Source organism: Bos javanicus, chromosome 12, assembly GCF_032452875.1.
Source record: "Bos javanicus breed banteng chromosome 12, ARS-OSU_banteng_1.0, whole genome shotgun sequence".
Taxonomy (NCBI): Eukaryota; Metazoa; Chordata; class Mammalia; order Artiodactyla; family Bovidae; genus Bos; species Bos javanicus.
Window position 1 is genome coordinate 27344202 of NC_083879.1, and position 991786 is coordinate 28335987.

Consider the following 991786-nt stretch of genomic DNA (forward strand, 5'->3'; position numbering starts at 1 on the left):
TAATACATTACTTGACTTAAAGCCAGTGACTTTGTGAATCTTGGCTACCCCACTGATAAGCTGTGCTACATGGAAAATTTATTTAATCTCTCTGAATCTAACTCCTCATATGTAAGATATTAATTGTAACATCTACCCTTCTGGGTTATTGTGAGGATCAAAGATAACTTAACATAAAATACTGAGGCTATCATTTATCACATAGAAGGCACTTAGTAAACAGTAGCTATTACTATCCTTTGGGCTTCCAGGTGGCTTAGTGGTAAAGAATCCATCTGCCAGTGCAGGAGACATAGGAGATGCTGGTTTGATCCTTGGGTCAGAAAGATCCTCTGGAGAAGGAAATGGAACCCCACTCGTGTTCTTGCCTGGAAAAATCCCATGTACAGAGGAGCCCAGATGGGGTCTCAATGAGTCAGACATGACTGAGCATGCACAGTTATCCTCACTTTGTCAGCTTCTGATGATATTTAGGTACCTGTATGAGTTGGAAACTATAAAAAGATTTTGCCAGTAGTTCTACTGTTTGATGTTTCACTATATACCTGTTTTTATTCCAGAAGGTTGACAGCCGGCAGTTTTCTGAAGGAAACTGCTCCATTTATTTGACCAAGATGTTAAAAAAAATTTATTGGATTTTTACAAAAAAGCATTATTTACAGTACCCACAGTGGTGTGCCTTGAGCACATAAATAGAACTTAAAACATGACCTCTGTCATCAGGAAACTAACCTTGTAATTAGATTGGTAAGATCAAAACTCATGCAAGAATCAGAGAGTAAGTTACTACTAAAAATTATTATACTGATAGTAGCTTGATAGATTTCAGAAAGGGAGCTATCAGCAGAAGTCTTCAAGAACGCTGGTAGCCTCAGGATTTGAATGGCACAGATGAGAGGTATCCTGAAGAATATGCACGCGTGTAAGAGGTAAACGTAGGAATAAACATGTGGGTGGGGACCTTGGACTAAGATAGTGGAGGAAACTGGATGCATAATCAGAGCCAACTAATGGTGACCTTTTGCCTAAAAGGAACAGAACTCCAACTCAAACTTTCTTAGGCTAAAAAGAAAATATACTGTCTGTGTTAACCAGAAGTTCAGATCTTCTGGCAAGGCTAAATCCTGGATGGGGAAAGATATTGTCAGAGCTGTCTCTTCTCTCAGCTCAGCTTCCCTGGGTGATGGCCTCTTTCCTTCCAAATTCTAGAAGCCTTCTTCCATGTTGCCCAGGAACATGGCTTGGGGCAAGCCCAAAATATCTGGTTACAAGCTTAGCAATTTCAGTGAAAAGAGCATTTCTTTATACCAGCATTTTTTAAAGTATGATTCACAGATGCCTGGAGGGTTCACAAGGCATTTTCAGGGATCTACAAGGTCAAACGACTTTCATACTAATACTAAGACATTATTTCCTGTTTTACTGTGTTGATATTTGCTCTAATGATGCAAGTGCAATGTTGGCTAAAATTGCTGGTGTCTTCAGCAGAGGCTCTAAATTGTACTAATAAGTCACTTGTTTACTGCCACATGGTCATAGAAAAAAAAAATTAAAGCCACTTTTATTTAACAATTGCTATTGAGGAAAACAGTAAAAATTATCAATTTAATTAAATCTCAACTCTTGAGAACACAAGTTTTTAATATTCTGTGTAACAAAATAGGAGGTGTATACAAGACACTGTTGCTTCTTACCGAAATATAGTCAAGTGGTAAGGAAAAGTACCTGGGCAACTGTTTGAGCTGTGAGCAGGACTAGCCACATTTACACAGAATACTGTTTTAACTTGACGGAACAACAGATAAACTGTGGTTACTAAGATCTGACATTTTCTGGACAGTGTTTACTGCAGATTATAAAATTTGAGCTTTCTCATTTTGAATTTTAGAACATGTGTGTGTGCCATTGTGAGTATGACACAAAGACTTTTCTGATGAGGTCACTGGTGATGTTGGCTGGAATGCGGTTTTTTGGCATCTTATAATGCAGTATGTCAATATTTGCATATCTCAGTGAACTCATATTTTCCAAATGATCAACACATGATAAAGTCACATATAGGTAAAAACATATTCAAAGGACATAACAGGTCAGTGCAATTTATTAAAACTGAGTAGAAAAAGGTAATTGATGTGGTTTCAGATCCCACATTGCAACTAACCTTTAAGAAACTACCACTTGTCAAGTTTTAGTATAGTATCAAAGACAAATACCAGTAATAATAAAAAGGGCTATTAAAATAATCATCCCCTTTCCAGTAACATATCTATCAGAGGTCATATTTTCTTTATACAACATATACATTTAACTATAACAATATATTATACAGACTGAATGCAGAACCAAGTTTGCCTATTAAGCCAAATACTAAAGAGATTTATAAAAATGTAAAGCAGTATCATTCTTCTCACATTTTTTGCTTTAGAAAACATTTATGCATTTTAAAATATTTATGTGCCTTGACAATGGCCAGGGTAGTTTGGATCATGGGAACAGCTCTTTTTATAGGAGAAGGCAGTGCTGTGATAGCAGCCTCCATTTTAAATGCAGAGTGTTATTGAGAGAATAAGGGAATAATGAAGTTGGACAGGCAAGCACAGCATTTGTACTCTGCAGACAGTGATATTCACACTGGTCATTTCCGAAATATTCCCCACGAAGCTTCATGCAGATTATGTCAGTGGAGACAACCAGAGTGAGAGGCACATCCTACACGCCAGCAGCAGGACTCCAGACATGGAATACGGAATATCTGGGCTTAAATTATGATAATGAAACTAGAGAGCAAAATACATACCAAAAAATGAAAGAATAATAAGACTCTCTATCATATAGGTATGAGATACAGGAAAAGAGGTAAAGACGACTCCAAGATTCCCAGCCTTGGAAAGTGTTGAGATCTCACAGGTATTTTGAAGTACCATAGATACCTAAATGGATACAGTCTTAACATTCTGCAGTCTCTGCTTCCAAGAGATCAGAAGGGGTCTGCGGATCTATTTTTCAGTATCAGTTGAGAAATAAAACATTACAGTGTTTTAACTTTATGGTGAAGAGTTAGTACGCAGCTTCACCATCAAGGCTAAGTGAACGATGGCAGGCATTTTCAATTGCCTGGAGTTTCTGAGGGCTGTGTGCTCAAGCCAAGGACCCAGCAGTTACTCTTACCCTATCACATGTTTTTTTCCCCCTCTAATTCTCTTTCTTACTTTGAAACTGTATCTAAGAATTTCCTTATAAGGAAATTTTGAAGTCTAATTAGTTAACATTTATGAAGTGCTAAGTATTACATGAATATGGAAAGTGGTAAGGATGATTACTCTATGGGTCTATTTTTATACCGTATCTTTCTTATCAATCGTTGCCTCATTCACATTATAGGATTAGAAAAGAACAGTTTAAATGAAAAGTCATGGGGTGAGGAGTACTTTCAGATGGCATTTGGAAGTAGAATGTTAATCAACAAGACAGAGAAATGTGAGGAATCTAATCATGGAAGGAGCAGACAAAGCTAACTGTGTGGATTAAGCTAGTGTATGAGGAAGAAAGATGCCTAAGAAGACAGGAGGGTAGAATAACAAGACCAAAATATGTTATGCTCTACTGCTCCTAAGTCGCTTCAGTCGTGTCCAACTCTGTGTGACCCCATAGACGGCAGCCCACCAGGCTCCCCGTCCCTGGGATTCTCCAGGCTAGAACACTGGAGTGGGTTGCCATTTCCTTCTCCAATGCATGAAAGTGAAAAGTGAAAGTGAAGTCGTTCAGTCATGTCTGACTCTTAGCGACCCCATGGACTGCAGCCCACCAGGCTCCTCCATCCATGGGATTTTCCAGGCAAGAGTACGGGAGTGGGATGCCATTGCCTTCCCCAATGTTATGCTCAGGGAAACTTAAAGCTCACTGACAGTGACTTGATGTCTCTGAGGTGCTGAGTTAAGTGCTGTCGAGGTTTCTGAGTTGTTTTGTACCAGTCATGGACTGTTGGTCTGGTGACATTTGTCCCCACTGATCATCATCTGAGACGTCAGGGTTCGGATAGCAGTATGATTAAAGACCACAGATCACCATAACAAATATAATGAAAAGTGTGAAATATTGTGAGAATCACCAAAATGTACCACAGAGACATGAAACGAGCCAATGCTGTTGGGAAAATGGTGCTGATAGTTTTGCTGCATGCAGGGCTGCCACAAACCTTTAATTTTTAAAAAATGCAGTATCTGTGAATCATAATAAAGCAAAGCAAAATAAAACAAAGTATGTTCATATGTTACATAAACAGTAAAATAAATTACACAACAGTATCACACATGAAATTTATTTGCTACATCATTTAAATAATAATAATGTGAACAAACAAGCTGGAGTTAGAAAAAGCACAAAATGCTACCATACATCATCGATATGATTAACATCATAAAAAGACTTTAGAACAATTTCTGGCTGTGCAAACACTAACTTGCAGCAGATCAACACTCCTTCGAGTACAACTAGGAAGACCGTATAAAAATTTTAAAGTCAATTGAAAGCATCAGACCAAGAAGCCAGAACTTGAAGGTCAAAAATTCCTGAGAGAAGGGAAGGGCAGAGAAGTAAAACCAAAAATAAGTTCTGCTTTTCCCTTTGAAGCATTTGCTGAATCATGAGCAGTGCAAGAATACAGGCGAAGAAGTCCAGCACAAAGTGTCAGCTAAAAGAGAGAGTGATAAGCAATCTCACTGTGTTCTGGAGACAAAAGTTGAATTTCAGGGCTCATCAAGGAGGTGAAGTCACCATGAATACCCTAGCTTTCAGATGCAGCCTCTGAAGGGCAACATCCTGAGAGTAGACTGAACATACTCAAGGCTTTGAAAAATGCTGCCGTCCAGACTGGAGTCACTTCTATCCCTGAATGAATTAAAGAGATCTACCTCTATTTTTAACTTATCATAGTCTAAAATTAATTCCCTCCATGAAGGAATTATTATAATCATACACAGTGTCTAGCATTCAATTAAGAATTACTGGGTATATCAAGAAACATTATCAAGACAAAAAAATAGAATTTAGAAATAGACCAACAGATAATCCAGACATGAGAGTTATCAGCTGCAGACATTAAAATAGCTGTGATTAATATGTCCAAAAAAATGATGATAAGAGAATTATGGAATAAAAGTAGAATGTATTTTTAAAAATCAAATAGAAATTCTGTAACTAAAAAATACAACTGAAATAAACAACTGGAGAGATAAGTTCATCGGTAGATTGGACTCAGTGGAAATGATTATTTTACTGAACAGAAAAATAGAAAATATGCAGATTAAAGCATGAAAAAGTATGGAGAATTCAGAAAACAATATAAGAAATATATAGGTGAGATTAAAAATTGATTAATGTAATCAGGGTTCTAAAATTATAACATAGAGAATGAAGCAGGAACAATATTAAATTAGGTATTAAAGTCCTATAATCTTCTACAAATGAAGACCATCAACCCACATATTCGAGACATAAAAAATAATAAATTCACACTTAGTCCTGTCTCATAGTAAAAGTGATAAATGCTAAAGAAACAGAAAAATCTTAAAGATAGCCACAGAAAACAGTTGCGTTATTTTCAAAAAAGGAAAAATAAGATTGGGCTAAATTTTTAACAAAAAAGATGGCAGCCAGAAGATAATTAAAGGATATATATAGTATCAAAAATAAAGTTTCGAACTAGAATTAAACAATTGATGAAAATATTCTTCAAAAATGAAGGTAAAATTGAGATATTTTGAGACAAACAAAATGGAAAAACATCACCAGTTGACTTTTCTAAAATGATTCTAAAGGAAATTCCTCAGGCAAAAGAAAACAGTTCTAAACAAAAACATAAAATTTAAGAAGGAATAAAGGGTGGCAGAAGAACTGATGCTTGTGAACTGTGGTGTTGAGAATCCCTTGGACTGCAAGGAGATCCAACCAGTCCATCCTAAAGGAAATCAGTCCTGAATATTTATTCGAAGGACTGATGCTGAAGCTGAAATTCCAATCCTTTGGCCACCTGATGCGAAGAACTGACTCATTTGAGAAGACCCTGATGCTGAGAAAGATTGAAGGTGGGTGGAGAAGGGGACGACAGAGGATGAGCTGGTTGGATGGCATCACTGACTCAATGGACATGAGTTTGAGTAAATTCTGGAAGTTGGAGATGGTCAGGGAGGCCTGGCTTGCGGCAGTCTGTGCGGTGGCAAAGAGTCAAACATGACTGAGCAACTGAACTGAACTGAAATGGTGGCAGAAAGTGGTAAATAATGGGATAAATATAAATCAAATTTGATTGTACAAAACAATAATAGTAATGGGCTGCAGAATTTAAAATTTACCAAAAGTATATGATACAATAATGTGAAAGGCAAAATAGGAATAGATGGAGTTAAAGTATTCTAAGATTCCAGCATAATCAAAGAATTGGAGAAAAGTAATATTTTTATATTAGACTGCAATAAATCAAGGGTAAGCATTAAATAATAATAAAAGAAAGTATAATAGACAAAAGTAACTGAGATTAAAATGAAAAATAGAAGTGTTCTATTACTCAAAAAGAAGTTAGTATAGTAAAATGATGAATATGAGGAAAACATGACTAACAAACTTGATACATTTCATATAAAATAGCATCCACATTAATTGCTGTATATGTATGCTTTTCACACGCAAATGCAGTATTTACCAAAACTGGCCATATACTGGGCTATAAAGCATTTCTCAATATATTTTCCAAAGATTAAAACCATATGGAGAATATTCTCTGGCTGAGATAATGCCCTTTTGTTTGGAAATTAAATAATATAATTCTAAATTAATTCATGGATCAAGAAGGAATCACAATGAAAAATTTTTTAATATTTTGAACTTAATGATAGTAAGTATAAGACATAATAAAACTTGTGGAATGCAGTTAAAGCCATCCTTAGAAAGAGATACATACCCTGCGATTGATATATCAGAAAAGAAAGAAATGTTGAAAATCAATGATCTAAGAATTCAACTCAAGACCTTATATAAAAACTGAACAAATTAACACCTCTCCCCAAGATTAATTGGAAATTAATAAAATAAGACACGATTAATTCAATAGAGAAAATCAAGAACACTGAAAGATACTGTTAAATATAAATAAAATGGATAAACCTGTTGGAAGATTGATATGGAGTCGAATTAGGGTGAGCATGGATCATAAGGGCTTCCGTGGTGGCTCAGATGGTAAAGAATCTGCCTACAAGGCAGGAGACCTGTGTTCGATTCCTGGGTTGGGAAGATCCCCTGGAGAATGGAACAGCTACCCACCCCAGTATTCTGGCCTGGAGAATTGCATGGACAGAGAAGCCTGGCCAACTACAGTCCGTGGGGTCACAAAGAGTCAGACACGACTGAGCGACTTTCACTATCACTTCTCTATGGATCATAAAGGCCAAGGCTGTGAGGAGTAAGCAGCCAGTAATCAAGTCACACCAGCTATTCACATAAAAAGAAGAGGCTCAGAGGCTAGGCTGTCAGAGGATTTGGTGGTTATTGATTCTGATGCCCAAGAAAACAACTGGGATCCTGGTCAAAATGCACGGTTCATCCCAGAACTCAGTGACAGCACCCTCTGCCTTTCCCCTCGTCACCTGCCATCGCTCCCTTCGTCCTCTTCTTGCCTCCTCATCACGTTTCCTTCTGACTTCCTCCCTGTCCATTATTTTCTTACACATTCTTTTCTTCGTGTCTCTGCTCTGTTTTTAAAGATTTGATTTACCTGTCCCGTTTCTCTTCCCACTGTTTTCTCTTTGCCCCGGCCGCCTGCCCTTCAGTGTTGGTCTGCCTGCCTCTCTCACTGTCTCCTCCGCACAACTCATTTCCTTTCTCTGCCACGTGCTTTTCCTTTCCTTCCTTTCCTCCATCCTGGAGTCTCTTGTTGCCCATCATATTAAATGACATATTTTTTTTCCTAAATTGAATGTAACAATTCAATGAAGCTTTAAAACCCCAAATGTTAACTTTTACAAAAGATATTCAGAATTTTTTATATTTCTCTCTTTTAAAAAGATATAAGCAAACAAATCATTTCCCTTTTTATTCATCTAACTTCTTGGGAGATTTTTTTTCCCCCCAAGAGTGTCAGTGATTCTTAACAAGAAAAAGAAAATTTTCCCTACTTGTTTTCAAATTCCCTAAGCCATCGTTTAAAAAAGCATCACCAACAATGAAGTTCTTCATGCATTATTAAATTCTACCATCGCACTGATTTACTATTTCTTTGTTACACCACAGATAGAGAAGATGAGAATCTGACCTGGCCTGCTGTTATAAATGGTAACAATTATATTCACCGCAGCTAGGTTTCTTTGAACATCGCAGTTAAAAGAGATGAGCATCTAGCCCAATAATAGCAGTAGCCATAGAAGCCATGGTAATAAAAAGCAATCACTAAACCAATAATAAGTTCTCAGAATACATTGTTTCCTTGGCACTGACCAGCAGTTCATTTTAACACAATAAGACATCATTTCCAAATGATGTAGGACAGGTTTAATGCGATTGTTGCACATTCTTCATTTGTTCACCCAGATCTCCATGGGTTTTCTAACCTCTAATATTGAAATTGCTACTGAGGTTTATATCCTCTGCTATCAGTGTGGTATTAGGAAGCTGGAAAAGGAAAAAGAAAAACAACCCCAGATTTGAAGAATTTATTGTCTTCCATAAGCACTTGCATCAACGAGGCTGAGCAGCTGGCTCAAAGCTCTTAGGATATCACCATCTGTAGTCGAAAGGGGAAAAATGAGTATCTGGTTTTTCAAAGGGTAAAGAGAGTACAATCATATTTATTAGGTGTTCAAAGCTTTGACAAGAGAGGCCTGTCAGACATTATCAGCATGTGCCAGTTGGCACGCAGACTGTGGACATATTGTCCTTTAAAGTTGTCGGTTTACAAGTCTCAACCGATGTTTGCAAATCTGCATAGCAAAAGCCAGTTGTATTGTCCTGATCCCAGGAAAATTCCTCAGGGGCCACTATTTAAAAATTACATTACAATGTACTTTATAAGTATTCATAGATAGAGATATGGAGAGAGATCTCTCTATATATACAGAGATACTTATGAATATTAGGAAATTATACCTAGAAGATTAGATGTAGACAGATATTTTATATCGATTTGGACACTATGGATCGTATACTATTTTACACAATTATTTGATGATATAAGAATTTGCTGACCATGCTTGCTCGGGCAATCCTTTCTCTATACTTTTCCTTCTCCATTCGACAGCCTCCATTCTCTTTCCTTCCTGGGACCCAGTTCTTAAGCTTCTTGAAATCTCTTGCATCATTGACAAAATATATTTATAAAATAAACCTAACTAACATATTTTAGTACTTGCATGTTATAACACAGGAAATATGAAAGAAGACCCTAATAAGTGGGAGAGAACAATACTGTTTTGAGAGGGAAAGACTATATTACAGAAGATATCAGGTTTTCCCAAATAAATATATACTATAATTCCAATCAGAGTTACAAGGAGTTTTCTTCTTCTTTTTGAAACTTTACAAAATGATTCTAAGATATATTTAGAAGAATAGACAGACAAAAATCACTAAGTTTTTTTTTTTAAATAAGCTAATGAGGAGGAACAAATTAAACTATGTTCTGCAGCTACAACAATTAAAACCAGTGTGCTAACTGTGCAAGAATAGAGAGGAGAACAGAACAGACTATTGAGATGGTAAACTTCATGCAGGCAGAGCCCACATGTGTTTTATTCATGACTGTTTTATTTATCCTGATGTCTCCATAGTGCCTGAAACATAGCAAACACTCATAGAATAAATGAGCTAGCAAAGTCAAGGCAATATAAATAGTATTGGAATATAAATACATATATAGCATATGAGAAAGACAGAATGATAAACCAGTGAAAAACAATTATTTTATTCAAAATGTGTTGAGAAAAATCGCCATTTGGAGAAATAATATACTATTTTAATCTTCACCTCACAGAAAGCATGAAAAGATACTGACTTCATCTATAATTACAATGTAAAAAAAGAAAATCCATTTAAAAAAACTAGAAAGAAAATCATAAATATGAATTTGACCTTTGGATTGGGTTTGGGGGAGCCTCTTGGAGGAGAGGAAGACTTTCAGTTTTAAAAGCAACATCAGATATCATAAAGGAGAAATCATTTCCAATGTCAGTATTCAGCGCCTCTGAGTGTGGCCACATATGCATGCCCCACGTAACTGTAGAAACTGTCCTTCTCATGGGAATGGGTCCCCTGGAGGTGAGCTACGTGGTATTTCTGCTGGATCACAGCACACTCCCAGTAGTTCTGGCCTCCTGGAGGATACCAATTCAGCTGGCAAAGACTTAGGAGCACTGACAGATCCCTTTTATGGATCAGCACCACAGAAAGCTTATGCTCTGCTCTCAGCTTAGATCAGGAGTTCTCCAGCAACATCAGCATCACCTGACCCACACAGGACCCCCTGAATTAGGAACTCTGGGGTGGGACCCAGCACCTGTGCTGATGCTGCTGATGCAGGCTAAAGACTGGAAACCACTGGGTCGGTTGAAACAAACCACCATCCACAATACAACTGAATCCACAGGTACTTCTTGAGTCAACTCCACTTTCATTACCATTATGAACAGCAAGTATCATTTTTCTACCCAGTGATCATGTTCTCCTGTACCAGACCATTCAGCCAATCAGCTCTTGAAAAATCTGTTTTTATCAGGATAATCTGATCATGCTGGCACCCAGGAAGTTTTCACAGTACAATATGTTCACGATACAGAATTCACAAATCAAAGATGTGGAGAACAATGACAATACCTAAATCCTTAAGTAGTCCAACTCTAAATTCATCCCAATTTTAAATGACCACTATGGTAACCCACTCCAGTATTCTTGCCTGGAAAATCCCATGGACCGAGAAGCCTGGTAAGCTACAGGCCATGGGGTCACAAAGAGTTGGACACGACTGAGAGATTTCACTTTCTTTCTTAAAGAACACCTGAAGATAAAAAGAGAGAGAGAGAGAAGGCAAGATATCACTTGGTAGCATTAGAAATACATGATGAAATGACAGTTGATGCTAAATGATAGTGATCATTTTCCAGAAGAAATAAAGGAGGTGAGGAAGGCAGGGATCATGCTGGAAGACAGGTTTGAGATATCCATGTCCACCCTTTCCCCAAAGTTCATTTTATCTCCACTAAGACTCCGTGAAAATGTATATGACTTATAAGATAATTCCCAAATCCTCAAGAGGAAAGTAACTAAAGATCACGAACTGATAAGTCACAGAGAGAAAATTTAAAAAGCTCATTCATGAATGTGAAAGTAGCTAGCCTCTTTAGTAATGAACAGGAAGCTAAACCTATATAATTCAGTTTTTATTTATAACATTGTCAAATATTAGAAGAAAATGCTCAATGCTTAGAGTTTAAATTACCATAAACATTCTAGAAGGCAATTTGGCAAGCTACATTAAGAATTTTAAAATGCTGACTCTGACTCAGAAATTCCTTCCAGTTCTCAATTCTAAAGAAATGAATAGGAACACAGACAAAGATTTAGACCAAAAGATGTTTGTGCCAAGTTGCTTCAGCTGTGTCTGACTCTTTGCCACCCTATGGACTGTAGCCCGCCAGCTTCCTCTGTCCATGGGACTCTCCAGGCAAGAATACTGGAGTGGGTTGCCATGCCCTTCTCCAGGGGATATTCCCAATCCAGGGATCAAACCTGCATCTCTTATGTCTCCTGGATTGGCAGGCAGGTTCTTTACCACTAGCGCCAGCTGGGAAGCCTAAAAGATATTTACCTTGATGCTATTAACAATAACACAAATTAAAAATAATCTAATTGTCAAATTATAATAATATAAGAAATAATTTAAAATTTCTTTATGAAAAAACTAGGATAAAGAATTGAGTAACAGTATGTGTTCAAATATTTTAATTTAGTAAGTATATGCATAAATCAAAATGTTAATATTATTCAAGGATGAATGAAGATTATGAGTAATTTTTTTTTCTTTCACTTTGCTACATTCCCCTAAGTTTCTATTAGTAATGACATTTAAGGGGGATTAAGGCTACTTCATGAAAACCACATTTGGAATATTTGAGAAATATTTGAGACTATGTGATCTTTCTCAAAAACTACAAATCAGGATAACCTTTAATAAGTGTTAATGACATAATTATTCCATTAGGTTTAGCATTAATTAAATCTGTAAAGTAAGTAAACACTGGCTTATGATGTAAAGTCAGAGATTTGTTTATATGGCAAAATTCTCCTATCATATATAATTAAACATTTGGGGAGAAAAAAAGCAAACACATAAGTTTACTGGCTGTGAGTGGAGAAGAGAGGTATATTAGCACTCCAACAGTATTTTCCTATCCATCAGAGTACCCTCTGCTTTTGTCATCACCACCAAATCCTCTAGGATGATTTCTCCCAAATTTGGAATGTTCCTGAAACTTCTCTCTTCTCTTACTTTTCTTGGTGATTTTAAAATATCAAATATAATAAATGCAATATCATATTTTATTAACAATTAGATACACTCCTTTTTGGTCATCCGATGTGACCATCCAACTCGTTGGAAAAGTTCCTGATGCTGGGAAAGATTGAGGGCAGAAGGAGAGGGGGATGTCAAAGGCTAGATGGCATCACCGATGCAACGGACATAAACTTGGACAAACTTTGGGAGATGGTGAGAGGGAGGCCTGGGAGGCCTGGCATGCCGCAGTCCATGGGGTTGCAAAGAGTCAGACATGACTGGGCAACTGAACAAGCTTTCCTTTAATATCTTTTAGTTCAAAGTTTCAAATTCTGAAAAAACTATAAACCCTATACATCCATTTCAGAACAGGCAAGGACAAATAGATTTTGAAAACTTTCCTGCAAGATACTCTTGAAAAATTTATTTTAGCTGTAATCCTAAATCAGGACCAAAGATAGGCATGTTCAATTACAAAGAACAACTCTGTTTTCTAAGGTAGCAGTCCATTGCAGATAAGAGTTCAATTTCCTCCCAGACACTTGGTTCTCATTCAAACATGATACAAAACATGTTCCTGCCTAATTGACTGGATGGCATACAACTAACTGAAGCAGCAATATTCGGCCACCTGATGCGAAGAGCTGACTCACTAGAAAAGCCCCTGATGCTGGGAAAGATTGAAGGTGGGAGGAGAAGGGGACAACAGAGGACAAGATGGTTGGATGGCATCATTGACTCAATGGACATGAGTTTGAGTAGGCCCTGGGAGTTGGTGATGGACAGGGAGGCCTGGCGTGCTGCAGTCCATGCGGTTGCAAAAAATCGGACACCACTCAGCGACTGAGCAACAGCAACAACATAAAACTAATCCATCCTGTACACGTTTAAGCATAAGTGACTGGTGGAGCTGGCATTAAGGATGAAGGTACAGGTGTAAAGCAGGGAAAGGATAACAGGTAGGAGCCCTGGGATGTCAGCCTACAGAGCCTACAAGACCAGAGAAGTGGCCAAGCTCCAGACCCATCCTCCTGGCAGAGCTGGGTGAAGTACAGGTGAGCTGATAACATGATAGGATACAGAAGACACCTTAAATTTAATAAGCAGCATATTTAACACACCTTAACGTGCCCAACTCATCATACCTACGGATGTCTAGTTTGGGGCATGGGCACACCCTCCGAGCAAACACTCCCTAAGTCCCTGACTGTTGGTTCATGACAGAAGACCAATCTTGTCATCACCAAACAACTTGGACAGGACTAGCTTTTGTAGCAGTTATTACTGATAATATTTACAGTCATGAATTTCAGTGTGTAAATATAAAACCTTATATCCCGTTTTTGAGTACTGCTTGCTTCTCCAGTAGTCTTTTCTGCTACTGAGTCAAGTCTGTGATTTGCCAGTCTTTCTTGGGAAATACTGAAGTCTTGCCTCCTCCTTCATAACTAAAGAACAAAATCAGATTATGATTCAATAATTCTCTCACTGTGCCATGGAGAAGGTACACCAACATTTATCTTTAGTTCTTGAATGGGGCTTCCTCAGTGGCTCAGTGTAAAGAATTCACCAGCAATGCAGGAGATGGAGGAGACACAGGTTCGATCCTTGGGTGGGGAAGACCCCCTGGAAGAGGGCATGGCAACCCACTCCAGTATTCTTGCCTGGAGAATCCTATGGACGGAGGAGCCTGGTGGACTAAAGAGTCAGACATGACTGAAGTGACTGAGAACAAGCACAAGTTGTTGAATAACTTGTCATTTCCCAGTCAGAGGGGGAGACTTGATTCCCAACTGAAGATAAAAGGAATTTCTTCATCCACATTTATAATTTCCATAATAGGAAGTCACTCCCGTATTCTTAAACTTGGTAAATAATTCCTTTATCAATACCCTAGTAGTCTACAACTCAATAAAATTACAGTGGCCATTTTTTGAGTCTTACTGTGTGCCAGGCACCGTACCAAACTGATTTACATGTGATAGCTTAATTCCCACAACTCTACTATCACCTCTGTTTTATAAACGAGAAGGCTGTGGCCCAAAGAGCTAAGGAACTTGGTATAAAATCCCACAGCTACTAACTGGTAAGGCTTCCTTAGTGGCTCGAATGGTAAAAAATCTGCCTGCAATGCGGGAGACCTCAGTTCAATTCCTGGGTTGGGAAGATCCCCTGGAGAAGGGAATGGCAACCCACTCCAGTATTCTTGTCTGGAGAATCCCCATGCCGGAGGAGCCTGGTGGGATATAGTCCATGGGGTCACTGTCACAAAGAGTCGTACATGACTGAGCGACTAAGCATAGCATTAACTGGTAAGATTGAGTTTGAACCAGAGTCTGGATACATGCCTGAATCCACAGCATACCACCATTCTACAAGCGTCTGCCCTTTTTCAAAGAGTTTCTAGTGACAAGATGATTTCAGTGACTACATTTTCATAATAAAACAATAAAAAAACACATTTTTCACAGAGGTTTCATGACAGTATTTGTTGTTATTTTTCTACTTTGTGTATTTGAGTAAGTACCACCAATAATAATGAAATATTCTTTGTACAAAATGTTAAAGACTATTTCAACATCTTAATAATATCAACAAGTATTATGAGTTGCTGCTGCTGCTGCTGCTAAGTCGCTTCAGTAGTGTCCAACTCTGTGCGACCCCATAGACGGCAGCCCATCAGGCTCCCCCGTCCCTGGGATTCTCCAGGCAAGAACACTGGAGTGGGTTGCCATTTCTTCTCCAATGCATGAAAGTGAAAAGTGAAAGTGAAGTCGCTCAGTCGTGTCCGACTCTTCGCGACCCCATAGACTGCAGCCGTCCATGGGCTTTTCACGTCTCCTTAACTCATACATAAAGAGACATTGGAAGGAAGTTATCAGAGGATATATTCTTTAAAATACATTAAATTACTAAAAAATACCAAAATACTTGGGCATATAAGTAAAATGCAGATGGTTATTCTGAAGTGTATCAAGGGTGTATAGCCAAAAGAATTAATATCACAAATGATAAATCGCAAAATGACAACCTGTGGTTATTTAGTAAATAGAATGGTTATCCTGGATCCTTAAATACAACATTTCCTGAACACAATTAGGAATCCACAGACACAAAAGAAATTCAAAAGTATTCTTTCTGGGGTGATGGAAATATCCTAAAATGCGACTGTGATGCTGACTGTGAAATTCTGCATATGCTAAAATTCAGAGTTTTACATTTTAAATGGATGTTATAGTATATAAATTATATTCTAATAAAGGTATATAATAAAACATGGAAGAAAAAAGAGAAAATGTTGCTGAGGCTTTAAAAAATTCCTCTATTAATTACCATTTGCTAATGAAAACAAGCAATGAAGGTCATCTCACGTAATCCTCACAGCAGTCGTCTGGGTAGGTTTTCCTAACCCTGACAGACAGAAGAAGGGAAAAGCACTGGAGGTTTCCTAGATCTGAAGAGCAGGAGCCAGGAGGCAAATCCAGAATTCTCTGACTGGACTCCAACCAAGTGCTGGGTTTTACAATTTCCTTAATTCTGGGTACGCTTATAACACCTTATTTAAAATATCGAATAATTAGTTCAAATCCTTGCCTAACTAGCATAGGAGTGAGCAGCCTCATGAGAAACTGTGTTTGAAGTTTAGAGTATCAGATAAGCAAGCAGAAATCCCAAAGAAACCCTGGATTTTGCCTGGATTTTGCCTTTGTTCTTCACCCAAGGGTGCATGGGGAGGATGGTGTGTTGCTCCAAAGTCATCTTAAAAGGCTGCACAATCAGGGCCTATCAGAGGTATAACCTCAGCCTATGACACAGATCTACAGAGATGATCCTGCAGTTGATTAAAAAAATGCAATCTCCTAAAACACCAGCGGATCAATCTCACTAGCGTGGGGTTTGTACAAGCTTGAGATTCTTTCCTAGGAACTTGCAGCCACAGAAATTCAAGAAACTGTCTTTTGGCTTCTGACCTTCAAACGCTTAGAACTGCATTTCCTTCTGTTTGGAATATTCTCTCCAATTTTCTTTCAATCCAAGCTGCACATCTACATTTCTCTGCTTCGAAGTCATCTTGGGAAAACCTGCGTTGGTTCTGCTCTATGCCTTTCCACGTGAGTAAGGAAGCCGCTATGTGCTCTGAGGGCCTGCGGTCCACTGCTCTGGGCACTTAGCGTCCACTCTTGTAGGTGTGTCCATAATGGCCAAGGAGGAAAGACATTCATCTGCCACACTCACTACTAGTTCCCCACAACTAACACAGGGCAGAGGAAATAGTAGATACTCAGGAAATCATCACTGAGTAGCCTAACCTTACTTGGTGCTGAAGATTTCAAGGTGTTGTTTCGTTTTCTTTGTTTTATAGACTGCAGTTCCTATCTGTAAATTGTTCAGTCTGTGGGGATAAAGATACTTAAACAATGGTAATGTCATATGGTAAAGAATCATACTATAAAGAATCTGCCTGCAATGCAGGAGATCTGGGTTCAATCCCTGAATTGAGAAAATCCCCTGGAGAAGGGCATGGCAACCCACTCCAGTATTCTTGCCTGGAGAATCCCATGGACAGAGGAACCTGGAGGGCTATAATCCATGGAGTCACAAAGAGTCGGACACAACCGAGTGACTAATAAGTGACTAACAATGTCATACGGTAAGTATATGCATAAGCTATTAATTGAGGTACATACCAAATACAGTGGGAAATTTTATTTACTCTCTATGTTCACTTTTATTAAAATAAATAATTAAGATTCATGTGAAAGTGAAAGTGAAGTCGCTCAGTTGTGTCCGACTCTTTGCGACCCCATGGACTGTAGCCTACTGGGCTTCTCAGTCCATGGAATTTTCAGGCAAGAGTACTGTAGTGGGGTGCCATTTCCTTCTCCAGGGGATCTTCCCAAACCAGGGATCAAACCTGGGTCTCCCGCACTGCAGGCAGACGCTTTACCGTCTGAGCCACCAGGGAAACTCCATTTAAGATTCATAATATGAACCAAATACGTGATAGACTGGAACAGCAGTGACGTTTCTTGAGTGTTTGCTATCTGTCAGGCACTGCACCAGGAGTATGACATGTATTACTATGCTTCAAATTTATGACAATCCAACAAAGTCATGACTTTCATTTTACACACGAGGATACTGAAACCCAGGTAAAGTACCTACAACTAATAGCTGGTGGGTCTAATATTTTCCCTAAGACCCTTAGACTCCAGAGATTTCTTCCTCTCCACATTTATACTGCATGAATATTTATCTTTTCTCCATGAAAATCTGCCCATGGGATTAATATGAAGCAGACAGGATTCTTTAATATAATTTTTCTATTTTTTTAAAGGTTACTGCAAAATGGTGTTTTTAAAGCATTTATATAGAAATAAAAATGATACGAGCATTTTAAAGCAAGTAGATTTTTTTTTCAAAATCCAGGTTTTACATCAAAATTTTTGGCAAAGAAGAAAAAATTCTGCCAACTGATTTTATTAATTGTTCTAAGTATTCAGTTCATATTTGAAGCAAATTGATTCTCATAACCACTGTACAAGTAAAACTAATATAACAGATTTATTGAGGATCTTAACATACAGCAGTGTCTTCTGAGTATATATATGTATATAATAGCTTTCTAGAGAGGGAACTTCAATGTCAGCCAAAGAAATAATCTCTCACAGAGGAAAAAAAAAAATAGATTGGACAATTCAGCCTAAGTACCTCAAGGTTTCCATGACAACCACAATTAGTACCATTTAACAAGAAAACAATGGGTTTGTCAGTTCAGAACAGTAGTCAAATACATGGTCTTCTAATTTATTTCCACTATTAAAAATACAAAGAGAGAGCTGAATACTGCACTGTGACTGCTCCCGCACATGCTTTTCAGAATTTCTGAGGTTGTGGGGTGATCACATCATTAGCATAACTAGTATTGATTGTGTGGGGTTGGTGGGGGGGTGGTGTGCTAAGATAGATGTTCTCTAGAAATCCCATCTGAACACTTACCACCATCCCAAATCAATTACCCTCTGCAAGATAAATAAGAACTGACACATTCTTTGTTCCAAAATGGTCAAAAGACAGGGGGGATTCCCCTGCCCTACCTGCAGTTTTGACCAGGCAGCCCACTCCAAATTACAAAGGTGAGCTAAAAGCAAACAAGTAAGCTGAAGCTGTCAGCATCATGATTAGAGCCATAAAAACTTTCTGATCACCCTTTTTTCTTGACTTTGCTTTCGAGAATGAGGAAATATGACCGCATCAATTCTCCAACATATAAACTTGGCTGTGATTACTGCCTGCCTTTGGCTGAGTCAGCACGGAGTTAGCCTATGAAGTAATGGGGCGTGACAGCCTCTGTCTTTCCCATCCACCAGTAAATGCTCTGCTGCAATGCCCTTCGCCACTGGCAAAGTTTGTGCATCAGCCTTCTTTATTTATTTGGTAGTTATTTGAGGTTGTGTAACAAGTCACAAGATAATTAGCTCCAAAAATTTTCCTCTGTAAAAAAATTTCCCCCATATACACAGGGTGGGGGAAACAAAAATAATTCCAAGTTTTGGTGACAATAGTTACCTTGAATTGATTACTCAAAAGCACTTTGCAAGCATTTTCTCATTTAATTGTCACAATAGTCCTATGAAGAAAATGCTATTGTCCACATTTTAAAACTCAAGAAATCTAATTCCAAAAAAGTAACAACCCCAAATCACACAGCCCAGTGGCCAAATAAATGTGAAGGTTTCAATCTCAGCTTCCTGGCTCAGGACTGGCAGTAATAATCATGCTACTCCAGTTGCAGAGGTTTGAAATTGCTAGGATTCCAGACCAAATAGATACTGTTAATGGAATGTATTCACACAAACTAATGTGTCTGCAGCATGTCTACGTGGCATTTCTTTTTTCAAGTTATTTGGCCTGAGAGAACAATGCAATAGAAAGAACAGAGTCCAGGGACCTGGGTTTAAATCCCAGCTCTGAAACTCAACTGCCAGATGATCTTGAACAAGCTTCTGGACCTTTCTGAATCCAAGTGTCCCTGACTGTAATACGCACCCCGCAGAGCTATGGGTAATACCAGCAGTGGCATATGTTACATGCTTTACGGGCAAGGGGCACTCTGAGAGTGGAGTCCATAATTATTTTGAGCTTCTTAAAATCAGAAATCCTTCAGATCCATCTCTGAACCCCGTTCTACCAGCTGCTTCAAGAAACAAAGATTTTCTAGCAAAATCCAAGTGGATTGTCTGTATGCTCCGAGTCCTCCCAGTGGAGTTGATCAAGGGCTTTCATTTCACTTTTAAATGAGGAAAATCTTATCCTGACACTTTTATAACAGCGTTATCAGGTAAGGTTTCTAATCCCAGGGATCCTGTCATTTCTTTTTAATAAGGAAATTTTAGAGTCATGAAAAGATCAACTTATATGAAACAAGATGGTTTGAGGAAGAAATTAAACAGTTTTTGTTGTGTTTGGCCTGGAGTGCAGAGGTTGTATAAAGAGCCATATATGGTGCACGGAACACAACTAAAGCAGCTAAAATAGGACCACTGGCAGCGCTTGCTTAACTCTAAGGAAACAGGAGGGCTCTTTTGATCCTAATATATTCAAATAGATCCTGAAGAGGCCCTAGAAACAGCAGAGTGTTCTGCAATATTTAAAGGATGCTGCTGAGATTCACAGTCCTAAAATTAGACCTGCGGGCTGCTTCCTGCACTTTAGGCTAAACTTCCTTTCCATGCCTGTGATTATCTTTCTGGAAATTAAGGTTCTGTTTCATTTAAAAATCTGTTTACAATAAAGAGGCCCACAGAAGCCTAGCCTCTCCTGTCTTGCACATAGAGTTACCTACCCAGGACCACACCTGTGTTCTGTGAAAGGAAGAGGCTGACAAGAAACTGCTTTGGCCTGTGATCATGTCTCTCAAGGACTGTACAGGGGAAATGTGGACCACCGTTTTCTCTGCAAATCCATTCACATTGCCAGCACCTCAAAACTGGGGTATGTATCCAGTATCTTTCCCTTCTCTTCAGAGTTTCAAAATTTCAGGGCCTTGAAATTTAACAGATTAATGTCTCAAAGTCCCCTGTACTCACTTGGAAGTTGCATTTTTAATTTTGGGGAAAAAAAATCAAAATAACAAATTTGATTTTTGGTGTTAAACTTTGTCAGTATTCTTGTAGGTAAGGAAAGTATTATAAGCCAAAAAAGCATTGGGCAAATGAAAAATTTTTACAAACACATACACACACACATGAGCTTACACATACATATATACACATATATACATACATATAAATGCAATTGCTCCCCATGAATGGCCTTGGTGAAGTCATCACTGGTACGATTAGCCAAGCCTCCATGGGGACTACGAGGCAATATTTTGAATTCTCACATTTCGTCTAGTCAAAATCCAGATGGCTGTCAATGAAGAATGCTTCCTCCCACTTCACCGGGCAAAGTCTGACTTTGTGTGATTCGTACCTTTTCGAGACATCTGCTTCTGTCACCAAAGGACAGCAGTGATCTTTGTTTAGGGTGAGTTCTGAGTAGAATAATATGAAGCAGGAAGCCCATTGCTTGCTATTTTTTTCCTGTCTTTAAACATATTTTCAAATATTTTCCTTTCAATTCTGTATCTCAAGAAGGAGTTTTGGAATTATCCATTTCAGTATGTAGCAGGTGGCTGGGAAGATACTCCGGAGGGTTGCATGTGCCCTCAGCGGCTCGGAAATACGAGACACCTGCAACTTGGCATCTCTGGCAAGCGAGCACTTTCCTTACAAGTTTTTAGCCTAAATGAAGCTCTCTCATTTAGAGACAGAGTTATCCTCTCTAAATTTTAAAATCAATCATTATGAATAATCTTAGTCATTGATTTCTGTATTTAATCATACAATCAGTAAATAATAGTGATATATTTGTGAAAGTAGACAACTTTAGTCTCTCCTTCTCTGACACTGATTGGGAAACTATCCTGAGTAATTAAAAATTAGAATCTAGTAAGTTGGGGGAAAAAGATGAAAAGAAAATCTTAGCATGAAACTGAGGAAAACTATGGAAATCTACCCTCAGGAAAGCCAGCATTTCCACTTTCTCTCTTCATTGCTAGCTGATAAACTAGTTAGTGAATATATTTATTTTATTGTGTAATAATAAACATAGCGTAAAGAGCATGTTTTCAGATTAAGTAAACTTTATTGTTTCTGCTCTAGGCCAACTCTGAACAAGGTTAACATTTAACGGGAGTTTATATATATAATTATTATTATATAGAATTAATATATGTACAAATATTTTATAATATTTATATATATAAAGTGGAGAAGGTAATGGCACCCCACTCTAGTACTCTTGCCTGGAAAATCCCATGGATGGAAGAGCCTGGTAGGCTGCAGTCCATGGGGTCGCTAAGAGTTGGACACGACTGAGCGACTTCACTTTCACTTTTCATTTTCATGCTTTGGAGAAGGAAATGGCAACCCACTCCAGTGTCCTTGCCTGGAGAATCCCAGGATCGGGGGAGCCTGATGGGCTGCCGTCTATGGGGTCGCACAGAGTCGGACATGACTGAAGTGATTTAGCATAGCATTAGCATACATATAAAGAATGGCAATCCTACATTAATACACACACACACACACATATACATAATATCCAGAAAAGGGGGCAAGTATGCATTGACATTTTAAAAACCTCTTCATTTTAGCTCTTGCATTCTCTGTTGGCAGCATCATAATTCCGGCAGTAGCAACTATGACAGCCAAACAAAGGATTAAGTCTGTTTGTGGAAAAGCAGCAGCAGTTGAATTCATAAGCAAGAGAAATTCAATATACTTGTAAATGCTGCTCACAATAGAAAACAAGAGAGATAAAACACCAAGAAACAGAACTATTTATTTCTCTCATATTATTTGAATGCAAAAAGTAGTGAAGCCTTTTTATCTGCCACTTTCAAGATGCCATCTTAGAATTTTGACCATGTACAAAACAATTCTTTGTAGTACTTATTTTTATAATAAAATAATATTAAAATAAATTTAAAATAAAATTTTACATTGGAAAAAAAATATTCCCTTCTCCTAACGTACTATTTTCATTTTTGTTTGCTCTTTCCCAGTTATTTTTGTAGTTCATGCTCATCTTTCATATAGCTTTAAACATAGAACAGGAGAATTCTTGCAAACTATCTTATCTAAGAGATCACTATGTACTGATTTCAAAGGAGACTACAAATATTATGAATACCTGCATAACATTATATAGAATTAATGTAGGATTCCATTCTTAACTGTTATTTAGTATTGAACATTAAATTTTTCCAATTCTTTTATTATTATAGATAATGCTACAATGAATATCTTCACAGAAACAACTTTTTCCCTCCACTTTTTCTGAATTATTTTCTTCAAGTAAATTTCCAAGGAAGTATAATTGTTGGCTCAACTGCCATATTTTTTTTGTGCCTGACTTCTACACACATACTGCTTTTTAAGAGGTTGTTCCAATTTACCCTGCCAGCAGCCACATGTGTGTGTAAGGTGCCCATTTCTAAATCTGTGTGCTATTTGGGAGTATGTCAGGGCAAAATGGAGGAAGGATGTACAGAGTAGGGAAAAAGTTCAGTTCAGTCACTCAGTCGTGTCCGACTCCTTGCGACCCCATGCACTGCAGCACGCCAGGCTTCCCTGTTCATCACCAACTCCCGGGGCTAACTCAAACTCATGTCCATCACGTCAGTGATGCCATCCAACCGTCTCATCCACTGTCGTCCCCTTCTCCTCCTGCCTTCAATCTTTCCAAGCATCAGGGTCTTTTCCAATGAGTTGCTTCTTCGCATCTAGTGGCCAAAGTATATAAAAGAATAATAGTGGGTATTCAATAAGTGTTGGTTGAATGAATGAATAGGTAACTGGACATTTTCAATAGTCAACTCCTTCCTTGGAAGGAAAAGTAGCCTAGAACAATGTGTTTGTCTAACACAATAAGTGCTTCTATTTCTTCCAAAGCTCGGCTCAATAATAGAGCAAATGCTGGCTTCCTATCAGCTTTAAAGTAGAAATAAGATGCTCTTTTCAACATGATTTTTTATTATAATTGACCATGAACTGCCTTAATACCACTATCATAAGAACAGTATACTTTATCATCATTTCCAATCTTTAACTAAATTCATCTCTAAGGCAATTACCTGTCTACTATTGATCGGCCATCTGTTTCCCCAGTAATTACACGAGCATGTCACTTAGCAACAGGATGTACTTCTTTTTCATATCCTCATGGAACAACATGGTTATGGCTTTAAAGCAAGAAAATAATGGTCTTCTGTTATTACAAATAAATACATAGTCACATGCTCTGCATACATCTGTATGAACGGGTGTGGCTCTGCATACATCTGTATGAATGGGTGTGGTTGTGTGCTCCTTTTACTTCCAGTTGCTGTAGGAAACAGGGGGAGGAGGATATCTGCCTTCCTTGGATGTCTCATAATAACAACAATGGCTACAGTGACTACCAGAGAGACTCACTACTTGCCAGATGCTGCAACTTCCTGCAACTTTACATACATTATTTCACTCAATCCTTACCACAGTTTGATGAGCTTGGTATTTTTATACGTAACTGGGTACTTTTATCCCATTTATAGATAAAGAAATTGAGGCTTAGAAAGATTAATTTCCCTAAGGTCATAGCGTAAATGACACAATTGGAATTCTAAACCAGAGTTATCTGCTCAAAAGCCCATGTTCTTAACCGCTGTGTCCTTCAAGCTGATCACAAAATTAGTTCATTTACTACTTGGGCAGCTTGGTGCATTCAGAAAAACTTTATATGGATTAATAATGAGGAAGAGATTTAAAAGTTTCTCCAGCTTCCTTCTTTAGATTCTTTGAGATATTCCTTGTTCTCCTGCAAGTTACCTGGCTCAGAACTTTGGGCTCAGTCTAAGGCCTGTGGGGACTGTCCTGGGTGCTTAGAAACCCCCAGAGTCTAGCATAGATAGCAAATGTCCTTGTCCAGGGAGTTTTACGACCTTCCCAGAAAACGTTTTAGGAAAATAACTAGTCATTAGGCTTCTGTACCTTAACTGACATTTTCACTTGCCTGCTTTATGCTAGACAGCATTCACTTGGGTGATGTACAAGAATTCCAAACTCAAATGGGTCCAAAACTAAACTCACTTCTATTTCTTTCTGACCCCCTCTAGACCCCCAAACTGTCCTTAGTCCACAGCCCCCTGCTTGGGAGTGGCACTGTCAGATGGGGGTTGATCTACAGAGCCTGTCGAGTGCAATTCGTCTACGATTCCTCTACCTTATCCACTCACATGTCCATCAATTACCAGGCCAGTCACCACTGTCGTGCTTCCACTTATTTCCATCCCCAGGCCAGCAATATGTCTTACCTTAGTTATTATAAAAGTCCCCTGCTGAGAATTCCCTGGTGGTCCAGTGGTTAAGATTCCAGGCTTTCACTGCCAGGGGCCCCAGACTCAACCCTTAGTTGGGGAACTAAGATACTACAAGCCGTACAGCATGGTTAAAAAATTGAAAAAGTCCCCTACTGATACTCCTGCACTCACTCTTGGCCTGAGCTATCCATTCAGTCACTGTACTGTAACTGGATATTTCTAAAATACAAATCTAATATTTTCATTCTCCTAATAAACAGTATATGAATTTCTCTGGTGGCTCAGTGGTAAAGAATCTGCCTGCAATGCAGGAGATATGGGGACAATCCCTGGGTTGGGAAGATCACCTGGAGTAGGAAATGGCTACCCTCTCCAATATTCTTTCCTGGGAAGTCCTATGGACAAAGGAGCCTAGTGAGCTACTGTCCATGGGGTTGCAAAAAAAATAATAAGTCAGACATGACTTAGCAACTAAACAACAATAAATAGTGTATGATTCTACATTGTCCTCAGAATGTGTCGAGAACTTTTCTTCCCCTTATTTTTTCTCCTAGTAGAGGCTGTTTCACACAATAGAGTTAAAAAATATTATTTCCTTGCTTTCTCAATCTCCTTTGTAGCTATTAATAGTAATGGTCATAGGATAAGTTTTATCTGAGACATAGGGATAAATCTTCTGGGTAATGTTTGTGAAGGATTTTCCTCCCTTAAAAAAAAAATGAGAACTTCAAGGAGAGTTTTCTCACCTGCTTCACTTTCTTTCCCCTGTATTTGAATGATTTCCAATAGCTTTAGAAACCATCTTGTGACCATGGATGATAAAGCTAAGGACATAAGCCAGCATGCTGAGGACAACAGAGTGAAATGATGGAGGACCCTGGCTCACACAGCCATGCGCCTGAACCTCCCTAGGGTCACATTCCTTTGGATTTTGAGAAAATAAAACCTCTTACTATGTAAGTCACTTTCTCTAACATTCTGTTTATTTGTATCTGAAGTAATCCTAACTCATATACAAAAAAAGAGTTCTTCCCCAGGAGCACAAGCTCAGGGGTCATCATGTAGATGCACCATGATGGTGCTCCTTGGAGTTGTATAACATGATGACCTTGGCCTTGGTGAACACTTACTCATCCTTTAAGACTTATCTCAAATACTGCCTCTTCTGGGAAGTTCTTACACAAAGAATAAGCACTTCTAGTCAAACACAGTATCTTATAATTACATATTATTATAGAGATATGTAGAAATATCTCTTATAGAGATATATAGAAATGTTTATAATATATTAAATCATGGTTAAATGTCAAGGAGTCTATTCTCAAGAGCAGAAACCAATGTCCTATCAGTCATCTATTCCTAGCAGCTAGCACATTGATTTTCCTGGTATACCATAGTATATAACAGGTATTCCCATCTCTGTGGAAAATTCTGAAAGAGATAGGAATATCAGACCACCTGACCTGCCTCTTGAGAAACCTATATGCAGGTCAGGAAGCAACAGTTAGAACTGGACATGGAACAACAGACTGGTTCCAAATAGGAAAAGGAGTACATCAAGGCTATATATTGTCACCCTGTTTGTTTAACTTCTATGCAGAGTAAATCATGAGACACGTTGGGCTGGAAGAAGCACAAGCTGGAATCAAGATTGCAGGGAGAAATATCAATAACCTCAGATATGCAGATGACACCACCCTTATGGCAGAAAGTAAAGAGGAACTAAAAAGCCTCTTGATGAAAGTGAAAGAGGAGAGTGAAAAAGTTGGCTTAAAGCTCAACATTCAGAAAACTAAGATCATGGCATCTGGTCCCATCACTTCATGGGAAATACATGGGGAAACAGTGGAAACAGTGGCAGACTTTATTTTCTGGGGGCTCCAAAATCACTGCAGATGGTGATTGCAGCCATGAAATTAAAAGACGCTTACTCCTTGGAAGGAAAGTTATGACCTACCTAGATAGCATATTGAAAAGCAGAGACATTACTTTGCCAACAAAGGTCCATCTAGTCAAGGCTATGGTTTTTCCAGTAGTCATGTATGGATGTGAGAGTTGGACTGTGAAGAAGGCTGAGCACCGAAGAATTGATGCTTTTGAACTGTGGTGTTGGAGAAGACTCCTGAGAGTCCCTTGGACTGCAAGGAGATCCAACCAGTCCATCCTAAAGGAGATCAGTCCTGGGTGTTCATTGGAAGGACTGATGCTAAAGCTGAAACTCTAATACTTTGGCCACCTCATGTGAAGAGTTGACTCATTGGAAAAGACTCTGATGCTGGGAGGGATTGGGGGTACGAGGAGAAGGGGACGATAGAGGATGAGATGGCTGGATGGCATCACTGACTCGATGGACATGAGTTTGGGTGAACTCTGGGAGTTGGTGATGGACAGGGAGGCCTGGTGTGCTGCAATTCATGGGGTCACAAAGAGTCAGACACGACTGAGCAACTGAACTGAACTGAACTCACAGTTTCTGGAATAAAACAAAACTTCACCTATTGAGTGATAACAGAATTTTCATTGTGGTAAAAATTTTCCAGATCCTGTATATCAGAAGCCTACAAATATCTAAAATCCATGTAGATTTTAGAACATGATACGTGACAAAATATTTATTCATAATAGGTATTTATTTTAATGAAAATCTTAAATTTATGTTTCAGGGCCACACTTTCTTCATCCCAGCTCTTACCCATCATATATCTATACCTGCAGCTGAAAGAAGAGACTGGATTTAGCACAATAATCCTGAGACTGTAATGATACATCACATCATTGAGAGACTGCAATTACATTCACTAGACTGTGCTTAGTAAGGCAAGAAATTATATATAGACATTTGGAAAAACATTTAGAAATCATAAGAGTTAACCAACAGAGGACTAAGCTACTCTTTAACCCTCAGCCAGCAAAATTTCAGCTCAATTTACTCTGCAGGTTGGTTATTATTCAAGATTATTAATCAACAAATACTGTTTGATAGCACACTATAAATTAGATGTCTAAGATCTAAGGATATATTGGTGCTCAATATATTCAAGGACCCTAACTTCATGGACCTTATATATTTATTCACATGTTGATAATAATGATAGTGACCATTTTGAGGATGAGGAGTAATCCTACAACCTCCTGACAAAAAGGTCCCAGAGAGTGTTGAGGGTCACTTTTTAAGCTGGGCAGGGTGAGCAGGGCCCTAGCTTTGATTTGAGTCATTGCTAGTGCAATTCATAGTAATGTGTTACTCTTTATATAGCTGGCATGTAGGGAAAGATGCTAATTTATAGATTATGGATTTGGTTACAGTCTGTACCAATTTTCTATTTGTCTCTATTATCTGAATACTATTCGGTCCATGTCTAAAAGTAATCTCACAGCTCATGCATGTAGTATAGCAACCTTATATGGGTAGTTCTGTCTAATCTGAAAACCAATATAATGTTAATCTAGCTTCAAACTAGACCTGAATCTATCCTGGACACCACACAATGGTGATTCAGATGCCACTGTATTGCGCCTGTGCTGATGACATGAGCAAAGTGACTGTCTCAAAATAGTTCAGCAGGTTTTCCTATTATAGTTCCCATTTCTCTTCAGAAAAGCTATGAATTTTTGGAATGTTGTACTGAGCTTAATTTGTATTCTTTAAGACCATTACAAACTGATGATATAGGAAATACCCCACCACCATCAACTTACTGATGATGAAACTGAGCCTTCAAGAGCTTGGGTTCCTTGCCCAAGGTCACACAGATTGTAGGTGGGCCAGCTGAGATTTAAGCCAGGTCTATGGGACTCCTAAATCCATTTCTATTAATTTTATACCATGCTTTCTTCTAGGTATATCAATATATAAAATTAACACATTTAAATGAGATACTTATCCATAGTAACAGAATACTATTGCTTATCAATCATACAGTTCTTGAAATAACATTGACTTTCTATTATATATAGTCTTTCTATTATATATAATAAAGTGAAAAACCTAAAAATTAAAATTTTCAATTTTTTTTTCCTTCTAGGTCATGATCACTTAACAAAACTGAAGAGTCTATCATGTTCAGTGGTTGTAAAAATTAACAAACTAAGGCTTTTTCAGTCTTGCTTGCTAAGCCTGATATTAAATACACAACTAAGAATGGCAATGGTATTTTTAAGCATCGTATATGCATTTGAAATACTAGCAGAATTTCATATGTAGGAACTCTAATAATAGAAACCACTCCACAACCTTGGTTTTAATGTGTTCTTTTTATTCATATATCGGGTTCCCTAAGGGTTTTATCTTGAAGTGTTAACAGGGAAATCTGTCACCAGTAGAGGACTAAATGAAGTCACGAGTCATATAACAAGCAGAACAGACAAGTAACCTTCACTTGGATACTTAAGAAAATACTGGCAGAAATCCTGATACAATCAATTTGCAAATAACTTGAAGACAAGAAGGTACTTAGTGGATAATGACTAATGTGTTCTACTTAAAACCAAATCCTTTTAAGCTAATCTAATATGGTAGATCAAGGAGAAATGATAGATCTACTCCATCTTGATTGCAGCAAATCTTTTGATTATATGCATGTTACACCCATCAATGAACAAAAAAAGAAAAAAAAAATGTGACCTAAAGCACACAGCTGACTATAGTCACTACATAACGTAAATATTTACATAAAATACATATCTGGATGAAAATATCAGACGCTCTATTTCTACAGTGTCAAATCTATATGTATAAGCACAACATTATACATACGTGTACATACCTACACACAGAATATATGTACTTGGAAATATCTGAATTTTTAGTCTTTGTATTATACTGGAGTTTTGCATCATATAAATTTGCTTAAAGTTCTGTGTCCCAAATATACAGGATTGGAATTGTGAGGAAGTTCACAGGAATGCAAGAGAAATTGGGGAGACATCAGGAAATACTTTCTAGGCATAGACTAGGGAGACGGTCAGTAGTAACAAAGAAAGATGGATGGATACGGCATCCACAGCCAGGACCAAGTCTATGTGCCTACAGACTGATGCATGGATGCATTAGGCTACCCTGGGTCTCTTGGCCTAAGTGCTGGATCCCACAGCTTCCACAAAAGGACTCTGGTCTGTGTGTGAATATCAAATTGTTGTTGATGGAGATACAAACAAGAGACATTTTAGTCAGCCATGATAGTTGACAGATTTAAAAAAAAAATTACTGAATGATTGGATGATTGTACCTTGTTCTATGGCTAAACTTGTTCTAAAAAGTTAATTCTTCCTGCCTTTTTCCCTTAAAGTCACCAATTATTTTTTCGTCACCATGCTCAAACCCTCTGAGTTGTCTGTTAAGCATCCATCTCCTCACTCCTGCTCTTCAACCAATACTAGTAAATGTACCTGAAGTGTCCTTCCTCTACTCGTTTTTATCTTTTTGAACTGCTTTCTATGGCCTAGCTCACACCCTCATCACTTTTTACTGGGCTTCTGTTAACTGTCTTCAAATTAGTTTTCCTACCTCCAGTCTCTCACCACTTTCATCCATCCTCCTGCTGCCAGAGGAACCCTCCTGAAGCACAGGTCAGATCATGCCACATCCTTTAAAACAGGCCAGATGGCTCTGACACCATCAGAATAAAATCCAAATTCCCTCAAGTGTCATTCAGGCCATTCTACAATCTGGCCTCAATCTGCCTACCCACCATTTCCTCTCAGCAAATCCTTCTATATTTGACATGCTGATGTTTCCCACGTGAATTCCTCAGAACACTACTTCCTCAGAAATTAATAGATACTACACTGGACATATTTTCCATGGCCAAATAAGTGGGGGTAGAAATGCTGGCCTAAGTTGAGCTTGGTAGGACTTCTCAGAGCCAAACTGTCTTGAAAAATATGTCCAAACTATATATATATATATGTATGATATATATTTGATAAAACTGGAGAAAACAAGGGAATTATGAGTACAACATTCAGGTTAGTAGTCATCTTCTGTGGAAAGGAGAGAGGTGTGTACAAGGGGCTTTAGTGATATTAAGAATTGCTCTGCATTTTAAGCAAGGTAGCAAGTACATGAGTGAATTGTTTATATATATTTATATATATAGTTTTTTGCATTTTAACATCTGAAATCAGGATGGTATTACAATTGCTGAGAGTCAATGACAATTGTGATGCAGTTGTCTTTACCTGAGAAACATGTTAACCAACTTCTTTTACTTATGTCCTCCTTTTTTTGCAGGCATAATAGTGATAACTGACAAAAACCTGGGTGTGAAAGACCTGTTTTATTAAGTACAAAATAAAAATTTAAATAGCAAGAAAAAAAATTACCCATAACTTTGTAAACAATATTTCAGTTCAGTTCAGTCACTCAGTCATGTCCAATTCTTTGCGACCCCATGAATCGCAGCACACCAGGCCTCCCTGTCCATCACCAACTCCCAGAGTTCACTCAAACTCATGTCCATCGAGTCAGTGATGCCATCCAGCCATCTCATCCTCTGTCGTCCCCTTCTCCTCCTGCCCCCAATCCCTCCCAGCATCAGAGTCTTTTCCAATGAGTCAACTCTTTGCATGAGGTGGCCAAAGTACTGGAGTTTCAGCTTTAGCATCATTCCTTCCAAAGAACACCCAAGACTGATCTTTAGAACGGACTGGTTGGATCTCCTTGCAGTCCAAGGGACTCTCAAGAGTCTTCTCCAACACCACAGCTTCTCCAGCACCACCAAAGGCATCAATTCTTCGGCGCTCAGCTTTCTTCACAGTCCAACTCTCACATCTATACATGACTACTGGAAAAACCATAGCCTTGACTAGACAGACCTTTGTTGGCAAAGTAATGTCTCTGCTTTTGAATATGCTATCTAGGTTGGTCATAACTTTCCTCCCATGGAGTAAGCATCTTTTAATTTCATGGCTGCAGTCACCATCTGCAGTGATTTTGGAGCCCCCAAAAATAAAGTCTGACACTGTTTCCACTGTTTCCCCATCTATATCCCATGAAATGATGGGACCAGATGCCATGATCTTAGATCTTTGTGCCTGAGGCAGATTCCCTTGATTTATTCCCTCATTATGGTCAAAGTAGATTGTAAATATGGTTGTTAAAATAGAAAGCCTGGTGTCTCACACCTTGTAGGTGCACACTAAATATTGTTGACTGGGTTTCCAGTGACTGTTAATATTCAACTCAAATGACCCACTAACATTGTTCACCAAATTTGAACATCAAAAAAAAAAAAAAACTAGGAACAAAGATTGGAAAGCTTACTTCACTAATATCTGGCCTGACAAGGCAATCTGCACTTACGTGCCAATGGGAAAAAGCTACTAGGAATTTTAAACTCAAATTGGTCTTGCTCTTCTGCTAACTCTGCTGTGCTTAGTTGCGTATGATGCTAATTACTTCTGTTCTCAATATCAAAATAATGATGTTCTTAAGGGACTGTGGCTTATGTTTTGTTGTTGTATATATAATGATATGAACATAGTGTTACTTAATCTGTTGTTTGATTAATGGTTCTGATTGTGTAAGTGACACACTGATCACAACCTCAAAATATAGGGTTTTGGCTGTGACACAACTGTTTACATTGCCATAGAACCTTAAAACCCTACCCATGACATTAAATTGGAAACTATTCTGCAATATGTGATTCTTATTTATTTGTCTTGGGGTCAGTAAATCAAGAGAGATTCAAAGATTGAGTAAACTGATATATAAAGAAATCTCCAATATCTGTGTTTACTGACCTTCAAGTGTTGATTGGCCTAGTAGTAGTTCCAACAGCAGACATACATGGGAAATAATACACTAGGAGACACCCAGGTTCTATTGGGTTGGCCAAAAGTTCATTTGGGTTTTCCTGTAACATCTAACATAAAAACCCGAATGAACTTTTTAGCCAACTCAATACATATGATCAAACTTGGACTTCTCAGTTTCATGTAGACACTACATGTCCTGATCATCACTTTCTATGGAAATGTAAGTCTTTAATTATATAGTCAGTCTTTCTTACTGTTGGCAGTCATTTTTATTTGCATACTTTCCTTTTCTGAAAGGGCTACTCCTGAGTTCATTTGTGATCTCTATTTTTCTGTTGTCCACAGTAGCTCAAAGCCCTTGTTAACTACTTATTGAATTATCTTAACTATTTGTGAGGTAAAGACTTTGGGTAGTATATTTTCATTCTATGAAAATGAAGATTATTTATAAACTCTATGCTCTGCTTAAATCTAATATCTTTATATCCCTAAACCTGGACCAGAAATTTAGGGATTGCTGCATCTGCTATTTTTTAATAAGAAATAATAAGTCCTGAGACATATTTAACTGTCCTAAGTTATTATGTATCAAAAATTAAATCTCTCCAAGATAAATAACACTGATGAAAAATTGTGAATGCAGATCATTTTTAAAATTACACTTAAATCCGCAACCAAAAACACTTGTTTAGTGGAGGAGACATCATTTAATTGTTATGCAAAATTTCAGAAAGAAAAAATTCATATAGATTTAATTCATACTAATTTAATAAGAATAGAAGTAATTGCTTCTTTTGCTAATTTAAATATTAGCAATAATCATCCCAATAGAGATTATTTGGAACAAAAACACAGTGAAGAACAAGCTTTTAACAGAATCTGGCTGTCTTCAAAGACCACAGTTAAAAGCACCAACTATTTAATCTTCTTAATTTTTTTTATGAAATAATTCTCAAAATGAATATTTTAAATCAGTGATCCAATTTAAATCTTGTTACAAAGCAGAAAAGCATGTAATCAGAAATAATTCTTCTGCCAAATCCTATATTAAAGTCAAACCCTTTTAGATACCTTTGAAAAGTATTTGGGAATCAGACCATAATTTTTAAAAAAATTATTTTTCTTTCTCTTAGCATACGCATGTTCTAGATGTTCTATGTCACTTTCTCCCTGACAGTATATGTAACAGCGTCTCCAATGTGTTTGGAATTAAAAAATTACAGATAATAAAATTTCGTTCTCTTTCTGGACCCACTAAAAGTCAAAAAGGGTAAAATTATCAAGTATTAAACTACTTGAAGAACTCTCCAAAATATTTCCCTTAAGAAGATTAATGATTTGCACTGCATTTTTCTAGAAAAAAAAAAAGGTAAATTGACCAGTTTGGCATTTGTTTTAAAAGAAAGATGAGAGTCTGCTGAAAAGTCTTAAAAGTGAGAAACACACTGTAGACTTGGAGGGAAGAGTTTCAGAAACTGCTCCATGTCATTAAGGAACCAGAGAGAAGGCTTTTGTGGTTTGGAGACCTGGAGTTTCAGGAAATGCTCACTTGAGACCCAAAAGAGATACCATTCTCTCTGTTTTCTGAGGTGGCTCACTGGGTGCTTACTGATCTAGAAAGCTTGTTGTGATTTGACTCTTAGGTTCTCCAGAAACTAATAGAACTAATCTGTCTATCTGTCTATCTACCTATTGAGAGAGAGAGAGAGAGACTTTACAAGGAATTGACTCATGCAATTATGGAGGCTAAGACCCAAAAGCTGCAGTAAGCAAGCAGAGGACCCAGCAGAACCAATGATATAGTTTCAGTCCAAGTCTAAAGAGTTGAGAAGCAGGAGAGCTGATAACATAAGATGCAATACAAAAGCCAGTGTGCTTGAAATCCCAAGAAAAGCCTATGTTTCAGTTTGGGTCCAAAGGGAGGAAGAAACTACTGTCTAAGCTCAACAGTCAGACAGGAGTCCCTTTCACTGGGGGAGATCTGCCCCTTTTTTTTCTATTCAGGTTTTCAAGCGACTGATCAGGGCCACCTGCATTAGGAAGGGCAACCTGCTTTATTCAGTCTACTGATTCATATGAAACATTGGTGGCTCAGACGGTAAAGAATACACTTGCAATGTAGGAGACCTGGGTTCGATCCCTGGGCTAGGAAGATCCCCTGGAGGATAGTATGGCAACCCATTCCAGTATTGTTGCCTGCAGAATCCCATGGACAGAGGAGCCTGTCGGGCTACAGTCCATAGGGACACAAAGAGTCAGACACGACTGAGTGACTAAGCGCAACACACATTATCAAGAAACACCATCACAATCTGATAATACATATAGCTTTTTCTCATGTTACTGAAAAAATATCGAAATTATCTATTGTATGATGTTCTCAAATGAGTATATTTTTATAGTATGATATTACATGGTAATATAATGATATAGTACTTTAACTACATACAGTATAAAACAGTTTGGCCCTATAACATAGTGCAATAGCTAATCTCTGCCGTATTTCAAACTGACCAGTTTTGCCTAAGGATAGACGAACAAGCCTATAGGGATTATTCACTAAAGGTTTAAAGGAGTCCACTATCTTCCCAACACAGCCTAAGAGAATAAAAGAATTACCTTGAACTTTAAGATTAGAAGAGTTCAGGAAATGACCTGGCTGTGAGAGCTACAGGGCACAAAAAAAGGTGGCTTGAAATGCAAGAACTCTGAATTCCTTGGACTACCTTCTTCCTCTGTCCCCTGATTTGCATCAGGACCTAGGGAGTAACAACATCTGCAAATCAAAAGAATATATTATGCCAAGAGATAAGATAAGCCTTTAGAAGCCCACAAGAAGCTAAAACATACTTCATCCCTGGAGAAAGAACTGCATGAGCCATTTGAAAACTCTGAGACTTACTCTATGCTCAAGATCAATAGATTTAATATCTGATAACAGCAGCCATGGTCACCATGGTGAGTGAGGCTCTGGCTATAATTACAAGGTTCAGCTGGATGGATTGTAGGGAGAAATTCTTTACGAACAAAAGAGGCTTGGCACCCTTACAAGGCTCATCTCCAACATATTTCTGACAGTCAGGGACAATTCAAAAAATGGTGCCTTTGAAGATACAGTAGAAACCACAGTAACTGGGTCATTTCCTTCTGGGGCTTTCAAAGACTACTCTTCTAAATCAGGCTAGGTTCTAAACAGTTTTCAATGTCTATAACTATAATTTAGGACTGACCAAGTGTTTACTTGACCTCACTTTCCAACATGAAGAATTAGTAAACAAGTAAAAATAGAATTTCCCCAAAATGAGCATGCTTTGGTTAAGGCAGATGCATTCAGGCCGAACCCTGTAGCATGCCTCTAATGAATAGGAAAGGTCAGTGACAGGATTTCTCTAAGATGGCATCATGTATTTTTCAAAAGAGTGCACCCGAAAAGGTGGTGGAATGTCATGTTTCTGAGTTGTAAACTGTTCAGTATGCTTTGATCAGGAAGAGTATTATGTAGTTGCTTCAAAAAAAAGTGTTTCAGAAGCTTTTACACAGCAAAGGAAACCATCGACAAAATAAAGAGACACCTACTGAATGGGAGAAAATATTTGCAATTGATATAACAGATAAGGAGTTAATATTCAAAATATAGAAAAAGCTTATACAACTCCACATCAAAAAACAAACAACCTGATTAAAAAATGGGCAGAAGACCTGAATAAACATTTTTCCAAAGAGGAAAGAAATTCAGATGGTCAACAGACACATGAAAAGATGCTCAACATCACTAGTGATCAGGGAAATGCAAATCAAAACCACAGTAAGATATCACCTCACACTTGTCAGAATGACTATCATCAAAAAGAACATAAATAACAAATGTTGGTGAGGATGTGGAGAAAACGGAACACTTGCATACCACTGGCAAGAATGTAAATCAGTGTAGCTACTGTGGAAAACAATTTTCAGATTTCTCAGAAAACTAAAACCAGAACTATCATATAATCCAGCAATTCTACTCCTGGATATATATCTGAAAAAAAAGAAAAAAAAAAAAACACACTAATTTAAAAATATGCATGTACCCCAGTGCTAAAAGAAGCATTATTTATAATAGATAAGATATGAAGGCAACCCAAATGTCCATCAACAGATGAATGGATTTAGAAAATGTGGTACATATATCAATGGAACACTGCTGCTAAGTCACTTCAGTCATGTCTGACTCTGTGCAACCCCACAGATGGCAGCCTATGGAGCTCCCCCATCCCTGGGATTTTCCCAGCAAGAACACTCGAGTGGGTTGCCATTTCCTTCTCCAATGCATGAAAGTGAAAAGTGAAAGTGAAGTTGCTCAGTCGTGTCTGACTCTTAGCGACCCCATCATCCATGGGATTTTCCAGGCAAGAGTAACTGGAGTGGGGTGCCATTGCCTTCTCCGGAATACTACTTAGCCATAAAAAAGAATGAAATTTTGCCATTTGTAGCAACATGGATGTACTTGGAGGGCATTATGCCAAGTGAAATAGGTAGGGCAGAGAAAGAAAAGTACTGCATAATACCACCTACAGATGGAATTTTAAAAATACAAAAAAACCAAAAACTAGTGAATATAACAAAAAAGAAGCAGACTCACAGATACAGAGAACAAATTGGTGGTTACCAAAGGGGAGAGGAGTAATATAGAAGTAGGAGAGTAAGAAGTGCAAACTATTAGGTATAAAATAAGCTACAAGGATATACTGTACAACAAAGGGAATAAAATATGGAGTATTTTATAATAACTATAAGAACTAAAAAAAAAGAAGAAAAAACTTTGATTACTATTCACAATGAAGTTTTCATGCATTGGTGGCAAAATGACAAAAACGAAGACAAAATTGTGACTTTTTGTAAAGCTAAGCATACTCGATCATTTTAATAAAAAAAATACACACATATATACATTCAGTTGTTAACAATTATTTCCACTATAAAAGACATGGCCCATCAATTATGTGTCTGGCCATTTATGCTAGACAAATGAACATTTATGTCCTCCCAAAAGCCTCTACCTGAATATTCACAGCAGCTTTTCCTGCAAGAAGGAAAAGCTAGAAACAACCCAAATATCCTTCAGTGGGTGAACAGGTGAACATACTGTGGTACATCCACACAAAGGAATACTACTCAGCAATAAAAAGGAATGAACATTGATACACACGACAACTTGAATGGATCTTAAGGTGCAGAGTGAAAAAAAAGTAGACCAAAAACACATCTTGCACGATCGTATTTATAAAACAGTCTCAAAATAACAAAATTACAGTGATAGAAAATATATCAGTATTACTAGAAGTTAGGATTGGGAAGAATGTATGACTATAAAGGAGTAGAGCAATGGAGTTTCTTCATAGTGATGGAACACTTATGTATCCTGATTGTGGTAGAAGTTATACAAATCTACACACATGATAAAATTTTATAAAATCATATATCCCTCTCAAAAAAAATCTGCATGAAACAAATTAAATTTGAGTCAGATATGTAGTTCCCTGATGGCTCAGACAGTAAAGAATCTGCCTGCAGTCAGGAGCCCACCAGGCTCCTCTGTCCATGGGATTCTCCAGGCAAGAATACTGGAGTGGGTTGCCATTTCCTTCTCCAGGGGATCTTCCCAACCCGGGGACTGAACTCATATCTCCTGCACTGGCAGGTGGATTCTTTACCACTGAGCCACCAGAGAAGACTCACAGGAATAATAAGAACCTCATATACAAATTTCCTAAAACTCAGTTTAATTGATATAACTTTTAATTTTTTAATTTCTTCTTTGGTAGTTGTGGGGAAGCAGAATTTTTTTTTTTTTTTTTTTTTTAAGCAGTGGTTCTTCAGCTCCCAGAAGTTTTTTTCCCTAAGACACTGAGGCTTCCTAATTGGTCAGTTGAGCCAGAACTTTGTAGGAGGGAGTGCAAATTTGGGCAGAGGAAGAGAGCAGACCTTTAGCTAAGCCCCCATGAAGAGAGCCGCTAACGCAGAGTGGTTGTTTGCCTGAAAATGACACTTAATGTTCTCATCATGGAGGATAAAATTAGCTAATCTATTTTGTTTTAAGAAAAGGGCAAGGAAATGATATAATCTTTAAGAACATTAGAAAAATATGCACAATTCTATTTATAATAGCACTATGATAATTTTTCTATTGTGTTAAATTACTTGGATTTAATGTTATCAGATGAGACTTTATTTTCCATTTTGTCACTTTTAAAAAATTCAACCTGCTTCTCAAAACAAAAGGCCAGTAAAATATTGTAAGTTAGTATCAAAATAGAAAAGTAGGTCTCGTACATTTGAAGTGGGAGGAAATTCTTAGGATTTTTTCTAAAGCACAGCTTAGAGTTCTCATATGAGCCATTAAAAAACTATGATTTAATGAGGCCTAAAAAACTACTTTAAAACTTCTTATTCTTAATATACTTGCCAAAAGCTCTGAACTTCCTTTGTTCACTCTCTCAAGAGCCTCTGAAACACTCTACATGTCATCTATTTAGACTCATGTATCTTGCTACCTTGGGCTTCCCTGGTGGCTCAGTGGTAAAGAATCCACCTGCCAGTGCAGGAGATTCAAGTTAGATCCCTGGGTTGGGAAGATTCCCTGGAGAAGAAAATGGCAACCCACTCCAGTATTCTTGCCTGGAAAATACTACGAACAGAGGAGCCTGACAGGTCCATGGGGTTGCAAATTGTTGGGCATGGCTTAGCAACTAAACAACTCTAGCTACCTAACACACACTTTAAACTTAACATGTCTCAAACTAAACTATTTAAATTCTTCTCCACCCTAAACTTGCTTCTCCCATTTTCCCTGACTCATTAAAGCTTGGAAGTTCAATTATTCAGAGACTCCCTACCTCCACCCTCATCATTACACTTTCTGACCAAATTCTTACAATTCTTCCTCTTCTGTATCGCTCTGGTGAACATGCTTCCTCCATATCCATTTCTAGAGCATCCATTACTTTTGCTGGATCTCATCTAAGTTCAAATCTGTTCTTCTAAACAAGTCAGTCAATGAAAAGGACTTATAACTATTTATAATAATGAAAAGGATTTATAGGGCATCACCTAATTTTTTTTTATTTACAAATATTTTTGCATACTTGTTATCTGCAAATCACCATGGAAAGATACTACCCCTGATATCTAGGAGTTTAAAATTGAGTGGGAAAGGAAACAATAATTATAACAATAATAAAAACAACTGCAGTTATCATTTATTGAGCATCTTCTATATTCTAGACATTGTTCCAAATTATTGCATACATTATCCCTAATAAATATAACAGCCCTACAAGATAGGAATTATGCTCATTTTATGGAAGAGAAAACTGAGGCTGAGATATTACTAAGCTGCCACAATCTTGCATTCCTAAGTGGAGTATAAACCCAAAATTCTTGAGAGCAAAATCTGTAATTGAATTTATTTTCTATTAATTCCAGAATAAAAGAATTTCAAATAAAATAGCAGCTAGTTTTGTAGACAATAATAAAGTCTAAGAGAAAAACTTGAGACTTTAAAACTGTGTTTATATTGCTTAAGCATCTTCCATATCAACGTCTCAGGTTCTTTCTATTTATGTTTGTGGACTTTCTTTCTCCCTAATATACATTTGTATAATTTCTAGTACCTCTTACAAAGAAAATATACAAAATTGTGAGCATTAAATGAAGGAATGGCTATTTGTTGCCTACCACCCTGGACAAGGAAATGGCAACCCATTCTAGTATTCTTGCCTGGAGAATCCCTTGGACTAAGCCTGGTAGGTGCCCAGTCCACAGGGTCGCAAGAGTCAGACACGACTTAGCGACTAAACCACCACTATCACAGTGCCTAACAAATAGTAGATCCTCTCTAAAAGCAGTCAATGGCTTCTTTTAGCAAAATGGCTAATAAGAGAGTGGGCTCTAGAATTAGTCCATTGCTACTACTTATTAGCTGTGACTTTGGCTAAATTGCTCAACCTCTCTGAACCTCACTCCCTTGCATGTAAAATATGTCTAATGATACAATACTCATTTGGAGTTACAATGGAATTTAATTGGATAATACATGTAAATTACTTCACATAATTTAGTTGGAACTCAATAAATATTAACTTTCAGCATTTAGCTTTTCTCCAGAAAAGCAGAGTTGCAGTAAAAGTTTTATAGTAAAACAAAGAAATTAATGCCTGCTTTTAATCCACACCAGTCTATTTTGCCAGAAGCTCAACTGGATCATCATCTGAACAGAAAGATATCAAATCACAGGATTTGGCAATACAGAGAGAACCTGAGCTAAAATCCAGCTCAATTTGGCCATATTTAGAGATGAAATCAGATCAGATCAGATCAGTCGCTCAGTCGTGTCCGACTCTTTGCGACCCCATGAATTGCAGCACGCCAGGCCTCCCTGTCCATCACCAACTCCCAGAGTTCATTCAGACTCATGTCCATCGAGTCAGTGATGCCATCCAGCCATCTCATCCTCTGTCGTCCCTTTCTCCTCCTGCCCCCAATCCCTCCCAGCATCAGAGTCTTTTCCAATAAGTCAACTCTTCGCATGAGGTGGCCAAAGTACTGGAGTTTCAGCTTTAGCATCATTCTTTCCAAAGAAATCCCAGGGCTGATCTCCTTCAGAATGGACTGGTTGGATCTCCTTGCAGTCCAAGGGACTCTCAAGAGTCTTCTCCAACACCACAGTTCAAAAGGATCAATTTTTCGGCACTCAGCCTTCTTCACAGTCCAACTCTCGCATCCATACATGACCACAGGAAAAACCATAGCCTTGACTAGACGAACCTTCGTTGGCAAAGTAATGTCTCTGCTTTTGAATATGCTATCTAGGTTGGTCGTAACTTTCCTTCCAAGGAGTAAGCGTCTTTTAATTTCATGGCTGCAGTCACCATCTGCAGTGATTTTGGAGCCCAAAAAAATAAAGTCTGGCACTGTTTCCACTGTTTCCCCATCTATTTCCCATGAAGTGATGGGACCGGATGCCATGATCTTCGTTTTCTGAATGTTGAGCTTTAAGCCAACTTTTTCATTCTCGACTTTCACCTTCATCAAGAGGCTTTTTAGTTCCTCTTCACTTTCTGCCATAAGGGTAGTGTCATCTGCATATCTGAGGTTATTGATATTTCTCCCGGCAACCTTGATTCCAGTTTGTGTTTCTTCCAGTCCAGCGTTTCTCATGATGTACTCTGCATATAAGTTAAATAAACAGGGTGACAATATACAGCCTTGACGTACTCCTTTTCCTAATTGGAACCAGTCTGTTGTTCCATGTCCAGTTCTAACTGTTGCTTCCTGACCTGCATACAAATTTCTCAAGAGGCCGATCAGGTGGTCTGATATTCCCATCTCTTTAAGAATTTTCCACAGTTGATTATGATCCACACAGTCAAAGGCTTTGGCATAGTCAATAAAGCAGAAATAGAGGTTCATAAAAGGAAAATTGACTTCCCAAGGTTGCAAAGCTTGTCTGAGGCAGATCCAAGAGTAGAATTTAGATCTCTAGCTTATAATCTCATGCTCTTTCAACTACTGAGAAATGCATACCTTTTTAGAAGTCAGTTAAGCACAATTTCATATGTAAGAAATTCTAAAATAAATCACTAGTCATATTATCCCCAAGTGCTCAACTAATTATAGTAAGTAAAACTATCTATAGCTGTTTTTAAATCAAATAAAAGTAAATTTACATGCTATTGAATATATGTCTATGTTGCTTAAAAAGAGTTGAGTATTCTTTACATGAGTATTCTTGTTGAGTTAAAAGTTTTTAAGGTTAAATGAGTTTTATAAATGTGGTCATTAAATTCAGAAAGCAATGGACATTGATTAAAGGAAGGATTTCAGCAGAACTTGAATATAAGGATTCTAAAACCCTGAGTCAGATATGTTTTCTGCCCTTAGGGAAATACCATTTCCTAAGGGAACAGATCACAGAGGGACTCACTACACACAGTCTTCAATAGTATCACCACCATGCAGCTGACAGCTTTAACTGTGACACAGGATTATCTTGAAAAGACAATGAATATTCTCATTCATTGGATGACTATTGATTGAGCACTTCCTCTTCCAGGAATGGTGGTAGGAGCAGGAGCTGTAATAGTAAAATAAGATATGATTCTTATCTTTAAGAATCTTGGAAGATAAAATGATAAGCAGACAAGAGATTAAGAAATTTCAGTCCAGGATAATGGACATCAACAACTAATGTTTAGGATGATAAGTATCAACAGCTAACATTTATTCAACACATATTATGCACTGGGCAATCTGCCAAGTGCTTCCAGATTGTTTCACAAAACCCTTTGTGACCACTGCTATTACTGGCCTTATTTTCTGAAGGAGAAATCTGAAGCCAGAAGCTTACCAGGAAGCAGGGGAGGTAGGACTCAAATTCCAGTCAGCTGAGTTCAGTGAAAACCACGGCATAAATGATGGGTGGAAAGCACACAGCATACAACATGGCCCACGGGCGAGGATCTCAGCCCAGTCTTGGTGGGTCAGGGACCATTTCCTAGAGAACACAACATGTACACCTACACAGGGATTATGTTAGAGAAGGATAAGAAAGGCCTTCCAAGTGGATAAATCAGTATAAGAGGACCTGCTTTCCCACTGCCCTAACAACTGTATGTGGCCACGTTCCTTTATGATAAGCCCAACTCCAACTCTCCCCACTCTCCACTCCAGAGTTTCAACTGTAATTTGACGTTTTTCACTTATGTCAAAACCCAACTTCACTTTTCCTGCAGAGTCTCTGGGCACACCATTCTTCTGCCTAGATTAGAAGTTTGCTCTGAGGTAATGCTTAGTCCTCCTGCAGGTTTCAGCTCGGACACTGTTTTCCTCAAGGAGCCTCCAAGAGCTCCATTCGGATCTTCTCAAATTGTATTTAGGGTCCTTACCATGCATGCCTACAGCCCCTTGCATTTCTGTTACCACAGAACTAAGTGGACTGAGAAATTCACATTCAAATATTTGCTTTCTCCAAGGGACTGCATACTCCACTGAACAAGGTCTGCTTTTCTCCATCACTGTAATCCCAGAGCCTGGCACAATGCCAAGCACTTAGTAGGTACTCAAGATTATTATTTGTGAAAAGACCTAAGTTTGTGGAGTAACATCCCCATCTTGTGGTCTTTTAGAAGACTCCGGTAAAGTTGTAATACCCTGCTGTGTTCTCAATACCAAAAGCACAGGTGGGCACTCAGAATTCCTGTTCCAGCACTGGAGGAAAGGAAAGGAAAAGTGAGATCCTGCCTGCCAGGTCAAGGTTTTCTATCCTTAGTTGACACAAAGCAGGAGAAATAATGGGAAGGGAATAATCCTGAGAGTAAGGTTGTAAATAAAAGTAAAGAACACTCAAACCTGACAAATCAGTTGTCTTGCCTGCTTCCATTTTTGAAGCAAAAGATTTTATTCAGGTTTACCATCTGGAAGGACATTAACCAGACACATATTTTCTCACAGACTGAGTCATTCTCAGTTAAAGATTCACAACCTTCTTAGAACCACTACACCTCAGATGGAAGGAGAGAGCAATATTTCAGAGAAAAGGCACCCAGCTAGTAAGTGGCATTGCCAGGCTAGAACCCGAACTACCTGGTTGCTGGTCCAGGGTCTAACCTCTACTAAAGCCCAGTTGTGTTTGTTAATAATTAAACAATCATTGAAAAAGTCCCTGGTGGCTCAGATGGTAAAGAATCTGCCTGCAATGCAGGAGACTCAGGTTTGATCCCTGGGTCGGGAAGATCCCCTGGAGGAGCAAATGGCAACCCATTCTGGTATTCTTGCCTGGAGAATTCCATGGACAGAGGAGTCTGATGGGCTGCAGGTCATGGGGTCACAAAGAGTCGGACACGACTGAGTGACTAATACTTTCACTTTTAAACAATGATTAGCTAGTGTTCTGTGGGATGAGTGATGATGGCTTTTTTTTAAAAATAATCAGTTCATCATATTTAGTATATAACTTCTCTATAAACAGTCCAGAAGAGGGTGGTGGCACATAAATTAAAACAATACCCCTAACGGGACATCTTGAAAATGTTGCAGAAAAAGAGCAATAACATTAAAGCTCTACAGAGAAATTAAAGTGGAAAATTTCACATGCAAAAGCATTAAATTTTGACAGACCAGGATATTCATCCGGAAAATAATAATCTAAAACTTCAAAATCTTGCACCATGAAACAAGGAATGAAGCTTAAAGAAAGACTAGTTCTGATAAAAATGAATTAAACACTGTAGACATCTTTGACTTCCCTCAAATAACCATAATTAGCACTTATTGAAGCATTTCCTGTGTACCATAAACTGGATTCGCATGAATTATTGTATTATCCTCACAACCACCACCACTCTGTGAACAGGTGTCATCCCTAACTTCATCTTAAAGATGTGGAAATGGAGCAAAGGTGGAGTAAGGGTCTTGTTCAAAGTCTCTCAGTAAGCAAATGGTGGACCCAAGATTCAAGATGCTAGGGCTTCTGCTGTTGTGGCCCATTGCGAAACGAAAAGTTCAATCCTTGCTTTCTATCATTTGTCACCCTTAATCCTCCTTTTGAAGATATGTTAAATTTATGACCTCACTTCTTTGCAGACCTTCTATCAATGTTTCCTCAGTCTTTTCCCTAATAGAAATTTCTGGTAGGATAAGACAGGGTGAAGACAAACAGCACTGGAATTGGAGTTGAAAAACAAGGGCATTGAAACTTGGATCTTCCATCCTATCAGGTCACTTAACCTCTATCAAGTTTTTCTAATCTGTGCAATGGGAGCAACACCCGCTTCACAAAGTTGTTGAGAGAGTATAATGAAACCATTTATTTAAAAAGGGCTGAGACTGAAAAGGGCTGTGGGTGTTCATACATTTGTTGGCTCTGATTCCACAATTGCCCTTGGGGTACACAGTACCCTCTGTAATTGTTGATGCTCCCCTGCCCCCATGTAAGAAACTTGGGTGTAAGGAGTTACACTGAGACAGTGGGTGGATAGAAGGAACTACTTTGTGACTATTTCTGAGCACTGTTGAAGGCCCCACTGAGTCCAGCAAAATATTTTCCCTCAACTTTGTCTCCTAGTCAAACAAACCTGGCACTTTTCTGACCACATGTCTGTTTGTTTAACTCAAATTTAAGAGTCAAATGACTCCTTTAAGTCATCACTGACTGTAGAGGAAGCAAACAAGCCCAGATGAAAACATCCTTATTTTTCAGGCAAATTCCATCACCCAATGGTGAAATTCACTCATTCAACACACCAAAAACATTTACTGAGCACCTACTATATTTGTTTTAATAAAATAAAACACCAAGTGTTCAGACTATTTGGAAACTGGGATGGTTCATATAAATTTTAAATATTTTTATTTTCTTCCCAAGAAAGAAATTCAGAGTGACAAGCTTAGTCCATTTGTGAATAGTACAGAAATCACTCTTCAAGGTGATGACCTTCCCTCCCTAATGAGGCCTCATCCTCTCCCATGTCTTCCCCACTCCATTGCTTTGAAAACGGGTACCTCTATGCTCAGATCCAGCGACTTATATATACTTAAGGTTATGAATATGTGTTATTTACCACATATTCTGCCCAAGGATATAACACAGATACTAGGCTAATGTTCTCTTATCTCCTGATGAAACAACAACAACAACAACAAAAAAACGATTAAAAGAATGAATGAAGTCACCTGCTCTGCGTATTAACAAAAAATTAGAAACCTAAGAACTTTGAATACTGTTGTAAGCACTGAGTGCTCTTAAATATTATTTGGTACAAGCAGGTAAGCCTTAGGGACTGGCCTCTAATTGAACAAAACCTCTTAAGTGTTCCCTCTTTTACTAATGTGTAAAATGGTGACATTGCCCCTTCCCTACTCATGCAGGGGTGAGGGAAACTGACATGGAGGCAAAAGTGCTTGAAGTGAAGAGAACCACTTCAGTGCTCCATGAGGCTGGCCTCGGGGATCTCTTCTGCCTTCTATCTTGTTTGGTTTCAGACAGCTGGAGAGTGGATAACGAAAGGTAGAGTGGAGTAGCAGGCAAAATAATGCCCCCTATAGATGTCTACATCCTAATCTCTGAAAGTTGTCAACATGGCACCTTATGTGGTACAAAACCTTAGAAACAAATTGTGCAGATGTGATTTAGTATCTGGAGATTGGAGATAATCCTGGATTAGCTGGCTGGGATCAGTGTCATCATTAAGTGTCCTTATAAGAAGGGACAGGAAAATCAGAGTGAACAATAGAAGATGGAATAACAAAAGCAAAAAGTTGGAGCAGTGCAAGGAAGGGGCCACAGGACAAGGCAGGCAGGAAATTTCTAGAAGCTAGAAAGGCACAGAAATGGATTTTCCCTCAGAGCCTCCGGAAGGACCCAGTCTCCTTTGCTGACACCTTGACTTTAGCCCAGTGAGACTTATTTTGACCTTCACAACAGCTAGATGATAAATATGTGTTGTTTTAAGCCACTAAGTTTGTGGTAATTTGCTACAGCAGCCATGTGAAACTAGTACAATGAGAAGTTATGTTCTCTGCTAAAGAGAGCAAAGGACTGAGGGTCAGGAGATTCTGGTTGTGGTTTTACATTTGCTAGTGCTAGCTGTGGGACTGTAAACAAATCATACTACCTCTCAGGACTTTAACTTACCCCGCACTATAATGTTTTACTCTGTTAATTCTTAAGTCCTGTCTAGCATTGAAAGTCTATGATGGACATGATGCTAAGTGTGCAGAGCCACTTAAATTAACATCTTTCTTGTCCTCAGATGGTATCTAAAATTCAGTTTACACTCTCCCTGCCATAATATAACCTCAGGCAACTGTATAGCAAGATCATAAATCATAGACATTGGCACTGAAGACACAGCAGCATACAAATTATATTTCTAAATCCTGGAATGCATTTGCCTGGTACCCAAGATTTTCTTTTTTAAAGATGGTGCCTGCCTTAGGTAGGTTTATTTTGGAGAAGGAGACTTTCCATTCAGGCCAAACATATGGCCTGGTGGTTTCACTACACCCACTGAGTGTTTATCTTCTCCGCTCCTGTGCAGTAATTTTAATAAAAGCCCTGTACCAGCCTGCACCCCAGGTGGTGAGCCAGCCCCACCTGTCTCTTCCTGACAGACTGTTGAACGTGGATGCCTTCCAGCAACTAAAAGTCATTATTTGGCCTTCAAAACCTTTCTGCTTTTGCTCCAGGTAGTTGTTGCACAATGTTTTAAATTTAGAAACATGATGTCAGCTCTTTCTTACTTTGCCATCTTCGAGATGTTGTATGACTTGGCTTTTTGAACAAAATAGATCTTTGTACCACTCTCTATTCTCAATACATAAAAGATTAAATGGATTAAAGGAATCCCACCATTTTATCTATGTTTATCTTCTTCAGAATACATAAGTCCACCCAGGCACCTGGTGCTGAAAGTGGGCTGAGGGGAACAGCCAGGCGATGCATTAACCTTCACTAGCCCTGTGCAAAGGAATTTTCGACTGAAATTGGGCTGTTAATTGCTTTTAACTTGCTGGATTCGCTGAGGACATTTTCACCAAAATCAAAATAGAGGCCAAAATATTTGAGTATACTTTTAAGAACCAAACTCCAGGTATTTAGCTACTCTGACATGAGAGCATTCACTGTATTTTGTCAACTTAAAAGACAGCTCCTTTCCTTGTGACGCTAGAAAGCATAAGGATAAGAGAGAGGTATACTCCTTTCTCTCAGACTTACAGAGGGTGGCTTGTTTGTTTTTTAATAAGGACCATTTTGAGAAATCTGGAGACTTTGGAAGTTTGAATAATAAAATGGAAGCCTTCCAAAATTCGACTTTAAAAGGGTGTTAGAAACTATTTTAGCATATTAATATATAAGAGATATGCTGGGGGACAGTGAAACTTCACAGTGTGGAAAGTGCTGATCTTTGCAATACTCCTCCTGAAGGCCAGACAATAATGAAGTCCTATTCTCTCTGCTCACTTTACCTGCAGGACCTAAAGCACCCTCTTCACCTTCTCCTGCGCCTGCAGGTTAGCTCCATCCAGCAGTGGAACTAACTAGATGAAGAAAAGGGTGACTAACCCAGATGGAAGGCATAAACGCAGAACTCTGCTGCCACTAAACACAAGAGAAATTCAACAGTATTCTTCTCTGTAGATAAAAATTTATCTCCCTGCAAAGGGTTTAATTTTCCATGAGTGGAAGTTATTCTACACTTTTTTCTACTTTTTACTTTGTTACGTGAAAAAGTAGGTGAGTAAAGAAAATAATCATACAAAAATTTTTAAGAATCTGCAGTGTTTTCCACTGCAGATTTTTTGTGGCTCGTTGTCCCTAGATAGAAATCAAATGTTATATTTGAATCAGTCTTGTAAAGGTCAAGGCTTTGGGTTGCAAGCAACAGAGACCAAATATCACTAAGTTCATGACGCAGAAAGGCATTTATTGAAGGGATATTGTGTTGCTAACTCCATCAACAGGAAGGCTAGAGAGGCTAGGCTGAGAAAATGGACAGGACCAGAGTACAATAAACAGCAGGGTGCCAGGAGGCCACCACTGGTTATCACCACGGAAACAACTCAGTGTTGCCACCACCAGACACTTCATGTCATCGCCTCTAGCAGTTTGACACTAACCACTGCCCCTGCTCAGCTCACTGTCATTACTGAACTAGCATCAAGGACTATTTTTCACTGGCATGGAATTTTGTGCCATTCTCCCAGGAACACTGAAATACTCGAGCCCAGGTAATGGAGTTCTACCGCAGCACCAAGAGCCAAGGAGCAATGGCTGGCCATTTCAGATTCTATGAAAATCAGATTCAGAAAGTAAGGCCTTCCCTCCACCAAGATTCACTCTCTGAAGGATTTCCCACAAACCAACAGTGCTTGGATGCTGGTAGCCAAACAATAGCAGATGTCTAACACAGCCCAGTCCTCTTCCTATCTGATATCTACATATACTCTTCACTGGAAAATACTCCTACCTCATACACTAATGCAATGCTCCTCAAACAATTCAGACACCTTCAGCTCCTCCCAACAAAGGCAGGCAACCTTCAGCCTTGCCAGTTACTGTCTTTAGTTCCAAGTCTAATATCTGAGTCATGTTTTTTTTTCCCTCCATTTCTGTTAGGTGTCTGTTTAATGTTCTACAGGCGTATGATCTTAACTGTAAATTTAACCAACAAAACTTATTTTAAAGTGGTTTGAGAAAGAGGTAGGAAAGAAAAAGAAAATTAGTTAGACTATAGCTCAGCAGGTAAAGAATCTGCCTGTAATACAGGAGATGTGGATTTGATCCCTGGGTCAGGAAGATCCCCTGGAGAAGGAAATGGCAACCCACTCTAGTATTCTTGCCTGGAAAATCCCACGGACAGAGGAGTCTAGTGGGCTACAGTCTATGGTGTCGCAAAAGAGTCCGACATGACTTAGCGACTAACACATACAAATCTACACATCATGTAGCAAGGAAGGAAATACTAGTCACAGGCTATAGCTGATAGTTACTGGTTCTCTCCTCTGTTGCACAGATTCTTCAGCGAGCACTGTAACTGTCATGGGGTCTGTAGTCACATGGACAACACAAACCTTCTTTCCCGCCTGGGGGTTCTCAGCCCTTGTGAGTTAACCCAGAAGGGTCTGCTGCATTTTTATATTAACGTACTGCTCAATGGAGTGATAACAGGATGCTGCCCAGGGAATTATCTAAACTTATCTCTTTCTCTTTTGAATAAACGAAACCTCATTTCTTCTGGAGAGTCAGAATCCATCATCCAAGTTATCACTATGATCCTCCTTTTCCCATTCTCACAGAAGTATGAGTCATCTACATGGTTAAGCTTAAGACACAGAGAACAGACTTGTAGACTGAGCAGGGGAAGATGAGGGTATGGGACGAATTGAGAGAGTAGCACTGAAACATATACATTACCATGTATAAAATAGATAGCTAGTGGAAGGCTGCTGTATAACATGGGATGAGGGAGCTCAATCCAGGGCTCTGTGACAACCTTAAAGTGTGGCTGTTGGGTGTGAGGGAGGTTCAAGAAGGAGAGGATATATGTATACTTACAGTTTATTCACGTTGTTGAACACTAGAAACAAACATTACATTATAAAGGAATTATTTGCCAATTAAAAATAAATTAAAAAACTAAAAACATAATAAATGGTTAAGCTTAGCTTCCAATTCAATCATTGTATGCCCTCTGGAAAAAGCATTTGTCCCCAAAACACTAACATTACTAACAGAATCCACTCAAGACACTGGGACAGAAAACAGCCCCTCACTTCCAGTTTATTACTCTTGGACATGCACATTCTAACTGCAGAAGAAAGAGCAGCATGTTTCAGTTACTGGTGCAGAGTGCATTCTGATTTTGTAAGACAGTGTCCAGCTTCACAAGGTATTGGCAGTAAGGCTGAGCACTGCATAGTCCACTGCACCATTCTGTAAAGCTTACTGTTTCTAGTGAAAGAGAGATAAATCCACTTAACCCTGTGGGCGTCAACCGTTGTTTTATTTTACTGTAGCTTAACTTCCAGTTGGTCTTTCCTACCATAATAGCCCTTACTTCAGTTCTTGAGTCAAGAAAGTAATGAAGACAACTGCTAATTACTCAGGATAGCTATTCTGTGTATATAATACACGTATTCATCTTTTCATATATATGTATCTAAACTTACAGGAACTAGGTAAATAACCATATTTAGAAACCCACTGGATCTACTGTGAGGTCGACTTGGGTCAAATTCTATTATCTGACATTTTAAAATCCCCATTCTTCTTGGGACCTCAGTGGAATTCAGGTCACTTGAGATAGGACCATTGTGAAACCTTCCTGGAATGTCTGGGCCCATTTACCATGGCAAATAGCTATACACCCTACACAACTAGTGTGTAACATTCTAGTCATAAAGAGTTCATACTTATAACTCCAGCATCTTCTTTCTGAAGGGCCCCAGACCCGCCTTCACGCAAGGGGCTCCATCAGGTTTGAGATGTGGCTCAGGGCTGGAACTGGGTGAGGATCTATGGCTTCCCATCATAAGAGCTCAAGTCAGGCCCCTTTCACCACACCTAGAGATAGATTTCTTTTTTATTTTAACACATCAAGAAGGACCAAAGAGAGCTTCCAATCAGTAATCCCATGATCAATTACCTACCTCCAAAATCTGTATGGGTCACACTCTTCCAACTATTATTCCAACTGCCCAGGGAGGTAATGATGTCACTTTTCTTCTGCCAGTTAAATGCCATTACTCGGCTTGGGCATCTAGTTGCTTCCCAATCCCACTGAGTTTATGAGACCACAACTCTGGCAAAACCTCTTTGTGACCCCATGGATTATACTGTCCATGGAATTCTCTAGACCAGAGTACTAGAATGGGTAGCCTTTCCCTTCTCCAGGGGATCTTCCCAGCCCAGGAATCGAACCCAGGTCTCCCACATTGCAGGCAGATTCTTTACCAGCTGAGCCACAAGGGAAGCCCAAGAAGCCTGGAGTGGGTAGCTTATCCCTTCTCCAGCAGATCTTCCTGACCCAGGAATCGAACTGGGGTCTCCTGCATTGCAGGTAGATTCTTTACCAACTGAGCTATCTGGGAAGCCCATTGCCATTTCAGCCTACAGAAAAGAACCCCTGAACCACCTCTCAAAATTACTCACCTCATTGACATTACTCAAGACCGTGGTAAAGACAGTTTCATCTGAAACCTCGAGGAGGGCACCGTGATTGAAGTCATACTTGTTTAATCCACTCAAACACTTCTATCTTTGGTAGATGTAGGCTACATTAGACCAAGTATTTTCTGATAGATCAAGCTTACTTACTCTAGATCTCTGTGAACCCATTTTCGTTCAACCAGCCAAGTCAACATTTAAAACTATTTCTAGTCATTTGGTCCAGCAACAAGATACAGAATTTCTGAAGTGTGGGCTTGAATTGATAAATCCAGTCTGATCTGTAATTATGCTCTCCTCTCCTTGATAGGGCTTCCTCAGAATTAATTTCCCTGCAGATTTTGCTGATGTGAACTAGCAAAGACCTGCAGTTCTTTTCTTAACATTACCTTTCACTCCTAGGTTTGCCTTGCAATTTCCCAAGTCCCCACTCCTCCACCACCCACACTCACAGCATGTACTCATGTTCCAGGCTGAGAGACATCACAAGGGTGGGTGAGTGCAGAGGGAAGAACTGCTTCCCACAAGGCAACCCCCTCAAGGAAAGGTACTGTGAAATAAGTTTCCTTTACTTTCTGAAGTCAACGATGCTTATAGAAATATTTTTGCACATTTTTCACAGAATTTTCAGGTGTTCCGAACTGAGAGGATTACTGTAGATAGCAAAGCCACCATATTTCTGGAAAATTCTCCTATAACATTTGATGCTAGTAATCATTCTCTTCTTTTGAAAATCCCCCTCCTTCCATATGTGCCTTCATTCTCCAAATTTTTCCTCTCTTCCTTAGTGTCTGAACATTCTTCAACATTGAAAATGATCTCTTCTCTTCTCTATCTTCTTATCTCTTTTCAGTTTCAACTACAGTCAATTACTGATGTTTTTGTTCTCATCTATAGCCACATGCCTAGGCTTTATCTCTTCTAAACTCCAACCCCACATTTCCAACTACATGTCAGACATCTCAAAGTTGCCACTGAAAAAGAATACCTCTATCTTTGGTATTCCATGTCTTCCAACAGAACAAGCTCACATCATCTAGGCTGGGTTCTTGGAGTCATATTTGAGTTATTCTCCTGCATTCACCATGCCAATTCCTTTCTAATATTTCTGGAAATTCTCTAGTATCTATCCCATTTCTTTGATTAAATAATTTTCTGCTGTTCAAAGGCTTCCCACTGCTTTGAGGAAAAAAAATTCTATAAACTTCAGGCTATCAGTGATCCACCCAGTCTTTCCCCAGCCCCACCACTCTGTAAGCAGATCTCTAGTTGACCCTTTGACCCACCACCTATACTCCCCAAAGCAAGGTGCCTCCCCACAGGCACGTTCTATTTCTTCCATTCACTCTTCTTGAATTCACTGTATCATCTCGGATATGTTACTACCCCATCTTGTAACTACCATTCCTCCCCTTTCAGCTGGCCTAAGTAAATAATCCAAGAACTAAGGGATACAGTAAGGGGGAAAAAACAACAGAGGGAGAGATTTCAACAATTAGATGTTTATGAGGTCATGATAGAGGAACTGAGGCTTAGCAAGTTACTTTCCTGGCTAAGTCACAGGAGTGAGGAGGGGAGAAAACTATAAAAACCTGGAGATATACGTCTCAAAGACACAGAACAAAGGAATTCTGTGCCCCGTGCCCAGTAGAACCATGAATATTTGCAAGATCCCAGGGTTCCCAATCTCAGCATACATGGGAGAACAGAGTCGACACAGCAATGAAGTGAGAAATCTGAAACAGGAGCCTTAGGTGGTCTCATAGAGGGCTGGGATGCACATTCAGTGTCAAACAAAAGAATTATTCCACTGCACTAAAGAAGCAAATAACATGACCGAGGGGACTCAGCATTGAAACCTCCTCTGTGACTGAGAAAGTTGAAACAAGGAAGACATAGCAACTGCCTGTGTGAAATGACCCGAAATCAATGGGAATAAGGGTGTCTCAACCGAAGCCAGAATGGCTTTATGACAAAGACTCACACAGCATATAGCCCTTCTCAGTGCCTGAACATCACAAAGCCTCTCTGCCTTCTTCCAAATCCCTCTCTCCTCCCATGAACACAGCCTGGGTTGGGGAGGAGATGGGTGCTAAACTGACGAAGATGTAACATCTACTACCTAGCAGAGTATGAACCATGAATGGAAACTAAACTCAGTTAAAAAAATAGTTATTTTTAACCATCTGATTTTATGTTTCAGATTCGTATCTGCATACATGTATTATGTGTATGTGTATATATAAATTTTTTTCAGTCACAGGTCACCAATGTATGTCTTAGTCCACTCACTGTTATAACAAAATACTATAGACTGGGTGACTTATCAACAACAGAAATGTATTTCTGACATTTCTGAAGGTGGGGAAGTCCCAGATCAAGGCACCAATAGATTCAATGTCTGGTGAGGTCTTGCTTCCTGGTTCATTGATGACAGTCTTCTCCCTGTGTCTTCACATGAAAGAAGGGGCAAGGGAGCTCCCTGAGATCTCTTTTGAAAGAACACTAATCCCATTCCTCAGTGCTCTACCCTTATGACCTAATCACCTCCCAAAAGACCCAACTCCAAAATATTGTCACATAGGGGATTAGATTTCAACATATGAATCTGGTGGAGAGGGGAACACAAACATTCAGCCCATAACAATGTGGTTATAAATATCATGACAAAAATAATCTGTCAGTAAAAAGGAGTTTGTTAGTCATGTATGGATGTTAGAGTTGGACTATAAAGAAAGCTGAGCACCGAAGAATTTATGCTTTTGAACTGTGGTGTTGGAGAAGACTCTTGAGAGTCCCTTGGACTGTAAGGAGATCAAACCAGTCCATCCTAAAGGAAATCAGTCCTGAATATTCATCGGAAGGACTGATGCTCAAGCTGAAACTCCAGTACTTTGGCCACCTGATGAGAAGAACTGACTCCTTGGAAAAGACCCTGATGCTGTGAAAGATTGAAGGCAGGAGCAGAAGGGGACAACAGAGGATGAGATGGTTAGATGGCACCACCAACTCAATGGACATGAGTTTGAGTGAGTTCTAGGAGTTGGTGATGGACAGGGAGGCCTGGCATGTTGCAGTCCATGGGGTTGCAAAGAGTCAGACACAACTGAGTAACTGAACTGAAAAAGGAGTTTGTGTTTAGAAGGAACATCATTCTAAATACTCCTACATGCAAAATCAAAACCAACTAACAGACAAAACAAACCAAAGTTCTCTGTGGGAAACATTATTCTTGAGGACCTCCAGGAAGTCATTTTTACAACCCTTCTTGAAAAATTCATTTAAGAATTTATTATAGATAAGAGAATCTGACAGTCATTTGTAAATTCCATTCTATGATGAAATTGTGCAGCTGGAAACTTGAGGAATGAACTAAGATTTTACATTTTAGACCTTAGAAGTGACTTCAAAACAGCAACCCTCATTATATCTTTGGACCCTGATTTTCCTACTCCCTATCTAATTTCAGGACATTAAATTGCCAGTTGTAAAAACAGATAAAAGTATTCAGAAATTTAAGACACAACTATCAAAGGTATGAATCAAAATATACACATATCAAAATACAAAATGTTAAAAGTACATAATCATATATGATATAACTACAAGTATTATGCATTATATATTTATATATACATTCTAACGTTTTTATATCAATAATTGTCTCCTTTTAAAAATATTTAAAATATCAAGATATGTTGACATATGTCTACATGTGTACATGAATCAGTGGGAGACATACTGATTTATATAAAATCATTGACAAAAGCAGCTTCTTGATGCAGAAAGTCAGCAGAAAATATAAGAACACATCTAATTATAAAGGATGGGAGCTATAAATGAAAAGATTTGCATAAAGATACTGAAGCTGAATTAAGTCAAGGGAAGTCTCTAAGCTCTTTTTTCAAAAATAACTTAAATATATTTCTCTGCAATTATATTTCACAATATATTAATTCTCTCTCTCTAAGGGATTCCATTTTGCATGGAACCTAAATAAACTTCTTGACAAAACTGTGCTGATATTGGATTTAATTACCAGACCTAATTCTTCAGTACTAGAAGTAAACCAAAGAACTGGGGGGAAATGTTGAATAGAGATCTGAGTGACCTGGCTAACTGGAAGGGAACAGCACTTTTGATTAATTAAAAGGACAAGCACTTCATCTTAAAATGTCCAAAGGTGAGATACATAGAAATAAATAAATCTATAACACTGTTTGATAGCACTTCTCCAGTAACCCTGTGGAGTATCTTTTCATATTATAACATGTGAAATATCAAGAAGCATATTTTTGCAGGCATTTTTCTACATCTAAAGTAAAACTTAAAGTTGTTTTGAGCCTTTAGAATATGCATTTTTACTTCTCGTAAAAAAAAATTTCTTACATTTTCAGGGTTACTTTTACTGTAAAGGTCACCAACTGTAATTGGTTGCAGTATTTTGTATGGCTCAGTTGGAGTTGGCAAGAGATTGTTAAGTGAGAAATCACTTTTGGAGCTTCTAAACGGAGTCGTGTTTGTCCTTACAAGATGAATTGCCTCCATAGCAATGAACTACAATGATTCTACGTTCAAACATATAGAAACGTTCATTCTTCCCTTTGCAAAGCCATCCTGCAATCAGCATTAATTAACATGCTTGTTAAAAAAGAGACCACTTTACTGATATTATTAATTCAATGCTATGTTAAAATCAAGTTTATTATTACTTCCCTAACAAATCTTGAAATTAACATATAGTCTTTAACTGCTATATTTCACTTACACAGCAATATGTTTTTAAATAGCATATGATTTGTTTGAATATGTTTCTCAAATAATGAGAGAGAGAAGAAAAGAGTTTGGCTACTTTAATAAGCCACTGCAGGGCTTATTTATTTTATGAAAATGAAGTATCACTAACCAGGAAGAGGTTATTTAAAGAGCTGTAAAATGGTTGTTGCCAAAGTAACCTCCCCCTGATTTAAGGCAAATCGTGACAGGCAAATCATGCCACAGACAAACATCACACAGCTCATTTCTCTTTCTTCTCTCCTTGCTGGAGCCTAGAGGGAAAGAACAAGCAGTTTCTCTATCCTCAGAGCTGCCTGGACCACATATGGAGTCATCTGTCACTTTAAGAAGCTGAGGGATAATGAGGTGCACATCCAGAGACAGGCAACCAGCAGGACAAGGAGCCTGGAGATCAAGTCACAGGATGAAAACCTGCAGTACCTGGGAATGTCTAGTTTGGAGAGGAGGACAATCAAGAATTACAAAGACTAATTTCAATATTTAGAGCTCTGTAATATAGAATATGTCTTAAAAAGTGTTTGTGTGGTGGCAGACAACAACATACATCTGCATCTAAGCAAGTGTCTGAGGGCAGCCCCCAGCCCAGCTCCAAGCAGTCACAAACTTCTATCCTCCTCCTCCACATCCCCTGATTTTCTTGTGGGGGACTTAGTTACTTCAGGTTTCCTCCTTGGCTCTTTTCCCTCATCCAAAAAATAGATGTACAAATAGATGTACAAAAATATATAGAAATAGAGACATATTCTTATTCAGCCATCATTATACAAGGGACGGTGTTTGCTTGGCCTGTCTATAGGAGATTTTATTACTTATGTCAAACCATAAATATATACATGTACAATATGTACATATATCATATATATAATGTTTTGATTATAAACATATTTCATGTTCCTTATAGGGAAAAATTAGAAAATGTAAAATACAGGAATTATGTATAGTCTTACTACCTAATCACTGCTAAAATTGTGCTTATTTTCCTCATGACTTTTCTCGCCCAGTATTTTAATAAAGCTGTGATCTTTGCATACAGTTGCTTTCATATATAAGTCTCTTCACTCATTAAAACATAAAGATTTTGTGTTATAAAAATACTTTTAAATATTAAATAATTTTATAGTTTTACCTTATATTATTTTCCTATTCTATCTTTTTGGAGCATTTATAATTATCCCTATTATAAATATATTATAATTATCCCTATTATAAATATATTAGGGCTTTCCTAGTAGCTCAGATGCTAAAGCATTTGCCTGCCAATGCAGGAAACACGGGTTCAATCCCTGGGTCAGGAAGATCCCCTGGAGAAGGAAATGGCAACCCACTCCAGTATTCTTGCCTGGAGAATTTTATGGACAGAGGAGCCTGCCAGGCTACAGTCCACAATATCACAAAGGGTCAGAAATGACTGAGCAACTAACACACATATAAATATATTGGATTAATTTGTTATTAATCCATCTATTTTTTTCCCCTCAAAATTCTTTTTTTGCCTCATGACCCTCTCTTTTAATCATGTAGGGAAAGGACTGTTTCAGGGAAAGGACATCTTAGGGAAAGGATAAGAGGGCAGGTGAAAATAGTTCATCCTTAGCTTCCAAGTTTTAAAGCAGACTTCTGAAACTTGCAGCAAAAAAAAAAAAGCAAAAAGATATTTTTTTAGTCTCAAAAGCCTGACTTTTGAGCAGCAAATAAAACCATAATGTCATGAACAATAAACTTGAAAGTATGTGAAATTAGGCAAAGTAGTTTAGAAGGGATAACAATTTATGAGGAAAGAAGTATGAAGTATAAGAGGAAAGCTAGAGAGTTAGATGGCACAGGTCTCTGAAAACAGATTCTGAACATTATCACCAGGGCCAAAACTCTTGGTAGTGGGTGAGGGGAAAGAATCCCGGATAGGTTTGGGGATCTGAGCATAGAGACCAGTGCCCAGTTCCAATAGAGACTGTGCAAGACGTAAGCCATAATGGGTCCCTTTATCACCATGGTGAGGTGACAGCAGGTAGAGACGACAGCATGAGAGGCACCAGAGAAAACTCCACAGAGCAAAATTTTGCATGTGCCTCCTTGAGAGGTGGGGTGGGGGGGTCACTGAAAGAGAACATACACACTCATCACATCCCAGTGGCTGAAGGGCATGCTGTTCCCAGTCTTAACAGACTTCCAACTAGGAAGACTGACAATGAAGAAGCTATCACAACAAATTACTGCGGTCACTATGACAAGGAAGGAGTTCTAACCTACTCTTCTAGGAAAAACAGCAGTAACTCAGAATTAGTAGACGTAAGGAAAGGAAAAGTATCCCAGAGAAAGAAAACAGCTTATCCAAAGTGCCAGGAGTTAGAGAAGGATGACGTGGCCACCCATTGCCAAGCATGCATTCAGCATTTGAGGACATATATTATGTGTGTTATAAATGGAGTTTCAAATTCAGAGGCTGTGATGCCATAGTTTAAAGAAAAAAGTAGGACTAAGAACTAATACTGGAAAAATAAATTCTGTGAACAACACTTTCTCCTCTGTATTTAATAGCCTATGGTTTTGAATTTTTTATTTCCACTTAAATAGGTAAAGAGATACCTCTTTTTTCCATGATTGGAAAAGAGACAGCTAACTGCCTGTCTCGATATTCATTTTTCACTTTTTCTGATTAAAAAAAAAAAAAAAGAATTACTCAGTTACAGTCATATGCCTGGTTTTTCTCCAACCCAAGATGTGACCAACAGAAATAAATTCCAAACGTTGAGAAGTAAAAGTATAGAAGGTACCTCTAGGAAATCTTTAAACTTTCCTTCTTTCTGCTGCCATACAAGAATATGACCATGATGTCCAGATCTCCAGCTGCCATCTTGAAATATAAGGACAAAGTTGTACTCTAGGGCTTGTATTAATAGAATGAAGAGTGTGAAGTATCCTGACTATCAATAATCATTTAAAACCACAAGACTAGCCTACTAAATCACTTTTACTTCAGAGAAATAAATTGTCATGTTTAACCCATTGTTATTATTTTATTTTTGGCTGTATATGCAACCAAACCTAATCCGATCTAATCCTAATACAATATGGTAAGGAGTTGATTTAGGATAGCTGATAAGTGTTCTAAATTTACAGCAAGCTCCAAAACACAAATCAGATAACTGTAAAGGTAAAAAGAAACCTAGAAGTCATTTGGTCTGTTTTGTAAACCAATCATTCTCTAGGGTAAGGCTGTTCAAAGGCTCCTCCTCACAAGAAGTAAGCCAGAAAGAAAAACACCAATACAGTATACTAACGCATATATATGGAATTTAGAAAGATGGTAACAATAACCCTGTATACGAGACAGCAAAAGAGACACTGATGTGTAGAACAGTCTTTTGGACTCTGTGGGAGAGGGAGAGGGTGGGATGATTTGGGAGAATGGCATTGAAATACGTATAATATCATATATGAAACGAGTTGCCAGTCCAGGTTCGATGCACGATACTGGATGATGGGGGCTGGTGCACTGGGACGACCCAGAGGGATGGTATGGGGAGGGAGGAGGGAGGAGGGTTCAGGATGGGGAACACATGTATACCTGTGTTCATTTCGATATTTGGCAAAACCAATACAATATTGTAAAGTTTAAAAATAAAATAAAATTAAAAAAAAAAAGAAAGAAAAAAGATTTTGTCAAAGTTTAAGCTTCTCAAATGGTCATGATCCAGTCCTTTCTACCTCTCCATCCTGATTTCCATAGAAATTATGTTCAGGAATTACCAAATATTTTCAGTATCTGATACAACATGTACATCATTAAGCCCATGTGGTTATTTTGTACTGTTTTCTGTTAAAAATATGCTTCCCTTGCTTAGCCATCTTGCTCAGAAATCTTCTCCATGAGAGCTGCCTACCTCCAACTACCAGGCACTGATTGCTTCTTCCTTTGTACTGAAAAGTGAAAATGAAAGTCCTTCAGCTGTGTCCGACTCTTTGCGACCCCATGGACTATACAGTCCAAGGAATTCTTCAGACCAGAATACTCGAGTGGCTAGCCCTTCCTTTCTCCAGGGGATATTCCCAACCCAGGGATTGAACCCAGGTGTTCTGCATTGCAGGCAGATTCTTTACCAGCTAGCCACAAGGGAAGTCCAAGAATACCGGAGTGGGTAGCCTATCACTTCTCTAATGGATCTTCCAAATCCAGGAATCAAACCCTGTCTCCTGCATTGCAGGCAAATTCTTTACTGAGTGATCAGTGAAGCCCTTTGTACTAACTTTATAATATATATATATATTTTTCTAATATTAACATATGTAAATAAGTATTTACCATCTAATGTAATATTGTTTATTTCTGTATTACTGGTGTCCAGCACAGTAATATATAGTAGGTGCTGAATAACTATTATTGAGTTGACTTGCATTTCTGATTAAGAAATTAAGGACGTTGAAAAAGTAATCAAACTAGGTATTAACAGAGCAAAGAAAACCAAAGTTTACATTGTAAGTCAAAAAATGAAACGAAAGTATCATTTTTATATCTGATAAAGGTCAAGTTGGAAGATCCATCTTATATCTTGGGACTCACTAACAATGAAGTCCAGAATCGGGCAGACTTACCCAGTTAGGCATAGAAGCACTGGACCAGGGTAGGACTCCCATATGGAATAATGGAGGAGCAGGCATGCTCATTTCCAAGTGGAGAAAGACAGGAGCTGAGCTGAGCAAGCAATTATTCCTTCAAAACGGACTCATAGGCTAAGAATCTTCTCAGAGGCAGGTGTAGAGGGAAGCCCAGAACTTTTAACTACTTGAGCTCCTCTCACAAGAACAAAGCACTGGGAGTAGGGACGAGGCACAATCCCCAGATTTTGATTCCCTTAACTCATGGGGCTTGAGCAAGAAGCTGTGGATATAAAGAATCAATTAAAAATCTATAATAGGAATAGGAGAGAGCTTTACTCAAGCCACACTAGGACTGCAGCCCAGAAAACAGCTTCTCAGTAACTCTGAGGCAACTGCTCTGAAGAGGTAGAAGAGTCAGTACACATAAATTTTTTGGCTGGGAAATACACATAGTCAAATATATATCTTGGTAAAAAATTACTGCTAATCACAAAGAACAGATATCTCAACTTAGTGATTTAGTGTTTTTCTAGGTATAGAAGCATGCAAGAATCTGGGGTCATTTAAATTTTTCCTCAGAGATGGATCTTAACTTTTTAGGAGCTCCAATATATCTAAAGGGCAGAGTGCTTCAACCTGTTTTTTTCTTGTTCTTTTCCATTCCTGAATTCCCCTCAGGGCAAACTGCCAGTGGGGTGACTGCAGTGAGTTGTGATTTAACCTTTTGTATGACTGAATGACAACCAACACTCTTTGCTTTAATGGTTAAAGTAGATGTACATGTATGTTTGATGTGCTGTAAGACAAGCTGCTTTAAGTCAGCATAAAGTTCAAGCCAAATCATGTTATAAACCCAAAATGATTTCCTCATACCTCAATATGTGGAAATTTATTCCATCAAAACCTATGGTCAGCAAGAGTTGTAGCTGTCTCCCTCAAGAGACCTCTCATGTGGCCACCTTCATGAGACCAAACTCTACACCAGTCTCTCTTCTTTTGGGTTTCATCCTGGATCTAGCAGCAGGCAGCTTAAAAGTTGTCCCCTCAAGAATCTGAAATGGGTCAGATTTACACATTCAACTTAGAATCAACTTAGAATCCACTCCATACCAAAAGTTGAAAACATATCCTCTATTCTATTTTCTGCCCCAAATTACATCCATATATGCTGTCCAATGTAGCATGACAAAGGTTCTGCAGAGATTAAATCCTATCTTGAAGATACTCTGATAATAAAATGCCTATAAAGTAATGCTTCAATTTGAGTGCAATTTCCTTTCTATTATTACATTCCAAGAAAGAAATTAAAGTCCAAAGACTAAATTCTTTTACAACTTGAAATTCAAATGCAAATCCAAGGGAACTAAAGTCTAAAATTAAATTCTTGTGTGTTAAAGTTCAATTACAAAACAAAAACCATTCCGACTTGTTATTGTACTGAGGTTCAGCAAAGGGTATTTTTCTGCCTAGGTAGAGTGGGGTCTGTCCAGCAACTACAATAGTTTCTCTCTGGAATGGATTTGGAGTTTCCAAAGTCCCAGAAGTCATAGTAATTCAATTACTATGAATAGCTCCTAGACCCTCAGGAGCCTCACTTCTAAAGATCCCTAAGTCGCCCAGTCATGTCAGACTCTTTGCGACCCCACAGACTATACAGTCCGTGGAATTCTCCAGGCCAGAATACTGGAATGGGTAGCCTTTCCCTTCTCCAGAGGATCTTCCTGACCTAGGGATCGAAACTGGGTCTCAGGCACTGCAGCCTGACTCTTTACCATCTGAGCCACCAGGGAAGCCCTAACAGTTAACAGGACACAGAAAATGATGACAGGCTTTTTTCAGATCCATCTAATTTGGGAAGCAATCTCCTACCTTACATCAATTACAAAACTACATTCCCAGAACCCGGGCTACCAAGACTCTAAGAAAAATCTGATGATGGCTGAGAAAAAAAAGAAAATATTCTTGGATTCAACCTACTAGGAAGTCTGTCATTCAAGACTCACTGTCTGGATTCTATGACCTGTTTACTAAAGCCAAAGGAGGAAAATTCTCCTAACTCCCAACAAGAAGCTACTTTTGGAGAAGGCCATGGCAACCCACTCCAGTGTTCTTGCCTGGAGAATCCCAGGGACGGGGGAGCCTGGTGGGCTGCCATCTCTGGGGTCGCACAAAGTCGGACACGACTGAAGCGACTTAGCAGCAGCAGCAGCAAGAAGCTACTTTGAGACTACACTTTCATTTAGCCCTTTCATTTGTATTTACATTTCTCTACATTTACATTTTTGTGAGGAAAAAAAAAAGAAACTATGCTTCCTGCATCCTCAGTGTCATCTGAGGCATTTCTGCCTCCTTGCACATTTAGATTAACTGTAATGGGAGCAGCTCTAATAATAGGACTTCAAGTACGTTTCTTTCACATCCAGCATATCCAGGACCTCTTAATTCCATTTTCCCATTAAGCCTTGGGCCCCTAAACGCTGCCCCAAGGACAGGTTCTAGAGTACCATGTCTCAGAAAAAGGTTTTTTTGGTCCTGTGCCACAGTGGCTGTCTCACTGCCTCTGGCTCTGGGACTGCCTGGGCAATGAAAGTCACCCCTAGAGAAAAGGTCCCCTACATTCCTGATTTGTTTTGGCTGAAGATCCACCCTGAACAGATTCCTGCACTAAGTGATTCTGATGCTTCTGAAGCTGTGCCCCTGGGGAAACTAGTTTTGAATGTCCCAGTGTCTGAGTAGTTTTTTTGTTCAACTACATCTTTTTCTCAAATACTAGGACATACCATTGGTATTGAATTTTCCTCTGCTATTTCCCTACTAGTTTGAGGAATGTTATTCCAGCTTCTTAACAATGTAATCTACTTCTTAAAGTGGCCGCTTTCCTTCTCTAATCCATGTGGGAGCTAATGCTGCTTGCTGAAACTTGGCAACCTCTCTTCTATTTATTTCATTTTTGTGGTCCAGACAGCTATTTTAAAAACTACTCTGAATTCACCATCATCATCATAGAGAAGAAATCAGCAAGTTCTGGGTTCACTGTGCAAATTTTGTCTACCTTACTCTCAATGAGATGGGTAATTTCTACCTAGAAATATTCTTCCATCAGATGACATTTAATCAAATCCTGGACTTGTTCTCTGATTGTCACATCTAGACATCATCACATTTTGTCTCTACTTTCTTTTCGAATCCTCATTTCATAAATATATTGACAAAGGTAAGTAAGTTCCCTCAGAGAAATGGGAATTTCTGCCACCCTGTTTCAACTGTTTCAACACATCATCATCCATTTTTTTTGGAAACCCGCCTGAAATGTTTTGAATATTTCACAAGGATTCCCTCCCTCAATTCTGCCCCAATTTTTTTAATAACCACTTGGTACAGCTGTCCCACTCTTTTAAGGAGTGATTTGCCAACTGCTCCAAGTGAGGACCTTTGGCTTTCAGAAGTCATCCCTCAGTGAGCTGGCCTTTCTTGAGGGAATAACTCAGGTCTGCTGTTAAATTCGTTTGAATTCTAGTGATTATTTCTGATCTAATAACATAAATATTTTTTCAAGCAGTGGGAATTTGAGCAGTTTCAATCCCCTTTTATATTGGTCTAAGAAGAAAAGTTATGACCAACCTAGACAGCATATTGAAAAACAGAGACATTACTTTGCCAAAAAAGGTCCATCTAGTCAAGGCTATGGTTTTTCCAGTGGTCATGTATGGATGTGAGAGTTGGACTGTGAAGAAAGCTGAGCACCAAAGAATTGATGCTTTTGAACTGTGGTGTTGAAGAAGACTCCTGAGAGTCCCTTGGACTGCAAGGAGATCCAACCAGTCCATTCTGAAGGAGATCAGCCCTGGGATTTCTTTGGAAGGAATGATGCTAAAGCTGAAACTCCAGTACTTTGGCCACCTCATGCGAAGAGTTGACTCATTGGAAAAGACTCTGATGCTGGGAGGGATTTGGGGACAGGAGGAGAAAGGGACGACAGAGGATGAGATGGCTGGATGGCATCACCGACTCGATGGACTTGAGTTTGAGTGAACTCCGGGAGATGGTGATGGACAGGGAGGCCTGGTGTGCTGCGATTCATGGGGTCGCAGAGTCAGACACGACTGAGCGACTGAATTGAACCTCATTTTTAAGATGCCATTTTCCTCTTTACTCTTCCTTAAAATAGATTTTAAAATCTCTTCCTCCAGCTTAATTGGTCTGTGTTCATTTTTTTAATCTTTCACTACTTCTGAGTTTGATAGTAAAACTAAAGTACATTTTTGAAGCCATTGCCGCTTCTCCTGTTTTCCTAAGCAAATGAATTAAGAGGCAAACAATTCCAGGCACAGAGAATCTTTGTTTCTTTCTACCTTTGGGTTTGTAATCATGTCCTTTAGTTGATTTTCTATTTTAAAGGGATGGTATTTTCTAATAAGGGCTCAAAACCCATATTTGTTCATTCCATCAAATACAGGGACAAGGGTGAAGTGACAATTTGGGTCTCAGTATCAAGCCAGGATTACAGGTTATGACATTAACATAGAGCCAACTTGAGATTCTGTGATATGACAGTGAGTCTGTTGGAGGAAGTGTCACATGAAATAAAGGTTTGTCAGTCCCTCCAGAGGGCCCTCCTTGATCCTGAAGTAGAAAGAGAACCTAGAAATTCCAATCAAGGTCATCTAAATAGCCTTGGTACTAACTGTATAAAGCTAGAGCATCTCTAGTATTCTGTTTACAGGCAGAATGTAGCTGCCTTGTGGTTTATAAGTGGCAGATATTCTTTTAGCCAAAGTGTGTCTAAGAGTTGTAAAACTCTTCTCTACAATGGAATCTTCACCTCAATCAAGGAAAAGTAAGGCCTATGCAGTAAGGAGTCTACCTGAAGCCCCTAACAAGTTAAGAGTGTTGTCTTATGCTCTCACGTAAGTTGAGTACGTCATAAGTCATAGTCACCTGTTAAGTTCAAAATACCTCATGACGGTTAAAGATTCTCAGAATACAGAAGTTCAAAGCCAAGTACAAAAGTATAAAAAACATATTTGGCCTCAAATAAGCGTAACCAGGAAAATTTTTTTTTTCCTCCCAAAGTAAAGTCCAAGACCCATTGGCAATGTAGGCCCTGGATGCACAATCTCCCAGTATTTCCTCCCTTGAAATTTTCTTACCTTTATTTCTGAATGTTGCTGGTGAATAAACCAAATTTGGAGACCTCTGAGGACCCCTCCCCAATAAATAACACCCTTAATCTATATTCAGCTTAAAACAAGTTGAAAAGTACAATAAAACAGAAAAGTAGGAGGCCAAATATCACCTGCTACTGATAGAGGGCAGGCTGCAGGATACAGTTTGTTGGGGGCTGAGGATGTCCAATGCTAGACACAGATAGGTCTTCCTGTATGTATTCAGGAAGCCTGACTAATTAAGATTTAGAACCAAGAACACACATGTTCATTCCAAAAACAAAGAAAGTTGGAGCTAAGTCAAGCAGGTTTATTTCTTCTTCCAAAAGTTAACAATCAAGTAAGATACCTGATCTCTCTAAGAGCTGGATGAACAAAGGACAGAAAGAGATCTCAAATGACATTAATACATTAATAGATCTTACTTCACAGGAAGGAAGTATCAGAAATGGGGAATGATTATTCCCAGGTAACAATGCCTAGAAACAAGGTTAAATTCTTTGCTCACTGGTTTTCATACTGAGAGCAAGTTTTCTCAAGATATTTGTGAATTCTGATAGGATAATATTCCAATATTGCATTACAATTTAATAAATCCCACTCCAAATATCAGTGTTTCACAATATCAATGTTAATTCATTCTCATGAAATTTGATATCAGAAAGTCAATTTTGGAATTCAGTCTTCTTCAATTCCACAATTTGGGGAATATATTCATAGTAGGTCAGTTATTTAAATGTCTGGAAATTGATTTCCCACAAGATTATGGGCCAGATTATTACCGACCAACTAATTTCCCAAAGGCTCAACTTCAGTAGGAATAAGTGCTTGAAGCATATGTGTAAATGGCTTAAGGATGACCTTACACAAAAATATTTAATGGTTCAGTTCAGTTCAGTTCAGTTGCTCAGTCGTGTCTGACTCTTTGTGACCCCATGAATGGCAGCATGCCAGGCCTCCCTGTCCATCACCAACTCACAGAGTTCACTCAGACTCACGTCCATCGAGTCAGTGATGCCATCCAGCCATCTCATCCTCTGTCATCCCCTTCTCCTCCTGCCCCCAATCTCTCCCAGCATCAGAGTCTTTTCCAGTGAGTCAACTCTTTGCATGAGGTGGCCAAAGTACTGGAGTTTCAGCTTTAGCATCATTCCTTCCAAAGAGATCCCAGGGCTGATCTTCAGAATGGACTGGTTGGATCTCCTTGCAGTCCAAGGGACTCTCAAGAGTCTTCTCCAACACCGCAGTTCAAAAGCATCAATTCTTCAGCACTCAGCCTTCTTCACAGTCCAACTCTCACATCCATACATGACCACTGGAAAAACCATAGCCTTGACTAGATTGACCTTTGTTGGCAAAGTAATGTCTCTGCTTTTCAATATGCTATCTAGGTTGGTCGAGCTTTCCTTCCAAGGAGTAAGCGTCTTTTAATTTCATGGCTGCAGTCACCATCTGCAGTGATTTTGGAGCCCTCAAAAATAAAGTCTGCCACTGTTTCCACTGTTTCCCCATGTATTTCCCATGAAATGATGGGACCAGATGCCATGATCTTCGTTTTCTGAATGTTGAGCTTTAAGCCAACTTTCTCACTCTCCTCTTTCACTTTCATCAAGAGGCTTTTTAGTTCCTCTTCACTTTCTGCCATAAGAGTGGTGTCATCTGCATATCTGAGGTTATTGATATTTCTCCTGGCAATCTTGATTCCAGCTTGTGTTTCTTCCAGTCCAGCGTTTCTCATGATGTACTCTGCATAGAAGTTAAATAAACAGGGTGACAATATACAGCCTTGATGTACTCCTTTTCCTATTTGGAACCAGTCTGTTGTTCCATGTCCAGTTCTAACTGTTGCTTCCTGACCTGCATACAAATTTCTCAAGAGACAGGTCAGGTGGTCTGGTATGCCCATCTCTTTCAGAATTTTCCAGTTTATTGTGATCCACACAGTCAAAGGCTTTGGCATAGTCAAGAAAACAGAAATAAATGTTTTTCTGGAATTCTCTTGCTTTTTCCATGATCCAGCGGATGTTGGCAATTTGATCTCTGGTTCCTCTGCCTTTTCTAAAACCAGCTTGAACATCTGGAAGTTCACGGTTCACATATTGCTAAAGCCTGGCTTGGAGAATTTTGAGCATTACTTTACTAGCGTGTGAGATGAGTGTAATTGTGCACTAGTTAGAGCATTCTTTGGCATTGCCTTTCTTTGGGATTGGAATGAAAACTGACCTTTTCCAGTCCTGTGCCCACTGCTGAGTTTTCCAAATTTGCTGGCATATTGAGTGCAGCACTTTCACAGCGTCATCTTTCAGGATTTGGAATAGCTCAACTGGAATTCCATCACTTCCACTAGCTTTGTTCGTAGTGATGCTTTCTAAGGCCCACTTGACTTCACATTTCAGAATGTCTGGCTCTTGGTGAGTGGTCACACCATTGTGATTATCTGGGTTGTGAATATCTTTTTTGTACAGTTCTTCTGTGTATTCTTGCCATCTCTTCTTAATATCTTCTGCTTCTGTTAGGTCCATACCATTTCTGTCCTTTATCGAGCCCATCTTTGCATGAAATGTTCCTTTGGTATCTCTAATTTTCTTGAAGAGATCGCTAAGTCTTTCCCATTCTGTTGTTTTCCTCTATTTCTTTGCATTGACTGCTGAGGAAGGCTTTCTTTTCTCTCCTTGCTATTCTTTGGAACTCTGCATTCAGATGTTTATATCTTTCCTTTTTTCCTTTGCTTTTTGCTTCTCTTCTTTTCACAGCTATTTGTAAGGCCTCCTCAGACAGCCATTTTACTTTTTTGCATTTCTTTTCCATGGGGATCGTCTTGATCCCTGTCTCCTGTACAATGTCATGAACCTCTGTCCATAGTTCATCAGGCACTCTATCAGATCTAGGCCCTTAAATCTATTTCTCACTTCCACTGTATAATCATAAGGGATTTGATTTAGGTCATACCTGAATGGTCTAGTGGTTTTCCCTACTTTCTTCAAGTTAAGTCTTAAATTGACAATAAGGAGTTCATGATCTGAGCCACAGTCATCTCCTGGTCTTGTTTTTGTTGACTGTATTAAAGCTTCTCCATCTTTGGCTGCAAAGAATATAATCAATCTGATTTCAGTGTTGACCTAAGAACCCCATAAACAGTATGAAAAGGCAAAATGATAGGATACTGAAGAGGAACTCCCCAGGTCAGTAGGTGCCCAATATGCTACTGGAGATCAGTGGAGAAACAACTCCACAAAGAATGAAGGGATGGAGCCAAAGCAAAAACAATACCCAGTTGTGGATGTGACTGGTGATAGAAGCAAGGGCCGATGCTGTAAAGAGCAATATTGCATAGGAACCTGGAATGTCAGGTCCATGAATCAAGGCAAATTAGAAGTGGTCAAACAGGAGATGGCAAGAGTGAACGTCAACATTCTAAGAATCAGCAAACTAAAATGGACTGGAATGGGTGAATTTAACTCAGATGACCATTATATCTACTACTGTGGGCAGGAATCCCTTAGAAGAAATGGAGTAGCCATCACAGTCAACAAGAGAGTCCGAAATGCAGTACTTGGATGCAATCTCAAAAACGACAGAATGATCTCTGTTCGTTTCCAAGGCAAACCATTCAATATCACAGTAATCCAAGTCTATGCCCCAACCAGTAACGCTGAAGAAGCTCAAGTTGAATGGTTCTATGAAGACCTACAAGACCTTTTAGAACTTACATCCAAAAAAGATGTCCTTTTCATTATAGGGGACTGGAATGCAAAAGTAGGAAGTCAAGAAACACCTGGAGTAACAGGCAAATTTGGCCTTGGAATACGGAATGAAGTAGGGCATAGGCTAAGAGTTTTGCCAAGAAAATGCACTGGTCATAGCAAACACCCTCTTCCAACAACAAAAGAGAAGACTCTACACATGGACATCACCAGATGGTCAACACCAAAATCAGACTGATTTAATGGTTAGACACATTGTATTATCAACTAAAGAATTCAATCTTTGTAAAGCAGGAGATAGGCAGTGGGGAAAAATTAAGAACAGATTTTCCTTTCCTTTCCAACATGAGGAAGTTGACTTCTTTTAACAATTCAAATATCGTTTTTGCCTGACCTTTGTGTAAAGACAGCAGATACCTATGTTATGCACTCAACTTATTCAAGACATAGCATTACATTTATACACATGTTCTTTAACAATCACTTATTTTCAATGTACAGGTCTTGAGCAGTTTATTAATTTATTACTAAGTATTTTAGGATTTTTTGATGTATTGTATATGGGATTATTTAAACCTTATATTCCAGTTATTTACTTCAATTACATAAAAATACAATTAGTTTTTGTATATTGACTTTATATCTTATAAGCTTGCTAAATTCACTTATTTCTTAAAGGAACTGTTTAGGTTTTTTAGGTAAACAATAATTTCATCTGCTAAAAAAACCAATTTTCCTCCATCGTTTTGTTTTCTTATGCCTGTTATATATTTTTCTTCCCGTATTAAACTGACTAGTTAAAGGCTAAAAGGCTTGGGGGGAAAATGTAATTACTTTGAAATCCAGCAAAAATATAAGATGACTAAAAATGGAGGGATGGATAGATATGTGATAAAGCAAATGCAGTTACATGTCCACTATAAACTACTGGTATGAATTTTGTCATTTTTTTTTTTCAATTTTCTGTTATGTTGGAAACTTTAATAAGATGATATTAAGGAAAATAAAAACCAAAGCAAGAATCTAATTTTGAGAGAGGGTCTTAGGACAAGAGAGACAAGGATAGAAGACATTGTAGGTTTCTACAGACGAGTGAAAATCAGTAAAATCCAAGGCATGGGATTACAAACAGATGAACAGCTTCTCTACTGTATCAAGAGAAAATATGAATGCACAGAGTAAACAGGATACATACAAATAAACATATAGTAATACAGGATACATACATATTGTTTTGGTAGTTGGCTGATAAGGAGATAAGGTTATCTGCTCTAAATGAAGTTTTGGCAAAGGCATTAAAGAGACTTGATCAGAGAAACATTGAGTTTGCTGGGCAGTATTAAGGGCCTATATCTTGGTTGGTGGCTATGAATGTATTAGAGGGGAGTCTGTGCTCACCTACCTAGATCCAGTTTCTTCATCTACAAAACAGGATAATAAAGGACAACTTCAAGATTAAGAGAACTAAATAACAGAATGCCTGTAAAGAATCTAACCCAGTGCCTCATATAAAGGTATTTAATGTTATTCTGGAAAGACTGTAAAGCTCTTTCCACGCCTACTGCTGTAAATTATCTTGCACAGCTGCACTTTAGGAAGTTGCTAAAGTTTCTTATGCTGCTATCTAACAGAGACAGTAACTTTAGTAAGCAATCAGCATCAAAAGAGCTGAAACAGGCACAGAAAATACCAAGCCACAAACGTACCCTACAGTGTCCGTAACCAGCATTAGGCTGTAATTTAAACATGAGTGAAGGTTTTTAAGGATCACTTTTCCTTTACTGAGAGGAAAGCAATTTATTTTTAAGCCTGCATACTACAAACACCTGATAAAGAACACCTCATGATAACATTTCATATTTCCACAAATTTCCATAGGAACTGTAAACAGGAAAGAAACCTAAGAGCAAACAGCTAGTAAAATTTAGTTCATCAATTTAAAAAACATGATGACTATGACTTTCCTGAGAACTAGGTACAAGGAAAACTGCTGCCAAGGGTTGATTTTCTAATTTTTAAGAAATGTATTTCATGATTTGGAGTGCTATAATTTGGAAACATTTAAATTTCCTATTACTCAGATCTGCTATAATTCAAAGTAAAAAACAGTACTTAAGGAAAAAACATAGCAAGAGTTTGTGTGTGTGATGCATATTGCACAACTTCTAATATTTTATGTACAAAAATTTGTATTATTAAAACATAAAACTAAAGGGGAGTGATATCAGCATCATGGCAGCTTAAGATGTATCTCATTTTTGTCTGTCTGCCAACAACAAAATTTGACACCCACCCATGGGCAGAAATGCCTTTGAGCAAGCTGTGGAATCCAGCACCATAAACCAAGGGACCTGAGAGGAATCATGCTCAGTCATTTACTGTGTTTCCATGTCTTGGCTATTGTAAACAGTATTGCTATCAACATTTGCTAAACTTCTAATTCTGTTCATTTTAAAGAACTACGGAAGATAAGTGATTTACATCCAGGAATCAACACCTTCACACAATTGTGGTAACGAAGAGTTGAGGGAAAAAGAGAATTCAGAGGCTGGGATGGCTGAATACGCATGGCAGAAATGTGGAAAGGGGAGAGTTACACAGAAAAGTTCAACAGAAATCTGCATAATGCATGCCTTGCATCTTTGGCTAATTAATAAACAGCAAATACATTGAGTATAACTTCACATTGAGCATTTCTTCAAAGAGAAAAAAGCTGATAACAAAATACAACTAGGCAAAGACCTGCTGGAAACTAAGCTGAATAATTACCAGAGCTCACATAGGGCTGGAAGACAATGAGTTCTGGTGACTCAGGATACAGACTTCAATGATCTCTGGAGCATTTAATCTCTGGGACATACTTTTTACTTCCCTTTTTCCCCCTACAAATTAAAACAGTCTTAGCTCTCCCAAACCTCACTTTCCCAGTTCTTCTATTACAATATCAATATCCCTCCTAACATGAAGCCACCAGGACTAAGACTTCCAGATGGGGCCTGATTAGTATCACTTGCTCCCATAAAAAGGGCAACCATCATTCCTCTTAACCTGAACAGTTTCCCAGGTTTAGGTTTTTCAGTGAGTGTGTAGCTGTGTCTTTGCCAATTAAACACTTCCTGATTACTTAGCACCAACTGCTACAAAAGCAGATCTTCCCAATATTCTTATATAGAGCTTGTCATTGACTTTTGTCAAGCAAACCCTTTGTTCCATGAACCAGATTTCTGAATAAAGAATGTTCCAAAGGATAGGACCAATAATATAACAGCATACTTGTTCAAAGAATAATTTCAACAGTAATATACCTTTGCTTCAGAACTATATGATGGATATTCTTTAAGACTCTCAAGTATTAATGAAAAGATCTTTATTTCTTAATAGTCAACCTTATACCAAATCTGAATCACTGAATTAAAAGCTGGATTTCTACAGTTTTAACAGATGGTTCATGCAATTTTCTCCATACCCATGCTATTATAATTCAAAATTAATTCCTATATATGCTGCAAAAATATAATTCTTGGTTGAGGGAAAATATGATTAAAGATAATGACTTGCCAAGCAAAAATTTATGTACCTGTGGCCAAAAATGGTTATCTGGAGGTAAGAAAACAAACCCTGATTTTTTAGGTAAATTTCCTTCAGCAGGGGAGTGAGTGGATGGAAATGGGAGGATCAATACTGCATACTTGGAAAACATACTTTTAAAGTAAATTAAAATCATGTTCCTAGACTCTACAGTTTCCAGTTGTATCCTTTCAATACACTTCAATAGTACAGGAGCAGTTATTTAACTCAGAGAATAATGATTAATAATTCAGAGGAATTACTACCTTTCCCCTTCCAAAAACAAAAAAAAAAAACACACAAATAACACTTAATTAAGCAATGTTAGTTTATTTTACCTGTAGCTCTTCCAATATAAACTGAACATAAATGATGATATTGAGAAATATTAGGAAGAATTACTGAGAGATGTCAGAATATCATGCCTTCCAATCCATCCTCCATGAACTTCTTATAAAGTGCCATAAATTTGGCCACAAACGCTTCCAAGTGATAAATGGCTTTGCTACCCAGTTGTAGACGATGTTCATAGTAAGCTGCCATCTGGGCCACTTCTCCTTTCAGTTGTCCATCACAATTATGTAAAAGTTCTGAGAGAAGGCCCTAAAGAAAGATAAATAGCAATTTTAAAAAGTAATAATTAAAAAAATATTAGCTAAACACGCTTTACTTTTCTCATTCAAAAAGGAAGTGAAACTTAAATACTGATATGTTCTCCTTTTTATTTTTGATGGACCAGCAGACTTCATCCAAAAGAACATACTATTCTAGAGTAAAAATGTGGTAGTTATCTATCATATTTCAACCTCAAATACTTAAATCTACAAGGGTGCAAAGATTTAAGTACAAAGATGCTTACTGTAACATTATTAATTATAATAATCTGTAGACAACCTGAAGTCTAACACTTCAGGTTGTAACACAGGGGTTATATCCAAAAAACTGGTATAGTCATACAATGAAATCCCAGTCATGTACCAAAAAGAATGAGGTAAATCTGTCATGAAACAGCATCCATACTACACTGCTGAATTTAAAAAGCATAGTAGTGTAAAAGACACTAAAGCTTTGTGAAACATACATTGCTGCGTAGCTTCAGTCGTGTCCGACTCTGTGCGACCCCATGGACTGCAGCCTACCAGGCTTCTCCGTCCATGGGATTCTCCAGGCAAGAACACTGGAGTGGGTTGCCATTTCCTTCTCCAATGCATGAAAGTGGAAAGTGAAAGTGAAGTCGCTCAGTCGTATCTGACTCTTAGCGACCCCATGGACTGCAGCCTACCAGGCTCCTCCATCCATGGGATTTTCTGGGCAACAGTACTGTAGTGGGGTGCCATTGCCTTCTCCATGAAACATACATATATGGACTCAATTCAGTGTGACTTGAAAAGAGGTCTTATAGAAAACAGAAGGGGGAATCTTCACTTTTGAATTTTTTCATGTAATTTTAATAAATACAAAGAAATAAAAAGTCTTGTATTGCCTAAGATGTAATAGTCAATTTACAATATCTTTCTAGCTAGAGAGTTGATTAGGTTTAGACCAGACCTAAAGTCGTCCCTCACAAATCACTACTACCTTCTTTAACCTCAATTTTCAAGTGCACTGAGGCTTGCTGTCTAAAATATTAATACTATTCCCTGACTACTTGCATGGATCCATCTTTCAATCCTTCAAGTTTCAGATTAAACATACCTTCCACAGAAGCCATCACTGATTTTCCATAACTCAGCCCTCCATTTTTATCATTTTACCTGGTCACTGCCTTTATAATACTTAGACCATTCTGAAATCCTCTTGCTTCTTGTTTCCCATTCCATTTCACCAAAATGTAACTTCTCTGAAGGAGGCCCACCCTTGTTTCCTTCAACACACTCCTAACGGTGACTGGCACACCTTACAAGCTCCATACAATTTGGACTGAGTATCTGCTGAACTAATGAGCTGGACAGAAAGAACCGACAATATATCTTTGTGCAGCAAAAGCCATGATACCACATAATCAAACCAAATTGTATGGTTATAGACAGTACAAGATTTGAAATCAGAATACCTTCATTATTATTTCAGGAGGAATACAGTGAGTTAGAAGCTCATACAGTCTTCCACGAACTTCAAGGAGCCTGAACAAAACAAAACAATACTTTGTAATGAAAACAGGAGATCATTTTTCTAAGTACCTACTGTGCCATCTTACTTTAAGAATTATACATCCCAATACAAACATTTTCTTCAATGGCTTATCATATTTAAGATACATATATGGGAGCTTTTCCTAACTTTAGTTCATTTTTCTAAAATAAAATTATAGAACTGTCTTAAAGTCAGACAACATTTATATTCATTTACATATATAGACACACACCCACACAGTATTTATATATATACACACTGAAAATACAGAAGACTTCACGCATAGTAAGGGTTGAGCTTATTCACACCACGAATTTTAATATACTTTAATGATACATCAAGTAATATTTTTCTTTCCTTCTCCAGATAGAGATACATAGGAAATGAGAAAATGGTTATGAAAATATTAAATAATAAGTCAATTACAGAAGAAAAGAAAATATAACCATGAATATAACATAATGTTATCATCTCAACTGCAAAGTAAAAAAAAAAATTATGGCAGAGAAACAAAGCTGTTTTGTCATAGAAAGGGCAGTACAAGAGGGTACAGGTGGGCACAAACCCAGGCTGGCTAAGTGAATATGGCCATTTGTTGGAGGGCTCTGTAAGATCATAATTCTAGGCCCTTCTCATAACACTTTCAGGAAGAAAAAGGGTTAATGAGGGAAATACACATGTAACATATTAAAACAGCAAGAAGAAAAGTGACAAATTATATTTACAAAAGTAACTTAATCTTTCTAAATATACTTACCTACCCCTAAAGAAAAAATATTGTTCTGAATCTTTACCAAAATAAGACCACATTATGTTCTATATTTCAGATCAAGCAGGGAAGTGATTTTTAAAAGATTTCTTCAAAGCAGAAGTTAAGACCCCCTTCCTGAGATTCTAGGAGTATGAAGTTGTACCACAATAAAACTAAGTAAAGTAAAAAAAAGACTAGCATTTTTTGAGCAACTGCTATGCACAAGACACTATGACAATAATTTAACTCAGTCACCATATCAGCTATGGTGAGGCATTATCTCCATTTTTTTTTTTTAAAGAAAAAACTAAGGCCCGGATGGTTTAAATAACCTGACAAAGTTGACCATAGCAGAGCCATGATTTAAGCACAAATCTGTCTTAGCCCATACCCTTCCAGTGTCTGCCAAAGCATCTATTTAATCTCTTATCTGTATGAGGTTCACTGCAGTACACTATTTCTCACAAACACAAGTCTCTTTCACTGAAGAGAACATGAAGTTCAGAGAGGTTAAGCTTCCAGCAGAACTTATATAGTTGAAGCAGCATTACCTCAAGTCTGATTCCAAAGGCCTTAATGTCTCTTGGACATGACAGTATATACCCCAAATAAAATCTGATTCTTAACGTATAAATGACAGATGATATGAAATTATTTTAATAATGCATATAGCTTATTTCTAAAAAGCTGATTCACAATATATTTACGTATACAACTGTACTCTAACAATACTGTGTGCATCTCACACATGTTCTCATGCTTCTCTTAGTCTGAGTTCATTTCTAATATGATTTCATTTCTAAAACATTAATATATTCTACATTATTAAGCCGGTGTCATTATCTCTTGGAGGTTACAAGTGATAATGAGTACAAATTATTCTATCAGAGAAACATGGTATTCTAGAACTGCCTCTGCCTCTTACTAACCAAATGTCCCTGAAAAAAAGCAACAATCTTGCTAAGAATCAGTTTTCTATCTGTAAGATAGTAATAATGCATTCCTCACAGGACTGTTATTTGAATTAAATGAAATAGTGTAAATGTCAGCATAATAATTGCTCATCAGATATAAGCTGCTAGTCACATGAGAAAGGTGGAGCAGAGAACCTGCCTGCAAAGGCAGGAGATGCAAGAGATGCAGGTTCAGATCCCTGGGTCAGGAAGATCCCCTGGAGAAGGAAATGGCAACTCACTCCATTATTCTTGCCTAGAAAATTCCACGGACAGAGAAGCTTGCGGGGCTACAGCCTACGGGGTCAAAAAAAGTTGGACACTCTGAGCACATATCACAGACACATATCACATTAGAAAATAAGAAATTTCCTAACATGTATCAAAAAAAGAATCAAGACTATCAATATTACAGCTAGACTACAGGGTCAAAAATCAGGAGTCATTGGTACTGTGCGGACCAATGTTCAAAATGACACTGGCCATCCTAGTATTTCTGGACAGCTTCAAGGCTTTGGAAATTAAGAGGAATATTTTGTTTTAAAGACACAATGCCATCAAATCCCAAATCTGTTAATCTAAATAGGGAACAGCAGCACTTCTTCCTGGACAAATTCATTTATGAGCTGTCAAAATTTGTTTGGAAACTGGAGGAACGGGCAGCAGCAGCAGAATTAAGAAAAGTAATAATCAACTTAAGTCTTAAAAATACATTTAATAATGTCAAATATTGCAACATCTGTACCTAAATCTCTTTAAGAGTGGGAAAGTTCAACTATTATCATCAATTTTTCTTCTTTAAAATCAGAACAAAAACAAGAAAAGTCACCTTTGGTGTGGAAATATTTTATGAAAGTAAAAAGCTCCTAAGACATGCTTCATTTGAATTTTATTTCCTTAAAACTTGAGATTTCTTCACTACCTGACAGTATTTACAAAATGGAATGCACACTTTATCCTAAAGTCAAGGTTTCTTTTCTCAAGAATCTACTTAAAACATCTGGCACTTTTCGAAAACTATTTCTTCAACTAAAATAGATGAAGAGGAATTCAATGCAAACTTTGATAAAATACCAAGTACCGATTTTCTATGACCATTCACCTCTTCTAATCTATTATGGTTGTCCAACAGTACATATTGCAATTTCCTTTGGAGAATTTCTTATAAAAATAACAATTCTCAGATATACCACCCAAGAGGAGAAACACAGTATATTCCTTCTCCCAATTATATTCACGTAAACCAAGGAAGCTTACATTTCAGTGGCTGCACTCAATCTAGTCTGTTTCCTAAAATAATCAATAACCCTCTCTAAAGTCCAAAGATGGGTTTCTCATTTCAGACAGGCAAAAAAAAGTAGGAGACTGTGTCTCAGTGAGCTTATACAACCTTCACCAGACTTTCCAAAAGTACCAAGCCTTAAGACTGTCACTCTTGATTTGGAGAAGAGCCAATTGCCCTCCTCAATCAAAGTCATAACAAATCCAACCGGCTATGGTTGAAGTACTTTCAGTGTGGTCTACTACTGAATAAGAGACCCAAGAAGCAAACAGAAACATCTGTGCAGCAGATATGCACAAAACACTTCCTACATACTGACGGCACATACACAGTATTATTCTTAATGGAGCCTATCATCACACATGAGCTCGGAGTCTTCTAGTTCTCAAACCACTATCACACAATCTCTCTTCATTATACAAATGAAAAAGCTGAAGCTCTAAGTTTATAAAGTTACCTGCTTAAGGACACTTAGCTAAAAATTAGAAGAACTTGGAAGTCTACACACAGTCTAGTGTCTTTCTATAACACATCAATTACAAAGTTATACAGTGTTATCTTCAATATTAGAAAGCTAGACACATCATGCTATGCATTAATATTAAATCATCCAAGATTCTGAGGGGGAAAAAAAACCTTAAACTTCCAAAATTTGTTTCAATTTATGTGTAAGTTCCATACTTGCATGCCAGTAGCTTGTTAAAAGCCATGATATCATACACCAACTATTCTGAACCATTAAATGTCTAAAACTCTACTTTTTCTTTAGAAGTATAGTATTTTATAATTTAAATTTAATTATAATGCTACATGGCATGGTATCAGTATAAAACAGCTAATCTACAACTTAGAATATCTGTACTGTCTCAGTGATCAAACTTTTATGGTGATCTTTTATAGCGGTTACCTCTGTGGAGTTTGTTGACTGACAATAGCATTGGCAGTCTCCCTCAGATACACCTCCCAATCTGTTTCAGGGATTTCTTGATCTGCAGTAAAAGGATATCTACATGACAAAAAGAGAACACAATAAATTAAACGAAAGTGGTTTATATCACAACATGATTCCTGTAGTAACTGACCCCTTTTACTCACTGTTGCACTCTGCAGGCTTCACACATAAGCAGAGCTTTTCTGAGATTTCTGCAGGACTTCTCGGCAAGTCTATGAGCCAGTTGTGGAGGAAGATTTAGACCCTCCTTCTTACACACAGTAGATAACACATGGCAAATCTACAAATAAAATAATAAAGTAACAAAAATGAGCAATCTGCCAAACTGCATGCTGAGACAATTTCTGTTAAGAATATTGTTACAGAACCCCAATCTTTCTTTTTTTGGTCACTGCTGCTATTGCTAAGTCACTTCAGTCGTGTCCGACTCTGTGCGACCCCATAGACAGCAGCCCACCAGGCTCCCCCGTCCCTGGGATTCTCCAGGAAAGAACACTGGAGTGGGTTGCCATTTCCTTTTTGGTCACTACCCTACCCTAATCCACTGTTCCTTCAGCAGGAAGCCAGGGGACTAACCTAGCTATCAGGTAGAGTCAGCAACTAGATGGGCACCTGGAGAAAGATCTGGTCCCACTTCCATGCCTGCCAGCCTCCTCAAGGCAGCAGGGAGTTGGAGACAAAGGGCCACAGGTTGGTGGCAAAAACACTGCTCACAAGGCTGCCAAGTTGAGCTGTACAAGCCTAACTGGACACAACTCAGGCACCAAGACGTGAATGGTACTCATGGGAGAGACATAACCTGGTGGTCCTGCTGCTTTATAAACATTTTAAACTCTAAAACTCTCAAAATCTTTACAAGTGAAACTCACAATACAATGTCACTTATTATCCCTACTTTGCATAAAATCACCCCAAACCTATTAACAGCAGAAACTTGCTTACTGTGAGAAACTGGCATTTTTACTGATAGCTATCAAGAATGCTATGACTGAAGCAACTTAGCCATAGCAGCAGCATTAAGAATGATAAAGGAAAAAAAAAATACACTTTATGTTGATTCAAACTAACTTTGGTCTCTGAACTAGGGACTAGGAATTCCCAAATCATCTTCTTGAAAAATCTATTTCCTAAATATTCAAGTCTCCTCTATAAGCCAGTTAAGTCAGGTTGAGGTAGAAGCCACTAAGTAACTAGCTTTCCCTTAGTTTTATAAAATCCACAATTACTACCTATTTAAAGAAAAAGATGATTTAAAGAAAAGAACATTTTCTATATACTGATATCTAGTATTTACTACTATAATGGTTTGAGTTAGCACCTAGGCCATAGCTATTTCTGAATTGCTGACATAGTTCACTACGTTTTTACAAGAACAAACACAATAGGGATGTACACACAGTATGCATGGAATCTGAACTGAATTGTTCTGAAAAATTTAACTTGACTTACATCTTCAATGCTGGGAGCAGGCACACGAACTGCAAGGCACCTACTACGAATAGGTGGTATCACTTTAGACGTAGAATTGCAACACAAGATCAATCTGCAGGTGGACATATACTTTTCCATGGTTCTGCGCAAGGCATGTTGAGCATCTTTAGTGAGTTTGTCAACTTCCGTCAATAACACAACTGAGTGAAGGAGAAACAAAACAAACTTTTGAGTATTTATCTTTCTCATTATTCAGAGTGAAATCCTAAATAGTAAGCCTAATATACTACTTTTCCCTTTGGAGAAGACATACAAAAGTTATAGGTATGGTAGAATTTATTTTTATTAAAAAAAAATTCTAGCTTACTTCAATCTGTATAATAGGCTCCAGTTTCATCCACCTCATTAGAACTGATTCAAATGTATTCTTTTTAATGGCTGAGTAATACTCCATTGTGTATATGTACCACTGCTTTCTTATCCATTCGTCTGCTGATGGCCATCTAGGTTGCTTCCATGTCCTGGCTATTATAAACAGTGCTGCAATGAACATTGGGGTACATGTGTCTCTTTCAATTCTGGTTTCCTCGGTATGTATGCCCAGCAGTGGGATTGCTGGGTCGTATGGCAGCTCTATTTCCAGTTTTTTAAGGAACCTCCACACTGTTCTCCATAGTGGCTGTACTAGTTTGCATTCCCACCAACAGTGTAAGAGGGTTCCCTTTTCTCCACACCTTCTCCAGCATTTATTGCTTGTAGACTTTTGGATAGCAGCCATTCTGACTGGCGTGAAATGGTACTTCATTGTGGCTTTGATTTGCATTTCTCTGATAATGAGTGATGTTGAGCATCTTTTCATGTGTTTGTTAGCCATCTGTATGTCTTCTTTGGAGAAATGTCTGTTTAGTTCTTTGGCCCATTTTTTGATTGCGTTGTTACTTTTTCTGGAATTGAGTTGCAGGAGTTGCTTGTATATTTTTGAGATTAATTTTTTGTCAGTTGCTTCATTTGCTATTATTTTCTCCCATTCTGAAGGCTGTCTTTTCACCTTGCTTATAGTTTCCTTTGTTGTGCAGAAGCTTTTAATTTTAATTAGGTCCCATTTATTTTTGCTTTTATTTCCAATATTCTGGGAGGTGGGTCATGGAGGATCCTGCTGTGATTTATGTCAGAGAGTCTTTTGCCTATGTTCTTCTCTAGGAGTTTTATAGTTTCTGGTCTTACGTTTAGATCTTTAATCCATTTTGAGTTTATTTTTGTGTATGGTGTTAGAAAGTGTTCTAGTTTCATTCTTTTACAAGTGTTTGACCAGTTTTTCCAGCACTGCTTGTTATAGAGATTGTCTTTTCTCCATTGTATATTCTTGCCTCCTTTGTCAAAGATACGGTGTTCATAGGTACATGGATTTACCTCTGGGCTTTCTATTCTGTTCCACTGATCTATATTTCTGTCTTTGTGCCAGTACCATACTGTCTTGATGACTGTGGCTTTGTAGTAGAGCCTGAAGTCAGGCAGGTTGATTTCTCCAGTTCCATTCTTCTTTCTCAAGATTGCTTTGGTTATTCAAGGTTTTTTGTATTTCCACACAAACTGTGAAATTATTTGTTCTAGCTCTGAGAAAAATACTGTTGGTAGCTTGATAGGGATTGCATTGAATCTATAGATTGCTTTGAGTAGTATACTCATTTTCACCATATTGATTCTTCTGATCCACGAACACGGTGTATTTCTCCATCAATTAGTGTCCTCTTTGATTTCTTTCACCAGTGTTTTATAGTTTTCTATATATGTCTTTGTTTCTTTAGGTAGGTAATATTCCTAAGTATTTTATTCTTTTCATTGCAATGGTGAATGGAATTGTTTCCTTAATTTCTCTATTTTCTCATTATTAGTGTATACAGAGTGAAGTAAACCAGAAAGAAAAACACCAATACGGTATACTAATGCATATATATGGAATTTAGAAAGATGGTAATGATAACCCTGTATGCGAGACAGCAAAAGAGACACAGATGTATAGAACAGTCTTTTGGACTCTGTGGGAGAGGGTGAGGGTGGGATGATTTGGGAGAATGACATTAAAACATGTATAATATCATATGTGAAACGAATCGCCAGTCCAGGTTCGATGCACGATACAGGATGCTCGGGGCTGATGCATTGGGATGACCCAGAGGGATGGTATGGGGACGGAGATGGGAGAGGGGTTCAGGGTAGGGAACACATGTATACCCGTGGAAGATTCATGTCAATGTATGGCAAAACCAATACAATATTGTAAAGTAATTAGCCTCCAATTAAAATAAATAAATTTATACTAAAAAAAAATCTAAGATCAAACACTAAGATAATGAAGCTAAAGAGGTTATTTTGTTGCAGAATCTACTGTAGTCTTTTTATACTTATATGCAGTAAAAATCACCAAGACAAGGATATAGTGTGCTGCATTTACCCAAAATATTTCACTCAGGTGTGTACTTCTGTAGAAAATCTTAGCATTCTAAGGAATATACTTTGGAAAACATTGTCACAAGAGATGTAGCAAATAAGGGATAAAGATATCTGGTTACTTGTATAATAAGATTCTACCTGGTCATAATCAAGGATTGGCCTTAAAGTGTTTGAGAAATTCAGTATGCAGGGACTGAATCCAGCATTGTATTAAATTACTTCAAGAAGATGACAGTGATAGCAGTGCAGCATTTGAATCTCTCCCATAAAAGAACAGATTCCAAGATCCAAGACAACATTTACATTGAAACTAGGTGACAAGATGTCCCCAAGAACCCTAAATATAAGTAAGTGAGAACAAGAAACTACGTGTGGGAAGAGGTGGCTAGGATCCACCAGTTTTTTGGTATCTTCAGAACAGGAGAACCTTAAATCACCCACAAAAGCACACTGAATATATGAGCCAATCTGAGAACAGCATCCATAGGGTTCAATTCATGAACAAGAGCTAAGGGACCTTGATGCAATAAGATCTGACAGACCAGTGGACTAAAGATAACAAAATGAAGCTCTCTTCCAAGACAATGATTCCCAATGACAAATTCTGGAAATCGAACACAAACTGAATAGAATAAATAAAAATAAGGAGATCAATCACAATATCTGACAGGAGAGCAGTAAAAAAATAATGCAAAACTAAATAATTGCTAGGCAGAAAACAGCACAATATTTTAAAAACTGTAGTGAGGATTACTCCAGAAATACAAAGCAGTTTCATTAGACGATCCAGTAAGATAATAATGAGAACTAAGAAGAAAAATTATAAGACCACAAAGAATATTTGAAAAAAAAATTTTTGATTTTGAAATGTAGAGATTAAGGAGAAAAGATAAGAAATAGGCTGGAATACGTAAGATGATTCACACAACAGTAAAATGAGCAATGAAAAAAAGGTAAAATTATCACATTCACTAAAGAAAAAGTATAGCTTATTTTCTCCACTAAATCTGACAAGGATTAAAAATAATAAACGTTAGACAGAAATGGGCATTCCTAAATACTGCTGGCAGTAGCACAAATCTGTATCTTTTTTCAAATGAAGATTTTGGCAAAATATGTCAAAAACATTAAATATTGGCATACATATCAGAAAATTTGTTGTAAAAATATATGGTGTTATGCACAAAATACTGGAAATGTTAACAGTAATGGTCTCTGGATGGTGGGATTATAGCTGATTTGAATTTTCTTTTGTTTAGCAATATATTTAATAATGAACATATAACTTTTGTTCAAAGAATCATTATTTGTAAATCACGCAATTCCCTTTTAAAATTCTTTTTCCATTACTAATCTAAATATTTTATTAATTCTAAAGTAACAAATAGGTGGCACAAACAGTTCTCTTTCTGACACAATTCAACTCCATTAGACTATAAATTCCTGGAGCACAGAGTTTATGTTTCTCTTCTTCACTTCTACATATTAAAAAAAAAAAAAAAAGGTGGCATAGTGCTTGGCACAGAACAGGTTAATAACATATTTGCTAAATGGTTGGAATTTACATTCCTCATTATATTTTCCTCTTACACCCATTACTTATAATTTAAGTGCCTGCCTCATCCAAAATAAAAAAATTATCACATACCTTTAAAATCTTTTTGAGAGCTTGTTTCAAGTTGCTGTGATTGTGCCACTGTTTTCAACATCTCCTGAATTACTACCCGATCGCTATTTCCAGCATCACTATATAAAATAAAAGTAGTGGTAAATATATACATGCAAATATTTAATAAGTACTAACCCTTACTTGTAAGCTAAGAAAAATCTTGAAGATCTTCAGTGATTAAAATTTTAAGCAAACTGAGTGACACTACATTCACAAAACTTTAAAACTGAAGTGTTTTAGGATCACTAATGACTGTGTGGATCACAATGAACTGTGGAAAATTCTGAAAGAGATGGGAATACCAGACCACCTGATCTGCCTCTTGAGAAACCTGTATGCAGGTCAGGAAGCACAGTTAGAACTGGACATGGAACAACAGACTGGTCCAAATAGGAAAAGGAGTATGTCAAGGCTGTATATTGTCACCCTGCTTATTTAACTTCTATGCAAAGTACATCATGAGAAACGCTGGGCTGGATGAAGCACAAGGTGGATCAAGATTGCTGGGAGAAATATCAATAACCTCAGATATGCAAATGACACCACCCTTATGGCAGAAAGTGAAGAGGAACTAAAAGGCCTCTTGATGAAAGTAACAGAGTAGAGTGAAAAAGTTGGCTTAAAGCTCAACATTCAGAAAACGAAGATCATGGCACCCGGTCCCATCACTTCATGGCAAACAGATGGGGAAACAGTGCAAACAGTGGCTGACTTTATTTTTCTGAGCTCCAAAATCACTGCAGGTGGTGACTGAAGCCATGAAATTAAAAGATGTTTGCTCCTTGGAAGGAAAGTTATGACCAACCTAGACAGGATATTAAAAAGCAGAGACATAACTCTGCCAACAAAGGTCTGTCTAGTCTATGGTTTTTCCAGTGGTCATGTATGGATGTGAGAGTTGGGACTATAAAGAAAGTTGAGCGCCAAAGAATTGATGCTTTTGAACTGTGGTGTTGGAGAAGACTCTTGAGAGTCCCTTGGACTGCAAGGAGATCCAACCAGTCCATCCTAAAGGAGATCAGTCCTGGGTGTTCATTGGAGGGACTGTTGCTGAAGCTGAAACTCCAGTACTTTGGCCACCTGATGAGAGGAGCTGACTCATTTGAAAAGACCCTGATGCTGGGAAAGACTGAGAGCAGGAGGAGAAGGGGATGACAGAGGATGAGACGGTTGGATGGCATCACTGACACAATGGACATGGGTTTGGGTGGACTCTGGAAGTTGGTGATGGAGAGGGAGGCCTGGCGTGCTGCGGTTCATGGGGTCGCAAAGTCGGACACGACTGAGCGACTGAACCAAACTGAAACATACTCCTATACTCAACTACAATTTGATTAACATAACTGAAAACACCAAACATGTTCTTAAGTTTCAGTTCAGTTCAGTCACTCAGTCGTGTCCAACTCTTTGCGACCCCATGAATCACAGCACACCAGGCCTCCCTGTCCATCACCAACTCCCAGAGTTCACCCAAACTCATGTCAATTGAGTCAGTGATGCCATCCAACCATCTCATTTTCTGTTGTCCCCTTCTCTTCCTGCCCTCAATCCTTCTCAGCATCAGGGTCTTTTCGAATGAGTCAGCTCTTCACATCAGGTGGCCAAAGTATTGGAGTTTCAGCTTCAACATCAGTCCTTCCAATGAACACCCAGGACTGATCTTTAGGATGGACTGGTTGGATCTCCTTGCAGTCCAAGGGACTCTCAAGAGTCTTCTCCAACATCACACTTCAAAAGCATCAATTCTTTGGCGCTCAGCCTTCTTTATAGTCCAACTCTCACATCCATACATGACTACTATAAAAACCACAGCCTTGACTAGATGGACCTTTGTTGACAAATATCTCTGCTTTTTAATATCCTGTCTAGGTTGGTCATAACTTTAGATCCAAGGAGTAAGCCACTTAAAAAGAGACATAGCTATTAACAGTACCAAATACTTTGACACTTCTGTATCCACTATAGTTAATACCTGCTGCTGCTGCTGCTAAGTCGCTTCAGTCGTGTCTGACTCTGTGCGACCCCATAGACGGCAGCCCACTAGGCTCCACCGTCCCTGGGATTCTCCAGGCAAGAATACTGGAGTGGGTTGCCATTTCCTTCTCCAATGCACCAAAGTGAAAAGTGAAAGTGAAGTCGCTCAGTCGTGTCCGACTATTAGAGACCCCATGGACTGCAGCCTACCAGGCTCCTCCATCCATGGGATTTTCCAGGCAAGAGTACTGGAGTGGGGTGCCATTGCCTTCTCCGAGTTAATACCTAGTCACAGCTAATTTCTTAGTTACCTACAACTACTCAAAATATAAAAATAACTTGTTAAAACAAATTTGATCTGTGTTCTTCTTCTCCATCCCCAAACTAGCAAAGGTGTGTGAGAGAACAAGCCTAGACAAGTTGTTCCCAGTATCAGCAGAGTTGATTCAAGGTCTTAGAAAGGGGATGGGATAAGCAAATGAAGTTCAGGATACAAAACAGAACTCTGTAAGCTGTTGATTTATAGGCATTACCAATCATTTATACCAATATCATTGCTTTAGCACTTAAGCCCTGTACCTCACAAACCAAAATAAGTCACCTGGTTATTTAGGTTGAATGTCAATTCCAAACACCTGAAAAACAAAGAGCTTAATCTCCAATTGACTATTCGTGCTACAGAAGAACTCTTAATCAGAAAAAGAGGGCAAAGAAATCAGCTTTAGTTTATTTTCTTAAACAGCCATCATGTCCTTCTCAATATTATTAGATCAATATACCCTCTAATCCAAAAACTGAAAGAAAATGGAAAGAATGAACGAGTAACCCAAATTCACTTTATAAAATATTTTCTCAGGCATTTACAAACTTTTTAGACATACTTTGCTCACCAGTTCTGAATAAGTCAATATAACAAAAATTTACTGACTATTCAAAGTACTTTGTGTAACACACAGAGCTTTATAGAGCAAGAACTTAATTATTAAAAATTTTTGACTTGGGGGAGGGGTCTCAGAGAGAAGGGAAAGTGGAAAGTTTCTAGGCTCCCTGTTTCACACAGGGCAGCTTCATTTTCATTTGTTTTATATTTTGTCTCTCTATACGGAGATCAGCCCTGGGATTTCTTTGGAAAGAAAGATGCTAAAGCTGAAACTCTAGTACTTTGGCCACCTCATGCGAAGAGTTGACTCATTGGAAAAGACTCTGATGCTGGGAGGGATTGGGGGCAAGAGGAGAAGGGGACGACAGAGGATGAGATGGCTGGATGGCATCACTGACTTGATGGACGTTAGTCTGAGTGAACTCCGGGAGTTGGTGATGGACAGGGAGGCCTGGCGTGCTGGGATTCATGGGGTCGCAAAGAGTGGGACATGACCGAGCAACTGATCTGATCTGATACATGATTTTATATCAAAAAACCATTCTACTCTTTAAAAAAAGAAGTCTGAACACCACTATTCTAAAAATGCTTATTTCTATGTAGTATCCACTTACCTAGGATTAACTTCAAGGTGGTAATTGCTTGCAATAGTGCTAATTTCAATTTTCTTTTTCGATGGAGTCTGTGGACAAAGAAAAGAGTTATTTTTTTAATGTTTATTGGCTATTTCTCCTATTATCTGTATTTCATTTTTTTTTAAATTATATAAACAATTTATGCTTATTAAAAAAATAAAACTTTAGATAATCACCACTAATGTTAGCCCCATTCTTAATGTGCAGGTATACATGTTTTTATATACACTAGGTCATATCACACATCTTGTTTTTCGTGGATCACTTTTTTCCTTTACCTCCAGAAACCTCCAAACTATCCCCAGCTAACAGCAGATCATTATAAACAATCTGCATATGCCCTTTCACAGCCTGTTCCGTGATAATACACAAAAATAAACACATACTATTAATAACACATTATTGAATAGTGTCTGTGTTTCTCATAAAAATTGTTTTTAAAGGAGGTAATCATATATATTTCTGTTTCAAATTGAAATGCTTACTGTGATGGTCTGATGTTCAATTCTCAATTTTTCCACTCCAACACCATAAAGTTCACGTAGAATACACATAATTCTTGTCTTTTTTCCAGCACCTGATGGTCCATACACTAACAGATGAGGAAAGTCACCACATTGTACCTGGAATAAAAAGGATAAGGCATTTTCCCTAGAGAAGCCACTGCTTCTACATGTAGAAACTACTTTCTATGTATGAAATATTTTGTCTCTAGGAAAGTTCAAAAACACGTGTGTGTGAATGAACATAGAGACAGACATATCTTTAACTATGAAATCGATTATTCCCCTGGAATTAATGCTGTATAGGCTGGATGGCATCACCGACTCAATGGACATGAGTTTGGGTAAACTCCGGGAGTTGGTGATGGACACGGAGGCCTGGCGTGATGCGATTCATGGGGTCGCAAAGAGTCAGACACGACTGAGTGACTGAACTGAACTTATATATCTAGCACAGTACATGTAAGATACAACACTATATGCTAGAAAGCAAGAAATCCCAAACCTGGCTGACTATCAGATGTGCTTAAAAATACTTATAATAAAAGACTGATTAATTCCAGGACTCCATTCACAAGATTAAGATTCAATAACTGAGACTGTGATGACTGCCATAGTTTGCACTTCTACAAAGAGTCCCTTGGATGAGAAATGAGTGCATTTGGTTTTATTTGGAAGGTAAAGGAAAACTTTGTAGGGGAGAAGGAAAGTAAAGTGGGGAAAAGAAGGTAGCCAACAAGTGTTATCAACTTAAAAACCACTCTGGACATCTGGAGCTTGATCCTGCTGGGGATACACCTGAAGCCAGTGTGAAAATACATTACAGTATTAAACCACCCAAGGAATGGGGAAGCTGCAGTATGATACATTACCTCTCCTCAAACCTTTGCTAGTTTGGGAAAGAAAATGGGGGATAAGGTGTTAATTCCCTGGCATTTCAAATCTGCTTAGTGGTGTCAGCAAGAAAAAGCCTCCAGCAAGTGCAGATGCAGGGAGCTGGAAGTCAGGTCTGTGTAATCTCACAAGTTAAGAGCAAAAGAATGGAGTAGGATGCTGACAGTTCTGTATTACAGAACTACACTATGTGTTTTAAATATGTTCACAGGTGATTCTGATGTTCAAGTCAGGCCTGGGGGCCAGTGCTGTGAAGGTTATAAAGATGACAAGACACAGACCTTAACCTTCTGAAAAGCATAAAATCTTGTGGAGTGTAATTTTATAAATAACCATTTAAAAATAAAGAAGTATCAACAGAAGTGCTGTTAAGTAAACTTTAATACTTTACAAACTTATCTATCGCTGGCACTGAAAGAATAAAGTGTCAAGGAAAGGAACTATTCACCTAATACAGTGCATGGAAAAAGGAGGTGCTCCACAAATACAGCCTTCATTTTTTAAATTTCGATCCCAGCAAAAATAAAAGTTATGCTGCAAGTGTTTCTGTTTTATTAAGTTGAAGATTAAAACGTAAACAGGTGAATACTTTTGAAAAGCCAATCTATTAACTCAAGACTAACATTAAATCTCTGTACAAATATTTATTCCAACCCCTATACAATAAAAAACGGGACAAAGGAAATAAAATATATCCCATGGTTAAGAAAATCAAAGAGGACAGTTCTCAAGGAGACTTTCTTTGTTTGCAAGCACAGTCCCCGGCCCCACACTCTGTCCCCGTCCCTGTTTTACTTTTCTCCACAGCACTTGACACCTTCTAAAGCCGGAGGGCGAAGCTCCGCTCTTGAGGGGCGCGAAACCTCCGAGTGGCGCACCTCCCCTCCCCCGGCTCTTTCCGCCTCGTCCCGCCGACTCACCAGGTTGCGCAGCTGGGCCGCCTGCTCCTTGTGATAGTCCAGCTGTCCCAAGGAGCAGGGCCGGTATTTGTCCACCCAGAGGCTCATTCCAGCCCGAGTTCCCAGGGTCAAACACTCGAATGCCCCGCGCGCGCGCCCCCCTCACAGACCCACGAACAAGTTTTCCCGCGAGCTCCAAATCTCGCGACAGCACTACCGGCGTGTTCGCGTAGCTAGGCACGGAAAGACTACGGAAGCCTAGTTTGGACAAAATTGGTCGCAATGTCGGAACCGCCTATTTATTAATGTTCATTGTTTCATTTAATAATTTATTCTTTGCTCCCACCCTTATCATAGTACAGGAATTATTAAGCAAAACTGGAAAATTGTCTCTGATACTCTAGGAGTCAAATCTGGGTACTTCAGAGACACCACCATTCTGAACTCATTTCATTCGTTCATTCATTCACTCGTTCCTTCCATCGAAACCTACCAACTATTTACCTTGTGGAGTTCTGTATTTGGCACCAGAATATATCCGGCTTGGGACTTGTCTCACGTGGCAGGGACCAAAACAAGCTCTATTGAGTAAACCGCTAAAATTAAGATGTAATCTTCATTACGTTTCCTGACCTCCATTCCTCAAGATTCTTAATGGATTTAAAGCTAAGGAATCTAAAAGGTCGTGAAAAAGCTACAGAAATGGGACAACTCAAACTGCACCTCTTAAATACACTTCTCTCGATGTATGTAATTTTAATTACATGTTTAACTTACACTTTTACTTTACATATTGTTCAGAATCCTAAATACTGCAACGGGACAGAAATTAATTTCCAATATGTGTAATAACCTTCTATCAAGGTCCCCCCTCTCATTCATTTATGACACAAGAATTGACTGTATTCTCTGAATCATCATATTTACTGAATTATTCATATGTGCAGGAAATTACTCGGCACAATTAATAACAACATCAAGTAAAAGACACAGCCTCTATTCGCAAAAAACTTCTGAAACAACCTGTGAGACTTCCACCTCAAGACCTTTCCACGTAGGATTTCAGCCCAGTGCACTTCTCTGGGGCAAACCTGTAGCTGGTTCTTGCCAGAATCAGGAGTAAGGTTCTTAAGGCTGGATCTAATTTTGTTTCTTTAAAGAGGAAGAAATTTCATGGTTGCAAGAAGCTGAGAGACCAGTTCAGGGCATAAAAGGATATATGTAACTTTGGCTTTACCGCTGTGCTTATGAGTTTTCTTCTTTTTTCATATACTTGGACAGATTTGGACCTTCTTTTTCAGAGAGCATACCCAGAAAAATTCGCTGGTGTCCGGCCTCTATTAATAAAAATGAGAAAGTTCTGACCCTTTTTCTTATAATTTTCTCTGATTATGGTCAATGATCAATTATAATTGGTAAATAGAACTTATAATAAAGCATGTTATAATTCCATTCCCTCATTTAACACAGAATTAATAGGCAGATCCCTTTCTGCACTTTAGAAATAAAATTATATACTAAGAGAAAATTTTGAAGAGATTATGAATGGAAAATCCATAGTAAATTGTGGCAGAGACAATGCTCTGTATTCACCAAACCTCTTTCCTGTTCCTCCTGAGGGGACAGGGATGCTTTCTCCAGCTTCCTCAGAAATTAGTGGAATTCTGTGACTGAGTTCTGGCCAATAGAAAGCAGGTCTGCAATGATGAGTCCTACCTCCATTCCTATCCAATTTAAACTCCTGGGTCCTCCTGCATACTTTCTCTGTTCATTGGCCAGTTCGAAGCAGAAAATCCAGAGGAGGTTTTGAGGCTCTAGGGGACAGTTGAGGCCCTTGATAGTAGGAAACCATGTTCCTTCATCTTAGGCCAGAGTGATCCACCCTCTCCCCCAAACAAAGTGGTTAATTTATGCAGGAGAAGATCAAATGGATCATCAGTGAGAGATTGAGAAAAGTGAAACAGAGGAGAACGTAAAGCCAGAGCACCCTGTATTATCAAGATCACTTCGAGGAGCAACTGGAGCTTGACCCCTCTGGAGACTTTTTGAGGAATGTATAGAGTATATCTTTGAATCATCTATTTAGGAGGGCTGGGGAGACGTTCTTATACCCTACTGGTTGAGGTTTTCTCCCCTGAGGATGGTAATTCACAATACACAGTTCTGTACTGGGCCTATGTACTAAGTAGGACCCTGCTTGTGCCCATGCTGTCAAAGGACAAGAATCTGACCATTTTTTTCTTATCCATTATCTGTTTCCTCATCCACTTATGCTCCAAGAACACAGGTATTAATGAACTTGAGCTATTTTTAAGTGTACAATTCAGTAGCATTAAATATATTTATTCACATTGTTGTACAATCATCATTATTATCTGTCTCCAGAAATTTTTCATCATCCCAAACTGCAATTCTGCACATATTAAAAGTAACTCCCTGTGCTGGTAATCCCCAGGCTATGGCAATCAGCATTCTACTTTATGTTCTCTATAAATTTGACTAATCTGGGTACCTTTATAAGTGGAGCCATATAGTATTTATCTTTTCATGTTTCGTTTATTTTACATACTTTCGTACCTTTAAAGTTCATCAATGTTGTAACATGTATCAGAATTTCACTTTTTCAAGGCTGAATAACATTCCATTGTAGGTATATACCATAATTTACTTATCTACTTATCCATCAATAGACATTTGGGTTGTTTTAATCTTTTGGCTTCTGTGAATGATGCTACTATGAACATTAGTGTGCAAATATCTGTTCAAGCTTCTGATTCCAGATTGTCTGGGGCAAATGGCCAGAAGTGGAATTACTACAGTATATGGTAATTCCATGTTTAATTTGTTGAGTAGCCCCCTCAGTGTTTTTCATGACAGTTGTGTCACTTTATGTTCCCACCAGCAATACACTGAGGTTACAGTACCTCCACATCCTCATCAACCAGTAAGCCTTTTTAATTTTTGCCATTCTGGTGGGTTGATAGAGGAATAAGTAATGGTGTTGAACATTTTATCACATGTCTACTGGATATCAGAATATTACTTTGTAAAATGCTATTCAAGGTTTTGTGTTTTTTTTTTTTACTAGTTTGTCTCTTAATGACTTGTTTATTTTCAAACATATGTATTGTAGATATCTTTTTCTATGTGTAACTTGGCTTTGAACGCTCTTAATGGTTTCTTTTGATGAACAGAAGTTCTTAATTTTACTGTAGTTTAGTGCATATTGGAGGAGGAAATGGCAACCTACTCCAGTATTCTTGCCTGGAGAATCCCATGGACAGAAGAGCCTGGTGGGCTACAGTCTAAAGGGTCGCAAAGAGTCAGACATGACTGAGCAACTAACACTTAGGGCATATTATTTTGAAAAGATGTTTAGTGCATACTGTTTTACAAATCTTAACTAAGATTCCATTTGGGATTGCTAGTTACAAGTATTTAAGCCCATATTTGAATACTGTACATTTCATCTCTTTGATCTTAGGAATCATAAAATATAAATTGTCCCACTTGAGCACATTACAAACCTGTCACCCATGTTACTCAATCCTTTATATATGAAGCTGTAATTTCAAAAGCGAAAAGCACTTTTATCCACATGATTTGATGGTGATATATATTTAACATATCTTCAGTTGCCCTTGCTACCTTCCTGAAAGGTAATATATTACAACTAAAAATAGTCACTCATAGCTGTTAAAAGGGAAGATTTATTTTACATGAAATGGCATAAAAAAAAAAAAACTACAACTTTAAAAACACAAAATGTGATTAAATATCTAGTGTAAAAAGGAGGCAGTGCCTTTATTCCTTTGAGGTTCTATGGCTCTTGTCACTGATATTACTTCATCCTAATGTTTTAGAAATGAGTAATCTGTAACCTCTGGGAGAGGAACCTAGAAATCAGGAGATCCCACAGTAGAAGAGAGCAAGAGGGCATTGTACACAACAGTGCAGGCAAGTTCCAGGCAACAGTGGCAGAGCCAGTGTGGTAAACGAGCTATTTAGACTGGAGCAGGAGGATGGCTATCCCCAGAAGATGAAATCAGTATCTGATGTGCTCACACATCCTGAGATGAGATTTATACATATGCAAGAGAGTCTGGGAATAAATTAGCAAGAAGTACACTAAAAACTAACCAAAGAGAAAACAGGACAGTTACCAAGAACCGGGAACATGAAAGTTATATAAAAGGAATATGTAGTCTCTGAAAAAAGGAAATGTTATAGCATTTTATCATGTGGCTCAATTGTGCATAACACAAATTCAGAATAGTAAGAACACCATATACTTATCTAACCAGAAATTATGATATAAGTGCACTGGGAGGGGAAGTGTGTCTAGGTGTGAGAAGGGAGGGATGTAAAAGAGATATGACTTCACTTTCTATAGTAGGCAATCAGCCGCTAAATTTTCAAAATCAAGAAACTGCAATATATATTATTAAGAAATATAGAGTTAACACCAACACACACATGCACACGCACACACACACACATGCACACACACACAGAGTTGAAAGTGTTTTTTTCTGGGAAGCAGAAATAAGGTGTTTGAGCAGAGATCAGAACAGGGATCCTATTTTGCATAACAAGCACTGTGGAACCTTTAACATTTTCATTATATAATTTGAAAAGTAAAGTTTAAGTCAATACAGTGATTAAAACAAAGTGACCCCAAAGAATGTACTAGCCTCTAATGCCAAACAAAGTGAAGTTATTTCTTTTGCTAACAGTTTTGAATGGGACTTCTAGGTAGACCCACCTAATCAGGTAGGTCAGGAAAGGTTTCTTTGGGAAAGTAACATTTAGGATGAAGCTTGAGCAGTGGAATGAGCCAGAAAGGGAGAAGAGTGTATTGCATGGGCCCTGAATAGGGAAGCTTCCGGGGTATACTGAAACACTTATTCTGCCAAAGAGGAGTGAACACGGAGGAGAAAAGCATGAGAAGAGGCTGAACAGGCCAAGGAAGAGACTGCGCTGAGTGGTCCTCCTGGTTTTAATGAGGATCTTTCTGGCCTATGTCCTGAATCATCTCCAGTTACCTCCTCACAGGTAAGGTAATAGGATTAAGCTGATTCTTCTCAACTCAAACATCCAAATGGTTCTAAAACCCCGAGCAGTCTCCCCAGGGATCTTCTCAGTGATGAAAAGCTCTCTGCTGGGCCTCAGGTCATGGCTTCACCTTACCCCTGACTTCATCTTAGCTCCTAGTTTGATTCTGGGTGAATGGATTCAATTGCAAAATTAAAGGCTGGGCTACATAACTCCTAAGGGCCCTGCAAGCCCTAACACTCTTTTCACCTTCCACTTTTATCTGTATTTTTGCCAAAAGGAAGAATTCCCTGTCTTTAAAGAATTCACATTTTTGTGTGAAACTCCTCCTTTTACCATGATCTTTATCAGTTCCTAAACTTCCCAGTTTTTGAGATATTTCTACAAAATGGAACAGCATACCAGCGAATGTTGGTTTTAGCAACTGGGATGTGGAGATGATAGTCTAGGATGCCTGCCAGTCTGTTATGACAGCTTTAGGTCAGTTTATTGCAACACTGTTTTTGGAAAATATAGATTTGTTTTTTTCTCTCAGAAATTAATTATTATATTTTATTAACTAGATAAAATAATTTAACAGCATTATTATGCTTTTCCTGTAATCACAGTAGCTCATTAACTGATATTATTTGATGTGTTCTTCCTGATTTCCATATATCCTCTACATTCCTCTTTATAGGAGTTACAAACTAAAATGCTAGCATGGTATAGACAGGCAAGTGCAAGATCTACGCTTTGGGAGAATAAAACAGGGAGAGAAGGCAGGAAGTTTCTTCCCACCAAAAGGGAGTGGCAGCCCCTCAGCTTCACTTTATCACCCACAAACAGGATCTTGAACCATTAATGATAGAACTTTAATGTTTTGAAAGAAGCTCCAGGCCAGATTTCTTTTTTGTACAGTTCAGTTCAGTTCAGTTCAGTCGCTTAGTTGTGTCCGACTCTTTGCGACCCCATGAACCACAGCACGCCAGGCCTCCCCATCCAACACCAACTCCCGGAGTCCACCCAAACCCATGTGCATTGAGTCAGTGATGCCATCCAACCATCTCATCTTCTGTCATCCCCTTCTCCTCCTGCCCTCAATCTTTCCCAGCATCAGGGTCTTTTCAAATGAGTCAGCTCTTCACATCAGGTGGCCAAAGTATTGGAGTTTCAGCTTCAACATCAGTCCCTCCAATGAACACCCAGGACTGATCTCCTTTAGGATGAATTGGTTGGATCTCCTTGCAGTTCAAGGGATTCTCAAGAGTCTCCTCCAACACCACAGTTCAAAAGCATTAATTTTTCGGCGCTCAGCTTTCTTCACAGTCCAACTTTCACACCCATACATGACCACTGGAAAAACCATAGCCTTGACTAGATGGACCTTTGTTGGCAAAATAATGTCTCTGCTTTTTAATATGCTGCCTAGGTTGGTCATAACTTTCCTTCAAGGAGCAAGCAATGGCTGCAATCACCATCCACAGTGATTTTGTACAATCTCCTGAGAAAAACAAGGACACTGTCCAGACCAACAGAACTCATCTACAGGCCAGATTCAGCCTCCCTCCTTGGCTTGCAAATTCTGCCTACACCTTGTAACATTTTGTTCAAACCTCAGAAAGAGAAGAAATAAATTGAAAACTCAAATCATAGCAGTATCTGATTTATTTCCCCCTGCTTGATCTGGGAGAGAAAACTCTGGTCAAGGCAGAAACAGAAACATTTGACTAAAAGAAAGGAGGGGTCTGTTTGATGGCCATTAATGCCAACATCCTCTGCCTCATAGTATCAGGAATTCCTGGCAACTGATAACTAATATCTGAAAGACTCTTACTCTGGTTCAGTAGGTTAATGCAGTTTTGCTTGTTTGTTTTTCAAAAATGTATAATATAAGAAAACACACTTACCTATATTTTTCATATTTTAAGACAAATCACGTTTTCTATAAATAATAACCTGTCCACAAATAATACTCACAGATGTAAGGCAAAGCATATCTGACATTTATTTACACAATAATCTGTTATATGGAAATCAATTTCTCTGTTCCATTTTTGGAATGAAAAGGCTCAGAAATCCCTTAGTTTCATTTATTCTAAGAGTTGGACAATATATGTTACTGCCAATAATTATGAAAGGCTTTTATTATAAACAATATGATTATATAAGTAAAATTGCAAGGATTAGTAATAACTTCTAACAGAACCCTTTTGATTTTCCCTATACTCCTTATACTTTTTTTATGTCTGACATTTTTATTCAAACATTCTGCTATATTCCTCATCCTTCCTACTCCCAACTTGGAGGAATGATTGCATTTTATAGAAACTGCTTACCCAGAGAGGTGACTTTGAATTATCATATCCTTTCCTATGGTGCTTTTTAATGTTAGTCACTAGAATATAGTTTCAAAAAGCAGTTCTGTTTATTCGTGGGTTACATGTTTGAAAACATCTCTATTTTAGATATTTCCCTAGGAACCCTTAGTATCTCAAATTTACTCATAATTTTGCTACTAATTATTGTAACAAAAACATTAGATCTGCAATTTATATGTTGCATTTCACTGGTAAAACTAGATACATTCTAAATAAAGTGGGTTTTTTAAAATTCTAAATAAAACAGCAACTATTCAAATAAGAACATGGTTTTTATGGTATACAACTAGCCTGGTTAAGACACCTTTTTAAGTGGGTATATAAAAAGAAAGCTAATTTAACAGGAATTTATATTTACAAGCATCCCTCCCCTCAAAATTGAAAACCATAACCAGTTTAAAAGCAACACTGATCTGACACTAATATCATGCATCATTCTGCCAAATTACAGAATTCCAACTGCTTTAAGTAGGATAAGCAATCTACCATACAAACAGACCCTCAAATCTATAAAGGTTCAAAAAAGACATGACTTTTCTTTTTTAGTTGCTGCTGCTGCTGCTGCTAAGTCACTTCAGTCGTGTCTGACTCTGTGCAACCCCATAGATGGCAGGCCACCAGGGTGCCCCATCCCTGCGATTCTCTAGGCAAGAATACTAGAGTGGGTTGCCATTTCCTTCTCCAATGCATGAAAGTGAAAAGTCAAAGTGCAGTCGCTCAGTCGTGTCTGACTCTTAGCGACCCCATGGACTGCAGCCTACCAGGCTCCTCCGTCCATGGGATTTTCCAGGCAAGAGTACTGGAGTAGGGTGCCATTGAAAGACCAAAAATGAGTGGTTCTGAACAGCAGGTGGCTCTCTTCCAATCAGTAATACCGGGTCACAGACTCCTTCCCTCTTTTGTCTCTGCCATCTTCACCAGCTGGCTTCCACAGCCATTACACGGATCTGCATCAAGCCCATGGAGGAACAGACCATGCAGGACCACACGTGGAATGTTCCTGTGGGCCAGGGTCTGGAGCAGCATACAGCACATCCTGTTGGCTAGACTCAGTGGCTAACCCACACCTGACTCAAACTGAAACTGGAAAAACAGTCCCCCGCTTTCAAGGTCCTATCTGCAGCCCCTCAGCACTATGTCTGTGAAGTTCTTGTGATAAAATAACCTATTAACTGTTATTATAGTTGTAGACAGCTTGTGGAACGATTGTTATGTGTCAGTATGTCAGAACGCTGTGCTAGACCCTGGAGTAGAGACCCAAGGAGGAAGGACTTGTGGTCTTTGTCTTCAAGGACTTTGCTCTATTACCTGGGCTTTCATAGAAGATGCTGGCAGAGAACCAAAAAGGAAATGGAAGAGGACCCACACTTGTATTCAGAGAGAGAAGTGTTTACTTAGACATTTAGCTTAAGGCTTCACTCTATCCTTGCCACTCAAAGTTTGGTACTTGAATTAGCAACGTCTGCAATGCCTAGCAGCTAATTAGAAACACAGATGCTCAGGCCTCACCCATCCTTCTTGTCTTTATTTTAATAAGATCCTTAGGCGATTTTTATATACATTAAAGTTTGAGAAACACTAGCCTGTATCTCCATTAAAAGAGTGTAATGTTAGTTCAGAATTATTATTCTGTCTACACAGAATTCATACTTTTGTGTGCATAGATTGACCACTAAAGATAAGAAAAGGTCTTTTGTATTGTGCTGAGGAATTTGTATTCACATGATGTGGTGGAGAGAGCTGACAGAATGTGGTCACTGGAGAAGGGAATGGCAAACCACTTCAGTATTCTTGCCTTGAGAACCCCATGAACAGTATGAAAAGGCAAAATGATAGGATACTGAAAGAGAAACTCCCCAGGTCAGTAGGTGCCCAATATGCTACTGGAGATAAGTGGAGAAATAACTCCAGAAAGAACGAAGGGATGGAGCCAAAGCAAAAAGAATACCCAGCTGTGGATGTGACTGGTGATGGAAGCAAGGTCTGATGCTGTAAAGAGCAATATTGCATAGGAACCTGGAATGTCAGGTCCATGAATCAAGGCAAATTGGAAGTGGTCAAACAAGAGACGGCAAGAGTGAATGTCGACATTCTAGGAATCAGCGAACTGAAATGGACTGAAATGGGTGAATTTAACTCAGATGACCATTATATCTACTACTGCGGGCAGGAATCCCACAGAAGAAATGGAGTAGCCATCATGGTCAACAAGAGAGTCTGAAATGCAGTACTTGGATGCAATCTCAAAAATGACAGAATGATCTCTGTTCGTTTCCAAGGCAAACCATTCAATATCACACTAATCCAAGCCTATGCCCCAACCAGTAACGCTGAAGAAGCTGAAGTTGAATGGTTCTATGAAGACCTACAAGACCTTTTTAGAACTAACACCCAAAAAAGATGTCCTTTTCATTATAGGGGACTGGAATGCAAAAGTTGAAGTCAAGAAACACCTGGAGTAACAGGCAAATTTGGCCTTGGAATACGGAATGAAACAGGGCAAAGACTAATAGAGTTTTGCCAAGAAAATGCACTGGTCATAACAAATACCCTCTTCCAACAACACAAGAGAAGACTCTACACATGGACATCATCAGATGGTCAACACCAAAATCAGATTGATTATATTCTTTGCGGCCAAAGATGGAGAAGTTCTATACAGTCAGCAAAAACCAGACCAGGAGCTGACTGTGGCTCAGACCATGAACTCCTTATTGCCAAATTCAGACTTAAATTGAAGAAAGTAGGGAAAACCCCTACCATTCAGGTATGACCTAAATCAAATTCCTTATGATTATACAGTGGAAGTGAGAAATAGATTTAAGGGCCTAGATCTGATAGATAGAGTGCCTGATGAACTGTGGACGGAGGTTCGTGTCATTGTAGAGGAGACAGGGATCGAGACCATCCCCATGGAAAAGAAATGCAAAAAAGCAAAATGGCTGTCTGGGGAGGCCTTACAAATAGCTATGAAAAGAAGAGAAGCTAAAAGCAAAGAAGAAAAGGAAAGATACAAACATCTGAATGCAGAGTTCCAAAGAATAGCAAGAAGAGATAAGAAAGCCTTCTTCAGTGATCAATGCAAAGAAATAGAGGAAAACAACAGAATGGGAAAGACTAGAGATCTCTTCAAGAAAATCAGAGATACAAAAGGAACATTTCATGCAAAGATGGGCTCGATAAAGGACAGGAATGGTATGGATCTAAAAGAAGCAGAAGATATTAAGAAGAGATGGCAAGAATACACAGAAGAAATGTACAAAAAAGATCTTCACGACCCAGATAATCACGATGGTGTGATCACTCACCTAGAGCCAGACATCCTGGAATGTGAAGTCAAGTGGGCCTTAGAAAGCATCACTACGAACAAAGCTAGTGGAAGTGATAGAATTCCAGTTGAGCTATTCCAAATCCTGAAAGATGATGCTGTGAAGTGCTGCACTCAATATGCCAGCAAATTTGGAAAACTCAGCAGTGGCCACAGGACTGCAAAAGGTCAGTTTTCATTCCAATCCCGAAGACAGGCAATGCCAAAGAATGCTCAAACTACCGTACAATTGCACTCATCTCACACGCTAGTAAAGTAATGCTCAAAATTCTCCAAGCCAGGCTTCAGCAATATGTGAACCATGAACTTCCTGATATTCAAGCTGGTTTTAGAAAAGGCAGAGGAACCAGAGATCAAATTGCCAACATCCACTGGATCATAGAAAAAGCAAGAGAGTTCCAGAAAAACATCTATTTCTGCTTTATTGACTATGCCAAAGCCTTTGATTGTGTGGATCACAATCAACTGTGGAAAATTCTGAAAGAGATGGGAATACCAGACCACCTGACTTGCCTCTTGAGAAATTTGTATGCAGGTCAGGAAGCAACAGTTAGAACTGGACATGGAACAACAGACTGGTTCCAAATAGGAAAAGGAGTACGTCAAGGCTGTATATTGTCACCCTGTTTATTTAACTTATATGCAGAGTACATCATGAGAAACGCTGGACTGGAAGAAACACAAGCTGGAATCAAGATTGCCGGGAGAAATATCAATCACCTCAGATATGCAGATGACACCACCCTTATGGCAGAAAGTGAAGAGGAACTAAAAAGCCTCTTGATGAAAGTGAAAGAGGAGAGTGAAAAAGTTGGCTTAAAGCTCAACATTCAGAAAATGAAGATCATGGCATCTGGTCCCATCACTTCATGGGAAATAGGTGGGGAAAGAGTGGAAACAGTGGAAACAGTGTCAGACTTTATTTTTCTGGGCTCCAAAATCACTGCAGATGGTGACTGCAGCCAGGAAATTAAAAGACACTTACTCCTTGGAAGGAAAGTTATGTCCAACCTAGATAGCATATTCAAAAGCAGAGACATTACTTTGTCAACAAAGGTTCATCTAGTCAAGGCTATGGTTTTTCCTGTGGTCATGTATGGATGTGAGAGTTGGACTGTGAAGAAGGCTGAGCGCCAAAGAATTGATGCTTTTGAACTGTGGTGTTGGAGAAGACTCTTGAGAGTCCCTTGGACTGCAAGGAGATCCAACCAGTCCATTCTGAAGGAGATCAGCCCTGGGATTTCTTTGGAAGCAATGATGCTAAAGCTGAAACTCCAATACTTTGGCCACCTCATGCGAAGAGTTGACTCATTGGAAAAGACTCTGATGCTGGGAGGGATTGGGGGCAAGAGGAGAAGGGGACGACAGAGGATGAGATGGCTGGATGGCATCACTGACTCAATGGACATGAGTCTGGGTGACCTCTGGGAGTTGGTGATGGACAGGGAGGCCTGGTGTGCTGTGACTCATGGGGTTGCAAATAGTCAGACACGACTGAGCGACTGATCTGATCTCATCATGTGACTTGTTTTAGAAAAAGAATATAACCCAAGAAATAGTGTGGATGGTGGATTAAATAGAATAATAGATTATTTGTAATAGTAAATAATAATAAATAGGATTGGAATAAATAGATAATGAAGCTGGGAGACCGGTTGAAAACATGCTATGAACGTCTAGTCTTGATATGATATAAGCCATTTCTAAGACACCTCAACAAAGGACAAGTATTTAGAAAATACTTGGGGAATTTGAGGATACAGAGAAGTGTTGTCAGCAATGTTTCTAAAATTTCTTGTTTAAGTGACTGCTGCTGCTGCTGCTAAGTCGCTTCAGTCGTGTCCAACTCTGAGGGACCCCATAGATGGCAGCCTACTAGGCTCCCCCATCCCTGGGATTCTCCAGGCAAGAACACTGGAGTGGGTTGCCATTTCCTTCTCCAATGCATGAAAGTGAAAAGTCAAAGTGAAGTCGCTGAGTCTTGTCCGACTCTTAGCGACCCCATGGACTGCAGCCTACCAGGCTCCTCCATCCATGGGATTTTCCAGGCAAGAGTGCTGGAGTGGGGTGCCATTGTGTGACTAGGTGTTGGTAAAGTTATGAGCTTTGAAAGTTCAAGTGCATTTTAAATAAATAGAACTGCTCTAAATTTTTATCTGTCTATTATAAAGTCGGGCTTCCCTGGTGGCTCAGTGGTAAAGAATCCACCTGCCAGTGCAGAAGATGTGGGTTTGATCCCTGGGTAGGAAAGATCCCCTGGAGAAGGAAATGGCAACCCACTCCAGTATTCTTGCCTGGAAAATGGGCTGATAGCCTGGCAGGATACAGTCCATGGGGTCACAAACTTTTGTTTCACAACTTAGAAACAAAACAACAGTAAAATTATAAATGCAATATTATATAGCCCAAGCCCTTAGTGAATGTAGTAAACACACTGAAGAATGCAGCCCTCATCTTCACCCCTCCTCTACTTTTACTTAGTTATTAGCAATTTGAAGTACATTTTTCATATGACAAACTAAAATCAAAATATTATAGAACCACTGAATAAAGAATAGCCTGCCAAGCAATCATTTCAAGGAAAACTTGCTTTTACTTCCTAGGGATGTTGTTACTAAATGATTTTTGTCCCCTAAGAATGTTAAGTGTTATTAAGTGGAAAAGTAGAGCTTTCAATTGGCCCCCAGGTGGTTGAGCTTCTTTTTCCTGAGTCTTGAAATTGTCACTGTTGTTCCCCAAAGTAAATTCTAGAATGCAGCAGAGCCTAAAGAAGCTTTCGTTAAGGACCGTTCAAAGGCTGCTTCCCAGAGATACAGATTACAGTGCCCATGATGGTCTACAAAGTAACAAGATGCCTTGTTCTGCAAACTTTTAGACAAAAAAAGTTTCAGTTCAGTTCAGTTCAATTCAGTCGTTCAGTTGTGTCCGACTCTTTGCGACCCCATGAATTGCAGCACGCCAGGCCTCCCTGTCCATCACCAACTCCCAGAGGTCACCCAGACTCATGTCCATCGAGTCAGTGATGCCATCCAGCCATCTCATCCTCTGTCATCCCCTTCTCCTCTTGCCCTCAGTCCCTCCCAGCATCAGAGTCTTTTCCAATGAGTCAACTCTTCGCATGAGGTGGCCAAAGTATTAGAGTTTCAGCTTTAGCATCATTGCTTCCAAAGAAATCACAGGGCTGATCTCCTTCAGAATGGACTGGTTGGATCTCCTTGCAGTCCAAGGGACTCTCAAGAGTCTTCTCCAACACCACAGTTCAAAAGCATCAATTCTTCGTCGCTCAGCTTTCTTCACAGTCCAACTCTCACATCCATACATGACTACTGGAAAAACCATAGCCTTGACTAGATGTTTACTTAAGTCATAACAGACACACACTGGAGATCTTGCAGGTTGAGTTCCACTGAAATAAAGCCAATATAGCAATAAAGCAAGTCATTGAATTTGGGGGTTTCTCAGACAGTAAAGAAACTGTCTGCAATGCAGGAGACCTGGGTTCAATCCCTGGGTTGGGACGATCCCCCGGAGGAGGGCATAGCAACCCACTCCAGTATTCTGGCCTGGAGAATCCCCTTGGATCAAGTTGCCTGGCAGGCTACAGTCCATGCGTCACAAAGAGTTGGACACAACTGAGAGACTAAGCACAGCACAGTGCATATAAGGTTATGTTTACACTATACCATAGTCTATTAAGTGTGCAATAGCATTATGACTTAAAAAAAACCTGTACATGCCTTAATCTACAAATAACTTATTGCTAAAAAAAAAATAATGCTAACCCTCATCTGGGCCTTCATCGAGTCACAACCTTTTTACTGGTGGAGGTTCTGAAATATTGTTGCTGCTGCTGCTGCTGCTGCTGCTAAGTCGCTTCAGTCGTGTCCGACTCTGTGCGACCACATAGACAGCAGCCCACTAGGCTCCCCCGTCCCTGGGATTCTCCAGGCAAGAACACTGGAGTGGGTTGCCATTTCCCTCTCCAATGCATGAAAGTGAAAAGTGAAAGTGAAGTCGCTCAGTCATGTCCAACTCTTCGCAATCCCATGGACTGCAGCCCACCAGGCTCCTCTGTCCATAGGATTTCCCAGGCAAGAGTACTGGAGTGGGGTGCCATCGCCTTCTCCGTGAAATATTGTTAGAATTAACAAAATGTGACACAGAGACATGAAGTGAGCAAGTCCTGTTGGAAAAATGACACAAACTGGGCTTTCCTGGTAGCTCAACTGGTAAAGAGTCCACCTGCAATGCAGGAGACCCCAGTTCGATTCTTGGGTTGGGAAGTTTCCATCGAGAAGGGATAGGCTACCCACTCCAGTATTCCATGGGCTTCCCTGGTGGCTCAGACAGTAAAGAATCCACCTGCAGTGGGGGAGACCTGGGTTCAATCCCTGGGTTGGGAAGAGCCCCTGGAGGAGGGCATGGCAGCCCACTCCAGTATCCTTGCCTGGATAATCCCTATAGACTGAGGAGCCTGGGGGGCTACAGTCCGTGGGGTCACAAAGAATCGAGCATGACTGAGAGACTAAGCACAGACTTGCTCGAGAGGTAGGGTAGCCATAAACCTTCAATTTGTAAAAAATCGCAATGCCTGCAAAGTGCAATAAAATGAGGTATGCTGTGTACAACTGTGTTTATTTCCTGAGACTGCTGTAACAAATTACCACAAATTGGTGGCATGAAACAACAGAAATGTAAGTTTTCACTGTTGGCCAGAAGTCTGAAATCAAGTTGTCAGCAGGGTTGGTTCTTTCTGGAGGTTCAGAGGGAGAATTTACGGTATGCCTCTCCCCTAGCTTCTCTTCTGGCAATCCTTAGCATTCCTTGGTTTTAAATACATCATTCCATTTGCTGCCCCTGTTTTTTCCCTCTGGTTTTTCTCCTCTGTCCGTATGTCTCAAATCTCCCTCTTCTTTTTCTCATAAGAACACTAATTATTGGATTTAGGGGTCACCCAAAATCCAGGATCATCTCATCTGGAAACCTTTAACTTAATTTTATCTGTAAAGGTCCTATTTCTTTTGCCATTTGCAGCAAAACTGATGTACTCAGAGGGAATCGTGATAAGTTGAAGAAGTCATACAGAGAAAGGCAAATACTGTATTTATCACTTATATGTGGGATATAAAAAACCCCACAAACTAGTGAATAAAACAAAAAAGAAACAGTCTCACAGACTCACAGGATACAGAGAACAAAGTAGTGATTACCAGTGGGGAGGGAGGGACAGCACAGAGGCAGACAGGGAGAGGGGACCATTATGAGGTTATATGAAATCATATATTTGAAACTTCTGAAAATTATCAGCCACTACAGAATTTGAAGTATCTTCCATTCACTAAATTAAATAAATACTCTATTTCCAAATGAAGTCACATGTGCAAGTACTAAGGATTATGACATGGATATAATTTTCAATTCAATCCACTACAACAACCAATCCCAGGTGGAAAAACAAGTTTTTGTGATGTCAAGGGGGCCAAAGACAATGAGACCCAAACTTGGGGTAAGTGTTCAAACTCATGCACTTAAGAAAAGAAACAAATCTCTATTCAAAATAAAATGTTCTTTTGTACTCTCCATTCAGACTTCTTCTTTAAGCTGATGGAAATTTCTGTTTTTATGTTTTTCTTCATGCTGCATTTTTATAACTTTTTCATTAAATAGTTTAAAATGACAAAGGTTTTCAGAAGTGTTGAATCATCATTACTTTTTTTCTTTTCCTTCAGCAATAAATCAAAGAAAACAGAACATTGCCTGTTTTGTTTGCATATCTTTTCCTCTCTTTATTGCAATTTTATTTACTTGGTGAATTTACCTTGGCATTTCCATATTTTCAGTTCACTTTTATTTACAGTTTTGAAATAGGACTTTCTGAACCATGAAAAGGGCAAAAAATCAACTGAAGTTCTTTGATAACTAAATTTGATATTTGATAAAGCAAATATGTGTATCTGCTTAATAGTTTAATAATATTAAGAACATTCACTGAGACCAAACTTTAGTTTTACTTTAAGAACTTAAAAGATCTTTATAAGGGAATTAAAGTGCTTTAAAAACCAATTTGCATTTTGGCAACTTTTGTCTACAGATCTCTCATCAGTAAGTGACAAATAACTTGGAATCTAACTTTATATTTTTAACGATATTTACAGTTGAAGTATATAAACAGAGATATTTGAGAGAATTCAAATGTAGATTCTACATAACTGTTGAACTGTCTTCCCATACTGTATAGTTGAATTCATTCCAAAATATTCCTCAAGTACCTGCTCTGAGTTAAGCACTGTTTTCAGGATATTGTGAACAGGTAGACTTGGTCCCGTTTTTCACAGGATGACATTCTAGCAAGGAGGAGACAGACAATAAGTAAGCACCAGGATCGTTTCAGATATTGACGAACACCGTAAAGATAATCACGTATGGCAAAGTGGTTGAGGGTGGCTCAAGGGTGTAAGGGGAGAGGTGCCTGCGTTAACTAAAGTAATCAAGGGAGCCCTCCCTCAGGAGATGGTGTTAGAATTGACACTAAAGAATGAAAAGGTTCTTTTAATACTGCTGAAATGGCTGGCATTGTTATTCAGTTCAGGTGAATCGCAAAGTCACGGCCAACTCTTTGCAACCCCATGGACTGCAATATGCCAGGCTTCCCTGTCCATCACCAACTCTCAGAGCTTGCTCAAACTCATGTCCACCGAATCAATGATGCCATCCAACCATCTCATCCTCTGTCATCCCCATCTCCTCCTGCCTTCAATCTTTCCTAGCATCAGGGTCTTTTCTAAGGAGTCACTTCTTCGCATCAGGTGGTCAAAGTACTGGAGCTTCAGCTTCAGAATCAGTCCTTTGTTATTAGCATTAGTCCTTTGTTTATCAGGCATTGTTATTAACAAGACCAAATTCATTCACTCTCACAATGAGCACAAAAATTCTAAAGGAAAAGAAATGATGCCAAATGGTTCAGGACAGGATTTGAAAGTAGAAAGTGTTTCCGAGCTGATGATTCATCATAGATCTAGTGTGTATGGCCAGAAAACACATTATATGTATGGCCAGAAACCAGCAGGAAAGCATTCCAGACCCAGGCCTGTGGTCCTATGCCCAGATGCATTTTTACTCTATAGATTCTGGGGATGTTAGCAGCACGGTCTTAGCATCATGATCAAACCTCTGTGGTCCCTAGGGCTTGGAGAAATTGACCTGAAAAGCTTTAAAGGAGGAGGAGGATTTTAAAAAGTCTAATTTTTTGTAAAGAAGCAAAAAAAGGCTTTCCAATGTATTATGCCAGTCTCTGAGTGCTGCACCTGGATAGAACAGGCCAGCAGAATACTTATCTTGAAGTTATGGTCAGATTTTTAATTTGTATTGGAAGTCAAGCTTTGGCTTCTATTCAAGACCAAACCAATGGTCACTCTCATTGCTGTTTTTCTTTTTTATGGTTCTCATTATTCTTTTTAAAAAATCAATTATGTTCAGGTATAATTTACATGGGGTTTCCCAGGTGGCACAGTGGTAAAGGATCTGCCTGCCAATTCAGGAGATGCAAGAGACACAGGTTCAATCCCTCAGTTGGGAAGATCCCCTGGAGTAGGAAATGGCAACCAACTCCAGTATTTTTGCCTGAAAAATTCCATGAACAGAAGAGCCTAGTAGGCTACAGTCTATGGGGGTCACAAAAAGTCGGACACGACATAGTGACTGAACAACAACAGCTAAGGAAACTAAGCCCCACAACTCCTTTTCAGGGCTTCAGTCTGGAGACCAGGTTTGGCACTGCTCTGGATGTTTGAGTGTTTATGATTCTATCTGATGTATCCTGAGGCAGTACATTTCCACCTTTGGCATTCTTCAAGGCACTTGTGCATTTTAAAATTAGCTACAGTACACTGTCTACTTGGCACATCCACTGTGTGTCTGACCCCACTCAGTAGGGAAGCCATTCAGGGACTGGCAGGTGTGAAGCCACATGGAAACCTCAAAGAAAAGAGATTTCTGTTTTAGTCTTATCGCCATTTTACTAGAGACTTGAGCCTTGATGCTGGGACTGTTTAGTAGCCAGAGACCTGTTTTTATTTCAAACAGAAGATTTGGCTGAAACGTGCATGCTATATTTCTGGGAAGTCGAGGCTAGACAAATGTTAGGTAGAAAATACTCCATTATGCAATGTCTTTCAGTCTTTGTGGGGTGACTCCTATTGCTTCCCTCATTCTGTAACCTCAATTTAGCCATTCAGTCTGTCAACAAATACTTCCTGAGGGTAATTGATTTGAGAACTAGATGGTGTAGTGAAAACACAGAAGTTCAAGAGTTGTGTTTGGCCTTTGCTTGCCTTTTTGGGCTCAGGGCCTGCCTAGATGCCTAGTAAGCCCAATGTGCAAATTCATGTGCCAAATAAAGGGATACATTTAGCAGTGAATAAGACAGAAATAGCTCTTTGCCTCAACACGTTTACTGGCCCTCGTCAGAAGAGTTTTAAAACTTGGCAGAAAAAATCAGGCCATGGCAAACTCTGCAGTTGAGTTTTACCCTACTTTAGTCTTTTGCTTTAATCTTTGATACTATAATATCTTTTAATTTCCCATTTTAGACCCTTGACCAGAAATTCTAAACGCTTCTTCCTAAAGTTAGAAGTAGAAAATACTATTTCAGGCCGGAATGATCAGGGAAGGTTTCTCTGAAGGTGGGGAGAAGCATGCAGTCTGGGAAGGTGGCACTGCAAATTGAAGTAGATGATACAAATAAAAATCCAGAGGCAGAGAGGCTGAAATCGATGATACAAATAAAAATCCAGAGGCAGAGAGGCTGAAATCGATAAAAATAGGGTTTTGTGATAATACAGGGCTTTTCTTTATTAGAGTGCTTTTGATAATCAGTTGGGTGTATTGTATGGGTTTGCTTTTGGGTTCTCTGTTTTGTTCCATCGATCTATGTACTTACTCTCTGCCAATTATCTTGACTCTATGTAGTAAGTCTTAAAATTAGGTAATTTCTCCAACTTGATTCTTCTTTTTCAAAACTGTCATGAAAGCTTTTAAGTTACAAATGGTTGCTCAAACTCCTGCTACTGCTGTAGCTTCCTCCAACTACTATTTGGGGCCCCTGGATCAGATATCCTCAATATGAGGATTAGGAGAATATGTTACCTCACCAACTTAGGGACAACACCCCTTGTCAGCTCGGAAGCAGTTAATGGAACGAGAACGATGCTCCTTTTCCCTAGGCAACATAATTCTCCTAAAAGAAAAGGGGGGAATGAGAGAGTCATTTCCTAGGCAGGTTGATAAGGAGTCTAGGGGTCCTCAAGGAAAGAGGGGTCTGGAATTCTCAAGGAGGAAGAAAGGACAAACTTTTTTTCCTTCTCTACATTCCTTAGGATTATATATCAATAATGTATCCTGCCTGAGGACAGTCTCTGGATTAAACCTTCTGGCTAATTCTGTTATCTTAAAATGTAAATTATGGGAGTATGCTAAGTCACTTCACTCATGTACGACTCTGTGCGACCCCATAGACGGCAGCCCACCAGGCTCCCCCGTCCCTGGGATTCTCTAGGTAAGAACACTGGAGTGGGTTGCCATTTCCTTCTCCAATGCATGAAAGTGAAAAGTGAAAGGGAAGTCGCTCAGTCGTGTCCGACTCTTAGCGACCCCATGGATTGCAGCCTAACAGGCTCCTCCATCCATGGGATTTTCCAAGCAAGAGTACTGGAGTGGGGTGCCATTGCCTTCTCTGATTCTGTTATCTTAAAATGTAAATTATGGGAGTAGACCTGGTCTTTACAAGGATTATATAACAATAATGTATCCTGCCTGAGGACAGTCACTGGATTAAACCTTCTGGCCAATTCTGTTATCTTAAAAAGTAAATTATGGGACTAGGTCTGGTGAGGTCTTTACAATCTCCAGACATTCTTTGGATTCAATGGAGATTATATAACTTCATTGCTAACACTAGAAAGTGGGTACTCTTTCTGCCCCCTTCTGATGCCTATGTCAGAAGCTTTCTCTATCTCCTTTATATTTTAATAAAATTTTATTACACACACACACACACACAACTATTTTATCTAGTCTATATTCTGTGCCTTTGCATGTGAATTTTCAAAGGTTATCTGTGTCTATAAAAAACCTTGCTGAATTTTAATAGGAATTGCATTAACTGTACAGATCAATTTGGAGTTAAAAGTGTTTTTATATATGTGAAATCATTTTATCTTCTGGAAAACCATGGTAAAGTTCTGACAATAACAATACACACACACACACACGTACACACGTAAATTCCAACGATACTTGGGTGTCTCCACCAAGTGAAGCTGTGATGAATCCAGGAAGCTTTTTTGCAACAGGAGTGACCCAGAAGTACCAGGCAGGGGTGCAATGTCACATCCCAGGTAAGACGTCAATACAACAATGCCAAAAGGTGATCCTGCTCACTTGATGGGGCTTTATCAGGCAAATTCTACCCTAGCAGCTCACAGAGAATTTTCCTCAGACTAAGATAACCGTTGGAAATGGCAATTTTCTTTCTTTTCCTTGGCTTATAATTTTCTTTGAAATACATGGAAGTCTCATTTATAATAGTTGACGGTAGAGCAGGACTTCCTTGGTGGCTCAGATAGTAAAGAATCTGCCTGCAGTGAAGGAGACCTGGGTTCAATCCCTCAGTTGGGAAGATCCCCTGGAGGAGAGTATGGCAACCCACTGCAGTATTCTTGCCTGGAGAATCCCCATGGACAAAGGAGCCTGGCGGGCTACAGTCCATGGGGTCGCAAAGAGCTGGACACACTGAAACTGAGCGACTAAGCACAGCACACAGCACATGGTAGAGCAGTGCTCTGAGATTCCAAATCCATGAATAAAAACAAAACTAAACTACAGCATGGCAAAATGGCATACCACCAAATGTACTGCTTCAAACTAATGCAAAGCACTGAAAACTCAGTTATATGACAGCCAGACCCTGATGCTGGGAAAGATTGAAGGCAGAGGAGAAGAGAAAGACAGAGGATGAGATGGCTGGATGGCATCACTGACTCAATCGATGTGAGTCTGAGTGAACTCTGGGAGTTGGTGATGGACAGGGAGGCCTGGCGTGCTGTGGTTCATAGGGTCGCAAAGAGTAGGACACGACTGAGCAACTGAACTGAACTGAACTGAATAATCTTACCTGTATTTTATTATTATTTAATAATTATTAACATCATTCAATATTTAGTTTTTGTAATCTGTAATAAAAGGGACAATAGCTCTGAGGGAATATAAAATGCTGCAGCCTCTATGGAAAACAGTATGGGGTTTTCTTCAAAAATTAAAAATAGAATTACCATATGATCCAGCTATCCCACTTCTGGGTATAGCCAAAGGGCCTGAAAGCAGAAATTGAAGAGATATTTGCACGCCCATGTTCAATACAGCATTGTTCACAGTAGCCAAGAGATGCAACCCAAATGGCCATAGCCAGATGAACTGATAAACAGAATAGCGTATACACACAACAGAATATCATCCAGCCTTAAAGAAGAAAAAAGCTTATAAATGCTACAAATCCTGCATCATGAATTTTGAATATATTGTGCTAAGTGAAATAATTCAGTCACAAAAAGACAAATACTGTAGGAGTTCCTGTATATGAGGTATTTAATGTGGTCAAAGTCACAGAAATAGAAAGTGGAAGGGTTGTTGCCAGGGGCTGGGTGGAGTGGGGAATGGGAGCTACTGTTCAAGGGATACAGATTTCCAGTTTTTCAAAATAAAATATTCTAGACATGTAATTGCACAACAATGTGACTACAGTTAATACCAGTGAGCTGCACACTTAAAAGTGGTTAGGGGAATAAATGTTATGCTCTGTGTTTTACCACAATTAAAAAAAAAAAAGGACAATTATAGCTATACTGAGGTCCAGTATAAGAAAGAGGATTGAATACTTAGCTTTTAAAGCTTGTTATCTCCTTATAGAATGAGTCTTGGTGCAGAATGGACAAAGATTATTTCTAAATTTGTATTGGAGATTCGTGCCTAACATGCATTACTATGTGTAGAGCCTAAAAGGGAGAGTTATTTAAAATAGATTAAATGATGTGGAATAAAACTTCCAAAAGCTGTAATTGGAAGTGTCAGAAACACTAGCTTTGAAACAAGTAACATTTAATCACATAGATTATACAGAAGCATAAATTTTTGTAGATTGTTTTCTTCAATCAAATTTACATTTTAATCTGCTGAGACTGTTCATCACTTTTGGCTGTCTGGTACCAAACAGCTTGTCAGAACTTATAAATGCAAACCGCCTACATTAGAAACAGGACTTTGCCTTTAAGTACCAAGATAATGCAAGTTAAATTAGCTTTTTCAAGACTGCAAGTGTCTTTAAGATGCTTCAAGATGGCATGTATCTGAGAGTGGTGAGATTAAAAGTAAAGGGCATGTGTCTATTGGTACTTCTTTAGATACTAAAAGTTTTAAATCTTCATTATTTATGCCCATAAAACACTTTTAAGAGCCACCAAAATGTAAAACTTTTCATAATTGGACACTTGCCAATGGAAACATTTTGATAGGACATAAACTGTGTGGATGACACAGGGAAACCATGAGATAATCAGGTGCTGTCTTCAAAGGCTGGGCTGGGAGAGGACAGTGATGGTCATTTTGAAGGATCTGCTAGATAGGAGGGTCCCAGGATAAAAAGCACCCATAGAGCTGCAGATTCAGGCAGCTGTCTTAGCTATGTCTTATGTTACCATTCCCCTTCACGGTTGTCCAGGAAATGGTTTTCAGTATCATGAAGCTCTAGAGCAACTCAGGATTCACCTGCATCACAGAGGGCTGCTGCTGCTGCTGTTTTTCTTCAATGAAGTACAGCTGCCTTTTTAGTTGCTAAGGTCACACTAACAAATTCTAGTTTGTTACGTATGTGTTTATTTGTACTCTCTTTCACGACACAAATGCTAACAGTACAAATGTCATAAGAGAGAAGATTTGAAAACTGGGTGAATCTTTTACAAAGACAGAACCTTCCCAAAACATGTACGTTTGGCCAGCGATTACAGTAACACCCAGATCAATGTCACAGTGATTCAACATTTTACCAAACTGCTGGTTATACATTTCAAAAAAAATGCTGCAATTGGGGAAAGTAATCTTTAAAAATTATATTTAAAAAAGGAAAAAATGTTGTAATGGGTTTAAGCTTATTTACATGCAGTCAAGGCACATAAGATTTGACCTAAATTTCTACTGTTGTTTTTGGTGGATGAGAAAGAAATTTCTCGAGACTGGCCAATGAGGAGACTATAGTATCACCAAGAATGATGCTCTGCCCATCTCCCTGTGAAGTATCATGTTACTACTTCAGTGATCCAAACCCCTGTCCTCCACAGAGAGCGATATTTGCCCCCAAGAAATCAGAGAAAAAGTATCATGAAGATTAAAAAGAAGAATCGTTGTTGTTGTTCAGTCAGTAAATCGTGTCTGACTCTTTGCAACCCAGTGAACTGCAGCACACCAGGCTTCTCTGTCCTTCACCATCTCCCAGAGTTTGCTCAAATTCATGTGCATTCAATCAGTGATGCCATCCAAACATCTCATCCTCTGCTGCCCCCTTCTCCTGTTGCCCTCAATTTTTCCCAGCATCACAGTCTTTTCCAATGAGTCGGCTCTTCACATCAGGGGACCAAAATATTGGAGAAGGGAATGGCAAGCCACTTCAGTATTCTTGTCTTGAGAACCCCATGAACAAACATATTGGAAAAAAAACAAAACAAAAAACTAATTCAGTCTTGGTTGCCTTGAATCTAAGACGTTTATGGGCCATCCAAGTAGAATGTAAAGAAAAAGCCTAAATATGCACATCCAGCATTTACGAAGATCTAGACAGGAGATACGGACTTGAGTGTAACAGAGGTAATTGACATTGCCACAGTGGATGAGATGAGCAAGGTAAACTACGCAGTGTGAAAAGAGAGGCAATAAAGAAAAAACCCCACATGCTGGAGTCTGGGTTTTTCAGGATGTGGCCTCTGAGACAGAGCTGTGTGCTCAAGATGTTCACTGAGGAATGAGTGCGCTTGGAACACACACCTGCAGAAGGAGTGTGGAAGAAGCAGGGTTAGGCAAAGGGAGAAGCTGAGCTGCAATGCCGCCCCCAAGAGGGTCTCTCTAGGTGGAACAACCTATCAGAACTGTCCTTTATTCGGCCACAATGACCAGCCCTTTGTATCCTGCCTTAGTCAGTCACTGGATATGCGTCCTGGAAAGGGCACAGATCCTATGTGAGGGACAGCCGAGGCCACACCAGGTTGAGCTGAAAGCTGTCTCTTGTCTGTACTCACAGCTGCTATGACAGCAAGTCCCTCCCCCAGGCGATCTGGGCAGCATGGCTCCGTGTCCATGATACTGAGAAATGCAGATGTGTTTGAGTGAGCAGATAAAGAGAAGCCAGAACTTTGAAGTTTGAAGGACTGAGTAGAAAAGCAATAGGATCCAGCTCCTGCTGGGTTGGGAAGATGTGGGGAAAAAGGAGGGAGCTGTCAACAATGTGAAGAGCTATTTTAATAACACATGTAAAATAAGAACCATCAAGTGTAGATGACAGTCAAGAGTTTATATCTCTCAGAAGGGGTATAGGCTTTAAGAGACATAGTTTTTAACATGAGGCTGAAGGACTAATGGTCCGAAAGTGGCACGAAGTAGAAAACAGCTGCTTGATGGCAAATCAAGGGATCAAATCCTCTCACAACAGATGCTGAAGGGGCCTCTCAACCTCTAAGAGCAGCCAGAGGCAGGCAAGTAAACCGAGACTGGCCAATCAGCCTCTCTCTCTCAAGACTTGGAATCTTAATCAGAGTGATCCAAAACTAATTACAGTAAATGACTGGTCTTGGCTCATCCCAGTAATAGATTTTGAGTGAGAATGACCTGCCTCTCCTGGCAGTGACACCTGTGGCAGTCCCTGGTCTCTGTTTTATATTTGGTTCTTCTGCCTTCCTTGGGATTCTGTGTAGTCTTTATTTAATAAAGACTTAAACAAACCAAAAAAATTCCATCCAGTATCCATTTCTGCTGCTTTCAACCCAAGAACCCCAACTGATATCACAGACATCTCCCTTCTAATGGAGAGAGAAATACCAAAATCACCGATACAGAGAGATTTCAAACTTAAGTCCCGAAGCATAAGTCATCAGGGCAGACATTCCAAATTGCAGATATTGGTTTGTGACAGAGCTGTTTCCCATATGGACTCTGTGGTGTAGAAAGAAGGATTTAACTGCTTGATGATGGCTAACAATTGTCCTGAGAATAGAGAAGAAAACAAGTACAACCTGCAACTGAAATTCAAAGAGGAACAAGGTCCTTGTCCTAAGAGGACAAGATACGCGCTACAGAACTCTGAGGAAAGAGACTTCCTACAGTTGAAGAAGCCAAGGAGGCAACTTAAGGAGACAACATTGAACTAGGTCACTAAAGGAATTCATAGCTGGGGGTGAGGGGCAAGATGAGCAAGTTAAGTCAGAGAGGTATGAAATTATAGACTCTGAGTAGCTGGTAATTCAGCTTTTCTATTGATAAATTTTAGGGTCAGTGATGAGATGTGGAAAGTCGAGTTTGGAAAAGCAGTTTATTGGTGGAACTAGGAGACAAAGTTCATCATCAGTGTCTACTCTAACCATCAGGTGGTGTGTGTGGAGTACACGAGACAGGTACAGGACTTACAGCATTCTACTTGTTGAACTATCTGGTTTTCAGATGCATCTACTGATTTTAGGTAGCTAGCTTTAACAAATCAGCGAGATTCCTTCCTCATGACTTGCTAGATGCCTTTGAGAGGTTTTAAGGAAGCATGGCACAGTTAATATTATGTTTTGCTTGCCCTCTCTGGCAGCCATTGAAACAGGACACCGTATCCAAGAAGTGCCTAGACTGTGACAGGCACAGAGTAAGTGCTTGGTAAACAGCAGTTCCTTTCACCATTACTTCTATCGTTAATGCCTTGGTGACGTCTTCGTGAATCCTACTTTCCTTCAATTATCATTCTTGTCCTAGTCTAGAAAGTTTGTTATCATTTCCAAAATATCTGACTTAAAATTTGGAAATCAAACTTGACAAAATCTTCTGTGGAAGCAGAATAAGTAAGTGGCTCTTCACAGTCATGATTGGTAATACATATGTAAGGGTCCACAAATTCAGGGTACAAAAGATGTAACTTTTGTTTTCTAAAATTCACCTTAATTTTAACCCTGTTTCCATTAGTCCGTGGCACGTGGTTCAGTTCAGTTCAGTCGCTCAGTCGTGTCCGACTCTTCGCGACCCCATGAATCACAGAATGCCAGGCCTCCCTGTCCATCACCAACTCCCAGAGTTCACTCAGACTCACGTCCATCAAGTCAGTGATGCCATCCAGCCATCTCATCCTCTGTCGTCCCCTCTCCTCCTGCCCCCAATCTCTCCCAGCATCAGAGTCTTTTCCAATGAGTCAACTCTTCGCATGAGGTGGCCAAAGTACTGGAGTTTCAGCTTTGGCATCATTCCTTCCAAAGAAATCCCAGGGCTGATCTCCTTCAGAATGGACTGGTTGGATCTCCTTGCAGTCCAAGGGACTCTCAAGAATCTTCTCCAACACCACAGTTCAAAAGCATCAATTCTTCAGCACTCAGCTTTCTTCACAGTCCAACTCTCACATCCATAAATGACCACAGGAAAAACCATAGCCTTGACTAGACGGACCTTTGTTGGCAAAGTAATGTCTCTGCTTTTCAATATGCTATCAAGGTTGGTCATAACTTTCCTTCCAAGGAGTAAGCGTGGCATGTGGTAGATATTCAATAACTGCTTATTGAATGAGTGTATGTATGAAGGAATAAATGAATTTGTTAGAATAAATCTCAGCAAGCCCATCTTCCTACCTATTCCATTAATGCTCTCTGACAATGAATTATCCAACTTTGTAAACGATCCTACCATCTTTTACACCTTGAAAATATATTGACATCTTACTGAAGCTGTGTTCAACAAGAAAACCATGTATTCTAGTCTTCTAATTGAGTTTGGGTTTTAAATATCCTATTCTATTGTCAGATCACAAATTACAATTCTTGTTTTAGGAAATATGGTCACTGTATATGATTCCAGTGTTACTTTCATACTTAGCTTATCCTCAACACTTGTGGTTTTCTTTCTGCCTTTTTCATTCCCTAAAACTTTGGAAGAAAATGAGGAGAGATGTTGTCCGTGAATGAATGGAGTATAGGGCAGCAGAAAGAGATATCCTAAAAGTATCCTGAAAGGCAGTTTTTGTAGCACTGAACATGACCTGGCTATGCAGGTAACTGGGTCAACTACCTGTGTAACCTGTAGATCAGCAGGGAGAGTAAGCGTCAAAGAGTCAGTCCAGGATACTGAGCTGCTACTGTGTGCAGTGATGACTGCTGTACCCAAGTCATGAGTCCAACTGGGCAAACACAGATTGATAGCTACACACCTCAACACGTATGACCAGTATCTGTGACCTTTATCAGCCTTTGATTTGGAGATATCCAATAATAGAGATAATCAAGGCCTTGCAAAGCCAGAAATATGGATGCAAAGAAAAGCATTTAAGTTGGGGATGGTTTTAAATCAAGCTTTTTTGTCTACCATCACTCTGCCATGAAGTTCAGTCCTATGCTTTTTAAATACGTGTGAATTGCAAGTGGCTTTCCACACACCTCTCCACTTCCACTCATCAGGAGACAGACACTCTCCCCAGGTTCTTCTGGTCATTCCAAACAGCCTGAGAGCAGATGTCTCAGATTTGAAGTGTTGAAAGTTAAATTTGCAACTTCAAGGACCTCAAGGTCACAATCTTCAGAAAGTCATTTTTCTTTGAGATATAATCATGACACATATTATCCCAAAGTTACAACTGTGGACAGAGGTTCCAATAGGTGACAGAAATTGCCCAATGTCACTGAGAGAGGTAAAGGGCCTAAACTCTACCTAGACTTGCTGGTTAAGTTTACTGTTTTCTCTATAGTTATAATTTCAAACTGGTTTCCTGTGGCTCCACTTGTCTCTCCTAGGAGAAAGGATAAGGGCTAACAGAGAAAGATTATTTATTTTCTTGAGCTCCAAAGTCACAGCAGATGGTGACTGCAGACAAGAAATTAAAAGACGCTTGGTCCTTGCAAGAAAAGCTATGACCAAGCTAGATAGCATATTAAAAAGCAGAGCCATCACTTTGCTGACAAAGGTCTGTCTAGTCAAATCTATGGTCTTTCCAGTAGTCATGTATGGATGTGACAGTTGCACCATAAAGAAAGCTGAGCACCAAAGAATTGATGTTTTTGAACTGTGGTGTTGGAGAAGATTCTTGAGAGTTCCCTGGACTGCAAGGAGATCCAACCAGTTCATCGAAAGGAAATCGGTCCTGAATATTCATTGAAAAGACTGATGCTGAAGCTGAAGCTCCAATACTTTGGCCACCTGATGCAAAGAACTGACTTTGAAAAAGACCCTGATGCTGGGAAAGATTGAAGGCAGGAGCAGAAGGGGACAACAGAGGATGAGACGGTTGGATGGCATCACTGACTTGATGGACATGAGTTTGAGCAAGTTCTGGGAGTTGGTGATGGACAGGAAGACCCGGTGTACTGCAGTCCATGGAGTCACAAAGAGTCAGACATGACTGAGCAATAGAACTGAACTGAACCGATAGATAAAAATGTCTTAATTATTGGTGAGAATTTTCTCAAATTAAAAAAGAAAATATCTATCTCTTGTCTTAAATGATTGAATTCTGTGAACTTTCTCTTTAAGCTAGTCTACAAACCAGGCAGTCAGAGGTTTACAAACATCAGAAGGCTCTGGGCAGATTCTGTCAAGGTTTTATTCTTCTTTAAACCACGTACTTCCTTGTGTGTAGCACACTGTTGAAATGATTGATGAACAAATAAGTTCACAGTGGTTGAGGCAAACAACGCTTACCCGCTCAAGCAACTACAAACCATACATCATTTTGTAGCATTAAATCCTTTGCCTGTTGCAAAAAAATAAATAAAAAATAAAAAGCCACACACCCACAATTCTTAATGACAACATGAAAGGAAACAGGTGATTTTTGCATCAATTGGATGCAGCTGTTTTTCTTATAATTAATTCCCAACCCAAAGGCCTCTGTAATGGTGAGCTGTGGGCTGTATGTCTCATTCTTCCTTTCTGGGGTATTTCCAGAAACATTTGCAGTAGTACACACACATCTTTCATCCTTAATACACTTACAACTGAAGAAGAAAAAAGCACAGTGCACTGCTTTCAAGATTCTAACCTCATTCATCTTGAAATACTATTGAAGTAGCTCATGCCTCTAGTATAGAAACGTTTTCAAGTCAGTTCTACCACATTCATTAAGCACTTTTGTTTTCAGGCTTTGCAGCAAAGATACAGAGGTGAATAACACTTAACACAGTTCCTGTGCATTTTCTTTTACAGCTGGGGAGATATGAGAGACAGACAAGGCAGAAATGACAACACAGTGTGATAAATGCAATGACAAGCGTGGCTACAAGAAATTGAAAAGGGCAGTGGGTGGAGGGCAGGGAGGGTTCTCATCTACGTGGAGTGGTCATAGGAGACTGCCCCAGTAATGATGTCAGAACTGGACTTTGAAGAATTGATAGTAATTCTCATGATAAAGAACTTGGGGGCTGCACTCTGTGAAGAAGGAGTGATACAGCAGAGCCACAGAGGTATGAGCAGAGGCAATTAGAGGCTGCTGAAGTATAAAGGAAGAGGGTGTGGAGATCTGTCATGAGGAAGTGGGAGGTGACACAGAAGGCATGAGGACCCAGGCACCTTGGTCTATTCAGATCTTTGAAAGTAGCCAGATGCTTTCCCTTTTCCTTTTTGAAAATTCTCTGAAATTTATCCATTTGAACTTCACCTATCAGGTAGAAAAGGCTCAGTTCAGTTCAGTCGCTCAGTCATGTCTGACTCTTTGTGACCCCATGGACTGTAGCACGCCAGGCTTCCCTGTCCATTACTAACTCCCGGAGCTTGCTCAAACTCGTGTCCATCGAGTCGGTGATGCCATCCAGCCATCTCATCCTCTGTTGTCCCCTTCTGCTCCTGCCCCCAATCCCTCCTAGCATCAGGGTCTTTTCCAATGAGTCAGTTCTTCGCATCAGGTGGCCAAAGTATTGGAGTTTCAGCGTCAGCATCAGTCCTTCAAGTGAATATTCAGGACCGATTTCCTTTAGGATTGACCGGTTTGATCTCCTTGCAGTCCAAGGAACTCTCAAGAGTCTTCTCCAACACCACAGTTCAAAAGCATCAATTCTTTGGTGCTCAGCTTTCTTATAGTTCAACTCTCACATCCATACATGACCACTGGAAGAGACTTAGCTTTGACCAGACAGACCTTGGACGGCAAAGTAATGTCTCTGCTATTTAGTATGCTGTCTAGGTTGGTCATAGCTGGTCATAGAAAAGGCTACCAAATATTAACAGCAGAATTATTTTTTTTTCCAAATAAGTACATTTCTTTCCCCAAAGAAGGCTTTTTACCAAACTCAAGGTCAGTGCGACCTAGAGGGTTAGAGCATTGGCTTTGGCATCAGGAGTGAGTACAAATCCTGCTAATACCTTTTGGATATATACTGGCAAGTTATTCAAACCTTGATGTTTCTGTTTTCCTTCCTGTATTATGGTTTCTGTGAGAATTAAATAACAAGAACTTACCACAGTGTCTGGAACATAACATGTCAGAACACAATAACTGCAGCTGTCATTATATCTCTTTTTATTGACAGTCACCTAAGCATAATATTGCTGTGGTGTCAATGGGATAAATAAACTGTCTCATTGTAAATCCTTTCAACTACTCACTGGCTAGTAGACTGGATAGAGGAGCAAGTAGCACCCCTGTAAGCCTTGAGATATACTCAGGAGAGAAACCAAAAGGGTCCTGAAGATAGGACCCTACTCCCGTTGTACCCTGTCACCTGCCTTCAGCAGGAATTCTCTTGGGCACTCAAATGATTAAGCAAAGCAGCCCAGAAGGTGAGACAGATGTTCTCATAAAATCCCGATTGTGTATATACGGAAATTGAGGTCTCCCCCATCCCAGCAGCATGCTTGCATTGGGAATCTGCGGCTGCAGTCGTTAGGCTGCTCCCACACACTGCCCTCTGCAGGTGCATTTGGTAAAGCCGTAACTGTTAAGTCCACAGAATGCAATGAAAATAGCTTTACTAGCAAGATCTGAGAATGTTTATTCCCTCCAGAAATAGTTTCTTAAACAACCTGAGCTATTTATTCAATCTTGCATCTTAGAAGAAAATTAGATGTTGAGGTAAAAGTGCCTGAATGGGAATTTCAGAGCAGATCTCCAAAGAATGAAGAATTTCTTTAGAGTAGAGAAATGAAACTGCCTCAGGCCCCTGTTTCAATAGAATCGAATGTTCATTCGTGAATGAGAATCTGTTATATAAGAGATTACTCTGGAGTTTTTACTGTGATAACTTCCATAACTTCTACTTTGAAAAACATGCCAGTCTTATAAACTAGAGGTACCCGGGTACCTGACACAGAAATGAAAAGGGCTTGTCATGTCTTGAGTACATTCTGCAATGCCAAAATGCATAGCTTGTGCCATCCCCAGCAGCCCTTCCTCACCACGTCCTGGGGCACGGTTTTCACACTGTCCTCACATGCAGAGGCTGAGAGCATGAGGCCGCTGGTGAAAGCTGAGCTCCAACACCAGCTTTGCTAAGATCAATTCACAAAATGAACTTCATTGCTTAGCCACCAGCTCTCTACCTCCTCAGTAATAAACAATAAACAGGTATTTTGAAGGTATCTAATTTCATGTACAAAACTGTGCTAAGTACCATGCAAAATGCTGAAAAGGAAATCATGCTCTTTGAGATTAAGAATTCTGTAACGTTAAGGGAGGGAGTGGGTTGCAGAAATTAACATGCAAAACCAAGAACAAACAACAGAATTAAAGCAATGTGATGTTACTGAAGGAGCCCGGAGTCAATTAACTTATTTATCCATTTATTTCTTATTGAACCATAATTGATTTACCATATTAATAGGTTAATGGCAGAGGGATTATATGCTTTATACATTACAAAATGATCGTCACAATAAATGTAGTACCAATCTGTCATTATATAAAGTTATTAAAATATTATTAACTACATTCCCTATGCATCCCCATGACCTATTTATTATCTGACTAGAATTTTGTACTTAATCTTACTCTCTTATTTCATTCATTCCCCTACCCCATTCTCCTCTGGCAATCAAGAGTTTGCTCTCTATATCTATGAGTCTGTTTCTACTTCATATGCAATCACAAATGGAATTGTTTTCTTAATTTTTTCTGATAATTTTTTGTTAGTGTATAGAAATATAACAGGTTTCTGTATATTAATATTATATTCTACCACTTTATTGAATTCATTTATTATTATTACTTTTATTTTTTTATTGTGTCTTAAGAATTTTCTATATATACCATGTCATCTGCAAACAGTACAGTTTTACTTGTTCTGTTCCAATTTGAACTCTTTTTATTTCTTTTTCTTGTCTGACTGCTATGGCTAGAACTCCCAGTATTATCTTAAATAAAAGTGGTGAGAGTAGGCATCCTTGTCTTATTCCTGGTCTTAGAGGAAATGCTTTCAGCATTTCACTATTGAGTATGATGTTGGGAATATCCCAGAATTTAAAACAGTATTCTAGGTTTAAAATCTTGCTATGTGAATTAATACTTGTGAAATCATGGCATTAAGTTTATTTTGTTAGCTTCAGTTTTCTTAATTCTAAAATGAAGTTTAGCCTACGGGAGTATTGCAGGATCAAGCAAGGTAATATATGTGGGAAAATGTTCTTTAAGTTTCAGAGTCCCATACAACAGTTAGATATTATTATAACTGCTGAATCTTAAAGCATACGTTTTACTTTCCCCTCAAAGTCTTTCTAAACAGTGACTACTGAGTGACTTGTAAACAATATAGCTTAACAATACAGGCATACTACAACAACAGCAAAAATATAAGAAATCTAATTTGTATAATTATATTATATGCATCTGAAGTGAAATGAAGTGAAATTGCTCAGTCGTGTCCGACTCTTTGCAACCCCATGGACTGTAGCCTACCACACTCCTCTGTCCATGGGATTTTCCAGGCAAGAGTACTGGAGTGGGTTGCCATTTCCTTCTCCAATTATATGCATATAATTGTCCAATACTTTGACCACCTGATGCGAAGAGCTGACTCATTTGAAAAGACCCTGATGCTGGGAAAGATTGAAGGCAGGAGGAGAAGGGGACACAGAGGATGAGATGGTTGGATGGCATCACTGACTCAATGGACATGAGTTTGGGTAAACTCTGGGAGTTGGTGATGGACAGGGAGGCCTGGTGTGCTGCGGTTCATGGGGTCGCAAAGAGTCAGACACGACTGAGTGACTGAGCTGAACTGAATTGTGTATAATTGCATTATCAAACTGCCTTCCTCACTGCATTTAATCATGTTCTTATGTCTTTGATTTGGGGTCTCTAAGACCCCCAAAATTCTTAAGAATTCATGTTGGCAATAACATGTAACACATCATTTTTAAAAACTATTATCAATTAGTTAGAAATCTTGTTGTAAGACAATAGCTTTAGAAGATTTGAATATAGATATCTAGGGAGGGCAATTGCATTAAAAACACGATCTTGCCCATACAGATTTCACTTTTTGTTTCAGCAACTATTTTTGAAAACTGGGGTCTTGACTTTTCAAGTATAGAGAAATGAAAGATCATGACCAAGTTTTAAGTGAGATCCTAAGACTACTAACGCAGATTTGCACCTGCATACACTTATACACAAACGACCGCATTCGCATGCCCAGATTGAGTAATTAGGTAGCTAACTGCAAGATCAGCAAAGTAAGTGCTTATTAGCCCATCAGCAAATTGGTGTTCATAAAAAATTTCCAGTCATCCCATATCGTTCAATTTCTTTTTACTTTTCAAATATTGGCAGTATTCTTGTATATTCATTAAATTTCCAAATTTTGGGTCTCCCCTACAGAAACTCACTCCTGGATTTTTAAATCTTCCATAAACTTTTCAGTTATAAACAATGATTGAAAAGTATTCTATTATTAGTAAAAATGATAAATTTCTCCCAAAATTCAATATACATGTGTGTATATTCACACAAGTATACATGTGTATACATATGTATGTGTATACAAGTACACACAGAGACACACATATAATCACACACATGCATGTACATATACATACATTCTATCCATATGTATTTTTTTAACATTTTTTCCTATTTTCTTTTAACTGAAGTATAGTTGATCTACAATGTTGTGTCAGTTTCAGGTGTACAGCAAAGTGACTCAGTTATACATATTTTTGCATTTTTATATGTATTTTTAAACTGCATTTTATTACCAAAATGAGTCTTACTACTTGCTCATTACCTAATTTTTAAACTATAAGAATTGAGAACCAGAATAAGCAAATACCTCTAGTTAACTGCACAGCTGGGAATTTGATTCTAGGTCTCCTAATTTATTCTATCACATCAGTTCATTCCCTCAGCGTCCTCTTACAAAAGATAAAATATCCAAAATAATACAGACAGTAAAAATCTACATATGCAAATAATCCTCTGATTTAATTCAAATGAACTTTTCCTTCTTATCCTTTGACTAGATAAACAACTTGAAAATCTGACATAATTTGACAGTTGGAACATAATTTAGAAGTTAGGAAAACTGGAGTTCCACATTACATGGATGTCTAAGCCTATAAAGCTTCAAATAATGTGTTTCCAGCCTTTATTTTGCCAAGAAAGGACATTTAAAAGATGACTGTTTTCACCAACACTGTAATTCATAAAAGGAAGGAGATTCTAATACCAAGAAAAACAAAGGACATGATCTCAGAATAAGGGACTAAGTTATAAATCAAATGAATTTAGTTTTATGTAAAACTATGTAAACAAAGTTATGTAAACACATTTTTCGCAGTCTGTTGTGGGCAAGTGAGGAAGTTCTTTCATATTGGAGCCACAACAGACCTCCCTAGAACCCTCATGCATAGTACCAGTGTGGATATTAGTATTGCTTCTAGATACACAAACACGTCCACGTCAGATCAATGGATACTAGGCAACCACAGCATGACAGCGGAGACAAACAGTGTTTGAAAAGGGGACCTGTGTCTCGAAGAATAAAAACACAGACAAAAGGATCTCAAAGAAGTTACTTAGGATTCACAAATAAGCTCAGGCAAAAACATAATCAGTAGATACTTGAGAGAATAAATTTACACAAATGAAAAACACAAAGAGGAATAAGTAGAACAACTAACTTCAGAGAAAACTTGTAATTTAGGGATAGAAGAGAGTTCCAAAATTTCTTTTTCATATCCTCAGAGAAATATGAGAAGATATTGAAACCATAAAACAAGCCATAGGCTGCCATGAAAAAGGAGCGATCATAGAAAAAGATATTTCTTGATAACTAAAAAATATGATTTCCAAAATGAAAAATTCAATAGACGCTCTGAGAAATGCCCTTTCAGAAATCTCCTAAAATCTAGAGCAAGAGAAAAAAAGTAGAAAACCTGAGTGACTAGCCATCAAATCTGGCCTGTCTTAACAAAGAAAATAACAAGATAGCTTGAAGAAACTGGAGTGGGAGAGAAATAGTGAGAAAGTAGAAAGGAGTACAAGGATCAAAAACATCCTCACCTTTACTGCGAGTAAAGAGAGTTATCCAGTCAAGGAAGAGAGGTTTATCTGAATTACTTAGAAGAAAACCTCCAGAAGAATCAAAACTCTTGGTAACCATCAAAACCTGGGCAAGCAGAAGAGATGGGGTAGTAAAACTAATGCTTCTTTCACATCAGTGAGACAAGAGATGCTGCTGACAATTTTTTAAACAAAATTTCAAGGTGTTTACATATACTTGATATTACAGAAGTGATCACCAGAAATGCTACAAACTAAAATTGTTAACTTTGATTTAAAAGTATTACTTGTCAATTTGTACTTCTCCATGTTATGGTCATCTATATTATTGAAATTTTTTCACTATGAAAAATAATTTCATAAAACTACTTTTTAAAAATTAAAAGTATACTTTGCCAAGACAAGATGACTTACTAAGCTCTTTCAAACATGCAAATAGACACTTAACAGATTGGGTGTAGTTTTAAGAGGCGGTAAGTGCAAAGAAAGCTGGGGGCTAGCCTTGAGTATGAGGCATTTCCGTGGTTTACTACAGGGATCTAAACAGGTAGGACTTGCACTTAGGAAGCTTATATTTGGAGAAGGAGACACATAATATATTTGCATTTGAAGGAGTTAGTTGGAAGAGACGATAGGAAGGAAAAGCAGATAAAACAGCAGCTGGTTAGGCCAGAACTAGTTGCTGAAGGAGCCCAAGTAAAATTTAGCCACAGGCTCACTTGTCAAACATTCTTGAAGAGAACTAGTAACTAAATTCAATAAATGAGATACTTAAGAAAAAAAGTATTCTGGCTGTCTCCAAGATTTATTTGTCACGGCCTTCTGAAGATGACCCCCCAAAATCATTCTTTTTTTCTGAAGTGTTATGGTCCATAAAGTTACTCTTTGTGACCCCGTGGACTGTAGCCTTTCAGGCTCCCCTGTCCATGGGATTTTCCAGGCAATAGTACTGAAGTGGATTGCCATTTCCTTCTCCAGGGGATCTTCCCAACCCAGGGATCGAACCCAGGTCTCCCGCATTGTAGACAGATGCTTTACCATCTGAGCCACCAGGGAAGTCCATAAAGTTACTAAACTACTAAACTAAACCTACAATATTCATATACACATATATACCCTGTGAACTGTTCTTCGGCAGGAAGAAAAATTATTGCGTGCAAAAAATATCTGTTGTTTGTTGCACACAAAGCTATTCTACCAGTAGTTTGGTTTACAGGAATCACATATACAAGGCCACTTTTTCCTATATATTTCTTATTGTTATCCATATTAGAAGTAAGCCTTCCCAGGAAGAATTTGCCTGCCAATGCAGGAGACAGATTCGATTCCAGGGTTAGGAAGATCCACTGGAGTAGGAAATGGTGACCCACTCCAGTATTCTTGCCTGGAAAATTCCATGGACAGAGGAGCCTGGCAGGCTATGGGCTATGTGGTTGCAAAGAGTCAGATGTGATTGAACATCTGAGCTTGCTCATACATATTAGAATGACCCAGAGCCTTAACGTCCAAGGTAACTGAGGAGGAAACTACACTCTGACTACCACTGAATTCAAAATTACCCATATATCATGTATACTTTGGAAAAGTATTTTCTTGCCCTTGACTGGAGCTCCCTTCTTTGATTTGACCATCTTATTGATTAAGTGATATAATTAAAGTTTTCCAAAAAATCCACCTATGCCAAAAAGAAAGAAAGTCAGAGCCTATCCTAGTAAAAGAGAAAAACATAAGTAGAGTTATCAGTTCAGTTCAGTCCCTCATGTCTGACTCTTTGCAACTCCATGGAATGCAGCACACCAGGCTTCCCAGAGTTATCAACTCCTCTGCTATTTCTAATAGGTTTTAAGAGGCAACCAGTGATTCTCCAAGAAACTATTATTAATGTAAGGAAAACATTCTCCTTAATCTCAGAATTTCTAATACCTCACCTCTATCATCGTAGCTGCTCAGAAATAAACTCTTTTAAATGAAACATCTCTTCTAAGTTTACTTTTATGCTGGATCAAAATTAACTAGATTTAGAGAATTGCTTTAGTGAGACAGTTTCAGTTCAGTCTCTCAGTCATGTCCGACTCTTTGCGACCCCATGAATCGCAGCACGCCAGGCCTCCCTCCTTGTCCATCACCAACTCCCGGAGTTCACCCAAACTCATGTCCATTGACTCGGTGATGCCATCCAATCATCTCATCTTCTGTCATCCCCTTCTCCTCCTGCTCTCAATCCCTCCCAGCATCAGGCTCTTTTCAAATGAGTCAGCTCTTCGCATCAGGTGGCCAAAGTATTGGAGTTTCAGCTTCAGCATCAGTCCTTCCAATGAATATTCAGAACTGACTTCCTTTAGGATGGACTGGTTGGATCTCCTTGCAGTCCAAGGGACTCTCAAGAGTCTTCTCCAACACCACAGTTCAAAAGCATCAAATCTTTGGCACTCAGTTTTCTTCACAGTCCAAGTCTCACACCCATACATGACCAGTGGAAAAATCATAGCCTTGACTAGACAGACCTTTGTTGATAAAGTAATGTCTCTGCTTTTCAATATGCTGTCTAGGTGGTCATAACTTTCCTTCCAAGGAGTAAGTGTCTTTTAATTTCATGGCTGCAGTCACCATCTGCAGTGATTTTGGAGCCCATAAAAATAAAGTCAGCCACTGTTTCCACTGTTTCCCCATCTATTTCCCATGAAGTGATGGGACCGGATGCCATGATCTTAATTTTCTGAATATTGAGTTTTAAGCCGACTTTTTCACTCTCTGCTTTCACCTTCATCAAGAGGCCCTTTAGTTCTTCTTCACTTTCTGCCATAAGCGTGGTGTCATCTGCATATCTGAGGTTATTGATATTTCTCCCAGCAATCTTAATTCCAGGTTGTGATTCTTCCAGCCCAGCGTTTCTCATGATGTACTCTGCATAGAAGTTAAATAAGCAGGGTGACAATATACAGCCTTGACGTACTCCTTTTCCTATTTGGAACCAGTCTGTTGTTCCATGTCCAGTTCTAACTGTTGCTTCCTGACCTGCATACAGGTTTCTCAAGAGGCAGGTCAGGTGGTCTGGTATTCCCATCTCTTTCAGAATTTTCCACAGTTTATTGTGATCCACATACCCCGTGTCACACAAAAGGAATCCAAGAAGTAACAAATTCTAATGACTTCTAATTGTTACTAAACCATCCTTCTTTGGTTCAAAGACTGGGAGAAGACTCAGTTAGGGAGTGATATTTTAAAGAAGCGGTGAGAAGTTTTGAGTCATTCCCCTCCTTTGTCATCTAGTTGACTAGAATTTTGGTCATCATTCTTATCTGGCAGGTAGTGCCAGCTAATTTATTATATAATCTGGAAGGCTCTTGATATCTTGTATTAGGTACTGGTAGAGGCTAAATTTTGAAGTGGTTTCTTGGATTTAGTTTCTTTGCTTCTTTTAATAGTTATCTGGAACAGAGTGGTGACTGCAGGCAATACAAAGAATCAATCCTCCAGAAAATAAATAAATAAATTTCTTAAATAAGAAATGTCTGAGAAAAGTAAAATTTGGCATATGAGCATAAGTGTTTCTATTAAAATTGACACCTACTGGGTCAAGGTGGGTAAATTTCCTTTATTGCCTTATCATCCCCTTTCAATCCTTTCTCCAAGATCTTATACATTACATTATATTTTTATACTGTATTCTAAAAACAACTTGTCTTACCATAAATGCACCGCCCTGTAAGTGTTCACCATACTTAACAAAATGTCAGCTAACTACCTTGCACTGAGAGACTCTAAAAACAAAACTCCAAAATGCATGGGCTGTGTGATTTTATAATTATTCGATTATGATGAATAATTTTAAACACTGGCTAACAGTATGTTGTTAAAGAGGATCAGAAGTCTTTAAGGTTTCATCAGGATGGCAGCATCAGTTCTTCATTGTCCAGTTCTGGGAAATTTGATTTGGGCTTACAAACTTGCACAAGAACAGAGGGCATAGGCTTCTTACCAATTTCAAGTTTGAAATGAAAGGGAGATGAGTACTTTCTTCTTTCATGGAGGAGATGAGTCTTTTTAAGCCATTCTATTAAAGTATGAAGGGTTTTATTTTCAAATTCTGGGGAAATTGACTTGAATCCTCAGGAAATGTTGTGAGTTAATTTTTAGGATAAGAGCATTCTTCTTTTGATGATTTCCCCCAGTACCATCACAAAAATAAATTGAGATTCACAAGTTATTGATACTCTAAGAGTCTCTAATGCCCAGGCAGGGCAGAAAGAATAATGTGTAAATTTAACCTTTTTCTTTTGCAGGCAAAAGGGAGGAGGGAGTGTTTAAGAGTGTAAGTTCTGGAGTTAGACCAACCTGGTTCAGATCCTGGTTCCTCATTTCCCAGCTGTGTGACCTTGAGCAAGAAACCTAACTAGCACCTTTCCTTCTCGATTTCTTCATCTTCAAGCTGAAAGCTTCAGGAACACCTATAGGATAATGCAATTGGGAGCTAAACTATATATAATCTCAAAAATACTTAGGTTCCTGGTTCCTACTGCTGTGATTTAACTATTTTAAAACTCTACTCTCTTATTTGCAAAAAGAGGATCATCATTTTGCCTATCATGTTCATGTGAACATAACATTTAATGCACTACTTGGTACATCAGACCTTGATAAATACTAGCTATTATTTATTACTCCTACTTGTCAAGAAAACAGCAATGATAATGCCAGCGTGGCCTCTTCAGAAGGAACTTCAGTAACACTGCCATCTAGTGACGCATCTGAACGCGCAACGCTCCTTCTTTCAGAAGTCCTGGTCTTATGCCTTTTATTGTTTCTGGCCTGTTGATGCCATGAGCTCTGCTCAGTCTTTTGAAGCACCTCTGAAAAGACTGGTCACTGCTGGCCTCTGCCACCTGCCTCGGGCACCAGAGAGCTGGGTACAAAGGAAAGGAAAACGCATTGGCAACATTAGCCCTCAGTGTACTCGGGTTCTAACAATCCATTTACTTCTGTCCTCTTTTTGTGAACTCAACCACGGGCACAGTGTTTCCTTAAGCAAAGCTAACTTGAATAATAATGAAAAATTGACAAAACAGCAAAACACAGAATTGGCTATGGCATCATTTCACAATGCCACAGTACTGAAAGATCACTTTGGGGTAGAAGGTGATTTAAAAGGCTACTGAAGAGCCATGGCAATTAAGCAGCAGGTCATGTGTGACTGGAGCCAGTGAACTAAAGATTATTTCAGCTGAGCAAGAGTGCACTGGGGCGGTGCAGAGCCCACTGCCCCCTGTGGCGTTCATGAGTTCATGGGCTAGAACAGAAATTGCCTGAAAACAAAGTGGGCAGGTTGGACCTTATCTAAAGAGCAAACACAAAAATGCAATAACTAAGGGTGACCTCTGTGTCATAAGCTTGAATGTCATCTGTTATATTTTTGTAGTTTTGTTCCTTTTTGTAGGCAAGCACATTAGGGTGAAGAATTGCTCAGGGTCTAAATATTGTGGCAAGTTCTCAGTTTAGTAATGACCCTTCAGAATCTTTTGTTTCAATTATCCTGATAATAAAAGTAAAATTTCTGAGTGGAGATAAAAAAAAGAGTTCTGGTCTCAATTTCCTGGATTTCTGTTTCTGTTTAACCTTTTGTTTAGGGACCCAGACCCTGACACCATGCTCACTTCTTTAAGAAGCCTCAGCTGACTCCTAAGTGAAGTCAGATTTTATAGCAATGTTATCATTGAACCAAGGACTCACTTTCTTAGGACTTGTCACAGTGCATTACTTATTTGTCTGATTGCTTGGTTAATGTCTCTTTTCCCCACATGACTACAAGCTTCCTGAGAGTAGGAGCCCTGTCTGCTTTTGCTTAATATCATATGCACACACCTAGCACAGGCCTGGCACAATCCAAGCGCTAAGGAAGAGAGGGGATGCGGGGCTTACTCATTGCCAGCAATGAGTGATCCCCAGAGCTAAATATGCATGGAACGGAAGTGCACTTGGCCATGGTAAGAGACTCTTGGACTTATCCCCTGTCCGTCCTACATGCTAGTTACAAATGACTGTAACAGGGAGACCATGGTCTTCAGGGAGAAAAACTGAGACTCAGTGCCATAAAAAGGCCAAAATCCACTTGGTCAAAAATGGGAAAGTAATAGCTCACTCTTCTTTCTCTCCTAGGACCTGGTTTAATGTCAGCTATCATCTAAAAGTAAATTTTGAGTTGGGTTTAAAGTATTAAAATTCAATTTTATATTTGTGGTATGAAATAAGTTGACATACCCATTTTCCCCCTAAATGGTAATTAAATACTGCTTTATAGGTCTGATACCAAGATGGTTCATGTAAAACATTGCTTTCATGTAGGCCCCAAACATATGTGCAAGTCAGTGCCCAATGCTTTGACAGAATGAAAATGAGAAAATGAAGCACAAAAGAAAACATAAATGTAATGGAGAACCTCAAAAAATAAACCTCAAGTCAACAAAATATCTGTTTTAAGATTATATCCTACAGAAGTCCGATCATAGTCTAATCCTTTAGATTCACAACAGTAACAGTAGACCTTTGCTGTGCTTATCTATGTTGCCAAAAAGTCACCAGGTATTTTGAATAAGATAACACATAGGGTTGAGAAATAAAAGAATTGGTCCTTCATCTCCTTCATCTCAAGATTATATTCTATTGCCATGAAGAACATGTCATTAACACATTTGTTACTGTAAAAAAAGAAAACTGGGTTTTTACCCTATAAATGCAAACTGTTTTATTTTCAGAATGATTTTGGTGCCAACAAGATGGTCGAGCAGTCTAAGGTGCTACGTTCAGAATGTTTTTGGTCAAAATAAATAATTTAATCTGTTTTTATAGGTGGGTCAAGAGAGGCATGGGAAATATTTGCATATATATGTGTGTATCTACATATATACATGTATGTGTGTGTATATATATATGTTCTTTTATATATTTATATATATATATATATATATATGTATGTGATCTTTTTAGCAATTGATGTTGCAAAAAGAATTAGTGGTGTAGCACAGTGTAGATTTGAGGGTTATAGAGTATGAAGTAGAGTTACTGCCTTCAGCCTAATGAAATACTTGTAATGAGATCAGGTAGAATCAAGAGGACATACCAGATGTACCTTAAGATTAAGTGAAATCGTCTCTGTGTAATGACCTTGAAAGTGAAAGTGAGAATTGCTCAGTCATGTCTGACTTTGCAACCCATGGACTGAGCCTGCCAGGTTCTCCTGTCTGTGGAATTCTCCAGGCAAGAATACTGGAGAGGATTGCCATTTCCTTCTCCAGGGGATCTTTCAGACCCAGGGATTGAACCTGGACCTCAGCTTATTCCAATCTTCCATGTTCTGATTCCATGTAGCTATTTTCATTTATTTTAGTATATATATGTTACATTATTACCATATCTTGCCCCATCAATCACTAATGCTCTTTTGGGGAAATAAAACAAAATGTGTTAAGGTTCAAAGTTGATAAAGGAAATTAGTCTGAAATTAGGGGTTTTATATATTTAATGGTAGAGAGATTTCTTTCTCAGAAAGTCAGATTGACTAAAAGAACTGAAGGGAGGAGATAGAATTGGCATCAAAGAAGTAAAATAATAACTATCCACTCATCTTACATTGGTGATACCAGTTAAATCTGAGTTCTTGCCAGCACTAAATGACCTTGGTTACAATATGCATGGATATACTCCTAAAAGATTATATACTTAAATCTAAATTTTTGCAAGACTAAATTATTAAAAAAACACTAAGGAAATGGTTCCCCTCCTCCCCCCACCCAAAATAGGTAGCATGATAAACTTGTATGTTGCAAGTTTAGTTCTATTAATAGGATATGTCACAAGGAATGTGTTACTATAATAGCTAAAGTGTCAAGGTTTGTGAATTATTCACCTATAAAAAACTCTCTTGTTTTTTAGTGTATCAAAAGTCAAAGTCTTGAGTGTATGCAAGATCATCCCTATAATACTATATTTTATATGGTTTGCATTTGATTATGCTTGTATATTGTCATCCTGCTTATTTAACTTCTATGCAGAGTACATCATAAGAAACGCTGGGCTGGAAGAAGAACAAGCTGGAATCAAGATTGCCGGGAGAAATATCAATAACCTCAGATATGCAGATAACACCACCCTTATGGCAGAAAGTGAAGAAGAACTAAAGAGCCTCTTGATGAAAGTGAAAGTGGAGAGTGAAAAAGTTGGCTTAAAGCTCAACATTCAGAAAACGAAGATCATGGCATCTGGTCCCATCACTTCATGGGAAATAGATGGGGAAACAGTGGAAACAGTGTCAGACTTTATTTTTGGGGGCTCCAAAATCACTGGAGATGGTGACTGTAGCCATGAAATTAAAAGACACTTACTCCTTGAAAGGAAAGTTATGACCAACCTAGATAGCATATTCAAGAGCAGAGACATTACTTTGCCAACAAAGGTCCGTCTAGTCGAGGCTATGGTTTTTCCTGTGGTCACGTATGGATGTGAGAGTTGGACTGTGAAGAAAGCTGAGCACTGAAGAATTGATGCTTTTGACCGTGGTGTTGGAGAAGACTCTTGAGAGTCCCCTGGATTGTAAGGAGATCCAGTCCATTCTGAAGGAGATCAGCCCTGGGATTTCTTTGGAAGGGATGATGCTAAAGCTGAAACTCCAGTACTTTGGCCACCTCAAGCGAAGAGTTGACTCACTGGAAAAGACTCTGCTGCTGGGAGGGATTGGGGGCAGGAGGAGAAGGGGACGACAGAGGATGAGATGGCTGGATGGCATCACTGACTTGATGGACATGAGTCTGAGTGAACTCCGGGAGTTGGCGATGGACAGGGAGGCCTGGTTTGCTGCGATTCATGGGGTCACAAAGAGTCGGACACGACTGAGCAACTGAACTGAACTGAACTGAACTGATGCTTTCTTGAGTGAGAAAGAAAAGGGGTGAATTTTCAGCCATTACACTGAGAATGTCCCTGAGACAAGGCTGGCTGACCCCAGAGGTAAGTCTGTGCCTACCTCTGTCATAGCACTGCGTCACTCTACAACTGTAATTCTCTTGGACCTGTCTGTGTGTCTCACTGAGTTCCTTGAGGGCAGCAAGTGTCGTAGCACATAGAATGAACTTAATGAATATCTGTTCAATTAATAACTTGGGTTTCTATAAAAGCAAAAATAGGAATTCAATTAACTTTACAAATTCCTTATAGTGCCTGTATCAGATGTACGTAAATTATGAAATTTTGATCTGAGAAGTCTTCCTGTTGAGCAGACTTTCTCTCTTTTTTTTTTAAAGCCAAGTATATTTGTACTTGTTTTTAAGAAATTCCAAACTCTTTATTAATATAAATTAACTTAATTTAAGGAACTTTGTTGAGTTCCCACTCTGTAAAAGTTTCCATGCTTTGCACTAAGAAAACATGATAAATTAGACACTGTTTCTATCCTCAAACTTTAGACATGTATTTAAATAATTACAGTATGAGAAGAGTAAAGATGTATGTATAAAATACATATGTAACATAGAAGAGGGAGGGTCATGTCTGCTGATAGACGTCCAGAAGTCTTAGAGTAGAAGGTGATTAATGAGTGAATGGTGGGGACAGAGGAGGAGGGTATCACCCTCTATAGCTGGAATGGTAGGTACACAAGAACAGAGACATGGAACATCACAGAGGGAGACAGTGTTTAAGGGGGGATGTGTTCGTGCATGTGGTTAGAGAGGCAGCCAGGTGTATATTATGTAGGGCTTGTACAAGATTCTGAGGAGCAAGTACTCAACTCTACAGTGAAGAGTTTGCATGCATCCCTTAGCATGAAAGGGATATGCTCATATTTGCTTTAGGAAAGCCGCATTCATGACAAAAGAAGCATCTGAGAAGAAGAAAAGGAAGTTTAAAAAAATTGCTGGACAGTACCATGTGAAATGCGGAGGAGGAGATGAATGGACTCAGAGAGGTATACCAGGCAAAGCAGCAGAACCTGGAAGAAAGCATATATGGGATGATGGAGAGCATTCCACCGGTGTATCAGCATGCATTAACATTTCTGAAGTTCTCTAAACAAGTTCTACACCTCAGCTTCCCAACAGAATCACCTGGGGACCTGTCCAGAACCCCAGTGCCAAGACCCCTAAAATCAGAATCTCTGGAGGTAGAAGTCCATGACCGTGTGATTTCAAGGTGCAGTCAAGGCTGAGAACCACTGGTCTAGACAGAGATTCTTCCCTCAAGTTATTGGTGGGGGCGGGGGGAGGGAATGAGAGCTTAAATGAGCCATCGAAAGTCATAGAAAACAGGAAATAGAATCTGAGTCTCTTGACTTCCAGCCCAGGGGCCTAACCACCAAACTGAATTATAGCCTCAGAGTATCAACAGATCACTGACCAGCACTGACAAGTCAGGTTCATGGCACTCATTCATTCACACTTCCACATGGCCAAAGCCAGCAGAAGCTGACCATATTAGAAATAGCTAAGAAATAGAAGACATTTTTACTTCCTGACACTCAAGATGATGACAAACTAAATAGGAAGACATAATGCCTCTCAGTGTAATGCCAGAGAACATATAATACAAGACATGGTGAATGGCAGAAGCACTTTCCGAAAGAGGCTATAATAGGAATTCAGAGAAGTAAGAGTTAACTCTGGGAAAAGACAACTTGAAGGAGGAAACAAAAGTCATCAAGATGTAAACTTGAAATTATGAATATTTTAAAAGGCAATGAATGGCATTTCATGAACTTTCAGTAACAATCCAATTAATTCTGACAGGTATTCACATAAGTCATTGAAGATGGCTTTTACTAGGCCAGATTTGGTAGATTCAAGAGGAGTTTAGAACTCTTTCAGAATTTTTAATTACAAATCAAAATGGAGATGCAGTCATTTTACTCATGGAAAAATTTAGGGAAAAATACAATTAACAGTGGAGCAAGATGATTTATTATTAATAAGCTCATGTAGCTCTGAAGAACACTCTTTCAAAGTTTCTTCAGAGACTAGACTATCTATTTTTAACTGGCACAGTAATAATATTTATTGTATCCACACATAAATACTATAAAATACAAATTCAGTTAATATCCAAGAGTTTATATAGAGACTAAGAAAAAACCAATTTTCCATAATATTACAATCATTAGTCATCCCGCAACTACCATTTCTTCACCTCCCCTTCCTTTGCACATCCATAGAACTTGTATTTCACCTCTACTATGACATTGTCAGAGTTCAGGTTCAAGTTTTAAATATCTAGACACAAGTCACTGTGCTGCACACTCCCAGGAACACCCACAGTGGTGTTTGGTGTTTGACTTTGGAAAGCAACTAAGGACAGGCTGGTTGCCAGGGAAGCTAACTCTGTGATTAGAGGGTAGGAACTTTCAGTTCTATCCTTGACCTCAGGGGAAAGGAGAGTGGCTGGTTCAATCATTGGTTCAATGCCCAATGATTTCATCAGTCATGCCTATGTTATGAAGCCTCCATAGGAACTCTAAAGGACAGGCTGCTTCAGGTTGGTGAGCATGTGGAGGTGCTGGGCAAGTGGCAGGCTCCGAGAGGGCATGGAAGCTCTGTGCCCTTTCCCCCATAGCTTGCTGTTCCATCTGGATGCTCCTGAGTTATATTCTTTTACAACAAACTGATGATCTAGTAAGTAAAATATTTCTCTGAGTTCTGTGAGTCAGTGTAGCAAATTAATCAAACTTGAGGCGGGGGTCTTGAGAACTTCCAGCATATTGTAGATTGCTCAGAACACTAGCGTCTGGAAAAGGGGTGGGCAGTCTTGTAGGACTGAGCCCTTTAGGCTGTGTGATCTGATGCTATTTCCAGGTAGATAGTGTCATAATTGAGTTGAATTACAGGGCATTCGGCTGATAATGGAGAACTGCTTGGTGTAGGGGAAAAAAATCCTGGAATTGGGTACAGAATCATAGTTATTATAGTATCACATACTAGTGGGCGTTGAATAGATAGTGGCTGGAGGGACTGATGGATAGGGAAACTACACAGAAACAAAATGTCTAATAAAAGAAGACAAATATTCACTGCAACCAATAGGACTTGGTATTTTTCCTAATTTACTTCAAACCTAGTAAAATACTAGACAAATTCTATAACTCAGTTTGAATTTTATAAAATAATGATGATATTTCTTTATCTCTTCAAATTGACATGGAGACTGATTCTATAATATTTTTCACTGAAACATTTTAAGGTCATGTTCTTCATGTGTATGCTAAGTTGCTTCAGTCATGTCTGACTCTGAGACTCTACGGACCATAGCCCACCAGGCTCCTCTGTCTATACCAGAGTGGGTTGCCATGCCCTCCTCCAGGGGAGCTTCCTGATCCAGGGATTGAACCTGAGTCTCCTGCATCTCTTGCATTGGCAGGCAGGTTCTTTACCACTAGCGCCATCTGGGAAGCCTGTTCTACATGTACAATATACTATTTTGAAAGTTTTATCCAATGTTTTCCAGAAGGATTGGGGAAACTAGTTTAAGTTAGAAGATTTGGAACATAATAAGTGCTATATCTCTTAAAACATAATTAGAGGTCCCTCACTTGGAGAAGGAAATGGCAACCCACTCCAGTGTTCTTGCCTGGAGAATCCCAGGGACAGAGGAGCCTAGTGGGCTGCTGTCTATGGGGTCGCACAGAGTCGGACACGACTGAAGTGACTTAGCAGCAGCTGCAGCAGCAAAGTACATACAATGAAGGCAGATGAACCCTTATCTAGGGACTGTGGTGGAAAGAACAAGACTATGGTAGTGCCTTCTAAAGAAAGTAACACCGTCCTGCCATATATTGGAAAACTCCAAATATAACACGCATTTGAATTGAAAGGAAATCAGTCCTGAATATACATTGGAAGACTGATGCTGAAGCTGAAACGCCAATACTTTGATCACCTGATGTGAAGAACTGACTCATTGGAAAAGACCCTGATGCTGGGAAAGACTGAGGGCAGGAGGAGAAGGGGATGACAGAGGATGAGTTGGTTGGATGGCATCACCAACTCGATGGACATGAGTTTGAGCAAGCTGTGGGAATTGGTGATGAACAGGGAAGCTTGGCGTGCTGCAGTCCACGGGGTCGCAAAGATTCAGACATGACTGAGCAACTGAAGACTGAATTGAAAGTAATCCCTTCTCTAAGATCAACTTCTTCAGGGGAAATAAACCCAAAGGTTGTAGAAAATGCTTAGTGCACAACCCCAGGGGGAATAAAAATGTATGTCAACCACTGATTTATTAAGTAATTTCTGCAAAAGCGGCACCTAGGAGATACATCACAGGGGTTGAGTTATTGGAGGAGAAACTCCCAGGCCAAATACAGGCACGGCAAGTGGTCTTGAATTTACAACTTGCTGAAAGAAAGAAGGCAGGGGGCGGCAGGGGCAGCGGGGGAGTGTTGGAAGAAAAAACTACCATTCCATTTGGGTGGTTTGATAAATTGTGATTTGTGGAAAGTGCTCATTTCAAATCCCTTGCATTTTATTTTATGAGTTTATGCATTTATCCACATGTTCTGCTAAGGAAACTGAAGAAAGCTACATGAGTTCTGTCTCTTGGCCTCTGGGAGGCAGAATGGACAAGTGAATTTTACACCGAGTGACTTTTCCTCCTGGAGATTGCTGTCACTGGATGCCATGATCTATACCCCAGATCTTTGAAAAATGATGATGAATTATTCCCCATGACAGTTTCCATATAATTTCACTGCAAAGGCTTTTAAAGCTGAAAGGAGCCTTAAGAGATCATCTTGTGACAACCTCCTGGTTTTATAGATAAGGAAAAGGAGCCTCAGAAAAGCATCAGTCCTTGGATAGATACACACAGCCAGGCCCTGGTAAAGTCAAGACTGGATTCCAGGGTCTCAGACAAAGAACAGCATCCTTTCGCCTGCTTGAGCTAATGTCTTCTTAAACTAGGTAGGATTATGCTATAAAATACTGCATTTTCTTGAGAATCTAATTTATTACCTGAAAACTATTTAGGACATTGGGAAGACAACAAAGCAGTGATGTACTAGGCATTGCTGCTTATAATAAAGGTACAGGCAGAAAGCCTAAACTGGCAGGCTGCTTATAGATAGGCAGAGAACAATATGATTAAGTGGTTTGACAAAAAATAAAAAATGTTCATTCTCAACTAGGTAACATTGAGCATTCTAGAATGAACCCATGGAGGGGTTGTGGGGGGGGGGTCTCACTTTAAAAAAGCGATTTGCAAAGATTTCAAATGTGTTTGGTCTCATATAAAATGGTTACAACCTGGCAACCTACTCCAGCACTCTTGCCTGGGAAATCTCATGAACAGAGGAGCCTGGCAGGCTCAGTCCACAGGGTTGCAAAGAGTCTGACACAACTGAAATGACTTAGCACGAACACATAATTTTAGCTTACAAATCTCTAAATGTTTGATACTCAGTTTAGTTTCAGTTTTCAAATAAGATAAGCAATGCTGCATTGAATTTATTTGTAGCTAAGTCTTAGAACAAATCCAAGATTTATCCTATCCTTTAGGATAAATTTTAGAACTCCTAGTTTAAGAATATGCTAATTTTTAAACTGTTTTGTGGACAGGTGATACCGTACCATACTGCCAAAGCTGCTATTATCATTTTGTATAGTAGCTTCCCTGGTGGGCTTCCCTGGTGGCTCAGACAGTAAAGCGTCTGCCTGCAATGTGGGAGACCTGGGTTCAATCCCTGGGTTAGGAAGATCCCCTGGAGAAGGAAACGGCAACCCACTCCAGTACTCTTGCCTGGAAAATTCCATGGATGGAGGAACCTGGTAGGCTACAGTCCATGGAGTCGCAAAGAGTCGTACACAACTGAGCAACTTTACTCACTCATAGTCTTTGGTAATTTGACATCAAGAACTCATAGAAGAGCATTGTTGTATCACATGTGCTCTTGTTAAAATGGGAACATTTAGTGAGAAATTGTTTCTCAAAATGAGCATCCGTTTGTAACAAGGATGTGCTATATGTTTGGATATAAAGGTAGATATGAAGTGGCCCCTGCCCTCAAGAAGCTTAAGTCAAGAGAAGGCAATTAAAAAGCACCAAGCATCCAAAAAATGAAGAAATGGCATTTAAGGAGAAGCTGCTTTAAAGAGGGTGGAGACTGTATAAAATGTGTGGTGAGCAAGTTTGAGGCAATCCGTCACAGGAGCAAGTTTATTCAAATGAACGCCTTGGACTGCTGAAGCTCATTCTGACTTGGCTCTGCAGAGCAGGCTGGCAGTGAGGCTGGCTAAATTTGTAACAAATGGTTTGTGCCTACATACAGGAACAATGGAACAGTAATTTTCCTTTTTTAATGGCCAGCTACCAGTATCCTTTATGTGAAATGATAATAATGGACTCTCTTCCAGCCACATCTTTGAAAAGCTCTCTTCTAAGGAGGCCGCCAACCCGCCATTATGCAAGAGTACCTCATTTCTGTCACGCTGGGTCACCATGCTCCCTGCAGGTGTGTGGCTCATCACAATTCTTTATACTTGTGCTTATGGTGGGGTTTTTTTGTTTGTTTTGTTTGGTTTTTTAAACAAGATTAAAAATGTACATGTGGCTCATATCATCAATCCCCAATATTGCTTAACTGAACTGTGTGCGTTTACACAGCTGCTGACTCCTGGGATACCCTCTTGGGAAGGAGACAACAGTTCTGAACGTACCATTTTGTGGATCAGTAAAAAGTACAAAGATTGAATTTCTTTTAAAAAAAAAAGTAAGGGTTTTCTATTCAACAGTCTTGCCAGCAGAGGCAGTGGCTGTGCACACACTGGCCAGTGGAGAAATCTCTGTTTCAGGCATCCTTTTGAAAATAACAACAGTTTTTGGAACATAAAAAGTATTTATTTCTTCTTTAAAGAAAACTGAAGCTTTACAAGAATGCCCCCATTGTTTGGTTGTTTTAGTTTATAAATAGCAAAATCTGGAAATAATCTGCTTTGTTGTGGATCCTCCCAACTGGAAGTTGTAGCATTTCCCATACCCTAGGGGAATTCCCTGTTCTACACAGCTGCACTGATCCCCACCCACTTCCTGCCTCAGTCCTCCTGGAGGTACTTCAGGATTTCACCCCACTTCCTCTGCCTCTCTCTAAGCGGCTCATTAGCCATAGCTCACTTCTTTTCCACTGATTGACCCCCATACTAATCCTTTGAGGCAGATAAAGATGAGGAAGCTGTATCAGCAAGAATCAGTGACTTGTCCAGAGTCCCCATCTTTTCTGAAGGGCCACGTGTCATTCTGCAGAGAAGGAAATGGCAATGCACTCCAGTATCTTGCCTGGAAAATCCCATGGACAGAGAAGCCTGGCAGGCTACCATCCATGTGGTCACAAAGAGTCAGAAACGACTGAGCGACGAACACACACACACATTTCATTCTGTACCCTTTTTATGTGGGAAGAAGAGTTTAAAGTCTAATAGGAGAGTGTCTTTGTCTGTTCATATAACCAACTATCATAGACTGAGTGGCTTATAAACAATAGAAATTTACTTCTCATAGTTCTGGAGGCTGGGAGGTCCAAGATAAAGCCCCAGCAGATTTGGTGTCTGGTGAGAGCTTAATTCTCTGTTCTCAGATGCCCGTCTTCTCACTGTGTTCTCACATGAGGCAAAGGAAGACTCTGGGGTCTCTTTTGGCTTTTTATTTGTTTTTCTTTATCTATTTTTAAATTTTCTGAGGTCTGTTTTATGAGGGCACTAATCCCATTCATGAGGATTCCACCCTCATGACCTAATTAGTCCCCAAAGTCCCCATCTCCAAATACCATCACAGTAAGGGTTATGTTTCAACACATGAATTTTGGGGTGGGGAGACACAAACATTCAATCTACAGCAGAGAGATTAATTAAACAAGTATTTACTAGGAAAGCAATTGATTATGTTTTGGTAAGTACTAAAAAGGTGACTTCAGTGTGCCATAAAAGCAAACAATGCAACTCAACCTTTTGTGGGGCATAGGAAAGGCTTCTGTACAGAAGTGACATATAAGCTGACACTGGACGAATATGAAGAAGTTACCCAAAAAAGAGAGAGAAAATGAGTACTCCAAGCAGGGGAGCAGCGTGTAACAAAGGGCCTGAGGTAGGTTGGAGTTTAGTATATTGGAGAAACTCAAAGAAGATCCAGTATGACTGGAAACAAAAAGTGAACAGTGCAGGGCAAGAAAGCAGGTTGGTGAAGATGGTAGGAACTGGCTTGTAAAGCCAACACAAACCCACAGGGAGATTTCAAAGATGAGCGGCATGACCAAATATGCCTTTTAAAATTACCACTTTGTATAGAGCATGGGAAAACTGAAAGCAGAGTGATGAAGTAGGGGGATACTGGAGTAATCAAGATACTCTGGTAACTTGGACTAGGGAAATGAGGAAAGTAGGCTAATACTAAAATAACTAGGAGGTAAAATAAATTGTTTTGGTGCCCAGACATGGGATAGTAGGGGAGAAGGAGGTATCAAGAATGGCTTCTATCTGTTATGATTAAATTGTGCCCCACCCCCAAATTAATATGCTGAATTTCTAATCCACAGAACCACAGAATGTGATATTATTTGGAATAGGGGTGCAGATAATTAGTTTAAACTACAATGAGATTTCACTGAAATAGAGTAGGCCCTTAATCCAGTATGACTTATATCCTTATAAAGGGAAATCTGAACACAGATATGCACAGAAGGAGAATGTCATGTGAATATTAAGGCAGAGATTGGGGCAACACATCTATAACCCAAAGAATGCCAAAAGATTGTCAACAAACCTACTTCTCATTAAGTAATAGGCCTGGAACAGATTCTCACAGCCCTCAGAAGGTAGGACCCTGTCAGCTCCTTGATCTTGGAATTTTAGCCTCCCAGAATGGAGACAGAACAGGTTTTTACTGTTTAAACCGCCCAGTTGGTGGTATGTTGTTATGACAGCCTGAGCAAACCAATGCACGATCAGTGTCCCAAATCTGCTGGATAGTGGGACCCATCCTGAAGGGTGGTGGGCATGAAGATGCCTTTTTTCCCTCCTTCACCCCCTAAAATTTATCCCTATCAAAGACTTTTAGAAAGCAGACTGAGGATTCAAGACATGGAGTAAAAATAATTCATCTATTCATCAATCCATTCATCTAGAAATATTCATTCAACCAGTATTTCTTTGGAACTTACACTGTTTCAAGTACTAAATGAAACTTAAAGTATTATCCACACGGAGTGAAAGGAAGCACTTGTTTGGGGGTGGTCAGGGAAATTATAGCCAAATCTTGGATTCACTTGGACAATGAGAAAATTTGGCTGATTTTCAAAAAAGCATTCCTAATAATAAATGCTATTATTCTATAAAGTGCTTCCCGGAGGAAGCATAATAATCCCATAGTTTGAGTCATAGGAAATTTTGGTGGGCATAACACTCAATAACAGAATTTGGGGAAACAACCTTAAATTATAAAGGCAGGAAGGCAGGATTACTTCATTGTTTCCATCTTCATTTTCTATAAAGGCTCCTTGTGGAGACTTCGCGACATGGGTGGTCAAATTATAATCACTGAATGATACAGTGGAAGATGAATCAAAATGTGATAATGTTCTTTTTACTCCCATTTCTGACTTTTTTTTTGCAAGCTGTATTCATTGGGCTTCTTTCTCCTTAACACTTTCAGTTAATACCCTCCATTTTCTCAATATTTTCCATTACTGTCCTTGTACTTAAATTTCAGGAGTGTTAAGATTTGGAAGCTACAGACAGTCTAGCTACACACATCTTTGTTGTAGCTATGAAAGCAGCCATCCTTCCAGATGCAAACTGTCAAGAGAATTGTCCAGTTCCCATGCCTTTCATGGGGTTTTAGAAAGCATTATTTCACGTTGTTAACAGGAGATTAGCAACAAGATAATCCTCATGTATTTTCGTTTGAAGTACTTATATTTTGTGTTTAAAGAACTAAGTTTTAGCTTTCTGGCAACTCTTAAGTTCCTTCATAATCTATGTCTGCATTTCTAGGTATCTTACCTGGAGTGGCAGGAGGTGGGGAGCAATCCAAGGTTATCAATTATCCCAAAAGCAGAAACTAAGAAAGCTTTGACATGGTTGTCTCATTTCAGTCAAACTGGCTTATCACCAAATACTCATTGATGTCTGAGCAAGTAAAAACTGCCTAGCCTGCTCCTCAGGCAATATGGAGTCTGGTCCCCAACAGAGGGAACCAGATCTTCATAGAGAATAAGGATGGCTGTGTTTCCCCACATACACGACAGAGGCTCATAAGACACACGAGTCAGGTATGATACTTCCAGAAAGGTCAGATCCCATAGTTTTCAGATGAAATGGTCATTTTTGCCTACAATGCCACCAGGGCTTGGTTTAAGGGTCTCAGATTGGGTAGCACAGTGTGAAGAACAGTTTAGTCAAGTGGTCATTTCTCAGATAAACTGTTTTTCAGGGAAGACTTCCACAATTCATTGACTTTTCCATGAAATTCCAACTCTTTTCTTCCTGAGAAGTTGCGGTCAAATTTCTAGCAAAGAACATCCTTTCCGTCCTTTCTCTGCCCCTAGTACAGTGCTCCACCAGATAGAGAATATGAAGGAGGCCACAGGAAGCACAGTCCTTAGCAAGAAAAATGAACAAGGAAAGAGAAAGTTTTGAGCACACAAGCTTTATGTGACTATAGGAGGGAGGACACTGGTCATGGGGAAGAAGGTCTCTCCAGAGAACCCAACAAGCATATCAGAAAGAAAGAATCAGAATTTGGAATCTGCCATATTCAGAAAGCATCCAAACCAGATGACCACGATGTCAGCCAAGCTAGACCATTCTATGCCTCAGCTGCCCTAGTCTCTAGCTCTGCTAACTCTGCTGCTGCTGCTGCTGCTAAGTCGCTTCAGTCACGTCCGACTCTGTGTGACCCCACAGATGGCAGCCCACCAGGCTCCTCCATCCCTGGGATTCTCCAGGCAAGAACACTGGAGTGGGTTGCCATTTCCTTCTCCAATGCATGAAAGTGAAAAGTAAAAGTGAAGTCGCTCAGTCATGTCCGACTCTTAGCGACCCCATGGACTGCAGCCCATCAGGTTCCTCTGCCCATGGGATTTTCCAGGCAAGAGTACTGGAGTGGGGTGCCATCGCCTTCTCCACTGCTAACTCTGGAGAAGTGCAAAAAGAAGAGAGGGAAGAAGTGGCCTAGGACAACATGAGCTGGAAAGGGAGCAATATTTTACATTGGAAGAGAGTTTGCAATTTTATGATTATTACACTGGACTGGCCTGGACTGGAAGTATGACAATTTCCTAAAATTTCATCAAAGGGTAGGTAAAGAACTACTCAACACAGAAAGTAAAAGAGAATAGCGATAGGGAATAAGATTGGCCTATATCCTCTTAAATCAAGCTTGTTCAATAAAATAGTTACATGTTACATGTGTCATTGATTATTGACTTATGTATTCAGATCACTATTTTAATCGTGATGAGATCATCTCTCAATTTTCTCTTTGTCTATTTAAATAATATCCATTCTTTTAACTGAGTGTTTAGTCATCTTTGAGTATCTCCAGAAAAACATCTTTCTCTGCTTTTATTAAGATCCCAGATAATGCCATACATCTTGGCTGTAGTTTTAAAATATGTAATCTAACAGAGGCTGAACAAAATGACCTCTACAGTTATTTCCAGTTCAATAGTTATAAAATGAATTGTAGTTTTCTTCAGAGTCTCTTTGCCTTAGTTACCAGGTTAGCTGTCCAACTGGGTTTGAATCTGATAAACCCTCTAATTGCTCTCTGCTGCTGCTGCTGCTAAGTCGCTTCAGTCGTGTATGACTCTGTGCGACCCCACAGACGGCAGCCCACCAGGCTCCCCCGTCCCTGGGATTCTCCAGGCAAGAACTCTGGAGTGGGTTACCATTTCCTTCTCCAATGCATGGAAGGAAAAGGGAAAGTGAAGTCGCTCAGTCGTGTCCGACTCTTAGCGACCCCATGACTGCAGCCCGTCCACCTTTACACCTCTACCTTTACACTGGGTTCCATGTACAGACAAGTCAGGGAATAATCTCCACACTTGATCTCCCACGGTCATCTGCAATCACCTCCTTCCTTCACCTTTCACCACGCTTTCTCAACTCTTTCCTCAAATCTGCCGAGAAGTGCGTCTTTCACTTTGAAACCTCTGTTCACCTCCATCTCACTTCAGCTCCAAAACGAAAAGCCTCTTTCGAAAGGATATCAGTGCAGTTTTGACAGAAACTCTCACATTGCTGGATATCCAAGAAGAATAAACTCTGAGGAAAAGAACACTGACATAAATGCAAAGCTCAGTTTATATATCCTAGCAATTTTTGATAGATGTAAACCTGACATGCAAATAGAATTTTTATGGTGTATCGCTACATTTAAAGTGCTTTTTAATAGAATATACAATTTAGAGATATAAAAGTGCATTTTAATTGCCCACAAATGAGTTTTTAAAGTACTTAGGAGTATCAAGAACATTAAATGCAAGTGATTAGATAAATTATCCTGCTAAAACTAATACTTAATTTAAATGGCAATAACTATATGAAGAGTAACTATGTGGTATTAAGACAAATTTCAACAAACTGTGCTCATTAGAGAAATCAGATTCAAGGTTACATCTTTTATTAGCACATTGTCACCTTTTATATTTAACAGCATCATTATGGATGGTGCAGAATCCTACAACTGTGTATATACAGAAGATTCGGGATCACCAACCAGCTCTGTGACCTCTTCACACATGTCATCATTCATTCTTGTATAAGGCATGGCCATTTCACAGTTCTCCTGACTTTACCTGTGTCTTTTCTGGTTTCTTCATTGTCTGACCAGCACTCTGGGTCTGTCTGCCTCTTTTTTTCTGACCAGAGAAAGAGTTCATGATTAGAATTTAGAGGGCCTCTCACAACATTTTTATTTGGCTCTTGTTCCATGTCACATCACCAAACTGCCTCACTACAAATCACTGTCTCATACATGAAATTCAAAGTGAGTGAACCAATGGAATTTCAAGATTATGAGCCTCTGGTCCATCCTGGCCATTGGATGTTAATAACAGCTCTTAAGTGATGTTGTGGAACCTGCCCAAGACCATTAGAATAACCCTAATATCTAATAAATTATGTTGTGCTATAAGGCACGATTGGGACAGTCTTTGAGGCACAGGGAGCCACAAAAATGTCTGACAGGCTGGTATACCCTAGTCCAGGATCTCTGAAAAGCTCCTCTGAGGAAAAGACTTCTAATCTGAGACCTGGGAAATAAATAAGTTATCTAGGGTGGAGAAAGAGAACATTCTAAGCTTATAAAACAAGAAGGATCATGGAATGTTTGAGGATCCAATAGATTAGTAGGGTGGAAGAGAGAGGGATGTGAAATGAAAGTATCTCCTGCCATATCAAGATATGATATAAGATATATGATATAAATTATCAAGATTTGCCATATCAAGATATATGATATAAATAAGAAATGTCACAGCCCTCTGTGATTTCTGGCCTCCAAATATGAACGAGGGCTCCCCAAACTGTGATCCAGCGGATGCTGCCACTACCTATGATGACTGCTGAGGAGCTAGGGGAGTGCAAGAAGCAGCCATCTATAGGACAACAAGGAAACAGGATTGGCCCCAGATAGCTGAGGTGCCTATGAAAGGAAATGAATTCAGTGAGCTCAGAGGCTTGCATGTTCCAATACACAGAATGCTGAATTCCTTAACTTGATACCTGATCTTTGATGTTCAGACTGCCTGCTCCCTTTGTTGCAAGCTTGTATACAGCCTGACTCCCCTCCTGCCTCTTTGGAGCAGTGTTCTCAGAGCTACTGTCTCCCTATACAAATAATAACATTTTATTATTAAAATAAATAAATTTTATTTATTCCCACCAAATAAAATAACTCTCTACTTTCAGGTCGTGACTATATTTTTTAGTCAATGGGGGAAGAGGGTTGAGTTAAAGCAAGAGAGTTTCAGATGCTGGAGAGTGACAGTTAGAAGCAAGCATGGATGTGGAGTGTCTAGAAGCCATTATAATAAATGGGGACAGAGCCAATGTTGGTTTGGACTAAGATGGTGAAAGAAGAGATGAGGAGAGGTGATAGAAGGCACACTCAACACGGATGGTCAACTGCCTGCATAGACTGGGTGAAGAGGAGAAGGATGTTTCCAACTTATACTTTTGGACAGATGGCAGTGTCATTCACTGAACTAGTGATCATTAAGGAAAAACTGAGTTTCTGGGAGTGGAAGATAGAAATGAGGCTTGCGCTTATTGAGGCTGAAGTACCTATTAAATATCCAAGTATCACTGTTGAGTAAACTATTGGCCTGAAGCTCAGAAGAAAGATCTGGCCTGGGAATATAAATCTGGTGGTAATTAAAGAGGTTATATGAAGCTATGAGGGTAAGAAGAGCACATAAAAAGAAATTAGATCTTAAAAAATAGGGTCTCTGACCAAGCCTTAGGGAACGCCAGTATTTAAAAGTAGGGTAGAAGAGAACATGTCAGCGGAGCTAGAGCTACAGGAGAATGTCTAGTAGGGTACTGCATCCCATGAGCCAAGAGGATAAAAAATATTAGAGAGGAAATCACCATGAGAATAAAATATAATGAGAGGTCAAATGAAATGAGGACTAAAAGTATCTTGTGATTTAGGGATGGCAGGACAGGAAGGAGGAATCTCTAATGATCTTCCCAAGAGCCATTCAGAGAGCGAATAGTATGAATTGTATAATAGCATGACTCATTAAATGCTAAGGAAGCTCAGAGGGTAGACAACTCTTCGGAGTGGTTGTGGCCAAATGTCAAGTTTTACCCAAGGCAGTTCACATTTGGGCTCTTGTCCTGGAGAGCTTATCAATAGTTCCCTCCCTTACTCTCAAACCTGTCCTGTTTTGAATGATAAGTTATATATCACTCTATGTGAAGAGCAGGGTGAAAGTTAGCAGATAAAAATTGGCATACAGCAATTCTTAACTCTCTGGTCCAAGAGGGTGGCAGCACAGAGTTGTGAACCCACATTTGAAGGAAAACAGCCCATAGTATAATTTTAAGTTCTACCATGTATTGGCTGAGGGACCTTGGACAAGTTTATTTAAGCTCTCTGAGATTAACAGGATTTAAATTTCAGCACAGAGTGAGGATTTTGTGCAAAGTGCTAACATATAGTGCTCAACAAATACAGGTTCTCTTCTCTTAGTTCTTATGATTTCTCCTTTTTTACTTCATTTCCTTCTTGATCTTTTCTTTTTCCTCTTCTCCATACCCTAAAGTAACTCAAACACTTTGTGAAAGAGGACATTCTTATTTTTATATTTAAAATGAAGCCCCGTTTCAGTGTAACAGGTGTCACGCCTCTTGTCCCATTATCCTAACTGGGCAAAGGTATTGATACCCAACTCATTCATGTCAGTATGTTTCAACTGATACTTACACAGTGTCACTTGCATCTCACGCTAGCAATGCTGAGAGATACCGAACAAATATAGGGTGTGATTCTTTTCTCAAGAATGGTGTTTTTCAAGGAGAAAGACAACATACTATGCATAATATTTCTGCTGTCACTATTGCTGCTACTTCTGCTAGTGGTCACCATGTAAAATCCTCACCTTGCGCAAGGAACTATCCTAATTGTTCCATTGTACAAATGAGGAAAACTGAAGTTCAAAGAGGTTAAGCAAATGGCTCAGAAGTGCCCAAACTGGTGTCTAAATCCTGATCCACCTGACACTATAGCCCATGATCTTTTCATTTCTCAATGGAACACAAACTGAATAAAATACTGAGCAGAAAATGAGCGCTACGAGTGCTCAGGACAGAAGAGGGGCACCAACTGCAAACCAACGGCACTGCTGAAGGCTATGTAAAGGGCTGGAACTCGAATGGCCTGGAAGGGTGATTTATGCACACGCTGCTCTAAAATAAGCAATGCACTTTACAACTAGTTAAGCTGGAAATGTTTCCCAAGGGATTGGATGTATAGATTTCCAGGATCTTTTATCTCCTCAGCCTTGACTATTTAAAGTAAATTTTCACTTCAATGCTCGTGAAGTCAAATTGGACAGAATCAGCTCTGCTATATTCCAGTAGCTCCAAGCTTCCCTGGCATGAACTCTCACCTTTATAAGCATGAATAGATGCTCAAGGTTCAAAATCACAGAGTTCACTGTAGTTTACCAATAGCACATTATTTGTTTTCAGTTCCTGCCTCTAGCACTGAAATGATACAGCCTTCAGACTGATTTAAAGTGGCCACTTAGAACTTGGCTGAATAATGCTTGACTTTCATCACGGTTGAAAGGGTACTTAAAGCACAGCCTCTGCAACTGTGTCATCTTCTGCAAATCAAGGTTGATTAATAACAAGACTGCCTCACTCTGGCATCGTGCCTTTCATCTGGGTGAGACTGAAGCTATTCCTGGAAAAGATTCAGCTTTCTTTTGCTTCAGTGCTGGGGTGTGTTGACAGCAGGGGCAGAAAGGAAGGTCAAAGTTAGCATTTGAGTTTGGACTGTGAGGAGGAAAGTGGGAGGACTGAGATCCGCCCTGTAAAGTAGTATTAAGGTTCTGCATGGTCCTGGCACAGGGCTCACATCAGGAGTGGGGATGCAACTGGGCTTTCTCTGTCCAGTCAAGCAGGCACCATTTTACGACAAGTCTTCTGGAAAATGGTGATATCATTGGTGGGTGTGGTTGCAGGCCCTTTTCCCGCCTTTCTTCTGAAAACAAGCAGACTATTCTTCTACACAAGAATTTTCAATCTGTACTCTGTGGAAGCTTGCCATGGATCTGTGGTCTGCTTCAACAGCAGAGCTTAGGCTATGGGAATTTTTGTAAAGGATTTTTTCCCCGCAATTTACACTGAGAGTAAGGATGGTCCATCAATATTTTCTCCTAACTTGTCCTTCATCATCTCCTGTAGTATGGATGCCTTTCTTAGAGCACTCCAGGAATGTAATTTAAAGTAGTCAAACCCTTGGAAAGAAGATGTTCTGTGTTGTGCTCAGCATATGCAGCAGTAACCTGTATTACAGTGCCTTCAACTGAGTGTTTTTCTTCATTGCTTTTATCATATTTTCAATGATGTAGTCATTTGTGTTGGTTTTAATATTTTTCTACCCTATAAATACCAGTGACAAAACAGAGTATATTTGCCAAGGTCACACTACACGGATCCAACTGTTATGGTTTCTGGCATGGGGTATGGGTGATACCACATTTATCACTCCCACTACCAATGCAGGTTCAAGATTTTACTATTTTGTCAAGATTATGAAAAAAAAAAATTTAAATGTGAAATGTTTGCTATTTAATTTTTATATATATATATATATATATATATATTTTTAATGCCTTTGCTGCTGCTGCTGCTAAGTCGCTTCAGTCATGTACGACTGTGCGACCCCATAGACGGCAGCTCACCAGGCTCCCCCATCCCTGGGATTCTCCAGGCAAGAACACCGGAGTGGGTTGCCATTTCCTTCTCCAATGTACGAAAGTGAAAAGTGAAAGTGAAGTCGCTCAGTCGTATCCAACTCTTGGTGACCCCATGGACTGCAGCCTACCAGGCTCCTCTGTCCACAGGATTTTCCAGGCAAAAGTACTGGAATGGGGTGCCATTGCCTTCTCCATTTAATGCCTTTAGGTATAGAGAAAAGTAGATCGAAACTTCAGGGCCAAAACTGAAGAGGTTGACCTGTCTCTAGCAAACTTGCTAATGATCTTGATGTACTTCAAAGTTATTTGAGCATTCCAAAGAAGGGTGTAGATATTAATTCACTAGTCAAACTATAGAGAATTTAAGGCTTTCACAATCTCCTTGATTTGCATGGATTTGTTTTCAGAGTTCCAATCATTGGTTGACTCAAACATCTATATAATAGTCATTTAAGTCACCAGCTCACTACAGAGTGGGTGGCATGTTCTCTACTAAAATAAGAAGTCAACAGGTTAACACCAAACTCTACTAAATGTACATTTGAACTACCGTAATTTAAATATAGGATTCCCAAGTGTCTCAGTGGTAAAGAATCCACCTGCCAATGGAGGAGACTGGAGATTCAGGTTCAATCCCTGAGTTGGGAAGATCCCCTGGAGGAGGAAATGGCAACCCACTCCAGTATTCTTGTCTGGGAAATTTTATGGACAGAGGAGCCTGGCAGGTTACAGTCCTCAGGGTTGCAAAGAGTCAGCATGACTGAGCAAGCAACTTAAATACAGATCTATTTGTTTCTAGAATTAGAGATTTCAGACGATGGAAAACTGTGTTCTTTCTATTAAACTTAGTAAGGAAAAGGGTAAGGTGGTATTAGGAGTCTGCTATGTTCTAGAAACTGTTCGAGGTGCTTCTGCTGCCCAGCAGCCCTGCAGGCAGATCACTGGACCACAAAAGAATATTCTCAAGTCTTAAGATGGATATAATTCACCTTTCTAGGTTTTGGACTTGCTTAGGACTCTTTGCCCTCTTCTTGTTTACAATCTCTCCAGTTTGGAGTGGGATTAGCTAACCTATGCCTATCCTACCACTGTATTTTGGAAGTACATAGCTTGTCTGGTTTCACAGGTTCACAGCTGGAAAGACATTTCCATCCTGCCTAAGGATGAATAACACCTCAAGTCTCATCTATCTATGATTTAGATGCTATTGAGATGAGACTTTGAACTTGGAATTGATGTTGGACTGGGTTAAGAATTTTAGGGCTCCTGGGATGGGTTGAATTTGTTTTGTACATGAAAAGGACACAAATTTGGGGAGTTCAGAGGGGTGAAATGTTATGGACTGAATTGTGCCTCCAGAAATTCATATGCTAAAGTCAAAATGTAGGACTGGTGTTGTTATAAGAAGAGACGCCAGAGAGCTCTCTCTTTGTGTGTGTGCACAAAGGCTATGTGAGGACACCTGTGAGAAGGCGACTGTCTGCACGCCAGAAGACAGCCTCACAAGAAGCCGTTCCTGCTGGCACTTGGATCTTGGATTTACAGCCTCCAGAGTTGTGAAAACATTAATTTCTGTTAAGGTATTCAATCTGTGGTGTTTTTTTATAGTAGTCCAAGCAGACTAACCCACCACCATTAGTAAACCTTAATAGTTTCTCTAAAATTGGTCCACCGTTCTAAAAAAGTATTATTAAAAAAAAAAAAGTATTATTCCATTATCAGCAAATAGTCACATCTTGCCCCCTGAGTAGGAAGACACATAGCTGGCAATAGAGAAACTAAAAATTGTCTGTAATCTCCTTAGGACACAAATTAGACCTCTCTCAATATTTTCAATATTTATTTGATAAAAATAAAACAGTTAATGGCCATGATAAAGACAACAAATGATACAATTCAACTAACAATTTTTTAAAAATTCTCTTTTGCTTTGGGATGCATTATAGATTTTTTACAAGGAGATTTCCTAACAATGCCAATTATTATTAAGTGTCAAAACAGCAGAGATAATGAGAAAATCTAAGTTTTTAGGAGAGTACAAAAGATCTATAATAATAATAATAATAATGAATAGATCAAATACAAAGAAGCAGGCATCACACTTACCAGAATCTAAAAGACAGAGGAGCAATTCCTCTAAGACTCTGATGGGATTATTATTACCAACCATCAAATGTCAGAGTAAAAATAAAAACATTTGCAGAAATTAAAAATTATTTCTTTTCCTATTAATGTTTCATTTGAATTAATTTAAAATGCACTTGAAGTTACTGAGCCATAGAACCTGGGGAGTGGAGAAATAAACCTGGCTTCTGCGGGTAATGGACAAGATGGAGAGTTTGTTTGTGAAGACTAAAGGCTGACTACATTTGGATTTTGTGAGGAGTATGAAGTAATTCTCTGCTAAGGAGGGAAGGCATTTGAATGAGATAAAATTTCAGTGGAAGTCTAATGGAAGAGAAAGAAGGTTTGGAGCAAATATAAAGTCCCCATTCTGTTCTAGGTAGTTGCCCATTGGTGGGGAGTCACCCTGAATGCAGTTTTGGAGAAAGGGGTAGAGGCTTTGTGCAGGAAAACAACAGTGGTTAGAAAGACAAGTCAAGAAGCTGTGATCAGCAGGCCAATGAGGAGCTCCTGGAGGTTTTTTAGAATATCTTTGCTTGAAGAAGAGCATTTTCATCACATTTGTCAACTGATACATGCTGAATGCCCATCAAGTTTACAATTAACACTTGAATATTACATGCTTTTAACCATAAATTTACAGTTTTTATAAATCAGGTTGTAATTTAACTGGAGTATATAAAAACTTTTATCCAAACAATAGAAATATTGCCCAACCAAATATTCTGCTTGTGTGATCTTTTCACCAGAAACAATATGGTCAATTAAGGGAGTTTTTTTTTTTTTCCTTCTTATTTGTAGTCTTCATTCAAAGTTATTATCTCAGCACAGTAAATTTATACTCTGCAGACTATCAACAGTAACATATAAACTTAGAAAACAAAATCTTCCTTTTGCAACTAAAATTAGCATTGCTGAGCCTTCTGCAAGACTTTCTGGGGTAAGGTATGCTGTGTGACAAGTCTAAGCAAGGCTCTGCAGTTTTCTGCTTTCTAATCCTGTAACTTTCCATCCTATAATCAAGAGTAGGTTGTAGGGACTCAGACTCAATTTTCCAGATGACTTCAGGGACAAAGAATTGCTAATTTGTTATACTAATATTGACATTTTGAATTGTAATTGAAAATAGTTTTCCTTAATTAACTATGTTGTTTTTGGTGAAAAAATTATACAAGAGTAGCATATTTAGTGGGGCAATATTTCTATTTTGGTGTCTCTTTTAGTATAGTCCTTCAGTCCCATGGTGATATCTATCTATCTATCTATCTATCTATCTATATATAGAGAGAGATAGATATAAATTTTTCAGTTTATCCCATAGAGGATTCAAATATAAATAATACTCTACAACTGTACTTGGGAAATAAAGATTTTACCCATAATAACCTATTTTACCCATGACAGAACTATTATGACAGAGGTTTTGTGAAAAATCTTTTCCTCTGATTAATAGACAAATGCATTATTCAAAAATTACCTCTCTGAATATAGAAGAATCTTTAGAAAAAGAATTGGTATTAAGTGTGCATTTACTATTGAGCATTCTGGAATTAAAACTGACTATAATTTTTCCTCTAAAAATACACTAAGGTATTATGCTTGCTTAAATAGGAAAAGGAGTACGTCAAGGCTGTATATTGTCACCCTGCTTATTTAACTTATATGCAGAGTACATCATGAGAAATGCTGGGCTGGAAGAACCACAAGCTGGAATCAAGATTGCCGGGAGAAATATCAATCACCTCAGATATGCAGATGACACCACCCTTATGGCAGAAAGTGAAGAGGAACTAAAAAGCCTCTTGATGAGAGTAAAAGAGGAGAGTGAAAAAGTTGGCTTAAAGCTCAACATTCAGAAAACGAAGATCATGGCATCCGGTCCCATCACTTCATGGCAAAAAGACAGGGAAACGGTGGAAACAGTGACAGACTTTATTTTTGGGGGGCTCCAAAATCACTGCAAATGGTGACTGAAGCCATGAAATTAAAAGACGCTTACTCCTTGGAAGGAAAATTATGTCCAACCTAGATAACATATTCAAAAGCAGAGACATTACTTTGCCAACAAAGGTCCGTCTAGTCAAGGCTATGGTTTTTCCAGTGGTCATGTATAGATGTGAGAGTTGGACTGTGAAGAAAGCTGAGCGCTGAAGAATTGATGCTTTTGAACTGTGGTGTTGGAGAAGACTCTTGAGAGTCCCTTGGACTGCAAGGAGATCCAACCAGTCCATCCTAAAGGAAATCAGTCCTGGGTGTTCATTGGCAGGACTGATGCTAAAGCTGAAACTCCAGTACTTTGGCCACCTCATGCAAAGAGTTGACTCCTTGGAAAAGACTCTGATGCTGGGAGGGATTGGGGGCAGGAGGAGAAGGGGACGACAGAGGATGAGATGGCTGGATGGCATCACTGACTCAATGGACGTGAGTCTGGGTGAACTCCAGGAGTTGGTGATGGACAGGGAGGCCTGGCGTGCTGCGATTCACGGGGTTGCAAAGAGTTGGACACGACTGAGTGACTGAACTGAACTGAAACTTGTATTAATACATGCTTATTTCTGCTCTTCCAATTCCCAACCACCTTTTAGATTTTATATATATATATATATATGCCTGGAAAATCCCATGGATGGAGGAGCCTGGTAGGCTGCAGTCCGTGGGGTCGCTAGAGTTGGACACGACTGAGCAACTTCCCTTTCACTTATCACTTTCATGCATTGGAGAAGGAAATGGCAACCCACTCCAGTGTTCTTGCTTGGAGAGTCCCAGGGACGTGGGAGCCTGGTAGGCTGCCGTCTATGGGGTTGCACAGAGTCGGACACAACTGAAGCGACTTAGCAGTAGCATATATGATATTTAATATAGATGTATTTAATGTATATTTAATAGAATATGTGTGTATATATATATATATATATATATATATATATATACATATATATAAAATAGGTGAAAATTATTATAGGTTGGTAGTAGACAAACCCTGGGTCAGGAAGATCCCCTGTAGGAGGGCATGGCAACCCTCTCCAGTATTCTTGCCTGGAGATTCCCATGGACAGAGGAACCTGATGGGCTATAGTCCATGGGATCGCAAAGAGTCGGACACAACTGAAGCGACATGGCATGCACACAGTGGACAAATGTTTTTCTAGGGAGTTGATGCAGTACTGTTTTCAGTAGAGAAAACTGGGGTCTCCTTGCTACATTCTGCTCCACCCCTCCTCACTCTTGCTTTTGTCCTGTTGGAGGTAAATTTTCGCAGGAACACAACACAAGGTGGTGCTGTTGCATTTATGCTAAACCAGCTGCAGGCCCAGCCACTGAAGCTGTCTGTAGATTTCATCTGGAAAGTGTTAAGCAAGTGCCAAAGACAGGGAGAGAAAGGTTTTGCATATGTTAAGTCTTTACCTGGTAGTTATCCTTTCAGATGAGAAAAGCTAAGTAGAAAGAAAGAAGAGGAATGTAAGTTTCTTTCAGTTGAGGAAGCTTCTGGGGGAAACCGTCTTAACAAAAGAAAGTGACGGTGCCAGTGGGTTCCTTTGTTGCTAAATTACGGAAGCATAGAAAATTAGGGCTAGAAGAGACATTAAGATGCTATCTAATCCATAAGGTTTCATTTATTAAATTATCAACCAGTTAAACTTTTTTCCCTTGGTTTTAAAATTTCCTGGGGAAGAGAAAAAGGTAAATTATCAATCGCTACTGTCAATAGTCTCCCCTCTGTGAAGATAAGGGGTTACGAATTCCACACTTCCTCCCATTCCTCTCACTCCACATACACATTCACATGGGATAGAAAGGATTTTTGTCAGCAGACTGGTTAGTGAGAATCAAAAAGAGATTAGAAATCAGGGAGCATGGATCCTCTTCCCTCCCTCATCTGACCTCACCCTGGATTAGGAGTCTTCAGATTCAGCACTTCCAAAGTTAAAGAGACTCTGCGAGCATCCCAGGTTTCCACAAATAGTTGGTTCAAGTGAGAAGCTTTTTTTAAAAGTACAGATTAAAGATCATACCACAGAATTGTTTAATCAGAAAATCCAGGGCAGGGTCTAGAAATTACACTTAAAAAATAAAAACTAGAGTCCCCTAAACCCTGGAAAGCTTTTTTCCTATCTGAAATAGAGAAATTAGAAACTTTTAGGCAAGCAGCCCACTTACTCTCATGACTGGTGAGTAAGCACCACTAGATTAAGTAACTCTAATTCCATCTGGCTTTAACATTTTCAGTCATCTTTAACACAAAAGCCCTTGAAAAATAAAAGTAAACTGCAGCAGGTCCAAAGTGATTTCCTCTTCACTTGTATTCCCAGCCTTTTGAGCAATCTGTCGTATATAGATCTAAAATTAAGTGTTTTCTAAATTTTCCATACCTGTGAAATTGGAAGATACAGAACTATTACTGTGGTAAAAATCTAATAACAGTGAATGTGTTCACCCTGCTTCCTACAGGCTATTTTATTTTCCTATAATGGTAGCTCTGAATTGGTTGACAGTTAGGAAAATAGTATTTTGACAATTTCACCTTGCATTCTTATAAAACTAGAAAGTCAAGAAGCTGGCCACATTCTTGGCCAGTATGTAAGCTTATTTGTAAGTCACATTCTAGCAAATTCAAGGGTATGGGAGTCACTCACAAAAAATCCTCCAGGAAAATCTGGTTTTCTGACTCTTTCAGACCGTCTAATTCAGCAATGTGAAATTCAGGAACAATGCAATTCAGATCATTCGCATCCCAAGTGAAAGAATCAGATAATTGAAGCAACATTTGTTTACTCTAGTTTATGGTATCGAGATAATTAATTCTGCTTTCCATTTCCCCTTGCTAATGTAATGTGACCTCACTGTTATTTTTGAAGTAAATCGATTAGGAGATTTGGCTTGCGTAAGCAACTCTTGCATATGGGTAATTATTCCAGCAAACAGAGACTTATACACTCTTTACAAGCTGTTGTCTTAGTGCCACTTTCTAATATTTGGTTCTTATTACCTGTAGCTTAAAAACCATTTCCAGGTCTAATTAATTTGCTCTTCAGCAGTCTGAAGACCAGTGTTTCCAACCCATGGATTGAATATATAAAATGATGCATGGGGTCAAAATTAGCATTTAGTTAAATATTAGAGTAAATCAGGGACTTCTCTGGTGGCCCAGTGGTTAAGACTCCATTCTTCCAATGCAGGGGGCATGGGTTCATTCCTTGGTTGGGGAACTAATATTTCACATGTTACACAGTGCAGACCAATTTTTTTTTTCATTTTTCATTTAAAAGAATAATAAACAAGTCCATGTAGGAGCTAAACTCCATTAAATACCATGTAGATAACCTGTCCATTAGATCTTTCAAACCACTTCTCAAAATTCAGCCCAGCCACAACTGAAGCACATTTGGAATCAAGATTGCTGGGAGAAATATAAATAACAGATATGCAGATGACACCATCCTTACAGCAGAAAGTGAAGAAAGCTAAAGAGCCTTTTGATCAAAGTGAAAGAGGAGAGTGAAAAAGTTGGCTTAAAACTCAACATTCAAAAAACTAAGATCATGGCATCCAGTCCCATCATTTCATGGCAAATAGATGGAGAAACAGTGGAAATAGTGAGACACTTATTTTCTTGGGCTACAAAATCACTGCAGATGGTGACTGCAGCCATGAAATTAAAATACACTTGCTCCTTCGAAGAAAAGCTATGACCAACCTAGACAGCATATTAAAAAACAGAGACGTTACTTTGTCAACAAAGGTCCGTGTAGTCAAAGCTATGGTTTTTCCAGTAGTCATGTATGGATGTGAGACTTGAACTATAAAGAAAGCTGAGTGCCGAAGAATTGACGCTTTTGAACTGTGGTGTTGGGGAAAACTCTTGAGAGTCCCTTGGACTGCAAGGAGATCCAACCAGTCAATCCTAAAGGAAATGAGTCCTGAATATTCATTGGAAGGACTGATGCTGAAGCTGAAATGACAATCCTTTTGGCCACCTGATGTGAAGAATTGACTCACTGGAAAAGCCCCTGATGCTGGGAAAGATTGAAGGCAGGAGTAGAAGGGGATGACAGAGGATAAGATGGTTGGATGGCATCACCAACTCAATGGACATGAGTTTGAGCAAGCTCCAGGAGTTGGTGACAGACAGAGAAGCCTGGCATGCTTGTAGTCCATGGGGTCGTAAAGAGTTGTACACGATGGAGCAACTGAACTGACAACTGTTTAGCTTCCCAGGTGGTGCAGTGTTAAAGAATCTGCCTGCCAATGTAGAAGATGAGGGTTCCATCCCTGGGTTGGGATGATCTCCTGGAGTAGGAAATGGCAGCCCATTCCAGTATTCTTGCCTGAAAAATTCCATGGACAGAGGAGCCTGGCAGGCTATAGTCCATGGGGTTGCAAAGAGTCAGCCACAAATGAGCTACTGAGCATACATGCACACATTATCTGTTGTTTATCGGTTACAAATTTCCATATTCCTCTGCTGCTCAGTCACACTGTTCCAAATTATCTCTAAGTCTGTGTCTTGTGATTCTCTGTATAATTACATCTGCTTCTCCCTGATTTTCCATGAGCTTATTTCATCCTTTCAAGAGGGCTTATAAATGCATTTGTTCCCTTTATCGGAAGGACACCAGCCCAGCAGTTCTGTCTTACTGACGCCCATGCTCCAGTGTATAAAAATAGCCTTGTGTCCTCTGGAGTTCTCTGAGCCATTTAGGAAGAAAGAATGTCTGTCATGGAATCACTATCATTTGTAATGTCCTCTCCAAAAGACAGCCACAGAAAAAAACTCTAGAACCATTTGTGACCTAATAAAATACAAAAGAAGAAAATGTGCTGAAAATAATACAGCTTTTCTTTATTGCACAGTCCCAGCTTCTTTGAGCCCCAGTGATTTTGTTACTGGACTTGGTCCTGGTCATATAGAAGTTTTGTGCATCAGGAAATCAGTTGCCATCTCAGTAATTAACAGGAAATTACTCTGCATTTTGAACCAGACTGTCTGCTTTTGCTGCTGTTACTACTGCTGCCTTCCGAAGGTTTAGGATGCTCTCCCCGAATACTGAAAATCTGTTCCTTCTTTACCCAGAATCCATTCTCAGTGTGAGCTTTGGTATGAAGTGAGGTTCTTCACCTAGCAGTGAAGTTAAAATAGCTTTGTCCTTCATCAAGTTCCTGAACTTCTCTGAGCTTAAAAAACTGCACCTATAAAGTGTAAAATTTATCTGCTTCTCAGTGTTGTTTCTGTGAAATTAACAATGCCACAGAGTGAAACACTATGACCACAGTGTGTAAATTGAGTGTTGCTGCACAGATATGAGGAAATGTGAAATACTGGTTATTTAGAGCAGTGGCCTCCGACTGGAGCCCTCTATCTCAGAGGTCCACGGCAATCAGGTGAGGCCTCGAGAGAGAATGTTGGAATGTCTGTCTATGTATAAAATGTATAAACTTTAAAAAAAGATATTATGCCTTGACAGTATTTAATACAGGAATTAAACTGATGGCTTTCTCTAGTCTGCGTCTGAAATGGTCATGGAACTTAGCAGTGAGATGTTCTGAGGGCATGCTGGTACCACCACTAGGTGACATGGAGTCCCCACACACCGGGACACGTTCTGCATCCCGCACACGCTGCACTTTGTGTGCGTCCTTTGTGGCTGGCAGAACAATGCCGACTCCCAAACCTGTCCAGGAACCCCTGGCACCTGGGAACAGATTACCTCACGTGACAAAAGGAACTTTGCCAATCTGATTAAGACTTGAGATGGGGAAAGTGTCTGGATTACCTGGATGGACCCAATGTAATCACCAAGGTCCTCATAGTAAATGAACTGGGGAGGCAGGAGCATCTCTGAAAGATGTGACAAGAGGTCAGAGTGATGTGACTGCTGGAAGGGGGCCACAGGCCAAGGAACGTGGTGGCCTCTGGAAGCTGGAACAGTCGGGGAAACAGGATCGTTCTTGTAGTCTCCATAAAGAACACGTTCCAGCTGACACTTTGATATCAGCTCAGTGAGACCCATTGTAGGTTTCCAACCTCATAGTGTAATAAGTTTGTATTGTTCAAGCCAGAACATGTGTAGTAATTTGTTACAGCCACAACAAAAAGCTAACTTATTACGTTAAGTGGATTTGTGAATTCTATGATCCAATTTTAACTATTTGTCACCAGAAGGGCAAATGTCCTCTAAAGGGATTTTTGCAGAAAAAGTGTTGCTGAAAGACAACTCTAATATTGCAAATGTAACTAAACAAGACATGGGCAGGACTGAACTTCACTCTACTCCTCAGCTCGTTTTAAAATGAAAAGAGTGATGTTCTAATGTACTTAATTCTATTGTTTTCACTATATTAATTTTTAAGCAAAGATAGTGGCTTTATATCATTAATACATAGTAATAAAATATTACTTTTAACATATGTATTTTATATCTATTAAATCATTTTTAATCAGCCTTTTAAAGTTGAATTAATTGTAGATTCACATGCAATTGTAAGAAATAATACAGAGAGATCCCCATGTACCCTTAATCCAGTTTCCCTCAATGGCACCATCATAACTATAAGGTAATATTCTTGCCATAAGAACCCCATGAATAGCATGAAAACAAAAAAATGATGTGACACTGGAAGATGAGCCCCCCGGGTCAGAAGGTGCCCTGTAGGCTACTGGGGAAGAACAGGGGGCAATTACTAATAGCTCCAGAAAGAATGGAGCCGTTGGGCCAAAGCAGAAATAAAGCTTAGTTGTGAATGTGTCCAGTACTGAAAATAAAGTGTGATGCTATAAAGAATAATATTGCATAGGAATCTGGAAGGTTAGGTTCATGAATCAAGGTAAATGGGACATGATCAAACAGGAGGTGGCAAGAGTGAACATCGACATCTTAGGAGTCAGTGAACTAAAACGGATAGGAATGGGGGAATTTAATTCAGATGAACATTATATCTACTACTGTGGGCAAGAATCCCTTAGACGGGTAATATCATAACTGGGATATTGACATTGACCCAGCCCACTGACCTTATTTAGGTTTCACCAATTTTACATGCATTCATGAGCGTGTATGTAATCAGTTGCACGCAATTTTATCACTTGTGTAGATTTGTGTGTAGACTGTATCACTTGTATAGATTTGTGTAACTGCAGATTACAGAATTATCTCATTATCACGAGAACACATCATGCTAGCTACAGTCACCGCCACCTCCCTCCCCACTTCTTTCTAACCTTTAGCAGTTATCTGTTTTCTATCTCCATAATTTTGTCACTCTGAGACTGGGCTTTTTCTTTCAGCAAACTTCCCTCGGGATCCATCCAAGTTATTACTGTACTAGTTTTTTATTGTTGTTGCACCAAATTACCACAAATTCAGCCACTTAAAGCAACAAACACCTTTTATCTCACATTGCTGAAGGTCAAAAGTCCAAGAACAGCACAACTGGACCTCTGCTTAAAATCTGACAAGGCATAAATCAAGGCTGTGCGCCTTTCTGTAAGGCTCTGGGGATAAAGTGGTTCCAAGTTTGTGCAAGTTGTTGATCAAAATCAGTTTCTGGCACTTGTAGGACAGAGGTCCCAATTTCCATGCTGGCTGTCGGCGGGGAGAAGTCCCTGCTTGAGTGCCTGCCTGCATCCTTTGTATACTTTCCCTTTGACCCTCCCCCAGCAATAACAGATGAGTCCCTCTCACACTTGGAAGCTTTATGATTTCTGACATATCACTTCCACTCCAGCCAGAGAAAATTCTTTGAAGAGTTCATGTGATTAGATGGGACCCACTCAAATAATCCAAAAGAATCTATTTTAAGGTCCGTAAAGTCCCTTTGCCATGTAATATAACATATTCACTGGTTCCAGAGATCAGAGAGCATACAATTTTTTGGGGGGGATGCATTTTTCTGTCCACCAGATTATATATACTAATAGTTTGTTCCTCTGTATTGCTCAATAGTATTCCCACAGTATGGGTATACCATGGTATTTAACAATTCATCCATGGAAGGACTTTTGAATTGTTTCCAGTTTTGGACTAATATTAATATAGATGCTGTGAAAGTTCTTGTAATGACTTCATGTAACACACACTTTTTTTCATTTTTCTGTGGTAAATGCCCAGGGGTACAATTGCTGAGTCATATGGCAAGTTCAGTTTTATTAGAAACCACCAAATCATTTTCCAGAGAGGCTATGCCCTTTTACATTTCAACCAGCAAAAAAATGAGTGATTCAGTTCCTCTGCATCCTCATGAGCATTTGCTGTTATCACTCATTTTTACTGTGGCCATTCTGACAAGTGTGTAGTTGCATCTCATTGGGGCTTTAAATTTATATGTCCTTAATAATTAATGATGTTGAACATCTTTTCATATGCTTCTTTGTATTCTCTTCAATGAAATGGCTGTTCACATCTTTTGTCCATTTTCTAATTGGATTGTTTGATTTATATTTTTTACTGTTGAATTTGAAAAACTTACATGGTCTAGATATAAGTTCTTTGTTGCACATATGGTTTGCAAGTATTTTCTCCCAGTTTGCAGTTTGTTTCTTACCCGCCATCTTCACATCAGCTTCATAAAGCAAATGTTTTAATTCTGATTAAGTCCAACTGATCAATTTTCCCTCTTACGTATTCTGCTTTTAATGGCAAGACTAGAAAATCTTCACCTAGCCCTAGATGTTGAAGATTTTCTCCCATTTTGGTTTCTACAAGTTTTATAGTTTTATGTTTTACATTTATTTCAGAGACCCAGGAACTTTAAGGGCCCACTGGCTTCCCTTTTCATTTGGAGCTCTTTTCAATCCAAGACATTTCTATTGAGAATGGCATTTGGGGTGGGTTAAACATTGAGGGATTTTTTAATGAGCTAAATAGCAATGGTACAATTTCATATTCAGACAAGTATTCACTGCAGAAATTTGATGAGTTAAGGGTATAAAGAAGATTGTTTAAGAATTGCTGTTGTTTTCTTACAATCATACTGTTCTTAGGTTGACCCCAAAACTCCAATTCCACTTTGAACATGTTCTTAAGTAGACTCTTGAAGTAGATAGAGGAAATGTTTGATAAATTATTTATGAATGAATTGAATGGGTGGTAGCAGTTACCATAAGGTCTAATTTATATATTTTTACATTGTGGATGTCTATAACTCCTCAAGATGTTTTTTTCCAACTTGATCTAAGAGCAACTCAGGATGATGTAGGCAAGAAAATTCCCTGGAACTCAGAATCATTCAAAAAGCTTTATAACAATCTTCATTGAAATTGTGGTGGAATCCAAAATCTGTATTTTTAAAATGCTCTCCAGGTGATTCTGATATTCAATCAGGTAAGTGACTAAGACAGACTGGATTTCTTTTAAAAAGTTTCATGTTCCTTATTTGTATATTGAAAACGTTTCTGTATTTTCACTATTTTAAATTGGGGACAAAACATAAAAGCCTGTGTAGCCCTCTAATCTTACGCCCACAAATTCATGAATAATTCTTAGACAATACTCCTATATACAGAATGCTTTCTTCTTGTTATACACTGGAATGATGTTTGGAATCAAGGGCTATGACTTGACTTGAAACCTTGGGCATGCTAAATTGCTTCAGTTATGTCTGACTCTTTGTGACCCCATGGAGTGTAGTCTCCCTGGCTCCTCTGTCCCTGGGATTCTCCTGGCAAGAATACTAGAGTGGGTTGCCATTTCCTACTCCAGTGGATCTTTCCGACCCAGGGATCAAACCCATGTCACTTATGTCTCCTGCATTGGCTGGCGGGTTCTTTACCACGAGAGCCACCTGGGAAGCCTCATGAAACCTTAGACAGCCACATAAGAAAGAAAGTTGAGAATGCCCTATGGTATACCCAAGCCAAGTAGCATCAAGATGGGTTTTGTAAGAAATCATTCATTCAACAATATTTATGTTCTTATATTTTAAATGCACCATGATAGATTTTATGACCCTGACACATTTAGTCCTGTCCTACAGAGGCATAGCTCAGTGAAAATTTTAGGTCAATAAGTAAGCTAATGCAAAGTAGTAGCATCTATAAAGGTAGAGAAAGGACAGAGTGCTATAAGCACACACAGGAGGACTGTCTGAGTCAAGAATTATTTGGTTGCAAGTAACAGGAACCCACTGAGGGTAGCAAAAATTGGTTATTTAACATATGGGTAGAGGTAATTCTTGGGAAACCCAAAGGGTAAGAAGTAGAGCTGTCAGGAAGAAAAGCAGTTGGTTCTTCTCCTCTATCTTACTGAAATCACACGATCTAGCATATTTGCTTCTTTCGAGCACCTTTTTCACTCTCTGCAGCCTGGATTTTATCATCATCATCACCACTGTTTTGTCTACATGCATATGGCAGAGTGTGAATGCCCCACACTGGAAGCCCAGATGAGTCTACCTCTCTTCCAATTTCCAGTAAGAACTGAAATGGACTATTACCTTAGATTCCAAACCAAATTCCCAGAAGAGAATCTGACTGGCCTAATTTGACTCATACACCCTCACGAGCTAAGAAGACACCATAAATTAGGATGACTTTAAGGGATATCTTGTGCACAAGGATAGTGTTCTAGATGAAAGAGCAACTGACTGAGAATTGGCAGAGATGATACTATCAAAGTCTGGGGAGAGTATAACACACCTGGAGCACAGAAAGAAGGTTAAGACAGCTAGAACTTAGGTATGGTGGAAGTGGGATCGGAGACAGAAGATGAGAAAGAGAACCCTGGTGCCTACCGGGGGAAGAAGGGGTTGGATAACAAGGAAACTTGAAAGTATGCTAACGGGCTGGTAGAGGGTCTTTGATGTAAACTTTTACATTAAGAATATTGCATCCCATTCCCCCTTGTTCAAATCAACCAGTTGTGACTAAACTGAATCCAATCACATCCTTACTTAGCATATTTTGTTTTGGTTTATGCCATATGACTTTCTCCCTGTTGTCTTCCTATTACTGTCCTCTTCTGGGCTTTCTTTGGATCGTGGTTGAGGTAAAGGTACATAGAATCATGGTTTCACACGGAAGTGTGAATACATTTAATTTATACTTTTCTAGTGATGCCCCAAATGTCTTTTTTTTTTATTTTTAAACTTTACAATATTGTATTAGTTTTACCAAATATCAAAATGAATCCGCCACAGGTATACCTGTGTTCCCCATCCTGAACCCTCCTCCCTCCTCCCTCCCCATACCCTCCCTCTGGGTCGTCCCAGTGCACCAGCCCCAAGTATCCAGTATCGTGCATCGAACCTGGACTGGCGACTCGTTTCATACATGATATTATACATGTTTCAATGCCATTCTCCCAAATCTCCCCACCCTCTCCCTCTCCCTCTCCCACAGAGTCCATAAGACTGATCTATACATCAGTGTCTCTTTTGCTGTCTTGTACACAGGGTTATTGTTACCATCTTTCTAAATTCCATATATATGTGTTAGTATACTGTATTGGTGTTTTTCTTTCTGGCTTACTTCACTCTGTATAATAGGTTCCAGTTTCATCCACCTCATTAGAACTGATTCAAATGTATTCTTTTTAATGGCTGAGTAATACTCCATTGTGTATATGTACCACTGCTTTCTTATCCATTCATCTGCTGATGGGCATCTAGGTTTCTTCCATGTCCTGGCTATTATAAACAGTGCTGCGATGAACATTGGGGTACACATGTCTCTTTCCCTTCTGGTTTCCTCAGTGTGTATGCCCAGCAGTGGGATTGCTGAATCATAAGGCAGTTCTATTTCCAGTTTTTTAAGAAATCTCCACACTGTTCTCCATAGTGGCTGTACTAGTTTGCATTCCCACCAACAGTGTAAGAGAGTTCCCTTTTCTCCACACCCTCTCCAGCATTTATTGCTTGTAGACTTTTGGATCGCAGCCATTCTGACTGGCGTGAAATGGTACCTCATAGTGGTTTTGATTTGCATTTCTCTGATAATAACCTCTTAGATGTACTGGGAGAAAAAGCCTCTTGATTGAGCCATCTACATTTATTCCCAGAAGAGAATATAAACAGCGTGAAAGACAATCCAAAGCATTAGAATAACTTATGTATTTTCAGCTTTTTCCTTTGAGACTTATCCTCAAGAATGATTCCGAAGGTCATGGCAATTTGGAAAATTCCATTTCAAAGCAATTTTCCCTAAAATAACAAGGGAAATAAGCAGTAAGAAAAGACACATTGACAGAAGAGATATCAGTTTAGCTTCTTAAATTTGGTTTGCATAATGTGTTTCATACAAGACATTCCTGCATTTTTTAAAATTAATTTATTTTAATTAGAGGATAATTACTTTACAATATTGTGATGGTTTTTGCCATACATTTTGAAATATTTTATGACAGTCCCCACTCCCACATCATTTGTTGAACTATACAAAAATAGGCTTCCCTTTGGGAAACTCCCATGGATGGAGGAGCCTGGTAGGCTGCAGTCCGTGGGGTCGCTAAGAGTCGGACTCGACTGAGCGACTTCCCTTTCACTTTCCACTTTCATGCATTGGAGAAGGAAATGGCAACCCACTCCAGTGTTCTTGCCTGGAGAATCCCAGGGACGGAGGAGCCTGGTGGGCTGCCGTCTATGGGGTCGCACAGAGTCGGACACGACTGAAGCGACTTAGCAGCAGCAGCAGCAGCATGCCTTAGTTGGTAAAGAATCCGCCTGCAATGCAGGAGACCTGGGTTCAAACCCTGGATTGGGAAGCTACCCTGGAGAAGAGAAAGGCTACCACTCCAGAATTCTGGCCTGGAGAATTCCAAGGACTATACAAAGAGTCGAACACAACTGAGCGACTTTCACTTCACTTCACATACAAAAACAAGGTCTTTCTGGGCTATTTCTTAATGTCTGTGGAAAACCTGTAGTGAACTTTCTCCAACTAGTTTCCCCTTTCATTCACTTGCATTTTCCTTTTAGTGATTCTGGTTGTACCTTCTCAGCTCTACCGTTCAGTAAGCCTTGTTTTGTGCTACCTTACTGAATCCTTTCTTACTAGTTTCTGATCATTTTAATGCTGGACTGCTTAAAAGTACTTTACTGGAGACAGATCAAAGAAATTCAACTTATCTCTAAGAAATCACTTGGAAAAGCATAAGCAAGTCATGTGACTTAATGGTGGCTAGTTTCTTTTCAGGGGCTTGGACCAAGACCAAAGCTAGGTTTAGTTGAATATTTGTTACCTTGAGACAAATGAGAGTACACTCGGTGGAGGGAATTCTCTGGAGGACAGTATGAATGACTGACCTTTCTTTGTTCTCTGAAATCAACCACTGTGGTCTTGGTTATTCCTTTCTTTTTTTTTTTTTTTTTCTGGGACTCAAGCTAAATATATATCTTGGAGGGCAAAGTAGGCGCTAGCTTGTAATTTCTGTCTCTTTTCTTAGGACATGGAAAATAAGTTAACTGATTCCTAGGCAAAATGCTGTTCTTTTTTCTTGGTAGATCCCTAGGGGTAATCATCTATAATAATTCAATACTAAAGGTCAATTCTAGTTTAGAAAATGATTGGTTCTTGATGAAATTTTAACTTACAAACTTTAAGAAGTTGAGTTCAAAAGTGAAAGAATAGAGGTACATTTTAACTGCATGACTAAATGTTGAAGCCCTATGATATTGTAGCTTTCCTTAGCAAATTTCCTAGTGCTGGCTCAAATCTATCATTGAACTGACTTTTACCCAAACTGGCACTTCATGAATAATTCACACTTATGGAAGTACAAAGTCCATGAAAAAAATATTATTTTTGCTACTGACTTGAATGGCCAAGATACTTGTCATCTCTCAACATTAATTTTTGATGGCTTGCTCCTTGGATAACAGAAAATAAAGCAAGAGAGACAAGAAATACTTCTTCTTTTGTGCTTGAAGACAATTCCAGTTTTCTTTGACATATAAATAAGTATCTGAGAGAGAAGGAACCATGACACCTAAGGGTGACAGACTCCAAAGAAGTGATATTAAAACCCAAATGCAGTGAATATTTGACATTAAGCCAGATAAGTAATAAATAGACGACATATTTCCTAAACCAATTTAAATGTAATATTTGGAGATAGTCAATAGACTTACAAATTAAATCCCAATAATATTTATAAGGAACTTAGGACCAAAAATAAATTCAGGTCACTAGAATTACCAATAAGAGTTATGCTTTTCAAAACAAGCCCATTCATTTTTAAGGATGGGGCAAAGAACTGACTTAACCCTCTGTGTTGTCCCCCAAATAGTTTTACATTAAGTGACCTTCTTGACCTAAGTGAAACTTATTATTAGAATATTTTTCTTCTGCTGTTCTTTTTATAGATCTTATGACTATGAGATACACCTAATGTCAGAAAAAATTCTGCTTTGTGTTGTTCACAGCAACTTTTCCCCAGAGTAATTCAGGGGAATTCAAGAGCTAAAGTGAAATGACAAAGCATATAAAAGTCATAAACATCTCCTCACTTATGTACCAGCTATATTTTCATTTTTCTGATTCATGATCTCTGTTGTTATGGTTTCAATTGCTTGAAAACAAGAGAAGTGAGATAAAAACACAATAGTGACAATATAGAGCTTTCAGTCTTCCAGTTTCCTTATTAATCAAATCAGTACTAAAATGGATCATTTCACCATTGGCTCTTTGTTTAAAGATACAAATAAAAATATAGAGATCTATACTTGTTCTTATCCTATAATAAGTTGTAGATCTTGCTGTTATATGGTATTTATGCATCTTCAAAAGTAAGACCAAGGAGTTTCCTCCTTAAAAGATGATGTTTTCAATCACAGGGCTATAAGCATTTCCTTAGGAGAGCAGAGAGGAGACTTTGCAACGATTTGCCAATTTGCAGAAGTCACACAAAGGGCAAGATTTTGTGATGGTCCTAAATGCCTGGTTCCAAGCAGGTTCTGTGTTGACATGTAGGATAGAGAAGCTGATTGTACCCCTCTCTGCAGCATAGTGTTCTCGTATATTTTTGTTGTATTTGAAAAAATTAGTCTGTTCTTTATTTATCAGAACATGCATTTCACATGCTATGAAGATTCCTCCCTGCACTAATGACACTCCGGGCTCTCCACACTGTCTCTTTTTTGAAGTTTAGACACAAAACATCTCATTTTTCTCAAACATAGCCTTAGTCCCTTGAGATAAGTAAGAAAGAAGTACCAGTGTCCTCATTTTCAATAGGGAAACTGGGACAGGAAAAATTCATTTATTAGCTATCTCTGAAAAAGTCATTTATTAGCAAAAAAAAAAAAAAAAAAGGAAAAGAGACAATTTTCTGGATAATTGGTATAAACCATGTGATGTTTTGAATAGTATGAGTGCCTTTCAATGCTTTATATTTGCAGTTTCTGTTTTAATTTTAGGAAACTAAAACTAAAAGGACTGTGTTTCAATTGCTAGAGATCCTTAGGCTATTGTATAGAAGAGAAATGTAATCAGGATACTGTTTCAAATTAAGCAAAATTCTAGAAACTTAAAAAGTTAGCTCAAGGCAAAATTGTCAACTAGGGAGCAAGTAAAGTTGGTTTCTGCTGAGATTTAATCTTTCCTTTGCACTAAAAATCAAATTCATTCAAAATCAAAGACCTTGAGTTGGTGGAGTCATGGATATTTTTATTAAAAATATAGACTCTCATTGATAATATTAATGGCTGGTCAGGTATCCCTTAGCTGGAAAAGAGATAAATTGTAGCACATTTCTACAATAGAATACAGCTCACCAATAAAAAGGAATAACCTTCTGATTTTGTTCTTAATTTTTTAATTGAAGGATAATTGCTTTACAGAATTTTGTGGTTTTCTGTCATACATCAACAAGAATCAGCCATAGGTACACCCATGTACCCTCCCTCCCAGACCTCCCTCCATCGCCCTTCCCACCTCACCCTTCAGCCTGTTGCTGAGCCCCTATTTGAGTTCCCTGAGTCACACAGCAAATTCCCATTGGCTATCTGTTTTACACGTGGTATCGTAAATTTCTATGTTACTCTCTCCATACGTCTCCCCTTCTCCCTCCTCTCCTCCCACCTTGTCCATAGGTCTGTTCTCTATGTCTGTTTTTCCATTGCAGCCCTGAAGATAAATTCATCAGTGCCATCTCTTCAGATTCCATTTATATGTGTCATTATACGATATTTATATTTCTCTTTCTGACTTATTTCACTTTGTATAATGGGTTCTAGTTTTGTCCATCTCATTAGAACATATTCAAATGTGTTCCTTTTTATGGCTGAGTAGTATTCCATTGTATGTATGTACCACAGCTTCTTTATCCATTCATCTGTTGATGGATATCTAGGTTGCTTCCATGTTCTAGCTATTGTAAACAGAGCTGCAGTGAACACTGGGGTACGTGTGTCTCTTTCAGTTTTGATTTCCTCAGGGTATATGCTTAGGAGTGGGATTGCTGGGTCATATGGTGGTTTTATTCCTAGCTTTTTAAGGAGTCTACATACCATCTTCCATAGTGGCTGATCAGTTTACATTCCCACCAGCAATGCAAGAGTGTTCCCTTTTCTCCACATCCTCTCCAGCATTTATTGTTTGTAGACTTTTTGATGATGGCCATTCTGACTGTTGTGAGGTGGTATCTCATTGCAGTTTTGATGTGAATTTCTCTGATAATGAGTGATGGTGAGCATCTTTTCATGTGCTTGGTAGCCATCTGTATGTCTTCTTTGGAGAAATGTCTCTTTGGGTCCCTTTCCCACTTTTTGATTGGGTTGTTTGCTTTTTTGGTATTGAGTTGTATAAGCTGCTTGTATATTTTGGAAATTAATTCTTTATCAGCTGTTCCCCTTGCTATTATTTTCTCCCATCCTGGGTATTGTCTTTTCACATTGTTTGTAGTTTTCTTTTGCTGTGCAAAAGCTTTTAAGTTTAATTAGGTCACACTTGTTTATTTTTGTTTTTATTTCCATTACTCTAGGAGGTGGGTCATAGAAGATCTTGCTTTGATTTATGTCATCAAGAGTTCTGCCTATGTTCTCTTCTAAGAGTTTAATACTTTCTGGTCTTACATTTAGGTCTTTAATCCATTTTGAGTTTATCTTTGTGTATGATGTTAGGTAGTGAGCTTATTTCAGTCTTTTGCACATAGCTGTCCAGTTTTCCCAGCACCACTTACTGAAGAGGCTGTCTTTGCCTCATTGTATATTCTTGCCTCCTTTGTCAAAAATAAGGTACCCATAGGTGCATGGGTTTATCTCTGGGTTCTCTATTTTGTTCCATTGGTCTACATTTCTGTTTTTGTGCCAGTACCATACTGTCTTGATGACTGTAGCTTTGTGCTATAGTTCAAAGTCAGGAAGGTTGATTCCTCTAGCTCCATTCTTCTTTCTCAAGACTGCTTTTGCTATTTGGGGTCTTTTGTGTTTTCATATGAATTGTGAAAATTTTTGTTCTAGTACTGTGAAAAAAGCCATTGGTAATTTGATAGGGATCACATTGAATCTATAGATTGCATTTGGTAGTATAGTCATTTTCACAATATTGATTCTTCCTACCCAGGAACATGGAATATCTCTCCATCTGTTTATGTCATGTTTGATTTCTTTCATCAGTGTCTTATAGTTTTCCATATACAGGTCTTTTGTTTCCTTAGGCAGGTTTATATCTAGATATTTTATTATTTTTGTTGCAATGGTGTATGGTATTGATTCCTTGATTTCTCTTTCTCATTTTTAATTATTAGTATATAGGAATGCAAGTGATTTCTGTGTATTGACCTTGTATTCCACGACTTTGCTGAATTTGCTAACTCTAGCAATTTTCTAATAGTTTCTTTTGGCTTTGGATGCAATCTCAAAAACGACAGAATGATCTCTGTTCATTTCCAAGGCAAACCATTCAATATCACAGTAATCCAAGCCTATGCCCCAACCAGTAATGCTGAAGTAGCTGAAGTTGAACGGTTCTATGAAGACCTATAAGACCTTTTAGAACTAACACCCAAAAAAGATGTCCTTTTCATTATAGGGGACTGGAATGCAAAAGTAGGAAGTCAAGAAACACCTGGAGTAACAGGCAAATTTGGCCTTGGAATACAGAATGAAGCAGGGCAAAGACTAATAGAATTTTGCCAAGAAAATGCACTGGTCATAGCAAACACCCTCTTCCAACAACACAAGAGAAGACTCTACACATGGACATCACCAGATGGTTAACACTGAAATCAGATTGATTATAATCTTCACAGCCAGAGATGGAGAAGCTCTATACAGTCAACAAAAACCAGACCAGGAGCTGACTGTGGCCCAGATCATGAACTCCTTATTGCCAAATTCAGACTTAAATTGAAGAAAGTAGGGAAAACCACTAGACCATTCAGGTATGACCTAAATCATATCCCTTATGATTATACAGTGGAAGTGAGAAATAGATTTAAGGGCCTAGATCTGATAGACAGAGTGCCTGATGAACTATGGACGGAGGTTTGTGATATTGTACAGGAGGCAGGGATCAAGACCATCCCCATGGAAAAGAAATGCAAAAAAGCAAAATGGCTGTCTGGGGAGGCCTTACATATAGCTGTGAAAAGAAGAGAAGTGAAAAGCAAAGGAGAAAAGGAAAGATATAAGCATCTGAATGCAGAGTTCCAAAAAATAGCAAGGAGAGATAAGAAAGCCTTCCTCAGTGATCAATGCAAAGAAATAGAGGAAAACAATAGAATGGGAAAGACTAGAGATTACTTCAAGAAAATCAGAGATACCAAAGGAACATTTCATGCAAAGATGGGCTCTATAAAGGACAGAAATGGTATGGACCTAACAGAAGCAGAAGATATTAAGAAGAGATGGCAAGAATACACAGAAGAATTGTACAAAAAAGATCTTCACGACCCAGATAATCATGATGGTGTGATCACTCATCTAGAGCCAACATCCTGGAATGTGAAGTCAAGTGGGCCTTAAAAAGCATCACTACGAACAAAGCTAGTGGAAGTGATGGAATTCCAGTTGAGCTATTTCAAATCCTGAAAGATGATGTTGTGAAAGTGCTGTACTCAATATGCCAGCAAATTTGGAAAACTCGGCAGTGGCCACAGGACTGGAAAAGGTCAGTTTTCATTCCAATCCCAAAGAAAGGCAATGCCAAAGAATGCTCAAACTACTGCACAATTGCACTCATCTCACATGCTAGTAAAGTAACGCCCAAAATTCTCCAAGCCAGGCTTCAGCAATACGTAAACCGTCAACTTCCTGATGTTCAAGCTGGTTTTAGAAAAGGCAGAGGAACCAGAGATCAAATTGCCAACATCCGCTGGATCATGGAAAAAGCAAGAGAGTTCCAGAAAAACATCTATTTCTGCTTTATTGACTATGCCAAAGCCTTTGACTGTGTGGATCACAATAAACTGTGGAAAATTCTGAAAGAGATGGGCATACCAGACCACCTGACCTGCCTCTTGAGAAATCTGTATGCAGGTCAGGAAGCAACAGTTAGAACTGGACATGGAACAACAGACTGGTTCCAAATAGGAAAAGGAGTACGTCAAGGTTGTATATTGTCACCCTGCTTATTTAACTTATATGCATAGTACATCATGAGAAACGCTGGACTGGAAGAAACACAAGCTGGAATCAAGATGGCCGGGAGAAATATGAATAAACTCAGATATGCAGATGACACCACCCTTATGGCAGAAAGTGAAGAGGAACTCAAAAGCCTCTTGATGAGAGTGAAAGTGGAGAGTGAAAAAGTTGGCTTAAAGCTCAACATTCAGAAAACGAAGATCATGGCATCCGGTCCCATCACTTCATGGGAAATAGATGGGGAAACAGTGGAAACAGTGTCAGACTTTATTTTGGGGGGCTCCAAAATCACTGCAGATGGTGACTGCAGCCAGGAAATTAAAAGACGCTTACTCCTTGGAAGGAAAGTTATGACCAACCTAGATAGCATATTCAAAAGCAGAGACATTACTTTGCCAACAAAGGTCCGTCTAGTCAAGGCTATGGTTTTTCCTGTGGTCACGTATGGATGTGAGAGTTGGGCTGTGAAGAAGGCTGAGCGCCTGAAGGCCTTCACTCCTTTTCCTATTTGGAACCAGTCTGTTGTTCCATGTCCATGTTGGAGAAGACTCTTGAGAGTCCTTTGGACTGCAAGGAGATCCAACCAGTCCATTCTGAAGGAGATCAGCCCTGGGATTTCTTTGGAAGGAATGATGCTAAAGCTGAAACTCCACTCTTTGGCCACCTCATGCGAAGAGTTGACTCATTGGAAAAGACTCTGGTGCTGGGAGGGATTGGGGGCAGGAGGAGAAGGGGACGACAGAGGATGAGATGGCTGGATGGCATCACTGACTCACTGGACGTGAGTCTGGGTGAACTCCGGGAGTTGGCGATGGACAGGGAGGCCTGGCGTGCTGCGATTCCTGGGGTCGCAAAGAGTCGGACACGACTGAGCGACTGAACTGAACCCAACTGATGTATAGTATCATATCTGCAAACAGTGAGTGTTACTTCTTTTCTGATCTGGATTCCTTTTATTTTTTTTCTTCTCTAATTGATGTAGCTAGGACTTTCAAAACTATGTTGAATAATAGTCATGAGAGTAGACACCCTTGTCTTATTCCTGATCTTAGAGGGATAGCTTTTAGCTTTTCACCATTGAGAATAATGTTTGCTGTGGGCTTTTCAAATATGGCCTTTACTATGTTGAGGTAGGTTCCTTTTATGACCATTTTTTGAAGCATTTTTATCATAAATGGATGCTGACTTTTGTGGAGGCTTTTTCTGCATCTATTGAGATGATCATATGGTTTTTATCTTTCAATTTGTTGATATGGTATATCACATTGATTGATTTGTGTATATTGAAGAATTCTTGCATCTCTGGAATAAACCTGACTTGATTATGGTGTATGAGCTTTTTAATGTGATGTTGGATTCTGTTTGCTAGAATTTTGTTGAGGATTTTTGCATTTATGTTCATCAGTGACATTGGTCTGTAATTTTCTTTTTTCTTTTGTCTTTCCCTGATTTTGGTATCAGGGTGGTTGTGGTCTCATAGAATGAGTTTGGAAGTCTTCCTTCTGCAATTTTTTGGAAAAGTTTCAGAAAAATAGGCATTAGCTCTTTTCTGAATGTTTGGTAGAATTCCCCTGTGAAGGCATCTGGCCCTGGGCTTTTGTTTCTGGGGAGATTTTTGATTACTGTTTCAATTTCAGTGTTTGTAATTGGGTTGTTCATAATTTCTATTTCTTTCTGGTTCAGTCTTGGGAGGTTGATCTTTTATAACTATCTGTCCATTTCCTCTAGGTCATTCATTTTATTAGCATATAGTTGCTCATAATATTCCCTTATGATCCTTTGTATTCCTGTGTTGTCTGTTGTAACCTCTCTTTTCTCATTTCCAATTTTATTGATTTGATTTTTCTCCCTTTTTTTCTTGATGAGTCTGGCTGGTGGTTTGTCAATTTTGTTAGTCTTATCAAAGAACCAGCTTTTAGTTTTATTAATCTTTACTATTGTTTCTTTCATTTCTTTTTCATTTATTTCTGCTCTGATTTTTATGACCTTCTTCCTTCTGCTGACTTTGGGGGTTTTTGTTTTTCTTTTTCCAGCTGCTTTAGATGTAGAGTTAGGCTGTTTATTCAATACTTTTCTTGCTTCTTGAGGTATGACTGTATTGCTATAAACCTCCTTCTTAGAACTGCTTTTGCTTGGAAGGAATGATGCTAAAGCTGAAACTCCAGTACTTTGGCCACCTCATGCAAAGAGTTGACTCATTGGAAAAGACTCTGATGCTGGGAGGGATTTGGGGCAGGAGGAGAAGGGGATGACAGAGGATGAGATGGCTGGATGGCATCACTGATTCAATGGACGTGAGTCTGAGTGAACTCCGGGAGTTGGTGATGGACAGGGAGGCCTGGCGTGCTGCGATTCATGGGGTCGCAAAGAGTCAGACACGACTGAGCGACTGATCTGATCTGATCTGATCTGATCTGATAGGTTTTGGGTCATTGTGTTTTTGTTGTCATTTGTCTCTAGGAATCTTTTGATTTCTTTTTTTATTTCTTCAGTAACCTCTTTGTTATTTAGTAATGTATTGTTTAATCTCCAATAATTTGTGAGAGTTTGTTTCTTGCTGTTTTTTCCCTGTAGTTGATATCACAGCATTGTGGTCAGAGAAGATACTTGATACAATTTCAAGTTTCTTAAATTTACTGAGGCTTGATTTGTGGCCCAAGATGTGGTCTATCCTGGAGAATGTTCCATGTGCACTTGAGAAGAAAGTGTATTCTTTTGCATTTGGATGTAAAGTCCTGAAGATATCAATTAGGTCCATTTGGTCTAATGTTTCATTTAAAGTTTGTGTTTCCTTATTGATTCTCTGTTTTAATGATCTGTCCATTGATAACAGTGGGGTGTTAAAGTCCCCCTATTATTATTGTGTTGCTGTTGATTTCTCTGCTTATGCTTGTTAGTATTTGCCTTATGTATTGAGGTGCTCCTATGTTGGGTGCATAGACATTTACAATTGCTACGTCTTCTTCTTGGATTGATCCCTTGATCATTCTGTAGTGTCCTTCTTTGTCTCTTATGATATTCTTTAAAGTCTGTTTTGTCTGAAATAAGGATTGCCACTCCAGCTTTCTTTTGGTTTCCCTTCGCATGGAATATCTTTTCCCAACCTTTTACTTTCAGTCTGTATGTGTCTCTAGGTCTGAAGTGGATCTCCTGTAGGCTAGCATTTATATGGGTCTTGTTTTTGTATCCATTCAGTCCGTCTGTATATTTTGGTTGGTGCATTTAATCCATTTACATTTAAGGTAATTATTGATACATATGTTCCTACTGGCATTTTCTTGATTGTTTTGGATTTGCTTTTGTAGGTCTTTCCTTTCTCTTGTGTTTACTGGCTATGTAAGTCCCTTTAGAATTTGTTGCAAGCCTGGTTTGGTGTTGCTGAATTCTCTTAATTTCTGCTTGTCTGTAAAGCTTTTGATTTCTCCTTCAACTTTGAATGAGATCTTTGCCGGGTATAGTAATCGTGGTTGTAGGTTTTTCTCTTTCAGTATTTTAAATATATCCTGCCATTCCCTTCTGGCCTGTAGAATTTCTGCTGAAAGATCCACTGTTAATTGTATGGGATTTACCATGTATGTTACTTGTTGCTTTTCCCTTTGTGCTTAATCTCTGTTAGCTTGATTAATGTGTGTCTCAATGTGTTTCTTCTTGAGTTTAATCTGTAGGGGACTCTGTGCTTCTTGGACTTTATTGACTATTTCCTTTCCCATGTTGGGGAAGTTTTCAACTATACTTTCTTCAAAATTTTCTCAGTGCCTTTCTTTTTTTCTTATTCTTCTGGGATCCCTATAATTCAAATACTGGTGTGTTTAACATTTCCCCAAAGCTCTCTGAGGCTTTCCTCAGTTCTTTTCATTCCTTTCCCTTATTCTTCTCTTCAGCAGTTATTTCCCCCTTTCTATCCTCCAACTCACTTATCCATTCCTCTGCTTCAGTTATTCTGCTATTGGTTCTTTCTAGAGTATTTTTAAGGCTACCCACTCCAGTATTCTGGCCTGGAGAATTCCCTGGACTGTATAGTCCATGGGGTCACAAAGAGTCAGACACAACTGAGTGACTTTCACTTTCTCAGAGTATTTTTAGTTTCAGTAATTGTGTTATTCATCTCTGTCTGCTTATTGTTTATTTATGTCCTTGGCAATTGTATTAACTGTGTTAAGTGCTTCTTGCATTTTCTCCATTCCATTTTCAAGTCTTCAGAGCATCTTTACTATCATTATTCTGAATTCTCTTTCAGGGAGATTACTTATTTCCTCTTCGTTTATTTGGTCTTGTGAGTTTCTACCTTGCCCTTTCATTTGTGTTGTATTTCTCTGTCTTTTCATCATCTTTTTTTTTTCTAACTTGCTCCAGTTGAGGTCTCCTTTTCCCAGGCTTTAGGGTTGTATTATTTCTTCCTTTTGATTTTTGCCCTTGCAGGGAAATGTTGGTTGGGTGGTTTGTGTTGATTTCTTGTTGGGGGTGACTTGTGCCTGTGTTCCAGTGGTAAGAGATACAGTAGATATTACATAAATACTGGGACATATACACACACACTTCCACATATAGAGTTATAACCAAAGCATTCTAAAGAAAAGAGTACAGGAGACTGACTTGGTGAGCAAGGGAAACCAGAGGTGATATCAACAAATTGAAAGCAGAGTTAGCTAATGCTCAATCTGAAAATCTGAGCATGAGCAGAAGGGCAACTGCAGAATATAGCATACAGAGCTCAATAATTTAACTTACTTTGTGAAAGAAGAAAGAGTGAAGGAAAAAGGGGAGAATAAAAAGAGAGAGAGAGAAAAGAAAGAGGAGAAGAGAGGGAAAGAGAAAAGGAAGGGGTGGAGAAGAATATTAAAAAAATAGAGAGAAAAGAAAAAATAGAAAAGCAAAGATGAATAGACATGTGTGGAAAAGATTTATATATATTCAGGAATAGCTACTGGAGAAGGCAATGGCACCCCACTCTAGTACTCTTGCATGGAAAATCCCATGGGTAGAGGAGCCTGGTAGGCTGCAGTCCATGGGGTTGCTAAGAGTTGGACACGACTGAGCGACTTCACTTTCCCTTTTCACTTTCATGCATTGGAGAAGGAAATGGCAACCCACTCCAGTGTTCTTGCCTGGAGAATTCCAGGGATGGGGCAGCCTGGTGGGCTGCCATCTATGGGGTTGCAGAGTCGGACATGACTGAAGTGACTTAGCAGTGCAGTAGCAGGAATAGCTACAGCCAGTAAAGAACAGTAGGAAAAGCAGTTGAACATATCCAAACCAAATCCATAAAACTCATCAAGAAAAAAGAAAAGTGAGAAAGAGAAAAAAAGAAAAAAAAAACTAAAATGAATTTTTTTCTTGCTTTTCTTACAAGAAACACAAAGGGGAAAACTTCACAGCACTGCAAAAGGCTAATATGGAGATGGAAATATGTAGGGGGACTAAACTGTGTGATTTATAAGAAAAAAAGAAAAAAAAATCTTAAAATGATTTTTTTTTTTAACAAGGAAAACAAAGAGGAAAACTCCACAGCACTGCAAAAAGCTAATGTGATGGTGGAACTATCTTGGGGAATAAGCAGTGTGATTTATAAGAAGAAAGAATCTTAAAATTATTATTTTCTTGATAACACGAAAAACAAAGAGGAAAACTCCACAGCATCACTAAATGCTAGTGTGAAGGTGGAGATATGTTGGGAGAATAAACAGTGTGATTTATAAGAGAAAAAAAAAGAAAGAAAAAAATGAAAAAGGAAACAAAATTTAAAAAGGGGTTTTCAAGGTCATAGTTCTTGTTTGTGGAGTCTGCCCCCATGGATGGGGTTGGGTTAGTTAGTGTCCTGGGATGTTTCCCTGGTGGCAGAGCTTGTGCCTATGTTCTGGTTGATGGAGCTGGATCTCCTCTCTCTGAAGGGCAGTGCAGTGTCCAGTAGTAGGTTTTGGAGTGTCTAGGGTTTCAGTATGCCTTTGGGCAGTCATTCCAGCTTTCGTGGTGCTAGGCCTTCTGTTTCCGCAGCTGCTTCACAGTGGCGCTCTCAGCGTAACTGCAGTGCTGCCGTCCCCTACTTATCCCTGGGATCATTGCCGGCACTTCTGTTCCCCGGTCCCGCCCTGTGCTGCTGGCCGAAACTTGCTAGGTAGGTGCTTGTGTGGATCCTTCTGCGTCGCAGAGACTTGTGTGGACATCCCTCAGTCCCCTGAACTCACCGTCTGCGTCAAGGAGCTTGCGTGCACTTGTTTCAGCTCCCCGGGCTGGTCTCTGTGTCGTGGGGCTCGTGTGGACTTGTTTCGGTCCCCCGTGCCCGCTCTCTGTGTTGCGGGGTGTATGTGCACTTGTCTCCTCTCACTGCCTGCACTCTGTCACGGGGATTATTTGCTCTTCTTTCGGCTCTGCCAGGAGGGTGGTGTGCGCTGCACAAGTTTGTATGCCTTCCCTCTGTCAGCACCCCAGTCCCGCCCTTTTGACCTCCTGATTTTTGAAACAATTTGGGATGAATCTTAGATCCATTTTTCTAAGTTAATGAAGCCAGACTCAAAGAAGGACATACTCTAATGTATCAGTTATAGAACATTCTTTTTTTCAAATACAAAACTATGGAGACAGAAAACATTTGTGGTAGTTAAGTGCTAGGAGGTGAGAAAAGGAGTTGACTACAAAGTATGAGGGACATTTTAGGCAGAAGGGTGACAGAACCTTTCCACATCTTTATTATGGTAGTGGAGACATGACTGTACACCCTTGTCAAACAAAACTCATAGAAACTGTATACTAAAACGAGTGATGATTTTTACCGTATGTAAATTATACCTTAATACAAAAAGGGAAAAAGAAAAACTTCCCAACATACTATCGCACTTTGAATGATAACATTATTTGAATATATGAGCCTGGCCTAATGATTAAATTAGAAAGCAGTCACTAGTTTATGGTCAATTAAAATGCTAGTAGTCAAGTGAAATCTGTGAGGTTTCTGAAAATATATGTATGTGTATATATATGTACATATACACATACACATTCATGTGTGTATATATATTATATATATGACTATATATGTGTGTATATATTGACAATCTTGGTAATTCTAAATGAATCATCTGGAGTTACCTCAGATAATTTCGGTTAAACTTGGGCTAAAAAAGATTCATTGTGGTTTTCCTTTGGAAAAGCATTATCATTAATCAGAAAAACATTATTAATATAACTGTTGAGAACAAATTAGCATAAAAATGTTTTAGTTTGTTTTTGTCCCTGTTATAAAATTCTACAAGTCTATGCAGGAATTTTACCATTTTAGTTTTCTTCCAAGGGAAGAAAATAATAAAGTAGAAATTTAAGTCCTAAAGTGACGTTGGCAAGGATTTCATAAGTTTGGGCAACAGATGATGGATGGTATTTATCAGCCCAGTTGTAGAAGGCTTACAGAGTGACTCATGAACTGATAGCTGTTTACTGAAGGGGAGGAAATGGCATTATCTTGTTTAAAATGTTGCCACGTTGCAGAGAAAATACAAATCTCACTCAATTTTGAGTCTATCTCCTTTATTAATAATAAGCAAGTTTCCTTTGTTCAAGTTATTTAACTAACTCTTTTAATATAGATTTTATAGGCTGGGCCAAACTTTTATTCCAAATGAAAAACAACTGCAATGCTTGCATGAATCTATTTTAGCTCATTATTTTTCATATTGTAAGATAGTGTGTTCATAAGTTCATTAAATGTACTTACACATCATATTAATGGAGAAGGAAACGGCACACTCCAGTTTTCTTGCCTAGAGAATCCTGTGGACAGGGGAGTCTGGTGGGCTGCCATCTATGTGGTCGCACAGAATTGGACACGACTGAAGTGACATAGCATGCATGCATGCATTGGAGAAGGAAACGGCAACCCACTCCAGAATTCTTGCCTGGAGAATCCCAGGGATGGAGGAGCCTGGTGGGATGCCATCTACCGGGTCGCACAGAGTTGGACACAACTGAAGCGACTTAGCAGCAGCAGCATACATTATATTTGGATTTGTAGTAAATCATATGGTTAGTGTTTCTGGTTTCTTTTAATCAGAAAACAAAACTAAAGTAGAGGGAAAATGAAGAAGGACTCAGTGTCATTTACTCATGGCTTTTGCGTGACAACTGGTAATAAGATATGTGGTGGGGTGGGGAAGGGGTTTTAGCAACTCTTGGTCATTGCAATTTGTAGAATAAACATTACATATGCAATGGTCAATGTGATTCAAATTTTGGCTGTAGCTGATGACTACTGAAGGTCATCTGGTGGTTATATTTTGAAATACATAATTACTAGTATTGTAATATGGATGGTGGCTCAGATGGTAAAGTGTCCGCCCGCAATGTGGGACACCTGGGTTCGATCCCTGGGTTGGAAGATCCCCTAGAGCAGGAAATGGCAACCCACTATTTTTGCCTGGAGAATCCCATGGACAGAGGGGCCTGGTGGGCTATAATCCATGGGGTTGCAAAGAGTTGGACACGACTGAGCGACTTCACTTTCACTTTCTTTCACTTTAATATGGATGCATTTTTTTTCCCATTTTCACATATTATTTTTGATAGTCGAGGCCCTTTCCTGATTTAAACTGATGGATGGGTTACGAGCACTGACATGGTAAAGAGGCAGGGAATTCTCTGATCCAAAGTCTAATCCTTTGGGGAGAAATGTGTAAATGAGGAACAAAGATTACAAGTTTGATGTCCAAGACTGACAACAAAGTTGAGGTTTTGGAGCCTGGGGTTTTTCCTAGGACTGAAGAGCACAGGTATTTTATTTAGAAGACAGCTGAATGCAGTCATCTGATCTGACGTTCCTCTTCTGCCTGCTCTCGCCCCACTCTACAGAGATGAGTTATGCTTCACAGAAAAGCTCCTGGAGCCTACTGTGTGAAAAGCTGTTTTAGCGGAACAAGGTTGTCATTCTTTGCCAATAGCAAAGCTGCCGAGATTTTTCATGGTTTCAGAAATCCAAGGTACAGCAAAATTAAGCTATTTTTCTCTACCCAACACTGGCCCATTTCACTCCACAACCTCACAGGAGCTACCTGTTCTGGCTTGCTGTCAGGGGAAAGGATACTGTTGCTAGACTCTTTCTAGCCTAGACTCAGCTTGTTATTACATTCTTTATGGATTTTGTGCTTGCAAGTATGATTTCAAAGTCAAATTTAAAACTAAAGGAAAAAGCCAATGTGCTACCTTTACACAAATATGAGATCTTGTATTACTAACATTTGAGCTATTCCTGGCAAACTGTATTTTTTTTCTAATATGTTACTTCTGCATGGTAGAAAATTGCATTAAGACTCCAGGTATGAGATTTAAGAGTTAGTATGTAATATTTTAGGTCTGAAGACTCTGAACTCTCCCTTGTAAAGTATATTCAGATAAAAGTTAAGGACCAGATTATTTCTTATCCACACAAGGGAAATCCAGTCTTCTAACTCAGGCAGCAGACTATGCTTGATGGTTGACCTGTGTACAATATTTTCCATATTACTGATTGCCATGCTTTATCCAGATGATCTAACTGAATGGTTAACTTCTTTCTTCCTGAGCACTCACATGGCCACTGATCAAAGATGTCTGATACCTGTGACACTAAGGAAATGGACTGAAAATCCATTTCATCTCTGAACAGCTGACAAAAATCAAAGTGTAATAGCTTTAGCTATGACACACTAGTAGGGTGAGAAGTCTTATCCTGAAGTAAAGTTAGAAAATCAGATTCATAACTTGGTTTCACCTCTTGATTCTTGTTTGCTTCTGGTCTAAGAAGACAGAATAGTACAAGTTTAGTGTGCTCAGGGATTGAACCCTGCCCAGAGTATCAAATGAAAACGAAGTTTGACACACTGATGCTTGGAAAAGAGAGTATTTCTCCCTCACTCAATAAGCCCTGTTTCTCAGGCATGGATAGAACAGAAGTATCACTGTTTCCTATTCCTTAACATGGAAATAAGGCAGGATGTGAACGACAATTAGCTGAGCTGATGTATCTAATCCCTAAGTGTGGGACATGGCTAACAGCAAGTACTCAATAAATGGCAGCTGCCCCTATTCTGTTTTTGTTTTTAAAATTCATAAAAGACAGAGCAACCACTCATTGTTATGGAAAAAGCATGTGGAAAACAGAGACAGTGTATGCAATCTCTTTCTCTACCTTTTGGCAATTATAGACTTCAGAATTAAATGAGTTATGTAACAGATTCTACAATTATGAAATTTAAGAGCACCTTATTCATCCATTTGTTTAATGAACATCCATTAAGCACCTACTATGTGTTAGAATAGAACTGGAGATGTAAAGGTAATTTAGACACTATGCCTATACTCCAGGAACTCACCCTCTAAGTGGAATTACTTACAAATTAATGATAAAACAAAGAACTGCAGTAAGATGGATATAAAAAGGAAGCATTTGGTGATACTGACTTAACTCATTGAAGATGTGACATTTTGGTGGTTAAGTTCAGTTCAATTCAGTCACTCAGTTGTGTCCGACTTTTTGTGAACCCATGAATCGCAGCACGCCAGGCCTCCCTGTCCATCACCAACTCCCGGAGTTCACCCAGACTCACGTCCATTGAGTCAGTGATGCCATCCAGCCATCTCATCCTCTGTCGTCCCCTTCTCCTCCTGCCCCCAATCCCTCCCAGCATCAGAGTCTTTTCCAATGAGTCAACTCTTCACATGAGGTGGCCAAAGTACTGGAGTTTCAGCTTTAGCATCATTCCCTCCAAAGAAATCCCAGGGCTGATCTCCTTCAGAATGGACTGGTTGGATCTCCTTGGAGTCCAAGGGACTCTCAAGAGTTTTCTCCAACACCACAGTTCAAAAGCATCAATTCTTTGGCGCTCAGCCTTCTTCACAGTCCAACTCTCACATCCATACATGACCACAGGAAAAACCAAAGCCTTGACTAGACGGACCTTTGTTGGCAAAGTAATGTCTCTGCTTTTGAATATGCTATCTAGGTTGGTCATACTTTCCTTCCAAGGAGTAAGCGTCTTTTAATTTCATAGCTGCAGTCACCATCTGCAATGATTTTGGAGCCCAGAAAAATAAAGTCTGACACTGTTTCCACTGTTTCCCCATCTATTTCCCATGAAGTGATGGGACCGGATGCTATGATCTTCATTTTCTGAATGTTGAGCTTTAAGCCAACTTTTTCACTCTCCACTTTCACTTTAATCAAGAGGCTCTTTAGTTCTTCTTCACTTTCTGCCATAAGGGTGGTGTCATCTGCATATCTGAGGTGATTGATATTTCTCCCGGCAATCTTGATTCCAGCTTGTGTTTCTTCCAGTCCAGCGTTTCTCATGATGCACTCTGCATATAAGTTAAATAAGCAGGGTGACAATATACAGCCTTGACATACTCCTTTTCCTATTTTGAACCAGTCTGTTGTTCCATGTTAAATTCTAACTGTTGCTTCCTGACCTGCATACAGATTTCTCAAGAGGCAGGTCAGGTGGTCTGGTATTCCCATCTCTTTCAGAATTTTCCATAGTTTATTGTGATCCACACAGTCAAAGGCTTTGGCATAGTCAATAAAGCAGAAATAGATGTTTTTCTGGAACTCTCTTGCTTTTTCCATGATCCAGCGGATGTTGGCAATTTGACCTCTGGTTCCTCTGCCTTTTCTAAAACCAGCTTGAACATCAGGAAGTTCACAGTTCACGTATTGCTGAAGCCTCGCTTGGAGAATTTTGGGCGTTACTTTACTAGCATGTGAGATGAGTGCAATTGTGCGGTAGTTTGAGCATTCTTTGGCATTGCCTTTCTTTGGGACTTGAAAGAAAACTGACATTTTGCAGTCCTGTGGCCACTGCTGAGTTTTCCACATTTGCTGGCATATTGAGTGCAGCACTTGCACAGCATCATCTTCCAGGATTTGAAATAGCTCAACTGGAATTCCATCACTTCCACTAGCTTTGTTCGTAGTGATGCTTTCTAAGGCCCACTTGACTTCACATTCCAGGATGTCTGGCTCTAGGTCAGTGATCACATCATCATGATTATCTGGGTCATGAAGATCTTTTTTGTACAGTTCTTCTGTGTATTCTTGCCATCTCTTCTTAATATCTTCTGCTTCTGTTAGGTCCATACCATTTCTGTCCTTTATAGAGCCCATCTTTGCATGAAATGTTCCCTTGGTATCTCTAATTTTCTTGAAGAGATCTCTAGTCTTTCCCATCCTGTTGTTTTCCTCTATTTCTTTGCATTGATTGCTGAGGAAGGCTTTCTTATCTCTTCTTGCTATTCTTTGGAACTCTGCATTCAGATGCTTATATCTTTCCTTTTCTCCTTTGCTTTTTGCTTCTGTTCTTTTCACAGCTATTTGTAAGGCCTCCCCAGATAGCCATTTTGCTTTTTCCCATTCTTTTTTCCATAGGGATGGTCTTGATCCCTGTCTCTTGTACAATGTCAGGAACCTCATTCCATAGTTCATCAGGCACTCTATCTATCAGATCTAGGCCCTTAAATCTATTTCTCACTTCCACTGTATAATCATAAGGGATTTGATTTAGGTCATACCTGAGTGGTCTAATGGTTTTCCCTACTTTCTTCAATCTCAGTCTGAATTTGGCAATAAGGAGTTCATGATCTGAGCCACAGTGAGCTCCTGGTCTTGTTTTTGTTGACTGTATAGAGTTTCTCCATCTTTGGCTGCATAGAATATAATCAATTCTGATTTTGGTGTTGACCATCTAGTGATGTCATGTGTAGAGTCTTCTCTTGTGTTGTTGGAAGAGGTTAGGGAAAGCTAACTGGAGTTTGTAAGCCAAACATTACATGCAATGATCATATGGTTAGAATTTTTATCTAGAGCTGATTAGAAAGATATCTAACTTGTCTGGTGTAATAATAAGACAGGTTCATACCTATTGGGGACAGGTAGGGACCACAGATCAACACGAGGGCCTAATGAGCTGAGCTCAGGAAAGGTTCTGCTCACAAAAGCAAGGTGCATGCTTTGAGGGAACAAGTTCAGTTCAGTTGCTCAGTAGTGTCTGACTCTTTGCAACCCTATGCCAGGCTTCCCCGTCCATCACCAACTCCCAGAGCTTGCTCAAACTCATGTCCATCAAGTCGCTGATGCCATCCAACCATCTCATCATCTGTCGTCCCCTTCTCCTCCCACCTTCAATCTTTCCCAGCATGAGGGTCTTTTCCAATGAGTCAGTTCTTCATATCAGGTGGCCAAAGTATTGGAGCTTCAACTTCAGCATCAGTCCTTCCAAAGAATATTCAGGACTGATTCCCATTAGGATTGACTGGTTTGACCTCCTTGCAGTCCAAGAGACCCTCAAGAGTCTTCTCCAACACCACAGTTCAAAAGCATCAATTCTTTGGCACTCAGCTTTCTTTATGGTCCAACTGTCACATCCATTCATGACTAAAGGAAAAACCATAGCTTTGACTAGACAGACTTTTGTTGGCAAAGTAATGTCTCTGCTTTTAATATGCTGTCTAGGTTTGTCATAGCTTTTCTTCCAAGGAGAAGGCACCTTTTAATTTAATGGCTGCAGTCACCATCTGCAGCGATTTTGGAGCCCAAGAAAATAAAGTCTGTCACTGTTTCCATTTTTTCCCCCCATCTACAAACCCACCTGCAATTGTTGCCCCTTGTAAGACAGAGCTGAAACTCAGGACAAAATTATATCCAAACAGTAGATATTATTTCAAGAAGTATCCATACTAGGAATTCCAATCTAATATACAAGATACAGAGATTGTGGACAATGAAATAAATACTAGGTTGTGGTTCTGGGATATCTGCATTTACAGCCCAATTCTAGGCAGTGACCAAGAGAAGAGACTATGGTATCCACCTTTGGGAAAGATCTAAAATGGTTAGAATGAGTATCACAACCCTCTATGTGGGTTGAGTTTTAGCAAAAGCCTTAGAAGGTCTCTAGAATAGATGGGCCCATGGGCTGTGGAATGCAGAGTAAGTATTGGGTCAAGATCTGGAATGAATAGGGAGTGCTCACACTCAGGAAACATCTCTGTGCAAGGTGACGCTCCTGGTGCAGTCAGGTAGTGGTATGTATTGATCAACTGACTGGTTGGTTGACTTATATCCCGACTCCATTCTCAATAAGACTTAAGGTGACAATCAGCATGATTTAATCCCATAGGATACTCAAATACTGGCATTTATCCAAAGTTTCTATTTGAATTTAGAACTCATCTGCAGCTTGTTGGGAGCCCAGTGTAATGGCTGGGAACAATCTGTGCATGTGCCTCATGCATGGTGGAGGCTACATGATGGGAAATTTGGAGCATTTGTCAAGTGCCTGGGCATGTAAAATCAGACACTTCTGGGAGGCAACATAGGAGTCTCTCTTGGGAAATGACATGGTTAAGAATGTGCTTTTGGATCTAAGTTCTTGGAGGCTTAGGTTAAGGCTATACCAGGGACTCGGAGAAGGCAATGGCACCCCACTCCAGTACTCTTGCCTGGAAAATCCCATGGATGGAGGAGCCTGGTGGGCTGCAGTCCATGGGGTCGCTAAGAGTCGGACACAACTGAGAGACTTCACTTTCACTTTTCACTTTCATGCATTGGAGAAGGAAATGGCAACCCACTCCAGTGTTCTTGCCTGGAGAATCCCAGGGACGGGGGAGCCTGGTGGGCTGCCGTCTATGGGTCGCACAGAGTTGGACACGACTGAAGCAACTTAGCAGCAGCTGCAGCAGCATACCAGGGACTAATAGGCCTTCCTCTGAGCTTGCAAACCAGCAGGTACCACACCTGTTTTCTGCTATTCACAAGCACTCTACCACTTGCTAGCTGCAGCGTGTGTCACGGCTGCCACAGGACCAATTTGCCCTCCTGTGGTGGATGGACATCCTCCTGTCCTCAAGGATGTGGAAGATCAGAGTCTGGATGAGATGCTTAGGAGCTCTGGCTCTCACAGGTTCACAGAGTAAGTTGTACCAAACCTGCATACTCACTCTTGCAACACTCCTGGTGGGCCATTATGATTATTAGTATTAAGTCAAACTACTATTTTTGTGAGCTCACATATGACAGTCATTAATCAAGGTATTTTAGAAATATGTAGTCCAATCTTTGTAAAAATCCTATGATACATGCAGAATTACTAGCTTTATTTTGTAAATAAATACACTGAGGCTCATAGAGTTTAAACAAATTGCCTCTAGAACATAGCATTAGAAAAGGGCTAAGATTTGGTTCAAATCTATTTCTATCTGAGGCCAAACCTACTCCTGCCACAAGTCCTAATGTGCTGTCTGGGCAATTTCTGTCATGCGCCACGTTGTCCTTTAATGAATTTAATGGCATCCTTCATTTTCTGAGATACCAGACAAAGCAATGCTAAAAAAGGACATATTAAACAGAAAAGCATGGTAGAAACAAAACACAACTCTGAATGTTACACATCTACAGTACGTATGTGAACACCAATTTTATACAGACACTCTGAGATCCTGCAGATTTGGTTCCAGGCCACTGTAATAAAGTGAATATCGCAATGAAGCAAGTCACATGAGTTTTTTGGCTTTCCAGTGCATAGAGCAGTTATGTTTACACTACACTATACTCTATTACATTTGCAATAGCATTACGAATTAAAATTGTACACACCTTAATTTAAAAATACTTCCTGCTAATAAAAATGCTAATCATCTGACAATGCAAGGTGGCCACAAAACTTCAGTTTGTAAAAAGTGCAATATCTGTAAAGTGCAATAAAGTTAAGTTTAATAAATACTATATACTACCTATATACAAACACTGTCAAAAATTATAATACTTCAAAATCATTGGTCAAGAAAAAGTTGAAGTCCTAATCACACTCTTTGGCTCTCTGAAAGCAAAGCAAATGCAATTTTTCACAAGAATAGTCTCAGATGTGAGTCTCCAAGGCCAGGAATCCTGTACTTATCCTGTTGCTTAAATGCTATTGGGCAGACCGTTGAACTACTGGGGTGGAAATACAGCTATGGTCTCTTGAACAACTTACTTTGAAAAGGATTCTAAAATATGGAGCAAACTTATTTGTAAAAATCCAGTCTGTCTTTCACTTTTCAAAAGTGCCTATTTTATGTCTAGGAGAATATTTATGACTTCCCTTTTTGAAAATGTTCCCCTTTTGATGAAAAATGTTTGAAGCCAGGACAGAGCGTTCTTACTTGAGATAATTCAGGAAAATAGCTCAGCGGAGGGGAGGGGAGCATTGAAAAGAGGCTTAAAAAAACTAAGAAAAAGGAAAAGAAAACAAACGCAATTTTAGTATCATTTTCTTTGCTTTTGAACATCTCTTTGTTGAGTGGTCAAGGCAGCTTTATGGGTTCTTTATAAGATGTAAGGGAAAAGTCTGAATTAATGTTTGCTTGGGAAAAGCTAGAGCTGAGTGTGGGTGATTTGTGTTATCACTCATGGAGCCAGGGCGGATGGAATACTCCATTACACACAGGAAGCTGTGAGGGATTTAAGAGTTTCTTGTGTCAGAGGTGAAAAGCCTCAATTTAAGGGAGACTTTTAGCTTCAAGGTTTGCTACAGAGAATATGTGATGCTTTTGATATGTATATTTTGAAGCATGTAAGGCTCAGAACTAGAAAAACCCCCCTTGGGAACATGTCTTAGATCATAAACAGTCCAGGAGAGCTGGGACCTGCCTTGAATTCCTCTCCACTTTCTCCCCTCACCTCCTAAGGCACATCAAATACTCTTATTTGGAGAAAGAAAATGTGCGCTCCAAACACAGAGGGTCTGTGCTTCTGATGGGACTTGATTAGATTTCTGAGCGCTTTCTGTCCATTTTGTGAAAGATGATTTCTTGCCCCTCTCTACCCCTTACACTATTCAAAATGAGTGAGGTTTGTTTTCCAGTTTTCCTGAGAGATAGACTATAGCTATTTCTAAGTAGAGATACACACACTTCTGGAGTCATGGCGAATAGGAATTTACTATTTTCCAGGAGACAAACTTGAGTGTATATGTGACTGGATTTTGTCCTTGTCCATTTCTTATTCTTGTGAGTGGGAGGCATCACAAAGGCAATGGCACCCCACTCCAGTACCCTTGCCTGGAAAATCCCATGGATGGAGGAGCCTGGTGGGCTGCAGTCCATGGGGTCGCTAGCAGTCGGACATGACTGAGCGAATTCACTTTGACGTTTCACTTTCCTGCATTGGAGAAGGAAATGGCAACCCACTCCAGTGTTCTTGCCTGGAGAATCCCAGGGATGGGGGAGCCTGGTGGGCTGCCATCTATGGGGTCGCACTGAGTCAGACATGACTGAAGTGACTTAGCAGTAGCAGCAGTAGCCCACTTTTTATACCCAAAGCCACAGAGTTCATGTTTGCTCCTTAAGATCTCCATGGAAAAGGTAATATGGCAGAAAATACTAAGATGACAAAAATGTATCAGATCAGAGGTGAATTTCTTTTTCTTATGAAATGATGTAAACTTGCTCTCTTTGAAGGTGAAGACTTTAGAAATATGAAAGGAAATAAAATAGATTTCATAAAGCCTGGTGAATGTGTAATAATCTCCTAAATTCTTCTGAAAAGGGAACAAGGTTAACTTTCATCTTTAAGGAGAGAAACTACAATTTCTCCAGACTCAAAAATGCCATGGTCAGGAGCTTCACTCTCAGCCAGAAGCCCTTCATAAAACTTCCAGAGCAAAAATCAAACATCATAAAAACCCTGAGAATAAGTTGGAAAGTACACATTAGAACACAGACCAAGCCGCTAAGCATGGAAACAAGCAATATTCCATAGCTGACTGTATTTAAGAATCATCAGATTAAATGTTATCATAGCAATTAACTGCTAAATCTAAAATATCTTAATCAGATTTTTGAAACAACCAGCACAAAAAAGAACTCTATAATTAGAGGAGATTAAACAATAAAAGATGCTTGCTCCTTGGAAGAAAAGCTATGACCAACCTAGACAGCATATTAAAAAGCACAGACATTACTTTGCTGACAAAGGTCCATCTAGTGAAAGCTTTGGTTCTTCCAGTAGTCATGTATGGATGTGACAGCTAGACTATAAAGAAAGCTGAGTGACAAAGAACTGATGCTTTTGAACTGTGGTGTTGGAGAAGACTCTTGAGAGTCCCTTGGACTGCAAGGAGATCCAACCAGTCCATCCTAAAGGAGATCAGCCCTGAATATTCATTGGAAGGACTGATGCTTAAGCTGAAGCTCCAGTACTTTGGCCACCTGATGTAAAGAACTGACCCACTGGAAAAGACCCTGATGCTGGGAGGCAGGAGAAGGGGATGACAGAGGATGATGGTTGGACGGCACCATGGAGTCAATGGACATGAGTTTGAGCAAGCTCTGGGAGTTGGTGATGGACAGGGAAGCCTGGTCTGCTGCAGTCTATGGGGTGGCAAAGAGTTGAACACAACAAAGTGACTGAACTGAACTGAAACAATAAAAGACTATAGTCACTGTTATCAAACATTACCACAACAGGTAGAGTTTGATCAGAGAAGGCCATCAAGACAAATTTCAGTTCAGTTCAGTCCAGTTGCTCCGTTGTGTCCAACTCTTTGCAACCCCATGGACTATAGCACACCAGGTTTCCCTGTCACTGTTTTAGGTTTGTAAAAACTAGAATAGGGGCAACAAACTGATCTAAAGTGGCTACTTCTATGGTATCTGGACCTCCAGAGTCATGAAGTAGTGACCACCTACTGGACTTTTCTTCACTGAGCGTTGCTAACCACTGGAGAGTCATTCTTTGTCTGAGAAGCTCAGCCTGAGAAGAAGTCACTCACAGCAAGGGAACACTTTATAAGAAGGGTTAAGTGCTGCATTTATTTTTATACTTATTCTGGGCCAGGTATCTTCCTGAGATAGGGGAGAAAGGAACTGATCATTAATATCCTTGTGTGAGAACCAGTGGAAGATCAGCTAAAAGCTTCACTTTCTTTCTCCTCAATCTACTGAACTTAATATTCTTTTGACAAGTACTTTTCCAGCAACTCATGAGTGTCAGGCTCAGCGAGAGGTGTTGGGTCATAGATGATGAAAATGAGAGATGCAGCTCTGATCTTCTGGAACTTATTTCATTTGGAGGAACTCAGGCATTAAGCAAATAATTCCAAATTAATCATTCTATTTTATTCATGTTGAGTGTTATGAAAGAGTACAGAGTATAATGGGTGCTTGACTTGGCCATTAAACTACATGGGGATCTGAAGGTTTTCTTAGGAATTTATGATTCTATTGAGATCTGATAAATGAGTCAAAGCTAGATAAAGAGATGACTAAGGTTCAGCCCAGCAAACATAAAAGATGTCTGTCACATGACAAACAAGGGAATTTCTCTTCTTACAGCCTTTTTCTCTACATAATTCTTTAGCTTTATTTTCTAGGAAATTTTTTCTATTCCCTCTATTCTAGCCACATTGGTCACCGTGTGTGTGTGTGTGTGTGTGTGTGTGTGTGTGTGTGTGTGTACTGAGACTTTGTGGGTTTTTTAGAGCAATTTAAAGTTCACAGCAAAATTGAGGATACAGGAAAGACATTTCCCATATGTCCTCAATCCCCACATGAGAGTCTTTTCAAATTGGACCGAATCTCATGATTTTAGGGCTGATATACTCAAGTGTCCATCATCCAGAAACAGAGGCCAGATTAAATAATCAGGATATATGGGTTCCAGCAGCCCAGTGATTCTAGAATTCCAGTTCCAAATGTATATGTCTTTCTTTTCTTACCGGTTGAAATAAAAACAGGGCAGGGGCTGCATGAAAGAGCCAGAAAGGTTGTTTTCTGAGCATTAGAGGAAGCTCCTCTTCAAGTAGCACATGCTGGCCTCACACCAGGCAGAATGCCCAGAACTGTTCTCTCCACCGGAGTGCTCTTGGCTGGCAAATAGGACAGAGGGAGTTTGCTCGTAAATAGGCAAGGGTGAGCGAGAGCAGGAAGCACTTGGGTTCAGGGCTGAGTTACAAAGCACAGAAGAGAAAATACATCTTAGCAGAAAAAGTGACTTGGAGTTAGACACAGGAACAGAATGGAGAGAAAGCACCTAAACTTTGCTGTGAGTGAGGCCACATGTGGCTGCATAGCTTGGGCGCCCAGTGGCGGAGCCCACAGCACTTGAGGGGCTCCAGGTTTGACTCCTGGGGGCCTGTCAGCTTGCATCTCTTCCTGCACCCTTGATAAAGCTGGATGTCTTGCAAATGCTTACTTCTGGTCACCAGAGGATTTTGTGAAATGGATCAGCACAGCTCTAAATTCATGCTTTCCTGGAAAATGAGGCTTGATCCGCTCGCATGTGAGGGACATCTTGTTATGTGAATGAATTATATCATACTGAAAGTTAGGGTCTGACTAGTGAAAACAAATAGAAACAGAACTAAAATAAATAAGAACAAGAGACTATCCAGGCTTTGCCACTTATTAGCTATACGATAGTGGGTAAATTACTTAGTCTCTGCCTCAGCTTCCCATCTATAAAATGGGGGCAATAATAATCTCTCTACATGGAGTTATTACTAGAATTAAATGACTTAATATTCATAAAGCACATGGAACAGAGAGAGAAGAGAGAGATTAATTCACCACTGAGGGAAAAGTATAAAGTGTAAAAGCTACATTTATTTTTTGAATAAATAAGTTTAATTCTGAATCATAGCCCAGGGCACCATCTTGCTGTCACCCTTCAGATTAAGAAGTTATAAATTCACTTTTTTACTATGTGTTAAATCTCAGGTACAATTAACTGAATAAAACAAAGACAACTCTTTGAGGAAGTTAGTTCTACATGAAAATTAAAAACAAATAATAGATCTTAAATAAAAAGCAATATATTAATATATTTGAGGTTGACTATACCAGTGACTAATAAGTTTAGATAGAATGGAAGTTACCTAGAGAAGCAAACTCTATAGAACATGTGGAACATATAATGCTGGGTATAAAAATAAACATTTTGACCTGGCTCAGATGTAACATTGAAAGTGAACACTAGAATCAGATACCATAACACTGGCTTTCCAAAATTGTTAGGTGGGGCTGTGACCAACCCAACAGAAAAATCCATGGTACCCATAGTTTTCTCATTTTCTTAATTCAAAACCTGTGGGAAATATCTTTCAGATTTACAAATACATGTTCCTAATCACCACTCCCTGTGATAGAAAAAAAACATGGGTTTTAAAGTCACCTTAGGATAGATCAAGTTGGTTAGAGACCTACAATGAGTTTTCATTGTTCGGTACATATGGGAGCTGTATCTCCCCATGTGGGAATCCTACTGAATCTGAGCCAACATGCCTACTCTTGATTCATTAGACAATGAAAAAGAAATGATGGCAACCTGCCTCTTGATTCTGTGTCTCAGTGGCCAGCCACATGAAGACACACTAAAGAGCCACAGGGAGAACCTATCACAGCCTCTCCCAGGGTGAGTAGGTCTCCCCAGGGTGTCCAGGAAGATGACCACAGAGAGGAAAGCATCCAAATCCACTCAGCTACTCTGAAGTCAAAAGGCAGACAGGAATCATCAAGTTTGCTTCAACGGCAAAAGAACTGTGTATCACAGGACTGGGACACCAGTGAGGTACCCCCTTCAGGACGACAGCTAGGGGACATGCTAATTCACAAAATCTCGCTATGTCATCTGTCCAGGGACTGAATTACCTGGGGCCACTGTAGAAGAGTCATGAGAGGGGATGGCTGATGCTCCTTTATATTCTCTCCCATAGGACTGTCCTACTTCTCCATGAATAGCTCACTTGTTTCAAGAAGGAACAATCAGAAATTGGTCCTTTTAATGTCAGGAAGAAAGAAATAAGAGAAGGAAGGTTGAGGAAGAAAGAGAACGGGAGAATGGACAGTGGCAGATAACAGGAATTTAGGAATTGAGTTTGTCAGGCAAAGTGCTGGATCCTTAATTTACATCTTTATGTTGAATTCTTACAAGGGTCTGGTGGGGTACATATTTATTGTCTTGTCTTGCTGATGAGGAACCAGAGGTCCAGACAGGTAAAAAAAAAAAATTCTGTGCAAGGGTGAAAACTCAAGTCTAACTAACTGTACAACATCCTTCAACCATACCACTTCCAAAACTAGGGCCTTTAAAACACTTGAGGGCAGCCTTCATTCAGGCTGTTGAATATGAGAGCTAAAGCAACAAATCTGAGAGCCAATTAGAGCTTATGTCCTGAGGAGAAACCTATTAATAAACATTTTCTCTGCCCTGGCAGACTGCAGATGAAAATCTATCTTCCTGTGATAGCTAATGAGCTGTCAGGGAGACAGAAAAGCCTAAGAATTTACAGTTTTTGAGAGGAAAGTGTTTGGGGAGAAAGAATAGCCCTAGGGGAAAGGTCTGAGACCATTGCATTGCCAGGTCGTTGACCTCAAAGAAAATGTTTAAAATGAATGATCCCACTAGATTGTGTATTCAAAAAGAAAAGCAATGGTTAGGACTACTTTCATTTAAAAATGAATTTTCTGTTTTAAAATTAGATCCTGCCCACCTCTAACCTCTGGTATTCCCCCACCCAGAAATCTCACAAGAACTCCTTTCCTGATAAACTCTGTCTGCCATGGAATGGGTGGCAAGTTCCCTCCCTTCCTGGGCCAGAAGTCCCTTCAGAACGCCACCTCCACTTGTAGCTCAATGTCACTGTTCCAACGCTTTCTTTTATAACTGAAGGACTCAAGTCATGGACACAACCCTTAATAACATACATAAAAAGATTATACATATAAGATGAAAATATGTATCATTCTTCTATTTCCAACCACGTGACCCAGTTTGTATAACTAATCCTGGAGTAGACTGTGTGTCAGGAAGTAAGGGGGAGGCTCCTGAGGTCAACTTGTCAGCAGAGCTCACTGTATCTCTAGAGGGAGCTTTCCCAGGGTCATCACTGCAGAGGGAAGAAGGGGTAAGCAAATTGGCTTTTCTGTGTCTGGCATGTCTCCAGCGTTAGGGTGTTACAATTTATAGAAACAATTAGACCTTTCGCTGTTGCAAATAAACTTGAGAGCTCTCCCAGGAGAAAGGATCTTGGTCTTCAATGAGAAGATCAGATCAGATCAGTCGCTCAGTTGTGTCCGACTCTTTGCGCCCCATGAATCGCAGCACGCCAGGCCTCCCTGTCCATCACCAACTCCCGGAGTTCACTCAGACTCATGTCCATCGAGTCAGTGATGCCATCCAGCCATCTCATCCTCTGTCATCCCCTTCTCCTCTTGCCCCCAATCCCTCCCAGCATCAGAGTCTTTTCCAATGAGTCAACTCTTCGCATGAGGTGGCCAAAGTACTGGAGTTTCAGCTTTAGCATCATTCCCTCCAAAGAAATCCCAGGGCTGATCTCCTTCAGAATGGACTGGTTGGATCTCCTTGCAGTCCAAGGGACTCTCAAGAGTCTTCTCCGACACCACAGTTCAAAAGCATCAATTCTTCGGCGCTCAGCCTTCTTCACAGTCCAACTCTCACATCCATAGATGACCACAGGAAAAACCATAGCCTTGACTAGATGAACCTTGGTTGGCAAAGTAACGTCTCTGCTTTTGAATATGCTATCTAGGTTGGTCATAACTTTCCTTCCAAGGAGTAAGCATCTTTTAATTTCATGGCTGCAGTCACCAGCTGCAGTGATTTTGGAGCCCAGAAAAATTAAGTCTGACACTGTTTCCACTGTTTCCCCATCTATTTGCCATGAAGTGATGGGACCGGATGCCATGATCTTCGTTTTCTGAATGTTGAGCTTTAGGCCAACTTTTTCACTCTCCACTTTCACTTTCATCAAGAGGCTTTTTAGTTCCTCTTCACTTTCTGCCATAAGGGTGGTGTCATCTGCATATCTGAGGTTACTGATTTTTCTCCCCGCAATCTTGATTCCAGCTTGTGCTTCTTCCAGCCCAGCGTTTCCCATGATGTACTCTGCATATAAGTTAAATAAACAGGGTGACAATATACAGCCTTGACGTACTCCTTTTCCTATTTGGAACCAGTCTGTTGTGCCATGAGATGTTAATCAGATACACCAGCAAAGTTTTCATGTTTCAGCTATGGGTTTAGATATAGTAATACTGAGGTCTACACCTTCAGTGTTCACAGTCAGACTCCTGAGTGGGGTACTTCACCTCCTCCCTGACCCTGAAGACTGGGCCCCTTGGGACAGGGACGGGTTTGTTTTCCAGCCTTTCCAAGGCTGCTCCCTCCTTACACTCCTGCCACACACCCTTCCTACTGGTGAGCACTCTTGCTCCATCTTCTAAGCCATTCTCTTTGCTAGTTGGATTTCTCAGGGCCCACATTTCTCTCTCTTATCACCCTATATCCATTCTTGAGAAAATCCACTCTCGAGGCTTTGGGGTCAATAGCCCCCAGGTCCCCATCTCCAGCCCAGCTCACGCTTCTTCACAGGACAGTGTGGCTAAAAGCAGGGGACCTGCAGTCAGACTGCCTGGGTTTGAAACCTGGTCCAACTGACGTGCTGGCTGTGTGAATTATACAAGAGATTTAACGTCTCTATGGGCCTCAGTGTTCTCCTCAGTGAAATGGCAACACTAAGAGTACCTTCACTGTGGAGTTACTTGAGGACTGTGTGTTACTGCAGGTAAAGCACTTAGGACAGTACTGGGCACATCGGATGTACTCGAAAATGTTAGTGGGTATTGCTAATACTACTACAACTAGTAATACTACTATTACACAATTGAAACAGCTATCCAGATGTCCCTCATGTGCCTTAAAGTCAGTATTTATTTAATGCAACTGTATGCCTGATAGTTCTAGACGCTGTGTCCTTCAACCCTCACATCCCTGCAGTGTAGTGTTCTGGTTATCTACTGCTTCACAACAAACTATTCCAAACTTACCAACATCAAACAACAACCACTTTATGACACACATGAATACTGACTTGGAAATTGATACAGCAGAGATATAGCAGGGGTAACTGTTTTTCAAAATGTCTAGGGGTGAGTCAAACAGGAACTGATATCAACCAAAAACTTCACAGACATGTCTGGCACCCGAGCTACGACTTAAAATGCTGGGTTTGGCTAGGACTGTTGACTGGTACAACCTCTGCACAACTTCTCAGGTGATGTGTGCTTCTCAGAGCACGACACCTGGGTTCTAACAGGTAGTGTACCCGCGAAAGACATCAGAGAGCGAGTGTTCCAAGATTACCAGGTAGAAACTGCAAGACCTTTTATGATCTACCCTCAGGAACCACACAGCACTGACTCTGCCACACTCAACTGGTTGAAGGAATTGCAAACCCGCTCAGATTCAAGAGTAAGGCATGTAGATCCCATCTTTTCTTAGGAAGAGTGTCAAAGAAGTTTTGGTCCTTTAAAAAAAATTGCCACAGGCAGGTACCTGTGGCACCTATTATGGCAGCTATTATCATGGCTTTAATAATAAAGAGCCAGAAACTTAGAGAAATAAAGTAACTTGAAAAAGATGATACAGTTAGTTGCTGAGAGAGTCTAGATTTGAACCCAAGATTTTTATGTCAGGTATGGGTTATTTCTTATTTATCCTGCAAAATGCATCCCCTCATCTCCTCCTTCTTATCCTCCCCCATCAAACAATAGATTTAGTTAGTGGAAGATGGAACCAGGACTATTTTCAAATATTACTGATGTGATACCGAACAAACTTCCCATTTACCTTCCCTATACCTGCTATACCTTCCCTGGAATGTTCACTTTCGATCAAGATTGGGATTCATCCCAATGTGGACCAAGATGGCAATAAAGAAGTCTCCTGAACCTCCCTCCTGCCATGGACACCTGAATGTACAGCTATACAAGCAGAAAGTCCCTTTGAGACTCACCATAAACCCCACCAGCCCTGGCACGAGGCCATACAATTGGGATGGAACCCCCAACTTCCAACTTCTTGTTGAAGAACAAAGAATCTGGACCACACATCTAGCATCCAAACTTTTAAGACTCCCACTGAGGGGTGGGATCCCAAAACATCACGTTCTGAAAGACAATAGGGCTTGCATTCACATGTATCACAAAACTACAGCAAAGAGCAGTTCTTTCCCCTGCTACTTTTACTGTGGCATAATTGACATATAACACTGTATTGGTTTTTGTGTATACCATGATGACTCGATATATGTATATATTGAGAAATGATTACAGTAAGTTTAGTTAATATCCATCATCTCATAGTTATAATTTTTTGCTGAAACATTTACTTTCAGCAACTTTTAAATACATGATATAGTATCATTAACTATAGTCACCATTCTGTACCTTACGTCCCCAGGACTTATTTTATCTTACATAAAGTTTATATCTTTCAACCACTTTTACCCATTTCACCTACCTTCACTCATTTTACCCACCTCCAGCTCTGAAGTGAAGTGAAGTCGCTCAGTCATGTCCAACTTTGCGACCCCATGGACTATAGCCTACCAGGCTTCTCCATCCATGGGATTTTCCAGGCAAGAATACTGGAGTGGGTTGCCATTTCCTTCTCCAGGGGATCTTCCCAACCCAAGGATCAAACCTGGGTCTCCCTCATTGTAAGCAGACGCTTTACCGTCTGAGCCACCAGGGAAGCCCCACCCCCAGCTCTAGCAACCTCCAATCTATTCTCTGTGTGTATGAGCTTGGTTTTCTGGATTCCACATATAAGTGAGATTGTATGAATTTGTCTTTCTGTGTCTGACTTATTTAACTTAGCATAATATCTTTAAGGTCCATCTATGTTGCTGCAAATGGCAGGATTTTCTTCTTTTATCACATGTATTTTATATATATATATATATCTTTTATAGTATATCATATATACATATAAACATATATATCTTTTATAGTAAATCATATATATACACATATAAATATAAATCTCTCTCTCTCTCTCTCACATCTTCTTTATTCATCTATCATGGGCATGTAGGTTGCTTCCATGTCTTGGCTATTATAAATAATGCTGCAGTGAAAATAGAGGTATAGATATCTTTTCAAGATAGTGCTTGTGTTTCCTTCAAATACATACCCAAAAGACTGAAACTGCCAGATCATATGGTAGTTCTATTTTGAATTTCCTGATTAACTGTTTTCCACAGTGGCTGCATCAATTTATTTTCCCATCAACAGTGTACAAGAGTTCCCTTTTCTCTGAATCCTTGTCAACACTTACCTCTTATCGTTTTGATAACAGACATCCCTAACAGGTATGAGGTGGTAACTCATGAGGTTTTATTTGCATTTCTCTGATGTGGAGCATCTTTTCATGTACTTATTAATGACATGCATGCCTTCTTTGGAAACATATCGACTCAGTTCCTCTACCCAGCTTTTATTAAAAAAAAAAAAAACTTATTTAAAATTTGTTTGTTTTTGTGTTACTGAGTTGTAAGAGTCCTTTTTATATTTTGGATATTCATCCCTTATATACAATTTGCATCAGAGAAGCAGTTCTTAATGGGTGTGCAAACACTCATTACGGCTATCCTCCCTGGGCTCAGTGCAGAGGGACCAGGCAAAAACACCCACTCCCAGTCTTTCTTCTCCAAAAAGGGGTCTGACTGCATATGTTACAAGCTGCTGCCTGAATATCCAATTTCTGACTAGCATGCATTTTTGTGCCCAAAAGAACCAATGGGCACTTTACCTACCTTCTATCCCTAGCTCAAACATTAAAATCAAGTCACCAGTATCTACTTGGAATGAGACTGTGCTCACATCTAGTGCCCAAACTCTTATGGCTGCCACCTGGGAGATGGGCCCCTAAATCACCAAGCTATATAGCCAAGAGGATTTATATTCATGAATCTCACAAGATCATAGCAAACAAAGAAGCAGCTTTTAAACAGGAATGGAAGCAACTCCCACAGATATTCACCTGTGTAAAGTACAGAGAGAACAGGCAAAACATTCATATCCTAGCGTCTCCCTGTGAGGGGTTTTAATTACACACTTTCCCAGCTGCTTCTAAGGGTTTAGCTTCTAACCAGCCTGCATCTAGGTGCTGACTGTGATGTTCACTTTTGGAACACTGATGAATCTTGGCACAGCCTCAACTACTGAGAACCACTAAGAAAAAGATGGTGGAATGTAAAGGTTTGAGGGGCAACCAGAAGCTGGGGCTGGGTTTTTGACAAGGATCACCTACTACATAAGACGAGTTTGTCAAGACTTAAAAAGGTGACTGCTTTATCTAATGAATAAAAACTGATGCAGAGAGTAAAGGAAAATGGAGCTAAGTTATTTATCCAATAGAGAGTTCAAAATAACACTCACAAAGATGCTTAGCAAGGTCAGAAGAGCAATGAATGAACAAAGTTAGAATTTCAACAAAGAGAAAGTATTTTAAAAATATTTTTTAAGTATTAAACAGAAATCATAGAGCTAAAGAGTACAACAATTGAGCTGAAAAATTCAATAGAGAAGTTCAAGAACAGACTAGATCAAGCAGCAGAAAGGATCAGTAAACTCAAAGACAGGACTGTGGAATTCAACCAATTAGAGGAACAAAAAGAAAAAAGAACGAAGATATCTTTAGGGACTCATGGGACACCATTAAGCAGAAAAATGTACACATTATATAGATCTTAAAAGGAGAAGACAGAAAGAAAGCTTATTCATAGAAATAATGGCTGAAACTTCCCTAACCTAAGGCAAGAAACAGACACCAGATCCAAAAAGTACCTAAAAAGATGACTCCTAAAGAGACCCACACTGAGATGCGCTATAATTAAAGTGTCAAGTGTTGAAGACAAGGAGAGTCTTAAAAGCAGCAAGAGAAAAGCTGGTTATGTACAAGGAAACCCCCATTAGACTATCAGCAGAGTTTTCAGTAGAAACTTTGCAGGCCAAAAGGGAGTAAGATGATGTATTTAAAGTACTGGAAGAAAAAAAAATCTGCCAACCAAGAATACTATATCTGGAAAATGTGTCCTTCAGAACTGAAGAAGAAACGGTTTTCCAAAGAAAAGCTGAAGGAATTAATCACCACTAGCTCAGCTTTACCAAAAAAAAAAAAAAAAAAAAATGTGAAAGGGAGTTCCTCAAGCTGAAATGAAACAACATAATAACATAAAAATATTGACAAACCTGTATGCAGGTCAGGAAGCAACAGTTAGAACTGGACATGGAACAACAGACTGGTTTCCAAATAGGAAAAGGAGTATGTCAAGGCTGTATATTGTCACCCTACTTATTTAACTTATACACAGAGTACATCATGAGAAATGCTGGGCTGGAAGAAGCACAAGCTGGAATCAAGATTGCCAGGAGAAATACAATAACCTCAGATATGCAGATGACACCACCCTTATGGCAGAAAGTGAAGAGGAACTAAAAAGCCTCTTGATGAAAGTGAAAGAGGAGAGTGAAAAAGTTGGCTTAAAGCTCAACATTCAGAAAACTAAGATCATGGCATCTGGTCCCATCACTTCATGGGAAATAGATGGGGAAACAGTGGCTGACTTTACTTTTTTGGGCTCCAAGATCACTGCAGATGGTGACTGCAGCCATGAAATTAGAAGATGCTTACTCCTTGGAAGGAAAGTTATGACCAACCTAGATAGCATATTAAAAAGCAGAGACATTACTTTGCTACAAAGGTCCATCTAGTCAAGGCTATGGTTTTTCCAGTAGTCATGTACGGGTGTGAGAGTTGGACTATAAAGAAAGCTGACCACAGAAGAACTGATGCTTTTGAACTGTGGTGTCGGAGAAGACTCTTGAGAGTCCCTTGGACTGCAAGGAGATCCAAACAGTCCATCCCAAAGGAGATCAGTCCTGGTTTGAAGGACTGATGTTGAAGCTGCAACTCCAATACTTTGGCCGCCTCATGTGAAGAGCTGACTCATTTGAAAAGACCCTGATGCTGGGAAAGACTGAGGGCAGAAGGAGAAGGGGACAACAGAGTATGAGATGTTTGGATGGCATCACCGACTCAATGGACATGAGTTTGGGTAAATTCCAGGAGTTGGTGATGGACAGGGAGGCCTGGCGTGCTGCGGTTCATGGGGTTGCAAAGAGTCAGACGTGACTGAGCTACTGAACTGAACTGAATAAAAAAATATACGGCACACTGGTAAAGGTAAATATATATGTTAGGCTACCAAAAAATGTCTTAATAAATATAAGAAGACTGAAATCATATCAAGTATCTTTGCCAACCACAATGATATAAAACTATAAATCAATTACAAGAAAACTGGAAAATTCCCAAATATGTAGATATTAAACAACATGCTTCTAAACCATCAATGGGCCAAAGAAGAAATCAAAAGAGAAAAATTTTTTTGAATATTGAGGAAAATGAATATGGAAATACAATGTACCAAAATTTATGGGATGCAGCAAAGGCAGTACTAAGAAAAAAATTTATAGTGGCAAATGCCTACTGACATTAGGAAAACAGAATGATCTCAAATAAGAAACCTAACTGTACAATGTAAGGTATTAGAAAACAAACTGAGCTCAAAATTAGAAGCAAGGATATAACAAAAAACAGAGCAGAAAATAAATAAATACCAGAAAAACAATAGAAACAAATTCAATTAAACTCAAACCTATTTTTTAGAAAGGTAAACAAAATTAACAAACATTCAGCCATTATTATTAAATTAATAAATTATGTCATTAACTGATACAAGGAACTCACACAACTCAATAGCAAAAAAGAAAAACCCAATTAACCTAATTAAAATAAGTCAAAGACCTGAATAGAGTTTCTCTGAAGAGGAAATACAAAGGTACAGAAAAAGGTTTTCAATATCACTAATCATTTGTGTGTGTGTGTGTGCACGCACACTCAGTCAAGTCTGACACTTCGCAACCTCATGGACTGTAGCCCGCCAGGCTCCTCTGTCCATGGGATTTTCCAGGCAAGAATACTGGAGTGGATTGCCTTTTCCTTCTCACCACATTAGAGAAACACAAATCAAAATCACAATGAGATATCACTTTACACCTTTAGTATGTCTATTATCAAGAAAGACAAGAGATAACCAGTTATCTAACCCCATATAACTGCAGCTTAGGAGCAAGAGACTAATTCAGTTAGGCCCAATCATTTTATATAACTATAGAGATAATAAGATAAAGGCTTTAAGCTACTATGTTTGGGGGATAGTTTGCTATTCAGTTACAAATAACAAAAACAATCATCTACATAATTTTGCCTTCATTCTTTTATTTTTTGTATTTATCAGTTTCTCAAATAGTCATAGAATCTTGCGGTCAGAATAAATTTAATTCACTTGAAATCTTGAATAATTAATCTTGTATTTTTAAAATTTACAGTGGAGGCTCTCTCTAGTTAGTTCCAAATCTATGTGTGAAAGAATGATTCTATCTACTCCACTCTTTGGTCCCTGAACACTGGTGGCAGTATGAGCTGCTGCTGTCACTGGTTGCCATGTAACAGTTCAGAGCTGAGTTAATTACCTCCACTCCCTCTGTGGTAATTGTTAGAGCAACATGAGATTTGAAGGTGGCCAATTTATGTGAACTGTCAGGTGTACATTCATTGTTGACTAAAACGTTCCCATAGATGGTCATTCAGTTCAGTGCAGTTCAGTTCAGTTCAGGCACTCAGTCCTGTCTGACTCTTTGGGACCCCATGAATTGCAGCACGCCAGGCCTCCCTGTCCATCACCAACTCCCGGAGTTCACTCAGACTCACGTCCATCGAGTCAGTGATGCCATCCAGCCATCTCATCCTCTGTCATCCCCTTCTCCTCCTGCCCCCAATCCCTCCCAGCATCAGAGTCTTTTCCAATGAGTCAACTCTTCGCATGAGGCGGCCAAAATACTGGAGTTTCAGCTTTAGCATCAGTCCTTCCAAAGAAATCCCAGGGCTGATCTCCTTCAGAATGGACTGGCTGGATCTCTTTGCAGTCCAAGGGACTCTCAAGAGTCTTCTCCAACACCACAGTTCAAAAGCATCAATTCTTCAGTGCTCAGCCTTCTTCACAGTCCAACTCTCACATCCATACATGACCACTGGAAAAACCATAGCCTTGACTAGACAGACCTTTGTTGGCAAAGTAATGTCTCTGCTTTTGAATATGCTATCTAGGTTGGTCATAACTTTCCTTCCAAGGAGTAAGCGTCTTTTAATTTCATGGCTGCAGTCACCATCTGCAGTGATTTTGGAGTCCAGAAAAATAAAGTCTGACACTGTTTCCACTGTTTCCCCATCTATTTGCCATGAAGTGATGGGACCAGATGCCATGATCTTCGTTTTCTGAATGTTGAGCTTTAAGCCAACTTTTTCACTCTCCACTTTCACTTTCATCATGAGGCTTTTTAGTTCCTCTTCACTTTCTGCCATAAGGGTGGTGTCATCTGCATATCTGAGGTTATTGATATTTCTCCTGGCAATCTTGATTCCAGCTTGTGCTTCTTCCAGCCCAGCATTTCTCATGATGTACTCTGCATATAAGTTAAATAAGCAGGGTGACAATATACAGCCTTGATGTACACCTTTTCCTATTTGGAACCAGTCTGTTGTTCCATGTCCAGTTCTAACTGTTGCTTCCTGATCTGCATATAGGTTTCTCAAGAGGCAGGTCAGGTGGTCTGGTATTCCCATCTCTTTCAGAATTTTCCACGGTTTGTTGTGATCCACACAAAGGCTTTGGCATAGTCAATAAAGCAGAAGTAGATGTTTGTCTGGAAATTTCTTCATTTTTCCATGATCCAGCAGATGTTGGCAATTTGATCTCTGGTTCCTCTGCCTTTTCTAAAACCAGCTTGAACATCTGGAAGTTCATGGTTCATGTATTGCTGAAGCCTGGCTTGGAGAATTTTGAGCATTACTTTACTAGCATGTGAGATGAGTGCAATTGTGCGGTAGTTTGAGCATTCTTTGGCATTGCCTTTCTTTGGGACTGGAAAGAAAACTGACCTTTTCCAGTCCTGTGGCCACTGCTGAGTTTTCCAAATTTGCTGACATATTGAGTGCAGCACTTCGACAGCATCATCTTCCAGGACTTGAAATAGCTCAACTGGAATTGCATCACCTCTACTAGCTTTGTTCGTAGTGATGCTTTCTAAGGCCCACTTGACTTCACGTTCCAGGATGTCTGGCTCTAGGTGAGTGATCACACCATCGTGATTATCTGTGTCATGAAGATCTTTTTTGTGCAGTTCTTCTGTGTATTCTTGCCACCTCTTCTTAATATCTTCTGCTTCTGTTAGGTCCATACCATTTCTGTCCTTTATCGAGCCCATCTTTGCATGAAATGTTCCCTTGGTATCTCTAATTTTCTTGAAGAGAGCTCTAGTCTTTCCCATTCTGTTGTTTTCCTCTATTTCTTTGCATTGATCGTTGAGGAAGGCTTTCTTATCTCTTCTTGCTATTCTTTGGAACTCTGCATTCAGATGCTTAGGAAGCATAAATAAGAAGGCTTAGAAAGTTTGAGTTATGGCAAAGGCAATAAACATGGTAATAAGGAATGTTATATTGAACAATACAAAATAAGAACCCACAACAGCATGAAACTGAAAAAAAAAATTAACTACACTTTTGAGAAAAAATAATTATCATAGGAAAAAATTCATCTAAACTTAATTTTCTCTCAAATATTTGCCTTATAACTTTAATTTCACTGCATTTATAATGCACAGTATTTCTCCCAGTTACTTCTATTTACTAATTCATTCAACTAATATTTATTAAGTTACTTACATGAGCTAGACATAGACTGTGCTAAATTCCTGGATTGAAGAAATATGAGAATGATATTCATACCTCAACCAATCCATAGTTTAATATGGTAGACAGAAAAGTAGACAAAAAAATAAAAATAAAAATCCACTTTAAGTACTATACCAAGACAAAATAAAATAAAAGATGTTCTATAAGAAAGGCAGCCTAAGAGGTTAAGAGAGGGATTTCCTGGAATAAAATGATTGAGATTAGAGCTGAGTCTTGAAGGATTAGACTTCCCTGGTAGCTCAGTTGGTAAAGAATCTGCCTGCAATGCAAGAGACCTGGGTTCGAATCCTGGGTCCAGAACATCCCCTGGAGAAGGAAATGGCAACCCAGTCCAGTATTCTTGCCTGGAGAATTCCATGGACAGAGGAGTCCGTGGGATCGCAAGAGTCGGCCACGACTTAGAGACTAAACCACCACTTCCCTGTCTTGGTCTTTGGTCTAGTCTCCTGGCCAGGGTCCATCAGCCAGGACAAATGTTTACTGAGCATGTTTGCAGGAGTTTGGCCTGGGTCCTTGCTGAGTTAGCACCTTCTCCCTCACAAGGATGAGTCAGCAGTCATAAAGTGGCCTTCTCCGCCCAGTTAGAGCTCATCCAGTGGCTCACAAAGGACGGCATTGCTCAGATGGCTCAGACCCTGAGGACTGAGTAATCTCAATGTTAACTTTGCCTTTTGATGTAGAAAAGGCTTATTCAGTCAACTTTGCTTTGCACGCATCTCCACCCCACTCAACCACCCAACATCTCTTTTATTCAAGTCAAGAAATCTTCTCTTCCTCTAAATTTCTGAATTTAGCTAATTATTGTGAACCCTACTGGAACTTTTAATTCTGGCATTTCAGTCTTGAGATAAGACTGATAGCCCTGCCTTCAGTTGGTTTTTATATTACTGGAATGATCTTTTCTTTTCTCCCCTGTGTTCTCCTGCCTCCTTTCCTTCATCAGATTCTTACAGTGTTAATGATCCCTTAGGTCCTACTCCAGCCTCTTCCACGGAAAACTGGATGCATGAGGTCACTGATCATGTGGTCACCATCATAGAGCAGGGCAGCAAAGGTCCCTAATTTCACCCCAAATTACTAGGAAGTCTTTTCTTTAAGACCTACTTTGACTGCTAACCATGCTGAAAGACAGTTGCTTTTAGAGACTAATTTCCCTGGATTATTTATTTTCCAGCAGGATAAGATTTAAGATTACCTAGTTGCCAAACTTCAGAGAAGGCACTGGCACCCCACTCCAGTACTCTTGCCTGGAGAATCCCATGGATGGAGGAGCCTGGTGGGCTGCAGTCCATGGGGTCGCAAAGAGTCGGACACGACTGAGCGACTTTACTTTCACTTTTCACTTTCATGCATTGGAGAAGGAAATGGCAACCCACTCCAGTGTTCTTGCCTGGAGAATCCCAGAGACGGGGAGCCTGGTGGGCTGCCGTCTATGGGGTCACACAGAGTCGGACACAACTGAAGTGACTTAGCAGCAGCAGCAGCAGTTGCCAAACTTAAACTGATAGCCTGAAGGGCAAATTTAACCAGCAGACAGATTTTATTTGGTATTCACAGTATTTTTAAACATTTTGAATAAGTTACTCACATATATAATAACTAGATTTCACATTTTTAAAATATTTGAAAATCAAGCTTAAAAAAAAAAAAAGTAGTGGATTTAGTATAATTCAGTGCACATTTCAATTGGGTTCAGTTATTTTGGGAGGAATAGCTGCCCTTGAAATACAGACTCATGTTTCCATCTCACTTTAGCCCCTGCCCAGTGAACTGCACTCAGAGACTGCATGCATTCTCTTTTCCATTTCTGGACTAGTTTAACTCCCTCACTTTCCAGGAAAAAAAACAAACAAACAAAAAAAATGAGACCCATAGAGACCTCAAGATTTTCCTGAGCTTAGAGTTGATGATACAAACAGAACCAGAACTTGAACATGGGTCTCCTCGTTCCACTTCATGGTGCTGCTTTTCTATCTTATTTACATCCATAGCTACCTGCTCACTGTGATAAACTGCTTCAGGCTAGTGTCCGAGCAAAGATGGCAGAAGGACTGAACATCAAACTCCAAAAAAAGGGTAGTCATGGATCAAGACTTTAACATTGGATTTTAAAGAGGTTTGAGTATTTTGACATTTTCCCCCCTCATTCAATAATGCTTTTCTATAGCACATTAAAGCAGGTGTCTATGAAGGTCACAGGCAAATGTTTTTCTGGTCGTTGTACATCTTTGTCCCATGAGAAGATGTGCAATTCCTTCTCACAATGACTTCCAGTTAACTTGATGGGAGAGTCCAGTTGAATTATGTCAGTGTCACTGATGATTTTATAACAGAGATACGGTAGATTTTCATTTTATCCTTGGGCCTGGTGGGTCCAAGCTAACAAACATTATTGTTGCACTCATAATCATAAATGTGAGTTTTGTTCCAATAAAGCATCCTGTCAGTTCTTACGGAGTAGACCCTTTTCTAAGTAATGAGATGGAGCCCTCCTTCACACCAGCCAGGACCAGTAAGTAGCAGAATTCGAAAAGATAAGCTTCCCCTCTTATCTCAATATATAGATGTATTGTTATTAGTTATACTTGTTCCCCAGGAAGCTGATTAACAGAAAATAGCTCCTCTATATTTTTAATGAATGAGAGGCCCATTCCAACAAAAGCATGAAAACTTCAGATTGAGTAGAGCCTTTTTTTTTTTTTTTTTTAATAACCTTTTCTTCTCCCCAGAGAGATGTCCGGGACTCACAATGAGGTGCTTTGTGAGCTTCCAGCCAAGGTTGATCTGGCACCTCGACACAGAGAGCATGTGCAGACCGTGACAGGTTTTCAGGGAAGCCACTTCCCACATGTGCTCCTTTGGTTCCCTCATTGGTGCTCGGGAACAGGAGGCTGGCTCCTCCCGGTGAGCTGGGTGCTATGACAGATTAGACTTTTATGCAAGAAAATCAGTCCTGCACAGTTGATGTACTGCTTTAAATTTAAAGACCCCTTGGGACCTGAAACTGTAAGGTAAGCAGGGCTCAGCCACAATTCTTGAACTTTCAAACTGTGAACGTAATTTGAGGATGTTTCTTAAAACTCTTTTTTGTTTAATGTGAAACTTTAACATGCTGCCTTCTCCTGCTGCCTTTAAGAATAACAGCTCACTGTCAAACATGCACATATAGCTCTGATTTAAAAAGACAAAAAAAACAAAAACAAAAACAAACAAACCCCACAAACCCATTGCTTTAAAAAAAATTCTTCCAAAATGAAATAGTCACATTGATACGTTATACTTTTAAACTTGTGTGAACGTTCCCAGGATAGGCCAGGTTTTTTCTCTGCTCTCAGTGTAATAAGTATCCTTTAAAATGGGATCAAATTATCTTTGCCACTTGAAAATGGGTCTGTATGCAGGACTAGTGCTATAGAGAGAAAATCCCAGTGGAATTGTAACCAAATGTCAGTCCAGGTCTGCGGGTCTGTATCTTAAGTGTCGCTGGCTGCCTGTTAATTTAAGCATGGGAGGGGAATTAGTGAAACCTGCTGTTACAGTGGTGTTGGCACTGCTCTGCAAGAGGTGGAAACTGCTGGGATCAGGTGTTGCTGTGTGCAGGCCAGTTCCTTGTGATTGTGGCAAATGAAGTTGGGAGGCTAGAAGTTACTCTAATGCAGACTAAGAGTCAGAGGCTTGTCAGACAAAAGATGCTACAGAACAAGTTCGACAGTATACATGTAAAGCAGTTACTTGTCTAATGCTGTTAACAAAAATCCCAATCTTTCCGTAGAAATTTATAGGTGCTTTTAATGTTTTCATTCAAGTTCAGACTCCAAGGGTGGAATACTTTCAGGTGGGAAGCTTTCAGGTATCCAAATGATCTAAGAGAGAATCACTGTAAAATCTCTCTCTGTTGGAGGGGAAGAGAAGATGCTGAATCTTCTGTCTGTGCTCTGCAGGCCATAAAGGAGAAGACCAACACCTATATTCATGCTACTTCTTTTCTCTTAAATCTCTGCTGAGGTGCCTCTTCTCTCCTAGTTTGCCTTTGGCACTTCCATGAGGACTAAGTTAACTGTCAGTATCTTAAACTTTCCCTGAGATTTTCAAACCTCTTTTTGTGCCTTTTTTGTGGACAGCACCAACCTGCATCCACACAGATCAATTAGATTCTTGCTCATCATTGTCTTTCTCCCCATGACTTGTGGTCTATGTTGTTATACTGCCTCCAGGGCACATTCTTGGGATACAAGTTGCTTTCGGTTTTCAGGCTGAGAAGGTGAACCCCAGAGGGGCGAGGGCACCCTGCCTGAAGTCTGAAGTGGCAGTACAGGTGGGACCTGACCTGGACGCCATCTGCCTTCCAGGCATTCTCCCTTCCAGGATTAAGCTGCCTAACCTGGCCCCAGGTATTTCCATGAGCCTAGCCTTTGAACCACATTACTGATAAGCTGCACAGGGTTTAAGCAAAGTACTTACTCTAAGGATTAGAATGTCTAAGCTACCTTTGGCCTGAAGAGGAAAAAATTCCCTCACCAGGCACACAAAAAAGAATGTAGGAGAAAGCAGAGTGGCTCTCTGAGGATTTTTCTCCTTCTCTCATTGCCCTGTTTCTTGCTAGTCTCGGCACAAATTTTTCTTTTTTTAATGGCTCAAGAGAAAAGGTGAGGTTCCTAAGGAAATGAGGCTGGGGCTGTTTACTTTGTACAGCTAGGACACCCAGGATGCGACGTTCACAAGGATAGGCAGTGGGCTTGGATTAGCATTCCAGTGCACCACCGCCTTGTGGGAAGAGTTATTTTTAACCTGACAATATTTCTGCACATCTGCAATCCAAATACCCTGTACGTGAGAATAAATATTTAGGCAATGTGTTAGCTTTGTTAACCAGACACTATATCACAGCCGTTCTTAGGAATTCCTTTTCTTATTTTAGTAAAATTAAAAGCAGGAGGGAAAAAAAAGAGTTGTGGGAGGAACAAAGGTGAAATATATTGCCTATGTCCGTTCAGGAAAAACTGCCTAATAAGGGATCATAATTTTTTTTTCAAGATTTCTCTCTTTATCTAAGGATGACATCTCCTCTATTGATTCACTGAAGTTCTCGTGTTTTTCATCTTTGAAAATCTTGAGTCTTTTCTTCATAGCTGCATTCAGACTCTGATTTCTCAGCATCGCAATGTTTGGAGGAAGTTCCCAAAAGGTAGATAAAAGCACTAGAATTATAAGACTAAGAACAAGAATTCTCTGTCACTGTTAACAACCAAACCCTGCTGAAATCACCACCATTACAGAACTCATATTTAAAGAATCTCATTTGCCTCTAGAGCTAATAGTTGCCTTTTGTTATTTTTTTCACTTTTTACTGAATGAATGGAAGGCTGAAGGAATAGCTGAATTTATCTTCTACAATTTCACATCCCATGTGACACACATTCCTTCAATAATTCTATAAGTTTTTACTGAGATTACCCAGCATGCAAATCTAGGTAAACAAAAACCCTGAGAGATATGGTTAGACCATTTATTTTTTAAAAGCTCTAGGACATTGAAGACTATGACTTAAAAGTTAATAACCTGACTGTATCCTTTCACAGACAAGATGGAAGATAATTTAAATATTTTATCTATGTAATTTGGTGTATTAGGCAAAATAATAGAAAGTGCAACCTATCACCTAGGTACCGGTAGCAGCATGACAGGGCTCAGGGAGACATGGCTGGCAATTTCCAGGAGTTTCTGGTGACTCCTATACGCCTGCCCTCTCAGACAGCCATAAATGTAGACGAGGAGGTAAGAACAGGGTCAAGCAGCAATCATGGCCCTGGGAACCACACTGGTTTTTAAAATCACAGTAGTAACAGTAAGATGGGTCAAGGGAAAAATAGCATTGGGATACCTATAGGGTGGGAGAATATTAAATATATGTCATATTCTTGATGTGATTCTGTAGAGATGCCAGATGGTGGAGAAGTTGAGCAATTTCCTTGAGAAAATACTTGGAATAAAGTGCCTGGACGTCATCCTAGCCACGTTTGCCGGCACTTATTTTAAGTAGGAGGTTACTCACCATTGCTGTCTTTAGACAGTTTCAAGAGGAACTTAGACATATTGCTTAATTTTCGCAAACTGGCAAGATTCAAAAATGGTTTATTAAAGGAGTGGTTTGTGGAACAACTGAAAGAGATGCTAGTGGATTCCTAGAATTAGAATAGATTTACTAAAAAAAAAAAAAAAATCACCTTGATGGTCACATTTCTTTTCTCTAATGTATTGTTAGCTTGGTAGACAGCATGTAAAAGCAGATAGCCAAAGGTAATTTGATCTAAAGCAAATTGGTCAACACAATAAATTAGTTGAAAATGAAGATCTTCCATCATTATAGGTTCCATTATGGGTGACAAAACATAGGACAGCTTTATAAAGCTGTAGGTATCTGTAAACATTATTTTACACTTTTCAGAACTTTTTGTTTATATCACTATGTACATCCTTTATCTTCAAACAATTACTCTGTCTTTATTGAAAAAGTTTGAACAATTAAGGAATCGCTGAAGAAAACCTAAGCATCAAGCAAAAGGAGCTAATTATTTGAAGCTAATAAAGTAATTAAACAATAGACCATCACTGTGATTTATGTATTATTTTAGACTTTTTAAGCAAACACATGCTCATTATGGGAAAATTATAAATACAAACCAGAAAAAAATTGTTTAACATAATGATATTTAAATAGGGCTGACCAATGATTTCACATTAGAGTATGATAGGCTTTAATATGTGTTTCTGATGACTAACATATGATATTTTACTTACCATATGGCATTTGAAACCTAGTATATTTTTTAAAAATAATCCATCAGTTGATAGACATTTACATTCTAATTAATTGCTGAATAGTCAGATTGTTTCATTCTACATTATAAGTAGGCTTAATAGGAATAACTAACTGGAAATGAGCTAGAAATTTAAGAAATTAAACTATTGAGAAAAGGCAAAATATGAACAAAAATATATAAGGTGAAAAATGGGTCACAATTCTGTCCAGAGTATACAAAAAATGACCAACTTTGAAAAAACGCCGATTGGCATTATTCTGTTTTAACTAGATCGTTGTTTTGACAAAACTGTCTTCTTGAACAAATTGTTTTTTGTCAAATTGCTTTTAGCTAAATTAAATCTGGCCAAATTAGTGGGAAACATTGTTCAAGGAAATGCCATAGACGAAATACTACTTACCACATGAACTTCAGTGGGGCATTGTGTAATTCTTTCATGATGTTATTGGAGACAAGATTAAGAAATATGAGCTGAGCTAATGCAATTAGAAGATTAATAACTGGTTGAATGAACATACTTAGAGATACTTCTTAGCAACTGGGCATAGGGGGAGCTGATTGGTGTTGGCTTATTAAAAAAACTCTGTTATTGGTCTTATCCTAATATTTTCACTTTAGATAAGTGTATGTTTAACAAATTTCTTAATATATTATTGCTTTGACATCATCAAAATCCAAACAGATCTTAACATGTTGGAATAATGATCTGAATCTCCCTAGACCTTTACAATAATGACAAATATAAGATTATTTAGTTGGTTTGTAAGTATAAATGTACAAATACCAGTTGGAAGAACTTGTGCTTGTGAAATAAAACTTTGTAATTTTGGTTGATAGTAATAAATTCTATACATTGTAGATGAGGCAATGTGGCCTTTGGTGACATTGTTAGAAACATAATGGAGGAGTATGCATGCGACATGCTACACGCAGAGACCTGCGCCAACTACAGTGCAAGCCTTTAGTTACAGCCCAACCCGCGTGACTTCTGTTGCTTGTGAGTATACATTCCATCCTTGAACTACCCTTGAATCCTACAGTCCAAATTATTGGTCAATTCATATGATGACTTTAAGACTTCCTATTCCAAAGGATCTTTTCATTTCAAGGTTACTGAGGCATCTGTGGGTGAATATAGAGAGGAGGGTAGTAGTTAGCCCAGAAGGGCAGGGGAAACCTTTAAGTCTCTACAAGATTAAGAATAATTGATTAAATTTTATAACAAAGTATGGTTGGACAGTCAGGACCCTGTAGGACAGGGTCAGGTAAGAAAATAGTCTTCAATTGTGTCAGCAACCAGGGGAAAGATTTCAGATGCAGTGGAACAAATTGTGGAAGTCTCAAAGGACAAGGACCATCTGAGATCCAGGAGACAGTGTGGAACACACCAGCCGAGCCAAGGCATGAGAGGCTGGAAAATGCATGAATTCACTCTGAATGACAGAAAGACTCAGGAGAGAAGGGAAACCACCGATGAGCTGACCTCTTTTCCCTGTGCCACTGCTAGGACTGTGTTTACATGGTAGACTTCTGCGTTCCTTTCCATTTGTTTCTACAAGGGTTGCTTTCCTGTGTCTGTGCTCCTGTTTACCATCTGTATCTGTTGATGATTGGCTCAAGGCTGAGTCTTTATCCCAGGTCTGCAAGTGATTCTCAGAAACTTATGATTTCCATCGCTCTTAGAGTCACTGGAAAGAAGTCAGTACATAGTGTGACTTACAGCACGGCCTAAGATTTAGAGCTAGGCCCTGCAACATGCCAGCTTTGGGAAAGGCATGTAAGTGTTATCAGTCTGTCTCCTCATGGGTAAAAATAGAGATCATAATAGTATTAACCTGGTAGGGCTGTCAGGAGAATGAAATAAAATCACGCCTGGTAAGCCAGCTAGCATGGCAACTGGAACATTCAATAAAGTGTTTAATTCCTATTGTTGTTGCTTTTAATTAGCCTCCATTCCAACCCTGTATATACCCTGGGAAAGAGAATTTACTTCTAGTAACCAAAACTGGTCCAAGAATATTCCCTGCTGCTGCTAAGTCTCTTCAGTCGTGTCCGACTCTGTGAGACCCCATAGACGGCAGCCCACCAGGCTCCCCCGTCCCTGGGATTCTCCAGGCAAGAACACTGGAGTGGGTTGCCTTTTCCTTCTCCAATGAACGCTGTGTAAACTGAATAGATAATGTATCCCATATACATGATTTACCACTTCTCAAATACATGTAGGTTCTTTTGTGGTTAATAAGAACTAAAAGCTGTATAATAAGCGTTATGTAGCACTGTGTGAAATTCTCCAACAATAAGAGCAAACATTATATAGTACTTAATTTGACAGATAGCCCAAACACTTTAACTATATTATTACCTGACTTACTCTTCAGAGCTCCCTATGACGTAGAAACTTGAATTATTCCTAGTTTTCACATGCTGACACTGAGGTAGAACAGTGCAGGATGGAACTGGCATTCAAAACCAAGCAACTGGATACAAGGTGTCTCAGCTTGTAACCACTGTGTTCAATTAACATTGCCAAGGAGTCTTCTCTCCAGCTTGTGTGTAATTCCTAGACTAAAATGGCGTCTAAGATTCCATCCATAATGCTACCCATAAATGCTATGATTCTGTATAGTGAGTCCTGAACCATATATCTGTAACATTTAAATAGCATGCATTCAGAGAATTGTTGGCCATTTCTTCTGAGATTCATGGAGATGGTGTATAAATTTTCTGCTGTTTATAGATTAAGAAGCTGTGGCATGCCATTCCCAGAAATTCTGCCAAAAGCCCTGGGGTCAAAGGCATGTGTAGACCTTACTAAAAGGCCAAGTCTCATTTTAGCAGCAGCTTCTCTTCCTTCAGGGGCAAGTCAGGTTATTTTATGTCTTGGTTTATCCCAGGCCCCTGTGGTCAGGGGCAGAGTATACTGACACATTTAGCCCAATGGCCTGCACTGAACCAGCCAAGTGACACTGACTTATGACCTCCCCCCTTGGGACCTTCATGAAGCATAAGTTATGACACATAAGAGAACCCTGGAGAGAGTCAAAGCTTGGCATTCATTTTATTTTTAGCTTAATGGTTCCCTCTTCTCTCATTTCAGATCAGTCCTTTCTCAATGGCTGCTTCTGAAAGCCGGCCAGCCTCTAGTTCAACAACATTACTTAGGCTCATTATTGGGAGAAACATGGGAAAGCCAAAATAAACACGCACTTTTCCTTGCAAGAGAAAAAATATCCTAGGTAGTAATTCCTCCATATTCTGAAATGATCCTATTAGGCATTGTCTTTCCATCAAAATTAAATAGTACAAAGGAACTGGGAGAAGGGAGCTGGTGGAAAAAGCATCGTTTCTCTTGAGCTGCTGGTCAAAAGGAATAATTTGAATGTTCTTATTACTTACTTAGAGGTACAAAAGTAACCATTATTTCTTGACCATGATACGATCAAGTAGTATCCATGGATTGTTTTCTTATTTTTTGTCCTTCACTTGATATCCTCCTCCATGTTTTATAGCATTAGATTAAGAGTTCTTAATGTTTTTTTTCTGTCTTTTATGGGGGTGGGCATGGGGAATCATATATACCTTGAGAATATGAAAAATGCCACAGGGGTGCTTTCTTGAAGATTTTCATAAACTGCATAAGCTGTCAAAGGGTTCAGGTGTTGTCCTATTCTGATTTTTATGTACAATGAGTCACAGGTTAAAACGTGATCAAGAATTACCTTGAATAAGGAGCAGGGACTTGCCTTTAAGGAACCTGAGTTGTGTTGTTGGATGCTTCACTGATTGGTGCCTGACCTTGAAAGGGTGGCCTGGTAACAGGGACTCCATCTCTTCTGGCCTCCAGTTCGCTCATCATTGTGACATTTACAACATAGTTTATAAATAGTTTCTCCCACACTGTCTCATTGTATCCTTTTGGTCGAGAGGAGTAAGGTTTTTCAATTTGATAACTGAAATTCAAAACAAGCAACTTATTTCCTCCAGGTGAGAAAGAGTATTAGTAAGTCCATCACATGCAGCAAGCTGTGAATGCCTCAAACTTTTAACTGAATTCAGTCATTGTAGCTCTGTGCTTCCTCAGAGAAGAAAACCTCAGAAGAAATGTACTATTTATGTTGAACCCCAAATGTTGATTTGTTCTTTCTCACTATGATACCAAAGACTCAATGACTGTGAAAGCGAATTGAATGCGTCTGCAACTAAATCCTTATTTAATGTGTATGATGAGTGACAATGGATCACAGGAATATGTAGAATCAAGAAAATATGTAGATGCAGGAATATGTAGAATCAAGAAAGCCTGCATGGGTAGTCTCACGTGGTGAAAAAGGTGCCAAGTAGAATACAGTGTGATGTTGAAAAATCAGTGCCTCTTCAGCACTCCTACATTTTCCCTCCCAGCTCCTGAGTTCTAATTGGAAAGGACCTGTAATCGCTAGCGTCAAATAAATGTCTGTTTCATCTCTGGAGGGGTGAGGACAGAACAGAAACTAGTCCCCACTGGTGTCTGTGCCGCCTAATTCTCATTCCTCCTCCTGCAGAGGCTGCACTTGGACACGTCCCTTCCTGTTACAGGGTGCCAGGCCCTCTTCAGAGCGGTGAGGTCAGACTTTATCACTGCTCAGACTGGAGGAGGAACAGGTGCTGTAGCGTCAGGTTTAGGCAAGTAAAACAGACACTGGTCTCCTCATTCAAGGGAGTCTGGAAACCATGGGCCTCTCATTTCCCTGTTCAAATCATATCAGTCGCTCAGTCGTGTCCGACTCTTTGCGACCCCACGAATCGCAGCACGCCAGGCCTCCCTGTCCATCACCAACTCCCGGAGTTCACCCAGACTCACGTCCATTGAGTCAGTGATGCCATCCAGCCATCTCATCCTCTGTCGTCCCCTTCTCCTCCTGCCCCCAATCCCTCTCAGCATCAGAGTCTTTTCCAATGAGTTAATTCTTCGCATGAGGTGGCCAAAGTACTGGAGTTTCAGCTTTAGCATCAGTCCTTCCAAAGAAATCCCAGGGCTGATCTCCTTCAGAATGGACTGGTTGGATCTCCTTGCAGTCCAAGGGACTCTCAAGAGTCTTCTCCAACACCACAGTTCAGAAGCATCAATTCTTCGGCGCTCAGCCTTCTTCACAGTCCAACTCTCACATCCATACATGACCACTGGAAAAACCATAGCCTTGACTAGATGAACCTTTGTTGGCAAAGTAATGTCTCTGCTTTTTAATATGCTATCTTGGTTGGTCATAACTTTCCTTCCAAGGAGTAAGCATCTTTTAATTTCATGGCTGCAATCACCATCTGCAGTGATTTTGGAGCCCAGAAAAATTAAGTCTGACACTGTTTCCACTGTTTCCCCATCTATTTCCCATGAAGTGATGGGACCGGATGCCATGATCTTCGTTTTCTGAATGTTGAGCTTTAAGCCAACTTTTTCACTCTCCACTTTCACTTTCATCAAGAGGCTCTTTAGTTCTTCTTCACTTTCTGCCATAAGGGTGGTGTCATCTGCATATCTGAGGTTATTCATATTTCTCCTGGCAATCTTGATCCAGCTTGTGTTTCTTCCAGTCCAGCGTTTCTCATGATGTACTCTGCATATAAGTTAAATAAACAGGGTGACGATATACAGCCTTGACGTACTCCTTTTCCTATTTGGAACCAGTCTGTTGTTCCATGTCCGGTTCTAACTGTTGCTTCCTGACCTGCATACAGATTTCTCAAGAGGCAGATCAGGTGGTCTGGTATTCCCATCTCTTGAAGAATTTTCCACAGTTTATTGTGATCCACACAGTCAAAGGCTTTGGCATAGTCAATAAAGCAGAAGTAGATGTTTTTCTGGAACTCTCTTGCTTTTTCTATGATCCAGAGGATGTTGGCAATTTGATCTCTGGTTCCTCTGCCTTTTCTAAAACCAGCTTGAACAACAGGAAGTTCACGGTTCACATATTGCTGAAGCCCGGCTTGGAGAATTTTAAGCATTACTTTACTAGCCTGTGAGATGAGTGCAATTGTGCGGTAGTTTGAGCATTCTTTGGCATTGCCTTTCTTTGGGATTGGAATGAAAACTGACATTTTGCAGTCCTGTGGCCACTGCTGAGTTTTCCAAATTTGCTGACATATTGAGTGCAGCACTTTCACAGCATCATCTTTCAGGATTTGGAATAGCTCAACTGGAGTTGCATCACCTCCACTAGCTTTGTTCGTAGTGATGCTTTCTAAGGCCCACTTGACTTCGGCAAAGACTAATAGAGTTTTGCCAAGAAAATGCACTGGTCCTAACAAACACCCTCTCCCAACAACACAAGAGAAGACTCTATACATGGACATCACCAGATGGTCAACACTGAAATCATATTGATTATATTCTTTGCAGCCAAAGATGGAGAAGCTCTATACAGTCAGCAAAAACAAGACCAGGAGCTGACTGTGGCTCAGACCATGAACTCCTTATTGCCAAATTTAGACTTAAATTGAAGAAAGTAGGGAAAACCACTAGACCATTCAGGTATGACCTAAATCAAATCCCTTATGATTATACAGTGGAAGTGAGAAATAGATTTAAGGGCCTAGATCTGATAGATAGAGTGCCTGATGAACTATGGAATGAGGTTCGTGACACTGTACAGGAGACAGGGATCAAGACCATCCCCATGGAAAAGAAATGCAAAAAAGCAAAATGGCTGTCTGGGGAAGCCTTACAAATACCCATAAAAAGAAGAGAAGTGAAAAGCAAAGGAGAAAAGGAAAGATATAAACATCTGAATGCAGAGTTCCAAAGAATAGCAAGAAGAGATAAGAAAGCCTTCCTCAGCGATCAATGCAAAGAAATAGAGGAAAACAACAGAATGGGAAAGACTAGAGATCTCTTCAAGAAAATCAAAGATACCAAAGGAACATTTCATGCAAAGATGGGCTCTATAAAGGACAGAAATGGTATGGACCTAACAGAAGCAGAAGATATTAAGAAGAGATGGCAAGAATACACAGAAGAACCGTACAAAAAAGATCTTCATGACCCAGATGATCACAATGGTGCCAGACATTTCCCTGTTAGAGAAGCTTTAAACTGGATCAGATCTGAGAGAGCCTATCTGCCTTCATCCCTCTGTGCTCTCCTTCCTCCCTCTTCCTTCTCTCTTTCTCCTTCTGAAAATTAAAGGCAGAAATATATGTGTAGATAGTTAAGGATCTGTTGGACTTTAGTCTACAGTGTGACAGACTATGTCTTCTGAACACCAGGACACAGAATTTCATCACCTTGTGATGGACATTTCATTTTACAGATTCAGGAAATGGGTGTTCAATGGGTTAAGAGATGGTCCAAAGCCACAGAATTAGTTTGAGGGATAGAAGTGATTCCTAGTGATGTTTTTTCTCAAATCATCAAATTGTCTGCCAGATAATACTACTGCGAAGAGTGACTGAACTGAGGATAGATATGGGAGAACAGAAACAAATAAAGGCCATCCAAATGAGAACAGAGGTAATTTATTTAGCGTTTACTGTAACAAGGGAGTTAGCCACCATCACATGCACTTCAGGGACTTGAAGGGAGAGGAACATAACACCTGCTGCTGCTGCTGCTAAGTTGCTTCAGTCGTGTCTGACTCTGTGCGACCCCAAAGATGGCAGCCCACCAGGCTCCCCCGTCCCTGGGATTCTCCAGGCAAGAACACTGGAGTGGGTTGCCATTTCCTTCTCCAATGCATGAAAGTGAAAAGTGAAAGTGGAGTCACTCAGTCGTGTCCGACTCTTCGCAACCCCATGGACTGCAGCCTACCAGGCTCCTCCTTCCATGGGATTTTCCAGGCAAGAGTACTGGAGTGGGGTGCCATTGCCTTCTCTGACATGACATCTACTATAGTGGAAAATCGGAAGGTGAGAAAAGGTGTGATTTTTCTGGACACTGCTGGCAACAGCAGGAGGAGGGCTAGCTAGAAGTGCAGCATCCCATATGATTGGTTAGGACAGCATTTTTTTTTTTTTTTGGCTAATTAACTCTTGAGTTGGAAGCAGGGATTAAATAGAATAGGGAATTTGACCATCTCTTGCCAAGTCCTGACTCTGATGAGCTCACTGCTCAGAGGCTGGCCTCAGAGCTCGGTTGTTACATTTGGTCTAGCCATTGTTGGCTTGTACATTCAGTCTCTTAGGCGGGATTGATAAGGGATGCAGCCCTTTTCCCATCTCCCAGAGAAGACATATCAGTGATATCTTTGAGTCTTTCTTCTCCTTTACCCTCTGTGTTCCGTCTGTCACAAGTTCTCTCCTTGAGAAATCTCTCTGACATTTACTCTTTTCCTCCTACCAAGTTCTTGTTGAGAACATCATCTCAGGAACTGCCAAAACTCTGACCTAGCCAGACTCCTTCTTCCACTCCCCTGAACATTAAGTCTATCCAGCAGATTGGCCACTCTTATGCTGTGCTGTGCTATGTTTAGTTGCTTAGTTGTGTCCAACATTTATGACCCTGTGGACTGTAGCCCTCTAGGCTCCTCTGTTCATGGGGATTCTCCAGGCAAAATGTCCTCCTCCAGGGGATCTTCCCAATCCAGGGATCAACTCAGATCTCCCTCATTGCAGGCAGATTCTTTACTGTCTGAGCCACCATTATCCCCAAACCAGGTGTCTCACCCAGGCCCAAAGCAAATGAAACACCTAATACGCCTCCATCCTAACCAGTGATGATAAACCTATCAAGTCTTCAGTCTGACTTTTAGTTCCCTTCATGGCCTGGCTTGCATTGCCAACTGAGCTTTATATTGCCCATTCCTTACCACCACTTTCCCTGATCGCCAATGCTATGGGCGGTAACCCGCACAAAGAAAGGCCCTAGACTAGGTACCTAGTGGGTTATGAATTTGTCCTCAGTTAAGCCTGTGGTTTCTTTATGTTGTATGGCCACAGCCTATACTCTCACACTTGATAGTCACCACATAGAAATGTCATAAAGTCAACCTCATCTTTTAGGTTTTTCTTAGTATTTTATAATCTTGAAAGTATTTTTCATATTTGTCACTTCAAATGATTCTCCTAACAAACTTGGGAGGAGGTTTAATACGATATTTTATAGGTGAGAAAATACATGCTTCATAAATTATGTGATTTACCCTAAAGTCAGACAGATAGTAGATGGGAAGAATAAATAAGTCAACAATATTTTCACAGTCTCTATTCTTAGAACCATGTTCTGGATATCCATCCACATGACCACTTTTTTTTTCTTTTTCTGACCACTTATTTTACATATTTTTTTTCTGACTGCTATAGAATACTTGTGTAATATATAAAAGGTTAAAAATAAAAGAAAAAAAGTCACTTATAAACATTCCCCTATAGATAACCAATGTTAACATTTTATATATTTCTGTAGTTCTTTTTCTACTATTCCAAAATAATTGATCCCAAACTATATATAATTTGTATTACTCTTTGTAATACAATTACTCTTTGTTAATTAAAATATGACAAATATATTTCTCCATGTTTTAAAAATTTATAATAAAAAGATTCATGTGAATATTTGATGCATAATAATTCATTTATTGGTACATAAAATGTAATAAACTATACCCAAGCAACTAAACATTTAGTTTGTTTACAACTTTTCTAGTTTTTAAAATGCTATCAATTTTCTGTCCATAATGTATTTTGATCACTTACTGAGACTGGTTCTAAGATTTCTATCATTAAAAGCAATATTGTGTGATACTAGAAAATTATTTTCTAGAAATATAGTTCTAATTCAAACTACCATCAGCAGTTAATGAGAATAAACACTTCACCTCACTCCCACCAACACTGAATTTAATATTCTCTAAACCTTATGAAGTATATGGAGAAAACAGTGTCTCATTTTAATTTGTATTATTCTTGTTTACTGCCATTGAGACCAAAATTTTTTTTCAGATTTTCATCAGCTTTTTATATTTCCTCTCTAGGAAGATTTTATGTCTCTTTACCCATGTGAGTAATGGGGTTGTGGCTGTTTTCAAATTAATGGGTATGAGCTTTAAACATTAATCTTAACCCTTTGTGATCTCTTCTGAGGCAACTACAAGAAGGGCTAGAGCACAGCATGCCATTGACTTCCACGGAATTCTATTTCTTTGTTTCCTCAGAAAACAGCTACAAACCTAGGAGTCACATCTGGTAAAGAGGGGTAGGTTTCTCTCAACAGAACTGGATTGGAAAGTCCCCAAGAATAGGCATTTCATCCTCTTTTTTTGTATCCTCAATGGAGAACAGTCCAATCCTGGACCATGCTGAGGTATAAAACAAACACTTGACTTCTTGACTTAAGATAAGGTGGTGGGGGGTGGGTGGGTGGGAGGGGGACAAGACTGTAAAGTGAAGGTACTTGGTTTGATTTGCTGGGGGCCACAGAGCAAATTAAGGGTATCCTGTTCCCTTGACTAGCCACAGACTGACTGGAATTCTAAGCTTGTTTAAGAAGAGTATTGATGATTTCAAACAGTTTTTGCCAGAGTTTCGAGTAGTCTTTCAATCACAAAATTTTCAAGACAAAGCAAATTTTAATGTCATTTTATACATGCCATAGTGTGTCAATATACAATCAAATTAACACAAGTGTTACTTTGAGCAGTTTTAACTGTTAGAAATATCTTTTTAAACCAATAGAAACTACAAGTAGTAGTACACATAATAGCCCTATTTCAAAAAAACTAAGTCTAGCCTAATATTATTAACATAAAGGAGCATATGAATTTAGTTTACACAAACTGCTCCGGCACAAACTGGCAGGACCCTCGCCGGGAAGGGCAGCATCTGGGACATGGTCCGCAGGCCCTGCCACAGATGTGCCTCACCCCCACTCTCCTCCCTCAAAGGTCATCTGAGGGCCTCTCAACTTCTCAAAATCTCTGTTCAAACAGAGCATTGGTATCTCTGGAATTTAATGGAGATTGTTATCCAAGAACAGAATGTGAAACTGTATCAGGTATGATTTAAGCCCATGAGTAATCAAGATTTAGATATTTTATTTGGGTTCTAGACATACTTTCCACGTTCGAGTACATGGGAAATCTGAATTTTTGAACGATAGTGCAGTTGAGGGGGAAGAGAGAAGGCTAGGTCTGGATTAGCTAGCCCAGAGTTATTTTGCTAGAAAAAATAGCTGCCAATGATATTTGAAAGATAAATTTTTAAAACTGATTTTTTCCCCAAATTGCAGGCCGATTTCATTTAGCATGTCCAACTAAAAGAAGACTTTTGTTCTGCCCTACAATTGCAGCTCAATGAGGATATTTTTCCTTTTGCATCCCTGCTGGTGAAGGGATTACTGGAGTGAATAATAAAAAGTATGATAAGAAAAAGATTCTCTAGGCTGAGTCAGAAACTATCCCTCTATTAATAAGTGACTTAATTTTTCAATAATTTGGACTTCTTATCTGCCAGAAGAGGAAAACACTAACTACTCTATCTCCCACAGAGCTTATGAGCTGTAAACACAAAAGCACTTTGAAAAATTAAGAGCACTACATGAACATAATAAGCATATGTACACCTATGTTTAAGCAGCATGATTCACAATAGCCAATTCAAATGTCCATCAGCTGATGAATGGATAATCAAAATGTGGTATATATGTACAACTAAATACCATTCAGCCTTAAGAAGGAATGAAATTCTGATACATGCTACAATATGGACCAAACTTAAAGACATTATGCTAAGCAGAATAAACCAATCACAAAAGAACAAACACTGTATGATTTCACTTATATAAGGCACCTAGAACAGACAAATGCATAGAGATGGAAGCAAAAGTGATTACCAGGGGTTGCGGAAGAATGGAATGGGGAATTATTGTTTAGAGGGTATAGACTTTCAGCTTGGGATGATGAAATGTTCTGGGTGGTGGTGATGGTTACATAAAAATGTGAATATATTTGACTGTACATTTAAAAATGGTTAAAATTTTATGTTTTATATATTTACCACAATAAATAATATTTACTACTGTGTACACTGTAAAATAAAAACATAATTTATAGAATAAAGTAATAACTAGAAATGATAGTAGATAGATTTACTGGTATAAGTAGTATTAGTAATGAAAATAGCAATAATTTAGGTAGGTTGGAGAAAGTGTTCAGATTGATCAGATTTATGCAAAAGGGTGGGCTCAGCTACCTAGATAAAAATATTTTCATATATTTGTGTAGGTAAACTGAGACAAAGTGGCCTTTACATCTAAAAATTACATCTAAAAATTTCAAAATAAATTAAGGACTCCAGAGAAAGCTTATATATGTTGTAAGTATCCTAGAAGAATAAATTTTAAAATGACTCAATTTTCCCTAGAACTTATCCTCAAGCAGTTTAGGGAAAAGCTTTAAACATCTGCATATTTTCTACATGTTGAACTTTAAGTCCACAGTCTCAGAGCCTCTGCTGTGTTTTGATACCATCCTGTGCAATATGCGATCACTTATTATTTACCCGTTTCTCTTTCCTGGTAATACTCTGAGGTCTGTGAGGGCAGGGATCATGCGTCTTCTTCAATACTTGAATACACAGTACCTAGTACATGGCCTGGCACCTAGTAGGTGCGCAATATGAATTCGTTGAATGAATGAACGATGCATGGGGGCGGAATCATATATTAAACATACTTTAGAGCTAAATAGGATTTGTGATACCATCACTGCAGTGGGTGAACATGTCTTAACATATCTACACCAACATCCTCACTAGAAGGCTTCAGGGTTCAGGTTCTCCAGGGAAAATTCTTGGGACAGAGGGTCAGTAGAGGGTTTGTCTGGGCACACCTGCCCCTCTCAGGTAAGCCCCAGGGGTCTCTGGTGTGAGTGAACCAGGACTTAAAGTCCTGGGCATGATCTGCTCATTGAAATCCCTTTGGAAATGCAGGTTTCCATAAGAATCTAAATTATTCTGAGGACTTCCTGGGCTACATATCCATAGTGAGACGCTCCAAGCCATTCAGCAAATCCGGGAGAGACATCAGCTTCCATCCCTAAATTCTCTGGCCTATTAAGTCATTCTAGCCCATGTCCCCACGTCTAGATGACTGGCATGGTATGGGAGCACAGGCCCAATTAACCAGACCTGATTGTTTGAGAAAAGCTCATAATCTGATATTCTATGGAAATTTTTCAGCTTTTAATGAAAAATTTTTTTGTGAGCCAAGAAAAATAAATCTGTAAGTCATCCACAAGTTTACCTGAATGTATTGAAAAGCTTGCCAGGAGTTCACGTATTTTTTAGAATAGGCTTCCCTTTTTCCCTTCCATTCTTCTTTCCTAATGTTCTTTTTCCTTCCAAGCCCCCTCTCCCCTTCCTTCCTCTACTCTCCCTTCCCTCCTTTCCTTTCTTCCTTCACACCTTCCTTCCATAACATTTACTGAGCAGCTACTATTCCCAAGGACTATTTTTAGCACTGAATATAGAGCAGGAAAAAGGCAGGCTATATAAAATCAGAATTCAGACTCTGGTGGGGCAGAAGGGGAGACAAGCAGTAAATAAAAAGTTAGAATACATGGTGACCATTGCTATGGAGAAAAATAAAGCAGGGAAGTGGAAAGGAGTGGGAGAAGGTGTTGCAAATTTAAACAGAAGAGTCGGGGGAAACAGTAAATGCAAAGGTAAGATGGGAGTATGACAGCATGGACTGTGAGTGGATGGCATTGCTAACTTTCTTAAATTCTTCTGCACTAAAAAACTCTGCTTCTAGTAAGTTGCCCATTTTCAAGCATCAGCACTTTAAGTCTCTCGAGAAACCCAGTTCAGTTCAGTCGCTCAGTTGTGTCCAGCTCTTTGTGACCCCATGGACTGCAGCACGCCAGACCTCCCTGTCCATCACCAACTCCCGGAGTTCACTTAAACTCATGTCCATTGAGTTGGTGATGCTATCCTCTCTCTGTCGATCTCATCCTCTGTTGTCCCCTTCTCCTCCTGCCTTCAATCTTTCACAGCATCAGGGTCTTTTCCACTGAGTCAGTTCTTCGCATCAGATGGCCAAAGTATTGCAGTTTCAGCTTTAGCATCAGTCCTCCAATGAATATTCAGGACTGATTTCCTTTAGGATGGACTGGTTAGATCTCCTTGCTGTCCAAGGGACTCTCAAGAGTCTCCTCCAACACCACAGTTCAAAAGCATCAATTCTTCAGTGCTCAGCTTTCTTTATAGTCCAACTCTCACATCTATACATGACTACTGGAAAAACCATAGCTTTAACTAGGTGGACCTTTGTTGGCAAAGTAATGCCTCTGCTTTTTAATAAGCTGTCTAGGTTGGTCATAACTTTTCTTCCAAGGAGCAAGCATATTTTAATTTCATAGCTGCAGTCACCATCTGCAGTGATTTTGGAGCCCACAAAAATAAAGTCTGTCACTGTTTCCACTGATTCCCCATCTATTTGCCATGAAGTGATGGGACCAGATGCCATGACCTTAGTTTTCTGAATGTTGAGTTTTAAGCCAACATTTTCACTCTCCTCTTTCACTTTCATCAAGCATTTCCCTCAGGACTTGAAAAGCAACAGCATTTCCCTCAGGACTTGAAACCTGAGCTATACATGGCAGCAATCCCAGGAACCAATTCCTGACCTTCCTCTGGCTGTTGCCTACACCAAGCTCATATGGAAATTTACCAACAATTTACACTGGTTAGTTCACTCATTCATTCATTTGTAAAATATCTACTACGTACCAATCACTATATTTAATGCTGGGGAATCAAAGACGAGGAACCATAGTTGATGCTGTTCATAGGCTTGCATCTAATACTGAGAAACAAATATAAACATAAATAGATACAATAAAGGAGACACAAGAGCATATACATACAATAGGATCATTCCTATCTGGGATGATCAGAGAGAGCATAGTAGTGATTAATAAAGTCTCTATTTATTACAGATTTGTATGTCATTAAATGTTGACTGTAATATGTTAGTTTCCTGGGTTGATATATTACAGACAGTCATAGAAAAATATCATCATTTCTTGTCAGTAAACATATTTCTTCTCTGAAAGAAGTATTCATTGCTGGAGGCCTGATTTCAGCTGCATAATATTTAGGCGGGATTTTAGCTCATGCTATTCAAAATAAAAGTTTATTAAGGTTCATTAGTGTTGTTTATGCCTATTTAACTATAAAGTAACATTTAAATTCGAGTTAAGTTCTCACTAATAATTATATTCTGAATTTGGAAAGGCGTTAGGGATTAGGTCTGCTTGTCCAATTAAAGTTAATTTTAAGAAAGACAAATTCCTATTATTAACTTGTGTTTCTACAGCATTCAGAACTGTAAAATGCCATGCTGTTATTTTGTGCACCTATTTCTCAGCATTCGTCCAGCAGACCTAGAGATGGGGCAAGCAGACTCTTTTACAAACAGAGAAATGAGCTCCTCCATGAGGTGTGGCCTGTCAAGGGCCACAAGGACTGGCATTGGAGAAGCAAAATAACAAGCCACAGAGTCTGATTCCTGAGGATTATTATTTTGCTCAAAGTCTCCTTCAGTTTAGTTAGCTACAGAAGATTTGGAGGTATGTAAAAATCAGGCAGAAGTATTTCCAAAACTTTCCATATCTGACTAACCAAGGTAAAATCAGGAATTAATCTAACAGCTTTTGCACCATGGGCAGAATATTTCTTAGATATTTACCTGTTTTAATTTTCACCAAATTGTATTTCAACCCTTTTCTTTATGTTATTCAGTTTTTTTGAGGTCTAGTTCATATACCATAATCTTTACCCTTTTAAGTTGAACATTTCAGTGAGTGTAGTATACTGCCAACACTAAGTCATCACTGCTAATTCCAGAGCATTTCCATCACTCCAGAAAGAAACCTATACCCATTAGCAGGCATTTTCCATTTTCTCCTTCCTTATCTCCTGGCAATCACTAATTTACTTTTAGGATTCACAAAATTACCTAGTCTGGATATTTAATATTAATGGAATCATATGATATACAACTTTTGTGCCTGGCTCCTTTCATATAGCATAATGTTTTCAAGTTTCATTTGTGTAATAGTACATATTAGTACTTCATTCTATTGTTATAGTGTAATAATTCCATTGTATAGATATATCACTTTTTATTAATTTCATCAGCTAAAGAGCATTTATATTGCTTCCACTTTTTGACCATTATGAACAATCATGTACACATTTTTGCATGAACATATGTTTTCATTTCTCTTGTTTATATACTCCGGAATGGAATTGCTGGGTCATTTGACAACTCTGCCAAGCAATAACTAGATAGGTCTTTTACATGTAGTACATTTGCAATAACTGTGTAAAGGAGCCTGGGCCAAAACTCAAAAACAAAATACAAAAACTAGAATTTTGTTAATTATATAGACTCTAGATTACCCAGGTTTAGGTAATTTGGTCAAATTAAGTCCAAGTCTCATTCCAATAACAAAATAAAAACTATTGCTATAAGAACACTAACTACTCACTAACCAACTGTGATTTGGGGCATGTTGCTTCTTCTCTAATTTCCTCACCTATACACTGAAGAGACTGCACCAGCTGCTTTCTGAAGTTTATATACCTCTAAGGCCCTCCTTAATACATAGAAGGGGAAAATGAAGCCCAGGGAAGGAGGAAACTGAAGGAATGAACTTTTATGGTGGATTACGGACTACTATATGGGAAACTGTTTTGTTAACATGTCTTAATTAACCCTCCCAGTATTCTGGACTAAATAGTACCCTTCCTATATTACAAATGGGAAATGAAAGCACATAGACGTTAAGAAACTTCTCGGGTCTGCCTAGCTAATAAGTGGTAGAGCTGAGATTTGCTCCCAGAGCTGCTGACTCTACAACTCACCTGAAGCAGGTAAGAGCATGGACTTTGGCATCTAAAAGACTTGGATTCAAATCCATTCATCAGCTAATGAGCCTGGGAAAATTACTTAACCACTGTGAGATTCAGTTTTTGCATTTGGAAATAAAATTAATATCATTAATATCACCCTACCAAATAGGGTGTTGAAAAGATTAATATAAAACTTGGCTGATAAAGTACTCTCTTAGCTCCTTGGACAGAGTAAGCCTTTAATAAACGGCAGATGTCTTCATTTTATTTCCCTAAGGTTACACAGCAGATGGAACCAGATCTTAAGTTTTTTACATCCGCAAACAGTCATCTCACCATTACCCTATATGAGATAACAGTGTTTCTAAAAAATGAATATATTCACTGAGTACCTAGTGAAATAGACAATAAAATGAAAATAATGATGAAAAACATCATCTTATTTTCCACATAAGTCAGAAAAAGATTTTCGATACTATTTTTCTAAATGGTAAGGCCTAATTCTATGGGAACAAAACATATGCTAGATCTTTCTCATTTACACCATCTTGAATTTTAAAAAATCACATAATGAGACAGGGATTCAATAACCTAGATCTGTCAAGCTTATTGCTCAAGGTCCTTCGAGACAGTTTCCACCTAGGATTGTCATTGTTAGAATTAAAAAACAAACAAACAGGATTTGGTTAAGTATTTAAATTTGATAAATAAATACATAGAAAGCCAAACTACAGTTCATGATTCAGGTCATGCACTGGAATAGGAAGAGCAGGGTAGCAAGCAGGGCTATTGAATGACCTCTGATGACCTAAAGTAGTAGATTCTCCCCCTGGACCATGTGCATAACTGGAATAAGCACACTATGAGAGCTGTTTGTTAACTGTAAATATTGAATATATTCTTTCTCCAAACAGAGTAAATCAGTGGAATTACTAGTATGACTGAAATAAACATTTTTTTAGATAATTTTTTTTGAGTCTCATGAAATGTGAATAAAAATAAAAACATACTTTGAATTTCTGCGTGATCCTCACCTTGTTCTAAAGAGACCAAATCCCTTTGCATTCTTCTAAGGGCAGACACAAGCCAGACCCTTTTACAACTATATACATCAGAGGTATAGAGAAACTGTTTCAACATCAATAAAATGCAGATATATTTAAAATTAATTTTTCAGACTAGTGAAAGCCTCTTACTTCAAGGTACATTTTTCTCTGAATTCATTCATTTTATATTTTGAATGTGTTGTATACTTCTTTATATAATTATTAAATTCAAAAGAACCTGCTGTGTATGAAGAACTTTCATATCATTAAAATTTATCATTGAATTTGTTATTTGCCCAAGAAATTACATTTAAAAAGTTTTATTTAAAAGTCAACAAATAAAATTGCTGTATTAGATGGTACTTTTTACTTTTTTAAAGGACTTGCATATAACATTTCAACTCCTGCCCTTGCCCTTTGACTAGAATTTTGGACTGGTTAGAGTTGAACTATATTTAATTTTTTTTTTAAATTGAACTTCAGTATGATGTGAATGGTGCAAAATGATAAAAGGCTCTAATTCCTTTTGCTAAAGCAAGTCTTTTGCATGACAAAATAAACTAAGCACCAACATTTTGATCCCCAGAGACACCCTGACTTTTCCCATCACCCAGGTCTTCCAGGGCCAACACAGGTGCCGAGAAGCTCATGGCCAAGATGTGTGGGAGTTTGAAAGATTCTTGGGCAGAAATTTCTGGAGCCCTTGAATGTCTTTATATTGAATCCACAAATGCTTAACATACTCTTTTCACACATGCTAGGTGCAGGGGCAGAATATCTTCCCGACAAGGAGGCCACTGATAGAAAGATACAAGAAAAAAAACAACATGGTATTTATTTCACCATGCTGCATTTTGAGATTTTATATGAGTAACACAACAATTATTCTTCTCAGTCAAGGAGGAAAAATTAGTTGGATCAAGACTAGCTGCATTCCACTGTAGCTCATCAATGAGAAAGAACAGGACTGTGGACCGGGAACATACTCAATTTCTGTTTGAAAAGTCAGCACATGTGGTCCTATTCTTACAATTGGCCTTAACTGGATAAACCAATTTTACACTGGCTTTGATTAACTTTTTCTCCATTAAAAAAATTATTATCAGCTCTCTGACAACAGCTGGTGTCAGTTATTATTCAGATGTGTGCTCTGTGTAATACCCTCCAGCTGGAAAAGTCACAGAATTCCCAATTAGTTGCTACAGTTGGCAGATGGGAAAGAAAAGGGGAAATCCCTCTGTGAGGGCATGGCTGATATATGCAAAAAAGATTCATCCTAGATGATATCCTTACTTAAAGAAGAATGCCCTCCCTCCCCTAGGCATTTCTTTTGGCAACCTTTCCACATATCAAACACCACTCAGAGAGCAAGTACTGCCACCGACTGAAATGCCACTTCCCTCCAGTTCTAGGAGGCAGAGCTCCTGCTCTTCACATTGTTTAACAACAAAATGGTTTTGTATGACAATAATCTCCCAACAAGACAATCCTCTGAGACTGAAGTTTCTTCAGTTCTACTATTGGTTAGTGATGTTAATGGACCATCCTACTTCCTGCTCACAGCAAGAAAGTCCCTGTTCACAGGGAGGAAAATGGCATATCCTTGCATCAATGATCAATTTCTTTGTAACAAAACACCCTACAATTTGGCAGCTTGAACACGCTATTTATTTGCTAACAATTCTGTGGGTCAGCAGTTGGGTGGATTCTTGCCCCAAGGTCAGCTGGGTGATTCTTCTGCTGCTTGGTCTTGCCTGAGGTCACCTATATATACAGTCCTCTGGTAGTGATGGTCTCACTGCCTGTCAGTGAGGCCACTCTTTCCCTGGGGGTCCTCCAGGGAAAGGTTAACCTCAAGGAGGTTAACCATAAATAAAGGTCTTAGGGTGGCAAAAGGGGAGAAAGTGGAAGGTGCAAGGCCTCTTGAAGCAGAGGTGACAGATCATAAGACTCAGCTTCGGCCATATTCTATTGGTCAACACAAGTTCTGAGGCCAGACGAGAGGCAAGAGGAAGGATAAATAAACTTCACCTCTTGATGGAGGGAATGGCAAGGTCACATTGCAAAGGACTGCTGTGTCCATCTTTGCAAGCAACCTATCACCAGAAGCTAGTAGCAAAGAACTTGCAATAAAGCGGTGGCAAGATTCCCTCCAGAAAGAAAATTTCCATGTGTTTCAATTTATTGTTTCTGACTTAAGGGTTTTGTTCTCCAATGATGCAAATGCAAATTTATCACATGGATATTATTACAATGGAGCCATCTGAATATTTGAGTACTCTGAATATTTGAGTGCCATTATTTCTAGAAAAGCCCATATTTAAGTTGCTATGCACATGATAGAAAATATTGTACATTCTCTAAAATAATTTGATGTCCAGGCAGTTTCACAGACACTATCAGTACCTTAAAATAACCTTTTGGTCAGAAAATAACTTCTTCCTCTTATTTCTTTGGAAGATATATATATTTTTAGAGTCTGGCATCAGAAACAGCTCAGGCACCTGGATAGGGAAGTCTCCAGAGTTCTGGTTGCTTCCATTAGCCCTAAGTATTGCAGAGAATGGCTGTCCTCAGATCTGACCTGAGAGATTCCCTGGGAGGGAGTGAAGTGTTCCAGGAGGCACCCTCATTGTTTTGGAACAGAGACTCACCAAAGTCGACTCCAGTAGTTGCTAACTGGATTTTGTCTTGTTTTGTCAATCATCAGCTTGGAATGGTAGAATGACAGGAACTGGGAAGCTACCAGCAGCCAGCTGGGGAAACTGACTTCTCCCCATCTTCTATGGCTTGATAATCTCTAATTTCACCCCTCCCCTACTCCAGTGTCCCTCTCTCTCTCCGTCATATTATCTGTTTTTTGCTGCCTACTCTCTATCCTCCAGTGTCTCAGACACCCTTGAGTACATCCATATTGTGCCCCCACATGGGCACTATTCACATTATAGCCCATGCAAAGGGACCCTGAGGGGCAGGGGCGTCCCGCCAAGACATACTTTTCCTCACTCATAGGAATTAATATTTATTGAGCACTCACTACATACCAGGCATGGTATGAGAAATGAATGCTTTATGACAATTACCTGATGTAATCCTTACAACTCAATGGCACATAGCATTACTTTTTCCATTTTATGAATAAAAGAAATTTGGGCTACAAAGATATTGATCTTATCCTAAGATTGTCATACTTCAGCCCTCCTCCAGAGCCCTGTTTTGTACATGGGTGGTCCATCATTGTCCTTCTAGCTTCTCAACTTTTTAGGTTCCATCCCTGTCATTATGTAAAAGGGTTACTGATGATTTTCTCTGTTTATTAATTTCCTTGTTTAGGATTTTAGCTAAAGCTGCAACACTGAAGCTAGCAGGTACTAAGAATCTCTGATCTTTAGAGAGAATACAGAAAAGCGGCCAGAAACTTCCACCCTCCAACCCTTAATAAGAGGTGGACAGAATGGTCTTTCAACCCTAACTCCCCATCCCCTTCTTCATCTGCCTCTCTAAATGAAAAATCAGAATATAATGGGGTGGGTGGCGGTGGTGGGCAGCAGGCAGCAGAGAGTTCACTGATGTAAAAGAGTAGTTTGAATTAGGTAAGTTGCTGCAGAAGTGTAGGAAAGTATGTATAGTGTGAGCTGCTCAGTTAGTTCAGTTCAGTTCAGTCGCTCAGTTGTGTCCGACCCTCTGCAAGCCCATGAATCGCAGTGCGCCAGGCCTCCCTGTCCATCACCAACTCCCGGAGTTCACGCAAACTCACATCCATCAAGTCGGTGATGCCATCCAGCCATCTCATCCTCTGTCATCCCCTTCTCCTCCTGCCCCCAATCCCTCCCAGCATCAGTCTTTTCCAGTGAATCAACTCTTTACATGAGGTGGCCAAAGTACTGGAGTTTCAGCTTTAGCATCAGTCCTTCCAAAGAATACCCAGGGCTGATCTCCTTTAGAATGGACTGGTTGGATCTCCTTACAGTCCAAGGGACTCTCAAGAGTCTTCTCCAACACCACAGTTCAAAAGCATCAATTCTTCGGTGCTCAGCTTTCTTCACAGTCCAACTCTCACATCCATACATGACCACTGGAAAAACCATAGCCTTGACTAGACAGACCTTTGTTGGCAAAGTAATGTCTCTGCTTTTCAATATGCTATCTAGGTTGGTCATAACTTTTCTTACAAGGAGTAAGTATCTTTTAATTTCATGGCTGCAGTCACCATCTGCAGTGATTTTGGAGCCCAAAAAAGCCCCACCTTAAATCAAGTTCAAGAGAAATGGAAGACTCCAAGAGAAATGGAAGATTCCTGCCCCCCAAGAGAGACTGTCATGTCCCTCCCCAGCTGGAAGTCACTGTGAACTGCAGAATCAAAGGCCCATGACAGCTCAGGGACTGTGGTGTCATTCAGCAGAGAGTTCCTGAGAAAACTGGGTGTGAGTCCCTGAGAGTTTGGGCACTTGAGCATGTGGTGCCTGGTCGATGCTCCTGGCCTGAAGACTGCTTAAGGCAGAGGCTGACTATAAAAGCCAGAAAGCACAAGTGAGCAGGCAGGCGGCAGCAGAGCAGCCCGCACCCCAGCTGAGTGGTGGGTGGCGGGGGCAGGGAACTGAGACCCCCCCCCCAACACACACACCTCCCAGTGTGTACTGTATGTACTACAGCAGAAACAGGCAGCTCCCTCACATGGTCTGAGAGTTTTCCCTCCCTGGATTCCTACCTGCAGAGAGAACTAGAAGCGAGAAGCTACCTGCAGAAAGAACTAGAAGTGAGAAGCAAACGCGCGCGCGCGTGTGTGTATGTGTGCTGGGGGTGGAGGATGTTGAGAGGAAGTTTCAGGAGGTCAGAAAGTGCATTGCCTAGGATTGGGGACAATCCCTGTGAAGAACCCACACATGTGCCCTTTGGGGGAGGCAACATTAAAAAACTGCTGTACAGCTGATGTTAATAACTGAATTACAGCAGCATCCATCACGTAAAGGATGTTTGCTCTTTTCCCCTGGTGCTTCTCTGAGGCCTCTAACACATCAAGGGTAGAAGGAAAAGGAGACAGAATAGGAAATGTGGCAACAGTGAATGAAAACATAGACCAGGCTTCCCTTCCCCTTGTGGAGCCTCTGCCTGGAGTTAGTCCCCATCTGGGGTTTGGAGGGTGCATGACAGCTTTGAATTAGGTGTGAGGTTGAAATCTTAAAACTGAACTGTGTTGCACTTCTCAATACATTAAAGTGAATTTTAATCTCTAAAGTAAGGAAATAAGGCCATCTTTTTAATAACTGAAAGGGAATGGAAACCTATGATATTTGCCTGAGGAATCAGCCAGAGAGAGAGGCACGGACGGGAAATCCACAGGAAGGTATTTGAAGGCACTGGTTAGAGAAAAAAATAATAAAGCTATTTCCTTTCTTGAACCTCATGCATAAATGGATTTCAAGGATCTATTTCTCAATTTTCATTCCCCAAAGAGAATCCTGATTGTTAAGCCTGCCTTTGTTCTAGACCGCATTGTAAGTCTCTAGCCAGACGTGGATTGGCTGCTTGTACCAAGGGCCCCAGCTTTCATCCAGCCAGCGGTGTCCAGGACAGATGGAACTGAAGGACTGAATGAAGGACTCCCCTTCAGCAGCTACAGTGGGCAGGAAACTTCCCCTACGGAGGTTTCAGGCAAAGAAGGAGACAGTCAGCATTCCCTGCCGCTCTGAGGACTGATCAGAGGCATCTGTACAAGGACTAGCCTTCCTGAACTGGGCTCAGAGCCAGACACAGAAGATGCTCAGCTTTTCCTAAACATCCTTTGTATGTGTATGTGTGTGTGTGTTTCTGTGTGTGCGCATGCGCATGTATGTATGTGTGTGTGTGCACTAATTACCCAAGTCAATTTACTGGAATGCAAGAGAATCTCAAGGAATAAGCAATATATTTTGTATAGAAACACACATGCATACTTACTAATAAAATCAGAGGTCTTTCCTTCCTAAGGCCTTAGTCTTAAGGCAGTAATCCATCTCTTCCAGGCCCTGGGCTCAAGGTAATTGCTTAATAAATGTTTATTCTTTTCAATAACTCTGTCCTTGTGTGTGAGTTCACCCTGACCTCATGCCTCAGTCCAAATCTGATCTTCCTTGATCTCAGCTTTATTTATTCTTAAGGAAGGAAGGAATTTATGTTTGCTTGTTTGTTCCCAGAGTTCTTGGGCCCTCTGCAGTATCTGGGGGACCCCACGGCCCCCACCATCATGCAGCCTTTGAGGAAACACAAAGCGGTCAACAAACCAGGGACTCTGGTGTGAGCCAGATGCTACCAAATCCCACCTGTGTCATTTAATAGCTGTGTGACTCAGGGCAGGTTCCTTACAGTCTCTGAGCATCTGTTGATTAACTTGTAAATGCAGCTCTCAACAGTCACCTCAGAGTTGTTTGTAAGGTTTAAGCAAACAAAGAAAAGAGCACAGGGAGAGCATAGTTCTTTTAGCAACCTGTCGGAGCAGCCACCTGCCTGTTCCCAACCTTGACTCTCTTCCTTCACAGGGGCTCCTTCCAGGTCCCCAGACTTGTACTCAGATCTTCTCAGGTTTTTGTGCTTGTTACTTGCTCAGTTGTGTCTGACTCTTTGCAACCCTATGGACTGTAGCTCGCCAGGCTCCTCTGTCCACGGATTTCTCCAGGCCAAGAATACAGGAGTGGGTTGCCATTCCCTTCTCCAGATCCTCCCTGTTTCTTTAAATGCCTCTGTTGTGTTTATGCATAGTTGTTCAGTTGTCTCTTTGAGACCCTTTGGACTGTAGCCCACCGGGCTCCTCTGTCCATGGAATTTTTCAGGCAAGAATACTGGAGTGGGTTGCCATTTTCCTTCCGGGGTTCTTCCCGACCCCGGGATCAAAACTGCGTTTCCTATGTCTCTTGCATTGCAGGCAGATCCTTTATCCACTGAGCCATCAGAGAAGCCCTTTCTCAAGTTGGCTGTTACACATAGCCTTCTCCCTGCATTGCTAATCATACCTCCCTCCCCATGATATTTTCTAAATCCAGGTGTATATTTCTTAAGCTTTAACTTTATTCACAATTCACTTCCCAAACCTGACTCTCCAGACTGTTATCCTTCTCTCCTGCATAACCATAAAAAGATTGTCTCAATAACCCTCATTAATTTATGAATTCAGCCATTCCTTCAACTACCCTCCTGTGAGTACTCTGTATTGATATCAACTTGTTAAGTTGGATCATGAAAAAGGAAAGATTGGAAGACACAAAAGTGAAAAAACAAACTACTATCTATTTGGAGCCTAGAGCCTGGCAGGAGTACTGCATTGTTGGATGACACATGAATCTGTCATTGATATGCGATAGTTTATCTTGATATTAACTTTTAAAGTCTGTGTGCTTTTTTCCTTTTCACATTAGTATAACAAAAACATCAAAATCCTGTGTTTTTTTTTTTTTTTTTTTTCCCCTGTCCTGATAGCTTTTCTGGGACAGAGTAGGTTTTTACTCCAAAAAATTACAAGGTTGAACAACTCAATTAAATTTTATTAAATTCAGTTTGCTGATCTCTACAAACAAGAATAATAATCAGTATCTCACAGGTTTTTTTCTGAAAATCAAAACAGAAAACAAACACCCAGCATCATTCTAAGAATACAGTAGGCACTCAGTAAAGTTTGTGCTCCCTGCTTTCCTTAATTAGCAAAGAGAAAAGAAAAACAGCTCCCATTCTCCATCTACCATCAAGGAGCCAAGAAGTGTGTGTTTCCCACTCTTTTCTTCTTGATGTGAGATTGGGATCAGTCCCAACCAGGGCACCGATGTACTGACCTCCTCCCATTGCCTCAAGAATCTTCCTCAAATCAAATTTTGAGCGGGACATATACAACCTAAGGAACCTAAGGATCTGCCATCTGAAGGGTCTCATGAGTAACTGTCAAAATAAGAGTTATTTGACAAATAACAAAGCCATGTGCCAAATCTATCATTAAATGGCAGACTCCAGATCTCCTGTCTTAGTTAGAGAAAGAAGGGCAGTCTGTTTCCAGTGAAACATTAAATAGATTTGCCAGGTTGGAGGCTTTCCCGCCTAGACTCATAATACACTAACATTCTCATTTGCATGAGCTATTAGAATATCATTTATATTCTAATTACAGGCTATTTGAATATTGCATTTATATTCTAATTACAGGCCTTTTGTGGGGAAAGCTCATTTGTTTTCATGAGAGGACTGTGGTTTAAGAAGAAAGAAATGAGCAGTGGGTCAGGACCTCTGGGCAAAACAGGACCCAGAATGTGGAAAGCAAAATGAAAAGTGGTACCTAAGAAATAGAAAGCCCTGACCCTTGTGGGTCTGTTAGGGAAAAACTAGGTAGCAGCCTAGAAAAGAGGTATTTCTCACTGTAACTGAAAAAACCAACTCATGGTAGATTGTACACAGCTTTAGGAAACCTGCCACATAACCCAACATCCATCCTTGACTCTTTTCTCCAGGTAAGGTTTCCAGATGATTTTTTATACTACAGTTGATACTCAGATGGGAAAAAAATTAAACACATGAAAAATCCCTTTGTCTTAGGGAAAAAGATTTTTGGACTTATAACTGTACTGAATAACTGCTTTTGCATAGTAAGTGTTGATCTTCTATACAGAAGCCCCATATATGATGTTCGAATTTTTTTTTCTTTACAAGTTCAGTACAGCATTAGACTCAATAAATATAAATGGTGCCATCTCTAAAATCATGTAGGTGCTTCTCTGGCTTTACTTGAGGGATTTTTTCTTAGCTTTCTCACTTTCAGTCGGTTTTCTCTGTCCCCTGGGAATACGATGAAATTCAAACGATAGAAAACACTGGAAAATGATTGAGAAACCCTGTGAGAAATCTGGCTTTGCCACTGATGACCTACCTGGAAGGCCCTAGGCAAATTGCCCTGGGAGGTTCCCTCTGACCTGTTGCTCTGTCCAAGGAGACTGGATCATTTTCTTTCTCTGTTGCCATGACAGCCATAGGAGGGGACCTTTGTTATGCTGCAATGGCTTGCTTGTTTGTTTTCTGTGTCATTCATGAGTCTTATTTTCGTATTAGAGCAGTGAACTTCATGAGAGCAAAGTCCCCATCTCCAGCATAATCCTAGCACACAGCTGACTTTCAAGGCCTCAGAACTGCTTCTCCCTCAGCCCACATGGTCTTTTGCCCAAGTGTCCCTGTGACCTATCTCCACTCTTAGCGCCTCGTCATGAGGCTTCTCTGACCACCTACCCTAAGTATCCCCCTCCAAGTCACTCTCACCTCTCCTCCATATCATCCATTTTATCTGTTCTCAGCATCTGCCATCATTTGGCAGTCTTAGCTGATCACCTGTTTCTTGTTTACTTTATTTTTCCCCTTAGACTTGAGGGCAGGGAGCTTATTGGTTTCATTTATTACTTTATATTCAACATTTAAGAAAAAATGGCTGGTACACAAATGTTTTTGAATCAGTGATTCTAACTGACTAAAGGCTCAGGTAGTTCACCCATAGTCTATAATCTCTGAGTTGAGGAAAAGGAAAAGTGGTTCCCTTTCACAACATACTTGGGAAACAGCCAACCTCCCCAAATGTCTAAAGACAAATGTCTTCAGAGAGCTGATGATGACTTCCTGCAATGCTTGCCCTGCTGGAAAGTCTGTATGGCATGCGCTTACTGCCAATGCCCTCATCGTTCAGTTGACCACGGTAGCCCTTCTGTACTTCAGTCTTACATTTTCGATATATAACAATTTTACATTATTATCTATCTCACTATCCCTACTGTTCTACCCTTGCCTGATTTTTTGACAGTAATATTATAGAAGGACACTTAGGTATAGAGTCAGTGGTCACAACAAAATCAGGTTGGATAGAATCTATAATTTGTATTATTACAGAAATGTCAATCCAATATAACTTCTGCTGATCTGAATTATTTCTTTTCCTAATAATTCAAGTAAATGAATTGCTACTATATTTTAAAAAGTAAGGCCTGTCTATGTATACAGTATTTCCAAATTGATTGTCATAAAAATCTTGGAGCAGATAACCAGCACCATCTATCTTACACTGAGTTTCCAAATTCAGAGTTTGAAACAGGGTAACCTATATAAATAAGAAGTAACACATATTTACTTATCACAGGAGAAACTGTCAAAAGAATATGGTAAGAGGAAATATGGAAAGAAGTCATTAGATGCCCTCAAAAGTTTAGCTAAATAAAACGAATAAATACATAGAAACACAATTTGGTTGAAAATGTAAAAGTTTACACAATATGTAAAACAAAAGACAGTATTAGCACCATGATTAAAGTAAATCAAATTCCTATTTAAAGGTGTCTGGAAAACCGAGTCCCATACCTGATGTTTGAAGAATATTTTTTCACCTGTTAAAAAATGGTCTCTGTAAGAATCAAAACTCAAACACCACTTCAGATTTCATATGAATCTTATGTAACAATATAATTAAAATCAATTTAGCTCAGGTTTTTAAAGTATTTCCTGGAAGCAAATTATCTGGGTTAGTATGTTGTAGCTTCCTTCAATTTCTTTCCAAGTGATAAAATTTGTGTGTCGATTAGAAACTGTCTTTTGGTCTTTGGCAGAGTCATTGTCAAAGCCCCTGAGCCATAAAATAATAAGCATGATCTGCTTCTTAAGAAGCTTGGTGGAAAATGTCATTCATGTTGGTTCAGCGTAGACTGGTGAGACCTTGCAAGAGGTTAGTTACTTCTCTGTCTCAGGTTCCCCTCTTAATAGATGATGATGGTACCTACTACAAAGGTTTATTGCAGGGTTTAAATGCACAGGCTGTATGAAAGGGTATATTGCAGAGCAGAGCACAGACCATGGAGCCAGACATTCTGGGTTCAAATTTGACTTTTGCCCTATACTGCTCTATATCTTTGGCTTAATTTTCTTATATGAGAAATGAAAATTAAATACCTACCTCATAGAGATAGGTATTTAAATAAAACAGTGATGTCTGGCATATAAAACACTCCCAGTAAAGATGAAAAAAAAAACAGTATTATTTTATTCCTTCATGGTGCTTTCAGGAGTAACATGTTGCTCACAACCTAAATTGAAAACTACTTTCAAGAAGGATGCAAAATCTGAGTTTAGAAAAGATAATATTACTGAAATTATTATTCAGTACTAATACTACAGGAGATTAAAAACAGTTCTAAACTGTTAGAGATCCCAGAGGTCCCTTGATCCAACTCCCTGATTGTACAGATGGCATAACTGGGACCTGGGCTGTGATAACACAGCCAATTAGCTGCTGGGTGGGACAAAAAACCCAGGGGTCCTGAAGACCTCCTAGCCAGTTTTGGACATGGCATATTAAAGCAGCAATAATCCTTTGTGATTTTGACTCAGTTGTGTCTTTTTTTAAAATGGAGTTCCTGGATAAAATAGCAGGTGCAATTATTTCCTAGCCTTCTTCAAACAAGAATAAACTTTTGAGAAAATTAGCACTTTTTCCTCCAGTTGTGTTTCAGACCTTTAAGCAAGGAGAAGGTTTAGGACCTTAGCTTCCTGAATAGTGCCAAAATTAGGACACCAAACTCTCAGTTTTCCAGGGAAAGCCCCAGTTTATGCCTGTTGCCTTGGTGCCCCATCAGATTAACACTCCATTTCACTCTCAAAAGTGTCCCAATTTGGATGGTGAGTTTTGTGATTTCTCTACCCAAAGTGTAATCTCAACAAAAGTAATGACAGGAGAAGTTATAGAATCTACAAATCTTCCTTTTCAGGAAAAATAAGTAAAAATTCTATTTCTCATGTTCTTTAAAACAGAGGACTAAGGAGAAAGTGTTTGTCAGGGCATAGAAGTATCATCATAATCATATTTACTACCGTGTATTGAGCATTTGTATGGGCTTCCTGGGTGGCTCAGTGGTAAAGAATCTGCTTGCCAGTGCAGGAGATTCAGGTTCAATCCCTGGGTCGGGAAGGTCCCCTGGTGAAGAGACCCACTTCTAGTGGGTCTAGACCCACTCTAGTGGCAACCCACTCTAGTATTCTTGCCTGGGAAATCTCACGGACAGAGGAGCCTGGCGGGCTGCAGTAAATAGGGTAGCAAATAGTCTGATAGGACTTGGTGAAACAAGTCTGAAACAACAAAAACAACTGCAATAATCTCAATGAAGAATTTACTTTGCATTCATCAGGCAAGAAGATTAAAGCAAGGATACAAAGTAAATGGTAGGTGTCAGAATTTGAAGCAGGGGAGTATGGCTCCATAGACTGTGCTCTGCTCTGCTGTGCTCCTCTTTCATTTATCATGTGCATGGAGAGAAGAGTTCACCAAGTGGGTACTGTAAAAAGGTTTCTCTGACTGTAGGGGAGAATTTTCTAAAGTAGAGGGAAGAATTTGGCTCAATTCTTGAGGTACATATCATACTCTTTCGTTTCATAATTTATGGTAAAAGAAAAAAATGTGTCTCAAATGTCCTGCCCTCTTTGGTAATATCTCCAAGGGAGAGCTGGCACACAGCTGCCATTCCCCTGTCCCCACTGAAGGTCTGCCATCCACCAGGCTCTGGCAGCAGAAATCACAGGAATCGTGGAGGAAATGAAGGCCAACACAAGCACTCCCACTGTTTCACCACCTCACTCCACCCTTCATTTGCAGCTACACACTTTCCCCGGGGGCCAATGATCATTGTTTTTCTCTCCTTCAGAGAGGTAGTCCAGCTATGTGAAAGAGAAATAGAACAAAGGAAGTGTGTGTGTGTGTTTAAAGCAAAGCAACAGTGATTTAGATCATTTAGGTTTGTTCCAAGTAGAAGCAGTGCAGTGAATTGATATACCTGTTATAGCTCCTTTCAGGATTTTAGACCTAGAGAAAGGATTCTGGTGACACAAAGTGGCTTTGAGGTATCTACTCAGATCTAATTTTTTTTTTTTTTAAAGGTTTGGAAGAGAAAATCTTTTAGATGCCTATTTATTTTGTAAATCAAACCTTGAAAACACCATGGGGCTGTGGGTTTAGAAACAGTTCAGAAGTTCTAGGAAACGCCCACTGATAACAATAAGAACTATTCCATGTATTTACAGAACAGCTTCTACCATTGGATCATTAAGGCATACTTCAACTGTGAGGTCACTGGTGTTGTGTAAGTCTAGAATTCATGGGTGATGTGTTCCTTAAAGGAGTTCTGACACGTCTTTGGCAAAAGCTTTCAGATGCTATGGATTGATGCCACTCAAAGTTCTTAGCCCAGGGATATAGATCAGGTTGTAGCATGAATAAGGTACATTAGAAGGCTAACTTTCTGACATAAGATAGGAGGGAAATGAGGTTACTTAAACAAATCATATTTATATGGTAGCCATTTTTTGAAAAAAATTCTTCTCAATCCATTAAAAACTATCATTAAGTTATCAAATGTAGTTTTGTCCTCTGATAGACAAAGGAGTAGTGTTTGGACCATCTGAAGAACCCGTTTGGTTGAAAGCTGAAACAAATGTGGTCTTGTCATCTCTGGATCCTTCTGAGTCCCTGTGCACAGAGTTCAGATAGGGATCCCCACGAGGGTGGTCAGCAGTGAGAATGAGCTCTTCACTAAGCAGCTCACTTACCAACACCGCCCTGGGCGGAGAGGCAGGGCTCAAGTGCGGGTCCCAGATTACATCACCCGCTCCACACAACCTTGTATGCCAGGCTAAATTCTTCCATTCTGCAATTGGTTTTTACAGAAAATGGTTGACTAATGAAACTTAGAATCATATGCTTTTTCCCCCTTTTAAACATTATTCTGAAGATGCAATCAAATAACCCCTGGCTGTTCTGTGCAGTGATTACACTTTATAAGTTGTGCCAATCATTCATGTGGAGCTCAAACCCAGGTCTCCTGCATCGCAGGCAGGTGGTGCTTTACCGTCTGAGCTACCAAGGAAGCCCCCATGTGGAGCTCAATAGAGTGTAAATAGGAGGCAGCTTAGTGTCCTATGAAGGACAGTTAAGGAAGATAGTACTTTTCTTTCGTCTTTTTCACAATTTAATGTCCATTATACTGGATACATGCTTCCCAGGTGGCACAGTGGTAAAAGAATCCACTTGCCAATGCAGGAGATGTGGGTTGGATCCCTGGGTCGAGAAGATCCCCTGGAAGTGGAAATGGCAACCTGCTCCAGTGTTCTTGCCTAGAAAATTCCATGGACAGAGAGCCTGGCAGGCTACAATCCATGGGGTAGCAAAGAGTTGGACACGACTGAGCAACTGAGCACACACACAAACTGGATACTGAGTAAGGAATACATATGAAAAATATATTCTTGGATATATATTTCAGTATACTTTGTTTCTTTGTATTAAGTACACCTTGGATCCATCTTATAAATAAGGTAGGTGGGTTGTGATCTATGATTCTGTTTATAAGAATCTGCCAGTAGTCATTTAGGACTTCCATTTATGTGCCATAAAAAAGAGGGTACCATATGATTAAAAGTAACCATCAAATCCTTTGGTAAATAGCATTGGGCAGCATTTTATAACAAGAAGGTATAAGATAAGGACTTTCTAAATGCACAGAGGGTTAAATACAATGAATGAAATGGCTGAATATAGCTGACATTATCGAGCACTATTACATCATTGATGTCATTTACAATTCAACATACACCTCTCAATAGGAATTAAATGATCTTGGTGAATTTCAGAATAAGTCCATCATACAAAATGAAAAATACCAGCTTGGGTCCAGTAACACTTTTGCCCTTTTGAAGCAAGAAGACTGACATTTTCCAGCACTAATGCTATGTTTATTCAGGCCTTAGGATATCATTTCATTGATCATTACTCAGTTCTGTGAATTGTGCTCTTGAAAGACATTATACCTTGCTTGTTGTCTCTTAAATAGAAATGAAAAAATTAGCATATAGGATATCATGACATAGTGACTGATACAAAGAAAACAGTAAGACTTTTTTCTTGTAGAAAAGTAGGGAGCTGATAGACTTATTTCCCTCTAACATATATTTTTCTAGCAGAGTGAAACCATACGTAATAAGGCTTAAAAATAAAATACATACCAGTGAAGAGAAATAATAAAATTGCTAATTATTCTACCAATATTATGGTTTTTTCTACAAAAAACAATAAAAGCTTTGGCTCCCACTTTGATTATGACCCATTTTTCCACACTTGAGATAAATTACTTTCTCTTTGGAGTAAAGTGAAAGTGAAGTCACTCTGTCGTGTCCAACTCTGCGACCCTATGGACTGTAACCTATTAGGCTCCTCTGTCCACGGGATTTTCAAGGCAACAGTACTGGAGTGGGTTGCCATTTCCTTTTCCTTTGGAGTAAAACTACTTCCTAAATACCTCAAAATTAATGTAAAAAGGTATAAAAATGTAACAGTGAAATGGAAGCTATTACCAATGGTTTTCTGAATATGATTCACAATTATATTGTAATCAAAATATAATTCTGACAGGATGCCATAGACTAATTTACAAGGTTCTAAATAATGTTATCTGATCTAAGTAGTGCTTAACATCAGAATGTGCAGGAACACACTCTAGAGTGAGCAAGCAATGGAACTGGCCCAGATGTGACCGTGCAAAGCTCAAGAGTTGATGCCTGAGCCTAGCCTCAATAATTCACGTGCCCTTTATCTATAGTTGGTTGATTATGTGTGTCAGTTACAGGATGATAGCATCACAATCAACCTGCATCAATGCGTGCCATTCGATAAATTATGGGGACAAATGCAAATAGTCATGATTTCATTATAATGACAAAAATGACCAGTGTTGCCTGGTTTCTATAAGGCAACACTGTAATCAGGAATTTTCACTGTGACTATTACCCATTAAAATCTATTTAGGCTTTTGTGATGGGTGATTTTCTTTTTACTTCAAATCTAGTGAAAATTAGTTATCATGATCACATTCCTTCTTTCCACTATTATAACCACAATTTCTACCACAAATTACTTTTATCTGCTTACTAGACATCATGAAAACTTTAAACCTAATCTCTGAGTATGGCATTTTGAATACTGGAAGTGTTCATATTTACATAGATATTTAAGGATATTAAGTAAGAATTAGTAGCCTATAGAATCCTAATTACCATTGTATCCTAGGAATCTAAATATTAATCAAAATGCAAAAGATAGAGCTTCCATTCAGACTTGATTAAAATAAAAAATGCAAGTAGTCCCTAGCTTCAGCATTTTTTTAGTCTAAAGCTCTCAGTTGTATCCACATATCTTGTACAATGATGCAGAGAAGTCAGCATTATGACATGAAATGCTAGCACTTCCTCAATCATCAACAAGATAAAAGCGTATCTTTTATACACTATCAACCAGCAAAGAACATGATGAGGACATTCTATGTGCTTTTAGAAAATAAAGTTGAAATCAAACTGTTTAATATCTCTCTGGTTTTACAGACACAAGAAAATTGTGGTTTTAATTTATCATAACACCTGGCTATTTTGATAACTCAATTAATGGTTTTGGATAGATGGATGTCACCTGGCATTGCCTTAATAGGAAAGTGATATATTTTGGATGACCATGTGGTATTATAAATCTCTACTGCTTATGCTGGCCAAAGATTACTGTGCCAGAGATTACCAAGTACAACTCCAGGCTCATAAAATCAGTGTGATTTATTTAATACTGCCCTGGCCTGGACCAACTACTGATCATTTCCACCAGTATATATTATACACACTGGGATGACAGCAGGAACTGGGCATCTAATTACAAAGATGAGAACATATTTTTTTTTAATGCAGGTTTATATCTCAAAGGGATTCATAATGAATGCCAACTGAATTCATTTTTGCCTAAGAAGATCTGAATCTTTCTACCTCAGGACTCTAGGACCATATTATCTGTAGCAGTAAGGATGCAAGGGGTATTAATATGGTTACCATATTATTGCCAAGAAAGTGAAGAGAGAAGGTGAAGAAAGATTAGGGCTGTGGCACTCAGGGAGTTTCAGGACAGAATATGTACAAGAAAACCTGTGCTATTAAAATTGTGGTCAGTGTTAAAAAAAAGAAAAAGAAAACGTGTTTCAGCAGGTAGTGATATGGGCTAGAGCATATCTTGTACTGTGAAGAACACGATAAAATTCCACAGACTTGGGTGTTTACAAAAATCCTTCCTCTTTATTTTTTCCATACTTTGCCCTTGGATAAGGTTCTATTAGCAAGTCAAAGAGGAGGATAAAGGTCATGAGGGATTTGCAGTCCAGGACTCAGGACTGGATCTTGGAGACCAGGTATGTTGAATCACTGTAGGAAATGTCCATAATCTACACCTCTGGAGGGAAAAGCAATACTCAGCAGCTGGAATAGGCCGATTTGGAATAAGTATCAGCAAATTAACTTTTCCGTAGGCTTTAGAGTAAATCTTCCTAGGGGTAGGGAAGTGGTGGCGTGGTAGGAATAGTATGTGAAAGTCAACCAAAAGAAAGTCTCATGGGCCTCATTAAAACAAGCAGGGAGTAAGAAATTCTGAGGATGTGAAGAAATGAGAGGAGCTGAGACTTAGTGACTAATGAGTAAGGGACCGAGAGACCAGAATTTGCAATCTGGATCAGCTACTTCTTTGCTGGGCCGCTCTGGGAAACTGACTTCATCTCTCTATTCCTCTGGCACCTTGCCTTTTAAGCAAGCTACTCAGTCTTATCTCATGAGGCAGCTGTGAGTAACAGATAATAAAAGCAAGCTTGAAAACTTGCAAGTACACAAAAATTATATAAACATGAAAGAAGAACAAGAACTGCTGGAATGTATTATGTAGGTTATACTTGATTCAATAAAAGGCTTTCATTTGCCTTTGACATGTATTTTATTCCTTTTATATTCATAAATGAAATGATACCAAGCTTTATTACTTATCTAAAAGACTTTGCAAACCTTCTGAGATTGTTACCACATTAGAAGCAAATAAAAGATTTACAATACAAGATACTGTTCCTGATAGAATGGGGCCAAGCAGAAAGGCAATGAGACAATATTTTTTGCCCAGCAATTCTTTGGCTCTTGAGAGTTCAAAAAATGATGTTAAAACTCAGCAGTATTTCTTTTCTGTTTGTTTTATATTCTTACCCATATGAAGGTGCCAGCTTATAGGGTATATAAACTTATACCAAAAAATGCCATCTAGTGCCATCCATAATTCTCATATATGTCACTTAGCTAATTTAAAGTAGATTTAACCTAGAAACTGTAGTGTTTCCCTAAAACACATGTGTATTAGTTTCTAGACTTTGACAAAGTGATAGCTCAATAAAAATCATCATGAATGATGTGAATGTTTACATTCAGGCCAAGTCACAAATTTGGCTCTGCTTAGAAATCTCTAACAAACAAGCTGGAACACACAAAAACTTCCGACTGGTAGCACTATTTTCACTTCCAAAAAAGACAGCTAAGAGCAGCATATAGCAAACTTATTGGTTTAAATGGATACACACCTTTACCCCTCTTTCAGAACATTTGAAATAATGACTAGCAACTTCCAGTGAAAATGTTCATTATTTACAATTTTATATGTCAGTTATACCTTACTAGAGCTGCAAAAAAGTTGATTCTGTATAAATTTGCCAATGGACTGACTTTACTGTTGTATTAATATCAGTGAAGTATAATTAGAAGTGGACTGCACTTCTAGGCATAGACTCTACTTTAATGTGGTATTTGGCCATCACAGTTGTGGTAGCCTGAACTGGAAGAGGAGTTGACTTGGCATGTCAGAAGTGAAACTGTCTATTGAGACAATTTACACAAAGGCAACTTGTGTTTAACAACTTTATTTAACAAATTAAGTTGAGAGGTATAAAATCCATCAATGGATAGTTAATGCTTTGGGGAGAGGGTCGTTTTAGAATATGCTATCATTTTGACCTGTCAAATGGAATATTCATTCCAGCTATACCAACCTTTTTACTGTTCATTACATGTGCCAGACTTGCTCCTGACTTAGAAAGGTTTGCCATTCCATCTATCTAGAACCATCTCCTTGCTCTTCATGGATATAGTTCCTTATGCCATTTAGAACTCAACTCAAATTTCACCATTTCAGGGAAGTTCTCCCTGATCTAAAATAGAACCATCACACCTACAGCTTCTCTCCCACTAATGCTTTTATATTGTTGTTGCTTGATCGCTAAGACATGTTCGAGTCTTTTCAACCCCCTGGACTGTAGCCTGCTAGGCTCCTCTGTCAGTGGGATTCTCCAGGCAAGAATACCGGACTGGGTTGCCATTTCCTCCTCCAGAGGATCTTCCTGACCCAAGGACTGAACGTTCGTCCCCTGCTTGGCAGGTGGATTCTTTACCACTGAGCCATCTAAAAAGTCCAATTTCATACTATACACCCCTTATTTACTGGCCTTTATAAACTTCTCACTATCCTTCATTTCCATAAAGCATTTGACATTATCAAAACAAGACCATTATCATGCCATCTCAAATTAGTCAGAATAAAAAAAAAAAAAACTGTTTTCATAACAGTGAAATCTTTAAGTGGTCTCCTAGTTCCCATGTTACTTCCAACTTCTACCTCTTGTTCTCTCAATGTTAGGGCTCCAAGGCTTGAATATATGGATTTTTACAGTTTCAACCATTAACCTCATATGGATGATGGTCAAATTCATCTTTTTAGGTGGCCCAAATCTATTAGCCAAATTTTAGCTCTTTATTTCAGCAGACTGTTATGGGTTTTATCTCAGTATGTCATAACTCTTTAAGATAAGATTTCTGATGCCAAAGCCTATCTCAACTCTTCTGGGGAGTAGGAAAGGAGAACACCTTGAAAGCAACAGCTCTTGTTGACATCCCCATCAATGTTCACTGTTCTACTTGGGCTTAATCATTAGATGGATCAGTCAGTTCAGTTCAGTTCAGTCGCTCAGCCATGTCCTACTCTTTGTGACCCCATGAATTGCAGCACGCCAGGCCTCCCTGTCCATCATCACCTCCCAGAGTTCACTCAAACTCACATCCATCGAGTTGGTGATGCCATCCAGCCATCTCATCCTCTGTTGTCCCCTTCTCCTCCTGCCCCCAATCCCTCCCAGCATCAGAGTCTTTTCCAATGAGTCAACTCTTTGCATGAGATGGCCAAAGTACTGGAGTTTCAGCTTTAGAATCAGTCCTTCCAAATGAAGACCCAGGGCTGATCTCCTTCAGAATGGACTGGCTGGATCTCCTTGCAGTCCAAGGGGCTCTCAAGAGTCTTCTCCAACACCACAGTTCAAAAGCATCAATTCTTCGGCCCTCAGCTTTCTTCACAGTCCAACTCTCACATCCATACATGACCACTGGAAAAACCATAGCCTTGACTAGACGGACCTTTGTTGGCAAAGTAATGTCTCTGCTTTTGAATATGCTATCTAGGTTGGTCATAACTTTCCTTCCAAGGAGTAAGTGTCTTTTAATTTCATGGCTGCAATCACCATCTGCAGTGATTTTGGAGCCCAGAAAAATAAAAGTCTGACACTGTTTCCACTGTTTCTCCATCTATTTCCCATGAAGCGATGGGACCAGATGCCATGGTCTTAGATGTATAGATAACCCTTTCCTCTCTCAGCACTCATATAGACTCCATTACCAGATACATCCAGCTCTTGGCTTGTAATTTCTTCCCGTTTGTTCCTTCTTGCTACACTCACCCTTAAGTCATGCCCAGATAAAGTCTCCTAAATGTTCTCAATGCCTTAAAACTTTCTTTTCCCTACCCATTACACTAAGACCATTTTTTCTTCCTATTTAAAACTCTTAAAGGACTTCTATTGCTTATATGATAAAGTAAATATTCTTTTAGCTTATCATTCAAAATTCAAAATAATCTTGTTCTAAAATACTCATATAGCCTCATTCTTCACTTGACCCTCCATTTACCTTGCACTGTGGTATAAGTGGAATATTCCTTGTATATACCATCCTGCTCCTATACCTTTCATTATAATATAATGGCTCTCCTCACCTGCCCTCTCCTCAATTTTCTGCATCATTGACACTATTTGAAAACCTGTCATCAGTTCAAGGCTAAGGCAAATGCTTCTTCATCTCTTAAGTGTCCTCTAATGTTCCCTTCTCCTATGTCATTTACAAGCATGGAGGGTACATTGATTGCTTATGTGCAAGGAGAATAGAACCAAACACACTGAGCACCTAACATGCACTGGACACTGTGCTGGGCATGACTGTCTCATTCAATCCTCACAAGAATCTTACAATGCTATTGTATCAATCCAAGTTCACACACCTAGGTGATGGAGCTTGTAGTCAACCCCAGGTGGCCTAAATTAAAAAACAAAAGTAAAATAGAAACAAAACAGAAAACCAAGAATGGAGTAGTATAAACTAAGAACAAAAGAACTCTATGCCTGTAGTTCCATTCTATGACACTGATAACATCAGGTCATAATGCACTTACTAATGGGTGTGTCCTTTTTCCACATCTAGATCTATGGTTCCTTTAGGACTGTGTCCTCTTAGTCCTTGCCCAGTGCCCTTTTCCCTGGTTCCATTTTACTTATCATCCAGGTCTCAAATGAAACATCATTTCCTCACCCGCACTTCCGTCCCATCCCAGGTGAGGACCTCTTGTTACGAAATCTTATCAGCCATTGTACCTTCGGGTTCCAATCCCCATATTCACCATTGGTACCTTTGGGTTACACATCCCCAGATTCAACCAACTGCATAATTTATCCATGTACTGGCAATTTAACACTGCTTTAGGTATTGTAAGTAATCTATAGGTGATTTAAAGTATACAGGAAGATGTGCATAGGTTGTATGTGAATACAAATACAGATGCAAATACTATGCCTTTTGGGGCTTCCCAGGTGGCTCAGTGGTAAAGAATCCACCTGCCACTGCAGGAGACATGGGTTTGATCCCTGGGTTGGGAAGACCTCCTAGAGGAGGAAATGGCAACCCACTCCAGTATTCTTGCCTGGGAAATTCCATGGACAGAGGAGACTGGCAGGCTACAGTTCATGAGGTCACAGCTGCTGCTGCTGCTGCTAAGTCGCTTCAGTCACGTCCAACTCTGTGCGACCTCATAGACGGCAGCCCACCAGGCTCCCCTGTCCCTGGGACTCTCCAGGCAAGAACACTGGAGTGGGTTGCCATTTCCTTCTCCAATGCATGAAAAAGTGAAAAGCGAAAGTGAAGTCGCTCAGTCGTGTCCGACTCTTAGCGACCCCATGGACTGCTGCCCACCAGGCTCCTCCATCCACGGAATTTTCCAGGCAAGAGTACTGGAGTGGGGTGCCATTGCCTTGAGCATGCACATGCTATGCCATTTTATATAAAGGACTTGAGCATCCCAGACTTTAGTATTCTTAGGAGTCCTGGAGTCAATCACCCACATATACTGGAAAATGACCATATTTTGTAGCATTGCTACAATTAATGAACATTCCTGTATTTATACATTCTGCTGCTTACTAATATCCAGGTACTCACTTATTTAGTTACTAAGGCAAGAACTAAGAGTCGTACGCAATTGAAGTGACTTGGCACGCACAAACTAATTTAAGGGCAGATACCATCTCTCTCCTTCACAAGTATATCATCAATGCCTCACACAGTATTTGGCTCACAGTAGGCATACATAAATATTTGCTGAGAGAATAAACAAATACCTCGGTATCTAGGACAGTGCCTGCCTGGCATATCATAGACTTTCCTATGCCCTGATCCACTATCACTGAAATATTCCCTTTTTGGTGACTTAATAGATGGATGGATAGATATATGAACAATTCTCAAAACTCCCCTAGTCTAGATTTCTGAGACTGGCATCCCAAGAATGATAGATATACAGAAGAAAGAGCAGAACGTTTCTATTGTCTAATATATTTTGGTGCTGATTATTAAAACCATCAGCATACTACCTGTCCCATTAGAGCTCACCTTTAAGTGAGTTTCTTCTTTCTTTCCTTCCTTCCCTCTTCTCTCTCTCCCTCCCTCCCTCTCTCTCTCTCTCTCTCACCTCCTCTTTCCCTCCCCTTCCTTCCTTCCTTTTCTTTCTTGCCATCCTGCCTTCCTTTTTCTAAAAGGCAAATCTAATTCTGGCAAGAAATGTATTTTTGATATGCTTGGCACAGCTGCTTCTGTGGAGTTAGAAATGTTAAAGAATACAACACAACATAAATAGTACAAATAACATAAATAACGAATAGTACTACAGTGTTAACATTAAACTGGTTCATTTAAGGACTGGCAGCAACAAGTGTTGGTTCAAAGAAATTAAACACCTGGACATTCCATAGATACACAGTATGTATTAACTGGTGTGAGTAGTACAACCCATGAGAAATTTGTTTTCCCACACAGCTATTTCCATCTCAGGTTTAACACAGACCACGTTGAAAGACCTCTTTGTTTGGGTGCAGTGTGATGCTGTTGGAACAGTACCTAAAATGTCAAGATGATATCTCTTAACACCATAGATTTACACAGCACTGTGTTTCACAGAAGCCCAATTGTGGTGGTTTTAAAATCAGAATTGTGCCAAAGACCTGGCGCTCCGCAAAGGATGCCAGATGGTTACCCTGCAAAATCTCTTCTCAGAAACCAGGTGGGTGCTGCATCATACTATCCCGCCCAAAGGTGAAGTCCTGCCTGTATTAGCTCTGTGCTGTTCCAGGAACCAGTTCTAAGAGGAGCACTTTTCTGACAATGGAAAGTATGTTTCTTCCAGTGGTGCCTAGCATAGAGTAAGCACTCATCAGCTCAGTTCAGTTCAGTCGCTCAGTCGTGTCTGACTACGTCCAACCCCACGGACTGCAGCACACCAGGCTTCCCTGTCCATCACCAACTCCTGGAGTTTACTGAAACTCATGTGCATTGAGTCGGTGAGGCCATCCAACCATCTCATTCTCTGTTGTCCCCTTCTCCTCCCGCCCTCAATCTTCCCCAGAATCAGGGTCTTTTCAAATGAGTCAGTTCTTCACATCAGGTGGCCAAAGTATTGGTTTCAACTTCAGCATCACTCCTTCCAATGAATATTCAGGACTGATTTCCTTTAGGATTGATTGGTTAGATCTCCTTGCTGTCCAAAGGACTCTCAAGAGTCTTCTCCAACACCACAGTTCAAAAGCATCAATTCTTCAGTGCTCAGCTTTCTTTATAGTCCAACTCTCACATCCATACATGACTACTGAAAAAACCATAGCTTTGACTAGATGGACCTTTGTTGGCAAAGTAACATCTCTGCTTTGTAATAAGCTGTCTAGGTTGACCATAACTTTTCTTCCAAGGAGCAAGCATATTTTAATTTCATGGCTGCAGTTACCATCTGCAGTGATTTTGGAGCCCCCCCAAGTCTGTCACTGTTTCCACTGTTTACCTATCTCTTTGCCATAACGTGATGGGACCAGATGCCATGATCTTAGTTTTCTGAATGTTGAGTTTTAAGCCAACTTTTCCACACTCATAGTACTACTGATTGATCTTTTAAATCTAAAAATCAGTATCTTCAGCCCAGTTTTACTCTGAGCACCAGCCTCCAACCGCCCCCTCAGGATCTCTTCTTGGATCTCTGCTACTCAGGAGCCAAAGCAGAACTATCGATTCCTATCCTATACACTCTCCAACCCATGCCATAGGCTAAATCAACTTCTACCCCAGGTCCTCTTCAACTTTGTAAAGAGCACCACCATCTACCAAGTTCCTTAAGAAAAACACAGGGTTCTTATGAATTACTCTTGATTTATAACGTCCCATTGAAATTCACCGGTCAGTTCTGTTGACTAGTAAGTTCTGACACCTACAGCATCCTCTTGCCGAACTGGCTTCTCTCCTTCCACTCTAGTTCCTTCAAAGTCCACTGCTGAATTTTCCAGCAGCCTGGGTAACAATGCACACGAGAATATTCATTCCCCGACAGCTTCCTAAAATATTTAGAATGAAATAAGATCTACTGTTCTGCTCCTGCCAAAGGAGAACCCCATATACTACTTGTTTCCTACTCACTAGGCACTCTCCAGCCACAAAGGCTTTGTAAGGCCACAGAGATACTCAACACACCAAGTGATTCGGCTCGGCCCCTGCTGGACCTGCCGTTTAAAACGCAGGTCTACATGGGACTTCCTCCTTCATGTCTTTCAGACTGCTGTTCAAACACCATCTCTTCAGATTTCCCAGTCTCCTTTCTTCTCAATTATATCATTTTGATTTTTTTTCACAGTCCTTGATTATAATATCTAAAAGTGTTATTTGCTCCTGTGAACTTATTATGTGTCTTCCCACTAGTTTATAAACTCCTTGAGACTGTCAACGGTCACTGCTGCACCCAAGCATGTAGAAGTGTAACTGGCTGACTGGCTGGAAATGCAGCTAAGACCAACATCTGCATCAATGGGACCAGGCATCTTCCTGAGTCCTGAGATTTTATAACTCTTACAGAGCAATATTTGATCAGGATCAGTTACAGACAGTATAAAAGAATCTAAGTTCAATTTTTCAAAAAACAAAATGAAACAAAAACTGAGACAATGTGTCCAAAGAGATAATGTGCATTTAGGCAGCACTTAAATTCCACCTGAGAGGTGATTTTCAAGCTAAGCCCAGGCGCACCCAGGGAAGCTGGTACTCTGGGCTCCCAAGCACCTCACTGTTACCAGAGCAACTCTGCTTTAATATGCTTTTTTAAAAAATAGATATAATTGGCTTCCACAAGAAGGGATATCTGATAAATAGGATTCACCACTAAAAAAGAATTAAGGGACTGCTTAATATATATGTTTCTCCTGAAATCGCTCAGTCGTGTCCAACTCTTTGTGACCCCATGGACTGTAGCCCACCAGGCTCCTCTGTCCATAGGATTCTCCAGGCAAGAATACTGGAGTGGGTTGCCAGTTCCTTCTCCAGGGGATCTTCGCGACCCAGAGATCTAACCCAGGTCTCCCGCATTGCAGGCAGACGCTTTAACCTCTGAGCCACCAGGGAAGCAAATACATACGTTTATGTGCGTTTAAAACCTCAGATCCTAAAGGAAATCAGTCCGGAATGTTCACTGAAAGGACTGACGCTGAAGCTGAAACTCCAATACTTTGGCTACCTGATGCGAAGAATTGACTCCTTGGAAAAGACCCTGATGCTGCGAAAGATTGAAGGCAGGGGGAGAAAGGGATGATGGAGAGTGAGATGGTTGGATGACATCACCGACTCAATGGACATGAGTTTGAACAAGCTCAGGGAGTTCATGATGGACAGGGAAGCCTGGTGTGCTGCAGTCCATGGGGTCTCAAAGAGTCGGACACGACTGAGAGACTGAACTGACTGAAAACCTCAGAAAATAGATGGGCATTTCGAGTCATTGCACGCTACTGTCTTCTGGTGCCACTGTCGCAGCTCTTGCTGAGAGACCCCCCTCCTTTAGCTGGCCCTGACAGTATCTGGATGTATCTTCTGTCCCATCTGGTAATCCCTTCTTCACCCTGCTCTTAAATTAACATCTCTCCTTCCAAGCCCACATCTGAGCTGCCCCTCCCCTATGGCTCCCAGTGCTACTGAGCTCATGGTGCACTCAGCAGCCTGGCCTGTGACCACTGCCCTTACTTCATTTTCCTTCCCTGTCTCTGCAGCCTGCACAGAATCTAGACCAGCTGTGCCGAACTATTCACTTGACATTTTCCAACCAGACCTGAAATTCTCCCTTCTTATATATGGCTGTCCTAGGGCCATTCCTCATACTGACCTGCCTTTTCACTTGAGCTTGTCAGTGGAAATACCATCTGTGCTCCCTTAGGTTTCCCATTCAGCACCCCCACCTCACCTTGCCTTCTGGGACATATATCCCTCACCCCCTGTGCCCACAACTCTGTTTGCACCATTGCTGTGACACAAGTCATGCTATTTTCCTCTCTGGACTAGAGACGTAGCCAGCACTTGTAGAAAGAGATGAGACTTAGAGCAGAGGTGTCTGTTGCAGGTCCCACGTCAACGCATACTACTTGTGCAAGTTTGGACTTCTTTCTCAGAGCTGCAGCCACTTTACCTACAAAAATACACAGAATAATACTGACCTCTCAAAGTTGTAAATATTGATACATATGAAAATAATTTGGAAGCTATAAATGTGAGTGTTCTTATTTGCTGCTTGGGACTATTTCCATCTATCTTTGTACCTGCCTCTTAGCCCTGATGCCTATGTAGCAGAGTTTATTAATTTCAACAAAACTCTGAGAAAGGAGAAAGGATTCATTCTGATTCAGTGCCTCAACTTGAACTTTCAAGTTACCCAGAAGAGTTCTTTCACATCTGGGCAGGCTTGGGAGAGGTTGGGGGGAGAGGGGGAATGATTGAAAGAGAAGTTATTAGGCATTTATTAACTGAAAGCAGTAAATCTGCATGACAGATTAACTGGGGGTAGGTCCAGATGAGCCCCTGACAGGGCTGCTGTGAAGCTAGAACCATGCTGGGTCTCTCAGATTTCTTAGAAGTCCAGCCCCCAGCAAGAGCTCTTTAAGAGATAACTTGAATGAGACATTTGAATTAATATGTGTATAGGTTTGTTTGATGGCCATAGTGTACAATATGCTTCCCACCAGGCTCCTCTGTCCACAGGATTCTCAAGAATACTGGAGTGGGTTGCCAATGCCCTCCTCTGGGGGATGTTCCCAACCCAGGGATCGAATCCACCTCTCTTATGTCTCTTGCATTGGCAGTCAGGTTCTTTACTATTAGCGCCACTTGGGAAGCTCCTCTAGGAGAGGGTTAGATAGGAGAATAAGAATATGGGTTCCCTGGACTGATGCTCCCTGGAGAAGTTTTAAAGGATGATCTGGTCTCTGCATTCAAGTACCAAGGCTTGGTGGATGCAGGGACATTTCAAGAGAAGTTGTGCCTGATTTCCTCTGATTCAGCTTCTTTTCCATCTTGTAGTGCTGGATCATCATGGCAAACTATTCCGGTTGTACACTGAACAAGAGTACACGTAGGAAGATATCATTCACATACTAAATTTGTGCTTTTTTGTTATTGTTGCAAGTTTCTGCCCAAGGAAAGTCAAGTAAGTGTCTTCACCACCACTGTTGGGGCACACACATATTGGATCATCACTATTCCTTTATCATCTAGCCTGCACCTCCACTCCCCCCGCAACTCTTTAAAGACAAGGACTGTGTCTTAGTCATTATTTATTTTGGTCATATGTATTTACAGGACCTGACATACAATATTTATTCAGTAAATCTGGTTGTTTGACTGATGAATGTAGGTTTTATAAGTTTTATTAGGAGGTGTCATATTTTCCATTTTTTCTTCATTCCTTTTATGTTTTCCTCCCAGACTTCGGGTTTTGTCACAGAGATAGTACTTTCAACAAACAATATAAATCCTCGCCCAACACACAAGTTAGAAAATATGGCAGGAACCCTAATGAGGAAATCATCTTTTCAGGACCTAGTTTTCCACTCTTTCTTCATTTCCAAGTTATCAGCTGCATTTTCCTACAACCTAAAATTCAGGACACTGATCGAGTCAGTTAAGACGATTTTATTCCAAGCCTGCTGAGTATAAAGGGCTGCATTTTGCTCTGGGAAGGGATTCAAAGTCTTTCCAAATAAATGGCCTGCTTGTCTAGCTGTCAGAGTGTGGACTTCTTTGGCACTCTTACCCTAGTCCTGATTCAAGTTTATGCGCCAGAAACGGAACTTCTGCCTCTTTCAAATTCAACAAGGTCTTCAGACCATGGTCGTCTTGCACAATATGGACCTGGTATTAGAGCAACAGAGGGTATTTACAGTGTATTTAAATAACATAGTGCAAAGAATAGGAGGTTTGAAAGTCTGGCTGGGTTTGGAGAACTGACTTCCATAAATCTAAGACCTGAAAAATACCTTTTTTGTTCAAATGTTGGAAAGATTTTTGTCAATTTTTTGCTTGATTAGGATTTCTTTAAGTTTTCCTGGTAACCAGAAACAAGTTTCACAATTTGTGTCACACTTGGCTCCTGTTCCGGGGACTGAGGGAAAGCTTGCTCTTGCTTCAGTAACCCCTGCACAGTGGAGGATGAGGAGGTCAGCTGGAGGAGGCCTGCCAGCAGTTAACCCTGCCAAAACAAACAGGAATCAGTGTGGACAATGGGAAGATTATGTGGTGGAAAAAGGATAGCCTGAACGAAGGCAGGAAAGCCACATCAATTGTATTTAGAAGCTGCGTCTTACCCCCAGATTATAAAGCCTTTCCTCTGAGCATTCAGAAGATGTTGCTGTTTTACTGAAAACTCACCCACCAAAGGTCAATGGGTGGAGCTGAAACAGAAAGCTTTTCTCTTGTAACTTCCTGTGTGTCCTGGTATCTGGCCACGAATCTTTGTGCCACCGCTGGGTCCTCTCACTCACTCTGGTATCAAGCCTTCCAGGGCTCCCCAGAGGAGAAGGGCAGAGCTCAGCTGCCAGGGGCAGAGGCAGAGGGCTCAGTGGTCTCCTCAGTAGGCCCTCTCCATGCAGCTTCCTGACAGACATCATCAGCCAATGGCCGGGCTCCGGCTGGTCCTCTGGTGAAAAACCTGAGCTCAGTCCAGGCTCAGCAGAACTGACGAGGGCTATGTCCTTGAGTGTAAATGATTTTCCACTTCCTGTTTCTTCCTTTTTAGGAGCCAAAATCAAATGAATAATTCTGTTTCAAATGAACAATATAGCCAAACTATACAGTGAATCATATGACACTCATGTAATCATCACCCAAGATTTCTATGTGTTACTATTATTTGAAAGAGATCTGTTTTATTCTGTTTTGTTTTTTAAAAGAAACATAATTTTAAGATACAGTAAATCTCCATCTTCATCCTTTCCTACCTAGGAGGTACCACCTGAAGTTAACATGGATTGTTCCCATGTGGTTTTTAGGACTTTTATCACGTTTTTATTCATAAAATTGTATATAAAAATGATCTTGTGTGTTTTTTAAACTTACATGAATAATACAGTTATCTTTTAAGATTAACTTTTGCACTGAATCTAATGTTTTTGAAGTTTATTATTCCAAGTACTGGTAAATTTAGCCTTAAGATTATTTAATATTACTTCAAATTAAAAAAATAAATCTAGCCTTCTATTCAAGGGCATGCATTTTCCCCACTTTATCACAAAGAATACAATCAACCTGCTATGCATTGATTCTAGCATGTATATCTAGTATTTATTTAAGTAAACACTCAATAAATTAGAAGTACATTTGCTGAACCATAATTAACTTAATCAAATGATAGCAGAATTGTTTTCTAAGAAGTTGTACTAATTTACAAGCCCTCCAGAAACATGTATTTACCAAAACTTGATGTCAATAGATTATGTTTTGCTAATCTGATAGCCTCAAATGGCAGCTCACTGTTTTATTTTTCAATTTCCTGGTAACTAGTAAACTTGAGCTCAACTAGTGAAGTTGAGTGTATTTTCATTTTTCATATGCAATTGCTCATGTGTGTCTCTTGCTTTTAAACTGCCTCTTAATAAGCTTTTAGCTACACTGCCTGTATGCTAAATTGCTTCAGTCACGTCCGACTCTATGTGACCCTAAGGACTGTAGCCCAATAGGCTCCTCTGTCCATGGGATTCTCTAGGCAAGAATACTGGAGTGGGTTGCCATGCTCTCCTTAAGGGCATCTTCCCCACCCAGGGATCCAACCCCCATTTCCTATGTCTCCTGCTTTATTAGGTGGTTTCTTTACCACTAGCGCCACCTGGGAAGCCCCTTAGCTACATTTCTACTGTGTTATTGTAGCTCTCTCTTTTTTTTTTTAATAGTTGAATGTTTAAGTTCTAATTTTTCATTAAGATGTATTATAAGAGTTTACAAGAATTATATTCATACTAAAAAAATTTTTTTTGGTCATGCCAGTTGGAATGTGACACCTTAGTTCCCTGAACAGGGATCAAACCCATCATTCCCCTGCAGTGGAAGGTGGAGTCTTAACTACTAGAGAGCCAGGGAATTCCTTGTAGAGATTTTTTATAAATTTGGGGTTTATAAGTGGTTCCCATAGATTTTTCCAGTCTGTGACTTTCCTTTTCACTTTGTTTACGGTTTCTCTTAACTTTTAATGTAGTTTAAATTTGTTTTCTAAAGTAGTTAGATGTATTCATCTTTTTCTCTATAATTTACTGGTATTTTGTGATTTTATAAAAAAAGAACTCTAGGTTTACATACTGAAATTTCTTCTACGTTTTCTCTCTTTAAATTATCAACATATTTATTACACCCTCTACTCCCATGAACCTAAGTCTTTGAGTATATACATCTTCCATGTTTTTCCTAAATTTTTTTTTTTTCTGTCTTTAAGCCACTTGGGAATGTGAATTTGTATGTCATGAAAAAGAAGTTTAATGTTATTTTTTTCCGTATGTAATCAATTGGCCCACACAATTTGTTGAAAATTCTACCCTCTTCCCACTGATTTACAACATTGCCTGTCATATCCCAAGTTTACTCTAGAGTATGTTTTTAATGTCTTCATGCTCTCAATGATCACTTTTTCTATCTCTAAACCAGTATACTATACTTTTAAAACTATAATAATTTTGTTAAAAGTCTTAGTATAAGTAATTTTTATCTTTATCTTCCTTTTTTCCTTCCCCTACTTTTCTTTCTTCCAGATTTTCCTGGCTTTTGTTGACCTTTTACTCTTCCATAAGACTGCAAAATCAGCTTGTCCAGTTCTTCAGGAAATCCTGGTGAGAACATGACTGCAATTATATTGAATTTATGAATTAATTTGGAGAAAATTGATGTCTTTATAATCTTTTCATACACAAAAACATGGATTTTAACAGGTCTTCATTTATATCTTTCAATAAACTTTCACAAATGTTTTCTTTATAAATATGAACATTTTTGTTAAGATTTCTAGATAGCTTATTAATTTAGTTAATATAAATTATATCTTTTACAATTATATACTTTAATTATTTGTTGCTCACTTATAGAAAAGAAAATGATATTTTCATATTCTATACACTATCTTGATAAAATCCAAAATTCCTTATTTGTTCCAATAATTTGTATAAGTTTCAGACTATTCTGTGTGGACAATCATATCAATGCTGAAAGTTTTGTTATGCCTTTCTAATTAGTATAGCTGTGTTCCCTCCCCTACTTTCAGTTTGTGCCAACAGAAAAGAAACAATGATAGCTGGAAAACTTTCTCAATGGCACCCCACTCCAGTACTCTTGCCTGGAAAATCCCATGGATGGAGGAGCCTGGTAGGCTGCAGTCCATGGGGTTGCTAAGAGTTGGACACAACTGAGCGACCTCACTTTCACTTTTCATTTTCATGCATTGGAGGAGGAAATGGCAACCCACTCCAGTGTTCTTGCCTGGAGAATCCCAAGGACGGCGGGGCCTGGTGGGCTGCCATCTATGGGGTCACACAGAGTCGGATACGACTGAAGCGACTTAGCAGTAGCAGCAGCACTGTTTTACAAAATCATCCATTTGTCAAACTTCACAAATCCATTACCATGGATCATTGTTCATGATATCTCATATTATCTTTAAACACTGCTATTGTATGTGTGGCTATATTGTGTATTCAGTCCTAGTAAGAGGAAGTGTGAGATAATGTAAAGCAATTTAGTCAGAAGCAGCAGCTTAATCCACAGCCTTGGTGTTTATGAGCTGCGCGACTTTGGGCAAGTCACTTCTCAGAGATTCAAGTTGTTTTTTGGTAAATTAGGTCAGGGCTTTTTTTATAGATAAATTTGCTCTCTCTTCCAATAAAGCACTTTCTTCAAATTAAGTCTAACACTGAAGCAGATCAAAGTGGAATAATTCTGTTGAAGAAGAAAGTGCCATTCTAGCCCACCCCTAGGAAGCCCCTGAAGCACTTCCACCATGCCCCCTAGGGCTAGCACAGCTTCCACTACTAGAGTACCTTGCAAGGGTTTGAGGTGAACTTTCCTTGAGCTGGCATCTAGCCAACAGCCAATACTCAGCCAAAGTGATTATAAGTACAGTTTCCATGAGGACTAAAAAGAGTCATCCAGGTTTCCTAGCAACAGAAATCAAGGTCCACTAGCTACAACAGAGTAAAAAACATCCTTTCAAACATGGGAAAAGATGGTTAATTGAGTTTAATCCTTACTCTTTATAATGATGCAACAAATAGAAGTGATCTTCAGGGCAACAATAATTTTCCAGTTTCTTTACCTTCAATCTTCCACTGTCTCCTGAGATGCAACATGACAATTGTCTACTAAAAGACAAGAGTAGAATTTCCATTTTACTGAAAGGTGCTAGTGACTTTTTTTTTCCTTTTGTGACCATTTTATTTGAGAAAGGAAATAAATGAGAGGAGAATGATAATAATGGGAGTATTTTCTTCTTTCATAACATAATACATGGAGGAAATATTCAAACACAAGTTGAGGGATAGCATTGATCTCTTTATTTTTTTTTTTTTAATGAGCAACATGTCTCCATTTTATAAATTAGAAAAATTCACTCAGAGGTTAAGGAATTCATTTAAGCTCTCAGGCCTGTTACATGGAAGATCCAGGGGGAAAAAATAATTTTTTAGAAGGCTGATTTATAATTTTTATTACAGTATTAACTTATTATAATGATTTGGCCAAGGGTTTATTTATAATTTCCTTGTTTCTCCCTAGTTTTCACTTTAGAAAAATTTAAGCCTAGAGCAAAAATAGATTATGAATAGCATATGGACTTCACCTAGATTCACAAATTAACATTTTATCCATTTGCTTTTTTTGTACGTATGTGTATATGCATTTTTAGGCTTAACTATTTAGTTACTTGGGCTTCCCAAGTGGCTCGAGGTAAAGAATCCACCTTCCAAGCAGGAGACGAAAGTTCAGTCCCTGGGTTGGGAATATCCATTGAAGAAGTAAGTAAGTAAGTAAGTGAAGTCGCTCAGTCATGTCCGACTCTTTGTGACCCCATGGACTGTAGGCCACCAGGCTTCTCTGTCCATGGGATTCTCCAGGCAAGAATACTGGAGTGGGTTGCCATTTCCTTCTCCAAGGGATCTTCCCAACCCAGGGATAGAACCCGGGTCTCCTGTTTTGCAGGCAGGCACTTTAACCTCTGATTCACCAGGGAAGCAAGGAAATGGCAACCCTCGACAATATTCTTGCATGAAAAGTCCCATGGACCAAGGAGCCTGGAGGGCTACAGTCCATGAGGTTGCAAAGAGTCAGACATGACTTTGCAACTAAACAACAACATTTAGTTACTTGAGAAACAGCAACTTACAAATACTTTATATTATATATCTTATGATATATATTATTACACCCAAAATGCTATTAACTATCCATGAAAATTAAGTAAATTGACTATCATCTAATACAGCCTATATTTAAATTTCTCCAATTGTCTTTTTAATTAGAGGATAATTACTTTACAATATTGTGATGGTTTCTGCCATGCATCAACATGAATAGGCCATAGACATACATCTGTCCCCTCCCTTTTGAGCCCCCCTCCCGCCTCCCTCCACATCCCACTTTTAAGCCAATAGGTTGTCGCAGAGCACCAGCTTTGGGTTTCCTGTGTCATACAGAAAATTCCCACTGGCTATTTATTTTACATAATGTAATGTACAGGATTCAATGCTATTCTCTCAAGTAATCTCACCCTCTCCTTCCCCTACTGTGTTCAAAAGTCTGTTGTTTATGCCTTTGTCTCCTAAATTTCTCCAACTGTCTTAATACTCTTTCAGTATGTTAAGATGTTTAACATACTGGATCCAATTAAGATTTGCACTATACATTTGTTTTTTTATCTTCCTTTTTTTTTTTTTTTTGGTTTGGTCTTCTTGATCACTTTTATCTCTAGTGTCCTCTCTCTAGTCTGTTTTTCATGACACTGACTTTTTCTGAGTCCAGAATAGTATTTTCTGGAAAGTGCCACATCCTAAATTTGTATATTATTTCTTTATGAAATGATATAGGCTAAACATTTTTACCAAGAAAATTACATAAGTGATCTTGTATACTTATTATATCACATTAAACAAAATCAGGTGATAACAAAATCAAGTGGTTTCCCTACTGGTAAGGCTGTTTGATCACTTAGTTAAGACGGTGATTAAGCTCTTCATAATAAAGGTACATTTTTCATTTGTGGTATTTTTAAGTAATGTTAATTGTGAAACTTTGAGATTATGTGATTTAGTTCCACATTAACTTTTAAGCTGATGATTTTAGCATCTATTGCTGATCCTGATCTTGCCAGAATCATGTATTAATACTGACAGTTGTAAAATGGTGATTTTCTTAGTTCTATCCATTCCTTTCACACTTATTAGCTGGTATTCTGTTTAAAAGATGAGTCCTCTCTCTCTCTCTCAGTGGTTTTCTGTGTCTGTCTCTCTCTCATTGCTAGTTCAGCAGGCACTGTGTACTGCCTTTTAAAAGTGCTGTTTTTGATAAAAACTCCTCCATAAAAAGACCTGCTTATAGGAAATGTTCAGTTGGCAAGGCAGAGTAATTTAAGATTATTTGTCCACAGTGTCTTCCAAAGGCTTAATGAGGAAGGTAGAGCCAATTATCTTCATCTGAGCTTCCAGGAATGCAGATTTTACTTATTAATAAGGAAACTGATGAACAAGGTTATTAAGTAACTAATGAAAATAGAGAAGTGTCTATAAAAATAAAAAAAAAAGGATAGGAATCTTTCTTAAGAGTGTTGCTGAAATTCTCAAACTTCGCACCAGATTACCAAGCTAAAGAAAAGAGTTCAAGGTGTTTTTCTTTGGAAGTTTTTGGGCTCCTTAAAGGAAAGGGTCTATTTCCAGTGCTATGAGTGTAATCATTGCAGAAGGAGTTCACAGAACATGTGAAATGTTTCAAGGCTGACATCAATGTTTCCTTAATTGCTGCTTTTCAAATAGTGTGTGTGTGTGTGTGTGTGTGTGTGTTAGTTGTGTCCAACTCTTTGTGACCCCATGGACTGTAGCCTGCCAGGCTCTAAGGAATTTTCCAGTCAAGAATACTGGAGTAGGTTGCCATTTCCTACTCCAGGGAATCTTCCCAACCCAGGGATCAAACCTACATCTCTTGCATCTTCTGCACTGACAGGTGGATTCTTTACCACTGCACCACCTGGGAAGCCCCTTCAAATAAATTAACGGGAGCAAAACATACACTTAGTTTAGGTCAGGATGTCTGAAATAAAAACAAGCACAAGAGGATCAAAGATGGGGCTGTTTCTCAAGTGAAGTTGAAAGAAAAACAACTGGATGATGTTTTTCTGAAGTTTCCACGTTTTGAAACTCCCTCCTTGCAGATATCACTGCCAGAAACTTTCTTACATCATGACAGTTTGTGAATATTTCCTTAACTTGTTATAAAGGAAAGAAAGCTCTTGAGATCCAGATTTCTTATGATCATGAATCACTCAGGAAACATTAAGGAGGGTTACTGCTTTCTTGGCATGGATTTACAAGTTAGTGAACCAAAGATGAAAAAGACCCATCCCCTGATGGCACCTCCAAAATTTCTATCTAGAATTTTAAGAAATAAATTTTGGAGCTAAGAGATTTGTTATGAAGCTATATTTGCAATTCTGGTGAAGTTTTTTTTTTTTTTTTTTTTTTTTTACTTAGATTATATGTTTTAGGTCAATTAAAAAACTGGCAAAGTTTTTTTGAAGATGTCTTTACTCATTCTCTACATAAGACTGAGAAAACATCAGTTATGTTTATATCAAAAAAAGGAGGAGAAGTTACTGATGGAAATTATGAAAAAGTTATGATTTCTTCTCTCACATTATATGATAGCAGCATTATTTCTACACTTGAGGACCTTGGTTTTAACCAGGGGTGATAAATACATAAGCAAATCATTATATAAGACAGTTTTAGTGGGATAGATGAATGAACAAAAAGACATTAACAAAAAGACACTAAAATCATTTGAGTTTGACTAGGAGCCTAAGGGCACAGCTATAATATTTTCCTTCAGAGACATTTGTGGATAGAGCTTGATATAAAATTTGGACCTCTTCCCTTTATCCTTTTGTTTCTATCCTAAAATCAAAAGTTCCTAAGGAAATTTGACATGCATCAAACCATGTTTTTCTATGTGATAGTTCTAGGGAGGACCAAGTTCAAAGGAAGCCGTGTGAGTGGGTTATAGGTACAAAATCTCTGGCAGTAGAAGAAAGAGCTTAGCAGGAAGAAATTGAGACTCCTCACTTCCTCACTGAAGACCCTGGGCTCCCCTCTGCCTGCCTGCCTGCTCTCCCTCTCCAAGAAGTGGGAGATAGCTGTGGGTTTCCAACTGGGCAGAACTTTAATAAAATAACTGATGTTTTCAGAGAACAACAACAACAACAAAAAACAACATTAATGCCAACCCAGGGAGAAAGATCAAGGGCTCCTTGATGGCCATGTGAGGAGTGCCCTAGAGGCTGGGTTTCAGTGGTAAAGATGACATGACCAATAGGCACATTATTGAGGAAAAATTGCAGAATAAACAGCAGTATTCACTCATTTATTTTTCTGTCAGTAAGACATGTCACAGTTTAAATCTACCAACTAAGAGCCATTAACATTAATCCAATTTCAGATTAGAGTTTGAGCTTCTTGAAGGCAAGGATCAAATCTTATTTATCTACATTTCACCAGTGCCTACTGTTCCACCCACCACATAGTGGAATAAAGATAGTGTGACTAAATGGGAAGAGTCTTGATAATTCTCTTAATCAATATATAGGAACACAGGAGCATAGCAATGGTCAGTAATGACATATATGCCATTTATATCACTGTGTGAGTTAATGACATAAACCATGATGAAGAGACCAACAGTTAGCCTTTAAAACAAGATGATTGAAACAAATATAACTTTTCAATTTCTATGATAAATATATGCTGTTTCCATGTTCAGGCAACCCCTAATAATGACAGTAGCCATCAACTTAGTAAATCACAGCTTAGAACACACTATCAATTCACGTATTATATGATTTGCTGATGGTCCCTGCAGTCAATTTGGTAGTATTTGGAAGAGCATCTGATTTCAAACTCAGGTTACAAATCCCAGAGAGAAATGAATAAAGAATTGGCTGTTCTAACATTTAAGTTTCAATATAATTTGTAGAAAGCCAGTTAGAAGCTGTGTTTGTTGGTTTTAATAGAGCTGTCTTGCAAAAATTCGTAGAGTATTTTAGGGTGTGATTAAATCACTGGGATTTAAATCTGGCCACTCCATAATTGCTAAAATCTGTGTCATGTTGACACAAAAAAACTTTTCCAAATTACTGCTCTATTATTTTGCAATAAGCTTTAATTGGTATTTAGCTCCCCTGAGTGAATCTGTTCTTAAGGACAAACATTAAGTCATTTGTTTAGAGTTCATCTATATATGCACATCTCATTTATGTTTATTGAAGATTTTATTATATATATATCAGTTCAGTTCAGTCGCTCAGTCGTGTCTGACTCTTTGCGACCCCATGAATCATAGCACGCCAGGCCTCCCTGTGCATCACCATATATATACACATATATTTATACATATATATGTTAATATAAAAAGGAGATGGTGGCAAGATGTTCTTACTCAATGTCAGAGTTTTTAAGTAATTCTAAAATAATATGAAGGTTCCTCAAAAAATTAAACATAGAATCACCATATAATCTAGCAACTTCATTTCTGGGTATACACTCAAAAAAACTGAAAGCATGTACTTTGACACACATTTGTACACCCAAATTCCTAGCAGCATCACACACAACAGCAAAAATGTAGAAGCAACCCAAGTTACCACCAACAGATGAATGGATAAACAAAACAAAGACTATATGTACATGTGATGAAATATTGTTCATCTTTACTAAGGAAGGAAATTTAGTTACCTTTTACAACATGGATTGCAGACATTATGTTAAGTGAACTAAGTCAGTCATATATAGAAAAACACTATATGATTCCACTCATATGGGACTCATAGAGCAGTCAAATTCATAGAGACAGAAAGTAGAATGGTGGCTGCCAGGGGCTGGGGGAGTTAGTGTTTAATGGGTATGGAATTTCAGTTTGGGAAGATAAGTTTTGGAGGTGGATGGTGGTGACGGTTGCACAACAATATTAATGTATTTAGTGCCACTAAACTAGACACTTAAAATGGTTAAAATATTAAATTTTATTTATGCTGCTGCAGCTAAGTCACTTCAGTTGTGTCCGACTCTGTGTGACCCCATAGATGGCAGCCCACCAGGCTCCCCCGTCCCTGGGATTCTCTAAGCAAGAACACTGGAGTGGGTTGCCATTTCCTTCTCCAGTGCATGAAAGTGAAAAGTGAAAGGGAAGTTGCTCAGTCGTGTCTGACTCCTCATGACCCCATGGACTGCAGCCCACCAGACTCCTCCGCCCATGGGATTTTCCAGGCAAGAGTACTGGAGTGGGGTACCATCGCCTTCTCCAAAATTTTATTTATATTTTACCACAATTTAAAAATTAAATAATTAAAAAATAATCCTAATATTTTAGCAAGGTCTGCTGGAAAACTGAATTTTACTATTTAAGCAAATTATACTCTAGAGGTTATTTTACCTTTTGTGGGATCTCACGATGTAACCAGAAATGAGATAATTATCTCATTTAATTATCTGTAGCCTGCCAGGCTCCTCCAGCCATGGGCTTTTTCAGGCAAGAATACTGGAATGGGTTACCATTTCCTTCTCCAGGGGATCTTCCCAACCCAGGGATCGAACCCGGGTCTCCCACATTGCCTCCCACATTGCATGCTGACTCTTCACCATGTGATTCTCCAGGGAATCTCTGAATTTTATTTTCAGTTTAGTTCAGTCACTCAGTCATATCCGACTCTTTGCGACCACATGAACCGCAGCATACCAGGCCTCCCTGTCCATCGCCAACTCCCAGAGTTTATTCAAACTCATGTATATTGAGTTGGTGATGCCACCCAACCATCTCATCCTCTGTTGTCCCCTTCTTCTCCTGCCCTCAATCTTTCCCAGCATCAAGGTCTTTTCAAATGAGTCAGCTCTTCGTATCAGGTAGCCAAAGTACTGTAGTTGCAGCTTCAACATCAGAACTACCAGAGAACACCCAGGACTGATCTCCTTTAGGATGGACTGGTTAGATCTCCTTGCAGTCCAAGGGACTCTCAAGAGTCTTCTCCAATACCACACTTCAAAAGCATCAATTCTTTGCCACTGAGCTTTCTTTATAGTCTAACTCTCATATCTCCATATATGTAGTCTCCATACATGACTACTGGAAAAACCATAGCCATGACTAGAGGGACCTTTGTTGGCAAAGTAAAGTCTCTGCTTTTTAATATGCTGTCTAGGTTGGTCATAACTTTCCTTCCAAGTTGTTTTTTAATTTCATGGCTGCAATCACCATATGCAGTGATTTTGGATTTTATTTATATTTTACCAAAATTTTAAAAATAAATGATTTAAAAAGTAACCCTAATATTTTAGTAAGGTCTGCTGGAAAACAAACTAAATTTTACTGTTTAAGAAAATTATACCCTAGAGGTTATTTTACCTTTTGTGGGATCTTGTGATGTAACCAGAAATGGGATAATTAATTATGGTGGAAAGAGCCTTGGCAGAGTCAGTACTTCAAACAAGACTTCTCGTAGAACTTGGTAGGTAGGTCTTGTCGAACCTAAAACCCGTGCAAGGCTCAGAACATAGTGGGTATCTTCAAAGTTGGATAGAAAGACATCACAGAAATTAGGGAAGCAGCTGCTACCTGAAGAGCCCAGGCAATTACCACCTTCAGGGATTCTGTCAGTCCTGGATAAAGGAGAAAGGAACTGATCCCATCTCTAGAGAGATGAGATGTGCTGGGCAAATGTATCTGACACAGGAATTCAATCCAGAGACTGAGACACACAGTGGGGGTTGGGAGGCAGTTTAAGAGAGGGTAGTCTTGGAATAAGAAGACTGGTATTAGTATTTGGAGCTCAAGTTCAGAGAATGTAGTAACTTATGCTGTGGCCCCTTGGAATTGAACTTGGCTTCTTAAATCCTTTCCTGACTTAAGCAAGACTGGCATGGGGCTGAATTTTCAGTTGGAAGTCATGTGGGTCTAATTATTCCAGAGGAGAGAGTTCAGAGGTTGTGGGTACAGTGAAAGTGAAAGGGAAGTCGCTCAGTCGTGTTCGACTCTGCGACCGCACAGACTGTAGCCTGCCAGGCTCCTCCATCCATGGGATTTTCCAGGCAAGAAGACCAGAGTGGGTTACCATTTCCTTCTCCAGGGGATCTTCCCAACCCAGGGATGGAACCAGGGTCTCCCACGCTGTAGGCAGGCTCTTTACTGTCTAAGCCAACAGGTAAGCCCTGAGTGCAGAGGAAGTGGAAAAGCTGAGGTTAGGTCTTGAGAGTTTAAGAAAAGTTAACATCCTCCACTCCACAATTTGGTGAACGTCCTTGTCATGGTTTACACACACACAAACAGATCCTCAGCCCTGGAATGTTGACCCCTTGTGCTGCCAAGCATCTCAGGAATCTTCCCATTCCTCTATCAGCTGCCCGGCACCATTCCGTAGTCCCACTGGCTCTCCTGATAATGTTCTGAGCCCAACCATTCCCAATCTAGTTCTCTTTCCAATAGACTCCAGCCCATATACAGGGCAGAACTTTTTGAAAGGGTTCAGAGTTAGGGCTGTATTAGTTCCACTTGGTAGAAAGTAATCAATAAACATCTGTTGAATTTTGTCAAAAATTTTCTCAACAAACAAAACTTTTTCAATGTATTCGATTTTTTCAAGTTCTCAGCGTACCCTGGTGCCAAAAAGGTGGCCTGGGATGGAATCAGGAGCTAGCTATTAACAAGCCCTATGATCTTAAAGTATTTCTTTTTTGCTCCCCTTATAAAATGATTCTTTTAAGTCCTCAAAAGACATTCTTGTTCCAAAGTGTTAGATTATCAGGGCTCACAATTGCACCTCTGATGCCTGGGGTCTCCCATTTCCTGTAAATAGTTAATCCCTGGCAAGGGCATGAAGCCTTAGGGTTCTATCCCATCATCAGTCTACTAAGCCACACTATATTTCTTTCTAATCATCTTATGACTCCTTCCTGATCTCAGATCTGAAATAAACCTTTCAGATTTGGGGATAAATTATGGCAAAAAAAAAAATTGAATTAAACATATAGGGTATAAAACAATGGCTTGAAAACTGGTACAAATTTTAATAATTATTTTCATATTTTGAATACGAAAGATGATTTGATTTATATGCTTGAATAACTAAAAAAAGAATCTTTTAAAGCTGAATTTTAAAAATCTGTTCACTAGTCTCAAACCACTTGGCTTCATTGCTTTTTAACTAAAATAAAGTGAACTAATTCTGATTAAATTTGGGTGAGGAAAAAATCTTCAGTATAGGTAACAAATTATATGCCAGATATTGGCTTCTTATGATTCCAAACTACGTTGCTAAAAAGCAGGCTTCTGGCAGATCTTTAATTATCAGTGTTAGTAATATGGACATCCAAGCCTAATGCATAATATGAATATAAAATACATGATTAATATAAAATGCACGCTGAAAGAATTTTAATTAATGAATGAACATCACTATTGCATTAGCTTTCTTAAGTAGGTCAGAGCTTAAAGCTGTCCAAATAATAGATTTTTATGTTTCTCTTCTTTCTCCATCTATCTCAGGGCAAGAAATTAATTTTTTCCTGTTCCAAAGTCATCACTGGATTAATGACTGTCATATGAAGCCTGGCTACAGGGAGCTCCTCAAATACACAGCCATGTGTAGCCCCTGAAAAATGAACAGAATCATTTTTCTCAAAGAATATGATTATAGTGGGATATCAAATAGATTTTTTTTTTCTGAGAAAGAATTGTTAAATTTGTCCTGATGACAGTGGTGAAATGAGACTCAGAAATATTAATGCCTTTCCCTTCCATCATGCCTAGCTTATGTGTCATAGATATTGTTTCAATTTATAAAACCATTCTGAGCACACTGTGTAAAACCTTACTGAGCACTACATGTGGAAAAACACAAGACTCCTGCCCTGCAAGAACTTACATTCTAATAGAGGTCATACAATCTCATCCACTGATACATGCATATAACACAGGCAAATAAGCATTTTTTAATGGAAAATTAGTTCTCAAACTGGCATTTCTTTCCTTTTCTATAAATAAAGTTCCAACAGTAAGAATTTTCTTTAGTAGTCTACAATATCACTTCAGGTACTATTAGCTGGACCTTACACCCAGAAGTTAGAGTGGATGGATGCAGTGAATGACAGGTAGAGTTCTCTGAGATGCGGATTCTGACTAATTTATCTGCCCTTGCCTTGCAGGGGCAGAAGAACCTCTTGAGCTCTATGGCAACTGAGACCAGAGCAGGCAGAAAGCTCTTGGAGGACGATGCTATTGACAGGAATCAGGCATGTCTTAAAAATGAAATGAACACAAAAGTATTAAGGGACTATTTTCCATAATATTGCTGTTATACAAGTGCCCGGAGAAGGCAATGGTACCCCACTCCAGTACTCTTGCCTGGAAAATCCCATGGACGGAGGAGCCTGGAAGGCTGCAGTCCACGGGGTTGCTGAGGGTTGGACACAACTGAGGGACTTCACTTTCACTTTTCACTTTCATGCACTGGAGAAGGAAATGGCAACCTACTCCAGTGTTCTTGCCTGGAGAATCCCAGGGACGGGGAAGCCTGGTGGGCTGCCATTTATGGGGTTGCACAGAGTTGGACACGACTGAAATGACTTAGTAGTAGTAGTAGTATACAAGTGCCAAGGACCTTTTTTAAAAAATTGTAGTCTGGAAAAAAAATAGTAGGTCCTCAAAGCATCTTTGGGACTAGATATGTTTAATGCCCCTTTCAAAATGCTTTGAGGACATAAAATTATTTTTTTCCAAACTGCATAGTGATACTGGGGTATGAATGGTTGGTCAGAAAATTAAACAAGGTACCAGATCTAGTTCAGAAATTAGCAGGGAAAGAGAATCATCTGAAAGCTCGTTTTTATTTAAGATGTTATGGGTGTCTGTCTCTTGCACTGAACTGCCTCATGAATCCTGGTTCACCAGTACCTGACTTACTGTAGGTGCTCCATAGATTGCTGGGTGAAGAAGTAAGCCTGTTGAGTTAAGTGAAGGGGTAAATAAGTGAGTGAGAAAGTGGGTGAGTGAAGAATAAACGAATGAATGAATGAATGTTTACCAGGAAGTACATTAGAAGGCAACGATCCTTGAACCTCAAACTGAAGATGAGTAAATGCTTCTTAAATCCTGTCTGACATAACATTTGGAACATGCCCCTTACTTCTAGCCAAGGGCCTTCTCAAATTCCTCATTTCAATTACGACAATCGTACTGAAGAGAAGCAGTCACCTTCTTTATTTTTAAGCAATTCTCTTTCAATCAACGTTTAATTATCCTAAAGGAGGAAACCAGTGGTGCAGATAATCCCCCAATCTCTTGTTGGAATGCATTATATGATGGCTTTTTACAGTAGTTTGCCTTCCTAATTATGTTTTGATTAGGTTTCTATTACAGTTATGGAGAATTCTCTTAGCAGAGAGGACAGCAGGTCAGGCAGCCCCAAGAACACACTGATCATTGCACTGAGGTTGGCTGGAACTGATTCACACTTTAATTTAGACCTTTCTTTTTTAATTGCATAGTGCTTAGCACTTTGAGACACACAAAGTCACAGAAGATTTTTAGGGCTAATTTATTCGGCAGCCACCACTGAAAATCTATTAGAAAGTAGGTTCTTTTCTAGGGGTTGTCAAAGCAAAGAGGAATAAGATACAATCTAATAAGTAATGATATATAAGCTTGGAATTTCAGGAACTCACTGCCTAGCCAGCAAGATATAGGCAACACAAGGCAGTGTGTGCTAAATGACAAATGGGCCCTGGGAGCTAGAAGAGTAGGAGAGGTCACCTGAGGTGAGAATATAAGGAAAACACTAGAGGAAGGTTACTTGATCCAGGTCTTAAAGAAGAGACATTTGAATGAGTGGAGGAGATTCAGGATTCTCTACAGCAGTGTTGTTCAATGGAAAGACATTAGCCACATGTGCAAATTTAAATATTCCAGGAGTCAATTTAAAAGGAAAAAAAAAACAAATGGGCAATGTTGATTTTAATAATGCATTACATTTAACCCAACATGTTCAAAGTATTTTAACATGCAATCAATATAAATTAGGTATTTTACTCACATTGTTTTAGACTAAGTCTTCAAAATCCAGTGTGTACATTTGCTGCATATCTCAGTTCAGACTGGGTTTCCCTGATGGCTCAGTGGTAAAGAATCTGCCTGCAATGCAGAAGATGCAAGTTCAGTCCCTAGGTCAGGAAGATCCCCTGAAGAAGTAAATGGTAAACCACTCTAGTATTCTTGCCTGGAAAATTCCATGGACAGAGGAGCCTGGGGGTCTTTAGTACATACGGTCGCAAACAGTCGGACATGACTGAGCACACACACGCGAAAGTGATCACTTCAGACTAGCACACTGCAAATGCTTGACAGCCATATGTAGTTAAAGGTTTCCATACTGGGAAGCACAGCTTTAGAATCTTGCTTCTCAAGCTATGATTTGAGGATCAGTCTCACTGGCAGCATCTGAAAAAACATGAGACAGGCAAGATTTCACATTCCACCCTAGACCTACTGAATCAAAATCTTCATTTTAGCCAGATATGGAGGTAATACTAAAGGTTCACATTAAAATTTGAGAAGCACTAGTCTAGGCAGGTCAGGAAGCAACAGTTAGAACTGGACATGGAACAACAGACTGGTTCCAAATAGGAAAAGGACTATGTCAAGGCTGTATATTGTCACCCTGCTTATTTAGCTTATATGCAGAGTACATCATGAGAAACGCTGGACTGGAAGAAACACAAGCTGGAATCAAGATTGCCGGGAGAAATATCAATAACCTCAGATATGCAGATGACACCACCCTTATGGCAGAAAGTCAAGAGGAACTAAAAAGCCTCTTGATGAAAGTGAAAGTGGAGAGTGAAAAAGTTGGCTTAAAGCTTAACATTCAGAAAACGAAGATCATGGCATCTGGTCCCATCACTTCATGGGAAATAGATGGGGAAACAGTGTCAGACTTTATTTTTTTGGGCTCCAAAATCACTGCAGATGGTGACTGCAGCCATGAAATTAAAAGACGCTTACTCCTGGAAGGAAAGTTATTACCAACCTAGATAGCATATTGAAAAGCAGAGACATTACTTTGCTGACAAAGGTCCGTCTAGTCAAGGCTATGGTTTTTCCTGTGGTCATGGATGGATGTGAGAGTTGGACTGTGAAGGAGGCTGAGCACCGAAGAATTGATGCTTTTGAACTGTGGTGTTGGAGAAGACTCTTGAGAGTCCCTTAGACTGCAAGGAGATCCAACCAGTCCATTCTAAAGGAGATCAGCCCTGGGATTTCTTTGGAAGGACTGATGCTAAAGCTGAAACTCCAGTACTTTGGCCACCTCATGTGAAGAGTTGACTCATTGGAAAAGACTCTGATGCTGGGAGGGATTGGGGGCAGAAGGAGAAGGGGACGACAGAGGATGAGATGGCTGGATGGCATCACTGACTCGCTGGACGTGAGTCTGGGTTAACTCCGGGAGTTGGGGATGGACAGGGAGGCCTGGCGTGCTGTGATTCATGGGGTTGCAAAGAGTCAGACACGACTGAGCGACTGAACTGAACTGACCTGAGTCTAGGCAGGTGTAGTGTAGAGGAAAGATCTGAATGATATCTGGGAGTTAGGAGCACTAAAGAAATGTTTAAGAACCAGCAATGACTATAATGAGTGAGAAGCAGAAGAATTCAAGGGTATGTAGGTAGTTGTTTATAAGGAATCAGATAAAACCATTTTAATCTGAGTGTTTTATAATCTTCAGAATGAAAATAATCCAGCCCATTTTGCAGGGCTGACGTTAGGATTAGAGACAAGATGATAAAGCAATTCACATGATGGCCTGGCTTCTGGACATGGCAGTTTTATATAACTCCATTACTGCTGATCAAGAGTCAGATGAAGACTCTAGTGCTGCAAGATTTTAACTACAAGGAACGTGTTTAATATTATATGAAAATTAATCAAATAGGGAGAAGTGGAGAGCATCACTGCTGTCACAAGCACAAATTCTGAGTGATTGACAGAAGTCTCAAGTGAGAACTAATGTCAGAGCAAGTTCACCCAAGATAGGATGGGAGAGGGGAAATTCCCTCAGAGGTCAATGCACATGCTAGAATTCATACATTATGATCATAAGTACACTGTGGCCATCCCTCACCAAAATACGTTGCACAACTTTGGATGTCTGATTTACCAACTAATTAACAAGACTACAAGGACCAGATAACTGGTCTGTGTGCTCATCTAACATCTGGCTCTTCCACTAAATGGCATGTTGGTCAAGATGCCTTATTCTGACTATCAAGAGGGCAGCAGGCCTGGGAACATTATTCAGCTGTAAGTAATGCAATACTAAGGAAACCTACTAATATTTTTGCCAGAAGTTTAGCCATCCTTCCTTTATTCTAAGGACTATGTATCAAAAATATCAGCTATTACAAAAAGAAAGGGAATTGATTCTGTGGGAATAGAAAGGTTCTGGTTTGGGAGTCACAGTTGTAGTTGTAGCTGTCCTAGTTCTGTAGGAGTTCTAGTTGTAGCTCTGCCATATTGTTTTCTTAACTCAGAATTTTAACCTCTTGTGGCCTCACTTCTGACCTATTAAAATAAGGTTTAATATATTAATCTCTTCCCTTTCTTATCTTTAAAAAATAGAGTATTTATTGACTGAATAACAAAAGTGCTTTTCTTAAATATACGTTCTTAAATTTCTTTAGTCATTTCCAGTTGTATTTTTGTTTTTTTTTTTCAAGTTTTTACTTTTTATTGTGGTAAAAACATACAACATCAAATTTACCATGTTAACCATTTTTAGGTGTACAGTTTGTAGCATTAAATAGATTCACATTATTGTGCAGCCATCACCACCACTCATTTCTAAACATTTTTTATATTCCCAAACTGAAACCGTACTCATTTAACACTGGCTCCTTCACTCCATTTCTCCAATCACCATTCTATCTTCTGTCTCTATGAATCTGGTCACCCAAGTACCTCATATAATTGGAATCCTACAGTATTAGTCCTTTTGAGTCAGGCTTATTTCATTTAATATAATGTCTTCAGGGTTCATCCACTGTGCAGTGTATACCAGACTTTCATTCATTTTAAGGTGAAATAATCTGCCATCCTATGTATGTGCCACATTTTACTAATCCACATTTGGGTGCAGTGGCATATGGTTTGAAGATATAAGTTGCTGAAATTCACTCTAGTGGGGCTGTAACAGGGAAATAGATGCATTGGTGTATTTTCTTGAACGTCAAGGGTTAATGATGCCTTTTCCTAAACATCAGGAAAGAGAACAAGGAGCATACAAGGTTATTATTTATCATGGTTAGGGGTTGACTGATGCTGAAGTATAAAAACAGAGAAAAGCCTGTCTGTCAAAATGTAAAGGAAGTACAGACTCAACTATTAGAGCCATCAAAAGTCTGAGATAAAGCTGTGCAAAGACTAAGAAGCCACTTCAGCACCCAGTGCTGAAAGAAAAGTGGGAAATAAGGCACATTTTGGTCCTAAATGGGAATGTCAGCTAGAGATTCTTCGGTACGACAATCTTTCCATTGATAATTCCTTCACATAATGTCAACTCTTAATGCATGAGTTAGTCAGGGTTCAAAGGTTCACACCAATAATAATGTTTGTTTCCATGTGCCCATTTGGATTATAATAGATATGCGACTATCACTAGGTTTATGATTATTAAAGTTGACTAACAGTGATAGTTTTTGTAAAGTAAATTCTGTTGACTTCAAGTAGCAAAAGAAAACACAAAGCAACTGAAACAATCTTTCTGGTGTCAGTAGGTCTATGAAATTAATGAAATTTGAATGGCATCTCAAAACAGAGTTCACAGAAAACTTTCAGGGCAAAAAGGAGTGGATTAGAGGAGGTGATGCTGAAAAAAGTCTCTGCTCATCCCCACTATACTGACCTTTCCAGGAAAAGTTTGAATTGGTGGAGGCTGAAACTAGGTTAGAGATATGAGAAACGTGATCCCAGTTCTTGTTTTACATCAATTAGAAATAGATGTAGGTTAACAAGTTTCTCTTTGAAAATGAAATTCTTTCTCATAGCTTAGTTAGAAACTTCCTTGAGAAAGAAGTTAGGTTGGGGGCCCATCTCAGGGCACTCTGGACATTGGCATCCATATGCTGTGTGGAACCAGAGAGGTCAGGGCTCTCTGAGGTTATGTAAGGACAGTTAGCATATTCTTAATTCAACCTTCTTTTACTGGGCAAAGAACAGAGGTCAAAACATGGAGAAGAAAAGGCTTTTTTTAACCGATATTTGAGAATTCATAAATGTTCATTCATAAATTCATAATTCATTCATTCATAAATGTTCACATCTCCATAGTCAACTCTCTAATCAATATAGAACAAATAAAATATGAGAATAAGGGTCAAAAACACTTCCAAGTTTGCTTTCCACCTTGCTATTTAATAGCTGTGTAACCTTGAACAATCAGCTTAACCTTTCTCAGTCTCAGTTTTCTCATCTTTAATTGCTTGTATGAGAACTGACTGTGGTGTTTCATGATAATGAATGCCTCTGCCTAGTAGATACTCAATAAATGTCAGTAATCTTTCCTTGTTAAGTTTCAGTTTGGTTCAGTCGCTCAGTCGTGTCTGACTCTTTGCGACCCCATGAACCAGAGCATACCAGGCCTCCCTGTCCATCACCAACTCCCGGAGTTTACCCAAACTCATGTCCATTGAGTCAGTGATGCCATCCAACCATCTCATCCTCTGTCGTCCCCTTCTCCTCCTGCCTTCAATCTTTTCCAACATCACGGTCTTTTCAAATGAGTCAGCTCTTCACATCAAGTGGCCAAAATTGGGAGTTTCAGCCTTAACAACAGTCCTTTCAATGAACACCCAGGACTGATTTCCTTTAAGATGGACTGGTTGGATCTCCTTGCAGTCCAAGGGACTCTCAAGAGTCTTCTCCAACACCACAGTTCAAAAGCATCAATCCTTTGGCACTCAACTTTCTTTATAGTCCAACTCTCACATCCATACATGACTACTGGAAAAATCATAGCCTTGACTAGATGGACCTTTGTTAGCAAAGTAATGTCTCTGCTTTTTAATATGCTGCCTAGGTTGGTCATAACTTTCCTTCCAGGAGTAAGTGTCTTTTAATTTCATGGCTGCAATCACCATCTGCAGTGATCTTGGAGCCCAAAAATATAAAGTCAGCCACTGTTTCCCCATCTATTTGCCATGAAGTTTTTGGACCAGATGCCATGATCTTCGTTTTCTGAATGTTGAGCTTTAAGCCGACTTTTTCACTCTCCTCTTTCACTTTCATCAAGAGGCTCTTTAGTTCCTCTTCACTTTCTGCCATAAGGGTGATGTCTGCATATCTGAGGTTATTGATATTTCTCCTGGCAATCTTGATTCCAGCTTGTGCTTCTTCCAGCCCAGCATTTCTCATGATGTATTCTGCATATAAGTTAAATAAGGAGGGTGATAATAAACAGGGTGATAATAAACAGCCTTGACGTACTCCTTTTCCTATTTGGAACCAGTCTGTTCTTCCATGTCCAGTTATAACTGTTGCTTCCTGACCTGTATACAGGTTTCTCAAGAGGCAGGTCAGGTGGTCTTGTATTCCCACCTCTTTCAGAATTTTCCAGTTTGTTGTGATCCACACAAAGGCTTTGCCATAGTCAATAAAGCAGTAGATGTTTTTCTGGAACTCTTGCTTTTTCGATGATCCAGCAGATGTTGGCAATTTGATCTCTGGTTCCTCTGCCTTTTCTAAAACCAGCTTGAACATCTGGAAGTCTATCATTCATGTATTGCTGAAGTCTGGCTTGGAGAATTTTGAGCATTACTTTACTAGCGTGTGAGATGAGTGCAATTGTGCAGTAGTTTGAGCATTCTTTGGCATTGCCTTTCTTTGGGACTGGAAAGAAAACAGCCCTTTTCCAGTCCTGTGGCCACTGCTGAGTTTTCCAAATTTGCTGGCATACTGCATGCAGCACTTTCACAGTATCATCTTCCAGCATTTGAAATAGCTCAACTGGAATTCTATCACCTCCACTAGCTTTGTTCATAGTGATGCTTTTTAAGGCCCATTTGACTTCACATTCCAGGATGTCTGGCTCTAGGTGAGTGATCACACCATGACTATCTTGGTCGTGAAGATCTTTTTTGTACAGTTCTTCTGTGTATTCTTGCCACCTCTTCTTAATATTTTCTTCTTCTGTTAGGTCCACACCATTTCTGTCCTTTATCGAGCCCATCTTTGCGTGAAATGATCCCTTGGTATTTCTAATTTTCTTGAAGAGATCTCTAGTCTTTCCCATTCTGTTGTTTTCCTCTATTTCTTTGCATTGATCACTGAGGAAGGCTTTCTTATCTCTCCTTGCTATTCTTTGGAATTCTGAATTCAAATGGGTAAATCTTTCCTTTTCTCCTTTTCTTTTTGCTTCTCTTTTCACAGCTATTTGTAAGGCCTCCTCAGACAGCCCTTTTGCTTTTTTTGCATTTCTTTTTCTTGGGGATGTTCTTGAACCCTGTTTCCTGTACAATGTCATGAACCTCTGTCCATAGTTCCTCAGGCACTCTGTCTATCATATCTAGTCCCTTAAATCTATTTGTCACTTCCACATAATCATATAAGGATTTGATAGGTATGATATAATAGGTATAATCATAAGGGATTTGATTCAGGTCATACCTGAATGGTCTAGTTTTCCCCACTTTCTTCAATTTAAGTCTGAATTTGGCAATTATGATCCCAGCCACAGTCAGCTCCCGGTGTTGTTTTTGCTGACTGTACAGAGCTTCTCCATCTTTGGCTGCAAAGAATATAATCAATCTGATTTCAGTGTTGACCATCTGGTGATGTCCATGTGTAGAGTCTTCTCTTGTGTTGTTGGAAGAGAGTGTTTGCTATGACCAGTGTGTTCTCTTGGCAAAACTCTGTTAGCCTTTGCCCTGCTTCATTCTGTACTCCAAGGCCAAATTTGCCTGTTACTCCAGGTATTTCTTGACTTCCTACTTTTGCATTCCAGTCCCCTATAATGAACAGGACATCTTTTTTGGGTGTTAGTTCTAAAAGGTCTTGTAGGTCTTCATGGAACCGTTCAACTTCAGCTTCTTCAGTGTTACTGGCTGAGGCATAGGTTTGGATTACCATGATACTGAATGGTTTGCCTTGGAAACGAACAGAGATCATTCTGTCGTTTTTGAGATTGCATCCAAGTACTGCATTTCAGACTCTTGTTGACCATGATGGCTACTCCATTTTTTCTAAGGGATTCCTACCCACAGTAGTAGATAAACAACAGTCATCTGAGTTAAATTCACCCATTCCAGTCCATCTTAGTTCGCTGATTCCTAGAATGTTGATATTCACTCTTGCCATCTCCTGTTTGACCACTTCCAATTTGCCTTGATTCATGGACCTAACATTCCAGGTTCCTATGCAATATTGCTCTTTACAGCATCAGACCTTGCTTCTAACACCAGTCACATCCACAGCTGGGTGTTGTTTTTGCTTTGGCTCCATCCCTTCATTCTTTCTGGAGTTATTTCTCCAGTGATCTCCAGTAGCATATTGGGCACCTACTGACCTGGGGAATTCATCTTTCAGTTTCCTATCTTTTTGCCTTTTCATACTGTTCATGGGGTTCTCAAGGCAAGAATACTGAAGTGGTTTGCCATTCCTTCTCCAGTGGACCACATTCTGTCAGACCTCTCCACCATGACCCATCCGTCTTGGGTGGCCCCACACAGCATGGCTTAGTTTCATTGAGTTAGACAAGCTATGGTCTGTGTGGTCAGACTGGCTAGCTGTCTATGATTGTGGTTTCAGTCTGTCTGCCCTCTGATGCCCTCTCTCAGCGCTACCATCTTATTTGGGTTTCTCTTACCTTGGACGTGCCGTATCTCTTCACGGCTGCTCCAGCAAAGCGCAGCCGCTGCTCCTTACCTTGGACGTGGGGTAGCTCCTCTTGGCCTCTCCTATTAAGGAGTACATATTTGTTCACTCATTCAGTCTTCCATTCTTCAATTACCTATTTATATGTATGTGCCTAGCACTGTTGTACTCAAGTGCAGTTATTCATCAAATCATTCATTTTCAATGTTATTATCTTTACCATGAAGTACTGTAACTTTAAAAATAATCAATTCCTTCTGAGTTAATTAATAATAAATTCCTCCTTCCATAAGTTAGTTACTTTGGTATTATAAATATTCATGGTTTGAAATTATGTACTATATATGTAAAATGGGATGAAAAATACATCAACTGAAATACCTTGACAACGCAATAACAAATTCAAAAGGATACTGTTGGTAAACTTTTATTTTTATGTAATCTGTTACAGGGTTACCGTATTACAATAACTAACTACCAAAACAGCTATAGAGTTGATCTTGGGTCCACTGGGAGTCCAATGATATCCTAAAAATACACTGATTAGAAAGTTTTTCAAATTTTTTTCAAATCCTACAGGATTATGGTGGGGAAAGCTTTGGGTGACTATCCTCAGAAAATTTTTTCTATAATCATTTTGGGATGGGAATTCTAATGAAGGAGTGATAAATACTGAAATAGTCTAACAAATAGCCTTCTGTTCTCAAAAGCTAAATTACAGGGAAAATGGGCATGAGGGAAAGCTAATTTAAAAATTGTCTAGAAAATTTTCTCACTTTTCTTTATGATGTATTTTAATATATCAAATTCTAACTTATTTAAACTTGTGTAGCAAGTTCAAAATTAAACAGGAGAACATTAATATGTCCTTAAGGCCACTGCAATTGTAATTTTTGAATGAATATTAAAGTTGAGCTTAAGAGTTGGGCTTAAGAAGTATTCAGTTATGATAGTTTCGATAATTTTTGTATTCCCCTGGGAGTTGGACATTTTATATGTGTGTGTGTGTGTGTGTGTGTGTGTGTTTTCTAAGTCTAAGGTCATGATAACAACAGTCTATCTTGCTTCTGGAGGTACAAAGTGGGGCCATACTGGCCTTGAATCAAACTGATTTCCTTCGATTATTACAACTCATCTACCTCCTTCACATTCTTTTATAAATGTGGAGTTCTTTTTTGGGGGGGGTGGGGTTTACATGTGGTTTTTAAAATGCATTTTTAAATTAATAGGCTTTATTTTTAGTCCAATTTTAGGTTTCCAGAAAAACTGCGTGGAAAGGACAGAGTTCCCAAATACCTCATGTCTCCCTCTTTCCCTATCCCAACACTATTTTCCCTATCATCAACATCTTTCATTCATGTGGTACATTTATTGCAACTGATTAGTCACTGAACATATTAACTGAATATTAACTGAAATCCACCGTTTACATTAGGGTTCACTCTTTCTGTCGTACATTCTACGGATTTTGACAAAAATTTCATGATATATATCCGCATTATAGTGTCATACAGAATAGTTTGACTGCTCTGAAAATCACCTGTGCTCCACCAATTCATGGCTCTATCTTTCCTCCAGAATTCCTTGCAACCACTTATCTTTTCATTTGTCTCCATTATTTTGTTTTTTCCAGGATGTCATATAGCTGGAAACATACAGTATGTAGCCTTCTCAAATTGCATTCTTTCCCTTTGGCACTACATACATAAGTTTCTTCATGTCTTTTTATGACTTGGTACCTCATTTCTTTTAAATGCTGTGTAATATTCCATTGTCTGGATGCACCACAGCTTATTTCATTCACCTTCTGAAGTATATCTTGGTTGCTTCCAAGTTTTGGCAATTATGAACAAAGCTGAAATAAACATTTGCATGCAGATTTCTGTGTGGACATAAGTTTTCCATCTGGGTAAATATTGAGGAGCACGACTGCAAGATTATATGGTAAGAGTATGTTTCATTTTGTCAGAAATTGTCAAACTATCTTCCAAAGCTTTACCATTTTGCATTCTCACCATTAATGGAAAAGAGTTCTTCTTTCTTCATATCCTCACCACTGTTTAGTACTGTCAATACTTTGAATTTTAGCCATTCTAACAGGTATGTAGTTGCATGTCATCGTTGGCTTAATTTGTGATCCCCTTGGAAGATAATGTTGGGTATCTTTTCATATATTTATGAAATTTTGTCAAGGTATATTTTCTTTGCTGTTCAAGTTCTTTGGACATTTTAAAATTGGGTTGTTTTCTTACTGTTGCATGCTAAGGTTCTCTACTTTAAATATCAGTCTTTCATCAGATATATATTTTTCAAGTTATTTTTAGCTGATCTTTTCATTCTCTTAACAGTGTCATTCACAGAGCACAAGTTTTGAATTTTTAACTTTTTCCTGGATTATGCTTTTGGTGTTATGTCTAAAAAGTCATCATACAAGTCAAGGTCATCTAGATTGTCTTATATGTTACCCTCTAAGAGTTTTATAGTTCTGTGTTTTAAATTTATGTCTATGATCCTTCTTGAGTCAATTATGCAAAAGCTGTAAAGTCTATTTCTAGATTTATATATTTTTTCCATGCAGATGTCCAATTGTTCCAGCACCATTTGTTGAGAAGACTATCATTTCTTCAGTGAATTGCTTGTGTTCCCTTGTCAAAGATCAGTTGATTAAATCTGTGTGGGTCTTTTCTGGGTTCTCTACTCTGGAGCTTATGTTATTATCAATAATTGTGATTATTTATATCCTTTTGCTTCATTGCATTATTGGTTATTAATAATTCCCTTCTTGTTTTATTCAGGTAAAATTTAGATACAGGAAAACACACAGACTCCTTCCCTTCTCATACCTGATGAGCCTCTTGATTTTTTAAGTACAACAATATTAAACAGCTGATATTTCATAATGCAGTATTTATGAGGGAAAAACCTTTTGAAAACTGAAAGCCCACCTTAAGTTCAGTTTAGTTCAGTTGCTCAATCATATCCGACTCTTTGCGACCCCATGACTGCAGCACACCAGGCCGCCCTGTCCATCGCCAACTCCCAGAGTTTACTCAAACTCATGCCCACTGAGTCGGTGATACCATCCAACCATCTCATCCTCTGTCGTCCCCTTCTCCTACTGCCTTCAATCTTTCCCAGCATCAGGGTCTTCTCAAATGAGTCAGTTCTTCGCATCAGGTGGCCAAAGTACTGGAGTTTCAGCTTTAGCATCAGTCCTTCCAATGAATATTCAGGACTGATTTCCTTTAGTATGGACTGGTTGGTTTTCCATGCAGTCCAAGGGACCCTCAAGAGTCTTCTCCAACACCACAGTTTAAAAGCATCTGTTCTTCAGTGCTCAGCTTTCTTTATAGTCCAACTCTCACATCCATACATGACTACTGGAAAAACCATAGCTTTGACTAGATGGATCTTTGTCGGCAAAATAATGTCTCTGCTTTTTACTATGCTGTCTAGGTTGGTCATAATCTTTCTTCTGAGGAGCAAGCGTCTTTTAATTTCATGGCTGCAATCACCATGCAGTGATTTTGGAGCCCTCCCAAAATAAAGTCTCTCACTGTTTTCCCTTCTATTCGCCATGGAGAGATGGGACTAGATGCCATGATCTTAGTTTTCTGAATGTTGAGTTTTAAGCCAACTTTTTCACTCTCCTCTTTCACTTTCATCAAGAGGCTCTTTAGTTCCTCTTCACTTTCTGCCATGAGGGTGGTGTCATCTGCATATCTGAGGTTATTGATATTTCTCCTGGCAACCTTGATTCCAGTTTGTGCTTCATCCAGCCCAGCATTTCTCATGATGTACTTTGCATATAAGTTAAATAAGCAGGGTGACAATATACAGCCTTGACGTACTCCTTCCCATACTCCTCTTCCTTTCCTTGACGTAATGGTCCCGATTTGGAACCAGTCTGTTGTTTCATGTCCACTTCTAACTGTTCCTCCTTGACCTGCATACAGATTTCTCAGGAGGCAGGTCAGGTGGTCTGGTATTCCCATCTCTTGAGGAATTTTCCAGTTTGTTGTGATCCACACAGTCAAAGGCATTGGCACAGTCAATAAAGCAGAAGTAGATGTTTTTCTGGAACTCTCTTGCTTTTTTGATGATCCAGCAGATGTTGGAAGTTTGATCTCTGATTTTTCTGCCTTTTCTAAATCCAGTTTGAACATCTGGAAGTTCGCAGTTCATGTACTATTGAAGCCTGGTTTGGAGAATTTTGAGCAATACTTTACTAGTGTGTGAGATAACGGCAATTGTGGAACAGTTTGAGCATTCTTTGGCATTGCCTTTCTTTGGGACTGGAATGAAAACTGACCTTTTCCAGTCCTGTGGCTACTGCTGAGTTTTCCAAATTTGCTGGCATATTGTGTGCAGCACTTTCACAGCATCATCTTTTAGGATTTGAAATAGCTCAACTGGAATTCCATTACCTCCACTAGCTTTGTTCACAGTGATGCTTCCTATGGCCCACTTGACTTAGCATTCCAGGATGTCTGGCTCTTGATTGGTGATCACACCATCATGATTATCTGGGTCGTGAAGATCTTTTTTGTACAGTTCTGTGTATTCTTGCCACCTCTTCTTAGTATCTTCTGCTTCTGTTAGGTCCATACCATTTCTGTCCTTTATTGTGCCGATATTTGCATGAAATGTTCCCTTGGTATGTCTAATTTTCTTGAAGAGATCTCTGCCCATTTTACTCTGAGCTTATTTTTCCATAGAGTAGAGGCTTTCACCATCATGACTGCCAGCGTCATGACCAAATATCCTGTAGGTGGACTTGGTTCAGTTTAGTTTGAATCCAAGGTCTGTGCTGCATACACTTGTCATACTTTATGCAAATCAGGTAATCAAGAATCAGTGTCTGTAATTAAGAAATGGAAATAATTATGCGTACTAATCAGGACTGTGATAAGGATTAATGATAAAATGTATTTGAAAGGACTTTTGTAAAATGTGAAATCCTTCAGAGATGCTGGGTGTTGCTTTTACTGAATAATAGAACTTGGAAGCTTTCAAAGTGCAGTATTGGAGAAGACTCTTGAGAGTCCCTTGGACAACAAGGAGATCAAACCAGTCCATCCTAAAGGAAATCGGTCCTGAACATTCATTGGAAGGACTGATGATGAAGCTGAAGCTCCAATCCTTTGGCCACCTGATGCAAAAAAACTGACTCACAGGAAAAAACCCTGATGCTGGGAAAGATTGAAGGCATGAGGAGAAGGGGATGACAGAGGATCAGATGGTTGGATGGTATCACCGACTCAATGGACAGGAGTCTGAGCAAGCTCTGGGAGTTGGTGATGGACAGGGAAGCCTGGCGTCTTTCAGTCCATGGGGTGGCAAAAAGTCAGACATGACTGAGCGACTGAACTGAAGTGACAACTTGAAAGAACTAATTTAAAGATCAGTACATCTAGGTGCCATCAGACTGCTAATGGTTTCAAGTTAGCTATTAAAGCATTAAAAGATAACAAAATCACTAAGAATGCTCTTTATAAATGCCTTTCAAAGAAAAAGGTTCAACAAAATTTCATCAAGCTGTGTTGAAGTTTGTTACTCTAAGGCATATTTTGTTGTTATGCAGTCATCAGGTAGTGTCCGACTCTTCACGACCCCATGAACTGCAGCACACCAGGCCTCCCTATCACTCACCATCTCCCGCAGTTTGCTCAAGTTCATGACCATTGCATCATTGATGCCATCCAACCATCTCATCCCTCTTTTCCTTTTGTCTTCAATCTTGCCCAGCATCAGGGTCTTTTCCAATGAGTCGCTGTTCACATAAGGTGGCCAAAGCATTGAAGTTTTAGCTTCAGCATCAGTCCCTCCAATGAGCATTCAGGGTTGATTTCCTGTAAGATTGACTGGTTTGATCTCCTTGCTGTCCCAGGGACTCTCAAGAGTCTTCTTCAACACCACAGTTTGAAAGCACCAGTTCTTCGCCATTCTGCCTTCTTTATGGTCCAGCTCTCACAACAGTACGTGACTACTGGAAAGACCATAGCCTTGACTATATGGACCTTTGTTGGCAAAGTGATGTCTTTGCTTTGTAACACACTGTTTAGGTTTGTCATAGTTTTCCTGCCAAGAAGCAGTCATCTTCTAATTTCATGGCTGCAGTCACCATCCCACATGATTTTAGAGCCCAAGCAAAGGAAATCCGTAACTGCCTCCACCTTTTCCCCTTCTATTTGCCATGAAGTGATGGGACCGGATGCCATGATCTTAGTTTTTTGAATGTTGAGTTTTAAGCCAGCTTTTTCACTCTCTTATTGCACCTTCATCAAGAAGCTCTTTAGTTCCTCTTTGCTTCCTCCCATTTGAGTTGTTTCATCTGAATATCTGAGGTTGTTGATATTTCTCCCAGCAATCTTGATTCCAGTTTGTGATTAGATATATAATAAAACTATTGTTCTTGCCCACCAATGTTATATACAATATGCTTTGGGAAACAGATGCCTAACAGCAGGGTTCCAGGACACTGGTGGTTAAGAGAAAGGTAAAAAGCCAGGCCAGAGGGTGTCCTAAATATAGGTATTTTCTGAATCCAGTTTCCTACGTTGAACTAATATAAAGAACAATCTACTTCAGTTATGTTTAATATTCTTATAATGTAAAATTCATAGATTATCTTCTTTTACTCCAGATGTCTCAGAATACCTATTTACTTCAAAACATGCCTAATATCTGTTGCCATAATTGTTATCAGAGACATGTAGTGACTTTCAGGAAAACCAAGGGTTTTTGCGTACATGAAGACAGACCGATTTTTCAGCCACTAGTCTTACGGGGACTTTAATAAATGTTCTGTAATTTTTATAGTGGAATAAATACTCTATTTTTTCCTAAAGTGCTCAGGAGAAAACCGACTTTAGCCTGTTGTTTTGGTGAAATAAAATTGTTATTGCTGAGTAGAATTAACTCATGTATATGTTGTTTTGTTTGCTTGCCTCAAGATAAACTGTAGGATGCATAATTATAATGTGACAGATTTACATTTGCCACATATATAAATTAATTTCATTATTTGGTATCTTTATCTTTTATAAAATAGGATTCCTCCCTTCAAAGCTTTTCCAGACTAGATGGGGAGAGAAAATTAATAAAGGTGAACCAAAATTAAGTGCAATCTATTTAACTGTGGAAATGGTTTGTAATTCCATGAAACTGAATTTATTTCATGTTAGTTCAAAAGTTAGCATCAGAATCCTTTCATCCTGTTGGTTTTCTTTTTCATATAAAAATTCTACAAGGTGTTACATATTTTTGTAGCTGTTTGATAAGTGCTACCTAAAATCTTTCTAGGCTCAGATTCCTTCAAAGTTTTTCTTTTTTTTCTTTCTGTTGTGCTACTGCAGGGCATTCTGACCATGAAGCAACAAAAACAGGCAATGGATCAAGAGGCAAAATTTTCCATTTAATTTGGTGTTATCTTAGAAAAAGAGGCTAAAGTTGCTAATTTGAATAGATACTTTGTCTACATGATTTTTATTATGGGGGCAAAAGAGGAAACTCCCTAGAAAAAATATGAAAAATAAAAATAAAATATATCTCAAAGTATTTTTGAAACTCTTAAAATACATATTATTTATTCAATAGAATAAATTGATCAGTAAGCTCCCCTTAGGACTTGTGCTCTATGCCCAATCACTCAGTCGTGTCTGACTCTTTGGGGCCCCATGGTCTGTGGCCTGCCAGGCTCCTCTGTCCATGGACTTTTCCAGGCAAGAATCCTGGAGTGGGGTGTCATTTTCTTCTCCAGGGCATCTTTCTGACCCAGGGATCAAACCCATGTCTCCTGCATCCTGTGCATTGCCAGGCAGATGCTTTACCACTAGTGCCACCTGGAAAACTCTTCTTTAGGACTTACTGTGTATATAAAGCATGGATCCAATGAAGTACTGACCTCACAGACATTCACTTAAGATTTATAAGTAAATAGGTTACCATGTACAGTATCAGATACTTCACTTGAGCATACATTTCCCAGAGAACTCTATAACCTTTATGTGAATTTAAATGTTAACGCTTTTTTTATATATAGATACACATTGTACTTTATACTTTTAACTTTTATGGCTAATGAGCTGTTTCTTACATAAATGCGTTATTTAGGCTTCTCAAGGGTTGACTGGAGCTGTAGTAGTCTATTCTTGTAATTAGAACAGGAACCCCCATAACCATCACTTTTCACTATAGAGACCTAAAGGAATAAAGAACAGAAGCTACAAAGCCATGATTCTTTGTTACAATAATGTAGAAATGGGATATATGTCCTGGGTCATTTAGTACATTAAAGTTTACATTTAGAAAATAGTAGAGAAGGTATTTAGAGAAGTGGTTTATAACCCAGAGTCATTTGAAGAAGTTGCATTATATGAAAGAAAACCTAGCATCCAGAAAGATAAGCTAGGGACAACTTAAAACTGAAGATTAGGAAATTATTCTGCAGGCAAGGGAAGCAAAAATGAGATATTTCACTTTGCTTGTTTATTTGAGCAAATATACAAAAATTTATCTCTGTTTATGATGTTAAATTTAATTAATATTTCCTAGGCTGCTGACTTAAGACCCTCCAGTCATTAATCTAATAGTCCCTCTTGTTATTTTCTTTTTCAACCATCTATGCACTGGGTTTTTTACCTTCCCTGTTCTCATAAGCTCCCATGCTCTTAATTCCCAGAAGAAGAATATTTCTAGGTCTTCTTAAATTTTACCCTTCTCACAACACATAGTCACACTACAAAAGGTGAGCGGATTATTTCTGTGGCTGGCAGGCACTTGTTACAGACCACGTAACGTCTCATTTCTGGACTCCTGCATAGCATCTTTCTCTCATGAAAAGAGGGAAAGTGTATAACGTACCACTCCCTGCATTAGAATCTCTTCAAGTTTCTGTTTGAGAGTTAGTGAACTTGAACACAAAATTACTGCTGACAACAGGGGGCAAGAATGTGGTACAGTATAAACAAGGAGCATAGCCCAGGTCTCTCTGACTGGGGAGCAAGCTCAGTATCTGAGTTGTGTAACTAATAAATAATACAAAATATGCAGAAAGATACAAGCACTATAGGCAGCTACCACACTTAATTTTTAACTACCAATACATTGGAAATTTTGTTCATTCTCAAAAGCAAAATAACCCTAAAATAAGTTGAATTTGTGATAAAGATTTTAGGGGTTGAAAGAATTTGGTTCATTTTGTGAAGAGTTTCTCACCTGGGTAATTGTGATGGGATGTAATGTGAATTTTAATTGCCAAGCCAACCAAAAATGAAGGTAATTCTACTTGTCATTCCTTAATTCATAATACTCATCAGAATGGAATCTGAGCTCTTCAGAGAGAAGCAGATGTCTTCCCTTATGTATCTATTAAATGCCCAGAAACTTTAAAAAGTGCACAGAAGGAGCTATCAGACATCAGACTAGAAATTCTGCCAATCTGTGGGGACTGGAACCTCCACCAAAGGATTCCTCCTTAGAGATACCAAGAGCAAGGTGCAGTGCAATGCCTCCAAATCTCTGGACGCCTGGGGGAACATCATGAATGATGTTAAGAAGCATCATCTAATGGGAGCACATCATTTACTACCACAGGAACAGTAGAAGACAGTATTTATATATCCTCCCTTGAGCCATGTCTCTCTAAACATCTTTCAGTTAAAGCTTCAAAGAAAATTCCAAAACAAATCCTGAACAAAACCCAGCATGATGGTTTTTGTTTTTTTGTTTTTTCCCAACCATGGCTTTATAACCCTTGCTTTTAATGGAGGACTCAATATGTGTGAGGTAACAGATCTTGAAAGTGTGAGAGGAGGAATAGCTGGGATTATGTTTTCCCACAGCTGCCCCTCTATGAAACTCTTCCATAGGAATCTAAGTCAGGAGCATTCCCTTAAATTAAGTCAACAGCCTACGGTCTAATAAGTAAGAAAGATATGCATCATGAAGAGATTTCAGTAAACATTTTGGAAACAAATTAGATAACGGCAAAAATGAAGAAAAAGTAATCCATTTAGTGATGAGTTGTTACATAATTACATAGGTATGCTTCTTATAAATGTTTGAAGTATGGCTCCTCTACATTCCCTTTTAATACATTGTAATACTCTAGTTCAGAAAAGTGGGGGAGAGGTCATTAGCATGCTTTTATATGGAGATAAAATTGGTAACATTAACTATAAGTTTAAATCATCTATTGATACCTTGATACAATCCAAAATTTTGCTTATTTTGTGCCAAGATGAATGGTATTACCATCTAATTGATAGAAAAATCATATCCTCAAATAATGTAACATGTGCTTGAGAATGGGTAGCTGGATTTTAGAAACTGTCACTTCCTATCCCATACTCTTTCACTAATCTCTTTACTGATGCACCTAGAGGGAGGCCTAGCTTAAAGAGCCAATAAAACAGAATATTCTTTACTTTAAACTTGTGGTTAGAAAAAACCAGCCACATGCTTTTTTTTCTTTGGATAGCAAAATTTTAACATAAGAAGAGTAACTCTATTTATTTTATCTGTATTCTAATCTCTTAAATCAAAAGGAAAATTAATATCTCTGCCTCAAAGTTTAGTTGATAATTTATTCTGTTCCCATTTTATCATAACCAAATACAGGACAAAAAATAGTTGGTATATGCATACTGTATATTATAGTTTGAAAGTCAAATAATATAAATCCATTAAATTTTAAATTTGTGATGAAATACTTGCTGTAATTATCATTTCCTGACTGATGCAGGCTTTTTTTTAAATCTTCCTCTTCTAATTGAGATGTTACCTTTATATGCTGAAATAGCCTTCTATTGACTTTCTCACTTAATGCCACTTTCCTCTAACTTCATGACTTAATCATCATGTAAAGGTATTAAATCCTCAAAATGTCTTCCTATTTTTAAATATAAGCTCTTCTTTATTCATAAATAATTTACCTAATCAGCCCAGACAGGGGATTCAGGGAAGGCTTCCTGGAAATGGTGTTTTTCTTATGAATTTGCATAAGCTCATGTCATGACATTTATATATATATTTACGGTCATTGGAAGGACTGATGCTGAAGCCGAAACGCCAATACTTTGACCACTTCATGTGAAGAACTGACTCACTGGAAAAGACCCTGATGCTGGGAAAGACTGAAGGCAGGAGGAGAAGGGGACAACAGAGGATGAGATGGTTGGATGGCATCACCGACTCGATGGACATGAATTTGAGTAAACTCCTGGAGTTGGTGATGGACAGGAAGGCCTGGTGTGCTGCACTCCATGGGGTTGCCAAGAGTTGGACACAACTGAGAGACTGAACTGAACTGAACAGTCATATTTACGGCTTCCCAGGTGGTACTAGTACTAAAGGATCCACCTGCCAATGCAGGAGATGCAAGAGACGTGGGTTCGATCCCAGGGTCTGAAAGATCCTCTGAAGGAGGAAATGGCAATCCATTCCAGTATTCTTGCCTGGACAATCCCATGGACAGAGGCACCTGGTGAGACACAGTCCATGGGGTCGCAAAGAATCGAACAAGACTGACGCAACTTAGCACACATGGTCATATTTAATATTGTCAAACTGTTCTTCAAAGTATTTGACCATTTTACACTTTTACCAGTGAGATATGAATGGGAAGCAGCATATTGCTCTTCTTGCTTTTTGATAAAGAATAACATTGATATAACATCATATACAAGATTATTCACTATATTTAAGTCAATCATTTAATACATCATGTATATAACTTAGTATTCTCCCCACCTTCAATATGTAAAATTTCTAGATCTAATGCTAAATAAGCTTCTTTTTAAAATAATGTAAAACAGATTTGCATGCACAACAATGAAGATTAGGATCTGAGATGAAAAGGCAAGCATGCTTCTGTCAAACAGAGAAGATCAAGATTTGTAAGTAACTGACTTTGGGACCTGCTGGGTGGGAAGACCTGCTGTGTTACCTTCAGATACTGTCTCTTTACCTGACACATTGGATGCTTCAGCAGCCTTTTTGGGTTGTCCACCCTGGGCTGCTTTTTCTAAGTCCTTTAGATAGTTAAGCTAGTATTACTGATAGCTTATGTTCCTGATCTGTTCACCCAGGAGCTTTTTCATGAAGCATGAGTTTTTGTTTTTTTCTTTTATTCTTAGAAGCCGAGGTTCTTAGGTCTTTCAGGAGCTTTCTGATATATTCAACAACTCAAGAAACTAACTCTTACTCAATTATTAGTGCCTGGTGCTGTTTACACTCAGTTAAACCAGAATGGCTAGTTTACCAAAAGGGAAGTTCCCATATTCATTTTCTCTTACCCAGTTACAATTGTGATTTCTATTAACACAGTAATGGTTATTGGTAGTTAAAAAATGATAAGGTAGATATATAGGAAAACTCAATTCCTTAGCTTAATAAGTCATTAGAATCGTTCTGTCCAAAAGTAAAGCTCAAATATACTTCTTCTTCAGTTTATTCTGAATTTTATACAGACATATATGAAAGTATACTTTGGCCACCTCATGCGAAGAGTTGACTCACTGTAAAAGACTCTGATGCTGGGAGGGATTGGGGGCAGGAGAAGGGTACGCCAGAGGATGAGATGGCTGGATGGCATCACTGACTCGATGGACGTGAGTCTCAGTGAACTCTGGGAGTTGGTGATTGACAGGGAGGCCTGGCGTGCTGCGATTCATGGGGTCGCAAAGAGTCGGACACGACTGAGTGACTGATCTGATCTGATCTGATATGAAAGCAACCATACAGTAATTAGGGAACAACTGATCATCACTAGCTGGATAAACACACACACACATATACATACATATGTATATGTGTGTGTGTGTATATATATATATATTAATGAATATTTTTGAAATATGTTAACAAATCTCCCTTGGATAAATATATAGCTACATGAAAATTCTATAAATTATGTCCAGGCCTTACAAATATACTAAACAGAAGGGGATGACAGAGTATGAGATGGTTGGATGGCAACACCGACTCGATGGACATGAGTTTGAGCAAGCTTCGGGAACTGGTGATGGACAGGGAATCCTGGCATGCTGCAGTCCATGGGGTCACAAAGAGCTGGACACAATTGAGCGACCGAACTGATAGATTTAGTGTATTCACTCTTTAATCTCCCCATTCATATGCTGGGACTTTCTGATATATTCAACAACCCAAGAAACTAATTCTTACTCAATCATTTAGTGCCTGCTGCTGGATAGCAGCCCTGTTCAGACAGGGGACACCACACCAAAACTAGACTGGATAACAAGTAAAATTAGTTGATAGCTGACCTCTGGTATATAGTATTTCTATTAAATGCTTGCTATCCCTAGGAAATATTTAAGAAAAGCTTCAAAGCTCTTTTTTTTTTCTAGAGTTTTATTACAAATAATTGTCCCAGAAGTGTGCTAATCACCTTACAGAACTTTACAAAAGTCATTTGGCCCCAGTGAGCTACATGGTAGTTTACCTATCACTGCTACCAAATCAGGCCCTCACTCAACACTGGCATTTCTAAAGTTCATCCAAGGTTTTTCATACCTATTTACTACCCTCTCTGCAAGCCCAAAATTCCTCTCTGTCTTTATGATGATTTACTATAAGTATGAAAGCAAGATGGCAGGAGTCCCCATAAAAACACACATCATGATAAAAGATTCCATACTGCAAAGAGACTGGGAACAACTATTCAGGAATAACACCTCTAAGTTAATAATGTCTGTTCAACAAAGTTGGTTTAGTTTCCCAAGCATTTTCTCCCTAACACCTTAAGCTTTAAAGTATCTCAAATATTCATTTAAGTGATGGTAAAATCAGAAAATTCCTAAATAACAATATCTTTAAAAATAATCTCATTTCCTAAAGAAATGCAAGCTCATAAACACATTTTAATATCTTATTAACAGTTAGTGATGCATGGCCCTATACACAGACTTCTAAGCGAAGCATCAGCAATTTTAAGAGAAAAGGGACTCCCAGCATGAAATGTGCACAGAGCATTTGACACAGCTATTCTGACACTGGGGATGTTTTGACCCTGTGTTAGTAAGTATAAATATTTCAGTCAGAAGTATGCTGATTTTGATGAAAAAATATGTCAGAGCAAATTTTATTAAGCTAGTTTAGCCAACAGATCAATTCTCTACACAATGCAATTGAGCCATTTTCACTTTTGTCTTTTTTCATTTCAATTTTTCTGGAATGATCTATTGCTATCACTTTTCTATATAAATTAAATGAAGATCTGATTCCTGGATTTGTCCATATTAAGTTTTATCAATTATAGCTTGGTCATTTTCCCCTTTGACCACTATTTCTATGAAATCCCATATTGTTTAAGTATTACCAAGCTTTAATTCTCCTGTTGATTTATAGTCTCTAGCTGATTCCACCTCATGAAGTTTTACCTACTGTCACTTAAGTTATATTTTGCCACAGTTCAGTTCAGCCGCTCAGTCATGTCTGACTCTTTGTGACCCCATGGACTGCAGCACACCAGGCTTTCCTGTCCATCACCAACTCCCAGAGCTTGCTTAAACTCATGTCCATTGAGTTGGTGATGCCATCCAACCATCTCATCCTCTGTTGTTCCCTTCTCCTCCCGCCTTCAATCTTTCCCAGCATCAGGGTCTTCCCATGAGGTGGCCAAAGTATTGGAGTTTCAGCTTTAGCATCAGTCCTTCCAATGAATATTCAGGACTGATTTCCTTTAGGAGTGTCTGGTTGGATCTCCTTGCAGTCCAAGGGACTCTCAAGAGTCTTCTCCAACACCACAGTTCAAAAGCGTCAGTTCTTCGGAGCTCAGCTTTCTTTATAGTCCAATTCTCACATTCATTCATGACTACTGGAAAAACCATAGCTTTGACTAGATGGACCTTTGTTGGCACAAACTAACATCTCTTCTTTTTAATATGCTGTCTAGGTTGGTCGTAACTTATCTTCCAAGGAGCAAACATCTTTTAATTTCATGGCTGCAGTCACCATCTGCAGTGATTTTGGAGCCCCAAAAACTAAAGCCTCTCATTGCTTCCATTGTTTCCCCATCTATTTGCCATGAAGTGATGGAACCAGATGCCATGATCTTAGTTTTCTGAATGCTGAGTTTTAAGCCAACTTTTTCAATCTCCTCTTTTACTTTCATCAAGAGGCTCTTTAGTTTCTTCACTTTCTGCCATGAGGGTGGTGTCATCTGCATATCTGAGGTTATTGATATTTTTCCTGGCAACCTTGATTCCAGCTTGTGCTTCATCCAGCCCAGCATTTCTCATGATGTACTCCACATAGAAGTTAATAAGCAGGTGACAATATACAGCCCTGACGTACTCCTTTCCCAATTTGGAACCAGTCTGTTGTTTCATGTCCACTTCTAACTGTTCCTCCTTGACCTGCATACAGATTTCTCAGGAGGCAGGTCAGGTGGTCTGGTATTCCCATCTCTTGAGGATTTTCTACAGTTTGTTGTGATCCACACAGTCAAAGGCTTTGGCATAGTCAATAAAGCAGAAGTAGATGTTTTTCTGGAACTCTCTTGCTTTTTTGATGATCCAGCGGATGTTGGAAATTTGATCTCTGATTCTTCTGCCTTTTCTAAATCCAGTTTGAACATCTGGAAGTTCATAGTTCACATACTATTGAAGCCTGGTTTGGAGAATTTTGAGCATTACTTTACTAGTGTGTGAGATAACTGCAATTGTGGAACAGTTTGCACATTCTTTGGCATTGCCTTTCTTTGGGACTGGAATGAAAACTGACCTTTTCCAGTCCTGTGGCTACTGCTGAGTTTTCCAAATTTGCTGGCATATTGTGTGCAGCACTTTCACAGCATCATCCTTTAGGATTCCAAATAGCTCAACTGGAATTCCATTACCTCCACTAGCTTTATTCATAGTGATGCTTCCTAAGGCCCACTTGACTTTGCATTCCAGCATGTCTGGCTCTACGTGAGTTACCACACCATTGTGGTAATCTGAGTCACAAACATCTTTTTTGTATAGTATTTTGCCACAGTTTATTATTTACACTGCACGTGATTTTCCCTGGGTCACTAATTGTGGTTTTCACAAAGATGTCCTCAGTTTTCACTGTGCTCTCCAGTTACATTTTAGCCCTTTTCAATCTTATTTTGTGTTTATTATTCTTACCAGAATATTTGTTAGAGGAGTTTTATTTAAAAGTCTTCGTATTTATTTCTTGGAGCAAAAAATATTACTAGCTGTTGTAGGTAGCAGGCAGGGTGTAAGCATTCTGCTTCAGCAATAAATCTTTAAATGATGACCAAGTGAAGCTTAAATAGTTTGTGAAAAGCTGATCAGTGCAGTAAAGCACAAGAAATGCACTGTGGAAATACTGGAAGGGCACTCAATGGCTTACTTCAGATGTAGAAGAATAAGAAATTACTGAACCATCAAATTAGACAACTGAGAAGAAGCTGAAAACTTAAAACAAAATACAAAATTATTTAGTGTACACGCTAGAACCTATATAATATGGTAAGTGACTGCAGGCCTTCTATAAGGTACAGGAGATGAGAAACAGACTGTGGATGGATGGAATTTCAGATACTGCAAGGATTGCCTAGTAACAGGTAGTACCTGAGGGCAGTGCCCCTTTTAGTGCCTAATTGTATTAATGATGTCCAGTTGGGAAACTAGGTGTCACTGACCTGGCAAATTTCTCACTTCTCCCGGGTTACTTTGACTAATAATTCTCATGAGACATGGGGGTTCTGGCACTATTCACCATGCCGTTGATAATATGAGCTTCCACAGCTCTCCTTTGCAGGTTCCACAGAAATGAAAGTGAGAGCAGCCTTAAAACAAAGGATAGAATGTTGATCAGAAAATGAAGTGCTATGATTATACTGAAAGGGGAAAATCTTTTCTTATATAGGTCTTCAGAAATAACAGAAACTGTGCTAGTGGCTTAACCTGTACTACAATCTCTTTTACTTAGTCCCTATCTAGGCAGTTAATGAGGAGTTGTAAGAATTGTGGTACATTCTATAATAGATATAGGGACAAGTGCTTTAAGAGCACAAAGGAGAAAGTAATTTATTGCACATGGCAAAGCCTTCCCAAGAAATGGCATTGATTTGGGTCTTGAAGGATGAATAACTAAGAAGGTTATTATTAGAGAAGGAAAGAGAAGGGAACAGCTAGGGTGTCTTGAATTAAATCCCTGGCTGTGAGTTGCCAATAATGATGTCTATCAATTACATAATTCTTTGATTTGCTTTTGAGGCAGATCTTGGGTTGAGTGAGAATCTGCAGGTGCCTATAGGCAATTGACGGTCTCATGTGCTCTCCATCCCCAGGTTAGGAGGTTCAGGTCATTGATCACAGTGGTATGCAAAGATTCCAGAATCCATGGGTAATTTGCTTTCTTTAAATTTTACTGGTGTAGCCCTCTATTTAACATCACCAAATAGATTACCTACTTCATCAAAATACACCTTTTAAAAATCTTTTAACTTGACCAAAAGCAACAAAGCTGTTAAAAAAAAAGTGGGGGGAAAAAAATCTTAGCAGTATTTTACCCTGTTCATTTTTAACAGCTTCTGCAACACTTATGCTCAGTGTGATTCTTGGTTACAAGGATTTCCTTGGTTGTTTTTGTCTTCTCAACTTCCAACTATTATGCTAAGAAATCCTCTAAAATGTATACAATTTTACTTATAATTATTGATATTTTTAATCATATAGTATATTTGCAAAACATGATTTCATTTTTTTAATGAGTCAACTGAGCTAAATTTATCCTTTTACCCATAAAAGTAACATTGTTTTGCTATATACATAGTTCATTTATTTTAACAAATATATAGTGATAGCTTTTTAGGACTCCAGAATGAATAAGACAGGATGCCTGAACTCTGGAGAATTAGAGGTACACATTTTATTAATTAGGTGTACTTTTCCTAATTATTGAGCATGAGAAGTTAAAAGTATATACCATATAATTTCAGAAGAAAAAAGAGATTTATTGTTTTTTTGTGGAGAATCCAGAAAGATATCATGGAGGAAGTGCCATATGGCCTGTGCTTAAGTGTTGACAATGAACACATGGGAATGGAAAAAGGTTGTTCTAGGGAAAGAGAATAATAAATAAGGCCATATATGCTAAAAGGTATATGTAGCCACACTGAAGAATAAACAAAGGTGTGAGTCAGCTGGGGGCATGGTTATTAAGAAAATCACTGATGACAGAACTTTCTCAGTTAAAAAAAAAAACAATCCCATAGGAAACAGCTGAAATAAATATGAAGATTTGACTTTCTAAATTTGGACATAGTTCTTAAAAAAATCACCACTAACGTACATTAATCCCAAAATTTACACTGGCTCTAGATCTCATAGCTAAAATGTAACAAGGAAATGAGGTTTGGAACCAAACAGCATTCAAGAATATAACTCATTTATTATTCTCAGATAGCAGTGGAAATGTTATCTCCACTGTTACCGTCACATATTTATGAATTAAAAAAGAAAACAACAACAAAACCTGAAGTGAGATATTAAGCTGCTAAAGTTGAAAAAGACAACCAATTTTTTCAGGCTGACTGAGAAAACCAAAGGCCAGAATGTGTTACTCTTCAATTTGCGGCTGTAGTTTCAGCAGAAAAAAATGACAGAGCATTAGTCACATTATGTAGTACAATAATGGCCCTGGGGTGGGGTAATTATCAAATAATGACACCTTTGAAACTGTTTGACTAATGCTGTAAATTATTTCTGTATTATACGAAAAGCATTATCATATGATTTTTTGATGACTTTGGATTACAAGGGATTAGCTAGCACCACTGAAAAGCAACTCATTTAGGAGAATTTAAAATGAAGAGCAGTCTGAAGTTTTCATGGCTATTAATTAAACTTGATACACTGGAAGAGGCAATCAAGACTTTCAGTCAGGTACGCCAGCACAGACCTCTGAAGTCCAATTTGTAATACACATGTAAAGTCATTCACAAAGACATTTTAAAAATAGAAAAAATGCAATGGAGGAAAAGAGGCATTTCTAAGAATTGAAATTTAAAAATAACAAAAAAGAATATCTCTGGCAGTAATCACAAGGACTACATACACAGTTTCAAAGGAAAAACACCTTCTATTTGGGTGCAAACAGTTGTAGAACAAACACAAGAACTCAGTAAATAATTTTTTATCAGTGTGTCAAAAAAAATGTTCAGGTTTTTTGCAAAGGCTTTTGTGGCTCAGCTCGTAAAGAATCCGCCTGCAATGTGGGAGACCTGGGTTTGATCCCTGGGTTGGGAAGATCCCCTGGAGAAGGGACAGGCTACCCACTCCAGTATTCTGGCCTGGAGAATTCCATGGACTGTATAGTCCACGGGGTCACAAAGAGTCGGACAGGACTGAGTGACTTTAACTTTCACTTTGAACTCTAAATTCTATAGATCAGTTTTTTTTAATTTAAATTAACAACATTCAGGATTTAATCTTTGTGCAAAGCTAACGTCTATCTGTCAGAAATCCAGACAGCCCCCAACACACACAAATAAATCCTTCCAAGTTTATCTGGATTAGTAACTTTACAAACCTATGAACTTCTATAGCAAACTCAAAGAAGAAACTGAAAAAGGTTAAGGAGGTAAGAAGGTAACACAAAGACAAGATTCTTAAGCATTTTTTAATGCAGTGGCATCAACAGTGGCCTTGGAGAGAAATAACACTTTTCTAAAGCTTATTGATGCCTGCACTGAAGGCACTGAGAAAAATATGCCATCCATACAAAGAATGCAAGCCTGTGGAACTATTATCAACAGACTGCAAAAGAGAGACGGAAAGAACTCAAACCAAACACAAGATTGCTTTAAATTGTGTGGGGCTTTATTTGAAGGACTCTGATTTGGTATTCCCAAATCTTTTCATTCTAACCAAAGCATAAAAATATAAAGCTAAAACTTACCTGATAATATTACCGATTCTGAAATACATATATATCAATATTTAAGACAAGTAATCAGGGATTTTAAGAATTTTTCAATGGTGGATAGCTTGTGTACACAAAATGATTCTTTAGTTACATACTCTCTAAAGGGGTTGGTTCTCTCTGGGTTGTTGCTGCCAAGATTTGCTCAGTTTCACCTGGCAACAATTTTAATGATGCCTGGAAGGACCCCTTTCTTGTGGTCCAATATTCCCAAGTTATTATGTTCAGTTCTCCCACATTTTCAGGTGGCATTTCCCATTTTTTTCAGTCAACTAGATTCCGTGGAAAAAACAAACCAACCCAGGCCTTTCTTCTTTTGAAGGCTAATCCTTTTCCCTTTAAAAAAATTTCCTCTGTTTCCCTAAAATATTATGCTTTGAAACAGTCTATAGAGAGACTGTTTTGACATTTTTAAAGATAAATTTGAATTTAAGTTTGTAAACCAAGGTAAAGTTCTGTTAGAGAAAAAATTTATATATAAAATACTTTCAAAAATGTTACATTATGATGCAGTTGAGTAGACAGGTAAATAAATATATACCAACTCAGGATATTACCTACAATGTGAGTGACTGTCTTATTAATAGTTTATATCAAGCTCTCAGAACATGAAAATAATGCCCACATGTAACTCAGGCTTACAGAATAAAATACAATAGACTGGGTGGTTTAAACAATAGACATGAATTTCTCACAGTTCTGGAGGCTGGAAGTCCAAGATCAAGGCACCAGCAGCTTTGGTTCTTGGTGAGGGCTCTCTTCCACGTTCATAAAAGGTTGTCTTCTTCCTGTGTCCCTATATGGCAGAGAGAAGAGGCTCTGGTGTCTCTTCATCTTCTTTTACGTGCGCTAATACCATTATGGGGACTCCACCATCATGACCTCATCTAAACCTAATTACCTCCCAAAGGCCTCACCACCTAACACTCACACTGGGTGTTAGTGCTTCAACATATGATTTCAGGGAGAACACATTTAGTCCATAATACCAATTACATGATATTTTGAAGTACCTTAACTCCTCTATTCTCTGATCAGGCTTCCCTGGTGGCTCAGACAGTAAAGCGTCTGCCTACAATGCAGGAGACCTGGGTTCGATCCCTGGGTTGGGAAGATCCTTTGGAGAAGGAAATGACAACCCACTCCAGTACTCTTGCCTGGAAAATCCCATGGATGGAGGAGCCTGGTACGCTACAGTCTATGGGGTCGCAAAGAGTTGGACACGACTGAGTGACTTCACTAGCTTTACTGTATTCCAATTGTACTCAAATCCTGCCAAAGCTAAGGTATATCTGAATGTCATGTTTTGTGCTTAAATGAGATTTCTTTTAGCTGAAAAATGTAGGTGCTCTTTTGGGGAAATAAGACATAACAATATAAAGAACCTTCCCAAAGCATCCCATTTTGAGTTTCCAATAAAGAACATAACAGCAGTTCAAAAAAATATTTACAGAGCACCCAGTATATAGTAGACACAAGCCCAGTACTAAGGATTACAAAGATGAATGAGACAATGACCATGCTGAAGAAAGTATCAGATCAGATCAGTCACTCAGTCGTGTCCAACTCTTTGCGATCCCATGAATCACAGCATGCCAGGCCTCCCTGTCCATCACCAACTCCCGGAGTTCACTCAGACTCACGTCCATCGAGTCAGTGATGCCATCCAGCCATCTCATCCTCTGTCATCTCCTTCTCCTCTTGCCCTCAGTCCCTCCCAGCATCAGAGTCTTTTCCAATGAGTCAACTCTTCGCTTGAGGTGGCCAAATTACTGGAGTTTCAGCTTCAGCATCCTTCCTTTCAAAGAAATCCCAGGGCTCATCTCCTTCAGAATGGACTGGTTGGATCTCCTTGCAGTCCAAGGGACTCTCAAGAGTCTTCTCCAACACCACAGTTCAGAAGCATCAATTCTTCGGCGCTCAGCCTTCTTCACGGTCCAACTCTCACCTCCATACATGACCACAGGAAAAACCATAGCCTTGACTAGACAGACCTTTGTTGGCAAAGTAATGTCTCTGCTTTTGAATATGCTATCTAGGTTGGTCATAACTTTCCTTCTAAGGAGTAAGCGTCTTTTAATTTCATGGCTGCAGTCACCATTTGCAGTGATTTTGGAGCCCAAAAAATAAAGTCTGACACTGTTTCCACTGTTTCCCCACCTATTTCCCATGAAGTGATGGGACTGGATGCCATCACTTCATCAAGTATATCATCAAGAAGTACACCTAATAATAAAATAGTAAATCTTATGAAAAATTTAAATTCATAAGCTTCAAAAAAGCAAGAAACCATTTCCCTGAATAAGCTCTTCATAAAACTAATGGCTACAGGTCTCAAAACATTTTTGAGGAATATTATGTGAAATTTCAAAAGGAGATTTTTTTCCCGCCTAGATTTGTGGAGAATTACTGTGCTACTTGGAAATAATCATTTCTTGGAAATAATCACAAGTCAGTAAAATGCCTAAAGTCAAGTCTGAATTTTAAAGTATCAAGTTCAGTTTATTTAAAGTTCTAAAAGAGCAACATAGTATCCTATTTTATACACTTGTATCTATGGCTAAAGGAGCAACATTAGGATTTGTTTACACAAGATATCTTATCTCATGTTAACTTATATACTCAATGGTGCCCTACAGACCTGAATGAGAGGCAGGATGATTTCATCTAGCTGGGTGTTGCTTTGATAAGTCTGTTTCTCTTTTCACATGATCAATTACCAAATGTCTACTTCAAGTAAGAAGTAGGACTCTAAATATCTAACTCATTACCAAGGAATATAATGTAAGCATGTGGAAGTTGACAGACCCATAAACCCAGAATATTTAAAATTTTTTTATAAGAAATTTTCCTAATGGGAACAAAAAAGTGAGAAATAAAAGTACAGAAAGAAAAAGATAAGGGAGGCAGGAAGGGGATGAATAAACATTGACAGCATCCTTTACGAATACCTAACCATTATTATTCCACAAGAACAACAAAGAATCTTGATTTTACAACTTCCATTTCTTTATGAATTTCTCTATCAGAAATCTTATATACTGAAAGCCCATTATATTGTGCAGAATGCCAGTCTTAACTGCAAATATATGACAATATTAACCTTCATTTGTTACTACTTTTGATGGTTCTTCCTTCCCTAGTTAAGAAGCCTGTGTCTGGCAAAGTTCCACAGCCACAGTTGTGTCATGTACATTTCTGAGGAAGAAACATGGTTATCTCCAAATGTGGGTCTTCAGAAATAAGTCAGACTATAAAAATGAACCTAATATTAACTAAAGATGGAGTATCACAGTCAACAAAACCCTTTACCTGAATTCTGATATTAAGACCTAATATCTTTCTCTCAAGTTTTTAAGTGAAGATATCTGTGAAGTAAGGAGAGGATCAGTTTTGCCCAGAGTCACTTAGTTAATAAATAGCAGCAAGGGCGTGTTCTCCCAACAGGCATCATTAACCATCTTCAGTAAGTCATTTCAACTTCCAAGTTAAACTAGCATATCTTCTGTTAATAATACTTTCTCTCACCCACTACATTCCTATTACATTCTCTTGAATTTGCAGGACATTTCAATGTAAAACTGGTGAGAGCAGAATTCCCTATGTATCCCACTTTTAAAGGGAATGACAGTATTTTACTTTTAAATAAGGTTAAACGGGTGTTGGTTTGAAATAGACATCCTAACATATGAAGGAATTAGCCTTCTAAGTTATGCTTTTGGAAAAATATTTAAGAATTAAGTACAGAATTTTCCCAAATGACTTTTGTAAACACAATGAATAAAATTATACAGGATTTTCTTATTTTACCTATTGATACAATGTGATACCAATACATTCCTTGATACTGAAACATCTTTATTAGCTTCTGCTGCAGTAACCAGAACAAACAAACAAACCACATGTTATATTAAGGCAGTGGACTGCAAGCTCTGTTACAGCCTGCAGGTTGACTGGAGGTTGCTCCACTGTCTTCTCCCTGTGTTCAGGCTGAAGGAGCAAGAGTAATCACAGCAGAGGGGGTAATACAGAGAGACTGAGTGAATCATGCAACTGTTCTTAATGCTTGTGCTTGAAAATGGCTAATCTGACAACCATTCAGATTCCACTGGCCAAAGCAAGTCACATGGTCAAGCACAGCATCAATGAGGCATAGAAATAAACTCCTTCAACAGTGTGGGGAACGGAGAATGAATATTTGTGAAAAGTAATACAAACTGTCATACTTATAGTCAAAGAACAGACCCTTTCAGGCCATGGTAAATTATTCTTTTAATAAACTATGTGCTATTACACATATGCATAATCATAAGTAAGAGTGGGTATGTATTTTTCATGCTTTTTTCTCAAGGATTTAGTAGGCTGATTTTATTTGTTTAGTAAAATGAAATGGGGAGGGAGATGGGAGGGTGGTTCAAGAGGAAGGGGACATATGTATAATCTGCTATGGCTGATTCATGTTGATGCTTGACAGAAAAAAAAAAAATCCTGCAAAGCAATTATCTTTCAATTAAAATTTTTTTTAAGTAAAAAAATGAAATGGGTAGCTTTCTATATTTTCTTTATATTCTATATGTGGTTTTACTTATTTCTCTTAAGGATAAAAGATTTCATCAGTACTACCTAGAATTGGATCCTTTGCTGGGGGAAGTAATTACTGGATAACTTTAAAAAATATTTTCATGCTATTGGTAGAATACCATTAGATTTTTAAGTAGTTTTTTATTTTCCTAGAAATCATCCACTTCATGATTTTCAAATTTGATAGCGATAAATTATATGTACACATTTAACATGTTTTCTACATGTTATAACTCCTCCATCACTTCTACTCTTTATGGGATGTTCCACATTTACTATTTTGTGGTTTCTTTACCTTTTCCTCCCCATTTTCTAACACTTTTACTATTATTGCTTTTATCTTTACTGTAGTCTTCCTTTTGATTTCTCCTTTTCCACTTTCTAAATTATTTAATAAAAGTCTTGCTCATAGAATAAAAAAAATCTAGCCAGAATATTTTTAGAGCAGCATTACATAATTCCATTAAAATGAAAACTCAGTGAGAGCTGTATTTCTACCCCTTTGTTCACTAATAATCCTCAAGCGTCTAGCACAGTATCTTCTTCACACAGAGGAGTTTCATAGTATTCATTCAGAGAAATCTGTTTCTGTAGTCTTTGTTTCCTTTTACACACTATGGTTATTTCTTAATTCCAAGAGGCTTGAATTTTTGTTTAAACTTTCAATATCTTATCTAATTCTGTGGTTCTCAGATTTTGACACCCATCAGGCTAGCTTGAAGAACTTAGGAAAAAAACACTGATTTTTACATTTTAAAACTTGGGCTCTCCCCTCAGTTTCTGATTCATTAGGGTCGAGATTTGGCTCTAGAATTTATATTTCTAATAAATTCCCAAGTGATGCTGAAGTCATGCTGGGATCCACATTTTGAGATTTACTGGCTATTTCATTGTATGAAAATGTTGGTTCTTCTTTGGAAAATTTGAGTTAGCTATCATTTTAACTATGTTTTTAAAACCCTAAGGGTCATCATTTATTTTTTGTGTAACTGAAGATAGACTAACAGTTGTATAGTACAATGTATATTAAAACAATTTAAGTCTTGTTTAATTCTTAGTATTAGAATAGCCTCCTCTGTTCATGGAATTTTCCAGGCAAGAATACTGGACTGGGTTGCCATTTCCTTCTCCTCACCAGTCTACTCCACAGCAATAGCCTTAGTCCTTTTTCAGGAACCTATGTTGTATCAAGAAGTTTTCTATGCAGTGTGCTCACAATGAATTCATTCCTTTATTTACTTAAAGGCCATTATTAAAATCGGTTTTGACTCATAAAAACTTTACTGAATTATTGCCAAAGTAGCATTTCAGTTGTCTTCACTGATCTTTTCAAGTGAAAGCGTTAGTGGCTCAGACCTGTCCCACTCTTTGAGACCCCATGGACAGTAACTGGCGAGGCTCCTCTATTCACAGGATTCTCCAGGCAAGAATAAATTGAGTGGGTTGCCATTCCCTTCTACAGGAGATCTTTCCAATTCAGGGATCCAACCTGGGTCTCCGGCATTGCAGGCAGATCCTTTACCATCTTTCCTGAGCCACCAGGGAAGTCCTCATTGATCTTTAATCAATATTAAAGATCTTTAATCATTGATATTTAACCAATATTAATTTGCAAATCAAGGGTATATCAGTTATTTTTCATCAAACATCAGAGCAAACACTCTAAACTTTTTAAAAGTTTTAGAAATAATTTCAGCTTTGAACATAAAACCTCTCCAAAAATATTTGTATTTCAATTATGTGCAAGGATAAAACTCACAGTGCACAGCACACTTTTTTTCACTGAAAGTAAATGCAGTGACATAGTCCTGATTTGACAGAATTAACTGAAGAGAAAAAATTTTCACAAATGAGATGACCATGTTTACAAATGAAAACATTGTATATATTTGTACTGAATAAACAGCGCAATATGGGTGGAATAGAGTTGGTAGAGGATTTAGAAAAACAAAAGAATCTGGCAAGATGCTAAAGGACTTTGGAAAAGCCTGGTGTCTACCAAAAAGCAAAATGAGAAAGTTAGGGTATATCAACTTTGTCCTTAATTCTAGTCATTTCTGATTTACTGACTTTTAATAGCTAATGGGAAGGGCAGAAATTCCACCAAAAATCACTGAAATATTTAGTATACCTGGTATCACAGCACCCTCTATCACATTATAATTTATAGAACACATTTATGTGCAGCAGCGGCTTTAACTGTGAATATTCGTTTATGTGGAATTTTCTGGATCTAGTGCTTAGTTCATTACTTTTCAGCAATGGATTTCTCCAGTTTTGGTATCATTAGCATCCAACCAAACGAGCATGACTGCATGTGCTGACAAAGTAACCTTGAACTCCAAATTATTGCAGGTGTGATCCTAGTACCAAGGACCTAAGTATTAAGTATCACCAGATAATTTATCAGAGCTATTATATTAGATTGGCAAAAAAATTCATTCAGCGTTTTTTCCTTAACATCTTAAGGGAAAACTGGAAGGAACATTGCGACAACCCAATAGAATTCTACCCCCTGACGTTCCCAGTTAAAAACTTTAGGGTTAAGACCCATCTGGTTTAATAAGCCTTCAATGGACTTCTAATGAGCGGACATCTAGTGAGTTTGAGAACCACGAGTAGGAGAAACGCCCGGTGGAGCAGTCTAGACAGTGGGAGCTGGAGTCTATAGGAAACTTGCTTCACCAGCTTTCACTAGCACTCCCATACTCGGTTACCACACCATTCCAATAAAGAAGAACCACCCAATACTACCTACATATATATCATCCGGTCTACACACTTCCAGGAAAATCGAGGTTTCCAAGCATCATTCAGGGAGAATTTACGTTGATTTTGCTGACTTGGGAGAAATGACGTTTTCTGTTCATCTCATAGAAACACGCCAGGCAAACAAACCTACATACACCAGGGGTGTTCCTGAGACTACCTTTCTGAAATCCCTTTAGCCTGTTTTCATAGCAAATTCCCCACTTACTCATGGGCTCCAGACACATGCTGCATGTTTTTACAACAGTTTTAATAAGCAAAGGGAAACAAAAGCTTTTATAGCACAGAGCAGTCTAAGCCACAAGGTCAGTGCCATCTTCCCACCCAAGAGAGAAATAGGGGACTCTTGTCTTGGGACTAATGAATTGATAACTAAGAAAAATGCCTGAGAGGCATTCAGGAACAAGTCATGAGGAAACAAAAAAAACGTTCTGTTTTTCTGGACTTAAAACTAGAGAAAGAACTCAGCTTCCTCTCCATCTTCGGTATTTATAGCTAACACGTACAAGTCGCTTCCGCTGCGAAGTCCTACAAAGTACCTCCTGCGTGAGAACTCGGCAGGGCGAAAGCTCGGGTCTCTCCGTTTCCGAGGGCGAGTGACGAAAGCCCAGGCCACATTTTCTCTGGAAGATTCCGGGAGAAGGGCGCGCGCCCCCTCTGCGGGCAGCGAGAGACTCAGCACCAGATGGCGCTGCCGCACCGAGAGCCGGAGCCTGGGCGGCACGGTAGAAGGGAAGAAGCGTCACCAGATTCTTTCCTCTGCGTCCGTCGCCGGAAGTGCGCGCTGGCGCCAGCCTCTGGTCCCGGATATTAAGACTTCCGGAGGGTTACCGCGTGAGGGCGGGGTTAGAACCGGAACCGAACGGCGACCGTCAGGCCTCGGGGCGGAAGCCCCGGGCGGCGCTAGTGGGGGGCTGATTTCTGGTGCGCGCGCCTCGGCGGGAGCGCGAGGGGGCGGGGCCTCGCCGTGCGCTTGCGCATTGTGAGGACGTATGCGCAGCCCGTACGTCTTTCTCCGTATTTGCACGTTTGCTGGCCCGGCAAGGCGGAAATGGTGGTGTAGTAGGTTTTTTTTTTTCCTTCCTGCCCACAGGGTTTGAGTTTCTGGCTGTGAGTCAGGTTTCTGGAAATCTTCGTGAAAAATTAATGGTATACTCGAGCTGTATTTTCCTCTAGAGTATTATGTGAGCCAAATGCCTGCTGGGCGCGGTCCCAATGCTGGGATGGGCCCAGCCTTTCCTTCTAAATGTCTTCCTGAACCGGCTTGACCCACCCACTGTGTCTTTAAGCACCAGTCCTGAGGCGGTAGGGGTGTCACTAAGAAAAAGGAATGCAGGCAAATACACTATTCATAAGGAACATAAGAGCGCTTCTTATTATGTAAGGAGGCATGTCTTTTGGTCTTTTAGCAGTGCTTCAGAATTTAAGGAATTAATTAGCTTTATTTTCCCTTTCTGTCAAAAACACTTCATATTCTGTGTTTTATGGTGTGGTCTTGGTCTTTATCAAATTTTAGCTAAACTAAGGCTGTCCGTGCTAAGTGTTTGAAAGGAACAGCATGTCCCTTTTCCAATATTACGAGTCAGAGGCAAACCACTTAAAAGACGGATCGTGGTAAACTTGTGAGAGTTCACTGCCTTTGTTTTGTGATGCAACATGGAAACAACCAAGAAGGTTGCAAAAATAAAATCTGTGTGAACCCACCCAATTTTAATTTTAGACTGTTTCTGAAAGTGTCAGATGCAAGGTACTCCGTTCTTCCAAGAAATTTCTTCAGCTTTGGTAAACACTTTTAACTTTGTATTTCAGAATTCTTCCCAGTCTGCTGCCTACATAAAAACTAAGTACTTGTGCAAGCCAGAGCAATAGAGACTTTTCAGCAGTTATACTGAGAGAAACAGACTGGGGAATACAAGAAAGATAGCCTGCGGTAGCCATTTTACAATTTTTGGATGAAACCTTTTCATGGTTTTGGTTGTAGGTGTTGTAAAGAGAGCAATTGTGGGTTGAGGAGTACCTTGATACTATATTTATGTGAAAAGCCAAAAAAAATTTTTTTCCAAAAAGTGGGCAATACCACAGGATCATTGAAGACTCATCACCAATAGTGTGAGAAGGAGGCAAGATGGAGTGGGAAGTAATGGAAACACTAATATTTAAATATTAGCCTTCCTTTAGATAAAATTAGGTAAAGACCATGAAAAGGTCAGAGCTAAAGCAAATAGATGTGGAAAGCCTGATTAGGAAGACAGGAAAGATAGATTTTACACCTCAAATGGAATGAGTAGAATAAGGAGTAAGTTCATTATATGGTTCAGTTTTGGAAATAATTGCATTTAGCTGCTTATTTTAACTTTCGGTACATTCCAGTCTTCCCTGTGTCTGGTATATAACCAACCTTAAATTGAGACAATGCTTAGTTTTGCCACCATTATACTAGTAACTTGCATAGTGCTTCATAGTAAAGAATTATTAATTAATTCTGGCTATATGTATATATTCACAAATAGTGGCATTAAAGCCAGTTCCCTGCGAATATCCTCAACTCTTTGTCCCTGACTTATGCTTTCCTGGCAAAACCCAGATCATAAATGAATTCACGTGTTTATCTTTTCTTGCCTGTACTTACACCTAGGCAGCTTAACAATTGGGTGGACTAATGTGACCTCATCCAAATGGTCTCTCCTACTCTTTTCTGTAGTTATTTTGCTCGCTTTAAACGAAGTATCTCATTCTTTCTCTACACTTTTGGAATCACTAACTTTCTCCTCAACCAGTGATTTTGCCTCATCCTTATTGGAAAAAGAGTTGTGAGCCTCGCCAAGAATTCTCTCATCTTCCCACCATCTAGTCTACTTGCATCTGCCTCTTTATCTTTCCTTTAGTTTCACAGAATGATGAATCTTTCAATCACATGGCAACAGTTGAGATTGTTTTTAGTTTTAGCCATTTGAATGGGTATATAGTGTTATTTCATTTTTGTGAAGTATGTTGAAAACTTTACCCATAAAAATTGAGTTTGTTTCCTTGTAATTAAGTTGTAGGAGTTATTTGCATACTATGAACACATCTTTTTTCTTTGTTGAGATATGATTGGCAAACAAAGCTGTACATGTTTATGTAAACACCTATATGTGTACATGTATATATATAGAACTTAATAAGTTTGGAGTTAAGTATACATGCGCAAAACTCACCACAGTGTATGCCATAAATAAACCCATCACCTCTAAAAATTTCCTCCTGCTTTCAATTTTTATTATTAAGTGATAAGAGCACTTAGCATAAACTCTACCCTCTTAGCAAATTTTAATACAACATTCTTAACTGTAGGGACTATATGTACAATAGAGTTCTAAGACTTAGTGATTGTGTTTAGCAAACTTTGTACCCTTTGAATAATACCTCTCCTTTCTCCTTCCCCTGTATACTTTTTTTTTTTTTTTGGTCAAAATGTGTGTTGTGAATATTTTTATTCCAATTTGTAACCTTTCATTTTCTTAACAACATTTTGAAGAAAAGTTGTTGCAGGTTGTATTTTTCTAGGAATTTATACATATCGTCCAAATACTAAAGTTCCCTAGCATAAAGTTGTAAATAAAGCCCTCTTACTATCTTTTTAATATTCACAGTATATTACATTTAGGCCTAGAATGCACTGAAGGTTAATTTTTCTATATTGTATTAATATAACAATAGGGGGTGATACCTTTATTTTTGAAAAATAAGAATCCAGTTATTCCAACAGCGTTTGTTGAAAAGATTCTCCTTTCCTCTGCTGGATATCACATTTGCACCTTGGTCAAAAATCAACTAATTTTCTGAGTCTATTCAGTTCCCTTGATAAGCATGATGTATCCATGTGCCAACTTACCCACCTTTTGTTTTTTTCATTATTGTTTTGGCCATTCTACGTTTTTGTGTGTTTTCTGCATTTTAATATAAATTTTACAACTGATGTTTCAATTTCTAAAAAGTCTTGGGATTTTGGTTGGAATTCTGGTGAATCTGTTGATCAGTTTGGGAAGAATTGACATTTTAAAACTACTGAATTTTTCTGTCTATGATTGTGTCATATCTCTCCCTCTATTTATTTATTTTGATCTTTGTAATTTTCAGCATAGAAGTCTTGCACATATATTGTTAAATTTATTCTTAAGTATCCCATGTCTTTCATTATCAATGAATTTAAAATTTTTAATTTATTATAAATGTACTTAAATTGTATTTTTAGTTTATTGAGTCATAGTTTTCAACTTCAGAATTTGTATTGGATTCTTATTTGTAGATTATTGTTCTCTAGTGAAATTCTGACATGGGCCTAATAGCTTCAAAATTTAGGTCATCTATGGATCTTATTTCTATTCCCTTTTCTTATTTCTGTTTCCTAGTATGCCCAGAAATTCTTAATGGAATGCTGTCTTTGTGAAAAATTTTAGGCTCTGAGTCATGTTTTTTTTTTTTTACTTCCAGAGAAGATTTTACTTTTGCTTCTGTTAGGAAACTAGGCTCAGAGCAAAACACCTTAGCTTAAATGGCTTTCAGTCTGTTAGGTCTAGCCTATTTCAGCTTCATTCTTACTCCTAGGGTGGCCCTTCTTCTGTCCCAACTGAAAGCCTGAGGTGTTTTTAAAGGCTCTTCCTTCCTCAGTTCAGTTCAGTTCAGTTCAGTCGCTCAGTCATGTCCGACTCTTTTCGATCCCATGAATGCCAGGCCTCCCTGTCCATCACCAACTCCCAGAGTTCACTCAGACTCCCGCCCATTGAGTCAGTGATGCCATCCAGCCATCTCATCCTCTGTCGTCCCCTTCTCTTCCTGCCCCCAATCCCTCCCAGCATCAGAGTCTTTTCCAATGAGTCAACTCTTCGCTTGAGGTGGCCAAAGTACTGGAGTTTCAGCTTTAGCATCATTTCTACCAAAGAAATCCCAGGGCTGATCTCCTTCAGAATGGACTGGTTGGATCTCCTTGCAGTCCAAGGGACTCTCAAGAGTCTTCTCCAACACCACACAGTTCAAAAGCATCAATTCTTCGGCGCTCAGCCTTCTTCACAGTCCAACTCTCACATCCATACATGACCACAGGAAAAACCATAGCCTTGACTAGATGAACCTTTGTTGGCAAAGTAATGTCTCTGCTTTTGAATATGCTACTAGGTTGGTCATAACTTTCCTTCCAAGGAGTAAGCGTCTTTTAATTTCATGGCTACAGTCACCATCTTCCTTCCTAGTTGCCTCTAAAGTCCAATTTATATTTTCTCAGAACTATGGGACTCCTGAAAGCTCTTGGCTTCCCTGCTTCTAAGCTACCTGCTTCTAAATCACTCTTTATGAGTGATTTCTCAGACTCTGGAATAACTTTCAAATTAGCAAATAAGTTAAGGGGAAAAGCAGAGATGAACATAGCAGACTTCTCTGCACCTTCTCCTTAGGATCTTGTCCTTTCAAGATGCTATCAAAAAGATATATTTTATATTTTACCCAGCTTTTCTAGATCACAGTTCATAGGGGTGAGACTACTTTTTTTAAGTCTATTACTGGCAGAAATAAATGTCTTTATTCTGAGAATCTCAATGATGCTAATAAAGGTAGTACTCTTTTTTTCTGTACCATTGTCACCACTTCTTGTCCCCACACATCAGACAACCAGAAGACACACCAGTGACTTGCTTTCTTGCTTCTGGAGGTGTCTCTAGGGCCTCCTAGAAGTAATATCCTCTAGCTACAGATGGCTTCCTAAAGAATACTCTTAACTCTCTTTAGGGTTTGCTTGACTCTGTCTTCTGCCCTGGCTTCCTTCCAATGAGGAACTATGATGGTTCTGCTGCTGCTAAGTTCGATTCAGTCGTGTCTGACTCTCTGCGACCCCATAGACGGCAGCCCACCAGGCTCCACCGTCCCTGGGATTCTTCAGGCAAGAACACTGGAGTGTGTTGCCATTTCCTTCTCCAGTGCATGAAAGTGAAAAGTGAAAGTGAAGTTGCTCAGTCGTGTCCGATCCTTAGCAACCCCATGGACTGCAGCCTACCAGGCTCCTCCGTCCATGGAATTTTCCAAGCAAGAGTACTGGAGTGGGTTGCCATTTCCTTCTCCGATGATGGTTCTCAGTTCAGTTCAGTTCAATGGCTCAGTCGTGTCCGACTCTTTGCGACCCCATGAATCGCAGCACACCAGGCCTCCCTGTCCATCACCAACTCCCGGAGTTCACTCAAACTCACGTCCTTCGAGTCAGTGATGCCATCCAGCCATCTCATCCTCTGCCGTCCCCTTCTCCTCCTGCCCCCAATCCCTCCCAGCATCAGAGTCTTTTCCAATGAGTCAACTCTTCGCATGAGGTAGCCAAAGTACTGGAGTTTCAGCTTTAGCATCATTCCTTCCAAAGAAATCCCAGGGCTCCTCTCTTTCAGAATGGACTGGTTGGATCTCCTTGCAGTCTAAGGGACTCTCAAGAGTCTCCTGCAACACTACAGTTCAGAAGCATCAATTCTTCGGCACTCAGCCTTCTTCACAGTCCAACTCTCACATCCATCCATGACCACAGGAAAAACCATAGCCTTGACTAGATGAACCTTTGTTGGCAAAGTAATGTCTCTGCTTTTGAATATGCTACTAGGTTGGTCATAACTTTCCTTCCAAGGAGTAAGCGTCTTTTAATTTCATGGCTGCAGTCACCATCTGCAGTGATTTTGGAGCCCAGAAAAATAAAGTCTGACACTGTTTCCACTGTTTCCCCATCTATTTCCCATGAAGTGATGGGACCGGATGCCATGATCTTCGTTTTCTGAATGTTAAGCTTTAAGCCAACTTTTTCACTCTCCACTTTCACCTTCATCAAGAGGCTTTTGAGTTCCTCTTCACTTTCTGCCATAAGGGTGGTGTCATCTGCATATCTGAGGTGATTGATATTTCTCCCAGCAATCTTGATTCCAGCTTGTGTTTCTTCCAGTCCAGCGTTTCTCATGATGTACTCTGCATATAAATTAAATAAGCAGGGTGACAATATACAGCCTTGACGTACTCCTTTTCCTATTTGGAACCAGTCTGTTGTTCCATGCCAAACCAAACGTTACTGTGCTATAGCTGTAAATTCAGTCTCTCTCCATTGGTGCTTTCACAATACAAGTACATGTTACAGTCAGGCAGGAAGAAGTGCATCCTGTTATTTTTTATAGATAATAATACACACACACACACACACACACACACACACACACACACACATATATATGCTCCCTGACAGAGAATGGATTTGATTTCTTACTGTAATTTCGAGTAATAATTATATACATTGCCCCCCAGTTTGTGCTATAGAAAGGCCAGAATGACCAGACTTTAACCCAGATCGTACCACTTCTTCCATGGGTGAAATTGAGCAAGTTAAGTTTTCTAAGCTTCAGTTTCCCTAATTTGAAAACCAAGAAGATGTCTGCTTTCCAGGGTAAAAAAAAAAAAAAAAAAAGATGGGCTTAAAAAAATGATACTGCTTGTAATGTCTGATACATGATAGGTTCTATTATTACCTATACAATTTTTTTCTGGAGAAAGGTAATTTTAACTTCAAGGGGAAGTGGTAAGCCATAACTTCCCTGTCTGGCAGCCATGTTTAAGAATCCACAATATTTGCAGATTTTTGCTCATCACGTAGTTTATTTTATTCAGTAAACATTGACTGAACCTCTATTAAATACTGAGCACTGCACCAGTACACTGGGATGCAAAAATAGTGGAATATCTTTCCTCCCAGCTGTGTAGGTATAGCTTTTCCAATTATTGAAAGACCAACTGTTCATTTGAAATGGTTTTACTTTTACTTAGTGTTCAAATGCAAGACTTTGTTGTTTCATTCTCTTGCTGCTATTTAACAAATCCTGAAATAGTGTTTGTTACCTAGAATGAAACTTATTAGAATAACCTAGAGTAAAATTTGGTTTAAAGAAGCTCTAATATGAGTGACTTCCAAGTGACTTGTGTTACTAACAAACCAGTACAGTGTACTGATTGCTGGGAGAAATATCAATAACCTCAGATATGCAGATGACACCACCCTTAGAGCAGAAAGTGAAGAGCCTCTTGATGAAAGTGAAAGTGGAGAGTGAAAAAGTTGGCTTAAAGCTCAACATTCAGAAAACTAAGAATATGGCATCTGGTCCCATCACTTCATGACAAATAGATGGGTAAACAGTGGAAACAGTGGCTGACTTTATTTTTCTGGGCTCCAAAATCACTGCAGATGGTGAGTGCAGTCATGAAATTAAAAGACGCTTGCTCCTTGGAAGGAAAATTATGACCAACCTAGACCACATATTCAAAAGCAGAGACATTACTTTGCCAACAAAGGTCTGTCTAGTCAAAGCTATGGTTTTTCCAGTAGTCATGTATGGATGTGAGAGTTGGACTATGAAGAAAGCTGAGCGCCAAAGAATTGATGCTTTTGAACTGTGGTGTTGGAGAAGACTCTTGAGAGTCCCTTGGACTGCAAGGAGATATAACCATTCCATCCTAAAGGAGATCGGTCCTGGGTGTTCATTGGAGGGACTGATGTTGACGCTGAAACTCCAGTATTTTGGCTACCTGATATGAAGAGCTGATTCATTTGAAAAGACCCTAATGCTGGGAAAGATTGAGGGCATGAGGAGAAGGGGACTACAGAGGATGAGATGGTTAGATGGCATCATTGACACAATGGACATGGGTTTGGGTGGACTCCGGGAGTTGGTGATGGACAGGGAGGCCTGGCGTGCTGCGATTCATGGGGTCTCAAAGAGTCGGACACGACTGAGTGACTGAACTGAACTGAACTGAACTAAAGCAGTGTCATAAAATAGAACTTGAATTCTGCTCTAATGTACTAATAATTAGCTTGATTCATCCAGAGATTAGAGAATAGGCTGTTATCAAACAATGGAGTGAAGTTCTGTTCAGCATGCTGGTGGAGGACTTACTTTAAAGAGGAAAACTAGTTTATTTTGTAGTTGAATGTTCATTAAAAGAACTATCTTCCAGCTTTTCCCTTTTAACTCTGCTCTTTAAATGATTCTAGTTCAGACAGTTGTGGTGGTGGTGGTGATTTAGTCGCTAAAGTGAAAGTGAAGTCGATCAGTCGCGTCCAACTTTTTGTGACCCCATGGACTGTAGCCTACCAGGCTCCTCCCTCCATGGGATTCTCCAGGCAAGAGTACTGGAGTGGGTTGCCGTTTTCCTTCTCCAGGGGATCTTTCCGACCCAGGGATCGAACCCGGGTCTCCCACATTCCAGGCAGATGCTTTAACCTCTGATTTAGTCGACAAGTCGTGCCCAACTCTTGCAACACATGGACTTATAGCCTGCCAGGCTTCTCTGTCTGCGGGATTCTCTGGGCAAGAATACTGGAGTGGGTTGCCATTTCCTTCTCCAGGGGATCTTCCTGATCCAGGAATTGAACCCAGATCTCATGCATTGCAGCAGATTCTTTAAGAACTGAACTATGAGGGAAATTGTAAGTTCCTTGAATACAGAGCCTTGACAGACAATTGTAAACTGCTTGAATACAGAGCCTTGTCTTCAATATTTATCATATCTGCTCATACCCATCCCTAATGTGTACCTAATTCCTGTCCTACCAGGGAGCATTATGGCTGTACAGTAAGAATGGACTGAGTAATTTCATAACATCCTCATACCCAGTAGGAGATTCTCCCATGATAAGAAAATATCTTTCAAAATTGAATATTCTGTTTTCTGAGGCTGATTTGCTTTATTATTTAGTGGTTTGTTTTCATTTTCCTAATAGTAGAATAAACAAATGTAGCTTGGAACAGATTTTTTTAATTCTCATAGTTATGATCATAAAATTATCCAAATTAGTCACATAGATTAAATTTTCTAATTTAATTACTTAAAAATGTACAAAGAAGTAATGACAATACAATTTTATCATCTTATTGACCATTTCTGTCATACTGCACCGTTTTGTTTTCCATGTTTGAATTTGCAGTTATTTAATTGTATCACTGTGGTTTCCTTTTTTTAAATTGTATCTTTTCTATAATCGGTAAACTTATTTGTATTTACTTTGGAACAGTCATATGTTTAGTTCACTTACAGGCACACAGAAAATGAAATGCCAAATCTAGACTAGCTTTCCCATAACCCTGCTCTATTAATGTCTTAAAAATCACTAAATACTCTTATTCTAGATCCTAATCAGGTCGAGCTAGAGTGTCAGATCTGATCTCTATGTGTTCCATAAGGGATTTCTCAGTCCTGTTACATTCCAGTAATTTAAGTATAGATCTTCTGGCCATCATCTTGCCTTTTATAATGTGCTTAGATGGAATCAGTAAAACAAATGTACCCTTCATTTCCCTGAATAGGGTTATTGTAGAGAAATAATAAGTCATAAATAAGGGTTCAAAATTTCCTTTATCCCCAAAGCACAAATAGTCATATTGAGGGTTGAGGGATAGAATGTATTTACCTCAGTTTTTGTGGTGAGAAAAAGAATAAGCTTTATATAGTCAAGATAAAGTTGACATTAGTACAAAACAACATGATATATTCTAAGAACTACCTCCCAAACACACACACTTTGAAGAACACCTTTGTCATATCCTTTTACCATATAATTGAATTATTTAAAAAATCAAAATAATTGACATTTGCTCTCAGTTTATCTACCTCTTGAAGCTTTAAATTTTTCAAAAAATTATATCCTTAATTTATTGCCTAAAATTTTCTCTGATAAAACTTAAAATGCAAATTATTTTTACATAGATGTATTAATATGGAATTGTTACAGTTCAAAAATAAGTTTTACTTCCTAAACTTATTTTTTGAGACTTCCTGGTGGCTCAGACGGTAAAGCATCTGCCTACAATGGCGGAGACCCAGGTTCAATCCCTGGGTTGGGAAGATCCCCTGGAGAAGGAAATAGCAACCCACTCCAGTATTCTTGCTTGGAAAATCCCATGGACGGAGGAGCCTGGTAGGCTACAGTTCATGGGGCCTCAAAGAGTCAGACTTATTTTAAATCATCAATATTTAATTTTTATCATGATGAAATACTTAATCATCTAACCTACACTGCTTTTAGGTCACCAATATCAACATTTAAAGGAATACTTGGAGCTAAAATTTCCAGTTATTTTTTTTTACTTGTTAAAAAACTTTTGGCTACTCATATTCAGATTTATATACAGTAATGGAAACTGATTTTTGCTTTTCCTTATATTCTGTGCAGAATTTGAAAAAGTTACTAGATGAGAAAGGGATGATGTCTTCTTTCATCGAGAAAACAGTTCATTTTAGTTTTCCCTACTGTCTTTGGGGTTAATGTTTCACATGTAATGAATAGTTTGCGTAACAGAAGGCCATAGCTTATGGAATAATGAAACAAGATTTTTTTTTTAAGATTGTTTTTATAAAGTAATGTTAAAACAGATCCAAATCCTACCCTCATAGTGCTTGTAGTAGGCACTTAGTGACTAGATTTAAAAGGAAAATATATCCAAAGAGCATGTAAATGTTCTGTAACCATTTTTAGCAGTGTTTCAGCAGTGAATTCTGTGTCTAAAGGAAATATATTAGAAAAAAAATATACCCAGGTGGCACAGTGGTAAAGAATCTGCCTGCTATGGCAGGAGACTAAGAGATGTAGGTTTGATCCCTGGGTCGGGAAGATCCCCATTTTCTTTTTCTCCTATATAACATTGTACACGATCACAAAATATGGGTATGAAAAAAAATAAAACTTCCAGTTGTAAGCATCTTTAAAACAAAGGTTACATAACTAAAGTAATTGAAGAGCAAGAGACCTTTTAAAAACATTGAATTGAAAAGTCTACATGTAGAATTACATTTAAATCTAAAAAGAAAACGCCCTTCTTTTCTGTTGTAACTTTCTACTTCTTCACCAACTCTTTCCATGCTTTGTGCAGAATATTCGTATATTGCTTCGAGGCAACTTTACACGGACAGAAGTATTGTTATCCAGTTAATTCATATGGCTCTCACCGAACTTGGGTACCATTCCAAAGAAGATAGTCTTATTCCAAAAGTCTGATACCACAAAATAACATAATTTTTAAAGTCCTGATGTTTAATAATAGAAGACTTCAAGGCATAAAATAAAGAGACATTTGATTAATAATGAGAAATTTGAGACAGAAAAAGTGAAAAGTTGACTAACAAAAGGTTGCAATTTTAGGGCTGCTTATTGGTTTGCCTGGCCTACCCCAAAACATTTCTGTTGTGATGTCCTAACTCTTATATCTACTTATTGATCAGTCATCAATTATTGTTGAAAAATTCTAGATTCAAAGTTCTAACCAGTATTCTAATAATTTTGATATCAGTTGGAGAAAAAAAAAGACACTCACCCAATGGGAAACACCTTATGATCAAGTGTGAGGTGGTGTGTCTCGACTGTATAGCAAAGAAGGGCAGAATAAGAAGAGCCATCATTTGTTAAGGGCTTAGTATGTGCCAAGAGTTGTCTACACACCATCTCTAATAGTCCTTATGGTCAGATCAGGATGGGTTCTCCATGGAACAGGTCAAGTTTACTCAGGAGTTTGAAGCTTTGATTGACATCAAACTTTCCAATTGTAAACAAGGACCATGGTTTTAAGCTAACATTGACCTAATCTTGTTATTCCTGACCTTTTTCAATCTATGTCAGCATAAACTAATTTGTTTTTTTACCAAATGTAATCTTTTCCTGAACAGAAATAACTTTATAAGGTGAAAAGAAAGCTTTATTTTTTCTTTCTGTCTACCTTCAACTCTATAGAATGGACTAGTTCTTCACCTTTTAAATGATTTCCATGGTGGGTCTCATAGATTTTCCAATCATTATTAAAAACAAAAACATCCTTTGGTCACCTTTTGACACAAGAAGTGTCACTTAATTATTCTGAATCTCCAGGCCATGCGTAATCTCACAACTGCATAGTCTTACCTTATTTGAAGCTTATCCTCAGTGTTGAGAGTGTTTCAGGCTGAGAGACTTGCAGTGTTTGGGTTCTCCTTTGTTTCTTTCTCATTTCACTGCTTCCTCACGCAGTGTGCAAGCTCTGGGGTCTGATCCTCCAGGGATGGACCACTGTTAAAAGGATTGGAGAAAAAGACTCAGGTTTACATGGCCACTGTTGTGACAATCTGGAACTGACAGTCTGGGGACTCTGATATTTAAAGAACGCTCTTTAGATTCTTCTGCCTGGAATTTCCAACTACAGTATTCAAATATTGTCCTTTTTCCTGAGTGACCACTGAGGACTTCAACCAACACTTAGTCGTAGACATCAGATTTCACCCCACCAAGATCCTTTCTGTTGAAACCCCAGTGCCTTTTCAAGTGGCTTTCTCCTTCAGGTGTATCTCTTGGGTGAGTTAGTCTCTTTTATTTTTATTTTTTAATGTAAATTTATTTATTTTAATTGGAAGCTAATTACAATATTGTATTGGCTTTGCCATACATCAACATGAATCCGCCACGGGTGTACATGTGTTCCCCATCCTGAACCCCCCTCCCACCTCCCTCCCCATACCATCCCTCTGGGTCATCCCAGTGCACCAGCCCCAAGCATCCTGTATCATGCATCGAACCTGGACTGGTGATTCATTTCTTATATGATATTATACATGTTTCAATGCCATTCTCCCAAATCATCCCACCCTCTCCCTCTCCCACAGAGTCCAAAAGACTGTTCTGTACATCTGTGTCTCTTTTGCTGTCTCACATACAGGGTTATCATTACCATCTTTCTAAATTCCGTATATATGCGTTAGTATACTGTATTGGTGTTTTTCTTTCTGGCTTACTTCACTCTGTATAATAGGCTCCAGTTTCATCCACCTCATTAGAACTGATTCAAATGTATTCTTTTTAATGGCTGAGTAATACTCCATTGTGTATATGTACCACAGCTTTCTTATCCATTCATCAGCTGATGGACATCTAGGTTGCTTCCATGTCCTGGCTATTATAAACAGTGCTGCGATGAACATTGGGGTACATGTGTCTCTTTCAATTCTGGTTTCCTCGGTGCGTATGCCCAGCAGTGGGATTGCTGGGTGATAAGGCAGTTCTATTTCCAGTTTTTAAAGGAATCTTCACACTGTTCTCCATAGTGGCTGTACTAGTTTGCATTCCCACCAACAGTGTAAGAGGGTTCCCTTTTCTTCACACCCTCTCCAGCATTTATTGCTTGTAGACTTCTGGATCGCAGCCATTCTGACTGGCGTGAAATGGTACCTCATTGTGGTTTTGATTTGCATTTCTCTGAAAATGAGTGATGTTGAGCATCTTTTCATGTGTTTGTTAGCCATCTGTATGTCTTCTTTGGAGAAATGTCTATTTAGTTCTTTGACCCATTTTTTGATTGGGTTGTTAATTTTTCTGGAATTGAGCTGCAGGAGTTGCTTGTGTATTTTTGAGATTAGTTGTTTGTCAGTTGCTTCATTTGCTATTATTTTCTCCCATTCTGAAGGCTGTCTTTTCACCTTGCTTATAGTTTCCTTTGTTATGCAGAAGTTTTTAATTTTAATTAGGTCCCATTTGTTTATTTTTGCTTTTATTTCCAATATTCTGGGAGGTGCGTCATAGAGGATCCTGCTGTGATTTATATCGGAGAGTGTTTTGCCTATGTTCTCCTCTAGGAGTTTTATAGTTTCTGGTCTTATGTTTAGATCTTTAATCCATTTTGAGTTTATTTTTGTGTATGGTGTTAGAAAGTGTTCTAGTTTCATTCTTTTACAAGTGGTTGACCAGTTTCCCCAGCACCACTTGTTAAAGAGATTGTCTTTAATCCATTATATATTCTTGCCTCCTTTGTCAAAGATAAGGTGTCCATAGGTGCATGGATTTATCTCTGGGCTTTCTATTTTGTTTCATCGATCTACATTTCTGTCTTTGTGCCAGTACCATACTGTCTTGATGACTGTGGCTTTGTAGTAGAGCCTGAAGTCAGGCAGGTTGATTCCTCCAGTTCCATTCTTCTTTCTCAAGATTGCTTTGGCTATTCGAGGTTTTTTGTATTTCCATACAAATTGTGAAATTATTTGTTCTAGCTCTGTGAAAAATACAGTTGGTAGCTTGATAGGGATTGCATTGAATCTCTTTTAAAAGACATTGGCTTCCCTGGTGTGTGCGTGTGCGTGCATGCTCAGTCACTTCAGTCGTGTTTGACTCTCTGCGACCCCATTTCCTTCTCCAGTGATAAAGTATGAAGTGAGTGAAGTGAATGAAGTCACTCAGTTGTGTCCAACTCTGCGACCCCCTGGACTGCAGCCCACCAGGCTCCCCTATCCATGGGATTTTCCATGCAAGAGTACTGGAGTGGGTTGCCATTGCCTTCTCCAACTTCCCTGGTGACTCAGATGATAAACAATCCACCTGTAATGCCGGAGACCTGGGTTCAATCTCTGGGTTGGGAAGATTCCCCTGGAAGAGGGCATGGCAACCCACTCCAGTATTCTTGCCTGGAGAATCCCCATGGACAGAGGAGCCTGGAAGGCTACAGTCCATGGGGTTGCAAAAAGTCAGACATGACTAAGTGACTAACACTTCCACTTCCAAAAGATATTTTGGCTTATCTCTCTGGTCAATGTTCGTATGGTTAGTAAGACCACTTGTCTTTTCTTGGCCTGCTTGTGTGTAAAAGAGCTCCTAACATGGCTCTTTCTGTCTGCTCTGCTGCCTTAAGCTGATGTGGCCACTGCTATACTTTTACATTTCTCAGGTCTGAGTCAGACACCATATATAAATCAAATTAATTTATAATTTCATGAGATACAAATAAATGATTTCTCAGAAGCACAGCTTTTTTTGGTAACCCCCCAAAAACAAACTTTTACCCTGTGTTTTCAGGTAAAGAATTTGTACACACATCTCACTATACACACAACTCAACTGCAGGTGTATTAAGAGTGCTCAAGAGTAAAATTCAAAGTTTTAAAACTTTTAAAACGTTTTTTTATGACTTTTGTTATGCTTAGTTGCTAAGTCATGTCTGACTCTTTTGCAACCCCATAGACTGTAGCCTGCCAGACTCTTCTGTCCTTGGGATTTCCCAGGCAAGAATACTGGAGTGGGTTGCCATTTCCTTCTCCAAGGGATCTTACCAACCCAGGGATCAAATAGATGTCCCCTGTGTGTCTTCTCAGAGAAAGCAATGGCACCCCACTCCAGTACTTTTGCCTAGAAAATCCCATGGACGGAGGAGCCTGGTAGGCTGCAGTCCATGGGGTTGCTAGGAGTCGGACACAACTGAGCGACTTCACTATCACTTTTCACTTTCATGCATTGGAGAAGGAAATGACAACCCACTCCAGTGTTCTTTCCTGGAGAATCCCAGGGACGGGGAGCCTGGTTGGCTGCCGTCTATGGGGTCGCACAGAGTCGGACACGACTAAAGCGATGCGGCAGCAGCAGCAGCAGTGTGTCTTCTGCATTACAGGCAGGTCCTTTACTGGCTAAGCCAATTTGGGTAATTTTTAAAGGACTTTGGGTAACTTTTAAAAAGGGACTGAGAAAAAGAACAAGATATCAAAGAAGAAAACTGAAGGAACCAGAAGAAATGCTGAAAATTATAATTCAGGAAATTTTTTCTAAAATAAGGATTTGAAGTTACTCATTATATACTTAAGAATATTGATCCACAATGACTAACACCAAGATATTGTAGTGTACTGGGTTTAAAGAAAAATAAAATATTTGACTATCTAGAAAGAAGAAAAGAACACATGATTTACAAGACATTTCAATTAGATAATTATCAGACTTCAAGAGCAACAATTTATGCTCATAGAAAATAAGTTTATCTTATTAATACTCTCAAGGGAAAAAAAAGTGAATCAAGCATTTTGTATCTAGCAAAATTGACTTGTAAAAACGGCACAGGGGCTCATTATCCCTTTCTAAAGAAATCTACTAGAGAATCAACTTCGGGTAATCACATGACCAGAAAGACATACAGTTTGTAAAATTGAGACTGGAAAACTATGTAGAAAAACTCTTAGGTTTTTCAACAGATAACTTGTAGCAAAAATAAGTTTTGGATTAAACGAGGCTTAAAAAACATACCAAAAAATATATAAAGGAGCAAGACTAGCATTATAGGGTACATATTTGACTGCTGAAACTGAAAAATGCAAGGAAATAATTAATGTAAACAAATAATGATTCCTTACAGAAGGAAGAATGGGCTTGCAGTTGGTGTGGAGTATTTAGAGGTGTTTTGCATTGTGGAGAGGAAGTTCAGGGACACTTTTACTTCTTGACCCAATGGTGGTTAGATTGTTCACCTTTGAGTAATTCATTAAGCTATGCATCTGTTTTGTGTACTTTTCTATATTTGTACTTTCCTTTACAATAAAAATATTATTTTGAAAAACTGACCACAGAGAGGAGGGAGCAGAGCGGCAAGGGAGAGTTAAACTCCAACGAGAAATGTTGAGATACTGATGTCTATAATGCATGTTTAAAATCTTTTGATATTTATATAATCTCCTTATATTTCTTAGTATAAGTCTTGTAAAATATAATACAAAAACAAAAATCCACAAGATTCCTGTTACCTACAGACAAAAGTCAAATTCCTTAATATGTAGCATTTTATCTGAGGACCACATTTCATTTTCATACATCATTTGCTTCCATATCCCCTAGGCATCAATAGATGGAATCAGATAAAAATCCTTACTATTGTTTGAGTATGCTGTATTCTTTTTGTGTTTTCATGCCCTTGGGATTCCCTCTCTCTGAAATACTAGTATTATTCCTTCAAAACTCAGTTAAAGGTTATTTCCTCTATGAACTCTTCCTTTTCCCCAGGCAGAATTATTTACTCTTTTGTCTGTGTTCTCATATCATTTTATATGATACTTTGTCTTAAATCCCTGCCTGTAATATTATCTGTCTACGTGACATTTTCTCTATAGACTAGAGCTCTTAAAGGAAATATGTTGTGTTTATTTTGTTTTCACTGCACTTGGACAGTGCTTGGCATATGAGTGAATGAATGAGAAGAGACCGGAAATTGATTAGCTCCAAAGATACTTTACCTAAGAAAGCCTTTGGGTGCAGGGAAAAGATGCAGTTACCTAATCAACTATGTACAAGTGGAAAAACAAACAAAAGGCCATGAGACTACAAACGCTTGTCTTACACGTCACTATGTTAAGTAGAACTGTGCATCATGTGAGTCTTCTGTGTTCACACATCTCATGTTTTATTCTGTCACTTTTATCCATCTTTAATGGATCATATCACAGGATTTAAAAGAGACGTATTAGTTCTTCAACTAGTATGGCGCTTTCTTCTTAGTCTGTTCATGTTGCTGATGTATTGTGGTGATTGATCAGAAAGGGTATAGTCATAGCTCTCACAGAGAATACAATGCAGTTAAAACTCCGGCATCTTGAAGCTGTGACAATATTCTGGGTAAAATATGGGCCAAAAATTAAATGGGAAGTAATAAATAAAACTTTATGAGTAGATCTTATTAATATTCCCATTTTAATCCAATGAGACAGCAGAGGCATAGAGAATTTAAGTAACTTGCTCAAGTCACCACAGTAAGCACAGAAATCAGGACCTGAATTTAGCCAGCAGCCTGCTTTCACTACACTGAATACAAGCACTAAATAAATGATAGTTATCATTATTCTGATGGAGAAAGGGACTCTTTGTATCCAGCTTTAGGAATATGAAAAATGAAGGTCTCTCATTTCTCAGATAGATCTGGAATCAAATGTCTTTCTTGGTCATTTAGCAGGATAAGTTAATTAGTCTCAGTTACGGGAAGAACAGATTACAAAAATTGTCAAAAATAAATTTAATACAAATTACATAGCTTGGGAAAATTTTCACATGTGCTTACATTTCTTCTTTGTATTCTTAGTGTTCCTTGAAAGTTAATTACACAAGCTTTTTTGAGATACAGAACTAATCTATTACTTGAAAAATAAATGGCAAGGGCAACTTTCAGCCTATGCATAGCTTTGACCATTTATATTTGGGATCAAAATTCATGTTACATGATTTATACATGCTGTTGCAACTAGATATTAATAGTTTAAGTGTTATAAAATATTTTAGTTGTTTTTAAAATGGATGTTTCTTTATAAACGTTGTGCTTTCCTCCAAAAAAGATCAAATTAATTATCTTCAATCTCTAAGTCAGTTAGCTAGTGAGAGTCTTCTTTGCAAATAAAGAAATTAAAGGATGGCATGCTACACCAGTTTGGACAATCAACAGCAGTGAACCACCTCATTCCTTGCTATATTTGCATAAGCGTAAATGTCTTATCTTAGGAATTTTTTCCTAAACTTTCTTTATATGAAATTCAAACAAAGATTAGGAAGATAATTTTATTATTTGGGTTTTTATTTATTTATTTTTTTTTGCAATCCTGTGTCATGGCTTGGTTGTATGTAGCAGAAAAAATTCAATGATTATTACATCAATGAAGTTTAATATTCTAGGGCTAATACCTATACATAGGAAACTTTGAAAATACTACAAGGATAGCATTTAAAAGTTTTCTTGTTGAAGTAGGAAAAACAAAGAGACATTGTTTAAATAAAATGTGAACTATAAAAGGTAAGTAATGGATAAAGATCCAGGAAAAAAATATTTCAGAGTCAGATATTATTTCTCAAAAAGCTAAGTCTCAGGAAAAATTCTTGTTTGGTTATGTTGTAGTTACAAAAATATTAAACTGTTAAAACTATGTATTTAAAGTATTGTAGTAGAGGATAAAAATAAATTCCAGTAAGGAACAAAACCTAATTAAGTATTTCTTTGCCTTTATCCATTTTTTCCAAAGAAAACAGTTATGTTCCTCTAGCCACTAGGGCTTCCCATTTGTAATGATGTTAATAAAACACCTCAAATGCTTGTCATTATTTAAAACTCACATCACTTGATCCTCAGAACAGCCCAGAGGCAGAGCACATATCGTATTTTCTCTGTTTTTGCAGTTTTATTCTTTTATCCATTCATTTACCTGTGATGTACTAACATAACAATAGCTAACATTAATTCACAACTTGCTATGTACCAGACACACTTTCAAGTGTTTCACACATATAAACTCCCTACAATCTAGTGAGTGCAAAATTATTTATTTATGGTTTTACAGTTGAGGCAACAGAAATACAAAGAAGAAATATTTATTTATAGTCCCACAGCTAGTGAGTGGCACAGCCTGACTTTGAACCCATTACTCTAGCTCCAGAGCTCACAGTTTTCATCACTCTTCTCCTCTCTTGGCATGGTAGCAATAAAAACCCATTATAACTATGATTTTATGAATAGACAAGCAGAGAAGGACATGGGAAAAAGTATTGTTCATTCAACAAAGATTTATTGAATACTCATTCTGATTCAAACAGTGTGCTAGGTATTTGGTGGGAAATTAATCAGACCTCCTCTTTACCCTCCTAGAGCTCACAGTTTAACATAGAAGGTGCTCATTAAACAAATTACAATAATTATGCAAGGCAAATGTTTTGCTGGGGAAATATAGGAGTTCACAGAAATATCTGCCAGGAGTGATGAAGGGCTTCCCAGAGGCAGTGGTGATTAAGCTGATATTTAACAAGTGAGTTGGCTTATCTACCTTGAGTCTGTTTAACCTAAATTCTAGGCTCTTTCATCTAGACAATATAAATAGAACAGAAACAAGAGGGCTATAATATCAAATACAGTATGATTTTCAAAGTGCAAGAGTCTACATAGGTCTGCTAATAAATTTGAAAAACTTCATGTAATAGACAATATAATAACATTTTTTGTCAAAATTCACTCAGTAGTTACTTATCAAAATAGACCATAAACCAATAGGAGAAATCTTTAAAGTTATCAAACCACCTCTAAGGGTCAAACAGTTTTGTCTATGGGTTCTTTGAGATTTTCAAAAAATGGATAATTTTCATGCAATATAAATTTTCTATATCTTATTTACAAAGATGCACAACTTGCATATGTATTTTATGAAACCAGTGTTTTCTTGACACAAAATAGGACAAAAAAATGAATATGGGTTCAAAAAGACCAAAGAAATTCTTCCCAAAATGAAAATCAAAAAAATTAAAAGGAACTGCTTCCCACAACCATGTACAGTTGGTCTCAAGAATATAAGGATAGTTTAATAATTATGAATCTATTACTATGGCTCATTGATAAGACTAGTTATCAAAAGGGCATTTGACAAATTCCAACCTTCATTATGATAAATAATCTTAAAAACTAGAAGGGTACTTTGATAATATAATACAGAAGTGCATGGTTGGTTTAACATGGTAAGATTAATGTAATTTATAAATTAAGAGATTAAAGAAGAAAATTTTGATCATCTTAATACATGGAGAAAATGCATTCAGTAAAATTCAGCATCCTTTCATATAAAAATTTTTTATAAAAAGAAAAACTGCATGATTTAGAAAAATAAAACCCAGTACAGTCAGTATCATGGTTAAATGATGACATATTGGAAGCACTCTCCTTAAAATCAGAAATAGAATCAGGCAGAATGTCTTCTCTTTCCACCCCTGACTGGAGGCCTAGCTTATTTATAAGGAAAATAAAAGAAAGGAAAATATGAGGAATGGTAAAGAAACAGAATTACCATTTGTCCCCCGTGTCAGAGTACAAAGACAATCCCCCCAAAATATATAAAACTGATCAGAAGGCTTACAAATATTTATGGAAACATCATCAGGTTAAAAAATCAACTGAATTACTATATACAAGAAACAGGACTAAGAAAATGTAATTTTATGAAGAATCTTATTTATAACAAGCTTCAAAATTATAAAGTGGCTAGCATACTTTCAATAAGTGCTGTAAGTGGCCATGTCTGGGCCATAGGAACCCTGCAAAACAGCTGGGTTTTAGTGGTTAATTCCTTCCTGCAGTTAGAACCCCATTTCCTTGTCTTCATAGGTATCTGTCTTCAGTAGGGCTAACAGGAGCCCAAACCCATTATCTAGCTGACCGAAGACAGTGATAGAACAGACCTTTGCTGAGATTTAGACTGGAGAGGTTGTGGAAGTGAGACTGGGCCAAGATACAAAGAGAAATATGGAGGGAGAAAGAAGTAACTGAGAAGAAATCAAGAGATCTTAGCACTCTCAGTTGCTGTGTGATCCTAATCAAGCAACTTGTTCTCTTTAGGAATTATTTTTATAAAATTCAACCAACAAGGGCCTACCTCACAGAATTACTAAGAAGAAAAAAAATGAGGTAGTCCATATGAAAGTATCATACACAGGCTGTTGTGCTTAATATTCTGTCATCAGATGTTAGATTTTCCTGAATAAAATGCAGTCCCTAACTTCTCAAAGAAAAAGAGGCTGTGTTACAACAGCCACCATAACAGTACTGAAGGGGCTTTCATTTGCATGTAGCACCCTATTGAAACAGGAGCCAGCATCATCCTCATTTTATAAATTAACCCCCAGTGGTTATTACTCTAGGTACTAGGTCAAACTGTCCACACCTGCCAGCAGAAATAGACATTATCAATAGAAGAGTGTAGTTCTTATTGGCCAACTCATTGGTCAACTCACTGTATTGCCAGCACCCCTGACTGCCTGTCCAATGTGTTCTAATTTGTCAGTGTTTTTCCCCCAATTTAATAACTTTCATACCTTTTAAAATCACTGTGCATGTGAATTAAGACAAGATCCCATTAGATCTTTCATGGTCTTTTCTCAAGGGTATAATGTGTATACACTTCTATGTCCTTTAAACTCTTCTTAGACAGTTTTGAGTTAGTAAATTTCTGTTCAAAATATCAAATGGGGAATTCTTCCCAAAATGTAAATATGTAAACCATATTATTACTAGCACAGCATATCATTATTATTCTCATCACTGTATTTCTTTTCCCCACTGTAGAATTTCTATAAGCATCAAGAGTAAGAAAACTATAATTTCCATGCAGAATATTTAAAGATTCTGCTCAGACTTGGCATGTTCCTTTGTACTCACATTCCATTGGCCAAATATGCCGGGCACAAAGAAGTGTTCACTAGAAGTCAAAGGTATTCTTTTATAGGTGATTAAATTTAGATTTGAGGAAATTAAGTCAAAGTTTATATAGTCAGTATTTGACAGTGCTATATTTACACATAAGCCAGTGTATTCTAGATACATTATTTTCCACCCTGAAGAACAACCTGATGAGCAGTGACTAAACTTATAGTTAAGTGAAAAATTCACATTTCCAACCTTTTCTTCTTCTGAAAACATTGGTCCTTTTTCCAGAAGCAATAAACCAGGACAGGACACTGCAGTAGAGGCTTCTAGGTAACTTACATAAGGCAAGTGGACACAGAGAGATGTGGCAGACTTCCAGGTGATGGAAAGAATTAGTGAAGGAAAACTTGACACCAATAAGAATTAATCTAACATTTTGGAAAAGAAACTCATTCTGTATTTGAAAAGTTTAGGATTCTCTTTATGCTGACAACTTTACTTCACTAGTTTTACTTCTACACCTAACCTTTGAAAATAAAATTTTATAATTTGTTCCCTGCTGTTACAAAATATAAGTCTTCCCTAGTGGTTCAGTCAGTAAAGAGTCTGTCTACAATTCAGGACACCCAGGTTCAATCCCTGGAGAAGGAAATGGCAACCCACTTCAGTATTCTTGCCTGGAGAATTCCATGGACAGAGGAGCCTAATGGGCTACATAGTCCATTGGCTCACAAAGAGTCAGACACGACTGAGTGACTAACACTTTCACTTTCAGTACAAAATATATAAATTGAGATCTTAAAGCTTAAAAGAATACTGTGGCTCTAAATGAGCCACCTCTTATTTCAAGTTTTTAACAAACTTTTGGTTTTGTTTTTTAAAAAGTTTTAAAATACATGGCAATATAGTACTATGTATTACCTTGGTAGTTTAAACTTATATTTACTTATAAACTTATATTTACAAGTTCACAGGCTTTACCAGGGTTGATCTTACTGAGCCTAAGTATAAATATCTCTGGAAAAATAATTACTATTTAGGAATATTCTCACATTTTATGTTAGCTTTCAAAACAATCCTGGTTTTTTAAAAATGTGTTTTTATTAAATAATTCACTTGAATTATTCCTAAGAATAATTCTTCATGTGTGTAAAACTTGTTTAAAAATGTTTTCTACAGAATTCTATAAACCTGAAGACTAATCTTTTAGAAAAATCATCAGAAGGAGGGAATTTGTGGAAATAAAACTGGAAACATTCAGAATCTTGATGGTGTGCCAAACCAAATGTCAACTGGAGCTCGGCCAAAAACTCAAGTGAGTAGCTTTCTTACAGAATATTCCGGGAGTAGTGCAGTGCCCCACTGATGCAGTGAAGAGAGTGCCATACTTGAACATTCTCTGTTACTTTTTGTGTTTTAAGTTAAACATAAAGGTTGACTTTCTTTTTATTGTAACATGATTTGTAATGAAAAACATATATAGTTAATATTTATAAAATTGCAAAAAAATGCATTCTGTGATTTTAAGATAAAATTGGTAGTCCATTGTGATATGTAGAGTTATAGCAGGGGATTGTATACACTTCAATTAATTTCTTAATTATTAATGAAAATTCCTGATGCAGTTGAAGATTTCCTTGAATTACTATTATAAAGCTTTTCCCTAATAAGATAGTACACGTCTCAATGATAAGCATTCCAGCAAAGAGGCATCAGATTGGGGAATACATCTGTAAAACATCACTTATGAACACTAAGTTCACTTTATTTAAATAATTGTCTTTGCTCTACCAAGCTAAATAATTCCCAGGAATTTGTTTTTGCTGTTGTGTTTGGTATATTTTTAATAAATAAAAAATTGACTAGCCTTTTTTATAAATATTTTACAGTTTTTAATCTTTATAACTTAAATTTCTAAACTTTTTTCACATTTTATATTTGAATCCAAAAGTAGATCTTCATAAAATTCTGAACAGTATTGGGATATAGAGGGATATTAGGGATAACATGTAAGAGTTTATAGGGTTGTTTATGGTTTTGGATTTTATGATTCACTGGTTGTTTACAAAGTAAAAGAGTAACAATAATTTTGCAAGTAAACATAAGGGAAAATATGTGTCTGACAGGAAGCAACAGAAATTTTTAAATTATCACAAAAGAGATAATTTAAGAGATTAATTACCAAAGTCTGGTCAGGGTTAGATAGGACACTGAGAGATGAACTCCCCAGGACAGTAGGTGCCCAATATGCTACTGGAGATCACTGGAGATAAAACTTCAGAAAGAAGGAAGGGATGGAGCCAAAGCAAAAACAATACCCATTTGTGGGTCTGACTGGTGATAGAAGCAAGGTCTGATGCTGTAAAGACCAATATTGCATAGGAACCTGGAATGTTAGGTCCATGAATCAAGGCAAATTGGAAATGGTCAAACAGGAGATGGCAAGAGTGAATGTCGACATTCTAGGAATCAGCAAACTAAAATGGACTAGATGAGTGAATTTAACTCAGATGACCATTATATCTTCTACTGTGGGCAGGACTCCCTTAGAAGAAATGTAGTAGCCATCATGGTCAACAAAAGAGTCTGAAACGCAGTACTTGGATGCAATCTCAAAAATTACAAAATGATCTCTGTTCATTTCCAAAGCAAGCCATTCAATATCACAGTAATCCAAGTCTATGCCCCAACCCATAATGCTGAAGAAGCTGGAGTTGAATGGTTCTATGAAGACCTACAAGACCTTTTAGAACTAACACCCCAAAAATATGTCCTTTTCATTATAGGGGACTGGAATGCAAAAGTAGGAAGTCAAGACCACCTGGAGTAACAGGCAAATTTGGCCTTGGAGTACAGAATGAAGCAGGGCAAAGGCTAACAGAGTTTTGCCAAGAGAACGCACTGGTCATAGCAAACACCGTCTTCCAAAAACACAAGAGAAGACTCTACACATGGACATCACCAGATGGTCACACCAAAATCAGATTGATTATATTCTTTGCAGCCAAAAATGGAGAAACTCTATACAGTCAGTAAAAACAAGACCAGGAGCTGACTGTGGCTCAGATCATGAACTCCTTATTGCCAAATTCAGATTAAATTTAAGAAAGTGGGGAAAACCACTAGACCATTCAGATATGACCTAAATCAAATCCCTTATAGTTATACAGTGGAAGTGAGAAATAGATTTATGGGATTAGATCTAATAGACAGAGTGCCTGATGAATTATGGACAGAGGTTTGTGATTTTGTACAGGAGACAGAGATCAAGACCATCCCCAAGAAAGAGACATGCAAAATGGCAAAATGGCTGTCTGAACAGGCCTAACAAAGAGCTGTGAAAAGAAGAGACGCCAAAAGCAAAGGAGAAAAGGAAAGATACAAGCATCTGAATGCAGAGTTCCAAAGAATAGCAAGGAGAGATAAGAAAGCCTTCCTCAGTGATCAGTGCAAAGAAATAGAGGAAAACAATAGAATGGGAAAGACTAGAGATATCTTCATGAAAATTAGAGATACCAATGGAACATTTCATGCAAAGATGGGCTCGATAAAGGACAGAAACAGAAGCAGAAGATATTAAGAAGAGATGGCAAGAATACACAGAAGAACTGTACAAAAAGATCTTCACAACCCAGATAATCCCGATGGTGTGATCACTCACCTAGAGCCAGACATCCTGGAATGTGAAGTCAAGTGGGCCTTAGGAAGCATCACTATGAACAAAGCTAGTGGAGGTGATAGAATTCCAGTTGAGCTATTCCAAATCCTGAAAGATGATGCTGTGCAAGTGCTGCACTCAATATGCCAGCAAATTTGGAAAACTCAGCAGTGGCCACAGGACTGGAAAAGGTCAGTTTTCATTCCAATCTCAAAGAAAGGCAATGCCAAAGAATGCTCAAACTACTGCACAATTGCACTCATCTCACACGCTAGTAAAGTAATGCTCAAAATTCTCCAAGCCAGGCTTTAGCAATACATGAACCGTGAACTTCCTGATGTTCAAGCTGGTTTTAGAAAAGGCAGAAGAACCAGAGATCAAATTGCCAACATTCGTTGGATCATCGAAAAAGCAAGAGTTCCAGAAACCATCTATTTCTGTTTTATTGACTATGTCAAAGCCTTTGACTGCATGGATCACAATAAACTCTGGAAAATTCTGAAAGAGATAGGAATACCAGACCACCTGACCCGACTCTTGAGAAACCTGTATGCAGATCAGGGAGCAACAGTTAGAACTGGACATGAAACAATAGACTGGTTCCAAATAGGAAAAGGAGTACGTCAAGGCTGTATATTGTCACCCTGCTTATTTAACTTATATGTAGAGTACATCATGAGAAATGCTGGGCTGGATATAGTACAAGCTGGAATCAAGATTGCTGGGAGAAATATCAATCACCTCAGATATGCAGATGACACCACCCTTTTGGCAGAAAGTGAAGAACTAAAGAGCCTCCTGATGAAAGTGAAAGTGGAGAGTGAAAAAGTTGGCTTAAAGCTCAACATTCAGAAAACTAAGAATATGGCATCTGGTCCTATCACTTCATGACAAATAGATGGGGAAACAGTGGAAACAGTATCAGACTTTATCTTTCTGGGCTCCAAAATCACTGCAGATGGTGATTGCAGCTAAGAAATTAAAAAGATGCTTACTCCTTGGAAGGAAAGTTATGACCAACCTAGGCAGCATATTAAAAAGCAGAGACATTACTTTGTCAACACAGATCCATCTAGTCAAGGCTATGGTTTTTCCAGTAGTCATGTATGGACGTCAGAGTTGGACTATAAAGAAAGCTGAGCGCCAAAGAATTGATGCTTTTGAGCTGTGGTGTTGGAGAAGACTCTTGAGAGTCCCTTGGACTGTAAGGAGATACAACCAGTCTGTCCTAAAGGAGATCAGTCCTGGGTGTTCATTGGAAGGACTGATGTTGAAGCTGAAGCTCCAATACTTTGGCCGCCTGATGCTAAGAGCTGACTCACTTGAAAAGACCCTGATGCTGGGAAAGATTGAAGGCAGGAGGAGAAGGGGATGACAAAGGATGAGATGGTTGGATGGCATCACTGACTCAGTGGATGTCAGTTTGGATGAACTCTGGGAATTGGTGATGAACAAGGAGACCTGGTGTGGTGTGGTTCATGTGGTCAAAAAGAGTCGGGCACGACTGAGTGACTAAACTGAACTAAGCAACTATAAGATGGTTGCCCAGCAGAATCTTTGCCCTTTGAAGAGGATTGCAGCCACAGCCAGACTCCAGCTTGATAGAGAATAGAGAATAGGCAGAGGGAGAAAACATCCATCTCTCTTCCAGCTTCTACCTTTTTTCTTTCTATATTGAACTTATCAGGAAACCAGGAGGGAAGGGCACTCACTTAATGCATTCTTAAGCAATTGTGTCCCACAAAGGACGACGGAAAAGAGCAGAGAGTGATTTAGAAGGTCAAAGAGAAAGTATTCAGCACACATTAAAATGAGATATGTCAGCTACTATTATTAAATGTGTAATATGTTCCTGTCCCGGTGCTAACCTTTTCACACACATTGCCTTTTTAATCCATACAGCAACCCTACAACGTAGGCATTATTAACTCCCTTTTTTAAGGAAAGAAACCTGATTTTAACAACTCATAGAAGTCTGTGGGTTAGGTATTAATGTTATCCTCGTTTCACAGATGAGCAAACCAAGGTCTTGGAAAAGTAAATAACTTAACCAAAGGGGCAAAACCAATACCTGAGTCTGGTATGCTTTTTGCCTTTCTGCCACATCATTCATTGCCTTGGGAATTTTGTAATGCCTTTGGGGGAAAATTGCATATTACTAAGTGAAAGAAGCCAATCTGAAAAAGCCACATACTATGTAATTTCAACAACATGACATTCTGGAATAGGCACAACTATGGAGCCTGTAAAAAGATCAGTTGTTGCCAGGGATTAGGGAGGAGGGAGGGGTGAACAGGTAGAGCACAGAGGATCTGTAGGGCAGTGAAACCATTCTGTACGATACTATAATGGTGGATACAGGTCATTTTACATTTCTCAAAACCCATAAAATTTACAGCAAGAGTGAACTCTAAGATAAACTATGGACTGTAGATGATGATGTGTCAATGCGTGTGTGTGTGTGCGCTCAGTCACTCAGTCGTGTCCGACTCTTTGCAACACCAGGGACTATAGCCCACCAGGCTCCTTTCTCCATGGGATTTCCCAGGCAAAAATACTAATGAGAGTTGCCATTTTCTTCTCCAGGAGACCTTCCCTGGAGTAGGACCCAGGAATCAAACCTGCGTCTCTTGCATCTCCTGCACTGACAGGCAGATTCTTTATCATTGTGCCAACTGGGAAGCCCTGATGTGTCAATGCAGGTTCAAGTGTAATAAAGGTACCCCTCTGATGGGGGAGACTCTGTATGTGTGTGGGCTCCATCAGTGGGTATATGGGAAATCTCTGTACTTTCTACACAGTTTTCCTATGAACCTAAAATTGCTTGGAAAAATATATTTTTAATAAACAATTAATTTTAATTTAAAAAAGAAAAGAAAAATATAGCACATCTTTAATTATGTTTACTGTGATCCACATTTTGTTTCTTTTTGATGAAGAATGACTGATTGAGAATATTAAACTGTTTCTCAAGGCTTTCTTAGAGCATTTCTCAGCCCAAGAAGAAAGGATTTATTACAAATCTATTGATTTTCTTTTTTTAAGATTAACAATGGACGTTAAAAAGGAGAAAGCCATTATCTTTAATGTGATGCTATAATCCATTGGGTTGTTGCCTTTTAAGGGAATGTAATTTATTAAAGAGGCATTTGGGACCCATCTTAGCTGATTTTCTAATGTTTCTTTTTTTTTTCATTCTGGTTACTTTGTTTTTACAGTAAGCTCTTAATTATCCCAGGACAGGTAATTTATTTCCATTAGCTAATTTAAGACAGGGACAGGATAACTTTATAAGCTATTAAGTAAGAAATCTGAGATTATTTCATATTTTGGCCCATTCAGAACAATATATAATTTGAGTCCTCGGCCAGTTCTCACTGACATAGGTGGTGGAGAAAAGGAATACATAGCCTCAGATATTAATACTGGGATTTATATTGCCTCTGAAAAATCTTTCTCTGTTTTCTTTTATTCACCATCAATATGTGCCATAGGCATTCCTTCCAAGTTCACATATAAGTGGGCAGCATGCAAACAGGAGTCAGTTGGGCAGAAGAACTTTTTTTGCTGTTCTACCTGTGAATTTTTGAGTAGATAAACAAGTTTCTGAAAACTTTCGCTGCTGTTTTCCTTTTCTAGGGAATACTTTCTAAAGAGTCAACTCACTTCTGTTTCCTCTGAATATGTCATGAACTCAGAGGCCCCCGTAATAGAGGAAGTTTGCCACTGGCTAGATCTTTTCCAAGATAGGAGACAAATCTTTCCACAGAGATTTATGTCAATGCAATGGACATTTATTCATCTGACTTACTGTAATCTTCTTACTTTCTCAGGCTAGGCTGCAGAACAGTTTTACTCATAAAGATGTGCCAGATTCACTACCCTGTGGAATATGTCTGAGGAACGTGTCCTCATTTCTAAATGTAGCCCTGGCTGCCAAATACTGAGGGCAAGGCCTCTGCAAGCCTGAGGCAGGTTTCCCACAAGGCTGTGTAAAGGATGAAGGATCAAGATGTCAAACCCTTTATTGCTTGTCAAGACTTCTATATACTTTTAATAGAACATTTCCAAAGTTTGGAATATGGGCCTCTACCTTCATTGGACTATTTCTGTCTACTCATCTCAGATGTCATTTGCCTAGAGGGAAAGTGAAGAAAGCTGTTCATGGTAGCTGCCAGTATAAGTGAGACACCAGAACTGCTGAGGGCTTAAACTAAGCATAAACATCATCAACAAAGGGTCAGATATCTCAGTCTGAAGTTGGCTCAGAGCTGCACATACAGATGATATGCCCTGTGCAAGTGTCACCTTTTTTAATTGGCACAAAGGTATCTTCTGCTCCCCAATTTGTGAGTCCTTGAGATGGTGAATGCCAGCCAAAGAGGATATTTTTTTTCCCAATTTTTATGAAAATATCATATGGGCTAGTGCAGACTGTGACCTGACTAAGGGGACAGTCCAGGTTTGGTTGACAGAAACAGAAAATCCAGGGACCAGATTATAAATTCAAATAGCCAGGTTGCCAAGGCTAAGAATGGTATTTAAAAGAAAGCAAAGCCATACAGCAACCAGTTGAAATTCTGGGGCTATTCTGGATCTCTGTTGTCACCTTACATGAGCAGGTCAAGCCCATTTCTGAAGCCAGTGACTCACAAGCAGCTTCTGATTTATGCTTAATTCCCAGACTTGTGGGTGGGTAGAAGGGACAGGACAGGGTGATGCAAGGAGTTATATTCTGGGCAGGGAAGTATGGGTGGGGTGGGGTGGGGTCTAGCCAGCTCCACTGGGTCTGTTCTCCATAACCAGTGTCTATATCCTCATCTCCCTCCTGAGCCCCAGGCACTTGTGCCTGACTGGATGTCTTGGCATCTTAAACTACATGTTCTGGTGCACCTCAAACTCAGTCTTGAATTTTACTGTCTTCTATTAATATCATAGTGAAAGACACTTTCAGTCAACTCATCATTCAACCAGAAACCTGGAGTCACCCTAGTTTTGTTCTTCTCTCTTAAATTTACATTCGTTGTCACCATGTCCTCTCCAGCCTGCATTTCGAATGAAGTGTTAACTCATCTCCTTTGCATCCCTAATGCTACTGCTCTGATTCAGCCATCTCTCATCTGAAATGCAGCCTACTAACTAATCTTTGGGGGCTTCCCAGGTGGCGCTAGTGGTAAAGAACCCGCCTGCTAATGCAGGAGACCCAAGAGATGTGGGTTTGATTCCTGGGTTGGGAAGATTCCCTGGAGGAGGGCATGGCAACCCACTCCTATATTCTTGCCTGGAGAATCCCATAGACAGAGGAGCCTGGTGGGCTGTGGTCCATAGGGTCTCAAAGAGTTGGATATGACTGAAGTGACTTAACATGCATATGAATTGGTCTTTGGTATCATATACCGTTCATCCATTATCTAAAATACAAACAGAGTGACCTTTTAAAAAGTTAAATCTGATCATATCTCTGTTCTTTGGGAAAATCCTTCTATGTCCTCAGTTTTTTGGGCGGGTGGGGTGAGGGGTAGAAACTCAAATTTCTGTGCATGTTAGACAAAGTTCTTTATGATTTAGCCCTGCCCACTTCTCGTGTCTCTCTCTCTTTTTTGTCTACTCCATCTTTTGCTCAATATTCCTGCCACATCAAATTACTTTGGGATTCTTTATTCTTCATACTTGAATCATTCATGCCTTTAACTTAAAATTCTGTCTTCATCACATTGATTCCCTTTGCTAGGTTCTCAATACTCAGTCTGTAGGAAGAGTCCTGTTCTTCTAGCAGTTGTCACAATAATGTTACTTATGTATTTATTTGTTTTTCCTTTCACCAACCTTGAAGCAGTTTGAGTCCAGACTGTGTCACTTGTCTCAGCAACCTAAGTGCTTACTTAGCACACTAACTGAAAATTATAGGCATTCGTTAAATGTTCAGATTGTAGTATATTCTAGTTATTTCAGTAGGGTCTCTATTCTACTGTGGAGTAATAGGAGGAGTTGCTACTCAGACACATTTAGGCTAATGTTTCGGCAAAGTTTTAATACTGGAAAGGAAGATGTGTATACATTCACACCACAACAAGTTTTGGGTTTCAGGATGTTAAAAATTGAAGCATTGTCATGGTGAAGACTTTCAATCTAGGAGACATTTCTAGAGGAATTTTTTCCTACCCAGGTCAGATTTCTGGTCACCCTCTCTTTTTTTTCCCTCTGAGAGAACTGGAGTTTGGGTATCTTGCTAACTTTTCCACTGCCACCTTCTTTATTTTCAACTGTTACATCTTTCAGTCCTTGACGAATGAGAAAGTATTTTGCAAGGATGACGGTTTGCAAGTTTTCTAAGGGTTTCCATTGGAAGTTGTGAGGTTATGAGCAAAGGGGCTCCACATAAAATCCTTCTTTGAATACTTTTTTGTTTTTCCCAAAAGAATGTTGGAAGGAGATAAGACAGGTGGTGGGTCTCATATAATGTTTATCTATACTTTGGAGGCCACCTGTATTCAGTGAATTTCCTGGAAGCTAACAAGCTAAGCAAGAATTAAGAAATAGCTGGGGGCTGTGTAAGAGCTGGGATGGAACAGGGGCTAGAGATTTGACGTGATCCTGTGCCTTAGTTGGAGGAGACATAGCAATAGAAATGGAAGCGAGGAGAAGCCTCAGTTGATGATGCTGCAGGAGATATCCAGCCTCTCCTTCCTTCCTCCCTGTCATCGTTTCTAGCGTAACTACTCCATGGATCATTGCTTTGGTCTGCAGTGGGGAAGTTCAGAGGATTTTTGCATGGTCAAAGGAATGATGAGAAGGACGTGTGAAACATAGCCTCATAGCAGCGGCTATGGGGAAGCAGAGTTATTTTGGCCACCAGACTAAGGTAGTAATTCCCAGGGACTCTCTGTATGTAAATAGTGGTCCGGCAGATGTACAGTAGATGCTCATTATTGTTCTTAAAAAAGTAACACCCTAGAGAATAAGACACTAGTAGTTATGTTGTATTTCATGATTAACTATGACTGACTATTCTAGGTTCTTCCTTTTTGTCCCCTGCGGATTTAGAAAGTATTTACTGGAGCTAGTACATACAGAGCCACATCTGTGTAAAATGACATCTGTTTCAGGACCACAGCCCAGTTGTGGAGTTGAAAATATGCAGTCACAAGCCTCATGTGGCCACTGCATTCCTAAAGCCCTGGCGAGATGTGTCTGCCCATGAGATCACCCCAGCTACCAACCAAGCATATTTCTCCTCTGAATTATTGAAAAGTATTTTAAAACATGACGCATCTGAAAAATTCATGGCTTTCGTTTGGTTTGTTTTATAGCTTTTACTGATTCCACACATTTCCTCTATGGCTTGAATGGATAGCAGCATGGGCTATGGTAATAAGTCCTTCCCTCTGCAAACCTATGTCATATATACACCTGGGCCAGAGTTGCACACCAGATGGCAACTGAAAATGAGTGGATATCTATAGTAAGATGGCATTTAGAGAAAATACATTTACGAGTAAGACAGGATGTGCATTTCACAGTAGTGATTTTAAAAGTACATAGAACGAGTCAGTTGGCAAATATTATTCAGTGCCTACTCTGTGTAGAACCTTGTGAGGGTTGCTGTTTTGGTGTTGGGCAGCCTGGATGTAGGGCTTAGAAGTGTTACTAATACATCATCTCCTCTAAAACTGGAAAAAATAATGATTTCTTAAGTTTTTCAAAGTTTCTCCACTTTTGATTTTCTGTGTTATGAACTTGGAACAGGGATTAAGAACATTTTAATCTTCGAGGATATGTTTTCTGTGGCTTTTTGAGTAGGGCATGTGTGAAGTGACCCATGAAAGACAGCATTTATTGGAACAGCCATTGATTAGGTGATCTAGATGGATTTGGCCCATAAACAACATAGAAAAGTCCTAAGGACTTTAAACGTCCGGGAAAGTCTCCATAAAGATACACAGAGTGTAGAAGTGACTGTGACTTTCTGGTCAAAAATGTCAGTGTGTCCTGAGGTACGCATTCTTTAGTAACTGCAAAACTATTCCTGGAGAGTGAACGGGTGATTAAGTTAGTGAACTAGGCCATCACCTACCCTCTCCAAACAGCTGCAGCCAAAGATGAAATTTCCTTCTGCACAGTTAAGATCATAGGACCATACCCTGGTGTCCCATACTGCCTCCTACTTTCATGAAGCAAAGATGAAGTTTCCTAGTTTTCACTATATTTTACTGGAGGAAATTCAAGAGGCAATTCCAGTGTTCTGCAAGAAAGAACACTGTGAATTGGCCATAAAGTGTTTTGAAAGACTTGACATGGCTCTTTTAACTGCTAAAATATTAATATCTTGGCAGATTTAAGGAGGAGCCACATGTAGGCAGTTTTCTGTTCCCTAATTTTGAAATTAGATTTCTGTGCTTATCACTGAGGAAGACCAGCAGTGAGAAGGCTGCTGATCACTTGTGGGGGGTGAAGGAGCAGAGAGACAATTTGATTGAATAATTCACACCAATAGGTAAAAATCTGAAAGTCCTTTAACACTCTCAGGAATATTTTGCATTTTTAAAAGATTCTCTCTTTGGACCTCCCCGGTAGTCCAGAGGTACTGCAGGGGGCTCCAGTTGGATTAATGGTCGGAGAAGTACAATCTCACAGGCCACATGGTGCCACCAAAATAAATGAAATAAAGAGGTGTTATCTTAAAAAAAAGATGCTTTTTTAACCCAAATAAATCTGTATAAATCTGTGAGGGTGGTGGGGGTGTAATTCTGACATATAACACAGTGGGATAAAAACAAATCCAGCAATGCACAGAAAGCTATTTCAAAGATGGGTGAGGGATGCAGAACTCTGGAGACCAGCCCCTTAAAGGGTCCCTGCTTTCCCCCAGCCTTTTTACTGATTTTCTCAAAGCCTTAAGTGTTTTCTTAATGGATCCCAGACAGAACTTAAGGCTGGAGAAAGAAAGAATGACTGGTAGGAAGCAGAAGGTGGAGAAGACATGAAGAGGGCAAGTGGTTCTTTCTATATTCTGGTCATTGTAAGTTAGAAAACATCAGGGTTTTGTAATGGTTTATTATAAACATGTCTGTGTGTGGATTGATTTGGCTGTAAAAACATCAGAAGTATAAAAATAATGACAGACCACAATGGAGAAAATAAGCTTTGCTCTTTATAGCAAGCACTTGGAAAATATTTAGCCCCATTGCTCCCTTGGGCTGGATTGATACTGCCTGTGAACTTCCTTCAAGAAAAACACAACCAGTTTCACCATCCATTTTTATTAACTCCACATTCTCAGAGGAATCTTTGTGCATTCCCTTGAATATCAGGACTAAATTTGTTTCACCCCCTGTGGAACTGTCTTTCTGGATGTGATTTTCCAGGAAGTCAGTTCTGCTTTCCAGGACCAGTAGGAATACCTGTGACTAGTCTGCCATTGTTCTGCCTACCTTGTGTTAAATCTCCAGACATTATTTCCATAATAAGGAAAAAAAATTTTTTTCTAATAGAATAACTTTAGGGCCAGGATACTTGCTGTGAGAGGTAGTGAGTACTTAAATCTATCCCCCATCACATGTGGGCTGAGAAACTCTTCTTTGGCTAAGATAGAGGTAATCAAACAAAGTTGTTACTTCAGTGGGAATGTTAGTGCCATAGAAAAGGAAAATGGGTCAGGAGATTTGGGCTTGAATTAAGCATGAGGGAGGAGGAGGGGAAGAAGGATAAAGACCTAGAATGTAAAGTTAAAAGCTCTAGGTTAGTGCTGCCCATAGAAGTATAATTTGACCCGTGTATGTAAATTTACATTTTCCAGCATCTTAAAAAAAAAAAAAAACAGTAAAAGGAACAAGTGAAATTAATTCATTTAATAATATGTTTTATTGAAACCAGTGTATTAAAATGTTGTCATTTTATTTTTTATTTTTTTAAATTTATTTATTTTAATTGGAGACTAATTACTTTACAATATTGTATTGGTTCTGACGCACATCAACATGAATCTGCCATGGGCGTACATGTGTTCCCCATCCTGAACCCTCTTCCCACCTCCCTCCCCATACCATCCCTCTGAGTCATCCCAGTGCACCAGCCCCAAGCATCCTGTGTCATGCATAATCAATGCACAAAAATTACCCCGAAATGTTACTTTTCTTCTTGAGATCTAAGACCTTTAAATCTGCTGTAGATTTTGCATCAGCAGTGTGTCTCCATTCAGACCAGTCACACTTCAAGAGATCTGGTGGATAGAGGAGCTATATGAAATAGCCAGGAGGAAAGACATGATGATCTGAATCACTTCATTTATTTATTTATAAATGAATTGTTACAAATAAGTAAAAGTTCTTATGACATCTAAGTCAGAGAGAGCATTAACAAAATAATGAGAGAAAATAATTAAGAGAATTACCTAACTTTGGACAATTATCCTCAAGAAATAGACTGGTTAAGGAAGACTAGGGTAGAATTTACTGAGTTAGACTTCAGGTAGATATAAAGGGATCAGGGTTTACCATGAATTGCAGGATGAACCTGGAGTTCATTCAACAGTGATCTTGGTTTCCTTAAGGTAAATGAGAAAAACAGCTCTGCCCTGGCACAAGAGTGGAAGTAAAGGTGAACTCCGAAGGTGATGACTCTTAAAAACTCTATGAACATGTAAACCTAACAAAAAAGGGGATTCAGTGTCCTTAAAGTAAAATGTATAACTGCTTCCCTGAGGTTAAGTGAACCCTCAAATCTCCTGTCTGCAATAAAGTAAATTGTATCTGTATGAAATGCTTTGTTAATTGTGAAATTCACATACAGACATGGCTTATTGTTATTGGCTAGAGAAAGGACTGTTCTGTGGAGAAGAGTTATTAGGAACATCTAATGGAAAATCCATCATCCCAGCGCATCATTAAATCTTGGAAACTTGCTCCCCTGGGCAGGTGGCAGAGAGTTAGTGGAGGTAAGGGAGGGCTAACTTACTACTGGGGGCAATCTTAGATTTGTTTTATCAAAACATTTATTGCCCATCCTTAGAAACTTCAGCCCATTACTCTCATTATGTATTTAGTGGGAGGGCATATACTACTTGATAATTATTTTTTCTCCCCCTCAATGTGGGCTTTCAGTGGCTTCATAAAAGTGATAAATGGCTCTTCTTGGACACCAAAATAGAGATTGGCAGGCAATTTAAAGTTAAGATTTCCCAGCAGACCAATCACTACCAACAAGATCACCTACTGACTCTCATGTACTCTAAGAAATGTTAAAATAAGGCCAATATTTTTATGGTCCCCACTTTCTACTGCCCCAAAGGCTTTTCTATGCTTCATTTCTTCTGTGCCAGCTACAGCTGTATTTTCTCAGTTGTGTCTCTGAGTGGTACACAGACATACCCTAAAAGGAGTCATTTCAAGTGCCTCTAGATTTTGCCGAGACAATTGCGTGAGAAAAATTATTTGGAAAATGGCTTTGGAAGATGCAAAAGCATTTTATATCAGGTGACAGCTGGAAATCAGTGCACTCAGAACCCTTTTATAAATAGCCTGTTCTGCAAATACTCCCTGTAATGATAATTATAGCACTTTAAATAAACAATAGGGTTTGCTCTCACATAAGTCCATTTGAGCTGCACCATAACCTTGTCAGAACACTTGAACGGTTCCATGTTTCTGACGCAAGACCTGAAGTTCAGAATCTTTGAATGACTCGGCCAAGGTCACACAGCTGATATTTAATACAACCAGCACTCCAGTACCACATCGCCTCCTCCACTTTGTCAGTTGTGTTTTCCAGGCCATGCAGCCCGGAAGCAACACATTCATTGTAGCCGCTCATACATACCACACTGAAAGTGAGCTTTGAGGCTCCCATTTATTGTAACTCCACCTCTACAATTTCTGCCAACAAGTCTTAGGGTCTTTTTTCTCCTAGAAACCTTGGTGGGGGTACGGTGTTGGCGGGTAGAAGCTCATGTTTGGCACTTGACTTGTTGGCTACACGGTGGTGGCAAGTACCATTTTTATTATTCTATGATCCAGTTTGGAGTCCGTGATGTCAACTATCACGCCCATGTTGTGGCGCAGCTGAAACTCTCCGAAGGTACTGAGGCTGCCCAAGCACTGTGCTCGCTCACTTGTCTGGTCCAGCTCTGGGCTGTTCTCTAACTCGGCTCAGGGTTCCAGCTGAAAGATCACCCCTTGAGTGGGAGAGTGACCTTTGCCCCACCCCAGCATCCACTGTTACAAATGCTATTAAACGCTGCCCTCAACAGAGTCTTTAAGGAAACTGCTCTTTTTTTTTTCACTCCCTTTTTGTATCCCCCTGTCCCTGGAGGTCCATAAGTGCTAAAAACATCCAGGTATCAAGCCCCCACAGAATTCAAACAAAGCTGTCTTCCTTTTGAATGAGTTGTCTCCCTGAATACCCTTAGATCCTGAAGCCAACAGGCTCTGTGGGGCCTACCCTGCCCTTCCTTCCCACTGGTCACACAAGTCCACAGTTTAGATTATTAAGCTGAGATCTCTACATTCCTAACTGCTAAAATGATTTTCCCAAACACTCCATTTTCTCAGTTATTCTTTATGAATATCTATCAGATCAAAATCAGATTTTTCTGCCTGAATGTCAGGGTCCTTCACCAATTGTTCATTTTAGCTTGTTTTTCATGCCCCAGGACATCAGAGACTATTTGTATGTAATAGGTATTTTCTACAATTATCAGTGGGTTAATTGAGTAAACTAATGAGCTCTGGATGACAGATTGGTGACTGATTTTTCTTTCTCAGACATATATCTAGATTTTTTAATTTTTGCTTAAAAATTATTTTTCAAACTGTGTAGCTCATATTTATCATCACCATCTTTTCCATCTTTTCCTTATGAGTCTGTATAATAACACTGTTGGCAAGGGATTGTTAGGGTCTTATTTATTAATGAGGGAAACCACATTAATTAGCAGAACACTGTGTTGGTTATTAATCAACCCAGACCTCAAGTTAAAAACCTGCTCAAGAGCTCAAAATCTGAGGAAGGTTAGAGTAATTTAGATCTGTAAAGGGACATGCAGATACATAAATTCATAGTGTCTTAGTGTTAAAAAAAAAAAGTCATCTAAACTTTGTGTGACCATTAGTGCAAGTGGTTTTATGTGGTTTAGAGTTTAAGAATGAGTCATGAGAATTGCATATTCAGAGAGGATATGGCCAGGTTAAAAAATAAATCGGCACTCACTTCCTTTTTGGAGAAACTCCAAGAAGGAAATGAGATTTCCAACACTCTTGCTATGAGGATGAAGAAGCTGAGGTTTGGTTGGGGCCAATGAACCATTATAACTCTCTCCTCCAGATATGAAATCACCTGAGAAATATATACAGGTGTCAGAAAGAGATTATAATAAAAGTGTTGTCACTGATAAATCTAAATTGGAGACCATGTCTTAGACCTAAAATTGCTTTCGTATTTCCACCTTCCTTTTATCCTGAATGGAACTCACTGTTGGTCCCAGATAGATCAGCTGGACATTCCCAGGCCTCCTGTGCTGAGGAGAGAAGGGCTGAGGAAGGGTCACCAGTCACTTCTCAAAAGAAACAAGGAGAATGGGCTGTGTATGCCTAGTGACCCTTTCCCCTACCTCATCAATCAGATAAATCCAAGAATCAGCAAACTTTTACCATAAAGGACCAGATAGTAAACATTTTAGATTTTGAGGCCTTACAGTCTTTGCTGCAGCTACTCAGCTCTGCTATTGTTGCAGGGGACAGCCATAGACAATGTGTAGATAAGTGAGAATGGCAGTTGTGTTCATTTGCTAAGACTTCAAAGTACTGCAGAATGTGTGGCTTGAGCAACAGAAATGTATTGTCTTTCAGTTCTAGAGGCTGAAAATCTGAGGTCAAAGTGTAGAGAGAGTGGGTTCCTGAGGGCTGTGAGGGGGAGAATCTGCTGCGTGCCTTGATTCTGTCTTCTGTTGATTTGCTGACAATCTTTGGCGTTACCTAACTTGTAGAAGCATCTCCCTGATCTGTGCCTTCATCTTTACCTAATGTTCTCCCTGTGTACATATACCTGTCCAGATTTCCCCTTTTTTATAAGGACATCAGTTAAATTGGATCAGGGGGCCCACTCAATTCCCATATAACCAGCATTAACCAATGATATCTGCACAAAAGCAGATTAAGGCCACATTTTGAAGAACCAGGAGTTAGGACTTCAACATATAAATTTGAAGGAGATACAATGTTGTATTTTATATACATGTTATGTGGCATGAAATACTCTTCTCATTTTTTCCCAACCATTTATAATATGAAAATATATGTGGACTATACAAAAACAGGCCCTGGGCTGTAGTTTACCAGCTTCTGAGATAAGACACTCCTTCTCTAGAGGGGAGGATTAAATAAGGAAGGAAAAAAGGGACCAAAGTGTTCCTCCAGTCCTAATCCCTCCAGAGGGGTGAGGAGGAGTTCCTTGCTCTCTGTGTAAATATTAGCAACAGGATAATAAATATCCATATCATATAGCCCAAAGGACTGTGGCTAGCTTGAAAGCAGATTATATTCCAAGAAGAATGGGAGGCATTAACAAGGATGATGGAATTTAAAAAGCAGGCCAAAAATAAGAGGAAAGAAAAAAAAACAGAAAGATTTTAAAAATTAGAAAGATTTGCAAGTGTAACATGTAGTCTTCAGTTTATAGCATTTAGAAAACACAATAGGTCTTATAAGAAACTGATCAACATGGTCAAAGTAATTTAATGACAAAGAGTAATTCAACTAAATTCACAAGTAGGAAACATAGAGAGAAAGGTAATGCAGAAGTCTAAATTAAGTTTACAAGAACCTGACTTCAGCTATGGTTGTAGAGTGAAAAGGAAGTATTAAGTAGAAAACAATCTCTGTTCTAAAGACTCTAATTCTTGTCTTTTTTGAAACGTCGTTATTACATGTTCTTAGAATGTTTCTTACTCTTCATTTTAGAAGAAATTCAAGTAAGGTTTTGATTTTCATTGTAAAACATGTGTATGTAGATAATCCTTTTAGTCAGCAATCTGCTTTAGGCCCTTAATTTCTTATAATTTTTTTTGATTGGTCTTAGTCTTTAGTTTCTAGTGTTTTGCTGTATAACTTTATTCCAAGCTTTTATGAACCAACTGCTGATTGTTGGAGGGGGTGGTCTTAAAGGACATGCCATGCTCACCTGCCTTTCACTATAATACCAATACTTGATAAAATCTGCTCAAATATCAAGCCATTTGACAACAAGAGAATATATATACTTTATCTTTTTTTTGTTTTTAACCTCCCTCTTGAATTGCCTTTGTAGATTTGTAATTTAACTAAGGCATCTGAGCTTTAATTAAGGGTCAGTTTTTTCTCCAGTGGGCTTCCCTGGTGGCTTAGCTGGTAAAGAATCCACCAGCAATGAGGGAGACCAGGGTTCAATCCCTGGGTTGAGAAGATCCCCTAGAGAATAGAAAGGTTACTCCCTCCAATATTCTGGCCTGGAGAATTCCATGGACTATATAGTCCATGGGGTTGCAGAGAGTTGGACACGACTGAGTGACTTTCACTTTTTCTCCAATAGCCATAGAAGAATATATCTGTATTTTTTATGAAGCTTCTGTTAAAGATTCAATTATATAATTTGGTGCCAGTGTCTGAAAAACTAATAAGTTATTTCTAGACTTTAACACTAGAAATAAGATAATTTCTCTCTGATGAACTGTTTCCTTTAAGACATGACATAAAACTTCAATATTCACTTTGCTTTGCCTCTTCAGAGGCTCAGATACAAGTCATGCACTTGAAGCTCAACCTGGGATTTTCAGTTCAACTATTTCCTTTTTCACTTTGTAGTTTGGATCTTTTTGTTTTTAATTTGCTTTGGTGGTTTTATTACATAGTGCCTTTTATTGCAAAGACACACAAAGTTTTTCTGAATGTAAGTAGGATATAAAAAATGACTTGGCACTCATCACCTTGTCCAGGCAGATTATCCTCTAATAGAAATTTTTGTGACCTTAGTAACCTAATTTTGAACTGTGGTATTGGAGAAGACTCTTGAGAGTCCCTTGGACTGCAAGGAGATCAAACCAGTCAATCCTAAAAGAAATCAGTCCTGAATATTCATTGGAAGGACTGGTGCTGAAACTGAAACTCCAATCCTTTGGCCACCTGATGCGAAGAACTGACTCATCGGAAAAGACTGTGATGCTAGGAAAGATTGAAGTCAGGAGGAGAAGGGGATGACAGAGGATGAGATGGTTGGATGGCATCACTGACTTGATGGACATGAGTTTGAGCAAGCTCTGAGAGCTGGTGATAGAAAGGGAGGCCTGGCATGCCGTAGTCCATGGGGTTGCAGAGTTGGACCCGACTGAGTGACTGAACTGAACCGAACTGATTACCATCTCAAGTTACAGTAATTTTTTTTTTCTTCCACTGATTCCTTAATCAGTGGTTTCTCTACTGAGATGCTAGATTTGCTAAAGTAACAAATACATATTGGAATCCAGAGGTATATCAGTTCTTTTTTTAAAGGAAATTGTTTAGTTCAATTATCTCTCTTTGAAAGAATAAAAAACATGTTTAAATCATTTTATGTAGTTGTGTTTGTTAGGATTGTTTCGCTTGAAACTGTCAGAAGCTTAACCATATAAACATAAAAAGGAATCTCCTGACTCAAATAATTTGAAAAGCCAGAACTTATCTGTCTAACTTTAGGTATATGGTTAGATCCAGGAGCTCAAAATAAGCCTCACTTCTCTCTCCACTTTACCAAATTAGGTTTTGGCTTCATTATCAGGGAGATACTCCCTACAATGTAGAAAAAAAATGACTAGCAATGATTGTGTACTAGGGACTTCCCTGGCAGTCCAGTGGTTAAGACTTCACTGTCCAGTTCATGAGGTATGGGTTTGATCTCTCATCAGGGAGCTAAGATCCTATATGCCTTGTGGCCAGAAAACCAAAACATAAAATAGGAACAATATTGTAACAAATTCAATAAATACTTTTTAAAAATTGTGTACTGGCAGCTGGCATTCCTAATGAAAAAAATCAAAAAGTTCCAAGGAGAGCTTTTATTGGCCTGGCTTAGATCATGTGACCATCCTTGGACTTAGTCAGTATGGTTGAATAAATTGAGTACTTAATTGGTCAAACTCCTAGGATGCACCTACTCGTAGAACCAGGAGGTGTGATTAGCAGTGCTAGTAGTATTTGTCACTCAGTCGTGTCCAACTCTTTGCAACTCCATTGAATCGTCCAGGCAAGAATACTGGAGTGGATTGCCATTCCCTTCTCCAGGGGATCTTTCTGACCCAGGGATCAGATCCAGGTTTTCTGCATTGAAGGTGGATTATTTCCCATCTGAGCCACTAGGGAAGCCCAGAGGTGTGATTGGCCCCACTCAAACCACCTGCATTCAGAATGGGAAGAGATTGTTCCCAAACAGATTGTGGGCAGGATAAACCCAAGTTAACTACACCCCCCATTATGTTTCCATCCCTTGTCTGACCATCATCCATATATACCTTCTTTCCCATTTTAAAATTCTCAAGATGACCCTGGCTAATACAACGCAAGTATAACCTCTACCAGGAATATTGTCTTTCCCTCCACTTTAATGGAAGACAACTCTTAGGCTCATCCAGTTACCACATTCAACTTTGATTGTGAAATCTCTTAAGTCACAGCATTTTTCTTGGTTGCGTCTAAATGTAGCTCTTCATGGCTTGGCATCCTTTGGCTAAATGATACATTTAATACTACCAATAGGCAGTGGCAGAAAAAGAAAAACACTATTGCTGCAATAAAACTTCGATTTGAAAAGGGGAAAGAGGGGAAAGGCCTAAATAGTGATCTCAGGTTCATCACAATCATCTCATGCTGGACATGGCCTGGCAGTAGATGGAGTTCTTTGTTCAAGAATCTAGCTGTTCTCTCCCTCCTTTCTGGAAGGAACTCCCTTTACCATTGTCCTGCATAGCTTCATGGCAGATGGACATTGGGGAGGCTTTTATTCTAACAGCTGTAACATTTTAGTTCCTCCCTTCTTTTTAGTGCAGGTTTGAGGGCTGGAATTACCTTGCGAAGTGGGCTTTCTCAGGGCTATTTGGTGAACCTGGACTTTTCTCTGGCAATGTGCTGTCTCTCCTGACAGACTTGTTTGTTTATTTCCTGAATTCTCCGTAAATAGGTTTTTTTCAGAGTCAAGCCCATCAGTCAGGTTTCAGCCCTTGTGGATTCTTCCTCTCAGCAGTCTGTCTCTTTCCTAAGCCATGTGGACCTCAAACTGGGAAGCAGTACACTGTCCTCATGGGATCCTACTGCTCCGTGGTAGGGTTCTTACCACAAAAAAGAAATGATAATCATGTGACCTGATATATATGTTACCTTGTGCTATGGTGGTAGTCAAACTGCAATATATTAACGTATGAAACCAACACATTAGTACATCTTAAATTTGTACAACATTACATGTATACATGCATCTTGGCATCAAGATTGCCAGGAGAAATATCAATAACCTCAGATATGCAAATGACACTACCCTTATGACAGAAAGCGAAGAACGAGGTGATGAAATTCCAGTTGAGCTATTTCATATCCTGAAAGATAATGCTGTGAAAGTGCTGCACTCAATATGTCAGCAAATTTGGAAAACTCAGCAGTGACCACAGGACTGGAAAGGGTCAGTTTTCATTCCAATCCCAAAGAAAGCCAATGCCAAACAGTGCTCAAACTACCACAAAATTGCACCCATATCACACGCTAGTAAAGTAATGCTCAAAATTCTCCAACCCAGGCTTCAGCAATACGTGAACCGTGAACTTCCAGATGTTCAAGCTGGTTTTAGAAAAGGCAGAGGAACCAGAGATCAAATTGCCAACATCTGCTGGACCATTGAAAAAGCAAGAGAGTTCCAGAAAAACATCTATTTCTGCTTTATTGACTATGCCAAAGCCTTTGACTGTGTGGATCACAAGAAACTGCGGGAAATTCTGAAAGAGATGGGAATACCAGACCACCTGATCTGCCTCTTGAGAAACCTGTATGCAGGTCAGGAAGCAACAGTTAGAACTGGACATGGAACAACAGACTGGTTCCAAATAGGAAAAGGAGTACATCAAGGCTGTATATTGTCACCCTGCTTATTTAACTTCTATGCAGAGTACATCATGAGAAACACAGGGCTGGATGAAGCACAAGCTGGAATCAAGATTGCCGGGAGAAATATCAATTACCTCAGATATGCAGATGACACCACCCTTATGGCAGAAAGTGATAGGAGAGTGAAAAAGTTGGCTTAAAGCTCAACATTCAGAAAACTAAGATCATGTCATCCGGTCCATCACTTCATGGGAAATAGATGGGGAGACAGTGGAAACAGTGGCTGACTTTACTTTTTTGGGCTCCAAGATCACTGCACATGGTGATTGCCGCCTTGAAATTAAAAGACGCTTACTCCTTGGAAGAAAAGCTATGACCAACCTAGATAGCATATTAAAAAGCAACTTTGTCAACAAAGGTCCATCTAGTCAAGGCTATGGTTTTTCCAGTAGTCATGTATGGATGTGAGAGTTGGACTGTGAAGAAAACTGAGCGCAGAAGAATTGATGCTTTTGATCTGTGGTGTTGGAGAAGACTCTTGAGAGTCCCTTGGACTGCAAGGAGATCCAACCAGTCCATCCTAAAGGAGATCAGTCCTGGGTGTTCACTGGAAGGACTGATGTTGAAGCTGAAACTCCAATATTTTGGCCACCTGATATGAAGATCATGTCATCTGATCCCATAATTTCATGACAAATAGATGGGGAAACAAAGGAAACAGTGAGAGACTTTATTTTCTTGGGCTCCAAAATCACTGCAGATAGTGACTGTAGCCATTAAATTAAAAGACACTTGCTCCTTGGAAGAAAAGCTATGACCAACCTAGGCAGCATATTAAAAAGCAGAGACATGACTTTGCTGACAAAGGTCCATCTAGTCAAAGCTATGGTTTTTCCAGTAGTCATGTATGGATGTGAGAGTTGGACCATAAAGAAAGCTGAGCACCGAAGAATTGATGCTTTTGAACTGTGGTGTTCAAATATTGGAAGGACTGATGATGAAGCTGAAACTCCAATACTTTGGCCACCTGATGCATAGAACTGACTCACTGGAAAAGACCCTGAGTCTGGGAAAGATTGAAGGCAGGTGGAGAAGGGGATGACAGAGGATAAGATGATTGGATGGCATCACCAACTTGAGAGACTTAAGTTTGAGCAAGCTCGGGGAGTTGGTGATGGACAGGGAAGCCTGGCGTGCTGCAGTCCATGGGGTTGCAAAGAACTGGACATGACTGAGTGACTGAACTGAACATGTATAGCTTAATAAAAAATAATTTTTAAAGCCCATGTCCCCTACATCGGTTAAGCCAGCTTAAAGGAAAAAAGGCAAATACTAAACACAATTCATTCTTAGTTATATATCATCATATAATCATTAAACCCATATTATTTCTATAGCACAGTGAATCTCAAATATTTTTGTCTCAGGACCCTTTGGCTCTTAAAACAGTTATCAAGGACCAGAGCTTTTGTTTATATGGGTTATAACTATAGATATCTGCTGCTGCTGCTGCTAAGTCACCTCAGTCGTGTCCGACTCTGTGCGACCCCACAGATGGCAACCCACCAGGCTCTGCCGTCCCTGGGACTCTCCAGGCAAGAACACAGGAGTGGGTTGCTATTTCCTTTTCCAATGCGTGAAAGTGAAAGTGAAGTCATGTCTGACTCCTAGCGACCCCATGGACTCCAGCCTACCAGGCTTCTCCATCCATGGGACTTCCCAGGCAATAGTACAGATATCTACTATATTATAAATTATAAATTTTCTATATTTGAAATAAATTTATAAAAATAATTAAAAATTTATGTTCTAATTTAAAATATGCATGCATGCATGCATTTATGCTCCATCATGGCCAACTCTTTGCAACCCCACGGACTGTAACCCAGTAGGCGCCTCTGTCCATGGGATTTTCCAGGCAAGAACACTGGAGTGGGTTTCTGTGCCCTTCTCCAGGGAATATTCCCACGTCAGGGATCGGACCGACATCTCTTGTGTCTCCTGCACTGGCAGGTGGGTTCTTTACCACTAGCACCACCTATCTATAGGAAGCCCTATATTGTCACAGGGAATATTAGAAAGATATATACTCAGGGTTGAGATTTAATAAAATAATTCATTTTGTTTCATCAAGGTCATCTTCAAGTGAAACTTGCATGGTATTTTTCCCCAGCTTGTCCATGGCATTGACGTGTATGGAGTCTGTAGGTATCAACAGTTTTACTTAGTGTTTTGCACCATCTGTACAAGTATCGACATAGTGAAAAGGGCAAATAATATCTTATTGTTAGACAAAAAAAAAGTTTTGACTTCACAAACCTCCTGAGCCATCTCAGAGATCACAGGGAATCTGTGGACCACACTTTGAAAACTTCAGCCTTGTAAGAATTGAAATAAAGACATTTTTTTGAGATCAACTGTAAAAGAACCATGAGATTGAGCTGCTGTTTTGGCTCATCCACTGATTTTTGTTTGCCATTTTTGTCTTTTTTTTTTTTTTTTTTGGTCACACTTCATGGCTCACGGGATCTTAGTTCCTGAAACAAGGACTGAAACTGTGCCCTCGGCAGTGAAAGCACAGAATTTTAACCACTGGGAAATACTCCAGTTTTGTCATTTTTGGTGATACATGTCAAACTCGACTTGAAATATTCTGCATTTCCTTAGAGAGTTGTGGGGGAAGTGTCGATTTAACAGAAGTCAGGAAATATTGATCCTTGGGAAACTTGTTTGCCAGAAAAATTTAAAAATTGTCTTACTTTTATTTAAAATGTTTTGTTCCTTAGCAATAATTTTTTAATTTATTTTTAATTGGAGGATAATTGCTTTGCATTCTTGTGTTGGTTTCTGCCATACAACAATGTGAATCAGCCATAAGTAAGCTTATGTCCCCTCCCTCTTGATCATCCCTCCCTCCTCCCACCCTATTCTACCCTACTAGGTTGCCTTAAGAATAATTTTAAGGGATATTAATATTTGGGTATTATTTTTGTAAGTATGCAAAACCATAAACAATTTTTCTGGTTTGTAGTAATTTTGTCCTACTGTGTATGAAATTGCATCTTTATGAAATGACTGTGGCTTTTGTAAAAAACATCTGTGAATTCATTCAGTATGAAATTTTATATTTTTATTTAATTACAAAGGGAATTTGTTGTTGTTGTTTTTTTTTTCAGAAATAGAGAAACCCTAGGTTTGGATTCTAGCTATAATACAATTTGCCAACTAACTAATGTTGGATTTTTAACTTGGCTTCTCCATTCATGGAAAACTGGGGACATTTTGTACAAATGCTACAATGGTATAATAAATATGAAACAATGCTCCACTTGCCATATAGAGGGCATTCAATATTCGTTTCCTCTTTCCTTTCCACACTTACAAGGGCAACAAGCATTGATTGTAGATTCACATTGGTTAAGATGGGAGTGTTGGTTTTCCTCTGTTCAGTTTGAACACCCTGGCTGTCATGAGCCAGATTTGAGAAGCAAGCTTTCTTTGAGGCAGACCACGATGCAGGCTGTAATCGAAGGGCTTTATCACAGAAGTAGGACCTTTCTAGCAATATCTCAAATAGAACAGCTCTTGCTGCCATCCTCCTGATACAATTTATCTTCTAAGAGAATATATGGAAACTTTGGAAGGGAATTAAGTAGAAGGAAGTGTGATATGGTAACGTTTTTGTTGTTATTTTTCTTAGCGTAATATTAATAACATCATACTGTTTTTTTCAGTAGTCAATATAGTGTTCCTTAAAGAGCAAGCATCCTATAATTATAACATTCATACTGAAGCATCACTTAATAACCTTAAACAAGTTCATTATTCTCATTCTATAAGTTTAACTGTTAAAAAATTAATATCTTCATATCATGAAGCTAGAAACTAGAATTATGGTTAGAATTTTCCAACTCACTGCTTAACTTTGTTGTGAGTGATGCTGCCCTCGTGATAGAAGCCCTGCTGTAGTCAGTTCTACTTTATTAATACTTGGCAGCACTTGATTCTTTTTACTGATAAATATATAAACAAAATGTTGGAAGAAGTCATCACAGTCTGAGGCATTCATTAAGCACTCAATCGATCGTTTCTAAAGAAATAAACGAGCCAAAGAGCACCCAGAATGGATTTATTTGGCAGCAAGCAGAATTTTTCATTGATCATCTCTAAAATCTTCTGTTCAGGTGCTATTAAGTTTGATAATTTTAAAAACACATAGCTAAATGATATGAATTGGACCCCAGACAGCATAGAAAAAATTTCATACATATGCATTTCATACAGTACTATGGAAAATGGTCCATCTTGTTTCCTTTCTCAAGTGGTTTTCAAATGCTTACTTTACCTTGATTTTTTTTTTATTGCAGCATAAATAATTGTAAATGTTAAATAATAGAAATTAGCATGAACTAACCACTTGGTCTGCAGAGATGGCTGGCCAAGGTTTTAAGAAGCCTCAACCATGTCCTTACTTTCACTCATCAAAAATTTGTAAACTCATTCAAATCTCTCAACTTCTCTTAGCCTCACTTCTTTCATCCATAAAAATAAGAGTACTGGACCAAATAATTTGTAATTCATGTGCTAGGGTTTGAACTGCAATATACAGTTTCAAATAGTTTAGTTGTGGTGGGAGAATTCAGAACTATTACAAATTTACTCTCAGTTAATTAGTATTTCCAAAGCACTGCATATGCAAATGTGCAGGAAGCACGATGAATATCCTCCACATCATTTTTACCTTAACTTTTAGGTCACAGCTGTATGTAGTTGTTACTTTTAATTCCTCTCTCTTTCTCTGTAATTTTCAGCATTTTAATATGAGAATTATCTGTCTTTCGTCTTACAAAGATTTTATTTGAAATTATCATTTTATGTTATTAAAATTTCTTTCTTAGAAAGCATTTAGATTCATTCAGTCTTACTGCTTATCTTTTATACCTGAAGCAAGTCTAACCTTTTTCTCAGTATGATAGAAGTCCTATTACCTTATCTCTTAACTACCACAAAAATGCAAGTATTTTTAAATTTTGGGTTCATTACACATAGAAATATGCTGAAATAAAGGGACTCTAAGAATCTCTAATGTAACTCCAGCCCATATCATTTCCATTATAACTGTTCATCAACATGGAGACAACATTCCATTTCCCAGCACAAACATAGCAGAGGAGAATTCTAAATTCCCACAATTGAAGCATATCAGGTGTCATGCTGTGCTTGTAAATATTTTATGTTGACTCCAGACTCAGAGTATATTTGCTATTTTTCTCTGTTTCCAGAGAAATAGATCCTTTTAAAACTTCTGTTACAATACGTGGAAGTTAACAGTGGCATTCTAGTTGGTTTTACTGAAATCAGTCTGTTGTTTCCATACCTCTTTTTTATTGGACACTATTTTAATGACATATAATATTATTCTACTAAAAAGTTGGTTGTTACTGATGCACATGGGGAAAGGACTTATCATTTCATATCATAGAGCCTTGTATATCTGTATTTATGAACTCCCATGGTACCAAAGTAACATACTAGAACCACAAAAATAACTGTGTATCTTCCAAATCATTTATAATTTCAGAGTTTGAAGCATTATACACTCCAGGAACCCTTACACTTTAAATTCCACCTTCACCACGCTCAATCCTCTTCATAGTGAGTGGGACTCATAGGTCTGTGAGAAGATACAGCAATACCTGGCATACTTGATGGATGTGAAATATGGTAATTACTCTAAATAGAGCAGGGCTTTACAACTGAGAATACATAAAACAAATACATCAACTAAGTTGACCACTGAATGAACTTGAAATGTTTTCCTATTGAAGAGACAAGGTAAATAAATAGATCGATGTAAAGATAGATAGGAGGGGTGACTTTGTGATTTAGCTGTGAGGTAGCACTACAAACTGGTATCACCACCTGTTTTCGAAATATTTTTATGATCTTGGAAAACTTTTCACACTTCTTTCTCAAGATGGAGATGGCCCAAGGTAATAGACATAAAGCCCAGGCGTAGCTGCAGTTGGGGGTGGGATGCTCGTTGCCACAGTGGCAGCTGCACTGTTGGCTAACAGTGGAAATGAAATGTCAGGCTGAGAACAGCCCTGTAGGGACTCCTCAAGACGACTGACAATTTTCAGGAAACAAACCACGCATTTAGTCCTCACGGAAAGGAAGCAGACTGTATGTTTTTGGTTACATCTGAATGTCCAGCCCATAACATCAGCAACTATATATGGGCATGAAAGAGTGCCTTAATCAGTTTTTCCAGGACAGCAGTTAGATGAATGCTTTTGGAAGCTTATAAGTCTTAGAATATGATGGCACTCATTTGAGGTCATTCTAATTAAGCTAAGCATATTTTTTTTTTTATTCTCAGAATCTCTAAGGAAAGCCAACATTTATTTTTCCTGTCATAAAAGAATAACCACAGTGGAAGTCTGGAGTGAAAATAAGCCCAAACAGATTTCTTCCAGAAGACATCTATTTTTTATATAGATTGTGTTTATTTGAGAAAAATGATACTTGTAGGAAAATAGCAGCAAAATATGGTTGATTATCACATGACCAAAATTTATCCTGAAATGAGACTACATCTAGTTTTAAAAAATCAAAAAAAAAATAATAGAATTTGAAACTTGGCATTTGATATTGAGACAAAATGGCTCGCATTTATTCTGTATTTAAAAACAGCAATGACTCTGCAGAAACTATATTAGCAGCAACAGAGTTATGAAATTTAAAAGCACTTTTCTGTATATGCTACTGTCCTAGGTATTGTACAAAGAGAGTTAACAAACGTGGGAGTCATTTATGTGCTTAACACTTAAAACCATATCATATGTGTCTGGGCATACAGATGATTCGGACAAAGGAATTAACATGACTCAACTGTCTGACTAGAGAAGGAAGTGGCAACCCACTCCAGTATTCTTGCCTAGAGAATCCTGTGGACAGAGGAGCCTGGTGGGCTGCTGTCCATAGGGTCACACACAGTTGGACACAACTGAAGTGACTTAGCATGCATGCATGCATTGGAGAAGGAAATGGCAGCCCATTCCAGTATTCTTGCCTGGAGAATCCCAGGGACAGAGGAGCCTGGTGGGCTGTCATCTATGGGGTTGCAGAGAATTGGACACAACTGAAGTGACTTAGCAGCAGCAGCAGCAAGTGTCTGACATGAATAAATACTTGAATAATAATATTAATATTGTGTATGAGAATAGGGAAATAGCATAATCAAGTAGGATGATATGTTAGGGAGAGATTTGCATGTTAAAAATGAGACCCAAAGGAAATTTATACCATGAATATATTTTAGGAACTGACTATTCGAAGTAATTTAATAATAATAATTATCATTGTTAATCCCATGGACAGAGGAGCCTGGCAGGCTACTATGGGGTTGCAAGAGTCGGACATGACTGAGCAACTAAGCACACACACAGACACACACACACACACATACGTTAGTAACAATAATAATGCACTGTTTTAGATGGATGTGCATTTACTATGTTATTGTAATTTCTTATTTTAAAAATTGCTTCAAAAATATCCTTGTCTAAAAATAATAAAACATATTAAGTGTAAAAACATTCTTAGTCTGACTTAAATCACTTATTACAGGAGGAGGGTAGAAGATAAAATAATACAAAACAATTAAAAACCATCCATAACCTTCTCCTCCTTTCTATCAGCTTTATTCAAAGGTAACATACATAGCAAGCAGTTCTATCCTGTTTAGAAGATGGGAAAACTGAGACATAAATATTTAAATATTTTACTCAAGACTAACAAGAAAGTAAGAGAGTCACATGAAGACAGTGTTCAAGTTTTTCAGTTCTTTAATATTAGCTCATGTTGCCCTTGTAAATGTTTATCATTTATCATTGAGGGTTTCTCAGATAGTACCACGTATAGAGCAATTTAGATTAGAGTTGGCATTTTCATAGCAGTTCTCTAAAACACAAATACTTCTTTGAAAGTTTTAAGTGATAATCAAAGAAAACCTGAAGTGATAGAGTCCTGAATATTTTTTTTAATTGGCAGGTACAATGACAAGAGTGGAGAAAGTTGGGAAATACATTGACTTCTCATTTTAGTCTCACATGTTGTATATTCATTCTCGGAACAGCGTTTATAGTCTACATGAGCTGAGCTAGAAATATCTGCACTGCTACACATGAAAGCCAGCTCACAGTGAGGTCCAGAGCTGAAGGAAGTTTAGGCAGGAAATAGAGAATCACTGAGTCATGTCTTGGGAATGTATGGCTAGTGAGCTTTGATAACATTCAGCTAAACCACACTGTTGATTTTGGAAGATATGTCGTGGGAACCCTAAGGAGAGTCCTTACCCTCTTGGGGTGCATTTGTTTTTATGTTTCCTACTGTATTTAAGTGGTTTGGGATAATTATTCTTTTTTTGGTGTAGCAGCAGAGAAAACCTTGAACTGTAACTAACCACTATACAACCGCTACGTAAGTTCTATATTTGGTAGCTGTCCTAAGTGGCCAATTGGTCACCCTTATTTTGCTAACTATAGAGAGAAAAACCCAAGCTAGGTCTCCATTTCAATCAAAAAGCTATTTTGTCCAAACTTTTAGCCAGTTTTACTGGGATTACAATCCTACCATTCATTCCTGTTGGCCACTGTCTAGCTTCGGCCCTTTTTACTGGTAGTAGACAATGACCCAATGCAATGTGTTGGAAATACATTGAGAAAACTAGTGCAAAGGCCAGGGGAGATAGAGCAGGAAGGCCTTAAATTCCAACAGTTTGGTTTATAAGTTCTTTCCATGCACTCTGATATTTGCTTCTACCAGGGCTCTTACTGCTCAGCTCCCCATAACCTGGGTATCTGGCGTACCTTAGACCCTGTTCTTCCAAGTACTCTGTTCCAAAAACCTTGTTCTCCCAAGTTTTTGGTGGGAGGGCTCCAAAATCATTGCAGATGGTGACTGCAGCCAAGAAATTAAAAGACACTTGCTCCTTGGAAGAAAAGCTATGACCAACCTGGACAGCATGCCTCCAATTAAATAAATTTAAATTAAAAATAAAATAAAAAACAGAGACGTTGCTTTGCTGACAAAGGTCCATCTAGTCAAAGCCATGATTTTTCCAGTAGTCCTGTATGGATATGAGAGTTGGACTATAAAGAAAGTTGAGTGCCAAAGAATTGATGCTTTTGAACTGTGGTGTTGGAGAAGACTCTTGAGAGTCCTTTGGACTGCAAGGGGATCAAACCAGTCAATCCTGAAAGAAATCAGTCCTGAATATTCATTGGAAGGACTGATGCTGAAGCTGAAGCTCCAGTCATTTGGCCCCCGGATGCAAAGAACTGACTCATTGGAAAAGACCCTGATGCTGTGAAAGATTGAAGGCGGGAGGAGAAGGGGACAACAGAGGATGAGATGGTTGGATGGCATCACCGACTTAATGGACATGAGTTTAAGCAAGCTCCTGGAGTTGGGGATGGACAGGGAAGCCTGGTGTGCTGCAGTTCATGGGGTTGCAAAGAGTTGGACATGACTGAATGACTGAACTGACTGACTTCCAAGTACTAGTTCAGTCATTCAATTCAACAAATATGTGCAGGAGGCATACTGAATGCCAGGTACTTTTCTAGAGACTGGAATACAACAGTGAAAAGATCTCTGCCCTCCTAGTACACACTAGTGGAGTGAGAAAGCAACAAACAAGGTTGAGTAAAATATGTAGTATGTCAAATGGCAGTAAGTATGCTGGGGAAAAAAAAGAGAGAGAAAGAGAGAAACAGTAGGGAGCTAGGGGAAGTGGAGAGTTTGCAATTCTAGGTTGGGTGGTTGGTGAATGCCACACTGAGAAGGCAGTGTCTGAGTCTGTATGGGGAGGAAATGTCTGCTATGTCCAGCCCATCTGTGCTATGGGCTGGAGTTCTGAAAAGAACTGTAGCTCTTTCTGTCCCAGTTGTAAAGAGACCTTTGAGGTGAGCAGCTAACCTTAGTAGTGTGATGTCCTGGTGAGTATAGTCTACAACAGAGTGGGGCTAGCTTTCTTATACTGGTTATAGTGAAAGTTGCTCAGTCGTGTCTGACTCTTTGCGACCCCATGGACTATACAGTCTATGGAATTCTCCAGGCCAGAATACTGGAATGAGTAACCTTTCCATTCTCCAGGGGATCTTCCCAACCCAGGGATCAAACCCAGGTGTCCCGCATTGCAGGCAGATTTTTTAAACTCTTCTCTTAAACTTCCAAAGTAAACTTCGACATAGAAATATAACTCACAGTTCACTGATTACACATACCATATAATTCATTCTCTTGGAAATTTTTGCTAAACCCTTTCATTGGATTTTAAAAAGTAAAACAAACTAAACATTTCTCTAGATTAGAACATCTCCTCTTCTAATAAATTCTTAGATTTTTCCTAATAAATTATTTTGACTCCTCAGCTCTTAATCAAAGCACTATTATTTCCAGTGTCTTATTGATGTTCCCTAAGCTGACTCAACCTTCTCTCATTCATTTATTCAAAAATACTTGTTGAGTGCCTAATGTAGTGACAGACACCAGGAATACAATGAAAAAATGTCCAAGGTCTGTTTCTGTCACTAGTTAGCCTCAGCATAGAACTTTCATTTTAATCTTTTACTCAAAACAGCCTGCCCATCTGCCACTGGGAAATTTTTTTAATATATCATAAGCATGTCACCTGTCCATGTGGCATAGTTAATACCAACTAGCATCTACCAGCATATGACTTCAGATTATTAATCCAGAGCAAAATGTGCATTTGAAATTCCTTATTTCAAATTCCAACAACAACAACAACAAAATACCCAAACTTTTGAAATAAGGTTTCACACTGTTATCATTAAAGTCAATTATAATTAAAGTTGAACTTTAAGTTATAATTTATCTCAGATAAAATTATTGCTATGATAATTTTAAATGAAAGTTTAAACATCCTGTTTTAACAGGATGTTTAATGAGCAATGTTGTTATTTCATGACACATCCATGTTTTGCTTAACCCAGAGTTTCTCCTTAAGCTCAAAATTATCAATCCACTTGATTTTTTCTTTTCAGCAATGTTCCAATTTCAAGAATGACCTCAAAAATTATTTTCATCCCTCAAAAAGGAAGGGATGTGGTAGGTCATATTTTTGATCTGATAATTCTCTGAGAATCCTCATGCAAATAAGGAAAACTAGCAAAGTGGGTAGAGATTAGGAAAGAAAAGTAATTTGAAGTGATTATCCCCATGACCCTTGGCTGTTTCTTGAATTTTTTAAATGCAAAGCCAATGTTGTTCAGATTAATAAAATCAACACATTAAATTTTGGCCCTAGAAGATGATGAGTAAGTAAATCACTTGGTACTTTCAACTAAAATTGAAATACTTCATAAAAAGAAAGTGTAACGAGAAGTTTTAATGGGTTAGTTGTTTTCAGATATCTACATTTATCAATTACATAAGGTGAGAGGTTAGGGGAGATGGAAGAATCAAGGATGACATCCAGCACAGGAGGAACACCAAGTCCAGTCAGGAAGGGTATGTTCAAGTGGCAATGGATTAAATTTGAAGGACTTGAGGATGAATGCAGTGAGATGATTATTGGGCAATTAAATGTGAGTCTGAAATTCAAGTAGAGAATATTTAAGGAAGCATGACCTGAAGTTTTGAATACATGTTAACACAAAATCCTTTATGATCATAGGGTAAAGAATGATTAATTCTGTGAGTCAGTATCAGAGAAGACTACAGAGCCAAGCTGATATCTGAACATGAAAGATAGTTGGATTTCAGTAGATGGAAAGAAGGAAAGGATATTCCAAGTTGAGGCAACATCATGGGCAAAGATTCAAAAGCTTGAAAGTGATTGATGTTATCAGGAAATAGTTGGAGAAAAAGCAAAGAATTCACAAAGAAAGATAATGGAGATTGAAGTAAAAAAGAAAGATTCTTGCCAAGTACTGGTAATCTTTTAATCTTATTCTAAAGAATTTTCATTCTGTTCTCTAGAGGCAGTTGAGATCCTTTGAAGATTTTTGAGGGAGAAAGAACCAGATACTGGAAATGAAATATTGCAGACATGGAAGTAATTGGGTTTGGTGGCTGAATTTATATGGGGTTGGGATATAAGTGCAAATCAAATATAATATGGATATATCTACTTTGGAAGGCTAGGGTTAATGCAGGTGCGAATAATTAAAAATAAAGTACAGAGGGGGTCATCTTTAAGTGGAGGGATGCCTCAAGGAGGCAGTAAGCATGCCACTCTGGAATTGTAGTGATGGAGGTGGAGATTGGGTAGTTTGGGTCTTTAAAATAGAGATTATTGTAATTATAGGAAAGAATAATGAGAAAGAGGAAGACTAAGGATAGAACTTTAGGGCATTTCTACATTGAAGAGGAGGGCAAGGGAAGCTAGAGGAAGAAGAGGAGCGACCAGAGACACAGTAGAATCCCAGAGAGGGCAGTAGCATGAAAGCCAAGGAAGAAGCTATGACTAAAGGGGAAGGAGAGGTAGACATTTTAAAGCATTCCTGGGTGACTAGAACTGAGATGAGACCTTTGGGTTTGGCAAATAGGAGGACATATCTGAGAGGTCATGGAGAGAATATTTTCAGTGAGTGATGGAGTCAGAAGCCAGATTACAAAAGGTGAGTGTCAGATGAATAACAATTAACAAGTATAAACTTTGAGAAGTATGTGAATTGAGGAAAGTGGCTATGGTTGAAAGGAAAGTGAAAGTGAAGTCGCTCAGTCATGTCCAACTTTCTGTGATCCCATGACTGTAGCCCACCAGGCCCCTCTGCCCGTGAAATTTTTCAGGCAAGAGTACTGGAGTGGGTTGCCACTTCCTTCTCCAGGTGGTCTTCCTAATCCAGGGATTGAACCTGGGTCTCCCGCATTGCAGGCAGATGCTTTACCATCTTGCCATTTCCTTCTCCAGGGGATCTTCCCGACCCAGGAATCGAATCTGGGTCTCCCGCATTGCAGGCAGACACTTTACCATCTGAGCCACCATGGAAGCCAATTGAAAGGAAGAGCTATATATTAAAGAGGGCAAGGGTATCACAATAGACCAAGGTTAACACCTATGAGCAAGAAAGGGTTATAAAGGTGCCCAAATTAAGAGCATTCTAGGAGTGTGAGTACACAAACATCTCATGAAATGTTTCACAAGATGCTCACTCCCCTATATCCTATAGTCTCAGAAATTTCTCTCCCCCTTGTAGAGCATTACCCTAGGTTCATGTTTTGAAACTTCTTTCATTCCTTTTTATGGACTATTTGAAATATGTTAATTACTCCTTTTGTTTATAAGGCATGTAGCTAAAGTAACTTCATAGATTTCTAACATTTAAATTATTTTTTATGTATCTATATATACCCCCAAATTATTTGTGTGTGTGTGTGTATATATATATATATATATGAAATTATTATTGTGGGAATTGGACTAACTAGATCCCAGGAGCTTTTAAAAAGCATATCTATTATATATATAAGGATGACAAAATAGAAAGCAACCACTACTGCTATAACTACAGCAACAGCAGCTACTGCTAAAATTTCTTTTACTTTGTGCTAGGACAATGCTAAGAGCTCTCAATGGATTATCTCATTGAATCCCCCCACAGTGGTATGAGGCAGGGACTATTAAATTCTTCATTTTACAGATCTAGAAACCATATTTAGGGAGGCTAAGTTGCCCATGGTCACAGAGTTTATAAGTGGTAAAATGACATGGCCCTAGAGGAGGGCATGGCAACCCACTCCAGTATCCTTGCCTAGAGAAATCCATGGACAGATGAGCCTGGCAGGCAATGGTCCATAGGGTTGCAAAGAGGTGGACATGACTGAAGCGACTTATCATGTACTTGCACAAAATGATATGACAGAGACTGATACTGTACTTTTTAAAGGTTATTGTTTTAATAATAAATGTTTATTCCAGGCTAGTGATAAGTTTAGAAAAATGCCTTTGAATAACTGGTTCCCTCACAGAAAAAGGTTTCCAATGGTGCAATAGAGCAGACAGCACTACCTACATGGAGGGAATCCATCCAAGGTCAAAGATGAACTGCTTATCCTACTTCAGCCAAAAAAGGTCATTGCGGAGGTACTGATCTGAATGCATTCCCCCTTTTTCTGGCAGACAGGAAGCAGGCAGTATTAAAATACATGAGAATATACTTTGGAAGAGGAGTTGGTAGGGGAAAGGAGTGGCTAAAATGAGATAAAGAAATGTGTCAGTGGACAGAGTCGTAGAAGACATAAGCAAAGCAGATCACATACCTGGAAACAAATGTTGATAAGGAAAGATGCAAAGCATTTATTATGTACAAAAGAAAGAATTTGTAGCTTCCAATTAAGCAGCTGCTGGTCTTCTGGGTGCCACCTTAGCCCTTGTGCATTCATTGCCTGACAACCACACTTAAACTGCAAAGCCCTTCACTTTCTGTTAGTGGCCCTTGAGGTCAGGAGTCTCTGGTCCAAATTTTGAGAAAGAACTCTGTCCCTAGCACTGCTCTAGGTCAGGACTGATCTTAAAGTGTGACTGAAATCACCGAAGAACACTTTGATTATGATTTATAATGTTGCAGTCAAGGGCCCACGATGAATGTTTTTCATCTTCAGCAGTCTAAACTGAACACTTTTTTATGTTTCCACATTTTATTAGTTCCGACTCACCAAAATATACCTGATAATTAATTCATTTTATTTTACTGTCACCTTTGTTTCCTTCTCTCATCTCTGCAGGGACCTTCTTTATCCTTGCGGTAATTTGAAATTGAAAGGTTGTATGAGAATTTAACTATTTAGTAATAATGATAGTACCTTATATTTGTATCGACATTCTTAAAATTCAAAGTGATTGCATATCTATTACCTCCTTTGATCTCAGTTTAAGTGAATAATGGGGATTCTGTGCCCTTAGAGGACCAATTTCTGAGCTCTATTTAAGGAAATTAGTGAGACTCAGCCACTTCTATAATACTATCATACAGCACAAAAAAATTTCCAGGACTTTATAATCTATGTTGTTTTCCTTTCAAAGAATTAATCCTTATTTCTTTTTAAAATGAATTTATGCCAACAAAGCATTATTTTTATGTTTCAGAACTAAATATTGTGGCTATGTTATACCTAATGACAATTTTCTAATTTTCTGGAGCACTTTTTGAAAGTCAAAAGTATTCTAATACAAATATGTTTAATTTTTCAAACTCATCTCACTTACCTTTTGTAACATCATGGATCATTTCACTTTGGTAGTTAAAAATGCCTTTGAATTTCAGAAGAACTAAATAGTAATAAAATTATTAGTCATCTGCTTATTTTTGGCACTCATTTAATTTAAGGCAATCTGAATGCATTTTCCCTAATTGCATTTGCAACTTACCAAGTTGGAGTTAGTGGGTAAATATCCATAGTTTTAATATACAAATGCCTCATAATAATTCATTTAGAATATTAGAGATCTGCAATATGTGAATCTGCCATTTTCTACTTCCTATATTGAAATAGTTTACTTCTACTTGTCTCAAAAGTTATAATAGTAAAAGAAATAAAAAGGGATAAAACCAGAGTTGGAGGAAAGTGTCTCCTTAAACCGATTTTTTGAGGTTTAAGTGAAATTTATGCTTTGAATAAATTTGGATCTAGTAAGTATTATCTTATGAGGTTAATTATCTTTATTTATTGATTTTTTTCTTCCCTAACTCCCAACCCCCCAACTTGGAAATGACTACATCCTAAGGAATATGGAACTTGCCATGTTGGATTTCTTTTTAATAATGTACACATTGTGTATAACTCTAAAATATTTAGAATTGCCTTTGTTTAGGTAAATGTCTCACTCCATTTTACTAAGGAAACACATGTACTTTATGTATAGCTATAATTTAGAGTAATTTTTAAACATTCTAAGATATGATCAAAATTAGTTATCAATGTTTTAAGCTCTAATTTTATTCATCTCTCTTTCTGATTGCTCACTTATTTATTTGGCCCTGGGACTTAATATATATATGTCATGTTTTAATTTTAATTGGCTTCTAGTCTGGACCAGACAGTCTTAGAATACCACAGTTGTTCTAGATTTTCATCCACAGTTAAAATTCATTCCAAAATCATATTATTACTAAAAATCCTCTAGGTAGTTCTGGTTGATTCTGGATCATCATTGAGCCCTCCAGCCAAGGACTTCACAACCTTGACTCACTTCAGAATCTTGTGACTTACCTGCTAGGAAGGATCCCTTGGGATGGTTCTATAAGAAAATGCATCCAGAAGGTTTTTTATCTAATCCAAATCCAGACTCTAGTCACGACAGTGGTCAAGAATATCCCCAAATCAATGTATGCCCTTTGGTCAGCTGTAAGGTTAGCATTTTCTTTCTTATTGTTTGATTATTTACTTTCTTACTATTTGCTTAACCCCCAAAAAAAGAAAAGAAAAAGAAAATTTAAAAATACAAACTAGTGGGCAAGTTTTTATCTGAAGCCTTTCCTTATTAGAGTATTGCAAGACTTCAAAATGGATTCTGCTTGAATTTTGTCTGGTGCACCAAGCAATGGGACATTTAAAAATACAAAGCCTTCCTTAACCAAGTCTCCAAAACCTTTCCTCACTCGTCATATGAAAAGATGAATTTAAATAAAATTTTACTTTTATCTTTGACAGTTATTCATCAGTGTTTTTAATGTCCATTTTTAAATTTTAATCAATTGCATATTATCAATAATTTTAAAAACCTAGGAGATACTTTTAATACCATCATTATCACTATAAGAGAAATTTTAAAATGAAAAATTTAAAACTTAGAAACCTGTGTTTGTATATTTATTTTTGCTTCAGAAATATGAATGTGTTCAATAAAAAGCTTTCTATTGATCTCTCTTTACATTAGGATACAATTAGGATGGGTAGGTGGGGTAGATCTCAAGGAAAAGAAACACTATAATATTTCCAGCTGATGGATGTTTTCACTTCTTCATCATGAAAATTTTCAAACCTATAAAATATTAGAAAGAGTAAAAATAAACACTTATGTAACTGTCTTCCAGCTAACTCATGCCAATCCTGTTTCATCTATAATCTGGCACACATTTATTTCCCCAAGCTATATTATTCTGAAACAAATTTAAGACATCTGTGTCAACTCATCTGTGTAAATATTTTACACATCTGTGTAAATATTTTAATATATATCTCTAAGCAATAAGGACTTAAAAAAAACCATAAACACAATATCATTATCACCCCTAAAATTATCAGTAATTTTTAGTATCATCAAATACCAAGTGGTTATATTTCCAATCCATATTTTTTTAAGTTTGTTTAAATCAGAAACCAAATAAAGTCTACATAGTAAAATTGGTTTTCTAGCTCTTAAGTCTCTTAAAATATAGATTCTATCTTCCCCTATTTTTTCTCTCTTTCTCTCAACTTTTTCCTTATCAAATTATTGTTGAAAAAATTCTGTAGAGCTTCATACAGACTGGACTTTGATGATTGCATTTAGCATTTTCCTTTGTTCTCTGTATTTCCTGTAAATTGGTAAGCAGTTGGATCTAGAAGCATAAATAGATTGTGGTTCAATACTTTTTGGTGAGATTACCTCATAGATTGCATTGTCTTCCTCCATTAGGAGACACCTAATATTTTCTTTTTTAAAGATTTTTTTGATGTGGACCATTTTAAGTTGTTTATTGAATTTGTTACAATATTGCTTCTGTTTTATGTTGTGAGTATTTTTTTTTTTTCGGTCCTGAGGCATGTGGGGTCCTAGCTCCTGGATCAGGGATAAGACCCGCATTCCTTGCATTGAAAGGCAAAGTATTAACCACTGAACTGCCAGGGAAGTCCCAGAGGCACCTAATTAGATATAGACCCTTTGAATGTGATATGCCACAAATATTATTTTCCCAATTTGTTATTTGACCTTTTATTTTACTTCATTTTTTAAAAGTGAGCAATGGTGGAAATCGAATTGTTATGGAATATAGATTCCACTGGACGCATTGAAAAGAGTGATGTCACAATTTCATTATAAAGTATAGTATTTACAATATGTGTGGGCATGCCTGCTCGGTTGCTCAGTCACGTCCGACTCTGTGACCCTATGGACTCTAGCCCACCAGGCTCCTCTGTCCATGGGATTTTCCCAGCAAGAATACTGGGGAGTGGGTTGCCATTTCTTCCTTCAGGGGAATCTTCCCAATCCAGGGATCAAACCCACCTTTCCTGCATCTCCTGCATTGCAGGTGAATTCTTTACCACTGAGCCACTGGGGGAGCCCTATTTACGATATTACAGGACTTATATCCTTCACTGCTATTTAAATGTATAGTGAAAATTTTTAGATATGCAACTTTAAAAAGTATCAGTTCAGTTCAGTTCAGTTCAGTCACTCAGTCGTGTCCGACTCTTTGCTATCCTATGGACTGCAGCACTCCCGACTCCCCTGTCCATCACCAACTCTTGGAGCCTGCTCAAACTCATGTAGTATCATATAATTATTTTCAAAATTCTTTTAGGAGTTTCTGATAAGGTACCCCAGGAACAACATTTGAAAGTTTTAGGTCCTCACCAATAATTTCAGTAGTTTGACACTCACAGAACAAGAGCCTGTCAGGTATCAGGAAAGATGATGTGACTTTGTAGTCTAAAAGGGTGAAGTTTTAACTCTGTCAGTCACTACAGGCAAGTTACAGACCTCTTTGAGCCTCAGTTTCACCATAAACAATATATGGAGGCAATAATGTACCTTCCACATTGGGTCATTATGAAGATTAAGTGATAATGTCAATGTGTTTACAATATAATAGACTATAAATATTTTCATACTGCTTAGGTTGTTAGCAAAACAAAGGTGTAGTTTGCCTTACCAGACTATGAATTATTTAGGATCAAATTACCTCCCTCTGATTTTTCTACTTCCTTCTCACAGCCTGCATAAAAATCTAAAGGAGCTATTACATGCTAGTATAATGATGTTTGGAATGCCATTCATTCATTTAATAGTATGCCTCTATGTATATTATGAAAGTGAAGTCGTGTCCGACTCTTTGTGACCCCGTGGACTGTAGCCCACCAGGCTCCTCCGTCCATGGGATTCTCCAGGCAAGAATACTGGAGTGGGTTGCCATTTCCTTCTCCAGGGGATCTTCCCAACCCAGGGATCAAACCCAGGTCTCCCGCATTGCAGGCAGATGCTTTAACTTCTGAGCCACCATGTATATTATAGGCTTATATTATATTCATCAGGCACTATGCTAAATGTAGAGATTCAAAGATAAGATATGATCCCCACCCTCTAGGAACTAATCATGAACTAAGAGAAGCTATACCAGGTAAACAAATGTAGTCAGTACTTTGCTATTTTTGCTATGGCAGAGGTATGCAAGCATTGGTTGCTGGAGCACAGAGCTCTTAATTCAGTCTGAGACAGTCAACATTTTCCAATCAGATAATGACAAGATAAACTATAAAGAAGAAATAGAAGTTAGCATAACGACAAAGATATTCTAGGAAGAGGAAACAGAATGGACTTGGCCAGGATTAAATTGAATTCCAGGACTGTAGGGAAAGCACAGGGTGAATAATTTGTTTATACTTATTCTCTGCAGTGTTAGATCAACTTCTCACTTAAAGAGCCCCAGCTCCTTCCTTCACATACACGTGATTCTACACTATCCTAAATGAACTAGAAAGCTGAGCTGCTGAGGGCATTTCCTGGATGCAGTTTTGCTGCATGATGAATTGTTTCATGTCTTAGTTTTCAGTACTGAGCAATAAGCTGCACTGAGTTATATAAAAGCATTAGTATATGCCCATGGTTCTCAACTGAGTGATTTTGCTTCTCTGCTTCTGCTAGAAGACAGTTGGCAATGCCTGGAAACATTTTGGCTTGTACTGATACAAGTCACAGTTTAGGGGACGCTACTACCAGTGTCTGGTTGATAGGGATGAGGGATGCTGCTAAACATCTACAATGCTCAGGACAGCTCCTCACCCCAACCCCACCACTATGACAAAATAGTTGCAGCCTCAAATGTCAATAGTGCCAAGGTTGAGAAATTCTGGCATGTGTTTTTATTTTTTAATGATTGAACTTAGAAAATAATGACAAGCTAATGACAAAGTTCTAAATAAAAAAGACTTGTTATAAAAAGTAAACAAAAACAACAACAAAAAAGACTGGCTCAATCCACTCGAGATTATAGGTTAAAAAATAAAGGCAGGATCTGTTTTATAATTTGATTAAAGGTGAGTATGTAATATAAATTCATTTTCTGGCCTTTTGTTTTAAAAATGAATTCGTCAGTATAGAATATTGAATCTTTCTCTGCAAATTGGCTTTATGTAAAGAACCCACAATAAAAGACTATTCTTTCTGTAGAGTTAACCTCATTTCCTATTTTAGTTATGTAGAAAACAGTAAATTTGGGTTAGAAGTGTCTCTAATGCTGCTTGGCTTATTAATGCCACAAAGATTTGTGTCTATTTCAAAAAAAATCCTTGAATATTTCAGAGGAAGGTCATTGGGTTTTACCTTAAAAAGTGGAAACATGTTTTCATTACAGATAGGCATAAAATCCGATGGTCACGTGCCTTTTTCCCCACAGAGCCAAAAAAAGCAGGGAGCTAATGTGACTGAATGGTGAATGTATCCACTCTGGTAATCAATCACTTCTAAAACACAGTTGTGCACATGTTATATTTTAGAATGGAAATAACCTCCTGAGGGAGATATTCCTCCCCATTCTAGAAGCAGAACCCAAATAAAAAAAGAATTGAGAGTTTTCTTAAATTGATCTGTGTACTTAGAAGCTAAGCATGAAATATTGTGATTCAGCCATCACTGTCATGCATTTTGAGGAATCAGCAGCTGCTACCCTGCATGGCTGGTTTCTATTTTTGAATGACACAGAAGGATCATTGTAACACATCACTGAAGACAGATCTCTGCTTCTCTGTGAGTGACTATAGGGTGAGGGCAATTTCATACTCTTTTTTTCCTATGGAAAAACAGAAACACTTCCTGTATATTTTTAGATCAACCTAACACTGACTTGTTAAAAACAGTATAGCTGGTGTCTTATGAACATCATCTTCCCTTCATTTCCATCTTGCTTGGAATAGATTATTTGGGATGCTTGTGGTCAGGTGACCAGGGTCCTATTTCTGGCTCTGTCATTAGCTCCTTGTATAGGATTAGACTAATCTTAAAACAGATATCTCAATTTCCTTCTATGTAAAGTGGGATAAAAATGCCTGCCTTTACTGTCACACAGATTCTCGTGTGCAACTAATACTTATAAACTTTTATTAGGTTTTTTCTGTCCCCTCTCCTCTAGTATCATCTCTTCACCAGTGTTTCCACTTCACAATCATGTATGCAATGTCTGTAGAAGTACCTAGTAAACACCATTCCTTAAACATTTGTTGAATGAAATGTAAGTTATTCCAATTTTATAATTATTCATCAATACTGAAGGTGAAGGAAACTCCATGTTAACCAGTATCTCAATGAGTACATGGGCCAAAAAAGCAGAGACATTACTTTGCCTACAAAGGTCCATCTTGTCAAGGCTGTGGTTTTTCCAGTGGTCATGTATGGATGTGAGAGTTGGACTGTGAAGAAGGCTGAGTGCCGAAGAATTGATGGTTTTGAACTGTGATGTTGGAGAAGACTCTTGAGAGTCCCTTGGACTGCAAGGAGATCCAACCAGTCCATTCTGAAGGAGATCATCCCTCGGATTTCTTTGGAAGGAATGATGCTAAGGCTGAAACTCCAGTACTTTGGCCACCTCATGCGAAGAGTTGACTCATTGGAAAAGACTGATGCTGGGAGGGATTGGGGGCAGGAGGAGAAGGGGACGACAGAGGATGAGATGGCTGGATGGCATCACTGACTCAATGGACGTGAGTCTGAGTGAACTCCGGGAGTTGGTGATGGACAGGGAGGCCTGGCGTGCTGCGATTCATGGGGTCGCAAAGAGTCGGACACGACTGAGCGACTGATCTGATCTGATCTGATCTGATAATGAAAAGGACATCTCTTTTGGGTGTTAGTTCTAAAAGGTCTTGTAGGTCTTCATAGAACCATTCAACTTCAGCTTCTTCAGCATTACTAGTTGGGGCATAGACTTGGATCACTGTGATATTGAATGGTTTGCCTTGGAAATGAACAGAGATCATTCTGTAGTTTATGAGATTGCATCCAAGTACTGCATTTTGGACTCTCTTGTTGAACATGATGGCTACTCCATTTCTTCTAAGGGATTCTTGCCCACAGTAGTAGATATAATGGTCATCTTAGTTAAATTCACCCATTCCAGTCCATTTTAAGTTCGCTGATTCCTAGAATGTTGACGTTCACTCTTGCCATCTCTTGTTTGACTGCTTCCAATTTGCCTTGATTCATGGACCTAACATTCCAGATTCCTATGCAATATTGATCTTTACAGCATCAGACCTTGCTTCTATCACCAGTCACACTCGCAACAGGGTATTGTTTTTGCTTTGGCTCCATCCCTTCATTCTTTCTGGAGTTATTTCTCCACTGGTCTCCAGTAGCATATTTGGCACCTACCAACCTGGGGAGTTCCTCTTTCCGTATCCTATCATTTTTCCTTTTAATACTGTTCATGGGGTTCTCAAGACAAGAATACTGAAGTGGTTTGCCATTCCCTTCTCCAGTGGACCACATTCTGTCAGACCTCTCCACCATGACCCGCCCATCTTGGGTGGCCCCACATGGCATGGCTTAGTTTCCTTGAATTAGACAAGGCTGTGGTCCATGTGATCAGATTGGCTAGTTTTCTGTGATTATGGTTTCAGTGTTTCTTCCCTCTGATGCACTCTCACAACACCTACCGTCTTAAGGTGCAAAGACACAGAAACCATGGCATTGTAACTCTTGATTCTTAATATTACCAGAATTTGTTTTTTAAATATTTATTTTATTCAAATGCAATTGATTTACAATGTCATATTAGTTGGAGTTTATATTTTTATAAGTGAGAAAGATCCTGGTGTATTGGTTAAGAGATGAGCCTTGGATCTGGCAGTTCAGGGCTGACTCCTGGTTCTGAGTCTTACTTGTGAAGCAAAGGTTTCCTGAACCACATAAACTTCAGTTTCATTTTCTATATAAAAAAAGAAATAGTAATAATATGTTCTTCATAGTATTATTCTGAGGATTAAATGAGATAATCCATACAAAGTGCTTAACACAATGCCTAATATGTAGTAAATATGTATGTAGGGTGGGATAACAGCAATAACTACTGCACAATTGCACCCATATCACACACTAGTAAAGTAATGCTCAAAATTCTCCAAGCCAGGCTTCAGGAATACATGAACCGTGAACTTCCAGATGTTCAAGCTGGTTTTAGAAAAGGCAGAAGAACCAGAGATCAAATTGCCAACATCTGCTGGATCATCAAAAAAGCAAGAGAGTTCCAAAAAAACATCTATTTCTGCTTTATTGACTATGCCAAAGCCTTTGACTGTGTGGATCACAATAAACTGTGGAAAATTCTGAAAGAGATGGGAATACCAGACCACCTGACCTGCCTCTTGAGAAACCTATATGCAGGTCAGGAAGCAACAGTTAGAACTGGACATGGAACAACAGACTGGTTCCAAACAGGAAAAGGAGTACGTCAAGGCTGTATATTGTCACCCTGCTTATTTAACTTCTATGCAGAGTACATCATGAGAAACGCTGGACTGGAAGAAGCACAAGCTGGAATCAAGATTGCCGGGAGAAATATCAATCACCTCACATATGCAGATGACACCACCCTTATGGCAGAAAATGATGAGGAGCTTAAAAGCCTCTTGATGAAAGTGAGAGAGTGAAAAAGTTGACTTAAAGCTAAACATTCAGAAAATGAAGATCATGGCATCTGGTCCCATCACTTCATGGGAAATAGATGGGGAAACAGTGTCAGACTTTATTTTTTTGGGACTCCAAAATCACTGCAAATGGTGACTGCAGCCATGAAATTAAAAGACGCTTACTCCTTGGAAAGAAAGTTATGACCAACCTAGATAGCATATTCAAAACCAGAGACATTACTTTGCCAACAAAGGCCCGTCTAGTCAAGTCTATGGTTTTTCCTGTGGTCATGGATGGATGTGAGAGTTGGACTGTGAAGAAAGCTGAGTGCCGAAGAATTGATGCTTTTGAACTGTGATGTTGGAGAAGACTCTTGAGAGTCCCTTGGACTGCAAGGAGATCCAACCAGTCCATTCTAAAGGAGACCAGTCCTGGGATTTCTTAGGAAGGACTGATGCTAAAGCTGAAACTCCAATACTTTGGCCACCTCATGCGAAAAGTTGACTCATTGGAAAAGACTCTGAAGCTGGGAGGGATTGGGGGCAGGAAGAAAAGGGGACGACAGAGGATGAGATTTCTGGGTGGCATCACCAACTCGATGGATGTGAGTTTGAGTGGACTCCGGGAGTTGGTGATGGACAGGGGGGCCTGGCGTGCTGCGATTCATGGGGTCGCAAAGAGTCGGACACGACTGAGCGACTCAACTGAACTGAACTGAGCACAGAGCAGGCCCTCAATATGTCCTAATTTCTTCTCTTTTCTGAATTTATGAGATGTATGTCACAAACTTTTTAAAAAGTAAAAGCTATGTATGTCAACATTAAAAATTAAGGAAAAGAAAAACACAAACAAAGAAGTAAAATATTACCCCAAGCCCATGACCTGGAAACAACCTTTGCTAACACTATTGACCTTCCTTTCATAAATCTCTTAACAGATAGATAGATAGATAGATGATAGAAACTAATTTTACAAGAATAGTTTGGGACTTCCACTTCCAGATACAATAGAATAACAAGAACAAGATATACCTTCCTGTTGGAAGCAACTAAAGAAACTGATGACATGTATAAAAGAAAGATTTTCAGATATTGGACATTAGACAGCACAGAAAAGTGAACCCTGGAAAATGAGAAACAAACAAGATGAGCCTTAGAGTTGCCCCTGCTTACTGTCTAAGGAAAATTTCTAGGCTGCAGTGTAGGGAGGGGGAACCCAAGTAGGACCTTGACTGTCTCCCTGACTTATAAGAAAATGTTGGTATCACAGGGAGGCCAGTTCAGCTAGAATTTAAGGTAAAATACTGTGGAAGAGCTTCACAGAAGGAAAGGGCTCTAAGAGGCTGTAGAGAGTTTCTCTACTACTCCCAAATCTGCAGCTGAGTACTGATCAGCACATGCAGGTGAAGAAACCACCCAAGGACAGCGGAAGAACCATTAACAATGATTAAAGATAGCAATCTCAGAGTTACCCAGGATTCAGAATAGTTTGTGTTCTCTTCAGCCAGAGAGAAAAAACTCCTTGTAATTTACAGGATATTGAGTAGGGTACTCAAAGGGAATCACTTAAGTAGTGGTGAAAACCCAGCCCCGGAGTAAAGGCTGCTAGTCTGATGCCACACAGCAAAGCGTAAAAACAAGTGATTAAATCATTTCCAACTGATCTAGCTGCATCCCAGAACAAAGTTCAAGAGTATTTATAGGAATACAGAAATACTCAGCTCTCAACAGGGAAAAATTTACAAAGACTGGCATCCAATTAAAAATTATCACGAATGTAGGAAAATGTGACTCATAATAAGGAGAAACAGTAATAAATAGAAACAAACTCAGAAATGTCACAGATGATAGCATTCTTAGACAAGGACATTAAAATTTCTATTATAACCACATTGCATGTGTTCAAGAAGCTAGAAGAAAGATTGAGTATGTTAAGCAGAGACATAAAATATATATAAAATGAACTTATAAAAGTTCATTTATAAAATAAACTTCTAGAAATGAATATGTGAGGTGAAAAAAAAAATGCACTGCATTTGACTAATAGTTGAAACCCTACAGAGGAAAAATCAGTGAGTGAAACTGAAAACGTAAAAGCTATCAAAAGTGAAACTCAAAGAGAAAAGAATGTGGAGGGAGCACTCTTTACCAAAGAAGATCTACATGTGGCAAAAGCATATGAACTGCTCTACATCAGACATCATCAGAGAAATGCAAATTAAAACAATGATGAGATACCATTACATGTTAATTGGAGTGGCCAAAATTCAAAACACTGACAAGGAAATGGAGCCGTAGGAGCCCTTATTCATTGCTTGTGAGAATGGAAAATTGTACAGCCACTCTGAAAGGCAGTTTGGCAATTCCTTACAACCTAAACACGCTCTCATCATATGATCCAGCAATCAAGCTCCTTGGTATTTATCCAAAGGGGTTAAAAACTTACGTCACAGAAAATCCTGCACCTGAAAGTTTAAAACAGCTTTATTCACTTGGAAGTAACTAAGATATGGTTGGGTGGCATCACCAACTCAATGGACATGAGTTTGAGTAATCTCTGGGAGTTGGTGATGGACAGGGACGCCTGGTATGCTGCAGTCCATGGGGTCGCAAAGAGTTGGACACGACTAAGCAACTGAACTGAACTGAACTGAAGATATCTTTCAGTAGATGGAAAAAATAGGTGAATAGATAAGTAAACTGTGATACATCCAGACAATGGGCTATTACTCAGTGCTAAAAGGAAATGAGCTATCAAGCTATGAAAAAACATGGAGGAAATTTGAATGTGTAAATCTGAAAAAGCTCTGCAGTATCATGTGGCATTTTGGAAAAGGCAGAAACAAGCAAACAGTGAAAAATTGGTGGTTACCAGGGCTTAGGGGAGGGGGGAGAATGAATGGGCAGAACAGAGAAGTTTTTTTCTGCTCTTATGATACTCCAATGTTGAATACATGTCATACATTTAAACCCATAGCATGTGCAATACGAGGATTGAACTCTATGGTAAACTATGGACTTTGTGTGATAATTATGTGTCAGTGTAAATTCATCAGTTTTAATACACGTGCCACTCTGGTGGAGGATGTCAATAGTGGTGGAAGTTATGTGTTTATGTAGACAGTATATGAAAACTCTTTATCTTCCACTCAGCTTTGCTATACATCTAAAATTGATTTAAAAAATAAAATATATTCTTTTAAAAGTCAATCAGCTACAAGATAACTTTAGGCAGCTTAATATACATGTAATTGAAAGTGAGAAAAGGGGAAACAGAAAAAAAATTTGCAAAAAGAATAGCAACTTTTCCAGATTAAAAAAAAGTTCATTTATTTGGCTGTGTAGGGGCTTAGTTGCGGCACTTGGAATCTTTGATCTTCTTTGTAGCATGCAGGATCTTTTGTTGTGGCATGCGAACTCTTAGTTGTAGCAGGTGGAATCTAGTTCCCTGACCAATGATAGAACCCAGGCCTCATTCACTGAGAACTCAGTCTTAGCCACTGTTGGGAGCACAGAGTCTTAACCACTGGACCACCAGAGAAGTCCCTTAATTTTTCAAAATTTAATGAAAACTTCAGACCCACAAAACTAACAGAAAACTCCAAACATAAAAAAACTGAAAGCACATTACACTAACACACATTACAATGAAATTATTTAAAGCCAATGATAAAAGATAATCTTAAAAGCCATCAGAGAGGAAAAAGGTATATTTAATACAAAGGAATAAATAAAAATGACCTCAGATTTTTGTTTGGAAACAACGCAAGCCAATGGCATAATATATTTAAAGTAGAATTCCATACCATGAAAAAATATCTTTCAAATAACTATCTTTTGCATTAAAAAAATCATAGAATTCATTACCAGCAGAGTTATACTATAAGAGATATTACAGGAAGTCCCCAGGTTAAAGGAAAATGATACCAGATGAAAATCTGGATCTGTACAAAGGAATGAAGAGTGTGGGAAATGATGGATATGCAGGTAAGTGCAATTAAAAATATTTTCCATCTCTTTTGGAGAAGGAAATGGCAACCTACTCCAGTATTCTTGCTTGGAGAATTCTATGGACAGAGGAGCCTGGCAGGCTACAGTCCATGGGGTTGCAAAGAGTCGGGCACAACTGAGCAACTATCACTCACTCCATCTCTTTAAAAATAATTGTTTAAAGCAAATACAACAGCATTGTGTTTGGAAGTTTATAACAGATGTGGACATAAAATGTATGAAGGTTACAGTCCTAAAGGAGGAGGAATACGGAGAAGTGTTTTGAGTTTTATGTACCATGCATGAAGTGATGTGATACTACTTGAAAGTAGACCAGTAAGTCAAAGATGTAAACTGTAAACCCCAATCTAAGGACTAAGAACCTAATCAACAACAACTACAAAATTCAGAGTTACAGCTTATAAACCAATTGAGGAGTTAAAATGGCACCATAAAATATATAAAGTAATGCAAAAGAAGACAGACAAAAGGGTAAAGGCAATTCAATGGAGAAAAGACAGTCTCTTCAGCAGATGGTACTGAGATGATGGGATATTCATGTGTGAAAAAAGGAACCTTGGTTCAGACTTACTACTAACAAAAATTATCTCAAAAGGGATCAGAGACAAATGTAAAATCTAAACCCGTAAAACACAAGTGAAAAATCTTTCTGACCTTGGGTAAAGCAAGTATTTCTTAGATTGAAACCATAAATAATCCGTTACAGAATTGGACATTTTCAATATTAAGAACTTCTAGAATGAAAAGAGAAGCCACGGACTAAAAGAAAATCTTCACGAATCACTTATCTGATAAAAGACTTGTATACGTAATATATGAAGAACTCTATAAAGGCAATGTGGAGAAGGAAATGGCAACCCACTCCAGTGTCCTTGCCTGGAGAATCCCAGGGACGGGGAGCCTGGTGGGCTTCTGTCTATGGGGTCGCACAAAGTCGGACACGAGTGAAGCTACTTAGCAGCAGCAGCAGCAGCATAAAGGCAATGATGAAAAAATGATCAACCATTTTAAAAATGGGCAGATGATTCAAAGGAAATTTCTTCAAAGTAAGTAAGTATGAAAAAGTGACAGTATCATTAGTTATTGGGGAAATGAAAATTTAAACCACAAAAAATTAATACCTATTAGAATGGCTAAAATTAAAGGCACTGGAACTCAAATGCATTCTGTTAAATGAAAGAAGCTAGGAAAAACAGTAAATACTGCATGATTCCATTTATATCAAATTCTTAAGAATGCAGACTAATCTATAGTGAAAGAAGGCAGATCACAGGTTGTCTGCGACTGGATGTGGGAGGCAAGAGAGGGTGTGAAAGATGATTACAAAGGGGCACAAGGAAACTTTGGAGAGTAGATGGTTAGCATCTTGATTGTGATGATGTTTTCCCAGATACATGCATATGTCCAAAGTTACTACATTGTATGCTTTAAATCTATGCAGTTTTTTCTGGGTCATCTATACCTCAATAAAGCTGTAAAAATGAAAAGTCACAAGATTAAGAATAATTACAATAAACATGGTGTGTACACAGTTCAGTACTCAGAAGGGCCCTTCCAAGGGAAATCCAGACCAGGGTGTCCATAGGACAGACACATCACCCAAGGCACTCCTCACTTCTCCCAAACTCCCCTGTACTAGTTGTCCTAATCAGAGGGTCACTAGTCAGACCTGCTACTGTTGTGACACTTATTTTCGGGGAAGTCTGCATCCTGTTCAGAGTCTGAGGTTTGGGGCCACTCTCAGCACCCTCGTTCTGGCAGAGCTTCCCACTGTAATTGACTTCTGTGTGTCATAGTCTGTGGTTTAGGCACAAGGCCATTTTCTTGTTTTATTGGTGTAGGAGGTCCCCCCGCCTCCTGTTTTCCATTATATCTCTGGGCTTTAAGTGACTGAGTTGAGCAAAAGTTCCTTCACACAAACACACACACACACACACACACACACACACACGTCTCTGACCAGAAGTCATTCAAATGCTTCTGAACAGTTGGGAATGTGTCTGTTGTTTCCTGTCTTCCCAGAGTGTAGCCAAGGGCAGGGCTGATCTGGAGTAAATATATGTTGAATCACTAAAATTTCCAGTTAAATGTCTCCCCACCTCTTTTATCTATGCTGGGGCTCTTCTCACACGTGCTACCGTTTTCTCTTTGGATGACTGCACCAGCCTCCAAACTGGCCTCCTCTCCTCTGGCCTTGTTCCCTTGAGTTACTTCTATGCTTTGCAACAGAATGATCTTATTATATCACGAATCTGAGCATGCCACTCAAAGGAGTCCTTTACTCTTAGGATAGGGTCCAGAGCCGTAGGAGGCATATAGGAGGCATTCAATAAATGTTGGTTAAGTGAAAGACTGTGGGGCTTCAGGAGCCTCAGGCCTCAAGATGAAGCAGAGATTGGTGTTTGAGTTATCATATCTCCTTTGGCAGTTTATTAAATCTTTCTTTGCTTCAACTTTTTTCTGTGTATATGCCTACTTGTGAGTGTAAAACAAATAAAAGATACTGGATGAATGTGTTAATTCATGTCTGCCAAGAGGCAGATGCCAAGGTAGGATTAACCATGCAAGGGGTTTGTTGAGAACAGGATCAGAGAAACCTGGGAGTAGCCTCCCTACTATATTGGAGGTCTGGCACTTACAGAAGGAGAGCGGGAAGGAGGGGTTGCAGACCAAGTGTAGTTCCGAGAAAGGCTTGGCCAGACCAGTGGGAAGTCCTGTAACAAAGTCGTGCATAGGAAGTGTCCTGCCTCTGACTAGAAAGGGCTGTGTTAGTACCCCCACCAGCTTCACTCACTGGGTGGGAGCAGCCTGCAGGAAGCATGGCCTCAACACCAAGAAGGTGGTGGATCTAGAGGAGATATTGCTTCCTGAGCAGAAGATCCAACCAGCACATTTCCAGCCACCGCAAGTCAGAAGCCCTTAAAGTTAGGAGACCAGGCATTAAGTCAACATGAGAAAAAAAAGTCAGCTGTAGTTGTTTAAGGACTATCTATATACCATGTGGGTTTCATGTCATTAACTCACCAGCCTTGCTTTTTAAGTTTCTTCTTCCCGCTACATTCCTTTTATTCTTTTCACTACTCATGAGCACCTTTACACAGAGGTTGGCAGGAACAGAGAAGCAAGGAGTCAGGCCATTTTTTTTTCCTGCTGTTGAGGACCAAATTGCTGGACCAAAAATATGACCTCCCTCATCTTTGTTTTTCTAACTTTTCATTTTTTGGAAATGCTTTTCTTTTCTTATTAATATTTAAATTACAGCATACCGCAAAGTGTCTATACAGTTATTTATATCTAAAGATGATGTCAAATTAGATTTTGGTAGATAGTTTTAAAGTCCCAGTTCTCCATTAACACAGATAAAATAGCAATACTACATTATTATTATCTCCTGAGAGAGTCCCTTGGACTGCAAGGAGATCCAACCAGTCCATTCTAAAGGAGATCAGTCCTGGGTGTTCATTGGAAGGACTGATGCTAAAGCTGAAACTCCAATACTTTGGCCACCTCATGCGAAGAGTTGACTCATTGGAAAAGATCCTGATGCTGGGAGGTATTGGGGGCAGGAGGAGAAGGGGACGACAGAGGATGAGATGGCTGGATGGCATCACCGACTCGATGGACGTGAGTCTGGGTGAACTCCGGGAGTTGGTGATGGACAGGGAGGCCTGGCATGCTGCGATTCATGGGGTCACAAAGAGTCAGACACAACTGAGCAACTGAACTGAACTGATACTTCATCTTTTATTGGCATTTCCTTAAACTACTGATTGTCCTGTGGTTTTCAAATTCAAAATGAAAAGGATGCTCCCCCCAAACCAGTATCACCAGTGCTTCTTCCATACTTAGAAGAAAACAGATTCTTAAGAGTACTTTTATTTCTTAAAGCACTTAGGATTCATTCAGGAAGATACTTGAGCTGGGTCCAGACAAAGGAGTAGACCATCCAACTCCTGACATTTTCCAGGGCTGTGTGTCCAGAACTTGGTGACCCAATTCTTCTCAGTTGGCCTATATTCAGCTGAGCAAGTCATCAGGCTTATGAGGAGTTTGTTTTTTTAAAAAACCAAAAACCACTCTTCTAAAGAAAATGAAGCATTAAATAAAATATGCCACTATAATCTTGTGTAATCTTAAAAGTTGGCAGGACTGGTCTATAAAAACAAGCCTGAAAGCCAAGGCAAATAGGCCTACAAAGCAGTCAAACCTGGAGGGGATGTTGCCGAAGGAGGCCTGCCATGTGGTAAGAGCCAAACCAAACTCTTGATCTGGATTCCTTACTTGAGCACACCTAACAGTCAGGAGGAAGGTATGATCACCAAAGGACAGAATTAAGGTGTGATGGAATGGCGGCTTTTCCATACCTTCTTTAATGGAAGGCAGTATTTTCAAAGTTAGAGATGAAAGTGAATATAGTAATTGAAAGAGAAGGATATTTTCATGTATGCACATAGGTGTTCCAGGCTCCTCATAGAAGGCACAAATGATGTTTATCGTGTGTCCAATCTGGTCCTGGATGCCATGGATGAGAGATGGCACACAATTTTTAAATTTAATCCTTGTGTCCTTATGAGGACTGTGTTACTATCTCCATTTTACAGATAAGCAAACTAAGTCTCAGCCAGGGGAGAAAAGTAGCCTAAAACCGTATAACTAGTCACCGACAGATTCAAGACTCAAACTCAATGTGTCTATCTCAAAACCCCAGGTTTTTCTGATATACAGTACCGTAATGCCTCCAAAGAAATAGAAAGGTGCGTCATAATTTTCCACTATCCACCGTTTGCTTGAGAAGAGAGATAAATTTGTGAAATAGCTACAGCATAGTTTTATACTTATATGAAGTATAAATATATCTGAGTATGAGACTGTAGTCTGAGGACTGCAGGAAGGAAACACTGTGCTGCTTCTGCATCGGTAAATAGATTTCCCCTGTGCCTCCTCTTCAGCTCCAGACCTCCCTCGTCCTGACCTCCACATCCCTCGAGAACCTGCAGCCCCTCAGGTGCGCCACCGCTCGCTGCCCGGACTTCATCCGCTGTCCCTGTGCTGGTCCACCTCAGCCACGCTGTCAGCCCCCACCCTCCTTGTCTTCTTCCCCATCAGGCCCTGCACCCGCCTCCCTCCCTCTTGCCTGTCTGCTCCCTCCTCAGGATCTCTGCTCCCTTACAACTGCAACTGCAGTCTTCACTGAGCTCCTCCTCCTCAGGCCCTAAAGGTACTAAAATCTCTTCAAATTTACAAAAGCCCTCCAAGAAACTGCTTTCCAAGACTAGCACTTTTTTCATCCTTCAACCTCTCTAAATCAAGCTGCTTGGGATTAGATTACTTTATTTCCCCTGTATTCCTTAATTTATCCGGTTCAAATTTCTATCCCCTGGATCTAGCCAAGATCACTTCATAATTACCAAGTTTTAGAATCTTCTGGGTTGTTAATTTTCAACTTCTTTCTATTAATCTACCTACTCCTCCTGCTTAAGATCTTCCCGTTTTGTCATACTCTTTATCACCCTCGTCTCGTCATTTCCTTCAGCGTAGTAAATACTGCAATGCCCCCAGACTCTTGTCTCTGCCTCTCCTATTCTTGATTATAAGCACACTTTCCCTAACCAGCTCATCTTCTTTCAGAGCTGGAATTCTCACAGATATTTTGTATTCATTCAGTCCAGACCACTTTCCTGGACTCCAGCTTCTTTATACAGCCCCCACTGTGTGTCCCTCAGTCTTTTCAAATTCAATGTGTCTAAAAGTAGAATTCCTTATATTCCAAACCCCTGACCACCTCCCCTATTGCTCATCTTCATTAGCGTGACACCTCTGTGAACCACCTTACCTGCATCAAAACCTGAAAACTACCCAAGATGACCTCTCTCCCTCCCTCTCTCTCACTTCCCTTGCTCTTCATCCCCTCCTAAATATTACTCATAATGACCGCGTCATCACAGATAGTCTATTTCATGTCCTTCTGTTTCAGCAGGTCTTGGTTTTATTTGAGCTTGTGTCCAAACTCTTCCTTCCTCAAGTGCATCCCTCGTGTCACTTTGGGAATTACCATTATAAAGCCTATAGTTTTGGAGTCCTTATCACCCACAGGCCTTCATATAGTATACATATTCCCAAGGACTTCATATAGTATACAAATTCCTCTATCATCTACCCATCTTATCTTTCTAACCCCATTGTTTTACACTCTTCCCTATAATTAGTTTACAGTATTTCCCCAAAGACTCATGCTTCCCTCCCCTCTGCCTCTTTCCTTTGTACATGTTGTCCCTTCTGTCTGGAATTCCCCTCTCCGCCTTATTTTCCCAGTGAAATTATTCATCAAGAATGATCTTAAATACTACCCTCTACACAAACCTCCCCCTGATTCTTTATATGAGACCCTTTCTCTGAGCAACCATCATTTCTTATAGTCACCTCTACTGGTATGTTTGTTCCAAACGATCACAATCTTTTCCCTTTGGGGCTGTCTTCTGCTCTAGACTGTGATCTCATTCAGAGTAGAGAACTCAACTTCATCTTCATCCAGCTGGATTTTCAACAGCACATGAAAATGTAGTGAATTTTCTTTCACTAATATCTGTAAGATATACATAAAGTAGTGTTAATTGCACTTATTAAAATCAGTTCATTCTTTGTCATACTAAATTCTTCATTGAATAGCTTTCTATTGGGGTGTGTGTGTGTTTGTGTGTGTGTGTGTATATATATATATACACATATACATATACATATATATATACATATACATATACACATCTTACCTGGAGAAGGCAATAGCAACCCACTCCAGTGTTCTTGCCTGGAGAATCCCAGGGACGGGGGAGCCTGGTGGGCTGCCATCTATGGGGTCGCACAGAGTTGGACATGACTGAAGCAACTTAGCAGCAGCAGCATACACCTTACCTACTCTTCTAGATTATCAAATCTTGGAGTCTTTTACTTTTACCAATTATCTTAGGGTGGATCATGCCTCTTGTAAATCTAGATAACCAGATCAAGACATTGCAGTTTTTACTAGGTCTGTGATATTGTATTGGGCTAGGAAATTCAAAGGTAAATCATAAAACCAAACATTTTTTATGATTACAAGAATTCTCAACCAATAAGGAGAAAAAAATGTTGGATTTTAAGCTAATTAATTCACACTCCCAGTTCTTACAGGTTAGTCCGCTGACTTTGCATTCAGAGCTTTTATTTGTCTCATAACATAATATTTCTGTCCTTATCATCTGATAAATGCTTGTTAAGTGTACTCATTGATTTTCAATTATTATAACAAAATTTAATGAAAAATTATATGATGTATGTTTTATACTACTGCATTGATTTGTTGCTGTTATAATGGTCACTAAGTCATGTCTGACTCTTTGCAACCCTGTGGACAGTAGCATGCCAGGCTCCTCTGTCCTCCACTATCTCCCGGAGCTTTTTTAAATTCATGTCCATTGAGTCAGTGATGCTATCTAACCATCTCATTCTCTGCCACCCTCTTCTTCTTTTGCCTTCAATCTTTCTCAGCATCAGAGTCTTTTCAAATGAGTCAGCACTTCGTATCAGGTGGCCAAAGGATTGGAGCTTTAGCTTCAGCATCAGTCCTTCCAATGAATATTCAGGACTGATTTCCTTTAGGATTGACTGGTTTGATCTCCTTGCTGTCTGAGGAACTCTTAAAAGTCTTCTCCAGCACCACAATTCAAAAGCATCAATTCTTCAGCACTCACTCTTCTTTATGGTCCAACTCTCACATCCATATATGACTACTGGAAAAACCATAGCTTTGACTTGACGGACCTTTGTCAGCAAAGTGATGTTTCTGTTGTTTATTATGCTGTCTAGGTTTGTCATAGCTTTTCTTCCAAGGAGCCATCTTCTTCTCATTTAATGGCTGTAGTCACCATCTGCAGTGATTTTGTAGCTCAAGAAAATAAAATCCATCACTGCTCCCACGTTTCCCCACCTATTTGCCATGAAATGATAGGACCAGATGCCAGTGACATCTTCTAGAGGAAAGGGTCAAGAGCCGGTGTGTTGGGGTCAAGAGTCAGGGACACCACTGTTCGATGTCCAAGTTGGAGCAGGACCCTCACCAAAGGATCTAAAGAGTGGAACACACGAAGTCTGAGAAAGCAGGACAAGAAGATGCATGCTCTAGAGACAAGGAGAGCATCTGGACAGCTCCAGAGCAGCCTGACTGTCTCAGCAGGATCAGGCTCAGCTGCTGCTTCCATAGGCTCCTGACAAACCTGTCTTGAATCAAAGGATTAGTCCACTTTGCCTAGAGCAAATACAGTTGTTCAAAAGATGGAACTTTTAGAGGTTCTTATGGGGTTTTGCAGTTCTGGAAAAGTTACTTCAAATATTTATCCAGATGCAAATTCCTTGGATCATTGTTTTAGAATGAACTTTATTAACTAAACTTGTTCCAGGAAAATTCTATAATCAGTTTTGTTATTAAGAAACTTCGTTTTCATTTGATGCATTCCTTTCTTCCTTCATTTATTCATTTCTGGGACTTGATCCAAACCTTATATAAAGCATTCACAGAAAGAGAGAAAACAAGTGGCGTCTTTAAACTATTCAAAAAGGAAATGAAGCCACCCAAATGCGACCTATGCCATCTGTGGCCTGTGATAAATAGCAAAACTACAGTAATGTTTTTTATTTAAATATTAACTATAAAATATAAAATCCTTTTTATCAGTACCAGATGTCAGGCATGCTTATTAAAATGCCATAGTTTATTAAATAGCATCATTTTATACTCACTGAACTAGTAAAGGTTTTTTTTTTTTTTTTGTATTTAGGTTAAATGTCTGAAATTATGCATTACCGACTACTTCTGTTCAAGTATCTGAATCCTATTGTACATATACCAAAATTTACATTTAGAAGTAGAAAGATTTCTACATCATGGGCTGAATCAAAATATTTTTCAATCCACAAAAGTAGATTTTCATTTGACTCTTATGTTTCAGATGTATTGAAATTTTCATATAGCACTAAAACAAGAATTACTTTCTATATCTCAGGTGTAAAAGAAATGAGTGAAGATCAAATGAAAACAAAGAGTAAATATTGAATTATATTATACATTCTCTCTAGCCTTTTTAGCAGCTTTTTCTTTAGTTTTCATAGTGCAGTTATTTGTGAGGAAATCTGTTGGTTTCTATTTCTCCCACAGTCCCACAAAGAATTACTACAGCCTTTTCTCAGCATGAGTCAGGGGAGGAATAACTTGGACAATTCGGTAAGAATCACTATAAAGAATTTTTACAGAAATCAAAAATTTTGGAAACTTCTCTACAAGGCCATGTTTGGAGTATTTTGAAATCAAAATTAAAGTCAATAATGAAAATTTAGTATGGCAATTAAAGACCATTAAATTTTCATCTTATTTCTTCATGAACTGATACTGCGATTGAAACTTTTAGGTCTCCTTGAAATAGCTCTGAAATCACAGATTATAATACTTTAAAATATTTGTTCTTCTTTTTCATTTTTACATATAGTTTGTGCATGATCTTTTAAGGAGCTAACATGAGGGAGATTAGGAAAAGGATTTTTGTTTTTTTGAGATATAAAACCAGCTATCTCATAGTCAACGAGTCTTAAGTTATTTGAGCCAAAGTCAGTATATAATATATCCCTTATATTTGTCTAAAGAAACCAGCTTTCCAGTGGTAATCTGGTGATTAGCTTTATCAGCTCATTTCTACTTAGACATTATTCTGTAATGTTTAAATCAGGGTCACTGCAAAATATGGTTTACTGAGTTTGAAATACAGCAGGTGTATTCTGGACAAAGTAAAGAGCAAATAGTAAAATGGCTTACATGTTTTCGTAAGAGTTTATTTACTTTGGGATTTTATCTGCTGCTTTTAGTTTTAAAGGCTTACTATGAGGGCACTAGGAACAAATGGGCCCTTTGTATTTCAAGAACAGCAGGTGATGAAACAGGTTTTTGGTTTCACCTGGACAATAATAGTCAATGTATTTATTGACTTGATTGATCATCACAAGCCCCAAGGGCCGTTGCTTCCCAATAAAAATTATCTGGATGTTTTTATGGTTGTCTAGAGTTGTTCTCGGAGAAGGCAATGGCACCCCACTCCAGTACTCTTGCCTGGAAAATCCCATGGACGGAGGAGCCTGGTGGGCTTCAGTCCATGGGGTCATGAAGAGTCGGACACGACTAAGTGACTTCACTTTCACTTTTCACTTTCATGCATTGGAGAAGGAAATGGCAACCCACTCCAGTGTTCTTGCCTGGAGAATTCCAGGGACAGAGGAGCCTGGTAGGAGGCCATCTATGGGGTCACGCAGAGTCGGACACGACTGAAACGACTTAGCAGCAGCAGCAGAGTTGTTCTATTCATTTAATCTGCATATTTGTCTGTGTGACAAGGGATGCATATCTGCATTTCATCCAGATTTCATACATTTGTTCCAAAAAACAATTGTCTACTAAATACATGTTCATAAAACCAATTCCTAAAATGTTATTCTTAGACTGTCTGTGTGAACATGGCTTTATAATTACTATTGCTTTACCAGTATCAAAAACTTAACACCTTCTGGGAATCTCACCAGATGAGGCAAGTGACTCAAACATACTTCAGAGAACTTTACTAGGATGTATCCATGAGATAATTGTAACTATTCTCAGTAAATTCAGTCACACAGTCATGTCCAACTCTTTGCAACCCCATGGACTGCAGCACACCAGGCTTCCCTGTCCATCACCAACTCTCAGAGCTTGCTTAAACTCATGTCCATCGAGTTGGTGATGCCATCCAACCATTTCATTCTCTGTTGTCCCCTTCTCCTCCTGATTTCAATCTTTCCCAGGATCAGGGTCTTTTCCACTGAATCAGTTCTTCAAATCAGGTGGCCAAAGGACTGGAGCTTCAACTTCAGCATCAGTCCTTCGAATGAATATTCAACACTGATTTCCTTTAGGATGGACTGGTTTGATCTCCTTGCAGTCCAAGGGACTCTCAAGAGTCTTATCCAACATCACAGTTCAAAAGCATCAATTCTTTGGCGCTTAGCTTTCTTTATGGTTCAATTCTCACATCCATACACGACAACTGGAAAAACCATAGCTTTGACTAGATGGAGTTTCGTCAGCGAAGTAATGTCTCTGCTTTTTAATATGCAGTCTAGGTTAGTCATAGCTTTTCTTCCAAGGTGCAAGCGTCTTTTAATTTCATGGCTGCAGTCAGCCATCTGTAGTGATTTTGGAGCCCAAGAAAATAAAGTCTCTTACTGTTTCCATTGTTTCCCCATCTGTTTGCCATGAAGTGATGGGGCCGGATGCCATAATCTTAGTTTTTTGAATGTTGAGTTTTAAGCCAGCTTTTTCACTCTCCTCTTTCATTTTCATCAAGAGGCTCTTTAGTTCCTCTTCGCTTTCTGCCATAAGGGTGGTGTCATCTGCATATTTGATGTTATTGATATTTCTTGTGGCAATCTTGATTCCAGCTTACACTTCTAACTATTCTAGAGTTCCTGAATCTCCAGCGGGATAATTACCTGCCCTTAGCCATCTATCCCACAAAGAGAAAGGGTTAAACACCCAGCATAGTGCTAGACATGAGTGTTTCTATATGTTGGCTAAACACTCAACAAATAATAAAATATCCAGAGAAATAACCCATTTGTTGCCTGGAGATTTTTCATCTAATTGCTCTGGCATCAGTGAATGCCATTATCCCACCTCCTTTTCTCTTCCTTCTTCATGCTTCTGGAGATGACTGTAATCTCATGATGACTTTAGGGAGTATAAATAATTATCTCCAGGTTAGTAGCAGTTCTTTTATTATCTGCCCATAAGTCATATTTTGGATCTTAGATTTATTCTATTTGGATTTCCAAACAGAGGGGTTTGAAGTGTAAGGTAGTGGGAGTTTAAACATAACAAGTAGCAATAGGCTATGTGCATCTAGAGATTTCTTTGTGTGTTTTTAATTGTGGAAAAATACATAAAACATAAACTTTATTATCTTAACCACTGAAGTGTACCCTTCAGTGGCATAAGTACATTCACATTGTTGTGCGATCCTCCATCCCCAAGACTCTTTTCATCTTAAAACTATACCCACTAAACAGCAGCTCCCCATTCCCTCCTCCCCCCAGTCCCGTCACCTAGTGAGTTTTAATGAAAATGATTATGGGAAAATATTGTTGAATATCCATAAAGAAATGTATGTTCACCATCACATTTATAAATTTTTTAGAGCTGACATAGCATAGGAAATATATATATATATATATGTATATTTAATATTTGTCTCATAATTTTTCCTGGGAAAGGAGTGTCCATAGCTATACTTCTGCATCTAATTTGTCATGTACTGTTGAAATGGTTAACATGCATTAGGGGTTCACTTTCAAATACCTCCAATGTCTTTAAAATTTAGTAATATTTTTCATTATTTTATTTTCAATAACACTAATTTTTGTTGCTTTAATTTTAGGCATTTAATTTCTACTTTTTTCTCATCATGACAACATTAATATTTTTAGTATTAATTAAAATTAGTTAATTGGCTTCCCAGATGGTGCCAGTGATAAAGAACCCACTTGCCAATGCAGGAGACGTGAGAGATACAGGTTCAGTCCCTGGGTCAGGGAGATCCCCTGGAGAAGGGCATGGCAACTCACTCCAGTACTCCTGCCTGGAGAATCTCACGGACAGAGGAGCCTGACAGGCTACAATCTATAGGATCCAAAGAGTTGGACACGACTAAAGTGACCTAGCAAGCACACAAGCACGTATATTTACCAGATTCAAGCTCTGCACCTTTTAATGCATCATTCTACATTTAGAACTAAATAATACTTGACCATACATTTGTTGAGTACTTCTGTTTATCTGGAAATCCCTATCGCATTTATCTATTTTGGAATCAAGTAATCTGACTTTTAGTTTCTTATGTTAATTATTATTATTATTGTCATTATTAATGTGTGAGTAGCTCTGTTAGCACTCAATCTCAAGGACTAGATGAGGAAGTCTACTTACTTTTGTTTCCCTTTTAAGCCCTCAAGCTGACATTTCTCTGCAGGAATTGGTCTTAGCTCATAACTGAGAATTTTTCAACAGTTGAACTTGAAGAATCCTGCTGGGTTATTTCTATGTTGAATGGTTATTAAAATATTATTATGATATTTTAAATAATTATTAATGTTTTATTATGTTCATGTAACAAAACTTATCTACTTCATAATTTTATTTTACTTGCTATTCCAAGTCAAATAGTCATTAGATATATTTGCTTCCAAATCAAGTGAGACATTTAAATATGATGCACTATTCTCATTGACTGAGTTCTCTTTAGAGCAGGAAGTAGTCACCTACTTGATATTATTTGAGAAATGTGGAGAGAGCTTTCTCCTCCTCTGTCTCACACTATCTCAAGTTTTATCATTAGAGATTCAGTACTTGGTGTTTGTCATCAGATGGTGCCCTTTAAAATGTGAATGTCCTTGGGAAAATTGACTCTTCTCATTGTCAGTCATCAAGTTTCTTGTGAATTTGCTCTTACCCACTGTAAGTGTGAATGGAGACATAAAATAAGATGAGAGAGAATAAGAATTGGGTGGGAGGAACTGTGATATTGAGGAAAAAGCTCTAACTGCATCAACATTTTGCATCTTTCATCCTTGACTCTCAAAGAATATTATTCAAATTATCATTATGCTTTGAAAGAGTTAACAAAATGTAAGTCTCTGTTTTTAAGAAGTTCCTTCAAAATAATCAATAAATATTTACTGTATGTCTCTTGTATGCCATACTTATTGCTCAGCACATCACACAAAGCAACCCCATTTGCCTGAAGAGATTGAGGCTTGGAGAAATTGAAAAACTTTCTGAAGGTCATGCAGCTAGGCATAAGATCTTAACCTCTAAACTCTATTTATTCTTAGGGTATTGGGGAACAATTGGATAGCTCCAATTAGAAAAGTGACATGATCAAATTGTATTTTAGAAACATCACACTGGGTGCTGAATAGATTGGAGGGAGATAAGACTAGAGTCAGGCTAGAAGTTAGAAAGCTATTGCAATTATCTAAGCATGACCTGAATGTTGCCCAGGAGGTGGAAGTAGAAATGAAAATAAGTAGATGGATTCAAGCAAGATTTGAGAGTAGGCATCAACAGAATTTAACAAAAAGATGATCCTTGGGTTTCCCATTTGGGCAACCAGGTAGATAGATTGTTTTTTATCCGTTGGAGCTGTTATGACAAATATACCATAGACTTGGTGGCTTAAACAACATACCAACAATTATTTATTTCTCATAGTTCTGGAGTCTTCAAGTCCAAGATCAGGGTACTGACAGATTTGGTATCTGGTGAAAACTCATTTCCTGCTTTACAAATCACCATTTTCCTCACTGAGTCCTCACATGATACAGAACTCTGAGCTCTTCATCCTCTTACAAGGCACCAGCTCCATTGTGGGGGACCCAACCACATGACCTCATCCAAACCAAATTACCTCCTAGAGCTCCACCTCCAAATGCCATCACACTGGGGATTAGGCTTCAACAACTCAATCTGAGGAGGGACACATACGTTCAGTTTATGTTGCCTTTCGCTAAGATGGGAACACAGAAAAAGAATTGGTTTGGGAGTTGGGTATCTATGTGAGGGGGTGGATAATGTTGAGCTTTGAACACACGGTTTTGTGGTGTCTGAAATCTCCAAATGCAGATGTCCAATAAACAGTTTCCTATATTGGCCTGAAGCTCAAGTTAAGAGACGTGGGCTGGAGATATAAATCTGGAGGTTATCAGAGTATGGATGGAAAGTAGATGAGATCACCCTGGAAAAAGTGCAAAGTAAGAAGAGAAGCCAGCCCTGCAACATGTCTGAAAAACAAAATAAAACAAAAGTAAATTAAATCAATATGCCTAAAGATCCCAGGCAAGAAGGGAATCCACCGAGAAAATGAGAAGGACCGGTTAGAAATGTACAAGCAGGCACTGTGGGAGAACAGGAGCCCAGAAGGATCAAGTTTCTGATGGGAGGAGTGCTCAGCTGGCTCAGTTTTTGTACTGTTGCTGGTTAGCACGAAGGAGGTTATTGGAGGTTATTGGTGACATGAGGACAGCAGAGTACACGACAAAAACTAGACATCAGTCTTCCTCTAGTTGCTAAATGGATGCATAGTATAGTGTAAATCTTGACATAAGCCTGAGAAAAGTACATAAATCTGAGAAAAATAAGATTCAGGCATCTTCCTTGTCAATGAGTATTACTTTTATTATTCCAGATTCTTTGTGCACACTAAAATCATGCATTACCCTAATTGGCATTTTACTTTCATTTCTGAAGGCAATTCAGTTCTAATTTTACAATCTGATTTTTTTTCAAACTCGATGATATTCTTAATGATGGCAGCATAAATTTGAAATATTAAGAGAGTCTTGATTTTTTTTTTTTTTTAATACAGGTGCTCTCTGACAAACGAAGCAAAGAGAGAGCAGGTAAGTCTCTTTGAGGAAATCTGTTTTACTGATTGTCTGTGAAAGTTGTTTAAAGAGCCTTGCCTAGTTGCTATAAATTTAAGCATACCACATGTCTTGCAGAGTAATTGATAGTCACAGTATGATGTTAAATCTGAGTGTATTCTACATCTTGAAGACTGGATCAGTTCACTTAGTTTTTCCCTTGTCTTCATGCAGACATATAGTGGGTTTAATTCATACATGCAGAAATTACTTTGCATAACTATATCTCTTTTGGTAGTCACTTTGCTATATATACAAATATATATATATATATATAGCAAAAAATAATCATTATACATCTGAAGCTATTAGTACTATACTGTTATATGTGAAAAAATTAAGGAAATTTAAAAAAGAAATTCCTTTGCATAACCAGACTTTGTCTTGAAATATGTACTATAGAAAAAGTAGTAAGAAAATAACAGCTGTACCAAAACAACTGCTAAGTCCTCTTGACAAATAAAGAAAAGTAGCAATTTTTATTGTTGTATCTGCTATATTTGGAAATGTTATACATAAATCAAAATTTATGTAATGCATAAATCAAAGTGCATCTTAATTTATTGACTTTCTTATTTCAATAACTACATAAAATAAGAAAAACTCCCTGGAACCATCACTTCTTACCATCTGTTTAGCAACTGTTGTTTTATTTGAACAGTTCTTTATTTGACCAGTCATTGTGGACACATCATTCTGAATCTTCTCATTTGTCCTTACTTCATATGGTCATTTAAATGTTTACACTTGAAAGGAAACCACTTCAAAAACTTCGTGTGATTCCATTATCCACATTCTTCACATGTGGAAGATAATGTGTTTCTGGAAAACTTCAATGAAAAAATTAAAACTTCTTGTTTCTGAGTTAATATCTTTAGGGCCTTTTTTGAAATAAATTTGTCAAATAGTGCCACTAAAAATAATACTGTATTGCTGCCCTGATTTTTGGTAACCATCATTATTTTTGTTTTCAATGGCCTCTTTTTCTTTAATCTGTTGGAGAAAACTTTTAGTTCCTATTCAAAAACCCAAGATCTCAGCTTCAGCTTAAATTAGCCTCAGCTTTGCAAAGGTCTCTGGATATAGTCATCTACTGTTCTGTCTCTTGGGGAGACTTGCAAGGAGACGTTCACACTGGACCACCAGGCAAAGTGACTGGCTGGAAATGCATCACAAAAATATCCTTGATAATGTGCTGGCCCACCAACTGTACCAAGAATCACCAAACAGAGTTGCTCCTGCCATTCTGTGAAGTGCTTATAGCATCAAGCATGCACAATTTTGTCCATATCCATTTTTATATTTGGAGAAGGACATGGCAACCCACTCCAGTATTCCTGCCTGGAGAATCCCATAGACAGAGGAGCTGGCAGGCTACAGTCTGTGGAATCGTAGAGTCGGACACAACTGAAGTGACTTAGCATGCATGCATGCATGCATTTTTATATTTGAGACCTTAATGGTACATAACCCTCAACCACCTGACACCTGAGTGGGATATAAGCAACACCTGTTTTTAAAATCTTATGAATGTGTCCCAAATTGTAAACTATGCCCTAAGTAGAACACTCTGTGCTTCATCACTTTTTGTTAAAATTCCAACTCAAGCTCAAGGGGTCGATCTTGCATTTACGTCAGCAAAGACTGTTTCAGTCCAGAAATCACGAAATGGGGGATTTACACAAATAAGCAGCATGCTAAGGTTTTAATTAAAATGTGATAGATTTATTTTCTTTTTATCATAAGCAAACCCAACTTGTTATAGTTAAAGGATATTTTCCATCATACAAAATTACAGTCAAGAGAGTAAATAAGAAACAACTCCCACTAACTTCTGGCCAGAAATGACAAGTACTTTTCTAACAAATCTCCAATGAGGAATTTCAGCTTTGATGGCTGTGATCTGGTATAAAAGTACCAGATTGGATGTGCAGCTTATCCTTCAGTATCCAGGTATCGTGCAGTGGGGGTTCAGTCTACCAGAGACTCAGTTTTTAGCTGCTTATCTACTCTGCCAGCTAGTGTTTCATCTTGACATAAAAAAAAAAAAAGCATTGGCATTGGCAAGCAAGCCAGCAGAATCTAGAAAAGAGTCAAGTCAGTTTTCACATAAATATTTATGCAAAGTGCTCTGGGAATAGGAAGTATTGGTGAAGGGTGTCTGAGGACAATTTTTCTGCACACATAAATCAGAGGAGAATTTTTGAAGCCTAATTCAGATTTCCATGCAAATGTGAAACCATCCATAAGTTTGGGCTTTTCAATTACAGCTGCCCTCTTTTTTTTAATCTCATTTTTCAAATTAAATTAACAATTTAAATTTTTAGCGGTCATTCTTTCCTGCTGTTTGTAAGATGTGAAGTCAGCTCCCCTAGTTTTTGGCTTCCCGTTGTTGCTTCTTGACTGGAGGTTTCAAGAGCTTCTATCTGTATGCTTTACCAAAATGCAATATGGAGGTCAGACAGAATAGGCTATTGAGTATATAGGGACATAAGATATAACATGACATAGAAGAAGGACATGCCATGACGCAACCTCACTGTTTGTCCTTGTAAGGTGATTCCTTATGATTCTTTCTTGTGTGTTAGAATGGTATGATCTCTATTTTCCTCTGGTCTCAGTCACTGGAAAGGGATAAATGGGGAGCCCAGTGTAATAGAAGCGGAGGCACAAGGAGGCAGTGGTCTAAGGCCAGTCAGTGTTACACTCACTAACAAATTAAGAGACGGTGTCGCCAAGTAACTACACTCTTTTTAAAGGAGTTTAAACTGTCCAACCGCACAAAATATTTTAGCCTAGTAATAGAAGAAACATTTGCTATGATAACAATGGAGTAAATTCTGAGTTTGTGCCTGTCATACTGTGACCTTTGTGAGATAAAAAGTCAAAATGGAAATGAGTGGTACATACTATGATATGACTTCCCTAATGACTTTTCATTTTGAAAAGTTAATATAAATGTTTAAATGCTAACCCATATGGTTATGGTTGACTTAATCTGACCTTAAATTCGGTTTCTCATGGGACGTGTTTTTTCTTTCTTCAAATTTGTAAGTAGGAGACCAAATTCCAGTGTTGCTCACTATCAAGAATTTTGAATCTTGCACTGGCATGCTGTTTTTCTCATACAACATATATTTTTGCTTCTAGATTGTAAAAAAGAAAAGAAATTCTCTTCCATTTAGAAAACCATTTGAAAACCTAAGGAAAATAAGGTCACATCTGAAGACATTGCTTACATTTTTTTCTCCATAATTTCATTAGGGTAGCAGGGACAGCTCCTCTAAGCACAGTCTCAGAGGGATTTTCATGGCTATAAGTATTCCTCCTTCCTGGAAGCACTTAATTACTTTCTGCCCCCTCAGCTTCATGTGGTACGGCATTTTGTTAGACCCATTATCGAGAGTATGAAGACTGTCTCAAAAAGAATTTTCCCAGGTGTTAGAGATGCAGAATATGCAGGTAGTCAAAAGTGCAGCCAAATCCAGTGACCGTGAATAGAAGCATATGCTATGGAATGTTCACATTCTTCCATTTCACTGGAATTTAACTGTAGTGACAGATGCCCAAGAGCGAGAAATCCCCAGTGCCCCTCACCAATCTCAACTGAAAATTATAGCTTCATTTTAATTCAGAGTAATGAACGTCTACTATGTCCCTAGCACTGTGCAAGGTCTTAGCAACACAAAGATAAATGAGATAAAATTATCCCTCCTTCAAGAAACTTACCCAACTCGAATCTCCTTCTCTTAAGATTACTTTAGCAAAACCAGAGCTTGTCAGTAAATGTGTGACTAGTGAAAGTTACAATCACTTAATACGTTTTCAAATTGTGATTTCCTATGGCTATATAAAGAGAAGCCATTACCATTTGTGGCAGTATGCCCACATGAGGCAAAAGGAAAGCATCCAGTGTATGCGGAGAGGAAACTTGGTTTTATTTTATATTAATTTGTATGAATCTTTATCATAAAATGCAAGTGCCACATAAAGCTTAAGAGCTATATAAATCTAGTTCACATTCTTTCCCTCCATATTTGAGTTGTGCCAGCTTATTCTGGATGCTTAGTTATAGCCCTTGGAAGCTGCCAACTTAAATACCGAGGGAAAGGAGAGTGGTTTTTATCCACCATTCCTACCTCTTGCAGCTGGTGTTCAAAGTCTTCTCCAGGGCAGTGCTTGCTAAGTATCTGAAAGACTCCCATGTAGCAGGAAGTCAGGGAAACTGTCAAACCAGCAAAGATGACATTTGTTTTACCTGAAGAATTCAGGTGACTTTCGTGTTCCTACTCCTTCCACTTGAAATGTTTGTCCCCCAGCACTTAGCATGGCTGTCTTCTCATCATCCAACTTGCATCCACTGCTTTTAAAACTTTTCTCTGCACACTCTATCTGAAGAGGTTGGCTCCCCCAACCCCAGTTTTTATCTCTGCAGTCTCTTTGTTTCCCTCACAGCACTTGTCGGAATTTGATTTTTTCCTTCCATCTTCCTTCCTTTCTTTCTTCCCATTAGACTATCCCTTGTGCTCAGCAGGCTGCTGCTACATAACAGATGCTCAAAAACATTTGATGAGTAGAAGAATCCCTGAACAATTGTTTTATATTAATACAATTATGTACCATCCATAGAAAAACATATATGCAGGAGGAAAACCATTGTGTTTATCCAGCTGCTTTGTGACACTCTTGGCACATTGCTAGGTACCCAGTTTGAAGAACTGGAATATTAAGTCTGGGGTATTAGGGGGAAATAGAGGATCATGTTTATTGAGTGCCTACTGTGTTCCAGATTATGATAGATTATCTATGAATATTCACTCATTCAATCCTCAAGAAGCCCTATATCATAAGGGGTATTGTCCTCAGTTTTCACATATAAAAAATAAGGATCAATGAGATTAAATTGCTCAATGAGTATCAAAGTTGGAATTTAAACTTGATTCTATCTGATTTTTAAGCTCATGTAAAAAAAAGTAAATCAAAGAGTTAGTCTCTCAATCATGTCCAATTCTTTGCAACCCCATGGACTGTAGCCCTCCAGGCTCTTCTGTCCATGTTTTTCATTAAACAAATACTTCTCAAGGAGTATAGTCGGGTGGGGGTGGGGACTGGGAGTTGTTAGTTGCTACTGCTTGTCCATCCATAAACTCAACCACTGTATTTTATGTATTCATAAATTTATTGAGTTAAATTGAATAAGCATTATGATTCATTACATAATGAATACAAAGAAGGACAAGACAGTGCCTTCCATCAAGGTGCTCACAGTTTGTGAGGAAGAGAATAAACAATACATAAAGTGATCAAAACATGTGGATATTTTCTGTTATATTTATATTTCTGCAACTTAGAATATAAATATGGCAAGGACACAGGAGGATCCTTAAAATCTAAGAAAAATTACTGTTTCAAATATTTAATGAAATTTTATTTTAAAATTCCCTCATAAATAGTAATCATTTATAAAAAATGAGTTCTGGAGACCAAAATTGAAGCAAACCAAGAGGTTTGATCTTAGGGCCGCTGCTGTTGCTTCTTCTTTTTTTTTTTTTTTTCTGACCGCACCATGCAGCATGTGGGATCTTAGTTCCCCAACCAGGGATGAAACCTGTGCCACCTTCAACGAAAGTGTTGGAGTCTTAACCGCTGGACCACCAAGGGAGACCCTGTTGTTGCTTCCATAGTGCCTTGGAAGAAGCCAGACTTGAGCAAATCCTAAATGACAAAAGGCAAATCAGTACCTGATTTTCCCCTTTGTTGTTTCTTTGAAAATTAGGCCTATTCTTCTAGAGGGTAAAAGACTTGGAATAGAGGAGACCATGACCAGAAAGCAGAAAAGCAGTTACAGCACTTGGAAACTTATTTGTTGGCAACAGGGAAAGAATAATATCTTGTTAAGAGAATCTTTCTTTGTTCTGGATAATTTCTTCCATCAGGAGCATTGAAGTATTAATGCATTTTGTTTTTCAGTACCATTTATTGCAAGTAATAGACCTAAGCCAAAACCTATCCTTTTCACCTTATGCCCTATTTGTTTCATGAACTGAAAGGAAAATATAAAAAATTTCTGTTTAATAACAGCATGATTTTATGTTTTTATTTGCTACTTTTAATAAAAATGGATCTCTCTACTTTTATGCATAGCATGTTGGTTTCTTACATAAAGTTAATGTTGAAAATAAAGTATTATTTCATTTTGCAGTTTTACAATATACCCACATCTTATAAATAGATTTGAGATTAGTCAATGTTTATATTTATTATTCTTAAAACTGCAATCTCTGTAAATAGTGCATTAAGGAAAATACCAGAGTTAAAAGGCAGCCATAACTTTTGCTTTTGAAATTGCCTTATATAAGTATGCTGTATTCAAATATATACTCTTGAAAGCATCTTTCACACACCATTATTTTCACTGCACTTTTATTATAAATAAATATAGTCCCATGGAAAATTTTCAATCATATTGACTGCACCATTACTACAGATGAATAACTTTGATGTATATTTATCTCTAGCCATTATTCAGTCTTTGGAAATACTGCTAGGTCTAAATGATTTCTTGTAGGCTCCAGGTGTTTTGTGAAGCTGCCCCTTCCCCTAGGCAGCACTGAAATTATCTATTTGAAAATATGGGACTTTTTATGAAACATTGTCCTAATCCAAAAAGTTGAACATATTCTTTAAAATAAGAATATTTTGCCCCATATTATTTTTTACAGAATTTAATCGTTGAATACTGTTCAGTTACAGCCCTCAAATTTATGTGTATGTCTTTTGTTAACATCCTCCTCTAAGAGAGGAACAGAGATTCCAAAATCACATTAATGTATGGGCACCATCACCAAGAGCTGGCAATTGTGGTTCTTCTCACCCGGCATCAGAACCTTCCATTCTGGACACATGGTGGCCCCTCTGCTCCTTTGCTGGCCAGCACCTTAATCTCCCATGTTGTCCACTGAGCACACTCTGCTCTCTCACTCCTTGGAGAAACAAGATGTTCCCTGATCTCCCCACCTGCTAAATTCCTCTTCACATTCAAGAGGCAGATCAGAGGCTAATCCCTCTGTTGAACTTTCCCTTACTATCCCCAAGCAGAGTAAACCCAGCACATGACAAGTTATGATGCTCCCTGTCATGGCTCCTGTAACAGTCAATTAATTCTACTGCAAGGTCCTTGAGATCAGACCAAGATTGATCATTTTTTGTTTCCTTGGCACATGCACATCCTGGATTGTTGATAAATTTTCGTCAAATGAATGAATGAATGAAATAATTGTGCATTTTTATGTTTGTAACAATCCTTTGAGGTAAGTAATATAGTATTCCAGACAAATCATTTGGAAAAAGTTTCAATCTTTTTGTTTGTCAGTTAATAGATGCATATGCTGTAACAAATCATTTTCATGCCTATTAACCTCAGTTCATACTGTTCATGGGGTTCTCAAGGCAAGAATACTGAAGAGATTTGCCATTCCCTTCTCCAGTGGACCACGTTTTGTCAGAACTCTCTACCATGACCCGTCCATCTTGGGTGGTCCTACATAGCACCACCCTTATGGCAGAAAGCGAAAAACTAAAGAGCCTCTTGATGAAAGTGAAAGAGGAGAGCGAAAAAGTTGGATTAAAACTCAACATTCAAAAAACTAAGATCATGGCATCTGGTCCCATCATTTCATGGCAAATAGATGGGGAAACAGTGGAAACAGTGAGAGACTTTATTTTCTTGGGCTCCAAAATCACTGCAGATGGTGACTGCCACCCATGAAATTAAGAGACACTTGCTCCTTGGAAGAAAAGCTATGACCAACCTAGACAGCATTAAAAAAAAAAGTGTCTCTTAAAAAGCAGAGACATTACTTTGCCAACAAAGGTCTGTCTAATCAAAGCTATGGTTTTTCCAGTAATCATGTATGGATGTGAGAGTTGGACTATAAAGAAAGCTAAGCACTGAAGAATTGATGCTTTTGAATTGTGGTGTTGGAGAAGACTCTTGAGACTCCCTTGGACTGCAAGGAGATCCAGCCAGTCAATCCTAAAGGAAATCAGGCCTGAATCTTCACTGGAAGGACTGATCGTGAAGCTCCAATCCTTTGGCCACCTGATTTGAAGAACTGACTCAGTGTAAAAGAACCTAATGCTAAGAAAGATTGAAAGCCAGAGGAGAAAGGGACAACAGAGGATAAGATGGTTGGATGGCATCATCGACTCAATGGACATGAGTTTGAGCAAGCTCTGGGAGTTGGTGATGGCAGGGAAGCCTGGCATGCTGCAGTCCATGGGGCTGCAGAGCATAGGACACAACTGAGCAACTGAACTGACTGAACTTCAGTTACTGAAATAAGCCTCATTTTACTAATATACATTCGGGCATAATTTTTATGTGGGTTATATGGATAACAGATGGAGAGTACTGAGTTTGATGCCTACATGTGGTCAGTGCATGGTGGCAATTACTTGCCTTATTATTATTAATAATAATTAGATCTGTTCAAAGTTCCCATATTCACCTAAAACAACAACCTGTGTTTACTGAGTACCCAAATGATGCGTGATAAAGCATTTTAATGGTGGACACAAGGCCATAAATCGAAAAAAAGAAGGAGAAGTCAAGATGTTCTAACTTTTAAGATATCAAAGCTCATTCTTTACTAGTTATCTTGAATAAGTCACATTCTGTTTCCTCAGATATAAAATATGAGAAGTGTTTTGTTTCAGTAATAGAAGTACTATGACCACTTAATGTAACAATTATAATAAGTTTCAATTATAATAATGTAATTATTGTAGAAGTACTATGACCACTTAATGTAACAATTTATAATAAGTTTTACATAATGAATAAGTACACCCAGCCTACTACTCTGAAAGGAAATTTATGGATGAGATATTCATATAATTTCAAAAACCAACATGATAACTTAACTATAATAAATGAAACCAAAAAGAAAGTTAAATGATTGTGTACTTAATTTATAATATTCAGCTTGATGATATTAAAAGGTATAATGAAGCAATCTGATACTTATAATGAATAGGTTTGGATTTTAAAAAAGGTAAGAATATAAGAAGCCACTTGATGGAAGAGGTATAGGAATATGAAGGAGTGGAGATAAGGATGGAATTAGAATAAAACCAGGGTTGAGATGAGTAATAACAGACTTATGTGTATGATAAAAGGCAGGATCAGTTCAGTTCAGTTCAGTTCAGTCGCTTAGCCATGTCCGACTCTTTGCAACCCCATGAATCACAGCACGCCAGGCCTCCCTGTCCATCACCAACTCCCGGAGTTCACTCAGACTCACATCCATCGAGTCAGTGATGCCATCCAGCCATCTCATCCTCTGTCGTCCCCTTCTCCTCCTGCCCCCAATCCCTCCCAGCATCAGAGTTTTTTCCAATGAGTCAACTCTTCGCATGAGGTGGCCAAAGTACTGGAGTTTCAGCTTTAGCATCATTCCTTCCAAAGAAATCCCAGGGCTGATCTCCTTCAGAATGGACTGGTTGGATCACCTTGCAGTCCAAGGGACTCTCAAGAGTCTTCTCCAACACCACAGTTCAAAAGCATCAATTCTTCGGCGCTCAGCCTTCTTCACAGTCCAACTCCATAAACCATAGCCTTGACTAGGTGAACCTTTGCTGGCAAAGTAATGTCTCTGTTTTTGAATATGCTATCTAGGTTGGTCATAACTTTCCTTCCAAGGAGTAAGTGTCTTTTAATTTCATGGCTGCAGTCACCATCTGTAGTGATTTTGGAGCCCAGAAAAATAAAGTCTGACACTGTTTCCACTGTTTCCCCATCTATTTCCCATGAAGTGATGGGACCGGATGCCATGATCTTTGTTTTCTGAATGTTGAGCTTTAAGCCAACTTTTTCACTCTCGACTTTCACCTTCATCAAGAGGCTTTTTAGTTCCTCTTCACTTTCTGCCATAAGGGTGGTGTCATCTGCATATCTGAGGTGATTGATATTTCTCCTGGCAATCTTGATTCCAGCTTGTGGTTCTTCCAGCCCAGCGTTTCTCACGATGTACTCTGCATATAAGTTAAATAAGCAGGGTGATAATATACAGCCTTGACGTACTCCTTTTCCTATTTGGAACCAGTCTGTTGTTCCATGTCCAGTTCTAACTGTTGCTTCCTGACCTGCATACAGGTTTCTCAAAAGGCAGGTCAGGTGGTCTGGTATTCCCATTTCTTTAGAAACTCCTAATTATTGCAGTAAACAAAAATGCACTCCTTCATTTCCTTCCCCAAATGCACGCTTCTAGGAAATGTAAGATCTTTACTAAGAATCATTGGCTTGGAGGGAAAGCACATCAGTGCATTTGACTTTCCACATGCAGGCACGAATCTAGCAGCATGACTTGAGGTTGGGATACCACGTAGACTGGGACTGAGAGTGTATTTTGCAACTTGTTCCTCCAACTGCCTGGTGCCAACCGTGGCATGCTAGTTCTAACAGTCTGTAGACACTTCAGATGCTTGCTGGACACCCTGCTTAAATTCATGGCCTTGAAAGAATCTCTTTCCAAGTAGGAGGCATAAGCAAAATTTCATGCTTCTAGTCAAAAAAATAACACCTCTGAATGAATGAGTATACAGTGCAAACCCGCTATTCCATTTAAATAGTTACATATATGGTAGTTTTCCTTTTCACTGAACTCCTGTGTAAAGTGAGACCACAACTTTTGTTCATCTTTTGAGCATTTCAGTGAGTTTTAAAACTTCTATTCTTAGCTCTATTCTATCTGTTCTTAGCTCTAAAATTCACATCAAAATCAATCTGACATTTGATAACAATCAGCAGCTCAAATTAACAAACTCAGCCTTGGATAGGATTTTAATTCATCTATGAAAGTCATCTTCCAATTGTGGAAGCAAACCAATTTCTCTTCTGGAAAATTCAGTAAACACATGCTTGTTAGACTATGTCTATTTTGAGTTATATTGTAAGGTTTCTGAAAGGTACAATTGAGTTATATAATAACATACAAGATGAATTTAGATTTTTACATGTAAAATACATCCACATCCTTACTCCTTATGGCCTTTTTAAAAAAAAAATAAGCAATTCTGTGTTCCCTATCACCCATAGGATGAAATCCAGAAAACTTGTCTGGCCATCAGAGTTCCTTAACAGTCTGATTGCAACTTACCCCTACTCCCTTCCCACGCTGTCAGACAACACCTCAGTCCCTCTTCTAGCTGTCTGTATTTCCTTCCTCACAAACATCATTCAGGCCAGACACAGTTGCTTCTGGGCCTGCAGTTGAACCCCTACTTCGTCATGTAATCACTTTACTTTCGGAGTCAGCTTTTTTCATAAGTACAAAGCAGAGGGCATTAAATCATGTAATGTACACAATGCATAGCACAGACTCTAGCACACAGTGGGTCCTCCAGAGCTGGGAGTCCCTCTCTCCTCCTTTTAAAGGTCTTTATCTCAAAATCTATAAAAACACTGTCTTTGAGGCCAGGCCAAATTCTACCTCTGTGAAAATTTCCCTTGAGACCTTAGCTGAAAGTACTCACTCATTTACAGATGAAGATACTGGATACAGAGAAACTAAGTAGCTTGGGGCTTCATTACTGGTTCAGTGTAAAGCATAGATTCCAGCCTAAGTGATCCAGCACTAGTGTGTGTGCTTTTATTTTTAAACAGGATATAGATTTTAAAAAAATAACTCAAGATGTAATTTGTATACCAAATGTTTCACTCATTCAAAATGTACAACTCAAAAAAAAAGTGTACAACTCAATGGTTTGTACCGTAATCACAAAGGTGTGCAGCCATCACCACAATCAGTTTGAGAACATATTCATTACTCCAGTAACAATCCCCCCACACCTATTAGCAGTCACTTTGCATTTCCCCTCAATCTTACCCTCTAGTCGCCTATTCTGGACATTGCATATAAATGGACTCATAAAATATGTGGTCTCCTGTGCCTTGTAACTCTCTCCCCATGATGCTCTCAAGGTTCATCCACACTGTGGCACATATCAGTACTTCATTTCTCTTTATTGTTGAGTGATATTCTGTTGTATGGATAAGCCTTATTTAATCTATCTGTTCATCAATTTACAGACATTTGGATTCTTCCCACCTGTTGGCTTATGATTAATATTATTACAAATCTTCATCTACATGTTTTTGTGTGAGCATATGTTTTTCGGGCTTCCCAGGTGGCTCAATGGTAAAGAATTCACCTGCCAATGCAAGAGATGCAGAAGACGCAGGTTCGATCCCTGGGTTGGGAAGATGCCCTGGAGGAGGAAATAGCAACCTACTCCAGTATTCTTGCCTGGAGAATGCTATGGACAGAGGAGCCTGGCAGGCTACAGTCCATGGGGTCGCAAAGAGTCAGACACAACTAAGCAACTGAACATGCACGCATGTATTTATTGTTCTTGCGTACATATTTATAATTGCTGGGTCATATGGTAACTCTGTGTTAAACATTTCAAGGAACTGCCAAACTGTTTTTCAAAGTGACTATATCAGTTTAAATTCTTACCAGCAATGTGTGAGGGTTTCAATTTCTCCACATCCTCACCAATGCTTATTATTATCTGACTTTATAGCCATCCTGGTGAGTATGAATTTGTAGTTTTAATTTGTATTTCCCTAATGACTAATGATATTGTACATCTTTTCACATGCCTATTGGCCACTTGCATTATCTTCCTTGAAGAAATGTATGTTAAGCTTTTTAAAATTATTTTTAAGCCCATTAAATTAAAAAAATTTTTTTTAATTTATTTTTGACCACACCTTGTGGCATGTGGGATCTTAGATCCCCAACCAGGGATTGAACCTGTGTCCCCTGTAGTGGAATTGCAGAGTCTTAACCCCAGGACCACCAGGGAGGTCCCTAAGCCCATTTCTAAATTGGGTTATTGTCTTTTTAAAGTGTTGAGTTTTGGACTTTTTAAATATATTCTTGTGTACAAGACATTATCGGGTATACGGTTTGCAAATATTTTCTCCCATTTTGTGAGGTGTCTTTTCACTTTCTTGATGACGTTCTTTGAAATACAAAGTTTTAAAACTTTGATGAGTTGCAGTTTATTTTTTCTTTTGTTGCTTCTGTTTGTTATGTTGCTTATATCTAAGAAAGCTTTGCCTAACCTAACCCAAGTTCATGAAAATTTACTCCTATGTTTTCTTCTAAAAGTCTTGTGGTGTTAGCACTTGCATTTAGGCCTGTGATCACTTGGAATTTTTTGTGTGTGGTCTAAGGAAGGAGTCTAACTCCAGACTTTCCCATGTGGATATCCAATTGTTCCAGCATTAACTTGCTGAAAAAACTATCTTTCCTCTACTGATTTGACACCCTTGTTGAAAAAGAGCCTATGTACTTAGTTGCAGTACTGTGCTCTGTCTGTCATCTCTACTGTCTGTCCATCAGGTTCCTTCGTCCTTACGAACTACCTTTTCTTCGATCATACCGTGCTCTTCCACACGTCCATTCTTGCTGTCTGTCTTGAATGCAGCTTCCCATTTTGTCTGCTGTCTTGAATACCAGCTTAAATGGAATCTACTTTGTCTAGTTGTTGTGGCTTTACCTGCAGCACATTATTTAGTTTTTCTAAATGTTTTATTTGTCATACGGATCATTATCTAGTTATGGACAATTCTTCTGCTTTAAAGAAAACTATCATTCTCTTTCTCCAAGCACCTGGCACAGTGTCCAGCATATTATAGACACTGTAAGTTTAAATCTGTTGAAATGAATTAATGAACATAGCCTTGGCTAGGAATTTTAGGGCCTATAAGAAATCCAGGAAGATCCTAAAGATATCAAGAGTTCAATAAATATAAAAATTAATAAAACGAAAACTGCAACCCACAGTGAAAACATCATTTCTCATGCTTCTGATAAATTTCCTGCAGACTTATCATTGCTATATCACTGTTAAGAACAGAGAAAGCTAGTAAAAATTTTACAGGTTGATAAAATATTTTGTGAGCTAATGCACTTTAAAAATGTATTTTACAGATCGCATTACTAAAAATATTCTTAAATCGATTTTGTTAATATCTTTCGCATAGTTTTTATAGCATATTTTTAAAAGATTAAGAATATTTTAGTTGCCAGTCCACAGCCATTTTCCATGCACATGCATTGGCCCTTATTTTAAAAGATAATTGATTTATAAAGATGTTTATGGGACCAGTATTATACACAGCTATCGGAAACTAAGGTCTGTGTAATGCTGCGGCAAATAACAGTAAATAACCATAAAATAAGAGGAAGACACTTTTCCAGGCCCAATTCTAAGGAAAAAAAAAAAAAGAAACAGAAGAAACCTAAATCGAATGCTTTATTTCTTCTTGTAAAAATTTTCTTTAATTGATTTATTTCAAATTAGAAAATAATATATGCTTGGGCAAGCTGGAGAAGTAATGTAAGATATATAAAGTAAAAGTAAATCATCCCCTCTTTCATTCTTACTGCCACTGTGAAGCAACCAATTTTGATAGTTATATTGTTAGAATATTCTCTTTTCTCTTTAAGCATTCACATACCTTTAAACATATCTCAGATACCTATTGCTGTGTGACAGATTACCCCAAAAGAGGTGAGGTGGGATTATTACCAGCCATCTTTGCAGTCTACCCAACATTCAAACCTTTTTTGTGTGTGGTTTGGTCTAGATGAAATGAATGCATAATAATGTATTACTATAAAACTCTTCTTCTTAAGAATATGTTATAGACATACTCAAGATCATGAAGATCTAATTTCCCTGTCACCTTCTAGTTTCTTAATGCATATTGCCCACACTCATATGTGGGCTTCCCAGGTGGTGCTAGAGATAAAGAAACTGCCTGGCACTGCAAGAGACTAAAAAGGCTCAGGTTTGATCCCTAGTTTGGGAAGATCCCCTGGAAGAGGGCATGGCAACCGGCTCCAGCATTCTTACCTGGAGAATCCCGTAGACAGAGGAGCCTGGTGGGCTACAGTCTATGGGGTCGCAAAGAGTTGGACATGACTGAAGTGAGTTAGCATGTGCACACACACACATACATACATTTATATATGGTTTTGGTGAACTTTTTCTCTCCTCTTTTTTCAAATTACATTGTAATGATCCTTTACTCCCAACCTCTGCCCATTGAACCTTCTGGGACTCATGTACATAAGATAGCCCGAGCTGAGAACTGATGTGTTTCTTTCCAGACTTGATCTGAGGAGGGCTTAGTCTAGTTCAGTTAACTCTGTACTCTTCAGTCATTTTATTTTATTGAAAGTAAAATCTTTTTCTCTTACAGGCAGATAAAACCCACAGTATCTGGGGGGAAAATGGCTAGTTTTATCTCCCCTCCCCCAATATTTATACTAGTATATTTTATTTTTCTGTCTTATTGCATTTCTGACTTGATTGCAATGGTTTAAATGTGTTTCAGTTTTTAGAGTAAATCTCCTGTTAAGTTTCAATAAATATTCTTCATCAAATTTTAATCTTTATTATTATTATCTTAGCATTTTAATTAATAGTTGCATGGTCTTATCAAATGACCTTTTCATATTAATGTTAATTTCCTTTTTAATTTGTCTGTTTTATCATTGTTAAAAGTTGACTTCCTAATTTAAAACGTTTCTGCATTCTGAGAAATAATTTCACTGGTGGTAATGTATTGTGATTATTACACTATTATTAATATTCTTCTTTTTGAAATAAATTTCTAACTTAAAGGAAATTTCCAAAAATAGTCCAAAAAAGCATGTATACTCATTGACAGATTTACTATATAACCATTACCTAGACTGACCAATTTTTAATATTTTATCATTTAAAAAAAATTTTGTTCCATTTGCTTTACCAAATGATAAAGCACTCTCTCTGGTTAACTCACCCTTTGTTTTTGAAAAATGAAGCAAATACATGTGAACTTTTTGTCTTCTTTTTTTCCCACAAAATTAGCATTCTATTTTTGCTGTATTGTATTTTCATGTGTCACATAACAGTATATCCTGGAGAGTGCTTCTTATCAGTTTGAGACTCTTTATTAATTTATTTTTTAAATAGCTACATAGCACTCCACTGTGTGTATGAACCACAGTTTAACCAACTTATCTCTTATGTTTGGGCTGTTAGGTACTTTCCAAAATTTTGCAAATACAAGTAATGCTGAAAAGCATGATATTAAACATATGTGTTTTCATATGGCAAAAGTGTGTAAAGGTTACTTTCCAGAAATGGGATTTCTTGTCGCTTGATCAAATTCAGGATTCAGTTCATCGCTCAGTCGTGTCCGACCCTTTGCGATCCCATGGACTGCAGCACCCCAGGCTTCCCTATCCATCACCAACTCTGGGAGCCTGCTCAAAATCATGTCCATCAAGTCGGTGATGCCATTCAACCATCTCATCCTCTGTCGTCCCCTTCTCCTCCAGCCTTCAATCTTTCTCAGCATCAGGGTCTTTACCAATGAGTCAGTTCTTTGTATCAGGTGGCCAAAGCATTGGAGTTTCAGCTTCAGCATTAGTCCTTCTAATGAATATTCAAGCCTGATTTCCTTTAAGATAGACTGTCTTGATTTCCTTGCAGTCCAAGAGTCTTCTCCAACACCACAATTCAAAAGCATCAATTCTGCACTCAGCTTTCTTTATAGTACAACTCTCACATCCATACATGACCACTGGAAAAACCATAGCTTTGACTAGACGGACCTTTGTTGGCAAAGTAATGTCTCTGCTTTTTAATATGCTGCCTAGGTTGGTCGTAACTTGTCTTCCAAGGAGTGTCTTAATTTCATGGCTGCAGTCACGATCTGCAGTGATTTTGGAGCCCCCAAAAATAAATCATCTCACTGTTTTCCCTGTTTCCCCATCTGTTTCCCATGAAGTGATGGGACCAGATGCCATGATCTTAGTTTTCTGAATGTTGAGCTTTAAGCCAACTTTTTCACTCTCCTCTTTCACTTTCATCAAGAGGCTTTTTAGTTCCTCTTCACTTTCTGCCATAAGGGTGGTGTCATCTGCATATCTGAGATTATTGATATTTCTCCTGGCAATCTTGATTCCAGCTTGTGCTTCATCCAGCCCAGCATTTCTCATGATATACTCTGCATATAAGTTAAATAAGCAGGGTGACAATATACAGCCTTGACGTACTCCTTTCCCTATATGGAACCAGTCTGTAGTTCTGTGTCCAGTCCTAACTTGCTTCTTGACATGCATTCAAATTTCTCAAGAGGCAGGTCAGGCAGTCTTCTTTTTAAGAATTCTCCAGTTTGTTGTGATCCACACAGTCAAAGGCTCTGGCATAGTAAATGGAGCAGAAGTAGATGTTTTTCTGGAACTCTCTTCCTTTTTTGGTGATCCAACAGATGTTGGCAATTTGATCTCTGGTTCCTCTGCCTTTTCTAAATCTAGCTTGAACATCTAGAAGTTCATGGTTCATGTACTTCTGAAGCCTGGCTTGGAGAATTTTGAGCATACTTTGCTAGCGTGTGTGAGATGAGTGCAATTGTGTGGTAGTTTGAACATTCTTTGACATTGCCTGTCTTTGGGATTGGAATGAAAACTGACCTTTTCCAGTCCTGTGGCCACTGCTGAGTTTTCCAAATTTGCTGGCATATTGAGTGCAGCACTTGCACAGCATCATCTTTCAGGATTTGAAATAGCTCAACTGGAATTCCATCACCTCCACTAGCTTTGTTCATAGTGATGTTTCCTAAGGCCCACTTGACTTCACATTTCAGGATGTCTGGCTCTAGGTGAGTGATCACACCATCGTGGTTATCTGGGTCATGAAGATCTTTTTTGTATAGTTCTCCTGTGTATTCTTGCCACCTCTTCTTAATATCTTCTGCTTCTGTCAGGTCCATACCATTTTTGTCCTTTATCGAGCCCATCTTTGCATGAATTGTTCCCTTGGTATCTAATTTTCTTGAAGAGATCTAGTCTTTTCCATTTTATTGTTTACCTCTATTTCTTTGCATTGATCACTGAGGAAGGCTTTCTTGTCTCTCCTTGCTATTCTTTGGAACTCTGCATTCAAATGGGAATATCTTTCCTTTTCTCCTTTGCCCTTAGCTTCTCTTCTTTTCTCAGCTATTTGTAAGGCCTCCTCAGACAGCCGTTTTGCCTTTTTGCATTACTTTTCCTTGGGGATGGTCTTGATCACTGCCTCCTGTACAATGTCAGGAACCTCCGTCCATAGTTCTTCAGGCACTCTGTCTATCAGATCTAATCCCTGAATCTATTTGTCACTTCCACTCTATAATCATAAGGGATTTGATTTAGGTCATACCTGAATGGTCTAGTAGTTTTCCCTACTTCCTTCAATATAAGTCTGAATTTTGAAATTAGAATAATTTTGCTTGGTCAATATGCTTTGATTTATTTACATTCACACAAGCAATATGTAAAAGTGCTTGGTCCCACAGCCTCACCAGGTGAATATATTCTCAAGCTTTTAATTTTGCCAGTCTGGTAGGTGAAAGTGATATCGCAGTGAACTTTAAATTTACATTTCTCTTATTGTGAATGAAGATAAGTGTCTTTTCATATGTATAATGGTTGTTTTGTGTTTTCTATGTCTTTTGAATTATTATTCCTATCCTTTGCCCATCTTTTTGTCCATTTTTTGTCTTTTTCTACTCTTGAATTTTGCAAGTTTCCAATATATTAGGGATAATAGCCCTCTATCTGTAATATATATTAACAATATTTTCCCCCTGATTTGTCACCTGCCTTTCATCAAGGAGTTTTTGCCATGTAAAAGTTTGTTTTACTTGTGATGCTTTACTTTGAGTTGAATCTGTCTTTTCTTATATTGCATCTGAACTTTGGATCAAATGTAGAAAACAGGTCCACATACCTAGATTACAGCATAATTCACTCATATTTTCTTCTTGTTCTTATATGCTCTCCTTTATTGTTTCAACATAAAATATTATTATTTTAATATATTGCTGAATATCTGCTACCTTTAAATTTTAGTTTTTTGCACCTATGTTTATAGTTAAGATTAATTACAGTTTTCTATATATTGTGTTATCTTTAATATAAAGTTATCCTGGCATTTTTAAGAGCAACGTCAGAATATTGGTTTTTCTAAATACTAAATATTATGACTCCAATTTGTATTATAATACTCCAATGTTATTTCTACAAGATTCCACATAAATGGATAAAACTGGAGGTAAATCACTAACTTGCTTTTGCTTCCCAAACTCTTAGGCTTTCTCTGTTTACCTCTTAGAGATCCAAATATAAAATTCACAGAAATCCTCAGGAAGATAATTTGATTGATCATCAATTATTTAGATTCAGAGAATGCTGGAGCTGGATAAAAGATTATTAGTCCATCCTTTTCACCCTATAGACAAGGAAGCTGAAACCTTGCTTGGGTGACTTTCTTAGAGTTACTGTCACAAATGAGTGGTTAGTGGTAGAGCCAGGACAAGATGCCAATTTCCCAGACTCTTCATCCTATTCTAGTGCTCTTGCTTACTTTCCCCTCCCTGCTTTTAGGGGGAGTACTCACATGTTGGGCTTGGTGCAGATTCCTCCAGACTTACACTTTCAGTTAAGGTGAGTCAGTGTACCCAGTAAGAGGTGATCCTGCAGGAAAGTGAGTGCATACTTGGAAATTCAGAATCAAGCTTTGGGTGGAGTTATTTCTTCGGAATTTATGAGTGAAGCTCACTCACCCCGTTGAAGGCCATCAGAAGTTAAAGATCTATTAACACTTGGCCCCTGTTATTATTCTCACCGCACCCTCGCCCACTGAGATTTTCCCTAAAGCTCTCCAGCATCCTCTGCTGACCTCCAGGGAGACTGTTGTTACAAACAGCATGTAGATTATTATCACTTGACTGACAAAATTGTGCTGAGATGGTGTATCCATCTGTGCTCTACTGAAACCTGAAGAGAGTCTAACCCAAAGCTGGCTGTACAGGTGGTGTCCTCAGTAATACAGAACCCATGGAATGGCCTTAACCATTTGCCAACTGCTTTGTAAGTCACCTAAAACAGTACAGAATGCAAAATTGGACCAAGGAATTTTTAAGGCACCAATGAGGCTAGCAGCTGCCTCCTGGTTTAAAGAATATAGAGAAGAATCAGAATGATTCTTCAGCTAACACTCACAAAGAATAGTGCTTCTTTATTTTTTAAAAAATTTCTTTCCAGTGAAACATATCACTTTCTGTGCCTGCTGAAATAAAGAGCTCTCTTAGCTTGTTTCTGAGTGGGAGGCTCTTCCCACCTCCCCTGCATTTCTTCAGAACATCAGCCTGGTCACTGCCAGTGGAGCAGCCTGCCAGGATGCTTAGACCGTACAAGGATCAAGAGGAGGATATTACAGTAGAAGTGCATTGTCAGGGAAGGCAAGGTGCTGTCTTGAAGAGTAAACAATCTGCTGAAATCCCAGTAAAAATCATGGCATCTAAAGTGAATCAGTCCAGCTCTGACAAATAAGAAAACAAACGAGAAAACCATGACAATGGTGATGGCAGGTCTTGGCCTGCTATCTGTCATCCTTGTGCCTTCTATTCTGGAGAATGATAGGAGTGTACTGTTTGGGAATTTTCTGAACTTAAAAGCTACAGTTTACTCAAGTTATCACTAATCGTATAAATAATATAATATATACTCCTATGTCCCAATATTTTGAAGAATTCAAATATTTTGAGTCAGATGTTGCCATGAACTAATTGAAGATGTAGGTATTATGGTGATAATAGTAGAAAATGAAAGAGTTTCGCCTTTGAAAAACCTTGTTGAACACTAAATGTTTACAGGCAGTTTTGATACTCAAAGCAGCTGGAGTTAGGGAAGCCTAGCTAGAAAGAAACATCATGTTTCTAGGAGTTGTAAAGAAAATGAACCGTATTCTTCCTTTAGCATAGCAGAATGTCCTGTCCGTGTGTTGAATTGGGGCTGGGAGATGCCACCTCCTGCAAAGCCCCATGCAGAACACAGACTGCAGAGGCTCTGTGCCAGAGAATTGAGGTGTTCTGTGTGGATCTAGAAAAATTGAGCTCAGGCAGTTTACCACCCCCTTGTGCCATACTGTTTGTGAGGATAGTTGAAAACAGAAAGTTGAAATTATTTTATTGGAAGGATCTAGTTCTGTCTTAGAGAAGGCAGTGTCACCCCACTCCAATACTCTTGCCTGGAAAATCCCATGGACGGAGGAGCCTGGTAGGCTGCAGTCCATGGGGTCGCTAAGAGTCGGACACAACTGAGCGACTTCACTTTCACTTTTCACTTTCATGTATTGGAGAAGGAGATGGCAACCCACTCCAGTGTTCTTGCCTGGAGAATCCCAGGGATGGCGGAGTCTGGTGGGCTGCCGTCTATGGGGTCACACAGAGTTGGACATGACTGAAGCAACTTAGCAGCAGCAGCAGCAGCAGCAGTTCTGTCTTAGCACAAACAGAGGTTTATCCATCCTGCATAGAGGTCTCCCTCTGTAGAGCAAGGGTCTCCTCCACTACAGAGAGGGCAGAAGGTCAAGCCTTCTGGGTGGTGCTGCAGATGGGGAGGTCCATTACAAGTCCTTCTTTATTATCAGAAATAAGGAGTTTTCAGGTAGGAGATAAAGCCAGATGGCTACATAAGTTTATATCCTTGGCCTTGTGCTTAGACATGCATTTAACATCCTAATTCTAATTTTCTTGGAATGTTATTCACATCAGGCAAGATGTCTTTATTCCACATCATTAGCTCTTTGCTCACAACAAGCCTGTTGAAGAAGAGAGTGTATAGTACCTGCTTTTCTCCAGCTGCTCCCTGCTTCTACTTCCACTTATATGACCATTAACATCGTCCATGACACCAATAAAATGGAGGTGGTAGATTATCTTAGAATATTTTCAATAAATCATCTGACAACTACCGAACCTAGTCATAAATCACAAGAATATTCCTACAGGGGAAAGCACACACAGCTATTGATTTTTATTAAGCTTGCATTAAGCACTTAGCAGAAGACAGCAATGAATTAGTAATCACCTCAGTGTTTTCCAGGTTCAACTGAAGTGGCACGTTAGGGAAATTCCGAGACACTATATCAAATAAAAGCTACATGGTGAAGGACACAGCAGGGAAGAGAGGAGAAACTACACTGAATGAGAAAAACAGGAACAATTAAATTGTAAGGAGAATAAACTGGAAAAAACGTGGCTCCAAAGGTTGATATTGGTGTATAGCATAAAGGGAATTTGAAATTCCAAAGTGTCTTCCCTTTTTGGTAAGGTATTTGCATTTCCAGTGAAGACTGGTAGATATTAATATAAATGATTAATTCTTACAAGGAGGGTGTTAGTATGTCCCAACCTCTAGGTACTGAAACAAATTGGACTTTTGGTTAGTCAGGCGAGCGCTATGCTAACTTCCACTGCCCATAACCAAGCCCTGAACGTCATACCAAGAGTGGAGAAAAATGGAAATTCATGTGCCAAGGCTTTTCTCTGCTAGCAGAAGGGAAAGGCAATAAAGAAATTTGCTTAGTCCATCCTCTGCCCCATAGAATCTATATTTCACAGTATAGTTTGTCATCTAGAAAGAACATGAAGACACACAACAGAAAGGAGAAAATTTGCAACCCCTTCCCTCTTATTTTGTAATTTAAGAGTCACTTTCTCTATTCCTTCACTCACAGAATTGTGGTAAAGAACCACGCTGTTTGAATTTGTACTGTGGCTCCATCATATACCAGCTGGGTGACATTGGATAAGTTACTTGATACCTCTATGTCCTCAGTTTCCTAACCTGTAAAATATAGACAGTCCCAGCACCTACTTCTTAGGATGATTATAAAGATGAAATGAGTTAACATTTGTAAAGGACTTAGAGCAGTGCCTGGCACTTAGTAAGAAATATATAAATAATGCCTGCAAATAAATAAAAGAGCCTCTTATTTGCCAGACACAGATCTAGGTATGGAGATACAGTATGAAAACAACAACAACAAGTCCTGACCTCACAGAACTTTCTTTCTAGCAGGAAAAGTAGGTGATTAAAAAGAAGGCAATATATGAATTAGGGTGATGGCTGTTATGGAAATAACAGGCGAAAGAGAGGTAGGGCTGGTTGATGCTGGTAGAGAGGCTGGTCAGAGGAAGGCTTTTGGATTAGGTGACATTTTAGCAGAGATTTGAGGAAAGGGAGAGAGCTATCCAGAAACTTGAAGAGAGGAAACATTCCAAGCAGAGGGAACAACACTGGTGAAGGCCTGGAGATAAGAGTGAATTTGGCCTATTAGATGAAGAGCAAAAACAGCCAGAGAAAAGTGAATGAAGTGGGGGGGTGAAGAGAGAGATAAAATAGCCTAAGATCATATAAGCCATGGTCAGATAATCTAGTTCCAGGAAATAGGCTTAATTCCTAAGTTTAAAGAGAGTGTAAGGGCTTCACTGGTGACTCAGTGGTAAAAAATTTGCCTGCCAATGCAGGAGACTCGGATTCCATCCCTGGTTCAGGAAGATCCCACATGCGGTGGAGCAACTAAGCCCATGTGCCATAACAGCTGAGCCTGTGCTCTAAAACTTGGAAGCTGCAATTCCTGACCCCATGTGCTACAACTACTGAAGCCCACATGCCCTAGATCCCATGCTTTGAAACAGTGAAAACCACCAGTGAGAAGCCTGTGCACCACAATTAAAGAGTAAACCCCGCTCACTGCAACTGGAGAAAAAGCCTCACACAGCAACGAAGACCCAGTGCAGCTCAAATAAATAATTAATTTAAAATTTTTAAAAAATAGAACATAACAATAAACTCCATTCTAAGGCTATATGTTGTCATCCTTTTGTTTCACTAAATATTAGTTACTTTAAAACAAAGGAGTAAGTGAAACTAACCCAAGTGTCCGTCCACAGATGAATAGATAAACAAAATGTGGTGTATACATTCAGCCTTAAAAATAAAGGAAATTGTGACACATGCTACAAGATGGAAAACCTTGACAATATTATGTTAAGAGAAATAAGTGAGACACAAAACACAGATACTGATGATTCAACTCACAGTAAGTTGTCACGTTCACAGAAGTGAACAGTCAAATCCATAGAATTTGAGTAGTGTGTGTGTGTGTGTGTGCGTGAGTGTGTGTGTGTGTGTGTGTGTGTGTGTGTATGAGAATGAGACAGAGAAAGAGAGAGAGAGAGAGAGAGAGAGATGGAGGTTGCCAAAATTTCTTTGAGGCAAAAATGTGGCTTGAAAAATGTCGCGGAAGTGATTCTGACGTCCTCCCAGCCCCTCAGCAGGGTGCAACATTTTCTTCTCATCTCTGTCTGGTTAGAGGAAAGCACACACCTTGTCATTTCACAAAATGTTCAGTTCTAGCTCAGTGCCCACATCTGGTGTTTTCTTAGCCCTCATGCTTACTTTATTGTTTAGAGTGATTTGTTCTTAGTCATGCCTTCAGGTGGCTCAAGGGACATATCTCAGATTCTCTTTCTGGATCACTACCTAGTCCAGTCACCTGACCCATGGATTCCAAACATCACAAGTACTCATGCCAGTATGAAAACATTGTACCATTTCTGCTTAAGGCTCTTGATTTTTATCTATCAGACAGTCAGTTAGTCTTTCTCTCTCTCAACTAAATAACAGAAGAGAACTTTACTTCAGTCTTCTTTGTTTATGGGAAAACACATCCTTTTTTGGACTTTTGTTTTTAAAAAAAAAAAAAAGACTTTAAAAAGAAATAATTCAGTTGAGGAAAGAGTTATGTCAGCTGATATCCAGTTCCTTTTTATCCTGTTTGAATCTGCTACTTACCAAGATGTCTTTTATGGTACTTTTGTATAGTTTCTTCATGTGTATCACAGGAGCTATAAGATATATTTTCTTCTATATAGGAAAAACATACCTAATTATCATCTATTTCAGCTATGAAAACCCAGCAATCATCAGTCTCTTCTGATTATTACTGCTCATCAATAACACTAGCTATTAAACTAATTAAAGATGAAAGTTTGTTTATGACTCAAGAGGTCTGAAAAGAAACATGTAATAGAATATCCCTATTAATCACACTTAGAGTAACTGTAGAATCCAAGGGAGCAAAAGGAGAAAAGTTTTAACCAGAATTTACATAGAAAATTGAACCACTGAGCTGCTATGATTTTCTTATCCATATAGCAAATGGAGATTAATGGGTGCTTTGGTTCCCTTTATGAAATATTTAATATGTTCATGAATTCTAAAAGTGTAGAGTAGAAAACAGCAGTCTGTATCCTGTAGTTTGATACCCAACTAGACTGAAACTTTGTTGAGGGACAGCAACCTTCAGCATGACGACTATTTTCACCATAATGGTGCACACACTTGCAATCATGTCTAGGTTCAGCTTCTTATTAATGACAAAATTGATCACAAAATGTTTATTTCTGGCCTATTGCATTTCTTTTTTAAAAAATCCCATGAAATCTATGAGCTAATGAAAGATAAATCCTCTGAAGTATGTGGTATAAAAAGTATTTTTACTATGAGGATGGATAGCCATGATAAAAATGAATTTTCAGAACAGTTTATTCTCTTTCTTGCTTGCCAGGCATTCCCTTGGCCTCTGAACAAATTATTCTTAAAACAATTAGTTTAGAAAACACATAACTCCCACACAATCATTTTTAATCTAAACACAAACAAAACTTGCCATTATTATGAAAGAATTAAAGCTAAGTGCTTTTTTTTTTTTTAAACAATCACAATACACAGTGAAGCAAACCACTAAGTCCTTATTTCAGGGAATTCAATTACATTGCTTTTAAAAGTTATTTCATTTAATAGGTAGCTATTGCTGTTCTAAGAACTAAAATTTTTATGCTGTGCTCTCTACCCTAAAATTTAGAAACAACTTGTTTCTAAAGCAAACTACAAAAGATCACTTGTTTCAAATATTATTTTTTTACATTTTTTGATGCCATTGCTATCTTGTTGGTAATGATTATAAACACCTTCTGTGTGCAAAATGCTATAGGAGAAGATGTACAGTTTGAGTATAAGGATACTATCTACCTTCTAGCTACATATACTTTACTATTCCTATAATTTTCTAATATTTATTCAATTTATGAAAACATGAACCTCTTTGTACTGTTAAGCTTATTAAAGATTTTGACTGCATGACTAAAAGATCTATCATTTGGCTATTCCAGTCCAATACTTTTATTCAGAACTCAAAGAAGTCATATTAACTACTCACTGATTTTTTGATGTCAAAAAGGTGGAAAAATATAACAGATGTAAAAAGTGATTAAATCATGATCCATAAATATCTTGATGTGTTGTAACAATGGGCCATAAACCAATATGATTAAATTTAATAGGGATAAACATAAGCACAGAGGAGTCATCAGTAGGTGTTGATTGCTATATAAGGTGATCAAATATTGGATTGTGTTTTTGTTAAGGTTCTCCAAGAAACTGACATCAAGCTGAAATTAAACTTGCAAGGATGTTATAGAAGAAAAGTCCCATGAGAGAAAATGGGGGAAAGGGAGCTGAGAAAGCTTGGCAGAGCCATCCGTGTGTGTGTGTGTGTGTGTGTGTGTGTGTGTGTGTATGATTAAGATTGGTTCTGGGTCATTTTGATAGAACATGTTAATCTTATTTTGTAACCTGTGGGTCTTTTCTTTTTAAATCAACTTTACTGAAGTACTATTTACATGTACTGAAAAGCATCCATTTTAGTATACATCTTGATGAGCTTTGACAGTTGTATCTCCCATGTAACCACCATCACAATCAAGAATAACCATCCAAAAAGTTGCCTGGTGCCATTTTGCAGATATTTTCCCCCCTTCAGTTGCTGCCCCAGGAAATCAGTAATCTGCCTTTTTCTACTGTGAATTAATTACGCCTATTCTAGACTTTAATATAGGCAAAATCACATAGAATGTTCTGTCCTGGTTCTGGCTTTCTTACATAATGTTCTGGAGATCAATTGTGTTTTTTTCATTCATGAGGTGTTTGTTCCTTTTTCTTTCTTGAGAAGTATTTCCTTCTATACATCCTCTACAGATTGTGTATCCACTCACCTGTCAATGGACTTTTGAGTTCCCTATTTGAGACTATTATGAATAAATCTGCTCTGAACATTCATTTAAATGTCTTTGCAAGGATATATGTTTTCATTTCTCTTGGGTAAATATCAAAGAGTGAGACTGCTGAGTTATATTTTAAGTGTATATGAAAACTACCAGGGCACTTTATAGTGTGTTTGTGTTCTTTTATATCTTCCCTGCAATACATGATTGTTTCAGTTGCTGCACATCGTCACTAACACTTGTGTGCACTGATATCTTATTGTGATTTTAGTTTGCAATTTCCTGATACTGATGATATTGAACATTTTTTAATGTGCTAAGTGATTATTTGCAATAATAATCCTTTTTTATGATGTGTTCAAATATTTTGTCAACTTTTTTTAATTTATTTATTTTAATTGGAGGCTAATTACTTTACAATATTGTATTGGTTTTGCCATACATTAGCATGAATCCACCACAGGTGCACATGTGTTCCCTATCCTGAACCCCTCTCCCACCTCCCTCCCCATACCATCCCTCTGGGTCATCCCAGTGCACTAGCCCCGAGCATCCTGTATCATGCATCAAACCTGGACTGGTGATTCATTTCACATATGATGATATACATGTTTCAATGCCATTCTCCCAAATAATCCCACCCTCACCCTCTCCCACAGAGTCCAAAAGACTGTTCTATACATCTGTGTCTCTTTTGCTGTCTCACGTACAGGGTTATTGTTACCATCTTTCTAAATTCCATATATATGCGTTAGTATACTGTATTGGTGTTTTTCTTTCTGGCTTACTTCACTCTGTATAATAGGCTCCAGTTTCATCCACCTCATTAGAACTGATTCAAATGTATTCTTCTTAATGGCTGAGTAATACTCCATTGTGTATATGTACCACAGCTTTCTTATCCATTCATCTGCTGATGGACATCTAGGTTGCTTCCATGTCCTGGCTATTATAAACAGTGCTGTGATAAACATTGGGGTACACGTGTCTCTTTTGATTCTGGTTTCCTTGGTGTGATGCCCAGCAGTGGGATTGCTGGGTCGTATGGCAGTTCTATTTCCAGTTTTTTAAGGAATCTCCATACTGTTCTCCATAGTGGCTGTACTAGTTTGAATTCCCACCAACAGTGTAAGAGGGTTCCCTTTTCTCCACACCCTCTCCAGTATTTATTGCTTGTAGACTTCTGAATAACAGCCATTCTGACTGGCATGAAATGGTACCTCATTGTGGTTTTGATTTGCATTTCTCTGAAAATGAGTGATGTTGAGCATCTTTTCATGTGTTTGTTAGCCATCTGTATATATTCTTTGGAGAAATGTCTGTTTAGTTCTTTGGCCCATTTTTTGATTGGGTCATTTATTTTTCTGGAATTGAGCTGCAGGAGTTGCTTGTATATTTTTGAGATTAGTTGTTTGTCAGTTGCTTCATTTGCTATTATTTTCTCCCATTCTGAAGGCTGTCTTTTCACCTTGCTTATAGTTTGCTTTGTTGTGCAGAAGCTTTTAATTTTAATTAGGTCCCATTTATTTATTTTTGCTTTGATTTCCAATATTCTGGGAGGTGAGTCATAGAGGATCCTGCTGTGATTTATGTCAGAGTGTTTTGCCTATGTTCTCCTCTAGGAATTTTATAGTTTCTGGTCTTACGTTTAGATCTTTAATCCGTTTTGAGTTTATTTTTGTGTATGGTGTTAGAAAGTGTTCTAGTTTCATTCTTTTACAAGTGGTTGACCAGTTTTCCCAGCACCACTTGTTAAAGAGATTGTCTTTTCTCCATTGTATATTCTTGCCTCCTTTGTCAAAGATACTGTGTCCATAGGTGCATGGATTTATCTCTGGGCTTTCTATTTTGTTCCATTGATCTATATTTCTGTCTTTGTGCCAGTACCTTACTGTCTTGATGACTGTGGCTTTGTAGTAGAGCCTGAAGTCAGGCAGCTTGATTCCTCCAGTTCCATTCTTCTTTCTCAAGATTGCTTTGGCTATTCGAGGTTTTTTGTATTTCCATACAAATTGTGAAATTGTTTGTTCTAGCTCCTTGAAAAATACCATTGGTAGCTTGATATGGATTGCATTGAATCTATAGATTGCTTTGGGGAGTATACTCATTTTCACTATATTGATTCTTCTGATCCATGAACACGGTATAATTCTCCATCTATTAGTGTCCTCTTTGATTTCTTTCACCAGTGTTTTATAGTTTTCTATATATAGGTCTTTAGTTTCTTTAGGTAGATATATTCCTAAGTATTTTATTCTTTTCGTTGCAATGGTGAATGGAATTGTTTCCTTAATTTCTCTTTCTGTTTTCTCATTATTAGTGTATAGGAATGCAAGGGATTTCTGTGTGTTGATTTTATATCCTGCAACTTTACTATATTCATTGATTAGCTCTAGTAATTTTCTGGTGGAGTCTTTAGGGTTTTCTATGTAGAGGACCATGTCATCTGCAAACAGTGAGAGTTTTACTTCTTCTTTTCCAATTTGGATTCCTTTTATTTATTTTTATGCTCTGATTGCTGTGGCCAAAACTTCCAAAACTATGTTGAATAGTAGTGGTGAGAGTGGGCACCCTTGTCTTGTTCCTGACTTTAGGGGAAATGCTTTCAATTTTTCACCATTGAGGATAATGTTTGCTGTGGTTTGTCATATATAGCTTTTATTATGTTGAGGTATGTTCCTTCTATTCCTGCTTTCTGGAGGGTTTTTTATCATAAATGGATGTTGAATTTTGTCAAAGGCTTTCTCTGCATCTATTGAGATAATCATATGGTTTTTATTTTTCAATTTGTTGATGTGGTGTATTACATTGATTGATTTGTGGATATTGAAGAATCCTTGCATCCCTGAGATAAAGCCCACTTGGTCATGATGTATGATCTTTTTAATGTGTTGTTGGATTCTGATTGCTAGAATTTTTTTAAGTATTTTTGCATCTATGTTCATCAGTGATATTGGCCTGTAGTTTTCTTTTTTTGTGGCATCTTTGTCAGGTTTTGGTATTAGGGTGATGGTGGCCTCATAGAATGAGTTTGAAAGCTTACCTTCCTCTGCAATTTTCTGGAAGAGTTTGAGTAGGATAGGTGTTAGCTCTTCTCTAAATTTTTGGTAGAATTCACCTGTGAAACCATCTGGACCTGGGCTTTTGTTTGTTGGAAGATTTCTGATTATAGTTTCAATTTCCGTGCTTGTGATGGGTCTGTTAAGATTTTCTATTTCTTCCTGGTTCAGTTTTGGAAAGTTGTACTTTTCTAAAAATTTGTCCATTTCTTCCAAGTTGTCCATTATATTGGCATATAATTGCTGATAATAGTCTCTTATGATCCTTTGTATTTCTGTATTGTCTGTTGTGATCTCTCCATTTTCATTTCTAATATTATTGATTTGATTTTTCTCCCTTTGTTTCTTGATGAGTCTGGCTAATGGTTTGTCAATTTTATTTATCCTCTCAAAGAACCAGCTTTTTGCTTTGTTGATTTTTCTATGGTCTCTTTTGTTTCTTTTTCATTCATTTCTGCCCTAATTTTTAAGATTTCTTTCCTTCTACTAACCCTGGGGTTCTTCATTTCTTCCTTTTCTAGTTGCTTTAGGTGTAGAGTTAGGTTATTTATTTGACTTTTTTCTTGTTTCTTGAGGTATGCCTGTATTGCTATGAACCTTCCCCTTAGTACTGCTTTTACAGTGTCCCACAGGTTTTGGGTTGTTGTATTTTTATTTTCAATCATTTCTATACATATTTTGATTTCTTTTTTGATTTCTCCTGTGATTTGTTGGTTATTCAGCAGCATGTTGTTCAGCCTCCATATGTTGGAATTTTTAATAGTTTTTCTCCTATAATTGAGATCTAATCTTACTGCATTGTGGTCAGAAAAGATGCCTGGAATGATTTCAATTTTTTTGAATTCAACAAGGCTAGATTTATGGCCGAGGATGTGATCTATCCTGGAGGTTCTGTGTGCGCTTGAGAAGAAGGTGAAATTCATTGTTTTGGGGGTGAAATGTCCTATAGATGTCACTTAGGTCTAACTGGTCTATTGTATCATTTAAAGTTTGTGTTTCCTTGTTAATTTTCTGTTTAGTTGATCTATCCATAGGTGTGAGTGGGGTATTAAAGTCTCCCACTATTATTGTGTTATTGTTAATTTCCCCTTTAATACTTGTTAGCATTTGTCTTACATATTGCTGTGCTCCTATGTTGGGTGCATTTATATTTATAATTGTTATATCTTCTTCTTGGATAGATCCTTTGATAATTATGTAGTGTCCTTCTTTGTCTCTTTTCATAGCTTTGTTTTAAAGTCTATTTTATCTGATATGAGTATTGCTACTCCTGCTTTCTTTTTGTCTCTATTTGCATGGAATATCTTTTTCCAGCCCTTCACTTTCAGTCTGTATGTGTCCCTTGTTTCGAGGTGGGTCTCTTGTAGACAACATATACATGGGTCTTATTTTTGTATCCATTCAGCCAGTCTTTGTCTTTTGGATGGGGCATTCAACCCATTTACATTTAAGGTAATTATTGGTAATTATGATCCTGTTGCCATTTACTTTATTGTTTTGGGTTCGAGTTTATACACCCTTTTTGTGTTTCCTGTCTAGAGAAGATCGTTTACCTTTTGTTGGAGAGCTGGTTTGGTGGTGCTGAATTCTCTGAGCTTTTGCTTGTCTGTAAAGCTTTTGATTTCTCCTTCATGTTTGAATGCGATCCTTGCTGGGTACAGTAATCTGGGCTGGAGGTTATTTTCTTTCATCACTTTAAGTATGTCCTGCCATTCCCTCCTGGCCTGAAGAGTTTCTATTGAAAGATCAGCTGTTATCCTTATGGGAATCCCCTTGTGTGTTATTTGTTGTTTTTCCCTTGCTGCTTTTAGTATTTGTTCTTTGTGTTTGATCTTTGTTAAGATTCCTGTCTTTTTAATTAGTAAGTTAAATAGTTCTTATGTATTCTGCATATGTATCTTCAGAAATAGATACCTTGAATATTTTTTCACTCAGTGGCTTGCATTTTTTTAACACTTTGTTTCAGAGAAGAGGAATTTAATTTTGATGATGAAATTCATTTATTCAATTTCATACAGTTCATGTTTTTGTGTTCTAAGATTCCTTTCCTATCCTAAAAAAATCTTGACTTTATGTTGTCTTCTAAAAGTGTTATAGTTTTAGCTGTTATGTTGTATTCATTTTTGTGAATGTCATGAGGTAATATCAGGGTTAATTTTTTCCCATATGGATATGTAGTTGTTTCAGGATGAATATTAGTACTAATTGTTAAAGCAGGACAAGCCTGACAGCGTTTCCAAGAAGAAAACTGTGGGTGATTGTAGAGCTCAACTTACCTGGTTCCATTCTCTCAGGGATTGCAAGCTTACACTATTTCCTCTATATTGTTTGAAACACTGATTTTATAAATTTTGTCCAATTTTTCTTGTTTACAATGAGATAATAAACCCAGTACCAGTTACCTTGCATGATAAAGGCAGATGTCCCTGTGTTTTTTAGTTCATTTGTTTGTTTATTTTCAACAATTTATGGAACAGTCTTCAAAAATAATTAAGCTTTAAGTTGCATATATTTTTGCATAAAGCTAAAACTAATTGCATACATAAACTGGGACAGAATAACAGAACATTATATTGATACTTTTCTGAAGCAGCGATACAGTCTAAAGATGCCTTTTAGGGATGTTAACAGGGTCAACTAAAGGAAAGTTAAAGGCAAAGGAGAAAAGGAAAGATATACCCATGAATGCCGAGTTCCAAAGAATAGCAAGGAGAGATAAGAAAGCATTCCTCAGTAATCAGTGCAAAGAAATAGAGGAAAACAATAAAATGGGATAGACTAAAGATCTCTTCAAGAAAATTAGAGATACCAAGGGAATATTTCATGCAAAGATGGGCACAATAAAGGACAGAAATGGTATGGACCTAATAGAAGCAGAAGATATTAAGAAGAGGTGGCAAGAATACACAGAAGAACTATACAAAAAAGATCTTCATGACCCAGATAACCATGATGGTGTGATCACTTACCTAGAGCCAGACATCCTGGAATGTAAAGTCAAGTGGGCTTTAGGAAACATTACTATGAACAAAGCTAGTGGAGGTGATAGAATTCCAGCTGAGCTATTTCAAATCCTAAAAGATGATGCTGTGAAAGTGCTGCATTCAATATGCCAGCAAATTTGGAAAACTCAGTAGTGGCCACAGGACTGGAAAAGGTCAGTTTTCATTCCAATCCCAAAGAAAGGCAATGCCAAAGAATGTTTACACTACTGCATGATTGCACTCATCTCACATGTTAGCAAAGTAATGCTCAAAATTCTTCAAATCAGGCTCCAAAAGTACATGAACCATGAACTGCCAGATGTTCAAACTAGATTTAGAAAAGGCAGAGGAACCAGAGATCAAATTGCCAACATCTGTTGGATCATCAAAAAAGCAAGAGAGTTCCAGAAAAACATCTACTTCTGCTTCATTGACTATGCCAAAGCCTTTGACTGTGTGGATCACAACAAACTGTGAAAAATTCTTAAAGAGAAGGGCATACCAGACCACTTGACCTGCTTCCTGAGAAATCTGTATGCAGGTCAAGAAGCAACAGTTAGAACTGGACATAGAACAACAGACTAGTTCCAAATTGGGAAAAGAGAACGTCAGGCTGTATATTGTCACCCTGCTTATTTAAGTTATATGCAGAGTACATGATGCAAAATGCCAGGCTGGTTGAGGCACAGGGTGGAATCAAGATTGCCAGGAGAAATATCAATAACGTCAGATACACAGATGACACCACCCTTATGGCAGAAAGCAAAGAAGAACTAAAGAGCCTCTTGATGAAAGTGAAAGAAGAGAGTGAAAAAATTAGCTTAAAATTCAACCTTTAGAAAACTAAGATCATGGCATCCAGTCCCATCACTTCATGGCAAATAGATGGGGAAACATGAGAGACATTATTTTGGGGGGCTCCAAAATCACTGCAGATGGTGACTGCCAGCCATGAAATTGCTTACTCCTTGGAAGAAAAACTATGACCAACCTAGACAACATATTAAAAAGCAGAGACATTACTTTGCCAACAAAAGTCTGTCTAGTCAAAGCTATGGTTTTTCCAGTAGCCATATATGGATGTGAGAGTTGGACCACAAAGAAAGATGAGCGCCAGAGAATTTATGCTTTTGAACTGTGGTGTTGGAGAAGACTCTTGAGAGTCCCTTGGACTGCAAGGAGATCAAACCAGTCTATCCTAAAGGAAATCAGTCCTGAATATTCATTGGAAGGACTGATGCTGAAGCTGAAACTCCAGCACTTTGGCTACCTGAATGAGATGAACTGACTCATTTGAAAAGACCCTGATGCTGGGAAAGATTGAAGGTGAGAGGAGAAGGGGATGACAGAGGATGAGATGGTTGGATGGCATCACCGACTCAATGGACATGAGTTTGAGTAAGCTCCGAGAGTTGATGATGGAGAGGAAAACCTGGCGTGCTGCAGTCCATGGGGTCACAAAGTGTCGACATGAGTGAGCAACTGAACTGAACTGAACTGAACTGAACAGGGTGAGGCTGTCTACACCAAGGCTACTCAAGTAATATATATAGTTATAAGGGAGGCATTACAAAGGCCTTAGTGGCTGCTCCCTCCCCCTTGTTTGAAAAGGCAATTCAACTAAACCTTTGGGGAAATGTCAGATTGACTTCTTTGATGCTCTAATGTACATAATAGTAAATCTTTTAGGCCTGAACAGAAGTATCTCTTTCTTCCTTCATAAATCAAGACCTCCGGTCTCAGACTGATTACCAAGACTGGTGGCTTCCTCCTTCTAGTTAGGGGATTGGACACCCATATCCTGGGGCTAGACACAATGATTCACAATCCATAAACCGAGGGTTCAGTCTGAGGTTTGATCAGAGGAGAAGTTGTTTCCAGGATAGCCTCACTTATTTTGACAACTCAGAACTGAGTCAGTAGATCAGGAAAAATCGAAGGAAGAGTGTATTACTCAGTTTACCAAATTGTTTCCCCAAAGAAACCAAACACTAGCACAGTGAGAGTGCTCAGGCTCTGCTCTCATCTTTTCTCATCTTTCATATTTTATCCATCTCATTTTATTTCCAGCCTGATAATTGTTCATTATTTCAACTCTTTCATTTCATAATCTTTTAAAACCAATTTAGAACATTATAAATATAAATCCATTAATCAAGAATGGATTTAAGCTGCTTTTCAAATTTTTCTCATTTATTCAGTAGGAGATTGAATTTTCCAGGTCATGCTAATGATCCATCTTACCAGTATGTATTTAACAAAGGACTGATTTGTCCTTTTAGTGTCATTATTGTTTAATGTTAAAAAAAATTGTAGCTAATTTTGAAGTCATTCTTCTTTTGAGCCATGAAGTATTATAACTGGTGATTAGGCACAATAACACTACTAAGGGGAAACCCAGAAGCTGTTTCTCAACCTGTAACCTAAACACCCTCCTCACCTCTGCCATAGTTATTTTCCTACAAAATGAAGTTGTGTCAGTCATGTCACTCCACAGCTTGAAGACATCTGATGGATCTTTACAGCCTAATAGATAATGTCAAAACATTTGAGGGAATATAGGTCCCTTACAATTTGAACCTAGTTGTAATCTCAACACGGCTTCCTGCTATTGTCTCACTTAGAGATTCTACCATTCTGAAATCACTTTACACCATAACCAGATCAGAAGGCCATTCAAGTTTCCATGTATTTGTTTGGGCCATATCAAACAAAAAGCCTTCTCTGAACAGCTCTGACCACTCTGGCCAGTATTGTTTGCCCACTCTTCTCATCTCTGCACAGGTGATATAAACATGGTACTGGTGAGTCCTGCACTTTACTAAGGAGCACAGAAGAGTTGGACTCAGATAATTCTCCAACCTTGATGCCTCAATTTTCCATCCTGTTGATCAACACTAAGTCCCACCTCTTTCCAAGAGTTTCCACAACTAAATGTACCTAAAAATCCTCTGATGTGATTACATAGATAACTTGACATTTCTGTAGGCTCCACCAGACTAAGGCAGAGAAAGATACTTACTGATTGTATGTTCTTGAGCAGTGATGCTCAGTACAACTTTTTTCCATGGTGGAGACTCATCTGCACTGTCCAGTGCCATAGCCACAAGCCACATGTAGCTACTGAGTATTTGACATATGGCTAGTGAGCAAGCTCTGGGAGTTGGTGATGGACAGGAGAGCCTGGAGTGCTGCAGTCCATGGGGTTGCAAAGAATCGGATACAACTGAGCAACTGAACTGAACTGAACTGAGTGGGATAGAGGAAGTGAAATTTTCAAGTCGTATCTTAGTTTAAATTTACTTTAAATAGCCACATGTAGCTAGTGGCTACCATAATGGAGAGTACAGTTCCAGAATCCTCATAGCACTAGAGACCAACACATAGGACTATCGTCCCAGGGATTAGGCTCTTAATAGTGTAAGAAAAGAATTTTTTCAAATAGATAACTGGTCATAAAAATTAAGGCACTACTAGGATTGTATGATTGCACAGATTCCATGCAATCCACTCTTTAGGATTTAATTATATACAGTCCAGCCCACATAATTTTGCACTGGTTTTTATATCTATTTTTAAATGTTCTACAACTTTCCCTCTGCATGCAAGTTTTGTCACTCTAGAATATACATCCAAACTTTCTATTTTGCTAATTATTTCCTTACACCTTTACGAGTGTGCTGCATATAGAAAACATGTATTAGATGCCATTGAGTTCATAGTTGGGCTAGTCAATTAAATGTCAGACAAGAAAGATCACTTTAATGTAAAATGTGAAAACACAGAAATCATCCCTAAATAAATTCAGTTAGCATTCATAATGGTTTTAGTGGAGAAGGCAATTCAGAATGGATGTTAAAGCACAAATGTGGATTCCAAGGAGACCTTGGTTAAGTTATTCAACCTGTCCAACCTTCTGTTTCCTTTCTGTAAAATGAGGATAAAAATAAAATGCAGCCCACTGAGATAATTCCTGTAAAGCAGTGTCTGATGGAATAAGGTGGCTCAGATGATAATGAATCCGCCTGCAATGTGGGAGACCTGGGTTCAATCCCTGAGTTGGCAAGATGCCCTGTAGGAGGGCATGGCAACTCCAGTATTCTTGCCTGAAGAATCCCCATGGACAGAAGAGCCTGGTGGGCTGCAGTCCATGGGGTTGCAAAGAGTCGGACACTACTGAGTGACATAGCACAGCAGCATTTAAATGTTAGCAAATATTGTTACTCTGATAGTGATTATCCTATCAGATATTATTTTATTAGCATTCTCATTTGTATAGATCTTTATAGTCGACAAAGCACCTTCAGAACATAATCTAATTTGACTCTCTACCTAAGAGGCAGGTAGATATTCAAGGCAGATAGGTAGACTCACTTTATAAAAGAAAAATGAGGTTCAGAGAGTTTAATCAACTTGGCCAAACACCAAAAGGCAGAACTGCCTACAGACTGCAAAGCCTGTGCACAGCTTACTACACCATGCTGCCTTCCTTATTGGTGATCACTTTGCCACCTTTATATAAATGCTAATTAATTCATTTCTTCATCTCCAAATGCTTACTCTAATCTGGATTTTAGCAAGTTTTCCTGAGTCCCAGGAATATCTTCTCCCTAGGGTTGCCTCTCTTTCTAGGCATATGTTACTGTTGTGTTTTAAATTTGTTTCTCATGTTTAGGTAAGAAATATTTCATAATATGCGGTAGTGCCTTGTGAAAGGATTGGCAAGTCAATTAAAAAAAAAAACTCTTATCCATATCCTAGAGCAAACACTTAAGGTTTACCTCTGAAAAGCCAGGCCAGCATCTGAAGTTAGAACTCAACAAATGAGTCTTTGTTTCAGCTGATCTCAACATCAGTTATAAAAGCTCTTAGGCATCTGCCAAGAGCCTTTGCCATTTTGTACCTTACAAGTAAGAGACAAAGGGCTTTGGAATAATTAAACAAAGCCTGATTTCTACATTTTGTTTACTCAGGACTCTATCCTGTGTTATCATGCCAGCAAAATTTAAATGGAAGTCAGTGGAAAGATAGCCCATGTGAGACTTAAAGGATTAGACTCCCAATCAGTACTCAAAAAAGTGTTCCTGCCTGTGCATATTAGGTGACAGTAAGACTTGATTTCTCTTAATTAAACAGAATATAATAATGTGGTTAAGTAAATGCAAAACTCGATTACTGCATTCATTCTACCACATCAGACCAAACATGGTGATAGGCTAAATGAGCATGGGACCCTTCACATTCAAAGGCAATATGAGTCCTTCACTTTGTATAATAATTTCCTGTCCACACTTCCAGCCTGCTTGGCATGGAGTCCCTGGGCATGAGCACTGAGCAAAGAATGTGCGTCAACAAACACAACTGAGGTGGAGGAATAATAACAGGGTGGAGAAGCAGAGCATATAACAGGATGCTTAGGGTTAGGCATTTTACTTTTCTGACAAGTAATAGTGAATTAGACTACTGGTCTATAGGGATGTCTATGTAATCATGAGCAACGCAGTTTCTCTGTGTTTTTTCTCCTCCTGCAATACAAAATATTGAGGAAAAAAATCACACAACAGAATCCAAACAGTTGATATGTTTGGTGACGTGATGCCAAAACTGGCCCATCCTAGAATATTGTCTAGTGGAACACTATGCTAAGTAAGACCCATTAGAGCAATAGTGTTCTAAGATATTACACTATGAAGTTTTTCAGAAGTTAGTTATTTTATAGTTGGCTGGATTCTTTTCAAAATATCATACTAGCATTGAGATTTTTCTTTGGTATCTTGCCAAGAAGTCCTTCTCACATGGTGGGTAGGTGGTGCTCTGAAAGGCTGTTGGCAGTCTCACTGAGTGATTCCTACAGCCCAGTTCAGGATAGAGATATTGGCGGTGGATGGTCAGTAAATATTGACCCAGAATTGACAACATAGGGTATGTGCTCCATGCTGATTCCCTGAGCTGTCCTGGGCACTTCTACCAAAATACTCCCTGTTTCATCATTTGTAAAGTCCAGCTAAAAGTCATTTATAATAAATTCTATCACATCTATTGGAGAAGGAAATGGCCACCCACTCCAGTATTCTTGCCTGGAGAATCCCATGGTCAGAGGAGCCTGGGGGCTACAGTCCATGGGGTGGCAAAGAGTTGGACACGATTGAGCCACTGAACCACCACCACCATCACATCTATAATAACCTTCCTAGACGTGTTGAGGTTTTTAAGAAATATTTCCAAATTATATATTAAAGAATATGAAGAGTGCTTGGCCTGTGTATCAATCCTGTAAGTACTCTGTACACTTGGCTTGCTAAAGAGTCACTACTGTTGCAACGTTGAGTTACAATAATGCTCCAGCTTGTAAAACAAAGGAAACAAAACCTTGAGTCTGACTTTAAAGTAAATTGTACAAAATCCAATCAGTCAAGATTTTAGTAAAATAATTTTGCCAATTGTGCATGATGTTGGTTCTGATTTTCCTTACCTAGGCAAGCAATAACAATGTTAAAATTTATCTCAGTTGTTTTCCACATCTTAAGATAGCGTGGTTTATTTGCACATAAAATGAAATAGTGAATTTTCCTTGTAAATGTTCTTAACCATTATTAATGATGTTTTCTAGTTGTATTTTTATTATAACCTAGACTCTGATATTCTCTTATCACTGAGAGGGGTTAAAATCTACTTTTCTGTAACACATACACAAACACACACATGAACTAAAAACATACCCTGCTGACTGCTTTAAAGAATTCAAATGATATGTCATTTGAAATGGATACATACTGGAAAAGAAATACAGACGAGACTAGTTTGTGCAACTACACCTGAAAATATTCTACATATACTCATTTAGGTGGAAGAGGATCACAGATTTTCAATATGCACTTTAAGTGGCATATAAAATGTAAAGAACTCTTGCATCTTGGTGTTAGAGAGGATTTCCTAGCCACCAGCATAATTTTCACCAGAACTAAAGCTGTATGGTTTAGTCTGGTTTATTCTCTAAAGTGCTTGAAACAGAAACTCCCTTGCTTCTTGGGCCAGAAATAATAACCCCCTCCTCATTCTTGAGCATAACATTCCTGGCACAAGCAAAGTATGTGCCTTGACCTCTATTTTCAATAATTGATTTACTCTGATCCATCTTATCCTCTTGTTTCTGCTTTGTGACAAATTTATGAAAAGGTTGTGTATGCAAGTGCCATTTGTCATTGTAAAACAGAATAAGGCTCGCGCTGTAAAAAGGGACAAAACCGGCACCTTTGGAATCCTCAACTTGTTCTACCCAAGTTAGTTGGACAGGGTGTTCAATAGCAAAACTCGAGTTCTTCTGAAGCACGTGGTTGACGGTAAAGCAAACCCTGCCGCAGTTGATCTCTGTCAGTCATTCTGGAGCTAATGCTGGACAAAGCAACCGTGTAACCAAAGCCAGGGTATGCTTTTTGGCTCTGATTTTGGAAATTAAATTGAGCTCAGCAGTTCTTTTAGCTTTTATAAAATTATCAGACCCAGAGATTGTGTCTTCTTTTTCTTTTGTGCTTGTTAGCAATAGCTTGTGAAGTACTGTTCATAAAGTAAGCTTTTCAGACATGCTTTTTATTGATTTTTCTGAGTGTCTTATCTTTTCTAGCCTCTAACACCTTCCTTTCTATCTGGATTTCACAGGCTCCATTCACAGTTTGAAATATATGCTGTTGAAAGTGACCTCCATACCCTTATTTATTCCTGTACAACGGAAGGGTCGATCACTGTTGTTTTTGTTTCTTCGATTGATCTTTTAAAATAAGACCTGGAAATAACTCAGATATTTAACAATGTAACTTTAAACATCCTTTTGAATTATTTCCAAATTTCTGAAGATATTGAGGTCAAAATTACCTCAAGAATTAGGACATTCTTCCTAACCATGAATGCCAGGTTTTCTACACTCGAACAATAAAAATGAAGATAAAATGAGATTAATATAGAAATGGATTTTACCTACAACTGACATGACTATTAGACTATATGGTCATGTAACATAACTTTAATGGAAATAATTTTTAATTTTCATTTATAACTCTGTAAGTAATTAAATGTCAACATATGATTTGAATATTAGAGAATGATTAATTTCTCAAGGGAATTAATGAAGTGTTTCATTGTTGTCATTCTCTGTTGTCATTACTTACATGATGAGTAAAAAGTTTGCATACCCATTTTATTACAGTAAGGGGCTTCCCTGATAGCTCAGTTGGTAAATAATCCACCTGCAATGCAGGAGACCCCAGTTTGATTCCTGGGTCGGGAAGATCCCCTGGAGAAGGGATAGGCTACCCACTCCAAAATTCTTGGGCTTCCCTTGTGGCTCAGCTGGCAAAATATCTGCCTGCAATGTGGGAGACCTGGGTTCAATCCCTGGATTGGGAAGATTACCTGGAGAAGGGAAAGGCTACCCACTCCAGTATTCTGGCCTGGAGAATTCCATGGACTTTATAGTCCATGGGGTCGCAAAGAGTCAGACACGACTGAGAGACTTTCACTTCACTTTATTACAGTATAATATTTACCTAAAGAGCTAGGGATGGTAGGTGATGGAGATGATGCAATCTGTGTCTGCCCTGGCTAGCTCACCTTCCTGTCTCCTTCACCAGAAGGGTCCTCAGCCTACCTCCACTGAAGTTCCTTCTACTGTAGTTCTCTGTAGTGAGTGAAGAGGGGAAAGGACCTCTTTTCCTTCCAGAACTGTTTAACCAGTGGGGTCATTTTTCCTTATATACCAGTTGTATGCACTTAATGTAGCAAGGATTATTTTAGCAGAGTCTCTTCCATCTGAAGGACCGATAATATGGACAAAAGTGTTAAGAATCAGCAAGGTACTGGGAGCTTGGGACACCAGCATCACCAGCAGCAAGACCAGCACAATGCTAAACACCTGTTGGAAGGCTACTGATATGAGGATTGATCTCCGAGGCCGTGGCAGATCTCAGCCTGCCAGTGTGAGTAATGTCAGTGCAGCTGCCAGGCCACAGGGCAGAGAACCATGGAGGTTATTTCAGGTCCTTATGTTTCAGAAAGTCAAAGGAAAGGGTGTGTTTACAAAGGTAAATTGGCAATGCAGGGTGGCATGTTACTAATCTCCAAGCTCCTGTAAGAGTTCTGAGGAAACAGATATCACAGCAAGGTTCTAGGAAAGATGTAGCTAACTGAGTTCTGAAGAAAAGGTGGAATTTAAAAAAACCAACCCAGAAGGAAAGTAGGAATCTCACCAGTAGTCTCTGAGTTCTCTTAAGCAGCTTCCCCAACTGAGGAGCTCAGCCTGTGCCCCATCTCTAAAGGCTTCAAGTAACAACCACATGGGCTCAAGATCTCCCCCTACCCAGCCTACACAGTGTTCCTCACGCAAGACCAGCCCTGTGGTTACACTTGCCCCTTAACTCTGGCCACCCACTCCAATATTACACCCCTGCTGGCAAGTTAGGGCAAGCCCCAAACAATGGCCTATTCTAGCCCATCACTTGATCTCAGCCCATTTACTCTAAACTCAGCTATTTTTGCTAAGTCTTCCTTTAGTTCTCAAACTCCCAGCCTTGATAGTTATTTCCAGTTCCTACTGTTCTGCAACCCAGTAGATATCCTTTGAGCCTTCCTGGTCCCTGACTTCCACCTCCCATTGGCTCTGCTTACTTCCCGATTTTGGCATCTCTCTTGGTTGGGCAAGAGAAACTCATCACAGTCCCAGCCTTACAGAAACACACCATTTAAACTCTAACCCCTCATACTCTTCACGCATGTGCTTTTCCCTTTTCCAGCTTCACGGTTCAGGATATACTCGAGCGCTTAGAGAGCAAAGACTACTTGAACAGAGTGCAGAGGAGAGGGTAGTGCTTCCTCCACTGCCAGCTCCCCAAGACAGATGACCATGTCTTTTCATTTTGAATCTCCAGCATAACATGGGCACTGACTAGATGTTTCTGTTCATTGTAACTCTGTGATAATGCAGAACCCTTGTAATCAGTTTCAGCCAAGATTCTGTCCTGTAGAGGTCAAAACATTAGGTCCCTTCACCCCTCGCCCCAATTCCATACCAAGATACTAGAAGGATTTGCAGAGAAGATAGTAAAAAAAAAATGCCATTCTATTCTCAACCAGTCTCCAACCTCAAAATTTTCAAAGGGTTGATATTGAAGAGTAAGGAAGGCAGCTCTCGTCGGTAGAGAGGATCTGTTATAAAGCCAGCAATGATTCGGGATGAGCCTCTTTCTCTTCTGACATTATTTTGATTCTATATGTAGATCACCTGCCCTCTGCTATGGTTCATAATCTTGGGTCTTCCCATAGAGCACCTCTCTTTTCCCTCAGCCCAGAAGACTCTTTGGGGTAGAGGTGGCTGGAGTAAGGCTTAAGGAGAGGATAGGATTTGAGTGTCATCCCTGGTAACTCAGTGGTAAAGAATCTGCCTGCAATGCAGGAGACCATCTGCAATGCAGGAGACATGGGTTCAGTCCCTGGGTGGGGATGATCCCCTGGAGGAGGAAATGGCAACCCACTCCAATGTTCTTGCCTGGAAAATCCCATGGACAGAGGAGCCTGGTGGGCTACAGTCCATGAGATCGCAAGAGTCAGAAAGGACTTGGCAACTAAATCAAGTCTTCCCTCAGCCCAGAAGATTCTTTTGGGGTAGAGGTGTCTGGAGTAAGGATTAAGGGGAGGGCAGGATATGGGTGCCACAGGAGATGAAAGGATTAGAGAATTTGAGGACTTCATCCTTATAGAAAATGATGTAATAACTGACCATTAGTTTAGTTCTAACGCTTTGTGTTTTGAGTTCTTATTCTACAGTTCAAATTAGGATATCTAACATCTCTTTTTGTGCTAAATCACTATTGTACTGTTGGTACTTACAGGTTTACTTACTCTTGTGCTACTTACTGGTAGATGTTTTAAGTTGTTAGGAGCTTATTAGTATTAATTCACTTGATTCAAAAGCATTTGCTTTCTCTGGCCTATAGACTCAACATACTCTTAAGGGGCATTGAAGTATTGATTGGTCAGTGCTTAACAAGCCATGCTGAATGGTCTTATGTGATTTGATTTAACATTCTCTCTCTCTCTCACACACACACACATACGCACACACACACTCCCTGATTCTTGGCTTGGCTGACAACACTGCATTTCTTTAGCCATTGGTTCAGAAAACTGAAGAAAATTATTTCCCTTCAGTCATCACAAAGTGGTAAAGAGCAGGGATCAAAGCTTGAGGAAGGGCCATCTAGTTGTGATTACTGGTTGTCAGATTCAAAATGTTTTTGTGTGTAGTCAACCTCAGTGTTCCTTTCATCTGATCGTGGTCTATGATTGGACTGCATCATACAAGGCAGTGTTCTTAAGACACTCACCATCTCAGCTTTAGAGCTGGGCTCGCCAGCCAACTTGCTCTCCCAGGGCTAATTTATCTTGCAGGTGACATACTAAGTAGAACCACACAGTCATAGTTTGAATTCTAGCCTCTATGTTGTCTTGGTCCATCAGGTCATATTAATCATCTAATGATATGCCCTTGAACAAGCTGCTTGCTGCGTACTTTAACTGTCCAAACTGCGCAGCCCTCCACCCCCACTGGGAGAAATCTTCTGGTAGGAAAACAAACTCATGAAAGACAGAGGGACCAGGCAAGTGGAACAGGGGTATGACTAGAAAGAGGGTTTTCTAGTTTTTTTTTTTTTCTCAAATGAAACTCTAACCACGTGTGATTTCCACTTGTCTTTGCCAGATTCCTCTCCATGTAAGGTAGTATTCCATGGGAACTCAACCTCAAAGGAAACATTCACTAAGCGTGTGGCATTTCTCTGGGGCAACCAAAGGGAAATGGTGGGAGAAATATTACATGTCTTATGAAGAAACCTAAATGTGTTCTGAACATTTGATGTCCTGAGTTTTGTTTTTTAATATTATTGTTTTCATTATGGAAGATCCAGCTAGATCTCACTCACCCTTCAGCCCAGCTCAGACCTCTGAGTTCTAAACACACAGAGTCGTAGCTTTGGTTTAATCCTCCAGAGCAACAAAGGGACTGATAAATTGAAAGAAGTTTGAACAGATCCACAGGAATAATAAAAGGAATAGGAAGAGTGATTTATGGAATAAATTAAGGGAACAAACTATGTGTAGTGTGGTTAAGTGATAGTATAAGACATGAGGCTAGAAGTACTGAAGTGTATAACTGCCATCACTAAGAATTGTATTACACATAGAGTATTACTTAAGAAGCTAGATATCATGGAATACAATTAAAGGCAGGTAATTTAGATTGTTCACCAATAGTAATGTTAATTTAGATCGTTCACTAGTAGTAATGTTAATAGCAACTACTTATTCACAAATAGAAAAATTAAGCTGTTATATCAATAAGCTATCAGTGAATTAGCATTTCTGTATAATATGAAATCTGCTGCTGCTGCTGCTAAGTCGGTTCAGTCGTGTCCAACTCTGTGCGACCCCATAGATGGCAGCCCACCAGACTCCCCCATCCCTGGGATTCTCCAGGCAAGAACACTGGAGTGGGTTGCCATTTCCTTCTCCAATGCATGAAAGTGAAGAGTGAAAGTGAAGTTGCTCGATCATGTCCGACTCTTAGCGATCCCATGGACTGCAGCCTACCAGGCTCCTCGGTTCATGGGATTTTCCCATCAAGAGTACTGGAGTGAGGTGCCATTGCCTTCTCCGAATATGAAATCTAAGCCAGCCTAAATTCTAAAAATGAGGTCTAGGTTGTAGCCAATTTATACACTTAGAGCTTGTGTCAATGCAAAGTACGAAAAGATAAATAGTATTCCAAGAGTTAACAGTCTGGAGAGGGTGGTAGGAAAGGTGACATTTCAGCTGAAGCCATAATAGGAGTTGCCTGTGGGGAGAGAGGAGGTGAAAGAGAGGTAGTTGGGAAGGGGTAGGAGACAGCTCTGTGAAAGCCCAGGGAGCGAGGGCACAATTTCTGTATCTGGATGAGTTTAACTTGAAATTTGATTTTCTCAGAAGAAATAAAAATTAAAATTTAGGGTAAATGACCTACAGTTACCCAAGAGAACCTAGAACTTCAGATAACTCTGCTAAGGGCACTTGTATTCCACATGGTTTAGTGCCCATAAAGTATAGCCTGCTACATTTATGATCCTGCAGCGCAGCCTGGTCTCTGCACTTGCATGGGGGCTGGGAAAGTCTGCACACTTACAGAATTCGACGTGATTGCTACAATCCTCTGTAGTCATAGACAAGCCAGGTGTCTCTGTATAGGAAATAGGATAAACCCGAGAGAGGACAGCTGTGTCCCCTACTTTGACCTTGATGTATCATTAGGTAAAACCATATCCAGAAATAAATTACTTATATTCCATAAAAATAATGTTGAAAATGTTTGAGAAAATTTTAAAAGAGAGTCTTAATATTGAATAATTGAGGAATTATGATTTCTAAAATTCTGAGAGTTCTCTCATGAATGCTTCTCTGAAAAAGGGATATGTAACCTGTACACATACAGCCACTGCTGGGGCCCATCTTTATTGAGTATAGGTCAACTGTGAGGTGTTTAGACTTCCCTGGTGGCTCAGACGGTAAAGCGTCTGTCTGCGATGCGGGAGACTCGGGTTCAATCCCTGGGTTGGGAAGATCCCTTGGAGAAGGAAATGGCAATCCACTCCAGTACTGTTGCCTGGAAAATCCCATGGACAGAGGAGCCTGGTAGGCTACAGCCCATGGGGTCGAAAAGAGTTGGACGCGACTGAGCGACTTCACGTTCACGTTCACATGAGGTGTTTCATAGGTGTTCTATGGGAACAAGAATCAAAAGAGTTCCGTGATTAACAAAAGCTTCTTGCCTGGAGAATCCCAGGGACGGCGGAGCCTGGTGGGTTGCCGTCTATGGGGTCGCACAGAGTCGGACACGACTGAAGCGACTTAGCAGCAGCAGCAGCAGATTAGACAAAGTTAAGTAGGCATCCTATGTGTAATAAATTTGTATTAATGTAAATTGTAAAATTATTGTGAGGTAACATAGTACTTATTATCACCCAAACATTTCATTGGAGGAGACCTTTTTTTCTCTCTAGAAACACTACACATTCCTCAGAACCTAATATTCCTATATTCTCATGTAGGTGATCTAAAATTAGGAAAAAGTCATTATATTTTTGGTCCTAGAATTTATTGCCAATTCACTGCTTTTGCAATTACGTCTACAATTCTGAGCTGAGCCTATAAGGCCATTCACCATCTGGGTCCAGCCTAGTTTTCTCTTCCACAGTGGAAGCACTAACCACTGGACTTCCAGGGAATTCTCTGGGGCGTATTTTTAATTTGGGCTACTTTACAAGATGCTTTAAATATGTGTTGTCTTATTCGATTCTCGTGGGTACTCTATAAGGAAGACTGATCTAGTTTTATATTTCATCTGGGTGATGGTGCAAGTAAATGACAATTGACATAGCATATTACTAAGTGTCAAATGTGTGTATCTAATAATAAACACAGGTTTCAGAGAATGGAATTATTCCTTGAGAACCAGAGCAGGGGGTAAAATTATAGTAGAGGATTTAGAGCTTTAGGTTGACCTCAGAAGGTAAGATTTACTTACGTGTCAGGAAGGAGAATGGGCAGAGTTTGGAATGCATTTGGTATGTTTGGAGTAATGAGCTCAGCGTGGCAGCAGTGGAGGCTCAGGCTGGTCCTGGGAGTCAAAGCCAAACCTGAAAGTCTGAGCCAGAGCGGAGAGGGTTTGGAATGCTGTGCTAACCCATGCCTGCCTGCATCCTGAATTTTAAGTGTAACCATTCTCTTCCCTGGGGAATCTACTCCATGAACTATAAGTAGGATAGCCAAGGAAAGTCCAAACACCCCCAGGGATGTACCGCCAGACACTAAGTAACCCACCACCCCACCAATCAAAATAAAGCTTCACTCAGTTGCTTCACTCAACAAATAATAACCACCCCCAGCATTGATCCAGAGCTATAAAAGTAGTCATTGAGCCACTGAGAAGTTACCACACATTCCTACCAGAATTGTATTCGCTATTGGGAATGGTTTAATAACAGTTCTTTATTCATTTGGTTTTTAGATGTGTCATTACTAATTTACTCATTCAATCAATTTCTATTTTCTTCTGTCCCAGTCCAACCACTGTGCATAGGACAAGGAGAAAGCTAAAAAGATAAGTGTAGTTTTTTTCAATTCTGATAGAAATTATCCAGGAATATTGTAGCATCTTCCTTAAAAGTATCACAAATAGAATGTATTCTCATCCTCTTCAAGTACTGTATTTGTGATGTGTTGCTCCCAGGGGCCGGGGAGCCTGGTGGGCTGCCGTCTGTGGGGTCGCACAGAGTCAGACACGACTGGAGCAACTTAGCAGCAGCAGCAGCAGGCAGGGTGGAGTGAGGTGGAGGGGAGTGTACCTTAAGAGGTCAGGTGAAAGTGAAAGTCGCTCAGTCCTGTCCGACCCTTTGCAAGGACTCTATGGACTATACAGTCCAAAACTACTGGGATTATTAGGCATGGTCTTAGTACTGACAATTCTGGATAGATAAATTAGCTTTTACCTCTCAGAGAAAGCTCAGTATTTTTCATTCAGTATCCTTAGGTTCACACACATACCTCTTACTACTTTCAATCTTTCTTCCCAAATGTCCCTTCATATAAGAAAAAAGATATAAAGTAAAATTGAATTTTTTACTAGAATATGCCTCTTGTTTGCTACTTTAAATTTTTAAAGCATGTAAGTGCCATTTATAATCCATTCTCAGAGTAATCTTGTGAGAAAAATTATGCCCTAGTTATTGATGAGAAGTGAGATGCTTGGAGCTTTGCTTTATCTTGTTCCAAACTTTCAGAAACAACAACTACAAGAAGGTTTTTATTAACAATAAAAAATGGCAGTGAGAAATACATATATTATATCAACAAATTATCATCTAAGAATAAATTGGCACTTTAAGAATCTCCATACTGCTCTTTCTCATATGCAGAATATCATGTAGCATCTCACGGATTGCCTCCCAGGGCATAGTGCTTTCTTTCCCAAAGCAGACCCTCCCCCTTCCCCACCTTTTTCAGACCTTGTCTCCTGACTTCTCAGAACTTTTGGTATTGTTACCCAGAGGGCCCTTGACCTCCCTACCTCCCTAGCTTCTGTTATACCTGGAAATTCTTTTACCTCTCTGAATGCTTCTCCATGGGTTCATGGACTCTTCTGTCTATCCTCTCAGTGTAGGCATTATCCACAGTCTCTTCTTTCTCCTCAAGTCTATTTTCAGGGAGGCATCCCACTTACTCTCAAAGTTTCATCCCTCCATAAATTTACATATCTATATCTAAACCTGCATCTACCTCCCTTTCAAATTCTAACCCCTCTTTCTTGATGCTTGATACTACCCCTGGTGTAAGTCTTGGGGGAACCTTTAGCTTGCTCTCTTTCCCTCCCCCACCTCTGGGTTGTGTTGGTCTCCACAAGATCATAAACTCCACAAGGACAGACCTTGTGGGTGTTATCATTTTTACTTAAACTCAAGTATCCTCAGCACTTAGATCAGTGCCTGGCACATAGTTGACATTGGGTAAACATTGAATAAGTGAATGACTATCACCCAATTTCTACCCACTACAAACCAGCCTAACTCTCCTTTACATCCTGTTAGTCACCTGAACATAATGCTATGGTGGTTATATTATTTATTACCCAATATAGGGCACTTGAGGGGCTTCCCTAGTGGCTCAGCTGGTATAGAATCTGTCTGCAATGCAGGAGACCTGGGTTCAATCTCTGGGTTGGGAAGATCCCCTGGAGAAGGGAAAGGCTACCCATTCCAGTATTCTGGCCTGGAGAATCCCATGGACTATACAGTCCATGGGTGGCAAAAAGTCAGACACGACTGAGCAACTTTCACTTTCAGGGCATTTTTAGGGTGGAAGTGGCCACTATTAATAATTTTTCTGGGATGACAGGCATAAAGTTGGAATGTCTTGGGGAAACCTGATTGTATGCTTACTGTAGCCATTGGTACTTTAAAACTTTTCCTCCTCATGTATCCCTTTGCATGTCAGACACCAGGTCACACATCTGCCTTTGCACTGTCCCCTCACCATGTCTCACCCTTGGCACCTTCACTCCCACTTGCCTGTTTCAGGCTTCACCACATCTAGCCTGGTTACTACTAATAGCCTCTTACTGTTTTGTGCTGTCATGTCTGACTCTTTGCGACCCCCCTGGATTGTAGCCTGCCAGGCTCCTCTGCCCATGGAATTTTCCAGGCAGCATATAGGAATGGGTTGACATTTCCTACTCCAGGGGATCTTCCTAATGCAGGGATCGAACCCATGTCCCTTGAGTCTCTTGCACTGGCAGGTGGATTCTTTACCTCTGCACCACCTGGGAAGCCCTCTTAGTAGTCATTAATACTGATAGTTCTCATGGACCTCTAACCTGTCTCCCCAGTGTCTGTCTTTACCCGTTCTACCCCCACTACACATTGCTGACAGATTAATCTTCCTAAGAAACAGCTCCAGTAATAGGACTTCCCTACCCAGAAGAGTTTCATTGGTTTTCTATTAACTCTGAAGTACAGAAACAGACTTTTAATTTTCCAAGTCTTCAGCTTTGGACTGATCTACATTTTAGGCATATATACTCAAGACCTGAGCTACCCAAAGCAGCATTGGCATCTCCTGGGAACTTATTAGAAATGAAGAATTTTGGACCCTACCTTTAGATTTGTAAAATCAGAATCTACATTTTAGCAAGATTCCCAAGTGATCTGTGTACACAGTAAGGTTTGAGAAGCACTACTCTGCCCTTTAATCTAACTGGGAAGAATCACAGTTTTAAAACCACACCCCAAGATTTTGGCTTCCATACCTAGTTTATACTGGTCTCTTTTTGTAGACTACCGGCTCCCACCTTCTCCACTCAATGAAATTGTATTAATCTTCCAAAGGTTAACCTCAACCACTATATACTCCATAAAACTTTCCTGAAACAACTGCTGTCTTTGCATTCTCTGAACACCATAGTATTTAATTTCTACTGTCTTATTATTTCATTTACATTATATTAAAGGTATTCAGATATTAATTTTATATGCACACTCCTTTCCTCACTTATATTGTAAGCTCAATATGGGTACAAACCATTTATTTTTTTATTGTGGTAAAATATTCACACAAGGACCTACAGTATAGCACAGGGGATTATATTCAATATCTTGTTATAACCTATAATGGAAAACAATTAAAAATATTAATATAAATGTATAACTGAATCACTTTACTGTACCCTTGAAACTAACACAACATTATAAATTGAATATACTTCAATTTAAAAAATGGTGACATAAAATTTCAGCCATTTTTTGGTGCACAGTTCTGTGGAATTTGAGTGCATTCACATTGCTGTGCGACCACCACTACTATCTGTCTCCAGGACTTTTTTTATAGTCCCAAACTGAAACTCATACCCATTAAACATTAACCTCTCATTCCCTTCTCCCCTAAAACTCTGGCAACCACCATTCTTTTATGTCTCTGAATCTGACAACTCTGAGTACCTCATATAAGTGGAATCATACAGTATTTGTCCATTTGTTTCTGGCTTATTTCACTCAGCACAGTTTCTGTAAGGTTTGTCTGCATTGTAGCATGTGCCAGAATTCCCTTTATTTTAAGGCTGGATAATATCCCATTGTATGTGCAGACTGCATCTTGTTTGCCGGTTCATTGAATGATAGACACTTGAGTTACTTCCACTTTTTAGTCATTGTGCATAATGCGGCGATGAGCATGGGTGTACAAATGTCGGTTTAAGTCCCTGCTTTTAATTCCTTGGAGCATATACCCAGAAGTAAAATTGCTATGGTAATTCATTTCTTAATTTTAATTTTTTTGAGAAAGTTTTATACTGATTTCCATAGCAGCCATTCCATTTTATTTCCCCCCCAGGACCGCACAAAGATTCCAGGTTCTCCATATGCTTGCCAGTACTAGTTATTTCCAGGATTTTGTTGCTTTATTTTTTTTTAAGATTTATTTATTTATTTGATTTAATTTTGGCTGTGCTGGGTCTTCATTGCTGCATTCCAGCTTTCATCTAGTTGCCACAGCAGGGGCTTCTCTTGTTGAGGATAATGGGCTCTAGGCATACTAGCTTCAGTAGTGGAGGTGCATGGGCTAGTAGTGATGCAGACGCTTAGCTGCTCTGTGGTACGTGGGATCTTCCTGGACCAGGGATTGAACCTGTGTCTTCTGCATTGGCAGACAGATTCTTAACCATTTGACCACCGGGGAGGCCCCTGGGTTTTGTTTCTAATAATAGCCATTCTAATGGGATGGTATGAAATTGTGGTTTCAATATGCATTTCCCTAATGATTGTTGAGCATCTTTTCATATGCTTATTCACCACTGGTGTATATTTTTGAAAAAATGTCTATTTAAGTCCTTTGGGCATTTTTGGGGGCTTCCCAGGTAGCACAATTGGTGAAGAACCTGCCTGCCAACGTAAGAGACGTGGGTTTGATCCTTGCATCAGAAAGATTCCTTGGAAAAGGCCATGGCAACCCATTCCAGTATTCTTGCCTGGAGAATCCCATGGACAGAGTAGCCTGGCAGGCTACAGTTCATAGGGTTGCAAGGAGTCAGACACGACTGAAGTGACTTAGCATGCACACACTCATTTTCAAACCAAGTTTGGTTTTTGTTTTTGTTGTTGAGTCATAAGAGTTCTTCATACAGTCTGGATATTAACTTCTTATCAGATACACAATTTGCAAATATTTTTCCTATTCCACAGATTTGTCTTTTCACTCTGTTGATAGTGTGAACTATTTTTATATCCCTTCTACAGTATCTTCAAAGGGTGTTTGATAAATATTCATATTTTTAAACTTACTCATAAATGATGCTTAATTAATGATGTATCACTGCCCTTAAGTTTATGATAAAATGAAACTAAGTATAAATTGACTTTGCTTTAAAATCATTTGGGATGAATCCAATGAGATTGATGAACTTCAAATTGTGAACATTTTCAGGTTTGAACTCTACTAGAGTATATAAACAAAGCTTTATGTTCTGAAAATTTCCCATTATTGTCCTTAAATTTAGAATTTTGACACCTCCATTGGGAGGCTTTGAAAATTAATTAGTGTTGTATGACAGGAAACAGATGAGAAATTAGTTGTGAGACAGTCATATGAAAGTTTCAACTCCTGTCTTTGGGTAGGAGCTGTCCCATGACAAAGACATTTGGGAATTAGAATGTTACTCGAAAAAGTGAATTTTCAGGGAAGTAAATAGTTTTAAGGGACTGGATCTGATAGAGTGCCTGATGAACTATGGACTGAGGTTCATGACATTGTACAGGAGACAGGGATCAAGACCATCTCCATGGAAAAGAAATGCAAAAAAGCAAAATGGCTGTCTGGGGAGGCCTTACAAATAGCTGTGAAAAGAAGAGAAGCAAAAAGCAAAGGAGAAAAGGAAAGATATAAGCATCTAAATGCAGAGTTCCAAAGAATAGCAAGAAGAGATAAGAAAGCCTTCCTCAGTGATCAATGCAAAGAAATAGAGGAAAACAACAGAATGGGAAAGACTAGAGATCTCTTCAAGAAAATTAGAGATACCAAGGGAACATTTTATGCAAAGATGGGCTCGATAAAGGACAGAAAATATATGGACCTAACAGAAGCAGAAGATATTAAGAAGAGGTGGCAAGAATACACAGAACTGTACAATAAAGATCTTCACAACCCAGATAATCACGATTGTATGATCACTCACCTAGAGCCAGATATCCTGGAATGAGAAGTCAAGTGGGGCTTAGAAAGCATCACTACGAACAAAGCTAGTGGAGGTGATAGAATTCCAGTTGAGCTATTTCAAATCCTGAAAGATGATGCTGTGCAAGTGCTGCACTCAATATGCCAGCAAATTTGGAAAACTCAGCAGTGGCCACAGGACTGGAAAAGGTCAGTTTTCATTCCAATCCCAAAGACAGGCAATGCCAAAGAATGTTCAAACTACCGCACAACTGCACTCATCTCAAACACTATTAAAGTAATGCTCAAAATTCTCCAAGCCAGACTTCAGCAATACATGAACCATGAACTTCCAGATGTTCAAGCTGGTTTTAGAAAAGGCAGAGGAACCAGAGACCAAATTGCCAACATCAGCTGGATCATCGAAAAAAGCAAGAGAATTCCAGAAAAACATTTATTTCTGCTTTATTGACTATGCCAAAGCCTTTGACTGCATGGATCACAACAAACTGTGGAAAATTCTAAAAGAGATGGGAATACCAGACCACCTGACCTGCCTCTGGAGAAATCTGTATGCAGGTCAGGAAGCAACAGTTAGAACTGGACATGGAACAACAGACTGGTTCCAAATAGGAAAAGGAGTACGTCAAGGCTGTATATTGTCATCCTGCTCATTTAACTTCTATGCAAAGTACATCATGAGAAATGCTGGGCTGGAAGAAGCACAAGCTGGAATCAAGATTGCCGGGAGAAATATCAATCACCTCAGATATGCAGATGACACCACCCTTATGGCAGAAAGTGAAGAGGAACTCAAAAGCCTCTTGATGAAGTTGAAAGAGGAAAGTGAAAAAGTTGGCTTAAAGCTCAACATTCAGAAACAAAGATCATGGCGTCTGGTCCCATCACTTCATGGGAAATAGATGGGGAAACAGTGGAAATAGTGTCAGACTTTATTTTGAGGGGGCTCCAAAATCACTGCAGATGGTGACTGCAGCCATGAAATTAAAAGACGCTTACTCCTTGAAAGAAAAGTTATGACCAACCTTTATTCTTCAAGATAGCATATTGAAAAGCAGAGATATTACTTTGCCAACAAAGGTCCATCTAGTCAAGGCTATGGTTTTTCCAGTGGTCATGTATGGATGTGAGAGTTGGACTATGAAGAAAGCTGAGCACTGAAGAATTGATGCTTTTGAACAGTGGTGTTGGAGAAGACTCTTGAGAGTCCCTTGGACTGCAAGGTGATCCAACCAGTCCATTCTGAAGGAGATCAGCCCTGGGATTTCTTTGGAGGGAATGATGCTAAAGCTGAAACTCCAGTACTTTGGCCACCTCATGTGAAGAGTTGACTCATTGGAAAAGACTCTGATGCTGGGAGGGATTGGGGGCAGGAGGAGAAGGGGACAGCAGAGGATGAGATGGCTGGATGGCATCACTGACTCGATGGACGTGAGTCTGAGTGAACTCCGGGAGTTGGTGATGGACAGGGAGGCCTGGTGTGCTGCGATTCATGGGGTCGCAAAGAGTTGGACACGACTGAGCGACTGAACTGAACTGAAAGGATGTTTATGAAAATTCACAATGTACCCTGAAGCCTGACTCCTGCTGGTCCTACTGTGATCAGATGCATCACTGATATGACAAGCTGATGAATATTTGTAGCATGGCGAAGAAAAAAGGAGTGATAGGTTCTTTATTATTTCTGAACTGCATTTACTGTTGTTGTTTTTTTTTTTTTTTTTTACTAACAATAGTTCCATTAACAATTCCAGTTCTTTTACTCACTTGCATTCTGGTCTTTATGCTCCGTGATTCATTTTCAGTTCAAGAACTTTCTACCACAATTGTCTTAAGGCTATAGAGTAATGTTGGTTGTGTACTGCTGGTATCTAGTGCCCTCTGTAGCTTAATGGAAATTCTGATTGTTCTAGTTGGTTCAAATTTGAGAGGATTACATAAAACCCCATTGAGTAACTAGTGGGGCATCCCAACAAAGGGTTACTTGATATTTTACAATAAAAGGTCAGACAAGAGAAGGTCATTTAAGAAGGAATAAGAGATTGCCTTCCTGGGGTCATTTTTACTCTAAATTATGAAACAGCTTCAAAGGCATGAGTCAAGCACTTAGTATTCCTGGTGCAAAACATAAGGACAGAGTAACTATAGTTCAATGACAACTAGATTAACATAAGAACTAATAATGGTTCATTCATGCACATAAGTAGGTGTCTTGAAAGAGTATGTGTGGGTAGTTAAAGAGGGTCATACTTAGCCTTTCATCATAACTCTCTATTTACTCTATTTGCTAAACCCCTGACTTTATGATAAACGATCCAATTTGGGAAGAACTTTTTGTGCCCTTTCAGATATATAAAGGTTACATAATTTCCTCTGACTGTTTACATTTAGTGCTTAACCCCACCCCACCCGCACTACTGTTGATTTGTTCACTAACCGGTGTTTTTAAGTGATTTATCTGGCTGTTTACATTAAAAGAAATAGAGGGTTAGATCAGGAAATCTGTGGACTTTCCCTCTTCTGATTGGTTTGTCTTAAGTCTCAAATGTGGCAGGTGTTCCTACAAGATCTACTGTTTTAAGTCAATTTATCTGAGCCTTAGTTGGAATTGAAACAGAAGTGAACTTTGTGAGTACTTTTCTTAGTTTCACTTCTGGAATAAAAGCAATATGGTATTATATTAAACCCTTTAATTGCAATGGAGGAGTTCATATGTTGGGTATTAAACATTTACCTGAAATTGCATGATTTTAGAAGAGAGATTTAAGAGGATATCTGTTCTGTTTCTCTCACTTCATAAATGAGGAAGCAAATGAAAACTGGTGAGGTTAAGGGACCGACCTAACATGGCATAGCTCTTAACAGCAGTGCCAGGATGAGACTCAGGCTGGGCAGAATTTCAGTTCAATGTCCTTATTATTATTGCATGTGGCCTTCCTTCAGTTGATCCTTTTGATAACCACTATATTCCTCAATTCTTGCCTTTTTAATTGGAGCAAATCAGGCATAGTGTTGGAGTCTACATGATGTTCCTTTATTAAATATTGAAATTTTCTGAATCCTAACTTTACTATTGAAAGAAGAATGCTAAAAATAGAATGTGAATGTATTTGACAAGGTTACAAAATGCTACCTAGTGTGATATTCTCCATGACATCAGTCTGAAATACATAATTGTCACTGTCTACATACACAGACTCAAGGAGGGAACACTTTCTTATTAGTTCTTCAGAGAGGATGTAGTGTTTCACAGATGTTTAAGCAAAGTTTATAGAGAAAGAAAAAGAAAAAAAAAACAGAACTGAGCTTTCTACAGTATGTGATACCAGTGAAGGTGAAGACAGATAAGACTGTTAGCTTTACAAAATTTCTCTTTGCTCAGATGATGAAAGCACTGACGTTAAAGGAGAGAACTGACAGATAATGAAATTCTTTCTACTGACAAAGAATGACTATATGAAATCTGTTAGCACATCTTCCACCCATTCATTTAGAGGTGATGCAAATTGGTTCTAAACCTTTTGAGAGATTTTTAAAGGAAATTAATTATTCCTTAATATTCTTAGTAATTTCTTAATTCTATCTAATAATTGCATTCTTCATGTGAATGCTACACAAAACTCCAAGAAATCTATTGAATTATAACTAAACACTAAGATAAATCCTAGGATATTAAAAACGATCCTATCAGATATTCACTGTATATTAATTTCTTATTGCTGAAAGTAATTATAGTATGAAAAATGTTGTTTCCTACTGCCCATATCCAGCTAAGAATGAGAAAGGTATGATGAAAATGAAATTCAACTTAAGTGGTATTAGCAGATTTTGGCTGTATATTAATTTCTTGCTGTCCTTCTGAAACTGTGTATGCAAACCATTGTTCCCTATTGCCCAAACCCAGCTAAGAATGAGAACTAGCAAATTCAGCAAAAGTAGCTAGTAAAATGTATTTCCTCTTCTAGGAGGGTCAGAGTGGTAAGTATAATTATCTGTAATCAATTAATTTGAAAGCGCTCATTGTAATTGACAATTACATGTGCCCAGGCCCTGTTCTAAATGCTTTATAAATATGATCTTATTTAATCGATACTACAGACCTGTGAGGTAGAGATTTATCCCCGTTTTACAGATGAGAAAGCAGAGACGCAGAGAAGCTATAACTTGTTCTACAAGTGGCTGAACTAGATTGAAAAAGACAAAGCCTGTTACCTTAAATAAAGGCCACGAACAATATGATTATGCACTTTATCCTGTAACTTATATCCATTTCTAGTAAGCTGAGGTCATGATCGTTTATCTTTAGAATATAAAAATCACAAGCTTCTAGAAAAATTAAAAGATTATGAATCTATTGCTATCTCTTGAATTATTAAATATTTACTAGTTCAATCCCTGGGTTGGGAAGATCTCCTGGAGTAGGAAATGGCACGCCACTTCAGTGTTCCTGCCTGGAAAATACCAGGCCGAGAAGCCTGCCAGGCTACAGTCCACGGGGTCACAAAGAGTCAGACACGACTGAGCAACTGAGCACACATGTTTATATTTTATATATTATTAATATGTTATTTATATTATATTTGATTCTTATTATAAAATATTGTTTTATATTATCAAATATATTGGTTAATATTTACCAAGCCTAGTGACTCTTTATTCCATTAATGATAAGTGGTTCCCAAAACAAGGGAGATTTTTCTCCCAACTGCCTTTAAAATAAACTTCACCTAATATATTATGTATGTCTATGTCAATGAACATAGACACAATTCTTTAAACAAAGAGAAAGTAAACTTTTAAATACTTCTTTGTTTACAAGCTTAAAACAAGTGGTAGTTGATCAGAAGACAAATATGTACTCAGTAAAGATGGTCTCAAGTTGATTTTTTATTTTTTTGCCTTGAACCACTAGAGTTATTTCCAGATCATTAACTTTGCTCAGGACAGATAAATAAGTATCCATTAGAAAAGGTTTTTTATTAACATGCAAGTCTTTTTGGAATGGGCATTGTATATGTGTAGGATTTCATCTGTAACAGCACAGAAAGACAACCACAAAGACTCCTGCTAAATGCCTCAATGCTTTGAGAAGCTGAGAATCACAAGCGGGAGAAAGTATTTCTGAATTTGTGTCTGGGTCACCCTGATGGGGCAACAGAGACAAGAATATTACCTCATTTCTAGTGTTGCCAGATAAAATACAGACCAATACAAATACAGATAATGCATGGATATACTTCTAATAAAAAATTACTTGCTGTTTATCTGAAATTCAAACTTAACTGGACACCTTGTACTTTTATTTTCTAAATCTGGCAGCCTCACTCACTTCCCAAGCCTGCCCCTGGTGGTTCCAGCATCTTGGTCAGAGATTCCAATAGGGGATGTTTGTGATGATGGGAAGGGGCAGACTATGATGGGATCTCTAGCAATGAATACTGGTGGGGGGGCGGGGGGGTTTCCCAGGAGGTCCCTTGATTGGAACCTAGAAACTCCTGCCTACTGAAACCCCTCGAAAACACTCTGAATGTTGGGCTCACTCCTCACTATGCCTCTTCTGGCTCTGGTCTTAATCAACTGCCTTCAGGTCCACAGCCAGCACCTCATTTCTGTCCAAGACATAAACTCATTCTCATTCTCAGAGCTCTCCTAATCCACACCCTTATTTAAGACCCTCCATAGCACAGGGTCTTTTGCACTTAATATTGCTTTTTCCAGAGCCAAGCACATAGTCCAGAACATACTAGAGGGCTAGTATGACTCAGACAGTAAAGAATCTGCCTGCAATGTGGGAGGCCTGGATTCGACCCCTGGGTTGGGAAGATCCCCTGGAGGAGGGCACGTCAACCCACTCCAGTATTATTGCCTGGAGAATTCCCTTGGACAGAGGAACCTGGCTGGCTACAGTCCATGGGGTCTCAAAGAGTAGGATACAACTGAGTGACTAAGCACACACAATAAAATGTTTACTAAACTTGAAGCTTACAAAGATTTTTGTTATTGTTTTCCTGCTAATTAATAGTAAGCAGGAAACAGGAATAAATTGTTCCCTCCTAAACTCTCATTATTTCTCCTCATTTTCAAAGCCTGTAATAGGGACGGACCGTTGCACCATGGACCCCTCCGAGGTCTGTTATTCAGGATGTACTCAATGAGTACTTGTTGAGTGACTGAATGACTTGTTGAGTGACTAATTATCATATTTGAATACAAAGAGGCCATTAGATTTGTCTACATTTTTTACAAGTACCACTTAATCGAAGGAGTCTTTCTGTATTACAGAAGCTAGGCCAGGATGTGAGATGGAAACTGGTTAGATGTTGCTTAACCCAGGACACATGGGGAAGAAGAGCTGGCGGAGGGGTGCCTTGAGGAAGTAGGGAAAGGGATTACTCATAGGGTTTACTCCCCTAAAATAAGAAGTATTTGAAGTCCAGGGAGAGACTGGGGACATAAGCAATACCAAACAGCAGTGATGGAAGGAGGAAGGGGAAGGAAATCACAAGCCCTGTTATCAGAAGTGGGAGGAGAGTTCTTACAGCTACTGGGCCCTTTGGGCACTTTTCCCAAATGGTTATATATCTGAAAATAACAGATCTTTGTTGATATGCATTCATTAGGAACTACCCACAGTGTGAGAAATTACTAAATTCTGAAATTCACGTAGCACAACAAACCTTCTTAAATATAGTTCAATTTGAAATACTTACCACATTTCACTAAAATGTTTAATATTGGCAAGGAAAAAAATCCTGTGAGTTCCAATTGAGTCTTTCACCAAATCATTGTGAATTGGCTTCCATAGCACAATAAGGTAAAAGCATATTAGATACATGCCTAGCTGCCATTTCACCATGGTATATTCTTCCCACCAAGAAGAAAGCAGAACTACAACAGGTTAAATTAGTAAATTTAAGGATACAACACTCAAGATTTAACCAAATGGATATTAAGACATAAAGAATAGTTTTTAATATTGTAAGCAAGATTTATTATTGCTTTTACTAGTTTAAAACATTTTTGTCCTTTTTATTTTTTAGGTGTTATTCACCACTGGGAAGAAATAATTGTAACTTTTTTGTTTGTTTGTTTATTTGTTAACCAGATCACAGCTATCTTAGACTGAATTTAACTGAAGCCAGTTTGTATGTGGCCTTGATTAACTGTTTAAGGCAGAGAACTGTCTTCAGGTTTCAAAACTCAGCTCGGTATTATTACCCATATATCTGCTTTATTAGACATAAATTAAAAGAGGATCTGGAAACATTATTTTTTTATGTCTAACATTCATTTTGTAAAAAATTAAGTCATTTGGACAATGATATAGTGCATCTCTGATGTGATGAAAATTCTACATTTCCCTTTTTCTTGATATATTTATCTACATAGTGGCAGAGGATGATGAGTGTTCATGCGGTTAATGTTGTCATTAATCATTTAACTGTATATTTATTTTAATGTATTTTTAAAGTAAACTTGGACTACTATATACCTATACAATATTCTTTTACAGGACATGGATAACTCCTGTCCTAACTGCTGAAGGTCCCTTATAACAAATAAACATTTAGCTTGAATACAAAAGGTTCACTTTCATAACAGTTCATCTTTGAACCCCCAGCAATAAGCTCCTTTAACTAAATGTTGATATAGTATTCGGCCTATCAAATGAAATCAGTGTTTAATGCTTAGGAAGGGCATAGAACAGTGCAAATGTGCTGTTTTATAAGGCATTAATCCAGAGAGCCAGTAATATGTACAGTGAAGTTTATCTTGACAGGTAAATCAACTCATTGCTAAATGAAAAAGCCAGACAATACTATCCTTGTTGTTGAACTGCAGGTGTTTGAAAAGCTAAGTGAACTAAGGGAAAACCTAACAGCGTCATACGGCAAGAATGAATGGTGGTGAAGGAAGGGAAGCTTGGTTAGGTGGTTTAGGCAGGTGCTTAGGAAATTTAAAGGAGAAAATAGAAACCTAAAATAAAAAGCAGGTGCCCTGTTAGGTTTTTATGACCTTACAGAAATAATAACAGAACTAAGGTTAGGATCACAGACATTAAAATATTTATTTCTAAGAAATCTTGTTTTGGAAGAATGAAGTAAAGTTTTGGAGATAACTCTGCCCTAAGAATTCATTGTATCTTGTAAATCTATAAATCTGAAAACAAACATATTTATCAGTCTTAGAAGTATTTATTATATCTCTCCAGTATCTGTGTCAGGGTTCTATCCTTTATCCTGTCTTTTTTTAAGATAACTATGATGTAATATTAGGAAATATTATTCACAAGTATTTTTAATAAAATCATAGCCAAGGGAGACTCAAGAGATGCAGATTCAATCCCTGGGTCAGGAAGATCCCCCTGGAGGAGGAAATGGCAACCCACTCCACTATTCTTGCCTAGAACATCCCATGGACAGAGGAGCCTCTTGGGTCACAGGTCATGGGGTCACAAAGAGTCGGCCACAACTGAGTACACACGCATGATGCACGTATGCATATAAAGTATACATACACTTGCTTACTAAATGAATTTACACTATTTTGTGTCTATGATGCTATACACAGGGATAAAAGCCATAGAACCCTATGATGCACATCTCCAACCAATAGTATTAAGAAAACATTTGCTTAAAATAATCGATAGGTGAATTGTATGGTATACCGTTAATATCTTAAATGAAGATGTTATTTAAGAACATGAAAGTGGCTAAAATAACATAAAGTCATTAAAGAGAAAGTAACAAGATTTGTGAACAGGGATAATTAATGTCTCAAGTGAAAATTATTATGTTTACTAGTTATACCAAGAAAAATATGAGTAGAGAGAAAACAGAGCAAAATGCTTTCCTGGTAAGACATTTGACCTTCAGTGAATTATACTTCATGTGCAAGGGTTCCAGAGAACACAATTTATTCTTCAAGATATTGAAAGTTGAGGGATTGCATTTTGTATTCAGCTCTCCCATGATTTATCTACAAAACCCCTTGATGAAATATGTGATGTTTCATCTGCTAGAAAATCCTGGGTTTACTTTTGGCTGCACCGAAAGCAAACCCAGGGGAGTCTCCAACCTTGTCACCCTACCTTCACTTCCTTGGTAGGACTCCCATCTCCAGCCCTAAGTGCTGTCGTCCAGCATGAGGAACTGTTCTAATGCACAGTTTCACAATGTCACAATGGAGTGAAATGCCAGACGCCAGCTGTATATGGTTGGTGGGCATCAAGAGTGTGGGTTTATATCGTTCAGTGTCCCTTGCCCAGTTTGAAGCCTCTGAACAATCCTTTCCAGCACCTCTGTTTCTCAAATCCCATTAACCTCTAGATTTCTCTATTAGAATCCTCTGAGGCTATGGATTTTTGTTTGCAACAACACCCAGACCCTCTTCTATTCCTAGGAATCCCCCTCTTCACTCTCCAGGGAACTCAGTTCCTTTCCTGCTTGAGGCTCAGTTGAACCTAAATCAGTTTGTTTTGTGACACTTCACGCTTACGTGGAAGGTGCCCAACTGGTTCTTATTCCAGGGTTTTTACCTCTTGCAGTTGCTTCTCTCCAAATATAATTCCAGCAGCTTCTCTTTCTGCCCAACACTTTGATGTGTTTTACTGGAGTCCCTTTTTGTTCCTCTGGTTTCTGTCCTTTAACTTCTGTCCTTCAGATCTTATCCATACTCTATAGCTTCTTTCTTTTTCTTAATCATTATCCTATTCTTCTTTAAAACCATGTATGCTTTATCACAGAGAAGGCAATGGCACCCCACTCCAGTACTCTTGCCTGGAAAATCCCATGGACGGAGGAGCCTGGTAGGCTACAGTCCATGGGGTCGCTAAGAGTCAGACACGACTGAGCGACTTCACTTTCACTTTTCATTTTCATGCATTGGAGAAGGAAATGGCAACCCACTCCAGTGTTCTTGCCTGGAGAATCCCAGGGACGGGGGAGCCCGGTAGGCTACCGTCTATGGGGTCACACAGAGTCGGACACGACTGTGACTTAGCATAGTGTATGCTTTATCAATCAAAATATTATCTTTTTCCCCAGATAGGATATGGTTTTTCTTTTTTTCCCAATACTGTAGTCCTCTTCAGAGAGTCACATGTTTACCTTGCATGTTAACTTCACAGAACACTCCTACCTATTAAGGATAATCCAGTTCATTTCTACTGTATATTTGTGATATGGATGACTGCAATTAAATTTTAACTCTGAAAACTTTAGACTCCAACCCTAGTTTGGGTGGAAAGAGGACATTAAATTATGACAAAATTAGTCTTCTCAACTGTAAAATTCAAGTTTGGGAGGAAAAAAATCCTAAGTAATTAACCAACTTGATAAAATGTTCTAAATGGTTAATAACAACTACCTATAGTAATGTTAAATGTCCTGTCATTCTTGGTTCTTTTATCAGTTGTGACTTGGACCTGTGTGTGCATATTTATCAATTTCTATCTTTTTTATGGATTAATGCTAAATATTTCAACATTTCAATGGATAACAAACACACGGGCACACCTAGTTTCCCCGGCCACTTTATAACCCCAATCTCCAAATTGTATTCATTCAATAAATATATATTGAACACTTACCATGTATTGGCACTATATTCCACTGGGGATTCCCTTATGGCTATACAGTGGAAGTGAGAAATAGATTTAAGGGACTAGATCTGATACACAGAGTGCCTGATGAACTATGGATGGAGGTCCGTGACACTGTACAGGAGACAGGGATCAAGATCATCCCCAAGAAAAAGAAATGCAAAAAAGCAAAATGGCTGTCTGACAAGGCCTTACAAGTAGCTGTGAAAGAAGGGAAGTGAAAAGCAAAGGAGAAAAGGAAAGATATTCCCATTTGAATGCAGAGTTCCAAAGAATAGCAAGGAGAGATAGGAGGGCCTTCCTCAGCAATCAGTGCAAGGAAGTGGAGCAAAACAATAGAATGGGGAAGACTAGGGATTTCCTCAAGAAAATTAGAGGTAACAAGGGAACATTTCATGCAAAGATGGGCTCGATAAAGGACAGAAATGGTATGGACCTAACAGAAGCAGAAGATATTAAAAAGAGGTGGCAAGAATACACAGAAGAACTGTACATAAAAGATCTTCACGACCCAGATAATCACGATGGTGTGATCACTCACCTAGAACCAGACATCCTGGAATGTGAAGTAAAGTGGGCCTTAGGAAACATCACTACGAACAAAGATAGTGGAGGTGATGGAATTCTAGTTGAGCTATTTCAAATCCTGAAAGACGATGCTGTGAAAGTGCTGCACTCAATATGCCAGCAAATTTGGAAAACTCAGCAGTGGCCACAGGACTGGAAAAGGTCAGTTTTCATTCCAATTCCAAAGACAGGCAGTGCCAAAGAATGTTCAAACTACTGCACAATTGCACTCATCTTACACGCTATTAAAGTAATGCTTAAAATTCTACAAGCCAGGCTTCAGTAATATGTGAACCATGAACTTCCAGATGTTCAAGCTGGTTTTAGAAAAGGCAGAGGAACCAGAGATCAAATTGCCAACATCTGCTGGATCATGGAAAAAGCAAGAGAATTCCAGAAGAACATCTATTTCTGCTTTATTGACTATGCCAAAGCCTTTGACTGTATGGATCACAAGAAACTGTGGAAAATTCTGAAAGAGATGGACATACCAGATCACCTGATCTGCCTCTTGAGAAACCTGTATGCAGGTCAGGAAGCAACAGTTAGAACTGGACATGGAACAACAGACTGGTTCCAAATAGGAAAAGGGGTACGTCAAGGCTGTATATTGTCACCTGCTTATTTAAGTTATATGCAGAGTACATCATGAGAAGTGCTGGGCTGGAGGAAGCACAAGCTGGAATCAAGATTGCCAGGAGAAATATCAATAACCTCAGATATGCAGATGACACCACCCTTATGGCAGAAAGTGAAGAAGAACTAAAGAGCCTCTTGATGAAAGTGAAAGAGGAGAATGAAAAAGTTGACTTAAAGCTCAACATTCAGAAAACGAAGATCATGGCATCTGGTCCCATCACTTCATGGCAAATAGATGGGGAAACAGTGGCTGACTTTGTTTTCCTGGGCTCCAAAATCACTGCAGATGGTGATTTCAGCCATGAAATTAAAAGATGCTTACTCCTTGGAAGAAAAGTTATGACCAATCTAGATAGCATATTGAAAAGCAGAGACATTACTTTGCCAACAAAGGTCTGTCTAGTCAAGGCTATGATTTTTCCAGTGGTCGTGTATGGATGTGAGAGTTGGACGTGAAGAAAGCTGAGCACTGAAGAATTGATGCTTTTGGACTGTGGTGTTGGAGAAGACTCTTGAGAGTCCCTTGGACTGCACGGAGATCCAACCAGTCCATCCTGAAGGAGATCAGTCCTGGGTGTTCATTGGAAGGACTGATATTGAAGCTGAAGCTCCAGTACTTCGGCTGCCTGATGGGAAGAGCGGACTCATTTGAAAAGACCCTGATGCTGGGAAAGATTGAGGGCAGGAGGAGAAGGGGATGACAGAGGATGAGATTGTTGGATGGCATCACCGACTCGATGGCCATGGGTTTGGGTGGACTCTGGGAGTTGGTGAAGGACAGGGAGGCCTGGCATATTGTGGTTCATGGGGTTGCAAAAAGTCAGACACGACTGAGTGACTGAACTGAACTGACACAGATATTAAAAGCTTACCTCCTACTTTCAAGGGGATCACAACCTAATGGGGGCATGAAATTGTTACTCTGTGGAGCTCAGTGTGTCAAGGCAGAGGAAGTAGTGCAAAGGCCCTGAGGCCAGAGAGTGTGTGTATTCAAGGAGCTGCCAGTTTCTCTATTTTCTCTGTGAAGCATCAGAAGAGTGTTTACAGGAAGGTGGGAAGGAAGAAAGTGTTCATGGCTTATGTGAGGTACCTAGAAGAGGCAAATTCATAGAGACGGAAAGGAGAATAAAAGTTACCAGGGGGTGAAGACAGAGAGGGCAAAGGAGAGTACAGGGTTTTTACTGGAGATGAAATAAAGTATTAGATAGACAGTAGTAATGCTCATACAACACTGTAAATGCATTTAATACCACTCAGTTGTATACTTATGAAGAATTAAATGATATATATTATATATTAGGTATATTTTCGGAGAAGACAATGGCACCCCCACTCCAGTACTCTTGCCTGGCAAATCCCATGGACCGAGGAGCCTGGTAGGCTGCAGTCCATGGGGTCGCAAAGAGTCGGACACGACTGAGCGACTTCACTTTCACTTTTCACTTTCATGCATTGGAGAAGGAAATGGCAACCCACTCCAATGTTCTTGCCTGGAGAATCCCAGGGATGGGGGAGCCTGGTGGGCTGCCGTCTATGGGGTCGCACAGAGTCGGACACGACTGAAGCGACTTAGCAGCAGCAGCAGCAGCAGGTATATTTTATCACAATAAAGCAAAAGAAAAAACAAAATTTAAGTGTGCCCGGGCCTTGAGGAGAGTGGTGACATGGTGAGACAGTCACAGTGGACAATAAGAACAAGACTCAGCTAGAGCCACAGTGAAAATTTCAGGCATTTACTAGTCTACATCAGGAAGATATTAAGCACAGCCAAAGATATTGATTGGAGCTTACAGCTAACACTAAATATTGCTTCCACAATAGTTCAGTGAAGTTTTAATTAATTAATGGGACAAGCACAGATTGGTGACTGTGAGCTCAGGACCCAAAATGAACGCCAGCTTCTCTAGATCTTTTGGAAACAGGTTTTTTTTTTTTTTTTTTAATGAACAAATAGATAATACGAGATTTCATTTCAAACGTAGCCTGAAGGGAGCATGGAAGGAACAGTTGCTATATCTCATCTCTCCTGGGGAGGGAATGTGCAGGGGGAGAGGCCCGTGAGCTCTTCACCCTTCTGTTATGCGGGGGTTTGGGGCGTGCGGGGCAGGCAGCAGTGGGTCATAGCAACCCAGGCAGTTTCTTACAGAAAAGCTGAGAAACAGGAGATAATGGATTGTGACCATAGGCTCCTGGCAAAGGATTGCTGGCTTGGGACAGAGGCTCTGACAACAAAATACTGAAGTAAACAGTAGACTGCCCTTCTCCATTCTTAGGCATAAGGGTGATGGCACAGATGAGTTGAACATGGGAGAAGAAGTGGAAAAGATAAGAATTTAAGAAAATTCAGAGATACTGGCTTCATATGTATAGGAGGATAGGTGGCAGTACCTGCTTATTACCTATGGTTGGGGGTGACAGTGGTGACAGGCCTTGATCATACAGCATGAAGAAGAGAAAGAAAAAAAAAATTTTCCCCATTTGCCAAAGTTGTTGACAGTATTGTCTGTAATTTCAGAAATTTGAAATAAAGTGTCCAAAATTATGAAAGTTTAAAAATAAATTATGCTATGTCTATCCAACAAAATTCTATATATTCATTTAAATCTATATTTCAAAAGACAACAATAAATTGAGAAAATGCTCCCAATATAATGCTAAATGAGAAAATTTTCAAAATTTGGTATAAAAGTTATTCTAATTTTTATGTGTTCTAAAGAGAAAACTGAAAAGGAAAATTTATAACTCTTTCTGGTAATATTAAAGATATTTTTAATGTTTCTATTTATACTTTTCTATGTTTAAAAATCTATAACCATCAATACATATTCAGTTCAGTTCAGTGGCTCAGTCATGTCCAACTCTTTATGGCCCCATGACTGTAGCACACTAGGCTTCCTGTCCATCACCAACTCCTGGAGCTTGCTCAGACTCATGTCCATCGAGTTGGTAATGGCATCCAACCATTTTATCCTCTGTTGTCCCCTTTGCCTCCTGCCTTCAATCTTTCCCAGCATCAGGGTCTTTTCCAAGGAGTCAGTTCTTCCCATCAGGTAGCCAAAGTATTGGAGTTTCAGCTTCAGCATCAGTCCTTCCAATGAATATTCAGGGCTGATTTTCTTTTTCAGGAATTCAGCTTCAGCATCAGTCCTTCCAATGAATATTCAGGACTAATTTCAACACACTAATTTCAACAACATTAATTGCTTAAAGTTAATAAACTTTATGTAAATAGAGTGATAATGATGCCACAAGCATAATTAAGACTTGTATTTATACTAAGGAACAGACTCTAGTAATAACCAGTCATCCAAAACTATAATGTTAAATTCATTTAGTCAGTAAATGAGCCTTTATGTGCTGTTCACTAGAAAAGGTGCAAGAGATTCAGAAATAAAAGTATCAGTTCCACTGTAGAAACTCAGGACTAGTGGGGAGGCTGTGAGGAAAGTGGACAGTTGCCCCCCTACAGTGCTCTGTGATGTGTGCTTCTCTGGAGATGGGCCCAAGGTGCTGGAGGAACACAGTAGAGGAGGAACATTCACCCACCAGGATTCATGGAAGGCTTCCAGGATGAGGTGACATCTGAGTTGACTCTTAAAGGTTGAGTGAAGAAAAAAATCAGAAGAAAGGTGTTCAAGCAGAAGAAATGTATAAAGACATAGAACCGAGTGAAAGCAGTAGCTTTCTAATTTCAGCTCATTATGCTGAAATTCAGCAGGGGTGGAGGGCGGGGGGAGAAGAAAACCTGAACGTAACTATGGGGATGGAGAGACAGAGAAAGATGGAAGGTTCAGAATGTCTTCTAGATTCTCTCTTGTCTCTTGTTACTTCGCTAACATAGGACATAGAGTCAGAAGCGTAGGTTTAGAGGTAAATTTTCAGGAATATCCATTAGCAAAGTAAACGATATATAGTATCAGAGAAAAATCACTCATTTATTCTGCAAGTTTTTACTGAGCACAACTGTCAAGGGGTGATCTAGATGCTGAGGACACACTGCTGAATCAGACAGATCTAACACTGCTCAAGGTCTGCCTGTAAACAAACAAACAGAAAGATGTCCAGAGGAACCAGAGATCAAATTGCTAGGCTTCAACAGAACGTGAACCAAGAACTTCCAGATGTACAAGTTGGGTTTCAAAGATGCAGAGGAACCAGAGAGCAAATTGCCAAATTCACTGGATCATGGACAAAGTAAAGGAGTTCCAGAAAAACAGCTACTTCTGCTTCATTTACTGCATTGAAATCTTTGACTTTCTGTATTTTTCTAGATCAAAACAAACTGTGGAAAATTCTGAAAGGGATGAGAGTACCAGACCACCTTACCCATCTCCTGAGAAACCCGTGCATGGGTCAAGAAGCCAGTTAGAATTGGATGTGGAAAAAGACTGGTTCAAAATTGGGAAAGGAGTACGACAAGGCCATATATTGTCACCCTGCTTATTTAATTTACATGCAGAGTATATCATGCAAAATGCCAGGTTGGATGAATCACAAACTGGAATCAAAAATTCCCGGGAGAAATATGAATAACCTCAGATATTCAGATGACATAAAAGCCTCTTGATGAGGGTGAAAGAGGAGAGTGAAAAAGCTGGCTTAAAATTCACCATTCAAAAAACTAAGATCATGCATCTGCCCCCATCACTTCATGGCAAACAAAAGGGGAAAAAGTAGCAGCAGTAAGAGTTTATTTCTTGGGCTCCAGAATCACTGTGGATAGTGACTGTGGCCTTGAAATGAAAAGACACTTGGTCCTTGGAAGGAAAGCTATGACACACCTAGACAGTGTATTAAAAAGCAGAGACTTTTTAATCACTTTGCCAACAAAGGTCCATATTAGTCAAAGCTATGGTTTTTCCATGCAGATGTATAAATATGAGAGTTGGACCATAAAGAAGGCAGAGTGCCAAAGAATTCAAACTGTGGTGCAGGAGAAGACTCTTGAGAGTCCCTTGGATTTCAAGGAGATCCAACCAGTCAATCCTAAATGAAATGAGTCCTGAACATTCATTGGAAGGATTGATGCTGAAGCTGAAGCTCCAATATTTTGGCCACCTGATGTGAAGAACTGACTCATTGGAAAAGACCCTGATGCTGGGAAAGGTTGAAGGCAGGAGGCGAAGGGGACAACAGAGGATGAAATGGTTGGATGGCATCACCAACTCAATGGACATGAGTTTGAGCAAGCTCCAGAAGATGATGAAGAACAGGAGAGCCTGGTGTGCTGCAGTCCAAGGGGTAACAAAGAGTTGGACACAACTTAGCGACTGAACAACAACAACAACAGGAATAAGGATTTGCTTGATTTCTTTTCTTCGAAGTAGGTGGTATTGTCATCTGCTCAAGGTGAAGACCCCAGGAGGCAGGGTAATCTTTAAGGTTCAGCTTTGGAGTAGGACTCCTGGAAAATGGGAGTGGATACTGCTGCTGCTGCTAGGTTGCTTAAGTCGTGTCCGACTCCGTGTGACCCCACAGACAAGGACCTGTATAAAGGTCTCCAAGTAGCCCCACTGAGTTCAGAAAGCTTGCATTTGTGGCTGCTGCATCTGCACAGTGGTAAGTTTCCCTCCAGCAGGGTCAGCAGCTGGGCAGTCAGGGAACTTTGTTGTGCTGTGTAGCACCTGTTCTGTTCTGGGAATATCCCTCTAGTCTTTCATTTGGCTTCTGTTGCACAGTCCTGAATTCATGGCCCCTTCAACAGACAGAACTAAACAAATCTGCAAGGCCAGAATTTATCTTCAAATTAGTCACTGAAAAGAAAACCCCTAATCGATGACATCTGAATATAAAATATGTATTAAAGTAGAAAGTATCAATAAGTAAGGGCCCAGGATCTTTAGAGCTAAATGATCAGTGAAATGGCTGGAATGCTCCTTGTACTGTTCTATTCCAGTGCATATAATGTAACAACGACTGCCTCTGTTTGATTCAATTAGAGATCCTTTTTTAAAAGTTAAATACGCCGCTTCCCTGGGAACATAATTGTGAAACGTTTTGTCATTATACTGTACAGCAGTCACTTTAAGATAACACAAATCTTGCTTCTTGCTGAGCATTTCCTTACTACTACATGCAAACAAAACAGAGGATGTAATCAAAAGGGTATTTGGCATGAGTCCAGAAAGCAATGTGAATTAGTTTACAACTGGCCGCCATAGTTTCAAGTCTGTTTCTGATCCATGACTTATTGCTTCATAGCTGATCATTTCAAAGGTTTACCAGGATGGCACAGAAAAGCTCAGCTCAGCCACTACCTTCTAGCTCATTCCAAAGTATTTCAGTCGAGAACATTGTTGAATATTTAAAATAAGAGAGTATAAGACAATAAAAATGGTTTTTAACATCATTTCCCCCCCTACCAACAGTATAAATTAGTGGAGGGAATATTTACTAAAAGTATAGAATTGCAGATGGAAACTTTAGGAAGCCGCTAATTTCTACTCCTTAAGTCAATAGCAATTTATATAATAGAGAGAGGATTGGATAGTTTAATTTTCAGATTTCACATGGAGCATCTGAATTAAAAAAAAAAACAAAACAGCTGACTAAATTCTTGTTCTTATTTAGCATCCGATACAAAGGCAATTTTGTATTTTTTGTAAATTGATTTTCAAGCAATTTTACTGTTTAAATAATTCAGAAATTCTGTTTTGAAATAGTTTAGTTTCTCTAGCCAAACTTGAGATGTATGACATTCATCACATCTCACATCGTTGAGTACATCAGATGTCTTAATCACATTCTATAAAGGTCCTCCAAGCCCTTTAAAAGCAAAGCTTTGAGAAGAGGAGGACACCCTGAGGCTTGTCTTCACCTTTTGAGGCAGGCTTTAGAGCCCAGAGAAATGACTTGGACACCACCTCCTCAGGTATTTCTTAAAAGATTCGGTATATTTCCTGCCTTGTCCCTGCAAGAATCAGGGTTGATTTCAAATTATAAGCCTACTTCATGTTATTGGCTAAAACGCTTTTATTTTCACATTTCACTTCCTCATAATACCTACTTTTCTAACTGTATACATATTTTAATGCTTTACCAGAATATGCAAGTTTATTTTATGTAGGCTTCTCATGATTTGACTTTAATATTTACAGATTAGTTTCCTCACACTCAATGACTATGCAATGAATAAATAATTTTAGTTTGATTGTAGATTGCAGCCTGAAGATCATTTCATTCATGAAACCAGAAAAGACTTCTGTTAGAGCACCAGTATCTAACTCCATAAAGGCCAAACTGAGGAGCCCATTTCAAGTGACTTGAATTCAGGAAAACCATGATGAGCTTTTTCGGCACCAGCTGTGGCTTAGTGTAAAATTTTTGTAATGGTTGTAATGGTGGCGGTTTCTGTGAGTGAAAAATGCAAAGTATCGAGAAATGGGAAGAATATGGTTCAGCCCCTGGTCTCTGAGTGAAAAGAGGGGTGGAAACTCCGTAACTGGGGGCCCATCCGAACCATGCTGTCAGATTTAGGGGAGGGAGGGAGGAAGAAAAAGCTCGCTGGGGGAAGGAGTGGGGCGCCAGACCGTCCCGGAGAGAAGGGGGAGGGAAGGACGGGAGGGGACGGGAGCGGAGGAGCGCCGAGCCGAGGGGAGGGAGGATAGGGAAAGTGGGAACAGAGTAGAGGAGTGGACGGAGCGCAGAGGTGCCCTTGCGTAGCGCGCGCAGTGGAGACGCATCCCGGCCGCTGCGCGGGAAGGCGGAGGTCCCATGTCGCGCCCGCGGCTGGTCCCGGGACCCCAGCGTGAGTCCCGCGTCTGGCGACCCGAGTCGCTGGGAGTCTGAGCTGCGGGCCACGCGGGAGTGGCGGTGGCAAGCCCCGCTGGTCGTTATGAGGACGGATCTAAAATGACCGGCAAGCGGAAACCTCTCCAAACGCAGCTCAGGCGGTCAATCAGTGAGCAGTTGCGGGACTCCACTGCCAGAGCCTGGGATCGGCTGTGGAAAAACGTCCGGGAGAGACGGCTGGCAGGTCGGTGGCCCCAAGACTCGGGACTGCGCGGGGGCAGGAGGAGGTGCGGCCCGCGTCGCCCGCCCCGGCCCACCGTCCCGCCGCAGCTCTGGGCTCCGACACAGGTTTTCCGAGCCCCTCGCTGGACCGGGTCGGAGCGCCCAGGCTCACCGCGCTCAGTCTTTGCGCGCGCTGGACTTGGTGGTGGGTGTGGGCTCCGCCCCGCGCGCGCTGACAGTCTGGCAGGGCGCTGCGCTCCCGGCGTGAAGCCGGCGTGGGGGTTACCTGGGGAGTCTTTCTTAAGTGGCCGCTTTTCCTGGGCTGGCCCCGGCTCCGCCGCTATCCACCCGCCCTAGCCCAGTGAATGAATGAGTGCCCAGCCCAAGCGGCCCTCCGGGAGAGTGGTTCCTCTCCCAGCTTCGCCTTTTCCACGAGGGACGCGTCTACTGCCTGTGTGGGAGGAGGAGTCAGACAAGGCCAGGGAGCATACCCAAGGCTCCGGGAGACAGATGTTTACGGGGTAGAGGATTTGGGGAAAGACAGATGGACAGTGGTTGGTGCTGGCTGATAGCTGCCCACCACCTCTGTCCAGCTGTGGATCAGGTTCTCCTCACTTTGGGGCTGCGAAAGAGGGGCCTCCCTTTTGGAATCCATTGCTTATGAATCAGAGGAAGAGAAGAGGTGATTATTCCGAGCCAAGAGGTCATTAAGAATCCTTGCTTCGGTCAGAAGGCCAGTCTCCTCCTTAGCTCTTTCTCCAGCTTCCTGGCTGTGGTCTTTCTTCTGGGCATGCTCCTTGGAGCTACCACCTTGTAGGGCCAGGGATGTAGGAAGTGGTCTGAGCCTTCTCAGAGTCCATGCTGGAGCATTAGGTCTGGTCAGTCACCACATCATACCTGCCACAATAAGGGAAGAAAGCCCTACTCCACAGCACCCTCCCCAGGCAGTGTAGGATTTAGGACTGCTTTCCCCAAGTGTTAGCAGCTGGAAGATATTTCTGGAATTGAGGGCATGTGGATGGAAGGGCCCCCTGAGCTGACTGTTAGTGGAGTCTCTGGATCTTCTGGCCTACTCTGTCTCCAGCAGCATCTCCTGAGTGGGCCAGTGACCACAGGGGTGGAAGAGAGGTCAGGAGAAGAAGAAGGGGTGACGCCTGGGCAAAGGGCAGGGCTGCCAAGGGTGGGATGGAAGAGTTAACCTCCTCTGGGCTCCTCCCCCTTGTTTCTCTCAAAGAGCTATAGAAGTCCTTTGCAAGATGTTTTGCCCTTTCTCCCATGCAGCCACATATCTCCATCAGTCTGACAGCATTCTCGAGTAGATGCCCAAAGTCTGTGTCTCCTTGAGCTGGATCTTTATCAACCTAACTGGTCAAATTAGAAGTGGGGATCATAGATGGTTCCAACATTCAGTAGTGTCAGCATAGACTGGTCATCCCATAGTTTCTCTCCAATACAGTGGCCCTATTTAGTAAGCACCCAAGAAATAAACAGACTTTGCAGTCTGAACCCAGAAATAAGTTGTGGTAACTCACTAGTTTTACTGTTGATTTTTAAGACCTGTATGTTCACTGCAGACCTCAATTAATAACAATTAATAACTTTCCTGGTTATCATGCTAAATTGTATAATCTACATGGTGGATGGTGTTAGAGAAATTATTGTGGTCTAGTAAATTTTGTTGCTCATTACTGCAGAATGCTTACTGCAAATGTCTCCTTCATAGCTTCTGTTATTAAGTTTGTTAAGTTTGTTAAATCAATGGATCCTCAGGAAACAAGAAGTCTTTCCAGGAGGGCTGCCAAGGCTGTACTGGGTTTTTATAGAAGCTGAGGCCAAGGATGACTGCAGCCTTGTCTGTTTAAAAAGGAGATCTGGGAAGGAAGAGAGCATAATGTAAAGTCTGAAAACCATTGTGATTTTCCAGGGAAGTCATATATTCACACTGATTTTAGACACTGCAGTTTAGTTAGGGCAGTGGAGAGAAAAAGTTTTGATTCTGGAAAGTAAGCAATAGGTAGAGATTTTTAAGATAATGAAATATAGACATTAAGACTAAAAGTGGCTTCAGAATGGTTAAGTGTAAGAGTTTTCCCAGAGTAGTGTAATTATTTTTTTTAAATAGTGGTGTGAGGTTTTAAAATGTTTAATCAGAATATTAATATCTGCTCACCCATAATCTGCTTACCACTCTGCTAACAGCAGATGCCAGCAGGTTATTCAACTGGGACCAAACAATCCCCTGTGAAGAGACTTCAACCTCTGCTTCTCTAAGCGAGCTGGGATGCCTGCCACAAAACCAAGCCAACTCCATGAAGGAGCTTTTAGATGCAAATTGATTTTCTTGGGTTTTCTTGCAAAGGTAGCTAAAATATGGAACTTTGGCTATGAGGCACTGAAATAGTTACGTTATTAATGTTGGCATCAATTCTAGGTGAAAGTGTTTTTCATTTGTAAAAGCCTTCTTTATATGGTTTACTTCACAGTGTCATAATAACCAACTATATGAGTGTACCCCAGAGAGAATCTGCCCCCTCAAGGGATGTGATGGGGCTATTGGCTTTTTTTTTTTTTTTCCTACTGTGCTGGTACTTCTTTAATTTCCCTAAAATTTTCTTCTTTTTCTTCTTTCAGTATTTACTTGCTTATTTAGCTGTGCCAGGTCTTAGTTGTGGCAGGTATGTGGAATCTAGTTTCCTGACCAGGGATCAGACCCTGGCCCCCTGCATTGGGAGCATGGAATCTTAGCCACTGGACCACCAGGGAAGTCCCATCTAAAATTTTCTTCCTATTACACTTAGTCAATAGAACAGTATTCAAAGTGCTTTATAACAAACTTGTATTTTTTGTCTGGAGCATTCTGAAGGTATCTGATGCTCTCTTTTGCTTTTTAACATCCTGAGGCAAGAAATCCTTATTCTAACTCACTTTTCTCTTCATGAAAGTTCTGCCTTGTCAATGTGACAAAAAGATAAGAAGTAGTAGAACTGTTTAAACATACTGAAGCCTGTCGATTTCTGTGTGGAAAGAGTCTCCTAATGCTCGTCACAATGATACAAATAATGAAGCTGATAGAAGGATAAGGTTTTGAATGATGTTCAAATATGTTCACTTCATTACAAAATTATACAAAGGCATTATTGGTAAAGAAGAACTGATACTGGGAGCTCTGCTTGGACTTTGCAGTTCTGGAGTAGCTGCCAGATTTTCATCAGATTGTGGTGTTTTTGCCAACATGTACTTCTTAATTACCTAAGACTCTAATCCTCATAAGGGTCAATGAGAGTTTTTCTCACCTGTCATCTCAATATTGATCATTGTAATAATGGTGGTAATTGTTGTTTATTCCTGAGATGACAAAGTTAGTTAGTGTTCAAACAAGTGTTCTGATTCAAGTTGTCAGAAGTCAAAGGTCACCTGTGCCCACTTTGTGTTATACCACACTGCCTCTCCATGGGCCTTACGGAGACACATGGACCTCAATTCCTTTTGCCAAGTCTCTCTGTCATTTGCAATTAGTTTTAAAAAGAATAAGTAAATTAATTGGAAAAATTACTCTTTCCCTCTACAGTGACAAGGAGAACCCTATGCACCAAGTGCTTGCCCCCCAGTCATCCTATTGGGCTGGGCAGTGTATGGGCTCATAGAGAGTTGAAACAAACAAACAGCCATATATCTGCCTTGTTGGGGCCCTTATGTGTGTGCTCAGCCCATTATTACTGCTGCAAGAAGCCAAAGGCCACAAGAAAGAAATGTCATAAAGCCTCAATGCATGTTTCTTCAAGGTGGATGAGTGACAGGTTCTTTGGCCTCTCCAGTTCCCTAATCAGCCACCACTGATGACAGTTCTTGACCTTTATAGCATCATTAAATTCTCTAGACAGAAGCACACCCTTTAGCTTTTGGTCTTTGTAAGCAGCTTCCTCAGTGGCTCAGCAGTAAAGAATACGCCTGTGATGCAAAAGACAGAGAAGGCCCCGGGTTCAATCCCTGGGTCAAGAAGGTCCCCAGGAGGAGGGCATGGCAACCACCCCAGTGTTCTTGCCTAGAGAATCTCATGGACAGAGGAGCCTGGTGGCCTGCAGTCCATAGGGTCACAGAGAGTTGGACACAACTAAAGCGACCAAGTACTCATGCAAGCAGCTTGAACTACTTCTCAAAAGCTAAGGTCTGAAAAAAATCCAAATGAGTTTTCTGAAGCTTTCTGCTCCTTTATTGAAACCGAACTGTTTTGATGGAGATGTAATCCATATATTTGATTCCTTTATACTCACATAACAATATTTAGGTAGGTTGTAAACTAATTGATATCGAAGTCTTTTGATCTCTTTCATTGTCTCATTCTAAATCATTTCTCTTAGACACAGGACGTTATATTGCTGCTCAAAATAAAACTAACCTAAAGCACTGAAAAGTTTGAGTTTTGTTAGAAATGCTAATTCCACCAAATTTCAGTGAGTTCTTGTCATGTTAAAACAGGTTTATTCATCCTCAAAGTCAACAGCAGCATCCTGTGATGTGATGTAAACATGAGATTGGGTCTTTAATGCAGAGTGGGATCAAGAATAGAACACGGGCCATAAAAATGTTCCTTATTAAAATCTAAAGGGGTTCCATGATAGCAAGAAGTATAGGATCACGATGATACTAGCTGATCCTTTTCATTTGTTTTATATGTGTTTTTCCTTTTTATTCTCACTTTACTGTAAAGAACACCCCATCCTACTCTGTTGGGTTTTTACTTTTTAAACATCTCTTGAAAAGGGAAACAAGAAAAAAAAATCTGAGTCAGGCAAATATACAATGAAAATCAGAGAAAGAGAGCACATTACCTGTGCCAGGGTTCTTCTCAGCCTTAGCTACCCACAGGGTGACCTGGAGCCTTTCAGAAACACGAATGTTTCAGTGCCTCACAGAGACTCCGATTCAGTTCACTTAGGGTCCAGGGATCAGTATTTTTTAAAGCTCTGCAGATGGTTCCAGTGCACAGTCCAGGTTCAGAGTCACTGACCTGTGTTAACTACCATATGATAACTCACAAAAGTCTGTGTCTAGTACTGATGCAAGATCATAGTCTAAGTCCTTAACAGAAGTTTTGCTTAAGTGAAGTTGGAATGAGCTTGTTATTATACAGGGACAGGGGGAAAAAACGGCCAGTTTTCCTGGAGCATAAGAAAAAAGGTGGTACAAGTAGGTGGTAGGAGATCATGTCCGAGGTATGGGTAGATCCAAGCTATAAGATCAAGTTGGGCTTTGTTGCCAGGGCAAGGAGGTTGGATTCGGTTCTGCGTGTGATAAGCAAGCTTCCCTGATGGCTCAGAGGGTAAAGAATCTGCCTGCAATGTGGGAGAGCTGGGTTAAATCCCTGGGTTGGGAAGATCCCCTAGAGAAGGGAATAGCAACCCACTCCAGTATTCTTGTCTGGAGAATTCCATGGACAGGGGAACCTGGCAGGCTACAGTCCATGGGGTCAAAAGAGTTGGACATGACTGAGCAATAAGCAAAGGATTTTAAACAGAGGAGAGACAGGACTTGAATAAGTTACTACTGGAGTGGTCTAGGTGAGAGAGAAACAGTGGCACGAGTGGGAGTGACAGTCATGGAAATGGAGAGAATGGGACAGATTTGGGATATGTCTTGAAGGTAGGACGACAGTGTTGACATTTTCAGTTGGAGGCTGATGGAGAGGGTTCAAGAGCCCCTAGGTTTGTAAGGCCATGGGCTGAGATAGGGACACGTGGCATATTTGTATCTTGCAATTGCAAGAGACACTTTTTTTTTTTTTTTTTTTGCATAAGCCAGATGAAGAGTAATCCCATGGATGGAGGAGCCTGGTAGGCTGCAGTCCATGGGGTCGCTAGAGTCGGACACGACTAAGTGACTTCACTTTCACTTTTCACTCTCATGCGTTGGAGAAGGAAATAGCAACCCACTCCAGTATTCTTGCCTGGAGAATCCCAGGGACGGGAAACCTGGTGGGCTGCTGTCTATGGGGTTGCACAGAGTTGGACACGACTGAAGCGACTTAGCAGCAGCAACAGCAGCAGCAGCAGCAGAGCAAAGATACCTATTAGATTCCAGTGTGTGTGTGTGCTCAGTCGCTCAGTTGTGTCCAACTCTTTGAAACCCCATGGACTGTAGCCCATTTCTGTCCATGGGGTTTCCCAGGAAAGAATACCAGAGTGGGTTGCCATTTCTTCTCCAGGCGATCATCCTGACCCAGGAATTGAACCCATGTCTCTTGCATCTCCTGCATTGGCAGACAGATTCTTTACTGCTGTGCCACCTGGGAAGCCCCATTAGATATCCTAAGTAAATGTCAAAGATTTAGATGTACAAGGAAAGTTTTGGGAGAAAAGTCAAATACAGAGATAGAAATCTGAGAGTTATTGGCATATGACTATTATAGAGTAAAGCCTTTGGACTGGATGGGGTTACTTAGGAAGAGAATATAGTTAAGAGGAGATGCCAAGGACCAAGTCCTAGAGTATCCTTTATTTAGAGCACAATATGTATGTACTGTATGTACTGTACATACATATTGTACATACTGTATGTACATATACATGTGCTAAATTTCTGGAGAATAAGAAAAAGCAGCCCTGTTCCTAAACTCAACCTTCTGGTGACTGAATAATAGTAGTGATATATTAAATAATCTTTAGTGACAGATTTACTTGATCCCAGAACTGTTGATGAATAAAAAATAATCATAAAAATATATCACTTTATTAATAAAATATGCGTTTTTAATTTAAAAATGATACTGCAAAGTAAATTTTAAATGACATTTAAAAGAAAGACTTCTTAAGGTTGCCCCCATAAAAATTAAAATATAGTTGATTAGATAAAAATGGTGTTAGAAGGAATACTTCTATGGTTACTGTGACTTGTTGGCCCCATATGTGGTGGGGTAAGAAGTTTATATTGGAAAGGTGATTTCTCCAATATCTTTATATCTAGGAATAGGCTAATCAAAGTTTAGCTTTTAAGAAAGATTCTATACTATATTGAATTTTCTAAGGTTGCATCATTTGCTGACTTTTACCAATTATGGTCTTTCCATAATAAAGATGATTGAAGGGAAATTTCTCAGAGAAAAATAGGTAACCAAGTCTTTAAGTTTTTGTGTTTTTTTTAATGAGGATAACTTAAATATGACCTAATCTACAATATGCTGCCTAACCCTTGGAAGTAACGGTTTCTTCCTAGAGCTGGAGCAAAGAAAGGACCATGTTAGTTATTTGTGGGTGATTTCTCTGAATAGGAGACAGGAGCCCTACCAGTTGGCCAAAATTCCTTAAGAAGACCATCTGATACCATTTTTGTTAGTCACCAAGCTGGTCACTTACTTGGACATGGAGCACATCTAATGAAATTAATATATATTCTTTTTTTTTCTTTTTTAATCTTCTGTTGAACAAAACAACTTAGGGGTTTATCCAACAGTATATTTCTATTCTTCCCTTTTGCAAATTTGTGTGTGTGCTTAGTCGCTCAGTCGTGTCCAACTCTTTGCGACCCCGTGGACTGTAGCCTGCCAGTCTCCTTTGTCCATGGGGATTCTCCAGGCAAGAATACTGAAGTAGGGTTGCCATGCCCTCCTCCAGGGGACCTTTCCAACCTAGGGATTGAACCCAGGTCTCCAGCTTTGCAGGCGAATTCTTTACCATCTGAGCCACTAGGGAAGCCTATTTTGCAAGTTTAGGGATATTGCAAAATGAAAACAAGCATGGTTTGAAGAGTGTTGCAATGTTCCTGGGTGGGTGCCATTTTTTTTTCCCCAAAATCCTTGAGTGTTTGGTCCTAAAGCAATCGAGTTGAAGGACAAACATTTTTGTCACGTTTGTATTTAGTCAATAAGTATTTATTGAGCCATTAAATAGCATCCTTGTCAAAGCATGTTGGGACTGTAGTGCAGGATATTAATTCAGGACTGTGGTTTTATCCTGGCAAAGCACACAAATTTTATTTTATTATGCCACCCAATCACTTAACTCATCTGTTTAACCAGAAATAGAACAGGCTTCCAGAAAATGCTAAAGGACAGTATAGAATGCACCATGACTACACAATATTGTATTTGCAAACCTGCTGTGTTAAGCTATCTTATCTTCTCAGGCAGAATATTTCCTTAGTAACATTTTTATCTAAGATAAAATGTTCAGAACCTTATGGTTCTGTTATTTTGTGTAGTGGAGCATATTTTAATCTATATTTCATCATGGCATACCATGGTTGTTGAACACTTCTTTCTCCTTCCTATATATGAAATTAAATGGACCACAGAGATAATTATACAACCTCATGAAAAGTGATATATTTACCAGCAGTGATTTTAACTGGAAGTCTTATATGCTTCTTATCCTCTCTACATCTGGATAAAGTGAAAACACGACCAGTTTTCTTGAAGGATCTTTAAAAGTGTTTTCCACTGAAATTTAATAATTGCCATTAGAATAATGTCCTTAAAGTACAAATATTTTAATAACTGGAAGGTGTGACTGTGTAAGTTAAACTTATCTACTGCCGCATAAGAATGTATGGTTTGTCACAATGACATCACAAAGGTGGCTTCTCTTTTTTGGCTGATGCTGAGTTGCATTCATTGCAGACCTCTTGAAAAACATGATGGATTGCACGTATCTTAGCCAAGAGGAGTTGTCCCCATGGTCTTGGAAATAAATTGCATCTTTATTTTAGTCCCAAGAAAAGATTCATAAGCAATAGGTTTAAAGAGGAGCAATTGTTAGAATGAAGATAAGTGGGAAAAAGAGAAGCTTTTACATATTTCAACCATTGTCTTATAGGCTGTTTTACTCTTTTTGGAAAGAAAGAAGAGCGGCTTTATGGTAAGTATTTGATTTCTAATTCTTGAATCTAAATCAAAGCAACAGTGACAAATGAAAAATTACTCTTAACCATTTAGAGAACACTGTAGTGGTGGAAAAAGGATTGAAGCTATTTGAGATATCATCATTTGTATAAAGTCACAGCTGTGTAATGGTAATTAACATCTGTGAAATTAGCATCAGTTCAGCCATAGTGTTGATATAAATGTTTGGCATAGCTATGGCTACAATGCTGGGAACATAGATTTCCTAGTATCTTGAAGCCATGTTGTTTTACTTTTGTTGTGTACAATGTAATGGAGGGTGGGGGTTAGTGGTGTTCTGGCATGATGAAAGATTACTGGCATACATCAGGGTATAGTGGTTAAGAGCAGGGGACCCCAACTCCTGGGCTGCAGGCCAGTACCTCTGTCTGGGTTACACAGCAGGAGGTGAGCGTTGGTCTGGAGAGCAAGCAAAACTTCATGTGTTGCTCCCCATTGTTTACATTACTGTCTGAACCATCCCCTCCTCACCCCATCTGTGGAAAAATTGTCTTCCACAAAACCGGTCCCTGGTGCCAAAAAGCCTGGGGACCACTGGTTAAGAGCAGTTACTGGAGCAAGGCTACGTGGGTTTAAATCCTGCTCCCACCATTTAGTCAGTGGGTCCTTGGGCAAGATAAATAATCTTGATGTTCCTAAATTTCCCCATCTTTAAAAAGGAGGACAAGCATAGTACTTATCTCATAGGGCTCTCCTGAGGATTAAATGAGTTAATATTTTCAAAGGATTTAGCATAATGTCTGACTCCTTAATTAACATTGTATAAGAGTTTATTTTAAAAAATACAAGACAAATAAATAGACAGATGGATATAGATGCATAGATGTATCCTCTGTGAAGAATAGACATGTTTTCTGATAAGCAAGAGATGCTTTTTGCTCTAGCCTTAAACCACCCACTCGCTTCATACCTGGATTCATCTGCCTTGTTTCCATATTTAATGGACCCATTCTAGATCCCATTTTAGGGATTTCAAAGAGCTAAAAGATTAGTTTGATATGAATGGAATTAAAAATAAATCAAATAGTACATATGTTGCTAGTATGGTTGGCAGCATCTTGTGCAAGTCTGTTAGTGTTATAGCATGAATCATTCATTATACTAACATTTTATCTTTCTGAAAGATCATCAATTACAGTTTGTTCATCAAAATACCATCAGCTTTAAAGCTGTGCAACCAAGATTCATTTCCATGTCCTTGGCCTAAAGGGAATCTGATGGAGGCCTAATTAAAATGAGAGAAGTTGGACTAGATAATCTCTAAGGCCGTATTTAACTTTAAAGATCAATGAGTCTATAAAACTAGCTTGTGTGTCTAAAGGAAGCTTAATGCCCTGAGTCTTAGTTCCTTTTCTGTCTGGATTTCATTGGATGTTTCGATAGACTAGGAAAGGGCAGAAGCCCAGAAGTATACCCCAGGATACCTGCCGATGTCATTTCCCATGCCTCTCTGGTTACCTAACTTCCATCAACTGCAGCAACTTAATTGGTACTTTGTGTTTTTGGAATGCTACTTTCTGTTATTGGAACTACATCTGCCAGAATTGGAAAAGGAACGAGGAGGAGAACAAGCTAGGAGTCCAGGGCCTGCAGTCACCAGGAGAATCTCCCTGAAACACACACAGGCAGGGCCCAGTGCTCAGACTGGCCCCACACTTGGTTTAAGCTCTACTGTTACAATCTTGAAATTATTAATCATTGTTGAATGAAGGGCCAACATTTTTATTTATACTGGGTAGAGCAAATGATGTAGCTAATCCTGCATTCAGAAGCCAGTCTCTTGTATAGTCATGTCTTGATTGGTGAGTTCACTCTCATTGATAATTTTGTATTATTTAAGATAAAACTGACTTGTAAAATTACAGGACATTAGATCTGGGAGGAGCCTGCAAGCTTTTCCTGGAGCATCTACAGTCTACAGTCCATAGGTTGTGTGCCCCATGCTCTTGGGAAGGTGATCTCCCAAAAGAGAAGTTATTTGTTTTCTTTTATTATTCATTGATTCTGGCAGCATTATTATGAAATAAGGCAATAATTTTACCCCTGGTGTTTGCAGAGTTATAATGATTATATTTTGTTACTATGTATATTGAAGCAAATATTTTAATAGTTTTTTAAAAGTATTGTATTGGTTAGGTAAAATAGGAGGTTGGGACAAATTGCCCATTCGTGGTACGCTAAACTTTCAGATCCATGGCTTGTTTTTGAAAACAATTCATCTGTTTCATAATTTAAAATTTATTTACAATATCCATAATAGGTTATTCATTAAACCACTGCTATTAAAACCACTAAGGCTATTTCCCGTTTAGATTTCACCTAGGACTACTTACTAAGAAAAGGAAATTAGGAGAGGTAGTAATAAAGCCTATCATTTATCACCAGGGATTCCCAGCACATATCCACAAACATTTTATTTTATCAGGATGTCCATCTATCTCTGTGAAGAATACTAAAGTTGATGGAGTCTAGGCTCATAACGTTGCATAGGTTAGAGCCTCCTTTGCTATGTCTAGAAGTCCCCATTTAATGATGTAAAAAAAAAAAAAGAAAACCAAAAACAAAAGAAGACGTGTTTCTGTGTTTGAAAGTTAGGTTCATTATTTAATGTAAAGTATTTGCACAATTGAATAAAAAGAAGAGTGTGTGCATTTCATTTCTCTTGAGCTACTTCAAACAAGAATGTGTTTGCGTAGTCCTGAATAGGAAAAAAGTAGGCAGATTCAGCTACCCTGAATTGGACCCTATTGTAAGCCAGGCATTGTGCTAAGGCTTCACGTGTTTTCTCATTTGATGCCCAGGCTTCAGAGCAAGTACTCCCAGGGTCCCTGTTAGCACAGAGAGAAGCTTGCTGTGATTTAGAAAAAAGCTTCCACTCCGGGCCGAGAATGAGAAAGCTATTAGAAACTGCCTTCTCTTAGAAAGTGCAGCCCCATGGGCATATGGCTAGGTGAGTGCACCCTGGGCTGGGATGTCCACCTCCCTGGCCCCCTTTGGCTGCTTGCTCTGTGTAGGGAACACACAGCTTACCCAGCTGTATGGTGTGACCCTGTGTGCTGATATTGTCCCCACTTTATGCATGAGGAAACCCAGGCTTGGAGAGGTTAAGGAACTACTACTTGTCGTTATATAGATTTATGCTGCTGCTGCTAACTCACTTCAGTCGTTTCCGACTCTGTGTGACCCCATAGATGGCAGCCCACCAGGCCCCCCTGTCCCTGGGATTCTCCAGGCAAGAACACTGGAGTGGGTTGCCATTTCCTTCTCCAATGCATGAAAGTGAAAAGTGAAAATGAAGTCGCTCAATTGTGTCTGACTCTTAGCGACCCCATGGACTACAGCCTACCAGGCTCCTCCGTCCATGGGATTTTCCAGGCAAGAGTACTGGAGTGGGGTGCCATTGCCTTCTCCGATATAGATTTATGAGAGGGGCACATTTCGAATGATCTACAGGTCATTATAAGATCTGTGAGATTCTGATGACTCCAAGACCCACACCCCAATCACAGTCTAGCACTTAGGAAGGGATGACTGTTTCTGGGTGTTGTAGTGACAAAGCAGAACCATTTCCCCAGCCATGCCCCAGTGTCACCTCAAAGTTACCAATGGGTCTAATAGATGGGAGCTGACCGTAGCATTCTGGCATCCTAGACAGGGTCCCCATGATAATGATGATGATGATTAATGATGATCTTGAATATTTGTATAACACTGTACAGTTGTGTTTTTCCACTAAGGGTTCTAATAGTGGCTTAAAATTAATAGGTTCTCACTAAAGTCCTTTATGGAGAAGGCAATGGCACCCCACTCCACTACTCTTGCCTGGAAAATCCCATGGACGGAGGAGCCTGGTGGGCTGCAGTCCATGAGGTCGCTGAGAGTCGGACACGACTGAGTGATTTTACTTTGACTTTTCACTTTCATGCATTGGAGAAGGAAATGGCAACCCACTCCAGTGTTCCTGCCTGGAGAATCCCAGGGACGGGGAAGCCTGGTGGGCTGCCATCTATGGGGTCGCACACAGTTGGACTCGACTGAAGTGACTTAGCAGCAGCAGCAAAGTCCTTTAAGGTAGGCAGGGTGGGTGCTCTGATTTCTACTACATTATGAGACAAATGAGGATAAAAATTGTAAGCCAGGCATTGTGCTAAGGTTTCATGTGCTTTCTTATTTGACACCTAGGCTTCAGAGCAAATACTGTGTGACTGTCCATGGTCCCAAGGTCAGAGAGGGCCAGGGGATTATTTGAATCCAGGCTCCTATCCTCGAGCTTGCCCTTGGGCTCACTTTCCTGCTGCCCTGCGTGAGCTCTGCTCTGTAAGCTCAGTCAGTTGCTGTTAATTCAACCCAGTGACTCCCAAACCTGACCGAGCATCAGAATCACTGGAAAACCTCTTTAAAATACTTTTCCCAGACCTGAGCAGTCAAAATCATCCCCAGGAGACAGTGTATATGAGTATGTATGCTGGGTTCGATCCCTGGGTCAGGAAGATCCCCTGGAGAAGGAAATGGCAACCCACTCCAGTATTCTTGCTTAGAGAATCCCATGGGCAGAGAAGCCTAGCAGCCTATAGTCCATGGGGTCACAAGAGTCGGACACGACTTAGCGATGAAACCACCACCATGCGTGGGGGAGGTGGTGGGATGGAGTGTGTAGTATGCATTTTTAACAAGGCTCCTAGGTGATTTTCTTTGTTGTTGTGTGTATGCAGCCTGCCTGGCACTCTCCTCTCACCAGTAACTAAAAAATGGCCCTAAAGTTTATTTCAGACTCCATGCCTTAAGCTACACAAATGTCTTCCAGTCCCAGTCCTTTTATCTCCCTTCTGCCTACCTAAATCCTACTCACTTTCAAGGACTTCCTCAAGTCCTTCCCACCTGGTCACCATCTCCCCCTTCCATAGCTGAGTGCCCTTTGGTGGGTGGGAAGACCATGAGGATCTGCTGCGTGTCAGGCCCCCGATTCAGTGCTTCTCCCCCATTATCCTGTGAAACTTCACAGCCACGTGCTGAGGTCATGGTTATCATCCCCATTTTAAGGATGGGGTAAGTGAAGAAACTTAGCCGAGGCCAAAACAGCTAGTAAAGTGCAGTTTCATTCAACTTCAAGTTTGTGCCTTTCCATTCACTCTGCTGAATTCTTTGTCTGGTTCTTGCCTCACCAGCAAGAGTTCTTTTGTCCTAAATTAGAGAAACTTTAATAGTGAGAGTTGGACTATAAAGAAAGCTGAGTGCTAGAGAATTGATGCTTTTGAACTGTGATGTTGGAGAAGACTCTTGAGAGTTCTTTGTACTGCAAGAAGATCCAACTAGTCCATCCTAAAGGAGACCAGTCCTGAATATTCATTGGAAGAACTGATGCTGAAGCTGAAACTCCAATACTTTAGCCACCTGATGGGAAGAACTGACTTATTGGAAAAGACCCTGATGCTGGGAAAGATTGAAGGCGGGAGGAGAGGGGGACCACAGGGGATGAGATGGTTAGATGGCATCACCGACTTGATAGACATGAGTTTGAGTAAGCTCTGGGAGTTAGTGATGGACAGGGAAGCCTGGTGTACTTCAGTCCATGGGGTCGTAAAGAGTCAGACACGACTGATGAACTGAACTGAGAGAAACTTTGTCTGACATTAAGGAAAATCTTTTACTTCTTACTATAAACCCACATGGTAAAATAACTGAGTTGTTGAAGAAATAAAAGAATGAATGCCTTTTCTTATTTTGTGAATCAGTTCCTCACTTCAGTTCAGTCGCTCAGTCATGTCCGACTCTTTGCAACCCCATGGACTACAGCATGCCAGGCTTCCCCATCCATCACCAACTCCCAGAGCTTACTCAAACTCATGTCCATCGAGTCAGTGATGCCATACAACCATCTCATCCTCTGTCATCCCCTTCTCCTCCCACCTTCAATCTTTCCCAGCATCAGGGTCTTCTCAAGTGAGTCGGTTCTTCACATCAGGTAGCCAAAGTATTGGAGTTTCCTAGCAAGATTCAAAAAGGTGGACTGATATTGATAGAGATGATACTTGTTCATTCAAACTCTTCAATATTTTGAGCAAATTTAGGCCAACATTCTCTTCTTTCTATTTAGCTCAAGACATCATGAACTATTAGAGAACGTGGAAAGCTTGCAGATTATCTTGTCCAGGCTGTTCATTTCACACAAGCTGATTGAACCTTGAAGAGATTCAATTAACCTCTTCCAGGTCACATATCTCATTAGCCATAAACTTAAGATTAGATTCCAAGTCACAGCAAGTGACTTTTGGGTTTGCCGGTGCATTCAAATGTAACTGTACCCTTCATAAGCAAAATTCCTGTATCTGAAATCAGTCTAGATTACAAACTTGTTGAGGGAATGATGGTGCCTTATTTACCTTCAGGAGCAAAGCCTTTCCCATGAGATATAAGTGTTTGTTGGCATCCTGACTCATGGCTTCAATAACTGAAGGACATTAAAAGAATATGATTGCTCCCTCTCAAGTGCTGAGTTTACCTCTGGTGGCCTCAAACTCTGCCTGCCCTATCATGAACCACGCCCACCCCAAGGTGTTTGGCACACCTGTCAGCTTTGTGGGTTTAAGCAACAAACCTTTCCCTGGCTTCCCTGGTGGCTCAGTGGTAAAGAATCCACCTGCCAGCTCAAGAGACGTGGGTTTGTCCCTGGGTCAGGAAGATCCCCTGAAGAAGGAAATGGCAGCCCACTCTAGTATTCTTGCCTCAAGAATCTCATGGACAGAGGGGCCTGGTGGGCTATAGTCCATAGGGTAGCAAAAGAGTTGGACATGATTTAGTGACTGAACAATAACAACAACCTTTTCCAGTCCTCCAGCATCCTTCCAAAGTGCAATTGGCATTTTTCATTTTACAGCTAAAGGAAATGAACACAGGTGTTGTTATCACATATTAAGCTGGGGAAAATGAAGAAAATATGGTTGAAATTTAAATATTAATTTTTCATTTAAGATGGAAAAGTTCCTTTTTGACCATTAATAAAAATCATAACACTAGAGAAAATAGGTTTGAGGGGTGAAATCCTCTAAATCGTATGGCTTTTTTCATTTTTTTCTACAGAGACTGACTCCAGGTTTTCATTCATTCACCTTACTTGTGGTTGTTCAGTCACTTAGTTGTGTCCGACTCTTTGCAACTCCATGGACTGTAGCCCACCAGGTTCCTCTGTCCATGGAATTTTCCAGGCAAGAATACTGGAGTGGGTTGCCATTGCCATTCTCCAGGGGATCTTCTTGGCCCAGGAATCGAACCTCCATCTCTTATATTGGCAGTCAGATTCTTTACCACTGAGCCACCAGGGAAGCCCTAACTTATTCAGCAAATTTTTATTAAGTGTCTACTACAGCAAATACTGTCCCAGCTACTTGTTCAGTGGTGAACAAACCAGACAAATTTAGCCCCCTCATTGGTCTTCCATTTAACTGGGGAAGATAGATAATAATAAATAGTAAACAAATGCATAAGATGTTAAGTGTTATAAAGAAGGACCTGGAGAATGCAAGGGAGTACTGGTTTGGATCCAGTGGTCAGAGAAGATCTCTCTAGGAAGAGAAATTATACTCTAAGGAAGAGGAGGAGCAAGTACAATGTAAAGAAACAGAGGCATGAAGCAGCAAAAATCAGTATTGCTGGGGCCATGGGTCAGGAAGGAGAACCGGTGAAGGGAAGACCGGAGAGGTGGGAAGAGGCCAGATGACAAATTTGTGGATCTCATGTGTGATTTCCAGTGCTGTATCAGATAGACAGCCTATAAATTATTTTCTAATTCCAGGACTTCATGATTTTGTGAATCCATTTTCCTTTCTCCACCAGCATGTGGTATAAGCATCACAAGCTCTTATTGATTTTTTAATGGAAAAATATGCCTTTTTTCTTATTGATCATATTAGTTTTTTTTTTTTTAACTTTTTATTTTGTATTGGGTTATAGCCAATTAGGGTTTCCCTGGTGGCTCAGCAGTAAAGAATCTGCCTATGATGCAGAAGATGCAGAATGCCGCAGGTTTGATCTCTGGGTTGGGAAGATCCCCTGGAGGAGGGCATGGCAATCCACTCCAGTATTATTGCCTGGAGAATCCCATGGACAAGGAGCCTGGCAGGCTACAGTCCATGGGGTCACAAAGAGTCGGACACAACTGAAGTGACTAACACACACACACATAGCCAATTAACAGGCAATGTTGTGATAGTTTCAGGTGAACAGCAAAGGGTCTCAGCCATACATGTGCATTCTCCCCCAAACCCTCCTCCCCTTTACTGATTTTATATCGTCTTTTCTAAGTTGCCTTGCTTTACAACTTGATTAATGGTTAGAGCCTCTTTGCTTGCCTGGGTGTTGCAGAGAACCTAAGGTCTTCTGTGGCTCTTAAAGACGGCTTCTGTTAAATTAGCAGAACCTATAAGAGCTCCTGTGAACTCCCAAGTTTTCAGCCTCACTTACTGGGGCTTTTTCACTCCAAATCTCGGTGTGGTTACTCAGATTTAACGTTAAAATGAGTGTCTGAAATATACATGGTATATGTATTACAGACACTTGATAGTCTATAATTTCTGCAATGAAAGTAATGTGAGTTCTTGATCTATTTTTCATAGGGCTTTTGGGGAGTAGTTACTTTAAAAGGACCCTCTTGAAAATAGATCTGAAATAGATCTCACAGGCTGTATTTATTCATTCATAAACATTTATTGATGTCCCATGTTATGCAAAATTACAGTGCCTGGAACAGGGGACACAAAAATGAATATGATAAAATATTTTCTTCTAAGGAGCTTCCAACTATTAGTGATTCTTATAAGAAATCTGATGACTCTCTGCCTTTAGTATATACGTAGAATGGTTTTAGGTCAATGGTTAAAAAGGTTTTATAAAATTTCATAAAAAATAGTTGAGTTCTTTGATTATGCATAAGCTCATGTAAAGCTGGATTTATCTAACATGCTGACTAGAGGCAAGAGGGGGGGAAAAAAAGCCAGAAGAAAAGTACTAATTCATGGTGCACAACTTGAGACTCTCCATTGAACAGCTGCATTGGAACACTCACCCTTTTTGTTCACATGGAGCTGCTCTCTGGAATCCTCAGCTATCCATGGTCGCCTGAGGGCTCCTCAAATGTCACCAGGGCAACAACAAAGTAACACACATGAAGCAGCCCTTCTGTGACATTCTTTATGAAAAGCATTGAATTAAATTATTGCATAACGAATGATCTGCATATGAAAGGCAGTGAACTGCTGGAGAACCCAACTGAAAACAAGGCTGAATTTGATTCCTACCTCCACTGATAACTTACTGGCCCCCTGAGAAATCTTACTGTGACCCGACTTCCCAATTTGGAATGTGGGAAATATTAATAATGTACTTATGACCTCAAGGCAATTATGAGCTCAATTTAGGGAGATCGTTGAAACAGAGAAAACTCCCATTTATCCTTTACCCTGTTCCTCTTACTTTTTTGTTTTTTTTCTCCCTCTGGTCAACCTTCCAAAATGATTAAGAAATTTCCACTCTGGTTGAAACCATTGCAATGGTTTGTCATAACTAAGGCAATGGCACCCACTCCAGTACTCTTGCCTGGAAAATCCCATGGATGGAGGAGCCTGGTAGGCTGCAGTCCATGGGGTCACTAAGAGTTGGATACGACTGAGCGACTTCATTTTCACTTTTCACTTTCATGCATTGGAGGAGGAAATGGCAACCCATTCCAGTGTTCTTGCCTGGCTGCCGTCTATGGGGTCGCACAGAGTCGGACACAACTGAAGCGACTTAGCAGCAGCAGCAGCAGCAGCATGGGGTTCCTAGTAAAAAGGGCAACAGCTACACTGAGACTCAGTGGTAAAGAATCTGCAGTGCAGGAAGTCCAGGAGACCCAGGTTCAATCCCTGGGTTGGGAAGATCCCCTGGAGAAGGAAATGGAAACCCACTCCAGTATTCTTGCCTGGAGAATCCCCATGGACAGAGGAGTCTGGCAGGCTACCGTCCATAGGGTCACAAAGAATCCGGCATGACTAAGGCAACTTGGCACGCACACACGTGCCATTGATTGTGTTAATAAGCATTATTTTATTTTATCCTAATGACAAAGACCTCCCTTATTGGTTATCTGTTTTATATATAGTAGTGTGTATGTGTTAATCCCAAACTCCTAATTTAGTTTTCTATGTTTGTGGGTCTATTTCTACTTTGTATATACATTCTTAAATTACTAAATAAGATAACCTATGTGAAAGCATTTAGACAGTCATTTTAATTAGTTTCCAAGTTTCAGTACAGAAGAATCACCTGATGCCCTTTTTTTCTTTTTTAATGTTTTATTTACTTATTTGTCTGCACTGGGTCTTAGTTGTAGCACACAGAACCTTTTAGTTGCAGGATGTAGGATCTATTAATAGTTCTCTGTCCAGGTATTGAACCTGGGCCCCCTGCATTGGGAGTGTGGAGTCCCAGCCACTGGACCACGGAGAAGGTCCCTGTGCTCTTTCAACTTACATAATCTGGGATCCACTGGCAAGAAAGTCAGAAGAAGATCCAGGAACCTGCATTTTTAAGATGCTTTCCAGAAAATTGTGAAGGTCTAGATCTGTGGGACACACTTCAAAGACACCATTTTATCACATAGTGGGTGCTCTAAATATGGCCTCCTTTCTTTTCTCTAGATGCCTGAGTACAGGAAGAAAATCAATGACAACAGTTTTGTTTTAAGTTCAGTACATAGGATATGAGTTCAGTAGAAAGGATAGTGTGTGGTTTACTCTACTTGACTGAAATACACCAAAATGAAACTTCATTTCAAATTTAACCTCTTACGTTGATGGCCTCTGTAAAACTTCAGTGTTCAAAGTGGTGCTTGGGTAAAGAAAGCTCCCACAGAAGCTTTGGTGTGATAAATCTCTTCAAGACTCCTCCAGCACAAGGAGCAGCTAGAGTAATGCCAGGTGGGGATGCAGGGGATTTCCTGTTTATTCTTTTTACCAACGAAAATGATTTTATACATCCTGTGATTTTTACAGTTGTTCTGAAAGGAAGCTCTCATATTTAACTCTGTTGAAATGTAGTGCTTATGTTTTTGGAGGAGAGGAAGATGGGGATAAATCTCCTTTGCCCATCTCACGAGTTATTGAATTACATATTCTTCTAGCTTTACTCCTCTGCTGTCAATAACAGAGACAATGTTAGACTTCATAGGACTGAGGACGAATTTCTAAGGTTCATAAGTTACGTGTCAGACGATTCAGGAGGCAGTGTATACGTTTTTTGGCTCTTCCTCCGCTCCTTTTCCTGTCCTTTTGGCATGTAGCATTTGTAGTTTAATCCAGCTCATAACAGGACGGGCAAGAGAAGGGGATTCAAATTAAAATTCTTCAAAGTATCTCACATTTTTAGGTTTTCTGAAGAAAGGGATTCAAGCTCATATCACGATTTTATATTAATTTTGAATTTTGTCTATTCATTTTCTTTGTTCTCTGTGTATAGCATAATCAGGTGGTGCCTATGGGCAGAGCTGTTGCTTAGTGACAGCAAGCAGAGTGTCTGGGAAAGGGCCTCATCCCATTCTCTTCTGGAGCTACTGAGGCCTTATATCCTGATATGTCAGTTTTTAGGGTTGAATAAAGGCTAGAGATAAGAGTTAAGTTGAACGTTCACGATACAGCATCAATAGGAAGTACGACTGTTTGCCCTGAAAGCTCAGTTGTGTCCATGATGTTTTCAGAGAGTGACAAGTAGCCTACGATACTCAAAACAAACTAACGGCAGACTTTTTGATGTTAGGTTCCGAATCCTTTCAGTTTACTTACTACAAAGAGAAAATATATAATATATACTTTTGATATACAAGGAAGAAAAAAATTAATGACAGTGAGACAGACCCAGCCAGAGCCAGTAAGAATAACATTTCCTGCAGAGCCTAGAAAAGCACTCCACTTTTCAGAAGGGAAGGTGTTAGGCGTGAACTTGACATAGATATAGGAGATCGATAGAGTGAGAGTGTTAGTTGCTCAGTCGTGTCCGACACTTTGTGACCCCATGGACTGTAGCCTACCAGGCTCTTCTGTCCATGGAGTTCTCCAGGCAAGCATGCTGGAGTGGGTTGCTCTTCCCTTCTGCAGGGGATCTTCTGGACCCAGGGATCAAACCCAGGTCTCCTGCATTGTAGGCTTATGATGATCAATCTGCAAGTATTTATTACTACCTTCAATGTGCTCAATAGACACATAAAAACAGAACCTTTTAATATGATGGAAATGGAGTTGTTTTTGTTTAATTTAGGTAATCCAAATGTATTAATCCCTGGAAAACACATTTTGAAAAATCACATATGTCTTCATTAAACACTGAGTGAAAAGTAGAAAGCAGTCAGATCAGTAGGGGACAGGAAGGTGAGGAAACAGCACATACCTCTCCCTGAAGAGTTTACATGAGCATTTGCAAGATGTTTTTGTGAACAAGTTGTGGAGCATTCTTTTTTCTAAGTAGAGAAAATAGTCTTGATAAATACCTTGACTTTGAAGCTTGAACTTGAATTCTCTATTCAATATCACCTTTTGTTTTTGTGTTTGATATAGTTGAGTCGTAAAGACACACATTGACAAAACTCTTTTAGAACTTTTAATTCCGGATAAAATAAATCCAGTGTCTAAGTTAGGTATCAGCCCTCACCCTCTACATAATTATGGAGCTTTTGTTATGCAGGAATGCCCCAGCTGGGGAAATGCCAGTTAATAGATTCAGACAGATGGATTTTGATGAGAGTCTACACTGTTCACACCCCTTTAGCAAATGTTTTCGAATATTCTCAAGTAACACCCTTAACTTGAAAACAAATATAGATTTGCTTACTTTAGAGTCAGTAGTTGTTATTATCATTAGCAGTATATAAAAGTATCTGTTCTGTTTTTGCATATTGAAGTGCTAAATTCATATATCACATTATATCTCTAGACCTTTGGCTGCCTTGTACATACAGAGAAAACACATGCTGAATTTAGAACAGACTTTGGCAGAAAATTATTTCAGCTGTTGTGAAATATTGTACTTAAAAAAAAAAAAAAAAAAAGCTTCCCTCCCCACCAAAGTCCAAGCGATCGTCAACTGTGGAAATAGCCTTATGAAGTTTCCAAAGGGAATGCAAGCAAATTCCTTTGGTTGTTGTTACTTTCTTCTCAGTAGAGACTGTGAAACTAGACCAAAAGGGAATAACATTAGAAGACAAATCAGACTGGTCCAAGGAGCAAGGGAAGAGGGTGTTTCTCACCAGAGCCATTTCATGGGGTCCAGTGGTCTGTTGCCTGGCACTAACTTAATTGAAGGTCAGAGTTTCAAGTTGAGAGTATAGGAAACTGAGAAGGCAGATCAGAGATAGTGCTTGGAGGTGAAGGTATGAGCACTGTCCTTGAGGTCAGGGAACTTTGACAATTGAAAAACAAAGATCTCCTAAAACTTGCTGTCTGGGGATACAATGACTTTATACAACAAATAGCACTTTTAATTATTTAATTACAATTGTGGAAAGTGCTGTACAGAAGGAAAGGTGCTGTAGGAGTGTAGCAAGGAGACTGACAGCATCTGGAGGGTTGGAGAATGCTTCCTTGAGGAACAGCATTTTGAGCTAAGTTCTAGAGTGCAGTATAAATGTTTAAGCAGAAAGGTGTTTTTTAGAAAAACAAACAAAAAAACATTTAAGGCTGTAGGAGTAGCCTCTGTGAAGCCTCCGAGTCAGGAAAGCACCTACTTGGGTTAGAACAGGAATTGGAAGGCCACTGGAGTGGATGGAGACAGAGAATCAGTAGGGGACAAAGCTGGTGGGCATTGTGAACACAGCATCACACATTCCTGGGAGACCCCCTTCACATTTTCTCTGTGTGTACCATGGTGGCTCTGGTTCGTGATGCTCATTTTCCCTCTGAATTCTCTTATTCTGTTACAGTTCTTACCTGTCTCTGTTCCACCTGTTTCTAAAAAAAAAAAATTGTTTTCTGTGTCTCATGAGAAAATCATAATACTGCTTGTTCATAATGGCATGGCAAGCTTAATTTAGTATCTACGGTGGCTTTGTATATACTTCAAAAACTGGAATATTAGTTCAGATTAGTAGAAATGTGAGCTATCTTGTATTATCATGGTATATATCGATTTAGGTTTTAAATATGACAGTCTCTTCTTTTGAACTTCTGGTTAAAGAACTGGTTTAAAAAAGGGAAAATAAATCAACTCTTGTGTACCAAAATAGAAGGCTTTTCAGATTCTATTTCTGAATAGCTGAATAATGTTTCCACAGCCTTTGCATCACATCTGCATATGCAGCAGCTGCTCTGTCATTCCTAAAACTCTAGCATTTGTTCATATTTTAAGATGCTCTACATTTTTATGAGCAGATGTAAGAGTTCAAGTTTTATTTGAGGAAAACACGCCTTTCCAAGTTGCAAAATATAATTTCTGGTTCATTTCTTAGGAAATGAAAATACAAGATACATTTTCTAATGCACTCTGGTGGTTTAACTTCTCAGCCAACTATGCAGAGGACAGCATAAACCACAGACATAGGGCTCCTTCCACCTGTCGGACAAGATTTTACTGATTGCATTGTTTTGAAGACTCTTGTTACTAAGACTTGGGGCTTAATTTTAGTTTATTCATACACTGTGTACATTATGAAGAAATTTAAGCCATTCTTATTAATTGTCATCAGATTTGAAAAGTAATATAAGTGAGGATATTAAATACAGTGGTGAGTAGTGGTATGAAATTGGTAAATGAAGTCAATTTCAAAATGAGACTGAATATTTGTTAGGCTGCTGCACTCATGCTAATCACAACACTGTGATTAATGAGTGGTGAATTGATGGGATCTGCTGAGCACCTACTTTACTGAGAATATTCTTTTGCTCACAGGTCATAGCAGAATAAACAAGGAGAGAGAGAGAAAACAGAGTCTCTTCTTTATAAATAAATAAAAAGTTTGCCTGATACACAAAATATATTTGATGATGCTTTTAAAAATTCCAAAAATTGCCAAAAATCACAAATGAATGTTCTACCAACTGAGTGTATAAATGCCGAAAGAATAAAGAAGAAAGCAAATTCCAATCAGCAAAGATCATTTGTAGGAGGCCTGTGAAAAGAGACAAATTTTACTTGGTTGGAGAGGGAGGTCTGTGGCCATGATGAGGTCCAGAGAGGAGGGGAGCCCTGGTTCTGTGTCTGCTAGTACCTTCTCACAGTTGTGTGCCTGGAGAAAAGATATATCACCACTCAAACTCAATTTTATAATCTATAAAATAGGGTGGATTATCATTTTGTTGTGTGATATTAATTAATATATGTAAGAGGATGGTGATGGAACAGGGTTAAGTATTAATACTTAAAGTGCCAGCCTTTATTATTTATTATTATATTCATGAATAGAAATTGTAGGAATCAGTCTTGTTGGGCACACAGAAAAAGCACAGAGGAAGGAAAAGCACAGAGGAAGGAACAAGCCTGCAGAGAAATGTCAGTCCATTTTAAACAATGGAAGTGTTATTTCCAGCAGATTAAATATATTAAACATTATTTTAAACACCCAGTGTTTAATGATCCCCATAAAGTTGTGTCACTTTTAAATGCTCTTAAAAATCTAGAGGTTATTCTATACCTCCACAATTAGAAATACGACTAATTCGTGACTCACCTTTAAACAATGTGTTTCTTATGGAAGAACACACTGATGAGAGTGTTCACTCACCTAAACGATGGAGGGTGTGACACTTCGATTCAAAGTTCACTAGTCCAGTTTCATTTTTTAAGTCTGTGGGTAGAAATGTGATCTGGAGAAACATACATTAAATGTGTAGTATGAATATGCTTTGGGAATTTCCAGGTTCTGAAAAAGTCATGTGAGGAGCCCTGGGAGGAGGACCTGACACACTAGGGTCCCATTCAGAACGCCTTTTCTCATGCTAGTTCCCACTCCCCACACACGCTATTCTAAGAAGCCTGTGCTGCCCTGATCTCGGCGCAGGTGGTGGGGTGCCCTGATTCCACACTGGGTGGCTTCTGTGAGGGAAAAAAAAAGCCCTAGAGTAAGAGATCCTGGCCCATCTCACTCAACAGAGCTGACTCTATTTTCTCATGTTAAATAAGTATCAGGACCTCTGCTGCTGGCTGCTGCTGCTAAGTCGCTTCAGTTGTGTCCAACTCTGTGCGACCCCATGGACTGCAGCCCACCAGGCTCCTCCGTCCATGGGATTTTCCAGGCAAGATTACTGGAGTGGGGTGCCATTGCCTTCTCCACATGACTTGCTACAATCTAGATATTCAACAATTGCTCTTAGATGTAGCCAAAAGCTGTCCTCACCTCGTTTTGTTTTAAACATCTATTATTAGGCTTCATGATGACTGCTCTCTAAAGTATAAGCTCATTTAATATTTATAGTAGTAGGCACTACTATTCCACAATTTTACAAAGGAGGAGATTGAGGTGAAGTGAGATGAAATAACTTGTCTCAGGTCAGGCAGTTAGCAAGCTGGCAGGTAGGGCTTTCAACTTGGATATCTGTTTCCTCCAAAGGGGTGCTCTCCCTGCTCAGGCTGTAGCACCTCATCTATACTGGGGAAGTATAATAAGAAGCATAGAAATATGCATCTTTTCTCTGTTGAGGGTGTTTTATAGGCTTAGAAACAGTGAGCTACGGGACTGAAGGAAACTTTAGAGATCATCTTTGAATCTAGATCCTTCTTTTACAAGTTCTCCCTAAAGACCAGAGAAGTTACGTGATTGACTCACCATCACAGTGATCTTGGTAGTAGAAATGTGGTAGGTACCCAGGTCTCCTGAGTCAGTGCTCTTTCCATTGTGCTGCCTTTCCAATATCACAGGAGATAATCTAATTACTGTTAAGATCACATTCTTTGAAAATAATTAATTGAGATATAATCCACATAAAATTCATTCTTATGAAGTATAATTTTTAGTGCATTCACCAAGTTGTACAACCATCATCACTATCTAATTCTGGAACATTTTCATCACCCCAAAATGCCTATATGTAGTCACATCTATTTCTTCATTCTCCCAACCCTTAGCAACAGTTAAGCTACTTTATGTCTCTATGAATTTGTCTGTTCTGGATATTTCATATAAATAGAATGATATAGTGGGTGCCTTTGTGTCTGGCTTCTTCTACTTAACATGATGTTTTCAAGGTTCATCCATGTTGGAGCATGGATTAGTATTTATTCCTTTTTTATGACTGAATAATATTGTATGGATATACCACGTTTTACTTATCTGTTCATCAGTTGATGGACATGTGGATTGTCTCCACTTTTCGGCCATGATGAATAATGCTCCTGTGAGCATCCATGTCCATATTTTTGTGTGAACATATGTTTTCAGTTTTGTTGGATATGTATCTGTGAGCAGAGAAGAGGAGGGCAAGGAATGGGGCACTATAGTCTCAGAGGTCAACAGGGGAAGAACCCTATGATGAACTGAAGTGGCACTAAACCAGGAGAGTGTGATATCTCAGAGCCAAGTGAATAAAGAATTTCAGGAAGGAGGGTGTGACCAAAAGTGTCAAAACCTTCTGAGAAGTCTAGAAAGATAGGGACTGAGAAATTATCATTGAACTGGCAAGATGGAGGTCGTTGGTGACCACAAGAAATGAGGTTGTGCTGGGGTGGTAGGAACAAAAACATGGAGAAGTGGGTTATTCAGGACAGAGAGGAAGTGAAGAAGTGAAAGTACTACGTAAATCTCACAGGGGTGCTATAATATATGCTTGATAACACTATTGATGCTTGTAATTTGAGATCCAATTCAGAGGGATCACAATGTATTGGAAAGGGCACAAGCTTTGGAGTCAGAAACACCTGAATTCAACTCCAGTAATATCACCTACTTTTTTGGTGATCTTATGCAAGTGACTAGTTAAGTCATTGGACTTTATTTTCCCTCATCTATAAAACAGTGATTATAATACCTCTCATACAACAATGATATGAAGACTAGTGATAGTGAAAAACCCATCCTGGGATAGTTTCTGGCGCACAACAGTCACACTGTAAAGTGTCGATTTTATATTATTCTTTTTATTATTTTTTAAATTACCAACAAAACCAAGGCTGCTGGTATTCTATGTTGCTTATCAAAAAAAAAAAAAAAATCCAATGCTTTGTAACCAAATGACTGGGAAAACTTTACAAAAGAGGAGTCACTTCTGTGTTTTGATGGATGACTGGATGCTTTCTTGGGAAAGAAGGTCCAATGACATATATCTGATGGGGGACCACATATGAGAGAGAGCACATGTGTCCAGGGGATGCCTGAAATAAGAACAGGTTAGAGAGAAGGGCTGAAGGTAGAGTGTGAAGACCCTTATAAATCGTACTAAAATAAATGTGATCTTATATAACGTTGTGTTGTTTAGTCACTAAGTTGTGTCCAGCTGTTTGTGACCCTATGGACGGTGTACGTCATGATAATTATTTCCATTTTATTACCAAAGCTCAATGCCTCTATGAACCTGAGTTTTAAAGGGGTACACTTACTAACTTCAAGAGCCACATGTTAAATAGGATTCAAGATACCACAAAAGCCCATGGCATTCACTTTAAAGATAAATGTACAACCATCTGGGTGCATCAGCCATTGCCGTCAAAATACTGGTGCCTGAATGACAGTCCAATGAAAATTTAATGACTTCATGGGGAAAATGTTATATGAGGCCTCTAACTGATCATTTTTCCTTTACTATAAGGTTTTGACCTTTCTTCTTTTTGATTTTAAAATATCATTTTTAGTATTTATTTGTATTTACTTATTTGGCTGTGCCAGGTCTTAGTTATGGCTTGGGAACTTTTAGTTGTGGCACGTGGGATCTAGTTTCCTGACCAGGGATCAAACCCGGGCCCCCTACATTGGGAGCAAGAGTCTTAGCCCCTGGACTACCAGGGAAATCCCTAAAATGCCATTTTTTAAATATAAAAATGACAAAAAAAACTAAAAGGTAGATAACTTCAGTTTTTAAAAATCCTTCCCCCAGTCTATTAAATCTCAAAGTCTGGGATGATGTGTCTTAAAGTACACTGTCCCTGAAATCTGTAAACATTGTTTCACTTAATTATGAAGGGACCATAAAGAGTCCATAAATGCCATTGCTATTGGTAGATAATCACTGAGACACATAAGAGTCTTTAAGGATATTCTTCTCTTGCCTCAGGCAGCCATTCAAAAGTCCCTAAAGAAAGTCTCTGTGCATATAATATGTGAAGACTGGTATATGCATACAAATACAGTTGGTGAATCCCAACCTCTTCTGAAGGAGGTTGATCAGAAGCTTAGATCATACAGAATATTCTTGCAAGATTTCAGCTGAATGGAAGGATTTGGTGAATTGGATGAAGTAGAGAAGGGCAGTTTACCAGGAGCTTTCAGGTGCTAAATCAAATTTCTGTAGTTCTTGTTTCACATTTGCATTACTAAGAGGGTTATCCAAGGGGAGCTGAGTTCTAGCTTGATAAAAGTATTTTAGAAAGTGTTTTATGTTCTTTCTTCCCAAGGATGTTATAGATTACACACATCATTCAGATTTTACATAAACCTTTGTAATGTCAGTATAAGGGTGGGCTCTCCCTCTGTCTCATTCTATTGATATAAGCTAAATATTCTTAGTAATCACATACATTCTAAACAGAGTATACGGCCAGGTACTGTGATTATAAAAGAACAACTTCTAGTTTTAACTTGATTACTAGGTATTAAATGGCAATTAAGCACTAGTATCAGAGGAGTACACCAGCTTTGGTATTCTGACAGACCCGGGTTTGAATCCAGTTACTGGACAGCTGAAAATTTTTCTTGGTGTTCTGTGGGGAGCTAATAAATTAGATAAAGGTGGAAGTTTGGACAAGTAGGTTGCAAAATGCTCTTCAAAACTGGTGACCGTCAAAATGAATTTTTAAGAATAAGCAGAAATTCACCAAAGATGGAAGGAGGGAAGGATTCTCTGGCAAGGATCAGCAGCATGCACAAAGATTTTTAGGCATGAAGCCATAGCAAGATGGAAGCACAGATTCTAGGATTACTGACCCCAAATCAAGATGTCTGAGGAACATACAAATGGAAATATTCAATGGGGTTTGGTAGCTTCTGCCTGGATTCGTGTGAACTTTAATTAATAAAAGTAAGAATTTATTATGTGGGCCTCCCAGTGAGCACAGGACTGGAAAAGGTCAGTTTGTATTCAAATCCCAAAGAAAGGCAATGCCAAAGAATGTTCAAACTGCTGCACAATTGCACTCATCTCACAAGCTAGCAAAGTAAAGCTCAAAATTCTCCAAGCCAGGCTTCAATACTACATGAACCATGAACTTCCAGATGTTCAAGCTGAATTTAGAAAAGGCAGAGGAATCAGAGATTGAATTGCCAACATCTGTTGGATCATAGAAAGAGCAAGAGAATTCCAGAAAAACATCTGCTTTATTGACCATACCAAAGCCTTTGACTGTGTGGATCACAGCAAACTGGAAAATTCTTAAAGAGATGGGAATACCTGACCACCTTACCTGCCTCCTGAGAAATCTGTATGCAGGTCAAGAAGCAACAGTTAAAACCAGACATGGAACAACAGACTGGTTCCAAATAGGAAAAGGGGTACATCAAGGCTGTATATTGTCACCCTGCTTATTTAACTTATATGCAGAATACATCATGTAAAATGCCAGCCTGGATGAAGCACAACCTAGAATCAAGATTGCCAGGAGAAATATCAATAACCTCAGATATGCAGATGATACCACTCTTATGGCAGAAAGTGAAGAGGAACTAAAGATCTTGCCTGTTGATGAAAGTGAAAGAGGAGAGTGAAAAAGTTGACTTAAAACTCAACATTCAAAAAGCTGGCTTAAAACTCAACATTCAAAAAATGAAGATCGTGGCATCCGGTCTCATCATTTCATGGCAAATAGAGGGGAAACAATGGAAACAGTGACAGATTTTATTTTCTTGGGCTCCAAAATCACTGCAGATGGTAACTGCAGCCATGAAATTAAAAGACATTTGGTCCTTAGAAGAAAAGTTATGACCAACCTAGACAGCTTATTAAAAAGCAGAGACATTACTTTGCCAACAAAGGCCTGTTGAGTCAAAGGTATGGTTTTTCCAGTAGTCATGTATGGGTGTGAGAGTTGGACTATAAAGAAAGCTGAGTGCCAAAGAATTGATGCTTTTGAACTGTGGTGTTGGAGAAGACTCTTGGACTCTTGGACTGCAAGATCAAACCTGTCAATCCTAAAGGAAATCAGTCCTGAACACTCACTGGAAGGACTGATGCTGAAGCTAAAACTGCAATGCTTTAGCCACCTGATGTGAAGAATTGACTCCTTTGAAAAGACCCTGATGCTGGGAAAGATTGAAGGCAGGAAGAGAAGGGGACAACAGAGGATGAGATGGTTGGATGGCATCACTGACTTGATGGACATGAGTTTGAGCAAGCTCCAGGAGTTGGTGCTGGACAGGGAAGCCTGGCCTTCTGCAGTCCGTGGGGTCACAGAGAGTAGGACATGACTGAGAGACTAAACTGACTGAAGAATTTATTTATGTTACATGGTAATGTAATTTCCCACTGGGGTAGCAGATTCTACATTCTAAATGCCTTGTTTATTTAAAAAAAAAAAAAGAGAGAGAGAGAGAGAGAAACCAACGAAAAAACAAACAAAAAATTCCAGCCCCAGCACCCATCCCTGCCCCCCAAAACCCCTCTATGTAGGACAATGAACTTATGATAAATTAAAATCTTCCTAACAATTTTTAAAATTATACTTCTTTTTACTAGGTGCTTATACATCTCTTACTTATTCATGTTTCCAGATAACCTACAGTACTTTGAAAATATTCAGTAACAAAGATAATTGCCTTACTAGGTGATTAAAAAGAAATTATTGGGTTGAAAACTTCAGCTCTACTAACTGGGATCTAAATATTTTGGAACCCACCTCAGTTGGCTAAGGGAGAATGGAGAATGTCATTACCTAAGAAAAGACTTCTCATAGAATTCTAATAAATCTGGCTCAAGAGATCACTCTTCATGGACTTTTGGTTGTTTATTATACAGATTTTGTTGTCACGTTGATCTGAATGAGATGTTCCAAAATAAAATCCAGAAAGCATAGTGTAAACAGTGTCTCTTACCTTCTAAGTCTCTGAATCCAGTAACAGTCATTCACATACTCATCAAACCAAGCTTTTGTTTGTTTTGATTTGTAGAGGAAAGTCTGTTGCCACATGTCTACTCCAATAAATTGTCATTGCTATAGAAGCTGACTCATTTGGAAGGGACAAGTCTACATAGAAAAAAGTGTAACATACATGCATGCCCAAAACACTGAAATGGACAGGGGTCTCATTTTCTTCTTGTTCAGTGATGCCATCTCTTTATCTTTACCTGCACCATGAGTCAAGCACAGATGCTGACATGTAGAGTCATAGAAAATGAGAGGATAGGGTGGGGTGAAGGCAAGGGAAGGATCAAAAACAAAAGAAGTAGGAAAGACATGATACAGGTTCTCCAGATAGGAATTTAGGGGAAAATGCCCTTAATAAGGGAATTCCAACTTGAAGGACTATCTTCCCCAGCTAGGTGGCATCTAGAACCTATGATTGCCATTCAGAGAAAAAGAAAAAGGGAAAAAGGAATAGAGCATTTTATCCTTAAGGCAAAATGAGTTGTTTCTGTTTAATAAATGCATGGACTTAAATTATGGAACCTCAGAATTTAAGTCGAAGCAAAGGAAACTGTAAGATAAGCAGTAAGAATGTTTTATCGATTAGATGTTATTGTAGCTTTTATGTATATTTTGTAAAGCAAAACATGGATATTTCATGCAATGCTTCAAGCACAACTTTCTAAAGAAAACCATCGATCATTTGTTCTGATGGGTAACTGCATATTCAATAGTGGACAAATCTTATAGCATTTTTCTTTTTTTCCTCATAGTAAAGTGTTTTTCAGTGACTGTAAAAAAAAAAATGATCACACTATCTTCTTTTACATAGAACTTCATAAGATAATCCACATGAAAGAAAATCACTTTATTATCAATGTTTTTTAACTGTTATTTTCCACCTACGTTGAGACCATGACTTGGTGCCACCTTTGGCCTCATTTCCTGTCATGACTACCTACTGTTCCTGAGCCTACTTCATGTTTGTATGCCCAGAGCCTAAAAGGAGTCCACTTTTTTAAACTAAATGAATGAAGAAATGAATAACTTTAGGCTACAAATGATGAAACATGTTAGTAATATTACAATTAATATTTACAGTTAGCAAAGCACGTTCTCTGAATTAAAATTCAAAATCTTGCTATGAGGTAGATACTTCATATCTCTATTTTACAAATAAGGAAACAAAAGCTCAGAGAGGTTAAGTAGGCTTCTTAAGAGCCCAGCTGATGAAGTCACTTAATTGGGATTTGAGCCCCAATCTTTGTTAAATTCCATTTGCTTTCTACTACATCCTACTTTCTCTAAAAGTATTATACACAATGAATAGCAGCTGAAAGATTATATCTAATATATTTAATTTTATTCAGGATGAAATAAGGAAATATTCTATTTTTGAAAAATTCAGAATATTAATAACATTTTATGAATGCTCATATTCATTTGGTTTTCTGTTCTTTATAAATATGAAAGAAAAAGAACCAGCAATATGAGTTTAACATCACAAAAGAACTGGCAGTATTTTATTAACCTGCCCTCCTAGGGTGCCTGCAATGATGTAATTACTGCTATTTATCAGTCTGTACAGAGGTACTGAATTACAGCTTAGAGATGTATAACTTTCACTTACAGAGAGGAAAGCTGGAGGGTGCAAAGCATTCTATTGTGATCCTAGGAAGGTATTTTTAAAAATTGTATTTCCCTATTTCAATCCCATAATGATTTCCTTTCGTGTAATCTTCTCTTTAACTGATTTATACCCAGAAAAACCACCAGCATCCAGCAACATGCTCCCCCAAGAACTAAGTGAGTGACAGCTGCCTGCTGCCATCTAGACTTGCAGTTGAAACAAGCAGAGATGGTGTTCTCTGTGTGTTCTGTATTCCTGATTGTCCAAAGACTGGGAAGTCAAAGGTCTTAACAAGTCTGTATTATTTCTCCACATACATCCCCTTCCTTCTCTGCAGTACAGCATATCAGTGCACCCCACATGAAGGTTCTAAGAAATGAACCCAAGGTAGATAATTTATAATGTTTGTCAGTTACTAGAAATGTGATGGTGCATAGAAGAAAAATACAAAAATTAGGAATAGGTTGGTCAGGGCTTAATAGTATAAACTGTCCCCATCCTCAATCCTCTCCTGAGAGGGAAACCTTTTATTCCAAAGAGTCTCTTCCTGTCTCATCCATTCCCAGTTGAGAATATTGATACCTACATATGGCTGTCTTTTCTGCTATTATTGCACACAATGAAAACTTGCATATTTAAAATAAACTCTGACAAATGTTCTGAAATTTAAAGCAATGTTCTGAAAGTTAAAACAAACTCTGACAAAGGTCCTAAGCCTAGGATGATTATTTCAGTTTATCACAGCTGCCTGCCAGCGCTTTTTAGCATCACTGTTCGGTGTTTTCGAATGAAACAACAGTTGGCCGTGACTGTTCCCTCCGGATCTCCTCCCTCTCTGCCCACTGTCTGCCTCAGTGTGTTTGCCTGTGCTTTGTAAATGTAGACATGCACCATCTTCTCTTCTGCCTTCCTCTGATCAGATGTCTCCTTATGACAGCTGACCCACAACTCCAGTTCTCACTATTGCCTTTATTGTGAAGACTCTAACTTCCCTCCTTCAGCTCTGCAGCTTCTTCTAGGGCCCTGATCCCCTGATCCATCACCTGAATCCACAAATCCCTAATCTCACTTAAGACTCATGAAGTGTTCAAAGAAAGAAGGATAAGTGTATCATTCCAAGAGTCATGGCTTCCTCCATGAGCCTGAACTCACAGTAATGTAGGCTCTTTTAGATCAGAACTGCCCAGATAGAACTTTTATATTAAGAAAACTTATTGAATTCTACTTCTGCTTTATTGACTATGCCAAAGCCTTTGACTGTGTTGACCATAACAAGCTCTGGAAAATTCTTAAAGAGATGGGAATACCAGACCACCTGACCTGCCTCTTGAGAAATCTGTATGCAGGTCAGGAAGCAACAGAACTGGACATGGAACAACAGACTGGTTCCAAATAGGAAAAGGAGTATGTCAAGGCTGTATATTGTCACCCTGCTTATTTAACTTATATGCAGAGTACATCATGAGAAATTCTGGGCTGGATGAAGCACAAAGTGGAATCAAGATTGCCGGGAGAAATATCAATAACTTCAGATATGCAGATGACACCATCTTTATGGCAGAAAGCAAAGAACTAAAGAGCCTCTTGATGAAAGTGAAAGAGGAGAGTGAAAAAGTTGGCTTAAAGCTCAACATTCAGAAAACTAAGATCATGGCATCTGGTCCCATCACTTCATGGCAAATAGATGGAGAATCAGTGGAAACAGTGACAGACTTTTTTTTTTTTTTTTTTGGCTCCAAAATCACTGCAGATGGTGAACGCAGCCATGAAATTAAAAGACGCTTGCTCCTTGGAAGAAAACATATGACCAACCTAGATAGCATATTCAAAAGCAGAGACATTACTTTGTCAACAAAGGTCCATCTAGTCAAAGCTATGGTTTTTCCAGTAGTCATGTATGGACGTGAGAGTTGGACTATAAAGAAAGCTGAGCACTGAAGAATTGATGCCTTTGAACTGTGGTGTTGGAGAAGACTCTTGCGAGTCCCTTGGACTGCAAGGAGATTCAACCAGTCCATCCTAAAGGAGATCAGTCCTGAATATTCATTGGAAGGATTGATGCTGAAGCTGAAACTGCAATACTTTGGCCACCTGATGCAAAGAACTGACTCCTTTGAAAAAACCCTGATGCTGAGAAAGATTGAAGGCAGGGGGAGAAGGGGACAACACAAAATGAGATGGTTGGATGGCATCACTGACTCAATGGACATGAGTTTGAGTAAACTCTGGGAGTTGGTGATGGACAGGGAGGCCTGGCGTGCTGCAGTCCATGGGGTCACAAAGAGTCAGACACAACGGAGCGACTGAACTGAACTGAACTGACTGAATTCTTGAAAGTCAGCACTATGTCTAATACACACCAGTGTGTGTGTTAGTCCGTCATGTCTAACTCTTTGTGACCCCGTGGACTGTAGCCTGCCAGGCTCCCCTGTCTCTGGAATTCTCCAGGCAAAGGTACTGGAGTGGTTTGCCATGTCCTCCTCCAGGGGATCTTCCCCACCCAGGAATCAAACCTGGGTCTCTTGCGTTACAGGCAGATTCTTTACTGTCTGAACCACCAGGGAAGCCCAGTATACAACCAGTGGTTCCCATTAAATTTAAATTGCTGTCTGAGATAAGTATTTCGTCTGCAGGAAGTTGTGCTTATTAGAGAATCACAGAATTAAGTACTTGGTAAAAGCTTGGCAAAGTGACCAATGTTAGATCCTTGGTGGTCTTGCTGACCTCAGAGCCCAAAGGAGGCTCACAACACACAGACTGGGGACAACCATCAGGCGCCATGTGAGAGGAAGCTGGTAATCCTACAAGACAAACCATGTTTTGCCAAGATATTTGATTAAAAAATTGAAAAAAAAAGTAAACAGATGATTGATAGGATTCAAGTTTAATTCCTTCAAGAAATGCAGATGTGCAAATTGATAGATGCTTTTCTGACATAAGCTATGTTCTTGCATCCATTCCAAGCATGCTCACTCCTGCTCTATTTTCTCCATGCACTGTTTGTGTTTCACTTACATTTTCAGGAATATTTTAGTTAGAATAATCAAAGGAAGAAATAAAGAACAGTTAATTGGGAAATGAACTAATTCTAGAGACAGTGACAGTCTTCGTAGGAGGAGATGGCTGTGATTTAATTGTTCTTCCTCCAGAGACTATCAATAGAGTGGGTTTTGCCAGATCTCTTGAATCAATTGCTACTGTAAAGCTCTGTGGAGCAGGACTGTTGTCCCTCCAAATATAGTCCCTTTGTATTGAAGGCCAAGAAACCCAATGCCGGAATGAAACAAGGGAAGTCTGCCCAGAAACTTCTGCAAAGAACGATCCCTTTGATAAAACTGCCTAAGAAAGAAGCACCACAATTGCTCTTTTACCAGTCATTTTAAATATTTGATTATAAATGAATAATTGGTGGTAGCTTGTAACCAAGGAGGTTTACATTTTTATGTGTGCTTCCCAAAGGGAAATGTGGTAGATGTGGCATAAGCACAAATAAATGAACATAAAATGTGGAGCTGTAATGTCTATCCCAGGTGCACATCTACCACTAAGATAAATATAGAAAGAATATATACCAACCTTTAAACTGGATCTGAAGCCCTCCCTAGATTGCTCATGGATGACAAGGCCTGCCGGAGTATTTCCGTAGAATCCTGTGCTTTAATGTACTTACTACTTGCTAGAAAGAACCTTCATTAGTTACTTATTTTCTCCCTCATGTCGGGGAGATCTGCATCTTATTTCTTTACACTACTGCTTAGCATATAGTGCATGGCACATAATAGGTACTCACTATAAGTAAATAGTTGAGTTAATGAATATTCCCACTAGTAAAATTATATTCAACATGGATACGTTTTACCAATGAGGACGTTCACTACTGATTTGCTGTCTACACCACAAGGTAAATTTTATGTTCTTGATAAAGAAATTATGTGTTTACTTGGTTTAAGGTGTTGTGCTAATCACTGTAGAGGACACAGAAAGTGAAAGATGTAAGTTTCCACCTATCCCTAACTTTATCCCCAGGCTTATGTGGAACGCTTCTCTTAAACTCACACTGAATCATCATCTCTCACTTCTTTGAGGACTTAGTGACTGGGGTACAGTAGGTACTGATAAAATATTTGGTGAAGAAATGGATAATAAACCTACGTGATGCTTATGGTCAATCTGACACCGAAGGCTTGAGACTAACAACTTCAGTGTATTGATGAAATAACTTGAAGCTCTCCTGGGCTTTATGTTGTCAGCTAATTGCAGTCAGCATTCTTAATATGTAACTGCAATAGAAACTTATTGAAGGCAGGATAGTAACTATTTCAATCTTGTTCATCACTGTATTCTTAGACTCACATACATAGTAGATTATTGTAAATATTTGCTGAATTGATGAAGTTTTAAATGTTTCATTTTAAGTTTTTATAGAGGAAATTTGAAAAGTGAATAGCTATGATAGAAAACATGGAGCCAAAGAGAAATAGGACAAAATGTTTTAGGGGCTCACTGTGGTCAAGATCATGTCTTGTTGTAGGGGGCACAATGGTTTTATAAGTAAAATTTATAAATTTTAATAATATTTTGGGTAGATCTTGAAGCTGCTGCTGCTGCTGCTGTCACTTCAGTCGTGTCTGACTCTGTGTGACCCCATAGACGGCAGCCCACCAGGCTCCCCCGTCCCTGGGATTCTCCAGGCAAGAACACTGGAGTGGGTTGCCATTTCCTTGTCCAATGCATGAAAGTGAAAAGTGAAAGTGAAGCCTCTCAGTCGTGTCCAACCCTCAGCGACCCCATGGACTGCAGCCTTCCAGGCTCCTCCGTCCATGGGATTTTCCAGGCAAGAGTACTGGAGTGGGGTGCCATTGCCTTCTCCGAGATCTTGAAGAGACCGGTAGAATTTCAACAGGTGTAGATGTTCATGAGAGCACTGACTTCTTTTTTTATTTTAACTGTTACTTCAAAGTTATACCTTGATTCAGAGACATGGAGTTTAAAAATTATACAGCATTCTTATCTTTATGTCTGCAGGGAAAACAAGTTATTTTTAAGGTGATTTTCTTAAAATCATGTGGAATGCTGATAAATGTTTTTCTTAAGACTTAAAAGTAAGGAGTTTTAGAATTTAATCATAGAATTAATGTTAAGTACTAAAACACATTCCTTTAAGGCTTTAAACTATTTTAGTACCAACAGAAGAATTTAGCTCCTTTTTAGAACTAAAGGCCATTTAAATCAATAAGATATTTGAGAAAAATGATTTTACTTTTTGTGATATGATATTAAAAATAAGGTGCCTAAAATATTCACCTAACCTTGTAAGACACCTGTGTCTCCGCAGAAAGATCAAAACCCTCAAAATCAAGGGCCCTCGCCCAGTGCCTGTGTCTATAGTTAGGAGGTTTCACAACCTGGGGAAGTCCACAAACTCATTGTCCTTACTGATGGAAAAAGGGGCTTATATGAGAAAGAACCATGCCTCTCAAGCTTTAATGAGTCATGGACCACCTGCAAATTTTGTTAAAATGCAGGTTCTGATTTAATACATCTGGGACAGGGCCTGAGATTCTGCATTTCCAGCGAACTCCCAGCTGCTGACCCCACGTTGCTAGTTTTTGATGCCACTCTGAGTATCAAAGGATTAGAAATCTGTTGAGGCTTCCTGCTGCCCTAGCATCCTAGGTAAGGTTTTCAGTATGAAAACTTTGTTATCAGACATAACCTGGAATGATGGTTCAACCACAGAAGGCTTCTGGAAGTCCTCTTACTGCATGTGCCCTGTGCTTTGCATTACTTTACCACTTCGACTCATACGACTAGTTTTCTCTGGATGTCTTTGGCGTATGGTAGACTCTTCTTCCTTCATTTCTCCCTGACAAGTGCCAGATAGTCGTGATACTTATTATAAATACCAGTGTTCAATGTAATAAGCCTTGTGTGAATTTAGGCTCCTTTAGGAATCTGGCCAACAGTTATTGTATTGTCCATCAATCATAAATTCTAGTAATAATTTCTTGAGCTCTACTACCTATAGTGGCATAGGTTGAAAATGAAAGTCACTCAGTCATGTCCAACTCTTTGCAACCCCATGGACTATACAGGCCATGGAATTCTCCAGACCAGAATACTGGAGTTGGTAGCCTTTCCCTTCTCCAGAGGATCTTCCCAACCCAGGGATTGAACCCATGTCTCCTGCACTGCTGGCAGATTCTTTTCCAGCTGAGCCACCAGGGAAGCCCAAAATTACTGGATTGGGTAACCTATCTCTTCTCCAGGGGATCTTCCTGACCCAGGATATACATCATTATGCTTTAATTTGCAGGTGAGGATACTGAGGCTAAGAGAGATATAAGTGAAGTCTAGGGCCACCTAGCCAGTTGTTTAGTTGCTAAGTTGTGTCTGACTCTTTGCGACCCCATGGACTGTAGCCCACCAGGCTCCTCTATCCATGAGATTTCCCAGGCAAGAACACTGAATTGGGTTGCCATTTCCTTCTCCAGGGAATCTTCTGGACCAGGGATCAAACCCACATCTCCTACATTGGCAGGCAAATTCTTTACCGCTGAGCCACCAGGGAAGCCCACCTAACCAGTAAGAGTAGCCAAGATTTGAACCGAAGTCTTCCTAGGTCCCAAGCTTTGCTCTTTCTGCCACATCGCACTGCCTCTCTGAGGCAGCCATACATAAGACTGGAAAGAGGAATGTTCAGAGATGTTCATGGCATATTATGGTCTTCAGGAAGTTTTTAATATAAGAGTAATTAGATAATACAAAGCATATCCAAGTGAAGTACCCACTGGCTATTTTAGAAATAACTTTTGTGGTAATGCAGAAGTGAGAGGAAACTGAGTGCAAGAATGGCCTAGAAAGTCTTCCCAAAGAAGGCAGCCTTGAGTCAAGTCTTGACAAATGAGTGGGAACAAAGAGAGGTGCATCACAGACAAGACCTTTTTCAGGCAATAAGAAGGGAGTCCACCATGACTGAAGAATTTCGATTCCATCCTTTTATCAATGGGGGACCTCTTGATGTTTATAAATAATATGTCAGAACTATACTGTGGAAGGAATAATATATCAGAACTATACTTTAGAGGGGCTTTCCTGTGGCTCAGCAATAAAGAATCCCCCTGCCAATGCAAGAGACACAGGTTAGATCCCTGGGTCAGGAAGATACCCTGGAGAAGGGAATGACAACCCACTCCAGTATTCTTGCCTGGAGAATCCCATGGTCACAGAAGCCTGGTGGGTTACAGTCCATGGGGCTGCAAAGAGTCAGACATGATTTAACAACTAACAACAACAAATACTTTAAAAGATAACTCTGGAAACTAAGTATGTGAAACTTACAAATTCTAAGCATGTGAAACTCTTGGAGCTAGAAGAGTTAGGAGTCAGCAAGATAGTTGGGTAGTTAGTTTCTTCATCTATTAAAACAGTAAAAAATACTAACTACCTCCTAGGGATTTTTTGAGAATTAGAGGAGATACAGTTTGTAAGACACTTAGGGTGGCTGGCATATAATGCTTAAAAAAAAAGTGAGTTATCAAATCAGCTAGGTTTGAAGGTGAATGACCTTAATTTCTGTGTTTGTTTACACTTAACATTAGAGTCAGCTCTTCCTTTAGAGAGCCTCTTGGTACAGCGCCAGATGCATGGAATGTCATCACAGTTAGGCAGTGTGGCTGGTGTTGCCATCACCTTCCTCTTCTGCTCTTCCTCCAGGGAGGTGTGCATTTGTGTCATCTTTTCTCTGACCTTACCATCACAGGGCAACACAGTGACTTTCCTTTGACTTAATGTTGCACTGTTGCTTGCATCAATCTTTCCTCTGCTAATTCTTCCTCTATTTACTATGTGAGAAGTTTTCCTGAGGATGTGTTCTGCTTGTAGACACAAGAATGAAAGAAGAGCTGCAGTTCTGAGAACAATTTTAAAATAAATGGATGAGTCCAGGTTTTCTAAGAAAAAGAAACTCAAGGTGGAAATTCCCTGCAGAAGAACTTGACTGGGAGTGATGTTTGGCATGTATCAACAGCTTTGGATTTTCCAAGGTTACTCCTGACTTTAAACCTAGATTAACATACTAAAGTAAAAGGTATATTAGACATCTTTAGTTAGAGTTCAATGCAGAAGAAAAGGTATGATGTCAGGGAGGAGGGATAAAGTAACAGTTAATCATTAGGTCCCCCAGTCCCCATGCTTTGTCCTCACCAAGTAGTCAGATCCCCTTATGCAAATCACTTTATTTTTCTCACATGCAGGGTGAAAATACCATCTGTGCCTGTGCCTTTCATCCGGCATTCCATTCTACCAAAATGTGCCAGGCACTGGGCTAAGTGCTGTGATCCAGTAATGAGCAGAAATACACATGGTCCCTGCCTTCATAGCATGTACAGACTAGGGATATAGACAGGTATTAATCAAACAATCCCCCCCCCAAAAAAAACACAACACAGTGGCGCTAATGTAGCTATGACAGAAGCCACAACAGAGAAGTACAGGGTGCTCCAGAGGGAGACAAGAAGAGTACCCCTGAGGGAACGTGTGCTGAGCAGTAGTTGCTCATGTCACTCTAGGATATTGGTGTTACAGTCCAAGAAGAGAGAACTGCACATTCAAAAACCCTGGAAAGAAAGCCACTGTCCCAAGAACACAGAGCAAGAAGGAGGAGTGACTGTTGAGGCTGCAAGAGCAGCTGGGGGAAAAACCAAGCCATGCCTGGCAGGTCCTTTCAAAGGATTGTTTTAAAGGGTTGTTGCATCACCAAGTGAAACAAAGAGCCTACGTTTATAATTTAAAATCTTTAAAAGTTATCAAATTCTAAACAAATCAAAGATAATTTAATTCTAATAAAGAGTATTGTCTCTCTGGGTTATAATAAGAGAATTATACCAAACATTATCATATAGCTTAGAATAAGCATTTATTTCACTCATGGAATCAAAGTTTGGCTGTATATACTGGCTCATAAAATCCTCTCCAAAGAAAAGCCTAGGCATCTTATCTGTTTGGTACATATAATATTGGTGATTTCACAGAATCATAAACTCTTAGTTAGGACCTTCCTTGCTAACCTATGATGTCTCCACTATGACTGATAACACTGAAATTGAGATCTTCTAAGGATGAGAACCTCCTAGCTGTCAAAGGCAATCCATCCTGTCTTTGAACTTGCTTCAGATTTCTCACTCATATTTTGGATCAAAACCCGTGAGATGGGAGCGTGGAGGAGGGTGGTAACCTCACAGTGTGCCAAGTGCTTCATGGCCATAATCGAATTTAACTCTCACAGGAGCCTCATGAGACCTAACTTCAGTTTTATTGATGTGAAAACTGAGATGCAGAAAAGTGAGCTAATTTTTATTTGTCCAAGCCCATATATTAAAAAGGGGCTTCCCTAGTGACTCAGATGGTAAGGAATCTGCCTGCTAATGTGGGAGACCTGGGTCAAGAAGATCCCCTAGAGAGTGGAATGGCAACCCACTCCAGAATTCTTGCCTGGAGAATGGACAGAGAAGGCTAGTGGGCTACAGTCTATGGGGTTGCAAAGAGTCAGACATGACTGAGTGATTAACACTTTCATATATTAAATAACTAGCAGAGCCTGACTTTGAGTACAAGCTGATTTGACTCCAAAGCCACAGTTCTAAGGGTTCTAGAACTATACTTTAAAGCCACTTAAAAAATATTTTGATAGTTACAGCATCTTTTGAAAATCTGATGAAATCCAAAGACCTATGCTCTAAAAAGGTGAAAAGTGAAAATATGCACAAAATTTTGCAAACAGCTCCAGTTTTGATGACTCACGTAAGTAAAGATATCCATGCTATTATATTCATTGTTTACAACACAAGCTTCATTAGGACAATTAAGATTGTCTATCTTAATTGTTGATGCAGTCCCAGTACTGAGAACATTGTCTGGCACAGAGTAGGAGTTCAAAAAATAATTGTTGAATAAAATTGATTCCAAATGCTTGAGTCCATTCACCTAATTTCTTAGAGCAGGATGATACAAGTACAGTGTGGAAGGGTTGCCTTGATATAAAATTCAAGAGAACCACAGAATGACTTCTGAGCCCTGACCTCAGACCCCAAGGGACCTTCTGAGTTAAGATTTGAGAAATTATAGGCCAATTTTATTTTGTTTTGCTTTTTTAACTCTAAAATCACTTTCTCTTCCTCCATTCTCAGAAAAGGATAATGTTTTTAGTAGTTTCTTTTTTAAATTAGAATTTTAAGTACTCTAGTAAAAATAGCACTCGAGTAAGTTTTCAGGAAGTATTTGGGTTAAAAGTGAATAGATCACTTTATCTGATTGCTTCCCAATGTCACCACTATATTATTTAAATGGATTTTGCTTGTTTTTGGGGGGCTGGTGAGAATTTTAGTATGCTTATGTGAATCTCTAAAGCTGAAGTAAATATTAGCTCTTGGTAAATGATTGTAAAACTATTTTATATTATTTCTCTCAAGTTTTAAAATAGCTGAAAAGATAGTTTTCCATTCCAAGAGACTGGGTCTGCATAGTTGGTAGTTCTTAGCACTCCCACTGAATCTTTCCCAAAAGGCAACATTCAGAACGTATGACACCAAATCCTTTTCAGCTAGTGTATTTGGTTGAAATAAACTGATAATCACATATAGTACTTGGTCCCCTTATGTGTGTATGAGATAAGTAATACGTATCCATATAAACCCATGTAGATGAGGAAAGGAAGGCTTTAAGAGACTAAAACAGTAAGTGGTAGACCTGGGATGTTATTTAGTGCTCTGTAACAGGAGAAAAATACAACGGAAGTGGAATCCTGAGAGGCTAACCGTTTCATGGCGTTCAGGCAAGATGGTATTCAGGAGACAGGGGAAGACAGGGACACAAGTTGAACTGACTGAATCATCTTGGCAAGAGGACTGGTCCCTACATGGTGGGAGCAATAATGCAAGAAGGAATGGATATTAGAGGCATTTTTGAAAAGGAAATCAATAGACTTTTTTTCCTCTCTCTCTTTTTCTCTTATTTTGAACACTGGGGTCTTGCCTGATATCATGTGAGGCACTAAGGAAGTTCAAGTCATGTTAGTATCTCTTCCGTGCAGATTTTTCTTGTCTCTGTCTTCCATCTGTGAGACACAGAGGCAACTGGAAATAAGCTCAGTCTGAGGCTCCTTCTCCACACTTCTTGATGTGAATTGTTAGACTTAATCCCCTCTTTATAAAAGCAATATAATTAGTCATATGATAGAATATATAGAAAATGTGACCCATAATTCCACTATTCTAAAAATGGTCATAAATACATTTTTGGTGTGCTTTCTTCTAATCTTTTTTTTTTTTACTATGAATAAAAAAATTTTTTAATTGTAATATAGCATATACCACACCATTTTGTGCTCTACATTTTTGATTTGCAGCAGTACACTTGATTGATTATCAAAATGACATGGGACTAGATTTTCTAAGGTAATTCGTGTTGAGAAATAAGCCAAGGCTAAGGACAGCCTTTGAAAGCTCCAACATCAGAGAATGAAAAGAGGGTATTTTAAATTCATCAAAGATTGAGAGTAGCTTTTGGTATGTTCTGTCCTTCTATGCAGCAGACACATTTCTGGTGCTTCGTAAGTATTTTCTGTGATTGATTAGAGTTGAGTCATTTTGGTGGAGCAGCATGCGGAGAAGGTAACCACACCCGGCTGTCTCTGTTGTACCTGGTCTGTTTAAACAGGTCCGTGTCACAAGACACAGCGTGATAATGATGTGCTCTCAGAGGTTGGCCAGAGGCCACCGTGTGCTTTGATAAACATCAAGCTCTGAAGAAATATGAACATGAGAAATCTCAGGACAACCTCTATATATTCACACACAGACACACACATATACTTTCTAACGTAAAGAACCACCCCACCGCACCCCCAGGAAGGCCATCCAGAGCAGGCGTAAAAGCCAAGCAATGCCCTTTTATTCCCTTATTTCAAAGGAGCATCAGCATAAGGAACCTTCAAGGGAAGCTACTACTGATGCAGTTTTAGAAATCTGCTTTGCCTTTAAAAGTAGAATTGTACCAATTTTTAAAGATGATCAGACAAAGGATAGCTTGTTTCCCCAAGCCAGAGGACCGCCTGAAGGGGAGTTTCAGGACTTCATGCTGTCGCTGCCTTCCCAGTAGAGCCCTCTAACTTTGGCCCAAGACTGTAACCCCTGAATTCAGTTTGCCTCTTTGTTCTTACCATCATCCATCATAGTCCTTCTGCTAAAAGGACAATTACCTCCAGGAAATAGCCACAGCAGAGAGATATCCCCCCGACATTAGAGCTTTGGTGGAGACCAGGGGACACGAGTCAGGAGGAGTGCTGGTAGAAAGGTGCGTCCTTCCAACTTGAACTTAGAAAGTTCTCTATGATGCAGCAACTTGAAATACTAATCTCTCAAGAGGAACTTCCCTGATGGTCCAGTGGTTACGACTCCGCCCTTCCAATACAGGGGTCATGGGTCTGATCCCTGATTGGGGAACTAAGATCCCACATGCCATGTGGAGCAGCCAAAAAAAGGGGGGGGAGATATTAATCTCTCAATAATTGAAGAAGAAGGTTTAGCAAAGGAAAATAGTTCTGTGTTTTTTATTCTCTTCGTGGGTATTTCCCCCCAATATCGTCTTCCCCTTCTTCTTACCCAGCTCTGCATCTTGCCAGCCTTAGCACAGTTTTTTCTGCTGTGTGTGAGTCTACTCTTGTTCTGATTCAGCTGACCCTACTCGCTTCCCACCTTCTGCACACCTCCCTATAACTGTAACTACCTTCAACTTTTCCTGTGATAAATCATACTGTTGAGAAGTGGGATAGTGTCTTATTTATCTTTGGGCATTTGGTGCCTGGCACTATGCCTGGCATGAAATATACATCCGAACTATTTTACTAAGAAAGAGTTAAAGAAACTGTAACATGAATTAATTAGTGGCTTTGTTTCTATGACAAACAAAACATCAGCAGAAAAAAAATCATATTTAAATTATACTATTACATAGAAGCACATTTTGTTAAATCATTCTTTCAAACCTGAAAGAGGACCTTCCTCTTGTTGCCCAGCCCTAAGTCCTGAAATTTGTCTTCCGAATCACCTCCAAGTTCCACTCAAACCAATATCTAGGGCTCTAGAGAGCTATTACTGCAGATGGTGACTGCAGCCATGAAATTAAAACACCTTTACTCCTTGGAAGGAAAGTTATGACCAACCTAGACAGCTTATTAAAAAGCAGAGACATTACTTTGCCAGCAAATGTCCATCTAGTCAAGGCTATGGTTTTTCCAGTGGTCATTTATGGATGTGAGAGTTGGACTATAAAGAAAGCTGAGTGCCGAAGAATTGATGCTTTTGAACTGTGGTGTTGGAGAAGACTCTTGAGAGTCCCTTGGACTGCAAGGAGATCCAACCAGTCCATCCTAAAGAAAATCAGTCCTGAATATTCATTGGAAGGATTAATGTTGAAGCTGAATCTCCAATACTTTGGCCACCTGATGCAAAGAGCTGACTCATTTGCAAAGACCCTGATGCTGGGAAAGATTGAAGGCAGGAGGAGAAGGGGACAACAGAGGATGAGATGGTTGGATGGTATCACCGACTCAATGGACATGAATTTGAGTAAACTCTGGGAGTTGGTGATGGACAGGGAGGCCTGGCGTGCTGTAGTCCATGGGGTCGCAAAGAGTCGGACATGACTGAGCAACTGAACTGACTGACTGAGAGAGCTATGTTGCTACCTTCTCAAATTCCTAGTGCTTCTCTCTTTATGGTATGTATTCTAATGTCATTGCTCCTCCTGGCACCACTTTCCATTCTTTAAAGTATAGATTAAAGGTCTTACATTAGGAATAAAGAGGGAAAACATTCTATCATATTCTTAGTGTACTGAGCTGAATTTATCCAAGAAGTCATATGTGGTTTAAATATATAAGTAGTGCAATTGCATTATTAATCCCCCTCAGTTTGTTCAGTTTAGTTCAGTCACTCAGACTCTTTGCCACCCCATGGACTGCAGCACACCAGGCCTCCCTGTCCATCACCAACTCCCGGAGCTTACTCAAACTCATGTCCATCGAGTCGGTGATGCCATCCAACCATCTCATCCTCCGTCATCCCCTTCTCCTCCCACCTTCACTCCTTCCCACCATCAGGGTCTTTTCAAATGGCCCTAAGTTTGTGGGCTGTAGTTATTTCCAAACTTTACTTTAGTATCCAACTGTTGAATGATACCAGATGGAAAGCAATTGTATGTAAAAATGGGGACTGGATCCAGGACAGCTCATGCTCAAAAGACCTAGACTCCTTTGTGTTCAGATTTCTGGAAACAGTTTTAAAGACAACATTAGGCATGAAGGTTGCAGGGTGCATGATCAGCTCATGGACATTCTTCTCATTGATTGGTTCAGTTCAGTTCAGTTCAGTCGCTCAGTTGTGTCCTGTGAATTCAGTGCAACCTGTATATTGATTCAGTTCAGTTCAGTTCAGTCGCTCAGTCGTGTCTGATTCTTTGGGACCCCATGAATCTCAGCACGCCAGGTCTCCCTGTCCATCACCAACTCCCGGAGTTCACTCAAACTCATGTGCATCGAGTTGGTGATGCCATTCAGCCATCTCATCCTCTGTCATCCCCTTGTCCTCCTGCCTCTAATCCCTCCCAGCATCAGGGGTCTTTTCCAATGAGTCAACTCTTCGCATGAGGTGGCCAAAGTACTGGAGTTTCAGTCTCAGCATCAGTCCTTCCAATGAACACCCAGGACTGGTCTCCTTTAGGAGGGATTGGTTGGATCTCCTTGCAGTCCAAGGGACTCACAAGAGTCTTCTCCAACACCACAGTTCAAAAGCATCAATTCTTCTGCGCTCAGCTTTCTTCACAGTCCAACTCTCGCATCCATACATGACCACTGGAAAAACCATAGCCTTGACTAGATGGACCTTTGTTGGCAAAGTAATCTCAGTCATGAACCTTCTGGTTCCAGCATACCATCTTAATAATGACAGGCCTCTCTGTGGGCAGGCTCAGACATTTAAAAAACAGATACTGTGGAACATCAACACAAAATGTACCAAAGGATTCATCACAGGATTTCTTTAATGAGCAACCTTCCCTTTCATATTCAGGTTCTAATTTGAGTCAACACAAAGGAAATATATCCACTCTTGTTCGAGATAAGAAAAGGAGATTAGAAAATCAAATCGGATACAGATGAGGATAGGTCTCTAATAACAGACAAATTCCACTAAGGGACTGAATGATCCATTTTAATAATATAAGCAATTTTTTTAAAAAGAAAAGAAAAATACCCCAAATTAGCAATTACACTTATTTTCAATCAAGGCAAAAATATATAGGTTCTAGAAATATCAGACAACAAATTAATTAAAATCTCCACAATAATTTTTGAAAAAATTATTTAAAGATGTTTATGAGCATGAAGAAATAGAGGTGGTTGATAACCCAGATGCAGAATGGGTCCCCGAAGAACACTTGGGCCAATGGTGTTAAACTTTTTAACTGAAGACACAGGAGGCATGCTTACAAAATTTGAGGTTGATTCAAAGCTAATGAAGATACTTTTTATTTTTTAATGCCCTTCAGCCTCTCTCTGTGGACTTCCCTGGTGGCTCAGATGGTTAAGCGTCTGTCTACAATGTGGGAGACCGGGGTTCGATCCCTGTGTCGGGAAGTTCCCTGGAGAAGGAAATGGCAATCCACTCCAGTACTATTGCCTGGAAAATCCCATGGACAGAGGAGCCTGGTAGGCTACAGTCCATGGGGTTGCAAAGAGTTGGACACGACTGAGCGATCTTCACAGCCTCTCTCTGTGGAGAAAGGATTTCTCATTTCCTCCAGGCTCCCTGGTTTGCACAAGGGGCCTTAAATTGTCCTCTCTTTGGTGCTCAAAGCATATACTTTTGCCCCTAATTGCTGCTGCTGCTAAGTCTCTTCAGTCGTGTCGGATTCCGTGCGACCCCATGGACTGAGCCTACCAGGCTCCTCCGTCCATGGGATTTTCCAGGCAAGAGTACTGGAGTGGGTTGCCATTGCCTCCTCCTTCCTTTAACTAACAAAGCAAAATATGCGTATTTCAGGTTCTTTTGGGGGAAGGGGGGAAATAACCTTGAATTATCTGCTGTCCAATTCTTATCCAATCCAAGTTGTTGTAACAACAATAATATCTAAAATGATTGCCTAAAAAATATACATTTACTCCTCTAGACATTCTAAATTTTATCTTTGGCAAAGTTTAATCATCATTTATTCAGTTTCTTACTCAATCATTTATTCAACCAATTGCTACTGATTTTCTCCTATGTGCCAGGCCTTGTGGTGGGGTACATAGAATGTGTGTGAAAGAAACATGGTCCAGACACAACAATCTACCGAGAAGAAGAAGTAACGCATAGGTGAACGAGCAAATAACTAGGTGAATACAAACTTAGAAAGCACTAGTGCTTTCCTTGTAGCTCAGTTTGGTAAAGAATCTGCCTGCAATGCAGGAGACCCAGGTTTGATTCCTGGGGCAGGAAGATCCCCTGGAGAAGGAACTGGCAACCTGCTCCAGTATTCTTGCCTAGAGAATTCCATGGAAAGAGGAGATTGGTGGGCTACAGTCTGTAGGATTGCAAGAGTCGGACACGACTTAGCAACTCAACTGCCACCATCATAGAGCTAACAAATGAGGTGCTGCTTCCGCTTAGCAAAAGTGAACAGGATGGCGTGTCTGAGATTACATCATTTAAACTGATGCTTACAAGCTGAAAAGGAGCCAGCAATAGGAAGGACTCCATGAAGAACATTCCAGGCTGAGGAGTGGCACATGTAGAAAGAAGACTCTAAGGCAGCCAAGTCTAGAGACGGCGAGTGAGGAGATTGTGATGAGGTGGAAGTGGTTAGCTGGGAATAGATTGCATAGGATCTCATGTGCCAAGTAAGAAGTCCAGAATTTTTTCCAGATAGAATAGAAAACTTGGAGTACTTTAAGCAGGGAAGTGATACAATTCAACACATACCTTAAAGATCACAGGCTAGCATACTAAAATCATGTTTTCTATGGGGACCATCCTAGAACTAATTTCCCTAAATAGTGCTTTGTTATCACACTATTATTGCCATTGAAGTGTCAGTTAAGAAACCATGGCCCATATCCAGCATCATTGAGGATGCCGATTCTTTGTGAGAACCCAGGAAAATTTTCCCTGGTGGGGTGGTTAGAGTTTCTCAATACCTGGTAATCTCTGTTTATCTTGAATAACTGCCCTGTTTTGATATTGTGAATATATTAAATCTCATAATTGACTCATTTCCTTTTTGTCTTGTCTGTTAGGAGTCTTAAGCCACATTTTTAGCCACTTCCTGCAAATATACAGGGTTGTATGATGTGTGTGTCTGTAAACTTGGCTTTCTTAATGTTTCCACCTGTTCTTTACCTTTTTCCAAGCACACTTAACTGTTTATTTTATACTTTTAGAATGTAGGTATTTTCACTAGCTACCTTAAAGAACAGGCAGGATTAAACTGCTAGATTAAACCATTCAATATCATAGTAATCCAAGTCTATACTCCAACCAGTAATGCTGAAGAAGCTGAAGTTGAACGGTTCTATGAAGACCTACAAGACCTTTTAAAACTAACACCCAAAAAAGATGTCCTTTTCATTATAGGGGACTGGAATGCAAAAGTAGGAAGTCAAGAAACACCTGGAGTAACATGCAAATTTGGCCTTGGAGTACAGAATGAAGCAGGGCAAAGGCTAATAGAGTTTTGCCAAGAGAACACACTGGTCATAGCAAACACCCTCTTTCAACAATACAAGAGAAGACTCTATACATGGACATCACCAGATGGTCAGTACCAAAATCAGATTGATTATATTCTTTGCAGCAAAAGATGGAGAAGCTATATACAGTCAGCAAAAACAAGACCGGGAGCTGACTGTGGCTCAGATCATGAACTCCTTATTGCCAAGTTCAGACTTAAATTGAACAAAGTAGGGAAAACCACTAGACCATTCAAGTATGACCTAAATAAAATTCCTTATGATTACACAGTGGAAGTGAGAAATAGATTCAACGGACTAGATCTGATAAACAGAGTGCCTGATGAACTATGGATGGAGGTTCATGACATTGTACAGGAAGCAGGGATCAAGAACATCCCCAAGAAAAAGAAATGCAAAAAAGCAAAATGGCTGTCTGAGGAGGCCTTACAAATGGCTGTGAAAAGAAGAGAAGCGAAAAGCAAAGGAGAAAAGGAAAGATATAAGCATCTGAATTCAGAGTTCCAAAGAATAGGAAGGAGAGATAAGAAAGCCTTCCTCAGTGATCAGTGAAAATAATAGAGGAAAACAATAGAATGGGAAAGACTAGAGATCTCTTCAAGAAAATTAGAGATACCAAGGGAACATTTCATGCAAAGATGGGCTCGATAAAGGACAGAAATGGTATGGACCTGACAGAAGCAGAAGATATTAAGATGACATGGCAAGAATACACAGAAGAACTATACAAAAAGATCTTCATGACCCAGATAATCACGCTGGTGTGATCACTCACCTAGAGCCAGATACCCTGGAACACAAAGTCAAATGGGCCTTAGGAAGCATCACTACGAACAAAGCTAGTGGAGGTGATGGAATTCCAGTTGAGCTATTTCAAATCCTAAAAGATGATGCTGTGAAAGTGCTGCACGAAATATGCCAGCAAATTTGGAAAACTCAGCAGTGGCCACAGGACTGGAAAAGTCAGTTTTCATTCCAATCCCAAAGAAAGGCAATACCAAAGAATGCTCAAACTACTGCACAATTGCACTCATCTCACACGCTAGTAAAGTAATGCTCAAAATTCCCCAAGCCAGTCTTTAACAGTACATGAACTGTGAACTTCTAGATGTTCAAGCTGGATTTAGAAAAGGCAGAGGAACCAGAGAGCAAATTTCCAACATCTGTTGGATTATCAAAAAAGCAAGAGAGTTCCAGAAAAACATCTATTTCTGCTTTATTGACTATGCCAAAGCCTTTGGCTGTCTGGTGGAAAATTCTTAAAGAGTTGGGAATACCAGACCACCTGACTTGCCTCTTGAGAAATCTGTATGCAGGTCAGGAAGCAACAGTTAGAACCAGACGTGGAACAACAGACTGGTTCCAAATAGGAAAAGGAGTACGTCAAGGCTGTATATTGTCCCCCTGCTTATTTGACTTATATGCAGAGTACATCATGAGAAATGCTGGGCTGGATGAAGCACAAGCTGGAATCAAGATTGCAGGGAGAAATATCAACCTCAGATATACAGATGACACCACTCTTATGGCAGTAGGTGAAGAAAAACTTAAGAGCCTCTTGATGAAAGTGAAAGAGGAGAGTGAAAAAGTTGGCTTAAAGCTCAACATTCAGAAAACTAAGATCATGGCATCTGGTCCCATCACTTTATGGCAAACAGATGTGGAAACAGTGACTGACTTTATTTTGTTTGGTTCCAAAATCACTGCGGATAGTGACTGCAACCATGAAATTAAAAGACACTTACTCCTTGGAAGAAAAGTTATGACCAATCTAGACAGCATATTAAAAAGCAGAGACATTACTTTGCCAACAAAGATCCATCTAGTCAAAGCTATGGTTTTTCCAATAGTCATGTATGGATGTAAGAGTTGGACTATAAAGAAAGCTAAGTGCTGAAGAATTGATGTTTTTGAACTGTGGTGTTGATGAAGGCTCTTGAGAATCCCTTGGGCTGCAAGGAGATCCAACCAGTCTATCCTAAAGGAAATCGGTCCTGAATGTTCATTGGAAGAACTAATGTTGAAGCTGAAACTTCAATACTTTGGCCACCTGATGCGAAGAACTGACTCATGTGAAAAGACCCTGATGCTGGGAAAGATTGAAGGTGGGAAAAGAAGGGGATGACATAGGATGAGATGTCTGGATGGCATCACCGACTTGATGGACAAGTCAGTGAGTTTGAGTAAACTCTGGGAGTTGGTGAGGGACAGGGAGGCCTGGTGTGCTGCAGTCCATGGGTTTGCAAAGTGTTGGAGACGACTGAGCGACTGAACTGAACTGAACTGAAAACTGTTGGAAGAGAAAATCAGCAATTAAAAATATCTCAATTCCTTGGGGCTTCACAGGTGACGCTATTGGTAAAGAATCCGGCTGCCAATGTCAGGGACGCAGGAGATGACGGTTTGATTCTAGGGTCAGGAAGATTCCCCTGCAGGAGGAGATGGCAGCCCACTCCAGTATTCTTGCCTGGAAAATTCGACGGACAGAGGAGCCTGGCCATCTACAGTCCATGATGTTGCAAAGAGTCGAATATGACTTATTGACTAAACAACATTACAACAGTAATTCTAATAAGCTTAAAAACCTGCTCTTAAGTTTGAAAGGTCATTTGTTAATTACAGGATAGAGAACACTCATTTAACAACAGATCTTATGAAAACACAGAAACACCACTTATATTGACTCTAACATAGTCTGAGGTGATAGAGACAGCCTCCCACATAGCACTTAACATTCGTGTAATAGTGAGTTTTTTTTTTCTGTCTTCCCTGCCAGACTGTCCCTTGAGACAAGGACAAATACATCACATTCACCATTGTATCTTTCATACTTACTGCAGTGCTGTGCAGGCATTAATTAATTAATTAACATTAATCAGATCAGATCAGTCACTCAGTCGTGTCCGACTCTTTGCCACCCCATGAATCGCAGCACACCAGGCCTCCCTGTCCATCACCAACTCCTGGAGTTCACTGAGACTCACGTCCATCGAGTCAGCAATGCCATCCAGCCATCTAAATAAATGATTGAGTAAATATAGATTAAAAAAATAAGAACTCTCATTAATCTCAGACTAGATCAACAAGAGTACAACCCCCTGAGAGCAGGAGGTATCCACACCCTGTACCATATACTATTCTGCTTGGCCATGTCTAGAGCTTAAGTTTAGGGTAAGAACAGTATTTTTAAAGGGATACTGACAGACTGGAGCAGATCCAAAAGACAGCAGTCAGCTTGCTAAATAGTTAGAAGTTGTGTGGTTTGATGGAAAATGTTTAACCTATGAAAGGAAAGTCTTATAAGAGGTTGGTTTTCTAAAAATATCTGAAGAACAGGCACATGGAAGAAGGAATAGATTTGTCCTAATTCCAAATGACAGAATTAGAACCAATGGATTGAAATTATAAGCAAAAACTTTCTTAAACAGCTTGTAGTCCTCAGTGAGGTAATATACTTCATATTTGTTGGGTAGAGCATTCATTCATTGATCTGACCGTGACTTGTGTAATAATTGGGTGGTTGGATTGGAAGATTTTTAATACCTTTTCCAAATCCAAGATATAAAAACATTATGTGTATAATAGTTGAAATGAACAAATGGACTCCATATTAGCATGTAACAATCTAATCTAATTAATGTGTCACATAACGAATATTTACAGGTATTAACATGACTGTTAATACTAAAGTTTTTGCATTAGTCATGAAACTGTTTCTGAAGGCGGTAGGTTTTGACAGGGTGAAAGAGTAGGAAAGCACACAGTTCCAGATCTTTGAAACAACTTATAAAAGTGAAAGAATTTTGGTTTGGCTGAAATGGATGGGTGTAGGCAGTGAGCCCAGGACAAGTCAGGCCAAATCGCTGGCCATATGAACTAGATCTGATGGCTGGATTCCCAGGGGATAGAATGAGGGCAGAGAATGTGCTCTGAAAGGCCTACAGAGATGAAGTTAACTAAAGAGAGCAACGAGGGCTGAGACAAAAAAAAAAAGGAAATCCATTACCACCCAGAAGTTTTTGCAATAAGATCTGGACTTCAAGTGGGAGACATGGCCTAGAGGTGGAAAAACTGAATCAGAAGAGAATGACACCTTTTGTGCATGGTCCTGGTCGTGGCTGTGAATGTTAATATCCCTGGCTTGCCTGCATTGGTTATCAGGAATGTGGTGTATGCATATTGAAAAAGTTTATTGACAAAAAATGGGGCACATACATCACAAATCAACTGGTAGAAATTCTTGAAATGAGCCTGAGTGCCCACAGGAAGCTTTGACATGAAACTACAACCTTTGGATTCAAGTAGTTTCAAAAGCAACCCTCCAGATTGGTTCTGCTTTCTTTCCACCAACCACTTGTATCTCAAACATTTTCCTACTTGGCAGAACTGCCTTGGCGCCCTTTGAACAGGCTGGAATGTGCGTGAAGGAACAGAAGGAGCAGCAGACAGATGAAAGCACAATGAGACATTGCTGGCTTCTGTAAAAGCGCTCCTCACTTTCTGCCACGTGTACACAAAATTTCTGTTCAGCGCTAATCTGGGATCATCTATCAAAAGATTAAAAATTTTTAAATACCAAAAGTTTTGTTTAGAAGTCAAATTTCAGAGTTTTGGCTGTATTTGGAGTGTTTGCCTTAGGAAGAAATGCCATTGAAGAGGCCAGCCAATATGCAGAGTTAGTCTTGAGGACGAGTAGAAAGCAGAGGGCAAACAGCCTACCCTTCAGAAGAGGAGCTGTTAAAGAGAGAGGCCATCAGGCTGCCTCTTCACTGTAGGATTGGGGAAGGAATGGGCGGGTCTCCAGCTTTCAGGCTGAAGTTACTCCAGAAGCAGCCCATAGTTCTCACTGGTCTAATTAAAGGCTCTGGGCTGTGTATATTACTCTAACGGCACCTTGATCTCAACCACTGCAAGAATTTAGTTACCATATACCCATATTTCCATCACATACAATTAAATAGGATTAAGATGATTTTCAGTATATTCTTCCTAAAATTTTCTCCTTATCCAATTTCCCTAGCACCCTTTTAGTGCCACAGTTTTCCCTTTCCTGTCCCTCGTGTGTAATAGTGGAAAGAGTTAAAATGTCATCAGCTTGGAGATACACAGAAGCTCTACGCTTGGTCGCTGTATCACCGCGGACATTTGCTCACCTCTGGGGGTCTTAATTTCCTTTTCCAGAAAATCATATCAATAGGGTAGCACAGAGAGTTTCCATAGAGATTAATTAAAGATGTGACATGTAAATGGCATAAGGTTTAGCACCAGTGGGTGCTTAGCTTTGTTAGCCACTCTCCCGTTTCCATTCCCCTGTTCACTGTTCTTGTTGGTTCCCAATATTGATCTGTTTATCCCATTCCTGAATAGTCTGAGTGAAGATTGTTCTTAATGACCAAATTAGGAAAGAGGAAAAGTAGGTGAAAACTAAAAACTACTACCATCCATTTTCCTCACTTTTGAAGGAATTGGAAAGGAGGAAATCCAGCATCTTGGGTTTTCAGCACCTTCTCCCTCTCTGATTCGTTTGGTCCTCACCCACTCACTCACCAGTGAAGAGGAGACCTCTGTCCACGAGATGCATGGAGGGCATTTCAGCCCAGGGAAAAATTATCAACAGTTTCTTGATTTTACATTTACAACAAGCAGAACTGCCCACCCAGTGGTGATTCTTTTAACACTGGGGCCAAATGATAAAAGAATTCATTGAAAGAGCTTAGGATTCATAGCAATACATTAGCATAAAATAAGACATTAATGATACTAATGAGAAAATAATGTTACTTACCTGCCTTAAATATGGTATTCTGAACACACAAAATGGCAAAACCATGGTAAGCAGTTGTATAGATTTATAGATACTACTCTAACCATTGGGCTTCCCAGGCGGTGCAGCAGTAAAGAATCTGCCTGACAACGCAAGAGATGCAGGAGACAGAAGTTGAGTCTCGGTTTGGAAGATCCCCTGGAGGAGGAAATGGCAACCCACTCCAGTATTCTTGCTGGGAAAATCCCATGGACAGAGGAGCCTGGTGGGCCACAGTCCATATGATCACAATGAGTCAGAAACGACTGAGCAACTGAGCATTCACACACTTTAACCATAAAAAAATAAGTTGGGTGTGACACAGGGAAAACAAAGATGTTATACATGATCCTTCATAGATCCCTTTATTAAAACTCAAGACTGATTTTTAGAGAAATTGGGCTGTCTTCTAAGTTGGCTTTCTTTTAATCAGGGAATTCAGATTCCTTTTTTCCTCTAATTTGCATTCAATTCTTGTTCTTCATTGCCATCTCCTATGAAATACTATGTTTCACATTTTGTATCTGTCTACATATATCAACACCTCAGGACTTTTAGTATTCATGTGTTCATTATTGTGCAAAGGAAGCATTGTGATTTTTTCAAATGGTAACCTGGCCAGGATACACTGCAGTGCTTTAGTAAGAATCATTCCTATTTATTTTTAAAATGCAGCCACATCAGTATTAAACTACAAGGTTGGTACTGGGAATGGTCAGTCTTTCTTTAAGTGTTATCCACAGCTCAAAAGCAAGTATATATCATTTCCTGTGTTTCCTTCCCTTTGCTTAGTTTTCCAGAACATATTCAAGGTCCTTTCTTCTTGCTCTCTCTACTCTTCTATACTCCCCCATTGAAAAGTAATAACTGGTGGGTATTTACAGCAGGGACGTTCTCAGCACTAGACTATCAAACCAAAAGGTGTACACAAGGTGGCTGACATCTTTATCTCCATCAGACAGAAGCCAGTGCTGGATCTGAGCTGGGGGAGTGGACCTCCAGAGTATCTAATATTGCAGTGGAGTGCTAAGCCTTTCTGCCATGCATGCCCAGGCTTCCTGCATAAGCGGCACTAGATATTAGATCCCTTTCACTGTCCTCAAAAGATCCCCTGGAATAGAAAAACTCTGATCAAATCCTAAATAACAATGGAAAAAGAACACCATGACCCATGAGAGCTTCCTTTTCTTTCCTGTATCAATGCTGACTTGAAAACCTGACCCTTACCTCCTCTTTGCATGATTATCGGAAGAGGTTCACAATCGCCATGAGAGAGAATATATTCCAGTGAAGGTCCTAGGGATCTTTATTAAGGTGTTCATTTACCTAATAGGGCTTCCCTGGTGTCTTAGACGGTAAAGAATCCCCCTGAAATGTGGGAGACCTGAGTTGAATCCGATCCCTAGGTTGGGAAGATCCCCTGGAGCAGGGAACGGCTACCCACTCCAGTATTCTTGCCTGGAGAATTCCATGGACAGAGGAGCCTGGCAGGCTACAGTCCATGGGGTGACAAAGAGTCAGACAAAACTGAGTGACTTTCACTTTTATCTAGTAAGATATTTATGCGAAATGAGCTGCTTCCCAGAATTGCAGAAGGTTCCACAGGGAAAGATGTTAGGTCTGACACACACAGCAAGAATTGAGGCCCTAATTTAAGCCCTGTTGAACTTGCAATTGAGAGTTTTTCATTATTAGGATTCGAAATCCCAGGCCAGGCTATATTTAAGTTTGAGTCAGCCAACTATAAGAACAACTTGGCCATATGCCTCTTTTTCAAAGAACTTTATTCCTTCAGCCCCAGGCTCAGAATTTGATAACATGTTTTCTATGGATTTTTTTTTTTCCTCTTCACATCAAACAATATTAGAGAGAAAAAATAGAGGGAAAACGCTAATTATTCCCATATGTATACTTGGATACGGCCAAGTGGAATTACTGGCAGTTTCCTTAAACACACACTCTGGTTCCAGATCTCCACACATGCGGGCACAGATCCTCCTCAGCCTCTGCCTGTCAGAAGCCCACCCATTTTTTTTTTTCAAATCCCACCCAAAGGTCTCTTTCTCTGTGTGGCCTGCTCTCATCACCTCAGTCAAAAATAATATTGCTTCCTCTAACATTGCTCTTGTGTCTTTTTGAGGCCCCTTTCCTGTAAGCCTGTATTAGCACTTCTGCATAACTTCTCTATTGATCCCAAGCAGCTTGGTGACAGCAGCTTTGCATGAATCTGCATTTTTACAGTGATTCCTGGCAGTGTCTTAAATGTGAGAGGTACTTTCAAAATATCAATATTTTGCCTCTGGGTGGTTAAAAAATTGGGGAAGTGGAAAATTTAAAGGGGTAGATATTCAACAAAGACGCTGACCTCTGCCAGTCTCCTCCGTAAGAGCTCTCAACCTCCCATGCCAAGGGTCAGGGGCCTGGAGTGCGTTTACTCAGGCGTTAAAGCACCTCAAGTTTACTCTTCACTGGAAAAGCTTTATTTATTTCTTTGTAATGAAGGGTGGTAATTTATACTCAGAGCTTTATGCTTATGTGAAGCGGTTTTTCGCGTACGTCGTTTGTCACACCCATCTCCTACCCGGTTGGGCTGCAGCTGCCCGGGAGAAGGCGAGCGTGCTTTCCCTAACCTTCACCACCAGAATGATTTTTCCCGTGCCCAGGCATTGTTTTTCTTCTACTGCCGTATTCTCCTCCCTCTCTCTTTTCCTTTGAACTCTCAGTGAGTGCCGCTTCTCCGGGCTTCGTCAACTCGGAGGCAGGACAGGGCCAGGCAGGGCAGGGCCGTGCTCGTGTGGGGTTCCCGCACTGCGCCGCGATCAGATCTGCGGAACCTGCCTCTCCCGGGGCTCGCGGCCGGGCGCGCCCCGTCCCGTCTCCTGCCTCCCTGCGATTGGGTCTGCGAGGTCACGTGAGAACCGAGGGCTGGAATTCTGAGTTGTAGCTCCTGGCACTCCTTTTTTGTTTTTTTTTTTTTTAAAATCGCTGGGTCGGTTGAGCTCTGCAGGGCTGGGTGCCTCGCTCAGTGACTGAGGCTGGAGGCAGACGGAAACCGCCACAAGGGCAGACTGAGGGGGCAGAAGAAAGTCTGTCGGGATGTTGAGTCAGGGACCCCGGACCCCAGCTTCAGGTTGCTACTATCTAAATGCCATGACACCTGAGGGCCAGGAGATGTATTTGCGATTTGATCAGACTACGAGACGCTCTCCTTACAGGATGAGCCGGATTCTAGCACGCCATCAGCTAGTGACTAAAATTCAACAAGGTGAGTCGCTGGTAGCGGAAGGCTGTTGCTAATTCTGATTTCTGTGGGCTCTCTTTCATGCTAACCCCGTTTTTAAAAATGACTGTTTTCACTTTACAATATATGGATTTCTATGCCACGGCGCGCATACCTTTCAGAAATAACTTCCAGGCTGCCGTTTTAGGCAAACAGTGACAGCACTTAGCTGCCACATAACTCAACGGTAAAGTCCACAGAAAACTTCAGGATGGGACAGTGAACCATCAATCTCCAAGACTTAATGTGTGTCTACAGAATAAACGAGACAGGTTTCCTCAGTACGGGTTTTAGGAACTTTTCAGCAGGTTCCTCACACTCTGTCACGTTTAAAACTTGGACACTTGTTTATTTAATTAGGAGAGGGGGAAGAACTAACTTCCACCCTGCCAAGATTCTTTAGAACACTGTTAGTGAAGGGAGAAAGTTAAAATTCTATTCTTAAGGCCCTTGGGCTGACAACCAAAATCACATTCTCTGCCTGTTTGTACGTTTATGTCAGCAGTTGCCACTGATCTGTTGATATTGTTCTTCTGGTAAAAGATAAAAGTGTCTGCTAACCTCAAAACAAATCTTGTGACAGAAGCACCAGCTTTGTAAGGCAGACAGGAGAGGATACTGATTACAAGCTGCTAGGTGTCCCTTTTTATTCACAAGGGGGGAAAAATCACAAAAACTCTTCATGCTCCAGAAATAGTTTAAAATGTGCTGTTTATCTTAGGATAGGTTTGTGTAGAGTAGAAAGATGAGCATTCCTAAGAAACTTCAGTTGCCCATTTAAAAGACATACACACATACCTAAACACATACAATATGTTTATGAAGTTTTATAACCAGCCCCTCGTAGACTAACTAAATAGCTAAATTATTATATTGGTGATACATAAATTGACCAGGATTTTCTAGAGCCATTACAAAAATACAACTTCCACTTAAATGAGTTTAAGATTATATTGAATTTTAGAGGGGAAGCTGGGGTTTGTAATCATGAAAATCTTATTGTAATGTTTCCAAAAGGAACAATATGTATTCTAGTGAGCAGCATTTGATGAGATTGTTTCCTTGGAAATTAGGATTTGTTTTTAAAGGTTCAGGAACTGGTTATGTGTGAAGGATACTGGTCCTACATACCGGTCTGATTTCAGGAAGGATATTATGTCATTCCATAAACTCTGTGTGCAGGTCTTGGTTGAATAGAAACAAAAGTAATCATTTCCCTGTGGCTTGATTTAAAAATACACTAGGCTTAGAATAAAAGCCAGCTCCATTTTAGTTTTAGAGATTTCTAACAATAGTGCTTTACCAGACATCATCATCATTATGGACATAGGGGCTCAATAAATGTTTGGTGACAGTTTGATGGCTTATATAGTCTGTGCTCTGTAAATGTTCCTCAGCATGCTCATAAAGTGTATTATGTTAGAAACATTGCATACAAATAATTTGAAATATCTTTGTAAATCTCCTTAAATGAAGTTATAGTGATTTATTTCATTAAAAATTATTGATGTTCTTTCTGTAATGAAGATTATTTTTCCAGTAAGGACTTGAGACGTCATGAACACATGTATGATCATTGAAAGTGTATTCTGTGTCAGTGTTTCATTTTGTCTAATTAGAAAATTTGAGCATTCTTACTTTTTTTTTTTATATTGGGCAATGGAATATTTGAAGCTAATGAATGCCTAAAAATTAAGTGACAGTTAGGATCATAGGTAAAGCATGAAAGAATTCCAACAGTCCAATGATTAGGAGCTTGTTATTTGTTAATAATGAGTTAGGTGGTGAGTTAATAATACAATGTGCAATTGTATCATAAGACTTTGAGAAAGCAGAAGCAAAACGATTTTACTGGGTTTACTGTATGAATACATTGATTTACTGTAATAGTAGAGAATATTGACTGAACATTTATAATGTATCATGTTCTGCTCTGAAAGTTTTATATTATGTATTTCAATTCATTTTATCCTCAAAAAGTAAATCCTTGTAGGTGAGTACTATTATTATACCCATTTTAAAGGTGAGAAAACAGAAGTACACAGAGTTTAAATAATTTCTCCAAAGTTATACATAGTAAGAACTGGTATTTGAATGTATCTGTAGAGACCATGCTCAATCATACTCTAAACCATTTTTTAGTTTTTATAGTGAGGGTTAAACTACCGAACCTGTGGTTGATTTCTGAATTGTGTATTTCAATCTTTTCTACTCAGGATATAGCACTGAACCATATCATAGAATCATCATGAGACTTCCAGTCAGGTCTTATTTCTCTGGTGGAACAAAGTGCTATATGTTTTACCTTCCTTGAGCAGTTAGTACCCAACAGTACATGATGTCTGGTTATTTTACTAATGGCCTACAGTCATTCAGTTAAAGCTTATCAAGTGCATATTAAATTAATAGCATCATTAGTTTTTGTAGCTCACTTATTGGTATCTTGAAATGACAGCCACTTCACGAAAATGGTTTTCATTGCTCTGCTATAGACATTTCAAGAAAGATTGGGCATTGTATTAATACAGTTTGGGGGCATGAAGACATAGTCTTTCATGGCTGTTGGGAACAGTGCAAACAGGAGTAAGTTGCTCCTCTCTGACCTCATTACAATGAGATAATCATTGAATGGCATGGACATGATTCAACAGTAGATCCACTCATGGGAGGGAAAAACAAAGAAGGGAAATAAAGGAATCTTTGATGATGCATAGGATCAGAATGAGTTGCTAAAACCCAGGATGAATCTAAACTTGCTCATCTTCAGGGTATGCTCTAAAATATACATGCGCCGTTTCTCTAGCTGTCTCTTTAGTTCTGGAGTCTTAAGTCCAATTAAAAAGAGAAGCAATGTTTAAAATAGAGTGTTGTTTCGCAGAGTAAAAACTTATCACGTAAGTCATATTGCTCATAATCCTTACCCCACAATCTTGCTGAATCAATGGGGAAATTGTTATAGGGAGAGAGGATGGAAATAATAATGGTCCTTTTTCCCTCACAGGCAGGCACTTGGAGTGGACAAGAGGGAGGATGCGAAGGAAGTAGAGGAAGAGCGTGTTAGGCCATGGAAGGGGAGAGTGGGGATTTTGTGTCATTAGATGGTTACAATTTATTTGCTACATCTGCACATGCTTAAGTCTGTACACACACACCTTACTAGGAAAATTCAAACTGAGGCAGATATATAAGTGTGATTACTTGCTTTCTGAAAGAATTCATCATGCTATTAAACGTAAAAAATATGTTAATGCCTTAAATAGCATGAAATGGACCTGATTGCAATAAAGTCCACTGAACTCTAGAAAAAAGAGGAGACAGGGATGCAGGCTCTGTTTAGACACTCTCTTATTCTTTTACTTTGGCAAGTTTCAGACTTTCACTGGGCCTTCATTTCTTGACAAGGAAATGAGATGGTCCGACTGTGATTCTGGTTCTCAGGATCTTTCTGTGGTTGAGTCAGTAACTCCTTGAACTAGAGTGCATAAAGCTGGGAAATTTAAATCCAGAGTGACAAAAGCCAAAAGGGAAACAGAGCAGCAATCTAATGTGGAACAAATCAATGACGTCTAATTTTTCTACATCTTGTCAAGGAAATAGTGAAATGGAAATCAGATTTTAATTCTACTTCTGATGCTAATTAATTGTGTGATCTGGGGAAAGTAACAACTTCTCTGGGCCATTCTTTTCTTCTTCCATAAAATGAAAGAGTTTGAATTAAATAAACGTGAAGTTCCCTTCATCTCTAAAATTCTAGTATTTTGTGATCACAGGTTATTCCTTAAGAGAAAGATAATGCTTATTTACACTTTCCTTATTGTGTCATTCAACATCTACCTGGGCATGCTTCTTTGTTACCTGTTTAATTCTCTCATTATCAATTTACTAGGAACATTAGGATGTCCAGTCTTGTGGACTATTTAAATGTCCGTATAAGCTTTAACTGTAAAGGTTAGTTATAATTATAAAGAAACTTGTAAAACCTTTCTTTCTCAGGAGTCCTGGACTGTACCATAGAGTTATTGTAATACCTGGCCTCTTACAAGGATTGTAGGGATCAGAGAATTGTATACCTCCCATGCTCACACACACACACACACACAAAAAAAACTCTTTTCTTGATAGAAAATGTAGAATGTAGAAATTTCACTAATAGGAGAATTAGTGAAAATTGGACTTGCACTTTCATTGACTTTTTATCTGAGACTATTTTTAGAGCTAGCACCTGAACTCAACTGGAGTAGAATAAACTGCCATTTTTATGTTCACAGGGAATAGAACTGGGCATTAGTGATGTATTCGCTCTCATGCCTCTATCAAGTCAAATGATATGCTGGAATTTTGCCCATCAAATGATATCTTGGGGATTTGCCCAACCTAAGTGGTGGCATTGCTCATCCCTGGTGTAAGAGACCTCCACCAACTGAGCAGCATCAGCCAAAATTAAATAATTCTCTGGCTTTCTTTTTTTTTTTTTTTTTGGAATTGCCCTTTCTCTGTGCTTAGCATTCTCTTAGTCAACTACTTTCAGAAATAGAGGATGAATACACCCACAGAAAGACAGATGGAACACAGAAAACGGAGTGAGAATGTGTCAGTCATGCAAGAGTGCTGGTCAAAAGTTCTTTAAAAAAAAATACTGTCAGAAATTCATATTTCATGAAATCAGAGCCTCTTTCTGTTCTGTGCTGGTGGACTGAAGGGCCTGTACAGAAAGGACACTATTCAACCAGAAGTTACAGGAAAATCTGTTTAGTGAATTAAGTCAATTAACTTTGAATAACACTTTAAAAATCATCACATAGTAAAACTGTGAGCAGTCAAGAAATAAGTACTAGAAGGAAATTATCAAAGAGCAATATGCTTGTACACATATAAAACTTGAGAGTTTAACTTTAACCAAATTGTGACTTTCATAGCTGCACTCCACTGAGCTTATTAGTTCTGAGCTTATAAACACCCTTCCCAGATGCAGATTTTGTGACATTAGTTGAAGTGAACAGAAATTCATTGATTCATTTTTTCCTCATTTCTCCCCCGTCCCCATCCTATAATCAGTGCTTTAATTCTTAGTAAATTTGGGACACCGGTTAACTCTTATAAAAACAAGGTTCCCCATTTCCCCAGCAAGCTAATTGTGGCTAATTAGAAGCACAAGTTAGGGGGGCAAAAAAGAAAGAAAATCACCAGGAGTGGTCTGAGCAATTGACAGCCCAGACTTACTTAGATAGAAAACAAGTGGGTTTTAGTAAACTTCATATATAAGGGAAAAAGCATGCTTACTCAGTTGTGTCTGACTCTTTGCAACCCCATGGACTATAGCCAACCAGGCTTCTCAGTCCATTGGATTCTCCAGGCAAGAATACTGGAGTGGGTCGCCATTTTTTCCTCCAGGAAATCTTAACAACTCAGGGACTGAACCATTGGCAGGCAGGATTCTTGACCACTGAGCCCATATAGAGGAAAATACATTGGTGGAAATTTAGTGGAACGGATGATCATGTGCTCTGTCCCTGCATCTCATTAGCTGTGAGAATGAGGTGCTAAGACTAGGGAAGAAGACACAAGAAGATAATCATGCATTACACACCAGATCTTTGAATGAAATGAGGATCATGTGAAAATCATCTTTTGTCTCCTCAGGGGCAATCTGAATATGATTTTGGTGTGGGTAAAGACATTATGTATTAATTTACATTCTACCTCATTAAAGGATTTGAGGTAGTTCAGAGAAGATGCAACTCAGCTTTAAAAAAGATGAATCTGGTAAAAAGGAAAAATGTAGGTTGATTCAGTTCAGTTCAGTCCAGTCGTTCAGTCGTGTCCTACTCTTTGCAACTCCATGGACTGCAGCACGCCAGGCTTCCCTGTCCATCACCAACTCCAGGAGCTTGCTCAAGCTCATGTCCATTGAGTTGGTGATGCCATCCAACCATCTCATCCTCTGTCATCCCCTTCTTCTGCCTTCAGTTGTTCCCAGCATCAGGATCTTTTCCAATGAGTCAGTTCTTCACATCAGGTGGCCAAAGTATTGGAGTTTCAGCTTCAGCATCACTCCTTCCAATGAATATTCAGGACTGATTGCCTTTAGGATGGACTGGTTGGATCTCCTTGCTGTCCAAGGGACTCTCAAGAGTCTTCTCCAACATCACAGTTCAAAAGCATCAATTCCTCAGCACTCAGCTTTCTTTATGGTCCAGCTCTCACATCCATACATGACTACTGGAAAAATCATAACTTTGACTAGATGGACCTTTGTTGTCAAAATAATGTCTCTGCTTTTTAATATGCTATCTAGGTTGGTCATAGCTTTTCTCCCAAGGAGTAAGCGTCTATTAATTTCATGGCTGCAGTCGTCATCTGCAGTGATTTTAGAGCCCCCAAAATTAAGTCTGTCACTGTTTTCATTGTTTCCCCATCTATTTGCCATGAAGTGATGGGACCAGATGCCATGATTTTCGTTTTTTGAATGTTGAGTTTTAAGTAGGTCAATTAATAAGATAAAAAGAGATAGACAGAGATATTATATAAAAATTTATAATGTAAGGCCCTGAATAACTACTAAAAGCATGCTGCAGGCTTAGCTTGAGCCTTCCTAATCTAAGAAAAGAGGAACACATGATCAGGGAAGATTTGCCATGTCTATAAGGTGAAAACATAGCAGCACAGCTTTCCCTGACCCTTGATATACAGGAGCAGTTTCTCATAAAAATATCCCATTGTGCTTTTTAACATTCTTACAATGGATTCAGTAGCAAACCCCTTACAGCATCCCACAGTGAAAGTAGGGGCATAACAATAAATTTTAATTCAGTAAAACTATTTGAGGATGGAGTGGGCGGCTCACAACAAGGGGGTTCAGTATGTAATCCTCTGATTCCCTGGGTTGACCTAGAAATAGCATGGAAACTGGAGACGATTTCACTGTGTCTGAGAACTCTAGTTACATAGATGGATGGATGGATACTTAGACAGATGGATAGTCAAGAGGAAAAAGTTTTTGTGGTTAAGTAATTTTGAGAAAAACTACATCACCTTTCCTTTCTTGGAAATTCATATTTATGAAAGGCTCAGAGAAACCCTGCAGAAAGTAATTTAACCTTGTTTAAACTCACATATTTCATCATTAAACCATTTTTTTACTGGATACCAGGAAGTGACACATGTGAAACCCACGTTCCCCAAGGAACACATTTTAGAAAGTCTGGTTTAGGAAAGTGCAGGGCCGGATGGTTCATTCAGATCATTTTCTTTGAACATATTTCTTGCATGAATTAATAATTTGAGATTATATCTTACAGAGTAACATTGCAAGTATTCTGTTTTCAAATAAGACCAACTCCATATACTTTAAAAATCAGCTGGGTAAATGCAGGATGATATCTTTCATGAAAATAAAAAGAAAGATCCTAACCTGCTTAGGTGGCCTCTGCACATTTGCCCAGCAGAAAACTGAAGGGGTAGGTATATGGGCAGAGTTAACCATTATAATCATAGTACAAATAATCTTCAAGTAACCCTACAAAATACATTCTACTGGGCCAGAAGAGAGAAATGATTGCTTTTTAGCTCTGGATCTGTCTAACCTACAATAAAGCCGAAGTTCTAGTTGAGTTCCAAAAGAGTCCGACATTATAGCAGCTAATTCAGAATATTCCATTACTGCTGGGAAGTGGAGTCACTGCCCCACAGGAAAGAAACAGGAAACTCTTTAGGGGTCACAAATTCTCCCTGGTGGCTCAGAGTCAATTTCTAACTCAGGGTCCAGTTGTATCCTTGGTTACATAATGTCCCTCTCAGAACGACAGAATAAAGTGACCTGATATAGGTCATTTTAATAGTAAAATCTGTTTGGTCCAGTTGTATAAGCAACTTACCAAGTTTTCCGTGAAGACTACAGATATTCTTAAGGTTTTTTTTTTTTTCCTCCTGCTGGCAAAGAGATAACGAATTAACATCTGCATTATGACTGATGCTTTTTGAGAGAAATCCACAGAATATCAAGAGGCTGCAACAGAAGGCATGAAGAATTAGACCATATCATGTCGCCCACATCCCTATGCCATAAAGTCATACAGGGTCATGGCAATTACTGTAGAATGGTGTAGTGTAGGGCAGGGTAGACACAGATTATTGTGAAAATGTATACACTATTATTTGAAAAGACATGAATTCTCTTTTTGGGGAGAAGCTTAAGGTCAAAAGGAATTTAAATGGAATGGTTAGAAAATGACTTAAAATTAGAGAACATGCTAATGCTGTTAGAAAAAAGAAATCAATAGAAATACATCCAAAATGTCCGGCTAGGCTCTCAAATGACTTCCCTCACAAACCATAGGAATCCTAACAATTGTAGAGGTCTGACAGAGGCAGAGCTGACTAAAATACCAGTGTTTTGCATTGCCACGTCTCTAACATTCTGATAAAACATGTAGAGAAGAGAGTGGAGATTGTAAAGGAACTGGCAGTCACCAAATAACTAATCTACGTGTCAGTATCTTGAGCTAAAGAAGGCATTCTCTCCCTGCATTCCTACTCTCCTCTTCCTGGTAATTTTGAAAATCATGCGTATGGATGCCAAGAACCTTTGATTAGTATTCCATCTCTATAAGTGAACAGTGGCATTTCATACACATTTGTATTCACCAGAGGGCACACTGGAAAGAAAAATACAGTAGTCATAAAATCATTTTCCTCTGAAAGTTTGCTGCTGCTGCCAAGTCACTTCAGTCGTGTCCGACTTTGTGCGACCCCATAGACGGCAGCCCACCAGGCTCCCCCGTCCCTGGGATTCTCCAGGCAAGAATACTGGAGTGGGTTACCACTGCCTTCTCCGATGCATGAAAGTGAAAAGTGAAAGTGAAGTCACTCGGTTATGTCCGACTCTGTGCGACCCCATGGACTGCAGCCCACCAGGCCCCTCTGCCCATGGGATTTTCCAGGCAAGAGTACTGGAGTGGGTTGCCACTGCCTACCCCCAAATTATCTATAATATTTAAAATCACTATAAGAAATAAGAAAGATTCACAATTCCAATGACAATCACATTCCAACCATTCTTATATAAAGACTAGGGCTCAATATAAGAAAATATAGTAAGAAACATCCATGTACATTTGGCCCTTCAAGGTACTCTATAAGCAAATGAATAAATTATGTCCTGTATACCAAGTTTGCTAAGGCAGGCATACCTACTGCCCCATTTTTTGTGTCCTCAGAAAGTGACCACCGCAAAATCTGAAACAAAAGATGTATGTGTTGAGGGGGGCAGAGGGGTTGATGTTATTATTTTGTTTTTTATCTTAAGCCATAATGAAAAACATTGTCATTTCCAGTTGTGGTTTCCTGGGCACAGCAGTTACTCTCTCAGTTGCCCTGAACTGACCTGAAGTGGTGGGTTTAGGCCGAGTTTCAACTCATAAAGATAAATAGCAAAGTCTGTTGATCCCCACCTTCCGCCAATAAAAGAGGCAGGAAATGTTCCTGGCTCTGGGAACGACTTGGTGGTAAACTGTGAAGAGGAGAGAGAGCAGCAGTGCTGGGGAAGGGGGGCTGTGCTTTTGCTAGACTGGAGTGAAGGCCAGGGAGGTCGTCAGGGTGGGCGTGGGGAGGGGTGGGAGCAAGGTTCTAGACAAGCCTCACTGGCCAGTCTGTAGATGGTTATCTCTACATAGCTGATGGTTTTATCTGTAATATATGAGTTCCCCTGTCATCATGTGATTTTTCTAAACTATTAACTCTGTGCTTGCTAAGTTGCTTCAGTCATGTCCAACTCTTTGCGACCCTATAGACTGTAGCCTGCCCGGCTTCTCTGTCCATGGGATTCTCCAGGCAAGAATACTGGAGTGGACTGCCATGCCCTTCTGCCAGGGGATCTTCCTGACCCAGGGACTGAACCTGCGTCTCTTATGTCTCCTGCATTGGCAGGCAGTTTCTCTACCACTTGCGAGTTAACTGAGATTTTTCTTAATTTTGTAGAAACTTTTCAGTATTACAGTGGTCTTTGCACAGAGGAATTCATAGAAAAGAAATGCTGTAAAATGTAAATAAACTTTCTAATGACCAGTTGGCAATTTGAAAATTAAGCACTCTGTTTCTCAAACTAATTCAAACAAGTTATTTAAGAGGCCTTCATTGCCCATTTCATCTAAAGCTTTCATTCCTTTTCATTGAGGGCTGTTCTTCATAATTGTTGAATTCCTCCATGGTGAAAGACTGCATATGAATGTGATCATTAACTTTTGTTGAAATTTGTCCTTAAGAGTTGAATGGACTAAGTCAACATGGATTCTTTTGCTTCATTTGTTTATGGATTACATGTAGTCTTAGGTCCTCCTCCATTTTGGTACCCCCAAACTAACGGAATAGAAATATTAGTTAGTCCAGTCTTTTATATCATAACTAAAATGTTAATCTTGAACTTTGTAGAAGCCTTGTTTTGTAAGATTAAATATTTGATGTCTACATACGGCATCCTGGAAACCCTGAAAAGCTATTATAATTGTAATGTGTTCACTGGTAGAATGCATGAGATTGTGGAGCGGTCACATGTGCATTGTCTTTTTGAATAAGTGTGTAAGATAGTCCTAATCATCTCAAATCAGGAAGTCATGTTCAGAGACCTGACAAATGCATATGCAACTTTCCTACTTTGAAATGTTTCCAGTCTCCTTTTCCCAAGTTGTTCCTTTGGAAGCAGATTAATTTTCACTTGGTGTTGCTGTACGGCAAAGCACATGTCCTTGAGTGGACTCTATCGATAAATATAGACTCACTTGATCTAATGAGGAAACTTGGCAGTGAGCAATATGGTTGTAAAACATTAACTAACTGGTAGGGTAGAGATGGTTTCAGAGTCCAACTTTTTCCTTTCCCTCTTCCACGTAGAGTAAAATTACTTCCTTACCTCCAGCTCTACAATTAATTCTGTTTCTTGGAGCCATTCTATTTCTGTTTCACACAAGGTTTCTCCTCTCTCTCTTGTCTCTGTGTCCCATCGTTGGTTACTTGGGGGAACTGGCTGTGGACACTGCAGCTTCTATTCTGTTTTGTTCCATAAAGCAGGAATGCTGTGGAATGGAGACAGGTTCTTTTCAGCTCATTAACTGTCAGTCATGCTGCCTTCTGACTGTTGGAGTCTACGCAGCTGTGTCCCGAGGTACAGGCGAGCCATGCCTCCTGGGCTGAGCAGAACTTTTCCACTGGGTCACCCAAGTGAAAAGAAAAGTGTAAGTCGGGGTTTGTCATGGAGAGGCAACACAGTTTACTAATGTTTCTATGCATTTAGATCAAATATTTGGGTCTGGGATTGATGGTTTGACATTTTAAAACTTTTATGGCTCAAATTTTAGCTCTTGAAATGTTTACAAAAATTTTAAAACACTAACAGTATACTTATACCTACTTTTATTGAGGGTTCCCTATTAGGTACCCAAGACTGTTTTCAGCACATATATTACTATTTTATTTCATTTTCATGAAGACACGAGAGTTAAATTTACTAGGAAGGCCTAATACTCAAGGCCTTACACTTACAGGCCTTCATTTTTCAAATGAGTAAACAAAGATTCAGAGAGTCAGGTAACTTTCCCAGAGTTTCCCAGTAAGTAGGTGGCAGAGCTGGGCTTTTAACTCAAGTCTGTGTGATTCTGAAGCCCACGTCATTCACTACGGAAAACCCCAGCACCCTTATAATTATGTAAGTGAGTCTGCCTGGATCCAAGCAGTGTGTTTTGTTTTTATCATCACTTTGGACCTTGTCTGTTCCCTGCACCACCACCACCACCCCCACCCCCACCCCCAGCTCCGGACTCAACCAGCCCCTCAAGTTGTTGGAGGACTTTACTTCCAAAACCAGCAGCAATTTCTCATGATCATCCTGCATACTAACTGCCCTCCCGCCACCCTGTTGAGGGCTGGCTGCTCTTCATCATGGACCTTTTGTCCAAAATAAACGTTGGGGCAGCAGCATTTGGCCTTTGGCAAGGAATCTAGCAAGATTAGGTAGGAGCAAGCATAATAGAGGGAAAGAACAGATTCTTCAACCCCCAACCTCCTTTCCCTACTTCCCATCCTGCAAAATGCCGCCCTTCTTCCTAGAAAGTGCTAAGGGTGGATGCTGTAGGCCCGCAGGTTTCCCCAGGACTCTTAGGACCCCCTGAGCTCAGTGGCTCACGTGATCTTAACCGTGGGCCTTTGCAGGTGGGAATCCAGGTGGGAAATAGGTCAGACCTGTGGTATTCTCTGGACTCTAGACCTCTAACTCATCAGTTCTATACTGGAAGGAAAGCCTATGTTAAACCAGGGTCTCCATTTCCAAACAGAAGCCCTGGATGGAGATTTTTTTTCCCTCCAGATTTTGCAATTTTGACCTCAGTCATGGCTGAGGCCTGCAGACCAGAATAGTCGCGGTTGTGCTCTGCACTTGTATCTGGAGAACAGTAGCCAGTCAGAAGAAAATATCAATGTTCTGCCAACTTCTGCTGTTTGTGAAATTTTGCCAGAAGCAAAAACAGGATCAAAAATAATAAACAGACCTCCTCCCTTGTTGCATGACTGCTATTTACATAAAGAGATTGATGAACTGACTGTGCTTGTGCGAGTGCTCAGGGAAGGGAGTTTCTAAGGAGAAAAGGTTAATTTTTTGGTAGTTGATTGCATGTGATTTGAGGTTTTCTCAGATAATTGGTTTTTAAAGAAATAACCCATAGTATAGATCGCACTGTTTCTTCAATACAAGCAGTCTAGATCATGGGTAAAACAACCAGACACACAAATTATGTGCAGCTGTAAAACTTTACAGCGAAAATGAATCTTGAGAGCAAAGGACCACCATGAGTCTTAAGTAGAATAGAGATGTTTCCAGTGAAAAGAGAAACCTGGACTGTAGGGCAAGCTTGGGGAACTGGAAGGCAGGAGGCTGGGTTCTAGGACAACTTTGTCGTGACCTGATGACCATGGATACTTTTATTTAATCTGTCAGTGGCTCAGTTTCTTCATCTATCAAATGGGAATAATATACCAGCTCCTGCTATTCAGCGATATTATCAAGGGAAAAAAATCAGTGTGAAATCAGTTCAAACAGAAGTTGTCATCCTCAGTTCTGACATGGCTAAGTGATGTCAGGGCACCTGTTAGGGATCTCTGGACCTGAATCTGGGCCCAAACACAAGAGCCGTACAAAGCAAGCCCCAACTCTTTAGTCCTCAGCTAGACACAAAACATCACCACACTTGCTTCTCTTCCTTGAATAATAATTTATATCCCCCTCCAGGATATGAAAGTAATGTCCCACTCTGTGGTCTTGTTTTGTTTTTAGTTGTTTTCCAAATAGACAAGGTATACTAATTCTTAAATTTATTTTATATTTTCTTTTTATATATTTGATGTGCTGTGAGGTAATCTATATCATTAATTAGGATCATTTTAAACTCCACTTTCTCTTATTTTTCTGCCTTTCTGAGATGTCAAGAATTTTACGTCGTATATTTTACTAGCTAATTCACTCTTACAGAATAACTTCCCATTGTCATGAGCAGAATAAAACTTTCTGAAGTGAAAGATACTGTGTGACAGACTCGGGGACTTTGACAAGTCAATGTGTCATAGATCATATGCTTTCCATGTTAAGAATCTCCAGTATAAACTGGGCTTTCTGCCAAGGCTAATGGGCAGTGTGGATGGTCCTCTTAGGCGGGATAGCCTGGTGTGGCTGTCGAGCTGGAGGCCTGAAAGATCTTAACCATGGTCCCAGCAGACTGCCTGAGTCCGAGAAGCCTGAAGGAACCTGATGTCATGTGCCCAGATATCTGATGAAGGAAGGATGTGCCGAGTGCTTTCCTGGGACCTTGCCCGGCACAGCCTGGCCTGCGTGGCCTTGGGAAAGAAAGGTGAAAGCAGGCACAATTTATCAACATATCCCTTTTAGATGTTGGGGGATTGGGTAGTTTTGATACCAAGTTTTTGTTTGTTTTGTTTTCAGTGTTTGAGTGTGCTGATGATGTTAGATTCCAAGAAGAAGGGCAATTACTAAGCTGAGACCACTGTGAAACTCTTTTTGTTGAATACTCTGTATGTGTAGTTTTTACTTGGAAAGGCTGAATGCAGTACAGTGGCATTTGGGGGGTGCATTTATGAATTAAGAGGAAGGAGTATGTTTGATGGAGAATAAACCAAGCCTGTGAAGGCTTCCTAAAACCTTTGCTCCAGCAAAACTGACCTATTTGGACTAAAGAGTTGGGGCTCGCTTTGTACGGCTCCTATGTTTGGGCCTGTTCTTATGGATTTCCGTCTTGCATATGAGGGTGAGACTAGCGCCTCTCCACCACCACCCAGATTCCTGATGCTCTTAAGTTTCTCTGTGGCCTTTATCTTAGCAGAACACATTTCTTGATTCTAGCTGGCTCTGCTCAACGATTAGCCATTTAAATAAATTATCGTGTCTTGTGATTGATACAAATAACTTGACATGGGACTTTGGAAGTCTTCAGAGTCTTAATTTATCAGAGAAGGATTCTCTCAGACATCTTTCCTTTGGCTCTGGGAGGCTGTGTAGTTTGCAGGTACAATGCAGTGAACGAAAACCTGGGCTTTGGTGTTTCCTAGACCTGAGTTCAGATCCTAGTTCCAGCATGGATTGGCTCTGTGATCTTGAGCAAGTTCTATGACCTTTGTATGGCTGTATCCTCGTTTAAAATGGGAATAAAAATAATAGCATCCATGGCCTGGAGTTGTTAATGCAATGAAATGTTATCACCCATGCAAAGTGCTTATCACAGAGGCAAGCACTTACTCAGGGCTCAATGTACATTCATTTGTCTGAAAAGGAAACAGAATGGAAACTGAAAGTGGTCCATTCCACTGTGGATTAATTCCTTGTGAACAACTCGTCTAAGAACATGGAACTCTCCCTTCTGGTGAAAAGCACATTGTTGCTCTTCTCAGTTCTCAAAAAGTCAAGGTACATAATTTACAGAGCGCTTACCCCTCTAATGCTGCGGCACTCGCATTTGTGCTCCCCCTGGGAGGACTGGGTTGGTGGAGAATTTCTCATGAAATCATCTTTGGTAACATTGCAATAACTAACACAAATATTTAAAAGAGGCTACATTTTGGGAATTAGTATCACTTCCTCTCCATTAGTGTAACTGATGGAGACTCTAACTTAGTATTTCAACAAATAACTGTTCAAAGTCAATTGCACAATCTTTGCTGATATTGAATGTGATGGAAAATTGTCAACATATAAAGCATGATCACTGCCCTCAAGGAGATTACAATTAAATGAGTTAAGACATAAACTATCATTAACATAGACAGTTCAAAAGAATGACTAACAGGTTGTCAAAACATAGGCATTTATATTGAGTGCATTGTCAGTAGGGCTGTAATATAAGGAAAAAAGGTTATTGGGCCTGAGCTATGGAAAGAGACTGTTTCCACTGGCAAAAATCAGAGGAACTCATTCTAAATAGGGCAGCAGAATGAATTGAAAAGTAACATTTAAGTAATTAAGAATGTAGTCCATCCGACTGTATAGTTGGGGAAGGAGAGGGTGTGACAAATTGGGAGAGTGGCATTGAAACATATACACTGCCATATGTAAAACAGTCAGTGGGAATTTGCTGTATGCTGCAGGGAGCTCAAACCTGGTGCTCTGTGACAACCTAGAGGGGCGGGATACAATGGGAGGTGGGAGGGAGGCTCAAGGGGGAGGGGACATATGTATACCTATGGCTGATTCATGTTGATGTATGGCAGAAACGAACACAATATTGTAAAGCAATTATCCTCCAATTAAAAATAAATTTATAAAAAAAAAAAGCTGGCAATTAGCTACTACCAAAAAAAAAAGAAGAATGTAGTCTGTCCTACTGTACAGCACCAGGAACTATATTCAATATCTTATAATAAACCATAATGTAAAAGAATATGAAATATATATATAACTGAGTCGCTTTGCTGTATACCATAAGCTAACACAGCATTGTAAATCAACCATACTTTAATAAAAAAAAAATGTATTCTAAATCTGGTGAAATGAGTGGTTGTAGGAAATGAGATGATAAGGTTGGAAAAGAACGCTGAGGCCAGACTTCAGTGAATTTGAAATTTCTGTGGTAGGTAATGGGGTGCTACTGAGAGAATTTGAGTAGAGAAGTAGTTGGTTGTTAACAGTTGTTTAGAATGATAAGTAAGTGAACATGGGTTTGAAGTTGTCAGAATTAATGGAGAGAGCGAATAATAATCAAGGAGCATATGTTTTGGCCAGACTGTGTCTAGGCATGATAAATAATTGTCTCATTTAATTCTCATAATAGTAGGTACTGTTGGTGTTCCTATTGTCAGTTCAGTTCAGTTCAGTGGCTTAGTCGTGTCCGACTCTTTGCGACCCCATGAAATGCAGCACGCCAGGCTTCCCTGTCCATCACCAACTCCTGGAGTTTGCTCAAACTCAGGTCCATTGAGTTGGTGATGCCATCCAACCATCTGATTCTCTGTTGTCCCCTTCTCCTCCTGCCTTCAGTCTTTCCCAGCATCAGGGTCTTTTCCAATGAGTCAGCAAAAGGCTAAATAATTGAGACCCAGACAGGCTAAAGTTACTTGTTCACATTTAACCCAAATAACTAGGACTTGAACCCAGGGCTTGCTGACTCTATCTTCTTCCACAGCTCAAGCATTATAGTTTAGTTTTGTTGTTACAGTGATTACCTTACCCCGACGGCCGAGGACTTTAACTGTGGTGATAAAGAAATGATAAACATAGGATTTAGCTCTGTAACTTTTCAGAATAGCAGAATATTTACAAGCCCTTAAAACTTTAATGTTCCCAATTACCAATTTATCTCTTCATGTCTTTCCCCTACTCACTATGTTAAGAATTCATTGGTTTGAATTTATTACTATATCTTCTACTAGAAATTTTTATTCTACTTGGAGACACCTGTCAAGTGATTTATATTATCAGTAACTCTTGCTCAGTAAATTCTGGGTCAGCTTACAATGGAAGTTTCCCTGGATTTTAATTGAATTTTCTGATAAGACTATTCAACTATTCTATTTTCTGATACATATTCAACGATTTACTAGTAAGGAATAAATAAAATTAAGTACTAATATGAAATGAATTTAATATATGCAATAATGAGATTTAAATTTTGAACTCCTGTGTGTGCATGCTCAGTCATGTCTTGCTTTTTCGGACCCCATGGACTGGAGCCCCACCAGGCTCCTCTGTCCATGGTATGTCCCAGGCAAGAAGACCAGAGTGGGTTGCCATTCCTTCTCCAGGGGATCTTCCTGATCCAGGGATTGAACCCGTGGCTCTTGCGTCTCCTGCATTGGCAGGTGGATTGTTTACTACTAGTGCTACCAAACCCCTAGACATTACAAATTGGCTTGAATGATTTCATTTCTCAAAGAAAGGCTTTTTAAAGAGTATTATATACCTAAATACAAACAAAATTTAGTGCCTGATTTTAGAAACAGGAGTAAACCAAAACACTAGTTATATTGGGCCAGTTTGCCGAAATAGTTTGAAACCAGATTAATTTGTAGAGAACCCAATAAACAAATGGGTCTATAGGGCACATGATCTCATTTATACCAAATTCTTAAGCAGTCAGTCATTATTTTATTAAAAAAAAAGAATTTCAAATATGAACTGTTCTAGAAGTAATTTAAAGATGTTTAAATATTTTATGAAGTGTGAAATCACGCATAGTAGCCTTAGGCAGGCACCCCACTGGTACTAAATAAAAATACTCATATAGAGGTTTTTTTATAAGAGCTATTAATATAAAGTTTTACTTCTTTGCCTGAATTGTAGTTCCTATTCTGAATCTAGCCACAGGTTAAATTCCAATTAAATGAGATGCCTAAAGAGCCCCCAGGGGACAGAGTTTGTGTGCTCGGATAATGTGCAAATGATACTGAATTTTCTGCTAGAAAGCACACATTCTATTTTTTCAACACACTCAGTCTCTTAACCCCTGTTTAGAAAACAACTTTTCACCATTTCCCTCAAGTCCAGTCTGTTTCTCTCCTTCTTTATCAAGATGACTATCTCTACACATCAAGATGGGCAAAAGATCATGGTGAGTCAGGCAAAGTCTCTCTTCTCAGAAGGTAATGGCCACACTTATTCCCATGACTTCTCCCAAGAAGCAAAAACTAGAGGTCATGGTTCAAACTCTGGGTCAGCGCCAGCTTATTCTCTAGGACAGCCTACTACTGACCCAATTACCAGTTCCTGAAGGTTCTTGGCTTCCCAAGGGAGTGTCTTCCTTTCAGGGTTCACACTTAACATTCTCGTCTGATAGTTAAACATAAACCCTTTCTTGCTGATCAGTCTGCTCTTTACGTGGATCGCACAGGAAAAATCACAGCCTCTACAACTTCCAGGCCACAAGACAGACTTCTAGATAGCACTGGTGAGTGTGTGGCCTTAAGCTCCTCACCATGCACAGTGGAAACCTATTCTGTTTCTGGTGCAACCCCCGGCTGAGCTAATCCTACAAGACCCAAGTTCCCCAGTGAATACATTCATTGAGCGGCAGTGGTTGAACTCATGAAGGTATATGACTGTGGCTGTGTAACAAACCACCCCAAACTTAGTGGCATTAAATGACCATTATTACACTCATAGGTTCTGTGGGTCAGGAATTTGGAAAAGATACAATAAAAATGGTTTGTCTCTGCTCCATGATGATTGTGACTTTATTGTTGTTGTTCATTCACTCAGTCATGTCTGACTGTTTGAAACCCCATGAACTGCAGCAGGCTGGGTTTCCCTGTCTTTTACTATCTCTTAAGAGTTTGCTCAAACTCATGTCCATTGAGTTGGTGATGCCTTCCATCCATCTCACCCTCTTTTGTCCCATTCTCCTCCTGCCTTCAATCTAAGATTGTGACTTTAGCTGGAAAAAACTTGCAGGCTGTAGATGACTCAATGACTGGGCACTGGAATCATCCAAAGCCTCCTTCACTCCCGGGACTGACCGCCTGAAATGTGGGGCCTCAGCAGAGGCTGCCAGCAACATCTCCCTGTGTCCTCTCTAGGCGGCAGCTTAGGCTTCCTCACAGCATGGAGACTGCCTTGCAAGGAAGAGCAAGGCAACAGCACGTGCCTTCTCTTGATGACCCTCAAAGTCTGTATAGGGTCTCTTTTGCTCTATCATAAAGATCTGCCCAGGTTCAAGGGAAAAGAACACTACTCGGTGGGAGGAGGACCAAAGAATTCACAGATAGGTTTTGTAACTCACATTGGCCAAGTAGACTTCACTTTCACTTTTCACTTTCATGCATTGGAGAAGGAAATGGCAACCCACTCCAGTGTTCTTGCCTGGAGAATCCCAGGGACGGGGAGCCTGGTGGGCTGCCGTCTATGGGGTCACACAGAGTCGGACACGACTGAAGTGACTTAGCTTAGCTTAGTGCTACTGTTAAGCCACTTCAGTAGTGTCTGACTCTTAGCAACCCCACAGCCTGGAGCCCGCCAGGCTCCTCTGTCCATGGAATTCAACAGGCAAGAATACTGGAGTGGGTTGTTACTTCCTCTTCCAGGGTATTTTCCTGGCCCAGGGATTGAATCCCGGTCTCCTTCGGCTCCTGCATTGCAGGCGGATTCTTTACTGCTAAGCCACCAGGGAAGCCCAAAGTCTGGGTTCCTGCCATTCTTGCTGGCATGTGGCCGGCCTTTGGCGGATTGATTCGTTGCTCTGAATTGTACAGCTGGAAGAAGCGCTACAGCTAGAGTCATCATGCAGTGTGGTTTTGCCCCCAGGTGTGCAGAGACTGCCTCAGTGACATTCCTGTGTATACTGCATTGCACTAGTTCTTTCATTGTGATAGCATCATGAGTAGCTACAGGCGTTGTTCCATACATACATTAAATTGTTTAAGCCCTAATACCCTGTGCAAAGGAGAATATCCTTCCACCCCGACTTGTTGCCCAGAATTAGAACAAAATCCAGAATTTCCAAGGTTAGGCTGGAGAAGGGTCTCCAAGCGAAGTCAAATGGTTCTCAGTTTTATCTGAAACCCTATTTTCCACAGATGAGAACTCTGAGTTCTCTCATTTTACTCAGAGCTGCTGCTTCTGCTTTTTCTTTTTTTAATGCTACCCTGAATCCTTAGGGATAGAATTTAAGTTCCTGGATGCTGTTTTCTTAAGAAATTAAAGAAGATGGCTTCTTTTTTTTTTTTTTTTTAATAGCAGTGGTCATCAAGCAGGGACAGTTTACCCTCTAGGGACAACTGGCAATATCTGGAGATAGTTTGATGATCACAACTGGGGGTGGGGGCATAGGTGCTAGTAGCTTCCAATAGATAGAGGCCAGGGATGCTGCCGAACATTCCACAATACACAGAAGAGCCTCCCACACCAAAGAATGATCTTGCCCCAAATGCCAATACTGCCACTGCTGGGAAACTCTGCTTTACAGGGGATTTTTCTAATCTCCCTTATAAAAATGAGGAAACTGGGCCTCAGAGGAGCTCGCGGACTTGCTATAGGGTCCACAGCCTGTCAGTGATGGAGCCAGAATTCGACAGCCATCTTGAGATACTCAGTCTCATGTTCTCACCTCCTGTTGATACTCCAGCCAGCCTAGCACTTGCCTAGAGAGAGCAAACTTGGAGTGGGGAGTGGTCGTTCGCACTTTTCTCATGCCCCGGGCAATGCGATGTACATCACACCTCTGCTAATAAGCACAAATCCCGTGAAGGACATGGTGCTCCCGTGTCTTCTTTCCCCTTCAGGAGGTGGGTGCGGTGCTCACATGGGCTTGGTTAAGACTATAGGATAAGGCATGAGTGGCATTTGTGCTCTAACCTCCCAGAAGGAGACTTAACAACTGAAAAACTGAAGCACAGGGTACCCGTGTGTGTGTGTGTGTGTGTGTGTGTGTGTGTGTGTGCGTGTGTGTGTGTGTGTGTGTTCTGGCTGTGTTGTGGGAGGGCTGTAAGATCTTATCTTACAATGACAAGCAAACAGCTAATTACTTGTAATTTTGGAGATAATTGTTTTCTCATCCTGCAAACATGCCAAACAGGAAATTAATCTAAATCCCAGAAAGTTTGGATCGTCCACAGATTGTCAAAAAAGAAACGCTCATTATCCCTCTGGAGTCCCAGTCACATCTAAGAGACAAGCTAAAAACAGCAGCTGCGGTCCAGCACCGCCCGCTAGGGCCCCCGTGCTCTAACTGGAGAGAAAACAGCACAGGGAGTCTGGCAAAGGCAGGCCCCCAGCAGACAGGACACCTGATTAATGCCACCCAATTCCTGGCTGTGAGTCCTCCTCTCCGGTGGGCCCATTCATCACTTTGCATTCCATGTCAGTGCGAGAGCTGGCTTCCCTCTGCCTTGGACAAATGAGTCTTCAGGTAACAGATGATAGTTAAAATGTCAGGCAGATATGATCTGCAGTGAGAGACACAGCTGTCTCTGCTTAGTCTCTGGTCCCGAGCTTGAAGCAGTCTCTTTACTTCCAAAGGGAGGATAAATTCACCCCAGATCTTCCCTTAGATGAAGCATCTTCTGCTCCCATCTCCTCACTGCTCCTGAGCCCCAGTTCACCAGGGAAAGCCTTCTACGGGTGAGCAAGAGAACAAAGGACAAGCGGCCTGCCTTCCGAACTCAGGCAGCCCAGCCCACACAGTGTTTTAACTGTTCTGGGAAGAATGAAGCATTCATAAGCCACTCCATTTTCAAGAAAAAAATTTCCTGTGACATTTTAGTTCCCTGTTGTGCTGGAGCATTTTTAGAGTTTTCTCCTGCCAGTCATCTCGAATGTTTCGTATCTCTCTCTTTTAGCTGAATTGCATACTATAAGCCGTGACCCACAATAAAAAATAATGCCACTGTTACTGAATGAAAGTCTCGTTCTTTGGGTTATTCTGGGCTATGGGTCAGCATACAAATGCTGACTTCTGAAAATCCAAAGACGGGCTGAGGCTTCTGTGGGGAGAACAGAAATGAGCTATGAGATGAAAATGACCACCTGTGAGCTCCAGTTGGGTTTGTGTTTCTGTGGAATGTTTTCTGTAAGTGATTTGACTGGGTGCCACAGCATTTTTCCTAGTAGGAAACCTGCCTATTTCTGCAGTCTCTTGTCTGCTTATGGAATTTTTGTAGATCTTCAGTGTCTAATTTGGGGTTTCTCAACCCCAGCACTGTTGACATTTGGGGCCCAGATAAGTCTTCTTTTATGGGAGCTATCCCATGTGTTGCAGTGAGAGACAACCGTATGTATGTAGTATGTTGAGGCATGTATTGTTTCTACCCCCTAGATACTAGAGGAGTCCTCCCCGCAATTTGAGAAACAAAACTGGAAATGTCTGGTGTCTTCAGACAGTGCCATGTGTTCCTAAGGGAGCAAAAGAAAGCATCATCGGTTGAGAGTCACAGATTTAAATGTAAAATTACCTAGATATGAGCGAATCCATCCTTTTGTTCATTCCTTTTACAAGTATCTCTTGAGTGCCTAGTGTGTGCCCGAATTTTCTCTGAAGACTGTACATTGAAAGATGAAGAGGTCATAGTCATTGCCCTATAGGGATTTGCAAGGCAGACAAATTTTAATTTAAATAATCACATCAGGGATATACTCTAATAAAAATATACGGGATTCCACTGGGGAGTTCAGAGGAAGAAGTCTTAACTTTGATTCAAGTTACCAGACTTCCTGGAAATTCTTGATTCCACGTTTATTCAGGAAATACCTTTAGTTTCAGTTAGGGGGAAATCCTGTTTACCGAGGTATTATACTATGGAGAATCTCAAATCCAAACCTGTGAATTCTTCTGTAAACGTATTGATAAAGTAAAGACTATCAAATGTAGATAAAAAAATGCTCCAATCTATGGATATGAATGAATGTACAAAACATATACCTGAGAGCATCTGAATAATTCTAGCGGCTCTTGGTGGTTCCATGGGCTGGCAGAGCACTGTGCCTTGGACACTGTCCAGGCTTGGTCTCAGGAAAGTATCTGTCAGACTTCAAAGTCAGTTTTCAATCTCTGTTCAGTAGTAACAGACTAAAGTGGATGTTTACACCTCTCTAGGCCTCAGATTTGGTAGCATCCCCATATAACATGGAAGCTTCCCAGGGGATGCAGTGGTAATAAAGAATCTGCCTGCCAGTGCTGGCGGCTCAGAAGACCTGGGTTCAGTCCCTGGGTTGGGAAGATCCCCTGGAGGAGGAAATGGCAACCGACTCCAGTATTCTTGCCTTGGAGAATCCCATGAACAGAGGAGCCTGGAGGGCTACAGTGGGCTCAAAAAGAATCAGACACGACTGAGAAACTGAGTACACACCATTTAATGGAACACATCTCAGTGACTTGAGTATACACCATATAACATGGAGGACCGTAAAATGAAACCAGAGTAAACCAGTCCCAGCAACTGGAGCCCTGTTGGCAATGGTTGGCCACTGGGGCTGCACCATGGAAGGTAGTCTCCTAGCTGGAAATCTGCCCTCCCTCTTTCCTTCAACAAATGTGAAAGATGCTATTAAAAGTGATGATTTTGAGTGTGAGCAAATTTATACTTAAAATCAGGTGTATGTTTTAACTATGTGGAAGACTGTGATTTAATCCATAAAAGTCAGAAAGACCTAGGGTAGAATTGGCACTCTACCAGGACTAGCTATCTGACCTTGGACACGTTATCTCCACTGTGCCTTAGGTTCCTTTTAGAAATTGGTGTAATAACTGCTACCTCAGAGGATTGCTTTAAGAACTATAGATGTTCAAAAACACCTGATATAAGTGCTTAGCAAATAGGGTGGCAGCAATCTTGTAGTAGATATTACTTGTCATATACCTCACACTGGTGTGCCTGTGACCCTGTGGTTGAAAACTGTTGTTTTAAAGGCAGAAAAGAACAAAACCAGGAATCTGTTATAGGTCTGCAGAGCAGATGTGTTACTTAAAACCAAAGAGCAAAAATAGTTGACTTTGCTTGTGATGCTAAGATGCCATTGAAGTTTCTTTGGCAGAGTAAAGCCAGTATTGATGAGGTCAGGTGGTATTTATCATCGATTAGAGAGCTGATGCTGATGAGAAGGGGAGATTAGGAAGGCCATCGTAGCTTAGGAAGGGCCTGCATAGGCAAAGATAAACCAGCTCTTTGTTTTCTTTCTGGTGGACTATCAGAAATGATTTTTAAACTCAAACGAAAATGGTATCACTTTTTGGTGATTTCTTGGCCCTGACTTAAGCATACATAGAGAGGCCTTTGGCCTTGAGCCCAGAGACTTATTAAAAATGTGTCCGGACCACTTTCCATGTGCTCTTTGACTGACGTCTATGCACATGTGACCAAGGATTGTAACATAAGGACAAAGGAGATATCCTCCAAGGTTGAGATTATATCCAATCATGGGGACTGACACCAAAGCAAGTGTGAAATTTAATCATGGAGAAAATGATGAGAGGCCTATTTGGAAGAGGTCCCTTCCGTTTCTGTAAATATTCTTGCCTGGATATCTTCCTTATCAATAAGTTTCTCTATTAATTTTTAATTTCTACCAAATACCCTCTTTTCAGAAAGAGGATATTATCAGCCCCTATGAAAATGAGAATAGTGTAAATTTTTACCAGTTTCTTCCTCAAAAGATCATTTGTCTTATCCATTCCCTCATGTATTTATGTATTGTTTATTTAGCTCCTTTTATAATCTGGGCAAGACAAGACAAGGTTGCTGCTCTCCACTGTAGTTGGCATGAGGAGGGAGGCTGTACATAGGTAATTACAGCACAGGACACAAGTACAGCGTATGTATAAACGCTGGATGCCGTGGGGGCCACAGAGTCTACACTGAGTGCTTAGGGAAGGCTCCCCAGACAAGGGGGTACTCCAGCTGGCTTCTGAAGGAGACACCCAGGCAAAGATAGAAAAGAAAGAAGTTTACAGAAGAAAAATCTCATGAGCCTCGAGGTATGCAAAAGCCCAGGCTGTTCTTGGAACATCAAATTAAGGAGAAACCTTGCTTTCCTTGTGGAAGCAGAGACCTGCATCTGTCGCCGTGGCTCTGTAATAACCCTGCACAGATAATTCCCGGTCACAGGAGCACTCCTCTAATTCAGTCTGGCTGTAAAAGTGTATGTGCCTCTATTTGGTCCTTGTGTAGAAAAAACACACACACACATAGAATTAAGTTGGAAATCTTTCATTGAAACCTGCAAGAATAGTTCTCAGAATATTCTACCCCACACTTAGAAACAGTGCTAATCCATCCTTACTCCTTTTAGCTAAAGAGTCTAAACAGTGCATACTAAAAAGACTGTCCTTTACTGCCTTCCTCTACGTTCCTTTTTTAAAATTCCTAATCCCTGTGATGGAAGGTTCATGGTCCCTTGAGATAATGTGCTCCTGTATTATTGGTCTTCATAGTCATTAAGCTATTTCCAAGTTTAACTGAAATTCAGTTAAAAAACTTGCTCTCTTTATTTATTTTTTTCTTAATTGAAAACACAGAACAAATGCTCTATGGTACATCTATTTTTTAAGAAGATGGTTATGAAAGCATTTACTTCAATGACAAAATAGAGTCGGCTATTGCTTAATAATTATTGCTTTAACTATGCCAGATGAAGGCTGAACCCAGTTCTCCTTGGTAACTGGAACCATCGATGCTACAGCCAGAGGATGATGCTTTGAATAAATTTTGAAGCTGGAAAGATATTTGCAGATGAGGGACTATTGCTCACCAGCTTAACCCGAGAAGCTCATGAAGGGGAGCTGTTCATTTCAAATGAATCAGTCTTATCACATGCATATAAAACAAAATGACTAAATGAAGCAGCTAGAAGCTTATAGTGAGTTTTAATTATCTTTTAATAGCCAAAGGGCTCTTGCCAACACATGCTGATAATCTGTCAGCTGTTATATGCCATACCGTTGCCATTTATGAGTCTCAGCTGTTACAAATTGGAAAATATATTTACAATGATGATCTTTTCTTGTTAAATGCAAATTTCCAGAGATGTTCAAACTGATATTTGGCCTCACTGCTTTGTTTCTGTTGCCCTCTTGTGTGGAACTAAAAAGACTGGCAGATTCTGATAACAATAACCAACATCCTTCTTAATAAAATTTATGACTCTCATGATGACATAATCTCAATCCATAAAAATAAGGGTAAAATCATTTGTTGGTGATGCTCATAGATTATATAAGTTACCTACAAGTTATTTTTTAATGATAATCTACATTTTTTTTTTATTTTCAAATCAACCCATCATCCCCACCCCACTTTGGTTTATCCCTCTCCAGTGATATTTGAGCTCTAAGGCACTGAGGCAGCTGCCCTGGTGTTAGTCACATTCAGTGCTAAGCTTCAGTGCTTAGCATTCAGTCCATGGTAGAGCAAATGAGAAAAAGCTTTTGAGTTTACTGGTCTCTGCCTACTTATTGGAGAAGGCAATGGCAACCCACTCCAATATGCTTGCCTGGAAAATCCCATGGATGGAGGAGCCTGGTAGGCTGCAGTCCATGGGGTCGCTAGGAGTCGGACACGACTGAGCGACTTCACTTTCACTTTCATGCATTGGAGAAGGAAATGGCAACCCACTCCAATATTCTTGCCTGGAGAAACCCAGGGACGGGAGAGCCTGGTGGGCTGCCGTCTATGGGGTTGCACAGAGTTGGACACGACTGAAGCGACTTAGCAGCAGAAGCAGCAGCCTACTTATTAAAGTTCTTCTTGTGTTGACTTGGCACTGTACAGGCAGTGTATTCCCCTGCTTCTGTTGACCATTTTTACTGATGCCTTTGCTAGCAAATCTTATTCCTTGCCCCAGCTCTGTGTTCCCCAAGATTTTGTTCCCATTCATGGCTTTTATTACCAATTTCAAAGGGACGATTCCCACATCTACATCTGCAGGTCAGACCTTGCACCTCTCTTCCAGCTCCAGAGTTCAGATTGCCTTAATGAACATCTCTAATGGTATAATCATTGTCACTTCTAATCAACAAGTTTAATAACTGGTGATACTAATTTTCTGTCTGGAACCTTTTCCTTCATCTGTCCTTTAGCACTGTTCTTAAACCTTTAGCACTTCATCTGTTTTTCTCATCTTCTAGAGTCATTTTAAAAAACTTCTCTAACCTTTAGCTTTATAGTAAGTCTCTAAGCACCATCATTTTGTATTCTAAATATATTTGAGATTGGCATAAGGATTGAGTTCTTTATTTTCACTGCAAACATTGTGGCTCAAATACAGAAACTTCTCTATTTACTTTCAACTTAAAATTTTTAATACATAAACAAATTATTCTTTATTGAAATCTCAGTCTGGCTCACCCTGGATAGATGGGTTGGAATCAAGAGGTCATCATTTTATTTCTGCCATCACATTTGTTGATGTGGTTGTCATGATTAGGCTTAAGGAGAATTTTTGTAGTCATTTGAACTAATTCTGATCTGATAAATGCAAAAGCAGCAACAAATGTAAGTTGAGAAGTGGTTTAAAGTTCAAATCAGTTCAGTTCAGTTCATTTCGACTGAGTTCAGTCACTCAGTCGTGTCCGACTCTTTGCAACCCCATGAATTGCAGCATGCCAGGGCTCCCTGTCCATCACCAACTCCTGGAGTTTACTCAAACTCATGTTCATCGAGTCGGTGTTGCCATCCAGACGTCTTATCCTCTGTCATCCCCTTCTCCTCCTGCCCCCAATCCCTCCCAGCATCAGAGTCTTTTCCAGTGAGTCAACTCTTCACATGAGGTGGCCAAAGTATTGGAGCTTCAGCTTCAGCATCAGTCCTTCCAATGAAGACCCAGGACTGACCTCCTTTAGAATGGACTGGTTGGATCTCCTTGCAGTCCAAGGGACTCTCAAAAGTCTTCTCCAACACCACAGTTCAAAAGCATCAATTCTTTGGCACTCAGCTTTCTTCACAGTCCAACTCTCACATCCATAAAGTTAGGAAGCTGAAATTACCATGGAAACAGAAATAGAAGATTTAAAAAACCTGAAAAAAAATGTTACCTACATTTCAAAAAAATGGTTTAAATGTTAATGGGTTCAGAAGGAATGTAGGTAAACCATGTTGAAGAGTATGGAGCCAAGGTGACTGGCAGTGATCTGCAAGAAACCTGTTGACAAAATGGAAGCGCTGTTGAATGGAGCCTTGGCACCTCCCCAGGCCAGCAGGAGCCTTCGTGGGGAGGCTGGACAGGCAGGGGCACCGTTGATGAAATACACATCATCCACCCAGGGGAGTTTCTTAGGTCCCTCACCTGTTCAGGTCCATACACCAGAGCAGTTACAGCTCAGGGCTGGCAACAGGCCTGAGGTGCAAATCAGACCTTGGCACTCCCTGAAACCAGGTTTGAAAATTAATTTTGAAAATGAATCCTTTTGCTTTTGTTGAGTGTATATTCAGCTCCTTTAGTTAACTAGCACTGTAGGCCTAGTTAACTAACACAACTGAAAAGAGATCATATAAAGTTATTCAAACTTATATGTCTATATTTATATACTTATATTTTAATGTAAAAATTAAATATATAAGTATATAAATATAGACATAGACATATTACTTTGCCAACAAAGGTCTGTATAGTCAAAGCTATTTTCCAGTAATCATGTTCAGATGTAAGAGTTGGACCATAAAGAAAGCTGAGTGCCTAAGAATTGATGCTTTTGAACTGTGGTGTTGGAGAAGACTCTTGAGAGTCCCTTGGACAGCAAGGAGATCAAACCAGTCAATTCTAAAGGAAATCAACCCCAAATATTCATTGGAAGGACTGATGCTGAAACTGAAATTCCAGTACTTTGGCCACCTGATGTGAAGAGCTGACTCATTGGAAAAGAGCCTAATGCTGGGAAAGACTGAGGGCAGGAGGAGAGGACAGAGGATGAGATGGTTGGATGGCATCACTGACTCAATGGACATGAGTTTGAGTAAGCTCCAGGAGATGGTGAAGGACAGGAATGCCTGGTGTGCTGCGGTTCATGGAATCACAGAGTTGGACATGACTGAGTGACTGAACAACATCAACAATATAAAAATTGACCCCAATACTGGTACTGTTTCTTTGGTGATTATGAAGGACAGTATGTTACTTGTAGACCATCATTATGAATGTCATTTTGGGGGAAAGTCAGCAGAAGGGCCACTAATTAGTGCTTTCTCAGCAACTTATGGGGGTCTTCCCAGGTGGCTTAGATGGTAAAGAATCTGCCTGCAATGCCAGAGACCTGGATTCAATCCCTGGGTCAGGGAGATGCCCTGGAGAAGGAAATGGCAACCCACTCCATTATTCTTGCCTGGAGAATCCCATGGACAGAGGAGCCTCGAGGGCTACAGTCCGTTGGGTCCCAGAGAGTTGAACATGACTGAGTGACTAACATACACAATGGCAGCCCACTTAGGGTGTGCAGTTCCATTGAGGACTCTGGCAGACCTGTTAACAAGGAACCCTTTGTGTTTTGTTCATCACTCAGTAAACTCATTTCCATTGGAGGGAGAACTTTATTTCTATTCCTTTCAGTCTAGTTGGAATCCAAACATCATCTTTAGATTATTACTATTTTGAAAGTTTCATTCCAGAGTTTGATGATATGCTTACAAATCAGAGACACACTTGACATAAATCAGTACAATTTACCTGAAATGTTGGTGGATCATAAGTGGGGCCCCAGGAAGCACACAAGGCCTCCTGTCCACAGAGCTGGCTGAGAAGACCACTCTGACCTCATGGCTGGACGCACACTCTCATCCTTCAGGAGAGCATCTTCCTTGCCCACCAGCACTTTGGTTACATCCAAACATCATGCTCAACATCACAAATAAGTCCTGTGGCCCACGTTGTGGGCGGAGCACTCGTTTAGCACTCCACCTCAGCTCTGTATGTTCACTGGGATAATTCTGTTCTTTCCAGATGAAACATTCTAACCCAGTTGGGACATGATCAACCATGTTTATGCTGTCTGTCAGCTTAAAGTATTTTTTTAAATGATTTTTGTGTTAGAATCTATCTTTAGTTTGGAAAGTTGAAGAGTGAGATAAGAATAGTAGCATAAAAAAGAAATATAGTAGCTATATTTCCACTAGGGTCTCAGACATCTATTAGGAAGTGTAAGTTGTCCACAGACATCTTCTTAAGACCCCAGAAGCCATGCTGTCTACAGGACTGTGGAGATGGTTTGGGCAGGGCACAAATACAGTGTTCTGGAATATAAAGGTAGGATTCTTTTTTGGTTCTTAGAGATACCATAAGCCACTGTGATCTAGGCTTCGTGGAAAAACTACTTGGCTGTGACCTTTTTATGTGTCCCTAAAGCTATGTGAAATTTGAACAGGATGGGCCAGACCCTCTCTTTAGTGAGTAGAGTGGGCACAGGTGGGCAGGCACTGACCTGCTTCTCTAAGCCAACAGTCTCTCCGGTGCTCTCTGCAAAGGAAACACATTCTGCCCTTTACAATCCTAATCACACCACATGCTGGCAGGACTGTAAACTTCTGTGACGTGTGTGGAATCCAGTTTAATTGGAAAAGTACTTTCAAATGAAAATATTGCTAAATCGTTTGATGTGGAAAAAGTCACAGACACTGTTCTTCTGGATGAGATCTTTCATTGTTTGATTTTGAACAAGTCACCTGTGATCCAAGTGATACATACATCACTTGTGATGTATGTGATCCTAGCATACATACCTGCTAGATCAGTACTCTTTACAGTGACAAAATTGGTTTTCTTCTGGCAGCTCCAATAGTGTGTTAGAAACCTTCTATATAGACCTTAAACATTAGGATTTATGAAGTGAGAACTATTCAAAGCTGAAACCAGCTGTTTAGTATATGTAAAAGTGTGAGGAAGAGAAAACTAAATACAGCCCGTAGAGTGAAAACCTTAGTCACTCAGTGTGGTTAGAACAAATGACAGGGGACTGCTAGGCAGCTATTTCAGTGTTCCTAATGGAATGTCTAGCGTTCCTTTATCGCTGCTGCTGGAGGAGCCTCTTGAGGCCCTCAGGCCACGCCAGCCAGCCTCACCCATGTTCTCATCGCCCCCTTGTCAAAAATAGGCAGTACGTGGGGGTGTGGTAACCAAGAAGGGATTAAAGGCAGGGAATTCCAAATAAAGGGCAGCTTCTGAGACATCAAAGCTGCTCGAAGTCTGGTTAAATCATATATTTAAGCAGACTAAATTGAATTAGGAGATGATGATGTTTTCTTTTTTAGGTACGGGAGGGCCATGTATCATATGGGAAATATTAAATATAGCAATGATCTGAATACTTTATTTAATATGTGATTATTCTTATGGCTATACCCTTTCAAGATGAATACAACTTTTGTTTGATTTTTAGGCTTTATCAGAAATCTGCAGAGATAGGGTTTTGCTAATTGGTCCATTTTGAAAAGGAAAGGAATTAACTTGTTAATCCGTGTCCAGGATTAGATGTTACTTATTTATTTTAAGTAGAAATCTTGACAAGCAAAATAAGGTGCCAAATCTGAGGTTTGCAGAAACAGGCTTTCAAAATTCCACCTACAACTTAAAAATGTATTTTATTAAGCTTACCATCAAGGGAAGAAATAACCCAACCTAGAGATACCAACAGCCGGTTAGACCTTTTGACAGAAAGAGAAACTTTGGGAAGTGTAAACATGTATGTCCACTTATTAAGAGTCTACCAGCCTTTTGCCCACTGCTGACATAATGATGTCTTGCACACTTCCTCTTTGAAAATACAAAAATAAATGACACTGAAACCAAAAACCCCGCAGAAACTATTCAGTCTTTGTAACTGTCTTGAAGGCACAGGGTTTTCTCACAATGACCGCAGCTGGGCTGGATGAATCATCCGAACCTTGCATACTGTGTTCATAGATGTTTCATTTTGATGAAGTGATTCATTTGGAAAGAGAGGCAAAACAAAGAGGACAAGGCCCAAAGACTCCAGGGGCCCGAGAGGGCTCCAAATCACGTAACCTTGTTGTTTGATCACACTGGCAGCCCTGATAGCAGAGCCAGGGAAACCTGGGCAGCCTGTCAACCTGCAGTGGGTCACACTCTGGACACTAGATATTTGCACATACACCACCACCTCCTTTCCGGCTTCCCAGGTGATTGAGAAGTAACGAGCCATTGTATGCTGATGCAGGAGATGCAGGTTTGATCCATGGGTCAGGAAGATCCTCTGGAGAAGGAAATGGCAACCCACTCCAGTATTCTTGCCTGGGAAATCCCATGGACAGAAGAGCCTGACGAGCTACAGTACATGGAGTGGAAGAGTTGGGCACGACTGAGCACACACACACAACACACACACACTTCCTTTCATTCCCAGGTCAGTCTCACGAGATTGCTATTATGACATTTTACTGTTAAACATATGAGGCTTGGAGATATGACATAACTTGTAAGTAAAGCACTTTAGATTCCAAACTCCACATCTTGCTGGTCTGTGAACCCGTCCTCCCCTCTGTCCTTTCTCTGGGATGCCTTCCTTCCCTTTCTGTCTCAGTCCTATCCCTATTGGGCTTCCCTGATAGCTCAGTTGGTAAAGAATCGCCTGCAGTGCAGGAGACTCCGGTTCAGTTCCTGGGTCGGGAAGATCCACTGGAGAAAGGATAGGCTACTCACCCCAGTATTCTTGGGCTTCCCTTGTGGCTCAGCTGGTGAAGAATCCGCCTGCAATGCGGGAGACCTGGGTTTAATCCCTGGGTTGGGAAGATCCCCTGGAAAATGGAAAGGCTACCCACTCCAATATTCTGGCCTAGAGAATTCCATCGATTCTGTAGTCCATGGGATTGCAAAGAGTTGGACACGACTGAGCAACTTTCACTTTCTTTCCTATCCCTATTTTCCCCATTTATTCATTCATGTATTCACAACATACTGAGCCTCCACACCATGCCAGGCCCCGTGCTAGATCCCAGGATTCACTAGTGAACAAGGCAGACAACAACCTTTTCCTCAAGTAGCTGACAGTCTATTGAACAATAACAGAAGTGCTTCCAGAGTACAGGTTGAGGGGCCCAGGGGATTCGGACTAGGGAAGTAGCAGTACACAAGGGTTGCTGGCTTTCTGGGGAGGGTAGTAAGCATATTCATTAGCAGACTAAGAATTTTAAGAAGATTTCAGCAGGATGGAACAATGGGTCAAAAACAGTTAAAATTAAATAGGAATAGTTTAAAGTTTTTATTTAGGTTTATCTCAAAATGTATACAGAATTGGAAGACATGACTTCAAAAGGTTTCAGATGAGTTTTGAACCCCAGAAATATGAAGCAATGGTTTTAAAAGGATGCAGTCTTAGGCTTTATCTGTACCACCTTTATTTGTAAAACAAGTGTTGTTAATTCCATGTCACATCCTTAACTCTCTACTGAACTCTTCTATTTTAAGGGCAACACTGATTACTAGACAGTGAATAGTGAACATTCAGCTTGAAATGTGTGAGCTGGGGTGGAGGGTAATAGATATCCCAAAGTAGCTGATTTTCCTTAACAATGTCTAGTAATGTCTACTGTTTACACTGTTTAGGATATGATTTTCTAAAAAAAAAAAAAATTTTTTTTTTACTATTTTAGTCTAAATGAGAAGACAAAATTGGGCCATGCAAAGTTACAATAAGATAATACTAAAATGACAGATGATCAGTTTACGATGGCATTGGGAAGAGAGATGTGAGACTGGTACAGGAAGTGGAAAGAACACTGGCATCAGAATTAAACATATGAGTTTGGATACCAGCTCTGCTTACGTACATTGTGATACAGACAGTTTGCTTCACATCTTCGAGCTTTAATTCTCTCATTTATAAATTGGTGCTACAAATGTCTGTATCACAAGGTTGTTACAGCAATTAGAAATGAAAGTTGGGAAACTGACCAGCAAAGTGCCTGGCACATTGTAGGCGGCTAAGGAAATAAATAAGAAAATAAATCATTGAAAGAAAATAGGGGGAAGGTCAAGGAAGGATTTTTGGAAGAAATGTTTTTGAGATTCGTTCTTAAGAAATCCTGGGCATAGACTGACTTCATTTTAAGAAATCCCTTACAGACAGAAAAACAATGACAAAATGAATATATAAGGTTAAGAATTTGTATGGAATGGTGTTGTGATTTCTCTTTGGTCAACCAGGCTGTCATTTGATAATGTGTTTTGTTGAGACTGAAATTCATTGACAGCTGTCTGTGGCTGGTGATAATCTCTGGGTGTGTGTTGATTTCCCTACTCCTAAATCCTCCCTATATTTAGGGAATGGTGTCATATTGTTATCAACTTGTTTTTCTCATTTTAATTTATAAAACTAGCCATCATGTTAATGCCATGTAGAATGTCAAACCTTTATCATGAGAATTTGCATGAAGAACATTCCCTTGTGATAGCTTCCTATGAAATGTAGTGTTCATTTCTCCTCCTTTATCAGCAGTATCTTACAAGGGGACAAGGAGTTCTGTTTCATGTTTTCTTCTTTATCAAAAACTACTGCCTCAAGTATTAGTAGAAAGTATAAAGTAGAAAATAATACATTTTATTATTTAAAATATATTTTAAAGAGAACTAGATAATATGTTCAACTTCCCACCCTAAAGTCTAAGAAATGTCAAGCTTGTTCATTAAATACAACTAATAATTTAAAATATTGTGTAATTGAGATGTTAAGGATGTAGGTATTGGTAAAGAAGAAATGAAGTGATTGGAGAGATGAAGAAAGAAGGGAAGGAAGAAGAGAAAACAAAATATGGGGCCAAAAAAAGGCAGAAGCAGAGAGGAATGCAAAGAAGAAGAAGGAGAAGAAGCAGCAGCAAGAGAGACGGAAAAAAAAAAATAAGAGGAACAGAAAAATGGGTGAGATTAGTGTAGAATAGGGGTCACTGAACTTCCTACCAGAGGACCTGCTTCTGACCTGCCATTCATCACCCCAAAAGGAGGTGATGCTGTATCTAAAGACCAAAGTCAGGGGTTTTATTGTGTGAAGACAAGGGCATGAATCTCTAACACATTTTCACATGCCCAGGATTGTCATAGACATTCAATTTTAGTATCATCTAACAAACTATGGGAAATTCTTCAAGAGATGGGAACACCAGACCACTTTATCTGCCTCCTGAGAAACCTGTATGCAGATCAAGAAGCAACAGTTAGAACTGGACATGGAACAACAGACTGGTTCCAAATTGGGAAAGGAGTACGTCAAGGCTGTATATTGTCACCCTGCTTATTTAACTTCTATGTAGAGTACATCATTCAAAATGCCGGGCTGGATGAAGCACAAGCTAGAATCAAGATTGCCGGGAGAAATATCAATAACCTCAGATATGCAGATGACCCAACCCTTATGGCAGAAAGCGAAGAACTAAAGAGCCTTTTGATGAAAGTGAAAGAGGTGAGTAAAAAAGCTGGCTTAAAACTCAGCATTCAAAAACAAAGATCTATGGCATCCAGTCCCATCACTTCATAGCAAATAGATGGAGGAACAATGGAAACAATGAGAGACTATTCTTTTGGGCTCTAAAATCACTGCAGATGGTGATTGCAGCCATGAAATTAAAAGATGCTTGCTCCTTGGAAGAAAAGCTATGACCAACCTAGACAGCATATTAAAAAGCAGAGATGTTACTTTGCCAACAGAGGTCTGTCTAGTCAAAGCTGTGGTTGTTCCAGTAGCCATGTATGGATGTGAGAGTTGGACTATAAAGAAAGCTGAGCACCGAAGAATTGATGGTTTTGAACTGTGGTGTGAAAACTCTTGAGAGTCCCTTGGACTGCAAGAGATTAAACCAGTCAATCCTAAAGGAAATCAGTCCTGAATATTCATTGGAAGGACAGATGCTGAAGCTGAAACTCCAATCCTTTGGCCACCTGATGCAAAGAACTGACTCCGTGGAAAAAACCCTGATACTGGGGAAGATTGAAGGCAGGAGGAGAAGGGGTCAATAGAGGATAAGGTGGTTGGATGGCATCACTGACTCGATGGACATGAGTTAGACCAAGCTCTGAGAGTTGGTGAAGGACAGGGACGCCTAGTGTGCTGCCATCCATGGGGTTGCAAAGAGTCAGACATGACTGAGTGACTGAACTGAACTGAACAATTCCTTTGTCATTAAAAATTTACTGTTGCATTCTCTTCTTCCTTTTTTTCCCTATCTTTCTCTTCTTCCTGACCTTAGCCCTGACTCATTTGAAACTCAAAACTTATTTCTAAAAATAGAAATCTAAGTTTAAAATGCTATATGTCCATTTATTCGAAATTAATTTTTTTTAGCCTTGTCAGGTCTTGAAGTGCTGTGATATCAGGACCCCTCAGAATATCATGTAAATTACTGGAGTGAAAAGTCCTTTGCATTAGTCAGTGGTTCCCAACCCTGTAAGCACATTAGAATCACCTGGAAGCTGTTGATACCTAGGGTGTCTGGGCCCACTGGCTGGGGTGATCAGAGTTGGAGTTGCCTATCATTATTTTTAAAGCACCTCGGGTTATGTGATAATGCAACCAGTGTTGAGAAACATGCCTTCGGGGAGATGGCAACAAAATGTATGGTTTAGGGCTCTTGTGCTCACTAGTAAGGGATTATATAGCCTTTGTATATATAACTGGATCATGTGGTTTGGCAACTTGCTGTTACATATATGGTAGAACGTTTGTGTCCCTTGGTGGTGGTTGTGGTTTACTTGATAAGTCGTGTTCAACTCTTTGCAACCCCATGGACTGTAGCCCGCCAGGCTCCTCTGTCCATGGGATTTTCCAGGCAAGAATACTGGAGTGGGTAGCCAGTGCCTTCTCCAGGGGATCGTCTGGACCCAGTGATTGATTGAACCTGTGTCTCCTGCATTTCAGGTGGAATCTTTACGCACTGAGCCACCAGGAAAGACTTGAGTCCCTTGGGGAAATGTTATAAAAAGACTAGCTCCAAAAAGTGAGAGAGATGCTGGTCATGTGGAGTAACTGTCTTAGAAACAATGTTGTGGAAGCTTCATGTTGGATCTGTACGTGCTTACCCACCATCTGAGCACAGTACGCCTCGTGTTGTCCTGTTGCCTGCTCACTTGAGCATGGATGGACTGTGCACTTGGAGCTTCCTTCCATTCTAATTTTCTGCCTCCTGGCATCTCAGCTCCAGCCGAATTCAGCCATGATGCACTTTCTCTTCTGGGCCTTTTCCCAGCCATTCCTTTAAATTGGACCAATCTATAACTAACTCTGCCTAACCACACCACTGTCATTTCATCATTGCTCACCGAAATTTTATCTGTCCTTCGAGGCCCTTCTCCCATGAAGCAATCTTAACACTCTTGCCAATAGATATAATCTTTCTTATCTTTGAAATCCCACTGTATGTTCCATTTTCTCTCTCTCTCCTTATCTGTTTTTGTTTTATGGTCATGAATATTTTTATCTTATTTGTCTAGTAAGCTGAGTGAAGGTTGAGACTGTGTCTTTGGATCCTTTGTTGAGCCTGTCTGCCCCACTATTATGCACAGAAAATTCTCAACAAATATATATTCAGTAGAATTTAATAAAATCAAAAAAAGGTGGTGATTGAGGTGTAAAACTGATTGAGATATGAAACAAAAATTTAGACAGATGTGTTTGTTACAATAAATCTGCAGTTTTCCGAGATGCTTTTGTGCTCATAGACATACAGACTTAGACAAAGACAGACATAAGAAGGTCATGATCTCTGATACAGTCCAGTCGATGTTGAGTAGAGATCCATGTGCGTGTTTCTGGGTGCATTGGTACAAACAAAGTGAATGAATAGCTCATGTTTTATCCAGTGCTAGCACGATAACTCCTCTGTATTTCTCTTTTGTGAAATAAGACAGACACTTATTTGTCTTCAGTCACTTCCTCTTGATTCATGTTGATGCTCTGTCTTAAATTGTAACCCTGGGATTTATTCTCTTCTGCTTCAGAAGGACAAAGCCTTTGTGTCTACAAGTATAGTATAGTTTCCTTTCTACCAACATACACACAAAAGGAATTATAATTTTTAAGAATTTTCCAAGCTTGAGTTTATACTTTGTGTTGTTCCTCTGGATAATAGGCCTTCCCTTCCCCCTTCCTGCATCTTCCAAATATCCCCACTTGTATAGCAAATAAAATGTAATTGCTGTCCTTAGGCCGTATCTCTCTTCTGCTGCATGCAGTAACCGCGAGTGTGCATTTAAACGTAGAATCTGGCCCCTTGAGTTTAACACAGTTAATTTAATCTATTCTTTAAATAACTTTTTAAAAAATGAATGAATGAAAGAAAAGAAATCTATTTTAGGAACAAAAATGTATCTGTGCAGTTTTCTTTTCATGTGGAAGACAAAGAACCTTTCCAATCGGAGGACAGAATGACAGTTCCACTTATCTTGGCTGCTTGGAAATTAGATCACTGACATATTTTCTGTTGAAGAAGAAACCTTATCTTAGTGGCTAAATTTCAGAATCAATCATCTGAATTTCAGTCCTGCCCCTCACAAGCAGGGAGCATTATGCAATTTGTACGTTTCAATTAGGTTGCAATAAAAAATGAGTAGCTCAAGGGCATTAGTTTATTACTGGTATCTAGCCATGTTTTCCTTTGCTAAATGACATTCTGAAAGCCTCCTTTCTGAGCATAATCACCTTAGGGTGCCCACAGAGTGTGGCCCCAAATGATTCAATTACGGCTGAAAGTCATTCTCTTCTCGGAACACAAGACTCTAGAAACACATCTGCTGTCTTGTGCATTCAAGAGAGATTTTTTTTTTTTCTTTCATAAGTGTCCCTGCAAGGATGTAAATGAAAATGACGATTATGTTCTGGCTGAGTTCTCACCGTTCTGTCTTTTCTGTCTGATCTGCTTTTATGAAGTGACATGTTACATCTTAGGATAAATTATCATCAGTTTACTAACAAGTAAGTTTATAAATGAGTGGATTCAAATGAGGGACATTTCCCCATAGAACCAACAGTAAAATGTTCTGAGCTATATATCCAAAATATATCAAAAACTCCTACTACTCAACTGCAACAACAAAACAAATAACCCACTAGATTAAAAAGTGACAAAGGACTTGAATAGACATTTCTCCAAAGAAGATATACAAATGTCCAATCAGCACATGGGAAAATGCTCAACAGCACTAATCATCAGGGAAATTCATGTTAAAAACAAAATGAGGTATTATCACCTTGAACCTATTAAGATAACCATTATCAAAACTATAAAAAATAACAAGTGTTGGTAAGGATTTAGAGGAATTGGAACACTTATGCACTGTTAGTGGGATGTAAAACAGTGCAGCTGCTATGGAAAATAGTATAGCATTTCCTCAAAAAATGAAAATATAGTTACCATATGATCTAGCAATTCCACTTCTTCATATGTAGCCAAAAGAACTGAAAATGGATCCCCAGGAGATACTTGCACACCCGTGTTCATTGCAGTATTATTCACAGTAGTGAAGAGGTGAAAAATAAATAAATAAATAAATGTTCACCAACAGGTGAAAAGATAAAGAAAATGTGACACATACATAGAGTGGAATACTATTCTGTCTCATAAAAGGAAGTCTTGTCATATGGTACAAAATAGAATAGCCCTGAAGACATTATACCAAGGGAAATAAGCCAATCATAAAAAGATAAATACTGTATGATTTCACTTATGTGAGGCACCTAGAGTCAAACTCACAGAAACAGAAAGTAGAATGCCGATTTCAGGGCCTAGAGGAGAAGATGAGGAGTTGTTTAATAAGTGAAGAGTTTCAGTTCTGCAAGATGAAAATGTTATAGAGATCTATTGTACAGCAGTGTTCGTATAGATAACACTAAAATTACTGTACACTTAAAAATGGTTAAGATTGTAAATTTTATGTTGTGTGCTTTTTTTTTAACCACATTAAAAAAGTCATCCTTTCTCATTGGACTTTCACAGAATTAAAGAGATAATGTGTGTAAAGTGCTTAGAATAACACTTGACTCATAATATGAACTTATATGTTAATTATTATTATTGCCACAAATTAATCAACTCAAGCCCAGGGATGATAAGTTACTTTCTCAGTGTTCCACAACTACTGAATAATAAAACTGGATCTTAAGTGAGATTCTCTCATCCTAGAGCTCATGGATTTTCCACTGTTTTTTAATTCCTAAAATTGAACCTTTCTCCCTTCATGGCAAAAAAAAAAAAAAGTCCTGGGATCCCAAAATTCAAAACCACTATGTTCCTTACTAAACAAACCAAAAGAAGATGAATTTTGCTCTTCTTCCAATGCAAAATTTTTTATCACTCACTTTATCTTTAGGGAGCTGAGTATTCGTTTTCCCCAAATCTTTCACCTCACTTGACCCCATTTTTAATGTCTTGGTCTTAAGCCAATCTTAGTCTGTTACAGTGCCTCAGGAAAAATGAAAGATTTGCCTTAGTCTTAAGGCAAATCTTCAGTTTTACCATCTGACTTTGTCTTTGAAACTAGCCAGGAGTTGGACCAACAAAGAAAAGTCCCAAGAAAGCTTGGTTGTGTCTGTTGCGTTCGCTGGTGAATTCCTAGGGCTTTGTGTGGTGCTGTATCTCTGTATGAGTGACTCAGAGAAAACTGAATGCTGTTTTAACAGGGTCTTAGAATATCCAAGCTGGAAGTAATCCAGGGTCACCCACAACTAGCCAGTGGAAGAGCTAGTCTCAGAATGTATTTCTACTTTCTACCGGTATGTTTGTAATTACTAGTGATTAATTACTCTGTTTGGTTTACACAAGATATGTTTCTGAAAGACATAATCTGATCTATCTCACTTTGTGAGAAAGCTCTCATTGGTATTGAAGCAGTTCTGAGTCTGGAATACTCTGATTTTTTTTTTTTTTTTTTTGCCAGACAGGAAGTTTCATTTTATTTTGGGTCACAAAAGACTCTTTTTCAGCCCAGTGAGTTTATTTTAAAGGCAAAAATCTTTTCAGAGAAGATACAGTGTCTTCCAGAGTATCAGGAGAGATGGTAACAGGTTTTTCCCTAGAAAAATTTGACAAGGGTGATCAAGTGGGCCTTGCAGGGGTGGAGAGGTTAAGGGAAAATTGGAAGGTTTTGATGAAAGGATCACACTGATATGAGTGCTGTGACCTAGGAAAATTTATCTAGCACCAAGGTATAGGGCTACTTGGAGAAGATTCTGGAAACAGGAAAATCAAAACAAGAGTCAATCGAAATAGTCCCAATGGAAAGGGAGGCTACTCCAAACTATGTTAATGGTGGAAACAGAAAGGAAGAATAAAATATTAAGAAACAAGATGTATTTACCTTCCAGAAAGAAAAGACTAAGTCTTCAATGTCCAGCACTGACCCAGTGCCTTCATCTGGCAGCTACTCAATATACAGATGTTTTATGAATTAATGAGTGCATGGATAGTGAGGGCTAAGGAAAACCATGAGTTATGGGATATCTCCATGCATTTCTCTTTTCTTACCTAGTTAGCTAAGAATGCCGGTCCCATTAAAAATCCTGAGTTTGTCGAGAGGACAGATCTAGTTCCCGGGAAAGAGAATGAATTTAGTTTGGTCCTGGGTGAATTCAATAATCAGGTAGTAGCTGGAAATCTGGGACTTGTAAAGAGGACAAAGGAAGGTGGAATTTCAAGAGAGGTCCAGAGTGTAGAGATGGGTCTGGATGTCATCAGCAAATGGAGAAAGCTGAATTTCTCGGTGTGGATGAGGCTATAAAGGCTGGTGTAGGAATAAAAGAGAAGAGGTTATGCATCCATGAGAAGCATATGCATGAGAAGAGGGAGAAGGAAGAACTATGCTGAGAAAATGAAGGGTAATTTAATAAGAGCATAGCCAAGGGAGGAAAGAATTTCTGTTATGAAATAATGGTCAAAAAGCATTAAACTTTGAAACGGAGACTGAAATATTTGGGAGAAGCAAATGAATTTGTGCTGACTTCAGAAGATAGTGATAAATTAATTCCTAAAAATCAACACATTGTGTAAGAACGCTGAAGATATCTGTTGAGCTGCTACTGTGAGCAGGAGGCGCTGGAATCGAGGAATGGAGGCCCAGCTGATCCTTGATGGGGCTTGCTTTCTATCCCCTCAAAGTCAAACAGCGAAATGACTCCAACACAAGAGGTGTCAAGTTAACAAAGGTTCTCTTCTCCTGCACTCTCTGGACAGCTTTCTTCCTATGCTTAACATTCAGCGGGCATCTTGCTAAGGAAGTAGGGGAGCTCCCAAGGAAGATTGTTGCAGAAAGCTCCTGCTTTAGTACTCAAAAGTTGGGAAATCTCTGCATATGTACAAAGGCTTAATGGGATTAACTGGGATAAAATACTGAGATCTGCTCCTCAGTAAAGAAGGTTTTACTCAAAACCTCTAACGCTCCGACAGCCGTGCATTTTCACCATCCCCAGTGGTCTCCTCGCCTATCGTTCTTCCTTACTCTTCTCCACAGAACTGCCAACAGCTTGTGTGAGGTGTGCCCTGCAGGGTATTATTAAGGCAGAGGAGAATGAAAACCAAATTTCTGTCAAGAACTTTGGATCATGACTTTAAGAGTAGCCTTAGATCTGGTCCTCTGAAGGAAGCCGTATGATTCATTCTCAACAATTGGAAACACTCAGTGATAAAATGATTCGGTTTTCAGAATCAAAAGGGATTGTGTACTCTCTAGAACACCACAGGAAAAAGGTAAAGCACAGATTATTCAAAATTCAGCAAGTTTTCACTATTTTAAAATTATAGGCTAGCAGAAAGATTATAGGCAGGTTTTCAGGTGGCTCAGTGATTAAGAATCCACCTGCCAATGCAGGAGACACGGGTTCAGTCCTTGGGTTGGGAAGATCCCCTGGAGGAGGAAATGGCAGCCCACTCCAGTATTCTTGCACAGAGAGTCCCATGGACAGAGGAGCCTGACGGGCTACAGTTCATGGGGTCACAAAGAGTTGGACATGACTGAGCACACACGTATATATTTAGATACCAGTGTGTGTGTGTCTTTATGCAGATTGGTTTATGTTGGTTTTTTATTTTGTTTTGTTTGCCCCATTTGGGCCATTTCTGTACTTTTTCATGCAAACTGAGATTGTTCTATTATTACTTTGCAAATTGAACATCCACAGGCCCTACCACATAGCTTCGCTTTTAGGACATGCCCTGCCTTGGTGGTTCTCACACTTGAGTGTGCACTAGAATCACCAGGAGGCCTGGTTAAACCACAGATGGTTTCCTCCCACCCCCACAGTTTCTGAGTCAATGAGCCTGAGGTGGGGCCTAAGAATTTGCATTTATAGCAAGTTCTCAAATCTTCTTGGTCCATGGTTCTCTCAGAACACTGTGCCCATAGGTTGGGCTGACAGACCTATGGGGCAACCCTATTTCTGGGAGGAAAGAAATACCTCACAGTTCCATTTTAAGTAGTTAGACTCCAACAACTTAAAAAGTATTTATGTCTTAACAACTTAGGCATTAAAAAACAATACCCTTAAATTGGAAAAAATAATTTTTAAATTTCATTATTAATAACCACAACTAGTTAATAATAGGATGTGTACACTCGTGGAGACTGCACAGCTTCTCACACCTTGGAATCAGTTTGGATGTCACCGCCAATATTCTCTATTCCACATTGATTTTCAACAGGGAACTTGCTTTTTATCACAGCAGCTGTCGAAAACCCAGCTTCGCAAATGGTGGCCTCATGGAAAGGAATGTTGAAATGAGCTCGTATTGCCCTTGTCAGCTACCTGGAACTACTAGTTTTCTCAGTGTCTGATAGATGCCTGGCATTGCTGTGAGTCCCTTGAAATGTTAAAATATTTCGAGATGCCCCTGTATGTTTACTAGGTGCCCCAGGGCACCTCCTGGGACACCATGGGAACTGGGTCTTAAGTGCTGCTGCTGCTGCTAGTTTGGAGGTTGAACTTTGAAAGTCATCTTATTGATGACTCAGAGATCACAAGGGTGATCTTTTTCTGAGCTCTTTCGTATTTTTTTTGACAATCTTTAATATTCTTAAAATGTTGTAAAGCAGGAAATGAAGAAAATTACACACAAATTTACTATTATTTATTTTTTTATTTCTGAAAGCAGAATTGGATAGGGAAGGAATCAGAAAATGAATGAATGAATAAATGAATAAAGATACCACAAAAAGAGTAGTAAAATTTGAAATTAAAATTACTTAAAATTATGTGCAATTGTTGTTATGGCACGTTTACAAAGGAGTTTGTTTGTTTGTTTAAGCCATTTTTCAGTCATAATTAAACTGAGCAGTCCCAGTGAGCTAGGTAAAGATTATTGTCTTCACTTTACACACAGGAACTGATATATCAGATTAGGTGACTTACCTTAGGCTAAAGAGAGCTTAATTTGGTGGAGATAGAAAGCTAACATCACAGTATCTTAGCTTTCCTTAAACAATAAGTCATAAGAAACTGGCCTGGGACTTCCTCAGCAGTCCAGTGGTTAAGACTTCAGCTTCCAGTTCAGGGGGTGGGGATTCAATCTCTGGTTAGGGAGCTAGGATCTCACATGTCTCACAGCCACCCCCCACCCAAAAAAAAAAAAAAAAAAACAAGAAAAAAACATAAAACAGAAATAAAAAAAGAAAAGAAAAGAAACTGGCCTGTTATTTCACGTCAGATTCCCTCAAGCTTCATAATTAATTTTCTCAAAAACCTTGGAAGTGCGTTCATAGCAAGCAGTCCTGTTTGACTAACAAGAAATCCATGGCCAGTCATGCAAGTGTTTGGGGGTGTGAGTTCCTAAAGCATTTGCGGGAAAGAGGGAAGACAGTGTGATGAGTTCAAAGCCATGGAACTATAGAGAGAGGAAGACAGGCAGGTACCTTTGACAATAACTGGGGCTGGTGTCCTCAGGAGCATCTTCTCAGAAGAACAAAATTTAAAGCCCCTTGAGGACAAAATGACAGGAAAAAAAAATCATTTTAAGCCTAAAGAAGCAGGTAATAGTCAAAAGTGCACACCTTGAGAGTAGATGTTCCACCTCTGCTTGATCGAATCACTATTTCAGAGGGGGCCCACGCCAGGTACTTAAAGAGAATTTTTTCAGATACAGCCAGCCAAGCAAAGGTTTCTATGGAGACACATAGTTTTAAGTCACATGTGTATATCAGTGTAACTCGATGTATCTTTGTCTTATCCACAGTGCCTCATAGGTTAAGCACTTGATCTACATTACTGGGGTTTCCTGAGTGTGACTGTAAGATTCTAGAGGAAAAGAGAGGTGACGAGTGGTTGTAAATTGAGTGACTGCTTTTTCAATTGGTGGTGGAGTCTATGTGATTTGACGTACTATCCAGCCACTAGATGACTGAACAGAGTATAAATGTTCAGATGACACTGAATCGGTTGTTCAACTCAAATTTCAGATAAAACTTAGTCAACTTAAAAAGTTAGAGAAATGCCACTGGTCCTGGAAAGAGTGATCTGTAGTGTGAATCCCAGCTTTGCTACTTACAGCCGTGTAACCAAGGCCATCTTCAAATTTTCAGTTTCTTACCTCGTGGGTCTCTGTCAAGCTTGAAAGTGAGATAATAAATATAACAGCACACTGTACGTTTTTTATTAGATACCATCGACTCAAGGTGATACTCAGGGTCCACAACATCTTATCAACTCCCCAAATCTGCTTCTCCTTCAATTCCTTACTCTTAGTGCAGGGCTCTCAAAACCCATATGCCTGCAGGGTAGTGATGCTGGCCTGGGAAAGTCAGCCTGTGTGCATTGCAGGGGTCCATTGTAAAGCTATAGGGCTTTATGTCCAGTCTAGAGAGAGCCACTCAGCCACCACTGTGTGCCAGGCCCCGAGCCTTGTCTCCACAGAGCTTTGTGCAGTGCGCTGGACACAAAATAGATGCACAATGAGAGGCGGGCACCTGCCGTCCTGCCTGACGGGATATCACCCCCTTCCTCAAGGCCTAATGCCCCGATGGCCACTGAGTCCGCACCTCCAGGGCTGGGGCAGCTTGCCCACTGCTGTTGAGACTTGCCCTCACCTCGTCTCAAACCCTTGAGATAAACTCTCATCTCTAACTGTTGAATGTTCAATTGAAGGATTTCATGCAACCCAAGACTTTCAGTTTGAAAACTGGAGTGATAGATCACCCTATATATGGCCATCTTAAATTCTATCTCCTTTAAAACTAATGTCCCGATCTCTCCAGTAGGAGTTAAAGATTATTTTCTCTCCTCCTTATATGGCCACAGCTTTCTGATTACACCTCAGTCTTAGCCCTTTTCAGGTATTAGAATTCTCTCCCCAGTGTTTCTGTTTCCTTCATCAGATTTGTAGCATCTCACAGTTTGTGGTCCTCGTCTCCTCCATGGTTATGTAGCTGATCCTTCTCAGGGATTTACTTAAAGAAAGAGTACTTTGCTTGACCTGAAGAAATAAGTCATTCAGATACAAAATGAGTAAAGACTGACCCTGGGTCTCATAACTGACTAAATAAATAGCCTTTTAGGAGAGATCATGTGATTCTCAGATGAGTCAACAGGAGAACAGGAAATAAGTTGAGATTTCAGCAAAAGAGAATTCTATGTATCAAAAAGCAGCCTTTGATCAGAAGGATGATGGGGAAAGAAAACAAAGTGAGTACAGCTTGCAAAAGATGGTGAAGTCACCACTCTCAGAAGTGTCAGTGTTGTCCCACCATCCATGTGTCTCAGTTTAAGATGAAGATTTGTCCTGAAGTCGGGGCTGGAGGGAGTAATGGTGGAGGCTTGTTTCAGGCAGGCATCTCCTGAAACCCAGTGGACCAGGATGAATAGCTTCCCTGTTTCCAACAGAAGTGCCATACCTATTTTTCTTTTTAATCGAGGTAAGATGGACTAGCTTATTCCTGTCCAGATGGTGATTGTTGAGGTTTAGAAGTCAGGACTGTGACAGTATGAAGCTAACTAGCCATATTACATTATAGTTGAACACTTTTCCCCACAAAGGATTTATCGAAGACTCAGTGAATCACCATTTGCCATGGTCTTCAGTGAGGAACCACAGCTCCGAAATCCTCCCTCCACCATGTGGACTGACCATCTGCTCACAGTGCTTGCAGATTCCCTTCCAGGGTTCATAAAGTCTCCCCGTGTTCTTGCATGTCTCTGAAATGCCCCAGGCAACTGCTCTTCCCTGCGACAGAGCAGCCACAACAGCTGTGGGATTCACCAGGCCTTGTCTCGGCTCCGTTTCTGGCAGCAGGCAGCAACCGCCAAGCCGCTCTCCAAAAAAGCCCGGCGAATTGTAAACCCATTAAGGCTTAACTCGCTGGGGGACAACAAAGAACGCTGCTGCCTTTGAATGTGTGCTCTGTGTGGGATCACAGGGGCCTCTGGCACCTGGGCCTGTCCTCAGGGCCGGGGCGATCTGTAGGGAAAGTTACAAGCTGCTGAGGGAATATTTTCACAGGTTTTTCCGAACAAAGGGTTCTTTCTTCAAACCCTGTGCAACTCTTTCCTGATTGTTAATTAACCAAACCTTGTGAAAAACAAGCCATTTCTGTAAATAGAAGTTGTGCGTGCATGTGTGTGCGCACGCGCACGTATGTGTGGTGTGGTTGATTGTTTTGTTTGTGTTTTCTGACACGTGCGTGAAGCTCTGCTTTGAGTTTGTCAGGATGGCGAGGGGACTGTCGCGAGGCATCTCACCCTTCCTAGTAATCTTTGCTGCGCGTGCTTAGTCCTGCTCCTGTCCTCCAGTGCTGAGTACATCTTGCGTGCTTTTTGCCTGAAGTGGCCCTCTCTCCCCTGAAGCCAACGGCCTGTTTCACTCTGTCTCTCAGTGTTCTCACCATCGCTCATCTGTCTTCCTCTGTTTGCTTCCTTGGAGTCACTGTTTAGGAAGCCCCTGCCTGGCCCATCTGTCTTAAATCACTACTTTGTTTACTTTCCCAGACGCTTTCCCACCCAGGAACCTGGCCTCTGTTTTGTCGCATGCCTTTTGTATGTGGTGTGTGTTTGAAGATCTGAAAGCCCTCTTTCCTCAGAAGCCCCTACAGGGCCCTGGCCGTCATTATAAAGGCTGATTTCACCACTCAGTGCCTGCGGCCACCTAGTCAGAGCTGGCCAGGGCCTGCTGTCCTTCTGGAACTGTTGGCGAAGACTTCCAAACCCTACCTCTTTTTACTCTGCTTTTCCAGTTCCGTATTAGGAATTTTGTAAGTTTCACAATTCAGTATCCTGGAGTTTTTGAAAGAGGGTTACATTTTGTTGATTTTATCCACCACTAAGGTGCTTATTGTTGAGATTATCTATCAATTCCATCTTTGTCTTACTTATACTTGATCAATACTTCTAGTATTAAATCTAGCCTTTTTGGTTATGATTGTGTTCGGGGAAAGAAGCTCTTCACAGGCCTCTAGTGGACATGCCATGGAACTGCAGAAATCTTGTATTCAAATATGTGAAACTGGTGTGACCTATGGGCTTCCCTGGTGTCTTAGACCGTGAAGAATCCGCCTACAGTCCCAAAACATGATCTTCATCGGGTTTTTAATTTAATAGTATAGTAGTCCATTTGAAGGCATAGAAGATAAGAAAAATGGTGAAATCAAATTCTTGGGTGACTTTAACCATAGGGTATCATCAAGTTGTCAGTTGCTGCCTGATAGCAAGTGGAATGAGTTTCTTTGTCTATTTAGTCTCTGTAACAGCAGCTGAATTTTAACTTCGAATAATAATTTTAAATCAACTGTACTCTAAATTCATTTTTTATCAAGAATTTTAAATCTCTGACATTTTAAGTTTAATAATTTGTGTTTCATCTCAAGAGAGTTGAAAATAATATGCCTCCATAAAAACACAAGTGGGAAGTAATATTGTCCAGAGGCAACCCCCCACCTTCTCCAAAGACCAAAATCCACCCTGGTTTTCTCTCAGCCTTCAGTGGTTTTCCATGAGCCTCACTCTTACATTCCCCTTGCCAGAAGTACCCCCTCCCTTCCACCACTTCCCCACCTGGTAAAATTCTTCATACCCTTACAAACCCAAGTTAAATCCTATCTTTTATCTATAATTCCCCTCCCCACCCCCACAGAAGGGAATTAAAACTTCTCTATGCTCTTCAGTTTTGCTATCTATCACATGTTTGGCTATGCATTCCGTTGTTATTTTAAGTTAACTTGCAAAGGATCTGTAAGTTTATGCTGCTGGGACTTGAACTCCCCATCAGTTAATACAGTGTTGTATTCTGAAAGTTTCTCATCATCACTCTGTCTGCTGTCGCTAGCACAGTTCCTGCACTGAGTAAAGATTGTCAGCTCATGAGCTGTTCCTTGCAGTGCATTTCCTGGATAAAACTGGTAGTTGGGGAAGTATGCCACATTTGTCCTTGGTACCTCTGTTTGCATCCAGCATCTTACCTCCCTTCTTGTTCCCCCTCCACAGTCACTTCCAACTTAAAATGAATTTATTGTTTTTAAAATATTTATTTATTCCTTTGGTTGCGTCAGGTCTTAGTTGCAGGCAAGTGGGATTTTCACCGCGTCATCTTTCTGTTTGGCTTATGGACTCACTCTCTAGATGTGGCCCACAGGCTCCAGAGCACTCAGGCACAGTGGTTGCTGCGCACGGGCTCAGTTGCTCTGAGGCTTGTGGGATCTTAGTTCCCTTACCAGGGATCAAACCCACATCCCCTGGATTTCAAGACAGTTTCTTAACGTAGGCCACAAGGGAATTCCCTTAAAGTGTATTTAAGGTCCTGGAGTACTTTATTCAGGGTATTAGAAGTGTGAACCTTATCCTGAACTTGAAATGAATTGCTTTGCCCAATGCCAAGCAGTTCTGCTGGTGAGAGAGTGGTTTTGGGGAATGGAATCCTTAGCTCCAGATACGTAGTCACGACTGTCTCTTCTCCCTGAGAATTAGACTAGCTTCATTTGTTTGGAAGAGGGCATTCATACTGCCTCTGGGGTTAAACTTGCAAAATATTTTCAAGGTATTGACATGGAATGTAGTTCTGGAACAAATTAGCCCTGTGTTTTAATCTGTATAGAGCTGAACCACTGGGGATCATATTTGAGCTGTGTATGAGGACAATGAGATCCTTTTGAGTCCATCACTGCAAGGTCCATCAGACCTTGAACTATGACAGAAAGGACTGGGGATGAAACTTTCAAGAGGATGACTCTCTGGGTATCTATCTGCTGAGGGACAACTTGAGATTTCACATCGGAGGCTTGAGCAAAGCTCACAGGTAGTGGATAAGACCGACTACAAGCAGCTGATCACTGAGGTGTCGCTGAGGTATTTTATGTGTGCGTGCTAAGTCGCTTCAGTCGTGTCTGACTCTTTGCAGTCCTAGGCACTGTAGCCTACCAGGCTCCTCTGTCCGTGGGATTCTCCAGGCAAGAATTCTCCCAACCCAGGAATCAAACCCGTGTCCCTGGTGTCTCCTGCAGGAATCAAACCGGCCACCCTTGCATCTTCTACATTGACAAATGAATTCTTTACTACTAGCCCCACCTGGGAAGCCCCCATAAAGCTATTAAAGTGGAATGGTGTTTGCTTTGTTGAAAGAGCCAAATTAGTTTGTTTTTGTTTATTCTTTGGAGCTGGGGTTCTTAATCTAGAGACCTCTTATCTCTTTAAAACTTCAGAAATTATGAGAAAAAATTATATACCTATGCCATACCTTTAGTGGAACTTTCCTGAAACCTAAAAAAGGTTAAAAATTACTATTTCAAGATATGAAAGGTAGTATTTTTTATAGTATGGACCAGAGTAATAGACTTTATCTAAACATTACCTAGACTAGGCTGAGTATTCAGTCTGTCAATTCAGTCATTCAGTCGTTTCCGACTCATTGTGATCCCATGGACTGCAGCACGCCAGGCTTCCCTGCCCATCACCAACTCCTGGAGCTCACTCAAACTCATGTCTGTCAAGTCGGTGATGCCATCCAGCCATTTCATCCTCTATTGTCCCCTTCTCTTCTTGCCTTCAGTCTTTCCCAGCATCAGGATCTTTTCAGTTGAGTCAGTTCTTCACATCAGGCGGCCAAAGAATTGGAGCTTCAGCTTCAACATCAGTCCTTCCAATGAATATTCAGGACTGATTTCCTGTAGGATTGACTGGTTTGATCTCCTTGCAGTCTAAGGGATCCTCAAGAGTCTTTTCCAACACCACAGTTCAAAAGCATCAATTATTCAGTGAAGGCTGGATATTACATTTACACATATTGTCCAATTGTTTGTTTACTAAATTCTTTTAATTGGATAATAGAATTAAATTTGAAAACTACTATCTAAATGTCCTACCGCTTTTTGGCAATAGCCAGGCAGTAGCCTTTTAATATACTTTCTGTACTTTTATGAGGCAAAAGTGAAGGAATTGGAGTGGTTAGTTGGGTTGAAAGAATGGTTTGTTTTTAAAAGAGTGAAAGAGCACAGATAAAATTAGTCTCTAAGAATAAATTATTTGGAACTTGAGCAGGTCATGGGGAACAAGTGTTACTTCAGTTATGTGGTTTTTCTAAATTTGTAATCAAACGTTACCACTAGTCATAGAAAGATAAAGGAAGGAGTAAAATTAAACTATAGACCTAAATATTCACAAATCTAAATTACCTTGGTAAAATGAATCTAGAAGGAAGACACATACTGATATAAAGGGATTTTATTTTAATTAAGGAAAAGATTTAAGAGACGAGCACAAGGCTGTATCTTATAAAACAAAAATATATCAAAGATACTTACGCTTAAGGAAATGAAAATGCTAAGTGTTTAATAACCTCTAAGCTAATGATACAGTGACTCTTCATTTATCCAAAATTCAGTATGTGGCAGCATCATGTATATGGAAAAGACCTATAAACTAAGTAATGAAAAACCACTGTCCTTGCACAACCAAGGGGAAAACTCTATTAACCCTGTAGTGCATTGTCTGAACTATTGTCCTCAGATAACACTTTTAATAACTTTCTCCCCAGACTCTCAAAACTGCCAATAAATGCTGGGTAATCTAGGACAAGTTGGATGACTTCCACCAAAGTTTTTCTTTTTTTTAGTTGACTATCAGCTCTTAACTAAATTAATCTGTGATCTCTTTTCAGAAATGAAATTCTGTAGTAATCCCCAAATGGAAAATGGGATTCCTAACCCTTCTCTCTCTTTGAAAGTCATTGTATTTACCAATCGTTTAATTTATCACTGTTTTACGGACCAGTGATCAACACGAAATTAATTCAGTCTCAGTGAGAGTCAACCTAGGAACAAATAAGAATTATAGTAGTTAGACTGAGAGCCGTGTTTCTTCAGGTCACCAGTGCCTTCCCTCTGCCACATTAGGCAGTGCCAAAGAGGAATCTCATGGTTGAAATCTTATTTCAAACAGCAGAGGAATAAGGGCTTTACCATATACATGTTATTGGGGCTTTACCATATACATGTTATGTGACTAGCATATATATTGTACTCCTTCTTCATCCCTAACAGAGAACTACGAAGAAAAGGAAACAGACGCGCAATAGAAAAGGACATTAAATATGCTGCAGGGAGAGGCAGCAGAAAGTATTTCTGGAAACGTTCTGTATCTGCTAGTTATATATTAGCCTCATTTATGAATGCTTGTAAGTTTATTTTTTTTAATGAAACAATTTGTCTATATTTTTTCATTTATAATATGAATTAATTTCAAAGAACATAATACATACCTTCTAGCATCAAATATATATGTGTGTGATGATGCAGGAATGTAAAACGAATCAAACTGTTCTGAAGGAGTTCACAGTTTAATGGGAGGACATCCCCCATACGGACCAGCAGTGGTGAATACTCTAAGAGCATGACAAGGACTTGGGGGCCAGCTTCATGGGCACGCCGCCCTGAAGTTTATGACAGAGCCCCATGTTAGAAGGGCCCAGCCTTGGTTTAATGTTATGCTGTTGCCATCTTGAGATTATTAACAATTTTTTTAACTTAGTAAAATACACATAACATTTACCATCATAACCTCTTTTTAGTGTATTAAGTGAATGTTAAATTGTGTAGATATATGAACATTCAGAAATTTTCAATTATTTTATTCAACAAAATAAGGAAATATGGGTTATGGGAAAAAGCATTGCTTTAAATAAACATTGAGTTCAGTAATGTTTCAGTACGTTCACATTGTTATGCAACCATCATTCATCTCCTGACCTCTTTTCATCTTGCAGACCTGAAACTCTACACGCAATAAATAACAACTCCCCATCTCTCCCTCCCCCCAGCACCTGGCAACCACCATTCTACTTTCTCTCTCTGCAGCAGGTACCTCAAATGAGCTGAATCATGCAGTATTTGTCATTTTGTGACTGGCTTATTTCACTTAGCATAATGTCTTCAAGGCTCTGTTGTAACACATGTCAGGACATCCTTCCATCTTAAAGCCGAACAATATTTAACTGTACGAATATACCACGCTGTGTTTATCCACTGATCCACTGATGAGTACTTGGCTTGATTCCACCTTTTGACTACTGTAAATACTGCTGTCCAAGCTTTGACACTCAGTAGGGGCTAAAGGTAAAGAATTCGCCTGACAGTGCAGGAGATGCAAGAGACGCAGGTTTGATCCTTGGGTCGAGAAGATCCTCTGGAGAAGGAAATAGCAATGGACACTCAATAAATGTTGCTATCCTTTGCCTTTCTTTTTAGAAATAACCAGTTCCTCCCTTGCTACTCTGAGAGCTTCTTGATGGAAAAGAAAGTACCTTATCTTTTCTGGGCAATTACCGGCATAATTTCTGGGCTGGTAGTTTTTAATTAAACTTGCATTAAAAAAATTAATGTTAAATTTTGAAATTTTTTTTATTGAGGGATAGTTGATTTACAATATTGTGTTAGTTTCAGGTATATAGCCAAGTGTTTCAGGTATACACATAGACATATATATAGTTTTTTCAGTTACTTTTCCATTATAGATTATTACAAGATATGGAATATAGTTGCTTGTTCTGTATAGTAAATCCTTGTTGTTTGTCTGTTTTATATATAATAATGTGTGCCAATTAATCCCAAACTCCCAATTTATCTCTCCTCCTCCTCTTCCCCTTTGGTAACCATAAGATTGTTTTCTGTGTCTATGAGTCGTTTCTTTTATAAATGAATACATTTATATTATTTTTTAGATTCCAAATATAAGTGAAATCATATAATATTTGTCTTTGACTTATTTGGTTACTTCTAGGTCCATCCATGTTGCTGCAAATGGCAATATTTCATTCTTTTTAATGGCTGAGTAATATTCCATCACTTTATTTATATATCTTTACACACACACACACACACACACCACATCTTCTTTATCCATTCATCTGTTGGTGGACACTTAGATTGCTTCCATGTCATGGCTAATGTAAATGGTGCTGCTATGAACGTTAGGGTGCATGTATCTTCTTTTTGAATTAGAGTTTTCTCCAAATATATACCCAGGAGTGGGATTGCTGGATCGTATGGTAGGTCTGTTTCTAGTTTTTTGAGGTGCTGTTTTCCTTACTGTTTCCCATAGTGGCTGCACTAATTTGCATTCCTATCTACAGGATAGAGGGATCCCTCTTCTCCACATGGCCTCCAGCATTTTCAAAACAATATTTGCTTATTTGACACGCCGGATCTTTGTTGTGTCACGTAGGATCTTTCACTGCAGCACGCTGACTCTCTAATTGTGACTTCCGGGCCCGGTAGTTGCAGCAAGTGGGCTCCAGAGCACGGAGACTATTTTTGGCACACCAGGCTTAGTTGCTCTGCAGCATGTGGGATCTTAGTTCCCCAAGCAGGGATTAAACCCACGTCCCCTGCATTGCAAGGTGGATTCTTAACCAGTGGACCACCAGGGAAGCTCTTCCAACACTTCATATTTGTAGACTTTTTGATGATGTTCATTCTGACTGGTGTGAGGTGAAACCTAATTATAGTTTTTATTTGCATTTCTCTAATAATAGCGATGTTAAGCATCTTTTCATGTGCCTGTTGGCTATCTGTATGTCTTCTTTTGAGAAATGTCTATTTAGGTCTTCTGGCCATTTTTGATTGGGTTCTTTGGGGGTTTTGTTGTTGTTGTTGTTTTGTTTTTTTGTTTTTTTTATATTGAGTTATGTGAGTTGTTTGTATATTTTGAAAGTTAAGCTCTGGTTGGTCACATCTTTTGCAAATATTTTCTCCCAGTCCGTAGGTTGTCATTTTGTTTTGGTTTATAGTTTTTTTGTCATTTTTGTTTTGTTTTGTTTTGTTTTGCTGTGCAAAAGCTTATAAGTTTGTGAAAATATTTTTAACAAAGTGTTTCTTATTTAGGACTCAGTGGCATTCTTCCCAGTGGGGCTGCACTGCCCTCTCTTGCTTGCTTTCTCTCTCTCTCTCTCTCTCAGATTTTCCCTTGAATCTTACTGTTTTGAAAGAGCTGCCTGATGAGGCACCATCACCCAGCACAGCAGTGAGTGGAGAAACCCTGAGGTCACTTTGATGGCTCTATAGGCCCTACATCCCTTGCAAAAGTCCCTGTATCCTCTGAGCAGCCACATGGCTTCTTGTCCAGAAAACAAGTGATTCTTGCTCTTCCCATTGCCCAGCCTGACAAGTGACACGTTTGGCAGGAGCAGGCTGGGTGGAGAGAGTTTTTCAAGGCACCATAGAGATAGATAGTGACAGATAGAGTAATAGATAGATAGAGATAGATAATGGCATCACCAGCTCAATGGACTTGAGTTTGAGCATGCTCTGGGAGTTGGTGATGGACAGGAAAACCTGGTGTGCTGCAGTCCATGGGGTCACAAAGAGTTGGACACAACTGAGCGACTGAACTTAACTGAAATGATAGAGATAGAAGACTCAGTTTCTAAGAGTGGGAAGGTCTCCGGTTGGTCCTCACCTCTGCAGATGCTTTGTCACTACTGTTTGCACATGTCACCAAAAACAATGAGCTGGGCAGGGAGTTGGGGGGCATCTTTCAAATTTCTTGTCTTGTGGGCTGTCATGGATGGCTGCTCAGCAGCTGTCATTTCCAACTCTTTGCAACCCTGTGAACTGTAGCCTGCCAGGCTCCTCTGTCCATGGGATTTCTCAAGCAAGAATACTGGAGCAGGTTGCCGTTTCCTTCTCCAGGGGATTTTCCTGACCTAGGGATCAAACCCACATCTCTGACATCCCCTGCATTCGCAAGTGGATTCTTTACCACTGGGCCACCTGGATAGCATCTAGTCAAATATTACTGATCATGTTCTTCATCCCAAGAAGCTATCTGGTCCATCTCTGTTTTTGGAATGGCCTGCATTTAGACACTTTAGGGAAATAGTATTCTGCATTCCTTTGAAGACACCTAGAAAGTGAGATATCTCTGTTTCCCACAGTGGTTCAGTCCATATATAAACCATGAAGTAACCACATCTTCAAGTGATGAACACAATAACAACAATATAAGTTGCTCAGTCATGTCCAACTCTTTATGACCCCATGGACTGTAGCCCATCAGGTTCCTCTGTCCATGGGGATTCTCCAGGCAAGAATACTGGAGTGGGTTGCCATGCCCTCCTCTAGGAGATCTTCGCAACCCAGGGATCAAACCCAGGTCTCCCCCATTGCGGGCAGATTCTTTACCATCTGAGCCACCAGGGAAGCCCAAGTGATGAAACTGACATCAAATATGAGGACTGTTATCATGTTCAAGCAGCATGGTTCCAAACTCCAACTTTTCCATGGTCAACAGAATAGAGCATTACTGGGTTTGGTTGTGTGTGTGTGTGTATATATATATGTATATATATATATATATATATATATAAACCATGATATATTACAAAGTGGATGGGTCACAGGTTACCTCAAGGTCACTGTGTAGAAAGTTCTCTGAGAATTGAAATAGAAGATGAACCTTTACTGGTTTTGTTTTATAGAAGTTATGCTAATATTAGCCTTGTGGGATAAAGATGGGCCGGGAAGAATGAACACCATGCCCCAGACTTGGGCACTTTAACGAAAATATGTCTGCTGATGAGCACGCAGTCTGTTATGCAAGAGTCTTTCAGTGAAAACCAGATTTCACCAGAGACTAGCAGGCTCAGCTCTAGGTATCTATTCCCCCCCCCCAATACTAATTTTATTTATGAATTCTCTGATGCACTCACTTCTGAGTTGGGTGAATTATTTTCTTGTTCTCTAAATAAAACAATGTTTTGTGTGCCTAGGAGAAAAACTGCAGTTAGCATCTAATGCTTTCAAAGGATTTGAACAAGGCTTAGTTTCCCTGGAAAGCAGTCTCTTTCCTGATTATTATACACATTTTTTCGTATGAGTTCAGTAGCACCTGAAACCCTTAACAGTAAAGGTCACTTTAAAACTCAAAATATGTGTGGTATTCTAAAGTGCATCCTAGCTGTTTTAAAAATACAAACAATATACAGCACTGCAAATGGTCTTAGCGAGGGGAGGGGGTGTGTGTGTGTATGTGTGTGTGTGTGTGTGTGTATTTACGGTGATGGAAAAGAAAATCTGGGATTTATTAGAAGCTAAGGTTTTTAATAAGTTCTGAAGTCATTGATGGTTGTAGCTGGCTGAGGTAGTTATCACTTGGTGCTGATGTTCCTGGGTTGGGACTATTGGGACCATTGTAGTAGAGTAGCTAATCTTTTGTGGCCAGTACTGCTTGCCTGTGTTGATAAGTATGATTAACAACTTTAAAAGCCAAATACATTAGCAAATGCCTTATAGCTGCCAGGAATGCTCACGGCCACCCACGCATCACAGCAAAATGAGGAACCAGTTTAGGATCCGAGCACGCCTGAGCCTCTTAGATAAGTAGGCTTCCAAGTTAGTTCTGAAGTTGGTTTAGATCAAATCATGTAGAGCGCTTATTAGAAAGCAATCAGATATTAGCAAAAAAGTGAGGGATGTGCTTTTGGTTTGCAAGGTTTAAAAAGATGCTGCTCATGATAGTTTCAGAATCTACTTAGGTCTGCTTTTGTTCTGAAATTTCAAAGTTAACTTTAAAAGAGCAATCCGAGACTCTTTTTTTTTTTTTGAAATTTCATTGCATTATAATGCACATGCATTAAAAATTCCGTAATCCGATTTCTGATGGTAACCCTGAATAAAAGTCAGAACTCTGGGCTGCCTACAAATTGAGCAAGGCAATGACTGGTGACTTCAACAGAAACCGCAAGCCAGCTCTCCAGAGCCTCAATGACTGGTGACTTCAAAGCAGTGGAAGAAATCCAGTTTAGAAAGTGATCAGCCTGACCCGTCATGTGACGGGGGCTTTGTTCCTCCAAACCGGGCTCCCTGGTTGTCGCCATTAGCATCATAATTAGAGCGGGCTCCTGTGTTACACCCAGGAATTGTGGATTTCTCCACCTAGAATTAAAGATAACACCGTTGAAAACGTAAACCAGTATAATAAGGTGAAGGGTTACTTAACAGTAGGAGTGAAAGGAATAGACAGGCATGGAATTAGGGTAGACAATCCTGAAGCACGCTGGTGCCAGTTTCCAAGAGGCAAGTCCATTCTTGCGGGATCATCCCGTGTACTATTTGTGAAGTTGGCGTCGCCCCAGCAGGTAGTTTATATTTTCTGCCCACCTGTTGACTTTCTCTGGTCTCAGCTGCTGGATGCCAGAACTCCACATACCTTCCTACCACACGAGTGCCAAAGTAGGTTCCATTCCTTGGCAACAGAAACCGCAAGCCAGCTCTCCAGAGCCTCAGATTTGTCAGAGAGATGCTGCCAAGATGAATATTCTTTTTTTTTTTTTCCTCATGGCTTATATTCTTCTGAGCCCACAGTGGTGAACCCAATTATTCTTGCATGATTTTATTTTCTCCATTTTCAGTAGGACTTCTCAAGGTACAGCTAACTTTTTATGACAAGCTTTGCCTCTATTACTCTTTTTTTTCCTCTATGTAATAGAAACCAGAAGTTTATAACTTGGAATTTTACAAGGATTGAAGTAGAAATCCTACACGTACAGTGGAGCATCACATAGATAAGGCAGTGCTGACATTTTTAAACTGTACCTGATGTGGAATTAAGTTCTTACCATTTGAATTCCATGTACAGCTGTCATTGCTCCTTCAGTTCATTCAGAGCCCTCCTGCTGCCTATGTGCCTCAGACTTTTCTTATGTAATCTTTTCAGATAAAGAAAGTTAAGAAAAAACCAGTCAGTAATCCAAGTGCTCCAGCCAGTTACCTTGATTTACTTCAAACTGAGAATATATTATAGTAGGCTGCCTCTACCTGAAAACATAACAGGCTTCGCAGAACTTTCCATGTTAAACAATATGTACTAGAAACAAAGAGAAAATTTGTAATTTTGTAATGAAAAGTAACTTTTCACTAGAAAAAGAAAAGGGATTAATGTAGTAGAAATTATATGATAGTTTTGTGTTTTTTTAAACCTGTTTGTGTGTTAGTCGCTCAGTAGTGTCCAACACCTGGGGACCCCATGGGCTGTAGCCCTCCAGGCTCCTCTGTCCGTGGGATTCTCCGGGCAAGAATACTGGAGTGGGTTGCCATTTCTTTCTCCAAACAGAGCTTTAGGGATGTTAAATGCTAGAAAAGGGATTTGGGGAGAGTTTGTTTTTAGAGCACAACATAAACTTGAACTTGTTTGGTTTTCAACATTACCTGGAATGTTTGCTACTGAAATTGTGTTGGAGGCACACACAGTATCCTGAGAACGTGAAAACCACAAGTTGCAACCTGAAAATGGGTTCCATGACCCCAGAGACTGTGGGTAGTCACAGAGCCCTCTTTGTGCACACCTGCTCCTGCCTGTGCCTGACTGCAGGACCCCTGCAGACTAGCACACGCCGCTGCTTGCTCGTGCTCCGAAGGCACATGCACCCACGCAACTCAGTATCCGAATCTGAAAGCTCAACGTTTTCAGTGCCATAAGTAAAAGAAACTCAACCGTAGAAGGTGGTATTTATTTTCTGCTTAAAATGGGGTATAAAAAAAGCAGACAGACTCCCGATACCTGTGGGCATGCTAGAGGGATAGTCTGTCACCTACAGCAAGTACAGGAACCAAATTCCACTCAATTTTTTTTAATTATTGTATTTTTTTAAATTGGAGGATAATTACTTTACAATATTGTGCTGGTTTCTGCCATATATCAACATGAATCAGCCATAGGCATATGTATGTCCCCTCCCTCTCGAACCTCTGTCCCACTCCGTCCCATACCTCTAGGTTCTCACAGAGCCCTGGTTTGAGTTCCCCGAGTCATAGAACAAATTTCCTCTGGCTATCCATTTTACATATGGTAATTGATATGTTTCCATGCTGCTCTCTCAAGTCATCCCACCCTCCCCCACTGAGGCCACAAGTCTGTTCTCTCTGTCCGCATCTCCACTGCTGCCCTGCAGATAGGCTCATCAGTATCATCTTTCTAGATTCCATATACATGTGTTAATATATGGTATTTGTTTTTCTCTTTCTGACTTACTTCATTCTGTATAACAGGCTTTAGGTTCATCTACTTCATTAGGACTGACTCAAATGTTCTTTTTTATGGCTGAGTAATATTCCATTGTATACACATACCACAATTTCTTTATCCATTCGTCCACGCAATTAATTTTTTATTTATGTGAGTTTTGTGTTGTCACTCATTCATCCATCTGTTCTTCCACACTGTCCAGGGTTTAAAGTTATTGAAGAGGAACAGAAGGGACAGATCTGACAAATGACCCATCTAGAAAAGTACAGTTGTGTTTCTGACTCCATTCTAGAGCAGCGTGACTTCTTTGGCCTTGCTTCACTGGTACCAGATTTTGACTAAATAGTCACTGGTATTCCACTGGGTTAAGCTAGTAGCTTTTACATTTGTTCATTTGAACATCTCTAAGACTGCTAAGTGAACAAAGTAAGTCTTTGGATAATACATATAATATGATTCTATTTATGTAAAGATAATTATCTAATGGGTGTACAACATGGATGTATGTACATATATGTAGCAATGTGTGTGTATTTTACACATATGAAATATGTGTGTATACATATTGTGTGTATGTGTACTCAGTCATGGCCGTCTGTTTGTGACCCCATGGTCTGTAGCCCTCCAGGCTCCTCTGTCCCTGGGATTTCCCAGGCAAGAATATTGGAGTGGGTTGCCATTTTTCTCCTCCAGGGGGTCTTCCCAACCCAGTGATCAAACCCTCATCTCTTGCATCTCCTGCATTGGCAGGTGGATTCTTTTACCATTGCACCACCTGGGAAGCCCATGTATATATTATATATACATGAAAAGTTATATGTGCATATTACATATATATATATAAAGTTCAGAAAATAGACACTAAGCTGTTCATAGTGATTAGCTCTAGGAAAGGAAGTAGAATTAGGAGTTGTGGATAAAAAGGGGACTTTTGTTTAAAACTTTACAATGAGCATTATTTGATGTAATTAAAATATTTTAAAGAAAATATCTATAGTTATATTTATCAGTTATTAGAATGTATTATTGGAGAAGGTGATGGCACCCCACTCCAGTACTCTTGCCTGGAAAATCCCAGGGACAGGGGAGGCTGGTGGGCTGCAGTCCATGGGGTCGCGAAGAGTTGGACACGACTGAGCGACTTCACTTTCACTTTTCACTTTCATGCATTGGAGAAGGAAATGGCAGTCCACTCCAGTGTTCTTGCCTGGAGAATCCCAGGGACGGGGGAGCCTGTTGGGCTGCCGTCTATGGGGTTTCACAGAGTCGGTCATGACTGAAGCGACTTAGCAGCAGCAGCAGAATGTATTACAGTCTTTGATTTTACTTTGTGAAGATAATAAAAATTTATTAATAGTGAATGAACCTATATACTACAGGATAAGAACCTATACTATAAGATTTCATACTTATAATTATATTCATAGCATAAAGCAAATAATGAGTAGTACATTTCTGATGTGTTTTTTTCCTAGTTTCTTTTTGCTAAGAAATTGGTGGATTACTTAGAATTCAATATCTAAAGCAAATATGATCAAAAGAAGCATCTTTGTCCTAGGCTCTTTAGTCAAGCAAACTTTGAACTTTTGCTGGTATTCTTAAATGCCTTATGGGTTCCGAGCTCTGTACCATCTTTATTAGTAAACAAAAATGATCAGATTGGTCCTGCACAACTCTTAGATTTTTTTTGCCAGATAATAGTAGTCAAAGAAGAACTTTTGAGGCAAAAGAAGGTCTCAACTACTCTCCCCCAAAGTCACAACTGAGTCATATTGATAATCCAATGTAGGACCAAATTCTGTCAGATACATTGACTTTTATTAACAAGCAAACACACCCCTCCCAACATAAATCGATAAATACAAGTTTCAAGAAGTTCCAGCTCTTCTTCACTTTCCTTTTAGATGCTTCAACCACAGCCTTATATAAAAGACTCAAAAGAAGCTTGAGGCAAACACCCAGATTCCAAAAACAGATTGTCTCACCCTTATAGCCTGCATCAGGCAAACAGAATCTTCTAAAAGTGATGGTTGTGAACATGAACTAAGATTATCAGATTGATCATGCACAATTCTTAGGTCCTTTTTGGTAAACAAGGGTGGTCAAAGAAGCAAGTTTTGAATTAAAAAAGGATCAACTACTACTCTTTCCAAAATCTTACAACCAAATCATACTGATTACAGGTCTAGGCCTATTTAGGGCTTTAGACTGGGGCATTATTAACAGAGGTTCAGATCAAGGTCTTACTGGGTTTTTACACTGAAATGTCAACATATATTTCTTGGACACTTTAATCCCACCAAGCATGCTAGTCAGTGTAACAATTTTCACCAATTGAAACCCATTTTTGACTCTCAGAAGGCTACTTGGGGATTGTTGATGTGGAAATGGTTACAAAGGAGGAGTTGTAACAGCCAATTCTGAAGTTCAGGCTCCCTTGTCAGAAGGCCAGCTAGATTGTCTCAGACTCTGAATGCTTTATCTGATGCTGACAGCACCTGGGTTTTAACTTAACCTAAACAACACACATGTATTAATAGCACCAACCATATATGCTCAAGTGTTTTAAAGTACATTATAGATGAGTACTTCAATTAGCTCTTCTTACAGAGGGTTCTGTTACTTGAATTGCAATTAGTCAGAATCAGCCTTTTAAGTGTAGTCGTAATCACCTATATTTTTACTTTCTCCCTCTGGAATGATAGATAACACCTATTGAAAGCTTATACCATGCTCCATGCTCTTATACCAGCATTTTACATGTATTAACCCACTTGATCTTCACAGCACCCCTAACAGTTGCCTTACTGTTATCCATTTAACAAGGAGAAATCTCAAGTCACTTGTCCATCCTCACGCTGCTTGTACCGGGCAGTTTCAAGATTAAAACCCAAGCATTTGGGACATAAAGTAATTTGTTTCGCTGCATGAAAGACAGAACATACTCTAATTCATGAAGCCATACTGCCCTCACCAGCTGCGAAATCCTACTCTTAATTTGCTTTGCACAAATTCTGCACACAAGGCAAATTGTCTACGCGTTAAGTAGGAAAGGCTCTTCCATTGATGTGCTGTGTTCCTCTGTCACGTCCCCATTTCCTCGGTGTGTTTTCCTCTCTACAGAGCTGATGAGAAATGTTTAATTGTCTGTCCTGGCTCTGTACACCGAAGAAAACAACATCCCCAAGGAGTCATATCCATTACCTTTTGGATCAGTGCCTTTCTAACAACACACAGCAGCCATAGACCCCCAGGGTTTGCTGTTGAGGTTCCACACCCCTCCTGTGAGGCTAGACTTTATTTTTCCTATGTAATCACTAAAGATGTCGTATTGTTGAAAAGAAAGGAATTGGTGATTGAAGTATTAGTCCCCAGCTTAAGAATTACAAAACTGAGGGCCAGCAGATCAGGCCTAATTATTATTGCTGTTCTTCCTACATGAACTTGCATTGTACTTACACATGGGCATGGAAATTACTTGTAATACGTAGATGACTTCTTATGCCTAGAATTTTGATAAAAATGGGAAGCTTCAGATGTCATGCCCTTTACGATGCCACCTGGTTTGATCCTTAAAAGCATTTTTGTCCCAAACATGGACAGTGTTCCTTTTCAAGTACTAATTTACCTGGGACACGTGGCTATTGGTCTTTTGACCATGAATATAGGCAGAGTTGGATTAGACAGGTTTCTGGCATCTTCCAGTTGATGGTTGTGGGCAGAACTCACACATACATGTGGCTAGGTCATACAGTGCCTAGGTTGACCTGGTTCTGGGGAAGACAGGTGCCAATCTGAAAGCAAAATTCAAATCCTGAGTCCCACCCAGTGCTCATTCCACTCCTCAGTATTTTTCTTTCTTTGACATAAATTTACTCCCTGCCTATAACTTCTCTTCTACAAATAATCCTTAACCACTGGCAGTCTGGTGCCTATCACCAGGACTCTGCCTCAGCTTCCCGGTGCGTGTACATGCTCAGTCACATCCAACTTTTTGCTACCCCATGGACTGTAGCCCATCAGGCTCCTCCTCTGTCCATGGGGATTGTCAAAGCTAAAATACTGGAGTGGGTTACCATGCCCTCCTCCAGGGGATCTTCCCAATCCAGGGATCAAACCCAGGTCTCCCACATTGCAGGCAGGTTCTTTACCATCTGAGCCACCAGGGAAGCCCAAGAATACTGGAGTGGGTAGCCTATTCCTTCTCCACGGGATCTTCCCAACCCAGGAATCGAACCGGGGTCTCCTGCCTTGCAGGTGGTGCCTCATGTATATTTTAGATGTCTGCATACAGAATTTCATTCTATGAAGGTACCTTAATTTATTTGTAAGGTTCCGGATGGTGGGCATTTAGGTAGTTTGCAATCTTCGGTGATTACAAATATTACTGAAATTAAAAGTTGGTTTTGTTTTTTTTTTACACATGCCTGCAAATATCTCCAGAAAAAAAATATATCAAGGTAGTATTTTTTTTTTTATCTCACTGTTCGACATTCAGGGACCTCATTTCTCCAGTTAGGGATCAAACCAATGCCCCCTACACTGAGAGCATGGAGTCTTAACCACTGGACTTCCAGGGAAGTCCCTCAAGGTAGTATTTTCTTTGACTTATCTCCTTTGACTCTCTTAGCTATGCAACTGCCTATAGAACCATTCCTTTTTTACCCTCATCCTTCAAATTTGAGTCTTTATGACCTGTCACTTAAATTATTACAATAGCCCCCTAAGTGTTTCAGTCTGCCTACTCTCATCTGTATGTGTGTGTGCATGCTCAGTCGCTTCAGTCGTGTCCAACTCTTTGTGACTCTATGGACTGTAGCCCACCAGGCTCCTCTGTCCATGAGATTCTCTGGGCAAGAATACTGGATTGGGTTGCCAAGCCCTCCTTCAGGGGATCTTCCCAACCCAGGGACTGAGCCTGCATCTCCACATTGAAGGCAGATTCTTTACTGCTGAGCCGCTGGAGAAGCCTCACTCTCTCCTTTATCAGATCAGATCAGTTGCTCAGTCGTGTCCGACTCTTTGCGACCCCATGAATCGCAGCACACCAGGCCTCCCTGTCCATCACCAACTCCCGGACCCAGACTCATGTCCATCGAGTCAGTGATGCCATCCAGCCATCTCATCCTCTGTCGTCCCCTTCTCCTCTTGCCCCCAATCCCTCCCAGCATCAGAGTCTTTTCCAATGAGTCAACTTTTCGCATCAGGTGGCCAAAGTACTGGAGTTTCAGCTTTAGCATCATTCCCTCCAAAGAAATCCCAGGGCTGATCTCCTTTAGAATGGATTGGTTGGATCTCCTTGCAGTCCAAGGGACTCTCAAGAGTCTTCTCCAACACCACAGTTCAAAAGCATCAATTCTTTGGCTCTCAGCCTTCTTCACAGTCCAGCTCTCACATCCATACATGACCACAGGAAAAACCATAGCCTTGACTAGACGAACCTTTGTTGGCAAAGTAATGTCTCTGCTTTTGAATATGCTATCTAGGTTGGTCATAACTTTCCTTCCAAGGAGTAAGCGTCTTTTAATTTCCTGGCTGCAGTCACCATCTGCAGTGATTTTGGAGCCCAGAAAGATAAAGTCAGACACTGTTTCCACTGTTTCCCCATCTATTTCCCATGAAGTGATGGGACCGGATGCCATGATCTTCGTCTTCTGAATGTTGAGCTTTAAGCCAACTTTTTCACTCTCCACTTTCACCTTCATCAAGAGGCTTTTTAGTTCCTCTTCACTTTCTGCCATAAGGGTGGTGTCACTGCATATCTGAGGTGATTGATATTTCTCCCGGCAATCTTGATTCCAGCTTGTGTTTCTTCCAGTCCAGTGTTTCTCATGATGTACTCTGCATAGAAGTTAAATAAACAGGGTGACAATATACAGCCTTGACGTACTCCTTTTCCTATTTGGAACCAGTCTGTTGTTCCATGTCCAGTTCTAACTGTTGCTTCCTGACCTGCATACAAATTTCTCAAGAGGCAGGTCAGGTGGTCTGGTATTCCCATCTCTTTAAGAATTTTCCACAGTTTATTGTGATCCACACAGTCAAAGGCTTTGGCATAGTCAATAAAGCAGAAATAGATGTTTTTCTGGAACTCTCTTGCTTTTTCCATGATCCAGCGGATGTTGGCAATTTGATCTCTGGTTCCTCTGCCTTTTCTAAAACCAGCTTGAACATCAGGAAGTTCACAGTTCACGTATTGCTGAAGGCTGGCTTGGAGAATTTTAAGCATTACTTTACTAGCATGTGAGATGAGTGCAATTGTGCAGTAGTTTGAGCATTCTTTGGCATTGCCTTTCTTTGGGATTGAAATGAAAACTGACTTTTTCCAGTCCTGTGGCCACTGCTGAGTTTTCCAAATTTGTTGGCATATTGAGTGCAGCACTTTCACAGCATCATCTTTCAGGATTTGAAATAGCTCAACTGGAATTCTATCACCTCCACTAGCTTTGTTCGTAGTGATGCTTTCTAAGGCCCACTTGACTTCACATTCCAGGATGTCTGGCTCTAGGTCAGTGATCACACCATCCTGATTATCTTGGTCATGAAGATCTTTTTTGTACAGTTCTTCTGTGTATTCTTGCCATCTGTTCTTAATATCTTCTGCTTCTGTTAGGTCCATACCATTTCTGTTCTTTATCGAGCCCATCTTTGCATGAAATGTTCCTTTGGTATCTCTGATTTTCTTGAAGAGATATCTAATCTTTCCCATTCTGTTGTTTTCCTCTATTTCTTTGCACTGATCTCTGAAGAAGCTTTTCTTATCTCTTCTTGCTAGTCTTTGGAACTCTGCCTTCAGATGTTTATGTCTTTCCTTTTCTCCTTTGCTTTTTGCTTCTCTTCTTTTCACAGCTATTTGTAAGGCCTCCCCAGACAGCCATTTTGATGTTTTGCATTTCTTTTCCATGGGGATGGTCTTAATCCCTGTCTCCTGTACAATGTCACGAACCTCATTCCATAGCTCATCAGGCACTCTATCTATCAGATTTAGGCCCTTAAATCTATTTCTCACTTCCACTGTATAATCATAAGGGATTTGATTTAGGTCATACCTGAATGGTCTAGTGGTTTTTCCCTAGTTTCTTCAATTTAAGTCTGAATTTGGCAATACGGAGTTCATGATCTGAGCCACAGTCAGCTCCTGGTCTTGTTTTTGCTGACTGTATAGAACTTCTCCATCTTTGGCTGCAAAGAATATAATCAATCAGATTTCGGTGTTGACCATCTGGTGATGTCCATGTATAGAGTCTTCTCTTGTGTTGTTGGAAGAGGGTGTTTGTTATGACCAGTGCATTTTCTCGGCAAAACTCTATTAGCCTTTGCCCTGCTTCATTCCGTATTCCAAGGCCAAATTTGCCTGTGACTCCAGGTGTCGTAAATAGTGTTTCTTGATTTCACTGCTCAGACTATGTTACACTATGCTCAAAGATCTCTAAAGGCTCAGGACTGCTGGTTGAACTTAGTATAAACTCGCCACACCCCCTCCCGGCGCTCAAGACCACACCACAGCATGGTTCCTCCTTGCCTTGGGAGTCTCATACCCCCGTGATTCTCCCATATGTTTTCTGTGCTTCAGCAGAAGCAGATGGTTCATCATTTCCGGAGCTTGCTCTGTCCCTGCCTCTGTGCCTTTGGGCTCATTCTTTCCTGCGGGAGAGCCCTCCTCTTTCACGTGTCCTCCTTCATCTCTGCCCACGCAGATCCTCCCCAAACTTGAATGCTACCACCCCAGTCGTGTTTTCTGCTTCTCCCACCCCCCACTCCCCAAACGATGTGATCTCTCCCCCTTGCGCCCCAGCTGCACTCTCCCTCCCCCGCTGTTCTCATATCCTCTTTTGGATTGTAATCTTTCGTGTTGCCCGTGGTAAACCTGCTGCTGCAAGCATGTATCTGCTGAAAGCCTCGTAGAATGCCTTGCATATCATAGATGTGCAAAAGGATTCATTAGGTTAAACCTTCACACTCAGTAAATTCTCTTACCCCAAATTAATCTAATCTTTCAGCTTGTGGGAAAGAGATCAAACACCTGAAGCCATTATCAAAGTAGGTTAACTTTCCAGTGCATTTGGTCAAGAACTCAAAAACACACTGGCAGTGGGAGGCAGGCAGAGTAGGAGTAGGAACCCAACGCACCTGCCTTTCCTTGCCCCTGGTAGGTCCACAGCTGCCCCTGACACAGCCCACACAGAGCAGAGTTCCTCTGGATTTGGAAAGCTTACTTCTTGCCAGCCACAGCCAACAAGGACTTCCATCCCCTATTAGGAAGAATTTACTCTAACAATCCACATACTTTCATTAAAGAGATGTTTGTAAACATCCTGGTTCTTGACACACACTCATGTCAGCAGATGGCATTCTCATGGGAAGAAATGAGGAAGGGGAGATGGTTAGGGGTGAGCGTAGAAGGCTGGATCGGATCAGTGGTCTACAAGCAAAGATCCTCTCTTTTGAGTGATCCAGAAACCTGCTTTCCCCACAAATCCCAACCTCATATTTGACAGTACTGGAAGGACACACGCAGAGTCTCAGCCTTGAAGAACCTGATTTTCCAACTGCAAGCTGGGTTTCTCACTATCATCTGCAATTCCTCGTTTACAGTGAGTGGCTCTTATCTAGTTCAGTTTCTCACTCATTCACATATTTAGTGAACACCAATTGTGTATATCCCTGCTCTTAAGGGACTCAAAGACTGATGAGATGTGATGGTTCCCAGATTCTTTTGTGAAAATGCAGAAGGACAACTAAGGTTTCAGACTTACTACTCAACCCCATTCTGACCTATGCTTACCACGTCTGCCCTCACTATAGAGTTCAGATATTCAAAATCTGAGTTATTGTTATCCTCAGCATGCACTTGGTATCCTGAATGTTATTCCCAGAATCTTTTTATCTTTATCTTTCCTTACCACAGGTAGTGGTATTTTGTTTGGTACCATCCTTTGCCAGATTCAATATTAATAGTATTTAATATTCTCTCTGTTGTTGAAAAGAACAATACAAAAGTTGAAATAGTAACAACAGCATATTTTATCATCTTATTTTAATTTTGAAATCACCTGTCTGGTCTCTGGATCTTTACCCTGTGCCTTTTTTGTTTGGGGCCACTGTCCAAGCCACTGTGACTTGAATCCAGGTCTTCTGACTCTGGGTCCTGGTGCAGTCTTCAAATCCTTAGCCTTATTTTAACAGCACTCACGAGGCTATTTGCAGTAGACATTTAGCCTTTCTACCTGATCAGGTTTGACTACTGTGGACTGTGCAGAGTATGTAAATCCGAAAGTGCTCCCTATGCCCTAGTGATTCCAGAGCAGACTGGTGTTGCATGGTCAACTATACTTGGTGGAGCAGTCTTCTCTCTCTCTCGAACCTGAAATGCAGCCCATGCCTTCTCTTGACTCACAGAATTCATTGGTAGTATGAGTACCAGCAGATCCTGTCTTTCAGGGGCTACAGTGTCATCTAAATGTGAATGATGACCTCTGTTTTAGGATAGAAAAGTGCAAGCATACCAATCTGATACTCTTTTATTTGGATTTTTTTTTCCATTTTCTCCTTGGAATCAGTTTTCATAATTTTAACATGTTAAAAAATATTCGGTCATGTGCAATACGTGTGTGTGTGTGTGTGTGTGTGTGTGTTTCAGTCACAGGCATCTTCTTTTGAGACTCACTAGGCATTGAAAAACCTAAGCCTGGTGAAAATGCTTCCTCCTGTGTGTGTGTGTGTGTGTGTGTGTGTGTTTCAGTCACAGGCATCTTCTTTTGAGACTCACTAGGCATGGAAAAACCTAAGCCTGGTGAAAATGCTTCCTCCTGCCCTGTGAAGTTTCAGGTCAGCTAACCATGGGGTTTGTTATATAACCTACACACTGAGCACTGGCACGAGGGGACCTCAGGCAAGGATCGCCCCTCTTGGTTTGTGACTGGCAGCTTTTCCCTCTAGTATGTGCCATAGCTACAGAGCCAGATTGGAAGGAGAGGATTTATAGGAAATCCAGCTGTGAGTTTTCGGGGTTTTTTTTCCTCTTAGAGCTGGAGGCGGGGCCAAAACCAACCTCAAACCAGGCACACCATTGATCAGGCTAGAATGATGTGGAACACAGCCTCACAGACAGCAGCTAAGCACAGGGGAAATATTAGCTGGCAGAGATAACGAAGAGGAAACACTCAGTGACAGACGCACCATCTGTCAGTTTCGGAGAAGCGATTTTCAAGAAGGCAGAAAATGAAGAAGAGAGTGGTTTTGTTTCAAAGGTACAGCACAGCCTTAAGAACGTTTTAAACAAAGTGAGCCTGTATTTCATAGAAGAGGTCCTGGCGGTGGGTAAGACAGCAGTTACTTCCTAGCTGTACTGGGAGTTTTTGTTATTGATACATAAAGTTTTCTTTGTAGTATACTTGATATCTAGAAAGACAATCTTGTTTAACAAGAACTTGATTTAATATGGAAATCAGTGTCTCATTTTGATTATTCACTTTAAAGTGAATTGGAAAGTTACAGGAAGATACTTATTTACTCTATTTAACCTCAGAGAATTGCTTTTATCTCAGATAGACTAGAGATACTGATATCAGAACTGTCTTATTTTTTTGAACTATGGGCTAAATTACTGGAATCGTTCCTTAAAGGTAATTTAGTGAGAAAGTACCCATCTCTCAGATTTAAGAGGCTGACAGAAAATGCTGTCTATTGGATCTTTACTTCCCTGGGATCAGTTGCATAAATAGTCATAAATATGATCTAAACTTCTACGTGCCTTTCCTAATAACGTTATTGTGTTGATGTAGTTTTTAAAGGAGGCTGCTTCTTAATCTTCTTTATAAGCTGCTATGTAAAACAATCCTGCTGTGTGTGTTTAATACATTTTCAAAGGTGTTAGTTTTAGAACAAAGTTGGACTTGTGCTGTTTGTGTTGTTGTATGTTATATCTAAGTAGTCTGCATTTGATGTCACATGTCATATGTTTTGTTACGCTGAGATTTGTGTAGTTCCGGACAGGTCTACAGTAGTGCTTTGGAATCATAAGCTTATATGAGCAATAGCAAGAAGTTTTGAGGCGGATCACAGGAGCCCCTGTATTAGAAAAAGGCAGTTCTCTTACAATTCACACAGGCAAAAGGGGCTTATTTTGCCTCAGCGTTAGCCAACTGTCTAGTCCAAACCAGAAGTGGAAGCACTGGCTGTAAACTCACAAAACCACTCAGTGTTATGGCCCAATATGGATGTCAGAACTTTGTAGCATGTGTGGGAACATGGCTGCAGTCCAACGTCTGGAATCATTTATCTTCTGGGAGAGTCCAGAAGACAACTGCTTCATGCATTTTACAGAAATCCTTGCTGATTGATTTCATTTACATAGGGCAAGCACAGTGACTGACGGTGGGGCGACCACAAGTGGGGGAGAAGTATTGATCTATTTCTGCTTTTCCTGACATCCTGATCTCATTAGTGTCCCGGCACCTTTGAATGAGATTGTGCCATTACGAGCAACCATATGGTTTCTACAGGGCCCTTTCCACCCGTTTCATAATAAATGCCACATTGATGTCTTTTCTCATTGCGGGGAGTCAGAAACTGAAAGTTGAACATTTGTCTTACTGTCTTTTCAGAAGTTTAACCTATTTCCTATTAGATTTGAGGAGTAAGAGAAAGAAAATACCAGTAGACACAGTTCTCCTTAGGCTCATCACAGCTTAGGCAGTGAAATTTTAGAGATGTGTACAAGACAGTCTTTCTGAAATTCTGGAACATACTCTTCGTGATACATAGACTCGTATCCGTGTGTGAGGATATCAGCTTGCCAGCCAGTATTTTCCGGAGAGCTAAGTTCACATGTGCTGACATATGCTGACTTGTAACAGGGTAGCATCCAGGTCTTTTTCTAACTTGTGAAAGAATATTTGCCAGTTTCTAACAATACCCATGTCAGACTGGGTGAAGACATTTTTAATTTATTGCAAGGACCAAGGTAACAGTCAGAAGTCTTGGATTTCAGCCACTACCCTTATGCTGCTACTTTGGTGATCTTAAGAAAGATAGCTAACCTTTTAAGAAATCTGTTTCACTGCTTAAAAATACAGTGAATAATTCTAGCCATCTCTGATTTCCAGAGACACTTTAAATGTCAGCAAGATATTAATAATGTGTCTTGCTCTGTTACTTTTTAGTATATATGTCATTTATGAAGTTGCCTGTTTCCTTAGACTGAAAAAGCTGAAAAATTCTGGGTAACTGGAAAGAAGATTCTGTAATTTTACACAGTAGTACTTTTGTTTGCAACAGCCTACTCTTGAAGATACTTGTACTGATCTTTTTTCTTTATGTGGAATTATCCTTTGATTTTCTCATTACAGTTTCTGGCATTGTGAAATACCAGGCATTCTCCCAAACAGGTTGAAGTTGTAGAAGTTGGATTAAGATTGGTGCAATGCTGCTTTGGTCTAGTATGCTTAAATATATATAATTTTTAAAATTCCTGATACAAGGAAATGAATGATAGTGCAAACTAGGTTACCTAATATTTTCTAACATATATATATGTGTATATATATATATATATATATATATGCATATAAATGGTGGCTCAGATGGTAAAGAATCTGCCTGCAATGCAGGAGACCCAGGTTCGATCCCGGGCTCAGGAAGATCACCTGGAAAAGGGAATGGCTACCCATTCTAGTATTCTTGCCTAGAGAATTCTGTGGCAGAAGAGCCTGGCAGGCTGTGATATCAGGGGTCACAAAGAGTTGAACACAACTTAGCAACTAAACAACAACATATAAAATATTAAAAGAGAGGACCCTTAGTGTGTTTTCATTTTAAGCCATTTTTTTTGAAGTGATGAACATGAGAGCAAGTTAGGATAGTGCAAACGGCATCAGAAGTCAGACCTGCCAATCTCAGCTGCCAATACCACCACACTCCAAACAAAACCATCCTTCTGGGCACTCTTCTTATAAGTGGCTGGTGATCAAATAATGTCTGTGGAATGAACGAACAAGTCAATCTTTTGGTATCTTTCTGAAGATATTATCTCATTCATGGTATACTTCAGGATGGAGTCTGAGTACCCATCTGTGGGTACTCATTACAGTGTGATAGCATATAGACTGTTTTAGTCTGGTGTCTGTCATCACCAGTAGACAAACTGTTAACCGAGTTAGTCCTACCTGAATCTTACTAACTGCACTTAGCTAACTAAAAAACAGGGCTTTCCAGGGAGCGTAGTGGTAAAAAATCTGCCTGCCAATACAGGAGATGCAAGACATGTGAGTTCCATCCCTGGGTCAGGAAGATCCAGCGGAGTAGAAAATGGCAACCCACTCCAGTATTCTTGCCTGAAAAACTCCATAGACAAAGGAGCCTGGTGGGCTATGGTCCATGGGGTTCCAAAGAGTCAGACATGACTAAGCACACAGCACATAACTAAAAATTAAAGCTATCAATCAATTCTCTCTATTAGGAGAGAGCCTTGATTTATTTGTGACTAGATATGTTTTAAACGGAGAAGGTAATGGCACCCCACTCTAGTACTCCGGCCTGGAAAATCCCATGGACAGAAGAGCCCGGTGGGCTGCTATCCATGGGGTCGCTGAGGGTCGGACACGACTGAACGACTTCACTTTCACTTTTCACTTTCACGCATTGGAGAAGGAAATTGGAGAAGGCAACCCACTCCATTGTTCTTGCCTGGAGAATCCCAGGGACTGGGGAGCCTGGGGGGCTGCCGTCTATGGGGTCACACAGAGTCGGAGACGACTGAAGTGACTTAGCAGATATGTTTTAAAAAGAAAATATAGTCATCTTTTTGAGAAGCAGTTTGGCTGCATTTATCAAGACCTTCTTACCCAGTAAATCCCCTTCTAGGAAATTACCTTAAGGAAGTGGTTTAAAAAAAAAAAAACAAACACAGTAGCTAAAGCTTTCCAAAGACAGCATGATATTATTCATAAATAATATGAAAAATGGCAAATCAATTGACACAGGCATTATCTTAATAATCATAATAAAGTTTTTAATGATCCACAGTCTACCTGATCAATTATATATAATTGTGTTAACTTCAATGCTGCCTTTTTTAGACTCTTTGCAAAGAACCAGGAATATACTTGAAGCCATCAAGTTTACAACTTCTTGCTGCTGCTGCTGCTGCTGCTAAGTTGCTTCAGTCATGTCCGACTCTGTGCGACCCCAGAGATGGCAGCCCACTAGGCTCCTCTGTCCCTGGGATTCTCCAGGCAAGAATACTGGAGTGGGTTGCCATTTCCTTCTCCAATGCATGAAAGTGAAAAGGAAAAGTGAAGTCGCTCAGTCGTGCCCGACTCTTAGCGACCCCATGGACTACAGCCTACCAGGCTCCTCCATCCATGGGATTTTCCAGGCAAGAGTACTGGAGTGGGGTGCCATTGCCTTCTCCTTACAACTTCTTACCAGGCTTATAATTTTACTCCTCTCCCTTGTTTCTTTAATTTAGAAATTGTTGAAAATAAGGTAATCTCTGAGGCCAGTTTTAAAACTCTGTAAAGAAACAATAATCTTAGCATCAGGAGAGGCCTAAAAGGCCTGTCTTATCTGTTTTTATTAAGAAGTAGACTGTCACTGAGAGATGGAAATTCTAACTGGTTTAACTTTTTTCTTGAACTGAAGTTAAAAAACAGTTAAAAAGGGAAAACTTGAATCTACGTGTTAAATGACTATGAAGAAAACTATGTAAATTGTGGAAGCCTTTTATAATCCCTCATTTAATCTCCTTTTACATGGAATAACTGGCAGACGTAAAGCCATTTTATCATAATAGTTTCTGCAAGTTATATCAGGATAAACCACAGGAATACAGGAAATAATCTCCTCTCAAATCAGGGCCCTGTAGTCAGTTGAACCCTGAACTGACTTAGAAGTTTTACAGCTTCAGCAATAAACTGATTGAGGGCCTCACTGCTGAGATTACTGTCCATCACTCACCTCTTTGTTCAAGAGGGAGGGGTTTTTTTTTTTTCACTTCTTGGGATAATCCTTGAAATGGACCCCTACTCGTGATGCCCTTCCCTGAAGCTCTTGGTAAAGAAGCTGGAGCAAAGAACTGCTGACGGGCAGGACATTTCCCCAGCGGGCCTGGCCGCCTTGTCTTAAAAAGGGCAGAAAAGCGTATGCCTTCTTTAAAGACATTTCTAAATGGTCCTGTTGGGCATACTGCCCACCAAGTAAAGCAATCCCTGCTTCAGAGCACTCCCTGTGTAAACAGTGAAGGAATGCCAACTTCAAAATGAATACAAACCCAGTTGATAAACAGGCGAATAAATCCCCACATGGGCCACAACCAGCCCAGGAGTAAATGTCAGAGCATCAGGTCATGGGTGGAGGGAGCAGGGAAGAGTGGAGAGGAAATCCTGGAGGAAATCTGAATCTTCATAATCAGGAAAGCTCCTTGAAGTGGATTCCTTCTTAGTTAAGCTGTGAGAGTGAGAAGCGCCTTCCCAGGGTAGTTGGGTGTGGTGGCCTACACCCTGGCGTGGCAGTTTACACCTTGGTGGCAGCTTTCGAACGCCAAGTGAAGGTGGTCAGTTTTGTAGCCTGAGTCGAGCCAGGCTGGTTGCCTGAGCTAGAGGCGTGTAAGAGAGCCAGCTGCTGAAATCCCCAGCGCAGGAAGCTCTGACAGAATACCAAGGAAGGGCGTGAGTGCAGACAGCAAGCCAGAGGGGAGGGAGTTAGTTCAAGGCAGTAGTGCCCTTCCACTTCAGCCTCTGCACAGGAGCCTCTGGGAGGCCCGTTACTCTACAGTCTGCAAAAGGCAGCTGGATGCTGTCTGAATTATTGCTTGTGGGTCTAGAATTTAAGCTCACTCTACTGCCTCAGAGAAGATTATGCTCTAAAAGCTTCTTGGAATTACTGGTTCTGTACTCGCTGCAAGAGAACAATGATTTAGAACAATCTCCTGAGAACCACTGTTCTTTCCACATGTGCTTATTATCCTGCACATTGGACCGTTTGTACTGGGCCTGACCAGGGAGCCACTATACACATTATGAGCAGGTCTGGGGAGGAGAAACCCAGCACGCACATGAGATACCCTTGAATTAACCATAAATTATTCCATGAAAAGAACCCTTATGTAACATGGAGGCATTCTGTCTGCTGTTCTTTGGGTCTTGCAAGTACTTGAATAAAACCACAAGATGGTTAAACAACAATAGTGGGTGCTCAGTCTAAATAAAAGCAGTTTATTTTCAGCAGAGTGTCGAACTCCAAACTAAGGACTTCTCCGTGCCAGGCATTACAGCAGAGAGAAATAAGATATGTGTAGCTTTAGAGTTTACTACCAAAGTCTCCGACTCCGTGTTGGTTTAAGCTATAATTTTATTTTTTTTTTCAGTCACCCTGACATTCACTGATTTGGTGTTGGTATATTACTTCTGTAAAGGATCTAAATCCCTATCTTACTTCATTTCTCTTGTCTCGAAATCCATAGCTAGTAACATTGCATATTGCATTTCAACAAACATTTATTGATCATTGACTAAGTGTGAGGAGCTATGAGAAGCAGACAGACCTGTAACACCTGCTCAGGGATATTATAGTCCCGTCTTTGGGGCAAATATGGACACAGTTCAAGGGAGAATGACTTTTATACTAATTAGAGGCCTAAGGAGATACACTATGGAGCACACATTTAAATCAGCTGGAAGAATCAGAGAGCTCCATGGACAATATGACATTTGAGCACAGCCAGGAAACACCAAGAGATGTTAATTTAAGGCAAAATAGAAAACAGACATTCATAGATAAAAGAATATATGTCAAAAAACACAAAGACTTTATTTTTAATATTTATCTTTACTTTTTAAGTATTTATGGTTATTTGGCTGCACTGGGTCTTTGCTGCGGCACATGAACTCTCAGTTGTGGAATGTGGAATCTAGTTCTCTGACCAGGGATCAAACCCAGGGCCCCTGCACTGGGAGTGCTGAGTCTTAGCCACTGGACCTTCAGGGAGGTCCCAAAACATGAACACTTTAAAGTGTTGTACGTGTTCAAGAATAGACACAGGGTTTCCCCTGAGTGGTCAGCATGACTAGACTTCGGGGGGTATGAGGAGACAGCTGCATCAGGAAATGGGGCTGAAAAGGCAATTGGGGTTAGAGCTTTGAAGGCTTTTAGATATTATTTCCTAAGTCACACATGGTTATTGACAGTTTATGAGGAGGCTGATTTTTAGTGCAAGTGTTTGTTGCTCAGTCATGTCTAAGTCTTTGTGACTCCATGGACTGTAGCCTGCCAGGTTCCTCTATCCATGGAATTTTCCAGACAAGAACAGTGGAGTGGGATGCCATGTTCTTCTCCAGGGGATCTTCCTGACCCAAGAATCAAACTCGGGTTTCCTGCATTGCAGGCAGATTCTTTACCAGGTGATTTTTAACTTGTAATTTGGGAGGAATGTTCTGGTAAAAGGGTAGATTGGAGAGGAAGCAATGATACCATGTATGGGTCCATCCACAGCCCATATCCCTCCATTCCATCAACTAATATTAATTAGGGACCTGTTGTGCATCAGGCCCTATTTTAGGCTATGGAGACATATCAGTGAGCAAAATAGCAGAACATTTCCTGCCCTCATGGAGCTTATGTTCTAATGGAGAAGACATACAGGGAACAACGTTAATGTTTATCTTAGTGGCAATTAATAAGGAAAATGAGTACAATAGGGCAAGATGGTATGAATGTGAGCAAGAGGGATTAAGTTTTCTGAAAAGGTGTCTAGGGAAAGTCTCTTTGAAGAAGGGACTCAAATGAAGATGCAAAGGAAGGAGAATGGAAGAGAGTATATGTGGATTCTGAGGCAAGAGCATGTCAAATGAGGAAACAGAAAAGGCCAAGGCTCTGGTGCAGGTGAGTCTGGGGTGCTCAGATGACTGTCTAGTTGAGCCAGTCCTGGACAGAAGAAGGAGGAGGAAAAGGGGGAGATATTTCAACAAAAGCATCCCTCTGTGACTGGTGGGTTTGGCTAATAAGGAAAAGGTCAAAGAGGGCTTGGGAGAGGGGGAGCGTGGGTTTACACCAAATGACTCAGGTCCAAGTATTTGGTGTTAAGACAGTTTTGTAGGGTGGTTGGGATGACCTCATCAAAGGAAGAAGTGAAATCAGCCATGAGTGAGTAAATAGCATGGGATGAGGGCTGGGAACTGGTAATCAGTTGCAAAGTTTGATCTAGCTGCTGAGAGGGATAGGAAAAGAACTCTATAGCATGTGAATATAAGGACTGATGAACAGTGTTTTTAGCTTACCTGTTGGTTGTTTATCTGTTCAGCAAACACATATTAGCACTTACTGTGTGATTAGCGCTGTACTGAATGCTGAACATACAAAAGAGGAGTGTGCTTACTGACAGAGAGGACAGAACATTTCTAAACATACAGAATATATTCCTTTATTAGAGTGGAGGGGGCTTCCCTGGTAGGTCAGTTGGTAAAGAATCTGCCTGCAATACAGGAGACCCAGGTTCAATCTCTGGGTCAGGAAGATCCCCTGGAGAAGGCAAAAGCAACCCACTCCAGTATTCTTGCCTGGGAAATCCCATACAGAGGAGCCTGGCAGGCTACAGTCCATGGGGTCTCAAGAGTCAGACATGACTTAGCTACTAAACCACCATTAGATTGGAGAGAATGAGATAACGTAATATTTAACTTCTCACAATAAGCCCACTCACAATACAGACAACTTTTACTGGGCTGATCCTTAAGAGGTCCATATTAAAACAAAAACAAAAAATATTCTCTTCCCTCTTGTATAGAGTTGGTTCAGTTAGAACCAAATAGTTGTAATTTTCAACAATTTTGTGTGTGTGTGTGTGTGTGTGCACTCAGCCATGTCTGATTCTTTGCAACCCCATAGACTTTAACCCTCCAGGCTCCTCTGTCCATGGAACTCTCCAGGCAAGAACACTGGAGTGGATTGCCATTTCCTCCTCCAGGAGATTTTCCTGACCCAGGGATCCAACCTGCATCTCTTGTGACTCCTGCCTCAGCAGGCAGATTCATTACCAGCTGTGCCACTTGGGAAGCCCTGCTTAAACCTGTCTGTAAAACTGAGTTTCCAATCAGCATGCTCTGAGGTGCATCTCATGGATGTGGGTATGCTCTAAATGGATCTAGGGATGCTGAAGATACTAATCCCCTCAGCCTTTGGGCTGGCTGAGCAGGGTCTGGGGTAGCCAAAGACTCCATCTGGCTCCAGCAGCCTGGTCGTTTACCCCAGTGTGTGGTAAAAATGCAGCGTAGGCCAGGTTGAGAAGAAAATGTTGGGAAGCATGTGATCAGAAACGGCCCTCCAATATGCCAGATCTTTACCCCATGTTTCCAAGCATAGTGGCTTCACACTCTCGAATGTACACGCCTGTAAATAACAAGATTTTGAGTGGTATTCTCTGTATAGCTATCTGTAATTTCTGTTTTGGGGGTGTTTTTTGTTTGTTTTTGTTTTGGGGTGTACCACTCAGCTTGTGGAATCTTAGTTCGCTGACCAGGGATTGAACTCAAGGCCATAGCAGTGAAAGCACAGAGTCCTAACCACTGGACTGCCAGGGAGCTCCCTGCATTTTTTATAAAAAATACATGTTCCACTGTTATTAATTATCTCAAGTCATAAAGGCCAAAGATCATCAACAGTTGCATACATCTTCATTTCGAACAATCTTCTAGAGAATTTTAATTATTCCAGTTGACTTCTTGTCAGGTCTGAACATATTTTCATCGTTCTTACCTTGTAGATGTGATCTGCTGTAGTCCCAGTACTGGAGGGAGGGAAATTTCAACTTTGTCACTTTCTGGTTGACTACTTATGCTAGTAATTAATATCATCTTCTCTCCATACTTTCTCTGCAAGAATCTTTTTAAGTGACTTCTCCATTCTATGCAGGTTAGTTTGATTAAAAGTAAGCAATGTATTGGGCTTCCCTTGTAGTTCAGTTGGGAAAGAATCTGCCTGCAATGCAGGAGACCCGGGTTTGATTCCTGGGTCAGGACGATGCCTTGGAGAAGGAAATGGCAACCCACTCCAATATTCTTGCCTGGAAAATCTCATGGACAGAGGAGCCTGGCAGGCTACAGTCCATGGGGTCGCAAGAGTCGGACTCAACTTAGCAACTAAACGACCACCACCAAGCAATGTATTCCACGTATTTTCTCAATCAGGTACATGTATGCTGCCATACATCGTGACGCTTGGCAGTACTGGAAATGTGCATGGACATATGAGGACCAGTGCCCCGCTTCTGTACTCTGACTCTCGCCCTCCCTCAGAATACACTAGCAGACCTGCAGCTTAAGGGGGGGAGGGGTGCGGTGTGTGTGCTCTGTGTGCTCAGTCGCTCAGTCAGGTCCAACTCTTTGCGACCCCAGGGACTATAACCCGCCAGGCTCCTCTGTCCATGGAATTTTCCAGGCAAGAATAGTGGAGTGGATGGCCATTTCCTCCTCCAGGGGATCTTCCCAACCCAGAGATGGATCCTGCATGTCCTGTTGGCAGGCGGATTCTTTACAGCTGCACCACCTGGGGAGCCTAACGCCTTGTATCAAATCCTGATATTGAATCCTGGCATAACATTTTCTTAAAATATCAAAAAATACTTAAATATTTAAAATAGACACAAATGGAAATTTCTAATATATTCATCTGCATCCTATTTTGGAGACCATTTCCCTCATGCCCTATAAAGAGTCATTGCCCCTCTCCTTAACCTAGTGACACAAGCTGTTGGTTATTATATGGTTCTCATCTGCCAACCACAGTACAGATACAAGCTCATTTCATCCTCACAGCCATCCTTTGAGGCAAGATTGCTATCTCCATTTTACAGATGAAAAAACCGAGGTTCAGAGAGGTTCATTAATGTGTCCAAGGTGGCGTTGGCTGTAAGAAATGGACAGTTGAAACATAAGATTTTTGCTATCTTAATTACTTCCTTCCTTCTCTTAGGGCTAAGGTAATTTGCCATCTTGTGTCTAGAACACTTAGTCCCAGAAAATAAAAGAATTTGGAGTTCTCAAGACATTCTTTGGGATAATACTGATATGGGTGCTATATGTCTGTTTCTCACCTTGAATTGTAGCAGCATTGTGCCTGGTTTGTATCCATGCCACAAGCCTGGTTGCTATGGCGTCCTTCATAGTAGGAAAATATTTGTCAGCTCCAGGTGGCTGGAACACCAGACAGGCTTGCTGATAGTTCAGTGAATAGGAATAATGATTTGGCGAGTTACCGGGTAGTAAGCAGAGAGAAAAACAAAAACTCCAGGGACTCTGATGAAACAGGCCAAGGATTTTCACTCTATGTTTCCACCACTACACAACTTCAAGTTCAGTCAGCTGGGTTAGAGACAGACTAAATCTGCAAAGATGAAATTGGAGGCTACTGAAATAACATCCCTTTGCTGTGAGTTCATATAATGCCTTAGAATAAAATGTGTTGTCCCAGTAAAATTAAGTTGCCATATCCAAAGTAGTGGCCGCATTAGACGCTTTAATTATTGTTCATTGACTTAAATCATCTCCTCAGTCATGATTTATTCTCCTTGAACATGATTATCTCCAGATAATGTTCTCTTCCAGTAAGAAGGGAAGAACAAAGGAAAATAAATAAAACACAATTTACTCAAATCTCAGAAAAGTTCTTGCACAAGAAATGAAGAAGCATGGGAACATATGAGTTCTTTTATAAAAACAAGTTTTTCCTTGAAGTCACTGCAAGATTGCAGCTCACATAGCATATTGGTATGTGTATATGTTTTTACAAGAGGGGGCTGTGTCACCAGAAAAACGTGACTCAGTCTCTACAGTCATTTTTTAATGACTAACAGTATACATAATATCCTTTAAAAAAAAAAAAAAAGAGCAGTTTATAATTCATTTCTCATTTTTAAAAAAGTTCATTTTCACTTTTTCTGAAGAAGCCTGTATCTGGGAATTGAGAACCATTTTTCTTTTCATCTTAATTCTTAACTATTTTAAATTTGTCCTATATTCTGCCCCAAACCAACAAACCATTATAAGTTTGAAAAGTTTTGTACTAGCAAACATACAAATTATAATTTATAATAAAGCAGTAGCATTCTGAATCCTTAACATGATGTTTAAGCGCCTTCGAACCTAAAAATTAATGCTTGTTAACCTATTTTATGTACTCTTCCCATAAAAGAATCTACATTTACAAGATACATATATCGGAGAGGGGAGTGGTTCTTGTGTGTTAAGATTCAGTCAAAACACTTTTTTAAAGTGAAAAAAGTTAATCTCCTTCGTAAACTGGATTTCATAGCAGAATATTCCCAAAATGAAATACTAACTAGCCCTCCATATTTAAGATTTATTTACAAAAGTTCATTTAGCACATGATTTTAAGGTAATAGCATTGTTTTTGAGCAATCTGTTTTTAAAAAGTGAAGTATATTTATGGTTCACAAGTCATCTGATTTTTATTTTTTTATTTATCAGGTTATTAGGTATGGGCTGTGTTCATTGCCCCATTCCTGTGGCTTTTCTACTGAGTTAAGTCTATTGACTATAAGTCCAGACTGAGGCAAGAAGGGACAGGAAAAAAGTATTTCTGTGCTCTTGCTTCTACCTAGGAAGAATTCTTTCTTTCTTTTTCCCTATATGAGTGAAAAGAAGCTCTAACAATCCCTGAGACCTCTGGGATAATTCTGGACTAGTAACTAACTGAAAAAAACAACATGAAAACCTCAACTTTAAAGAAATTTCTTTTTGCGTCAGCCCTGAAAGGGGGGGAAAAGAGCATAATCCCTCTCACACTTAGTTAGCAGTGCTATAAGGAATTCTGACTGGCTTGATAATCACCATGGAGCCTCAGAGTACTTGGCTGGTAGATAGCTAAATTTAATTAATAGTACAGATTGTCAGATAAACCTCCTCATTTATTTTACAGCTCTGTGTACTTTCTCTGTTCTGCCCCCTCAAGTTAGGGTCTTCTCTTCGTCTCCTTGTTTGCCGCTTGCCTGGCTAGAACACCGCAGCAGGGCCACTTGGAGCATTGAGGCTCCCTGAAGAGTGCTTCAGGCTTCAGGCTGTGAGGGTTTGAATCCCGGCCCTGTCCCCATCTGCGTGCACGCTTTGCTGCTGCTGGTCCCCAAAGTGGTGATGGCGATGTCGGCCTCAGAGTCTCAGGACGGTGCAAGGTCACACCCGAAAAACCTGCTTCTGTGCTTCCTCTGGGTGTATGGCCTGTAAAAATGCTGTCAGTATGATGCCCTCATTGTTTCTGCTCCTCACCTTTTCCTAAGCTCCTGGAGACTTCAGCCTGCCTGGAACCCTAATGTCTCCACCTAGAACCTTCCGAAGAAAGTCAAAACCTTGAGGAAAATATTTCCTGATGCATCAGCTTTTCTCCTCCTCCTTATCACTGACAATCCTCACTTTCATCAGTTTAAGTACCATCACCTCTCTTTTTGCACCTCAGCTTCTCTGTTGCAGTGATGACATATGCATTTAATGGCTATTAAGGTATGAATAAATAAATGGAGAAATTATGTGAGTGAATGTTTTCTTTCATTTGGTTGCTTTTTTTCATTTATAATTTAAACCCTACCTTTTTTCAAAAAGATTTGGAAGAGCTTTTCTGTTGGTATCACTTATTCCCATTTAGTTATGCCTGAGGACTAAAACTGGAGCAGAACCTGTGGTTTGCCTCATAGTGCTTCCACTGTGTGGCCTGAACACGTTATTTAATCTCTCTGAGCATTAGTTCCGTCCTGTGTGAGACAGGGATGACAATACCACTGTAGAGGTTGTTGTGAGGATGAAGTAAACCATTGTGTTCAGAGCATAAAGCATTTAGCATCAATGCCTGGCACATAGTATCAACAATAATCATGCAGATACCTTCTAACACAATATTCGAGCATCATAAGAGAGAATTAAGACCAGAATCGAATGGAGGCTGTGGACCCTATAAACCTTACTCGAATAATTTGTATCAGGGAGAACATTCATGAATATGCATTTTGAACACTGTAATATTCTAGTGACAATATTTATTTCAAAGAATGCAAATTCCAATAACAAGTAAGGACGATTATGATGAACAGATTAATGAATAATGGAAGCAAAGTTACCAATATACTGTGTTAGCCTGTAAGTAGCTTATTCTCTGTTTAGTAAACACTCCAAATATGGCAAATGTTTATCTCCAGTCAAACTACAAAATGCCTAAAAGCCTTCATAGGCTCTAGAATTTTTTTTTCTTTTTTGGCCTTTCTAATAATAACTATTTAGTAAGTTGCCCAAGCATGTTTTACTATAGCACTGTGTGCCTGATATGGTGTCAGGTGTGGTGGGACTGGCTGAGAAGTTGGAGACTCCAGTCCACATGTTCCTATAACTCCATTTCAGAGACAGCAGTTCAGGGCCGCACACACCCAGGGCCAGATTGCCTGGCGGATTTGCAGGCTGAGTGCAGTGTGAGGTCATTTACCCAGACATTTTAATAACTATCTTATAATAATTGACTGCCTTTAAAAATGCACTTTTATTCATCTCCCTCCAGTCAGAATCCTGTCTTCTTGTCTCTATTAGAATTGAATGACAAGACAGAGAGAGATCAAAAACGGTACATTTAAGGATAAAATTGAAGAAAAGGAACCAGTTGGGGTTAACGTCTAGGACAAAGATGCAGCCTCAGAGGCCACGGTTTCTCGGGATGCTTTGCTTGCTGTGTCAGAGACCACAGTATGAAATCACACAGACGTTTGGATTAGAGCTCATCAACAATGGTTTCCTAGCAACAAAGTGTTAGACCAACCCTAACTTTCCTACAACTTTCCTATATTGGTTTTCTTGGATTCAGGTAGCAGGGGTGTGGGTAGAGTCTGGGGTCGTGTCTCCTGAACGTACGTATGCTTTATCTTCTCTGGAGTCCTGTGACCCTGTACCAAGGAGATATTGATTTCAGATACTCTCAGCATAACGTTTCATCTTACAAATCATAGCATTTTAGAGCCCTAAAAGGGACCTCATTTTATTGGTGAGAAGATTGGATCAGGGAGGTCACCGTGTTGTGCCCAAGGTCACACAACTAGCTGGTCAGTTGATTATTTTATTTGGCATCTCTTGACTCTCTTTCGGAGCAAAAACTTATTCCATAAACATCTTTGATTCCTACAGGCTATCTCTCTCTCCTTTTTTCTAATTTCCTGAATATATACATTTTTTTCCCAAAAAAATTTAAAAGGAAATTTTTATAAACCTCCTGGTACACAACAGGATGGACTATGACTAAGCAAATAGTTTTTAAAAATCAAATTCAAGGCCTTCAAAATTACTTAGCTTACCATCTAATACTATCTATTAATCAGCGGTGGGCCAATCATTAAAGCTTCCTAAAGAAAAATACACTTAAAAAGTTGAAAATCATGTATATAGTTTAAGAAAAAAAACATGGCTTCATTTTAGTAACTATTTAAGTCATAAGTTATTAAACATACCTTGTAAATTGTTTACAAAATTCCAAAGTCTTTTTGAGTATAATAATGCATTGAAGTAACACAGTTTTTTGCATGTTTGTTTTGAATGCTTGGATTTTTTTTCTAAAACAGTATGTTGTTTATGTTGGGCACATTGAAAAATGAGTGCAATATTACAACTGCATCCTCTATTTTTGGTCTATCATGATGTTGATCCTAAAAGCTGCAGGCTTAAAAACACTTGGGGTTTTGTTTTCATGCCTATCTCAGTAAATCTTTAAAATATTTGTTAAATAAAACAAGCTCAAGGCAAAATGAAGGCCAAACAGGGCATTCATTAGCCACAAAGAACTTTAGCCAAATATTTACTCATGGATTAATGTGAACTTACTGGGTGATCACAGGGTACCTAGTACAGTGAGAAGCTTGTTTTATCCTGGAGGGAGTTGGGCAGCTAAATTTCAAAATAACATAAATCTAGAGTTAGATTTGGAATCGTCATTTTCGCAGTAGTATTTAAAGTGATTTAGAGTGGGTGGAAGTTGAAAGAGAGGTGAAGCTTAAGGTGGTCATTTTAGTCGATGAAATCCAGAATACTACCTAGGACAGGGCAGACAGGGAGCAAAGGACACAGAAAGCCGTTCTGTAGATGGGAGAAGAACTGAGCCAAGCAAAAAAAAATTGTGCTTAGAAAGATAAAGTTGAGAACAGAGTCAAAATTTATGACTTGAGAAATAGCTATGAACTACATACTATCCATAATAATGGCACCAATACATAGGAAAGACAACAGGGCCTTTCTTTGTTAGAAGGAGGCTTGTACACAGCAGCCAGGTCATAAAATACCAGGGTGCTGAAATACTAGGGCTGGACTCGCCATCTAGGTGCCAGCCAGAGGATAGCTTATTGCTGTAGTTCCCTCCTTTCTCATTCCTCCCTCTGCCCCTTGCCTCATTTTTTTTATAACTAAAGATCAGTTATATCCAGAGAACTCCCTCGCAGTCCAGTGGTTAAGGCTCTGTGCTTTCACTGTAAGGTGTATGAGTTTGAGCCCCAGTTGGGGAACTAAGATCCAAAAAGCCTTGTGGCCAAAAAAAGAGAAAAAAAATGAGTTATATCTAGTCATTAAATACTAGTGTTAGATGATAAAAGCCACTTTGGAGATTCCAACCAAATTGTAAATGTGCCTGCTTTCACCTCTTGTGAATATACTAAGGAATTTTTAAAATCTCAATATGTATCTCTTCCTTAGGAATGTTATTCCTGATGTTAATTCCTAAACAATAAAAAGGAAGGAAATGAAACATTTTTGAATGATAAAAAATGTAAACGTGTTAGTCACTCAGTCGTGTCCGACTCTTTGGGATCCCATGGACTGTAGCCCACCAGGCTCCTCTGTCCATGGAATTCTCCAGGCAAGAATACTGGAGTGGGTCGGCCATTCCCTTCTCCAGGGGATCTTCCTGACCCAGGGATCGAACACAGGTCCCCTGCATTGCAAGCAGATTCTTTACTGTCTGAGCCACCAGAGAAGAAGCCCCTTTGAATGACAAAAAAAGAAATATAAATACAAGATGTGGAGTCGTTGGTACCTCCTTGATAGGCCCTACACATCTGTCCCTGGATCCAGTCACAGTTAGTTTGAAAAGGAAACACCAAAGGTCACTTCACAGTCTTAAACCTAGAAATCAGGTTGAGCCTGAAAATAATTACAAATATGTAAGGGATCTGTAGGAGAAGGCAATGGCACCCCACTCCAGTACTCTTGCCTGGAAAATCCCATGGACGGAGGAGCTTGGTGGGCTGCAGACCATGGGGTCGCTAAGAGTTGGACACGACTGAGCGAATTCACTTTCACTCTTCACTTTCATGCATTGGAGAAGGAAATGGCAACCCACTCCAGCGTTCTTGCCTGGAGAATCCCAGGGACAGAGGAGCCTAGTGGGTTGCCGTCTATGGGGTCGCACACAGTTGGACACGACTGAAGTGACTTAGCAGCAGCAGCAGCAAGGGATCTGTAGGTTTTGTTATTGTTATTAAGGCAAAAGTATCTTAACCTCCCGTCATTCTCACGGACTAGTCTGATGGGGGCAAGAAGTTTCTTCATGGTGAGAACATGAGGCCAGGAAACCTTCCCACAGTCAGCATCCTCTCATTAAAGTCTTGATAACACCAAATTGCTTTTTAAATGCCTCGTACTCTATAAAGCTGATGAGCAGTGAAATAAATCTGTTCAGTCAACGGAGATTGGGTTTATTTTCAGGGGTGGCGGGAGGTGGGTACGTCAAGGAGAAGGGACTGAACTGAATCCTTTTCACAAGAAATTATTTCACAATCTATCTTAGTGTGTGGTGCGTATTGAAAGTTGGGTGCTTTCCATGAAAGCAAAAATGGACATAAAAGACAAAAGAGTTTCCTAGTGATATTTAGAGTTGATTATGTTGATTATGTGCACGTAGGAGCAAAGCATGCCAGAAATTTTTCTCAGAATTAACTTTCTCAGAATTAACTTCTGTTGTGCATTTTGATTTTTCATGTGTATACTCTTATGACTCATCCAACTTTCATCGTTGCATTCAATGAACACTGGCCAGATACCTGCTCTTTTCCAGGCACAAGGGGGGATTTGGTGTCAGATAAGGTTGCAGTCACTTCATGGGAAATAGATGGGGAAACAGTGGAAACAGTGTCTGACTTTATCTTTCTGGGCTCCAAAATCACTGCAGATGGTGACTGCAGCCAGGAAATTAAAAGACGCTTACTCCTTGGAAGGAAAGTTATGACCAACCTAGATAGCATATTCAAAAGCAGAGACATTACTTTGCCAACAAAGGTTTGTCTAGTCAAGGCTATGGTTTTTCCTGTGGTCATGTATGGATGTGAGAGCTGGACTGTGAAGAAGGCTGAGCGCCGAAGAATTGATGCTTTTGAACTGTGGTGTTGGAGAAGACTCTTGAGAGTCCCTTGGACTGCAAGGAGATCCAACCAGTCCATTCTGAAGGAGATCAGCCCTGGGATTTCTTTGGAAGGAATGATGCTAAAGCTGAAACTCCAGTACTTTGGCCACCTCATGTGAAGAGTTGACTCATTGGAAAAGACTCTGATGCTGGGAGGGATTGGGGGCAGGAGGAAAAGGGGACAACAGAGGATGAGATGGCTGGATGGCATCACTGACTCGATGGACGTGAGTCTGAGTGAACTCCGGGAGTTGGTGATGGACAGGGAGGCCTGGCGTGCTGCGATTCATGGGGTTGCCAAGAGTCAGACACGACTGAGCGACTGATCTGATCTGATCTGAAGGTTGCAGTTCCTATCCTCAAAGTGTTACAGTCTCAGCCAACTAAAAGTATGTTTGCCTTGAGGACAAGATACTCTGCTCCTGGTGCAGGCCAACCTTGGCTCTCTTGATGAAGCATCAAGCTTCCAAGGTCTCCTGGGCACTGGCACTTCCGCTGGTGGGTGGAGGACAGGGCAAGGTAAATCACTACCCCTGTGCCTTTGCACAGACTTCCGTCACCACCTCCAAGGGAGGCTGGGAGTCACCCTCCACCCGTATGTTTGTTAAATACTTAGCTTATCTCTGCTGTAATTTTTGAATTCTTAATTTAAAAAATTTACCATAGTAAAAATATCCTCTTAGTAAAAAGCTGAACTGGAAAGCTAAGACTTTTACTACATCCAATTTATATTAATGACAAATAGGGAGGTTAGTTTCAATGAAACAGATGCCCTTCCAATAACTTATTTTTGAGTAGGTCTCAGATTTGCACCATCAGACTTTTCATGAATGTGAGATTGATGAATTTGCTTTTTATTTCTTTTACCCTCCATCCTTCCTGAAGTTGCAAATTAGCAGCAGAAAAGTGGAGAATGGAATCAGGACCCTAGAGGTAAATCAAGTAGTAAAAATGCACAATTCAGGACATTACTGTAATGATAACCATTTATCTTCTAAGAAATCCAGAGTCGGCTGTGCTCCGCAGCTCACTTTAATATGGATGGAGAGGGACTCCTCTGCCCTCTGTCTGCCTTCCAGTTCTTCTCATCTCAACCCCCCCAGTTTGAGGCAGTTACAGAAGAGGAAGTTCAGCCACAAGTTGAAAGGACAGGAAATGACTCATAGTTCCCCCAGGGGTCAGGTGAGTGGGTAGTGAGGGAAGGCTGGGAGAGAGAATTCCTGATTAGAAAAGTAGCCCAGATGGGAGAGTGGCCAGGGCTGGAATTTCAGAAATGACAGTGACATCAGCATTCAGGAGCCTCCCCCACTTTCCCAGATGAGCATCTCCAAGCACTGCTGTGAGTCGTTCCCCATTTATTTTCACAGCATGATTGGAGACAAGGAGGTGTCAATATGAAGCCTGAAAAGAATGATTGCAAATCCTGGAAGCAGAGTTTCATAGGATGTTTCTGGCAGAATTTATTCATAAATTAGTGCAGTCTGGGTTTTACTAATAGAAACCGTTATGCCAAAGAGAATTTTAAAACTTAGAACTCGTGAACCTAAGAGGTATGGATTTGTTCTTGTTTTTGTTTTTTTGGGGACCATTAACTTCAAATTTGCTGATACCATTAGTGTGTTATGAACTAAGTGACAGTTATGGAACATGTAATTAAAAATATGCTGTTTAGACTATAAATAGAAACCACACTTGACGGAGAAGAGAAGCACAGAATTTAAAGCAGTTATGAACATGAGTACCTACAGGACACACAAGGGTATTTTTTGCACCAAGAAGGAGGAAGTCTTTTAGAAACATCATCTTTGCTACTTGTAGTCAACTGCTGAATGTTTTAAAACTATATACTTAGGTTCTTTAAGGGCATGTAAGAAAGATTTGAAAGTTTCAAAGAAAAGATTAACCACTGGAATTTTAACGTAATTCTTGAGTGCTTCCTTGACGAGGAGAGAGTTCTGTTCGCTACTAAAACACTCTGTTGGAAATGTGAGTAAGTGGAACATACTTCACCTTACATTTTAGTTCTGTTTAAGAGTTTGATTCATGAGAAAATGTGTGGTTCTTTCTGTTCCCAAGGTAATCCTCTCTCCCGGTGACTGTACTTTGAGGCTGTGGTGCAAATCCATGGTGTTCCTTTTTTTTCTTTTTTTTTTAAATGTGAATGAAAACAGTAGGGAAGGAAGTGTGGAGGTTTGGAATCTTTGCTGCTGCTTCACAGGTCACAGGGGAGCAGTGAGGTTCTTCCTCGCTGTCAGAGGCCAGAAGCATGGGGAAGACTATCATCTACTCCTTGCTCTAAGTTTCTTTGAGCCTCTGTGCTGGAAGTTTCCTCGGTTTGTAACGAAAACGTTAATCAAGCCCCTTTGGGGGACCGGGCACTGTACTGGCACGGGAGACAAAGACCATGCCTGTGGAGGGAAACAGAAAAGCAGAATAAACCAGAAATTCCAGTGCCAGGGTAAGTACCGGGCCAGAGGCACACAGAGGGTGCCAAGGAGAGACGACTGGGAGACCCTTACTTACTTGAGTGGTGGGCAGTGGGTGGTCAAGAAGGACTTGGCAGAGAAGGTAAAACTAGAGCTGAGAATTAAAGAAATAGACGGGAAAAGAAGAATAAGGCTTAGCTAGTCAGATCAAGTGGGAGAAAGTCCTTCTAGACTTAGGGAAAGTACCTACCAGGAGCAGAAGACAGGAGTGGCCGGAGGTGGCAGTTTCAGGGACTTGATTGTACTGCTGGCGTCCAGGCAGTGTGCCCAGTTGAGACGCAGGAGGACACACCAAGTCCTTCACGAGGTCGCTGCGCTCAAGAATCGTACGCTGTCCTCAGAAGTTTGCATTTTACTTTGGAAGGATTTATGAGTTCTGAAGGATTTTATGCAGTAGAGTGAGGGATCAAATTTGGGTTCCATCTCTGAAGTTATCCTTGAAGGATGTTGTTTGCGTTCCTGAACAAAATGCACAAATTGCCTTCAGAACACGAGCTCTTGTGCTCTTTTATAGAAATGTATTTAAGACGTCTTTGTTTTCAAACCAGCATCTTACAGTGCTGAGCAGAAATTCTGCCTCCGTCCTGTGATCTAAGCTCAACTAGCTGTCAGCTGCCCAATGCCTGTGTGACTCGCGGTTCATTCTAGTCAGACTTGGGTCCAGCAATGTCGTCCCGTCTCAAATGGAGCTGGAATTCGCCCAAATTCCACAGTTCCTAGTGTTCGGGGAAGCCATTATTTTAAAATAATGATAAATCATCTCTCTAAAAATGAAATTCTCTTTTAAATTTACATCTAAGTCCCTTCAGGGCCCCAGAAAGTCCGTGATGGTGCATCTTGGAGCATTGGTCTTCTTAAAATTCAAGGGAAAGCTTTTTGCAGTCCTCTCTATGGGTGGAAATGGCAAATAATTCATGGAGGACATCTGTTTATTTTCTTCTGCCATTTGAGTATGTCGGTGGGAAAATGTGAAAAGTACTCATTTCAGTTGATAATAATAGCTCCAACTTTTAAGTGCCTGCTCTTTGTCAATTTACATAATTCATTTTGTCCAACAAATGTAAACACAGAGTAAAGTCCAAAGCCTTGTGCCAGGGACCAGAACTGTAGCTGTATACAAAATGCCCTTCCTTGTTACGGAGTTTCTCTCACATGCTTCCAGCTACTCTGAAGTGTGTAATGTTACACACATAATGAAGTTTGTTCAGAGACCCTCTGCAGGGAGCATCTACTCTGTGCTGCTCTCCGCTGCTGCACTCGGGGTGGAGATGGGGGTGTCAATCTCAACTTTCCCATATCTACTCCTGCCTTTACTTTATTCATTAAAGAATTTCATTCCTTTCCCCTTGGCTACCTTCCTGTCTCTAGAATTGAACAAGGGCTAGCAATCATCACTACCATCATCAATCAATCAATCAATGTCCATATATGAGCTTGTTATTCTGTTAGTTATTAACAGTAGCCATAACAGCCACAAATCTATATTGAGTCCCTACTGTTTACAAATTCACTGTTCTCAGACTTTAAGTCTACAAAGAAATGGAAGTCACAGCTCCATATAATAAGTCACATAACAATTCAGGATAGCCAGAGATCATGCAAGGGTAGAGAGCATAAGTGCTGTAAGGGTTTAGGGAAGGCTTCCTGAAGGAGGTGTCCAACAAGCCACATTTTCAAGGAAGGAAAACCTTTAACTAAACAGGATAAAGGGGAGTGTCTTCCAGGCAGACCCAACTAAATCGATTGCCCAAAAGAAGGTGACCTCAGTATATCATACATTTTTCCTCTGTTCCTGAGAACTGAAATAGTCATGGCTGGGTGTAGTTATGTTTCAACAAAGGAGATTACTCTACTCCATTTCTCTACTCTAGTGTGGTTACATTTCAAGAGAGGCATCGTTTTACTCTGACTGAAAGCATGCCCACTTCCCTATCAGTGCTGTCATGGAATGAGTGAATGATTCCCTTGGAGGAATGAGTAGGGAAGCCTCAGGGAGCTGGCTGTTTGCCAGGACATATCCAGGGAGATCTTGGGTGGTCCAGACAGAACTAGGGTCAGATCTGCTCCTGAGGAGACCCAAGTCGTTTTGCTCATCACCAGAACTGCCCTCCTTCTCTAGAAGGTCATCTGGAAGACCTAAGTTGCATGAGATCTCATGTCATTGATTTGTTATTGATTAGGATTGGAGCTGGCATTCAACCCATCCTCAGCTCCAGCAACAGTAGCAGCAGACTTCTCAAATGGAATGAAACAGGAAGGTATGACAACCCAGCATGTGCCCCTCAGCCTACTTCAGTCAAATCAGGAAAGGAGAAAGCAAGAGAGCTTTTTACAGGAGCCAGAGGTACCTTCACCAAAAACCTTTGACCAGCAGTACCTGGGGGTCGTTTACTATGAATTAATAAAAGGAGCAACAGTCCATTCCAGTTTAGGATGAATGTCGAGCAATGTTGGTGAAATATGGGTACCCAAGGGATACTGAAACAGAAACAGAACTTCTCGGCTCCTCTCCTTCAGCAGATTTATTGAAGGATGTTTGCCTGAAACACACTAGGTTCCAAGTAGTCTGCCAGGCACTAGAGGCAAAAAGTGAATCAGGCAACATCTGCCTTTGAAAAGCTTGTAGTCTAATGGGGAGACAGATGTGTTAACAAGAGCATTTCAGTCTAAACTTGTAAGGACTAAAATGTACAAAAGTCCAGAAAAGGACAAGCTAACGTGGGATTCAGAAAGTGACGTCTTAGCTGAATCATGATAGAAGAGTAAGACGAGAAAAAGAAGTAGGAAGAATGTGACAGACAAAAGGGAAGAAGCAGCACAAGCTCTTTTGTGGGACATGAGACCTCACCATGGGGCTGGTGGGCAAACTCCCTGCCATTCCAGCAGCTGACCCCAGAGAGGGCATTGAGCCCCTGGAAGCAGGCAGAGGCCAGGTGAGGGGCGGCACTGTGGGCCAAGCCACGGGGCTGTGACTTTGTTCTGTGGGTGACAGAGAGGCACGAAGGAGTCCTAAGGAGAGTGATCCTACAGCAGGGGGACCTGTTAGAGGAGTCTGTTGCAGTAGTCTGGGAACACGATGAGGCTCTAAACTAAGGCAGAGAGAATGGAGGTGGGCAGGTTGGAGTTTGAGAAATACATTTAAGAGGTGAACTCAGCAGGTCTTGAGGTTGAATTTCTGAGAATACGAAGAATTCATGAGTGGGAAGGAGTCTGGGAAGACCACCAGCTGTCAGACTCTTAGCACTAGACTCAGTTTATCCACTGATTTAACCAGATGCTTCTCACAGAACAGTGTCATCTGAGGCAGCGCTCTTTAAACTGAGGGTCATGAAGTCAGCTAATGGGTATTCATAGCAATTTTTAATAGAAGGGAAGAGAGCAGAAAATGTCATGTGGCGTTGCATGTGTACAAAGTGCAATTATTACTTTGTGAAACTTTGTTTCATTCTGTGGTTATGTGAGTACCTGCTCAAAACTCTATGTAGTTGTGTGCATGAGTGCTGTCACTTCAGTTGTGTCTCACTCTTTGCGACCCTATGGATTGTATCCCGCCAGGCTCCTCTGTCTATAGGATTCTCCAGGCAAGAATACCGGAGTGGGTTACCATGCCCCTCTCCAGGGATCGAACCCGCGTCTCTTAGGACTCCTGCATTGGCAGGCAGGTTCTTTACCGCTAGTGCCACCTAGCCTATATGTAGGATGTTTCTCACTCAAGACCGTGGTCAAAACATTTGAAAATGTTATGCTGTTCTTTGTGGTTTTGTCCGATTGTTCTCAAGTATGAATGAATATGTCCCAATCAGGTTTGTTGATCTTAACAAGGGGAGAGTGATTCCTTTGTGCAAAAACAGGGAAATGTTTTCTCACCATTATTCTTCCAAGACTAAATCTTGCAGTAATCTCTGGCCTTGGAATTCCCAAGGATTCCATGCAGAGGAAAGGGAAAGGGATGGCCGCCAGCAGGAAGGACTCTCCCAGTGCATTCTGGGACTGTGCCAAATGCCCCGCCCTTCAGAAAACATCAGCAACATTGACATCTACACAGATGTTGCTGCTCTAGGATATAATACCTTATTTTTCTTTTTTTTTGCATAGAGTTTTACAGTTTGCAAAGTACAGTCACAATACACGTTCCCACATTTACAACAGGCCCTGTGAGTTTGGAGGGACCTGAATATCTGAAAAACGCTTTAGGTGTTTATTGGCCTGTAAATATTTAAAGCTATAAATATTTTCCTCATAATATAGTCATTCACTCTTTTAGTCAACATTCATTTGCCAAGCCCTGGGCCAAGAACTGGACGTGCAAATATGCTTTCCAATCTGGTAATGTGTACTTGCAATGTTATAATTTAAGAGGATACACAAATCTATATACTTATTTAAGGATGCTTGTAGTTTTACCTGTGACATGTTTATAGACTGTATTAATATGTGTGCCTATATGCCTGTTTGTGTGTGTGTGTGAGAGAGAGAGAGGAAGACAGAGACAGAGAAATAAATTATTTAACTTTCTAAGTTCCAAAATGAAAAATCAGTTGCTTTCAGGGAACGAAGCAGGAAAAGGCTGGCCCTCTTTTAAGGTACATAACTTTTGTCTTTCTTGGGCTAAATGGAAGTTCCTTAGTGGTAGAATAAGTGGATCCTAGAATTCCATGAAAGGTATGTAGCCTCAGCAAATAAAGCACTGATTTAAAAATGTTTACATACAAAGGAGTTCCCAGACCTCAGTTCCTTCTAAAACCTCTGGATTCAGGCCCTTCAATCCATGCATTAACCTAAAGAAGACAGACTTCATCTCAATTTAAAAAATATGTGTGTGTTAATGTGTACTAACTGTTCCTTATTTTGAAAAAACAAAAGGCTCAAAGAAGACTGCTTTTGAAATTTTCTCTTCACCATTGGGTATAATTTGAGTGATCATGAAACATCCATTATAATCATTTTTAGCCTAAGAGTAAAATATTTCTTTTCTTTTGGATGTAAGTGGGAACTGAAGTATCTGAATGGTATTTGAACTAGTTTCCCAGTTGACTCCTTACAAAGTAGATCCCTGAAAAAACACCTGGGATGTTTTTAATAGTGGGAATGACCTTGACAAGAAGCCTTTTTGGGAGACTCGTGACCTCCTGAGGCCAATGACCTTGGGCTCCACATACCCTCAACTTCTTCCAGCAGTTAATCCACAGGAAGCTCATATCCCTTGCTCAAGATTTACTTATTTGTTCAGGTTTTTTTGCATTTTGGTTTTTTTTAACTTGGAAAAATAACCTTCTGACAGCATATCCCTTAATGAAGACTATGTGTCTTATACAGATTTCTTTCCCAGGATTCTGATGTGTTTGGTATGTTTAAACATATCTTTGCCCTTGAGAGCCTCGCATATCAAGCTAATTTTTAAAATTAAAAATATTAAATTGTTAATATTTTACTTATTAACTGGTGAACAAATCATAAAGTATCATAGGCTATAATCACAAGACTGTCTTTCCCAATCTGGTGTTCATATCCTGAAAGCAGCAGCTGGTAGAGACTATTAATACCATTTTCAAAGTGCCACATTTCATTTATGATTCTCATTACATCTTGTTGAACAGCATTGTATTGTGAGAAGCAAGGCTTCGTGTGATATATTACTTAACAGAGTCTAACGAAATCTATAGAATTAAAAAATGAATTGAGAACTGTTGGATTCTCACCATAAGAAGAATCTGTATGTAGGAAACAGGTGGTATTTGACCCTGAGACCCTCTTATAGGTATGCTGAAATGAATCCAGCCAGAGACATGAAGGTAATGAGGGGGTGGGGGTCAGTGCTTCTAACCACTGCAAGCCATGTTACCTCTTATATTCAGTTAGCTTGCGTATGCCCTCAAATAAAGGAATGTTTTCTAAACAAATTGACAGGCTCTTTTAAAAAGTTAATTCATGAAATGAAGTATATGTATTGAACACGAGAAGAATCTTTTCTTTAAGTAATATGCTATTAGTTAAGAGCAGAATGAAATCAGAACGTATCTTTGTTTTGAACTCCTCTTTAAAGCAATAACATTAACCCTGCACAAAAACAAAGCTATTTTGTTCTGAAGAGACACACTCTTGATGAATTTGTTAGTTTTAGAAATTAGGTCACATTTTGCTTTTGATTATTTAAAAGATTTTAGGAGTCACATAGAACTCCACATATTCATCTAATCATTAAAACAAGATGGGGAGTTTTTCTTTATTTAGTTTGTTTTGTTTTTTAGATGTAACCTTGAAACTGCAGCAACAGCCTTTAGAAAATGCTAATTACATAAAGTTTTGAAATTCATCTTGGGAATTATCTAAATACATACGCAGGAGGTCAGCGACAAGCAGAATAGCTGTTACATAAAATCTCCACTTTCCAAATACCAAGGAGGAAGAGGTGGGAACGTGGTCCAGGATCTAACCTCAACTTTGAACTTCCTGACTTGTGTTAGTTTAAGACATCCCTGTAGCATCATTTAAACATAGTTCTGGTGTATTAATAAACTTCCACTTGGAATTTCCTTTTTGAAGTCTGCTGAGAATATAAATCAAAACCATATGAGATGTGTCTTAATCCGGAATGTAGAATAATAGAGAAATATCAACCCAAAAGTCCTGAAGTACATTTACCAGGATGCACATTCTGGCAAAATTCTTTATTTAGAATGAAGGCCTCCAGAGAACTGGATTTATTGTTTTTAACCTGTGATTACGGAAGCCTGAACTGATAAAAGAAGATGCTCTTTAAAGTCATGGCTACAGTAGGAATTTTATTCAGCCAAGTAGAATGTTTAAGAAGGATATCTGTTGGCATGGAAAGAGGTTCAGAAGGCATTGTCAACTGAAAAAGCAGATTGCAATTTTATTGCATACATGTACACATCTTCATATTAAAAGAATGAGAGATTATATATGTGCCAACAAACTATTAGTTGATCTCTAGATGGTAGAATGAAAGCAATTTTTCTTTCATTTTTTCCTTCCTTCTTGCAGGTGTTTCAAATCTTAGATTTAGATTTTTATACTCTTCTGTTTGACTTCCTTCAAGAGGAAATTTTAAGTTGCTTTTATCTCTTATTCAACTCTGTTCTTAAGGGAAATACTCCTTTTATACCAGAATTCAGTGAGTACTGGAGCAGGTTAGTCAAGGCCATCATTAATAAAAATTGTTATATGCTCAAAGGTATGGGCTTCCCAGTGGCTCAGTCGGTAAAGAATCTGCCTGCAATGCAGGAGACCACCTGCAGCACAAGAGACCCAGGATCAATCCCTGGGTTGGGAAGATCCCCTGGAGAAGGAAATAGCAACCCACTCCGTATTCTTACCTGGAGAATCCCATGGACAGAGGAGCCTGGTGGACTGCAGTCCATGGGGTTGCAAGAGTTGGACATGACTTAGAGACTAAACCATCACCACCAAAGCTAGTCAAGTAATTAAATTACAGTTATATTGTACAAGAGTTAGAGTTGCCCAGACCCCTTCTGTTTATAAGTAGTCATGTGTTTACATAACTACATATTTCCACCATTTCCTACTATGTTCTTAAAATCTGGAGAGGTCCAATTAAGATTTTGTAACAATAATTACTAAAGCTCAAAGAATTCTTCAAAATTAGAAGTTATCTACTATACAAATTGAACTATTAGAGGATTTAAAACTTTTATCATGTTTTAAACTTTTAAAGTTTTTTCATAGTTTATATAACTTTTTAAAGCCTATTTGATTGCATTCATGGTATATCTACGGGATGCTTCAGTTGACTTTTCTGTAACATTTATTTGTTATTTTATTATTATTTTTAGTCGACTTGTCTGGTCTTGTCGTAGCACTAAGGATCTTCCTTGTGTGGACTCTAGTTGTGATGCACTGGCTCAATAGTTGCGGTGCAAGCACTTATTTGCCCTAAGGCATGCAGAATCTTAGTTCCCCCATCAGGGATCAAGCCCACATCCCTTGCATTGGAAGGCGATTCTTTACCACTGGGCCACGAGGGGGTCCCACTTCAGTTGACTTTAATATCAATAGGCCGTGTGGTAGATTATAGTGTGACACAAATCAATAATGTATCACTATGTTTGATGAAAAAGGGAGTTTTGGTGTACAAGCTGTTTTTTATTCCTTTAATTGGGAGCTTAATCTACCCCTACTTTAAATCAGGTAAAAATATTTCAACTCCCTCTATTCATTTTAAATTGCTTTCTGTAAGGAATATATAATGTCAGTGTCTATTAATGATTTGCAAAATAGAAATCCCAATATTTAGAGCGTGAACCTCTAAGCTCGGTGGCCTATTTGGCCTTGAAGAACACGGAGGAAAATGAATCTGTAGCTGAAGACCTAATAAAAACCTAATTTCTTGAATCCAGCCCTGATTTTCTGGGATAAATTATGCATGTTTAGAAAATCACTCACAGAACCATTGCCACTACATAAAAGTAGAGAGCATTCCAGAAAACTGGCAAAGATATATTGAAAATTTCTCAGGAAATATTTTATCCCAGTAAATATTTAAAAATAAAATACACACACATACACACACCATCAAGCTTTTATATATAGTCAGATAGTGAAATTACACTTGAGTTGTGCACATCTGATCTTGGGATTAAATTAAGTAAACACTAGTTGTGATTGATCTAGATATCAGAGCTGCACAAAGCCCTAAGCTGGGAGTCAGAAGCTTTGGTGATGTTGTATCTTGCTGTGCAAGCCCTTCAAGGAGTAAAAAGACATAAAAAGGTTATTGCAGTTATTTTATCCAGACAGATCTGTGCTTCTTCTGATGCCTGTGTGGTACAGTTTTCCCTGATACCGTGAAAGCTTCTGGTGTAATTGGAGTACCCACAGCTATAAAAGAGTTGGGCTAAGCAGCTGGAATAGCAGATAAGCCTTTATAAATATAGACCTCCACATATGTCTGAAAATAGATAAGAGAAGGGGTTTGATTCCCTAAAGACATGAATAATTTTTTGTTAACATTTAAAGAATGTCTTAAAGCTATATAGGATAGAAGAATACCAGTCTAAGGCCAGGATACCTGACTTCCTAGTGGTGGTGGGACTTGTCCAAAACTGCCACCCTTCCCTGAACAGAAAGTCATGGGCACGACACAGAGAGTATGTAGGGTCCCTTCTGATACCAGCAGCTGGGCTTACCTTGTGGTAGTTACCTTGTGAGCCTCTGTTCCTGAGAGCCAGCATCAGGTCAGCTACCAGGGACTCTTAGTCTCCACCTTTCCAAGAGAAGCCAAAGAAGCCAAGTAAGAGAGAGAAGCTATCTCCAGAATCCCATACCCTTGTCCCAAGATTCTGTTATCTTGGTGGGTCAATATGGAGGCACTTTGACCAAGGCTGGCAAATTACAACCCTATCTGTAATTGTCTGAATCCGCTCTCTGTTCCTCTACATTGCATTTTCAGTTGCATAACTGATTCCATCCCCAAGAATCTCCTGGGATTTAGTGGTAGGCAGTGACTCGACGAACTCGCAGAGCTGGGGGTGTTCATGTGCTTGTGTGTGCATGCAGCCTCCCTGAGAGATACCGCACACGCCTGATGGGAACAGTCTGTACCAAATGAGAGGCGAGGATAAGGAGCTACTGTGCCTCATGGAAAACTCAAGTCCAAACAATCTGGTCAGAAACTATTTGGCTAGTAGAAGATATATTTTCTGTTTTCTTTTTCTTTGAGATTGATTGGAGGGGCCAGGGGTATAATCTCTTTTTTTTCCATACTCTTAGGAATATGAGCCAGGGGAATAGTATTTATATCCCTTGTTCAGTTGCTGAAATTTTGATTTTCTATGGTGTAAGTGTATAGGTGAGGGGAAGGCGTATGTTTGTAAAGTGTGTGCACACACATGTGGATGCACGTGACAGATGAGTGTGAAAGAATTGTTTACATTTTAACATTCATGACACCCCACTCCAGTACTCTTGCCTGGAAAATCCCATGGACGGAGGAGCCTGGTGGGCTGCAGTCCATGGGGTCTTGAAGAGTCGGACACGACTGAGCGACTTCACTTTCACTTTTCACTTTCATGCATTGGAGAAGGAAATGGCAACCCACTCCAGTGTTCTTGCCTGGAGAATCCCAGGGACGGGGGAGCCTGGTGGGCTGCTGTCTGTGGGGTCACACAGAGTCGGACACGACTGAAGCGACTTAGTAGCATCAGTAGCAGCAGAGATCAGGCACCATCAACAGGGAAGCAGACTTTGAGGCGGAAATTCTTATGCAATCTGATCATGTTCATTTCTGACACACTAATGGATGTCCAGGAACAGCATCAAGTTGAAATAGAAGTTCTCAGCACATCCCTCTGCTTCATTTATAAAAAGGAGCAGCTGGCAGCTGTGCTAAATTAGCCTAAGTCAGATTATGCCACTGTAACAAGTTGTCCCCCAAGTTGTAGTAGCATAAAGCAACAGAAGGTTATTGCCTGCTCACATTACATGTCCGCAGATGCTTGGCTGTGGCTTTGTGCCCCTGTGTCATCATTCTGGGGCCCAGGCTGAAGAACAGCCTCTGTCTGAGATGTTCCAACCTCATGGTCAAGGGAAGGGGAGGGGAGCTGACAGAACTAGGGGATAGGTCTTGAAGAGTTTTGCTTGAAACTCCCATTCATTACTTCTGCCCATGTTTCATCGGCCAGAGTGGGTCACATGGCCAACCCAGACATCAGTGGGATGGGAAGTACACATTTCCCAGTCAGATGAGAACTGCAAGCTCCCTGGCAGCTGGAAAGAGTAGGGGACCATTAAGAACATTTTAGAGTGTGTGTGTGTGTTTTCATTATATATTTGTAACTACATAGATACAGAATTCTATTTAGAGTTTTAAGTTTATGATTACATAAAATGTATGTATGATTTATATAAAAACGTATGTATGATTTATATTAAATGTATTTTAATATATAATTTAATTTATAATTATCTTAAAATTTGATAGTAAATAATTAATTATATATATATATATATAATATGATTTCCCCCCAAAAAAAGGCTGAAAAAGAGAGATTAAAAACAACTTTTGAGTAACTAAGAATAGACCTCCTATTTAGATATAGAATTTGCCTGATTCTTTTTCACTGTGACAGAAATTACTTTTAAGTGACTAGATTTGCTGTGAATCCAGCTTGCAAAGATATTTCATAACCTGAGAAATAAGACTAGTGTTAAAAATTGGTGATGGAATAGTGTGTCTCAGCATGTCTGTAACTCTTGCTTTCAGGGAAAAAGTACACATAAATACAGCCATGAATCTCCATCTTAGTAGAGTACTATTAGGTGTCTTGGGGATATATACATCTTCCTATTTCTTTCTTCTATGGTTATCTATTAGCTGAGTGCAAGATACTTTTCTACACATCAGAAAAAAAGGTTGCCTTAAATTATAGGGAGATAAAGTGAGTGATTATCACTTGGTTCACTGATTTGGATATTCAGAGATGAATAGTCTTAAATTTATTCTAAATAAAACCTGTATTTTAACTCGATTAGTAACTTGGAATCTCATAGAAATAAATGTTATCCACATTAGAAAATAATTAAATTTGGTGTACATTTAAGACTTATTCAGGCCTTTTACACATTGTTGTAAATGCACTACGTAATTCAAAGGATGCAAAAAAGATGCATCTTGATGCCCTGACAGGGAATCTAAATCAAAGTCCATTGCTACTACAAAACTTGATGTTCCTCCTGAACCTGTGATTAGGGTTATAAAGCCCTCCCAGGAGAAGGACTGTGGTCATAGTGCCTGGTGCTATATAATATCAATACTTGCATCATTCACATCTCTATATAGATGGGATGGATGCTCTGGCATTGGTTTTAACAAATCTGGCCTAGCCTAAAGTGAAGTGAAAGTTGCTCAGTCATGTCCGACTCTTTGCGACCCCATGGACTGTATAATAGAGTCCATGGAATTCTCCAGGCTGGGTAACCTTTCCCTTCTCCAGGGGATCTTCCCAACCCAGGGATCGAACCCAAGTCTCCCGCATTGTAGGCAGATTCTTTACCAGCACACTCTTTACCAGCTGAGCCACCAGGGAAGTCCAAGAATACTGGAGTGGGTAGCCTATCCCTTCTCCAGCGGATCTTTCCGACCCAGGAATTGAACCAGGGTCTCCAGTTTTGCAGGCGGATTCTTTACCAACTGAGCTATCAGGGAAGCCCTGGCCTAGCCTATGGCCACATAAATACAGCTTCAATAAATAGGGACTTCACTGGAGAAATTCCATCTGAAGACAAAGGAGTCATTTGTCTGAAGAGGTTCGTTACTAATGAAGCTAACTCAGCCATGTAAACAATCCTAAGCCAACAGCCATGAGCCTGTTGAAATGTTAATACCTTGGATATGCTTTAATAGTGATAATTGTGTCGACTGCAGACATCTTGTGGTGGTTGAGTCATCCATAATCTTTCAGAAGCAGGTTGCCCACCCTGTCAGCCAATTTAAATGGGAAAAAAAAAAAAAAAAACCACTGTTCTCAAGCCCACTTTTTAAAATCACATGGAGAGCCATGAATTCTTTTTTCCCCCACTTGTCTTGAGTACTTTTAATGAGTATTTAAGAATGAATGTTAAGAATGTTTAAGACATTTTTAAACTGAGGTCAGTTTGTCCATCAACATTCCAGGAGATTTGTAAGAACAACATCAATACAGGTGCCCTCAACTTTCCATGGTAAACCAGGTTTCTTCTAGCCAGCTAATTTTCTGATGACAATACCATTTAATTTGGCCCTAATTTGAATTTTTGGTCATTTAGAAAGACTAGCATCCCTTTGGGTTAGCTCTGGAAAAAGTATTTTCTATGTCAAGAGTAATGTAAACCAAAAAAATGTATTTAAATTCTTAGCTGGGAGAACACACTGTTCTGAGCACTTTGGAAACACCAGTTTAAAAATTGAGCGAGCTTGTGGCATGAAAGGAGGCCTACAAACCTGGGTGGTAAATCTGCTGCACTCAGTATAACTCCTGACTTAGGCCCTCTGGAGCCTTGTCCACCTGAAAGTGCAAACATCACATCAAAGAAACAGCTTGTAAATCTCTTTAAACTCACATAGACTTCTAGCCTTCACTACAATCAGAATGTGTTGACGAAGCCCTCCTGAACTGTTTCCTCTTGGCTACCTTGATGTCATCAGCTCAACAGGCAGTATTCACAGAACAGGTATTTTAAAAAATAAGTGTTGTTCTCAAAACAATCTTTTTACCAACAACACCGTGATATGGGAAAATATTCATAGTGTATTTTCTTATATGCAAAAAGTAGTCAACCAAAGATATTACCATCATTACCATTTTGACAAATAACATGTATCTAATTATATATTAGCAATGGGGCAAGGGTTGACTTTTGTCTTTCATTGTGCCTTTCCTTGTTATGATAAGTTTTTAACACTGAACATGTGTAACTAAGAAACATGATAATACTTTGCAGAAACAGTGTCACCGGCCACAACAGTTTCCACGGTGACTTTGTGCTCATGCCCATCGATGGTCAGTGACTTGGGCAGCCAGTGGGACAGCGTCCCTTTGCTGTGTCTGACTCTGGTTGGAGGTCCTGTCAGGGTCCAAACATGTAGGAAAGGCAGCTGAGGCAAAGTGAGTGACCTTTCCCCAAGCAGAATCACAGATATGTGATGGAAGAGCGTGCCAAGCACCACACCATCTTCTGGATTTATCAACTGAAAAAGTGTGCTTGGTTTTTGTGCACGTCAAGCTACCGATAGAAAAACTGAATACCTCCCTTTTCAACCAGTTGATTTCAGCCCCCAAACAACTGTTGATGTGAGATCCCAAAGCTCCTTGGTCCCCTTGGACTTCGGGGAATGGGGCCCTTTTAGGAAGCAGATCATTCCATGTGGGCAGTGGTGATCAGTTAGTCAGTTCAGTTGCTCAGTTGTGTCCAACTCTTTGCAACCCTGTGGACTGCAGCACGCCAGGCTCCCCTGTCCATCACCAACTCCCGGAGCTTGCTCAAACTCATGTCCATCGAGTTAGTGATGCCACCCAACCATCTCATCCGCTGTCGTCCCCTTCTCCTCCTGTCTTCAGTCTTTCCCAGCATCAGGGGTTCTTTTAAGGAGCAGATCATTCCATGTGGGTGGTGGCGATAGAGCCAAGGAATGTGGTTGGAGGGGACCAGGAGTGGCGGCCCCACCTGAACCAGCAGAAGAGGCTCTGTTATTGGAGAAAGGGGGAAGGACATTGGGCAGGCAAAAATAGATACTCTAGAGTAAAACGGAAATTATTTTTACATGTAATAATTGCAGTAGTTCTATTGAAATCCTATCATGATCCCGAGCCAAACAATTTTCTGTAGTAACAGTGCGGTAACCATTCCTGAGATCAGTAGGCTAGTCTGTCAAGGGCATTCTCTGGTTCCTCCCCACACTTAAGTTTGCCGCAGGAGATGGTTGGTGTTTTGCCTGATAGCCCTGGACCTGCTGCAGGACCAAGTGTGGGTTGCAAATGGAGAACAAACAAAACCGTCACAATATAATTTTGTGCTGGCTATCAACAGCTCAGCAGAAAAGAGATTTTCACATTCTCCTCAAATGTCATTTATATCTCTTCAGGTAGATATTTGTGAAGTGATGACAACTGTCAATAATGATTCCTTCCTAATTCTCCAGTCATTTTGGCCATTGCAGAGTGACATTCCCTGGGAAACATTAGCATTTGGCTGATAGGTGTTAGAAGGCACTGTGGAGAATCAGTAGAAATTATGTCTTTTTTCCTCCAACTCAACTTAATGGGCAAAATCATCTTTGATAGTGGTTAATTATGCTCCATTTTTGTTTGTTTGTTTGTTTGCTTTGGTGGTAAACAAGAGTGTGTTATGCCCTTAAACTGAAATATCAAGAGTTGGGATTTCCTGGTGGTCCAATGGTTAAGACTTCACACTGACAATGCAGGGGTCTCGGGTTCCATCTCTGGTCAGGGAACTAATATCCCACATGCCTTGCACACAACTGAAGTATTAAAAACACACACACACACAAAAAAAAAACAAAATAAACAAGCAAACAAAACCCAGAAAATATCAAAAGTAGGGGGAATGTGTTCGGGAGATATTCCAGATATAGAACAGCAAGTTGGGTATGGGAAGTGATGGTTGAGGAGTTAGGTATCCATCATGACTGGGACATGGCTTCTTCTCATTATTTACTAATTGCAGTTTTCTATTGTTTGCCTGGAAGACTTAAAACAAAATGTCTATCCATTGAAAACAATCAGTTTATTTAACTGGGTTCTGATTAAGATTTGACTATTCATGTTTACATATGGGTAGAATTTCGGTTCATTATCTGTGTTGCTCTTATGAAAAAAACAAAACAAAGTTATGTAGAGAGCCTTGTAAATAAAATCTCCCAGGCTAGCCCAAGCCCTGTTTCACTGCCCAACCAGAGTCTCAGTCCCAAAGAGAGTCTTTCTGTGAGGACCCTGCTGCCCGCCTCTCCCCCAGCTCTCCGTCCTCCTTACCCAGCATCCGGCGGAGTGTGTGCTCTTTTACGAGCTCACTTCCTGCTCCTCTTTGAGCTTCCTGTGTAGCAGAGCTCCTGCCTTCCAAGTCTCCCCCATTTGTTCCTAATGGTCTGTCTCTCTGGGGCTCTTCTGCTTAACACTGCATTTCGATGACAGTAAAAGCAAAAATAAAGTAGAAAAAGGCATGCTATTCAGCTACTTGGTGTAACAGAATTTTGTGCTTCCTCTCTGAGACTTGCTGACTCATGACTGTTTAGAGCATGTCTAGAAATCGGGTATTTTCTCATCACTAGGTACTGTAGTATATTGAAGAAGAAAGCAAATCTGAAGCTTGAAAATTTAGAAGGCAGCAGCCTATCTTTGACCAAGAGTAATCACATTTTCTCCGTGTAACAGTCAGAATGTGTGTTTTCTCCTTCCCCTGAAATACTTGTGTAGTTATCAAAGTGGAAGCCTTCACATAAGGACTCTCAGTGTGTTAGTTGCTAAGTTGTGTCTGCCTCTTTTCGACTCTATGGACTGTAGCCCACCAGGCTCCTCTGTCCATGGGATTTCCCAGGCAAGAATACTGGAGTGGGTTGCCATCTCCTTCTCCAGGGGATCTTCCCAATCCAGGGATTGAACCTGGGTCTCACACATTACAAGCAGATTCTTTACCATCTGAACCACCAGGGAAGCCCAAGGACTCTGAAATGAGTCTTAAATACAACTTTGGAGACTTATAATAATTGCCCTTTGTACCTTTCAAAGGGAAAACCCAAGTTAGCCAATACAGTACAATCCAGCCAATTCATTTTGAACTGCAGTCATGGGGCTCACCCCTCCTCATAGAAAAGCTTTCTGGAGCTTTTGTTTCCAGCTTGGTGCCCCAGATAATTCTGAATAATATGTACAAGGCAGGAATGTGTACCTATTTGGTCAGTGCTGGCAGTAATTATGCAAAAAAATCCTTGTGTCAGAGGAAGAAACTCAAGATTTAGAAATTGTCAGTCTCTCAAATGGCAAGGGCTTAGAGGATGCCAAAAGAAGCAGGGACTCTGGGATGGGGGCCACAGCACACTGTGTCTCCCTGAATTTGATGGTATATCTCAACCCTGCTGCTAAGCTGCTAAGTCACTTCAGTCATGTCCGACTCTGTGTGACCCCACAGACGGCAGCCCACCAGGCTCCCCCGTCCCTGGGATTCTCCAGGCAAGAATACTGGAATGGGTTGCCATTTCCTTCTCCAATGCATGAAAGTGAAAAGTTAAAATGAAGTCGCTCAGTTGTGTCCGACTCTTAGCGACCTCATGGACTGCAGCCTACCAGACTCCTCCGTCCATGGGATTTTCCAGGCAAGAGTACTGGAGTGGGGTGCCATTGCCTTCTCCGATATCTCAACTCATGTCCAACCAAATCAGTGGGCCTATAAGTTTTTCCTCTTCCCTTGGAGCCTGTGGATGATCTGGCCTTTGTTCTGTTTTCCTAACATGGATCAGATAGCTCTGTCACATTGAACATCGTGCTGCATAGACATTGAGCTTTCAATGTAGACTGTAGTCTCTGGCCCACAGCTGATGCTAGCATGGATTGTTTCAGTGCAGCGACCTAAGAACACCCTGTACTCTCCAACTTTGGCTACAGGGAGAAATGAACGTCAGAGTAAATGAAAATGCAATGACCTGACCGGGCTCTCTCCCAACAGCAGAGAAAGGGGCCTGGGTAGAGACCTGTTATAATCAGCTGTTTAATTTTGTTTGGAGAACCTAGACTTCTGACAGATGAACTTCTTTTTCCCTTGCATTCGTATTTATCTAAGAGTTGTGGTTGGGAAATGATCCAGGATTCACAAGGTCAAAAAGTGACCTGGTTCACATACTGGAGACTCTCCCATCCCTCTCCAAAGTTCTCCAGGCAGGTGGTCCTGTGCACTCTTGGAATGTCCACACCAAAACTGGTCACCCAAAGGACATATCAACTGCTTGAGGCTGGCTCTCAGAGATTCTAGCAGCCCCATCAAACACCTGTCTCATTTCCAGATAATCAGCTTCACTCTTGCCTGCTGCACTCTGCAGCTTGAAATCATTCAAATGTGCCTGATGAATGAACATCTTATTACAAGGCATTTGGAATTAAAGCATTAGTAAAACTAAAGCAATAATAAAACACTGGATTTTTGTAATAGCTTTCTTCATGAGAAAATACATTTTCACAAGCCTGCCCAGTTGTATTCGTTCTTTCATTATCCCCAGAGTAAAAGAATAAAGGAATGTAGCATAAATAGTCTTAGCTTTATCTTTGAAAGTTTAAAAAAAAAAAAAAAGAGCTTAAGGAAGTACTTCCTCCTTCTCCCTAGTCCTCGGGTTCCCTAGTGTATAAATAATACATTTTTCCCTGCCTAAAACTCAGCCTCTAGGTTCTGCAGTCTGTGGCTTTGCTATTATCCAAATACGTACGGATTGACATCGAAGATAATCTTAGCAGACATGAAACAAGCACCTTTGTGATGCCTGCTCATTTTACACCCATTTCTGAGTAGGCTTCTTGTACAGACTTACTGGAGAACAATTTTGCTTTGTAATAACCTGCACAGTGCCCACCAGTTCCTATTGATTGAGGAGGTAGAGGCCAGTGGGTGGCCTGAGACTCAACGCGTTTCCTTTTCTTGTGTTTTTCAGAAATCGAGGCGAAGGAAGCATGTGACTGGCTCCGCGCTGCTGGCTTCCCGCAGTACGCTCAGCTATACGAGGGTAGGTTGGGCTTTTCTTCTCTCTTTATAAAGAGAATAAATTCAAATTTTTTCCTGTGGTGCTTTTTGACTTGCATGTCTTTTCTCAACCATTTTTTCCTGGCTTTCTCCTTCCCCCTGCCTTTGCAATGCCCAGGACATAAACTGATGCCAGTTTAGGAATTAGGGTCGCTTCCTGAGACTGCTTCACCTTCTGCCCTTCCCTGTTTCTCCTTTCTTTTCTTTTGCTTCTCACTTTCTGCTTCTCATGTCTTTACCACCAATCACAACTCTACCTTTTCCTTCCAGTGTTCTGCCAGCAGCAGTTTTTTTCTGCACTTCCTCCCTATCCTCTTACTTGTTTTTTTCATCACTGCTCTCAGTTTTCTTGAAAGTAAAATAAATGAATTTCTTAGAAATAACAAAGCTAATTTATCTTGAGATTTTTACCTCACATGAAAATGTTTAAGACGTGACATGAATCAGATGTTATTTTTCAGGGTTTTAAAAGTAAAATGTTTTTATTGCTAGCATCATACTTTGTTCCATTGATGTTTTCATTGACAGTTAATAAACTTATTCTCCTATATCTTACTAATATGCACTGCTCAGTCACTCAGTGATTTCCCACTCTTTGCAACCCCATGGATTGTAACCCACCAGTCTCCTCTGTCCAAGAAATTTTCCAGGCAAGAATACTGGAGCAGATTGCCATGTCTTACTCCACAGGATCTTCCTGACCCAAGGCTAGAACCCACATCTCTTGTGTCTCCTGCATTAGCAGGTGGATTTTTTTTACCACCACGCCACCTGGGAAGCCCCATATCTTGTCTACACCTAAAGTTATAACCAACGCATCTCCTTCTTGGAGAGTCCTAATGTATAGTGAATTACTCAGGATCCCAGCACTGAGGGATGGCACACTCAGGACAATCTGTGGAGGCCTTATTCCTAAAAGCGTTCATGATGGAGGTGTGAGCAGGGCATAGGAGACCACAAGGAACAGTTCAGGAGCCCAAAGCTTGTAGCAGCCCAAAGCTTGTACCCTAGGCCCAAAGCCATAAACGGAAGGTGAGATGAACCCAGAAGGAGAGGGGATCTCAGAGTAGGCTTAGGAGTAGAGGACTCAGCTGTGATGACAGCTCCCCTGAAGAAGACCCAGGAGGGCAATGCCCTGATGTCACACTCCCTCCTCCCTCCATCTCCAGCTGGGGCTTCCCATTGGCCAAACAAAATAAGGCAGTGGACATGGACCCCACTGAACACCATCCACACAGCTGATCCTGGGCACAAACCGGGTTACAGAAGAGCAGAGCATGCATCTGTAGGGCTCAATAGAGCCTATCTAGTACACTGAACGATATAGTTTCTCATGGCATAAAATTCACATAGGATGGAAAGAATCAACAAAGTTAACTTTTACTCACTGGTGAATCACACCTACTCACCTAGAAGCTCAGTTTTCTATGTTAAAAAAGTCTACTTCTCTCTCTTAAATTCTTTGAGGATAAAAGAGAGCATATCTATGAGGGTGCTTTGAGGTCTAGAATTTCTGATAAAAACTTTCATAAAATCATAGCCTTTTAGACAAGAAAGAGGGTCTTACAGTTTTGGGCTAAGCAACCATTATTCCCACCCTCCACTACCGACACACTGATTATGAAAGAGAGGCCCAAAAAGGTTAAGTGATTTTTACAAGATTATGAGATGGAAGAGTCATAATTAAAATCCCGGTCATTCATATGCCTTTTATAAATGTAATAAAAATTAAACAAATACTTCTACAGAAAAGTTACAAGTTTGGAACAGGATTTTGCTACAGAGACTTCTCTGGTGGACCAGTGGACCATTGGTTACCAATCCACCTTCCAGTGCAGGGGACAAGGGTTCAGTCCCTGGTCCAGGAACTAAGATCCTACATGCAACTAAGCCTGTGACCACAACTGCTGAGCCTGTGCGCTCTGGAACCGCGTACCACAACCAGAGAGAAGCGTACTCACTGCAACTAAGACCCAACACGGCCAAAAATAAGTAAATAAAATATTTTTTTAAAAAAAGAAAAAGGTTTTGCTACAAAATAAAATACTTGAGACCATTGAGCTGCAGGTATTTTTGGAAACTTCAAAAAAGAAATCTGCCAAACTTCTATCCTGATCAGTATCTCATGAACTGATCAGGAGAGAAGTCAGCAACCTCCACCTTAGGTAGATGGTTAGAGTGTAGAAGTTCTCCATGCAGGCAAATGTCTATGATAACCATGAGCTATAACAGGTAAAGAATACACCTGCAATACAGGAGACATAGGAGACTTGGGTTCAATCCCTGGACTGGGAAGATCTCCTGAAGGAGGAAAATGGCAATTCTCTCTAGTATTCTTGCCTGAAAAATCCCATGGACAGTGGGGTCATAAAGAATCAGATAAGGCTGAGCAACTGACGCATGCCTGGATAAAAATACAGGCATTTAGCAATCCTATCCAAGGTCAAGCACTTGGTTATTTTCATATTGCATGTTTTTTTGTATCCTTAAAAACATTTATTGGGGTTAAAGTAAGCATCCTGCTCTCTAAACATTACCAACACACCCGTCAGTGGAGAGTAACTGCAGTTAAGATTAGCTATGAGTACAGAAATGTGGTGGCCTGAAGATATCGTTGCTGATTCAGATAAAACAAGCCTCATAAACTCCGTTGTCTCTCTTTCAGATTCGCAATTTCCCATCAACATTGTGGCTGTCAAGAACGATCATGATTTTCTTGAAAAGGACCTTGTAGAACCTCTTTACAGGTAAATCATGTGAAATATTTTTGTTTCTTTCAATTGTTAAATGTCTATAATAGTTGTCACTGTATTAAGGGGTGAGTTCAACAACAATTCAGTAAGTCCTTATTGAATGCCTACTGTATGCCAGGCTATAAGTGTCTTACTGTGAGCATGATCAGTCCCTGGTTTCATGGAATTTGAGTTCTAGTATGAAGCTTCATGCATTGGAGGAAGAAATGGCAACCCACTCCAGTGTTCTTGCCTGGAGAATCCCAGGGATGGCGGGGCCTAGTGGGCTGCCATCTGTGGGGTCGCACAGAGTCGGACACGACTGAAGCGACTTAGCAGCAGCAGCAGCATGAAGCTTCAGACTACAGATTGAGTCAAAGAGATGGTGAGTGAGAGAAAAAGAGAGGAGAAGAAGAGATTATCTCAGAGAGTGTTAAATTCTATTTTAAAAAATGTAAAACAAGCTGAGGCTATAGACAGTGATGGAGTGTGAGTGGATTATTGGGAGGAGGAAGCATGAGGGACCAGAATATGAATGGTCAGAGAAGGCGTTGTTAAACTCCATGAGTATGTCAAACTTAGCTGTATTTTTTAAGACAAATGATTATATCAGCAAACTGAAATATGTAAGCTCAAGTAATTATATCTGCTTTCAGAAATAATTTACACCTTCAGTATGTGATAGGTGATAAAAGGAGACAAAGATGTATATATGAATAATTCCCTCCCCTCAAAGAATATATAATCTGGTTGAAGAAATCTAATTGAAGAATTGATGCATACATGAGCAAATAAAACAATTGTAATTTGAGTAATAATGAAAGATGCCAATGCAATCAAATATCTCTGAACAATTAAATGTGCATGTGAGGTCATGTGTGTCTGTAGGAAATTAGCTTGGAGGTTTTTTAACTAAAGCCCTGGAGAGAAGTCAGAGCTGGAAATAAATATTAGCTTCAGGAGGCGAGTCATTTTTCCAAGGCTACAGAGCTAGTAATGGGCTGAACTGACCTTAAACAAGTTTTCGTCACTTGTAGTCCAATGTTTTTTCTCGTACATTCTGCATTTGACATACAAAAGATAGCAGTTTAAGAAGAAAGTAGTGATGAGGAAACTTGTCAAGATAGGAGAGACAAATGTGTGTTAGAATATTGTGAAATAATCATAGGTTTGCTGATTCTTTAGACATATATTTATATTTCTGTGTTCATAGCTGCTTTCTCTAGGGTTGCTATATGAAGAGAAAATAGAGTCGTGTTAGGAAATGGTCTCTGAATGTTCAAGGAAAGCATTGCTGTGGGTTTGCTTATGTGGGTGAAGAGAAGAGAACTAACTCTTCAAATCACAAATTGCAGGGATGGGCTATTTGAACTCGAAAACAAACAAGCACAAAATGCCATTTGTGAGCATTTATAAGAGGATTGGATAGTTTGTTGTAATTCTTTAAAGGCAATGAATTGGAAAAGCAGTGTTTTCTCCTCAGGATGTCTGATGCACACCCCAAGCCTTCATTCACCTCAGAACTATTCCACCAGCACCTCATCCTGAGTTTTCCCTCTGAGTTTTAACCAAGAGTATTTTTACTAATCAGTTGACATTTAAAAAAAAAAGATTGATTTATTTACTGGCTGTGCTAGGTCTTCACTGCTGCGTGGGCTTCTCTCTAACTGCAGCGAACGAGGGCTGCTCTTCGTTGCGGTGCGCGGGTTTCTCATTGTGGTGGCTTCTCTTGTTGAGGAACACAGGCTCCAGGTGCTCGGGCTTCAGTAGTTCCAGCCTACGAGCTCAGTAGTTGTGGGTTGCGGGCTCTAGAGCACAGGCTCAGTAGTTGTGGTGCATGGGCTTAATTGCCCCATGGCGTATGGGGTCTTCCCAGATCAGGGATCAAACCCGTGTCCTTTGCATTGCAAGGTGGATTCTTAACAACTGGACCACCAGAGAAGCCACTTGACACTTTTAAAAGAAATATTTCTTATTGTTAATTGTATTGCATTAATTATCTTTTTCCCAATTGCATTTTCTTGCATACTTATAGATATTTACTTGATTGTCAAATTATGCCTTTTGTTGTTTTTCCCCCGGTTTCACTGAGATATAATTGACATATAGCACTGTTTATGTTTAAGGTTAGACTTACATACATGATAAAATGTTTATAATTGATTTAGTGAACATTTATCATCTCATATAGATATAAAATTAAAGAAGTAGGGGAAAAAAACGTGTTTTTCCTTGTGGTGAAAACTCTTAGGAATTACTTCCTTAACTTTCAGATACAAAACACACAGCAGTGTATATTATCTTTATCATTTTGTACTTTAGATCTCTATGACTGATTTATCTTATAACTGGAAGTCTGTACCTTTTGACCACTTTGATTTAGTTGCCCCTTCCTCCCACCTCAGGTTGCCAGAAATCTGATTTTTTTTCCTCTGTAAGTTTGTTTGTTTGTCTTTGAAATATTAGCCCTACAACACTATGTTAGTTCCTAGTATTCTATATTTCTATACACTTCAAAATGATCGCCATAGTAAGTTTGGTTGTCATCTATCACTATACAAAGATATTACATAATTATTAACTGTGTTCCCCACGCTGTACATTTTATACCTGTGACTCATTCATTTTGTAAATGAAGATTTGTACCCCTTTATCTCCCTCACCTATTTCTCTCCTCCTTCCACCCCTCCCATCTGGCAACCTGTTTGCTTTCTATATCTTTGACTCTGTTTCTATTTAGATGTATTTATTTATTTTGTGTTTTTAGGTTCCACATATAAATGAAATCTATGCAATTAAATTTTTAAATTCAATTTAAAATCATCTCAATGGAATTTTTAAATCTATATCTTCTTTGAGTCAAGGTGTTCTGTATATATCTAAAGCAAAATTCACTATTTTCAGTTCTTTGAGTTTTGACAAATGCCTACAGTCATGTAGTTACCACCACAACCAAGATATGAAACAGCTGTATCACCTAAACACTCCCTGGTTCTCCTTTGTCATCAACTTCTACCCCTGCTTCCAACTCCTGGCAACCACTGATCTGGTTTTTGTGCCCAGTGTTTTGCCTTTTCCAGAATGCTATGTAAGTGAAATCAAACATTATGCAGGCTTTTGAGTCTGGCTTCATTTTACTTAATACACCTAAGATTCATCTGTGCTGTGTGTATCAGTCACAGTCTTCCATTGTGTGGATATACTACTGCAGTTTGTCCATTCACCAAATGAATATTTGAGTTGTCACCACTTTGAGTGATTATATGGGCTTCCCTGGTGGCTCAGATGGTAAAGCGCCTGTCTGCAATGCAGGAGACCTGGGTTCAGTCCCTGGCTAGGGAAGATCACCTGGAGAAGGAAATGGCAGCCCACTCCAGTAGTCTTGCCTCGAAAATCCCATGAACAGAGGAGCCTGGTGGGCTACACAAGAGTCAGATACGACTGAGCGACTCCACTTTCTTTCTTTCTTTTCTTTCTTGGTGATTATATAGCCCTTATAAACATTCATATTCAAGTTTTTGTATAAACATAAGTTTTCATTTATTTTGAGTAATTTCTTAGGAATGGGGCTTTGGGATGTATTTGATAAGTATATTTTAACTTCATAAGAAACCCACCAAACATTTCCAAAGTGACCATACCATTTTGTATTACCACCAATGATGTATGAGAGTTTCTGTTGCTCCACACCTTTGTTAGTACTCTGTATTGTTTGGTTTTGTTTAGCTCTGTTTTTAAGCATTCTAATAAGTGTCTAGTGTTTCCTTGTCATGATTTAAACTTGCATGTTCTTAATGAGTAATGATGCTGAATGTCTTTTCTTGTGCTTCTTTGCCATTCATATATCTTCTTTTGTAAGATGCATCTTCTTTTGTCTGTTCAAGTCTTTTGCCCATTTTAAAAATTTGGTTGTTTGTTTTTTTACTGAGTTTTGAAATGTCCTGCCAGCATGTAGCTTGTTTTTTCAATCTCTTAACAATGTCTTTCGAAGTTTTAAGTTTTACTGGAGTCCAATTTATTCATTTTTTTCATGTTTTTAATGTCACACATAAAAAATATTACCTAACATAAGGTCACTATTTTCTCCTTTGTTTTTCTTCCAGAAATTTCAGTTTTGTGTTTTATGTGTAAGGTGATGATCCATTAATTTTTTATAAGGTACAAAGTATGGATCAAGATTCATACTTTTGCTTATCAGTATCCCATTGGTTGACTGCCATGTTGAAAAGCCTATACTTTCCTCATTGAATTGCCTTTCCACTTGTATTGTAAATCAATTGACCATATATGCATGGGTATGTTTCTAGACTTTCTATCCTGTTCCATTTATCCACGTGTCTATTCTTTTATCACTATGGCACTTGATTACTTAGCTTTGTGTATGTCTTGGAATCCAATAGTGTAAGTCCTCCAACTTCTTTGCCAGGATTATTTTGTCTATTCTAGATCCTCTGCCTTTCCATATAAATTTAGAAACCATTCATGGATATCTGTTTTTAAAATGCTCTGGAGTATTGATTTGGATTGTGTTGACTCTCCAGATCAATTTGGGGATAATTGATATCTTAACAGACAAGTCTTTTGATTCATAACACACAGTCCTATTTATTTAGGTCTCCTTTGATTTCTTTCTATTTAACCCTGACTTGTCATTTTCAGCATATGGGTAATATACATACTTGAAGGTACCTAAGAATTTCATGTTTTGAGGTGCTGGGTTTTGTTTTTTTTTATCATTTCAGTCTCCCATTATTCACTGCTAATATATATATATTGTTCATTTGTATTTTGCAGCCTTTCTAAAATTAGTCATTAGTTCTAGTAATTTATGCATAGATTCTTAAATTTATATTGTGAAATATAAATCAAAGATTACATTATAAATCAAGAATACAAATCTGTTACATATTTTTAAATCAGGATTTCAGGAGTGAACATTGCTTCTAAATGTGCAGTTCTGTTAATTTGATGATGTATATGTGGCTGAGTGGGCCACACTTTAAGTGTCAAACATGTGGGTGATAAATCCTTATCTGCTCACTGCTGCATTTGATCTAAGGTCCCTTGACTAAGTTCTGGACTTTTCCATTAAAGTCTGCTTAAAAAAAAAAAATGCCTTTCAGACATGTTATAGATTAGCCAGTACAGGAATCATTTCAAGATATAAGGTTGTGAATAATAATAGCTGTCAGCCAGAAAAATCAGAAAGCCGTATATTGTAGAGGGCTTCCCAGGTGACACTAGTGGTAAAGAATCCATGTGCCAATGAAAGAGATGCAGGAGACATGGCTTCAATCCCTGAGTTGGGAAGATTCCCCAGAGAAGGAAATGGCAACCCACTCCAGTATTCTTGCCTGGAGAATTCCATGGACAGAGGAGCCTGGTGGGCTACAGTCCATGGGGTCACAAAGAGTCGGACACGACTGAGGGACTGAGCAGGGATGCAACAACACCAGATACCACAATGTCCTTGATAAGGGCTCAGCTTGCATTAGAGTGGCAGGAGGTTATCATTGGAGTAATTCTTTAGGCAGCTGTTTCATCCTTATTATGATATAAGGAAAGCGTTTGGCCGGCAGTGTGTGAGCTGAGATTCTCAGGGCATAGGAGCAGTGGATAGAGCAGAGGCCAAAGGAATAGTCTCAGCAGGTGGATCAAAGGACGCCAGTGGAATAGGAAGGCAGAGATGGAGGTAGGTTGGCTAAAGGAACACACACGGAATTTCCTTGCCTTCCTTATGAATTCCTTCAAGACACAGATTTCCTGAAAGCAGGCAGAAGGAAGACTTCCAGCCTGAGGGGAGTGACAGCACTTTTAAAATTTTGAGTTTGATGAGTGGTTAATTAGACACTCACCCACTTATATGGTATGTTATGATTGATGCCTAGAGAGAAGTAAGGGCTTCTGATTTTATTCGTTTTCTTCCTCGTGCACTGCAGACACAGTGATGGAGCTGGTCTCGTGTTTTATTTTTAAAACTTTTGTGGGCTCCACATTTCTCATGCGTATTTGAACTGCTGAGCCAATGCAGAATCCTAAAGGAAACAGGGAACCATAGCCAGAGGGCAGGTGGCTTCTGGCAGGTAGATAAACAGAGACCAGAGGTCTGAAGGTCTCCTACTGTAAATGTTACCCACAAGAACTTTATTCACCTTTGGTTTTCTGAAAGTTTCTCTCATGTTTGGACAGACAGTTAATGTCCTGCCAGACAATTAATGTCCTGGGTCCCCATTTATACTTTGAGAGTTGTTGAGTAGTATTAGCCTTTTATAGATTTATAAAAAATTTGTAGATGGTAGTAAGGACATTGCTGACAGGGAGGGCTCATGCCTGACTGGGTACATGTGGGTGTGTGGCTCTCATTTTCAGGTCTTGCTGAAGACAGGACAGGTTTGCTGTCTTTAGTGAAGGGGTGAACCTCCAGAATGGTGATCGCCCCTTACCATTGCTTCTCAACTCTGCCAGCACCAGTGCACAGAAGGCGTCTGTAAATATCTGTTACTGCCAGTCAGAATAGTAGTGCAGTCTCTGCTATCTTAGCAACCACATTATAATTCTGTTTTGATGGTTTTTGATTGAATTTTTAATTGAAAAATAATTTCCCCTGTGAGTAATGAAAAGCTAATTGCAAATCTAAAATAGCTGGATGAGCTACTGGAAACTGTAACAGTATCAGAATATAGGCATAGCCAAGGTGTCGCAATACCTTGCTAGGTTTGTCACCTTTAAGGCAAACTGCAGCACATGAAAGCTCCCAAAGGAGACTTTTTAGAAGTAGCATGTTCTGTTCGCATTTTGGTTTGGGGTATTTGTTCAGACTGCTGTTAATAACATAGAGCTTTGATGCCCAAGGTGATCTCTGAATTTCTAATTTAATGTTAGATCTGTCTAACTTATGCTGTTAATAAATACTCATTATAGCATGTATAAAACAAAGACATTCACCTTGCTCAGTGCTGTTTCGTGAAGATATGGAATTGACTAAGGTTACAGTTCATCTGTCACTGCCCTTTGCGTTTAAAAGAACAACTAATGGCAGTGTTATCATGCGAGACGAGGGAGACTGTGCCCGAGAGTGCCAACAAAAATGATTTTTACAGTTTACCTCCACACACAAAGGCACACCATTTGATCTGAGTAAATTAAATAACATTAATAATTTTAAATAATAGTGGTTTTTATGAAAATTGATAATATACTTTTAAATTTCCTCTTAAAGAATATCATATAAAATACAATATTTTGTATAATGTGTTTCTGTGCTGTGCTTAGTCGCTCAGTCATGTCCGACTCCTTGTGACCCCATGGACTGTAGCCCACCAGGCTCCTCTGTCCATGGGGATTCTCCAGCCTAGACTACTGGAGTGTGTAGCCTTTCCCTTCTCCAGGAGATCTTCTCAACTCAGGGATCGAACTCAGGTCTCTTGCATTGCAGGCAGATTCTTTACCATCTGAGCCACCAGGGAAGCTCATTTATGGCACATAATAATTTGTGACAATTACCTGAACTGAAACCACAGACAAATCATGGGGAGAAGGATATAGATGATTACATAATAATCACGGTCACTTCCACCTTTGAAATTCTAACTCTATAAGTTAAATACAAATCCCAGTAAGCAGTGATTTCATTTCTTCAAAACACAAAGTGTTGGAGAATTCCTTGGTAGTCCAGTGGTTAAGAATCTTCCTTCCAATGCAACAGATAGGTTCCACTCCATATCAAGGAACTAAGATCCCACATAGCTCAGGGCAACTAAGCCTGTGCATTGTAACTATGGGGCCCACACACTGTAGAGCCTGAGCTCCTCAAGAGAAGCCCTCGCGTCTGAGCAGCCAAAGCAGCCAAAGTATAAATAAATAAATAAGCCACAAAGTGCTTGGCAAGCACTCCTCTAAGCATTTTATAAATATTTACTCATTAAATTCCCATAATAATCGTATAAGATAGACTGTAATATCTATTCCCATCTTACAAATGAGGAAACAGAGGCACGGAGGTATGAAATAACTTGCCCATTTATGGCTCGTAAATAGCAGTGCTAGGATTCAAAGACACACAGGCTGCTTCTGGCATTTTCCAAAGAAAGCTTAGGTCTTTTTGTGAAACACGATTTGGAGTGTTTTTTGTTTTGTTTTTAATTTCTTCCTTTAAAGGTAATTCTTCCCAAGATGTCTATGTTGCCTTGTGATTTTTCCGAATTTAACTCGTAAGTCCCAAGGTTAGAAATTCTGATTGCATTTGTGCCATCATGGACCTCAACTTTTAAAAATAATAATAATTAGAGTAAGAGTTTAAAGCACACTCTGTTCTCTTGTGAAGAGTTCAGAACTGATTCACTGTGGAGAGTGGTGGCACTGTGTCATCTCTTCCTTAAGGTCACTTCATCAAGGCTGTGTCTTGAGGGCCTTACTTTGCTATGGAGACAAATAAGACAGAATTTTCACCTGAAGTGGTTCTCAGTCCGAGGTGGGGGCAGCGTTTGATCCTGTCTTCAGGCCTGGGAATATTTTTGCTTGTCACAACTGTGGTGATACTACTGGCATCTAATGGGTGGGGGCCAGACATGCGGCTCCCTCCCACAAGGCACAGTGTGCCCCCCAACAAGGAATTATCTGTCCCCAAATGCCCATAGTACCTAGGTGGAGAATTGAGTAAACTCTGACTCACATGGACAAATGGTGTGATCGCTATAAGTACAGGTGCAGGAGAGCTAAGGGGGAGAGCGTTTTAGAAAAATGACCAGGAGAACTTCCTGGAAAAATGACCCTAAAAGGCCAGTAGGAATTACTCAGACAAGAACACATGAAATTTTGATGTGGTTATTTTGAACTTTCACTTTTGTTTCTTTTATTTGACTAATTAATGTGCAGAAAAGGCATCTTCATCCCCACCCCCACTTTCCATCACAAACCTCACCCCAAGGTAGTCTATATAGAATGGGGGTGGCCAAGACAAGTACAGATATAGAAAGGTCAAAGGTAGGGATTTCATATATACGTGTATAAATTTATATTAAAAATTGATCTTTACATTTTTTAATGGTCTCTTATATAAACTTTTCCAACCACCTATGCAAAATAACTTTAGGAAGAATACCCAAGAAGCTACAAAGTAGAATAGCAGGCTAAAGAAGGAGTTTATATCTCTCTCTATATATGTGTGTTTAGCTATTTGTATTGCATTATGTAAAAAACATTAGCAATATTTTTTTAAAATGACTTGCTTTGGCACATAAAAAATTGATGACCATGGCTATCATTTTGGGAGTGTTTACTATGTGCTGACTAGCATACTAAGTTCTTGACATTGACTTCATTTTATTCTTACCAGAACCTATGAATAACAGGTATTATTATTATTGCTATTGTTGTTCAGAGTTCAGGGGCACCAGATTCCTCCAGGTTTGAGCAGCTGTGTGGTGGTGACGCCTTTCCTTGAGTCAGGAAACAGCCGAGGAGAGAGGCAAGAGGAGTCCAGTTCGAGGTGGGGGAAGGGGTGGTGAGCTGAGGTGCCTGGAGGTGCCAGTGAAGGCGTCGAGTGTGCAGCCGGGCATGTGGGGCTGGAGCTGGACAGGCCCTCAGCTTGAGACAGAAATGCAATGTCATCCACGCACAAAAGGTATGAGGTCCTGAGAGTGAAACAGTAAAGGGAGGAGAAGACCGGGGCTGACCAAGGGGCACTCCACTTCTATAGGGCAGGCAGAGGGGGAGCCAAGAGATGCCCCTCGGCACCTGGGAGTGAGTGTTTCTTCCCCCCCAGCTCCCCCCGGGGTTTTGCTTTCTTTCAGTTTTCTCAGAAATCTCTGGTATGACCCTTGCTTCAACCCAGCCTAATTCTCACAGGAGAAATTTTATCTGGATTAGATGCAATTTTTGTGAAAAGTTAAAAAGCTGAGGAAGTTAAGAAGCTATACTTCTCTAGTACAGGCATACGTGAATTTAAACTTTGAAATCCACAAACTGAAGAAGTCCAAGAAAACCTGTTCTTTTGTTTTTGTGTGCTTAGTCGCTCAGTCGTGTCCGACTGCTTGTGACTCCATGGACTGTCACCCGCCAGGCTCCTCTGTACATGGAATTTTCCAGACAAGAATACTGGAGTGAGTTGCCATTTCCTCCTCCAGGGGATCTTCCCAACCCAGGGATGGAACTCACGTCTCTTGTGTCTCCTGCATTGGCAGGTGGATTCTTTATCACAAGTGCCACCTGTGAGGCCCCTATTCTTTTGTTTTAGCTCTTTACCTGTGGGCCACTGTGGCTGATGTCCTCGATCAGTTTGCGGAGGGAGCTTGCACTCTTCCCCAAAACTCTCATCATTAGAGGCTACTACTAATTTCAGATTATTTTCTGGGGATGTAATGTACAGCATGGTGATTATAGTTAACAATACTGTATTGCATATTTGAAAGTTGCTGAAAGAGTAGGTCTTAAGAATTCTCATCACAGGAAAAAAAGATAGTAACTATGTGTGATGATGGACGTTAAACTTATTATGATGATCATTTCAAGTATCAAATCATTATGTCATACACCTTAAACTTATCTGATGTTGTCTGTCAACTGTAAGTCAATTAAAAATATATATTATGCAACTCATACAGTGCCACATGTACATCCTCTCCCCCTTGAACGACATCATATAGCAAGATCAGCCCATGCTTTACCATCCCTCTCCCACACCTCCACTGATATCCAGGGCCAGTTTGTGGGGTTATGGGCCGGAAGAGGAGCCAGCATTTCTGCTGTCCCAGGACCACTTGCTAGAAGAACAGCCAGAGTGAACAGCTCAGCAAGGGGGAGGCATGGCCTCCCCTGGCTCAGCTGTGGCCTGATGACAGCCCTTTGTGACTTCCGGTGACACCTTTCTTTCCCCTCAGACACCAGAAAGCCGTCCCGCTGGCTGGCCTGTGGTATTTGAAAAGCCTCGCCCTGGCCGAGAACACACCGGACACGTGTGTGTGGCAGAGGTCTCCACCCTGCTCTGCAGAGTCTGTTCTGTGAACCCCCAGACAGACAGGGGACCTTTCCCAGGCCCCGCAAGGAGGAGCCGCTGCTCCCAGGGACGCTCACCTCTGAGCCCTGGACCAGGTGACTTGTTCTCGACTGTCTCTGAGGGCCACGCCCAGGGCACTCCTCAGCAGACGGGGCTGGAGACCTTTCACCTCTGACCCTGGCGAGGAGGGTGAGAAGTTCAGGCTTCAGCTTTAATCAGAATGGCATGTCAGAGATGAACCCGCACCCCTGCCTGTTATTCCTCTTGAGCTTTTGGCAGGAGTATTAGAAAAATAACCCAGGAAACTGACCATTAAGTCAGCACAGAAGACCTCATGAGCCGTCTAGAGTCTGGTGGTTTAAAGGTAAAATATGCATCTAAGAGGAGAAGGAAAGGGCGCCACTGCTCCCGTACATGTGCCAAGTGCAGAGGGCCTCTCTGTGTCTCCCCGGCTCTGTCACAGTGACCGAGTGGGACACCGCTCATACCGGGCCCCGACCACCTTCCCCATCTCCCTCTGGTCCCCACGCCCCCGGCAGGTACCCTGCCTGCCTTTCCCTCCTTCCCCTCCCGGGTGTCCCGTCAGCCAGGGCAGCCCGGGCACAGCTCGCTGCGCGCTGGCCCCACTGTCACGCAGGTTTAGCTGGGGAGGCGAGGGACGCCCCGCAGGCTGCACAGTGCTCACTGCTAGGAACCACATCTCGTTCGGTACGTCATGGGCTCCCGGTGCTCTGCGGCCATGTGCCGGGCAGGAATTCAATACATGTTTGTTAAATTGCATTGGAACCTGGAAGAAAATAACCTGTCAGTTCACAAATTATTTTAACGCTTCTACCTGTGAGAGGATATTGTGTGGCAATCAATTATTCATTTTCTCCTCAAATGCCCTAAATCTCTCTCCTCCAGAGCTACACTTCTTCACGGCAATCACTCACAGCTCAGCCCTCTACTCAGGCTTCTCTGAAGCTGCTGCCTGCAATGACTGCTAACCCAAGAGGCATATTTTATGTTATGTATCACTTACTCTTAAATATTTGATACACTGAACCAACTGCTCCCTTCTCTGTATAATGCTCCTTCTGTGGCTTCCAGGACCACTTTGAGCTGATTCCGTTGACCTCCCATGTCTCTGACTACACCTTCCCCCAGCCCAGCTCTTCCTGCTCCACTCAGGCCTTTAGCATGGCAGTTTCCAGGGCACTGAATTCTCCCTGGAAGATTGGTTTAATGATTATGTATCCTCCGTGTATATCCTCTACTTGCTGATCATTCCGAAGTGGGTCTGGATGTCACAAGGCATCCCAACATGACCTCATGTCTCTTCCCTGAATCCCAGTTCCTGGCCCCTCCCTACTCCTTGGTTTTCTCTGTTAATTGACACAGGCACATTGACAAAAGCCTGAAACCCAGGAGTCACCCTCTATTTCTCCCCGGCCCCCACACTTCTATGTCAGTGGCCAAGTCCTCATCTGTTCCCACTCCCCTCTGCTCCTCTTTGCCATCTCTCACCTAAACTGTTAACTGTCTTCCATCTGTTCTTCTTCAGTTCCATCTCCATCCTGCCCCCAGTTTTGTCTCCGGCATGCAGTGGCATTACATTACTCTCCTAACTCCTTCAGTAGCTCCCCTTTGCTGCAGATTGCTCTAACATCTTCATTTTGGTTCTTCGTGATCTGACCCCTGCCCATCCCACCAGTGATTCCTGCTCACATCCTTGCACTTCCGAGACTAGAGAGCTCCAGTTAATGACTGCTGGCTTTGCCTGTAGTCCTTTTCATCTGGGCAGCAAATTTCTCTCCGTCCTTCATCGCCTTGCTTAAATACTGCCTCCTCTGGGAGGCTTTGTCTTTCTGTGTCCTGAGAGTTAATTGCTTTTTCCTTTTGTTCATCATATTTATATCCCACTCAGGACTGTGAGATCCCCACGGGCAGGGACCATATCTGGTTCACCTCTGCATTCTCAGCCCCTCAACTTTTTCCTGGAACGTGGTACCCACTGTCAGATGGTCGTATCTCAGCTTCTTCTCTTCCTGTTGACTTTCCCTCCAGAACTTCAAGTTTCACTTTTAAAATGAGACTTCTGACTGTTTCTCCTTTACTAATGCATGAACCCTTCTAAAGCCTTCTGAAGACAACAGTAGAAATTAACAGGTTCTGGTAGCCATGGACATTGTGGGCGGTCCGTCTGAAAGGGTCAAACTGCTTTGCTTATGTCAACACGTAAATCCAGTTTGCCCAAAGCACAAACTGCACAGCTTCAATATGCGTCATGGGTTTCCTCTTTCCATGGAAAATGTAGTGAGGGGAAGGAAACTATCATTTATTGACCAGCCTGTGCAAGGTCCAGGACATAGGCTGTCATGTCCCAGGCCTCCTGGATCCTCCTTGAGGAGGCTGGAGTGGAGAAATCTCTGGACAGGGCGAAGTCCAGCTGTCTAGCTGATGCATGGTTCCCCTGAGCAAGTGTTTTCTCTCAGAGCCTTAGTCTCCTCATTTGAAAATAAAAGAGGTCAGGCCAGTCAGTCCTCAGAGCCTACCAGGTTCTAGTATTTCCTTAGCAAACATTTACCTAGTGGATTCTCTCTGAACCAGAGCCTGTGCTGGGCATTAGAGATGCAAATGAGGTGCAGCTGTCAGCCTGTCATATTCAGTGGGGAATAGTTCTGCTCTTCTGACTATACAAGGTCTATTGTGACTAAAACCAGTCGCTGATTGGACCAATGTAAACAAAGTGTGTTCAGTTTAAAAGAAAAACCTACAGAGACTATCCTGTATAAAATTTCCTGCTAGGTTTTAGGTGGATTAGAAGAATAAATTATGGTTCCTCTCAAAAGAGGCTCTAATCCAGTGGAAGACACACTGTTCATGCAGCAAAGAAAACACATTTTATAATTCCTGTTCATGCAGGGATAGTTTTCCAGGCCACCAGTGACAGACCAACTCAGGTTTTCTGAAGGGTTTTATGTTACTTACCATTAAGTGCTTTTTGTTGTTTGTTGTTTAGTTGCTCAGTCTGTCCAGTTCTTTGCGACCTCAGGGACTATAGCCTTCCAGGCTCCTCTGTCCGTGGGAGTTCCCAGGCAAGATTACAGGAGCGGGTGGCCATTTCTTCCTCCAGGGGATCTTCCTGACCCAGGGATGGAACCCGCATCTCCTGCATTGGCAGGCGGATTCTCAATTAAGAATCCGCCTGAGTCACCTAGGAAGCCCCATCATTAAGTCTGAGGGAAACAAATTGATGCTAATATTTGTCCTAAATGCAGCCTGGCTATAGTCATAGCAGAATTCATGGTGGTTTTGATAAAGGGCTGTGAATCCTTCTGTTACATGACATGGTCTTTTACCTGAAGCAGCCACTCCTTAAAGAGGCATCTCCATCTCACCAGGGTGTATGTTTTATCCATTTTGTATTCTTGGAGAGTCTAGCCACTGTTTACATTATAGAAGATAAATACAGACTGATGCTGCACCATGCTGAGAATGTCTGCCTAGTCTCAGATCACCATAAAGAGTGTTTTCCCTCTTTGTCCTTTGTTCCCAGCTTAAAAAATCAGTTGGGTTTTTTCAGCTTTATTGAGGTATAACTGACAAATAAAATTATAAGATATTTAAAGTATATGGCATGATGATTGGAAAAACGTATCTGTCGTGAGAGGAAGAACTGAATAATTGCGCATATGATATTTGAAATTGTATCCAGAATTTCTAAGATGTCTTAAATCATAGCAATTTTGTAGATAGAATTGAGTACTAATAAGAAAGTAGATTCAGAGCAAAAGAAATGCAGATCGCTTTACATCAGTAATTTCAAACTCCAAGAAATAAAATGACTTTTAAATAAATAAAACAAAGATTACATTTTTAAATAATAGGTTTTATTTTTAGAGCAGTTTTAGATACACAGCAAAATTAAGCACAAAGTATGGGGAGTTCTCATCTGCCACTTGTACCCCCATATACACAGCCTCTCTCACCATTAACATCCCCCACCCAGGTGATACCTCACAACTGTGAACCTGCATTGACACATCCTTGTCACCCAAAGTCTATAGTTTGCATTAGGCTTCACTCCCAGTCTTATACATTTTATGGGTTTTGACAAATGTGTAGTGTCATGTATCCACCATTATAGTATCATACAGAATATTTCACTGTTCTAACAATCCTCTACCCTTTCTGTCCATCCTGGGATTCCTCTCTCCCTCCTAACCAGTAGTAACCACTGATCTTTTTACTGTCCCTATACTGACTGATCTTTTTACTGTTTTGCCTCTTTCAGAATCCCATCTAGTTGGAATCACATAGCATGTAGCCTTTCAGATTGGCTTCTTCCATTTAGTAATATGCATTTAAAGTTCCTCCCTGTCTCTTTATGGGTTGATGGCTCACTTCTTTAGGACTGAATAACATTCTATTGTCTGGATGTACCACAGTTTATCCGTTTACCTCCTGCAGAACCTCTTGGTCACTTCCAAGTCTTGGCAATTATGAATAAAGCTGCTCTAAACATCCCTGTGCAGTAGCACCTCACACCCACTGCTACTGTGGGCATGTTGGCTGCAAAAGTTGGGTCACATTGGTTTATATTTTAAGTATATATGTCCTTCAGAAATACAATATTTATCTTTATGGATTAAAAAATAATTCATGTGCAAGTTTTTGCGTGCACTAAGTTTTCAACTCTTTGAGTAAATAGCTAGGAGTGCAGCTACTGGAATGTATAGTAAGAAGGTGTTTAGTTTTATAAGAAACTGCCAAACTGTCTTGCAAAGGGGCTGCACCGTTTTGCACTCCCACCAGCAGTGAGTGAGAGTTCCTGCCGTTCCTCATCCTGGCCTGCGCTTGGCTACGACTCAGTGTTTTAGAGTGTTGTCGTTCTAATAAGCATGCTATGGTATCTCACGGTTGTTTTAATTTGCAAGTTTGTAATGATATATGATGTGGAGCATTTTTCATACGCTTATTTGCAACTAGTGTATCTTGTTTTGGTGAGGTATCCTGATTTTTGTCTTTTTTTTTTTTTTAATTGGATTGTTTTATTATTTTGATTTTAAGAGTTGTTTTGTGTGTTTTTTAGATAACAGTCCTTTATCAGATGTTATTTTTATGAATATTTTCTCCACGCCTATGTCATACCCTTTCATACACTGGACAGTGTCTTTCACAGAGCAGAAGTTTTTAATTTAATGAAATCCAATTTGTCAAGTATTTATTTCATAGATTATGCCTTTGATGTTGTATCTAGAAAGTCATCACTAAACCTAAGGTCAGTTAGATATTCTCCTATGTTATCTTCTGGGAGTGTTACAGTTTTGTGCTTACATTTACTCTGTGATCCATTTTGAGTTAATTTATGTGATGCGTATAAGATCTGTGTCTAGACTGACTTTTTTTTGCATGTAGATGTACAGTTTTTTCAATGTTGTTTGATGAACACCTATCTCTTCTCCATTGTGTTGCCTTTACTCCTTTGTCAAAGATTGCTTAGCTCTATTTGTGTGGGTCTATTTCTGGGCTCTTTATTCTATTCCACTGATGATTTGTCTCTTCTTTCACCACTATCATACTGTCTTGATTACTATAGCTTTATGGTGAGTCTAAAAGTTGGGTAGTGTCAATTCTCCAACATTGTTCTACTTCAGTATTGTGTTGGTTCATCTGCAAGCTTTTTTCAAAATATTGCAAATCTCAAAAAAATTTTCCTATTTGTTTATTCATTTGGCTCCACCAGATTTTAGTTGTGACTTGTGGGATCTCGTTCCCTGACCAGGGATCGAACCCTGGCCCCCTGCATTGGGAGCATGGAGTCTTAGACTTTGAACCATCAGGAAAGTCCCTCCAGTACATTTATTGGGAAAAAATGTGTTTGAGTGAACCCACACTGTTCAAACCTATGTTGTTCAAAGATCAACTGTACATAGTGCACCTCAGATAACACTTTTAGTTCTTAGGTAGAGACCTTAACACATTTGGAACTGGCTATCAGGTACAGGAGCAAAGGACCTGCAGAAGATAGCTTCAGACTAGGTGACCAGCTTCTAGTCCATAACTGCCCGTTGTAGTTGACACTAATGTATGTCTAGTAAGTGGGGAAACTGGAGATGGCTGAAAATGAGGATAGTTATTAAATATTTTAAGTAAATATCACGATAAGAAGCTGACAAAAAGAACTAGTTTCAATGTGAAGCATTAGTGAAACCAATTTAACAGGCTGTCTGTCTCCTGACTCTAAGTAAAAGATGAGACGAGACTGACTACAACCCAGAAGAGGCAAAATTCAAAGACATCATGGAGCTCTAATTAACAGGTAGATGACTCTGTTTTCTAGCTTGGGTGACTTGACTTACTGATGATGTTGTTAATCAAGACAAGACTTTAAACACGAAAATCAGGTTTTGAAGAGAATACAGTGAGTTCAGTTTTCATAGGTGAGTTTGAAGGGCCAGGAGGACCCCACAGATGAATGAGACTAGTGAGTAGCTGAAAATGTAGCTCTGGAGCTCAGGTAGGGTGTCCAGGCTAGAGAAAGAAGATAACCATCATCAGAATCTAGCTTGTTTTAAGAGCTGATATCTCTTTATTCCTATGCAGAGTAAAAAGAATCCACATGATGTGGTGGATGTTACAGTCAAACACAGGATAAAGGGTTAGCTTTGAAAAAGAATCTGAACATCTTGGGCTTCCCTGGTGGTACAGTGCCTAAGAGTCCATGCTCCCAATGCTGGGAACCTGGGTTCAATCCTTAGGGAACTAGATCCCTCATGCTACGACTCAGAGTTTGCATGCCATACAGTCAAATAAATAAAGAAAAATATTTTTTAAAAAGAATATGAACATTTCTTATGATGAAGGAAAGAACTGTTAAAGTAATTAATGACTTAAGCTGTATTTTCTCACTGGCAATGGTCTGTTGAGGAATTGTGATATTTTTCATGATATGAGAATGAATGCCTACAGAGAGAAAAAAAAATGAAATAAATGCTGGGTAGCAATTTGAGGAGCCCAGCTGAGGGAGAATTTCAAAATGTAAGTATTGCTATGTACTAGTCATCACAGACTGCTAAAACAAAATACCACAGACTGGGTGCCTTAAACAACAGAAGTTTATTTTCTCACAGTTCTGGAGGCTGGGAAGTCCAAGATCAAGGTGCCAGTGAGGTTTGGTTTCTGGTGAGAACTCTTCCTAGCTTGCAGACAGCCACCTTCTTGCTGTGTCCTCCCATGGCTGATTGAGAGAGAGGGAGGGAGTGCTCTGGTGTCTCATCCTTTGTTCAGTCACCAAGATGTGTCTGACTTTTGGCAACCCCATGGACTGAAGCATGCCAGGCTTCCCTGTCCCTCACCATCTCCCGGAGTTTGCCCAAGTTCATGTCCATTGAATCAGTCTCTTCCTTTAAAGACATTAATTCTATTGGATTAAGGCTCTACCTTATGACTTCATTTAACCTTAATCATTTCATATTCCAAATACAATCACATTGGGGTTTAGGGCTTCAAACTGTGAGTTTGGGGAGGACACAATTCAGTTCATGGCATATATAATTCAGCACTATAATGTGAGTTCTTTTCCCATTTATACACAAGAGCAAGAGAGAAGAGAGATGGTTGAGTTGATCCAAATTTGGGGACTAGCAGGATAGACTGGAGAGAAGGTCAAAGTGGCAGATGAAATGAGGGGCTGGTGAAAATATGGCTTAAAATTACTTCCCATGGGTTCCAAGAATGATGGAAATGGAAGCAGCAGGGATTTGGTAAGCTTCATGGAAGGTCCTCTCAGGTCTGGAGAACAAAAGAGAACACTTTATCATGTACCATCTCTTGGTAGAGTCCTTTCTTGGGATGTAGTTGGTTGTTTCTGCACTTTCAGCTTCACTGGCAACTGATGAGAATCATCAAACTGGAAAGATTTAGGTTCATTAGTGATAGCAATGATCACATTCTTCTTTCCTTTTAGACGACTAAATACATTGAACAAGTGTGCCTCAATGAAACTTGATGTGAACTTCCAAAGGAAAAAGGTAGGTGCAATTTACTATACCTTACTAAGACCATGGCTGTACCAGCAGGACGAGCTGCATTCACAAATTAAAAACAACACAAACCTAAGCGAAATTCTGAAATGACTGACCGTAATATGTGTTTATTCTCCAAAAATCTCGTCTTATCATAAGCATCATGATTCAGCCCGACAGGAACCTAGGCTAACATCTGTTTCACTTTGCTTTAGTTTTGATCAGAGGGTTTGCATACAAACGTAAAATGCCTTGTTTATGATAATCTTTCAGAAGTTTGTTTAGCTGTAAATATCCACTCTATATTAGACTCAAGTTCTCCGGTGATTTGTAGATTAAGAGAATGCAAAACAGAATCTATGGGGTGGGCTATGCCCGGTGTCTTCTGCTTCATTCTTTCCTATGGCATTTTATTTCAAGTGCAGTTCAGGATGTGATCATTGTCAGGCTGGTTCATGTCATCGTGGTTGAGCAGGTGGAGGGAGAGGGTAACAACAGGATTCAGAACTCACCCCATCTCTCCATTCTCACCCCTTGCCCTTTTCTCTAGTCACAGGGAGCGTCCTTCAGTTTCCCGAATCACTACACTTCCTCTCTCTTATAGGACTTTGCAGGCATTTTTCCCTCTGTAGGAGTAAGGCTGGTGATTTCAGTTCTGAAACAAAGCTATACTTTATTGAGGACTTAACTGTTTTCCACAAGCTATGTTATGGCATTTCATGCATTGTGGCAGAGGGTCTCTGTTTTCTAGAGAAGGGAAATAAAACCTGAACTGGCTAAGTCCCTTGCCGGTGATCTATTAGCTGGTGGAGGAGCAGGGTTTCAAATTCAGGTGTGTCTGACTCCAAAACTGAGGCTCATAACCACTGTGCTGAAAGACCTCTCTTTCTCACTGAATTGATCCTTTTAGGAAACTCAGAATTAACATCGTTAGCTACTTTTTTCATTTCACATCTTCAGTATGTAACAAGTCAAGCCGCACTATATTTTGAAGAAGCAGAGAAAACATCCCTGAGTTGTAAGAAAGTGTTCTTTATTCTGGTCTACACAGAGAAGTCATTACAGCCCATGGATTTTAAGTCACTCCCGAGTAACCAAATCTTTAAAAATAACTTTAGCCTGAATTTCTGCTCTAAAATAGCACCCAAAAAAAGCGCAAATGAATTTTGGTTGACCTCACCTTCAAAACAATTTGGGGTTTGAGCTAGGAACCAAAGATTCAAGCTAAGGAGGTAAAATGGTGAAAAACAATATCCAGAGAATATATTAAAACACGGGCAATTTGTCCGGGTCAAAGAAAAATGAAAAATGTGGGAATAAATGTCCCAACAGCTGTCTGGCTGAATAGAGCCCTTGAGAAGTACACACACTGTTTGAAGCAGGAAGGTCAGATGTTGTTTTGGTTGTAACACATGGTTCTTATTAAACCAAGCGCAGCCACGCCTGTGTGGCTGGTCTGTCCGGCTGCCAGTGCAGATCCTTAGCTGCTATGTATCACAAACACAAATGCCGAAGACTAACGACACGATTTGTTTTCAACCAAGTGGTGTGATTGAATTCTTCCCTTATCACCAGCATTTCAAAACCCACATGTGGGACAGGCTTGAATAACATGCATTAGGCCATGTTACCTTCACAGAAGCTCCTCTGTAAATTGGTCCCTTCGGCATTCTGATATTCTTAATTTATGCCTTACGTTGGCTATGGTGGCATATACCCTTACAGCCCCTACTTAGCTGTGGGCCCCACAGATGCAGGCACTTGAATAAAACAGGGCTTTCCACACTGTAACACAGGGACTCGTGGCCTGAATTTTGAAATAAATAAATCCAGTGAGTGATCTCCACCCACTCGTGAATCTTAGCCGTGATGCATATTGGTGGCTGTGGTCTAAGCAGCTACATAGGAGACCCTGGTGGTGGCACATGTCCCTACGTAATCTGCTCCTTACACAAGTCACAGACCAGCCCTTTGTCATTGTTCAGTCTCTCAGTTGTGTCCAACTCTCCATAGCACCATGGACTGCAGCACACCAGCTTCCGTGTCCTTCACCATCTCCCAGAGTTTGCTCAAACTCACGTCCACTGAGTCAGTGATACCATCCAATCAACTCAACCTCTGTCACCCCCTTCTCCTTTTGCCTTCAGTCTTTCCCAGCATCAGGGTCTTTTCCAATGAGTTGGCTCTCACATCAGGTGGCCAGAGTATTGGAGCTTCTGCCAATCCTTTATTTTACTGAAAAAAAAAAAAAAAACAACTAAATACAGACTAGGACTAGGCTAAATGATCAGAGGTAGAAAGTGAAACTTAAGAACCAAACACCACAAGAGCTTTAACTAACTGTGGAATTAGTTTGGCAGGAAAAAAAAAAAAAAAGACAGTAGCATTTCCTCTGGGCTTGTCCCTATTTTAATCAATCCAAGAAACAGAAATATAATGCTCACCTTCAATCTGCAGAGGCCCAGACGTGTTTAATTCCCCAGAATGTCATCCCCAAATGGCTTCACCACCGGGAATGCGGTCATGCTTCTCCCTTCAGGGCCTCAGGAAGGCTGTGTGTGCTTCTTAGCACTCTGTGGTGTGATGAGAAGGTGCCCACAGTGCCCGCTCCACGCCAGGTCACTGCTCATCATTAACCCCACGTCACAGATGCAGAGATCGAAGGACAGGGAAGCCCAGAGCCACTCAGAAACGGCACAGGCAGGATCTGAACCGAGCTGTTCTGCCCCTCCTGGCCCTTGAGAGAGATTCAGAAATGTATTGTCATGAGCTTCTGGCCCTCGGCCTGAGACCCGGAAGGGCTTCCTCAGCAATATATACAATTAGGTATTTTTATTGTCGTTTTAGAAGAGGGATATTTCTTGCTTTTTGTACTCAAGTCCACAATTTATGTAATGTCTTCGTGGAAATTTACCTTTGGATCTCTCGTGGTAAAAGAGTCATGAGTTTCATTGCTCTGCTTTGAATTTGGTTCTCACCTGATTTTGTTTAATTCTGAAGAGTTTGGTGGGTTGACCCAAGACAGGGGAAAAAAACAAAACAAAATCCAGAAATAGATGACAATGGTGAAGCCTCATTCATACTTAGTTAGGCAGGCACTTTCCTTGTACATCAAATACCACTCACTCGTAAAGCTCCAGGACAACTGAAATCGCACCTTACCACTTTGCAGAAGAGAAAAGCAGTCCTCTAAAGATTCAAGATTACTTTCCCCATGAGAAGCAGGTAGAGTGTCCTCAATCTTGGCCATGCATCTCACTGAAAGACTTACTAAACCCCCGCATTTCTGAGAGCCTGAGGACCCAGCCGTTGCCCACCACTGGCCTCAGGCTCCTCCCCTTGCAATGCGGCAAATGGCAGGGCCGTGCTTCTGAACAGGATGGCTCAGCCACCCAGCTCCAGTCAACTTTAATGGAAGATACACATCTAAATTTCCATGTACTTGTGGAGTAGCCAACTCTTACATCTGTGGGCTCATATGGGCTCCTGTTTCCAGTGTAAAGAGATGGTCAGATTTTGTTTAAAAAAGACAAAATCCTTCCCTTTGCGGTGTCTGTTTTTGGCATTTGTCTCTGAAGCATATATTAATTTCAGCTATGACTTCTCACTTTTTTAGAAAAAGCCAAAAGAAGTTTGAAGTTTCCTCTAAATTAAAAACGCCAAGGCACATGCAAAGCTACTCTTTCTCAGAAAACTGTTCCTTCATTATGTCCTACAGAATTCACACTTGCTTTATGACAACACTGAAATCCCCTCATTACAGTCAGTGTTAATGTGATGTGGGTTCTATTCAAAGTTAAAGTCAGAGACTAAAGACTCCAATAAGGATCTCTGTTAAATGAAGAAAGAGAGAGATGCGTACACACACAGGACTCCTACCCAAGATTTCCTGAGGCAGGACGAGCAGCTTCCAAAGAAGGTCCTGGTTAAAGTCACGGTTTTGATAAAGCTCTCTGAAATCATGACCCCAAGGTGGAAAGCAACACAGAAACCATGACTAATCGCCACGTTGCAGCCAGCACCTCCCGGCCTGGCTGCCGTGGGCATTTCAAAGGAGCTGCAGCTGTTGTGAGGGGGCCCGGTCTGAGCCTCCGCCTGCACCCTCCCCCCCATTGCCTTTCATAACCTCAAATGTCCCGTCAAATAAGACACCACCAGACAGCTCCAAACAGCAGAGCAAATGAGAGAAGTTACTTTTCATTCCATCATTCCCTCGGCTAAAAAGTAGTACATCTTACACTGAAGACTGTTAAGTGTGAATATCCTCGAACCTGGATCTTTGAGTGAGAAGAGCGCTTCACTCATCTTTTCCAACCTCCTATCCAGGACAGGATTTACTTTCAGAGCATCCAACAATTCACTCAGCCTCTGTTTATAAATATCTAGACTTGAGTTCATTAAAATGCAAGGCAATTTATTTTCTCCTAACTACTGGAAGTCTTTCATATAATAAGCTAAAAGTTGACTTGATGTAAATGTGCCCGTCTGATTCCAACTCTTCTCTCTGGAGAGGCACAGAATATGGATTTCTTCTTTGTCTAGATGAGAGCTCAGCAAGCTACTGCTCCTGCTGTGGTAAAGAAAGTTGTCCTGGAATAAAGCCACACCCATCCTTTTGGCTGCAAAGGCAGAGTTGATTAGTTGTAATGTTCTAATATTTACTATCTGGCCCTTTACAGAAAGTTTTCTGACCTCTATTCAATCTAGAACAAAGTTTCTTAAACTGTCTAGAGAGAATGATTGATTTTTTAAAAACTTCCCAGCCTGCCACTGACCAAGATACTTCTGTAAAATTCATTACAAAACAATTATTAGAAACATAAATAATATTAGAAATATGAATGATACAATCATTAGATAATCTCTAAGAATTGTACTAGAGAAAATACAAGACTAAATGTTTTAAAAGACTGTGCAGATACAAAATTGCATTCCAATAAATATAACTGGAACAAATATAACAGGAAACAGAAAAGAATTACAAAAATTGTTCATATTTTTACTAAAAGTGTATACTTAGGCAATTAATATGCAGAATCATGATTGCATTTGCAACTTTTTTTCTGTTGTTCAGCTGTCAGAACTAAACAAAAAGTTTACTTTGAAATACCAATTCCCCATATTAAATGTCTATACACACATTTCAATCAAACACTATGACTATGAGTATTCCCCATGGTGAGTTTTCTGTTTGCTTTCAAATTTAGGTTTGATTGACAGAAACCACTCACAGGGGAAAATGTGTATCTCATATGCTTCTTTGTTTTAATATTAACCATCATAAAGAAGCCAGTCTCACAGAATATGTTGAGTGGGGCTTACCTGACGGTCCAGTGGTTAAGACTCTGCCTTCCAAATTGGGGGGTGCAGGCTCAATCCCTGGTCAGGAAACTAAGATCCCACATGCTTTGCAGCCCAAAAAACCAAAACATAAAACAAAAACAATATTGCAACAAATTCAATAATGACTTTAAAGATGATACACATTAAAAAAATAAAAATAAAGAGGTTTTTAAAGTAATTTTTAAAAGCTTTGGCTATTCTTTTTTACTTTTACCAAAATGAAGTAAGTGATGCTATATTGTCAAAATTCATCTTTAATCCACGTCACTAGCTAGTTTCTACAATAGTCTTTCTGTAAAACAATGGATCCTGTACATTATACACTTTGGGTTATGCTAGATAAACTGATCTTGAAATGTCACATGTAACATGGACCTTGTGAGCCCAACACACAAGCTGGTCTCAGCCCCATTTAGTAAGACAAGTCCAGTGATCATGAACTTGGATCACACAGCCATGCCAAATGGTGACAAATGGTTTTAATACTTACTCTCAGTGTCTGAACTCACCTCTCTGAAGACTGCTTAGGGGACTGTCAGCCCCTTGGCCACACTTTGAGTTGTACTGTTCTCGAGTTCCTTTTTCCTAAACCAAACCATTAGTCCTTTCAATCATCCTTCATAGAAGGTTGTGATGTCTAGATCACTGGCCAACCTGATTACTCTGCTCTGGAAATACATCCCATTCCCTGTGCACTTTAAGCTGTGGCCCATTGTTCCTAATATATGTTACCAGTGCAGAATACAATGGGGCTGCACCTCCCAAATGTTGAGATCCATGCTTTTGGTAAGATATCCTAAGGTGGATGTCTTGGTTTGGTTACCACATTACATGGTTAACTCATATTAAGCCTAAATCTGCTACAACTCTCAAGACTGTTGATAGGAACGAAGACTGTTTCATCCCACACATTCTATAATAGATTTGTGAAGTTAAGTTCTTCGTGTTTAACTTCATGAAATTTCATCTTATTAACAGGCCATCCTTCAATTCTGTTCAGATCGTTACGCATCTCAAATCAGTATTCTCTAAGAACAATAATTAGTTTCATCTTGCACTTTAAGATTTATCTGGCATTTTCACATATAATCTCATTTGATTCTATTGGCAAACCATGCCAGATGTGCGTTGTTATCATTTCCATTTTACAGCTGAGAAAATTGAGCCTCAGAGTGAGTGCCTTGCTTAAGATCACTTAGTGAGACCTGAATGGATGGGATGGGGGCGGGGTGGAAGGGAGGTCCAGAAGTGAGAAGACACACTTATACTTACAGCTGATTCACTTCACTGCCCAGCAGAAACTAACACAACATTGTAAAGCAGTCGTCCTCCAATTAAAAATAAATAAACAACAACAAAAAAGATCACCTAGCGAATAATCTGTGCCATCTTCACAGTTTAAAAACATGAATCCTTCTGAGTCTTTCAACTTATTCTTAAAATGGACACGGCCTGAAGGCATCCTGCATCATTCGCTTTCAGTCTTTCCATCACCCTCTCTGGTGGAGGTACTCAACCAGCTACTCACAAAACGCTCTGTAGCCTCCAGCAGTTCGGGGTCTTGGCCTTTTGTCAGTTCCTGGCTGAAATCCAGACACACCGTGTCCCTAGTATTTCCCTGGTTTACTAAATGGTTGAGATAAGAGAATAAAGTTAGTTTGGTGTGTCTTTTTCTCATAAAAACATCTGACTCCTAGAGGTTTCCATTTTGCATTTCTAAATAATCACAAACTATTTGTGTTTAGCCTCAAAAAAAGAAAAAAAAAAAGATGAAATCTGATCATCTCCTAAAGAGTACACCTTACATTTATTATTGGAGAGTCTGCTATGTCCCTAACCATCTGCTGGGCCATGAGTGTATAAAAAACTAAAACTGTGGTGTTTTTCATGCTGTGAATCAAGGCCCATTGGTAGGTTATCAGGTGAATCTAGTGGGTTGCAAACAACATTTAAAAAAAAAATGAAATGGACTAAACTAGAATATAAAAAATCAGAGGATAAAGATAACTGTGACAGCATAAATTTATGTATTTATTTATTTAGCTTTAGTGTAATTTGTATATGTGCCTTGAGTTGTGCTGGAATTTTTTTTTTTTAATGAATAGCTAGCATGTTTTGAGCACTTAGTATGTTCCATATACTATTATCAGGGCTGTATTACTTCCTTTTTTCCTTCTTCAGTTTTATTGAGGTATAATTGACATATAGCACTGTATCAGTTTAAAGTGTGCAGCATGATTTGACTGACATACATCATGACTACCACAGTAGGTTTAGTGAATATCCATCATCCCAGAGATACAATGCTAAAGAATAGAAGAAAAAAAAATGTTTTTCTTTGTGATAAGAACTCTTAGGACTTACTCAGTTAACAACTTTCATATACAACATACACAGTGTTCATTATATTTATGGTGTTTTACCTTGCATCTCTAGTATCCATTTATAACTAAACAATATATTTCTAGTTGTATGTCACTATCAGTTTCAAAGATCCTGCACCAGTGGGAAAAAACAGACACAGAATCATGTCAGTACCCTCTGGATGTACTCTGATAATTGCATACTAAAGAAGATAGATATCTTTTCCTTTTTTCTCTGTTTTATTTTTGTTTTTTATTGCTTTGATTTTTGTTTGTTTGTTTTGGTTCAAACCATCTAAATACTGCAAAATTTCCCTGAACTGTTTGCCTTTTTCCCTAGGAGTTTACCACTTTTTCACATGCCTTGGTTGGGTTGTAAATATCTCTTTTTGCCCAGAGCCAGTATAATAAGGTCTTAGAGCCCAGCAGACAGGAGTGGGCTTTCCATCCCTAGCCCGCAGTGCCCGGCTTGGCATCTTTTCTAAACCAACATAAAGAAGTCCTTCTCCAACTAGTATGTGGTTTGCTAGCATCAGTAACCAAGTTTGGGATTGCTTTAGAGAGCTCATTGGAGCCAACACTAAATGTTGTAGTTTCTATTTTAAAATATCTGTATTTTTTTTAAAAGCATATCCTTCTTTTGCCTTCTCAGAAACTATTTGCTAAAAGGTTTTTTTCAGAATGTTTACTTAATATCAACTTCTCCTAGCTTCCTGAAATACGACATGAAAATCCAATAAACTCAACCTTCAAACTGTCACAGGACCTGATATTTAAATGGCCCTCAGATGTCAGGGTTTATTGTATCCATCACAGGGAAAGAAGAGGTAGAAAATACTATGAAGAAAGGATATTTTTGAGTCTTCATCCTAGAGTCTTGCCCTTTTTCCATTTGGGCAACTTTTTAAGCTCTTTCGCTAAAGTTTTATGCAACTTTTTTAAAACTCAAAGCTAATTTCCCACCATGCTGCCACAGCTATGAAATTCTCTGTGATTGCCATGGTTTTCTACTTTCTTCTACCTTATACTTGAAAGTTCAAATTTGTCATTTAGTCTAATCCCTGTGAACCTAGATTTTCAGGGAATAAGAATGGAAGAATCCCACATTCACTGACTGAGCATCTGTTTACTTTTCCTTGAAGTTAATAATTGCGATGTCCAGAGGAGTTAAGGTGGATGCCAGATATATAGAAAGATGGATACGCCGTCTATCTTACACGCACAGGAAGCACAGACGCAACTGAACAAACACGAGAAAATAACAAATAAGCAAAATACTCCTCAGTGAAGGATTGGTCAGTGCATTATTTCATGTAATCCCCGAAGCAAACTTATGATGCAGAACCAATTTTCAGTCCCATTTTATAAATGGTAGAAATGCACTTCGGAGAGAGTAAGCAACTTTCAGACAGTCACCTAAGTCTAACTGGTACTGCTTGCACTGGCAACCAGGGCTTGGAACCGGATGCCAAAGTAAAGTGAAATAACACTTAGTCCAATTAATATATATATACATACACACACATAGAGAGAAAGAGAGCAGTTACTCTCTGCTCGGCATTGGGGAGGATATAAATATGAATACAACACAGAAAAGCAGGCCCTGGTCCTGCTCAGTTTATCTGTAACAGTTGAGAGTAGGTGCTTGGGACATGAGATTAAGATAGCATTATAACAAATGTTATAAAGATCTAAACCGAATGCTACAGGAGCACAGTGGAAGCATAGTCACTGCCTTGGGGCTGTCAGGAAGGCTTCAAAGAGACCCATGAAGCTGAGTACCCAAGAATGGTCAGGGATCAGGGAAGGACAGGGGACAATATAAACCCTTCAGGCTCTTGATCCTGTCGCAGAGCTGGGTGTTGGGCCTAGTTGCAGGTCAGGGAGCAGAATGCAGAAGATGGGGAGGAACCGCTAACATAAGAAAAGCACACTGGAGTTAGGTCGAAAGAGCTTCAGGTTGAAAGTCAGGTTGAAAATGCCATACCCAGACTTCGGAGAGCTAAGGGGAACAGAAAGTGTCTAAACCGGGAAACCCTGTGATCACACTTGGATTACACTGTGGAAAGCCGTTTAGATGGAGAGGATGTTGGCCCGGTTTTCACTGTAATAACCCAGCCAGAGGTGCCAAGGGCCCACACTGGGGAATGAGAGTGAAGATATGAACGAGGGAGCAGATTTGAGAACCATTTCAGAGTCGGATCTTGGTAATACACATAATGAAGAGAAGGAAGGAATGGATGATCCAGTTCATCTGGAAAGGAAATTATTTATACATCTGTGCTGGGCCAGGCCCAGGGATTTGCAAAGATAAACAAAGCCATCTCTGGATTCAGGGAATCCAGACTCTCCTATCTCAGGGGCTACAAATTCAGGCAGAACCCAGACGTAAGAGAAATGTGTGAGGTGTATGACAGGGGAAAATGGTGGGGCCATAGCACCCAGATACCCGTGTTCCAGGAAGGCACTCGGATCCAGGGCTAATTAAAAACAAGAAGGCTGGCCTGGTGGTGCTGGCTGGGATGGGACCTTCCTCCACCAGGAATCTCTAGAATGGCTCCCAAATTTCCACTTGCAGGAATTTGGAGATAATTTGGCTGTTAACTTACATGGGAACATATGCTAAGAATCAAGTCTGGGAGACTAAGGAGTATTGGCTTGAGATCTAGTGACTCTGAGGCTCAGAAGAGGAAAGCTAGAAATATGGTCTTAGGGCTCCGTAAAGAGATTTAGGGAAAGAAGTGAGTGCCTTCTATGGCAAGATTAAGTTTCTACTCAAAAAGGGAGAACTGCAGGTGTTTTATATTTAGCCTGTCTAGCCAGATGGTTAGGCTTCCCTGGTGGCTCAGACGGTAAAGCGTCTGCCTACAATGCAGGAGACCCGGGTTCGATCCCTGGGTCGGGAAGATCCTCTGGAGAAGGAAATAGCAATTGGTCCACGAAGCTTCTTAGAGAGGAAGGAAGGAAGGAAAACTGAAGGGAAGAGAGCTGGACGGGTTGGAAAGGGATCTTCCAGCTTCTGGGAAGGAAGAGGTCATCCAGGACAATAAAGATGGTGGAGGGACCAGCAAAAGGGTCCACCCATGGAGGGAGGGAAGGAGGAGGCAGGGGTACCATGCCCACGCTCCCCAGACTGCCCTCTCCACCCCCGCCACCCGTACATTATTAGCATCCTGCTGCTGTTTTCCAGGGTGACGACTCTGATGAGGAAGATCTCTGCATCAGCAACAAATGGACTTTCCAAAGAACCAGCCGCCGGTGGTCTCGCGTGGACGACCTCCACACACTGTTTCCTGGAGGAGACAGAAATGGGTCGTCGGGAGACATTAGGATGAAAAACACGACCAGCAGTGAAAGCGTCCTCACGGATCTGAGCGAGCCCGAGGTCTGCTCCATTCACAGTGAAAGCAGCGGTGGGAGCGACGGCCGCAGCCAGCCTGGTGGTCACGGCGTCGGCCGGGAGGCCTTCGAGGGCCCCGGGCAGTACTGCGCTGACGGCCCGGTCATGCTGGACGCCGCGCTGGTGGGCAACAGCCTCCTGCCGTCCTCCAAAGACGGGCTTCAGCACCCTTTGCACCCAAAGAATGAGAAGCCCAGCCGGGCCAGAGCCAAGTCGTTCCTGAAACGCATGGAAACGCTGCGAGGGAAAGGCGCGCAGGGAAGGCACAAGGGACGGCCCGGGGGCCTGGTGATCAGCGGGCCCGTGCTGCAGCAGGAGCCCGAGTCCTTCAGGGCCATGCAGTGCGTCCAGATCCCAAACGGACACCTCCAGAACTCGCCCCCCGCCACCGGCAGTGCCGGGCTTCCTGGCGCCACCAAGTGGGGCGCTGAGAGCAGCCCCTCGGAGAACAGCAGCAGCGGGGGAAGCACGCCCGGCCTGAAGGAGCGGAAGTGCCAGGAGGCCCACAAGCGCGGGGGCATGTACCTAGAAGACCTGGACGTGCTGGCGGGGACAGCGCTGCAGGACGCGGGGGACCGAAAGCACCACGCGCACGAGTTTCACTCGCAAGAGAACTTGGTGGTGCACGTCCCCAAGGACCACAAGCCAGGGACCTTCCCCAAGGCGCTCTCTATCGAAAGCCTCTCACCAACAGACAACAGCCACGGGGCGAGCTGGAGGACCGGGAGTATCTCCCTGGGCAGACAGCCCGGCCCGGGGGCCAGGGAGCCCAGGCTCGTGGGGTCCTGCCACAGGGCGAGTAGGGTCAGCATCTACGACAACGTCCCCGGCTCCCACCTGTATGCCAGCACCGGGGACCTTCTGGACTTGGAAAAGGATGACCTCTTCCCTCACCTGGATGACATCCTCCATCACGTCAACGGGCTCCAGGAGGTGGTGGATGACTGGTCCAGAAACGTGTTACCCGAACCACAGACACACAGCTCCGGAGAGGCTGGCTTCTCCCCTTTCCCCTCTCCCAATCAGATCACCTTGGATTTCGAAGGCAACTCTGTCTCTGAAGGTCGGACCACACCCAGTGACATGGAAAGAGATGGAGCATCTCTTACTGAGTCAGAGGCCGCTGGGGTCAGAGAAAGGAGGGACTCAGGAGTAGGGGCCTCTCTGACCAGGCCAAACAGGTTGGTGGCATGGCTCTGTGAAATGAGGTTTAAATCCATTTCATAATAATTATGGTCTGTTTAACAAACATTTATAGAGTACCTTCTAAATATTTAACACTGGTCTAAGCGATGTACGTGGTTGGGAATTATTTGAACAGTAGTATGTCTTTTGTGCAGATTGAATCCATGTTAACTCACATTTGTTTCAATCTTGGTTTTATGCAAAAAAAAAAAAAAAATTGAGCTTCTTATGTGCAAAGCACTGATAACCAGGCCCACTGCCCGTGCACAGGCTCTTCCCATGACCTTGCCAAGCATCTCTTTTGCCAAATCTTAAATTTTTAAAAAAGTTCTATGAGAAATTTCTGAGATCTAAGGTGTATGCAGTACTTCATATGTTTATTTTGACTTTAAAATGCAGAATACAAAGCACATAAAAGCTGTTTTACTATGATCACTTCACAAGCACCTTAGATAAATGGCCTGGAAGGGGGTAACCAGTAGGAACAGCCCTACTGTACGTGTTGCTGGGTCTCTCCCAAGGCAGTGATGTCTCTCGGGCTCACTGCTGTACGGTCACGTCAGGAGAGCTTCATCTGCACCTGTCACAAGTCAGAGTGTGGAGTCAGGACGGGAGTGTGACTGTACTCTACAGCTCCCAAATGTGTGTGATCTCTATCTCTGCCTCTGTCTGTCTGAACGTCTCTCTCTTTCTTACACACACAGTCTCAGGTGCTTTCAACACTGTGGGAATGGATTTAGGAATAAACTAACATATAACATTTATTATATCACTTATTTAAGCCTCCTAATGGTGGCACCGACAGTAAAGAATCTTCCAGCAATGCAGGAGACCTGGGTTCGATCCCTGGGTCGGGAAGATTCCCTAGAGAAGGGAATGGCAACCCACTCCAGCATTCTGGCCTGGAGAATCCCAGGGACAGAGGAGCTTGGCGGGCTACAGTCTATGGGGGTCGTAGAGTTGGACACGACTGAGCAACTAACACCACCAATGAAACAGATAATGACTTCTTCCAAAATAGTTTCTTCTGTTTGTTCTGTGCATTTTGTGTCTTTCTGCTCCATTTGCTCTGTAACTCTCTTGGCTCAGAAACTATTTTGATTAGCTACTTAAAAATCGGTAACATCCCATGTTTTCTGAAAAACCCATCCCTTTTGTGACCGGCTTCTCTGACGGTCTTTCCGGTAAAGGCGACTCCGGTGGAACAGCTTCCAGCTCTCACACCAGCCACAGCCATCTACGGCATCACCCCACATCAGCGGACAGACAGCCGGCCAGCTGAACCTGCTCCAGCGCTTCTCGCTGCTCCGCCTCACGGCCATCATGGAGAAACACTCCATGTCCAACAAGCACGGCTGGACGTGGTGCGTAGCCCATTTGCCTTTGGAGCAGACCATTTATTCCAGGGCTCAGTGTGTGATGGCAAGCACTTCAGTGTTTGCTTTCTGAGTTCTGAGGAATCTGTTTGTTTTCTTCACTGCCAGTTTTCTGGAACAAAAATTGCCCAGAGTTCTTCCTCAGTGTCCACCCCTGGGCTGCCAAAGCCTGGATGAGATGTAGCCTACAGGAAGCATTACTTTATTTGTAGCTCTCTGTCAGTTTCCAGGGAAGGCAGTCAGGCTCCAAGTAAAGAGTGATTAGTTGTGAACAGAGACATTAAAAATAAACTTGCCATAAAGTAATTCTGGCAGTTTGCAAAGAAAACATCTGTTTCTTGTACCTCCTGGCCCAATGCAGAGCTCCACGCTTAGAGCATTGCTTCATTCTGAGAGCACTGAACTCTTCAAATACAGTTCCGCTCTTATTTCATTGGCTAATAAAAACAAGACTATGCAGTAAACCTTTGGAATAAGGAACTCACAAAAGCATATGTTGGAACTTGAATGTGGACCGATTTTAGACAATTTGATGGATTTGGAAAAACGTAAGATGTGCTGCTGATTGTCATATGTTATATATTATGCACAAAGAAGAATCGGCAGTTTATATTTTATAAAATATAATAAGTTATAAATTGTGTGGTCAAATCAACATATGCTTGTGCATTAAAATTTTCTTTAAAAAGTACAACTGGTTCTAGAAAAGTAAGGGAAGATATTAACATAATATTTTATCTTCTCTTCTTTCTCCCCCAACCCCAACCAAATTTCTTCTTTCTGATGTAGTTTTTAATTTTGTTTTGTTTTGTCTTATTGGGGACTTTAAAGTGTTTATCATTTAAGAAGTGTGTCCGTCACAGTTAAACTGGAATGTCAAGCACTTAGAAGCAGGGCCATAAATCCATTCTGCTAATGTGAATCACCCTGTTTAACAGTTAGAGGCACAGGGCACAGACAGTCCTTCCAATGTAATGTGAATAATCAAGGGAGAAATGTTGAATTCCCCAGCGCCTGTCAGATGTTCCAACAAAAGCTTGGCTTCCCTCTTGCTTTCACAGCCTCTCCCCGCAGTGTGCTCCACGAGGCGTGCATGACCTGGTTTCTGTGAATTCTAGGGCAGTTCCAAAGTTCATGAAAAGGATGAAAGTTCCTGATTATCGAGACAAGGCGGTCTTTGGCGTTCCCCTCATCGTTCACGTCCAGAGAACTGGGCAGCCCCTGCCACAGAGCATCCAGCAAGCGCTGAGGTATCTACGCAGCAACTGCCTCGATCAGGTAGGGTCATCAGCCCCAGGCACAGGCCAGGCAGCACAGAGCACCAGCCAGATCAGATCTGTCCAGGGTCAGACAAGACATGCGCCTCCGAAAGAAAAGGCACTGTCATCTTTAGAGGTCACTGTTTAATTTGACCAAGTGACATCCTCATCAAGCCATGCGAGGATGTTTCCTCACTGGCAACTTGAAGGACACCCTGGAGTGACTGCAGAAAGCTAACACTGATCATTTGTACCTGTGATGGCTAATTTGTGTTCCCCGGAAACTGGGAGTAAAGCTATCTACTGCATTTCCTTTTAATTACGGTCTCAATGCCACCACTGATTTCATAGCATTCTTTTGTCCCTGTTTGTTTTTAAACTAGAATTAGGTGTTTATATCTCCCTTTATTAGTTTTTTTTGAAGCAGCACCATAACTGTTTATATTTTTAAATTTATTTATATATTTTTTAAATGTGCAAGTAAAACATGAAAATAATATCAGCTAAGTTAAATGTCCATTCATCTTGTGGAGTTGATTAAAAAGCTCAAGCTGAACAAAATTTTTGGAGACCATTTTCTGTCTCCAGGACTGTGGGGGCCACCTCAATGGTGGACAATGAATGGCCCAGAGTGCAACCTAGTCTATGATTAACCAGGCCAGGCTTTTGCTCCTCCTAATTAATACTCATTAGTTTCTCTATTAGACATTCTGTCCAAAATAAAAGCCATGTTTCTGCTTGATCAATTGCAGCCTTGAGTATTGAGGGTATTTTCAGGTAACTATTCTATAATGGCTTCTATTCATCTTACTCTTTAATACCGTGTGAAGAATCTGTGCCAACCTAAGGTTATTTGCACTTTTCATTGATTTACCCTTGGCCTTAAGCTAAGTAGACAGGAATGAGCTAAGCCACCCGAACTCATGAACTGATGTCGTCTCCACCCCAGTGCTGAGATCATGCTTAGAATCAGGATGGTCTCTTGATGAATCAAATAGCAGTTTTCAGTGGAAAAGAACAGGAGTAACTTCTTCATTCAGTGCCATCACTGATTGAACTCGATGCCTCATGCCCTTTTCCCTTCCCACTCTTAATTCAGATAATACGCACATCTACATTTTTGCATATTTGGATGTCACAGTGGAGGTAAACGTGGTTGCTGTTACCGTTGCGGTGGTGATGGCTGCTTTGTTGAGAAATGGCCTGGATGGCTTGCCTGTTATTTCTCAGAAAGAAAAGCAAGAGACCACTTGTCTAAAACCAACAGCACTCATCTTTGGCAGATGCCCCAACATTAATTGATTTGTGAGTAACATCCCGATGGAGCAATCCAATGAAGCTGATAGTTAAGTGTTAGATTTTTTTTTTTTTAATTTTAGAACTTTAACCAAAGGCACACATTAATCAAAAGTAGAAGGTCTATGGGTATTTTACTGAGAAAAATTTTTGGAGAGGTGGGCTCAAACATTTGCCAATACCCTGGGAATTCCCTGGTGGCTCAGATGGGAAAGAGTCTGCCTGCAATGGGTGTGGGAGACCCAGGTTCAATTCTGGGGTCGGGAAGATCCCCTGGAGAAGAAAATGGCTTCCCACTCCAGTACTCTTGCCTGGAAAATCCCATGGCCAGAGGAGCCTGGCAGGCTAGAGTCCACGGGGTCGCAAAGAGCCGAAAACAACTGAGCAACTCCACTTTCACTCTAGTTAATCTCTTTTGCAGTCCTGAAAGCACTGCCACCATGCCCTTCAGCACAGGACTTTGAAGCTTCAACTGTACTTTTATTGGACTATTAGTATAGCAACCCACTCCAGTGTTCTTGCCTGGAGAATCCCAGGGACTGGGGGAGCCTGGTGGGCTGCCGTCTATGGGGTTGCAGAGTCAGACACGACTGAAGTGACTTAGCAGCAGTAGCAGCAGCAGTATAGACCCAGGATTGTGTTTTGTGGAGAGTAGCCTGCTATTCAGACACGTTTTTCCAAACTTCTCAATTTTCATAAAGGTATATAAGACCCATCTCCCCTCTTGGCTGATTCTCTTCGAGTCTTTGGCTCTAATGCTTATCGGCAAATGTTCTATTAAGAGAAAACAGGGTTTGTTCTGGAATGCTTAAAGCAAATGCTGCAGTTCATCTACACTCTTCACTCAATAAGTGTAACCTTTCCTAAGTGCCCAGCATGTTTCAGGGATATTAGGTATCCTGTGCTCACTGCCTCATTCAATCCCATATCACCCAGGGCTAGCCCCCATGTGTCAATGGTGGAGCCAACATTTGCTTGAAAATCTATCTCCAGGGTCCAAGTTTTTAACAAATACATTTCACTACCACCCGTTAGAATTGCTTGTCCCCAGTGATTTTGGGGTTACGCCACCTCTGGCATTGAGGGACACTTTGAGAAGTGCCCCTAAACAGCTTACTGATGGATTCAGTGTCAGGATTGTGCTGATGGTGTTATTCATTGTGTCATGTGGTGTCTTTTCTGTAAGAACCAAAGAATTTTTCTTCCTCAGCCCCCAGCACCTGAAAGCATTGTTATTTTGGGGATAACTGACCTGTCTATATTAGGTATACCAGGCTCATTCAGCTGGATATGTTTTCCTCTCTACATTGGCTGCGAGAATTATTGAAACCAAATGCACATTCTGCCTGTAGTTAATATATATAACATGGGGGCATGCGTGAATTTTGTGTGTGAACCTCATTCCTACTTCCTGCTCTCCTTTTCTGTCTTTATTTTCCTATTGCTCTGATGGTCTCATCTATGATCCTTAATTTATAGATCACTATAAGTCACTTTGAATTCTTTTCCTATACAAGACTGGCTACACATGTGTTGTAATATCACCACTCCACTCACTGCATAGTCTTTATGTAGAACGGAAACCAGTCCTGCCCTCTGTAGACTCTGAATAAACGTGTATCACCAGCACTGCTGCTGTTATTGATGCCAGTCTCCTGTTTGAAGCAAAAGTCATTCAAATGGAGAGAAGGAAAGTGGCGCCAAATCCCCATCAACCCCTGCTCCCTGGCTTATGCTTATTCCCTGTCTCTGTTTCAGGCCTGTAACTATTTTCTGTCTTTCTTTTTCAATCTGGACAAACACTACCCTGAAAAACGTATGCTGGCAAAGCTTTATAAGAAAAAGGCTCATTTCGTGGATGTGGATACTGACTGTAAATGTAAACACAATGACCAAGTCAGCCCTTCTCTTGTCTCCGTCCAAAGAAAGAATCTGTCAGATGCCAAAGGGACTTTCGCCTTAGCCAGTCCCTCCCTTAGGAAGCACTCAGTGCTGGCAAGGACCCCCTACCTTCATCAGCAAAGAGTGTGGGGGGCACACAGAGGGCCCCCTCTGGTCCCTGCAAAGAAGGCAGGCAGTAACAGTAAGAAATGAGGGGAAAGCAGAGAAACATAATAAGAAAACCAGGCTCAGGAGGAAGACTATCCTAGAGATTTAAGAGCCAACTCAAGCAAATAAAAGCCAGTGAATCCGAAAACAAAGAGAGACCAAAGAACAAGGAAGGAGAACCCACCAGATAAGTGTTCTTCCTTCACCAATGGCACCTCCTCTGAATCGAAGACTCAGGTCTACTCAGGATCCTGAGACCCCAGCCCCACGACTGTGCAGGACCAAAGGGTCTAAGATGCCCTTCCTCTGAAGCACGCTGACCGACTTCTGTGCTGCTGCTTTTATGTGGTCCCCTCCAACCACCTTCTCGGGCTGTCCCAAGGCTCAGCCTCTCACCCCAGACAGGGAGGCTCCCTCCCTGCTCCACTCCTTCCCCTCAGGCTAAGCATTCTTCTCAAACAGGAGGTTGTCACAAAGGACTGAAGACAGCCAGACAGAGGCCTGAAACAGGGCCGCCTACATCCCCAAGTACAGAACATCTTCTTCATGCTGAAACACAGTGTATCCATTTTCACCTGAGCAGTTGGCTGGAGATGAAATAAGGATGTTTACCTTCGATTATGAATCATTGCAGACATGGCAGTGTGTGAAAGGAGCAGGCTCTGTTGGCTGAGCTTTAATTTCTGCCCTAAATCAGCTACACAGAAGGGTAGATGATACCCAAGTTATACCCAGCTCCTGATGAGTATGGAGTCATGGCAGTGAGTGGCCAAACCTGCAAGGCTCCACATAAGAACCCGCTACATACTGCTCTCAGGCATCTTTCTCTCTCTGGATAAAACCAACCTTTCTTCATTAGTGGCGCACATCCCTAAAGAAGAGGAAACACAAGTCCTGATAAACATCATTAAGTGCTGAAAGGATTAGCATAAGCAGGATGCCAAGTAGGAGATTTAACATTATTTAGATGAAACTTGAATTCTAATGCAGCACTCATGCCCACGCTCTCCTTCTAATGGAGTAGCAAGTTTTAAAAGCCCAATTATGCTGTGAAGACACTTCATACTCAGCACAAGTGTCCTCCACCTGCTGCCTACCTAACATCATAAAATGAGATGTTCCTGGGTCTGTCTTTTTAAATTACACGTTGAGTCCTTGCTTTTCAAAGCTGAGTGTTTAGGTGGAAGACCAAAGAGAGAGGACAGTAAAACCAGACCAGAGGGACACTCATCACTCATCCTTTTACCCTGAAAATGAAGATGACGTGCAAGAGAGAAGCTTATGAAATGGGTTTTGCATTGCTGACCACTACTCTTCCCTATTAAGAGAGGATGTTGGAGCCATACTTTCTGGTACATGAGACCAGACCCTGCTGTGTAATTTGTGGAGTCTTGTGCAAAATGAAAAGTGCATAGAGATTACAAAGAATTTCAAAATGGCAACCACAGAGCATTAAACTAAAGGTGCGTCCACATGTGACTACCCAGGTCACCGGGCCGCCAGCGACAGACACAGAAGCGAATGAAAGACATTTCACACTTCTTGGGTCTTCTTCATAATGAAGCTGAAGGGCCTGGGGTCGCCTCCCATCGGCCACAATGACCATGGTGTCCCTAGAAGAAACGCATTTTCAGTGGTTTCTTTGGTCCTCCACTTTTTACTTACAAAAAGAAATTAGTCAGAAATGTGCATTTTATCGCAGCTGTGAAAGCTTTTTGAAGAGGAAGTGATGGTTGGCAATCCTGGGAACCCCTAGCCCTGGCTGCTCTACGATGATGGATAAGAAAAGCTCTTCCCTCTGGTCCCAGAAAAAGCTTCTACTTACCTCACCAGGAAGTTTTCCATTGCAGGGACCTGTAGCCCTGCCCCCAAATGGCTTAAACAATAGAAAATTCCCATGGTCACATAACAACAAGGCAGGTAGTAGGGCACTTGTTCCATCAGCTCAGTGCCATTTTTTATGACAGGGGCCCTTCCCATCTGTCTCTTCTGCCATCCTCAGTACTCCATCTGGAATCTGATTTCAGACCACCTTTACTTTTATTAGACTTAGAAAAAAAAAATTCCTTTGGCGCTTCCAACAGAAGCACCCAAAATCCACAGAACCCACAGATATTTCCATACGTCCCCTGGAAGATAAGGGTGGAATGGGAAGGTTACTGTCAGAATTTGAGTCTGAACAAATAAATACCTGACAACCCTCTGGACATCCTGTGAGATCTGAGTCTGAAGACAGACCCGGCGGCTGGAGAGCTCCAGACACGTCTCAAATCGTTGAAATAACAGTATCTGCTGAAACTAGAAAGAAACTTGGAGACAGAACAGTACAAAGAAAGCATCCCTGGGATGTGTGTGTACCTGCACCTCACGTGCACCAGAATCCACGCCGGCGAGGCACAGAGGACAATGAGGAACCTGGTCCCGCCAAGTACACACACACACACACACACACACACACACACACACACACACAGTTGTCAGCATTATTCTTTTTATAGAACACGATCAGTATTTCTCCACCGTCAAAAACAATAATAACAGGAATTCTTGGATGGAATACTCCCAACTCACAGGAGGAGCCCTGTTTGTGAATCACGCTAAGGAATTCACCTCCGGGGCACTTGGCTTCTGAGAACTCCCGTGTATCACGGCCCTGAGGCCCAGTCCTGGGCCTCCTTCCAGAATTAGAGATGTAAACACACTGAGGCCGGGTCTCACTCCCGATAATCACTTATCTGACACCTTGAACTTTTCTTTTGACAGTACATGCTTTCTTCTCCTGCCTTTTGATGAAATTTGGAGTAGTCGCCAGAGGAAGAGAAATGTTCTTTAGATTCTTCTTGGCAACGTTTGTGCATTTTCTAGGCATTCCAAACCTTAAGAATCAAAAAGAAAGTGATTAATGTTTTAAATGACACTCCGCCTGAATATCCAATTCTGTGGAATTGGGGTGGTAAGCCTCAGAATGCAGAGAAGGATTACTAAGGATTCTGTCTTTATTGCCACAAAAAGTAGTGGTGTATAATTTCCCCTGTGTTCCGTGCCTCTGACGTATACAAAACCCCGAGTATTCCCCAACTGCTTGGAATTCTTCCCTTGCTGTTACTGCAGTTCGAAAGAGTGAGGGCTGCTCTCCATTTATAGCAGCAACTGAGAGAGCTCTCCTCAGACGCCGGAGCTTGGGTCGAGGCCGGCCTGGCACACGGAGCAGCCAGGGAGGCGTGACTCTCCAGAGCAGGGGAAGAGCAGCCAGCATTGACTCCCGGTCCGGCCACTGCCCACCTCTCTGACCGCTGGGAGCGTGGAAGCGGGCCAACTAGGGAGCCCTTGGGGAGTGAGAAGAGTGCAGATGGAGGGTTGAAGAACTGGTTTTGAGAAACTCAGTGCCCTGCAGGCATTTAAAAATAACAGACATACTAATGCACTGTAAGCCTGGGCTCCCAGAGAAGCTCAGTTCTTTTGGGGTGGCGGCAGATCCACTCGAGGGGAGCCTACAGCATAACCTGGAAACCACTGCAGGACCCTGCATCCCCACAGGGCTCTGCTCCCCCTTGCTCATCCCTGTTGGGGCATCATCCCCATGGTGCCCTACTGCTCCATTTATTTGTCAAGCAGAGGAGTGTAAGTGCTTAAAAATAAAAAAGGCATAAGACAATGTCTTGAAGTCTGAAGAAAAGCCACTCAGGAATCATTCTCACCAGAGCCATAACTTACATACCTAACAACTCACCAGCTAGAGTAGTAGGTGCATCATACGAGAAACCTATGTCACAAGGATTCTGGAGAAGGAAAAGCATAGAAGTAAGACTTTTCAATCAAAATACATGCTTATGATATTATTTTGTTTCATGAACACATTCCCAATAAACCTTTCCCTCAAAGGGGCATTGGATATGGTTGCTTATCTGGTATCTATCAAACCTTCCATTGACGGAACTTTTTCAAAACCCCTACTAAAGTGCACACAACCAGAGGACAGGGAATTTTGTCTGGTCTGCTCACTGATGACTCCAAGAAGTTATAAGTATGCCTGATACATAATGGGTATTTAATCACTACTTGTTAACTAAATACAATACAATAAAACAATAATAACATCGGTGGTGTTTTAAGACTTGACAGGTTACAAAGCACAATCACATCTATTTTCTCCGAAGCCCTGTAAGATGGGGTACTATTATTATTTTCATTTTGTGGGAGAGGAAGTCAGTGTTCTGCTACTGCCCAGAGTAGCTAAATTAGTAATTTACAATTGACTAGTTTGGCCACAATTCCAGCTTACCAAGTCCTGGTCCCACTGCCTTCCCATCACCCCCCAGGTGCTTGCCGTAGGAAGAAAATATCTGGGGCCAAAGGCAGCCTCACTGACACATCCCTGTGGCTTGTTTCAGGTGGGTCTTTTTCGAAAATCAGGTGTGAAATCTCGAATCCATGCCTTACGTCAAATGAATGAGAACTTCCCTGAGAACGTCAGCTATGAGGACCAGTCCGCTTACGACGTGGCGGACATGGTGAAGCAGTTCTTCCGGGACCTTCCCGAGCCTCTTTTCACCAACAAGCTCAGTGAGACCTTCCTCCACATCTACCAGTGTAAGTAGTACAGTGCCCAAACTGTTCTAAAGCGCATCCATTCACCTAAAAAAAAAAAGCACACAGATTGAATTTTAATCGTACAGGTAATACATGCATGCGTGCTAAGTTGCCTCAGTTGTAGCTGACTCTTTGCAGCCCTTTGGATTGTAGCCCACCAGGCACCTCTGTCCATGGGATTCTCCAGGCAAAAATACTGGAGTTGGTTGCCATGCCCTTCTCTAGGGGATCCCCCACCCAGGGATCGAACCCACACATCCTGTGGCCCCTGCATTGCAGGCAGACTCTTTACCACTGAGCCACCAGGGAAACCCTACACGCAATGCATGAAGTATATAAAAGTTACAGGAGTAAACTTTGTTCACACTTTGATAAGAAAATCTCCAGGCTGTATTTTATGCATTTGAAAATACTTTTTGACATAAAAACCTTCCTTCTCTCAATAGGGGTTTGTGTAAGATATATTTAAAAAAAAAAAAACTAACTTTCAATGTAATTTTAATAAACTTAAAATGAAAAGGGACACAATAGAATTTATTTTACATACAGGTGTTTTTAAAAAGAAAGCATTTCCTTGGTATATATGAAATCCAGATGTGTTAAAATGACTAGAAATCAAGGGAAAATTGTATTTTAATACCATGCATTTTAACTGGTGATAAGTAAGCAAAGCAAAGCAAGGCTTAAGCTTAATTCAACTAATTTATATTTTCACTTAGAACTTTTTAAGTGATGTGAAGTTGATAATGCTCAGTGAAGCCCCTATAATTAATAATTAAAAATAGCAATTATTGATTTAAAGGCACACCCTGCTAAAGGTAGTTGCTAAGGGCAGAAATGAACACGTGGCTTTTTCCCAGCAGCACTGTTATGTTTACACAGCATCCGCATGGGCTTCCTTTCAGGACTCCCCAAGGACAGTCAGGTCCCACCGTCAGTTTTCCGTATCCTCCATTGGGCGTCTGAGGATTCAGACAACTTTAGGTCATAAACACAGTACAGGATTCACAGTTCATTGAATCTGCAAATTCAAGACCCAAGTATAGGAAGAGCTGACTATGTATTTATCAGGAAAAAGCACTTGCCTGTTAAGTGAACCTGTGCAGGTCAAACCATGTTGTTCAAGGGTCAGCGATAAGTATTTAATGGTCCAAGTCTCAATTCCTCAGGAAAAAAACACTCAGCCTGTGGACTTTCGAGTTTTTAGCAACATATGCATGAAATGGACCTTGACGTGAAATTGATCCAACTCGAAGAGGATTCCTGCTTATTGAGAATTCTGTACTAAATGTATTTTAGGAGTTTGCAATCAAAAAGGATTATAACAAGTACCACTTGTCAAAACAGGATAAAGTAGTGACCCACTAAATAAATATTATCTTGTCAAAATGAGTAGGTTAAGTTAGTGATACAGGTTGCTGGAGCCTAAATACAGGGAATTCATGTTTCTGCCATAAGAGGTTGAGCTGTGTTTTTTCAGTAAAACCTCCCTTATGGTTTGGAAGTAGCATATATGAGCCTTTACATGAAATCGGTTCTTGGGTTATGGTTGACATCAGTCTAAGGTTAAAGCCAGATTATTTCCAAGAGATAAATGCTTTCAGCTCTTTGTGAGACGCACAAGCAAAAAAAAAAAAAAAAAAAAAGATCAAAGCAGGGTTTATTTTAGCTGAGCAGACATCATTTACTGAGTTCAGCTTATGTTCAGGGCACTGTGCTGAGCACTGCAGAGAACATGGATGAGTAAGACTTAACTCTGCTCTTAGGCATCTTACAACTTAGGGAGACAAGACATACATAGATAACTGTAATACAGCAAAACTGGAGACATTCCATGATAAGTTACAAAAAGCACCCAATGGGGTTGAGATGAGGAATAAGGACTTGATGGAGAGGTGACAACTCAAGGTTGAGATACACAAGGAGCACGTGCTGAGTGAAGCAAACAGCACATGTGTCAGGCGATTATAGGATTTCCGTCTGGCTTGCAGAAGGGTAACTGTCCAGTGAAGCATCAAATGACTCCAAAAGTTAGACTGAGGCCTGTACCCAGGAAGGGCACTGAACATTAGAGCAAAGGGCTTATATTTGGTTCATTAATCACTGGAGAACCTCTGGGCGTTGTTGAGAGAGATGACCAGTTACAATGTTCTCAGCTATAAACACAGGATCCAACAAACAGTTGTTTAAACAATAAAGACATCATGTAATCGCACAAGACAGAAAATCTGGAGTTGAGTAATTCCAGAGTTGGTTAATTCAGGGACACCATGGCTGAAGTACGCCTCTCTTGGTTATCCCCTTAAGGTCACAATAGGACTGCCACAACTTCACATTATCATGTCTTCCCAAAATCACATCCAAAGGCAAGAGGTCAGCAGAAGGGGTCTCCTCAGGCATGTGTCTCTTTCTATCAGGGAGATAAATTTACAGAAGCGCCTACCTAACATTTATCTTGGTCCCACAGGCCAGAAAGTATACATTTTTCTCCCCTAAATCAATCACTGGAGAGAAGAACGGGGTTACCATTTTTGGTTTGGGCCAGTGTGGGTCAGAGGGAAGGGCCCAACCTCCCTGAGCACAATACAGCCCAAACCTGAACAGAAGATGGCCTTTCTTAGAGAAGAAAGAGAGAGCAAGTATATCCCAGGCAGCCAAGCTTGTGCTGCAGGGCCAGTGTCCATCAGAACTGCTTATTTGACCCATGAATCCAGAAGTGGTGAACAGGAGCTACCGGACAGGACAAGAATGGAGGGTCAGGTAGCCAGCACATTGATTGAGGCTCTGAGTTACCTGCGGTGACTTCTAGTAGCCAGACTAGAAATAACAACGTTCCAGGATAGACTGTGGTGTCAAGAGTTTTCCAATGTCTGTGGGGAAGAGGCCACTTCTCCCAGGTGGCTCAGACGGTAAAGAATCTGCCTACTAATGCAGGAGACACGGATTTGATCCCTGGGTGGGGAAGATCCCTTGGAGGAGGATATGGCAACCCATTCCCAGTATTCTTGCCTGGGAAATCCAAGGACAGAGGAGCCTGGTGGGCTGCAGTCCGTGGGGTCAGGAAGAGTAGGACACGACTAAGCTATTATCACTTCACACTTCTTAACTCAAGTGAGCTCCTGATGGTGTCTTTCACAGTGAGGGGAATAAGGCAGTGAGTCAGTCCTAAAAGCGGAAAAGGCAATGGCACCCCACTCCAGTACTCTTGCCTGGAAAATCCCATGGACGGAGGAGCCTGGTAGGCTGTAGTCCATGGGGTCAGAGCGACTTCACTTTCCCTTTTCACTTTCATGCATTGGAGAAGGAAATGGCAACCCACTCCAGTGTTCTTGCCTGGAGAATCCCATGGACGGAGGAGCCTGGTAGGCTGTAGTCCATGGGGTCACTAAGAGTCAGACACGACTGAGCGACTTCACTTTCCCTTTTCACTTTCATGCATTGGAGAAGGAAATGGCAACCCACTCCAGTGTTGTTGCCTGGAGAATCCCAGGGCCGGGGGAGCCTGGTGGGCTGCCTGCCATCTATGGGGTCACACAGAGTCAGACACAACTGAAGCGACTTAGCAGCAGCAGCAACAGTCCTAAAAGATCACTGATAGACACAGCCAGGGGGCAGCAAAATGCAGCACGGAGCACCCATTTTTCTAGGATTTTTCCCTCTTAGTTACCTCTTACTGTTCAGGCCAATTCTCTTTCAAGCCTGCATGACCAGGGCTCCCCGCCCCACCCCCTGCCTCACCACCACCTTCATCACCACGGGGACCACCCAGAAGGAGAAAGGCTTGAGAGGAGGGGGGGCCTGGTTCCCCTTCCCACAAGCCCTGGGCATCCTGAGAGATACTTCATAAGCTAGGGAAGGGGGGCGATGGGCAAGAGGCGGCAGACAGGTGAGTATCGAAAGCCAGCACAGGGTGCTCTTTGGGAGTCCAGCCTCGTCATTAAGACCGTGAGTTCTGGAGTGAGACTGGGGGTTCTGACACCGGGTCCAAAGCGATGATTTCTCTGTGCTCCTAGCTGTCCTCACGGTCACTGTTGATGACGACGAGGACCCCAAGGACCCCAAGCATGTTCGCAGGAAGGTAGCACACACTCCCCCTACCCCGCCGGCAACTTCTGCGACTGGCCCTCTGACAGCCCGGCACCCATTTTTTAACAGATGTCCCCAAGGAGCAGCGGCTGCAGGCAGTGCAGGCGGCCGTCCTGCTGCTGGCCGACGAGAGCCGGGAGGTGCTGCAGACGCTGCTGTGCTTCCTCAACGACGTGGTCCACGCGGTGGAAGAGAATCAGATGACGCCCATGAACCTGGCCGTGTGTCTGGCCCCCTCCCTCTTCCACCTGAATTTACTGAAGAAAGAAAGCTCCCCCAGGTGGGTTTTTCTCGACAGGAATGCTAATCCCAAATCAGGTATTCCCCAGGGCTACTAAAAAAAAAGAAAAATACATGCGTTGCACTTCAACCTGGGGATCTGTTAGCACTTCGTTTATAATCAGAAAATGTTTGGAGTTGCGGCTCAGAATCAGAGAATTACCAAGGTAGCATTGAAGAGTGTTCTCTGTGATTCAGAAAACCTGGAATTCTGTTTTGTATGTGTTTTACAAAATCTTCAATTTGAAGACTGGATTTCAGGCCCAAGCATGGCAGCTTGCGGTGAAGCAGTTTCAAACTTGGGGAAAAATGAATTAATTTCTCCCCCAACAGTTATTCCTGCCCTTGTGTTTTTCCAAGGTTTTCCATTTGTCAGACTCTTAACCTGCCTCGGGATATCTAAGATGTGTGGTCACTGTTTTTATTTGGAAATGAGGAAGTCTGGGATCTGGGTGGCATCCAGGCATGAAGAGATAGCAGAGGGGTGAACTGGGTCCTGTGAAATGCTCTGGGGTTTGGGATCCACTGAGCGTTGTCCCCTTCAATTACAGAGTCATCCAGAAAAAATATGCCGCTGGGAAGCCAGATCAAAAGGACCTCAGTGAGAATCTGGCCGCGGCTCAGGGGCTGGCCCACATGATCATGGAATGTGACAGACTTTTTGAGGTGAGTGAAAGGCTCCAACCGTCTTCCTTCCTTATAGCTCTTGGAACTCGATAAGACAGTTGGAATGGTTACTGCATTTGTGGCTTATTTCTGAGTTTTTTTTTTTTTTTTTTTTTTTGACAATGGTACACTGAATAGTGCCTCCCAGAAATATGAGGAGGCAACCCCAAAGTTGAGGCTTTGACAGTTAAAGACACTTGGGTTTACCATGATGATGATGTTTATAAAACGGCTGCATCAAGTTTCCGTGCCAGGTCCTGGGCCAGCCAACTACAGTATATTTAATGTGACCTCAGGACTTGATTAGATTCAATGTATGTGTGTATGTAGAGGGGGGATACTGAACAATTGAGGTTAACTCTGAATCAGTGACAGCTTATGAATACAGCCACAGACATGCTAAAGGAGTAAGTGAACTAGACTTCTGGCATCCTTTTTGTGGCAAAACTGGCATTTGCAAAAGGAAAAAGTGTGCTAAAAAGGTAAAGCTGTTTTCTGAGTCATGTTTGATGTTCCCCTTAAGTCTGTGCACTTTTTAAATTTCCCTAGTCCAAGTTTTGCCAAACTGAATAAAAATATATGACAAGTAAAATCAAAGAAAAATGGAAAGGATGAATGGGAAGTCGTGGTGATGTTCTGAATAATAAATATAGCCTCAAACAGATCTGGGTTTCCTGACTTTCAGAAGCCCTTTCTCCCAACTGCTGTCACTGATCTCAAACACCTCTTGCCTTGCAGCACCCGGCCTGTCACCAATACCGTGGTTTTCGGTGACGCTACTTCACTTTCTCTATCAGTCTCAGCATTTCTGTGTTGCTCTTCTGTGTGCCCGTTGGTTCAGGTCCCGCTTGAGATGGTGGCCCAGTCTCATAATTCGTATGTGGAGGCTGAGATCCATCCGCCAACTCTGGAAGAGCTGGGGGCCCAGCTGGAGGACAGCGGGGCCACTTTCCACACGTACCTGGAACATCTTGTCCAGGGCCTCCAGAAGGAAGCCAAGGAGAAGTTCAAAGGATGGGTCACGTGTCCAAGCACAGACAGCACAGAGCTTGCTTTCAAAAAGGTAATCTTGGGTCTTGGAAAAAAAATTTACTCCCAAAGAGCCACATCTAACAACCCGGAATTTGTTTTGCTTCGAAGGTGGCCCCTCTGTCTCCAGGGCTTGTCACACATAGGAACTGGTCAAAGCTCTGCACCAGAGTCTGACTATGTAACCAGGTAGCAGACTGTGGAGCCACCCTTCTGGACCCAGGCCGGGCTCTGCCCCTGAGCTGTGTGACGTTGGGCGAGTCACACTCTTGTCTGTGCCTCCATGCTCTCATTTGCATAACGGACATAATAACAGGACCACTACCAGAGAACATATATACACTGTGGATACTATGTATAAAATAGATAACTAATCAGAACCTACCCTGTAGCACCGGGAAGCCAGTGCTCTGTGGCAACCTAAATAGGAAGGAAGCCCAGAAAGAGGAGATATGTGTATACGTATAGCTGATTCACTTTGCAAACACTAAGGCAACACTGGAAAGCAACTATACTGCAATAAAAATTAATTTAAAAAAAATGGAAAATAAAAAACTAAGAACAATGCTTAGCACACAGGGAGCACTGTGTGCTGCTGGTTATCGTTTTTACTGCCACTCTTCTTAAGCTTAAGGGTGAACATTTTAAACCTGAGGTGTACAGAATCACTGTCAAGTTCCATAATCGATGAGGCTTCTTGAACACCCAGTGAAGCCTGGTAGGTTCTGAAGAGCCAGGGACCTCTCAGCCGCTGCGGGTGTCTTTCCCCAGGTGGGAGACGGGCCCCCGCTGAGGCTGTGGAAGGCTTCCGCTGAGGTGGAGGCGCCCCCCTCGGTGGTTCTGAACCGCGTGTTGAGGGAGCGCCACCTGTGGGACGAGGACTTCGTGCAGTGGAAGGTGGTGGAAACGCTGGACAAACAGACGGAAGTCTATCAGTACGTGCTGAACAGCATGGCGCCCCACCCCTCCAGGGACTTCGTGGTTCTCAGGTAAGCCTGACCCTCTGCTCCAAAAGCAGGGTGAGAGCTGCAGATGGAAGCGTGTCACTGCATTCTCCCACCGAAGTTCAGCCTCCACCGGGAACACTGGCGCCGGCCCTCAGTTCACTTCCCTCGGTGAAAACTGACTGCCGTATTCACGCCAGACCTCCTGCTTCTTTCACCCAATTCACAGTTCTGCCGTGCTCTCTTATGGCCCCTTTCATTATGGAGCATACGGTTTATTAGGCCATAAATATCGTTCATTTCCTTAGAACAGAGTCCCAAGAAGAGCTGCTGTTTGTCCAGCTGAACTTTCTGCCAAATTATGCAAATTGAATCTCACTGGCTTTTCTCTTGATTTTGTTTTTCTCCACCTGGAAAAGGCAAGTCTTCAGTGGTGTGGCTCTCCATCCAGAGTGTGTGTAACTTCAGAATTCATCTGTATAACTTCACACGTTCAGACTATGCTCAGTCGTGTGCAATTCTTTGCAACCCCATGGACTGTAGCCTGCCGGGCTCCTCTGTCTATGGAATTCTCCAGGCAAGAATACTGGAGTGAGTTGCCTTGGTCTCCTCCCAGGGATCTTCCAGACCTAGGGATCTAATCCAGGTCTCCTCGATTGCAGGCAAATTCTTTATCCTCTGAGCCACCAGGGAAGCCCTTACATGTTTATAAGTCATCCCCATGCATGGAAACCTTGGCCCAGCCCTGAAGATCCAACTATGCTGAGACACTCGAATGTCCAGAAAGATTTCAGGGCCTGACAAGGCTTGAGACTCTGATCTCATCTGCTGAAATATTGCTTCTAATAGATTTGTGAGTTGAGTTCCAGACCCCTGTTCTCTGGATTTAGAATGGGATGCTTGACTAACAGTAGGCAGTGGGACAGTGGAGCTGTGTATGTTGGCTGGTGAGTCTGTACTGAATCGGAAAGAATGGGGATGGAGGATACTGACAAACCCAAATAAAATATAATTAAGTAAAAAAATTTTTTTTACTGATAACTGATGGTGAATACCATCTCTTCTCATATATTAGCAGTATTAAAAAAAAATCACTGGTGAAATTCCCAAATGCATATTTAAAATAGTTTCTTTATTAAACTAGTCTTGATGGCAAACTAAAGATTACTTTTCACATGAGCTATTTCTGCCTTTGGAATTGGTCCTTAGGACCTTGAATTTCAAGGGTCATTTTTTTTTTCACCCAAATATACATGTTTATCTTAGCCACAATGGGATGCTGGTGGAGAATGTGGGAAATTGTAAGCATGGCTTCTTGACACAGTTATTGGGACATTACTCATCTCATTGGAAGTTAAATTTTACACCTTCAGTGTTGCAAGCAAGAAGTCAAATAGTTCCAGGATGGCAGCCCTGGGAACTGGTAGGTTAGAGCCCTACCATGGTCCACTCTCCACTCCCCTTAGAGGAGGCTGAGGGCCAGAGTCCATTCATGGAACAGCCCTCCTCCCACTCTTCCTGCAGAGCCACCCGCCTGCCATTTTTAGAGTCCCATTCCATCCCGGCCTTGTGCCAGGCACTGTTGGAGACTCAAGATACTGCTGTGAACAGACCACAGTCCTGCTCTCTTGAGATTTATATTTTATTAGGAAGAGTCAATAAAGAATAAGCAAGGGGACTAGGATTTCTTTTCTGTTGTTGTTCAGTCACTAAGTCGTTTCTGACTCTGTGACCCCATGGATTGCAGCTTACTAGGCTCTCCTGTCCTTCACTGTCTCCCGGAGTTTGCTCAGATTCATGTCCATTGAGTCGGTGGTGCTATCTAATCATCTCATCCTCTGCCACCCCCTTCTCCTCCTGCCCTCAATCTTTCTCAGCATCAGGATCTTTTCTGTTGAGTTGCTCTTCACATTAGATGGCCAAAGTATTGGAGCTTCAGTTTCAGCATCAATCTTTCCAATGAATATTCAGGGTTGAGTTCCTTTAGGATTGACTGGTTTGATCTCCTTATAGTCCAAGGGACTCTTAACAGTCTTCTCCAGCACCACAGTTCAAAAACATCAGTTCTTTGGTGCTCAGCAGTCTTTATCGCCCAGCTCTCACAAGGCTGTGATCCATGAAGGGGTTACTTATCTTAGGGTGATATGTAAGATAGAGGGTCAGAGCAGAGTCTCACTGTGTTGATATTTGATCCAAGACTTGAAGGAGAGGGTGGGTGGACCATGAAGCTGAGGAAGGAAAACTCGGCACCCAAGAAGATGAATAATGAACCAGACATGTTGCTTGTAGCAGGAATTCCTTGTGGTTGTGATACAAGAGGTAGAAAGTGCCATGGATGGTCTCCTTTCAAGATTACCACGTTCATGTCTCACTTCATCCCTTTCTCTAGTTCCTCAGGAGGTTCCAGTGGTAGTCACTGAAGGCTTTTTCCATTTTATCCCCACAAATCTATACAACTTTCCGTCTTTGTTCTTAATTATAGCATCATGCATGAAAAGAGAATGCTCATACCCATGGAGAAGTTGCTAAGAAATTTTTTGGGCTTGCTTATTCCCAAGTTTCTTGGTAACATGTTTCTTGTGTGGTAGAAGAAGATGAAGTTATAGATAAGATAACTAAGCAAGGGGATAGGATTTGTGACTTAATAACTGAGATTATAATAACCAAACCCATATCCTGTGGTAGAAATGGTTGCTACAGAGATGCTCCTGACTTCCATCTACAACCTTTTCCTAAGTGGTACCCACTTCTATATCTTCCCTGGTGGCTCAGAGGTTAAAGCATCTGCCTCCGATGCGGGAAACCTGGGTTCAATCCCTGGGTCGGGAAGATCCCCTGGAGAAGGAAATGGTAACCCACTCCAGTATTCTTGCCTGGAGAATCCCATGGATGGAGAAGCCTGGTAGGCTACAGTCCACAGGGTTGCAAAGGGTCGGACACGACTGAGCAACTTCACTTACTTACCCCCTTCTATGCTTAAATAGCTCCAGTAACAATGAGCTCACTACTCCTCATACAGCCCATTCCATTTTTGAAGAGTACACATTGTGAGACAGCTCTTCTCTGCACTGGATTGAAACACACCTTCATATCTCTGCTTTCTGGAGTCAAATCAACTGTATTTATTTCTTCTCCCACTCAAGAGCCTCTCAAGGATTTGAAAGCAGTTAGCAGTCCACATGTGTCGAGCTTTCTTCTAACTGAGCATCGTCAGCTCATGTATCCTTTCAGACTTGAGTGGAGCATCACCTCCTCCAGGAAGCCTTCCCGTGTGCATGATCTCAGTTCTCGTTGCACAGCCTTATCACTGTGCTTGTCAGCGTGTTTCAGAGTTCTCTCTGGAGGTCTCTTTCTCCTCCTGATTGGACCTTTGTGTCTTCAGTGGCTTCTCATAGCTTGCACATCCAGTAGATGTTTGGTGAAAGAATTGAATGAGCAAGTCCCGATTCCCAAATGGTGGGACCAGCAGGCCCTTCCGGAATGTGCAGGAGTCTCTGCAGCCTCAGTTTGGAATTTGGAAAGAATCTCTAAAAATTGCAAAGTCGTTTCTGACCTCTGGGTCAGAGGGATGAGACCCCTGCTTTGAACCGCACTGTATAAGCTTTACACACACTTGTGAGAACCATTAGCTGAATCCAAGTAACTGGGCTAGGAATTTGAGCAAGAAAATGTCAGCGTAAGCCTCAGCGCCATGCTCAGGGTTTTCTTTCTCTCTCCGCCGTAATTCCCACGTGTGGGTTTGTTTCGCTGCAGGACCTGGAAGACCGATTTGCCCAAAGGAATGTGCACCCTAGTGTCCCTGTCCGTGGAGCACGAGGAAGCCCAGCTCATGGGCGGCGTGCGCGCTGCGGTGATGGACTCCCAGTACTTGATAGAGCCATGTGGCTCGGGCAAATCGCGGCTGACCCACATCTGCAGGGTGGACCTGAGGTGAGTGTGGGCTCCTGGAGGTGGCAGGCACAGGGCCCTCTTTCCCATCTGACCCCTACTGCTCTGTCCTTCCCTCCTCCTGACCATTAACACATTGTCTCGATGATTACGAATCATGCCCCTCACTTCTCGTTCCAGCCGTGCTAAAATTCTGCCTTTCAGGAGAAGGGCCCATGCCCGTCTTTATTTTCCGTTTGTCCCACGTGTGCTGTGCTGCTCTCACGGGGCGAACGCCAGCACTGGCGCCTGGCACATAGCAGATGCTCAGGAAATACGAGTCCTCTTATGTTTCTTTCCAGCCTGTCCGCTTTTCTGCTCCCTCCAGTTGCCCTCCTCTGAGAAGGAACTAATTTAAATCCAACCTTTTTCAATGCATTCATGATGCTAAACTGAGTTCTTGGTCTGGGTGGATATAAACTGGGTTTTCTCCGTAAATTCTTGAATTAAGTCAGACTCGTCCCTGAGAGGACGCTATCATTTGAAAGCACCTGGTGAATGCTGCAAAGACAGACCAGACCCTTAGCCAGGAAGGCTTTTCACGGGCCCGCATTGACAGGATGAGGTTCGCAGGTCCTCGGAGCAGCAGCCCCTCGGGGAAGGCAGGCGAGCTGACAGGCCGGGCACGGGCGCGCCATGTTGACCGTGACAGACTGTTGTGATGTGGAAGAGGCTTTCCCACTTCCCTGCCCGTTTTTGTCCCCACAGAGGTCACTCCCCAGAATGGTACAATAAAGGCTTTGGACATCTGTGTGCGGCGGAAGTTGCCAGGATTAGAAACTCTTTTCAGCCCCTCATTGCTGAGGGTCCAGAGACTAAAATCTGAGTTTTCCCAAGTGTGACATCAAACTCAGGGAAGAGGAAGCGGAAGCAAACTGTGGGAGAGAGTGTGAGCGCGAGGAAGCAAGGGAGAGAGAGAGACCGATTGACAAGGTTACTGCTCAAAAGCAGAAGCACTGAGAAGTCGGAATGTCGAAGATGCAAGAATTTCTGAGAACTTTTCCTAGCCTTCCTGGAGATGGCTACATCCCTACTAATATAATATTTTTAAAAATCAAGAACATTTATCTATGTTACTTAAAATTAAATCGATTATTCCTTGTGCGTTGCCTAATTTTGCTATTTAAAGGCTTCTAAGAAGCACTATCATTAACTGTAAATAAATGTATGTAGAGCGTATGTACATATGTGTGTATATCTTTATCTTTACTGTATATATGTAAAATGTCAATTTTATATATAATTGCGTATTTTGAAAAGGAGTGCATCTGATCAGGTGAGCCCTTTCGGCACACGGTTCTTTCCAAGCCTCTCTGGGCCCTGTGTCCCCGCTGCCCTGTAAGCTGAGCAGAATCTGCTGCTAACACCAAAGTGTGAAAACAAGTTGTCCGCCCTGATATTTTACCAAAGATTAGCCAACCAAAGGAAAACACATTAAATGGTTCTCACGTGTTGTCAGCTTGTATCATTCAAAACCTGAGAGTGGGGCGTTGGATAAAGCGAGGAAAATAATAGTCCTCTTTAAAGCCAAGAAGTGGGTGAGTAGTCGTTACCAGGTTTAAGACTATATTACCAGTTGCCATGGGGCCGGCAGATACAGTTTCACTGAAATGCCAGATGCCCGTGGACCACTGGAGTCAGCCCCAGTGACTGAAACAGAACCTGTATTTCCCTGCTGATTAGAGCTGAATATAATAGCCTTGGCATATTCACAGCCAAAGGGAGCCTCTGTGTTTTGTTGAAGTTTCATAGATACATTGCATAATGTTCTTAAATGTCATTCTATTTGACCAGTGGCCTATTTAATGGTCACAGTTAATTGACATTTTCTTACCAACGTCTTGCACTGAATTTAACTCTGGACACCAGATAAAGGGAGATGCTGGTCACTCAAGAGTCCTGGACCATTACAGCTTCAGGGAGTTCTAATATTGCTACGTATGATGCTCTTAAGATATTACTCATTAAAGTTCTGCAATCTGAAAGACAGGGTTTTAAACTAACATTAAGACCAAAACTGTGTTATTCAGTTAGCTTTAGAAAATATACACAGGTTTGTTAAGTCCATGTTTCTTCATTAGTCAGTCAAGCTAGCTATGCATTTGACCGAACCTTATTTATTATTGTATGGACTAAGCAAATTGACTATCCTTAACCAATCGCTGATGGATTTTAAGTTGGGTTTTTTTTAATTGTAATTCAGCAACTCTAAAGAGGAAGATAATTTATTGTGTTTGATTTCAGGGAGAGATTGGTATCATAATTTAGCAATTGGTGTTGGAGGGGAAAAAAAACTGAGTGTTTTTTTTTTATATTGTAATGTTTTCTTTTATCAGCATTGTGCAATTCTTTTATTGAGAGGAATAAAAATGCTATAAATGAGTTCTGGATGGTACAAGTAAAATCATACTGTCTGAATTGTAATCGAGGAATTTTTTTGTTTGCTTGCCTACCGAAGAAGGTGGTGGCAAACTCATAGTTTTCCATTTGCGCAATGCTCTGTAAGCAAAACAAATTCACATCCTAAATTTAACCACATATGCCAGATTACATAGACAGGATCGTTAGTGAATTTTAATGTAGCTTAATGCTGGTCCCACTCCAGAGATGGGCCCGCGTGTTTTCAGGAGGTGTGACAGGCGCACAAGGATGAACAGCGTCCTGTCACCGAGAGCAGGGCTTTTCCAGCCTCAGCAGCACACGGATCACCTGGAGATCTTGTTACCATGAGCCTCTGATTCTGGCAGGATCAGGCAGGCCTGAGATTCTGGATTCTGAACCAGCTTCAGGGCAAAGACCACATCCTGAGAAGCCGAGATCTCGAGGACACTTAGAAACAACGTGATTTGATTTCTGACTCCCCTTCTCTTCAAATTACCTTTTTATTTTTCATGCACATACAAAGTACACCCCTGCTGCCTACAACACAGTGCATCTTAAAAACAACACAAAAAAGGAGAAAGGTGCATCAAGCTTGTTTGTCAAATGCCACAGTATTTTATGCATTGTTATCTTGCCAATGGAAATAAAATATACTGCCTTTAAATAATATATTTATACCTCATGTATATCTTTACCTCGATTGTTGGTATCAATCATCAATTGTAAATAAATAATTGCCAAGGCAAATAAATTTATATACATTCAATATACCCCTCTTTTCTCTATAATACATGTTGAGTTTCATGCTTTATATAAATGGAAAACCTGCTTCCTGAAGAAGATTTCTCTATAAAGTAGCATGCTATTAAAAAAAAAAAGAAAAGAGAAAAGCTCACCATGAGTTTCACACCTCTGTATTGTAGTCAAATCTCTCCCAAATGTAAAGATTTATATAAAAGTATAGATTGTTACCTACAGACCTTCACTAACAATAAGTGAAGAAGTGAAGTCGCTCAGTCGTGTCCCACTCTTTGCGACCCCATGGACTGTAGCCTACAATGCTCCTCCGTCCATGGGATTATCCAGGCAAGAGTCCTGGAATGGGTTGCCGTTTCTTTCTCCAGGGGATCTTCCCAACCTGGGGATCGAACCTGGGTCTCCTGCATTGTAGGCAGATGCTTCACCATCTGATCCACCAGGGAGGCTAACAGTCTGGGTGCCTTAACCTGTATCTAAGCCATTATAGTGATGGGTAGGGATTTCTTTTACATCTCACTGTTCTAACATCTGGAAGTTGTAAGAACACCTTTAAAGTATTTTATGAAGGATTCTGTGAGCTCTAGCTACGTTCCCTTTTGTTTGAGTGCTCAAGAAATTGAGACTTGATGACGCAACTTACGGCACCACTGGACCATGAAGAGTAGCCAAACCTGAGTCTGAGCCTCTGGCTCTCCATCCTTGTGCAGTACCGTCAGCCCTCCATATCTGCAGGTTCTGTGTCCAAGGAGTCAACCAACCACGAATCAAAAGTACTCCAAAAAAAAAAATTGAAAAACAATTTCAGAAAGTTCCAAACGAAACTTGAATTTGCTGTGCACTGGCAACTATTTACATATCATTTGCATTGTGCTAAGTATTATAAATAATCTAGAGATGATTTAAAGTATATGGGAGGATGTTTGTAGGTTATATGCAAATACTACAACACTGAATATTCATTGGAAGGACTGATGCTGAAGCTAAAGCTTGAATAATTTGGCCACCTGATGCGAAGAGCCGATTCACTGGAAAAGCCCATTCACTGGAAAAGCCCCAGTGCTGGGAAGGATTGAAGGCAGGAGGAGAAGGGGACGACAGAGGATGAGATGGTTGGATGGCATCATTGACTCAATGGACATGAGTTCGAGCTAAAACTCTGGGAGATAGTGAAGGACTGGGAGGCCTGGCATGCTGCACTCCATGGGGTCGCAAAGAGTTGGACACAATTGAGTGACTGAACAATGAACAATAACACCTCTTTATATAAAGGACTTGAGTAATCCCTGGGTTTTGGTACTTGAAGGGGGTCCTGGAACCAATCTCCTGCATACACTGAGGGGTCACTGTACTTGTTCTAAGCTTTACTTCTAAAAGATGACAAAGGTAGCCTCTCATTAAGCCAGCAGGAGCTCTCAGTCTCCTCTAAGGCTAAAAAAGTCACAGCAGCCCCAAAAGACCATATGCTGCCATAGAAATGATCCAAACTCTGCTCTCTGCTCCTCTCCTTCATGCCTTTTCCCATTACTTGCAAGTTTTGCTTTCATAGGCAAAAGGAGGAATTCCCACTGTCCCTTTCCCTCCTCTTTGTGAAAGAAGAACATGGTCGTCATACTAGCAGCCACACACAACCAGTGTCTTTCAGGGACCCTAGAGTATATGAATTCAAACTTCATTATGAGTCTACCTCATGAAATTCTTTGGTGTGAAACTGTTCTACTTCACTGTCTTTTGATATCTGGCCACAAAAAAAAAAAAAAAAACCAGTCATCTGATTTCTTCTCAGAAAGTTAACGTAAAGAGATAAAACAGACCCTGGCCAAGTGGAGTAAGTCTGTTCACCCAGCTCTTGCAATGACTCTGAACTGCCCAGGTGGCAGTGCCCAGCCACCAGCCACCAGCAGGATGCATCTGAAACATTAAGAGTGACCAGGACCCACAGCTAGAGGTACAACCCATGCTCACTTCAGTTGTGTGGTCCCTGCCTCTCCTGATAAGCACAGAATGGTCCAGTGATACCAAGCCACTCTTCCACGTCTCTTTGAGTTGGCATGGACCTTCTGCCCATCTTGTTGATCATGTGATAGCCTACCGATTTCTCAAAACCCTATTTGGGCATCATTGGTTCCATGGGCTTTGCTGACCACCCATCTGAAATCCACCTGCTTCCTTAATAGTACTCTTATTGCATGAACCACATCATTTGGCAATAAATCTAACTCTCCCACTAGACTGTGGGCTCTTAGGAACATGGACCATGTCTTGGCTCTGAAACTCCATCTTTTAGGACACTTTATGCTACACCATTCTATAAGTATTTAAAATGAACTGGGCATCTGAAAACTGGGCATAAAGATGACAGAAGCCATTCTGGAAGTCATAACCTAGTGTGGACTATTCCAAGGCTAGTGAAATAACTCACATTCTGCATGTGGCTACTTCAGCTCTCCCATAGCACTGAGAATGGCGCATGAGCTGGTCTTCCAAGAAGTTAAATGTGGCTGTTTCTGAAATTAGCAAATGCTGAACATCTGCTTGCAGAAAATAGGACAGTTTGATTAGTTCATTCATTCGGCAAGTATGCGTGGAGAACTCAAGATGTGCCAGACACTGTTCTAGGTATTCAGTAAATAAAACAGTGAATAAAATCAGTGAACAAAACAGACCAAAAACAAAAACAAAAAAAACCCCTGTCCTCACAGAACTTATGGTCTAGAGGAGAAAACAGCCAAGAAACAAGATAAATAATTGACCAGGGGAGCTCCACAGAGGAAAATAAAATTAGAGGAAGGAGACAGATGAGATAGTCAGGGAAACACTTACCAAGGGCCTGGAGTAAAGAACTACTCAAAAGGACGCGCTTGATTATCTTCCCTCTGGCTCCACCGGAGCTGCTACAATTACAGCGGTGGGAATGATCAGTTCATCAGTTTGCCGAGACCTCTTCCTTGTGAGGGAAAAGCAGCACAGTGACGGGCGGAAACGGCGCCTCTGAGAGCTAGGCTTGCAGGTGTGGGCCCCTTCTTCCACACCCCCGGGAGGAAGGCGGGCCTCCCGCAAGCACCGCAGACGTGCTGGACGCCTGCCTGTCCACCCGGGAGCGCTCAGTCCTCAGGTCTAGACGATCAAATCCTCGTTCTGAGTTCCAGATCCGAGCCGGTCTCCAAGGCCCCCCAGATACTTAGGGGCGTTCTCGAGAGGAGCGCCCCCTGCCTGTGAGCTCACAGGCTTGGCTGTCCTCACACCACCCCGGCTGACCTTGACCGTGACCTGTCGGTGCACTGCTGGGCCCCACAGTGGCATGAGGGTCCGGGAGGAACATTCCTGAAGAAGACCCAGTTCTCCCCTTGATGCCTCCTTGATACTGCCCGAGGGCTTTCCTGAACCCCCACAGCACACCTGACACCAGGTGTCACTTATGCTAAGACGACACACACATCAGGGAAAGGACCAAGTAAGAGGCAACTTAAAGCTTCAACCATAAAGGGCTCAGGTTCCAGCTCACGGACCCAAACCTGACCCCAGAGGTGCTCACCTTCTGCAGGGAACGGGCAGAGGGACCCCAGGTCGCCTCGCTCTCATGCCCAGGTCCCCAGGTTTGGGATGTGATGAACAACCAGCGCTGACAACAAACAGGAACTCAGCCAGCGGAAGACCCAGCACTTTATCTGCGCGCTGGCCGTGTGACTCCACCCTAAGGCCCAGAAGATCAAGACACCATGGACTCACAGATGTGCCCTAAACCCAAGCCATCTCGGGAAGCCACACGCGGTTCCTGCCGGCACAGTGGTGCCAGAGCTGTGCGAGGGCTTCCTCACCTTCCCTTTCCCGTGCCTGTCCTCACGTCAGGGGTGGCAGACACCTATGCTATCTCCATGGGCTAACAGTCACCCCATCAGCTGAAAAGCTGGTTGAGGATATTTTCATGTGAATAAGTTTCAGATGGAGCTGCTCCACTGGAGATTTGCATAATGAAGTCTTTTATCTCCTTGCCTGGCATGAGGGACTTTCCTGTTACAAGGATTTCAGGCATCAGCAGGTAGATGGGAGCTATTTTTGGAATGGGCTTCCCTGGTGGCTCAGATGGTAAAGAATCCACCTTCAATACAGGAGACCCAGGTTGGATCCCTCAGTGGGGAAGATGCCCTGGAGAAGGGAATAGCACTAAGGAAGAGCCTGAAATGATACTATGACATAAAAAAAAAAAAATAGAAAAGTAACCCTGAAAGTCACCTGATCTTGGTGTTCTTAGGTGGTTAAAGCAGGCAGGATTGTTCCTCTACCTGGTCACGGCTTCTCTGGGGAGGCTGGGTGCTGTGCCTCCGGACAGTCAGGGGTGGGAGCTCTGCCTGAATTCAGGAGGGCTCTTCCATGGAGCCTCCTCCCACCTGCCCCTGCCTTCCCCCCCACTGCCCCCTCCCCCCGTCTCTCTTCCCTCCACAAAGCTGTCTAACCTCATCTCTCATCTTTTCTTCTCTGAGACGCCCCACCCCCAACTCCTTCATTTCCAAGCACTTCTGAAGAAATTTCCAAAGTGGTGTGTCATATCCGCTTTGTCTCAATCCTGTAATGCACAGCTTTGTCAGGAACTTTGTACCCAAGGAAAACCCAAGGCAGCACCCATATCCAGAGGTGCCAGCCAGGGAGAAGGGACCCTGCCTTTCTGGGGGCTGGATTCCTGCACACTCCAAATGGACAAAAGTCGGTGAGGAAGCCCACCCACTTTAACCATCTAAGAACAAGACCAGGTGATTTTCAGGGTTAGGCTTTTTTTCTTTTTTTTAATGTGGTAGTATCATTTCAGGCTCCTCCTTATCGCCATTCCCTTCTCCAGGGGATCTTCCCAATTCAGGGATCCAACCCAGGCCTTCTGCATTTCAGGTGGATTCTTTGCCATCTAAGCCACCAGGGAAGCCCATTCCAAAAGTAGCTCCCACCCACCTGCTAATGTCTGAATCCTTATAACGGGAAAGAAAGCCTCTGATGCCAGACAAGGAGACAAGGCAGGCACTGGACCGAAAAATAAGACTACTGGAGATATGGGGGTATCATTGGTTTTACTCACGGTCCTCCAGTTTCTCTGCAGTTCCCTCATCTACAGAGAAAAATGAAACAGGCATAGCTATTGGTTCTATCTGAGCCACAAGTAGAGTGTGCTGACTTCCATAGAGATAGGCAGTTCAAGTTATTTTGGAGAAATAAAGTTATTCAGTTGTCTGAAATTAAATGTGCTCTCCAAAGAGCAGTTACTGGGGAGGAGACTGCCCACCACTGGGATCTACTGGAGCCACCCTCTGGGACCCCACCCACAAGAAACACATACTCCAGAATAGGGTTCCTCTCCTAGAACTGCATGAAACTGAACATTCGACTCAAATAAGACTTGAGGACTCCCCTGGTGGTCCAGTGATTGAGATCCGCCTGCCAGTGTAGGGGACACAAGTTTGAGCCTTGATCTGGGAAGATTCCACATGCCACGAGGCAGCCACACCTACGGAGCCCACAGGCTGCAGCTACTGAAGCCTGAGTGCCGAGAGCCTGTGCCCCACAGTGAGAAGCCCACACCCTACATGCAGTGAAGACCCAGTGAAGACAAAAAATAAATAAATAAAATTATTAAAAAAAAAAAAAAAACTTGAAAGTGTCAAAGGAGAACAGATGTGTCCTCAGTTTTCTATCAGCTCGCGGTGTTCCAGTATAAAGCCAGCAGCGAATGTACGAAGCATAAAGAATGTTAAAGCAGTGATGCAGCACTGCAGTTTGGCTGCCTTGTTTACTTTTCAGACAGTCGCTGTTCAGGGTTCAGATAATCACAAAGCAAGCATTTAGCATGCCTTTACATGAAATGAAGGAACTTTAACCAATCCTAAACACAGCAACATCTGTCGCTTCTCCAAACTGAATGAGAACAAGATGGGGACAGTCTTTCTCTGAGAAGGCAGAGAACACTTTGTAATTTGTGTTCAAGGATTAGGGAGTGTAAAACAAACACCTCCTCATGTTCCCACATTCCAGGGTCAAGATGCTATGCAGAGATTGGAAACAGACCCAAGGTGACATCCTGTGAGCCATGCAAACGGGGAAGAGACTCTCCCGCAGCGGCAATTCCCAGGACAGAATTCCGAGTGGAATTTTGATGCCTAATGAGAGGGAACCACAGTCAACCAGAACTTCAAACCTAGAAGTATAAACATCTGGGGAACTTTCTGATGCCCTGTATGCTATAGGCTTTCTGTCTTCCTACTTCAGATCATCACCAACCAGACATGGAATAAACTTCCCACTAAGTAAAAAGTGGTAAGACAATGACAGCTGCATGCACCATCCGGGTCTTGCTGTTTACAAGGAGTTTTCACACATACTCACATACATGAATACATGTATATACAATATAGCAGGCGTCAACCTCACCACAACCCAGTGAAATAGATACCATTATCGCTATTTTTTACAGGAGTAAGTTCAGGTGCAGAAAGGACACGTGACTTTCCCGAAATCACCCAACCAGGACTGAGGCACAGGCGACCTGAACTTTGCTCTGCTTCTCCCCTTAATGAGGAGGGTCCCTCTAGGACAGGATGATGAACTCAGGGACCAGGCGTGCAAGTCTGGAAGCTCTGTTGGCTGTGAGAACACTCAGAGGGATTGGCTGAGCGGACCTTCTAAAGAGTGACATTTTGAGTATAATTGCAAATAGCCTCCATCACAAGGGCTTCCTGGTGGCACAGATGGTAAAGAAATCACCTGCCAATGCAGGAGACACAAGAGACGCAGGTTCGATCCCTGGGTTGGGGAGATCCCCTGGAATAGGAAATGGCAGCCCACTAAGCCTACACAGCAAGCTACATGGCAAGCCTGCTGGAGAGGCCAGGCTTGGAAACGGTGAAGGGACAACACACACCCCTTCTCCGGCCGGGCCCCTCTGTCCAGCCCCTCGCAGCCCCTGCCAGCGGAGGGGGCGGGGGGGGGCGGTGCAGGATGAGAGTGTGATCACTGAGCCCTGTGACCCTGTTTGGACATGATCACAGCACTGCCAAGTGGTATCAGACCTACGTGCCCCCTCCTCTGTGCATGCAGCCGTTCCAGTAAGTGCAACCAGATACACGGATGGCTCCCCAGCCAGCCCTGTGGTGGGGTGGGGGGGCGCCCGCTCAGTCCTAAGGTTTAGGTTCAGAGGCAAGTGGGAGCCCTTGCCCTTGACTATAATTCTCAGCCATTTGCACAGCTGTTAATCAAGACATCTTTTGATTCATTTCTCCTTTTGTTCCTGTGCACAGAGAGCCTTCCGAGCCTGCTGGGAAGGAACATCCATAAGAGATGATCAAGATCTCAGCATTCTCAAGGGCCCTGGTAATCATAATATCTAATGGCATGAAAATTACCAAAACACCGAAAACAGATTCAAAAGACGGGCATAACACCTAGCAGCAGCACCAGGAAGTCTGAAACCCAGCGTGTATGGAGATTTTCAGAATGTATTGGGGACAGCAAAAAATAAACAGCAGCAATGAAGACTTGTGGGAGGCATATTTAGTGCAAGAATAAAGAGAAGGAAAGGATGGGTCCGTGCTTAACACGGATGATGTTATATCAGTTGAAGACAAAAGGAAAGCATAAATATTTCTTCCTTACAGCATCAACTTGCCAACAGTAAACATCTCCCTCCTGAAAAGTGTAGAACCATACCTGGCTCAGAGGGTGGTTTAAAAGTGTGTCCACAAATTATGTGACCCCTGCCTTCAAGAGTTGGAGCTTAATTCTCCTCTCCCTGAGTGTGAGCTGTATTCCGTGACTCCTCCTAAGGAATAGAATGTGATAGAAATGATGGAGAGTGATTCATTTCTCATGGGTAGATACCTAGGAGTTGGACCATAGGGGAGGGGAGATGCTAGTGTGATTCCACTGCTGCTGCTGCTAAGTCGCTTCAGTTGTGCCCGACTCTGTGCAACCCCATAGACGGCAGCCCACCAGGCTCCCCCGTCCCCGGGAATCTCCAGGCAAGAACACTGGAGTGGGTTGCCATTTCCTTCTCCAATGCATGAAAGTGAAAAGTGAAAGTGAAGTCGCTCCGTCGTGTCCGACTCTTAGCGACCCCATGGACTGCAGCCTACCAGGCTCCTCCATCCATGGGATTTTCCAGGCAAGAGTACTGGAGTGGGGTGCCATCGCCTTCTCCGGTGATTCCACTAGCTACCTAAAATTGATGCTCCACATAGTATATCTTTGTTTAACATTTTAAGAAACTACCAAGCTATTTTCCAAAGTGGCTGAACACAAGAATTCCAGTTTCTCCACATCCTTGTCAACTTGTGACTGTCCATCTTTTGGACTTTATCCATCTAAGTAGGTGTGAAGTCATTCAGTTTTAAATGTTGGTCACTGTTTTAAACTTTAAGCAAAAATAGAAGTTTTAATAGATCACAGGAAATGACAGAATTCAATTAACTCAAGCTCTGGTTCTTTTTTTTTTTTTTTTTTTTTTAACAATCACTCATTGTTTATTTCAGATCTACAGTCCAAACAATCACAGGGTTGGAAACGGGAACTGAATTATTCCCAAAGCAAGGTAGAACAATTCCAGACTCTCACTTGGTCTTGCTCTGATTTTCTTACTATCAGAACAAACCCATGGAGCCAAGTCTGCCTGTGTCGGGGGCTGACTGTAGCTGAGGGTCTTTGCGACCCCATGGACTGTCCATGGAATTCTCCAAACCAGAATACTGGAATGGGGATGCCATTCCCTTCTCTGGGGGATCTTCCCAACCCAGGGATTGAACCCAGGTGTCCCTCATTGCAGGCCAATTCTTTACCAGCTGAGCCACCAGGGAAGCCCAAGAATACTGGTGTGGGTAACCTATCCCTTCTCTACCAGATCTTCCCAACCCAGGAATCAAACCAGGGTCTCCTGCATTGCAGGTGGATTCTTTACCCACTGAGCTATCAGGGAAGCCCTTCCTGTGAATAGGGAAACACACTAAATGAACACATCTTCCCCGGGACCTCATAGTCAAGAGACTGAATTAAGAAGAGCAAGGGGTGAAGAAAGTCAACTGCATTCCTTCCAGTGCTGTGGGAGACGGTAGGGGCGCGGGGAGTGCGTGGGGATGGGGGGGCCAGGCCTATACGGGGGAACCTTTCAATCTTAAGCACGCAGCGGGGGAACACCATTGAGAAACACACTCAGGGGTCCACACAGAACAGTACAGACACCTTGAAACAACCAAAAGGCTCCCAGTTCAAAGTGACTGGAAGCTAGTTCTATAAAACCAGGAGGAATGTTCTGCCCAGAGGGACAGCTGGTCAGTCTTGGAACCACAAGAAAGGAAAGTTCAGGGGCGAACTCTGGCAATGCCCGTCGGATGGGCCTGCCTGGGAAAGATGGCATCGGGGCAGTGGGCTTGCAGAGCCTGCCTCCCCATCCAGTGGCCTCTCCCTGAGGACACATGGGCCACCAGCAGCCCGTCCCCCATCTCGTTGAATTCTGTCCTGTGCCCAACGAGCACCCTTCTGACTGATTTCCTGCCCCAAAGTGGAGCCTCGGGGGGAGATCACGCCCAGTGTGGGAGGCTGGTTTTGGTCCTCAGATTAGAGTCACAGCTCTAAATGGGAACAGAGGGATTGGGGAGAATATAGAATGGGGAAAAAGCCTCAGAAAGGGCTTCCAGGTCCCCGAAAGCATCATCTCACCGCCTCCTCTCCACCCGGTGCCTCCCCCAGCATCCAAGCACTGAGACATCAGGCAGTGCCTAGCAGGGCACCAGGAGCTTTAGAGAATCACTGTTTCCACTCCTGGGGGGACATTTGCATGATTGCAGATCCTCAAATATCAGAGCCCACAGTTTAAGGTCGAGTCCTCAAGAGTGGACATCTCAGGAGTCACAAACACTGAGTCCCCACAATAACCACAGCTTCAAAATCCGGCAGGTTTCAAAGAACAGATGCTCAAAGCATCATGCTGTATGCACATTTAAAACTGAGGCAGCCATTCTTCTCGGTGGTATTTGAACATCTCTGAAATTCAGATTAAGGCCGGGTTGGGGGGGCGGGGTCATGCAAAGTGGCAAAACCCACAGGGAGTCTTTTGTTGCTGGTGTTTAATGTGGCCATGCTCCCAGAAATACTTTCCCCATAATTGCCCATCTCTACAGGAACACAACAGTTCTAAGCAGAATGTCAAGTGCAGTTTCTGAGAAACCTGAAATTCCTAAAGCTTGTTTTTTGGGCGTTTGGCTTGTTTGTTTGTTTTTTTTCCTTTGAGGACAAACTATGAAAGGTTTATTCCCCAATACTCAGACTTGACCCTCCATCTTTCCACATTAGTATGAACACCAAAGTAATTTATTGAGTTGTTTTCTAACACACACAAAAAATGTTCATCACAGGGTGCTCAGGCTACAAACAGGCAAGGAGGGAGTGAGGTACGAGTCTGCTAGGAGAGCATTTGTGGCGGAAAACAACGCAGCACTTCCCGTAAGCAGAAAGGAGCACCCCCCACCCTACCCCCTTCACCAGTCAGTGTGGTCTGGATTGTCCCATCCATTTAGCTTTGAAAGCCTGAGTTTCCCTTCCAAGATCTGTATCAAGCGTCCTTAAAAAGTACATTTGCCTTAAAGGGTAGTTAATACAACAAAAGGTTTAAACTAACCTTTATGTGATCTATCAGTAAGGAGACATGGTGGGTCTTCAAAAAGATCATTAGACAAAAGTCAAGGAAACCAGGGAGATAATGCTGGCCCCAGAGAAGAAGGAACCACCCAATAGGAAGGAGAAAATCAGGGAGGGAGTAACTGTACGGCAGGACCACCTGGAGATGTCAGTAACACCCCCTGCAGATGCTCTTTATTACCCGAGTGGCTGGCCTTGAAGATCTGGTCTCAGGGATTTTACTGGCATTCCCAGCGTCAGGAGTTATCATGCAAAGCCTTCTACAGGCTCGATTCCTGCTTCTCTTCCCACTAGGCTGTAACTCCAGGAATTAAGAGAATTTTAGCTCTCCAGAAGTTCCCTTGTATAGATTTCTAGTTTTGTTAAAGTATTTAATACCATGAAGTCGGGGCAACAGTTGGCAGGTCCACTAAAAAGTCAAGCATAACAGAACGTCTGCGCAATGCTCTGTCTTTCTCTGTGGCTGGAACACCACCTGACAAATGGAAGGATAAAGAAACGCGAAGCGCCTGTGTTTACTTAGGCTGCAGAGATGAAAAAGAACTCTCCCCAGCGCGCCAACTGGAACGTAACTGCTGACAGAATGGCAGCCACAAGAACAGCAAGGTGGCAAAGTCAGGTCTTAGGAAAACGGACTGAAAGCCTGACTGTTGGAGCCTGGCATTCTTTTACTTTTATTATTCCACAGAGAGAACGTAAATGGGGATCATGCTGGCTTTTTAAATAGTTTAGTTCCTCCGCGCCCCTCAACCCTTATTTATTTCTTCCTTTCTTCCTAAACCACACTAAGTCTCCTGGGTTAGCAACCTAGTGCTGTAAACACATCTCCATATTCACAAACACACACACACACATATATGTACATGGCATGCTTTTTCCTTGCGTATTAGTATTATTTATAGAAATAGAATACCATACATCTCCACAACTAGATTTTTGTCACTCAAAAATACTTCATAGGAATCCTACCCAACTATACAGACTCTGCTAAAATTTATCCTTTGTAATGGCTGCATACTATTTTATGAAATTTTTCTAAAGTTTCTTTCGAAGATCAATTCAACCACTCTTCTATGGAGACTCTCTTTGTTTCAGAATTTTAATTGTATGAACAATGCTCTAATAAACATCATGGTCCATATACTTTTATGAAATTATATTATGTTTTCATTTCTTTGGAATAGCTTCTTAGGAATGAGACTGGTAGATCCAACTGTATGTGAATTTTTATTTTCAGAAGATATTGCCATACTGCTGCTGCTGCTGCTAAGTCGCTTCAGTTGTGTCCAACTCTGTGCGACCCCATAGACGGCAGCCCACCAGGCTCCTCCATCCATGGGATTTTCCAGGCAAGAGTACTGGAGTGGGGTGCCGTTGTCTTCTCCGTGCCATACTGCAACTAACATTTAATTTGCAAAGTATGACAGTTCCTTTTCCTCTGCATCCTTACCTCTTAAGAGAGTGATGGTATTATCCTTCTATTATGCTTTTATTAAATACATGGTTATAAAGGGAAAATGCATTGTTACTTTAATTTGCATTTCCTGATTACTGATAATTTTGAGTATCCATATGTTTATGGCCATTATACCTACTTTTGGATAAATTATTCTTTCATATCTATTTTCTATTATCTGTTGCTCCTTAGTAGGAACTCAGTATTTTAAAGATGTTAACTTTATTTTAATCATCTGTGATGCAAATACATTTTTAACTTTATAATTTCCCACTGACCTTATTTACATTTTCTATAGCTGTCGGTTTTTTGTCTTACTTAAGAACAATCTCCACAATCCCTACATTGTATGTATACGCTCCTAGATTTCTTTCTATAAGTAATTTATTCATTATCTATTCATTGATTTATTTTCACATTTAATTATTTGCTTTAAAGTCTTCAATTATCTGTAGAACTTACTTCTACAAATGCTGAGAGATGTGTACACTTCCATCCTCGTCCAGATGGATGGTCAGATGAGCCTGTATCTTCCTTCTCCCACTGAATTGAAATGTCAACTTCATAATAGATTAAAGTAGTGTATATTGTGAGATCTAGATTGGGATTTGCCTTCAAATTCCACTACCATCTTTATTTATTTTAAAAACTAATACCCTTATAGTCAGATAAAACTGTAATTCAAGAAGATATATGCACCCCTATGTTCATAGCATCACTATTTACAATAGCTAAGACATGGAAATAACCTAAATGTGCATTAACAGATGAAAGGATAAAGAAGATATGCTACATGTATATACAATGGAATACTACTCAGCCATGAAAAAGAATGAAACAATGCTATTTGCAGCAACATGGATGCAATTAGAGATTATCATACAAAGTAGAGAAAGTCAGAAAGATAAGGACAAGTGGCATACAATATCACTTATATGTGGAATCTAAACTATGAAACAAATGAACCTTTTATGAAACAGAAACAAAATCAGAGGCAAACAGAATAGACTGGTGGTTGCCAAAGGGAGAGGGTGGGAGAGGGTGGGAATGGGAGCTCAGGATTCACAGACACAAACTGTATATGCAGAGTGGATAAATGACAAGATCCTACCATATAGCACAGGGAATTATATTTAATATCCTGTGATAAACCATAATGGAAAATAATATGAAAAATAATGTGTATCAGTTCAGTTCATTTCAGTCACTCAGTCGTGTCCGACTCTTTGCAACCCCATGAATCGCAGGACACCAGTCTTCCCTGTCCATCACCAACTCTCAGAGTTCACCCAGACTCACGTGCATTGAGTCAGTGATGCCATCCAGCCATCTCATCCTCTGTCGTCCCCTTCTCCTCCTGCCCCCAATCCCTCCCAGCATCAGAGTCTTTTCCAATGAGTCAACTCTTCACATGAGGTGGCCAAAGTACTGGAGTTTCAGCTTTAGCATCATTCCTTCCAGTGAACACCCAGGACTGATCTCCTTCAGAATGGACTGGTTGGATCTCCTTGCAGTCCAAGGGACTCTCAAGAGTCTTCTCCAACACCACAGTTCAAAAGCATCAATTCTTTGGCGCTCAGCTTTCTTCACAGTCCAACTCTCACATCCATACATGACCACTGGAAAAACCATAGCCTTGACTAGACAGACCTTTGTTGGCAAAGTAATGTCTCTGCTTTTCAATATGCTGCCTAGGTTGGTCATAACTTTTCTTCCAAGGAGTAAGCGTCTTTTAATTTCATGGCGCAGTCACCATCTGCAGTCATTTTGGAGCCCAAAAAAATAAAGTCAGCCACTGTTTCCCCATCTATTTCCCATGAAGTGATGGGACCGGATGCCATGATCTCGTTTTCTGAATGTTGAGCTTTAAGCCAACTTTTTCACACTCCTCTTTCACTTTCATCAAAAGGCTTTTTAGTTCCTCTTCACTTTCTGCCATAAGGGTGGTGTCATCTGCATATCTGAGGTGATTGATATTTCTCCCAGCAATCTTGATTCCAGCTTGTGATTCTTCCAGCCCAGCGTTTCTCATGGTGAATGTAACTCTGCATATAAGTTAAATAAGCAGGGTGACAATATACAGCCTTGATGTACTCCTTTTCCTATTTGGAACCAGTCTGTTGTTCCATGTCCAGTTCTAACTGTTGCTTCCTGACCTGTATACAGGTTTCTCAAGAGGCAGGTCAGGTGGTCTGGTATTCCCATCTCTTTCAGAATTTTCCACAGTTTATTGTGATCCACACAGTCAAAGGCTTTGGCATAGTCAATAAAGAAGAAATAGATGTTCTGGAACTCTCTTGCTTTTTTGATGATCCAGCAGATGTTGGCAATTTGATCTCTGGTTCCTCTGCCTTTTCTAAAACCAACTTGAACATATGGAAGTTCATGGTTCACATATTGCTGAAGTCTGGCTTGGAGAATTTTGAGCATTACTATATATATGTATAACTGAGTTACTTTGCTGTACAGTAGTAATTAATACAATATGATAATCCAACTATACTTCAATAATTTTTTAATGCTTTATTTGATTATAATGACTTAATAGTTGCCATTAATATCTGCACTCATTAGTCTTTTTTATACATTTTATTCTTGGGCTTTTTATTTTCCCAAATAAGCTTTAAGATCATTATATATTATTTTGAAATGTTATATGATTCTAATTGGAATTGCAGTATATATCATAATTAATTTTATATGTAAATATTATATATACATGTATATAGTGAATTTGAGAAACTCTAACACTTCAGTTATTTTCAGCCTATACACCTAAGAAGTTAGTATGATTTTCCATTTGTTTGAGTCTTGTTTTCAGGACAGTTATTCTCTTACAGTATTTCTTTTCATTTTATTATAACCACAGATTATTTTTTCCCATTTTCATGTTTAGGTCATTTTTTGCCTTTGATGTATTTTTATACCTATATATGTTACAATTCAAGTATTTTTTCTTATGTCATTTGGGTTTTCCAAGAATACAGTATCATCAAGAAAAAGAGTTCTTTCCTTTCTTTTTCAATATTTAGACAAATTATTTTACTGTCTTTTCTCACTGTGTTTGCTAGAACTTTGAAAATAATGTTGAGTAATAGTGGCAAGAATAAGCAGTCTTATCTAGTTCCTGACAATAATTAATGTGATTTGCATGGTCTGTTATTTAGAATCACATTTGCCAATGAAGCAACAGTTAGAACTGGACATGGAACAACAGACTGGTTCCAAATTGGGAAAGGAGTACATCAAGGCTATATATTGTCACCCTGCTTATTTAACTTATATGCAGAGTACACCATGAGAAACGCTGGGCTGGAAGAAGCACAAGCTGGAATCAAGATTGCCAGGAGAAATATCAATAACCTCAGATATGTGGATGACAGCACCCTTATGGCAGAAAGCGAAAAAGAACTAGAGCTTCTTGATGAAAGTGAAAGAAAAGAGTGGAAAAGTTGGCTTAAAACTCAACATTCAGAAAATGAAGATCATGGCATCCGGCCCCATCACTTCATGGCAAATAGATGGGGAAACAGTGGAAACAGTGACAGACTTTATTTTTGGGGGCTCCAAAATCACTGCAGATGGTGACTGCAGCCACGAAATTAAAAGATGCTTGCTCTTTGGAAGAAAAGTTATGACCAACCTAGACAGCATATTAAAAAGGAGAAACATTACTTTGCCAAAAAAGGTCCATCTAGTCAAAGCTATGGTTTTTCCAGTAGTCATGTATGGATGTGAGAGTTGGACTATAAAGAAAGCTGAATTCTGAAGAACTGATGCTTTTGAACTGTGGTGTTGGAGAAGACTCTTGAGAGTCCCTTGGACGGCAAGGAGATCCAGTCAGTCCATCCTAAAGGAAATCAGTCCTGAATATTCATTGGAAGGACTGATGCTGAAGCTGAAACTCCATACTTTGGCCACCTGATGCCATTGGAAAAGATGCTGATGCTGGGAAAGATGGAAGGCGGGAGGAGAAGGGGATGACAGAGGATGAGATGGTTGGATGTCATCACTGACTCAATGGACATGAGTCTGAGTAAACTCTGGGAGTTGGTGATGGACAGGGAGGCCTGGCGTGCTGCAGTCCATGGGGTCACAGAGTCAGACATGACTGAGCGACTGAACTAAACTTGCCAATGTTTCATAAACTTTATCTTACTTACAAAAGTTCCTCCTGTACATATCTTCCTAAAATTATTATTAAGGATAGCTGCTGAATGTTTATCAAGATGGCTTTTCAACATCTATTGACATGTTCACTTATGTTTCTGCTTTAATCTGTTGATGTAATGAGTCTCATTGCTTGATTTCCTGGTACTAATGCAACCTTGTATGCTTGCAATAAACTACTTGGCCATAGTTTATTAGTCTGTTAATACATTTCTGGATTATTGTAGCTAATATCACATTTAGAATTTTCTGCATCTAGTGTACTATTGATTTTTTTGCAGTATTATTTTTAGCATGTTATAGCAATAAGATTGAGCTTCCTTGGTGGCTCAGTGGTAAAGAATCCACCTGCTAATGCAGGAGACGCAGGTTTGATCCCTGGGTCGGGAAGATTCCCTGGAGAAGGAAATGGCAACCCACTCCAATATTCTTACCTGAGAAATCCCAAGGACAGAGGAGCCTGGCAGGCTAGAGTCCAGGCTGGAGTCGCAAAGAGTCAGATATGACTTAACGACTAAACAACAACAACAGCAAAGTATTAATAATAAGACTGGTCTCATAAATACAATGAGAACTTGTCTGTCTTCTTCTACAGTCTTTAAATTACATCAGAATTGTTTGCTCTTTAAGCTTAAATAGTGTTCAGTTACGTAATTCTCAAATTCTGTTAACTTCTTCAATAATAGATTTTTAATCTCTTTTCTAATCTCTCCTATGGTTCTCGAGCTATTCAAAATTTCTACTTCTTCACTGAATTTTAACAATTTATATTTTCTTAGGAAATCAATGATGTTACCTAGCTTTCCAAATTACCTTACTGAGATTAAGATTTTCCGTGTGGTCAAAAACATGATCAACTGTGTTTGTAAATGTTACATGGACCCTAAAAGACTACATGTACTTTAGGATTCAATACATAAATAAATCTGTGTTTAATAAACAGGAATTTATTGACTCCTCCTTGTTGTTTACAATAGCTATAGGCTTAGGAGAAATAGGCTAAATTTCTACCTCTCTCCCTTTGCCTGTCTTCAAGTTTTTATAAAGGTGTTCACCACACATGTCCCCAGTGGCTGGGTAACTTGTATTTACAGTTAGGTCTCAGTTTTATGTCATTTTCCCCAGGAAGTCCTTCACACCCTAGACTCGATTGGGAAACATTGACAATACAAAGAACGTTTTCTTCTTGGAAGTTGTCTTATTTGTCATTACCTTGTATTTGTATACAAAATAAAGAAATATCCTACTATCTAGTAACCTCCACGAGGATGGGATAACGTTTGCTTTATCTTATCCTCAAAACATAGTTGAACACAGCAGAGTGCCTGGCACATAGTAAGCATGCAATATATATTTCTTATGTGACTAACTGACTCAATGGATGAATGGCCTGTTAAAGAGGAGACACAAATCGGGAACCGTCACTGGCAGTTTTCCACCCAGTGGTTTCCAACCACATCAATAAGCCTTGAAGCAGACATTCAAGAAAGAAGCAGAGTTGAGAGACGGATGAAAAGAAAACACCCTGGCTCATGAGAGCACATGAGTGAATCAGAGGCCCCACTGCGTCCCAGTCCTTGGGGTCGTGAGACCTGCTGGAGCCTGGTAATTCCACTTTTTGCTGAAGCTAAAAACAAAAGCAGATTTCCTTAGTTTCTTCCTAATGTCCATCTTCTCTCCCAAGATGCCATCCAGGACATAGCGTTTTGTTTAGTTCTCACGCCCCTCAGACCTCTCCTGGCTGTTAGCGTTTCTCTTCCCTTGTTTTTAATCCTCGTATTTTTTTTTTTGTAGTTTATTTTATTCCTTCTACTTTTATGTTTACTTTTTACTCACTTTGGTTTACTTTGTTGTCTCCTCTTTTTTCTTTTGCTATTTGGGGGGGTGGTGCTGGGTTTCTTTTCACTGTCTTTTTAAATTTTGTTAGTGCTGTTGTTTCATAACTTTCTATACCTTAAATGTTTGCATCCCCTTTCTAGGACCTCATAACAAAACACATATTTCTGTAATTCTCTTTTAAAAAAAGATTTAATTTACTTCCTTCACTCAGCTAGTCTAACTAATAAGGTCAGCCTTTTAGAATATTTTCACTGCTGTTCTTCTCAAATGTGCCCTCACCCAGACCAAAATAAAATCTTTCACATACTTTGCTTCATAACTTTTCTCCCCATTCACCCCTAACTTCTAGATTTCTCTGAGATAGTCCAGTACTTTTCATCCTAGATTATTATTAGAATTACCCTTATATGCTGCTGCTAAGTCGCTTCAGTCGTGTCCGACTCTGTGCGACCCCATAGACGGCAGCCCACCAGGCTCCTCCATCCATGGGAGTTTCCAGGCAAGAGTACTGGAACGGGGTGCCATTGCCTTCTCCTACCCTTATATAGTTCCTTTCTATTTTAAGAATTCTTCTTTGGAGTAGCTAGCATACATTCCTGGTCTATTACTGTCCACTTAAATTTAACTGTATGTGCATTGGGGCTTCCCAGGTGGCCCAGTGATAAAGAAACTGCCTGCCAACGCAGGAGACACGAGAGAGGAGGGTTAGATCCCTGGGTTAGGAAGATCCTCTGGAGAAAGAAGTGGCAACAAACTCAGGTATTCTTGTCTGGAGAATTCCATGGACAGGGGACCTTGATGGGCTGTAGTCCATGGGGTCGCAGAGTCAGACATGGCTTAGTGACTGAGCATGCACAGATGTTCCTTTTTGAGCACTCCCCTCTCTCTCTCATGTTCTCCTGTCTTTGGTGGTGGGGCAGGTGGAGGGTGGCAGAGTATTGGCTATGGCAGTCATTTGGTTACATTTGGTTACATAGTCCTCCCTCTAGTAGTCTCCTCTGGTACTGATATGCATGAGAGATGTATCTTCTGGATTGTCGCACATCACGCACTCCTCTGTTCTGAAAGGGGAAAGACATCTTGAGGGGATACAGGAATCCGGGCCGCAGTCCTTTTCTCTCTGCTGCCATTCTGTCATCTTCCAGCTAAGGCGCTTCATACAAAACAATACGGCGGGCTGATTCCTTAAGTAGCTGGTTATCTCTGTCTACGGTTTCTCTTCATTCTTGGTAGTTGAAGAATTTTCCAGACAAGCTTGGGGGACTTTTTCTTTTTCTTGCCCCTTCTGCTTGGAACTTGGTGAGTAGCTTCAAGTTTCACCTTCAGATCTTTCTTAATCTCAAGGACATTTTCTTCTTTATTAGTTTAATTAGTGCCTTTTCTTCATCTGTTCCTTTTCTACTCTCTGGATCTTCTTTGATTCACAGGTTAGTTCTTCCAAATACATCCTCCAACAGTCTTTCTTTTAACTCATGATTGTTTTCTCCTTATATTTTTTGCTCTATGTTTAAAAATATTACTTCCAGTTGAGTTTGTAGGCCACTAAGTCGAGTCCCAACACTGATTTCTACTCTCTTTCAATTTATTAGCATTTTTTTTCATAAATCATGTAGAAAGTCTTTTAAAAATATGACTGACGACTCTTCCATGTTTCTATATTTTGGTTCGAGTTTTAATTCTTTCATGTCAGGGCTTGTCCTGTGTGTTTCCTTTATTTTCCTCTCTCAGCTTTCTGGCCCCTCTCTGAATGCTAGAGCTTAGCATCAGCTGTTTGGAGGTCTCCAAACGACACCAGGGAACAGTGGTTCTCAAAGGGTGGTCTGCTGAGTTCTAGAATCCCTGAGACTCTTTCAGGGGATCAACAAAATCAAAGCACTTTTATAATAATACCAACACAGTATGTGTCTTTTTCCCTGTATTGACATTTGCTCTGACAAACACAAAAGCAATAATAGTAGGCAAAACGGCTGCTTCCTTAGCATGAATCAAAACAGTGTCACCAAAAATGTATCAGCTGTCATCGCCCCTTCACCACCACACGTGAGAAAATTGAAGGATGGTTTGTAAAGGTCTCATTGCAATAAAAGGCAAAGCTGGGCTCATGTAAAAATCTCAAGCCCAGGGTCAGACACCTGGCTCTTCGGTGATCCCCCTCCCCTGAGTAAAGTGAAGTGAAAGTCACTCAGTTGTGTCGGACTCTTTGCAACCCCATGGATATGCTGTCCATGGGATTCTCCATTCGCCAGAATACTGGAGTGGGTAGCCTTTCCCTTATTCAGGGGATCTTCCCAACCCAGGAATCGAACCCAGGTCTCCCACATTGCAGGGGGATTCTTTACCAGCTGAGCCACAAGGGAAGCCCTGAGTAAACCAGTTCTAATTCCGGAGAGAAGAAAAAGAGGATGAAAATAAAAATAAACATAAAATATACCAGGACTTTTTTACCAGAGTAGTGACTAAGCAGAACGTTCTCCTCAGGCTTTCTTCCTCTTCAACGTCACTCCACACCTAACGTGCTGCTGTGGCAACCAGAAAAAAAGCAGACTGCTTCCAAACCCAGGCTTGCCCTTCAGGTGCCTGAGTTTCACCAGTCCCTCCGACTCACTCTCACCCCAGTCCCAAGCTGGCCAATCCCTCTGCTTTGGGCTGTATTTTTTTGTCAGGATGAAAAAGAACCTGGGACTTTGGGTAGAAAACCTTACCCTCTTTGTTCTCCTATAATATCACCTCCTTCTTCTGGGAGCAGGGCTGCATGCTGGAAGGAGTCAGTACAAAATGACAACGCAATCCCCTTGTTTTAAAAGCAGGGAAATGTGCTCATATAAAGGTACTAAAACAAAAGGATTTTTTCCTTTAGAATATTTTGTTACTTTCAGAAGAGCAGTAGGGGTAATAGTGATACATGAGAAACAACTAAATTTTAGAAATTTTTTCAAAATAATATTTTGGTGTCATAATATTATATAATACATGATAATACTTTATTAGTGTGATAGTTTGATTTTAAGATTTCTTTTTTCTGGCTCACTTTTCTGTAAAATTTATTAGATCATCAAAATCTTTACTTTCAGCAATTTAATTTCTAGTAAATATACTTGAAAGCAATATTGGTTGCTCTTAAAAATACAAGATTATAAATACTTTTTGACAGTTTTCAATTTTGAGGTCCTTTCTGCCTATGCAACTCTTACCGGAGCTATGAAGAGTAACTTTTAGGCTGTGACATTGTTGGGATTATTTGGGGATATTACATTGGGATAAATTTCTGATGAATTTGTCAAAATGTCCATTTTATTACATCTAGAACTGATTGTTGAGGAATGATTTTTCTAGAAGATTTCACTGTCTGTACAAATGTGTTTCATATAAGTCTCAAGTTCACTTTATTTTTTATTTTTTTTAATTTTTAAAATAGTGGTTGTTTTTATTTATTTTTATTTTTTTTAAATTTTATTTTATTTTTAAACTTTACAATATTGTATTAGTTTTGCCAAATATCGAAATGAATCCACCACAGGTATACCTGTGTTCCCTATCCTGAACCTTCCTCCCTCCTCCCTCCCCATACCCTCCCTCTGGGTCGTCCCAGTGCACCAGCCCCAAGAATCCAGTATTGTGCATCGAACCTGGACTGGCGACTCGTTTCATACATGATATTATACATGTTTCAATGCCATTCTCCCAAATCTCCCCACCCTCTCCCTCTCCCACAGAGTCCATAAGACTAATCTATACATCAGTGTCTCTTTTGCTGTCTTGTACACAGGGTTATTGTTACCATCTTTCTAAATTCCATATATATGCGTTAGTATACTGTATTGGTGTTTTTCTTTCTGGCTTACTTCACTCTGTATAATAGGTTCCAGTTTCATCCATCTCATTAGAACTGATTCAAATGTATTCTTTTTAATGGCTGAGTAATACTCCATTGTGTATATGTACCACAGCTTTCTTATCCATTCATCTGCTGATGGACATCTAGGTTGCTTCCATGTCTTGGCTATTATAAACAGTGCTGCGATGAACATTGGGGTGCACGTGTCTCTTTCCCTTCTGGTTTCCTAACAAACACAAGAAAAGATGCTCAACATCACTCATTATCAGAGAAATGCAAATTAAAATCACTATGAGGTACCATTTCACGCCAGTCAGAATGGCTGCGATCCAAAAGTCTACAAGCAATAATTGCTGGAGAGGGTGTAGAGAAAAGGGAACCCTCTTACACTGTTGGTGGGAATGCAAACTAGTACAGTCACTATGGAGAACAGTGTGGAGATTCCTTAAAAAACTGGAAATAGAACTGCCTTATGATCCAGCAATCCCACTGCTGGGCATACACACTGAGGAAACCAGAAGGGAAAGAGACACGTGCACCCCAATGTTCATCGCAGCACTGTTTATAATAGTCAAGTTCACTTTAAATGTGGATTTATAGTGTTGTTCCAATATCTCCTCTAACATTTCCTCTGACTTGTAGCGTTGCCTGTTGCCACTTCTGCTGTTGTCCCCGTTATTGCCACTAAGTGGCCCCTGTACCGTCCTGGCCACTCCCTCAGGACCCTGAACTGCCCAAGTCACCATGGGTGTCCTGAGCCAAACGCGAGGAGCCCGAACTGTTCACTGGACCCCAACCACCGACTTCTGTGCACTGCTGCCTGGCGCATCTCCGTGGCCTATGTGGAGCACTGGCCCATCAGCCTCCTCACAAAACACAAGTTCAAAGATAAAATTATATTAGGGATTTTAAGACAGTCACAGAAGAACATTAAACCGAGCACTGGGCCCTTCTCAACACAGGCCCTGCCCGGGAATCCAGACACAAAGCAATGGTGATTTCTGGTTTTCCACCCACTGGTGGTTTGGACTGGAGTGTTTAATGCACTTTTTATTGCCAATCTAGTCAGTAATTTGTCTCATAAACCTGCCATTTACAGTCTGTCCTACTAGAGGCTTTCGGCAGCTCTCTAAGCCAGCAATCATCTCTCTTCTTGTAAATCAGTTGGCACCTCTTCTAGAAAACCAATGTGAACCCTAACTTTAAATGGTTACTAATGACTTAAATTAGTGGCTGTCTCTTTCTGAGCTCCTCATTTTCCCTGAGACTAATTAGCTCAGGCCAGGGAAGTTCTGGATTCTTCCAGCCATTCACCACATGATGGAAATAAATTCAGTCCATACCATAATTCAGCATGCAAGCTCTGGAATAATCCTGCCTGTTCAAATCCTCCACCTTCCTGCTGTGAGCCTTCGGTGGGTGATTAACCTCTGCAAGCCCCGGTTCTTTCATTTATAAAACAGGGATAACGGCTTACTTTTAAAGATAAAGCTTGACAAATGTTTATTATTACTATTCAATTCTAGATAAGCGGGGCTCAGTCTCCTAGTTTACAGCAGGGATGTTCCTAAGAGGACAAAAGGGCTAGCTTTGACTAACAAATTTTTGGTAAAATATATGGAGAGTCCCAGGGATGGGGGAGCCTGATGGTCTGCCGTCTATGGGGTTGCACAGAGTCGGACACGACTGAAGTGACTTAGCAGTAGCAGCAGCAGAGGATGTTCACTGCTGCTTTCTGACAGAGTCCACGGGGGAGCAGAGACAGAATCTAGTTTAGGAAGGTCGTTCAGAAAGTACAGCTGGGAGAAGCTACTGCAGAATCAGCTGAGGGTGTGGAGGGTGTGTGAGTGTGTGTGTATGAGTGACCATGAGTTGGCATGTGATCAGCCCTGTGTTTACCTGAAAACAGGCTGTGAGTGTCCGTGTATACAACCGAGAAACACACATGGCTTTTGTTTGATGTCTGCGATTGCTCCACTGGGTGATACGGCACCTGTCAGCAGAGTTCCAAAGGGACAACACTCAAAGGTAATATACACAGAGACAAAGAACAGGCATTTTCTGAAGTTGGCTTTTTTTTTTTTTTTTTAACGGGGATGAGCCTTTTCAAACACCTGATGTTTGGTCACATATTCCAAGCATAAGCCAACAGCAGGATTTGGTAAAAAGGAATTCTGAATTTAAAAAGAAATTCACACTTAGGTGTTTTCAGCTTTACCACTAGTACTGAAAGGGTAACCACCATTAGATGGTAATTGGTAATAGGCCAATAGATGTTGTTGTTTAGTCACTTGGTCATGTCTGACTCTTTGTGACCCTATAGACCGTAGCCCCCCAGGTTCCTCGGTCCATGGGATTCTCCAGGCAAGAATACTAGGGCGGGTTGCCATTTCCTTCTCCAGGGGATCGTCCCCACCCAGGGATCAAACCAGCATCTCTTGCATCTCCTGCATTGTCAGGCAGATTCTTTACCACTAGCACCACCTGGGAAGCCCCTGAAATCTAGTTTTAAAGAGCCATATTTTGTTTAATGGCTACCGAAAAAAGTGATTAGATACCTCACTGTGCATCAATTACAGCGAGCCATTATCTAGCACAGCGAAAGCACAAGGCATTTCCAATACACATGAACTGACTAAATAGAACATCCTGCTTAATAACTCTATCAACGTGTACATATTTAGTGTGTGCTAATTATTTGTTGAATGAACTAATCATCAAAGGAAGATTAATGTTCAGTGTGATATTATTGTGAATTTTAATTACATTTTAATTATTTTTAAATGGATAATCCATGATGATACATATAATGAATCTGCTAACTAGAAACAAACATCTTAATATGATCTTCTTTTAAATAACTGAGAAGTCATTTCAAGACTTTGTACAGCCCTGGGGTAATCACTATGAACACCAATTATCATTATAAATATTACTAAAAAGAAGTCTGATTGGCAAAACTCCAGGTAATAGAGTTCAACTGAGCCTCAGTAACTGGAAAAAAAAAGTGAACTCTTTTCAAATAACCACCTATAATGCATTTTTATCCCTTTTCATTAAGTATTTATTCATGTAAGAAATATTTCTCAAGCAACTAATATACACGCTAGGGAATAACAAGTCAGCTAAGACGCAGTCCCCCGCTCAGAGCATTTTCTAATCTAATGGAAATGATCAGACAATCGCATGAGTCCTGGTAAGAGGTGGTGGGTGCTGATTCTAACATTCAGCAAGGCTGAGGGTGAACAAGCCAGAGGTCCCGAGAAGACAGACTTGACAGCAAATGTCAGCTGACTGTGGGGAGCCGTGACACACATTGAAAGTATTTGAAGAGAGAAGTGACCGAATCAAAATGATGTGCAGAATGGACACAAGCCAGGAAACCATGTAGGGATTACTGGAAAAAAATGTAAGTGAAAAGTTCAAAGAGGATAACGGCAGCAAGTATCCAAATGAAGGTAGATGCTAGAAATACCAGAATGAAAAAAATCCACAGAATTTCATACCTGAATGTCTCCACCGACTGACTGGAGAAAAGGAAACAAAAGAGTTCATTGGAAGGAAAAGAAAACGAACAGAAGGCTACAGAGACATCCAACAAGAGACATCCATTATGAATGCACAGAGAACGCTCACTGTTTGCAAAGTCATTGTATGATGATCTTGACATTATGTAACGGTATTCAGAAATAAAATACTCACTTGTCATTTGCATTCCAAAATATTGTGGATAAAAACATAAATTCATGGTAGCACGATATTCTTAAAGACTTTTAAAGACATCAGTGCAAGTCATCTTTGTGTGTGTGCTCAGTCACTCAGTCATATCCAACTGTCTGTGACTCCATGGACTGCAGCCCATCAGGCTTCTCTGTCCATGGGATTCTCCAAGTAAGAATACTGTAGTGGGTTGCCATTTCCTCCTCCAGGGAATCTTCCCAATCCAAGGATCAACCTGCACCTCCTGTTTGGCAGGCAGATTTTTTTACAACTGAGCCACCTGGATACCCACGAGTGATCTTCACATGCATCAAATATGCATAGTTTCCACTTAACTTTAACAAAATCACAAGGGTGAATCAGGATGATGGATGTTGAAGAGAACCAGATCCAGCTGTCCAAAAGTCCATCATATAAACAGCTATGATCCTTCGTGGACTTTGTAGATTTGTGCTTTACTACCAGGGCTGGAGAGATTGCTGAGATGTTCGGTTCAGTTCAGTCACTCAGTGGTGTCCAACTCTTGTGACCCCACAGACTGCAGCATGCCAGGCTTCCCTGTCCATCACCAATTCCCAGAGCTTACTCAAACTCATGTCCATTGAGTCAGTGATGCCATCCAACCATCTATCCTCTGTCCTCTCCTCCTGCCTTTAATCTTTCCCAGCATCAGGGTCTTTTCAAATGAGTCAGCTCTTTGCATCAGGTTGCCAAAGGACTGGAGTTTCAGCTTCAGCATCAGTCCTTCCAATGAATATTCAGGACTGATTTCCTTTAGGATGAACCAGTTTGATCTCCGTGCGGTCCAAGGGACTCTCAAGAGTCTTCTCCAACACCACAGTTCAAAAGCATCAGTTCTTCAGCGCTCAACTTTCTTTATGGTCCAACTCTCACATCCATACATGACTATTGGAAAAACCATAGCTTTGAGTAAATGGACCTTTATTGGCAAAGTACTGTCTTCTGCTTTTTAATATGCTGTCTAGGTTGGTCATAGCTTTTCTTCCAAGGAGCAAGCATCTTTTAATTTTATGGTTGCAGTTATCATCTGCCGTGATTTTGGAGCCCCAAAAAATAAAGTCTCTTACTGTTTCCATTGCTTCCCCATCTATTTGACATGAAGTGATGGGACCAGATGCCATGATCTTAGTTTTCTGAATGCTGAGTTTTAAGCCAACTTTTTCACTCTTCTCTTTCACTTTCATTAAGAGGCTCTTTAGTTCTTCACTTTCTGCCATAGGGATGGTGTCATCTGCATATCTGAGGTTACTGATATTTCTCCTGGCAATCTTGATTCCAGCCTGTGGTTCATCCAGCCTGGCATTTTGTATGACGTACTCTGCATAGAAGTTAAATAAGCAGGGTGACTATATACAGCCTTGACGTTCTCCTTTCCCCATTTGGAACCAGTCTGTTGTTCCATGTCCAGTTCCAACTGTTGCTTCTTGACCTGCATACAGATTTCTCAGGAGGCAGGTTAGGTGGTCTGGTATTCCGAGCTCTTGAAGAATTTTCCACAATTTTTTGTGATCCACACAGTCAAAGTCTTTGGCGTAGTCAATGAAGCAGATGTTTTTCTGGAATTCTCTTACTTTTTCTGTGATCCAACGGATGTTAGCAATTTGATCTCTGCTTCCTCTGCCTTTTCTAAATCCAGCTTGAACATCCAGAAGTTCTCGGTTCATGGACTGTTGAAGTCTCACTTGGAGAATTTTGAGCATTACTTTGCTAGCATGTGAGATGAATACAATTGTGGGGTAGTTTGAACATTCTTTGGCATTGCCTTTGAGACCTGGGTTTGATCCCTCGGTTGGAAAGATCCCCTGGAGAAGGAAATGGCAACCCCTCCAGTATTCTTGCCTGGAGAATTCCATGGACAGAGGAGCCTGGTGGGTTACAACTCATAGTGTTGCAGAGTTGGACATGACTGAGTAACTTTCACCTTTTACTTTCTTTGGGATTGGAATTAAAACTGACTTTTTCCAGTCCTGGGGCCACTGCTGGGTTTTTCAAATTTGCTGGGATATTGAGTGTGGCACTTTCACAGCACCATCTTTTAGGATTTGAAATAGCTTAGTGGGAATTCCATCACCTCCACTAGCTTTGTTCATAGTGATGCTTCCTAAGACCTACTTGACTTCACATTCCAGGATGTCTGGCTCTAGGTGAGTGATCACACCATCATGGTTATCTGGGTCATGAAGATCATTTTTGTACAGTTCTTCTGTGTATTCCTGCTGCTGCTAAGTCGCTTCAGTTGTGTCTGACTCTGTGCAACCGCATAGATGGCAGCCCACCAGGCTCCTCTGTCCCTGGGATTCTCCAGGCAAGAATACTGGAGTGGGTTGCCATTGCCTTCTGCGGTATTCTTGCTACCTCTTCTTAATACCTTCTGTTTCTTCTAGGTGCATACCATTTCTGTCCTTAATTGTGCCCATCTTCCATGAATTGTGCCCATCTTTGCTGAGATGTTAGGGATTATATTTTGCAATTGTATTGCAGTTGGGTTGACAACAGTCTCACAGTTTGCTTTACAAACTCTACAGCATTTCACTGACTCTATCCTTTCTTTCTCTATCTCTTTAGTGATGATGGGCAGCAAGTCATTGCTCCATCCTAACAACAGGTAAAAGGCTGAACAGACTGAAAACTCAGTAGTTGTTCTGGGATCCATAAAACAGGGTAGGACACAGGGCACAGTGCTGCCCCCAACTGGAGAGATAAGACAGACAAACAAAGCACATCGCGCCTTCCTAAACAGAGGCTCATGAAGGGAAACCACCCCAGGAGTCAATGAAAGTGAGTGAAGTCGCTCAGTCGTGTCCGACTCTTTGCAACCCCATGGACTGTAGCCCACCAGGCTCCTCCATCCATGGGATTTCCAGGCAAGAGTACTGGAGTGGGAAGTCAGTACAGGGTAAGAAAACCTGAACTGTAATTCACGAATTGCCAGAGGTTCCGGGTGGACAACTCTGAGAGTTAAAAAACTTGCTGGTGGTCCAGTAGTTAAGACTCCGCGCTTCCACTGCAGGAGCACGGCTTCGATCCTTGGTAAATATGCCAGAGCACTCTGGCATATTAAATGTAAGACCAGATAACTATAAAACTTTTAGAGGAAAATATAGGCAGAACACTCCTTGACAGAAATAGAAAGACTGGATCCACTCTCTATTTTAGATCCACCTCCTAGAATAATGAAAATAAAAACAAAAATAAACAAATGGGACCTAATTAAACTTAAAATAATTCAAAAAATACATACACCCCAGTGTTCACTGCATCATTATAATAGCCAAGACATGGAAGCAACCTGCTGCTGCTGCTAAGTCACTTCAGTCCTGTCCGACTCTGTGCGACCCCATAGACCGCAGCCCACCAGGCTCTCCCGTCCCTGGGATTCTCCAGGCAAGAACACTGGAGTGGGTTGCCATTTCCTCCTCCAATGCGTGAAAGTGAAAAGTGAAAGTGAAGTCACTCAGTCGTGTCCGACCCTCAGCGACCCCATGGACTGCAGCCCACCAGGTTCCTCCGTCCATGGGATTTTCCTGGCAAGAGTACCTAAATGTCCATTAACAGAGGAATGAATAGAGATAATGTGGTAAATATATACAATGAAATATTACTCAGGCATAAAAATGAATAAATAATGCCACTTGCAACAACATGGATGAACCTAGAGATTTTCGTACTAAGGAAAGTCAGAGAAAGACAAATATCATATCACTTTTATGTGGAATCTTAAAAAAAATCATACAAATGAACTTATTTACAAAACAGAAACAGACTCACAGATGTTAAACACAAACTTATGGTTACCAAGGGGGAAAGGTTGGTCAGGGGGATAGATTAGGAGTTTGGGATTCTTACTATCTGATTTAATAGGTGTTGGAGGGGAGGTTCCTATATGGTTGTTTGAGGGATGGATATAGTTTGAGATTAACATATACACACTGCTGCTGCTGCTGCTTAGTCACATCAGTCATATCCGACTCTGTGCGACCCCATAGACGGCAGCCCACCAGGCTCCCCCGGCCCTGGGATTCTCCAGGCAAGAACACTGGAGTGGGTTGCCATTTCCTTCTCCAATGCATGAAAGTGAAAAGTGAAAGTGAAGTCGCTCAGTCCTGTCCGACTTGTAGCGACCCCATGGACTGCAGCCTACCAGGCTCCTCTGTCCATGGGATTTTCCAGGCAAGAGTCCTGGAGTGGGGTGCCATTGCCTTCTCCAAACATATACACACTACTGTATATAAAATAGATAACCAATAAGGACCTACTGTATAGCACAAGGAACTCTACTCAATACTCTGTAATAACTTACATGGGAAAAGAGTCTGGAAAAGAATGGATCTATGTTTCTGTATAACCAAATGACTTTGCTGTATACCTGAAAATAACACAACATTGTAAATCAACTATACCCCAATATAATAGAAAAATTAAATTTAATAAAGACATAAGCAAGTATCATTCGTATCATCATTTTGGATTCCTTCCTGCACTGTGTCCAGTCTACTTTACAGACGGGCTTAAAGCCCATCAAGCAGTTTTCGTTTCTGATCCAGTGTTTTTGATCTCTAGCATTTCTTGGAGGTTCCTTCTGAGACTCCCATCTCGCTCCTTACACTGCCCATTTGTCCTTGTATGTTGTATTCTCTATCCACTAGAGTCCTTGGAATATTAATCATAGCTGTTTTACATTCCTGGTCTGATAATTCCAAAATTCCTGACCCCCTTCACCCTGCTTGATGACCATGACACCCTGCCTTCTTCACCTATTTGGCGCTGAGCCCAATCTCAATCCTCTATTGCAGTAATCATGATCCCTAGTCATTTGTCTTGAATAATAAAGTTGGAGAGGTACTGTTGTTGTTTTCTTCTGTTCCTGTTTGCCGGAGGTTTCTGTTGAGATACTCTCAAGCTCAGAGATTTCTGGTTCACAGTTTTAACTTTCCATTTTAATCACCTGGGAGCTTTAAAACAATACCTCTGTCTAGATCCCACCCCAAGAGAATCAGATTTAATCAGTCTGGGGATGTTTAAAAGCTCCCACATGACTCTAATGTGTAACCAAGGTTGAAGCCTACTGGTGTTGATAACTCCCTCTCTATACATACACGAACAATAAGACTCCACGGACTTGGTGACTTGCTCCAGGTTATAAAGAAAATTGAAGAATAGGACTAGAAACCAGGAAATTCCGATTGGGTTTGGGGCTTTCCTTCCACATTGACGCCTCTGTTCCCAGCTGAGGAACTGGCTTGACCCTTGTTCCCCGAGACATCTCCATTCACCTGCTATTGTTTCTCATCTTAGGAATGTTCTGGTTTTCTTGTTCTTGTTCAGTTGCTGTTGTGTCCAAGTTTTTGCGACCCTCATGGACTGCAGCACACCAGGCTTCCCTGTCCTTCACAAAGTTCCCAGAGTTAGCTCAAACTCATGGCAACTGAGTCTGTGACGTCATCCAAACATCTCATCCTCTGTCGCCCTCTTCTTCTTTAGCCCTCAGTCTTTCCCAGCATCAGGTTTTGTTTTTTTTTTTTAAGAGTCAGCTCTTCACACCCATGGCCAAAGTATTGGAGCTTCAGCTTCAGCATCAGTCCTTTCAATGAATATTCAGGGTTGATTTCCTTTAGGATTGACTGGTTTTGATCTCCTTGCAGCCCACAGGACTCTCAAGAATCTTCTCCAACACCACAGTTCAAAAGCATCAGTTCTTTGGCACTCAGCTTTCTTTATGTTCCAACTCTCACATCTGTACATGACTACTGGAAAAACCATAGCTTTGACTAGACAGACCTTTGTTGGTCTGGCTTTCTGGACACACCTTAAAGCCTCTCTCACGATTTTTTGGTTTTTTTGTTTGTTTGTTTGTTTTTAACTGAAGGATAATAGCTTTACAGTATTGTGTTGGTTTCTGCTGAACATTGACATGAATCAGCCATAGGTACACATGTGCTCCCTCCCTCTTGATCATCCCTCCCACCTCCCTCCCCATCCCACCCCTCTAGGTTGTTCAGTTCAGTCGCTCAGTCGTGTCCAACTCTTTGCTACCCCATGAATCGCAGCACGCCAGGCCTCCCTGTCCATCACCAACTCCCAGAGTTCACTCAGACTCACGTCCATCAAGTCGGTGATGCCATCCAGCCATCTCATCCTCTGTTGTCCCCTTCTCTTCCTGCGCCAAATCCCTCCCAGCATCAGAGTCTTTTCTAATGAGTAAACTCTTCGCATGAGGTGGCCAAAGTATTGGAGTTTCAGCTTTAGCATCAGTCCTTCCAATGAACACCGAGGACTGATCTCCTTTAGAATGGACTGGTTGGATCTCCTTGCAGTCCAAGGGACTCTCAAGAGTCTTCTCCAACACCACAGTTCAAAAGCATCAATTCTTCAGTGCTCAGCTTTCTTCACAGTCCAACTCTCACATCCATACATGACCACAGGAAAAACCATAGCCTTGACTAGAACGAACCTTTGTTGGCAAAGTAATGTCTCTGCTTTTGAATATGCTATCTAGGTTGGTCATAACTTTCCTTCCAAGGAGCAAGCGTCTTTTAATTTCATGCCTGCAGTCACCATCTGCAGTGATTTTAGAGCCCAAAAAATAAAGTCTGACACTGTTTCCACTGTTTCCCCATCTATTTCCCATGAAGTGATGGAACCAGATGCCATGATCTTCGTTTTCTGAATGTTGAGCTTTAAGCCAACTTTTTCACACTCCTCTTTCACTTTCATCAAGAGGCTTTTTAGTTCCTCTTCACTTTCTGCCATAAGGGTGGTGTCATCTGCATATCTGAGGTTATTGATATTTCTCCTGGCAATCTTGATTCCAGCTTGTGCTTCTTCCAGCCCAGCGTTTCTCATGATGTACTCTGCATAGAAGTTAAATAAGCAGGGTGACCATATACAGCCTCGACATACTCCTTTTCCTATTTGGAACCAGTCTGTTGTTCCATGTCCAGTTCTAACTGTTGCTTCCTGACCTGCATATAGGTTTCTCAAGAGGCAGGTCAGGTGGTCTTGTATTCCCATCTCTTTCAGAATTTTCCACAGTTTATTGTGATCCACACAGTCAAAGGCCTTGGCATAGTCAACAGAACCCCATTTGAGCTTCCTGAGTCATACAGCAAATTCCCATTGACTATCTATTTTACAAATGGTAATGTATGTTCTTCCATGTTACTCTCTCCATACACCCACCATCTCTTCCCCTCACCCCACTCCGTATCCGTAAGTCTGTTCTCTATGTCTGTGTCTCCAATGTTGCCCTGCAAAGAACTTCATCAGTACCATCTTTCTAGATTCCATATATATCTCTTAGAGGAAAACACAGGCAGAACACTCTATGATATAAACCACAGCAAAATCCTTTATGGCCCATCTCTTAAAGTAATGGAAATAAAAACAAAAATAAACAAGTGGGATCTAATTAAACGTAAAAGCTTTTGCACAGCAAAAGAAACTATAAACAAGGTAAAAAGACAAGCCTCAGAATTGGAGAAAATAACAGCCAATGAAAAAACTGACAAAGGATTCATTTCCGAAGTATACAAGCAGCTCATACAAGTCAATACCAGAAAAACAAACTACCCAATCAAAATCTGGGAAACAGACCTAAACAGATATTTCTCCAAAGAAGACATACACATGGCTAACAAACACATGAAAAGATGCTCAACATCACTCATTATTAGAGAAATGCAAATCAAAACCACAATGAGCTATCACCTCTCTCACAGTTTTCATCTTGGTTTTGCATCCCTCCCCTTCTCCACTGGGCCCAGTCTCATAGCACTGAAATCATTCTCAGACTCTCCAGCCTCTTTGTAAATAAACGCCCTTCCCTTTACCCTGGACTAACCTTCTCTGGGCATCGCTTCACATGACCCTCTTGATACGAACCCAAAACTCATCGTGAGTTCTGACATCCCAGCTACTGGCTCAGTCCCTTCGTCCTTCTGTCTCCCTCACCTTCTTGCACCCACTTCTCTCGGGGGACCCCCTTTGCCAAACTGCAGGTGCTGCAGCCATCTTCCCAAGGGCACTTCAGAGAGTGGGGACTGTGGTAAAAGTCATCTGCATTTTGAAATCTCACCCCTTGATTCTGAGGCCCAGCTCCACCCACAGGCTCTCCCCAGTCCCGCAAGCCTTCATGGGCTTCCTGGCTTCCCTCACCTCCTCCCTTCCTGTCTATGAACCACTGCTGCCCAGACCCCTGCACTGCAAGGAGCTTGCAGCTCTAATCTTGTCAGTCTGGTGAACCAGTAACCCCCACTGTGTTGGTTTTGTTAGTTCATTAAATCCAAGACGGGCACAGATAAAATAAGGACATTTTAGAATGGTACCACTTTGGAAGAAAATCTGGTCGTGTTGTCCTTCGCTAATGGAATATTTTCACCTGACTCGTCAATCTTTAGCTCTAATTATATCTCCATTTCACCGCTCCGTGGCTTACCACTACTGCCCCTGTCGATTGAAATGTTTTATTTTGAAGTCTTTGGACTACTTGCCAGAGACTTATAATACCCATAATTTAAAGAGGGGAAAAAAAAAAAACTTATAAAGCCTCCATGTCTTCAAGTCTTATATGAAACATCAACAGCCTTGAAACACTATAGAACTTTCAAATCTAACAACTCGAAACTAAAAAAGCTAAAGCTTTGATTCACATACAGATGGAGATCAAAACAGGCTGAAATGCTTTAGGCAACATTTATGCTTACGGCCATAATTAGACAACCGCTATAATATTGAAAGGAAAACGAATTTTACAAACTAATCAATTGAGCCTTTCAAAAGAAAAAAAAAGTCAGCTTATTCCAGCAATTAATTAAGGGGCAATGTTTCAGTTGCAAATAATTTATATCAAATAAGTAAACTCATTTAAAATTAATTAGCATTACCATAAATAAACATACTGAAGACTATACCAAAATCTGAAGCTCTACCAAACATTTTTGAATCACATAAAAATTTAGCTAATGGGCCTCCAATTATTACCAACTAAATAACAAATAAACAAATTTCAGTGTTTTGCCTGTCATTAGATTATTTCAAAAGAGCAGATGGCACAACAAATCTGATATAGAAACATCTTCTGTCAAATCATCTTCAGGATTCTAACAATACAACATTTGTAAAATTCAAATCCAAGAAAAGAGTCTAGTATTACTAAGTAAATGTGGGCATTGATTTTTGTTTGTTTAGTTTTACCAAGGACATTCTATGAAGATGTATATTCAAAGCCACAAATAAAATAACTAAAGGGTTTCTGGGTGTATCATTTAACTGTAATAGGCCCTGGTTTTATGTTACTGAGCTCTAAAAATCTGATTAACGAGAAGGAAACCACACGCACATTAAGTGAAATTAGTCTAGGAAAAAATACTTCTAGGGTAGGTGCTTTATTTACTGAATACTTACTATGTTCACCACTGTGCTGCAGCAGGTTATTCCCATTTTACAGATGAGGAAACTGAGGCTCAGTGAATTTTGAACATGGGTCTTGCTCTTTCCCCTATACTTTTCTGACTCCATTAATATGTAGGTTGAAGTGTTTTTTCTTCTCTAACCTATTGGATCAAAAAAGGAGCTGAATATCAGTCACCATGTCACAGTCATGTCGTGAAATGGGATTTCACCATATTTTAGGTGTCTTGTCACAGTTGTTACTGGCATTTCCACTCTTTACTCAAGGTTCCTTGTGGTTTTTCTTGACTTCTACTTGATATCAAAGGGTATTTACCACAAATGTATGAAAAAAAATGATTTAGGAAATGCACTATAACAAACAAAACTCCAACAATATTTAATGGTTATAAAAACTGATAAAGGTAATGGGTCTGAGCAAAAAGCTACATGTTCTAGGAGATTACAAGTATCCACAGATGACGTAAAGAGATTCCTTCCAAATGAGCTCCCTATTTTTATTTACAGATAAGGGAATTTAACCTGATAACAAGTCTTACAAACAAAAAAGGTTACTGACTAGTTGAGGGACAGTGTGAATGATGAAGAGCTACAATCCTCTCATCTAGTTATTAGTCTAGAAGTGATGATAGGATAGCTATTTACTGCCTTGCCACCTAGAAAGACAGGTTATCAAAGGTTATTACAAGTAAGTCATCATTCGCTCCTCTGAATACAAAGAACCGAGCTGTGTGTCACCTAATACACAGCAGTTTCTCTTTCTTGACAGATGGGCCCTACTAAATCAGTCTCTGGACAAAGGTGGTATCAGCCAGCTGATTCTATTCATTCATTAACTCCATCATTCCTTCCCACATCTTTTGAACTAATAGTGTCTTTTTATATTTTAATGTGACTACTAGAAAATTTAAAATATGTGGCTTGTATTATATCTCCGTTGAAGGGCTCTATAAAATTTTTTTTTTTTTTTTAAGAAATGCTTCTGAGGCATTAGTAGATTCTAATTACTATCTGTGGAAGTCAAAAAATAAAATGAAAAATGACCTTAAATGAATCTGAAAGTCCATCCTTCCAAACTAAGGCAAAATGAACGGGGCATAAGTGCAGGGCCCCCCACCTCCATTTCCTCCCCACCCCACTGCCAGTTCAAAGGAAGAAACCAGGGGCAATATGGGGGAAAAGCAAATATAACAGAAATTAGCCCAGAGACCTTGGGAGCCACGCTTACCACTAATGCCCCTGCAGAGCTGACCCCAAAAAGTTCTAAGGGATGCAGGACTTCCAGGAAAATGGTCTCTCTCTATATATATATAAAAAAAAAAAATATATATATATATATATGTATGTTTTAAAACACATGTAAAGTAGTGAAAAACCCAGAATTTATCAAGATAAAGCATTAATGAAAAATGTAAGGCCCAGAGAAACCAGTTAAGAAATGAGGATTCTTCACCCCATTGGACTAGAAAGGCTTTCTAGCCCCTCCCACTGCCACCCCCCACCACCGCCACCCCCCACCACCGCCCCCATTTCCAGCCTCATCTGGGAGGTGCCCTCTCTTCTTTGCTGCCCATGGGGAACCACCAATCTCCCACTGAGGACCAAAGGGTCTCAAAGCTAGCCTGATGCTCACCTGATAACTTTGTTGAGCGGTGCTGAGGTATCATTTCCCTTTGGTTCTTTGGTCTCTCTTTCACTGTCTGAAATTCCCTCTCAGATCAACCATAGGGACTAGCCTGGGGCACCCTCTCCACCCTTACCTTATTCCAGCCTCGAAGTTCACTCCTCCTGTTTTCAGATCCCTTTCTTCACCACTCAGATCATATTCTATGTGGTTTAAGTAACTCAAAAGAAAAACCCTTAAGAAATTTATCTAGTCATTTGATCATGTAAGAAGACAAAGTTGCAAGTAGATTTATTACAAGACTTTATCAAGGGACAAGATTACTTCTCTCTACACTGAAGGAAATTAAATACTGTAGCGGGAAAATTATTTTTAAACAACATCCATTATTTCACAGTAATTAACAATAAGAAACTGGTCTAACAAATAGGAATGATTAAATAAATTGTGATAAATTCACATAGTGGAGTTACTCCACAACTATTAAAAATCACGCTTTTGAAGACTAATGACAAAGGAAATGCACACAATGAAAATTAATAAACACGTAACTATTTACAATAAGATCTGACTATACAAAATATCATACATACACCATGTTAATAGTGACTACCTCAAGGTGATGAAATTACACGTAATATTTTTTCTGTACATATAGTTTCTGTGATTTTAAATTTTTTACAATGAGCATATATTACTATTATAATCAGAAAAATATACACATAAAATAAACTATTATTCCCTAGTTTGTGATTTTTATGGTAAGCCCGATTTTTAAAAGAGTACCACCAAAAAGCTTATCTTTCATGGAAAAAAGTCATACCACCTCTAAAGATGATATATAATACAGTACAGTTTTTTTAAATTCACTAGAACCCTGTGTCAGCAAGATTAGTTATACCAGATATGATATTGGTTTATCTTGCTTGATATCATTTTGGCTTATCTATAAAATCATCCTCAACTCCAGTGTAATAGACTTCCCTGTTTGAAAATCAGCAAGATTTATTTAAGGGGCATTAAAGGATAAGACCCGATTAGCCCTTTCTAAAAAATCAGTAGCCCGTTGCAGTATAAAAGTTCAAAGCAAAACTCATGTAAAGCTAGCTCCACAGAAGTAGCAGCAAAAAATGTAAAATGGACCTCAGCAATTATAGACACAAACCTTCCAGGGTTATTAGACCAAAGGCTTTTGAACCTATTAAGAATTTTCAAAACTCAATTCAAAGAAATTATGGCACATTCTAAAGAACAGAAAGTGGAGTCACTCCTCATAAAATGAGTTATTGTTTCATTCTTATTCTTTCAGAAAAGGTCACCTCATTCATTCCAAGGTCTTCTCTAAATAAAAGAGTTTATAATCAAATTAATTGCAGTGTTGCTCATAACAAGGACTTTTTCCTCCTTTCTGTCCCCTCCAGCCACTGCGCTATAATGCATTTCACAGTCGGTTTATGCTTTCTTAAGGGCCCAATATTGCATAATTCATGCTTATTTTTCTGCACACATTTAGTAAAAGTCCCCTATGTGCAGGCCCTCAATAGTGACACAAATCCCTCAAGAACTTGGGGCTTAGAGAGTGTCTCAAAATACAAAGAAATATATTTTATACTTACATAAGATACAGAATTCTGTAATTTGCTCTGCTAAGCACATCATTAAAAAGATATATAAATTAATACTAACAGTATTTGATAGAAACCTTGCTTTTAAAAGGAACGTTCTAACCTAGGGCCCTTTGTCATCTGTTATATATTCTGCCATCTTCTTTTTCAAGGGAAACTTGGATCCACAGAGACCATTAGGCATATCATGGCAGTTCAGAATGGTTATTCAGGACTAAACATTTGATTCCAATACTTGCAATTATGATTTCAAGGCAAACATTACACACTGGAATGGGCACAGATAAAAATATTCTTCATCTTAGTTTATATAGAAATATTACAAGATGGTCTCCATTCTTCATGCTTTGTTATAGAATGTGTACAGAAATGATGGCCCTTATCAATCTTTTTTAACATACCTCCCCTGGAAATAGAACAAATTCAGGCACTATTCACATTATTCAATATTTTACAATCACGCTCATTTCAAAACCTAGCACATGTCATGAAAAGGTTTTCTAGAAGTCAGATATATAAAATCTACCTCACAACACTGAGAAGTGCAAATGTTAACAGCTGATGTGTGTGCATAATTATTTCAAATAAGAAAAATATCAAGACTATTTGTAACCTCTTCTGCCTTTCTTAGAGTAGTAAAAAATCAGAGAAAGAGAAATAACAAAGGCAAAAAGTAGAAAAGCTATGAAAGCCAGTAAAGACTTGCGGGTATGAAAAAAGCTGCACTCTGTACACAGGGTGAATTCTTCTGGACAAAATCTTCCCAGAGTTTCAGGACCTGGAAAGCCATTGTTGTCTATAATTTTCCTGTAATGTTTCATTGATGGTTTGGGCTCAAACTGATTTGCCGCATAACGATAGAGGCCAAACTTCGGAGCTGTGCGGTCGTTAAATGAATAAGCAAAGTATCCACAAAGATTGATACCATCCAATATATAGGCTAGAAAAACAAAAGGACAGGAGAAAAGTTATTAAAATATTTTGCCCACAACATTTTGCCTTTACCAAGCCCTGGTGCATCAGAGAAACTGTCAATACCATTTCAAACTACTTCCGATTAAATTAGATTTCATCAGTAAAGCTCCTTTTATCCGAAGACAAAGTGGCAACCATCAAGACAAATACTTAGGTACATTTAACATAGTAGGTTTTACATACTTTAATGATGTACTTGGGTTCAATCTTTAAGTACGTCAAGTAGGCAAGACTGCTATGAAGCCGTCTAATATGGAGAAGAGATGGTCAGGGATCTGAGCAGCCTAGAATAGTTCCGAGTTATTTTTTCATCTTCCACTTTTAGTCAAACTCCTCTTTCCTTGGGGAAACTAGCTAACACTTGGACTGTTTCAGTGTTGTCAAGGAATGGATAGCACCTGCTCTGTGGGTGACGGTCTGTTTATATGTTTGAGAGTTTCTATGTATCAGGTTCTCAGTTGGCATAACCCCCAAGAGACCTCTGTACTGAGTGCTCCTTACCTTTCAGAGCTTCGTTCACGTAAGTCTGCATGTAATACACCCTCAGATTGTCCTGGGCTGCGTGCGGATCATCATCGATGCCGTTGGATATGATATACATGGGGAGGTCTCCGTACTTGGCCTTCAGCCAGTTCAGTACCTTGCGTAACCCCCAGGGCACCACGGCCACCTGACTGGGGGAGTTGAGCCAGGTGATGTCGGTCATTTCTTGCACGGCCAGGTAATCGTTGTATTTTATGGGATCTTCTTTCTCCCAGTCTACAAGGATGGTAGTGTAATGGCTCAACGCCAAAAAGTCAAAGGAACCCCGGATTAGCTTTTTTTCCTCGTCAGTGAAATAAGGGAGCAGGAAATTGTTTCTCTGGTTCAGCCAGTCTCTCATCACGCGTGGATAATCGCCGGAGCCGAAAATGGGCTCGGCCAGCCAACCGATGTCAAATTCCAGAACTCGCTCAGCCACCTCGCGGTCCTCCGGGGAGAAAGGGCAGGCGGGTTCTATCCAGTCCGCCTGCAGGGCGATGGATATTTTTCCTTTCTGCGAGCGCCTGAACCTCTCATCGTACGTGCGCCAGGCCAGCGCGTGCGCCTTCAGGAGGTTGTGCCCCGCGCTGTAGGTCATGTTCCGCGTGGACGGCTCGTGCATCGTGATCCAGAACTTGACGTGGCGGCCGAGGTCTTGAAAGCACAGGCTGGCATACTCGGCAAAGGCCAGGGCGGTGTGGGGGTTCTCCCAGGCGCCGTGCCGGGCCAGGGGGGCCGGCAGTCCCTGGTGCGGGGCGGCCGGGCGCCACAGCGCCACCACCGGGGTGATGTTGGCGCGCACCAGCTCGCTGGCCACACAGCGGTAGAACCCCAGGACCGTGTGGTTGACCTGGGACCGGTTCCCCAGCGGCAGAATAAGCGCCCAGTCCAGCGAGAAGTGGAAATGAGTCACGTGCATTTCCTGGAGTAAGGCGATCTGGGGTCGGATGGCGGCGAAGTCCACGCAGTAGGATTTCCTCGTCTTGGTCAGAACCCCATCCACCTTGATGAGCCTCTTACTGCGGTGGACATCCCACAGGTAGACGTTGGGGTCAATGAACTGAGACAGGGTGGTGTCCACCTGGCGGGAGGAGAGGAACCGTTAGCCTCGCTTGGACAGTCCTGAAAAGTCGTTCGGTGCGGCTCTGGTTCTGTCAACAAACCAGCCAGCACGGTGGGCAAAAATACTGTAGAAACCTTCCTAGCTGAATTTTTAAACTGTTTTTCATAAATAGTTAAGTTCCTGGGGAAGAAAATATTCCACTTTGTTCGGTGCACATTGGTTTCACCCACAGTTCTCTGTAAGTCTGGAACTGTTACTTTAAGAAATCTGAATTTTTGGAGGTCACTTCAGATGACAAACATTAATAATCCTCACACATCTCTGGTCTGTGTTAAGCAAGCAGAGTATTTTGGACATTTTTCTTTTAGAATAAAAAATCACCAATGAAATGAGACTTTCAAATAAAAAAAAAACAGACAAAAAATGATAAAGCTTAAAACCTGAGTGAGAGTCAGAAAATGAAATGATACTTAAAATTAAATTGTGTTTCTTAAAATCATATTCTAAATGGAGGTTTGCTAAAGGTCAAGGACATGGGAAGTATGCAAAACTACTGCCTTTATTGGCATTAGTGTCTATAACACAACTTAGCAAATTCACTCTGACTGATGGTAGAAAAAGACAGAGAATGTGGAAATCATCCACGTATAATGGGATATTTTAAAATAGCTTTTAAAAATTTCTAAATTCTTTTTCTGTGATGATCATGAGAACAATGGTTCTCAGTCTCTGATCTGTAAGATTACAAAATGAAAATAAGTATTTAGGAAACCTGGACAAACTACAAAGTCAAAATCACAAAATCCTCCCTCCACTTGCAAACAAAAATTTAAGTTTATTCCAAGGTGTGTGTGTGTGTGTGAAAGTCGCTCAGTCGTGTCTGACTCTTTGTGACCCCATGGACTATATAGTCCATGGAATTCTCCAGGCCAGAATACTGGAATGGGTAGCCTTTCCCTTCTCCAGGGGATCTTCCCAATCCAGGGATCGAACCCAGGTCTATTGCATTGAAGGTGGATTCTTTACCAGCTGAGCCACAAGGGAAGCCCAAGAATACTGGAGTGGGTAGCCTACTCCTTCTCCAGGGGATCTTCCCAACCCAGGAATTGAACCAGGGTCTCCTGCATTGCAGGTGGACTCTTTACCAACTGAGCTATCAGGGAAGCTCTTATTCCCAAGGACCCACCACCTAAGCCAGTTTTCTCCTCAGAAATAAGCCTGTCAGAGTTGGTTCCTGAGTTTGACCCTCTATATAAAAGCAAAGGTCAAACTTTGGTTTTGAATCTCTAGCAGAGGTTTCCTTGCACTTTTCAGGCCCGTTGGAAATAAGCTTCTGTTTCTCTAGAGGGGTCAGTGCTGTGTTTATAAAGGAAAGTAATAAAATACAGCGTGTCAGAGGGAAATTGCTTTTTCTGGAGAATTGTCCTGTGTAGATCACCCCCGCATACATTTCCTCTAATTTGTGGGAATGCTGTCAGAAGTATTTTTCCACTGTGATGCACCCACAAATCATGTTTCCTCAACTTCGCAAGAAAAATATTTGCATGCTCTTTGGAAGTGAAACTGTTCATAGCTTGAAGGAATTCTTTGGATTATTTTTATAGAGCTCTGAGTTGACAAAATTCGTAACTTTTCTACCATAACTGTTCCAAAACAACAGCTCTTATTCAGTCCATCCGAAAACAAACATGAGATACAAAGGTGTCATTTCTGAGCAAAAAGTCTGTTTCTTTAAAATACAGGTCATTTATAAATGTGTATTTAGGCAATAGAATCTCCATTCATTTGTTTGACTTATTTATTAATAAAAAAATAATTAAGTCGAACCTTTCAGAAGGGTATGATGTTATGTGTTTAGTATATTATGGAAGAAATGTCTCCCTAATAGTAGCCAATGTTAAAAAAAGCTCTCCGTCCCCAGTACATAGCAGATTCTGTATTTACTATGAACATTAGTGGTTATGGAAAAACAAACCTCTTTGCTGGGGAATTAGGTCCAAGGACAATGACAATCCATGTGAATAAGCCTAAGATCAGACTTCAGACAGGTGTGTCATCTCAGACAGGTGAGATATAATTTAAAATTTTTTTCAGGTGAAATGCATGCATCATTCATACTGGGAATTTTTGAAATACTAGCCAGAAGTGAAAAGATAAATTTCAGTGGTTTAAAATTCAATTTTCATGACTCTAATATAATGCATTAAAAGTATAGAGATCCGCTTGTAAATTAAAACATACCCATATGCTTATCAGAACTTCCCTAACAAAAAACTCATTTTTGTTCTGTCAGTTAGGAAGTTAGCTTAGAAAGCACACTGCCAAAACAGTACAAAGCTCAAGGTGAAAAGCAGAAAGAATAAAATAGCAACTGCAGCCTTTTTCCACTAGAGAGCTTCTGGAGGAGTTCACGGTCATGGTGGTTTGTGTCTGGCTGGGTCAGCAAAGGAGACGACTGCGCGGCTCTGCGAGGTGGAGGTAGCCATGACCCTGAGCGGTGCAACCCGAGAGCAAAGCCCCAGGGCTGATGAGTGGCTGGCACTGGATCAAAGTCTAAACAACTGCTTCTAGGAAGCAGAAAAAGGAATTCTCTCCCCATCTCCCTTCCTCTTTGCTGCCATACTTGTTGCTTCTGATCAGTTTTCTTCTCTCTGGAGGAAACAGGATGTATTCTTAAAATGTTCTCACCACTGACCACTTCCCAAGACAAACACAATCCCCGGATGGGGAACAGAGCAGAAGTAAAAGAGACCTCCCCACATCATCCCCACTGCTCCCTGAGTTCACACCATCTGCACAGAAACACTGGCAGAGCCTTCTCTTCCTTCACAAAGGATGAAGCTGGGAATTACAGCCCTGGCTGGGCTGCTGTTGGAAATGGGACAGAGCACAAGTCCTCAGTGACTATGGTGGCCCAGGACCCAGCAGGAAGCAGGGCTCAGCAGAAGGTCGAGAGGCAGAACAGGGTTCAGGGACCAACCAGGATGGACTGCGGGATCGCCTTCCTCCTCTCTCCTCCACCACTAGCACCTCTTCTGTCCCTTCAGATCCTACTTGAACCTCACCATGGATCCCACTTGCAGGAGAGAAGTTAGAATGGGGAGTTTCTAAATAGCAGTGGGTTGAGGGAGACGGAGCAGACAGAGGAAAACCCCAAAGGAGCCAGGTAGAGCTCAGAGGACAAGCTACTGGGCTCAGATATTCTTGAGAACATAGCGTTCTTGGTTGCCTTTGAAATATAAGGAAGGGGGACTTCCCTGGCCGTCCAGTGGTTAAGACTTTGCCTTCCAGTGCGAGGGGTGGGGCTCGATATCTGGTCAGGGAGTTAAGATACCACATGTCTCATGGCCAAAAAAGCCAAAACATAAAACAGAAGCAATACTGTAACAAATTCAATGAAGACTTTTAAAATGCTTCATATTTTTTAAAATCTTTAAAAAATCTTAAGGAAGGGATTACTATGGTTGGATGGCACCATCAACTCAAAGGAAATGAGTTTGAGAAAACTCTGAGAGATAGTGAAGGACAGGGAAGCTTGGCATGCTGCAATCCATGGGGTCACAGAGTCGGACATGATTGAGCTACTGAACAACAACAAAGGAAGGGATTAAAGACTGTCCTTAAAACTAACTGGAGGTCTGAATAAGATGTAAGCATAATATGACTCAGCGGGAAAAAAAAGTATTAAGGATCGTGTTGATTTATTTCCTAATGAATCAAAGATTTCAACTAGATATTTACCAGGAAACAGCAACTCGTTTCAACTAGAAGGCCTTTTCCCAGATCCAAGCACTCTCTTCAAATATCTCTTCTGAACCAAAAGGTAACAGAATACGATGCCCCAAAATACGACTGTAGAAGTCAAGGCACACCACCCCTAAAATGCCCCTTCAGGATATTATTTTGAGCTTCAGGCACTTGAAAAAATAGCAAATACAAGCGAAGGGCTTTCTTTGAATTTCCCTTATCTGCTAGAGATGAATCCTCCAAAAGAAACTCAAAAGGATTGTCATAAATCTCCTTGTGGGAGTTTTGCCAATGAGGGAAGCCTGACTGTTATCACAGAAGAGGGCATCCGAAGTCAACATCACATTCAGGCAAACTTTGTCACAAGCTATCAGAGCTCCCATCTCTTCTTTTAAGGGCCTATTCATCTTTCCTAAATATCACTTCTCCCCTTTTCCTATTAAGATGATATTTAAGCCTGAAATTTTAAGCCAGCTCGGTGAGTTACTCATTCTTCTCAGGGTATCTCCCATACATAAATGAGGTATACATACTAATAAACTTCTGTTTGTTTTTCTCATGTGAATCTATCTCTTACTACAGGGGTCTCAGTTAAACACTCAGAAGGGTACAGGGGAAGTTATTTTTCCTCCCCTGCAGAACCAACAAAATGGCTAGGAGCACCCAACGTGCTATAAACGCCCTGTTCGTCTGTGGACACCAAACTTTGTTTCTATCTTGGTCTCTGTTTTCACACACAGACTCTGTTCAGCAACACCTCCATCCCCTACCACCCTGCTCACTTGCCACCACACTCTGTTCACACTCATACTATTTGTGACCCATCATTTCCCCTCAATAGACTCCTCTGAAAGCAGGAATCATATCTTCCTCATCTCACTGTGTACTCCCCTTAACTGAGCCCTCTTCCCTCCCACAATTAACAAGATACACACAAAGCTTCCAAAAAGTGCTCACTAAAGTATTTAATCAAACCCTAGAAAACAGATTCCTTTGAAGCTGAAAAAATGAAGAATGATACTGAGGGCTAACTGCATAGAGGATGCTCAATAAATATTTGGTTGACCATTTTGAAGAACTTCCTTACCATTTCAATTTGAAAACTGCTGTTAGAAATGGCATTCCGATCAGTGCATCACTGAGCAAGGGCTCTCATTCGGGGGTATTTCCACAATCTTGGGGGTTCCACAGGTATGCCTCAGGAGGGCTCTGCCTAATGTCCCTGCCTCCTTCTCAGCAGCTCCAGCGAGATCTCAGATAGTGTGGAGTTCTGTATTACATCTTGTTTATGGAAGAACTCAACAACTACTTTAAAAGGGATTGAAAACCACGGTATTAAAGAGAGTATTTTATCTTTTACTATCTTATCAGATCTTAAAGATGGATGTATTTTAAATCTGTTCCCTTTCGAAGCTGATTTAAAGTGCAAGATGAAGCCAAGAACATTTTTGGAGAGAAGTGTGCAGCATTCCAAATGATGCCTTTTGTGCACTCACTAAGGAACCATGTTTGGCCTGAGGAATGGACCACGTGCCATGACAACCTAATAAGGAAGCACTACTTACTAGAGATAGGGCTTGGTGAGACTGCGGATTGGTTTTGTCAGCTGACTTACTTGAATGCAGTTGTCAACAACTCCCCAAGCAAAGTCACAGGGAAATGTCCCTTCTAGGGGTTGGTTTTCAGGTAAAGGAGGGAAGCCATTGTTCTCTATCAGCTTTTGGTAGAACAAGGCTGAAGACTTCGGCAACAGCTTCTTGTCCTGGCTTAGAAAGTCAACGTAGAAGAGTCCACGTCTGATGCTGTAGCCCCGGTGCCACTCGAAGCCATCCATGAGTGACCAGGCCGTGTACCCAATGACATCCACCCCGTCCAACCTGATGGCTGCAAAGGAAAGAGGACAAGAGCATCGTGACCCTGTGATGGGCACTTGCCACATGATTCAAGAGCATTTGGGGATTTTACTATTTCAGGAAATAAATTAAGTATAATGTTTAATGTTTAGTAAACTGATGACCTTTCTCACTGATGAAAGGCTCTGACAGAACCTAGTTCACGCATGCTCACTCATGTTCAACTCTTTGCAACCCACATGGACTGTAGTCCGCCAGGCTCCTCTGTCCATGGGATTTCCCAGGTAAGAATACTAGCATGGGTTGCTATTTCCTACTCCAGGTGATCTTCCCAACCCAGGGATCAAACACATGTCTCCTGCGTTGGAAGACAGATTCTTTACCACTGTGCCACCTGGGAAGCTAGTAGAACCTAGAGAACTCTGCAAATAAATGTCCTCACAAATAAGCTTATCTTCAAAAATTTTTTATTTGGATTTCCCTTATTTCTAATGGGTGCTCTTTGGGCCAAGGTGTCTCGTTCTACTTTTCTATCCTAAGTACCTACCTCTGTGCTTGATGGTGTAAATGAATTAAGTCTTTAAAGATACGGACTACTTACTCTTTGCCAGAAAATATTGATATCCCTTTTAAAAAAAAAAAAACAAATACGAAGTGTTTTATTCAGTACAAGCAATCTAAGCTGGAAAAATGTATACAAGGATCTAAATATCTTGGGATTTACTTAATCTTTAATATAATGTAAAAATCTGGAGTAGTAACTCTGAAAGTCAAGTACTTTTAAACATTATAACCTTTATAATTACATAAACATTATAACATTTCTCATTTATGAAACGAACTTAAAAAATTAAGTTCCTCAAGCCCCCAGATGAGAAAGGTGCTATATAAATGCATTCCTACTGTTGCCAAAATGAATTTCTACATTCTGATTAAAAACTATAAATTCACACAGTTTATTAAGATCATCTTAAGGATTGTTTTCCCAGTGGATTTTGACAGGAAATTAGGATTTCGTCTTCAACCCTACCTTTTAAGGTCTCCATTATGAATTTTTTGAGGTAATACATGTATTTGGCATCATCTCTCTTGGTGGTCCCGGAAACAAACCAGCCATTCTCCACAATAAAGATTTGAGGGTGGTTATACTCAAGGTCAATCCAGGAAAGGAGTTGCCTCAGGCTGGGAGATTCCAGTTGGCGGAATTTCATCTGAGGGTCCAACAGTTGAAAACTCAAGGTTGGGCCAAAGGAAAGAGCAAAAAAGTCGGCTGTTCCCTTGATGAACTTCTTCTCAGATTCAGTAAAATCAGGCAGAAGAGATGAAAGGTTATTCTTCATGCTCTCAGGATAGTCTCCATCAATAAATATGGGTTTGGCAAACCAGCCCAGGACAAAGTCAAGAGATTTTTGACATTCTTGGATGCTGTGTTCAGTCATTCTTCGAGGACTGATCCAGTGGGAGCTTAGGGCAATGGACACCTGGCCTCCCTGAGTGGGGCGGAAGGAAGTATCGTAGAGATGCCAGATTTTGGCATGAGCCTATAAAGAGAAAAACCATGGTGAATTTATCTCTGATTGTGAGCAGAAAAACAACACATGTTTGAAATTCCAGTTCTAGTTTCTCATCAAGTCTAACTAATGACTAATCCCTCAATGTAAAAGTCACCTGAAACCAATAAATAATTCCAGAGGTAAGTCAGGTCACAGTGAGCTGCTACCATAACTGGAATCATTGCCATTGTTTTTTAGCAGCCCATGGAAAAATATGAATTTCTAGTGTTGAATGTATTATTATTATTCATACTTTGAAAAGTTAATGGAATAAGAACTTGTAATATCTTACTACTTAACTGACTTTGGATTATGTACTTTTTTAATTAATAGGTTTCATGAAAAGAACCAATTCCACATGTGTGATTACACCAGGAATTTCTAAATAGGATTATATTTTCTTTTATCCTAAGAGACAGGGAGTTTTCAAGTTGACACAAGTTGTTGGAGTCAATTTAATATTTTGTATTCATCTCTCACAACAAAATTCTAACACGTGTTCTCACAATCTTTGTTCTTCTCTTTAAGAAGAATCAGTGCACTAAATTAAAGAACCAACTCCAATATCTAACCTTGGCCCACTCTCCAGAACTCTGGGACACTGCTGACTTATTGCCAACCCTTGCAGAGTGCAAGACACAAGCCAAAAGCAAAAAACACTTAAATGCAGCTTCAAGGAAATCAGATGTCCACAGTCAGCACTCAGCTGGGAGTTTCCTATAGCAATGAAATGGGCTTGGCCTCCATAAGATCAGCTGTAGACTCCCATAAGATCTTGCTGACTTCTGATATCTTATTTTCATTTGTTTCCCTTATATTTACAAAGAATAGTGGTTTTTTTCTTCCTTAAGTTTCTCTTACTTTTGAATTCCTGATTTACTCCCCCTGTTTGTATCTAAATACAAGAGCTATTTATCAGCCTTTTGCTCTCCTAACATATTCTCTTAGGAAACTCCATCCTAATTCTGTTTGATTCATATTCTCCCAATGATCTTGCCAATTTTCATTCCACTCCCTGGTCCTGAAGAAGCTCTTGCACTCATATGCCAAATATCCTCTTCCTTGCCCTTAATATTTTTCTCTTTGTTCATTTCAATGCAAGTGTCCAAGAATGGCCTCATCCTCATTCTTACGGGTTCAGCCAAACATTTCAATGGAATCAAATAATGCATTCTTTCATTTTTATTTTCTTAGTAAATACCTGCTATTCTTCATTTCATGAAATATATTTTATTTATGACCTGAGGCAGCTATCTATATGCTAAGAAGAAAAAAGAGAATAAAATATTGATCAGAAGAATAATGGCCTTTGCCTGTGTGATTCAAGGAACTAGCTGGATTTGTGAGGTGCCCCACCCTTCTCTGTCTTCCTCACCTCTATCAACCTATCTTACCCTTCCCAGCTGACAAGAAATCTCATCAGTGAAGAGTTAAACAGAACAGAAAGGGAGAAATTCAGGCTACAGTAGGCAGAATGTTAGACTAGAGGAATTTCCTAATTTGGCTGGTTTGAAGCCTACAGAGAGTCATGACCTAAACCTAACAGACATACCTCCACAGAACAAATGCTGTGATGGGGAAAGTCAGAAGGCCAGGGAGAAGTGTGAGTAGCCAAGAATTCCCAATCTGGGTCCGTTTAGCAGGTAGCCAAGTCAGAGCCATACAGTAGAATATCTACACTCACACAGCACTCTTCTAACCTTGAGTGCTTTGACATGGCTCAGAGGAGGTTTAGCAAGGAAACAAATGACCTTGGCTATAGAAAAGTGCATATGCGGTATTTGATGGCAGATAAAATTCCTGTGCCATCACTTTCTGTGTGTGCTTTTGACCATATACCTTAACTTGAGTAGGTAAGACTAACTTTCATGTGTGTCTCACAGGCTATGCATGCATGCTAAGTTGCTTCAGTTGTGTCCAACTCTGTGCGACCCAATGGACAGCAGCCCACCAGGCTCCTCTGTTCACAGGATTCTCTAGGCAAGAATACTGGAGTGGGTTGCCATTTCCTTCTCCACTAATAGGCTATACTACTACTACTACTAAGTCACTTCAGTCATGTCCGACTCTGTGCAACCCCATAGACGGCAGCCCAACAGGCTTCCCATCCCTGGGATTCTCCAGGTAAGAACACTGGAGTGGGTTCCCATTTCCTTCTCCAATGCATGAAAGTGAAAAGTGAAAGTGAAGTCGCTCAGTCGTATCCAACTCTTAGCGACCCCGTGGACTGCAGCCCACCAGGCTCCTCCGTCCATGGGATTTTCCAGGCAAAAGTACTGGAGTGGGGTGCCATTGCCTTCTCCACTAATAGGCTATAATGAGGATTAAAGGAAATACTTTATGTAAAACACCTAACAGAGTTTCCATACGGTAGGGTCTCCATGAATGCTTATTCCTTCTCTCCCTAAAGGATCAACAGAACAAAAAGAAAAACACAGCAGGCAAAGGAAATTCCACCTGCTAAGGAATTCGGCCCATGGCAGTGACATGATATGACCTGGAGTCTGCATTAGAAGACTCTTAAGTTGGGCTCCCAAATCCTCTTCCCACTACCAGTGTGAGCCTCAAGTATTTCTTTTTTATTTATTTATTTATTTTAATTGGAGGCTAATTACTTTACAATATTGTAGTGGTTTTTGCTATACATTGACATGAATCAGCCATGGGTGTACATATGTCCCCCATCCTGAACCCCTCTCACCTCCCTCCCCATCCCATCCCTCAGGGTTGTCCCAGCGCCCCAGCCCTGAGTGCCCTGTCTCATGCTTCTTTGTACAAATGGGAATAGCATCTGTTCTCCTACAGGAACGTGGCAAGGATTAAATTATATGAAACAATTCAAAGTGTTTTTCTAGTGATCAATTATTTTAGAAAAATGTAGTATAAATTTGTAGCATTGGAAAGTGTGATGATTAGTTTTATGTGTTGATTGACTGGGCTAAGGGACCCAACCAGATTGCTGGTAAAATACGTGTCAAGAGTTTAACTAAGCCACCTCATGGTGTTCTGCCTTGGCGTCCCTTTTGTTGAACCTTGTGTCCTGCAGGAACCTTGTGTGCACTAGCCCCATCAAGGTAGCACATGCCCTGGATAACAGCCCACAATCACAAATTACTATGAGTTCCCAATATGACTTCGCCACCAGCCCTTGTGATCAACAGTTCTCCCCTGCCTCCCACCATCTACATGCCATATGCACCCCTTAGGTGAGACTCCCCTGATGCTTACCAAAAGCCCGCTTTTGGTTTGAATTGACCCGTCTGGCCCAGGAACCCCAAAGCACTCACACATGGACCCTCTTAAAGGCATGTGTCCTGGGTCCTGTCTCTCTCTCTCTTTCTCTGTCATCCTGTGTGGTCCCTCAAGGAGTCCACGTACTTCCTCCAGGACCTGTCAGTGACAGACTTCTCTATTTCAATTTCTCTTTTGATCTATTATTAAACCAAGGCTCAGCTTAGGCACCCTGTGTTCCATTTAACAAATGTTAAGTTCTGTTTAGGTCATGGGTTCATCTCAGTGAAGATGCCTGGTTGGCAGCTGGGTAAATAAGTCTGAAGTTGGAGAAAACATGGATGGTATTAATCACTCAAATGTACCTCAGAGGTAACACTTAATGGGTCACTTTTTAAAATCATTCTTTAAATTTTTAAAACATTGAAATGGAATAATTCTTAAAGGATTAATTTAATCCTACAAATAATCTTAATTAAATGGACTGAGACCAATGATGAAATAACTGAAATACAGGCCATAAAGAGAAAATCTTTCAGTTCAGTAGAGTTCAGTTGCTCAGTCGTGTCTGACTCTTTGCGACCCCATGGACTGCAGCAGGCCAGGCCTCCCTGTCCATCACCAACTCCCAGAGTTTACTCAAACTCATGTCCATTGAGTCGGTGATGCCATCCAACCATTCTCTGTCGTCTCCTTCTCCTGGCTTCAATCTTTCCCAGCATCAGGGTCTTTTCAAATGAGTCAGTTCTTCGCATCAGGTGGCCAAAGTAAATCATTCTGATGGCTAGTTTGTGCCCACTACCTACCCAGGAAGAGCCCTCAAGATGTTGTTTTGGTTCTAAAATAAAGGTGCACTCTTCCGAGAAAGGTCAAAGGAGCAGACAGATTTCAGGGAGCCCTGGAGATTTTCTTCCCCCATTTGGCATCCTCTTACCACTAAGAACAGTATCACAATTACATATCTAAGGACTTTTTCTTCAAAGTCATAGCTACCCTGCACTGTTACACAAGCACACCATCTAGCCTAACATTCCTGATTGTAGACCAAAGTATTACTCTTACTTCTATCAGCACAGCCTCATGGATTATAAACTGAAGTTCATTAAGATAGAATTTCAAGGTGCCTCCCCCCAAAATAACCATTTAATAGTGCATATAAATAATTTCTGGAAAATAGCCATCTATAGCTTTTATCCCCCCAAATAACCAGTAGTTCTGTGTGCAGTTTGTCAAAAGTTTCCTGGAACCTGCTTCTATCACCCAGGCCGTAACCTGTGCCCAGCACCTCAGGGTGTCACCCTCCCTGACACCTTGTCACACAAATCATAGATATAGGAAGCATCTGAGCTTGCCTGACTTCATTTTGTACTTCTTAGGCCATTCCCTTCTCCCAGGGATCTCCCTGACCCAGGGATCAAACCTGGGTCTCCCACATTGCAGACAGAGTCTTTACCATCTGAGCCACTTGAGAAGCCCTCTTAGGCACTTAAACAAGTAAAATTTCTAGCTCAATCACCAAACCATACAGTCCCACAAATTAACACTTTCCTATCAACAGGTACCTCATCACTCCCCAACTCGGTTCTTTGGTTACTTTCTCAGGTCAATTTCTCATCACCCTTCATCCAGGCCTGTACCTAACTTGGATGACAATCTGTCAATCCTGAAACAACATTCTGCTTTTTCCTCTATTATCTATATCCCTCTCTGCCTTCTGTTTAGACTTGCCTCTTCCAAGAAGCAGTCCCTCATTAATCCTGATCACTCTTACTGCTGGGCTTCCCTGGTGGCTCAGTGGTAATGCATCGCCTGCCAATGCAGGAGACGTGAGTTCAATCCCTGAGTCAGGAAGATTCCCCAGAGAAGGAAATGGTAACCCACGCCAGTATTCTTACCTGGGAAATTCCATGGACAGAGGAGCCTGGCAGCTACAGTCCACAAGAAAGCAAGAGTTGGATACAACTTAGCAACTAAACCACCATCACCACCACCACTCTTACTGCTGTTTTCCCCAGTTATTACTTCTTTGATGGTAATGGTGCTTTTCAAGATCGATCTCCAAAGTCTTTGGAGCTCAGTTCTGTGACTCGTCCCAGCATCTTTCTAATAAAGTTCCTTTGCCTCTTTAACCTAGTTTTAGTTGGGCTTAGTCATTTGCAAATATAGAAGTCCTTAATATACATGTAACCAAATGAGATTCTATAAGAACCCACTCAAAGGCATGCTTTTACATCTAGACAAGATAGAGATCAAGGTAGATTTTTTAAAACCATGATGTAGTTTAGGAGTTTTGTTACTTATGATCATTTTGTCTGGATTTTTCCAAAGTAGGTTACAGAAAAGGCCTTATTCATTTGTTTTACTTCAAATGAAGTTAAAAATTATTTCATAACTCACTCTGGGAAAATATGTCAATAAATCAGAGATTAGGTTTCTTGCCTCATTAATTTATCTGTACAGAACCAATCAACATCAGTTAAATCATTCTATTTAACACTAAATCACGCTGCTACCAAAATCCTTCTAAATCACTGATGCTAGGCTGTTAACAAAATATCCGGCTTATGACCAGAATCTGTCTGGTCCATTAATCACAGCATTATCAGAGACACAGAGGAGTTCCAGTTCCTGGTGTTTGCATCTGTTTTTTCTAACAGCAACAAAATGAGAGCTGAGAAAGGAACAGGTAGGGGAGACCTTAGGCTAGATGAGAAAAAGCGACAAGAAGATCAAGGCCTCAGATAAGGGATATATTCACAAGATCAGCAAAAGCATCAGAAGTTCCATCAGTCAACCAGGCTCTTTTCAATAAACATCTATCACTCTAATCACTGAAGTAATCCTATAATACCCTCATGAAACAGCTACTCTCTGATTTCAACAACGTTGAGAAAAGTGGGGTTTTTTCCATAACAGTCACCTTTACTTTCTAAATATTTACCTCTGTCTGCTCCTCTAATTCTCCTGCTTTGACTTATCAACAGCAGATGCCAACCAACTGACTCTCTCTGAGACTTTAAGATCATTTCTCAGCTCCCAAGCTCATTTCTAGCTCTTTGCTTTGGAAATAACTCATTTTTATTGCAGGAGAGAACATTTTTCACCTGAAGAAAAAGTGACATGTGGATGTGTCATGAAGGCTTCTATACTGTGAGACAGGATAAGATTACAGAAATAGGAAATATTTAGCCAATAATGAAAGTAATCTGCCTGCCCCCTTTCCCCTTTTTTCCCATCTGCCTTACGTGGCAGCAGTTTCTACACGGTTTTAAGTCAACGTTTTTCATACCACAGATTCCAGTTGTGAAATCAAGTTCTGTGTAGCCACAACAATTTTCAAAATGGAAATAAAATAGAACTGATTTGAAAACATGAGGGGACTTCCCTGGTGGTCCAGTGGCTAAGACTCTGAACTCCCAATGCAGGGGACCTGGGTTTGATCGCTAGATCCCAAGTGCCACAGCCAAGAGTTCGAATGCCGCTGTTAAAGATCCTAGATGCTGCAATGAAAGATCCCACAGGCCTCAACAAAGATAGAAAATTCCACGTGCTACAACTAAGATCAGCGAAGCCAAAATAAACAAATATTTAAAAAAAGAAAAGAAAAGCGCACCACATGTCATAAGGCTAAGTAGTGCTTTGTGAAACCTCTCTGTTGTGCATGTGTCAACATGTGAAATGCCTTTCTTACTGTTGGGGCCAAGGTCAAAAGAGTTTGAAAGTCACTGATCTACATTAAGGAATATTTTCCTTCTGCAAGTATTCATGAAGCATCTACTATTTGGCAACCCACTCCAATATTCTTGCCTGGGAAATCCCAAGGACAGAGGAGCCTAGCAGGCTACAGTCCATGAGTTGGACACCAGGAAAGAGTCAGATACGACTTGGTGACTAAACAACAGCTATAGGCTTGGCCCAGTTCTTAGGGATCCAACAGTGAACAAGTCAGAGAAAAACATCTGCCCCCATGGACTTGCATCTCAGGAGGAGGAAGGACAGCAAACAACAAACATAACAAACGTGAACTAAAAAGAATATTAAAGGGTGATAAGTGGGGAGTTCCCTGATGGTTCGGTGGTTGTGGGGTCCACCTGCCTATTAAGGGATGCGGGTTCAATCCCTAGTCCAGGAAGATCTCAGTGCCATGGAGCAGCTGGGCTGTGCGCCACAACTACTGAGCCCACGCTCTAGAGCCGGTGCCCACAACCAAAGAGGCCGGCGCAATGAGAGGCTAGCGCACACAATAAAGGGTATCACCTGCTTGCAGCAACTAGAGAAAGCCTGCGTGCAGCAATGAAGACCCAGCATAGCCCAAAACAAGTAAATAATTTTTTTAAATAGGTGATAAATGGTATGAAAACAAGGGAGGCCTGGTGCCAAGGAGAGGAGATGCGATTGTTTTTGGTGACACTCACAAGAGTCTTCCTTTCCCTTTCATTGACTATGCCGTCATTTTAATCTTTTCATTTTCCATCTTAATAAGACAAAATCCATATATGGATTGCCTATTAGGCAAGAATCTTTTCCATTAACATCTACCCTTATAGAACTTAAAATACCCTGATGCACAGTAAACTGCAAACCTAACAAAGGTGCACTCTCTTCTTTACCCGCAGAGAATCAGAGAACGGGATTAATCTGGGCAGGTGCTCAGGAGGACACCAGTAATCCCTCTGCCCCATTTCCAAGTCTAGGGAAAATGTTCCTTGCAGTCTCCCTATGTGATCATAAATAATCCCCAAAGATTATTCTTTATCACACACAAAAAAAGCAGGTCCACTTGGGCTTTGGTCAGATTCATTTACCAGTGTTCATCAAGGGTGTTAATTAACACACATAAGCCTCTTGCCCCTGCAGGTTTGCTCAACTACTAAATGCAAAGAATGAGCTTCTGTGGGGGGGCTGCATAAGGAATCGCAGGCTGCCTCTTTAATAGCCACTATGATGCCAGAGGTCGTGCGTTTGTTTTTGTTTTTTAATAGCTCTTCTAGGGTCTTCTATTCTGAAGCTAAAAACCAAACCCAAAAAATTCGTGTTCACGCATTTTATCTGCCATACCTACGAAGTTCATGAACTCCTCTCTCCTCCAGGTTCCCAGGAAGCGCTTCTTGAGCCAGGAAGGGGTCCCTGTTAAGTCTGGGGTGCTGGGAGAAGCATTTTAAATGGGGTGTTCAGGATGTGGCTCATTTGAGAAAGTGGCTTCTGAGCACAGGCTTACAGGAGGTGAGGGAGCTATGGATCTGGAGGTGGGGTGGGGAGGAAGAACATTCCAGGCAGAGAGCAAAACCAGATAAAAGGGCCCCAAGGCACAAGAGCAAGTCCTTCCTGCAGCTGGAAAGCAGTGGGTGAGGGGACAGGGACTGAGCTGAGGCCGGATATGTTAAACAGCTGTGAAGTGAGGATGCGTCCAGCACAGGGAACTGGAATCCTAACTGCTTGATCTGTCTTCCTCTATGACGAAAGGGAAAATTCAAAACCACAGGGCTTAAACATGAAAGGAAAAGAAAAAAAAAAAGAAGAAAACCTTTTTAATCAAATTGTAAATGACATGGTTTTCATTCCCCCATCTTCTTTATTTCTCACAGAGTAGCAATAAATACCAGGAAACAGCCACGTACGGTTCCTGCTGTAACTCCTCCTCAGAGACTGCTTGGTTTCTTTCCGTTTTCAGAAATGAGAATGGTGAAGAAAAAAAAAAAGAGCTCTGAACTGAAATGCACTTTTTCGTGACTATTATTTGAATTATCATGGAATCATTATCTCACTAAGCAAATATTTACACAACAGGCAAGTTATTATGCAGGGAATATGCAGAGATTGCAGCACCGGTATACAACGTGATGATGATGACACCAGAATGAAAGTGTCATAAGAAGGATCTTTAAAAAAAAAAAATTAAGGAAGGACTTCCCTGGTGGTTCAGTGCAGGAGGTGTGGGTTCAATTCCTGGTTAGGGAGCTAAGATTCCATGTGCCCCATGGCCAAAAAAACCAAAACATAAGACAGAAACAATATTGTAACAAATTCAATGGAGATTTTAAAAATGGTCTACATCAAAAAAAAATTAAAAATACAACAGGGATTCAGAGAAAAGAAAAAGTGCTTCTTGTTGAGGGACATCATAGAAGTCTCTGTGGAGGAGGAAGTTTATAAACCATATATTGAAAGATGTGTAGGTCCTGGGGAGATGGAAAAAAGGCATTCCCAGCAGATCACAGTGAGCTAGAAAGCCTGAGATGCTATGCCAAAACGTTTTTTCTGAAGATAGCACATCCCCCAAGGCTCTCAACATTGTGACCTTGCCACTCCTCACACGGTGGGGGGGAGTAGGGGGAGGGGGGTGCTGTGACTTCTCTGCCAGAAGCTGACACTGCATGACATCGAGGCTAATCAAAAGTCAGCACCACATCCTCCTAGTTCTCTTGGGATGCTTGCTGGGGGAAGCCAGCTTCCGCACAGTAAGTCTAAACTAACTTGAGACCACCGTGTTGGTGAGGCTCTGCGACGTCTGGTCATTTTGGACGCCCAGCCTGGTCAAACCCTAAATGACTTGCAGCCCACTGAAAAACTGCCCAGATGTGCCTTTCCCCAATTCTGACCCACAAAATTAAATGTTTTCTTAAAGCCAATAAGTTTGGGCATATTACACAGCAATAGTAAGGAGAACAGTTGTCTGTGGGTTAGTAGTGTTGTTTTGTTTTAATTAGCAGTGATGAGTCTCCAGATGTTAATGAAGGTTAAAGACATTGATGACTCGGAACCTCCCTGGTGGTCCCATGGTTAAGGCTCCATGTTTCCACTGAAGGGGGCACAGGTTCGATCCCCGGTCGGGGATTTAAGATCCCACATGATGCCCAGCAAGCCAAAAAATAAACAAACAAATAAATGAAGACTTTGGTGACTCCTCCATTCTGAGCACTGAATGTGAGGACAAGGAGGGAACTCAGTCTTGGAGTAAGGCAGTGAGCACTGGAAATAGGAATTCAGAAAACCTGGGTTCTGATTCCAGTTCAATCCCTTGGTAGTTTAAATCCCTAAACTCTGAGCCTCTCAACTCATTTACCTACCTGCCCCACCCCCCAAAAAACACAAAAGCATTTCAGAAACTTTAAAGCATTATTCAGTGGTACAGGTTTTTTCAAAATTATTTTAATTAAATAAATCCATTCATGTAGTTTAAAAATCAGAGGCTTATGAAAAACAGTAAACATCTTTCCTACCCCATCTCAAACTCCCACTTCTGCTCCCTGCAGACAACTACATTTAACTTTTTGCTGTTTCTTTTAGTAAGTACTACCATATTTCTAAATAATATGCTTCTTCCAACATTTAATAATTCTTCATAATAATAAAAAGCCAACTTTCACACCTCTCAATTTTCTTCCCTAATTCTCCCAAATGTTTGCTCTTATTCAAATCATTAATCAATAACCATACCCAGGATCTCATATAAATATTGTTCACTGCAGAGCCAGATAGGAGTCTATAACATTTCCTTTCTCTTGTACAGCTTCTTGTTTTCCCTTGAATAAATAATCACCTAATTATTAAATTTGTGTAATATTTCCTATGTGTTTTAATGTTTTTGTGATTCTCCATCATATTCACTACCATATCCTCTATTCTACTGATTCTGCTTTTTCACTCAGAGTTCTTCCTTCTCTTGAATCCTTTTGGTTCCACCTGGACTAGATGCTGTCTAGAACTGCTCTCATCCTAGGATTTTTCTTTATTTCTTACTGATGATAGTCATAGTTTTCTAGATCCGACTTCTCCCCATTTACTCTGTAATTTTGTTGATACATGCCTTAGCTTCTTGGGAAAGATTACACAGAAGGCAGCTTTCTAAACCCCTATATAGAACCGTGCATCCACTGTGCTAGGAATTCAGAAAGATCTTTGAAGCTAAAGGCTTGTGTTCTTCAGTTCTGGAGGATTTTCCTTATTAGTTCTTAATTTCCTGCTCTCCATTGCCTTGTTTTCTTTCTGGAACTCCTGTTAGTTTGACGTCAGACTTGTGTGTTTCATATTTTAAATCTCTTCCCCGTTCTTTAATGCTTCCAGTTCTTGGTCGTTTTGTACTACTTTGGAGGCATTTCTTTTCCTCTCTTTCAATCTTTTTACTAAACATTTTATATCAACAATCACCTTGTTGATGTTCAAGAATGTTTTAATATTCTCTGATTCTTCCTTTTTCAGTTTACATGTATTCAATTTCCTGCATAATGTGTTTTTTCCTGGTTTGTTTTTCTGTGTATTTTATTCTCACTGTTTCATGTTGAGCACTTTCCTTAAATATCTTTTGATGATTTGCCATCCATTCATATTTAAGAGAAAAATACTTAAAAACTGGTCAAAATGACAGGCATGGGAACACCTTATAGGGAACAAGCTATACCCTACGTTGATTTACCAGGAAGTCAGTCACTTCCTTAGGGCTTGTGTATGTGCTCAGCTGCTCGACCCCATGGACTGTAGCCCACCAGGTTCCTCTATCCATGGGATTTTCCAGGCAAGCATACTAGAGTGGGTTGCCATTTCCTGCTCCAGAATATCTTCCTGACCCAGAGATTGAACCCATCACTTGCATCTCCTGTGCTGGCAGGCAGATTCTTTATCACTGTGTCACCTGGGAAACCCATGTCGTGCTTACTTTTATTTTTTTGAGATGACCTTCAAAAATCAAGAAATTTCACTCAAAATTCAAAGTTTCTACCTTCTTTTACAATCAGAGAATCTGGCAGAGCCATCCCTTCTCCCTCCTGACAGAGGTTTACTTGGGGTACATGCACCCCAAGGGCCACAGCTTCCCCCACATCAGCCCACTTCACTGGAGTGAAACAACCTCTTTGCCCTGTTAGGCATTACACTTCTCAGCAGGGCGCCCAGCCAGGCATGAATTCATCAAGATATCAACCCCCATGTTACTCTGAGCTTGCTCAGCAGAACTGAATCTATGTGAAATAAAATCTAGGATTACAAACTGCGTATACAGTACATGACTTGTACAACGGGCACAAACGCTTAATGATATTCGAGTGGTTGAGCTTATTTGTACAAAAGACATCTATTTCTAAAAATCAGTTTATTACCCTCAACATAATAAAGTTGATTTCAACGGCAGCACTGCGTTGGGAGGTTGACTGATCGTTTCAATTATCTAACTTCCTTAATCCAATGCCTGTGTTGTGTCTCCTGAAGACCACCAGGCCTGCTCTAATCTTCCAGATCTTTCTTAGATTGTCTTTATCTATCCTGGAGAATCCTTTTAACTACTGTCACCAGCATGTTTGACTCTGTTGCATCTTGGCCTTCTATCGTATCTATCCTCAGACTACATTCTAGACTTGGATTCCTAATCACAGCACGAGGAAAGCACTCCAGGAGATTAGATGCCTTTCCAAATTCATCATCTCCAAAAAGGACCTACCAAAAGGATTTGCAGTTATAATTATGAAATTATGAAACTTTGAGGGATCACTAAGCATAAGGTGCCTGAAGATTGAAAATGTTCTTAATTTTTAACAGGGAATAAAATATGCATTTCAGAAACAACAGACCCATGAGCAAAATTACATAACAGCTTAATAAAAGCACATCAGTACAGGAAGAGAGGAAAATGAGGAAGAAACATGGATTCATAAAATAAATGCCAAACCAGCACCCAATTAATTTTTTTTACAGTTTTATAGCTTGTCTGAAAACACAATAGACTCTCAATGTAATAGTTTTGACAACTGTCAGATCTTCTTGGAATATTCTTGGGGTCAAGAAGAAGAAAAGTCGGACAGATACAAGGATACTACTGTAGATATATGAATAGTGCTTGAAGGGCCATATTTTAAGAGTTTATTGATTAAACAAAAATTTACTAATTTGTTGTTAGGTGTCAAACACTGATAGATGTTTGAAACATGATTAGTGGGAGACAGTCCAGCTGGGAGAAGGTGACTAACAATACCCTATGGAGTTTGCTCATGGCCCTGTTTCTTTTCAACATTTTTATTATTTTATCGAAAGGATGAAAAACTCAGACAGCATTAATCTGAAAATTGGAAAATACCTCAAAGCTTGATTCAAAAATAATTCTCCAGGCTGAAATGCTGCAAATATGTGCTATAACAACAAAATTAAGTGATGGTAAAAATTATTTCTTTTTTTAATTTTTAGGGAGCTTAAAATAATAATCACAGTTTCCTGCCCTACTTTCCACCCCCATTGTCCCCAGTTACCTCCCCAGAGGTAGCCATCTATGACTTTTATGACATTTTCTTTTGATATCTACACATTTCCAAGGGGCTTCCCAGGTGGCTCAGTGGTAAAGAACCCACCTGCCAATGCAAGAGATGCAAGAGACACGGCTTCGATCCCTGAGTCAGGAAGATGCCCTGGAGGAGGGAATGGCAACCCACTCCAGTATTCTTGCCTGGAGAATTCCATGGGCAGAGGAGCCTGGAGGGCTACAGTCCATGGGGTTTCAAAAAGTTGGACACGACTGAGCACACAGCACATTTCCACACTTCCCTGCTTTAGATCTGTTGACTTTCTGATAGGGTGGATGAGGATTTAGCTGTCTCACACAGGCAATTTCGTTATATAGCAGGATCTGGTTGAATAATATTCAATGCTGACGTTACTCTGCCAACATGACTATGACTCACAGCTGGGCATCTAATGTGGTAATTAAGACTAAGTTTCCATTCTTATTTTTGTTTTCCTTGATTTTGTTAATTATTGCATTGCTTTTTCACTTCCTTGGTTTTCTTTGCACCTATGGCTAATTCTTCTCACACTTTCCAATAGCACAAACTTCTGCAAGGTCACATTGGCCTCCAATATTTTTCTTGGAGACACACTTCTGGAATCTTCCCCTCTTCCAGACTGGTTGCTCTTAGGTCTGCTGCACAGCAGATTTTTCAATTCATCATTATGCTCCCAAGTTATATGTACCGCTCTGAACATTCCATGTCTTCTTCCGTCTGATCTATATCATGCTACATGGAGTTCTTCCTCCAATAACTTCTCTGTAAGGCATTCAAGATGTATTTTCTGAGACTTTGGATGTCTTGAAATCTCATTATTCTACCCTCATGAATGACTGATAGTAGAGGTAAATACATTCTGGTTGGAAATAATTTTCATTCCTTTCTTCTAAATGGCATAACTTGCTGGTTTTTTTGGTAGCGGTGAAAATGTGTCACTCAGTTCTCCTGCCATGAGAAGCATAATTGACGGATTGCGCCAGTTGCTACCCTCGTCACCCTCCACTGCAATGGCCCTGAGGCCATGCTTCTCAATGGCTACTCCCTTATAACTGAAACAAGCCAGGGGTACTAAGCAGACCTGTTCCTGCAAGCCATGGACTCCTCCAACGATGGCTCAGAATGATGGCTCAGAACTCCTCATGGGCCTGGTTGGATGGTTCTTAGACCTATACTGCCATCTGAGACTCTTCTCATCCCATGCCCCCTTCTTCCCACGCTCATGCGTCAGACAGCCATCATGTCCTAAAGGCTCATCTGCCTTCTCTGGCTTCCCCCGCTTTTCACTCTACTGTTGTTGCCCATCAATAAATGTCCTGCACATCTAATGCTGTCTTGACATCTGCTTCTCAGAAGACCAACTAAACCCAACTGAGGCTTGATTTCCCAGAAGGCAAAGCGAATGCCATTCTGAGTGATATTCAGGGGGGCAGATAGACGTCTGTCACAAGATGGTGCCCTAATTGCTAAGTATTTCACCAGCAGTAACCTGGGGGAATGTCTTAGTTGGGAGGAATGCTGCTCCCGATGCAATGATTCAGGCATTCCAATTCCGATGAAAAGAGAAGAATGAACTGGTTCCTGCTATATTGTATTGGGTCCTTACAGAGAGATATAAGAGCCAGAAGGTCTGATTGGTAGCCTACAGAGAGGCCCTTATCTCTGGCACTTTCAAGAGGGAGTGATCCAGAAAGAAAAACTTCAGTGTGAAAGTAGTTATCAAGTTTTTGCTTGCGTCACACTTGTTACTGTCCCACTGAACAAAACAAGTCACATGTTCTAGCCCACAGACTATGTGGGATGCAAGTATACAGAACTGAGAAGCATAGTTCAATGGGGTCCCCAGACACAACACTTTTGCACCCCTCTCTTTCCAGAACTCCTGTTATTTCAATGATGGACCTCTGGATGGTTCACTGATTTTCTTACTTTTATTCTACAATTGTCCATCTATTTGCCTCCTTGCTCTATTCTTACAGAGATTTTATCACCTGTATTTTCCAATCTATTAAATTTTTCAAGTCTGCTATAATATTTAATTTCCATGTGTTCTTTCCCCCCACCTATTTTATTGTATTATCCTATTCCTATTTCCTAGATGCAACATATTCTCTTAACTCTTTAAGAGTTTACTGAGGTTTCTTAAAATTTATTTTTCTTTACTGAGATATAATTCACATATAATGTTATATTAGCTTCAGGTACACAACATAGATTGCCTATATTATGAAATGACCATCACCATAAGTCTAATCAACATTTATCACCAAACACAGTTACAGTTTTTTTTCTTACAAGAACTTTTAGGATCAACCTCCCTTAGCATTCTCAAATACACAACACAGTACTAACTGGAATCACAAAGCTGTTCATTACATCCTATGACTTCCTTATTTTTATAACTAGAATTTTTATCTTTTGAACTGTCTTTTTCCTTTTAGCTTTTTTTCTCCCCATATAGTCTCAGTTTCCTCCAAGTTTTCTCCCCCCAAAGTTGCTTTTTTCCCTCTCTATTTAGGTGGGTCTCAGTCTTTCATGTTAGACACTTTCCTCAGATCCTGCTGATTCCTAATTGTCTACTCATGTTTAAGAATGAGAAACAAAAACCCCGGCTGGAACATGTGGGTGGGGTGTGTTGACTGCAAGCTTCACTGTGGAGTGCTCTGTCTCTGCCATTTTGTTGTGGAACCTTTAGGACCAGCGTCTTAGGTCTTTCCACATGAGCTCATCAGATTCCCAGGAGAAGATGCTTCCAGTCCCTACCTGGAGAGCAGAAGTCACATGGCCAATGTTCCAAGAGCCTGTTGGGCAAGAAGGGCTGGGGATGGAATAAAAAGAGGGGCCGGGAAAGGGGGTGCGGGTCTCCACTTCCAGGCTCATATGTTCACTTAGTCCCTTTTTCCAGCGTGGTGCTCATGCCCTCAAATATGCCTGAGGTCCCTCAGTCCAGATGCTTTCCATGTTATACACTCCAGAAAATCCACTTTGAGTTTTCTCCTTAAGTGGAGAAGTGACATACGCCCAGCAGTGGGGATGATGGGGATAAGATCCGGAAATCTAGCTGTTTCTTACACAGCTTTCAACCAGTTCTCATTTTAGCACCCACACCCTTCAGCACCCTTTCCAGAGCACCTGGTCTTGCTATTCTCTGAGAATCTGCAATCGTAGGATTGGTTCTTGGCTTCTCCCACAGCCAATCTAGTAGTCAGCTTGCACGGATCCACTGAGTCAGGAATACGCCACCATCTGCTTCTGAGCTTTTAAAGTTTTGTTTCCACAGTTATCTCCACTCAATGTCTTCCTCCGTCTCCCTTCCCTCCTTCCCTCCTTCCCTCCTCTTGCCCATTCCCCTTTCTTTGTTTTAACTGTTTCTTTGCTAATGGTCACTTTATCAAAGGGTTTCCCTCGTGGCTCAGATGGTAAAGAATCTGCCTACAAAGCAGGAGACCCAGGTTCTATCCTTGGGTCAGGAAGTTCCCCTGGAGAGGGAACGGCTACCCACTTCAGTATTCTTGCCTGGAGAATTCCATGGACAGAGGAGCCTGGCAGGCTACAGTCCATGGGGTCACAAAGAGTTGGACACAACTGAGCAACCAACAGTTACTGAAGTTTAATGGGGTTTCAAGAGAGAAAAATTCGATGGGTAAATTCAATCTGCCATCTTTTCCCAGAAACATTTCTTATGACTTTTCCACCACAAAAGTACCACATTTTGCTTATAGAACAATTAGGGGAAAAAAACCCAGACAATCAGAAGAAAAAAAAAAATTTACCTGTAACACTATCTAGAAACACCCCCAAATGGTAAGTGATATAAACATGACTCCTGGCATCACAAAGCTGAGATCTTTGCAGGGGGAAGACCAAGAAACAAATTATTTCAATAAAATATGTGAAATATTATAAGACAGGCAGGACAGAATTTTATGGAGCAGAAAGCAGGGATAGCAAATCTAGGCTTGGCATGTCAGGAAAAAAGCTGGGGTAAAGGGCGACAATTGGAGAATGCTCTCTACTCATTCACACTCACTCACACAGCTAAGATATGTAAGAAGCATAATACAGCAAATGGCATTTTTCTCTTACTAACATACCATGAGCAACTTTTTAATCACCATACATTAACTTTTTAATGGCCAACACTATTCCACTATACCTGCGCACTGCTACTCCTTTAACTGCTCACCCTAATATATTTAGGTGATGTTCAATTTTTAAGAAGTATTCACCATCTGTCATAATCCTCCTCTCACCTTTACATATTGAGGATGAAATTTAATAAGATTAAAAGTTCAAAAATAAACAACAAAAGGAGATGACAGGGAAAATCTGGTTTAAGAGCAATTCACACAGGGAAAAATTTTAAAACCTGAGAGGTTTTAGCTGACCTCACACCAATCTGAGTCCACAGGAAGGTGGCAACCAAAGCCGTCAATGCAATCTTGGACAGTAGGGTAAGGATCCAGTGTCCAGAACAAGAAATATGTGCTGAATCCTGGGGGCAGCTGAAACTTGGTTTGCACATCGAATCTTAAGAGAAGCCTCCGCGTCCATCCCTTTGCCCCTCCAGCCACTGATCCTGTGGCATGAATTGGGCATTGCTTCACCTGGTGTGGCTGTGCAATGGCCCCCAGGACACAGAACCCAGAACACCCTTCCAACTCCAGGTGTCCTCAGTCATCTCCACCATCCGCAGCCCCTTGGTAAGGACGATGGCCATGGGCAGATCCCACAGACAGCCAACTCCATTCTGCACTGTTCCTCAAAGATACACCCCCCCTGGGGAGATATTAATAGAAAGGTCAATTGTTCCTTCTCCCTCCCCACCTTCTCCTCAAGGGTCAGAAGACAAAGAGGCCTCTCAAGGGTCACATTTGCTTTCTCAGAATTCAACCACCTTCCTGTCTCTCTCACTGCATCTCCCCAAGAAGGAGCCCTGACTAAATGGCAGCTCCCTCTAATTCTTGGAGGCCTGACCCGGAATGTGAATAAAGGAGAAAATACTTAGGAAGAACATAGTGGCCTTTTCAGATATTTGAAAAGCTGTCTCCACAAAAAACAATTTGTTTTATTTTTTGACACGAGGAAGGCAGAGACAACCAGGGGTGAGTCCTCTATAGAGGCAGGTTTCTAATCAATATGAAAGATAAAATCAAGTGGGCTACTTCAGAGAAGCTGGGTTGCTTTTGCTAGAAATAGTTGAGCAGAAGCCAGAGGATCCCAGGACAACTGCAAGGAGTTGGTCCAGAGAAGAAATCTGACCTAAGATTCCTCTGTTGCCTTTTTATTCTAATTATCAAATAATAGTGCATTTACAGACATGGAAATAATGTCTGTTCAAATTATATTTAAAACATTAGCCACTCAGTTGTGTCTGACTCTTTATGACCCCATGGACTGTAGCCCACCAGGCTCCTCTGTCCATGGGATTCTCCAGGCAAGAATACTGAAGCAGGTTGCCATTCCCTCCTCCAGGGGATCTTCCCAACCCAGGGATCGAAACTGGGTCTGTGCATTGCAGCCAGATTCTTTACCATCTGAGCCACCAGGGAAGGCTTAATGTATAAAACTGGTTTCAGTTTACCTTGACTATTTTATCAAACTATAAATGATACTGGTTCATGGCTGATGTTCTGACATCCATACTGCAAATAATGTTATTAAGAAAAAAAAAATCTATTCAGACTGGAGCCATGCAAGTTGACTAAACATTTATCTTAAGTCAATATACCAAATTATATCAGTCATAAATTTTAGTAGATTTCCTTTAAACATCAAGAAAAGGTACTTGTTTTATTGTAAAATAGGTCATTTCAAAACTGATTTGAAAATCTAGTCAAATGCTGCTGAAATAACTGCAAAGACTGTCCCACTGAATGCTGAGGGTTACGAATGAAGTTAAGTGAGGCAACAATTTCTAACGCATTTGTCTAATTCCTTTCATCTAAACAGCTCAAGAGGATCACTTCTCAAGTTCTTTTGCTTTTATTGACTATAAAGATTCATACCTCACCTTTGTAGAGCTCTTTACATTTTTCAGAACATGTTGACATACCTGATTTTGTTTTAATTCTCACAATGTATCTGAGAGGTGGACAGTGTGGGGGAGACCACCGCTTGTCCTTAATGACCTGTTCCCAATTGATTTGCTGAGCACACAGCTCCGCAGCTGCATACGCCTCCGCTCCCTGCACCACGTGACTGAATTCTGTCAATGGGAGGTGAGTGCGAGAGATGGTGCAGCCTTCAGGTGAAGCTCCCACAAGGTCACATACTCCTCCTTCCCTATCCCCCATCCACTGGATGAAAATGGAGATATTATCTGCCTTGGAAATGCACAAAGGTCACATTCCTGTCTGGGTAGAAATTGTTTCCTTTGCTCTTCCTCACTTTTTAAAACTCCTTCCCAGATACTGGGTGAGAAAGCAGATTGCAGATATTCAATTTACAAAAAAGAAAAGAAGGACATAGTGAAATAAGTAAAGATTATTTTATATCTGTGTTTATTCATTCATTAAAACTGGTATCAGTATTTCTTCTGCTCCAAGGACTCAGATAAGTGCTAAAAAAAATATGATATACAGTCTGTGGCCTCAAAGAGCCACAAATGAGTAAATGATTCTCTGCCTCTTGTTACTACAAAAGGGGAGTACTTGAGTCAAGTCTTTGAAGGATAAATAAGAGTTTATCCCAAGATAGAAGAGCTATGGTGATACTTTAGTTTATCTCTGTACCCAGAATATATCAAGATAGAGCATATAAAAGGTAGTTAAGCTTATCTATTTAAATATATTATGCTTATCTGTTTAAATATATGCTTAAATTATTTTTAATCACATAAATACATAATTCTATAAATAAAGCATAATTATATGTTTAAATTATGCTTATCTGTTTAAATATAGATCACTGACTTGATGGACATGAGTCTGAGCAAGCTCCAGGAGTTGGTGATGGACAGTGAAGCCTAGAGTGCTGCAGTCCGTGGTGTCGCAAAGAGCTGGACACAACTGAGCAACTGAGATTGCAAGTATCACTTTGTAGTTTCCTGAGATGTGGATCTTGAAGGATTCAGAAACCGTATGCATTTTTACTTACCCTCTCTTTATTTCTCGTCCTCCCAATTTTGTTTTTTATTCTCTTCCTAGACCTAAAATTTCCTTTATGCCTTAAAAAGATAACATTCCTTTTAAACATCCAGAAAAGGTATTTGGTAGTATGTTTTATGTAAAGTAGGTGATTTCAAAACTGATTTGAAAATCTAGTCAAATGCTGCTGAAATAATTACAAAGAAACATACTTTTTGTACAAATTAATTTTAAAATTCTGGCTTGGAACATCATGTTGTTTGAAAAAATAAGATAACTCAGAAGACTTCTGTGTGCAAACTTTATGACTAACTACTATATTCAGATTGTGCGTTTAGTCATTTTGTACTTGAGAAATGCACATTGGCATTATTTGAATGCTTAGTATTCCCTCTTCAACTCAAAAGAATTGACACTGTTAAACACTACTTTGATTTTGAAATTATTTTTAGTTTTTTTCCTATTCTTAAATTTTTCTTGGACTTGACTGTGACCTTCAAAAAACATTGTGTTCAATCAGATATTCAAAGAAGAGTGAGTCAAGCTCTTCAGGAGATATTTTAACCATTTCTGATTAAATACACTATTGAATTCAGTAGTCTATAAAATACATTAACATTCAACTCAGTTGATTATTCCAGCAATGTACCAAAAAATTTTAATGAGCGGAAAATTGGTAAAGTGCTTCACAAAAGTACATAGCCTTATAATTCGAACATGTATCTAATAGATAAATTGCCTCCACTATTACTTGGGGAAGGACAGCTCAACCAGATAACAAAGCCACTTCCAATACATGCTCCTAAAACCAGCCAGGAGAATTCCCCCATCTCCCATTCTGAAAACTTTGTCATAATGTTTCATAGTGTTTATAGACAGTTTGAAGTTGTTTGGAAACTTTTACAATGGAGTCATACATGTGATGATGACCCTTAAATTTTTACTGAAAATGTCAGATTCTGCACCATTATAGTTACTGATCTTACTATCTGATTAGGATTTAATACTCCCTGTCCCATAAGAAAGTGGCTAGAAAATTGATGAAGAGAACAGATCTTAGGAACATGAGTTTATAAGGGCAAAGTCAGGCTGTTAAATAGCCAGAAGTCACTTACTTAGCACTTACCAAGGGCAAGATGGCATTTTAGGATAGATGAAGTGAATGTGTTTTCCTCATTTAAGGAATTACCTGGCTAGTGAAGCAAATGATTAAATGAAAGAAAAAGTGTGGTAGGGGGCATCAGAGTGAAGCACTGTGGGTTCCACAGAAGGAACAGATGGCATTTGAGTGTAGGGCCAAAGGGAGCATGTGAGCTAGTTCTTAAAGAAAAAAATGTGATTTTAATAAACAGGGGACTTTATCCTGTTCATTCATAATGATATCCTTGGGAATATCTGCCATGTCAAACTGCAAGGAGCAAGGGCAGAGGCAAGGACATCCGTCATTAGGCTGTTCCAGTGATCCAGGCAGAATGTGATGGGGGCTTGGACCTGGAGTTTTAGATAAAGAGAGAAGTGGCTGGATTCTGTATACATTTTGAAGGTAAGTAGAGCTATAGGCTGGAGAAGGCAATGGCAACCCACTCCAGTACTCTTGCCTGGAAAATCCCACGGATGGAAGAACCTGGTAGGCTGCAGCCCACAGGGTCACTAAGAGTCGGACACGATTGAGCGACTTCACTTTCACTTTTCATGTACTGGAGAAGGAAATGGCAACCCACTCCAGTGTTCTTGCCTGGAGAATCCCAAGGCCGGGGAAGCCTGGTGGGCTGTCATCTATGGGGTCACACAGAGTCGGACACGACTGAAGTGACTTAGCAGCAGCAGCAGCAGAGCTATAGGATTGGTTGATGGATTGAACATAAGATTTAAGAGAAAGGAAGAAGTTAAGCTTTGGTGTCCAACCAACTGAAAGAGCAAAGCTACCATGATGGAGATGGGGAAGACAGGAATTTGCTTTTGGATGTTAAATGTGGCATGTCTATTTGACATCAAAGAGGATAAGCTCTATACTCAGATAGAGAAGGAGAAGTTCTTCTTCTACACTCAGATATAGGAGAAGAAGAATTTCTCAGGGGAGAAGTTCTAGCTGGAGACTCAAAATTTGGAGTCATCAGGATATAGAGTCTTCAAAGAACTCATATGGAGTGAATCTAGAGCTTAGGCCCCAGGAGGGAGGCCCCAGCACTCCCACATTTAGAGACATGACAGGGAGGAATAAGCAAAGGGAACTGGGAAGAAGTTGCCAGTGAGCTGAGAGAAGGGAGAGACAGTGAGGTTCTGGAAGCCAAGCTAAGACAGTGTGTCAAGAAAGAGAAGAGCAGTTGGACAGATGCTGTAGACAGATCAGCTGACAGGAGCACTGATGCTCAGAACCAGGCAGGTCTGTACTGTATCTAATGCGCAAAGTAGTATCTCCCAGCCCCACCTCCTTAAGTGAAAGGAGTGGTCTTTTGGGACTTCCTTGTGGTCCAGAGGCTAAGACTCTGTGCTTCCAATGCAGGGGGCCTGGGTTCAACCTCTGGCTGGGGACCTAGATCCCACAAGCCACAACTAAGAGTCCATGTGCCGCACTAAGACCCAACACAGCAAAATAAATAAATAAATATCCCCCGTGCCCCCCCAAAAGTTGTCTTTTTGTCACAGGTTCCCTGAACAGACATTTTCAAGACTCCCTGGGAGTCCCATGTGTATCTCGAACTTGGTCCTGGTCCTCCCCAGAATCCCATGGGCAGAACAAAAACTCCCAGGCACCATTGGAGCTGGACTCCAACTACCAGCCTTAACACTAGTTCTTCAGGAGCCATTAAGACCCATCTTTCTAGAGCTGCGAAGGCACAGCAGTCCCTCTTCAAGCTAGAGAGAAGTTACGTCTTCTTTCCGGGTTATATTTGGATGAGCAAAGCGGTCTGGATTCCATGGGCTCTGCAGGGAAATCTTTCTGTCAGTTCTGGCTCTGTCAGGCTCTGTCTCTTTCTCTCATATATACACACATATAGGCTATTTCTATCAAGGGGACCTCAGTACCAAAACCCCACAAAAAACAGGAAGACCTCCATTCTGAGCAAAGCTTCCTCATCCCATTATTCATCCTGCAGTTTGTCTGGCCTGCCTCTGTCTGATGCCTCCAGGCCATCAGACAATGATTCTTAAGAATCTGGTGCTGGGATGGGGGGAGACAGGGTTGCGGGGGGATGTCAAATTTCCAGTCTCCCTAAGGCATCTCCTTAGTCTACTTGTAAATTAGTGGAAACACAGAATGGGGAGGGGAGGAGTGCTGGCCAGATCAATACTTCACCAGCATCAGATCCCCAAATGTAAATAAATGTGCTAAGGGCTCAGTAGCCCCTACCAGGAATACCTAAAACCTGGCTGAAAAGTTCTATTAATATCACCAAAATGTTCCATTACCAAAATCTGGGAATATGACTTATCTTTTCAAATAAGATCAAAACTTCCATACTCCCCTCCCCATAACACAAACACCAAGAAAGAATATTAACATCAGAATGAAAATATCTCATAGGACATAATTAAAGATATCATCTTTGATCATAACAACTTACTTCTTCATAAGATACAAGAATGACTACACTCCGAACCAAAGATATGTGAAAGCAAAATTAATTTTTTACAGCAACTGTAATTATGTTTGCAACATCAGCAAAAGCAACTGTCCATTTGTTACTAATTTCTTATGAACACAAAGTCCACTGGGAAGGATGGTTAGTGTTTGGCAAGTTTTTGTGTAAGGAGACAAAAATATAACTGGGAAGTTAATCGAAAGGCAAAAAGTGGGCACAAGAGTCAAAAGCGTGTTGACTATTTAATATACCAGAGTACCAGAAAGCTCCTGTGGTCCCAGTTCCTTATCTTATGTATGAAATGAATGGGTAAGTAGTTATAATAACAATTGATGAGTTTTATATTCATACAGAGTTTATTACATGCATTCTAAAAACAGAACTCATATGATTTAAATCTACAATAGTAATTTTGCAGGAATAGTCTATTTGGTCCTTCAGTTGGTCCACAAATCTCTTGTTTCTGACATGAACTGAAATTTGCTTATGTTTTCTCCAAAAGAGGGACAAGCTTTTTCCATAGTTTTCTATCACCAATCATGAACAGGTGCTGTTTGGGTCTTCTGATTCCTTAAAAGAACTGACAGACTGAACACATTTCTTACCACTGCTCTAAAGCATCTTACTGAAAAATATATATATGTCAATATGGAATCACTAAATCACAAGTTTTTGGTCAAACAAACTCAACATTCTTTTATGACCTGTGGTAGCAAGCAGGTTTTTTTGGAGCTGACACACAATCTAATTAGCCCTTATTACACACTATCAGCAGCTCTGAGTGGTAAGTCAACTCAATGACCCAGGAACTGTTCTGCCTCAATTACCTATGGCTTCGATTAAAAGTGTGTAGAAGTGAGTCTTCATCTTGACTTTGTTCAAAATATGTGGCTTAATTCTAAATTTAAAAATAGGTCTTCCAGTAAATGCAGAAGTCACCAAAATACTGTGCCAAATGTTATACATTTAAGCCCATTTATTAAAAGGTTTGCACATATACATATAAAATATTCTATTATGATACAAAACTGTAAGAAGTGTACAAACAACTGACGTTATAAAGGAACCCTCAAATTGATGAACCTAATCTTGAAGACTAAGGAGAAAAGGGAGAAATAATTCTTTGGAAGACGTCATCATCATGGCACATTAATTCCTCCTCTGCCAAAATGTATTAAGCCTTTTGCACAAGGGTGTTAAAATCAATTTTGTCAGGCTAATAATCTCATCCCTGGGGAATCCTTCCAACTGGAGACAGCATCGCGTACATACAGTTGTTGTAGTACACAATCTATCCCGCCCTTTAGTAGTTTCTGTATCTTAGGTAGCTTTTTTTAAGACTGTACAAGGGGTCTTCACACTGCTGCTGATTAAGTAAGGTTGGCGGATGTAGTTCTCAATCCTGCCACTGAAAGAACTTCCAAAGAAAGACAGTTGAAACTCTGCTCTGCAGGAGATGCGATTTTAACATCTTCGAGTTTGCTGCAGTGTGAACTTGTGCCACAAGCAAGACAGATCTTATTGGATTAAACTGAACTCGTGACATCTCCACAAACTCTAGCAGAGAGCAATGCTGTCTGTGTGGCTTCCAAGCAAACTTCTTTCCTCGTGCTCTGGCGGCCGCTCCTAGTCCTATTTCACCTCTAGGAATTCTCTACCCTCAAGAGAAAGGCGCTCCCATTTCTCATGAGAGGAACGAATCCCCATTTCTTTTTGACGGTGGCCTCAAAAAAGGCAGTCCCCTGGCGCGCCCACCGCGGGGTTTCCCTCCCATTCTCGACTCCACGATTTCCTGGGAAACCCAAGAAGCTCAGCGCCCCCCACCCTCCCTGGGCGTGAACCCCAGGAAACCGCACAGGTGTGCTCCAATGGAACCTCCTCTGATTGGCATCCCCCAGTCAGACACCCCTCTTGCCCTGGCGTCTCCAGGGGCCCTCTCCCCGGCGTGGCCCTCCACCTGGCCCCCTCGCACTCACCAGGAGGAGGTTGTGCGCCACCAGGTAACCGAGTCGCGGGCTGCCCCGGACGCCGGGAGCCAGGCGCCCTGTGGCGTAGCCGTGCCAGGCCACCACGTAGGGGTTGTCGATGGTGATCCAGTACTTGACCTGGCCGCCGAAGTGGCGGAAGCAGAGCTCGGCGTAATCCCTGAAGTGGTCGGCCAGGGCGCGGTTGGCCCAGCCGCCGTAAGCATCCTGCAGGCGCTGGGGCAGGTCCCAGTGGTACAAAGTGACCACGGGCTGCACGCCCAGCTCCCGCAGCCGCTCCAGCAGACGCCGGTAGTAGCGCAGCCCCTCCCGGTTGGGGGCGCTGGCGCTGCCATTGGGGAGCACCCGCGCCCACGAGATGGAGAAGCGGTAATGGGTGACCCCGAGCTCGCGCAGCCCCTCCGTGTCTCGAAAGACATTGTTGTAGCCGTCGCTGGCCACGTCCCCGGTGGCGGGCGGGGGCGGCGACGGGGCGCCCGACGGCCAGCCGGCCGCCGAGGGGTTGCCTGGAGGCGCCGGGGGGCGGTGGGTGAACGTGTCCCAGATGGAGGCGCCCTTGCCGTGCTGCTGCCAGCCGCCCTCCGTCTGGTAGGCAGCGCTGCCCACGGCCCAGAGGAAGCCGTCGGGGAAGGTGTCGTGGAGTAGCCCCGCGGCCTCGGGGGTCGGAGGGCGCGCGAAGCGGGCCCAGGTCTGCGCGCCGTCGCCGGGCTCGGCGCGCAGGGGGCGACCGCCCAGGGCCAGCAGCAGCAGCCACAGCGGCGGCGGCGGCGGCGGCAACGCCCGCAGGCGGCGCGGCGGGGCGCGGGCGGGCATGCTGCGCGGGAGCCGGGCGCACGGGCGCCGCGCCGCGCCCCTTTATGCCCGCGCCCCGCCGCGCCGCCCACCCCCGCTTCCCCCCGCGGGCCCCGCTGGCAATGATTACCTGTGGCCCCGCGCCTCCCCCCGCCTCCCTGGATGAGGGGGAGGGCGAGGGGGGACTGGGGCGCAAAGGGCGAGCGGGAGCCCGCGCAGGGGGCGCGATCGTGGGCCCGGCGCAGCGGGCGCGGCTCTCGGACGTCGGAGAAAAAGCACCTGTGCCTCTCTGCGCCCAGGGGCAGCCAGGGATGTTTCCGCTGCAGGACTTTCCCTGCGAGCTCGCTTTCTACACCCCATCCGCGCCCCTCCTGGAAGAAGCCGCCGAGCCCGGGAAGGGAGGCGGCCACCCCAACTTTCCCGAGTTCGGCGCGGGGTCTGTGGGAGCGGGGTGCGCCCAGAGGAAAAGCACCTGCTTTTCTCTTCTCTCCCTACTCGGAGGCAGAGAAGAACGACTGATGAGACTGGAGTTGATTAGGAACTGGCCGAAATTGTATTGGGAGGGCAAGGTGGGGAGAAATATGTTGGAACTTGAAATGTTGGGAGAGAAGGACCCGAGGTGGACTTTCCATTGCGGTCTCTAAGGAAGATGCTCGCGTGAAGAGCCGCCCCACGTGCGCAGCCCGAGTGGCGCTTCCCGCAAGACCCCAGTCTAGGACGCCTTCGAGGAAGACAAGGGAGACGCATAGGCTCCCTTGAACTTATGCTTTCATCTCCCTCTTACGGTTATGTTTTAACCATTTCAAACCAGTACTTGTTCTTTAATTGGATCGTGCAAAATGACTTGGTGAATGTCTAACGACAGTTGTTGGTTGTTCTTCCAGAAGAAAGAGAACCGCCAAGGTTTGGACTTTGAGTAGTTCTCATTCACCTCTGTTGTCCTTTTGCATCTGTTTTTTGAATAGTCACATGTTTCAGCTTTCAGCTCTAGCTTGGCAAGTAATTTATCTGAACAAACCGTGCACGCAGCTGCCGGTGGAGTGGGCGGACTCTGGATCCCTGATCAGTGAAGAGAAAAGGGAGGAGGGGTTTAGCCCAAGCGCCTTCGAGGACAAAATAGAATCATGACGCCTTTCCGGTCACCAAAGAGCCCTTTTGACAAATTGTGGAGACACTGTGAGGTTGCGTAGACCTGATCTGTGACTAACTGGGGACTGGACGCTCTGGGCTCCTCCTCCTTTGCGATCTTGGGTGGGACAGTCTCTCCAAGCCTTAGGCTTCTTATTTATAAAATAGAGATGGTCATGTCTGCCCTGCCACCTTAGACACTTGTGACGCTCAAATGAAACAAATGTGCACGCAGAGCAGGTATGCCTCCATCATGGCACACCTGCTCCTATGATCAATGACTCAGATCTTCTTAGAGGTTCATCTATTCTTACCTAGTTATCACCCCTGCACTGCTGTTTCATACAAACTTAAAATCAATAAAGTTTTAAATTTTTTAGATGAAGGTGCTTCAATTAATTTCCTTAAAATGTAAGCACAACAAATTTATTCCAGTGTTTTATTAAATATTCCCAACTCTAGCCAGCATATATTATTGTGGTTTAGTAAGATTAAGCCATCAGGTCGGAACAAGACATTACTATTCTGTTACATGTGGCATCTACAGTTTTCAATAAATGTGAAATAACAAACAATGACACTCCAGCAATTAAAAAAAAATTATACCATGCAAGCATACAGTCACACTCTCTTCCAAATAAATTAAAAAGCTTCTATGTCTGCACCCAGGCTCACATTTCCCTTCTAGAACTGATGATTAGAGTGTCTGCTTCTTGTAGCTTGTTAAGTTTCAATTAGAAATGCTTCATGGGTCTCATGGAAAATAGCTTAGGCTAAGTGTTCACTTATTGATGTATGGTCGGTTTGCTCAGGGCAGATTGTATTTATTGCTACTTTTATTTAACCAACAGTGAGAGAAAGAGAGAGAGAGATTTAAAGAGATGGATTTTTAAAGCAGTGATTAAAAAATAGAACCAAGGTGACTAATAAATGCTTCACATTTGAAGTTCTCTCTCTGAGGGGTACATAAAGCCTATGTATCTCCAGTTGAACATCATAGCTTTCAGTATTTCAAGGATGTTCCCAGGTGATAGTTAATTCAACCCAATGATAAAGATTGCATGATAATTAAACTTTATTTCCAGAACTTGCTGTTTATCAAGGTTCTGTTCATGGTTATTAAATTCTGGATTCCTGGAGTATAAATAATTGCTGCTGCTGCTTTGCATTTGTTCAGTTTTATTTTGATTCTTTCACATCTAAAATGTGGGTTTCATTCAATGCTTTGTTCTCCCACAAACAAGAGATTAATTACTTGCTGTGCTTTGAATATGAAGGTAAAGTTATTGATGCACTGAAGGAAAGGAGATTTTTTTTTTGTTTCTGAGGTACAGAGGACAGATTGGAGGAGATTTTTAAATTTAAATTTACTTACTGACCTTTTTCGTGATGATGATTTTCAACAGCCTAAAGGGAGTCGTCAAGGTGACTAACATCCTTCATCCCATCCCTTCTCCTGGCTGCTCCTGGGACCAGCAGAGCCCTTGCCTGCGAAGGGAGCAGAAAGGGGTTCACTGACTCACAAACAAAACATCAACCCAATGGGGGGGCTCCCAGCTCACCAGCTACAGACACTAGCTTCTCTGAGGAGATACTGAGATCATCAAAACAATCTCTCTCAGCAACCACCATGGGCAAAGCAACCACAAGGAGTTCAAGCCTTCAAAACAAGTGACAACCCCTGTCCTCAGAAACAGTAGTGATGGGGACTTCCCTAGCAGTCCATTGGTTAAGACTTCACCTTCCAATGCAAAGGATGCAGGTTCGATCCCTGGTCAGGGAGCTAAGATCTCACATGCCTCACAGCCAAAAACTCAAAATATAAAACAGAAGCAATATTGTGACAAATTCAATAGAGGGTTTATAAATGGTCCACACTAAAAAAAAAATCTTAAAAACAACAGTAGTGATTGGAAGAAACAGGACAAACAAAGTTGGTAATAATGTTCAGTTTATTACACTGAGTGTTAACAAATGACACCTATGACAGGTATTTGAAGAATTCAGAAGGAGAAAGTATTCTATTTTGAGTTGGTTGGAAAAGTTTCACAGATAATACATGATACTATCTGGGGTTACAGAGTAAAACTTGCAAAAAGTCTGGGAGGTAAGGATATGGGGAAGCAAAATATGGAAGGAAAAAAGTGTCCTCAGTGTATTCATGGTAAAAAAAAAAAATAGTCTATTTGTCAGTGGAAGGAAATAGTGGGCTGAAAATGTAGGTAGGGATAGAGTCTTTAACAGGTTTTATTATTGTATCACATCAGAGCTTCTTTTACTCATTAAATAAATACTTGTTTTGTGCTGAGCACTATTCTAGGCACTGGGAATGCAACAGTTAACAGTTAACAAAATAGACCAACAACCCTTGCCTTTTTGTCATACCACTCTTTACTCTGTTCCAGCCACATACACCTCCTGTTTGTCCTTGGAACTAGCCAAACTGGCTCCCAACCTCAAGGCAATGTCTCTCTGGAATGCTTTTCAGAACCACCTGCTTCTCCTGTCAGGTCTTAGAACAAGAGCCATATTCTGAGAGCAGCCTTCTTTAACTCTCTGTCCAGAGTAGTTCCCCCAGTCACTCTCAATCACATTGTCCTGTTTTATTTTTCTCGTCGAGTTTAGGACTAACCCAGATTATCTTGTTGGTTTACATTTTCCCTTTATCTTCAATTAGAATGTAAGCCCAATGAGAAAAGGCATGGGGCTTTTTCTTTGCAGTACCTGGAACACCTAGAATAATGTCTATCCATTATAGTTGCTGCACTCATATTTATGGAATGAATGAATGAAACCATTAGTAAGAGAGGCTGAAGCACATGCTGAGAATTCTGGAGCCACATCCCGGATTACAAAAGAGGCTTGATTAGTAATGTCTACTAATCAATCAAGAGATTGATTAGTAATATCTGTCTTAGCACAGGCAGGAGACGTGGTCACAGCAACGGCCGTATTTGATATCCTGCATCTATGTGTATTTCAGGGGGCAATAGCCCAGGCCCACTCCACTAAAACTGCAGATAAGTCTGATGCTACAACAGGAAAAAGAACACGAAACAATGTCACTGTGGAATAGTTTAACTGCCAACATCCCCACTTCCCCTGGCACACCTCTGACAAGCTCCAAAAGATGGAAAAGGCACTGAGACTAGGGCAATGAGCTTCGCTGAGCTGGTAAGGTAAGTTCTTCATTTCACAGGGGTTTTCAGAGCAGTATCAGATGCACCTTCCTAAAGAACTAGGAATGCAACAAGGCTCTGTTCCCACCTGCTTTATCCTTGTTCTGCTGATTTGTCATTGAAACAAAGCTAAGTTGATTTACAATCCAGTAGCTTAACTTCCCGAGAAGGCAATGGCACCCAACTCCAGTACTTTTGCCCGGAAAATCCCATGGATGGAGGAGCCTGGTGGGCTGCAGTCCATGGGGTCGCTAGAGTTGGACACGACTGAGCGACTTCACTTTCACTTTTCACTTTCATGTATTGGAGAAGGAAATGGCAACCCACTCCAGTGTTCTTGCCTGGAGAATCCCAGGGACGGGGGAGCCTGGTGGGCTGCTGTCTAGGGGGTCGCACAGAGTTGGACACGACTGAAGCGACTTAGCAGCAGCAGCAGCAGCTTAACTTCAAATCTGTAAGGGCTTTTGTGGTCAGTCAACTCAGGAGCCACAGAAAAGTTTTGTAGTGGAGCTACAAGGGCAAACAGCAAGATGGCTCAATTTATTTTAAGAAAGGGGACAATATTAGTCAACTGATTTGTCAGTAAATTGAGGGGGAGATACTTGAACCTGAAAGATCACTTTAAAAGCAACTATAGTAAAGTACATAATGAGTTAAGGAAGGCTTCTGCCTAGCATGGTAAAAAAATCCAAAAAAAAGAGAGATGAGAGACAATACAAAAAAAGAAAACTGATTGCATGTGACAGGTAGGTGAGAGGGGAAAGTAAATGATGATTTAAATGTTTTGAGATGAGCTGAAAATAAAAACGACACCACCATTGATGTTCCTGAGTACATCAGGAGGTGTAATTAATTTCTGATGAAAGATGACTTCAGTGCTAAATATGTTAAATTTGAAGTGTCAGTCAAATTTGTAAGCCAGGTATTAAGCAAATAATTGGAGTTATCACTTTGAAGCTCAGAAGGCAGTTACAGATTGGAGATTAGGATCAGAAATTTTGATCCCAGGATATTGGATGAGGACATTCAAAAATCAAAATTGTGATTTCCCTGATGGTCCAGTGGTTAAGACTTCCCAATGCAGGGAGAGCTAAGATCCCACGTGCCTCCTGGCCAAGAAAACCAAAACATAAAACAAAAGCAGTATTGTAACAGATTCAATAAAGACTTTAAAAAAATGGTCCACATCAAAATATATATATATTGAAAAAAATCCAAGGACAACTAAAAGCCAAGGGCTAGCCTTATCTCCATTTGTAGGGAGTGGATAGGGTGGAATTAAAAGAAAAAGAGAACACACAGGGTGCGCCAGAAGCCTAGGGTAATGTGTTTTTCAAGCCAAGGAGGTAAGCCTTTCAAAAAGGAAAGATGATCAAACTTGGTGAGAAAAGACATCTGACCTAGAAATTAGATCATTTGGAGATTTTGGAGACAGATGTTTTAGATTGTAACAGGGCTTAAGCCAGATTACAGTGTAAGGCATTAAGTGAGAGTCTGTGTGAGATGAAAAAATAAAGGCCACAAGCACATAATCTTCTGACAAGCTGGCCAGGAGAGCGAATGAGAAACGATGGTCACTTAAAGGGTTCTCGGAGTTCAGAGAAAATATTTTCAAGATGAGAAACCCTGCACACCTTTGTACACAGAAGAGGAAAGGGGAAGGAGAAGGAGAATTGGAAGTTTCAGGAAAAAGGTGAAGTAAGCGTACAGTCATAGCTGTGACCTTGTGGGCTTTTCAGGTCCCAAAATATTAAACATGGAGACATTAAGAAAAGCAGAAAAACAAGATCGTGCAGCTAGAATGCTGGAATGGTGGGGAAGGAGCAAAAGACAAGGAGTGGTAGACAAAAAATCACTAAAAAGAAAGGGAACAAAAAGGAGCTCTGTGAAGTCTTTTTTTTTTTCAACAAATATGCATATTTTAAAATGTTATTGAAGTATATTTGATTTACAATGTTAATTTCTGTTGTACAGTGACTCAGTTATACATATATATACACTCCTCTTCATAATTCTTTTCATTATGGTTTATCACAGAATATTGAATATAGTTCCCTGTGCTCTACAGGAGGATCTTGTTGTCGTAAAGTCAAAACAACAGCAAAGGTGTTCCCAGGAAGCTGCAGCTCTGCTGAGCTCTCTGGGGCTGAAGTAGACCTAGGAGACACTATTTTGGGCTCTGTGTGCTCCTGACGTATCTACGCTTTCAACTCTTCTGAGTGGAGCAGGGAGTCCAAAGGCTCAGATCCTCCCCTTATCCTCCTAAGTAACACCACTGCCTCTCTAGCCTGGAACTGTCTTATTACACCAACTGAACACATGCTGACACCAGGTTCATGTCCAGCAGCAAAGAGCATGGCCATTAGGGACTTAGGGCATTGCACTGCTAGAGTGAAAATGTTTCTACTTCCTTTTTTTCCTCAACTCCCCCACCCCAATACAACAAGGAGAGACATAGCCATCTCAGTAAAATTGAGAGAGGTTAGTGTACATGAAGGAAATGAAGATGAAGGGCTGGTGAGTGAATTAACTGAGGGAGAGGTGCATGAGAAGCAAGATGGTGTACCTAACATCACTCCAGAAAAGATCAAGAGCGGAGGTACTGTGCAAGGAGAGGGGCAGCTGGAGGGCTGAAAATGGAGCCGTTAGATCCCAGCTTTCCATCCTAAGTACAGACTGGCTCTACTCATCTGCTAGCTCCACAGGAAACTTATTCTCTCTGGAGAAATGGATCCAAAGAGGCTACTGCCTTGGGAATAGCATGTATGGAGAAGAATGTGGGTGAAGCAGGGAACTAAAAGTTAACTAAGTAAATCAGATTCTGCATAGCCAGCAGTGGGACCCCCAGTGCTCTCCCAGGCTAGTTCCAGAACTCCATCAGGGTACCTGGTAGTAACACTCCATCTGTTACAAGCTATGCCTATACACATAAAGATTCCAGACAGCTTCTTAGTGATTTATTCTTTTATATATATAATATATATTTAAGGTAAATATATTTATATTAAAATATAATATATTTATTATATATATAAATGTATATAATATAAACACATTATATATTATAATATATTTATATAAAATATATTTAATATAAATGTATTTATATTAAATATAAATACATAAATATAAATGTTTATAAATACATGTATAAATATATAAATCTTATTTTATATCAAATACAAAATATCTTTAATATATTAATATAAAATATATATATTTACTCTTCCTTTTTTATTGGAGGATAATTGCTGTACAATGTTATATTGGTTTCTGCCATACATCAATGCAAACCAGCCATAATTATACATGTATCCCCTCCCTCTTGAGCCTCCCTCCCGGCCCCATTCCCACTCCACCCTTCTAGGTCATTACAGAGCTCCCGGCCGGGCTCCCCGTGTTATACAGCAGTTTCTCACTAGCTGTCTGTTTTACACATGATAGTGTATATATGTCAATGCTACTTTCTTAATTTGTTCTACCCGCCCCTTCCCCTGCTGTGTCCACTAGTCCATTCTCTGGTCTGCATCTCCATCTCTTCTCCGTAAACAGGTTCATCATTATTTTTCTAGATTCCATATATATGCATTAATATACAATATTTGTTTTTCTTTTTCTTCACTCTGAATAACAGGCTCTAGGTTCATCCACCTCACTATAGCTAACTCAAATTCATTCCTTTCTATGGCTAAGTAATATTCCATAGTATATACATACCACAACTTCTTTATCCATTCATCTGTTGATGGACATCTAGGTTGCTTCCACGTCCTTGGAATAGTGATTCACTCTTAAATATAAAGGAACGCAGCAGGAAGCACCAGACAGGTGAAGGGGACCTCCTCATGGAAGAGTCCAAAAGCCATCATTAATAATTTAAATCAAGAGAAAACATTGCATCTATGATACAAGAAAAGGATACGGATAAATACTGGAACAATTCATTTCAGTTCAGTCACTCAGTCGTGTTTGGCTCTTTGCAACTCCATGGACTGCAGCACACCAGGCTTCCCTGTCCATCACCAACTCCCAGAACAATGGAGAGCCAAAAAAAGAACCCTTGAAAATTAAGAATATGATAACAAGTAAAAATAAAAATTTTAAATTGGCAAAAGTATTGGAAAATAAGAAAATCTCTCAGAAAACAGTACAAAAAATAAATAAAGCATTGGAAAAGAGGAAAGAAAAAATAAGGAAAATTTAGGAAATCAAACATCCAACTTCTAGGTGTCCAAGTGAGAGAATGGAGAAAATCTAAAATGTCTTGGTGTTTAAGGACATGCATTTCTAATTAAATCGGTCTGAGAAGCACAATAATGATTTTTTTTAAAAAAAGCCAAAGTAAGGCACGCCATTGTAGAACTTCATAATCCTAAAGATAAAGATAAGATTTTCTAGCTTCCAGAAGTCAGGGAAAAAACAAACAAACAAACAAGAATCAAAGTAGCCTTGGACTTCTCAAAAGAAACACTGAAAATTAGAGAAGAGTGGAGCCACACCTTCAATATTCTGAAGGAAAATTATTTTCAACCTAGAATTCTGTACCCACCAAACTAATAATCACGAGGGACAGCAGAATAGACATTTCAGACATTAAAGGTCCTTTTAAAAGTGTTTTCCAGGTACCTGAAGTTATAAAAATGTGTTCCATGAAAACAAGGAAGTAAACCCCAAAAAAGAGAAAATGTAGATTGCATGAAACAGAGGACAGAAGGCAGAATAAATACAAAGGGAATTTGTAGGATTATAGCAAAAGGAAATCTCAGGATGCAGCCAATTTAGGGCAGAGCATTCCAGACTGGGGCATGGGTGGGGGACTTCCCTGGTGGCTCAGAGGGTAAAGAATCTGCCTGCAATGCAGGAGACCTGGATTAGATCCCTGGGTGTGGAAGATTCCTTGGAGAAGGATATGGCAATCGACTACAGTACTCCTACCTGGAAAATTTCATGGAGGAGCCTGGTGGGCTACAGTTCATGGGGTCGCAGAGTCAGACACAACTAACACACACTCCCTCATTCCAGATGGGAGAATGAGGATAGATGGCTTCAGGAGAAATGTCTCCAGGAAACAAATAAAGCACAAAAGGAACAGGGGAATATCCAATATACTTTGTTGAGAGAGATTTTATAGGGATTTAGGAGTCAATAAGAAAACTTATTGAAACCATAATTACAGAAAACTAGCCAATCTGATCACATGGACCACAGCCTTGTCTAACTCAATGAAACTAAGCCATGCCATGTGGGGCCACCCAAGATGGACAGGTCATGATGGAGAGGTCTGACAGAATGTGGTCCACTGGAGAAGGGAATGGCAAACCACTTCAGTATTCTTGCCTTGAGAACCCCATGAACAGTATGAAAAGGCAAAATGATAGGAAACTGAAAGAGAAACTCCCCAGGTCGGTAAGTGCCCAATATGCTACTGGAGATCAGTGGAGAAATAACTGCAGAAAGAATGAAGGGATGGAGCCAAAGCAAAAACAATACACAGTTTTGGATGCGACTGGTGATAGAAGCAAGGTCCGATGCTGTAAAGAGCAATATTGCATAAGAACCTGAAATGTTAGGTCCATGAATCAAGGCAAATGGGAAGAGGTCAAACAGGAGATGGCAAAAGTAAATGTCGACGTTCTAGGAATCAGCACACTAAAATGGACTGGAATGGGTGAATTTAACTCAGATGACCATTATATCTACTACTGTGGCAAGAATCCCTTGGAAGAAATGGAGTAGCCATCATGGTCAACAAAAGAGTCTGAAATGCAGTACTTGGATACATCTCAAAAATGACAGAATGATCTGTTTGTTTACAAGGCAAACCATTCAATATCATGGTAATCCAAGCCTATGCCCCAACCAGTAACGCTGAACAAGCTGAAGATGAATGGTTCTACGAAGACCTACAAGACCTTCTAGAACTAACATCCAAAAAAAATGTCCTTTTCATTATAGGGGACTGGAATGCAAAAGTAGGAAGTCAAGAAACACCTGGAGTAACAGGCAAATTTGGCCTTGGATAACGGAATGAAGCAGGGCAAATGCTAATAGAGTTTTGCCAAGAGAATGCACTGGTCATAGCAAACACCCTCTTCCAACAACACAAGAGAAGACTCTACACATGGACATTACCAGATGGTCAACACCGAAATCAGATTGATTACATTCTTTGCAGCCAAAGATGGAGAAGTTCTATACAGTCAGCAAAAACAAGACCGGGAGCTGACTGTGGCTCAGATCATGAACTCCTTATTGCCAAATTCAGACTTAAATTGAAGAAAGTACGGAAAACCACTAGACCATTCAGGTATGACCTAAATCAAATCCCTTATGATTATACAGTGGAAGTGAGAAATAGATTTAAGGGCCTAGATCTGATAGAGTCCCTGATGAACTATGGACAGAGGTTCATGACATTGTATAGGAGACAGGCATCAAGGCCATCCCCATGGAAAAGAAATGCAAAAAAGCAAAATGGTTGTCTGAAGAGGCCTTACAAATAGCTGTGAAAAGAAGAGAAGCAAAACGCAAAGGAGAAAAGGAAAGATATAAGCGTCTGATGAAGAGTTCCAAAGAATAGCAAGGAGAGATAAGAAAGCCTTCCTCAGTGATCAATGCAAAGAAATGGAGGAAAACAACAGAATGGGAAAGACTAGAGATCTCTTCAAGAAAATGAGAGATACAAAGGGAACATTTCATGCAAATATGGGCTCAATAAAGGACAGAAATGGTATGGATCTAACAGAAGCAGAAGATATTAAGAAGAAGTGGCAAGAATACGCAGAAGAACTGTACAAAAAAAAATCTTCACGACCCAGATAATCACAATGGTGTGATCACTCACCTAGAGCCAGACATCCTGGAATGTGAAGTCAAGTGGGCCTTAGAAAGCATCATTATGAACAAAGCTAGTGGAGGTGATGGAATTCCAGTTAAGCTATTTCAAATCCTGAAAGATGATGCTGTGAAAGTGCTGCACTGAATATGCCAGCAAATTTGGAAAACTCAGCAGTGGCCACAGGACTGGAAAAGGTCAGTTTTCATTCCAATCCCAAAGAAAGGCAATGCCAAAGAATGCTCAAACTACCACACAATTGCACTCATCTCACATGCTAGTAAAGTAATGCTCAAAATTCTCCAAGCCAGGCTTCAGAAATATGTGAACCGTGAACTTCCAGATGTTCAAGCTGGTTTTAGAAAAGGCAGAGGAACCAGAGACCAAATTGCCAACGTCCGCTGGATCATCGAAAAAGCAAGAGAGTTCTAGAAAAACATCTATTTCTGCTTTATTGACTATGCCAAAGCCTTTGACTGTGTGGATCACAATAAACTGTGGAAAATTCTGAAAGAGATGGGAATACCAGACCACCTGACCTGCCTCTTGAGAAACCTGTATGCAGGTCAGGAAGTAACAGTTAGAATTGGACATGGACCAACAGACTGGTTCCAAATAGGAAAAGGAGTACGTCAAAGCTGTATGTTGTCCCCCTGCTTATTTAACTTCTATGCAGAGTACATCATGAGAAACGCCAGGCTGGAAGAAGCACAAGCTGGAATCAAGATTTCCAGGAGAAATATCAATCACCTCATATATACAGATGACATCACCCTTACGGTAGAAAGAGAAGAGGAACTAAAAAGCCTCTTGATAAAAGTGAAAGTTTTATTTCACTTAATAAAAGTGAAAGTGAAAAAGTTGGCTTAAAGCCCAACATTCAGAAAACGAAGATCATGGCATCTGGTCCCATCACTTCATGGGAAATAGATGGGGAAACAGTGGAAACAGTGTCAGACTTTATTTTTTTTTTTGGCTCCAAAATCACCGCAGATGGTGATGGCAGCCATGACATTAAAAGACGCTTCCTCCTTGGAAGGAAAGTTATGACCAACTTAGATAGCATATTAAAACACAGAGACATTACTTTGTCAACAAAGGTCCGTCTAGTCAAGTCTGTGGTTTTTTCCAGTGGTCATGTATGGATGTAAGAGTTGGACTGTGAAGAAAGCTGAGTGCTGAAGAATTGATGCTTTTGAACTGTGGTGTTGGAGAAGACTCTTGAGAGTCCCTTGGACTGCAAGGAGATCCAACCAGTCCATCCTAAATGAGATCAGCCCTGGGATTTCTTTGGAAGGACTGATGCTGAAGCTGAAACTCCAGTACTTTGGCCACCTCATGCAAAGAGTTGACTCATTGGAAAAGACTCTGATGCTGGGAGGGATTGGGGGCAGGAGGAAAAGGGGACGACAGAGGATGAGATGGCTGGATGGCATCACCAACTCTATGGACATGAGTTTGGGTAAACTCCAGGAGTTGGTGATAGACAGGGAGGCCTGGCATGTTGCGATTCATGGGGTCCCAAAGAGTCGGACACGACTGAGCAACTGAGCTGAGCTGAGGAAAACTTAAAGATTTGAGATAAAGGGTTTGAGTTTTCCAGTTTACATGTAAAGAACTGGGAAGTCATCACTTCCATCCTCACAATAAGAAAAAAAGCTGAACAAACTGAAAATCAATGGCTCTTCTTAGATGCATCAAAGAAGTGAGGTCATGGGGCAAACTGCTGCCCTGAAAACTGGACAGACAGACGGGGAACTACAGAGGAGCATAACCTACCAGGCGCAGAAGCCCACAGCTGTAGCCAATAGAGTAGGAAACCTTAACACTGTAATTGATAGATCTCTGGAGATTCAGTTGGGGCAAGCTTGAGAGTTAAAAGCTCTGAAAGTGAATTTTCTCAGTCATGTCGGACTCTTTGCAACCCCAGGAACTGTAGCCCAACCAGGCTCCTCTGTCCATGGGGATTTTCCAAGCAAGAATACTGGAGTGGGTTGCTATTTCCTTCTCCAAGGGATCTTCCCAACCCAGGGATCGATCCCAGGTCTCCCACACTGCAGGAGATGCTTTACCATTTGAGCCACCAGGGAAATTCCTGGGAAAAGGAAAAAGCTCTGAAGGGACCCAATTTTAAGCAACCCCCAGTCTTTTGCCAATTTTATCTCCATGAGCCCTACCATATTCTTACTGTGAAAGGAGAAAAATCCCCTCTTGCTCCTGAGAAGGGGAAAAGTAACTATTCTAAAAATGTACCCATACATAATATCAATAGTTTGTAGGTAAAAAATAGATAAGGAATGAGAACATACTCCATAGCACAGGGAACTCCACTAAAGGCACTGAGGTGACCTGAATGGGAAGGAAGGGGAAAGGGAGGGCATATATGTACATGTAGGGCTGATTCATTTTACTGTAAAGTAGAATCTAACACAACTTTGTAAAGCAACTCTATCCAATAAAACTTAATTAATAACTAAATAAAATGCACCCATCACTCTCTGTCCTCCTCAGCAAGACTTGCCCTCAAGGGAAACTGTTGTTCCAGAGCCTGGTCAACCTGTGTAAATCTTCCAACTTTAGAAAAGGGTAATTTATCACCATCTATAAAAAATACACATACCCAGGCCATCTGATCCAGAAATTCCACTTCACGGACTCTATCTTATACCAATAGTAGCAAAAAAATGCATAAAGATATACATGCACACACACCCATTGCGGTGATGTTTGCAAAAGCAGACAATAGGGAAATCCCCAACTGGAGAATGTTACATAAATTATGTTGCAAATTTAGATTAAAAAAAAAAAAACATCTCTTGTGGTTGAAAATACTTATCTTTGAGACATGGAATCAGAGGGGGAATTTTTTTCCTTTTGTCTTTACTTTATAAATACTAACTCTCCATCCCTTACCCCAGAAGAGAAAGAAAAAGGACAGGAAGAGAGAAAAAAGGAAACACGTCAGCTAAATAACTGCATTAGGATTAACTCAGTTTTGAAGTACCTTTAGGTGCAGTGATAAACAAGGATTGATGCTATGTGAATGGAAATGATCTCTGATTTAAGTGTTTTATTCTCCCTAATTCTTTTCTTTCTCAACTGTACCTTGTGGGGGGGGGGGGGGGCGGGGGCGGGGAAAGCTGTGCTGTAACATAAAAGGAAATTCCAAACAAGCAACCCATATTCTGATGAAGGCTGCATCAAAAAAAGAAAGAGCTGCATCTTGAGGAGCAGATGGTAATGACAGAGAAAGGGCAGTGAAGGAAGGAAGGACAGGGAAGCCAGGTCTCAGCAATCATTCCTGTGGTCATCTACTGATGACCCCCTGGTGACGCCGGCTCCCAGCACTTGGCAGCAACAAGAGGGGGAGTGGTTTCCTGTTCCTGGAAGCACAGCCTCCACCATGTTTTGAAAAGCCCCATCCCAACCATTGTGTGAGTGACTTAACATCCTTTCATAAACAAATCCTTTTTCTGCTTAAACTGGCCAGAGTGGGTTCTGATGTTTGATACTGACCATGACCTATGTACCTAATCTTATGGCTTTATCCAGCCTGGGACTCCACCCTAAAAAAAAAAAAAAAAATGGAATCTTGGAAGGAAGCTTTGGAATCATATGATCTAAACTCCCACCGGTGGAGGAGTCTCCTCCAGTCCTCTCAGACTTCTGCCTAAACATTCCCTGTGACTGTGACGGGGAGATCGCTACCTGGTGGAGACACAGCAAGTCAAATATCACCCCTCCCACAGAATCTGCCTTGCTGCACCTTCCACCAGAGAGTCTGAGCTCTGTCCCCAGGAGCCACATACCGCTGGTGTAGGGCATTAGCATCTTTGTGGTTTGGAGGAAGCACATGTCTCTCCATCTCTCTCTCTCTGTGCTCCTGCAGCATTTTCTCTAGTGGACTTCTCAAGGGCAGAGCCTGGGGCCCTCCTGCCTTGCAAAGTGCTCAGGAAACACTGGTGGAATGAATAAACAAACGAGCTGCAGTTTAATATCTCCCCTTAGGTGCTGTAGCAGCTATAGTATAGTTGAGCTTGTGACCAATCATTCTTACAAAACTCCAACCTATGGTCACTGAAGTACTGGCCCCCCCAGTCCTGCTCCCTATGGTGGGAGGAAGGGAGAGACCCTCTGCACCCTTGTAGAAAGTGTGACCTGGGAATGGCGTCAGAGGAGATGAACCGTAAGTGGGCAATACTGAGAGGGACATACTGTGGCCCAGGCTTCAGCGCATTCTGAGGCTTGAGAAACCTGGAAAGCAGAAACAGGAATGAAATGGGAGCTGTTACCAGTGTGCACTATCCAACGAGCTGACTGAACCTCCGCGGGAGGAGAGCAAGAATTCAGGGGGACTGACCTGGGTCTGTGTCATCAGTATGGGACAAGATCCTCTGGGAACAACCACTAGAATGCCAGAGGCGAGGTCAGTCTGGCCTGATCTAAAATTAAATGTACAGCAACCAGACCAAAACCTGAAACTTATTTAATATTCCAAGGAATTTATTCACTCATTCAACAAGAAAGAGAGTTCTCTCACCTGAACCCATCCCTGTGCAGTGCTGTGCTTAGTCAGGTCCAACTCTTGGCGATCCCATGGACTGGAGCCCACCAGGCTCCTCTGTCCATCGGATTTCCCAGGCAAGAATACTGGACTGGTTTGTCTTTTCCTCTTCCAGCAGATCTTCCCCACCCAGGGATCGAATCCACATCTCCTGCATTGGCAGGTGGATTCTTTACCACTGAGCCACCAGGGAAGCCCCCAAACCCAACCCAGCTTGTACCCTAATCTCAGACTTCCAGCCGCCAGACCTGTGAGAAAATTCATTTCTGTTGTTGAAGCCACCCAGTCTAGGTATTTGGTTACTGCTGCTGCTGCCAAGTCGCTTCAGTCGTGTCCGACTCTGTGCGACCCCATAGATGGCAGCCCACCAGGCTCCTCCGTCCATGGGATTCTCCAGGCAAGAGTACTGGAGTGGGGTGCCATTGCCTTCTCCGGTGATTTGGTTACTAGGTAAGCCCAAGCTAACATACCAGGTGGGCCCAATGTAATCACATGTCCTTATAAGGGAAATAGGGAGGAAAAGAATAGAAGGTGTCCATTACATCATCAGAGAAGATGCAATGATGGAAGCAGGGATTGTCATGAAGCACAGCCATGAGGCAAGGAATGTCAGCAGCCTTTCGAAGGGACAAAAGCAAGGGAAAATATTTTCCCTAGAACCTCCAGAGGGAGGAACACAACTCTGCCAAGTTAGCATTCGAGCTGTAAGATAATTAATGTGTTGCTTTAAGCCACCACATTTGGGGTAATTTGTTACAGCAATGATGGGAAACAAAACACCTACTATGTGCCAGGTGTTGTCCTATGCATTTCACATAGAGCAGCAATAAAGTCCTTATTCTCATGCCAAGTATATTCTAGTGAAAGAAGACAGAAACAAGCAGCTTATTAAGTACATTTTTTTTTTTTTAGTATTTAGTATATTCGGAGGAGATACATGCTATAGGGAGATAAACAGGAAATAGAGCAGGACTGCCAGGCTGACAAGACTGCTTGCAGTTTTACACGGTATGGTCAGGATGAGCTTCGTTGAGGAGGCAGCATTTCAGCAGAGATCTGGAGGAGGTGAGAGTGAGCCATGAATATATCTGGTCAAAGAATAAATGACAGAGGGAAGAGCCAGTGCGGAGGGCTTTGTTCAGGGTGTGCCTGACCCACTCAGGATCAGCAAGGAGGCCGTTGAGGCCACAGCAGAGAACACTGGCTCTTGCTCTGGGTGCGAAGGGAAACAGGAGGGTTTGAGCAGAGACGTGACGTGAACCCGTGTTGCTTCTAAAGGATCCGGCCTTGCCTGCTCTTTCGGGAAAAGATGGGAGAGGTAAGGGGGCTGGGAACAGGATGGCTGGTAGCCGTGGAAGTAAGGAGTCAGATTTCTGGATCTATTTGGAAAGCAGAGATTAAACATTTCTTGATGGTTAGAAGTGCCTTTGAGAAAGAGAAGTGAAGAGTGACTCCAGAGTTAAATTAGGTTGAAAAAGTGACTATGTTATTCGCTCAGTCATGTCTGCCTCTTTGAGACCCCATGAACTGTAGCCTTCTAGGCTCCTCTGTCCATGGGATTTTCCAGGCAAGGATACTAGAATGGGTTGCTATTTCCTTCTCCAGGGTAAATTAGGTTAAATTGGGTTAAATTAGAAGCAAAACGTATAACAACTTGTTAAAATTCCAATTAACAAGTCCAAAGTAATTCTATTACCATTAAACATGTAAATAAAAGAAGATAGAATTTGGGCCGTCCATTAAAGAAATAAAAATTAAGAGAGAGAGGAGTTTTGGTCTTAAGTTGCAAGGTGTTGGTGAGGATTCAGGGGGAGAGATTCTCTTAAATGCTGCTTATATGAACTGAGTGCAGGTTTAGCTGTACCGTGTGCGTCGTGCTTAGTCGCTCAGTCGTGTCCGACTCTTTGAGACCCCATGGACTGTAGCCCACCGGGCTTCTCTGTCCATGGGGATTCTCCAGGCTAGAATACTGCAGTGGGTTGCCATGCCCTCCTCCAGGGGATCTTCCCAACCCAGGGATCAAACCCAGGTCTCCCGCATTACAGGCAGATTCTTTACCATCTGAGCCACGAGGCAACAACAACAAAAAACAGTGGGTTGGCCAAAAAGTTCGTTCAGATTTCTCCATAAGATGTCATGCAAACCCAAGCAAACTTTTTGGCCGACCCAATGCATGCGTTAAAAACAGTATGGAAGTTTATTTCTCACTCCCACGACAATCTAGGAGAAAAAACCCTGGGTCTGTCCTGGCTCTGCCATCCCCAGCATGTTTCCCAGGTTTTCCTGTTATCACCATTTCTCAGCCGTCAGCAAGGGAATCAACAGGAGGATGTCCAGAGTACAGATCTATCAAGTAAGGACCCAGAGTTGCAAACATATCCTGCCCTGCACATCCCACTTGCCAGAACAAATCTTAGGGCCATACGTAGTCGCAAGGATGCTAGGAAATTAATCTGCAGCTGGAACGCTGGGTGCCAGCTGCAACTTGGGGAGATCTATCACCCTGAGACAGAGGGAAGCATGGACATCACAAGAGACTTGGCAACCTCTGCTGTACCATCACCAGGGGTAAAACTGATGCAGTGTTTCCCACGAGCAACTGGGCAAGATGGATTGAAAACTTTGAAATGTTGAATCACAACTTCACTTCTAAAAATTAACCTAAGGAACTCATCATGATATTTTGCCCAGTGTTGAGGATATACATTTTAAATTAAATTCGAAACAATACAACATTCTAGGGAGTCAGAGAATTAGAGTCTAACATTTGCCTCATATGTTTAAGCCTATTTACTTATCTGTTTCCCTGCCCTAAAATATGTGAATCTTGAGGACTGGGGTGGTTTCATATTCATTTTTGATCCCATGGGGTTCAGCACTCAATATGTATTTGAAAAATAAATGAATAAAGAAAGAGTCGTGAGTATGAACAAATATTTAGCTACAAGAATAGCTATTGTAAAATAACTGAATGTAGCCAAAAAACTGAAACAACATTAACATTCAACAAGAGATGGTTGGTACAATAAATTATATGCATGATGGACTTTAATGTGGTTATTCAAAATGTCACTGTAGTAGGCCATGCAATGACCTAGAAGGTTTACTACATACGTTAAGTGTTAAAAGAGCAGGTTATACAATTTTAGGTAAATTATGATACAATTTATTCTTTAAAACACACATATTGATAGTAGTCAGGAAAATGTATACCAAAATTTACCTCTAATTATTTTTTCTTTTTATCTCCCAATATGCTATCATACAAGGACATGATGACTATGTGTTGCTTTAAACTATATCTTTAAAAATGAGAAAATTATCTTGCTTTCAAATTGAACCCTGCTGCTCATTTCTCTTTCTCTCGGTGGTGATGATATTGGATACTCTCTCATCTCCAGGCTTAAAACCCTGGAGTCAGCTTTCATTTTTCTTTTCCCTTGCCTCTGATATGCAGTGATCAGGCAGACTGGGTTGGTTTTTTCTTCAAAACAGTTCTTATTTTTGTTCCTTCCCCCTTTCCTTCCACATCTCTGCTCTGTTCAGGCATTTATCATTTCTCCAAAAAGCAGAAGTTGATTTTCAAAGAATGAACATGTCTCAAATCATAACTGCAAAATGTGAAAGGAGACACTCCAGGAGAGAAATGGAAACACAGACAAGCAACATGACAGGAAAGCAGAGGTCAGGCAGGAGCCTCCTTGACCCTCATCGCTTCCTTAGGACACTGGTTTCTGCATTTTCCCTGTAGCCCCCAGGACTTTAAAAGGTGTTCCATCAGACTACAGACAGCTACTAGTTGTGAGATATCAGTTTTTAAGGTGATACATACAACATGAAGATAATGGTTACTGAGTGGTGTGTGTGTGATTACATTAAAGAAAGTCCTATTGGGACTAAGTAGATAGCATGTTAATAAGCTAAAAATGCAGTGCTAAAAATGCCGTACTGTGAATGGCTGATAAAACTACACGCCTGGCTTCATTCTGAACCTGGGTTTGTCTCCCTGGGACATGAGAGCCTTCTTGTGAGACGTGGGGGCAGTGATTGCAAAGAAATTTTAAGGCACCAAGGGGACCACTGAACATCAATCTAATTCAAGCCAGTGGTGTCAGGAGTGTTCGTGCTGGGGTAGGTGGGTGTGTGGGCTATTAGCCTTCTGGCTTTGAATAGCCCCTGCCCCAGCTCTTCATAGCAGCTTCGGGACCCACCATGTCTCCCTGAGGGCATCTACCCCAGGTTCAAGTCAGCCCTCAGGTCCAGGAGGATCGGGAGGGTAGGGCATTCTAAGTCCTTTTTTGCTTGAAAGTTCTGTTCAAAGAGTATAAAATTGGGAGGGGGGGAAAAACTCCAATGGCTTCTTAAATTATTTTCCAGAACCTCCTAAAAATGAGAAATTTCTCAAGAAACTTAATGTACTATTCCTCTTCTGAATGGACCACCAGGGAAAATTAAGCAAAGCATTGCATTGAACACAGCCTCCCTGCTCCTTTGGGTACAGCAGTTACTAGGTCACACCATTCTTGTTCACGTTGTTAGCTACAGCCCTTCCTCATATATTCCAACGTCAAGGAGTAGAACTTTCTCTGTCACCTAACCTCCCACTCCAGCTGCAAAACACCCACTAGAAAGCTCAGCTGATGGACCGCAGTAGGCTTCTCCTCCCTCTCCCTCTACCAATGGGAGGGCCAGACTGGGGGTACCTTCCCATATTCATCCAGCAAAGGGCGTCCCTTACACTGCTCCGTGTGTCCTCTGAGGACTGGAAAAGCAGTTCCTTGATCAGAAAAATAGGATCTCAGGTGCCACAGGGCATCTAAGCCTGTGTGCCATGACAAAAGATCCCATATGCTGCAACAAAGCACCCACATGCCACAACTGAGACTCGATGCAGACAAATAAATCAATGAATTTTTTAAAAATCTCCAAAGTCTCAAAAAATTGTTCTGATGATATAAATTGAATTGATAAACAATGAAATATGAAATAAATTAAAAGATAAAAGAAAGGGTTTTTAAATGAATCTAGCAATGCAGGAGGCCTGGGTTCGAGCCTTGTGTCAGGAAGATCCCCTGGAGGAGGGCAAGGCTACTCACTCCAGTAGTCTTGCCTGGAGAATCCCATGGACAGAGGAGCCTGGGCTACAGTCCATTGGGTCACAAAGAGTTGGACACAAATGAGCAACTAACACTAGGAATAAGGCTAGAAATGTATACCAGCTAGATTTACACAGTGACTAGAAAGATCCACAAGAATTCACTAATGTCCCCAATAAAATGCAATTGACATGTGATGGATGGTGTTTTGAACGTGACAGCTCATGCCCTTCCCTCTTTCCCGGAGCTCCTGTCTTCTGTGGCCCATCTTCATTCACTGATCACATATTATGGGAATGCACTGTGGAGTACGAAGATGTACCTGACATATTCAGTTTCATTCCATTGCCACAAACTTTACTTAGTGCTCACATGAATTTTTCCCCTTATGAAGAAGACTTAACCTGTGGCAATAGCCCAGGTGATGCCCTTAACCCCAAGGGCCTGAGAGGATGGGTGAGTCATAGAAAACAGAGGAGGCAGACAGACCAACAACTACCAAACATGTTGTGTGTACCAGCTTAGAGACACAAATGAGAAATTTGGGTGACATGATTTCAAACATTCTTTCCAGTAATGATTTTATGATGACTCACTATTGTCTGCATTATGGATTAGCATGTGATTTCCTGTAAAATATTTCATGCTACTATTAAACTCCTGTATTATTTAATTTTACTTAAGTTTGAATGTTGTATCCCAAACTAGACTTGAAGTTTTTTAAGACAGTCTGTTCTTACCTTTTTTCACTTCCTTTACACCAGTGCCTGTGGAGTGGGAACTCAGTGACTACGTGTTTATTGAAATTGAATGTCAATTACTTCCAAATAAACAAACATCCAAGCTCTATCTGCTTCCTGGTTTACCTTCCTTATACACTAAATATTGGTGATGCAGAATATTTATGTCTAGAGAAGTTGCTGACCTGAGAGGAAACACAGTCCCACCCATCAATAGAAAATTGGATTAAAGATTTACTGAGCATGGCCCTGTCCCTCAGAACAAGACCTGGTTTTCCCCAAGTCAATCTCTCCCATCAGGAAGCTTCCATAAGCCTCTTATCCTTATCCTTCAGAGGGCAGACAGAATGAAAACCACAATCACGGAAAACTAATCAAACTGATCCCATGGATCACAGCCTTGTCTAATTCAGTGAAACTATGAGCCATGCAGTGTAGGGCCACCCAAGACGGATGGGTCATCGTGGAGAGTTCTGACAAAATATGGTCCACTGGAGAAGGGAATGGCAAACCACTTCAGTATTTTTGCCTTGAGAACCCATGAACAGTATGAAGAGGCAAGATGAACTCCCCAGGTCGGCAGGTGCCCAATATGCTACCAGAGAAGAGTGGAGAAATAACTCCAGAAAGAATGAAGAGATGGAGCCAAAGCAAAAACAACGTCCAGCTGTGGATGTGACTGGTGATGGAAGTGAAGTCCGATGCTGTAATGAACAATATTGCATAGGAACCGGAATGTTAGGTCCATGAATCAAGGCAAATTGGAAGAGGTCAAACAGGAGATGGCAAGGGTGAGCATCGACATTTTAGGAATCAGGGAACTAAAATGGACTGGAATGGGTGAATTTAACTCAGATGACCATTATATCTACTAATGTGGGCAAGAATCCTTTAGAAGAAATGGAGTAGCCATCATGGTCAACAAAAGAGTCCAAAATGCAGTACTTGGTGCAATCTCAAAAATGACAGAATGATTTCTGTTCGTTTCCAAGGCAAACCATTCAATATCACAGTAATCCAAGTCTAAGCCCCAACCAGTAATGCTGAAGAAGCTGAAGTTGAAGGCTCTATGAAGACCTACAAGACTTTCTAGAACTAACACCCAAAAAGGATGTCCTTTTCATGATAGGGGACTGGAATGCAAAAGTAGGAAGTCAAGAGATACCTGGAGTAAAAGGCAAATTTGGCCTTGGAATACGGAATGAAGCAGGGCAAAGGCTAGCAGAGTTTTGCCAAGAGAATGCACTGGTCATAACAAACACCCTCTTCCAAAAACACAAGAGAAGACTTTACACATGGAAATGACCAGATGGCCAATACTGATATCAGATTGATTATATTCTTTGCAGCCAAAGATGGAGAAGCTCTATACAGTCAGCAAAAACAAGACTGGGAGCTGACTGCAGCTCAGATCATGAACTCCTTATTGCCAAATTCAGACTTAAATTGAAGAAAGTAGGGGAAACTACTGGACCATTCAGGTATGACCTAAATCAAATCCCTTACGATTATACAACGGAAGTTACAAATAGATTCAAGGGATTAGATCTGATAGACAGAGTGCCTGAAAAACTATGGACAGAGGTTCGTGAACTTGTATAGGAGGCGGTGATCAAGACAATCCCCAAGAAAAAGAAATGCAAAAAGGCAAAATGGCTGTCTGAAGAGGTCTTACAAATAGCTGAGAAAAGAAGACAAGCTAAAGGCAAAAGAAAAGATATATCTATTTGAATGCAGAGTTCCAAAGAATAGCAAGGAGAGATAAGGACTTCCTCAGGGATCAATGCAAAGAAATAGAGGAAAACAATAGGATGGGAAAGACTAGAGATCTCTTCAAGAAAATTAGAGATACCAAGGGAACATATTGTGCAAAGATGGGCACAATAAAGGACAGAAATGGTATGGTATAACAGAAGAAGAAGATATTAAGATGAGGTGGCAAGAATACCCAGATCTATACACAAAAGATCTTCATGACCCAGATAATCATGATGGTGTGATCACTCACCTAGAGCCAGACATCCTAGAATGCAAAGTCAGGTGGGCCTTAGGAAACATCACTACAAACAAAGCTAATGGAGGTGATGGAATTCCAGTTAAGCTATTTCAAATCCTGAAAGATGATGCTGTGAAAGTGCTGCACTCAATATGCCAGCAAATTTGGAAAACTCAGCAGTGGCCACAGGACTGGAAAAGATCAATTTTCATTCCAATCCCAAAGAAAGGCAATGCCAAAGAATGCTCAAGAAGGAAAGAAAGTGAAGTCGCGCAGTCGTGTCCAACTCTTTGCAAACCCGTGGACTGTAGCCTATCAGGCTCTTCCATCCATGAGATTCTCCAGGCAAGAATACTGGAATGGGTTGTCATTTCCTTCTCCAGGAATCTTCCAGACCCAGGGATTGAACCCACGTCTCCCACATTGGAGGCAGACGCTTTAACCTCTGAGACACTAGGGAAGCAATGCTCAAACTACTGCACAATTGCACTGTCTCACTTGCTAGCAAAGTATTGCTGAAAATTCTCCAAGCCAAGCTTCAACAGTACATGAACTGAGAACTTCCAGATGTTCAAGCTGGATTTAGAAAAGGCAGAAGAAACAGAGATCAAATTGCCAACATCCGCTGGATCATGGAAAAAGCAAGAGAATTCCAGAAAAACATCTATTTCTGCTTTATTGACTATGCCAAAGCATTTGACTGTGTGGATCACAACAAACTGTGGAAAATTCTGAAAGAGATGGGTATACCAGACCACCTGACCTGCCTCTTGAAAAACCTATATGCTGGTCAAGAAGCAACAGTTAGAACTGGACATGGAACAACAGACTGGTTCCAAATAGGAAAAGGAGTATGTTAAGGCTGTATATTGTCACCCTGCTTATTTAACTTCTATGCAGAGTGTATCATTGGAAATGCTGGGCTGTATGAAACACAAGCTGGAATCAAGATTTCCAGGAGAAATATCAATAATCTCAGATATGCAGATGACACCACCCTTATGGCAGAAAGTGAAGAAGAACTAAAGAGCCTCTTGATGAAAGTGAAAGAGGAGAGGTGAAAGAGTTGGCTTAACATTCAGAAAACTAAGATCATGGCGTCTGGTCCCATCACTTCATGGGAAATAGATGGGGAAACAATGGAAACAGTGTCAGACTTTATTTTGAGGGCCTCCAAAAATCACTGCAGATGGCCACTGCAGCCATGAAATTAAAAGACACTTGCTCCTCAGAATAAAAGTTAAGGACCAAACTAGACAGCATATTAAAAAGCAGAAACATTACTTTGCCAACAAACGTCCATCTAGTCAAAGCTATGGTTTTTCCAGTAGTCATGTATGGATGTGAGAGTTGGACCATAAAGAAAGCTGAGCACCGAAGAATTGATGCTTTTGAACTGTGGTGTTGGAGAAGACTCTTGAGAGTCCCTTGGATTGCAAGGAGATCCAACCAGTCCATCCTAAAGGAAATCGGTCCTGAATATTCATTGGAAGGACTGATGATGAAGCTGAAACTCCAATCCTCTGGCCACCTGATGCAAAGAACTGACTCACTGGAAAAGACCCCGATGCTGGGGAAGATTGAAGGCAGGAGGGGAAGGGGACCACAGAGGATGAGATGGTTGGATAGTATCACTGACATGATGGACATGAGTTTGAGCAAGCTCCAGGAGTTGGTGATGCACAGGGAAGCCTGGCGCACTGTAGTCCATGGAGTTGCAAAAAGTTGGACATGACTGAGCGATTGAACTGAACTGAGGTTGCTGACAGAGATGATTTTCCTGCTGCTTTATAAGCATAAGCCTTTCTTTAAAAGGCATTTAAAGGCACATGGAATTATTATATTAAGGTAAAAGAGCAGGATACACAGTAGTATGCATAGAATATATCCCAATTTTAATAGAGACAAATATGTCATTGGAAGTTCCAGACGTCACTAGCCTACAAATGCAAATGGCATCACACTAGTATTTAGATGCTTAAGTTTCTGTTCTCATTCCCTCCTGCAGAAACTGGGACTCCTCCTTAAAAGACTCTCCAAAAGGGACCCCCATGTGATCATATCTGACTCTCAGGTACAGGATGCTACCTGGCACCCAGCGTATTCCCCAGATGCTGTCCACTGCTGTGAAGCCACATGAAGGGCTAATAATGCCCAGCAGGAAATGCCAATGTATGACCAAGTTGGGCTCTGTCCCTGGAGACATCACATTGCAGTGCCTGGAAATACAGCAGTGGCCTTCTCTCCAGCTCCAGCATGTTGTTGCCCATACCCCAAAGCTACATTCTTTGTGTCTCTAAACTCAAAAGTCCATAAAAGCAAGCCATCTTGTTGCTATTCCAACTCCTCTCTCCCTAAAGGCTGTGACTCTATCTGGAGGGCCTGGTGGGAAAGAGATACCACACTTTTTTCCCTGCTGCCTTGATCCTCATCTCTGTCTTCACTTGGGCCATCAGAGGCACAACAAAATCCAGCACACCCCTCTCTCTAAACATACCCTCTGGAGAACTGTGCCCTCAAGCACATCGAACACACATTTATGCCTAGAGAGGTCAGCAGCCCAGTCAATTTCCAAAGTCTAACTCAGAAGGACACAGTATGGGTTCAACGGTGATACCCTGTGACATACAGCTTCCCAGGTGGCTCACTGAAAAAGAATCTGCCTGTCAGTGCAGGAGACACAAGTTTGATCCCTGGGTTAGGAAAATCCTCTGGAGAAGGAAATGGCAACCGAACTCTAGTACTCTTACCTGGGAAATCCGATGGACAGAGGAGCCTGGTGGGTTACAGTCCATCGGGTTGCAAGAGTCTGGCATGACTGAGCAATTAAACAGCAACAATATACATATATATACACACGTGTGTGTGTGTGTGTGTATTTCAACAAAAAGACTAAAAGGAAATATACCAGGATATTAATACTCATTCCCTCTGTGGAGTAAGATTCCAAGTAATTTTAATTCTTGGATGTTTGTATAATCTCCAGATTTTCTAGATTATTAGTTTATCATCAGAAAAAAGTGTTGATTAAAAACATCTATATCAAGCCTGCAAGATAGCCAGAGAGCTGCTCTTGTGAGTACTCCTGCAGAAGTCAGCGAGGCGAATGAGGAAACCATGAAGTGAATGCAGAGGTGTTACCATTGCATGGTTGATCTGCATAAAATCCAGCCAGATAGCTCATGTCCCAGGAAATGTCAGAATCTGCCGGGGTCCGTCCATTATCTTAGTTCATTAAGAGTAAAAAGCACACACCAAAACTGATTCCTGGCTGGCTTGTTGCTTCATGAGTCTCAAGATTCACAAAGGCAAGGAAGTTCATTGTAGGGGAAAAAATATGTAAGCCATTCATGTGTACCAATAGCTTTGGAATTAGCGGAAACCTCACAGGGAAAGCCATAGGAGTTGTCAGAGGCAGCCTAATGAAGACATCTGCCGAATAGAGAAATTTGGCCAGAAACATAACAAGACATTCAGACCATGCTGCAAAGAGAATATAGAGTATTGCTATGAAAAACTTAAAGAGTGCTGTGTGCAGTAATAAGCAGGAACTGACCGAAGCATCAGAGACAAAAGGAGGCAAGTTGGCTTGTAGAATAATAGTGTTCATGCAAAACATTGGCAAAACAAACTTTACAGTCTTTTAAGTTAAACATGATCCATATGTGTTCAAATAAGGAGAGTATGGGTCATAGTTATTTTGTGTCCTTCTAGAAAATAGGCACTGAGAAATCAAGGTTGTGATGTATACATTAAACAGTAATTCAGCAAGGATGTGATGTGTTTCCTTAAAAAGATATAGAATGACATTTTATAAAGATGCATGCACCTCACATTATATGCAATATAGAATTTTCCTCTAGTACAGGAAAGAACACAATAGTACTCAATGAGACAATAGGAATGTTTCTTTAAGGCTGGTAAGAAGTGGATTCCTTTTTACAGTCTACAATTTGTTAAATTCACTATTTGGGCTATTGTTATGGAAATGTAAGCCACTTACAGAAATAAGAATATAAGGAAATTTAAAACTCGTTATAGCAAGAGTAGAATTCTGCAAATACAGAAAGAAGAATAAAAATCATGACCACTATTATTCAGTATGTACAAAATCTTCAGCAACTTACATTCCAAGTAAATTTCCTTAAATCATGTTACACTGCAAACCAAAAAGGGACTGAAGTAAGGTAGAACAGGCATTTCCGAAAGAGGGAATAATGTGGAGAAATTGGTATTGTGTATCGACCTGTGTTTTTAAGTAGCCATCTTAAAAAAAAAAAAAAAAAAAAAACAGATAATCTTATCCTTTCATTTTCTTTTCTGCTCATCAAACTCAAGATAAATACCATCTCAGTATGCAGTAGTCTTCTGTCTGTAGAATATACCTCCAGCAATGTTGAGGGGAGTCAAAAAGTAAATGTGAGTGGGAATCCAGTTTGGAAGTTTCATTCTGTTCTTGAGAATCAAATGGCTGATAATGAAAACAGTATTTTCAGACACACTTAAAATCTAACCTGCTTTTTCAAGGCAGAAACACTTGAGTTAGTCACCTAATGCAAAGTGCATTCCTTTCAGGGTCACCTTGCCCCAGGGGGAGAGGCCCATTGCTGTGCTTGGTTGCCACCTCCAACCTCAGGCCTCCTGATGGGCTCTCCTGTATGCCTCTTCAGTTTTCACTATCAGGACTTAGGGCAATGGCTTTCAAACTTGATTTTAGCTGCAGAATCCCATCCCTTAAAAGGTGCCTTATAGAACTTCCCTAGTGGTCGAGTGGTTAAGAACCTGCCTGCCAATGCGTAGGACACAGGTTTGATCCCTGCTCTGGGAAGATTCCACATGCCGTAGAGCAACTAAGCCCATGAGCTACAACTACTGAGCCCACGTGCCCTAGAACCCGTGCTCCACAGCAAGAGAGAAACCCTTGCTCGCTGCAACTAGAGAAAGCCTGCACGCAGCAATGAAGACTCAAGGTAGCCAAAGAATAAATAAGTTCATTAAAAAAAAGCAAAAAAAAATTCTTTAAAATAAAGAAATAAAAGGAGCCTTATATATTAAACAATTCTCGCTCAGAACACTCCTGAGAGGTGGGAGGGACACAGACCCGTCCCCACCTCCTTCTCACACCTGAGGCACCTGGAGGATTTGGGAGCCAAGCTGGAGGAGCTTGGCCCAGGGTGATGAACCAGACTCAGAGCTGGGTATTAATGGTTCCCGATGGACTTGAAGCTTCAAGGATAGTTTGTAGGACAAGAAAAATACTTTTCCTCTGACTTTATTCTATAACTCTTGTCAAGCTCTGTAAATTCGGCCAGAACTCTAAGTTTTCTGTTGACCTTGTTTGTAGCCTTTTGTTTGTATCTGGCTATTTGCAGACACTCGAGGGGCCTTAGAAAATTTCAAAGAAGGTGCTCAAGACCCTTTTCTGACGCCCTCTCTTAACAGATGATCTAGCCCAGTAAGTCAGATAGAAATGTAATGTGAGCTACTTGTATAACTTCAAGTTTCCTAGCAGCCAAATTAAAAAGTACAAAGAAACAGGTGAAATTAGTTTTAATAATATTTTTTGTTTAGTTCAATATATCCAATATGCTGCTGCTGCTGCTGCTAAGTTGCTTCAGTCGTGTCCGACTCTGTGCGACCCCATAGACGGCAGCCCACCAGGTTCCCCCGTCCTCGGGATTCTCCAGGCAAGAACACTGGAGTGGGATGCCATTTCCTTCTCCAATGCATGAAAGTGAAAAGTGAAAGTGAAGTCGCTCAGTCGTGTCTGACTCTTAGCGACCCCATGGACTGTAGCCCACCAGGCTCCTCCATCCATGGGATTTTCCAGGCAAGAGTGCTGGAGTGGGGTGCTATTGCCTTCTTGGACCCTTATTATCCACTGATTCTGTTTTTCAAATAGTTTCTTTGAGGCACAATTAACATACAACATTATGTTAATTTTAAGTATATAACAAAATGATTCGATATTTGTATATATTGCAAACTGTCTCTCACCACACTTACAGAATTCTTTTTTGTGATGAGAACTTTTAAGATTTACTTTTAGGATTTGCATATGTTTTCAAATATGCAGTATCGTATTATTAACAGTAGTCCCCATGCTATACATTACACCTCACAACGTATTTATTATGTAACTAGAGGTTTGTATCTTTTAATTCCGTTTACCATTTCACCCACCATCCAGTCCTGCCTCTGGCAACTACCAAACTGTTCTCTGTATCTGTGAGCTTGGGTTTTTGGGGAGATTTGTTTGTTTTTAGAGTTCAGATGTAAGTGACATCATATGGTATTTGTCATCTTCTGCCTGACTTATTTCACTTAATATAATGCCCTCAAGGTCCACCTAAGATGTTGTGAATGATTTTATTCATTTCTAAGACTAAATAATAGTCCATATATACGTATATTTAAATTGAGGCTTAAATTGAAGAAAGTAGGGAAAACCACTAGACCATGCAGGTATGACCTAAATCAAATCCCTTATGATTATACAATGGAAGTTACAAATAAATTCAAGGGATTAGATTTGGTAGACAGAGTGCCTGAAAAACTATGGGTGGAGGTTCACGACATTTTACAAGAGGCAGTGATCAAGACAATCCCCAAGAAAAAGAAATGCAAAAAGGCAAAATGGCTGTCTGAGAAGGTCTTACAAATAGCTGAGAAAAGAAGACAAGCTAAAGGCAAAGGAGAAAAGGAAAGATATACCCATTTGAATGCAGAGTTCCAAACAATAGCAAGGAGAGATAAGAAAGCCTTCCTCAGTGATCAATGCAAAGAAATAGAGGAAAACAACAGAATGGGAAAGACTAGAGATCTCTTCAAGAAAATTACAGATACGAAGGGAACATTTCATGCAAAGATGGGCACAATAAAGGACAGAAATGGTATGGTATAACAGAAGCAGAAGATATTAAGACAAGGTGTCAAGAATACACAGAAGGACTATACAAAAAAGATCTTCATGACCCAGATAACCATGATGGAGTTATCACTCACCTAGAGCCAGACATCCTGGAATGTGAAGTCAAGTGGGCCTTAGGAAACATCACTATGAACAAAGCTAGTGGAGGTGATGGAATTCCAGTTGAGCTATTTCAAATCCTAAAAGATGATGCTGTGAAAGTGCTGAACTCAATATGCCAGCAAATTTGTAAAACTCAGCAGTGGCCACAGGACTGGCAAAGGTCAGTTTTCATTCCGATTCCAAAGAAAGGCAATGCCAAAGAATGCTCAAACTACTGCACAATTGCACTCATCTCACACGCTAGCAAAGTATTGCTGAAAATTCTCTAAGACAGGCTTCAACAGTACGTGAACTGAGAACTTCCAGGTGTTCAAGCTGGATTTAGAAAAGGCAGAGGAAACAGAGATCAAATTGCCAACATCCACTGGGTCATCAAAAAATCAAGAAAGTTCCAGAAAAACATCTGTTTCTGCTTTATTGACTACACCAAAGCCTTTGACTATGTGGATCACAACAAACTGAAAATTTCTTAAAGAGAAGGGAATACCAGACCACCTGACCTGCCTCCTAAGAAATCTGTTTGCAGGTCAAGAAGCAACAGTGAGAACCAGACATGGAACAATGGACTGGTTCCAAATTGGGAAAGGAGTATGTCAAGACTGTATATTGTCACCCTGCTTATTTAATTTCTATGCAGAGCACATCATGCGAAATGCCGGGCTGGATGAAGCAAAGGCTGGAATCCAGATTTCCAGGAGAAATATCAATAACCTCAGATATACAGATGACACCACCCTTATGCCAGAAAGCAAAGAAGAACTAAAGAGCCTCTTGATGAAAGTGAAAGAGGAGAGTGAAAAACTTGGCTTAAACCTCAACATTCAGAAAACTAAAATCATGGCATCTGGTCCCATCACTTCATGGCAAATAGATGGGGAAACAATGGGAAACAGTGACAGACTTTATTTTCTTTGGCTCCAAAATCACTTCAGATGGTGACTGCAGCCATGAAATTAAAACATGCTTGTTCCTTGGGAGACAAGGTAAGGACCAACCTAGACAGTATGTTAAAAAGCAGAGACATTACTTTGCCGACAAAGGTCCATCTAGTTAAAACTACGGTTTTTCCAGTATTCATGTATGGATGTGAGAACCGGACTATAAAGGAAGTTGAGTGCCGAAGAATTGATGCTTTTCAACTGTGGTGTTGGAGAAGACTCTTGAGAGTCCCTTGGATTGCAAGGAGATCCAACCAGTCCATACTAAAGGAAATCAGTCCTGAACATTTATTGGAAGGACTGATGATGAAGCTGAAACTCCATACTTTGGCCACCTGATGTGAAGAACTGACTCAGTGGAAAAGACCCTGATGCTGGGAAAGATTGAAGGCAGGAGGGGAAGGGGACCACAGAGGATGAGATGGTTGGATGGCACCACCGACTCAATGGACATGAGTTTGAGCAATCTCCGGGAGTTGGTGATGAACAGGGAAGCGTGGTGTGCTGCAGTCCATGGGGTTGCAAAGAGTTGGATACCACTAAGAGACTGAACTGAACTGAACTGATACATATATTTATCACATTTTCCTTGTCCACTCATTGGTGGACACAGGTTCTTTTCAAAAGCTTTTTTAGTCTGAGGTGGTCTCACTTATTTTTGCTTTTTTGACTTTGTTTTTGCTTTGAAATCCAAAAAGTAATTGCCAAGACTGATGTCAAGGAGTTTATGTTTTGTTCTAGATCTTTTAACGGTTTCAGGTCTTACTTTCAAGTCTTTAATGCATTTTGAGTTGACTTTTGTCTATGGTGTTACATAGTGGTCCAGTTTCATTCTTTTGCAAAGAGCTGTTCAGTTTTCTCAACACAATTTGTTGGAGACTGCTCTTTCCCCACTATATATTCTTGGTTCTTTTGTTATAAATTAAATGACTACATATGTGTTGGTTTATTTCTGAGCTCTCTATTCTGTTCCATTGATCTATGTGTCTGTTTTTATGCCAATGTCATACTATTTTGATTACTATAGTTTTGTAATATCACTTGAAGTTAGGGAGTGTGATGCCTCCAGCTTTATTCTTCTTTCTCAAAATTGCTTTGGTTATTTGGGGGTTTTGTGGTTTTCTATGAATTTTAGGACTGTTTGTTCTTATTCAGTTGCTAAGTCATGTCTGATTCTTTGTGATCCCATGGACTGCAGTGCACCAGGCTTCCCTCTCCTTCACTATCTCCCAGAATTTGCTCAAACTCATGTCCATTGAGTCGGTGATGCCATCCAACCATCTCATTATCTTCTTCAATTTTTTCATCAATGTTTTATAGTTTTCAGTGTAGGGGGTCTTTCAGCTCCTTGATTACATTTATTTCTAGGTATTTTATTCTTTTGATACAATTATAAATGAATAGTTATTCAATTGCTGTCATGTCCAACTCTAGTTTTCTTATCTTTCTGATAGTTTATTATTAGTGTATAGAAATGCAACAAATTTCTGTATATTGATTTTGTATCCTGTCACTTTAGTGAATCATTTATTAATTTGAACAAGTTTTTGGTGGATCACTGATTCTGTTTTTGTAAATTTGCCTGCTCATTAAAATTTGTTTTACCCTCAATTTGTGTGCATGTGAAGAGTGGTAAAAAAATCTGAATCACCTGACTCACATGCCAGCTGAAGTCAAACAAGGCAATGCTCTGCCTTCTGTTTCAGCTCTCATCCTATATAAATAGTGTCCTTTTTGCAATCTACTTAGTGCCACATTTTTTATATTTGTGGGGTTTTTTTTGTTGGTAAGTCTCTTGTCTAAACTGACTCCTAAGCGAGGCCTGGCGTGCTGCGATTCATGGGGTTGCAAAGAGTTGGACACGACTGAGCAACTGAACTGAACTGAACTGAAGCATAATTTGAAGTGCTGTCTACTGATCCTGAACACAAGAAGACTGTGATGTGCTTATGGAAAAAATATGTGTGTTAGATAAGCTTCATTCGTCATGAGTTACAGTGCTGTTGGCCATGAGTTTAATGTTAATGAGATAAGAGATATTAAATAAGGTGTCTTTACATAGGAACACACATAAATCAAGATTATGTATTGATCAATTGGTGGAAATGTCATAACCAGAGATTCTCAGGAACCCAACCCTGTATTTCCCCTAGAAGCAATGGTTCAGTATTCACTGATGCTGTGTTCACGGCAATTTTATAAAATGAGATATATCACATTACTTTTTATAATTAAAAATCTTCAAAATCTGATGTGTATTTTGCACATATAACCCATCTCTTCAGACTGGCCACATTCAAAGGTCTCAGTAGTCCCATCTGGTGAGCAGCTACGGTCCTAGACATAGCAGGTCTAGACTATGACTCACAGAGAAATTAAGACCATTAGGGAGATCTCCCCAGGCATGACCACCACACACATCTGCCTCTCCATGGAGCTCTGGACCCCATAACTCTCCAGGGAATTTCCCCTTCCGTCTGTGCCTAAGTACTAGCAAAGAGTACACGGGGTTTTGAGAACTTGTAACAAAGAGTCCTGATCGCTTAGATTAAATGCATGATTTGCAAGTATTTTACCCCATTCAGTATGTCGCCTTTTTACTTGGTTGACGGTTTCCTTGACTAAACAAAAGCTTTTTTAGTTTGAGGTGGTCCCACTTGTTTACTTTTGCTTTTTTGCCTTTGCTTTTGCTTTGAACGCTAAAAAATAATTGCCAAAACCGATGTCAAGGAGCTTATGTCTTTTAATGGATTCAGGTCTTACTTTCAAGTCTTTAACGCATTTTGAGTTGACTTAGTACTAGCAAGGAGTACATGGGGTTTTGAGAACTTGTAACAAAGAGACCTGATCTCTTTGTTCAGACTTTGATCAGACTTCTCTGAAGAAGGAATGTTGAGCTCAGTCAGAGTTAATATACCAGAGTCTTAAATTCAACTCACTAAAATGAAACCTTCAAGAGGGTGGGGAGTTTATTTTATCACTGAGCCAGGGACACCTGAATTAGTGCCTGCAAGCAATAGGTTTTCAATAAGCATTTGTGAGTGAGTGGATGAGCTATACAAGGAAAAGGAAAAGGGGAGAAAGAAGAAGTGGAAGAATATTCCAATCTATGAGAAGATCATGTCCAAAGATCCTATGGATGGAGGCAGCATGGTGCATATGAGGGACTTAACTCGAAGGCCATTGTGGAAGGGCAAAGAGAATGAAGGAGAGAAGGATGAGAGGACAAAGAGAAGGTAGGAGCATGCTATGAACGCATCACCAGCCACCTTAAAGACTGCTTTCTCCAACTTAAGAGACATTGATTTTTAGGAGGGGAGGAGGGATAGGAAATGATGTGACTAGATCTGGTTTCAGTGTAGAGAATGATTTGGAAGGCTGGATATATTTTTGGCATAGAGCCCCATCAAGAAATCAGAGATAATAATGTAGCTTGGACTGTGATGGCAACTGAAGGTGGAGGAAAGTGAATGCATTGGGGAGATACTTAAAAAATAAAATCAATATGACGTGGTAATTGACTGAATAAGACAAATGACAGAGAGAGTGATCAGGATAATTCCTTATCATGATTCCAGAATCACCAAGATTCTGGCTTGTGCCAATGAGATGGATTGTGGAACTATTCTTCTAGAGAAAAATAACTGAAAGAACATTTTTGGGGGGCTGAATAACAAAGGATTTTTTGGGGGGGACATGTTGGATTTAAAGTTCTTTTGATAGAGTCAAGTCATATAAAGAAGACTATGCTATGGGTTTGGAATTCAGAGAAACCTGGGGTAGAGATATAAGTTTGAAAGTTATGATGTAGAATGGTAATTGAGCCCCAGTGTCTGGCACATGGTAGGAATTTAATAAATATTTTCTGACTTAATGAGTGGTTGAGAATTATTAAGGATGAATTTTATTAGGGCATGTTGAATTTGTAGTAATTGGGCTTAGAAATAGATAAATGTACTTCTAAGGCTTTATTTTTATAAAAGACTGATACACAAATAATCCAAATAACATTTTATCTTCCCCAAATCTATCATATTTTTTATGTTATGGCTTATTTTTAATTATATTTCTTAGCTTGTAATGGTTTAATATCATTGCTTGAGATAAAAGCTACATTGAAGATAGAATCTCATTTATTATATTTCAGTTTATCTTTCCATATAAAAAAGATAAGAGATCTCAGAAGGAACTTTCCTCCAGTAATAAATTTTTATTTTTATCTCTATTCTTGTGGCACATGAAATTCTCTGACTAAAATTAATAAACAGTCTCATTACGCCATGTTCATAAATCATATTTAGGTTTGGATACCATCAGAAAGAGCAAATAAAGTGTCTGGAAAAAGTAGAGCCTTAATAAGTATTTATTAAACTGAATTGAGAGATTACAAGTGTGTTTCCAGTCTCCTTTTCCATTTATTTGTTTATTCCCTTTTATCCTTGTAACCAACCCATTTCCTCTCCCCACATCAAACATCCTAGTGTGTTTTACAAATACCTTGAAATGGGTATTTGCTCTTTTGTGTGAATATATATTTTCTCTTAAAAATTATTCTTGAACTAATTAACTCATTAATTTTAAAATCTGTGTAACATCAACCACTGAATTATTACATGTTTTGACTGCTTCACATCAGTAAGACATAAATTTCCATCTTCTCCCATCTTCTTAAAAAAAAATTGCTGCACTCTTCTCTGAAACTTCTCTGAAACACTTCCCTGAAACCATCAAAACTACATATATTTTTGTCTTTTTTTTTTTTTTTTTAAACTTTTTGGCCACACCACATGTCATGTGGGATCTTCCCTGACCAAGGATTGAACCCGTGCCCCGTAAATTGGAAGTGCAGAATCTTTCTGTCTTTCTAAATTTATTTTTCACTTTTCAAATTGTGATAAAATATACATAACATAAAATTTACCATTTTAACCACTTTAAGTGTATAGTTCAGTTGCAGTAAATGCATTTGCAATATAAATTAGAGTATATGTGATGCATATACTTGTGATGCAAGTATCACAGCCATCTATCTGCATATTTTTTCCACCAAACTGAAACTCTGCATTCGTTAAATAATAACTCCCCATTTCCCCTCCCTCCAAACCCTGACAACCATCATACTGCTTTCTCTCTTTATGAATTTGACTACTCCAGGTCCCTCATATAGGTATCAGACAACATTTGTTCTTTTGTGACTAACATTTCACTGAATATAACATCTTTGAAGTGTATCCACATTGTAGCATGAGTCAGAATTTCCTTCCTTTTTCAGGCTGAATAATATTTTGTTCTTTGTCTGTACCACACTCTGTCCATTCATTCATCTGTTGATGGACACTTGGATTGATTCCACTGATTGGCTATTGTGAATAATGCTACTATGAATATAGGTATACAAATATCTGATCAGGTTCCTGCTTTCACTTCTTTGTGGTATATACCCAGAAGGGTAATTGCTGGATCAAATGGCAAGTCTACATTTGATTTTCTGAAGAACCACCATACTTTCTTCGCAATGAATCTACCACTTTACATCCTCACCAGTGATACATAGGTTTCCAGTTTCTCCACATCTTCCCCACTACTTGCTATTTTCTGGTTTGTTTTTCTTTTAATAATAGCCCTCCTAATAGGTGTGAAGTGATTTATTACCATGGTTTGAACGTGCACTTCCCTAATGACTAGTGATGTTGAGGATTTTTAAATATGATTATTGGCTGTTTGCATATTTTCTTTGGCATTGTGTCTATTCAATTTCTTTGCCCATTTTTAAATTAGGTTGTTTGGTTTTTGGTTGTTGAGTTGTAGGAGTTTTTTTAATATCCCGGGTATTAACGCCTTATCAGATACATATGATTTGCAAATATTTTCTCCCATTCCATGGGTTGCCTTTTCACTCTCTTGATAGTGTCCTTTGGTATACAAAAGTTTATAATTTTATGAAGTCCAAGTTATCAACTTTTTTCTTTCATGGCCTGAGCTTTTGATATCATAGCCAAACAATTATTGCCAAATGTAATACCAGGAAGCTTTTTCATTATGTTTTTTCTAAGTGTTAAATAGTTTAGGATATATCTTTTATTTATAGAAATATAATTATGTCATATATCTCATCTGTTTCTTACTTTGCTCACTCAGTGCTATAACTTTAAGATCTACCCATGCTCCTATATGAAAATCGAATCTGTTGCTTCTAGCTGGAGTGTGGTTCTCCAGGGGGGTTCACCCTTACATTTTATCCATCTGCTTCTGATGAAGGACATCTGATTGCCTCCTGCCTCAACAGGCGTAGACACACACTCAGCTGGGCTGAGTAGTGTCACTGCCTCACAGATGGCTGCCCAGTCTACTCTTTCACCAGAAGGCCAGGATGCTCCTAATCTCACAATCCTCACAACAGTAGGCAACACCCATCTCTCTGATTATTGCCTAGTTAATGGGCACAATGTGATATCTCATTATTTTATTTTCATTTCCTTTATTAATAGTTAGAGCATCTGTCCATCTGTTTTTTACCTCGAAGAGTTTCCTCTTCTGTAAACATCCTCTTCCACATTTTGCCCATTTTTCTATTGGATTATTTTGTTGTTGTAGATATGCAGAAGTTTTTCTGTATATTCCAGATGTCAATCCCTTGTCCAAGGTAGACATTATAAATATCATACCTCTTTGTGTCACCAGTGATCCAGGGGACCACAGTGTTTTATTTTCACCTTATTATATTTAGCAGATACATTTTTTAAGTGAATTACTTTGCCCACAATAAAATTTATATTTTTGTGATGCTTGTTCTCTCTCCTTGATGAAATTAGTTGATAGAAGTAACGCAGTTAGAAAAGTCTGGCATATGTTAAGCATTCAATGCATATCATTGTTATCATCACTGTATTTAATTCAAATGTGTGTTTCCCGTACGAAATCATCTCATATGATCTAACTAGCATAATTGCCTTAGGATACATTCAAATGACTGAAAATTGGGTTCCCTGCTTGGCAGACAGATTCTTTACCACTGAGTACCTGGGAAGCCCTCTTAGGGATTATTGGGAGGGTTATATATGCCACAGAAATTGTAGCATCTTTGAACTTTTAAGAAATAATATATACCCTGTGGCATGATGTCAGTCTGTCTGTTTCATTGTTTTAGTCTTCCTGATTCTCCATTCTTGTGTTACCTCATGGTAATCTCTTATTTCCTTATTCTAGGTACTAAGAGTCATTATCATGTTAAAAAAAATTCACAGGCAATGTGATCCATTTGTCCCTTTAAATTCCCCAAGTGGAGGTTTCAATTCAATTTCTGGAAACACAGTCTTCCATCAAGGACTGAAGTGTCTACCAGAAAGGTTGCTTGTTTCGTCTCTTTCGCATGGACCCTCTGGCCCTGCTTTAGAGCCACTCCTTTGCCTCTGAACCATGACTCCAAACTTCACTTGGTGCCCTTGGTCTTCACCTTCACTATCATGAAAATACCTGAAGTCATGGCAGTGGGTCAGACGGTGTACAAAGGGAGTCACAGACATACCTGTGTTCTCTCTCTAGAGCTTCTGATCACCCTATTGCAGACACAGAGAATAATAGTTTTAATCTCTCAAAAATTTACTTTGATCAAATACATGTAAATAAACAAACGAATTGATTGTGATGTCAGAAAGGTATTTTCTTCCTAGATTTCTTTTACTTAAAAAAAAAAATTTTTGGCCACACCACATGGCATGTGGTCTCTTAGTTCCCCAACCAGGGATCAAACCTGTCCACCATGCATTGAAAGAGGAACCACTCTTAACTACTAGACTGCCAGGGAAGTCCCTCTCCCTAGATTTCTTATTTCTACAAATCCTGAGGCATTCTGATTAACCATGAGAATAACATCTATAAGGGAGAGAGATGTAGATATAAGGATAGAGTTATAGACCAACAACAGACATTCAAGTGTACATTTTCACTTTGGAGAATGACATCATAGTGAAGCTGAGAGATTTTCTTGCATAAATAATTGAATAGCTTTCATGTAAACAGTAATTATTTTCTAATTCTTTTCCAGATTTTTCATTACTGTCATGTTGCCTAGCAAATTTTTATTCACAAAGTATTTTAAGGAAGATAATTCCATTTTTATCACACTGAATACAGTAGAATACCATTCATGTCAGCAATTTTCTCTTCAAGGTTGCCTCATATAACTGTTCCCTTAGAAGTATTTTACTTAGTGCCTTTTAATCCAAAAACAGAAACTGCTCTGAACAGCTAAAGAGGGTGTTAGTTCTTTTTAAATGATGTTCAGTGTTTTCTTTTTTCCAGATTAGAGAGCTGTTACCTTATGGATCAAAATATAAAAGAAACAGTTCAGTGTTAGCAGTGAACTTTGTTTTAATGCATTGAGTATGTTTTCTTAGTGGTTTTGTAAACTTTGGCCATCTGTTGCTGAGCTGGAGGACCACATACTTCTTTGCCAGTGAAGTAAGATGCAATACATTTAATCCCTGTATGTGTAAAACCAATGATTTAAAACACTAGAATAATGGATTAAAGTGAAGCTGAAGGAAAAACGCTAACATTTTAGCAATACTCCTAGCAGCAATTTTGCAAACATCTTCATAGTGTGTGACTTGTACCATCTCATCAAGGACCAAATGTTTGTGTCCCCCCCAAAATTTATATGTTGAAGTCCTAACTCCCAACATGATAGTGTTTGCAGAACGAGCCTCTGGGAGGTAATTAGGGCAAGATGACGTCATGAGGCTGTGGCTTTCATGATGGGATTAGTGTCATTGTAAGAAGAGAAAGAGACACCAGACCTCCTACCACATGAGGACACAGTAAGAAGGCAGCCAGCTGCAAACCAAGAAGTGGGTCCTCACCAGGAACTAAATTAACTGGCACCTGGATTTTGGACTTTCTGGCCTCCAGAATCCTGAGAAACCAATGTCTGTTGTCTAAGCCACCTGATCTATTTGTTGTTCACTGTTCAGTAGCTTAGTGGTGTCTGACTCTCTGTGACACCATGGACTGAAGCATGCCAGACTTCCCTGTCCTTCACTGTCTCCTGGAGTTTGCTCAAACTCAGGTCTGTTGAGTCAGTGATGGAATAGCTGTGGGTAATAAGATTGGATGGAATCAGCAGTCTTACCTCAACTTCACTAGCTAAACTCAATTTTGCTATCTAATCATCTCATCACCTGATCTATAGTATTTTGTTATAACAGCCTGAGCAGACTAAGACATGTGATTGGTGATAACCATAGGGACTGAACAGATACATTCAACAATTATTTCTTCAGCTACTTTCTCTCTGCTTTATATATGAAGTCCCACACTGAGAAGCAAACAAGGCCAAAAGAGTCTCACCAGCTGATTGGAGCCTTTGTAATCTCATGCTGACCTTGGGAGAATATTCTGTGAAGAATACAAAATGTACCTTCATCAATTCCGACCTCCTCTTTTATGGAAAATAATCTCAAAAGTTAATTCCTAAGACAGAGTTGGCCACACAACTGTACCACCCACCCTCCTGCAACTTACACAAAGAGTCTGCTTTTTAAAATAAGATGCTTTTACCCAAAGGAATGGATGAACATTGGGATTTAGAACATCAGGGCATCTTTGTAAGTAATCAGCATTTCTTTCCTTTGTACTCATTTGTGTTCACTGACTGCCTGCTCTGTTTTCAATTAAATACTTGAAGCCTCAGAATCAGGCTCAACTTCTGAGCTCCTCAGGCTCCTCTCTCGTGCTCTGCAAATAGGCCTCTTGCTGATTCCATCCAGTCTTATCACTCACAGCTGTTCCGGAAAGTTCTTTCCATGGTTTATAAATTTTCGTGTTACATCCAGTGAGTAGAATCATACTGATCTCTCTAGAAAAGAGCAAGTTTCCAGAAAGAAAAAGCTCATGCACAGAGCTGGGAGAAGCTTTCTTCAGTCATCAAAGCTGGGAGGTCAACTGGAGGTGAAGGTTGATTATTCTTCAGTCCTTAGCAAAATCTTTTGGGCTATTTTGAAGATCTGCAAGCTATCCCATTTGTCTCCCCAGATCTATCCCCTCTACACTGTCATGTGCCCAGGAGGCTGGGCTCTCTAGACTGCACCTCCCAGTTCCTGGCCATTGACATCTGGTTGGGTTCAGACAACAGGAGGCAGCAGCAGGAGATCAGAGAAAGGATGGGAGAAAGATCAGGGTATTTCTTCCTCTGCTCCTTGCTTCAGTCATAGTCTGACTGTGGCCACCTCCTCCTCATATAGCAGCCGCTGCCAGGCAGCCCCTCCAAGATTCATGGGCTCTGGAAACATGGCCTTTGTCCCTTCAGGCTGTTGGGTGGTAACCTTCCTGCTAATGTTGGTTCCCTGAGGTTTTCACTATTCCTAGTTATAGTTCCCTTAACTGTGTCTATACTTTTGTAAATAATCATTTTTTGGTTAAAGTCTTTGGGGTAGAATTCTATTTCTTGCTAGAACCCTGCCTGATACATTCTCATCTACTTATCCCTATATATTCTTACATCTATTTTTTTATTATATAGAACAAGTCATCTTAGTTTACCACTAAAAGAAGAAAAAGCATAAAATATTGATCTGAGTTCACTTTACAAAATGTAGAAATTCAGGGACAGAAGGGAAATGTAAATATAGGAAAGGAAGCATATTAGTCAGGGCTGTCTGTAGAAACAGAACCAGTAGGAGAGGGAGAGAGAAAGAGTGAGAGGTTTATGTGTTATAAAAAAAAAAAATTGGTTCCACTACTACGGAGGCTGGCAAGCCCAAAATCTGCAGTGTGGGCTGGCAGACTGAATTCCCAAGATGGTGCCGATGAAGTCCAAAGGCAGTCTTCCAGAGAACTCCCCCTTGCCCAGCGACATCAATCTTTTCGTTCCACTCAGGCCTTCAACTGCATGAGTGAGGCCCACCCATAACATGAAGGACAACCTGCTCCACGCAAAGTTCACTGATTTAGATGTTAATCTCACCCCAAAACACCTCCAAGTAGAGACATAAAATTAACCATCACAAGGACCTAGATAATCAAAAAACTATATAGGAGAGCTCAATGATCATGGAGTAACTGGGCCAATTAAAAAGTATTTTTAGTGTTATTACAGTGAATAGGATCCTAAATATAGCTAGCCATTTCCTTGGCTTTTGAACACATGTGGGGCACATTCTTACTTGATCATTTCATTTACTCAGATGTGGAAGAGAAGTCTTTTATTCATCTGAGTAGAATGAAACACAAACATAAACACTCACAAAAAGACACACATTATGTTTCTTATTTGTGCCACTTAAATAGCTCAAGTCTAGTGCCTCTTGACACCGACAAAGCCCTCGTCCTAGAGTTGTGTCACTGTCCTTCCTCACAAACCGGACAGCACAGAGATGCAGCAGAGGGCATCAGGACCCAGCGTGTGGAAGGCTCCGTGTGCGTGGGTTTAGAACAAATGAAACTGCTCTCTTGAGCTTGGTAAACATCTGGACAAACATATATTTATCCTCTAAGTTCACTGTTGAGATGAGGCCCGATACTTTTAATCTTTATAATTAGAGCAGGCAAGAATGTGTTTTTAATCTTCTGAATCAAATTTTCTTTTGTTTCAAAGGCACAAAATGACAATTCCCCCAAAATCTGTATAGAGAAGGAAAGTAATCACTCATGTAGAAAAAACTATTTTAGGAGACTCTGGTGTGTGGGGAGGGTAGGGGGCACATTTAAAAGAGATAAAATGGCTTAATTTTAAAAGCAGGACCTAAAAATGAATCGAAATCTCCTTCCTAATCTCTTTTCTTCCATGTTAGGTTCCATTCAGACAAATTAAATGGTGGCATCATTGTTTCAAACAGGACACAGATTGCAACAGTATTCCTCACGTCATTTTTTATACCCAAAGTACTGTTCCAATGAGTACCAAAGTATTTCTTCTGTTAATATGGAACTTAATGTTGTCACACTATTTTTTATCAAGAAAAGATGTTAATTTTGTGCCCTGCCAACTTTTTTATACCAGAGCCCATAGGATGGTAGGAAATTTTAACAGTTTCTCTCTGGGGTTCTACAGCCATAGAGTTTAATGAAGCAGCATGGGACATGTCGAGGTGTTCCTCTTTCTGTCCAGTGCAGAAAACACTAGTGGATAAAACACAGATGATAAAGGGCTTAAGATATAGACCTTTTTGCATCAATAAGGCCCCATTAATCCACCTCTTTTACCCCTGCTCTGAACACTGAAGGAAGAAAGACTTCCAACATCTTCCAGGACAGAGGAACTGCTTGCCTTACATTTTCATGTCAAAAAGAGGTTACATCAAAAAAGATGTACTCCACGACTTCCCTGTGGTACAGTGGATGGGAGTCTGCCTGCCAATGCAGGGGTCGTGGGATCGATCCCTGGTCCGGGAAGATTCCACATGGCACGAGGCAACTAAAGCCTGTGCCCCACAGCTATTGAGCCCTTTCTCTAGAGCCTGAGAGCCACAACTCATGAGCCCCTGTGCAGCAGGTACTGAAGCCTGAGCGCCTAGAGCCCATGCCTCTCACAAGAGAAGCCACCACAGTGAGAAGCCTGTGCACCACAGCCAGGAGTAGCCCCCGCTATCGGCAGTGAGAGAAAGCCCTCACACGGCCACAAAAACACAGCACAACCAAAAACCAATAAATGAATTACATACAAAAGAAGATATACATACTCCACATATAAAATAGTACAGTCACTATGGAAAACAGTTTGGAGGCTCCTCAAAAACTTAAAAACAGAATTACCATATGATCCACTAATTTCTGTGTATATACTCCCCAAATTGAAAGCAATGTCCTGGAGAGATAATTGTACACACGTGTTAATAGCAGTACTATTCACAACAGACAAAAGATATAAACAAATCCAGTGTCTATCGATAGATGAACTAAGTGTAGTAAGACATGCAGTGGAATATTATTCAGCTTTAAAGAGGAAGGAAACTGATACATATAACATGGATGAAAACTGAAAATATTATGCTAAATGAAATAAGCCAGATACAAAAGGACAAATGTTGTATGATTTCACTTACATGAGATACCGAGAGTATGAAAAATCATAAAGACAGAAACTGGAATGATGGTTGTCAGGATTTGGAAGACAGGGTGAGGGGTTATTGCTTAAAGGGTACAGAGTTTCACTGTGAGATGATTAAAAAGTTCTGGAAATTGATAATGGTGATGGTGGTATGACATTGTGAATGTACCTTATGTCAATAACTATACACATAATAATTAAAATGGTAAATTTTATGTTATATATATTTTTTACCATGATTACATATATGCATAATATATACACATTATGTGTGTGTGTGTGTGTGTGTGTTTGTATATAGGAGTGGGCTTCCCGGGTGGCTCAGATGGTAAAGAATCTGCCTGCACATGGAAACAACCTAGCTGTCCATCGGCAGACAAATGGATAAGGAAGTTGTGGTACATATATACAATAGAATATTACTCAGCTATAAAAGGAACACATTTGAGTCAGTTCTAATGAGGTGGATGAAACTGGAGCCTATTATACAGAGTGAAGTAAGTCAGAAAGGAAAACACCAATACTGTATATTAATGCATATATAGGGAATTTAGAAAGATGGTAATGACAATCCTATATGCAGGGCAGCAAAAGAGACACAGATGTAAAGAACAGACTTTTGGACTCTGTGGGAGAGGGCGAGGGTGGGATGATTTGAGAATAGCATTGAAACATGTATATTACCGTATGTGAACTAGATGACCAGTACAAGTTGTATGCATGAAGCAGTGCACTCAAAGCCAGTGCTCTGGGACAATCTAGAGGGATAGGGTGGGAGGGGAGTTCAGGATGGGGGACACATATGCACCCATGGCTGATTTATGTTGATGTATGGCAAAAAACCATCACAGTATTGTAAAGTAATTATCCTCCAATTAAAATAAATTAATTAAAAAATTAATAAAAGAATCTGCCTGCAATGCGGAAGACCTGAATTCAATCCCTGCATTGGAAAGATCCCCTGAAGGAGGGCATGGCAATCCGCTCCGGTATTCTTGCATGGCGAATCCCCATGGACAGAGGTGCCTGACGGGTTACAGTCCTTGGGGTCACAGAGTTGGACACAACTGAGCGACTAAGCACAGCACAGCATATATATAGGAGTAGAAAATGGCAACCACTCCAGTATTCTTGCCTGGAAAACTCCATGGACAGAGAAGCCTGGCGGGCTACAGTCCATGGGGTCACAAAGAATCATATGCAACTGAGCACACACACATGTCTTTACACTCCTAGGTCTCATTCCTGCTTATATAGAACAACTGCTGGCAGATTTACCTAATTTTTTTAAAATTATAAATTGGGCTCTGGATGGCCCCCCATTGAGGGATTCCATTATATAGAATAAGACTTGAGTTACTGATAAACTGTGTATAGTTTTCATTCTAATCTACAGTATGATTTTAGTCTTCCTCAGCTATTTCTATTGTCCTCATAAAATTGCAAGTGAAGACCCTCCCAGTTTGGGTCTTCACAATTGGGAGATCAGTTTTGAATAAGAAGAGGAGACTAGGACCAGGTCAGCACTAGTGACTGTTTCAGTAGAGATTCTGGATCCAGGTCTGACAGTTCTGAGTTGCACCTCTGTGAGTACCATGCATTTCAGCAGTAGTTAGCAATAAAGGAAACTGCTAGAGATTGACACTAAACAAAAAAAGAGTTAAAACAACATAATAGCAAAATTACCTCATATACTGTCATTTTATAAGTAGTTCCATTAAGGATATTGGCAACATTTAGAAATAATATTCTTGTGTTTAGGTTCACTGGCACCAAAGATAATAATCATATGCATACATGCATGGTTAAATGGATTCGAGGAAAAGATATGGTCGTTCCATTCCTCTGTGGCCTGTTTAAACAACTATGCAAGCACCAGGATCCAAGAAATAATTGTCCCTCTGCTCCAAATACTATCCTAATGAGCCATAGCAAATTTGAAAACCAAATCTTTCAGTTGTGTCCAATTCAGCTGCCTGTTTGCAGACATACTCTGCCAGTTTGCTAAAACAAACTTTCCTGCTATATGAAGTCATTATCTTTAACACAGGAAGCACCTAATGGTTACTGAAGGTTTGGAATCTGTATTAATAACATAATATCATGAAAAATGCTGTAGTGGGTAAGGAAGAAAATATATCAAATAGATCAGAATGTTTGTCAGCTCTTACCAAAAGTATATCAATGTAATCCAATAATTCATTAACATACTATACTGAGATTTTATTTTCCATCATATCCTGATTTTTTTGTGTGCTTAACTATGTATATTTTTCATCCTTAGAAAGTGACTATGTTTTAGGTAAGCCACTGAGTCAACTTCTTTGCCCCTCATGCATATTTTGATCTGATTTAAAACTGATTGCCACCAATTGTGCAGACTGAATAGTGATTCTAGTCAATAAACCAGTCCTGCTGAGTTCACCTGTTTGGGTTCCATATAACCAGGAATTACTCAAATGGCTTGGGTCTGGTCATTTTTGTGGATGCTAAACTATAAATTTATTCTTTGGAAGGTGAAGTCGGGATTTATTTCATTTTTCTCACGTCTTCCTTATACATGATTCCTCCCCTCGTCAGCAGACTGAACCCACTTACACAGTGAGTGTTTAGATCATCACAGTAACAGCCAGCCTTGGGCCCCCACCATGAATTCCGCTGTAGAAGTGTGGGTGTCATCCTGTAGATTCTCAGTTCCTCAAACAATTACTACCCGAAAGCAGGATATGTTATTGAAATTCGCATCAAGGGTTTAAAATCCCACTAGTAGAACTATTCCTTAACAGCATGTTTGTTTGCTATATAAGTTCTCCTAGTTCTCCTAGGGTTTCTAGTTTGTCACTTGGTCAAGAATCCCGTTCAGTGTAGTCCCCGCATCCCACTCACTCTACCACCACTAAAAATCAATAACTCTTCATTTATTTTACTTCAAACATCTCAGTCACTCATCCTAGTCTCAGTACTTCTCATCAGAGGAATCATCATTTTTCATTTAGAGTATCTGAGCTATAAAATGCAGCATTTCAAAATGACTTCACATATCTGACAATTTTACATGGATAGACGTGGACTGAGCACTCTTGGGCACCAGGCAGCATACCAGGCTCTGGGGACTTATGGTGACCAAAAGTAAACATGTCCTGCCCTCATGAGCTTACTGACGTAGGAGAGGCACTGCCCTCATGGAAGGCAGAGAGTATGTTTAGGGACTGCCCTTTGGGAAGCAATAAACAAGGTTTTATTTACAAGGTCTGTGTAAAAAATTTTCTGTAAGTATAGAAGATACATATTTTCTTTGTCTAAAATCTTGCATACTTAAAATACCTAAATGAACACTGAGGAAATGACAGCTGAACTCTTCAAGTGGTATTCCCCACACACACCCCCACCACCACTATTAAGAATCAATAACTCCTCATTCATTTTATTTCAAATATCCCAGGCACTCATCCTAGTCTCAATGTTTCTCAACAGAGGAATCATCCACTCTTGCTCCACAATTCAGAATATCAAAACTCCCCTGAAAAAGATTTTACATGTGTGCAGGGCACCCGACTCCAGTACTCCTGCCTGGAAAATCCCATGGACAGAGGAGCCTGGTGGGCTGCAGTCCATGGGGTCGCTGAGAGTCAGACACGACTGAGCGACTTCACTTTCACTTTTCACTTTCATGCATTGGAGAAGGAAATGGCAACCCACTCCAGTGTTCTTGCCTGGAGAATCCCAGGGACGGGGAGCCTGGTGGGCTGCCGTCTATGGGGTCACACAGAGTCGGACACGACTGAAGCGACTTAGCAGCAGCAGCAGGGCTTCCCAGGTGGTGCTAATGGTAAAGAACTCACCTGCCAGGTTTATATGTAGGTGTATAGATTAATAGTAATAGCTGTGTATGTACAATTGACCCTTGAACAGTGGTGGGGTTAATCTGAGTATAGTTTATAGTTGGCCCTCCATATGCACAATTCCTCTGCATTTACAAATGGTGTTTAGTTCAGTTCAGTTCAGTCGCTCAGTCGTGTCCGACTCTTTGCGACCCCATGAATCGCAGCACGCCAGGCCTCCCTGTCCATCACCAACTCCCGGAGTTCACCCAAACTCATGTCCATCGAGTCGGTGATGCCATTCAGCCTTCTCATCCTCTGTCGTCCCCTTCTCCTCCTGCCCCCAATCCCTCCCAGCATCAGGGTCTTTTCCAATGAGTCAACTCTTCGCATGAGGTAGCCAAAGTATTGGAGTTTCAGCTTTAGCATCAGTCCTTCTAATGAACACCCAGGACTGATCTCCTTTAGAATGGACTGGTTGGATCTACTTGCAGTCCAAGAGACTCTCAAGAGTCTTCTCCAACACCACAGTACAAAAGCATCAATTCTTTGGCGCTCAGCTTTCTTCACAGTCCAACTCTCACATCCATACATGACCACTGGAAAAACCATAGCCTTGACTAGACGAACCTTTGTTGGCAAAGTAATGTCTCTGCTTTTGAATATGCTATCTAGGTTGGTCATAACTTTCCTTCCAAGGAGCAAGCGTCTTTTAATTTCATGGCTGTAATCACCATCTGCAGTGATTTTGGAGCCCCCAAAAACAAAGTCTAACACCGTTTCCACTGCTTCCCCATCTATTTCCCATGAAGTGATGGGACCAGATGCCATGATCTTTGTTTTCTGAATGTTGAGCTTTAAGCCAACTTTTTCACTCTCCACTTTCACTTTCATCAAGAGGCTTTTTAGTTCCTTTTCACTTTCTGTCATAAGGGTGGTGTCATCTGCATATCTGAGGTCATTGATATTTCTCCTGGCAATCTTGGTTCCAGCTTATGCTTCCTCCAGCCCAGCATTCTCATGATGTACTCTGCCTATAAGTTAAATAAACAGGGTGACAATATACAGCCTTGACATACTCCTTTTCCTATTTGGAACCAGTCTGTTGTTCCATGTCCAGTTCTAACTGTTGCTTCCTGACCTGCATACAGGTTTCTCAAGAGGCAGGTCAGGTGGTCTGGTATTCCCATCTCTTTCAGAATTTTCCACAGTTTATTGTGATCCACACAGTCAAACGCTTTGGCATAGTCAATAAAGCACAAATAGATGTTTTTCTGGAACTCTCTTGCTTTTTTGATGATCCAGCGGATGTTGGCAATTTGATCTCTGGTTCCTCTGCCTTTTCTAAAACCTGCTTGAACATCTGGAAGTTCACAGTTCACGTATTGCTGAAGCCTGGCTTGGAGAATTTTGAGCATTACTTTACTAGCGTGTGAGATGAGTGCGATTGTGCAGTAGTTTGAGCATTCTTTGGGATTGCCTTTCTTTGGGATTAGAATGAAAATTGACCTTTTCCAGTCCTGTGGCCACTGCTGAGTCTTCCAACTTTGCTGGCATATTGAGTGCAGCACTTTCACAGCATCATCTTTTAGGATTTGAAATAGCTCAATTGGAATTCTATCACCTCTGCTAGCTTTGTTTGTAGTGATGCTTTCTAAGGCCCACTTGACTTAGCAATATAGTATTTACTATTGAAATAAGTGGAGCCACACAGTTCAAACCTGGGTTGTTCAAGGGTCACTGTATTTAGGTATTTTAAACTATAGTAGGAACTCCTTTCTCAGGTCAGCCCAGCTGTAGAGGCTGAGCCTGGCCCCCTGCCCCAGCTCCCACAGATCAATGACTCAGTGTTCCTGTGGATCCTCCTGGGTAGCCTGTCCCACAGTGGCTGCTGTTACATTACCCTGAGTAACTTGTATGGAGTAATATCGGTGGGGTTTTATGACAGCAGTATGAATAGAATGAATATGAGGAAGCCTGGAGAGAAGGAGGGAGGGGTGGAAGGAAAGATAATAGGACGGAAGCAGGAGAGGGAGGGAGGGAGGAAAGAAGTCACAAACCAGCTGAAACCAAAGAAAGAAATGTAAGCAAAAGTGGGTAGACTAGAAGGTCAAAAAGCATGACTGCCAGAGACATGCAGAATTATTGCTGCCTTGAGATAGTAAACTCCTTTCTCCATCATCTCATCCTACTGAAGTCTACACCACAGGGTCACTATCAGTCTTTTCCCAGCAACAGTTTCCCACTGGGCATTAAGTTGACTGACTCAATTCCTCAGATATCTATTAAAGACCTCCTAGGCTCCAGGTGCTAAACATTAGCTGCATTAACCCACTTAATCCCCACAAGAGCCCCACGGGGTAGGCAGGAACACTATAGCCCCTCACTCAACACAAAGGAAATATTCAACAGGTATTTGCTGAATCAGTGGTTTCAATAAAATATCCAACACGCTGTGATGGAGCACACATAGAACTCCATGGAAGCTGATTCAAGGGCGATCAGAGAGTTCCTGGAGGGCACAACTACCTCCCCTCCTTCCTTCCACTGTCCAGTGCCCAGATGGCAACAGCCAGTGTTTGTTGAATGAATGAACGAATGTAAGAATAAATGTAAAAAAATTTTACAAACCCTCCCCATAGACAAATCAGATTCTGTTTCAAAGCTTTATTTAGTAGTTTATAATTTAAAAAATTCTTTCCATAAGACAGGCTTCAATTCTGACAATGTTGCCATTGCTGAACCTGAATAAAACGTTACAGGCTCTTTCTTTTTTTAAAAAAAAATTTGAATTTAAGCTGTTAAACAGAGACAGCTTTCAGTAGATTTTTCTTATCTCTTCCTCTGCTGCTATATATCCTATGTCCACAAACAATGGATGAAAAGGGGGAAATTTTTTCAGTTTAAAGTATACTCTTTGCATGAAAGAAAAAGAAAAGGAATAAAGAAGTCTTAATGGTTTTTGCCCAGCTTATTTTGGGGATAGTTGATGGAATTTTTTTTTATGCCCTTAAATAAACACAGCCTTATGTTTCTCTATAGTTTTTAATCTCCCTCCAACCAGAAGTATCGCAAAGTTCTTTACCAATTATATAGCAAAGAAATTATAGAATTATATAATGCCACAGATTGTGACAATTCAAAGTTAAATAGCAGCTTAACATACTGAAAAGTATAACAGGAAGGAAAAAGCATTAACAAGTGAGCTCATCTAGCTTATTATAGACATCAGTGCTTCAAAGTTCCACTCTATAGCAACAGCAGGAGCAGTCACCAGCTAAGACGATGGAATGTACACATTGCAAGCAAGAACCTTGAAAGCTCCCGTGGTCATGGGCAAACCAGTTTCACTTTCTTGGTAGCTGACGGTTCAGCATGGACTTGGCCTTCTCCCCAAATGTCCTCTGAGGTCAATATCCCCTGTTAATTTTCTTCTAATATTACATCAATGAATCAGAGCCTGGCAAGTAGTCAAATTTCCAAAACTCATTATAAAACTGCTTGCTGCCAGTGGTAATGGTACAGCCCTGCTTGCTGCTCCATGGTTTCTGGCATTTGAGAACAGGAAAGTGCGCTCATCGGAGTGGAATTTTTGATTTCCATACATGGCTGACTTGTGGAGAGGGAGTGGGAATCCATTCTGTTAGCAGCCTATGTTCTTCAAAATACATCTATTGTGTTTCACAGACTCTTATTACCCTTTGCCGTTTGATGCTCCTTAATTTGCTGGCTCACTTCTGTCAACTTCCAGCACATTCTAGGGATTTTGGTCTCCTCTCTGACACTGGATGCACATGGTTGAATGACATCAATGATATCTAGAGGGAAAAGGGCCAATGTTTCTGAACACCCTCAATAGACCAGATTCACAGCCAGATGCTTTCCACACACAAACCATGGAGCAGGTGTCACTGCCTCATTGTATGGAGGAAAGGCCTGAGACTTCACCAGATTGAGTCAACCTTCCCCAAACTATGGTTCACAGGGTTCATGGATCAGAATCACCTGAAAACTTGTAAAATGCAGTTCCCTGGGCCCCACCATAAAACTACTTAATCAGAATATTTGGGGAGATACGTTGGAGATGTCTTCTTTCACCCAATACATCACGTCCAACTTTCAACAAAAATTACAAGGTATCCTAAAATGCAGCTTGAAGAGATAGGTCAAGCATCAGAGATGGACTTCGATTATGGCAGAAATGTTGAAATTATCATTCCAGGAATTTAAACCAACTGACTTATATACTAAGCACTCTATTGGAAAAGATATAATAGTCCTTAAAATGTGTGTGTGTATGTGCCTAACAACAGAGTGTCAAACTACATGAGGCAAAACTGATGGAACTCAAGGAAAAATAGGTAAATTTACTATTACATTTGGAGACTTCAATACCCCTCTCACAGAAAGGCACAGATCCAGCAGACAGAAAATCAGTAAGGACATAGTTGAACTCAACAGCACCATCCATCAACCAGACATAATTGACATCTATAGACTACTTCATCCAACAACAACAGAACACAATTCTTCCCAAGCTCACATGGAACATTCACCAAGCTGACCACGTTCTGGGCCATAGAACACAACAAATTTAAAAGAATAGAAATCATATGATACCTGCTTTCAGACCACAATGGAATTAAACTAAAAAGCAAAAGCAGAAAGATAGCTGGAAAAATCCCAAAATATTTGAAAAAAACAAGGTATAGAGTGAGAGACAATCTTTGTAAAAGATATTATTTTTGTAAATGACATATTTGGACTTTTAAATAAAATATATAAGGACTATTATCCAAAATGTTAAAAAAAAAAAACCCTTTAAAAATTAAACAGTAAGAAAACAAACAACCTGATTAAAGTGGAAAAAAGATCTGAATAGACAGTTCACCAAAGAAGATGTAAGAATGGCAAATTAGCATATTAAAGGATGCTCAATATCATACGCCATTTAGATAACTACAAATTAAAACAACAGTTGAGATATCACTACACTTATTGGAATGGCAAAAACCCAAGATACTGACAACACCAAATGCTGGCAAGGCTGTGAAGCAACAGGAACTTTCATTCATTGCTGGTGGGAATGCAGGACGATACTTTCCATAGGGATGCAAGATGCCTGTAAGAACGCAAAACTTTGGAAGACAGTTTGGCAGTTTCCGACAAAACTAAACCGTACTCTTCCAATATGGTGGACCCATTGTGCTCCTTGATATTTACCCAAATGAATTGAAAACATGTCCAAACAAACAAACAAAAAAACTGCATATGGAATCACCATATGACCCAGCAATACCTCAATTCCTATATTTTAGGTATATATCCCAAAATATTTATAAAAAAAACTTGGAAGCAACTAAGATGTCCTCCAGTAGGTAAATGAATAAATAAATTGTGGTACAGCAAACAAAGAAATGTTTTTAGTGCTAAAAAGAAATGAGGCATCAAGCCATGAAAAGACATGGAGGAACATTAAATGCACATTACTAAATGGAAAAGCCCAACTTGAAAATGTTACATACTCTGTGATTCCAACTATATGACATTCTGGAAACATAAAATTCTGGAGACAATAGGTTGCTAAGGGTAAGGGGAGAAGGAGGGATGAAAAGATGGAATACAGTGGATTTGGGGGCAATATAACTATTCTGCATATTATAATAATGGATGCATGTCATTATACATTTGTGAAAACCCATACAACATACAACACCAAGAGTGAGCCATAATTAAACTTTGGACATTGGGTGACAATGATGCTTCAATGTAGCTTCCTCTAATGTGACAAGTATGCCACTCTGGTGGGGATGTTAATAGTGGGCAAGGCTGTGCACGTGTTGGGACAGGCGGGTTACAGGAACTCTATATCTGGGCTTCTTTTGTGGCTCAGCTGGTAAAGAATCTGCGTGCAGTGAGGGAGACCTGGGTTCGATCCCTGGGTTAGGATGATCCCCTGGAGAAGGGAAAGGCTACCCACTCCAGTATTCTGGCCTGGAGAATTCCAGGACTATAGTCCATGGGGTCACAAAGAGTCAGACACGACTGAGCAATTTTAACTTTATCACTTGCTTTGACCCCAGAACTGCTCTAAAAGTAAGAACTTATATTTTCAAAACAGTAATCAGATCAGATCAGATCAGTCGCTCAGTCGTGTCCGACTCTTTGCGACCCCATGAACCGAAGCACGCCAGGCCTCCCTGTCCATCGCCAACTCCCGGAGTTCACCCAGATTCACGTCCATCGAGTCAGTGATGCCATCCAGCCATCTCATCCTCTGTCGTCCCCTTCTCCTCCTGCCCCCAATCCCTCCCAGCATCAGAGTCTTTTCCAATGAGTCAACTCTTCACATGAGGTGGCCAAAGTACTGGAGTTTCAGCTTTAGCATCATTCCTTCCAAAGAACACCCAGGGCTGATCTCCTTCAGAATGGACTGGTTGGATCTCCTTGCAGTCCAAGGGACTCTCAAGAGTCTTCTCCAACACCACAGTACAAAAGCATCAATTCTTCGGCATTCAGCCTTCTTCACAGTCCAACTCTCACATCCATACATGACCACAGGAAAAACCATAGCCTTGACTAGACAAACCTTTGTTGGCAAAGTAATGTCTCTGCTTTTGAATATGCTATCTAGGTTGGTCGTAACTTTCCTTTCAAGGAGTAAGCGTCTTTTAATTTCATGGCTGCAGTCACCATCTGCAGTGATTTTGGAGCCCAGAAAAATAAAGTCTGACGCTGTTTCCACTGTTTCCCCATCTATTTCCCATGAAGTGGTGGGACTGGATGCCATGATCTTCGTTTTCTGAATGTTGAGCTTTAAGCCAACTTTTTCACTCTCCACTTTCACTTTCATCAAGAGGCTTTTGGGTTCCTCTTCACTTTATATTTTCAAAACAGTAATGAACAGGGCCAAAGCTCAATTTGTAAGCAGAAAGTTATGAGATATTTTGTCCAGATTGTCTCCGAGATCTTTGTAATAGTTCATGTCTCCCACCCATCCTTCCTTGAAACTCTTGGCTCTCTGTGCCACACCATTCTGAGCCTGCCTCACCCTCTAATGACACGTTCTTTGTCCATATCCACCACCAATGCTGCTTCCTTCCACAGACCTGCTGTACGCACACCCCTCTGGTGTTCTCTTCAGTCATCTTTCTCTCCAAACCCACTCTCAGTTTTCAATTACAAAGACTTAAATGCACATAGCCCCCACATCACCATTCAGTTCCAAACTATCACCAGAATCCACCACCAAACGCCTGCCAAACACCTCTCCTGGGACGCCTCCTGGCCCCTGGAACTTGCCACATCTCAAATTCATTACCTGATTTTTAAATCTAGCATCTATTCTGCCAAGAAGAGCATGGTTCTCTTCGCCTCCCAGGTTTGAAGCCACCTTTGATTACACCTTCTCTCTGGATCCCAGCATCCAGTCAGCTGGTTCTGTGGATGCTTCCACTTGTTTCTTTCTAACCCTCCCATCACCACCTCTGTGCCTTCCGTTTGGCACTTTCCCATCATCTCCTGACTCTTGTCTCTGCCTCAAAGCCTTTCCTGTTCGTTCATGCTCTAATCTGCAACCAAATCTGTCTTCCTCAAAATGTCTTTCTATACTGGATAGCACAGGGAACTCTACTCAGTACTCTGTAATGATCTATTTGGGAACAGAATCTAAAAAAGAGCGAATATATGAATATGCATAACTGATTCACTTTGCTATACAGCAGAAACTAACACAACGTTGTAAGTCAACTAGACTCCAGTAAAAATTAATTTGTAAAAATGCCTTTCTATACAGGCTCCCACTGTCTCTGGGAGCCCAAGCATTTGGGTCCCTGCCTTGAGCTGCATTGCCCGAAGGTCTTTTCCCATCATGCACTTCTTCACAACCATCCCCTGGACGTTTCACTTGGCATCTACTGTGTGCTGCCTGAGGTTTTAGTTATCCTATTACCTGTGTCTGCACTCCCTTAACCAGACTTTAATGGCAGAACAAGTGTTTGTGGGTTACCAGAAAATGCTCACAAATACAGTAGGATACCAACCCGAGCATCTCCTGGAGTTGACAGTGTTCTCTTTCTTCCTGGTGGAATCATTATTAATGATATTGCCATTATTTACAAAAACAAGCATTAATGAGGATGGACCACATGTAAAATCACAGGGCAGAGGAGGCCATTGACTATCGATTATTATCTCTATTGTCCTTTCCTGCTTCATTCATGTCTTCATTTCCAACAATGGCCCTATTTAAGCAGGGGGTGGGAGGTGGGTATAAATTGAGAGTTTAAGATTATATTACACACTCCTACATACAAAACAGATAACCACAAAGGATCTACTGTATAGCACAGGAAACTACACTTAATATTTTGTAATAACCTATAGGAGGAAAGAATATGAAAAGGAATAAATAGATACATAGATACAAATATATGTTTGAATCACTGTGCTGTACACCTTAAAGTAACACAACATTGTAAATCAACTATGTGTGTGTGTGTGTGTGTCTGTCTGTCTGTCTGTCTGTGTGTATGAAAGTCTCTCAGTCTTGTTCGACTCTTTGCAACTCCATGGACTGTAGCCCGCCAAGCTCCTCTGTCCACGGAATTCTCCAGGCAAGAATACTGGAGTAGGTTGTCATTTCCTCTTCCAGGGGATCTTCCCAACCCAGGGATCAAACCTGAGTTTCCTACATTATAGGCAGATTCTTTGTCATCTGAGCCACTGGAGAAATCAACTATACTTCAATTTAAAAAAACAATGGCCTTGTTTAGGTTTCTTAACCCATTTTTCTCTTCACACACCAGTTATTTAATCCTAGCATTTCTAACAAGTGCCTGCCTGCAAGCCTCCACTTTATGGTCCCACTCTGCCACTGTCCCCTATGTCAGGGTGCCAGCATTCACCGCCACCAGCCTATTTCATCTAAATCTTTTCTGTCGGCTTCAACCTTCTCAACCCCAAACACGTGAGATAATACATCCCTGCTCTTAATTGTGAACTTTATTGCCTTTAAAAATATACATTATGTACAAATACATACAGAAAGTTGCCCACCCATCATTCTAAAGAAAGGGCCTTTTGTTGGGGGGCAGGGGTTGGTTTTTTGACAGATAACTTGAGGATCTAGGACACTTCTATACTGAAAATCTAAATTCCAGTTCAAAGACCTTGTCCTCCAAGCAGTTATCCTTTGAATGAGCTACTGATCTCTCAGCTAGCATCACTTTATGAATGTGTGCATTTGTATGTATTTCCTCACCACCTTTCTGTTAGTTTGCTGCTTATTTAAAAAACAATTATCATTCTATTTTTAATATATATATAAAGGCACACCAAAAAAGGCATGCACACTAAAATGATATTAGTAACTACCTATGACTTGTTTATTCTTTTTAAACTTTTCCTATTCAGGTAAGTGTGGCTCATCAGATCCAAAGAAAACTATAAAAATCCAAGACATGGCATTGGAAGACATTAAGTTTCTACAGGCTGCCACGTACAGACTCAGTTTTAATGATACCTCTTAGGTTCTAACATAGGATGATTCTTAAACATGTGTTCCTTGAGGACAGATCAAGGAAAAAGAAATCTCTTTATCTCACTGCTCATCCTGGCTATCAAGCTCCAGCGCTCCCCAGGTTGTCAGGCCACATGGGATATAGACACCATACTCTGTCAGCGAGACCCCCCTACTCCCAGTCCTCTTGGGTTCATCTGTCATGGGGGCCATTCCTACAATAAAAACAAGTCACTCATCTCTACTGGGTGATGAAGTCCCCACTAGAATTTCAAAACACTTTGCCAGGCTTCAGTAAATCTGTTGGCAATTCCCAATTTCACACATTTCAATTTTAGACATTTGGAAGATAGCAAGTCATTGGCCCTTCTCTCTAAGACAGAGAAATCCATAGGCAGGTGGTGCTGACTTGCTCAGAGTTCCAGCAGCAGCACCAATGAGGCATGGAGCACAGGGCATGGAGCCTAGACGTGATCTGTGCTCTAAACGAAGCTGGCATGATGCTCTGATTCATTTCGGCATCTCCCAGCCCTGGGCAACCCCAGTGCAATTATCTGTTAAAAGTATTTTTGTCACATTCCCCCCATTGCTCTTTTAGTTCTACCCAGTGCTGTGAGGCTCTATGAGTCATTCTCTTTTCCAGGTTCCTGTAAGAACATTCCTAAATGTGTGTCTTATATTTGGGTACATGGAACAGTGTTCCCAGTCAATCCAAAATAGCAGTTGCTCCAAAATGCATGCCTGCAGCTCACTGTCCTGTGGACTGGCCATGTCATCTGTAAGTATCATATTCAACCCTCTCTGTTACCTATGAACACCTGGGCCTCCCTTCAGACCAGCATCAAGATGCCCAAGTTCTTCCCACCAGCATTTCAGCTTTCCGATTAATCCACCTGGCCCTTGACAGGGAAGGGAAGGAGGCAGGCAGTGGACAGGCTGCTGCCACCTCACCTTTCCATCCATTCCAGATTCCCAGTTACCCCTGGTCTGACCTTCTGAGTGCCCTTGGCTGCGGCAGCTTGAGATTTGCCACCTCCAGGTCATGCTCACCATCCTCTTTCTGCTTATGTAACACACACACACACACACACACACACGCACAAATGCAGACTTCAGAACCTTATTTCACAGGAGGTGTATAAAACCACGGGGTTAGAAAGACCTCAAGAGGTTATCTAGATTATTCTCCAGCCTTTGTTCACTCACTCATTCACTCATTCATTTACTCATCCACTCTTCATTCATTCAGTCATATAACCACTGAACAAAATTGTTCTACATGGTACCAGGCCCTGAGGGATCAAAAGCACTGAAACCAAGATCCTTAATACAGTAGATTATCTGATTTCTCAGTTTGTTTGGTTTGGAGCACAGTATGCACTCCCCCTTTTGTGGAAAGTAGCTCCTACGTTATTTTTGGTAGGGGGAGGTGAGGAACCACTTGTCCCCCATTCACAGCTTACAGAGTTTTGAGGGGGCTGACAATGGACTGGAAAAGGTCAGTTTTCATTCCAATCCCAAAGAAAGGCAATCCCAAAGAATGTTGAAACTACCACATAATTGCACTCATTTCACACGCTAGCAAAGCAATGCTCAAAATTCTCTAAGCCAGGCTTCAACAGTACGTGAACCGTGAACTCCCAGATGTTCAAGATGGATTTAGAAAAGGCAGAGGAACCAGAGGTCAAATTGCCAACATCCATTGGATCACAGAAAAAGCAAGAGAGTTCCAGAAAAACATCTACTTCTGCTTTATTGACTATGCTAAAGCCTTTGACTGTGTGGATCACCTCAAACTGTGGAAAATTCTTAAAGAGATGGGAATACAAGACTACCTGACCTGCCTCCTGAGAAATCTGTTTGCAGGTCAAGAAGCAACCGTTAGAATTGGACATGGAACAACAGACTGGTTCCAAATTGGGAAAGGAATACTTCAAAGCTGTATATTGTCACCCAGCTTATTTAACTTATATGCAGAGTACATCATGAAAAATGCTGGGCTGGAAGAAGCACAAGCTGGAATCAAGATTGTCGGAAGAAATATCAATAACCTCAGATATGCAGATGACACCATCCTTATGGCAGAAATCGAAGAAGAACTAAAGAGCCTCTTGATGAAAGTGAAAGAGGAGAGTGAAAAACTTGGCTTAACATTCAGAAAACTAAGATCATGGCATCCGGTCCCATCACTTCATGGCAAATAGATGGGGAAACAATGGAAACAGTGACAGACTTTATTTTCTTTGGCTCCAAAATCACTTCATATGGTGACTGCAGCCATGAAATTAAAAGATGCTTGCTCCTTGGAAGGAAAGCTATGATTAACCTAGACAGCATATTAAAAAGCAGAGACATTACTTTGCCAACAAAGGTCCATCTAGTCAAAGCTATGGTTTTTCCAGTAGTCATGTATGGATGTGAGAGTTGGACTATAAGGAAAGCTGAGCGCCGAAGAATTGATGCTTTTGAACTGTGGTGTTGGAGAAGACTCTTGAGAGTCCCTTGGACTACAAGGAGATCCAACCAGTCCATCCTAAAGGCAATCAGTCCTGAATATTCATTGGAAGGACTGATGATGAAACTGAAACTCCAATCCTTTGGCCACCTAATGCAAACAACTGACTCATTTGAAAAGCCCCTGATGCTAGGAAAGATTGAGGGCAGGAGGAGAAGGGGACGACAGAGGATGAGATTGTTGGATGGCATCACCAACTCAATGGACATGGGTTTGGGTAGACTCTGAGAGTTGATGATGGACAGGGAGGCCTGGCGTGCTGCGGTTCATGGGGTCACAAAGAATCGGACATGACTGAGTGACTGAACTGAACTGAACTGAAGTGATACATATATCCCCTCCCTCTTGAGCCTCTCTCCCACTTCCCCGCCTCCCACCCCTTTAGGTCATCGCAGAGCACTGAGCTGAGCTCCCTGTGCTTTACAGCAGCTTCCCACTGGCTATCTATGTTACTCATGGTAGAGTAGAACTGACATATTCCTAATATGAATTTATCTTCTTTGCTCCCAGGGCCCCAGCCGCAGAGTGCCTGATTCACATTCTCACAGTCCTCATAACACTGCTGCCTGCAAAACAAACGTCAGCAGCCACCTTTACAGCTAGGAGATGTGATGGAGAACACCCAACCAGGGACCCCTGTGGTCTCTCACATATCACATCACCCAGAAGTTGCTGACCTAACAGAGGGACAAAATTGTCTGCTGCAGGAAGAGCTGAACAGCCAATTAGGATGCAGTGTATCCTGCAGGACACAGTAGACTGGCTAAATCAGTAACCAATGGACGATGATATGTCCCCATTGGGAAGAAAAAAAGGCATGGATCCAGAAACCAAGGGATGTGAGCAGGGTTGTTTAGTCATTAAGTCATGCCCGCCTCTTTTGCGACCCCATGGACTGTAGCCTGCCAGCTCCTCTGTCCATGGGATCAGAATACATCAGGCAAGAATACTGGAGTGGGTAGCCATTTCCTTCTCCAGGGGAATCTTCCCAACCCAGGAGTCGAACCCATGTCTCCTGCTTTGCAGGTGGATTCTTTACCACTGAGCCACCTGGGACACGTCATGAGCCAGGCTAGCCCCATTTGTTACCACATGGGAAAGCTCTGCTTTTTATCCCTGCATCTCTGAGCTCTGCAGGTTAACAGGTTCTGGATTTTGAAGGGGGATAAACCTGCTAGTGAACACAGCAAGAGTCTCATGGAACTTTCAACCATATCTGCCGTCTGGGAACTTTGGACCTGATGCCAAGGGACCAACAGGCAATGAGAAGATCTCCATCTCATCCTTGATCCAGTAGGGGCTGGGAATCAGGATTTGGAGGACTTTAGAATGTAAAGGGTGGTGGAAGCCGTGGCCTTGGATTAAAAAACAAACAGAAAAAAAGTAGAAGAGAGGGGATTATCCATTTGTCTTCAAAATCCATCCAATAAGAGGATGGCAATACTTTCTTATTGGTGGTAGTTCCCGTCTGTAGCGCTTACATCCCTCACAATGTAATAGAATTATTTCTTCTCTGGTTTTTGCATAAAACATTTTGCTTCCTCGATGATAGTAAACACTCATCAATCTTTTAGGACAAAATAATCTCCGATCCCTTTACTTTCTTCCTCAGCAAGATAAAAAATTTATTTTAAGAAACATACCTAGATAAGTTAAAAATTAATTCCAGGAGATGACTTCAGAATTCCTGGAATCAGTGAAGCTCAACAGGCATGAACACTGCCTGAATGGCCTTTTTTTTTTTTTTTTTTCCAGTCCATGTTCAGTCAACAACAAGCACAGATGGTGAGTTTTTCCCAGAACCATGTTTTGAAGAATGCTTGCAAGATTTTATTATTTCAAAGTGGAAAACGAGCAAGGATTATGTGTCCCCTTAAAGAATAAAACCAAGCATCTTAAGTAGAAACCAACCCCTCCCGCCCCCCCGTCTGTATTTGTCTGAACGTATTAGAGGCAATGAGCTGGTAAGGGTCAATGTGTCACCACAGAGTAGACAAAATGCTGAGCCAGAGGCCAGGATTCACCCCAGCACATGCCCCAAGCGTGATCCTGGCTGGGTCAGTCCTCTCGGTATTAGTTGCTCATTGCAAATTGAAAGGATTAGGCTAAATGACAGCGGTGTTCTCTTGAAGTCAAGAAATTCTATGCTATAATGTGTTTCCTAATGATTCCATGTTTCCAAATAGACTTCCCCACCCAACAGTAAATTCTCAGGTCAGGGACTTCCCTGGAGGTCTCGTAGTTAAGACTCTGGGCTTCCACTGCAGGGGACGCCGGTTCGATCCCTGGTCAAGGAACTATTAATAAGATCCCACATGCACATGTTGCAGCCAAAAAATATCCTCAGGGCAGACACATGGAACTCATTTCTCTTTTCCCACCCACATAATACAATATACATTTATCTCTGACAGTGACCCTCAAACTTTGCTGGGCTGAAGAATCACCTGAAGTGACTTATAATGTCCTCAAGTTGTTGACGCCTCAGCCTCCTGTCCATGTGTTTGGGTTTGGTCTGGAATGAAGCTCAGGAATTTGCATTTGTGACATGTTTCCCAGGTGTTTCTAATGCAGGTGACCCATCACCACATTTGAGATTATCTACTGCACACAGTGGGTACAAAATGCATATTGCTGAAAGACTAACAAATCTGATATCTGTCATTGTCTCCATTCTAGGTCATGGCTTATTTTCTCGGTGTGCTTCTTCAAGACTGCTGCCTTTTAAAGCTTTAAAAAGCATTTCCTTATGATGAATATGTGATGATGATGGTGATGATTTGAATTGGGATATGATTCTAATTTGTTCTAATTTGCTGTTCCAGATTTTCTTGTATTCTCAAGTACTAGAAAATAAAACAAACTTTCAATAGCTAAATAACATCATTTTCCCTCATCTTTCATTCTCTAAAACTCTAAGTCAGACAAGTACATTTTAAAGAACTGCTAGTATTTGTTCATTTATTTTTATTTCAAGTGACATTTCAGCAAAAATGTGATAATATAAAATGATTTAATTTATCTGATGTTTTCATAATTAAGTTACAAAAATGATTCCCTCTTGCCTTTAAATGATTGGGGAATTTTTAAAATTTGTTTTTGCTTTTTTAAAAACTCAATCTGGAGAGTACTCTCCAATGTAAAATTTTGTAGTGCTTCCTTTGACCATTAAAAAAATATATAACTTGTAAATCAGTGTTTAGATTTTCATAGCATTAGAATATTCTGCATGAAAATGCAATAAAGTCATGATGGGAGACAGGGTGGAGGGTGGAAACCCCACCAGAGACAGGTGTCAGCAGTCTCAGTGTGAGGCATAAGCCAAGACTGGGTTATCAGGGGAGCTTCATACGGCCTCTGGCTTTCAGTCTTGGCCTTTGTTCATTCTCCACCCTGAAGCCAGAGAAGCCTTTTAAAACCTAAATCTGCCGTCACTTCTGTTACAGACTGAATAATGCTCCTTACCCTCAATTTCTCTGTTGAAGCCCCAAACTCCAGGACCTTAGAATATGATTGTATTTGGAGTCACGGCCTTTAAAGAGGAGATTAATGTAAAATGAGATCATAAGGGTGGACCCTAGTCTGATATGACTGGTGTCCCTATAAGAAGAGGCTGTGTGGACACAGACATACACGGAGCAAAGACTATGTGAGAACAGAGGGAGAAGACAGCCATCTCCAAGCCAAGCAGAGGGATCTTGGGAGAAAACAACCCTGTTGACAACCTGATCTCAGGGTTGTAGCCTCCAGAACCATGAGAAAATCAATTTCTGCTGTTTAAGCCACCGGGCCTGCAGTATTTAGCCATGGCAGCCAGAGCAGACTAGAGAGCCGAGACTCTCTCTCTCTCTCTCTCACTTTCACCCACTTCTGGTGTCCGGGAAATAGGTGGGTCAGAGGGTGCCATGGAAAGGGGAACTAGTTAGCAGCTCTAGTTAGAGGAGGAGTTCCATCAATGATGAAGGCTGACACTAGGAACAACTCCCCTCTCTCGGGAAGATGATCTTTAGTTGCCAGAACTATCAATTACCGATTCCACTTCACTCCTGACACAGACACTAAACACTTCACTGGCTCTTAGCTGAGCAACAGGAGGCCCTACATCCACCCTGACCTTGACTTTGACACTATTTCCTATGACTTCTTCTCCTGTATAAGTCAAGGTTCTCCAAAATTCCGCAACCCTTCTGGCCAGTTGCTCTCCCAGCCCTACCCCTTCCTACCAACCCCATAGAAAACAGTTTTTCTTGTGAACGTGTCATTATTCTCAAACCTGGCGAAGCATGACAATCACATGAAGCATTTGAAGAGCAACATTCCTGGGCCCCAGCCCCAAAGATTCTGAAATTCACCTGGAGAGAAAGCATGGTCTGTTGCAACCTGTTCTTTAGAGATGAGCCACACTCTCTTGGCCTCTCTGTGTTACAGTAAATTTATTCGAATTCTTAAACTAGCTTAACTATTTTCCAAACAGTGGCCTGGGATATATGAAACTTGATAAGCACCCATGTAATGTCCTAGCTGTAAGAAAACAATTTATGCTGTTCCTCATAGTTGACACTGGAGAAGGCAATGGCACCCCACTCCAGTACTCTTGCCTGGAAAATCCCATGGACAGAGGAGCCTGGTAGGCCGCAGTCCATGGGGTTGCTAAGGGTCGGACACGACTGAGCGACTTCACTTTCACTTTTCACTTTCATGCATTGGAGAAGGAAATGGCAACCCACTCCAGTGTTCTTGCCTGGAGAATCCCAGGGACAGGGGAGCCTGGTGGGCTGTCATTTCTGGGGTCGCACAGAGTCGGACATGACTGAAGCGACTTAGCAGCATAGTTGACACATACCTTCTTAGCCCTGCTCTCCATTGCTTCTCCCAACCCTGTGAAGGCAGGAGATAGAGCCTAGCCACGAGACCTCAGCACCAGCAAGGACAATGGGATGAGGTCCTTACTCGGGCTGCGTGTTAGGAATGGCAGTTGTTGAGCCGGAGCTCAAGCCCCTAAGGGCACAGAGCATGAGTGTGTCACTCTGCAGCATCCACAGCTCTTCTCTCTGCCATTAAAACCACTGCCTAGTGCTTTCTGAATTCCAAATGGAAGCTGGGGCAAAACTGATGTGGCCTAATAGACATGCATTTACTAATTATTTCTTGAACATCTCCTGAGTGCCGGGCTCTCGTTTAGAAGCCGGGTGACACGGCAGTAGCAAGCACACCAGGGCCCAACCACACAGCACATTTTCTGATGAAGGGCAGAGCCCGTGGTCACTGCCCCTTTCAGAGAAGGCAGACCGGATGCCCAAATGCATGGTGGCAATGAGATGGATACTATGAACATCTGTCTGAAAAGCAGTTCTTTAAATAGGTTACCTTTAAACTAATACACGAAATATACATTTCCACTAAAACCACATGAAGAGAAACATTTTTAAAGCAGTTTTACTACTGCTTTATAACCCTAGAGGAAAAGAAATAAAAGACAAAAAGTCTCAAGGGGATTTTGTTTTAAATTTCTAGAGCACTTGTCACTTGTGTGCTTTGGGCAAACCACTTCACCTCTTCCTGCTTCAGTCTCCTTACCCACAAGATAAGAACTACAACAGCACCTGCCCCAAGGCTACTGGCAAGAACAAATGAGCTCACACCGCCAAAGCACCCAGGACAGTGTTGGACATAGAACATGCGAACCTGAAAACCCTTGTCATTTCCGTGAAAGTCGTATTTGGAAGGCCTTTTTCTTCACCTCTAAATGCTGGATTTTATTTTATCTTCTCCTTCTTGTGTCCTCTTAGGTTGCCTTTTTTCCTTTCCTGAGATTCACAATCACTCCCAATTTAATATCCACCATGAATTTAATTAAAGTTTTGTTAGCGTCTACCTCTTCTAGACCATTAATGAGGCTGTTAGATAAAATGTAATAAAGGTCCCTCGAGCAGCCCAGCAGACATTGCTATTAATCATTGTTTATGTCTCCACAGCCTGTGTTCATACTTCAAGGCCATTTCCAAACCAGTTGAACAAACTCACCTAATATGACTTTGTTTTGTTTTCTTTTAAACAGTGTCAAGTATCTTTTAAAAGCCATGGTACATAGTGGTGCTGAGTGGGGACATGCCCTCTGCCCATACCTCAGCTGGCACTTCTAGGGGTGGATCTGAGCATCTGTGGGCAGCGATGCCCCCTCCTCCATATTCTCCTCCATCACTAACCCCCCTCCCCCACATACAAATGAAAATCTTTCCAAATCCACGGTTGGAAATTCTGTCCTTGGGACTTCCTTGGGGGTCCAAAAGCTAAGACGCTGAGCTCTCAATGCAGGGGGCCTGGGTTCAATCCCTGGTCGGTTCTGCGTGCCACAACTAAAAAGATCCTGCATGCGACAGCAAAGACTGAAGATCCCACGTGCCTCAACTAAGACCCGGCACAGCTGAATAAATAACTATTAAAAAAAAAAAGAAGAAGAAGAAGGCAAAAGAAATCCTCCCCGTTTGAGAAGAGAAAGAAACTTCTGTTCTTGAAGTTGAACAATCTTCTCAAAAATCTTCCCAGCCACCCTGGAAAGGGTGATGGAGGAAGTGCATATTGTTATCAATGTCTTTACTTCTGGAACAAGGAAATTGATAGATTAAATATATCCCATTTTTTAAATGCGTTCCAGTCATATTTCTCTGGGTCCACCAGGCCAGGTGAGACTGAGAGCAGCCTATCTGGGTGTGGCTACACAGGGAGTAGATAGGAAGAGAAGATTAAAAAAAAGGAAGGAAGGAGGCACCAGGTGGAAAAGGTCACACTGAACACAATCCCCCATCTTCCCCCAGAGCTGACTGATCCAACATTACTTCTCCCTGCAACCCACGCCTCCCTCCCGCTGAAGGATCCGTGACAACCCTAGCAGATGAGGCACAGCTGAGTTTATAAATACCTGCTCCCTCTCACCTTCTCAGGGGTCTGTGATGTGTTTATGCATGGTTTAGAGGTACGATCTAGGGTTTGAAGGCAAATGATCTGGATGCTAGCCTTGACTTCAGCACTTACTATCAACTTTCTCACTGTGAATACAAAGGTAGTAACACCTATTGCAAAGTGCTAGGGCAAAGATGCTGAGAGATTGTATACCACGTCAAGCATCACTTCAAACCTAATTGCTGCTGGGGGAGAAAATTAGCTTATGTTGACGGGGAATTTTTCAGAGAACAAAGAGAGGAAAATTTAACGAGTCTGTCAATTTTTGTACCTTTGATAGTTTCAGTTTAAATCATACTCTGATCTTAAATAACAGCCAGAAAGGACATTCAGGATGCTCTGGCCTATTGTCTTTCTTGAATCAGGAAGCCCTGACAGCCTTGCTACTCAAAGTATAGTTCTTGGACCCCCAGCATCAGTATCATTCAGGAGCTTGTTAGAAATGCAAACCCTTGAACCCTACCATCAATCTACGTACCTCATCCAAGAATCTGAATTTTGACAAGATGATTTATATGTATGTTAAAGTTTAAGATCATTGCCCTACATAATACCCTTCACAGATGGTCTGAGAATCAATAACTTAGCAAAGCTGTAGTGTGTGTGTGTGTGTGTGTGTGTGTAGGTGGGGAGAGTCCTAAGTATTAGAACATTTGCATGTCATAAACCTCCTTTCCTTTCCAGAAACAATTGACTTTTGAGTGGGCTACTCTAAAAATGAAGGGAGAACTCATACATTTATAAATCCTCATCTTATTTATTTTGAACTTGAATCAAGCTTGCTGATTCGTTTCTCCCCTTTCTGCTCTGAGTCACTTGATTTCCCCTATTTGTTCTTTAGTTTCCTCTTTGGGGAACTGGGCATTGCAGTGCCAGGAAGGATTAATCTTTATCCCATTTTCAACTCAGTTTCTGGATGGATGGCAGTGTGCTCAGCCCCAGGACTGCCTGCAGTGGTGGGTGTGATGAAAACCCAGGCATAATAAGGCTTGTGAAACTGTGAGTCCAAGTTCAACCAAAATGGAGAACAGAGTACAATCTAGGTCCCCCTTGGTTTCCAGTTTTTGTGCTGCCATCTGAAAATTAAAGACCTGCCTGCAGAACCCAAAGATGCCTTGCCCTTTAGTGGCTTCCCTGGAAGAAGATTCAGGAGAGCCTGAAACCCCTCCTCGCTCCTTTAAGCCTTTTTCGGGCCTCATTCCCTGCAAGAAGCCACATCGCAGACTCCCACGTGCCTGAATCGCTCTAAATTACATATGGTCTCAGATTTAAGTATATAATATATTTCAGAATTACTACAGTTTTTTCAACTAGATTAGAATTTTCCCAGTGAACAGAGGTCATGTCTCAACAACTTTGGGGAGGCATCAAGGTGACACTTAGGGCACTAAGGGACTTTGTGTCTTAGAGACTTGAACTTCCCAAGCCTCTGTTTCCCCAACTGTAAAGCAGAAATAATAATAATGATCATGAAATTAATCAGCAAAAAAAGGATTAACACGTAGAAAGTGCACACTGAAGACAACGGGCTACAGAAATCAGACAAATCCAGCACCACCACAAAACTCTTCTCTCCTTGCAGTGAAGGAGCAAGAAGGCAATAGAATGGCTGTTTGCATCATAAAATATAGGCCCTGGTTTCCTTGGTATCCATCAGTGAATTTCTATTCGTGCGTTGAACAATTTGCATGTCAGTAAGAAGCCTTGAAAATGACCGAAGAGAGCTGGCTGAATGAAAAGTGGGGAAATGCCTAATGTAATCCAAGTGACAAATTCTCATTTTCCTGTTCTCTGAAATGCACGAAATTTCCCTGCAAGGTTTAGGTCCCCTCCTAGTGGGAAGAGCATTTGAATATCAGACAAAGCGGGGTGGAGGGTAGAGAGGAGACAGAAAGAAGACACCTGATGCAGACAGTAAAGTGAATGAGGTCGAAGCTAATTAGATGCTTCTGAAATACCTACATGTCTTCTAGAAACCAGGAGAAAACCAGGATGGGCTGCAGCTGACAGTGCATCTTGTTGCCTAGCACTGGCTGAAGTGACTGGAGCTGCTAGGCAACCCATCCTCCTGGGCTTGGTGCTCTAGCAAACACTAGACAGATGCTGCTCCTCTGCCACCCCGCCAACCCTCACAATTCTCTCACTTGTGAGATTCACACCTGATTACTGTGTCCTCTGGACTTCTTTCCATTTGGATAAGGCACTGTGACGTGCAGGATTGTCTGTGTTCAAGTGAGCCTGGCTGCCCACCTAAAGAATGCCTCTAAGGAAAAGAAAAAAAAAAAATGATCCTCTAAGAATTAAACTGTTAGAAGACTGAAGCCTGAAACTCTGGAGTGAAGGGCAAGAATCTGAACCATTTCTTGTAGAAATTATCAAATTTCCATCTGCATCAAAAGCAGATTGGTCTGGTACATTTGAGACTGTCCTGAGCCAGACTGCAAAGTCACCCAAGTCTGTTCTCATCCCCCTGTATTATCTGGAGAAAGGGGGTTGTTTTTCGATAGCAGGGGGGCTTCCTCTGCCTATTCACAGAATTCACTCTCTCCAGCAAGTCTGTTCAGGCCCAGTGAAAGAGTTGAGTGCAAATATAAATGATTGACAGCAGCTTACTCTTACTCTAACTTATTCTTCCCGAGAGTGCCTACATTATTAAGATGCAAAGTAGAACTGCAGGAAGAAGGTAGAGACAGAAATTTTTGCTCTCCTTTCTTCCCTCTCTTCCCTTCTGTTTATCAAAAATTGTAATACAAAAGTGGTGACCTCGTTAGCTGGGCTCCTTACTAGTTCCTGCTCTCCAGGAACCTTTGACGATAAAAGATAGTAAGAGCTAATATTGTTGATCATACACAATTAAAGAGAGTTACTCGCTCTAGTTTTGCCAGGTCTCAGGATTATTGGAGCTTTCTGGATTAATGAGATGAAGGTTTTCACTCTCAGCCAGGCTTTACTGTTTCTCCCTTTTCATTTATTCAATGTTAATAACTTTTCAAAGTGTTTTCACATCTACTAACCCACTGTTCTATAAATCCCTATGCTCTAATGCACATAAGTTAATTACAGTGCTTTTCATTTAGGAGAGAGAAAGATTGAAGAAAACTGGAGAGCATAGTGGGAATGAATTTCAGTCTACAAACTCAAGTGCAATGGAAATGCCACTCTACTTAGGTCAGTTTAATTTGGAATTAAGACCCATCCCATTGAATTCGAAGAAATTAAATATCAGTCATTATCTCACTAGAACCCAGGAAGCTTGGGAAGTGCCTGGAAAATGGAGCAAAGACCCCTACCCCCCAGGCAGGGGGTAGTTGCTGTGGTTTTCTCAGATCCAAGCTCACATGGTCCTCTGAAGCTCTTGCCTTCCACCTCACAGGTGAGGCATGGAATCTTTGCCAAGTTCTGGAGTCCAAAGACCTCAAGCCTCCACTAACCTCACCTCTGAGGTCCCTGCTGCCCCTTCACCCTCTGATCTCCATTCCTTCCTGTCCTGAGAAACTCATCTTTCCTTTGCTACACCCAAGACTGCTCTTCTTTCCTGACTCCCCCAGTATATTCCATCCCCACCAGTCTTAAGTTATGTCTTCAGTGGCTTAGATTTTAGGAAAATGCAAAAGCAGTAATCTGCAACTGGTTCTTCTTTGAGTTTCACCAGTTATTTATTCTCAAGAATTTGAATCACATGTGACCAACAAGGCCTTAATTTCCAAAATATACAAACCGCTCATATAACTCAGTAACAAAAAAACAAACAATCCAATCAAAAAATGGACAGAAGATATAAGTAGATATTCTCCAAAGAAGATATACAGATGGCCAACAGGCAGATGAAAAGATGCTTAACATCTCAAGTTATTAGAGAAATGCAAATCAAAACTACAATGAGGTATCACCTCACATCAGTCAGAATGGCTATAATTTAAAAGTCTACAAATAGCATGTTGGAGAAGGTGTGGAGAAAAGGTAACCCTCCTACACTGTTGGTGGGAATGTAAATTGGTATAGCCACGTGGAGAACAGTATGAAGGTTCCTCAAAAAACTGAAAATTGTGTTGTCATATGATCCAGCAACCCCATTCCTGAATATGTATCTGGACAAAGCCATAATTCAAAAAAGAAACACACACCCCTATGTTCATAGCAGCACTATTGACAATAGCCGAGACATGGAAGCAACCTAAATGTCCATCAGCAGATGAATGGATAAAGAAAATGTGGTACACATATAGAATGGAATACTACTCAGACATAAAAAAGAACGACATGATGCCATTTGCAGCAACATGGCTGGATCTAGAGATTATCGTACTAATTGAAGGACGTCATAGAGAGAAAGACAAATACCATATAACACTGCTTATACATGGAACCAAAAATACGACACAAGTGAACTTATCTATAAAACAGAAACAGATTCAAGACACAGAGAACAGACTCATGGTTGCCAAGATAGGGAGGGGAGGCAGGGAGGGGTGGATTGGGGGTTTGGGATTAGCAGATGCAGATGCAAACTATTATGTATAGAATGGATAATCAACAAGGTCCTACTGTACAGCACAGGGAACTATACTCAACATCCTGTGATAAACCATAATGGAAAAGAATATAAAAAAGAATGCATATATATATGCGTGAATCACTTTTCTGTATAGCAGAAGTTAGTACACATTGTAAATCAATTATACTTCAATAAAATACATTTTTAAAAAAGAAACTGAATCACAAATAGATTTGCACTATTGATATTTTTAGTGTCTTCATGTAATTTTCATTGAAAATTTTTGTGTACTGACTTTTCAGCCTATTAACAGCTTGATTTGACTTAAAAATGTAATGCAAATGCAAAAATGCCTGAGATAAGGAAGAATAACAAAGAGTACAAAAGCCTGTTGGAAACTGCCGGGGGTGAGGAGCACAGGAGGTGGAAACAGAACATAAAATATAAGTTAAAAGCCCAAAAAATATATTCAGCCTTACAAGAAAGGAAATTCTGACATATGCTATTATGCTATAACACAGGTAAACCTGAGGACCTCATGCTAAGTGAAATAAGCCAACCACAAACGGTTGAACTCCACTTCTACGGGTGTTTAAAGTAGTCAAATTTGTAGAAACAGAAAGTAGAATGGTGGTTGTCAGAGACCGAGGGGAGGGGTGGTGGGGAGTTGTGGTTAATTGGAGCATAGTTCCCATTCTGCAAGTTAAACATTCTTAGAGTGAGAGAGTTATTTGTCTATTTTTTCTTTTTTTACCTGTGACTTTGGTACCATAGCCAAAAATTTATCACCAAATCCTATGTTATGAATGGGCTTCCCAGGTGGCACCAGTGGTAAAGAACCCACCTGCCAAAGTAGGAGACTTAAGAAACTCTTTAAGTTCAATCCCTGGGTCAGGAAGATCCCCTGCAGGAGGACATGGCAACCCACTCTAGAATTCTTGCCTGGAGAATCCTATGGACAGAGGAGTCTGGCCAGCTATGGTCCACAGGGTCACGAAGAGTCAGACATGACCGGAGCAACTTACCATGCAGGCACACCAATATTATAAAGCTTTTCCCTATGTTTTCTTCAAAGCATTTTATAGTTTTAGCTCTTATATTTAGGTCTTTGACCCATTTTAAGTTTTGTATATGCCATAAGGTAAGGGTCCAACTTGGAAAAGGAAATAGCAACCCACTCCAGTATTCTTGCCTGGAGAATCCTTTGGACAGACGAGTCTGGCCAGCTACAGTCTATAGGGTCACAAAGAGTCAGACATGACTGAAGCGACTTACTACTACTACTACTACGTCGCTTCAGTCGTGTCCGACTCTGTGCGACCCCACAGACGGCAGCCCACCAGGCTTCCCCATCCCTGGGATTCTCCAGTCAAGAACACTGGAGTGGGTTGCCATTTCCTTCTCCAATGCATGAAAGTGAAAAGTGAAAGTGAAGTCGCTCAGTCGTGTCTGACTCTAGCAACCCCATGGACTGCAGCCTACCAGGCTCCTCCGTCCATGGGATTTTCTAGGCAAAAGTACTGGAGTGGGGTGCCATTGCCTTCTCCGGAAGCGACTTAGCAGGCACGCAAAGAGTTGGACATGACTGACTGACATCAGTGTTATGAAGCTTTCTCCCTATGTTTTCTTCAAAGAGTCTTATAGCTTTAGCTCTTATATTTATGTCTTTGACCCATTTTGAGTTTTGTATATACCATAAGGTAAGCGTCCAACTTGGAGAAGGAAATGGCAACCTACCCCAATACTCTTGTCTGGAGAACCCCAAGGACAAGGAGCCTGGTGGGCTACAGTCCAAGGGATTGCAAGAGTCGGACACGACTGAGTGACTAAACCACCTAACCAAGAGTCCAAACTTCGTTTGTTTTGCATGTGGATGTGCATTCTCCCCAACACCATTTGTTGAAAAGGCTGTTTTTCCCCCCACTGAACGGTCTTGGCACCCCTGTCATTGACTGCGAAGTCACTGACCACTTTTAACCCTGAAAATAATAGCAAATCAGCCCTACAACGTGTGTAGCACCCGCTGCATGCACAGCAGTTTGCTGAGTGAAGATGAGTAAAACACAGTTTCAAGGAGCTCAGAAGCATGTACAGAAAGCCAGACAGAAAGCCAAATAACTACAATGAGGCAGCATGTGACATGTGCTCAAACAGAGGCACAAACAGAACCCAGAGGGGCCTGGAGGAAAGCACAGTTAATTCCAGCAAGGGAGACTGGGAAAGTTTTCATAGCATGGGAAGTTTCTAAAGCTTTCCCTTGGCATCAGGATTGGATTTCCTGATGCAGAGCTGGGTGTATATAGAAAAAATGAAAGGTGCTAACGTTTCTCGTGCTAGCACCCCAGACATGGATTTGCAGAGCTAGTGAAGACAGGGATGCTAATTGAGTTTGGGACAGGAAGGGAGGGAAAATGATGGGGAGGTGAGTTTCTACATCCCCTTTCCTAGAGTGGCTTTGCAGGCCTGGTGTGCCTCCCAACAGTCTCCAGAGTGATGCTTCAGCATCAGGACCAAAGTCCTAAAGGTGCTCCTCCCTCAGCACTCCAAGAAGCAGGCATAGCAAGATCTGGTCCAAAATTCCAGGTGGTTAACTTGTCAAAGCCCCTTGAGCCCCAAATGCTGACCCAGTCCATTTTCCACTGGGACAGAGCACAGACATCTGGACCTAAGGGTCAAACAGCCCTGTCTGGGAATCTCTGTAATCTGGCATGGAGCCAGCCAGCAAGTAAGAGGCCAGGCCACGCAAGGTGCTCAGAGAAGCCACGGTGCCAAAAGTACAGGCAGCAGCTGAACGAGGAGATCACAGGGCTCAGTCACTCCATCGTGTCCGACTCTTTGTGACCCCATGGCCTGTAGCCCCACCAGGCTCCTCTGTCCATGTGATTTTTCCCGGTAAGAACACTGGAGCAGGTTGCCATGCCCTTCTCCTTGGGATCTTCCTGACTCAGGGACCAAACCCCCACATCTCTTGCACTGGTAGGCAGATTCTTTTACCTCTGAACCACCAGTGAGTGCTGTTCCCTCAGAGAGTCAGGAAAGTTTGGAAAGGAGACAGCTCTAGGCTGGGTTTCTGAGCATGGGGCTTGGTGACTGCAGGGAGACAGAATGGGTAGGAGATGTCACAGAAGCCTGGTTGGTAGGTGGGGCTGGGGGAACAGCTTTGCCTCCTGCAGGAATGCAGAGTACATGCTTTGTTCCCCAGAGGGAAAAGTGGCCCTTTCACCAGGCTAGTGTTTTCAAACATTTATGACCATGACCCAGAATTAGAAGACATTTTACATCATGACTCCATACATACACTATATACACATACATGATTGAAATAAACATTTTATAAAATAACTCCTCCTGGAACATAAACAGTAAAATGTGTTGTGGTTGCGCAGTTCCAGACTTTACAACATTAGCTCTAGAACTGGGTTTGGGAAGAGAGTTTGAGGGAGAATGGATACAGGTATATGTATGGCTGAGTCCCTTCCCTGTTCACCTGAAACTATTACAACATTGTTAATCAGCTATGCCCCAAACAAAATGTTTTTGGTGTTAAAAAAAATTAAATTAAAAAAAATCTATGACCAAGAAAAATAGTGTATATTTTATACCTGATAACTAATTTGGGCTTCCCTAGTGGCTCAGATGGTAAAGAATCTGCCTGTGATGCAGGCAATCCGGGTTCGATCCCTGGGTTGGGAAAATCCCCTGGAGGAGGGCATGGCAACCCACTCCAGTATTTCCCCACGGACAGAGTAGCCTGGTGGGCTACATTGCATGGGGTCGCAAAGAGTTGGACCTGACTGAGCGACTAAGTATAGCACAGCATAATAACTAATTAATTTACAGAAAGAAAAAGAAAGAACTGAGTTTTTCTTTACCTTTTTTTTAATATTTTTTTGGCTGCATCGGGCAGCAGATGGATCTTAGTTCCCCAACCAGAAAACGAACACATGTCCTGTGCTATGGAAACCTGGAGTCTTAAACCACTGGCCCACCAGGGAAGTCCCATCTCCATCTTTTCATTCTGTCATCCTCAGTATGCTGGCTACTTCCTTGACGTCACAATACACCTGCTCCAGGAAACACTTCACAAGCTGATTTCAGAGATATCAAAGCACCTGTTTTTCTCTCAGGTCTTTTTTTTAGAAGTAAAGAGACTTTGTAGACTTTTTTAATGATGGCTGGAGAGGGTGTGGAGAAAACGGAACCTTCCTACACTGTTGGTAGGAATATAAGCTGGTACAGCTACCATGGAAAACACTGTGGAGGTTCCTCAGAAAACTAAACATAGAATTACTGTATGATCCAATAATCTCACTCCTGGCCATATAGCCAGACAAAAGTATAATGCAAAAGATGCATGCTCCTATGTGTTCACAGCAGCACTGCTCACAATAGCCAAGACCTGGAAACAACCTAAATGTCCATCAACAGATAAATAGGTAAAAAATATGTAATGCATATATGTAATGGAGCACTACTCAGCCATAAAAAACAACAAAATGATGCCATTTGCAGCAACACTGATACAACTAGAGATTGTCATACTAAATAAAGTAAATAGAAAAGAGAAAAACAAATACAATATGATATCATTTGTATGTGGAATCTAAAATATGACACAAATGACCTGTGAAAATAGTTATGAAACAGAAAGAATCACAGATACAGAAAACAGACTTGTGGTTGCCAAGAAGGAGGGGTTGGGGAAGGGATGGAGCAGGAGGTTGAGGTTAGCAAATGTAAGCTCTTACATAGAATGGATAAACAACGTCCTATAGTATAGCACAGACAACTATATTCAGTATCCCATGATAAGCCAGAATGGAAAAGAATATTTTTTAAAGAATTGATATACATAACCAGGGAAACCCAAGAATACTGGAGTGGGTAGCCTATCCCTTCTCCAGCAGGTCTTCCCAACCCAGCAATCGAACCAGGGTTTCCTGCATTGTATGTGGATTCTTTACCAGCTGAGCTAGCAGGGAATCCCATTATCTATGTTTTATATATATATATATACATATGAATCACTTTGCTGTACTTCAGAAATTAATACATTGCAAATCAACTATACTTCAATTAAAAAAATACTGATAAAATTTTTTTTAAGTAAAGAAACTTAACCTAGAACCCCCCTTAGCTTACTACTTACTCAGTGTGGTCCTCAGACTGGAAGCATGTGGATCTACTTCCCCTAGGGACTTATTAGGTAGCTCCTCAGCTCCACCCCAGACCGACAGACTCAAAATCTACCTTGTAGAAAAATCCCAGGCGATTCACATGTGCAATCAAGCTTCAGAAATATCTCCACCGCTGATTTCCCATCCTTGGTCAGCATTGCATCACATACTCAAACTAAAACCAGTTACTGGCAGGCAGGTTAGAATTACCATTATAGGCTTAGGCTAATCAAAATTGACTCCCAGAGGCTGAGGAGGAAGCCCAGTTTTCCTTAAAGCTGGATATCTGAACAACATTAAGACTCTATCAGTAAGAAAGAGAAGAGATGGGGTAAAGATTTTGGTAGACAGCTAAGAAAGTGTGTCCCAAGGAGACAGAAAAATAAGCAGGTAAATTACAAAATAGTGTGGTAAGTGCTAAGACTGAGATATTAAATATGCCAAGTAGAGCCCAGAGGAAAAAAAATCAACTAACTGCTTTGGGATGTTGAAGCAAACTTCAGTGAACAGGTATCACTTAAGGAGAATCTTAAAGGATGAATAAAAGCTTTACTGCAGACACCAGGGTGAAGGACATTCCAGGCAAAAGCAATAGCATGTGCTAAGACAAAATATGTTGCAACATATTTCTCTTTTGCAGCTCTGTGAATTCCTCCTAAATCCATCACTAACAGCTCAACGTGTCTGCATCACAGAATGTATTTGGAGAAAGGAGCTGTACCAGAAAATATGGCTGGAGAAGAGGACAGAATTGGAAGTTATGCTGTAACATTCTTCAAAAGAAAATGACTTCTTCTGTCCCAAAGGATCCACCCACCCCTTCTTACATGGGAATTTTTCCCAGGAATGTTAACTCTCTCATACAGATCAAGCCACTTAAATCCTCTGCCCAGGGACTTCCCTGGTGGTCCAGTGGTTAAGACTCTGAGCTTCCAATGCTAAATAAATAAATACTTAAAAAAACCCTCTGTCCTGGGTGTTTTAATCAAGAGAAACACATAAAAGGGAAAGATTGAAGGCAGGAGGAGAAGGGAATGACAGAGGATGAGATGGTTGGATGGCATCACTGACTCAATGGACATGAGTTTGAGCACGCTCCGGGAGATGGTGAAGGACAGGAAAGCCCGGCATGCTCCAGTCCATGGGGTAGCAAAGAGTCGGACATGACTGAGCGAATGAACAACAACAAAAATAATGGTAAAGAACCCGCCTGCCAATGCAGGAGATGTAAGAGTTGTGGATTCGATCCCTGGGTAGGGAAGATCCCCTGCAGGAGGGCATGGCAACTCACTCCATTATTCTTGCCTGGAGAATCTCATGGACAGAAGAGATAGGTGGACTACAGAGCAAAGAGTCAGACACAACTGATATGACTTAGCATTCACGCATGCATGCTGAGTGCTTAAGCTAAGTCTTCTATTATTATTCCAGAAATTGACTGTTCCCCCAAATGATCCACCTCTCTCAAGGCTGGGTCTATATTTAGAGTGATATCAGTTTAAGAAATATTTATAATAATTTAGAACTGGTTTGCACTGAAATTGCTCAGTCTAACAGACCAGAGGTAGTCAAACCCTGCTGCCAAGGAATAGGGGTGCACACCACATTTCCTGAAATCAAACAACAGCCTGTGCTTCCTAATTCACAGAGATTCATGGAGAGAATATTTAGGTGTTTTTCTCAAAAAACTTTTTTTCTTAAACACTTTTCCTGGGTTATTATTTATCTGTAAGGATTCTGCAGCAAAATGTATATTCAGAATTTTTAAATTTAACATTTAAAATGCTGATGGCATCCTGCAAATAGCCTCCTGATTTTCCAGATGCCATCTCACCAGAGCACATCTGGGACTCACATACAACCATCAGCCAATTAAAGCATCTTCCCTGAAAGAATCATCTAAACACAATCTATTTGCAATATGTGGATACGTAGCATTATGTATGAAAGTGTATGAGGCTATAAACATGATTATTTTTCACACTAGTAGAATTTTTATTCTTTTTGGTGGACTATATGCCAGGCCCTTAAATTTTTCTTCCAACGAAAGTAGCAACTAAATTCAAAATCAGCTTAAGAAGCATGTTATAAGTGGGTGTGGGGAATTAATATGTGAATATGTGATTGTGCTAATCACACCATACACATTATCTCTTTCAGTCTTCAAACCAACATATAAAGTAGATAACATTTTTCTTATATGGAAAAGTTTCCTCGAGGGTGTCATACTCCAGATTATACAAGCCAATGAGGGATAAACCAGGGTTTGAACCAAAAGTCTTTGACTTCCCACTTCCCAATTGAGGAGGGAATATTCTGCATATTCCATTCTTACCATTAGAGTCTACTTGAAAACATTTTCGGTGCAACTTTAGTCGATCAAGCTAAAATAGCAATTTGAAAAACACACAGCTAGTTGATGGGCTGCAAAGACAATTAAGACACAGCCCCATCAGGCCTGGAGAAGCCCACAGTTTGAGGCAGGAAAGCAGAAGCCATAAGGAAGAAAGTGATAAATGCTATTCAGAGGCACAAGATGTTCATCCTGCCAGCAATGCTCGCCCACGTTTACACCCTGGTGAGCTCCCAGCTCTTCTAAAGCCCAGGGCCGCCTACTCTAAGGAGCCAACCAGAAATCCTTCTCTGCCACTTTCTCCTCTGCTTCTGCAGCACCTTACATATGCCCCTCATGAAATGATTAACTCTGTGCATTACATGTATGTCTTCCCCACTAGATTTTGATTTGTTTTAAAAAATAAAGTTCATCAGAGATTTCCCTGGAGGTCCAGTAGCTAAGTTGCCACACTCCCAATGCAAAGAGGCCCGGATTCGATCCCTGGTCAGGGAACTAGATCCCACATGCAGCAACTAAGAGTTCATAGGCCACAACTAAAGATCCCACGTGCCACAACAAAAATCAAAGATCCCGCACAAATAATTAATAATAAGAAAGAAAGAAGGGTTGTCTGTCTATAATATCACTCACTTTCTTGGAGACCAGAGTTGGTCAACTCATCTGGATCATGTGATCCTACCAAACATCATGTTCACTGGGAAAAGATATTTCTCTCAGCAAGAAAGATGGTTCCTAGGTCAAGGGCACACTCAAAGCTTATCTGTCCTACTAGAACCTCTAACAAGATCTCAGAGTTCATTTATAGCAGCATGTAAAGTGAGCATCTCAATGAGATTATTCCTTTTTTTTAATCCCTACTCTATATTCCTAGCACACTGTCTATTTTACATAGTACATGCTTGATATGTGCTTATTGAGTGAATAAGAAAATAATGAAAAAACAATAATCTTCCACATTGAATATGTACTTAGAAGATGGATTGTATGGAATACTAGAGGGCTTTCTCATTTGAAAATAAAATTACATTAGTGTGTTTTCCAGATACTCAGTTCAGTTCAGTTGCTCAGTTGTGTCCGGCTCTTTGCAACCCCATGGACTACAGCATGCCAGGCTTCCCTGTCCATTACCAACTTCCAGAGCTTACTCAAACTCATGTTCATCAAGTCGGTGATGCCACCCAATCATCTCATCCTCTATTGTCTCCTTCTCTTCCTGCCTTCAATCTTTCCCAGCATCAGGGTCTTTTCCAATGAGTCAGTTCTTCGTATCAGGTGGCCAAAGGGTTGGAGCTTCAGCTTCAGCATCAGTCCTTCCAATGAATACTCAGGACTGATCTCCTTTAGGATGGACTGGTTGGATCTCCTTGCAGTCCAAGGGACTCTCAAGAGTCTTCTTCAACACCAAAGTTCAAAAGCATCAATTCTTCGGTGCTCAGCTTTCTTTATAGTCCAACTCTCACATCCAGATATTATTTAAGCTCAAATTCAAATTAAAAATGGGAACATATTAACTCATATTTGAACTTGAAACCTGGATCTGAAATTATGCTACAGGAGAAATTTCCTCCTTGTTTTAAAGTCTTTCTTATGAACTTCCAAATGCCTCCTTTGTTACTGGCATTCTACAGGAGCACTCACAGGCCTGCTGAGTATCCCAGCAAGGTATCCACTCTCAGCAAGAAGCCATTAGGTCCTTGGATCCAACTCATGACTCTGTTCTCAGCATCCTCTAGGATGCTATGCCACAGTCCTCACTACATTTTACTAACTTGTTCCTATTCTGTAGTATTTAAAAGAAAAGACCATAGAGCTTTTTTTCTAGATAGAAAACTCCTTAAAAGCAAAACCTGTCTTCCACTTGTTTTGAATCCACTATTAGCAAATGTGCACTAACATCAGCCAGAGCAAATAGCAGATACACAACAGACATTTGTTGAATGAACAGCTGGGAAAGTCTCATTTTTATGGCAAGTTATTACTTATCAAAGAATATTAATGTACTTAATGTTCTCTAAGCTTTAGTTTAAGGAGGTACACAGGTTGATATTCCATTTTATAGATGAAGAAGTGGAAACACAAAAAAGAGAAATGATTTGTTCCAAAAAAAAAAAAAAGAAAGAAAAATAGGACAACCAATTAAAATCAAGAAATTTATATGCAGGTCAGGAAGCAACAGTTAGAACTGGACATGGAGAAACAAAGGGAGAAGAATCAAATCAACAAAATTAGAAATGAAAATGGAGAAATCACAACAGACAACACAGAAATACAAAGGATCATAAGAGACTACTATCAGCAACTATATACCAATAAAATGGATGCTGCTGCTGCTGCTGCTAAGTTACTTCAGTCATGTCCGACTCTGTGCGATCCCATAGACAGCAGCCCACCAGCCTCCCCCATCCCTGGGATTCTCCAGGAAAGAATACTGGAGTGGGTTGCCATTGCCTTCTCCAAATAAAATGGATAACTTGGAAGAAATGGACAAATTCTTAGAAAAGTATAACTTTCCAAAACTGAACCAGGAAGAAATAGAAAATCTTAACAGACCCATAACAAGCACGGAAATCGAACCTGTAATCAGAAATCTTTCAGCAAACAAAAGCCCAGGACCAGACAGCTTCACAGCTGAATTCTACCAAAAATTTAGAGAAGAGCTAACACCTATCCTACTCAAACTCTTCCGGAAAATTGCAGAGGAAGGTAAACTGCCAAACTCATTCTATGAGGCCACCATCACCCTAGTATCAAAACCAGACAAAGATGCTACAAAAAAAAGAAAACTACAGACTAATATCACTGATGAACATAGATGCAAAAACCCTTAACAAAATGCTAGCAAACAGAATCCAACAACATATTTAAAAGATCATACATCTTGACTAAGTGGGCTTTATCCCAGAGATTCAAGGATTCTTTAATATCCACAAATCGATCAATTTAATACACCACATTAACAAACTGAAACATAAAAACCATATGATTATCTCAGTAGATGCAGAGAAAGCCTTTGGCAAAATTCAACACCCATTTATGATTAAAAAAAAACCCTCCAGAAAGCAGGAATAGAAGCAACATACCTCAACATAATAAAAGCTACATTTGACAAACCTTCAGCAAACATTATCCTCAATAGTGAAAAATTGAAAGCATTTCCCCTAAAGTCAGGAACAAGACAAGGGTGCCCACTCTCACTACTCCTATTCAACATAGTTCTGGAAGTTATAGCCACAGCAATCAGAGAAGAAAAAGAAATAAAAGAAATCCAGACTGGAAAAGAAGAAGTAAAACTCTCACTGTTTGCAGATGACATAATCCTCTACATAGAAAACCCTAAAGACTCCACCAGAAAATTACTAGAGCTAATCAATGAATATAGTGAAGTTGCAGGATATAAAATTAACACACAGAAATCCCTTGCATTCCTATACACTAACAATGAGAAAACAAAAAGAGAAATTAAGGAAACAATTCCATTCACCATCACAATGAAAAGAATAAAATACTTAGGAATAAATCTACCTAAAGAAACAAAAGACCTATACATAGAAAACTATAAAACACTGATGTTTTATAGAAAGAAATCAAAGATGGCACAAATAGATGGAGAAATATACCATGTTCATGGATCAGAAGAATCAATATAGTGAAAATGAGTATAGTACCCAAAGCAATCTATAGATTCAATGCAATCCCTATCAAGATACCACTGGTATTTTTCAGAGAACTAGAGCAAATAATTTCACAATTTGTATGGAAATACAAAAAACCTCGAATAGCCAAAGCAATCTTGAGGAAGAAAACTGGAATTGAAGGAATCAACCTGCCTGACTTCAGGCTCTACTACAAAGCCACAGTTATCAAGACAGTATGGTGCTGGCACAAAGACAGAAATATAGATCAATAGAACAAAATAGAAAGCCCAGAGATAAATCCACACACCTATGGACACCTTATCTTTGACAAAGGAGGCAAGAGTATACAATGGAGAAAAGACAATCTCTTTAACAAGTGGTACTGGGGAAACTGGTCAACCACTTGTAAAAGAATGAAACTAGAATACTTTCTAACACCATACACAAAAATAAACTCAAAATGGATTAAAGATCTAAACATAAGACCAGAAACTATAAAACTCCTAGAGGAAAACATAGGCAAAACACTCCTGATATAAATCACAGCAGGATCCTCTATGACCCACCTCCCAGAGTAATGGAAATAAAAGCAAAAATAAACAAATGGGACCTAATTAAACTTAAAAGCTTTTGCACAACAAAGGAAACTATAAGCAAGGTGAAAAGACAGCCTTCAGAACGGGAGAAAATAATAGCAAATGAAGCAACTGACAAAGAATTAATCTCAAAAATATACAAGCAGCTCATGCAGCTCAATTCCAGAAAAATAAATGACCCAATCAAAAAATGGGCCAAAGAACTAAACAGACATTTCTCCAAAGAAGACATACAGATGGCTAACAAACACATGAAAAGATGCTCAATATCACTCATTATCAGAGAAATGCAAATCAAAACCACAATGAGGTACCATCTCATGATGGTCAGAATGGCTGCTATCCAAAAGTCTACAAACAATGAATGCTGAAGAGGGTGTGGAGAAAAGGGAACCCTCTTACACTGTTGGTGGGAATGCAAACTAGTACAGCCACTATGGAGAACAGTGTGGAGATGCCTTTAAAAACTAGAAATAGAACTGCCACATGACCCAGCAATCCCACTGCTGAGCATACACACTGAGGAAACCGGAATTGAAAGAGACATGTGTACCCCAATGTTCATCGCAGCACTGTTTATAATAGCCAGGACATGGAAGCAACCTAGATGTCCATCTGCAAATGAATGGATAAGAAAGTTGTGGTACATATAGACAATGGAATATCAGCCACTAAAAAGAATACATTTCAATCAGTTCTAATGAGGTGGATGAAACTGGAGCCTATTATACAGAGTGAAGTAAGCCAGAAAGAAAAACACCAATACAGTATACTAACGCATATATATGGAATTTAGAAAGATGGTAATGATAACCCTGTATGAAAGATAGCAAAAGAGACACAGATGTATAGAACAGTCTTTTGGATTCTGTGGGAGAAGGTGAGGGTGGGATGATTTGAGAGAATAGCACTGAAACATGTATATTATTATATGTGAAACAGATTGCCAGTCCAGGTTCGATGCATGAGACAGGGTGCTCAGGACTGGTGCACTGGGATGACCCTGAGGGATGGGATGAGGAGGGAAGTGGGAGAGGAGTTCAGGATGGGGAACACATGTCCACCCATGGCTGACTTATGTGAATGTATGGGAAAAACTACTACAATACTCTAGAGTAATTAGCCTCCAATTAAAATAAATTTTAAAAAAAAGAAGAAGAACTGGACATGGAACTACAGATTGGTTCCAAATGGAGAAAGGAGTACCTCAAGGCTGTATATTGTCACCCTGTTTATTTAACTTATATGCAGAGTACATCATGAAAAATGCTGGGCTGGATGAAGCACAAGCTGGAATCAAGATTACTGGGAGAAATACCAATAACCTCAAATATGCAGATGACACCACCCTTATGGCAGAAAGTGAAGAAGAACTAAAAAGCCTCTTGATGAGAGTGAAAGAGGAGAGTGAAAATGTTGGCATAAAACTCAACATTCAGAAAACTAAGATCATGGCATCTGATCCCATCACTTCATGGCAAATAGATGGGAAAACAGTGGAAACAGTGACAGTCTTTATTTTGGGGGGCTCTAAAATCACTGCAGATGGTGACTGCAGCCGTGAAGTTAAAAGATGCTTGCCCCTTGGAAGAAATGTTAAGGACCAACCTAGACAGCATATTAAAAAGCAGAGACATTACTTTGCCAACAAAGGTCCATCTAGTCAAAGCTATGGTTTTTCCAATAGTCATGTATGGATGTGAGAGTTGGACTATAAAGAAAGCTGAGCACCAAAGAAGTGATGCTTTTGAACTATGGTGTTGCAGAAGAGTCTTGAGAGTCCCTTGGACTGCAAGGAAATGCAATCAGTCAATCCTAAAGGAAATCAGTCCTGAATATTCATTGGCAGGACTGATGTTGAAGCTAAAACTCCAATACTTTGGCCACCTGATGCAAAGAACCAACTCATTGGAGAAGACCCTGATGCTGGGAAAGATTGAAGGCAGGAGGAGAAGGGGACGACGGAGGATGAGATGGCTGGATGGTATCACCAATTCAATGGACATGAGTTTGAGTAAGTTCTGAAAGTAGGTGATGGACAGGGAGGCCTGGCATGCTGCAATCCATGGGGTCAGACACAACTGAGCAACTGAACTGAACTGAATTAAAATTGAATTTCAGATAAACAATAAATAAACTCTAGGGTAAATTTGAGACTAAATTTGATGCCAAAATGTATGAGATTTAATAATACTAAAAAATTGTTCATTATATTTACTAGAAATTAAAATTTAGCTGAGTATTTTGTGTTTTCTCTGGCAACTCTAGACCAATAGATTTTGTTAGCAGTGAGGCAAAAGGAAATCATTTCATCGTGATCCATCATTGAAACGTCCACATTAGTCTATACTTTAACCAAAAACAAAATAAGGGAAATAAATAGACACCTGAGTTGAAGTGATATCAATATGGGCAATGAAATTTTGTCAAAATTTCCAAGCTGTTTAAGAAGAAGGCAATTTAGCCCAGTAACTACAATAAGATACTTTATGAGATATTTTAAAACTAGTGAAGGTTCTAGCTTGTACATAAGATAAAATTTGGGCAACTCTGAAAAACTTGCGGGGTCAGCCCCCAAAGAATTCTCTTTGCTGAAAGACCTAAGAGCCCCAGGCAGAGAGAGAACAAGTTTTTATTATTTGCCTACTTTGTGGCAACAAAGAGAGGAATAAGTCAGGTATGGTCTCTGCCTTCCCAGAACAGAGAACCTAACTCTGTAGAAATCCCCCTTAGAAGACCAAGAAGCAAGAAAACATCCCACTTGGCCAAGTAATCAATCCTTAGAAACTGAGAACAGCTATTTAGAGTACAGCAGTATTTGTCCTACAGACTATCCCATGTTCATCTTCCTGGACTGCATCCCAGAAAGAGAGAGGACTGCAAGGAATATAAAAGTACTGCTTCCCTGCAGCCTCTGAAAAACACAGAGAGCACAATGAGCCCAGCGTTCCACTAAGACACAGAGTGTGCTATGGGCGGAAAGACGGCACTCCCCCTTCCCTCCCTGTATGTCAGGCTTTGACATAGAAGAGAAGGAGGCGTGGCAAACTTAGGAGAAGCTCTTCAGGAACACACCACAAACCCCCCAGAAACACCCTAACATACTTTGGGAAGAATTTGCAAGGGTAGGAGGTCCTCTGTCAGCAGGTGAGAACAACAGATGATGAAATATTGAGATGAAGCCCCTGAGTGTCACTGGCTGATGAGTCTTGGAAATCTGCGTGAGGCAGCTGATTACACTCAACTGTCAACCATTAAATGCTGGAGTATCACCATGTCCAATTTCAACCATGTCAATACCATGTGGCAGCATATCTGGGCCTCTTTATTAATTTTATCTTTCTGAATTTATTTCCAATGGAAAATGATTTAAATCATTTAAAGTGGTTAAAACATTTTCATCATCCTAATACATATAATTCCTACTCAACTCTTTAAATACGTTGGCAGGCACATTAAAGGACAAGATGAAACATTAAAATTTCCCAAGATATGACAACTTTCCAGCTCATAAAAACTATATTGCAACAGCCCTTAAAGAGAAATATAATATGAGAGCTTTGGGAATTAAACGTAACCAATCCTATCCTAGGGTTCATCTAATGAGCTGCTCAAGACCTCATGTTTTCCTTTGCCACTGGCGCATCTGTTGGGTGATTAAAGATGCTTTTTTGAGAATCAGAACAGGTGCAATAGTTAAGATTTTCTCAGGAAGAGACAAACATAAAAAAAAAAAAAAAAACAGGGTAGAGTACAATTCACTTGATAGTGTTTTGCAGGGAAATTTCTTTAATATATATAACAAGAAAAAGAATTTGTCAATTTACCCAAAATTTACATACTATGAAAAAACATGAAGAGTCATTTTTCTCACCTTTAAAGAAAGGCTAATAAATAGATTTCTAAATATGGGAAGCATTCAAGTTCCATTCATTCTTTTTTAATTTCATTTCTTTCTATTTTTTTTTTCTAAAAATGTCTTCAAGAATTTTCACTGGTTTTCCTAGCTCAGCTTACTCTCAGGTATATAGTCAAGGTGCTAGTAAAATATACTTTTCCATATTAACACATTTTTTGTTAATTTAATCTCTTAATTTAAAAGTGTCTCAGGGACTTCCTTGGCAGTTCAGTGGTTAAGACTTTGCCTTCCAATGCAGAGAGTTGTGAGTTCGATTTCTGTTTGGGGAGATAAGATCCCATATGCCTCACCACCAAAAAAGTCAAAACATAAAACAGAAGCAGTATTGTAGCAAATTCAGTAAAGACTGTTAAAAAGTCTCTATGGTCTGCATAAAAAAATCTTAAAAAGAAGTAAATGCCTCAACTGAGTTTCCAAATATTACCCACTCACCCACTCTCCAACTTTCCTTATCTTTCAGAAGCCATAGCTCACGCATGGCTGAACCTCAGATCTGTCCTACCTTCTGCAACAATATTCCTCTCTCCCATTCTCCATCAGCCACAACCTCTCTGAAGCCCCTCTGCCTTTTATAATCTACATGTACGATGTCACACCACTTGACCCCTCATTCTAATTTCCTCCTCAGACTTTCTCTCGGCAGATGCCTCAGTAAGTTCATGTTTAAAAGAGGTCAACCACTGGTTATGTAACTAGCAGCTATCAAAAAAAAAAACAAACAAAAAAACCAGCATTCCGTCAAATAAAAACCAAAAAGAATATTAAAACACAAATGTGTGTGGATCCATGTACTGAGGCAAGTTTCCTATTGTAATTTAAATAAGCTGTGATCAATAAAAGATCCATGTTTAATCCCTAGAGCAAGTGCTAAATGCAAATACAGTCCATGGAATTCTCCAGGCCAGAATACTGGACAGGGTAGCCTATCCCTTCTCCAGCAGATCTTCCCGACCCAGGAATTAAACTGGGGTCTCCTGCATTGCAGGAGGATTCTTTACCAACTGAGTTATCAGGGAAGCCCCCTTAAATGCAAATAAATATACCTAAAGAGCCAGTAGATTAAACCAAAATGTTACTAAAAACATTTCATGTACAAAGAAAGAAGACAGGCAAGAAGATACAGAAGAACAAAAAGAGATGATGCAAATTGAAAACAAATGACAAAATAGTGGACCTTAATTCAACCACATGATTAATCACTTTGAATGTAATAGACTAAATACTCTGATTAAAAGATAGAAATATTTATATCATATAAAAAGCAACACTTAGCTGTATGTGCTCTATCACAGAAGCATTTAAAATACAAAGGTACAAATAGATTGAAAGTAAAATAAAAATGACATATCATGCAAACACTAAGCATAAGGAAGATAGAGACTCTATTAATATCAGATAAGAAAGACTTGAAGACAAGGAAACTTTTCAGAGACAAAGAAAAAAAAAGTTAAGATATAACAATCATACATGTACTGCTGCTGCTGCTGCTGCTAAGTCGCTTCAGTCGTGTCCGACTCTGTGCGACCCCATAGACGGCTGCCCACCAGGCCCTGCCGTCCCTGGGATTCTCCAGGCAAGAACACTGGAGTGGGTTGCCATTTCCTCCTCCAATACATGAAAGTGAAAAGTGAAAGTGAAGTTGCTCAGTCGTGTCCGACTCTTTGCGACCCCATGGACTGCAGCCCACCAGGCTCCTCTGTCCATGGGATTTTCCAGGCAAGAGTACTGGAGTGGGGTGCCATTGCCTTCTCCGTCATACATGTACAACACCTACTAAAAGAACTGCATGATACATAAAGCAAGAGCTGTCTAAACTGAAATAGACAACAATCTGAGCCAAGATTTTTACACTCCTCTCAGTAATTGATAGAACAGGTAGACATAAAATCAGTAAAAATATGAAAAATTTGAACAAAACTATCAACCAACATGACAAAATTGACATTTATTGAAGTTCCACCTAACAACGGCAGTATTTTCAAGTGCTTGTGAAACATTCATCAAGATAGACCATATGCCAGGCAAAAAAAATAATCTCAGTAAATATAAAAGGACTGAACTCACATAGCATGTGTTTTATGGCTCACAAAAGAATAAAATTAGAACTTAATAACAGAAATGCACCTGGGTATATCCATATATTTGGAAATTAAGCAATATATTTCTAAGTAATTGAAGGATCAGAGAAATAAATCACAAAACAAATTAGAATATATTCAGAGCTAAATGTAACTGAAAACATAAGATATTAAAACTTACAGAATTTAGTGAAAGAAATGCTTAAAGGAAAATATAGTTTCAAATGTTAATAACAGAAATGAAGGAAAGCCTAAAATCAATTATCTAAAATTCCCATTTTAGGAGCTAAAAGAAGAATAAGTAAAGCCCAAAATAAGGAAAAGAAAAGAAATAATAAGTTTAAAAATAAAAATTAAACAATAGAGAAAATCAATAAAACTAAAACCAAGTTCTTTGAAAAAATTCATGAAATTGATATACATCTACCTACACTGAACAAGAACCAAAAAGACAAGAAATAAATTAACAATATCAGGAATGAAAGAGAGGACTTCACCACATATCTCATAGAAATTAAAAGGATGATAGGAAATATTACTGATAACTTTATGTCAACAAACCCAACTATACAGATGAAGTTGACAAAGTGTTTCAAATACACAAACAGCAAAAACTAATTCAGGATAAAATAGAGAATCTAAATAGTTCTACATTAATTCTTTAAAATTGAAATTATAATTTATACTCTTTGCTTTAAAAAAAAATGTATGTCTGGAGAACTTCACAGGTAAATTCTAATAAACATTTAAAGAAGAAATAGTACCCATCCTACACAAAATCTTTTTGAATATATAGAAGGGAATACTTCCTGTATTCATTGTCTTGAGGTTGGTGCAACAATTTAACATAAATTTGCTGGCTTAAAACAACAGAAATTTATTTCCTCGCTGTTCTGGGTGCCAGAAATCCAAATAGTGTGACTGGGCCAAAATTAAGGTGTCAGTTGGACTATGCTTCCCTCAGAGGCTCTATGTAGAACCCTTTCCTGGACTCCTTCAGCTTCCAGTGGCTTTCAGCATTCCTTGGCATGTGACCCTGTTACTCCAGTCTATGCCTCTATGGTCTCACTGCCTCCTTCTCTTCTCCCTTTCCATCTGTGTAAAATCTCCCTCTGCCTCTTACTTGTAAGGACATTAAATGATTGCATTTACAGACAATCTTGATAATCTGAGACAATTTCCCCATTTCAAGACAATTTCCTCATTCCATCAACTTAATCATATTAGCAAAATTCTACTTATATTTAAGATGACAATCAGAGATTCTGGGGATTAGCACATCTTTGAGGACCTTATTTGGAATTCCCTGGTGGCTCAAACAGTAAAGAATCCACCTGCAATGCAGGAGACCCCGCAATGCAGGTTTGATCCCTGGGTTAGGAAGATCCCCTGGAGAAGGGAACTGCAACTCATTCCATTATTCTTGCCTGGAGAATTCCATGGACGAGGATCCTGGCAGGATATAGTCCATGAGGACTTTATTTAACTTACCATACTCCCTAACTTATTTTATTAACCTATATTACTATTACAAAAAAAACAGTTCAGTTCAGTCTCTCAGTCATATCTGACTCTTTGCCACCCCATGGACTGCAGCACGACAGGCCTCTCTGTCCATCACCAACTCCCAGAGTTTACTCAAACTCATGTCCATTAAGTCCATGATGCCATCCAACAATCTCATCCTCTGTCGTCCCCTTCTCCTCCCGCCTTCAATCTTTCCCAGCATCAGGGTCTTTTCCAATGAGTCAGCTCTTTGCATCAGGTGGCCAAAGTATGGAGTTCCAGCTTCAGCATCAGTCCTTCCAATGAACACCCAGGACTGGCAGCCTTTAGGATGGACTGGTTGGATCTCCTTGCAGTCCAAGGGACTCTCAAGACTCTTCTGCAACACCACAGTTCAAAACCATCAATTCTTCAGCATTTCTTTAATAGTCCAACTCTCATATCCATACATGACTACTGGAAAAACCATAGCCTTGGCTAGATGGACCTTTGTTGGCAAAGTAATGTCTCTGCTTTTTAATATGCTGTCTAGGGTGGTCACAACTTCTCTTCCAAGGAGTAAGCGTCTTTTAATTTCATGGCTGCAGTCACCATCTGCAGTGATTTTAGAGCCCCCCAAAATAAAGTCTGTCACTGCTTCCACTGTTTCCCAATCTATTTGCCATGAAGTGATGGGGCAGGATGCCATGATCTTAGTTTTCCAAATGTTGAGTTTTAAGCCAACTTTTTCACTCTCTTCGTTCACTTTCATCAAGAGGCTCTTTAGTTCTTCTTCGATTTCTGCCATAAGGGTTGTGTCATCCACATATCTGAAGTTATTGATATTTCTGTCAGCAATCTTGATTCCAGCTTGTGCTTCATCCAGCCCAGCATTTTTCATGATGGACTCTGCATATAAGTTAAATAAGCAGGGTGACAATATACAGCCTTGAGGTATTCCTTTCCCCATTTGGAACCAGTCTGTGGTTCCATGTTCAGTTCTAACTGTTGCTTCTTGACCTGCATACCTCCAGATTTCTCAGGAGGCAGGTCAGGTGGTCTGGTATTCCCATTTCTTTAAGAATTTTCCACAGTTGTGGTGATCCACACAGTCAAAGGCTTTAGCATAGTCAATAAAGCAGAAGTAGATGTTTTTCTGGAACTCTCTTGCTTTTTTGATGATCCAGCGGATGTTGGCAATTTGACCTCTGGTTCCTCTGCCTTTTCTAAATCCAGCTTGAACATCTGGAAGTTCTCAGTTCACATACTGTTGAAGCTTGGCTTGGAGAAGAAAAGAATATCACTCAAGAATATAAAAACAAAAATGCTCTAAAATACATTAGCAAACTGAATTCTTCAATATACACAAAGAATAATGCATTAAAATCAAGTAAGTTTTATTTTAGGAATGCAATATTAGTTTAATAACTGAAAATCATTAATATAATTCACCATATTAATCCAGTAAAGTAGGAAAACCTTATGATTATCTTAACAGATGCACAGAATCTATTTGACAAAATTACACACACACATCCACGATAAAAGTTTTAAGCAAACTAGAAATAGAAGGAAATTTTCTCAACCTGAGGAAGAGAATTTATGAGAGTCCTACAACTGACATTGTTCTTAATGATGAAGGATTGAATGCTTTCTGCTTAAGAGCAGTAACAAGGTAAACTTTCTGCTGCCCTTACTTCTATTCAGTGACTTACTGGAAGTCCTAGTCAATGCAGTAGATAAGAAAAGCAAACAAAAGCATGTGGTTTGGAAAGAAATTAGATCATCTATATTTTTAAGATAATCATATCATGTATATGTAAAATCCCAAAGAATCTGCAAAACTGCTACTAGAACTAAAAAATGAATTTAATAAGTTCACAAGCATTGAGGTCAACATGAAAAGATCAATTGCATTTCTATATACCAGCAAGTAATAACTAGAAATGAAATTTAGGGGGAAAATCTATGTATGCATGCTTAGTTGCTTCAGTTATTTCCAGCTCTTTGCAACTCCATGGCCTGTAGCCCGCCAGGCTCCTCTGTCCATGGGATTCTCCAGGCAAGAATACTGGAGTGGGTTGCCATGCCCTTCTCCAGGGGATCTTCCTGACCCAGGGATTGAACCTGCATCTCTTAGGTCTCCTGCATTGGCAGGCGGGTTCTTTACCATTAGTGCCACCTGGGAAGCCCCATCAAACATCAGACATCAAAACATCAAAAAAAAAAAAAAAAACACTTAGGAATACATTTAATCAAACTTGCATGGTATCTTTATATTGAAAACTATAAAACATTACCAGGAACATTAAAGAAGATCTAAATAAAAGGGTAAATATATCATGTTGTGAATTGGAAGATTCAATCTCATTAAGATGCCATTTCTCTTCAAATTAACCTATCCACTCAATTCAATCTCAATCAAAATCCCAGCAGACATTGTGTAGAAAATCATAAACTGGTCCTAAAATTTATTTGTGAATACAAAGGACCTAAAAATACCAAAATACTTTGAGAAAAAACAGAATACTTACACTATCTGACCTCCTACTTGTGATAAACCTAAGTAGGTATCACACTGGCATAGGCACAGGCATATAGAAGAATGGAGAAACAGAGAGAGTCCAGAAATAGACCCATGATAGCAGGACAATAAGAAGACAAAGAATCCAGTTTTTAAATGGACCTCCAAATATGGGCATTTCGTGAAAGAATATATACTAGTGGCCAATGAGTATATGAAAAGATATTCAGGCATCACTAGTTATCAGAGAAATAAAAAATTAAAACAACAATGAGATATCCCCATCAACATTCAGAAAACTAAGATCATGGTATCTGGTCCCATCACTTCATGGCAAATAGATGGGGAAACAGTGGAAGCAGTGACAGACTTTATTTTGGGGGCTCTAAAATCACTGCAGATGGTCACTGCAGCCATGAAATTAAAAGACACTTACTCCTTGGAAGAGAAGTTGTGACCACCCTAGACAGCATATTAAAAAGCATTACTTGGCCAATAAAGGTCCATCTAGCCAAGGCTATGGTTTTTCCAGTAGTCATGTATGGATGTGAGAGTTGGACTATAAAGAAATGCTGAAGAATTGATGGTTTTGAACTGTGGTGTTGCAGAAGAGTCTTGAGAGTCCCTTGGACTGCAAGGAGATCCAACCAGTCCATCCTAAAAGCAATCAGTCCTGATTATTCATTGGAAGGACTGATGCTGAAGCTGGAACTCCATACTTTGGCCACCTGATGCAAAGAACTGACTCATTGGAAAAGACCCTGAGGCTGGGAAAGATTGAAGGCGGGAGGAGAAGGGGACGACAGAGGATGAGATTGTTGGATGGCATCATGGACTTAATGGACATGAGTTTGAGTAAACTCTGGGAGTTGGTGATGGACAGAGAGGCCTGTCGTGCTGCAGTCCATGGGGTGGCAAAGATTCGGACATGACTGAGCGACTGAACTGAACTGAACTGAAACTATCCCAAAAGTCCATTAACTGTTAAATGAAATTCTATTTAGCAATAAAAACTACTAACATATCCATATTGATAAATTTTAAAAACGTTATTCAAAGGATTTGCCTGGTGGTTAAGAATCCACCTGTCAATGCAGGGGACACAGGTTGGATCCCTGACTTGGGAAGATTCCACATGTCGTGCAGCAACTAAGCCCATGAACCACAACTAGAGCCCTTGAGCCACAACTACTGAGCCTGCTAGCCACAGCTACTGAAGCCTGCATACTTTAGAGCCCAGGCTCCGCAACAAAAGAAGCCACTACAGTGAGAAGCCCTCACAATGCAACTAGAGTGTAGCTCCCATCACCGCAACTAGAAAAAGCCCACGTGTGGCAACAAAGACCCAGTGCTGCCAAATAAATAACTAATTAACTTTAAAAACATTATTCAAGGAGAAATAAGCCCAACACAAAAGACCATACTATGTGATTCCATTTTATGTAATCTCAAAAAGGCAAGAGCTATAATGATAGCAAACCACTGATTGTCTGAGGCCAGGGATAGGAGTCAGGAATTGACTATAAAGAAAGTTTAGTGAGGGGGCGGGGGGTGATGATAAAAAGGTTCTGTGTCTTGATTGTGGTGGCAATTACATGCATATACATTTGCCAAAATTCCTCAAACCATACTCTTAAAATGAATTAATTTTTATTGTATAGAAATTAAACCTCAATAAAGCTACTTTTATATATAGATAGATAGATAGATATAGATAGTATAGCAAAGATGAACCCTGTTTAATAATAATAGTAGTTATGGCTTACTGAATGTATGTTCCATGACAGCTGGGCCATAGCACTTTCTTTCCAGATGAAAAATAAGTCAACTAAGCTGAAGAGGTATTCAGTGACTTCTGCAGGGCCACACAGCTAGCAAGTGACTGAGCCAGTGTTCAAATGCAGATTGGATTATCTCACTCTAAAAACCCTTCTTCACTAGCCAGGCCACTCTATGTCCTGACCTGGAGAAGCCAAAGGTGGTAACAGGGTAGTCATTGGGTAGCTGCAGGCCTGTCCCCAAGGGTCTATGCTGAAAGCTTTATCTGCCAGGCCAGCTCATGGAGCCCTGCAGTCGTAGTAATTGAGATCCCAGAGTCTGCATGTTTAATCCTCCATTAATTTACTGTCTAAATTCTGCAGCCTAGGTATCATCTGTTGTAGCAAGGCTGACAAAAAGAGAATTACAATGCTGGTGTGGTGAAATATCCTTGAATCCTTGCAGGAAGATGGGCTGATTGCAGCTTTGACGAAGGAGCCAGGACGAGAGCTTTAGCACCGAACACAGAAAGAGCATCTTTCCCAACAGCAGAGGCACTGCAGCTGTCCTTCTCCCTCTGTGCTCAGTCTTTCATCCATGGCAGAAGCAATTCATGTTCTAGAATCAAAGTCCAGGAGTGGAAAATACTCTTAAGACCACTTACAGCACGTTCACTGTATGGTTGACATCTCATGCTCATTGCATTATTTATTCATCACAACCAATCCGTGAAGTTTACAAAAGAACTGAGGCTCAGAAAAGGTGAGTTTCATCAGGTAACCAGGCTCCTCCACAAGGCCGAGTGCTTTGGGGAAATGGGCTCCAGTCCCAGCTCTGCAGTCTCCTGAGTCACTTCACAAGAGCAGCAGCCAAGATCTCCTAAGACCAGTTGATCTGACAGCTCTCGCTCCCCTAGTCAAGCCTCGCCCGTGGAAAACTAACCCTTCCCTCCTCGCGATCACAGAAGCATGGGTGCCAGGCTGCCTCACCGCTCCTCGGGCCGGGGTGGCAATGATGAAGCTTGGGGACCAGAGCCACTGCGGATAGGCGGGAGGTGAGTCACTGGCACACTGTGTCCAGGCTAATGCAGAGTTGATCCAGTGGCCGAGGGTCATGGAGACGGGTGAGGTGGAGAGTCACCTGGAATTCAGTAAGCTGTTAGTTACAACTTCTCAGGAGGTTTCTAGAAAAACACTCAGACCCTCTTCCTCCTACTTCCTGCCTGGAATGGAGACGCAATGGCTGTTGAAGCTCTTTGTATCTTGCACCATGAGTCAAGTTTGAGAGGAAAGCTGCATACCAAAGATGGAAGAGCACGGAGTCAAGAGGAGCCCAGGTCCCTGACAGTGCATAGAGCCACTACGCACATGCCAACGTCCATCCTTCTCTAAAGACAGAGAAAATAATCTAATCTGCTTAAGTCACTATAGTCAGGCCTGTGTGACCAGCAGCCAAATGCAATTTCTAAATGCATTTAGAATCACTGCCCAAAAGCATCTTGTTATTTGTTTTCTTTTCCTATGGAGGAATAGAAAAATACAAGCCCTTCTTGAAAAGGGGGAACTAGGAAATCAGAAGAGAGTCAACTTTAATTATCAGTCTCTCTCACAGGGAAACTATGAAGCAAATCACTTGGGTTTAGAGAGCTTTTGTTTATTCTGGATGCTGTGCTAGAAAATGCCTTGCTCTGTGCTGATAAGGAAGCTGAATTTATGGCCTAGTGAACTAAACAATTAAAAGGAAACTATTTGCAAACTAATCAGATTGAGGCAAAGGTCTCAAGGAATATATATTTGGCTCTTCTCTCTTTTCCTTCGCAGGTCACAGATTTCTTCCCTGCTATCCAATGCAAAGAGATAAGGGCCCTCTTATAAAATTATTTTACTACAAAGCATATCTTTACCCAATTAAAATGCATAGTTTCTGTGTTTGTGAAGGTTAAGGTTTGTGAAACATGTTTTGGTTAATAGTAGGAATCATGAAACATGGCAAATGTGAGTTTAAGGATAGCATATGAATTTAACTTAATTGTTTCATATATAACTAGCTTATGATGAACTTACCAATTTTCTTTCCCATTTCCTGCCTTAAACTGAGTCACTTGTTTTACACTCACTACACAAATTCTAGTTGAACTTTTGATGTTTTGAGGTGGCTATTACTATGTACTGAAGCTGCTGCAGTTGTTTTAACAAGCTCGGATGAAATAAAAATACATCCGACAAGGGCTTCCCTGGTGGCGTAGTGGCAAAGAATCTGCCTGCCAATGCAGGGAACATGAGTTCTATCCTGATCTGGGAAGATCCCATATGACAACAGAGCAACTAAGCCCGTGTGCCACAACTGGTGAGGCTGTGCTCTAAAGCCCAGAAGCCACAACTACTGAGCCCTTGCACCCTAGAGCCTGTGCTTTGCAACAAGAGAAGCCACCTCAGTGAAAAGCCTGTGCACTGAGACTAGAGAGTAGCCCCCGCTCACTACTAGAGAAAAGCCCATGCAGCAAAAAAGACCCAGCACAGCCAAAAGTAAAATAAATAAATAAAAAATGCAACTGAAAGATTCAACACCAAGTCAACGCGATATTTGATTCTTCATCTACATTAGCTTCTCCCCACAAAAAGAGCTCTCGTATTTATACAGAAAATTACCCTCAGCCCCTGCCACTCACCATGCCCTTGCTAAGTGCTAGTGCTAAGTCGCTCAGTCGTGTCCGACTCTTAGCGACCCCATGGACTGCAGCCCATCAGGCTCCTCAGTCTATGGGATTTTCCAGGCAAGAGTACTGGAGTGGGGTGCCATTGCCTTCTCTGTACCATGCCCTTAGTGGATGTGTAATCAATTATCATGTTTTTCCATTAACCACTTCACAAGTCTGTGGAATATAGCATTCAGAGTGGTCTCCACCAGTCAGTTGGCATTCCTAAATGACACCTACTGGGACTTCCCTGGAAGTCCAGTGGTTAAGACCGTGCTTCCATCGCAGGGGGCACAGGTTCAATCCCTGGTCGGGGGACTAAGATCTGCATGCTGCTCTGTGAGGCCAAAAAAATAAAAAAGAATGACACCTATTTGCTATCCCTGGTGTGTGTGTGTGTGTGTGTGTGTGTTTTCAAGTCATTAAACTATAAATTTAGAGGGTGGTGAGAGTACATCTCTGTGTCACCTTAAAAATTGTTGCTTTACCTGTCAAAAGAACTTAGAAACAGTTTATATAGAAATATATTCACTATATTCAACCACCAGGGATTTCTCCTGAGCTCTGCAGCCCATCTCATAACCGATTACTATCTATAGACTCTAGGATATAGTCGAAAACTACCATAGGTATATGCAATTCCTAACATATTTGTTGACAAAGTTATTCAATGTATAATGTGCTTGAGCATATGATAGCCATGTCCAAGGATCTTACTTGCTATGTAAAATATTAACCTGAGAAGCTCAGACTTGAAGTTTAGGAAACAATTATAATTTTAGATAGAATATCCAAGAAGTTAAGAGGCTGATAATTTTGTCAGAGCAAAGAGTTGCCCTTTAAATATGGGGACAGATTACATTTGGGGACTAACCTTCTGGGATTGTGCCTATAGAATGCAAAAGGTAAGTAAACAGGCAGTGTTTTAAGGTCACCAATCACAGAGGTCCCTAAACATTCTGAAGATCTGACATCTTCCCCTAGTGCTTAATGGAGCTTCAGTATGTTGTGGTTGTTTAAGCGTATGATATTTGTCAGGGGAGGGGTGGCGGACTCAGCAATGTGTTCTGGGGTGTAGTCATAAAAGTGGAATGTACAAACATACAGACACTTAGCCTGGACTGGATATGAGAGGAGGGTAGTAGTCTCTTGGAGTTAATTAGCCCCCGACCCACTTCATACGTCAGTAGACACACCCCAAGGTGTAATCACAGCACCAAGCCAGAGGACCAAACGCAGGCTCTTGCCAATCAGTGTACTGAAAGTGCTTTTCCAAGATATTAATATAATACAAGCTTCAAAATGAAATATAAATCAATCTTATTTGCAAAGCAGAAACAGAGACACAGAAGTAGAGAACAAACCTGTGGATACCAAGGGAGTAAGGGGAGGAGTGCTGAATTGGGAGATTGGAATTGACGTATATACACTATTGCTGCTGCTGCTGCTGCTAAGTCACTTCAGTCGTGTCCGACTCTGTGCGACCCCACAGACGGCAGCCCACCAGGCTCCACCGTCCCTGGGATCACTACATATAAAATAGATAACCAGTGAGAACCTACTGTATAGCACAGGAACTCTACTCAATGCTCTGTGGTGACCTGAATGGGAAGGAAATCCAAAAAGGAGGGGAGCTATGTATGGGTGCATGGGTGCTCAGTCGTTTCAGTCGGGTCGGACCCTTTGTGACCCAATGGACCGCAGCCCACCAGGCTTCTCTGTTCATGGGATTCTCCAAGCAAGAATACTGGAGTGGGTTGCCATGCCCTCCTCCTGGGGATCTTCCTGACCCAGGGTGAAACCCAAGTTTCCTGTGTTTCCTGCATTGCAGGCAGCTTCTTCACGGTTGAGCCACCAGGGAAGCCCGACAGCTGATTCACTTTGACATACAGCAGAAACTAACACAATGTTGTAAAGCAAATGTACTGTAATAAAAATTAACTTTTAAAAAGAAATATAAATCGAATAAAAATCTCAGGTGGCCTATTCCAGTTTTAATTTCATGTAGGCTACCGTTAGCTGGAAAGAATTGCTTTTCTCCTATGTGATAGTCTTTGATAGCAGATACTAAGGAGGTGATTTCCATAGTGCCCAGGAAAACTGTGGTTAGAGAAAGAGCTCCTCAAGATATGGTATTATCTTGAGAATATACACACATATATAAATATATGTATAATATGTATAAATACTTGTAAGTGTGTGTACTTCCCTGGTGGCTCAGTGGTAAAGAAGCCGCCTGCTGATGCAGGGGATGCAGGAGACACAGGTTCAGTCCCTGGGTTGGGAAGATCCCATGGAGGGGAGGGCATGGCTACCCATCCCAGTATTCTTTCCTGGAAATCCCATGGACAGAGGAGCCTGGAGGGCTACCGTCCACGGGGTCACAAAAGAGTCCGACATGACTGAGCAGCTAAACAACAACAAAATATAACACCAACACACACATATAGACATACTGTAAACAGTTATACACTATGTATACATATTTTATATATTTGGTTACATATGAATATTTGAGCTTTTTAGAAATGTGTGAATACAGCTTTATAGCTTTTTGGTCTTTTTCAACACTGGAAGGAGACACTTAGCCCACCCGGCCCTTCCCAGGAGAGAATGAAAACCTTTTCCCTGAATGAGAACTGCACATGGTCCAGACCCAGACCTGCAGCCATGGGCCATCCAGTCTTCACACACTGTGCTGTTCCTCCCTCATCCCCACCAAGCCCTGCAGGGTGAGTTGTTGGCCCACCCTGCCCTGCCACCAGCGTGCACTCCACCCGCAGGGCCTTCAGGACACTTGTAAGGGCAAAGGGGACCCCTGAACACCCAACAGGGTGACCGGAAGAAGACCACCATCTTCATCTTTAAGGGGGACAGGGACAAGAGTGTCCCACCCCCACTCGACCATTTCCCCCTACAACCAGAAAGATAAAAAGCTTAACTCAAATCCATAATATCGGGCAACATGCCATATATTATTATGAAAACACAAGAGAAAAGCCAACATAGCAAGGTCCTCACTTTTAGGCCTGAAGCCAATCACGATCTAAAAAAGGAACCTTCGTCCTCCGACCGCCTGTCATTTTTTAGTGTTTGTCTCAACATTAGACCTGACTGCTGGGAAGTGACGTGTTTATATGCCAGGCTAATTGGCATTTGGCATTGCCTCACTCCTCTGGCCATGGATTGAATCAGCTAATTATTTCTGACCTGTAAGGTACTCAGGAGGGAGGTCAAGGATGCAGCAGCACTCACTGCTCACCCCGGCCTGACTGGATGAGAGAGGGAAGGCCCTCCTCCACCCTGGGGGATTGCAAAGATGCCGATAAATGACACTGGAGTGGACACTTCTCCCCGCAGGGGAAATCAGGGGTAAACATCCACGACGACCTTGGATCCACTCGGCACCCCTAGGAAGGAAATGTCACAGCAACGTTTATAAACTCTCTTCCTTTCATAGGCACCGCCTTTGGGCACTAATAATTTGAGCATCCTTCTCTTCGCAGGCAAACACTTAAATACACCGAGAGTGGGAATTAGAATGAGAGAGACAGAGCCCCTCCCACCCAACTCCCCTTCATCCAGAATCCTGGCTTCGTGTCATTTTTGCTGTTCCTTATAAGAAATTATTCATGAGGAAGAGTGACTATCAAGACTCTCCTCCTGTTGGGGTGGTTCTAGTACTTTTTAATTTGACAAATAAGGTAGTTAGCAATGCAATGGGGAGCTTAGCAGTTCACTCACTCACTTCACTGATTCATCACAGCATCTAGCATTCACATAGCTCATGGTGCTCTGAAATCTTTTTTAAGCTCTCAGTGGTTACTTGTCAAAGGTCACCTTGTTTTACAAATGAGCAAATGCCATCACAGACAGGAAGTGAGTAATTTAAAGGGCTAGAGTGAGTCAGAAACAGAATTGGGAATGGGATTTAAAACTCCTGGGCCACCTTCTGTGTGAACTTGGAAGAAGGGGAGTCAAGATGGTACCTAGATGGGGGAATTGTGCACATGTGGCTCTTTAGTATGCTTATCCTCAGGACAATGAATCCCCAGAAAAATCGCAGGGCTTGCCTTTCATATTCCCATGGGAATCATTCATTTATTCAGCCACCACGAGCAGAGTACCTACCCTACCCCAAGGACTGTATTAGGAGCTAAGGATTAAGAAGCACACAGTCCAACGGAAGAGGCGGACATGAGCTTCACGATGACACTGCACAGGGAGCTCTGTACCTGCAGTCTGCTCACACTTGTGGGGACATAGACTGGGGAAGACCCCAGTGTCCTCAAGGGTGGGAGGAAGCGGCCAGTGAAGAATCTCCAAGGGAGAGACAGTGGAGTTTGTCACAAAAGGTAGAGAAATGAGGGAAAGGTGAGCCAGGCAAAGGGAACAACCCAGGTGAAGGCAGAGGGTGAGTGAGAGCTTGGGGCCCTGGGGCATGTTGTACAGGGAGGGCCCGGCTGGGCTCTGAAGACACAAGACAGTCTCCTGGCATGTGGGTGACCAAGGAAAGGGAGCTGATGGAGACAGGCAGTAAGAAGCCAGGGGAAGAAAGTCATAATACAGGGAGCTGAGGAAGATGGAGAAGTGAGGGAGGGACGAGAATACGGGCACCTCTCTGAAGAATTCTGACTGCAAAAGAGATAGAGATCTTGCTGAGTCTCTAACACACACAGCTAGCTTCCATCCAGACCCCGGAACAAAGTGAAGACAGAAAAGCATCAACATCCTTCATCAATTCCCATTAGTGAAGTAGAGTTTAATTTGGCTCAGTGGTGGGGAATCCTGCTGCCAATGCAGGGGATGCGGGTTTGATCCCTGGTCCAGGAGGATCCCACACGCCACAGAGCAACAAAGCCCATCCACCACAACAGCAGAGCCCACGTACCACAGCCACTGAGCCTGAGCCCTGGAGCCTGTGCTCCACAGGAGGGGAGGCCACTGCAGTGGGAACCCCATGCACCACAACTATTAGCAGAGAGGAGCCCCAGTTCACTGCAGCTGGAGAGAGGCCAGCAGCCAAAAGTAAATAAATAAATAAATAAAATTATAAAATATACATATACATATAATCCATGGAGTCATTTACTACTTTCTAGTTTCCAAGAAACTCTGTTTTAGAGGATGACCTTGACTCTCACTTACCTATTGAAATAGCGTGGATTTTGCTCTGCTTTGACATCTCTAGGAAGAAAGCCAAGTACCTCCCTCTGCTCAGCGGTCAAAACAAGCCGGATGTATGATGCGCCCTGAAGAAGGGAGAACTGGATCTGCATGCCCTGTTCTCACCAGTGCACTTCACAGACTCTAGGTGTCTTGGGGAGAAAAAAAAAAGTTTAAGTAAAATAAGTGACTGTGCCAGTGATGAAGTTTCGGCATAAGCTAGGCAAACTCTCCATAGGCCTCTTGACTGGCACATACCACAGACTTCTCCCTATGGGAGAGGCACGGTGACGAGCTCAAGACCAGCACACTTCATGACAACTGCTGTCCAGCAGCCCAGCTGTATGAGGCGTCTCAAGTATTCAGAGCAGGGGCAAATGGGCAGAAAGCTTTCTACTCATGTCTGGAGCTCTCTTTCTGGGACGTCTGGCTCTTGTCTGGCCCAGAGTCTCCAACCTTCACCCTCCACTTCTTTTTCATCTATTTATTTAAATAGATATAAAATCAGCCTATGGATTTCTTTTCTTTAAAATTACCTAGGAAACCTGTGCAAATTGCAAAGAGAAAAAAAAATTCCCATAATCCTACCACTTAAAAAACAGCTGTATAAATAAGACGTGAAAATCTCCCTAGGTATCAAACCCCACAGAGAAAATTTCTGAAATAATTTGTTGTTTATCCATCCCAATTTTTTCTTAGTAAATATATATCTTTCCTAACAAATAGTTTTTCATACTACAAACTGAATTCCAACTACTTTCTGCATTTTATGTATCTGGATATCTTTCCAGAAAATGCTATAGAGCTCCCTGTTTTATGCTTCCCTGGTGGCTCAGCTGGTAAAGAATCTGCCTGCAATGTGGGAGACCTGGGTTCAATCCCTGGGTTGGGAAGATCCCCTGGAGAAGGGAACAGCTAACCACTCCAGTATTCTGACCTGGAAAATCCCATAGACTATACAGTCCATGGGGCTGTAAAGAGTTGGACATGGCTGAGCAACTTTCACTTTCATTTCCCTCTTTTTGGATGGCTGCATAATATTCCATAGTAAGAATATCATAATATATTCAACCTTGTCAGGTAAATAAGTACTAGGGATGTGATGTACAACATGATAAATATAACTAACAGTGCTGTAAGTTACATATGAAAGCTACTAAAAGAGTAAATCTTAAGTGTTCTCATCACAAGAAAAAAATTTTTTTTCTATTTCTTTAAATTTATAGCTACATGAGATGATAGATATTCTCTAAACTTACTGTGATAATCACTCCATGATATATGTAAATTAAATCATTATGCTGTATACCCTAAACTTACACAATGCCATGTGTCAATTATATCTCAATAAACCTGGAAGAAAAAACGAAAAAAATAACGTATTCAACCATTAAGTTAATGAGGCCTATCCATCCTCGTTTGTGTCAATGTTTTGCTGTTACTCTCAAGGCTACAATGGCCATCCTTGCAGAGGAGTCTGTCACACCAATAAAAGTGAAATGGGAGGACCACCAGCACCCAAATCCAAGGTCAGTACTGCATCCCTTTGACCATCATCACCATCAGATATGGATGGACATTCTGCTTCTTGAAACACTTTCTCCAGTTCCTTCAGTGACAGCACATTTCTCCTTGTGTTCCTCAACCACTGCCTCTTAATTTTTTTTTTCAATCATTCATTCATTCACAGATATCTGTTGTGTTTCCCATGGGGCCAGGCACTCTTCTGGGCATTGGGAACACAGCAGAGAATTAACAGAGTGTCACGGAATTGACCATCACGCAGAAGAGGTCGTCAGTGAGCATGTAATATAATGTAGGTAGTAAAGAGGACTATGAAGGAAACTAAAGGAGGTCGTAGGGAAGGAGGGGGTGTGTGCTTTTGGATAAGATGGTCAGGAAAGACCCCTATGAGGAGGTAGCATTTGAGCAAGACAAAACAGTGGATGGGCTCTGGGACCATCTAGGGAATTGCACTGCCTGCAGGGGAACAGCTGTGCAGAGGCCCTGAGGGGAGCCTGCCTGCACCCCAAAACAAGAAGGCTGGAGGGGGTGGGGCGACCAGAGCATCCTGTCAGCTGGGACTCTAGACTATAGGAGAGAGCCCTGCTGTTGACTCATTCTAGGGCACAGAAAGGGGTGGCAGGGATCCACAGGTCCCACTGCGGGCTGGGATGTGAGGTGTAAGAGAAAGAGAGGGGTCCTTGGGTCCCTTGCCAACCCTGTCTCTTCTGCCCACCCTTGGGATGTGGAAGGGGCTGTGGGCCTCTTCTCTCACCTGTACATTTTCTAGAGGTGATTTCATCTTACCTGGGGTTTTACACACCACCTGTTTGCTGCATTAATATCCAAATGCCCTCTCGATAGCTCCATTCAGACACCTAACACTCCACCTAAAATACAACATGCTCAAGCAGAACTCTTGATAGCCACTGGCCTTCATCCTGCTCTGAAGTCTCCCCGCTCCCCATTTTAGTCCAGGCGGCCCTACACCTATGAGTAACAGCACAGGTTACTCTGGTGCCAGCCACCTGGTCCTTGCTCCCCCGCGTGCTGGTTATCTGACCATCTCCGTGACTCAGATGTTGAGCGCAGGGATACCTGATGGGTTGCTGTGAAGCTTCAACAACTTAATGTTCACAAAGTACTCAGAACAGTGTCCAGCACTCAGTAAAAGCCAGTGCCAGTGTCTTCTATTATATTCATGCCTCTACTTCCATGCTCTGAAGTCATCCTGACACACAGATCACTCAAAAATGAAAAGAAGACGGTCTAAGGTCTGGGAGGCAGTCATGTCTCAAGAGAGCTGCACTAGATATTTAATAGTATTAACTTAGGTGAGCTACAGCAAGCAAAAGACTGTTATTCGGAATCAGATAAGGATTCTTTCCGGGGCTTCCCAGGTGGTGCTAGTGGTAAAGAACATGCCTGCCAATGCAGGAGATGCAAGAGACATGGGTTTGATCCCTGGATCAGGAAGATTCCCTGGAAAAGGGCGTGGCAACCCACTCCAGTATTTTTGCCTGGAGAATCCGATGGATAGAGGAGCCTGGCAGGCTACAGTCCATAGGGTTGCAAAGAGCCGGACACGACTGAAGAGAGTTAGCATGAACCCAAGGATGGTTTCCAAATCTTTCTTACAAGCTGGGTATACTTGGAAAGTTATTCAACATTTCAAGACTCAATATCCTCATGGTTATTGAGGATAGGAATAATATTACATACCCCTTGGGATACTATCAACTTCAAATAGAATAATGCATATAAAATGTCAGCTCAGTGCCAGTTGATAGCTATTCTTATTAAGATAAGGGATTTGGCTTTTTGAGCCTCAGTGTAGCCATGTGACATCATACGAAAGAAGCAAGTGACAATAAAATTCCTCTCCAATAGACTCATCAGTCATTTGGGAAACAAAACTTGCAAAAGGCTTTTGTGAAGTCACATGCTTCCCTGGTGAAGGTGCTGCCCAGGACCACGGTGGGCTGGAAGGGTCCTCTGATTACAGGCACCATCTCTCAAAGGTCACCTTTGTCATCAACCCAGATCCCAGGGGCAGAGCCTTTTGTGAACTCATTTCCAACTGTCTGCCTCCAGTTCTCAAGAGCAGAACAAAACCATTAATGTTTAATATTTAAACAAAAGCCTTCTGTTATTAATCACTTTAAGCCCCAGTGATGATGATTAAAACATGGTGGATAAGGACTTATTTTTAAAGCTTGATTTCTAATGACTGAGATAGAAATCAGAACTAAAAACTATCAAGCACCCTTGTTTTTTGAGATTGTTTTTTCTGTGGGACAGAGCCTTGGTGAGATTTCCTAACTCCCCTGAAAAGCTAGGGCTGCCTTTCTCCCTTCCAGAGTTTTTCCTCTGCATACCCTAGGCTGAAGAGTATCGCAGACAGGAAATGCTAGACTGACTTCCCAGGCTCTGGACTGTGGGGCCCCTCAAGGGAGGCTCAGGATAAGAGGCCAGAACTGCTACCAGCCCCCAGCCTTAACTCCTAATCCCACAGACACAGTTTGTGGAAGTTGACCCCAGGTACAGGGTGCGAGCATGTATGCCAAGTTACTTCAGTCAAGTCCAATTCTTTGCAACACTTCAGACAGCAGCCCACCAGGCTCCTCTGTCCATGGGATTCTCCAGGCAAGAGAACTGGAATGGGTTGCCATGCCTTCCTCCTCAGGGAAACTTCCCGACCTAGGGATTAAACCTCTGTCTCTTACGTCTCCTGCACTGGCAGGATACTGCCTCCATTGCAGAAACTTGTGGCATTTCCATGGTGATCTCCCCAGTGGACTAGAGATTAATTGAGTTCAGGCTGGAAAACTTAAGCTACTACATGAAATGCTGAAACTGTTACGCTTCTGAGACTGTAACATTCTGCTTGTGGCCTTGGGACTCAAAGACCAGATGCTGCACCCAGTAATAACTTCACTCTCAGGCAACTTCAGTATTTCAGCACTGGGCCAATTTGGGGTTTTGATCTTGTACTCTCTTACTGAGTTTCAGCTGAGGCTGACTACACCCAAGACTCCCTCTGGAGAAGTGGGAGATGAGAAGCATCATCCACACCCACACAGAGGGAGCTGGAGAAAAAACCTTGCCAATGCAGAATGAGAAGGCAACTCGAGATGAACAGCCACTGCTGCCTTTGGTTAAAAGGTAAAGAGGGCAACTGTCTGAGTAATTTGAAGGGACTGTAAGCGGAAAAGGATCAGGTAGGCTAATCTAGAACCATACTAGAATAGTTCTCTAATGCTTTGGCTACCTGATAAGAAGAGCCTACTCATTGGAAAAGACCCTGATGCTGGGAAAGACTGAAGGCAAAAGGAGAAGGGGGCAGCAAAGGATGAGATGGTTGGATAGCATCACTGACTCAATGGACATGAATCTGAGCAAACTCCAAGAGACGGTGAAGGACAGAGGAGCCCGGCGAGCTGCAGTCCTTGGGGTCACAAAGAGCCAGACACAATTTAGCAACTGAACAACAACAATAACAAAGAATACTTCTCAAAAGGATAACTCAGCTTGGGACATAGCTAAGAGTGATCATCTCTAAGTAAGTGATTTTTATTTTCTCGTTTTTCATGTGTTTGTTCGTTTATCTGAGCTGTCTTGGTTCAAGAAATAAAAATGGTGTTTATATGTTAAATGTGGTGTAAGTCACTATGCAAATCTTTGAAGATTAGTTTTCAAACTGTCAAAAAATGTTGTTGGTCTCAATCACATTTCAATAAAAATTTAAATTTTTAAATTTTAATTTAAAAATGATTATAGGTGTACCAGGAAATTTTCTATAAAAACCTAAAGCTACAGCAATTTATAAGGATGTGGTTGTTGACTACAATGGAAGGAAAGACTAAGCTGCTTATATTTCATGTAGGCCGTGCTGATTCCAGCTGAAGAAGTTAAGAGAAGAGAAAGATGAGGAAGTAATGCAAAAACAAAAACTCAGGGTAAACTAGCAGCAAATGAAGACACAGCTATGATCTCTGTGGCATCTTATTTCCATGCTTCATTTTACTTTCTCCCACTTTGCATGTAGATAAAGAAAACAGACACGCAATGTGAAAAGGTAAACTGAAGCCAGTCTTTGAGTCCAACAACCTCTTCAGTGTTCCTATGGCTCCAACAGAAAGATAACAGTATCTACTAAAAGAGGAACTATTCGGAAAGACTATGGAAATTAGTTTCAGAGCAAATCGATAAAGGGAATGTTGAAGACTGATGAAAAGGATAAAAATTGTACTACAAGAATTACTTCTAAAATTCAACTTTAAAAAATCAGCTAAAAATGGCTTTGAGGTTCAATTCCTTTAATAAAGATTTGCATGTTTCCTGATTATATATAAGAAATTCGTAAAACTCTAAGAGACTTGACTTAAAGAACCCACATGGCTCCCAGTTAAAGCACACACCCATAACTTGGTGAAAGCCTACCTAAATCACAGGGTTATAGAAAAGAAAACCATCTTTAAAACTTTCAACCATAGAATTAAAGTTATCTGACAACAGAAAGCATTTCATATGTTTGAATATGTATGTATAACCTCGAATGTGAATGTAACTGCTTGATAAACTCTTGTGTTTCCCCTCATATCTTTGACGTGCTAATTGTTTCTGCTTATATATATGTATGTATATATATATATATATATATATATATATATACATTATCCCCTAAATGCCAAATTTTCATTTCAGGCATCTATCATGTTTTCCTTCACTAATACATGGCTTTAAGTCTATATCCTCAGAAACAAACCATGGGGGACAATTTACCCTTTGCTGACACACATAATTCCATAACTGAAGACAAAAACAAAGATTCCGAGGAAGACTTCATCTTCAAGTCTTAACTTTTTTCCCCCTGGCTATTCTGGGTCTTTGTTGCTGTGAGGGCTTTTCTCTAGTTGTGGGGAGCCAGGGCTACTCGCTAGTTGCCATGCAAGAGCTTCTCGTTGAAATGGCTCCTCTTGTTGTAGAGCATGGATTCTAGGGCACACAGGCTACTGCAGTTACAGTACGCAGGCTCAGTAGTTGAGTTCCCAGGCTCTGGAGCACAGACTCAACAATTGTGATACATGGGCTTCGTTGCTCTGCAGCATGTGGTATCTTCCGAGGCAGGGGAATGAACCCATGCCTCCTGCATTGGCAGGAGATTCTTTATCTCAGTGATTCTTTATCACTGAGCCACCAGAGGAGCCCTTCATCTTTAATTCTTAATTTGTCCTCCTCCTACTTCCTAGTCCCACCCTCATCCCCACTCTTTTGACCCACTTCTGCAGTGATAGGTTGTTTTAATAAAGGTTCCCAATGAATCATGTCTCCCTGGGTCTATATCCCTTTGGTCTTCCCATTAAAAGGTGGAATCTATTTTTCCAGGCCTTGAATCTGGAATGTTCTTGGGACCTGCTTGGACCAGTAGACAGTGACATTGTACAAATTTCAGAGCCTAGTGAGACCACTGTCCTGTGAACAAGCCTCTTCTAATCTAGTGGAGGACAAGAGGTCATGGGAAAGAGAATAGAGCCAGCATAGAATTTCAGCATAGAGTCAGCTTCAACTCCTGATGGTGAGTGAGGCCACCTTGGACTCTCCAGGCCCTATTTCAATTCTTTTTTTTTTTCTTTTTTAAATTTTATTTAATTTAACTTTACAATATTGTATTGGTTTAGCCATATATCAAAATGAATCTGCCACAGGTATACATGTGTTCCCCATCCTGAACCCTCCTCCCTCCTCCCTCCCCATACCATCCCTCTGGGTCGTCCCAGTGCACCAGCCCCAAGCATCCAGTACCGTGCATCGAACCTGGACTGGCGACTCGTTTCATATATGATATTATACATATTTCAATGCCATTCTCCCAAATCATCCCACCCTCTCCCTCTCCCACAGAGTCCAAAAGACTGTTCTATACATCAGTGTCTCTTTTGCTGTCTCGTATACAGGGTTATTGTTACCATCTTTCTAAATTCCATATATATGCGTTAGTATACTGTATTGGTGTTTTTCCTTCTGGCTTACTTCACTCTGTATAATAGGCTCCAGTTTCACCCACCTCATTAGAACTGATTCAAATGTATTCTTTTTAATGGCTGAGTAATACTCCATTGTGTATATGTACCACAGCTTTCTTATCCATTCATCTGCTGATGGACATCTAGGTTGCTTCCATGTCTGGCTATTATAAACAGTGCTGCGATGAACATTGGGGTACATGTGTCTCTTTCAATTCTGGTTTCCTCAGTGTGTATGCCCAGCAGTGGGATTGCTGGATCATAAGGCAATTCTATTTTCAGTTTTTTAAGGAATCTCCACACTGTTCTCCATAGTGGCCGTACTAGTTTGCATTCCCACCAACAGTATAAGAGGGTTTCCTTTTCTCCACACCCTCTCCAGCATTTATTGTTTGTAGACTTTTGGATCGCAGCCATTCTGACTGGCATGAAATGGTACCTCATAGTGGTTTTGATTTGCATTTCTCTGATAATGAGTGATGTTGAGCATCTTTTCATGTGTCTGTTAGCCATCTGTATGTCTTCCTTGGAGAAATATCTGTTTAGTTCTTTGGCCCATTTTTTGATTGGGTCATTTACTTTTCTGGAATTAAGCTGTAGGAGTTGCTTGTATATTTTTGAGATTAGTTGTTTGTCTGTTGTTTCATTTGCTATTATTTTCTCCCATTCTGAAGGCTGTCTTTTCACCTTGCTTATAGTTTCCTTTGTTGTGCAGAAGCTTTTAAGTTTAATTAGGTCCCATTTGTTTATTTTTGCTTTTATTTCCAATATTCTGGGAGGTGGGTCATAGAGGATCCTGCTGTGATGTATGTTGGGGAGTGTTTTGCCTATGTTCTCCTCTAGGAGTTTTATAGTTTCTGGTCTTATGTTTAGATCTTTAATCCATTTTGAGTTTATTTTTGTGTATGGTGTTAGAAAGTGTTCTAGTTTCATTCTTTTACAAGTGGTTGACCAGATTTCCCAGCACCACTTGTTAAAGAGATTGTCTTTAATCCATTGTATAGTCTTGCCTCCTTTGTCAAAGATAAGGTGTCCATATGTGCGTGGATTTATCTCTGGGCTTTCTATTTTGTTCCATTGATCAATATTTCTGTCTTTGTGCCAGTACCATACTGTGTTGATGACTGTGGCTTTGTAGTAGAGCCTGAAGTCAGGCAGGTTGATTCCTCCAATTCCATTCTTCTTTCTCAAGATAGCTTTGGCTATTCGAGGTTTTTTGTATTTCCATACAAATTGTGAAATTATTTGTTCTAGCTCTGTGAAGAATACCGTTGGTAGCTTGATAGGGATTGCATTGAATCTATAAATTGCTTTGGGTAGTATACTCATTTTCACTATATTGATTCTTCCAATCCATGAACATGGTATATTTCTCCATCTATTAGTGTCCTCTTTGATTTCTTTCACCAGTGTTTTATAGTTTTCTATATATAGGTCTTTAGTTTCTTTAGGTAGATATATTCCTAAGTATTTTATTCTTTCCGTTGCAATGGTGAATGCAATTGTTTCCTTAATTTCTCTTTCTGTTTTCTCATTATTAGTGTATAGGAATGCAAGGGATTTCTGTGTGTTGATTTTATATCCTGCAACTTTACTATAGTCGTTGATTAGTTCTAGTAATTTTCTGGTGGAGTCTTTAGGGTTTTCTATGTAGAGGATCATGTCATCTGCAAATAGTGAGAGTTTTACTTCTTCTTTTTTTTAATTTGGATTCCTTTTATTTCTTTTTCTGCTCTGACTGCTGTGGCCAAAACTTCCAAAACTATGTTGAATAGTAATGGTGAGAGTGGGCACCCTTGTCTTGTTCCTGACTTTAGAGGAAATGCTTTCAATTTTTCACCATTGAGGATAATGTTTGCTGTGGGTTTGTCATATATAGCTTTTATTATGTTGAGGTATGTTCCTTCTATTCCTGCTTTCTGGCGAGTTTTTATCATAAATGGATGTTGAATTTTGTCAAAGGCTTTCTCTGCATCTATTGAGATAATCATATGGTTTTTATTTTTCAATTTGTTAATGTGGTGTATTATATTGATTGATTTGTGGATATTGAAGAATCCTTGCATCCCTGGGATAAAGCCCACTTGGTCATGGTGTATGATCTTTTTAATGTGTTGTTGGATTCTGATTGCTAGAATTTTGTTAAGGATTTTTGCATCTATGTTCCTCAGTGATATTGGCCTGTAGTTTTCTTTTTTTGTGGCATCTTTGTCAGGTTTTGGTATTAGGGTGATGGTGGCCTCATAGAATGAGTTTGGAAGTTTACCTTCCTCTGCAATTTTCTGGAAGAGTTTGAGTAGGATAGGTGTTAGCTCTTCTCTAAATTTTTGGTAGAATTCAGCTGTGAAGCCGTCTGGACCTGGGCTTTTGTTTGCTGGAAGATTTCTGATTACAGTTTCAATTTCTGTGCTTGTGCCTATTTCAATTCTTACTGCAAGACAAGCAAGAGAACTGTCCAGATTTCCAGCCCTAAGAATTTTGAGAGCTAATAAATCATTGCTGTCTTAAGCCACAAAGTTTGGGGTAGTAATTATATTTGATGATAACAGATCCTCCAAAAAACCATGTCTCGTGGGAAAGTTTCTCTAAAAGGAAGAGAAATCACTATTGTTTCCCCTCCTTCCTATGACCTACTCCTACCACTCTGCTTACACTGTCCTGCTCTCTGTATTCTGGAAACATGCCACTAGTATTCACTCTTGAGTGGGGCCTTTGCTTTGACTTGAGTCCTGAATTTTCCAAGGATCCTTTGACATTCATTCTCCTGCCTGCTAACAAATGTTTAAGGAAGGGAGGGAGGAATATGGCCAGAAGTCAGAAGGAATGCACTCAAACATTTCATACATGCCCAGGATAAAGCCCTAGGTGGTAGGCATATATAAACACTTACTAACATTTTAAGATAATAGTAAGGGAGGAACCAGGAAGGTCACCATAAAAGACACTGGGTGCTCATCTTATTTAGGACAAGCAAAGCACTATATAATACTTTATATTACAGACCAAACCCTCTAAAAGACAGGCACAGCCAGAGGCAGAAAACCAACTGGGTTCCCTGGTGGCTTGATTGGTAAAGAATCTGCCTGCAATGCAGGAGATCCAGGTTCTATTCCAGATCTGGGGAAGATCTCCTGGAGGAGGAAATGTCAACCCACTCCAGTATTCTTGCCTAGAAAATCTTATGGACAGAGGAGCCCAGTGACCTACAGTCCATGGGGTCACAAAGAGTGGGACATGACTTAGCGACTAAACTACCACTTTAAGGCTACAGCAAGGAGTACATCAAATAGATTCTGCTACATTTTCAATAAATTCCCTTCACAAATATGTAGTACATTAGTAATATTCCATAAGGGGTAAAACAAATCATAATAGCATCTTGATGTAGGAGGAAAGTACACTTATGGGGGAAAGGCCAGCTGTTTCTTTCCATGAAGAATGATGTACAGGACTTCAATAATTTTCAGAGTTTGAAAGTTGTGCTGCAGATCACCACTTGCAACTAGAAATCTCCCGAGTTTCTTAAAGAAAACGGCAAAACAAAATGAACTCAGGCTCTGGATTCTTCTGAGAAAAAACAAGTATCAGTACACAAGAGTCAAAGATGCACAACCCAAACAAACAAATCTTGCAGCAATACCTGCTGAGTCATTAAAAAGTAGCAGGCAAGTAATTTTTGTGAAAATGATGGCCTTTAAAAAAAAAAATAATGGCCTTTGTTCCTTATCAGTCTGTGAAACTTTGAATGTGAAACCAAAGAGGCCACACAAACACCCAGAAGCAATACTCAGGTCTAGCTTTTGAACAGTTTCACAGATGAAACTGGCTTAGTCCAGTTGAAACCAACGCCTAGTTAGAAATTACCCGAGCTGGGAAGTTACTGTGGGTCTCATTTCCAGCAAGGCCCTGTCCAATGAGTGAGATTTGCCATAATTATGCTACTGCTGCTGTTGTTGGTTTATTGTTTGCTTTGGTTGTTTTCCTTTTAGTTGTTCTTGCTGTTCAGAATTTTGTGCGTGCTGCTGCCAGATGTTAAGCATTAGTTGGCTTCCCTGCAGCCTATATTCTGGAAAATAATAAAATGAAGACTACCAGATCTATAAATAACAAAATAAAACCCATAAAGCCCAGTTTATTGACTTGCCAGGCAAAAAGAAGCACACACAAGGTAAGAAATTCACTGAACAGTGAGTTGAGAGACGGAAAGTCAGGGATAAATCTAGAAAGTGGAGTTCACAGAGATTAAAGCTTGAAAACCAGCACTCTGGAAATTAATCACTCTGGAAATTAATCTAAAGGTCTGTCCCTGCTGGGTTCACACAAATCCATTTCTAATGTCCAGTCTTTACATGGGTCCAGTAGAGGTTTGGGGTTTGGGTCTACTTCAGCTGGTTAAAATCAGTTATGATGAAGCATAACCTTTAATCTTGATATCTCCTTGGGCATGTCTTGCTGTAAGTGGAGATTTTTCCTTTTACTGCTCCTGCCTGCTCCTCTATAAAAGCTCCACATATGACACCTTTGTGTATAAGGTAATGTATCTCCCTTTATAGTCCTTAGCTCAGTGCTTTAAAATTTCACATGCATCTTCAATGGAGATTGGTAAAATGTGTAGTAAATAAATGACAGTGACTGCAGCCACAAAATTAAAGATGCTTGCTCCTTGGAAGGCAAGCAATGACAAACCTAGACAGCGTATTAAAAAGCAGAGACATCACTTCACTGACAAAGGTCCATACAGTCAAAATTATGGTTCTTCCAGTAGTCATGCATGGATGTGAGAATTGGACCACAAAGAAAGCTGAGCATCGAAGAACTGATGCTTTCAAACTTTGGTGCTGGAGAAGACTCTTTAGAGTCCCTTGGACATCAAGAAGATCAAACCAATAGATCCTAAAAGAAATTAACCCTGAATATTCATTAGAAGGTCTGATGCTGAAGCTCCATTACTTTGACCACCTGATGCGAAGAGCCAGCTCATTGGAAAAGATCCTATGCTGAGAAAGATTGAGGGCAAGAGGAGAAGGGGGATGACAGAGGATGAGATGATTGGATGGCATCATCATCAACTCAATGGACATGAGCCTGAGCAAACTCCAGGAGATAGTGAAGGACAGGGAAGCCTGGCATGCTGCAGTCCATGGGGTCACAAAGAGTCAGACATAACTTAGAGAGTAAGCAACAATAAACAAATGACATTCACAGGCTCGAGTGGTCTCATAACTGCTCTACCTCAGTTATGCCCTAGAATTTGCCCTTCTTCCCAAAATCCACTTTTACCCAACATGTTTACAGAGTTAAAAGTCAGACTGCATTATACCATAAGGAAAACAGAGCAGGACCGTAGCTACAAAATTCTCTTGGAACAGCAAATAGTAGCTGGCAAAATCCTTATGTGTGGTTACCTCAGATGATCATGACTCCCAAAATTCTCATTTGATTTTAGGGACATCAATATTCAAAATTCAAAGAAGCCTTTTGGAACATAGCAGAAGAAAGAGAAAGGAAGAGAGGGTGATAGAGATACTAGAAAGTGGGAGGACGTGGGAAAAAAAGGGAAAAGCTTACTGGATATCACTGCAGTAAAGAGCAAGGAGAAATTAAAGAAAAATGATTGATGGGGGAAAAAAACAGAACTGAAGCAGTCTGACTGAACCAGGAACATGTGAAACCAGAAGGCCAGAGAGAAACCAAAACAGCTGGAAGAGCCTGCAAAGCAAATCATGTCCATTTTGCAGAGCCTGGGAAGGAAAATGCTATTGGTTAAAGCAGAAAATAACGTGATTTTTTTCCCCTCCCTGCTGATGCCTCTCTGTGATTTGGCCAAAGCTCTATTCTGCAGAACCAGAAACTGAATAAACAGACTAATTTATTGAGAAGCTGTGTCCTCTTAGTTCCCTCCCTAGAATGGTGTCAGAGCTGCCCAGAGTCCCAGAGATGTCTGTGAATTTGGATGACAAGGCGTTAGCCAGCATGTTTTGCCTCATCCCACAACATCTGCTCCTGAAAAGGAAGCATTTGTTCCTCGCCTGCAAATCATTTTTTTTATAAATGAGACACCTAACAAACATCGGATATAAGTCCCCTAGAGCAGGTAAGACTTCTATTAGACACAAACTCAGCAATGAAAAAGAAACTCATGATTTACAAGCCCAGAGCTAAACATTTGCTAAAGAACAACTTTTCTCAATTTTTTCCTAGGACATAATTAGCAGTTCTCCAAAATCCTCTGTGAATATTTGCCTAGCTGAGGCAGACAGAAACTTGACTGTATGTTCAGAGCCAATGTTAGAACTGCTAAAGCCCTAGAGATCATCTAGTTAAATGCCTTCTCTCAGGAGAGGGAATTGCAGCATGAAGAAGTAAGTGAATTACTCAAGGTTACACAGCTAATTAGGAAAAGGTCTTCAATTCTCAGGCTTCCCAGGTGGCTCAATGGTAAAGAAGCCCCCTACCAATGCAGGAGACACAAGAGATACAGGTTCAATCCCTGGGTTGGGAAGATCCCCTGGAGAAGGAAATGGCCACCCTTTCCAGTATTCATGCCTGGGAACTCTCATGAACAGAGGAGCCTTGTGGTCTACAGTCCATGGAGTCGCAAAGAGTTGGACACAACTGAAACAACTAAGCATGTACCCACATCCTCTATCTTATGGAAAAGGGGATGGAAGTTTAAATGACATTCAAAGAAAAGAAATAATTTTTACATAAAAGCACATGGTCAGCAAGTGGCAGGGCCTAGATTCACATAAAAGTCTGTCTTACTCCAGAACTAATTCTCATCACATGACACCTAATGTGTAAGGATGCTATGCATGGTGCCTAAGGGGAAAAAAAATGAATTACATGTCCCAGGCACCTTGCACGGATTACACACAGCACCTAGTCCAGTGTTCTTGGCATATATTAGTTTTTGAACCATATGAAATTGCCCTTTTGTATTTCAAAAATAGCCATACGTTGGAAATTGTTTATGGTAACTCTATGGAATGTGTGTTGAATTGGACTGAATGGTGCTCTTTATGTTACAAGTGGTGCTTAAGAGCACAGGCTTTGGAATTCCATCATCTAAGTTCAAATCTTATCTCTGCAACTTGCTGGCTATGTGATACTGGGTGAGTTATTTAACTTCTCTGGATTTTGATTTTCTCATCTGTAAGATGAGGGCAATATTACCTACTTCATAAGGCTGTTGTGTGGATTTAAGAAGTTATGTAAATCATTAAATAGATTGCATGGCACACAATACTTCTGAATAAACGGGAGCTAGTGCCATTATTAGGGGAGTGATCCAATTCTGTAGTTGAGGAGCTATGGTAGCTGGGAGTGGGGTGGGCATGATGTAGAGCAGAGAGGAGAGGTGAGCTATAAGAATGACCAGACTTGTTGGAGAAGATCATCTATTATATTCGTGACCATTTCATGACCACCTACACAGGCTCCAGAGAGCAGGGCTGGAAGACAGAATTCCCCCTTGACCCTTCATTCCCCTGGCCTCACCACTAGAGACTTAAGAAGATTTCTTTATTGTCTCTTTATTGGCTCCAGCCTGACCTGAAATGCCCTAAGCGCAACAAAGACAGCCATCCTGGGCAAGCACAGCCAGCAGGGGATGGACATTTGGGTGGAAGACTACTGTAAAACTGTGCCTCACTCCTCTCTTTTCCAGAGCAAAGGAGGCTGGAACACCGTCCAGGTGCAGAAGTGTGAAGAACCACAAGGAAGAGAAGCACCCTCGTCATGTATGAGTACCGAGAGCACAGCCTTAACAAATCACTGCAACCTGCCTGACTTAAAACAGTGGCAATTTACTCTCTCACACTTCGGGAAACAGAAGTCCAAAATCGAGTCGGCAGAGTCATGCTGTCCATGACTGCTCAAAGGGAGGATATTTCCTTACCTCTTCCTAGCTCCTGGGGGTTGCAGGCAATCGACAGCCCTCGCTGGCATGCAGACATATCACTCCAACCTCTGCCCTGTTGTCACGGTGTGTGTGTCTTGGCTGCACTGGGTCTTCTTTGCTCTGTGTGGGCTTTCTCCAGCTATGATGAGTAGGGGGCTACTCTCCCCTGTGGTGCATGGGCTTCTCATTGCAGTGCTTTCTCTTGTTGCAGAGCATGGGCTCTAGGGCGCAGGCTCGGAAGATGTGACACACCCACTTAATTGCTCTGTGGTATGTGGGATATTCGTGGACCAGGGATCAAACCCTTGTCCCCAGTATGGTCAGGTGGATTCTCAACCACTGGACCACCAGGAAAGGTGTGTGGACACACACACCTTGTGTGTGTCTCAGTGTCTCTGTTTCTCTTTCTTCTCAGGGCACAAGTTCATGGATTAGGGCCCACTCTAATTTAGTATGACCTCATCTTAATTTAACTAATTACATCTTTAAAGGATATATTTCCTAAAAGGTCACATTCTGAGTTTCTTGGTGGATTTGAATTTGGGGGAGACACTATTGAATCCAGTATAAACAACAACAACAACAAAAGCTACACAGATTTTACAGCTGCCACATGCTTCTTAGAATAAACTCTATAGTGTGAATCGCCTCAACTGAGGGAAGGCAAGACAACATGGGAGGTGGAGAAACCCTGCAACACAGACAAAGGCTGATATAACATGGGTTACCATATCCCCACTTCCCAGGAGCCATGTGCGAGGAAGAGAAGCAGAGGAAAAGTAGAACAGCAGTCAACGAAATGGGTGGCCAACTGCAGCAAGTGTACCCTGGAGCTAAAGATTATGATAAGGCTCCTGAGTAAGACCAGACTCAAGAAGCTAAGAAGTCTTATTTCATTCATTCATTCATCCCCTCATTCATTTATTTTGTGCCAAAGCTATGATTTTTCAAGTAGTCATGTACAGGTGTGAGAGTTGGACCATACAGAAGGCTGCACACAGAAGAATTGATACTTCTGAACTGTGGTGCTAGAGAAGATTCTAGAGAGTCCCTTGGACAGTAAGGAGATCAAACCAGTCAATCCTAAAGGAACTCAACCCTGAATGTCCATTGGAAGGACTGATGCTGAAGCTGAAGCTCCAATACTTTGGCCACCTGATGTGAAAAGCCAACTTACTGGAAAAGACCCTGATGCCGAGAAAGATTGAGGGCAAGAGGAGAAGGGGACAACAGAGGATGAGATGGTTGAATGGCATCACCAACTCAATGGACGTGAATTTGAGCAAACTCCAGGAGATAGTGAAGGATAGGGAAGCCTTGCGTGCTGCAGTCCATGAGGTCACAAAGAGTCAGACACGACTTAGTGACGGAACAACAACAACAAAGAGCCTAACGCTGAGGAGACAGACCAGTAAGACTAATTCCTTCCTAACAGAATTGTGTGTTTGGCTTAACATCTTTGCTCCCCAGTGGGAGGGTGGGAGGAGACACAGAGCATAACAAATAATCCCAGAAAAGCTTGATAACTGTGACTATAAAAATACTCATTGGATACAGACATGCACAGGCTGGCAGGGAACCTAAACCACTCATGGAGTTTACAGAAGGCCTCTCTTCCCAGACCATTAAAGCCTGCTCCTCCTGTACTGTCAGTTTACATACCTATTTTCCTACCAGAGTGCGATCCTCTCCAGAGCAGGGACTGTAGGTTATCTCCTTTTGTTTCCCTGACACATCTTGGGGTCCAGAATTAGCAATTATGTTACACCTATGACATTGTCTTTCATTTTAAATAAAATGATTGTCAACAAATAAGGCTTGCTTTGGCCAATGAAATGCAAGAAGAAGTGACATGTCATAAGCTTCTGGCTTGAGCTTTAAGACTCAGGGCAGGGATTTCCTGGTGGTCCAGTGGTTGAGAATCCACCTGACCATACTGGGGACAAGGGTTTGATCCCTGGTCCACGAATATCCCACATGCCACAGAGCAATTAAGTGGGTGTGTCACAACTTCTGAGCCTGCGCCCTAGAGCCCATGCTTTGCAACAAGAGAAAGCACTGCAATGAGAAGCCCGTGCACCACAGGGGAGAGTAGCCCCCTACTCATTATAGCTGGAGAAAGCCCACACAGAGCAAAGAAGACCCAGTGCAGCCAAAAATAAACATAAATCCATTCATTCATTCATTCATTAAGAAAGTGAGTCAGAACACACTTTGTCACTTTCTCCTTTTGCCCTCTGTTGCAGGGACCCCCGTTTCCCAGGAACCTGGTCCCAGAGGGAGAAGACATGCAGCAGGAGCCCCAGAGACCTGCAACAGACAAGTCATATACACAAGAAATGAACCTTTATGTAATAAGCCACTATGATTTGGAGGCTGTTTGTTGTCATGGCAAAACCTGGTCTGCATGACTCGTTCACCAAATTTTACTAAACCATTGAAAGTGAAAGTGCTAGTCCAACTCTTTGCAACCCCATGGACTGTAGCCGGCCATACTCCTCTATTGATGGAATTCTCCAGGCAATACTGGAGGAGGTAGCTTTTCCCTTCTCCAGGGGATCTTCCCGATCCAGGGATCAAACCCGGGTCTCCTGCATTGCAGGCAGATTCTTTACCATCTGAGCCACCAGGGAAGCCCTACTAAACTAAATCATTAATTCCCCTCTGTCTAGTCAGTAAGAATTTATCACTCACTGTAAGCAGAGTGCTACACTCAGAGTTAGGGTCACAGAATTGATTAAGATGTGGCCTGTCCTCAGAGAATTTGCAGTCTCAGGAGGAAGTCAGTAATGTCCCTGTATTCAGGGTGTTAAAATATTGAAGTACTTTCATATCCTTGGGAAACTGCACTGTCCCAAGACTCCCAAATGTTTCCTCCTCTCTTTATCAACTGCCCTAGCCCCTCCCTCAGGACACCCCCATCACACATGTACACACATACAGACACTCACACACATCTCTATGATCAGGAACTAAAGGATTTACCTTATGGCACAGAAAGAGACCTCCAGAATCACGTTCGATCATTTATTCTGACTGACCTGTGTTGATATCTTTGTTAAATATTTTTAAAATCACCCTTGGAGACAGAAGAATAATTTGGTAGCCTGAACATAAAGTTCAAAGGAGGACTACGAAGAATTAATGACTCATCTGCAGGTTGGAGCAAAGCCAGATTCCCTAACTAGTCTCCTGGTAACTTACAGCTGAAGCACTAAGATAAGGTCTCCTTCTTGGAAAGAGTTTAGGTTCTCTCCACACAGCTCCTCCACTGCTCAAGGCTTCTGGGCACACGTGCATATAACACGCGCACACACACACACACACACACCACACGCACACACACACACACACTTTCTTCTGGAAAGCCATGACTTAGCTCTGACAGCCCTTCACATCTAATGAGCATGCAACACTGTAAGTATTCCAGAGACTACTGTACCTCCCCATCATGTAGAACTGACTCTTGCCCCCACCATGCCCCTGTCCAAACCTGCCCGTTGGTATACTAACATTTACTCATGTGTTGCTGCCTCTAGATTCTAGCATATGCAGTGCATTAGGGATTAGGTCTTACTCATCTCTGTATTTCCAGCCCTAGCGTGTGTGTGCTGTGCTAAGTCACTTAGCAATGTCCACCTCTTTGCAACCCCATGGACTGTAGCCCACCAGGCTCCTCTGTCCATGGGATTCTCCATGGAGAATGGGAGTCTCCATGGACAGGCAAGAATACTGGAGTGGGTTGCTATGCCCTCTTCCAGGGATCTTCCTGCTGCTGCTAAGTCGCTTCAGTCATGTCCGACTCTGTGTGACCCCATAGACGGCAGCCCACCAGGCTTCCCCGTCCCTGGGATTCTCCAGGCAAGAACACTGGAGTGGGTTGCCATTTCCTTCTCCAATGTGTGAAAGTGAAAAGTGAAAGTGAAGTCAATCAGTGGTGTCTGACTCTTCGAGACCCCATGGACTGCGGCCTACCAGGCTCCTCAGTCCGTGGGATTTTCCAGGCAAGAGTACTGGAGTGGGGTCAAACCTGCCTCTCTTACCTCTCTTGCATTGGCAGGCAGGTTCTTTACCACTAGCACCTCCTGGGAAGCTCTAGCATAGTGCCTAGAACAAAGTAGAATGGACTTGATGACTCTGGATTTGGTGGGAGGAAGGAGGGAAGAGGTGGACAGGAAAGAGGTAAGAGAAGAAAGGGCTAAGGATCAAGAGAGAGAGAAGCCGAGGGCCTCTGGAGAAGCAAACTTCAAGGAGGAGACTGTGCCCCATGCCAAACATGCAGGCATATCCCTCAGGCTGAGCACTGAAATAGGACAGGGAGTCTGGCACTGAGGGCATCAGGAATGACCACAGGAAGAGCAGTTTAGTGATTATTCAGGGAGGAAGGTCGGGACCCAGACTGCAATGGGATGAAGAGAAAAGGAGGGTGAGACACTGTAGACAGCGAAAGAAACACAGGTCTTCCTAAAAGTCTAGTGGTGAAGGAAGGAAATCGGTCAGTCACAGAAGGGAAGGAAAGGTTAAGATAAACATTTCTTCTGATGAGGAGAGACCCAAACATGTCTTGTGCAGCTTATTCACACTGACCTGAGTCATGGCCTCTGTAAGATAGTCAGGGCTGGAGTAGGTTCTGCCCATGAGAACTACACAAACCCGGCCAGTGTTTGGAGGCTCAGATTCACAGCATTCACCCTGTTGGTTCCAAACTCGGGTGAACAGATTTCTGAGCTCCTGGCAACCTGTTCCAGTGTGGCTACAGAGGGTCATCTGGAGTCACACCGATGGGCCTCCAATCAAGGGCTCCCTTGATTAGGACAGTTGTGGTCTGCCCATATCTCAGCTCTGCTTGTGCTTCTGCCCTGACAGACCTAGAGCAACACTGCCTTACTTTGTGTCATGCTTCATTTATGATAAATGCAATTTTGCAAGTCACTGGAGAAAAATATTCCTTTTTTAAAAATCTCCCCTTCTGGATTCCTTGGCTCTCTGAAACTTGAGAAAGTTCCTAGTGAGTGCCTGTTCCATCTGGAGACACTGAAGGCAGTGGTAACCTTGTGAAGGAGAGCTGCGGTGGGTGAGGAAGACATCGCATGCTCTGAATTTATGTTGGTTGGCTGATGAACCTCCTGCCTTTGAGGAAATACTTGTCAGTTTTCTCCAAACAGCCTAGAATTAGTCATCTCTCACCATTTAAGATGTTATACTATTAAGGCAATCTCCTAAGTGATTATAGAAATTATTCAGCTAGAACCACTGTGATAACACATTATAGGCTTGTTACTTAGCAACTGAAGAATATAGGCACTCTTAAAAATTAAGATTGAAAAAGACATATCTCATTCAAAACTAGTTTTACAATGATCCATAAAAGCAACCAGAAAATCACTATAATGAATAAGATAATGGCAACAAGGTTAACTTTAATTATGTATTTAGACATCATGCCCAAGTTCTTAAGTGTTAGTCAGAAAATGAACATCACCCTCTTCCTTCATGGCAGACCTGTCCGTGGGTGAGCCACGGCCACAGTTCTTTGATGTAAGATTTAGGGTCTTACAATTCCTGGAGCTTGTTCAAACTCATCCATCAAGTTGATGATGCCATCCAACCATCTCATTGTCTGTCGCCCCTTCTTCCTCCTGCCTTCAATCTTTCCCAGCATCAGGGTCTTCTCCAATGAGTCATTTCTTCACATCAGGTGGCCAAAATATTGGAGTTTCAGCTTCAGCATCAGTCCTTCCTTTACTGCTTACCCACCAGAACTATATCAACTATATATATGTATATAGAAGAATCCAAAAGATACTGAAAGGATTATGATCATCTTGATGTCTCACAGAACATCATCCTGGTTCATTATACTGACGACCTAATCTTGTGAACAGGTCATGTCAAGTACCCTGCTGCTGCTGCTGCTGCTAAGTCGCTTCAGTCGTGTCCGACTCTGTGCAACCCCATAGACGGCAGCCCACCAGGCTCCCGTCCCTGGGATTCTCCAGGCAAGAACACTGGAGTGGGTTCCCATTTCCTTCTCCAATGCATGAAAGTGAAAAGTGAAAGTGAAGTCGCTCAGTCATGTCTGACTCTTAGCGACCCCATGGACTGCAGCCTACCAGGCTCCTCTGCCCGTGGGATTTTCCAGGCAAGAGTGGGGAGTGGAGTGGGGTGCCATTGCCTTCTCTGGTCAAGTACCCTAGATGCCCAAATAAGACATCTTCATGCCAGAGATCAGAAGATAATCCCCATGAAAACTTAAATGGGCCTGCGATAGCAAAGTCTACACGGGTTCAGTGGAGTGAAATGAAGTTAAGGGGGTGGATTTCCCTCTACAGTAAGAACCAAGTCACTGCACCTGTCCCAGCTACTAAAAAGAAAAAAACAATGTTTGGTGGTCCTCCCTTGTTTGGAGAAGCAATATATACTATATATAGATATGTGCTGCTATAGCTCATTTACCAAGGAACCTACAGGCTGCTAATGTTGAGTGGAGCAGAAATCAAAAAAGTGTCCTGTACAATGTTACAGTAATCAAAACAGTATGGTACTGGCACAAAAACAGACACACAGAGCAATGGAACAGGATAGAGTGCCCAGAAATAAACCCATGCACTTACAGTCAACTATTCTAGCACAAAGGAGGCAAGAATATACAATGCAGGAAAAAAACCACTTTCTTCAATAAGTGGTGCTAAGAAAACTGGACAGCTGAATGTAAAAGAATGGAGTTTAGAACATTCTCTAATACCATACACACACAAAAAAAGCTCAAAATAGACTAAAGACCTATAAATGTAAGACCAGATACTATGAAACTCCTAGAGGAAAACATAGAACACTCTTTTACATAAATCACAGCAACATCTTTTTGGATCTGTCTCCTAGAGTAATGAAAACAAAAGTAAAAAATAAACAATTGAGACCTAGTTAAACTTAAAAGCTTTTGCACAACAAAGGAAACCATAAACAAAATGAAAAGACAACCTACAGAGTGGGAGAAAATATTTGCAAATGATGTGACCGACAAGGGCTTAATTTCCAAAATATACAAACAACTCATACAGCTTAATATCAAAACAAACAACCAAATCAAAAAGTGGGTAGAAGACCTAAACAGATATTTCTCCAAAGAAGACACACAGATGGCCAACAGGCACATGAAAAAATGCTCAACATCGCTAACTATTAGAGTAATGCAAATCAAAACTACAATGAGATATCACCTCACACCAGTCAGAATGGCCATTATTAATACGTCTACATATAAAAGTGCTGGAGAGGGTGTGGAGAAAAGGGAACCCTCCCACACTTCTGTTGGGAATGGAAATTGGTGCAGGCACTATGAAGTTTTCTTTAAAAAGTAACAATAGACTTACCATATGATCAAGCAATCCCACTCCCAGGCATATATCTAAGAAAGATGAAAACTCTAATTTGAAAAGATAAATGCATCCCAATGTTCATAGCAGCACTATGCCTGAATCACTTTTCTATACATCTGAAGCATTGTAAGTCAACTCTATTTTAATAATTTTTTTAAAGGGAAGAAACGTTATTTAAAAAATAAGCACAAGCAGCATTTTCAGGTTGTGGTGCAAGTTGTTCTGCAGCTTTAACCAACAGTATGGAAAGTGTCAGTGGAGCTCCATTAGAATAGCTGGCAAGCCCTCCTCTGCTGACAACTACTTTTCACTATTAAAGCAGCCTATGGCTGGCTACTACCATCTGGTAGAGGATTTACACTCACCAAGGGCTTCCTTGGTAACTCAGACAGTAGAGTCAGCCTGTAATGCGGGAGACTTGGGTTTGATCCCTGGATCGGGAAAATCCCCTGGAGGAAGGCATGGCAACCCACTCCAGTATTCTTGCCTGGAGAATCCCCATGGACAGAGGAGCCTGGTGGGCTACAGTCCATGGGGTCACAAAGAGTTGGACATGACCGAAGAGACTTAGCACACACAAGGGATACCAAGTTGACTGTGCAACTCAATTGTCAGTCATATGCTGTGTCCATCATGTTTTAATTATCCATCAAGAATTAAATCCACCAAACCATCAAATTGGACATGTGTGGCAACTTTCCATTCTTAACTGAAAGTGGTATTAATATATATGAAACCAGAACTAAGCAGGTTCAGAAAGTTCAAGCAAACTATACCAACAGCTGGCTCTGACTTCCCGGCTTCACCACCTCCCACACCCCCATGGCCTCAGGGTGAGTCCATCATGTCCAATTATCAGAAGAAGGTAAAGCACATGCCTTGTCTACAGATGAATTGATGTGATATGCTGGGACCAGCAAGAGTGGAGCCTACACCACCACACCACGCTCAGAGATGGCCCTGGAAAGCAGTGATAAATTAAATAATCCTGGTGGGCAAAACTTCAAGTGACACATCTGGTCATCTACTTTGTGTGGAAGGAGAAATGGCCTAGGATGTAAATCTATAATTATTCATAAGCCACGCCTGATGATTGGCTGCTTGCTCAGAGACTTGCAAAACTGGTGACAGGGAAGTCTTAGGTTAAGATATGTGGGTGGATCTTTCAGAATAATTACAGAGCATGAAGATGTTAATGGCCCAGGTCCATGTCTGCCAGAGACATTCATGATAGAGAAGGTTCTCAATAATCAGGTAAAAAAGATAACCCATTCTTTGCATGTCAGTCAGCCACCCTAGGGCTTGATCCAAAGAGGTTACACAACATAGTTTTGTCTTCAATAAATCTAACCTGGCTGCCACCACTCCTCAGTACCTGAGCTGTCAGAAACAGAGGTCAAAGCTGAGAGGCCAAAATGGCATCATTACCTGAAGGCAGCAGTCAGCACCATGGAAGGGATAATATCAGTCCTCATGTGAATAGACTCCAATTCAGGGTATGGATCGGAGAAGGTACTGGCGACCCACTCCAGTACTCTTGCCTGGAAAACCCCATGGGCAGAGGAGCCTGGTAGGCTGCAGTCTATGGGGTCACTAAGAGTCGGACTTCACTTTCACTTTTCACTTTCATGCATTGGAGAAGGCAATGGCAACCCACTCCAGTGTTCTTGCCTGGAGAATCCCAGGGACGGGGGAGCCTGGTGGGCTGCTGTCTATGGGGTCGCACAGTCAGACACAACTGACGTGACTTAGCAGCAGCAGCAGGGTATGGCTTTGCCTTCCCTCTCAGCACTTCTGCTAGCCTCTCTTTCTCAGACATGCAGAATGCTTAATTCATCCTCTAATATTCTTTACCTTGAAGCATATAAATATTTTAGCTCAAGTATTTTGAAAAGAATCATCTTTTGCCTCTATTTTTAACAAATATTTCTACAAGAAAAACCTCCTTAAATACATGGTCTCTATTTATGATTATGTTCAAGGTTTCACCAAATGAAGACGCTGCAAAATCAAAGACCTTCTAAAATCATTCCATTCTAAAACCGAACATAAATGTTTAATTAAAGTAAAGGTTCCATCAAGAGATTCTTCCCACAGTTCAATATATTCCAAGATGCAATTACAGTAATTCAAAATTAAATTTTAAATATAGTTTGCGATCTCATTGTTTCATCTGTTCTGTTTTTCTCTTGCCTTTTATAGAGATAATTTTTAATGCCTTCCTATTCACAAGCTTTTTTCTACCTCAGTAATTAAATTTTACCAAAAGCTTTCAAAAGCTGAAGTTTTTGGTATTTCATAACCTTTGAATACAGTAATTTAAAACTTTCAACTTTATTTCGAACAAAATACAAACAAAATTTATCAGAATCTTTTGCAGAAAGTTCAATACCATTGTACAACACACAGGTTGGTTTTCAAAGGTTCGAGCAAATATGAACTATGGCTTATAGCTGGCAGCCGAGAGAGAAAGCATGTTTGATCATCTAAAATATTGTTTCATATTCATCAAATGCATCATTTTTTGATGAACACACACACAAAAATACTTTACCACAAAAATTTTGTCACTCAATTACAACAACTCTGATAATGTATAAATATTTGTAAATTTTGACAACTAAATCTTCTGTTTTGATTAGTAAGATATTATAGCCTATTTGGATGAAATTATAAAATATATGTGCATCACAATCAATCACAAATATGTTTATGCTCCATAAGCATCTTAATTTACTAAAAGCATTGTTCTTACATTACTTGGCCCCACCACAATTTGTATTTGTCATTAACACCATAAAAATAAAGCATTTTTCTCTAATGTTAAACATACATCTGAATTTATAATAGCATTAACAATCATGTTCCCTTCAACAGAATGAACTTCTAAAAGCTTCATTTTAATACCATGGAGCAGATGAAAAAACACACACACTATTGGAAGTGACTTGTTTGAGGACTCTCATGCCATTAATATGAATCCATCTTTACTTAACTGTTTATGAATTTCCTCCAATACTGGCCGAAGATATCAACAGCTATTATTTCACTATCCATAAATAAAGAAGAAAATTTGAAATTGAAAATGAGCAAAATTCATTTAGAATAATAGTTATTTGATCTAAATGATAAGTCATGATTGGCAGAGTGATGTGTAGAAGCACCACCTACAGCTGCTGATGTTAGCTCATCATCTTCAGTGGTCTTCTTTTTTTAATCAATTGTTTATTAGAGTTTAGGTGATTTACAATGTTGTGTTAGCTCCTGCTACACAGCAAAGTGAGTCAGCCATTCATATACACACAGCCACTCTTTTCTAGACTCCATTCCCATATAGGTCACTGCTGCTGCTAAGTCACTTCAGTCGTGTCCGACTCCGTGCAGCGCCATAGACAGCAGCCCACCAGGCTCCCCCGTTCCTGGGATTCTCCAGGCAAGAACACTGGAGTGGGTTGCCATTTCCTTCTCCAATGTGTGAAAATGAAAAGTGAAAGTGAAGTCGCTCAGTCATGTCCGACTCTTAGCGACCCCATGGACTGCAGCCTACCAGGCTCCTCTGTCCATGGGATTCTCCAGGCAAGAGTCCTGGAGTGGGTATATAGGTCACTACAGAGCAGTAAATAGAATTCCCTGTGCTATACAATAGGTTCTTGCTAGTTATCTTTTATATATTTGTTGTTGTCACTGTTTAGTCGATAAGTTGTGTCCAACTCTTTGCAACCCCATGGACTGCAGCCTGCCAGGCTCCTCTGTCCGTGGGATTTACCAGCCAAGAATACTGGACTGGGTTGCCATTTCCTTCTCCAGGGGATCTTCATGACTCAGAGATTAAGATTAATCATTAAGATTAAGATTAATGTGTCTCCTGCATTGGCAGGCAGATTCTTTACCACTGAGCCACCTGGGATGCCCACCTTATATATATATATAAAATCCATTCCTCTGTTGATGGACATTTAGGTCACTTCCATGTCCTTGATGTTGTAAATAGTGCTGCAACAAACATTGGGGTGCATGTATCCTTTCAAATTATGGTTTTCTCCAGGCAAGGGCTTCTTAAAATAACCACTAGCTTTTGAAGCAGATGTGATGTTTCTTCGTGAAATTTGTATCTTCTGGTTTTCATGCGGTTGATAATAACACTATGGGTCCCAGAGTGGATGGTAAATATTTTGGGTAAAGTTATATATTCATCGTCAACTTTCTTAAGTAGACAATTATTACTTAATTTCCCATTAAACGTGGACTGCCGGTTTTTTAGATTTTTGCCAGCAGGCAAGTGAATCAAAAACAAACTAAGGGACTTCCCTGGTAGTTCAGTAGCTAAGACTCCTTGCTCCCAAAGCAGAGGGGCTGGATTCAATCCCTGGTAAGAGAACTAGATCCCACATACAACAACTAAGAGTTTGAATATCAAAACTAAAGATCCCACATGCTGAATCTAAAGGAACTCACATGCCACAGTGAAGGTAGAAGGTCTGGTGTGCTGCAACCTGGCACAGCCAAATTAATTAATTTTAATTAATAGTTGTAGTCATTCAACAATACAATAAGAGATAATGCAAGCTCATTCAGACTACTGCCTGCATTATCCATGGCAAGATAGCCTCTACTTCCCACACACATTTATGTGTACCTATCACATAATTTCCTATATTTCCCAGTGACTGACTGCACACATCTTGAGTGTAAGTATGGCTTCACACATCTTGCAGACCACAGTACAGGCCACTGTGCAACTGTCCAGCAAACCAAGTGCCTGATGAGGGCAGCAACACTGAATACATCTCCCACTACCATCTGAAACTGGACAGGGTCATCTGTCCCCAGCCTGCCATATCTTGAGTAAACGTTTTATCAACAAACATCCTGCATGCTGTCCTTGAAAGGAAACTGCTACTTAGATTGCATCAGGAAATTGGTTTTTTCTCATCACTTTTCAGATTAACCACATTTTCATGTAAGAATTGTGTTCACTGCATCACAAATTTTTACACGAGAGTATGGTAGAAGCTAGATATATGTAGTAGAGGTCTACGAAGACCACCTCAGCTTGTTTTAATGCAATTGCTAATAACAACAGTTTGTTTAGAAATTAAAAATCTAGAACAAACAATAAACTTGTCATCACACAAGCAGAACAACCATAAAATGAGATTGACCAAGGAAAAGTGCTCTCATCACTCTGTCAGTGGGGAACTTTATATGGAAAGCACTGACAGCGACCATCTGAACTCTTCCATCAACATTGTTGTTTAGTCGCTAAGTTGTGTCTGACTCTTTGCAACCCCATGAACTGTAGCCCATCAGGCTCCTCTGTCAACGGGATTTCCCAGGCAAGAATACTGGGGTAGGTTGCCATTTCCTTCTCCAGGGGATCTTCCTGACCTAGGGATTGAACCCAAGTCTCCTGCACTGGCAGCTGGATTCTTTTTCACTGAGCCACCTGGGAAACCCTCTATCTACTGTATGAACCCTGAAAGTAAGACAGGCAAATGGTGTATGTGTACTGCTGTGCTGCGATTCATGGGGTCGCAAAGAGTCGGACACGACTGAGGGACTGAACTGAACTGAACTGAACTGATGGTGCAATACTGTAGCAAAAGTACTGTTGCTAAGAATTTAAAAATTAACCTGAATCTAATCAAGCTAATTGGCAGTTCCAGGAAATGTGATGAAGCTATAGGATAGTCCTCTAAAGTTAAAAGTTACTTGATTCCTGGGCACCCTGCCTACTTAATAATTACAGAAAGGAGTAATAAGAAAATGACTTGTAAGACTAGGAAAAAAAAATTTTTTTAACTTGTCTAGAGTGAAAATTTAAATCACTTCTTTTTCTGAATGCTATTTTCCAAGATTGGAAGGCTTGTCTGAAGATGGTGTTATGCCAGAACCCAGTGCCAAAGATAAAAAGTTTTGATACACTTGTAAGAAAAATGTGTAGAAAGCTTAGCCTTCCAGAAACATGTCTAAAAGTACTCAGAACCATGGATGGACCTTGGAGGTCATCTCATTCATTCCCTTCACCTTACAGGTGAGGAAATTGAGTCCCAACGCGATTAGCAGTTTCCTGGGTTACCAGATCTGGATCCAGGTGGTCCCCTTTCTCACTTAAAGCAGCCAGCGGTGGTACAGGTAAACCAAAGGTTAATATTCAAATCATCCAGAGGTTTCACAGTAGGAGAGGCAGATACTCTTTTAAACCCATAAACAATAAACATCCTTCAGAGCTCTTGGGGGAATAGAACATAAAAATACAAACTGACATTTGAAACATAGTGGGAAAAACTTGGGAGGGCTCACCCTGAACATTACCTAATACGAGTGCTGCAAACCAAAATAATTCCTAGGATTTTTCATACATATCACAAGTCATTTCCAACCAGTCCCTATCTTGATTTCTCCAGAATAAACTCGGTGGACTCCAAATTACTGTCATCAGTTCCAGTGCTCAGTATTGCTTTCAAAATCCTAGACAGAAGTTTTATTCACTGTGGATGTCTTCTACCAAGTCTGAGAGCCAAAAAGGAGCTTGGGAAGAAAGATGGAAAAGATTTGCTGGATGTCTCATAGACCTAGTCATTATATGTAAGCCACTTACTTCAAAGGGGACTTAAAGTTTTGGTGGATAGGTAAGAGGGAGGGGTGGGGTGTCATGTGTTTAAACCTTCCTGAGAGGCACTGCAGTGTCCTGCTAAACAGCACAGTTCTTGGAACCAGTAGTGTTAGTCGCTCAGTCATGCCCAACTCTTTGCAACCCCATGGACTGCAGTCCACCAGGCTCCTCTGCCCGTGGGATTCTTCAGGCAAGAATACTGGAGTGGGTTGCCATTTGGAGCCAGAATGTCCGAGTTTAAATCCCAGTTCCATAACTTGCTAGCTGTGTGATCTTGGGCAAGGTACATAATATCTATTATGTGCCTTAGTTTCCTCATGTGTAAAATCATAAGAGAACTTAGCTCAAACTCTTGTTATAGAGATTAAATAAGCTAATGCACACAGAGCCCGTGGAACATTGTCTGGCATACAGCAAATGTGTAATTAAATGTTAACAGATACTATCAGAGGTCATTTCTCTGGCAACCACTGTTATTTGGAAAAATGCCCAAGGAAGCCTCCTACAAGACCTGGGCAGTACCACCTGAGTCAACCTACCACCTGAGTCATAGGCATGTATCAGCTGACTTTTAAATGCTAACATGTATCTTGCTCCCACCATACAGCAAATTATGAGTAACAGTCAATGTCTTCCTCCAGTTGTCAGCCCTTGAAACAGCTTCATAGTCACTCATTCAAAATGTTTTTGGGAGGACTTCCCTGATGATCCAGTGGTTAAGAATCTGCCCGTCAATACAGGGGACATGGGTTCAATTCCTAGTCTGGGAAGATTCCACGTCCCATGGAGGAACTAAGCCTGTGTGCCACAGCCACTGAACCCACGCTCTAGAGCCCATGCTCCAGAACAAGAGAAGCCACTGATATGAGAAGCCTGCATACTGCAACTAGAGAGCAGCCCCAGTGCATCAACAAAGACTCAGCACAGCCAAAGATAGTAAATTTAAAAAATGAGGTTTTAAAAATAGCCAGTCCAGGTTCGATGCACGATGCTGGATGCTTGGGGCTGGTGCACTGGGACGGCCCAGAGGGATGGTATGGGGAGGGAGGAGGGAGGAGGGTTCGGGATGGGGAACACATGTATACCTGTGGCGGATTCATTTTGATATTTGGCAAAACTAATACAATTATGTAAAGTTTAAAAATAAAAAAAAAAATAAAAAAAATAAATAAATAAAATAAAAATATATCTTTGGGGAGTGCATGTGTTCAGTCCCTGCAGTGTGTGTCCGACTCTTTGTGACCCCATGGGCTGTAGTCTACCAGGGTCCTCTGTCCATGGGATTTTACATGCAAGAACCATTTCCTCCTCCAGGGGATCTTCCTGACCCAGGGATCAAACCTGTCCCCTCTGCATTGACAGGCAGATTCTTTACCACCAAGTCACCTGGGAAGTTCCTATTCCCCAAAACAGTGGGGAAGGCCAAATATTCACCTACAGCAGGAGTTCCCTATCTGGGAAGAAAAGCAAACCATACACTTAGGTGGGAACAAGAGAGTTAAACAGATGAATGCTGAGAAGCACCAGGCTGGATGTGACCCAAGAGAAAGTGAAGCAAGTGACCCTCCTGGACGTGTGGGACCCTTGGAACCAGAGCAGACAGGAAGCTAGACATCTATATGCCCACATATAGACAGGACGGATCCCACCCCCACCAAGATTAATTACCACTGGGCTGCCCAAAATAAGAGCAATATTATTTTTTAAAAGATATAAATAAGCAAACATCTGTGTAAAACCCAAATAATCACATAAACCCACAGTAAGACCCAGGACCACAGACAAGGCTATACTGAGTCACCTCTGGGTTTCCTTCAGGTGGTCTCCTTAAGGGGACATGCTGGGCCTCTGTGAGCACTGGGATTTCTTCCAGCTTTCAGAGCTGTGAGGCCCCAGCTCTATGACTCACCACATCACTCTGCCCTGCCCCAGCTCTCCCAGAGTTCTGCAGATGCCTGCCATGAATGCACATCTTCTAAACTGTCGATTTGTTCCTTTAATAACTTTTAATGTCAATTTATCCAGCACAGTCTGTGCAGCAATTTATGAGTGAGTGGGAGGCAGAGCAAAGCCGAGCTAACCAGGATGAGTCAGCTTTCCCAAGTCTCCCCCTCTATTAGCAGAGTCTGGAGTGGGAGAGGGACTCCTGAAGGCTTTAAAACTCACATTGAAGAGTGGGCTTTTGCCCAGCTGTCTTCACACAATCCAGCCTCTTCAAAATGAGAGTTTATGATGGTCACTTTCCTGTCTGGGTGGTTGGCCACAGCTACCCAGAGCTGGCCTCCTCAGGACCCTCTTGGAGAGGTCACCGATATCCTCAAAAATCCCAACCTCTTTTCTAAGAGGCATCAGAAACAGTCTTGTACTTTCAGCCAGAAAGACTGCTTGTCATTAGCCTGAGACAGGAGGCTAACATGACCCTGAGTTTATAAGCTGACCTCAAACTGGCACAAACATGGTGAAAGACCCAAACTATGGCTCTGGAGTGGTCAGCACTCATGTTCAGGTCCGTCCAGGAGGCTACAGGACATTCTCTTGCCTATGCTAAAGGAGAGATATTCCATTCTGAGGCCACTTGCTTGAGACCTGTTCTCTTGCAGATAGCACTGGTCCCTTAAAACATGACCCTAAGATTCTGAAAACATAATAGGAATGTAAGAAGTCTGTGTGAGGTGAAAGTGGTGCTGAAAGAAAAGTATTGCCACTTCAAAGTAATTTGGTTTGTAAAGAGATAACAGCTTGAATGTACCTTCAGAAGACCCTTTGTTCTAGAAAAACCACTCAAATAGGCCATTTGAGTAGGTAAATATAAAGCTGAAACTTTTCACGTGCTCCCTGACCTCCAATGGTTCGACTTAATGATTTTTCAACGTGGGAAAATGATACTTATTCGGTAGAAACCACTCGTTGAATTTTGAATTTGGATCTTTTCCCAGCTAACAATATACTATCCCATCATCTCTCATGATGCTGGGCAGTGGCAGTGAGCCACAAATCCCAACCAGCCACAAGACCACAAGGGGAAACAGCCAACACACTTAAAACCATGCTAGACTCACACAGCTGTTCTGTTTTTCATGTTCAGCACAGTGTTCAATAAATGGTGTGGGATATTCAACACTTTACTATAAAATAGACTTTGTGTTAGATAGTTTTGCCTAACTGTAGACTAAAGTAAATGTTCTGAGCATGCTGAAGATAGGCTGGGCTAAGCTGTGATGTTCAGTAGATTAGGGGTATTAAATGCATTTTTGCCTTATGATATTTTCAACTTAGGATGGATTTATTGGGACATAACTTAAAAGATGGACTCGATAAAGTACAGAAATGGTATGGACCTAACAGAAGCAGAAGCTATTAAGAAGAGGTGGCAAGAATACACAGAGGAACTGTACAAAAAAAGAGCTTCACGACCAAGATAATCACGATGGTGTGATCACTCACCTAGAGCCAGACATCCTGGAATGTGAAGTCAAGTGGGCCTTAGAAAGCATCACTATGAACAAAGCTAGTGGAGGTGATGGAATTCCAGGTGAGCTATTTCAAATTCTGGAAGATGATGCTGTGAAAGTGCTGAACTCAATATGCCAGCAAATTTGGAAAACTCAGCAGTGGCCACAGGACTGGAAAAGGTCAGTTTTCATTCCAATCCCAAAGAAAGGCAATGCCAAAGAATGCTCAAACTACCGCACAATTGCACTCATCTCACACACCTATAAAGTAATGCTCAAAATTCTCCAAGCCAGGCTTCAGCAATATGTGAACCGTGAACTTCCTGATGTTCAAGCTGGTTTTAGAAAAGGCAGAGGAACCAGAGACCAAATTGCCAACGTCCGCTGGATCATCGAAAAAGCAAGAGAGTTCTAGAAAAACATCTATTTCTGCTTTATTGACTATGCCAAAGCCTTTGACTATGTGGATTATAATAAACTGGGGAAAATTCTGAAAGAGATGGGAATACCAGACCACCTGATCTGCCTCTTGAGAAACCTGTATGCAGGTCAGGAAGCAACAGTTAGAACTGGACATGGACCAACAGACTGGTTCCAAATAGGAAAAGGAGTATGTCAAGGCTGTATATTGTCCCCCTTCTTATTTAACTTATATGCAGAGTACATCATGCAAAATGCTGGGCTGGATGAAGCACAAGCTGGAATCAAGATTGCCGGGAGAAATATCAGTAACCTCAGATATGCAGATGACACCACCCTTATGGCAGAAAGTGAAGAGGAACTAAAAAGTCTCTTGATGAAAGTGAAAGTGGAGAGTGAAAAAGTTGGTTTAAAGCTCAACATTCAGAAAACAAAGATCATGGCATCTGGTCCCATCACTTCATGGGAAATAGATGGGGAAACAGTGGAAACAGTGTCAGACTTTATTTTGGGGGGCTCCAAAATCACTGCAGATGGTGACTGCAGCCATGAAATTAAAAGATGCTTACTCCTTGGAAGGAAAGTTATGACCAACCTAGATAGCATATTCAAAAGCAGAGACATTACTTTGCCAACAAAGGTTCATCTAGTCAAGGTTATGGTTTTTCCAGTGGTCATGTATGGATGTGAGAGTTGGACTGTGAACAAAGCTGAGCACTGAAGAATTGATGCTTTTGTACTGTGGTGTTGGAGAAGACTCTTGAGAGTCTCTTAGACTGCAAGGAGATCTAACCAGTCCATTCTAAAGGAGATCAGCCCTGGGTGTTCATTGGAAGGACTGATGCTAAAGCTGAAACTCCAATACTTTGGCCACCTCATGCAAAGAGTTGACTCATTGGAAAAGACTCTGATGCTGGGAAGGATTGGGGGCAGGAGGAGAAGGGGACGACAGAGGATGAGATGGCTGGATGGCATCACCGACTCAATGGACATGAGTTTGGGTGAACTCTGGGAGTTGGTGATGGACAGGGAGGCCTGGCGTGCTGCAATTCATGGGGTTCCAAAGAGTCGGCCATGACTGAGCAACTGAACTGAATTGAACTTGATCATAAGTAGAGGAAGATCGTAATTGGAGAAAGAGACTTTTTAGACACTGTTGTGGTCTTAGGAATGAAATCCTCTGTGTCATCATGAAAAATACTGTCTATATATAAAATATACTTTTCACCCTACACATGTATTTGCCTTTAGAGAGACTTTTTTCATTTTAAGTTTTAAGACTGACTTGAGATACCTTTATGCAGGAAACCTCCTGTTTACTCTTGGGAGGATATGAATGTTTTTGTTTGACCAGGGCTATCAGGGAATTTGGGCATGAGAATCAGAAGCTGAAGGAGATGTTCTCAAGAGAGGTTAGATGAAAACCCAAACACCAACAATGCAGCTGCAGAAACCTGCAAGGGGCATGACACTCATCTATACTGCTATCCCCAGGATACAATATGATTTGTGTTTTACCACCTTTGGGGCAAGGATGCAGATTCAGAGGTTTCCACTGAGCTTCTCCACTATATTAGCTCTTGCTGCATACTCCTAGGCTCAGATATGGGAATTCTTCCAACTACCAAGTATGTCCAGTTCAAATATGTGTTCAGGAATCTGGGAAATAATTGCAAAGTAGGTCTTCAGGCCAGTGGAACCATGGTGAAACAGAGTCTGACCAGGACTCCATTTATTATCTGGCTTCTATATCTCAGCAGTGGTGCTAATGGTAAAGAACCCACCTGCCGATGCAGAAGATGTAAGAGTTGCGGGTTCTATCCCTGGGTCAAGAAGATCTCATGGAGAAGGAAATGGAAACTCACTCCAGTATTCTTGCCTGGAGAATCCCATGGAAAGAGGAGCCTAGTAGGCTACAGTCCATGGAGTCACAAAGAGTTAGACATGACTGAAGTGACTCAGCACGCATGCACATGCCTCAATTCTACCAAGGGGGCCATAACAATGCTTTAGTCACACCATCAGTGATTACAGAACTCTGTGCCCAACAGTATTTGAAATGTCTGGTTATTTTCCTCTCCCCAGAGTAAAATTACCCAAGCAAATTGCCGGAGGTTGCTTTGGAAAAGGACTAGGAGACTCATTACCGTATGGACTTGCTGTAGGGTTGCAGGATTCCTCCTCCCAGGAACCTTCCTTCTCCTTCAGCCAGTGGGCCCTGAGCTTAAAAACCAGATTAGATGAAGAAACAGGGCAAGGACCTGACTTTTTACTGAGATGCCTTCAGCCTCCTGATAATCTATCCTTGATCTCTTTTACTTGCTTTATTTGAACAATATTCTTGTCAAAGCATCTATCTCGCCCTTCAGACATGTTTCATTACTCATCTCCATGGCTCTCAACACGTCATGTCCCAAGGCATCCATTCAACTCTGTTACTCATAAAGAATGCTGTGCCACCTAGACTCTATTACTCAGAATTTTATTCTCTCATTGTTATCATTGTTGCTCCCACCAGTGCACTCTCTTCTATCAGTGGTATTGCAGTATCCTATTCTAATTCATAAGTGAAAGGTTAACAAGTTTAATTGTCCTGCTGCTGCTCCTGCTGCTGCTAAGTCACTTCAGTCGTGTCCGACTCTGTGGGCCCCATAGACGGCAGCCCACCAGGCTCCCCCGTCCCTGGGATTCTCCAGGCAAGAACACTGGAGTGGGTTGCCATTTCTTTCTCCAATGCATGAAAGTGAAAAGTGAAAGTGAAGTCGCTCAGTCATGTCTGACTCTTAGCGACCCCATGGACTGCAGCCTACCAGGCTCCTCCGCCCATGGGATTTTCCAGAGTACTGGAGTGGGGTGCCATTGCCTTCTCCAATTGTCCTGCTACAGCCTGCCAAAAACTCTCCAAACTCCTCATCTACCAGTGATGGGCTCCTCGTTGCCAGTCATCCAATAAGAAACCCAGTTCCAAAATCCTACTTCTGGTCCTAAATATCTTAGATTGAGTTCCTTAGGAAACAAACTATGAGATGGAGATGTTTTTTGTTGGAGAATGTTGTAAGAACAACTGAAAGGGAGTTTCAGAAAAAATCAGATTAGGCAGAGAGAGAAATTGAATTATCATGGAGATGCAATGAAGGTCTTAGCTCTGGCCCTTCAGGACTGTCCTCAGATGAGTGGAGGATGATTTTGCACCACATTTCATCCTGTCAGTGAATGTAGGATGCTTAGAGAGAGGTATACCTCTGGGTGAGATGGTTCCCTTAGGCTAAAGGCAAGACCCAGAGAGCTATCTGCAGCTAATACTCCAAGCAGCTGAGAAAATGAGTGTCTCTACACTGAAGAGGACATCTGGGTGGTGTACCACAGCACCCTCCACTGGGACCAGGAGAAGTGAAAAAGCAAACAAATCTGCAACCCTAATGCCAACTGGACCAGAGCTGGCTATAAGCAACACTAACAGAAGAAGTCTTGAGAAGTTTTATTTAATTTGTGTTTTTTTTGAACAGTTCGAATTAAATATGGAGGAACATTAGTTACGCTCAATCCAAAAGGTCTACAATGTTCAAAATTATCTTCCTTGTATAAAACAGAGAGGAAACAGACGTTCCAAATATTATTACAGACCTGAGTTTCAAAACCTCACTCTACAGGTTCATGTCTCAATAAATAACACAAACAAGTAATTATTTATTTTAGAGTTTATGGTAAAAAGATAAGTGCTTAGGGAGAGGTCACATGAGCACAGGATAGAAGGTGTATCTCTCTGTCTAAAATCCAATAAGCAGATTCTCACCAGTACCTGAATCTGCCAGCACCTTGATCTTGGACTTCTCTGTCTCCAGAACTGTCAGAAATAAATGTCTGTTGTTTAAGCCATCCAGTCTATAGAACCTTCTTATAGTAGCCCAAGCAAGCTAAGATATTATATTGCAGCTACTAATTATTTGTTTGATAGCCTCTTCCTTCACTTATATTACAGTTCTTCAAGAGCTAGTCTTATATACATTTGCCCTTCATGGTGCCTAACCACAGGCACCTGACTACATAGATGCTTATTAAATGTTTGTTAAACCTTAAAAAAGAATGAAAGGGAGAGAGAGAGAAAGAAAGAAAATGCTATTAAAAAGAAAAAAAAAACAGCAAGATAGGGGCATTCCATAGTTAAGGGAAAGGAGTGCAGGGCAGTTTGCACATTAAATAAGATGATCATGGTAGAGTTCATTATGAAAACGAGTTTTTGGACAAAGAGAGGTTAAATGAGGAAGTGAACCTTGATGAAACTTAAGTGAAGGGCATTCCAGGCCGAGAGAGCAGCCAGTGCAAAGGCCCCAAGATAAGACAGGAGCATGTCTTGGTGTTTGAAGAGCAATAAAAATGCCAGTGTGGCCAAAGTTCAGTTCAGCTCAGTTCAGTCATTCAGTCATGTCCCACTCTTTGCAACCCCATGGACTGCAGCCTGCTAGGCCTCCCTGTCCATCACCAATTCCCAGAGTCTACTCAAAGTCATGTCCATTGAGTTAGTGATACCATCCAACCATCTCATCCTCTGTGGTCCCCTTCTCCTCCTGCCTTCAGTCTTTCCCAGCATCAGGGTCTTTCCCAATGAGTCAGTTCTTCACATCAGGTGGCCAAAGGATTGGAGTTTCAGCTTTAGCATCAGTCCTTCCAATGAATATTCAGGACTGATTTCCTTTGGATTGACTGGTTGGATCTCCTTGCAGTCCAAGGGACTCTCAAGAGTCTTATCCAACACCCCAGTTCAAAAGCATCAATTCTTCGGCGCTCAGCTTTCTTTATAGTCCAACTCTCACATCCATACACGACTACTGGAAAAACCATAGCTTTGACTAGATGGACCTTTGTCGGCAAAGTAATGTCTCGGCTTTTAAAATGCTGTCTGGGTTGGTCATAGCTTTTCTTCCAAGGAGCAAGTGTCTTTTAATTTCATGGCTGCAGTCACCATCTGCAGTGATTTTGGAGCCCCCAAAAATAAAGTCTGAAAAAAATCACTGTTACCATTATTTTGCCATTTATTTGCCATAAAGTGATGGGACTGGATGCCATGGTCTTAGCTTTTTGAATGCTGAGTTTTAAGCCAGCTTGTTCACTCTCCTCTTTCACTTTCATCAAGAGGCTTTTTAGTTCCTCTTCACTTTCTGCCATAAGGGTGGTGTCATCTGCATATCTGAGGTTATTGATATTTCTCTTGGCAATCTTGATTCCAATTTGTGCTTCATCCAGCCCAGCATTTTGCATGATGTACTCTGCATATAAGTTAAATAAGCAGGTTGACAACATACAGGTTATGGACCTGAGACAAGAGACTCAACCAAGAGCATACATTCTATTTCAACCAGATTCAGTTAAGTAAATAAATTTGGGAAAGAATACACCACTCCTCTTACACAAATTTCATTTATGCTCAGTGCTTTGATAGCTTTTAATACATTCTGTGTTTGCATAAAAACAATTTCATGCACTTCTTTAACATATTATTTTAAATTCAAAAGAAATTATATATCATTGTTTTCAAATTACATATTTCCCCTTGGATATTCTGATACAGCACCTCTCCACCCTGTCTCCTCTCCTTTCCCAGAGCAATATTTTCTCCAGTGAGTCCCTTAGGGCTACCAAATGAGCAACCCACTCCAGTATTCTTGCTTGGAGAATTCCATGGACAGAGGAGCTTGGCAGGCTACAGTCCATGGGGTTGCAAAGAGTCAGACATGACTTAGCAATTAAACAAAAACAAAACAAACAAACAAAAGTGAGTCTTAAACTAATTTGAACTATCCTCCATTCTTATAGGTCCCTCCAACTGGCACTCAACCACTCTTTTAACACTACTCAGTAGTAATAACTAAAAGATTTATGGGTAGAAACCAAAATTAGAGTTCATTAAACCAAAATTAACATGGAATTACTGAATTAACTGGAATTTACTGAAGCCACTTATTCATTATTCTCCTAGTAAGTCCGGCAGCCACACAATCTTTAGCAAAAAGAAAAAAAAAAGCACAAGGGTAGAGATTTGTAATTTCCACAATTTTCTGGAAGCACCCTCTGCTACTAGAGTACGGTAAGCATTGTTGTCAGTTGGTTAGAGTTTCCAGTTGCTGGGGTTTTTTAAATCATTATTATTATTATTTATAATTATGAATTACAGTTACTATGCCTTTATCATTAGCAATTTACTTTGTCGTGAATTATTTGATGTATTCATATATTTTTAAATGGTCTATAATTTTTAGAAAATTAGACTTGACTTCCCTTGGTGGTGCTGTGTACTTAGTCACTCAGTCATGTCCGACTCTTTGGGACCCCATGGACTGTAGCCCACCAGGCTCCTCTGCCCATGCGATTTCGCAGGCAAAAGTGCTGCAGTGGGTTGCCATTTCCTTCCACAGGTCCCTTGGTGGTCCAGTGGCTAAGACTTGGAGCTTCCACTGCAGGGAGAGCAGGTTCAATCCTTGACTGGGAAACTAAGATTCTGCATGCAGTGTAGCACAGCCAAAAAAAGTAAAACTAGAATTGAAAGCAATTTAGACAGGAGTTATCCATACTACCATTGCTAAAGCCATTGTAAATGTAACCCAACAAAAATCGTGTGTATAGTCATTGTTGGAACCGATGAAAAGAAACACCTTTGCTTTGTTCAGAATCGTAGGAGGAAAGTATTCAGTCTTTCACCGTTAAGTATAACGTTAGCCGAGTTTGTTACGGATGAACTTTATTAGAGTGAAGATGGTACCTTCCACTTCCAATGTTCTGAGAATATTTATCAGGAATGGGGGCTAAATTTTATCAAATACCTTTTCTGCATTTATCCAGATGGTAATGTGGTATGTTCTTTTATATTAACATTTGATTGACATTCAAATGTTAAAACAATTTTACATTCTTTTAATTGATTCTACCTGGCTATGATCTATAATTCTTTTATTATATTCAAATTAGCTGATGCTTTGTCAAGGATTTTTACATCTGTGTTCATGAGGGAATCAGTTTGTAATTTTCTTTGCTTGCCATTTATTGGTCAGGTTTTGGTAACAGTACTATTTTGGCCTCATAAAACAAGTTGAGGTATACTCCCTTCTCTATTTTTTAGGGGAATTTGAGTAAGATTGATTATATCTCTTAAATGTATGATATCATTCACAAGTGAAACCATCTGGAACTGGAGTATTACTTTCTTTAATAAATATAGGGCCATTCAGATTTTCTACATTGTTGTGTCAGTTTTGATAAATTCCACATGTTTCTCATGAAATTTGCTCAGTTCTTTACAAGTTGCTATATTTATTTGCATAAAGAATCTCATAATATGCCCTCTATATTGTTCTAATGTCTGTAGGATCTGAGAAAATATTTCCTCTTTGATTCCTAATATTTCTGAATTCAGTAATTTGTGTCCTCTCTCTCTGAATATAATGTCTGTTTTACCCTTTAGTTTTTGCCTCATGGATTTTGAAGTTCTCTTAATAGATTCATAAACCTATGTATTTATTAAAAATTGACCTTTATAATTATGAAATGACTCTTTTCATCTTTGATAATACTCCTTACCTTCAAACCACTGTCTGACTTTAATATGGCCATTTTTATGATTATTATTTTTATGCTATCTTTTTCCATCCCTTTACATTCAATCTATATTTTTATATTTAAAGTGCATCTTGTACACACAATGTTTGGTTTAATCTTATTTTTCAAATAGCCTGACAATATCTTCTTTTAATTGAAATAATTAGCTATCAACATTTCATGCAATTACTAATAATACTGGTTTTAAGCCCACCACCTTGCTATTTGTTTCCTATTTTTGCTGTCTGTTTCTTGTTCCTCTGATGCTCTTTACTGTAGTTAGGTTTGTTGCATATTTTTAGTATTTAATTTTAACTACTGGCTTTTTATATATACTTTTTTAAGTAATCACTCTTGAGATTACAATAGTTATTCTTAACTTAGTTCAGTTTCAATTCAGTTCAGATCAGTCGCTCAGTCGTGTCCAACTCTTTGCAACCCCATGAATCGAAGCACGCCAGGCCTCCCTGTCCATCACCAACTCCCGGAGTTCACCCAGACTCACGTCCATTGAGTCAGTGATACCATCCAGCCATCTCATCATCTGTCGTCCCCTTTTCCTCCTGCCCCCAATCCCTCCCAGCATCAGAGTCTTTTCCAATGAGTTAACTCTTCGCATGAGGTGCCCAAAGTACTGGAGTTTCGGCTTTAGCATCATTCCTTCCAAAGAAATCCCAGGGCTGATCTCCTTCAGAATGGACTGGTTGGATCTCCTTGCAGTCCAAGGGACTCTCAAGAGTCTTCTCCAACACCACAGTTCAAAAGCATCAATTCTTCGGCGTAAAATTTTACCACTTCAGGTAAATATATAAATCTTACAAGCTTACAACTGGGAGGAAGATCCCTTTAAAGATCTGTTCTTTGTGCTACTGTTGTCATATGTTTTTACTTCTACATGTGTTATAAACCCCAAAACACAATGTCATATTTTGTTTTAAACTCTGAGTTGTCTTTTAAATAAATTGAAATTTAAAAATATTTTTAAAAAACATTTTAAAAAGTCTTTTATATTTACCTACCTAATTTCTTTTTCAAAGAAAAATTTAAAATTTCTTTTCCTTTTTTTTTTGGCCGTGCAGCATGTGGGATCTTAGTTCCCTGACCAGAGATTGGAGCCAAGTCTCCTGCCATGGAAGCATGAGGCACTAACCACTGGACCACCCCAGAGAGCCCCTTCTTTGAGGGTTCTACATTGCATTTTCCAGCTCCCAATTCCTATTTGGAGCCACTTTACTTCAGTTTGAAAAAGTTTCCTTTAACATTTCTTTTGCAGGTCTTCTGCTGATGACTTTTAGCTTTTGTTTCTCTGAAAATATTTTTATTTCACAGACAGTTAAGGCTGTTTTCTTTGGACATATAATTCTGTGTTGATAGCTGCTATTGTGGTGTCTTCCCCAGAACTTTAAAGACAGTAGTTGCACTGTCTTCTGGCCTCCATTGTTTTTGAAGAGAAGATACTCAGTCTTCTTACTGTCGTTCTTTATATGAAATGCATTTTCCCTGGATGACCTTAAGATTTTCTCTTTGGTTTCAGCTTTTTTACTTTAATGTACTTAAGTGTGATTGTTTTCTATGTATTTATCCTGATTCAGTTCTACTGAGCTTCTTGGATCTACAGATTTTTTTCACTAGATTTGAGAACTCTTCAGTCATTGTTTTTTCAAATATTTTTTCTTCCAATCTCTCTCTTTTCTACTTCTGGGGCTCCAGTTACATGCATGTTAGATATGCATATCATAACAATCAATATCATCATGTGGGGCATTGAGACTGTCTTTTTTGAAGTCCATTTTCTCCATGTTCTTAAGATTAAATAATTTCTATTGAGGTGTCTTCCAGTATGCAACTAATATCTGGACTACACTCCCAGAGATTTAATCTGTCTGGGGTAGGGTTCATGTTTAAAGACCTTCAAAAGCTCTTTATATTATTCTAATGTGCTGCCAGGATTGAAAACCATGGGTGCAAACTATATGTAACATAGAAGAGATAATGAATTCAGTCTTGAGATGGTTTAAATTTGGGGATGCAGACAGGAGTCTCAGCACCACGAGGGAGTAGTGGTGCTTTTGGTGCAAAGATGCTAACCTAAGGCCCTTCTCAGGGACACTCAACTTCGGATTCTGTTGGACCTACTGCTGTAGCTTCATTAGAGCGACCATAGCTTCACCAGCTCTTGCAGAATTCTCGTTCGGTTCCCTCAGCAGACTCCTGGTCTTCCTCTGACCACCCAGTCCCATCTGTCTTTGTCTGTTTACTTTCAGGGCTCCCACCTTCACTTGCTTCCTGCTCGTTATCTCTCAATTCTGGATTCTTTGGACTCCAGCTGTCATCCTCACTTCAACAGTTCATCTATCAGCCAGAAATGCTCTGGAGGTTCCCTCCATGGAAGTTGTATGATCCTGGCCCACAGAAAATTGTTTCTCCTATGAAATAACTTATACCTGATCCTTTATTAAACTGTTCCTTTTAAAAATGCCAATAATATAAATAAAACTTCATAAGAAACTAAGCACGAAAAATAAAGATAGATCTTCACAATGTCTAAAAGAACCTATAAACATAATTTCTTAACCAAAGCCCTTTTAGAAATCTGATATAGGGGTTAAAGCATGACTTTGACCACCAAAAAGATCTGGGTTCAAATCACAACTCTACCACTTATTAGTTATGTGATCTAGGTCATATTATTTGTGATTTATCAGAATCAATTTCCTCACCCTTAAAGTACGTAAAATAATGTCTATTTCACATGACTGTAAATATTTTAAAAGTTAAGTACATGCAAAAGAGGAGACTTTTGTTTCTGACCACAACAGAGTAATTGGCACTGGACTTTCCCTCCTACCATGAACAACTATAAAACTGCTTAAAATACACAAAACAGTTACTTACAAGAACTGGACAGAGGTAAAGCAGGACTGTAATCCTTGAGAGAAAGGAAATACCACATAAGGTGAGCCCCACATTTACCCTGGCTGTCTGACTGGAAACCACTTTAAAAAGCCAAGTAGATATTACAAAAAGGCTAATATCTCAAGCGAAAACTTAACTGGGTGAGGTCAGTAGGTGACTGGAAACTGAGTGATTAAGTACAAAGTCCTAGGTTAGGTACTTTCTCATATATTGTCTCATTTAATCTGGAGGTCATCCAGGGAAGTTGGTGTTACTATTTCTACCTTTTTGGACTCACTCAGCCATTTGCTTTGAATAGAAATCATTTTATCAGAACCAAACATCTGACTTAGAGTGTGATCTTCTTTATCAATGTATTAAGTTTTTTTGTTTGGTTGCTTGGTTGGTTGGGGGTTTTTTGTTTGTTTGCTTGTATTTATTTATTTTGGCTGTGCCTGGTCTTAGCTGTAGTACTTGAGATCTTCGATCTTCATTGCCACATTCAGGATCTCTAGTTGCAATATGTGGGATCCAGTCAGTTCCCCAACAAGGAATTGAACACAGGCCCCCCCAAGTTGGGAGTGCAGAGTCTTAGCCACTGGACTACTAGGGAAGCCCCCAACCCATTTTAACATGGGTATAAATGTCTTTGCAGATTGGGGACTTCACTGGTGGTCTGGTTGTTAAGAATCTGTCTTGCAATGCAGGGGACACAGGTTCAATCTGTGGTCAGGGAACTGAGATTCCACAGGCTGTGGAGCAATGGGGCCTGAGCATCGCAACTACTGAGCCTGCGCACAATTGGAGTCCATGCACTGTACTGAAAGATCCTGCATGGTGCAACTAAAACCTGACACAGCCAAATAAATGAACAAAAATAAGTAAATAAATATATTTTAAAAATGTCTTTTGAGTTTCACCCACATGCACAACTTCATCAAACAGCAAATGGTGGAAAGGATAGTGGTGCTTGAGGCCATTCACTCCTCCAGCCAATATTTGCACTAAAGCAAGGCTCATCTGTAGATTTTTAGCTGTTTCCATTAAGTCTTCATATATTGCCAAGGTGTGCTCTCTACAAGAAAGCATGACCTTGATTTCTAGAAAAATTAGCATGTTGAAAAAAATCACAAGGAAACATCACAATGTCTGTGTTATACTGAAATTATTCCCCATTTCCAGTTACACTTGATGAAATTCTCATTAAAGAAATCAGTATTGAGGTAGAGTGGGCTATAACAACAAAATTCTATGAACATCCTAAAAAGGAAGCAATGGCTTTAGTCAAGAAACCAAAAGGCTTCCCAAAGAGAAAGAAACCTGGAGAAATAACCAGCAAGTCAAGAGCTGAGCTTAAGTGGAAGTCCTTTCCCAAGAACAGGAGAAAAGAGTGGGGAGCCAGCTGTGAGCCTGGAAACTAGGGAGAAGCTGAAGAAAGGAAATATTTGGACACTATGCGGAGTTTGGACTTTGTCCAGTGTGAAATGAGGAGTTTTCAGTGATTTGGGGGCAGAGAGTGGCATGATTAAAACAGCAACAGAAGCACAGAAAACTGACTAAAGAGGAGAGAAGTTAGTAACATGGAGAACACTTGGGAAGGCATTACAAATTCAAGGCAAAAGATGCCAAAACTTACACCTCTCTCTTTCTTTTTTTTAACTTCTTCTATTTATTTTATTTTGGGGCTGCATTGGGTCTTAGTTGCAGCATGCGGGATCTTATGGTGCAGTGCAGGGGGCTTCTCTCTAGTTGAGGTTTGTGGGCTCCCTGTAACTGAGGGATCTTGGCTCTCCAGTGAAACACAAAGTGGAAGTGTTAGTTGCTCAGTTGTGTCCAACTCTTTGAGACCCCAGGTACTGCATCCTGCCAGGTTCTTCTGTTCATGGAATTCTCCAGGCAAGAATACTGGAGTGGGTAGCCATTCCCTTCTCCAAGGGATCTTCCTGACCCAGGGATTGAACCAGCATCTCCTGCATTATAGGTAGATTCTTTACCATCTGAGCCACCAGGGATGGCTCAGGGATGGCACCAGGGAAACCCCTTAATTCCCCAACCAAGGATTAAACCCATGTCTCCTGCATCAGAAGGCAGATTCCTCACCACTGAACCACCAGGGAAGTCCCATACTTATACCTCTTTTATTCATATTCAGTTTCCAGTTGGATTCAAACTATCTGCATGTGAACTTGAACTCGTCATAAGCTGCTGGTCTGGGTTAAAATGAACTCTTGGCAACCCGGCATTCATTCTTTTCTCTTCCATCCTGGAAATATCAGATTGGAGTCTAGGATGGAAAATCCATTTTCTCCAGGGACAGTCCATAAAGTATAAATGCTGTCTCACACTTTGCATAATGTAATGCATGGCCAGTCCTGAGCTTCTGGCACAGAGCACGTTCTGGAATCCAGAAGTACCTTGGAAGCAGTGGGGCATTCAATCAGGGAGCCACTGATTCCCTTCACTCTTTCAGGGTTGGCGCAGAGACAAGGGTTGCCAATGCCTTCACTCTGGGCATCCCACATTTTGACACTCCCTGCCTCTAAGCTTAGTGTAAAATGTCACTTATTCTAGAATGCAATGTCTCAAAAATATGATCCAGTGACCTGGTATCAAAGGATCTTTGCTCCGAAAGCACTGAGCACCTATCTTTCAGACACTGCTCTGAATACAAAAGATAAAAAGATCTGGTTGTCCCTGTCCTTAAAGAGCTCAATGTCTAGTGGGGGGAAAAACTGCCAGTGAACAATCACTATCCAATCCAATATTACACATGTTCCAGGGCAGATGTATCCTGAGGTATATGAGCTCGTGAGAAGAACATATCTAACTCTGTGAAAGATGGGGAAGAGTGCGAGACGATAGGCTAAAGCTGTCCAAAATGATAAAAGCAGGAGTTTGTTTGGTGGACATGGGCATGCTAGGGAAGGAGACTTCGTGGAGCAGAGGACCAGGGGCAAAGTACAGTATAGTACAGTACGCCAAATTCCAGGAGCAGGAGGCTCTCCTTTGTACTTGGGAAAAGGGCAGAGATGAATGGACTAGTATATGAAGATCATGAAATGATCTATGATTCAGATTTAGAACTAAGCCAAGTGATCTAGTTTCTGTGGGATGCCATAAAAAGGACACAAAATGAGTGGCTTAAAACAACAGAATTAAAAAAAAAAAAAAACAGATTTTTAATATCTCTCAGTCCTGGAAGCTACAAGTCCAAAGTCAAGATGTCAACAGGGCTGTTCTCTCCCTAAAGGTTCTAGGGAAGAACATTGTCTTGACCTCTAGCTTACACCACTCACAAAAATAAACTCAAAATGGATCAAAGACTTCTACCGTAAAGACCAAACTATAAAACTCCTAGAATAAAGAGTAGGGAAAAGCTCCTTGGTGTTGAACTCAGCAGAAATTTCTTGGACATGACACCGAAAGCACAGCAACAAAAGCAAAAATAAATAAGACTACATCAAACTAAAAAGTTTCTGCACAGCAGAAAAAAATTATCAAAAATAAATAAATAAGAAGGCTATCTATGGGAGAAAGTATTTGCAAATCATATAGAATGAATACACGATAAAGGATTCACATCCAAAATGTATAAAGATCTCATACAACTCAATAGCAAAAAAAAAAAAAAAAAGCACAATTTAAAAATGGGGAGAGGATCTGAATAGACATTTTTCCTGACAAGTCTTTTCTTTCATACAAAAGACAAATAGTTACATGAAAAGTTGTTCAACATCCCTACTAATCAGGGAAATGCAAATCAAAAGCACAGTGAGACTTCACTTCATATCTGTTAGAATGGCTGTCATCAAAAAGACAAGATTAACAGTGTTGATAAAGATGTGGACGAAAGGAAATCCTTGCGCACTGTTGATAGAAGTGCACGTTGGTACAGCTGCTATGGAAAACAGTATGGACATTCCTCAATCCATTAAAAATAGAATGACCTACGACCCAGCAATACAGCAATGTGTCCAGAGGAAAAAAAAACAGGATCTCGAAAAGATATTTACATTCCTTGTTCACTGCAGAATTATTCACAATAGCCAAGATATGGAAACAACAAAGGATAAACAGATAAAGAAGATGTGAGATATATACATATACACAGTGTAATATTATTCAGACATGAGAAAGAAGGAAACTTTAGCATTTGTGACAATTTGGGTGAATCTTGATGGCATTATGCTATCACTTAAGAAATAAGTCAGACAGAGAAAGACAAATACTATATGGTGTCGCTTATTGATACATGTGGAATTTTTAAAAACCTGTAGAGTGGCGGTTATCAGGGGCTGGAGGGTGGGAGAAATGGAAAGATATTGGTCAAAGGGTACAGACTTCCAATTATAAGAGTAACAAGTTCTGGGCATCTAACGTACGGTACACAATAATGCTGTATTACATACTTTAAGGCACTAACAGCATAGTTCTTAAATGCTCTCACCATCAAAAAAACAAAAGAAATGGTAATTTTTTAAAGACTTTTTTATGTGGACCATTTTTAAAATCTTTATTGAATTTGTTACAATATTGCTTCTGTTTTATGTTTCAGGTTTTTTTGGCCACAAGACATGTAGGACCTTATGTCCCCATCTAATGCTGTAGTGGTGACCATTTTGCACTGTATAAATGTATAAAATCAACACACTGTATACCTTGCATGCCCAGTCACTATAGTTGTGTCTGACTACTTGCAATCCCACGGACGGTAACCCACCAGGCTCCTCTGTCCATGGGGTTCTCCAGGCAAGAATACTGGAGTGGGTCACCATGCCCGCCTCCAGGGGATCTTCCCAACCCAGAGATCGAACCTACATCTCTTATGTCTCCTGCATTGCAGGCGGATTCTTTACTGCTGAGGCCCACTGTATACCATGAACTTATACAATGTATATGCCAATTATAGCCCAGTAAAGCTAGAAAATAAAATATAATGAAATATAGCAAAAGCAACAAGGACTTTTCAGCTCCATGCCATTTGGTGCCAGAGGTGCTCTCCTAGGGGCCCTTAGGCTCCAGAGAGAGCAGCCTGCACACACCCAGGGGCTGCGGCTCTGCTCCTGAGCTGCTCCTTCAAAGAGCCAGTGGTGGAGAAGGAGGGCACACATTCAGGCTTCTGGTGCTGGGACACTGGTACCCATCCTCCCACCATCAGAAGGAACAGGAGAAAGGCAAAAGTCATGAGTGTGGATCCTTTCTATTGAAAGAAGCAAACAAAAACTCAGTGGATCCATCCAATGTGTGTGCCTGTATGCTCAGTCGTGTCTGACTCTTTGTTACCCCATGGACTGTAGCCCGCCAGGCTCCTCTGTCCATGGGATTTCCCAGGCAAGACCACTGGAGTGGGTTGCCCCTTCCTCCTCCAGAGGATCTTCCCGACCCAGGGATTGAACCCACATCTCAGGTGGATGCTGCACTGAACCACCTGAGAAGCCTCAACAGTCTCTGTAAATTATTCCTTAGAGACATCCTAGCTTCCACCCACACTAGCCCCAAAGAGCCCTGCCCTGCGCTGTCTCAGGCAGGCCCCCTCTCAGGCCTGGCCCGCACCATCCCCACCTCCTGTTCTGTACACAGGTGAGGGTTTGATAATGAGATCAAATGGAACCCTGTCTCATCCCTCTCAGGCCGAGCCACCTGGATATTTTTGAGGCTATTTATAGATTGATAAATTAATAATAATAATAATACTTCAATCATTCTGTAATTCTCAGCGATGGCTTGTACCTAATTTGCATCACAAATTGTTTCCCCAGGGCACAGGGAAAAGAGCCACGTGAAGAATAGGTTATTTATTCATGTGAACAGTAGAAACTGTTCTTCCCTTGCCTCCTAAAGGAGTCTTGATTGCTCAGCTGAGAGAAAGGTGCATTAAAAAGACGAGTGGGGAGCGGGGGGCACCCTTGACATTTTGTCCACGATCATGAGCAGGCTGCCTTCTCAAGCAGGCACAGGAGGAGAATGATGCCCCCGCAGAATCCCGACCCAAGGGCAGGAAAACAAAAGAGAATCCCATTTAGAATTACAAGGTCAACAAATAACTCTCAGCTGCCTCCCACTCTTTTCAAAAACTCATCTGGTTTTCCTGAAGCCTTGATGAAAAAGTTGTCTTTCCAGCGGCCCTGCATGACTGATGGGGAAGCCTCATCCTCTGTACCGACGCTGGAATAAAATGGGCTCTCCCGGAGACAAAGGAGAGCCTGGCAGTTTGGACACATGCTGGCTTGCGTGTCCTCCTCCCGGTGGGGCTGAGCCTGCTGGCCCACTGGGGGTCTGCTCCACGATCTGGCCCAGGGTCTTGCATCTGGAAAGTGCTTAGAGAAGTTGCTGAATTGAGCTCATTAAGCCCCCTATCTTCCTCTAAAATCATTAAAGATCATCCAATTTTCAAAGGCAAGCCTCAGGACTCCCAGCATCACTGCTCACAGTGTGGTCTTTGGACTTGCCACTTGCCTTGGGGGTTTGTCAGACGCAAAGAATCTAAGGCCCCTTCCTGGAGCTGAAGAGTCAGAATCTGCAGTCTTATAAGAGGCTAGGTGATCTGCATGTGCCCAAGTGTGTGAGAAGCACTACTTTAGAAAGCCTACCCTTGACCTCTGAGTCACAGGTCAGTAGACTTCACATTCTTTTACTGACTCAGAAGATGTCTATGAAGCAATATATGCATTTGCTACAGCTGTCACAATAAAACATCAAGACTAGGGGGCTGAACCCCACCGCCAGTACTTTAGAATGCAACTGTGTTTGGACATAGGGCCTTTAATGAGGCCAGTAGGGTGGGCCCTAATCCTACAGGACTGATATCCTTATGAGAGGAAGTAATTAGAACACAACAGAGATCTATTTCCTCACAGTCCCAGAAGCTGAAAGTCCAAGATAACATATTAGCAGGGTTTTGTTTCTCCTTGGATTATAGATGGTTGTCTTTCTGCTGTGAGCACACATGGTCTTTCCTCTGTGCACGTGAGCCTCTGGTATCTCTCTGTTGTGCTCTAATTACTTCCTCTCATAAGGACATCAGTCGTGTAGATTAGGGCCCACCCTACTGGCCTCACTAAAGGCCCTATGTCCAAACACAGTTGCATTCTGAAGTACTGGGGGTGGGGTTTAAAGATTCATTATATAAATTGGCGGGAGGTGGGATGACACAATTCAACCTTAATAAGCATCACCATGTCCAGGCACTGTGCTAAGCCTAGGGTTACACCCATGAAGGGGACAAACTCAGTCCCTATTTGCAAACAGCTTATAATTCCTCAATGGTCACATCTCCCCTCTCATCTTGGCTACTCTGATCGTGGCGTCCAGCTGGGCTCTGGTCCACTGTTAGACCCCATAGGTCTGAAAGGGCTGGGCTGTCTGCACTGACCTCTCACTCAGCCCACCTGGAAGAACAGCTTGTTTCCTCACCCCTTGGCTGGGGAGAGTGGGTAAGCCTTGAATGGACCCCAGTCAAAACAGGAAGATCCCCCCACCCTCCCCAAACAAAAATTTTCTATAGGTGCTGGGGAGTTCACCGGTGGTCCAGTGGTTTAGCCAATGCCAGGAACACGGGTTCAATCCCTGGTCCGGGAAGATTCCACATGCCGCGGGACAACTAAGCTCATGTACCACAACTATTGAGCCCAAGGACGGCAACCAGAGAAGGTCTGGGAGCAGCCATAAATAAATAAAAGCCTCTAGATGCAAAACATTATGGGCAAAGCTATGTGGAGAAACAGGATATTTGCAGACCTTAATTCCTTTTTAGGTAATCCATCTTTTTTTCTCTGGTTTCTTCGAATATTTTTCTTGCCTTTGAAATCCTGAATCTTCAATAAGATTTGTCTGGAAGTGGAATTATTATTTTCTTCAGGAATCATTGTGTTTCTTGAAATTGAGGATTGATATCTTTTACCAATACTAAGTTCAAAGTTATTAGCTCTTCTAATATTTCTTTTCCTTTTATAACATTTTCCCTCTGAGAACTCTTGGTAGACATAGTTTATATATTTTCATTCCATCATCCATGCTTCTTAGCATCACTTATATATTTTTCTATCTCTTTATCTCTGCATTCTTGGAACTCTCTTCAGAAATTCCAGTTGACTATTTCTGTATTCAACTATGTCTATTCTGCTGTTCAAACTATTCACAAAATTTTTTCCAATATTTTTCTAAAAGTTCTATGTGATTCTTTCAAATTTCAGTTATTTCCTCATGCTATCTTGCTCTATAAGTTTTAAACCCTTTCATATTTTTAGTCACTTAAATATATTCATCTTATATTAACAATATGAATTTTTATTATCAAAATATGAATCTTCATTTTCAAAATATTAATTTTCATTATAAAAATATTAATTTTGCCATTCAATTATCTAAAGATCTTAGGGGTCTAGCTTGATTTTTTGTTGTCTCCACTGTACAAATCTTTTACCTCCCAAGTTGGGAAAACACTGCCCTTTCAGAACATCTTTGCATTCATTCCTACAAAGACTCCTAGCTCTTTGTATCCTCAGTCTGGGGACAATCTTTATTAAAAAAATTTTTGGCTTGGCAACGGCCAAACCATATGGATAGTATAAACTCACTACCCAAAACTCAGGTCAAACATACAGTGTGGTTATGAATTTTGGTAGAACAGAGGGAGAAGGGATTTCTTTTTTCCCACCCCAAAATAGTCAAGCTTCCTGTTCTCTTCTGTGCCAATGAAGATTTTCCTAGTCCACTCTGTCACTGAGGGTATAACCATCTGAGCATGTGGGTTTAGGGAGGAGCTTAGTTCCAGCTTCAGTTCCAGCTCTTTTTCATCAGCTCATGGCCTCATAGCCTATCGCCTTGTGGGCATTAAAATCCAAGTTTCTAGAGCTACGGGGTTTCCTCTTTCTCTCAAAGCTAGCTAGTCATTCAAAAAGATCTTTGCCATATTTTGTCTAGAATTTCTAGATATTTGCAGACGGATTTGAGATTACCCAGTTCTACATATCTGGAACCAGCATGGTCACTGAAACAGGAGTGTTCACTACCTGCCTGGTTTTCCTCCAGTTCCATTCAGATCCCAACTATGACAATCTGGCTTTTGCTCCTCTCTTGTCTAGAGCACTCCACTCTAATAATGCCAAAATGCACACACCAAATCAATCCCTCAACCTCAAATGCCCCTGTACTCTTCTTGACCTGTTTACTCAACTCTCAGTTATCTATTAACCTCTGCAGGGCACATTTCATCTTCTCTAAGAAGCCTTTCCTTGAAACCTCTGTCGTCCCACAGATGCTGGTGCTTATTTCTGTCTGACTACATTATAATGAAAGCATATTTCAGTGTCTCCCTTCCCATTTAAGATCCTTGAAGTCTAGCACCATGATTTACTCATTGTTATCTCCAGAACCTGTATCTGACACATTTGTTTTTGTTGTTCAGTTGCTAAGTTGTATCTGACTCTTCATGACCCCATGGACTATAGCCCACTAGGCTCCTCTGTCCATGGGATTCTCCAGACAAGAATACTGGAGTGGGTTGCCATTTCCTTGTCCAGGGGATCTTCCCGACCCAGAAGTTGAACCCGCGTCTCCTGCATTGGCGGCGGATTCTTTACCAGACACCTTAGTTAGCTGAATAAATGAACACAGGCCAGTTCCAGAATTATTGCCTTTAAAAGGTGTAGTAGTCCCCTCAGAAACCTGAAACGCTTCCAATTTCCTACAAGATGGTTATATGCAAAATAACCACTGGAGGAAGAAGAGGGAAGTATGTGAAGCTCAGAACACTACACCCCAGGGACAGATAGCACTCCATACTCCCTGTCCTCACAGACGACAGCCTGAGATATGAAAGATGTGAAATCCAATTATTAATAAATGAATGTTGGTGACCCTCCCATGACTTGCCATAAAATGTATTCCAAAGCTTCAGCCCGTCATTCAAGGTCATCCAAGACCTAACACTTAAGTGGCCTTTCCAATGTGGTTTTCTGCTCCATAAACCTTTTTCCCCCAAATCATTATGCATCTCATATGATCACCCCTTGACCCAACCCCCCTACTCAGGCTATGTACAACAGCTCAAAAAGAGATGAGTTTGTCATAAGCACACTGTTTACCTTTGTTTCTCACTGCTGGCTTTCTTTATGACTTTTACATATATATCAAAGGAAACAATACATTTAACTGTGTCACTCTTGGCTGTAATAAAACCCTCTGCTCTTTTTCTACCCTACCATAAACTTCATATCAGAGTCTGTGAGAAACCCTCCCACAGTCTACTCCTACAGCTCTGTTCCAAAGGAGAAAGAGTGAGAAAGGGGCTGACACTTCAGGCCTAGCGTGGCTCCAAGTGGCAGAGCCATCTCTGCCTCCCCTGACTGCCCTAAGGACAAGGCACTGATTGCTAAGCTCCCTGATCTGTGGCACACCGGAGGACTTCTGTTCTTGAGATGTCACTTTTCCCAGTGAAGTGTGCTGTCCTGTTGAAAAGGACTCAGATGAACTGATTACTCTGGAATAAGTATGTAATTATTTTTGTGGTCAGCTGAGACAATATCGCATGGGACATGTGAACAGATGTTGCCCAGAAAAGAATTTAGTTTGGCACATGGAGAGACATAGTGGGGAGAAAACTTCCTGTGACTGCCTAAGGAACTGCAAACAGCTGCCAGTCTGCACAAAGCTCAGTCTAAGAGGACGTCCAGCAGGAAGGAGCATTCATGCCCCAGCGGCCCCACCCTTTCCTGGTACAGACAAAGACACTGAGGCCACAGAGAAAGTAGGGTCAGGAACCATATCTGCTTCTTTCATTTTAGGCTTTCTCTTTCTGGAAAATGCAGAAAGAACTGATAGCCCAGAGAATTGTTTTCTTTGGATTTTCCTACACAGAGAGCCACAAGGAAGCATTTCCAAGTATTTTTAGGCTATTGAGAAGCCAGTGGACTCCATGAGTGATTGACATCCCAGAGTAGCATCTGTCCTTGGTGAGGCTTCTGCTCACTTCATGGCTGTGTGAATGTGGATTGCTGAGCACTGAGCTCTGAGCACTGAGTTCTAAGCACTGAGTTCTGAGCACTGAGCACCAGGCACTGGGCTCTAAGTACTGAGCACTGAGAACCAAGCACCAAGCTCTGAGCACTGAGTTCTAAGCATCAAGCACTGAGCTCTGAGTACTGAGAACAGAGCTCTGAGTGCTGAGTTCTGAGGACTGAGAAAGACCTCCTAGGTTGTCAAGCTCATTAGCCTCCCTGTGAAAAGGAAGCAATCATTCATTGGATCCTGCCAGGTTTAATGGAACTTGTCCCAATGCTGGGAAAGTATATGTATTTCCTCTACATTCAGAAAATATTCTGAATATCTTTTCTACTCTCTGTTTATCACTGAATGCCAAAAGGATCCTGAATTTATTTCAGGCCCTTGGTGCATTCCAATAAGAGTTCTGTTTCTCAAGGTTTCCCTGGACTTGGCCCTCTCAGAGGAGACAGCAGGCATGGGTGAAGACCTTCTGCAAGAACTCACCTTCCCTCTCCTCCTCCTCTGCCAGGTCTTCCCTTCTGGCCCCAGTACCATTAATCCTTCCTTCCTCTGGTTTCCCAGAACACTTTTTAAAACCTCTATTATAACACAACAGTCTTGTGTTCAAGAATCGGTGTCCTCACAGGGCTCCCCAGCCAGTCTCTGAAATCCAGGCAGGAGGGACTGAGTCAGTGACTGTTATACCCCACAGAGCCCAGCACATCTCTGGGTGCATTCAAGATGCTCAGTAATAACATGGCTGATGATGAAGGCGTAGGTGAACACATGACTCACCATCTTTCTCTTCCTCCTCCTCTTTCTCCTGAGTCCCAGGCTGCCTTCCTATCCCCACATCTTCCTCCCTAGACTCTGAAAGCAGGAGTTTTAAGAGTATAAAGTGCACAACACTCCTGCAGGTAACCTACATTTGCATTTCAGGAATGTATTTCCTTTCCAACCTTGGCCATGACCCTGACCCACTGGAGATTTTAAAAATTGTTTGCACATAGTTAACAATACTGTATTTATACTTGAAATTTGCTAATAATCTTAATTATTCTTACCAAAAAAAAGGTAACTGTGAGTTGATGGATATGTTAATTAGCTTGACTGTGATGAATATTTCAGTGTATATCAAAACATCACACTGTACACCTTAAATGTATACAACTTTTATTTGTCAATTTTTCCTCTATAAAGCTGGGGGTGGAGAGGAGAAATTATTTGTACAGATGAGAAAAATAATCATCTTCATGCTCTGTTCTGTTCTGAATGTTTCTAGAATTACAGAGGCTTGGAACCATCTGAAAGCTCTTTGAAATTCAAACCTAGGGCCCCTGGAAGTTTCTTTGAAAGCAAACTCTAGGGTGAGCAGAAGGGAGGCAACTGTTTTGCATAAGGGCCAACTTAGGGGAAATAAACTTTTAAGGGCTGTATTTTTCTCCCTTGGTGGGACGTGCATAGAGATTTACCTGGTTTATTAATTAGAAGAATGTCTAGGAAGCAATTGCCACTGTTTTTCTGTCACACCCACCTACAAACGTTCAAATCTGGGTTGATTTTAGGAAAGATGCCATCAACTAAGCTTTCTAACTTTCCTGTCATCTCTTCCCTACCGGGAGACCAGCCCCTGGCTGTGAGCTACTCAATCCTGCTGCAGAGGGGTTTCTAAACTCCAGCCAGCCTCAGTATACAGAACACAGATCAACCCCATGCTTCCTGTTCCAGCTGACATATACTCTTTAGATACTAACAGTTAAGGACCCCAGAATTCCACTAACAGCAAAATCCTGCAGTCATCTGGCAGATGTTAAAGAGCACAATGAATTAGGAACCTTTAGTTAGAGATGTTCAGGTGGATACACCCTTTTCACCAGACATTCTAGTCCTTCATCGCCAAATTAACCCAGATCTCAAGACCCTGGGGATCAAACCCTGCCAGGTGTATGCCTCCTTTGTAAATATGCTCCACTGAGAGGAGGAGGTGAAAGGGGGAAGGGGGAGGAAAAGGGAAGGGGGAGGAAAGCGGGAGGGGGAGGAAGAAGGGAGAGAGAAAGTGGGAAGAAGGAAGAGGGCACATTTGTGGTGCTTAGCTTAACCACATCATCAGAATCAAGACATACATTCAAAACAACACTGTGTTCATCTCTACCTCACGTGTGCACACACGCTCACAAGACTAGTGTCTTAACTGGAAGAGAGTTATGACAAGGGAACTTTCAAAGGCTTCTGCTTTTATTTGCATTTCCGGAGCTTTTCTCTTTCAGTAGGTATAAGAGGCACTGCTGAGAAGCAGATCATTTGTCAGCGAGCCCTTTAATTTAGGCAGTGTTTACCTGATGCACACATTACACGAAGACAGAGCCCGTGTCTGCTGTCTGAGCTCAGAGCTGAGAAAGGCAAGGTGCTGAAAAGGTGTGATGCAAAAGGCTGTACCCGTGCTAGGGGGACAGCCTCTGATCAAAGCCTCATCCCGGTACTGAGCTGGGACTGTGCGATGCTGAGTGCTTCTCGCCTGATGCCAGGTATTCCTCTCTGAGTACAAGTGGGCAGTGCTAAGTGCTGGTTCCTCCTATACCACTGCCCCACCAAATGCTCACACTCTTGTTGCCTGATAAGACGTGCACTGAATGCAGCCATACATCCGACATTCTCCTCTCTGCCTGCTGTTTCCCTTAGGTCAGGTTGTTGGAAGCTTTCTGCTTCTCCTCCTGCCTCTGGTTCTGCCCCGAGACCTCCTATGAACAGCAGGAAACCCAGAAGAGAGCAGAGCCAAACTGGCCCCTCCCTGGGGATCAAAAGTTAAGTGCCATCTCCTGCTCTCCGGAGACCTGCCTGTCAAGCTCTGGAAGTGAGTTTGAAGACCAAAGGAGCCTTGCCCCAGAAGCCTTTGCCCTTCACTGTAAATTCTTAGCCCTCATGTCCTGTGTCTGTGGTTCAACAAATATTTCAGTTCAAGCTGCTGATACAAGAGCAGATCCCTTGCTCCTTATGTGGTCAGAGCCAAAAGATTCTTGAAAGAGAAAATAAATCAGGTTGTTCCCAGAGCTCACCCTTGATTAGCTGCAAATGTGACTAATTAGTTCATGAGTCAGTCTCAGGCAAAGGTGAGAGCCCTTGAATTTGGATCTGAAGTGTCCTTACAAACAAGGGGAGTGGGCACATTGCCCACTGTGAAGCTCCCCCTGAACCTCGAGCTTCCTGTCATTCCATCAGTCACAGATGACTTGAGTTACAGTCAACAAAAGGTTGCAAGAAAACTGAGTCAAGAGTTCAGCAGAGGAGTTACAAAAAGACTAAGGCTGTCAATAAAATCTTATCCTGAGATTCAAGGGATGAAAGGAAGCAGCAGGAATCTGCAGACGTGTTGTTGATTAGCACAGTTACATGAGTGGGAATAACCCTTCTGCACCGGGAGGTCTAACAGTACCCTAGGGACCATGAAGGAGGAACCCCACCTTCACCCCAGTGGAGCAGCTACACTCTGAGAGTGGGAACTGTCTGCCCCATGTTGCATCTCCACCTGCAGTCACCCAAGTGCCCACCCGCAGTGCCCTCCATCCATGGCACTGAATTGAGACCCACACTGAGTAGCTCCACGGGACATGCAACCTTAGACCTCAGTCCAAGCCTTTTTAATACACTGTGTCCTTAGCATCGTGTTTTGGTGCCCTAAAGAAAATATAATTATGAGGTTTGAGCCCAGCTTCTAGTTTAATTAAGAAGACAAGGTTAGTCCATGAGATGTCAGAGAATGATATTAGGCAATGTTTAATTAATTGCTAAATTGTGCAGAACAGAGTTGATTGGCAAGGAAACCAGGAGATGGAAGTGAGAACTGAGAAACTGCTGGCTCCCACATTAGACCTTTCACCTGTGTGGTTCCTGCCACCTGCCATTTTTTCCACTTAGTTAACTGCATCACCAAGGAAAATGAGCAAAGCTTGAGACTTGAAAATAACAGATGGAGGGGCAGAAAGAATGAAGAAGGGATCCCAAGTCTAGAGGCTGATTAAAGAGCGACCAAGAGGAGATAAATAAGCAAGAGGAGCTGCACTAGGGGGATGGAGGGAGAAGGTAAAGAGTTCAGTCTTGCCGTTCTAGCAACAAAGGTCACGGGGAGTGTATCAGTTATCTATTGCTAGGTAACAAATTACCCCAAAACTCAGTGGCTTCAACAGCATGCATTCATTATCTCACAATTTCTGCGGGTCAGGAATTGGGCACAGCTGAGTCCTTTTCCTTGGGGTTTAGAGCTGTGCTCGAGGAGTCGGCTGACCTGGGTTTTCATCTGAAGGCTTGGGGTGGGGACTAGGGCACTTACAAGCTTATTCCAGTGTCTGGTATCAGGATTCAGTTCATGGGCTGTTGTGTGTTGAAGCCCCAGGTTCTTGCTGGCTGTTGCATGAAGGTCACTCTCAGTCCCTCGCCACATGGGCCTGTTCTCTATGTGGCATCTTCACCAAACTGAGCAAACCACAAAGGCAAGAGGGAGAGTCTGCTAACAAGGTGGAGGTCACACTTATTTGTAACTAATCACAAAAGTGATACCCTCCAATATTGCTATATGATATCTGTCAGAAGCAGGTTACTCAGGAGGGTACAATCATACACAGTCATGAGTACCAGGAGGCATGGATTACGGGGCTCTGTCTTAGAGGATTGTGGAACTGAAGTTGAAGAACAAGAGAAGATTCATCTAAATGGAGAGGAGGGTTAGATGATTAAAAGGAAAGAGTATTTCATATATAATATGTTTGTGTATATATGTATGTATGTATTGCCTGGAGGATCATTCACATTTAAAAATGAGAACAGAGAGGTAGGGAAATGGGAAATACAAAATGGGACAAAGGAAAATTGAGAGGATAATTTCACCAAATCAGAGATTATCACTTTCTTCTAAATCTAGGAGGAAAGTCACCTCCTCCAGGAAGCCCTCTTAGACTGCTTTGGCTATACCTGATCCTCTACTAGATACTGGTTCATCACAGAGTATCCAAGAAGCTTACAAGTTAGGAAGTTAAGACAAATTCATAAATAAAATTGTATAAGATAGAAAGCAATAGTGGTAGGAGAGTGGTACACATGAGATGGGAGCCACAGAACAGCTTAGTGGGAGAGACTGCTTCTCCTGGGAAAATTAGACTTCTGTATGTATCAGGCCAGTCTATGGGTTGTTTTTATTTTAACTCTTATTGCCATGCACAGTTTTTGTGCCTCTGGGATGCCTCCCCAGCTGGGTCATGTGGCTAAGTATAGGCAGAGCCCACATTTTCGAGACCCTTCCTACATTCCTTGGGGTCCAGATGATGTCCCACATTGGCCAGTTCTCTGGAACTGCCTGCTGAAGACAAAATTTCCTCTTGTATCGTCTAACTAGCAGAAACACAGGACACAGAAGAATGCCTGAGAATAACTGCAGCATTTGAAATATGCTTCCAGCATTTTAAAGTCACTAGGCTCTTAGCAGACAAAGGCCTTCATTGGAAGAAATTATTTTTTTCCCCTAGCAGGCTAAGTGATGCTTTTGGTGAATCACTTCTTTACTCAGTTTTTAGATTGCATTTCACAAAATCACCTCAGGGGCAAATCTCTCCAAATGAAACTGTTAATAAGACTAGATAAAATCATGGCAGCTTTTCCAACCATCCCTGGAGGTCAACCACATCACAAGCCCAAACTCAAACTCCATTTGTAAATCTCCTGCACCAGTTCTAGGGGGGTACACATGACCCACCTGTTCTTCTTCCCTTCTCTCTGGGTCCCTGGGTGCTACTTTGAAGAAAGCAGATCCTGGAAATAAACATAAAAAGGCAAAACCACAGATAGAAGGAAAATAGGCATAGAGGGTCAAGTTTCTTCCAAGAAAGGGCTCCTGATGACCCAGGGCAGAATTGAGGCAAGCATCACTCCCACAGCAGAGGCAGGAGGGCGAGAGTAATTTGCACTCTGCCCCACGCAAAGCCGAGCAGACAGCAGTAGGTCTGTCCTCAGCAAAGGCTGCCTCTGAGTTGACCACTCCAATGATGTGCTCCCTCTCTGAGGCCTGGAGGGAGGCTAATAAGAATTGGCAAGTTGCCCACATCCCATTTATCAATTCATTGATAATTCCTCTGGGCTGCCAGTGTATCTATTTGACTCCAAATAGATCACAAAAATCAGCACTGAGATTTCTTTACCCTTTCTAACATTTCTTGAGGGAGGAGTAGAAATTCACTCTGAACAGTCTGGTGACCAAGGGTTAGTTTTCTCTTTTCTCCTAATACACAGGGGCCCTGGTCCACTCAAATTTGCCTCCCGGAGGTGAACTGCTGCACTGGCTGGCCCTGCCTGCTGCTTATCTAGTGCTTCAAGTCTCAAAGTGTAGTCTGTGGACCAGCAATATCAGCGTGACCTGAAACTTTGTAAAAATGTAGGCTCTCAGGCCCCACCCGACACCTGAAGAATCATATCCTGCAGTTTAACAAGACTCCCCAGAAGATTCGTGTGTGTGTGTGTGTGTGTGTGTGTGTGTGTGTGTGTGTGTTAGTCGCTCAGTTGTGTTGGACTCTATGCAACCCCATGGACTGTAGCCCGCCAGGCTCCTCTGTCCATGAGATTTCCCAGGCAAGAATACTGGACTGGGTTGTCATTTCCTTCTCCAGGGGGATCTTCCTGACCCAGGGATTGAACCTGGGTCTCCTGCATTGCAGGCAGATTCTTTACTATCTGAGCCACCAGGGAAGCCCCAGAAAATTCATAGGCACCTTAAGAAGCACTACTCTAGACCAGTAATTTCAGTCATAAGAATTTATTCTCAGGAAATCGTAAGATGCACAGATATCTGTGTTCACTGAAGAGTTGTTCATAAAGATAAAAATTGGAAACCCATCAAACGTATTGAAGCCATATTTATTGAATGCCTACTATGTGACACTGAGGAACCAGGAGTGACAAAACAGATAACGTCCTAAAAAATACGTTGCTGGTTTTGTTTCAGATGGAACATTTCATAGTCATTTTTAAAATGTCCTTTTAAAAAAACATCCTACTTTTAGAGCCCTATTTCCTGCCCTCCAGGATGGCTCAATAGTTGTGATCCTCTCCAGGCAAACAGCTCATGAAGGCTGCCAGGCGGGGGACGTTTCCCTTTACTAAACAAATAAGCAAACACAGAAGGGTCTCCGCTGTTGGGGCACACTGGAATTGCATGTGAAATGAATCAAGATTCACTTCCAGGGCTTGTGCTGTAGGAACTGACTGTTTGCTTTCCCTTTTCCCCTGATTTTCCCATCCCCCAGGACATAATCTACTCAACCTCAGCTGCACATGGTCCCCTCCGCCTTATCTCCACAATGCTGGGCAGATTTATGTCACTATATCTGTTGTTTGTGTGTGTGTGTGTTTTTTTTCCCTAAGAAGACAAGTCAGATAAGCATGTTCAATTTATAAAAATGTAACTTTATTCAACTACAGCCACAAGAAGAGTAATAAAGCCTGAGGAGAGGATCTCCTAGAGAAGATAGCAGTATTACCTTGCCAGCCCAGGGCTGGGGTTTATGGCTACTCTCAATAGTTGCCCATAAATCACTGCTTTGCTTAGTATTATCCAAACACAACAAAGGTTCTCAAGCAACGCTTCTTATAATAAGGTAAACTGTCAATGGCTATACTAAATAAAAAACAAAAACAAAAAAACACCCAACAGTACAATCCCCAGCCAGAGGAAAGTCTCCTTGTCTGTATCACAGCCACGGCCCAGGTGGTTCTACCTGCAGGGCTTACACATGGAGGCTACTCCCCAACCCCAACAGGAGCCGAGGTCCCCTCCTGGCTTCTCAGGGAACATGGATGCTGAAAATATTCAGTTCAGTGGCTCAGATCAGATCAGATCAGATCAGTCGCTCAGTTGTGTCCGACTCTTTGCGACCCCATGTGTGCAACTTTTTGTGACCCCATGGACTGCAGCATACCAGGCTTCCCTGTCTATCACCAACTCCCAGAGATTGCTCAAAGTCATGTCCATTGAGTCAGTAATGCCATCCAACCATTTCACCTTCTGTTGTCCCCTTCTCCTCATGCCTTCAATCTTTCCCAGCATCAGGGTCTTTTCTAAGGAGTCAGTTATTCGCATCAGGTGGCCAAAGTATTGGAGCTTCAGTTTCAGCATCAGTCTGAAAATATTAGACCAGCTGAAGTTCACCTTATTGGTTTCTTATCTAATTCCCTTCCTCGATCACTCAAACTTATTTGGTCTGCTACAGCACTTCCAGTCTCTTTATTCTCACTTCATTATCTCCCATCTTTATTGATTAATCTCACTCATTGATTAATTCAACAATAAAGGCCCAGACTGTGTTGGGTGTCCACAAACTCTAATAAGCCAAGGAGCTCACATCCCATGTGTGGAGAAAGACATGTGAATTGAGCCGGACTGCCTCGGTGTACATGATGCCACCAGTATTGGGAAGCCATATTTATTCTGTAAGACTTAAAATGGCCTTTCCCAGTGGGGCCCCCTCCGGTCTCCAAAGCTTCTGTTTTGTCTACTACTCATCCTTGGCTCTGGAGAAGGCAATGGCATTCCACTCCAGTACTCTTGCCTGGAAAATCCCATGGACAGAGGAGCCTGGGGGGCTGCAGTCTCTGGGGTCATTAAGAGTCAGACATGACTGAGCGACTTCACTTTCACTTTTCACTTTCCTGCATTGGAGAAGGAAATGGCAACCCGCTCCAGTGTTCTTGCCTGGAGAATTCCAGGGACGGAGGAGCTTGGTGGGCTGCCGTCTATGGGGTCGCACAGAGTCGGACATAACTGAGGTGACAGCAGCAGCAGCAGCAGCAGCATCCTTGGCTCTGAGTTTCAGCACCTACTGAATTCTCTCCCTTCATTGCTCCACCTGTGTGAGCTGTCCCCGGGCCATCTGCATCCTGTGACCCACTCTGGACACCACCCTACCTGTGTCACTCTGAGAGGACCTCCGCCTGGCTCCCCGTCTCTCTCTGGCAGAAAAACTTGACTTTTCCCCACTTTTATCATAAAGAGTTCTTCCCCTGCCTGCCTGTCTCTCCAAGTCTTGTTATAAATCTGTGGCAATTTCCAGCCGTGGGCAGCACAAATTACAGTCTTTCAGCTGTTCTCTTCACCTGAGAGCTTCTCTGCAGAAGGATATAGTAGGGATTTTCCTTATCCACCTTTGATTCATGACACATTTGCCCACACACATTCATGCACACTCTCACACACTTATACCTACACTCATACATGCACACATGCACACTTTCTAGAAAGACGAATGAAACTGAGTTAGGTTTTTTATCTTTCCCTTTCCCTACTACATACAATTACGATGCAAATATGAAGAGTGATACAGGCAGAGAGATTTTTCTCACAAAAGAAGATATCCAAATTGCTCACAAATGTATGAAAACATAGCTTCACGAGCCATCAGGAAAATGAAAATTACGGTGGCATACCATTACAGACACACCAGAATGGTTAAACAGAAAAGACAAACCATCTCAATTGTTGGCGAGAATATGAAGCCACTGGAATTCTCACAAAAGGCCAGTGGGAGTGAAACATGAAGCATGCACTTTGGAAAAGTGAAAGTGAAAGTCCCTTAGTCATTGTCCGACTCTTTGCGACCCTCGTGGACTATACAGTCCATGGAATTCTCCAGGCCAGAATATTGGAGTGGGTAGCCTTTCCCTTCTCCAGGGGATCTTCCCAACCCAGGGATCAAATCCAGGTCTCCCACATTGCAGGCGTATTCTTTACCAGATGAGTCACAAGGGAAGCCCGCACTTTGGAATACTGACACTATTTACTGAAGTCAAACATACACATATGCCAGAAATTCCACTCTTAGATTTATACCCAACAGAAACACATACAGATATACCAAAAGACACATACATCAGTACTTGTAGCAGCTGTATCTATAACAGCCAAAGCTGGAAACAATCCACATAAAATAAACTGTCAAATATTCATACAATGGAATATTACACAGCAACAAGAATGAACAAGCATTATAACACACAACAGCATGGAAGAATCTCACAAGCATAATGTTAGGTGAATGAAACCAAATGTAAAAACTACACACTGTATGCTTTTGAAATGGAGCAGGAACCTCTGGTCCTTGCCTCCACTGTGTCCCAGCAGGACCCTCTGGTCCTTGCCTTCACAGTGTCCTCTGCCTGCCTTTTGTCTGTGGAAAACTTTAGTCAAAGAATAAGTTTAATCAGAGAAATGAGAGCATGCAGAAACAAAGGAAAACAGTCAAAGGAGACCGATAATAATAACGTAGTCATTAAGCGTAGTCAAGAACCTTTAGGTCCTTCTCAAGAGCTATAGGTAATATTCTGAGCCATATCCTGGGAGCTGTCTCATAGATACTGAAACACCCACCAGGTGGAGGTTAACTACATAGTGCCTAGACTGTAGCCATGACAAAAGCTGCTGCAGTCCCCAGAACTGGCCTCAAAGAAATGGAAACAAACCAACCTTGGAAGTGAAGATTAACTGTACCTAAAACAATAAAGATGACACTGGTCAGACCACCAATGACCAATTTCAAGATAACTGTCAGAGCTGATTGTGCTGTTTCTGCCCGTAGTCCCCTCACTCAGCCTATAAAATCTCTAACCCACTGACTGTCAGTGGGGGGAGTCAGCCTTTGGACAGACATCTGCCCTCCGCTATGGTTGCCAGCATCTGATATAAAGCAAACTTTCCACTAACCTGACCTGTTTATTGGCTTTTGAGGCAAGCAGGTGGAGGCAACCCAAACCTTTCGGTAACACTTTCACTTATAGGAAGTTCAGAATAATTCTATGTTTCTAGAAGTCTGACAGCGGTTCTCTGACTGGGAGAAGTCTCTAGGGTGGGGCGCAGGTAAAATTCTATTTCTCAACCTGGGTGCAGGGTACACAGGTATCTTCTAATTTTTGTATGTTTCTGTGGGTTCATTATCCTTCAGTTAAAAAAAAAAAAGTTTTCTCTTTTAAAATCCCATGTGATTAAAAAGAAATTCCAATGCAGACATTTCAATGAAAGAGGATCAAATCCAAGTCCATAAGTGGCCTCCAAGTCCTGCAAGTCTGGCCTGGCTCTGTGACCTTCACCTTCTGCAGCTACTGCCTGGTCACTAAGCACAACCACACTGTCTTCTGGTTGCTCGGACACCTCTGGGCCTCTGCTCCCCTCTCTGTCTGGCGTGTTCCTCCTCCAGGCAACGGAGGCTCACTCCCTGATTTACTCAGAATACTACCCACACACCCACATTCTTCCTGACCACTTAAAAACTCGAAAACAGCACACACAAGCTCCGTGGTTACCTGTCTTATCCTTCTTCCCAAGACATATCACCACCTGCTACTGTATTATTTGTTTCTTGCCCTCACTGTGATATGAGCTCCCCAAGGGTGGGAACTTTTTCTATTTTACTCATTGTGGTATTGCCAGTGCCTAGAGCAGGGATTTGTTCAATACATGAATGAATAAAACTCAAGGGTGAGGATGGGTCTTTATTCAACTTCCCATCCCCTGTGCCCAGCACAAAGCTTGGTCCTTTGCAGATGCTCAACAGATGTGTAGTTGCTTTGGCGTGGAAACCACTTTGCCAATAAACCTTCCCGTGGAAGAGGACAAGGTCTTTTGTGAGCAGTATATGTATGCTACAATTTTCATGTTGGCTCTGAAAAACAAGGCAAGCTTCTTGAGATCTACAGTAAGGCCACAGATCTCACTTAAAATACACAAAACCAACTATAAGAAGACATATCAATGCAATGATTCAATATTCCTCAAACCTAAGGGAGAAAGAAAACAATCCTCCTGCTTGGTTGAAAGTTTCCTGCAGAGACGACTCTTGAATGACAAGCAGTGAGAACACACTGGAATATCTATTTGTCTGATAACAAAGGCTTCCTCCCTGCGGTGCAATATTAAGTCCGCGTCTTCAGGAGAATGACAGAAAGCCACTTTCTCCCCATGCCCTGGTGACTCACCCATCTTTCTTTGTGTAACCATCGCTGGAGTAAATAAGACTTTGCGGAGCTGTGGAAAGACGGGTACAGCAGCGACTAGGCCAAACCTAGAACTTGCAAGTCACATGGCTGCAAAGGCTGTGCGGTGGGCAGAGCAGTCAGAGGCAAGCGCAGGTTGTCCACCGCCCAGGCACCACAAGCACTCCTGCAAGCAAGTGCTGGAGGTGGAGCCAGGCTTGGCACAGTCCTCAACCCCACCCCCGGCAGGGCAGCCTTGGCCCCAGGAAAACTGGAGCAGACCTGCCCCTCCACCTCTTCCTCCTGGGCAGCTTTGGGAAGATGGGAAGGAGCCCGCTGCTCACCCCCAGCACTGCCCCACTGCTCTCAGGGCTTCAATGATGCCCACATCCACCCTTCTAAAACCTGCTCTCCGGAAAGGATCCCAGACTCATTCACACTGAGGTGGACAGATTGATAACAGCTTAAGCAACTTCTTCAGTTAAAGGTACATCGGTTCGGATTTCTTTGGGAACCCAGTTGAACTCATCCTTTACTCTCTTAGGTATTCACTGGTGGCTCAGATGGTAAAGACTCTACCTGCAATGCGGGAGACCCGGGTTCAATCCCTGGGTGGGGAAGATCCCCTGGAGAAGGAAATGGCAACCCACTCCAGTACTTTTGCCTAGAAAATTCTATGGATGGAGGAGCCTGGTGGGCTACAGTCCATGGGGTCGCAAAGAGTCGGACATGACTGAGCGACTTCACTCTACTCTCTTAAAATCATCTCTGTCACATTTATCTACCTTTCCTGAGCTTCACTGGTGGCTTAGGTGGTAAAGAATCCACCTGCAATGCAGGAGACCTGTGTTCGATCCCTAGGTTAGGAAGATCCTCTGGAGAAGGGAATGGCGACCCACCCCAGTATTCTTGCCTGGGGAATCCCATGGACAGAGGAACCTAGCAGGCTACAGTCCATGGGGTCGCAAAGAGTTGGACACAACTTAGCAATGGAGCACGCAGGCATACATGCATGCACATAGGACTCTATATGGATTTTAGGGAAGGAAGGGATGGTTTCTGGTTGGGAATAATCAGAGAAGTGTCCAGGTTGGCCAAAGTCAGTGAGATGGACCCTGAAGAATAGAATGGATTTCCATGGACAGTGATGGAAAAAGCATGAAAGGCAGAGGACAACCAGGAGCAAAGATGGCCTGGTAAGAAAGTACAGCACACGTTTGGAGGTCAGAAGTCACTCACAGCATGTCCTTTAGGACCATTTGTGTGAGATGGTGGCAGATGACAAGGCTGGAAAGGGGGACATTCTTGCAAAGCCTATAGACTTGCTACGACTGATATTTCATCCAACCTGAGACATTGTAGATTTTGAAGCATATGCTAAGATGCTTTGGTTATGTCTGACTCTTTGCAGCCCTATGGACCATAGCCCGCCAGGCTCCTCTGTCCATGGGATTCTCCAGGCAAGCATACTAGAGTGGGTTGCCATGCCCTCCTCCAAGAGATCTTCCTGACCCAGGGATCAAACCCACATCTGTCATGTCTCCTGTATTGACAGGTGGGCTCTTTACCACCAGGGCCACCTGGGAAGCCCTTATGTAGCACATGGTTACTTTATGTCCCAGAGCACCAAATCAAACCGTGACAAAACACTGATGGTAAGACATACCCCAATTTCAAAGATGCTAAAATATAATCCCCCCATGTCTTAGAGATGATAAAATACAGTAAGTGAGGAGACTGAAGCAGTGTACTGGGGAGAAGAAAGCACAAAGGATCATTTCAGTGACATGAATTTCATTGGCCTCAGAACAACAAGAGTTGCTCTGACATTATAAGCATGAGTGAGGCAAACATTTGGGGCTAGGAGCCTTCATAGTCCAGTATCCTTTCCTTAGACAATTAGAGCCAAGGAGACTGGTGCTCTGCCCTGATCAGGCCATGCTGCCCTCCTACCCAGACTATAGCAAGCTTCTCATGAACCCCTACAGAGAGAGAGATTGGAACTCAGAAGCATCCCCTGATATCTTCTCCAGAGCAGACAGCAATGGCTCTGTTAATAATACACTGAAAGAAAGAGGACTGGCCTGTGGGGCTATCTTGTTGCATTGTCCTCAGATTATGGAAACTGAGATTGTTCTTTTTTTTTTTTTTTTTAATTGAAGGATAATTGTTTTACAGAATTTTGTTATTTTCTGTCAAACCTCAACATGAATCAGCCACAGGTGTACATATATCCCCTCCCTTTTGAACCTCCCTCCCATTTCCCTCCTCATTCCACCCCTCTAGGTTGATAGCCCTTGCTTGAGTTTCCTGAGCCATACAGCAAATTCCTGTTGGCTATCTATTTTACACATGGTAATGTAAGTTTCCATGTTACTCTTTCCATGCATCTCACCCTCTCCTCCCCTCTCCCCATGTCCATAAGTCTATTCTCAATGTCTGTTTCTCCATTGCTGCCCTGTAAATAAATTCTTCAGAACCATTTTTCTAGATTCCATATATGTGGAATACGATATTTATCTTTCTCTTTCTGGCTCACTTCACTCTGTATAATAGGTTCTAGGTTCATCCACCTCATTAGAACTAACTCAAATGTGTTCCTTTTTATGGCTGAGTAATATGTCATTGTGTATATGTGCAACAACTTCTTTATCCATTCATCTGTCGATGGGCATCTAGGTTGCTTCCATGTTCTAGCTATTGTAAATAGTGCTGCAATGAACAATGGGATACATGTGTCTTTTTCAATCCTGGTTGCCTTAGGGTATATTCCTAGGAGTGGGATTGCAGGGTCATATGGTGGTTTTATTTCTAGATTTTTAAGCAATCTCCATACCGACTTCCACAGTGGCTATATCAATTTACATTCCCACAAACAGTGCAAGAGCGTTCCCTTTTCTCAACACCCTCTCCAGCATTTATTGTTTGCAGACATTTTGATGATGGCCATTCTGACAGGTATGAGGTGATATCTAATTGTGGTTTTGATTTGCATTTCTCTAATAATGAGTGATGTTGAGCATATTTTCATGTGTTTGTTAGCCATCTGTATGTCTTCTTTGGAGAAATGTCTGTTTAGGTCTTTTTCCCGCTTTTTGATTGGGTTGTTTGTTCTCTTGGTATTGAGTTGTATGAGCTGCTTGTATATTTTGAAAAGTAATCCTTTGTCAGTTGTTTCATTTGCTATTATTTTCTCCCATTCCTAGGATTGTCTTTTCACCTTGCTTACAGTTTCCTTTGCTCTGCAAAAGCTTTTAAGTTTAATCAGGTCCCACTTGTTTACTTTTGTTTTTATTCCCATTACTCTAGGAGGTGGGTCATAGAGGATCTTGCTTTATGTCATCGAGTGTTCTGCCTATGTTTTCCTCTAAGAGTTTCATAGTTTCTGGTCTTACATTTAGGTCTTTAATCCATTTTGAGTTTATCTTTGTGTATGGTGTTAGGAAGTGTTCTAACTTCATTCTTTTACCTGTAGCTGTCCAGTTTTCCCAGCACCATTTATTTAAGAGGCTATCTTTGCCCCACTGTATATTCTTGCCTCCTTTGTCAAAAATACGGTACCTATAGGTTCATGGGTTTATTTCTGGCCTTTCTGTCTTATTCCATTGGTCTATATTTCTGTTTTTGTGCCAGTACCATACTGTCTTGATGACTGTAGCTTTGTAGTATAATCTGAAGTCAGGAAAGTTGATTCCTTCAGCTCCATTCTTCTTTCTCAAGACTGCTTTGACTATTTGGGTCTTTTGTGTTTTAATATCAATTGTGAAATTTTTTGTTCTAGTTCTGTGCAAAATGCTATTGGTAGGTAATTTGATAGGGATAGCATTGAACCTGTAGATTGCATTTGGTAGTACAGTCATTTTCATAGTATTGATTCTTCCTACCCAGGAACAGGGAATATCTCTCCATCTGTTTATGTCATGTCATCTTTGATTTCTTTCATCAGTGTCTTATAATTTTCTGTGTACAGTTCTTTTGTCTCCTTTAGGTAAGTTTATTCCTAGATATTTAATTCTTTGTGTTGCAGTGGTGAATGGGATTTATTCCTTAATTTCTCTTTCTGATTTTTCATTGTTAGTAAATAGAAATACAAGTGATTTCTGTGTATTGATTTTGTATACTTCAACTTTGCTAAATTCACTGATTAGCTCTAGTAATTTTCTGATACAATCTTTAAGGTTTTCCATGTACAGTATCATGTCATCTGCAAACAGTGAGAGCTTTACTTCTTTTTCAGTCTGGATTCCTTTTATTTCTTTTCCTTCTATAGCTAGGACTTCCAGAACTATGTTGAATAATAGTGGTGAAAGTGGACACCCTTGTCTTGTTCCTGATCTTAGGGGGAATGGGAATGCTTTCAGTTTCTCACCATTAAGAATAATGTTTGCTGTATGCTTATCATGTATGGCCTTTACTATGTTGAGGTAAAGGGCCATTATATGCCCATTTTTTGAAGAGTTTTAATCGTAAATGAGTGCTGAATTTTGTCAAAGGCTTTTTCTGCATCTATTGAGATTATCATATGGTTTTTATCTTTCAATTTGTTAATATGGTGTATCACATTGACTGATTTGCATATATTGAAGAATCCTTGCATTCCTGGCATAAACCCATCTTGATCATGGTATATAAGCTTTTTGATGTGTTGCTGAATTCTGTTTGCTAAAATTTTGTTGAGGATTTTTGCAACTATGTTCATCAGTGATATTGGCCTATAGTTTTCTTTTTTGTGTTGTCTTTGGTTTTGGTATCAGTGTGATGGTGGCCTCAGAGAATGAGTTTGGAAGTGTTCCTTCCTCTGCAATTTTTTGAAAGAGTTTTAGAAGGATAGGCACTAGCTCTTCTCTGAATGTTTGATAGAATTCTCCTATGAAGCCATCTGGTCCTGAGCTTTTGCTTTTGGGGAGAGTTTTGATCACTGCTTCAATTTCAGTGCTTGTAACTGGGTTGTTCATAATTTTGATTTCTTCCTGGTTCATTCTTGGAGATTGAACTTTTCTAAGAATCTGTCCATTTCTTCCAGGTTATCCATTTTATTGCCATATAGTTTTTCATAATAGTCTCTTATACTCCAATACTTTAGCCACCTGATGTGAAGAACTGGCTCATTGGAAAAGACCCTGATGCTGGGAAAGATTGAAGGCAGGAGGAGAAGGGGATGACAGAGGATGAGATGGTTGAATGGCATCACTGACTCAATGGACATGAGTTTGAGTAAACTCCAGGAGTTGGTGAGGGACAGCGAGGCCTGGCGTGCTGCAGTCCATAGGGTCACAAAGAGTTGGACATGACTGAGTGACTGAACTGAACTGAACTGAATATTCTCTTATACTCCTTTGTATTTCTGCATTGTCTGTTGTAACCTCTCCTTTGTCATTTCTAATTTTGTTGATTTGATTCTTCTCTCTTTGTTTCTTGATGAGTCTGGCTAAAGGTTTGTCAATTTTGTTTATCTTCTCAAAGAACCAGCCTTTAATTTTATTAATCTTTTATTTCTTTTTCATTTATTTCTGCTTGGATCTTTATGATTTCTTTCCTTCTACTAATTTTTGGGTGTTTTTTTCTTCTTCTTTTTCTACTGTTTTAGGTGTAAAGTTAGGCTGTCTATTCAATGTTTCTCTTGCTTCTTGAGGTATGATTGTATTGCTATAAACTTCCTTCTTAGGACTCCTTTTGCTGCATCCCATAGGTTTTGAGTTATGTTTTCACTGTCATTTGTTTCTAGGAATTTTTTGTTTTCCCTTTTGACTTCTTCAGCAACCTGTTGGTTATTTAGAAATGTGTTGTTTAATCTCCATGTGTTTCTGTTTCTTACAGTTTTTTTCTTGTAATTGATACCTAGTCTCATAGCATTGTGGTTAGAGAAGATGCTCGATATGATTTCAATTTTCTTAAATTTACTGAGGTTTGATTTGTGACCCATGACGTGGTCTATCCTGGAAAATACTCCATGTGCACTTGAGAAGATGGTGTATTCTTCTGAATTTGGATGGAATGTTGTGAAGATATCAATGAGATCCATCTCATCTAATGTATCATTTAAGACTTGTGTTTCCTTATTAATTTTCTGTTTTGATGATCTGTGCATTGGTGTGAGTGGGGTGTTAAAATCTCCTACTATTATTGTGTTACTGTCAATTTCTCCTTTTATGTGTTAGTGTTTGTCTTATGTATTGAGGTGCTCCTATGTTGGATGCATAGATATTTACAATTGTTATGTCTTCCTCTTGGATTGATCCCTTGATCATCATGTAGTGTCCTTCTTCATCTCCAGTAATATTCTTTATTTTAAGGTCTATTTTTTCTGATATGAGGATTTCTACTCCAGCTTTCTTTTGCTTCCCATTTGCCTGGAATATATTTTTCCACCCTCTCACTTTCAGTTTATATGTGTCTTGAGGTCTAAAGTGGGTTTCTTGTAGACGGCATATATATGGGTCTTGTTTTTATATACATTCAGCCAGTCTATGTCTTTTGGTTGGAGCATTTAATCCATTTACATTTAAAGTAATTATTGATTTATATGATCCTATTGCCATTTTCTTAATTGTTTGGGGTTGGTTTTGAAGATCTTTTTTCTTCTCTTGTATTTCTTGACTATATAAGTCTGTTTAACATTTGTTGTAAAGCTGGTTTGGTGGTACTGAACTCTCTAACTTTTGCTTGATTTCTCCATCAATTTTGAATGAGCTCCTTGCTGGGTACAGAAATCTTGGTTGTAGATTTTTCCCTTTCAGTGCTTTAAATATATCCTGCCATTCCCTTCTGGCCTGCAGAGTTTCTGCTGAAAGATCAACTGTTAAGCATATGAGGTCTCCGGTGTGTTACTTGTTGCTTCTCCCTTGCTGCTTTTAATATTCTTTCTTTGTGTTTAGTCTTTCTTAGTTTGATTAGTATGTGTCTTGGTGTGTTTCTCCTTGGGTTTATCCTGTATGGGACTCTTTGCGTCCCTTGGACTTGATAGACTATTTCCTTTTCCATATTGGGGAAATTTTCAACTATAATCTCTTCAAAAATTTTCTCATACCCTTTCTTTTTCTCTTTTTCTGGGACCCCTATTATTCCAATGTTGGTGCATTTGATATTGTCCCAGAGGTCTCTGGGACTATCTTTAGCTCTTTTCATTCTTTTTACCTTATTCTGCTCTTCAGAAGTTATTTCCACCATTTTATCTTCCAGCTCACTGATTTGTTCTTCTGCTTCAGATATTCTGCTACTGATTCCTTCTAGAGTATTTTAAATTTCAGTAATTGTGTTGTTTGTCTCTGCAGGTTTATTCTTTAATTCTTCTGAGTGAGTGAGTGAGTGAGTGAGTGAAGCCGCTCAGTCGTGTCTGACTCTTTGCAACCCTGTGGACTGTAGCCCACCAGGCTCCTCCATCCATGGGATTCTCCAGGTAAGAATACTGGAGTGGGTTGCCATTTCCTTCTCCAAGGGATCTTCCCAACCTAGGGATCGAACCCAGGTCTCCTGCATTGCAGGCAGACGCTTTAACCTCTGAGCCACCAGGGAAGCTTTGTTAATTGATTCTTGCATTTTCTCCATTTTGCTTTCAAGGTTTTTGGTCATCTTTGCTATCATTATTCTGAATTCTTTTTCAGGTAGTTTGCCTATTTCCTCTTCATTTATCTGGACTTCTCTGTTTCTAGTTTGTTCCTTCATTTGTGTAGTATTTCTCTGCCTTTTCATTATTATTTTTTTTTAACTTATTGTGTTTGAGGTCTCCTTTTCCCAGGCTTCAAGGTTGAATTCTTTCTTCCTTATGGTTTCTGCCCTCTAAGGTTGGTCCAGTGGTTTGTGTAAGCTTTTTATAGGGTGAGATTTGTGCTGAGTTTTTGTTTGTTTTTCCTCTGATGGGCAAGGCTGAGTGAGGTGGTAATCCTGTCTGCTGGTGATTGGGTTTGTATTTTTGTTTGTTGTTTAGATGAGGCATCCTGTACAGAGATGCTATTGGTGGTTGGGTGATGCTGGGTCTTGTATTACAATGGTTTCCTTTGTGTGAGTTCTCACTATTTGATAGCCTCATCTGACTTAATCTTTTTCCCTGGAGCTTATGTTATAAGGTGATCAAATGAAGGAAAAACTTGAGTTTATCTGATTGGTGATAAGGGGATCCAGTCCCCCAGGTGATGTTGGAATTAAGCACAAGGTAATGGAGGAGCCTGGTGGGCTGCAGTCCATGGGGTCGCTCAGAGTCGGACACGACTGAGTGACTTCACTTTCACTTTTCACTTTCATGCATTGGAGAAGGAAATGGCAACCCACTCCAGTGTTCTTGCCTGGAGAATCCCAGGGACGGGGGAGCCTGGTGGGCCTCTGTCTATGGGGTTGCACAGTCGGACACAACTAAAGCGACTTAGCAGCAGTAGCAGTAGCAGCATGGTTAGTCCTCTGGTATTCTAGGGTCTTGGAATCAGTGCTCCCAGTCCAAAGGCTCAGGGCTTGATCTCTGGTCAGGAACAAAGATTCCACAAGTGGTTTGTTATGGCATTAAGTAAGATTAAAACAAATATCCAAAAATGAGAAACCAAAGATGAACCCCAGACTAAATGGCAGTTACAAAATCATGCAAATAATACTTAACATAATGGAATATACATATATACATATACACCCATAAGCAAAGTCAAAACAGTCCAACAAAAATAAAGTACAACAGATTGACCTGGAGAATAAAGGAAATCAAAAATTATATTTACCAGTTAAGAACAAAACTAACTAAAGCACAAACTGGAAAACAAAACTAAAGCAAGGTGCCAAGTCGGGAATAAAGCAATGAAAACAAAACTAACAAATATATTGAAAGAAAAGAAAGAAAGAATAGCTATGCAAAGTTAGAGGTAGATGAAAATTTATATACATTAAAGATTAACTGCAAGGGGAAAAGAACAGTAGGAAAGGCAAACAAAGGAATAACTGTAGAAAAAATATAATAGGTTTAAAAAAATTAAAAGTTAAAATTATAAAAAAGAGAAAAGATTTTTTTTAAATGAAAGAAGAAGAAAAGGAAAACTCCACAGAACTGCAAAAGCCCAATGTAGATGCAGAGGTTTATAACAACAATAAAAACTGTGACTGAATATACACATATTTATATATACCCATCAGTTCAGTTCAGTCGCTCAGTCGTGTCCGACTCTTTGCGACCCCATGAATCACAGCACGCCAGGCCTCCCTGTCCATCACCAACTCCTGGAGCTCAAAACAGTTCAACAAAAATAAAGTACAATAGCTCGACCCGGTGAACAAAGGAAACCTAAAATTATACCTACCAGAACAAAACTAACTAAAGCACAAACTGGAAAACAAAACTAAAGCAAGGTGCCAATTGGGGAATGCTGCTGCTGCTAAGTCGCTTCAGTCATGTCCGACTCTGTGTGACCCCATATACAGCAGCCCAGCAGACTCCTGCATCCCTGGGATTCTCCAGGCAAGAACACTGGAGTGGGTTGCCATTTCCTTCTCCAATACACAAAAGTGAAAAGTAAAAGTGAAGGCACTCAGTTGTGTCTGACCCTTCAAGAGCCCATGGACTGTAGCCTACCAGGCTCCTCTGTCCATGGGATTTTCCAGGCAAGAGTACTGGAGTGGGTTGCCATTGGGGAATAAAGCAATGAAAATAAAACTAACAAACATGTTGAGAGGAAAGGAAAGAAAGAAAAGAAAGAAAGAATAGCTATGCAAAGTTAAACAGAGGTAGATGAAGAAGATTCATATACATTGAAGATTAACTGCAAGGGGAAAAGAACAATAGGAAAGGCAAACAAAGGAATAAATGTAGAAAATATAATAGGTTTAAGAAAATTAAAATTATAAAATAGAGAAAAGAAAAAAAAATGGAAGAAGAAAGAGAAAAGGAAAAAAAGGAAAACTCCACAGAACTGCAAAGGCCCAAAGTAGAGGCAGGGGTTCATAACAAGAATAAAAAGTGTGACTGAATATACACATATACATATACATATACACCCATAAGCAAACTGACCTGGCAAACAAAGGGAACCAAAAATTATGTCTACCAGAATGAAACTAACTAAAGCACAAACTGGAAAACAAAACTAAAGCAAGGTGCCAATTGGGGTATAAAGCAATTCAAATAAAACTAACAAATATGTTGAGACTAAAGGAAGAAAAGAATAGATATGCAAAGTTAAACAGAAATAGATAAAGAAGATTTATATATATTAAAGATTAACTGCAAGGGAAAAAGAACAGTAGGAAAAGCAAACAAAGGAATAAATGTAGAAAAAATAATAATAGGTTTAAAATTTTAAATTAAAAAAAAAGAGGGGAAAAAAATCTCCCCAGAACAGCAAAAGCCCGGTATAGAGGCAGAAGTTTATAACAACAATAAAAAATGTGACTGAGAAAAAAAGAAAAAAAGAATCCAAAAGAATCCATAGAACACATCAAAACATAAGAACAATAAATGTTTTTCTTGAGTCACTGCAGTCCACTTCACCTCCCTAGGATGCCCTCTAACAAACACTGTGCTCATCTCTGGACCTGCTGTGAGGGTAGCTCAGATTCTAATCTGCTCCTACTCCTCTGTGTTCTTGCCTCTAATGTCCACAGCTATCAGAGCTAGTGTGTTTTCTTTTGTGGGAGCTCTCAATGACCTTTTATATATTCCACAGAGAGTCTGCCTAGTTGATCTGCAGCTGTACAGCTGGTGGGAGGGTTTGGGGGTCTTCTTCCTTAGTCACACTGCCCCTGGGTTTCAACTGTGGTTTTATTTCCACCTCTGGATATGGGTTGTCCACTGGGGTTTACTCCTGAGGCTGCCCTGGAGGCCTTGGGTTTGCCCCTGTGAGGGCCAGGTGTGGAGGTGGTGCAGCTGCCTGAGGCACAGGGGTTCTGGCAGCACCAGGGACTCAAGGGGGTTGGCGGCCAGGGCAGCAGGAAACACAGTGCTCTAGAAGGGTATGGTAACCCGCACTGGCCAATACGCTCCAGCATTCTTGCCTGGAGAACTCCCCTCCCTGACAGAGAAGCCTGGCAGGCCACAGTCCACAGGGTCGCAACGAGCCGGACACTACAAAGCGACCCTGTGTGCATAGGTGCAAGACTTTTGTTGCCTGTGGCAGCTCTGCCCCAGTGACAGTTGAGTGTGAAGGCAGTGCAGATGCTTGGCTTGCGGGGGCCCTGACGGCGCCAAGTGTGCAGGGACACGGATTGGCTCCAACTCAGGAGTTAGGGCCCTATCAGAGTCTTTTTTGAGCCTCTTGTAGCTGGCGATCAGAGGGGCTCTTTGCCCAGTCTTTCTCTGTAGCTCTGCCCATTCAGGCACTTAGAGGGCTTCCTTGCCTGGGGACCTTCTCTGTTGTTGGGCACATCAGGCACATAGAGGGGCCACCCCTCCCCTCTGGGGTCCTACTCTGTGGATCAGGGCATCAGGCTTTGATGGGCCAGTCTCTCTATTGTTCAGCTGCCAATGCGGGCGCGTGGCGGGATAGAGGCTATGGTTATGGCTCCACCCCCTATGCAGGACTCAGCAGTATCACCTTGCTTCCATGACTGCCAGGCTTTCCTCCACAGGCATTTCCCACCACAGTCTCCTCTCTCACATCCCCTCCATCCATCTCTCCACAGTCGACAGCAGCCCTCCCCCTGGGATTGCTCCACAATCCCTAAACTCCAGCTCCCAGCCACCTTGCTGTCTAGGGTATGTATGGCTGTGGCAAGGACTGTCGGATTCTCATCCCATTTAGGCTGCCACAGATCAGCTGTTCCCCTCTCAGCCTTAAATGTTTCTCCTCTGACTCAGGCAGTTGCCCCAGTGTGGGGATAGGACCCTTGCTTCAGTTCCCCCACCCTACATGGGCAGGTCCAGTCCTACTAACAGTCCCTTTTCCCCCCTAGTTCCTTTGTACTACCCAGTTTTGCATGGGTCTATATCGAAAAAGCAAGAGAGTTCCAGAAAAACATCTATTTCTGCTTTATTGACTATGCCAAAGTCTTTGACTGTGTGGATCACAATAAACTGTGGAAAATTCTGAAAGAGATGGGAATACCAGACCACCTGATCTGCCTCTTGAGAAATTTGTATGCAGGTCAGGAAGCAACAGTTAGAACTGGACATGGAACAACAGACTGGTTCCAAGTAGGAAAAGGAGTACGTCAAGGCTGTATATTGTCACCCTGCTTATTTAACTTACATGCAGAGTACATCATGAGAAACGCTGGACTGGAAGAAACACAAGCTGGAATCAAGATTGCCGGGAGAAATATCAATAACCTCAGATATGCAGATGACACCACCCTTATGGCAGAAAGTGAAGAGGAATTAAAAAGCCTCTTGATGAAAGTGAAACTAGAGAGTGAAAAAGTTGGCTTAAAGCTCAACATTCAGAAAACGAAGATCATGGCATCTGGTCCCATCACTTCATGGGAAATAGATGGGGAAACAGTGGAAACAGTGTCAGACTTTATTTTTTTGGGCTCCAAAATCACTGCAGATGGTGACTGCAGCCATGAAATTATGACCAACCTAGATAGCATATTCAAAAGCAGAGACATTACTTTGCCAACAAAGGTTCGTCTAGTCAAGGCTATGGTTTTTCCTGTGGTCATGTATGGATGTGAGAGTTGAACTGTGAAGAAGGCTGAGCACCGAAGAATTGATGATTTTGAACTGTGGTGTTGGAGAAGACTCTTGAGAGTCCCTTGGACTGCAAGGAGATCCAACCAGTCCATTCTGAAGGAGATCAGCCCTAGGTGTTCTTTGGAAGGAATGATACTAAAGCTGAAACTCCAGTACTTTGGCCACCTTATGCAAGAATTGACTCATTGGAAAAGTCTCTGATGCTGGGAGGGATTGGGGGCAGGAGGAGAAGGGGACACCAGAGGATGAGATGGCTGGATGGCATCACTGACTCCATGGACGTGAGTCTGAGCGAACTCCGGGAGTTGGTGATGGACAGGGAGGCCTGGCGTGCTGCAATTCATGGGGTCCCAAAGCGTCGGACACGACTGAGCGACTGAACTGAACTGAACTGAACTGATATATTCTTTTCTGCTGTTCAGGTGCTCCTGTCTGCTCTCATCTGGTGTTGCGCGTGTACTTCTGTGTCTGAAGGCTTACTCCTGATGTATGCGTGGAGAGAGTGAGATTGTTCTTAACAATACATTTCCTAAGGGAAGCAAGGGGCCTTTTTTGTTTGTTTGCATCCTTATAATAAAAGAACCTCAGGACTCCCCTGGTGGTACAGTGCCTAAAATCTGCCTGCCAATGCAGGGGGCACGGGTTCTATCCCTGGTCTGGGAAGATTTCACATGCCATGGAGCAACTAAAGCCCACACGCCACAACTGCTAGAGCCCGCGTGTTGCACTATGGAAGCTCTCTCCACAACAAGAGAAGCCACTGCAATGAGAAGCCGATGTACCTCAGTGAAGAGTAGCCCACACTTGCTGCAACTAGAGAAAGCCCCCACGCAGCAATGAAGACCCAGTGCAACCAACAATAAGTAAATAATAAGCAACCAAAAATAAGTAAACAAGTAAATGAATAAGTAATAATAATAAAAGAATCTCCTCCAGCTCCACCTTTGAAGCCCAGAGAAACCACAGATTAAATCTTTGATAATCATCAGTAGACATAAGGGAGGAGCAAGCAAATCTTAATTTCAGACCAGAAAACATCCCTTAGACACACACACACACAGTGAGGGAGACATTTGTAGGAGAAAAATAGATATTTTTGATTCTGAGTTGTTGGCTGTCATGAGATTTTCAGACACAATCTAGAAATGGTTGACTTTCAATTTACCTTATGCAAGTTACTGCTGGATACACATTTGTCTACAGTGACATTAGAAGCAGCAAACCAAGGACTTACATGCATATTTCATTAGTAGATAATTATGTTCCTTATAATTGGTTTCTAAATCAGACCATTTCACACAATTATGGTGTTTTCTTTGACTATTCAGTCAATCAGAAAGATAGTAAGAAAGTTCTTTGTTATCAAAAGGGTATATTCTTAACCTCTATTACGGACTAAAGGAGATAAACTAAAATAAAACACAACTATTTTTGCATTCATAGAATACTCCTTGTTAAAATACATCATAGATTCAAAAGGAAGGAAAAAAAGACAAAGACAAATGTTTCTAAATATATTTGGAGTGACAAAATACCAAAAGGGGAATTTGATGGTGGGGGCAGATTAAAGATATCAATAATGAAGTCAGGCTGTTAAAATGCCAAAATCATTTTTCACTCGAATGAAAAAAGAAAACTGGGTCATAATGAAGGCCGCAAAATAACTGCTAACGAAGGAGTAACGTGAGCCTGGCACTCAGAAGAATCGAAGTTTAGTCCTTAATTAAGTCAACAAACATATCCTGAGCACAGTGCTGGGGGCCAAGGACACTGTTGTGAGCAAAACAAAGTCTCAGTGCTGTTGGAACTTAACGCCAACACCTGAACTCACACACACACACACAGGACTTAGTGAAACAACATGCTGGTGGTGAGTGGGGAATATGCAGGGCAAGTTCTCAGCAAGACTGTATAAGGCAGAAGGTAAGAGAAGAGACTGCAAATCTCACCTTTACTAACTCATCTTGGGCAACTAACTCTCTGTGACTTTGTTTTACCATCTATAAAATGGAAATAGTACAAGTACACCTACCTCATAAGGATGTTTTATCAATTCCATGAATTAATATATGTAAAGCACTTAAAATAGTGCTGGAATGATGAATAAACAAATAAGGGAGGAAGCAACTTTTGGAGGTGATGGATATGTTTATGGTACTGATTATGGTGATGGGTATATACACAGTCTCCAAACTCAAGTTGTATACATTAATTATGTCCAGCTTTTCATATCTCAATCATATCTTAAAGTGGTTTTAAAAAAAACCTGGGTGTAGTGTTGTCATTATTTTAAGTGTTAGCTATTAGTATTCTTCCCAACCTCTTTACAGCTTTCCTCCAGAGTAAGAATGCAGTCATGGAAATTTTAGGGACCTATTTGCGACCCTGTAGCCCGCCACACTCCTCTGTCCATAGAATATTCCACGCAAGAATACTGGCATGGGTTGCCATTTCCTTCTCCAGGGGATCTTCCTGACCCAGGGGTCGAATCCACATCTCCTGCACTGGCAGGCAGATTATTTACCACTAAGCCACCTGGGAAGCCCCTCTCCTTATTCACTCCCCACTTAAAATACTGTCTATCCCAAAAGTCCACCAATAGCTCTGCTGCCAGAATTCCATAATCCCAAGTCTTAATTTGGAAAAGGGAGAACTATGTTCATGGATGAAATTTTGTAATTTAAAATTTCTCAAAATACATTTTTTCCTATATTGCTGATATCTTTTTACCTCAAGTTCACCCACTAGAGATTAGTGTGAAATAGTGTCTGCTTTAGGCTTTCCTGGTGGCTCAGCTGGTAAGAATCCACCTGCAGTATGGGAGACCTGGGTTCAATCCCTGGGTTGGGAAGATCCCTTGGAGGAGGGCATGGCAACGCACTCCAGTATTCTTGCCTGGAGAATTACATGGACAGAAGAGCCTTGTGGGTTACAGTCCACGGGGTTGCAGAGTCAGACATGACTGAGCGACTAAGCCCAATGTCTGCTTTAGCCTAACATTTGGTATTTAGATCTTAAAAATTAAATGAATAATATGTCACTGTTTTCCAAACAAGTTTGAGAAACACCCCTTCAAGTTCAAGGTGTAGTCGTGGATATAGGTGGTGTAACTCCTACGGGCATTCTGTGATGCAAAGGGAAGGAAAAGAGGAGCAAGAGTTAGAACTGCCTCCGAGACCATGAAATGTGGTGTGTTTGAGGGTTATTTGATGAAGAGAGTAAAATTATGGCAATGAATGAGGCAAGTATTTAGAGTGAGGTGGTCTCTCAGAGCAGGGTTCTCTGAATAGAGAACATCCATGCCTTGACCTGGCTGCCTGACACAGGAGATGGAGGTCCAAGCATCAGTGGCCAAGAATGGTGAGGCCAAGGGGACAGTGGGACAACAGGGGGACAGTGAAGCTTGGCAGGGATGGGTGAAGCTGGAGGGTCCAATACCAACTTCCAACACATCTTGTTCACCTGCAGCAGCAGCCAGTGCTCAGAAAACACCACAAATGCTGAGCACCCCTCAACTGTCTTATGTAAGGCAGGGAGGCTGCTGCATGAGAGCTGGAGGGGACGGCCTGTTTCTATTCAGAACACCCTTGGGGGCCCCAGAGAGGCTTTTTCTCAGGTTCTCAATAGCCTGCTTCCATCATCCATGTTGTTGTTGTCATTGAATCCCTAAGTCATGTCTGACTCTGTGACCCCATGGCCTGCAGCACGCCAGGCTCTCTTGCTATGCACCCTCTCTCTGAGTTTGCTCAAACTCATGATGTTGAGTCGGTGATGCTATCAAACCATCTCATCCTCTGTTACCCCCCTTTCCTCTTGCCCTCAATCTTTCCCAGCATCTGGATCTTTTCCAGTGAGTCGGTTCTTCGCATCACATGGCCTAAGTATTGGAGCTTCAGCTTCAGCATCAGTCCTTTCAATGAATATTCCAGGTTGATTTCCTTTAGAATTGACTGACTTGATCTCCTGCAGTCCAAGAGACTCTCAAGAGTCTTTCCCAGCACCACAGTTCAAAAGCATAGGGCTCAGTCTTCTTTATGGTCCAACTCTCACATCTATACATGACCACTGGAAGAACGATAGTGGCAAAACATGATCCACTGGAGGAGGGAATGGCAAGCCACTCCAGTATTTTTGCTGCAGGAACTATCTGTGAGGACCCACCAAGAACACAACAGGAGCCCCCTACAGAAAGAATGAGGTTGGCAACTTCGTGGCATTTTTCTTCCAGAATCCAATTTAGACATTTAAGCTGTTTAAAGAGATAGTGTGCAGTACGGAGGGAATAAAGGGGCCCACAGGAACAACACACAAGCCATGCTTTGAGGGCTCACTTCAGAGGATCCCCAAGGTCAGGACACCAAGTGGGCTTTAACAAGATTTGGTCTTGGCTCGGGTCATTCACTTTGGCTTCACCTTTGCAGAGGCACTGCCCACCAACTGTCCATTGTTCCTTCAGGTACCACTCAGCCCCCTGCTAATCAAAACCCTAGTTTGCCACATCACTGCTGCTATCTCACCACCACAGGCCACCGTACTGATCTTTTCCCTACTCGCACCCATCCATATGCTCTCCTTCATTTGTTTCTTGGCTCCCATTCTAGACAAGAGTGATAGTGAGACTCTGATTAAAACACACACACACACACTCACACCAGGCTTTGTACACCCAGATGGGTCTTATCCATCATAGCCCTTCTGAGGTTATACTCATTCTAACAATCTGATAGCAGAGTCAGCTCTCCTCTGTGAATTTACCTTCAGACATTTATCATCCACAAAAGAACACTGTCTCACTGTGTTTTATCAGACACCCTCACCCTAGTTGAATGCAAAAAGCCCTGATCTTGGAATCAAATGACCTGGCTTTTTAATCTTAGATTCACTACCTACCAACTTAATAACCTCAGGCTTAATCCACAAGAGTAGATGTCTTCATTTCTAAATGGGAACAGTAATACCTGCCCTAGTTTATAGGTGTTTGCAAGAAAAAAACAAGTAACTCTATAAGAAAGCAGATTTAACACCACAGAGCATGATATTAGATTTTTAAGTTGTTTTTCTCTCTTCACTTTCCATTTTGTTCATGGGGCACCTTACCAACTGTCCTCTCACCTCTACTCTCTAGAGAAAATACCCATTCATTCATGAAAGATTTATTGCATCCCCACTATGTGCTGGGAACACAAAGCTGAATAACTGTGTCCTTGAGGAGCCCACAGAAGACAGAAGTGAGCAGATACACCTGTGAATGGATGAATAACAGAGTAAATGGATAAAAAGTCCCAGGAAGGCCATCTACATATGCTAGAAAGTGACTATTTTTGTCCAAAGGTGCAGGTGGTACAGGCGAGTCAATTAAAATTTCAAAAAAAAAGACAGATGATAGTGGAACTGAATTTATTTATTTATTCTTTCAATAAACATTGATTGAGCACTGACTATGTGTCAGGACTGTCCAAGGCATTGGAGACATAGTAGAAAACAAGGCAGGCAAGATTATTGGCCTTATGGACTGCATAATAAACAAGTAACAAAAGTCGAAGAGAATCTCTGACTGTGACAAGAGCTAACATGGAAATAAAAGGAAGATGTGACAAGGGAATGGCAGTATTGAATCATGCATGTGGCTGCTTCTCTCCTTGCCAGCCTCTCTATGGAGCTGTGTCTCTATTCTGATGAGCTGATGCTGTGAGGAACTGTAAAAAGTGATCCTCAGACCACAGGACACTGGTGTCAATCAAGTACTGTCAGTCACAGAGACCTTGTTCTTAGACTACATTAAGCAGGCAAGCACATACTGTACAGAACACCCAGGTTGGTTGATGTGTCTCTTTCTTTCATTTATTTATTGAACATATTAATTATAGAATACCTTCAAAGCCCCAGCAGTGGCATCTATTCTGTGATAAACAGGAAAAATTGAAGGCATGGTCCTTGGGCACATAAGCTTACAAGTTAGGAGAAAACAAGACCTAAAAACCAGATTCAAAGAGTTACCACTTTAACATGTGTAGTACAGACTGCATGGGAGCAAGATCACCTGGAAATCTTCTTGGCAAAGTTGAGTCTTAACCCAGCCTCAGAGGATGAAGCAGACAGGGATTACCAAGATGCGGGTAAGGGTACCTGAGAGAAGGACAGAAGGAGGCGGGAGCAGGATGGATCCTAAGTCAAGCCTAGGGAGAATGCAGGAAAGAGACAAAAGAAGGAACTGATGCACAGTCCCTTGGACAGCAAGGAGATTCAACCAGTCCACCCTAAAGGAAAGCAACCCTGAATGTTCATTGGAAGGACTGATGTTGAAGCTGAATCTGCAATACCTTTGCCACCTGATGCAACAGCCAATTCATTGGAAAAGACCCCGATTCTGGGAAAGATTGAGGGCAGGAGAAGCGGGTGACAGAGGATGAGATGGTTGGATGGCATCACTGATTCAACGGACATGAGTTTCAGCAAACTCCAGGAAATAGTGAAGGACAGAGAAGCCTGGCATGCTGCAGTCCATGAGGTCACAAAGAGTTGGAGATGACTGGGTAACTGAACAACAAAGGTCCCGATATGAGCCAGGTGCTGCGAAAACCTCATCTCATTTACTTTTCCCAGCAATCTGGAATAAACTGTATAAGCTCTAACTCACAGATGAGAAAACTAGCGTCCATGGTGGGTAAATACAGTTGATCCTCATTCCCTGTGGATTCCATACTTAGGAACCCACCAACACCTTAAACATGTATTTGTAGCCAGAAATCAAAACTCGCGGCACTTGCAGGTTCATCTGGGATCACATGCAGAGCCACAAAAAATTTGAGTCATCTGACACGCTCCTTCCAGGTGTGGTTCAACAAGGCAATGCTCAGCCTTCTGGTTTTATATCTCATAATATTACATCCTTTTCATAGTCTAGTACCATCCTTTTTTCCTTTTTTCTGCTTTTTATTGGTGACTTCACTGTTTATATGGCCCCCAAAAGTAGTGCTGGGGTGCTGTCCGGTGTTCCTACGTACAAGAAGGCTGGAATGTGCTTTACAGAGAAAATACGTGCGTTAAATAAGCTTCCTTCAGACACGAGTTACAGCGCTGTGACTCTGAGTTCAATATTAATGAATCAACAATATATATTAAATAAGTTGTCTTCAAACAGAAACACACACAAAACAAGGGTATGTATTGATCTGTTGACAAAGATGCTGTGAGCAGAGGCTCACAGGAACCTCACCCTGTATTTTCCCAGGAGCAGTGGTTCAGTATTTGCTAATTCAGGGTTCACAATGACTTTGTAGAAAAGAATTGCCATGAAAAATAAGAATCAACTGGAATTTGCTTAAGATCACAAAGCTCAGACTAGAAATCTATCCTTTCTGATTCCAGAACCAATGTTCTTTCCACCTGCTCTGAAAGATGGAGGTGATTCCAGGTCATCCCAAAGTGAATGTTACCATCAATTTACATGTGCTAGAAAAGAGTATCTCTAAAGGGCCATTTTCAAACTGCTGGCCAAAGAATTGTTCAGTTCAGTTCAGTTCAGTCGCTCAGTCATGTCCGACTCTTTGCGACTCCATGAATCGCAGCACGCCAGGCCTCCCTGTCCATCACCAACTCCAGGAGTTCACTCAGACTCACATCCATGGAGTCAGTGATGCCATCCAGCCATCTCATCCTCTGCCGTCCCCTTCTCCTCCTGCCCCCAATTCCTCCCAGCATCAGAGTCTTTTCCAATGAGTCAACACTTCTCATGAGGTGGCCAAAGTACTGGAGTTTCAGCTTCAGCACCATTCCCTCCAAAGAAATCCCAGGGCTGATCTCCTTCAGAATGGACTGGTTGGATCTCCTTGCAGTCCAAGGGACTCTCAAGAGTCTTCTCCAACACCACAGTTCAAAAGCATCAATTCTTCAGCGCTCTGCCTTCTTCACAGTCCAACTCTCACATCCATACATGACCACAGGAAAAAGCATAGCCGTGACTAGACGGACTTTTTTGGCAAAGTAATGTCTCTGCTTTTGAATATGCTATCTAGGTTGGTCATAACTTTCCTTCCAAGGAGTAAGCGTCTTTTAATCTCATGGCTGCAGTCACCATTTGCAGTGATTTTGGAGCCCAAAAAAATAAAGTCTGACACTGTTTCCACTGTTTCCCCAAAAGAATTGTTGCTGCTGCTGCTAAGTCGCTTCAGTCGTGTCCAACTCTGTGCGACCCCATAGACGGCAGCCCACCAGGCTCCCCCGTCCCTGGGATTCTCCAGGCAAGAACACTGGAGTGGGTTGCCATTTCCTTCTCCAACGCATGAAAGGGAAAAGTGAAAGTGAAGTCATGCAGTCGGGTCCGACTCTTCACAACCCCATGGACTGCAGCCTACCAGGCTCCTCCGTCCATGGGATTTTCCAGGCAAGAGTACTGGAGTGGGGTGCCATCACCTTCTCCAAAAAGAATTGTTACTCATATTTAAAACCAAAGAATAAAAAACCACTCCATAAGCAGGAGCTAGTTGTTCTTCCCTCTGGCTTGCAACATTGTCAAGGCAACGTGCTCATTATCCACAGGTGCAGAGGCGCTTTCCTCCACAAAGCAATGGTGCCTGGCATTTGCAGTATTGGATAGTCCTTTGCAAACCAATCAACATTGAAGTTGGGTTTAAGTGGCAATGACATGGTTGTCTGTGTGGTGTCAGGCCATCTGTCCCAGCCCTGATCCTCTGGATTTAAGAATGTGGGGCCAGGAGGCCCAGAAAGGCAAGCCCCATGGATTCACAGAGGTTGTCAGTCAACAAGGAATGGATGAGCTCACATTCAGAGAAAAACACAAGAGCACGAATCCAGGAGAAGGACAGTCTTATAAATTACCTTCACTTCTAGACCAGCCCAAACTATTCTGAGTATTTTTCTTTTCCTTTCCTTCTCTTGTTTTGAGCAGACAATACAGCTTTGCAATGCAATCCTCAGTGGTGCAAAAACATTCTCTGTTTGTGTTTGAGCCTGAGTGACATAGATGGAAAAACCACCAGTACAAAGAGGATATTCATTCCTGTACACCCTAAGATGCAATTTCATGCTTTTATAACATTAATGTTTTTACAATTAGGCCCAAATTTTGCAGAAAGGACAACTCTTCTCAGAAAGGACATTATAATGTGCTATCCTGGAGGCTCTTTTCTCCTGTTAGCCATTATGAGCTAATTTAACTACATTAAAATCCTGCTGGGTATGTGTCTAGGAGTATAAAAGAAAATCAAGACAAGTAGCAGAAAATGCTGTCTGCTCTGGATCTTGCAGTTCCACTAAATATATTACCACTTCCCCCAGTGTAAATGAGCATTCACACACATATTCACATATACAACAAAAAATTTTTATTTAATAAATATGGTTGTGTACTCAGTTGTGTCTGCCTCTTCGCAGCTCCATGGATTGTAGCCCGTCAGGCTCCTCTGTCCATTGTATTTCCCAGGCAAGAATATTGGAATGGGGTGCCAGGCCTCCTCCAGGGGATTTTCACAACCTAGGGATCATACCTGCATTGGCGGATTCTTTACCACTCGCGCCACTATATTGCATAATAAATTCAATATTTTCAATAAATTGAAAGATGAGTTATAGCAAAGGTGGATATGTATTCCCCAAAGGTTTTGTGAGTACTGATTTCACTGTGAATAATATTTTCATAAATCTTTAGAAAACTACTTAAACTATCTCTCACTTTCAATTTAGTAGGATATACCTACTCATACACTGGAATAAAATACTCCTAACATGACACTTTGTCCCAAATGAATAGTGAAAATTCAAAAGAAAAAAAAAATCCTGTGAGAGATTGTGTCCCATGAGGTATAAATTATAAGTTAATAAATCATCAAGGCAATTTTAAAATAACTTTTTGGATTATAATGACATGTATTGATGGGCCTACACAATAATGATAACCAAGATTAGATAGTGTGGAAAGTATCTTTATTGAGCTCCTTATTTTCTGTGACCAGTTTCCTATTTCATAATTTTAAAAAATTTTGACCTAATAAATTAATATAGCTTAGCCACCTCTGAAGGGAATTACTACTTATGATCATGTCTTTTTCTTACCAAAATGTAGTTGAATATTGCCTATGCCCAAAATTCATTTAATTAGATGTGACAAAGAAACAAAGACTATAGTTCTCCACTATTAAGGAACAAAGACTACATCTACAAGTCTTCCTAGGGAAACCTATATGCTCTATGACTTATGACATTCAACCTCATGCAGTAAAGAATGTCACTTCCTGGCAATCCAGTAATATTAACAAATGTGGGAGTCTTAGAGAAAATAATACTGATGAAAATGATAAAATCTCTTTCACTCATAAAGGTAATTTACAACTCTCGAGGCTTTACAAAGCCTCCAGACAGAAGTTGATTCTAAAGCTTTACTCACATGTAGCTCTAGCTTCATTATATACAAAAAGAAAGTATTTACATATTAGTCAACACCTCTTGTTACACCTATATAAATTAACTTGCTCAAATAAAACAAGGTATCAATTAAATTAGTCATGATAATTTTATTCCTCTTACCAAGTAACTAGCAAAGGTATGACTATTGATAGATTCTGGTCAGTGACGTACTAGCAAAAATCTGACTGGAAGTAGGGAGACAGTATGGAAAAGATATCTTTGTTAACAAAAAGAGACACACAGAAAATCCTCTCTCCTTCTGCTATTATCAGGCTAATTGTGGTGACAGGAACTGCTGCAGCCATTTTGCAACCATGAGGACAAACCACAATGCTAAGCAGTAAGGAACCTTAGGTTCTTGAGCCAGACTTCCTGTTATATGTGATACATTTTCTTTTCTTTTTATATGCCAGCATTTATTTCTTTTTTATTAAACTTTTAATTCTGTATTGGGGTACATTTTCTTTTCTTTTTACATGCCAGCATTTATTTCTTTTTTATTAAACTTTTAATTCTGTATTGGGGTATAGCTAGTTAACAAACAATGTTGTGATAGTTTCAGATGAACAGAGAAGGGACTCAGCCATACTACAGTTTCTTTTTTGTGTAAGTCAATTGAATGGGGATTTTCTTTTTCTTGTAGCACAAACCAGATGCTCTATTAAAGACTCCAATTAACTCTATTACCATCAAGATTCTGGAGCTAAAAGTAATCAAACCAGGTAAACAGTACCAACAATGTAAAGTGTCCTGGACACTGTATTTGCTCTGAGATTTTATAATAGAAGATACGTATATAAGTAGAAGGAGAGAGTGCTGCAGGGCATATATGTGGCACTGAAACAGTGAGAGCCAAAAGGTAGCCCCTGGATCCAGATAGAAAAGATGCTAACACCCCCAAGGAACATAACAGAGGTGAGGTGAACTAGTATATGCTTCCAAGGATATAGTTAAAAGCTCATGTGATGAGAAAAATCATAACACAGAGAAGCATCTTCAGAAACATGTATTGCTTTCACCTGTGCCAAGACCATGAATGACATAAAACTGCGTTTCTATAATGCACACACATTAGGAAGTACAAAGCCTGAGGTTCTTGATTTGTGTCGAGATAGTTGTGCTCCTCAAGATGGCTTACTGCTCGCTAGGTGCCTTGGGCAAGACCCCAGTGGCAAGCTCCAGAGGCACATAGCACCCTTGGAAACATCTACACATATCATTTCTCATCCAGTAGGTTGAAGGGTAGTGTGTGATACAAGAAACAAGACTGGGCATCTAATTGAGAGCTCTAGGGCTTCCCAGGTGTCACTAGTGGTAAAGAACCTACCTGCCTATGCAGGAGATGTAAGAGATGCAGATTCAGTTCATGGGTCTGGAAGATCCCCTGGAGGAGGGCATGGCAACCAACATCAGTATTCTTGCTTGGAGAATCCCATAGAGAGAGGACCCTGGCAGGCTTCAGTCTACTGTGTCACAAAAGAGTTGGACATGACTGAAGCGACTTGGCAGGCTAAGGCTTATTTCTCAGCACACAAGCAATCTTGTTTTATACGATGTGGTAATTTCATGTACCATCAGGAGCCCCTAGCAGTTCTTCTGTTTTTGTATATAAGGAACCCCCTTCATTTTTGTTTCAGAAAAATAATGTTCCCTAATGGACATGGAACAACAGACTGGTTCCAAATTGGGAAAGGAGTACATCAAGGCTGTATATTGTCACCCTGCTTATTTAACTTATATGCAGAGTGCATCATGTGAAATGCTGGGCTGGATGAAGCACAAGGTGGAATCAAGATTGCCAGGAGAAATATCAATAACCTCAGATATGTAGATGACATCACCCTTATGGCAGAAAGCAAAGAAGAACTAAAGAGCCTCTTGATAAAAGTGAAAGAGGAAAGTGAAAAAGTTGGCTTAAAACTCATATTAAAAAAACTAAGACCATGGCATCCAGTCCCATTACTTTATGGCAAATAGATGGGGAAACGATGAGAGACTTTATTCTGGGGGGCTCCAAAATCACTGCAGATGGTGACTGCAGCCATGAAATTAAAAGACATTTGCTCCTTGGAAGAAAAGCTATGACAAACCAAGACAGCATATTAAAAAGCAGAGACATTACTTTGCTGACAAATGTTCATCTAGTCAAAGCTATGGTTTTTCCAGTAATCATGTATGGATGTGACAGTTGGACTCTAAAGAAAGCTGAGTGCCAAAGAATGGATGCTTTTGAACTGTGGTGTTAGAGAAGACTCTTGAGAGTCCCTTGGACTGCAAGGAGATCCAACCAGTCACTCCTAAAGGAAATTAGTATGCTGAAGCTGAAACTCCAATCCTTTGGCCACCTGATGCAAAGAACTGGACTCATTTGAAAAGACCCTGATGCTGGGAAAGACTGAAGGCAGGAGGAGAAGGGGACGACAGAGGATGAGATGGTTGGATGGCATCATTGATTCAAGTTTGAGGAAGCTCCAGGAGTTGGTGATGTACAGGGAAGCCTGGCGTGCTGCAGTCCATGGGGTCGCAAAGAGTCCAACATGACTGAGCAACTGAGCTGACTGAATGGAAAGATAAATTAAGATTATTGGGTCTAATTAACCACTTCACACAAGGAATCTAAGGCTGAGAAAAGTCTTGTGACTTTTTCAGGATCTCAAGCCAGCACTAGCACCTACATCATTTCTCTCACCCACAATATACTCTTGCTCCCAATAAACACAGTTTGACTTAATTTGCCAATAATTCATTTTGTCAATATTATTTTTACTTTGATTGTATATTCAAAGATGGTAACAACTTTATTTACAACCAACTGGGAACTAATATAGTTTTCAGACTCTTTTTTTCGGTTCAATGGTGGAGCAAAAAATAAAAGCCCCAGGATCTACTGTATAGCACAAAGAACTCTACTCAATACTCTCCAATGGCCTACATGGGAAAAGAATCTAAAAAAGAGTGATATATGTATATGTATAACTGATTCACTTTGCTGTACACAAACTAACACAACATTGTAAATCAACTATACTCCAATAAATTAAAAAAAAACAAGAATTAAACCCTGACAACCACAAAGAAAATAAATACTAAAAAGGTATAAATCTAATGAAATATGTATACTCTTTGCTACTCTCTCATAATGCCAGGTCCTTCAAAATAATATTTTAGAAGATTTGAAAAGCTTCAATATTAGAAACATTCACAGAAATTATTCTTATTAACCTCAGAGGTGTTCTTACCACACATGTATATATGATCAGAGGTCCCTCTAGGTCCACAGAAATTAGCCAGTAGTTAATGTTTACATACTGTTGACACAATCCTAACCGTTATCTGATTAAGTAGCTCAACAAAGCTCATGTAATTAATGAATCTGATGCTTTTTGCTAAAATTTAAGGATTTCTACAGGCTTCCAATGGAAAAAGCTGACCTTACAAAATGCCAGTTTTATACACCCAGCTGTAATTGTTTGAATGGCGAGACTGCCATTTCAACGTTAAACTTATTGATCTGGCAACCTCATTACAAGTTGATCTATGAAAGATTAACTGAAAACTATGTTGCATGATGAATACTCCTAACGTTATAGAATAACTCAATTGCAAGATCTCTAAGAGGTGTTCTGAAAGTCTCACAGTTTGTCACAGGCTCTTGCTTGACATAAGTGACTATTGTTAGAGCTTGACAACTGTTAGCTGTACAGAGATTCGAGTTGTTTAACTAGCTTGGAGCATCATCATTTGATGATGCAAGAGAACAATTCTCTTGCCCTGAGAATCAATTAGCAAGTGCTTAGTGTCTCTTGGACTCTGGCATCCTATTATATTCTCTAGATGGGTAAATATATTTAGGAGCATATAAAATGCCACTTCTCAACTTCCAAACAAGCTTACTCCGTTTTTAATTAAATTTCTCGAAGCAGTTTGTCAACCTTGGCATTTACACACAGAACATTGACAATTATGTAAAGATTCTTAAGAGATCTGTTTAGAATGTTTCGAGCTAAGAAGCACAATGCCAGAGAAAGGGCAAAATGAAAACACTAATGCGGTCTTGCTCACATCACAGCTCTGGAAACAAAAGCCGTTCAGCAGAGCATCCCCACAGACGGGAATTGTGCTCACGCTTCACACCCACCTGCTAGACCGAGGGAGAGGGAGGGAGCCACGGGGAAGGGGAGACACGTTGAAAGCAAGGCCAGGCACACTGGCATGCTTCCTGGGGAGCTGTACAATTTATTTCTGGAAAAATATTTAGAAACCCCTGTAAGAACAAGCAGTATCCACTAGGGGCCTAGTGCTTAGAGCTAGTGTCACCGGCGAAGCCTATTAACAATTCCTGGGAAATAAAAACAGTCTAGGTAATTAAATTAGTCTAACCTTCCCCCCACCACCCCCGCCCTTTTCCTTTGTGCTTAGTCTAGTCTCACTTGCTCACAGGGGGCCGCATGCTGAGGCCGTGGACGCGACACTTCAGTTCGGGTGTTCAGTCCAGCATTCCCGGTGTGAAATGACACGCTGACACAATTCCGCGTGTAGAAGCATCAGGAGCAGCACCTCAGCCTAAGATGGCGGCGGTGGCGGGCCGTGTGCAGGGAGGCTGCCCGGACACGGTTTCTGAGGTAAGTCCAGCACAGCCCTGCGGCCTCGCGAGAAGCCCTGGTCCTTCCGGGTGAGCAGATCTCTGTATAGCAGCCCCGCCTTCTGAGAGAGCGAGTCCTCAGGGCAGAGGGTTCACCTGTCCACTCTTTGATCAATTAACAAGACTTTCCTTGGCTTCAGAACCAAATTTGGTCTCCTTCTGCGGGTGCGAGGGACCCCAGGCAGGAGGGCCTGGTTGGACCCGGCTGGAAAGGTTGGTAACACTAGCCCAACATTCCTATCAGAAGCGTACAGGGAGATGAAGGGAGGGAAACAGAGACAGAGATAGGACTAATGCTGATACTACGTTCCTATAAAGGAAAATGCAGCAGCTTGTAAATCTCATTCTCTGAAACAGAAATGTCACCTGGGTTGTGAGTATAGATGAAGTCAGAGGAGTAACTCTCACCAGATGTGGCAAGGCACTTCCAAGGGTCTCTTCTTGCTCTTGTGGACACACAGGGCCGCTCCCATGCATGTTCCCTGGGCACTGAGCCTCCATCCGCTGGCACCTTAAGTGTCCAAGGGGTACTGCCTCGTGGAAGGGCCACAGGGCTGCCTCTGGGAACCTACACCCTCCTGTTTGCCATTGCCGCTCCTCGGACCCTCACAGTGCACTCAGAGCTCCACAGAGGGGGAAATATCTTCCTTTCCTTTTTAGGTGACATTCAGTCAGAGGTGTTGCTAATCAGCGCAGCTTTTCTACCAGGGACTTGCAGGGTTTTGGTCACAGAGCCGTTGGCTGTTTACTTCCAGGCCTCTGTTTAGTACACAGACTTGGGCCAAGAGCTAGTCGAGTGAGAGAAACCGCAAACCCTGCTCAGAAATCCTCTCCTTCTGGGAACCAGGGCTCCAGGGTGCAGGGTACCGGCTGCCTCATTGTCCTTGGGTTGAAGGGTCTTGACTCCAGCACACTGGGCTCTTGTATCCACCCTCCCCTCCAAATCCACCAGATACCCAGAGACATCAGAGTCCAGAATTAGAGATATTTTCCATGTGTTTCTCCTCTATATCTCATTTTAACACCCTTACTACATAAACAAAAATGTATATAATGTGCTCACAGCATAATAATAAATGAAATGCCTATTATAAAACCACCCGACTTAAGTAGAACAGACCCACTACTACCCTGTGTTCCTTTCCTGTCCCAGGCTTGGGCTCCTAGCAGGTATAACCTTTCTTGAATGTCGGTTTTCTTATTTTCTTGACTTTTTTACATATACAGTTTTATCACATATGCTTATACTCTCTTATTCCTAATTTTAAAAGGAATACTTCTAATAATTACTTATGGAAAATATTTGTTATTGGCAGATATTCTTTATCAGATTAAGGCAATTCTATTTCACTAAGAGTTTTTATTTAGAATGTTTAATTTTACCAAATGCTTTTTCTGCCTCTGTTGAAATGATCATATGTTTTCTTTTTCTTTTACTCTATTAAAATGCATTCCTGGAATAAACCCAGAAATTTGAAAGCCCATTGGTTTATCTCTTCTTTTTAGAATATATGACTAGGCTCAGTTGTTAATGTTTGTTTGGGATTTTTAATCTACATTCATAAATGTAATTGGCCTGAGGTTTCCCATGCTATATTTGTGTGGTTTTGATATCTAACTTATAAGTGTCATAGCTTATGTCATGATTTAGAGTTTCCTAAAACTCTGATAGGACTTGCCTGTAATTAATTAGAGCCTTCTCTTTAAGGATATCTTTACTGATTCTCTATAATTCTAGTTATACTTTCTTTTTTCCTGTTTTTTTCCTTCGAAATTTGTCAGTTATCTAAATTTTCAAGTTAATTGGCACAAAGTTGTGCATGATATTCTCTTGTTATCTTTTAAGTCTTTTCTCTGTCTATATGTATGTTCCCCATTTCATTCCCTACCTTATTTGTGCCTTTTCCATTAATATATCTAAATAAATAGATTCTTTATAAAGAATCAATTTTGTTGGCTTTAAGTCTGTCAGATGTTTGTTTTCTGTTTCTTTGATTTCTACTCTTCCTTCCTTATACTTTTTAAAGAATTGTTTTATTTTCTAGTATCTTGTTGCTTAGTCGCTAAATCATGTCCAGCTCTTTTGTGACGCCATGGCCTGTAGCCTATCACGCTTCTCTGTCCAAGGGATTTCCCAGGCAAGGATACTGGAGTGGGTTGCCATTTTCTTCGCCATCCTAGTATCTTAAGTTAGGAGTTTTGCTTACTAATTTTCAGAGTATTCTAATGTAACCTTTAATGCTATAAATCTCTTACGTATTGCTTTTGCTCCATCTCATAACAGCTGATATCTATTATCATCATGGATGATACTAAAATTTTAAATCTCCCTTATGATATATTCTCTCAATCTTCAGATGTATGGAAAATTTAATCTTATCTTTATGGAATTTCAGTCAGAAAACAAAATGTGGTTTACATAATATCAGTTCTTTGAAATTTGTTGAGAATTGCTCTATGGGCTAACACATGGTCAGTTTTTGTAAAGTATCCACATGTGCTCAAGAAAAACGTGTTATTGAAGTTTATTGTACATCACACTAATTGCCCAACACATCAATATTTTGTTCAGGTACTCTGTATCTTTACTAATTTTTCATTTAACTTAATAATTGAGAGAATTAACTTACCTATTATAATGGATTTGTCCCTTACTCTTTTTTCATATAATTTGATGCTATTTTACTAGTGCACAAATTTAGAACATATGTTCCCAGTAAAAATGATCCTTTTATTATGTAGTGATAATGTTTTTTGTCCCAAGGTATCAATCTCCTCCTTATATACCATTCTCAGCTTTTATTTTGTTAATATTTGTCAGGTGTATTTTTCCACGTTTTAATTTTCAATACAGCATGAGTTTCATGCTGAGTCAGGGAAGAAATGAACTTTTTTAGCATTTAAACCAATAATAAAATTTTAGGATTTTTTTTAAAGACATTTCAAGTTATTTTTTTCTTTAACATAAAGGAATTTGTTAGTTTTACATGTCAAATGAAAACTAATCTAAGACAACAGGTCCATGGCTCAATCAGCCAACACTCTTGCCTGAAAACAACTGACATTGTCTTCCAATCTGTTATTCCCATCTTTTGGACCTTTGCTTTAACAATTTTGCCTAGACTCCTAATGTATCAATTTTATCATTTAAAAAACTTTGTGAGTCTTCTGCTCACTTTATTTTCAATAACTTTTAAAAACCATAAACAGTAAAACCCACCCCTTACCCCACGTTAAACCCCAAGGGCTTCCTTGGTGGCTCAGAGGTTGAAGCGTCTGCCTACAATGCGGGACCCCTGGGTTCAATCCCTGGGTCGGGAAGATCCCCTGGAGAAGGAAATGGTAACCCACTCCAGTATTCTTGCCTGCAGAATCCCATGGACAGAGAAGCCTGGTAGGCTACAGTCCAGGGGATCGCCAAGAGTCGGACACGACTGAGCGACTTCACTTTCACTTTCACCCCAAGTTAAGATGTTGAATTTCCTTTTCATCTTTAGTCCATGCATACAAACAATATGCCTATCTCTGTAGAAACAGAGACAGATTAGATGAGGGACCCAGACAGACCTAAATTTAGATCCAGGTTGCCGTTTTCCATGTGGCACTGCCAAGATTAATGGGTTGTTAAATCATCTCTTTCGGTTGTCCTGGAATGTTGTGTAGGGCTCTGCGACAGAAAAAGCAATCGGATCACCGGTGCTGAGAAGACGAAAAGCACCCAATTGGAAGGCACCCGGATGGTGATACCACCCGCGGTTCAGCGCGCGCTCCCTGCTGGCTGGGAGGAACACTCAGCTCGGGGAGTCAAGTGGAGACAGGGAATTTGGGAGGTCAGCGGGACAATGGTGTGACCCGGCTGTATCTGGAGTCCTGTATGTGGATGCGGGGAATCCGAGGCACCGGGGACCAGGCCTCGAAGGCAAAATATGCCTGTCTGTGATCACCCTTCAAGGGCCCTCCCAAAGAGCTCTTGAAGGAGGAACGAAGGCTAGAGTCCAGGGTGTGGGGTCACCTTCTTCTGTGGTCAGGGTCTCCTATGACCCCGGGCGCCAACTCAAGAGGCCGTCTGAACCAGGTTACAAATAAATTACATTTGTTATCAGAACCCCTGAGTTTCGGAGATAATAATAGTAGCTATCCCACAGAATTTCTGGGAGGACTCAAAGAGATAATAATAAAGTACTTTTTCTGGGTGTTCTCTGGACCCCCCTCCTCAACTTTGGCTCTTGGAATCCAACACAGCTCTTAAGGATGCACAGTCCTTATCCTGGCAAGCCACTTTCTCAGACAAAATCTTTTTAAAAAAATGACCCCAAGCTATTCTTTACCCAAGCTCAACATCTGGTGCCCAGATTCTGTGCCGTGGACCAGCCAGGCCAGCGAGAAGGGGAGGGGGGTGGGGGAATTACTTGCCGGGCACTGCCCATGTGCAGCCTCCCTCCAGCTGTCTTCTTCAGCTCCCTAGCCTGGGCCAAGACACCCTGCAAGCCCTTCACCACGTGTGTTGCAGAGTAGGGGTTGTGGGGAGAACTTAAAGCATGGCTTTTTAAGGAATTCTCCAGGCAAGAATACTGGAGTCGGTAGTCATTCCCTTCTCCAGGGGATCTTCCCAACCCATGGATTAAACCCAGGTCTCCTGCACTGCAGACTGATTCTTTACTGTTTGAGCCACCAGGGATCTTATATATAAGATCCCTTATAGCTTTTCTAAACCATTCTCAAACCACATTTTAACACCACATTTCCTGGAGGTGGTGAGGGTCAATCTAGTCTTCCTCTGATCATGGCTCCACATCCTTGAGCTCTAAAAAGTTGTGCACCTTATTCACTGATCTCTAAACACATCAATCTATGAAGTTTGTTCCACATTTGAAATCCTTCAGCCAAGAAAATAATCCTCAAGTGAAAACCACCTTTTTTTTTTTAATTAGTCACTCTTCATTTGAATGCTCTAGTTTGTTGGTTTTTTTTTTTTTTTTGTCTTGTTTTTGTTTTGTTGTGCAGCAGAAAAAAACTGTAGACTGAAGTAGGGGAAAGGGGAAATATAAAACTTTACAGGCAAAGAGGGATAATTACTTCTGTTGTATTTGTCTTTTGGATTGGATTACTGTGATTGCAAACATTATTTCTCTTTCTTCAGCTCTACAGACATATCAGTCCAAGTGTCAATGATATTTAGACCAAGGATAGCCATGAAGAGTCGGACACGACTGAGTGACTTCACTTTCACTTTTCACTTTCATGCATTGGAGAAGGAAATGGCAACCCACTCCAGTGTTCTTGCCTGGAGAATCCCAGGGATGGGGGAGCCTGGTAGGCTGCCGTCTGTGGGGTCGCACAGAATCGGACACAACTGGAGCGACTTAGCAGCAGCAGCAGCAGCAGCAGCAGCCGCAGCCATGAAGAAAAGAAAGAAAGCCAAAGAGAAGAAAGCTGACAGGCAGGGAATAAGAGCCAAGGAACAGGAGTCAGAAAGGTCAACATTTCCAAGGGCTTCAGAGCTCACAGGAAAAATGGAATTGAGGGTCAGTGCCAGGCAAGGGAGCAGGAGCCAGAAACTAAAAGAGGCAAGCACACCTGTTGCTAAGGCGCTCGCTGTGGCAGGTGGAATTTCCTGGAGAGCCACACCAATATTCATCCCTTTCCCAGGCTCGTCTTACAATATCACTGATGCTTCTCCAACAAGAAGTGGGGGCTGTATTCAGGACAAATGGCAAGTATGAATGTAGAATATATATCTTCAGACATTCATTCATTCAGACATTCTTACTTCATACTATGCTTCCCTGATAGCTCAGTTGGTTTTAAAGTCTGGTTTTAAAAAGAATCTGCCTGCAGGGAGACCCCGGTTCGACTCCTGGGTTGGGAGGATCCACTGGAGAAGGGATAGACTACCCACCCCAGTATTCTTGGGTTTCCCTTGTGGCTCAGCCAGTAAAGAATCCACCTGCAATGTGGGCGACCTGTGTTCGATCCCTGGGTTGGGAAGATCCTCTGGAGAAGGGAAAAGCTACCCAGACCAGTGTTCTGGCCTGGAGAATTCCATGGACTGTAGAGTCCACGGGGTCACAAAGAGTCAGACATGACTGAGTGACTTTCACTACACTTCACTTCAGACATTCAAGTACTCACAAAGTATACTTTCCATAACCCTTTCTTAGGAATTTACTTGAAGATGAATTCCAGCAAAATAAGGAAATTATCTAAGAGGAAGACCTGAGATTTAGGAAACAGATTTTACCTAAGAGAAGGAAAGTCCAGAATGAGAGCTGTACAGAATGATAAAACTCTAGGAGAGATGTTCAGGTTTAAGCATTGGGGGTAGGGTGAAGATGGGATTCAAGAGATTTTTTTTCTGAGAGTTTGGGACATTTAATTGCAGGTCATTCTGTAATACTAGATTTTCCCAACTATGTATTCTTTATAAAAATTAAAAACTATCTTATCAAATAATATTGATATTCTTCATAATTTGTGGTATATACTTATGGCTATTTCTTTGCTTAGCTCTTATGAAGTTTTCTAGTTTTCTACTTATTTTAATCCTTTTTTCAGTGGTTGCACTGGTATAGAAAAAGTCTGGTTTTAAAAAGTAGGATAAATAAGATTTCATGAAGGTCTATAGCCAAAGTATCAAGTTGGGCCATTTAAAAGGATAACCTAACGTTTAACAGATCATAAGCAGAAAGCACAGGGCTTAGTCTCAGATTCAGGTTTGTTTAGGATTACAGAAGAGATACAATAAATAGGAACCAAGACAGAATCAGAGGTGTGGAGAAATCAGAACCCTTGTGCACTGTTGATGGCACAGCCACTGTGGAAAACAGTACAGAAGCTCCTCAAAAATTTTAAAAAGAATTACTACATGGCTCAGCAATTCCAACTTCTGGGTATATACCCAAAAGAATTGAAAGCAGGATCTTGAAGAGATATTTGCAACATTCATGTTCTAGCAGCATATTCACAGTAACTAACATGTAGAAGCAACCCCAGAGTCCACTGACATGAATGGTGGTTGCCAGGGCCTGAAGGAGGGGGAAACGTGGAATCATTGTTTAATAGGTATTGCATTTCAGTTTTTCCAAAAGAAAAACGTTTTAGAAATAGATGGTGGTGATGGCTGTAATTATGAATATAATTAATACCACTTAACTATGCACTTACATATAGTTAAGATGGTAAATATTGTTTGGTGAATTTTACCATCATTTGAAAAAATCAGAAAAAAAAACAAGATGAGTGGGCAAGGTGAACTATAATTTGGACAGTGGGCAAAGGTCAGCAATTTGAGCAATTACCAAAGGTGGATAGTACTGAAGACAGCAACATAGTCTGTATATTCCCTACCTCTGTCCCAAGGCAGCAAATATAATACAGATACCCTAACACACACCCACACACACCCACGTGTTAACTCTCAGTTCCCCATGACTGTATCTCATTTTTTCAGTTAAACATTAAGAACCAACCATTACCCTCTTGTCCAAAAGTGGGTAATGATCCCAATAACTGAATTACTGACACCTGAAAACTTCATCATCTACAGTTTTTTTCTTTGCACACACAATTTTATTTGATTGACTATACTTTGAGGTTTTAGTCAGTTATTTACTGCCATTTTATAGATAAGGAAACTGCAGCGCAGATATGTCAAGTAACTTGACTGAGATCATACTTCTACTACATTTGCAGAGCCAGTAAAATTAAAGCACTGTTTGTCCACACTTTACATAAGGAGTATCACATGGAATGAACATATCTACATAAAGTTTCAATAAATGTATTTTCCATGTATGTAGCCATATCATTCAAATGTATATAGATAGGAATAAAAACTTATCAAGTGTGGCAAATCTAAAGTTGACATATAAATTTTAGGTAAACTTGAAAGTACCCTTAAGGATCCCTTACATCTCCATTGGTTTTATATACATAACCCAAAGCAGTGATTTCCATGCATGCTAAAATTTGACTTATCAATGTCCTAAACCTATGAAAGGCACAAAAGGGAGTATTCAGATGGCCAAAAAGTTCATTCAGGTTTTTCCACATTTTATGGAAAAACCCAAACTTTTCAGCCAACCCAATATATTTAAGATGTCAGGGCAGTTAAACAACTTTGCCTTTAGGATAGCTATGAAAACACTGACAAATGGAAAATAGATACTGCTTCTTGCAATATTTACTTCATTTTATTTAAATATTTGCCTTTTATACACTTACTCATTCTTTTTTTTTTTTTTTTGCCACACCAAGCCACTTGTGGGATATTAGTTTTCAGACCAGGGATTGAACCTGTGCCCTCAGCAGTGAACGTGCAGAGTCCTAACCGATGGACCGCCAGAGAATTCTACTTACTCAGTCTTTAATACTATATGTTGCTGAGGTGATTAAAGAAGCTAGTGGAGTCACATCCCCGTATCTTTCATGGGGACTGGTTTTAAAATCAGTGTATAAGTTAAATATGATGTGGCTCTACTCAAGTATTATGGCTTTATATAAACTTTATCAATGGATATTTAAAAGTACAATTTCTAGTGTGCAATGGTCAGTAAAATTGTCTTCTTGCCTTTAGAAAGAGGACAGAAAAGTTGATAACACTTAGGTGAAGTTATAATGGCAATTAAGAAGGAGTGGGTGAAGGAAGAAAAACCACTATAGTGAAAATAACAGACATTCAGAAGGATAGGAAGAACATCCTAGTCTAACAGTGTCACAAGGGCCAGTCAAAAGCAGGTGATACAGAGAAGTCCTGAAGAAAGAAGATTGAGAAGAAAGGATTAGATTTGGTCATTGGTGATCTACAGTAATAATTCCATAAAATAAGCTGCTCTGGACAGTAGGAACTCTGAGAAACTGAAGTGACTCCAACTTTCAATGATAAACAGCAGTAGCACACCCAGACATGCTGAAGATAATTAGCTTTTGTTTTTGTTTTTTAAAGTGGCTCTGGAAGGCTCTGAGATGATGCATTAAGTATAAGCTTAGGAAACTTTCATCCCCCAAGCAAACAAAAAGAAAATGGGTAGGACTACAACGTAAGTGCTGGAGTCAAGACGGGATTCAGACAGAAAATTAAGTGCTGGCAATTATCTTCCCTCATAAAATGAAAGCAGATAACACACACATGCACATGTACTCCAAGATAAATCCACAAGAGAAAGAAATTTAAAATTTTGTCAAATTCAGGCAAGAAAAAAAATCTTTAACAAGAAACACAACCTAAAATGCATGCTAGAGAAGCATTGCAAGGTTCAAGTTTAGATGTGGAAGACTATTGGAAAATCTCTGAATATCTGAAAGGAATTCTAGAAACAGAACAGAGAAAATGAAGGGGAAAAAATAAGTAGTAAAGATAGTGATATGGTATTTTAAAATCAGATGAGAAACAAAATGACAGAGGGAAGCTGGGAAAGGAGTATCAAATACTTGTATCAGGCATAGAGCTTTTAACATCCCAACTTTGAAATATATGAGTTAAAACTGATATAAGGAGAAATGGATAAGTTCATGGTCTTCATTGGCCACATAAAAAGACGATCTCCTAAACTAATAGGTTTGACAGACAATAAAACCAAGATATATACATTTAAATAACCAAATATGTTCAATCCAGAACATTCATACACACACACACACAATTTGGTACACAAAGCACTGTGAATAAACCTAAACAAACCTTCTTTTCAGACACATATGGAAACATGCAACAATAATTTCTTCACACAGACCAAGAATCAAAATTACACAAGTGACATTCTTGGCCTACATTTAGTTAAATTAGAAGTTAATCACAAAAAGATAACAAAATAACCAACCCCCTCCCCTCAATCCTACCAACATTCAGAATTTTTCTTTTTTCAAGTTTGCAGGGAGAAAAAGCCCCACTAAGCTTAAGACTCAAAACAAAAATTATAAGCTGTTTAGAAGTGAATAGTAAGGGATAACACTACAAAACCAAACCTTTGGATTGTAATCAAGCTGTAGTTAGAAGAGCAACATATATATTAACTAAAGATTAAAGGTAATGAAGTAAGGATATAGCCCAACTAAAGAAGAATTAAAAAATTCAAGTTGAAAAAAAGGAATAAATATTATTGCAGAAATTACAGAAACATGAAACAACAAAATTACCTACATGAAACCTCAATCCAACAAATGTTTAAATCTAGACATGCCAAGGAAAACATGAGTTACCAAAATCTCACTTCAGGAAGAAGTGGAACACTTGTAGATGAACTATAAAAGAAGCTAAAAAGATGATAAAAGTTACAGCTCCTAGAAAAGCTTTCAAGGCCCTCAAGGAGTAAGAGTAAAGGAGTGAGGGCAGACTGAGCCGGGGTTCCTTATCCATCAGCGACAATGAGGAAGAATAAGTTGAAAGGAAAATGGGAGTTTGCAAGACTGTTATGAAGTAAACCATACAAAACTACTTATGGATATTAAAGATAGATACCAACTACCCTGTCATATTCACAAATGGAAAGATTTCAATATCGTAAAAATGATCATTTTTTTCAAAACAGTTTTTTAGTTCAGTGCAATCCCAGTAAAAATCCTAAGGACTTTTCCCAGAATCTGGCAGCTTGATTTTAAAATTCATGTGGAGGTGTAAAAAGACAAAAATAGCCAAGACAATTTTGAATGGTAATATTAAGGAAGATGCCTTACTATAAAACTATAGTAATGAAAATATACTAGTTGCAGGAGAACATACATAAACTAATGGAACACAAAAAGAGAGCCTGCTGCTGCTGCTAAGTTGCTTCAGTCGTGTCCGACTCTGTGCGACCCCATAGACGGCAGCCCACCAGGCCCCGCTGTCCCTGGGATTCTCCAGGTAAGAACACTGGAGTAGGTTGCCATTTCTTCCTCCAATGCATGAAAGTGAAAAGTGAAAGTGAAGTCGCTTAGTCGTGTCCGACTCTTTGCGACCCCATAGACGGCAGCCCACCAGGTTCCCCTGTCCCTGGCATTCTCCAGGCAAGAACACTGGAGTGGGTTGCCATTTCCTTCTCCAATGCATGAAAGTGAAAAGTGAAAGTGAAGTTGCTCAGTCATGTCCGATTCTTAGTGACCCCATGGACTGCAGCCTACCAGGCTCCTCCGTCCATGGGATTTTCCAGGCAAAAGTACTGGAGTGGGGTGCCATTGCCTTCTCCCAAAAGAGAGCCTAGAACATTATAAATATTATAAATATAAGTATTATTTTATACTCCCAACCTATAAAGGCACTTGGTATATGATAGTATTTAAATCAAAGCACAAAGAATAAACCAGTAAGGAACAGTGCTGAGATGAATGGCTATGCATTTGAAAAAGACAAAATAAGACCCCTAGCCCACAGCACACACACAGTTAATTTTAAAAGGATTCAAATCTAAAAATTAAAAGCAAACAAAAGCTCTTATGCACTGCTGGTGGGACTATAAAGTAAAACAACCTCGTGCTTTAATGAAGCATATTCATTAAGTTTAACATTTCCATTCAAAATAATTGTCTATGAGACAGGTTGTTCACTTTGGCCCTGGTTTGTAATAGTGAAAGTGTAAACAATCTGATAACAAGGATAAAAATATGAAAAATGATTATTGGTGCTATAAAAATGGATTAACTGTGGTATATAGTCAAACAATAGAATGCCTCACAAAAGCAATTAAGAGGAATTTTGG

At 40.3% G+C, this 991786-nt stretch overlaps 3 protein-coding genes, 1 long non-coding RNA gene and 1 other non-coding gene across 16 annotated transcripts; 1 reads left to right on the top strand and 4 right to left on the bottom strand.

The window, feature by feature from the left end:
• Nucleotides 1–74546: 74546 nt before the first annotated feature.
• RFC3 (replication factor C subunit 3) lies at nt 74547–91880 on the bottom strand. Its single transcript, XM_061434796.1, has 9 exons — nt 91665–91880; nt 89833–89970; nt 89327–89394; nt 85838–85935; nt 81757–81938; nt 80451–80587; nt 80263–80361; nt 76290–76359; nt 74547–74839 (listed from the first exon to the last, which is right to left on the bottom strand). Exons 1-9 carry the CDS (start codon nt 91749–91751, stop codon nt 74648–74650), a joined length of 1071 nt encoding a protein of 356 aa, XP_061290780.1. The 5' UTR covers nt 91752–91880; the 3' UTR covers nt 74547–74647.
• A 122884-nt stretch (nt 91881–214764) lies between these two features.
• Nucleotides 214765–707329, top strand: STARD13 (StAR related lipid transfer domain containing 13). 9 transcript variants are annotated; one of them, XM_061434800.1, is made up of 18 exons: nt 214765–214918; nt 268188–268265; nt 341031–341166; nt 405938–405971; nt 488423–488464; nt 648661–648732; nt 651415–651496; nt 670429–670492; nt 681383–682773; nt 683968–684141; nt 685215–685431; nt 693149–693347; nt 697503–697713; nt 698264–698378; nt 699220–699441; nt 700179–700396; nt 704105–704281; nt 704987–707329. In XM_061434800.1, exons 3-18 carry the CDS (start codon nt 341137–341139, stop codon nt 705102–705104), a joined length of 3366 nt encoding a protein of 1121 aa, XP_061290784.1. In that variant the 5' UTR covers nt 214765–214918; nt 268188–268265; nt 341031–341136; the 3' UTR covers nt 705105–707329. The 9 variants fall into 9 exon arrangements, with proteins under 9 accessions (XP_061290784.1, XP_061290788.1, XP_061290785.1 ...); XM_061434804.1 differs by having other exon boundaries at nt 685272–685431; XM_061434801.1 differs by lacking the exon at nt 214765–214918 and adding an exon at nt 264516–264601.
• On the bottom strand, nt 264595–317479 carry LOC133258327 (uncharacterized). Of its 4 annotated transcripts, XR_009739953.1 has the most exons (5): nt 317394–317479; nt 310233–310333; nt 281762–281859; nt 265431–265642; nt 264595–265305 (listed from the first exon to the last, which is right to left on the bottom strand). It is a non-coding gene; the product is annotated as an uncharacterized LOC133258327 (long non-coding RNA). The 4 variants fall into 4 exon arrangements; XR_009739950.1 differs by having other exon boundaries at nt 264595–265642; XR_009739952.1 differs by lacking the exons at nt 264595–265305; nt 265431–265642 and adding an exon at nt 268514–269786.
• A 37091-nt stretch (nt 707330–744420) lies between the features above and the next one.
• On the bottom strand, nt 744421–782455 carry KL (klotho). Its single transcript, XM_061434806.1, has 5 exons — nt 781634–782455; nt 754970–755480; nt 753702–753970; nt 747256–748357; nt 744421–746719 (listed from the first exon to the last, which is right to left on the bottom strand). Exons 1-5 carry the CDS (start codon nt 782453–782455, stop codon nt 746382–746384), a joined length of 3042 nt encoding a protein of 1013 aa, XP_061290790.1. The 3' UTR covers nt 744421–746381.
• Nucleotides 782456–959889: 177434 nt separating this feature from the next.
• TRNAC-GCA (transfer RNA cysteine (anticodon GCA)) lies at nt 959890–959961 on the bottom strand. The gene has a single exon. It is a non-coding gene; the product is annotated as a tRNA-Cys (tRNA).
• Nucleotides 959962–991786: the final 31825 nt, after the last annotated feature.

What these genes read in the sequence shown, in the direction of transcription:
- RFC3 (XM_061434796.1), bottom strand. Translation starts at nt 91,751, where the DNA reads ATGAGCCTCTGGGTGGACAAATACCGGCCCTGCTCCTTGGGACAGCTG. An exon ending in CTCTCAAAAAGATTTTAAAG is followed by an intron (nt 81,939 to 85,837) that starts GTATGTGATAAT and finishes TCCTTCACTCAG; the next exon opens with TTGTGTTATTGACGGAAGTT. An exon ending in GAAGCCTGCAGAGTGCAACA is followed by an intron (nt 80,362 to 80,450) that starts GTGAGTAAAAGG and finishes TTTGTCATGTAG; the next exon opens with ATATCCTTTTACTGCAGATC.
- STARD13 (XM_061434797.1), top strand. Translation starts at nt 539,038, where the DNA reads ATGTTGAGTCAGGGACCCCGGACCCCAGCTTCAGGTTGCTACTATCTA. An exon ending in CTTGTAGAACCTCTTTACAG is followed by an intron (nt 651,497 to 670,428) that starts GTAAATCATGTG and finishes CTTTCCTTTTAG; the next exon opens with ACGACTAAATACATTGAACA. An exon ending in TCTCTGACCAGGCCAAACAG is followed by an intron (nt 682,774 to 683,967) that starts GTTGGTGGCATG and finishes TTTCCGGTAAAG; the next exon opens with GCGACTCCGGTGGAACAGCT.
- KL (XM_061434806.1), bottom strand. Translation starts at nt 782,455, where the DNA reads ATGCCCGCCCGCGCCCCGCCGCGCCGCCTGCGGGCGTTGCCGCCGCCG. An exon ending in TGGCGCACAACCTCCTCCTG is followed by an intron (nt 755,481 to 781,633) that starts GTGAGTGCGAGG and finishes TTCTCTTTATAG; the next exon opens with GCTCATGCCAAAATCTGGCA. An exon ending in CGTGAACGAAGCTCTGAAAG is followed by an intron (nt 746,720 to 747,255) that starts GTAAGGAGCACT and finishes TTGTTTTTCTAG; the next exon opens with CCTATATATTGGATGGTATC.